The sequence below is a fragment of the Stenella coeruleoalba genome, assembly GCF_951394435.1.
Source record: "Stenella coeruleoalba genome assembly, chromosome: 10".
Taxonomy (NCBI): domain Eukaryota; kingdom Metazoa; phylum Chordata; class Mammalia; order Artiodactyla; family Delphinidae; genus Stenella; species Stenella coeruleoalba.
Window position 1 is genome coordinate 9,185,788 of NC_137156.1, and position 1,087,714 is coordinate 10,273,501.

A 1,087,714-nucleotide genomic window follows, 5' to 3' on the forward strand; every position below is an offset into this window, starting at 1 on the left:
ACCACTTTCCCTGACTTTGGGTGTCCTACTGAACTGGTCCATTGTAAACCTTTTATGCCTAGACTAATCTTGTCTTTCTTTTTATCTCCCCCATGACACTTTCTTATCTAATGTTTCATTCTCTCAAGCCTTGTTAATTTAAGCTAGAATGCTGGTGGCAAATAATACTCAGATATTTTACTCATTCAAGGAAATATTTCCATATGAACAGAACCTTCATTTATAGTCATCAGAGACGAGAGCATTTCAAGCATCGAGTTAATGAGGAAACACTTTGAGGCGCAGGGGTCTTTAACATGCCCTAAACTAGACAACATCATCTCCTGTTGCCCTTTTACACACACCTCGTGCTCCTGAAGTTCTTGATCTCGAGGGACTGTGTTCATTCACACCTGGAATGCGATCCCCCAGCTTCCCTGCCGCCTCCCGGGCTGAGCTAGGTGCCACCACCTGTGTGGTCTCCTTGGGCCATACCTCCGTCACAGCCCGCCAGCACCGTACAATCTCATTGCTGATTTACACGTCCCTCCCACACTTGATTCTGTGTCTTTTCATCTTTTCACCCTCAAAGCATTAACAGAGTACCTTGCTCCTACCAAAGGTACAATAAATATTTGTTAAATGAGTCAATGAAAGAATGTGTGACCATGGCTGGTTTTGGGTGTTGGGTGGCTTCTGGGAGTCGAACCGTAGTGCGTTTAGCAATTTGGGATTAGAACCCCTGAACTTCTAGACTTATGCTCAGGCCAGGAGCTGCTCTGTATTCTGAATGAGTTTTGAATGGGTTTTGAGTTTCTCTGAATCACTCTTAATACCCTAATGGGATGTTCTGGCTAAGGGTAAGATAGAATATTCCTCCCCACCTTAACTTTATGGGCAAGCATCGAAGCTTACTGCTCAGTGTTATTTGCAAGAAACTTGAATAACACAGATTGTAAACTGGATTTGGTCACTCATTTTCACTTTTATGGGTGTTTTATTCTTAGTCGCAGAGGTATTCTTACCATGCTTTTACTTGCTGAACACTTAGAGCCCAAGGAACAATAGACTTGCCCTTAGCAGAAGCCAATTCTACCGCCTCTGTTTACCCCGGGATTCCTGGATTTAAGACCTGATGCACACGTTAGCTCCCACCAAACAAATTCCATGACAAGACAAGGAATGTTAAAAATACCAAAGTGAGAAAATACTTTTGTTGTAGCTTCAGCTTGGAGGACACATTTTTCCCCACCTTAACTTAAATAATCTTTCTATTACAAAAGGAGGAAAGGAAGACAGATCCCTGGGAACAAAGGGTAATGGAGTCTGGGTGCACATGAACAGACACGTGCTTTTGTTGTTGTTTCTGTTCTCAGTGATCCTCTGTTGTTGCAAACAGAGACTATACTTTATCCTGATTGGCAAGTGAGCCCTTTGATTTATCTTTTAATTCTCCTCCACCAATGATCCTCTGAACATAGGCTACTGGTCACTTTTCCTTGCCCTTCATCCTCCATAAAAATACCTCTGAAATTGAGGCATCAGAGACCCATTTTGCCTCTTTCACAATGTTACTTAGAGCCAATCCCAACTTCAGTCATAACTTAAGAGGCTTCACAGAATTTTCTCTGGTGTCTGCTATAGTTTGCCAATTCCCACAACAATACTGTTTCAGCTGTAACAGAATTTTTTTTTTAACACCTTTATTGGAGTGTAATTGCTTTACAATGGTGTGTTAGTTTCTGCTGTATACCAAAGTGAATTAGCCATACATATACGTACATCCCCATTTCTCCTTCCTCTTGCGTCTCCCTCCCACCTTCCTTCCCTATCCCACCCCTCTAGGTGGACACAAAGCAACGAGCTGATCTCCCTGTTCTATGCGGCTGCTTCCCACTAGCTATCTATTTTAGATTTGGTAGTATATATATGTCCATGTCACTCTGTTACTTCATCCCAGCTTACCCTTCTCCCTCCCCATGTCCTCAAGTCCATTCTCTACGTCTGCATCTTTATTCCTGTCCTGCACCTAGGTTCTTCAGAACCTTTTTTTTTTTTGTTAGATTCCCTATATATGTGTTAGCGTATGGTATTCGTTTTTCTCTTTCTGACTTACTTCACTCTGTATGACGGACTCTAGGTCCATCAACCTCACTACAAATAACTCAATTTCATTTCTTTTTATGGCTGAGTAATATTCCATTGTATATATGTGCCACACCTTCTTTATCCAGTCATCTGTCGATGGACACTTAGGTTGTTTCCACGTCCTGGCTATTGTAAATAGAGCTGCAATGAACATTGTTTTACATGACTCTTTTTGAATTATGGTTTTCTCAGGGTATATGCCCAGTAGTGGGATTTCTGGGTCATATGGTAGTTCTCTTTTTAGTTTTTTAAGGAACGTCCATACTGTGTAACAGAATTTTTGACCAAGTGGAATCTGAGATTGACTTGTACAAGGCAAAGTATGCCTGAAATGATGAATATTTTCCACATTTCTATGGTGCATATCTTGAGTTAAAATGCTAGGTTCATTACCTACCATGAACTTGGGCTACCATTGCCATTTAGTCACTGTAGTGGATCAAAGTAGCTTGCAACAGGAAAGTGGGTGTCTGGCTGTGGTGTAATCATGGCAAAGCAACAAATCTTAGCTTAATTCGGTGAACCATTTATATAGAGTAGCAAAAAAAAAAAAAAAGAGAGAGAAATGCTATGCCCAAATTAAAAATGCAATAATCCCATCTTAGTGACAATAAAATATTTTTTTTAACACTGTACCAGAACAGGAACAAGTATGTTGGGAGTCCTTCATTTCATTAAGAAAAAAAAAAAAAGATCATAGGGGCAAACTGCATTTAAAATCCTATATTGCAAAGAATATTATTCTGTGCTCTATTTTGATTATTTCCTTTTCTTTCCTTTGTTTCTTTGCTGCTGAAAGATGACAATTTGTATAGTTCAGTGACATAAATTACCTGAACAATTTTCTGGAGGAGTTCCTGGTAAAAAGGTCACCTAGCCCCTATGTTCCCTTCTTTGCTGCCACAAGGACACTGTGTATCCTCCAGAGCCTGGAGGGTATTATTGTTGTTGTTGTTGTTATTTTCACATCCACAGTCAGCAGCTTAGAGACCCGAGAGGTGAAATATACTCTCCCACTTTCTCTATCTAAGAATGGTCATGTCAGACTTTGTTATTGCCTCTTCAGTTCTGCTACTTTGCTTCTAGTATTTGACAATTTAGGGAAAAGAGACCACCAGGGATGCACCTGGGCAATTATGAAATAACTGCTCTCCATGGCATGCGAGGATCTTATGAACTCCATGGTATATCAGTTCTCACCCTGAAGAATCTGTTCTGACTGTGTCTATCTTTGCTGGCATATCTACAGTAAGATATAAACACAGTTATTAATCACAGGGCACCTTTTAAAGGGATACGATCATCTCACTGTCTAGCTTTTGCTGCTATTAAGTTCTGATGTGCAGTTGTGGGAGGTTCTTGGGCTCTCGTTTATTGGCTCCAAATCAGGGATGTTCAAATGTTTGCAGACAAGGGCTCAGTCAGACCTGTAAGCTGCAAAGGCCCCTTTTACCTGGCCAGAAAGTGATGACCCCATCAGTTTCTCCAGGTTTGTCTTAATTGTCTCTCTTATATTTCTCCTGGAGGGCAAATGTATACATTAAATGTGCCTAGAGGATAGCAAGTGTGGGTGAAATGGTCTCAACTTTATGCAGTCGTGAGCCTTACTGATTCAAAATATCCCAGAGGAAGGAACGGAGTGGGATTATCCTCCTTTTTCCTTCTCTGTGGTCCAGTCGCTGCAAAGGTGAGTTGGTGTTGCCCAAATACCAGGCCTAAAACTTGTTGAATGTCAAACAGAACAAGTTAAAACCATCAGTTTCTCCAACAGGTGGTCACCCAGTCTCAGATTTCTCATCTGTGCGACTAATACTTGTATCCTCAGTATGATTTTGAACACCTGACCCCCTTCACCTTCTAAAGTTGTGCGTCATCTCGTGTTCCTCATCATTACTACTAACCACCTCAAACCAGGTTCACATCTGGATGGTGGAAGCAGCTTCTAATCAGTTTACCACATAATTGCCAAAACAAGATTCTGCAAAGGCTGTTTGCAGTGCATCTAATGACACAAGAAAAATTCAGCATATCACTTTAGACCTCCATCAATTGGCTTTATTTTTACGTCTCTCCTTCTTCTCTTATTTCTCTTCAATGTGGTCTGTTTTCAACTCAGGTAATGTGCTTGTTACCTCCTTCACAAGACCGGCTAGAGGTCTGCCCTTAAGGCTTGTTCAAATCTTTCCACTGATCTGGAATTCTCTCTTCTCTCCTGTCTCTTCAGCTCTCAAGACCTAAACTCCTCATGCAGGAAGCTACTTCCTTTAATTAGGCTCCCACTTTGATTACCTCTTCCTCTGTCCCCTGTTAAGTTTTTAATCTATTGAAGTTTGGGTCAATATTAGAAAAATTTGCACTGATGATATTTTGTTTTATAAGTGCTCACAAAGTACTCCTAATGCATTTGGAATGTACCTCAACCAAACTTCCCCCAATTCATCAACATGATAGAAAAATTTTTGAAAGCAGGAGCATGTCTCCTATTGTTCTTTCTGCCCCCTTCCAAATGTTATGCATCTATTTAGCATTCATTCAACAAATGTTCATAAACACAAAGAGCTGCAGATACATGAGTGAGGAAGACCAACTCTGTCCTTGCCCTCAAGGGCCAGTGGGCTTGGGCTTATAGAGCTAATATTCCTGGAACATAAAGGGAACATTAGGCACATATTATCCAAAGAATTAAGGAAGCATGTGCTCTTTGAGGCTTGAATTGGAGGAGGAGCCCACAAAGGGATATTCTCTGTTGAGAAGCTCACTGGCTCGAGGAGAGTTTCTTTGGGGATGACTTGAATAATATTCATACCTCTGGCAGTTTTCTGTTCCCCCTTAGCGATGGTTTGGAGACTAGTAGAAAAACTTTTCCTTTGGACTGGACAGTAGAGTAGATCCAAACACCTGAGCCCTAGTTTTAAAGAGTGAATCCAGAATTAAATGAACTAAGAGGAAGAAACTGTCATGCTAACTGGCACCATATAATACAAAGAGAACCTGCTTCATCAGGCCTGGGTCAATAAAGTTTGAAAGCCACAAGTGGAAAAGATGATAAGCAAAGAGGTCAGCCTACTGAAATATAAGTTGCTCAAACTAGGACACTTAACCCTTCATATTTCTCCCCAGTCTACCACCTGCCATTTCCCCATATAGACTCTTAGCAAGGAAAAATTAAAAGGACAACTTATAAAATTGGTAGGCTTTGGCACGTCCAAAGGGTTGCCTCCGGAGTGTGGAGTTCCAGAGTTTGGAGCTGTGTGGCTGACAGGGTCCTGGTGCTCGGCCTGATTTCAGGCCTGAACCTCTGAAGTGGGAGAGCTGAGTTCAGGACATTGGACCACCAGGGACCTCCCGGCCCCACGTAATATCAATCGGTGAGAGGTCTCCCAGAGATCTCCATCTCAATGCTAAGACCCAGCTCCACCCAACGGCCAGCAAACTCCTGTGCTGGGTGCCCCATGCCAAGCAACTAGCAAGACAGGAACACAACCCCACCCATTAGCAGATCTCTCTAAATAACCAAGAGATCACTGAAGAAATCAAAGAGGAAATAAAAAAATACCTAGAAACAAATGACAATGAAAACACAATGACCAAAAACCTATGGGATGCAGCAAAAGCAGTTCTAACAGGGAAGTTTATATCTCAAGAAACAAGAAAAATCTCAAAAAAATCTCACACCTAAACTTACACCTAAAGCAATTAGAGAAAGAAGAACAAAAAACCCCCAAAGTTAGCAAAAGGAAAGAAATCATAAAGATCAGATCAGAAATAAATGAAAAAGAAATAAAGGAAACAACAGCAAAAATCAATACAACTAAAAGCTGGTTCTTTGAGAAGATAAACAAAATTGATAAACCAATAGCCAGACTCATCAAGAAAAAAAGGGAGAAGACTGTAATCAACAGAATTAGAAATGAAAAAGGAGAAGTAACAACTGACACTGCGGAAATACAAAGGATCATGAGAGATTACTACAAGCAACTCTATGCCAATAAAATGGACAACCTGGAAGAAATGGACAAACTCTTAGAAAAGCACAACTTTCCGAGACTGAACCAGGAAGAAATAGAAAATATAAACAGACCAATCACAAGCACTGAAGTTGAAACTGTGATTAAAAATCTTCCAACAAAAAAAAAGCCCAGGACCAGAAGGCTTCACAGGCGAATTCTATCAAACATTTAGAGAAGAGCTAACACCTATCCTTCTCAAACTCTTCCAAAATACAGCAGAGGGAGGAACCCTCCCAAATTCATTCTAAGAGACCACCATCACCCTGATACCAAAATCAGACAAAGATGTCACAATGAAAGAAAACTACAGGCCAATATCACTGATGAACATAGATGCAAAAATCCTCAACAAAATACTAGCAAACAGAATCCAACAGCACATTAAAAGGATCATACACCATGACCGAGTGGGGTTTATCCCAGGAATGCAAGGGTTCTTCAATATACTCAAATCAATCAATGTGATACATCATATTAACAAATTGAAGGATAAACACCATATGATAATCTCAATAGATGCAGAAAAAGCTTTTGACAAAATTCAACACCCATTTATGATAAAACCTCTCCAGAAAGTAGGCATAGAGGAAACTTACCTCAAAATAATAAAGGCCATATATGACAAACCCACAGCCAACATTGTTCTCAATGGTGAAAAACTGAAACTATTTTCTCTAAGATCAGGAAGAAGACAAGGTTGCCCACTCTCATCACTATTATTCAACATAGTTTTGGAAGTTTTGGCCACAGCAATCAGAGAAGAAAAATAAATAAAAGGAATCCAAATTGGAAAAGAAGAATAAAACTGTCACTGTTTGCAGATGACATGATACTATACATAGAGAATCCTAAAGATACTACCAGAAAACTACTAGAGCTAATCAATGAATTTGGTAGAGTAGCAGGATACAATATTAATGCACAGAAATCTCTTGCATTCCTATACACTAATGATGAAAATCCTGAAAAAGAAATTAAGGAAACACTCCTATTTACCATTGCAACAAAAAGAATAAAAACCTAGGAATAAACCTACCTAAGGAGAAAAAAGACCGGTATGCAGAAAACTATAAGACACTGATGAAAGAAATTAAAGACAATACAAACAGATGGAGAGATATACCATGTTCTTGGATTGGAAGAATCAACATTGTGAAAATGACTATAGTAACCAAAGCAATCTACAGATTCAATGCAATCCCTATCAAACTATCAGTGGCATTTTTCACAGAACTAGAACAAAAAAGTTTACAATTCCTACGGAAACACAAAAGACCCTGAATAGCCAAAGCAATCTTGAGAAAGAAAAACGGAGTAAGAGGAATCAGGCTCCCCAACTTCAAACTATACCACAAAACTACCGTAATCAAGACAGTATGGTACTGGCACAAAAACAGAAATATAGATCAATGGTACAAGATAGAACGCCCAGAGATAAACCCATGCACATATGGGCACCTAATTTACAACAAAAGAGGCAAGAACATACAATGAAGAAAAGACAGTCTCTTCAATAAGTGGTGCTGGGAAAAATGGACAGGTACATGTAAAAGAATGAAATTAGAACACAACCTAACACTATACACAAAAATAAACTCAAAATGGATTAAAGACCTAAATGTAAGGCCAGACACTATAAAACTCTTAGAGGAAAACACAGGCAGAACATTCTATGACATAAATCACAACAAGATCCTTTTTGACCCACCTCCTAGAGAAATGGAAATAAAAACACAAATAAACAAATGGGACCTAATGAAACTTCAAAGCTTTTGCACAGCAAAGGAAACTGTAAACAAGACAAAAAGAGAATGTGCAAAATGGGAGAAAATATTTGCAAATGAAGCAACTGACAAAGGATTAATCTCCAAAATTTATAAGCAGCTCAGGCAGCTCGATATGAAAAAACAAACAACACAATCCAAAAATGTGCAGAAGACCTAAATACACATTTCTCCAAAGAAGATATACAGGTTACCAACAAACACATGAAAGAATGCTCAACATCATTAATCATTAGAGAAATGCAACTCAAAACTACAATGAGGTATCACCTCACACTGGTCAGAACGGCCATCATCAAAAAATCTACAAACAATAAATGCTGGAGAGGGTGGGGAGAAAAGGAACCCTCTTCCACTGTTGGTGGAAATGTAAATTGATACATCCACTATAGAGAATAGTATTGAGGTTACCTAAAAAAACTAAAAAGAGAACTACCAAACAACACAGCAATCTCATTACTGGGCATATACCCTGAGAAAACCATAATTCAAAAAGAAGCATGTACCACAATGTTCATTGCAGCTCTATTTACAATAGCCAGGACATGGAAGCAACTTAAGTGTCCATTGGCAGATGAATGGATAAAGAAGATGTGGCACATATATACAATGGGATATTACTCAGCCATAAAAAGAAATGAAATTGAGTTATTTGTAGTGAGGTGGATGGACCTAGAGTCTGTCATACAGAGTGCAGTAAGTCAGAAAGAGAAAAACAAATACCATACGCTAACACATATATAGGGAATCTTAAAAAAAAATGGCTATGAAGAACCTAGGGGCAGGACAGGAATAAAGATGCAGACGTAGAGAATGGACTTGAGGATGGGGGAGGGGGCAGGGTAAGCTGGGACGAAGTGAGAGAGTGGCGAGGACTTATATATACTACTAAATGTAAAATAGATAGCTAGTGGGAAGCAGCCACATAGCACAGGGAGATCAGCTCGGTGCTTTGTGACCACCTAGTGGGGTGGGATAGGGAGGGTGGGAGGGAGACGCAAGAGGGAGGAGATCTGGGGATATATGTATAGGTATAGCTGATTCACTTTGTAATAAAGCAGAAACTAACACACCATTGTAAAGCAATTATACTCCAATAAAGATGTTAAAAATATGGATTAAAGGCCTAAATGTAAGGCTGACGCTATAAAACTCTTAGCGGAAAACATAGACAGAACACTCTATGACATAAATCACAGCAAGATCCTTTATGACCCACCTCCTAGAGAAATGGAAATAAAAACAAAAAGAAACAAATGGGACCTAATGAAACTTAAAAGCTTTTGCACAGCAGAAGGAAACCATCAACAAGATGAAAAGACAGCCCTCAGAACGGGAGAAAATATTTGCAAACGAAGCAACTGACAAAGGATTAATCTCCAAAAATATACAAGCAGCTCATGCAGCTCAATATCACAAAAACAAAAACCGAATCCAAAAATGGGCGGAAGACCTAAATAGACATTTCTCCAAGGAAGACATACAGATGGCCAACAAATGCATGAAAAGATGCTCAACATCACTAATCACTAGAGAAATGAAAATCAAAAGTACAATGAGGTATCACCTCACACCGGTCAGAATGTCCATCATCAAACAAATCTACAAACAATAAATGCTGGAGAGGGTGTGGAGAAAAGGGAAACCCACTTGCACTGTTGGTGGGAATGTACATTGATACAGCCACTATGGAGAATAGTATGGAGGTTCCTTAAAAAACTAAAAATAGAACTACCATATGACCCAGCAATCCCACTACTGGGCTTACACCCTGAGAAAACCATAATTCAAAAAGAAGCATGTACCAAAATATTAATTGCAGCACTACTTACAATAGCCTGCACGTGGAAGCAACCTAAGTGTCCATCGACAGATGAATAGATAAAGAAAATGTGGTACATATGTACAATGGAATGCTCAGCCATAGAAAGAAACGAAACTGAGTTATTTGTAGTGAGGTGGATGGACCTAGAGTCTGTCATACAGAGTGAAGTAAGTCAGAAAGAGAAAAACAAATACCGTATGCTGACACATATATATGGAATCTAAAAAAAAAAAAAAAGTGGCTCTGATGAACCTAGGGGCAGGACAGGAATAAAGACACAGACGTAGAGAATGGACTTGAGGACACCGGGAGTGGGAAGGGTAAGCTGGGACGAAGTGGGAGAGTGGCATGGACATACATACACTACCAAATGTAAAACAGATAGCTAGTGGGAATCAGCTGCATAGCACAGGGAGATCAGCTTGGTGTTTTGTGACCACCTAGAGAGGTGGGATAGGGAGGGTGGGAGCGAGACGCAAGAGGGCGGGGACATGGGAATATATGTATATGTATAGCTGATTCACTTTGTTATATAGCAGAAACTAACACACCATTGTAAAGCAACTATACTCCAATTAAGATGCTAAAAAAAGAAAGAAAGCATGTGAGATAGCTTCACATATAGTGGCAAAAGAATTGGGAGAATTACATCCAATTATTTCTTTCATGATGCAACAATACAATTAGAAAACAGCATGGGTGTCATGGAGACAGATCATGTGCCAAATTCTGTAGAACTACTATGTCCTCTCAAAACAGTAGGACCAGTATTCTGGGGGGCTGGAAATGTTCTACAGCTTGATCTGGGCAATGGCTACACAGGTATATACACACATAAAAATGTATCAAGTTGTACACGTGTTATACCTCAAGTTTTTTTAAATGTGGGTTTTTTAAATTGGAAAACAAAAATGGTAAGCAAAGTAAAACCTTGGCTCTGGGCATGTCCTCTTATTCCCATAGAAATCTCCAGGAATCTGCCATGCACAGGTCGCTAGAACCCAGGCTGGATACCTTTATTATGGGCATAAAGTGAGCATAAAGCCATCTGAATGGATTCTTGTCTTCTCTTGGGCATGGGAGCCTTGGAGTAAGTGATTCTTAGAATGCTGAATTATTGGTTAAACGTCTAAAGATCAGGGCAGTGGTTCTGGACTTTGGCTGCACGGTAGAACCGCCTGAGGCATTCTTAAAGAAACACCCGTGCATGGACCGCACCCTTAGAGATTCTGATACAGTTGGTCTGGGATGGGACCCTGTATTGTAATTTATTTTAAGTGCCCCAGGTGTTTTATAATGTGCAGCAAGAATTCAGAATCCCTAGTGAGCCCCAGGCCCTCCTTATAGAGTTAATGAAATGGAATTTCACAAAGTTTAAATGATTTGCCTAAGGCAGTGCTTCTGGCTGGACTTCTCAAGTACTGGGGGAGCATGTGGTGTGTGCTCTTGTCTGGGAAGAGCCAGTGGCTCAACGTTACAAAGGAGTGAGTGGTCAGAGCCAGGAATAAAATCCAAGTGTTTTGATTCCTAACCTCTAGTTTGTTCCACTTCACCTCCCCCAAATGGAGACACCATTACTGGCAAGAGCTTTTGAAATCAAAATTGCAGCAGTTGCTTTAATCTAAATTTGAACTCATTAGAACAACCCCACTGACTGGAAACATTAGAAAGAATCTGGGAGGGTGGAATTTACTCTTTCAAGTTTTTCTTGATAAGAGTAAACAGTAAAGCCCTCCCAGGTCTTTTTCTCCGTTTCCCTCCTCACCAGCCTGTCCCCATCCTCCCAGTAATAAGATCTGTCGGTTGGGTTAATACTTTTAACTTAAACTTTGTGGTATCACTCTGGCACACTACCACGTTAAAATATAGTAGAGAAACCAGAAAAGTGAGGAAAAAGAAAAATACTAATTGAGAAACTGATGTATATTGAAACATCTATTTGAGAAAGGGCATTAATGGAAATTTGCAAGCTAGTTTAAGACTTCCAGCAGTATATGAACTGCCCAACTAAAATGACTGCAAGACACTCTATAATGGTAACTTGAAATCTACATGAAGATATTTAAGACATTGAATAAAACGTCTGTTTTTAATAACCCACAGGAAATTCATTAGTAAGATGACAATTTAGAAGCAAATGTGCCGGACTTGCTCAGAAATCCACGACCCAGATGGACCAAAGGTAGTCCATTTTCCTACTGCTTTTTACCATTTCTTTCCTTTGATGTAATCAGGGCAATTTCAGCATTCATATGTGGTGACTGATTTTTTTCTTTATTTTATCACTTTCGTCTGGGTAGTCATGAAAGTTTTATCTGGATGATCCTTATATTTTTAACAAGGGTACACAGCATATTCAAATACAAAAGAAAGATATACCCATTAGGCTCTGTGTCAATATGGTTGGATAAGTGCATGTAAATGAGGAGTGGGTTTACATCAGATCTAACCTTCTTTCAGGGTTGGCAAATGTGGGCATTCAGTTACAGTGGATCTCTGATACCGATAACACTCTGAATACAGCTTTGGTCTGACATGGAGAAGGACAGATGCTCTCATCCTTCCTTTCTAACTTAGAGGAAGCATTGCTTCATCTTCCATTTCAAAACTAAACTCCTCATTTTTATTCTCTGCCCCATCCTTCCTCCCCTGAAACTTGCTAACTCAGTCATCTCTTTTTCATTCTCTTCAATTTCTTACCTCCATAGAGGTTTTACATGAAAACATGAATAGTTTAGTTTCCTTAAAAGAAAAAGAAAGTAAAGACAAAGAGACCAAACCAAACCAATAAGCTGATGCTCGACCATGCGGACTCTTCAAACTCATTTATTTAAACTCTTTCATGTGCTCCCAAATCTCTAAACCGTATTGTCCACGCTCTGAGTTCTCTGCATTAGTTGCCATCATTGACCACTCTCTTTGTGAAATTCTCTTTTCTCTTGGTCTCTGGATCACCTCACTATTTTGGTTCTCATCCTTTCCATGTCTTCTCCTTTTAAAGTTTAGGTTTTGTTCTTTTTTTTTTTTTTTCATTTCTCATCTCCAAAATGCAGGCATCACACTCGGTTTTAATTTTGCTTTTTAATACTCTCCATCCTAGAACTCATTTACTCTTATAATTTCAACTGTCTTCTCTGAGTGGAATGCCTTTCAACACTGTCTCTGGCTCTGACAGCCCTTCCTGAGGCTAATCTCACTTCTTTAATCATCTTTTAAACGATTCCTATTAAATGGTCTTCCCATTCCCTAACAGAATTCATAAACTCTTGCCTAACAAACTAGCTCCTTTCTTTAAAATCCTCATTTTGGCAAATGATACTCGTTTTCGTCCAGTCATCCAGGCTCAAAACCTTTGAGTCATCTTGCTCCTTAATCTTGCTTGACTTCTGTGACCAATTAATGGCCTGCTGATCATTCTTTTCTTTTAAGTCTAGCTCTTATTTTCCTTTTAATTCTTTTCTCATTGTGTGACCAAGTTCAGCCCCTTATCATATCATGTCAGTGTTATTGTGATAATCTCCTTGCTGATCCCATTGTCACCAGGCTCTTATCTATTAGCACGTTTTAGGCAACACAATTGAGTCATTCTTGTACATTGTCATTTGTATAACATTTCTTCAGCTAGATTGTATACACAGTGAAACCTTTAACCAAAGGCACACATTTTACACATTCAATAAATGTACTTTCACCCATTTATTCATTCATCCAACCAATGTTATAAAGTTGCCAAGTGTTTGATAAGCTCTGCTAGGTGTTAGAGTATAAAGGTGAATAAAATACAGTCCATGACCATAAAGGTTCTGTGGATTCCTTACTGAATGAATGAATGTAAGGAGGGAAGCAAAATAAGTTTCTAGAGGAATAGTGATCTTAGGGCAATGCTGCGAAAGTATGAGTTTTTGAGTCAGGTCCATGTTGGTTCAAATCTAAAAATCACTTCTTACCAGCTCTGTGACTGCAGTCAAGGATTCAGACTAACACAAGAATTGGGTCAAGGATACTTATGTTATTTGGGGTCCTCTGAGAAGCAGAAGGCAAAACAAGACTAGACATGGCAGAGATTTATTGTAGAAAACACCCGTGAAGGATAAAAGAGAAGGGAGAAGAGTATGTAGGGAGAGCCCTCAGACCATGATGTAGTCTGACCCCTGGGAAGGAGGGAAGGAAGGAGGTCTGGTTAGGGAGAGTCTTTGATTCCTGAACAGTTGCAAGAAAGTTTTGGCCAAGCTGATGGGAGTCTTTGAGCCAAAGTCACTTGTTGGAAGATCCCTGAATCTCACAGAAATGGCATCTGTGCTTAGTCATTGGGTAAAAGCAGTTTGCCTGAAGCGTGGATGCCAAGAATGTGGTCGTGGATCCAGATGGCAGCAGCTGGGGTTGTCATTCAATTATGTTCCCCATAGCAGGACATCTGAATAGCCCACAGCCACCACAATACTTTTGACTGAAAATAAAACTCTACTAACTCTAGCTTAAATCAAGAGTTGAAAAACTTTTTCTGCAAAGGGGCAGAGAGTGAATCTTTTAGGCTTTGTGAGCCGTACAGCTCTGTTGTAGGATGAGAGCTGCCATAGACATTATGTAAATATATAGGTGTGATGGTATTCCAATAAAACTTTATTTACAAAAACAGGCTGGAGACCAAAGTTGGCCTGTGGGGCTTAGTTTTCTGGTACCCGGTTTACATGAATAAGGTGATATTTTCCTCACATGATGAGATGTTTAGAGCTGAGTTGCAGGAGATGCTTCAGTGGCTCAACATGATCTAACACTTTTCCATTTATTCTCAGCACTTTAAAAGATAGCGATGGGCTTCCCTGGTGGTACAGTGGTTGAGAGTCCGCCTGCTGATGCATGGGACACGAGTTCGTGCCCCGGTCCGGGAAGATCCCACATGCCGTGGAGCGGCTGGGTCCCTGAGCCATGGTCGCTGAGCCTGCGCGTCCAGAGTCAGTGCTCCGCAATGGGAGAGGCCACAAGAGTGAGAGGCCTGCGTACCGTAAAACAAACAAACAAAAAACAGATAGCGATGACTTCTCTGTTGCCTATCCTTTACATAAAGAGGAAAATTATTTTACCCAAACCCCCTAGGATTAATGAACGAAATAATCAATCATATATCTAACTATGATATATGAGTAGCTATTCAGGTAAGGTATTATTCTAAGAGATCCTATAGTTAGTAACACAGAACAAATCTTTGTCTAAATGAAGCTGACATTTTACTGGGGAGAGACAGACAGTAAGCAAGATAAATAAGTAAAATATATAGTATTTGATGGTGATAAATGCTATAGACAAAATAAAGCCAGGAAGAGAGTAGAATGTTCCAGGTGGTGGTAGTGGGGAGAGGTTGCACTTTAAATGGAGTGGCTCAGAAAAGGTGCCACAGAAGGTGACATTTGAATAAAGACAAGAAGGTATTAAAAGAGTAAACCATACAACTAGATTGTGGAAAATTTTTCCAGAGAAGGGATTTACCAAGTGCAAATTTCTGATGCAAGATCAATGTGGCTGGATCAGAGCCAAGGGGAGAAGGTGAGACAAGAGATCAAATAGGTAAGCCAGGTTACATAGAGACTTCTGGGCTTCTGTGATGACTTTGGCTCCTACTCTGAGTGAGACAAGAAACCATGGAATCAGTGTGAGCAGAGGAAGGACGTGGTCTGATTTACATTCTAACAGACTCATTCTGGGTACTGTGTTGAGACTACACTTAAGGAGGTGGCAGGATGGAAATATATAGACCCAGTAGAAGGCTTCTGAGAAGGAGATGCTGGTGATTGGGAGCAGAACAGCAGCACTGGGGGCAAGGAGAAGCAATAGAGCTACAGGGTTGATTGGATATGGGTGGAGTGTGAAAGAAAGGGGGACGAAGATGAGCACGTTGATAGGCCTGTGCACATGGGACAACAGAGTTGGCGTCTACTTAGATGGCAAAGACTGGCAGAGGACAGATACAGTTAGGCAGCTCAGGAGAGACTGGACCCGTTAGGCTGAGATTCTGATGAGCTACACAAGGATGTTGAGCAAGTAGTTGGGTACATAAGTCTGGATTTAGACTAGAAGTCTAGACTATCGATTCCAATTTGGGAATCTTCTGCATATGCTTACATATCATTAACTAGAACTTTGTCTTATAGTCAGGCTATCCCTAAGCTGCAATAAGGCAGAGAAAACAAATGTTTACCTTTTCCATTTTCCATGGTGAAGGGCAGCAAGAGAGAAAAGGCTAATGTCTGTTGAGTCATTCAACTGGCAATGTCCGTACTTAATTTCTCCTTGGTTCTTCACGAACAAATTGAGAATAATGAAACCTACTTCATGAGATTATGATGAAAATTACATGAAGCAGGCTACAGAAAGCCCTGGTTTATATAACATGTTCTTTAAATATCTGAATTCCCCTTCGTTCCCTTTCAGTGACCTGAGGGCTCATAGTAAGTTGTGAACTCAGTCTAAAATACTTATTTTTGGACTTCCTCATTTAACGAAATAGTGACACTGCAATTTTTACAATCACTACTGTGACAGAAAAGAAGAATTTTTTTCCTTTTCCTCTAAAGCCACATATTTTCCAGAGCCAGACAGGTCAAGCTGGGTTATTCTCCTTTCAGTCATCTTTCTTTTCGTTTCTGGGGTTTTGTTTTCACTTTGACATTTTAGTTTCTATATGTAATGATGGTCAAAGTATTTACAAATTCTTGGAAAAGATCAACCATCCTCAAATGGGGTAACTCTCCCCCAAGCTGAGGCTTCACTGGAGGGTGTCTGGGAAGGACGTTCACAAAGTACAAAGAAGTCCAAGGAGAGGAGGATGTCTAGTTAAAGTGGAGGCATGTGTTTGGGCCACTTTATGGAATAAAGTCAACGAGAACCCAACGGCCAACAGGAAAAATAGTTCCAAAGAAGTTGTTCTCCAGAAAAAAGAACACTCCCTCCCACTCCCAAATGTGGCAGAAAGCTATGTGGTTGCATTCCTAAGTCCTTTCCCAGCCTCATCAGTTGACTTCATGTTTACTTTTCACTCCTTTCTCTCTCCTAGGGCATGGACAAGGGGAGATGTTTGTGCGTGTTTATACCTATAGAGGGTGGTCATAAAGTCTTGACTCTTAGGTAATATTATTTTATCATTTACTGTAATGTTATGGCAATAAATCTTTTAAAAATCTCTTTTTCCAGACTTTGTGGTCACCGTGTGTGTGTGTGTGTGTGTGTGTGTGTGTGTGTGTGTGTGTGTGTAATAGTTTGCTTGGGCTGCCATAACAAAATACCACAGATTAGGGGGCTTACATAACAGAAGTATACTTTTTCACAATTCTGGAGGCTGGAAGTCCAGGCTGGTTTCTTCTGAGATCTCTCTCCTTGGCTTGTAGATGGCGGTCTTCCCCCTTTGTCCTCATATGGTTTTTCCTCTGTGCAGTGTCTACATCCTAATCTCATCTTCTTATAAGGACATCTATCATATTGGATTAGGGCCTATCCTGATGACCTCATTTTAATTTAATTACCTCTTTAAAAACCCTGTCTCCAAATACAGTCATATTTTAAGATACTTAGGGTTAGGGCTTCAATATATGAATATCAGAGTGACACAATTCAGCCCATAGGAGTATGTATGTTTGTGTGTATATATACATATATACACATATACATATGATACATTACATATAAAAATGTGTCAAATAAAATATATTGTTTTAAAAATTATATTATATGTAACATATTACATATAATATATTATATTTGTATCCTTATACATATGCATACACACACAGGCACTACACACACACGATTCTGAGACGCTGTTCAATGTGCTTGAAACTTCCTTCTCTCTGTAGAAATCCCAGCCCCCTTACTGCTTGGGGCAGCTTCCCCCGTAACCGTAGATCTCATGTTCCTCTGCTCTGCCAGCGGCTCTCTGTTGTCTGGATCAGTTAATCTTTGCGAAATGCTTTGAAGGGCAGCCTACCTTCAACTTCTAACCTCGCCATGCCTGTTTAAGTAGGAAGGGAGGTGCTCTGCTCCCAGGGCAACTTCACCCGTGGAGCCTCTCAGTAGAATCTCAAAGCCAAAAGACCTCCTGCTTGGGGGATGGAGGCGCTATGCTTTTGTTTCCCTAAAATTCCTTTAGCGGCCAGCAGCAAAAGTGACCACAGCAGGGTAGACTTCTGTTTAGGCTGAGGAAGCAGGGAGCCAGCCAAAGACCAGGAAAAGACCCATGCTTCTGGGTTAAAGATAAACTGAAAAGGTATTTTAAAAGCTAGCTGTGGGTCCAGTGCGAACAATAGATAAGTTAAAGGTCTGGGGATTAAGCCAATTTCATCTCTGAGTAATTTTTTTTTTTAAGAAACTATAGATGACATAAAAATTGGCAACAACTGTTCACTTGAAAAGAGATTTTTCAAGAAATCTTGACCTTTCCCTTGATATACAGTCATAATGGGCAGAGGGAGCTTATCTTTCACTATAACCCATATTTACTCATTTGAGGTGACTTCCCTACTTGTTAGTTACAGATGGGTCAATTAAAAAAGATTGTATATAAGTACTAATTAGTCTAAGTAGTAAGCACTTAGATGTGTGGACCATCAGACTCCACATCTCCTTTCAGTCTGTGAGAAATACAGAACCTCAGGCCCCACCCAAACCTGCTAAATTAGAATCTATATTTTAACCAGATCCCCAGTTGATCTCTATTTGTGTTAAAGTTTGAGAAGCAGTGGGTCTAAGGCCCTGACATCCCATTAGTGACTCTTCTGGAAGGTAGAGTCCACATATAAAAGTATGATACTGTATTAGGGATTGTTTTCATGTGGTACCTGGTGTTGAGTAGTTGATGAACAAACAGGTGTGTTTTGATGACTGATAGGTCTAGCTTCTTCCTGCTTTTTAGTCTGTGCATTTCTAGTTTATTATTTATCTACTTACACTATTTTTATGCTGTGCTATATTGGGTCAGTTACTTGACCCTCTGTGACTCAGTTTTGTCTTCTGTAAAATGGGATTTTAATTAGTGTTTATCTCATAACACTCTTGTAAGCTTTAAATGAATTAATAAATGTGAAACACTCATATCGTCATACTGTGACTGGCATATTTCAAGAGCCCAATAAATGTTAGGTAAAAATACAACACAGCAGGGTCTCCACAAATACTTATGTTATTAAACTCTTGCCAGGTGAGGGTGAGAATTGCTATGATATTTTCCTTGAATGTATCGTCTGGTTTGCATTTGCATACGACCTTCTCTACCGATCTCTGGTTTTCTTGAAGGAAGAGTGAAAAACAACTACTGTCTTCCCATAACTTCATCTAACACAGTGCTTGGCATACAGTGACTTCTTAGTCAGTATTGTGGAATTATCTATGTTTATGGGCACAGCCATTCTGAGAGTTAAAATTGATTTGACTTGCTTGATATTCTTCCACTGCTGCAATGAATAAATTGGCTGTAGTCATACACTCGTTCATTTTCTCATTTGCAAAGTTTTGCACACCTACTACGTTCCAGATTCTGTCCTAGGTGCTGAAGATGCAGCAGAAACAAATCTTTTGAAAATCCCTTAAGAAGTTTTGCTCTAAAGAGAAGCAGAGAAATTAGGTGGTCATGGAGGGAGATCGTGGGGTAGGGTGTCAAGAGAAGGTTAAAATGCTGGAGGACATTACAGAATGTTTGCAAATTCATGGACATCCAGACAAGGTGCTAAGAGAGGTGGGGGGGGGGCTCACTCCCTGAGATAACAAGAAAATATGGGATCTAATGCTGAAGTGCTGTGGCTTGTCTTGGTTGGCAGCAATGGCAGCTTATCCATAGAGAAAGGAGAGATGTCAGAATATACGGATGGGCACAGATGCCAGCAGCTGGGTAAACGTGATGGTGGGAGAATGGGGAGTTTCTCTTCTGAGTGTTACTTTTAAAAAATTGAAATAAGGGGGTTTCCCCGGTGGCACAGTGGTTGAGAGTCCACCTGCCGATGCAGGGGACGCGGGTTCGTGCCCCGGTCCGGGAAGATCCCACATGCCGCGGAGCGGCTGGGCCCGTGAGCCATGGCCGCTGAGCCTGCGCGTCCGGAGCCTGTGCTCCGCAACGGGAGAGGCCACAGTGAGAGGCCCGCGTACTGCAAAAAAAAAAAAAAAATGAAATAAGAAGCAAAGTAGGTATCTGCTTAGGGAGATGAATAAGGGAGAGAGCTGAAAGATTTTGGGGAGAGAAGGTGGGAAACAGTCACCAAGGAGAAGGGGAGAGGAAATGAGGTCTGAATGCCTACCTGGCAGCAGTAAGATCCATCTGGGGTTTGTGGTCATGATGGTAAAGTGGGACCAGGTAGCATATTAGAGGTTTTTTCCTTTGGTCTCTTAGCTACCCAGATGAAGATGCAGGTGTGGAATAGGCCAGGAGTTGCACCTCATGAGGCTGAACTTGTGGTTTGGTACCATGTGCACACAGCTACTGGAAAGACTGGATGTACCAGCCGCTTAGGAAACTCACAAAACAAGTTCACTGGATACGATTTATTTACATTATGGGAAATGATTTACTCTCAAAGAATATGCCTTTTCCTTGGTATTACCTGTTCATATGACATTTCTAGATTTCTATTTTCAAAGACATTTATCTCTGAGGAAGTAACATATATTCACACATTCCTTTGCCCATGTAATTTCCAACTCCGCTTAGACCATTTCGACCCTGCTTAGAGCATTTTCCTGTTCCTTAAAGCATGGGGACCTTATCTAGTGCCTATGCTCTACAATGGGCGGCTCCCACAACTGGAAATCTTTTTATTCTGCTGACTCCGTAGTTTGTTGAAAAGGCTGAAAGGGTTAAGGCAGCTATTTCTGGGCCTTACGGCATCTCCTCTATGTCAGGATATGGCTTATTTTATATTCAGAATCAAAACCTTTTGTTTCTCCCACAAGATTGAAGAAGTCCTTAGAGACAGATTTGTGTCACCCAAATTTCCTTTCTGCTCCCTTCCTCCACAGTGCCAGCTTACATTATTACCCAACTTGCCTCCCTGTCCTTTACCTGGAGCAGCAATGTTCAAAAGAGACCGTAAAAGCTTAGGGCCCCAACGGGGAGGAAATGAATAAAGTTTATTCTCTTGAAACTCTTTTGCAACCTCCTGTGGCAGGTGCAGGGGTTGCTTTGTGCATTTTCAATTCTCCCTGGTGGCTGGGCCACTCTTGGGCAATGGGAAGCTGACTGTGCCCCTGGTCACTAAATGGTCCTTGATACAGGGGCTGCGTTGTGCTCGCCAACGTCACTAAATGGTCCTTGACGCGGGGGTTGTGTCACGTTCACCAACGTACACGTGGTTGGCTGCGTATTTCTTACCACCCACAGGTGCAGGGAGTACCCAGGGGCCTTCCCCACAGCTCTGTATCATGCACATCTTTGGCTTGACCACATCCTGTACCCTCTTCACACGTCCCCTCCCTCAAGTCTTCCCTGATCATGCCGGAGTAGGGACATTCTGTTCTGAGCTCATTAGTCAAGAAGGTTACCATACTGTCCTGAAGAGGGTTTTCTCTGGTGTGGGCTCTCCCAGAGCTGTGCAGAGAATCTGAAAAATCAGGCTGCCTTTATACTGAGTTCAACTCAGGATTGCATTTCCTCACCTGCGTCACCCCACTAGATAGATGATCTCTTATGACTCTGGTGAATTCACAGACATGCCCAAATTAATAGCTATCTGGCATTTGGAAGAGTTTGATGGCTTTCTGGGATAGTTTTCCTTGAACTCATTCCTCCAATTGGTTTAGGGTTTGGCTTCATGTTTCCGGGGAGAGTGGCTCTTCTAAGGCACTAAGTCAGAGGAAGGTAACATTTCTGCTTACCTGCAGCCTCTTGTGGGAATCTCTGGGAAAACTAAAGGGTCAAGTATCTGATTCACAAATATTTATCTAGTGCCTACAGTGTGCCAGGCACTGTACTTTAGCCAAGTGATTCTCAAATTTTTCTGCATTTCAGAATGCCCTGGGGAACTTAAAAATAATCTTGAGGCCCATGTTACAGTCCATACCAAATTAATCTCTGGGGAAGAGAGACCCAGGCATTATCATTTTTAAAATTCCCCAGCAGATTCCAACGTGCAGTCAAGGTTGGAACCAGTGTTTTTGACAGTGTTCTTCAACTTTAATGGGAAAATGAGTCCCCTGATTGTTAAAAATGCAGATTTTGATTCAGTGAGTCTGGGGTGGGGTCTGGGATTCTACATTTTCCTAAAGTTCCCAGGGAATGTCAGCACTGCTTGTCTGCAGACTGCACTTGGAGCAGCAAGCAATAACGTTCCTTTAGCCCCTGATGTGTCAAACTTTCCTGCCCCTGGGCCTTTGCACAGGCTCTTTCTTTTTTCCTTGGAATCAGCTCCCTGGAAATTCCCAGCAAAGATGGCTTCGCATCCTTTAGTCCTTCAAGTTTTCCCTGACCACCTAATACAGAGTAATCTCTACCCTCTTTCTCTATAATTCTTTAGCACTATATTCTGTCTGTTTACTTCTTAGAATTATCACAATTAATACTTATTTATTTGTGCCCTTGTTTTCACAATGGTCCCTCCCAGTGGCGTAAGTGCCAAGAAGCCAGGAACAATGTCTATCTTGTTCCATATAAATTATATTCATCATGAAGCACAGTGTCTAACACAGAGAAGGGAGCTGATAGATACTTGTTGAATGAAGGACAACAGGGAAGCCCGGACAGTTCGACCACTTTTTCTGCTTCAGGTGAGACAAGAAGCAGAAGTGAGAATTGCCCAGAGTTTTCCATGAGCAAGAAGAGCATATCTTTTTTTTTTTTGCGGTACGTGGGCCTCTCACTGTTGTGGCCTCTCCCGTTGCGGAGCACAGGCTCTGGACGCGCAGGCTCAGCGGCCATGGCTCACGGGCCCAGTCGCTCCGCGGCATGTGGGATCTTCCCGGACCGGGGCACGAACCCGTGTCCCCTGCATTGGCAGGCAGACTCTCAACGACTGCGCCACCAGGGAAGCCCAGAAGAGTATAGCTTTGAGCATGTCTTCTCTGGCTCTTTTTCTAAAATGTATTTTGACTGAAGAAGTAGGGTCTCACTCAAGAAATTCAGACTCCTTCCTAAAAACAGAGCTTGAGGAAGAACACTAGGAAAATCTACCGCATTGCCTAGGGAAGTCACCTTATTCCTATGAAAGGCTGAATCATCAGTTTGCCAGTATTATCTTTTCAGGTCATTGCAGCTCACTGAGTTAGCACCCAAGGTAAATAATCAACAGAGAAATGCCATAAATGTCTCAGAAATTGAGGTGACCTTGGAGCTAGTTCATTACTAACCTGATACCATATCAGAGGCCTCAGCTCGCTACGGGCAGCAGCATCTTGTCTTTTGCCAAATCTGAGACTTAGACAGCAAGCACACCAAGGATTCTGTTGAAGTCCTCGCTTTAACTTTAATTCATGGAAACACAGAAAGGCCTATTGATTTCTTATGGGTGGTGCAGAGGTCAGAGATAATACCAGGGCTGTGTGTGCACCAGATAAAGGGCCCTGGAGAGCCCGACTAAAACGATTTGGTGGGATTAAGAGAAGAGATACAAAATTTATCCAGTCTCACAAAAGCCAAGAATGGGAGGAGAGGGGTATTATTTTCTCTGTTATTCTTGAGAAAACTAAGGCAAAGAGGGACTAATTGGTTGCCTAAAGTCACTGAGCAACCTTGGGTTGGGAAGGTGGCCTAGAGGAATAGGACCAGAACATCTCTGTTCCCATCAGGGGCCTCAATCTACTCAGCGACATAGTCTCCCTCTTCCTAAATTCACTACGAGGGATTTCTGTATTATGTCTTCTCTAAGTTTTCTAAATGGGATGTGACAGAATCAGCAGTCTGTTTCAGGCATATATATCCTGAGGGTAATGAATTTTGGTGTTTGTCCTAAGTGCTTATTCAGTGTTTCATTTTGAAGAATCAGCAGTTACCACTGCCCTTCTCAGTGTTGAGAATTGCCAACGAGCTGTGTTGCTGGGGAGTGTTATTGATGCCACATTTCAGAACAATACACAGGGAGATGGCCAGAAGGCATTGAGGTAGTTTAGGGACAGGACACAGACCATCTATGAATTTGGTGACATTGCTTGAATCAGTACCACGGTATTATTTAATCTGATCCACATGTGGAAAAGGAAACTTTTGGTAAGACTGTCCATCTCTCACTCACATTTCTGAGGTCTGGAGGTCTCTATAATGCCTGGAGCTGAGATATTCTGTGTGATTAAAGTGTCTAGAAATCTGTACATCAAAAATATAAATAGGTAAGAGTAGAAGTGTGCCACGAGAAGTTTCTCTATGTGTCCTTCAGCCATTTGGTTCTGAATCCTAGGAGAAGGAAATGGCATTCATTCCACTGTGGGCTCCAGGATAATCTTTGAAGAACAGGAGTTCGATCAAGATACAATGATACAAATGAACAGAACAGAAACAGACTCACGGACATAGAAAACAAACTAACGGTTACCAAGAGGGAAAGGTCGGGGGGAGGGATAAATTAGGAATGTGGGAGTAACATATACACACTACTATATATAGATAAACAACAAGGACCTGCTGTATAGCGCAGGGAGCTATACTCAGTATTTTGTAATAACCTATATGGGAAAAGAATCTGCCCAGTGGAGCCATCCATGCATGATCTTTGCAGCGACTGTACCATTTGTTCAGTTCTAGGCTTGGCTCTAAGAGCTTCAGATGCATTTAATCTTGCTATTCTTCTAATAGTTTTAGCTCTTACATTTAGGTCTTTGATCCATTTTCAGTTAATTTTTGTATATGATGTAAGGTGAGGGTCCAACTTCATTCTTTTGCATGAGGACATCCAGTTTTCCCAACACCAGTTATTGAAGAGACTATCCTTTCCCCATTGAATAGTCTTGGCACCCTTGTCAAAAATCATGTGACCCTATATTCTAAGGTTTATTTCTAGGTTTTCTATTTAATTTCATTTCTCTAAATGTCTGTCTTTATGCCACTACCACACTGTTTTAATTCCTATGGCTTTGTAGGAAGTTTTGAAATCAGGAAGTATGAGATCTCCAACTTTGTTCTTTTTTCAAGATTGTTCTGGCCATTTGGGGGGTTCTTTGAGAGTATATGAATTTTAGGGTACATTTTTCTATGTCTGCAAAATAAAAAAGTCACTGGGAGTTTGATAGATATTGCACTGAGTCTGTAGGTTACTTTGGGTAGTGCTGATATTGTAATGATATTGTTTTCCAAGCCATGACCACAAGATGTCTTTAATTTATTTTTGACTTTAATTTCTTTCAGCAATGTTTCATAGTTTTCAGTGTACAAGTCTTGGCCTCCTTGATTGAAGTTATTCCTGCTATTTTATTCTTTTTGATGCTATTGGAAATGGAATCGTTTTCTAATCTTGCTTTTGATATGTCATTTTACAGATGTGGTTACTGAGGCACAGAGATGCTAAGTAACTTGCCCCATTAGTAGCAGTAGTAGCAGTAGTAGTAGTAGTAGTTTGATGCTACCACCCAACTGTGAAGTCAGGATTTGAATTCAGGCAGCATGACTCCAGAGTTGTGTTCTTGAATGCCCCACTGCATTGTCACTGCAGGAAGTGGACTGAAGGACACTCAAGGGCCTTCAGGATGGTGAAGAATTCTAGCTGCTTTCCAGTGGAAAATCAGTGTTTCTGTGGCTTCTGACCACCCCTCCCTGTCCTTCCTTCACCCTCCCGAATGACTTCTTTCCAACAGTTCATTATGAAAGGGAGACAAATTGTAAACAACAGACTTTCAGCTTTCAAACTTTAGAAGCTTGATGAAGATTTATAGCCCATTCTCTTTAGAGTGGCCCTTTTCCTTCCTTTTGTAACTGGACTGTGAATCACTCTTATCTACTTTTGTTTATTTTTTAAATTAAAAAAATTTTTTTTACATTTTACTCCAATTTCCCAGAGTAATTTCAATAAATGATTAGAAACTGGTTTGTACACACAGCAATAAACTTTTTTAAACTGAACTTTGTCGTGGTGACTTTGGCATTTTCCTTATTATGGATATGTCTGGACTGTACAAGTATCCCTTTGTATAACCAACCTCAGTAAACCGACGGGTCAAATGGAGACTTCATTTATATCTGGCATGGTAGCATTAACCTACTTCAGGTGTCCAACAGGTATTAGTATGATAATCTCTCTCATGAGCCCGGTATCAGAGACTTGAAAATGCATGTGGAAATACCTTAATGTTTCACCTGTTTTATTAGGGCAGGGTTTGAGTAACTCAATGGGGAAATCCCCAAATGAGAGTACTGAAAAAGATGTTTGTTCTGTAACACTCTTTATGCAATCAAATGACAAATGACGGGATGATGGAGGAAAAAGGGAGTGGTTTTGCATTCCTTTCTCTCTCTCCATCTATCCAATTAACCACCAAATTCTACTCATTCTTATTCCTAAATATCCCTCAAGTTCATTCACTCTCTGTATCCTCTGCTACTGTCTCCATTCAAGCTACCGTTATCATTTGCCTAAATGACTACTGCAGTCTGCTGACTGGACCCTGTCTACCAGTCTCCCCCTAGAGTGATCCTCCTGAAAAAAAATCTCATCAATGGATCTTCTCACCTGAAAACACTTGATTTTGAATCATATCACTTCCCTTTTCTCTCCCCCGTCTCCATCCTATTTCTTTTTTCTAGTCCTCTAGCTAGACTTACTTTTAGGACATGGTATATTCTCTCTGCAGCGCTAGCCTTCTTTTTCTTGTATGCCAGTCAAGGTCCACTCAGGAAAATGAAAACCACTGTAGTTTCAGACAGAAAGAAATTTAATACAGGGAATTGGTCACAGAGATGATGGAAGAACTGAAGAAGCAAGCAGAGGAGGTGACACAGCTCAGAGATTGCCAAGAACAATAAATAATTACCATCTTTATGCCTGGAGGGATCAAAGGAGGAGATGGTGTTCTTTGATCCCAGAAACCAGGTAGATGCTAAAATATAAGCAGAAGCTGAGAGAGAGGAGATATGTTGTGAGACCTGGAGCCATGGAGGAGATGCTGCTCTTGCTTGGTACCATACTGAGAGAAAAAGGAGGCAGGGTCAAATCCCAGTCTTCTTTCCTTCTCTCACCATCTGGTCTCCCACATTGCTTCTCATTGGTGAATTTACATTGAAGCCACAGGAGAAGAGGCCTGGGAGACATGAATCCCTCTGGCACACAGCAAGGCAAAGAAAGACAGGGAAGTAATCTGTATATTCAACTAATTCCCTCTTTTCCGGATTCAACTTAAATATCATTTCTTCTGGAATGCTTTTCCTGATACCCAACTATGGCCCTTTCATTAAATGTATCACTTTTTATTATAGGTACTCAATTAGTGTTTTCTGAGCTAATCTGTAAGGTCTCTCAGAACATCCATGGTCCCAATAGCATAGTGGTATTAATAATAACTATTTGTTGAATGAGAAAATGATCTTCATAATTCCTCCCACAGAATTTGTACCAGTTTACACTCACCAAAGCAATAAAAGTCCTTATTTCTTGACATCTTCACCAGCTTGTGTGTAAGTAAACTAGTTGACCCTTGTAAACGTGAAAGTTGAAAATGGATGTCAATGAAGTTTATGTTTGCATTCTTTTTATTGCAAGTGAAGATGAGCATCTTTTCATATGTTTAAGAATCTGCAGTGACTGATTGTATCTTTTTTGTACATTTTTCCATTTAGTTGTTGGTCTTTGTCATATTGATTTACGGGAATTTTTAATCACATATCAGGAGACTCAGTCCTTTGCTTCATATAAGTTATAAATATACTTTTTCTTAATTTAGTGCATTTTGAGACTTAGCTTATCATCATTTTACCAGGCAAAATTTTTCAAATTTATCAATATTTTCTTTTATGGTTTCTAATTTAATATGGATTTTGATGTATACTTAGGCTTTCTTTACTCTGGGGATTATATATTTTAAATCTCCTGTTTTCTTTCAGTATTGTATAGTTTTATTTTTCTTTTATTTTTATGTTTAAATCTGTGATCAGCCTGGAACTTATTTTGATATAAGGTAAAAGGTATGGATAAAACTTTACTTTTTTTCCCAAATATCTCTAGTTGTTCCAACATCATTACTTAATAATCTGTATTTTTTCTCATGAATTTAAAATGCTAATTTTATCACATAGGTAGATATCTCTTTGGGCTTATTTCTAGAATTTCTATTATGTTCTACCGATTTGTCTATCGATGCAGCAGTTCCATAATGATTTACTAACTATAACATTGAATTTTGATTGCAGCATTCAGATGTTCTGGTTTAATTCCTACTGAAATGTATGACAAATAATGAATCAGAAATAGTAGCAGTGACAAAGTTTATCATTAGTGATTCCAGACTAAATCATGAAGATATATATAAAGTTAAATGAGTAAGATTTCTGCTTTCAGCCTGGATATAGGCTAATGCTTTCACTGCAACAAAAATCTGGATAAATTACAAAAACATTATATGTTTAAAGATACAAGGGAACTGTGGAGGTTAGGAGGATTAGATGAACTAACTTCCAGTAAGGGGAAAATGTTTCCGATGGACACTAAAGATATCTAGACATTTTTGTTTTTTAACCTTAGGGGCGTTTGTTAATTACGGGCATAAGTTAAGAACTGGACTTCCCTAGGCAAAGAGACTATTGGGGGAAAGAAAATCAGAAAAACTGAAGCAGTCATGAGGAGCTGATGTGAAAGGATGGAAACTCACAGGGACATAAATGCACCACTGGATTTCCCCATGGGACATTTCCTGGGTTCTGTGTGGAAGACTGGTGAACTAAGATGGAAGATTCTTAAAGGCAGAATAATATTCTCACAGTCTTGTGCTTGGAAAGCAAAGAACTGCTGGAATAGCCATTGACCTCACTACACAGCCACTGGGCCCCTTGAGATATCTGCCATATTTTGAAGACACATGTGGTATGAGGCTGGAATCTATGCAAGGCAGATTGGGATCTCTTAATCTTTCAGTACTGAGGAGCTAGATTCTTCAGGCTTTTAGTCAAAAGGTCAGAGGTCCATGTCCTAGGAGCATAGGTAAACGAGAGAGGAGATGATTCTCACTACACTGTAACCCAGCAGTGACCCAGTTCAATTTCTGACTGAACTGAGTTGATCAGAGCCTCACTTTCTCTGCCCAGCAGAGGAAAGGGGGAACACTCTGTTATAAGACAGCATCTTCTAGAGTGGCTAGAGTTATTTTGTATATAGTATCTGGAAAACAATTTAAAAATTACCAATCATGCTAAGAAATATACAATACTGACTGATAAACAACAGAAAAATAATACAATAGATGCAGACCCACAGATGATCAATATATTGGAGTTATCAGACAAGGGCTTTAATAAAACTATGATTACTTTGCTAAAGAAAAGAGAACAGGAAGGACAACATCAATGAAAGTATGGATAATTTTAATAGATAAATCAAATCTACAAAAAGGGATTAGGTGGATATTTTAGAACCAAAAAACTCTACAAATTCTAAACAGGATAAACACAAAGAGAACCTTGACTAGGAAAGTTATAGTCAAATTGCTTAAAATCAAAATCTTAAAAGCAGCCAGAGGAAAAACAAGCCTATTACCTTTATAGAAACAATAGTAACACTGAGAGCTATGTCTCAACAGAAGTTATGAAAGTCAGAAAGCAATTGAGTAATAGTTTTTCAAGTGTTGAAAGAAAACAATAGCCAATTTATATCCAGTAAAAGCATAGAATTTATATCCAGAAAAGAACGTTCTTCAAAAGTGAAGGTGAAATACATATGTTTTCAGACAAAGAGAGAATTAGTGAAAAACAGGCTGCACCAAAGGAAAAACTAAAGAACACTAAGCCCAATCCTTCAGACCTAAAAAACGTGATTCCAGAGGGAAACATGGAAAAGTTGGAGGAAATAAATAATATAGTAAGAAAATATGTGGAAATGTAAACAAGTGCGGACTGTACAAAACAAATAGTTTTAATGTCTGGTGGAGTGTAAATTATATGCAGAACTAAAAAGGCATGACAGTGGTAATGCAACAGTGCCCATGAGTAAATGGAATCTAAAGGTTTCTAGCAATATCAGCAAAGTGGTAAAAGGAATCATTTATATTAGTACTGTAACAAGTCAAGGATGCCTATTATAATCACTAAAAGAGCAATAATTTAAAACTAACAAGTTAATAGAAGAAAAAATTGAACAATGAAAAACTGATTATCTCAAAAGAACGTAAGAAAAGAAGAAAAAAAGGAGAAACATAAAAAGGCCAAATGGAAAATGAATTAAAAGGTAGTCAATAGAAACTCAAACCTATCCATAATTAAGTAAAATATAAATGAACTAAATACTCCCAGTGAAAGAATAATACAGTTAGACTCAATAAACAAAGCAAAACAAAAATATACAATGCTTACAAAAACATAAAGTTTGGAAATAAAAGGACAGAAAAAGATAGACTATGCAAACATCAATCAAAAGAAACCTGGTAATTTTATACGAGTATCAGACAAAATATATTTTAAGATGAGAAACATTACTAAAGATATAAGGACATTTCACCATAACAGAGTGGCAAGTCTAGCAGGAAGAAATCACAACCCTGAGTATACATGCGTATGAAAAACATACTCCAAAATACATAAAGCAAAAATGGACAAAATTAAAAGGTGGAATAGATGAATCCAAAATTATAGTGGAGATACTAAGACACTTTCTCAATATCCAATAGTAAAAGCAAATTAAAAAATCAGTAAAGATATAGATTATGTGAATAACAACATTAACTAAATGGATTTAGTTGATGATAGAGAATATTGCATCCAAAAGTGATAAAATTAACCATTTTTAAGGGCACATAGAATATTTTCTAAAACTGACATGTGTTAGGCCATAAAGAAAGCGTCAACAAATTTCAAAGATTGAAACTATTGAGAGTGTGTCCTTCACGATAATGCAATTAAACTAGAGATCAATAACAAAAGGATAAACAGAAAAGTCCAATGGCATGGAAAATAAACATATATTTCTAAATGATCTATGGGTCTATAAACAAGAGAATGGATAAAGAAGCCGTGATGTGTTCATGTAATAAACCAGTACTCAGCAATAAAAATGAATTACGGATACATCTAACAACATGGATGAATTTCACAAACATATTAGGCAAAAGAGGCATACACAAAAGAATATATATGGTATGATTTCATTTACAAAAAGGTGGGGAACAGGCAAAACTGATGCATCTGTTAAAAATCAGAAAGTAGCTTCTTCCGGGTGAATAAGTTAAGAGGAATTACTAGGGTGATGGTAATGTTCTATATCTTGTTTTGGGTCTATACAGTTGTCAAGACATCAAATACTCAATGTCTGTACATATTACTATATGAAATTATACCCCAATTTTAAAAAGATGTGAAAGCAAGAGAAGGAACACTTACACTTTTCATGAGGTGGCATAGCATTGGTGTCAGAACCTGACCAGAGCATTACAAGAAAGGAATGTTACAGATCAATTTCTCCCATGAACGTATATGCTATGTTCCTTTACAAAATTTTAGCGAAACAAATCCAGTGATATTGTAAAGGATAATACACCATACCAAGTTGGATTTTCACCATATTAGCACAGAGATAATCAATGATTATCATGATAGGTACCAGGAAAACATCTCACAAAAACTCTAAGCAAACGGTAAATAAAAAAGAACCTCCTTAATGATAAAGAACGTCTACAGAAAAAACCTACAGCAGACATTATACTGAATGTTGGAGTATTAAACACTTTCCCCTTGAGATGAGGAATAAAATAACAACGTTTTTGTAAGCACATGTAAAGTTGTAATATGGTGTTGAGACAAGATAAGCACTCAACAGATATTAGATAGTTAGCAATTTTTACAACTCTCTGCTTAGTGTCTTTCAGCTAACTCTGTACTACATCCCTTCTAATGACTATTTTTACTTATTTATGACATTTTATCTATTTGATATGTGTTTAACTAGCTTTTGGTTTTGTTTGTACCTTATTTACAAACTTTCATTACATTTTTACCTCTACTACTTAGTTTTCTCCCTTTAATTTTTAAATTTATTTTTGACCTTTGTTAGATTGATGCTTTTACAGTTAAGTGTTTCAACAAGGACCATTTTAACTACCTCCCTGCAGCTTTTCTCTCCACAGCTTCACCAACCTAATGGAGAAATGCATTTTAATTTTTGATAATCTGGTCCTTTCAGTAGTCATTCTTAAATCTTACCTACACGCTTAGTTTTATTTTCTAATAAAGTAAAAGAAAAAGTGTTGGTGAGGACGTGAAGAAAAATGGAACCGTTGTACACTGCTGGCGGGAAATTAAATTGGTATTGCCATTATGGAAAACAATGGAGGTTCCTCATAAAGCTAAACAGAGAACTAGCATATGGTCCAGCAATCCCCATTCTGCATATATACTCAAAGAAAATGAAATCAGTACCTCAAAGAGATATCTGCACTCTCATGCTCTCATGTTCATTGCAGCATTATTCACAGTAGCCAAGACTGGGAAAGAGTCTGTACCCTTTGACTGATGAAAGCATAAAGAAATTGTGGTGCACGTATGTAATACAATATTATTCAGCCTTCAAAAAGGATATTCTGCTCTTTGCAACAATATGTATGAACCTGGAAGACATTAAGCTAAATGAAATAAACCAGACACAGAAAGACAAAAAACTGCCTCATCTCATTTGTATGTGGAATCTACAAAAGTTCAATAAACAGAAGCAGAGAGTAGGATGGTGGTTACCAGAGACTGGAAGGTAGGGGAGATGAAGGGATATTGATCAAAGGTTAGAAACTGTCAGTTATGTAGGATGAATAAGTCTAGAGATCTAATGTACACCATGGTGATTATAGTCAATAATATTGTATTGAATGCTGGAAATTTACTGAGAGAGTAGATCTCAGATACTCTCATCACACACAGAAAGGTACCTATGTTAATTACCTTGACTGTAGTAATTATTTCACTATGTACATACGTATAAAATCATCAATGTTGTGCAACTTAAACACACGCAACTCTCATTAATAAAATAAACGCTGTTGTTTATGCAAAAAACCCCACACAAGACAAAACAAGCCATTAATCAGTATCCTTATCCTCCTTTCTAAAGAAGAGAAGGTTCTGAGCATGCTCTAACTTTTTCCCAATCTCTTCTCCTTTCATGACAGTGATGTATAGTTTTAGGTTCAGTGCATTTTAAACACAAAAGAAAAAAGTATTGTCAACATTATTTATGTTTCTATTGAACATTTCCTTATACTTGCCATGATTTTTTACCACTTTGTTGCCTTTGGAGCTTACTACTTCCTTTAGTGTTTTTTTTTTTCCCCCTCAAAAGTGCATATTTTAATGTTATTTTGATGAACAGGGTCAAATCTCCCTTAGTCATTGTATCTCCTTACATAATAATATATCTTCATTTTTCACTTGCTCTTAAATCATAGTTTAATGCAGTCTGGAACTCTAGGGTCACGTTTTTGAATTTTTTTTCCTTATGTACCTTGGAGATTTTCTACTGATTTCAGCCATGTTTCCGCTAATGAGAGGGTAGATGGCAATGTCTGTCTGTCTGCCTCTCCTCTTTTTCAAAGATACTGTCTCTTTTCTGTCCCGAAGCTTCACTGTGATTATTCTGATTGTGAATTTATTTTTATTCATCTGGCTTGGTGTATGCTAGGATGCTTTTTCAAACTGAGGACTTACGTTTTTCTATACTTCAGGAAGACCTGAAGTCATTTTCTCTTGGATTATTGTCTCCCATTCTCTCTCTCTCTCTCTTTTTTAAGTTTTGGCACTACCAGTGGATATACTCATTCTACTTGTCATGTCTTGATTTGTTTTTTTGTGATATTTCCTCCTTTCTACCTTCCAATACATCAATTATCTTTTATTTAGCTTTGTTAATTGCTAAAAAAGGGATTCCTGGGAGGGGATGCTACTTTATATAGGATGGTCAAGGTTAAGTCACATTGACAAGTCTACCATTTGCCTATCCATTATGAGTTTTGTTTCAAATATTACATATTTATTCTTTTAGATTTATAACTAAGTGGTTTTTATTTTATAACCTCATGGGTTTTTTTGCTTTAAAATGTCAACACCCTTTTATCTCATGGAGTATTTTAAAGATACTTGCTTGAAAGTCCTTTTTAAAACTGACTATTTCTTTTTTTTCCCTCAGGTGTAAATTCTTCAATTTGTTGGTTTAGTTGACTGCCTTTTATGGTCCTCACCTTACTTGTGTACTTTCTGAATTTTAAGAACCACCTTCTCTGTGGATTTTTCTCTTTCCGTTGGACAATTCTCTGGTTGTTAAGCCCCGCAGATTACACACCTGCATCAGTGGCCCAACTTGAGGCAGTCATCTTGTGTATGTGGTAAAACTAAGTGCCCGGCAACCTTACAGAGTTCAAGCCCAGGTCCAGATATCACCCCAGCACCTCTGATTCCACCCTCAGGCATTTTGGATTTGAGAATCCTTTGTTGGGGGGGGACTGTCTTATGTATTGTAGGATGTTGAGCAGCAATGCTGGCCTCCACCCATTAAATGCCAGGAGCACCCTACACCCAGTCGTGACAACAAAAAAGTCTACAGACGTTGCCACATGTCCCTTAGGGGGAGAGGGGCAGGTTCTCCCTGACTGAGACTCATTGCTATACAGGAAGGAGTGTGAAGGCTCAGGGAGATGGAGAATTTGGCATAAACCTATTATTGCAACCTGAGCAGCTACTTCCTATTCATAATCCCTTGAGGGCCTGGAGCACACTTCCTTCACCAAGGCATTAAGAAATGCACCAGCATTCTCAAAAAACCTATGCGGTGGTTTTCTTATGAAGGTTGAAGATGACTGTGGGGGATTCTGCAATGGAATTGAGTTCTCTAATCTCAATGGGAAATGAGATTCTTAAGGGGTAGACATGAGGCGGCTGTACTCTACTCTCAGAGATAATGTTGGTTTAATCACCCAATAATCCAAAAGGGTAGAGTGATATTCAAAGTATTTTGGCCACAGGATCTGTGGTGATGGCTCATTGATCCCAGGATTCCTAGGAATATTAGTGGGCAGCACACTACAGTGAAGAATATTGGTAAGAAAATTCTAGGTCTAACGGGCAGAAATGTAACTCTAGTTGCCACCATGGGGGTTCATAACTTCTTACTCAGTTCTCAAACCTAAACTGGTGCATAGATTGTGAACCTGTCAATTGAAGGGGGAGCCAAGTTCCTTTCAGAAAGGATTCTGCAGCGAGGCTACTAATACGTCCTGTGGATCCTCCTCCATGACCATTTATCATGAAACTGTGTACTCGGGAAAGGGAAATACCCAGATCATCTGAGCTTATTGAATACTGGCTCTGAATTGATGCTAATCCTTGGAAATCCAAAATATTACCATGATCCACAATCTGAGTGGAGCTTACAGAGATTAGCTGACAGAGTTTTGTCTACACGTGTCAAGAAGGATCAAAAAACTATTCAGTAGTTATTGCCCCAGTCACAGAATACTAATGGGAGAAGACATGCTTCCTAACTGGCAACATTCCCATATTGATTTCCCAACCCTTATAGTGAAATTTACTGTGGTAGGAAAGGCCAAGTGCAGGCCCTTGGAACTGGTCCACCACGAATTAGGCAGTATGGTAAATCAAAAGCAGTATCACATAAAGAAGATGTGGCACATATATACGATGGAATATTACTCAGCCATAAAAAGAAATGAAATTGAGTTATTTGTAGTGAGGTGGATGGACCTAGAGTCTGTCATACAGAGTGAAGGAAGTCAGAAAGAGAAAAACAAATACCGTATGCTAACACATATATAGGGAACCAAAAAACAAAAAAGGTCATGAAGAACCTAGGGGCAGGACAGGAATAAAGACACAGACATAGAGAATGGACTTGAGAACACGGGGAGGGGGAAGGGTAAGCTGGGACGAAGTGAGAGAGTGGCATGGACATATATACACTACCAAATGTAAAACAGACAGCTAGCGGGAAGCAGCCGCATAGCACAGGGAGATCTGCTCGGTGCTTTGTGACCACCTAGAGGGGTGGGATAGGGAGGGTAGGAGGGAGACGCAAGAGGGAAGAGATATGGGGATATATGTATATGTATAACTGATTCACTTTGTTATAAAGCAGAAACTAACACACCATTGTAAAGCAAATATACTCCGATAAAGATGTTGAAAAAATAAAATTAAATCAAAAACTAGCAGTATCACATACCTAGGGGAATTGCAGAGATTAGTGCCATCATTGATTTGAAAGATGCATGAGATGTGATTCCTACATCACCATTTAACTCACCTATCTGGCTAGTGCAAAAGCCAGATGTGTTTTAAAGAATGATTATAAATTATTGAAAATGTAATCAAGTACTGATTTTAATTATAATGACATCTTTTTTTTTTTCTGGAGCAAACCAACACCTGAAGATTGGTATGCAGGTTTTGACCTGGAAATTGCTTTTATTTTCCCTGCTTCAATCAGAAAAGATAGTGTGAAATAATTTGCATTCACAGGGCAGAATTAGTAGTATACTTCTGTTTTACTGCTCTGCCTTGGGCTTTGTCAACTCTGCTTAAAGGAATCTGATACCTGATATGCCTCAAAACAACATGCCTTGGTGCCGTTATGCTTATTGGATCTGGTTGGCAGGAGCAGCAAGAGCTCTAGATGACTTAGTGTCAATTCAACCCAAGAGCAGGGCTTCCCTGGTGGCGCAGTGGTTGGGAGTCCGCCTGCCGATGCAGGGGACACGGGTTCGTGCCCGGGTCCGGGAGGATCCCACATGCCGCGGAGCGGCTGGGCCTGTGAGCCATGGCCGCTGAGCCCGCGCGTCTGGAACCTGTGCTCCGCAACGAGAGAGGCCACAATAGTGAGAGGCCCGCGTACCGCAAAAACAAACAAACAAACAAACAAAAAAACACAAGAGTGACCAAAAGTGAGAGAAAATAACCATAAAAGTTCAGGGGCTTGAAATACTGTTGGCGGTTTCTAGGAGTCCAATTCCTTGCGGCATTTGGGATATCCCCTCTAAAGTGAGACAATTTGCCAAACCTTGAACCACTCACTAAAGAAAAAGGCACATGATATAGTTCTCTTTGAATTTTAAAGGCAACATATATTACACTAAGCATGGCGCTCCAATTCATTTATCAGATATTCCGTAAGAATGCTGGGTTTGAATGGATCCAGAAGGAAAGAAGGCTCCGTAGAAGGTTCATGCTGTATTACAAGCTGTCCTGGTGCTTGGGTCATATGTTCCACCAGATCCAATAGTATCAGAAACACCTGTGGTACCTAGAAGTCTCTGGAGAACCCCAAGAGGAGATTTATAAAACAAGCTGTAGGTTTTAGAGTAAGGACATGTCCTCTTCTGCCAACAATTCTCCATTTGAAAAGCAGCTCCAGGTTTCCTGGAGCCTGATTGTGGGAGATGAAATGATTATGCAACTCTTTTAATGAACTGGGTATTACCTGATCCACTGAATCATAGCATTCCATCTGCATACAATGGAGATGGTATATACAAAACTGGACCTGAATAGGTCCTGAAAGTACAAGGACACTGTACAAGCCAGCAGCTCGGACTCCCATGGTACCTGCCCCTACTGGTTTGTAACTTCTGCCTGGACCCATATCTAGAGGCACATGGAGGTTTCTTCTGAGCAGCCAAAGGAGGAGGAAATCACGTGAGTCTGGCTTACAGATGTTATCTGTACAGCATCTATATTACAGTGAAAGTGGTGAAGAGAAGCCTCCCAGGGGGCCTAACTTCATACACTATATGGAGTTGTCCAGGTCACATGGCAGGAGGAATGGACTGGTATTCATTCATGAGAGGTGGCAGGTGAGTTGATCTGCTGGATAGGAACTTGGAAAATTGAAATCCTTGTGCAAGAAGTTCTGGGGGAAGTAGTAGCTGGATGAACTTTTAGAATGAGTCTGTAGATATTAGTATCCCACATAAAGGTCCAGCCTCCATTTCAGAGACTTCACTAATCAGGTAGTCAAGGTAAGTCACCTTGTGGATCTCAGCCAGCCTCCTTCTCCCATCACCTTGCATGACTACAAAATGAGGGCTTGAAGGGCCGTGCTTGGAACTTATCACCAGGGTACCTCTGAGAACCACTCTCTTGCCAGTAGTTCTAGTAAAAGGAAAATTGTGGCAACCCAATAATAGGATGACTGAGCATTCATACCTCATAAAAATGAAGGTTTAGTTACATCCTTATAGAGAACCCTGTCAGGCCACATTGAATGTAAGGGAACCTGGGATGGATGGGTAGTAAAAGAAGGCAGGTATGTTTATCAACTTGGTCTTATGACCAGCTACAAATGTAGAACTATGTTTTATATGAATTGATTCGTCTCTCCCCCTTCTTCACCTTGTTCACCTGATAACATGTACTTATTTTTCAAGGCACAAGTCGAATATTAACTTCTGTATGTACCTCTTCCTGACTTACTTGAAAACCATGTTGAATTTATGTCACTATTTACATTCATTCTCTCAATAAATATTTATAAACACTTACTATTCTATCATTGAAGATATAGTACTGAAAGCAACAGGCATGGTCCCTACTCGCTTGAAGTTTGCAATATAGTAGAGAGGCAAAGACAATAAATAAAAACAGCTACATATATAATAGGTAAGTTTATGATTAAAGCCAGGGAATAACACGAAGCAAGTTAAGGAGGCTTGGGATTCCTGGGAGGGGATACTACTTTATATAGGATGGTCAGGGTTAAGTCACATTGATAAGGTGACATTTGAGCAGATCTCTGAATCTGAAGTGAAGGAGCAAGCTGTGTGGGTAACAGAGAGACTACCAGACCAGGCAGGGATCCAGCCATTTCAAAGCCCAGTGGTAAGTATGCACTTGGCACTTTACAGGAACAGCAAGCTGGCCGAGTGGTGGGAAAATGCACCTGCTGCAGGGAAGCATAGGAAATGAGATCAGAGATATAGGAAACTCAGAAGAAACTTGGATTTAACTCAAGGAATGATGGAGAGCCCTTGGGGGGTTTGAGTGGAACTCTAACGTGATCTGACATGTTTTAGAAGGATCACCGTGGCTCTCTGCTGAGAGTGGTCTATAACTCAGCTACGGTAGAAACAAAGAAGCCAGATACAGGGTGTTGTAGTAACCAGAAAAAGATGATGGTGATGTCTAATAGTGTTCCAGCAGCGGAGGTGATGAGAAGTGCTGAAATTTAAGATGTATTCTGAAAGTAGACCCAACAGATCTATTGAAGGATTAGCTGTGAGGGAGGTGGAGAGGGAGAGAGAGAGAGAGAAATTTAAGAACGACTTCAAGGTTTTAGGCTGAGCAACTGGGAGGCTGGGGTTACTATTTCCTGCCACGTGGAAACCAGCTGGAGGAGCAGCTCTGGGAGGGAAGGAGGCACTCAGTTCTGGGAGTATTAAATTTGAGCTGCGCACTCAATGTCTCAGTGGAGATTTCAAGTAGAAGGTTGAATATCAAAGTCTGGAGTTCACGTTAGGATCTGGGTTAAAGAGCTATGGTTCTCTGTAATAACGCCGGTGATAGTCTATTGGATTCATTTGCATATTTATACTCAAGTAAACTGAAAGCTCCTTAAGGCCAGCAAAAATTTGGAGATAAATCGTTACCTAGAAAAGAGAATGTAGGACCCCACTTTGCTGATAAAATGCTGGGAAAGTCACTGATTTGCAAAGCAGGTTGTAAGCCTTCAGCATTAGCTGGACAGGCACCCTGGTGCAAACCCCAGCCCAATGGAGATAGCCTCGTAGAGCCGTGATTGGTGATTTCTGTCTTCACATCTTCCATTGCCATTTTTCAGGCAAATCCTGGAAAAGGACACACACACTTCTGCTTGCTGAGGGACAAGTTTCAAAATACAAAGCTGATGTCATTGTTTTCTTCTTTTCACACCAGCCAGTTTCTTTCTCTTTCAGGGACCTTCCCCCCTCCACCAAAAGCTCCTTGGAATTTTGTCCATCAATATTTCCCCTGTGCATTTAGGAAATGACCCCGTGAAAGAGGTGGGGTTGGCCCCATGGCCTCTGTTCTTCTCTTGAACACTTGTCCTTTCAGACCCAACATTCAGAGTGTTTTCTCTCTCTCTTAAATTTGCTGTAGTGCCAGACAGACATCAAAGGAGGCCGTTGGGATTGCTTACGAGATGCAGACAACAGAGTGTCCATATAGGACATGGGTATCAAATGTTGAAGCATCCAGGCCTTCCTCCCTCTCTCTGAGGGGGTCTTCATGAATGTGTTACTCCCTCCAGTGAGGAAGACATAAAGAGTTCTCTGTGTAAAGCATAACCAGCCTTCCATACATCTGGAAAGCTTCCACAATCTGTTTGAACAAAACCGCTGGAGGAGGACCAATGTACCCTGGCTTTGCCAGCTCTCAGCAACTCTGCGAGTCGCAGAACTGTTCCCGGAGAAGCGCTGAGCTGGCTGCAGCAGCGTCCATGGCTTCGTGCCATCCAGCTGATGGACATTTGTCCACAATCGAGGCATCCATCCTTCTATTCACGCTGCTCACCTGGCTGGTCTGGACTGCGGACATGACACCTGGATCATTCTGGAAGTCAGATCTCCAGTGTTAGTCACACATCCACCCAGCCTCCATCTCCCTTCCCCTCCCCAGTTTCCTTGTGGGTGTGTCCAAATTTGGCAGCCAAATTGCAAGTGTGAATTCTGCCATCTTCCCTGTGGGTCATCAGTGTCAACCTCCTGTCCCACAGTTGCCTTGTTGGCTCCTTTTACCAATTTGCTCAGATCGGCGTAGTTTCCCTGTTGTTGAGATAAAATAACGAGTATAATAAGGAAATCCCTGCATTTTCACAAAAATCCTTCACTCAACCATGCCTTCTCCTGGATGCTTGGATGTGGAGGTCAGAATTTTAGTGGTGCCCATTATAAGTAGAGATAATAATGTTATAGGTGTTTAGATGCTAGAATCTGAATCAATACAACTCTACTCTTGTATTCATTCTTGGCATCAGTATTTCATGGAGAACCAAGTGTGGTGAGTCTTATTTAAATTTTTATAGAATATAAAAATTCTACACATCTATATAAATTTCAAGTTATCTTTTTTTTTTTTTTTTTTTCGGTACTTAGGCCTCTCACTGCTGTGGCCTCTCCCGTTGCGGAGCACAGGCTCCGGACGCGCAGGCTCAGCGGCCATGGCTCACGGGCCCAGCCGCTCCGCGGCATGTGGGATCTTCCCGGACAGGGGCATGAACCCGTGTCCCCTGCATCGACAGGCGGACTCTCAACCACTGCGCCACCAGGGAAGCCCTCAAGTTATCTTAATCCTCTCTTTAACTTTTGTGGAGCTTTGGCCAACATAATCCTTTTTTAGAAATGATAGGGAGAGAGCTACTGTAAATTGTAGGAACATGTGAGGAATTCATCTCATATTTTCTACAAAGAGCGCATGTTTACGATCTGTAGTAGTGGACCAAGCACTAATGAGATGTTTAAGTCCTGCCTTGGGCTCTTTCTCAAAATAATAATTCTCTACATGTCTTTTTCTCCAATATTTTTTAATTATTTTTAATTTACTCTGACTCTTATAAAAGCCCTCTCCCGGTTTCTTTCACGATGTGTACCTTTGTCCTGGGGGACATTTGAGAATCACAGCTTCTGATTTTTATCAGGTTTGAGAATTCACAAGAAAAGGAGATACCAAGAAGCACAGGCTCCCCACACAATAGGAACTAATACATATTTTTAAGAATCTGATGAGACTCGGAATGTTTTTCCATTGGTCCCTTTCAAATTTATTTTAACAAAGTGCCTTTCAAATTTATTTTAACAAAGTGCATACAAATTTGTATGTTCATTGTAACTCATGTGTGCTGAGTTAGGCTTGAGTCTTGTAAAATGGCCTACACCTCTTCTTTCTTTCTCACAGGCCACTCCATGAGAGGACAAGTCTCTGGGAGGATATTATTACCATTTTCACATAGTAAGCACTATGAAAATAAATAAATGTACTCGGAACAAAACACAAATGTAAATTAATCATAATAACAGTGACATGAAACAATGTGAAAACAACATTGTAACTTCCTCAAAGTTTAAACTAAGAACTGTGGAAAATTGAACTCTGATGGGAAATATCTCAGATTTCTGTCTTGAATTCCTACATTATAGGGAATTTATCTACTTGCTGGTATTTCATCTATTCCTTGAAAGTTCACAGCTATTGTTCTTATGCACTATCCTAGTTATTAATTTTGGACCTATCAGGGGGAATCTACGATTGTCCTGTGGAGATTATAAAATCCTGTTCTCTCCTGTTTTACCTTCATCGGGGATTAAGATTAGCTGGATTATTCCAGGTTATAAAACAAGGCTATGAAAGATGCTCTCTGAAATACGCTTACCTCCCACCAACACATACAGAAGGATATGTACTCAAGAGCACGTGTGTGCCTAGGCACACGTGTGCACACTCAACATGCACTATTTCAGGGGCTGGCAGTAGGATAATTCAGTTCTTCCCAAAATATACCTTGTGCTCTGTGCATGGTCCTTATATCGGAAGCTACTTGTGAGGGCTTTAGTTGAAGGGTTGAAAAGAGGAAGGATGTTTTAGGAATCTGCCCTGAAGATGATTAAGATGAACTGCTTAACGGATACAGTAGATCTTTTGTTGTGTATAGCAAACAGGCAGCAGTAGAGTTCCCAGGTTCCTAGCTCATTTATCTGCTTTGTGAACCTTCTGGGGCTGTCCTTACTTAGCACCGAATAGAATCTGTTTTGCAATATTTGGAAATGTACTCCGTATCTGGGCTGCCCCCTTTTAATTTCTGGTGTTCTGTATGCTCCGCAGGGTTAATATACTAGATTTACTGAGGATATGTTATCATTTATAGTTCCCAATTCCTCAAGAGTTATGTACCATTACAATTTCCATTCTACTGTTGAGAAAACTGAAGATTAGAGAGATTATCCTGGCCTCAGTCTCAGGACTGGTGAATAGTTTGAACTTGGGTCTGTGGGACTCAAGATACATGCCTGCTTCTAACTCCTATGCTAGACTGTCTCCAGAGTTCTGACATCCAGGCTGGCCTAAAGGTGCTATCTGTCCCCATCCTACATATAAATTAAGAAGGGATGAGAGAGAAGCTTTCATATTCATTGTTTCTCTACTAGTCTGTTTTTCAGAAACTTAGTCTAACTTTTCAGAAGTTACCAGAGTAACTTCTCTTACAGAAAACCCCTATTTGAGAAGTTTCCTGAGTCATAACATCCCGAGATTCTATAGGATTATGATAAATAGCAGTCATAAAACAGATATCTATGGTTTAGTGCCCACAGTAGGTCACTAGAAGCCTAGGCTCCTTAGAGAGCTTTCCTTGGAGAGGTTTCCACGTCCGCCTACCTTTCAAGATGGCCTTCTTCTCCTGTCCCTTCAGGTTCGTCTCTGGTCTTCCGCTTCCCCCAGCGCTCCCCCCACTGGCATTCTCTCTCACATCTCCATCATGTTGCCATGACCCTCCCTGTTTTTCTGTTCAGCTCACTGAACTGGATGGATAACACCCTCATATTTTGTTCCTGGGACACCAAGCTGTTCTGAATTCTTAGTTTCTCATTTTTCTTTGTGGTTCCTTAGTTCTCTAGTCGAGTTCATTCTCCCACAGAGCAGTCTGGAAGGCAATCGGAGTGCTGTGTCCCACACTGCACTTGGAGCCTCACGCCAAGCTCAGTCACCATGCCTCTCTCGCCCCACTGGATGTTAAGGACTGGCCTCGATTCCAGGACAGCTCTGTTTCTGGACTTCAGCCCTCAACCTTGGCTTGTCTAGTCACTGTATCTTTCCTGAGGCCACTTGGCCCTCCAGACAGGCCCAGGCATGCCTGAATTCTTGCTGTTCCCATGATTTAGGCCCTTGCTCTGGGACCTCTGCCTCCTCTTTTTCATGCCTTTTCTCCTGTGTTCTCATTTCAACGATCATCTGTCAGATCTTCTTAACTCTGTGACATCCCAGTCTTAACACTTTGAAAGCCCCCGCCTTTACCCATCCAACTCCCAACCAATATGGTATCCCCATTCTTCTGTCTTTTATGATAGCGTTTCTATACTGTCATCCTTTCCTAGGACACAATTCCCTATCATTAGGTTGAATGAGGTCAACAATACATCCCCATACGGGAGGTGCACCAGGCAGCCGCTCCTGGAGCCCTTTGCTCCTAACCAGAGGGCTCTGACTTGGGATATTTTTTCCTTTGTCAGTGAGCAAGGCAATCTTCTGGCAGCAGAGGAAGAAAATATTGAACTGGTGTTTTCTTTTATGTTTCATCTAAAGAAAAGTAAACAGTAAACGTCACAGTCTCTACTCTTTGTCTTGACTCTTGTTGCCCTCAGTCCCACATCACACATGGTCCATGAGAGGTGCTGAAGCAAAGTGGTCCTGGAGGCTCGACGGGCACTTGGTCACCGGCTGGCAGCATAGTGGCATATATTGTCATTTGTATCTCCCTGGCTGAGTAGATGACAGATGCCATTATTTGGCTTTACTAAATTAAATCTCACAACATGGTTAAGTGGCATACAAAAATGGCTGCAAAGAAATCATGGATTAAGTTAATACTAATAATTCTGGCAAAAGGAGAAAAAAGGAGCTTACTCTCGTGCTCCTCATCTAAGCTCTCGTCAGCCAAATTCAGAGGTAAAAATAATGAATATTTAATCTGGTGTCAAACAGGAATTAAAATAATCAAGAATTCAGAAAAGAATCCAAAATTATCATGAGGACTATTTGATACATGGATTTAAAGTCCTTATGGTTAAGAATGAATCTCATTTAAGGATATATATATCTGTGGTTTGAGATATCAACCACTGCAATTAGAAAGACATTTTAAAAGAATTCAAACATTATTAATAATATTTTAAGTGGGAGCTAAAAACTATTTGGTGCCATTAATAAATAGAGAACAAACCATTAACAAAATAGTACCAATAAGAAATAAAAGTTACTTTAAGGACATATTTGATTTTAACCTTATTCCTTTAAAATGTGTGCTTTATAGTCATATATGATGTAGATATAAACATATAATTTGTGCATAAATAGATGCATTTGTTTAGTACTTTTGTATTGATAGGAATAAATGGCCAAAAAAGATGTTAGAAATGAGGTCTTTGAGATGAAGAAGAAAGAGCAGGATGCTCTTATGCAAATTTATATTAGAAACATTTCAATATCATTGTACAACAAGTAAAAAGGAATTAATTTTCTTTGTCTTCTCTCCCATGATTTTCTCTTTAAAATTTCTTCTAATTTCAATGGCATCTTCATTCTGTTTTTCCTCTTTAAAATGGAAATGCCAGCTAGGCCAACTTCACCTTAACATTGTAATACTGTGAAACTAAGGCCAAGCACATCATATCTTTATTCCACACCTTCCGCTGCCTTCCCATCTCGACACCCCCCAGTGGCCATCAAAGCCCTGCAGGATCTCTTCCCACTTCTCCCTCCTTACCTCACCAACTACAACTCTCCCCACCTTCACGGACACTGCTACGCTCTGACTGGCACCCTTGCTCTTCGCACCTGTCAGGAGGATCCTCCCTCAGGCTTTCGTTGCTTCCAGATTTTCACATCATTGATGCCCTTACCTACTTTAGTCTTTCCTCAATTATTGCCTTCTTAGTGAGGCCTTCATTGGTCAACCAATGTTGCTCCTATCTTCTTCTCTTGCTTTACTTATGTCCTAGACACTTACCACCATCCAATATACTATCTATTTTTTAAAAAACAAATCTATTTATTTATTTTTGTCTGCGTTGGGTCTTTGTTGCTGTGTGCAGGCTTTCTCTAGTTGTGGAGAGAGGGGGCTACTCTTCGTGGCTGTGCGCGGGCTTCACATTGCGGTGGCTTCTCTTGTTGCGGAGCATGGGTTCTAGGTGCATGGGCTTCAGTAGTTGTGGCACTCAGGTTCAGTAGTTGTGGCTCACGGGCTTTGTCGCTCAGAGGCATGTGGGATCTTCCCAGACCAGGGCTCAAACTGGTGTCCCATGCATTGGCAGGCAGATTCTTAACCACTGCACCACCAGGGAAGCCCCTATACTATCTATTTTATTTATCTGTTTTATGTCTATCATCCTCTAGTACAATGTAAGCTCCATGAGGGCAGAACATTTTCTTTATTTATCTCTAATGCCTAGACACTGTCTGGCATATAATTGAGTCTTAATAAATCTTTATTGAATAAATAAATACATACATGTATTGTATGTTGTCCTTAAAGTTAGTTCAATGACAACTGTCATTTAACTATAGTACAATTTAACTCTAATAGTTTTATAATGTATGGAAAGGGAGGTTTGATTCACTCAAGGACTAGAACTTCTTGGAAGCGATCAATACTGTCGTTCTGATGCATCATATTTGAGAATAGGACAAAAGATTTCACCAGAAATAATTTGGGCTTTCAACATATGAAATATTTAATTTGGGAGACCTATGAATCTTTAAAATTCCCAGAAATACATTTAGAAGAATTCCTTTTGATACATTTATTTCTAGGATCTCTATGTAAAAAATGCTGAGACCCTCTCTAAGAGTCCTTACAGAGTCCCTACAGAGGATAAGTTCATGGATGCAGAATTGGAAATAATACAGATTCAAAGAAATGACTTCATTGGTTTTCTCTTGCTGTAGAGAAGGAACTAGAAGGAAACTAACTTGTGGCATTGTCAAGACACTAGATTTTTGGAAAAACTAAATTCCAGTGGCACCATGGGATAATCTAGGAAGCAATATGATTGGGTGAACCCACTGAGGAAACAACACATGTTAGGGATTACAGTAGAGAGGAGATACAGCTTTAGGGTAACGTCAACTTCAGTTTCTTTCTTATGGAAAAATCTGTCTTTCAGAAGAGGAGAGAACTGAGGGAATGAGCGAAGAGCAGGGGTTTATCAGTAGAAAAAAAAGAACTTCTGCAGAAATATAATCAGAGTTATTACCAGTCTTCACAGAAAATGCTCACTTTAAAGGAAATTGATGGTACAGATATTTCCTTCTCTCAGGAATCAAACTAATTCTGGCCTAAAGGTAATGGAGGAAATAACTCATGGGGATGATGGTGCCTCTAAGTTATTTCCTCTGCTCTGTTACTACCACTCTTTTATCGGCAAGGAAAGCCTTCAGGGAAGAGGTCATGCACCAATTATCATCTCGCAGGACATTCCTAAGTCACACATTTCCAGGACACGACTGAGATACTGCAAACATGAACCAAGTAGTTGCTTTCCTTCTGCCCTAAAGAGATTCCTGCCCAGCAGCTCATCTTTCAGCAGCTCTTATAGAACAAGTCAGTCAAGTTATCAATGTGCTGCTGAATAACTAGCCTCGCTTGTTATTGTTTCTGACTTTTCTTAGGTAGAGACACTAGTCATAGGATATGCAATCTATTTTGATAGCTTTGTTGGGTTGGCCAAAATTCAACTTTTTATGATGTCATGCATGCATTAAGATTCAAAAATGTAATCTTGCCTCTATGATTCTGATGCAAGGTACTTCTGCATTTTTCGTTAATAGAGAAACAGGACTTCTTTTAATGGTAATCAGTCAATAATCATTGTTAGGTTTTTAACTTTGTCACATGGAAAGAGCTTTCTTGTTCATTTTAAGATCCTTGAAATTCGGGGTTGTATCTTATTCATCTTTCCTTCCTTACTACATTGTATTTGCCCATATTATATGCTCAGTAAAATTTCTTATGCAAATGAATAGCTCAACTAATAAATGAAAGATTGAATTAAAAATGAGTATCAAAGACATAGTCTCTGTCCCTAAGAACCTTAAGATGTAGGGGAGGAAACAATACACCATCTAGTGGAAACATTGACATGGGGTGGCAAATGCTCAACAGGTGGTACAGATGATAAGTTCTCATGAACTCCAGCAGTGGAAAGGCCTTCTGGTGGAAGTTGGATTTGAGCTATATATTGAAAAATGAGTGGGATTTCAGTAACTGGAGAAGATGTTAGGGTATCCCTAGCGGGATAGTGATAGGAGTAAAGGCCCAGAGATGGAGCTATGTTGGGTGTGTTCTGGGCACAGTGATGATATTAGTTTAGCAGAGGAAGCAGGCCTCGAATGCCAGAGGAAGGGTTTAGACTTTATCTTCTAGACAATGTTGAGCTCTACAGTAATAGAATTCATTCAGTCACCAGATACTTCTAGACTCCAGGGGAGATGCTAGAGACAAAAGTTAAGGACAGACATAGAAATAAGTGACACAAGAGTGACTGGTGCTCTGATGAACATGGGAATTAGGATACGGCTGTTGATTCTATCTACGTTGGTTTAGCATGCAAGGCTGCTGGCCCGGGCCCTGCCTTTCAAGTTGGTGCCCAGAGAGAGGAAAAAAACCAATGGTTGCAGGAGGAACAGCCACAGACACTCAGCCCCCAGAGCCGTCTTCAGGCAATTCATCTCGTTTCTAATTGCCCAGTGTTTTCCCACGAGACCAGAAATCCTACCCGATACACTGGGCACCGGACAGCCTATGGCAGTGCTAGTTATTCGTGTTTTCCAAAGTGTCCAAATCTATCATGAGTCATGTAGAAAACCTCTAAATTATTTTCAAGGTCTTTAAAAACTCACAGGAAAAAGTCATTGAATTCCTTAACACAACACGTACCTCTCCTTCCATCAAAACATATAATAGAAAATAACTAAGATTTCTTTATATTTTAGTGACTGTCGAAATGAAGATGAAGGGCACATGCAGAATATTTTCATCATTTTTACCCCCTTTTAGGGAGTAGTAACAGCCAATAAGTAACCAGTTTCGTTTTGGGCACTGTAGATAATTATCACAATGTTAAAACATATTTTAAAATATGGTTGATGAAGACCCATGTTTTCTCCTAAGTCTATAACCATGGTTCTTCAACCTCCAAGTAACAAGAGACTGTTTAAGGTCGGCTGAGTTTCGCAGAGGAGACACCTTGCCCTTCCTAGACGTGTAACTTACTTTAAAAGTGAACTTCAAGAAAACAAATCTATCCAGAATTTTAATGTGTGGGTGAGGAACTTGCCTTCGGCTAAGAGAACTTGATATCTTTCCCTGTTGAGCTTTTCAGTCTCACAGCTTAGGGGAGTGAGAAGGTGTTGTGAACTTGGATAGCAGCCATTCTAGAAAAAACCTAAGCATGACAGGATTTGGTGTTAATGACTTTGGTAGCTTAGAGAAATGGAAACCGAGGCTAAAGGAGGCAGCTTTCATATTTCCAGTGAGGTATGGTGCTTGTAAGGATGTCTAAAGATAGGGTCCTCGCCCTCACCAGGTGGTTCAGGGGAAACGCCTCCTCTCCCCATCCTAACTGAAGCCTCGCATCAACGACCATATAAGCAACCCCCGTTTGTGACTGACATTGTCTAAGAATCAGAGTTACATCAGCATTGTATACTTGCAGGTGGTCTTACATGACTTTCTTCTTAGCGTTTCAGCATTGCCCTACCTGGACCTCAGATACCTATCTTCCTAATAACCTATGACTGAGCACCTTGGATCCCTGCCTTTCTTTCCTGCTCTGGCCTCTGGGGACTGCCGTAGGACTTTTACCTTCACCACCTGAGCTCCGACACCTGGCTTGTGCGGGCGTGAAGCCAAGAGGACACTCCCATCCAGTTGTCACACCTGCTGGTCCTGACCCTGACTTTGATTTCCTGAACTACCATTCTCAGACACCACACTTCAGCAAGACCTCATTACGGAGGCCTGTGGATTCACTTCCTTGGGAAGTTTTCATAAGAAAGGCTGAATAAACTTGCTTAGGTAGAACAAGTCTAGCCTTGGCCTCAGAGGCATCCTTATAATTCTCTGTCCCTTACCAACATGGTTGCTACAAACCACAGAGGGCCAAGCTAGAAAGGAAGAATTTCTGTGGGTTACGAAAAATTTCTGACAATCTCATCTCAGGTTCAACTTCAGGTCTCCGTCACAGGAGATGTGTCCTGTTTGTTTGGATATAAGTCTTAGAAATACGAAAAGGAATGTAGAATTACCATGATGTAAACTAAAGCAAGAACCGCAAAAATGAAGGACTTCCATTTCTCCTCTAACCGTTAAATATTTCTAGTAAGAAATCTAAATTGACATCCCTTATCATTTATTTCACCTTTAGAGAGGTTTCTGAACTTTCTGTAAATTGTGGTGGCTTGCTTTTTGTTCAAGGGATTGGAAGCAGGTCAGGCTTTTCTGAATGAGGCCTCCCTCACACATCTGTGTAAAGGAGATAGCAGTGAAGCCTTCTATACCTTGACCTTGGGGCCCAGAAAGGTGCAAGGCAAGAGCATTGTCTTGAAAACACAGAACAAGATGAACTGACATCAGACATCACAGAGTCTGGGAAGGACATGCCCTTGTCAGGCTACCCTGTATCAACCACTGTGGGACGTGCAGGACCCCTCAGAGGTGAGGTGAGGCAGGGAAAGGGATTAGGCTGAAGGAAGCCCTTCTCTTTCTCCTGGTGTGTCGGTTTAGCACACAGGGCTGCTGGCCCGGGCCCCTGCCTTTCATGTTGGATATTTTCCACTGTGCCCAGAGAGAGAGAACAATGGCTGCACGAAGAAGGGTCCCCAAGGCTCAGCCCCAGGAGCCATCTCCAACCAATTCATCTCACTTTGAACTGTTCAGTATTTTCCCACGAGAGCTGACATCCTACCTGACACACTGGCCACCAGACAGCCTGAGCTGGGCATTTCCTGCAGCAGCGCTAATTCCTAGTGTCTTTACAAGAATCCTGACCCAGAAATGCACCTCAATAGGTAAGAAGTTAAAAAAACAAACAAACAGGGGAACCAAACGGAGAGATAAAACATTCTTGAGCTCTGGGGAACTCAGAAAGGGTGGCTGGAGCACAATTCACACGTTGGCCAGCCAGCTCTGTTCAGGCTGATAAGTCATTTTGAGAAAAACAAATGAATTCATATCTGATAAACCGGCACATTGATAATACCGAATTCCTTTCGCCTTTCTAAGACTCTATCAGGGAGGGGGATAGATAAGTCCTTGCTTTGCCAGGGCTGAAGGAGGTAAGATTTACTGTAGATGCTACACAATGGAATATTTCTCGGGTTAATCAGTTCTGCCAGGATTCTGGGCCCCTTCCCCCCGAATAATTAAGACATGCCTTCATGTCCCCACACCTGCTGTGACAATGGCCGTCGATAGAATCTGTTTTGAGAGAGTCCATTGTTCCAATCACAAATAAGGACAGCTAAGTGGATCCCAGGAGAGTTTTTATAATTTTTTTAAAATGTTTTTGAGGGGATGGTTCCTGGCTGTCCTGCCTGAATGGTACTGCCGACTGTACACATATATGTACACAAACATGAAAGCTATTCTCCTCATAGCCGTTCTCAGACATCACGCGGCCCAGTGACCCCAGAGAAAGACAGGGTAAATAAATTAGAGACCGGGGCTGGATCTGAATTTCTAACTTTCTAGATTGACATCGAGACTTCTGAATTCTGCATCCAGACTTAGCATGACTTATATCTGTCATTTATTCTTTGCAATATTAAATGGTAGAACATAAAGAATCCAAAATGCCTGAATAATCTAGTGGCTGTAAGCAGGGCTTATGCAAAGTAGAAAAGGAGCCCAGAAGAGCAATTTCTGACTCCTTCTGGGCAAGTGGAGGATTTGTTTATACAAAAGGTGATATTTAAGCTGGATTGTGAAGGATGGCTAGGAAAGAAGCAGGTGCCTATTTCCAAATATACCTGGCACAGTGGTAGTGTGCTTAAATATTCATTCATTCACCAGAAAAACCTACCTAAGCACTGGGGATATAATGATTAATAAGATGGATTTTGTTGTTTTCATCACACGAGATGATGTAGTTGTTTAAGAACTACAGACAAGCAAGAAGATAATTACAACACGATCTGATAAAAAGGACTAAGGACCAGGAAGGAGGGACGGTGTGCTTTAGAAGCACATAGTAGAAGGAGGAGGAAAATCAGGCTCTCGCTTCCACGCTGCCTCTCCTTTGGCCCTTACTCGCTGGAAGGAAGAGTATGTGTTCTTTTGTTATTGTTTCCAGGCAACAAAGCAACTTACTTCTTGGAGTCCCTTAGGAGAATTATCAGATATAGTTTTGATCAAAAGATTCAGCATTAAGGCTAACTTCATCCTCCTGTTTTTCTCCCAGAAGTCCAAATTAAGGGGTCCTTCTTAAAATATGGATTCGATTTTGTTTTCCAGCAAGTAGGACCTTGGTGTGTAACACTCTCCACTTCTTCTCCTTGCTCAGAGCTGCTGGCTCTCAGACAGTTCTCAGCGAGTCCCAGAGAACACCGTCCTGGTCCACACCGGGATGTAGATGGTACCCTTCTCTTGTCTGCAGCCACTCCACCTGAGTCTATGGGGCAGGTGCCTCTCTGGGCCTCAGTTTCCCTTAGTTCCAAATAAGAAGTTTAGACTAAGTGAACGCTAAAGTCCTTTTCAACCGTCTTACATTCAGAATTTCCTTTTGTTCGTTTGTTAGATGAGTCTTTGAAATCAATAGTGCTTTTGTATCATTAGAGGGCAGACTTCCCTTGGAGTAGAAAACGAAGGAGAGTTTTGAGAAATTAAAATATTTGATATGAAGCACTGGATTCTTCTCTTGAAGGGTGAGCATCAGAGAAGGAGGGAATGGAGAGCAGTGGAGACAGTGAAGGAATCGTCCACTGAACCTGGAGCAAATGCTCACTGTTAATCAAATGTTTAGTGTATAGTGAATTGTGTCAAACTACAGGTCCCATGGGTAGGTCATGAATCAGTTTATTACATCATAAATAGCATTGAAAACTAAAATAGAACAAAATAGAAAACAGAGTGTATTCCGCATAATAAGAAATATTTTTTCATGAAATTTTGCTTCGTATCTATGTGCGTGGGGATGAGTACTCGATCACAATATAAAGTTTATTTCACGCTGTATGTAGAGGTCAAACATTTTGAGAAATATTGGCCTAAGGGATCAGATGTTACTTTTAGGGTTAAGTGCTTAAAATATTTTTACACTGACATGAAAATTATAGTTTAATATCTTGCTAGAGCACAGCAAGACACACAGATAAACCAGAGTAATAAGTATTATAGACCTAATACTCTTGAAGAAATAGAATACATTCCGTTTCATCCATAGATACCAATATCTTTCACCTTGAAACTTGTAGCACTTTCCTCTCTTATGAGTCCCTTTTCTTCTCTTTTTAAAACCTTCATAAACTGATTATTGGCTTCAGAGTCAGACCTGCATTGATCGCAAATCCACCATTCCCTATGTGTGTGCCTTTGGGAAAATTATTTAGCCTCCTTCTGCCCAGTTGCCTTATTTTTAAAATAGCGTAATTGTGCTTTGCACACAGAGTTGTTTTTACTATATCAGCTAATGTATGGAAAGTGGTTAGGCCAGTTCCCAGGACATAGTAAGCTCTCAATAAACGATAGTTCTCATGGTTAAAAGACAGTTAAACAGTCTTCCCTTCTTAATTTAGGAGGCTGAAGTGCAGAACAAGCTAGGTGATGGCTAACAAACGAACATGGAACTCCACCTCTGGGCAGGTAGCATTTTTGTCCTTACCTATCCCTGAGAACCTAGGTATTTGGTAAGAATAATAAATTAGCGCAGATAGCAAAGAATAAAAGTTGATCTCAGCTCACATTCACCTCCTTCAAACTGCCACTTCAATCTGGATAAGAGGCTGTATCATTTCTGGGCTGTTTTCCAGTTGAAAAACTAAAGAACATGGTGTCCCTGTTTAGGGTGAGTAAGTTGGCTGCTGACTTGAGACAACTCACTGCCCTGAACGGGATCCCTCTTCCCACCTCTGCTTCAGGTCATTATCCTGAAGAAAAGCATAAATTGTTGACAAGCAGTGGCTTTTAGAGTGTTCCACGATAGAGGGATTCCATAAAGGTTACACAGTTGTTTCTTTAATGAGTATCCAAAAGTCTTGTTATTTCTCAATATCACCAATTGGAGGTGATGAAATTCATGTGACGTTCATAAAACATGGAACATCTTCTATCCTGAAGGTCATCTTGTGCCCTCGCTTATGGTCAACAATCTTGGGGGACCCAGACTTGGAACTTTCCAGAGACTGAGCCCACAGTTCACAGTTTTGTGTGCTGGTGAAGAGATTGATGGTTTGTCTAAAACATACAACAGAATTATGTAATTTTTTAGTTATAAGATATTATAGAGATCATCTAGAACAAATCCTTCATTTTACAGGTGAGGAGACAAAACCCAGAGATATTAGATTATCTGCTCAATTTTGTCGTATGTTTCGTGTGTGGCTCAGGACCTGAACTCCGACATCCTGTCTCCAAGCCTGGTACCCCTCGCACTGCATTCTAGATTCCCAACAATAGATATGAAGCAAAGGCAGTCCTTCCATAGTTCAAGGTCATGGCAGGACTATTTAGAGTCGCCTTCACAAAGCAGGCTGGCCAATTCCCCCTCAGCCCAGCCATAGGACAAACTTTCCAAGAGAGGCAGGAAACTGGGCTTTCTGCCACTCAACATCCCATATTTCTCTCTGAAGTACAGAGAACGACTGGTTCCCTTTCTGAAGGGCATTTGACTACAAGTTTCAAAAGCCTGGTGAATATTCATGACTTTTAACTCAATGATCACAGTCCTAGAATTTAATCACGAAGAAAAAATCTGGATGAAGGCAACGATTTAGGGACAAAGATGGCATGGCACTGTTTTGATAACAACATGATCTTGGACCCGGGGAACTGCTTCAATAAACGACAGTATATTTACATGTATCATTGTTTCTTTTAGAACCATAAAAATGGAGTTTTAGAAAAAGAAAAACAGCTGATAAACTTGGAGAATGTTCTTGACATATTGCTCAGGAAAAGTACCTTACAATACAGTGTATACAGAATGATTCTAATTTGTAATAAAAATCTCTATTTATACCTGTACTTGCTTAAAATAATGACTCAGGTTAAATATTCCAGTATATCAAGAGTGGGTGGCAAAATGGCTGGGCCATTGGTATTTTTCTCTTTGGTTTTTATTGTACTTTTGAAAACTTTGAACAGGGACATATATTGGGTTTGTAATGAGACAGAAGTATTATTTAAAGTCTGATTTCTTTCTTCACTATGCTTCTGGAATAGTCCCCACAAGCTGAAGATGTAGGGTAGCACTCTAGACCTTAAGAGGCAGTGCAATGGTGGCAACAGGGAGGATAATACTCTGAAGATTTGTTACATGTGGTATTTCCAGTCCTTTGGGTCTATTGTAAACTTCATCAAGCACAAGATTTTTTTTTTTTTTGCGGTACGCGGGCCTCTCACTGTTGTGGCCTCTCCCATTGCGGAGCACTGTGGACGCGCAGGCTCAGTGGCCATGACTCACGGGCCCAGCCGCTCCGCGGCATGTAGGATCTTCCCGGACCGGGACACGAACCCGCGTCCCCTGCATCGGCAGGCGGACTCTCAACCACTGCGCCAACAGGGAAGCCCAAGCACAAGATTTTTAAAAAATGTTTTCTTCTAGACTACCTGAAGGTAATGTCTCAAACATTCTTAAGCTCAAAGCCCATTGGCTTCTTAGGAAAATGTATCATATAACCGAGGCATCTAGATACAATACTAGTTATAGCCAGGGAGGAAACCAGAAAGGAACTTTTTGCATAATTGGTCCACTCATAAAAATAAATGTCAAAAAAAGAACAAAAATACTTACATCTGAGAGATTATAGCTATTGCATTGGCCAACCTTTCTTTTAACAAGTTATAATGTATTTTAAAGTATCTTTTGAGCTATCTTCACAAATATCTGTTTTCAACTCCTTTTACATTAAAAATTTGGATTTAAAAAAAAAAAGATCAAAGCCCAATGAAGCAGGGAAAAACTCCATGACCTACCCTCTCTACTTTCCATTGGTCATATACATTTGGAGAGAAGCGAAACACATTCCAGTCAAATTGTTGCTGGCAATACGTAAGAAGTACTTACTATATGTGAAAATCAGTGAGCTTATATACATGATTAAAAGTTGTAAAGCATGTCATGTAAACCTACACTAACCCAGTAGTGTTATTACTTTTATCTTGCTAGTAAGTGGCAAATGACTTAAATAGAACAAATGCATAGATGGCACGTAACACCTGGAGGTGTTACCGTTCAAGATCTCGGGGCTTACATCTGCTCTAGCACAAGGTTGTGGGTAAGTCGTATCTGAACCAGAGCGCACACCAGAACACACATTATCTTAGTTTAGTAATTAGGAAATTATAGGCCAAAAATAAACTTTATGTAAAAATGCATCACTACACATTACAGGGTTAATCAAATAAATTACATCAAAGTAGATGGGTAATAATAACGCTGGACCAAGAGTCATTTATCATGGAAGAGCAAGACTGACAGCCATTAAAAACTCCAACCAACCAACCAAGACAAAAATGACGAGGCACTGTTGTGAAAGTCACCTTCTCAAAAATTATGGAATTCCAAATATCAGTAGTACGCCCATGCCATAAGGTCTGGGCAGTGCTGCTATGAGGCTCCATTTTTTTATAGAATGTGAGATTAGAATCTTCAGTAAAATCCCGTAATAGGCTACTCTGGGTTTATGACTGTGAAGTTGTGTAACTTGTAATCATTTACTTAGCAGATTGGCTCTATGTAAAATGGAAATCTATGGCCTTGCACTGCCGCCTGCCTGTCGCCTGCCTGTACGAATTTAGGAAAGGACTCATTTAGAATCAGCACTCTGTCTGAGGGCCACCCATGGCCCAGGTTAACCCTTTCAATCACTGTGAGTTTAGGGGATTCTTAACCAATGAAAATGAGGAAAGGAGTAAGAATCTGGTTCATTGGTTCACCCAGGGCCTCTGCAGAGGCCAGAGGGCTGACTAAGAGGCTTCTTCTGGAATATATCCCCAAATCCAGAAAGCTTTTCTTCTTCTTTTTTTTCTTTTCTCTTTTTCTCTTTCCTCCTTTTCTATCGCCCTCTTCCTGCTCAAGGAAGAATAGTGACAAATATAGAAGGTTGGTTGTGGAGAACACCCCATACCAGTAGTTTTTTTTTTTTCTTCCTGGTGATTTTTCATTTTCTTGATTCTTAACAGCCATCTCTTATCTCTGAGAAATAAATTTCCTTTTCAATCGCTGTGCATCTGTATTCCAAACAAATGAAGGGGGAGCTTTAGCATTTAAAAAACAAAGAGAAGATGCTGGAATCTCTCTAATAGCCTTCATCACAGGGAATTAGTGACTATGAGAAAATTCCTAACTAGACCCAAGAAGAAAAGCTTAGGAATCCTAACCACTAGACAGGCACGGTGATGCCTGGGCCTTCCGAGTGTTTAGGAATTAGTTGTGATTCATGTTAATGGGGTGGAGGATATTAATTCCAACATCTGAAAGGGCTTTGCATGACCCCCTCCCTTTAAACATTTTTGGCTTGTCAGATATCATCTGGTCCTGACAATTCACACGTCTCCCCCCAGGGACAGAGGAGAATGGAACGACAGCAGTGGTCTGGAGGCCTCATGATCTTATGGGCACCAAGACTTCAATAGGCCGAGGTTTGGGCTGTGTGTTGCTGCGCCAGGCTCTGAGGCTCATTAGGGCTCTCAGACTTGAGGGCGCCCCTGGTCACTGCTGCCTCTCTGCAGGGGCCCTGCAACTTCTGAGGCTGCCTGGTCAGCATGAGTCAGGCCTTGGAACTCTTGGACATCACTGAGGTTTGTCGTCTGGCCCCTGCCCTCTTGCTATCTCCTCTACTCCATGAGACCTTTTTGAGCTTCTTATTTATCGTTTTTTTTACATTTTATTTATCTTTGGCTGCGTTGGGTCTTCGTTGCTGTGCGTGGCTTTCTCTAGTTGCGGCGAGCGGGGGCTACTCTTCGTCGTGCTGTGTGAGCTTCTCATTGCGGTGGCTTCTCTTGTTGCGGAGCACAGGCCCTAGAGTGTGTGGGCTTCAGTAGTTGTGGCAGGCGGGCTCAGTAGTTGTGGCTTGTGGGCTCTAGAGCACAGGCTCAGTAGTTGTGGCACACGGGCTTAGTTGCTCTGTGGCATGTGGGATCTTCCCGGACCAGGGCTTGAACCTGTGTCCCCTGCATTGGCAGGCAGATTCTTAACCACTGCGCCACCAGGGAAGTCCACTTTTTGAGCTTCTTAAGGCTTCTTATTTCTTTCTACCCAAACTCACTTTAGAAAGTGTGCTGATCTTTGCCTGACATTAGAGTGTAGGCTGAGGTTGACCACTACCTTTTTTTTGTTTGTTTGTTTGTTTGTTTTTGCGGTACGCGGGCCTCTCACTGTCACAGCCTCTCCCGTTGCGGAGCACAGGCTCCGGACGCGCAGGCTCAGCGGCCATGGCTCACAGGTCCAGCCGCTCTGCGGCATGTGGGATCTTCCCGGACCGGGGCACAAACCAGCGTCCCCTGCATCGGCAGGCGGACTCTCAACCACCGCGCCACCAGAGAAGCCCGACCACTACCTTTTTGAATGGAATTGTCACTCTCATGTTTTCCTCAAATGATGCAGAGAAGGTCATGTCCCCTGGCAGCAATGGAGCAATACTTTGGGAACTAGTGGGATTTTCCAGATTCTCTGAAATCACAGGGTTGCTCCTTCCTCAGATAAGGTCCGCTGCAGGGGGAATGGTTGAAAAGTGTGAATTCAAGCTGGAAACCATCACTGGCTACTGCCAAAGGTCTGTCGAAGAACTTCCAACAAAGAATCCTGATTTTTTTTTCCCCCAGGGAAGAAACTAGGCTGGTGCAGAAGTGCCTCTGTCATGTCTTTATTTATATTCTCCTAGCTATAGGGAAGTCCTTGGGCAAGTGGCCTAAAACAGCTGTGCCTCGGTTTTCTTCATCTATAAAATGGGTGTAATAAAAATGGTACCATCTTTCAGGAGAGTTCCAGGTAAAAGTGTGTGTACAAAGACGTTTAGAAGAGTGCTTCACACAAAGAAATCACTCTTGGGTCCCGTCATTGCTCCCCTCTGAGGCTTGAGGAGTAAAGGATTGGGGCCTAACTTTGGAATATTGCCCATAGGTGAGGCTTCTGTTTTTGTTTGTTTCTAAACTGAAAGAATAACAATGAAGTAGCAGGCATCTTTTCTCACTTTGGGCATTTGGGGACCCGCAAGGCAGGGGCTTATTTCCAGGAACCTTCTAGGCCTTAGGTGGTTGTCTTGATCCAGTAGAGCACGCACGCACCCAGTGCATTTCCTTCCACTGGCTGCTCTTCTAACACAATTATTTAATTGTCGAGCTTGATTCACCATGTACTTCTATTAATTTTGGTTTGTGTCCTTTGTCATCCAGGGCCCCCAAGCCAAGATCCAAATTCTCTCTTAGCACACAATACTTTAAAAAATGAAAAAAGGAAAGAAAAAGCTTGAAGACATAATCAATAACCTATAAAGTTAATTCACAAAATCCTAAGAAGCCCGCGTATGTTTCAGTCACGGCTGCTTTGGCTGTAGGGTGCCCTAATCCAGATCTCACGTTAATATTGCAACTATGTGTTTATGTGTCTGTCTGTCTGTCCTGCTAGATTCAGCTCCTGGTCATTTCTGGAGTCGCCCGTGTAGCCCCAAAGCCAACATGGGAGCTTCTAAGTATATCTCACCCTCTTAGCCAGTTACTTAACTTAACCTTTGGTTACTGAGACTAGTCAGGGATGGGATGAGGGTTTTCTTCTAGGGAAGTATACACTAATAGGAGAGGCAGGATGACATGGCATCCAAGAAAAGAGGCCATGTGCATGGGTGCCTTCTGGAGCTCAGGACGGCATGGACCTCAGTCTGCATGCATCTCCACTCTGATGTCTGTCATCCATGCCGCCATTTCCCTGTCTGTCTCTGTCTTAGCTCAGGCTGCTATTACAAAATACCATAGACTGAGTGGCTTATAAAACAACAGAGTTTGTTTCTCATAGCCCTGGGAGGCTGGGAGGTCCAAGATCAAGGAGTTGCCAGATCCTGGTCTGGGGAGAGTCTGATTCCTGGCTGCAGACTGCCAACTTCCTGTTGCCTCCTCATATGGTGGAAAGAATGCTAGCTAGCTCTTTGGTCTCTTCTTATAAGGGCACTACTCCCATCCATGAGGGCTCCATCCTCATGATCTAATCACCTCCCAAAGGTCCTACCTCCAAATACCATCACAGAGGGTGTAGGTTTTCAACATATTGTTTTGGGGAGGATACAAACATTCGGTCTGTGGCAGTATCTCCTTGAGACATCAACTTCCAATGCTACCAACACTGTTCAGTACCCCCTTCCTCCACTCCTACTGGCCAAGCAGGACACAGGATGGGCTGTGGGTGAGGAGGGACTGACATGTGTGCTCCAGACATCTCGCAGCACTCCCGAGCATGGCAGCAGTGCTGGCATCCTTTCAATTGTTCACCTGCGCCTCAAGAGAATGAAAACAAGTCAACGGCACCACTTACCAACAGGGTCCCAAAGGGACCTTTTCTCATGTGCTTGTTAAACAGCATTAGATGCAGAATTTGGGACATGGCTGTTTTGATTCTTGCCCTTGTGACAAACCATCAATAGATGTGACAATGCCTGGGACGTGGAAAGTCATGTTTCTAAGAGGAACCAGCCAATATTCCAAATTCTGTGACTCTGTCCTACTCTAGCTGTGGCTACAGCCATCTTTCTTATCCCCAACAAATCTCTAAGCCACTGCACACTATCACTGGTGAGAAAAGGACAGAAACGTGCACCCCAAGATAAAGGACATCTCCTAAGGCACAGATCCAAGCTGCCTGAAGTCACCTGGAACGCTGTATGTTTGTTGTTTTATTTTATCTCAGCCTTTTTGATTCAGAGTCAAGATGAGGAGAGAAGAAAGCAATTCACAAGGAAAAAGCCTCAAGAGGAAGGAGAGAAGTTATCAGGAGGCTGGTGGTCAGCTGATCTAAAAGTGAGGTCCAAGAGTTGCAATACTCTTTTACTAAGTAAAAAATTTGCTATATCTCCTATTGGAACCTCTGTCCTTCCTGTCCTTAACACTGTCTCTTCGGGGATAGAGAAAGAGGGGCCATTAGCACAGAAAGTCATCCCTAAGTGCAGCTCAACCTGGCTACACACCCCTCTCTCCTTCAACTCCCAGTGAAAAGCCAGTATCTCAGCCCTTGCCCCACACAGTGAAATGGACTCTTTCTCATGGCAACACATGAGTCCACTCAGGCATGGGACCAACTTATTAATCTTTTTACTTCAGGGCCCGGCCCTTAGTATGTTTAAGAAATATTGTTTGAAAAGAGCTGAACAATTTCCTCTGATAAAATGCAGTAAAACAAATAATTGTGCTATTTGCCCAGTTGATGAAAAATCCTTAAATTAGAAGCTAGGTGTGACTTACTTGCTTTCTATTCCTGTGACCATTGAGAGTAAGTGATAATTTTGAATACAGAGGGAGCAAGAAAGATTGAAGTTCATGCAGTGCCTATCTTGCCAATTTTGGCAATGAGGTACCAAACCAAAGCGCCTTATTATTGTGACCGATCGTGTCCTTCCCTTGCTAGGATGAGATTCGAAGCTGGTTGACCGGTCGGGATGACCTAGGATCCCCCAGGGAGCTGCACAAGAAGCACTGAGAGAATCTTTTTCTAAATGAGCTACGAGGGAATCCAGCCCTTGACAGCGTCAGAACAAAATGGGAAGAGGGGTCTTGAAGCGTTAGCACCACACAGGTATCAAAACCAAAATTCATCCTGGTTTGAGAGGTTTTCTTTTTTACCCTCCCCAGGCTCCTTTTTTCCTCTTTCAGCTTTCCTGACAAGTTGTCATAAAAATAGTTATGGTTGGAAAAAGATTCCTGTAAGCAAATTGTTAGCCAAAACAATAATACCAATTAAAAAAATCCTTTCAGGGTGAATCACTGTCCTTAATACAGCACATTTAAAATAGATCTTATTTCAAACGACTTAAGATGAATCAGGGAAGTAAGGTGGGTGCAAACCAGATACCATCTTCATCACCATTCCCTCCCACCCCTCCCAGTTTCATCCTGACCCTGATAACTCCACATCGTCTTCCTGGCGCATACTCTCCCATGGTGCATTCCTGTATTCTTCTTCTTTTTTATTATTTGGCAACCTCTGTTCTGCTCAGAACGGCATGCAAAATGACTGCTTGTGGAACTGCTCTCCATTGTTATGGAGACAATAAAAGGATGTCTGATAAGCATCTTACGACAGATTTTTCTCCAGCTGAAGCAGTATTGGCAGCACGATTTTCCAAATTTGCATTCTACCTGTGGCTCCACGGGGCTACCCGAGACTCCTTCCCAAGAGAGGACATTGTTCCTTCATTTCTGGAGGCAGCAATCACTTCATTGGTGGTTGTAAATATTGTCTTCATGCTGGCTAATTCTCTCACTATTAACTGGCAACTATAAATCTCTGGTTGTTCCAAAGGACTTTTGAACTATCTCAATATTTCAGGAAATTCTATTTGACTGAGAATCATGTAAGCAAGTACAATGTAGTCTGTGGTTCAAGAAGGGGTAGATTTAAATAAACGTGTTAAAAATTCAAATTCTTTTCTAAAAGGGAGATTTAAAATGATGCTTTGCTTCATGGAATCTTCACAAAAGGAAGACAGGAACTTTTCAGACTCCAGTGTAATAGCTTTTTTTCTTTCACTGGAGGTTTTCAACAGAGGCTCAATGCCCATTTTAAAGAACATTTTTGAGGGGAATGTTTATACGGGTTGGAAACTACACTATATGGCTTTTTTTTTCACATCTTTATCGGAGTTTAAATGCTTCACAATGTCGTGTTAGTTTCTGATGTAGAACGAAGTGAATCAGCTATATGTATACATATAACCCTGTATCCCCTCCCTCTTGAGCTTCCCTCCCACCCTCCCTATCCCACCCCTCTAGGTCTTCGTGAACCACCGAGCTGATCTCCCTGTGCTATGCAGCAGCTTCCCACTAGCCATTCATTTTACACTTGGTAGTGTATATATGTCCATGCTACTCTCTCACTTCATCCCAGCTTCCCCTTCCCCCGACCCCCACCGTGTGCCCTCAAGTCCATTCTCTACATCTGCATCTTCATTCCTGCTCTGCCACTAGGTTCATCACTTCCACTTTTTAAAATTCCATATATATGCGTTAGCATACGGTATTTGCTTTTCTCTTTCTGACTTACTTCACTCTGTATGACAGACTCTAGGTCCATCCACCTCACTACAAATAACTCAATTTCTTTCCTTTTTATGGCTGAGTAATATTCCATTGTATATATGTGCCACATCTTCTTTATCCAATCATCTGTTGATGGACATTTAGTTTGCTTCAATGTCCTGGCTATTGTAAATAGTGCTGCAGTGAACATTGTGGTACATGTCTCTTTTTGAATTATGGTTTTCTCAGGGTATATGCCCAGTAGTGGGATTGCTGGGTCATATGGTAGTTCAATATTTAGTTTTTTAAGGAACCTCCATACTGTTCTCCATAGTGGCTGTATCAATTTACATTCCTATTAACAGTGCAAGAGGGTTCCCTTTTCTCCACACCCTCTCCAGCATTTATTCTTTGTAGAGATTTTTGATGATGGCCATTCTGACTGGTGTGAGGTGATACCTCATTGTGGGTTTGATTTGCATTTCTCTAATGATTAGTGATGTTGAGCATCTTTTCACGCATTTGTTGGTCCTCTGTATGTCTTCTTTGGAGAAATGTCTATTTAGGTCTTCTTCCCATTTTTGGATCAGGTTGTTTCTTTTTGTCATATTGAGCTGCAGAGCTGCTTATATATTTTTGGATATTAATCCTTTGTCAGTTGCTTCATTTGCAAATATTTTCTCCCATTCTGAGGGCTGTCTTTTCATCTTGTTTATGGCTTCCTTTGCTGTGCAAAAGCTTTTAAGTTTCATTAGGTCCCATTTGTTTATTTTTATTTCCATTTCTCTAGGAGGTGGGTCAAAAAGGATCTTTCTGTGATTTATGTCATAGAGTGTTCTGCCAATGTCTTCCTCTAAGAGTTTGATAGTGTCTGGCCTTACATTTAGGTCTTTAATCCATTTAGAGCTTATTTTTGTGTATGGTGTTAGGGAGTGTTCTAATTTCATTCTTTTACATGCAGCTGTCCATTTTTCCCAGCACCACTTATTGAAGAGGCTGTCTTTTCTCCATTGTATATTCTTGCCTCCTTTTTCAAAGATAAGGTGACCATATGTGTGTGGGTTTATCTCTGGGCTTTCTATCCTGTTCCATTGATCTATATTTCAGTTTTTGTGCCAGTACCATACTGTCTTGATTACTGTAGCTTTGTAGTATAGTCTGAAGTCAGGGAGCATGATTCTTCCAGCTCCGTTTTTCTTTCTCAAGATTGCTTTGGCTATTTGGGGTCCTTTGTGTTTCCATACAAATTGTAAAATTTCTTGTTCTAGTTCTGTGAAAAATGCCATTGGTAATTTGATAGGAATTGCACTGACCTTGTAGATGGCTTTGGGTAGTATAGTCATTTTCACAATATCGATTCTTCCAATCCAGGAGCATGGTATATCTCTCCATCTGTTTAATGTTATCTTTGATTTCTTTCATCAGTATTTTATAGTTTTCTGAGTGCAGGTCTTTTGCCTCCTTAGGTAGGCTTATTCCTAGGTATTTTATTCTTTTTGTTGTGATGGTAAATGGGACTGTTTCCTTAATTTCTCTTTCTGATCTTTTGTTGTTAGTGTATAGGAATGCAGGAGATTTCTGTGCATTAATTTTGTATCCTGCAACCTTACCAAGTTCATTGATTAGCTCTAGTAGTTTTCTGGTGGCATCTTTAGGATTTTCTATGTATAGTATCATGTCACCGGCAAACAGTGACAGTTTTACTTCTTCTTTTCCGATTTGGATTCCTTTTATATCTTTCTTTTCTCTGATTGCTGTGGCTAGGACTTCCAATACTATGTTGAAAAACAGTGGTGAGAGTGGACATCCTTGTCTTGTTCCTGATCTTAGAGGAAATGCTTTCAGTTTTTCACCATTGAGAATGATGTTTGCTGTGGGTTTGTCATATATGGCCTTTATTATGTTGAGGTAGATTCCCTCTGTACCCACTTTCTAGAGAGTTTTTATCATAAATGGGTGTTGAATTTTGTCAAAAGCTTTTTCTGCATCTATTGCGATGATCATATGGTTTTCATTCTTTAATTTGTTATAATGGGGCATCACATTGATTGTTTGAGTATATTGAAGAATCCTTGTATCCCTGGGATAAACCTCACTTGATCATGGTGTATGATCCTTTTAATGTGTTGTTGGATTCTGTTTGCTAGTATTTTGTTGAGGATTTTTGCGTCTATGTTCATCAATGATATTGGTATGTAATTTTCTTTCTTTGTGATTTTTTGGTTTTGGTATCAGGGTGATGGTGGCCTCGTAGAACAAGTTTGGAAGTGTTCCTCCTTCTGCAATATTTTGGAAGAGTTTGAGAAGGATAGGTATTAACTCTTCTCTAAATATTTGATAGAATTCGCCTGTGAAACCATCTGGTCCTGGACTTTTGTTTGTTGGAAGATTTTTAATTACAGTTTCAATTTCATTACCTGTGGTTGGTCTATTTATATTTTCTAATTCTTCCTGGTTCAATCTTGGAAGGTTGTACTTTTCCAAGAATTTGTCCATTTCTTCCAGGTTGTCCATTTTATTGGCATATAGTTGCTTATAGTAGTCTCATATGATCTTTTGTATTTCTGTGGTGTCATTTGTAATCTCTCCTTTTTCATTTCTAATTTTATTGATTTGAGTCCTCTCCGTTTTTTTCTTGAGTCTGGCTAAAGGTTTATCAATTTTGTTTATCTTCTCCAAGAACGAGCTTTTAGTTTTACTGATCTTTGCTATTGTTTTCTTTGTTTCTATTTCATTTATTTCTGCTCTGATCTTCATGATTTCTTTCCTTCTATGAATTTTGGGTTTTCTTTGTTCTCCTTCTTCTAGTTGCTTTAGGTGTAAGGTTAGATTGTTTATTTGAGATTTTTCTTGTTCCTTGAGGTGGGCTTGAATTGCTATGAACTTCCCTCTTAGAACTGCTTTTGCTGCAGGCCATAGGTTTTGGATTGTCATGGTTTCGTGGTCATTTGTTTATAGGTATTTTTTGATTTCCTCTTTGATTTCTTCAGTGATCTCTTGGTTATTTAACAGTGCACTGTTTAGCCTCTATGTATTTGTTTGTTTTACTGTTTTTTTCCTTGATTTCTAATCTCATAGTGTTGTGGTCAGAAACAATGCTTGATACGATTTCAATTTTCTTAAATTTTCCAAGGTTTGATTTGTGACCCAAATGTAATGTATTCTGGAAAACATTCTGTGTGCACTTGAGAAGAAAGTGTATCCTTCTGCTTCTGGGTGGAATGTCCTCAAAATATCAATTAAGTCTATCTAGTCTATTGTGTCATTTAAAGCTTGTGTTTCCTTATTTATTTTCTTTCTGGATGTTCTGTCTATTGGTGTAACTGGGGTGTTAAAGTCCCCCACTATTATTGTGTTACTATCGATTTCTCCTTTTATGGCTGGTAGCATTTGTCTTATGTATTGAGGTGCTCCTACGTTGGATGCATAAATACTTATGATTGTTATGTTTTCTTCTTAGATTGATCTCTTGATCATTATGTAGTGTCCTTCCTTATCTCTTGTAAGAGTCTTTATTTTAAAGTCTGTTTTATCTGATATGTGTATTGCTACTCCAGCTTTCTTGTGATTACCATTTGCATGGAATATCTTTTTCCATTCCCTCATTTCAGTCTGTATGTGTCTCTAGGTCTGAAGTGGGTTTCTTGTAGACAGCATATATAAGGGTCTTTTTTTGGTATCCATTCAGCCAGTCTGTGTCTTTTGGTTGGAGCATTTAATCCATTTACATTCAAGGTGATTATCAATATGTATGTTCCTATTACTATTTTCTTAATTGTTTTGGGTTTGGTTTTGTGGGTCTTTTTCTTCTCTTGTGTTTCCCGCTTACAGAAGTTCCTTTAGCATTTGTTGTAAAGTTGGTTTGGTGGTGCTGAATTCTCATAGCTTTTGCTTGTCTGTAAAGGTTTTAATTTCTCCATTGAATCTGAATGAGATCCTTGCTGGGTAGAGTAATCTTTGTTGTAGGGTTCTCCCTTTCATCATCTTAAGTATATCTTGCCACTCCCTTCTCGCTTGCAGAGTTTCTGCTTAAAGATCAGCTGTTAACTTTATGGGGATTCCCTTGTATGTTATTTGTTACTTTTAATATCTTTTCTTTGTATTTAATTTTTGATAGCTTGATTAATATGTGTCTCGGTGTGTTTCTCTTTGGGTTTATCCTGTGTGGGACTCTGTGTGCTTCCTGGACTTGTCTATTTCCTTTCCCATGTTAGGGAAGTTTTCAACTATAATCTCTTCAAATATTTTCCCAGACCCTTCTTTTTCTCTTTTTCTTCTGGGACCTCTATAATTCAAATGTTGGTGCATTTAATGAAGTCTCTGAGACTGTCCTCAATTCTTTTCATTCTTTTTTCTTTATTCTGCTCCCTGACAGTTATTTCCACCCCTTTATCCTCCAGCTCACTTATCTGTTCTTCTGCCTCAGTTACTCTGCTTGATTCCTTCTAGAGTATTTTTAATTTCAGTTACTATGTTGTTCATCACTGTTAGTTTGCTCTTTAGTTCTTTTAGATCCTTGTTAAATGTTTCTTGTATTTTCTCCATTCTGTTTCTGAGATTTTGGATCATCTTACTATCATTACTCTGAATTCTTTTTCAGGTCAGTTTCCTATTTTGTCTTAATTTATTTGGTCTTGTTGATTTTTACTTTGCTCCATTGTCTGTAATATGTTTTTTTGTCGTTTCTTTTTTTTTTTTTTTTTTTTGATGGGTGCGTCTGTATTCCTGTTTTACTGGTTGTTTGGCCTGACGCGTCCAGCACTGGAGTTTGCAGGCAGTTGGATAGAGCCAGGTCTTGGTGCTGAGATGAGGACCTCTGGGAGGCCTCACTCCGATTAATATTCCCTGGGGTCTGAGGTTCTCTGTTAGTCCAGCAGTTTGGACTCGGAGCTCCCACTGCAGGAGCTCAGGCCCGACCTCCAGCCTGGGAACCAAGGTCCTGCAAGCTGTGTGGCATGGCAAAAAAAAAAAAAAAAGAAAGAAAAAGGAACAGTACAATAACAAAGAATAAAAAACAAAATAAAATTAGAAAGATAAAAAATATATTAGGAAAAATAAAAACATAATTGAAACAACTGCAACAAGGTAAAATAAAACCACAACAGCAAAAGAAAAAGAAAAAGGCAGGGGGAACAAGCCAAAAGGAGAGAACGATAACAAAGTATAAAGAATAAAGTAAAATTAGAATAATAAAAGATTTATTAGGAAAAATATAAATGAGTGAACAACAATGAATCAACAAGGTAAAACAGAACCCCAATCTAAAAGAGGAAAAAAAAATAAAGGCTTTGGCTATGGGGGCAGAGTTTAGGTGGGGGTGGAACTTAGGTAGGGGCAGGGTTTAGGATGGGGTGGGACCTAGGCGGGTGCGGGGGGGGGGGTGACATTTGAGCATGGGGCAGGGCCTAGGCTCAGGACCCAGGCAGCTGGAAAAGGCCTTGGGGGCAGGGCCTAGGTGGGCCGATGTTCAAGCATGGGGCAGGGCCTCTGCTTAGGACCTTTGTGGAAGGGGAGAGGCAGCATGTGGAAAGGAGGGCCTGGAGAGTGGAGTTCCAGAGTTTGGAGGTAAGGCCTGCAGTGAGGGTGTGTGGGTGGGGTTTAGGCCCAGTTGGAGGGGTTCTCAGAGAGGGTCTCTGAGTGTACAGGTGGGGCCCTGGGTGGGGGGGGGCTTGGGCTCTGCACAGCGGGAGGGAGGGTCCGGGGGCAGGGGATTAGGCCCGGGAGCCCAAGAGGCTCCCTAATGCCCAAGTGGACGGGGAGAGCACTGGCCCACGCTCCGTACTGTTGCTCTGTGCCCCTTCCCCACCGTCTCCCCTGGGGTCTCCCCGATCCCTGCTGGACCCCTAACCATGGGTGGGTCCCCCTCGGTGTAGGAACTCCTCCCCTCCCCCAGCCACCTCTCAGGTGTGCTGGTCCCAGAGGTCCGGCCTTTACTTTTGCTCCCCCTTACCTCTCTCCCACTCCCTCAGGACCCCCACGCGGCTGGAGGGGGCCTCGGTGGGCAGAAGATCAGGCCCGGGATCTCAGCAGGCTCCTGGGGGCCCAAGTGGGCAGGGGAAACCCCTTAGGTGTCCATGGTCCCCCACCAGTGCCTCGTAGGTGCCCTAGTTGTGTGGAGATGGGAATTCTGCATTCTCCTAGTCCACCATCTTGACTCTGCCCTATATGGCTTTTTTTTTTTTTAACATCTTTATTGGGGTATAATTGCTTTACAATGGTGTGTTAGTTTCTGCTTTATAACACAGTGAATCAGTCATACATAAACATATGTTCCCATATGTCTTCCCTCTTGCGTCTCCCTCCCTCCCACCCTCCCTATCCCACCCCTCCAGGCTGTCACAAAGTACCGAGCCAATATCCCCGTGCCATGCGGCTGCTTCCCACTAGCTATCTACCTTACTACGTTTGTTAGTGTGTATATGTCCATGACTCTCTCTCGCCCTGTCACAGCTCACCCTTCCCCCTCCCCATAACCTCAAGTCCGTTCTCTAGGAGGTCTGTGTCTTTATTCCTGCCTTACCCCTAGGTTCTTCATGACATTTTTTTTTCTTAAATTCCATATATATGTGTTAGCATACGGTATTTGTCTCTCTCTTTCTGACTTACTTCACTCTGTATGACAGACTCTAGGTCTATCCACCTCATTACAAATAGCTCAATTTCGTTTCTTTTTATGGCTGAGTAATATTCCATTGTATATATGTGCCACATCTTCTTTATCCATTCATCCGATGATGGGCACTTAGGTTGTTTCCATCTCCGGGCTATTGTAAATAGAGCTGCAATGAACATTTTGGTACATGACTCTTTTTGAATCTTGGTTTTCTCAGGGTATATGCCCAGTAGTGGGATTGCTGGGTCATATGGTAGTTCTATTTGTAGTTTTTTAAGGAACCTCCATACTGTTCTCCATAGTGGCTGTATCAATTTACATTCCTATTAACAGTGCAAGAGGGTTCCCTTTTCTCCACACCCTCTCCAGCATTTATTTTTTGTAGAGATTTTTGATGATGGCCATTCTGACTGGTGTGAGGTGATACCTCATTGTGGGTTTGATTTGCATTTCTCTAATGATTAGTGATGTTGAGCATCTTTTCACGCATTTGTTGGCCCTCTGTATGTCTTCTTTGGAGAAATGTCTATTTAGGTCTTCTTCCCATTTTTGGATTGGGTTGTTTGTCTTTTTGTTATTGAGCTGCATGAGCTGCTTGTAAATTTTGGAGATTAATCCTTTGTCAGTTGCTTCATTTGCAAATATTTTCTCCCATTCTGAGGGTTGTCTTTTGGTCTTGTTTATGGTTTCCTTTGCTGTGCAAAAGCTTTGAAGTTTCATTAGGTCCCATTTGTTTATTTTTGGTTTTATTTCCATTACTCTAGGAGGTGGGTCAGAAAGGATCTTGCTGTGATTTATGTCATAGAGTGTTCTGCCTATGTTTTCCTCTAAGAGTTTGATAGTTTCTGGCCTTACATTTAGGTCTTTAATCCATTTTGAGCTTATTTTTGTGTATGGTGTTAGGGAGTGATCTAATCTCATACTTTTACATGTACCTGTCCAGTTTTCCCAGCACCACTTATTGAAGAGGCTGTCCTTTCTCCACTGTACATTCCTGCCACCTTTATCAAAGATAAGGTGTCCATATGTGCATGGGTTTATCTCTGGGCTTTCTATCCTGTTCCATTGATCTATCTTTCTGTTTTTGTGCCAGTACCATACCGTCTTGATAACTGTAGCTTTGTAGTATAGTCTGAAGTCAGGGAGCCTGATTCCTCCAGTTCCTTTTTTCGTTCTCAAGATTGCTTTGGCTATTCGGGGTCTTTTGTGTTTCCATACAAATTGCAAAATTTTTTGTTCTAGTTCTGTGAGAAATGCCAGTGGTAGTTTGATAGGGATTGCATTGAATCTATAGATTGCTTTGGGTAGTAGAGTGATTTTCACAATGTTGATTCTTCCAATCCAAGAACATGGTATATCTCTCCATCTATTTGTATCATCTTTAATTCCTATATGGCTTTTTAATGTCAACTCTAAGATCCAATTTTTCTCTGACTCCTTTAAATACGAGCACCCCTATATATTTAACATATAATTCAATTAAGGACATTTCAAGTTTACCTGCCAATCTGTAGAAATGTCTGTTGGCTGAAACAAAACTGTTGTTTATGACTTTCTACTCAACCCTATTTATTATGTGTGTACAATGTATCAGGTACTATACTAAGCATTTTATTATAACAGGAAACTAAAGACATTTCCCACACCTTCAATGAACTGAAATATTTACTGAAGAAACAAGTCACAGATAGATAGAAAATTAATTTTTAAATACTAAATTGTTGCCCAAAGCTCTGCCAGAAATGTGGGGATCCAGATCTAGGAGAGAACATCCCAGGCTGTGATGCTGAGGAAAACTTTCATTAAAGAAGTGGAGTTTGAACTGTCCTTTGAAGAAATTATTGACCTATGTGTTCTCACTGCTTCCATTTAATTATCTATTTGTGGTTAATCAGAAATCAGCCCAGAATAGTAAGTCCTCTTGTTGCTTCCTACGTCTCTCAGATCACAAAAGTAAGCAGAAACATAGAAGATAACCCAGAAGTAGATTTACAGGACAGCTAGAGTTCAGAAAGATACCTTAATGGGGGAATTGTTTATTGACAACCCCTGTCTTCAAGAATCTTGGTGATGTTTCAGCATCCTTGTATCATTCATTCAGTTTACGCTTAAGTATTTTCAACCTAACAGTCACCAAAATAAGAAGAAACAGCTGGAGGCAAATTAATACCTCAGAAACTCTAGGTCAGTATCATCAAAGGGATGATGATTGCAACATTTTGAAATTGTTGAAAATAGCTAGTGTGATTCCTTCTAATACAATATGAATAATAAGGGAGAATTTGAGGGATAGTACTGCATTTCTGCATTTTGTAACATTTGGTAAACATAAACTTCCTCCATTTTCTGTTCACCATATGTGCCATATTTTCTATTAGCATAAAATTCCAGTGACTCGTAAATAATCCAGATTCAGTGACAGAACATGACTAAGATTCTGTTAAAATTAAATAGATGAGCAAAATTATATTTAGTCTCTTATTTTGAAAGTAAAATAGCTTCTCTATGCTACCCATATACATTTCTGGTAGACTTCTCTTTCTTGCAAACATTTTTAATAATATAAAGTATTGTTTAGAACCCAAATATTATAAACTAGTTTCATGATAGAATAATAGTTTTTTCTTGGCCTATTATTTTAAACATTTTATTAAAATTGATAAGATAAGCTTCCCACTTAATTTGTTCTCTAACAAGTTGAATTTCAACAGCTTTTTTTGTCTTTACATTTTGGAGGAGGCAGAAGGAAGCAAAATTGATGTACAATAAGCACCCAGCTTCATCCACTTGGGGAAAATTTAAAAGTTTACAATTATTTGTAGAGCGTGTACGCAGCCTGGTGCTAATTACTGTTTCATATATTAGGAAGTGAGCCTTGTTCCAGACCCTCAAAGAGCTTTCCATCTTGCTAAAGAAAGAAGACTCCTACATGTGACTTAATAAAGCAACAAGATCAAACTTGAGTGATTCAGAGTCGTAACACTTAGGGTAAGAGATACATAAATGGGAATCAGAGCCATGAGGGAATGTTCAGAAGAAAGTACGACCTGATCTGATCTTTGAGACGGGCTTGAGGGCAACAAACATCGAAAAGGGACCTTTCTGTTCATGGTCAGTGAGAAACAATCACTTAATCAAACAGAGAAACAGAAAGAAACATTCAAAACAAGCAAACAAACAAAAAACCCTTCCTCACTGGAGTAGAGATATCCTTGGAGAATAGTGGACACAAGCGAATCAGTAGCTGTGGTGTGACCAGGTGATGGTGGGCTTTGACATTTAGGCAGATGAATCTATAGTGATAAGACGGATGCCTGACTCCCATACAATCCTGAAGAAAGTTGGAGAACCCCCAGCTAGATAAGGCATTTCGCTACTAGTATAAAAGTATGTGTTTTCTTTCAATTCCATTATACAAGTAAGTAGGGAGATAAAATGATCTCATTCTCAGTGGTGGTGTTTTATTTTTAACCCATAACTTTTCTTAAACTTTTGGTGACTGCTGATGACTGTTCTCTAGCTTAATTCTAAAAGATGTTAGGAGTGAAAGAACCATTCAATCACCCGGAATGTGACAGCTTGCATTTTGCTTTGTTTTTAAAAATGGTTTGTGCCTGGGGCTCTCATTTTTTGGTCACATATATTTATCGCAGTCAGCTATGGCAGCTGTTCAGTGTAATAACTAAGAAAACAAACCTTAGAGTCAGAGTAAGTTTCGATTGAATCCCAGCCCCACCTCTTACCAGGATAGACTTTCAAGGAGTTATTTTATTTACCTGTGCTTCAGTCTCCCCCTATACAAAATGAGGAAGAGATGAGGATGAGAATGATGGTGGAAATAATAATACCCATCTCATAGAATTAAATGTATATCTATAGTATAGTATACATAATGTGTGTATATATATGTATAGTTTTTAGAAGAGTCCTTGGCACAGAAGAAGCCATCAATAGGTACTAGCTCTGTTTATTGTAGCAAAAGGGTCCCTCATATTGTGCCATAATTAATTGTACTAACATTTTATTGTGTCTACAAAGAATACTGTAAGATATTGGATTAAAAGTTTTGAGAACCACATAGTCAAAATAGGAAGCAATTATAGTTTTTCAAAAAGTGACATGATGAAAACAAATTTCAGGAAGATTAGCTTTCTTCTCTTTTTAATTTATTCTCACTGCATACATTTTACCTGTACAAGTTTACCCACCTCCATGGCTTAGTTTATAGCATTTCTTATGTGCTGGCATCCAAATTTTTATCTCCCAAACTGACCTATTCCTCTAGCTCGTAACCCGTCTATCCAGTGGCCTACTAGGATTTTATTACTCCTTCAGGGAACTCAGGGGCACTGCTTCAAACTCAGCTATTCTCCAAATCTGTCACATTGGTAGAACTCTAATGCACTTGTTCTTAGCATGCTATCCCCTATCAGCAACATCAGCACCACCTGAGAGCATGTTAGAAATGCAAATTCTTGGATGCTAGCCCAGACCTGTGAATCAGAGATTTGGGGTTGGGGGAGAGAAGGCTAACTATCTGTGTTTTTAAAAGTCCTACAGGTGAACCTGATGCATGCTAGAGTTTGAGAACTACTGGTCTAATACTAAGGTTTATACTGTGTTCGGTATCTGGTGTGTGACTCTCTCCCTCTTCACAGGAAGGGTTCATATTTTCAAGTAGAAAGAATTACTCTGGTGAGCTAAGAAGAGCATAGGTGGGAAGGGACAAGACTAGCACTAGAGACACCTACTTGGCAACTAATGAAATAATACCTGGGGCAGGACAGTGGGATGTTTCATAGCTAAAGCAAGAGTCTACCAGGTTCTGTTCTTTGAAATCCACCGCTATTAGCTCCTTCCTTTAACTAAGTACTCTTAATAAGCTTCAATATTTTTTGTGGAATTTTTGAAAATTATAATTAAACAGTTGGGCCCATAAGCCCTTTTAAAAGGTTGAGAAAGGGGTCTTACTGGTCAAAGTTAAAATATTTACCTAGGTTTTGTGAATCATGAGCCTTGTGTCCATTAAGAATAACCCTCAACCTCTAAAAATTGTCTGGGAGGGTAGATAGGGAGATTATATGATAAAGGAAATTGTAGCCATAGAATTTTCCCAAATATATCTTAATGTATCTGGAAATAGTTTTACATTAAAGCCAGTGTGAAAGTGAGATCATAAGGTGAAACTAGACTTTTAAAATATTTTTTCATATTCCTAACTTAAAAAATAATATCAAGGCATTCTTGAGGCTCCTGTTTTCTGACTATTGATCCTTTTAGATGCCATTCTTAGCAAACCAACTTCCAAACGATTTCCTCTTTGGAACAGAAATATGAGAACTCTGGACCAATGGAACAGAATAGAGATCTAAGAAATAAACCCACACACCTATGTCAATTAATCTTTCACAAAGGAGGCAAGAATATACAATGGGAAGAAGACAGTCTCTTCAGCAAGGGCTGGTGGGAAAGCTGGACAGCCATGTGTAAATCAATGAAGTTAGAACACACACTCACACCACACACAAAAATAAACTCAAAGTGATTAAAGACTTGAACATAAGACATAACGCCATTAAACTCCTAGAAGAGAACACAGGCAAAACATTCTCTGACATGAATCATACCAATGTTTTCTTAGGTCAGTCTCCCAAGGCAATAGAAAGAAAAGCAAAAATAAACAAATGGGACCTAATCAAACTCACAAGCTTTTGCACAGCAAAGGAAACCATAGACAAAATGAAAAGACAACCTTTGGAATGGGAGAAAATATTTGCAGACGATGAGACCCACAAGGGCTTAATAGCCAAAATACACAAACACATCATACAACTCCAACAACAAAAAAAAAGACAAACAACCCAATCAAAAAATGGGCAGAAGAACTAAATAGACATTTCTCCAAAGAAGACATACAGATGGCCAACAGGCACATGAAAAGATGCTCAACATTACTGATTATCAGAGAAATGCAAACCAAAACTACAATGAGGTATCACCTCACTCTGGTCAGAATGGCCATCGTAAGAAAATCTACAAACAATAAATGCTGGAGAGGGTGTGGAGAAAAGGGAACCCTCTTGCACTGTTGGTGGGAATGAAAGTTGGTGCAGTCACCATGGAGAACAGTATGGAGGTTCCTCAAAAAACTAAAAATAGAGTTGCCATATGAGCCAGCAATCCCACTCCTGGGCATGTATCTGGACAAACTATAATCCAAAAAGGTACATGCACCCCTCTGTTCATAGCAGTACTATTCACAATAGCCAAGACAAAGAAACAGCTTAAATATATATTGGCTGATGAATGGATGAAGAAGACATGGTACATATGTACAATGGAATACTACTCAGCATTAAAAAATAAGGAAATAATGCCATTTGCAGCAACATGGATAAAACTAGAGATTATCATACTAAGTAAAGTATGTCAGAAAGAGAAAGACAAATACCATATGCTATCATTTATATATAGAATCTAAAATATGACACAAATGAACTTATCTACAAAACAGAAACAGACTCATAGACGTAGAGAACAGATCTGTGGGTGCCAGGGGGGAGGGGTGTGGGGGAGGGATGGACTGGGAGTTTGGGTTTAGCAGATGCAAACTATTACATACAGAATGGATAAACAACAAGGTCCTACTGTATACTGGAAACTACATTCAATATCCTGTGATAAACCATAATGGAAAAGAATATAAAAAAAGAATGAATATATATGTATTGTATAATTGAATCACTTTGCTGTACAGTAAAAATTAACACAATATTGTAAATCAACTATACTTCAATAGAAAAATTAAACCTGAAAAAAAGAAAAAATTATAAGATTTGTAAAATGAATTTAATACATCCAACATCTGTTTAATAAAAATGTCAAAAGTGAAAAAAGAGAAAATGAACAAGAGAAATAATCTAAGAAGGAAAAGTTGTAACATTATCAATCTTCACATTAAGTGCTGAGCTGTATAAACAGGGGAAAAAAGCAAAACCAGACACGTTATGTTAAAAAGTTCAGAACAGTGTAACTAATAAGATGATCCTAGAAGTATGCATTCTGCATTTTCAAAAATGCAAAGACTTAGAAAATTTATCTCCCATGCACCACTGTTGTAAAAATTACATGAGAATAAAGTAGCAAAACAAGAAAAGAATACGAAAAAAGAACATAGAGTTGAAGAGAGAAGGGAGCTAATTCAGTGCACAGAAGAATACTGGGAGATAACTACACAGCAAAGAAAACATTAAGTCCAAGTTTGAACATGAATATCTGTTCCTCAGAGAAAAAAGAATTTTCAAAATGAAAATATTATACAGGTAACTGAATAATGTAATTAAGTTGGGATAGCCCATTCATGTAGTAAAGGTGGTATATATTTCTTTTCTCAGTAAAAAACAAAACAAAAAGCATGACAGTCAGAAACTATAGGAAAAAGCCTACATTTTATAAGCTAATTATAATCTATATTATGAAGCAACCAAACATTTGGCATGGTTTGGAGGAATTCAAGTGCTGTGAAGAATTCACATATGGTGAAAGAAAAGAGGTTTCATTCATTCGTGTTCTTGTAACATTTTTCTATTTGAGTGGCACTGCTCTAAAGGCATAGAAATTATTTTATCTCCGATCATACTAGTTGGTTTTATAGTAAACAATATTTTGCAATCCTTTGCAAAAAAAGAGTTTGCAGTCAATATATTCTAAGTACTGTCTATTGATTTTCCCCTTTTATGGTTTCCACTTCTCTGCTGAAATTCTCAGTCCTGTCTTTTAATTCCTTGAACACATCAAGCATGATTATTTTAAAGTTTGTGTCTGATAACTATTTCTGAATCCCTGTGAATCTGTATCTATTGTATGTTGTTTATATCTTGCCGCCTCCTCCTCTCTCTCCTCTTCCTCCCCTTGTTTCCCTCTTCCTTCTTCTTCTTCTTAAGTCACTTTTTATCTCCTTATTCCTACTTTTATTTGAGTGCTAGACATTGTCTATGAAAAAATATAGAATTAATTTGAGGTCTAAGATGTTATATTTCTCCAGAGAGAATTTATGTCTACTTCTGAAGAACTGAGATGTTTCCAGAGCTGGGCTCCAGTTCCATCCTATTTCTGGTTCACTGTTTTTCCTAGAGTATAGCCCTTCAGAGTCCCAAGTCAAAATCTCAGTGGTTTACCATGCTCATCCAGTTTGCAAATCCTGAGCTCTAATTTTTATCCTGTAGCTTGGTAAGACTATTTTTAAAAGTCTAGCTCATCTTCTAAGCAATCTATGTTGGAATTAGAACCTACCCCTAGGGGAGAAACAGCCCCAAATGCTGGATCTACTTCCTTGGTATGAATTACCTAGGGTGCCGTTACTGGAAGCAGAACCCTCTTTTATTGATTTCTAATTGTGACAAAATATTTTATACGAAATCTAGAAACTTAAAGACATCTTCTGTATACATATTATGAAACTTGATAATGGGGCTTCCCTGGTGGCGCAGTGGTTGAGAGTCCTCCTGCCGATGCAGGGGACACGGGTTTGTGCCCCGGTCCGGGAAGATCCCACATGCTGCGGAGCGGCTGGGCCCGTGAGCCATGGCCGCTGAGCCTGTACGTCTGGAGCCTGTGCTCCGCAACGGGAGAGGCCACAGCAGTGAGAGGCCCGCGGACCGCAAAAAAACAAAAACAAACAAACAAAAACTTGATAATGTAGAAGTAATGGTTTCTCTGAAAGAAGTAAGAAAATGGAGAGTGAAGGAAAAATGGAGGGGAGTATAGGAGTCATAATTTTCTCATTTTACAAACAGGGATTCAAGACATATTTGCCTAAAGTTGATGGGACTGAAACTAGAGAATTTACAAACATCAAAGTTATAAAAATAGCAGATGAACCCAAACAGCAGCAGAAGAAATGTAACTGAAAAATTTAGGGGTATTAGGAAGGTAGGGAAGAACATGAGAGCTGAATCTTCTTCTTTCACAGCAGTGGTCAAAAAATAATTCAGAACAGTGATAAATCAACTTTCCTTAGAAATGAGGCAATAAATAACAAATCTAAACACAAACAAGTTAAACATGGTTTGCTCTTGGAAGTGGGCCTGGGGATCTAAGGAACTAATAGAAGACTTTTCCTCTTCACTTAGACCCACTAAAAAATGTTTAACTTAAAAAAATATATATATATATTACTAACCCTGGGGAAATCAGAGAAAGTTTTACAGAGATATAACACTTCAGCTGCATTTTAATGGGTACTTTGATTTTTCCCCTTGATCATAGAAAAAGAGTGGCCATTCAAAGCAGAGAAAATGGTTTGGAAAAAAAGATGGACATATGACATGGCCTGATTTAGACATTCTGCAGATTGGAGCAACAAATAAAGGAGAGGAGTTGTAGGAAAAGAGGCATATGAGTGAGGTAGAAGCCAGAGCATAAAGGATCTTGGAAGCTTTGAAGGTTTTCTCCAAGTTTTTTCATTTGGGAGTCTGGGAAGTGGTTCTCTATCACCTGAAACAGGGGATACCAGAGTCAAAGAACTCTTCCGAGGAGAATGCAATCAAAAGCAAGTAATTCTCCAGGTATTTCACAAGAAGAGCCTTAAATCTCATAAAGAAGCGCCTTGACTGTTGTATGCGGTATGTTGCATATAAGACTCGTGTGCTGTAGAGGAACTCAATACATACTTGTTGATTATTTTGACACAACAGTACCTTGAGAAGATTCAGTAAGACAGTGTATCTAACAGCCTCTACTTATACCACACTTTCTGAAGAAAAGAGCTTTTACCATTTATTAAGTCTCAGTGTGCTTTGTGAAACATCGCCATCACTCTCATTCAACCCAGATAATCATTCTTGGCGTTCTCAAAAGTATATACAGGTCGCTTTAACTTTCTCTGTGATAGATAAACATCCCCACCACAGTAGCCAAAAATCATACCCATTCTGTGCTGGTCTGATGGGTCCTTCAGATTAGGAACGAGTTCAGAGCTTCTCTATTCTCTGGAAGGGGAACCAGGGAAGGGCTTGTGTATTTAAAGGCTCTCTTTTTAAATCAGATATTAATTTACAAGAGTGGCTTCATCTGTATGAAAGCTCTTAGGTTGGCTAGGAGTTTGTGTAGTATAGAAAGAGAGTTTGCAACATGACAGAGATACTAGCAATGTGTGCTAATCCCTCGTGTTTTCAAAGGGATAGCATCAGGGGTACGTATCTTTTTTTTTTTTTTTTTTTGGCAATTAAAGTGAATGTATGACCCCACTTTCTCATCTAATTAAGTGAAGGTTCAAAGATGCCAAGAATCCAAAGTGAGGCAAAGTGAGGACACAGATATCAGCCTAGTTACACTACAGCTATTGATATCATGCTCTTATGAAAGGAACCGGATGCATTTTAATAGCTGGGCTAACTACCACCCAGATTGGAAACAATTGAAGCCACCTCTGGACAGACACCTATTAGCACATCTCTTCAGTGAACCAAGATCTGTGAGCGTATCTTGTGTCATGTATCTTCTTGGTATGGGTTGAATTGTGCCCTGCCCCCGACACCCCTGCAGTCTTAACCCTTAGGACCTCAGAATATGACCTTATTTGGAATTAGGATTGTTGCAGATGTAATTAATTAAGATGAAGTCATACTGGAGTATAACATGCTCCTATGCTCCTAATTCAATGTGACTGGTGTCCTTGTAGGAAGATAGCCACATGAAGATAAAGGAAGAAAGCCATGTGAAGAGGAAAGCGGAGATTGGATCTATGCAGCCACAAACCAAGGAATGCCTGATGCTGCAGAGGCTGGAAGAGGCAAGAAAGGATCCTCCCCTAAGAGCATGACTCAGTTGACACACTGATCGTAGACTTCTAGCCTCAAGAACTGTGAGAGAATTGATTTCTGTTGTTTGAAGCCAGCCAGTTTGTGGTAGTTTTTAATGACACCCCCTAGGAAACTCATACACCTCTCCTGATCCCTAAATGCAAATAAACTGGAATATAAAACTAATACCTCCACTAAGTCACCTCAAATGGAGAGAAATTAAATTATTTATTCATGATCAGGGAGTATAATCCAAAGCAGCCCATTTGGAAGTCCAACATTCTACATAAGTCTAATGTTTCATCTTTAAAATCTAAGCAATTTAAAATCTATTTTCTAATACATCTACTCTTTTTCTCAAATAAACTTAATGGTTTTTTAGAGATGTTTTAAGTTCACAGCAAAAATGAGCAGAAGGGGACTTCCCTGGTGGCACAGTGGTTGAGAATCTGCCTGCTAATGCAGGGGACACGGGTTCGAGCCCTGGTCTGGGAGGATCCCACATGCCGCGGAGCAACTAGGCCCGTGAGCCACAACTACTGAGCCTGCGCGTCTGGAGCCTGTGCTCCGCAATAAGAGAGGCCGCAATAGTGAGAGGCCTGCGCACCGCGATGAAGAGTGGCCCCTGCTTGCCACAACTAGAGAAAGCCCTCGCATAGAAACGAAGACCCAACACAGCAAAAATTAATTAATTAATAAACTCCTACCCCCAACATCTTCTTTTAAAAAAAAAAATGAGCTGAAGGTACAGAGATCTCCCATATGCTTCCTACCCCGATCCCTGCATGTATAACCTTCCACATTTTCAATGTCCCCCACCAGAGTGGTACATTGTTATAATTCATGAACATACACTGATGTGTTGTTATCGCCCAAAGTCCACAGTTTACACTCTTGGGGCTGTACAATCTGTAATTTTGACAAATACATAATGAAATATGTCCACCATTACAGCATCATAGAGAATAGTTTCATTGCCCTAAGAATCTGTGCTCTGCCTAGTCATCTCTCGTTCCCTCCTAACCCCTGGCAACCACTGATCTTTTTACTGTCTCCATAGTTTTGCCTTTTGCAGAATGTCATATAGTTGGAATTATACAGTACATAGGCTTTCAGATTGGCTTCTTTCACTTAGTAATAGTAATTTAAGTTTCTTTCGTGTCTTTTCATAGCTTGATAGTTCATTTCTTTTTAGTGTTACTTTTTTGTTTTCAACTAAAATAGTGCTTCGGTAGAAATGATGTATTTGTCCTGTTGCTTTAAGTGGCAACTTGTTCCCTGCTTAACCTTGATCCTCACAAAACAAACAAACAAACAAACAAAAAACAGAAAAAAACACCAAGGGCTCAGTATTATTATTACCTGTACTTAGCAAGTAAGGAGACTGAAACTGCAAGAGGTTACATCAGTAGTTTACAATTCTGGTTGCACATTGAGTTACACAGGGAGCTTTAAAAAGACCCAGAATGCCTAGGCTCCATCCCAGGACTTTAATCAGCATCCCTAATAGTGACACCTGGGCACCCAATACTTTGCCCGAAGTCACACAGCACAGACCGAGGAAAAGTCCTTTTGCCTCTTAAACATCTGGACTTTCCCTAAACCACGTAGAAGGATTTCTTTAAAATATAAACAGCTGTTTAGTTCTCAAAGATTGCAAAAACCTAAACGAAGGTTTAAGTTAAAGCAGAAAACAATTTTAGATATGAGGAAATATTTGTTGATCCATCTGAATATAGACTCCATAGTCTGTGTTTTGGTAAAAAAAATCCACAGGGCTGGAGTGGATGAGACTCTGAGAGCTCCTTCAAAGCCATGTGCTAAAGGAAATAATAGAAAGTGTAGGATGACTATGGGAAGGATACGATTTTGATAATCTAATAATTTTGAAACAACTGACAATGCATGCAAAATAGGTCAGATATTTGCATGAATCAACTTTTTCTGGCTTATCATTGCCATTTTAACTTCTTCTCCATCAAGAGTTTCTTAACAGATTCATGAGTGACTTTACTGCATCATTTTTAAGAGCACAGATTTTGGGATAAATCACCTAATTTAGTTCCCAAATACATATTCTTTATAGCTGTATAATCTTAAGTAAGTTACTTAATTTCTCCATGACTCAGTTTCTTCAACTGTAAAATAGAAATAATAATGGTATCCCATTAATGTTGCATAGTGAATCACCCAAAACACTCATGGCTTAAGATCTCTTGTGGTTTTTCTGGGTGGGAATGCAGGAGCAGCTCGGTGGGGCAGTTTCAGCTCAGGGTTTCTCTAAGCCAGGGCTGCAGTCATCTGATGGCTCGATTAGGGCTGGAGGACCCATTTCCAAGGTGGTTTGCTCACATGAAGGACAAAATGGTGCTAATGGTATTATTGGCAGGAAGCTTCAGATTTTCTCCACAAAGCCCTCTGTACGGACTGCTTGAGAGTCCACATGGCATGCTGTCTGACTTTCTCCAAAGCAAATGACCCAAGAGACCAAGGTGGAACTTGCAATGCCTTTTATGACCTAGCCTTTAAGGTCGTACATCATCACTCCTGCAGTATTCCTTAGGTCATACAGACCAACACTGATTCAGCTTGGGAGGAGGCGATACCTTTGTGTCAGTAAGCAAAGGTCACTGGGGGCCATTTTGGAGGTAGATACTACAAGTACCTAGTTTATAGGCTTGTTCTGTATATATCCACTTAGAATAGAGCTTAGACCAATAGCTTAGAACACACGCAGACCAGAGCATAATACGTTGTGTGTGTATATACCTCACATTTAGAACAGAGCTTAGACCATAGTAAATATTATATAACTAAGAAATTCCAGGAGTGGCCGTTAGTATTATAGTTTAAAAAGTCACCAGAGGTGATTCTAATATGCAGCCAGGTTTGAACACCATGATTCTGCACCAATACTTAGCTTCTTTATGATAATCAACCCTGAAGCCCTAGTTGAGAGTTTCTCTACCCCGGATGCACGGTAGAATCATCTGGAGAATTTTTAAAAATCCAGATGTTCAGGCTACATACGGGGTCAATTGTATCAGAATTCTTGGGCATGGGACCTGGACATCAGGGTGTTTTAAGCTTCCTAGGCCATGCCAATAACTCACAGTCAAGTTAGAGACCCACTGCTTTCAACTCAGACAATTGTATTCCGATTCTCCCCATTTTCTCCGTGAGCTGAGCTCTAACTCAGCATTTAGATCATTGAGACCTAATTTCACTTGTTGAAAACAAAGGGAAGACCTTTGACTCACCCTCATGTGCTGGGAACGCTGAAGACGGGTGGGAATGTGCAGCATGGCGCCAGTTGCTCTCTGTCTATGCTCTGTGTGTCTGGAGGATTTGAGCCTCCAGCATGTCAGCCAGGCTCCTTTGGCCAGAATTCGCCTTCATGCAAGAGTAGAAACCTCCTAGGCATGTGATTGCTGGGCCAGGAAAATGTCACCCACTGCCAGAGAAAAACCAGCCTTCCACGAATCTAGAGAGAATGGCACATGAAACCAATTTAGCCAGAGTGGCTGGAGAAGCATCAGAAAGCACAGTGAGATGGCCATTCTAGAAACAACGCCTATAAGATACACCTGGTAATGCTTATCGGTACTGTTCAGGCACAGAACATGCCTCAAATTCAAAAGCATGGAGTTGGCTATCTGTGGCTCTGTGAGTCTGCTTCTGTAAATGAGCATTCGCATGGCATAGAGAACAATCAATTAGGATTTGGGGAAGATGAACAATAGGGAGCAAATGGCAGCCGTATCGGGGCCAGAAAAATACTAGGTAAGTGGCAATTTCTAGTGAATGATGCCATCAAACTAGATATAGAAAGATTGTGATGTGCTGGAAAAGCCAACACTTTCTGCAAATATTTGGGATTGAAAGAAGCTCTTAACAGACTTTGCTTATGGCTTTCTCTCCACATTTAAACCTATGTTTGTTTTAAGTAAAGCTTAATCCATGTGTTTCTGATTCCTTTACACATAACTCATCAGAGTCTTTATTTTGGGGAAAAAAAAACCTATTTAATGTCCAAGATGCTTTTGCTTTTTAGCCTTTTAAAGCATTTCCCCCCTCTTTGAAAGGGGCTGAAATCGCATGTTTGCCAAGTTTAGAGCCCACTCAGCTTTTGTGAATGCAGAATTTTGACCACTGTTAGGGATTTGAATTTCTTCACATTTGCCAAAAATGTGACTTCCTGCTTGTTTTTAGTACCCAAATCCCTTTAAAAATGAATGTGAGACTCTCAATGACCCTGAATGCGGCAGATCTGCCCATCCACAGATTCTTTTTTTCCGTTTTGTGGAGCTTATCAATGCATGTATATTACAATCTTCCTGACTCTTTGGAACAATTGTTATTTGTGTTGCTTAGTAATAAAAGAAAAATATTTTGAGCTTGTGATGGTACCTTTTATCAAGGATCTCAAAGCTGGCTTGCAAACATAAGCACAAAACTATGACAACATTACTTTCCATATACCCCATGATGAATGCAGAAATTGACTTGTGGGAATAAGAAAAAAGTAAGAATGTAAAAGGAGAATGTATGGACTTGAAAGCAAACCAAATGGGCCATCAGGACTCCAATAACTATTTTCTCATATGTCCCTTAAGAAAACTAGTTAGGTGTCTGTTTTACAACCTCTGTTTCTTAGAACGAAGGGAAGGGAGAACTGATCATATTAGTCAGACTGAGCCAACGTTGTGTTGAAATAATGCAAATCACCGAATAAAAAATAAATGTTAGTCAACTATTCAGATATATGTATCTATATAATGCTGTATGCTCTGTCATTTGGAATCTCTTTCCTTTTCTTTATTAAAATTTTAATTATAGTTGCTTGATTTAGCTCATCAGAAAGAGAAAAGAAATAAAGCTCAAGAAAGTTGTAATGAACCATCGTCAAGAAGCCGGAATAAATATTATTTTCGTAGATGCAGTAAACTGATATCTAATGTCATCCCCACATGAGTAATTTGGTCAACACCATCTTTTATGTTGATCGTTATTTGGTCACGTGGGGACATTTGTACAGGAAATGGAAGGCACAGTCCTTATCCTTGAAGAACTTACAATTAGGAGAGTTTATAAAATTTCACTACCAAATAATAAAACACAAAATCAAATGATTAATCCATAGCAATGATAGATGTTCAAGCGACCCAGTACTTGGTGGGGGTGAAGAGGACCGAATGTCAGCAGAGACTGAGTGACCAGATCTAGGGGACTCAGAGCACGTTGACTGTCAGCACACCACGGTAAACAATAAGTATGATTTTTCACACAATAAAAATTCATCTAAAAAAACGACATAATCGGGCTTCCCTGGTGGCGCAGTGGTTGAGAGTCCACCTGCCGATGGGCCGATGCAGGGGACACGGGTTCGTGCCCCGGTCCGGGAAGATCCCGCGGAGCGGCTGGGCCCGTGAGCCATGGCCGCTGAGCCTGCGCGTCCGGAGCCTGTGCTCCGCAGCGGGAGAGGCCGCAACAGCGAGAGGCCCGCGTACAACAACAACAACAAAAAAACGACATAATCAGAATCATTCTATTTTGTACAAGCAGTCCCTAATTTGATATTTAAAGAGAAGACCAAATTGATTATTGCAGTGGAGACAGACATACTTTAATAACTACGATTGGCAGCTTGAGTATATTTTCTGTAACAAGTTTCACAGCCACTATATCTACTTAATATACCCAATTGGATCAAAACATTTGTATTATAGTGCTCAAGTTTCAAAAAGAATGTTACAAAAACCATTCCTCATAATAGCTTTATATTTGATAAAATATACAATGTATTTTATTTTATTTTATTTTAACCTGTGCAGATATTTTATCTCAGGGCCAGGCTCCTAAAATGCCAGTGATTAATGTAAATTGTAGTTGCCTTTTGAAGAATATACAGTAACTTTTTTTTTATTAATGAGGAAGAAAAATGAGACATTTTAAGGGAAGATTTTGGATATTTTCTCTGGGTGGCTAACCTTAATTCAGTTTGTCTCTAGTCCCTTCTTCTAAAAAGTAGGGCTTTCACTTCCCAGAAAATAAGTGTGGGGAGGTTGAATGCTTGAAAAGGAGATTTAGACTCCATAATTGTAAGAATCATTATTCCTGGGATCCTGGGAAGATGGCAGAGTAGGAAGCATGAGGAATTTGTCTCCCCACCTAGACAAAAATTGTATTGGCAGAATCTGTCTGATGTAACTATTTTGAAACTCTAGAGTCTGTTGAAGGCTTGAAACTTTCAGGGAAAGACTTGGATGGTAAATTGTGGTTAATTTCAGTCAATTTTAGCTCTTAGCACAGTAGCTGCTACCCCTCCCCAAACACCAGCCTCATGGCAGGCAGGTGTGCAGGTGTTCCAGGAACAGCTAGAATGCAACCTATGGGAGCAAGGGTGGGCATTTTAATCAGGGTTCTCCTGAAAAACAGGACCAATAGGATATGGATAGATACAGCTAAAAGAAGAGGAGATTTATTATAGGAATGGCTCATGTGGTTACAGAGGCTGAGAAGTCCCACAGTCTGCTGTCTGCAAGCTGGAAAACCATTAAAGCTGAAGGTGTAATTCAACTATCTAGGCATCCCTTTGTCTAGTCAAGTTGACATGCAAAATTAACATCACAGAGGGCAGAAACTATTGTATGACCCTGTTCTACAAATATCAGGGATCTATGCTCTGACTGCTGATTGCTACTTCTGATCTCAGAGGTGCAGAGAAAGAGGTGGGCAGTCGTTGTTGCACCTCCCCCATTGTTGCAGGCTCCTTCACCTCTGGCTGACATGACTCCTAGGGGATTAAAAGGGCTGGTGCCCTTTATTCCCACTCCTTATTTTTTGGTTTTCCTCTGGGAATCAGATATGAAAGACTAGGATATTCAAAAGCAACTGCACACGTAAGAGGAAATTAGAAAAGTCACCATGCATGCTCAACATCACTAATCCTAAGGGAAACGGAAATCAAAACCACAATGAGACATCACCACATGTCTGTCAGAATGCTATCATCAAAAAGACAAGAGATAACAAATGCTGGTGAGGATGCGGAGAAAAGGGAACCCTTGTGCATTGTTGGTGGGACTGTAAAGTGATGCGGCCACTATGGAAAACAATATAGAGGAACCTCAAAATCTTAAAACTAGAACTACTATCTGATCCAGTAATTTCACTTCTGGGAATATATTGAAAGGAAATGAAAATACTATGTTGAAGAGATATCTGCACCCTCATGTTCATAACAGCATTGGTTATAATAGGAAAAACATGGAAACAACCTAAGTGTCCACTGAGGGATGAATGGATAAAGAAGTTGTGGCATATATATATCATATGATATATATTATATATTATATATATTATATATGATATATATATCATATATATATCATATATATATCATATATATCATATATATATTTCAGCCATAAAACAGAAGGAAATTCTGCCATTTGAGACAACATGGATGGGAATTCAGGGCATTATGCTAAGTGAAATAAGTCAGACAGAGGAAAAGAGTTTACCAGAAGTGGTAGGGTGGAGAAGGAGGATTGGATGAAGGCTGTGAAAATATACAAACTGCCAGTTACAAGATAAATAAGTCCTAGGAATGTAACGTACAACATGACAACTATAGCTAACTCTGCTGTATGGTATATTTGAAAGTTGTTAAGAGAATAGATTCTGAGTTCTCAATACAAGGGAAAAAACATATTTTTTTCTTTTTGTATCTATAGGAGATGATGGATGCTAACTAAACTAATTATCGTGATCATTTCACAATATATGTAAGTCAAATTATTATGCTGTACACCTTAAAATTGTATAGTGCGGAATGTCAATTGTATCTCAATAAAGCTAGAAAATAAAACAAAAATTAAAAAAAGAACATAGAAAGTCACCATGCATGCGCAGGGAAAGGGAAAGACTCAGAAAAGACCTAAGAAGACCTTAAGTTTACACCTCAAGCTGATCCTTGGCACAGATACAGCCTCCAACAATATTAAAAAAAAAAAGGATAGTAAAAAGAAAGCAAAAATTCAGCCAACCCTGAGGAAGAGGGAGAATCTGATTTCTAGAACTACCACATCATTACATTCAACTGTCCAGTTTTCAACAACAACACAATCACAAAGCATAGAAGGAAACAGTACAGTATGGCCCATTCAAAGGAAAAAATAAATCAACAGACTGCTGCTGAAAAGACCTGATGGCAGATCTACTAGACAAAGAGTTTAAAATAACTGTCTTAAAAATGCTCAAAGAATTAAAGGAATACATGGATAAAGCCAAGAAGACAAAGTATGAACAAAACAGAAATATCAAATAAAGAGATGGAAAACATAAAGGTAAACCAAAAAGAAATTCTAGAACTAAGAAGTACAACTGAAATGGAAAATTCACTAGAGGAATTCAAAGGCAGATTTGAGCAGGTAGAATAAAGAATTAGCAAACTTGAAGACATGATAATAGAAATTATAAAGTCTAGGGAACAGAAAGAAAAAAGACTGAAGAAAAGTTAACAGAGCCTAAGTTAATAGACCTGCGGGATACCACAAAACAGACCAACACATGAATTGTGGGAATCTCAGAAACAGAAGTGATGGGCTTCCCTGGTGCTGCAGTGGTTGAGAGTCCGCCTGCCGATGCAGGGGACACGGGTTCGTGCCCCAGTCCGGGAAGATCCCACATGCCGCGGAGCGGCTGGGCCCATGAGCCATGGCCGCTGGGCCTGCGCGTCTGGAGCCTGTGCTCCGCAGCGGGAGAGGCCGCAACAGTGAGAGGCCCATGTACCGCAAAAAAATAAAAAACAAAAAAAAGAAACAGAAGTGAGACAAAAGGGCAAACAGAATATTTGAAAGAATAATGGATGAAAACTTCCCAAATTTCACGAAGACATGAATATAAACAAGCAAGAAACTCAAAGAAAGATGAACTCAAAAAGACCCTAACCCAGATACACTGTAATCAGACTTTCAAAAGACAGAGAATCTTGACAACAGGAAGAGATAAAGAAATAATCATACACAAGGGATCCTCAATAAGATTATCAGCAGATTTCTCATCAGAAGCTTTGGAAGTCAGAAGTCAGTGAGCCAATATATTCAAAGTGCTAAAAAAACAAAACCAAAAAACTGTCAACGAAGAATCCTGTATCTGGCAAAACTGTCCTTTAAAAGTGAGGGAGAAATTAACACATTTCCAGGTAAATGAGAGCTGAGGGAGTTTGTTACCACTAAACCAGCTCTGCAAGAAATGCTCAAGGGAGTCCTGCAGGCTAAAATGGAAGGATACTATACAGTAACTCAGAGCTGTATGAAGAGACAAAGATCTCAGTGAAGGTAGAGACTTGAGCAAATATAAAAGCTGGTGATACTGCAACAATGATTTATAACCCCACTTTTTATTTTCTGCATGATTTAAGAGACTAATACATTAAAAATTATTAATCTAAAAGCTAGTATTACTATCACTTTGGTTTGGAACTCCACGTTTTGTCTTCTACGTAAGAGATTAGCGCATTTAAAAGAATTATTAGTATATGTTTTGGAGAACACAATGTTCTTACACCCAGAGCCTCAGATGTAGAGGGGTTCTAGACTGTGCATCTCCAAAAGAAAAAAAAACGCTTATCAAGAAAAGGAAGGTGACATGTCAAATTTGGAGTTTGGTTTGCAGCCATTCAGGTGATCAACAAGTACTTATTCGGCATATGCCAGGTGTCAAGCACAATTCCAGGTTAATTTAAGTTAAATTTAATTAAACTTAATTAAAGTCATATTTTAAAACAGGCCATATAATATTTTCAACTTATTGTGGTCCCCAAAGCAAGTTCTATTTCAAGATTTACTCAGTGAATTCAGGTGAGTCATTTAACACTGTTGCGCCTTCACTGAAAGTAAAATGCTGATAGTTCCTGCCCTTCAGACAGTGTTAAGTTACCAATCTCATTCTCTTTTACCCTAGCCTACCTCTACTATCATCTTGAAAAGCTAAGTATGAATTTTCCAGCCAGCCTTGCAACCAGAGATGTGTGATGCAGCAAGTTGATGTAAGTAGAGATATAAGTACCCAACGAGTTGTAAGTAATTGTCTGCTGAGGTGGGGTGGAAAATTCTGGAAAACATTTACTTCCCTCGTAAAATGGCACAGACACAGCTAGTGCCACATCTCAAGCCCATTTTCTCCCTCCCTCTTCCTTGAATGCAACTGTGATAACTGAAGTATGACAACCATGTTGTGACTATAAAATGATAAGTAGAGGACAAAATCCAATGTGCTAAGGATGGCTGAATGAAAGATAGAAAAGTCTGAATCTTAGAAGAGATTACTCAGCAACTGGGTTGACTCCAACCATGGCTGACCTCCCAATTTCCTGTTATGTAAGAAAAGCATCATGCACCCCATTTTTATTAGGTCTCTGTTAGTCAGGGAATCACTTTCCTGCAGCCAAACATATTGTTACATGGTTACCCTTTCCTCTTAAGCTGGTTGTAAGAATTTTACACAGAGATAACCTAAAATGTATATTTTACATGATTGATTTTATATTCTCATTTTGCATATGAAGAAACTTGGGTTCAAAAAGGGTATGTAACAGAGCAAAGTTAACCCAGGTCTTCTAACTGCCTATGATCACGCTTTATGCCTTGCCCCCTTTTGAAGTATACAGAGTGTAAAATAACATTTTGTAAGTGATGATGCTCTTATAATACCTGTAAACATCTGTCTAGTCCTTTAAAATGTTGGACGCATTTTCAGTAACTTCATCAAGCTTGATTCTCAGAGCAGCCCAGTAAGGTAGATATTACTGATATCTCTATGGTACATAGTTATCGTCATTTCCCTTCACTTCTTTCTCAACCACTACTGCTACTTGGCTCAGCAATTCTGCCCTCGTGGATTAACAGTTCCCACTTACTATTCTTTTTTTGATGGGTTCAAGCTCTTTCTTTGCTCCATGGTAGCCTTAGTCTATCTCTCTCCATCCCTTGTAAAATTCTACTTTAATTCAGTAGGGACTGTAATCACACAGGAGCTCTGGAAATCACACCAAGGAGGCTGTCTACATTGCCAAGTTCACTTATTAAAGAAAAAATGCTTATTATAGTATTAGGCATGAAACGTGATTGGAGCCGGTTCTGGCCAGGGACAACTTTTACAAAGATGGTGCCCCTGATTCTAGTGGAACAGTACTTTTTCCTACCAAACAGAACTTTTTCCTACCAAACTGAACTTTTTCCTACCAAACATGCTCACTTAGAGGAAATCTCTTTGCCTCATTTGCGCTAACTGGGTGAAATCTGCCCCTTGCACACCCACCCTCTTCAAGTTGGTGGCTGTACAGTGATACCACATGTAAAAACGAACACCGGTTTGTTGAAACAGATTCTTTGTGTAATGAAACATGGCAATTCAGTGTAAATAGGGAGCTAAGAAGGAACTTTACTTGGAACTTTTTCTATGAAGTCTTGTGGCCCATGGACCAGCATCGTCAGCATTACCTTGGAGTTTTTTTTTAAAAATGCAGAAGAACTCAGGCTCCACTCCAGACCTACTGAACAAAAATCTGAATTTTAACAAGAGCCTCTGGGGATGTGTACTATGTTGAAATTTCAGAAGACGACTGGGAAGGGCCACCTATCACATAGTTGCATCTGTTATGGGTGCCCATAAATCATTCTTTGCCACAGTATATGTTCTTGCCATCTCTTGTATACCTGGAATGTGGTGCCTATAGAATTTCAGTGACCAAAAATGCACTTCCCTGACCCCACTCTTTTATTACTCAAAAGTGTAGGTTGGTCTACTCAAACCTGCTTTATAGTGGATATGTTTAAATGCACCCATTTGGGGAACTGGTGGATGTTTCACTGTATTATTTGTCCTCTCTGGTTAGATTTGGGTTGAGATTTATAACTGAGTTCCTAAAATCTTACTGATCCTCAAGTACCACTCCAACTTGTAAAGTCGATTGAATAAAATATGTGAAAGCACGTCATTTGGTGTCTATAATAGACTGTTATACAAAAACGTGGTGTTGTATTTTTGTCTGTTGAATTTTATGATATTATTCATTTTTTTAATTTTTATTTTATTTTTTTCATGGAAAGGCATTTTATTTTAAATATAGCAGTGTGTACATGTCAATATGATATTATTGTTTTCATTTTAGGATCCACATTTAGAGGACGTTGAGGGGGATGGAGAGAGGAATATGGACTGTGGCAAATTTGTCTGATAATCCTTTCTTTAACAATTGTGTACAAATGTCTTCTAGGTTCCCACGTTGGCCAAGAGATTAGCATATGGATAAGACACAGTCTCTCTCTTCAATTTGCAGATGGTCACGTGGAGACAGAGCCCTGCACAGCTGGACCCCAAGGGTACCAGCCACTCTCCAGTCTATGGGAATGGTGCTTCCTAGAGCTAGATGCCACAGTCACCTTGTGGTTGGGCGACCAGCTGTAAATTAAATGAATTAAGGCAGAAATGAACCCAAGAACTCAAGTAGCACAGTAAAGGGGGGTCAAATTCACAGCGAATGAAATGTGAGTGTGTGTGTGTGTGTGTGTGTGTGTGTGTGAGTGAAGTGTGTGGGTATGGAATGAGTGGATGGGATATATATGTATATGGGTGTGTGAGGTGTGTGTCCTCCTTGTGTGTCTGGTGGCGGAAGAAGTGAAAGCTCTGGGTATCGGCAGAGCTTTCTGGAGGAAGAGATACCTGAGCTCTGTTTATTCAACTCCAGCCAGGCTTTCCTCCTTCTACTCCACTGAAATGACACCTGCCAAGTTCTCAGTGTCTTCACCGCCACCGAACCTAACGGTGGATTCTTGGTCTTCACCATACTCACCCCTGTGAATTCCCATCTTGGCAAATGGCATCCACTTCACCTAGATGCTCAGACTGTGAACCTAGGAATTATTCTAGACCTTCTTTCTCTCTCACTCTCCATCCAGTCCATCTACAAATCCTGGTAGTTCTCAGAATCGGAGCACTTCTCACAACTTTTACCACTAGTCAAAAGCTCTGTATCTTTTGCCTTGACTATTAGAATAACTTCTGAACGGATTTTCCTGTTCTACCTGCCTTCCTAAAGTCTATTTTACACTCAGCACCTGGAGGGGCCCTTTAAAACTCTAAATTTAATCAGGTAATTGATTTTTCTCAAGATATCTCAATAGCCTTCCTTCATGCTCTAACTCCATGTCACGGCCCCAGGCCATACAGGACACACGTGGTCCCTGGCTGCCCTCCTACTTCTTCCTGACCTTTCTCCCCTCACCAACTCCTCTGTCCACACTGGCCTTCTTACTGGTTCTTGGACTCACCCAACGGGCTCCTGCCTCTGGGCCTCCACACTGTTACCTTCTGGTTTTAATGCTTTGCCACCAGTCAGTTACATGCCTTTTTCTTCATTTTATTCAGGCTCCAGAATTTTCCTGGTCTTTCTTTTTCCATCTTACCCCCTTTATTATTTTTTTTCTTTTAAGCGCTAATGACTACTTAATATTTTATATTAATTTGTTTAGTATCTGTCTCCTCCTTAGAGTGTAAGCTCCATGAAGTCAGGAACTTGGGTTTTTTTCTTCCCTGTCTCTCTAACTCATAGCAGAGTGCCTGGCATAGTAAGTGCTCAATAAGGATGTACTTAATGACCAAATGACTAACTGACTGAACAGATGTGGGCAAAGCAGGAGGAATGCTGGGACCAAAGCAGTAGCTCTGGGAATGAAGAGCCGGAGCAGGACATTGAGGCTACAGGACTTGGTGATAATTGAATGTGGGTGCGAGGAAGCTTTCTGCTCTGGGGTACTGGCTGACTGCAGTTCCGTTTGGTGAGAGAAATAACATGGGGTGTAAGAGAGTAGGTTTAGAGGTAAAATGATTAGTTCAGTACTGGCCATTTTGAACTTGAGATGCCGATGGAGCATCCAGTTTGAGGTGTCTGATAAGCACATGGGAACAGGTGCCTGGACCTAGGGAGAGGAAATTTGAGAGCTGGATGGTTACAGGTAGTAGCTGGAGTCATGGGGGAAATTGGGTTCACTCAGTAAGCAGCCCAAGGGTAAGAAAAGAAAATGCAGTAGCTACGTCAGAGGCTTGAAGTATCATCCATCCCTGCTGCTTTGCGTAGCACTCAGTGGTGGCATCAGTCTCATTACCAGCCTAATTTAAGAGCAATGAATGTACGTTGGGCCTGAGTTAGTTGATGGTGGTAGCAGGTGAACCTTTACAATTATCTTGTAACTTGTGTATACCCCAGAAAATACTCACACTTCTGCTTGACATGATGACCAAGTGGTCTGCTATTTAACATTGTGAGGTACAAGGAAAGATGCCTCATTATTATTTTGGCAACTTCTCTGTTTCATCCCTACCCCTGCACTTCTGTAATCTCCCTAACATGTGACTTCAGATTCTACCGCTCTCAGAAGCTATTATTTGGAAGCCTTTAGTAACACAGAAAGAATACACTTAATGCACTTTCCACAATTTCATCCTCTTTGCCACTTCTGACATTTGACTGTTGATCATATCCTTTGTTATGAAGCACTCTCCTGTTTGTGGGAAGTTAATTTTGGTCATTCTTTCTCTTTTCCTGGTTCTACATCTTTCCCTGTGGGCTCCAGCCAAATTTTTAACCTTGGTCTTCAGTTGTTCTGTTTTACGCTTTCTCTCTGGGATCTCAGTCAAACATCCACAGCTTCACAATCCCCAAATCTGTGACCATCTCTGACCATGCTTCTTCCCCCACTATCCCCACTTGTCTTATGAGCTTACATTGTTTCCAATAACCTTCTAAATAGTTCCATTTGGATGTCATACTTCATCACTGTAACCCTGAACATACTTTGAAACTGAATTCACCATTTTTCTCACAATACTGACTCCTTTTTTTGACTTAGCTCTTCTCATCCATGGGAAATGTGCTGAGCCACAGAACTACCTTTAATTTTTCATTCTCTCTCTCAGCTGTTTATCCAACCAGCCATCAAAGGGCATACATTCTTTTTTTTTAACACCTCTCATGTCTATCTTCTTTTTCTTTCCATTGCTATCACTTTGGCCAGGCATGGGCTATTACCTATAGGGTAGAGGTAAGAGTACAGGCTCTGGAGCTGGGCTACCTACATTTGGATTCAAGCTCTACTCTTTACTATGTAACTTTGAATAACTCACACCATCTCTGTGTCTCTGTTACCTCATCGGTCAGAGGGAGATAATAATGGTATCCATCTTACAGACTTGTTAGAGAATTAAATGAATTTATACATGTGAACACTTAGAATAGTCCTGTCACATTTACAGTGTGACAGCATTGGGTACTATTATTATTATCAGTCTTTGTATAACTTTCTGAGTCTCCCATCTGCCTCCCAGCTATTCTTTTTTACAGCCTCCCAGTACATCTTCATCATCTTCCTAAAATACTTCCATCATGTCCCTCTTGCTGAGGTCTGTCTCAAGATCCTCCCCAGCCTGATGCCATCGTGGGTGGTCACCTTTATTTTTTACCCTCCCAAAGTTCATCTGTACTTTAGTTTCCATTTCAAGCATAGTATGATAGAGAGATGGGAGGAGCACGCCTTACTTTTCACAGACCCAGTTCACCTTCAGATCTAGTTTCCAATCCCAGCTCTGTGTGACCTGAAACAAGTAACTTAATCTTTCTTCATCTGAACAAAACTGGAGAGTAACAATTCTATATAGTGTTGTTATTAGTATGAAATGAAATGATGTATGTTAGCTGCTTCAAGCCCTTATTGGAATGAGTCTGGATGTAAATAAAACACAACAATTAAATGAAATATTATGAATGGAATGTAAAAAATGAGCTTGGAATACGTGCAGACAAATGGAATATATGCAAAGCACCTGGAAGTTATGTAAGTTTATGGAATGTATGTGAAGAGTTGACGTAAATTAGGCTAGTTCATTCCCATCCTTTCCCTTAAGAAGCTACTTGCTTCTGAATAGTCAACTTAACCCTCTCTGCCTTCCCATCTTAAAAATCCAACTCTGGTCTTGATATTTGGGTGATGTCTTTTTCCAACTCAGAGTTCTCTTTCCTCCTTAGAAAATCTACAACACATATTGTCTAGACTGCTAATTTAGGGTTTCCTATGAACTGCCCTGCGTGGTTAGTTAACTTTTTTATGTTTACGTGTTTAGTCTATCCGGCTAAACTGTGTGAGCTCCTTGAGCACAGAAACTACTGATATGTCTTCATATTCCTTTAGCATGTAGAACAGAATTTTGCAAATAGCAGCCCACCAGGTTTATGTTTTTAATTTACCTTACTGTTTGGAAAAGGGACCTTTGCCATGCTGACTGCTCGTGTTACATGAATACCATGAACTCATGGGTGTCTCTCCTCCTCTGTATAAGAAATGTCATGTCACCCTCCTGCGAGCTGGGCCTCTTGAAGCCACACTGAAAATGCACCAGTCAAGCCATTACCAGCACCGTGTTCCTCTTTGTAAGTCTGGTGTAGATCGATGCAGAGGATGTGAAATCTGGTTGCTCTGTTTACAACTTGCAAGTGCTTTCTTTTTGGCGGGAGCATTTAGAGTGGGTGTAGAAGAAAGTAAGATCTAGCAAGAGCAAGTCTCACTTGGAATAATATATAAAATAGTTTTTAAACAATCCCTAGAAACTGCCTGCTCTTTCCTCATCTGGCAACTTTGATTTGAATTTACACAGAATTTATTAGGATAAAATGAGATGCATTCATAGAAGAGCCTTAACTTGCCTCATTATTTATTTCAGTTTTGAGGTATTATAAGTAATCCTATTATAATGTGTAGGTGGCCTGAGCTAACTCAGGCTTTCTGTCCAAACACATTACAGAAGAGCCCTTCCTCAACCAATGCTTCAGTGCTGACAGTGGTGCCCTGGGCCAGTCTCGGCACAGCACATTAGGGAGTAAAAGAGGCCGTTCGTGACACGCTTTGGAGATTTATTCTATAATGAGCTTCAGCAGTCATTTCAAAGAGCCCAGGGCCATCTTAGGGAATTTTGATCCACAGACTAAGGAACTTGAACAGAAAGGGTTCAATTCAACCCCTCCTTCCAAGGCCTTGTTACTCAGCCTGATCAAGTACCAGCACAGCCTTACCACTGATCAGTAAGTACCTGCTAGTTGGAGAGGCAACAAAAATACCACTGGTGGATCAATAACTCCATAAAAATAGGGTTTATACTGATACTGGTAACAGCTCTATGTATAGAGCACTCTGCTAAGTGTTTTACATCTGCTGTCTCATTCTATCTTCATAGCAACCCTACAGAGTAGGTTGGAGACCAACCGAGGCTCGGGTAAGAGTCTAGGGATGTTATTTGAACCCAGGTCTCACTAGCTCCAAAGTTTCTTAGGCCAAATATTGTATTGCCTAAATGAGGATGCTTCTAGAAATGGTAAATGTTTTGGAGGCTGAGTCTTTGAAAACACAGGACTCCATATGATCTTAAGTAGTGTGTTTACTTTGAAGAAAATATTTCGGTAATAACTAATAAAAATGGAGAACTTAGTCACATGGTGAAATGTGTGTATAAATCTTTTCAAACTGATGTTTAAATGTTCTGACTTTGTATTGGTTACTTTTCCCTGTGTATAGGTATCTAGGTGGGGAGGTTATTGGCTAGTTAGGTGCACAAGGAATTGGAAATGTTTAATCTCTTGATCTTAGCAGCTTTTACATGGGTGAATACTTATGTAAAGAGTTCGTTGAGCTGTATGTATACTTAAGATTGGTACACTATATTTGTAAGTTATACCTCAATAAAGACTTTTAACAATTAAAAAATAAAATACTCTGACTTGTTATTTGGTGGAAGCTTAGATTACTGATTTAAGACCTTTCTTCTTTTCTAATAGAAGTAGTGTACACTGCAAATTTCCCCTAAGCACTACTTTAGTTGTGTTTCCTGTATTTTGATATATTGTGTTGTCATGCTTGTTCAATTCAAAATATTTTCTATTTTCCCTTATAAATTCTTCACTGACCCATTAGCTACCTTGTAGTGTTGTTTAACTTTCAGATAACTGGGGATTTTTCTATTTTTAATTTCTAGTTTAATTCCATTGTGGTTAGAAAACATACTCTGAATGTCTTCCTTTCCTTTAAATGTGTTTTGTAGCCCAGAATATGATCTATGATCTGTATTTAATGTTCTGGAAATAAGTTACATTCTGCTGTTGTTGGATGGAATGTTCTATAGATGTCAATTAGATTAGATTGGTTGATAGTGTTGTTCAGATCTTCTATAGTCTTACTGAATTTCTTCCTACTTATTTTTATCAGTTACTGAGAGAGAACTGTTGAAGTCTCCAACTATAATTCTGTATTTGTCTTTTTCTCCTTGTAGTTCTGTTTTTATTCGTATATTTTAAAGATCCATTAATTGGTGTATAGGATTATTAGATCTCCTTGATTAATCAACCCCTTTATCATTAAGAAATGACCTTCTTTATTCCTGGTATTATTCTTTGCTCAGAAATCTACTTTGTCTGATATCAATATAGCCACTCCAGCTTTCTTTTGATTAGTGTTATCATGGTATATCTTCTGCCATCTTTCACCTTTAACTTATTTTTTGTCTTTATATTTAAAGTGAGTTTCTTGTATGTACCATACAGTTGGGTCTCACTTTTTTATCCAATCTAAAAATTTCTGCTTTTTAATTGGTACATTTAGACAATTTACATTTAATATGATTATAGATTTGATTAGATTTAAATCTACTGCATTGATATTTGTTTCTAATTATCTTATCTATTCTTTATACCTTTTCTCCTCTTTTTCAGCCTGCTTTTGGATTGTTTTTATGATTCAATTTTATCCCCACTATTGACTTATTACTTATAGGTCTTTTTAAAAAAATAGTAGCTGACTAAGCATTTAATATATATATATATATGTTTGTCAATTACAAGTTACTCTCAAATAATATTGTACTGCTTTGAGTAAGGTGTAAAATACTTATGTATTTCTAATTCTATCTCTCATATTTTATGCTATCGTTGTCATACAGTTTATATTGTACATGGTATAAACCTCGGTATATTGCTATTATTTTTCATTTAGAAAGTAACATCTTTTAGAGTGATGATAAATTAGAAAAAGATGTCTTATATATTAACTTTCATTTTAACCATTCATGGAAATCTTCATTTCTTTATTTGACCTAAATTTCTGTCTGCTATCATATTCATTCTGCTTGAATAACATTCTTTTTTAAAAAATTTTTATCGGAGTATACTTGATTTACAATGTTGTGTTAGTTTTAGTTGTACAGCAAACTGAGTCATGTGTGTGTGTATATATATATATATATATATATATATATATATATATATATATATATATATCTCCATTCTTTTCAGATTCTTTTCCCATATAGGTTATTGAATAACATTCTTTAACATGTCTTGTAATCCAGGTTTGCTGAAAATGAATTCTATCAGTTTTCATTTGCTTGAAAACGTCTTCACTTTGCCTTCGTTTTTCAAAGACATTTTCACTGAGCAAAGGATTCTAGATTGACAGGTGTTTTGTTTTTTCTTTCAAGCTTTTTCACTCCACATCTTAGGCTCGCTTTGTTTCTGATGAGAAGTCTCTGGTGTTTCTAATGTTTGCTCCTCTGTTTGTAATGTGTCTTTTTCTCTGGCCGCCTTCAGACTTGCTGTTCAAGTTTAGTTTTCAGAAGTTTGCATCTAATGTGTTTAGGTATGTGTCATGTGTGGGGTGCTCGATGGTTATTCTGCTTGAGGTTCTTTGAGATTCTTGGATTTGTGGTTTGATATCTTTCTGTGTGTTTGGAAAATTTTCAGTCACTATTTTCTCAGCCAATGTCCACATTCTGTCTCTTTGAAGGGGCCTGTTTCTACTTAGGTTTCAGGCCTGTTGGTTGCCTTGAAACTTCAGGTCCCTCAGTCACGCAAGGGAAGTTCTGATATTAAGTTTATCCAGTTTTTTCTTGTTTTCAGAGTGGAAGCAACAGTGTTTCCTAGAAGGAAGTGAAATTCTCTTTATTTGAATAGGAAACTTAAAATCAGTATCTGTTTGGTATAGGAAACTGTCAAAACTGTGAAAGGTTTGAGATTTCACCCTACTTTCAGGTTAACTGGGTAGCCTGCCTCTGTTTCATGGATGCTGACCAAAGATCCAAGATTCCTGAGTCAGACAAAGGTTAATTTGTTACTCCTAGTAACGAGGGGGGGGGGGTGCAGGATAGCATCCTCTTTGTGCCCATTCCCCAAGCATCAATTCTTATAGGGCAATAAACAGAGCCAGATGGTACCTACACATGCAGTGGGTTGTATTATAGGTCAACCCTGAGTTTAAGAAAACCAAATCTTTTATAATGGGCAGTAAGTATAGTTGCCCTTTTCTGTGGAGGGAAATACTATTTCTTTCTTGTTTGCTGTGCCGATATCCTTGAAGAGATAGTTTAGAATAAAGGCAGTCAGTGCCTCTGCTCTCATGTGAGAGACCTACGGAAATTGTCTCCCAATAGAGATAGCATCTCATGAGCTGATCTACTTTCTCAATCCACATTCTCAATCCAATTGTGTCAGTAATTCAGCTCTATATTTTATGTCCCAGGGTCTATTTCCATTCATTTCAATATTTATTGTGGACCTGTCCTGTGCCAGCCAATGTGCGAAGTGCTGAAGATACTACGGTGAACAGAATAAATATGGTCTATATTTCTCCCAGCTGATAAACATGATAATTGGAGTTCTCAAGGTTTTTAACAAACCATACAAAGTCCCAATAGGCTAAACTTCCTGTAGTGGGAGAGTTTAGATATTCAGACCATAATAGCTGATTGCCATTTACATTTACATCCTGAACCTGATCATTATTCCTTTTCTATTACGTGTGTCCCTGTAAGAATTTTAATACCTGTCTGTGAGGTTTTTAAAAGCAAGAACTGCATTTATTATGCTCTACTTCGCTGTGACTCCTCATACATTTTATTACCACATAGGAGACATGAGAATTTCTTTTGTGAATGTGATTTTAAAGGTGTTCTCTCGATCTTACATGTTATTCCATTAGAAAATGATACTTAATCCTACTTTTCCATAGCATGGTAAAATGGCCAAATAATTTTTACCTGGATGTCTGCCATACCAAAAAGCTTTGAATCATTAGGCATCACATGCAAATTCTGATATTCTATCCTCAGCGAACTTTACACTTCATAAAATAGCTGTGGTGCTTCCTATTTCTGTATATGGAGGTGAGAGATAACAAAACTGAAGGAAGTTTGGATTTGCAAATGACCTGGAACCACATCTTGCATGTTATTTTTGTTAACCACATGTCCTTTACAAAACAGGTATTAAATGTAATCTTTTTTTTAATTGCCAGGAATAGGAATATAGTGGCAATTCATTTCTGATAAAACATCATGAGGTTATCTAAATATTTCCCCCAAATAATGCCTTTGACTTAGTCAAACCCAGCCAATATGTTTTCTTAGAATTTTACCCTTGATTTTTAAATTTCACAAATGTGTATGCATGTATATCAATAAAGTAAGACAGACAGAGATGTAATTTAAACTATATTCTTTATTCATTTATGTTTAATTTATGTGTCTCGAACAGATGTTCGCGTGCCTGGGGTGTCTTGTCAAGATGCCTTTGTAAGTGCTGCCCTTCGAACCTACGAACGATGTCTTACCAGCACTCAACCTGGGAAGGGCCAAAGTTCAACTCTCGACTCCATGTGTGCTGCTTGTTTTAAATGTGAAACTTGGCACTGAGTGTCCCCCTGTGCCGGGTTATTATTCTTGGAATGCAAAAGGTACATGTTTTTGTAATTCTCTGAAAAGCTTCTCTATAGCTTTTCCAGAATCTAAGTCAGATTTTGCTTCCAGGGCTATGTTCCAAGGTATAAAATCCATTTTTTAGCAGCTCACCGACAGATGGGTGCTATTTTTGAAGTCCATATGGGCTTTCTTGTCTGCTAGGGCCTACTTAATGGTCTACGTTACTAACACAGAAATATACTTACTGCATTTGTTCTTCCCTTGCTGCATAAAGTGTTCTGATTTCCATCCAAAATACCGAAGCAGTTCTGGGGCGGAAAGGAAGAGCAAACTCACTGGCAAGTGAACTTGAGTCAGCATTTCTGAACCTCTGAAGATTTCATTTCAACGTTCATTGGCACCTTAGGTGTTAGGAATAGTGAGAGTATGATGCCTGCAACTACCTGTGCAGCCTGAGAGAAGAAAATACAAAATAGAATCTATGCATGTGCTCTATCTACAGTTGGTATGTTCTTGAAAGCGTATGGGTAGGTTAAGGTTTGAGATATCAAATTATGTTTTAAATGGACTAGGAGAGCATTTCAAAACAACGTTCTAATTAAATTAAAAAAGAAACTTTCCTTATTTAAAGAACTACTTGGTATTCATTTTAAAATTCCTTGTTTTGGGAACTACGACCTTACCTATCTGAAATTCACCTCGTCTGTAACTCCTCCCACTCAATAACATGACCTGGATTTACAAAATAAGCCAAAGGTGTAACCTCAAGCTAAAATTAATATCACAGTGTTCATGCACTAATCCCAGGAGCATCACTCAGTGGCAAGCCCCCTTCAAGATCTATTTATTTGTACTTCATGGATCATTCTAAAAATGACCTATTTTCTGTTTCTTGTTTATATTAGTTGGCTAGGGCTACCTTAGCAAGTACCACAGACTGATTAAATGAAAGATGAATTAAATAAAAGAAATATATTTGCTTTGTTCTGGAAGCTGGAAAGTCTGTGCTTTCATTTCATTCTGAGGGTTGATTTCATTCATTCTGAGGGTTTTTTCTTTGGCTTGTAGATGGCTGTCTTCTCCCTTTATCTATATGTGGACTTTCCTCCATGTGTGTGCATGCTTGTGTCTAAATTTCCTCTTTTCATAAGAACCCCGGTCATATTGGATTAGGGCCTACCCTTAAGACCTCATTTAACTTAATCACCTCTTTAAAGACCTTATTTCCAAATATAGACATGCTCTGAGGTACCTGGAGTTAGGACTTCAATATATGAATTTTGCGGGATATAATTCAGCCCATAACATTATTTATAGCAGCTTTGAAGCAGGAAATGTAAACAGTAACTATAGAAAAATATGGCATTAATCAGGTTTACAGAGAGTAGAAATAAGCAGTAACCCAAAGGCAAGAAAGAAGATAGCAAATTTATTTTGAAAGCTCATGTAAATATATTGAAAAGCACAAAAGTCTGGCGTAAACATCCTTGCATCTCTCAGCAAGTCCTGGATCATCTTGATATAACTGCAGAATTATATCAAGTTATAACAATTATCAATTGTAACTGATGCTCTGAGGAAAAAAAAAAAGTGAAGTGTTCATCATATAGAAGCAACAATTTCTCAAAGAACAACAAATGGGAGTTGAAGTCCTAACACTCTCACTTGGGACAAGTCACTTAAACTCTTAGTATTTGTTTTCTCACTGGTATCTTGAGAGTAAAATTATTTGTACAATACCATTGATAAGAAAGCCATGTATGGGTAAGTGCTTCATTCTGATAAGAATTCTACAGGGACTAGGGTTTTAGATCCAGCAAGAAGACAGGAAAATATGTATTACAATTAAATAGGGTCTATATTTATATATCAAAATGATCAAGGAGGGAAAATGTTAAATTTTTTTAATGAGGCATATCATTAGTTATCTGGAAAACTGATTTTTAATAATAAAAAAGTCAAGTCAACATCTAGGAGTTCCCTACACTAAGGATTCATTGCAATGATCTTCCTTAAGATAGAGAATAATTGCTTGTTAAAATAACCAGATGAGGTCTTTCTGACTAATATTGCCCTGTATCCAACTATAAGAAAATAGAAGCCATTAGAAGTAATATGATATAGAAGAAAGAAATCTGCTCTATAAACCTAAGGAATATTGGATTCTGATTAGAATTTTGTTACTACCTTGAACTTCATTTTGTTTTTCTGGGTCAGTTTCCCCATATTTAAAATAGAGGTATAAAACCAGATGGTTTACATAGTATCTTCTAATAGTAAAATTTATAAGACATATTTCTGTTTCCTTTCCTGTTTCCTAGAATGGGGAGATATAAAAAAGAAATGGTCTCGGGCTTCCCTGGTGGTGCAGTGGTTGAGAGTCCGCCTGCCGATGCAGGGGACGCGGGTTTGTGACCCGGTCTGGGAAGATCCCACATGCCGCCGAGCGGCTGGGCCCGTGAGCCATGGCCGCTGAGCCTGCGCGTCTGGAGCCTGTGCTCCACAACAGGAGAGGCCACAACAGTGAGAGGCCCGCGTACCGCAAAAAAAAAAAAAAGGTCTCTACTTACTTAAATTTCCATTCTCTCCACCAATATGTGGAGATGAGAAGGGTGGGATATGAATCACCAGCGAGCCTGATCTCCACCTACACAGCCGTCTGTCTTGCCATGGCAGCATTGACTCTCTGAATCTGAGTGTTAGGTATCTGTTCCCTGGGTGGGCATTTCCAGGATAACACATGATTGTCAAATCTAAATCTCATAATGGGTAGGGTGCCATTTTACTCTGTTAACTGCTCCTTCGAGAGGCACCGGACTCTGCCCCACTCTGCTAATCTCTGACATTCAGAAGAAACCAAATAACCCGAACAGTCACAATATACATATAAAGTAGGTCAAGAAAATGTGCCTTTAATGCTGTCAGTAATTTAGTAACTATAGGAAGCCCAGTGCCCTCAGCCTTTCTCTTTGTAGTCCTAAGAAGAAAGTCCTTGTCCTAGACGGAAGCACCTCTGAGAGTTCCCCTAAATGAAAACAGTAAGAATCCACCTTGTGACCACCTAGAGGGGTGGGATAGGGAGGGTGGGAGGGAGATGCAAGAGGGAGGAGATATGGAGATATATGTATATGTACGGCTGATTCACTTTGTTATTAAAGTAGAAACTAACACACCATTGTAAAGCAATTATACTCCAATAAACATGTTAAAAGAAATGAAAAAAAAAAAAAAAGAATCCACTAAGTGTTAAAAATAAATTCTTCAATCCTTCTACCTAAAGCAGATAGGGATTTGGGGATGGTACCAGAAATGGTTAGCAAGCAAAGCACTTTCTCAGGCTCTAAGTAATCCAAGGTTGGACATGAGAAGATAACCTTCACAGAGCTTATGATCTGAGAGTGAAAGAACAGTGTGAAGTTCTGATATGAGGGATTTAGAAAACAGGGAAATGCTTCTGCAGCACAGCCTACAGGGATACAGATTTTGAACTCTTAAAGGCAATTCAAATTTAATGTATCAGCAACATATTTGCTGCCCCTGCAAAGCCAATTCCTATTTTAAGTCACTTAAGCCAGAATGGAACCTCTTGTACTTAATCAGTAACTAGGACCTACCGATTCCATTTCCGAAATACTTCTTAAATTCATTTCATTCTCCTGTTTTTATTATAATTGTTCTAGTTAAATGTCTCTGACTCTCAACTTCCCAACCTGTAAATCATTCTTTACACAATCAACAGATTATCTCAATAAAGTACAAATTTAACCAGATCACTCCTCTGCCTAAAGCACTTAGAGCTCCTCATTTCCTTCAGTAGAAGTCCAGGCTCCTCAGAAGGGTATATAAGGCCTTTTGTCACCTAACCCCCCTTTGATAGGGCCACTCTACCCACTTTCTTTCCCATTTCCCATTCCCATCCTCCCATTCTGGCTTTAAAACTTATCAATTCTGATCCATTTGTATTTCTTTACACATTGTTTTAACACACTTCATTCTGGAAAAGCAACATAAATGTTGTAAGTTTTATAGCTTAGGTGCTCTTATAATAATTCATAATTTTCTGGAACAAACGAGTTCTGAATAAGTTTAAATTGTGAGTGCCATTTCTTCCCCATCATATCATCTTTCACTAAGCTGAGCATTTAGGTTCATTTTGCAGTGAAGATAGAACCCTAGATTAAAAAAGGTAGCAGCAGCCTTTATAAGCCAGCAAACTGTTATCCACTACCACAATCTTTACACCATACCAGGCAAAGTTATAGTAAGATAAACTGATTTACAGAATACAAGTTTAGAAATAGTAGATGAGCAATATAATAGTCCTTTGATAAGCCTTGTTTAGTGCAAGGCATTTCTCTCCACAGGCATAAGCATAACTAATATTGGGGTGGGATGGGGGAGGCGGTGGAAGGAACATGAGCTACTGTCCATGGTCCTGATACAAAAACACATACTATGATAAGGTTGTTCTCTTTGGGCCATTTCTATCATCTTCCAGGACCCAAGAGTTACATCAATACTGCTAACTGGCTTTTTGAGCGAGTCAGTGATTAGAATGAATACTGTTGTGGGTTGAATTGCATCCTCCCCCAAAGTATGTTGAAGTCCTAAACCCTAGAACCTGTGAATGTGACCTTATTTGGAAATAGGGTCTTTGCAGATATAATCAAGTTAAGATAAGGCAATACTGGTCTCATTATAACAAGAGGAAAATTTGAGCACAGACACGGGGAAGGTCATGTGAAAACAGAATCAGAGATTGTATAATGCATCTATAGTTTAAGGAACACAAGGCATTGATGGCAAACACCAGAAACTAACAGAGGCAAGGAAGGATTCCTCCCTTAGAGCCTTCAGAGAGAGCTTGACCCTTCCAACACCTTGATTTCAGACTTCTAGCCTTCAGAACTTTGAGAGAATACAGTAGACTCTTGAACAATGTGGAGGTTAGGGGCACCAACCGTCCACACACAGTCAGAAATCTGCATGTAATTTTACAGTGGGCCCTCCATATCCATGGTTCTGTATGCATCTGAGGATTCAACCAACCGTGGTTAGTGTAGTAGTGTAGTATGTATTTAGTGAAAAAAAAATCTGAGTATAAAGTGGACCCACACAGTTCAAACCCGTGTTGTTCAAGGGTCCACTGTACATTTCTGTGGTAATTTGTTATGGCAGCCCTAGAAAAATAATACAAGCACAATATAAATAATCCTTTGGGCTTTTTGTCTGATGCTCTTTTATAGTCTCAAGTCTTAGCTAGTTATCTTTCCTCAAGCGCTAGGTTTGGTGCACTCATTTGTATGTATAAAAGATAATAGTGTTCAGAACTGAATATGATAATGCCTACAAGTGAGGGAGATCACATTGTCTACATTTAGTCAGGCTTTGGGTCTGCCTCCCATGACACTGCTCTATTTCTGCTTCAGTTCAGGCAGCAGGGCAACTATATCTTTTCACTTAAATAAATAGTTCCATATTATTCAAAATTAGCGGTGATCTGTAGGTAATTTACAGAGATTTTGCTTTCCAGCTTTTCTCCTTTGGATCTTCATTTCTTAAGTATTTCTCTGACCATCTGCAGTGATTTTAATGTGTCTACCTACTGTTTTAAGACATTACTAGGCAAAGAAAGAATGGGAATTCTCTCTCAAAAAGTCTGTTTTCCTGGCGCTCTTTGGCACTGGAGGAGAGACTTGTGAAGAAGCAGCTAGGGAGAGAGAGGGGCATGGTGAACATACCATGCTTTTCAAACTGTAAAAGGTCCTTGTGACTTGGCTTTTCCTGACTGCAGTGAAAACAGCTTGCTTTCTCCCACTGCCATGTAAACATTCAGTGGCCAAACAAGGTTATCTTCTTTATTCTTCTGCTTATGTATCTCTTTGCTGTTGATGAGAACACAGAAGAATCCCTGGCTTCTCACCTTTTCATCTGGGGTGTGTATGTGACCAGGAGGCGTGTGCTCAATGTTCTGTGTGTGCTGATGTTATCAAGGTACCTCAGAGGGCAGACTGTTGAAGGGTTTCCTGTTGCTTCAGAACAGAACAGTCAGACTGAGTTTTCAGACAATGTACTCTGGGTCAGCAAGGCTGACAGGCTGCACGTTAACTCAGAAGGAGTCTTTTGCATGATTGGCCTCGTGACATGTAATTCTTAGCTTGTTTTCATTCTTTTCTTTTAAAGGGAGCGATCTTTAACCCATTGTCATCTTCCTCTAGATTTCGAAACACATTGTCTGTCCTGGTGTAAATGCAGCAGATGTCTCTGCGGTGACCTTCCTGAGATGGATTTTTTGGAGTGAATTTTGGGATTGGCATCTAAGTACATTATAGAAACAGATTGACTTCACTCAAGTTGCTCTCAGGTCACGGCACTAATATATTAGAATTTGATACACAGTGAGAACTCAATTATTATTATTATAGGACTCAATTATTTTATTTTGATAATATGTGAATATATGCAGTGAACCCATGGACTTTATTTCAAGATTACTGTCATTGTCACTAACTGAAATAGGGAGTATCTTGCAGATATGGGTATTAATTTGTGAGATGTTAGTCCAGAATCTTGCCCTTTTCTTTAGGCCTCTGTGAATAAGTGAAAAAATTACTATTTTCTTGCCAAAACAGTTTGCCAGTGAATGAATGACTTAGTTAATAAAACAATTCCTATGCTCTTGTTTGAGTGTGCTATTACTCTTCTGACATAGGACTGTAGCCTTTGGATTAAGACAAGAGGTCAGGACGACTTAGAAGCAAAAAGTTTGTTTTCATTAGTCATCTTTCTAAAACAAAGTACTTACCATGACATTTTTTTCTGTTCAAAAACCTTTGTATTGTGGACTCAACTATGGAAATGCTTTGTCACTTATATCTTCCTCTGTCTGACTGCTCCTGTCTATAAAACAAGCTGCAGAATGTATACTATTTCTTGCATTAGAAAGGTGACTCTCTCCAGGGAGAAAACGATTTGTGTATAGTGACACAGTTCGTGCTCTGTTATGAGCCAAATAAGAAAATGAATCTTGCCTAACTGCCAGAACAGTGGAAAACTAACTTACTTTATTTGATAATGATAGAGCTAGTTAATAAGCTTAGCGTGGGGTAGATACCTAAAAGATTCTGATATAATTTGGATATTGAATTTTAGCAAGGCATTGGGCAAAGTCTTGTCATATGCTTATGGACAAGATGTATAATGACTGTTGGCACAAACAAATTTACATTTATGCTGTATTAAAAGAGGTGTAATGCCTGTAACAAGGTATATATTGGTCCCATCCAGATCGGTCTTAGTCAGAATTTTTTGGAGTTGTGGGCTCAGTTCTGGGTACTATGCTTTAAGGAGACATTGACTACATGAAATGTATTTAGAGAAGAGAAACTAGAATGGTGAAAAGATTAAAACTCAAGTCATTTGAAGGAAGGCTGAGTTAATTCAGAAGTCAGAACTGGGTTTGTCACATCATTTCCTAGCTGTGTGGAGCTGGACAATTTTTTTAACCTACCTGAATTTTAATTTCCTTATATGTAAAGGGAGGATAATAATAATAGTGTTATTATTATATATAATGTATATAAAATAATAATACTCTGCCTTAAGAGGATTAAAAGACAGGTATTAAAACTATCTGGCAAATGGTCGGTTTATGGACTGAATGTTTGTGTCCCCTCAAATTCATAAGTTGAAACCCTAACGCTCAATGTGATGGTATTTGTAGGTGGGACCTTCAGGAGGTAATTTGGTTTAGATGAAGTCTTGAGTGTAGCACCCTGTGATGGGATTAGTGCCCTTATAAGAAGAGGAAGACGCATGAGAGCCCATTCACAAAGTGAGCACACCAAGGAAAGACCATGTGAGGACACGGTGAGAAGATGGCCATCTGTAAGCCAGAAGGAAAGCCCTCACTGAGAACCGAATCTGCTGGTGCCTTGACCTTGGACGTCCTAGATTCCAGAACTGTGAGAAAATAAATATCTGTTGTTTAAACAACCCAGTCTGTGGTATTTTTTTCATAGCAGCCTGAGCTGACTAAGATAGTAGGTACCATTATTTCAAAGAATTAGAACTAATATCTAGAAGGTCCTGGGAGGTAGCTTTGCTTCACTGTGAGGAAGGGTTTTCTTGTATTCAAGGCATTCTAACAAGAGAGTGGGGGAGTGAATTCCTTCTAGCTCAACTATTCAGAGTCTGTATGGTAACCTGACTGATCTGTGTAACCTTTCCACCCACCTTCCTGTATCGGCTCAACCTTTGCTATCTCCTAGAGAATCAAGGCCCAAGTGATTAAGAAACCATATAAAAAGGAGGTTAATTTAAAGAAGAGTATCCCTAATTCTGATCTTCTTCATGAGTTTGTAATTCAATCGTCTCAAAAGAATTTGTTCATTTAATTCTAATGTGGATGTGTTCATTTATTTTAGCCAGTTATACCTGAAAAATTATATCTGTTAACACTAGATCAGTTACTTCCACCAATTCGAATGGCTATAGACTTAAAAAGATTGTTCATTCTCTTTAATTTGGAACTCAGAAATCAGTTTTAATTGCTCCAAACCAAGCACACGCTGTTTTCCAACGGGGAATTATTGTCTCCAAAGAGAATAAAACTGAAATGCAAGAATGCACCATTTTCTATTTTCAGACACGAGATGAAAACTCAACTTACATATATATTCCCTGAAAGAAATAGATAAATGACCCTCTATAAAGCACAGAGTCCCAGTAGAACACTGGATCTAAGTTACGGCACCTTGAAGGCGTGTTAGTGTAATTCATTTACCACTAAGACACTTATATGAATTTCATTAATATTAAAAAGTAAATTGTTGCTATCTCTATGTGGATAAACTATATTTTCTGGTGGTTTTTGAAAACCATCCTGTGCGCATAACGAGAGCTATCATGAGAACTGCGATTCTGTGTATAAAAATTAACTGTGCAGGGGCTTCCCTGGTGGCGCAGTGGCTGAGAGTCCGCCTGCCGATGCAGGGGACGCGGGTTTGTGCCCCGATCTGGGAGGATCCCACATGCCGCGGAGCGGCTGGGCCCGTGAGCCATGGCCGCTGAGCCTGCGCGTCCGGAGCCTGTGCTCCGCAACAGGAGAGGCCACAACGGTGAGAGGCCCGCGTACCGCAAAAAAAAAAAAAAAAAAAAAAAAAAAAAATTAATGTGCATATATCATCCACTGTAGGCAGCTCATATTACTGTTCAGTGCAATACATATTAACAAATTAAATCACATTTCTAACTAACAGACTAGAAAGAGGCAACATGGTGGTTTTTAAGGTTCTTTAACAACTTTTAAGACGCAATAGGAAGGAAGATTCTAAAACATAGCTGAAGTTAGGAGTCATTGAAACCTAAAGGAAAAGAAATTTAAATTTCTTTCTGGACAACAAATTTGTTCTCAAATACAACATGTATTTTCAAAGTTTTGGGAACCTTATCCAGAAATCAAGATAAATTCACCAATGGGTTTTGTTATAAATTATATGAGGTGGGTATAATTAGATGAATTTCCTCTGTAATAGAGAAATTCATCATAGTTTCCTCCTCAAACAGGAGTCGATTGAAAAATCATTTGAGATATCCCTTGGCTGACAAGTTGGCCTTTCCAAAGAAAGTTTTTCAATTCTTCAAGATTTGGTGAGCCAGGCATCTGAAGTGCCTCGGGTAAGGAGAATCATTTCTAGGTATGAATAAAACAAATTATGTGTTAACCTGTTCTAGGTATTGCGCACATATGTCAATCATTTCCTTAGAAAGAAAGTATTTGAAAATAGGAATAAAATTCTTGTGAGCATCATATAAAACTTATGGATACATATTATTTGTCTTACTAATGACCTTACATGTTAAGAAAAATTAATTTAATCGAATCAAAAGAGGAATTTGTTCTTGCTTTCATAGGTGCCTCAGGGAACTACAGGTGCCTCATTTTGAGGCTTGCAGATGTATGTAATACCTCTCCAAATTCAAAATTGACCTTGAGTTTCGAGAAGCTAAATAGTTTCCCCAGGTGTACGAAGATGATAGGTGGTAGAGCTGGGACTCGAACCCAAGTGAGATTGTCTAGAAACACTCTCTTTGCTTTTCTCAAGACACCACTCTCTCTTCCAGGGAAACATTTCCATGATCTATTCCCAGTCCTTTGCTAACCTCATTCCCTCTATTTAACTTGTTATCAGAGTTATTCGGGGCTCCACACTGGACCTTCTCCTCTTTACCAGGACAACTTCATCCATTCCCACATGCACAAATACATACAACACAAATGTTGACAATTCCCAACTTTCATCTCTAGCTCAAACAACTTTTCTGAGTTCTAGATTTATGCATCCAAATGTCTTACGGTCACTTCATACTGAAAAATTTAAAAGCTTACTTTCTCTACAAACTAAAATATACCGTCTCCAATTTCTTCCATCTCAATAAATGGTACCTTCACCCACGCACTGCTCATGACATGAGCCAAGGAGTTGTCATTGATTTTTCTGTGTCTCCACATTCAACCTACCTCCTAACTATGTCCTGTTGAAATGTTTCCTAAATAGCCCCAGAGTCCCTTCACTTCTTTCTGTCTCCTGGTGACAAGGACCAGAAAAGTGGCTGGTGAATCAAAAAAGCCAAGTTGATATAATCTCATCATAAAAAAGGTGCAATGGGTTATACATCCTGTTTTCTGGAAAACATGGTAATGCATTTGCTCATTTCTTTCAAGAACTTGCTTTCCTTTCTTTAAAAAATTTAGAACTGTTTTCAATGTTATGCAGGCAAGAGTCATTTAAGAATTTATTCCTCATCTCAATGCCTCTTCTCCTTTCCCTATGTGGTATTTTCTATGTTCTTTCAATCCTCACTGGGGTTTTCTTTGCTTAATTATTCCTCCAAAGCCTTCTCGTTGCCTAGTCAGTCCTCAAATTCTCGTTCACCGGGGACTGCATTTTTTATCACCATTATTAAGATATAAACATATTTTGTTCAACCAAACATGTAAAAACATTTTACTTTAGGGTTTTTTCTTTGCTTAATTATTCCTCCAAAGCCTTCTCGTTGCCTAGTCAGTCATCAAATTCTCATTCACTGGGGACTGCATTTTTTATTACCATTATTAAGATATAAACATATTTTGTTCAACCAAACATGTAAAAACATTTTACTTTAGGGTTTTCCTCATTTTAAAAACATCATAAAGTTGTATTCTTTTATTCTAGGAAAAGGAGAGGAAGAAAATAAATATATAGCAGTTCTAAGTCCCAAGATTTTGCCACAGGGGGAATCCACTATAATCAAGTATTTTAGGGCCGTTGTGTTCAGAACTATGTTAGAACTTGTTACTGGGGTTAACCTGGTAGAGTATGGTTAACGACGGTACCTGTGATAGGCTGGATAATGACCTCCCTCCCCCCAAGATATCCATGCCCTGATCACTGGAACCACTGAGTATTATATGGCAAAGGTGTTGCAGATGTGATTGAGTTTAGGATCTTGAAATGGCGAGATTATCTAAGATTATCTGGATCGGCCTTAAATGCAATCACAAGTATCCTTTTGAGAAGGAGGCAGAGGGAGATTATAGTCAGAAGATGAAAAGCCAGTGTGACCACTTAAGAGAGATTGGAGTGATGCAACCACAGTCAAAGAACGTTGGAGCTATCAGATGGTGGAAGAGGCAAGGAATGGATTTTCCCCCAGGACCTCTGCAGGGAGTTATGGCCCTGCTGGCTGCTTGATTTTAGTCCAAGGAAACTGATTTTATACTTCTGAACTCTACAACTGTGAGATAATAAAATTCTGTTGTTTTAAGCCTCCAAGTTCATGGTAATCTGTTTCAGCAGCCCCAGGAAACTCATAGAGTCCCCACGTCAAAGGGCTTTCCAAGAACCAGCACAGTGACTGGAATATAGTTAAGGTCTCAGTTTTTATTTGTTGCTGTTATTATTTAAACCACCCAAGTTAGTGGGAATCTGTTCTACCTTTAGTGGTCTCCACAAAAAGAAGAGGCTCCTGCTTCTCAGAGAGGAGGAGAATTTGAACAACCTTTCCACTTACCAGCCAATAGTGGTCATCTGGAATGTGTTGTGTGCAAAATGTTATGAACAGGTTTTGTTAACCGTGTTGTTATAAGGAGCAAACATTCTCTTATCACATTATTTTGGCTCTTGCAGTGTTATATTCTACCTTTTGCTACATCACTTATTTTACATTGCAATTTATTTAAGCTTATATGTCGGAACTCCTAAGGGTGGGAACCCTCTGTAATTTGGCTCTATATTCCCGGCACAAAGCAGAGGCTCTGGCACACAGTAGGCACTTCGTTTTGAATGATTTAATTGATGGACTGACTGAGTGAACAGATTCAGATTTTCATTGCATCTAATTCAGATAGAGGTCCAGAATGAAGGAACAGGATAGCCGACAGGTATAACAGCAACTGTCTTTTTGGACACTTGGAATGGAGAAGACTGCAACCAAACTACTACCCAGCTACTACTTCAGTTTGAAGATACTGAAGTCCCTGCTTCAGTTTTCTCCTCTGTAAAATAAGGGGGCTGTAGTGCATTCAACAGTTTAGCCATACAAAAGCTATTTGTGGAATATTCTGGGCCAGACAGTCTTCTATGATCTGGGAAGATAGCAGTGAATAAGGCAACAAGAACTTTCATCTCATGAAACTTCAATATAGTAGGGGAAGACAGGAGATAAATAAATAAGAATATGTTAAGTAGTGCTAGTAATTTGGTAAGGATTAAGCAAGATAATATGACAGACTTTTCACTAAAACCTAAAAAAACAAAGAAGAGACAGCCATGCAGTGATCTGGGGTAAATCATTCCAGGCAATGGAAGAAACAAGTGCATAGGCTTTAAGACAGTAAAAGCTTTGCAATTTTTTTTTTTTTTTTTTTTTTTTTTTTTGCGGTACGCGGGCCTCTCACTGTTGTGGCCTCTCCCGCTGCGGAGCACAGTCTCCAGACGTACAGGCTCAGCAGCCATGGCTCACGGGCCCAGCCGCTCCGCTGCATGTGGGATCCTCCCGGACTGGGGCACAAACCCGTGTCCCCTGCGTTGGCAGGCGGACTCCCAACCACTGCACCACCAGGGAAGCCCCAGCCCTGCAGTTTTTATGAAGTGGAAAGGAGGCAAATGTGGCTGGAGAGGACAGGGCAGAGATAAGCATAATGCAAGAAGACAACAGAGAGGTTCAGAGGGGCCAGATCAGGTAGAGTCTTAGAGAGCATGTAGAGAGCTTGTATAATTTTTATTCTTTCAAGCACCGGAGGACCAGCTCAGGGGACCAACTTCAACTGGGCTATTTACTTCTCAAGGTCATTATTTGTAAGGTGGACTGCAGTGAAAGCAGGACACCAGACGGCACATCATTGCAGAAATCCAGATGGGAGAAGAGGCTGTTGGTTCCCATTAGGGTGGTAGCAATCAGGATGAAAGAAAGTAGACAGATCTGAAATCCCTTTTAGAGTAAAATTGACAAGACTTGTTTATGTGCTTATTAAATGGAGGGATTAAGGAAAGAGGACTCAAGAATGACACCTACATCTTTATCTTCAGTAACTGGGTGAATTGTGGGATATTTACAAATGTGGAGGAAAACGGGAGAGAAATCAGGTTGTAGGGTGGGAATCACAATTTCTGTTTTGAGATCCCTATCAGGCATTTAATGATATGTCAAGTGGGCAGTCACATATGCGACGTGGTGTTCAGAGCTGGTCAGGGCTGGATGCTAACATTCGGGAATTAATAGCGTACAAAGGGGGTATTCATTTCCTAGGGATGTGATAACAAAGTACCCTCAAATGGATGCATTAACACAACAGAAATTTATTGCCTCACAGTTGTGGAGGCCTGAAGTCAAGGATCAAGGTGTTGACAGTACCATGCTCTTTCAAGCCTCCAGAGGAGAGTCTGTTCCGTGCCTCTCTCTTAGCTTCTGGTGTCACCAGCAATCCTTGGCATTTCTTGGTTTACAGCTGTATAAATCCAGTCTCTGCCTCTGTCATCACATGGCACTCTTCTCCCTGCCCTTTTCTGTATCCAAATTTCTGTCTTCTTGGATTAAGGTTCCTCCTAATGATCTCATTACCTTGAATACATCTCTAAAGATGTATTTCCAAATAAGGTCATATTCTTAGGGACTAAGGGTTAGAATTTCAACATCATTGGAGGGAACACAATTCAACTCACAACGGATGGTCTTTGAAGCCATGAGACTGAATGAGGTCATCTGGGAGAAGGTTAGATAGAGAAAAGGTCCAAAGACATGGCCCTGGGGTGCTCCAACATTTAAAGGCTAAACAGAGGAGGAAGAAGCATGAGATGGTGGTAGAGGAAAACCAGGTGACCTGAAAGATGAGAGATGAGTGTTTTAGGAGACAGTAGTTAAAGATTTTTGTTAATCAAAAATACTAAATCATGGGATTCCCTGGAAGTTAATTTTACAACAAAGAGTACTCAAGTGCAGGAGCTACCCCCTTTCAAAGTTGAGAAGGGCTGGAATGGACCTTTGTCCGGAACAGGAACACACTGCCCTCTGTGGCACATCCTTTGACACATTTCTGGTCTTGGACCAGCAGACAAGCCAGATCTGCTGGATTCACAGGCAGGGAGTTTGAGGTTTGGTGAGGAAAAGGAGTGATGTTTCTCTCTGAATCCTTCCATTTCCTCTGTAATGTGTGAGGCAAAGCCATTCATAAGAGTGAGTCAGGAACAGAGGGTGTAGGTGACATGAAAAGAGGGGTGAAGGTGTGAAGGGAGATTCAAAGAGTATGAAAGTGAAAATACTAAGGGCCTACCCATATATAAGATAACTTCCATTTTGAATTCCATGATACCAACCAATGATAGCTACACACCACACATACACACGCCTCCGTGCTTTCTCAAAGTTACTTATTAAAATTGATTTTTAAGCGTACTTTATGTATTAAGGATACTGATGTTGGCTACTAGTCATGTTGTTACACTTGTTACGGTTTGCTGTTTGAGTATTGATTTTGTTATGTTTTTTGGTTTTAATCTTTCATTTTGTCAGATCTCATCCTTCTTTGTGAATTTTCCCATTATTTTTATGCAAAGAAAATCCCTCCTTTAGAAGAGCATTACAGCTGTCTTTTCTTCAGGTTAATCTGTCATCATTTCTCAGACTTTCCTAATTTAGGATCCTCTTGTCTGCTGCTGTGTTCATCATCACGCCCTAACCCTAGTCCATGTCTACAACTGAGTATTAAGCAGTTTATATCTGTATGACACTGGGTTTTACACTTGAAGAGTGTAGAAAAGACACATTGCCAGACCTCAAATTAATAACCACGTTTTTAAGCTCTTTCTTTTTCCTGTAATTGAATATTCAACTCTCTCATATGGATTCTTTAATTTTTCAACTAAGAGTCAATTGAATTAGAAGTTGGCAAAAAAAAAAAGTAAAGCAGTAAATGAAAAGAAAGTACATCCAGTGAATGAGTGGAGATTTGTCTGTTTTCACCATGGGAGCTGGCTGTCAGATGCTTGGAGCAGAGAGAGAAAAGCCCTGGGAGGAACTTAGAAGTCAAGAGGAAAGCTTTCCCCCCTGGCCCCAGTCAACATCCCAGGGCTGGAAGGATATTTTGCTCTCAAGATCTGAGGGGCTCTCCAGGGATTTTCCTGGAGCCTGAATAAGGCCTTTATCACATTTCACTTCATAACTAACATGAGCTCTGTCTCTCCTGGCTTGGGAACAGCAAGTCTGCCGTTGGGTGATTTTAAGTTGGATGCTAAAGAGAGAATGTGGAAGCAAGTAAGCATGAAGCGTGTCGCGTGGATAAGAGCCCTCTTTCCAGGTTGGGAAGAATCAGGCTGAGGCCTCCCTCCACTTTAGGAATTCATGAAATAAAAGGTATTTATTGAGCAACTAGTTTGTAGCAGGCATTGTCATAGAAAAGGGGAACTCTTGCTTGTGTAACTGAGTTTGCCTGAACTAGGCACTCATTCTTTCAAAAGGAAAACTAACTGCTCCGTTGTTTGCAGACTGTGAACACCTGAATTCCTTTAGCACTTTATTCACCTTGTCAGACCAACACCTACTGTCTCAGAATTATATTTACCCAACGTCCAGTCATTTGTCTGTTCATATAATAATATAATAATAATAATAATTATTATTGTTATTATTACCATCATTTTCCACTGACTTAGCAGGATGACATAGAGATCACTAGTGACAGTGTGTGTTCTATGATGTCACTGTAATTGATTGTTTTTACTTCTGTGTCTCTTTGCTCTATCTTTTCTCTGTCTAGCCCCTTTGTTTCTCCTCTTTCCGCTCTCTTTCCACGTCCCTTCTTCTCTAATCTCTCTCTCCCCCACCTCCAACACACGCACGGAACACACCTCACACCTGGCTTTCAAACAACGGGGTGCCCTTCACCACATTACTGATGACGTGCACAAGTCCTGCCCTTTGTTTCTGCAGCTTTAGCGGCTCTAGGATGTTCATGGTCTACTGTCACGTACAATTTTCTTTCTTTTGTGAAGTAATTGAAATGGAGTCATGACTCAGCCTTTATTGAAACACCACATTGTGAGGCTGACAGATTTGCAAAATACTGCAACTCTTACCCTAACCAGAGCTGTCTTTCTGGTCTCTCACTGTATTATCCCTCCTATCAGTTGTCGTTCCTGCTCTTTTCCCTACTTAATTTGTTACATGACTAGATGTAATACGGAGCCTATGTGAATTGCAGGTTGGAAATGAAAAAAAAAAAGTACTCAATCTTCTGAGTACATTAGTTAAAAAGTGAGGAGATTCTTACATCAGAATCTCTGCATATGAAACATTGGACCAAATCGAACAGACTTCTAGGAAATAACATGATTTTGGACTCCCTGGATTATAACTGGTCAGTGTATCTGTTGATCCATTTCAAGAGGTTTTTGGTAAATACTAACCTGGTTATAAAGGTTGTACATTTTAATTCTTCTCTTGATGAAACCCCATTGCTTGTGTGAGCCTCTTCATTACCCTGGACCTTCATTTTTCATAAAGAAGAAGTGGAGATCCCAAGAGGGTGAGCATTGCGTATAATTTTAGGATACCGTGAGCTCTGGAATGGGATTTGAGGGCTTCTGGTATGCAGAACTGGAAATCCCAGATCAATGCTCAGCTTCCATTTGTCTCTTCATCCCAGCCAGGTGCCATTTCAATGGTGATCTCCCAGGGAGCATCAGTGCCCTTACTGTCTGCTTGGGCAGGGGATTCTCAATTCAGGAACCTTTTTTCCTTACAACAGTAGGTTATATTCGTTGTATATAATGCCAGCTAATTACTTGGACTTTCATCTCTACATCCTCCCCTGTCCCTTCAGCTCCTTCCGTTTCTCCTTCCCACAGCCCATCTGTCCTCATTAAGGAAGAGAGTCCTTCTGACCAGGGCACAGAAGTATTGAGTCTCTGACCTGCTTCTCTGATGACAGCACCTTGATTTTGCCTTGCTGCCTCAGGGGTACTTGTCTACTTCTTATTGTCTTGATGTCAAAGCTCTCTGCACCCTTCGGACTGCCTGGAAATCTGATTTTTCCAGCGTAATCCCGTGCTCTCCTCTCCAGGAAGAGTGCTATGCTGTCACATGGACCGAGTGGTGTCTTTCTGCGAGCTCTGTGTTGTTCTGTGTCAGTGCCGATCCCGCCACGCACAGCGCTCCACTCTGCACCGAAGGCTGAACTTTTTTTTGGGGCGGGGGCACTGGAAGGGAAGGTTCCTAACTTTACAGCCTCTGAGGGATTCCCCGCCAGGGCCACAGGCTGATGACTTCACTCATCAAATTCCTAATTCTCTCCAGGTCCATCCTCATTGCTTTTCGGGTTTTTTTTTCTGCCTCCTGGTCCCACTGAGCAGATCCTGGCTCCACAGCCTGCCTGACCAGAGTCCCTACCGAGCAGCTTGGCCTCTGGGACCTGGCGGCCACATACTGATGCTCAGATCTCTGTGGACTTTTTGTGGCTCTCAGTAGGTTGGACAGGCCGTTTGTCTTGTCCTGTGGTTTTGAGCAGAAAGCAATAGCTTCTTGGCGGTCAGACAGCATGAAGACTTGCTCTCCAGTGAAGCATAGATTCTCACTCCAGAGTCTTTTCCTGCTCTCGATTTCAAACACTTCACCAATGCCAGACACACCAGCTCTTCCATGGAATCCACTCTACCAGCTGGGTCTGCAGCAGAAAGCTTTAGCTCTTTCTTGCCCGCTAAAGAAAGAAAGGGGCAACACTCATGCACGGATCCTTATTTTGATAAGTTTTAATTCAGCCTAATTTGGAACGCCATTATTATGGGAACGAATAAGCAGATAAAAACATTGTCCCAGATCCTAGGGCAAGAAGACGTCATCCTTACTTTTAGGCACAGAGAAGCCCTTACAAACACATACAGTAACACACACACACACACACACACACACACACACACACACAATACACTACTTAAACACTGAATACACACTCCACAACACTCACACATACACCAGTGTGACTGCAGCCTGAAATAGAAGGATTATTCTCAAAATAACCATCTTGATTTCAACCAAGTTTTTTTCTTTGAAATTGAATTTTAAATACTGACTAGTCATGCTTTTCTAAATCTCCTGCATAGACAGATCTATTTCAGGTCTTTCTAGGGAATATGTGAGTCCCAACTACTTATTCTAGAATAACTCACCATCTTCTCTTGCATTGTTATTTCAGTCCACACTTGTTCACCAGAGATACCTCCAGTACAAGTCCAGACTTAATGAAACACTCTAGGACCATTTCCCTTAGGTTCCTTCTCCAAACAAGTGGTTTTGCTCTCCTTGTCCTATAATCTTGTAGCACTTAGTACATTTTGCAACACTTCGATACAGGATGGTAGCTCTTTGCATACAGAACCTTCTCCACATGATACTGTGAACTCTTTAAAAGAAAGTGCTATTCTTAGTCATCTCTGTGGTTCCAGTGCTTTGCATAGTGCATAGACTATGGGAGACCCTTAATAGATTTCCACTGACATACAAATGGCCAACAACTACATAAAAAGGAGCTCAACATCACTCATCATCAGGGAAATGCAAATCAAACCATAATGAGATATTAACTCACATCTGTTAGGTTGGCAAGTATCGAGAAAACAAGAGATAACAAATGTTAGTGAGGATGTAGAGAAGAGGAAACTCTTATATACTGTTGGTGGGAATGTAAATTGGTGTGGCCATTATAGAAAATGGTAGGGTGGGTCCTCAAAAAATTAAAAACTGAATTACCATGTGATCCCGCATTTTCACTCCTGGGCATGTATTAGAACAAATTGAAATCAGTATCTTGAAAATATATCTGCACACCTATGTTCACTGCAACATTATTCACAATAGCCAAGATATGGAAATAACTTAAATGTCCTTTGACGAATGAGCAGATAAAGAAAATGTGAACACACACACACAAACACATCTACACACACACATATGGTGGAATATTATTCAGCCATAAAAGAGAAGGAAATCGTGCCATCTGTTATAAAACGGAGGACACTATGCTCAGTAAAACAAGCCAGAAAGAGAAAGACAAACACTGTATGTTATCACTTATATGTGAAATCTTAATAAAAAACGCTAATTTTGTTTTAAAAAAAAAGAATAGAATGGTGGTTGCCAGAGGCTGGGGGAGGGGGACATGGGGTAATGCAGGTCAAAGGGTGCACATTTTCAGTTATAAGAGTAAGTTCTGAAGATCTAATGTACAGTATGGTGACTATAGTTAATACAATATATTGTATACTTGAAAGTTGGCTGAGAATAGATTTTAAGCATTCTCACCACACACACACACACAAAATTAATTATGTGAGATGTTGGATGTGTTAATTATCTGGGTCTTGGTAATCTTTCCACAATGTATATGTATATCACATCATCACGGTGTACAATTTAAATACATACAATTATATCTGTCAAAAAAAGTATAAATAAATAAGTAAATGCATTTCCACCGAATGGCCAGCTAGATGAATGATTCATCTCCAATCGGTCTGCCACTCCAGTCATGCACTTATCCATTAAACAAGAGCATGGGTCAGAACCCAGAGCAATACATGGTGGTGTATTGTAGACCTGGCCTAAGAGTCTCCATGGTAGAGCCCTACCAGGAGGATCGGTTGCATTTCCCAGTGTATGACTTTGCTCTTTCCACTACTGTTGCTTAATTGTGCTGACATAGTCCAGGATACCTATAGATTTCATTAATTAATTAGTCTGTCTTCTTGTTTAAGTTTTCCATAGTTTTCTGTGAGTGCTTAGTCGACTAGTATCTATGGTTTTCTTTCCCTCCGCCGTTGGTTGGGGAAATTTTCTTTCACAAGGCCTTGTCTGGCAGCCTGGCAGTTCTGGTGAGATGATTGCTTTGCGAGGCAAGGATTAGGGACATTTCGTCATTTGTACATAAGCTATGTTGTCTTCTGTCATTTCAGTGTAGGAGTCAATGAAGACATATTAGTCTTCTTAACACATTACGGACAACCTCTCTCTGCTGCATGTTTTTCTGCTTCTAGCCTGGAGCCAAATATTCCTCACACTGAAAAGAGTGATGTCTGCTTGTTTGTTTTGCCATTTACTCTTTTAATATACAGCACAATTTTGTAATTCAAATTGTCACCCCAGCACCTTGTATGCCATGTGCATTTTCTTTCTTCCCAGTCATCGCTGCGATTATCTTGACTCCTTCTTTGTATAATATGTTCTCTGTGGGTCTCTGTGTTGAACTCCAGTTACTTGGCAATTATGAAAATTCAGGTCTGGCTGGAGTTTAATTTCACACTCCATGAATAGGAGGTTTGCGAAATAAACTTTAAGAGTCAAAGAGTTTAAAGAAATAGTCAATCTGCTTAAGGGAAGAACTTTTAAAGACACAGCCATTGTTTGAAAGCAAATGACTCCTGCTAGCCAGGTGTGATTTTCTTTTGTCGTGAACAAAGCTTTTATCTGGAAACATTTTGCTAAATTTGTCTACTTTTCTTTATGTACGTGAAAATAATAAAAATGCATTTTGAAAATGTTTCTATAATTCATATTTGAACTTATATATTTTATTCTCCATCTATCGACGCAAGTGAGAGCTTCTACTGTCCTTAGAATTGAATGGAAAGATCAAGACAGATCAGGATATGGGGACACAGGAAGAACTGCCTCCACATTATACTATGAACTCTCCACGTTTCCATGATTTTCTTTTCTTTCGACAAAGCCCAGGGCAAAGGACTTTTCCAGGATTTGCATCAGAGATTCCAGAAGTGTGGAGGAAAATCGGGCAGGAGCTGGCAAACTGTTTCTGCAAAAGGCTGTACTGTAAATATGAAATACAAAATCTTAGACGTTGAGGACCACATACTGTCTGTTTCATATTCTTCATTTCTTTGCATCTCTTCCCCCTCCTCCCAATCACTTTAAAAGTGTCGAATCTCCTCTTAGCTCATGAAGTCATGCAAAAAACACACACTGCGCTGGATTTGGCCCACAGGTTTGCAATACCCCAGAAGAGAGGATTGCTTGTTCCTTGCGAGCACATGTAATTGTGTATGCTGTGAGGGCGTGTGCGTTTGTGTGTGTGCATGCATGCTTGCACACATGTGCGCTGAGGGAGGGGATTTAGATGGTGGCCGTTGAAACCCTGAAAAACTTTTTTTTTCTTTAGTTTGTGAAACATTTTAGTTTTTTGGTGCTCAATTTTAGATTCTTCTAGTTACCTAAAACTAGCCACTTTAAATCCTTTTCACAACAAAGCTGGGTATAAATGCACACACACATATAAATGAGTTGAAATAACACCTTAATAATCTTTACGATACACTTAACCATCTAGAAATGCAGAAACGAACACAGGTCTCTCTAATACCACAGCTCAGCGAAAATGATTATAATGTTATACTGATTTTCCTCTAAACTATTTTCTATATATGTATTCTTGTTCTACATGCACACCTAGACACAAATGTATACGTGTGTGCAGAATGTGCGATCTCTCTCTGTGTATATATGTACAGATATATATATACACACAAACCCGATAATTTCATATTAATCTTTTCACATCCATTTTTATTCAATATAAGTATTTTCTGATGTAATCACTTATTCTTTGTAAACATCATTTTAAATGACTAGGTAACATTCTGTCTCACCAAAATACCATTATGTATTGCATTATTTTCTCTTAGCTTGTTCTCACTGTAGTGTATAACGCTATGAGGAACATCTTCATAGCACTACTTTTCAGAAACCGAAAGTATTACTCTCTTGAACAAGAGCCAAAGATTTCACAAACACAGCTAGAGAAAAGCACACAACAACCACATTAGAGTTTCTTGGAAATTTCTGTTAATAAGAAAAGGGAGTAAAAGGGTATGGCTGCTTCTTACTGGAAGTAAATAACCTTCAAGAATTCACTATGTTTTACTCAACAAGATATGCCAAGTTCTTCATGGTACTTTTTCACCCAGTTTATCTTTTCCATCTCCAAATTCTTTTTTCCACTTGAATTAACTTCCCAATTCTCCATGAGCCCCTTAGGCCTCTACTATGCTTAAGGTGTGCTGAGAAACCAGAACTTAAATGCTAAGTGCTACTAACACACCATTGTAAAGCAATTATACTCCAATAAAGATGTTAAGAAAGAAAATTCTACACACACACACACACACACACACACACACACACAAGTAAGTGCTACTTTTTAAAGGAGAATTTTCTGTGAGCAATTCAACTAGAGTAGGCAAAAAAATCTCAGGTTGCTGTAAGATGAAGATGATTTGAAACACAAAATTCAGCTTAGTGGCAAGGTATATAGTATTTGCTTTTACAGTGTCCATGCCAGCTTAATTAGTTTTGAGCTCTACAGCTACAGACACCTCTATTAACAGAACTGGCCTGGTATTAAATGTTGGCAGCACAAGTTTTGATGAAAAATGCAAAGTTTTAACACATACCTAGTATTAGTCATGGAAGTTCAAAAAATAAGAACAAGTGAAGTTGCTTACACACCATCAGAAGTGCTGCAAAACATTCGTCGAATGCCTTACAGCTAAAACAGTGGAAGTATGTGAATTTGAAATATGTATAGCATTCTCTTTATCTAAAAAAGTTATACATAGTCAGCAAAGGAATAAGAGGCAGCATTCCCTTTAGGCAGGGACAACTGGCTGACTGATGATATCCAAAGATCTAAAAATACATAGAGCCTTCCCTGAGTGATCAGATGGGTTCATTTGGAGGACATCTTCAGAGCTAATTCCATCTCCTGTGCACGCAGTGCACTATGCAAGATGCTTCAGGAACCTGGAAGGATGGAGATGACCCCCGAAGCCAAATGTTAATTCTTAACAAGCTGGCGGTAATCTTTCCCCCTCATTGTCCTCACTCCATTTTGTGGTTTACAAAGCACTTCCGTAACATTGGTTCCTATCATCGTAGGCAACGAAACTGAGGCTCAGAGAGAGGAGGTGACTTATCTAGGGTCCTACACCTGAAAAGTAGGGACACTAGATCTCAGATGACTGCCAACAAACCCCGCTGGGTGGCAGAATTTGAAGAAACCGAGACGTTACCTTGTCCAAAGAATCTCCCTCAGGTACATATCATGATATTGTGCCATGTCCCATAAGAGATATTCTTTCGGTTGAAGCACTTTTAATGATAAGAGAACAACAAGAATTTCTGGAGTACCCACAATAGTGCTTTTTATGTGCTAACTCTAGCCTTTATGAAAACTCTGCAAGGTAGAGCTTTTTCTTTCCACTTTACAGCTGAAAACATGTGGTTTGGAGCAGTGAAATGACTTACCAAGTCCCACAGCTAGAAATGGTACCCCTGGCACTTGAACCCAGGGCTCTGGAAGCAGCTTTGTCTTTTCTCTCTAGGAAGAACTGCTCAAAATATAAATAACCCTCAAGGGGCGACACATTCACACCTTGTACAGAAATTGTTTCCCTGGCTGAAAATGCAAAGATAATGGGCCATAAAAGTTTGATGGCAGACAGAAGGAGAAATCCAAAAGTAGGAGCAACAGATCTAAATAAAGTGTGGAAATGATGGAGCTTGGAGGAGTGTATGTGCATGTAGGGGGCATCGGTGGCATTGCCTAGGGGCATTAGGATAGCGTGTGCCCTAGGCAAGTTAGGTAACCTCTTTTTTAAATTTTTATTTTTATATTGGAGTATAGTTGATTTACAACGTTGTTCAGTTTCAGGTGTACAGAAAAGTGATTTAGTTCCACATATACATATATCTATTCTTTTTCAGATTCTTTTCCCATTTAGGTTATTAAAGAGTATTGAGTAGAGTTCCCTGTGCTATACAGTAGGTCCTTGTTGATTATCTATTTTATATATAGTAGTGTGTATATTGTAAACTCTCTTTTACGTCATATTTTCCTCAGCTGTAGAAACAATAATTCCTACCTTCCAGGGTTATTGTGAATAAGGGGGAAAAAAAAAGGTTGTAGAGTAGCAAACATAAACTACAGCTACCACAAAACTGTACCCACAGCCAGCCCTCTGTCTGAACAGAATCTGTTTTTCACTCCCTACTGAATCTTTGTCATGAAAACATAGCAAAACAAAATTTAAAAACCCTTTCTTGTCCCCATTCTCCCCACAGCTATGGGACCATTTCTTAAGGAGCAGGAAAAGCTCCTTAAAAAAATTTGTCTATTCTCACTGTCTCAGTGCCTCTCCTTCTATTCTTTCTTAAACTAACCCAGCCAGGCTCTCACCCCATCATTTCACTGAAACCTCAGCCTGACCTCCAAGCTGCTAAATCCAATGGTCATTCTCCATCCAGTTGACTTATCAGTGACACAGTTGGTCATTTCCTTCTCCTTGATTACGTTTGCACTTTTACTCCCTCACTTCCTTCAAGTCTTCATAGATGTCACCTTCTTAATGAGGCCTACTTTAACAGACCGTCATGTTAATACCTCGTGCTGAGTCCCCAGTCCACCGCTGGCACGCCCATTCCTCGTGATACAGATTGACTTCTTTTTTCCCCATAGCGCTTATCGTCTTTTAAACATTCTATATAGTTTACTTATTAACTCTGCTTATGTTGTATCTGCCTCTTTGAGGGCAGGAATATCTGTGTGTGTTGTTCAGTGATTCTGTCCTAAGTGCCTAGAACAGTGGCCACACATACTAGGTCCTTAATAGCTATTTTTTTGAATGAATGATTGAATGAATAAGCTGTAAATAAACTGACTCTGATTCAAGGGCAGGTAACCACTTCTTCTGTATCAGTCTGTGGGAAAATTATAGGTTCAAAGCAGAGAATCTACCCCATTTTTTCACGCCATTCCAAGGGAGAAGTGTGAGTTTTTTAAAGGAAAGTTTAGCTCATTGGTTGTAATAAAGAGCTATTTCAGCCCTCCGGAAAAAGAAATCAAAAGAAGTCAGTTAATGCAGACTTTCATCCCCCAGAAACTGATTTTTTTTTTTAACTTAAACCACTGTGTATGCACAATGTTTACACGGTCAGTGAATCAATGTTTGAGTTCAACTCTTGTTTAATAAAGAAGAGGTGATTGAGGGTTAGATTCCTGTTAAAAATTCTCTGTTTCCTAAAGTATGTTCCTTGGAACCCCACGCCTAGGAGATGCTTAGTGAAATGAGCCCTTGGGTCCAGTAAAATAATACAATGAGTCAGTGGGTACTGAGGAGGCTCGTAAGAGCCAAATGTGCACAGCTTTTCCCACCCCTTCATCGGTAGTTTGAAATCTGCTGTGTTTGGGAATATTTACACCACGAAATAAGCAACTAGCAGTAAGTGAATGTTCAAATCAAGCTTTATCATCCATGATTAGATTTAAATAAAATTTAAATGAGAGAGTTGGTTGTTAAACACTACCACCCCAAATCTACATTTGCATATTAAAATCATAGAGACGTCTGTGGGAAAAATCCATTTAACTTTGCCTTCCAGTCTTACTAAATGTGCATAAATGTGGAATCAGTTTTTTTTCCAAAATACCATGGATTTCTAAACACCAAACATTAACGTCTAAAAGAATATACTTTGTAACATGCCATAATGCTGGAAATTGCATGGAACGTTTGAGTCTGAACGACCTAAGGTATCAACTATGTGATCCTGGGCAAAATATTTCTTCATGTGAAGCGAGGAAAATATCTGACCTGCAAGATTTTTGAAAGGCTGAAAATGAAACAAAGTCTGTAACAGCTTAGGGCCTATATTAGGCACTTAAAAATGTTAATTTTTCTCTTCCCCATTCCCATCAAGGCAACCTAGTTTTTGGAAAATGTAAAATGATCCTAAAGGCCTTCCTATCATGAAAATGGGAATTATCATCCAGAATCCTATTTCTCATTACATACTCAGATATACAAATTCATAATCAAGACTAAGAAATTCCTTGCATTACTATTTTATTCATAAAGAGATCTTAAAATACATTTATTTTGAACGTGGATTTAAATTTTGATCCATAAAATAGTTTGTATGATAATTCTTTTTAATCTTACTATAAAATTTCAGAGTTTTAGTTTTGTCTGTTTGTCTGGGGCATATTCTGTAGTCTCAGTTTTTTCCTGATGACTTTTCTTACACCCAAGAATCAGAGAAACGTCTCTGAGTTTTATTTCTTTGAAACAGCTTAGTCTCTTCTAAGTTATAAGTCAGGGCTTTGGGTCCAAGAAACTTCATTTATGAGTAAGTTGTCTTCACATCTGGTAGGTATTTTTTCCTAGTAAAGGAATTGTTTTCCATATGGTGAATGTATATTGAACAAGGCACTGTAAAATCTTCTTAGGTAAAATAAATTGGTCTCTCTTATTTATTATGAAGATCCAATGGGTAATTGTAGACGTTTCTAGGAAATATCACTTCTCAAACAAGCCCAGTCCCAACTCTTTGCTGAAGTCAACTTGCCTCGAACTAAATGGTATCCAGCAAAACTCTAACAACTTTCATCCGAATAATACAGATATTTCAAATGACATTTCAAAACCACTCTTAAAAAATCCTTCTTATGTGCAAGTTAGAGACATACAGCAGATCTTGTAAGGGGAAAAAAAAAGTCTTTTGTGTGGGTGAAATGGTATTTCCCATGGGACTCTTAGGACACATCCTGATTGGAACATGCCATGTCATCTTCCATGGGCACCACTCTCCAGACTCGGGGGAGGCTGAGTGAGAGATAGTCATACATGTGCAAATGGAGGAGCCCCTGGCACTAGTAACAGAGCTTTTACGGACATCAAGATTGGGATCCTGATGTGCAGAAATTCCTAACCATCAATGACAGGCTAAAGGACCTTCCTTCTTCGGTCTCCGGATGAACGTGAAATAGTAATCTTCAGAAACACAAAATGGTCAGCTCTGGCCATTATGTGGATTGCAAAGATATTTCTTTCCTGTTATCTTTAGGAATGCATTACCTTTAGGGTCTCTTCAATGTGTGAGAACATTTCTGTGAAGAGGAAATAAGCATATTCAAGGGTAACCAACAGCAAAAGGCCTTCCAGGAGTTCCAGGTGTGCTTTATTACATTGTGCTGATTTTGCCAGAGACGAAATTCTTGGGCACTAGAAGAGCCACTTTGAATTCCATTCAATGCAGAAGCAAAAGCCTTTGCCAAGGAGGAATTATAGCTGGAATATAGACACTAATAAGCTGCATAGCTAACAACGACAAAAGTTCAACTGTTCTTTCTTCTATGTTTCCTTGCTAGTACTTGTCAGTATTACCATAAAAGACTGTTAATTTTATAAGTGAAAAAATATTTTAATTCCTTTCTTTATTGGTGAAATGAATGGTTTTCCATGCTAGTGAACTAGTTATCGTTCTACCTTTTAGAATGTTGTTCATATTCTTTGCATGTTTTCGTTGAGTTTTCATCAATATTTCCTATATAATTTATGTGAACTCTTTATAAAATAATGAAATTGACCCTTTATTTATTGAAGAGCTGAATTTGAAATACCTCTGAATTTTGATTACTTTTTGTACAAAGAGAAGTTTAAATCTTTTATACAGTCAGATCTATCAACCTTTTCCTTTCTGATTTTTTTCTATCATTTCTAATCTTAGTGAATGTTTTTCTGCCTTGCAATGTGCTGAACATACGCTCACTTTTCATACACGTATATAATTTTAATTGTATCGTTAGTTTAATAGGTAATAAAATAAGATAATTCAATAAGTGATATCTAAGCTGTGTTGTTTACTAGTGTAGCCCCAGGGCCAGCAATAGTGTCTGGTACATAACATGTGCTTCATAAATAACTACTGAACTTTTTTAGGTTGTATCGTTTGCTTAAACTGGCTAAGGAGAGCGGGGGTGAAATGATCAATCCAGAGAACAGAAGAAGTGACGGAAGACACACAAGAGAAGGAAATGCCAGCACCTCCTTCGGGGGACGTTTTCATTGGAAGCTCCAGCTGTGGAAGGCGCCCCCGGCTTCTCATACCTGTCTATGCAAACTTGCTCATGTGCCTCCCCCCTCAGGAAGGTGACTGATGAGAACCAAATGGTCAAATGTGGGTTGAAGAAAGAGTAGCAAAAGGAAAAGTAATGGCCCTTGAATAAGTGAGTATCATCTCTGTTTGTTGTCTATAAGAGTAAATAAGTAGCCCAAATGTTTAGTTAATCCCTTAGCAATGAAGCAGGCTTCCTGGTTTGTTAAATGCCGTAAGACTGTAACTTAATACTTAGCAATCCTCAGCAGCATGGTTCTCAAATCTTTTAAAAAACAAACCTCATTCTTACATATATTTCCTATCTTTCCATACACTGAAAAACAAAACAAAGTGTTTGAAAACTGTGAATTGCACTGATTCTTCTGACGTCATTCTATGGCATTCTTTGCATGGCTACGGGGAAAGTTAGATTCCCTCTTAGCTTTCTGTTTACACCATCAGATGGAGACTCGGAGATGCCTTCGTACTTTATTCTAATATTCTTTACTTTATTGCCCTTGCCTAACAGAATTGTAGTATTCGCCTAGACTGAATGAACTTGCTACCAAAAACCTTTCAAATAAATTCTTCTCACTTCCATAAACTCATGGACGTGGGTTCCTGAAGGCTTTCAGGAACCCATGTCTTTGTCATCTTGTTTAATATGTTCTGTTTCCATTTCTCCTATTTCCAAATAATTCAGAGTAGGACTCTTGAACTTTCTCAGATTTCTGTCTCCTTGGATGACCAGAAAAGCCTTAACATTATAAAAATCAGTGGGAGGGGAAAACCTTCATTCTCTAAACTGCAACTCTTTCATAACCCCCCTTGGACCCGAGGCAGAGCCAACCTGCCAGAAAGAGCATTTTGCTCCTGCCTCGGCAACGTCCTGACTCACTGACAGCTATAGCTGCTCCCACAAGTCCTCAGACAGCTGAAGCCCATGTAACCATTATCCGAATGCCCCCTCTGGCCCACGTTTACTCCCAAGCACCCAACTGAAATGCTTTTTCTCATAAAGGTGAGACAACCAGTGACTGCTTGCCTGTGCACGAAGAGGCAGGCATCTCCAAATCAGGATGCCTTACCTGGTACAACCACGGATGACTCAGATGACTTGGATTTGGGGACAAATACTGGTTAAGGTTTTATAAACCAGCCAGCAGCACGGTGCTCATGTCATTGACTGAGAGGTTTGCTGTGTCATATTGGTGAATGCAAGTTCATTCTGTTCTCTAGAAACAGTGAAATGAACTAAGTACTTTTTTGTTCCATCAGTGTTTACGTTAGCCGTGTAGGTTTTTATAATCGAGGTCTGGCTTCTAGTTTCCCATCCTGGTTTTTCAAATGTCAGAGAACTTTCCAAAGCTGTCACGGCACTGCTATTTCTATTAGAATGTTAAGGACCCAATTTCTTTAAATAAAAAAACCAATTTGTTGGGAAAGTTAGCTCTTTTTTTCTTTTTGCTAAAAACATTTTTGATTCATATCTTTGCAAAAATACTGGTTTCTCTGTGAAACAGCATTAGGTTCCGGCCTCAGATGACTTCCTAGCAGTTGAGGCACTTACTGGCATACATAACCAAGCAACAGGCATTTACTAGGTTTCATGTTTGACTGCTATTCTCAGCCCTGTGGTGGTGGTTATGAAAGATGTAAGAGAAGGAATTACAAAATATCATTTCCGGTTTCGGAGATGCTGTACTCAAATGATTACCTCCAGGAATGAAGGACCGCTGGTGGAGAAGTAGCCTCAAGGCCTATTTGCATACCGATTTGCAGGAATAGGAAGGGCATTTGAGGAGAAGATTTGCACAGAAAAGCTTGGAGGTAGAGGTGGTGAAAAGCAGGTTATGGAGAGCAATGGGCCTCTCTCCTCCCTTGGCCCATGGACTAAGTGAGAGCTTTCTCGAAAGAGGAACTGAAGACAGAAACTGAAGAGGGGAATTGAGAGAAACAGAGGGGCATGGAGTACTGCTTTGAGGCCTCGGTGACAAAGGACAAAACATAAGAGGGCAGGGATAGAATGAGGAGAAGACCATTCTCCTTGTGTACAGATGGGACACAAACAGCACAGTATGGGTGCCCACAGGCCCACAGCTGAAGGACACTCGGGATTTATACCCTGGCGCTGGATCCAGGTGCTAATGGGCACAGTTAGCAGAGGACATTGCCCAGGCCAGTGTGGACAAATGGAAGAGGGCCCTCAGTGGCTGAGCACCTGTGAGAAGCACCAAGGGGATCCCAGAAATAGCCGGGAGAGGTTTAGGACAGCGGGAGGGACGGGGGTGAGGACCTCACCGTGTAAGTCAGTGCAGCGAGCCAGTAAATACGGCCTATGACTCAGCATTACCTTATTTGTACCCACATGTTGGAAGTGATTTTCCTGACCTGACTTTTGGAGCCTTTCCAACATTTATGAAGAGAATGTTGGTGAGACAGTTCTTTCCAGGACAAGGCTATTCAGAGAAGAAGCAGGCTGGCTGGAGAGAGAGCCCAGTTCAGTCCTGAAAAAGTGAGGTGAATTATGTGAACATCCTTTTCCATGTTTCCTCTCTTTACCCTCTTTAGAAGATTTTGGCCACTAAAACGACCTCAGAGGGTTGTAAGCTCCTGGACTGCTAATTAGGGGCAGAAGGAAACATTCTAATGGGGGTTATGTAACATTAGTCAAGTTGACTCTATCTCCCACATGAAACCCTGTATTTAATTGGAGGGGAACTCCACATGTGACCACATACACTCTGCTGATTATTGCCTCCCTCTCCTGCTGGAACAGGAGGGCGAAGGTGAGCTGGGGGATGGCTGTATGAGGAAGGCAAGTAATAAGCTCAGTTAACACATGCCACTCGTAACTATTAACTGCACTGAAGCCTGCTTCTCCCAAGCAAGAGATCATCAAACGAAGAAAGATTTCACCTCCTTAATATTCAGGCTTGCAATCTCCACCCTGTCCTCTTCTGTTATCTGACACTGGATCCGAAGCCTACTTGTGTTAATACAATGATCAGAAACCTGAAAGAAGATCAGCAGCTAGTCCTCTCCTGTTTAGTGTCACTTCCTCAACCTTGAGAATGCCTGGAGTTGTCTTTCGCTGGCATGTTACTTGCTTTGGGAACATTCATCATAAGAAGGTGAACACCAACATGCAGAAGGAATTGTAGAGGTTATGTCATCCCCCTGCTTCCCTCTATTACCTCCAGAAATAACTGGTTTTAGGGGTATTTCACTACTGAGTGTTTTAGGATGAAAAGCCAACTGTGAAATCGGTGTATTCATTCTTCTTGGAAATATGATTTGAAATAAAATAATAGATCTCCTTTACAGATAAGATTTCAGAGGAAATATTTTATGTTTAGTTCATTGTTAAGAGTATCCATTCAAAATGAAATTATTTCACACGTTCCACATGTCATAAACTGTCTGCCTCTTTCTCTCTTATGGTATTTAACTGTCATGGTGGCCATCTGGATAGAACAAGACAGATCTATGCCCTAAGCGATAATGGATAATTAAGGTGGAAAGTAAAATGTACCCCATCACATAATGTCCTTTGAGATTACATGGGATGAAAAATAAAGCTATATGCAACTCAGCTGCTCTAAGGTCTGATATTTAAATCTCAGAGTCATGGCGTTCCAGCCATACCTTGATCCACAGATTTCACCCTCCAATACCCTTGGGTTGAAATCTATTTGTAGTGTCATTTGGTCAGAAAGCTCTTGAATAGAAAGGGCTGTCTCTGGGGTGTGTTTGAGTCTTAATTCCATGTAATTACTCTAGATGTATTTCACTGCCTGACTGAGTGTAGACTGAGGTAACCCGACAGATAGTTTCTGACATGTCTTGGCAATTGGCTGATGCTGCCGCCAAAAACTTAGCTATGAAGAAAAACCAAGCGCAACTTGGTCTCATTTGGAGTGGACTCGGGGTTGGGAATGGCTAGTGGTGCAGCTCCTTGGCATCAAGAACTCTGCGGATAAGAGGGTAGGTGGCACCTCGGCAGATAAGAAAGACGTCAGAGAACTTTCCAAAGCTGTCACGGCACTGCTATTTCTATTAGAATGTTAAGGACCCATTTTCTTTTTTAAAAAAATCAATTTGTTGGGAAAGTTAGCTCTTTTTTTTTTCTTTTTGCTAAAAAAATTTTGATTCATATCTTGCAAAAATACTGGTTTCTCTGTGAAAGAGCATTATGTTCTGGCCTCAGATGATTTAAACAAGTTTTTAGCCAACATAAATGTCTAATAGGAAGAGACATAGGACAATTATATGAGCAGAACTGTCTCATGTTGTTTTTTTTAATTAATTTTTACTGGAGTATAGTTGATTTACAATGTTGTGCTATTTTCTGCTGTACAGCAAAGTTAATCAGTTATACATACACATATATCCACTCTCTTTTAGGTTCTTTTCACATATAGGTCATTACAAAGTATTGTGTATTGATATTGATCTGACTTGGAAGAAGCCTGCCTAATGTGTGGTTTCGATTTATTTTAATAGTTCCAGAGAGCTTCCACCACAGAATAAATGGAAGAAAAAAATTTTAAGGAGACTGTTATGGACACAATGGTCCCCCTTCCCACCCCTCAATGCATGTATTGAAGCCCTAAGCCCTCGTGCCTCAGAATGTGACCGTATTAGAAGATGGGATCTTCACAGAGGGGGGAGACCCTAATCCAATATGACTGGTGTCCTTATAAGAAGAGGAAAATCAGACACAGACATTTAAAGACAGAGGGTGAGAAAACAGAGTGAGAAGGCAGTCGTTTACAAACCGAGGAGAGAGGCCTCAGAAGAAGCCAACCCTGCCAGCACCTTGATCTTGAACTTCTAGCCTCCAGAACCATGAGCAAATAAATTTCTGTTGTTTTAGCCACCCCATCTGTGGTAATTAGTTACAGCAGCTTTAGCAAAGTAATACAGAGACCAGAGACTAAAGACACATAGAGGCAGAAAAACAGTGGCTCAAACATCTTTGGTTAAAACTGTCATAAGGATCATGAGGAGGGTGGAAAGGTTGGATAAGCATGATTAGGGCAACATTTTCACACTCAAGTCTCTTCTATTGAACTTTGCACAATCATAGTCCACATACTTAGTCTTTCTGAACCTCGATTTACTCACCTCTAAAATGGGCTGCCAGGTCCTTGAGGAAACCACTGGGACTTTTCCATCATTTTAAAATATGAATCTAGCCCACAGAGAAAAGTTTTTTTTCTACTAAATGAATTAGTGATTCTAGAAAAAGAAAGCAAAGGAGTCCTCCTTCCTCAAGGAGCTTACAGCCATGTGGAGGAAGATACATGGTATACACACAGAAATATAACCTGGAGGTGGGTAAGTGCTGAGTATTCGAAAGAGTGAGGGCTGTAAAGCTCCCAGAAGGAAAGACCGTGGAAGGCTTCAAGGAGGAAGTGAAATAGATTTACTCTTTGAAAGTTGAGTGAAGACTGGCTAAGAATAAAAGACCGATGTGTCTCAGATAAAAGCAAAGAGGTAGAAAATGCAGTGTATGTTTTAGGGACCATAAGAGGAACAGCGTGCAAAAGTGGAGCCCTTTGCACACTGAAGAGAACACCTTTAGGTGTTCCTGTTGGGGGTTAATTCTTATGAGCCATGACCTTAAAAAAACAATAAGGTAATTTGACCAGTTGCTGAAGGCAGGAGGAGCTTGTCTAACTATTGAAATAAATCAGGGCTGTTATGAATTCTATTACAACGGGTGAATGTGGCATCCAGTAGAAGATGTTCTTTCCACTCCTTCTGACCTAGATAAGGAAACCTCACTATTCTCTTCCACCCTACTGACACCTGGGGTTATGTGGACAGAGACTGCGCTGCAGTTAACTTTGCTTCCTCTAGGAAGAAAATATCCGCCAAAGAAGTGAACAGAATAAACAAGGCTCCAAAAGGAATGCTTCCAGAGCTTCAGAATACCAGGTCATTCTAACTAGTACTCTAATTCTGAATTCATCTTTTCATCAAAATAAAAATCTGGAGTACTGCCATTTGGCATTGCTCTCAGGCCTATTTAGTCCATTCTATATGTCTTTGAAAGCCATGGTTGTATTTTACAATTTAAGTTTTTAATTCAGATTGACCTTTACTATAGTTATCCAAATGATGACATTTTACTGTACTGTCTTCTTCTATGAATTAAATCAACAGTGAGTTATTAAACTTCTACTGTGCCCAGGGAAGAAATTAATAACTCTAAAATAATTTATGAAGATATGGTATGAGGTACATATTTTCAATTGATATTAAAGCCATGGAGGGTCCCAAAACCCTGGCAGTTGATAAACATTTTACTCTAATTGAAGTAAGAACTGGAGGAGAGGTTTGAATTTTGAAGATGATGAAAGATATCAAGTTGTAGATTTACTGTGGATGGTGTTACACGGAGAAGCTTTGCTAATCCTTTAGCATCTTTGTGGGGTTTTTTTTTAATTGTTTTTTGTTTTTTTCTGCAGTACGCGGGCCTCTCACTGTTGTGGCCTCTCCCGTTGCGGAGCACAGGCTCCGGACGCGCAGGATCAGTGGCCATGGCTCACGGGCCCAGCCGCTCTGCGGCATGTGGGATCTTCCCGGACCGGGGCTCGAACCCGTGTCCCCTGCATCGGCAGGCGGACTCTCAACCACTGCGCCACCAGGGAAGCCCAATTCCTAGCATCTTTCCCCATGAGGAATGGGGAGGGAGAGTGAGAACAGAAGTCTCATTATTAACATTTTGCTCCTTATTAGTCAGTTGGGTTAGAGCTTCAGGAGTGTAGTTGCTGAAGGAAGGAAGCTTTGTTGGAAAACGCATGGGGATCAGTGAGGGAAGTAAGGATTGAGAGAAAGGCAGGGAAAGACCAGCTCATAATCTAGAACTTGGCTTTACTCTTATGGGTAGTGGGAAGCCAGTGATTTCCTTAGAGTAAGGGTCTGATAAGACACGAATTACAGTTGGTGAAAATTATTTTAGCCGATATCTTCAGAATGTGTTTCAAAAGAAGAAGTTAGAAGGCAGGCTAGACTAGTATCTAGTACACAATTTTACATATTCATTTTACTTAACTTTATCTTAATTTTTTTGGTATTTCTAGGCTATGCAGTTCATCTGTGTTTTTTTCAGGTTGTCACAAATCTCCAAAAACTGTTCCAATATATTTATTGAAAAAAATCTGCATATAAGTGGACCCATGCACTTCAAACCCTTGTTGTTCAAGGGTCGGCTGTATATTTCCTCAACTTTTCATAGCCAGACAAGAATTACAAAGATTCCTCTTCTCCCTAAGGATTCGGTTCCACTGACAGTCTATGGGATGGAAAGAGGAAGGGGACCAAATTAGATACAGAAGACCTGGGTCACATTCTACTTGTCAGGCTTACAAGAAAATTTTTACCCTGCTCTCAGTACTGAATGACAAATGTTATCACTGTTATTGTTTTTGTTGTTATTCTTATTACACATCATTGCCCTGCCTGCGTACACGTGGGCACGTGACTTTTCTTATCTCTTTCCTACGCTAAGGTGTTAGGAGCTGGAATCTCAGGATTGTCTTAGGTTTGGCCTGTTGTAACTTCATGCCATTTTATTTTTATGGGCGATTGAGAAAGGAGCAGTTTTATTTTGGTGAAAATGCTTTAAGTGACACAGTCTTCTGATAAGATCATTTTATTGGGAGCACGGAACTTCAGCTGTACAAGCAGCGGTTGGGTGGTGTACGAGGACCACCGTCAGCACTACAGTTGGTTGTTATTTAATTCACAGAACTTCATAATAATCAATAATGACAAACTGAAGTAAAAATATATTCAGGCTTCCCAAGTGTTTTATGGATTTGGACTGAAATCAGGGAGCTTCTTCCTCAGATTAGGGAGTCTCATGTGGGTTCTTGGATTCTTTTGCTTAGAGCAATAGTTCAACTTTCCAGTTTCGTCATCAAGCCATATGTCACCCATGGACACCAGAGCTCCTTTGAGATAAGTAGTCTACAAGCTGATAGTTTTGGCAGAAAACCACATTCTGGGTAATAGGTCTGGTATCTGTAGGAATCCTATCTCAGCTCTAGATTGCTGACTTCACCTCTCTTCTGTGACTAACTAAATCTCCATCCACAGCTGAAGTGCGGGCTGCTTGGAGAGAAGCTACGGGTGCATTTCCGGTTCCCTCTGGGCCTCTGTGACCTTTGACAAACCCCAGAAACTCTTCCTGCCTTGGAGACAAGTTCCTTCCCATTACCTCCCTCTGACAGGTGCTGTCAGAACTAGAAAGCCCCGGAAGATCCAAAAAACATAGCCTTAAAATTATAATTATAATTAATAATAGTAATTAACTTTCATCACAGGTGAATCATCTATACATTAGAAATTCAGTGATAATTTGTTTCAAACATTTCCTTACTTAATCTAACTCATCATAAAAGGTAAGTTACATCTTATTTTTTATTACTTTAAAAGTTATTCTAGTTTTTCAAAGTGTAATTAACAAACAAAAATTACATATATGTAAGATGGACAATGTGACGTTTTGTTACGTGTATACATTGTGAAATGTCACTACAATCAACCTAATTAACACATCCATCACCTCACATAGTTACCATTTGTGTGTGTGTGTGTGTGTGTGTGTGTGTGTGTGTGTGTGTGTGTGTTGAGACACTTAAGATCCCTTAGCAAATTTCAAGTATACAGTATTGTTAACTGTAGTCACCATGCTGTACCTTAAGTCTCCAGAACTTACTCGTCCTGCGTAACTACAACTCTTTAATGTACCTTTTGTCCAAAATCTCCCCATTCCCCCCACTCTCTGGCCCCTGACAGCCAGTATCCTGGGATACATTTTAAAGAAGATATTCTTAGCTTTTGAAGAGAGCAGAGAGAACTTTTCCCATCTTATGTTTAATGCATTTGAGCGGCTGAAATTGGCAAAGCAATGTTTTTCCTTAAATCATGGAGAAAAAAAGGGGTGTTTTCTAAAGTAATCTGTAATTATGTCAATATGACATTTTTGCTTTTAAATTCTTTCAATATTCAACAGGGCAGTTTATGTCTGTGAAATGTTTCCTTCTTCCCCTGTCCAATAACAAAAGGATGGGAAGTTCGAACATTTGTACTTTTCCTTTGAAGCGATTGCGCTAAGCTGGTAAAAGCTATTTCATCAGCTACAGCTTTGAGTAGTTTTACTTCCTCCTGATAAAAGTTTTAGGTCTGTGCTCATGGACAAGATATATAACTGTCAATAACCAACTTTCCAGCAGGTAGAGTCAAAGTTAGTTTATTAAACACAACAAGCTGTTCTCCTGGTCTCCCCCCCCCACCGCCCCCGCGATGTGTTGCTCAATTATTTCACATTCTTGGAGTGTAAAATAAACACATTAAGTCTGTTGAGATACTGCTGTGGATATTTATTTTTCAAATTTAATAAGAAGGAGGGGGATGACCTTTCCTCTTACAACAGGAAAGAAAATTAGACCTGACAGTGACACATTATCAATTTTTACAAGTATGAAAATATTCCATAAAGTAAGCAGTTCTTTGTGCACTCAGGTGACCGTCCAAGCTGGTCAGTGAAGTTAAAAAACCCAAATCCTTTTTAGTTCTGAGTTAATGTTCCATTTACTTGCAGGGTTTCCTTTACTCTGGAAGTCTGATAACCATGCATAATTATGTCAGCTTTCTTCCTCATCAAATTCCACCACATTTCCCAGGCCAAAAGGAGCACAGGATTGTCTTCTTGATGCAGGTAAAAAGAGCATGGGGACATTGAGAACAGGTTTAGTTGAGGAACATGCCATGGTAAATTTGCTTCATGAAACTTTATCATCTTGTATTTCCATTTCTCTTACAGTCAAACGCAGCATCAACAGAGTCTCTTTCCCGACAGTGTTAGAGCCATCAAAATGTATGATTAAAGTTAAAGAAAACTACATCTACCTATACATACCAACTGCCTCCCCACCCCAAAATCTGTTGGCAGTGCTGGAACAATCTTTCAGAGTCTTTCACTTTTCTCTAGTCACAATCCTGGATTTGGTTTGTGTGGATATGCTCTCATAGCCAGGGGCATAATTCTGATGTGTGCAGAGCAGTCAGGGGCAACAGCGTTTGAAGAATCAGAAGCATAAAATGCTTGAGAATTGAAGAAAAATATTTCTAGACCTCGTACAGACATTGCAGATTCTGTGGCAAAGGGAGAAAAATAAAACAAGCAAGGAGACACATACATACATCTCTCCTCTGAGAGCTTAAGAAATAGAGATACTTCTTTGTATCAGTCCTTAAAAATACTCTCTAATTGTCATCTCTATAGCTGTCTAAGCTTGAATTATAGCTTTTTTGTTGTTGTTTTATTTTAAAGGGGATGTATGTTGGGGAGAAGAATGGTTACTGATTCCCAGATTTTTAACATATTTAACACAGGGAGAATTCTGACAAGGGAAACACAATAACTGGATTCCCTGTTTTCTCCTCTCTCGGTGGTGGTTCCATGATGAAAAGATACAACCCTGTTTTTGTCACTCCTTATTAGGAGCTTCAACAGAAAGCAAGCTGCTCATGAAAATGGGTTTGGAAAAAAGAAGATTGGAAAAAGAGATAAGTGTGAGATACTGTCTACAATGTTGAATTGAAGCCTATGAAACAAAGATAGGTATATACTAAAGTCAGACTTTCCATATGAAGGTTTGGATTTTTTAGGGCCCAGATGTTAGATTTCAGTACTGGTCCTATTTACCGAAGATGCAATCCAGCTTAAAGGGAGCCCTGGGAGATCCAACAGTAATCATACCTGAGGCTAAAAATCTTCTGCACGGTGAAAGTAACCATCATCAAAACAAAAAAGGCAACCTACTGAATGGGAGAAGATATTTGCAAATACATCCCTGAGAAGGGGTTAATATCCAGAGTACATAAAGAACTCACACAATTCAACATCAACAAAAAAGCAAACAACTTAATTAAAAAATGGGCAGAGGATCTGAACAGACATTTTTCCAAAGAAGACATACAGATGGCCAACAGGCACATGAGAAGATGTTCAATGTCACTAATCATTAGGGAAACGCAAACCAAAACCACAATGAGATATCACCTCACAATTGCTAGAGTGGCTATTATCGAAAAGACAAGAAATAGAAGTGTTGGAGAGGGTGAGAGGAAAAGGAACCCCTAAAACACTGTTGGTGGAACTGTAAATTGGTACAGCCATTATGGAAAACAGTATGGAAATGCCTCAAAAAATTAAGAATAGAAATTCCATAGGACCCACCCATTCTACTTCTGGGTATTTGTCCAAGGAACATGAAAGCACTAATTTGAAAAGACACATGCACCCCTATGTTCATTGTAATGTTATTAATAGTAGCCAAGATATGGAAACAAGATAATCATTCATCAATGGACAAATGGATAAAGAAGGTGTGGTATATATATATATATACAATGGAATATTACTCAACAACAACAAAAAATGAAATCCTGCCCTTTGCAACAACATGAATGGATCTTGAAGTTATTATGTTAAGTGAAATAAATCAGAGAAAGACAAATACCATATGATTCCACTCATATGTGAAATCTAAAAAAAGAAACAAACAAACAATATAAAACAAAAGTAAACTCATAGATACAGAGAACAGATTAGTGGTTACCAGAGAGGAAGGGGGTTGATGGGTGAGCGAAATGGGTGAAGGGGGTCAACTGTATAGTGTGGATGGTAACTAGACTTGTGGTGGTGACCACACTGTAGTGTATACAGATGCCAATTTATAACGCTGTACACCTGAAACTTATACATAAAAGAAAAAAGGATTGCATAGCCAAATAAACCAAAAACACCTGAGTCCAAATCAGTCCACATCAGTTACTATTAACTCCAATTTATTACTATTATTGAAATATTTGTTAGGCCTTATTAGCAGCAGCATGAATCAAGATGATATTCTGAGGATTATACGTTCATGCTTTTAATTGCTAGATAATACACTATCTTGTATTAATAAAAATGCTCTCTGTTGTCAAGACGATTGAGTTCTATAGTTTTTCCTCATTTTTATCTTCCTCTCCAACTCCTTCCTCTTCCCATCACTACCTTGTTAGCAGGTCCCTAAATAATTTAAGATACCAGCAAAGATTTTCTTGCATGAATGAGTAGAAAGCTAGGTTCTCTTTGGGAAGCTATTTTATTATGACGTTTAGTTGTGATTGTGCGTTTGTGTTTATGCCTTAGATCTCAGGATTGTGGCTGCTTTCCTTTCCAAGTGAAATTTTTCTCATTGCAAAAACAGCCTGATGTCCTTCTTAAAGAATTTTGGTAAACAAAGCTCTGTCCCTTGCTACCAGGAGTAAACAGTTCTCCTTCTCCCTCTTAGTCATTTCATCTGTCAGTCATTGAAAATTACCATATGCTAGAGGTTGACACCGAGACAAAATATCCTAATGTTAGGCCATATGGTTCACCTTTTCCTTCAGGGTTGTTTTGTTTTGTTTTATTTTTGTTTTTGTTTTCACTTTTGATCTTGGGTAGAGCATTTGTGAAATTCTTGATGTGAGAATACATTTTATTGTGGTTAAGACTTATTCTTTCTGGGGATGGAAAGGCCGATAAAGATTCACCGGAATGTTCCAGTCAGGCAGCAGTAATATGCGTTCCGAGTTCCAGTAATATGCGTTCCAAGCAACCAAGGCACCTGTATTCTGGAGCCGTCCTGCCTGTTTACTGAAAGAAAACTGTCGGTGGGAAAAGAACTCTTCCAACTTTGAATTCTATTAGAACAGGATCTTTCCTCAGAAGATGGCTCCTTGGCCTTCTGAGGGAAATCACCAGTGAGCTGGCTGGGCACATTCCAGTAGGGGATCTGGCACTTAGCAAGGAGAGAATAGCTCTCCTGTCAGTCCTCAGTGAAATATAAATAATCTAGAGAGGAGCAGAAGAAAAAAATCACAGTCCCTTTCTAGTCTTTGTCATGGGTTTTGTACACAGCCAACTTTCTAACAGGTCCTCTGAGATACTGGCCTCGGGCCTAATAGGGCTTTCCATTATGGTTAAACCGGACACCAGTGAAGAGGGAAGGGGTCCCTACAGACAGACCTGTTTCTCTCCACTCTGCTGCCCAGTCTCTCTCCTGATGGGACTACAAGGAGGTAGGTGCGCTGAAGTCACAATTGAAAGAATCTGATTGAGAATGTTCCTTGAGACTGCAGAGACCTCAGACAGACTTTCCTAAGGCCAGAGATCTCTTAGTGGCAAGGCCCTCATACCAAGAACTGTACTTTCCTCTGAGACTTTTGATAACAAGGGATAGAAGCCTAACTCAGTCTAACTTAATGAAAGAAAAAGAATTTCTTAGAAGTCTAGATATGACTGAACCCTGGATTTTAAGGCTGTCCTGAGCAGTGCACATTCCTGGTCTACTCCTACCTTCACAGACTGGTTCCCCAGCAACCCTGAGTCTACACAGGCCTTTGAACTCATGATCACAGAGAAAGAGATACCATCTCTTCCCATAGCTCTGGCAAGGGTCAAGAGAGGGCTCAGACTAGCTTGGATTGGATCACATGCCCATCCCTAAATCAATCTTTGTGGCCAGCAAGATTGATTGATCCTGAGTGGTCAGAACTGAGTCAAGTGTCCATTCCTAAGGCTAGTGGGTAGCTGGGCAAAGACAGGGACCTGGACTGAAATCCAAGAATCACTTGGACTGAAAGATATTATTAAAGACTGAGGGAGAGATGGTTCCCTCTGGAGGTATTAGAGATACAGAGAAGTGTACGTCCACTACACGTGGGAAGACCTTGATGGGACATTCATTGAAGGAGACTAGGAGCTTCCCAGAAGAAGAGAAATAGAGGGTCCTGAATGAGGCTGGCATGAGTCATGATGTGAACTGGAGAGTGGAGTTGTGGATTGGATTTTGAGCACACTCAATTTCAAGTAATGTCACTGTACTTTGCTGGTTGGCCTGGTCCTAGATAATATTGTGAATTCAGTTACACTGTGTTTTGGGTCTCTATCTCTTGTTTCTATGGTTCTGTTTTCTTTCCCCTTCTACCCACTGTCCACCGAAGCACTTGTGCATCCCAAGCCATCTGGCCCTGATGTCCTGCACCTAAGTAAGGACATGAAGATTCTACCCCTCACGCCTTACCAAAATGACCTACCCTATGCTTTAAATTCTATAGACCTCCAGGGGAATTGATGACTAATGTGAACTAATCTGAGCATTATTTGTTACCAGACAAGATACGAATGAGTTTCAAAAAAAGCTCTCTCTTAATCTTGTGGCTTTCAGGCTTAGAGATTTTCATAGACTGGTAATTGAGAGAGAGAGAGCATGTGCATGCTTGAGAGATGGGCGGGGAAGGGAGGAGAGGAGAGGAGAGGAGGGAAGGAAAAATTAAGGCTGGTTTAAGACTTTTAAGCATTTTATTTTGGTAAGTTAAGAACCTTTAATATAGCCACAACAAAACTACTATTTAATTTAATATCACCAAAAATTTTATAAAAGGAAGGATATTTTAATACCAAAAAATTGGAAAAGTTTTAGTTTCATATTCAAAGAAAATTCCTCAAATTTTAAAAATTACAATTTTTTTGGAAAACTCACTGAAATGGCCTGAATTAGCCACAGCTCATTTAATGTGTCATCCTAAAGCAGCCCCTTCTAAAGATTAATGTTTGAGAACCCCAGTGTTACCCCCAAAGAGTTTAATGGTGGGAGTTTGGGGGCTGTGGCTCATCAGTGAGAGAGTTTTTTGTCCAACCGCATCTTCATACCACAAAGATAAATCGTTCCTGTATCTCTGAAGACTTGGCCTTGGTTCCAGGGCATGGATTTTCGTAGAACTTACACACATCTGAATCATCCCTGATAAGGAACATTTATCACTCAGTCTTTTCATAGAAGGAGAAACTGAGGTTCAAAGGGTAAAGAGACTGGGCTAAGGCCACACTCCAAGAGTGAATCCCACAGCCAAAGCAGAACTTTCACGAATCAGGACTCAGCTGGCACTCTGAGAGAAGGCAGAGAGAAGGACCGCAATCTGAAGACTGAACACGTCCTCGGACGGGCCCTGGTGGAGAGTGGGCAGAGATAAACACGGGTGACAGGAAGCAGTGTCGACCAGCAGGTGGAGCACTTCAGGAAAGAGAATGCCATCAAGGGATGGATCCCAGACTGGCCACCAGGGAGTTGTGCCTGGGGCTTGCGGCAGTGGAGAGGACCCAGACTATACCTTGGACTTGGCTATTTCTTGGCAGGCCCCATGAAGTCTAAGCAAGACCCTATTCTCAGAAACACTGGAATACCAGGCTGGTTATCAAGACCGGGGTTTGATGCCTCTGGAAGTAAAGTCAGGACCTGAGTTCCTGGAAACCAGGGATAGGGAAGTTGGAGGAGTAACAAGACAGACACGACAGGCTAGAATTTCAAACCAGTGGGTGGGACTAGCTAATTCTGATACGAAGATTGGAATGTTAGCAGCAAACAGAAGGTTTTACATTGTGAATGTGTGATATGGAGGAAAGAAATCGTAATGGATTTCTTTCCTCCCAGTAAAATAGCCATCGTTTTTAATATTTACCTGTCACCTGAGCTCCACTGCCGACAAAAGAAAGTACACACCAAACATTGTGTCAGAAAAGGTGTGGTCCCGTTTGGCTGTGGGGACATTTGTATAAGATAGTGAAACTGTAAGGAATGTAGAAAGAAAAAGAAGAAAACTTGGTGAAGCCGTGGAGAAAGACGAAGACTGGTTCTTTGGAGAAATGAGCTGAAGGCAAAGTGGCAAAGCTTTGTCAAAGTGCTCATGAAAATCTCAACATTAAGCGCAGGCAGAGGGAGAAATGCACTTGTGGCTGAAGACGCTCCAAACCAGATCGTGTAGATCGTGATGGAGTTTCAGCCTTTGCAGTGAGTTAGCAGGTCTGAAATCTCATAGAAACATGGAAATCTGCCATGTCTACTAAGAGACACTAAGGACATTAGGACTAAAACCAAGAGGTGGCTTGAGCCCAGTAGGAATGATAGGACTTTTTGAGAGACTTAACAGACCAAAAGAAAAAACTCAGACTGAGTTCAAAGGAAAACATACAATGACCCAGGGGGCATAACTGCCACCCAGCATAAACATAGTAGGGAATGCCTGAAGTTCTTCAGTGCCTTGAGATTGCGCCAAGTGGTACCTCAGAATGACTTCACACTGCAACACAATTTAGTTAAGTCATTTCTGAACTCAGTAAATTTGTCTTGGAGGGAGGGGGCTCAGAAAGTGTGGCAGTGCCCCCCGGTTTCTCCAAGAACACAGCAGTGCCCAGGATACGGGAAATCTTTGGTGAAAATGTCAGAAACAAATGAAATATCCTTGGGACATTAATAATTAAAGTCTCATATCTTTTATGACAAAAACAATATGCAAAGTATGGGCATTACTGGAAATTCATGAAATGAACCCTCTTTTTTGGGTCAGTGTTTACTCCAGTCCTGATTGTTTCAGAAAGAAAACTTTATGAAAGGAAATCAAAAGCGTTTCTCCAACTCCATGAGCATTGCAATAACAGGAAACAAAACTCCTATTTCTGTAGTTTGCCAGATAAGAACTGAATAGATTTTTTTTTTTGGAAGGCATGTAGCACATACTGTTAAAGACATAAATTACTGTCTATTGCATGGTTTTGACTAGGCAACTTACATTGTCGCTTCTATTTCTGGTAGGGGAGGCACATGCATTTGTTGTTATTCCAGAAAATGGTGAAAAATGACAAGTTGACAGAAGAGCCATTATTGCTCAGAGTGGAGCCATTCAGCCCTGGTCATTTGGTGGAGGTACTTTAGTCCAAGAACATTCTAGAGAGTGAACTTGAAACAAGGCAAACTACAAGCAGTTGGAAGCGATTTCCAATAGCCTCTAAGATGCTGCAGTTCAGCTGCTCCCTGAGACTAGAAGAAATAAGAGCACCCAGTAGCCTTCTATGGGATCTTTCCTCTGAATATGCAAGGAGATGCCTTACTCAGTTTAGTCCAGGGCATATTAGCTTATCACATACTCTATTGTTCAAGTCCAAGGGCTAGCTGGCCTACTGAAATATACTTCCCCAAACTTCTCTCAAGTTATGTTGTAACAGCAAACATAGTTAGGGAGTATATATGTTTCATTTTAAAGTTTATCTTCTTTAGTAGCTTTGAAAAAGACAGGAAAGTGAGGTCAGAAAGCCAGTGGGTCACTGAAGACACAAATCTCTTAAAACACATCGTCAAAGCATATATTGGTATCGAAATATGTGCACTGAGGGATTCTTTAGGTTATAATGTGAAGGTTCTTTTCTGGGAATGGTTTTCATCTTTTTAATCATGACAACTGATTGTAAGTTTCCTTGTTTGCTAAGACATCACTGATGTCATCCATTGTTGACAAGGCACAGAGAGAAGAATTTTTAATATGCGGTTATGTCAACAATTGTGAAATATTACTGAGACCAAGTAACAGCGGGTGAGACTGTTGAATGTATTATTGTTACATTAGGGAATTGCAATGATGCAAAGTAATGCACCAAAATCCCCAAACTCAGGTTCAGCCACTGCTAACATTTAGCTACATTTGCATTTTATGTTTTACCTGTACTAGACCACGTTTATCCACAATTTTGCATCCTGCTTTTACTCCTCTTAACTTTACGTCATAAGCAAGTTCCTATGCTATTAAAACTCTATGCAAAGATTATTTTTATAAATGGATCCGTTTTATATGAATATACCACACTTGACACATCAAGGTTGTTTGCAGTGTTTTTTTAAATAAATAATTCTAGGTAAAATGTCCTTGCAAATGTATCCCTTCCCTTATTACTTACGATGTTCTCAAGATGCAGAGGAGTGATGCTTTGACCTTACAAGGTCAAAGATATAAATTTTTTGAGAACTCTTGATACATGTTGCCAAATTGTTTAATATAAAGGTTGTACCAATTTATACCTCAACAGAAGTTTATGAAGGTAAGCAAGAGAACGTACTTAGTTTTCTTTAATTTGAACATGGTCCTATGAAAATTTATACTATGGTAAACAGAGCATGTGCTAAAGACAAGCTATTGAAATATATTTTTAAGATAAAATGGAGAAAGACATCTTTAGATTACTAGTTAATGCTAGGAGTTTAAAAATATATTCAAATTTATAGCCAGGGTAACATCACAGGCAATTTCTTAAAGTTCACTCTTTAAGAATAAAAATAATCCCTTATATTTGTCACTTAACAGTTTGCAAATACTTTCGTAAATGATCTCTTATTAATCAAGAACTTTAGAAAACTCTGAAGTAATTCGGGCATACCAGAAACCCTCAAATGTAATCACATAAAAACTAAATGCAAGGCACAATTGTCTTGCATTTAGAATTTTTTTCATTAGTTTTAAAATATGTATTTCCAAGAAAGATCTCTGCTCTGGGTAAAGAATAAATTCAATGGCGTGGTTCTTTCACTTCCAAGCAGCATAGGAAGGTAGGTCTATGAGCTAGGCTAAACAGTATTTGCCTGACTACATGCCTTTGCATCACCTTGAAATCAAATTAGGGAAAGAGAAACTGCTGCAGCACCCTAACACACCATGCTTGCCCCTGCCTTGGTGTCTTTCCACTGCCCAGCCCCTTAGTCTGGAGCTCCGCCCCCAGTGACGTCATGGGCCCCTCCCTCCCTCCCTGCAGGTCTTTGCTCAGTTGATACCATCTCACGTGCTCGTCCCCGCCCCCCCCCCACCCCGCCGCTCCACAACCCTACTTAGAATTGCAAACACCACCATCCCTCCCCCCGACAAAAAGGCCTTCTCTGTACCTTTTCCCTGCTTCCTTTATCTACACGGCACTTGTTACCATGATTTTTGTGTGTTTGTTTTACTTAATTACTTGTTTTGGTCTGTCTCTCACAGTAGAGTATAAGCCTCATGAGCGCAGGGATGTTTTGTCTGCTTTATTCACTGCTGTATCCATATTACCTAGAGCACTTGGTATACAGTAAGCACTTAATATATATTTGTTGAAGGAAAACAAATGGCTGAATGAATGTGGGGCCTGGAGCCGTCTAAGAGCCTGTCTGGATAAGCTCTAAAAAAAGACAGCGCTCTCTTCAGGGGCAGCTTGAAGTTGATGCCCACCCTGCCAACAGCTCACATTACAGCACAGCATTGGTCCCAGGGCTCGCTAAGGAGAAGAAGGGGCCAGGAAAGCAGCACCTCTGGGCAAGTGGAATCTTAGTTCCCCAACCAGGGATGGAACCGGAGTCCCCTGCAGTGGAAGCACGAGAGTCTTAACCACTGGACCGTCAGGGAAGTCCAGGAAAGCAGCGTCTTAAAGTGTGGTCAGACAGACCCTGTGGCATCAAAAAATCCCACATTGCCACCTTCTTGGCATACAACCCTGGGCAGCTGGTCAATATCTCTAGGTTCTAGAGAAGAACGGGATACCTCCTACCTCTAAGGATTGTTGTGATGACAATTCAACATAGTGACACAGGCAGCCCCTGGAGGGGTCAGTAATTGTTAGCCCTTATTATGCAGGAGATACTGAGCTAAACATTTGAGGTACATTATTATGCTTACTTATCACAGTTTATCACATTAGGAAGTGGATAAACTCTTCTGAATATGTATCCTGTGGGCCTCCAAGTAAGTTTGGCTAATGCTGTGTAATCCATACCTCCACTGGAGAGTCATGTTATTGTACCAACAGATCAAGAAGCTCTACAATAAAGAAATCTGCTCAACTTTAATTTGACTTTAATCTTTTATTTGCGTTTAATCAAGCATTACCCAAAAGATGCTCTTCTCGTTTTGCAGTAACACATAGTGCCACTATGTGAAGACGGTGATTCCTGTAAATGCTCTTTAATACCAATAGATACAGAATACATGATTTTCTCCATTTAACAGAGGAGGAAGCTGAGGCTCAGAGAAGTTCAGTGACTTACACAAGGTCACATAGAGAACAAATAGATGTGCAGCTATCCTAAGTGGTCAACCCAATTCAGGAGGCTGATGTTATCACCACCTCACTTCAAGTAGTCCCCCATCACCTAACTTGATTATAATTATTGCATATAGAGATGACAAGACAACAACACAGCTGCTCTTATAGAACTGCTGAAAATTCAACTAAACTGGAAGATAGATGTGAGATAAGATTGTGTTTTGTGAACCTAAAAGAAACATGTTACATGAACTCTGTTTGGCCATTGACTTGGTGTTACCGATGACTTTTTTCTTTCTGACATTTATGATGTAAGGAGGCAAACAGAAGGAAGGCTATTATCTAAAATATAGAAATGGCATATACTTAAGTTACAGAGATTAAAAAAGGGAGAATCAAATTAAAATCAGTTAATTAGAAACACACTGATACAAACAGGAAATCTGAAGCTATTTCCCTTCAGAAAAGAAGGGAAACCCGGAAACTTTCAGAACATTGGATGAGAAAAGAAAAATTGAGCTTCAAAAAAATTATAGGTCTCCACTGTTAGTTAACCAGGGCTGAGCCTTGTAGACAGAAATCCCAGTTAAGCAGGCAGCCTTGCTCACAAATGGATGGGTCCTGTCTGTTCTGGAGATATGCTTACTTGGTTTCTGAATCAGCCAGAGATTTCTGTTATTGAATTATTTAGGCTATTTTTAAGTCTGACAAAAATGAGACCACAGGGCTCAGAGATGAACAGAGAGTACTCAGATTTTTGCTGTCCTTGAAATTTATATTTCACTGTAAATGAAAGAAGAAAAAAGTCCATAGCAAATAGAGAAATCATGTTTGAGGTTAATGAGATCTTTATTCTCAATCCCTGAAAAAGATTTCCAAATAGGGATGGGCAAAAGTGACAGAACAACCCAGATGAGATGCCTGAGAAGAATCACAATGGTAAATTGCATCTGGTGTCAAGAAAAATTATCTCAATTTAGATAAGTTGGAAACGGTTTATCTGCTTTTCACCTAGCATAGCATGTGAGATAGATAGGACTGGAAGGGGTGACTTAAAGATTGAACCATGCATCCACCTAGCTCATTTTGCTCTGTATAACTGTGCCATTTTTATGCCCCACAGTGTCCCTCAATTACTCTACCAAAATAGAAAGTGGTAGAAATACTCAAATTGGCATTTTCTTGTGTCCAAACCTTGATAAGCGTTCCCTGGTACTGTCCCACCCCCAGACTGACCTAGGTGGACTTCTCTCGAGACATTCTGTGTTTACTCTAAAATCTGTTTCTGGTTGTTAAAACAGTAGACATGTCAGTTCTAAGCAGGGCTCCCCGGGCATGCTTTCGTGCAGTGACACATTGGCACAATAATCCCAGGTTATTATCAGTGGCAGCACTGATTACTAGAAAGAACATGAAATTTTCCTCCTTAATCACAGTTTGCTGAGTCCCGTAAGCAAGAGAGGGAGTGAGACCCAATTGCTTGAAGGGTGATTCATTGCTGTCTGCGGTACAGAGTTCTTGCATAACTCTTTACATCCAAATTAGCAGTCCTAGAATACTGTCGGGAGAAAGGTCTTCTTGATACACTTAGGATATTTTTTAGGGATAATAGCATGCACGTTTCTGTGTCACTCTTTCAAAAATAATCAAGGATTTGGTTTTGCCAAAAATGCATTTGAAACAGGCCTTGCAATGTCAACCTTAGAGGTTTGTAGGATGCCAAGAATCTATGTTTAGTGCAGTGTGTATACATTTTGGACGAGGCACAACTATTTATTTTGAAATTAAAATGTCTCCAAGCAACCATGCATTACAAAACATTTTAGAAAAGGCTTTTGGCAGTGGCTAAGGAGAATATACCACATATATGAACAAGCACGTGGAGAAAATGGGCATAAAACCCATTTCTAAGTTCTGACACTTCGTGTGCCTGATCTTACCTTAGAAAGAAGTAACCGTGATTGGGCTGCATGCAATGACCTGTTCTATACAACATCTTCAGGGAGCAAACTGGTTTTTTTTTTAACATGAAGTAATTACACATGATGTAAACTGCAACAGCAACGCTAAAGTTTATCTCTAGGAGGTATATTCCTAAGTCCATTTTTTAGGTCATTAACCTCCTAGGGAAAGTGCCCTTTAGGCTAAGCCTTTTCTGCTCTTTCCCTATATTATTTGGAAAGATGAAAATGCCTATTTGAGAATATCTATCAAATCCCATAATGGTAGGGTTAGGTGGGGAAAGAAGCCATAGGGCATGAAAACCATGATTATTATTTGTTAGTATATTTATTTGCACTGACACGTGGCATTTCTAGGACTTTCTCTCTCTGGCTGACAGGGGAACGGAGATTGGATGATAGTGTCTCTCCTTTATGAAGAGTCATGAAGCTACAAGGTAGGGGATTACTCTAAGTGCTCTGCTGTTATGAGGGCACCTCTTAGTCACCTGGCATGTTCCACCTTTTGGGGTTAACTTCTGGTCTGTCAGAGCCTCATAGAATTGATTTATGTTTGGATTTTTTTCCCTGTCTGACCATGGACAATTTGAAAACCTTTCTATTTGCACAGGAATTAGCCTTTAGTTGAAATTGGGTTTTGGCAACGTTCTATGTGTTATACCAACCAGAAAGTAATTGCCCAATTAAATATAATTCAAGTTTTATGCCTCATCAAAACTAGAATCTTACAAATAAGTATATCATTAAATGCTGAAGCCCTTGTTAAGCTCAAACCCCCCTTCTTGACAGTTTGATATATTTTTACCCTCAGTTCTTTGAACTCCTCAGGTTCTGAGTCTAAGCGAATTCTGCTTGTGATTTGTCTCCCCATTTAGGTCCGACTTCAGCGAGTCATTTCCCTAATGATGCCGACATGAGTATTCCAGTTCTATGACAGTTGTATTTCTCACTGCAAATTAACACACTGAATACATGTGAATGGTGTTCTACCTTGGTTAATCCAGGTCTGCCTGCTGTCACTGCATTAACAAAATCTGATTTCAGAGTCCTCGAGGCTGAAAGTCAGGCTGGGGTCCATGGTAGGTAATTCCTCTGAGACCCTCCTGGTGAGCCAGACGGCTTGTCTGCTCCCCTGCGGGCAATTTTCAGATCTCACCGTGTGGGAACTGTTAAAAATTCTTACCATCTTCTTTGTATTTTTATTCTAGGGAAGTTTAGAAGCTGTATGAGCAAAAGTATTATGAAATTGGAGGTGGGCACTGGGGAAATTGAGGTGATTATGGTGTAGAGAGACGACTTCTTAGAAAGGATAGGAGCACTAAGTTGGACAAGGATAGAGTCTATATCCTTTTTTTTTTTAACTCCCAATATACTTTTATTTTATTTATTTTTTTTATTTCTTATTCTTTTCTAAATTTTTTGGTTTTTTTTTTTTTTTTTTTGCGGTACGCGGGCCTCTCACTGTTGTGGCCTCTCCCGCTGCGGAGCACAGGCTCCGGACGCGCAGGCTCAGCGGCCATGGCTCACGGGCCCAGCCGCTCCGCGGCATGTGGGATCTTCCCGGACCGGGGCACGAACCCGCGTCGCCTGCATCGGCAGGCAGACTCTCAACCACTGCGCCACCAGGGAAGCCCCTCTTTTCTAAATTTTTAATTTAATTTTTATTTTGTAGTTGATTTATAATGTTGTGTGAGTTTCAGGTGTACAGCGAAGTTATTCAGTTGTACATATACATATATCCATTCTTCTTCAGATTCTTTTCCCATATAGGTTATTGCAGAATATTGAGTAGAGTTCCCTGTGCTATACAGTAGGTCCTTGTTGATTATTTTATATATAGTAGTGTATATAAGTTAATTCCAAACTCCTAATTTATCCTTCTATAGAGTGCCCACAACATTGCTGGCATGCCAGTGTGCAGGAAGAAGAAAGGCTTCCACAGAAGGAATGTTTATCCACTGATAGCCAAATTTCAGAGGATGAGGAAAATAACAGTTCCCTATCTATATTAACTTGGATTTGTCTCTACCCTTTATCATTCATCATTGCTCCAAACAAAGTTAATGGGAATGTTATGGCTCAATTTCTGTGAACTGGGGAAGCTTATCAATGGGGCTGCCACTTCCTAGCTACTTGTGGAATGTATCTGTGTTAGCTGAGTTCACTCAGGGATGTCAGGAACATTATAAATTCTGTCCCGCCTGGATGATGAAATATTAAAAAAAATATTCACACACATTTAGGGAAAAAAAAAAGAAAGCTCCTAAAATCCAACTTCTTCCCTCCATTCTGCCGTGAACTTCTTGCTCAGAAGACTTCAGTGGACACTTATAACTACACACAATAATAAACATCCATGAAGCTTCATTATATTTTTAAACGCAAATTGTTTACAGCAGTGTTTGAAATACCGATGGTGACTATTCAAGGATTCAAGGATTCCTTTTAAGAAGGAATATTATTAGAGGTCATAAATGATGAATTTGAAATATCTTGGGAGTAAATCTACCTGTACAGCTTACAGTCTACCAAAAACATTCACATTTCATCATAGAGTTGTACAAAGTTGTTTTATCATGTTCTCCAAATAGTGAGTCATTGCTGCTTAAGAATCCTTGATTCCTACAGCAAAGAAGTAAGCCACATCAAGAATACTGTAACTGAGTTACAAAAAACTGTAAAATTCTTGCCCAATAGGACATGGGAACCTGGTTATAGGACCACAATTCTCCCAGTTAAAGATACATTCCCTAAGCGCACTGGACTACCCTGTATTTCAATTAAATTATGCCTTTGATCAAGAAGAGTGAAAAGCAAATGGTTTAGCGATAGAAGCAGTATTACTAAAAAAATACCCAAGAACCCTATTTGTCTTTGCTAAGCTCTGTGCTATTTACATGAAGATTTATGGTATTGAGAGCCCAGATAGCTTTAGTCATTTTACATGTTACCGCAGGGGTGGGATGAAAGGATCAGGCCAGAGGGGAAGAATACCTCACTAAAGAATGTCACACGCCCAGTCTTCCTTAAAACCTTGGGGAAGAATTCTACACTTTAATTTTAAAAGCCACTACGTGACTTCCAGATTGAGTCTCTTAAGTGTACTAGGATAGAGCTTTATGGAGGGAGTGTATGACGTGAAGCAACTAAATTAATCGAAGTAGTTAAATACCACAATGTTTTAAGGGCTACAAAATACTGGCTTAATCAACATTTCTAAGAGGATAACTCTTTTCCTTCCCCTCACCCCAAGCCTTTATTTCCACATTATTTACAAAAAGTACATGTTTTTGTGTGAATTAGAACTGACTTGATTAGAATTAGAATTTACTTTGAGAAATGCTCTCCTGATTACTGAGATACTAAAATACCTTTGCTATAAGATTTATTTCTAACCATTTTGCTAGGATGCTTAAAAAAAGGCTGACTTTTGTTTCTCATTTTCAAGCGCTGTGGGCCTAGGGCTGAAGAAAAGCTCCTCTACTCATAGCTAGGTAATCTTGGGGATGGTATTTCAATTCTCTGAGCTTTAATTTCTTCATATCTACACATGAGGCTAGTGATTCCTACCATCCAGGATAGTTATGAGGGCTAAACTGGATACACTATATAAATTTTTGGTGCCTAGATTAGAGTGGATGTTCAATATTAGCTCCCCCTCTAACCCCTTCAACCCCAACTAGATTTTAGGCTTCTTTGGTACCAGGATAACCAACTTTACCTATTATTAGTGGATTTAATCATCAAAGGATGATATGCAAATTGCTCATGATAAATATAAATATATTTATTATAACTGTAATCAAAGGCATTAGATTAAATATGTTTTAATAGTGTTATTTTTCCAATCATATAGTATTTAATTAACACTTCATTGGAGTCTAATACATATCAATTGCACTGGAAAGAAGATTTTATAAAAGGGTGTGACATACAAGGAAAAGGAAGAGATCACGGGCCTTCTCAACTCAAAATCAACATGATTTTATTCTTCAGCCCCTTCATAATACATAGGGCTTTTTTCCCAAGTTATTTATTTCATGTGGTATCATCATGTTGTAGCTTCTCAGGGTTTCAGAATGTGGTCTCATGCTACACATCAAATTTAAGCTCCCCTATTCCAAACATCTCTTTCTTTTTTTCTCTCCCTCTCTCACACAAACATTATATAATTATATATATACTTTAAACCCTTGCTCATACCTCTTCCCCTGCCCATAATCCTGCCCAAATCCTACCAATAACTGGAGACCCAGATCAAGTACTACCTCCTTCAGTACTTCTTTGTCTGTTACCTTATTCAGCAAATGAAGGGATTATTCGATGCGTGGCACCTAGCTATGGAGACAAAGACACGAGTCCTTCTACAGGTTTACAGCCTAACATGGAGACTCAGGAATAAAATATCACAGATTCTAGAGTAACTGGATTCAGAAGCCATAAAGGGGACCAAAATTGTCAATTCAACTTGGTCAAGGTGGTGTGTTCCAGAAAATACCTAATGTATTGCGTTTGGGACATGAACCTGACCTTGAACACACAAGTATCTTGTATGCATAAGTAGGTGTCTATCAGGTAGAGTGAATGTAGAAGATGGTCCTCAGAGAGGGACCTTGTATGTGAAGGTACAGCAGCTTGAAGCATCAGAGTTTTCTGTTTATTCTACAGAGGTTGGACATTACCCTCAAGGGAGTAGAAAGCCACTGAAAAATTTTAAAGTAACGAGAACAAATGAAAAGATGCACATTTTAGAAAAATCTCTGGAAGCAGCACAGAGAATGGAGGAAGGCTACTTTAGGGGTGGAGTCCAGGTTGGAGACTTTCAAACCTCCAGCCAGAAGGTGGCTAACATTCTCTTCTTTGAAGTTCTATTGTGCCGATGGTCAGGGCATTTATCTTATTACTTAATTGTTCTCTTCTTTCACTCATGAGAGTTTTCTCTCTAGGACTATATTGAAATATATTCTGCCCTGACATACCTTGCATTGATTTTTGGTATCTCCTCTTCTAACCCTCTGCAATATCTTCATATACACACACACAGCTCCCAGGACAGGGATGCATACTGAGAAGATGGGCAGAAAATGCTTTTAACTGACAGACTTCACTGGTCTCAGGAGTGATTAACTGTACACAACCAGTGCCACTGAGGTCAGCAGCAGTGAATGTTATACACACACAGGCTCCTGAAAAATATCTGAAAGTTAAATCAGCACACAAGAGAGTTGGAATGTGTGTCTCGTGATTCTTTACCCTTTAACTATTTATTTTGTATAACCTAATTTAATTGGAATCTTTGCATACAAAAATGTTCGGCTACCATCACGTAATACTCTAATTTTGACTTTGCTGAATATATGAGATGATTTGTCCTGAACACATTGCCCTCCATCTTTCAAACTGAGTTTTTTTAAGAGCCTTAAAAAAGTTTTTTTAAGAGCCATCCAACTCAGTGGAATTTATATTTAAAAGTAACTATTCTTTTAACAGTCACTTGTAATCAGACCTCTTAACTGTAAGCGTAAGTTAGCCTTTACTGAATGCATCATCTTAATTTATAGAGGATTACATGTAAGGATGATTGTAAAGTTAAAGAAAGGAAAAAGTCCAGGTAAGATACCCCATAATTCTTGGGTTTAAAATTCATGGAATTAGACAACTATACTGTCTAAAACAGGACAACAGGCTTCTGCTTTGAAATCTATTTTTTCCTAAGCCTTACAAAATGTTTTTCATTGGCTATCAGGACATACTGCAAAACACGTTTTTAAAAATTCTTGCATTGTGATAGTGAAAGAGATCTAAATGTTTAAAGTTTTCAAATTTATATGGATATGTATGTTTAGACACTAAAAATTTTAGTTAATGCTACAAGAATCCAGACACTCTATGGAGGTATCTGGGTTCTTTTTTATTTTTTTATTGAAGTGTAGTTGATTTATAACATTGTATTAGTTTTTGGTGTACAGCAAAGTGATTCAGTCATATATATATATTTTTTCAGATTCTTTTCCATTATAGGTTATTACAACGTATTGAATGTAGTTACCTGTGCTATACAGCATGATCTTGTTGTTTACGTATTTTATACATAGTAGTGTTTATCTGTTAATCCCAAGCTCTTAATTTATCCCTCCCCCCTTTCCCCCTTTGATAACCATAAATTTCTTTTCTATGGCTGTGAATCTGTTTATGTTTTGTAAATAACTTCATTTGTATCTTTTTTTTTAGATTCCACATATAAGTGGCATCATATGATATTTATATTTCTCTGTTTTACTTCACTTAGTATGATAATCTCTAGGTCCATCCATGTTGCAGCAAATGGCATTATTTCTTCACTGTTATGGCTGAGTAATATTCCATTTTGCAGCCACTATGGAGAACAGTATGGAGGCTCCTTAAAAAACAAAAAATAGGGCTTCCCTGGTGGCGCAGTGGTTGAGAGTCCGCCTGCCAATGCAGGGGACACAGGTTCGTGCCCCGGTCCGGGAGGATCCCACATGCCACGGAACGGCTGGGCCCGTGAGCCATGGCTGCTGAGCCTGTGTGTCCGGAGCCTGTGCTTCGCAACGGGAGAGGCCACAACAGTGAGAGGCCCTCGTACCCACCCCCCACACACACACAAAAAAAAAGACAAAAAACAAAAAATAGAGTTAACGATATGATCCAGAAAGTTCACTCCTGGGCATATAACCAGAAAAGATGAAAACACTAACTCGAAAAGATACATGCACCCCAATGTTCATAACAGCATTGTTTACAACAGCCAAGACATGGAAGCAACCTAAGTGTCCATTGACAGATGAAGGGATAAAGAAGTTGTGATATGTAGCTGGGTTCTTTTTAAACTTTTGGCAGTCTGCCAAACTATAGGTAGGAGGGAGTATTGGGCAGTATAGAAGAGAGTGAGACAGGATGGAAAACAGGAAAAAGAAGAGGGGGCTTCCCTGGTGGCGCAGTGGTTTAGAGTCCGCCTGCCGATGCAGGGGACGCGCGTTCGTCCCCTGGTCTGGGAGGATCCCACGTGCTGCGGAGCCGCTGGGCCCCGTGAGCCATAGCCGCTGAGCCTGCGCGTCCAGAGCCTGTGCTCCGCAACGGGAGAGGCCACAACAGTGAGAGGCCCGCGTACCGCAAAAAAACAAATGAACAAAAAAGCATATGATGCAATGAGATGAAAAAAATCTTACTCCACAAATTGTGTAAGATAAATGAAGCATTTTGATTTCCTTAAAATAGACAGATCAACCTTAAAGCAAATGAACACTCATGGAGAGAATGAAATGTGTGTTCTTCCCGCCATCATCAAGGGAAGCTGGACTAACCCTAAAAGAGCCTGCGTAATAATGCTCTAATTGAGTAAATAGGAAATAATGAAAGTACTTTTGTAGATGGCTTAGGAGATTGTGTGGTGTAGGGACACATTTGTTGAGTGCTCTGCATTTTCTGACAGTCAAAACAGTCCCCTGACAATAAATGATAAACCACATTAAATTTTTCCCATAACTGTTTCCCTTAGGCTTCGTAGTGTGGTCACGAAATCACATTTGTGAGTTTTAACTGCTCCACCCTCCTTGGCTTTACAGTAAGGTTCAAGGCAACAGCCCTAGCTGTAACCATGGCATCAACTATTAATAGTTGACGTTGTTTTGTGCCTGCTTCTCTGAACTCAAAGCATGGATGTATGGGTAGATAGAGAGATAGAGAGATGAAAGAAAAGAAAGAAAAAGAAAAGAAAGAAAAGAAAGAAAGAAAGAAAGAATTTTCCAAGACATCTTACTAAGTGAAAACTCAGTTTGCAGAATAATACATAAGGTAGAAACCTCATTAAGAAGAAAGAAAGAAAGAGAGAGGAAGGGAGAAAGGAAAAAAATAAAGAGGGAAGAAAGAAGGGAAGAAAAATTGTTGTATGTGTTTGTGTGAAAATGCAGAGAAATTAAAGTGAAAGCCTGCAGAGGTGCATAATAAGCCTTTAATAGTAATGCCCCTGGGAAGGGAACTTAGGATGGGGAATGTATGAGGTGGTGAGGGCCATAGAGCAAGAAAGCTGGAATCAACTTTGACTCCCTGTGCACCTGGATATAACTAACACCAAGTCCTTTCAATATTGCCTTATTCCTGACTTTAGAATTCGTCTGCTTTGAGAAGTGACCTTCCCCAACCAACCTGCCCAGAGCCTAGGGGGGCCATTCTCTCTCACTTCAGCTTTGAGCTACTCTTCTAAAGGGTCTCATTGCGTCTGGTTTTGCTTACCCATATCATCCCACTGCAGCCCCCAATCCATGTGAATGCCTTAGCCATGATCCTTCATTAAAATATTTTAGCTTTACAATTAGGTGTTATATATTATGTATAAATGTATTTTTAATGTAGAAAATTCAGATATCAAATTATCCAAACACTTCTTTCCTGCCCACCCTCCCATATCACTTCCCTACACATTCACCATCCTAAATTTCATTTCCCTCCAGTCTCCTATGCCTCTTAGCAGACACACACACACACACTTCCATACATCTTTTCCTTTGTTAGTGTTTGCAAAAACATGATTATACCATATGTATTATCCCAAAGTTTTGTTTTCCCCCTAAAAATCTGTCTTGGAGAATTTTCCATTTAGATATATAAAGTCTACTTTATTCTGTTTAACTACTGTAAAATATTTCATAGAATGAATATATTGTGATTTACTTATTGATAAACATTAAAGCTTATTACAGTTCTTTGCTATTTTAAAGAAATGCTGCATTGGGACTTCCCTGGTGGTCCAGTGGTTAGGACTCCACTCTTTCACTGTAGAGGCCTGGCTTCAATCCCCGGTTGGGGAACTAAGATCCCACAAGCTGTGTGGCACAGCCAATAAATGAATAAATAAATAAGTAATTCAAATTAAAATTTAAAAATGCTGCATTTGTGTGACTGGCCTGTTTCTATAGAATAGACTCCCTAAAAGTAGAATGCTGAGAAAAGATTATGAATTCTCTCATTTTTGATAGAAACTGCACAAAATTACATTGTAAAAATTCTTTACCTATTAGCACTTTCACCAAAAGTGCCTGTTTCTGCAACTGATTTTGTTTATCTTTTAAATGTTTTTAATTATGATGGTAAAATATGATATTTATTGTCTTAGTAATTCCAGAGATATTAAACATGTTATATTTTTGACAATATCTCTATTTCTGTGTTTTGACAAATACACACTTTTTTGTCCATTTAAAGATTCTTTAATTCATTTGTATGAATTCCATCTATTTATCAATTGATCAATCACTCTTTCATCTGACGTATAGAGCTTCTGGATTTTTCCTCTTGCTCAGACTGTCCCAACCATAGATTTAAAAATTATCCTATATTGTCTTTTGATAATCTATTGGGAATTCATGTTGTTTATGGTGTTAAGTAGAAGAGTCCTTTGTGGTTTTTTTTTCTTTCACATTGGTAGGCAATGGTCTAATACCTTTTATTGCATAGTTCGTCATTTTCCCAATGATGTGAAATGCTACTTCCTGATAAACTACAACTCCACGTATACATAGTCTGATTCTAGTCTTTCCATTCTTTTATTAATATGTTTTTATGTTTTGTTTTAATGCCGCAATGTTTTAATTATTTATAGCTTAATGACATGTTCTTATATCTAGTAAGGCAAGTTTACCTTTTTTCTGTTAAAAAATTCTCTTGGTTATTTTCATAAATTTTTATGTCATATAAAATTGAGAGCTTGTCAAGTAACATGAAATATCTTCTTGGGATTTTAATTGGTATTATATTAATTTTATGGGATACTTTAGAGAGAAACAACTATTTCGCAACAATGAATCTTCTTGTCCAAGAATATGGATACTTATTTAGGTCTTTTTAAATGTCCCTCCCTACATTTCTGTGATTTTGTTTTATATGGTTTCTTGTACATTTCTTGGATATATTATTCAGGCTTCTGTTTTTGTTTTTGCTATTACAAATGGAATTTTTTTCTTCCAAAACATTTTCTAATTAATCATTTTCGCTTTTGGGGAAATTATTAAATTTCTGTTTTAATATTTAGTCTAGTTTTAATCTAAGATCTTTGTTGGTCCTTTCCAAACATCTTGTGTTTTGTGCTTTGTATTTGAGAGCCCTGGCTTGGCTCCTTTTGAGTTAGCAGCAGCTGGTTCTGGTGAGGACAGGATGATGGCAAAAGTGCATCACTGTTAAAGAGTGTTTAAAAAATTAAAATAAAATAAAGGAAAAATAATTTAAGAAAGAAAAAAAAATAAAGAATGGAAAAAAAAGAATGTTAACCGCAAAAATAGAGTGTTAAAGAGTCCTAACTTTTATTGAGGAATAACTGACAAATAAAACTGTATATATTTATGTGTGTTTGTTTTTTTGTGTGTGTGTGGTACGCGGGCCTCTCACTGCTGTGGCCTCTTCCGTTGCGGAGCACAGGCTCCAGACGCGCAGGCTCAGCGGCCATGGCTCACGGGCGCAGCCGCTCCGCGGCATGTGGGATCCTCCCGGACCGGGGCACGAACCCGCGTCCCCTGCATCGGCAGGCGGACTCTCAACCACTGCGCCACCAGGGAAGCCCAAGACTGTATATATTTAAAGTGTATGGTGTGATGATTTGATACATATGCATTGTAAAATGATCAGCAAGATCAAAATAATGAACACATCCATGACCTCAGAAGTTAACATAGGTAATTTTTTTAATTTATTACTTTTTTTGTTACTCTTTTTTTGTGATAAGAATGCTTAAGATGTACTCTCAACAACTTTCAAGTATTGAATACCATATTATTAACTATAGTCATTATGAAAAACAGTATGGTGGTGTCTCAAAAAAAAATTTTAAATTGAACTACCATATGATTGAGCAATCCCACTCTTGGGTATAAATCCGAAAGAACTGAAGTCAGAATCTTGAAGAAACATCTGCACCCCTATGATCACTGCAGGATTATTCATAATAACCTAGATATGGAAACAACCTAACTGTCCTTAATGGATGAAGAGAGAAAGAAAATGTGATATGCATATATATGTACAGAGTGGAATATTATTCAGCCATAAATACACACACACACAGACACAGGAACATGATGCAGCCATAAAAAAGAAAGAAATCTTGCCATTTGTGACAATATGGATGAATCTGGAGGACCTTTTGCTACGTGAAAAGCCAGGAAGAGAAAGAGAGCCCTGTCCTTCTGAGAGGCCAGCATCTTCCTGCAGTGCCTTGCCATCTTCCTGGCCACAGTGTTCACTCCCAGAGGTTCAGTGTTGGGTACACACCATGCCTGTTCACATGCTGCCCAAATGAGGAAGGACAACGTGGGGGGACCCAGTTTCAGCTGCTTTGACCGTAACTCCCAAGTGAGTGCCATGATGTTGCCTCACTGGGTCCTTTGAACTTGGAGTTCCCCAAAGCTGTTCCAACTTCTCTAGGAAAGTACATTTTCTTTTATACTTTCTATTCTCTATGAATTCCTCAAAATCTCAGGTCTACCAATGATACCGTTTTTTGTTTCCTAATGTTATTATTGATTTATTCTCCTTCTATCACTTTTTTGGCTGGTTCATGGGTTTGGAGACTGGCAGATAAATAGAAGTTGAATTCAGTTCAGTATCCTGATCATCAGAATGATTTCCTCTAGATATAAATCTTATTATATCATTTTCTCCTTAAAATGTCTCAGTGATTCTCTTTCCTCTGTTCCACAAGAGGTGACTGCCACTTGTCCAGCCTTTCTTATCACCCTTTCCCCCAAACCCAGATCTCATTTTTCAAGCTGGAGACACACTGAACTACTTGTGCTCCCCAAACACACTCTATGTCACCAGTCCTTGTTTCTGTTACCCCTTACACACTTCGTTAGCTTTATCCATTTGATCAGTTAGATTAGCACTAACAAGTCAACTCCTCCAGGAAGCCTTCCCTGACCTCCAAAATGCCTCACATCTATTCTTAGATGCCTCACATCTATTCTTCCAAGGTACCCTGTGCTTATTTCTGTCCTTGCCTTTGTCACACCATATTGCTTTTTACTTATTCTTTACCTCCTCCACCTGTATTTTATGCAAAAAGACGGGATTGTAATTTGTTCATCATTCTAAGCTCCCTGACATAAGGAACCACAATTGGTTCTTACCTGTATACTTTCTGGAATCCAATATAATGCCTTAAACATAGTTGTTGTTAAAAGCAGGAGCTTCAGAGTAAGGCAGACTTGGATTCAAAGTCTAGTCTCTCACTTACTAGTCCTGTATATGCTGATTACATAATTTGTGGAGACAAGGGCAAAATGAAGATATGACCCCGGACTTGGGTGGGGAAATGGATCTCTCCTTCCCACAGGCCCACTTCTCCAACCCATGGCTGATGGATGGACAGTCTCCAAGGGGTTGCACCCTCCATGTTTTACACGGTTGATATCTGGATTGGGGGTAGGCAAATGCCTCTTGCCATCTCCTAACAACATGACATGGCACTGTCAGCCCAGGGCAGTGACCTCTGCTACCCTGTCCCTCCCAAAGAGGGGCCTATGCCCCCCAGGGGCTGACAGCAATGGTGGAACATGGTCTAGCCCTGCAGATGGTCACCGCCCTGGTCATAGGGTGGCAGCAATAGCCCTCCCCCATTTTCATTCCTCCTCACTCTGTGATGTCACTCTTCGATGTCACTCTTCAAGCTCTGCTCCAATGACCTTTGAATGATAACTTCCAAGGAGGTAAACTCAATGGGCATTTTTTTAAAACGTCCTTGTGCAGGATACCTGCGTGTGCTCGGTATTATTATTTCAAGAAAATGACGGCTGTCTTTGTTTCCTGTTGTTCATACTTTTCAGAGGCACAAACTCCTTTCTATGCTGAAAAAATTCCTGACAGCCTTGAGCTCAAGGCCACGATTTTAAACCTTCAGAATTTTGAACTCACCGCAAAGGGAGAAGGGGAAGATTGGGAGGATTGAAATGAGAGCTTTAGGTTCAATTTTTTTAAATGCTCTGTGTTATAAACAATCATCTGAAGATCTTATAGCCTTTGAGTGAGAGTTAGGTAGTAAGGTAACCATATTTGACGAGAAAAGCAGACCTAGGGGAGAAGCACCTTTTTCCTTAGGCTACCGTGGGGAGCTTGGAACAGAAGCCAGTCCCCTATCAGGAGATCCCAGTTGCCTCTGAAATTCCACGATCAGAACAGGCAGAACACAAAAGAGAAACCCACTGAGGAGAGGAAATGTTTTCCCACAAAAGCAATTTCCTCCAATTTGTATTTCAGCAACAAATTTGTTTCCAGTTTCAGATGCCACTATTCAAAAATGACCTGTTGCCTTTTGACTATAATAGACCCCCTCTCATTCTTCAGTGATTTGCTTGTAAATATTTATCAATATGGCTTGGCCCTTAGCCCCCTTTTCTCTTGCTTTTATTGCAATGAGCCCCCAGCCCCTGCCAACATTTCTCAAGCTTTGATGACTGTTATGTCTTTCACGTGGGTCAGTGTGCTTTCTCATGTGGTCTACGAAGTGTTGTAAACATTTACAACTGAACTGTCAACATGGATAAATAAAGCACTGTAAATTTTTACAGTTCAGTCACCTTTATTATGCTTTTTACACTCTTGCATAGGTCCAGAGGATTTGCTTTATCTCAAGAAAGGAAGCACTAGATTAGATTAGTTTAACTATATTACTCAGTCCTGGTTGAGCTAAAATCCTGAAACTGTCCTATTCGTAGTTACATGTGTTTTTTCTTTAGTTAGAAACTGGTTTATTAATAATATAAACAAAGCCTTGATTCAAATTTCAGTCTTCCTCTCACTGACAACTACAGTTGTCTAAGGCAGCAGTTCCAAAACTTTAGCAGGCATCAGAATTCCTGGAGGACTTGTTAAAACATAGGTTGCTGGGCTCCACCTCCAGGGTCTCTGATCCAGTAAATCTGGGATGGGGCCCGGCAATCTGCATTTCTAACAAGGTCCTAGTGATGCTGATGTTGCTGGTCCAAGAATCTAAAGCATTGATTTGGTTCTTCCATCTGAAGAACCAAGGATATTTATTTTTTAGTTTTGTTTTCCAGCCAGTGATTGCCTCGGTCCTGTATTCAGAGCTATTCAGAATACTAAGGCTTGTCTTCACGGAAAGTAGGGCTTGTCTCGGGCAAAGTTAGAGACAATTAACTCTCACACGTGGACAGTTACACATCTCAAGGTACTGGGGGACCAGTGGACACCCTGCCAGTCTCGGTGGCCTCCAGCAGTGCTGGGCCTCTCCCCCTTTGGGAAGGCCTTGTGAGAACATTCTAAAATATTCTTTCCTTCCTCCACATCACTACTTTCAGCTACTATTTTTTTAACTTCTTCTGCGGGATATGTTTATCAGGAGGACTCACTTCTCACTCAACCTCACCTTCCACACTCCCAACTGTTTTAAATAAAGTCTTCCAGGTCTTCCAGGCTCAGCTCCACCTTGCCCCACCTTCCTGTGTGATCTGAGAGCATTTTGGTCACATATCTCACTTAACACATGGCCCTGCACTTTTCTGGTTACGTGTTTGTCCCCTTCTATGAAACTTGGGGTCTTCCAGACCAATCAGTGTCTTATTTACGTCTATCATCCTGAGAAGTTACACTCAATCAATTAAGAAAGAAGGCAAGATGATAGAAAGGGAGAAAGAGAGGAAGTTCTGCTCCCAAGAAGTATGTAGAGGGGGATTACAGAGGGGATAGTACAGTAGCTTAGTGGTTGGGGAAAGCAGCGGAGGCTGCTACCTGCAGTGACAACCTAAAAGACTGATCCTCACAGCAGCAACAATGGAATCAGTCACATGAATGACTTGGCCTTAGGTCAAGGTCCTGGATCCAGCCCAGCCATAGAGGAACAAAATAGTGAGCATCACCTGCACACTTAGAGTTTTTATGGCTCTATGGCAGAGATGGTGCTGATGCCATGACAACAACAGGGGGCTCTTTGGGAGGCTTTTATTTGAGGCTGAAGGACTTTGAGATTCAGGAAGGACATGGGATAAGATATATATATGTATTACAAAGAGAGTCACTCACCATCGACTTGCTATGTGTCAGGCACTGTTCTAGGACTAGAAATACAATGGAATTGGTTGGTTAAATGGAAGATTATGTAATAAATTAAGAAAATATATGTCTTTTTATCATATGTGAATAGTATTAGGCTTTCCTTTAAGAAAACATCATACTCTTTTCTATTATATACTTTAATATCTTGCAATATATGAATGACGAATGAATTCATATCATGTGATATATGTCATTTGCTGCTTCCAAAAATAGTTTAAAAATATTTCCCTCATACAGCCACTTTAGAAGACAGTTTGGCAGTGTCTTACAAAGCTACACATAGTCTTACCATATGATCCAGCAATCATACTCCTAGGTATTTACCCAGATAAATTGAAAATTTACGTCCACATAAAAACCTGTACACAATTGTTTATAGTAGCTTTCTTCATAATTGCTAAAAATTGGAAACAACCAAGGTGTCACTCAGTAGGCAAATGTTTAAATAAACCATGTTATATCCATACAATGGAATATCATTCAGCGATGAAAAGAAATGAGCTATCAAGCCATGAATAGACAGGGAGGAATTTTAAATGCATAGTGTTAATTGGAAAAGGCTGGTCTGAAAAGGCTACATACTGCATGACTCCAACTCTATGACATTCTGGAAAAGAAAAAACTATGGAGACAATAAAAAGATGAATGATTGCCAGGGGTGGGTGGAGTGAGAGGGATGAATAGTTGGAACACAGAGAAATTTGAGGGGCAGTGGAACTATTCTGTATGACACTATAATGGTGGGTACATGTTATTACACATTTGTCAAAACTCATAGAACATACAACACAAAGAGTGACCCTAATGTAAACAGTGGGCTTTAGTAAATAATAATGTGTCAAGGGCTTCCCTGGTGGCGCAGTGGTTGAGAGTCCGCCTGCCGAAGCAGGGGACACGGGTTCGTGCCCCAGTCCGGGAAGATCCCACATGCCGCGGAGCAGCTGGGCCTGTGAGCCATGGCCACTGGGCCTGCACGTCCAGAGCCTGTGCTCCGCAACGGGAGAGGCCACAACAGTGAGAGGCCCGCGTACCACAAGAAAAGAAAAAAAAAAGTGTCGATATTTGTTCATCAATTATAACAAATGTACCACAATAATGGAAAATGTTAATAACAGGTGAAAATGAGTACAGGAGAGAGGGAGGTTATGGGAACTCTCTGTACTTCCAGTTGAATTTTTCTTTAAATCTAAAACAGCTCTAAAAAATAAAAAGTGACAGAGGAAAAAATATTTCCTCATTTTGTCCCATTACATTCTCAAAACACCTAAAGATCCATTTTCCCCCAGTTCCCAATGACTTGCTTTTTGGTTTTTTTTGCGGTACGCGGACCTCTCACTGCTGTGGCCTCTCCCGTTGCGGAGCACAGACTCCGGACACGCAGGCTCAGCGGCCATGGCTCACGGGCCCAGCCGCTCTGCGGCATGTGGGATCTTCCCGGACCGGGGCACGAACCCGTGTCCCCTGCATCGGCAGGCGGACTCTCAACCACTGCGCCACCAGGGAAGCCCTTGTATTTTTTTTAAGTTGAATTTTTATTGTGTAACTATCTGTTGACAGAGTACAATGCATTTTCTCTTTCCTAAGTGAAAGGAGATAATATTTAATGCTGATTTCATGAAGACTTATGAAGAAGTCAATTCCATGAAATAAAAATATTTCTGAATGAATTTATTACAAACGGAAAGGGGAATGGGTGGAAATTCACACTTAATACTATCATTTTTGGAGAATTTGGTCTTTATAAATTCAATACTGGCATCTAGCCGTTAGCGGCTTTTGAACTGGTAACTCTTCAGAAAGGTTCTAATGTCTCTGGTGAAGTAAGGACGGGGAAGAAGAACATAATAGACTAATTTATTTTCTTTAATACATTTCCACTTGAAAGGATTTTGAAAGTCTGGTCTCAAGATAATTCTGGAAATGGATTTCAAAGACTGCTACTCAGATTTCTGTTTTGTAGTAAACTTAGGTTTTATAACATGTCAAAATAAGAGTCCATTATATGGCAGCCTCTATAATGGCACATTTTTATAGCACTTTTAATTTGTAATGATGCTTTTCATATGTTATCTGATTTCATATTCACAATCATTCTGGGAAAACTGTAGAACAGATGTTAACTACTAAATAAATAACCACACTGTCACAAAGTAAGAATACTCACTTAAGTGTTCTTCTGGCTTCTCTCTCATGATTTTGGCAGATTCGGTTTCTTAGAAACCAAACCAAGATAGGCACTAAAGTCTATTCTTAAAGTCATCAAAAATGAATCCTCCAATCTAAGGTCATTATAAAGATTTCTTAAAACGAATTCTTCCAATTTTTTTCTTACTTCTGTCATTGGTAAATAGCAGTTCTACAAAACAAATGTTTAAATGAAAAAACAAATACCTTGTCTCTCATAGATTATAACCAAAGATGAAAATAATATTAAATGCAAGTAAAAATAAATACAAAATCAGAAACAGGCGTCTCCAAACACAAAACGGTAGACTCATAGCAAACATTGTTTCCCATCTGTGCCGTCTTCTGTTTTGAACATAAATAGAAATGTGTGTCGTTCTGTGTGTATCCATATGTATGTATGCTCTCCAGTGGGGGCCTCTCTGCTTGAGTCAGTGACTCAGGTAAAGATCCAAAGGTAACGTTGCTCAACCTTCCCACAGGATGTTGGAGAGACTGCATATCCACAGTCCATTTCTGGAAGCTTTATTGGACAACACATTGTCCATTTTGGCTACTATGTGGGATTTTCATGAGAATTACAAAGACAACTGATGCCTATAAAGATGATGTAACTAAATCAATGAGATCCATGTTTTAACTGACCCATCAATTCTCCAGAGGGAAATTCAACCTGTCTCTCCGGGTGGGACTTTCTGAAATTACAATTGTTTTGAGTTTGGATTCAGGCCCATCTGCACAGAAGTGGAGCAGAATCACTCTGATTCCAATCTTGGATATCTGTCTGAGGTTTTTGTTTTTCTGCTCTGCTTTAGGGAGTGGGCTCATTCTTATACTTTTGACCTTTTAGTTCTTAACTGTATCTACACATCAGAAGTCCATATCTTCTTAGTATAAAATAGTTGTTATTAAGGGTTTCATGTTTTGCAGACATCAACCTTTATTTTTTCTCCTGACCTATTTCATATGGAGAGAAGACAAAATATTGGCTCACTACCTCCTCTTTCAAGGCATGTTAAATTACATAAACATTAGAATGCTACTCAGTGTATACTAGCTTAACTTTGGGGTGAAAAAGCAAATGTGGTATACTGAAATCATGAAAACATTTTCTTTTACTTGAGTCAGTTGCTCATTTACGGTGCATTTAAGTGTCTTTTAAATACTCAAGGACCTTCTTACCACCTCCCCTTCTGGAAGGCTGGAGTCTTCAGAACCATCTTGGACCGGCAGGGCTGGATGGGTCCATTTTCTCATTACCCTAGAGCATTCTGGAATCTACTACTGCTTTTTCTAGAGTAAGTTGCTGGTCTTTGAAAGAACAATCTTCTAAGATGGTACGTTTATCTATGTGTGAGGGGAGGATGGGAAATCGCTGGGGGATGCTACCAGGAAGTCAACACAGGGTTCCCACTCTAAAGATGCCTACGGGCCAGTGGAGGAGAAAGAGGCACTTCCACTAATTCCAATACAAGAGGGACAGTCATCATCACTTGCAAAATTGATGTCAACATACAGCACAGAGGAGGGGCAATTCTATTTCACCTGGGTGGGATGGAGTGGAGGTGACATATTTGTCTTGAGAGATTTGGAGCTCCCTTTCTAGATAGGTGAATTCAGTGCTGGATCTATCAGGAAATTCCTATAGTCAGAAAGAAGCAAGAACAGAGCACTCCACTTATACATTCTCTAACGAATACTACTGAGAAAGATCTCCTTAGACAAGGAAAAGAATAACCTCTCCAACATAAATAAATAAAACCACATGCAACACAGCTTTATAGATTGCCAGTCCTTCCCCCTTTGATTATTTTTTTCCCCCAGCAGGGTTTATGTCCAGTGGGAACCTCTTCCATGTGCTTCCTGAGGGTGGTGGAAGGACTGCAGCTCTGCCTGGGTGCCAGTGGTAGGCTTCTCTCCAGAGCACACAAATATCTGGAGGTCCTTCTTTTTTTTAAATAAATTTATTTATTTATTTTTGGCTGTGTTGGGTCTTCGTTTCTGTGCGAGGGCTTTCTCCAGTTGCAGACAGCGGGGGCCACTCTTCATCGCGGTGCGCGGGCCTCTTCACTGTCACGGCCTCTCCCGTTGCGGAGCACAGGCTCCAGACACGCAGGCTCAGTAGTTGTGGCACACGGGCTTAGTTCCTCCGTGGCATGTGGGATCTTCCCAGACCAGGGCTCGAACCCGTGTCCCCTGCATTGGCAGGCAGATTCTCAACCACTGCGCCACCAGGGAAGCTCCTGGAGGCCCTTCTGAGAGCATGCCCTTGCTCCTCCTGCCAGGGCTTACCTGGGATTGAGTTCCCCCTGCGGGGAACAGAAAGGGTAGTTCATGTTATGGGTGTTGTGTTACATTTAGTCCTAATTGATGCCATTACTGATATTCTTTACCATCGATGGGTGTTGAATTGCATTTTAGAAGTCCACAGTCCTCTGCAGTTATTCAGCCCAATTCCTGAAAAGGACTGAGCTACCAAACCATAGTACATGACTATTACTACAATTACTATTTCGTAAACCATAAGGAACAGCATGTAGACCTTTGGGAGATGACATGGTGTTCATCTCTTTATACTAGAAAAAGAAGAGTAGTCTAATTTGTCCCCATTGTCCTAACCTGAGGGAAACAACACTCCAGTCACACTAGCTATCATTTATAAAAATGGAGGCAAGTATACATCTATGTCAACTCCCTCTAGAATTGGCCCGGGCTAGTCTTTATCAGAAACTTCTTTCAAGGGAACATTAACTGAAAAGGGAGGAATGGAAATATGGTCTAAAGTATCTGTCTTTAGATTAAAAATCTGCTCTGATCTAAATAGACATTCTCCACAGAAGACATGCGAATGGCCAAGAGGTACATGAAAAGATGCTCAACGTCACTAATTATCAGAGAAATGCAAATCACAACTAAAATGAGGTTATCACCTCACACCAGTCAGAATGGTCATCATCAAAAAATCTACAAACAATAAATGTTGGAGAGGGTGTGGAGAAAAGGGAACCCTCCTATACTGTTGTTGGGAATGTAAATTGGTACAGCCACTATGGAGAACAGTATGGAGGTTCCTTAGAAAACTAAAAATAGAGTTACCATGTGATCCAGAAATCCCACTCCGGGGCATATATCCAGAGAAAACTGTAATTCAAAAAGATACATGTACCCCAGTGTTCACTGCAGCACTATTTACAACAGCCAGGACATGGAAGCAACCTAAATGTCCATCAATGAAGGAATGGATAATGAAGATGTGGTGTTATATACAATGGAATATTACTCGGCCATAAAAAGAATGAAATAATGCCATTTTCAGCGACATGGATGGACCTAGAGATTGTCATAATGAGTGAAATAAGTCAGGCAGATAAAGACAAATATCATATGATATCACTTATGTGTGGAATCTAAAAATATGGTACAAATGAACCTATTTACAAAACAGAAATAGAGACACAGATGTAGAAAGCAAACTTATGGCTACCAAGGGGGAAAGGGGGAGGGAAGAGGGATAAATTGGGAGATTGGGATTGACATATACACACTACTATATATAAAATAGAGAGCTAATAGGAACCTACTGTATAGCACAGGGATGTCTACTCAACACTCTGTAATGTCCTATATGGAAATAGCAGACACTAGCAAAACTTTGTAAATCAACTATACTCCAATAAAAATTAATTTTAAAAATCTGCTCTGAAAGAAAGAGCAAACTAATTTGTACCACTTCAGAGGATCAAGCTTAGGTACAAGGAAGACCTCTCTTAAAATTAAAATCGCTAATCATAGGAGTGGGTTCCCCGTCACTGGGAGGCACATGCTGCTCAATTCTATGTCTACACAGAATGACGGACGGTAGAGGAGTCATGCCTTAGTTAGGTTAGAATACTGGGGTAGATAGTGTCTAAGGCTACTTCCAATTTTGCTATTCTGTGAGCTACAAAAAAATAACCACGGTTATAATGAACTCTGCAGAGAATAAATTAAAGGCAAAATGACAGATTACTCCAGACTAGGGGTTAAAGAAGGCAAGCAAAGCACATGGAATGGGTGTAATTCTGAGCAGTGGTCTTTGCCCAGTAAGGTGTAGGTTGAGCAGGAAGAAATGAAGAGTGGTACGTTAATGACATTTGTTTCTTTTCTGGAAATTGAGTATATAAGAGGAAGTAACATATTGGACAGCTGTAGAATCTTCCCTGCCCTCTATTTCCTGAAGAGTATGACCTATCTGTAAATGTATGTTTGTACGCACACGTGTAAATGGCTAGTGGCATGAGTCTCACTAATGGGTTGGCCCGTTTAATGGTTAATTTGGTTTTGGAAACTTCCATAAGAACCCTCTAAAGACACTCTAGGAATAATAGAACAGACACACTGGGATAAGAGCCTCTAAACCCTGTGATCATGTGTTCCATATCTGGAAAATGTTATAAAGCTTCTCTTTCATCCCCTGTAAAAGGGAAACTATAGGAAGATTTTTTGTAAATGTACTCAGATAAAAGCCCCTCTATGGTCGCTTATGTGTTCTTCTCTGTAACGTTAAAGGGAATCTAGAGTTTGTATTTGCAGAGCTGCCGTTGCCAGGGAAACAGAGGGCCTCATCAGAATGCAGCTGCATTAAGATTCCCTATCCCAGTTACTGGGTCTTTTGATTGGTCTGCAACACACAAGAATCTCTTTATATCTAAGAAAGTTATTTTCTTCATATGCGTCTATTGCACAAACCTGTTTGTCAGCTGACTGTGTGTCTGACATAGAATTCTATATCTGGTTACCTCATGAGAACTTGTTGATGGAAAGAGGGAAAGCAAAGCTGGAGGAGATCATTCCACCCTTCACAAAGAACAGGTGGCACTAACACGTCCTGTCTACTGAGTGCCTTCCTGTGTTCTGGAGTTCTCCAGAGAACAGGAGAGTTTAGATACTTATTTCTGATATGTATGCATTTCATATGCTACGAGGGCATTGTAATTTTCCATGACTCAGGTAAATTTAACATGGGCTTTACTGCAACTAGACTTGACACTAAAGTTATCTAAATCTTTAAAGCCAGGACCACTCATCTGAATTCCCTGACCGTCCACTATTATTGGAAGGACTTTCTGAAGCAACCTAAATTCTTATTGTAATTTTAGATTTGTTCCAACCCAAACAAGTTACCTGAGTGATTTCTAAAGAGTATCTGAGCTGATGCATACTGGATATGGGCTATTTTGAGTTTGATAAAAGTCCCAGTGAGATATTGCCCCATTTGTATAATCATGAGTCCATATGTATATTAATTCAATAATCCAGCAGGCCAATCTTTTTCATACAGATAAGTACCCTTCAAGGAATCATCTTCATCCAATTTTTGTTTAACTGGTGATAAGTAACTTTTCTTATTCATGCTATAGATGATGATATATTGAACAGGCTGACATACTCAGAAAAATCTGAAATGTGGACATTTTCAGAGTGCCTTCTTTAGGAAGGCAAAGAACATGTGGTGAATGTCTAATTATGAAAGCTCATTTCACATGCACCATTTATTTTTTTCCTAAAAGATCTTGAAGTTTAGCTCTCTGGAAAGATTCATGCTCTCTTGCTACTCTGTCATTGTGTTTTTCTGTGCATGACATTAATATTTCCAGATTTTTTTACTCTCTGCTTAGTATCTGAGATACTCTGTTCTTACATTTCGCTTTTAAATTAGCCTCGCAGAGTTCTGCTTTTCACTAATTATTCCATTAACTTAGCACTGCATTTACAAAGGACATTCTGGAATATTTTTTTAGGGTTTTCCCTGATAACGTCTGCTTGAAAGTAGCAAGATTTCAAATGAAATCCATTTTGCTTTAGTAAGTCTAGGGGGACATTTACCTATTCTTCCAATAGGCAACTTCAGGTTTAGTTGGGTTAAAGTGGCCCAGGTAAGCAAGGGTTTCTGTATGTAAACTCCCTGGAATGTTTATTCCTTATTCTCATAGCTGCGGCTGTTTGCCAAGTCATTCAGCAACTCCAAAATGATCGTTTAAAGCGAGACAACGTGCTTATGCAGTGAACTGTACAATGTAAAGCCCAAACCTAGAAGACTGACACTTAAAACTTGACAGAAACATTCCTTTTGCAGTAAAATAAACAGTTTTCTCCTCTAGATAAGGTGAAGTAATTTTTTGATTAATCCATATGGTTTGTCCTCTTGCCTTGGAAACAACTAAAGACAACAATTTTCCAGTTCCCTTCCTCCAAGTCTTCATTATCAATAAATGCCTGTGATATCAGCTGAGAGTGTTTAGCCCACACATCCGGCTTGTATCTTAATTGCAATAACTTCTTGTCACAAACAGCCAACGCAGTGATATATGGAAACATTTGATTTTTTTTTTTCCTCCCCCCATACCTTCAGCCCTCTTCTCTCCTTTCTCCATCCCAATCTCACAGAGCCCGGAAAGTCTTGCAACATTCCTGAAAAGTTACATAAGACACCAGAAGTAGATAACATTGTATGTTTCAAGTTTAAAATGCAGAATGTTTATGCCTGTAGGGAGAGAAGAATGAAAGAAAGTCCCTTTCAGGAATCCTATCTGAAATGACTGGGAGGCTAAATGCTCCCCTTTAAGTAAAACTGATGTTTAAGGAGTTTGGGTGTTTTTTTACTATCAGGTCAATGGCAAATTCTTTGTTCCTTAAGAATAAATAAGAAGCATCTATACAGCCAGCAAGGCTGTGATTTCCAAGGTTTCATTTGAGGCAGGGGCAATGGAAGTAGAATTTTAGATCCAACAACGGTATCATTGTGTTGAGATCCAGTCTTCTTTTTGTGGTATAGAAGGAAAGGGATGGAGAACATGGGTCTTGGCTTGGCGTAAAAGAAAGGCAAACCAAGTTCTCTCTTTGGCATCTGATCATATCTCTAATGCCTAACACAGATATGGAGTCAGGTCTGTCCAATACCCAGAGTTTTCAGTCACAGGTGCCCTTCCCATCCAGCATAATACAAGCCTTCTCTGAGAACAGAAGTAACTGTGCTGTATCTTAGAAGAGGAGATCATTTAGTCGGAAAATGGAAGCACCAAAAAAAGAGGTTTAATGTGTAAACATATTTTCCCAAATCAATATGCCACACAGAAATCGTTCCGAGGCTTCTTAACCTTGACCTTGCCCTTCCCTTTGGCGAGGTCAGCCGCAGCAGACACGCACGCAGCTCCACAGCCAATTCCAACACATTGCAACGGTCTCCAAGGCAACACTGACACAAGGTCATCTCAGTGCTGTCCAATTTCCAGGAAGCTTCTGGGCGCTCTGTTCTTTGTGGTCTGGCATCAGGATGGAAGGTTTAACCTGAGCACAAGTGGAGGAGGCTGGTTGGTTCCTACAGACTCTGCATTCTTTTCTCTGGTGGGTCAGGTTTGTGAACAAGGACTGGCCCCCACCTATAATATAAATATTTTTGAAAGGTTTGTAGAGTGTAGACATGACCTCTGCCCAATGGACTTACCACCCATCTAGATAAGAAACAACAGGAGGGAAATGCAATGAGCCTCTTCGTTAATTTGCTTAATGAAGGGGAAGTGACTTGGGGAACATGAGTGAATTAAAGAGGAAAGAACAACACAAAAAGGTTCAGAGTCGTTTTTTCCCTCTGTCCCTGTTAGACCCTCTTCTTACTGTTTCTTTGCCACCTTGCTGAGTTTATTTATTTTATTTTTTGCAGTAGAGTTAGGCCATGGGTGGGATTGGGGAATGCTGAATACAACTGAAATAAAATGTGGTGTTTACCAGTGCGTATCCTTACAGCAATGACTGCGCTCACAGCAATGGCTCCCCTTGGTTTTACTTACTTATTGTTATTGAGCTATGATGGGTATGCAAAAAAAAAAACATACATATTTAACGTATACATCTTAATGAGTTTGAGACAAGTATTCTTTATTCTAAATATTGTCTCAGACTGTTCTTTCTTGCTTTTACTTAGTATCATTGATGCCGTTTTTGCATGTACTCATCAAAAGTTGACAGAACCCCTACTGAACACCAGACGCTGTGCACAGCCCCAGGACAAGGAAACAGGTAATTACAATGCAATCTGCAAGCGCTATGGAAGTTAAGAGGAAGCAAATGACCCATTCTGATGGACAGTCCAGTGTAACGGTCTTGAAGGGGTGATCTTGAGCACAAAGTAGTCAAAGGTTCCTTAACATGGTAAGATCATGAACATCTCTGTACTTCAGTTTCCTCATCTGTAACATAGGGACAGAAATAGTACTTTCTATAGCATCTTAGGAACTGTATCCTGGCTTAAAGTACCTATCTTCTAGATGTAACTCATCACTGGTCCAGCAAGTTCAGGGAGCCTGCCCATTTACTCCCTGAGTTGCAGTGACTCCCAGTGCCGAACGGGGTAGGTATCCTACACAGAAATGAAAGGGGAGTTGGGTTTTCTCCATTTATTAAGACTGATTCCCCCTGTGGCCTCCAGTGCTTGGTAGGGTTAAGTTAGACAGAGATGTACCAAGTCCTCTCCAGCTGGGTAGGAACCAGTCCCTGGGCAATGTGTGGCTCACCAAATCTCCAGACATTTTAGAAGCCATGAGAATGTGAATATTCATTTGTCTAGTGTTTTATGTCCAGACAGATCCAAGTGCAAAGAAGGCAGTTGTAATTCACACAACCAGCAAGAGTGAGAATCACTTTTATAAACAGGATCCTCTACCCCATGGTTCCATCTCAAGTTGCCACATCTTAACACAGTAGCTCAGACAAAGGAAGACCCTGGATGAGGATTTTGATTTTAATTGTTTGCCATGCTAGTGAACCAAAGAACTGAAGCTGACTAAACTCTTTCAGAGACATTGTCATTAGCGGTGAGAAACTTCCACATTAGGACTAAAAATTTTCATTAGATCTAGAAGATCAAGATAGAATGAAGACATTTGGGAGGGGGAAGTTAGAGTTGATAGTAATGTCTCTTATCTAAGACATCGACAATAAACCTCCACTTATGTGGCATCCGGATAACAGACATTAGAAAAATTCTAAGTGAAAAATTTCATACTCAACATTAATGGAAAAAAGCCAGAATCCAGGGAAACAATGTGTTATAAGTAAAATAAGCATTCGATAACAACAACAAAAAAACCCTCGTAACTCTTCACAACCGTCTCATGAAATAGATCTTATCCCCATTTTACCGACGAGGAAACTAAGGCTTAAAGAGATTAAGGGACTTGCTCGAGGTCATCCAAAATCGCCTTTCACTGGCTCCAAAACTTGAGAACTTAATGATGCAATACTCTTTCATGTCAGGGATTTACTTATATCAGATGTACAACTTCCAGACGGGTATGACACCTAAGAGTCCCTAAGGATCTGAAACCTTAACCGTAATATGACTTTATCTAATATTAAAAGATTTCTCTAACTCATCTTTCAGGGCAGGGGCTGGAAAACTACAGCCCATAGTCCAGATCCAGTCCTTTGTCTGCCCTTGTAAATAAAATATTATCAGAATATGCTCATTACTTTATGTATTGTCTATGGATACATTTAAGCTATAATGGTGTGGAGTAGCTGCAACAGAGACCATACGTCCTGCAAAGCTGAAATTATCTACTACCTGGTCTTTTACAGATCAGTATAAAAGGGTTAGTATAAAATGAATCTGTCTGCCTTTGTATTATACTCAGTCAGTATTTTACAGTGTTCATAGTATGAACCCTGAGACCCCCTGCAACTTCTTAAGGCATCGTGTAAATCATAAAAGATTCAAGTCTACCTGATGCAATGTTAGAGTTAAGTATATTTTACACCATTCAAATCCACTTTAGGTAAAAGTAGTACAATTCTCTTAGCCAAAACCTCCTATGGCCCAAACACCCTGGATAAATAAAATCTTCCTGTGAAAATATTCTACAATCTCTAGTGTATAGCTCCAATCACTACAGTTAAAAGCTACATACTGGTTGTGGACTCAGCAGATTTATTCATATTAAAACATGGTTTAGGTTTTAATGTTGTTCTACAATCCCCATTCGTACAATTTCAGTTGCTTGCTGTGGTTTTTATGGTAAGCAATGTATCTCTCCTTCATAGCTTATGAGATCGCTTTTGCATTCTTCTCCATCTGAATCTTCAAACAACCATACAAGAAGTCAGTCGTTCCACTCTTTCCTGTACCATCTATTTTTTTTCCCACTGATTCATTCCCATCAGCTTACAAACATGCTTTTATTTTCTCTCATCTTAAGGCAAACAGAACAGAAACAAAAAAACAAAAAATCTTTCTTCCATTCCTCTTCTCTCTTCCCTTTTAAACTTTTCTAATCAGATGTTCATCCTCTCCACTCCCACTCCAGCTACTCTATTAAAATTGTTCTGAGGGGCTTCCCTGGTGGTGCAGTGGTTGAGAGTCCGCCTGCCGATGCGGGGGACATGGGTTCGTGCCCCGGTCCGGGAGGATCCCACATGCCGCGGAGCGGCTGGGCCCGTGAGCCATGGCCGCTGAGCCTGCGCGTCCGGAGCCTGTGCTCCACAACGGGAGAGGCCGCAACAGTGAGAGGCTCGCGTACCGCCAAAAAAAGAAAAAAAAAAAATTGTTCTGAAAGCAGCAGCAGTGACCTTGCTGTTCAATCCACACTCAATTCTTAGTCCTCACGCTCTACGACTTACTACCCGCAGCATCTGGTGCACTTGCTTGCTCTATTCTCTTTGATATTCCTTCTTTCCTTGGCTTCCAGGATGCCACACTGTATTGGGACCTTTGGTTTTGTTGTAGTTTATACCTGGAACTGTGCCCGGCACATGGTAGGTGCTCAGTAAGTAACTGTTTAAATAAAGGAGACTGGGACATCTAACCTCATCTGCATCGCAAAATAAATTCACACCACTGCTAACAGGATAGTGTCAAATGTAATTTGACAGCTAGACAGAACAATATGCTCACACTAAATCCAAATCATCACATTCCAATGCAAAAATATCAGGCACTTTGGACAAAATAACCATCACTCATCAATATCATATACATATAATGACTTCCTTTAACGTGTTTGAAGAAGCCGTAAAGTTTTTATGGGTAAAGTGATGACAGTATTTTATTCTACGGAGACTACCACACATTTCTGGGAAATAGTTACAAACCTGGGTAGGTCACCGATTGAAAGACACAGTCTGACATCTTTCTTCTCAACACTGTATTTGACAGAAGTTGTAAAAAGACTTTTGGGAATATATCAGTGATGGGCACAGTGGTGGGAAGCCATATTAGTAAAGCCATTTCAGGAGAAAGTCATTAGGATTAGAATGACACATTAACCAGGGTGTTATCTCCTCTGGTCAGATAACATGTGGCATATGTGTCAGGGAAGCCTTCTCCCCTACCTCCCCACTCCCTGTTAAACAGAAGATAAGCTCGTTGTGGATATCCACTAATACTTTGGAATGGAATGGAATTTTTTTAAAGCATCGTGGTAAATTTTAACTGACTTACATATGATTTAAGAAGCATTTTTATTCAGTTTGTCTTTCCCAGATCAAAACACTATATGTGGTCAATAGAAATTAAGAATCCTGAGTCTCACGGTTATTCAAGACACACTTTGAGAAAACTGAAAATGATTGCACTCAGCATCTGCACGTTTTATGAGAAGAAAAGCACGTATCATGAGAGTGCTGTAAACATTGTGTGAGAATGAAACTGGGATTGTGATGTCGAGGGCTTCCTCTGGGTGGGTGACATGCCACCAAAACAAATGGCATTCTAGCCACTCAGTGGGCCAAAGTCTAACATTATTATATTAACCAATTTCCGTCCTGTTCTTTTTCTTTATGGGTTTTAATGACCAGGCAAGATCTCACTGTTTAATATTTAAACAAATGTTTTTATGCTGAGACAATAAGGCACTGTTGAGACTGGAGAGAGTTGTTTAATATTCTCCAGTATGGCTGACTGCCATTCCCGCCGGAGTAAATGGCATGAGCTGACTTCTAGAAATGTTCAGAAATTAAAGCTCCCTAGCTGGTGACATGTGTGAATGGAATCTCCTCGAGCTGCACACACGGCATCCCAGGTGTGTGTGGTCTGCCCCACAGGGTGAGTTCCTCTATTGTTCCGGCTCTCCTAGCAGAATGCTATTTGGTTAGCATAGCTTGTGTTGGCTAAACAGATCGGCTTGCTTCCATGTGCTGCTTCTTCTCTACACTGACCCTTATCCATTTACCGACAGTGACCTTTAATACACCCCTTCTTAATTATCCATCATCAAAGGCAGCTGAGTGTGGGCTTCCTTTTTGAGGTTCAGTACCCCTCACTGACTAGATGAGCTTTAGTCAATCACTGAGGTGAGCTTACTTAGTGTGAAAACATGTTTCACGTACGGCAGGACAGCTCTCAAAATCCACGCTGACTGATTTAAATCGTGGTTCTATTTCTTCCCCTCAAAGTTAGGTGTGAAAATTTTGCATCTGACGTGAAGCAAGAAAACTAACTTTACAAAATGTTCGGGAACTTTTAGGTTCCTGAAAAACTTTGTGATGGACAACTTCCCCAAAAATCTTTGAATACATCTCTAAGGAGATATTATCTCTTATAAGGTTGGGGGTGGGTAGGATAGACTGAAAATCCCCATCACTATGCAGTGGATTTTTAGGCATAAAAACCTGCAGCACGTTGAAGTTATAAATTCTACTGGGACCCACCATATTTTAACTTGTTTCTTCCCCAGAAGAGATGGGGTCCAAGATGGAAGCCAGTATTGGAAAGAACAAGGCAAACCATCTTAAGGTGAACAACCACAGTAACCAAAAAAAGACCGATCAGAATTGTAAGAAACGTACTCGGTTGGTTTTTATTGCTTAAGCTTGCCTTCTTTAATAGGAATCTACATACATCTCAAGTGTGAAAAATAAAACCCTTTGAATGTTACCGTGTGTATATTCTAAAGCTTCCATAACATACTGGCCAAAAAATACGATGATTTCTCCAAACGGAGACCCACAGGATATACGTTTAAGCAGTGGTCCCCAACCTTTTTGGCACCAGGGACGGGTTTCGTGGAAGACAATTCTTCCACAGACAGGGGCGGGTGGGGGATGGTTTCAGGATGATTCAAGCACATTATATTTATTGTGCACTTTATTTCTGTTATTATTTCATTGTAATATATGGTGAAATAATTATACAACTCACCATAATACAGAATCAGTGGGAGCCCTGAGCTCATTTTCCTGCAACTAGATGGTCCCATCTGGGGGTGATGTGAGACAGTGACACCGGAAGTGTGTTGCTCACGTCCAGTCTACTCCGTAAGATGCAGCTTCACTGTCACTTGCCACTCACTGATAGGGTTTTGATATGAGTCTGCAAGCAATTGATTTATTATGGTCTCTGTTCAGTCAAACCTCTCTGCTAATGAGAATCTGTACTTGCAGCCACTCCCCAGCACTAGCATCACCGCCTCAGCTCCACCTCAGATCATCAGGCGTTAGAGTCTCATAAGAAGTGCACAACCTAGACCCCTCACGTGCACAGTTCACAGTAGGGTTTGCGCTCCTATGAGAATCCAGTGCCGCTGCTGATCTGACAGGAGGTGGAGCTTAGGCGGTCATGCTAGCAATGGGGAGCGGCTGTAAATACAGATGAAGTTTTGCTCTTTCACCCGCTGCTCACCTCCTGCTGCGCGGCCCGGTTCCTAACAGGCCATGGACGAATACTGGTTCGTGGCCTGGGGGTTGGGGGCCCCTGCATTAAAGAACACACTTTCTGGGCTTCCCTGTTGGCGCAGTGATTGAGAGTCCACCTGCCGATGCAGGGGACACGGGTTCGTGCCCCGGTCCGGGAAGATCCCACATGCCGCGGAGCGGCTGGGCCCGTGAGCCATGGCCGTTGAGCCTGCGCGTCCGGAGCCTGTGCTCCGCAACGGGAGAGGCCACAACAGTGAGAGGCCCGCGTACCGCAAAAACAAACAAACAACAACAACAAAAAAAACGAAGAACACACTTTCTCAGAAAGGGCATGAATTGGTGTGGATTCATCCACATTCTCTCACCCAGCTCTCTCAGACTCACAATGTTAGTAACGGCTACCTGGGTCCAGGAAGCTATGTAAAGCCACCTGGCCACAGGGAGATGTGTTTCTCAAATATATCAGATCAGAAGGATTACTGGGGGCATTTGTTAAACGTATAAATTCTCACACTCTCACACACCTACCTCTCACTTCAGATTGACTCATTAGATATGGGTTGGAGCTCAAGAATATAAACTGGTAATAAGATGATTCTTTACATCAAGAAATGGTGTGAAATATTTCTCTACGGTATAGAATCCCAATATCATGACCTCACCAACTGAAGGTATACCCGTTTCATGGCTTCATATATTTACAGGGAATGAACAAGAGAAACTGGAAAAGAGTTAAGACATGAAAACCATATATAATGAATATATATGATAGGAGAAAAAATAAATAAAATTATGTATAATATCAGCAATGAGTAGTGACTTGAAACTTAGGATATGAGACTATGTGACGAAAAAGACAAAGAGACAAAGACAAGGAGAGAAAGGGGGAGACCCAGAAAAGTTTGCCTTCTCACATCTACTCTGAATTTGGCTTGCTTTTGTGTCCAAGATCAAGGTCCCCTGTTCTGATTGCAAGGTCCCCTACTCAACAGCCCCTGTCTCTTTGGTGTATGTAGAATTAGACACCTGGAGATTAACTAGCAATGCTTGGGGTTTCTTTATTTATGTATTTATTTTTAAAGGAAGTCACTAAAAAAATATGTAAAAGGAGTAAGTGTTGGTGGAACAGCTACCATTTATTGTGCACCCAGCTGTGTTCCACACGCTGTCCTCATGTTATATCATTTCTCTGTCTTCAATTCTCTGACAGAGGTTTTATTACAATTCAACTGATAGGGAAACAAGTTCAGAGAAATCTTTAATCTAAGGTCACATTATCTTCAAGTGACAGTTGGGATTTGAACCCAGATGGACCTCTCTCTAGTACACCCTACGTCAGTGAGATGGTAACCTGTGGATTATGAGGCAAGAAACTTGGATTCATTTCCTAAGTTGCCTGATGACTCATTGTGTGTATATAGATCAGTGTCTATTTCTTTGTGCCTTGGTTTCCATACCTTCCAGTCTGCAGACAACTTTCCTATTAACTGGTTTTGAACAACCCCTAAAGAAGCACCAGCTGAAGTAAATACAGGACTTCTCTTTGAGTTCTAAATCTGGCGTGAAATTGAGAGGAACATTTCAGAAAGCTTTCCATTGCTATCGAAATGGCAGCAGACATTCACAGGTTAGGGAGTCCATTAAAGTAGTCCAAAGTACCATCTGCCCAATTGGGAACCATTCAATAAGTTACTGTTGTCTTTTGACCCTGTCTCATACTTGTTAACTTGTTAAGCTTTGACAAAAGGGACAGAATGGAGCCACTGTCGAAAACAAAGCATTCTGTTTGAATTGGCAAAAGGCAAGATGATCTCCCAGACACTTGCCTAGAAGTAACCGCTCTCTAATGAGTTGCTCTTTTTATTAAATATTATGTACAGCTGATTCATCCTTTTGGATTTCAAGAGACACAAACATAATGCAATGTGCTTTTCCTATGCAGAAGCTGTTAGCAGGCTTTTACACTCCTTTTACATAAGTCCCAAGTGAATCTCTGCAAGCCAGTGATATTTGCACACATTTAAAGAGGTTTGCACAAAGCTTTGAAAGAATTAAAAATAAGCATTTTCAAACAATCACGTCCATCCAAAGGACGGTGTTCCCTGGTGTCAAGGCGTATCCTTTGCAAGAAGGACCTGGGGGATGTGGAAAAGAACATGAAATTAATGTTAGGAAAACAGATGTCCAGAGTCTCAGGGACTAGCAATGCAATTCCTAAACAAGAGAGCTATAAAGTGCAAATGAGTCCAGGAAGGAAATGTGATAATGTGCGGGAGTGATATCTATTGAGTAGGTCCTAGGTCTGTAGGGGTTTCACATTTTCAGCAACAACTCAGTGGTGGCACCAAGAACATGTTTGTGTTCGTTCTGTTAATCGATGACCCCAGGCTGACCCAGAGAAAATTAAAATTCAGAATGATTTCATTCAATGTGGGAGAGGAATTCAGTGAAGATTTTAAGGATATGTTCCAGGCAATGCACACATACAGAAAATAACACGACAGGAGAAAATTGTTTGGGGCTTACAATGACTTCCACTCTGTCTCTAAGTCACTACTGCACAGCTATGGTACTTTTCCCAAAGAAGCATGTACCATGTACAACGCTTAACTAGAAAGGAAGTATATGGTGGGCGCCCTTCTCTTTAGTCAGTAAAGCAAATGGCAGAAGGAGACAATAGAAGGCAATTACAGGATGAGATCAACCAAGAGGATGAGATTTGCAATAAGGAGACTTTTCCAAAACCAAAACTCTACGGTTAAGGATGTAATCATCCTCCTCATTATCACCTTCCTGAGGTCTTTAAAAACCAGAGAAGTAACATAGGCAGAACACTCTATGACATAAATCACAGCAAGATCCTTTTTGACCCACCTCCTAGAGGAAGGGAAATAAAAACAAAAATAAACAAATGGGACCTAATGAAACTTCAAAGCTTTTGCACAGCAAAGGAAACCATAAATAAGATGAAAAGACAACCCTCAGAATGGGAGAAAATATTTGCAAATGAAGCAACTGACAAAGGATTAATCTCCAAAATATACAAGCAGCTCATGCAGCTCAATATCAAAAACCCAAACAATCCAATCCAAAAATGGGCAGAGGACCTAAATAGACATTTCTCCAAAGAAGATATACAGATTGCCCACAAACACATGAAAGGATGCTCAACATCACTAATCATTAGAGAAATGCAAATCAAAACTACAATGAGGTTATCACCTCACACTGGTCAGAATGGCCATCATCAAAAATCTACAAACAATAAATGCTGGAGAGGGTGTGGAGAAAAGGAACCGTCTTGCACTGTTGGTGGGAATGTAAATTGATACAGCCACTATGGAGAATAGTATGGAGGTTCCTTAAAAAACTACAAATAGAACTACCATATGACCCAGCAATCCCACTACTGGGCATATACGCGGAGAAAACCATAATTCAAAAAGAGTCATGTACCACAATGTTCATTGCAGCACTATTTACAATAGCCAGGACATGGAAGCAACCTAAGTGTCCATCGACAGATGAATAGATAAAGAAGATGTGGCACATATATACAATGGAATATTACTCAGCCACAAAAAGAAATGAAACTGAGTTATTTGTAGGGAGGTGGATGGACCTAGAGTCTATCATACAGAGTGAAGTAAGTCAGAAAGAGAAAAACAAATACCGTATGTTAACACATATATATGGAATCTAAAAAAAAAAATGGTTCTGAAGAACTTAGGGGCAGGACAGGAATAAAGATGCAGATGTAGAGAATGGACTTGAGGACATGGGGAGGGGGAAGGGGAAGCTGGGGCGAAGTGAGAGAGTGGCATGGACATATATGCACTATCAAATGTAAAATAGACAGTGGGAAGCAGCTGCATAGCACAGGGAGATCAGCTCGGTGCTTTGTGACCTCCTAGAGGGGTGGGATAGGGAGGGTTGGAGGGAGACGCATGGGGATATATGTATACATACAGCTGATTCACTTTGTTATACAGCAGAAACTAACACAACAATGTAAAGCAGTTATACTCCAATAAACATGTTAAAAAAAAAAACAGAGACGTTCTCGTCCAACTAGGATAAATTGGATGTCATTAGGACTACCAACACAAATGGTTTGTACGTTTAGATGATTCTTTAGGTTCTCTTTAGCCCGATGTTGCTGTGGACATCAGAAGGAAAAGTGCAGGCCCTGTTTGAAATTTCCCTGGACCTCCTGCTTTTGTCTTGGATCCAGACAGCTCTCAAGATAATGCAGTCAGGTTGTGTTGGCTTTTCATCTCTCTATGCTAATGGACTCTGACGTTGGAGCACACCCCTGTTTCTTTCCACTCTATCCCCCAAAATGGAACTGAATGAGTTCATTTTCTCCTGCTCTGAAGGAGCTCTGACTTTGTTCGTTAATCTTCTCGAATCGAGTTGTTCCACATACTAAACTGAGATAAAGAGGCAAAGGAAAGGAGAGGGATAGAAAGAAGGGAAAGCAGTAAGCAGTGCTAAGAGGATGGCTGGGGACTAGAGCCTTGGTCTGATTTCCATTTGTACATCCTGTTAAATGGAACTCAACCTCAATTAAACACTATCTTGGCTGTAGAAATGTAGCTTCAACATAAATTCCTCAGTCACCCCTTCCAATCAGTTTGGTACCCTAAAACTAAAAGCCCTGGACCTTCCAGTTCTTTTACATTATCAGAGAAAGAGTCTTTCACTAAAAAATCAAAGACAAAGAATCATGAGCTATAAAAGACAGAGAAAGGTCATCTAGATAACAACTTTACAAATGAGCAAACTAAGGGCCAGACAGATAAATGACCAGACCCAAACCATCCTCCCCTCGTGGAACAGAGCAAGGTTTACAGTCAAGATTGTGGGCTTCGTGCAGGCAGGATATCTGTCCATTTTCTTCCACCGTATCTCCACAATTAGCACAGTGCCAAGCATACAGTAGGCACATAATAAATAGTTATTGAATGAGTGATCTGTGATTCCTGATACCCCTTCTCATGTTCTTCCCACTCAAGTACACATTTTAGCTCTCAAAAAAAAAAAAAAAAAAAGTCTCAGGACCAATGTAGCTCACTTCACCCCACCTCAAGCCCTGAAATGACCTAATATTTTATCTTGGAATGTTCCACTGTGTTTCCAAAAATTCCTAGTATGCAGTGATGTGGTTTGACTTAATTCTGTTTTCACACAAAAAAAGTCTGGCTAAATGAGCCCTTCACAAACGCTCTATTGTTATCACCAGACTCGATCTTTCCCTAGTGAAAATACATTATCTTATTAAAGTTTTGGTGTTTTGATTCTTGGGTTTTCCCCCGACTCTTTATAAAAAGTGTTCCCATTCCCCAGACTGAGGGAACTCTTTCACCTTATCTTATAGTAAAAGGACGTGTATAGTACCATAAACCACAGGCAGGTAAATCTCACCATGTATAAATTCTGATATCAGAAAATCTGGTTTCAAAATAATACATTCCAGGAGAGGCCAATTCTCTGTAGTACTGAAGGATTCACCATAAGATTGCCTTAAATATTGGTCTAGGGTGTAAATGTGGTTCAGATTACATTCAACTTTTTAGGAACACATCTATTGTGCAAGAAAGGTAACTCGCCTGGGACAACCATGGGATAGGCAAAGCAGCCAACTGATGTGGCATGTTTTAGGAGTGACTGAAGGCAGTGAGTTGGGAGCCAGAGTTCCCAAAGTCCTCTAAAGCATGTGACTCTTTCAAGCTCTGGAGATCAGGGAAAACCTAAGAACTACCATACTTAAAATTGCTTTCTCCACAGCCGTTAAATCCAAAGATGGAGGATGGACTGGAATACAGGGAAAGAACATTTTAACCACTACTGGAATGTCAAACGTCCTGATGCTGCCTAACCGTGACTGACACGTAACAACTACTAACACTCTGACACTGAGATATTCATATTCTACATTTTCAAAAAACACAGAATAACTTAGGGGGACACATAAAATACAGTAAAATAGATAAATCAAATGTACATGAGAAAAGAGATAGGGATATAAAAACAAAGACAGAAGCTAACACAACAATGTATACCATAATGTAAACTATTGTAATAAGAGACATTGACATGACTCTTAGCTTTTTAGTGGTCAGTGAGAGAAAGGAAACTGACCAGTTACTTAATTCACTGTCTTCCTAAGATTTTTTTAAAATGCTCAAGAAAGTATGCCAGAAAGAAATTTGTCTTCATAAGTCCTCATAAAGACGGTACTGGGTAAGTAATAAATAACATCCCTAATGATATACTTACTATAGACCAGTGGTTCTCAAACCTTAAATGCATCAGAATCAACTGGAAGTCTGGTTAAAACACAGACTTGCAACACCGTTCCCAAAGTTTCTGGTGCAGTATGTATGGGGTGGGGCCTGAGTATTGGTATTTTTAATACAAATTTTTAATATGCTTCCACATGTTACTGACACTGCTGTCCGGCAACCACATTCTGACGCCACTTCTGTAGGCACATGGCCAAATTTTCCAGGTCCTCTCATTAAAGCACCCTTCCACATAGACTGATGGCAGTGCACTAGCTGCAACTGAGCAGTTCCCTGGGATTAATACAATAGAGCCCAGCTGCATTCCCTCTGTAGGTCCAGCCCACAGTAGGAGGTATCAATGTGGAGAGGGAATGACCACACCATTTCTCATTCAGGGTATTTGCTACGTTGTTCCGTTATGCAGTCCAGCCCTGTTGGTTTATTCATTATACTCCCCAACGAACTTTTAGATTTCCTCCTCACTTATCAAATTCCCCTGCAACCCAGAGCAGAAGGAACTCTACCTATGGGAACCCAACCATCCTGCATCAGTAAACAAAAGAACAACTTTTTCTTATTGAAGACTGCCTCTTACTCATTACTTAATGTTCTCCTTTTATGATTTATCAACATTTTAAGACTGAGATTCCGTGTATTTCCAACCACAGTTCAAATCTATGAGCCATGTCTAATGCTTCCTTGTATCTCTAAAGCTCACGGTATAGTGCTTTTTATAAAATGGGCACTCAATTATCTGAGTGCTAAACAAAACTCTTAAGAAAACTGTAAGAAACCTGTGAAACTGAAAAGGAATGTTAATGAAGGAGATGCCTCTTAGCCATCATAACATACTTTCCTTCTCATAAAGCTGAACTGTTTTAAGATTGACTACATTCTGTTGAGAAAAATGTGTACAGAAAAAATGTGGCTTTATTAACTATGTAAACAATGTATGGTATGGTTATTCTCTTTGAAATAAGATTTTTCCATATTTTATTTTATTTTATTTATTATTTATTTTTTTGCGGTACACAGGCCTCTCACTGTTGCGGCCTCTCCCGTTGCGGAGCACAGACTCCAGACGCATAGGTTCAGCGGCCATGGCTCACGGGCCCAGCCGCTCCGCGGCACGTGGGATCTTCCTGGACCGGGGCACGAACGTGTGTCCCCTGCATCGGCAAGAGGGCTCTCAACCACTGCGCCACCAGGGAAGCCCAGATTTTTCCATATTTTAAAGCTGTGTTCATTTGTTGAATACTTCTTGAATATTTGCTATATGTAAAGTAATAGGTAAGCAAAGAGTACATTCTTAAGGAACTCACAGTACCATAGAGAAGACAGGCACACACACACAAAATCTAGCCTGTAAAATGAGAGAAAGATTCTGTGTGTGTCTGTGTGTGTGTATGTGTAAAAAACACATAGAGTGGTAAAAGCACTATTTTTGTTTCTGTTTCTATGAATTTGATTATTCTGTATACCTCATGTAAGTGAATTTATACAGTATTCGTCTTTTTGTGACTGGTTTATTTACTTAGCATGATGCCCTCAAGGTTCATTCATGCTGGGGCATATGACAGGATTTCCTTCCTTTATAAGGACACATAGTGTGTGTATGTGTGTGTATATGTATATATGTATATATATGTGTATATATATATATATATACACCACATTTTGTTTTTCTGTTCATTCATTGGTAGCCACTGGGTTACTTCCATTCTGAGCTATTGTGAATAGTCATGCTATAACATGGGTGTGTATCTACCTCTTCAAGACCTTGCTTTCAATTATTCTGGATATATAACCAGAAGTAAGATGACTGGATCATGTGGTAGTTTTATTTTTAATTTTTTAAAGAACTACCGTGGTGTTTTTCGTAGTGGTTGCACCACTTTACATTTTAGATTCCCACAAAGGCGTGGGTGCACAAAGGTCAAACTTACTTCTTAAATACTCTAAAATTGATACTGTTATACATGCAGAAACCAGGACATATGCTTCAGACTCATAGATAACACATGGCCAAATAGGAACGTGCCCATAGATCTTCTTGACACAATTTAGTGCCTCATATCATTCCATTTACTGCATCAAAGCCCCAAGTAAAGCAAACAAGGCAAATGTTATTTTTTGTCATTGCTAAGTTTGATTATCTCTGTTAGAGTCTCTGTGATAATTTTAGCCAATGGATTCCTCTACCCTTTGAAAGAATAAATCTTCTCTGGTCCCTCAATTCTGCTTTTGCTTTCCCACAGCACCACCACACTGCCTTATACTACAAAACGATAGAAGTTGGTATACCAGCTCTTTGGTCATTATTTATGCCAGGTTATATTCATCCTCCGCCATCCATAAATTAACCAAAATCTTAAACTTGGAAACAGAATGATGCCCTGCTGGCCCAGCATTGGGGAAAAAGTCCTGAATGAGTAACCCAGTAACCCAGCTAGACGTGTTTGCTAACCCAAAAAGCTGTGATCTCTGGGCCAGGCACGTGGGGCCAGAGGAAGAACTAACTCTTGGCTGTATTACTGGATTTTTCCACCAAAGAATTATTGCAGGAAGACAGGTCACAAAGTCAAAGCATATATTACTGAGCAGGGAATGCCATCAGAGGCAAAAACAAATACCAGCAGGAAAAAAGGAAAGCCTGGCCCACTCTCCCTCACACGTCTCACCTCAAAGATGTTGGTGGTTGGAAGCTGTTTCAATAATGATAGCTCAAACTGATGACAATGCTCTCTAGAACTGTCCTTGTGATCCGGTTGTTTCATGTTTCATAAAACGTCCAATGAAAAAAAGGAAGGTCATTTCCATGGGGAAGGATGTGACTGAATGTTGTCCAGCAGAGCTAATACTTTCCTGATCGACACATGCCTCAGGTCAGCTTTCAAAGTTTTTGTGCTCTAACAGTCAAGGAGCTTGCTGCTAACAATAAAATAATCATCTCTGACACTGGAGTGCACATATCAACATTTAAGGAAAAGATGGTTTTTATACATGAATGGTGTAGCCAATAATCAGCTAACAAGTACTGGAACACGACATTTCAAGGCAAACTAGAAGTACATCCACATCTAGAAGGAGACATTGAGGAAATGTGCCTGTCCTGAACTTGGCATTGGACAAAAGGGGAAAAAATCTCCCTGAAGAATTCATAACTACGCTCTGGCACATATGTAGGTTCGCTACCCAATCCTGCACTTCCAGCTTAGCCCAAAGAATCCTATGCAAGATAAATAAAAACATCTGCAATTATACTTACCATAGTAAAACTGCAAAACACTAAAGACTAAGTAATAATCTGAAAATTTGTCTAAGAGAAAACATAATATTGACAAATTAACAATTTGATTAATTGATGTCTATCAGCAATGATAGAAGCCTAAACACCTTGAATGATATCAAAGTGCTATGCAAAAACAATTAGTGGTCTAAAATTGTATACCAGAAAAACTAATAATGATATTTTTAGGAAAAACTAAAATGAGAGCATTTTCCATTTATACTATTTACTAAAATAAAGTATCAAGAAAGTACTTTAGGCAGGAGTAAGTAATCACATATGGAAGAAAGAAAGGATGAGTAAAGAAATTGATAAAGTATATGGGCAACTTACACAAGCAGTGATTGCATGAAATAACAGTAATAATTTGTAATTTTGTTAAAATACACAAGAAAGAACAAAAATACAGTGCACTGATGGTATATTGTATATAAGAAAGGAGGGGTTGTTTGGGATTACAGAGTACTAGGTTCTATAATGTTAGGTAACAGGGCAAAGGCAATGAGTAACTATGTATCTGTAAGGGTTCTTGAGAAACAGACCAAATAGGATATTTATTATAGGAATTGCCTTACACAATTAGGAAAGATGAGAGGTCTCCAAACTGCTGTCTGCAAACTGCAGAACGAGAAAAGTTGGTAGCATAATTCAGTCCAAGTCCAAAGTCCTGGGAACCAAAGGAGCTGATGGTGTAAGTCTCAATTTGAGTCTGAAGGCTTAAGAACTAGGGAGTGCTGATGTCTGAGGGCAGTAGAAGATGGATGTCTCTGCTCCAACAGAGAGAGCAAATTCACCCTTCCTCTGCCTTTTTGCTACATTTGGGCCCTCAATGAATTGGGTGAAGCCCACCAACACTGGGGAGGGCCTTCTGCTTTACTCAGTTCATTTAATCTCTTTTGGAAACTCCCTCACAGACACACTCAGAATCATTTTTCCAGCTATCTGGGCATCTCTTAGCCTAGTCAAATTGTCATATAAAATTAAGCATCATACTTCAGAATTTAAGTAGGCAACAGTAAAATTTTTATAGTAACTACTGTTGAAAAAGAAAGTGAGTTTATAACTTAAAGCTAGGAGAGGGATAAATAAAAGATGGAATGAGAGGAAAACATTCAAATAATTTCAAAGACAAAAAGGAGAAGGAACAAATATACTCAGAAACTTATACAAGGCAGGAGAAAGAATAACAGTAGAAATAATTTCATATATATCAATAATCACAATAAATATAAATGAACTAAATTTAGCAGCCAAATAGTAAAGATTATTACATTGGATTTAAAAGATCCAGTTATATTATCAATACGAGATACATATAAATTATAATGCAGAGAATTTGAGAGTAAAAGACAAATATTAACCAAAAGAAACCCAACATCATTATATTAATATCAATTCCAACAGACTTTATAAAAAGCAATACTGGGGATAGAGTCACTGCATAATGTACACTATACAATGTTTAGTCTACCAGGAGGATAATATATATAGCATATCACCAACATGTATAAAGTAAAAATTGACAGAACCACATGAAGAAATAGATAAAGCCACCATCATCTGGAAAACATTAGCCTGTCCCTCATTCTACTTGATAAATCAAGCAGTAAGGATATGGATATTTGAATAACACAACAAATTCTATATAAGAGAGACACATAGTACATTGAACGCCAAATATAGTTTTTAATCATGCAAAAGAAAAAAGTTTGCAAAATTTGGCCTATAATATGCACAACTCACAAAACAATGAACCTCAAAACCTGTTATCATAGAGCCTTAATTCTCTGTCCACAATACCACGAGATTAGAAATTAAATAAAATAGAATTAGTATTATTCCATATATCTGTAAATTTTTTTTAAAACACATAGTTCTACCTCTGAGTTACAAAACAATAATATGAAAGTAAAAAATTAGAATTATTCAATGCCAAAAATACCACATATCCAACATGAGTGATACTGAAAAGCCATACTTAAAAGTAGAGAGCTTAAATCTTCATGTTAGAAAATGGTAAAAGCTGAAATTTAAAGTAATAAGCATCCAACTTAAGAAATTTTAAAAGGCAGGAAAAAGTGTAGAAGACTGTAATGATAAAGCCAAATTTGAAATTAGTAACATACGAGGCAGAGATAAAATATGGAGATTTAACAAGTCCGAAAGTTTATTCTATGAAAATACAAATAAAATTGACAGCATCTTGGTAGAATTAATCAAGAACCCCCCCCCAAAAAAACTCACATATTTTGAAAAATAGGTTATCAAAACTGACTCAAGAAAAAAAAGATAATCTTGAAATAGAAAACTAACCATTTAAGATACTGAATCAGTGATTTAAAATCATGAAGCAAACAAACAAGAAAGCACCAGGCACATTAATATAAATAATGCAAATCACTCCAGCTAATTTATAAAGAAAAGTATTTGGTATAGAGTACTTACCTTTAGAAAATCCGTGCAAGGGCTGGCAAACTTTTTCTGTAAAGAACAAGATAGTAATATTTGAGGCTCTATGGGTCATATGTCATCTCTTCCATATGCTATTCTTTGTTGGTTTTTGTTTTTAATTTTTAAAACCACATCTTTTAAATGTAAAAAACATTTTTAGCTCATGGATTATACAAAAATAGGCCATGAATTTGGCCTACAGGCTGTAGTATACCAGGCTCTCTTCTAGGCTGAACAATCTAGAATAAATCCCAGAAACTCATTAGAGGAGTTACTAAAGAAGTAGGTACCTCAGGAGAGAGGAAGATATGGGATCTAGGAAATAGGGACTCCAATACATAAGAGAAATGAAAGGTATTCCCATCATGCAGAAGAAATATTCCAAGAAGAAGGCCTGGAGGGCAATCTATCCAGATTGGAGCAGGAGGAAGAAGGTTCCAAAAGAATTGACTCCAAGAAAAAGACAATAGGCTCAACTGAAGTATTTGACTACATGAAAAGGGGTTTTACTCATTTTTTGGGTGTATTTGGGGATGAATTTGTATTACCTGCACAGAAAACCAAAAAGTAAAGCAATAATTAACTCCAGGAAAAATGCTCAGATATACAAAAAGGGAAATGAAATCATAGTACCCTACATGGTTCAGTTACTAATAATTAGGATGGGGTGGGGAAGCATGTAAAAATGTTAAATCCTTATTTTCAGAGAAAAAAAATGTTAATGAACAAATTTTGGGACTTCCCTGGAGGGCCAGTGGTTGATTCGTGCTTCCACTGCCAGAAGAGCAGTTTCCATCCCTGGTTGGGGAACTAAGTTCTCACAAGCTGTGCGGCAAGGCCCAAGTTTTTTTTTTTTTTAAATAATAATAATGAACAACTTTAAAAGTCAAGCAATCATTGTTTAATTACATTGTTTAAAGCATGGTACTTAATATTAGAAACAGCTAACGTTCTGTGACTGAATGCTCCTACCCCCCAGGTCCATGTCACCTGTCTCCTAGTAATGGCAAAATGGATCTGGTTTTTGATGAGGTAATAATTCATTTGGGGGCCTTCAAACATATAGTATTCATTTTCTGCCTATGATATATAAATCCAACTTATATTTTTGGAAATATGCTTTTTTTTTTTTTTTTTTTTTTTTTTGCGGTATGCGGGCCTCTCACTGTTGTGGCTTCTCCCGTTGCGGAGCACAGGCTCCAGACGCGCAGGCTCAGCGGCCATGGCTCACGGGCCCAGCCGCTCCGCGGCATGTGGGATCTTCCCGGACCAGGGCACGAACCCATGGCCCCTGCATCGGCAGGCGGACTCTCAACCACTGCGCCACCAGGGAAGCCCGGAAATATGCATTTTTAATGTCATGAAAATGCTACTATTCTCTTAATATTGTTATATCTGGATGTTCCAAATGCATCCCTATCGGGAGTGCTATGTTCCAGAGGATACGTATAGGGCTTAGCTATCATCTGTTCTTTCTGATAATGGATTCCTTTTCAAAACCCAAACACCTGGTATATAAATGAAAAATAATAGTAATCCAGAATTTTTTGTCTCCTTATTCACTCAGGACCTAGCACTGCTGAGACCTGCTGAAATGTCTCATAATTTGCTAAAAATGTTACCCACAGTTATTGAAACCTGGGAGCGGTGGAAGGAAGTGGTTTTGTTATAAACATTTATGGATAGTTGCTAACCCCTCACTTTAGTTCATGTCTTTAAAAGTAAGAGTACTTTATTTTCCATCCTCAGGAATAGTTAATTAGGGAAATAAAATGCCCTCAAAACTCCACAGAACTGACTCCTGTGCAACTGTGTCAAAATGAAATAAAGTTGAAATATCTGTTCCTACTTTCATGTAATTCCAATGAATTCGTTTTGCTTCTCTTTTCCCTTATGTGTTTATTTATTAATATACATGGTTATAATAGATTATACAAGTTATGTTCATATATCTATGTAGACATATATATTTCAACCCCTAAATATTATCATTATGTATTTACATCTAATTATAAAATTTAGGAAATATTTATGTTATTTTATTGTCGCATAGGTGTCAGCTCCATTTGAGCTTTCCATGGTTGCTGACTGCTTACAGTTACATGCATTTATTGATTGGCTTATCACTTTCTTGTCACACTACTTAGACTATTATTTGTTAAATAAACATCATGACCAAGAATGCATTTTGGAAAAAAATGAAATGCAAATAAACCCAATAAATAAAATAGGAATCATAAAAGAGTGGGAAACATATATTTATAGCATATGGTTAGGAGCTTCACTGTGTCAGGAAATGGTATTTGCTACCAAAATCACCACTGATAATATTTTATTGCAAGCAGATGCCTGGAATATACCTCAGTGAACAGTAATCTTTCATATGTCAATTCTTTTTAGTTAATTGACTTTTGTCTAGACCTAACATGTCCTGAATATGCCTTGATGCCATGTATATCTAGTTCTAGTAAACCTAGAAACTCTAGCCCAATTAGAAACTCCTCCATTCCATATTTTTATACATTTTAATAAATGCTAACAATTTGTATAGGGTAAAGAGCTATCAAATTGAGCTGCTGGTTGAAAACCACAATCTTTCAGCTCTCACTAGCCCACCATTTCTTTGCTATATATTCTTACCGGCTCATTTCAAAAGGGATTTAGGATGCAAGTTTTCACTGAAAGCACAGGGCACATCCCTGTGATGTCTGTAACACAGTGGACAAAGTCACCAAGGATCTCCCTGAGGCAGAAAAGACATTAAATGACGTTCTTTCCCCGAGTTCTCAGCTGGAGAGAAAGAACGGGACAACCTGTTCATTGCTCTCTATAGAAATTTGGATCTAATCAAGGTCTGAATATTAATCATGTCTTTACAGGAAGGGCAACGCCAGGAAGCTTTTTTAGCTGGAAAAAAAGAAAATGGGAATGAAAATAAAGCAGTGCTCTCCACAAGTCTGAGAGTTCTGAAAACGACTCATCCGGAGACCATGTCAGCAATGCCTGGCTGTTAGCAGAAGTCTGGTTTGGGTGTCAGACCAGATTCTTGAGATCCAGGTTGAGGGATGGAGTCTCTCCTTTAGTCCAGACCTGAACTTAAACTTTTTGAGATTCAAGTCAATGGAGATGGAGGCTGGGGGGCTCCAGAGACACATGGGTAGTGCTGTGCTCTCAGCTGTTACTTGACTTGTGGAAGGAGCAGACGTGTTTCAGCTCTCTCCTCAGTATCCCAAAACAATAAAAGCAGCCCTGACTGTCTTGTTGCTACTCTAACTTGGCGTTGCATGGTCCTGGGAAGACATATATGTGTGGATGATAATTCAATTCATACACATATATGCACTTAGATGTGACTCATACTACCTTGTCTACTTTTTATTTCAGTTAAGCATGTGCTGCCCTAGCCTGCCTTCTATTTAATGTGTAACACAATTTAACCTTGACATTATCTTAGTTTTTTCATTTTTTCTCTTACCTACTCAAGCCAACTGTAAGCTTATACGAGCAGGGATCATGCCTTTTACTTGTTGGTAATTCCCACAGCATCTAGATTGAACTGGAATTCAAACACATTCTGAATTTCAAATGAATAAAAGTCCATGTGATATTCTTCTTATAAAGGAATATCATGAGTTAAAAAAAATCCAGACGCAGCATTTTCCACAAACTCATCTGGTTCTCAATGGAACCAAATGACAAAAACTTGTTGGATGAGCCAAACAATTGTTGGCCTGTCTGTCGCCTTCATGGATGCGCTGGGCACAGCATATTTCTTCCTGGGGCATAAACACTGATAATGCCTTCCTCTGGTTTTCCCTTCCCATTGATGTCACCACTGACCTCAACAGCAAAATTACTTAAAAATTCATCTAAAATATAAAGCCATCAATTAAAACATTGTTATTGAGAGTCCACTATGGCCATGGAGTATTTTTCAGAAGTGGGTAGGTATTATATATAAATTCAAACACAGAAAATCATAGCACCAAAACTAGAAATCACTGTGGTGTGTTGATGACTTATAGTATACCTATTTAGAAATAAGCTTTAAGACAGAGTTCTTTAAAGGGGTATCTTATCAATTTAACTATTCTAGACACAACAATTTAACTATTCTAGACACAAGAATCATGATCCTAATTAATCAGGTAGGCACTACTGATTTTAACAATACCTTAGAGCAGTGTTTGGCAAACTGGTACACCAGTTTCTGGCAAGAAGTCAGTAAGTGTTCAATGAAAACAATAGTTCAATGAAAACAATGATTAAGTTTGGGAAATGGTGCCTACTGTATCACTCACTTGAATAACTCCCAATGCATGTAATTATACTAATGATTCTGAGAAGTCCTTCTGTTAAGAAATCTGTTTGGCTTTAACTCAGTGTTTTCCAAACTAATTTGCCTGTAGACCACCACCTCCTTTTATTTTTAATGATTTATTAACATTTCAAAGGATACTAGTGTTCCAAGAAACAATTTAGAAAAAGTTCCCTAAAAAGTTTTTTTTCTTAATTCAGTTCTTTTTGAGGATAATAAAAAGATTATCCTCAAAAAATGTGAGAAAAATCACACTTGCTCTGTGTAATGAGAACTATATGCACTTTACTCTGCATAAGTACATTGTATCATGGCCAGCCTCTCCTTCCTAAGAAACACCTTATCATCAGTGGGGTAGGGAAAGAGTTTCTAATCTGTCTCATCTTTATCTTTTCTCCTTCTCTCTCCTATTCACTGGTCTTTCCCATCCCTTTTTGGGTGGAGTATTTGTTTCTTGTTTCTCATCCCATGTTAGTAAATGTAGAAAAGTTACTAACTGTTAGTAACCACACAAATGAGTTATTGCTTATTGCTGAATTTCTTAGTCTTTACAACTCTGTATTTTCTCTGAAAATACATCAATATTCTGTGATGTTTGAGAGAAACTGGGAAAGATATTCTACTTGCTCTCTTGATAATGTATTTTCCTTTATCTTCCAGAATATTCTGTGATGATTAATGACACATGTCTTCAACTTCTTCCCTCAACTGGTTTCATTGTCTCACCCTATAAACATATTCGTCTCCTCTATGCTAATCAGACAAACTCTCTTCGCTGTCTGGTTGTTCTTCATTCTATTCTCAGCCAAAGTTTTAAGAAAAAGGTATATCTGCTCATTCTGCTTGTACCCCAATTTATTCTTCATCCCTCTGCAGTCTAGAATTACATTCTTCCCCAATCCACTGCACTAATTCTGTTCTAAGAACACCAATAACCATGTCTCTTGTTATTATCTTGATCTTTCTGCTATAGCTGACCCGTTATCAGAGCTTTCGCGAACTTGCCACTCTCACAGTTTTAGTTACACCACACCTTCTTGGTGATTTTTATTCTTGGTCACTTTGTGGGATTCTCTCTGCCCAAAACCAACCCTAACTTTGCTGTTTGCTGGTGTCTGTTCTTGCTCACTCTTCCCACTCTATTTGTTCTTTCTGGAAAATTACTCCATTCTCAAATATTTAGCCTCCACTTATTAACTAATGATTTACAGTTGTCTTCCCCCACCATGAGCATTTCCCCTGTATCTCAGACTCACATGATAAAATGTCTTCCCAACACCTTTACCTGGATGCTCTACACAATAGTTCACCATAGTACTTTTTACCCCTTCCTCCTACCTCACAAAGATTCAGTCTTCCAAATGTCATCTTTAGTACATTTGGCAGCAACAGGATCGTCTCTGCCATCCCCAAAAGAAACCACCTCCATGCACTCAGACTCTTCTTTTTTCTTTCCCTCATTTGTAACAACTAAGAGTGCCTTGGCCCTTTCACTTCCTTTACGTTACCATATGGACTAGCCTCCGAATTCGTGGCCTCACTCATTCAAATTTATTGACCACACAGCTGCTAAAATAACCTACCTAAAACACAAATCAGGTCAAGTCATTTCTCTGCTTAACGCTTACCAGCCAAAATCCAATGGGAAGCTATTGTCTCAGTAGCAGTTCTCTTTCAGGTGGTCTGTGAATTCTTTCACTTTTTCAATGATTTATCTTTATGAGGCTGGAATTTCTTCATACACTTTTAAAAAATCAACATAACCCAGCAGATGGAATGCAGAAACAGCTATGAGAACCCAACTGTCTTCTCTCAAGCCAGAGAAGAGATTTGCAAAAACGTAAAGCAATGCCACCGTTCTCACTGAATTTGATTCTTGTTTTGGAAAATATAGTCACTTTTCATAAAAATAGGTTATTTATGTTGACATATAATAAATTTATTGTTATTCTTAAATGAATGGGTAAATATTTTAGATGCGTCAGCTATAATTTCTAACAGTAAATATAGATTGAAGTAACCTCTATAATCTAAAGTTCTTTAGGATCCACAATCATTTTTAACAGTGTAAAGTAGTCCTGAGACCAAAAACTTTGTAAACTTCTCATCTAAAGGCTGTAATACTATCTCCTATCTCCATTGTACCAACAAATACACAGATAAACGTATACTTGTAAATATCCGTGTGTTGCTAGGGAAGAAAACACATGGTTCTGTCAGAGAGGTTTAGGAGGGGGCAAATCTTCTTGATAGTTTGGGCAATCAATTAGAGAAGGATTCCCTCGGAGGATGGTATTTAAGCTGAAACTGAAAAGATGGAAAGCAATAACCAGGTTTGTAGATCCTGAGGTAGTAAGGACCTTGTCCTATTTGAGGAGCTGAAAGATGATTGATGTGGCTGGAGTAGCATGAACAAGGGCCAGAACAGCCTGACTTAAAGTTGAAGAGAGGACAGATGCCAAATCACGCAGAGCCCTATAAGTAAGTCATCCTAACGCACCATCCAAACCAGGACACTTTAGAAATGCAAGGGAACGGTCATTACAAAAACAAAGTCAACTGCTACGAACAGGATTGTCTTTGGCAAACCAGGACAGATGGTCACCCTAGATATAAGCCACTTTAAGGTGACAAGGTTTTACTTCAAGTAAAATAGGAAACTATTCAAGGATTTTGAGATCACTCTGGTTGCTATCTGGAAAATGGAAAATGAGACAGTAAGATTAAAAATAAAAATACTGGCCTTCCCTGATGGCACAGAGGTTAAGAAGGTGCCTGCCAATGCAGGGGACACGGGTTGGATCCTTGGTCCGGGAAGATCCCACATGCCACGGAGCAACTAAGCCCGTGTGCCACAACTACTGAGCCTGTTCCCTAGAGCCTGTGAGCCACAACTACTGAAGCCCGCGCACCTACAGCCTGTTCTCTGCAACAAGAGAAGCCACTGCAATGAGAAGCCTGCACACAGCAACAAAGACTAGCCTCCGCTCTCTGCAACTAGAGACAGCCCGCAGGCAGCAACGAAGACCCAACGCAGCCAATAAATAAATAAATTTTTAAAAGTAAGAATACCGTTTTGGAAGTTCTTGCAGCATTCTGGGTAAGATGTACTAGTAGCCTAGACTAGAGTGGAAATGGAAAGATCTGAGGCCTATTTGGAAGTGAAATCAACAAGGTTTGGTGATGAATCAAGAGTAAGGTTTGAGGGAAAGGTAGGAGACAAGAATAATCCTACATTTTTTAGTAGAGCAACTGAGCAGATAATTGGGGTCTTTTATTGAGAAGGATGTCCTTGGAAAAGAGTAGGTCTATAAGGTGGGGGAAAGGCAGCAGAAATCAAGAATTCAGTAATTTGGGATATTACATTTGCAATTCCTGTGAGACATCCAAGTGGAGATAGATGAAAGTTGACCTCTGTATATACAAGACTGAACTCAGAAAAAAGTGGCCAAAAATATTAACATGACAGTCATCAGTATATAGATAGCATGTAAGTAAAATAAGGTTCAAATTATTCTCTTTTGCCTCTTCTATTTAAAAAAGCTGATATAATTCTTACCTGCCCCAATTCCATATTTGTTATAGGGGTTAGAAATAGTCTTCCAACTTTAAATTTTGAAAGCTTTGCTATCTCCTATTCTAGGGTAACTTCAATGACTGATTATGTTGCATCTTTTGAAAGATTGAATTTTCAGCATTTCTGGATAGAACTTGTACTATAGGGTTGTGATATTCCTAAGGGTTTGGGAGTAGATCACTTCTGAAAATTGAATTAAATGAGTAATTGAGTAAATGAGTGAGGCCAGTTCATCTTTATCTTAATCCCATGGTGAAAGTATTTATAAAATTAGGAATCTGTTTGATTGGTGAAACATCAAGCTCTGATAGTTTTTTTTAAAACGTTTGGATTTCGTATAGCAGGTTTTCTTGAATAGGTAAGTCCTGAGTTTTGTTTTTAAAACTGATATAGTTATTTTCTCTATGGAAAAAGGCCTACCAGCCTATCTAAGTCAACATTGCTTCATTAATTATGGGTGGGTCTCTTTCCACTTTTAGACTTGAAGTTAAAACTGAAATGCTTAGGTCGTTAATCATTGTACTTCCAAGTTCGTGTAAGAACTCATGCCCGTGGAATTCTCTAAATGAATTGGCGATTTCAAAAATTTGGGAGAATATTTTACCAAATCTCCCCAAAACTTATTTATTACCCCTCCAATCAGTACACGTAACATACAGATGAAAAGAAAGAACCACGATTTGCTAACAGAATTTAGCCCTGATCTACTTTTACTATTAAATGGGGATAGAAGGCATGTGTGTTTGAAAAAGCATGTCCGATTACATATTTTACACACTAGTTTTGAGGTGTCACTAGACTTGGGGCTCTTAAAATAATAATATATTACCAAAATTTTCATCTATCTCTTGAAGATTTTAATATGAAGAATAATATGATTCTGGTTAAGTAGATTATATGTGTATGTATGTATATATTTATATATATGCATGTATGTATATATGTGGATGTGATATATATGTAGGTAGTATATGCATGTGTGTAGTTCATGTGTATATATAAGTGTAAGTGTAGGTGTATATGTATATGCACATATGCATAACTGAAAGGATAAATACCAAACTACTGATAGAGATTTCTTCTGAAGAGGGGAGTGGGAATACAGGGATACATGCAGTGGGCTTTCATGTTTATTCTATGTATGTTCATAATATTTGAAACTTTCACCATATGAGTGTATTCACATTTCTTGTGTAATTTAAAAGGATAAAGAGGAAAACAAATAAATGGATAATACTTTATTAAAAAGAGCAGGAGGGTAAGGAAGAGAAAGAGAATAAAAGGATGATTATCAAAAAGTGGAGAAATGGCAAAAGTATTTAAACTTGTTTCATCACTTTACATCCCACCTGGAAAACTGATGCAAAGATTTGGACTTTTTATAATGTAACCATCCGAACTTTGGCTTAGACCCAATATTTCCAGTAGCAACTAGCTACTGGACTTTTTATAATGTAACCATCCGAAATATTGGCTAGACCCAATGTTTCCAGTAGCAACTAGCTAGTAATAAACAAATGAACCTTTATCTACTAGTTCTGTGTCGAGAGAGATCCACCAACTCCTCCCACCCCACCCCTAACGCTGTCCATCACAGGGATCCTTCAGCAGAGGAATCATTAGCAACATCATGCTGTTGGTGTCTGTTTTAGACTCCCACTATTTGCATGGCTAACTTGGCTGAGATTCTCACCCTCTTTTAAATTATTAAGCTCTTATCAAAAACAAGCTTGTGTGTGCTGCTCTCCTTTTCCCATGGGAATGGCCATCCCAATCCTCATGAGACATAAAATTATTTCTTTAATCCTTATGAGTACTTGTTCAACATGCAACTCTTAGGAGAAAGTTCTTCCATGGGCAGCTCATGTTTGAAAAGCAAAACCCTTTCACTCCCGGGAAGAATTCCTCTGGGTGATATACCCGCTGCCCTCCAACATCTGCAGATCCCCAGATCAAGACATATATTATGTAAATGCTTGGAGAAACTCTGTTTGGAGTCAAGCAGACTTTTGCTACCAGAAGCACAGTGATACTTGGATGAATGAATCTTAGGGGGATGGCATGGAAATGGGTTTCATTCCTGAAGACAAAATGTCCAGTTATTCCTTTATCTCTTTCTGCTCACACCCCTATCTTCCTCCTTTCTCTTCATCCTCTTTCCTTCCTATCTTTCTCTTCATCTTATGCACAGAATCTTCATTTCCAGAAGGCTGTCCACCCCAGGGCATGTGTGACTTTTGGGGAACGAAGCCCACTGACACTTCTTACAGTCAGAGGGCCTGCCTCCCTGGCGTTGCTCTCTGGGTGACTCAGGACCCTGGCAGCAGGGGATGGCCCGAGGCCCTGATGGATGTGCCAGAACACTCAGATTGAATCTGACAGGCAGCTTCAGCGATTTGAAGGAATTCACAAAGAGAATTTTGCTCCTCCTAGGTGAGTCCAAGTGCTCTCTGAAACTGCCAGTCTCTTGTCCTTCACTCCTTGCCCAGGGGCAGCTTGGAGATGCTAACCCATACTCTTTAGATAAAAACAGGGCTGCTTCTTTGCCTCAAATACTAAAAGCAAAAGCATTTGAAAATGTTTTAAAATTGCCCAATCTTCATACCCCATTTGGTTTACTGACCCTGCACCGCTAAAAATTAAAGGAAGGAGGAGGAGAAGGGGGACAACAAAAAGATAGCTCTGTAATCTCCTTAAGGTCACAAAATACTGTACACTCTGTAGTGAGAAGTGGCACTGAATAACATAGGCTGTTAGGTCTTCCTGGATATTCAGGGTTGGTTTTTGTTATTAACATCTTTATTGGAGTATAATTGTTTTACATTGTTATGTTAGCTGCTGCTGTTTAACAGAGTGAATCAGCTATACAGATACATACCTCCCCATATCCCCTCCCTCGTGTCTCCCTCCCACCCTCCCTATCCCACCCCTCTAGGTGCTCACAAAGCACCGAGCTGATCTCCCTGTGCTATGCGGCTGCTTCCCACTAGCTATCTATTTTACATTTGGTAGTGTATATATGTCCATGCTACTCTCTCACTTCGTCCCAGCTTACCCTATCCCCTCCCTGTGTCCTCAAGTCCATTCTCTACGTCTGCATCTTTATTCCTGTCCTGCCCCTAAGTTCTTCAGAACCGTTTTTTTTTTTTTAGATTCCATATATGTGTTAGCATACGGTATTTGTTTTTCTCTTTCTGACCTACTTCACTCTGTATGACAGACTCTAGGTCCATCCGCCTCACTACAAATAACTCAATTTTGTTCCTTTTTATGGATAAGTAATATTCCATTGTACATATGTGCCACATCTTCTTTATCCATTCATCTGTTGATGGACACTTAGGTTGCTTCCATGTCCTGGCTATTGTAAATAGAGCTGCAATGAACATTGTGGTACATGACTCTTTTTGAATTACAGTTTTCTCAGGGCATATGCCTAGTAGTGGGATTACTGGGTCATATGGTAGTTCTATTTTTAGTTTTTTAAGGGACCTCCATACTGTTCTCCATAGTGGCTCTATCAATTTACGTTCCCACCAACAGTGCAAGAGGGTTCCCTTTTCTCCACACCCTCTCCAGCATTTATTGTTTGTAGATTTTTTGATGATGGCCATTCTGACCGGTTTGAAGTGATACCTCATTGTAGTTTTGATTTGCATTTCTCTAATTATTAGTGATGCTGAGCATCCTTTCATGTGTTTGTTAGAAATCTGTACATCTTCTTTGGAGAAATGTCTATTTAGGTCTTCTGCCCATTTTTGGATTGGGTTGTTTGGGTTTTTGATATTGAGCTGCATGAGCTGCTTGTATATTTTGGAGATTAATCCTTTGTCAGTTGCTTCATTTGCAAATATTTTCTCCCATTCTGAGGGTTGTCTTTTCGTTTTGTTTATGGTTTCCTTTGCCGTGCAAAAGATTTGAAGTTTCACTAGGTCCCATTTGTTCATTTTCTTTTTATTTCCATTTCTCTAGGAGGTGGGTCAAAAAGGATCTTGCTGTGATTTATGTCATAGAGTGTTCTGCCTATGCTTTCCTCTAAGAGTTTGATAGTGTCTGGCCTTACATTTAGGTCTTTAATACATTTTGAGTTTATTTTTGTGTATGGTGTTAGGGTGTGTTCTAATTTTATTCTTTTACATGTAGCTGTCCATTTTCCCCAGCACCACTTATTGAAGAGGCTGTCTTTTCTCCATTGTATATTCTTGCCTCCTTTTTCAAAGATAAGGTGACCATATGTGCGTGGGTTTATCTCTGGGCTTTCTATCTTGTTCCATTGATCTATATTTCTGTTTTTGTGCCAGTACCATACTGTCCTGATTACTGTAGCTTTGTAATATAGTCTGAAGTCAGGGAGCATGATTCCTCCAGCTCCGTTTTTCTTTCTCAAGATTGCTTTGGCTATTCGGGGTCTTTTGTGTTTTCATACAAATTGTGAAATTTTTTGTTCTAGTTCTGTGAAAAATGCCATTGGTAGTTTGATAGGGATTGAATTGAATCTGTAGATTGCTTTGGGTAGTATAGTCATTTTCACAATGTTGATTCTTCCGATCTAAGAACATGGTATATCTCTCCATTTGTGTGTAACATCTTTAATTTCTTTCATCAGTGTCTTATAGTTTTCTGCATACAGGTCTTTTTTCTCCTTAGGTAGGTTTATTCCTAGGTATTTTATTCTTTTTGTTGCAATGGTAAATGGGAGTGTTCCCCTAATTTCTCTTTCAGATTTTTCATCATTAGTATATAGGAATGCAAGAGATTTCTGTGCATTAATTTTGTACCCTGCTACTTTATCACGGTTGGTTTTTAATGCTTCTGTAGGAGAAACTGATTCAATAGAGAAAGAATGAAATCCTACCCATTTATATATCCATTGAGTGTAAAATTTGTTCAGAATTTTAGGTTGACAAATTGAGGTGTATCCTTTCTTCAAGGCAAACCTATCTTCGCTTCCTCCACTAGCATCCGGTAGAATAAGTCATTTCTGAGTATATTTGCCTCACATAGGTGACTTAATCTAATAAGTCATTAGCTGAATAAGGAATTGAACTTTTTGGAAGTAAATTTCACGTTTGATATGTTTCTTGGTAAGGACTGGCTGCTAAACAAAAAACAGTTGACACCAGACTCTTGAAAACTTCTGAAACATGCACATGCAAGGTTTTGAAGGTGTAGGTAAGGTTATTCAAGTGTAACTTAATCCATGTGCCACAACTTCCAAGATTTCTTAAATAAAAATGACAAAATTATCTCAAATAAAAAAATAAAGTCAAGAGAATTTAGATTAATTATCTCAACTATATTTTGAGCCCAGTATTTTTATCTTCATGGCAATTCTCACTCTATTACTATTAAACTAAGAGCCAGAAAATCAACTGTCAATTTGATTTTTAAGGAAAAGCCCCACACAGAAATATCCACCAATAATCATTTCTCACCAGATTTATTAAGGAGTTTGAAGAGCCCTCCTATTTTTAGGTACCTGTCTAGGCATTTTGAAGTGTATTCATCCCCCAGGCAACCCAGAGCATAATTGTTTCTTGTTCTAGGTCCTTTAATGGCTTCGAGTTTACACTACACCAGCATATAGCACCCTAGCACTGCTGATCTTCAATGATTCAACAGGTCCAGACTCATAGGCAAGAATTTTAGAGCCATCGCCCAGGCCTGAATCAGCCACGACTAAATCCAATTCATCACTGCAATTATATTTGTTTTTTCTTGTTCCAAATGTTGTTCAGAGAAAACAAAACCCAGGGGAGCTGGGTACAATTTGTTAGCCTGCAAGTAGCAATTATTTTAATGAAACTGTATAGACTTCGTCACCATGACATTACAAGAGTTATTTTGACTTCTATTTTTATTTTAAGTGACCAAGAGAATCAGAAATGACTTACCATTATTATCTATTGTTCTTAAAGAAAAATTAGTAATATCTAAAGCCTTTCAGGAAAAAAAGATGATACACCAGAATATTCATAATCCTTCCATTGTCCCCAGTTTCAGTTATCTAATTCTGAGTCTTTTTATGGATGCCCTTTGGATGAAACCCAAATTTGAGTTCATTGGCAGGAATTATCTCAAGGAACATCTGTCTTATGAATATCCATCTAATTTTTTGCACTGGTTGAGGTAACTCTAATCTTATCACTGATAAATCATTGCTTATTCTATAATTACCATTTGGGGAGCAATAAATGTTGAAAATTTGGAAACGTTCCCTTTCTTCTTCAAAGTCTCAGAATTACAATTTACACTTGTGTTTTGAGGTCCAACCAATATTTTTTTCCAAATTCTAACATCTGGAGAGACTGCCGTCACACTCTGACAGTGTAAGGACGATCCTGCTCACAAGGGGGTGAAATCCCTCAGAAGGCAGAGGTGAGGGGCAGCTTCTTCCTCAGCCCTAGCAGGAGCCCTGCCTGTACTTCACCTTGGAAGGTAACATAGTCTCTATTTCTACAGTGAAGCAATGTTAAGAAGACCAACCTATGATTTTCAAAGACTGCCTGCCTTTGCCTAAAGAACAAACTTGAAAGAAAGGAAGGAAGGAAGGAAGGAAGGAAGGAAGGAAGGAAGGAAGGAAGGAAAGGAAGGAAGGAAGGAAGGATGGAAGGAAGGAAGGAGGAAGGAAGCAAGGAGGAAGGAAGGAAGCAAGGAAAAGAAAGAAAGAAGGAAAAAGAGAGAGGGAGGAAGGGAGGAAGGAGGGAAGGAAGAAATAAAGAAATAAGGAAGGAAGGAAGGAGGAAGGAAGGAAGAAAAAAGAAAGAGAGAAAGAAGGAAAAAGAGAGAGGGAGGGAGTGAGGAAGGAGGGAAGGGAAGAAGGAAGGGAAGGGAAGGAAGTCTCTTTGTGTTCGTTCCCTACACCTTGGAAAGAATTAATGAGAGCAGAGAAGTTTGATAAAAAGTGCCATAGCTTGTAAACAGTGGAAAGTTTCCGCTTTTGTGTGGGTTGAGTTGGTCAATGTTATAAGGAAACCAGGTAATTCTTCCTCCCTGCCTATATTAGGAGAAACACCTGTTGAGGTTAGCTTTTCTCAGGAGGGCTGGGTCGGCCTCTGAGCTGAAATTGGCTACCTCAGGAACTCTGGCTGTTTACAGGGGTGGCTGGAAAGAACCCTTGCGAGGAACTTGGATATAACTGACCACTATGGGTCAGCATCACAGCTGTACAAATGGTTCTTTAACAACCATGACATCAATGAGGTATTTCTGATGGCTGAAGTAAGAGATTTCCTATTACGGGCTTTTGTGGGACAATGGATTTGCTAATCATGAAAACTCTCATAGAGCTTGTCCAGACACACTTTGCTTACAGCAGGCAATCCATCTTCCTTCAACTGGGGCAAAATGGATTTCTCAGAAGTCTATATAAAAACTCCAGCTGCCAAGTATGAATAAGGAAATAAGGCATACTTAAAATGAATTTTGGTTGTTTTGCAAGCCGGTAACTTACTGAAGCAAGTATCTTGGGGATTCCATGCAAGACAGTTCAACAGAGATACTCATGGATTAAAGCACTTCGACACCTGAGGAAACTGTGCTGTTACCCTCGTGATGGTTTGAGTTTGCATTTAAGTCTATTAACATTCAAACGGGACCTCCTTTAGCACTTTATGTATGTCATTTGGGATTTATCTCTTTTGATTTGTGCCCAAGTCATGCATGTGCTCATATGCCCTAACTCCTTTACCAGACAGTGATCCCATGTTGGCTGTACACAGGTCTGAATTACTTTTCCTTACTCACTATTACTCTAGGAGTCGTAGCACATACTCCTGGTGAATGAATTTTTAATGAGTGTAAATATGTCCTGTCCTAAGTATATTTCCTTTTTTTTTCTAAATAGGAAGACACATGGATACACATTCACAACTGTAGGTGAAATCTCTGGACTGGGAATGTCCTCGTTCCTATTTCTGGATTAAATGATATTTAAATTCTTTTAGGGGAAATTTTCCATTATAGGTTTTCAAAAATTTCAAAAAGAGGGACCGACGAAAAGAGTGAGACAGGTTGACTTATGGAAACGTTTTGATGTTTCTCTCATATCTGGCCTTCACTTCCTATAGGTGTTTAAGCTCGTTTTCTTTTAAAAGAGAAGAGTCAGTCACTGCTCTTCTTTAAAACAATTCTTAAAAATCCTATCAAAAATACTATGTACATTTTATTATGAATTAATAGTTACAGTTAATAGTTAATCGAGACTGCAAATCTCATATATTTCCAAGGATACTCTGAAAACTTTAATTTCTTTATTGAATTGGTCTCTATTCTACCAGGCATAATGAAACTGCCCAAAGAAAAGTGATATAATCTATAATTAATATAACCCAATGGATAGAAGTAAAGCCTAAATTTTCTTTCTGCCTCGTAGCTCTCAAGGAGAAATGGCCTCAAAATGCTGGAAGCACAATTCTTTTCGATCATCAGATTTTCAGGTCTGTTGCATCCAACAGTTGGACAGAATTTTTGCCCTGTTCAGACAGACACCAAGTTTAAAAACAAAAAAAGGCCAAGTACCTTTTTGATCTAACTTTAAAAAGCATTGTCAATGTCAAGAACACGGAGACTGTAGACTGTGGGTTGTTTATTATGCTAGAAGGAGTCTTCTGTGCTGTATTGTTTGTGTGGTATGAAGAGACATTGTACGCCTGCTGTCCCTCTGGGACCCTCATGAAAAGGAGGTATTTTATCTTCCCTGCCTATGCCCGTAAATGAATTCTGCAAAGTAAATACAATATATAAAGCCAAGCCTGGCTCCAAAATCATGTTATGTGCCTCCCTTTGGCCATGAGGAAGTTACTCATGCTTATCAGAGGACCAAATTTGGTGTGCCATTATTAGGTTGCAGGCAAAATGGTAACAGGACGCCATTAAGTGGTTTTTACCAACAAGGCGTGCCAAGACATGGTGTCCCAGCCTACTGGCTGCCGGGAAAGTGTTCTTTACCTTGTGCACGAGGTGGGGGAACGGTTACTGATGATAACATAAAGAGAACTCAGATCCTTTGAGAACTAGCATCAGATCACTAGCTCACATAGGGGATGTGGTTAAATACATCAATTTAAAAATGTGGTCTTGGCTCTGTGGCACTGAAGTTTGGAGAACTGGCATTTATTTTATTTTCTTGATCGAAATCAATCAGGAATGACTTGCCTCCCATGAGGAAACCAAATAGGTATGCAGGAATTTAGCCACCTGACATAACCATGACCACATTACAAGCTAGACAATGAGAAAGGACAAAGGAGAAGGAAAGTCAAGTTGAAATTGTGTTGCTTCATGAGGGAACCATCCCATTTATTCCCTGTTCCTGATTCACAGCCTCTTCTGCCACGTGCATCAGTTTTGTCTGACCCTTTCCTATTTCCCCAGATTCTTCCGAACATTTGTGTCCGATGTCTGTCGTCAGTGCAATTGCATTGTTGGGGTTAAATAAAATTGCTTTGAAGCCATGAACATCTGGACTCAAATACTGACTCTGCTGCTTGCTAGCTGTGTAGCTTTAGACAAGCACTTTCTGAGTCTTGTTTACTTTAAAAAAGCAATTTCTGAAAGATTTTATAAAATAGCTATATAACACCTGAAACCCAGAGGAATTTCAGAGAACGTGAGGCTACGAAAGCAGATCATTATTCTAAGATATGTCTTGAGAAAACAACTCATTGAAAATACTTGTGCTAATTTTTTTAAGATGGACTAAACTGGGAAGTATTTTGTTGATTACCATCCTAAGACTTTTAGGACTTACTAAGTATAATGTATTAGAGAAATAAAGATTTAATTTTTCCCCAAAGGCATCAAACTAATCCTTGATACTCATGTGAAAATATTGGTCAGATATGACTGACTTTAGTTTAAAATTTAGAAGTAGAAATAATTAAAATTTTTGTTGATCTTCTGTTGAGGTATAATTGACATGTAACACTACATTAGTTTCAGGGGTCCAACATAATGATGATACTTGTATATGTGGCAAAATCATCCCCAAAATAAATCTAATTAACACCCATCACTACACATAGTTACAAAGTTTTTTTTTTTTTCTTGTGATGAAAACTTTTAAGTTCTACTCTCTTGGGAACTTTCAATTATACAAAACTGTATTCCTTTTTTTTAAATTTATTTATTTTATTTATTTATTTTTGGCTGCACTGGGTCGTCATTGTTGTGTGAGGGCTTTCTCTAGCTGTGGCGAGCAGGGGCTACTCTTCGTTGCAGTGCATGGGCTTCTCAGGGCTTCTCATTGTGGTGGCTTCTCTTGTTGCAGAGCACGGGTTCTAGGCGCACGGGCTTCAGTAGTTGTGGCACGTGGGCTCAGTAGTTGTGGCATGTGGGCTCAGTAGTTGTGGCATGTGGGCTCAGTAGCTGTGGCACAGGGGCTTAGTTGCTCCGCAGCCTGTGGGATCTTCCCGGACCAGGGCTGGAACCCGTGTCGCCTGCATTGGGTTCTTAGCCACTGTGCCACCAGGGAAGCCTCCAAACACTGTATTCTTAACTATAGTCCCCATGCTGTACATTACATCCCCATGGCTTATTTTAGAAATAATTTGGAGTTTTAGATATCAAAAAATCAAACATAAGCATCTATGAAAACATAATTGAAAGTCTTACAAACTCCTCTTTTCTTTATTTCTTTCTAAGGAAATCTTTCTCGGAAACTTGAACACTTTTGTCAACATTTGTCCAGTATCCATCATGTTTTAAATCTGTTAAGAATTTTAACTTACAATGTCAGCTCAACCAACCCTTCAATCACGTAACAAGGCTGAAGAAATCAAGATTGATTCAGCAGGTTCAAATTTTATATACTGAGGCATTTACATCAAGTCTGGAAGATATATCTTTGGATTTTCTGTGGAGGTAAAGTAATCTGTTTTGGTCTGTCTCCACTTTTATACCATTTCAATGTGTAAATAAGAAACTATCAAGTACCAAATGAAGTTGGAGTAGAATTGCCCAACTGTGATGTCAAACTTCCGAAGAGTAAGAATTTTAAAGTGAGTATTTCAAGGGGTAACATCAATGTTTTTTCTTCTTATTACTGATTAGAGAAACCAAAGGACTAAACAATTAAAAATTCACAAACTTGTTCAGTAGAAAAGGAACCATACTACGGAAAGAATCACTTACATTCTGGTCAGAGTCCGTCTCTGCTCAGCCTGTAAGGATTTGTGTAAGTTTACATTATAACAAATGAAAAACAACTCACACTACTCTCAGTACTACGGGGATCTATTTTGTTTCCTTTGGCAATTTAAAAACATATCTGGGTCTGAATGTGTGCATTTTTGAAACAGCAATTTGTCAACTTTGTTGTTGACATATGGCATTTGTGAGGTTTGATTCAGGCTTGTCTTAAAAAAAAAAATCTTCTTAAAACTGTATGCCTTTATCAGAAGTCGCCCCTCTGCTATTTACAAGCGCCATGGTTACGGTCCTGCTAGACTGATGATATTCACATGCAGGAAACAATGCAGGGAAAACAGGATTTGCACGGCTCCGACTGCACTGGCCCAAGAATTCCAGGAAGTGATTGTACTTTATGAAACCGTCTGTGCTCCGCTAGATTGTCTATAGCTTTTAAGGTCAAGTCCTATCACACTGAGTTTGCAATGCCCTTTGTAACAACGCAGAGTGTTTATGAAGCTGAGTACACGCTGTATTGTTTACCAGTCCCTCCAGTTTAAAGGTGCGATATCCCGATCTGTTCAGGATGGCACCGGGAATCCATCACAACCTTTTCTGACACAGGCTTGGGCTCGCTTCAAAGAGCCCCCAACAATAGTGACCACGCGACAGTCCAGTGCATGGAGAAAGTCACGAAGCCCACAGTCCCTGACGGGAGAGACGGGTGCGAGTGTGGAAGATAAATGTGGGGAGTGCTCTGAGTTTATGTTATAAGATTTCTGGGCTCTCTGATACAGCTGAGCAGTCTCCTTGCAGGGAGAAAGGTGCTGGCATCCAGTAACTGCCGATTCCGAGAGTGCGGTAAGGAGAGTGAGACAACAATGGAAATTACTTCTTCGTGAGAGAGCTGGCTGGCAGCCAGGCATTCCAGGGCCTCGCTCTCTCGAATTCTTTGATTTCTCTACTGTGTGTAGAGATTCCTGGTGCCGCTGGGCTCAGGGCTGCGGGAGCCCGACAGGGGACACCCAAACTGCTCCCAGCGCAGAGGCAGCAGCATTGCTTGCTACCCTCCCTCTTCAGCGCCCCCCAAATCTCTTTGTAGCTGCCCAACTAGACGTGACTGACCAGACCCCTCCCGGCTCCCTCTCCATGAAGAATGCTGAAGCCAGGTTGAACACACGATAATCCACAGCCGTTGTTAACGATGCTGTAGCCATCAGGTTGTCTGGGTCCGCATCCTTTCAACTAGGAGTACCCACTGCTCCCCAGGCTTAATGAACTTTCGGAAGCTATGTGAAATGCTGTGCACCAATGTCACGGCACCTTAAGAATAAACATGACAGCACTAATGTTCTTACACACAAGGACTGAATGAACCTCTGTGGGTGACTGTCGCTGTCAAATCAATCAATATAAATATGACGAAGCCTAGCAGTGTGTAAGTTAAGTGACTTGCCATAGGGGCTGTTTCCTCCAGGGTAGAAAAATAAATGGACAACAGTGAGTTACTTTTCATCCAGTCCCACGTTATGGACGCCAAAACCCGTTTTCGATATCTGGTTTCCCAATGGAGGGCTGTATTTTGTTGAATACATTTTACTTTTTTTTTTTTTTTTTTTTTTTGCAGTACGCGGGCCTCTCACTCTTGTGGCCTCTCCCGCTGCGGAGCACAGGCTCCGGACGCACAGGCTCAGCGGCCATGGCTCACGGGCCCAGCCGCTCCGCGGCATGTGGGATCTTCCCGGACCGGGGCACGAACCCGTGTCCCCTGCATCGGCAGGCGGACTCTCAACCACTGCGCCACCAGGGAAGCCCAATTTTACTTTTAATGAGTACGCTCTGGGCAAAATCGCAGAGCTATCTTTAAACCTTTTGGTAAAATGTATTTCTTTCAAGCTGGCTCAAAGAGAGCCATTGTCGGATGTAGCGGTGAGCATGACTGCCTCATAAATGGCATAAATGGTTGCTAATTGCTGGTCAAAACACTCAAAGCTAAATTAAAATGAAAAGTGCCGCTCATCAAGTAAGGATCTAATAGGAAACACCAGACCGGAAGTGTCGAGTTCTCCGTTCTGGTTCTGGCTCTGGCACTAACTGCTTGGGAATTTCTCCTCCGCTGTTTATAGACACTGGCGTAATCATTCCCTAGACTTTTGGTTTTCATCTGCAAATGGAGGAGCTTTGAATATATGACCTTTAAGAGCTTTCACATCTATAAAGATAGAATCTGTAACACGTGGCCTCTAGAGCAGAAGAGCCTATAAAGAGGGAGCTTGAAGGATTCCTAGAAGAATAGAGAACGACACATATGAGAAAAAGAACCGCGGTATAAAATTTTGAAGATTAATCCTGCCATAGGAAGAAAAATAATGACGTATTTTCATAGCACATTTTAAAAAGTGCTTCCACATTCATTAAATCCTCAGGAAAATACTGGGACTTTGATATTATGATTTTCATTTCAGAAATAAGGAAACTGAGGCTTGCTGAAGATCCAGAGTGATAAGGGCTTGAGTATAAAAACAAATTTAAAAAGAAAAACAACCAAAAAAAAGCAAATCAAGCTCTTGGGCTCCAGGAATAGGGCTTCCTTTAGCAGCCTGAATGCAAGGGCGGTGGTGCCCAGTGGAGACGAATTCTTGGTTTTTCTTGCTATATCACCTTCAGTTTTCTCCATGTTTTAGGTGGCAAAAATGCAAAAGGCTACTACTGGCTCTTTGTAGGAACATTTTCTGATTTTAACTGTGCTAATTTTATTTTTCACCCTGCTGAGACATGCATACATAAAAGAGTAAGGAAATTATGGAGTGATTTATTTGAGGTATATCTCTTGGTTAAGAGAAATACATACATTAGAAATTATGAAAACTATGCTCTGTGCCCTAAATGCTCTCAACACTTTGTCAGATGATGTAAATAAAATGTCAGGTAATTGCTTTATTTATTCAATATTTATGCAGTTAGAGCTAACAAAAACTCTATATATTGTATATACTAATACAAAATATGTGGGGTGCATAAAAGCAGTTTTTAAAAGGAAAAATACAGTCTACAATTCTTACAGTAGAAGAGAGGAAAGGAATTTTATTTTTATAAAAGAAGAAGGCGGCTTAAAATTAAATGAGTTCACTATCCATTCTAAGAAATTAGAAAAGGAACAAGAGAATAAACCCAAAGAAAGGAGAAGCAAAGAGATAAAAGAAGTTCAGAAACAAAACAGAAAGTAAAATTTCATATAAGTAGTCAAAAAGATAAAAGTTGTTTGAAAAGACAGATTTATCAAGAAAAATAAGAAGAGAATATGAAAACAAATAACATAAAGAGGGAAATAAATATTGTTCCCACAGATATGTAAAAAGAAATAAAATATTATGAGCAACTTTAGGCTAATAAGTTTGTAAATGATGAAATATATGAATTTGTAAGAAACATAGCATATAAAAATGACTCAAGATGAAACAGACATTCCCTACAAATTAAAAATGTAATTAAATCTGTAGTTTAAAATTTCACAAAGAACATAACATGCCAGATTGTTTTACTTGTGAATTCTACCAAACATTTCTTACACAAACTCTTCCAGGGAATAGAAAAAGATGGAACACTTCCCAAAATATTTTATGAGACTACACAATGTCAAAACAAAAATTAGCTAAGGGCAAAACAAAATAGGAAAATTACAGGTCAGAATTGTTGTAATTCACTACATTACCAAGTTAAAGGAGATAAACCACATAATTACACCCATAGTAGCAAAAAAGATGTCCAATAAAATTCAATAACCATTCATGATAAAACTTTTGGCAAAGTAGGAATAGAAAACAATGTCTTTAACTTGTAAGAAAACCTATAAGCCTCTAGAGAAAACACCATTCATAACGGTGAAAGCTTGAAAATATTTTTTTTTAAATCATGAGCAAGACAAGAATGGCCGCTATCATCGCTTCTTTCCCACACTGTAGTGAGAAAAATCCCAGGCATCAAAATAAAACAAAAATAATAAATAATTAAATATTTCAAGAATTTCAAAGAAAGGAACAAATCTCTCATTACTTACGGATGATATTATATACAGAGAAAGCCCAGAATATCAAAAGATACATTATTTACATTTATTCTAATACTTAGCAACAAATCAACTGGCAAACAAAATCCATTGTCTCTCTAGATATCAAAATATTTCACATACAAAATGTAATTTAAAATATGTCTTATGAAAGCAACAAATTAAAGTACAAAAACACATGGGACTAAATCTAACAAAAGTTATACAAGGCATGTATAATTAGAAAGCTTTTTGAAGTTCATTAAAGAACTCAACTAATGGAAAAATACACTATGTTCTTGAATAAGGAGAGTCATAAAAAGTTGTCGGTTCTCCTCACTTGGATCTAAATGGTAAATATATTTACGATACCAATTACAAAAGTTTTTCATGGAATTTGGCAAGCTGATTTTAAAATTCATACAAAAGAACAAAAAGATAACGGGTAGCCAATATGCTCCTGAGGAAGTGAAGTAAGAAGAAGGAACTTGTCTTATTAGATATCAAGACTTATTATAAAACTATACTAATTGAGTTGCTCACAATGTGATGTTGCACATTAATTGATAAATAGACCAAAGGACAGAATGGAGAATTTGGAAACCTGATTTATGACAGAGACTGTATTTGAAATAAATGAGGAAAAGATGAACTATTTAGTAAATGCTACATTCAAATTTCATAAGCTGAAATTCACCCCCTCCTCACACTATACACAAAACTCAAATTAAAAGAGTAATAAGTAAATAAATGTGCTAGTCAGAACTACATAACCCCAAGAAGAGAACGTAGGAGGTACCTAGAAACAAAACTCACAATGAACAAACCCTAAAGAAAAAGACTGAAGAATTTAATGACTTTAAAATTAAGAACTTCTCTTTGTCAAATGAGCCCACCAAAAGAGTGAAATAATTAGCTATGGAGTGAGAAAAGATAATTACCTAACATGTAATTTATAAAAATAAATAAACTATACATAGTTTAGCAGTTAAATTTATTGCCTATTGCTATTCCTACTTTGATATTTAAGAGCTTCAATCAGTTAATAAGAAAAAGAGAAACAACCCAATAGAAAGATACACAAAAGACCCAAAAAGGAATTCTAAAGAAAAGGAAACACATAAGGCTTATTATAAACACATAATAAGATGCTCAGGGGCTTCCCTGGTGGCGCAGTGGTTGAGAGTCCGCCTGCCGATGCATGGGACACGGGTTCGTGCCCCTGTCCGGGAAGGCCCGTGAGCCATGGCCGCTGAGCCTGCGCGTCCGGAGCCTGTGCTCCGCAATGGGAGAGGCCACAACAGTGAGAGGCCCGCGTACCGCAAAACAAACAAAAAAAAATAGATGCTCAGCTTCTTCAGTAATCAGAGAAAGGAAAAGACAGAGTCACAATGCACCAGATTCGGGGGAAAAAGGGGGACAATAGCATGTTTAAGGAGGATGTTGAGCAATGGGAACTCTCATCCACATCTGGTAGGGATTTAAATGTGTACTATTACTTTGGAAAACACTTTGGAATTGCCTAGAAATTTGAACACTCATAGTTTATGACCTCGCCATTCCATTTCTAGGTGGAATTCTAGTTCCGAGACTCTTACATACAGTCACCAGGAGACAGGTTCCCCCAAAATTATATCAGTGCTCTTTGCAGCAGTCCCAAACTAGAAAAAATAAGCGTGTTGATCAAAATTAGAATGAATAAAGCAGAGTGGACAAGTTCAAATGGTTGTCAAAAGCAGAATAAATGAATTCATATGCTGAAACACTACACAACAGTGCAAACAGTGAGCTACAGACACAAGCATCAACGTGGATGAATTCTTAAAATATAATTTTGAGCAAAAGGATTAAATTGTAAGAAAATATAATAATTTATTTATATAAATTCCCCCCAAAGGCAAAATTAAACTATAGTTTGCTTAGGGATGTATGCATGTATGTGAAAACTAAGAAGAAAAGCAGGGAATGACTAACAGAAAAGACCAGATAGTGGTTATCTCTGATGAGGGCTTGGGGAAGAAATTGTTGAGGTTCATGTAGGAGGATTTAAACTATAGGTTACGTTCTAGTTTTAAAGCTGGGTGGTAGGTAGGCAGATATTCATTTTATTGTTATCCTCTAGAGTACAGATGTATTCTAGACAGTTTTGTGTATGTACGATACACTGCACACTAAAAATAAATAAATCTATGTTTACTTCAGCTTGTTCACTTCCAAAGGCTCCCCAAATACCTTATTCTTTGCCACTGGACCACTATGGTAGGAAATGTTTAAAAGCCGTGTCTTAAAGTTAATCAGTGCAAATGATTTAAGGTTTGGAATGATGAGATGATACATACTGAGAGAGGGCACTGGCTGCCCAGGGTAACAGGAGGCAGCCAGTAGGGTAACAGGACAAGAATTTAGTGGGTGCCACTGTCGACATGCTTCACATGGTTAGTAATTTCGCCAAGCCCTGTCCTTGCCTGAAGAATTGCCACAGGTTGGAAATTCCACATCAGTCACCACTTCCCTGGTGATATTAGTTGTTCATGTAAATTCTGAATAATGGAAGGCTGTATTTTAATCACAAAATAGAAGGAAATGGAAAACAAAGACAGCCTGGGAAGGGGAAGGCAAGTACTGGGGTTTCTCCCTAAACTTCTTTCCTTACACTTCTGTTGATGTTCTCCTTGGTTAAGTATTTGGAAAGCACATCATATTTCAGTTTGTGCCCCCTAAAAAGAACAGTTTGTTCCCATACTAGGAAGAATGACAGTGTTTTCTTTCCTTATGACATGAAAGTACCATCTGACACCAACAAGCAGTCATTTTGTTTAGGGATGCATACATATGTGTAAAACTATAAGGGGAAGCTGGAAATAATTAACAGGAAAGTAAAGAGAGCAGCTACCTCTGACAAGGGGATGGGGGAGGACATGATCACTGAGATATACTGGGTGAAGGGGGTGGTTTTAAAATACTGGTGATATTTTATTTCTTACTATAGTTGATAGGTACTCAGCCATTCCTTTTATTGTTATTCTTTAAACTGTACATAAAGCTTTTATAGCCCCTTTTGTACACATGTTTCACAATACAGTTTTATTAGTTTTATTTTACCTGAAGTCATATCTAGATACACAAAAAAGGCAGAGAGGACCCTCCAAATTCAGATGACCACCCCCCCCCCAAAAAAAAGGTCCCAGAATCAAGCAGGCCGGTGTGAGACTTTTTACGCACACTTGTACTTTTTTTCAGATTTCAGCCTTTCTGCATACACACCTTTCAGGAGAGACATTTTAAATGCTTTCCCCCTGACCTGAACAAATAACAAACTTTGGCTGAGATGCTGTGAGTTCAGTGAGAAGGGAGAGGAATACTAGCAGAAGAGAAGCCAGAGTTTGCTACCCAGCTGGCCCGCAAGAAGCAACTTGAGAAAGATTCCAAAAGCAGCATGTCAAACAAATGTAAAACAACACGCTGTCAGCTGAATAGCTACCTGAAAGAAGGGTGACTATTTGTACCACTTCACCCGCTAGAGCCCCATCAATGTCTTCCGTTTCAGAATAAGTATTAACAGCACCCCCCTTTTGCTCTCAAAAGTGTCCCAATTTGACAATAAAATAGGTGGTCATTCCATACATAAAGGAAAAGATATAATGGTGCAGTGGGAGTTGAAGGGCTCATCCAGCAACACATTGTACAAAGGAAGAATCTGGAGCTTAGATGTTATGGCTCTAATTGGCAAAGATGAATGGAGGAAAAAAATCAAATCAGAGAGAGAGAAAGAGGAAGAAAAAGGGGAAGGGGAAAGGAGAGAGGGAGGATGAGAAGGAGGAGAATTATTTGTGTTTGTTTAGATCAAAAAAAAGAAATACAAAAAAAAAAAAAAAAAAAAGAAATACAATGGGAGTAGCAATCATTTCCTTAACCAACTTTTCTTCGGTTTTGAGCTTCTAAAGGGTGTACCTGGCATTTCTTTCACCTCAATTCCCTTTTCATCCGAGATGAGTAAAAGAAAGAGAGTTGGGAACTGGAATGATCAGAGTTGATTTAGACAGCACAGAGGGGTTCATTTTGAGCCCTCCATCTCATCTGCGGAGAAAAGGATGGAAGCTTCCCCTCTCATCACAGGCCGACCTTCTGACCTGCAGTTCTTGCTGTTTCCCAATATGCATTCTTGTGGCTTTGTTAGTTCATGGAACTAACACTATGGTGTTCGTGGAACGCTATAATTCCTGACCTTTCATCTTTTGACTCTTTCAATGAATTCATCAACATTCTCCAATTTTATTAACAAAAGGAAACTATTTTTAGGTGTGATGACCACATAAGGCTAAACCGGGACCACCCCAAGCATGTTGCGATGTTGCAAAGTGGTTCTGTGAGGCTCTTTCTCCTACATGGTCTCAGCTCTGAAGTCATTGTTTCGTAAACCTTGTCCTAAGACGACCAAGTCACAAAGCTTCCGTTTATTTTTTTCCTTCCAAAATCTCAATTTCCACATAACCATCTAGTAAATAAGAGCTTATAGAAAAAGAGGGAAGGGACAGAGAGATAACACAGAGGAAGAAGGATCACACAGAAACTGGAAAACTACAAATTATTAAGGTGGTTCTTCCATTTTTCTTCTTGTATTTTTTTTTTTCTAAACAGTGCCTGAATTGGGATGGGCAAAATCTGATTGGGATCCCAGACGCAGTATCTCTGTGGATTTGTGGATGAGGAAGGTGAGGCATGAGACCAGGTAGGAAACTCTTGGGAAAAAATGGGATTCAAATGATCTGATTTCAGTATTGCTCAGGCAAACCCAGCCTTAAGATCTTAAGAAAAGCATGAATGGTGGAGTCACTAGGAGATGAGCAGTCTAATTTGACTCAAGAGAATGAGTAGGAAGAAATGCCCAGGTTCCCGGCTTTGGAATCAAGACAGTCCTAGGAGGGAAAAAAATGCCATTTGCTAATTTATTCATGGTAGTCAAAATGAATAAATACAATCAAATTATGGTTTAGCTACAAGGGGAAAAACTTTATTTACTGGTTCCAGGTATTCTAAGCTCTGGGTGTAGAAGGATCACTGAGAAATATTCAAAAATTATGCACTGTATCCAAGAAATATCCTTCACAGCAAAAAGACTCACACCACCCAAGATTAAACATACTAACGCCAACTCTAATGGCTCAGTAAACATTATCAGTGATGTCTTCATTTTGTTTGGTTTTAAGGCTGCCTTTTTTCTACATAGGGAATTCAGTTCTCCTTTTTAGTCTCAGCTTAGCAAGAGATGGGAGTCATGAAGTCATATATTAAAGTATCCCTGGCCATTTCATGGCCAAAGGGATATTTACCCAGTATTCAAACTTATGAACATAAAGGAGAACGACAGGGAAACCTACAAGAATTTCTCCCTGTCAATACAGACTCCCATAAATGTCACAGTAATTAACTTGGGAAGTAGACACTTTTCAGTAAGGAAAGATACTGACAGAGTTCAGCTTGGAGCAGGGAAGAGAGGTAGACAATTTGTGTTTTAGAGCATGCAGGTCCACCATATACATACTTGTTCAATCCTCATTAAGGCAGTGTGCCAAGTGTCTATTTTTCCCAACTCCTTTTCCAAATAATGGGCGAGGTCAGTTCTTTTCCAGAATGGAAAAGGTGGTGATGGCAACTCCCCCCTCAAGAAACTAGCTGAGCCTATTAACAGAGATGCCAAAGGGAAGCCACCCAGAGAGCAGGCTTCCAAGTATTGGGACAGGATCTTCTCTTTCATATTCAAGCTCATTTGCTTCTCTAGACAACGGTCAGTGTTTCCCCTTTTTAAAACAAATACACTTGGGGGGAGTACTCATTTTAAGTGTTGTTGACATTTGAATTAATTTTGAAGGGGTGTCTTGGTAGAAATTAGAACATAGTCAGTGAGAACAAGCATGACTCTTTCAGGAGAGTAGACAACTACTGCTGGGTGTGGGATGCAGAGGAAGAAGAGAGATGGCAAAGACATCAGGAGACAGAAAATGACAGAAGAGAAACAGGGAGACGAGGAAGATGAAGATGAATTTCACTGATTTAAAACTTTGCTCTGAACTGGTTCTGGCCATTCTAGGAATTAACACATGCAATGCCATGCAATACCCATTCATCTGGCAAACCTTTGTTGAACACCTGGTATGTTCCAGACACTCAACTAAAATCTAGGGATTCCAAACTGAACAAGACATATGGATGGCTTTTAACATGGATTATATCCCAGAGGAAATTACATCTAAATTGAGCTTTGAGGAATAAATGAGAATTCAGAAGAGAGGCAGTAGTGTGTAGTAGGATATGGTCATTTGTGGTTAATCCAGTCCAAGTGGACCCTCAAGTATTGCTTGCAGTTCTTTCACTCTTCCTCAGATTAACTCTACATTTGGTCTCCTTGGAGGCTTCAACACTGCACCATATCTACTTACTGTCAGGAGATGACCTAGTCCTAGTTTCTCAGAAGAAGGACAGGCCACCATTCATAAAATTCTTCAATTTCTCTCTATCATAGACCCATCAATTTCTTCCCACTCCCACCCTCTCACATTGTCTTACAGGAAAATGTATCCATCTCTCCAAATCTTTCTTTAAATCACTGAGACTTGGACCTTTCATATTTCATCTGGAACCTGTGATACCATTCTCTCATGGGTCTGCATCTTCTTCCTTTGCCCTAGTTTAGCATGAAAGCAGCTCAGCTCTTCTCCCTCTTAAAAAGCAAACACACACACACACACACACACACAGACTCACACAAACTTTTATTAAAACAATTCCAGTCTGTTGTTCCTCTACTTGTTCTTAAATTGCTTTATTAATCTCCTCACTGACAAATCAATGAACTCTTCTCAAAATACAATCATTTCTTCCTTCTTGCAATGGTCTGTCTTCTAAAATATTAACTCCGTACCCGTTCTCTTATCCATCTCAATATTCCTTCTAGATATATTATCATTCTTTATCCTTTAAAAGTTTGTAGTCCCCCGAGTTCAGGCCTTGGCCTGTTTCTAATTCCATTAGCTATCCCAAGTAATTTTATTTACTTTTAGGACTTACTGTCTCTGAATTCCCATGCCCAACCAACAGAAATTTCTGTTAGATCTTCCTTCTTTGTATTTATCAATTCTAACCTCCTCTCTACATCCAACTTCCTATCATTATTCAGTGTACGCCACCCTTGTCTCTCACCTGGGTTAGAATAAAAGCCTCCCAATGCATCTCTTTGCCTCTATTCTGACGACCCTCTAATTCTTCTACACTTTGCCAGAGTGATCTTTCAAAGTGATGAATCTTATTTTGCTCCGCTGATTAAAAATTCTCATTGTGACATAGAAAATCATTTAAGATCTACCCCCAATCTATTTTTCTCATGTCTCTTCCTCTTTTTTATCTTCTAAGCATAAACTTGGTGAAAATTTTCAACCATGCCATGATTTTCACACCTCATGTTTTTGCTCCTGCTTAAATTTGAACCTGGAATATGTCCTGAATTTCTCAACCTGGATAAATTATAATGATTCTGCAAAATACAGAAAAATAATTACATCCTCTCTAAAGCATTTCTTCTTTCTTTTTTTAACATCTTTATTGGAGTATGATTGCTTTACAATGGTGTGTTAGTTTCTGCTTTTTAACAAAGTGAATCAGCTATACGTATACATATATCCCCATATCCCCTCCCTCTTGCATCTCCCTCCCACCCTCCCTATCCCACCCCTCTAGGTGGTCACAAAACACTGAGCTGATCTCCCTGTGCTATGCAGCTGCTTCCCACTGGCTAGCTATTTTATATTTGGTAGTGTATATATGTCCATGCCACTCTCTCACTTCGTCCCAGCTTCCCCTTCCCCCTCCCTGTGTCCTCAAGTCCATTCTCTACGTTAAAGCATTTCTTGATATTCCTCCCTCCACCCTACACAAACCCATCTCCCAGGCAAATTGAATTAGATTCCTTCTTCACTCCTACAATACTTAATTCATTCCACTACCTGTAGCCCTTGCCAGATTGTTTCACGGTCATATGCTAGCTGTGTTCCTCCTGGGAAATTAAGGTCCTAACCCAGCACGGCATGGATAGTTCATGTCACGATCGGAACAATGACCTAGAACACTTAAAGCCAGTGAGCCATCTCCTATGCCATGTTGTAAGAATTGGCATCATCCTGCCAGAAGGGAAAGAAGTAGATTTGATAACCTCTGAAAGTCTCTGCCTGTACTACCATGACTCTGTGAATAACTCCTTTCACTATTGCTTCACCACAGAATCCACACAGCTGATGCCTTTGTTTTCTAAAAGCCACCCTGGGAACAGCAGTAGGAAAACCAGCATCTCTCTTCCCACATCATAGGCACCGTTACTGAAGGTGACTTCTTGAGCGTGTTCAGGCTTGCTGGCATTCCCAAAGCTGGATAAACACAGTGACATTTTTAGAGCTGTCCCATAAACTGAATCATTCTGAAACGGGCCACAGTTATCTGAGTGGTTGGGTTTCCGAGTGGTGATTTACTGTGGCATACAGAGTAGTAGAAATGAATTTATTGTGCTCGATTGGCTTGTTAGATCAAAAGGTCAAAAGATCAACCCAGATATGAAGGTGCTTTTGAGATCTAAAGAACTTTTTCTTTTCTAAAAATGGGAATTGTGGGACTTCCCTGGTGGTGCAGTGGTTAAGAATCTGTCTGCCAATGCAGGGGACATGGGTTCGAGCCCTGGTCCGGGAAGATCCCACATGCCACGGAGCAACTAAGCCCGTGTGCCACAACTACTGAAGCCCGCGCGCCTAGAGCCTGTGCTCCGCAACAAAAGAAGCCACCACAATGAGAAGCCCACGCACCGCAACAAAGAGTAGCCCCAGCTCGTCGCAACTAGAGAAAGCCCACGTGCAGCAACGAAGACCCAAAGCAGCCAAAAATAAAAATAAATTTATAAATTAAAAAATAAAATGGGAATTGAAATGAAGATACAGCTACCAACCTAGTGAGATTATATATTGGGATATTGGGTTAGCCAGAAAGGTCTTCCGGGTTTTTCATTCACAGCTTTCATTCACAAACCTGAACGAACTTTTTGGCCAATCCAATATGTTGGTTTAATTGCAGGTATCAGAAAACCCAGCCGAGCATTTACTACGTGTCAGTTAAGTAAAATATAAAAAGACACATGCCTGTGCAAATAGCAGTGTCTGTAAAGAATTTAAACTCCCTGGATAAATTCTTGGTTAAACTCTTTTAAGCAACAGTTTTATAATATAGAATGGAAGCTGTAGACTTCATGTGAAAAATATGTGATGCACACAACATTGTACCAGCCCCACTTTGAAACTTTACCTTGTCCTTTTGGGGAGGTGGTGGAGTAAAGGATGTGGAAAAAATTGGGTCTGAAAGTTGAAAGGAGCTTTAGGTCTCTTATTACAGTTCTTCTCTAACTGCTCATATGACTTAGAGGAAGACAGCCATCTGGTGCTTAACATTCTCCAGTAAAGTACAGGTAAAAACATCTGCCTCACAAAGAGACTGTGCATTAAGTCTGAAAAGTGAAATGGTAGTTACCTTGGCTCTTAGGAGAAGTCACCCCACTGTAAGGCCAAGGTATGTGCATCTCTATCGTATTATTCATTCATTCAGCAAATAATGATTGAACGTCTACTGTGGGTGGAGCACTGTTCTAAGCGTGAGGATGAGCAGAGAACAAAGAGGAAAAAAGTCCCGTCCTTTTAAGAGCTAACATCTAGTGGGGGGGAGAGAAAAGCAAGCAAACAAAAGAAAGAAGTAAAGGGTATATTAGAAGATGAGAAGATGGTAGGTAGCATGGAAGAGAAATAAAACAGGGAAGAAGGTCAGGAAAGTCTGGGGTTAGAGGTGGATTTCAATTCTGAATATGATTCTCAGAGAAGATCTCACAGAGAGAGTGACATTTGAAAAGCACTTGAGGAGGTGAATGAGATGAGGTGTGAATGTGAAGATACATGGGGGCAGAACATCTGGGCAGAGGGCTCCCAGTCGTGAAGGACTTGAGGTGGGAGCACAACTGTGTATTCAAGGAAGAGCAGAAGTCCAGGGTGGCCAGTGGGTAGAAGAAGGTCATAGCGTTAGCAGGAAGCCAGATGCACAGAGCCTTGTAACCAACACATTGAAAGGATCTGTTTCTCTGAGGGTGATGGGGAGCTCCTGGGGACCCCAAGCAGAGGAGGAAAGTGATCAGACTTGCATCTTAAAGGTATCCCTCTGGCTGTTGTTTTGAGAATAGATCTGTAAGGGCATGTCCAGGTAGAAGCACTTAGAACCAATGGTGGCAGTAACGTACCAAGGGTAATCTCTTGGTTTGGATGGTTGTATGTGGTTACATAGGAGAATGTATGCTTTGTAGAAAAGACACTAAAATATTCTAGGGTTGTAGGGCAACAGGTCAGCAACAGATTCTCAGGTAGCATCAGGGAAAAAAGTCTCTGCAACACCCTTGTGACTTTTCTGTAGGTTTGAGATTATGATTTAAAAGATGCAGTAATGCAGGTAGTGGTTCAGGCAGGTAGCAGTGGAGGCACCGAGAGGTGGTCAGACTCTGCGTACATTTTGTAGGGAGGGACCATAGGACTTCTTACTGGAATGAACTTGGGTGGTGAGAGAAAGGAAGGAGTCAAGGTTGACAGCATGGCTTTTGTCCTGGGGAATGGAAGAATGCACTGGTCATTATAATTCCACTGGTGTGACAGCTGCGGGTAACTTAAGGCAAATAATTTAACATGACCTCTTCTTCTGCATTTGAATATATCTTTCCAAATGGTAAAGTAAATATACACAATAGAGAATTTTTAAAGATTTTCATTGAAGAACGCTATATAATAAAAAAATTTCCATCTATATATTAATTTGGGTTTTAAATAAATAAATTTATTTATTTATTTACTTATATTTTTGGCTGCGTTGCGTCTTCCTTGCCACGCATGGGCTTTCTCTAGTTGCGGGGCTACTCTTCGTTGCGGTGCATGGGCTTCTCATTGTGGTGGTTTCTCTTGTTGCAGAGCACGGACTCGAGGCACGCGGGCTCAGTAGTTGTGGCTCGCGGGCTCAGTAGTTGTGGCACAAGGGCTTAGTTGCTCTGTGGCACGTGGGATCTTCCCAGAACAGGGCTCGAACCTGTGTCCCTGGCATTGGCAGGCGGATTCTTAACCAATGTGCCACCAGGAAAGCCCCTATATATTACTTTAAACGGCTCACTTGATCCCAACAGAATAGCTATGATATAAAATGTTTTATGAAGAAGATCCATGAGGGCTTCCCTGGTGGCGCAGTGGTTGAGAGTCCGCCTGCCGATGCAGGGGACGTGGGTTCGTGCCCCGGTCCGGGAAGATCCCACATGCCGCGGAGCGGCTGGGCCCGTGAGCCATTGGCCGCTGAGCCTGCGCGTCCGGAGCCTGTGCTCCACAAACGGGAGAGGCCACACCACTGCGAGGCCCGCGTACCGCCAAAAAACAAAAAGAAGATCTATGAGAAAGGAACAATCAATAAGGTATTATTACCCAGGTTTTACAAATGAGGAAGTCAAGGCCCAGAGAAATCGTCATGCAGCTAAGTCCAGGTTCTTCTGATTTGTTCTCCAGAGAAATTTCTACCACAAACACTGCCTCTCTGACCACGTTAAGCCCCATGCGTTGTACTTTCATAATAACAGTAGTGATTTTCTATAGAAAGCCTCTTGAGTTTTAACAACTAATAAACACCTCATCTAGAGAATACAGATGACTATTACAAGACGCAATATATTACCAGGTTTCTTTTCCCTTAAATCTTATTTCCCCATCCTTCAAGTTAGAAAGTTTTTAACCTACTCCTTTTACTGTCCCTTATGTATCAAAGCTAAAATGTGAAGGTTGACCTGAAATGCAAATGCTGTTTCAACATATTTCCAGAAAAAAACACTTTTCAGACAAATGATGAAGGGTGTGAGATACACAGATTGGAGTTCAGTTATTTTTCTCCTTTTCGACTCTCTCTGCTTGCTATTCTAGCATGTTTTGAAAGGCAGCAAGAAGAGAAAGTTTATAATGATTTGTATTTCCTCAGCTGTAGGGCAAAAAAAGCTCAAATGTCGGTTTTATAGTCTTCTCTGCTCTCAAGGGAATTTAAGTATGCAGAGCTTTGGCTGAGATAGGAAAGAAACAGCTCAGAGGTGGGGACTGATGCTTAAAATGTTCCTTTGTTTAATTTTTTTCCTGTTATTGTATATGGAACTTTGAAACCATCCCGACTTTCCATTCCAAAGGCACATGCCAGTACAGGTGCCAACTGTGGCGACTGCTTGGATGAGAAGTATTCGTGATTACTGATTTTTATGGGGCTCCGAGAGAAAGCAGAGGGGGTCTTCATGAAGATTCATTATGAGGTTAAGGTATTTGCCTTGTTAGGGTAAGCTGGCACCCTCTGTCACCTTTGGGTGAAAGGTGTCCTGTAAGAAAATTCAACAGGGAAGATCTCCAAGTTCAGTACAAACAAGCATTAAGCAGGGTCCCAGGAGCCCAAGAATTGAGTGGAAACTCAAAGGCTGTGGATTCTAAACTCAGTGTGTGTTCACTTGCTTGGCGAGCTGGGGAAAGTGTCTTTAAACTACCCCTGCCTCCGTTTCTTCAACTATTGAGTTGGATATGCCATAGGGACAGGTATTAAGTAAATACACACATATCATTATTTCTTGACAAATAAATGCTTTGTTTTACCAACAGAGTTCTCTTTTGTGTAGAATAGGGTGTAAATCAGAGTCCTGGGTCTCACTCCAAATTGTTAAAGATATTCTGAAGATGTTCTGGAAAAGGTACTTTCTTTTTAATGCATTACCCAACTGCAGCTCAGAACCAAGGAATATCTCTTTAATGGCAGGGTTGGGAAGACCTGTTTTATTTTTCTTTTTGATAAATCCCTCTGAAGTGATGAACTTATAGATCTGCTGGCCTGCCTTTTCTGCTCTGTAGAACAGCAAATCCCACCATTATCTTGCTAAATTCATTTCCCATACTTTCCCCTAAACCGACTCCCCTCCCAAACACACACACACACACACACACACACACACACACACACACGATACCTCCCCACACTGGTCATTTGCAGGACCTATACAATATCATTTAAGGGATGCCAAAATACTTCCTGCCGCCACATATATGCACCCCTAAACTTTTCTCCTGTTATGACATTGAAACGTGTTATTTAAATGGAAAGGAGAGTCAAACAAACTCCATTGTTGCTAATGGTATCAGATTAGTGTTAAAAGTGTGGGCACTGGGTTTGAATCCCAGCTCTATCCCTCACTAGATATGTGACATGTCTCATCCTCAATTTCGTTTTCTGTAAAGTGGTAACAGTAACAGTACGGACCTCTGGGGATGGCTGTAAAGTGCTGCAACGTGCTTAAAATATTGCCTGACACATAATAAGCACACAATAAACAACATGATTATTATTGGCTAGCCAATCTCCAGCTAGAGCCAAAAGGAACGATACAGAGGAAGGGAAACCGTGATGGTGAAGAGAGGCAGAACAAATCGTATATTTGCCCTGACCGTTTATGAGTTTTTAGTCTTTATTCTGCTCCTGCTGATAGTAAATTTTAAGGGCTTGCAAGAGCTGCCTTATCCTGTAGACAGAATATTCTAATCATGCTGTTGCTAATGACTGGAGTGACCTCTAGTGGTACTGAATTTTCCATCCTGGGGCGGGGGGAAGACAACCAAATTCAAGGTCACTGCTAGCATCATCTTACTATTTTGCTCGTAAACTCAAAATTCAGAAGTTGATTAAATGGGAACAAATGTATAGTTTAATTGAATTGGCTAATTTATTAATGGGAACTTTACCTCCAGATAATTTCAATAATCCCTTGTGAATACCACCACACCCTCACTTTTGATCGGATTTCTGTCCATTACTACTGAGCCATGGGGGTCATTCATTCACATTCAATTAAAAGGTTTTGGGTGTCAGACACTGTGCTAGACAGAAGGAGACACAGTAAGATGAAAAATGGCCAGGTTCCTGCCCTCAAGGAGCTCCTTATTTGGTTGGGAGTTTGAGGAGGGACGAATGTACTAAAGAAAGAAACAAACAAACAAAAACCAAAACACTAAAGTAGATGTCAGTACAAAGAATTTTCACCATTTGATGCTTTCTGGCTTTATAGATAACCTTTCCTTTCCTGATAGGAGAAGAAACAGACCCTCTTACACTAAAGCAGAATAAAGCATGTGTATCCTTTGACATCTAAGAGAATTCTCTCTCATGGGCTGGAAGATATTAGCCAAGAATAGATCCAGGTATCAAAAGAGAAAAGTACTCTCCTATGGTTAAAGAAAATCAATGTTAAAGCGAAATTCAAACTTCAGAAGTCTCCTAAAGCAGTCATTTAAAATTTGTCCTGTTTATTGAGCAGCCGTGTCTCACTTATTTTCTGGGTAATTCTACTCTCAAATAAACGTACTCCTTTCTAGAAAGCAAGGCATTAAATAAGCAAATCAAAAGGATAATTTTTATGCCTTTACATAAATTTTCATAGAACTAAGTTCACAAGTCAGAAAAATATTTTGTCAGATTCTATTTTATCTCGTAGAAGATTGGCAATGTAAGCCTAAAGAAGTAAGATTCCCAAAGAGAATGTTAGTGCTCTGATGTAACACCCGTACTTTGAGCATTTTTATTTCATGGCCATATGAAGCTCAAGAATATTTTTAGCTACCCATGCAGAGTATGACTGTGTCTTGTTTCTCTTCTCATGAAGACCTTTAATGATGTCTAGTTGACAAGCTAATGGCCTTACCACAAAGAGCTGTTTGTACTTGGCAGAAATTTAGAAATTCCTCAAGCCTAATTCTATCGAAAAGCCTCAAAATGAATTCACAAACCTTCAAATTTCCTTTTATAACAACTTTCTTTGGTCACAGTATATAGAGGATTTACTACGCATACAATGTCACTGGAATTTTCCTGAAACATTGGGCTCCATCACTGGGAATTTTGTTTCTTTTTAGGGTTTATATTTAGCATCATTTATGTCTATTCTTATGTCCTGGGAGTACAGAATGGATCATTAAAAGCCAATTAGGAGCATAGAAAATAGGATGGGACAAACATTTTATAAAGAAATATTATGAAAAAGATTTATAGGGAAAAACACAAGTTGAAAATTAGAATGTTGTCTGCTTCTGTAAAGTCTGATTTCTCATTGTCAGATTGTACTGATTCAATTTTTACTTGCTTTACATTTAAAACTCCATTGACTTCACTTTGCTGTACACCTGAAACTAATACAACATTGTAAATAAACTATACTCCAATAAAAATTTTAAAATAAATTAAAAATAAGTAAATAAATAAAACTCTATTGACAATCTAATAATCTTTCATAGGCGGTTATATTCTGAGCCACTATTGAGTGGTTTGTACAGTTAAACAGCCTATACTTTTTTAAGCATTTGTACTAAGCAGTGGGCTGATATGTCAATATATATATATTTTTCTGTATTGCTGTTAATTATTTGAATTTAAGTATTACCACTTAAAACAACTATAAGCACAGTTCTAAAATAAATAAAAGAGATTAACTGGCAACACAGGTTTAAAGACAACCTTTCATGATGACAGACAGAAGCTATGATATCTGGATACCTATTTTTGACTCCTGAGAAATAATGAAACTGGAGGTGGCCTTCATTAGGGTTAGGGTCTGTTCGGTGTGTAACTGCTCTCTACAGTGTGAAGGTCAGAAGATGTAGCTTCAAGAAGCTTCAGAAAATATTGGGAGATATAGTAAGTATAGTTAGGCCTTTGAAACTGGCAACCAAGTGTGTTCTTTCTTATCGTTCAGTTTTATCCACACCCATATGCACCATCTCCCTTTGAGAATCATGAAGGGGTTTGAGCTTCTTTGTCCTTTGGCTAATTGTTTATCTCAGCAGTTTGCTGCCACCTAGTGTCCAGGAAAGACTGTCTTCTAGTAAGGTTTGGTGCCCCAAGGACAAACTGGACACTCCTTACCGGAGGGCACACAATGCAAAAACCAGCATGCATGGGTCGTATGATAATGGTTCCCACATTCATCCAAAAATGCCATCACAGGAGATTCAATTCTCCTTGATACATGTCTCACAGTAGGAACTGGGGTTGGGGGGTCAGTTCCAGTTTCAAATTAAGTTAGAAAACCACCTTACACATTTCCAAGCCTCCAAGTTGCAAAGTGCACGAAGTCAATTATGAGAATTCTCATAGCCCCAGCCCTATCACATGAGTTTAATTAACAGAATTACAAAAGTTTTGGTAGAATTTCAGAGGGATTTGCATTTTTCCATTGTCTTCTATTTTTAGGGATACTTTCTGATACGAGGTCCTTGTACAAAGGCAATTTCTCCTTATTTTGTCTACAGAATTTTAGACTTCCTCCACTTAAATCTTCCATTTACATTCGGCTACCACTGGATCCTGTATTCCTTCTGAAAGTCTACTTGTTACTAGACTTTCAGCATTTGACATCCAGTTTCTTTCTGAGCCTGATCCACTTAGAGCTGTTCTGAAGAACAGATTTCATTTTGGGAAAAGAACACAGTGAAGTTACATAAAGTCTGATTGATGGGCGTTAAGGTGGGCAGAAGTTATCCAAATCTGAAGATGAAGTGTGTTTGAAGGGGAAGGCATGTATTATCAGTAAAAAGGTGGGAGGATAGAATTGCCTGCTCTGACTGAATGATGGATTGCAAGCACCAGCCTCTATTGTAGATCCCAAGAACTGAGCCCAGTGTCCTTGAGAACTTGGGCTGCGCTGACCTTCTCAGAATACTTGAAAGCTGCTTGTCAGAAGAATCTTCTTCAGCAATCCATCTAGTCACAAGCAAAGACTTGTTTGTCATATGTCACACTGGACTAGAATATTATAATATTAGAACTTACAAAAGAAGCAACTCAGAGCCAAAAATGAATTAAGGCAATGAGAAAGGGAAAGAAAAAATTCAGCTTCACAGTTACGGTCACGCTAATCTCTCTCTCCCTTCTCATCTGGCCCTTTCCTCCCTCCTGAGCCCCTCAAAATTCTTACCCTTATCCATGCTTGGTCTCCCTCATATACAGATACAGGCAGTCACAACTTTATCTCTCCTCTTTCTTTTCTGCAAGAAGTATATGCCCCAGAATCACTCTCCTGGTAGCAGAACAACTATTCAATTATTTCAAACCTACAGTTATAAATTTTATTTCTATTCATTAAATTTCCAAATTGACTGCCCATCTTCCTCATCCATTTCCTACATGCATATAGACTTAAAATGCCGGAGCATAACACAGAGGATCTGTGAATAGAGCAAACATAAAATTTACCTTTACTTTTATAATTCTGAATATTTTTATTTTAACAGTCTCGTTTACCAAGTTTCACTCCTAGCAAAGTTGAGACTCTTTCTGTGTTTGGATCATTGAAGTACTTGGCCAGCTGAAGGTAGACTGGATTTTGGATGAAGAATTCATCTGATCTACTGGCTTTTTGTGTCACTATGTGTCTGATGACATTCTTAATGAAGATAGCTCACTAAACCTATGATAGTGATGAAAAATACTTAGATGATAAACAATAACGTAAATTCCATGTGTGGGGCGATATACATATTACAGAGGTGCTGAAGCCAGGAACAAGAATCTTGATTTAAATATTAAGCAAATAAAAACTTTTGTGAGAGAATCATCCTGAAATATACTTTTCTGGTGCAGAACTTGAGTTACCAATTGCTAGTATTCATAATAAGCCTGATGATAATGAAACGTCTATTGCTTGCTTTAAAAAATATCTGTTGACACCTGCAGTGTTACATAAAGAAGGCGGAGATTTTTTGGCACACTGGTCTGTCAATATAACAGAAAATATCCACCAGATGTGATGGTGATTCTATTGATGTGTCCCTGGTAGGATGTTAAGAACAATCCTTTTTGTAAAAGGATGAAAAACAAAAACTTTGAGCAGTGAAAGATTGCACATTCCAAGAAGATTAGCTAATTTCCTGCAACGGGGCATAATGAAAGGGCATGCAGACAGTGTGTGTTGTTGTGATTTATCTGTAAAAAATTAAAATAAAAAAGAAACAAAAGCATCACCACGTCTTCTGGTATCTCGATATAAAATTCCCTGACTTACACAGTGATTTTGAGCAACTTTGAAGAGGTCATCAATATTGTATGCTATTTTAAACAACAAAACCTTTCTCTTCGTACCTCAAGCAAGCTTATATTTTAATGAAACGGACTCAAAATAGCACAACGCATATTTCTAGGTTTTGATCATTAAAATTCTTCATCTGTAGACTGCTAGCCACAAAGAACCGACTTGAGAAAATAAACCAAACTAGATGACTTTCTCGTTTCTTCTAACCATTTCTGTTTTTTGCTTTTAACCTTCTGTTCCTACTTGCTCGAACAAAGATAGCCTAAACAAAGAAAATCCAGCCATTTGCCCAATCTTTTCAATCCAACCCTGCCTAAATCAAACTAGAAGTGACCTTATTCCTTGTTTCACCAAAAAGGACTTAGTGACATATCGAAACCTCCCCCTGGAGAAGAGAAATGGTATTGTCCAGAAAGACAAATTATAAACGTGTAAGTCAAAATTTACCATTGAGAAACAACAGGAAATATCTACAAAGCTGTTTACAGCTTGTCAAGATGACTAATATGACTACATAAGTGACTTACCTTGACAATAGTTGGAACTCTGGAATTTCCTTCCACTGCAGTCAATTTTACGGTGCCCTTGAGCCAGGGAAATAGCATGCTGTGCAGTGAGAAAGACACTCATTTTGCTGACAGACAAACCGAAGTGTGTATCCCCAAACAGCCACTTACCAGCTGCGTGGCTTTGGCAATTTTTTTTTTAATTTTTATTTTATATTGGAGTATAGTTGATTAAAAATGTTGTGTTAGTTTCAGGTGTACAGCAAAGTGATTCAGTTATACATATATAGGTATCCTTTTTCAAATTCTTTTCCCATATAGGTTATTACAGAATGTTGAATCTGAACTTCTTAATTGAAATGGGTATAAGAATCTATACCTATCGTTACTGCGTGGGAAACTAGAGATAATTTACGAAAAGTACTGAGACTACATCTTTAACCGTTATTGAGAGCGTTATGGGAGTTGACTACAGAAGATAGAACAGGAGAAGATTTTGCTGAGAACACAAGTAGAAAAAGGCTGGGAATTAGGATAAATCAATACTTCTGGAGCAAAAAGTTTCTTTAAAACCCAGCTGGCACAAGGAGGCAGGGAAGCTATATGACAGAGAGTTTGTAAAGGTATTACACTGCTCTAAACCAGAACTGTTCTGCTATAGCCTATCACATCGCAGATACATTTCCAAATGACCCTTGTAGAGTAGGCACTGCAAAAAGCAGTGCTCATGGGGAAATGTCATTCTGCAATAGTCATGCTTAAGATCAGCCTTATGAACTACAATACCATCTTGGCAAACACTAATTTTCATCACCCATTAGGCATATCCCAAGTTGACATATTCAGAATTTCATCTGTTATTCAATCTACACAAGGTACTTTTATTTGGACATTGTTTTGCTACTTTATTGAGTTAAGAGACTAAGCATTCAGCAAGAATATAAAGTTAGGGACTTTTATTTTAATTTGACACTGTGGTCATTGATGCAAAAGTGTTGTTATCTTTTAAGCAAGAGCTGAAGTGAGGTGCCTCTCCCTACGTTTTGGCAGAATTGCTGTGTCTGTAAGATTCGGTGCTGAGCCCTGCCTGCCTTCGCACAACAGCTGCACAAATCAGTGCTCTTGGATTGATTACCACATAACTTTGCAGCAATAAGTCAGAAATTTTAAATCCACTGGATGAGGTTGGTACTGGAAGTGTAAGCTGATTTACTTTTGCAAACATCTATTAAGTATCTTTTCGTGCAAGTCACTGCATAAACATCATTTAATTTTTCAGCTATCTTACCCAGAACTCTAAAAATCTGCAAAAAATATTTTATTTTACCTCAAAAAACCATTTTCACTGGTTAAAAAAACAACATACAAAGTTTCAAAGCTTCAAAAAAGGAAAAACTATTTCAGAAGCCTACCAATATTCAGTGGTATGATTAGAATTGGATAGACAAGGTTTTTTGAACAGAATTTAAAAAGCACTACCATAAAAAACTGATAAATTGGACTTTATTAAAATTTAAAATATCTTATTATTTAAAAAACTCCATTATGAAAATGACTAGACATACCACAGACTGAAATAAAAATGTTTATAATACCTATCTGACCAAGGACACATACCCAGAATACATAAAGAATGACTACAAATCACTGATTTAAAAAATGCAATTAACATCGGCAAAAGTTTTGAACAGACACCTTCCACAAGAAGATACACAAGTAGCCAATAAGCACATGAAAAAGTTGTAATCATCATTATCCATTAGTAAAATGTAGTTTAAAATCAATAGAGTACCACTTTACACTCATTAGAATAGTTAAAATTAAACTCTGACAACATGAGAAGTTGGCAAGGATGTGGAGCATCTGGAATGCTCATCCACTGCTGGTGGGAGTGTAAAATGGTAAACTACTTTAAAAAACAGCAAACTACTTTGAAAAACAGCAATTCCTGTCCTACATATTTACATAAGAGAAATGATAACTATGCCCAGAAAAAGACTGACTTGTACTAGAATAATCATAGCAGTTTTATTCATAACAGCCAAAAACTGAAAACAGCCCAAGTGTTCCTTAACAGGAAAATGGATACACAGATTGTGGCATATTCATATAATAGAGGAGTGATCAATAATAAAAAGGAAAGAACTACTGATACACACAACCACCTGGATGAATCTCAAGTGTCATACTGAATGATAGAAGCTGGGCAGAAACAACAGTGTTATGGCGTGACTCCATGTATATGAAATTCAAATTCAGACATAACTAACCAACGGCTATAGAAATCACTTAGTGGTTGAGAGGAAAGGTGGACTTGAATGGAACAGAAAGAAAAGTTCTGTGGAGATGGAAATGCTCTCTATCCTGTTTTGGATGAACACAACGGAAGTGTAAACAATGTGAAAACTCAGGGACTGAGAGGGTTCCACCTTTGGTAATAGCCAAGTTGCTCCTACCAGAACATTCCATGCACGGACAAGAACTATAAACTCTGGACAAAATGTAAAATGCAACTACCTGAAGGCATTAGAGAGCAGCTAAGTCAGACACTGGACGATGGGTGACACTTGGACAAAGAGAACAAAACTGAGTAAATTTCATGAAGGGCAAGCCATGGTCTGCACCATTCAGAGCAGCTAAAACTCAAACATAAATGTGCTGTGCTATTAGCTTGAAGAACAAGATGGCAGGCGTTGGGTTGACCACTATAGCTGGGGAGTGAAGGGAAAACACAGACGAAACGGACAGAGACAGTGAGTCTCAAATACTGTGTATACACTTTGCCCAAACCTTCCATTGGTTCCGAAACATGGATGCGGCAAACTTCTAGCTGTTCAGCTGAGTCTAAAGGAACTGAACTGAAATTTCAGCTACCAATCAGTTTGCTGTTTGAGTCCGGTCAAGTTATCTGCCTAACACTGAAAATCAGTATTTTGGCTGAAACATTACAGAATTCAAAGGGTCTATAACAACGTATCATTTGTCCAGAATATAATCCAGAATTATTCAATAAAGAAAGAGGAAACTATTATCCACACTCCAGAGAAAGGTAATCCATGGAGACTGGTCCCAAGATGATCCATATATTGGAATTAGCAGGCAAAGAATTTAAAGCTGCTATTACAGCTATTGCTAACGTATGTAAGAGAACTCATAATAAAAGAAAAGACAGGAAATACAGAAGAGAAGTTGAAACTAGAAAAAAGAACAGAATGGAAATTCTATAACTGAAAATTTAAATATCTGAAATTAAAAATTCAATGAATGAGTTTAATAGCAGATTGGGAATTGGGGAAGAAAGAGTTATTAACCTCTAAGACAAAGAAACAGAAATTTTCCAATCTGTAGAAGAGAGAGAAAAATATAGTTAAAAATAGTGAATAAGGGGCTATTGGGGTCATATCAAGAGGTTTAACAGAAATTTTGGAGCCCAACAACAAGAGGAGAGAGAGAATGAGTCCCCCTAAAAATCAGTTGAAGAAATAATGGCTGAAATTTTTCCACATTTGGTGAAAAGACAAAACCTGTAGATGTAAGAATAAGCCAACCCTGAGTCTGAGTGGCAGGACATGGGTGTTCACTATACATCTATCTCAATTTTCCTCTGTGTTTGAATTTTCCTAATCAAATGTTGAAAATAATATTAAAAACTCATCAAAATGAACACAGGTCTGTATTACATTGTATATTAATTGTATCAATTTTAAAGTAATCTAATTCTAGGCTATATCAGGTGGGTATTCAAACTTCTAGCTTAAGAAAGATACAATATTCAACACTTTGATGATTCCTGCTAAGAGAGGTAAAGTGTGGACCATGGAAAAAGGGGTGGATGGTTCACATTATCTGATATAGGGTCTACTCCCAAATAATCTGTCAACACATCAATCCTCCTGTTACTCAGTAAAAGTTCTTCGTCGCATCTCATGGATAAATATGGACATCTGATGAAAAGATTTTCTTTAAAAAGACAATGAAAGGAGAGATGGGAGAAAACACTATGACATACACAACAAATTCCTTCCCCCTTTTGTGTTGGTGATCTGTGTTTCATTAGCAAGAGTGTACATTAAAAGGATATAGCAATGCACCCAATCTTTCAGGTACTTGGACATATGATGACAGAGAACACTGGTCAGAAGGTTAGTGTCCTAATTCTGTCATTAACTAGTTGTGTGACTGTAAGTAACCCCTAAATGTACTCAATATTCAGCTTCTTCTCTACAACATAAATAGTTTAAGAATTGCTCTCGCCAACCCCTTTTGTGTCTAATATTTGCTGTCATCACTGGGCTCTTTTGAAAAGAATAGTTAATTCTGTATTTCTGAGAATTCTCTCATGATGCAAGACGTACCAAGTTTGTCTGAGATGATCTCTTTGGCTAAAGTCTAGGACCAAGTTTCAGTTGTCCCCATATGAACCTAGCAGATTTGAACATTTTCAAGTAAGCATCACAAACTCTTAACAATTGTTCTTTTTTAAAAAAGGGAACTGACATTAGCAAGCAGGTGGGTTTTAAAAGATATGAAAACCCTCGAAGAAAAGGTAATGTGCTATGATTAATTTCGTACAGAACTGACATCATGAAGGGGAAAAGGGAAAAAACCACCTACAATCAAATGTTATGCGTGTCCCTGTTTTCAATTTCCTCCCATGCATCCACTGCTTCTGTTGAAACCTGTTATTGCTAAAGTACTTTTTTTAAATCATAAAAAGAGCTACAGTTCTAAAAGAGACTACTGGCCCCCAAATTCAGCTTTGGTGTTAGAGGCAATTAAATTGTGTTTGGTAATTGCTTTCCTGGGCATTTAATATGATTACTGTTGTCAATGTGCCCAGGAGAGCAGTGCTTTCTATTAATCATAAATAGAGTAACAGATATTATACTAATTTTTGAGTATTTCTTTTTGAAGACAAAGAGCTAGATTATATCCAGCTATAATGGTAGAAATAAAAGCAAAGATCCAGATACTGGTAAAAACAGATATATGCTCAATTGCTAATCAAACATATAAGTAACTATAAGAGGCTCTCATTTCCTAAGTCAGGGTGCTTTAAATGCAGAAGGCTGCTTGCAGAGTAAATCTAAAATACAACCTAAATCCCCATTTTAAAAATATAACACCTAATTTAGACTAATTTTCTGATTAAGTATAGATGAGCTGATGATCAGTTACTTAACCTTTTGGAAATTTACCATCATTGTGGCTCTGATCTAAACTATTCTCCCTTTCATTCTTTCTCTCCATAGGTATAAATAACACCAAAGCAATTTGAGGAAATGCTGAAATCTGTTTATTTTATAATTAATACACTGGGACAGCCTTTTCTGAAGCTTTTGTCTTGAGCACTCAGAATCTCTGGCCTATAACTTTTTTTTTTTTAGGTAATAATTCTATCAGCTCATAAATATAATTCAGAAATCATTTTTATGCTAGGACTGAAAAAGACAGTGGTTTCCAAACTCTGCTCCTAGAAGCCCCTTAAGTTTTAAAGAGATGTATCAAGGGCCCAGCCCAATTCAAGCAAACAGTCCCACATTCTGTTTCTTTTAAAAAATAAAATGGATGGAAAGCATGGGTTTAATCCAACTCCCTCATTTTAAAGTTAAGAAAATTGAAGCCCAAAGACATGCAGTTGCCTTTTATAAGGTAGTTCAGCTAGAGGACTTAGAAGACTTAGACAATGACTTCACCAACAAATATGAGAGAAATAGAGACAGAGAAAGAGAGAGAGAGAGAGAGAGAGAGCGCACGCGCTGGAAACAGTATCCCACACTGTACATCATTTTTCTTAGTTATCTTGGGTTAATTTCACTCCCATGAAGTATCTCATGCCGATTTTGTCCTTTTTGTGTTTGTTCCCTTCACCTTAGTTTAGCCTTATTTGCTCACGCTGGGACTAGACCTGGTCCCCCTCATCCAGGATCTCCTTCCCGCATCCTTCTAGCATCCTGCTACCAGACTTCCAACTGAGCATGTTCCTGCCCTGAGGAGAGACCTCCAACGGCTCCCCATGCCCTCTGCACTGCTTCCCAGGGTGCAGTCCCCGGACCAGCAGCTCAACACTACCTGAGAACTTGTTAGAAATGCAATTTCTCAGGTCCCACTTTAGACCTACTGAATCCAACGCTCATGGACTTGGAGCCCAGGAATCTGTTTTTTAACAAGCTCTGCAGGGGATTCTGATGCACCCTAACATGTGAGAACCCTGGTCTGCAGAATAAACTCCAAACTCTTTGTACAAGTATTCAAGGTTGTGCATTATTCCTTTCCAACCTTCCTCTCCATCTTATCTCCTATTGCTTCCTAAAGTGTAACCCATGTTCCACATAAGCTGCACCATTCCTTTGACCCATGACTGAAGTTTTCCTGCTTCCAGGCCTTTCCTCACTCTGCTGCATTAGCTAGAAGTCTCTTTTGTTCTCTTTCATCTTATTTTGAAAACCCACCCATCTTTCAAAGGCAACCTCAACTGCTCTTTCTAGGGTACTTCACTGGGTACAAACTATTAGGTATAAAACAAGCTACAAGGATACGTTGTACAGCATGGGGAATATAGCCAATATTTTATAATAACTATAAACAGAGTACAACCTTTAAAAATTGTGTATGCCCGTAACTTATATAATATTGTACAGCAACTATACTTTAATTTAAAAAAAAAAGTACTTCATGGTATCCCTGGTGATGTAACTTCTCCGTATTCTAAATACCTACAATACTTTGCCCCACCCCCTTTGTTTTCTGCATCCTCACTGAATTATAATTCTTTGTGTATAGGTCTTATCAAGGCTACTAGATGCTTTAAGCCCTCAAGGTCAAAGGCTGTGTTTGTTTTATCATTTTGTCCCTTGCAGTGCTTTATACACTATATATATTCAATAAATATTTGGTAGATAAAAGACTGAAGACTTCTTTAGGCCAAGAACCATATCCTCCTTGGCATCAAGCATAAGATATTACAACTAACAGGCGCTTAATATGTTTATCACTTGAATGAAAACTGAAGAATAGCAGTTTGCTTCAAAGGTCTGGTTCTGATTTGTGGTAACACTCTGCATGATGTCCTCTCTATGTGTATTATGGGCAAAGTACTAATAATTGAGAAGTTAAGAAATCTGAATTCTAGACCAGCTCTTGGCTAGTATATGACTTTACCTAAGTCACTTAGCTGGGTTTCAATCTCCTTATTTTTAAACCGACATTTTTAGACAACATGTTTTTTAAAGCTATTCTACTGTTTAAAATCTATAATTTTATAAATTAGCATAACTGCAATGAAAAGAACCTCTAATCAACAGATACTGAGAGCCATTTCTTTGTTAACCATTCTGTTACGCACTAGAAATAAATTTCAGTGGAGGTTCAGCTCTGTCATGGACTAGCTTTTTGTTAATCAAGCTCCTTAACTGGTCTGGGACTTCAATTTTTTCATTTATAAAATCAGGAGATTTTACTATATGTTCTTTACTGTGAAAGAGCATCTCTTCTTTTGTACTTTTTCTAACTGTATCATACTGCCTTGTATTGTAGCCATTTGAGCAGTCTTGTCTAAAAATGTCTTAGAAAGACAAATACTCTATGATATCACTTACATGTAAAATCTAAAAAATAAAACAAATGAATTTATATAGCAAAATAGAGACTCACAAACATGCCTTCTATCATTCCTCAAGGATCTGCAGTAAAGAAAACCTTTAAATTTATTTTCTCAGAATTATTGGATAAACCTGTGGGGATGAATGTCAAAAGGAACACAATTCAGGGTGGTTCCACATAGTACATCACAGTGATTTTAGAATAGCTCTACCTGGGAAAAGGTAACAGGGAACTTGTCACTGTGTATGACGGCACCTGTACTTGCTTACATAAAGAGTTAAGATTTTTTGTTGGGAAACACAGCATTCATAAGAAAAGTACATACAGCCAAAGAATGCTTTGCACTCCAGTCTAGTCTGAATAGCATCCTGTTCTGGAAACTTTGGACACGGTCTTTGTACCTTTGGCCTAGATGAACTTCCAAGCCCAGAGCACTGGTAGACCTCTCAACCCTTGTAACTTTGTTTGAACCACCAGTGAGATCATTGGCAAAAACTCATAGGATTGAGCCAGAGGGATATGCCTAGATTGACTGAATATTTAATTGAGCTCCCTCTACTCCAAATATTAGTAATGAATGTATGTTTTGTTTTCTTTCTTATCTTATACCTCCAAGGAATTATACCTTCCTTATACCTTCAAGGAATTATCACAACAAACACCCATATTACTACCTCCTAATTCAAAATAGAGATTTTTACACCCTGGAAAGCACCTTCATACCACTTTTCAATCCTTACCCACTTTCTCCTCTGCAAAGGAAAACATCAACATGGGTTTTATGATAATCACTTTCCTGCCTTTTCATCATAGCCTAACCATCTAAGTATGCATTACAAAAATGTTTTTTGAATTTTATATAAGTAGAATCATCAGTATGTGTTATTTTGTGTCTGGATTCTTTGACTCAACATCACATGTTAGAGATTCATGCATGTTTTTCGCATAGTAGAAGTTCATTCACTTTCATTGCAATAGCAGTCAATTATAAAAATATACCATTATCTATCCATTCTACTGTTGATTAATATGAATATTTTTCACTTTTTTTCAGTTTTTAAAAAATACGTGTTTTAGGGCTTCCCTGGTGGCGCAGTGGTTGAGAGTCCACCTGCCGATGCAGGGGACACGGGTTCGTGCCCCGGTCCGGGAAGATCCCACATGCCGCGGAGCGGCTGGGCCCGTGAGCCATGGCCGCTGAGCCTGCGCGTCCGGAACCTGTGCTCCGCAACGGGAGAGGCCACAACAGTGAGAGCCCCGCGTACCGCAAAAAAAAAAAAAAAGAAAAGAAAAAAAAACGTGTTTTGAATAAACAAAGTCTGGAAAAGATTGAAATTTATTCTGGATAGGCCAAAAACCTATCAAAATCATTCTTTCCAAATGCCTAGTTTCTTATAAAACTAATGCCATGTATTTTGGTGTTAAAAACAAAAATGGAAAAAAAAAAAGTAGTCCCAAAAATGATGCTTAAAACTCTCTGGATTTGGATCAACTTTCCTAGCCCCATTTCCCATCTTTTACCTTAACTCTGACTTTCTCAAGTGGCCAGACACCTTGAAGCAATGACCCAGGGAGGCTGCTGGGCGACAGGAGAGGGAAGGGTTGGAAGCAAAGAAGGTGAGACTCATATAAAGCATGAAAATCAAGAGTGAGCCAATCCGGGGTAAGCACAGCACATGGGCAATGGGGTGGAATCCTCTTCAACATTCTTCTCTCAAGTCCCCCATCTGCCACTTCTTTTTACCAAGAGGGTGTGTGTGTCTGTGTGTGTGTGTGTGTGTGTGTGTTTGTAAAAGATAGGGAAGCATTAAGGCTTTGATAAATGTGACAGTGAGAACAACTCATTGTCTTCTTATTAGAGTGATAGGCAAGCTATCACTTAGGCAATGCCTGGGACATATATGGGACAAGAAAAGCAACCCCCAGTCTCCCTAAAAAGATGGACTATTTCTGAGCACAAGAGAAAGAAAAGGCATATTGTACAAAATGTGTACATTTTTAGGCATGAGGACATCAATTTATGCCACTAACTAAGCATAATTTTTTAAACAGGAATCTGTCTAACCACTTTTCCACATCCTCTTCTATTAAGTATAGGTTCTATTACATTTCTACTTATCTCCATTTTAATAAGAAATTGAAAAATATTTAAGTGAAATTGAAGAACAGAAAGCGTGAGGGAAACCCCTGGGTGAAGACAGCTTTCAATTAAGAGGAAAAAATAAGAAAGGCATGAGTAGTTCATATGTTTGCCACGTTTTGCTGTGACCTGCGATATAGCCACTAGGTGATGTGAACAAAGGAGATATTACACGTGGATATTTTTTTTTAACATACCAAAAGAGTTTCTTTGTTGCAGGGCATGTCTTAATATGTCAATATGCTTGTCAACCTCCCAGGGAGAGGGAAGGGTAGAGTACATAGCCCTTCCCAAAGTTTTTTTGTTTGTTTTTTTTTTGCGGTACGCAGGCCTCTCACTGTTGTGGCCTCTCCCGTTGCGGAGCACAGGCTCCGGACATGCAGGCTCAGCGGCCATGGCTCACAGGCCGAGCTGCTCCGCAGCATGCGGGATCTTCCCGGACCGGGGCACGAACCCGTGCCCCCTGCATTGGCAGGCGGACTCTCAACCACTGCACCACCAGGGAAGCCCTTCCCAAAGTCTTTTGATCATCAAGTCCTTGTTTTGTGAAACATCTTGTAAGACTAGTGTTCCATGGAATCCACTTTGGGAAACACTTATCTAGGCACAGCCCCTTGAAAACTTTCATGAAGATTCTTTCCCCTCCATAAATATGTTTTAAAAATTTTTGACATTTCCTCATGAAAACATAAGACTCTTCTTGAATAGTCCCTTCTTAGAGATAGTTACTACATATTCAGTTGTATTCATAAAATGTTCTTGTTTCTTTGTAGTTAAAGAAAGTTTCCTTAGATTAAAAAAAGTAGCCTTGCAAATCCAATTTTTGTCTGCATTTCTTAGAAAGTAGAAGAGTCTGTTTAACTAGCAAGGCTGTGTTTTATGCATAGATATTCACTTAGTTCTTTTTAATAGTCATTTATCACTGCTTTATAAAGATGACAAGAATATAATTTTTTTCTTTCTGTCTGACATAACTTTTAATTATTCCTAAAGGAAACAAGGGAGTATTTTTATTTGTTATGTTGACCTAGTACTTTTGGATTTTGGCTTAAATTTTAACTAAAACTAATTCCAGGCCACTATTACATTAGATTTTTTTGAATACCTGCATTGCAAGCTGACCTTTGAAATAAGGGCCCAACCACTTATGTACAAGAAAGCAGAGGTGAAGTCCTTTCCTCCAGGGTATGTGCCTTGTTAGTGCCTGAACTGGGAGGATGCCGCGGTCTCCTGACAGACTCCTAGTCAATGCACTTTCCACTCCGCCTAAAATTCTCCCACCATTTCTTCTAGTACATAAATGGATATGGGATTTGTTTCATTTGTTTTGTTTTGTGGATTTATAAATACGCCCTTCCACTCCTAGGTGAGAAAGTAAACGTATGTCCACACAAAACTCACACACTAATGTTCACAGCAGCATTATTTACCACGATAGCCAAAAAGTGGAAACAATCCAAATGTCCATCAATGGATGAATGGATAAACAAAATGTGGCATATTCGTACAATGGAAATACTATTCATCGATAAAAAGAAATGAAGTACTGACACATGCTGCCACAGGGATGAACCCTGAGAATATTATGCTAAGTAGAAGAAGTCAGGCACGGACTGATTCCATTTATATGAAATGTCCAGAATAGGCAAATCTATAGGTACAGAAAGTAGATTCATGGATGTGTAGAGCTGGCGGCAACGGGCAGGGGGCTTGAGGTGACGGTTTAGAGGAATGCGATTTCTCTTATGGAGTGACGGCAGTGTTTTACAATTGACCGTGGTGACGGTTACAGAATGCCTTAAAGATACTAAAAGACATTGAATTGTGCACAATAAATGTGTAAATGGTATGGAATATGAATTATATCTCAATAAATCTGTTACAATATGCCTCTGTTGGTGCTCACTTTAAAGAAAATTCAGATTTATATCATCAACATTAAAAAGAGATGGAATATCCATCAGCAACCACAGACATAAACCATTTACCAAAAAATAATAACAGACGGCTCAGAACTAAAAGAAATTCATAGAATATGCTTTCCTGTGCTTTACCTTATTTATTAGACCCTCACTGTAAGCGGTGCTAAGAAATCATTCGAATGTCCGTTTACCGCTGTGTGATAGGCTCACTCAGTCTGTAAATATTATGGGCCATCTACTTGTTGCCAGAAATTGTGCTGGACTTTGGAGGTAGAATGATTAAAAAAAAAAAAAAGAATATAAGATCTGCTCAGGGAGCTCATGGCAAAGATTCGAATGTTTTAGTAGAAACCGAAGAAGTTAGCATTTATTGAACACAATCTATGTGCCAAGCACCACAGAAAGCATTGCACATAGGTTTAAAGTTGTACTAATGGCCAATTGAAAAACCATTTCTCACGCTGCAGTTAATATTGCTTGGCTATGAAGATAACTGAAGTCGTTAAACCGTTCAGTTGATTATTTATTTCATAAATGAAGTCATTCACTGTTTTATTCATCTCTATCTCAGGAACCTATGCAATGAATGGCAATAAAAATATAGTTCATGATAAAAATGTGTTGAACTCTCAAAGTGGTTAATGATTTAGTGATATGATGGTCTTGTGACTGTGGTTCATTAAAATCCAAAGAGCAGTTGAACAGTTATCTTATTGATTCTTTTAATCTCCAGTTCAAGAGAGCAGAGAAAGGAAAAATATTTGCAAAGGTAGAACATGGAGAATTATGGGCATACTTTGTAAGCCTGGGTAAGGCCAATGCAATTTATGGCCTTATGAATATTGTGGTCTGATGATTTTTTTCAAACAATTTGTAAGGCTAACCACTGCTTTCTGCTTTATTTCACATGCCTCCCAAGGCTCCCTCAGGCACAAGAGTTGCTTTATTCTTTTGTATTTGAGCTTGAAAAGTGAGTTTCTCTTTATTACATATGCCTTTGGTACATGGCATGTGAAGGCCGAAGAAAGCTTGGCCGGTGACGACATTTGCCCCTAGTGCAGTCAGGTGGATAATACTTATCCTTCTAAGTGTGACCTTTCTTCTGAGCACAAAGTGCTTTACAACTATTATCTGACCAAGTTCAGAACCCCAGCAGGGAGACAGGAGCTGGGGACTAGTAGTAAACTATTTCACATCTGAGGAAATCAAAGAAAAAGAGGTTTTCCAACTGAGATGTAAGGACATTTTAACCTTTTAAATACTCGAGGCAAACGGTCCAAGAAGTAATGTGAGAACGAGTTTGACTTTTGCATCCTGACAATGGCAACACAGCCTGCAGACTTTGGGAGGATTCTGCTTCAATTGCAGCCAGCCAACCTGCACAGATCCTGGCATTGCAAATGCATCTGGCACGAGGAGGTGCCTGACAGCAGTTCCTGAGCCCAGTGGGCTCTTAACAAATGAAGGTTGAGTTGATTTTGGAAAATGTGGAAGTGATTCTGTAGCATAAATATAGAACATTAGCTATAAGCATATGCTGCATAAGACAATCTGCAATAATTGTCACTGTGACCATAATAGGGAGATGTTAGCAGGATGAGGTCACTTCCAATGGACTTGGATTGCATCTACCCATAAACGAATTTAAAAATTTACATATATACACATATATGTCAATTAAATATACACATATTTAATTCAGTCAATCAATAATGAAAGAAAAGTTACAAACAACCAGGGTTTGAATTAAAGCAATTTCTAAATTAATTGATCTCCATGTGTGGACATTTTTACTAGGTTGTTCTTTGGAATCATAAGAAACTAAGAAATAATATCACTTCAGCCTGGGAAGGTTAAGGTTTCAGCTGAACAACTGATTTTCATTTGATAAAACTGAGAATCTGGCTCTTGCATTTACTAACTGAATCTCTCTCTGCCTCAGTTGCCTCATTTGCAAAAGGGCAACGTTGGGTTATTACAAAGACTAAATGAGTTAATACAGTAAAGTAGGCGTAACAGTGCCCAGTACAGCACATGCTATATAAATGCTAGTTATCTGTTACTATTGTTGTTGTTGTTATTGCTCTTATTACTATTATTTCATTCATGTAACAGTACTTAGAGTCCAACAGTAAAACATACATTAAGTAATTACTATAAAGTGTGATGAGTATTAGTATAGGGAATTATAGGATGTTCCTTGTTCCTGAGTAAGTACCAATACCTTCTCCAGCTATTTAGTTTTCCTTCCTCATTGCTATAGCAGGGGTACTGGGGTTCAGATTCTGATGAAAAACCCAGGAGGGAATATCCCACCCTTAAATTCCAGGCAGACAACTTTGACTCACGGATAATGGGGAAAGAATTCTACGTGGGAGATTTTCTTCCAACTCTGTTCCCTTAGAACAAACGGACTGAAGTGGAAAGAGCAATAAAACCCAAGAGAACTATTGCAGCAAAATTTCCCTAAAACTTGAAGAAGAAACTTACCAGCAGTACTGGAACCAGCGATGGCAGAGAAACAAGACACGCAAGGACCAGATGGTGGCCATTGGTGGCCTCTGCTGTCAGGCATCAACAGTCTTGAGAAAAGGCAGCTGTAGGGCGTGGGGTGGACACCTTGGGCAGGTATCAACAACCCAGCAGGATCTTGAATTGGCATCTATGGCACAGGTGTCCTCTTTGTCACTGGCAGCAAGATAGCAAGAAATGAGGGAACTGAAGGATGCCAGCTGGTATCCAGGAAGGTCTGTGTCCTGTCTCACTCTTCACGAACCAGACAAGTCTTAGGGTGGGTCATCAGATACGCTTGCATTTGAGGGCTTACCATTGCTCTGGGGACTCCCAGATCAACTGGAGTTATTAGAGAGGAGAGGTGACCTGTGCGGAGCAAAAGGGACAGTGTTTTGTTACAAAAATGGTGGCACTATTTTTGCCCCAGATCACTGTTGTCAGAAAAAAAATACATTCACTTTTCAAAGGATAATATTTTTAGTACTTTTAAAACCCAAATATGAAAATCCATGTGTAATTATAAAATAATGTTTTATTTTTCTAATCCTATAGTACCAACATGAAAAATAAACCCCAAAATTAACTGCAATAATGTTTCCTATAGGCTTCTAAGTGATACTGGGACTGTAATTTTTTCAAAATAGCCTTTATATGGTAGAAGTCTAAATGGTCTGATTTTTGTTTTGGCTGTCAGGATTATTTCAAAGATGTTATCATAACCAGTCTCACTCAAGGGAAGATTTATGGTACAAATTATGAAATAATATACGCCTGTCCCTTATAACTGTTACTACAGATAATGTAGTCACTGTTTCTATGTATCTTGAAACTATCATTTCTTTTTTTTCATTTTTCTTTAACTTGTTGGTAAATTTACTTTTACATTGACCAACGTGTCTAAATGCCTTTGTCCTGAGTCATGCTTACCAGGATATATACTCAGGGTTGGTTTTAGATAAACTCATGAGTCTGGTTACCCAGTCTGTTTCCTAGCATTCTCCAATCCCCACCTCCCATCTTCTCTCCGGTCCTCCAGAGAGAACTGCGTCTGTACCACCTACCTGATTTAACCTATCCACGTCTGTCTTGGAAATAACTACTGAAACTGATGTACCATTACTTCCTTTTATCTAAATGTATGTCCCCACAAAGTGATAGCTGTATTTTAACAAGAAACAATGCCTGAGCTTCTCATGTCAGCGTACCTTTAATCCTACAAGTACATTTGGTCTGCCAGAGTATGCAGTTTTGGGGAAAAAATATGGTAATCTTCTGGAATGTAACTATGAATTTGTATATTAAAACAAGCATGGTTTTATAAATCCAGATTGCAAAGAACCTAAGAATTGTAAAGACAAAACACAAACGTGTAAAGAAATCTTATATTTGTGATAGGCTATTTGAGCTAAAGCCCCCACAGCATCTCATTCCTCTGTTATTTGTTATCATGTTCCTCTGCAATCATCTAGGCATCTGTAGAAAAATTTAAGTAGCATAGGTTCCAGCTAAAGGGATGAAGTCCTAATGTGAAATTTCAGTACCATGCAGATGGAGAGATACCAGAAATAAGCAAGAGAATGATGATTCTTAGGTAACAGAAAGAAGTTGAAGTTCCAACATTTACTGTGTGACTTTGGGCAAGTCACTTAACTTCTCAGAGTAAATTTCCATTAAGTGTGAATTGGGAATGAAGACTCCCAGTTTGGCATTCTTCACAAGAACTGGTGGAGCTGAAGGAAGACATCTGTGAAATATTATGAATTATAAAATAGCTACATAAATGTTAAGTTACTCTTGTTTCTGTTTTTGCTCAATGATTGGTTTTGTGGAAATGGTCACAGCCCTTCTCTGAACCCTGGAATTTTGTCCCAACAGCAGGGCCCCTTCCTTCCAGCTGCTGATTGATAACTGATCTCCTGTTCTGGTCGGATGCACATCTGGACTTCCGAATGTAAGCTGAGAATTGCCTAGGGTAGAGTGTCAGAATTTGATCATAAATAATTATACTTGTTGTATATTAAGATTTTACACAGAAATAGAAGAAAACTGGTACATTTTAAAGAATCTGTGCATGATTTTTGCTCACATCCCTCCTCCATCTGAAGGATCTGTAGGAGCTTGTGAGGGATGCAGAACTGGTTCTAGTAATGCTTGCTGCAGAAATGGAAGTAGCTCAAGAAATCACATTTCCTTCTTTGGGACTAAGATACATCTATCTTTGGCTTACATGCCATCTGTGCTGGTAAATCTCTGGAGGAGAGATAGATATACAGCTCTAGATTTGAGGCCCTCAATTAGGTATTTATAAAAACAGAAAAATGTCTTAATCTGAACTTGGAATTCCTGGTAGTGGGTTTGGATATAGAGAATCCCACTTCCCATGGAGCAAGGCATGTACACACAGAGAAGGGTCATGCAGGGTCTTCCACTCCTAAGAGGTAGAGTCCAAAAGCAACTGTTTAATAGGAACAATTTTCCTTCCAATTGCTACTTCATTCTCCTCAGTGTGTGGACACCTGAGAACTTCAGTCAGCCCTAGGGAGAGATGCAGATGACAATGTTGTCTCTGAATAAATACAGTTTCACTTATAAAAAAAATTTACAATAAAGCGAGATGCACAATGCATGACCATTTTAAAGCTCCAAGAATAGCACCTCTCAGGAAAAGTTATATTGGTCACCAGAAATTGAGTGTGGCTTCCTAGAGATTCTTCCAAATAACATGATCTGATCTATTCTGCTTAAATTTGAGAGCACATCTGTCCTCTAATCTCACTTCTACCACTAATTGTTCAACTGGTAGATGGAGCCAGGCTCCTGCCCAGCTGGCATGCAAGGAGACTTTGGCTGAGATGGGAAAGGCGGACGAACATTCTAAGGGGATGGGAGCAATCCCAGATCTAATCTTTCCTCTAACTTTGAGCAAGTTTGTTCAAATTCCACAAACTTACTTTCGGTTCTAGGACACATGGCTCTTAACTTTTTTTCTCTTTTCCTTTGAGAGATTATTTTCTTTCACATTATTTTATGATTATACAGATAATACATGCTCATTTCCAGAGAACACAGTAGATACAAAGAGGATAACTAGAAGGCTTCCGGGAAAATGGCGGAAGAGTAAGACGCGGAGATCACCTTCGTCCCCACAGATACACCAGAAATACATCTACACGTGGAACAACTCCTACAGAACACCTACTGAACGCTGGCAGAAGACCTCAGACCTCCCAAACGGTAAGAAACCCCCCACGTACCTGGGTAGGGCAAAAGAAAAAAGAATAAACAGAGACAAAAGAATAGGGATGGGACCTGCACCAGTGGAAGGGAGCTGTGAAGGAGGAAAGGTTTACACACACTAGGAAGCCCCTTCGCGGGCGGAGGCTGCGGGTGGCGGAGGGGGAAGCTTCGGAGCCGCAGAGGAGAGCACAGCCACAGGGGTGCGGAGGGCAAAGCGGGGAGATTCCCACACAGAGGATCAGGGCCGACCGGCACTCACCAGCCTGAGAGGCTTGTCTGCTCACCCGCCGGGGCGGGCGGGGCTGCGAGCTGAGGCTCGGGCTTCGGTCGGAGGCAGTGAGAGGACTGGCAGCGTGAACACAGCCTGAAGGGGCTAGTGCGCCACGGCAAGCCGGGAGAGAGTCCAGGGAAAAGTCTGGAGCTGCCCAAGAGGCAAGAGACTTTTTCTTCCCTCTTTGTTTCCTGGTGCACAAGGAGAGGGTATTGAGAGCGCTGCTTAAAGGAGCTCCAGAGACGGGCGCGAGCCGCGGCTAACAGCGCGGACCCCAGAGACGGGAATGAGACGCTAAGGCTGCTGCTGCCGCCACCAAGAAGCCTGTGTGCGAGCACAGGTCACTCCCCACACCCGCCTCCCGGGAGCCTGTGCAGCCCGCCACTGCCAGGGTCCCGGGATCCAGGGACAACTTCCCCGGGAGAACGCACGGCGCGCCTGGTGCAACGTCACGCCGGCCTCTGCCGCCGCAGGCCCGCCCCGCACGCAGTGCCCCTCCCTCCCCCGGCCTGAGTGAGCCAGAGCCTCCGAATCAGCAGCTCCTTTAACCCCATCCTGTCTGAGCGAAGAACAGACGCCTTCCGGCAGAGGCGGGGCCAAATCCAAAGCTGAAACCCGGGAGCTGTGAGAACAAAGACAAGAAAGGGAAATCCCTCCCAGCAGCCTCAGAAGCAGCGGATTAAAGCGCCACAATCAACTTGATGTACCTGCATCTGTGGAATACCTTAATAGACAATGAATCATCCCAAATTGAGGAGGTGGACTTTGAGAGCAAGATTTATTATTTTAGAGATTTATTACTTTGAGAGCAAGATTTATTATTATTTTTTATTATTTTTTCCCCTTTTCCTCTTTTTGTGAGTGTGTATGTGTATGCTTCTGTGTGAGATTTTGTCTGTATAGCTTTGCTTCCACCATTTGTCCGAGGGCTCTATCCATCCGTTTTTTTTCTCTTAATAATTATTTTTTCATTTTAATAACTTTATTATATTTTATCTTACTATATTGTACTTTACTTTATCTTCTTTCTTTCTTTTTTCCTTCCTTCCCTCCCTCCTTCCTTCCTCCCTCCCTCCCTCCTTTCTTTCTTTCTTTCTACTTCTGCTAATTTTTTCTTTCTACTTTTTCTCCCTTTTATTCTGAGCCGTGTGGATGAAAGGCTGTTGGTGCTGCAGCCAGGAGTCAGTGCTGTGCCTCTGAGGTGGGAGAGCCAACTTCAGGACACTGGTCCACAAGAGACCTCCCAGCTCCACATAATATCAAATGGCGAAAATCTTCCAGAGATCTCCATCTCAACACCAGCACCCAGCTTCACTCAACGACCAGCAAGATACAGTGCTGAACATCCTATGCCAAACAACTAGCAAGACAGGAACACAACCCCATCCATTAGCAGAGAGGCTGCCTAAAATCATAGTAAGTCCACAGACACCCCAAAACACACCACCAGACGTGGACCTGCCCACCAGAGAGACAAGATCCAGCCTCATCCACCAGAACACAGGCACTAGTCCCCTCCACCAGGAAGCCTACACAACCCACTGAACCAACCTTAGCCACTGGGAGCAGACACCAAAAACAATGGGAACTACTAACCCTGCAGCCTGCGAAAAGGAGACCCCAAACACAGTAAGTTAAGCAAAATGAGAAGACAGAAAAACACACAGCAGATAAAGGGGCAAGGTAAAAACCCACCAGACCAAACAAATGAAGAGGAAATAGGCTGTCTACCTGAAAAAGAATTCAGAATAATGATAGTAAAGATGATCCAAAATCTTGGAAATAGAATGGACAAAATGCAAGAAACATTTAACAAGGACCTAGAAGAACTAAAGATGAAACAAACAATGAGGAACAACACAATAAATGAAATGAAAAATACTCTAGATGGGATCAATAGCAGAATAACTGAGGCAGAAGAACGGATAAGTGACCTGGAAGATAAAATAGTGGAAATAACTACTGCAGAGCAGAATAAAGAAAAAAGAATGAAAAGAACTGAGGGCAGTCTCAGAGACTTCTGGGACAATATTAAACACACCAACATTGAAATTATAGGGGTTCCAGAAGAAGAAGAGAAAAAGAAAGGGACTGAGAAAATATTTGAAGAGATTATAGTTGAAAACTTCCCTAATATGGGAAAGGAAATAGTTAATCAAGTCCAGGAAGCACAGAGAGTCCCATACAGGATAAATCCAAGGAGAAACATGCCAAGACACATATTAATCAAACTATCAAAAATTAAATACAAAGAAAACATATTAAAAGCAGCAAGGGAAAAACAACAAACACCACACAAGGGAATCCCCATAAGGTTAACAGCTGATCTTTCAGCAGAAACTCTGCAAGCCAGAAGGCACTGGCAGGACATATTTAAAGTGATGAAGGAGAAAAACCTGCAACCAAGATTACACTACCCAGCAAAGATCTCATTCAGATTTGATGGAGAAATTAAAACCTTTACAGACAAGCAAAAGCTGAAAGAGTTCAGCACCACCAAACCAGCTCTACAACAACTGATAAATGAACTTCTCTAGGCAAGAAACACAAGAGAAGGAAAAGACCTACAATAACGAACTCAAAACAATTAAGAAAATGGGAATAGCAACATACATATCGATAATTACCTTAAATGTAAACAGACTAAATGCTCCCACCAAAAGACACAGATTGGCTGAATGGGTACAAAAACAAGACCCATATATTTGCTGTCTACAAGAGACCCACTTCAGACCTAGAGACAGATACAGACTGAAAGTAAGGGGATGGAAAAAGATATTTCATACAAGTGGAAATCAAAAGAAAGCTGGAGTAGCAATTCTCATATCAGACAAAGTAGACTTTAAAATAAAGACTATTAGAAGAGGCAAAGAAGGACACTACATAATGATCAAGGGATTGATCCAAGAAGAAGATATAACAATTGTAAATATTTATGCACCCGACATAGGAGCACCTCAATACATAAGGCAAATACTAACAGCCATAAAAGGGGAAATCGACAGTAACACATTTATAGTAGGGGACTTTAACACCCCACTTTCACCAATGGACAGATCATCCAAAATGAAAATAAATAAGGAAACAGAAGCTTTAAATTATACATTAAAAAAGATGGACTTAATTGATATTTATAGGACATTCCATCCAAAAACAACAGACTACACATTTTTCTCTAGTGCTCATGGAACATTCTCCAGGATAGATCATATCTTGGGTCACAAATCAAGACTTGGTAAATCAAAGAAAATTGAAATTGTATCAAGTATCTTTTCCGACCACAACGCTATGAGACTAGATATCAATTACAGGAAAAGATCTGTAAAAAATACAAACACATGGAGGCTAAACAATACTTAATAACGAAGTGATCACTGAAGAAATCAAAGAGGAAATTAAAAAATACCTAGAAACAAATGACAATGGAGACACGACGACCCAAAATCTATGGGATGCAGCAAAAGCAGTTCTAAGAGGGAAGTTTATATCAATACAATCCTACCTTAAGAAACAGGAAACATCTCGAATAAACAACCTAACCTTGCACCTCAAGCAATAGGAGAAAGAAGAACAAAAAAACCCCAAAGTTAGCAGAAGGAAAGAAATCATAAAAATCAGATCAGAAATAAATGAAAAAGAAATGAAGGAAATGATAGCAAAGATCAATAAAACTAAAAGCTGGTTCTTTGAGAAGATAAACAAAATTGATAAACCATTAGCCAGACTCATCAAGAAAAAAGGGAGAAGACTGAAATCAATAGAATTAGAAATGAAAAAGGAGAAGTAACAACTGACACTGCAGAAATACAAAAGATCATGAGAGATTACTACAAGCAACTCTATGCCAATAAAATGGACAACCTGGAAGAAATGGACAAATTCTTAGAAATGCACAACCTGCCAAGACTGAATCAGGAAGAAATAGAAAATATGAACAGACCAATCACAAGCACTGAAATTGAAACTGTGATTAAAAATCTTCCAACAAACAAAAGCCCAGGACCAGATGGCTTCACAGCCGAATTCTATCAAACATTTAGGGAAGAGCTAACACCTATCCTTCTCAAACTCTTCCAAAATATAGCAGAGGGAGGAACACTCCCAAACTCATGCTACGAGGCCACCATCACCCTGATACCAAAACCAGACAAGGATGTCACAAGGAAAGAAAACTACAGGCCAATATCACTGATGAACATAGATGCAAAAATCCTCAACAGAATCCAACAGCACATTAAACGGATCATACACCATGATCAAGTGGGGTTTATTCCAGGAATGCAAGGATTCTTCAATATACGCAAATCAATCAACGTGATACACCATATTAACAAATTGAAGGAGAAAAACCATATGATCATCTCAATAGATGCAGAGAAAGCTTTCCACAAAATTCAACACCCATTTATGATAAAAACCCTCCAGAAAGTAGGCATAGAGGGAACTTTCCTCAACATAATAAAGGCCATATATGACAAACCCACAGCCAACATCGTTCTCAATGGTGAAAAACTGAAATCATTTCCACTAAGATCAGGCACAAGACAAGGTTGCCCACTCTCACCACTCTTATTCAACATAGTTTTGGAAGTTTTAGCCACAGCAATCAGAGAAGAAAAGGAAATAAAAGGAATCCAAATCGGAAAAGAAGAAGTAAAGCTGTTACTGTTTGCAGATGACATGATACTATACATAGAGAATCCTAAAGATGCTACCAGAAAACTACTAGAGCTAATCAATGAATTTGGTAAAGTAGCAGGATACAAAATTAATGCACAGAAATCTCTGGTGTTCCTATACGCCAGATGAAAAATGATGAAAAATCTGAAAGTGAAATCAAGAAAACACTCCCATTTACCATTGCAACAAAAAGAATAAAATATCTAGGAATAAACCTACCTAAAGAGACAAAAGACCTGTATGCAGAAAATTATAAGACACTGATGAAAGAAATTAAAGTTGATACAAACAGATGGAGAGATATACTATGTTCTTGGATTGGAAGAATCAACATTGTGAAAATGACTCTACTTCCCAAAGCAATCTACAGATTCAATGCAATCCCTGTCAAATTACCACTGGCATTTTTCACAGAACTAGAACAAAAAATTTCACAATCTGTATGGAAACACAAAAGACCCCAAATAGCCAAAGCAATCTTGAGAACAAAAAACAGAGCTGGAGGAATCAGGCTCCCTGACTTCAGACTATACTACAAAGCTACAGTAATCAAGACAGTATGGTACTGGCACAAAAACAAAAATATAGATCAGTGGAACAGGATAGAAAGCCCAGAGATAAACCCATGCACATATGGTCACCTTATCTTTGATAAAGGAGGCAAGAATACACAGTGGAGAAAGGACAGCCTCTTCAATAAGTGGTGCTGGGAAAACTGGACTGGTACATCTAAAAGTATGAGATTAGATCACTCCTTAACACCATACACAAAAATAATCTCAAAATGGATTAAAGACCTAAATGTAAGGCCAGAAACTATCAAACTCTTAGAGGAAAACATAGGCAGGACACTCTATGACATAAATCACAGCAAGATCCTTTTTGACCCACCTCCTAGAAAAATGGAAATAAAAACAAAAATAAACAAATGGGACCTAATGAAACTTCAAAGCTTTCGCACAGCAAAGGAAACCATAAACAAGACCAAAAGACAGCCATCAGAATGGGAGAAAATATTTGCAAATGAATCAACTGACAAAGTTTAATCTCCAAAATTTATAAGCAGCTCATGCAGCTTAATAACAAAAAAACAAACAACCCAACCCAAAATGGGCAGAAGAGCTAAATAGACATTTCTCCAAAGAAGATATACAGACTGCCAACAAACACATGAAAGAATGCTCAACATCACTAATCATTAGAGAAATGCAAATCAAAACTACAATGAGATATCATCTCACACCGGTCAGAATGGCCATGATGAAAAAAATCTACAAACAATAAATGCTGGAGAGGGTGTGGAGAAAAGGCAACCCTCTTGCACTGTTGGTGGGAATGTAAATTGATACAGCCACTGTGGAGAACAGTATGGAGGTTCCTTATAAAACTACAAATAGAACTACCATATGACCCAGCAATCCCACTACTGAGCATATACCCTGAGAAAACCATAATTCAAAAAGAGTCAGGTACCAAAATGTTCATTGCAGCTCTATTTACAATAGCCCGGAGATAGAAACAACCTAAGTGTCTAACATCGGATAAATGGATAAAGAAGATGTGGCACATAAATACAATGGAATATTACTCAGCCATACAAAGAAACGAAATTGAGCTATTTGTAATGAGGTGGATAGACCTAGAGTCTGTCATACAGAGTGAAGTAAGTCAGAAAGAGAGAGACAAATACTGTATGCTAACACATATATATAGAATTTAAGGGGAAAAAATGTCATGAAGAACCTAGGGGTAAGACAGGAATAAAGACACAGACCTACTAGAGAATGGACTTGAGGATATGGGGGGCGGGAAGGGTAAGCTGTGACAAAGTGAGAGAGAGGCATGGACATATATACACTACCAAACGTAAGGTAGATAGCTAGTGGGAAGCAGCCACATAGCACAGGGAGATCAGCTCCGTGCTTTGTGATCGCCTGGAAGGGTGGGATAGGGAGGGTGGGAGGGAGGGAGACACAAGAGGGAAGAGATATGGGAACATATGTATATATATAACTGATTCATTGTGTTGTAAAGCAGAAACTAACACACAATTGTAAAGCAATTATACTCCAATAAAGATGTTAAAAAAAAAGAGGATAATTAAAAGAACCACTGTGAACATGTTAAAATATTCCTTTCAAGATTTCTAGCAGTGTATATGCATGTGTTTAAAAACTCAAATCATAACACACAGAGTCATTGAACATTTGCATTTCTGCTTTACATTTGCCCCAATTTTTGAGGAACCTTCATATTTTTCTGATTGATGTGAAAACATTTATATATATATATTAAAGATAGTAACCTCTTATAAATGTAGCAATGTTGAGACTGGTTTATTCTTATTCTTTAAACTCATTAATTTTTTAAGTAAATGTAACCATAATTGTTTTGAATGATAAAAGAAAATATGTCACTGTGGAAAAAATCAGCAAATATCAGTAAGTAAAAAGAAAAAATGTTGTGGAAGAAAAGCCCACGTTAATCTACACCCTGAGATAACCTCTATTAATACCTGGCTTGTGTCTTTCCTGTTACATGTATCTATATGTGCATATATTTCTTTTGACCGTATTTACCTGAAAATTATTGCCCCTTACTTTTATTTTTGACTTAGCTGTGCACTATTACTTTAAATCTGTGGCTTCAAAGCTCCACATAATTGGATTCTGGATTTATTTTTCTCTAATTTGAGAGGCTTAATACAGCAGTTAAAACCCCTAACTCTTCTGCCATGTTTCCCCCTTGCTATTTCTTTCTGTTTTAGTCTTTTACCAAATGAACTGTTTCCATCCCTCTCTCTTTTTCCTGTACTTTATTTTTTTATATCGCTTGTTTGTGCTTTATTGGTGATCACATTTTATTTTTAAATTTATTTTTCTCTACTCCACAAAGTCAAAAATGAAAAAAGGACTTCCCTGGTGGTGCAGTGGTTAAGAATCCACCTGCCAATGCTGGGAACACGGGTTTGAGCCCTGGTCCAGGAAGATCCCACATGCCGCGGAGCAACTAAGCCTGTGTGCCACAACTACTGAGCCTGCACTCTAGATCCTGCGGGCCACAACTACTGAGCCCGTGGGCCACAACTGCTGAGCCCGTGTGCCTAAAGCCTGTGCTCCACAACAAGAGAAGCCACCACAATGAGAAGCCCACACACCACCATGAAGAGTAGCCCCCTTTCGCTGCAACTAGAGAAAGCCCGCACAGCAATGAAGACCCAACACAGCCCAAAATAAATAGATAAATTTATGGAATAAAAAAAAAAGAAAAAAATCTCTCAATTCCTCCTGTGTGAGATGAAAAATACAAGTGTTACCTCCTATCCTTGATATAATCTGGAATTTTAGACCCATATTATTTTTTATGTAATTATTATTCAATTAGCTATTTAATTATTAGTGTTTTAATATTATATAGTTTCCCTGAAAGGAACTTCTGACATTTTTATTATGTTGTATGTGCATATTTATGTAAGTTAGATGTATCTCTACTTGTTTTCCACATTTTCCAGTTCTCTATTTTGATTTCTTGCTCAGTTAGCTAGACTAACTGAGAGAGACCCAAGTCATCTTTCATCACCTTTGCACACAAAATACCGGTAAGGGGTCTTCACGCTTTATCATCAGTACGTGGTGAGCCCTCCTCATCTGCAGGCTCCAGTGCTCAGGAAAATGTTCTTCTCTCTTCTTTGATCACTGATTTGGGATCATCAACAGCACTGTCTCCCTCTGAAATTCAGATCTACATCAATGTGAGCTCCTAACTATGCTCTGCATTGCTCCCCTTTTCTTTCTAATTCTCTCCCCCATTTTTATCTCTGTACTTTCTGCCTTAATTTCAGGAAAAATTCTTGAGTTTCTCTTCTGGTTCAGAAATTTTATTTTTTCAGTATCCAATCTACTATTAATTGTAGACATCGTGGTTTTTATTAAACACTTGTGTTTTTCATCTCTATATATACCACTCTGATTTTAGAATGTCATGACTACTTATTTAGGATTCATATATGCAAATTCTCCTAAGGCACGCTGAAAACACACTCGGAATCATTGAACTTTTTTCCCTACTGTCTCCTGAGGCAAGTCTGTTTCGGAGGGTAGCATTTGCACTGATTCTTCAGAGCTGTTCCTTTTATTAGGTTGAAGCATTTAAAATTGCTAGGATTCTAGCCATTTTTAAATTTATAAACATGGCGATTTTATATGGTTTAACCTAAAATGAATGTTTAATCTTTTCCAGGATATGTGATGTACTAAACCTTCTAGAAACAAGTTATTGCTGCCCATCTGACTTATAGTCAAGTCAAAGTGAAGATGAGCTTGTGAGAGATAATGTGTCCTTGTTATTAATTCTTTGGGTCCAGGTAAATAGGGAGAGTAAGTATTGTTAGGACAAATTCACACTGTCAGTTGAGCTGTCCTGAATTCTGGGTGGTGGGGTAAATATCGGCACCACAAACAGTCCCAGCAGTCAATTTTGTCCAAGTCATTTCTCCATGTGATTGTGGAGGATGAACGGTAGAAAAACCCTACATCTCCTTAGGAGTGCTTAGTTCCCACTTTTCTTTTCAGTAACTATGGCAGACAAAACCAATGGTCAGTGTGTTCTTTGCTGCTACACGTGGTTGCCAGGTATGGCAATTAAAAATAGAAGATGCCCAGTTAAATTTGAATAAACAACACAATTTTGCAATATTAGTGTTAATATGTCCTGTGTACCTTTGGAACCGACTTATACTAAACAATTATTCATTGTTTATCTGAAATTCAAATTTAATTCTGTCTCCGTATTTTACCTGGCAACCCTAATGCTCATCCCAGTCACAGCACTAAATTCTTCTCAACACAAAGAGGCAGTCAGTATAACTCAACTGGAGTTGATGTGTGAGTAGATGTCCATTTGACATCTTACAATGGAACTCAACTGGTGAGGTGCAAATCTTGCCAAATAGGTCGTGCTTGTCTCCAACCCTTGCTTCTCTGAGTTTTTGGAGGCTAGCCAGTGTTTGCCAGGATCTCCTCCACTCACGCCCGGGAACACTGGTCTTTTACAGGAGGGATGGTGTGGATCCCTCTCTGTAACTCTCTCACGAATCTGGGTCCATCTCACTACCTCTCCCGTAAATTTTTCAGATGTTATGCAAGACCCACAGTGCCCTTCTCTAGTTCCCAGTGGCCATGCAGCTTCCTATTCATTATTTCAAAGGGATTGGGGGAAGCAGAATAGTAGATGACTGGGATAAGTCATTTTACCACCTAACTTGGATAGTCAGGATAATTTGCTTGATCTGAAACAAAATGGATTATTGCACAGGGTCAAACGGGCAAGTTCATGTTCCACCATGAACTTTAATAATCATAGAAGCCTAATTGTGATGCTGATCGATAAAATGGTCAATATTTTTATGAATGGATTGTTCTTCTGGTTGTAAAAACACAGACTTTTTGGAAAGGGTAATCTCAAAAGAAATTGCTTCTTGCTCCCAAGTTGGAGTGTGAGGCAAAGTGCAGACCCTAAGATTTGCTAAATGAGTATTGTGAAATAGGACGCTTTAGAGAAACACACATGAAACTTTGGGAATTTCACATTAAGATAATTTCTTATTTCAACACTCTGACATCAAAATTCAAATGAGATAACATTGAGAGTAAAAATCAAATCATTTAGGCAGAACCTCTAGAATGATCACGCATTACCTCTTTCCTTCTCTTCCTTTGTCCCTTCCTCTCCATAGATGACATATGACAGAAGAATAACAATATGTAGCATTCAATCTGATTTCATCATTATTATAATCACATGCATATCAACATGTCCTACTCTTGCTTTAAAGCATACAGATCACAAGGAGAGTATTCCTTTGGAGAATTCAATTTGTTTTCCCAACTTTTATGGATATTTCAGGCTAGAAAAATAAGATTTTCAGTAGAAAAATAAGATTTTCAGTAAATACTAACGCCATTGGCCAAACCTATTATGACATCCTAAACACAATATGAAATTTGCAATTAGATCATCTTCAGGTAAAAAAGCATGCTGTTAATAACGTCCTACTGTTCCTACACTATAAGAAGGTTACTTTTCTTTCTTGGTATAGAAATAGCTTTGATTTTTTTTTATTTTAAGTTTTATATGTAATTCATATTCAAAGTAAAAAAATCAGAAGGTATAAAATGGTATAAAGAAAACATGAAAAAGTTACCTGTAATTCCAACATTATGAAATAAACTTTACCATTATGTTGGTATATCCTTCTGAGCTTCTAGCTGTTCACGGTTAGAAATGTAAATGTGAACATATATATGAATACAAAAGTACAATGAGAATAATTGACTTTATTTTAGGTGCAGTGTGCTTCAGAACTTTATATGAATTCCTTTCTAATTTTAAATGCCACCCAAAAAGTAGGTACTGTTATTATTCCCAATTTAGAGATGAAGAAATTTTGAGGACAAAAAAACTCAGCTTTCCCAAAGCCAAATGCTAAGGGCTGGCGAAGCCAGCATGTAAACTGAGGGAGTCTGTCTGACTCCAAGTCCACAGTACATTAGGCATTGTTCATGATCTCCACTGTTCACCTAGTGAAAAATCATAGGTATCTTTTCACATTAACACATGTCAAACTGCATACATCTTCTTATGGCTGCATAGTATCCCATTAGATGATATAAATGATCTCTTCATGGAGATGGAGTTTAGTTTGGTTTTTTCCCCCTCATCATTTTTTATTTCTAAATGTTCTGAAGAAGACCCCTGCAATATATCTCTGTTAAATTTTCTGATTACTTATTTAGGATAAATTCCTAACAACAGAATTTGGGAGTTCGATTTTTGAGATACGTTGTTAAAATTGGTTTAATCCTAAAGATTAAGCCAATCTATGCTTTTGCAAACAGTTCATGAGAATAACTTTTCTCTACATCTGCTCCACTTAGAAGAATGATTCTTAAAACTTCACATTCCAAGACACTTTGAAAGCAAAAATCTCTTTCCTTAGTGAGTCATCACTGTAATATGCAGAAAGCCCAATTACTTTAAGTACTATGATATTTTATCTTTGGACCAATGCTTTCGTATGTGACACTTTTCCAGTGTCCAGTTGTCCCATCGTGGCCAGCAGGCGGTGCTCACACACATCAGAAAGATCCCTGTGGTCACATTCACTCTAACGCACTAGGCACCATTCATGTCATCTCAAGCTCTTGAACCATCATGGGCTGCTTGCTGGAAACCTAGGTCATGGTTTGTTCAATAATCTGTGAAATTCAAGTTCATTGTTATTCTTCTTATATCAGTGTCTTGGCAATGTTAGCAATGTCCAAATACCACTCTGACTACGAGGTCCATATTTACTGGCAATAGCTCCCTAGGACCAGGTGAGTTTTCAAGCATTTGCTCTTAAACAGGTACCAGCCAAACTTAACCTCCCACCTCCTTATCTGTACTTCTTGTCTATAAGGAGTGGCATATGCCAAAACACCATCTAATGCTTTTTCTTTTCCATACTTCACTTTTTTGAAACTATCACTCATTTCTTATTCAAAAGGTGGCTTAAGTATTTGTCATTGCAAGCCTGAGGCAGGTGACAGTTTCTCAATGTTTTCCTTCCTACCACAGCCCAGTTTTTTTTAATATCTTCATATTTGTCTTCGTAATTATCATACCCTGCGCTTCATATAAGAACATTTCTGACTCCTGTATGGTTTGGTTGCTGACACCTTGAAACTCAGAATTCAAATGGAAAGATTGAAAAATGTGACTACACAAAACTTAAACGTTTGAAAATCCAAAATATCAGAAAATTTGGGGGGAAAAATATTTACAACAAATGTGATTTACAAAAGGTGATGTTCTTAAGAGATAAAGAGCTCGTTGTGTCTATTAAAAATGTTAAAACCCTAACAGAAAAAAAAAGTCAAGGGGCTTGAACAGAACTTACAGAAGCACAAGTAACTAAAGATGTACTTTAAGTGAATATTTAATTTCATTAGTTATGAAAAATACAAATTAAAATAACCTTTGTTCAAATTAGCAGAGTAATTCAATGTTAGCAATGGTGGTTAGGACACGGCAAAGGCCAAAGTTACACCTCACACATGCTTGGTAGAAATATATAGCCATTCTAGAAAGGAATTTCACAATGTATAGCAAGACCATTAAAAATTTTTATACCCTTTGACCAGTAATATGTCTCTGAAAATTATTGGAAACTTAGTCAAAGAATTTGTATGAAAAGTTCATTCTGGCATTATTTACTCCAGCCAAATATTATATACCACAAATTATCCAATATTGCATTATTGGATAATGCAATTATCCAATAATGCAATATAATTTAAATATACATGTATTTTAATATACCTATGCAGAAAAAAGAAAGGAAGAAAAATTTATCTAATTTGATATTGTTTTCTCTGGATGTAGAATAATAGTTTTATTTTTAATTGGTTCTTTTTTGTTTCTCACACTTTGTAGAGGAGATTGCATTATTTTTACAATTTAAAAAAACTACAGAGTTAAAAAATCAATTTGATTGAGGTTTAATTCCTATACAAGAAAATGTAGACAATTTAAGTGTGGAATTCAGTGAGTTTTGGCAAATGGTACCCTAATATAACACCCATTACAACTGAGAGAGAGAATATTTGCCGTCAGATCTGTCCACCTCTACCCCAGCAACCCCACCGGTCAGCATTCCATCCCTATAGGTCATTTTAGCCTTTTTGAAAATTTCATGTAATTTAATCATACAGTATGCAGCGTTTTATGTTCACCTTCTTTCCCTCAACATAATGTCTTTGAGATTTAAACATGATGATGCGTATGTCCATAGTTTGTTCCTTTTAACTACTTAGTATTGAGTTTAAAGACAAACGACAATTTATCAAACCAAATAATGATGGACATTTGGGTTGTTTCCAGCCTTTGGTTATTATAAATAAAGCTACTACTTACATTTGTGTAAAAGTCTTTCTGTGAACATACGCTTTAGGTTTTTTTAGGGAAATAGCTTGGAATGGATTTTCTATATAGCATTGTAAGTGAATATTTAACTTTATAAAAAAAACTACCAAACTGCATTCCAAAGTAGTTACACCAATTTTTTTTTTTTTTTTTTTTTGCTGTACGCGGGCCTCTCACTGTTGTGGCCTCTCCCGTTGCAGAACACAGGCTCCGGATAAGCAGGCTCAGCGACCATGGCTCACGGGCCCAGCCGCTCCGCAGCATGTGGGATCTTCCCGGACCGGGGCACGAACCCCTGTCCCCTGCATCGGCAGGCGGACTCTCAACCACTGCGCCACCAGGGAAGCCCAGTTATACCAATTTATCTCCATAACAGCAATGTATGAAAGTTTCAGATGTTCTGCCCTCTCACCAACATTTGGTATTATCAGTCTTTTTCAGTTTAGCCATCCTAGTGGTAAGGAGTGGCATCTCTTATTTTATTTCCCTGATTACTAATGATTTTTAGTATTTGTCCATGTGCTTATTGACCATCTGTACATCTTATAAGTTAGAAAACTTATTACTGAGATATAAGAGTTCTTTGTATGTTCTAAATAAGATTCTTTCTGATATGCATATTGGGAATATTTTTCCCAGTTATGTGACATGCCTCCTAAACAGTGTCTTTTGAAAAGCACTTCAGGATTTTAGTGAAATACAATTTATCAATATTTTTTTCTTTTATGATTTATGTTTTTTAAGTCATATCAAAGAAATATTTACCTCCCATGGGGGAAGAAAATGTTACTATGCTATCTTTTTAAAGTATTGTACTTTTGGCTCTTGTATTTATATCAATGATCCATTTCTAGTTAATTTTTTTATTATATTGTTTATATAGATTATATATATTTAAAATATTAACTACTTTACAATATATTGTGAGGTAATTTGGAGATTCATTTTTCATATGAATATCTAATTGTCCTGACATCATTTGTTAAAAAGACTATTTTCTCCCTAATGAATTACCCTGAAATGTTTGTTGAAAATCAACCAACTTTTCTGAAATATAGTTGATTTACAATGTTGTGCTAATTTCTGTTGACTTTAACAGTCCATGTCTTGATCTGCTATTCTGTTGCACTATCCTTATAGTCCTTATAGTCCTATATCCTTATAGTCCTATATCCTTATAGGACTATCCTTACACCAGGAATCATCAGCTTTAACTTTTCTTTCATCTGCATATGGATCCTTTGTTGGACACTAAAACCACCTAATACCATGCATTTTATAATGGGAAGAAATTTCTCTTGAACCTCAGCTACTCCTCTAACTACCAAGAACACGAGCAAGTCATTAAATGTCTCCAAACCTTAATTTCTTCACCCATAAAACAGGTTTATGAGTACTCACTTGCAAGGACTGTTTTGATAATTTAATATGATGATAGCTTAAAATGCCTAGAGCAGCACCTGATACCGATGAGGAAACCAAGATAGGTCAGTGTCTCTTCAGTGATCTTGGTCAGTCATGACCCTTACGTGAATGTCAACGAGGGGTAGAGTAAGATGCATTTACCATTGGAAAATATTATTCAGCCATTAAAAAGAATGAAATATTGCCATTTGCAGCAACATGGATGGACCCAGAGATTATCATACTAAGTGAAGTAAGTCAGACAGAGAAAGATAAATACTTTAACAATATCACATTTGCAGAATCTAAAAAAAATGATACAAATGAAAACTTACTGACACAACAGAAACAGACTCACAGACACAGAAAACAAACTTATAGTTACAAAAGGGGAAGGGAAGGGGGAGGAATAAATTAGGAATTTGGGATTAACAGATACACACTACTATATATAAAATAGATAAACAACAAGGACCTACTTATAGCACATGGAACTATATTCAGTATCTTGCAATAACCTATAATGGAAACAAATCTGAAAAGGGATATATATATATATATATATATATATATATATATATATATATATATATATATATGAATCACTTTGCTGTACACCTGAAACTAACACAACGTTGTAAATCAATTGTACTTCAATTTAAAAAAATGCATTTACCATTGCGATTTCTAGGCCTTATTTTGCATTTCCAGTCAACTCATCATCACTTTGATTCTGCCACCTAATTATGTGATGACCCTTTGGCAAGTTATAAACTTTCTCTGGTTCTCAGTCTCTTCCTCTGAAACATTAGGTCACTAATCGTTCTCAATAGTTACTTCCATCTTCCACATCTAACCATTAGGATTCTAGAGGAGGTTCTGTTATTACAAGATTACATGCTCCTTAAGTTGTGTCTGGGGGCTTGGGGTTCAAAATAGGATAGTTCTCTATAAGAGGACATTAACAAACTGGAGTGCATATAGAGTATCATTGCCACAATAGCAGTCTGGAAGGCAGAGCACATGAGGAACGATAGAACAAGCTTAACCTGGGAAAGGGAAGACTGAATGGATACATGATAATGAGCTTCAAAACTCTGACCATCTGTCATGTTGGAAGAGTGAACAGATTAGTTGTTCCAGAGGATAATATTAGTATCAAGCAAAGAATATTACAGGAAGGAGAAATAAATTGCTGTAATGTACATTTATCCATATTTATGAAACAGTCTGCTTTTAGTTGAAGTGAGCTCCCCATCATGAGAGGTGTTCAAGCCAAGGTCAGATTATCATCTAACAGTGATGTTCTATCCATATAAAGGATTTTTGCAATGGGTAAAGAATTTTTGTAGAGAGACTGTAAAAACCCTTCTAGCTCTGCAAAGCTGTGATTCTGTAGAAACCTTGCAAGAACTCAGCAGATACTTGAAAACTTACATAATAAAAAATTCACAGCTTCTAAAGCCAAAATAGCCTATGAATAGCCATCTTTATCACAATTATACCAAAATAAAAAAAGAATCAAACTTTACTTTTTTTGTTATCTCTGTAAGTAAAAAGACAGTGTCTCAGACCCTGAAGTACTGAGTGCCTTCCCCATCCTCCCCTGGTCCAACATAATAAAAATAAAAAGATAAAACACGTTGAAGAAAAGAGGTGTATCTTTTTGCTCTGAAAATTGAGTTAACTAGGTCCTACTAAGGCTGGAGGGAAATTAGGCCACGAATATAGGAAATTAGACTACAAACAGGAACTTTAGAATACAAAGAACCATAGAATCACTATATGTATTACTTTGTAGCCTGTACATATTCATTAGCATCAAATGTATCCATTGCACACAAAATCTCTACAATGAAGTTCAACTTTCGTAATGTTTTTTAATTAATTTTATATTTTGGATTTTTTGATTAATATAACTCTGAATATTAAATATTAATTTATTATTGCATGTTGTAATCATCAAAGACTTTTGTAAGCAATGGTCAGGGCTTTTGATTATCCTGAGAAAGCCAGGTTAACCTGATAGAACTGCAAAGGATGTACTGTGGTAGATGAATTTCATTATGGACCCAATTCTTTACCCCTTCTTGTTTGCACACCTTTTGTCAAGTGACTTTAGCATTCCTCCTCTAAAGATGGTGTGTTTCTCCAACCCATGTGCCTTGTTTTGACCTGTAGAATGAGCAGAAGTGATGGTGCGCTAGTTCTGGACCTGGGCCTTAAGGAGCCTTGCAAGTACCTGCTTGCTCTTGCTTTCCTGCCGTCCCCATGAGAACATGCCCAGGCTAGTCTGCCAGAAGGTGAGAGACATATTGACAAAGCTGAGTTGCCCATCATCTCGGTCATGGCCAACCCAGATCAGCCAATTCCCAACAGGTGAGTGAACTCAAACAAGATCAGCAGAGACTCCTGGTTAACCCAAAGCTGATCCCACATGATAAACACACATCACTGTTTATTATAAATCTTTGCAGAGCTTTATAGTTGCTTGTTATGATGGCAATAAGTAACTGAGATAATTATCTTGTGAGCTTTCTTGCATATGGTGTAATGTTACCTCTTACACTTTTAAACACATTGAAAATAATCCCCAAAATGCTTTGTTTCCTTGAATATCATCAGAACCTTGGGTATTCCAGCTTGCAAACAAATCTCTTCCTTATGTGTGATCACAACCATTGTTACAAATCTGTCAGATGTGAGTCCATAAAACACAAAGCAGAAATGGCTGCCTTCAAACGTTGTCTTGCTTACTTTTAGTCTCAAAAAACAATTTCTAAGTGAAATACAGCCAATAAACTTGGATTCAATATAGATGTGTGTAGGTATATGCATATGTGTGTACGTGCTTGTATTTCATATTCCTATTTTTTAACGTCCTTGAAATATTTTTAAAGGATCATACACTAGTCCAGAAAGAAAACTTTAATAAATTCTGAGAAATATAGTTATATAGACTATTTTCTCCTATCTTATTACATTAACACCAGAAATTTATAAAAAGTTTAAACCAAAATATCAAATTAAACTCTCCTAAAATATTTTCATGCCAAACAGAATACAGTCCTCTTAAATTATTAGTTAACTAGGGATAACAGTATATTTTTTAAACATAATAATTTAGCCTAGAACCAGAAACTACACCGCACTTAATGAAATACTTGATTTGTCACATCACTAGCAGAAAAAATTAACAAAATATATCATGGCACCACAACTATTTATCAGTATTCTGACGTGACAGGTCATATATTAAAATAAAGAAAATATATCAATATTAGAAAAAATTATCATTATTTGAAAGTAATAACTTTTTCAATATAAGATACTCAAGAATATTGATAAAAATATTTAAAGTCATAAAAAGTTAAATAAGTTTGACATCAGACAATCCAGCACAGCATTTCAATTCAATTATCATTGGGAACTGATTGAAATCATCTGGAAAAAGTATGCCGTCTCCCAAACAGCAATTTCCTATTCAGAATACTAAGAAATGGAACTTAATATGAGAATTTTTAAGGACTTGAATATAAGGTAATACCCTTTTTATTGGAGGATAATTTGGCGGAATACTATCTCAGGTTTTGATATGTGTGTGTGTGTGTGTGTGTGTATATATGTGTGTGTATCTATATCTATATATCAGCAGATAGATATTTATATAACTTAAAATAACCAAATACTTATATATAATAGGAAAAAAGAATCTATATATCTCAATAGATGATATATTAGGTAAGAATAGTGATGATAGATAGAGAAAGATTTTTTTACAAATAGAATTAATTTCTATAATATGCTAACATTGTTGAGAGAATGTTGAAAAATGACCATGGAGGAAATCTTGGAATAAATTAAGACTTGATTGAGGGCGAGTTTTACCATCAGTTAATGCAAGGAAGACTAGCAGGATTTAGGCAGGGCACAGAAGAAGTACTATGAAGTAAAAAATAGTTAAATCCTTATTGTATTTTTTTCCTATGCATATTATACCATGCACATTATCAACTAATAGAAAACAAAAAGAGCTAAAAATGTATAATGGTTATCAATATTTCAATTTATACTGCAAAGTCATTTGTATCTGTGATGGTGAATATCCACATTTGTATAATTACTTCAAAGTCAGCAGTACTAGAAAACAGCAAAAAAGTGAAAAATATTTATTGTTTTTAACCATGCCTGTAGCTATAACAAGCATACACTCTTTGTTTACTCTGTATGAGGGGTATGTTATTTTCCTTTTGATCTCTATTTTTTTCACATGAGCATTACACTTGGGTTGCATAAGAATCATTTTTCAGTAAGAAGCAATTCTACTTTGCACTATGAATTCAAAAAGTTCTCTAGCAGTGCATGCGAGGGTGGTGAGATTCATGCAACAAGACCACAGATGGACGGATTGGAGTTCATCTTCTCTTCCTCCTTCAACCTACTGTCTGGTAGAGGTGTTAATGAACACTGAAATGACCATATGCTTGGTACAGCCAGGAGAAACACAAAAAAAGAAAAAGAACCAATATAGTCTGCTCCTGAAAATTCAAGTGTTTGCTAGGACCTAAAGACAATCTAATAGATATTAATCATTAAATAGAAAACAAAAAATGATATAAGTATGTGGAAAGCAGATCAACCTTACCAACAATGAAAAATTAAAACAATGAGATATAATTTTTGTCCACTAGATTGGAAAAAATCTTAAAGACTGAAAATATTCAGTGTCAGCAATAGTGTGGGAAAATGGGCACTCTCATAAAATGCTGGTGGGTAGATAAATTGATACAACCTTGTATAGGACAGTTTTGCCTGTGCGTAATAGAAAAACCCAACTAACAATGGATTCGAGAAACGGTGGTTATGTTTAAAACATAACTGTCTGGGAGGTTGAAAGCTGTTGGCCTTGGTTTAACTGCTGTCTTTCAATCTTACTGCCTCATCATTTCAGAGTTGTGGCTCTTTATTTCCATGCTTATCATCCCATGATGGAGAGGTGGCTACTGCAGCTCTAGGCTGCTACATGGGAATATCAAGCAGGAAGAAAGGTCTAGGGCCAAAGACCCAGGTTTCTGAGGCTCTGTCCTCATTAAGGAGAAATATCATTTGGCAGTCTTCCCCTTGAGTCTCATTGACCAGAACTGACATACATGTCCACTCCTAGACCAAAAACTACTGAAGAACTATTAAAGATACACAAGGCCTATCCTTCCTGACAGAAAATAACTCTTTATTGGGTCATGAATTTGCATCAATTATAAATTTTTGTGACATTTTGGTAGTATCTACCAAATGCATAATTAAATGCAGAAATGAATGCAGAAATCTATCACAGTATAATATTTCTTCTAGAAAATTAGGCCATAGATACTTCCAGAAATACTGTGCAAAAATATATCCATCTGTGTATGTTCTTCTGGAAGTATTTCCATGTGTGTATATGTATGTCCATCTGTATATCTTGGCATACTGCTTCTGGAAATACATATATTCATATGAGCATAATTAATTAAAAAATGGAAATAACTTATTACTTAAATGTCAGTTAATGCATGTTAAACAGTTAGTACAGTACCATGTACAATAAGAGCTAAATTAATATTCAACATTCTTTTTGGTTTCTGTGTAAATTTTTGTTCTGTTTACTTTATCTCCTTCAATAGATTAGTTAAATCAATTGTAGACATCCACATATTGAAATACCTTGCAGCAATCAAAAAGAATAATCTAGGTTTATATTTGCTGACATTGAAAGATATACAATATATGTTATTCAGAAAAGAATAATGCAAGTTTCCTAATAATGTGTGTATATCATCTTATTCTTCATTAAAAAAGCAAAGAAAAATAAAACTTAGGAATATAATTGGGAAAGAGAGTTTACACTTCAATATTGTCATAATTTTTAAACAAGTAAGCATTACGTTTTTATCCCTCTGAATGATTTTATATTCCTCTTCATTTTCAATAGCTTTAATACGATAAGTGTAAATATGATGTGTTTTGTATTTAAGCTGTTTAGAGTTCTTATCACTTCTTGAATATGTAGCTTGATGTCTTTCATCAATTACATTTCTCCAAAGAATATATACAAATGATCAAAACATACATGAAGAGTCAACATTATTGGCCATCAGGCTGACACAAATAAAAGCCATGAGATATCACTTCATACTCAGTAGGATGGACATAATCAAACAGACAACAACAGGTATTGGCAAGGATGTGGAGAAATTGGAGCCCCCATACATTGCTAGAAGGAACATAAAATAATGTAGCTTTGGAAAATAGTCTAGCAGTTCCTCAAAAGTTGAAGCATAGAGTTATCACATGACACATCTATTCCACTCCTAGGTATTTACACAAGAGAACTGAAAATATATGTTTACACAAAAACTTGTGAATTATACAATATTCTCGATAGCCAAAATGTGGGAAAACCCTAATGTCCATTAATTGATGAATGGATGAACTAAAGTAGCATATCCATACAATGGAATATTATTCAGCAATAAAAATGAATGAAATACTGATACAAGCTACAAGATGGATGTATCTTGAAAACATTATGCTAAGTGAAAAAAGCCAGTCACAAAAGGTCACATAATGTATGATTTCTTTTATATGAATTGTACAGAAAAGGCAAGTCCACAAATCATAAAGTGGATTAGTGGGTGACTAGCACTGGGAGTTCAGGTTGAAGAAATGGGAATTTAGTAGTAATAAGTATGAGGTTTCTTTCGGGGTTATTGAAAGTATTCTAAATTTGATTGTGATAACAATTGCACGATACTTTGGATAAACTGAAAACCATTTAGTTGTATACCTTAAGTGAGTGAATTGTATGGTAGTAGATTATATCTCATTAAAGTGGTTTGCATGTGAACTATATTTCATTAAAGCATTTTCTAAATGATTGGCTAGGTTTTCTAGTATAATGGGTAAAAACAGGTGCAAACAAGGCACATTGCTGCCACATTTCAGAATACCAAGGAAAGAGAAGATTCTATAGACTTCTAAAGGAGGAAAAACTGGTTAAATACCAAGAATCAGAAACCTGAATGGCCTCAGACTTCTCAATAGCACCCACACCATTAAAAAAATGCAGCAATGCTTTCAATGTTCTGAAGGAAAATATCTCCAATCTAGAATTCTATAGTTAGCCAAACTGTAACCAAGTATGAGGGTAAGATGATGACATTTTCAACATGCAAGATCTCAAAAAATTAGCCTTAAGAGCCCTTTGAATAAGAAGCTACTGGAGGATGTGCTCCTTTGAAATGAGCATATAAACCAAGACAGAGGAAGCATGGATACAGGAAATGGGTCATCCAATGCAGGAGAGAGGCAAAGAGAATTCTCAGGGAATTCCCAAGGAAAAGGGAAATCTCAGAATGATAGTTATACTCTAGAAGACAACGGTCCAGTCTGAAGTAATGTGCCTCAAGCGATAAATATGTAGAAAGTAATCTTGATCAAGATCCCTACAATTTAATCCAACCCAGAATGCCTGGATGTGCCCACTCCAGATTCTTATGTGTCTTGGATTGCTTAGCTACATGCTGCAGAAATTTTTGCTCTCCCATCCATGCCCCAGTATTAGATCATCTAAAGACACTCATTTCAAACCAGAAGTGTGCTTGATTCACCTTTACCTGGAGGCTAAAAGTAGGCAAGATGACAAGATGTATTAATCAGCATATCCATGGTTATGCTGTGTAACAAACTAACTCTCAAATTTGGGTGACCTATCTCTCTCACACTACATGTCCACTGTAGCTTACGATGGATATTCTGCTATACACAGTCACTGAGCACCCAGGCTGATAAACACACTGATTCCTAACATCTTGTTTCCACAGTTGCTGTGAAGGGTTAAAAGAGAGTTGGCCTATTACTTGCTCTTTAATCTGCCACCCAGAAGTAACATACATCTCCTACACTCCCTGCACATTGGCAAGAACTGGAAACATGACCCACCTAACTGCACTGGTTCTAGGAAATGTGTCAGACCACATGAATATACGGTAAGCAATAAATATGTCTGCTTATAAATAAATACATATAAATAAATAAATATAAATAAATAAACTGGTAAGCACAAAATGCAAAGCAGCCCAATCTCTCTGACCATATTTTTGTCAGGTATCCAGAACCTGGCCAGTCGTTCGTATCTGCCAGATGCCCCGTCTTGGTAGGCCCTGTATTTCCCAGGATTCAGTTGTGACCTTGTCCACTTATTTCCCCAAAGGAGGCAGCTGTTATTTCTAAGGGAAGCTGAAGGCAGAATATGACACGGGATGTTCAGCTTATGTTTTCTTCATCCAATGGGTCCTTTCCTGATGTAAGTAGGTTTGTACTTGCTACTCAGATTTTCAAAACTAAGAGCAAGTTGATAAGAGAAAGAGAGAGAAAGGAAATGCTCAAGTCAAGAATAGTGGTTATCTCTGGCAGAGAGAAATGGTAATACATCTGGGAAAACTAAAAAGGACATAATATAGTCTATTGCTTAATCTGGGTGGTGAGCACGGGCAACACAGTTCTTTGTTTTATGAAAATTCTTAAATCTATCTATCTATCTAGTCTACTTATATGTAAGTATATCCAATTTCCTGTTGTGCACTAAAGATTAACTTGGACCACAGAAAGTTTTGGCCCTTAACTAGCTCTAAGAGGTAACCCCTAAGCCCTTAGAATGCCCTGCCTGGTAAAAGTGTGTTTATCATCTAGAGGCTTTGTGCCATGCAATATCAGCTTGAACTCTGGAGAGGCTGGAGATGAAGGTCAGCCATGTGAGCAGTCAGTCATGCCCATGCGTCTGGCTCCCGTGAAACCCTGGACACCAGGGCATGGTTGAGTTTTCCCGTTTGGCACTATTCCATGCACGTGGAATTGACACACATCGTTGCTGGAATAGGAAAGCCCTGTCCATAAGACTGCCCTGGAGAGGACAACAGGAAGCTGACACCTGGTTTCCAGGATGCTGCCCTATGTGCCTCTTCCCTTTGCTGACTTTAGTCTGTATCCTTTTGCTGTAATAAACTGTAATTGTTAGCACAACAGCTTTGCTGCATTCTGTGGCCCTGGGGAGCCCAGAACTGCACCTGTATGTAGATATCTTTCACAATTAATTTTTATAAACTATAATAGAAGAAAATTTCCCTAAGTATAGGAAGAACTAAATCTGTGAGACACAAAGACATTTTGTGTTCTGTGGAAGGTGTATTTTAATAGAAGATCTACATTAAGACATGTCACAAAGAAGTTACTAAACGTTAAGTATAGTGAGAGAAAAGAAATCTTTAGTCATCCAAAGGAAATGCAATTTACTTACAAAAGGAAAAATCACTGCTGTTAAATTCCAGGAGATCATATAAAAACATTTATAAAAATCAGAGGAAAATCAATAATTTATTATTTATTTATAAATAATAAATGTTATTTATTTATACTCAGCTTACATTTTTGCTCAAGTATTAAACTAAGAGAGGCATTGTTAATCTGGAAATTATCAGAGGGTAGTATACCTGTAGGTCTTTGCTGAAAGCAGTGACTCCAAAGTGAAATGCATGCAGTCAGAAGATGAATCAAAATAAAGTTCTCAGAAAGGGAGACAACTATTGGAATTATGGGTGTAGAACAGAATGTAGATGTTAAAACTCTTAGTTAAATAAATATAATAAAATCGAAATCAGGATGTGATTGGGAAGGAGGTGGGAGGGAGGAGGGAGAAAAACATGATACATTTCTCCACCTTTCATAGGAGGAAGCTATGAGTTTTTTTCAAAAATGGACCTAACCCAAAAACATGACTACTATCTCTGATATTTTTCATAACCAGTTTTCCATAAAATAAATCTGTATAATTGAGCTAATACAAAAACCCCTGACATTTATGAATATATATTCTAGGCTCCATTCTAAATGTTTTGTTTATATTATCTCTTTTTACCCTCAGAACACCCTATGATTGAGGTACTGTAAGTCCTGTTTTACAGATCAGAAATCTGAGACACAGAAATATTAAGTAAATTGCCCAAGTTCCCATAGAAAGTTAAGTGGTAGATCCTGGATGTATGGAACCAATTCTATAAACTTTGAGTTCAGTTTGTTTCCCCCTCCCCATTATATTATAATTCAATGTGAAACATTTTAATTAAAATTATATATATACCATATGTCTGTAGATTAGGATTGACATATGTACACTACTATGTATGAAGTAGATGGCTGCTAAGGGCCTACTGTATAGCACAGGGGGAAAAAAAATAAAGAAGGTACAATCTGTTTGCAGGACATATATTAAGTTAACCTTACAAATGCACTCCAATATATTATACATTAGATGCAGACAAATACTGTTTGATTCCACTTATACAAGGTACCTTGAATAGTCAGATTCCTAGAGTCAGAAAGTACATTGGTAGATGTACCAATGGGGGGCAGTGGGAAGGGGAGTGGGGAGTTAGTGTTTCATGGGGACAGAGTTTCAGTTTAGGAAGGTGAAAAATTCGGGTGATGGACGATGGTGAGAGTTGCATAACAATGTGAATGCACTTAGTGCCACTGGACTGGACTGTTAAATATGGTTAAAATAGTATGTTTTATATTATGTGACTTTTACCACCATAAAAAAATTAAAAAATAATATATATATACCATAGTCTCATTTTTGTAAAAATTTTTGATTTGGCTATATTTTAAACTGTATATATATGCATAGAAAAATGTTCAGGAATGCTGCTCACCTAACATTAGAGAAGGTACTCCAAGTAGTTAAATTTGGGGTGATATTGTGCCCTCTGCTCTATAATTATCTATATTGTTTGAACTTACATAATTAGTAAGGTATGTAAAATTAATAAAATATTCTTTAAAAGCATCTCCTAATTAAAAACAAACAAACAAACATGCTTCTCTTGCACCAATACCAGGAATTTTTAAGCAGCTATTTAAAGTACTAGGGTTGACTGTTAGGATGGCTATTACCAAGAAGACCAGAGACAATAGGTGTTGTCCAGGATGTGATGAAACAGACACCCTTGTACATTGTTGGTGGGAATGTACATTGCCACTAAGGGGGTTTCTCAAAAAATAAAAAGAGGTCTACCATACTATCCAGCAATTCCACTTCTGGGGATATACGCAAAGCAAATGGAAACAGGATTTTGATGAGATGTACGTACTCGTATGTTTATCACAGCATTATTCACAATAGGCAAGATATGGAAACAACCCACATGCCCATCAGTGAATGAATGGATAAAAATGATGTGGTAGGGGACTTTCCTGGTGGCACAGTGGTTAAGAATCCACCTGCCAATGCAGGGGACATGGGTTCGAGCCCTGGTCCGGGAAGATCCCACATGACTCGGAACAACTAAGCCTGTGTGCCACAACTACTGAAGCCTGCGCGCCTAGAGCCCATGCTCCGCAACAAGAGAAGCCACCGCAATGAGAAGCCCGTGCACTGCAACCAAGAGTAGCCCCTGCTCGCCACAACTAGAGAAAGCCTGTGAGCAGTAATGAAGACCAAATGCAGCCAAAAATTAATTAATTACTTTAAAAAAAAGCTTTAAAAAAAAAGATGTGGTAGGTATACACAATGGAATATGACTTGGCCATGAGAAAGGAAGATATCCTCCCATTTACAACAACATAGATGGACCTTGCTCATATCATGCTAACCAAGATAACTCAGACAGAGAAAGAAAAGCACTGTATGGTATCACTTATAGGTGGGATCTCAAAAAGTTAAACCTGTAAAACACAGAGAGTAAAATGGTGGTTACAAGTGGCTGGCGACTGGAGTGGGGTGGCGGTAAGAGAGATGGTATTTAAGGGTACAAACTTTTATTGAGTGGTAAACAAGCCATGGAGATCTAATGCACACTCTAATGAATATAGACAATAATATTGTACTGTAATTATGTAATATGATAAATATTGCTACATCAGCAATCATATTATAATATATAAATGTATCAGAGTAACAGGCTGTACACCTTAAACTTACCCAATGTTACATTTCAAATGTATTCAATAAAAATAAAGTACTAGTGTTAAGACTTATTAATAGGTAAACTTATTTTGTAAAAAGAGCCAATTTCCAATATAACATGAAAAATGCATTTAATTATGTAAAATTAAATAGGGTGTGTGGGTGTGTGTGTCCGACTGACATAGAAGTATGTTTTCCAAGGTATTAGCAGTGGTTATATGTGAATATAAGGATTTTAGGTAATTTTTACTCTATTGTTTATTGTTTTCAGTGCTGGTCAAATTATTAATGATAAGCATGTTACTAATTCAACTAAAACTGAGGGGAAATTAAAAAATTAAAATTTGGGGAGTGGTAAAGGTAAAGGATACATTTTTATTTGTCCCTCAGAGAGGTTGCCTGATTTCTCTATTCTCACTGTTCAGCAAATGTGTGGGTGTTTGGATTTTTTTCCACTATTTTTCCCTCTGCTGATTACTTAAAACCTCATTCTTGATAACACAGTTTGAGATTTAAGACAGCAGGAGCCTTTCAGTATTGAGTCATTTTGCCTTGGAGGGGAAAAAATGCTCCAGGGCAAGGTGAAGGACAGGAAAGGAATTGATTATATTTTTGACTTGTTGCTGCTCTATTAGTTGAATTTGACCAGCTGTGGCAAGACTGCCCAGGTACGCTATTCTGCTCAGGGAACACCTTGTTCTCACTCCTTTTCTAGACTGACTTAGCCCCTTGCTACTTAAAATGTGGTTTATAAAACAGCAGACTCGTTCTCACCTGTAGCTTATTAGAAATGCAGAACTGTGGGTCCCACCTCAGACCTGCTAAGTGTTATCAACATCCCAGGTGATTCTGAGATGCATTAAAGCATGAGAATCACTGACCTGGAGAATGCCATGCTCCTGATTCTCTCTGCTGGTTGATCAATGTGAAACCGCATGGAGGTTAGAGAATCATAGAAGGTTAAATGGGAAAGCTCCACATTCAGGAAGAGAAACTGGGAGCTGAGAAGGAACTGACTTAGAGGAAGAACTAACCCTGGCTCCTTGCTGCAAACCATGCCCTGGACAAATCCACTCTCGAGAACCTACAAAGTCACAATTCAGAGATGTAAACTGACAGCTCTAGTTAGGACATCTAAAGGCTGTAACATTTACATGAGAAATTGGAAACTAAAGACCACCTTACTTAAATGTTCTGTGTTGCCTCTTCAGGGTGGGGATTTCCAAGCAGTGCCAAGCACATTAAATAAATACATAAATATAAACAACCAAAAAAACCCACTCAAGAATTTGTAAAAACATGAATCCTAGGTTTTTAACTAACCCAATAGAGAATAAATTAGAGGATCTTAAAACAGAAAGAAAACTGAGACACAGAGTGTGACAAACCAGCCCAAGCTCAATGCTAGTTAAAGGTAAATCCAGGATTTGCATTTAGGTCTTTTGATTCCTGTTCATGCTTTTTCTACCTCCCTGACCTGATCTTGCTTTTCTACTTGATTTCCTTTTATCTGCTCCTCTACCATCAAAGTAATAAAACAGATCCAATGGGAAGTTGTGATTATCACAAGAGCGGCCGAAATAACTGTTAAAAAGCCCCCATCTTTTCCTGCTCCTTAAAATTATCAGATTAATGAATGCTTAACAAGATTAAATTATGTCAAGTATGCCTGGTGCTGAAACACCATATTTAGGAAAAACACAAGGAAAATTAAAAAATAAAAACATTCACCATGAGCAACAACAAAACTAAAAATTATAGACTACCTGGGAATAAATTTAATAAATTCAGTGTATTTCTAGTTAAAACTGATGCCGAATCTGGCCTCTGTACCCCAATACCGACTTAAACCTCAGAGACAGAGTTTTGGGTGAAATAGAAAAGAAGAGCTTTATTGCTTTGCCAGGCAAAGGGGGCCACAGTGGGCTAATGCCCTCAGAACTGTGTGTGCCAATCCACATTGCAGGGGGGTGGGGTGGGGGGTGGGTTGTGAGGAGACATAGCCCAGGGGCAGGGTTGCTGATAAGGATCCAGGCGCCTGCAGGGCCCACATTCCTTCAATTCAGAGATCATCTGGCCTTAGGTGGTCATGGGTGAACTGTGACCCTCTCTGGAATGAAGAATGCTTCATCAAGTAGTTAAGTCTTCCATTTGTTGGGGGGTTTAGTTCTGCAGAAGAGCTCAAAGATATTGTTATGTGTATCCCTTGATGGAAAACCAGGACCCTGCCCTAAGGCTGCACTATTGTTTCTTGACTGCTCCTCCCGTGTCTCTGCATCCCCTCCCTTTCCTGATTAGCAATTGTTTGAACCTGCCCTTTGGAACTCAGGGAAGGGGACCCAGAAAGACTTTTGTGGCCAGGAGCCCCACAGGGTCCTGCTCTGTTTCAAAACTCCAACAAAATGTTTTTAGGAGTTGAAAAAAAAGCCTAAATTTAACCTGGAAGAAAAAACAAGGGAAAACAGACAGTAAAATTCTGAAAGAGAAGAGTAATTGAGACTTGCCCCCAAGATTTCAAGCATTTATGATAAAGCTATTGTGAATAAAACAGTATCTTACTGGTGAATTTAATTTGTAGTTTAAATTACATATTAATGACATTTTTATAACTGAGTCTTTCTAGCTAAGAAAAAGCATGTATCTTCCTTTATTAATCTGTTAATACATGTCACTCAGTAGAGTTTCATAACATTTTTGTGTATTTGAATCTTATTAAATTTATTTCTAGCTATTTCATGTGCATTACAGTAGCTGTCTTGTTGCTGTCACAATTTGTGTTGGGCTATTATGAATGGCTCTTTTCCAACTTTATACTTTTCACATCTCATAAAAAAGCAATTCAATGTTTAGGAATTAAACCTGTAGAAATACCTGCAGAAGTTAAAGATATGTATACATAATGTTTCACTGCAGCGTGGCTTGAAATAGTGATAGTAGGGTTCTGATAAGTAAATTGTGTTCCACACGTACAATGACAAGACTATGAAGTCATTTTTTAAAATGACACGTATATAATGAATTGACATGAATTACTGTCCAAGATATATAGGAAAAGAGGGTTAAAAAAAAGCACATAAAATATACCATCTCTGTTAAAATATGGATATATGTACATGAACAGTAATTTTTATTGAATAAATAATGTTAGGCACTTTATGCAATGTCTAACTATCATTGACTTTATTTCACAAACGAAATAAATGAAATGAGGCCTAAAGAGATTATGTAATTTTCCTAAGACCACACAACATAGTTGGAATCAAACTCAGGTATGACTAATTCCATGCTCTTAACATTTATGTGATATGGTGTGTGTGGCCGGTGTGTGTATAAAAAACATAGTAATTTTCTCTAAAATATCAGATAAGAATTTTTATTTTCTAATTATGAATGTCTATAATGTTTGTATCTTTAAATAAAAGCTCATAGTTTAATTAAGAAAAAATAACAACGGAATATTTCTAGTACAATGCACAGTCTATTGCAAGCATTATAGTTAACTTGAGAGAAATAAATAAAAGTAGTTTAAGAAATTTGGGGGCTTCCCTGGTGGCGCAGTGGTTGAGAGTCCGCCTGCTGATGCAAGGGACGCGGGTTCGTGCCCCGGTCCGGGAAGATCCCACATGCCGCGGAGCGGCTGGGCGCATGAGCCATGGCCGCCGAGCCTGCGCGTCCGGAGCTGAAATGCCCAAGGTCGCGAGGCCCCTCCACAAGACCACCAGAGTCGAGAGTCAAAGCCAAACGGCAAGGGTCATTTATTGCAGGTTCGAACCTGGACCTCCGCGCACTCCTTTCCCGTGACGCTAAGAGGCCCCGGCGGAGATTAGTACAGCTCTTTTATAGACCGGTACAAATATAGTCGCCGATTGGTTGACTTTTAAACAAAGACACTAGTCGCCGATTGGTTGACTTTTAAACAGAGACACTAGTCGCCGATTGGTTGACTTTTAAACAAAGACGCTAGTCGCCGATTGGTTGACTTTTAAACAGAGACACTAGTCGCCGTCTGATTGGTTGGACGGTTGCGGGGGGGGGGGGGTCAGCAGGCGTAATTATAGAAGCGAGAGCGGCTGGTTAAGTTTCGGTCTCCTGAGGTTTTGTTTCTTAATTAGAAATACTTAAGGCGGGGCCATGGTCGCAAAAAGAAATAGTGCAAACAGGAGGACTGATACAACCCTAGCAGTGCTGCGGCCTCCACCAGCCCAACGGCAGGGCGTCGGGAGGCTGTGCGCCCAACTTCAGGCGGCGCTCCCAAATGTGGCAAGCCCAGCGCCGCGCCCTGGAATGGTCCTTTTTTCGGCCCTCCCCCTCCGGAAAGAACAGAAAAGAAATTCCAGGAAAAGCACAAATTGAATGCAGGGCGTCAACTCAGTCCTATTCTCACCAAACTAGAACATAGCCCCCTCATTCCCCCCTTTCTCATGAACCAGAGGAGCCAATCTTGGGTCCTCAAGGCTCCGTTTCTTCAATTTCTGAGGCCTCGCAGGGCTGATATTGTGTTCTTAATATCATTAGCTGGACTGTATTTATTCTTTCGCGAACAAAATTCATGACTTTACTGAGTATACAGGGGCCTATAGTGAGGAGGAGAAGGAGGCATAGTAGAGGGCCCAGGATGGGGAGGAGGAAGGGGAGCATCCCATGAAATCCTGACCAAAGGGGATTATCCGCTAATTCTTGCCGGCGGCGAGCTAGGTCTTCCTGGAGCTGGTGGATCTTATTTCTTACAATGCCTGATTTATTTGCATAGAAACAACATTTTTCTTTTAGGGCGAGGCATATCCCACCCTGTTCAGCTGTCAGTAAGTCTAAGCCCCTCCTATTCTGTAGGACCACCTCGGCCAGCGAATCTAATTGGTCCTGTAAGTCCTGAATGGTCCCAGAGAGAGTTTCTACATCTTCTATTAATTGCCTAGACAGCTGACTATAGGAGTGAAGGGAGACCCCAAGACCTGTACTCCCTGTGGCCACAGCTCCTGTAATTCCTAATCCTACCAGGAGGGGTAGGACTGTAATGGCTCGTTTGGTTCTGCCTGCCCAGAGGTCAAAGCTGGGAATGGGCAACGGGGTGTCTCCCGAGATCAGGTCTACATTGGGGAGAAGGGTGGCCAGGGTGCAGACCCCTGTCCAATTCGGGGGTAAATAGGTGTATGCTAGGTTACTTCCACAGACAAAGACAGTGGTATTAGGACTACAGAGGGAGGAGTTCACGGGGATATATTGACTACATCCAGTGGATGAAAGGATTCCCAAGTCAATACTGGCGTTAGAGAGGGAATCGTTCTTGACAAAGCATGAGGTATTAAAGGTGGTTGAAAATTTTGAAAATTGTATGGGGAACGGCTCGGGGAGTGAAGTAGGGTTACATCGTTCGCTGATATTTAAATTGGCGAAGGTGGGGATGGCTATAGGGCGGGGCGGTCCTTGAGGAAGGCAGAGCCAGCAATCCTGTGCTAAGTTGGGGTTGGTGGTATTCAAAAGCGCAAAAGTAGCTTCTAGTATGGACATGGTCTGGGAGTCCAATTCAGAGGGATCGACCTTAGGGAGAATTAGGGGGTGGTAGCTGAGCTGTGGGTACAGATGCCGATAGGCCTCTTCTATTTGTCTTCGGGTTTCTATCTGGCGCACTGCGTCCTGGGGCCCCCCACCGTCTGACATATGTGTGGGGGCCCTGGTATTCCAGCATACCGGGGTCCCGGGGGTGCCAGTGCATCCAGCCTGAAGGTATTTATTATCATCACTAATGGTGGGGCTTTTATTATTCTGTAGTATGGCTGTGAAATAAGTCTTGTTATTGGCCCCTATACATTGCTGGTAAGAGGAATAGCACATGCTATGCATTGATTCCTGGAAGGTAGAACAGGGGCAAGTAGCTCGAGGGGGAAGTGGCTTAGGCTTATGGTAGCATTGCCAGTTTTGAGAGGCCCCGGTAACCCTATATTCCTGAACAAGATACGCAGTTATGCCCCCGCAGTCCTGCATATGAGTATACCCTCGGGGAACAACAGGAGTCTCCATAGTACCTCCCCTGCACTCGCACGGTGCACCATATAGTAGTTGTATTAAAGTATTCTTATTGGGGGGAGGGCCGAATCCTCCCCTCGTGGCCCGAGGGTTGAGGGTTAGGACTATTATTAGGGCTATCAGCAGTACCTTGGTCATCATGGGGGAGGGTACGGCGCAAAGTCAGTTTGAGGGGATTGTTCTTACTCCGGTCAACAGTCCAGGTGACGTCAGCTTTAGTGGACTTGATGAGGTCAGAAAATGGGTCCACCGGCTTGACGTGCGTGTGATGGATCCAGGCAGCTATGCTGTCCACCTTAATGGCTGTCGGCGTTGTCAGGATGATCTGGTAAGGTCCTTTCCACCTGGGTTCTAGGGTCTCTTGTCGATGGCGTTTGACAAGGACCCAGTCACCTGGCCGGAGCTGGTGTGGAGTAGGTGGGGGTCCTGTTGCATATAGCTCTTTTAGTTTGGGCCAGATTGTCTCGTGTATCCGCTGTAAGGCTTGGAGGGAAGACAGGAGATTATTTTCTGGGTCCAATTGGATAAGGTTAGTCTTTAGATTAGGGATGATAGGAGGAGGCCTACCATGCATTATTTCATAGGGAGTAAATCCTAGCTTATAGGGGGAATTTCGCACCCTAAACAGAGCGTAGGGGAGTAGGACTACCCAGTTAGCGCCAGTCTCCATGGTCAATTTAGTCAAGGTCTCTTTTAGAGTTCTATTCATCCTTTCTACCTGTCCTGAACTCTGGGGGCGGTATGCACAATGTAATTTCCAATTAGCCCCAAGTATGGAAGCCAGATCCTGACTTACCTTAGAAACGAAGGCTGGCCCGTTGTCGGACCCTATCATAACTGGAAAGCCATACCTGGGCAGGATCTCTTCTAGTAGCTTCTTAGCTACTATTCGTGCAGTCTCATTCTTGGTTGGGAATGCCTCAGTCCAACCTGAAAAGGTATCTATAAACACCAGTAAATATTTATACCCATATTTGCCAGGCTTTACCTCCGTGAAGTCCACTTCCCAGTAGGCTCCAGGCTGGTTTCCTCTCTCCCGGATGCCAGTGGTTGGCGGGTGGGTGCTGGCATTATGGAGTTGGCAGACTGCACAGTCAGCAACCAGTCGTTCAGTCTTCTCGGAGACATTTTTAATTTTAAGTCCAGTCTGCCTGATGAGATCCTGTAGCCGTCGGGCGCCCAAGTGGGTGCTACGGTGGATCCGTTCAAGGACCAGAGTTCCTAGTCTCTCAGGAAGGAGGATATTGTTTTTAGCGTCCCGCCACCATCCGTCTCTAACCTGGGTTAGAGGAAGCTTGCTCATCCATCTGATGTCATCCTCCGAGTAGTCGGGTTGGGGCGGTAGTTCCCGGGGGCCTGGATCCGGCAGTTGCAGGGGAAGTAATGGTATTGGAGTGTGTGCCGCCTTTCGAGCCGTCTGGTCTGCCAAATTGTTGCCTCGGGTGACTGGATTCGTGGGTTTTTGATGCCCCGGGCAGTGTACAATGGCTAGCTTTTTGGGTTCCCATATGGCCGCTAGCAAGGCCAGGATTTCCTCTTTGTTCTTGATGTCTTTGCCCTCTGCTGTGAGTAGTCCCCGCTCTCGGTATATTGCCCCATGTATATGTGCGGTAGCGAAAGCATACCGGCTGTCTGTGTATATGGTAGCTTTTTGGCCTTTGCTCATCTTGAGAGCTTGGGTCAGGGCAATTAATTCAGCTTTTTGGGCTGAGGTCCCTGGGGGGAGAGTCTCTGCCCATATCACCTCAGTTTCTGATGTTACTGCTGCCCCCGCATACCTCTGACCTTGCTGGACAAAGCTGCTGCCGTCAGTGAACCATGTGACTTGTGCATCCGGTAGGGGCTGGTCACGTAGGTCTTCCCGAACCCCATGGATCTGGGCCAGTACCTCTGCACAGTCATGGAGTGGGGAGTCCAAATCTGGGTCAGGTAATAGGGAGGCAGGGTTTAATGCCCGCGGCGGAGTGTAGCTGATTCTGAGGGGATTTAACAGTAGACCCTGGTAGTGGACCAATCGAGCATTGCTCATCCATCGGTCGGGAGGCTGTTTGAGAACCCCGTCGATGGCGTGGGGGGTGGTGACATGTAACTCCTGCCCCATAGTTAGTTTGTCAGCATCCTTTACCATTAGGGCCGTGGCGGCGATCATCCGGAGGCAAGGAGGCCAGCCGGCAGCCACTGGGTCCAATTTTTTTGATAGGTAAGCAACAGGCCGGGGCCAAGGACCGAGGGGCTGGGTCAACACGGCCTTAGCTATGCCTTTGCTTTCATCTACAAAGAGGTGGAAGGGCTTGGAGACATCAGGGAGACCCAGGGCGGGTGCGGACAGCAAGGCAGTTTTGATCTGCTGAAATGACTGCTCAGCCTCTTCTGTCCATTCAAAGGGCGTCTGCTCTTTGGTGGCTAGGTATAGCGGTTTGGCCATTTCAGCAAATTTGGGTATCCATAAACGGCAGAACCCAGCCGACCCCAAAAATTCCCTCACCTGTCGAGGCGTGGTGGGTCTGGGGATGCGGAGGACGGTTTCCTTCCGTGCATCTGTGAGCCATCGTTGCCCCCCTTTCAATAGGTATCCCAGGTAAGTTACCTCAGGCCTGCAGATCTGTGCTTTCTTGGCAGAGGCTCGGTATCCCAGGGTGCCGAGAGTCCGTAGGAGGTTTCTGGTTCCCTGCAGGCAGGCTTCAGCGGTCTCAGCAGCTATTAAGAGATCATCAACATACTGCAGAAGGGTTACATTGGGGTTTTGTCTCCGGTACTCACTGAGATCCTCGTGTAGGGCCTCATCAAACAAGGTAGGCGAGTTTTTGAATCCTTGGGGAAGTCTGGTCCAGGTGAGTTGTCCGTTTATACCTCTCTCGGGATCTGACCATTCGAAGGCAAAGAGTTCTTGACTTTTGGGCGCCAAGGGTAAACTAAAAAAGGCATCTTTGAGGTCCAGCACAGTATACCATTGTTTTTCTGGACAAAGGGCGCTCAAAAGAGTATATGGATTGGGCACAGTAGGATGGATGTCTATGACCCGTCTGTTAACTTCCCTCAGGTCCTGCACTGGGCGGTAGTCTTTACTGTTAGGTTTGCGGACTGGCAGCAGGGGTGTATTCCAGGCCGACTGGCAGGGACGCAGTATCCCCAGGTCAAGAAGCCGGCGAATATGAGGAGTGATACCAGTCTTGGCCTCTAGGGGCATGGGATACTGTCGGACACGTGCAGGATCTGCCCCCGGTTTGATCTCTATGAATAGGGCTGGGCGGTGTTTGGCTAGTCCCATCCCCCCTGTTTCTGCCCATGCTTCGGGGAACTGCTGAAGCCATAACTCTATATCTTGATTTTGGGAGGGTGGTTCCTGGTGAAGTCGGTACTCATCTTCCAAGTTCAGGGTGAGCACAGATATGGGTTGGTCGTGAGGGTCTGTTACGATTGGCCCCTCTGGCCGAAAATGAATTTGTGCTCCCATTTTAGTGAGTAAGTCTCTCCCCAGTAAGGGGCAAGGGCTATCGGGAATGACCAGAAAGGTATGGGTTACCCTTCCCGTGCCCAAGTCCACAGTTCTCTGAGTGGTCCAAAGGTAACGTTTAACTCCCGTAGCTCCCTGGACCCAGGAGGATTTGTTAGAAATTTTCCCGTGGGGCTTAACCAAGACCGAATGCTGTGCCCCTGTATCCACCAGGAATTGGACTGGTTTCCCCTCCACTCGTAGGGTTACCCTGGGTTCGGGGAGGGGGTCCGAACCCCGTCCCCCCTACTTTGTATCATGTGTAAACAGGACTGGGGTGGCGTTCGGTTGCCATTGCCCCTGGTTGGGGCGAGGCTGCCTTTTCTTGGGGCATTCCCGAGCCCAGTGGCCCTTTTCCTTGCAATAGGCACATTGATCTCTATCCAATGGTCGCCTGGAAGGTCGAGTGGCTGGGGGGCCCTCTTGGTCTTTCTGAACAATGGCGGCCAAGACTTTAGTCATTTTCTCAGTGGCTTTAAGTTGTTTATCCTCTGGGGCGTCCCGGTTATTAAAGACGCGCTGGGCGATACGGAGTAAGTCCTGTATCTGTTTGCCCTCCAGATCTTCTAACTTCTGGAGTTTCTTTTTAATATCAGGGGCTGCCTGGTTAACGAAGGACATTACAATGGCGGCCTGATTTTCGGGGGCCTCTGGATCCATAGGGGTATACTGCCTAAAGGCTTCCATTAATCTTTCTAAATAAGAGGAGGGAGTTTCTGTTTTACCTTGCATGATTGAATATACCTTGGCCAAATTAGTGGGCTTGCGCGCGGCAGCCCGGAGACCCGCCATTAGAGTCTGGCGATAAATGAGCAGTCGTCCCCTACCTTCTCCGGTGTTATAGTCCCAATCATCCTGCGGGGGGCGAGTTAAGGGAAAGGCTGCATTGATGAGGTCAGGGTTAGCGGTGGGTTGACCATTATCTCCAGGAACCAGTTTTCTCGCCTCCAGCTGGATTCGCTCCCGTTCTTCGGTAGTGAATAGGATCCGGAGGAGCTGTTGGCAGTCATCCCAGGTGGGCTGATGAGTGAACATAACGCTATCTAGAAGAGCTATCAAGTCTTTAGGATTATCAGAAAAACGGGCATTCTGGGTTTTCCAATTATATAGGTCACTGGTAGAAAATGGCCAATACTGGAGTCGGGGGTTCCCTGTCTCATCGGGAGGGCCTATTTCTCGCAGGGGTAGGGCTCTGGTAGAATCAGGATGGCGGAACCCTGGGTCGCGCTGAGTGCGTCCGCGAGTGCGCCCAGCCGGCCCCTGGGAATTATTTTCATTGGGCAGGGGGACCGGTAGTGCCTCTGCCTCTCGGTCCTCCGGTTCTGGCCTGGGTGGCCCTCCGGGAGGGGCTGCAGGAGGTTCTACCAAGGGGAGAGGAGCAGAGCCAGGAGCAGGAAGGGGGACTGGTTGTGGGGCCACAGGAGGAGATTGATATGGGGGGGGGTCTAGGAGAAGGAGGTCTTGGCTGTCAGAGAGTATGGGTGCAGTTCGGGTCTGAGGCTTGGGAGGTTTAGTTGGTCGGGCCGCAAGGATCTTATATGACCCTGATGACAAAAAGGGGGTCATCCAGGGAGGAGGGTTTTCTACCAGGTCCTGCCATACCAGGATGTAGGGGATCTGGTCCGGATGGCCTTCTTTTCCTGGCAAGAAAACTCTAGATTTAACTTTTAGGATTATAGGAAGACAAAAGGTACCCTCGGTGGGCCAGCCAACCCCGAAAGTTGGCCATTCAGAGCGGCAGAAGGTAATTAGTTTTCTTCTCCAGATATCCAGACTGAAGTTGTGTCCTCGGGACTTTACATCCCCGAAATTAGCGAGAAGGAGGGAGAGGGGGGTACTCTGTGCTTGGCCCATGTCTAGGTCCTGTAAGAGATTGATTAGAAAAGGTTACTCTGAAAACAAAAGTGATTAAGAGCAGTCCCAATAGCGGAGTCTGTAAAAGGAGGAAGGGGAGGTTATCGCGTGCGCGCTTCAGATGGGCTGCCAGCCCCAGATGGGTCGTGGTGGACGTCTCCAACCACACCCGACTAGGTGTCCTATAGCGCGTCCGCCAGGACTGTCCTAGTCCCCAAAACAGAAGGTACCCTGAGCCGGCTTACTTACCGATCGGTTGTCAGCGATGACCCGTTGACCTGATGTCTGGTGGGCTTGGGGGCATCCCGGACGAGCCCCCAAATGAAATGCCCAAGGTCGCGAGGCCCCTCCACAAGACCACCAGAGTCGAGAGTCAAAGCCAAACGGCAAGGGTCATTTATTGCAGGTTCGAACCTGGACCTCCGCGCACTCCTTTCCCGTGACGCTAAGAGGCCCCGGCGGAGATTAGTACAGCTCTTTTATAGACCGGTACAAATATAGTCGCCGATTGGTTGACTTTTAAACAAAGACACTAGTCGCCGATTGGTTGACTTTTAAACAGAGACACTAGTCGCCGATTGGTTGACTTTTAAACAAAGACACTAGTCGCCGATTGGTTGACTTTTAAACAGAGACACTAGTCGCCGATTGGTTGACTTTTAAACAAAGACGCTAGTCGCCGATTGGTTGACTTTTAAACAGAGACACTAGTCGCCGTCTGATTGGTTGGACGGTTGCGGGGGGGGGGGGTCAGCAGGCGTAATTATAGAAGCGAGAGCGGCTGGTTAAGTTTCGGTCTCCTGAGGTTTTGTTTCTTAATTAGAAATACTTAAGGCGGGGCCATGGTCGCAAAAAGAAATAGTGCAAACAGGAGGACTGATACAACCCTAGCAGTGCTGCGGCCTCCACCAGCCCAACGGCAGGGCGTCGGGAGGCTGTGCGCCCAACTTCAGGCGGCGCTCCCAAATGTGGCAAGCCCAGCGCCGCGCCCTGGAATGGTCCTTTTTTCGGCCCTCCCCCTCCGGAAAGAACAGAAAAGAAATTCCAGGAAAAGCACAAATTGAATGCAGGGCGTCAACTCAGTCCTATTCTCACCAAACTAGAACATAGCCCCCTCAGAGCCTGTACCCCGCAATGGGAGAGGCCACAACAGTGAGAGGCCCGGCCGCGTACCGCAAAAAAAAAAAAAAAAAAAAAAAGGAATTTGATCATGAAATATTTTAAAACACTGTAATCCCATGATCCTGCCCCAACCAGTATTAATATTATGATGCATATATCCTTATCTTTTTCTATGCTAACTTGTGAGCAAACTACACATAGGTCTGCAACTATGAACGTGCTGGCAATATAATATCCTCTTGTGTGATTTGCCATTAATTACTTAACCTTTCTCCTATGGTTGGATACTTAGGTTGTTTTCAATTTTCTCCATCCTAAAGAAAATATGATCTTCAAGCAAACAGTAAAATTTATTAAGTTTTCATTTCAGTTGACTTTCATATTGAAGATCTCAAGATTGAAATCACTGCTGTAGAATTCATAATTATACATAGATATGTACCACCAGGCGAATATTCACTGGAGAAATGAAACATTCATCAAAGCTATTTAGATACTTACATAAAATGGTTATATGACTCAGTTTCTGACTTTTATCTGAAATGCTTTATGTGCTTGATACCCAGAATAATTTAGCAGGTGGCAATTGCTTTGAATCACAAAGATCAGCTGTCAGTTCTTTTTGTTGACTTTGAAGCAAGAATTCAAAAATGACCTACAACTAGTATATAGGGAAAAGGCCTTAATGTTCTTGTATTTTATTCTTAAATCTCCACGTAATTAACAATAAAAAATAAATAAACAAAATTGATTTGAATAGTAGAGTCCACTAAAAATAAGCATATTATTATTAAAGGCCACTGCCAAAAACAGTGATTTCACATGTTTCGGCAGTACGAGAATTTGAATGTCTTTAATGAGAAAAATGGAACTATAGCACACTGAGCCAATTATGTGATTGTACCAAATTTTCCTGGAAATCAAGCTCAGAATGTTTATTTAGGAAAGTAGGTGATCTCCAAGGCTGCACCTGCAACTTGCCTGATTACACAAATAAGGAGAATATTGTACATTTCTACGGAAGTTTTAACTGCTTCTTCTTCTTCTCACCTTCACAACAGTCCTGAGGTGAGTATAGAGTTGGTATTTATATCTCCATTTTACAAATGAAAAACCGACCCCCAAAGAGGTGAACTCTCACCCAAAGTGACGTTAAATGTGACCCAGATATGTTCTATCTAAAGATCGATGACTCTCCATGGAATGTGGGCTCTGATTTGTCTAGAAAGCAGAATACTCATTAGACAGATTACTTTTAAAAATTAAAAGGATTATGTAAATTTCCAACTACTTTAAAATGATATAAGCAGTCAAGAAGTCCTTAAGTGACATTTAAATGTGAATTTTAAATCTAAGGTGGGTGAAAATCTAAAGTCTGCCTTTGTGGAGAGGGGGCAGGATTTATAGGAAAAAGTATAAGGGGACGGTGATATTCTAGACAGAAGGGCGGATAGATAGGTGATAAAGGGAATATAGTAAAATTTAATGGTGGAATCTTGGCGCACATTCAATGTTGTAAAATTCTTTCAATTTTTCTGCATGTTCGAATATGTTCTGCATGTTATAAAAATATAATAAAATGTGTCCAAAAAGGCAAATTCTTTTCAATGGAGTTTTAACCTAATTTATGTTAGAAACCCACGTCTACACATACAAATTACCTATATCTGCTTGAGAAACAATTTGAAAGATTGTACATAAAAATTATATTCTAGTGAGGCATCTGGGACCTTACTGTGTATCTTGGGAAAATGCTGATTTGTCCAAATTGCACTTTAACCTTACTAAAATGAAAGCTGAGATTTGTTTTTTCTGGAAATTTGAGAAGTATACTTTGTGTTTGGGATAATTGATTATTAATGAATTTTATTACTCTCCTTGTGTCAACAACCGAATGTACATGTCTAAATTATTTTATTTTCAAATACAGAAATTTAATTTCTCTTTCATTCTCTTTTCAAATGATCTCATTATTCTTAGGACAATCTGGAAAGGGAGCAAAGCAAAAAGGTTTCCTTTTTTAGTAATTTCGTATGTCTGGGATAGCCTTTCCATCAAGTGTGTTTGCACTGCTCTTTTTCTGGAGCAATGGAAAAAAAAAAAACTTCCTCTTTCAAGGCGACAAGCTCCAGTGACAGACAGCTGCCAGTGCTGGCTGAATTAGCTTGCATTGGCTTCCTCCATTCCACTTGTCTTCTGAATTCACAGTTCAAGGACAGAAGGCAAAAACAGACAAAAATATCCTTAAATAGTCCAAGTGTAACTCTCAAAGGAAACTGTTTGGAACAATCTCTTTAAAATCATAGGTAACAATTTTTTTTAAATGACCTTAATTATGTAGTATTTTTGCTTTTCTAAAAATAATGGACTGAAGAAAGATGTGTGTTTTCTCACTTTTGTTCTATCAGACACATGTATGTACTCGGGGATAAGTATCATGTAGGCATGCAGATGTAGGCATATATCAGATGTGACTCCTGGATTTAGCATACTAGCCTCCTGTGGGAGATATCACAGTTTCATTAGTTACCACAATATATTTTGAAAGATAAATGGCACAAGAAGAGTCCTGATAATGTTCTAAGATGGCTCAAAGGAAAAGTTCACATACCCAGCTGAGGAGATCAAGAAAGGTTTAATTGAGGAGGTGATGTTTGTCTTTGCCCTGAATAGCATTTTATCTCTAAACACTCTATGGAATGCATTCCTGGCACAGACACTGTGCTCAGGGAAGAAGCAGGAACACTGAAATATAGTTTGCTTTAGAGCGAGAGATGGATAGAAAAATAAGATGATATTATATTACAGAATCCCTTGGAAACCAGAGATTTTACTTTGCTGTTGCTTTTGTTTTCTGGGGCTTATTTTTTTCTTTTTTCTTTATTTGATGTCAATGGAGAGCCACTGAATGTTTTTGAGAAGAATATTCTTCTGGCAGCAGCGTGTATGCAACGTTGGGAAGGTGGATCGGCAGGAGATGCTGCTTTAATATCTAAGCCAAGGAGAAATAAGGACCTAAAGCCTCATGATGTCTGTGAGAATAGGAAGGAGGAAAGTGATTGGAGGGCTATTACAAAAGCGGAAGAAAATAACCTGGCAAGTGATTGTATTGAGAGACACGTTGGAAGAAGTCAGGGGGCTTGAGTAATCAGCAGGCCAGTAAAAATGGTCATGAAAATAGAGTCAAGAGGAAGACAGACAACAGATGAACGGATGAAAGTGTGATACATATATACAATGGCATAGTACCCAGCCATAAAAAGGAACGAAATAATGCCATTTGCAGCAACATGGATGCAACTAGAGATTGTCATACTAAGTGAAGAAAGTCAGAAAGAGAAAGACAAATACCATATGATTATCACTTATATGTGGAATCTAAAATATGATACAAATGAACCTATATATGAAACAGAAACACAGACATAGAGACTAGACTGGTGGTTGTCAAGGGGGAAGGGGTGGGAGAGGAATGGATTGGGAGTTTGGGATTAGCAGATGCAAACTGGTACATATAGAATGGATAAACAACAAGGTCCTACTGTAGAGCACAGGGAACTATATTCAATATCCTGTGATCAACCATAATGGACATGAATATGAAAAGGAATGTATATGTGTGTGTAACTGAGTCACTTTGCTGAACAGCAGTAATTAACACAACATGGTAATTCAACTACACTTCAATCAAAAAAAAATTATAAGAGTAAAATAGAATCTGGTTTTGTAAGGGTTTGAGGTTGAAATTTTGACACATTGAAATTTAGAACCCCCAAATAAAGATATCAGACAGTAAAACAGAGGTGTGGAGTGCAGTCTCAGACTTTTCTACAGTGTTAGAACATGGAGCTCTGCTCCAAAATCCTCGAAGAAAGAGAGCATGACCCAAGAATTACAGACTCACCCAAGCCATCTTTTCTGTATAATGACAACAAATATTTTGGAACATGCAAAGAACTTGGGGACTATAGTCCCAGACACACTGCACACAATGAATTAAGAAGCTATTGGAGGGACTTCCCTGGTGGTCCAGTGGCTCAGACTCTGTGCTCCCAGTGCAGGGGGACCAGATTCCATCTCTGGTCAGGGAACTAGATCCCACATGCCACAACTGAAAGATCCCACATGCCACAACTAAGACGGGGCACAGCCAAATAAATATATATATTTTTAAAGAAGCTATTGGAAAAAGAGAGTGAAACGTGCATTTGAAAAAGCAATAAATACATAAGCAGACATCCCTTCCTTTTCTATTACCCTTGATACATTTGGAGTTAAACTGAAGTTTGTTTCCTGCCCAGAAAACTAACTACACGTGAAAAACATTATTTCTTTGGGGGAAGAAAAAGAGTTCCAAACTAATTTTCAAGAGAAATTTGTGAAACAAATTCATTCTGAGGTTGGAGATTGCCTTGACTGTAAAATCAAAATTAGCTTGTACTATTACTGATGTATAACCGACACAATATATTACTTCCAATTCTAACCTTACTTTAGTAAGGAAATGAATGATTACAGCTTAAAAGTTCGACTTCAATAACGGTATGTTGGAATTTCTCTCAAAAAAAATTGTTTTAAGCTGCCTAGCCTCTTCTGTGTTTGAGGAAACCTCCACCTTATAAGTTCTCAGAGAGGCAGTCACCTCCCAGTGAACACCGAGAACAGCAAACGCTTGTTTCGCCAGGCTCCCTTAGAGACAGCTTGGGCACCTACCCAAGGCTTGAACCATCAAATGTACCCACGCAAGATGGAATGAGGTGCTCCAGATGAAAAGCTGTCCCTACCAGGAACTTTTGGTGATGGGCAGCAGCCGCATTGCATTTTCAGGGACCACACTAGCTAAAGTGCAGAGGACCCACCCAATAGCAGTGCTGGCGTAGCAGGGACCCAACCTGTGGCATAGATTGTTTAGGGGTGACGGTAGCAGTGTCCCCGCTTAACTCAACTGCAGTGAGATTGCAGCAGTGGTCCCAGTTCTGACCTTTTACCCACAGCCACCCTTTTATCTACCACGGTGATCCCTGGAAATTCACAGGTCAGCAGAACACACATAACATAGGAGGAAAAATCCAGAGTTCAAATATCGTACCAGCTCACTTAACATAAACTTTCAGGGGCTTCCCAGGTGGAGCAGTGGTTAAGAATCCGCCTGCCAATGCAGGGGACACAGGTTTGATCCCTGGTCCCGTAAGATCCCACATGCTGCGGAGCAACTAAGCCCGTGCGCCGCAACTACTGAACCTGCGCTCTAGAGCCCGTGAGCCACAACGACTGAGTCCGTGTGCCACAACTACTGAAGCCCACACACCTAGAGCCTGTGCTCCACAACAAGAGAAGCCACCACAATGAAAAGCCTGTGAGGCACAACTAGAGAAAACCCGCGCAGAGCAACGAAGACCCAACACAGCCAAGAATAAAAACAAATAAGTACATTTAGAAACAAAAAGTTCAGTTGCATCTCCCATTATTCCTACACTCTACCGGCTAGATGATGTTACTCGCACTTTTCCACTTTCAAGCCCCTGGTATTCCTGGCCTGGGGTAAAGTTTCCCTTTCTTTCCAATGACTTCTGCTTTTGGAAAACTTCTCCTCCTTAACAAAAGCAAACCAGAGGACCCGATGGTCTCAACATCCATAGACTGTAAGAGGACTGCACAGCTTACCTGGAGAGAATCCCGTTTTGTATTTTTGGTGGGTGGTGGCTCCCTGCTGATTCCAAGATGCTGGGTCACTGACATCGTCCAGAGAGCAAGCACGAGTGGCTTATGGCTTGAAGCAAGTGAACTTGTTCCCTACCTAGTAATGAGTGGTAGGGGACACCCTCCCATCTAAGCGGGTGAATCTCTTCCTAGGGCGCTTTCCTACCACTTTTCTCTCTCCTCTCATGGTGGTTCCCTTAGTGCTGGCCCAAATAAAGAACCCGGTACTTCACTCGCTGGTACACTACCACAGCAGGAATGAGCAAAGAAACTAGTCTTTTTTTAAAAAAAAAAACAACTACATTTGTAACTGCTGTTTATTTTTTGCTGTATTAAAAATAAAAGAGAACCCACATTAGATGATACTCCAGAGCCCATGTCTACCAGCGAGACCTCCCCTCAAGTTCCTGCTTAAATGCCAGGTCCTCCTCTTGCTTTTCCTGACCTCTCTCCTGCCTATCTCCCATCCCTACTACCTTCAATCCCTCCCGTTGCATCACCCCGTCAGTTAGGGCTTCTATTAAGCAATTACAATTACAATCAGGTGTAACAATTACAAATGATGAGTTCTTGAAACCGTGGTGGGTAATTAGTCAAATCCATTTCACCTGCCTTCACTAATCAAGGTCATTTTAAGGCTCGCATGACCTTCAAACAGCATCCTTTTGCCTGAGTTATTTTCCAGGAACTTGGAGTCAGCTTTATCTAGTTCAAGCTGAGCCAGTTAAGACCGGATAGGACCACGGGCTGTCCAAAATGGGCATGCGCAAACGTCACCTTTTGTTATCAGAAGGCTGAAAACTCCACCTTCAGAATGTGGAGAGGCCCGTGGCCTAGTTACACCTGCGTAGAACTACAATTATCTCACCTGATTCCAATCACACTTGCCCATGCTTCCCAGGCTCTTCACGCTGCCCACGCCTCAGACCGCCATGCTTCTTTATTCTTTATCCCATACCTTCAGGGAAGTGGATTTGAGATGTGTACTCCCATCTCCTAGCTCGGTTGCCTTGTGAATCAAACTTTCTTTGCTGCAGACCTCGGCGTCTCAACGTTTTGGCTTAGTGTGTGTCGGGCAAAACGAACCTGTTTCAGTGACGTTCTCCTTTTCTAACTTTCCTATTCTTACCTCTTTCCTACATCTTAAGTTACCAAAGGAAACTAAAAGCTAGAGATGTTCACAGTCAGTGAGTCATTCAACAATCACTAGCGGAGCGCTCCCTCTTGCAGGCACTCTGCCTGGCTCTAGTCGTGCAAAGATGAAAGTAATAGATTCTGACCTCAAGGAACTCAAATCCTAGTGGGAGAGAGACGTAAACATTGCCAGCCATTATTGTTAGTTCAAGTAGAGGGAAAACTACAAGTTATGGGATCCTAAGAGATCCTGTAACCTACCAGAGAGGGCTTGGGGAGCAGGGAGGATGGAACTGTGAAGACTTCCTAGGGAGGTAGGATTTGAAGCCTTTCTTAAAGGACGAGAAGAATATCAAAATGGGGCGGAGGGTAGAAGAAAACTTTCCAAGCAGACGAATAGCGTGAGTAAAAACAAGAAAGCAAAACGTGGTCTGTGTGTTCAGAAACCGCTAGGAATTCAGTGTCGTTTCAGTACAAAATACAGAAAGTGAAGCTGGAGGGGATACAGGAGCCGGACACGGTGGGACACATGCTCCACGTTAAGGAGTTTGGGATTCATCCTGCAGGTACCTGGAAAGCCAGCGAAGGATTCCAAGGTGTGGAATGACATAGTTGGCTTAATATTTTGGATAGATCACCCTGCTGGCATTGCACAAGATGAATTTGAGACGGAAAATGCCAAAGGCTGGTGAAGTGATCGCGGGCTGGTACGATATTCCTCACCAGAGGGTATCTGTTCTAGGATAGGGCTGGTAAGGTGAGAGAAGACATGATGGCTTGAAGAGACAATTAGAAAGTGAAAAACCGATTGGGTTTAGAGGTTTATTTTCTGTGGGAGATTAAGAGGGATGGAGCAGTTAAGGATGCTCCCACGTTCTGTTGCCTAGGAGATGTTGTCAACCTAGAGAAAATGCAGGGTACCAAAGAAGATGATGTCAGTATGGGACCAGTTGAGTTTAGCTGTAGTGGAGCTAATACCTGGGTGGAGCTTAGGTCCATCAGGAGTTAAATGCCTGAAAATTCTGGGCTAGATAGATCTGGGACTCATCAGCATCTAGGAGTTGGTTGTGCACATGAGAATGGGATGAGAGAAAAACATTGGGCTGAGGGCAAACAAAGGGCCCTGTACAGGATCCCGAGATAAAATGTTCAGAAATGTATGAGGGGAACTGAGAAAGTAGAGGTTTACAGTGAGGGAGTATGTGATAGTGGCCAATCAGAAGAACAGAAAATGTTCACTAAGATGACAACATGTCAGTGCGTGGGGCAGGAAGCTAGCAACAAAGCTTCAGAGAGCTGAGCAGTGCCTGTGTGTTTGAAGTCAATCCTTTCAAAGAACCGCGCTGGTGCGGGTGGAGAGCACATGGACGATAGAGCAGGACCAGAAGACTTGGGAGGTGATATAAAATCAGCTTTGCAGACTTGCAAATGTCCTGTCTCCAATCGTCTGCAGCCCCATGAGAGCCATCCCTTGATCCCTGACCTTTGGCCATCCCTCAGGTAATGAGACACAGCCAGCAGCAGGTGTTCTTAAGATGGAACAAGGTGGCTCACCTATGTGGATGGTTAAGCAAGTGCCTCACAAGGTTGATCAAAATAGACAGGCCAGGGCTTCCCTGGTGGCGCAGTGGTTGAGAGTCCGCCTGCCGATGCAGGGGACACGGGTTCGTGCCCCGGTGTGGGAAGATCCCACATGCCGCGGAGCGCCTGGGCCCGTGAGCCATAGCCGCTGAGCCTGCGCGTCCGGAGCCTGTGCTCCGCAACGGGAGAAGCCACAACCGTGAGAGGCCCGCCTACCGCAAAAAAAAAAAAAAAAAATAGGCCATGTGTCCACTTTAAGTTTGCTTCAGTCAGCATTGCTATAAAGCTGAATCATTAGGCCAGTGGCCTTGGCTCTCTGCTAAGGCATTTCCCAGAGACAGTTTTCCAAGAAACCCAGGCAAAGAGGCAGTTTAAGAAAACCCAGGGCATATTAAAAGGCTTTTAGGTCTATATTTTGGTCTCTGCATATCCTTCTGTGTTTACTGCCTTCTCATACCCTCGCCTACCTGAGAGCATGACCCAAGAATTATAGACACACCCAGGCTGTCTTTCGTGTTTAATGACAACAAATATTTTGGAACATGCAAAGACCTCAGACTATAGTCCCAGATATACTGCATAAATGTGAATTAAGAAGCTATAGTGGGACTTCCGTGGTGGTCCAGTGGTTAAGAATCCACCTTCCAATGCAGGGGACACGAGTTTGATCCCTGGTTGGGGAACAAAGATCCCACATGCTGCTGGGCAACTAAGCCCACGTGCTCTGGAGCCCCTGCGCCACAGCTAGAGAGAAGCTGGGGCACCACAACGAAAGATCCCACATGCCACACCGAAGACCCAATGCAGCCAAACAAATAAGTAAATAAATAAATATTAAGCGTCCTTCCCTAAAGAGTTTAAAAAGTAGAAGAAGAAGCAGCAATAGTAAATGGGAGGAGAGATAAGTGTGTTTGACAAGCAATTAACAGAAGCAAACGTCCCTTTTTGTATTACACTTAAGATACACATGGACGAGAGGGAAGAGATCTGGGAACATATGTATATGTATAACTGATTCACTTTGTTATAAAGCAGAAGCTAACACACCATTGTAAAGCAATTATACTCCAATAAAGATGTTAAAAAAAAAAGATACACACGGACGCCTCACACTCCTGTACATTTTCTTCACTTTCCTATTTTGAGACAGATTTACAGATGCTCTCACACCAACTGATGTTCGACGGTAAAAGTCATTTTCTCTGCTTCAGTGCAGCTTTTTCTGACCAGCATTCATAATAAACATTTGGATCTCTAGTGAAAAAGGCAGGGAGAAATGCTAAATGCCTGAAGGCACCAGTCACAGGAGACTGATTTTTTTTTTGAATTGCCAGATTTGCAACATGTTAGGGTTCACTGGGACTGTCATTATATTGACCTTGAAATCCAGGCTTTTAAAATTCTGAAATGATGGCCAAGACGCTTTTTGAGGAATGCACTGAGCAAAAGTGTTCTCTCTCCCCTCCTTGGACAACTGGGCAACCTGGGGTGAACTCTGAGGACTGCATCTGACTGTCCAGCAAGGATCCCACTTGGTGGCTTTCTGAGGGTCGTGAGAAACTAGCGAGAAGCGTGAAGGGGGTGAAAGGCTGTGCCTATACTCAAAGCACAAGGAGTTTCTCAGTCTTTTGCTCCTATGTCAAAATTTACTTTCTTAATGCTCAGCACACCCTCTGGCTTCAGGTATGCATCCTCTGATCTCTCCATTTCATTCGTAGACTTAACTTTCTCCGCTACCAGGGATTGGCTGGGGTCTCAAACTGAGCAAGTGGCAACTCTGAATGGGCATCACGTGCTACCCAGTTAAGGAATACAGAAAAATTTATATACGAAATGAATATCCCAAAGGAGAAAAGACGCCTTGAAATTTGGGTTTTCTTTTTCCCCACTTGCTTGGTTCAGGTCCTTATGTGTTAAGAAGGAGAAGAAATGTCAATCCCTCTCGTTTTCTTTGCTGGAGCAGTGAACAGCAGCATGGTGTCTGGCAGGGTTTCCTGGTACAGCAAGATCAAGCTGTGTAGAGACCCATCGCCAGGCAAACACCAGAGCCAACCCCACCACCAATGAGGTGTTCCAGGCAGCAACTAAAACATGATATTCCCCCCCCCACACACACACCGCTCCCCACTTCCACCCCAAATCCCAGCTCTCTTCCAAGTGTGGGAAGCCCAGATTGGATTACTAGGTGCCAGGAGGCCATGTCAACCCACAATGCCAGCAGTAACAGGACCCTGGATCTCAGTGTTGAGTTTAGGAAAGGGGGAGAAGTCTCCTGCTCAACAATGAATTCAGGTACTGGTCCAAGTCATGGTTTAAAAAAAGTTGGAAACAATGTGCAGAAGAAAGATGAACAAGGAGAATAGAGCAGAATATCATTCTCCACAAAGATTTTAGAGGAGTGTGACTTTCCCTTCAATCGTAGAAGTGGAAGCATAGCCCTGTTTTGAAGACCATCTTCCTTTCCTGGCACACAAGCATAACAAGGCAGCTGGAATGCTGGAAGGAGGTGGTCAGGTATGATAAAGGCCCTCGTGTGAGTGTCCCATCAGATGAAGCAGCAATAGCAGTAGCAGCCACCCTAGAATAGCCCCCAAATGGAGTAGAAGTGCGAGAGGGTTAAAGCTGACCATCAAGTAGTCAAGCCATCGATAACGCTTCTATGGAGATTTTAATCAGGAAGACTTGAGTGGAATATGAGGCAGGGGAGAGAATAGGAGCTAGGCAATAAGTGGGAAAGGGCTGTGAACTGTGAAGATTTTTTAAATATGAGAAGAGCAAGTACTCTGTCTGGAGAGAAGTTGAAAAGATCAAGAAATACATAGTGAAGAATGTGAGGTGAAAGCTCAGGTGAGAGAACAGAAGAGCAGAAATGGATGAAACAAGGACAGGAAGAGGGAGAGAAATACAAGAAAGGTGGGGGTAGTCATGGAAGAAGTGCAAGAACTGGTAGGAAATACGCAGAGGACAGCTTTGAAAAGAAAGTCCCTGATTTTTGATAGTCAGATCTCTTGGACACGGTTAATGAATTAATGATGGAGAGTAGTTTGCTAATTGTAAGTTTGCCTTTTAAAAACACTTAAAATGCAGCAGTAACTGGCAGAAAAAAAAACAATGTAAATTCAAATTATTGAAAGTGATCAGAAAAAGGCAGTAATGGGAAATAGGAGGTCTTATCTTGCTCTAAGCTCTTGTGACCTGAATGTCACCCAGCTCTGCAAGTCTACTGCTGTTGCTGTTTCTATGTCATCAGTTAATATATTTGAACAGATTTAATTACAGTCATAAGAGCCAACTAGGCCAACATATAATACAGCCCATTTGTATTTTTTTTTTTCTCCACAGCTTCTGAACACAGAGATAGATTTTTTTTTTTTGAGTTAAGTTGATTTACCTAGATGTTCCCCTTTGGTGACATCATTTCATAGGGCCCCAGCTCCACCTGCTTATTAAATTTCCTTCCAACCCTGATCTAGTCCTAGGCCTCAGAGGGCAAGAGTAAGAGGGAGGAAAGGGAGAAACTGGAGGAAATGCTTCTATCTTACCCATCACAACTCAATACATGTCCCTAGAGAGCAATTCTAGGGGCCAGGGTATCACCAGGGGAAGATATTTCAATATTCCAGGAAATAGATGATTATGGTCTGTGTTAGGGTGGAGGATGAAGCAGAGAGAGACTACCAAACTGAGAAATACTTACGGGGTAACTGGAAGGACTAGTTGGTTTTGGATGAGAAAGAGGAAACAAGAGACTTATGGCTTTGAGGAAACTGAGGAATATGGTGCTTGTTACTGACCAAGGAACAAGGAAAAGGAAGTTGTTTGTGGAGTGAGATGATTAATTCCATTCTTGATACTGAGCAGGACCCTGTGGGGCTCCTGGGCACAAAAGCCTTTCAGTGTCCCCCATTTCTTGATTACAGGAAATAGGCTTCATTCGGCCTCCGTGACCTTCCCTGAGTTCCAACAGCAGGTTCAAGCAGCTGCTAATCAGAGAAGGGAGGGGATGCAGAGACAAGCAGGAACAGACAAAAGAAACAATAGTGTAGCCTTGGGGCAGAGTCCTGGTTCCCCCTCAGGGGATACACATAATAATATATTTGAGCTGTTTTGCAGACACTGAAACCCCAGCCAGTTGGGAGAAGGTAACTGTATGCTGCCCACAAGCAGGCCCCAGACCGGCTGGAACCAGAAGGTTGATGATACCAACTCCCACTTACCTCATCACAACCAGTCAGAAGAATGTCCACGAGCTGATCATGCCCTCTTTGAACCATTACTATAAAACTTCTCACTACCCCTTCCAGGTTGGAACACACAGTTTTGAGAGCGTTAGCCTTCTGTGGCCCCCTTTCCCTGGCAAAGCCGTAAAGTTATTCTTTTCTACTTCACCCAAAACCCTGTCTCCGAGATTTAATTTGGTGTCGGGGTACAAAGGCCGGATTAGGCTTCATCCTGAATACATTGAATGTGAGGGGCCTGGAAGATGCCCCAAGGGGACTACCAGTAGGAAACTGGATATATACACATCCGAGGCTCAGCAGGCAGATCATAGCTGGAAATAGAGATTTTGGAGTAAGCAGAAGCTAGGTGGCAATGAAAGCTGTGAGACTGTATACAAAGTCCTTCAGGGACCATAGAGAATCCAGAGTTAGAAGAGCAAAGGGCTATAAGAAACTCCAACATTTAGGGACTGGTAGAAAAAGGAGCCTAGAAAACTGAAAAGGTGCGGTAAGAGAAGTAGGGGAAAAAACTAGAAGGAGTTTTTGGAATGCAAACTGAGATAATAGTGTTTCAAGGGTGTCCAGAAGACGGTGGTAGGAGGCACAGCAGGTTGGTTTTTAAATCTTCCTAAATTCCCAATATAAAAGGAGATAGAGAACCTAAATAATGAAACCAAAACATATGGACAACATGTAGAAGAAGACTCAGTGACAAGATATCCTTAAGAACTCCAAAATAGGGAATTCCCTGGCCGTCCAGTGGTTAGGACTCTGCACTCTCACTGCCCTGGGCCCGGGTTCAATCCCTGGTCAGGGAACTAAGATCCCACAAGCTGCATAGTTTGGCCAAAAAAAGAAAAGAAACGAAAAAAAGAACTCCAAAATACAAGGATGTGACAACAAACCATCAACAGTGACAAAAATGCATGTGATTTCGGCATCTGTGTGGGAGAAACAGATGGAAGCAGCAGGGCACCCAACAGACCTGAGAATAGCAGAACCCAGATAGAGCCAGAAATTCACTGGAAAGTACGATGGGCCAATTTGAGAACAGCAGTTGAAATGGGCAGGGATTTCCTTACTCTGAATAGTCTTCATTTCTCAACTGGAAATACCCACAGTGAGAAGGTCTTAAGGAGCTGAAGTAGCCTAGCCCCTCTGAACTCCTGAAACATAGGACAGAGCCCCACACTGGAGAAGTGAAATCAAAATTGAGCATATGAAGAAGTCTAGTTCAACGTAGGGGAGAAGAACAGAGACAGGAAATCTTAGAATACAAATCACTCTGTGAGAATGACAGAGGGGTTCTAAAAGTTAGAAAAGCTATCAGAACCAAGCTCCTTTTAAAAGTTCAGAAAAATTAGGTTGCTATGAAAATGAGCAAGAGAATTATCAAGTTCAAATATTTTACAAAGTTTCTATAAGAGAATAAGGAGCAGAATAACATTCTATAAAGAATAAAAACAAGCCAAAAGTATGTTCAAAATAGATCAAAATGGTTGCATATGTAAAATGTGCTGAGAGACATTAAGAAAATTACACAGGTCAACATAGATCAGAATTAGAAAACCTCACATGAGGCGACAGCATTCAAACATGATTAGAAATAAAAGAAAAGGTCATTTTAGAAATGAGAACTAAACTGGAAGAAACACAAGAGTGAATAAACACAACAGATACTGCCTTAAGATAAATAAAGTGAAAAAGCAGAAATTTTTTAACTCTAAAAGAAAGACATTTTTAAAAGGACTCAAGAGAAAGTGACAAATATTGAAGATAAACAAAGATGATCTAATAAACAGAAAATACCAAAGAAGAAAAAGAGAACCAATAGCAAAGGAACAGAGCAAATACTTAGAACAAAAATTCAAGAGAAGATTTCTAAAATTTAAAAAAATATGAGGTTACATATCGAAGGAGCACAAGAGGGCTTCCCTGGTGGTGCAGTGGTTGAGAGTCCACCTGCCGATGCAGGGGACACGGGTTCGTGCCCCGGTCCGGGAGGATCCCACATCCCACATGCTGCGGAGCGGCTGGGCCCGTGAGCCATGGCCGCCGAGCCTGCGTGTCCGGAGCCTGTGCTCCGCAACAGGAGAGGCCACAACAGTGAGAGGCCCGTGTACCGCAAAAAAAAAAGAAAGCACAAGAACATCTGCAAATATAGATCCAAAACAACCAACAGTAAGACATATTCAAGGAAAATTGATGCACTTTAAGGAGACTTATAAGGGAAAGAAAATTAGTCTTCAGACTTTTTGACCTCAAAGCTTTGTACTTATAAATATAAAGCATAAATATGGAATAAAATACTTTAAATATTCAAAGAAAGTGATTGTGAACTAAGGATTTTATACCCAGAGAAACAGACCACCAAATACAAAGGGTATGGAAGATATGTTTTCACTAGGAAACAACTAAGGAACGCCTGTGATCCCTTCCAAAAGAATCCACAAGAGAGCAAGTTTTGATCAAATAACTAGAGAGCCAATGACATGAAGACAGGTGATGAGCATTCAACATAGAGCAACTTGTAGAACTAACACCAAAAGGGAGTTAAAAGGAAGGGAATTTAGTGTGTAATGGCTATATGATCTGACAATGTAGATTTGATAGTCATTATTAAGAAACAACCAGATATAATGTGCCTCCTGAAAAAAGGAACACACTACCACCCATAGCCTTGCCAAAGAAATCAAACCCGAGTCGTATCAAGTGTCTGAGCCCAGCTGCCAATTTACAAGAAATAGAGCAGACAGAGCAACACACCACCCTGCACCAGGAGTGTGCCATCAGCAAAATTCAGACTGTGGCGCGATCTGCAGTGAAATGGCCAGGGTTCTTCCACAGGCAAACTGTAAGGGAAAGAAAGGAATGGAAGAGGAAGGTAGATGAAAAGAACTTAAATGCTGCATCCAATATTTTGAAAGAGCAAGACTCAGGTATGGTGTCTAGGAATGCGCATGAGTAATAAAACCATACAGAAATGCAAGGAAATTATTATTATAAGAGTTAAAAGATAGAGGTTACTTATGGAAGGAAGGACTGCTGGGCAGTAGGCATAGTTCTATTTCTTGGCCTGTGTGATGTGTACCAGGGTGTTCAACCTATAATAATGCACTAAGTTATACATTTATTCTCTGTGATTTTTCTGCATCTATTTAACTTTATAATGAAGAAGTTAAAAGGGAGAAATAGAGAGGGGAGGAGTCGTTATCAAAAATGAATATTTCTCAATTTTCTCAATTTAGTCATTTTTCACCTTAATGAGTTTCAGTGGAATGGTATATGGTTGGCCAAAAAGATCTTTCGGGTTTCCGTAAGATGTTATGGCAAAACCCGAATGAAGGTTTCGGCTAGGCCAATAGATGAAAAATAGACCGAGGTAGGGTGAAGAGTGAATGAGAGAGAAGAAATGGGAAAAGCAAATATAGACAACTTTTCCAATAAATGTAGCTTTGAAGGAGAAATAAGAGATGTGGTAAAAGAGGATTGTGTCTAGAAAGGAGAGTTAAGCATGTTTAAATGCTGGTGGAAAGCAGTAAGCAGAAAGGGAGAGGTTAAAGATATAGGAGAGACTGCCAATGACCAAATCTTGAAAATTTGAGCATTAAAATAAATCATGATAGAAATAGTAACCCATTTTTTAAAAGTAAAATCCATAAGCCCATAGTAATGTAATAAATTAATTACCTAATGGAGGAGGAGAAAGGAGAGTTCTTCCTTTCAGTTAAATGTCAGCTAATAAATATGGAAGGAATGATAGAGATAGAAAATAGGCAATTTTCTATGGAATAGAAATAATAGGATGCTAAAATTCATGAGTGAGATATTGATGAAGAGCAGGGTATTAATATAGTCTCAAATTGTCTCCCCACAGATAACTTATAAATTACAAAGGGTAAAGTAATAACTTTACAGTGGAGAAATATGGCAGATACCCCTCTGACCAAGTTAATATTACCAATACTGGGACAAACCGACATCATGAACCTCCTGACAAAGTGCACTGAAAAAGATACAACATCCTGTCTGTTCCATTCCAGCCAAAAATGAATAAACTGATTTCAAATCATATGGAAATAACCAACAAATTCAAATTAAAGGACATTCTAAAATTTAACTGACGTTTATTTTATAAAACTGTCAAGCTCAAGAAAGATAAAAAAAAAATGCATGAGGAACTGTTCCAGATTAAGAGATATGACAATTAAATCCGAGAGTCATCTGAGATTGGATCCCAAGAGAGGAAAAGAATATAGCTATAAAGGACATTATTAGGAAAGCTGATGGAATGTGAATGCAGACCATGGATTAAATAATGGTATTGTTTTCAATGTTAAACTTCATGATTTTGATCATTGAACCGTGGTTAAGTCAGAGAGTGTCTTCGGACATACACCCTGCAGTATTTAGGCGATAAGAAGCATGCTATCTCTCCAATGTATCTGAAATGATTCCTTCTGAATTGAGAGAGAGAGAAGCAGATGGGACAAAATGTAAACAATTGGTGAATCTGGATATAGAGTACATGGATCTTCTTGTACTATTCTAATCACATTTCTCTAACTTTGAAATTATATCCAAATAGAAGTTTGAGGAGAGGAGGAATGCTTGACAGACTGAGGTCACTTGTAAAAGGAGGGAAGGGGGAAAAGATGGGTTCTGACATCCATCAGATGAGTGGAGGGAGGAAAGGATTGGTTTTTATAATCTTATTAGCAAGGACATAAATGTTTATATTACTCTCTTCCACTTTTGAAAATTGATGAAGGAAGGAGAAAACAGGAGCCTGAAGTGGAAGGACCATTACTTAGCAGAGGGTTTTAATGAATCTTTGGGTATACGAAGGAAGATTTGAGGCTGACCCTGTGAGCTCACGGCACAAGCCCACTCCTGTGTATGTGGGGGAGAGATTGGGAGAAGGAGAGATCAAAGAACGGGGGAGAGCCTCATTCTCACTGTAACTGGAGAGAGAGTAGCTCAGAAGATAGTAAGGCAGTTACCATCCATCAGTGCCCAAGCTAAGCTGCCGGGCCTGATCCTCCTTATGATGGCCGCTTAAGCCAGTTTTCATAGAATGAGCCTTTAGGCTATTTTTAAACTAAGGCATAAAATGTGTTTTACCTGCAAATTCTTCATATAACTATTTGCCTTAGTCACTGCTCAAGTCTAAAACCTATTTGTGGAAAAATGAAAGTTTACAACAAATAGTGAAATGTTCTAGTTATAAACCCATATCTGTAAGTAAGCAGCATTACTTACATGGTCTTCTACGAAAATGCCCCAAAGAGACCAATAGCCAGGATAGATGCAATGCACTTTCATTGAAAATAGTGCTTTTCTTCCCTTGAGCCATAAGCTCAGAATTTTCACCATTACCTCCTTTCAGCTTGTTAGAGCAATGATATGATCAATTGGAAGATGCACTATAAAGACTTAAAAATAAAAATTTGGGCTCCAGAGGTATATTTTGCCCTTATAATGGTGAGACTATTCAAGTACACAGTTTTTTTTTTCTCCTGATTTTTTTTTAAATTATTTATTATTTATTTTTGGCTGCGTTGGGTCTTTGTTGCTGCATGTGGGCTTTCTCTAGTTGCGGCGAGCAGGGGCTACTCTTCGTTGCGGTGCGTGGGCTTCTCATTGCAGCGGCTCCTCTTGTTGCAGAGCATAGGCTGTAGGCACGTGGGCTTCAGTAGTTGTGGCTTGCGGTCTCAGTAGTTGTGGCTCACGGGCCCTACAGCACAGGCTCAGTAGTTGTGGTGCACGGGCTTAGTTGCTCCACAGCATGTGGGATCTTCCCGGACCAGGGCTTGAACCCGTGCCCCCTGCATTGGCAGGTGGATTCTTAACCACCGTGCCACCAGGGAAGTCCCAAGTACAAAGTTTAAGTGTAGTGTTCTTTACCCATGGGAGAATATTAGGCCATCAGAATTTTTTTTCCAAAAATAAGAATTTACCCATTCAAATGAAGGAAAAACCTCTTTGTATAATTTTGTAAATTGGACATTTTATTGACTGGATGTTTCTAGGTCCTGATCCTCTCAAAAAAATTTACTGAAACAAATGTGTGGATTCACCCTAGATTCTACCAGAGAAAGAGGCTCAGTAAGGTCCTTCTTAGGCAGTTTAATGTTCTCAAAATTTCTTATTTTCTGGGTCTTTCTAATGGGAAAATAGAGTAGCCTTCTCTCTTATGAACACAATAATTGCCCCGTTGCTCAAAGAATTGCTGTGATGTCTATAAAGTAACCCTATTGAAAAAAACAAATATAACAAATGACAATACTAGAGTATTTGACTATATAAAATGAAAACTTTTATAAATAGGAAACATCATAAATAGAGAGGGGCTGAAAAGGATTAGCACCTTTACTATGCAAGACCCATTCTAACTCAGAAAAAAATCATCAAAAGTCATGAAGCAGACTGGAAAAATGGCTCATAAACGTGTAGAGATATTCAAGCTTAGTATCTAGAAGTGAATACGTAACAAATGGAACGCTCTACTATATGTCTCTCTGTAGGAAAATTGTGTGCGTGACCCCTCTCAGTCATTGACTGAACAATGTAGAGAAACACAATTTAGTAAGGTTACTTACGGAATTAACAAGTAAAGAATTCACACCATCTTATTTTAAACTTTCAAACATAAAATCATTTAGTCACGTTACCAAAAATATTTCCTACTATTTATGGGACATATAAAGTAAAATTCAAAACAAAATGAAATAAATCCCTCACCAAAAGTTTTTCAGTTTCCTACTGATGATTCTTAGTACTTAAAAAAATTTTTTTTTAATAAGAATTGATTTTATGACTTAAAATGTCTGAAAAAAATGGATCATAATGATTGTATCTCTCATTACCTTGTCCTCCAAGGAGATTTTCACTCTGTTTTTTGTTTGTTTGCTTGTTTTTAATTGCTACAAAGATTGTTTAGGCTTCAGATGCGGAGGTGAATAGGGGAGGGTGCTTAGTGAAGCCCAGAGGGAAGCAGGCTACATCTCCCCTCTGGGAAGCTCTGGTTTATTGTGTGATGCTACAACTGCGAATATGTTTCTTACTTTCTGTTAAAAGTTAAAAACAACCAGCTTTAAAAAACACATTGTTGTACAGTAATCTATAAATAACTACTGCATCACTGCAGCACAGCTATTTTCCTTTTTGTATATATTCTTCTTCTTGCAAAGATTTTTCCATATAGTTCTAATGACAATTTATGCATCATTATTTTCTATTTTTTCTGATTATATAAGTTATATCAGGTCAGAGGAATCTGGGAATCCTGGCTTGGGTGGCAGTCCACGAGTCCTTCTTATTTCCTCTGATGAAATTTGCCCAAAAGTTTGACAAATGACACCTACTTCTAGAAACAGGAGAGCTGTCCCCACACAGCTGGACCTGGGTTTCCCCAGAGATGGTTGAGTGCGTGGCTGTTGAGGGAGAGGCATCTCTGCACTATTGTGTACAATGCCGGTGGAGAGGTGGAGAAGGAGGGAAGAAACCACGGGAGAATTTGTACTGTGGAGGGCTGGGACAAATACATTTCTGGGTTTTTTTAAGAGTAGATAAACAGATGTTTTTATTTTGTTTTTATTTTTTTGACCACACCCAGTGGCATGTGGGATCTCAGTTCCCGGACCAGGGATCCAACCCATGCCATGCTGCCTGAAGTGGAAGCGCGGAGTCCTAACCACTGGACCTCTTGGGAATTCCCCAAACACATTTGTATTTGAACAGGCTAAAGACAAATGGTTTAAACATGACAGTTAAAACTATTAAGACAGTTTTAATATTTCTCACTGGAAAGAGAGACATATAGTATAGCTTTCCATTTGTTACGTATTCATTCATTACGTATTCTAAATACTAAGCTTGAATATCTCTATGTGTGTATGAGCCATTTTTCCTGTCTGCTTCATGACTTTTGATGATTTTTTTTCTGAGTTATAATTGGTCTTGTATAGTAAAGGTGCTAATCCTTTTCAGCCCCTCTCTATTTATGATGTTTCCTATTTATAAAAGTTTTCCTTTTATATAGTCAAATATTCTAGTATGGTCATTTGTTATTATTTCTGTTATTTTGATGGATTGAAAGTTTCCCCCACCCAAATATTTATTAAATATTCACATAAAATTTTCTCTTGTTTTTGATTGTTTCATTTTTTTCCATTTATTTTTAAAGTCCATGTGGAATTTCTTGTTATATAGAATAAAATAAAGATATAAATAGAGAAATGGTACATAAAACTCATACTAAAAAATAGAGCATATATTTTCACTACTGTTGAACTATTTCCTTATGATAAATTCTTAGTATCACTAGGTCAAACTTGTCTTTGGCTTTTAGATATGTTCCTTTTTAAAAGGACTGTATTAACCAAAATGTAAAATGAATGCTGTTGGCACTTAGTTCTGTAACACTTTGTTTCACACATCTGCACACCACCCACCCTCAGAAATGTCGTGCCACAGGTGAATATAATATGTTTTGTTGGAAACAAAACTGTTTTGATATGGCCTTGATGTTATGTGAAATATTCTATATGTCAGTTTCCTGATGGGAGCAACACAAAATTAACAGAAAGCATGAACTCATCTCTCCAGGGGCTCTACAAATGCTATAGGAGTCTAAATTTTGTGGACAGAACAGTGATAAGTAAAAAGAGGTAACTAGTCAACTGAGTATAATAATACGGAAAATATTATGGAAATAATAATACGGAAAATAATTTAGGAAAGCAGGATGCTTTGTTAATAAAAATTAAAATGATAGGGCTTCCCTGGTGGCACAGTGGTTGAGAGTCCACCTGCCGATGCAGGGGACACGGGTTCGTGCCCCGGTCTGGGAAGATCCCACATGCTGGGCCCGTGAGCCATGGCCGCTGAGCCTGCGCGTCCGGAGCCTGTGCTCCACAACGGGAGAGGCCACAACAGTGAGAGGCCCGCGTACTGCAAAAGAAAAAAAAAAGATAAAAATATACATAGACATACATATTAGAAAGATAGTAAGGTAATGAGGGTTTCCACATAGGACAACTCTAGGGGACACAATTCACATTGAATTCTGTGTAAATGGTGTATCCTAGTGCTTTGCAAAACTGGATCTGCAGGTGATACTTTCATTGAAACTGAAACATTGCTTATGGACAATAGGATTAAGAATTATTTTTACTTTTTCTGTATACTGTACGTATTTTGAACTACATTTGAAAACAAAGTTCTAGTACTTTAAACATATATTTGAAAACTACTGACGTAATCATGGCATTTTATAATCCCAAAGAAAGCATGAACAGGGAGCATCTGAACTGGAAAATATACCTAAGCCACTTATTCTGTTTGATAATTAAGTCTGGAATTTAAACTAAACGGTGACTGGATAAAAAAACAAATTTAGCCATTGGGTCATGTATTCATCAATCCAGTTATTCACCTATCATATATTAAATGTCTGTTTCAGGAACTGTATCAGCTGAGCAAAAGCAACCACATTCACTCATAACTATAAGAGAACACCATAGTGTAATGCAACATGCAATAGGAGTACAACTGATTTTAGAATCGGTCCTGCCACCTAGCAAGAGCCCAATAGATATGTATAAATGAATGATGGATGGTGAATGAATGGACATAATACCACCTCAGAGGTCAAAGCCAAAGTGACATTTGGATCTCATATACAGTTCATTTTATCCACCAGGAACGAGCTTAAAGGAAGGAGGATGGTAGGGGACTCAAATACGGGAATCAAGCATAAATTGTGCACAACAGAGACAAGACAATGCATCAGACATGCCGTAAAAGTGTATTTGGATTTATGACCATTATAATCAGATGACACCTGAAAGCCAACCATATATCTTAAAGACAAAATTCTTAATATAGGCCATCTAAAAGGCAAATATCTAGCAAATGCTGCGATGCTTTACTCATTCATTCTATAGACAGTATTATGTTTGAGGCCCTGAGTTAGAAACTGAGGATAAAGAATGGAAGAGTTCTTTTCTCAGAAAGCTCACAGCCTAGAATGAAATACTTGCTATCATCACCGTCGTCTTCATCACCATTGCCATACAGTGCATATGTACAACAGAAACATGGGCTAGTATTATGTGAGTATCAGAGAGGGCTACATAAGCAGGGGCTTAACTCAATCTTTAGGAATCGGTGTCAGAGTACTGAAGGATGAAAGAGACTTATTCAGGGAGAGAAGAGTACCCTGGGCAGAAGAAAAGCATGTACAAGGGCAAGGAGGCACGAAAAAGCAATATGCCTTTAGAAACCAGCAATTTTGGTCTGACTCGAGGGGTGATGTTTGTGGAGTTGCAATGACATGGGACAACTGCTGAAAGAAAAATATCTAGAGGTCCTTTCTGTCTTACTGGAGGGTTTGAACTGTATCCTGAAGAAGGAAGGACTCACCAAAGATCACTGCTCCTAGGCAAGGACCACATCTCTCTGTTTTGAGGGCTTCTTGATTGACTTCTTAATTTAGGGTTGTTTAAGATAGAAGATTCTGAAAGGAAATAGATTTTGAATGACTTAAGTTTACAGTCAGAAGCTGTGTATGAAAAGACAGGTTGACCCAGCAAAGATGACCTGTTACTGAATTTTTGCATGTAGACTATTTATCTCAACCACTTACTGAAATGCTTAGCACTTTGCTTCTTCTCTTCTGTGGAATTTTTATTGTAACCACACTTTTCCGGATTTTTTAAACAATTTTTCTTTTTTTGCTGTTGATGTGTTAACTGCCGTTTTTCTTAATTGTCTTCTTCAGGATCAAATCCAAGTGGTCCCTCTGTAGGGACCAGGGATAATTTTCTAGGACAGTGGTTCATAGAGGCTCATGTAGTTTGAATCAGTGCCAGTGACCAGTGTAAAAGCTAGCATCAGCTTCTGCAAGACACCTAGGCAATAAGGAGAGACTGACATATTTCAATTATACATGAATCTCTCGCCCTCACGGCGGTAGTGGCACCAGTGTAACGGTTAAAGTTTGGGTTTGTCTCACGTTCATAATTCTTTGACAAAGAGACTTTGTCTGATTATATTGATAGTTTTCTCAGCATCCAAAGATTATACCAGTTTCTACTTAGGAAGCCATTAGTAATAACATTTGCTATACCCACTGTATTGGCAAATCTTTAACCCCCCCCAAAAGAGTCATTATATTGAATTTGATTTCATATACTTAAATTTTAAAAATGTATTCAGATTAACACTGTGTTCCCCAAACTTTTGGATGAAAATATTTCTTTACAGCAATGAGGAGAGCTCAGTCTAGGTTTGGAAAACAACATTTGCAATGGCCCTCGGGAGTGAGAGTGTACAGAAGATTTCAGAAGACCATGTGGCTACAACCTCTGGCACATCTGAGAAGCGAGGCTGGAACAGAATGTGGCTTTGTTTACCATGGTAAACAAAGAAAGGAGTGAGAGACACATCCTGTGGGCTGGAAACATATTAGTGAAGGATTTCAGGCAAGTTTATGACATGCTCAATTTGAATTTTAAGGATTGATTCTATCATTGTTGAGGGAGACATGCCTTAGATCCCAGAGACCATTAGAAACCTATTCAAATAACTGAAGCGGGGCTTCCCTGGTGGTGCAGTGGTTGAGAGTCCGCCTGCCGATGCAGGGGACGTGGGTTCGTGCCCTGTCTGGGAAGATCCCACATGCCACGGAGCAGCTGGGCCCGTGAGCCATGGCCGCTGAGCCTGCGCGTCTGGAGCCTGTGCTCCGCAACGGGAGAGGCCACAACAGTGAGAGGCCCGCGTACCGCAAAAAAAAAAAAAAAAAAAAAAAACTGAAGTGAAAAAGATGAGGCATTGGGAACAGACGGTATAAAAGATACTTATGAATAGGAAAAATTTAGGATGCCTCTCAGCTTTCTGGATGAGATTCCCTGGACGATGATGTGCCCTTTACAGAGAGAAGAACACAGGAGAAAGAATAGGTCGGGAATACATAGTGATAACCACGATTTATTCAGCGTTTATTCACCGCTCACTGTGACAACCTCTTTGAATTACCTTATGTCAAAGGTGAGTTCTCTTTTGGACACGATGAGTTTGAGAGGTCTGTGACTCTCCAGGAAAATATCCTGACCAGCAGCATCAGGAGGATATATGAGTCTGCAGCCTCGGAGACCTAGTTGGTTTGGAGATCAAAATTTGAGAATCGTGAGAATAATAACAGCTAACATTTATCGTTTGCCACATGCCTGGTACTGTTCTAAGCACTTTGTGTGCTTCACCCACTTAATTCTCACAACATCCATATGACGTTGGAGCTATCATTAACTCTTTTCATAGAAAAGGAAAAAGAGGTCTAATAAGAAATGTGATTTGACTTGCCCAAGGTCACAGAACTAATAAATGGCTGAGCCAAAATCTGAATCAGGGACCACGTTCATACTTCCTAAACCTTGAGATTGAAGACCCAAAGAAAGTTGCTAAGATGAGAACCGTGAACCATACTTGGGCTCCTTTGAAAGTAGATTCACTCTTTTGCATTTCCATCATGTAGCAAAGTTCTACAAGCCAGGGAGCCAATGTCCTGTCCTATAGAGAATTTAGGTTAAAACACTGCGTTTGAAATTCTTTGTGTGATTTTAGGCAAGTAACTTCATCTCTAGGAGCTTCCATTTCTTTTTTCAAACTGTCAAAGTCTGATCTGTCAACCACCTAAAAGGATTTTTCTGAGAATGAAATGAAGTGGACGTATTTGAAAGTGGAGCACACAGTGAGCATACACTAAAAGTCTATCATACATTCAACTCACTGCAATCTGCAATAGTCTATTCACTTCTAAATGTAGCCACCCTGCTCAGGGAACAGGAGTGGGAACAGACGGGGCACAGGGTGGATATTACAGAATGGGCTCCGTTTTCATCTTGGCAAAATTAACCTGTTCAGGTGAGAAAAGCAACAATGCTTGTATCTAACCTATTACAAGAATTGGGGTGAGCGGGTAATTATGCCTATTTTCTAAAGAGAATTCTGGGATAATACAACTTCTCAGGCCAGTATTCTGTGTCTTTAAGCTGATATAATGATTTCTTTAAAATATTGCAGCAGATATTAAGCCATGTGTAGCTGTTTTGCATTCCCAGTATTACTGTTGTCATTCAATTTTTAGAACCTTGAACTTTATGACTACAGATTCTCTCTCAATTTTTAAGTGCAATATTATTGTATCTTGAAAATAAAACATTTTCCCTAGATGCACAACTCTAATTGTTTTTATTGAATGTTTAAGCTCTTCAAGGACAGAGAGAGAGATTCTTGCAATTCTTTCATACCATCCAAAGGTACCCAGGGTAATTTGAAGGATTTAACAAGCAGCTATTGATACAAAAATGCAGGCATGATATAGAACATTTCATAGGGCTTCCCTGGTGGTGCAGTGGTTGGGAGTCCGCCTGCAGATGCAGGGGACACGGGTTCGTGCCCCGGTCCAGGAAGATCCCACATGCCGCGGGAGCGGCTGGGCCCGTGAGCCATGGCCGCTGAGCCTGCGCGTCCAGAGCCTGCGCTCCGCTACGGGAGAGGCCACAACAGTGAGAGGCCCGCGTACCTCAACAAAACAAAACGAAACAAAAGAAAACCAAAAAAACATTTCATAAAGAATCATTCTGCTGGTAGGTCACTTTTGAAATTACCACTTCTTTTTTTTTTTTGGGCTCCACCTCATGGCATATGGGATCTTATTTCCCCTACCAGGGATGGAACCAACGCCCCCTGCAATGGAAGCGCAGAGTCTTGATCACTGTACTGCCAGGGAAGTGCCTGAAATTACCACTTTAATTATAACATGATTCGGGCATTTGGAAAAATCTTATCACAATCAGTGAGTAATGCATTCTGAGATAAAGAACTTCTAAACTTTTGGGATCTTTTTGCATGGTTGGAGCTAGCCTGACAATGGATAAGCTATACGCTTGACATAATTTGCAGAACTATTTAAAAATACATGGCTTAAGCCTTTCTCCATTCTTGGAATTGAGCATAATCTATCTGATTAAATTATAACCCAATATAAGTAGTACTTTCGAATCAGTCAATACTTCCTTCTCCCCAGCTTGATCTCCACGGCAGAGGCATAAAGTGCCCATCATGCTCTGTAATTTAGGTATTAATCTTTGACTCATCCTTGACATCCTACTTACACCTACACAAAGTCTTTCAGTCTTACAAAATGCCATCATTTCAAGGTTTAGCAAATCGAGGCATACAGCTCTTTACCACTGGGAGAAAAATAGCCCTCCTGACTCCTTGCTCCCTCCCTCTCTCCCAAACTACTTCAACATAAAACAAGTTTTTATCCTGTCTCTGCTGACTTTAAAAAAGTGTTGTGTAAGTTTTCTAACAGAAATTCTTGCAAGTTAAGCTTAATAAGAACTCAAAGTTTTCTTAAAGAATATGCCATCTTTTATGTCATCACTGGTACCTTCCAGAAATTAAAATTACCTTCACACCATCCACTGCACAGCAACTAAGGCTTCTATTGATAATACAGCCCGGGCTTCCCTCGTGGCGCAGTGGTTGAGAGTCCGCCTGCCGATGTAGGGGACACGGGTTCGTGCCCCGGTCCGGGAAGATCCCACATGCCGCGGAGCGGCTGGGCCCGTGAGCCATGGCCTTTGAGCCTGCGCGTCCGTGAGCTTGTGCTCCGCAACGGGAGAGGCCACAACAGTGAGAGGCCCGCGTACCACAAAAAATAAAAATAAAATAATAATAATAATACATCCCTAGCATTATACTCTCATTATTTTAAAAAATCCTCTTATATTTCATTGAATTTAGATTTCTGCTTCCCCTTAAGACTTCTTAGCATGATGATACTTTTCCCTAGTTATACATTACAATCACCTTGGGGAGCTTTTAAATTACTAATGCCTGGGCCTCGCCCCAGAACAAATAAATCAGAATCTCGAGGGGTAAAGTCCGAGCTTCAGTATATTTTTAAGTTATGAAGTTTCTTTCAATGTGCAGCCAGGATTTAAACTACTGCTTGAGCAATTCAGGGGATACTGGGGCTGGGTTTGGCCAGGTCTGCCCAATTATCTTCTAAGAATAACCCATGATCTGTGCGATGGTTAGACCCTGGTCAACTAACATATGAAGCAGGGTTTAAACGTTAATGTGCATGGATCTCACATGTGAACCTAAGTCAAATGCAGATTATGATGCAGTTCGTCTGGGGTGGGGCCTGGTTCTGCATTTCAACAAGCTGCCGTGGGTGACACCAAGGCTGCTCTGTGGAACGCTGTATCTCCTAAGTGAACCCACTCGTTTTCACTGTTTCAACTTCCAAATATGCTGAGTGAGAATCCATATCTATAGGTGTGACCTCTCCCTTTAGACCCAAATTTCTTTTTCTGGTTTAAACACCTACGCTTGAATGTTTCTGAGACATTAGAAATTCAAAGTATCTCCAACTAAATTTCACTGTTGTAAGTCAGGTCCTTATCACAGTTTGCCTGGACTTTGTCAGTTGCCTCTTAGCAAGAGTCCCTGCCTCTAGTCTGGAGAATGAAGCCAGAGTAGGATAGCCTTCACGATGTGGCCCCAGCTTACCTTTTCATATCCTCCTCTTCCAAAACCTGAGCCTGTCTGGAGGAGGCTCTCCATCTTTTATTCCTCTTGAAGTAAGCTAGGCTCTTCCGCGTTTCCATGCCTGACTAAGGCCGCGCCCTCTGCCTTAAGACCCGCTTCTTCACTTGATTTTCCTGCTTGCCTGCGACGTAGGTCAAACAACACCCGTCCTCTTAAGCCCAAGATGAGTTGATCAAATCCCCACTTCCAAGTCTCTGCTAAATCACCTTAAACTTTGAATTGCAATTGTTGTTTGAGGACACTTTCTTTAATGAACTCTGCACTGAGAAAGGAACTCTGTGGTTTCTTTGTTATGTAGCACCAATCCTTGAGTCAACTAAAGAAACTGTAAAATGAATAGGTAGCCTTAAATGGTCACTCATGTTGCCTTCTTCGACTCTCTAAAAGAATTCAGGTTTTGTTTGCTTCATTCTTTTGTTCAAGAAACATTTATTTGTTTAAACTCAAATTGATTGCTTGGCTGCCCTAGAGAGCAACAGAGTTAAGAGAATGTCAGTTTAGCAAATAGAAAAAACAAATACTCATGCATTAGGATGAATTCAGATGCATAAGTTGTGGGTTTTTTATTAAGTAATGTGGTTGCTTGTCTCTGTATCCTTCATTCCACTGTTAGCTCCAGATAAAAGTGCCGTACTTATCATCATAAGAGCAACTCAAGATCTGTCCACAAAAGGTTAAGTGGCTTCAAGGGTATTTTTATTGTATTATGCTTTAAACGCCTTTTCAGCCACCACAGTTTGAACAAAGCCCAATTTCCAAGCTAAATTCTATAAGTGGAAATCGGAGGCTATGGTTAAGTGAACAGAAATAGAATTGACAACCTAAATGCGTCAACATTCATGAAAAATGACATCAGCAGGTTTGCTGGGCAATTGCTTTCTTTTTTTTTAAAGGTGAGTAGGTGTTTGAAACTTTTCAATGTTTAGAAAATGTCCTCTTCAGCTTATTTTTCTTTATGTAATTCTTTTTAACAAGAAGGAAGTTCTTTGCAAGGATTAGAAGACCTGTCAGCACCAACAAATGTAAAATCGTGTATATGGCTAAGAAAGGGGTGTCAAGAAAGACTATAGCCATCTCCCAAGAAATATAATTTGGGGATTATTATAATAATCCCAGGTAATTAGAAGAGACCTGCACCTTTGATCTGAGAGTGATTCTACAGAGCTGACTGCCATGGAACAACATTATCGCTTGGTCCTGCAAGAACCACTGGACGACAGACTCCTTACTGATATCCGAAGGACTTTTGAGTGAATTTTTTTAAGAGGACAGAAGAACAGTTTAAAGTTTTTGAGCACAAAAAGATGAAAACATTCCCAGGCAATTCTCCTCTATCCTTCTGCATAATGTTGTTGATGCTATCACCTTCAAAATGAATATGTGAGCCCAGGAAAGAAAATGTAGATTTGTTTATCAAAATATTTACCCTTGGAAATTCCCTGGTGGTCCAGTGGTTAAGACTCCACATTTTCATTGCCAGGGGCATGGGTTCGATCCCTGGTGGGGGAACTAATATCCCACAAGCCGTGCTGTGCGGGCAAAAAATAAAAATTTTACCCCTATTGGTGAATAACAGTAAGTAAAATTCCTGTTGAAATAAAGTGAATCCCTCCATTCTCTTTGCCCCCAAAGTACCACGTACCTGTCTCTATTATAGAACATTCACGTTAATCACATTTTGAGTCTGCTCACTTCAGTAGGCTGTGAATTCTTTGAATGCAGAGATCTTATTTTTAATCATTTCTGAATGTTAAGCACCTCACCAATGCCTGATGCTTGTACAGACCAAAAGTGGTTCAACACCAGCAAGTTCATATTGTTTAACAAATAATTGTTCAGTATTTAATGAGTGAGTACTCAATTACTTTATATCAACATTCCATTTAACAGTGTTGGATTTTCAAAAAGAAAGCCAGGATTTATTCCATGAATTTCATGTTTTACAATTATGAAATGACACAATTATCAAATAGTCAATTTCTCCCTTAATACAACAAGGATTTGCCCAGTTTTTATGGCATAAAAAAATTGAGCCCTAATAAAGACCAAATAAGCCCTTTGTGCCTCATTATATTCTGATAAATTAATTAAAATTTTGTAGGGAATTCCTTGGTGGTCCAGTGGTTAGGACTTCACACTCTCACTGCCGAGAGTGTGAGTTCAATCCCTGGTCGGGGAACTAAGATCCCACAAGCCTCATGGTGTGGAAAAAATTTTTTTTAATTAAAAAAGAAGAAGAAGAAGAGGAAGAAACAAAGAAAAAATAAAATAAAATTTTGTAGCTCCTTTGGGTTCGAGAATATTTGTTCCTAGGAAGAGTTTTTCATTTAGTATGTGCATGTTTGAGAGGTAGACAGATAGATATAACCTTTTCTCAACATTTCTTAAGAGCAAACAGAAACTAAAATGGAAAAAAAAGTGAACCCTGGAAGATGTGAAATGTTCTCCAATGAATGTTCTATGTTTAAATGAGCTTTTGGGAAAGATGCTTCCTCTGATGACAGCTTCAGAGAAATTCAGACCAGCTGGTAGCTAAAGGACACCAGAGTCAAAATCAAACAGGATAGAGCCATGTTTCTGTTAATTGCCTTGCCCAAGTGATGATATGAGAAATCCTTTACACCATTTAACAATCTATTTCAACACTTGCTCATTCTATGAAACAAAATAACCACCTAACCATCCCAAAGTACCATTTTTTACTTTTCGATATACGTTTATATCTAATTCAATGACATTTTGACTCTGAAACCACTATGATTTAGCCTAATATCTCAAAACTACACCTTCCTTGATATATTTACCTCTTTTAAGACCAGTTTACTTCTAGCATTAGTGTTCAAAATGACTTGCTGCTATGAAAAATTATTACAGGAAGAATTGCTACTTGTCTAATGTAGGAGCTTCACAATGGGTTATACATGTTTAAGAGTAAGAAAGATATGCTATAATCCCTTTCTGAGCAATGAAAATACTGTTGGGCTGGATTAAGTCTCTAGAAGTCAGCCTTTCAATTTCCCAGATCATTAACTATAAGGAAGAAGATAGAAAAATGAACATTAAAATCAATTATGGTATTAAATTTTCCTTCAATTAAAAAAGAATTTTTTTGCACTGTTGATGGGAATGTAAAATGGTGCAAACAGTATGGAAAACGGTATGGCAGTTCCTCGACAAAATTAAAAATAGAGTTACCATATGACCTAGCAATTCCACTTGTGGGATAAGACCCAAAGCAGGATCTTACAGAGATAATTGTGCACCTATGCTCTTACCAGCATTATTCACAATGGCCAAAAGGTAGAAGCAATCCATGTGTCCACCAATGTATGAATGGATAAACAAAATGTGGTACACACATACATTAGAATATTATTTAGTCTTCAAAAAGAAGGAAATTCTGATACGTACTCTAACATGGATGAACCTAGAAAACATTACGCTAAATGAAATAGGCCAGTCACAATAACACAAATACCGTGTGATTCCACTTACATGAGGGACCTAGAGCAGTCAAAATTCATAGAGACAGGAAGTAGAATGGGGCTGGAGGGAGGGGGAGTGGGGAGTTATTCTTTAGTGGGTCGAGATCTAGTTGTGTAAGATGAAGGAGTTCCGGAGACGGATGGTGGTGACGGTTTCACAACAGTGTGAATGAATTCAACACCACCGAATTCTATGCTTCAAAATGGTTAAGATGGTAAATTTTATGTTATGCATATTGTACCACAATTAACATTTAATTTAAAAAGAGCACCCCCAAGAAGGCACTATCCATTGTTCTGATCTTTGACGTCAACACGGACACACAGATCAGCAAGTGGGCAGGCAGCATGGTAAATATTCTAAATCAAACACAATATGAAGGCAATGATCTAATACTGGGTATGGCTCCCAAATGTCCAGGCTTTTCTTGGGCTCTGTGACTCATGAGCTCAAACAAGTCAATTTAATTCTCTAGGCTTTGAATCTGATCCCTTCTGTAAAATTAAGTAATAATTCCACCCCGGATTTCCATGTGATGCTGTCATGAAAATCATCAGTGATGATTTTTAAACTGAAAAATGCTATGTCAAGTTGGGAGGTGGGTAAGGTCTGAGAAAGGGTTTCTATGCCAGAAGACTCTATCTGTTAATAAACAAGGGATGGGCTTCCCTGGTGGCGCACTGGTTAAGAATCTGTCTGCCAATGCAGGGGACACGGGTTCGAGCCCTGGTCAGGGAAATTCCCACATGCCGCGGAGCAACTAGAGCCCGCGAGCCACGACTACTGAGCCCATGTGCCACAACTACTGAAGCCTACACGCCTAGAGCCCGTGCTCCGCAACAAGGGAAGCCATGGCAATGAGAAGCCCACGCACCGCAAGGAAGAGCAGCCCCCGCTCACCGCAACTAGAGAAAGCCTGCGTGCAGCAACAAAGACCCAACGCAGTCAAAAATAAATAAATAAATTTATTTTAAAAAATAATAAAAAAAACAAGGGAGGTTTAATGTAGAGAGTCTGAAGAAGGCCTCGTGGACAGTCCTTCCCCCTCTTAGCTGACTAGCTATACAGGGCAAGTCTACTTTAAATCTGTCTCGGTTTCACCACTAAATAACCTATTTGTTGTGTGACTATAGGCAAGTTACCTAATCTCTTTGCACCTTGGTTTCCTCATCTGTTAAATGGGAACAATAATCAGGGTGAGAGGAAGGTGAACCATGGTGCTTAACACAGTTCACCTTGCCGCCAATGTATTTATCACTAGAAATACAGCCTCTGTAAGTACTTTACGGCAGTGGCTCTCAATTTCCCAAAGAGCTTGTTAAAATACAGATTCTGAAGCAGTGGGTCTGGAGTGGAGCCCAAGATTCTACAGTTCCCAGGGACCCAGGTACTGCTGATGCTACTCAGCAGTAGACACATTTGAGCAGTAAGACTTACCGTGTGTCCCCACTTCTACATGTTCCGGTCCCACTTTATTGAAAGAAAAAGTCAGAACGCTTTCATGAGACCCTGATTCTACTGATTTCAGCTCTGGAAATTCTAGACTTTTTGAGCAATACGATACCTGAGACTTAGAGACTAAATAGTTTAACATCTCTAGCTTACAAGTGAGGGAAAGGAAAGCCCGGAGCTGGTAAGCACCACATCTTACATCACACAGCAACAGATCTGGTACCAGCATCTGGGTTTCCCAGCATGCAATCCTTACACTTACCAGGAGTACAGCGATTGAGGACGAAGTCTTAACAAAACACCCCCCTAAACAAACATCCTAATTGAGGAAGCATGGGGGACAGACGGACAATGGCGGCCTCTAGAGAGAAGCCAATAGGGGTATGGTGCCTCATTCTGATCCAGAATGTTCCTCTGAACCTTCCCCAAGGAACAGAGGTGAGTGACTCGTCCATATTTTGTCAATATATCTTAGAATCTAAGCAAGATTATATGCAAAATATCCCAGGCCATTTTCAACTGAAAATGATTTTTCTTTCCCTTGGACATTTTAAAAGCACTCAGCCAGGATTCAGCCTGTCTTTACTTGGCCTTTGCATCTTTGAATGCCAGGCTTCAGGTTCTCGCTCTTTCAAAGAACAAGCCCTTCAGGAGAACAAAACCACTGGAGTCCTCCTTGAAGAACAGGCAGTGATGATGACAGCCAGCTCCCAGCGCTATGAGACAGTCGACACAGAGGGGGTCTTTCTCCATATCCATGACTAACCACTCCAGCTTCCTGTGAATGTGTTATAAATGTTCCCGGAGATGCACTGCAGCCCAGTGGGTGCGTTTTGGCTCTGTCTCTCCACATATGTTATCTTCATGGTAGCTGCTCCCAAAAAGGGTTGTAACTCAGAGGAATCTCTTCACAGATTCATGTCTGGCTTTAAAACAAGGAGCTCTCAAACCTGTCAAATCAGGGAAACAGACGGTGTCTCTATTTTGGGGTACCTTTCCCCTCTGGGTTTGTAAAGGTTTCCTCTGGGAGGACTCGTCCCTTTTACATGTGTTTGATTGCTTGCATGTTGGAAAGCAACTGTGAGTCTGGAAAAGAGCCTTTTTCAAGGTGTACAGTTTAGGGAAGTTCAGGTTGAATCCATAGGGACGGAGGTAGCAGAAGGTGGGAGAGGAACACAACGCAGGGCTTAATGTACACAGCATGTAGCATCAGTTGAACACTTCTGTGGTTGCCATAGGAATGAGAAGACTTTTGATTTTAAATCATCGCTCCTCTGGAGCTACATTAAAAATGTGACAGTGGGTTCTTGCTGTTTACCACTACCAGCTTTTTAAATGGGGGCTCTTTTAAAAATGCAGCCCACATGTTTACTCTACCGAAGGAGGTCACACTAACCCGAAACAAAAACGTCACTCTCAAGGCCCAAAAAACTAAAGAACATGGACTTCTCCCAGGTACCTTGGGCTCCACAACTTCCAAGCTGGGGAAACACAACGTAGTTCCGATATTCTCTTCCCCAGACGGGATTTGTGAAATACACAAAGGAGCCCGTGGTGGTAACTCAACCAAGTTAATTATCATTCAATTGTTGTGGGAGAATATTTTAAAACCAAACAATTGGTTTAAAACCAATAGCTCTTGAAACCGTTCTAGAGATCATCTGTTTAAAACATGATGGCGCACACGCTCCACCCTCACCCCCTGTATGTTTGCCCCACCAGTTAGCCCTCTAATCCTTTTCTTTGCTAATTCAAAGTTCTGACACCAAGTACCAACCTGCGAACTCAGCTTAACACACTGCACTAAGTTTCATTAGTAGCTGCTCCTCCCTTCTCCCCACTGCCAACTGGACACTGTGTTGTATTATTCATCTAATCTGAAAAGTTATGGAGAAATTAAATACATTAAGAATTGAGCACCTTACATAAAGCTTCCCGACTGGCACGCCAGGTTGGGTCCCTGAAGCTGACTGCCTCTGGACACATCTGCTGAATCATGAACTAATGTGATCATTTTCAAATATGTGCCTTAATATGAAAAGAGTTGGGAGAATCTAAGTTCAGCTAATTTGTAATCTCCTTGAGAAGAGGAGTTGGTCTAGTTTATTATTTTAACCCTAGCAGCTCATGCAATGCCTGGCATGTAATGAATGATAAACAATTATGTGCCAATAAAGAGCTATAAACAGGGCTTCCCTGGTGGTGCAGTGGTTAAGAATCCACCTGTCAATGCAGGGGACATGGGTTTGAGCCCCGGTCAGGGAAGATACCACATGCCGTGGAGCAACTAAGCCAGTGCGCCACAACTACTGAGCCTGCGCTCTAGAGCTCGTGCTCCACACCAAGAGAAGCGACCGCAATGAGAAGCCCGTGCACCGCAACGAAGAGTAGCCCCCGCTCGCCGCAACTAGAGAAAGCCCGCGCACAGCAACAAAGACCCAACACAGCCAGAAATAAATAAATTAAATTAAATTAAAATATATTTAAAAATACTTATAAATAAACACATAGTGACTGAACGCTTGGATTAGACAATGTCTGTGACACAGCCCTGGAAGAACAGAAACATTTGTTGAGTGTCTCAGTACTCAGTGGATAAAGTTCCTACTCTGTGCCTGGCATCTACACTTAACTCGGCTGAGGAAAGAGAAGATGAGCTTATGAAAAATAGTGGACAAAATTCTGCTCTAGTTTGTAATCCCCTGTTGCAAACTTCTCTCAGGAAAGCAGAGTGGTAAAAAGAACAAAGGCCCTTTTGGTGGAGCTATCTTGATATGGGTCCTCAATGCTCCCTACTTTGCATGACTGTCCAGAAAAAGAACACACATTAAAGAGCTCACTAAGGGCCACCAGCTCTCTGTGAGGGAAAATAATTATAATAACTTACACTCTTGGAGTACTTACTATGAACCAGGAACCATTCTAGATGTGTTACACCTAATAATTCCTTTAATCCTCATGTATACATGATTAACTGTAACACAAGTTAGAAATATAGACCAAATACCATGGGACTTCAGAGGACCAAGAGCTTATTTGCAGTGAAAATGATGGAGGTAATATTTTGACTGATATGTGGGACAGATGCAGCTGCGGTGGGGTTGTCTCACCCCCTGCAACTCCTTGCATTTGTAAGCTGTTAAAAATATTTCAAAATAATACCTAACCTCAATACTTCCTGTGTGTCAAGTGCTGTGTTGTCTACGTAGATGATCCCTTTTGATTCTTATTTTTATTCCTGTACTACAGAGCTGGAAACTGAGGTCTAAAGAGGTTAGCTTGCTCAGCTAAGAAGCTGCAGAACCGGGAGTCCCAAGCTCGTACTTTTAGCTATTTTACTACATTGTCTCCTGGGTAACATTTCTTTGGTGTTTATTATACAGCAGTGAGTGCTGTGAGGCTGAATATTACATTTTTCCCCATATACTAATAATGCTTGTGAGAAATTAAAACTCAATGAATACCAATAAGGTTCTCTTTGTTTCAGAAGCAAGTGCTCACCTACCATCACCCCCATTTTACGAGCATCAGGGAGGGGGTGTTTTCTGTTATCTTCAATCCACTAGGAGCAGAGAATGCTGATTTGGAAACTTGGTACCTAGGATATGATGCTCCTCGGTACCTTCAGGTGATATATCCTAAAGACATTTAACTCTGAAATTAAACCAGAGACTGTATCGTGAATAATAATATTTGTTATGCAAAGATATGCCTCAAATACCCTTGCACAATATGCATAAGGAAAACATTTAGTATCACTGTTTAAGCACATAAACCCTTGCTATAGAATTTGTTAGTGTATTCAAAACCTAAAAGGAATGAAACAGTTCCCAAAGTTCCTTTGACTTACACTGCTTTGGTTTTTGACCTTGGCATTTGGGAACACAAAAAAGGTAGTTCAAAGTCACTACTATGCCTAAATTCATCTTGATCATTTTCTTCTATGAATCTCTACCTCTATCCTTGTCTCCATCTCTATCTCTTTCTAATCTCTACATCTACCTCAATATTTATCTATCAAATTTGTCTATCATCCATCCTCACTGTGCATAGTAATGTGGGATTGTAAAAATGACCTCACAACGACCTAAAATTGACTTTTACTCTTTTGATACAATTCACTCTCTGTGGGCTCCCACTGGTATAGCCAAACCTCTTTTCCTAATGTGTTCTGGAAGTTCAGGGGTCATATCCTCTGTGTAAGGTCTGTAAGACTCATGGCACATAGAAATCATTATTCTTTCTTTCTTCAACATGTTTTTAGTTACTTTTCAGGTTGCCATCTGGATTTTTAGGAGGACTAGGAAAACACAGTTGAACTTGTGATTAATTTTTTCAGCTTCCTCTGGGAAAGTTGAAACAAATTACACACATACACACACATCAAGAATTGAGGGCAATGTGATTTTCTTGCCAGAGGGAATGAAGTCAAATTTCATTCTTACGTACCCTCGAAGTGGTGCTTAAAGAAAGAAAAAAAAAAAGAGCTGCTACTGTCAACACATTTCTCCAACATTAGTTGGCCATTTTCATGTCTTCATATTTAGGGTTTTGAGAGTTATAGTAAGTAGAGAGTTGCTCGAGAATTCCTCATTTCCCTACTCAACATTTCTTCATTTCCCTATATCCAGATCAGTAGATAAACACTGAGATAGAGATATAATTCATGAGTATTCTTTCTGACAAGCCAAGAAATTTCCACATTATAAGCAAGATGGGCTTACTAGAATCCAGTTGGCAGAGGGCAAGATGAGATTTTGAACTTTTGTTCTTCACTCTGTGAATTGACCCTTCTACAAAGTATTAAAAGAGGGGAAAGGATATTTTTAGAAGTGGGCAGCATGTGGAACCAAAGGCTTCGCTGCTCTTGGCTCTGACCTTTGCCATTTTGGCCAATGCAGCCTCTCTCCTAGTGTGGATCTCTCGAATGCAGTTTCAAGAACAGAAGCCTGCATGACTTTGTTGTGAAGAATTTTCCTGCTAGCTGAGGATGGGCCAAAGGTGAAACTCCTTTGACATAATGTTCTTGAAATAGGATTTAGGAGTCTGCCTCTGGTCCTTTAAGGGAGTTTCAAGCCCTGGTCCAAACTAAGATGTTTACAGATTTAACGTCCTTATTTGCCAGCTGAATACTTGGTACCTTATATGTAAGTAAGCCCTCAAAACATGACTACATGCTTACATGGAATAAAATTAGGTTCCTCCTCCCTGTGAGACTTTTTTTTTTTTTCTCAGTCCATCTTTCCAACCCTCCCAGCTTTCTTTAGCTTTCTATCATCAAAATCTTTTCACAAGGAAAGATTGGAAATTAATTTATACTAAAGTAAAAGTAATTGATGATGGTTTAACATGTTTCCTTTCCCAGGGAGATTTCAATAAAAATAAAGCCCCAGATAAAGTGTCTGCAGTTCCCCTACCATCTAAGGACAAGCTTTACTGAGGAGAGAAGGAAAGATTCTTTTCGAGCGTTGGATCAAGAGATAAGAGAGTGACTTGCCAAGCAGAGAGAACCAGCTGCTGTTGAAGCATATCATTCTCAGGTCAACTATTTGCAAAAATAAATGAATATATTATTTTCTATACTTGTTTAGTGAGCTAGCAGTTAACCAAAGATCTTCAGTCTAGGTACCACCCCCCGCTCCCCGCCAAGGGGTCCAAAATATCCTCACACTTCGAGATCTCCTAATATTTTTAAAGTTAGTTGAGTCTTTTGGGGAAAAAGGAACTTCCCCAAGATTTCATGCAGGTAGAAGGCAGAACTTCACGTAGTCCAACACAAATAAAAACATGGTCTTCTAGAGATCTCTGGAATATAGTAAAACAATTAAACAAAAAAAATATGAATTGTAAAATTGTCAATAACACAAACTTCTTTATCTCTTAGCAAACAGAGTAAACCCAGACTGACTCTGATGGAAGTTGTTTGGATGATATTAAAAGGGCAAATTGTCTAACTGCAAATCATGTGAACCTCTCTCTCGGATCGTCTGGGTCTTATGCCATCCAATTGTATAAATAAGTACACCTCAAAGATAAATTAATACAAGCTGTTATCTTTACTGATCTCCAGATTCCATCTTGAAATATGCCTTCATTTTTTAATTAATCAAACGCTTCTTCCTTTTGTATATAGAACGCTCACACACATATTCTCTTACCACCAAACTGGACAGAAAAGTATAAACATTTCTGCCAAGTCATGTATTTTAAATAATACGAGATTATTGATTTCATCCTTACAGCGCTAAACTTCCATACTGTAATGCCATCGATGTAAAAGACGTAACTCTGGCTTTTTAAAAATGATTGTTTATCTCTAGCTCACTGAGCTATGTTAACACTGTCTGAGTGAGTAAGGAGACAAAAAATTCTGGATTACTATTATTTTTCATTTATATACCACGTGTTTGGGGTTTTTTTGTTTTTTGTTTTTTTGCGGTACGCGGGCCTCTCACTGTTGTGGCCTCTCCCGCTGTTCCGCACAGGCTCCGGACGCGCAGGCTCAGCGGCCATGGCTCACGGGCCCAGCCGCTCCGCAGTATGTGGGATCTTCCCGGACCGGGGCACGAACCCGCGTCCCCTGCATCGGAAGGTGGACTCTCAACGACTGCACCACCAGGGAAGCCGTGAGTTAACTTTTAGAGCTGATGTCTCAAGGATGTTTTGGGCTGAATCGTTCAGTGAACGCATAAGAGTTATTCTGAATACTTGCTGTAACCTTGCCTTCTTCTCTGTCTGGTTCTATTATATCTCAGAACAATGGGCCATTATAAATGCTGCTTTTGAGTAGATTAAAGTTATAAAACAGAGCTGAGCTGATCAGATCTTGACATTGGGTTTTGAACATTACAATACTTCCCCACCTTTAAAAGTAATGCCTCACACAGATATTGCTATATGTGGTCTACAGCTATGCTCCCCAGAGAATAAAATCATCTTTTGTATCTATTTCGGAACCTGGTCATATCATGTTAAAGAACTCAGCCGTTAATTACTTAGTAAAATAAAGTCACTTTTTGCAAGTGAATAATCATCCCCTTCCCAAATACATTTCTTTAAGTTGAAATTTTCCTCTCCAAGTTTTCTTTAAAGCATTGCCCTTTCACATTATATGTTCATTTTGTAAGACTTTAAATTCCCTTTCTTGGTCAACTCTCCAGAAATGACTGACTTCCAAAGCCATCCCCCAACCCCTGGGGATCAACTCTATTTTTCGCATTTCCAATTTAGCATCTCCTTTTCAATCACACATTCATCTGGGCTCACCAACAGTAGATGGTGCACTCTCTCTCTCTCACCTCTGAGTCATTACAATTTCAGTAGAAGCACAATAGAGAGTTCAGAACCTGTCACCCACACCTTAAGCTAAAGGAACCAGAAGACAGCTTTCTCCTTTTGTAAATGTCAAGTGTTCAGCATGTCTCCACTGGGGGCTGAACAGAAATGTAACCTTAGAGAAGTCAGTCCTTGGGTCTGGGCACAGCTCTGAGTATTCTGAGTCCAAAGTTGGCTCTTCCTACAAGGGCATGTGATTGGTAGTTTCAGCTTCCTCTTTCATCAGGCTTAACTCTGTAGCACCAGCTTAGTGTCTGATTTGTTCTGACTGGGTGGGAGAGCCCATAAGATAAACAGAAGGAGATGTTCAGGTTTGTCTCAAGAGTAGTCCACAAAGCTGTGTATATGGGAGAAGGGAGTCTGGTAGTTTTCCTTCCAAGGCTTCTTAAATTCAGCTTCTCTTTTCTTAACAATACAACATGCCACACACCACACCACACTTATTACTAATTCTGCTTGGTCAACAAAGGGTGCAAGAGGGTCATGGAAAACCTACTACAGATCTTGTATTTGGCTATCATTATGCCTTTCATGAGTGGATCTCAAAGTATTATGCCTAAAAGTCCTTACTGAGGTTTGGTAAGGAGGCTATTCTACCAGAATAAGCTCAGGTATCAAACCAAAGTTTCTTTTTGCTGTGAGGTTTACTTTGTTACATTCAGACAGAGTGAAACTCATTTAGACAAATTGGCATGATTGAGGCTGGCGATTTGACCAAGCAATCAGAGGCTGGAAGAGGACGAAAGGCCAGAGAAGAGGGAGGGGGTGAAATCCAATGTTCACTCTGTATTTCACTCCAGAAAACAGCTCGCAATTATAATTCCCCACCTTGTTTTGCAGCTCAGAATAAAAGTGGCATTGCACCAAACCCTGCCCAAGCAGCCATTGTGATTAGAAAGTACTCCACACCTTGGAGAACCGAGGAGCCACGAGCCTAATTTTAAATGCAAATGAAATTGAGGGGGTAGCAGAGAGAACACATAAAAGACAGTAAAACAGAACCTTTCAATTTTCTTAAATTAGCAGTCTAATGTGTTCTAAAGAACAGCTCCCCTCAGATCTCTTCTTAGGGGTTGTATTTCATCACAATATAAAATGGGCAAAGCCATCACTTGCCTCTGCTTGGTGCTCTTGAACTGAGATTGAAGGAAAAATTAGAAGCTGTTCATTTGGGCTTGTGGGCTCAGCGGCGTGAGGCAGCTTCGTTTTATGCTCTACGGGGTCCTATTGAAAGGGGCCAACAAGTGCTGGTGAGTATCTGCTAACTGCAAGACTCTTTCATATATATCTTTTTGGGTTATCTTTCCTTTACCGGGGGGGAAGTCTCCCAAAAGATTTATGTTATAATGCAGCTTTCAAAACCTAGGAAATTCCAGACAGTTTTCTAAGCTTCTTCCAGGGACTGATTTACGCAAGGGGAGAGAGTTATTTTCAGCCCAGATGCTGGTGACTGATCCGTGTATTAATTATAACAGGGGAATGTGTAACTGATGCTAGCTAAAACAGCCTTTCCCCACCCCCCTTAGCCTGCGTTAGGGTAGGAACTGGTGCCCCGACAACTTTTCTACCATATTAACTGCATAATCGTGTAATTGTGTTATAATTGCAAATAAAACTGGGACTTGGAGCTATATAAATAATTAAACCCAAAGCATTTTTTTAAATGACTATGACAGTACTCTGCCTAAGAGATGGGCGGCGGCAGCCGGGGGATGGAGGTAGGGGTAGGGGTCGGGGGCGGGATGGGGCATCGGACCCGCGTGATGGTGACATGTAGATTTTGACGGTGATGGTTTTCTGCCAAAGTTTTACCCGAGAACCTGGTCATTTCCTTCTTTCGCAGTGGAGGATACAAAGAGACTGAGGCTGGCGTCACCTTCCGTTGCTAAGGTAACGTGCTCTGGCCATTTTATCTGATAAAGGAAGTCCAGCGGACGGTATACATTATTCATCGCCGATCTAATCAAACAATCAAAATTGTTTACTTTCACCGGGAATGTTTAGTGAGATCAAAGACACGGTGGCTGAAATTGCTCCTGCTCTTAACTGCCGGCAGTTAACCCTTGATTTTATTTATTTTTCTTTTCTTTTTTGCAGTAAGTATGACTTGCCATTGGGGTAGCTTTGGATATTTTTTAAAGTTTCCGCCTACCAGACTTGGTTTCTTAAATTAAAATATGCACTGTTAGAAAGAAAAACCAATTGGATTATCCTTCTGAGTTTGATTTTAATGACTTTGTCTTGTTAACTCTTTCCAAAAACATCCTGCAGAAATAGAGTTACTTCATTTGTGCAAGTATGGGGGAAAGGCTACAAATGCTAGAAAGAACCTAACAGGCTGAATGTTTTTTAATGAAGCGTATTAGCTTCCTGACAAGCTAGTGCACGATAATATCCCGGGGATCATTGCAATTCTGAAATAATTGTCGTTGCTCTACAAACCAGAGTTCTTTCTCAAAAGCAGCCTGTCAGAGGCAAGCAGGTGATGATCCTTAGCACTTTATAAAACGTGCTGGAGGAAATCGCTAAAAGGAAGGAGTGCAAGGCATTTTTACAGCAAACATGTCAGCATGTGTCATAAACGCAAGGCATCTAGAGGCGGAGGCTCTGATTCCCAGGAGATGCTCGCTGCTCCAGGGGAATTAGAACTCCCTGGATCAACTGAGGATCCATACTCAGAATGGCTGATACTTAATGATGTCATTTATCAGACAGACCTTCTGAAAACAGAGAGCATGTAAATTTAAAAGTTGATTTTCCGGTTAATACACAGCAAGGAAAGACCGGTATGTTATCTCTCTTTAGCCTGGATCATCTGTATTTTCTGTGTAGCATATATTACTTTTCATAAATGTTGGTGAAAGGCTGCATTTTCTCCTACAGTAGGAAAGCTCTGTTGAGGGATGGACTTAAAACGGGGAATGTCAGTCAAATCATGGGATATGATAATGGGGTATCTCTTCTTCCAAAATCATATTTGACAGTCTAAAATACTGTGTATTTTCTTCCTCTTCCATAGGCAATACAAGTGACTATTTTGTCTTAAAACTGTTTCTGGAACATCGAAGATGGATTATCCCAAAATGGATTATTTTCTGGATGTCGAGTCTGCGCATAGACTCTTGGATGTGGAGTCAGCCCAAAGATTCTTCTACAGCCAAGGAGCTCAAGGTAATTAAATGGGAGAAAGAGAGGAAACTCCTCTCCTTTGCATGTTGGTTTTATATGAACAGTGCAGTGTGGACTGTAGCAGTGTAAGCTCTACTGCAGAAGTTCAGCAACTGGGATTTCCCAATCGGTAACCTCTACCGAACTGTTTCTGGAACCGAGGCAGGCATGCAGTAGAATGAATACATCTAAACTTCTTGATGTAGTTAAAAAGCAACCTACCCAGCTTTCACACAAACAACCCTTGGAAAGCTATGTTAGAAAATTATTCCAACTCCTTGCAACCAAAGTCTAGGTTTGAAAGGCTTCGAGGATGCTTTCAGCCACAGGAAAAGGTTGAGTGCGCAGCTACTGCACTAGAGAAGTAGGTCTAGGGCACCCTGACCTATCGATTGAAATCCAGCCGGATGAGGGGCTCCTGAGATAAGGTTTGAGCTTCTACAGCTGTCTTATCTAGTTTAGATGAAATCAATTACTGCCTGAAGGAATTAACAGTGTGCTTGGGAAGCACTAAGGAACACGCCTGTTGTGAAGTGTGGCTGATAGGTACCTTTTTATTACAGATTTCAAGATGGTCAGTTAGGCTCCAGTTGGCTTGTTCTTCTGTTCCAGGGTGCACTTAGAATGTTCTGCCAGCATATTAGAGTACAGGAAGAAGATGGCGTATTTACTGGGCTCTCCTGACAGGCAGGAGATATTTTTAAAGCCTATTTTCTCTTCTCCATAGAATATTTAGGGTATACAGTCAAAGCAACCTGATGATGGGCATATCCCAAATGGTACAAGTAATGCACTGAGAAGAAAGGCAACTTTCATTTTCTTAGAGAAGTAGTTCAATTCTTCAAAGCCACGAGGCAGGACAGAAAAGGAAATGCTGTTTTGGTAATCCTGGCACCTTTCACTGTTATGTGGTAATGGGTACTTCACACAGGGGTGCTTCACAGAGGGCGCTTATGATATTCTGCCTCGGCTTCCCCAGTTGTCTTGTCTGAAGTGGTTTTTCCCTAGCTCTTAAGCCAATTTCTCATGGCAAACTCAAGGGCTTGCAAGCCTCCTTCTCTGCTTCCATTTTCCTGGGCAGGATCCCGTCTTCTTCAAGTCAAGAGGGGCTGGTAATCATCTGGTTGATTGGCTGGGGTCAGTATGCTCATCAGCAGAGCCTCCATTAGCAAATGTGAGACAATAGCTAATTCTCCTCATTCCTGTGGGTGTGTGTAGTCAGCGTTGCTCCTTTCAGCCACTTAAAGGGACATGAAAATGTTACTGAGGTAGAAGAAGGGTGAGAGACTGGTCAGAACTTCCAGCCCCTTCTGGGTCTGCAAGTCAGAAGGTGCTGGGAACAGATGGAGAACGGAGGCCAGAAAGAAAAGGGGGCTGAGGCAGGGCTCAATCCCATCTCTGGCTCTGAGTTTAAACATTGCTGCCTCTGTCCATTTCCATTTGAACAGGAGAATAACATCTGGTGCTGGGGTCAGACACCTGAGCCGTGTCTCTGCTGGCAGAGCAGAGAAGGGGAGTGGCAGTGAATTATAGATAATAAAGATGCCCGTTTTGCCTTGCAGTACACACAGTTTAAGCCTTTAAGAGGACTGTGGGCTCCAGGCATTTATGGAAGGCAAACAGTCAGGGTGTGGGAGACTCAGAGGACGCAAGGCAGTCTGGTGGTTGCCGCCAGATGGAGTTTGGGGTGGAGTGGACAGAATTGTCGCCATCAGTGACTATGGTTTAGACACCGGAGCTGGAAGGACTGGAAAATGCATGGGAGGTGGCAGCATAAGCTACTGACTGTGGCTCGTTCATTTTAGGGTAATCAGAATGATGTTGCGATCCAGGAACCTTGGCTCTGTAGTGAGAGTGAGGGTTTCCCAAACAACCCCCAGGCCTCCTGAATCAGAAATCCAGGTGTAAGTCGTAGAGGTTTGCCTTTTAAGCAAGAGCTCCAATGACAATTCCCCGGCTCTCACACTCTTCTGGGGACCAGCATTTAAGAACCAGTCCATCCTGTCTGATTTCTCTCCTTCCACCCCAGAATGGGATGTCCCCAGCCTCAGAGGCAGGATAGCACAGTGGTTACAACCAAATCCTTACTGCCTAGGTTCAAACCTGGGTCTGCCACCGTCAACCTGGGAAAACTAACCTTTGAATTTTTAATTTCCTCCTCTGAAAAATGGAAACAATAATAGTGCCCAATTCATAAGTTGTTAAGAGCAATAACGAGGTAAGAATTGAAAGTGCTTTAAACTGCCACATGGGAGATGCCATACATAAGCAAATCAATGAAATAAACACCTTTGCAAAGGCCATCTCTCCTCTGTTGGAGAGTTCACTGCCTTGCAAACAAGAATGTTACCTGATAGGAGTGAACCTCCTATTTTTAGCAAAAAAAAAAAAAAAAGAAAAATTAATTTTAAAACTAAAATTTTTAAATTTTTAAAATTTTAAAACTAAAATTTAAAAACTAAATTTTTAAAAATTAATTTTAAAATTAATTTGAAAAAAACAGGGATTGTTTTATTGTCACATCAAAAGCTAACTCGGGGCAAAACTGAAAAATAGGGAGAACCAAGACCAACTTCTATCTACCTAGTCCTACACATCACTTGAAAACTGAAAGCCCCTCTCCCACCAACACCTTCCCCAGAACCCCACCACCTAGCACCAATCACCCCCAGGGTCTCCTTGCTGGAGTTTTGCTGCCACTATGATGGGAGGCTTGTCACTGCGTTGTTGCACCTCCTTCACAGCAGCTCCCTTCCACTCAGCACCGACGCCATAGTCTTTCCTGGATAGCAAGCCCCTCGGCCTGATAAAGGGCTCCCAGTGAACGGGCAGAGGGCCGAGGACCATGGCTTACACCCCTCCCTTTCTGAACCAAATGTGCATGTAGGTGACTAAAGCCCGTATCTCACCACTGGCAAGATCCCAAGAACCAGTGGCAGGAGGGCAGCATGGCGGCTGGCTCTCGAGAAGGGCATGTGAGGCAATTAGGGCCTTCTGCTGCTGTTAAATCATAGCACATGGCAGCTTTCTACTTGGCCAGCCCGGCCCAGGTTCAAAGGGATATTACTGAGGTCAAGGAGCCTCCACTGGATACCCTCTTCTATGAAAAAGGCCCAAATGGAAATACAGTATTAAGTACCTGGAATGTGGATGTCCTAGGATTGATCCCCTTGGCTAAACTGGTGTGTGGTTATTGCATTCTTGAGATGTCCGTTCTCGAGGGAATGCAGACATTTCTAGAGACTGATCAAGGACAGGTGTAAATACTTTTAAAGGGGAAAGGAAGAAAATAAGACTTTCATTTTCCACATTACTATCCTTGCATCAGTTGATTTACAAATTCATATACTTTTGGGGATCCAGCCCCTTCTATATTAATTAATGCAAAACGGTTATCCAAAGCAACAGTATCAGAATTAACAATGTTTCTGACCCCATCATGGTTGTTTTTCAATTATTCTTGGAAAGTGGCAAAAAGCCTGTCGCTAGGTAGAGGATGTTTTGAGCTAGTAAAAGCAAGAGGAATCCAGGAGGATAAGAAAAAGAAAAAGAAGGAAAATGATCTAATATCTATCCTGGGACAGATTCTGCTGAAATTCCCAGAGATTTTCAAGTCAGTCCTCTGCTCTGCTGAATAAAACAGCTTGTTATTTTCTCCCATCTCCATTTTTCCTTGGAGGTAAGGAAGGTGAGCCCAATTCTCTGGGGATTCTGCTTAGAAAGCATGATGTGTTGCGAAGAGCAGAAAAAAGTCCAGGGTCATTCTGTTCATCTCCTGTCAGTGAAGGGTGCTCTCCCAGTTCATCTGGGAGTGCTTCGTCAACAATAAGCCCTGCTCACACGGAGAGTCCGTGAAAAGTCGCCATGAACTCAAAGGGAGAATTTTGGAGGTTGAAGGTGCACGTGATATAAAGATCAACCATGTCTTGACATCACATACCTTGAGTTCACCCATCTTTCATGTTTCTGACAATGATATTCCACACGCTCAACTACAGACGCTGTAATTTTTTTTTACAGAGCCGTTAAACTGGGAGAGAAATCATATTATAAAATCACAAAATTGGCATCATAGGATTTTCAGGTTGAAATGGACACTATAGTTCCATGACTTTTCTTGCCCCTCCCTAAACCAAGTAAAACAGAATTTGTGAGGGCCAGACCCAGGTCCCAGGGCTACATTGGCCACAAGCCGCTGGGTTATCCTGCTGGACACTGAAGGCTGAGAATTGTTATGGAACACTAATTACTCAGTTTGATTCCAGACTAGCAGCATCAGCTTCATCTGGGAGCTTGTTAAAAATGCAGAACTCAGACACCCCAGACCTAGAGAATTAGAATCTACGTTTAACAAGATTGCCGGGTACTTTATAGCAAAGCTTGAGAAGCAATGATTGAATCTAGTGCACATTAGAAACACCTGGTGAGCCTTTATGCCCTCGAGGCTGGAGTCCCAGGGCAAAAGCAATTAAGTCAGAATCACTGACTTAAATTATCCCCGGTGATTCAAATGTGCAACCAGGGCTATGAACTACTGACCTCCCGTTTTATGGTAAAGGACATTTTAGCACATCACGCAGCTATTCTTGCCGGAGTATCTGTACCTAGGTCTTTCCCTTTAAATAAGTCCAAACCATTGGAAAGGTGCAAATGGACTGTTTTTTTTTTAAAAAAGGACTGGACTGTGTATCAGGTGCTGCCGTCTGTGTATTCACTGTATCTGTTAGTCCTCAAGGAACCTGGGGAAACAGGAATTATAATGCTCATTTCAAAGATTAGAAAGGACTCCACATTTAGATAGTAGCATAGCCAGGGTTTGAATTCAAGTATATCTGACTCCAACAGCCCCCCACGTAGTAAGGGTAACGTTTGTGACCAAATCACACTTCCGGAGATGGTGAAGCTCAGAGTGGTTCAGCCACATGCCCAAATCACACAGCTTCTAGTGAGAAGGTGGAGACTAGAATTAGATCTCTTCTTACCAACGAGTGCCCATTCTACTGCTTTAGATTTCTTTTCTCCAAGACCATCAATGTCTTTGGGTGTTTTAAGTTATATGCAAGGGGATCCCACTACTGGGCATATACCCTGAGGAAACCATAATTCAAAAAGACACATGCACCACAATGTTCATTGCAGCACTATTTACAATAGCCAGGACATGGAAGCAACCTAAGTGTCCACTGACAGATGAATGGATAAAGAAGATGTGGCACATATACACAATGGAATATTACTCAGCCATAAAAATAAATGAAATTGAGTTATTACAAATAATAAGTAAGGTGGATGGACCTAGAGACTGTCATACACAGTGAAGTAAGTCAGAAAGAGAAAAGCAAATACCGTATGCTAACACATACATATGGAATCTAAAGAAAAAAAATGGTTCTGAAGAACCTAGGGGCAGGACAGGAATAAAGACGCAGATGTAGAGAATGGACTTGAGGACACAGGGAGGGGGAAGGGTAAGCTGGGACAAAGTGAGAGAGTGGCGTGGACATATATACACTACCAAATGTAAAACAGATAGCTAGTGGGAAGCAGCCGCATGGCACAGGGAGATCAGCTCTGTGCTTTGTGACCACCTAGAGGGGTGGGATAGGGAAGGTGGGAAGGAGGGAGACGCAAGAGGGAAGAGAAATGGGAACATATGTATATGTATAACTGATTCACTTTGTAATGAACCAGAAACTAACACACCATTGTAAAGCAATTATACTCCAATAAAGATGTTAAAAAATAAATAAATAAAATAAATTATATGTAAAGGGGAAAACACATTAAAAGGCAGCCATTTGACTAATGTTACTAGACAATCAAATTTATGACTCCTGCCCACAATTTCCCCTCTTTTGTCATTTTAAATAACTCTGGGCGTTGGAACCAGGTGCTGTAGTCATTGTTACTTCGTCATAATGCATCTTTTCTGTCGTCTACATTGTCTTGTTCAACAAAGGGAAATGCCGGTTTTGACCACTGATGAATGCCACAGTGAGCAGCTAAGAGTCTCTCCAAGTTGTATTTGGAAATAGAAATTCATCTACAATCCCCTCTCAACCATTTCCTCCCCGCCCCTCCCCTCAACCACCTTCCAGCTCTACCTTTCCTCCACCCTGGGAGATCTGTCAGAACAGCTGGTTTTTCAATCTTTAGCTTTGAGTTAAATGTACTCTAAACTTAAACTCTAAACCTCTGGGACTTATTCACACGGCCCCCGGAGACAAAGACATTTGGTTGCACTCAGTTATTTGCAAACCGTTGACAATAGTCATCTGCACAGAATGTGTTTGTGCTTTTTTTTTTTTTTTTTTTGCTTTTTTTGTTTGTTTGTGGGATCTTAGTTCCCCAACCAGGGATTGAACCCACGCCCTCGGCAGTGAAAGCACGGAATCCTAACCACCGGACTGCCAGGGAATTCCCCAGTTCATGCTATTTTCTTTCCTGTGTTTAAGACCCAGCCCCAAGGTCACCTCCTCTGTGAAACCTTGCCTGACTTTTCCAGGACTCTCTCCCATAATCTGTTCAGCCTACATTCTAGCCACTAGCATGCTGTATTATTTTGCTTCCACCACTTAGTAGATGCATGAGCTCACGTACATGGCTTCACTTCTCTAAGCCTCAGGGTCCTAATCAAAATGCATGTAACACTGGCTCCAAATTCATAGGGGATTTTGAGAATGAAAGCAAGTCTGCCTATGCAGTGTTTAGTACATTGTTATTATTGATTAGCTACTGATGCTATTGTTTTGTTATTAGGTGCCTGTTGCCTACCTAGATCATGGTGATCTCCTTAAATACCATTTTCTGGGTGCCTAGTACCATCCTCGGTACACAGTAGAAGTATTGAAGTACACAGTAGAAGTATTAAAGGTCTCTGTTGAACTGAAGGAATGAAAATGCTTAAATCTGCATTATGAAGAGAAACTTGGGATTCAGGGAAAGGACTTCTGACAATTCATGATTGAGAAAATAGAACTTCCTACGACCTTTAAAGAATTAAAATCTTTAGTTGGAAATAGAGACTCTGCTTAAGGCTGAAGGGAGGGACAGATAAAAATAATTTTCAAATACATGGAGATGCAGGAAATGGAAGAAAGTCATCAACTCTGATATATCTTCTATAAAACAGAAAAAAAAAGCAGAAGAAAAAAAATGCAGCAGGAGGGAGTTGTTGTACTATTGAAGAGAATTAACCTTTTAAAATAGATTTCCAAGGGTTCCTGAATAGTACCCTTCTTAGAACGACTTTTTAGTGTACAACAGTCTGTGAGGCTGAGTTCTTGCTCTGCCTAAAAGTAGACTTCTGGAAGAGGGGAACTCTTCAACGTAACTCTGATGAACTTAATTGAGATCAATTCAAAAGTTGCTCTGAACATCTTCTGGAAACTAGCTCTGAGCTGTACCTTGGTTAAGATTCCTTTCCCCTTCCTTCTTTAGACCTTTACTTCCTAGTCTATTCCTTATGCTTTGGGGTTGATTAATCCTCAAACCAGCTACCATTCCCACTCCTGCTTCTGACCAGACTCAATGAAAGGTGACCGTAGATACCCACCTAAGCCCCATACAGGAGGCACACACCTTGAGAACCACTCGTTGAAAGCCTGGCCACAGTGTTTCTAGGAGTCTTGCTGAGTGGGAGCCAAGTTGTCTTCCGTCTCCTGGCCTGTCCCCCCAAAACTTTAATGTCACGGTCTTACATGTGACTCATATCTGGACCTTAGGTATCAGGACCTCATATCTAATTTGCTCCTTAAGGATTGAGGCGAAAACAGTGATCGTAAAGCAACTGTATCCTCATTTGGGGCACAGTTGCCAGTTGGATTGTCATCTTTTCCATTCACTAATCTGCCCTTCAGAGTCCTGCTAGGCCCAGCACAGCAAAACTGGCCACATCCCCTCACTGTGATGTCCTAACCAAGTAGTTTACATGTCGTCGTACTATTTTTCGGACGCTTGTCTCTGAGATGTGCTTCAGATGACGCTTTTCTTATATAGTTTCCAGCCTTTTGTTTATGGTGCTCAAGTCATCACCTGCAACAAATACTTGCTTTGGGTTTTTTTTTTTTTTAGTTGCTTTTTCTTTCTATAACTCTAGCCAGGAAGCAGCCCACTGTACTTCAGTCATGGATGACAAGCTAACTACCAAGCCTTTCCTCCTAACTTCCCACACACTCCATTTTCGACCTCTAATTGCTCACATTCAGGCTCTCCAAACCTGTGTTTAATGCAGGGAACATTGTGAAGGAGAGGATGAAGGCAGATCAAGAGAAAAGATACTGTGGAGCTAGCCAGGCTGCCAATTCTATCCATATACAGATGACCGTGAAATCCAACCTTCCATTTCTGGAGTGTGCCCTTGAACGGGACATTTCTCTGTACACAGAGGAGCATTCTTGGTGTTGACCATTTACCCACACACGGCCTTCCAATGCTCTTTGTGCTTTTGCCCCCAGCAAGCATCTGCTTTGTCACATATTGCGATTCAGGGCTCATAAGAAGGGCATGAGGACAAGAGACAAACAAGAGAGAGGAGATGAGAGGATGACAGAGGAAGAAAGTCAGATGAAAATACAATAAAACAATTCCGCTCAATTAATAACTCCTGCTTTCACATACAGCATATAGAGTGGATTAAAGATGCAACCCACATATGGTCAGCATCAGCTATGACCCAATTAGCATAAACAATTCACAGGTGCTTGGAAAAATTCTCACTCCTCATCACTCAAACAAATCTGTTTTCCTAAAAACTTTCAGTACCACCCTCTGTGACTGAGCCGGCAGAGGCAAGGATGGGGCGCCTAGCACATCAAAATCAGCTCATGGCTGATACCATTCTTAATATGTTTAAGAATATTTTAATAAGCAGTTAGATTCACACAATTTTACAAAACCACTGAATGAATGCTGGTATTAAATTGGACTTCTGAAATGTTGGGACTGAACAGAGAGATTATCTTAGAGATCTCTGTACCTTTTTTTTCAATCATAAGAGCAAAACAAGAGTAACATTAATGTCTTTGGGGAAAAAATGGAAAGGAAAGTCAACCCCACACATCTATTTTAATTTTTTATTTTACTTTCAGTCAATTTCAGGCACATTCATATTTTTACGGTTACAATTACAGCATATACAAAATTGGAGGTATGAGTGAAATCTTTCCCAGGGCTGGCTGAAGAATGTCATCATATTTTAGGGCTTGGGTTTTGGAATACTACAGATCTGAGTTCAAACTGTGAGCTTGAGTTTGAGTTCAAACTTCTCAGCTTATAACATTAGGCAAGTTATTCAATCTCTTTTTGCCTCACTTTTCCCTTTTGAATGCAAATGATAATAAGCATTCTTAACCCAAAGGGTTATTTTGAGGATTTAAATGAAACAAAGTGTCTCACAAACTATGGTCCAATATATGATTTTCAGGTAATAATTGAACTCTTTTATAATAATAATATATTTATTTTATTATGTTTTAGAAAATGTAAAGTGAGAAATATTTAATTGAAATATAAAAATATATAACTAGACTTCATACTTACGGACTACTGCTTAGAACAAGAAGAAAAAAGAAGGATGACTGAAGTCCATTTAAGGAAAAACATTAAGTAATTAATAGTGTAGATGACACTTAGAGGTAACAAAATCCATAAAAGTGATACAGGAATGACTAACATTTGGAAACACTGAACAAATAAGTATGAAAGTAAGCAAAATGTCAAGTACCTAATATGCATTTAGTAAATATTAGCTCTTATGTTAATTAGTTGGTTTGTTTGTTTGTTTTTGGCTGCCTTGGATCTTTGTGGCTGCAGCGAGGGCTATGGTGCGTGGGCTTCTCATTATGGTGGCTTTTCTTGTTGCAGAGCATGGGCTCTAGGTGCACAGGCTCAGTAGTTGTGGCACACGGACTCAGTAGTTGTGGCTTGCAGGCTCTAGAGCACAGGCTCTGTAGTTGTGGCACACGGGCCTAGTTGCTCCATGGCATGTGGGATCTTCCTGGAACAGGGCTCGAACCCGTGTCCCCTGCATTGGCAGGTGGATTCTTAACCACTGCACCACCAGGGAAGTCCCTTAATTGGCTTTTAATCTTGTCAAGCCTCAGAGGAAAGTGGCAGGGCCTCTAGCTCCCCAAGAGAAACCTCTATCCTGTCCCATCTCTGGCCTTCTCTACAACCATTTATTCCTAATTCAAATTTCCAAGCCCTTGGAAAGGTGAGCCTGTCTTAAAACACAAGAACAAGAAAAAGCAAAAAAACTTTGATTTTTAAATTAAATTGCTAACAAATCCCAAAGCAATCCTCTTTATGGTTTTACTACTGGGAATTTTCTTCCTGCAAACTCTCTTAAAACAAGGGCTAAACTGTACTGATTTCATCTGAATTTACAGCAAACTCTAGTTTATCGGAATGTGGCTTCCAAGAAGTGATTTAAATCAGCTTTAGGGAGGTTGAAATGTGTAAAGGGGGTCAACTGTATGGTGATGGATGGAAACTAAACTTTTGGTGGTGAGCACATTGGAGTGTATACAGAAGTCAAAATACAATGCCATGCCCATGAAACTTATATAATGTTATGGATCAATGTTGCCTCAGTTTTTAAAAGTGAGTCACCATTTACCCAGGAATGAGGAAATAGGTTTGGGAGAATCCACTTTAAATCATATTTCTCTTTATTTTTAAAATTTTTTTCCCTTAAGAAAAACATGGTAGTGTGAAGAAAGTGATATCAGAAACTCCTGGACGCTAATTCTGTTCCAACAATTAAACAGCCATGTGGCTGGCTATTCAAGTGGTGAACCTCTACAAGCCTTTGTTTTCTCATTTGCAAAATGGTAACAATGCTTGCAATATTATTAGTAGAAGGATAAAATGGCATAAATTTAGACTGGTGGGTTCTCAATTTAGATAGCAGATTCTCAATAAATATTTGTTTAAGGAGTAAGTAAATTGCCACAATAAAGAATTGAAAGAGCACTCATTGAATAATTGTTCTGTGTCTTCAAGAAGCTCAAAGACGATGGGGGCTTCCCTGGTGGCTCAGTGGTTAAGAATCCGCCCGCCAATGCAGGGGACACCAGGTTCGATCCCTGGTCCGGGAAGATCCCACATGCTGTGGAGCAACTAAGCCCGTGCACCACAACTACTGAGCCTGTGCTCTAGAGCTCGTGAGCCACAACTACTGAGTCGTCATGCCACAACTACTGAAGCCCACGTGCCTAGAGCCTGTGCTCCGCAATAAGAGAAGTCACCGCAACGAGAAGCCCGTGCACCGCAACGAAGAGTAGCGCCCGCTCGCCGCAACCAGAGAAAGCCCGCGTGCAGCAACAAAGACCCAACGCAGCCAAAAATTAAAAAAAAAATAGAAGAATAAATTGAAAAGAAAAAGAAGCTCAAGGATGATATAATACAATACCAAATACCATTAGAGAAGCAAAAAACAGATCTAAAAGGGGGAAAGGAAGAAGCAGAGACTAACTCATGGAAGTGTTGTTACCTAAGCTTCATCCTGGAGTTTGCACAATAGTGGGGCTTTCCTTGCAGAAAAAGCCAGCATGTATAGTTCTTTCTATAAGCAATTCAGCATGACTGGATCAGAAAATGCAAGCAGGTGAAAGTGACACCCGAAACTGGAGGGAAAAAAAAGGGTTCAGGGAAAGAGACCTTGAACAGCAGACTAAGAAATGTGGCATCTCTTCTGTAGGAAACACAGAACATTTGAATGATTTCTAGAGCTCAGAGAGCTTCTAGACCAGGTGATTCCAAACCTGGTTACATATCGGAAACAAATTCTACAGCCCTTCCCCGGGTATACTGGTCAGAATCTTTGAGAGTCAGGTGTGGTAATATGGGTTTTTCCTAGTTTTTTGGTCATGCCACATGGCATGGAAGATCTTAGTTCCCCGACCAGGGATCTGACCCATGCCCCCTGCAGTGGAAGCGTGGAGTCCTAACCACTGGACCGCCAGGGAATAGGTTTTTCCTATTTTTAAGGGGTTGTTTTATTTTTGTAGCTCTCAGATGCTTTAATGCAAGTAGTGTGAGGTGTAGAATTTGAGACCCATTGACTAGTCTACTCTTCACTTTCATAAATGAGGAAAATGGAGCCCAGAAAGGTAAATGAATGAAATGCAGTAAAAATTCGATTATATTCATTGAACATTCACTGTTTTTTTGAACACTATCTATAGGCTGGGGATTCAAACTCAAAACAGATAAAACCCCTGGCCTCATGGAGTTAACTATCTAATGTAGAGACAGATAAAGCAATGATTTCAGTTGCAAAAGATACATGGTAGGAGAATCTGCACACTGGGAGTTTTGTAAGCACGGATGAGGGCATCCAAATGAGAGAGAAGTGTGTGTGTGTCTGTGTGTGTGTGTGTGTGTGTTGGGGAGAAAGTTAGATGTGATTCCAAGTTAGTGTCCAAAAGGAGATGACAGTTAATCTACCTTTGAGTTAGATTTAGGTAGAAGGAAGAAAAAAAAAAAGAATGTTTCGGGCAGTGTGAACTGGCATGTGATAAGGCCTGGACATATTGAGTATAATATCTTAGGGGAGCTGTACATGTTACAGAATGAGAGGTATATTGTAGATATCTAGACTGGCAAGAAAAAAAGACTAGAATAGTAGGCAGAAGCAAAGACATGTAAGGCTCTGCATGCTTAATTAAGGAATTCCAAACCTGACACTGAATCCACTAGGGAATCTAATGCAGAGGAGGTCTGTCGTCAGATCTGTTGCAGTAAAATCCCAGCAAGAAGTATAGACAGTCGGAAAAGGGAATTGACAGAGTGAATCCAGCAGGAAAGAGGGGTCTTTGAAATATTAGGACGGTTCTTTCCAGATTACCTGACGGTAAGATGAATACACTGAGTGTGAGGAAGGGGTACATGCCATGATCCCCAGATGTTTTACATAGACTCATTGGATGGATAATGAAGCTGTTCACTGAGAAAGAAGATAAAGGAGAGAGTAAAGATGGAGGGGGAGGGACTTCCCTGGCGGTCCATGGTTAATAAGACTCCGCTCTTCCACTGCAGAGGGCATGGGTTCCATTCCCGGTCGGGGAGCTAAGATCCCACGTGCCGCAGCCGAAAAAAAAAAAAAGAAAGATGAGGGGGAACATAAATTGAATATAGAATATATTGAATTCGGACCCTATAAAATATCCAAACATAGATTACCAGCAGGGAGTAAGCTCTACAGATATAAAGCTTGGAAAACTATTCAAAATATTCTATGTGCCTAGATAATTCCTAAGATAATTTCACTAACATGTTTTACAGCTGCCTCTGAATATGTGGTTCCTCTGGGCCTTTAATTTTCCTTTCCTATTTATTTGAAGGGAGATTATTTAACGGAAACATTTATTTTCTAAATTAAAAGTTGTTCCTGTAAATACAGTATTTTCTCCCCAGAACTAGTACTTAAAATTAATAGTCCATTTGAAATATTTACAGCAACCAAATGTCTGAAGTTACCAATATTACTCAAATTCTGGCCGTATTTTCATAAGAAGAAAATTCCAAGTTAACGCTTATAAGAGCATCTAAAAAAACAAGTTTAAAGAAAAGAAATCTCAGTGCAACTCAATCGCTTTAGAGAACTATAGGCTGTCTCAGAACGTTGCAAAGGAAGAAAAAAAGAGATTCAGCTATAGCTGGTTAAAGATAGACCTTACTTTTCTTTTGAACCTACGCAGTAAGATCTGTTCCATTTAGTTGATTATGCACTATTTGGTGCCTAAATTTGATAGGTGACAGGTGGAGAAAAAGTTACTTGGCTTGGTCCCAGTTTAATCCTTGTCTCTGGAAAGCAAGACCACACTTCACACATCATACTGGAAGGCTGATTTTTCACATTAGTCCCACATCCTATGCTTGCTTAATAATCTGGACATGCACACAGAAGTTGCAAAAGGAAATCACAGAGAGAAGAAGACCCACGTTTTCAGTGCCAGGGGCTTGGTATTTATTGTCTCATTTAGTCCTAGAATGGGACATTTGTGACATACTTGCTATTATCCCCATTTTACAGATGAAGTAATCCATGTTTCCAATCATCAAGTAACTTCCCAAATTCACAGAGCTGTTAGGAATGGAGCCAGAATTATAATCCTGAACCTTGTGACTCTTCCTACTACATCTTGCCGTCCTGTAGGATACTGGTGTCTGTGGCAATACTAAGAAAGACTTCCAGGAACAGAGATGCAAGGATGTGAAGATGTTTATGTATTTCCACACATTCAAATGGCAGAATGTCTCAATGTTGTAAGATATAAATGGGGCAACTGAGTCATTCTATGTAACTAGATCCTTAGATTCAGTTTCTTAAAGTGAATTTTTACCTTATTTACTTGGGAAACTGTCTGTAGGGGGTGGTGAGACCTCTGTCCTCTAGGTTGAATTGCAGGAATGGGTGATGGAGAGGGAGGCAAGTTGCCTACATCCCCATGGGAGTTTCTTATTATACTCAGAACTCGTTTTTCCCTCTCACTACCAAGGTAGCACATAACAATTACAGAAAATTTAGAAAATATAGACGAACAACAAAACACACACACACAAACTCAGCTAGCCCCATCATCTAAAAATAGATACTCTTTACAACTTTGTGAATATCCTTACATCCTTTTTACACACATGGGCACACACTCATGCACGTACATATTTTTTCAACCTAAATCAAGCTCTTCAGATTTATTACTTTTAGTTTACTCTGTCTTAATTTAAAATAAATGAATAATTTGTATCTTGGGGTAGTTGATTCTAACTGACATAGAAAATAATTGGGACATGGTTTGGTAGAAAAGAGGAAAAGGTCAACCAACCCACGCATTGTTTTTGCCTCAAGGGTGACTTTGCCAGCTGGGTTGATGTTACTGGGTCCGTTCTGCTATTATTAACTAGACAGAGTCTCTGACTAATACCCTGTGACTTGATTGCTATCACTGGCACATCTGTAGACACAACAGAATGCAAATTAAATAACTGCTGAATCTGTACTGGGCAGGCCTTCTTCTTAGGCACATACATTTAGGAATTTTTGTATTTTCCCTTCTCCACCACCAAAAATATGCTTTTATTCTTATTATAGCCAAATATAGCACTTCATTGCGTTCCAATATCGAGTGCCATTTAACAGTGTAGTTCCTATAGTAACAGAACATTAGAACCAGCAGTAACTTAATTCAACTGGCCCATTTTACAGGTGAAAAACTGAGGCTCAGGGAAGAAAAGAAAAGCAATAAAGTGGTTATGAAATACCTACCATATGCTAGAAGCTATTCATATTTATTTCATTCAAAATCACAAAACCATGAGTTAGATATGACTGCCCCCAATTTCTAGGAAACTAAAACTCAGCAGAATCACAGAACTCTGAAGAGGCAGAGCCAGGATTCAAACACGAATGCTGACTCAGCTTTCCCCTGCAACATCCTGCCTTTCTGGAAAGAGGTGATTTATCTGAAAGAGACGGCAAGAATGATGGCAGACCTGGAGTTAGAACCTCGTCTCCTACTGTCTAGTCTGATGCCCGTATCTCTACATCCTGTTATGGTACGTGGGGCTCAAATGGAATTCAAGCCCATAGTCTTTGCCCCTAAGATCACTTTGCAAGTGACCAAGCCCAGCAGTTTGCCATACAAAGATATGTCCAAGTATTTGTCACCCTTTCGTTCACTGAACAAGAATTAGTAATATTAGAATCTTTAGATTTCAAATTATGTCATTAATTACAGCAACTATATTGAAAACTGACCATGCAGAAAATACAAATAAATGAAAGTAAAATAAATAAGGTTTAACATTACCTGTACTATTAAGCAAGACTGGAAAAGTGACTTGTGTATCTTAACCAGGCATGTTCAACAATAAAAAGCTGTTTAGGTTTATGTCCAACTCAATTCAACACACCAAGCCTGAAACACATTTTCTTTTTTGCATCTAGCATGTTCTAGTAGCCAGCCCCCAGCCACTCTGCACGGTATCTACTTTAAGAAGCTGAGAGCAAAGGAAGCAACGAACATTTGTTGCCCGCCTACCATTTGTCAGGCTCTGTGTTCGGTGTTTTACATTTATTATGTAATGTTTTATCCTCCCAAGGCCCAGTGAGAGAGTTTATTTTATTTCTAGTTTACATATAAGGAAACTAAAGCTTGGAGAGCTCACTAACTTTCTTCCAACATCTAATAAGCATTAAGCTTGGGAATGATGCCAAGGTTTAATTTCACAGTGACAGCTTTACTTGGAGCTGGCTAGGAATAATAGTTTTAAAATAATAAATGTTTATTGGGAATTTCCTTTGCTAAAGACTTTACATAGATTACATGTTTGAATCCTCACAGCAACCCTAAGAAGTACCCTTACTTACCCTAAGCAACCCTTACTATGTAAGGCCCATCTTATAGATGTATAAGAGGTAAGTGACTTGCATGAAATCATTCAACTATTAAGTATGGAATTGGAGTACAAACTCAGGAAGGCTAACCTCAAAGCCTGTGTAGTTAACTTTTATTTCATATTGTCTGGAAGGAAAATAACATCCATGTTATTTATATATTCATACAAAGGGAAAGTTACAAAGTGCCACAGGTAGAGACAAAGTGGAAAATACCACATTCTCACATTGGTGCTGGATTGGGGGTGGGAATAAAAACATTTCAGCCGTAAAAGATGGGCAGAGTTTAGACAGGCAGTGATTGGCGAGGAGAAAGAATAGAGAGGTTTTCCAGCGGAAACACTGGTACTGTCATTTGATAATGTTTTCTTAATTTTTGTTTGGATCTCCTGTCTTAGAACTTGCCAAACAGTCCATCAAACTGGTTAAGATTTGGGTTTCGTGGTAGACATAGATGGCATCTAGCATTCATATTGATGATCTCAGCCCATTGAGAACCCATGCGTATTACTTACCTAGTGCTGCGTGTCAAATTACCCCACGGCTTAGTGGCTGAAAACAACAAACATTTATTATCTCACAGCTTCTATAGGTCAGAAATTCAAGAATGTCTTAGTTAAGCAGTTCTGGCTCAGAGTCTGGGTGGCTCACAGTCAGGATGTTGGCTAGGGCTGCAGTCATACAGAGGCTTAGCTGGGGTTTCCAAGGTGCCTCATACAAACGGCACCTGACAGGAGACCTCAGTTTCTTGCCACGTGAGCCTCTTCATAGGCTTCTTGGGTGTCCCTGTGGCATTGTAGCTGGCTTCTCCCAAGATGCAAAGAGAAAGCAAGGCAGAAGCTGCAATGTATGTTATTGATACACCATCACTTCCACCATATTCTAATGGTCACAGAGACCGACACTGATTGAATGTGGGATGGGACGACACAAGGGCGTAATACCAAGTGTTGGGGATCACTGGGCATCATCTTGGAGGCTGGCTATCACAACATACAAGTTTTTATGGAAGTAGAAAAATCTCCAGAAACATAGAGAACAGGGTCCCCATACTTGAACAGGTGTTGCTAATATATCTCATATCAGTTAAGTAGTTTTAAAATTAGGCACAATTTTACATAAACCACAATAGTAGTCCTTCTGGGGGAGAAGCCACTATGCATTGTTATGGTAGCTATCCAATAGTATTAAATAGTATTGCATTCATCTTTATCCAGGTATCAATTCAAGGAGAGCTAGGTATTCAAGTCTTAAAAGAAGAGTCAGTACAAAGTCAATGTTAGACCCAGATGGTTATAGGAAACAGGGCTGGCCTGAATGCCCACGCATGGAACCATCTCCTTGGGAAGCCACCACCTTTGGGGTATGACTGCACAAGTTGTGGCCTTCACAATTCCATAATTCTATTTACGTGGACTGTGGCGTGAACAGCGCACAGCTACCCGAAGTTGCACAACGCTGAAGACCCAAACTGGGGCCAGTAGGAACACTGAGGGGCTGGGATGTTGGGGAGCAGCGGTCAAAACTAGACAGCCATCCCCGCTCCTTTGTGGACCCTGCAAAATTAGCCAGATAGAAAAAGGAATCAATACCACAACTGTGTAGGATGGACAGCTCCCTTAATTACAAGTTTAAGCAGAAAGAACTCAGATGTACCAATAACAATTCCTCAGATTCTTGGTTCTCTAGCAAAGCATGCATATGTATAGAAAAGAAAAAATATCTCAGCAGCTACATACTAAATTCAGTTATAATAAAAAGCACGAAAGACTTTTTGGTACGTTTGTGTTAAACCTGTTTAAGATATGCAGGCTACTGCTGCAATCTTGTTGGCTTCATGTTGTAACTAATAACACTCATCTTCATTATTTGCGTTTTGTATTTTCTACATGAATGATTTTCAGTAACATCACTCTAATTAATGACATCATACTGGGTTTAATTGCAAGGTGTAAAGGTTCTTATATTTCTAACTCATGTTAGATATGCAAACAGTAACATATACACTTCATCTATACAGCCCAGATTCTTAATGTGTTTGACAATACTATACCAGAATCAATTTTTTAACAAAAATTCAAACACCTCTAGCATAAATGCAGAATCAATTACCCTTAAGATCAATACTGTATTTATCCGCAGCCTGTGGGGATGCCAGACAATGATAATTTTTCAGAAAGATTTAAAGCAAGATGGGACGTCGTCTCTAACGCTTGGAAAATTTGTCAATAGAAAGAAATAAACATGTTTTTACTAGTACTTTTAAACTTTTATTGGAAATAATTTAAAACTTATGGAAAAGATGCAAAAATAAAATAGTGCAAAATACTTATGTACCCTTTACTCAGATTTGCCTGTTGATAACATTTGACCTCATTTGATTAGCATTTGCTGTTTCATCTCTAATGTCTCTTTATCTATCTATCTATCGATAGATGGATCAATTGATCTATCCAGAGAGGAGTATAAAACTGTATACATAAAGATAGGGAGGGAGGGAGGGAGGGAGAGAGAGAGAGAGAGAGAGAGAGAGAGAGGAAGGGAGAGACAGAGACAGAGGAACAAGAGAGGAAGAGAGAGAATATCTGTGTATTATAATAATGGTGTATCATTCATTAGTGAACTTAATTGTTTTTTGTGCTCAAACTGTCCCAATGCAAGACCCTTCAAGCTGACTCCTGTGTTTTTGTGACATGCCTCCTTTATTTGGGGGGAATGCTGCCTTGTTTCTGGCCTAACAAGAAGTCCACTGTCAACATTCTTTCTTTATTCCTTATATACATTTCCAATCTGGTTATTTTTCATTGGTTTTAATGCAGCACACAATGATGCTGGGAGCAGAATATCTAAAAGATTATGGTTGTAAGAGATAAATATGATGATAGGCTAAAAATAAGGCTGAAACAGAAACAAAACTTATAGAATTTCAACACAGTGGAAGGTTGGTATTCACAAAGATGGCCCAAGACATTAAGAAATTATTTTAATTAATCAAATCAAGTCAAATTAAATTAAATTGTTATTAGTAGTGTGGTTTTATAACTGTTTGGTATTTAAATGCAATAATTCTCAAATTTATTTTGTATCTTAATAAGTGGAAGCTTTTTTCACTGTCAAAAAAGAACTTGATAATTTATTTTTAAATTGATAATGGTTGATATCCAATAAGTATGATATTCCACATACTATTATTTTCACCAGGATGTATTTGTTTATAAGAATCATGTAACTATTTTATTCCCAAACGTGTAGCTGATGGTAGCTTGCAAATTTTTGTTAAAGTAAGCATAATTCTGTGAGCTGGAAGCTTTCTAAAATTTATTTTTAATGATATAAACATATGTAGAATGATGTACACAAATATAAAATGTATAACTTGATGAACTTTTACAAAAGTACCCACCTTTTCTAAAAGGTATAACCACCACCCAGATGAAGATATAGAATATTTCCAACATTCCACATGGTTCCTTTGTGCCCCTCCAAAACAATGTCTCTGTAGTCAATCTTCTGTCATTATGTTAGCTTTGTTTTCTCTGTCACTATATGTTAGCTTTGTCACTATATGTTAGCTTTGTTTTTTCTTGAACTTCATAAATGGAATATATACATATCCTTACAGTATATACTCTCTCAGGTCTGATATCATGCCCATGAGATTCATCCATGTTGTTGCATATAGTGATAGTTTGTTCCTTTTCACTTTTATGTACTATGACACTGTATGAAGATATTACATTTTTGTACATTTTCCTATTGATGGTCATTTGCTTTGGTTCCAGTTTGGGGACATTATAAATAAATCTGCTATGGACATGCTTGTCCATGTCCTAGGGTATATATAAGTTTACCTATGTATAAACATAGGTGTACCATGTATATAAACAGTTTTCCAGAGTGATTTTACAACTTTACATTGTCACCAGCAATGTACGAGAACTGCAATTCCTCCACATCTGAACCAAAACTTGGCACTGAAGGATTTTTAAGGTTTAGCCAGATAGGTGGATGTGAAGTGATATCTCATTGAGGTTTTTATTTGAATTTACGTTTAAGTAATGATGCTAGGCATCTTTTCTTATGCTTATTGGACATTTGGATATCAACTTTTTGTGCAGTGTCTATTCAAGTCTTTTGTCCATTTATTAGAAACTTGAGTGGAATTGTCTTTTCATTATTGACTTAGAAGTTCTTTATAGATTCTGGTTACAATTTCTTTGTCATATATAAAATTGAAAATATTTTCTCCCAGTCTTTGGCTTGCCTTCCCACTCTCCTAGTGATGTTTTTATTTTAAAGAGTGTATGTTGTTGAATATATGAGCATACAGATTTTTGTAGTGTTCTCTTGTTATCCTTTTAATGGATATGGGATCTATAGTGATTATCCCTCTTTGATTCCTGATATTGGTGATTTGTACCTTCTCTATTTTTAACTTTGTTAGCCTTGCTAGAATTTAATCAATATTATTGGTTTTGTTTTTCTAATAATGAGGTTTTTTTTCCTTTAACATCTTTATTGGAGTATAACTGCTTTACAATGGTGTGTTTAGTTTTTGCTTTATAACAAAGTGAATCAGTTATACATATACATATATCCCCATATCTCTTCCCCCTTGCATCTCCCTCCCTCCCGCTCTCCCTATCCCACCCCTCTAGGTGGTCACAAAGCACCGAGCTGATCTCCCTGTGCTATGCAGCTGCTTCCCACTAGCTATCTATTTTACGTTTGGTAGTGTATATATGTCCATGCCACTCTCTCACTTTGTCCCATCTTACCCTTCCCTCTCCCCATATCCTCAAGTCTATTTTCTAGTAGATCTGTGTCTTAATTCCCATCTTACCCCTAGGTACTTCATGACCATTTTTTTTTTAGATTCCATACATATGTGTTAGCATACGGTATTTGTCTCTCTCTTTCTGACTTCCTTCACTCTGTAGGACAGACTCTAGGTCCATCCACCTCACTACAAATAACTCAATTTCGTTCCTTTTTATGGCTGAGTAATATTCCATTGTATATATGTGCTGCATCTTCATTATCCATTCATCTGCTGATGGACACTTAGGTTGCTTCCATGTCCTGGCTATTGTAAATAGAGCTGCAATGAACATTGTGGTACCTGACTCTTTTTGATTTATGGTTTTCTCAGGGTACATGCCCAGTAGTGGGATTGCTGGGTCTATGGTAGTTCTATTTTTAGTTTTTTAAGGGACCTCCATACTGTTCTCCATAGTGGCTGTAGCAATTTACATTCCCACCAACAGTGCAAGAGGGTTCCCTTTTCTCCACACCCTCTCCAACATTTATTGTTTGTAGATTTTTTGATGATGGCCATTCTGACCAGTGTGAGACGATATCTCATTGTAGATTTGAGTTGCATTTCTCTTATGATTAATGATGTTGAGCATTCTTTCATGTGTTTGTTGGCAATCTGTATATCTTCTTTGGAGAAATGTCTATTTAGGTCTTCTGTGCATTTTTGGATTGGGTTTTTTTTTTGATATTGAGCTGCATGAGTTGCTTGTAAATTTTGGAGATTAATCCTTTTGTCAGTTGCTTCATTTGCAAATATTTTCTCCCATTCTGAGGGTTGTCTTTTCATCTTGTTTATGGTTTCCTTTGCTGTGCAAAAGCTTTGTAGTTTCATTAGGTCCCATTTGTTTATTTTTGTTTTTATTTCCATTTCTCTAGGAGATGGGTCAAAAAGGATCTTGCTGTGATTTATGTCATAGAGTGTTTGCCTATGTTTTCCTCTAAGAGTTTTATAGTGTCTAGTCTTACATTTAGGTCTTTAATCCATTTTGAGTTTATTTTTGTGTATGGTGTTAGGGGGTGTCCTAATTTCATTCTTTTACATGTTGCTTTCCAGTTTTCCCAGCACCACTTACTGAAGAGGATGTCTTTTCTCCACTGTATATTCTTGCCTCCTTTATCAAAGATGAGGTGACCATATGTGCGTGGACTTATCTCTGGGCTTTCTGTCGTGTTCCATTGATCTATATTTCTGTTTTTGTGCCAGTACCATACTGCCTGGATTACTGTAGCTTTGTAGTATAGTCTGAAGTCCAGCAGCCTGATTCCTCCAGCTCCGTTTTGCTTTCTCAAGATTGCTTTGGCTATTCGGGGTCTTTCGTGTTTCCACACAAATTGTGAAATTTTTTGTTCAAGTTCTATGAAAAATGCCAGCGGTAGTTTTATAGGGATTGCATTGAATCCTTAGATTGCTTTGGGTAGTATAATCATTTCCACATTGTTGATTCTTCCAATCCAATAACATGGTATATCTCTCCATCTATTTGTGTCATCTTTAATTTCTTTCATCAGTGTCTTATATTTTCTGCATACAGGTCTTTTGTCTCCTTAGGTAGGTTTATTCCTAGATATTTTATTCTTTTTGTTGCAATGGCAAATGGGAGTGTTTTCTTAATTTCACTTTCAGATTTTTCATCATTAGGGTATAGGAATGCAAGAGATTTCTGTGTATTTATTTTGTATCCTGCTACTTTACCAAATGCATTGATGAGCTCTAATAGTTTTCTGGTAGCATCTTTAGGATTCGCTTTTTATAGTATCATGTCATCTGCAAACAGTGACAGCTTTACTTCTTCTTTTCCGATTTGGATTCTGTTTATTTCTTTTTCTTCTCTGATTTCTGTGGCTAAAACTTCCAAAACTACGTTGAATAATAGTGGTGAGAGTGGGCAACCTTGTCTTGTGCCTGATCTTAGTGGAAATGATTTCAGTTTTTCACCATTGAGGACGATGGTGGCTGTGGGTTTGTCATATATGGCCTTTATTATGTTGAGGAAAGTTCTCTCTATGCCTACTTTCTGGAGAGTTATTATCATAAATGGGTGTTGAATTTTGTGGAAAGCTTTCTCTGCATCTATTGAGATGATCACATCGTTTCTCTCCTTCAATTTGTTAATATGGTGTATCACACTGACTGATTTGCGTATATTGAAGAATCCTTGCATTCCTGGGATAAACCCCACTTGATCATGGTTTATGATTCTTTTAATGTGCTGTTGGATTCTGTTTGCTAGTATTTTGTTGACGATTTTTACATCTGTTTTCATCAGTGATATTGGCCTGTAGTTTTCTTTCCTTGTGACATCTTTGTCTGGTTTTGGTATCAGGGTGATGGTGGCCTCGTAGAAATAGTTTGGGAGTGTTCCTCCCTCTGCTATATTTTGGAAGAGTTTGAGAAGGATAGGTGTTAGCTCTTCCCTAAATGTTTGATAGAATTCGGCTGTGAAGCCATCTGGTCCTGGGCTTTTGTTTGTTGGAAGATTTTTAATCACAGTTTCAATTTCAGTGCTTGTGATTGGTCTGTTCATATTTTCTATTTCTTCCTGGTTCAGTCTCGGAAGGTTGTGCATTTCTAAGAATTTGTCCATTTCTTCCAGGTTGTCCATTTTATTGGCATAGAGTTGCTTGTAGTAATCTCTCATGATCCTTTGTATTTCTGCAGTGTCAGTTGTTACTTCTCCTTTTGCATTTCTAATTCTATTGATTTCAGTCTTCTCCCTTTTTTCTTGATGAGTCCAGCTAATGGTTTATCAATTTTGTTTATCTTCTCAAAGAACCACCGTTTAGTTTTGTTGATCTTTGCTATCATTTCCTTCATTTCCTCTTCATTTATTTCTGACCTGATCTTTATGATTTCTTTCCTTCCGCTAACTTTGGGGTTTTTTTGTTCTTCTTTCTCTAATTGCTTTAGGTGTAAGGTTAGGTCGTTTATTTGAGATGTTTCTTGTTTCTTAAGGTAGGATTGTACTGCTATAAACTTCCCTCTTAGAACTGCTTTTGCTGCATCCCATAGGTTTTGGTTCTTCGTGTTTTCATTGTCATTTGTTTCTAGGTATTTTTTGATTTCCTCTTTGATTTCTTCAGTGATCTCTTGGTTACTAAGTAGTGTATTGTTCAGCCTTCATGTGTTTGTAGTTTTTACAGATTTTTTCCTGTAATTGATATCTAGTCTCATAGTGTGGTGGTCAGAAAAGATACTTGATACAATTTCAATTTTCTTAAATTTACCAAGGCTTGCCTTGTGACTCAAGATATGATCTATCCTGGAGAGTGTTCCATGAGCACTTGACAAGAAAGTGTATTCTGTTGTTTCTGGATGGAATGTCCTATAAATATCAATTAAGTCCATCTTTTTTAATGTATCATTTAAACCTTGTGTTTCCTTATTTATTTTCATTTTGGATGATCTATCCATTGGAGAGAGTGGGGTGTTAAAGTCTCCTACTATGATTGTGTTACTGTCAATTTCCCCTTTTATGGCTGTTAGTGTTTACCTTATGTATTGCTGTGCTCCTATGTTGGGTGCATAAATATTTACAATTGTTATATCTTCTTGGATTGATCCCTTGATCATTATTTACTGTCCTTCTTTGTCTGTTGTAATAGTCTTTGTTTTAAAGTCTATTTTGTCTGATATGAGAATTGCTACTCCAGCTTTCTTTTGATTTCCATTTGCATGGAATATCTTTTTCCATCCCCTTGCTTTCAGTCTGTATGTGTCCCTAGGTCTGAAGTGGGTCTCTCATAGGCAGCATATATACGGGTCTTGTTTTTATATCCATTCAGCCAGTCTATGTCTTTTGGTTGGAGCATTTAATCCATTTTTATTTAAGGTAATTATCGATATGTATGTTCCTATTACCATTTTCTTAACTGTTTTGGGTTTGTTATTGTAGGGCTTTTCCTTCTCTTGTGTTTCCTGCCTAGAGAAGTTCCTTTAGCATTTGTTGTAAAGCTGGTTGGGTTCTGCTGAATTCCCTTAGCTTTTGCTTGTCTGTAAAGGTTTTAATTTCTCCACCAAATCTGAATGAGATCCTTGCTGGGTAGAGTAATCTTGGTTGTAGGTTTTTCCACTTCATCACTTTAAGTAAGTCCTGCCACTCCCTTCTGGCTTGCAGAGTTTCTGCTGAAAGATCAGCTGTTAACCTATGGGGATTCCCTTGTATGTTATTTGTTGTTTTTCCCTTGCTGCTTTTAATATGTTTTCTTTGTATTTAATTTTTGATAGTTTGATTAGCATGTGTCTTGACATGTTTCTCCTTGGATTTTTCCTGTTGGGACTCTCTGTGCTTCCTGAACTTGATTAACTATTTCCTTTCCCATATTAGGGAAGTTTTCAACTATAATCTCTTCAAATATTTTCTCAGTCCCTGTCTTTTTCTCTTCTTCTTCTTGGATTCCTATAATTCGAATGTTGGTGCATTTAATGTTGTCCCAGAGGTCTCTGAGACTGTCCTCAGTTCTTTTCATTTTTTTCTCTTTATTCTGCTCTGCAGTAGTTATTTCCCCTATTTTATCTTCCAGGTCACTTATCCGTTCTTCTGCATCAGTTATTCTGCTATTGATCCTTTCTCCATCCCAGAGATGGAGATCTCTGGGAGATTTTTGCCATTTGATATTACATGGAGCTGGGAGGTTGGTCCACAAGAGTGAGGACTAATATCCTGAACTTGGCTCTCCCACCTCAGAGGCACAGCCCTGATTCCTGGCTGGAGCACCAAGAGCCTGTCATCCACATGGCTCAGAATAAGAGGGAGAAAAAAAGAGAAGGAAAGAAAGAAGAAGATAAAATAAAATTAAATTAAAAAGTTATTAAAATAAAAAATAATTATTTAAAAAAATTTTTTAAGTAATAAAAAAAAAGAAAGACGAGAGCAACCAAACTAAAAATCAAATCCACCAATGATAATAAGCTCTAAAAACTATACCCAAAGAAAAAAAAAGGGGGGGACAGACGGAACCCTAGGACAAATGGTAAAAGCAAAGCTATACAGACAAAATCACACACAGAAGCATACGCATACACACTCAGAAAAAGAGAAAAAGGAAAAAAAATATATATATCCTTGCTCCCAAAGTCCACCTCCTCAATTTGGGGCGATTCGTTGTCTATTCAGGTATTCCGCAGATGCAGTGTGCATCTTAGTTGACTGGAGATTTAATCTGCTGCTTCTGAGGCTGCTGGGAGAAATTTCCTTTTCTCTTCTTTGTTTGCACAGCTCCCAGGGTTCAGCTTTGGATGTGGCCCCGCCTCTGCCTGTAGGTCGCCTGAGGGCATCTGTTCATGCTCAAACAGGATGGGGTTAAAGGAGCAGCTGATTCGGGGGCTCTGGGTCACTGAGGATGGGGAGAGGGAGGGGTACGGATGCGGAGCGAACCTGTAGTGGCAGAGGCCGACGTGATATTGCACCAGCCCGGGGCGCGCCATGCGTTCTCCCAGGGAAGTTGTCCCTGGATCCCGGGACCCTGGCAGTGGTGGGCTGCACAGGCTCCCTGGAAGGGGGGTGTGGAGAGTGACCTGTGCTTGCTCACAGGCTTCTTGGTGGCGGCAGCAGCAGCCCTAGCGTCTCATGCCCGTCTCTGGGGTCTGCGCTTTTAGCCACGGCTCGCGCCCATCTCTGGAGCTCCTTTAAGCAGCGCTCTTAATCCCCTCTCCTCGCGCACCAGGAAACAAAGAGGGAAGAAAAAGTCTCTTGCCTCTTCAGCATCTCCAGACTTTTCCCGGACTCCCTCCCGACCAGCCGCGGCGCACTTACGCCCTGCAGGCTGTGTTCACGCAGCCAACCCCAGTCCTCTCCCTGCGCTCCAACCGAAGCCCGAGCCTCAGCTCCCAGCCCCGCCCGCCCTGGCGGGTGAGCAGACAAGTCCCTCGGGCTGGTGAGGAGCCATTATACTACTCTTGCATTTTGGGGCCATTATAAAGTAAAATAGGTTGGTCCTGATCCTCTGTGCGGGAATCTCTCTGCTTTGCTCCCCGCACCCCCTGCACCCCTGTTGCTGTGCTCTCCTCCGTGGCACCGAAGCTCCCCCCTCTGCCACCCGTAGTCTCCACCCGCGAAGGGGCTTCCTAGTGTGTGGAAACCTTTCCTCCTTCACGGCTCCCTCCCACTGGTGCAGGTCCCGTCCCTATCCTTTTGTCTCTGTTTATTCTTTTTTCTTTTGCCCTATCCAGGTACCTGGGGGGTTTCTTGCCGTTTGGGAGGTCTGAGGTCTTCTGCCAGCGTTTAGTAGGTGTTCTGTAGGAGTTGTTCCACGTGTAGATGTATTTCTGATGTATTTGTGGGGAGGAAGGTGATCTCCGCGTGTTACTCTTCCTCCATCTTGAAGCTCCTCAATAATGAGCTTTTTGTTTTATTTAGTTTTCTGTTGTCTTTATCTTTTCAATTTCATTGACTTCTGCTTTTATCTTTATTAGTTCCTTCCTTCTCCTTGCTTTAGATTATTTTTCCCTTCTTTTTCTAAGTTCCTGAGTTAGGAAATTAGATAATTGATTTGAGACCTTTACTCTTCTCTAATATAAATGCTTAGAACTATAAACTACCCTATTAACACTGTTTTAGCTGCATCCCGCATATTTTGGTATGTTGTATTTTTAATTGTCTAGTGATGAAAAGAAGTTTTTAATTTTAATGGCACCAAAATACCTATTTATCCTTTTATGGTTAGTGCTTTTCATGTCCTGTTTGAAAATCTTTGTTGATGTGATAAAATATTTTTCTCTTAAAAATTTTTCTTCTAGAAACTTTATTGTTTACCTCTTACATTTGGGTCCATGATCCATTTGGAATTGATATTTGTGTATGCTGTGAGGTAGGGATCAAAGTTTATTTTCTTCCATTACATGTATATTCAAGTGTTCAAGCATTATTTATTGAAAAGTCCATCTTTTCCCCCACAATACTGCAGTGGGACTCTTGTCACAGTCAGGTGACTATTTATATATTGGTCTATTTTTAGATTCTCTTCCATTGGCCCATTTACAGTAGTCCACGCTTATCTGTGGGAGATATATTCCAAGCCCCCCAGTGGATGCCTGAAACCTTGGATAGTACTGAACCCTATATATACTATTTTTTCCTATATATTCATACCTATATTAAAGTTCAATTTATAAATTAGGCACAGTAAGAGATTTAAAACATTAACTAATAATAAAAGAGAGCAATTTTAACAGTAGAATGTAATAAAGTTTATGTGAATGTGATCTATCCCTCTGTATTTCAGAGTATCTTATTGTACAAATTTAATGCCTTTTCCATCTTAACTAAGCGTTTATCACACACTATGGCTGGAACTTATTCAGTCTAAGGTAAAACAGCAAAACTATCACAAATTGTTTTTTCCTTCTTCACAATTTAAAGGATGGAAGATTTGTTCTTTCTGTCAATCTTAGCAACCTCAGCATATAATCTTTTTCCTTCCTTATTAAGTCAAGAACATTCACCTTTTCACTTAAAGGAAGCACTTTATGGCTCCTGTTCGGTATATCCAAATTGCCAGCAACACTACTCTTGCATTTTGGGGCCATTATAAAGTAGAATAGGGGTTACCTGAACACAAGCACTGCTGTGCTGCAACAGTAGATCTGATAACTGAGGTGGCTACTAGGTGACTAAGATTGGGATATGCTGGACAACGGGATGTTTCACATCCTGGCCTGGACAGAATGGGTGGGCACGAGATTTCATCATGCTACTCAGAACAGCATGCGATTTAAAACTTATGAATTGTTTATTTCTGGAATTTTTCATTTAATATTTTCAGCCTGCAATTGGCCACAGGTAACTAAAATCCAGAAAGCAAAACCATAGATAAGGGGGGACTACTGTATCTTACTTTGTTTTTGAATTCTATACCTTTATAATATCTTGGTATCTTCTACTATAAATAGTCCAGTTATTTTTTAATTTGTCAAGATTTTCCTGACTAGTCTTGGCCCTTTGCATTTTCATATATATTTTAAAATCAGCTTGTCAAATTGAAAGAAAAAAAAAAGGCTGAGGGCTTCCCTGGTGGCGCAGTGGTTCAGAGTCCGCCTGCCGATGCAGGGGACACGGGTTCGTGCCCTGGTCCGGGAAGATCCCACATGCCGCGGAGCGGCTGGGCCCGTGAGCCATGGCCGCTGAGCCTGCGCATCCGGAGCCTGTGCTCCGCAACGGGAGAGGCCACAACAGTGAGAAGCCCGCATACCGCAAAAAAAAAAAAAAAAGCTGGGATTTTGATTGGAGTTTCATTGACTCTATAGATCAATTTGAAGAGACTGATGCCTTAACACTAGTGGGTCTTTCAGTCCGTGAGCATGAGCATGGTATATTCACCCCACTCCCCACTTACTTAGGTCTTGTTAATTTCCTTCAGGAATTTTTTTTGTAGGTTTTCATGTAGAAGTCTTGCTCACCAACTGTTAGATTTATTCACAGATATTTGATGGTTTTGATGCTATTGTAAATGGTCCTTTTAAAATTACATGTTCTATTTTGCTAGTATATAGAAACAAATCATTATTTCATACTGCTATTATATCCAGTGATGCTGTCAAATTCACTGTCTATAATAGTCTAGATCCTTATGGATTATGCACATATACAATCATAACATAGATGTCTAATCACAATTTTATTGTATTTTTGCTCTCCAGTTATGATACTTTTTAATTTCTTTTACTTACTTTATTGCCCTGGCCAAGACCTCCAGTATAATATTGAACACAAGTGATGAGAGTGGACATAGTTAAGAATATTTTGCAAATCTAGGTACCCGGGTCTTATCCCCTCAGAATTCCATAGATCCAGGTTGGGAGCCTCAAAAATGTACATTTTAACAAGTATTCCAAGTGATATTGATGTAGAGGTATCCTAGAAGCACACTTTCAGTAACATTTTTATTTTTATTTTTTATTTTCTTGTGGTACACGGGCCTCTCACTGCTGTGGCCTCTCCCGTTGCAGAGCACAGGCTCCGGACGCACAGGCTCAGCGGCCATGGCTTACGGGCCCAGCCGCTCCGCGGCATGTTGGATCTTCCCGGACCAGGGCACGAACCCATGTCCCCTGCATTGGCAGGCGGACTCTCAACCACTGTGCCACCAGGGAAGCCCTGAGTAATATTTTTAAAGGATAAGCTTCTCACCTGAAGAGTTAGTCAGGATGAAATATTACACTCTTCTTTCTTCCTCCCCTCCCCATCTCCATCCTCTTCCATGCCGGTGATGGATGTATAAAATGTTATTTTTTGAGCGCCTTATTGTGCTGCCTCTCTTTTTCTGACTCTAGCTCTGGATATAACATGCATATAAGTGTCTTTAGTGTTAAAATATTGACTGGCTTTAGGAAAAAAAAGAAAACAGAAAGAAACAAAAATGGCCCTTATCCTGAGTCAGCAATCACATTCAAAAAGAGCAATCTTAGAAAATAAAAACAAACAAACAAAAAAACCCACTGTATTTGGAAGTTGTTGAGGTCATGGTTGAATTCAATCCCTTCTATACACACACGCACATCCACACATCCATACACACGCAAACCACCAACAATCATATGGGTGTTGCCACCTGATGCAAACAGTATGAGGAAAAAGAAACAGATTCTAAAGGATGTATAGTTACATAAAACAGAGTTGAACAATATGAAATCACTTGACAGAAGTATGGATACCATGTGGTTTCCTAAATATAATTGGTTACAAATCAAAGGAACAATGTATTTTCTTAGATTAAGAGACAAAATATGCCATGGATATTTATGGAAAGAAGTAGAGATACAAGAATAGCTGTAAATACTTATAGAGTATTAGAGTTCGGTAGGGCCTTAAGGTCACGTTGTCTGATGCTCACATTTTTTTCCTACCAGTTTTATTGAGATATATACAGCACTGTATAAGTTTAAGGTGCACAGCATAATGATTTGACTTACATACATCATGAAACGATGACCACAATAAGTTTAGTGAACATCCATCATCTCATATGGATACAAAGTAAAAAGAAATATATTTTACCTTGTGATGAGAACTCTTAGCACATACTTCTTAACAACTTTCATATATGAGATACAGCAGTGTTAATCATATTTATCCTGTTGTATATTACATCCCTAGTACTTATTTATCTTATAACCTGAAGTGTGTACCATTTGACCACCTTCATCCAATTCCCCATCCCACTCCCACCTCTGGTAACCACAAATCTGATCTCTTTTTCTATGAGTTCATTTGTTTGTTTATTTTTGAAGTATAATTAACCTACAACACTATGTTAGTTCCTGGTGCATGACATAGTGATTCCATATTTCTATACATTTCAAATTGGTCACCGTTGATAAGTCTAGTTACAATATGTCACCATACAAAGATATTACATACTTACTATATTCCCCACAATGTACATATCTTACCCATGATTCATTTATTTTGTGACTGGAAGTTTATACCTCTTAATCTCCCTCACCCATTTCTCTCACTCCCCAATCCCTTCTCCCAGCAACCACCAGTCTATTCTCAGCGTCTACAACTCCACTTCCATTTTGTTATGTTTGTTCATTTGTTCTTCATATAAGTGTGATCACATGGTATCTGTCCTCCATCCCATCCAGGTCCATCCACGTTGTCACAAATGGCAAGACCTCATTCTTTTTTTATGGTTGAGTAATATTCCACTGAATATATATACCACATTTTCTCTATCCATTCATCCATTGATGGGCACCCAGGTTGTTTCCACATCCTTGACACTGTAAACAGTGCTGCAGTGAACATAAAGTTGGACATTTCTCAGATCCACATTTTTGTTTACTTTGGACAAATACCCAGGAGTAGAATTGCTGTATTGCACGGTAGTTCTATTTCCAACTTTCTGAGGAACCTCCACACTGTTTTCCGCATCCTTGACAACACCTGCTATTTGTTATCTCCCCAATAAAAGCCATTCTGACAGGCATGAAGTGACATCCCACTGTGGTTTCAACTTGCATTTCCCTAATGACTGGTGATATTGGGCATCTTTTTATGGGCCTGCTGGACATTTGTCTTCTTTGAAAGAATGCCTGTTTTACATCCTCTGCTCATTTTTTAATCGAGTTGATTATTTTTTTATGTTGAGTTGTATGAGTGCTTTGTATATTTGGGATATTAACTCTTTATCAGATATATCATTTGCAAATATCTTCTCCCATTCAGTAGGCAGCCTTTTCATTTTGTTGATAGTTTCCTTCACTGTGCAAAAGCTTTTCAGTTTGGTGCTGTCCCATATGTTTATTTTTGCTTTTGTTTCCCTTGCCTCAGGAGACATATCAAAACAATATTGCTAAGACTGTTGTCAGTGGGCATACTTCCTATGTTTTCTTCTAGGAGTTTTATGGTTTCAGGTCTTACATTTAAGTCCATTTGGAGTTTTCTGGGTTTTGCTTTTTGTTTTTGTATATGGTGTGAGAAAGTAGTCCAGTTTGATTCTTTTGCAGGTAGCTGTCCAGTTTTCCCAACACCACTGATTAAAGAGGCTGTCTTTTCCCCATTGTGTATTCTTGCCTCTGCTGTCATGGATTCATTGACCGTATAAGCGTGGGTTCATTTCTGGGTGCTCTATTCTGTTCCTACAACCTATGTGTCTGCTTTTGTGCCAGAGGTTGCACTTCTCTAGCTGAGGGGACAGGGTGACTTACCCAGTGGTACTTGGTGAGGTAGTGGTAGGACTGGAAGCAGCCTCCACCAGCCCTGATTCCCACCCCAGGGCTCTTCCCCTGATGTTACTTAGTCCGATATTTTATGATGAAAGGTCATATATATGAAAGGAATCCAAGAATAAAGAATGTGGAAACATTGGGACAAGCCCACAAGAGTAAGAACTTCATAAAGGAGTGAATCCTTCATACAGGATAAGAGTGAGATACATGATCTGGGACTGACTTTGTAGGGGAATTATAAAAAACTAAGAAATATGGGAGAGAAAAAGAGAGGCAAAGTGAAAAGATAACGGGAAAACTTAGATGAGACAAAGAAGACAGTAAATTATGGAAGCCAAAAAACTGGAAGGTAATAGTCAGAAATGAAAATATCATAAGATAATTCAAGAACATGGGGATAAATGTAGTATTTTTATGTCTCTTTTGAAAAAATATATCTAGAATTATTTCAATAGTAATAGTCCACATGAAAGAGATAATATGAAAGTACATTTAAACTCTTTTGAAGAGAGGTAAACCTAAAATTGTAGCATTATTAGTTCCTAATCCTCTAAAATGTTGAATGAATAAGAAACAGAAATTCAAATATTTATTTCTCTATGTGAAGAACCATTATTATCTAACATCAAAGAAACAGAGAAAGCTAAGACTAGGTATTCCTTCAGATGACTTTATTGTTTTTTTTTTTTAAAGACATGGCTGATGAATGAAAATACAACGGGTTGGGGAATCCCAAACAATTTGAACAATCAGATAGCACTGCATTAATTCAAAGAGAGGTATAGTTTATACAGTATGCAGAACTGTTGGAGTTTATTTCCCTACTTTTGCACGTCCTTAAGAGCTTGCACCTAAATGTTAAAATCACATTGGTTTGCAGCCTGATTAATCATCGAAAAGCATTAACCTTCATGGTTCATTTGATGAGCCAAATACCCCTGTTGTTCCTCCTGGGATAGGAGGCATCCATTTTTAATCTATGTTTAACAGAGATAAATGGGAAATAATAAGGAGGCAAGTATCATAGAAAATGAATTTAAAATATGGATAGTCAACCAAATATATCTACTTAGCAAATCAATGTACTGCTTAAAGACAGGATTTGAGGTCAGGCATGGATTTGGTCCCCAATTTAGCTACTCATTTACTCATTAGCTACATAACCCTCCTTCACTCCTTTTTTTCCCATTCTCTCCTTCCTTGCTCCCTTGCTTTCTCCCTCTCCTCTCTTTTTTGTATTAAAAGAATATCTATTGAGCATTTACTATGTACTGGATTCATGCCACAGACTAGTGGGTCAGTTATCTCACATTCCTGAGGGAGAACATGGAAAGTTGATGGGGAAGAAATTCGTGGTGTACAAAACAAGGAAATGTACAGATGCAGAAATGAGTCAGCCTTGTTTGGACAACTCTGAACAGACTGTAGGGAAATAATGAGATGAATTTGGAAAGCCAGATGGAAGTCAGGTCATAAAGGGCCCTGAATGCCAGGATATGCATTTTCAAATTAACACGCAGGGAACCGGCTATTAGAAATCTAGTGATTAGGAAGTTAGTCTAGTACAGGGAGGCCAAAGGAGGAGATTATTTCAAGAAGGATAGATTACTCAAGAAAGAAATGGACTTAACTGTTGAGAGGATGTTGATGACCTTTAAAGTAACTTTGACTGAGTGGTGGGGATAAAAAGTAGTGGTAGGGATGCAAGGAGGGGATTAAGAGTGAAAAAATGAAGCCTATGGGGCCAAGCGTTCCACAGGAAGGGTAAACAGAATGGGAGAGAAATAGTATGGCAGAGATTGAGGAAGCCGCAAGGCTAGGGCAGTTGGAGAGTTACTACCTATGTGTGAAGTAAGAGACCAGCGTAAAGAGACTGAAGATTCTAGGGCGGGCGCAAGGATACAGGGTGAGAATTAGTAAACGACAGGTGAAATGGAGAGGGAAGTCTTGCAGAGCTGAAGCAGTACTTCATCCTCTGAGATTGAAGGGCATGAATTGACACTGAGATTTCCTTTGCAGCAGGGAGGGAATCAAGGTAACATTTATCTGTGTACTCCAGGTGGGCTCTCATTAGAAAGAAATGTGGCAACATCGGGCCACAAGAAGACGTGACTGAAGCTGCCGGAAGACAGACATCAAAGAGTTGAGCCCATCAATAGGTTCAGTAGGGGCAGCGAACCATTGTGACTCACACTCCAGAAACCTTTCTAGGTTTGGCTGCTGTGTAACATGGGAAGGTTGCAGTGCAAACATTCAAAGAAATGTAAGGTGCCCTTGATCTTCACCCTCTCCTTCAGAAACAATGGTAGAGAGTTATAGAGATTACAGGTCCAATCCAAAGACTATTATTCATGCTCTAAATCGCCAAATAAAAAGCCGAATGGGTACTTCCGTAGAGATAAACGTATCCTAGAAACCCGTGGTGGTAAGAAAGCCACTCAATTCTGCATGAATATGTCTAGTCTACATTCAGAATATCAACTCTAGAAACTTTACTGCCAAACTGCCCCCAAAGTTATATACACTTTCCCTCTGTCCTCCACCTCTAGGGCTCAACGGGGGCCTGCAAGAGAGCTTTCAGGGAGTCCAGATCTGGTTCCATCTCTATTTGAGCTCCAGGTTGGGGAAGAGGGAGCAGAGGGGTACTCGATATAGCGTGCTCTCTTCCATGACCAGCTGGGCCTAGGCTCGCACCCCAGGAATAATAACTCACGCAAGGAAAGCTGAAGCTGGGCTATCTGGTCGGGCATCCTCAGCCCAGAGAATCCTGTGGGTTAAGGAGACCCTCGTGTGCACTTGAAAAGCAAGCGGAGTAAGTGCATTTGGCGGGAGAGGGCACAGTGCTGACTGGGCATCCTTGCTTTGGAGTCCTCCCTTTCGCATTAGCCTACCTGTGCCAAGAGCTGAGAACTGGGGCTGCAGGCAGGAGGCGGGGTGTCCGTCCGGGGCACTGGCCCGTTGGCCCTGTGGCTGAGTGCAATGAGGGGGAGCCCTGAGCACAAGCCGGGCCTGGGCCGATCCCTGCTCCAGTCCACAAATCCTTAACGGGTTTTCTTTCTCTCCCCTCACCCTTTTCTCTCCTTTGCTCTCTTTCTTTCTCTCTCCCTCTTCTCTCCTTTCCCCTCTCTTCCCCCCTCCCTCCCCGCCCCCTTTCCCTTCCTCTCCCATCCCCCTCTGCCCTCCCCCTTGCCCTGCGGGTGAGCCTCTTCCTTCCCCTCCCCCCCTTTTTCCGCCTCCCTCCGTCTCTCTCCATCTCCTCCCTCAGCTCGCCGGGCGACCCTGCTTCTGCCTCCCACATTAATGGCGGCATCTTCGGAGGACGATATAGACCGGCGGCCCATCAGAAGAGTCCGCTCCAAGAGCGACACTCCGTACCTCGCGGAGGCCAGGATCTCCTTCACCCTGGGGGCAGGTGAGGACGAAGCTCTTGCCTTGCTCTCTCCGCCACGCCGCTTCCTTCCCTCCTCCCCGGCTGGCTCGGCCCCCAGCCCCTCCTGTGGTCCCCCTCCCCCTCCCGGCCGTGCCCTCCCCTGCGCCCCACTTCCTACCCAGCCCGGTCCCTGGCGCTCGCTCGCTCGCTCTCTTTGTGTGCCGAGTAAGGAGGTGTGTGTGTATGTGTGTATTTGTGTGTGTGTGTGTGTGTGTGTCTGTGTGTGTGTGTGTGTGTGTGTGTGTTGAGCAGGTGGGGGAGGGTAGTGCGTGGAGCCCTGACTCCGCTGGGGAGTCGCACGCGGGCTTTCCCCTTCCTTGAAGCGAAGGATGTGTTGTCACTGATAACAATGATCGTAGGCGTAGCCCAGAGCTGGGTCGGGATGCTCCACCTGCTGTGGGCAGAGGGTTTGGCAAGGCTCCGCTGGTGTGGTTTGCTGGTGGGGCTACTACAGGGTGGAACTTGTTGGTGACGTTCAGACTCTGGTGATTTTGCCGGGTTGATACACGCCTGCTGCGGTTTTGGAGTGAGGAGGGGCGGGGCGGGGATCACAGCTGGGAACGGGACCAAGCACTTGGCAAGCAACCATAGTGATGATAATAATAGTATGGTCTATAGGATGCATATGGGGTGATGATAGGAAGCTGTCACTGGAACTGGTGCCCAAAGTGGCCCAGATGGAATTAAGTGAAAAGGGTAACTGACGTGGAGGAGGGAGGGAAAGAAGGGGGAAGGAGAAGAGAGGAGGACGGAGGAAGGAAGGGAAGGAGAGAGGGCCGGAGAGAGGGAGGAAGGAAAAGGAAGGGAGGGAGAAAGAAAGAAGGAAGAAATGAACCACAGAGAAGACTGAGGGATTCAGGGAGTCAAACTGAGAGCTGTCAGGGTTACCTGAAAGGAAGCACCCAGTGTCCGCTGTCTCCACTGCTGCTGCAGCTCCGGATTCACAGGCAGACCTCACCTCCTGTTACTAGTAGATGGTCACTATCACCCAGAGGAAGTTGTTCGCTACTAACTTCACGGGGCTGCCTTTTCTGAAAGACTGCTAAGTCTCTCCCTCCAAGCTTGTGTCTCTTCCTTTCTAGAATCCCTTGGTATTCTCGCAACTCCAGTGCAAAAAGAGTGAGGGCATTTCCTGAAGATCCTCCTTCAAAATAAGTTTAAAAAGAACATGATATCAATACCTTTTTCTTTAGGAAACTCAGCCCTTGAAAATGGAACTGAATCAAACAAAGTGTGTGTGTGTGTGTGTGTGTGTGTGCGCGCGCGCGCGCGCGTGCTGGAACAAAGAGAAACTTCAGATAATGACTATTTTACACATTATTGAGAAGTTTGAACAACAGAGAAAACTCTGCATAAAGAAACAAGATGCGTTGGCTAAGGAACCGTATTTTATGACCGATAGGATGGTAACTGAATGTGCCGAAGTAGCCAAGTTCTTTGGAGTGTAATTTTCCTGTCTCGATGATTTTGATTTTTTTAACCCTGTGTTTTCTCGTCACCCCTGAAATGTTTGCCTCTGGATTTGGCACTGGAGAAAGAGGACTTTATTGGAGGAGGCTTTGACAGTTTTTGTGGCAGGCTGTAGTAGCCTATGGTCTCCGTTTGGAACTATTAATCCTTCACTTGTATGTTCCAGGTTCAGAATATGATGTGAGGGGTCTTGGAAAGGACTGAGAAGAGTTCCTTTTAGGATTGAGATTGTTTTCTGACCCAGAGAAATTAAGAATTATTCCTTTGCTATCAAACTCTGGTATATTCCCTTGGTGTCTTTGGCTTGGCAGAGAAGGAAAGGGGCTTAAGAGGCAGTTAATAAGGTTGTTTACCTACTACTGGTGCTTTTACAACAAAATAATAAAATAAAGCACTAAAAAAGAGTTTCAAGTTTCTGCTACTGTTGAGTTGGGCTGAACCCTTTTGCCACCAGATTAAAGCCAGTGACTTGCAGTCTTTTATCCTGCGTAAATTGCTCTGGAGGCCAATGAAAAGATTGGACTTTTCAGACAAGACTTGTCTCCCTTCCATCTGGAAATAAACAAGCCAAACGAGCTCCCAGTCCCTTATGAATAAGTTCCTTAGAGTAGCCTTAAAAGCACAGTGTCAAGAAAGACAGCAGCAAGAAAGAGGAATGCGGTGGGAGAGGATGTTTCTCAAGGACGGAGGAGGGCAGTTGTTGAGGGTTCTGCTCTGCGACTAGGGGAGCTGTCCTCTCGGTGGTGCTGAAGCCAAGGGCTGGGTGAGAGGTGTGACTGTGAGCCCGACAGCAGAGGGAGGGGTGCTCAGTCCCTCTCTGTGATGGAATCCCAGGGAAAACGCGCACGGTCTGGCCACCGAAAACTTTTCTATCCCTGCCCACCTACGTTTGCCGCCTGTTTACTACGCCTCACGCCCACTGCTCCACTGCTCACATCGGGAGGTTTTGCTCTAATTTTGTGCCGGCAGCTCACTCCTGGGGCTTTGTTGATTTTCCAGCTGGCTTCGGGCTGCTTTTCTGACATAGTAAGATCTACTCGCAGATGTGCCTTTCCCTCGCGTTTAAAAGTAATTGTAACCCCCGGTTTAAAAAGCAAACAGCCTTGTTTATCTCCTTGAGCAGCAACTTGCAATTAAACTATTAGCGTCGTTATCAGCATTGCTGAAGAGAGAAGCCTGCATACTCTGGATAAATTACATAATTTGGGCATAGAGAGAATTTTGTTTGTCTCTTAACAACAATTTATAAACGGATTAAGCAAGGAAGCTTTCATCTGCCCTTTCTTCCCGCTCCTCTCCTACCCCTAGTCACTTACTCTTTATTCTTTCCAGAGAAATTCTTTATTGGTTTAAACTATTTATGTTTAGCATTCCCTTTCTCACACCCACTCATTTTATATAAGCCCATGTTTAATATTTGAGAGGTTTAGTAATGCTTCGAGGAAATAAATGTACACATATTCATTTTACTTGGAAATCATGATATCATGAAATCATCTGGGGACCAACTCCCTTAAAACTAATGTGTACACTTGCCAGATAAAGTGGACTGAGCATTTTGAATATTGATTCAATACTTAAGCATTCCTTCAACTACACCCTGTCCCTGATGGTACTTATTAATATCATTTCAGAAGTAACTCCACAGCTTGAGTGAAGCATATAATCCTACAGTCCCAAGTCCGTCAAAGAATAGCAGCAAAATGTGGGTCTATCATCACTTTATGAAGATGCTAATTTCAAGGTTCAGTCTAAATTGAGAGAGTAGAGAACACAATTTTTTTCTGAACCATGACTTCATTTTTCGAAACGAGCCTCTTTTGTAGGCTTTTTACCTTCTATTTAGCATTCAGTATATGCAAACATTGATAGTTGATTGTTTGCTGAAGATAGTATACATGCTAGAGAGAATGAAGCCAACATATTTGCTGAAAGTTACTCAGACACGTTAGATCTCATTTAAAACACTGGAAGAAGTTTTTTTTTCCTGAGAAATTTAAATGTGTTAAAAGGACATCGTGTAACAGAAGAGTGTGTGCACACTATTCGTAGCAAGTGTTTCTAATTGTGTTCTCACTCCGTAATGAACATCACTGGCATTTAGCTCGTAAGACCTTACCCTGCCTCATGAGGTCGTTCATTCACCGCATTGAAGTGAATGCAATGTAGATTTGCAGCTCATCTAGCAAATATTTCCCCATGGGCTAGTTTATTCTATTTATTTTTACTTTAACAGTATATAGAAGAATATTTGATACATAGAAGGTACTGAAACAGAAAGGTTCTCCATAATTACACACCAAAACGAATGAAAGTGTTGTGATACATAGATTTAAGCACATCTGAAAGTTCTTAAAGGGATGTCAAAAGAAGGAAAGCTAGTCCTAGGATGATATAGGATTGTTTAAAACACAAAACCAATATTTTGCACTGTTGAGAAGAGTAAGTACTTCTCTAATCATGTGTATGTTTAACCTTTGTTGACATTTCAGAATTGCTTTGTGTGTATGGAGGAGACTTTGAATTAATAGCGCGGTCAACCCCAGAATACTTACCCTCTTCGGAAGGCTGAGATCTGTTTTTGTCCCTGATGTTAGCCAGAGGTATTTGTTTCTGACTCCCATTGGTCTCCTCCACTCTTTCAGGCCTAGAAGAAAATTGCAGTCAGAAGTGGCTTTCCTCTGGCTACTTTTTTTTTTGCGGTACGCAGGCGTCTCACTGTTGTGGCCGCTCCGCGGCATGTGGGATCTTCCCGGACCGGGGCACGAACCCGTGTCCCGTGCATCGGCAGGCGGCCTCTCAACCACCGCGCCACCAGGGAAGCCCCCTCTCTGGCTACTTTTAAGAATGGCTGGGTCAGTCATATTAAGTTTTAAACTGAGATCCCTTTTCTACCTCTCTTGAGGAGGAAGACCTTTATCCCTTAGCTAAATTATAAAAGTCCTGATATTGAGAAGTGACATCTCAGAATGTGCTATTGTCATTTAGCGATGAGGACTGTCTCTAGAAGAAATTGTGAATATTGTCATGCTGAACCAATCTGAAGGTCTTGGTAAACATTCTCCTTCACTCTTTCGCTGAGGAATGCCTATGCATGTATCCCTCACAATATTTTTGTTACTGATTTCAAATTGAAGGCAGAGCATGTGGGTCTGGCTTTTATATGGTGGACCCCAAATCTCCTTTAAAGTATTGCTTCTAGCTTTCAGTAGCCAGAATCCAAGTAGCTGACCATGTAGCTGACCAGGAGCCTCTATTGTGGGGCTCTCTGAAGGTTTGTCCTCCTTCTGTGTCATTGGAAAAGTTAGCTAACCCGATAATCTCACTATGTCATGCATTAAGGTGGTACTAATGAAGACCACTCCAGATAACATAAATAATATACACGAGGTACAGAAAAGTGAGTAATTAACACCAAGAGAAAACAGGAAACCCTTTGCCGTGAATGTTTAACTTGTCTGCTTATGATGTCATTGTTTCAACAACAATTCATGCATTTATGACATAACTAAAACATGAAATCTGAGTTGCATGGTTCAATTTTCTTAGGATCTTTTGATCTGGGCACTGTTAAAAAATTTTTTTTAAGATCTAAGTATTGTATTTACTATTATCACTAAATGCTAAGTTTCTTGTTTGGTTTGACTGTATATGCCCATATACTCTAATTTCATGGAAGACGATGGAGGTGTGTCTTATATAAAAAATAAGAATCAGGAGTCAGAAGAACTGATTCTAATCTCTTCCTCTAAGACCGTAGGCAAGTCATTTAACCTTTGTGGGTTTGATTCACTCAGCTCTAGATTTTTAAATCTCGAAAGTCCCATCCAATCTAAAAAAATTGTGTGAATAATTGGCCCTTCTAACTCTGGCTGTGCTAATGGATACATACTATGCCACTGATTTTATGTATAGTCTAATTTATGGTATAAAACATATGGACTAGCATAATTACAATAAGAATTAAAATATCTGATCAAAGCTAAGTTATAAAAATAAGTTTGATTAAAAGAATAATTAATATATATTATAGTAATTTAAAATAAATTATTAATAATAACTAAGAATTGCCAGAAGGTACATTTATATGTACCATATTAATCAAAATGTTTTAAATTTGAGTATTCAGGGATTAGAGTCTTTAACGCAGTTGATGCTCCGTAAGTGTTTGCTGTGTGGTTGAATAGGGTATTAGAGAAAGCTTAGCAATACATGGAAAGTCAGGAAACTAAATATTAACCCGGTTCCCAATTGGCATTTTAAGGCTCGTAGCCTGTTCTTTCATAATTAAAATGAAATGAGTATACCTATAAGATCTATAGTTTCCTTTTAAATTACCAGGGAAGGGAAATATGTATGCAGACTAGCTAAATGGCAAGATTCAATCAAGCTGCAATGTACCCTTTTGGAATTCACAAATAGAAGAATCCTAACTTCTAGGCACTGTCTGTGAAACTTGACCATGAACTACAAAGAACTTTGTTTCCTTTTTCTTCACAGGCATATAAGCTGACAGGAGCAAATAAACTGTTGGTCAGAATAAGTGCACATTAATAGATTTACATACATACATTTTAATACTAACCAAAACTATTTTTAAGTTCCTTATGGAGTTATTCTTTGACATACGCAACTTCAATTCGTCATAATTTATTGCGCAAGTAAAATAATTAAAATTCAAGTGGGAAGAGAAGATAACTTGTAGAGCTATTTTTCTCTTTGATTAATAAAGTGACATAGGGAACATACATTATAGCCAGTGTTACGTATAAACTGAAGAGGGCCTGAAGGGACAAATAATAGATATAAGTTTTTCCTCATTGTATGATACAAGAAAAACTCTAGAATTTTCATATTTTGTTTCATATCCCCTCCAACCACTTTAGTAGGTGATAAAGTGGATATGATTTCCGGGATGTGGGGGGGAAATGTGGGCCATGTTGACATTTTAATTGCTTTAATTTATAAGTCTTTTATATAATGAAGGATAGTTAAAATAAAAGGCAGAATCGATTTTGTGGCCTTTTTGAATGATGATGGATTCAGTTGCATGACTTTCACACAGGTTATCAAAGGACAAGAGGAATAATCTCATGCTAGTAGTTATTTAATATTTATGAAGGCAAGTATTGTGTAAAAGCCTGTAGATTTCCTATTGATCTTTTCACATTTGTATACCTTATACTAACAATTCAGTAGCAGAATCTTTGAACATTAACTACCTGGGCTGTAATTGCAGACATGAGGATTCAATATACAGTCAACCCTTTGTATCCATGGTTCTGAATCTACGGATTCAGCCAACTGCGGGTTGAGAGCACATTATTTCTGGATGTTTATCAATCAAAGGGCAACAAGTTGGTTTAATACTCCATCATGGTTTATTCAAAAATATAGAAAAAGCCTTGCTATGTTTGAATTTATCCCTTATTCCATCTGGGCCTGTTTTGGAGATGAGGGGAGGATGGAGGAAGGTGAGAAGAAATAATAATATAGAATATTCATTCATTCAACAAATATTAATTTAGAAGTTGAGACAACTTTTTAGACCCTTGGGATACATTAGTGATGAAAACAAAAACATCTTACCCTCATGAATTTTAACTTCTAAAAGTGGGTTATGGACAGTAGACAATACCATAGTTAAGTAAGTTGTATAGTATTTCATAGGTTAAGTGTTAAGGCAAAAATAAAGCAAACTAAGAGTATAAGGCATATGGGGCAAAGAAAGGGATGGATTGCAGGATAGGCAACACTGAGAAGAGGGAATCTGAACAAAGTTCTCCACAGTAGAGGAGGGAATGAGCACTGTCAATATGGGACGGAAGAGAAGGCGGAGAGAACGGAGGGGAAGCAAGTGTAAAGGCCCTAAATCAGGAGCGTTCCCGGTGTGTTTAGGACCTGGCAAGGAGCCCAGCTTGGTTGGAGAGGAGTGAATCAAGTGGTAGGAGGGAACGGGGACTAGATTACAGAGGATCCGGTGGGCCATTGCCCACTCATGGTGAAATGTGGTACAAGGCAGGGATTTGAGCACAAGAGAACATGATCTGAAATAGATTTTAAAAGGATCACTTGGGCTGCTGTGTTAAGGACAGACGATAGTGGGGCAAGGAGGAAGCAGGGCAGCTGGGTTGGAAGCTATTACAGTAATCCAGAAGGATGGTGCTGGCTCAGCAGCAGGGTACAGCGGAAGCAGTGAGCAGTGGTCAGATTCTATAGGTATTTGAAGGTATAGCGAACAGGCTTTTATGGTGGATTGAATGTGGGTTGTGAGAGCAGGAGAGGAGCAAGGAGTACCTCAAGGTTCAGCCTGAGCAACTGAAAGGATAGAAAGGGCCATTTAGGGGCGTGGGGTATGGTCAGGAGGGCAAATACAGACATAGCAAGTGTGAGATGTCTACTATACATCCGAGTGGAGGTATCCAACAAGAGTTATACAGGTCTAAGGTTAAACTGAAGTCTGGCCCAGAAATGAATATTTGAGCTGTCAGCATATATAGAGGGAGCCCTTACAGAGGGCTTCATCAACACTTCCTCACTTATTTTTCGGAATGACCCTATGAGATTGGCATTATTATTACTCTCCTTATTTCATCCATGGGAAAACTAAGCCACAAAGAGGTTAAATAACTTAAGCTAATAAGGGGAGTAAGAGGAAGAATTAGAATTCAGATCCTGTTTTATATGACTTCAAAATCTGTATTTTTAATGGGGATGATTTATTATAAGAGAGCAAGCTTACGTTATCAGCTTTGCTTTGAGGTTACATTTGAAGCTGAACATGTCTAAGGGAAAGAAAGAGATGGAACTAGGGGTGCATCCTAGCTCAGTATTTTATCAAATGTTTGGCTCGGATTCACTGTAAGAAGTGCATTTTAGATCACCTCACATACATATTGAGAATTGGAATAAAATGTTTCTCAAAATACCCTTATAAGTCACAAATGTACTCTGATGTTTTCTATATTATCCTATCCCATCCCTTCCCACTCTGTTTTATGCTAACATATTTTAGTTGTAAGAATGCTAGTTTTAACTCATCTAAATGATTTTATAACCCCCAGTTTAAAAAACATTACTTGATAGTTTTCTTGGAGTGATTTCTGAACTCGGAAAAAGCTTTTGCAAAGAAATCCCTCTTTAGGACTTCCACTATCCCCGTAAGAGTGTGGTCAATTCATTCTCTTACCTGGATGTAAATCAAGGTAAAAGAGAAAAACCCTAAGGTCTGGGCCAACTTAGCTACCGGACACAGTAGACACAGAGCCCAGGTTCACAATACATTTAGAGGCCCACAAAAGTGTTTTAATTTTTTAAAGTCAGAAGAAAAAATAAATATAATTCAGCCTGTTTTACGTATGTCTTTATACCAACACATAATATTTTGTAATACTTATAAAGTATAGTTTAAAAATGTTTTGTGGTAAAAGACAAATGTGCTTAGGACCCACAAAAGTCATAATGAAGCTCTACAAAGGGTGGAAAGAGAAGCAGTGAGAAAAAAATTGTTTTTCAACGTAAGATAGTGTCTATAAGAATATACTCTGGAGCTAGACTTTTTTGGGTTCAGCTCCCTACTTTATCACTTACTAGCTGTGTGGCCTTGGGCAAGGCATTTAACCCCACCCTGCCTCAGTTTTCTCACCTGTAAAATGGGACAAATAATGGAGACCACCTTAGAGGTTTGCTAAACTTGGAGCCGGGGAGGGATAAATTGGGAGATTGGGATTGACATATACACACTACTATACATAAATAGATAACTAGTAAGAACCTGCTGTATAGCACATGGAACTCTACTAAATACTCTGTAATGACCTATAGGGAATAGAATCTAATAAAGCGTAGATATATGTATATGTATAACTGATTCACTTTGCTGTACGGCAGAAACTAACACAACATTGTAAATCAACTATACTCCAATAAAAATTAATTTAAAAAATGTGGAAAAACTTAGAATAATTCCTGCCACATAGTGAGTATTCACTACACAAAGTGAAGAATGAACTCCATTATTCCTTTATGTTTCTGTGTTCTGCCTCACCTTTATTCTATTCTTCTAACATACTACCAAAAAAAAAATTGCCTCTCTAGGTACCACATCTTACAAGACCAAATGAGCTACAGATTCAGAAAGTCTCATATAAGGAAAAAATTTTCTTTACTAAATTTTACGCCTATTCAATCCTTCTTGCTTACACTACAGAATGAATAGAACCTGCCCAAAATGAGAAAGTCACCCTCAAACTCTGAAAGTTAAGGAAATTTACGTTAAAGATAGTCTATCATCCAACTAGAGTTAAATGGATCATCTTTGAAATGTCTTTCACAAATGGCCACATGGAAATGGCCACCTGAGGAAATACCTACTGGACTTTCCAACAATCTTCTAAACTTGGAGGAGGTGGTGTGAGGGGAGAAGGAAAAAAGAAGAGCAAACGAAGAAATACAGGGAGAGAAGAGGAGGGAGACAGAAAAACAAAACTTCTCAGTTTGAGAAAGGCATCCATATAGGTCAGGAGAGCACATCAAAAATCATAGAATCTTGGCTTTTGAGAAGTTATCTTCTCTTCCTTGAGTAATCAACACAAGGGTTCTGTGCTGTGGTTGGAGATATGCTTGTTCCCAAATCTGAGTCTGCTGCTTATGAGCTGAATCGTCTCTGAATCTTTGAACCCTGGGAGATGGGGTAACACTCTCTGTCTCATCCCCACTGTTACTTTGAGGACCAAATGTGAAAATGCTTTGCCAATAGCTCAGTGCCCTAAAAAGGCAAGAAACAGATGTAGTCTGGGTGAATGGGACAGCTTAAATGCCTAGCTCTGACACAGATAAAGCACAAGAATAAAAATGTGAAAAATAGACTAATTCTACTTAAAATAATGCTTCTGCCTTGGCCAAAAATTTAATATAGCCTAACAGTCCAGAAAGACCGAATACAGTACCTACCGATTTATAAATGTAGGCTCTGTTCATGCCTCCACTGTCAATCTCATTATTGTATGAAATGCAGTCACTCGAGGATACTATTATCCATCCATAAGAAACAAAGGGCTTGAATTTTTACAAGTGTTGGTGAATTGCAGAAGTTTTTCACTTCTTAGTGTAGTCCCAGGCTCACTTCAACTTTCCACTTGATAGTAGTTCTCGAGAAGGTACCTGTTGTATTCAAGCGACAAGTAACTGTACTGCACAGTAGAACTGCCAGCCAGTGCCGTGTGGGGTATTAGGTCACCTTGGCCTTCTGCAGACTCTCAGACAAATAGCTCTTCTTTCACAATCTCCTCTCCCCTTTTCTTCACCCTCTCCCTCTTCCCCCAACTGAATGTCCTACTTATTAGTTTTGACCTTAAAAAATACAACCAGCGGTTTCAAGGCAAAACCTTCATTCCTAAGAGAGAGAGAGGGGGTTAAATGTCCTCAGTGTTCTCTGTGGAAGTCTAGGGCTGTTCCTTACCTCCCCCTCCAACCACAGAATTATAGTTTGCACAGCTGTGGGACCAGCTGCTCTGTATTCACTCCAGACCTCGCACCAGGCGGCCTTCCAGCAACATCCTTGCTATATCTGGTCATGACGCTGGCAGTCATCAGCTAAGAGGCAACTATTTCAGTAAGAAAAGTGACTTCTACCAGCAGTTTTGGCATCGGGCTCAGAGCTGCCCTACATGCAAGGAAACTTCTCAGTTCTAGAAACAATTTCCCCATGTTCAGTTTGTTCAATAGAAATAGAACAGGCGGAAACAAAATTAGGAGTGACAAAGTTTTTATTTTTATTCTTTTTTGTCTTTGACTTTTACCGTTTGGAGGCTCCTTCTAATCTATGGATTTCATTCATATAAAAGCAGAATTTTTCAGCCGATATCTGGGTCTGGAGCTATGATGGGTAATGCAGACCACACCAAATTCTGGTTAACCATAGATTTCCCTTTATGCATAATTTATGATGCCCCATGACTTTCATGAGTGTATTTGACTGCATTTTGACATGTAAAGGTATTTAGCTAATAGACTTTAAGCAAATTGAACGCTTGATACGTTATTACAGTTTTGTGAAACTTCACAGTGACTAAATCTTTCTTCAGGTTGTGCAGTGCCTGAGGTAGTTTTCTTTTATCCATTCACATAAGTAGTTCATTCTCATTATTCAGGAATAAATCATTAGTGTGGTTTCTGACCTTTTAGCCAAAGATGGCCCTTAGAACCCCATGTAGCACTCAATTCTCACCACAAAAATCCTCCCCATTTTATGAAGCAAACAGATAACATGGGCAGTGGTCACTGTAAATAATGTTTGGTTTGCTTGTTTAATTGATTTGAAAATTTGTCTTTGTTTATCAAAGTTTATTCATGTGTTTGCACCTGTAGTACAGATCATATCCTTTCAGGGATCTTAAGAACATGCATATTTCTCAAAATAGAAGATATGCTTATTTTTCTTGTCCACCAGATCTGAGTCAAACCGTGTCACCACTTGTCTCAGAGGATGGCAACCACATAGACGGAAGTGGGTGTTAAGTCTCAGACCAACTAGAACCATCCATAAAAATAATACCAGGGGAACCCAAAGTAAGCTCAGATCAGCCTTAAAGTCACTTCATTGGCCTCTCGGTTACAGCTCATATAATATGATCTGTATGAAAGATTTCTGCTGTAATGTTACCTCATAAAGAAATACATCATCTACAGACTCCTTTTATAAACCCAATTACAGGAACAATTCAGCAGAGTTATAGCCACTAGGATCTGCATTCTATCTCCTCCTTGATTCCACTTATTAAAGACACGGAACTGGAAATATTGTAGAGGAAAGAAACAATGACTGAATTTAGCCAACACAGAAAAGGCTGGTATAATCACTCAATCAGGCATAACTTTAGTTCTCTCTTATTGCCATGTTATCAGCTTCATTTATAGTAGGTGATTTGTCTAAAGAAAAACTATAAGCAGGCCCTTTGTACACAAATATGAATATATTTTCAATATCTCACTGACTTATTTGCAAAAAACTGTACTTGATTAATTCAAAAGTATTAGTTGGGTATTTCATTTCAATTGGACCATCATAGTACTTTGATAACTAAGATCTTTGGTGGCAAGTGGCAGAGAGCAAAATAAGAATAACAATTAATAAACCATATCATTAATTAAAAATTGATAAAACTATATTGTTGGGGAAAAAAGTCCAATTGTGAAAGATGTGATTCCTTTTAACTTCATACCAAGGCTCAGACCAGCAGGGACTCATATTCAGTTTGTTATCTCAAACAGAGCTGAAATGGTGATACTGGTTTTGGGAAGAAATCACATGTTATACTAACACCTAGAAAGGGATCAAGTAGAGAAGCAGATGTAATGTTCAAGTGAAAGCTTTCCTGCAGCACGACTCATCATTCAGAACTGGGGAAAAATGAGAAGCATGTTACGGCTACTCGTACATTGAATCCAATATTTGGTGCATTCGCTGCAACTGGACAGAAACACTCAACACTGGTGTATATTAAAGCTGGTGTAAATCTCTTTCCAGTTGCTGCTTCTCAGTGGACTTTGTCCTCTGTCAATCTCTAGAAACGTCGACTACGGTCGAGTAACCACAATGAATCCTGAGGGCATGCTAGTGTCTTTTTAAGATTATAACTCCTTTCATCTCTCTCATGCTTGCTCTTTAGTGACCTAAGGAAAAACAATTGTATTATTTATGTGAGTTCATGAAAATATAGATTTTTTTCTGTAAGGCCTCAGTTTCCATAAATCTGTTGCTGGAGTTCATTATTTTCTTCCCCTAAGTGGGAAAACAGTTTCAGGCCTTAGGTCCACATAATTTCTCCCATTACATTCCTATCTCTGCCTAGTGTTAGAATAAAATGCCTCACTGTCATGAAGGTCTAGAGGCCGTACAGTTAGGAGCAGATAAAGAAAGTACAGTGGCAAGTAAAAGAGAGCTCTGGTTTTCCCAGGGGTGAACTGCCTAGAGTGCCTACAGATTTGTAATATATCATCATATATAGAAGGAGAAAAATGTCTAGTGAGTATTGGTCCCCGTGGGAACCTAAGGTCAGGTAAGATGTAACAACCCTTCTGACAGCTCTTGAAACAACTGCGGGTAGAGGAATAACCGTGGACTTGTGTCAGACAGACCTAGGTATGAATTCTGACTCTGTTGGGCAAGTTTAGGGCAAGTTTATTATATTTATGAACTTCAGCTTGCTTACCTATAAAATGAGAATACTAATTTCTCAGAATTGCTGTGAGAATTACATGAAAGGGGGATATAAAGCAAAGTACCTGGCATAGTAGGTGCTCAATAAACACTATTCAAACATTTCAAGCCAGAAACATGCTCAGTTTAGTTTATTAACATAAAATCTTGATGTTGTATCACAGTGATAAATATTTTATTAGATTACCAAAGACCCCTTCTCAAACCTGGACAAAATTTTAGAAAAAGAAAGGATGACTTGTTATAGTTTATTGTGACTTATTTCATTAAATAACAAAAAAACAAACATTCATCAAAGGCTCAACATGGATTTAATGTTTCATCAGCAACTAAATCCGGGACTTTCCTGGTGGTGCAGTGGTTAAGAATCCGCCTGCCAAAGCAGGGGACGTGGGTTCGAGCCCTGGTCCGGGAAGATCCCACATGCCGCGGAGCAACTGAGCCTGTGCGCCACAACTACTGAGCCTGCGCTCTAGAGCCTGTGAGCCACAACTACTTAAGCCCACGCTCTTAGAGCCCATGCTCTGCAACAAGAGAAGCCCCTGCTCACCGCAACCAGAGAAAGCCCGCGTGCAGTAACGAAGACCCAACGCAGTCAAAAATAAATAAGTAAATTTATTAAAAAAGGAAAAAAACCCTAAATCCATCAGTAGGAACATTAACATCCACTGGACTCCAAGCTTTCTGAGGGAAGGAACTGTGTCGCCTGATTTGCTCCTGAATCTTTGGTGCCTAGCATTGGCCGTGGCCCATAAGAGGTGCTCAAAAAGTACTTGTCATGAAGAAATGCATCAGGGTAATGGCCACTTTGCTATCAGTCAGTCATCTTTATACCAAACTAGTTGGATTTCTTCTACATATTTTTTAAAAGGACATTATTTTTATTTTTTTCATTTTTTATTGAGACATAATTGACATATAACATCATGTAAGTTTAAGGTGTACAAGGTGTTGATAAAAGGACTTTATTTTTTTAAGAGCAGTATTAGGTTCACAGAAAAATTGAAAGGAAGGTACAGAGATTTCCCCTATGGCCCCTGCGTCGACACATACAGACACCCCCATCACCTACATCCCCCACCAGAGTGGTGCATTTTTTACAACTGATGCGTCCTGTTCACCCAAAGTCCATAGTTGACCTCAGGGTTCACTCCTGGTGTTGCACTTTCTATGGATTCGGTCAAATGTATAATGATAACTATCCACCATTATCGTATCATATAGAGTATTTTCACTGCCCTAAAAATTCTTTGTGATCAGCTTATTCATCTCTCTCCCTCCCCCCGAAACCCCTGGCAACCACTGACCTCTTTACTGCCCTCAGAGTTTTGCTGTTTCCAGAATGTCATATAATTGGAATAATAGTGTGTAGCCTTTCCAGAATGGCTCCTTTCACTTCCATGCATTTAACGTTCCCCTATGGCTCTTCATGGCTTGATAGCTCATTTGCTTTTAGTGCTGAGGAGCGTTCCACTGTCCGTAGCTACCACAGTTTATCTATCCATCCACCTGCTGAAGGACATCTTGGTGGCTTCCACGTTTTGGCAACTATGAATAAAGCTGCTATAAACATCTGTGTGCAGGTTTTTGTGTGGACATATTTTTCAACTCCTCTGGGCAAACACCAAGGGGTGCGATTGCTGGATCATATGGTGAAAGTATGTTTAGTTTTATAAGAAACTTCCAAACTGTCCTCAAAAGTGGCTGTACCATTTTGCATTCCCATCCGCAATGAATGAAGTTTCTTTTCCTTTTTTAGGAACATCTATACACATCTTCAAATATCGTGTCCTTATTTCCTTCTCACAATTTCTGGAAGCAGAAGCAGAGGGAGGAGACAAACTTACCCCCAGAGCTGCCTCCAAACCAGTCAGGCCTCTCAGACTTGCTGTATCCAACTCTTCAGCCCCTCCTCCTCTGGGGAAAGGTCCAGAGGCCTGATGTTTTCTATAGTTTTTGTCTGGCTTCTGAAAAATGTGGGAAAAAGGGTTATGTTGATTGTTACTCCCGCTCCATTGTCACTGCAGTAGTACTTGTGATGATACCACTAACTTTCTCATCAATATTCAGTTCATGGTCCCCTCTCAAGTAATCCCCTAGACAGGAAGAAAGGTTTAAAGTGCAGTTCTTGCGAAGGAAATGAGCTGTTTCTTCTCCCATGCATCAGAAATAGGAATGCCTTGGATTTTGCCAATTTTGAAAATGGGGAAGTAGAAATGAAGCGGGCACAGCCAGTCTTAATGTGTTTCTCCTCTGACCCAGCATTTTATTTTCTTTTTGAGCCATACTATAGGAACTGACATCATTGTGACAAGATCATAGGATCCTCCCTTTTTACATATTTCTGAAAACTATACCTAAATTTTATAAAATAAACCTTACTAAAATAGGAATAACATGTTCTGTGTTGGAGGTCATCCTTCATCTCCAAGTTCTTAGAGAATAAACTTGGACTCAACAGAATTTTTTTTTTTAATTTTGGAGTCAGATTCAGGCTGCCTTTAAATTCAGAGCAGGGAAATTATTGAAATATTTAACGAATTGAGCTTAAAGGAAGTTTAGAGGTTATCTGTTCCAATTAACATATCTTGCAGGTAAGGAAATTACATCCCCGAGAACTCTGTGGTCCCCAAGAAGAGAAAGAAAAGACAGTGAAAGTGAAATTCCCCAGAATCTAGACATTTAAAAATAACTTAGTCCCAGGGGTGAGCTGAAGCCAGCTCATATAAGGTCATGAGAGCCAACTAGGCACATGTCTTCCCAAGTCCACATTCAGTGACATCATATCAGTAGTTTGAAATCAGCCTTGGAGGGAGTATTTACAGCCATGGAAATCAGCAAGCACTACTACAAATCAGAACTTTCTTTAGAGAGCTGGTTGTTAAACATTTACCAGCACACCACTGCTCAACTCACAGAACTGAGCCTAATATTTGATAGGCATACTTTAAGCACCATCTGCGTATAATACGTAAGTGGTTTAGGCATGGTTTATTAGATGCTGAGAATATCAAAGGAAAAGTAGCAGACGGGTTTTGCTTGATCAATTTAATTTGACAACTTTAACATTCAAGTGTTTATTTACTTCAGTGGCTCTAGGAACATGCTGATAGGTCAAATTACTATATTATTGCTTTACTGTTATTTAAATATGGAATAATCAATGTGGCTACGGTGACGGCTATAAGCATGTCTATTGAAAATATGCTTTCATCTTTAAACTAGACATAAATATGTATGATACAATGTAACAGTTTTTCATAGAAAATATTTTATCTTGTTACCCTGTCATTTGGCCACTTATGAAGAGGAAAGTGGATTTTTTTTTGCAGTTCATTTAATAAGATCACGTGGTCAGCATTCCAACATTTTATGCAGCATTTCCGTATTTCCCAGCTAATGTAATACATTAACTCGGTTTGGAATCCAGTTTCAATCAAACTAATGGTGAATCAGTTATAATGTCCCCATACCAGCCTTACCAACTGGAAAGGTGCATCTTGAAGCAGGAGTCAACAGCTATTTAGAATTCTCCTAGCCTTTCTGTCCTTAGCACAATTGCTAGACATATCAGATTTTTTTTTTAAGTCATCACACGTAGGCTTTCCAAAGAGACACTTCTAAAAATAGATTTTGGTTTCTGCAGGTCACATGTATTTTTCAAGCAGTGGAGGGAAAGCTTTTTTGTTGTCTTCTGAATACTTGTTAATGGATCGTAAATGCAGCTATAGATGAAATGAGCGTCCCAGAGGAACACCTGTCTTGCGGTAGGGAATTTGAACCACCCCTTTACACCCTTCTTTCTTTTTAAAATGTGACTCAGGGACAATCATAAAGAGGTACGCGTGCATACACTAAGAAACCAGACTAGAACCTTGCAATTTATGCATCAGGGTGGTATATGGTATTAAATGAGAATGTTTGCGCTCTTGGTGAATTTTAAAGCTCTCTGGGTCATTTCCAAGCATTCTGACATCTAGAAGAAAACGTGTAAAGGGATTCAGAAGGAGAGGTCATTAATTAGGAAAATGGCCAAAGGATGGAGAATTCCAGGAAAAAAGACAAACTTAAAAGGCGTTAATAAATCCTGTTTGAATTACTTTAACATATTCTAGCCGAATACATAAATCAAGCAGAAAACGTTAGTGTCACGTGGACTAAAATGATCTCATAATGGGCTTGGCATCTTACTTTGATATAAAGAGGGAGACCTGGTGGATTGGAACTATAGATACGTCAACTGGGACCTGTAATTACCTGATTTTGACAAGTTTGATGTGACTTGGTACAACAGTGTTTCTATAGGGACAGTTGCTTTGAATGCTGTCAAACCCCTTTTAGGGAACAGATCCTGGGAAGAATGATTATCACCATCAAACCCTGTCGGGCAAAAGAACCTGAGAAGAGATTGAATTTTTCCTTGGTTAAGGTCTTGGTAGGATGAATTCATATGGATGGCCAGAGAATTTCTTTTCACCTTTTGAAAAAATTTCTTTTCTCTTTGAGAAAGCAGTGAGTTCCAATCTTGGTCTTGGTTGGCGTCTGTGGGTTAGACCATGGGCTGTGGAGTGGGACCCCCTGGGTGTGCATCCCATTCCGGCCCTCACCAAGTATGGGACCTTGAGTTAGCTGCCGAACCCCTCTATGCCTTTCTTCCTTTTCAATACCTCAGGGATAATAATAATAGTACCTATTTTACAGTTGTGATAAGGCAATAGGTATAAAGTTCTTAAAGAGTTTCTGATACACAGTAAGCACTTGGCAAGTGTTTGCTAGTAGTATTAGTAGGAACTGCTGGCCCAGGATGCTAATCAGCTTTAGAGCCTCAGCACCTGCTGGGGGCGGAGCACAGACAGACTTAGGGCGGGCGCAGGGAGCTGGCTCAGCTGTGGGATCCCTCTGTGAGTCGCTGCTTTTGCATGGCTCCCAGTTCTGCACGGATCTGCTCAGAGGAAAACCTCTTTAACCCCCTAGTTTGAGTGTTGGCCGAGGCAAGCTGTCCCAGGCCATTCAGGCTGTGACTAAGCAGGTTCAAGATTACAGCCTCTTTTAGGTAATTTGGGTAATTTGTGGGGCTACGTAGTTAACTCAGTAGGCAGGTCAAAGATGTGATATACCAGTGTTTAGTCACTTCTGACTGCTTGAGATGATTATGCAGTTTGAAATGCCACGAGACGTGGGAAGCAGGGTATGAGTCGGTGAAGACTTAATCCTTTTGCCCTTTCATTTGGAAAGCCTCCTCCTTGGTGTGTCCTCCCACTGTGCGGACTCTTAAACTTGGTTTCACAATTATCCCGGAGGGGTGATAGTGGAGCCAGTGTTCTAGGTGTCTATAGAGCTATCTTACATCCTACCTCTGTTTAGCATCCCCAACACCCAGACCCTGGGCTAGGCACTTGGAACAAAAAGATAGGTAGGCAGACCCCTAGTTCTTAGGAGCTTGAGTCTGCTTGGGTAGAGGAAGAGTAAACAGATGGTTCCAATGGAAAGGGACGGTGTCATAGTCTGGGCACAGACAAAGCATCACTGGACATAGGCAATGAAGAGACCAGCCCTGCCTGGGAGAGTTGGGAAATCCTCATTGAGGAGAACACTTGAGCTGATCCTCAGAGGATGAGTAGGATTTTTCTCATGGATGAAACCAGGTGTGGAGGCACGTTGGGGCGGGGGGGAAGAGTTTCAAGAATTGAAGAGCATTCTAATCAGAGGAAACAGTCTGCACAAAATACATTTGGCCTTTAGGTTTCACACGTATTCCTTAAAATATGCACATATGATCTGCAGTGCGTTGAACTGGATACCTCTGCCGTTATGGAGCACAGACGAGAGAGAAGACGGCTATGGAAGGAGACTGCGACGTAACGTAGGTGCTCCAACTGTCAGCAGGAAATAGGGATATCAGCCGGCAGAGCACTTGGGATCCAGTGCAAACTCACAGTGAAGGTGGTACTTGAGTAGGGCTTATGGAATGAGTGGTGTCCCCCAGGAGGGCAGAGGAAAGAATGTGTGTGAAGGTCAGAGGCAGTTCGTGTGCACACACCACAGACAGAAAGAAGATGGGTGGGACCGGAGCACATTGCGTGAGTTGGAAATTGTAGAGGGGAGACTGGGTAGGATCAGAGGATGCAGGGCTCCCTGTGATATCAACAGCGATGAGGACGATGCATTGGCCAAGGCCGGAGCTGGAGGCAGGGAGAGACTTAGTTCACCTTTAGGGTTTGGCAAAACGCGATAGAGGCCTGAGCTGGGGCAGTAATAGCAGGGATGGAAAATCGATTTACAATCCAGATATCTTAAAATGTGGGCTAGTCACGACCTAGTAACCAACTGATTATGGAACTATAGGAAGGGGAATGGAGGCCCTCTAAGTTTCCCCCTTGACCTACTAAGTTCTATTCACCAGTTCAGGGGACAGAGGCTGGGGCAGATACTCATGGGACAGGTTAAGGGGCTTATACATACGCAGGTGTGTTTTAGGGTGTCTGTGTGGCATCCTGGTGGAGGATGCCTCAAGAAGTGAGCACATGGGTCAGGAACTAGGGCGAAGTGTTCATATTTACTAAATTCATACATGGGTAAGATTTCCCAGGTCACAGATTCTTGTTCAGTGGCTCATCAATGATTGTATTGTGCCGAAGCATGGATACCCTCAACATCGTATTAGTTTTAGGTGTACAACATAATGATTCGACACATGCACATGTGGTGAAATGAACAGCACCATAGGTTTAGTCCGTCACCATTCTTTTCTGTATTTGCCATGACCTAGCAGAACATTAGGAAGCCTTATGCTAGGGAAACCGTGGTGAGAGACAGAAGAGAATTGGCAACACCCCGCACAAGGAACATCCATTTTAAAGGGGTTCAGAGAGAAGAGGAGGCAGCGCTAGCATCTGAGGAGGACAGAAAGACAGAGGGGAATCAAGAGGAAGCCAGGGGCTTCCCTGGTGGCGCAGTGGTTGAGCGTCCGCCTACTGATGTAGCAGACACGGGTTCGTGTCCCAGTCCAGGAAGATCCCACATCTTCCGCGGAGTGGCTGGGCCCGTGAGCCATGGCCGCTGAGCCTGCACGTCCGGAGCCTGTGCTCCGCAATGGAAGAGGCCACAACAATGAGAGGCCCGCGTACTGCAAAAAAAAAAAACAAAACAACAGAGGAAGCCAGGGGAGAAAGGGGTTTTCTAGCAAAATGCAATGGCCAGCAGGTTCACATGCAGCAGAGACCCAGGGAGGGCTGACTGTGGTCCTTTCCTTTGGTGCCTTTATCAAAGGTTGTTTATCAAGTGATAGAAGCCCGGTTGCTGTGCACGGAAGAGTGAACAGGGGTTAGAACCTGGAGTTACTAAACATTGATTCGTGGTTCAAAGGTGTTGGCTAAGAAAGAAAAGTGAGAGCAAGTACCCTAGCTAGCGAGAGTGGGACAAATGTCAAAGAGGTCTGGTTCTGTTTTTCAGTTATGCACAGAGCTGTAGCTAATCTGATTTCCCTGGTTAGGTTACAAGCTCCCCGAAGAAGCAACCGCGTTGCCCACAGTGCTGGGCATGGTCCAGACGCTAATTCAGGATATGCAGATTTACGTGCTGATTTTTGTCACAGAATTATTCAAACAACATTAATTATGTGTGCATCAATTTAAATGTAATTTCTGAATACATTTACAAATATATGTATAGAAACATTTCATAAGGCGAGAAAGCAGGTTTTGGGAAGTTAACTAACAATAATGAAGCTATCAAAAGTATTGTGGTTCAACAGATAATTATATTCTTTCTCTTCTTTTATCTGGACTTACTTGAAGGTGTAACAAGATATTTTGTGCCCACTTTTCTCTACACACTGGCCTTTCTCCTACATTCATCTGTTAAGTAACATTTTCTCTACCATAGTGCTTGGACCATATGTTCCCCTTCTGTAGTGTTTTGACTTATTTTTGGTGGGGTAAATGGTACTTGGGGGTGGGTTTCATCATTCTCAGATACCAAGTAACTATACTAATTAGTCTTAAGCACGAAATCAACTCTTCCTGGGCAACAATTTGTTGATCAAAAATAACACCCTATCTTCGCTCTTAAATTGAAAGCTATATATTGGTTTATATTGGGTAAAGCATGCCCCCCAAAACATGTTTAAAGTTTCTGTTTGTACTAGGATGTGTCATTTAAGCTCAGGAAAGTGTTAGAACTGATTACAGATCATAGTAAATGGACTCTATTTTCAAGTCCCATTTTTAATTTAAGCTTGTACCAAATCTAGTAGGATTTCCAGACATTCATACAAAGATACAATATGGACGTGAGAAGAAAGAGACCTTTAAGTAAGAAAAGATGCCCTTTAAAATAATAAAAAGAACTTTAAAATCCGGTGAACTGATTGAACACGTAGCGGAAGCCTCTCATTAGTAGAAGTTTGAAAGTACATAGTTATTAGTGTGTGGTGGTTTCTGTTTGCATTTTCCTGAAATGCAATTGGTGGTAGATATTAAAAGATGCTTAAATCTGCAGATAAAAAGACTGGTTATCTCAGTCAAATTCCATTTTATGCCGAGGTTTCTTAACGGTGTTTTGTACCTGGAAGTTGCCCCTTGTATATGTGCTTGTATACTCTGCGTCGGCTAATATTTTGAGTGCTGTGACGACTGGTTCTACTTTCCCCAGTTAACTTCCAGTTAATATAACTTGTACCATTTAGTCTCATTTGAAACACTAGTGTATTTTTCAGATGTACACAATTTTGTCACCTTTTTAGAGGGACGGGAAATGCAATTTTATTAATTCTATTACCTTGTTTTAAATCAGATGCTTGAAAAACACCCCATTTCAAACTAGCCCTAAGAACCATGTGCAACAGAACCAGAAGGCTGTCAGTTAAAGCCGCATCTCAATTCTAATATCAAACCTCAGATTTCACAGATCTCATAATATCTGAGCTGTGAATATTTGCTTCAGGCATCAACTTGGCATTTAAAAAATATCTTTAAGACCACATGGACATTTCATTTTGCCAGAATATCTACTTCTCATATAATGCTCACAAATATAACAGTTTAACTAAAACATCCAATTTTATCACATTCCGAGAGTCAGACATCTCTTTTTGTTTGTTTTTCTTCTTTCCATTTCTAGGCTAGAGCATACTTGTCATCCATTTTATATTGATTGGTTAATTGATTAGGTAATCAAAATGACTGCTCAAAAATGCATTCTAAACACAAAAACCATTTTTCTCTTAGAATTTTTGCTCAAGACTTTCACTCTAGGAAATTAAAGAGTATAGATAGAAGTAAAGGACAAGAGAAAGCTGTGGTGGGGAAAAAGAAAGAGGTTCAACTGGAACGTGAGAGAATTAATAAAATGTAATATTTGAGACAGTAGCGTTTCTTCCAGATGAGATGGATACTTTTTTTTTTTTTTTTTTTTTATGCCGTACGCGGGCCTCTCACTGTTGTGGCCTCTCACGTTGCGGAGCACAGGCCCGGGACGCGCAGGCTCAGCGGCCATGGCGCACGGGCCCAGCCGCTCCGCGACATGTGGGATCTTCCCAGACCGGGGCACGAACCTGTGTCCCCTGCATCGGCAGGCGGACTCTCAACCACTGCGCCACCAGGGAAGCCCAGATACATATTTTTGTACTGGGAATACTGTGTTTTATATTTACCTATATTTTTGGTATTACATACAAATACATATTTGTATGTAATATTCATGATGAATGTTTGCATAACCCCCTACACTTTACAAAGCCGCTCTCAGATCTTATCCTATTTTATCCTATCATCTTACCTACTGCAGTGGCAACGCCTGACAACCCCGAGGCATGTCTGTATTTCCCTGACACATCACAGAGATTTGAATGTAACCAAACTGATAATTCTTTGAGCAGTTAGGTATCTGCGGGGTATTTAAGTGCAATATCTCACCCACAAACACAGACATATTATAGTCAGTGTTCAGTGGAGGCTGCAAGAAAGAGGTGCTGACCTTGACATCAAATCCAGTTTAGTTCAAAAACAAAGTCATTTCCAAATAAAGTAAGAGCAGATGTTGCTGAGAAGTTCCTGAGTCACTGTTACAGTGTGTGTCTGCAGCTGAAGGACCCATGAGTTTTTATTGTCTCTCCAAGAAGACTTTCCACTTAGGAAGTGCTGAAGGGATGAGCATGTCAGGCAAGAGCCTCCCAGGGTCTCACCAGCCCGAGTACCTGTTAAAAAGATGAGCAAGGGATTTTACTGTCCTTCTCCCCAGGAACAAACCTAGTCTCTTAAACTTTTTGACACATGAGTTACTCAGGAACTCCCATACTATATCACATCTTATTCAATTTTTCAAATAACCAGTTTCCTAATATTTGTAATCCTACGGTAAACCAATGTTCTTCTTCCAAAAAACACCCCAATGAAATGACACCTACTATTTTTAAAAAGTTACAATAAACATCTTAAATTTTAAAATATTTTAATTTTTATTTTTATACAATGTTAAACGTTACTTTCCATTTACAGTTATCACAAAATATTGACTGTATTCCCCGTGTTAGACAGTACATCCTTGAGCTTATCTTATACCCGATTTTTTGTACCTCCACTCCCCTACCTCTATATCATTCCCCCACCCCCCAACTGGTAACCACTAGTTTGTTCTCCATATCTGAGTCTGCTTCTCTTTTGTTATATTCACTAGTTTGGTGTGTTTTTTAGATTCTACGTATAAGTGATATGACACCGTATTTATCTTTCTCTGTGTGACTTATTTCACTTAGCGTAATGCCCTCCAAGTCCAACCATGTTGCTGTAAATGACAAAATTTCATTCTGTTTTATGGCTGAGTAGTATTCCATTGTATAAATATACCACATCATCTTTATCCATTCATCTGTTGATGGACACTTAGGTTGTTTCTGTATCTTGGTAATTGTAAATAATGCTGCTATGAACATCGGGGTGCATGAATCTTTTCAAATTAGTGGTTTTGTTTTAAATTTTTAAAAAAACGTTTATTTAGAGGAAGTTGGATCTGGCCATCTGTTGCCACATAGTTAACTCATAATGTAGTAAATGCAATATGAGGACATAAATCTATTTCTGTTCACTAATTCATTAATCATGGGCCCTAATGTAACTGCACAGCACCGCTTGCAGTTTAAACTTGGATTATGATGGTAAAGGCTAGTTCTGGGATACATCATTTATTTGTGATTGCCAAGTAACAAATTAAAATAAAATTCAATGTTTTGGGGTTTTTGAATCTCTCGTGTTGGAGAAAATATGCAAATTCATGTGAGATGCAAAACAGGATGAAATGCAGTTTGTACATATGGGAATCCAGGAGCAGGTGGTTTTCTTTTGCTCTTACTCTAGCAAATTTTTTAGAAGCTTGGTATTTTAAGATCTCAGAGTCTAAGAGTTTCTCCTGCCAATAGTTTTGACTAGAATATACTGTATCACCAGGCTTACCTACTTCCAGATCTAATAGAAGACAGGAGATTCTCAACTATTTTCATAGATTCTTGGGGCAAGAAACCATTCATCAATTTTTATGTTAAAATCAATTAAAATTAAATAATTAAAAATAATTACTTCAACAATTATTTATTACATGCTCAACCTATGCCAGGCGTTATTCTAGGAGGTAGAAAGACAGTGATGAACATTATCCCCATATTCCCTGTTCTAATGGCTCTTACAGTCTTAAAGGTCACCTTAGTCAAATTTTACTCAAGTGATGTATGAAAATTGTTTTAAAAAAGAGCTGTTTTCTAAAGATTTCTTTTCTTAAAAATGCATATACACTATTTTAACCAAACATGAGTATTTTCCTCCATCTTTTGGCCATTTTTTTTCTTTTAACTATTCATATCCCCGTCAACAGAAGAAAGTATTGGTTATGAAGCCAACACTGTCTGTATTTTCCTTTTCCTGTTTACTTATAGGTTGAAGGAAAAAGTGAGAATTTCTTCTGTTGTCTTAACAAATGCCTCATTACAATTTACAGATTTAAGTTAGTCCAAAATAAGAAAACAATCTTTCTACTTCTGCTGAAAAACTTACTCCGTAAAACCTGAATCACTGCTTTCAGCAGCCTCTGTTGAACTAGGTGCTGGATCATGTCCACCAGCTGACACTCCCAGTGGTCCTGGCATTTGCATAGTCCCATCCTGCAAAGGTTTCCGCTCAGCTTTGAAAAGCATTAAACAGTAGTTGTCATTGGGCAGATGTGGGCTCCGGTTCTAGGGAAAATCAGAAATGCCTTGTGTATAGTATAACCAGTTCTTTTACTCCATTTTCACATAGTCTGAATAAAATCCTGCCCAACCATTAAATAGAGTTATTTAAACAAAATGAACATATTATTTTAAAGTTTGTTTTTATTTTCATTAATCATTCATACTGTCTTCTCTAACTTAAGAACAGAAGAAACTTCAAGTACTAGTTATGTAATCAAATTGGTCTTTACCTCCTTCTTCCTGCTCACTCATAGATTGAGGAAATATGATGCTGGACTGTAGAATAATATCAAAGATTATTAGATTCTTTAGAAAAGGAAGAAAACCAGGTAGGGTCCTTTACATGATACAGCCTGGTGCAAAGTATCATCTTTATTGGAAATAAGAAGTTATGACCCATACTTTTTCCACAAAATAGCCAATGGGCTCACAGAGTAATAATTTTCATTCATTTTTAAGTAAAAATGCTCACTTTTGAGGTTAGAAAATTTCAAATACTCTCCCCTGCTCCCACTGTAAAGATGTGCATGGTATGCATATAGCATTTGTATTTAATATCCATTGATCTGTGGAAATGATGAAGAATTGAGTAATACTCAAACATTTTTGTGCTTCATTCAATACAAGAGTATTTGTGTACATCTGAAGAATAATAGCATGGACGTCTTGGAGATTTATTCAGACTACAGTTAATGAATGGTACCTACTCATGGATGGGATGACTGCCCGTGATAACTCTGTGGTCCCACAGCACTTCAAAAGGCCCAGGTGTAGTATGGAAGGTATAAGGGGGTTCTCAAGGTTGAGTAAGGTATGGATCCTTTCAAAAGAAAAAAAATTACTGGACCACTGGATTACTGGACCAAAATTACTGGAATTGACTTAAATTATTTTTGACATGTACACATGCAACATAATAACCGTGTTCAACCTGTACATGTGCAAACCTGGTTGTAAACTCCTTACACTCAGAGCCCTTGTCCAACCGTAATATCAAAACAAATTAACAATCAAATAGAGAATATAAAATCAATTAAGATCAAATTAACAAAACTAATTTAATGTGGCAAAACATGTTGTTGGGCTGAAATTAAATTACCACTCAAAACGTGACTATGGTATTAACTATTATGGCAACAGGGATTTTGATTTCAGAATGAGTATGTATTTCAAGGGCCAGGTGATAGTTTTCTGGTAGAACATAGTGAAGTCTTCATTTCTTCTTTGGATTTACTTGGTGCAGATAAATCATTGACTTATTAGGTTCATCTTATAGTCCTCTTTAGTATTACCTTTTACTATTGCAGAAGAGATTATGTTATTTTTTTAGACTATCATCTGAATAAAAGCATCAAATCTAATCAATTCCTATAGAAAATTTGCAGAATCTTAAAAACATGTCCAAGAACTCCTGCATCCCCTTTCTCCATGACCACAGACACCTGTTTGAAACCAGTGCCCTAGAAGATAGTGTTCAAAAGCAAAATTCAGCTAAGTTTGAAAATCTAATTGGCTTTATTCAACAATACATGAGTTGAGCAGCATCCCATATAGCAAACAGAAAGAAGCTCTAGAGAGCTACATAGAAAGGGAGACTTTTATAGGCAGAAAGGGACAAGGAAAGAGTGTATTACCTCATCTTTCTTTGGGGGATAAAAGGGATCTATCAGGCAGGTTACCTCACTAGTGCTGACCAAGAAATTCCAGATTGTCCAGTTAAAGGTTACATTCCTGGGAGAGGTTGAAACTGCAGTTAGGTTAGGTGTTAAGTCTTGGTTTGCTGACGTGGAGCTTAGCACAAGTGACTCCATTTTGGTCCTGTAGTCCTTTTTTTAAAAACAATAGTAAACTTGTTCTGAACCTGTACTGTGTGAAAGGGTAGTCTCTGTAAGAATAGCACAAAAGTTTGAAATTCAGTGTCACGTTACAAAGCATTTAAATGCAGTGTGATTTTTCTACATAGTATATTGCAGGTTCACTACTAACCCGTATTGTTCCTTTGTGAAAATTAGAACCGGGTGCCCCTCCCAGCTGCCATAGTCCCAGGCAGGGCCTTAGCTACAGGGCCCAGGCAGCATTTCAACAGGATCTGCCCTCTGGCTCTGCCTCCTGGCTCCATGCCTTCATGCTATGACAACCTGCACAGCTGTACATGGCAGACCAGTATATTAAAAAGCTAAGGAAGCAAGAATCCTCTTCTTCTTTTTATTTTCCAAAGAAAGAAATCCCGACTCTCAAACTGACTCATTAGCTAAGATAAACCTCTTTGTAATGTCATATTTACTTCAGTTAATTAAAGCAAATGCACTGGGAGATACTCCATGCAGTTTCCTTCAGGAAATTATTCTTGGTAACCTCATCTTAAATAAAAGACACCTCTACCCATGAGTTCCATTTCTACTAATTTCCCTAATTTCGTTGCATGCTCCCCATTCTTTTCCATTTGATATAATTGACCAAAGTCCAACCCTAATTTCAAGCTCCCCACACCTTCTTGGTTGCTTTTTATTTATTGAAGATACTATTTCCTTGCTATCTGTTACATTGTGGTTTATAAGAAATATATATTTGGCCATTCAGACAGCCAAAATATATTTCTCATTTATATTTGGTCTTTGTTCAGGATTCCTGGCTGGTAGCTCCTAAAACCCTTGGAATATCCTGTGATAAAAGCAATAAAGGTATCTTTTGTTATGTTAATCAGGTGACTTTTGGAAAGTCTTTAGGTAACTTAAGGATGGGGGCTGGTTGCCAAGAGAACCAGCCATGTCATTAGAGGGTTGGAACTTTCAGTCCCACTTCTGGGAAGGGTTTGGAGATCAAATGAATCCATCAATGGCCAATGATTTAGTCAAGCAAGCCTATGTAATGAAGCCTCCAGAAAAACTCAAAAGGATAGGGTTCAGAGAGCTTCCAGGTTGAAGGAGACTTGGGGAGAATGGAGATTTGGGGAGAGTGGCACCCTCAGAGAGAGCAGGAAGATCCACACCCTTTCCCACATACCTTGCCCTTCCATCTCTTCCATCTGAATGTTCACCTGTATCCTTTATCATGTCCTTTTATAATAAACTGGTAATCCAGGAAGTAAAGTATTTCTGAGTTCTGTGAACTGCTCTGGCAAATAAATTGAACCCAAGGAGTGGGTTGTGGCCTCTCCAATCTATAGCCAGTCAGTCAGTCAGACACACAGGTGACAACCTGGGCTTGCGACTCCCTCTGAAGTTGGTGGCAAACGGGGGTGGAGGGGCAGTCTTGTAGAATTGAGCCCTTAACCTGTGGGATCTGATGCTATCTCCAGGGTAGATAATATCAACATGGAATTGAATTGTGGGACACCCAGCTGGTGTCCAAGCATCGCTTGTTGGTGTGGGGAACCCCATTCCACACACTGGAATGGGTCATGAGACCGCTGATTTATTATATGATAGGGGCTAGAAAGAAATGCTTTTACTATCTTCTATGACAGTGTTTCTCAGTAGCAATACAGGGATATATATTTTTTCTCTCTTTTGCTCAATATATATATAGCTTAATTTAAGTAAAGTGTCCTTTTCATACAGATAGAGCATTTCGAACAGGAATGCATCGTGGAGAGTTATGTAACACTGTTATCTTGACTATTACTCACTGAGCTTTCAAGTGCTATTTACAGGTCATTTCTCAATGGGCAAGCCCACTTGTGTTCCCACTCTACTCTAGCCCAGACAAGAGGAGGGAAGAGAGAAACATATCAAGAAACTGAGGCAGGGATCCCTCAAATGACACCTTGGGGATAGAAATCAGGAAGTTTAGCAGGATTTAGGATTTCAAGAAGCTGACTGTGGAAAAAAAAAAAAAAATATATATATATATTTTTTTTTGCGGTACGCGGGCCTCTCACTGTTGTGGCCTCTCCCGTTGCGGAGCACAGGCTCCGGACACGCAGGCTCAGTGGCCACGGCCCACGGGCGCAGCCGCTCCGCGGCACGTGGGATCCTCCCGGAACAGGGCACGAACCCGCGTCCCCCGCATCGGCAGGCGGACTCCCAACCACTGCGCCACCAAGGAAGCCCGAAAATATTTTAAAAATATTAAAAATAATAAAAATGATTGTTACTGTTGCTTAAGTATTTAAAATCTTTGACAGGTATATGCCTAATAAAAGCCCAGTATCTAGAAGACAGAGCAATGGAAGCATTCCATTTTGCATGGGGAAGGGGGTTTGGGGACAGAGAGAAGCCATTCCATTTTGTGTGTGTGTGCATGCACATACTGAGACATTCTGCAGTGGCAACTTTATATATGAGCATCAGGGCCTGATACACAGAAACAGATAATTGCTGTTATGTGATTGAGAGTTTGTATAGTAAATCCTTTCTTCTCTAAGCTTCAGACCCAGCAGAATTATGCAGAGGCAATTCTACTTAGTCGATTATAGCCATTATCACAGAGTAAGTCTTGCCAGAGCCCTTCCAAGGCATAGAGCACACGGAGCTGCCCTCTATGTACAGTCAAAGCCTTGGATATAACCCAAATACCTTCATTCGCGCACATAATGACCTCCTTGGGTCAAGCAAATAAGCAACTGCGCACTCCTGCACGCTCAAGGCAGGTACTTTGACATGCTGCTTTCCTGGTGTTTTCATACATTCGTTCAAGGTACCTTAAGGTCATCTAAACACACCTAAGCAAAAGTTATAGAAAGGGATCTCCAAAACTTTTAAAAGGTATAGAAATCTCAAACGGCTAATTTCTGAAATACTAGAGTGCAAACCGACTCCAAACTTCATCCTTGTCGTCCCCTATGGGATAGATGGTTTTGGAGGACAGATAAACTGGGGAAAGGGTCAGGGAAAGGCATAGTTTTGCTCTCTTTCCCCCTCAGCTACAGAAGGACCTTTAGCACAGTTTGACACTCACACTATTCCCAGGCAGTTGCTGGAAGTCACTCATGAAAAACTGAAATTCTTCATTCCAACTAGGGATGTAGAGGCCTCCCATTCCTTGTAACTCTTCTCAGGAAGACTGGGATACTTGAAGAAAGGAGATTATTTTTTGACGAATTCTCCAAATATTTTGGAGTCCCCCCTACTATGTTCTGTACACGAACTTAGAGGCTGGTGGCTCTAAGTCTTCCCCTTGTCTCCCACATTCTGCATCTGGGATGATTCTGGCGTCACTGTGAGTCCCATGATAATTTTCGGGTGGAGAATCCAGACCCCTTGTGCACCTGCTGTTGATGATCAAGTTTGTGATTGTTCCTTCGCTGCTAAATATTCATTCCACCCAGCATATGAGCCTCTAATGACAACACCATTTCCAAATCAATGCTCGCTCATAAAGAACTGTTGGCTGCCTTCAGATGTTTGGCAAGCTTTTTCCCAAACAGGTCCACAAAGGTTCTAGGGTTGCCCTGATCAAAAGAACACTTTCATCAAGCCTGTCCGCTGTTAGCTAGGGTATTCATTCGGAAGGAACAGAAAAGCTCAAAATGGTAATGTCAATTCATGGGAGATTATTTTAACGAAAAGCATAGCTATCGGGAGGCAGGCAGACCAAGGTCAATCACTGTCTATGCATCTTCATGGTGGGTCGTCCAGGACAGAGCAGTTCTTTCCCATCTCATTGCCACTTCAGCTGCAAGAGCATTCATGAACCTTTTCTCTGGTGCCCTGCTTCTGGCCATCTCTACTTCTTCCTGGAGGGAGCTAGGCAATACATTCTTATTATTCTCTCATTACCAATTGGCTGTTTATTTCAAATTTTTTCTTTTCAAAATCCCAGGAGAAAGAACGTGTTTGTCCTAACATGTGAATATTGACTCTACTGGGGCTGGACTTCGGTACTAGGTCATCTCCTAGGTTTCTGGTCAACCTAAGATTTGGCAGTCAGCCTCCCCTACTTGGTCAAATTCATTAGATCTAGAGGTTTAAAACATGGCACAGAACGTGAGCCCCTGCACAGGGTACTGCCTAAGGCTGCTTTCTCCAGCAGGGCATGTGGGCAACCGATGACCTCAGAAAGCGCATTAGATGTGGCAAGTACCATGACTGACCCTTCTGGTATAATGTCAGACCATAAGAAGACTGTATTCATGAGGAAGAAATACAATCCAGCCTGTGTTTCTAATCCAGTTTCTAAGGTTTTCATAAAGATTTGTAATATTGAGGACGTGGCTAAGGTTTTTCGTAAAAATATTGAGTGGCATAAATTTTTTTCCACCTAAGTCTATAAATGTAGCATTTTACTTTTGATAAACTTGGATTGTGGTGCACATGGGATAATTACAGGAAAAGAAGTAATAACAGTTTGCTAGAACTGAAAGGAGATGTATTTAGCCTTTAGGGAATGTTAGGTAAGGCTGGAGAGTGAACAGCGATAGAATTTCAAAAGAGAATTACTATTAATTAGGCAGAGTAACAGAAAAACAGAAAATAACGATTCTGGATAGCACCCTGATGGTAGGAAATGAGGGGCCGTGTAGCTGTCAAAAAGAAGAATTATTCAATAGACATAGTAATTATCTTAGTGCCTATTCTTTTATGAGATATATAGCCAGCTGGAAACTCAATTGGGAGATAGAGAGGAGAAAAATAAATATTTGTTCTCAACTTGTTTCATTTTGGAGTCAAATCATTGTAAATATTTGAAAAAAATCAGCTTTGAATATTTCGTATGAACTGTGGCCTCCTTTACTTAGCCATGTTTTGGGCAAGGTAGATGAAACACTTTGAGTTTACATGAGTTATGAGAATGTCTGAGCTGTGGACTGAAAAGTGAAGGCTGTCAAAACCTATTGCTCTTCTTGTGTATTACATGTTTAATGTCAGGAACCCTGGTTTCAAGTCATCGAATTGTCTTGTCATCTCTTTGCCTCCATTGCCCTGGTGGGTGGCACCAAACGCACAGATTCTTTTGTGTTGTGCATCCTGGCAGGTAACTAGGAAGACACTGGTCAGAATCTGTGAGGGTCTAATGCCTCACATTTATAGAAATCAGATCTGCCTTGGATGAGAGTTGGTTCAAAGTATGAGAATTATATGTAATAACAGTAATTTTTCAATGTGCTTATTTAAAGACATTTTTCTTTATTAAAGACATATTTCTTTGCTCTCTTTGTGCTCAGAAATACATGGGACACAACCACGACTAAGGTGCAAAGGTGAGGTAAGAAAGGCATAGAGGATGTGAGCAGGCTTTGCCTGTGTTCTTAGGACAGTGGATAACTTTTTACTTTATTTTTAAACTTATTTTGCTATAGTTCAATGTAATAAACACATATTTATAGAGTGCCATCATGTGCTTGCTGCTTTGATAAACAAATCTGTGGTGGATTTTAAAATAGCATTTTTTAGCCTCAAAGAGCTTTTGATCAAATCGTGGAGAAAGGCAACCATAAAAATCTGTCATTGCAGTGAACGTTTATTGCATGCTAAATGCTTTACATGTATTTCTAACCATATACAAACATATAAATTACTATCTCATTTTCACAGAGGAAGAAATGAAGAGTTAGCAGGGTTAAATGGCAAGCCTAAGAACCGGATATAGGATTCAGATTCAGGTTATCTGACTTTAAGTCCACCTTTTTATACCATATCATGTTAAATAAAATTGTCTAATAATAAATGGCAATTGTATGGGTAATTACTCTAGAAATTCAGAGAAAGGGAAGATCAACACAAGAGATCAATTAGTCCTATAGTACTTGTTTGATAGCTTTTATAGGAGATAAAGCTAGAATGCATGACACACATATATGCATATACATATATTCACATAGATGCATACACATATACATGATATATACATGTGCATATATACGTACAAACATGATATATATGTGTACACATACATGATGATATAAACACATACACATACAGAGAAAGAGAAAACAAAAATTAAATTCCTCCTAGGAGTTTATGTTCTAAGAAGAAATATAGTACATACCCATGAAAACAATGGGTTTTGCAAGAGCTGACACACAGACAAGTACTGAACCTCACCAACTGTAATTGAATATGTTGCCTTTGGATAGAAGAGGCTGCTGGATCCACCCCCTGCCTTTGTCTCGATTGCTATTCCACAGAGAGCTGTTACATAGGGTAGCAAATGCAAGTGTGTGTATTAGGTTGACATGTAATGGTAGAGAGTTTTTTTTTATATTTTGCCCAGATGGCAGATATGTCTTATTCCTGGATGTCTCAAAACAATGTACAGGAGCAGTTCAGGGTTAACCAGCTCACTGCAGACCTGCTAGGCTAGTCACTACACACAGCGGAAAAACAGAAGGAAGATTCAAATTTCTTCCCTTGTGTTTGAAGCAAGAGTGCTTTTACAATGTGTGGAGTCTAGACTCTGACTCAACACATTAATTATATATTAATATATATTATAATCTATAATGTAATAGCATATATATAAATTATATATATTATTTATATATTATATATATATATATATTATTTATATATTATTTATATACATTTTCATATATTTTTTTACACATTAATCATTCCTCATGGTTTTATTTATTTACTCATTCATTCAACAAGTATCTATTGAGTTTCTACTTTGTGCAAGGTAGTGGGGGGTACATTTCACTGATTGTACCCACCCTATTGCTGCTGTCTATTCTCACATCCCTGACAAAACAGCCCTTCAAAGGTCAAGGGTTGTGTTGTGCTCATAACAGCATAGTAGTTTTGAGATTTTAAAACCATGAATTGAAGGGAAAAGAAAACCTTTTCTTCTTAATGCAATTTTCCCCTCTTCCTTTGGTACTCAAAATATATCAACATGGTGATGAGAGAGTGCATCTTCTTCCAACAAATGGGACCTTTGTTATAATGGTCTGGGCACAGAACCTTTAGTGGCTTAACTATAACAAAAGGTTCGACCATAAAGGAATGTGACCGACTTGCTTATGCTACCCATAAACTTGATGGTAGTCCAAAACCGGGAGCTCAAATTTTTCATGTGTGTGTGTGTGTGTGTGTGTCTGAGCAGTGTCAGCATTACAATTTATAGCTTTCTAAGGTGTCTCTTTTTTTGTTGTTCTGCAAGTGTACTTTATTATTATTTTTTAATCTAAGTATAGTTGATGTACAGTATTATATAAGTTACACGTTAAGGTGACTCCTTTGAATAGGAAAATAATTCTTAATACAAATTCTGGGGTTTGTTAATAATCAATTTCAAAGCATCAAATATAAGGCTTGAGACAGTCCAGAGTATGATGTTTGCTACATGATTGGGTCTAAGGCTCAGAAGTGTCCCTCATCGGATGAATGGATAAAGAAGATGCGGCACATATATACAATGGAATATTACTCAGCCATAAAAAGAAACGAAATTGAGCTATTTGTAATGAGGTGGATAGACCTAGAGTCTGTCATACAGAGTGAAGTAAGTCAGAAAGAGAAAGATAAATACCGTATGCTAACACATATATATGGAATTTAAGAAAAAAATAGGTCATGAAGAACGTAGGGGTAAGGCAGGAATAAAGACACAGACCTACTGGAGAACGGACTTGAGGATATGGGGAGGGGGAAGGGTGAGCTGTGACAAAACGAGATAGAGACATGGACATATATACACTAACAAACGTAAGGTAGATAGCTAGTGGGAAGCAGCCGCATAGCACAGGGAGATCAGCTCGGTGGTTTGTGACCACCTAGAGGGGTGGGATAGGGAGGATGGGAGGGAGGGAGACGCAAGAGGGAAGAGATGGGAACATATGTATATGTATAACTGATTCACTTTGTTATAAAGCAGAAACTAACACACGATCGTAAAGCAATTATACCCCAATAAAGATGTAAAAAAAAACCTCTAAATAAAAAAAAAAAGAGAAATCAGTATTCAAGTAAGGAGAGTAGAAAAGGGAAAAGAAACTGAACTCCTTGTTTCTGGAAAGTGTCGATCGTTAGTCGTTGTACATATGTGCTTCGGGTTGCTTGGGATCAGTATTAACTGACAGATTCCCTCACCACAGTATTTGGAGTATTGAAGTGTCAAGGAAGCTACCAATCTGGAAATTGCTGTTCTGAAGCTGAGTTCAAAGTGACAGCTGTTTCCAGAGCACAAGAGCAAACCTCTCAGTGCCCTGCCATCATCAGTCTTGATAAAAGTAGTCATTTTGTTTGTTTTTTCTCCTATTTTAGAAGCACTTAGCTAAGCCCCAGTGACAGGAGAAGGCATACTTGAAACGATGGTCATGTATAAAAAGATTCCATCTGTTAAATGACTTGTTTTAAAACTCCCAAGTTAAATCACCTATGGGAGTGAGTTTTGAGAAACAGAGGGTGGGACAGACATCCCAACTATCCTAACTTCTATAACGGAGGGAAAATGATAAGTTTTATATAAATTCAGAGAAGTTAGGAAATAAGCTGTTAAGGCATGAGCAAAGTACTACCACCAAGGAACATATTTCAATTAGTGAAGCCAATGAAAATCAGGATGATTTTCCAATTGACTGAAAAAGAGGTAATTTGAATGGACAGTTCTTGCAGAAGATAAAAGGGAGCTTGGAGATCACTCCCTCATTTTACAGTTGAGGAGATCGTGACACGAGAAAGCAGGAGGCTCAATCAAGGGTTCATGCCAACCCTAGATGTAAGGCTGGGACAACTTGTCAGTTTCATTCTACTAATGATGTCTTTTTAAGTTAGAATAGTTTAGAACTCAGGTATGAGATTAAAAGCAAGTGTAAAGCATGAGAATTTTGAATTTTTACTTCATCTCAACACAGTTAAACTTCCTCTGTAGAAAAAGACTGGTTTGTTTTTGGGTTTTTTTTGGCTGCGTTGGGTCTTCGTTGCCGCACACGGGCTTTCTCTAGTTGCGGCGAGCGGGGGCTACTATTCGTTGCAGTGCGCGGGCTTCTCGTTGTGGTGGCTTCTCTTGTTGAGGAGCATGGGCTCTAGGCACGTGGGCTCAGCAGTTGTGGCTCGCAGGCTCTAGAGCACAGGCTCAGTAGTTGTGGCGCACGGGCTTAGTTTCTCCGCGGCTTGTGGGATCTTCCCGGACCAGGGCTCGGACCCGTGTCCCCTGCATTGGCAGAAGGATTCTCAACCACTGCACCACCAGGGAAGCCCTCTTTTTTGGGGGGGAAGGGGGGCACACGGCTTGAAGGATCTTAGTTCCCTGACCAGGGATCAAACCCACACCCTCGGCAGTGAAAGCATGGAGTTCTGACCACTGTACCACTTCCTTTGAAAAAGACAACAGTATCCTCCCATGACTTGAATGTGAAAGGCAAAAGGGTCTTTTGTGGAGCAAATCTTAAATTTTCAAGGCCAAGATGGAAAAGGTCTGATGCATCCTGAATAAATGGTTTCCCAGAATACTGATGCAAAGAACAAAGATATATTGGGGGAGTTTATACCAACTTGCCTTTACACAAAGGTTAAGAAGGCAGTGAGCAAAAGTTCAGTTTGGTTCTAATTTATAGTCAGGCTCCCATAACAGGCCAGCAGATGCTACTCAAAACCCATCACACGTCAGGCTGGGGCCAGATGCTAAATCATAGCACCACTCCTCGAGGGATTTTAGCAGGAACAAGGCTGGTATGTTGCCGCTTCTGGTTCCAGGGCTTTCTTTTTTTTTTTTTTTTTTTTGGCGGTACGCAGACCTCTCACTGTTGCGGCCTCTCCCGTTGCGGAGCACAGGCTCTGGACGCGCAGGCTCAGGGGCCGTGGCTCACGGGCCCAGCCGCTCCACGGCATGTGGGATCTTCCCGGACCGGGGCACGAACCCGTGTCCCCTGCATCGGCAGGCGGACTCTCAACCACTGCGCCACCAGGGAAGCCCAGGTTCCGGGGTTTTTATCAATTGCACTTCTCTACCCAGAGTGACCTTTCTAGACCAGAACCAGCACCTCAGGATGAGTAAGGGAGCAAACTGCAGAGCCCATGTCTGCACTGGCCTAGGCCTGGGGTTTCAAGAGGGTATTTGGGTCCATTAACAGCAGGTTCAGGCAAACTAAAGGAGAGAAACTCAACACTACTACAGCCAAGGCTTTCCTCCCCAAGTTCCCCACTACATCCGCTGGTGTGAGTTACCAGTGAAATTTTTAATTTGCACCATTTAGCAAGATGTGGACTTTGCAGGAATGAAGCCCCTTCTCTTGTTTACAGAAGAAAAACCTAGAAAGGATGAGCAGGAGAGGAATATTATCTTGTCAGAGTTATTTTTAGGGATTTTGAATGACCTATCAAAGACGTATGAAATTTCATATTTTTAATGAGGACTTCATGGGGCAAAGGAGAGGAAGGAAATATAACAAATGAGAGAATTTCATCAGGACATTGAGGATATGTCGGTCTCTGATTTTCTATGAAATTTTATTTCATGTTGATACACTGTTCTGATTTTGACATGGAATAAGATACCAATATTAATTTTGTACTTGTTATTTATTCTTATCTATCAAAGTATTAATAAAGTGAGGAATTGGTTAATTTATCAGAGAATATATATCAATCTGACAGAGAACAGCAGCTAAGACCTTGTCGGGTGCCCATCGTGTGGGTAATATTCTAGTACTCATTTATAAGAACACCAAAAATATTTAAAACATCATCTCTGCCTTCTAGGAGCTAATAATTTTGGAGACAGATAAGACACATAAGAAAAGAGTAGAGTAACAATGTGAGGTGGAATTTGATTAAATACTGAATTGAGGGCATAGGAAATAAATGCAAAAACACATCTTCAGGGACAAGAGGGGTAACATGAGTTGGACTTTGAAAAAAGAAACTGGAGAAGCAAGAGTATTGGGAGAGGGAAGAAGTTAAGAACTAAACGGCTGTGTTACGTTTCTATCTGTTGAGGTTCTCTAGATGATACAATCATTTCTTTGTTCTTCTTCGTTCACACTCACAGTCCCCAATTCCTCTGTTCTCATTTCCTTTGAAATCACCTGGGGTCACATTTTCGCCTTCATACGTCCCTGATACTGGTTTTGCTGAGACCACTAAGGCCCACCATCCTAGTAAATCTAAACAAAGGTCAATTCCTATATCGCATTTTTCTAGACCTGTCTGCATCATCTGGGACCACTGATCCTTGTCTGTTTTGTTCAGTGCTAAAGACCACCTAGTAGGTGCTCAGGAAATATTTGCCAAATGAATGAACAGAGACTGAACGTGGCTATAGCTTATGGAAAAGGGGATATTGTTGGAAGCACATGGGATGGATCAAAGAATCTAAGTGATGAACTAGGCTTCGAGAAAGACAGGAACCCATCTCCTCAGGTCCCTACCATCGGGGTAAATTGTGAGCTCCATTTGGATCAAGGTTGAAATTCCAGAAAGAGAGCTTCTGATTGGCCTAGATTGGTCACCTGCCTGACCCTTGGCCAGGGGAGGGGGGGGCAACTCGATGGACTGTTCTATCAATACTGGATCAGATAGGGAAAGACCCATTCCTACCTTTAAAATCAGCATGTTGTTATTCTATTTAATTTTATTTGTTTATTTTTTAAACATCTTTATTGAAGTATAATTGCTTTACAATGGTGTGTTAGTTTCTGCTGTATAACAAAGTAAATCAGCTATACGTATACATATATCCCCATATCTCTTCCCTCTTGTGTCTCCCTCCCTCCCACCCTTCCCATCCACCCCTCTAGGTGGTCACAAAGCACCGAGCTGATCTCCCTGTGCTATGAGGCTGCTTCCCACTAGCTATCTATTTTACGTTTGCTAGTGTATATATGTCCATGCCTCTCTCTCACTTCGTCCCAGCTTACCTTTCCCTCTCCCAGTGTCCTCAAGTCCATTCTCTACGTCTGCGTCTTTATTCCTGTCCTGCCCCTAGGTTCTTCATAACCATTTCCTTTTTTTTTAGAGTCCATATATATGTGTTAGCATAGGGTATTTGTTTTTCTCTTTGTGACTTCCTTCACTCTGTATGACAGACTCTAGGTCCATCCACCTCACTACAAATAACTCAATTTCATTTCTTTTTATGGCTGAGTAATATTCCATTGTATATATGGTTATTTTAAAAGGGAGAATGAATAATAAGCAGACAAATACAATAGAAGTCTATTCAGTAGTCATTCAACAAACACTGGTTGACCACTAACTATGTGTCATACATGGGGCTTCACAGAGGGGGGTCCAGGGGAGGAGCAAACAGTCATGTGAGTAATTATGTGTAAAAAATAGGCTAAGCTTCAATGGGGACGTAGAAAAGCAAGTGACTGATTCTTTCTGCAGAAAGGGAGGAGAGAAGTAGGTGAAAGTTTTTAGAAGATGAGGAGATATTTTACTAGAGAGGATCTCAGCAGTCTCATCCTTCATCCCTCTCATGGCATTTTGAGGTGCATGCTTTTGTTCTCTGCCTGGAATTGGAGGAATCTGTTTAAGGAATTAGATCAGCCCAAATATCTGGAGATGGATAAGACCCCAGGAACTTGTCACTGATCTCACTTCCTCCACAAATGAAGTGACCTGGGCAAAGCTTTACAGTGACCATGAGCATGGCGTCCTCGGGGAGAAGTGAAGAAACCAAACCTTTGGCAAAAGAAGGTGCATGCCCAGTGACCTTAGCAAAGGGACAGAGGAAGGAGGGAGCAGAGTTGAGTGGTTGAACGCACTGGCCGACGGGGATGTGCTTGGGAGAGTTCCTTCACCTCTTTAAGGCTCACCTCTAGAAAGGCAATAATAATATGCCAAGGTCATCATCTTTTCAGAAGATTAAATGAGACCATAAGTTGCTGTGTGCAGAACGACTAGCGTGAGGTCGCACACAAAATAAGCAGTGTTCCATATTCATTCTTTCAATGAATGTTTGTTGAAGACCGCTATGTCCAGCTTCTGCTCTGGGTGTAGCAATGACCAAGAAGAAAAACTGCTTCTCTCCTGGGCGTTACACCATAGTAGGAAAAGCATAATATGTTTCATATTATGCCAGTGGTGATAAGTGTCATGAAAGAATAAATAAATAAATAAATAAATAGGCAAAAGGGATAGAAAGTCATGGGTTAGATATATGTATAACATATTTTTATATGTTTTACATTTTTTACATTAATTTTACATTAATTTTACATTAACATTACATTAATTTTACATTAACATATTTTTATATGTTTTACATTTACAATATACATTTTTGCTGTACAGCAGAAACTAACACAACGTTGTTTGTCAACTATACTCCAATAAAAATTAATTTAAAAAAAACAAACACAAAATGTACTTTTCTACTAAGTAAATATTTTTTCTGCTGCAACAAAAAAAAGAAAAAAGAAGGAAAGAAACGGGGTAGAAATGGGTAATATTTCATGAAGTGGGGGGGATCAAAGAGGACCTCTCTGATAATGTGACATTTGAACAGAGATCCAAAGGAGGTATTAATATATACACATGTAAATGTACATATGTATATGAAAGTAGATGTAGGCATATACATAAATGTGTATATTTACTATGTAACTACAAATATGAATATATTTCCATCATAGGTTATGATTAGAAATAAAAGAATGAAGTGTTCTTCCATCATCCTGAATAAATTTAAATCTACAGAATCATTTTTATTACTGAGAAAATACAATGCCGCAGGCATCACACTTATGCCCATGTATTTCATGCTATATCTACGGTTGGGAAAATGTCAGTGTTTTTGTGTCCTAGAAATTAGTCTCTTGTGCTCATATTCTTCCAATTTCTGTTCAGAATCCTGAAAATGTAAACTCAGGCTAGGATTCTTTTGGACTGTGAGGCTTTTTAGACTCCATTAAGATGGAATTCAAGAATTAGAGATATTGGGACTTCCCTGGCGGTCCAGTGGTTAGGACTCCATGCTTCCAATGCAGGGGGCATGGGTTTGATCCCTGGTCGGGGAGCTAGGATCCCACCTGCCACACGGCCAGAAAATTAAAAAAAAAAAGGGGGGATTAGGGATATTAAATAAAGCTGTGCACTCATGAAGCTTGATATTCCCACTATATTTGTATCTTAAAGTTTTTTTTCAAGGAGTAATCAAAGGAATTCTGAAGCTCTTCTATCTTTACACCTGCATGTTTGCTATTATTGGCAATCTCCCTCCTAGTTAAAGCCGTTGCTTAGATTTTAGATTTTGTCTTGCTTCCAGTCAAGTTGGTGAGATTTGTCATTTTCATTTTATTTTCAAAGTTGTATTTCTCCCCTGAGATAATTATCAAGGTCATTACCAATTCTTGCCCCATGTTAACAAAAAGAAAAGAAAAAAGAAAAGGACAATTATTAGGTATCGTTCACATCAGGTGTTTCATTCTTTGCTGACCTATTTCTCACGTGCTCTGGTAAACGATTATAAAGTCTGTATTTCATGAGTGTTTTAGAGTCAAAGTTGAATATATGTCAAGTGTTTCCTTATGTGAGAGTTGGCAACTGTTCCCACCAGTACGGATTCTAGAGTTTTGTTGGGTTATAAAATCTTGTAACTGAAAAGCTTTGTATATAGTTTTTCCATTATTCAGATTTGTTATTTTTTTCCCTCATTGGCATTTTTTAAAGAAAGCTATTTGGTAAGGGATAAGGCTTGACTAAATAGGATATTGCAGGATTTCAGTTCCTGTATCTTTTTCTCCATCCTTTTTGTATATCAAGTGAACACAAGGAGAATTCAATATAATGTCATTTTTATGCTTCAAGATTCAAAAGAAATGCAAAATCACAGAGAAAATTAAATTTTTATGAACCTTTGAGGTGGAAGACACATAGTGCTCCAAACTCTGATTGTATCACATAAGAACCCAAACCCAGAAGGTGGATGGCTTTTTAAAGTTGGGTTAGTGGTAGAAGCCACATCAGAATCCAGGATTTGTGATTACCGACTTAGTGGTGTTTCAGCCACACTCTATTTCCAAAGGCAAAGGAAAAAAATAAATGAATAGTGTAAATCAGCTTTTCTGAGAAATACTCACATTTCTGTTTTCTCTGATGAATAGTCATATTTCCCATATAATCAATATCACTTTCCCAAAACTTCCTCCAAAACTAACCTATGGCTGTTAGTAATTCGAGTGAGAATATAAAGTGTGAATTCGTGTGAACTAGAAATAAACTTAATCTAAAAAGAATTTACTGTGCACCAACAGGATGCCAGGTACTGTGCTAACTCCTAGAGATACAAAGAGAAATAAGATGGAAAGGGCACGGTTCAAAGTTCGAGAGCCTTGGATTTGGATCCTGGTTCAGCCACTTAGCGGCTGTGTGGCCTTAGAAAAATAACTTAACCTCTCTGAACCTCAGTCCACTTATCCTACTTGTGAGGACAAAGTGGAACACGACACTTTGTAAAATGCCTAGATCACTTCACAGATATTAGACCCTCAGATGTGAGACACCACTCTCCTTTAACTCACAGATTAATCAATCTGGTAAGAGAGACCAAACTGTGAAGAGATGACAGTGATACAATTTGATAAACCTACAGTGAGTTACTCCTGAAGTGCTGAGGGCATCCTTGCTTTATCCTGAAATGAAGTGTCAGTGAACTCAGAGGAGGTATTTGAACGGGGAAGACATTTTCCTGGCAGACAGGGTAAGGGGGAAAATTCCAAACCAGGAGCATTGCCTGAGCAGATCACAAGCCTGAATGTGTTGGGTATAGAGCAACGCTGTTCAGTAGAAGTAAGTGAAACTTTAGATTTTCCAGAAGCCACATTTAAAAAAGCAAAAGGAACAGTGAAATTAATTTTGATACTGTATTTTATGTAGATATGTGTCTAAAATAGTATCACATCAACGTCATCAATGTAACATAATAGAGATTTTACGTTGTTTTGCCCATACTAAGCTTTTGAAATCAGTGCGTATTTCCCACTTAGAGCACCTGTCACTTTACACTATTGCTCAATAACCACATGTGGCTGGTGGCTACTGCAGTGGACGCCTGGAGTAGTGGGTGTGTGGGTGTGAAAGAGATCAGTGGTGAGAGAGAGAGAGAGAGCAGAGATGAGAGAGAGGAAGGCAGGAACCCGAAGACAAAGTGTAGCCAGGTTATGGAAATGGACGTGGCATGTTTAAGTAGGAGAATTATGTACCAGATCTGTAATTTACAAAGATCACAGTGTAGGAGGAGGTTTGCAAAAGACCATCGCTTAGGAGGCTCTCACAAATGATCTAGATAGACTATTGCTTCTCAAACTTTGATGAGCACACCGATAATCTGAGGGTCTTGTTAAAATGCAGATTCTGACTTTCTAGGTGTGAGGTGGAGGCCTGAGATTCTGCATTTCTCATAAGGTCCTACAAGATGCTGATCCCACTGGTCCATTAACTGCACTTTGAGTAGCAAGGATTGAGAATAAAAACTAAAAAATAGGACTTCCCTGGTGGCACAGTGGTTGAGAGTCCGCCTGCCAATGCAGGGGACACGGGTTCGTGCCCCGGTCCGGGAAGATCCCACATGCCGCGGAGCGTCTGGGCCCGTGAGCCATGGCCACTGAGCCTGCGCGTCCGGAGCCTGTGCTCCTCAACGGGAGAGGCCACAACAGTGAGAGGCCCTCGTACCGAAAAAAACCAAAAAAACCAAAAAAAACCCAAAAAAATAATGTAAAGGATTATTCTACTTAGAGAGAAGGGAGAAACCCTGGTTAATAATCAAAATGTAAACAAATGACACTAGTACTTTACAGTCCAGAACTAACTACTTAGCACTGGTCTCCTTCTGAAGTCACCCTTCCCGGGTAACTAGCTGTGTCAAGTAAGGTTGCGAATGACAACCATTATCTTGCATTTCAATTTTCTTAACCTTTCCAGGAAACTCATTAATTCATGTTAAAAGGATAAAGACATTCTGAGCACAAACGGCCTGTGATTTAATGCTCCTGGGGAAGAACATTTTGATTCACAGATGAGTTGGAAACCACGGGACTGCAACGAAATTGCCCAAGTAAAGGTGAAGCGTGATTAATGGCTGCTAATATCTGCTGTATGTAATGGGAGGTGGCGTGGCAGCAAAACTGGTACACTTTTCATTGTGTCCATATAGGTTAAGTAATTTGGGAGGTCAGTTGATCTATATGGAGAGTAACATCATGATTTTTGAAGTTTATTTTATATACGTTTTTATTCCTCCATTTTTAAAAGGGCAAAGTAAATTAGTCCACTGTGTTGACTTTTTTTAGGGGGGGTAAAAATGTGAGAATTTTCTTCAGGGAGAATTCTTGACAGAAAACTCGTCTTCCCTTAACCAGAACTTATATTTTAGGAAAATGAATCTTCAAGTTTATGAAGAAACATAAATTATTGTTTTCTTTTTTATTATTAGTATTGGGGTATAGTTGTTTTACAATGTTGTGTTAGTTTCTACTGTACAGCTAAGTGGAGTTCCCTGTTCTATACAGCAGGTTCTTATTAGTTATCTATTTTATACGTATTAGTGTAATTATTATTTTCAAAATTCATTAAAGATTTCCAAATGCTTCTTGGCCATTCTGTGAAGTTAAGTAAATAAAGAATTAATATTTTAAATTAGAAGAATTCCAACATATACGTCTGTTCCTTGGGAATCCGAAGATTTAAACTGTATCATTTACTTAAACTTTGCCAAGGCCAAAAAGCTGGTTTTCTTTTTCTCAAATAAGTTGAAAGACCTTGGGAAAGAAGGAAAAAACCCAGCATTTTGGGGATGTATGGGGTGGGGGGATTTCATTGGTATCATTTCTAAATACTTGCATTTTCTTTTACAATACTTTGAGTACCCTCTGACTCAAATAAGCATGTGTGCTTTTTGGTTTATAGCAACTATATAGAAAACTCAATTTGGATCAAAACAATTTGAGCAAGAAAGCATTTTCTTTTTCCCAGGACAAGCTGCTTGCAAGATTGCTTATGCCTGGGACTGTCTGTTATGTTGTTATCTCACGAGACCTGGTGCTCAGCACAGACTGAACTGGCAGCAGTGTCTACCCAGGTTGTATCTTTGATTTCTAGGTCAGATTCCCAGCATACGTGCTAGGCATGGGCACCCAAAGTTTCCACAAACATCTAAGGAGAGAAAAGAGGTGGGAGGAGTAGTTCAGCGTCAATGGAGGTAACATCATGGAAGAGACTTTCACGGGGCCTTATGGCACGTGAACAGCAGGACACTGCAAGGCTAGAGTCCACGGGCAGGTTGAAGCAGGAGCAGAAGGAGGCAACTAACATCTCTCTTTGCCTGTTGTATTCCAGATGCTGGGCTGGGCACTTCTAAAACATTCTCACATACTCTGCACACCAACACAGAAGAGCAGTTATTATCACTTCCGTTTTACGGAAGAGAAAATTGAGACACAGAAATACTAACTTACTCACTCAAGGGCACAGAGTTTTTCAGTGGAAGAACCAGAACTTAGGTTTGGTATATCAAACTCAGGAAAGCCTAGGAAAAGCCTAGCACTCTGTGTGTGTGTGTGTGTGTGTGTGTGTGTGTGAAAGAGAGAGAGAGAGAGATTTATAGGAAGGTGTCTAATGACAGAACTCCAGCTGGAGACAAGAGAATTGATCTTACAATACCTGAGACCCTCCAGGAGTAATGGAGATGGCTAGTCTAGGGTGTGCACAATAGATGCAGTGAGACAGATTGATGGGGTGAAAACCCGATGATAATTCACTAGTATCCAATACAAATGAATTTAGTTATAAAACAGAAATAGAGTCACAGATGTAGAAAGCAAATTTATGGTTACCAGGGGAGAAGGGGGAGGGATAAATTGAGAGACTGGGATTGACATATACACACTACTATATATAAAATAGATAACTAATAGGAACCTACTGTATAGCACAGGGAACTCTTCTCAGTACTCTGTAATGACCTATATGGGAAAAGAATCTAAAAAAGAGTGGATATATGTATATGTATAACTGAGTCACTTTGCTCTACAGCAGAAACTAACACCACATTGTAAATCAACTGTACTCCAATAAAAATTAAAATAATAATAATAATTCTGTAGCATCCAGTTTGCAAGCAGCTAAGGGGTAACTGGGTACTTCCACAAGCCCCTGGGAAAAGGGTGTTTAGCAGAGATGAACAACCAAAAACATACATTAATAGACTGCTATTGTGTAGTGATTTAAGAACGAGTACTTTCATTGAATTTTCAATCTGGTAACCAGTAAATTTGTCACCCACTGGCCCTTCGGTTAGATAATGGCAGTGGCTCTAACTATGGGACACATGAGCAAAAGGTAACTCATTCATTACTTCTCTCAATAAATAATTCTTTGAGCATCTTCTTCGTAATATTTTGGGGCTTGTAGACTAGAAGGAAAAGGGAATAAGCATTAATAATGCAAAATAACAATTTAATTGCTTTGATGGAGGAAATATCAAGGGCAGTGGGAGTGGAGGTCCAGGCAGGTGTAAGTTTTACTTGTCCCATGGCCAGTGGAGATGCTGTTCCGTTTCAGCCCGGCTATGGTCCCAATCCTTCCTTAGACTCCATTTTCCCTCCCTCACCACACTCCAGCCACACTGACCTTTTTGTCAACACATCAAGCTCATTCTTATCTTGGGGCTTTTCACCACCTGTTCTCTCTACCTGGGACTCTCCCTCCTTAGATGATCATAGGGAAATTAGATCTCAGCTCAAATGTCACTTCATCTAAAGATCTTTCCAGACGACCATATTTAAAGTAACCTCCCTCTACTCTCAGTTTTTATTACATTTTTATGATACCACCATTTAACATAATACCGTTTCTATTTGTTTCCATGATTCTTTTCTTGGGCTTCCCCCCCCCCCCTTCTCAAATGTGCACGTGTGCACACACACACACATACACACACACAACTATACAAGTGCCAGAAACAAGGTGTTTGGGTTAATTACTGTATCTGTCCTCTGTCTTCTGTGCCTGGCACTGTGTTTATTACAGAGTCACCAGTCAATGAACATTCATTGAATAAGTGAGAGAAGGAAAGAGGGAGGAAGGGAGAGGAGGAAGGAAGGAGAAGGAAGAGAAGCTTTCACTGAAGGGAACTGAGAGGTTTGAGTGGATGTTTTTTGAATAAAACAAGCAAAGGGGTAGGGGGAGAGCAGCCATATATAATGGATCTCAGTGTTATAATGATATAGACGAAGTGAAGTTTCTACCTCTGCCTGAGGTGGGAGGGACAACCTAGGAAAGAACTGATTTGAGATTCCAAAAGATTGATGTGATTCAAAAAGTTAGTGAATATTGGAAGGGCATTCTAGGCCTTCTTAACTCTTTTTTTTTTAAAGGTTTGTTTATTTATTCATTTATTTATGGCTGCGTTGGGTCTCAGTTGTGGCACGTTGGATCTTTCATTGCAGCGCACAGGCTTCTCTCTAGTTGTGCTGTGTGGGTTTTCTCTTCTGTAGCTGTGGCGCACGGGTTCCAGGGCGCGCGGGCTCTCTAGTTTGTGGCACTGTGGGCCCTAGTTGAGGAGCACAGTCTCAGTAGTTGTGGCGCGCGGGCTTAGTTGCCCTGCAGCATGTGGGATCTTAGTTTCCTGACCAGGGATCGAACCCGCGTCCCCTGCATTGGCAAGTGGATTCTTAACCACTGGACCACCAGGGAAGTCCCTCACTCCTTAACTCTTAAGTAAATAAAGCTTTATATCACAAATGACTTTGAGTAACAAATGACCAATTTAAAGCGAGTGCTTGGGTGACAGCACCAACTGTTTACTTCTCAAGGTTTTTCATAAAGAGCACACATCCTGCCTTTTAATTAAGGGAGTGGTGACTTGTCCTGTATACTTTGGATGGTCACCTAAAAGGTCAGAGTATCGCAAAGGAAAATTTTTTTATTTTATTTTATTTTATTTTTTTTGCGGTACGCGGGCCTCTCACTGCTGTGGCCTCTCCCGTTGCGGAGCACAGGCTCCGGACCTGCAGGCTCAGCGGCCATGGCTCACCGGCCCAGCCGCTCCGCGGCATGTGGGATCTTCGCGGACTGGGGCACAAACCCACGTCCCCTGCATCGGCAGGCGGACTCTCAAGCACTGCGCCACCAGGGAAGCCCAAGGAAAATGTTTTTAATTCTGGGCTAATTTTCAGAGCGTACCTTCGTACTATTATTTTTTGATGCATAATTAGCATATGTACCATGGTACAGTGTTTAGAACAAATTCATATGATTTCAAAATGTCAGCAGTTTATGGGCCTTCCCTGAATCTGTACGGTGGCAGTGGACAGTCTCTTTATTCTTTTATTCTGGTTGGTTCCTCTTTCCAAAAAAAATTCCACCAGTCCCACTCAAAAGAATATTCAGATTATTTCACTCTAAAATCGTTCTCCTTTCTTTCCTTCGTGAAGATCTCCAGGTAGCAACTTGAAGCATTTCATTGACTGAAGATTATGTCAAATTGTGAAAAGGCTGAGTGACACCTTCTAAATGTCATATTCTACCAGAGTTACTTTGGGAAAAGCAATATCCATTTTTAAATTTGACCTTTCTTGGGAACATGTTTGGTACATGTGATTCACTTCATTAAGGCATCTGCATAAAAGATTTATAAAAGGATCTCTACAAGAGTGATGTTTCATCATGATGCATGGAAAGGATGTTTTCCAAATGCTGGCGTGTGATGAAAGGTGAGGCCAAGCATTAAGCTGGAGCCAGCCACACTGTAGATGACACTCATTTGGAGAGAATTCACCTTCACATCTTTTCGTGTAATATCTCGTGTAATACCACCAAAATCAAAACACAGATGTAAATGGGACATCATTAGCTTTCAAAGCTAGAACCAGTTACTAGGTATACAAAATATCAGATTTTTTCATAATTATTTTTCTGGGTGAAAAATAACTGTGTTGTCTTCTTGCTATAATAAAAAAAGGCATCTCATGATGCTAGATGCCCTAATACCAATATTTGGTGGGATTCCACAGGAAGTGAAATTTCTTTTGGGAGTGGAAAAGAGACCCGTGAAGAAGGCACCTACATCTTGTACCTCAGATTCATTGCTAGAAACTGACATGTTACAAATTTATGATGTGTCAGTTATCTTGATGGTCCTGGCCAAGCTGTATGTCTGTGTAGTTAGACTTTCTGACCATCTAGTGTCAATGATTTCATCATCAGGTAACCTGAGTTTAATATGACCTTGAAAATAATAAAGGAAAAGGGATTTGGATAGAATGCTCATGGGCAAACTTTCGTCCCAGTGGCCATGTATACTCAAAGACATAGAAGAAAGGTAGCTGAAGATGATAATAATAGTAATAATAACTCAGAACTCATTATGCTCTCCTGCTATAGAGCATGGTATACTATTTTGCGGTTGACCAAAATTTTTCACATATGTTATTTCCTTTAATTTTTCCATCAACTCTGTGTGCAAGTTTTAAAATATTCTTCTTATTTCTATTTAATTGTTGAAAACATTAGTGCCAAAATAAATAAACCACAGACACAGCACTCGAACTCAGGTCTTCTGACCTTCAACCCCATGTTCATTCTATTCCTCCATCAAGAAGGAACAAAGAAGCAAGAAGCAGTGACAAAGAAAAAATTTCAACTCCTTAACTTGACCGTCTCCAGGCGGGATGTTTATTCTTTTCTTTGGTTAGAATGAGTTTTAGGGGCTATAAATCCCTGGAGTTAATTTTGTAAATCCATGGGTTATCATTCAATGCATGCAAGAGAAAAATCTCATAGTCTGGGCATCTCACCAAAAGGTTACAACCTAAGAAGAAGACTGTTGAGTGGGTAACACATTCAGGCATACTGACTTGACCCTTTTGGTATTTTGCTCAAACATTTCCTGGGCTCAAGAGAAACAAATTGATTTTGTCTTATTGTATGCCATTGTTTTTTCTCTTAAAGTCAACAGAGTGATTCCTAATTTTAATATGTGTAGTTCATTAGGGCAGTCGTAACGAAGAGAGGGAGTTTTGTTTTGTTTTTTTGCGGTACGCGGGCCTCTCACTGCTGTGGCCTCTCCCGTTGCGGAGCACAGGCTCCGGACGCGCAGGCTCAGCGGCCATGGCTCACGGGCCCAGCCGCTCCGCGGCATGTGGGATCTTCCCGGACCGGGGCACGAACCCGTGTCCCCTGCATCGGCAGGCGGACTCCCAACCACTGCGCCACCAGGGAAGCCCGAGAGGGAGTTTTTTGATCTAGAAAATATTGAGTTAAAGTTTAAAAGTCAATTTGAGTAATTCATTTCCCTGGGTCCCTTCCAGTTCTCAGTTTCTAAGCCGTGGATTGTGGCAGTAAATTTTTTAGTACAATAGTTTTAAAAAATTAGGTGAAACTACTGGCAAGATAATGCACAGTAATTATATATTGGAATACGTTAGGGCCTTTGAATTCTGTGTTCAAGATACTGAAGCTAACGACAAGTGTAACTGTGTGACTTAAATTAATAATTTGTACTGGTAAAGTAATTTGGAGAAAGATTTTGAGCATGTTAATATATTCTGATAATAGTCTAGAGGGGAGAATGTACAAAAGACTGAAAAGATGGGTACAGATGAATCCCGGGAAAACACAGTCTAATTTGGTGATAAAGCTCAGTTGTGCATGTCATGTTAGTGACATGGTCAGCATGGCCACAGGACTGATTGTCTAGGCTGCAGGATTGAGGCCACATGCCCTCTTGGACGAGATGTTGGCAGATTTCACCTATCCAGGAGCGTATGGCTTGGGCATTTCCTTCTCATAAGGAACGTAGGCAAAGGAGAACGAGTTCAGAATGAGGCCGCAAAAGGAATTATAGGGGTTCACACCTAAGAATAAAAATAAAAAAGAACAGGGTATCCTCTCTGCTTGGCGGACAGCTGTGCCAGGGCATGGATGGCAGAAGTGGAAGGAATTAATTGCAAAAAAGGAGCTAAGAAGTCCGTAGAAGTTTAGGAAGGAAGCATTTAGCAGAATCCTGGAATTTTAAAACTGTAAGGCATCTTAGAGTTCATCTGGAGATTTGGTTGGACTTAATGAGGCTAAATTAAGCTGGGCAAACTTGAGATCAAAAGCAAGAAAAACCTTCTGTGAATGAGAACTATTTAATAAAGCTTTATTGAGCGAAGTAGAAACTCTGCCGCAGTTCTTTCCCAATATCCCAGAATCCTAAAATATGAGATTCTTCTGCAACATTTAAGCCAATATCTTTACTTATACGAATCAAGAATTAAGCCCCTGAGAAGTTAATAAATTGTCAGATCTAACCTTTTGATATCCTAGTTTAGCATTACTTGTACCATATTGGTAGCCTCATGGGATTCAAATTAATGGACTTGCATAGAGACAACATAACTTCTAGTTTCTGGTGTGATTATCTAACCTCATATAACCCCTTGGATTCATATACCCCTTAAAATCATGGGAAAAATGAGCTATGTGTTATTTTATGTAATTATGGTAAAAGTTACGTAGCCAGTTAATGCCCAAGTTGATGAGTATTGATAGATACTAACTTCTACCTATACTTTTCTATTTCCAGCCTAACTTATTTACTAAAAGAAATAAATATTTTTAGTGCTCATTAGTTTATAGTCCTCATTAGCAATTTATGATAATGTAAAAGAAATAAGCAATCTTAGGAACAAAAAGTACAAAAGAATTAATCATTTTTATGTGCTGGCGAATGGAATACACAACTAAGCTAAAACAGAAGCAGAACAAGAAACAAATTTTAAAAAGGAGCAGTATTAGAGCTGACCTGCCTGATGCAGTGATTCTAGGAAATTTAGAAATCGTATACTTTGTTTCACTGAATCTACAATGCCATCAGTTGTAGGATGTACCATGATTTTCTCTGCCACCCGAAAGAAAACCAGTTAAACCATGATACAGTGCCTTTTAATCAGATCAATTATAAGATGCATCCTACTTTCTTAAGTGTTAAAATGTTTTTTTTAAACTATGTATAGTAAAATCAGTGAAATGTGATATCTTAAACTTGACCACAAAGGAACTGATTACCTCTCTAAACTTGATGACCTTCCCCATGGAAAGCCCCATCGCACCCGAGAGCTTCATCTCTACCATTTTATTCTGAGAGGAGAAGTTTTTAAAGTGACCACAAGTTTGGGGTATTTTTTTCCCTTTTTAAAAAGAAAATCAATTAACTCCATTCTCTGCTTTTGGGTGATAAGAGCGGCCAAATAAAAACCTTACGTGAAGAGGTCATATCTGCGGCATTTTTAGGGAGGAGGAGACATTCTATAATGTTATCAAGATGAGCACACATGTTAAAATATCAGGCTGCCCGTTCAAAGCTTGTGTATTAAATTGTGATCTGTTGACAAGCTGCACTGTCTTATCTGTGCTCTGCTGAGCTTGACTCTGTTTGGTCCCATTGTTTGATCACTTCTCTGTGTGTTCTCTTATTTGAAAGTTGTATGTGTCAACACGGCTGCACTCAGTAATTCACGGAACTCTGGAGCCAGGAGTGGAACCTAAGGGCTGGGAGGGCTGTGGCGGGATGTTCAGGGCTGGCCTGTCTTTCCCGTCTCTTCCCTTCCTCCCTCACACCTGCGCTGCTCACTCTGACCGGGCCCACCAACCTTCACAGGGAATTTATTCAAAAATGTTATCCTAATTTACATGGTTCTTGCTACAGAATTGGACAGTAGCAACAATCACTACTTCACATGCCATTCAGAATCTCACCCCTCTTGTCCTCAACATATGTATAGAAAAAGAATTTTTCTTTTTGGTTATACATGGATGGTTCGGGATTTGGCTTGTTAAGATTTTTTTGTAAAGTTTGGGTGTAAATCTATTGTTATCTTGTTAGCTAAGTCAGAAAATTTTATCTTGGAGGAAATGACTCATTTGTGCCTTGAAAATATCACACTTGGCATTCATCATTTACTGTGTTATATGGAAGTTATTTAACAGTGCTTTTGGGGGTGTCAAACTCTTCAACTTCTTTTTAAAATAAATCTCTTCTTAAATGATCTGGTCTGCTTGAGGTCAAAGGGCCTCAAATATTTCACTTTTCTAAAAGCATGAAACACTTGTGTCACTTGAAATTCTGGCTCACATTCTCTTAAAACAACCCTCTTCAGCCCTTCGAACCCTCCCCTTGGTCACCTCCTATTCATACCTCAGCCCCCACAATGTCATTCTCTGAAAGACACCGATAACTTACTAGTTGTCAGCGTGAATGGCCTCTCATTTGCTTCCCTCTGAGTTTTAGTAGCATTTGCCACTGTTGACTACAGTTGCATCCCTTGGCTTCATAACGCTGTGTTCTTCTCCATCTCCTGCTTCCCAAATCCCAAGTTCCCAATCTCCTATTCCCCTTACTAAATACATCTCCATGTTGTATATTAGTCCCAGTTCTCCCTATATATTTTCTTCATTAGCAATATTGTCCAGTCTCAAGGCTTTAGTACCAAATACACATCTTTTGAGTTCCCAGTCTGCATTTTGTAACCTACGTGGGCCTCCATCTTCTACATCTGTATGACTAAGTCTGCCGTCCTCTCTCTCGGATATGCTCCTGTTCTAGTCTCACGAGAGCAGCGTTGTCTTTGCTTTAAATCTAGAAGAAAGTTATAATGCCCCTTTTGCTTTCATGCCACATATTGTATCAATTACCAGTCAAGTAGGAGGCATTCGTGGCGTCTCTGATACCCCTTCCCTTCCTCTTCAGCCTCCAGATCCTAGTTCAGGCCCTTGTCCCCTGCCTTAGGGACTAAGCACCTCTCTGACTTCCTCCCTTTAAACCAACCCTACAAGCTTTTACTGGAACCCACTACTTTATAAAGAATGGCTCTCTCCTCAGTTATAAAATGGGAAATGGCCATACCTACCCCACGCTCAAAAACCTTCAGTGGTCCCTCCGAGCATTCAATGCCTTCTACTTTCTGACCTCAACTACCTGTATCTACTATGTCCCACACTCCAGCTAGCGCAGATGATGCGTGACTCCCTGAATATATTCCACCTGGGCCATCCCTGTGCTTCTGCTTGTGGTCCTTCAAGTGTTGTGTCAGAAGCATCAGGAGCACCTGAGAACTTGTTAGAGATGCAGATTCTCAGGCCAACCTGTCACCTGCTGGATCGGAAACTCTGAAGGTAAAGCCAGCAATCTGTGCTTTAATATACCCTCCAGGTGATTCTAGTGTGTGCTAACATTTTCGAACATGAAATGCCTTTTCCTCCTCTCCCGGCTAAAATGTTCTCCATCTGTCGAAGACTGCTTAAATAGGACCTTTTCTATGAGGTTGTCTCTGATTCTCTGCTCTGCTCCCACAGCCACCTCTTGTGTCTTTCTCGTATCATTTTCAATGTCCTTCCTTGTTCGTCAGTCACATGCATACGTTCGATCTCCTCTGGTAGATTTCAAGCTCAAGGATAGGGAGCTTAGGTATGTGCCTCTGTGTGTGTGTGTTTTCTACTTTGCCTTGTCTTATTATTTTGTCATTTGTTTTCTATTTTTTAAAAATAGAATTGAAAGCAGTGAATAAAACTTTTCTAATTTGTGAGTGATGTAATCCACCAGAATCCAGAAGGTTATCAGGAGAAATGAAATACCACTTAAGGACTTCCCTGATGGCTCAGTGGTTAAGAATCTGCCTGCCAATGCAGGAGACATGGGCTTGAGCCCTGGTCCGGGAAGATCCCACATGCCATGGAGCAACTAAGCCTGCGAGCCACAACTACTGAGCCCGTGCGCCACAACTACTGAAGCCTGCGTGCCTACAGCCCGTGCTCTGTGAGAAGAGAAGGCACTGCAATGAGAAACCCGTGCGCCGCAACGAAAAGTAGCCCCCGCTCACCACAACTAGAGAAAGCCTGCACACAGCAACGAAGACCCAACACAGCCAAAAATAAATAAATACATTTATTTTGTAAAAAAAGAAATACCACTTAAAATTTGGCACAGTAGCTTTAATTTTCTAATAAAATAAACGCACTCTTTAACCTCATATGCTTATTCAACTGTGTCAGGCCTGTTTGATACTGTGGTATTGACTTCAGATCATTTGGACTGTTTGATCTCTGGAAAAAAATTCCACTGCACAGTATTATCAGAGAGACAAGAAGTTGTGTTTTCAGGATGTGCCTTATTCCACACAAAGCCCACAGCTACCGTTGCTGTTTTCACAATCGTTTTATCCAAAGGGGTGTCTGGAGACAAAGAACGTTTTCCCAGACATGCATGAAATTTAAATATTAAAACTAATACATCTAAATTAACCCAACTGACCTACATTTGTGATTCAAACTCTTATTCCATTTTGTTCAGTTCATATTTATTGATTCACTTAAAGTATTATTCAGTTATAAGACTAAGTCACTATGACTGTGCATGTATGATTAATATAAAATAATGTTTACAGGCCTAGGTAGGGAGAAGAATGGGTGGCGGAGGGAACAGAAACAGAAAAGGCCGAAGGGAGTAAGATCTAATGGTGTCACACAGGTGGTGGTAACCAGTCCATATCTTCTTTTTTTTAATATAAATTTAGTTATTTAATGTATTTTAGTTTTGGCTGCGTTGGGTCTTCGTTGTGGTGCACGGGCTTCTCACTGCGGTGGCTTCTCTTGTTGCAGAGCACGGGCTCCAGGCACATGGGCTTCAGTAGTTGCGGCACGTGGGCTCAGGAGTTGCAGCACACGGGCTTAGTTGCTCTACGGCACGTGGGATCCTCCGGGATCAGGGCTCGAACCCGTGTCCTCTGCATTGGCAGGCGGATTCCCAACCACTGCACCACCACCAGGGAAGCCCCCATTCCACATTTTCAGAAGTAGTCATAAACTGCTGAAAATCTTGCTTTGGTTTGTTTCTTTATTTGAGATTGGCTGGGCAGTTAATGTAGCGGCACAGTTGCTCTTCTAATGATTGATCAAAAAGAATTCAAGGTAATATCATCTCAGTTGTAGAGTATTTACTCTGTATCCAGCACTTCCAAAATGGCACTTTAATTCTTAAAAGCCCCAAGAAAGGAGAAACAACATCCCCATATGACAAATGAAGATGCCCAGGCGAAGGGAGGTTAAGACCCTCATGCCGGGTCTGCAGGCTGCACCCGGACTTCAACCTAAGCACTACTGTGACCCCCTTAAAAGATTAACTGCGGTCATGCTCAGCCTTCTTGTGCTTGCAGCCCTTTGGAATTCTAGACATGTTGGCCGTGCATTTAAAGCAATTCAGAGACTCAGAACAACTCAAGTCAACCCTAACTACGGAGTAAACTCCTCTCCAGTAAGCAATGGCTGAGTGTCCACGCAAGCAGCCTCAGCTGTCCTCCTCTTATCCATGAGTTGCTCCCCTCTGGGTCCTGTGGGTAGTGAATAGAGCTATGTGTGGTCCCCCCCCTCGCACTCGTAGATCCAAGACACTAGTCTCAGCGTTCCAGTGAGAGCACTTTTCTTCGACGCAGCTTGAAGTTGACTACACCTTTCCCCTCTACACTTTGTTATAGATCCTCTCAGCTCAAAACTGATCCTCAACACCGAGGGCTCCTGGAAGACATCATCTCACATCTTTTGAACGTTTATGTAATAGAATATAGAGGTTTGGTCTGTTATATAACAGAAATGTGGCTCACGGAATATTTTAACCGATGCTCATTGGATTTTTTAATGTCTTTTTAAAAACATGGCTTGTGCTATATACACCATGGTTTAATACTAGAAATTGTTTTTATAGAGTATTATTTAGTCAACAAATTTTATAAATCAGGTCTGCATTATACATTTGCACTAGTAATAGCTATAAATTCAATCTTTAGGATGATTCACATACTTACCATACATCAAATTCCCTGGGCAAAATGACTATCCTTAAAAAACACAGCCAGTAGGACATATATTTTCAGAACTGTGAATTTGTTTGCATGATAACTGCAATTACACTGTAGTTTTTAATCTAGCAATCAGATGACAAGTTGAGTAATTACCATTCCATACTTAACTATTTTTATGATGACTTTTTTTTTCAAAACAGCTGTTGTGGTTAAAAACACAAAGATTCTTATTTTTTCTTCCCATGCTACAGTATTTTGGCAAACAAATCTCTTTTTCTCAAAACATGAAGAGTCTGCTTCTTCAAGATGGTGTTGTAGCACATGTGTGCTCTCAGATTTTCCAGCGCTTAATTATCTTGTAAAGATGGGCTTTTTAAAAAAAACCTCACACAGTGCTTAGGACAGAGTGGGTACCCAATGAGTAGGTCATGAATGGATGAGTGAATGATTAATATTTGGATTATTTAACCGTATCTTTCTAAAAGCAATTGTGTATGTATGATAGTAACTAGAAAAGAAAAATCAGAATATTTATTGATGCCAGTTTCTTTTCTTCTCCCAGGCTGATGACCTTAAAGAGGTAGACAGTGTTTCTCTGGAGAATTTCAAACCAGGAGAGAGACTAGTGTGCATTGGATAGTTTGATTCTCCACAATAATAATAATTCACAATGTTAATTATTGTGTCAACCCATGGAAACACAAGGAACTGAGGAAAGATGGACAGTGGGTAGATGCAGGCTGTTGATCAGTGTGATTTCAGGTATTTCAGTTTGTCAGTAGACTGGTTAGAAGAGAGGCATGTGAAATCCTTACAAAGAACAGGCAGAAACTCTGATCAAAAATCTCACACCAGGGCTTCCCTGGTGGTGCAGTGGTTGAGAGTCCGCCTGCCGATGCAGGGGACACGGGTTTGTGCCCCAGCCCGGGAAGATCCCACATGCCGCGGAGCGGCTGGGCCCGTGAGCCATGGCCGCTGAGCCTGTGCGTCCGGAGCCTGTGCTCCGCAACGGGAGAGGCCACAGCAGTGAGAGGCTCGCATACAGCAAAAAAAAAAAAAAATCTCACACCAACACAGTCTTCCTAGTGAATCTGTCTTAAAATATTCATCCTTTATAAAGCCTTCAGTCATGTTCCACAGGCATAGCGTGTTGCTTCCACTCATCCCTGTGTCTTGCACTTACTTACATGTATCCTAGTACTTGTTACTCTGATCCCCCAAATATTTATGTGATGTTCTCCCAATAGCCTTGTGATAAGCTTTAATGGGTGAGACCATGTCTGAATAGTATTTTCATCCACTGTGTTTGGCATAATTTTGTTGCCCAGTGAAGTTTGTTGAATTGTTCGAGTGAGGGTAAATATATTAGATATTCACACTTCAACCTCAGTTATTTTACGGAGATTTACAGTTTACAAGTATAATCTTCAGAGATTGAATTTTCCATTTAGGCTACAGAATTGCTTCCATAATTTTAACAGGTTTGGTTTGGTTTGAATTTATATACCAGGTCATATTGGAAGCAGGGATCTCACTGTAGAATTCTGCTTTTCCTATTTGGGGGAATTTCTTCTTATTTTCTCTGCGACATCTCAAAGTAGAGTTCAGTACCAAGTCCTGACCCACCTAATGAGTCAAAATATTCATGACAAGCAGGTAACTCTTCCATTATACCTTTGTGTTTTAACAAAACGTATTTTCTTACCCATATAGTTCCAGACATGACATAAAAATGATTCATTGTAATCACGTGTGCAGAAACCAGTTTTTAGAGAGCTAATTGCTAATCTATACAACAGAATTCTTTATCAGTCTCTTAAATCTTAGTATTCTTCGGTCTTTGGGCACGTTTAAAAATATACTTTCAACTTTTAAAATGTTGATGAGAATAAATTTTTATAGCATTTCAGGAGGGCTATTCAGCAATACACATCAAAACCAATTTGCACTCACTTTGATCTAGCAATTCCACTCATGAAAATTTATCCTGATGTAATAATCGTGTAGGTGCCAAAGATGTAGCTATACAAATTTCATGGAATTGGGGTTATTAAAATAGTAAAAGTTAGAGACCATCATAGTATACAGGAAGAGTGGTTAACTACATAAAACTGGTACAATAGAAAACAAGGAAGATATTTTAAATGACATAGATTTTCATGAGATATGATCAAGGCTAAAGCATCAGGTTACAGAATTACACGAGCACAACCCCTTTTATAGAAAATAATACGTGGACAGAAAAAGGGGAAAGGATATCTATCAGTGTTGTCATCTCTCTAGGTGATAGAATGGTGATGACTTCTGCTGTCTTATTTGTACTTATCTGTATTTTCTAACTTTCTACAGTGAACAGGGATTGCTTTAGCAATAGGGAAAATAAAAGCTATCATTGATATTTACTTAGAGTCTTTCACATGAAAAGAAGGGAACCCCTCCCAGTGCAGGAATAGCCAATACTCCCCACCCAGGCAGGCACCACTCACCAATCTCGGCACTTTGCCCTGAGCAACCTTGATGAAACCCCAGTTTTTCTCCACACAATACTTCTGGCAGCCGTTATGCATTAACCCAAGTTGGCATGAGACGTGAAACCTATGTGCCAACTCTACTCAAAACAAAACAAAACTGTTCCCAAGAATTGAGATTGATTTTTTCATACAATGGAATGTTTTAATTTCTCCATTTGTATAAACTTCTCTTTCCTTCCAGAGAACTAATATAGACTAATCAAATGGTAGATGTGAAGACAGATGTCTTTCTTGGAGAAAAAAAAGAGAAAAGATGCTTTAAATAAGTGTTATAGTTCAATTGCTCTTACAAGATCAGATACAGATGGAAAGGCCTATGGCTTAGAACTTTTTCTCCATCCCTCCCCGCAAATATAAAGTTTATCAAACATTGTCTTTCGTGGGTAGCAAACCTTATGATTTGCTTATTCTTCTGACTAATGGTAAGAACAATAAATATAGTTTAAAATAATTCTTATCTTCTTGGTGTTCAAGTCCAAGGCCTCACCCTTGGAAAGACCCTAATACTAAAAGATGAAAATATGGAATAAATGAACTGGATTTACTTAAAACCTGTATCTAGACAGCCTACTTCCATCGCCTGGCTAGTCATATTTGCTTCTCAAGAATCCTCCTAAGTCTTATATAGATTTGGTTTTGAAGGCTGTGGAACAGAGCTAATCAAATGAAATCTGTCTGGGTTAAAAATGAAATGTTCCCTCGGATTATTTCTCTCTTCATAAGGTACACACATTTCAAAATCTAGGTATTTTAAACTCATTTTTTCTCACTGATAATTAATTTTTAAAAGAGGGCTAAAATTGCTCCCTAATTTGTGACAATTTAGCCTTGTTCCTGCATTATTTTTTTCCCTAAAATAATTCATAGTGCTTTTCCTAAAGACCTGACACCCGCTCCGTATCCCCGGGCATTTATAAAGATGCTGTCAGTGAATTTCATGTAAGACGGAATTTGTGTGAAGCTCCTTCATGTTTCAAGAAATGGGAATGCACTTGGATGCTCTCAGTGGATGGAGTTTCTGGTACAGATCCCTGAGAGGCGTCAGCAGCTGCAGAACTGGAAGGCTATTTCCTCTGTCAGGAGGTGACAATGGCTTCAATTCCAACGTCTTCTCCAGAGAGACCCAATAGTAACTGTCTTGGCGTGCCCTGCTTATACCTCTATGCTGTCGACTCTGCCTCTTTCACTAACTGCATCTTCTTCCCCCTCTACCTTCAGCTACCTCCTTGCTGCCTCCTTGCTACCTCTTTTCCCTGTTATGGTTTTTGCTTACTTCCTTCTCTCTGTGCTGCTTTGCTCCTGTCCCACTCTATTGTGTGCCCCTTCTCTCTGTGAGTCTCACTCAGACTCCTCAAGAAAGAGCACGTGTGGCTGTCCAGTCACCCTCGGGTAGCAGACAGAGAATTCCCATGAAGCAGCAGGCTTCTGAGGTTGCTGCCCAGACTATACATGGCTGGCTCAGTGTCAGTTGTCCATCTTCTTGCCTATTAGGTGCTCCTCTGCCTAAGAAACACTTGAAATGGCTATGGATTCAGCAAGACTGCTTCTGTAGCATGTCCAGTACAAGACTGATTTCCTAGATTATTTTGTGAGTTGTAAGATGTCCTGGGATTTAGCATGATAGGAAGATGCCTCATCACTTGTTTTACTGTCAGTCCTAGATTACATAAGGGAGCTCCCGAAATCATAGGAGGAAGGAAGTGTAAGAGTTTGGGAAAATGTTGAAAAATGTAGTGTGTTAGTTTGCCTGGTCACATAAACCTTCAAAATAGATGCACGACAAGTTCTAGCCCTGGGTTTATTTAAAACCATTACATAAATTACATCCCTGATTATATAAGGCTATGCTAGAGAGTATAGTTTCATTACTGAAAAGAACTGGTATGTTTTAATAATTTGACTTGTTTAAAGGTTACATGTTTTCTTACAGGAGACATTCTATGTCTTGACATGGGTGGGGATTACAAGGATATATACAAATATAAAAGTCATTGAGTTATGCAGTTAAGATTAATGTACTTGATGCATTTTGTCTGCTATCCTTCAATCTGGAAGGATATCACATAAGTTATTTCTAACTTCTCATCCTTATCTTGACCAAATCGTCTCCAGTTTGGGGCTCTAGCCTAAATACACCCCACAGTGCCCTCCCTTCTCTTCCTGTCGTCCTACCCTATGCGCATCCCCTCCTCTGAAGCAGCCCTGGTCTGGTTCTGACTTTATTTGACTTGTTCAAATAACTCATGGGTCTGTCTCTTCCTGCCTACTTAGCAGTACACTTTCTAAAGGCAGGAACCATCTTTTATTTTTTCTCTATGTCTCTCTGGCCACCAGTACAGGACTTAATACATAGAAGGATTTCATTAAGGACATACCAAGTCAGAAAATGCCAGAACTGCAAGGAACCATAGAGGTTCGTGGCCCTTCCTTTTTTTCTGAAAGAGAAAGCTGGTCTGTAGCATGTGGGGAAACAGATGAGCAAGCGCTAATTTTTTTTTATTAACAAAAAATTTATAATTTTTATTTTTTTCATGTATGCACAGAAGATCAAGTGACCGTTTTAAAGTATACAACTCAGTGGTGCCTAGTACCTTCACGGGGCTGTGCAACCACCACCCCTATCCAGTTCCAAGACATTTTCATGGCCCCCCAAAAAACCCTGCGCCCTGTAAGCAGTCCCCCCAGCCCCCAAAAAACACTCATCTGCTTTCTGTCTCTATGGTTTTGCCTGTTCTGCACATTTCATATAAATGGAATCATACAATAGGCGACCTTTTGTGTCTGGTTTCCTTCATTTAGTATAATGTCTTCACGTTTCATCCACAAGGTATTAGTGCTTTATTCCCTTGTATGATTAAATTGCTACCATTTTTGAGCACCAGATACCGTGCCAGGTATACTTTACGTATGTGATCTTATGGAATCCTTGTAACAGCCCTAAGATTTAGGTATCATTATCCCTATTTTATAGATCTGGAAACTAAGGTTCAAAGAAGCCAAGGGTCTAGCCCAAGTTTATAAAGCAAGCAAACCAGCCAACCAGGTCTAGGACCCAACTTCCTGACCCCAAGTGCAGTGTCCCTTCACTACAGCTGTCCCTCTTGCCAGTTCCTGAATGTCTGTAGCTCGTCCAGCCCCGGTATCTGTAGGATCCTTACTTCACATCCACATCTGTCTCTCCTCTACCTGCTGACCTATTAGTGATACAGCCCCACATTGCAGAGTGGGCTGAACAGACCCTTGCTTATGCTTTCGCTTGTTTGAAATCACATGCATTAGGTCTCAATATGGATACCTAAAAGATGATAGAAATTCCCATTGCACTCCCGTGCTGTGTAATTGGAGTTTCATGCAGTTGAAGCCTGAAAGCAATTTCCTGTCATCACCTGGCGATCATCAGAGAAGAAGGCCTCTTCAGGTTCTGTTTTAGGCTGTTGGATGAGGCGTTGGGGGCGCTTTAAATATGCGTGAGCTTCACCAGTCACCCACAGCAGAGGTGGATTTTAATAATTAATTCATTAGGCCGATTTATTTCTCTAATTGGTTGTGAAGCTTTGTCAAGTAGGAGACACTAAAAAACAATTACACATTTTTTTAAATGTAAAACTTGGTGGAGTTTGGGTATTAACAAAGCACAGAGAGATGAAAACAGACAGGAGGGCCCTGACTATTTCTTAAATAAGTGGTTAAAGATTTACAAATTGCACTTCAATGAAACTTGTTTTTATTTTTATAGATGTGTGCTCTCTGTATTTCTTCTGGGATGTGGGGTTCCAAACACGAGTTCTGAGAGTCGAAGGGCAGCATTCTTAACCTTGGGGTCATGAACCAGCTTCATGGGGTCTGTTCATACCTTGCAATTATCTGGAAAATGTTATGTGTGTGTGCATTTTTCTGGGATGAATATGCAGAGTTTTTGTCAGATTTTCATAATTTAGGAACTACTGCGTCACAACTTTCTCTCTGACTCTCTGAGGCATCAGCCAGGTCTGTGGTCTACCAGTCTAGGGACCCGAACTCCTCTACAGCGTGAGGAGGTGTATCTGCACCGTGTGAGGGGTACTCTACCATCCCAGAGTCCCTGATGGCCAACCGACCTCTTGGCCGGGGTTCGGAACCCTTCCTCTTGCTCTGACCTTGGAATGGTCACTCTCCACTTTCCACCTGCCCCTTTGTTAACAGTAAACCAACTCATACAACCAGTTCAGAGACTGCAGCAACCACTGGCAGCAGCTGGATGAAGGTGAACACTAGAAGCAAGTGAGCTACTGGCGGCAGTTTTCTGGAGGCGCCGAAAAAGAACGATCAGTGCCTTGGATCTCAAAGTGTGGTCTGCAGACCCGCAGCATCAACATCCCCCCAGGATGTGTTAGAAATGGAGAATCTCAGACCCCACCCAGACCTACTAGGTCAGAATCTGCATTTTAACAAGACGCCCAGGGATTGCTAAACATGGCAGAGTTTGAGAAACACGTGTGCTTTGTTCTGGATACCGCTGTCCATTTCCAGCAAGCGCCTTCGATTTCATCTCCCCTGTGAAGCCTCATCCTCTTCCATCTCCACGCTGATTCTAGCTCCTCTGTGTCACATAGAATTCCTATTGTTCTCTCACGTCACCTAAGGAAACAGCAGTTTCTAGCACTTGTGGTGTGAGCTCTAGCCCCTTTCTGGTGCGCAATAGCCCCTTTCTGGTGCGCAAATGCCCGGGACTGCCCCCTCTTGATGGTGCTGTGATAAGAAGAGAGAAAGGAATCAGAAGATTAAGTTCTCCAGGCACTTTCTCCATGAGTGATATAGTCATAAGCAAATCACAACCTCCCATGCCTCAGCTTCCTCATCTTCATAGGGTTGCGATAAGGATCAAAGAGACTTATGGGGCTTCCCTGGTGGCGCAGTGGTTGAGAGTCCGCCTGCCGATGCAGGGGACATGGGTTCGTGCCCTGGTCCGGGAAGATCCCACATGCCGCGGAGCGGCTGGGCCCGTGAGCCATGGCCGCTGAGCCTGCGCGTCCGGAGCCTGTGCTCCACAACGGGAGAGGCCACAACAGTGAGAGGCCTGTGTACCGAAAAAAAAAAAAAAGAGAGATTTATGAAAAGTACTTTGTGTTTTGCACAGAGTAGATGTTCCAAAAATGTTCCTTTTCTATAAAAAAAAAAACAACCCACCTTATTAAGATATGTTTGACAGTAAAAAGGTATACATATTTGATGTGTATAACTCGACAAGTTTACACTCATAATTATACAATGTGAACCCATTACCACCATCACCTCCCCAAAACATAGCCATCACTTCCCAAAGTTTCCTCCCGCCCCCTTTATCATCATCATTGTTATTTCAGTGGTAAGAACACTTAACATGAGGCCTATCTCCTTAGCAAATTTTAAGTATACAAAGTATGCTTAATATGTACGTATCTATTACTTTTTTTGCATTTTTTACCACAGTTTAAAAAGAGAAAAAAATGTACCATCTTTGGAACAAAAGAATCATGGTAGATGTTTAAAGGAAGGATATATAATCAAAGAACACAGTGTGGTATAAAAAATATTCTCTGTTTATTTTATGTTTTATTTGTATGTTTGTTTTTCTTCTTCATCTCGTTACAGTTCCTCTACTAATAAATATGCAAAGTATACATACATATGTATACATACATACATTGTACATATACATACATACAGTGTAGCTGTACATTGATAGCTATAGGTACTAGTCTGTACAGTAGATCTCTAGAACTTACGTGTCTTATTTATTTTGTGTAACTGAAATTTTGTATCCTTATTCAACTCCAGAAAGGGAGCTGAATTGAGAGCTAGTGGATCTGGGTGTTTTTGTACCTAATCAGGCTTTGACTAGTTTTGTGTGAACTTAGCTAAGTCCCTTTGCCCTCCATTTCCCAACCTATAAAATGAGGCTTTGACCACAATGTTCCTTTTTGACTTTGTCATTCTATGTATTGCCTCCCAGAGGAAGCCATCACCCACCAGATGTTCTACAAATAGTGAAAAAAAGCTGTACTGTGTAGAATTCGTCAGACTCTTGAAGGGTATCCCTTGAGACAAATATACTTTCATTGTTCCACTTCCGCAGATATTAATCCCCCTCCGTTAGTGATTCTGAGTTGCTGTGACTGCTTTATGCAACCCAGAGCCCAAATCCTCGGTCCTTTTTGAGATATCCTCCATTAAGTTTGTCTCAAAGCACAGCACACTTAACATGCATTGAGCACAGTTGCAAATTCCTCTGTGACAACATGAAAAGATTAATTTTGAGCTTCAATACTTTGTGTTTATCCGTCATGGTACCAACTGTCATTGTAATGATAGTCTTCCGTGCAGACAATTAAAAATCATGCTCAAGGATTCTGTTCTAATTGCCTTTTGCTTTGAATTCTAATTCGATGTAGACATATCGCCCATGCAGTAGGAGGGCCACCATGCTTTGTTTGCCATTTCAGAAAAATTTTAACAACCTATAGATACTGCTTTTTCTCTCCAAAGCATCTCAAGGAGCCCCAAACCAGGGAAGTTTGAAGAGCAGCTTTGAGTAGTGACCAGCATTCCTTTTTTCTCTATCCATAGGCCTCTGTGCTGCCTCTCCCCCGAGGCTATCCAAGGTTCTTTTCTCTACTGAGAACGACACATTTGGAATTTTTTCTTCTTGAATCTCCCTACACCAAACTTACCTGTTCTGATCATTCTCTCTGAAGCCAGGTCGCTGCTAATAAACAGCGAATGTGGCAAATGAATCTGTTCCCAGGTGTTTAGTGAGTGCTAGTGAAATTGCTCTTACTTCCTTGTGCTTTAGAATAGAAAAGGAAGAAAATAATCATCTCCTTTTTATTGAGTGTAGGTTGGCAGTTGCATGGGAAGGAGGAAGTGGAGCTGCAGAAACAGTCTACTTAACTTTACCTTCTCCCAAATGAAGTCAAATTCCAGAGACCCCAGCTCACATCCGAAACAGGGGGCCAAATACCAGTCTTTGGGGAAAGTAATTAAGGAGGGATCTCTTTAATTGTCCTTCATTTATTTTTTCTCCTCTCTATTGTCTTTTTGTCTCTTTTGTCCCTTTGTCTCTTTTCTGGCCTCGCCTACTTCTATTACCTAACAGTACGTAGAGCCTTTTCACAAGAAACGAAGAGTTTCTAAGGAGTAAAGTTAGTTCCCTTCTCCTTGTGCATGACCATCTTCTAGGTGAGCGAGGCAGGTTGTCGTGGGCCAATGCTCAGTTTCCAAGGGGAAGAATCTCTCCAGTGTGGATAGGACAAAAGAAAGTTAAGTGAGCACAGCTCTTCACCCCTGAGAATGGACCATATTAGATATGTGAACAAGAGCTGTACATGAATATTATTATATTCTAGAACCTTCCACCAATGCTACCGTAAATGACTCCATGTCAACTCAGAACTGGAACTGAGTAAATGGTTTCTAATTTAGAGATTCATGAACATCGGCATTTACATGAAGAAGCTGTCAACTTATCTTCTTAATATACCTGATAATACTTGCTATATTCAAAAGAGCTATGAACCACGTACCCTCTTATGAGAGATGTCTCAACAGACCCATTCTTTTTGAGTTTCAAAGAATGGATGTCATCTCTTAAACATTTTATCCCTCTATTAATTTGAAGTTCTCTCCAAGGTAAATTCAGTCATTCTCTTTAGTCTTCTAGACTTATGTAATTGAACTCTCTGGATATGTGCCTTGGGTTTCCTGTCAAGGAGAGATAAAGCCTGTTTAGGCTCACTCCCCAGGGGAAAGTGATTACTCTGAGACAGGACACTTTTTGTTCTTGGGGCCTTGCATTATATTACATCATGGTTCGGAGACATCTGTCTGTGTGTCATTGTCTGTCAGAAATCATGTCTGACAGCTTTCTTCTATCCTCACAACTTTAAAGTATTGTACAGTTTTTCAGAAGTGGTAAACTTGTTTTTGTCTTTATAAATCGCGATAGCCACAGCTCAAAAAAGAGGCTTTGATTTGTTGTGTTGTTGTTGCTGTTTTTAAAAATCTTCCCAATGCTATTAACAAACCAGGGTTCTCAGAAGGATATGTTCACAAAGTGTCAAAAGACTTCAGGAGTCTTACTTCAAAAGAATTCCAAATTACGGCTTGTCTTAACTGTGAGGGTTCCCACTGGGTTTATCCATGAGAAAGAAAAAAAAAACATGCATTGACTCAAAAGGATACTCGTAATTTATATTGAAGAAGGGAGAGAAAGAAGAAGTCGGCCAGTGTGTGTGTGTGTGTGTGTGTGGGTGTGGGTGTGGGTGTGCGTGTGTATGCATGAAACAATCAGATTTTTTCGGTGGTAATATGGTTTCCTTGATTGGCAGAGAAGTACAAGTTTGGTCATACTTGTATAGAGGTCTAAAGACGATAATTTTTCATACGCCATCACTGCCTTTTGGTATTTTCAGTGAGTAGTAGGAGAATAAACTCTTTAACAAAGGGGACTTTAACCAAGAAACAGTAATAGCAGTAAAATTAGGAAGCAGGTAAAGTTTATCATCATATCTTCTGTCTCCTTTTTCTGCAAACTTTTTACTGCTTTTTATACCTCTCTAGACTTTTCCATTCATTAAATTCCAGGAAAATGGTTTTCAACTTATTCATAGCAGTAATAAATGGCTTGGGAAGCCATAAATTAAAATGGTTAGGAATCAGAAAGATCTGGGATTGAATCTTTGCTCTGCCACTTACGGTAGAATCTTGGATAAGTTTATCTTTCTGAGCCTCAGTTTCTTAAACTAGAAAATGGGAAGAATAAAGTCTTCCTGGCTCCGATTGAGATAATGCATCTAAAGCACTGAGTACAGTAGCTGGGATACAGTAAGTGCCTAATAAATGATAGCTTTTGTTATTGTTATATTACACTGTCCAGAAGTGAGAAAAGAGATTTCAAATCTTTGGGATCTTTCTAACAGTAAGTTGGAAGACTGGTTGTATTTTTCAGGAAGGGTGAGTACTGAAATCAAACCACCAGGATATCTCTTCAATATCCTGTTCTCATTTCCTCTGGATATAAACCCAGAAGTGGGATTTCTGGACCATATGGTAATCTATTTTTAATTTTTTGAGGAACCTCCATACTGTTTTCCATAGGAGCTGCACCAATTTACATTCTCACCAACAGTGCACAAAGGCTTCCTTTCTCCCTTTTCTCCATATCCTCGCCAACATTTATCTCTTGTCTTTTGGATGATGACCATGCTAAGAGGTGTGAGGTGATATCTCATTGTGGTTTTGATTTGCATTTCCCTGTTGATTAATGATGTTGAGCATCTTTTCATGTACCTGTTGGTCTTCTTTAGAAAAATGTGTATTCAGTTCCTCTGCTTATTTTTTAATTGGATTATTTGGATTTTTGGAATTGAGCTGTATGAATTCTTTATATATTTTAGATATAAACCCCTTATCAACTATATGATTTGCAAATATTTTTTCCTATTCAGTATGTTGCCTTTTTATTTTGTTGATGGTTTCCTTCGCTGTAGAGAAATTTTTTAGTTTGATGCAGTTCCACTTGTTTATTTTTGCTTTTGTTGCCTGTGTTTTTGGTGTCACATCCAAAAACTCATTACCAATGTCAATGTCAAGGAACTTGTCTTCTGTGTTTTCTTCTAGGAGTTTTATGGTCTTACATTCAAGTCCTTAATCCATTTTGAGCTGATTTTGTGTGTGTGGTATAAGATAGGGGTCAATGTTCATTCTTTTGCATGTGGCTGTCCAATTTTCCCAGTACCATTTATTGAAAAGTCTATCCTTTCCTGGTTGTATATTCTTGGTTCCTTTGTTGTAAATTAATTGACCATATTGTGTAGGTTTATTTCTGGGCTGTCTATTCTGTTCTATTGATCTATATGTCTGTTTTTATGTCAGTACCATACAGTTTTGATTACTCTAGCTTTGTAATATATTTTGAAATCAGGAAGTGTGATGCTTCCAGCTTTGTTGTTCTTTCTCAAGATTGCTTTGGCTAGTCAAGTTCTTTCATGAGTCCATACAATTTTGGGATTTTTTTTCTATTTCTGCGAAAAATACCATTAGAATTTCAATAGGGATTGCATTGAATCTGTGGATTGTTTTGTATGGACATTTTAAGCAAATGCTTACTTTTAAATTATTTTCCTTTTGGGATGTGTGTGAATATTTATCACTTAGCATTTACTATGCAAAAAACTGTGCAAAACCTTAGCCTAAAACAACATTTATTACTTCTCATGATTCTATGAGTTGCCTGCATTCTTCTTCTGATCTGGACCAGCCCTGCTGGAGCTGGGTAGTCAAGGATGGTCTCACTCACATGTCTGGAGCTTTAACTGGGACAGCTGAGATTGCTGGACTGCCTGGAGCCTGTGTCCAAGTGGTTTCTCATCCTATAGGAGGCTAGCCTGGGCTTGTTCATTTAATGGCAAAAGGTTTCCAACAGCTAGAAAGGGCAACCCCCAATAAGCAAGCACTTTTTAAGCCTCTGTTTGCTGATCAGCCAAAGTGAGTCACATAGCTAACCCAGATTGAAAGAGTACAGCCTCTACCACTTGGTGGGGGTTACTGCAAAGAACTTTTGGCCATTCATACTCCATGATACAGGGGTTTTAGGTTAACCAGTCCTTCTAATCTCCTTACACAGCTATAATGAGAGTTCTTTAGAATATTCTATAGTCTACAACTTTGCTCTGATAAAAAAATCAAAACCTTTAGAAAAAAGTGAAACACTTCTTAGGATACAGAATCATGATCTACATCTACTTCTTGGCTTTTTGACCACTACAAATGTAGGTATAAAATTTGCAGGGTGATCGTAGCCAAAACAAATTGGTCCAGAACTTTCTACACAAGGCAGACTCCCCTTTACTCTTTGAAAAACATGTTGAGAAGTGGAGTGATTCTGCATCTCCACATTCATTCAAGCAAATACAGGCAGAGGAAATGTCAGAGATGTTTTTGCAGGGGACATTAACTAGAAAAATCAGAGCTTGGAAAACATTTGAACTAAGTAAACAACACTGCAGCTGCACCTTTCACAGCTTCTCAGCCAAAACACTAAATCGTGGTGGCTTGAAGACTGTGAACGTCAAGTATTCCATGAAAAAGCCCTGGCCTCCTGAGATTGATCAGTGTGTCTAGTCTTCAGCTTTATTTCCATATCAGGAAATATTTTCTTTTATTGGATTGTATGGATTTTTATAGGTTTTTTATGACTCATCATTTAATATCTGAGAGTGGTGATGAGAAAAGAGACATATGTCTGTGTCACGTGAATGGCAAATTCTCTGCAGTTACAACTTATAGCTATACTTTCTGTAAACAGAATATTCCATGGAGTCACTAGATTTTCTCTTTTGCTCTGTAGTAGCTCTCGTGGGGAAATACTAGAGCAATTCAAACAGCCAGTTTCCCGGTCCCTCGTGTATTTCAACCACACAGGACAGAGTATTTGAAATATATGATAATTTCCCACTTATGGAATAAGATGAGAATCTGGAAAAAACTTGGGTACTAATTTAAATTCATCCCTTCTTAGTTGTGTGAATTTGGGCATTACAAACTACATCACTGTGTCTCAATTGCTTCTTCTGTTAATTGGCAGTAAAAATTCTTGCCTATCCCAAGAGGTATTGTTGTGATGATCAATGAAATCATGTATGGAAAAGTTATTTGTAAATAATAAAAATCTTTAGAGAGATGGCATTGTTGTTACTATTATTATCATTATTAGCTTCAAAAAGGTCTGTAATCATTCAAAGCAGTAAGTGACTCAGTAAGCAGTAATGTTGGTTTCGCCATTTTCAGATTAGGATAAATGATAAATCTAACCTGAAGAGAGGAGCAAAAAAGCCATCTCAGTTTCAACTCAGTCATCATCCTCATTCTGGCGTATTCTTGGGATTATCAAAGTACCAGAATTTAATTATCCAGATCATGGATTACTTGCTTTCAGTGGCTGCCTAAATTTTCAGCAACTCCTTTCGTAGGAAACCACTCTACACATCAGCAGCACTGATTCAGACATTGGAAGGAAAGTAAACAATAAGAACTCAGATATTTGAGGGGATGGAGTAGGGGTGAGTATTTCATATGAGGGTAAATTTCCTATTATTTCCCTAACCTTTTGGCCCACGGGATTGAATGTTCACTCTGTCAGGACGTCATCAGCGAAAAAGTATTCTTAATGTTTCTGAAAACAATAAAAACGTGTTTCAGAGCGAAGAGATGCCTTATACAATATCCCTGTAATCCTCACTTGTATGTTTTTCCTCTCCTCCATTCCTTTCTCTCACTTCCACTCTGATCTCTTATCTTTGGGTACCATATCCTTACAGCAGTGTTACTCGCCAGACAGATTTACAAAGGCACAGCTTCCACTTTGGCAAGGGAAAATGGAAACTAATTTGAGATCAAAGAGCTAAACATTTCATTTAAAATTTGAATTCTTTATTTTTTCAAACTTAAAAATATATTCCGGGAGTTCCCTGGTGGTCCAGTGGTTAAGACTTCATGTTCTAATGCAGGGGGTACGGGTTTGATCCCTGCTTGGGGAGCTAAGATCCCACATGCCTCGCAGCCAAAAAGAAAAAAAACAGAAGCAGTATTGTAACAAATTGAATAAAGACTTTAAAAATGGTCCACATCAAAAAAATCTTTAAAAAATATATATATATTCCAACGTACTTCTTCTGATTAAGAATAGAAACTGAAATGCTAAAATATGAGAACTACCTGTATAAACTCTCTATAAAAATAATTGTTATCATCACCAAAAACCAAGCCAAAAAATAAAAGAAAAAAATATACAAAAGGAAACCTCCCATCGCTCTTGAGTGATGACAATAATGCCTTATTTAATTTTTCCCTTCCACCTTTTCAAACCACTTTCAAATATTTTCTCATTGGAAAACCTAGTATGGAGATCTCAACTTTTCAGGAAAGACTTTTAATTTGTGAGCAATTATATAAGCTAGACAATCTTTCTGAGGTCTACCAATGTGGTTGTGTCTTAAATACTCAAATGAAAAAGGACAAATGCATGAGAAGTTAAGCATCAATGGACATGACTCGGATCTTAAACCACATACCAGAAATCCCAGGGCATTTCTCACCTCTAACTTTTCCAGACTCCAATCTGCAGCCAATCACTTAGTTTTTCAATGACTATATATAAATGGAAGTGACTCAAAGGATATTTTGTGGAAAAAATTTAAGGATTTTTTTTAACGATAATACCTATAGTTTATTGAGTGCCTTCTATGTGCCAAGATATTGGGTTAAATGCTTTACACACGTTTTTGTCAATGTTTAAAACATCTCTAGATATTATTATCACATTTTACAAATCAGGAAGGGAGGTTAAATAAGTTGCCAAAGTTCATCCAAGTTGGTCCATATCTGAACACAGAGCTGTGAGTAAATGAACTCAGGCAATCAGATTTTACTGTCTTTGTAAATAGTGTTCGGTAATCTGAAAATTCCTTGAAAGAAACTTTGGGGGAAACTGATTTTAATTGTTAGCCACACAAGGAGACCATAGTTGATGTGCATCCCCCTGACTTCAAACCAAATAAGAAAAGCTTAAAAAAAAAAATCACAAGAGTTTGTTATGTGTCCTATGGTGCTGCGGAACACAGTGGGCTGTTGTAGAATTTCATCCTGAAAAAACTTAAAGGACAAGAACCTGACTATGGCCACAGAATAGAGGTCTGTAGTTTTATAAGTCATTGGACTCTTATCAAATAAAAATCAAAGGTGTGTGTTTCCAGGGGACAAGGTGTGGGCAGAAATAGAAAACTAATCTGGAGCTCTCCTAAATGGATTTTACCATAAAGGACCTCCCAGAGGGGCAGTGAGACCCCAACAGGGAAAGCCTGTGTGATGACAGACTCCTGAGAACCAGAGACCTAAGGGGCAGCCACAAGGAACCAGCCAGACAAGGCAGAGAAACCAAGTGATGAGAGCTGGGGGACAGCTGGGTGATGAAGACCTCCCAACAAGCCACAGAGTTCCACGTGAGAAAGAGTGAACTTTAAAACTCTGCCATGGCCAGGGGAAACCAGTGCCAGCTCACAACAATTCTAAACAGCTACAAAATTCCCTGCTCCTCCTGTCTCTCTTCTTTCCCTACCTTTCTCACACCCTGGAAGAGCAAGGGCATCTGGTGAGTGTGTGGCTAGAGGTCAGCGGCAAGGACAGTAAGGCGGACAAAGCTCAAATCAGAAAAGAAAGGAAGCAGATTGGCCTTTTTTCCCCGGAATAGGCTTCTGGTCTGCAGTAGTCTTGGCCCACAGCTTTGACTTCAGCTAATGGTCAGCATGTGGATAATAGACCAGGCTGGACATATTAATTATTGAATGGAGACTGTTTCAAGGTTTAAGTGAGAAAAGTATTTTTTGCTTTGTTTGAGTCCACAGAGAGAGTTTGCAAGAGAGTTTATGGGATGGAGAGGGGAATGCCTTTTGATTTTACCCTCAAGTCCTCCTTTGATGGTAACATTTAGGCCAGGGATAGGAGTGGCTTAGCAGTGACAACAAATAAACCTCATGGTGCCTTGGTAGTGGATTTACTGAACAGTATATAATGGGCATCTCGATGTCCTATCAGGAAGGGTTGTATAATATATCAAGGCGAAGTCATAACATCTAACCATCTGTGGACACCACCTAATTGCAGAGGCTCTGTCATCTACTATCACCCAGATGACCTTGAACAAGTTACACATGTTCTCTATGCTTAGATTTCTAATTTTGCAAAATGGAAGGAATAATGTCACTGTTTCATAAGATTTTGGGAGAGGAACAAATAAGTTCCTGTATTTAAAGTGCTTAGAAGAGTGAATGACACATGGGGAGCATTTAATTTGGAATTTTAAGTGAACTTAATGAAAATCAGCACAGTGAAGCCAAGAAGTTAAGTGAGAGATGAGTTTAAAAATAATAAAATAGGGCTTCCCTGGTGGTGCAATGGTTAAGAATCGCCTGCCATGGCAGGGGACACGGGTTTGTGCCCTGGCTCGGGAAGATCCCACATGCTGCAGAGCAGCTGGGCCCGTGTGCCACAACTACTGAGCCTGCACTCTAGAGCCCGTGCTCTGCAACAAGAGAAGCCATCGCAATGAGAAGCCCGCGCACCACAACGAAGAGTAGCCCCTGCTCGCCACAACTAGAGAAAACCCGCGCACAGCAACTAAGACTCAACGCAGCTGAAAATAAATAAATAAAAAAAATAAAATATAAGAAATGTCCCACTAATTCAAATACCAATAAGAGGCATGGAATTTCTTGAGTAAAGTGGAAAAAAATTGTTTACTGTACTTTGTTGGTTATTATGGGCATAGCAAGCATGCCTATGGATTTGGACGGATCTGTCCTGCTGGTTTTTGAACAGATTGGAGATCTGTGTGGATGTCCTAGAAGCAAGCTGACCCCCTTTCATGTTCAGATCACAGAGTTGTATTGAATTACAGTAATTGATTTTTTTAAATTTATTTACTTGTTTTTGTTTTTGGTTGTGTTGGGTCTCCATTGCTATGCGTGGGCTTTCTCTAGTTGCTGTGAGCGGGGGCTACTCTTCGTTGCGGTGCGCGGGCTTCTCATTGTGGTGGCTTCTCTTGTGGCAGGGCACAGGCTTTAGGGGCACGGGCTTCAGTAGTTGTGGCATGCGGGCTCAGTAGTTGTGGCTTTCAGGCTTTAGAGCACAGGCTTAGTAGTTGTGGCTCACGGGCTTAGTTGCTCCGCATGTAGGGTCTTCCCCGACAAGGGATCCAACCCGTGTACCCTGCATTCGCAGGCGGATTCTTAACCACTGTGCCACCAGGGAAGCCCACAATAATCGATTTTTATAAGATCTCTTTCTCAGTTGGAACTTCAAGGTTCAGTCTCTATTTTGATTCTGACCAGGGTTTCGACTGTTATTATAATACAGCAGAAATCGTTTCCTAACACTTTAGAAGCTTCTACTTAGTGCTCATCATATCCATCTTCTTTCCTTATTTTGCAGACAAATACAAGCTAAAATTCACGAGCTATTAGGGGTCATTTGCTGCTTCGTTGGGTGTGACTATATATTGATCTGATGCATTCCTGAAATAACTTTGTCATGATTTTCTTTCCAAGGAAAAGGAAGTGAAAAGTTACCTGCCCAACATAACTTGAGCAAAAGTTACTCATTTTTCCTTCCAAGGAAAGGAAAATTCTGTTGCCTGCCTGATGTCCCTAATGGGATTATACCTCTGCATACTATTAAAGAAGAGAGAAGCTATATAAATTCTTTCCATCCTCAATCTACTTCTCTGGAGGAAGGTTTATGGGTGGAATTCAGAAAGTTTGAAGCGGGTAGTGAAGGCAGACATGGAGGCTGGAAAGGAAATAGATAACGCTGTCCTATTTCCTAGCACTATTTTCATTGCACACTTAATCCCTTCTTGATCATGTAATAATGGAGCCTGTTAATATATTTGGGTTTTGAAATTTCCGAGCATTAACATTAATATACATGTTCTGACAATGTGTGTTTCAATCTGACACATACTGTAGTGGTTAAGAAAGCACAGGTTCTGGAACCAGGGTACCTGGGCTTGAATCTGGGCTCCATCCTCATCTACCACCCCCGTGACCTCGAACAGGTAACTTTTGCTGAGTTCATATATTTGGCTAGAAAAATGGAAAATTGATCAGATTTAGTAACATTCCCAATGTATTCTCTGCCTCAGCTTATAGGACAGAGGGACCCAACTGTAGCCAGTTTGCTATTTGTTATTTATTCTCTCTGCCACTCAAGAGGAAAATACATGGGAATTCAAATGACTGTGACATAGTCATAGGATATCCTTAAATCTTCTCTAATTCCTTAAGTACATAATTTATAAACTTCATTACATTAATATTAATAATCAAAATCACTTGCAATACGTCTTAAACATACTGTGCTAGAGAACTTCCAGGTTTGCACAATTCTCAGTGTTCATAAATCAATATGAAGGAAATGATGACTCAGTTAAGGACAATTAATCTTGAAATCAAGGTCAAGTAGGAATTTCTCCTGGGACTCTTCATGAAAATGAGCTCACTCATTGCATCATATTGATGCAATGAATAGCTTTCTCCATGACATCTTGACATAAGTATCAAGAAGTTCCATTGGACTAATTCTTTTAACAGCCTTAAAAATGGGATGCTATGGAATCTAAAAAAAACAAAACAAAAACAAACTTATAGATACAGAGAACAGATTGGTGGTTGCCATTGGTGGGGATGGGAGGTGGACAAAATTGGTGAAGGTAGTCACAAGGTAAAATCTTCCAGTTATAAAATAAATATGTCCCGGAGATGTCATGTACATAACGGTGACTATAGTTAACAATACTGTATTGTTTATTTGAAAGTTGCTAAGAATGTAGGTCTTAAAATTTCTCATCCCAAGAAAAAAAATTTGTAGCTATGACTGGTGATGGAGATTAACTAGACTTACTGTGGTGATCATTTCACTATAGATATATGTATATACATATATATGCATATATATATCCCTTATACACCTGGAACTAATACAATGTTATATGTTGATTACATCTCAGTTTAAAAATGGGCTGCTAATAATATCCTAATAAGCACCTATATAAAGGCAATTCTGTGGGACACCTACATTTCATCACTTGTCATCCTCCTGAACTGTTTACGGTCATATAGCTGATTGCCATTAAGCTATCAATTACGTAGGCAACCAACACATCTTGAAATTACGTTACTGACTAAAATTCCTACACTTTTCTTGAAAAACTTTTCCTATCTTTTACTAGCCAAATAGCTGCTGTAACTTTACTGCGTAAACAAGAAAGCAAATTCACTGTTGTATTTAATGTAATGCAAGGGTTCTTAGACATTTTGGGGTTACAAACTCTCGAGAAACTGATGAAAGCTATAGACCCCTTCCCCAGAACAATGCACAAAGATTCTTAGTATTAGATTTTACATATGATTTCAGAGATTTTGTAGACCTCCTAGAGCCCTCACAAAGGCCCTCTAACTCAAAGATGCCACTTGTTCTGACTTAACTCTGGTTATTTTAAGATATGTACACATAAATCAAAGCCTGTATATAGAAAATCTTGCTCTGGGACTTAATTGGAAATGACCACACGTCAGCGTCAATAGTCAGACTGCAAAGGTATTTTCATTCACGTGAAAGGCAACATAAATACCCAACACAGGTGAAGATCCGATTTACCAGAATTAACAGAACCTGATTTTTATGACTACGATATTCCTGGAGCTGCCAAAATATAATATTTTATGGAAGCAAAAGCCAGCTTAAAATTGTCCACCCCTCCTGAGAAGACTAGCCCTCAGCAAGTATACCAGTGATACGAAAGAGGAGGAAGTGGATTCTAATATAACCTTGCGTCCACACTGTATGACAATATAAGAGTGAATAGAAGAGATCCATTTTTTGTCTTCTGTGAAGGAGGGGGTCCTGCAATAAATAGAATAGTTAGGATATATTATGATGTAATGGTGGACCTTTTTGATACTCATTAGTCACTTTGGTTTGCAACAATTGTGTAATGTCTCTCTTTTTCAGCAGAAAACTTAATTTTGGAATGTGATTGTCAGGTTAATCAGCGCTAGCATTATCTATACAAAGAAGTAGCTGTGGGCTTTGATTATTTCTTAACAAATCACAGTTGACCGAGTGGGTAGGTAATAGAGTTGTCATTCTGTGATTTTGCAGCATATGATGCCAATGAGCCCAAAAGATTTATTTATAGACAGTCATGAAATTCTCAATTTAGAGTGGAACATTATGCCTCTCTATTCTCCTACTAATTAGGATTTGCCACTGAACTTCTGCAGTTACCTACTTAAATATTAGAACTGATACTGTACATTTTCTGTAGCATATCTATATGTATTCAGTACAAAACCATTGCACGTGAGAAAACCCGGAGATTGAGATTGAAGTAAATTTAGATTGTATAAAAGGATGTAAAATAATGGGGATGGGTGTGTTCTTTTTATAAGAAAATGACTATGAGAAGTAGACAATCAAGGGTATTCTATTATATTTGTAATAATTGGTGTCTTAGTATTACTTTAAATCCACATTTGGGAACTTTGAAAAGAGTAATATTCTTATAAAAGGAGAAGGAAATACGTGAGAATTCGACTGTAGTTATCTCTAGACAAGTAGGATTATGGGTGATTTCTATATCCCACTGTTTCTTTATCTTTCTTTTCCAATTTTTCTGAAATGGAAATGTATTGCTTTTGTAATGAGCAAAAAAGCAACAAAAGAAACTTCATTTTGGGGGTAAAATAATGCTCTATTGTAAAAGATGCAGGTCCTTTTAAAAAGCAACTTGGAATAGAGGTAATATCTACACAGCAGCCTTTGGTCAAGGGGAGTCATGACAGAGGCCAGGCCAGGCAATGCCTGATGTAAAGGAATGTGAGTGGGGTTTCTAAAAAAAAGACAGAGAGAGAAAAATACAGTAAAAAACACACATTTAGAAGTTAGAGAAAAAGCTCTTCTAATAGTGTCTTTCTTGTAGTGGAAGGAAATATTTACATGAAGTTGAATCTCAGCCTAATATAGCCTTAGGCTATAGAAGAGTTTGGGACCACATTATAGCTTTAAGTACAAGACCAAGGAGTTTTGCACTTGATTTAGTAGGTAATGAGAATTAATTTGGAAGCATTTGAGTAGATGGGTGATAATATTAGTGCTATACTTTAGAAAAATTAATCTGCAACCCTGGGTTAATGGCTTGGGGAATGGAGTAAAAGAAGAATGAGCTTAATAAGGTGTTGAGACTCTTTAAAATGGCCCAGATGAGATCTTGAATTGGGCTCTAGTTTTATGAATGTTATGGGTGAGATGAATAACAGATTATAAAAGAAAAGTAAAGGTGTCCTTAGTTCCCTTAATCTAAGACACACCATTTATTTATTTCACAGCTGACTGAATCTAAAAACTGGAAATAAACTAAAAACTCTAATCGAGTTCGATACCCAGCTGACCTGGTTTCCTAGAATCTTACTCTATTCTCTTTGTAGATTGCCATCAGAAAAGGATTCAAGGGTCTTAGGAAAAAGAAAAGGTATTGATAGTAAGATATTTGCTTCTTTAAGTCTCTGCTTTATGCAATCAACATATTTAAAGCTCACATTGATCATTTCTATATTGAATATGTAAATTAAGATGATGAACTGATGGAGAAACAGAGACAGAGACACAGAGAGAGAGAGAGAGATGAAAAAACTAAAAAATGAAGAACGTGGAGTTTAGGCCACCAATCTGTTATCACCTAGTAGCAGCATATACTAATTGATGACTCAATTCTTCTAAGACATAAACAACATTTTAAAAAGTTATGCAAACCTAAGCTTATGAAGATAGAAAAGAACTATTATATATCAGTTTCCACCAGAGAAAGAAAATAAAGTTGAAATGTTTCTCTGTATTTTCTGATTGAAAATCCATTACAATGCACACAGTAGGTGCTCAGCAAATATCCACTGAATAACTAGATAAATGAGCAAATAACTGAATAAACATTGAGTTGTGGTGCATTTTTTAAAACTATGTGAACACTTAGGGATACAATCTTTGTTGTTCATAGACATGAGGTTTGTTAGGAAATAGGGAGTGTCATGGTACCAAAATGAGGAGAATCATCCAGAAAAGAACCCTTCACTCAGGAGCTCAGGTACATATTAATTGTGGCTTGCACCTTGGTGACCTAGCGCAAGGGATGACATCCTTGAAATAGGAGGAAGTTTCATCTATCATTTCAAAACTAACTTTGTATCCATAATTGTGTACAAAGACATAGATCGGATGTCTGCCCCTTGTTTGAATTCACATTGGATGCTCCAGATGTGGTCTGAAGTGTTTTTTGTCTCTTAGGAGACTTTGGCCGGACTGGAATTATTCTCTGTTCTATCACGTTCCTTGACGTAACAAGAATGGCAACCACCATATGATTTAGAACCATCAGTGTTTAATGCTCTCACAGTAATTGCATTTACTCCTCTTAGCAAATTGGACAACCTAGAAGAAATGGGTAAATTCTTAGAAACATGCAACCTACCAAGACCAGGTCATGAAGAGATTAAAAAATCTGAACAGATCATTAATGATTAAGGAGATTGAATCAGTAATTAAAAACTTCCCAGCAAAGAAAAGCCCAGGACTAGATGGTTTCACTGGTGAGTTCTACCAAACATTTAAGGAAGAATTAATACCAGTCCTTCTCAAACACTTCCAAAAAGTTGAAGAGGAGAGAACACTCACAAACTCATTTTATTAGACAGCAGAAATTCTCTTGTTGTCAGGCACACAGTAGTACCAATAATAGACTCAGGGATGTAGAAAGATAGGCAAATCTCTGACTATGCTAAATGCTAAAATACTTTCTCTCTCCGAGCAAAGATATTTGACTTCTTTTCCATCACAACCAAAGTCTTAGAACATGTGAGGTGCTTATATGTAAATGGTCTTTCTGAGATTTTCTTTAAGTAACCTGCAGCTTTAGAGTACCAACTATAGTGTGGTCCAAATGTCAAATTCCAAATTAGTAATGAGCCTCAACATGGTGAGAAAGACAGGCGATGAGGAGATGTAGTCTTTGCTCTGAAGCCAGTTAGTTGTATGTCTTTGAGGACGTTATCCTACCTATAAGGATCAATGTCTTCTGAGACCCCTTGTGAGTAACTTCTGAGACCCCCTTCTACCTCGGAAATGCTATGATGTAAAGTAACGATCCACATGCTCTTTGGCCTTTTACTTCCTTTTCTGCGTTAAAGCTGGGTACATCTAAGATATCGTTTGATATACCAGATAATCACTTTTCTAGGAACCTCTGTTACTCGAATAACATAATCTGAATGTATCTACTTCTCTCCATCTTCACCACTATCATTGTGTTTGAAAACACTATGTCTCATCTGAGTTATTTATTTATTTATTAACATCTTTATTGGAGTATAATTGCTTTAAAATGGTGTGTTAGTTTCTGCTGTATAACAAAATGAATCAGCTATACATATACATATGTCCCCATATCCCCTCCCTCTTGTATCTCCCTCCTGCCCTCCCTATCCCACCCCTCTAGGTGGTCACACAGCACCAAGCTGATCTCCCTGTGCTATGCGGCTACTTCCCACTAGCTATCTGTTTTACATTTGGTAGTATATATATGTCCATGCCACTCTCTTACTTCATCCCAGCTTACCCTTCCCTCTCCCCATGTCCTCAAGTCCATTCTCTATGTCTGCATCTTTATTCCTGTCCTGCTCCTAGGTTCTTCACGTATATACAATGGAATATTATTCAGCCATAAAAAGAAACGAAATTGAGTTATTTGCGGTGAGGTGGATGGACCTAGAGACTGTCATACAGAGTGAAGTAAGTCAGAAAGAGAAAAACCAATACTGTATGCTAACGCGTATATATGGAATCATCTGTGTTATTTAGTGGTCTTCTGCTTCCATTCTTTCTTTCTTTTTTTTTTTTAAAGAAGATGTTGGGGGTAGGAGTTTATTAGTTTATTTATTTTTGCTGTGTTGGGTCTTCGTTTCTGTGCGAGGGCTTTCTCTAGCTGTGGCGAGCGGGGGCCACTCTTCATCGCAGTGCGCGGGCCTCTTACTATCGCGGCCTCCCTTGTTGCGGAACACAGGCTCCAGACGCGCAGGCTCAGTAGTTGTGGCTCACGGGCCTAGTTGCTCCGCGGCATGTGGGATCCTCCCAGACCAGGGCTCGAACCCGTGTCCCCTGCATTGGCAGGCAGATTCTCAACCACTGCGCCACCAGGGAAGCCCCCCTGCTTCCATTCTTGCACGTGTGCGTGCGCACACACACAGAGACAACTTCACACACGATCTGTTCTCTGTGGCAGCTAGAGTGAGCCCTTTTATGTATAAATCCTCTGATGGCCTCTTACTGACTTGAAATAAAATCCCAGCCCCTTAACCTGCCTAGAAAACCCTGCGTGATCTCCCTGCCTTCTCCTCTTGCTCTTGCCTTTTTCACCAAGCGCACTTGCTCTGGCTTTTGTTCTGCTTCTCACACACGTTGAGCTCATTCTCAGCTTAGGGCTTTTGCGCTAATGGCTCCCTCTATCTGGAATCTTCCCTGATCACCACGTGGCTGGGTCCTTCTTGTGATTCAGGTCACAGCCTGGATGCTGCCCACCCGCCTCAAAGAGCCTTTCCTACCCACCCCCATCCTGGCAGTATCCTCTAGTCACTTTCCACTTGGTCATCTGGCTTTAGTTCTGCCGTAGCATTAGTATCTAAAATCCTATTAGTTTTGTATGTGTCCACTCCTTTGCCACTGTTATTCCCACCCACCCCAAAATAAAGAGATTTGCTTCTTCTCTCCATCAGTGGAACACTGCCTAGCACATAGTGGTTGCTCTATTTCTATTTTTTGAAGATGTTAGAGAATAAAATATGTTCCATTTGGGTGAATTAATTTAGTTTAGTCAACTCTGGGGCCTGATTGGCACAACAGATCTATAGATAGTGGAAGAAACGTCTCAATCTTCTTCCCTGGAGAGGCCTGAGCTGGTGATGTCTGGTTCTATAAGTTGAAATTTCTGCAGATTGGGCAGAGTTAAACAAGTTTAAATTCGTGGAGAGACATGACAGTTTTAACTCAGAAGTTAAAATACAGGTACAAGGTGTCTTCATGTAAGTCACACTTTTAAATCACATATAGCTACCTGCAAATTAAGCACCCGAGAATAGACCCGATGCAAAAGGTGTCTGTTTCAGACAGAGAATTCACACAGATGTAAAAAATATGGTCAGTACATACTGAAGTCCAGATACCTATAACAGTGGATGGAAACAAAACCATTAGTGATTCAAGCAAAACATGATACTAACACAGATTATCCTTCCTTTAGGAATATGATGGTCAGAGCCATCAATTTAGGAAATGAGATTGTGAAATCGGGAGTCAGAATGTATACATCCAAATAAATGGTTCTCTTAATATTGTCTTCAGAATGAGTCAGAACATCATAGTCATAAAGGTTTTTCCACTTGTAGGCAAGTAGATTGAATCAGGCTCCTGATGGTGACTTGTTTCTGATGAGTTGCTAGAACAGCTTAGAACATCCTAGAACAGAATGATGGATTACCAGCAGAGGAAGCACCTCCACTTCTTCAAATACCCCCTTTCCAAAGATCTTGATCCCCAGAAAGGTGAAATGATTTGCTGTTGCCTCATAACCGGTTAGCAATCCAGGGAATTCAGAAAAAGTGAGTGATGACTTAGGGTGAAAAGCTTTGCAGATGATAGGAAGCCTGGGCCTGGAGGACATGTGAAGAGCTGGGCGAGTCGGGGGTAGGTGGGCAAACCCAGAGGAGAGAATCTGTGGACAGAGGAGAACTCGACTGGAATGTGTGCTGAGAGTGAGAGTATACCTGTCAGAGGAGTGAGAAGTCAGGTCGGGTATAGTGGGTCAGGCCAAATTATGAAGACATGTCTTCTTTTCAACCCATCAGAGGGATCTGGCCAAAGGAAAATGAGACATTTCTGGGGATGCCTGTGTCAGAGCATGAGACATGAGACTCTGGGGACAGGCAAGTATAAGAGAGAGGAGGTCTGAACTGCTGGCTTATCTAATCCTCTGCTGGAAGGTGACTGTTCCAGTGTGCCACGCCTAAAGGAGGGTCAAATAGAGGAAGCATTCTTTTTCAACATTTATTGGCTTTAGTTTTATATGCTTATGTTTGAATAGACCACACATTATATCATTCAAAATTCAAAAGTTTCAAAAGACTATGCAAATGAAAAAAGTTTCTTCCCACCAACTAATGTTATACAAATTTTATAGACCCCTTTTGGGAGATATATGATGGGGGACAGATTGAATATTTAAAATGTGCTATGTTTTCTATAGTGGTTTATCCTTTACCATAGTTTCGTGTTATTCTATCAACACCCTGTAAGGTAGACAGGACAAATATTATTTCTATTTACTGACTGCTTCTGTTCCTATTCCACTTTTTTCCATTGGCTAGACAATGTATCTGAATTCTTCTGGTGGCACAGTTTGGTGAATTTTAAAAAGCAAAGTCAAAAACTAGATTTCTTTTGAGTCTTAGTTTTCAGGGCTTTATCCCTTTCAGAATGAACCAATAACATTAGTCCAACATGCAGGATTTTAGGCTGAATATAAGGGTAGAAAGTCTCCAGCAATATTTAGAGAACCGAAAGGTAGAGAGGCATCCCTGAGTACTAATCGAACTATCATCCTTGCAAATTTTTGAGAACAAATGCAATAAAGAATGATAAAAAGAAATACTGTGTATTTCAGAGAAGGACTCATTTGCCTTTGGTGTCCATTTCTGGGAATGATAGTTGAAATACGTTCTGTGTAATATTGCTAGAGTCTAAATTACATACTTGTGTCTTTTAGTTACAAAGAAGAAAGACTTGTTCTAAGAAAGCAGTAATTACTTCCTCAGTCATTCATTTATAATTTAAAATCTTTAAAATTATTTCAAATGTTAACTGCATTTACAAGTTTTTCTCCAGGGAGCAAGGAGTTTCTTAAAGGCATTATCTCATCAGTCCTATTAGTTCTAATATGATGAAAAAATGGAGCAGATATTTTAAAATCTTTCTCATACTACTTATGGAGAATAAAAGATAAGCAAGAGACACCCTTTACCCAACTTAGCATATTTTGACTAAAACAAAAGATAAGACAAACCACAAAAATTGCTTTCTAAGAATTACAACCCTACCTCAATATAGCTGAATAGCCCTAGGCAAGTTCCTTAATATCCCCAAGCATCAGCTTTCTCTCTGGAAAAATACGAATAAAGCCTTCTTCCTAGAATTGCTGGGAGTCTTGTAAAGCTATATATGTGAAAGTAACAATCCAGTGAATGACAGTAATTGATGTCAGTGTTACTTATCTGGAGCTGCATAACAATATTATCTCAAACTTAGTGGCTTAGAACAGCACACATTTATTATCTCACAGTTTCTGTAGTTAGGACTCCAGGCGTAGCTTAGCTGGGTCCTCTGCTGCAGGGTTTCACAAAGCTACAATCAAGGTTTTGGCCAGGGCCACAGTCTCATCTGAAGGCTTGACTGTGGAAGGATCCACTTCCAAGCTCACATGATTGTTGGCAGAATCCAATTCCTTGCAGTTGCAGGATTGAAAGGCTTGGATCTTTACGAGCTGATGGCTGAAGGATCCTCAGTTCCTAGAGGGCACCCTCAGTTCTTTGCTTTGGGGGCCACCCCAACAAGGGTCACGTAATTTATCAAACCAGCAAGGGAGAGAGTCTCCCTAGGTTACCTAATCACAGATGTGACATCCCATTACCTCAACTATATTCTATTGAGTAAAAGCAAGTCATAGTGCCTGCCCACACTCAAGAAGAAGGGATCACACAAGGGTGTGAAAACAAGAAGTGATGGATCAGGGCCCACCTTGGGTCTGCCCACCACAGTGTCCAATACCCAATTCCTTCTTTCCTATCTTACCATCCCTTCCTTTTTTTTAATTCTTAGGTCAGAAGACCATGACCTCTGCTGCCCATAAAATTCTTCTTTGTCTAAGCAAAGACAGCACTTTAGAACTTCATAGAAATAAAATAGGAAAAGACAGCCTGCGGTGGAAAATATTAAAATTAGTGTTTTCTAACAAGTTAAATTGTATTCAGTAAAATGAATAGTTAAGTAAAATGTCATAAAACAGAAGGCTTTTTGTTTTCTCCTGTTTGTTTATGCTTTTGATGCCATTTTGTTGGAGTGTGTTCAGAAAATAATTGTGACTCTAAATCAATGAGTACCAAAGCACTCATGAAACACAGGCACTCGAAGAGAATTCCACTAAATAGCTGAGAAATGGCTGTGGGTTTTGTTCCCCTAAATGTGGTTAAAAGTAGCCACAAGACCCAACATGAGGCAGAACGGCATCAGTGCAGGAATTGATCACCCTGGGTAGTTTGACCGTGTTTGGTATGCCCTACCTGCATCTCTGGTCTTTGCAGTCTCTGGGGACTAGGGCCTTCCAAAGATGGTGGGGATTTTAATGATCATAAGACTGTTGCTGCTTCTACTGATGATGATGACTATAGTGACAGCTAACTTTTGGTATGTGTTTATCACATGCCAGTTATTCTAAAAAGCTTTGTATAAGCAATCCAATACAACCCTGCGAGAAAGGAACTGTCATTACCCCTGTTTCACAAACGCAGAAACTGAGTCTTAGAGAGATTAACGTCACATAGCTAGTAAGTGGCAGGGCCTGGATTCTAACCATAGAAAGGTCCAGTCTCAGAACCTCAGAACTTGCTGTGAAAAACCAAGAACTTTAAGACACAAACAAGAAGACTAAAGGTGGGCCCAAATATTCTCTTCAAAATGTTATAGGACTATCTTGTTGAAGATGGATAAAAGTTGTATCTATGGCCAAGGAATAGCGTCGGCCCCTGCTCTGACTCTCACCCCGTGCTAGCTGCTGTGAACGTACACCCTGACATCAACAAGCTGGTACCCCTTCTCTCAGAGTCAGTCAGTGGGGAGTGGAGCAGGATATCCACAAACCCCTCCACCCCCTACCATGTCCTTAGTGGGATTCAGTAAGAGTCGGGCCTGTACTATGGCAGGAAGCAGAGTAGCCAGGGTACTTTTTGGCCCTTCTCAATACTTCACGGGTCCTATGGGCCCTTCTACCTGGTCCCAGTGGCCCAAAGTATGTGTACCCAGGATACCCTTAGCCTTTCAGGCCTTAGCCTCCCAACTTGATCCCAAAGTCGGATGCAGTTAATAAAAGCAGAATACCAGTCACGAACAGATCAAAATATACACAGTTTGAAGGACGGTGAGTTCATCTATATCACATGATACACATCTCATTAAATTGAAATGAAAGAAATAAGACCAGCTGGCAATACTCCAGGTGCTTCACCTCAGTCAGATGTAGTGAGAGTAGGCTGTGCAAAAGGAGACATTAAAGGTCTGTGGCAAGAAGGCGAGAGTGTACCACCAAGCAAGAACAAGGGATCGTTACCTTATTCCTCTGTTACCAGAGATCACTCCCAGCCCCAAAGTAGAGGAGTTACATATATTGATGAGAAATCACGCACTGAGTTTTGAGGTGGGCGTCCTGTAGGAGACTTCAGGGAGATCCAGTTCTGTCTCACTAACTTTAAAAATTATTTTTAAACATGGGTATTCTGTTCTTTTTGATGTTAATTCCTCAAGAATGCATGGTATAGATCTTTATAGAAATTGATCTAAAACTGCAGAATAACTGATTTTAGTCAAACTGGTATTTTGGCATGTCTAGTCTGTTTTCTTTACATACTGGCTGTTCATTCGATGAACTTGCTCCATTATGCTCACAGTCTAAGCATAACAGAGAAGAAGCTTTTGTGCATGAGAAAGGGGCCAGGGAACCTTATGTCCTGGGATTGCCTTGTAGAAGCAGACTTCCAGACAGCTGAACATGCAGAGACCTTCTCTGCACTGCTGCTTGGACCTGCTTCCTCATCCACAGAGAGAAACACCAGTGCGTCAGCAGCAGGGGAACTTCCTGGGCTACCTTATAATGCATATTTGAGTGAAATCCTCTGTATTAATGAGTAATACGGGCATGGATTTTCTATACCTATGCCTATATTGTCCATATCACTATCTCTGCCAGAAAAAAAATGCATAACTCCATACCCTCTACTCACCAACTTATGTGTCCTCAAAGGTAGTGACCATTTCTTCTTGCCTTTTTAAAAACATTTCCGGAGGTGTTATCAATGCTTTGAAAAGAGCACTGTGTGTGAAGGAAGCATTCAGTAAATGCTGTTGCATTGAATTGGTAAAGGAAGTAACGCTGCAGACTCTGAAGCTGAGCTGACTTAGTGGATGACATGGTCCTTCTCTCAGCCATGCTCAGACAAGACCTTAAACAGGTGACACTGTAGGTGAGGGTACCCTGGCTGCATTAGAGTGAATTACACTGAGAAATATGATGAGAACTTTGTTGTTTTACTGTTTTTTGTATAGTAGGCTCTGTGTTAAGCTCTTCAAATGTGTTGATAGTTACATCATTTAATCCTTACCGCAAGTCTTTGAGGTGTGAGAGAGGGAAACTGAGATTTGGAGAAGTTAAGTGACACAGTCAAGGTCAGACTTTAATGTTGACAGACAAGGCGCTGACCCCACCTTCCATTAGACCAGCGTGCTGCTTCCTTCTCGTTCTCATTTGCTGCACAGGCTCATCCTACTGAAGATCAAAAGTGCTCCCCTGCAATATTTGCCTAGGGTGAAATGAGCGGGCCACTACCTTGAACTTGCCAACTTCTAGGAGACTATCATTAAGATTAAAGCAGGCAGGACTTCAAGCTCCACAGCTCTGCACACTTTTACTTACAAGGAAAAGAGCATGATATATATGAATTGAGCATCAGATACCAAGATTTTCTATTTTGTTATATGACTAGGCAAATAAGATTAATTTTGATCTGCTCATGACTAGATTAAAATCAAATTTCCATCATGCTTGGGAAGAAATGTTAGCCAAATGGAATAATTTAGTATTTCATTGTTTACTGTAGCCATCCAGCGCCCAAAAAGGGAGACTAGAAATGATGGTTTTAAAAATAAGTACTCGGGCTTCCCTGGTGGCGCAGTGGTTGAGAGTCCGCCTGCCGATGCAGAGGACACGGGTTCGTAAGCAAAGTTCCCTTTGTCTTTCATTGAGAACAAGTCAATTTAATATTTACATTTGAATAAAATTTTATATGGTCATAAAAGCCCTTTCTTTCTTTCTTTGAATAAGTATATTGTAGTAGAAATTAAATATATTTTAAAGTCAAACAGATGTGGGTCTGAATTTCAGTTCTGTTCTCACTAGGTGTGTGACCTTGTGCAAAGCTGTTGATGTCTCTGAATCCCAGATTCCTCATATGTAAAATTAGATTAAAAATCTGACTATAAGAATCAACTCTGCATCTATGAGGATCAGTGAGGTAAATGCACAGGTCTTGGTGTCCTTTGCAATGCTCCAGGCATTGTTCTAAGCATTGAGGACGGAGGTTAAGCATACAGACCAAGCCCTTACTCTTAGGAGTTTATAGATTGGTAAGCAGGTTCAATAAATTATAGAATTTATTAATATAAGCAAAACACTACTATAGAGTGAAGTGAAATGCTAGATGGGATATCTGCCTTCTAGAGCCTGAAACTGTTCAATAAATATTTGAGAAAAGAAGTAAATGTGAAAGAGAAGAAAAACAGCAGCAGAAGGTACTCCTGGAAAAATCAGGAAAGAAGTGGCTTGGGGATGAAATCACGACCACAATTAAAGCAATCTGTAGGCTTAGTAGGGGAAACATGGTTAGCCCTCTACTGGTGGAAACAAATAACTACACTCAAGATTTGAGCCCCCCAGGTAACCACAAATGAACTGGTTGCAGAAAGGGACACCTATGTTGTCTCAGTTCTCCCCTGGGATAACATTTTGAAGAAAAAGAAATTAAATAAAACTATAATGGTGTACATGTGGCGTGTGTGTTTTTATGTGCATGTTTACGTACAGCTGCGACTAGGAGTCTGTATTTTTCAAAACCATGCTTTTTTTATTTACAGTTTGATTATGTGCTTAGACATCTTTGCATGATCTATATAAAGGAAAGTGCAGACATGCCCTAAGTTATTTTGGTCTCTTTTCTTCTTCCCCAGCTCTTGTGATGCATATCCCATCACATATGCTACCAGATCTTTTGTGACTCCTTCCCCACTCTCTCCTGTGCATTAGAGGCTCTGCTGCCAGGTCCTTGCTCATCCTTTTGCAGGGCAAAAGGAATGGAGTGCAAAGCTATCATTGTGAAAAATCCCCCTTAACGCTGAGCATCTCTTCTGCTTTGCAGCATCAGATGGTAGTACTGGCACCCACAGCACAGTAGATATTTCACCTCGGCGGATTACTGTTTCTGTTCAGCATGGAGACTGTCTAATGTGCTGAGATTATTATCATATATATGGCTTTTGTGTACTGTTTACCAAAAAATACTCCTGAAAAGAAGATAACTGCTGGGATTAATGCATCTGTTTAGCATGCTCCCCACATGCCTGAGTACTAGATCTTTACAATTTATTAAGTTCTTTCTATGGGCTCTGATAGGGAATTTTTCACATGCATCCTTGCCATGCACGTTATCTTATTCCTTTTAAAAGGCCATTTGTTTCACCAGAAGACAGCATTCTCTTAAGAGTCTGTAGGACTGACTTTGACCTCTTTGTTTAAAAGCGCTCTTGTGGGCTTCCCTGGGGGCGCAGTGGTTGAGAGTCCGCCTGCCGATGCAGGGGATGCGGGTTCGTGCCCCGGTCCGCGAAGATCCCACATGCCGCGGAGCGGCTGGGCCCGTGAGCCATGGCCGCTGAGCCTGCGCGTCCGGAGCCTGTGCTCCGCAGCGGGAGAGGCCACAACGGTGAGAGGCCCGCGTAAAGCAAAAAAAAAGACAACACTGGGCTTCCCTGGTGGCGCAGTGGTTGAGAGTCCGCCTGCCGATGCAGGGGACGCGGGTTCGTGCCCCGATCCGGGAAGATCCCACATGCCGCGGAGCGGCTGCGCCCGTGAGCCATGGCCGCTGAGCCTGCGCGTCCGGAGCCTGTTGCTCCGCAACGGGAGAGGCCACAACAGTGAGAGGCCTGCGTATTGCAAAAAATAAATAAATAAATGAAAGAGCTCTTGTATTGAGCTTAAAATTTCTTCTAACAAAGTAAGCAATTGTGAGCAGACCTCATGTGTCGGCGGAATGTGTCTCTCTTCCTTACCCTATTCCAAAATCAAGCCAAAGAGGTGAATAGTTTAAACGTAATTTGTCTGCAGATAGCAAAAGTGAGGACTGTGGAAAGGAGAGGACTTTATGCCCATTCTGAGGTTATTTTTTTTACAAAACAAAACGACACCGAAGCCTAAACGCTGTGGAACGCAGGCTTCTATTCAGAAGGATGAGTTTCGCCCCATGTTGATACTTTGTTGTTCAGTGTGTGTGCTGTACCGCCTGGCAGACAGTAAGAGTTTAATAAATATCTCCTGAGGGATTGCATTGATGGAGAAACATTCACGACTGAGGTGGAGATCTTAAATATTAAATGCAATCTTAAATGTCGAAAATTTAAATTTGATGCCATATATCAAATACTCGTCTTGAGATTATATTGCACATTTTCTTCAAAAACAGTGACAGTTCTAAGGACCCTGTACTCTAATAAGTCCAATTTCCTTTCACGTTTTAAGGATCCCCGCTGCTGGATTAGTGAACCTTATGGGAGGATGCTCTTTTCCTAACAAAGCCTTGAGTCCAAGATTCAGAGCTGCATGGCAGGCATGATGTTGCTTACTAATCAAAATCAGATTTCTAAAGAGTAGAGTGTGGCGGGAACTTTGGGCTCTTTACTGGGCTTTTTGGTTATACATTTGCTTGTTAACTTTTTTTTTTTTTTGACATCTTTATTGGAGTATAATTGCTTTACAATGGTGTGTTACTTTCTGCTTTATAACAAAGTGAATCAGTTATACATATATCCTCATATCTCCTTGCTTGTTAACTTTTGAAGTGATATTCTTGAATGATAAACTGAGGACTATGAAAAATTTTAAGAGTTTCTTTTGAGCAAAACTTGATTCACATTGGGCAATGCAAGCTGGAAGTGGTTAGGAACAGTCCGCAGACAGGAGGTAGGGGCGAGATGTTTACAGAGAATACGTGGTAGCCAAGCAAGGAAATTATTTGATTGGCTACAGGTTTAGCAGTAGCGTTATTTGACAGAGCCCTGTTGGCTGCTTGTGACTGGTCGTCCTTGGGTTTTGATTTCTTAACCTCGATGCATTTTGGGCTTAGGTTTTGGTTTGCTTAGGTAGGTTGCTAAGGTATTAGAACCACCTCAGGCTGATGGCCTCCTTCTTTAATTAATTTAACATTATTAACCCTGTGGAAAATTTCAAAATATAGAAATGTATAATGCCATCATCTTAACCCAATAATGAATGCTTCTTTTCACGTATTTCTCGTTGGCCTTTTTCCACAACTTTAGAGAATTTGTGATAATTCTAATTATAGTTTATATACCACTCAGCATCTTGCTCTTTTTTTTTTTTTAGATAATGTTCCATCATAAGCCTTTTATGTTGCTGCATAATCATCACAGTTGTAGGTAATTCTACAACAGCTGGTATAATCACATTTGGTGATGTCATTTTTAACATCAGCTATATACATCTATCTATATATATATGTGTATGCATCTATTAACAGATATAAATAGATATGAAAAAATAATCTCCCCTCAACTGTTTGGAAATCAGATATTCAGCAACCTCATATATGGCAAATTGATGAGTCAAAAGACAAGAAGGGAACAAATTAAAAAGAGTTTTCAATAGCCAAACTAGACGACACAGAGCTTATGAATCTTAATCATATTAAGTACTTTTCTGTACTCAGTCATAATCTATTACTCTTATTGTTTGTGCAATTCTAACACACTTAGTTATTTGTATTCATGTTAATATTAATATTGATAATGGCCAGGATTTATCAGCTTAGAGAGAAAGAAACAGTAAAACTATGAAAATAAGCATGAAACCTCAATGAGAACAGCAATCCGAGAGCATGTAACATGAGAGAAAAAATTACAAAGCACGTCCCAGGATGTTTCAGTGGCAGAATATCAAGGCAAGAAACATAATTTTTTATTTTAAAATATTAAAAATGCTACTTGATATTCAGGATGTGTATTCTATTTCCAAAGGCAAGGAAATAGCTGATATATTTTCATCTAAAATTGATTTTAAATAATTAAAGTGAGATTTTAAAGGAACAAAGCAACATTCCTGAAAATTTACTTCTTTAAAACAATGTATTCCTCAATGATACCATTTAGCTGAGGTTTTAAAAATAGTGTTCGCTATTTCCGATACATTACCTTTTTTGTGTATGTGGACGCGGGCCTCTCACTGCTGTGGCCTCTGCCGTTGCGGAGCACAGGCTCCATTTCTGCTTCTGAACTTGTTTTCAAATGGCTTTCTGCTATCAGAGAACACTTACATGAACTCCCCTGAGAAAGAAATCCACCTCAACTTAAAGGAAGCAAAAAAAAATTTCTTTAAAGAAAGTGCAGTGAGATTCTGGATTAATAGCTGAAAAAAAAGAATCAAAAGACATTCATTAAAACCACTAAAATGCCACTAAACGTATGTCTCAAAGCATATTTAATCTGACTGCCTCTAATTATCAATGTCTGTTCTAGCTAGGATTTCTAAGACAGGGAATATTCTCCTTTGCTGCAAGTCAAATCACTTTGCAGACGGTGCCTAATTCACTGTCCACAGTGCAACTCCCTGTAAAGGTGAGCTGGATGCCACTCCTCCCCGGCAGGAAGCCCCAGCGGTGGTATTGAGGAGACCGCTGAGTTAGATGCTACAGTTCCTCCAGCTTGTGGGCAATAAGAGAAGCTCCCTGGGAGCGTATGAGAGAACGAACCAGTTAGGAAAGCCCTGCCCCATTGTTGGTGGTTCTGGGAGACTTAATAGCAAAGCCCCCGAAGACAGTGACAGATGGTCTGTGACCCCTGTGGAGAAGGGCTGCAGGCAAAGCCCAGTGGGCACATGGATTATGGGTCGGCTCTGCAGAGAAAGAATACAGGAGAGGTAGTCTGTGCACTCCTAGAAATAACCGCGTGGACCTTAGGAAGCGGCCAAAGACTCCATATGAGGAGGACGGGCAAAAGCCGGGGAGTTTTGAGATGTTGCTGTTACTATGATTCCATTGCTATACTGGTGCCGGTGAGGCCTGGGATAGGTCGGATTTCACCAGCTCTGACACCAACATTATGTTCGTAACTATTATATTCTGTGCAATATTTAATGATATCCCCAAACTCCAAATAATCAGAAAATCATGGTGAACAAGTCTCCCTTCCTCTGTCCCCAGGACTCCTAGGAAAAATTAAAATACAAAACATACTTACACAATTCCTGGCCACGGAGTTATGTTAAGAGGTTTAAATTTCCAGAAAATGAAGACACAAGTTTATTCAAAATGAAGTGAACAGATTGCTTAGGGCCACTGAGGTTTCCTGGGCAACTTCATTCTATAAACATCAGTGTCTGCTTCTCTTTCCTGGACTGGCTTTGAGATCCAGGGCGTTTCTTGTCTTCTATGGCCCTTCTCCCAGCAGGTCACGGGATTTGACTGCCTGGGCTGAGATCTGGAACAATCAAGGGTCCTTTTTCCTTTTGCCTCAGTCCAATTTTACCTCTTCATCGCTACTCCGCACTCTTACCCCCAAGCCTACCCCGTATGGGATCTCCTTGCCCCTTTACAACCGCCAGGAAAGAACTAGAGTAACAACAGTTGCTGCTGCCCTAGCCTGGTACCTACCCCTCCGTCCTCTGCCTTCCCTTCACTGCAGGTTCTCCTAAGGGATGTCTGCAAAGTTTCCCACCAAGCCTGGATACAGATGCAAAATCCCTCTCAACGTGTGCTCCCAGCAGCCACTACTAGTAGATCAACTTTGCAGACAAGACAGAATCGATTTGCCATTCCTCCTGTAAGACATTACCTGGAGAAGGAAACTTTACTTCATCATTTGTCTTCACATTAGCAGAACATCACTTTTTAACCCAATTGGGTCTCCCAGGGGGCTTGGACCTCACTCAGTATTTGTATTAGTTTCCATGAGCTGCTATAACAAAGCACCAAAAACCGAGTGCCTTGAAACAATAGAAACTTATTGTCTCACAGTTCTGGAGGCTAGAAGTACAAAATCAAGGTGTCAGCAGGGCCATACTGTCTCTGACAGCTCATTCCTTGCCTCTTTCAGCTTCTGGTGTGTGCCAGCAGCCCTTGGTGTTCCGTAACTTATAGATACATCACTACTGTCACATGGTCGTCTTTCCTCTGTGTGTCTTCTCATCATCTTCCCTCTGTGCTAGTCTGTGTCCCAATTTCCCCTTCTTATAAGGACCCCAGTCACATTGGATTAGAGCCCACCCTAAAGACCTCAACTTAACTTTCTTGAATCTGCAAAGGTTCTATTTCCAAATAAAATCACATTCTGTGGTACTGGAATTTAGGACTTCACTATATTTGGAGGGGGGCATAATTAAACCATATCAGTATTCCAGTGCCCTGTTTTAATACATCCATAAGGTATATATTATTCTTCCCAATTTTATAAAAGTTCTTGTGTTCACACATTTTTAAAAATTCTACCTCACCCAGATTCCAAAGACTGGATATGATCATTCCACACTCATACATAGACAACAGATTCATGGAAACTCAACATGCCCCTGCGTGGACGGATCAACAAGAATACTTACCACATACCAGGGAAGTGGGTACTGAGCAGGAGATGCAAAGAGCATAAGACAGAGCTTTGGACTCCCTAAGCTTTAAATCCCTACTTACAGAGATGCTTAGGAGATAAAACATGGATGAAGATTTAAATAAGAATCTAGGACATTAATAAAGTAATACAGTACTGTTGAGAATAGGGGTGGGTTGTGATGGCATTAGAAAATATTATTGCAAGGGAATCCAAGGATACTCAAATCTTTCCTTTTCAATTAATCAACCCCCCGTAAGTTTCCTAAAGAAGATGAATATAAGTAATAGTAGTATAATGCAATAAGAAGTACGCTTTTATCATTCATTACACAAGTACCCAATAACTCAGAAGGCAGAGCAATGGTAAACCTACGTTAGAACACAGAATCCAGCATCTGAGTAATAATACATATTTCACATTCCTCTACTTTGATTTTTCAAATCACTTCAATAATCTGAAGATTTCACCTACTTATTCTAAAGCATTTTAACTTTAAACTCTGAATTTTCTTTTTTTAAAAAGGAAAATTTTAAACAGTTAGACACTGCTGTCCCGAAGGTTTTTCTCTCTTGCCATGTATATCATGAGCTTTGGTACTACTGCTTGAGAACAGCATTTATTAATATGTTCTAAGATGTGGTAAGGAGTATTGAGTTCCTAAAGAGAAATTCCTGAAAAGCCAGTTTAAAGTGTCAGTGACCCAACTATGGCCAAGCAGTGGCCCAGAGCTGGGATGACTCATGTCTTTCTCCCTTCCTTCCACCCTAACCTATTAAATACACACACACACACACACACACACACACACACACACACACACACACACAAAAACTAACAAAAGAAAACAATGAAAATCTTACAAAGGAAAGCTATAAACTCAATCGGAAAAGTCTGACTTAATATATCTATGATGTGCAAAGCTTCTAGAATTTGTTTTGAAATACAAACTCCTTATCCATCCATGCTAAGATAGCAAGAATCTCTAGGAATCATTGGCTCTTGGATCTGAAGAGTGCCCAAGAGATGACTAAATATATCACCTTGCTTCAACAGAACTGGACATAAAGCATCCTGCACACAAGGGTTGTAACCTGTGTCCTAAAATCTCTAGGCAGGAAATCCCTGGCCTCTGTCAGAAACCCTTCTATCATACCACAACCTGAATAAGCAATAATCCATCCTTAGTTCTAACCTAAGTCTCCAGCATTGCCCCTTACAATGCAATTTCTTCAGAGAATGTATATTAAGCACCTGCTAAATGTAAAGAAACAAGACATTGTAGAATATTTAAAATCAAATAAGAAATAGTCCCAGAAATGGCAAACCTATGGCAAGTGTGCCACCACTGTCCTGTGTCCCTTGCGTACATTATTAACTGATCACTATATTTGTTTTTTCCCACTGGTGGACACAGTTTCAGAATCCTCAACACAGCACCTAGGTAGGCAAAAGACATTGATCAGATTTGCCATAAGAGGTAAGATCTATTTGTTAACCACTGTCGCATATCACCAGTAATGACTCAAGATAATTTTTTTTAATGTTTCAAAGTTTAGCACCTCTTTTATTGATTGAATAAGAACCAAAACAGAGCTATAATATATGACAGTTTATCTGTTTTTTTAACATCTTTATTGGAGTATAATTGCTTTACAGTCAAGATGATTTTTTTAATGCTAAATAGAGATTCAAGTAACGTGCTGTGAGAGTGAAGAGAAAGAACAATTTATTCTAAATCGTTGGCGCAAAGAAGGCTTCATGGAGGAGAATGTATTTAAATAGACTTTACAGAATGAATAGGATGTCAGTGGACAGATGTTTGGGACATGAACATTCGTGACTAGGACAACACCAGGAACAAAAGCATATGGGGCATGTATATGGAACTAGACGTATTGACAGCTCCATAGGACTGGGTGTATATAAGGATATAGTGACAACCAAAAAGTAACTTAAGAGTCAGGCCATGGAAGACCTTCAGTGTCTTAGGAAAGTTAACTTTTTTTGTCTGAAATAATAAAAGTGTTTTGAGGGGACAATAACGACATATTACTGTAATCGATTCATTTAAAATAGAACCATAAATATCGGAAGAACCCATTTCTCCAAAGAGTGGCCAACTGCAAGGGTCCTCCAAAATCTACTTAAAGTTTTGTCATGGAAATGTGTATGTTTCTTTTTTTATTTCATTTCCTCCGATGTAGGGTAGTAGGTCAGGCTAATAGGACGTCTTTTGGGTTGACCTGTTTGTCTCAAAGGATATTTGTGCCTTGTTTTCATTTTCCTTGTTTCTATCAAATCTTGATAGAGTGCTTCTTTGTGTACCTATGGAAATGTCACTGGGTGATGGATGGCTTCTGTCCAAGGGCTTCCTGAATACCTAATTTTTAAAAATGTGGCTCGGAATCTGAAAGGGACATGAGAACAATGGTGACATGAGAATGGAAATACAGGTTATAAATGTATCACTTTGGCTACTTCCTGGCAGAGTGGCTTATAGCGAATTCCCGATTTCTCGTAATTCCAGAGCCTTACAGCCCAGCACATAGTAAACCTTGAAATTAATAGTCACAATCAAAAGCTGCTACACTGGATTAAGAGTGTGCTAAAGATAATATATATTCTTAATGATGAAGGTTCTATGTGAAGGTATCAGTGGAAAAGCTAATCTGAGTTCAACTACTGCCCTATCTTCTTGGGTCCCCAGGGGAGTATAATTGTTTAGTCTTTTCAACTCATTAAGTCACCATCTACTTACTTTTAATTCCAAAAGTTCACTCTGTCTTGAATTATCTAAAAAAAATAACTGCACAACCAAATGCCAGTCTTCCTTTATGATTAGCCAAATATATGAGACCTGCCTGTGATTACGAAGAATCCCACTTCCTGCTGGATTTTTATTGTAACGATCCCGTTTGCCACCGGCTTTGGCTGTTTGCCTCAACCAGTTGATAGAAGCATCCAGGAAAGGGCAGTGACACACCATTGGACAAGCTGTCAACAGAATGCTGTGTTTACATGAGAAATAAGCCAGAAGGACCTGAGCATACTCCTCTTAACTAATGACCAGAGAACGTGCTCTCCTGAGCAGTGGGACCACAGAATAGGGCCCCGTGAGAGTAATAGAACCTCAGAATTCTTCTCAGTCTATGAAAATTGAGGCCTCAGTCGTTTTCGTTCTCTGTTGAAACTGGGGACTAGTCTGTTTGGGGAATATTGTGTTTCAAACAGACCAAGCAGACAACTGAGAAAAGTATGATTCTGAAACACAGAACCTGAAAACAATCTCCTGTTCTCAATAAGTAGCTCTGTGTTTGAGGTGGACCAAATGCTGATTTTACTTATAGGATATTTGTATTTCTTTTTCCTATCAGCTATTTCCTGCTTATCGGCCACAGTTAGATGGGAATTTATTGCTTAGATAAAAATTAGGTCAAATGTCATCATAAGAAAAAGATCTGTAAATTACACATAAAGCACTTAGAGCCAGATTAATATAGTTACAGGCACGCACGTTCGTACCAATCAGCATTCTCCTAGGCAGGGATAGTACTCAACGGTGATAAAAATTATCAAGTGAATCAGCTAACAATATGAGTTTGCGGTTTGGGGGTTTTATATCACTGGAGCTTTATGCTGTATCTTTCAGTCCTTTACCAGGATTAATGCCTATCAGGACTAGGTATCATTTTCCTACTCTTAAGATGAGATTCAATCAGCCTTCTTTAGCTAAAGTCTGTGGAAACAAAATAAGGGGTTTGCATTTATAAGATCTAGGTTTAGGTCCTGAATTCACCATTTATTCACTGTAATCTTGGTCAGGTCATTTCAATCATTCAACAGACAGGTATTGAATTCTTCCATGCCGGTTACTGTTCTGGGCATTTGGGAGGCAAAGATGAAAAGATATAGCCTATTCTCAATACATTTACAGTAGAGTGGAGAAGCAGATATAAAATTACCCTGCAATGTGAGAGTTAAAATAACGGAGGTTATAGAAGCTCGCATGGAAAGCACACAGTGAGTTTGGGAAAAGACTGAAGGGACCTTAGAAGGTGACAGTAATATTGATAAATTCCCCAACAATCCGCATGTCACTCATCATTTCAGACTTAGAAATTCTCTCTGGTCAGGGTCCCAGTGCCCATCAGATTCCGGGAAACCAACGCATGCTCTTCGTACTCTGAGAAAGCTGAAGTATTTATGTATAAATCATAAAACCAACTTGTTACTTTACAGATAAACATACAACTGCCCAGAGGATTGGATAATCGCACCTGACACCTTAATTTCTTATCTGTCAACATGGCAATAATAATAAAGACAATACAGTCCCTATATACCTCTTAAGTATGTGGCTAAGTTTGGAGATGAAAGTCTAGCTATCAAAATATCTAACATTCATTGAGTGTTTCAACCAGGTACTGTGCTAAGTGCTTGACATGTGTCCTTTTATGCAGTGAATTTATGTAGTCCATTCTTTTCCTCCGTGTTAAGATGTAGACATTGTTCTGCCAGTTTTACAATGGAGGAAACCAAGGGTTAGAGAATTTAAATAATTCTCCAAGGTCACATAACAAATTCAAGGTCACATAACAAATCAGCCTCACAGCCAGCTTTTGAGGCTGGCTTATTCTAAAACCTGTGGTGTTAGACAGGAAGCAAACAATTTCCCATGAAGTAATAAAAACACATCTGCAAGAACTTTATTAACTGCAAACACTTTTACAAGAATGACTCAATAAGATGTGGCAAGAAACAAGGGAAAGCTAAGGAAAATAATAGCTTCACAAGTTACCGGCTATTCTTTATTTTTACCCCTTACACATACTTTTTTGTCTATGGAAATATATAGCACTTGGGATATAGCCATGAAAAAGCTGTCCCAAGCCTGCTTTATATCAATAATTAGTATGTACAACCAATATATGTATTATATATGGTAAATCTATACTATTTATGTAGTAATTTAGAGCTTTTCCTTCCTGTTCTATACAAATTGGTGAGAGTTTGCCATGGCTTGTATATTTCATGAATTCAGTGTTGTACCATTAATGTTGTACTAATTGATATCTAAATCTGATACTATGGTGGGTTTTATGTAGGCAAAAGTCCAGAGGCAATGAGAGAAGATAGCTATCTAAGGAGTTTTTTTGTTTTTTTTACAGCAGTGGCAAACACACTTCAAAAACCATGTGTGCAGAGTTCATTCTTAGGGATCAGGGCTATGATTTAGAGCATCACGCAAGTAGCCTGCTTGTCCCACGAATGACTGAGCTCTCCTCTTGCTTATGGATGGTGCCTTATCAACCATTTTTCTGTACCCTTGCCCAGAACCAATGCGTTCACCATCATTAACTAACATGGACTCTAATACATGAGGACAACAGATGGTAATTCCAGAGAGAACCTTTTAAAAGTTGCTGGTATTATTAGACACAGCTTTCAGAGCTGAGAAACATCAACATCACTAAGGCGCCACATGGGTTAACAGTGGTATCTTAAGTGCACCGTTCTCCCAAGTTTATGACATAAGGATTGCTTAACAATTAGAAGATAAGTCGTTGGTGTATTACATAAACGATACCAATTTTGTTGGACGAGGAAGGTAGCGTTATAAAGTAGATTTATAGTTTCAGATCACTCACATAATGTCATTGCCCAGCACATGTGGTCCACAGAAGTCTATCACAGGGGGCCATGCCTCTCTTCCCAAAACATCACACACACTTTTGATAGGCTGGTGACTGAAAACTATTTCCTTAGTATATTAGAAATGAAGTTCCAAAACATAAACATTTTTGATCATGTAGGAGTTTAAAAATAAAGTCAGTGGGCACACTCTGTCTCACATGGAACGTGCCTGCTGGGCAAATGTCATGGCCCTGACTTCCTAAGAGACAGGTCCCAGGCAGAAGCTTGAAAACGGTCACCCAGCACTCCTGTGCAAGAGAGGAAAAGCAGCGTGCGTTGTGATCTGCCAATCTGGTTCTCATTTGAACTGCCCACAGGTCCTGGTAAACTAACACATGCAAATAATGGTGATAAGGCCAATTCCCAGTCTTCCTGAGACTAGAACAGCTGATGCAGGAACCTCAAGTTGAAACAAGCCTTTTAGCCTCTTGTAGTGAAATATACATGGAGATGAAAAGAAGAAACAGAAGCTGAGGAAATGCTTCACCCAGTGACCTTCCATCACTGTGCTGTTCTAGACAAATGAGTTACTTGGCTGTGAGAGAAAAGCGTATTGAAAGAGTATAGGGGATCCGTGCTGTATGCAAAGGACATGCATATAGTTGTCCTCTTTGTTTTATTGTCAGTTATGACAATGCAGTTTACACAAGTTTTCCTTCTCAGTTGTTTTCTTTACCTTGTCTTTAAACCTGTAATTAACCATACTCTCCAATGTAGACATAATCAGTGCAAGATCTGATATCATCTCTTCTGTCAAGCTAGAATTCAAATGCACATTTTGACCAAAGCCAGAAACTGGCCCTATACCACAATAGAAAATTTTGATTAATCTATTTAATTAACATTTGAAATAAATATGTACATATAAGCACACATTTGTAAATATATATGAATTTATATATATAATTATGCTTTACATAAACGTTACATATATATATATATACATAGTACTTTACACACTCATATCAATACTAGTATGTAGTAGACACTAATAGATAGTTTATAACCTGTGCAATTGAAACAACTCTGTTGCAGTGGACAGAACAATGACCTCTGCTTAGGAAGACATGGGTTCCACCCTAGTGCTTCCCCTTGCCAGCTGTGTCCTTGAGCAAGTCATTCCGCTCCCAGAACCCCAGTTTTTCACCATTAAATGGGGACTCCCAATAATCCATGAAAGGGCTTTATGAACTCCGAAATGATATCATTGTCAACAGCATTTACTAACCAGCAGTGTAGATAGAGAAGCTATGAATGTGGAACCTTTACAGTATGTGTTACCCAGCAAGGGCTTGCAGCCCGAAGTGCATGGAAGCCAATACTATTGCACCGGCTTTTAGGAGAAGAAAGAGTTTTATTGCAAGGTCGCCTGGCAAGGAGACAGGAGCGGGGGCTCAAATCTGTCTCTTGGATCTGAGATTCAGTCAAACTTTTATGAGTTAGGGAGGACAGGCTGGTATGAGGAGGTGCTGGTGGGGCAGGATTTGAATGAAGGGCTTTATACTTGGCCCTGGAGGTATGGGATGGTGGATTTCAGCACCAGACCTTCCTGGACCACGGACCCCTCATTTCTGAAAGGGTTCGGGTCATGTTCTAGTTTTCTTGGTTCCTCGGGGATGAAACATGGGTTCTGAGTGTTATTTGAGGAAGGCTTTCCTCCTCTGGGCATGCCCAGATTACGACTTGCAGTTTTGGCTCTGCTGTCTCTGCAAGACAACTAGACATCCTGTTATCCACAGAGTAGGACCAGTGTGAGCTGGTCCTGCAGTTGCGTATGTATGCATCCATCATCTCGGGCTGCTATAATAAAATACCACAGAGTTGGTGGCTCAAACAACAGACATGTATTGCTTACAGTTCTGGAGGCTGGGAAGTCCAAGATCAAGGTGCTGATAGATTCAGTGCCTGGCGAGCGCTCTCTTTTTGGCTTGCACACGACCACCTTCTGTCTGTGTTCTTACATGGTTGATAAAGCGAGATCTCTGGTCTTTCTTCCTCTACTTATAAGGCACTAATCCCACCATTAGAGTCCCCCCCTCATCATCTCATCTAAACCTGATGATCTCAGCATAGGCCTTCACCTCAAATACCATTATATTGGGGGTTAGGCCTTCAATATATGAATTTTGGAGGGATACAAACGTCCAGTCTATAACACCATCATGTTGAGATAATCATTGTTTTGTTAACCCAAAAGAAAAAAGGTAATGATTTGAGGTTATGAAATGTCTGGAATGAGTTCTTTCCATTCAAAGCGCAAGCCAAGAGCCCCAGGCAGGATCTGACCGGAGGAAGACAGCCTGGTAAGGCATCCTCAGGAAATAAATGTGCCCTTTAAATTGATGTTAAGAAAATCAGGTTTGGGTAATCATGATTTCGTCTTGCAATATAGGATGATAATTGATTTGGTGTTTATCTTTTTCATAAAATATACTTGTTGTGTTTTTCCAGATTTTAAAATAATAAAATATCTTCCATGTGATGCTAAAATAAATGAAAAGCCCAGTTAACTCTTTGCAGAATTGCAGGAACAACCATGAGCTAAGTGGCAGTTCAGGGAAGGCTGGCTCTATAGCAGTTCATTATTTATGAGATTAACTTGTGAAAAGACATAGGAAAGGTAAGTTAGGAGCAGAGAGGATAGCATTAAGTTTCATGCATAGATGCTAAGGTGTGATGAATTTGGTACCATGAAAAATACTTACTTTTCTATCTACACTACTGGTTAGTAAATGACGTTGACAGTGATGTTACTTTAGAGTTCATAAAACCCTTTCATGGATTCTTCGGAGTCCCCATCTAATGGTGAAAAACTGGGGTTCTTGGTGATGATATCCAAGATCTTTAATCACCTGTCCTTGACATAGAGTAGTCATGTAAAAGCTGGACTCAACACTGGAATTCTGTGGGTGTCTCACTAATCCACTGAGTATCAATTACAAGTAAGGAAGATAGGTTATAGGTACATTAATTCAGTGTTTCTCAAATTTTTGCTGCATGCATGAGAGTCACCTGAAGGGGTCATACAAACCCAGATTGCTGAGTCCCATCCCCAGAGTATCTGATTCAGTTGGTCTGGGATAGGGCCTGGGAATTTGCCCCCCATGTTCCCAGGTGATACCAAGGCTGCTGGTTCAAAAGGGTGATGCTCTTTCAATTCCACGTAATTAAGATAGAAATTACACCCCAATACTGAGTGTTAAATTCTATGAAAGAGCTCCTTAAGCTAATTAGTGCTTTTGAAGAGATCAGATGAAAAATCATGAGATAAACATGGAGCTCTCCACAGATTAGCACAGGACTTAGTTTCCATTGTGGGTTTCTTCAGTAGGTTAAAGGATTTCAAGTTTCATTTGTATAGCCCAGCATTTCATAATCAACTGCATTCTTTGTTCTTGACTCTCTATTTTGTGTCATTGATTGAATATTCGTCCTCTCTGTCCATACAACTAAGTATGGCGTGTGGGTGCTAATGTGGTAGAGCTAGGTAGAGCTAGCCTAGGGCAAGAAGCAGAGGGTAGAGGGAGAACAGGTGGAACGTTGGGTCAATGACACATCCCAATTTGGCCAGGTACCATCCCAGCTCTTAAAACTGAAAGGTCCCCATCCCAGGAAATACCCCAGCCCCGGCAAACTAGGATGGTTGATCACACTAACAGAAGGTTGCCAATGACCTTGGGGGAAAGTGGAGAGAAGGGAGGATAATAACTACGGATCACATCATTATACTAGCATCGCTGCTGCACACTGGTGAAATCCTTTGACAATTATGGCATCCTAGGAGCAAAAAGTATCCTTCAGAAATGACGAATTGATCTGACAAATACCAGCAAGGTCATGCCTGCTGCCTTCTGTCTAGATTCCAGGGTGAAGCTATTGTTGAAATACCGTGCAGCTGCTTAATGGGTCCACATGTGTAGAGACAGTCCTCCTCCCTAAGCTCTTCTCATCTCCAGCTCCCTGGTCTTTTCTTTCTCTCTAGTGGGCACCTATGTACACCCTTTCCGCAGTTACTGCGCTAGTCTTTGGGTTGTCTAGAGCTGTCATAATGTGCCCTTGTGAAAGCTTCCTCGTTCTCAATGCTATTCAAATGTAGCTTGCAAAGCTATAAAATTAAAGGTTTTAACTCCTTGATTTCCCAGGACAGTCCCACTTTCAGAGAGCTTGTTACATTGTCCCCACAAATATCCATGGCCTTTTTGGATTGGGGGGAGCAGTTTTTGGCATGGGAAGTTTGATATTATGTTTTCCCACAGCTCTGAAACCTTATGATTCTATTCGCCAAGGAATGCAAATGACCCAGTAATGAAGCTCAATGGGAGAACTTGAACCTTTGTGCCCTTCCTTCCATCCTTTAGTTTTCGCCCTTTCTCTCCTCTACCCTCACCCTAAGAAAGGCGCTCTCGGGAACAATTGAAGGGGCTCTGAGTTACTGTCTTTCTGACTGAAAGAAGGAGATACACAACTTTTTCAATTATGTTTGATGTCACCTGTGAATAGGCACCATACCCAGCAAATTTCAGCCTGAGCTCCCGTTTGGGGGAAGAAACATTGTGATAAATACACCAAGAGTGTGTACTTTTGCTGTGTCTAAGTCATTCAAGCTGAGGGTGGGGTTTGTGACTTGCAGACTTAAAGCTTTTCACTTCCTCTCATCCAGAACAAATGGTGTATCAAGCCAGCAGATTTCATGTGTTACAGGACCTGAGCTTTTCCTGGTAAAGGAAAGAAGTTTGAAAAGTATTCTGGTTGCCTTTCAACGTTCGCTCGTGGGCTATTTTAACCTCTTCCTCTCTCCCTCCACCCACATCCCTGGTGAAGGACTGATTCCACGCAACTCTGAAGTTCTCTCATCTGTTCTTTTCTCCCCAAGAGACAATGGAAAAGTTTCAAGAATTCTCCCCTCCAGCCCAATGCTGCTATTCTGTTTCTTGGAAAGAACTTCTGCCTAAAAGGCTGAGCCTGTTCAGTCCTCTCTGCCCACACACATGCCATGTTTCTGCAGGTTGAGCTGGGGTAACTGAAAAGGCACATTCAGAAGGTTCCATTTGTGTTCACGAATGTTAAGGAGCCCCTGCAGGGCACCTAACTTCCCTCTGCAAATAAAACATTCTGCAAGTTGCCTTGTTGAGAAGAGACTGCGTTTTGGTGACAGAAAAGAACTACCAGCAATAGATGGAGGTGTTTTCTGCAGCCTTGTATGCTAGGGAGTCAAGTGACCGTAGGTGCCAAGCTAGTCTTTCTGGTTTTCACTGCTGTTGAGCTAAAGTAAAGCTTTCGAAAGAAACACGTGGTCCCTCATGGATTCCTGAGCTCGAGTCCCACTTTGCAGAATGCTGCTATTTCTCCTCTTATCCCCTCCTCTCAATTGCCTGTTGTGTTTACAACATCTTGAGTGTAGCAAATCGTTAGGAACTGGTAGTGGGGAAAGAGAGAGAGATAGGGGGAGAGGGAGAGAGAGAGAGAGAGAACATAGGAGACGTAGATATAGAGATAGAGAGAAAAGGAGAGAGAGGGCATAGGAGGCACAGATACAGAGAGAGAGAAGAGAAACAGAGAGATAGAGAAAACAGAAAAGGAGAAAGATATATAGAGAGATCCAGAGAGAGAGAGAAAGAAAAAGGTAGAGAGAGACAGAGACAGAGAAGAGAAGATACAGAGAGAGAGAAAGAGGGAGACATAGGGAGAGAGATAGGAGAAAGGGGAGAGAGAGAGAGAACTGGACACAAATGTCCTCTGTTCTGGGAATGACAGATGACCTCTACGTGGACAGCTCTTCTGGGCAGGGTAGACAGGATGTAAACCAGGAGGTATGAACCTGACTCATGTAAGTCACAGTCTGGAGAATCACAGAATTTAAGGAGGAGGTAATCTATCAATAGTTTAACCACCAGCCTTTGTAGGTGGAGTGAGAGGAGAGTCTAGGAGAGATTTCATGGCTTGTGTGGACTCACGTAGTTAATTACCAACAGTACAATTTGCGAGACTACTAAGCTGCTTCGGGCACTGGTGGAAAAACAATAAGACCCCCAGCAGAGGGGGATTTGCAACATGTTTGGTCCAGGGCTCCCTTTGACCACCAGCTTGGTCATTTGGTGGCCCTCTGGCCTTCAGTTTAGAGGACAAGACCCAAAGCCAGGTCACGTCACCCATGAGCAGCTCTCTGATCATATCGGCAGACTCCACCCCGTGTGTCTCCTGGGGTCTTTGGCTGCTTCGAGGGACCGGAGGAGAGCCGAACCTCACTAGGCTCACTGCATACTGGAAATAACAATACCTAACTGGTCAGGCTCTTCCAAGGATTAAATGAAAAGTCATTTAGCAGATACCTGTTGAGCCCTTCCTCTTTGCCATGCTCTCCTGAGTGCTTAACATGTATTAATTCACTTATCCTCATAGGTACAGTAATGATTCCGGCTCAGTCATCGTCCCCACTTCATTGATGAAGACATCGAGGTACAAAGAGGGCAACTGACTGGAGCTAGAGGTTAATTAATGTGATGTTGACCAAGCTACTAGAAAATGGGGGAGTTAGGATTTTAACCCGAGCAATGTCACTCAAGAGGCCCAGCCTAGTAGCTCATCCCTATTCCCACACCTGGCACAGAGCAGCTCCTCATGAAACCTGAAGTCACTGTCATTGTCAACAGTAAGAGTTTTGGAATCATATTGACCTGGAATGCCAATAGGGAAAAATAGAGCTATACAGGTTGCTTTTTTTTTCACTCCTTTTGTTTCTTGCTTGATTTAGCTAGATTACTGGAAGAATGAAGGAAGGAGAAGGAAGAACTGGCCCACGATTCACGTGGGGTTGAAGGTAGGGGAGAGTCTGTGTGCCAAGCCCTCTTGTTTTCAGACTAACGTTGCCACACGATTCACAGCAATTAATGTTCCCATTTCAAATGGCAGATTTGGTTGGACTGAGTTTATATGCTGACCATGTGCATGAGAGGACCCCTCGAACACTTATCTCTTCAATTCCTTAAAGAGCGATAACCATCTTTTTTTAATTAATTTTTATTGGAGTATAGTTGTCCTACAATGCTGTGTTAGTTTCTACTGTACAGCAAAATGAATCAGCTATACATATACATATACCGCATATTTTTTGGACTTCCTTCCCATTTAGGTCACCACAGAGCATTAAATAGAGTTCCCTGTGCTATAGAGTAGGTTCTTATTGGTTGTCTATTTTTTAAAATTTATTTATTTTATTTTTGGCTGCACTGGGTCTTTGTTGCTGTGTGCGGGCTTTTCTCTAGTTGAGGCAAGTGTGGGCTACTCTTTGTTGCAGTTCACGGGCTTCTCATTGCGGTGGCTTCTCTTGTCGCGGAGCACGGGCTCTAGGTGCGCAGGCTCAGTAGTTGCGGCTCGCAGGCTCTAGAGCCCAGGCTCAGTAGTTGTGGCACACGGGCTTAGTTGCTCTGCGGCATGTGGGATCTTCCTGGACTAGGGCTTGAACCCGTCCATGTCCCCTGTATTGGCAGGCAGATTCTTAACCACTGCACCACCAGGAAAGCCCTAGTTGTCTATTTTAAGCCATCTTTTTTTATTGTTTTTCATGATGCTATCTGAACTTACACTCTAAAGATGTATTCTGTATAAAAAGACATTTCTGGAGATGGCAAACTCAATAGGGAGGTGGAGGAGAGGATGCATGAAAGACAGAGGGGGTGGGAGAAAGTCTATAGTCTATCAAGACATATGGATGAAGACTTTCTCATCAAATTTCACCAAAATAGCACCAGGGGCAGATAACGGACACACTGAATAGAAATACAACATGGAAGAGAGAGAAAGAAGCCGGGGAGGGAAAAGAGAAGAAAGCTATCAAATTCTTTCTTACCATCCTGGCCTTTTCCCAGAGGATCATGCAGAGAGTTAGAAAGAGGGTATGAAAACTTAAGGACAGTTTAAGACATGCCCAGGATCCAGACCCCAGGCAGGCATCCCGTTCATTTAAAACGATGAGAAATTAATATCTTTGAGTAGTCCCTTCACCAAAAGTCAGGAACCTCAATCCTATCCATAGAGTATCTAGAACCTCTTAACAGTGAGAGTAACCTAGAACATGCCCCCTGTTAAGATCCAGGTCTTGAGTAACCTGTCCTCATGAATTCATTACATAATCAATAGCAACGGTCCAGCATCCTCTCTTCTTCATCCAAGCCCCTTCCCACTGCCACCCGCATCCTCCTTCAGATCTGCATCCACCTCCTTCATATCTGAAGCCATGATTGTACTTCAGCAATAATCGCTCTGAGCCAGGAGAGAGACTCACAAGGCAGTGATATATTCCCAGCCTGGAGCTGAGAGTGCTTCCCCAGGACATACAGAATGAGGAGCAAATTTACTATGACATTCAGGTCTTTCTCTCATCTATCTCCGTCTAACAGCCCAGCCCTATTTCCCACCCTTGCACCATCCTCCTAATAACCCAGGCCAATCTCATATTCCCTGGACCTCTACCTAATAGTCTAGTCCTATTTCTCACCTCCTGAACCTCTACCTGATATGCAGCCTTATCTCCACCCCCTAATATTATAGCCCCATCTCAACCTCTTGTACCTCTCCCTGGTGGTCCAGCACTATCTCCCATCCTTTGTACTTCTCCCTAATGATCCAGCCCTATCCCCACCCCCCCTACACCTCTACCTAATAGTCCAACACACCTCCCACTCCTGTACCACAGTGATGGTCCTACTGTAAGCCCACCTGCTGGTCCAGCCCTATCTCACATCCCCTGAAACTCTGCCTGAGTTTCAGCCCTATGCCCTTCATTTCAACTAAACTGGACCCTTTGCTGTATAGCAAGCCCATCCTCCTCTTTCCTGCCAACCATGGTGCCTATGTTAATAATGTTTTCTCTGCCTAAATGCCCTTCATACTCTCTATTCTTGAAATTTTACCGCCTGTGTGAGATTCCTTTGGATTGGAACCTCTCCTTCCATGTTCTCTGTCTATGGCTCTTCTTCTTTACCCTGCTTGAAGTATTGAGCACATTCTGTTTTAATAATTATACGCATTCGTGTATATCGTTCGCACACACACAAGATCGTAAGGCGAACTTGGGTGCAATGCCTTAGATCCTTTTAACGAAAAGTCCCTGAGCTCCTCCTCTGTGCCAAGGATTGTCCTAGGTGCTAGGGTTATAGGGTGACTAAGACATGGCCATATATGACCTTATGTCATAGTCTGAGAATTTATATGGCCCTAGAGCATCTGACAAAGTGCCGGTAACAGATCCTCAGTACATTTTGTTGGATAGAATGAAAGGGGAAAAACAAATGAGCTGGCTGAATGATCACTGTAGCTGAAGAGGGGCACAGCAGAAAACTCCAACGCTTCCCATGCATCAAGAGCATCCCTAATTGGCTCAGAGAAAACATACACGTTTTCTTCAATACGTTGTCAGAGACTGTGGCAGCACCTGTAGGTGTAATAACACGTTGCTCTGTCAATTCAAAGAGATTCTTTGACACACTGATTTCGGGGAAATGTGTATCTCGTTTGGAACACCTTTCTTTTTCTCTTTTTCCCTTTTTTCAGAATGTTGCTCTACAACCTAATTCCATTCATCTAAATGGAAGATTCATTAATGTATGATTACGTGTTTCATCAAGGGGATTTTATGAATCCCCTGTTTGGAGAGGGAGTTGGTACAATGATTTTTATTAGAAAATGTCAGCCTCTGAAAAGTTTAAAATGATCATCATCCGGAAAACACAATGGAGCCTGATCCCTCGGGAATTTTACCTGGAGGGTCTACAACAGGTACACGCGTAATTGCACACGTCACACACATGCGTTCTTCTCTTTCTCTTCTGAAGAACATGAGATCTCCCCTTCTGAGTATGTCAAAGCTTCACAACCCCATCCTCATAACACATACTTTCCCTTCCGTCTGAAAGTAAAGAGCCACACATGTTCATTTTATGATGGGGATCCTTGGCCTGGTAAGAGTTGGAAGCTAGCTTTTATCAGCTTCTAAAGGTCTTCACTGAAGTGATTTTTTTTTTTATCAACTTGCTCTCAAAACCAAGTGCTAATATCATTCCCTGAGGAAAAGTAGTTCTCAAAGCCAGGAAATAAAATCACCATCTTGGGACTAGAACTGTAATTATCATCTCTAAGGAATGAACTTAGGTTCGTGGAGAAGTCACAGGAGTCACAGGAGACTGTCAGTAAATATGTGGCTGAAACACAGAGACCCAAATCTAGTCAATCCAGGGAGGAATCAAAGGCATATGATGGTCACTATGAAAGTTGAAGGCTAAAAAAGAAGAAAGGCTTCCTAACAGAATAGGAAGCCAAATTCAAGCAAAAGGGGACAGATAAAGAATTTGCCAACATTCACTCAGCTCTGGGAGCCGTTGACCTTGGCACGTGAGTCTGTAGATCTGACACCTGATTCACTAGGCTTTGACATGTCTCACATGTACCCCCCCCCAAAATGCCTCAAAACTCTTCACTGTGTTTAAATGTCCTATCTCACAATTTTTTTTTTTACAGTTGGTTTGTTCTAATCAAAATCCAAAAAAATATCTCACATTGCATTTGGTTCGTACACCCCTTTTCATTCATAAGTCTCCCCCCCTTTATCATTCCATTTATTGTGGAAATAACAGTAGAATTTTTTTTCTTTCATCTGTAGAATTCCCCACATTCTAGATTTAGTTCACTTCATCCCTGTGGTGTCATTGAACATGTGATTCCATTCCCCATATTTCCTGTAAACTGGCTCAGTTAGATTCAGGTTCAGTCCTTTGCCATAAGTGGGTAGTCACTTCATGGGTAGTCATGGACTATCTGCTTGTCCCACTTTTAGTGATGTTAAGATGGATTAATGGGTTTAGGTATCATCAGCCTGAAGTTGTCAAGTATTGTTAGGTATTATCATCCATTCTGAAGTTCTTCATCAAATTTACATCTAAATATTTTAACAGCCATTAATGATTCTTGCTGAGATTCACTTTTATTTCAGGTTGAAATGGTCTTTTATAATGCGTTCATTTCTTCTGCATTTATTAGTTGAATTTCTTTTTTAAAGAAAAATGTTCCCTCATCCAACTTTTGGTTACCTCGAAATACAATTTCAGGATGTGTGAAAGGCAGACTGTATGATTCATTATATTTTTCCTTTTGTTTATAAATAGTCAGAATAATGAGTTGGTGACCAGTGAGTCACCACGAGTTTTTGTACCATTATGAACACATGGGTTTTAAAATACCAAATGTGTTTTAATCCATTGCTGTCATCATTCCTTTTGATGCTCAAACTGTGTCATGTTTGGCCAGTAGGAGCCCCTTCAAGTTAGCTCCTGTGCCTTTTGAAATGGTTCCAGTAGTCTCTGATAGCATCCTTGCTTTCTGGCCTAATAAGATGTCCGGAGCTCGTTTTGTACATTTCCTGTCCTATTCCCAGTGTCATCCATCTCTCCAAGGAGCCCTCATTCCTTTTTAATGGGAAGTGACATTTTAAAACCACAATTGAGATGCTAGGGGTGCTTTTACTACTGGATCTTCATTGCTTCTTAGCTTTATCATTGGACAGAACTAGGAAATATATAAGGGTATGGTGACTACAATAGAAAGAAAACTTATCTGTTAAAGGTGTGCACTGTAGTATTTATTAGTGATATATTATAACATGATGGCTTGGAGTTGTTTGAAAAATCCTAACGTTTTAAAAGCAGAGGGGTGGAAAAAAGGTTTGGAAAATGTTATTGGAAGTGAAGGATGGGCATGTTTTTCAAACTATTTACTCCACTTTTACTGGATGTTTGAACATCTCCATGATAAAAAGTTTTGAAAAGGGGTTATATCACACACACACACACACACACTCCTACCTTTTCACTTTTCTTTCTGATTTCATGTACATAGAGCAACATCTTAATCACTCAGTTCTCTTAGTATCTTGATACAAGGAAGAAAGTAGGGGGATACACAGCGTGAATATTTTAGACCCTAAAAAGGAGAATCCCCTATTATCCATTAATGAATTGTGAACCTGGTTTGTTTCAATCCTGTGACTTTTTTAGTTCAACCTTCCCTCATGTTATGAGGATGCCCCTGAAGTTCTTCATCATTCTTGTTCTTTGCTATAGTTCTTTAGATGTGCTGGATCCAGTTATATCCTCCTCAAGGTGGGCAGGGACCACATCTTTGTATTTTCAGTGCCTGGTACTCCCATGTTGTGCGATTCTTCTAGGTCCATTTTTCTCTTGAATTCTAAATGTATTTCTTAAAGTAAGACCAGTTTAGATCAGAGATGAAAAAGTAATACATGTTTATTTGGTACACACTGTATCGCCATGCTGGGCACCAGATGTGCAAACATAGCTAAGACACAGTGCCTGTTCAAGGAGGTTACATCTTCAGGGGAAGGAAAGACATGGAAACCAGTAGATGCCCACAGAGGCTTTAAGTAGCTTGGAAGTTAAGTTAGTGGAAGAGAAAAACTTTCTGTGTGAAGTACAAGCACTGCATTAGATGCTCCTGTAAAGGGTTTTTGAAACAGAAAGGAGGACCAGTTAATTCTGAGGAAGCACAGGAAGCCTAGAAAAGAGGTAGTATGTGAAATGAGCCTTTAAACATAAGTAGGAATTACCCAGACAGTGAAAGGAAATGGAATCAAGGGAAGAGGAGAGGATTATTTAGGGAGGGGGGGGTGAATGTCCACAGGCAGAGGAGTATGAACCAAGAAGGACGTAAGGCAAGGGACTTTGTTTTCTGCTTTGTTGAGGAACAACATATGGCTGTGACTCTCAGCCCCACAGGCGAAATCCAGCCCCCCAGCCCCCTGTGTGTAAATAACAGTTATGGGAACACAGACGCCACAATCCAGCCCCCCACCCCTCCGTGCTGTAAATAACAGTTATGGGAACACAGACACACCAGTCTGTTTACAGAGAGTTGATGGCTGCCTTCGTACGACAATGGCAGAGTTGAGTATTTGCAACAGAGACCTTCTGGTGTGCAAAGCCTGAAATGTTTACTATCTGGTCCTTTGCAGAAATAGTTTCCCCACCTCTTCTCCAGAACCGTATTTCTCAAACTTTAATGTGCATGTAAATCACTTGGGAATCTTGTCTAAAGGCAGATTCTGATTCAGTAGGACTAAGTGGACCTAAAACTCTGAATTTCTAAGAAGCTTCCAGGTGATGCCAACGTTGCTAGACAGTTGGGGACACTCTGAGTAGCAAAGGTCTAGAGAGACTCTGGATTCTCAGAGCTTGTTCTTCTGGAAGGACAATCTATCCGAAAGCACCTGAGAATTGAGGATATAGACAGAGCTGACCTTATTTCTGGATACAACCTGACTTACTGCAGTTCACTGAGATGCAGAGCCCTGTTTCAGTAACTACAGCTTAAGCTATTAGAAGAAGAGTTTTAGAAACCAAATGGTCATTCATCATGTCTTTCTTCATCCTCAAAATGGGGCTATACCATAGTACCATATGCCTGCATCCATTCTCTCCACTTCTATTCCTTTTCAGCGAAAGCTCTCCTCATTGGTGGGCTACACAAGGCTCCCTCCCATTTACTTCATCCCCACTGGACCACCCATCTACATGCCTTTCTTAGCCACAATAGTATGGTGCCCAAACATTTTTCCAAATGTAGTATCAAACTAAAAGGACCTCTTGTAAAACGTAAGAAGAGCAAATCCAGTGGGTCTCTACCTTGAACCATAACACATAGAATAGCAATCCTGATTTCCACCTACCCCGTTAACAAAATCCTTATAAACATTACAGAAAAATAAGAACGCATACTCGAATGACTTAAGATATGCTTTGCTTATTTCAGCTTGCTGTTCTGAGAGTTGAAGTTGGGACCAGCCCCTACTCTCCTCTTATTTTAAAATAGAGCATTAGGGACTTCTCTGGTGGTGCAGTGGTTAAGAATCTGCCTGCCAGTGTAGGGAACACGGGTTCGAGCCCTGGTCCAGGAAGATCCCACATGCCGCAGAGCATGCCCGTGCACCGCAACTACTGAGCCAGCGCTCTAGAGCCCGCAAGCCACAACTACTGAGCCTGTGCGCCACAACTACTGAAGCCCGTGCGCCTAGAGGCCGTGCTCTGCAACAAGAGAAGCCACTGCAATGAGAAGCCCGCGCACCACAACGAAGAGTAGCCCCCGCTCGCCGCAACTAGAAAGAGCCCGTGCACAGCAACGAAGACCCAATTCAGCCAAAAATAAATAAATAAGTAAATAAATTTATAAAAAAAATAGAGCATTAGAACTAACTCAGATCTGGCAGATATTGAGTCTGAAAGAAAATTTTAAAGCATCTGGCCTTCAAATGTGTTTATTCCTGGCAAAGAATTTCCTATTTTTTCATCAAAAAAAAAAAAAAAAGAACGAAAGAAAAAAGACTTATGTAAAGAACCAAGCTTAAAGGGCACTTTGGACATCAATAGCTCTCAAAAGAATAACATTTAGATGAGTTAACTCCAAATGACTCAGAAACATAAGGACTGAATTCCCACAGAAACTTTACATGTGGACTTTATACTTAGTGTGTTCAATAGAGTGCATGTTACAATTTATCTGGAAAATTTTTTTATCCCTTATCATGACAGCAAAGGTTTCTTGGTTCTCCAAGAGCCCTGGGCCAGGAGCCAAGAGTGAGAGTCTCCACTCTGTCACTCACTCAGTTATGTTTGGCAAGTCACTTAAACGCACCAGCTCAATATCATGACCGCTGAGGCCCATTCTAGCTCTAAGAGCGGAATTGTTGGATTTACCCAAGGTCACTGAGAGCCAAGTAGGGCCAATACTCAAGCTCAGCCTTCTGGTGTCAAGTCAAGGGCTTTCTTCAATGTTCTGTGCTGCCTCTAGGAATAAAAATCATCCATTTATTACCTTGTACTTGACAGACCAGTAAACGGAAGTTGCCTAGTCCCATTTGACCTGTAAGTATAACCCCTCGTGTTATTCAGCTGTTCTTCTGTTTTCTGGGCTAACACTGGAAATCTGGGCTAACACTGGATATTTATGTCCGCTCCCATGCAGCAATGGAGACTTTCAGTTAGTTCAGATCAATGGGGAAATTGCTAAATAAGCTTGGCTTGCATTGTCGTGTGTTTCAAGCTTTTTGGAGAGGAACTGAAGAAACCAGTGTGACCACATGATAACAGGTGCCTTAAGTGTCGCTTGTGAGGTGGCAGCATTCTGTGTACAAGCGCAGAGGAAGACCAGAGACCATGCCTGGAATGATGATGATGGTCTGGTCCACCGTGTGTTTCTTGGCTACCTGTTACGATAAAGCTGTGCAGGTTAGAAACATGACAGGAGGTTGGGGACACTTCATAACCAATCTAATAAAGCTTTCCAGTGTGTCTGTTTCACAAATATTTCTCGATGAACAGAAAAGAAAGAGAGCAAAGAAGTGCAGGTGAATAAGGACAAATTCATCGCCTCTACAAGCAGGGCTGCTGCTGGTCCATCCAGTGCCTCTGTGCCAGTTAGGAAAAGGCGCCTCTCTGCACACACAGGGCTGCGTGAGCAGAGCAAAGGCTGAATTTCACGCATGCTTTCTGTAGGGCCTCCTATACAAAGAACAAATATTTAAATGCTGCTTACAATGTGCCTGGTGTTGTCCTAAGTGAAAGCATATGTTAATTTTGTAAACTTCATAATAATCCAACGATGTGTTATTTACAGTTGTAACAATACTCATATTAGCATCATTATTATGCCCATTTCACAGATGAGGTAACTGAGGCAAGAAGCAGGTAGGAGACTTACCCAAGGTCACACAGTTAGTGAACTTCAGAGTTAGAATTCAGCTCTGGTGAGAAAACGATCCTCTGAGCTTCAGCGTATCCCTGCCTGTAGGAATGAAAGACTTCACTGTCTTGTCAGGAAAGATGTCTCCTGCAAGGCTGAGCATGAAGATACTTACTCTGTACAGTCAGATTAAAGAGACTCCACCCAGGCTCAGAAATATTGATTCCAAAATTTACATCCTGGGAAAAAGTGCCCCAAACGTGCCGCACCCTTAGCCTAAGCTCCTAGAAAAGCCATCTGTGTGGACATCAAAGGCACCAACCACCTGCAGTAAAATGACTTGCAGGTGTGCTTGTGCTGTTGTCAAGCTGATGATGTGTGTGTGTTTTGGGGAATAGGAGGCTGTTTCCTTCTGAAGTTCAGCAAATGATCATCAAAGGCTTGGGTGTTGATTTAGAGTAAAAGTAGTTTTTGAGACAGTGCATCACCTGGAAGAAAATACTAAGAAACACTGCATAATGGAATGAGGCACATGATCCAGTCCTAATTAACCAACTGAGAATAGAGAACGCCTGCTGTATACCAGACCATCCAGTACACAGAGGAACCAAACGCATAGAGTCATAGAGTCTGGTCCCTTATCTACCCCTCAGCCTTGCTTCACAGCCATCATCCTGTCTAGCACACAGCACTCTGGACGTGCCCTGAGTGTGCTCTGGGCCTTCACACTCATGGCTTTGCATTTGCTCTCACTCCTTGGAATCAGCTTGTCTACCTGGCAAACTGCTCCTCAGTCATTGGGTGACTCTTACATCACCACCCTGTGGCACCTTTCCTGTCTCCCTCCAAACGTTCACCAGAGTAGTTTGGGTTTGGTGTCAAGAATTCAGGCTTTGGAGTCAGATGGAGTTTTCTCCCACCCAGGCTCGTTCACTCTCCAGCATCAGCTGATTCTTGGGCAAATGAGGATGATCCGTGTACCCATGTTACAGGGGGGAAAGTGCAATTGAACTACTCATGTAAAATTGCAGAAAGTCTCCAACTGTGTTTCCTACTCGTATCACGTTGGGCATAGTTGTCTCTTTAATGTCTGTCACTCCGTAAGGTCAAAATCATACCTTTTCACCTTGATTCCAGAGCACTTAGCAGAGTTCACGGAAGAAGTCTTCAATGAATATTTAGTAAATAAAGGGATGAATAAACCTTAGGATCTCAGAGAGGATCTTATCTAATGCTTTGCCATGTGTATAAGGAACCCCTTTATAAATCATAATTCGATGATGCCCACAAAATCATAAATACTTGAAATATCTGCAGATTGAGAAAATAATAAGGTACTATGAATTTATTGATCCAAATGCATGAATGGATGAACTTTTTTATGGAAGAACTTTTGAAAGACCTCTGCTGTTTGCCAGGGGCTTATAGATATAATTCAACCCGTATAATTGAAAGATAGAAGGAAATTGGGATTGAAATTATTACCGGGGTCATAGAATCACTGGGCAATAGAGATTGAGTCCCTGATTCCAGTCCTCGAGGAACTGACCATCTTGCAGGGACGGGATGCCGAGCTAACTTACACATGGAATACTGTGTATAACCAAGGGCTGAGTGGGGAGCCCACAAGTACAAGTGCAGCTGGAGCTCAGCCTGGTAACGTGGTTGCCCTGAGGATGTTAGAGGAGGCCCCTGAGAATTAAATCACTTCTGCAATATTTAGAGCACCTGTGCAAACTCAGCCTCATCAAGTTGTCTTCTCTCTCTTTTAACTTCCCTTGGAAGTATTAGATATTATCCTTTGGAACCGTCGTCTAAAACGGGAGGAGGTGGATAAAGAGCCTTGGGACAGATTCAGACGCACTGTTTTCAGTGGACTCATTTGGAATTTGTGGCTCCGTGCAATCAATCTTTCATCCACTTAAGATTTCACCTCTGCCTCTTCTCAGATCAACAGCATTGCGATGACATGTGTAGCACCAGGGGGTTGTTGATAGTCTTGAGATGCCGTGCAGTGGTTCACAGTTTCAATATTTTAATACGGTGCTTGCTTGCAGTCATGTTTTTCAAGCAGGTTAACTTTGCTCAAGTGCAGAGAGGATGACAGAGGTGTGGCTGGAGGCTATGGCGAGTTTGGGGGGCTGGAGCAATCATCTGAGCAGGAAACTTGCACGATGAGTTGGAAACAAGGCCAAGGCGGTGGGGCAGATGGGGAGGGGAGAGACCTGGGAGAGGGTTAAGCTCTCTGGGGAGAGAGCCTGGGTCTGTTTCGCCCAGTTGAATGTGGAAATTGAGCAGGAGGGTGGAGTCAAGAGGAATGTCATTGTCCAGGGCCACTCAACCAATTTAAATGTAACCCCGTGCAGGGAAGCATCTGAATCAGACGGCCGGGAGGGAGGCTCCTTTCTGCATCCTCCCCTCACTTTTCCCAGGTGCCCAGAATCCTCTGGAATCTTCCAGAAGCTTCAAAGCTCCTGTTCTAATTCTTTCCTTTCTCGTGATTTCCTTCAAATCTGATCTGTGCCCCTTCCCTCAGGACCTTTGTGCCCATGTCAGAGCCATATGCAGGGCCGGATCAACAACAAAACATAATGATATCAAAAGCCAACAATCACTGAGTACTAAGTATTTTATAGTTATCTTTATTGGGTCCTCATAAGAACTCTCGGAAGCAGATAATATTATCATCCCCACTTTTCAGATGGTAAAACCAAGCAACACAGAGGCAAAGCATCAGGATTTGAACCCACAACGCCCACTTTACTACCCCACTTCATACGTGAATAGCAGGTGATGAATCTGGTCCGCTGTGTCAGTTCTTCTGTTCTTATGTGGGTACTTCTTTCCATCTTCATAGTAGTTAGAAGACTGCTATGCATATATTTATTGGTTTGAATGAATCAATATTGAAAGGATATTCATGGAGGCCACATTATTCCCCAAATACCATGCTAGGCTGGGATGCGAACAGCTGACGATCACTGAACGTGCACACTCTGCGCTAGACTGACGACATGCGCTAGACTGACGACATGCGCTAGACTGACGACATGCTTATGTGCACTCGCTCATTTGACTTCATCACAACCCTGTGAGGTAATGACTATTAGCATCAGCTCTCGCTTATAGACAAGGAATGGACAGATCACATGACTGCCACAGACAGGTCTGGGATTCGAACTGAGATTGTCCACAGAGTTCACACTTTCAGGCATCATCCTCTCCTGCAAGACAGGTTTGCTCACGGTTACGTTGAGGAAACTTACGCACGATCAAGAGCCACCCCCAAAAAATTGACCCTATTTTTTGTGGGTTTTCGTGACCTAAGTGAATGGAGAACACGTCATTGAGGAGAGGAGAGAAGGTGAGGCGAGATCTGAACGAGCAAAGTGAAAAGGGCAAGGAGGTCAGGGTGAGAAAACATGACGGGAGGAAGTGAAATGGATTTACTGATTAGGGGAGTCAGAGATCTGATGTTGAGAGGAACGGGTGAGTTGCGTTTCAAAAAAGAGTTGGGGGCCTTTGTTTATTAAGCTGAGAAACGTGCTCTTTTTCATGACAATCTTTTCAAAAGAAAAGACATAGTGAAGGCCATGATCTAGGGGTATACCAAGCCTCAGTTTCTTCATCTGTAAAACAGAGCTATTCACTCTACCCTGTGAGTGGTGTGAGCTGATGTGTGCAAAGTGCCAAGCACATGCCTGGAATAATGTTAGGTTCCCAATAGATGGTAGTTACTCATCTGACTGTGGGTCCCAGGCTGAATTGTGTACGTAGCAACCTAGCCACTGGGGGCTGCACGAAAGGGCGGAGGGTTAGGAAGCAAAGGGCGCTAAGGACTCTTACTGACACTGAATATTAGAAAAGAGGCCAGTGGTAGGTGGTAGGTGACTCCTCAGCTTCCAGCCAAACTGGCACTAACAGAAGAGGCAGAGTAATCAGGAAAGAGAGAGCGAGCCAGTGTTTGTGAAGCACTGAGTTTAGCTGCAGACAAGCAGTACCTGCAGTGACAGTGAGTGTAGCCAGGAGGCAGGGGGCGGGGGGGGGGGGGAAGGAACGCTCTTTTTAGGAGCCATGAATTGTGGCCCTAAGTCCAGGGTCATCTGTACAGATGTCATCTGTCCTCGCTCCGCTTCCTGAATACTCTTCCCCCAGAGATGCCACGGCTTCTTTATCATTCATAGCTCAGCTCAAATGTGACCTCCTAAGAGGAGCCCTCCCTGACCCTCAGCTAGGATAGCAGCCCCCTGCACTCTCTCTATCCCATTACCCTGATTTACTTAGTTCATGACACTTAACCACTCTCGGCAGCTGTGATGTGTCTGTTGTTCACAGTCTTTGGCCCCCAGGGGGCTTGGTCCTGTCCCCACTGGATCCAGGATCTAGAGAGGTCTCGGGGACATAGCAGGACTCAGGATTCCTAGTAAATAGCATTAAGCACTGTTAAACTCAATAAATATAAACATATTTGAATAAACAAATAAATGAAACTATAATGTTGGATGTAGGCAGAGGGAAGAGAGGGAAGACCAGAAGGTTACGATCCAATCCCTTGGAAATATTCACTGTGCAGGAGGCAGGGACGAGATAAAGAGAGTCAAAGATCAGAGAGGTAGGAAAAGAAGCAAGATACAGAAGTGTCCCGAAGACCAAGGGCTGCGTATATCCAAAGAAAATAATAATAATACAAAATTCAACATGGTCGAATACTGCAGAGATGGCAAGGAAAGTGAACTGCAAGAACGAGGCTTTCCTGGGGGCTTAGGCTCCACTGGACGGTGCACACACACCTGAGCACAGGGGGAGACAAGTGTGATGGAGAGAGGCAGGTACTGCTACCTGCCCATCCCTGGGCATCTCTGAATGGGAGACAGGGTGGAAAAGTTAAGATCGTAGCTTGAGGGGAGAAAAATGTAAGAGAAAGCAATTCCTAGACAGGAGAGAATTAAGCATGAAAAGGGAGAGATTGAGGATGCTTAAGAGAAAGGGACAATGGTAACAAGGCAAGGACATCTCCCCACAGGAGAGGCAGACGTGAAACTGACAACCGAAATCCACATCATGACCTTTTGATGACTTGTGGAGATCTGTCTTGTTACCATATAGTCAGACCTCTGAAGACAAATATAAAAAGACATAAAAGCAAATACTAACGATGCCATTGCCGTATGGAAAGAAATGTTTTCCCCTGCTTAAAATCAATTTAGGGTCAAAATAGAGCATCAGAAACAAAATGAGAAAATAATTTGAGAAAGAAAAAAGTAGTTAAAATAAAGGAAGGAAAGAGAAGTACCAGGACTCTCGCCAGCATGTTGGCTATAGCTCCCTGGTAGAAGCAAACTCCTCGCCCTTCTGGAACTGTGGCCATCCGTTCTGGGAAATGAGATGGTTCCTGGTCTCTTACCTTCTTTGACAGGTTTTTGCATAAGTTCAACAGAAAAATAATGTGCTGTAAGGCAGTAACCGTAAGGCTCTTAGAAATATGTTATAAATGAACGCGAGTGGTGCGGGAATGCTTAAAAGTGATTTCGTTATCCCAGATGTAACAAGACAGCTTTGTGAACACCCTTTGAGAGGTGATTGATGGGTCTCCAGCAACCTCCTGCAAAGAACTTTGAAAGCACCTGTTCAGAAGAAACGTTGGACCAACAGGAGGCTTAATGTCTCTAGTGGGATGTTCCTGCCCTCGGGGGCAGGAATCCAGCGTTGCCAGCAGTGGGGTCCTCCCCGCTATTTATTCACCCCAGTGATAAATCCAAGTTATGGAGAGGGAACCTGACGAGAGGACACCCACTGCAGCCTGCCCGAGGGAGAGCCAGGGAGAGCCAGCTCCGGAGCACGCATACTTAGGTAACTCAAAACAAGAATGTCAAGTTTCTTTTTAAAGGTATAAGATGATTTTTTAAAATGTGCACGGTGGAGAAAAAGAAATGCCCCAAAACTCTAGGCCCCCAGGGATTTGAGTTCTCAGAGTTCCAGGCTCTCCAGGGATGGTCTATTTCCTGCTGTCCCCTCCTCCCCTACAGGGTCAGAGCTGGCACAGGTGGCTGAAGCTGGGGCTTTAGGGCTGATGGATGATGGCAACTTGATGGTGATCCCATCGCACTCTCTCTCTGGTTTCATGTCTTCTCCTAGCCCTTTTTCTTTCCTCCTAAATATCATCTTTTTCTCTTGTACCAGTCCTTTGGCCTCATCATGTCCTGTCTTATAAGATCACAGTCTATATGTGTTTTCATCTGCACGCATTCTCACAGCTGATCGTAAGCATTTAAGGCAAGGACCTATGCCACACATCTTTATCTTCCAGGACCTGGCACAGTTCTGTGCCCAGGAAATCTATATGAATTTTACTTCCATTTTCATTTCTTTTTATACATTCTTCAGTTAGCACAACATTCATTAAAGGGGTCATATACACACAGAGATGAGCCTCATGACTCATTCCAGAAAACTGCAGAATTAGATTGTTGAAATTTTGGAATTTCTTACACCTCAAAGTGGCACCAATACATCATCTATTCATTCATTCATTCATTCATTCAACACCACCGAGTGCCTGTTATCTCCAGGCACTATGCACACTACACACACACACACACACACACACACACACACACACACACACACACACACACACACAAATCCCTCCTCTCTAGTAACTCAGTTTTGTTTAAAATAAATAAATAAAATGACTAATCATAAATAGTTACAGGATGGCTTAACATATGCTAAGAAAAAGTGGTGGATAAAGGAGCCACTGAATTTGCCTTGATAATTAAGCATTAGGCATAGGGGAGTAGGGTCCTGAGGGGTGAATAGGAGCATCCTTTGACTCACGTGAAGACAGTGCAAGTCTGCAGTCACCGCTGATGTCACAGGCTGGAGCGAGGTTACCACACATCCCTGTGGAGTACAGGGAGCTTCCTTGGAATCCCCTTGCATCAGGGCCAGACAGCCCCATGGTAAAGAAATGCTTTCATCCATCTCCAGAGTAGCCTTTCTGCTTCATCTGGTGCTGTTTGGGAAAGTATTTTGGGGATGGTTGCCTGCAAGCTGTCCAGATCCCTTGCAGGCTCCCAGAATGCTGAAGAATTTATGAACTTGGGTGTTTAATGTAGGCAGTTTGAACCATTTGATGGGAAATACCTGTTTGCCTTTGATCAGAGAATTGCTATTATCTGGAAAATTGGTTTTCTAGTAAGCTGGGGTGGGGTGTTTGAGGCTTTGCCTTTTTGTTTCACTTTGAGGTTTAAAATTGTAGTCTGGCTTTAAAAATGGCAAAGATGCGTTGTCCTTCTCTCTTTGCCTCTCCTCCTGCAGGTTTTGTTTTGTGAATCACTTCCCCAGGATTGTTGTTTGAAAGTTTCCCTGACAATGACACAGCCACTTGTCAATGGTGTTCCTAAGAGAAGATACTGTTCATTTTCTACATACATTCTTACAAGCGTGGGAAACTAGGGGGGATCTCGTCTAATGACAGGGACACAGGGAATAAGGTCTGGGGATACAATTGACCATTAAAACCCTGTCTGGGGAAGCAAAATGGAATGGAAAAGGGTTCTCTGATTCTACTATGACCTTAAGATACAGGCTCATTGTAGCCTTGTGATAAAGCAAATCACAAGTGCATGTACCCTCACGTTAAAATTGTTGTCTTATTGCTAAAAAAAGCATCTTAAAAAAATATTCAAATGTCACAGATTTACATTCCTGAAAATGAAGGAACATTTTTGCAAGTTAAAAGGTCACTCTCGGGCTTCCCTGGTGGCGCAGTGGTTGAGAGTCCGCCTGCCGATGAAGGGGACGCGGGTTCGTGCCCCGGTCCGGGAGAATCCCGCATGCCGCGGAGCGGCTGGGCCCGTGAGCCATGGCCGCTGAGCCTGCGCGTCCGGAGCCTGTGCTCCGCAGCGGGAGGGGCCACAACAGTGAGAGGTCCGCGTACCTAAAAAAAAAAAAAATGAGTCTGAGGCAGGTGGAAACTTAACGAATGCAGATCCGTATTATGCTGTAGCTACCACTTCAAAAAACAGTAGAGGGAAGAATAGAGGATGGAGATCATGAGGCATGAAAGTTGGGCTCCAAGCATGGGATCCCAACGGAAGTGGCTGTTGGCTTCAGACCAGCGTTCAGCTCCACATGATGAGATGTTTCCTCTCCTCTACCTTCATCTTCTCACTTTCTCTTTTTCATGAGCTGGAGACTTTCTCAGTCAGCCATGCACAAGGGGGCTTCCTTTTCCTCTGGTTTAGCAGGTGCCTCCCTCCCAAGTTTGAGAGATCAAGCCATCTCCTGAGCTCCCCAAGCCCTCATGTCCACCTGTCCCCCTCCTCTTGGGCTTCTGGGCTCTTTTGAACATGCACCAACAGGAAGAAGGAAGGGACTTCCATGCCGGAACAGCCAGTGCCTGCAGACAGTGAAGGGGAGTTTTATGTTATAATAAGCTTAATACATTGCACCTTTCTGCTGAGTCCTTCGAACTGTGCAGCGCAGCTCAAGGCTTCTGTCTTCTTCTCTCCGAGTCGTCCTGGCTAATCCAAAACCCACCAGCAAAGCTAAGCACTCAGTCCCTGTCTCCTCCACTGCATCACTGACCCTCATCATCCGGTTCTGCCCATCCTTGTGATGTTTCCTTTCTAGTCCAAAGAGCAGCAATTCTCCAGCACGGAAAACGTGATATTAGCGCTTTATTATTACTTCATTCATTTGCCACGTGCTTTTAACAAACATTTATGCGTTCTGGTATGTGCCAGGCATTTTTCTAGGTGCTGGAGAGACAAAGATGTCTATTACACTACTCCTAATCTCAAGAAATCTCTCATTTAAGAGAAAAGTTTTGAACAGAAATCCAAATTTTAATCAACTATATCTAGGGTAGCACTTTATAATTAATCATAAAGTTTAAAAATCCAAAGTTATCCAAAAAAGGAGTTTTATTTAACTCAGCCATTTGACTCTTTTTAAAGACCATGAATTGAGTAACCCATTTCTGGTAAATAAAACGTGTGTTTTTAATTAGATTTGCACTCTAAGAAATAAACCCTTTAGCGATCTAGAAAATGCACTTCTCCAGAGTGACTTTATGTTAGTCAGTTTGGCTGTAGTAGCAAACAGCTCCAAGATCTCAGTGGCTTGTAACATTTATGTCTCACTCGTGGTACATGTGGGCTCTCTTAGAAGCTGTGGCTCTGTTCCATGTCTCTTCTGATTTCAGAACCCGTGCCAACGGTATCTGGGCTCTGCTGAGCTTTTGAGAGAGAAAGAGTAAGGGAGCTAGTAGAAACATACAGTGCCCCTCAAAGTGCCTTCACGGGGTGCATGTCATCCTCAATCACATTTCAGTGTCCAAAGCAGGTCACAACATCAAGGTCAAAATCAGTGGGGTGGGGATGTATTCTTCCCACAGGCAAGGGGTGGAGGAGGAAGGCTAACGTTTACTGAATTCCCAGGGCTTCCGTAAGCCTATTTTGCTGGATAGATGAGGCTGCACCTGTATTTATATCTATGTCTATTTCAAAGATATACAATGATCAAACTTGTACTAGTCAGTGCACGCTGGGAGAATCACAAATGTCAAGAAAAGAGGATACGTGAGAATCTATGCTAATCTGACACCAGGGTGCTAACGTGCTTCCACCTTGCACTTTGGAGGCCCGGAAAGGAACTGAAGTGATTTTGTCAGCCTTCCCTTCAATGTCTGTATCATTTGGGGGCAGACGGCAGCGAGAAGGATCCACTCATGAGCTAAACGATCTTCCTTTAGCCAGTATTTCATTGCCATTTTGATGCATTTCTAGTGTTAATTTTCACAGATCCATTCATTTAATAAATGAGATAACTCCAAGTTAGACGTGACACCTGATGACAGCAAAAGTCTTCCATGGTTCAGTTTTTCTTTTTAAGTCTCTCCCCAAACTAGCAGAGCTTGACCGGAGTCAAGCTACCAGGATCCCACTTTTGGAGCTCTGGCCTGTTGGGTTCTCTGGCTTCTCTGCTGCCGCCTGGTCCAGGGCACCTTCAGATGACCTGGGCTCTTGCCTCATTCCCCTGGTACCTCTCCTGCTTACCTCCTTGCCCCCTGCAGTTCTCAGCATGGCAGCCGGAGTGAGCCTTTGAAATCAGAAGTCAGAGCATGCCTCCTGCGCTCAAACCCTAAAAGGGCTGCTGTTTCATTCAGAGCAAACGCCAACCCCTCCAATCATTTCCGGGGTCATACTTGACCTGGGCCTTGACCCCTGCCATTTCCTTCCCTCTGTCCCCACTCACTCTGCTCCAGCCTCTTTGGCCTTCTTTCTCCTGGAACCAAATATGTCCCCATCTTAGGGCCTTTGCTCTAGGCATTCCTTCTCCTTTTGCCTGCAGTGATCTCCCCCTAGATATCTGCTTGGTTAATTCCCTTACTCGAATATGCGGGTCACCAACTTTGATTATGAAAACTGCCCCACTCCTTCAGGTCTTCCTGACACTCCTCTGCTTGTTCTTTTTTCAAAAGCAACCTTATCACCTTTTAACCTTCTTAGTAGTTTGCCTACGATGTTTACTCTTAAATACCTGCCTTCCCTCTCTCATATAAGCTTGATGAGACCAGGCGTCTTTATTTTGTTCACTGAAAAATCTCCCAATTGCCAACGTTCATGCTCGGCACAGAGTAGATGTTCCACAGCTTTTCAAACAAAAATTATAAAAACTTACTTTGCACCTGGAATATTCTAACATAAGCCTTTATTTATCATGGCTGAGTAAGGAGCAATTTCCAAAGTGGTGTCAATTTCCCCTGGGGAAAAAAAGCCCCAACATGTGAACATTATCATGTAACATTCGGGTGATGAATGTGAAAAACTAGACTTTACTCCTCCCATCTTGCAGATCATACCCTTGAGCGCAAGGGGTAGCTGTGAAGTCCCCTGTAATTGAATCCATATGAAAACCCTAATCTTTTTAAACTACCCTCTTCCCAGTGGTTTACTCAAACGTGAGTTGAACGCCAAATAGAGGAAGGAAAACTCCCTCGTGCTTGACTTTGTTACGAAAAGTCAAAACCAGGCATGCTGTCACTGCCTGGTTTGGGAAATATCTGCATTTTATCATGAAGAAAGGAAGAACTGGAATTGGAGGGTGCAAGCGGAGCCTTCCAATGGGTAAATCTGACCAATGGCTGCTCCAAATAACTCCCATTTTTTCATGACCTAACCTACCCTGCTACCAAATAGCTTTCCTGATCCCCCTACTCCTTCCACAAAGTTCCATAATGCCTGGTGCTTCTGTTAGAGCATTTGTGCCCCCTGTTGACAGCATTTTTCAGAGTCCGTATTTTACAAACATACAACCCAACCTTGATTAGATCATGAACAATGAACCAAAGAGAGTCTGGTTTTACTAAGTCTTACAAGGTTTGCACGTATAACAGTTCACTCTGAATCAAACTGGGCTTGAATTCCATCCACCTGCTGGGTGTGTAACCCTCAGCAAGTCATTTCAGCTCCCCAAGCCTCAGTTTCCTCATCTGTAGAATGGGCATACTTTAGGGTTGGTGGACGATTGAATGAGGTAATACTCTTATGGCTTCTGTTAGTTCTTCCACCAATCTTGTCCAAGTAGAATGTAAATAGCCTACATGAGAGAGATGCATTTTCCCTATAAAGCGACCAGCTTATTAAATGGGGATATGCTAAAAGTCCATATTGGGTACATGAGCGATAGAGCGCTCCCCTCGAACTCTCAGCCTCTCCAAATAAAGTACTGAAAAATCGAGCCCCTCTTGTTTGCTAGACCCAATGATAGGAGCAGGCAAGCAGTTTCACTGAGTTGGAAGTCTCTCGTCAAAGTTAGTAGTCTTTGCCGAAGGAGCGCACTAGAGAACATTGTCCTCTTTGTAAAAAGAACTGAAAGACTCAGGGCAGGTTCAGATCATTTTAATGCATTTAATGTGGGCTGCACCTCATGCAAATGATAGACTCCACACGCATAACTTCTTTTGCCTGGATAGTGGCTCTTCACATCTGGATCAGATTAAGATAGAGCTGCATCTGGACCTGTTCGAGGGAAGTGGTGAAACACACACCCATATGGATTTATAGCTGTGTTGGGGGTATTTTGGACTTAGTTGCAAAATCTTCAAGTATAAGATCCAGTTTGGTTGTTAAAATAATAGTGTCTATTAAAATGTTTCCTTTTCTTTGTATCTTGAGCTGACGGTAAAGCAGAGTGGCAGCAATGGCAGGTAGCATTTCAGACACATTGACAAACACGTTTTTCCTTTCCACGGAGACAGAACAGTATGAGTGATCAAAGTTCATCCTTCTACTTATCCAGAGATACGAGAACCTGTAAGACATTGTCATGCATATAGGCATTACCATGTGTAAAACAGATAGCTAGTGGGAACCTGCTGTACAGCACACGGAGCTCAGCTCTGTGCTCTGCGGTGACCTAGGCGGGTGGGATGGGGGTGTGTGTGTGGGAGGGAGGCCCAAGAAGGAGGGGATGTATGTATGCATGTAGCTGATTCGCCTTGTTGTACAGCAGAAACTAACACAACACTGTAAAGCAAATATACCCCAGTTTTTAAAAAATGAAAAAAAAAAAGACATTGTCATGATCTTGTCCTCAAGAAATACAAAATGTGGAGAAGGGAGGGTAGGATTACTGAGTAGGACAATTCTACAGGTGATGTGAATAATGCCAGGAAAGGATTATAGGTTTTATTGGAAGGCTGTTCAGGGATGGGGTGATAGGTCTCTGAGGAAGAGTCAGACCTACCTGCACCAGGCTTTCAGGTAAGGCTGGGATTTCTTAAGGCAGAGGAGGGAGGCTTCCAGAGAGGGAAGAGGAACCGGAAAAGTACACAGTCTTGACAGTATAAAGAGAATCCAGGCAAAACTTTTAGGCCAGTAATGTGGCTGCAAATGAGATTGGAAAGGAAGGAAAATCCCATTATTTGAGCCCATACTATGGGCTGGGCTGAGGTGGGCACTTTATAAACATGATTTCCTGACTCTGCCTGTAAAACCCCAGTGTACAGGTGAGAAACCAGGGCTCTGAGAGGTCAAAAAGGGTCACGTGGCCACTCAGGTGCAAAGTTGAAGCCAAATCCATGTCTGTCTGACTCCAGAGCCTATGCTCTTTGCATCAGATACACAAATGCTAGGTAGGCTGGGAAACTGAAATCCAAAACTAGAGTCGAGGGGAGCTCAAGACTTTGCTGTTATCTTTCAATGAACTTGGATTTGTCAACGGTAGAAAATTGCTGCTTTAAGGTTCTGCTGTCCCTACCTCTCCAGATTCTCCATAGGAGTTGCTACCAGGATAATATAAACAACAGAATGGCTTAAAAGTTAGCAAGTAGAGAGATAAGTCACAAACTGGCCAGCTGCTCCCAGGACAGGTTGTAGATATGTCAAGATGGCCCTGGGAGCCCTTCATTGTTATATGTATGATTTTTGAAATGTTTTGGGGTCCCCCTCATCCCTCCTCCTTGTGACCCGCCGTGCCTGGGGCGTCTGCAGCCTGCGTGATGATAACACCAATAGCTTTCAACCCAAGTGACAGCCCCTGGTTTCCAGCCTCAGGCTGATCAAAGAAACCGATTTCATCTTCTCCCCTCTTGGGGACAAACAGCTGAGGTCCTCTCTACACAGGCAGCTCACTCAAAACCAAAACCCCTTTCTGCATCAGGAGTCACGTGGGCCTCCAGATTCCTCAAAGCAGCCCCATTGCTCCAGGCAGAGAAGATTCAAGAACCTGCATTCCTAGTTACTTGAGGCCAGTTATGCCCTCCGCCCAGCAGGGATAAGGGAGGGAAGACCCCAGGCAGAAAGATAGCACGTGTGACAGGCAATTTGCATGGGAACACGTCTTCCACTCCTGACCTGTGGAATTTTTACCGGAAAAAAAAAAAAAAAAAAAAAAAACCTTTAACTTTCACTTTTTAAACGTTATCGCCATCTCGTGGCTACTTTCAATATTGCATGTGAATGATTCGGCGCAGATTAACCCGCTGTTGCAAATCAATTCACTCCTTTATTCAAGTACTTTTTATGCCCCTGATATCTCAGGCATTGCACAGAAAAGCAAGCTGATAAAAGGAAAGAGTAAGAAAGCCGATGATTATTACTGAAATGAGTACTTAATTCTCTTTAATCCTCGCAGTCAGGTTTGTATGGCCAGGTCTGAAGAGACATTGAACTTCCGCAGCCTCCAGCTGCCGGTTCAGCCCCTACAGAGCTAGACAAGTCCTGCTATGTGACAGGTCACTTAACATGTTCCCATTAGAGTTGTGGGGTATCTGAGAAGCAGAATGGAGTATACCTTATATACATAAATTACATAAGTGATAAATGCCCAGCATAGAGAAAAAATCCAGAACATGAAAGAAAATTAAAATCGTCTTTAATCCCATCACACAGAGATAACTGTCTCGATTAACATTTTAATATAAATCTCCCATATTTTTATGGACATGTGTTATAAAAGTAGTATCATAACACGCATTCTGTTTTTAAACTTCTTTTTAAAAATTGTTACTGCCTCTTTCTTGCTCACTGCTATATAGCTAGAGCCTAGAACGATATTTGGTACCCAAGGGGTTCTCTAAAAGCCGTTGTTAAATAAGTGACTGTGAATAAACAGTTCGCATAATTGCTTTTAATACTTGTATAATATTCCACTTTGGGGCTACCCCATATTTATTTAACTAATCTATTCTCATCTGATAATACATTTCTTTTTATTTTTATTATTAACAAAACTATGATAAGCAAGGGCAGTGTAGTTTTGAGTTTTACTACATAGCGGCAAAAGGGTCCCTCAAGTCTGTCTGCAAACTAAAATTACCGCGGAAATTTTAGCACTAAGCATGCCTGGGTCCCAGCCCCTGGAGATTTGTGATTTAATTGGTCTCAGGTGGATCTCACTAGGGTGTATTTACCAGAACTTCAGGGTAATTCTAATATGCAGCCAGGGTAGAGAAACTCTACTTTGAATGGAGTTACCCACAGAGTTCGTGTCAGGGAGACCTCACAAGAGGGGAGACAGCCTAATCAAGAAGCCCTCGGTGAGTGCATGTCTGAAGATGAATCCAGAACACCCAGCGTGACGTATTTCTCAGAGACAACAAAGCAAGTTCTGTATCCTCACGCTAATTGGAACCACTCAGAGCTATTGTAGGGAATTAACAGAGTAATGCAAGTAGGTAAATATCTGTTAGGTAACCTCCAATACCACAATGACTTTACATGCATCAATCATAACCCTTGTGTGCATAAAGATGTGGACTGCATCTCTCCATTGTAGTATAGTAAGCCCTTCAGCAGGCATTACCTTATAACTCAACATGAGTACTAACACAGGCTTCAGTTGCAAGGCAGAGGAAACTAACCTGGGAACTGCAGACGGCACATATGTTGTAATTGGTTTAGAACCATTTGGTAGATTTATGAGGGAGTTTCTCTTCCCTTTTCTTTTGAAATATAGACCACATATTCCTTTGACAATTCTCTCAGCCTGATTACTGGTTGCTCTCGTTTTACATACACCAGACTTCTGAGCATCCTTTTCTGAACTGAGTATGCCCAGATCACCTGCCCCACTCCCACCCCACCCCAAGGTACAGTGAACGCTTCACATGGGACCAAAATGCCACACAGTCCCATGGGACAAAAGCCAGATAAAGGCATTGGTGTAGTCTGTACTCCCTGGGAGACTGTAGTTAAAAATAAACGTAAACAGCAGAGAAACATTCTTCAGTGCCGAAAAGAGTTCTAACCATAATTCTTTAGGGAATAAAAGTCTCATTTTTAAATCTCCAGTGAACTGACTGTTCCTTATATGTTTTTCTTCCTATGCAGTTGGTTTTGATCTCTGTAATTCTATCTTGTCTTTTAAGTACCACTCCTTTGTTTTAGGGGAGTGATGGGAAGATCTCTCTAGAGAGCTGGCAAGGTCAGTTTTGTGTATATCTCCTGTGGGCTAAGGGTAGAATTCAAAGGGAAGTAGCCGAAAGTTCTATTGATCCCTTCTTGACATTGGACTGTAAGGTCCCAGGATGCCGTCTTGAGCAGTGTGCTGTCACAATGAATTCCACCTAAATCCAGTCACTTGGGTCAGCAGCAGATGTGGAAAAGTTGGATTCAAATACAAGTCCTCAAGTCAACATGATCATGTCCTTAAAGGAGCCGTTTCTGAACACAGCACCTAACTGAACTGAATAATAAATGAAAGTCATCGTCAGCCTTGGTTTCTGTGTCCCTTTGCTACATAGTGGACACAGAAAATATTTCACAACCTCGCCTTCTACTCCCTTCTTCTAGAAGATTTCCATTTGCATGAAACATGCCCAATCCCTCCCACGCTAAAAAATAAAGCCCCCTTCAATCCCACATCTTCTTATTATTGCCACAGGCTCTCAGCCTAACTCCCCCTACCCATGACACACACACACACACACACACACACACACACACACACACACACACACTTCACCTAATTTATAGTGTCCACTTCCTCCCCTTACATCCTTCATCACTTACATCCTCAATCTGGCTTTGGCCTTTATCGCTCCACTAAGTCCTCTCCGCCCCAATGACCCCTTATGTCTTGTTCCAAAGTGTAAGGGGCACTTTGGTGTCTTTACTACTTGACTTTCCAGGCAGCATGAGGCACCATGGACCATTCTCTCCTGGAAACACCATTTTCCTTAACTTCGGGCCACCACATTCTCTGGCGATTTTTTCTCACTTCTCTGGCCATTCCTGGGGTCCTGTGTTGCCCCCTGTGCTTCCTTCTGCTCCCCTACATCTTGTGGTTACACACTGCCCGGCCCTCTACCCTTCTCTCTCCTCTCTGCAGGGTCTCTGCCTGGGGCTCCATCCAGCCCCACGTCTCCAAATACCAGCTGTGAGCTGATGTCTCTCAAACTCCACTTTAGCCCTGATTGCATTCCTGTGCCCTAAAACCATATATCCACTGGAGCCCACAATCTCAGCGTGTCCCAAACTCGGCTCTCCCACTCACTTCCATATTCCATGTCTCTGTGAGTGGTGACCCCAAAAGCCCATTTGTCAAACCAGAAACCCAGCAATCATCCTTGATGACCAAAACACCCTATCCTGTCAAGCCTACCTTCTAAATGTCTCAGACACGACCCCTCTCTTCATTTGAGCTACTATCTTAGTCCATTCATCCCACTATAACAGAATACCAAGACTGGGTGGCTTATAAAACAACAGAAGTTTATTTCTCACCATTTTGGAGGCTGGGAGGTTCAAGGATAAGGTGCTGGCAGATTCCATATCTGGTGGAAGTCTACTTCCAAGTCCCCAGATGGCCGTCTTTTCACTACAACCTTACATGATGGAAGGGATGAGGGAGCTTTCCAGGGTCTCTTTCATAAGGGCACTAATCCCATTCATGAGGGCTCCACCCTCATAACCTGATCACCTCCGAACACCATCACATTGGGAATTAGGTTTCAGCATGTGAACTTGGGGGAGGGGGTTTGCAAACATTCAGTCTGTAGCGTTACTACCGCTTTAGTCTAGGCAGCTAGTGTTGTCTTGCACTGGGATCATCTCAGTCACCTGCTGGCAGGACATACCGCTTCCATTCTCTTTTTTGTTTTTTGCAAGTTGCTATAGCTATTTCTTTTTTTTTGAAGTTGCTATAGCTATTTTTTTAACGTCTTTATTGGAGTATAATTGCTTTACAATGGTGTGTTCGTTTCTGCTTTATAACAAAGTGTGTCAGCTATACCTATACATATATCCCCATATCTCCTCCCTCTTGCAACTCCCTCCCTCCCACCCTCCCTATCCCACCCCTCAAGGTGGTCACAAAGCACCGAGCTGATCTCCCTGTGCTATGCGGCTGCTTCCCACTAGCTATCTATTTTACATGTGGTAGTGTATATGTAAGTCCATGCCACTCTCCCACTTCATCCCAGCTTACCCTTCCCCCTCCCCATGTCCTTAAGTCCATTCTCTACGTCTGCACCTTTATTCCTCTCCTGCCCCTAAGTTCTTCATAACCATTTTCTTTTTTTTTTTTTTTTAGAGTCCATATATATGCGTTAGCATGCGGTATTTGTTTTTCTCTTTCTGACTTACTTCACTCTGTATGACAGACTCTAGGTCCGTCCACCTCACTACAAATAACTCAGTTTCATTTCCTTTTATGGCTGAGTAATATTCCATTGTATATATGTGCCACATCTTCTTTATCCATTCATCTGTCAATGGACACTTAGGTTGCTTCCATGTCCTGGCTATTGTAAATAGAGCTGCAGTGAACATTATGGTACATGACTCTTTTTGAATTATGGTTTTCTCAGGGTATATGCCCAGGAGTGGGATTGCTGGGTCGTATGGTAGTTCTATTTTTAGTTTTGTAGGGAACTTCCATACTGTTCTCCATAGTGGCTGTAACCCGCTTCCATTCTTGCTGATCCAGTCGCCATGGTGCAGCCAGAACGTGCTCTCTATAGCACAATCCATCCTAGTTATCAGGACCTCCCCATTGCTTGTAGAATACAAACCTCTTGGCACGTGCTCTGCAAGATTCTCTCTGACCTCCCTTCGACTTGTCTTTCCAGCCCTCTGTGTCACCCAGCACCACTGCACTGAGGACTCAGGCACTTGCCTTACTGTGTGTCACCTCAAGTCCTTTGCATATGCTGTTCCCTGGATCTGAAACACCCCCTCCAACAGAGCTCCCCATCCACTCCTCTGCTTTGCCTACTTCCCATCTACATATCCTCACATACGGCCTCCCCAGTAAAAACCTCCTGTATCCCCCAAGGCTGTGGTCTTTGCCTTCTGTGTTCACCCAGAGCATGTATGTGTCATTCCATCATATCATCTATTATACTGGACTGAAATGGCCTCTTTTTGTGTCTTCTCGCTTTAAGAAGCCTGTAAATTCCATAAAGGCAGAGTCTGAATCTTATTCATCACACAAATCTATCACCTGCCTGATGTACAGTAAGTGATGGATAAATATCAATTGAATAAAGGCAGCATGATTTTACTTTCCTAGTGCAGGGTGGTATATGGAATCCTGATGGAAACAATCATTTTAAAGACATAAAAATAATAAAATTACCCCCAGAATAAAGATGACAAATCAGTCCTTTACCTGTTACACCCCCAGAAGAAAGATGACTGGGCTTCCCTGGTGGCGCAGTGGTTGAGAGTCCGCCTGCCAATGCAGGGGACACGGGTTCGTGCCCCGGTCCGGGAAGATCCCACGTGCCGCGGAGCGGCTGGGCCCGTGAGCCATGGCCGCTGAGCCTGCGCGTCCGGAGCCTGTGCTCTGTAACGGGAGAGGCCACAACAATGAGAGGCCCCCGTATCGCAAAAAATAAATAAATAAATAAAAAGAAAGATGACAAATCAGCCCTTTATCTGTTACTCTAGTTAATGCATTGATAATTTTTAGTCATGTCTGTATGCCAAAAACTGTTAAAATTACCCAACGAATATGGTTCATTTAATTTGTCCAAGTGAATGAAATTATAAATGAAGGTGTTCCTCTATGAAGATACTTGCAGCCATTCACAAAATTCTGACAATAAATTAAGCAGCCAAGTGGAGGAGGCAAGCTAACATTTCTTAGGGATCAACGTGTGTTTGCCTGCGCCCTCTGCTGGATGGACTGAGAACAGCTTAAGTGTGGAAAAGACTCCATAAGGAACGTTTAGGACCCACCTAAAAGCATGGCTCTAGGTTCTCAGCAACTCACACTTTGATGCGTAGCGGACAACCCGGGGAGGAAAGTGTGCGACATTACCCTTAGTCAGCAGACTGTGCTGTCCTGCGGCATCCTGCGAGCTCATTCTGCAGGAAGCCCCGCTCCCTGGTCTGCACCCCCAGAGCTCTGCCTTCTTCCCTCCAGCTGAGAGGTGTGGGCTTCAGGGGGGCCCCACGGAGACTTTGCCCCTGGGCACGCACTCTGGCCCTTTCACCGCCAGTGGCCTCTGCGCTGGCAGCTGAAAAACCCAGTCTGGGGATCCCCTCTGCCTGGCTGGCCTTCTTAGAGGCCTGGTTGCCAGATTTAGCAAATCTCTGGCAAATGTTTTATTTTATCTGGCCGCCCCGTCTCCAACATACCCATCTATACCACCTCCTGGTCCCCTGTTGCTGCCTTGCTTCAGTTTTTCAACCCACTTGAGTTTTCCTCTTGAAGTTCACTAGTCTCTCTTTTTTTTTTTTTTTTTGCGGTACACGGGCCTCTCACTGCTGTGGCCTCTCCCGTTGCGGAGCACAGGCTCCGGACGCGCAGGCTCAGCGGCCATGGCTCACGGGCCCAGCCACTCCGCGGCATGTGGGATCTTCCTGGACCGGGGCACGAACCCGCGTCCCCTGCATCGGCAGGTGGACTCTCAACCACTGCGCCACCAGGGAAGCCCTCACTAGTCTCTTAAAGTGCTTGAACTTCAAAAAAAAAGTTGTCTTAATCCCTTCCCCATTCTTTGTTTTTAGTTTATTGTTTTACTTTCTATTCATGTGTTTGGCTGTTTCTTTTCAACCTCGTTCTTTCTTTCTTTTTTTTCTGATCACTTTATCTAGCGATTTGTTCTTATTTTAACCTTACTTTTACTTCTCATCTTTTCACTGAGAGGTTTTCAGGCTTTAGATTTCCTGGTTGCTTACATGATGATCCCTTTTATATGGTCTTTGCTTATTGTAGTATTTTATCCTTTTTTGTTTTTCACTTGAAGCCCAGTTTCTCTGTTTGACTCCATAAATAAATGTCTCTGCCTTGTGCGTACTTTATCTACTTTTCATTCATCATCCCTAACTCGTGTGTGTGTGTTTTTCATTTTAACTCAACACTTTGCTTGCCAGCTTGACGTGTAAGCCTCCTTTGCTTTGTTTTTCTTATACTGTTCAGACAAGTGTTATCTTCTATTTTTATTTTTAAATTGGTATTTTTTCCTCTGACTTTGCCAGGGGCAATTCAAGAGGCATGCTGATGAAGGAGACAGTCAGAAGGCTGCCCTGTGTTTTGAGGGAGAGCAGACAAGATGCTTGTCCTCCCCCAGCCAGAGGGGAGGGGCTGCAGGAGCCCATGCCGGTGGCTCCCCTTCGCTTAGCTTTTTGTGTGAATAAAGAAAGAAAGAACGCTGAGTCAGGAGTGAGGCAAAGAATGGGTTCTTGGGGGCCCTGACACTCTGAGTTGGGAAGCTAGCTAAGGAGGATTCTCTTTTCTGCTTATAAGAGCAGTTTTGCAACAATGTCTACACAGTACTGCCAAGAACATGATCACAGGTAATTTTCGTTTAGACGCAGGCATAGGAAGTGAAGAAAGTTGGCCTTCATAGGAAGTGAAGAAAGTTGAGGAGACCTGAGAACAAGAGGCTCCTCTTATAATCTTCCCCAAAGGTGGTAATATATGTTAAAAAAAAAAAAGAAGAAGAAGAGGGGGAGGACAGCTAATGCAAAGGAAGGAAGAGAGGGATGAAGGGAGGGAAGAAAATGAAAATGAAATTTCAGGAGTTTTTCTACCAACCTTCTTATTGTACAGCCTAAGAGAGGAAAGAGAGTCGGCACCTTAGATAGACCCAGGCCCTGAAAATTCAACTCCAGTGTCTAAGCCTGAACGAAGTGGTTTTCAACAGGTGGTGGAGGGGGGCAGATTTTGCTCCCCAGGGGACATTTGACAACGTCTGGCAACGTTTTTGGTTGTCACATCTAGTGGGAGAATCCAGGGTGCTGTTAAGCCCCCTACATTGCACAGAACAGTCCCCCACTCAGCAAAAATCACCGCCCCCGCCCCCCCCCCCCCCCCCGCCACCAAATGCCAGTAGAGCCAAGGCTGAGAAAACTTTGCTCTAAGGACAGTTTTCCTAACAATCTTCCTCCCGTCTTACAGCCTCTTCTATTCACTCCCATTTGAAGACTTCTTTCCCCCAAACCCCCTCTAGTGAACACAGCATCAGCTCCATCAGCCAACCATGTCTCAGGTATCCCAGTGTGTCTCTTATTTCTCTGCAAATTATTTCTCCACACACCTGCCCAGGCCGAGGAGCTTAGACCGGGACTTGCTCTGCCCAGCATCCGTTTCTTCCTCTTGAGCTGTAGTTTAATCAGCCCACTCGCACGGAGAAGGCATGTCTGCCCCAGGGAACATGCAGCTTCTCTCACCACACAGAATGGACTATCTGTGCTTTGACGAGAGCCCAATACACCCCACTGGCCATCTCAACAGGTCACTCCCCAGCAGCCCAGCCCCGGAGAACCCTGAGCTTCCCAAGGACGACAGCTTGGGAAGTGACTACTTTCTTCCACCAGCTCTGAAGATTCCCAGCGGTTCCCACCCACTCAGTTCACAGGTCTGAGGCAAAGGGGAATGAGGAGTGATGCACGAAGGGAAGCAGACATCCACGTGGGAAGGGAGGGGAGGGGAGGGGAGGGAGGGGAGGGGAGGGGAGGGAGGGGAGGGGAGGGGAGGGAGGGGAGGGGAGGGAGGGGGGGTGAAGCACGTGGGCTCTGGGGCCACAGCACCTGCAGTCCACGCCCAGCTCTTGGGCACATTTCTTCACCTGTCTGTGCCTCAGGGTCCTCAGGTGTAAAGTGGGGATAACTTACGGGGCTGTTGTGAGGTCAAGTGAGTCAGGACCAGGGCAGCACTTAGAACAGCGCCAGGCACAACCACTGCCTGGTAAAGGTAGAGGTGACTCAAGGGAGGCTGTGCTGTGAATCAGTAGCCAAGAAGTGAATGTCCTTGTCGCCAATACCACCCTTAGACAGCGGTGTTGCAAATACCTCAACCAGATGGTCAGCAGGACCAAAGGTTGCCGCTCTCCAAGGTTAAGTGAAAAGCTAAAGGAGTTTCACCTCCTTACAAGGGCAACGGGACTGGACTTGTCCTACTCCCTGATTCTGTTTCCTCTTTGCTATTTAAGAATGAGTACACGGTGTACAGTTCTCTCAGCTTCCCACCGCCTTCTTCCCAGCACCTTCTCCTTGGCCCCAGGGGAGTTCATGGCTTCCCCCTCATAACGCAGAAACACAAATGAAATGGGATTTTAATTATTTTATGAAAGGGCAGAAATACGGCAATCCCCAAAGGTCGTATAAAACAAAATAGTTTTAAAATCATTGGCCGTAGTGATATTTTTCCACCAGTTGCGTTTTAAAATATGTGAAAAGCCCGGGGTAAGTGAAGAGAGATTTCAGCCTATTAACATTCCTAAACAGTTCTAAATAGGTCAAGAATTCAGTTCTGATATCTATGACTTTTTGGTTTCTTCTCATTTCTTCATGATACCACATGTTTTCATAATTTAACATCTTTTGAAGGAGGTAACTGCCTTAAAACTTTCAAGGATAAAATCTTGCTTTGAACCTTCAAATATATATTTTTTAAATGGAAAGTTTGTTGATTAACAGAATACCTACATTTATTTTAGGATTTAGGGGGTAATCAAGCTATTCTTTTTTATATTCCCAGTGTGTAATACTGGGACATCTGGAACAACGAACATTTATGTTTGTTGAATGAATAAAACATACATAGGGATTAACAAGTCAATGAGAAAAGCCATAGCTAGGGTTTTTTTTTTTTTTTTTTTTTTTTGGTGGTGCTGTATTTTTTTAGCTAGCTTCTTTTATAGAAACTGCCTATCACAGTAGTTTCCCTGGCATGAGAATCACATTAAACATCAAACCGTCCATGTTATTTTTCTGACACCTCTTTGACCCAGGGAAGGATAAATAGCTCAATACCTATAGGGTGAACCAATTATATACCCCGAGGTCACTGACCAGTTCTCAGTCTAGCATAATCAGAATCCCATCCAACCCGCACAGTATACCATTATGTAAAGGACATGGTCTGGCTTCTGAGAAAAGGGGATCCTAACCCAGGCTCTGTTCCTTCTTAACCCCCAAGGCTCATTTCCTAAGCATAGAAGGAAACAATTGTGGTTTTGTGGAGATGATGTATGTAAAGTGCCTGGCACATGGTAAGCCTTCAGTATTTATTTTATTTATTAGGCCATTATCCCAACCACCTCCACAGAAATAACAGGAAAGTCATAGGAAAGCAGATCTGGTAGTAGGGAGCCTTCTCACCCATTGGCTAATTCGGTGTTTCTCAACCCTTGACTAAATGTTGACATCACCTACTGAACTTTTGAAAACTTCTGATGCCTGGTACTCACCCCCAGGGAGGCTGATTTAAATGGGCACAAGGGAGCTATATGTTTCTCAAGTTTCCCCAGGGGATTCTTTTTTTTTTTAAATATTTTATTTATTTATCTGGTTGTGCTGGATTTTAGTTGTGGCTCTCGGGCTCCTTAGTCGCGGCTCGCCAGCTCCCTAGTTGCAGCATGTGAACTCTTAGTTGCAGCATGCATGTAGGATCTAGTTTCCTGACCAGGGATCAAACCCAGGCCCCCTGCATTGGGAGCTCGGAGTCTTAACCACTGTGCCGCCAGGGAAGTCCCTCCCCAGGGGATTCTAATGGCCATCCAAGGCTAAGAACTACAGAATGAACAGGTGATCAGGACCTAGGGTACCCGCACTCTGGTAAAGCAGAGGTTTGGTGGTAAGCAACCATTCAAGCACCTTTTCATGGTGAGATCCATTTGAATGTAGTGTGTTGCATATCTTTTAAGAAAGGTCTTCAATGCTGATTCTAGAGCTGGAATCCGCATTCATGTGTTCATGTAAACACATAATTCATTGAACGTATGTGCCAGGAACTGTGCTATTCTTGTGGGATCTTTGCCTGACACAATCTTTGCCTCATGTGGCTCCCAGTCTAGCGGAGAAAACAAAGGACAGTGACAGTTGTGTGTGATATGTCCCCACATCGGTGTGCACTGGAGAAGGACCACTAACCCAGGGTTAGGGAAGGGGAGGGCCTGAGAGCAAATTCAGAGAAGGTGATGATAAGGATGAATAGGAATTACCTGAACAGAGAAGAGAGGTCCAAAGACAGGATGTTGGTGGCACGAGTGGGAAGGAGAGTTTGCCAATTTCATATAACAAGCATGATTTATCTTAATTTGTCTTAAAATTATTAGTGTAAGTCTGTGGACACCTATCATACATTTGGGATAGTATTTGGATAACAGGGGTTTAGAGTATCACTACACAGCAACATCCCATTAGCTACATTTCCTGGAAAATATATATGTGTCAACATCCTGACAGTATGTTTTTAAAAGTTGAATAAATGACTTCTAATATTGTTTCTAACTTTTAAAGTTCTAGAATACAGGTAGAATTACTTTGCAAATTGTTTTTTTCTTACTTCATTCCCACCTTTCTGTTTATCTGATAGGCTAATGAAGACAGCTTTTATGTGCCTATCGTTGTCTGTATATGAGACAGAAGAGTGGAAAGGTCAGTTGTGCTCTGAGTATAAAATCAATTCCCAGATAGTTGGCCTGTTGACAGCTCTGATTTTATCCATTTAGTCAGAATGGTTTAAAAATATATTACTTCCTATGTTCAGTGGTATTCGACCATAAATAATTGAATTTAGGAATTGGGAGGGACATCAAAGCATTGCAGAATTGACACTCGACTTAAACTCCACATACATTATGCTTCCATGTTCTCATTTCCTATTATCATATAGTTAGATGACTCAGGGGTCAATTTTTTCCCTTTTCCAAAACCTCCTGCTTAAAGACGCTTCCAAATCTGTAACTGAAAAGCGCTATTGATAATAAACTAGGATATTTCCTTCCCTCAGATAATCTGTATGTTATAGCTTTGAGAGCTAAAAAACACAATTCAGTGCAGGATATATAAGTAGTCAGTATGCTTTCCTTTGAAATTCAAACTTAACTAAAAAATGGGAGAATTTGTTGGCTCAGGAGATAGTAATAGTTCAGGCAAAGATGGATGCAGAGACTCAACCAATGTCATTAAGACTCTGTCTGGGTCTCTTCATCTCTCAGTTTTGCTTTTATTCTCTAGCAATTTCCCTCTACACAGAGGGAAAGCTGGACCCTGACAGGTCCAAGGCCTGAATATGAATACACTTCGTGGTAGCTGAAAGAGAAACTCTCTCCAGGAACCTTCCAAATCCCCAAAAGAACTCTGATTGGCCCTGGTTGGTCCATGTGCCTACTCTGGACCAATCACAGTGTCTAGGAAAATGATGTTTTCTGATTGACCCTTGGCTCCACCACTGTGGTGAGACAGCATCCTTGATGGACCAGCCCACCAGAACCATAGGAGGGGAAAAGAGTAGTTCCCTTGAGAAAGGACATGGGGGCAGACAAGTTAAGAGATGACCATTACTGGTAGCCTTCCTCCTTATTATAGTGTTTCTCTTGTTCTGCCTTCAAAATTTTAATATTTCCACTAAGTAAAAAATAAAGATCCAATAGAAAAATTTACTACATTTAGTGGGACTTCTTCCCTTTTGAAAATCCTTTCAGCTACTGACACATTTGTTTTCAGTGAACAATAGGCTTTTTCTGTAACATCACAAACTCTTTTGTTATTCAATTGCTGAGAAAATTCTTAGTAGTTCATATAACTAGTATATCAGAAAAAAGAATTATGGTTTTATAAATTAAAAATAAATAAACCAAACCTAATTACCTGAGTTTATTATTTCTCCAGAGAAGTAGATGGGGGTTGGGGAGGAAAGAGATAAGGTTGAAAATGATAAGCAATTTTATTTTTGTGCTCTTCATTGTGTAAAACTTCTATGAAAAGTTGTTAATGTAGGGACTTCCCTGCCCGTCCAGTGGTTAAGACTCCGCGGTTCCATTGCAGGGGGCATGGGTTCGATTCCTGGTCGGTGAACTAAGATTCCCACATGCTGCACAGCGTGGTCAAAAAATGTTAAAAAAAAAAAAGTTGTTAATGTATTTGTATTTCTGTATAGTTATTGCAGTGTGAAAATCATTGGTTTCTAACAGGATAGAACTACCTTGGGAAGGTCAACTTTGGTCTAAGGATGGTCTTCAGCTTTGAAGATCCAGAAATTTTGTTTTCCCCCAATACACTCAAGCATTATCAGTATCTCCAAATCTGGCTAATACCAAACTCACAGAAGAAACCTGAGAATTTTCTGGAAACGTCCCTTCATGTATATATCTACAATGATCAAGCCCTCCTAATTCTGTCTTCTTAATAACCCCTCTCCCCATTCTCATCCTCTCTTTTTTGCCTCTACCACATACAGACCCTCATAATCTCTAATCTAGGCTATGGTTCTACTCTTCTGATATCCCAACTCAATCCTTCATCCTTATTAAATCCACTCTTCACACTAAAGTCAATATCCACATTCAAAATGTAAATCTGAAATGAACTTCCTACCCTGAAACACTGGGACAAAGTAAGCAGGTCCTTAATTAATACTTGAAATGGTACTACTATTTGCAGTGGCTTTTCAAAGAGGGGATAATCAACGATTTCTCTCTGTCAGAGGAAATTTCTAGAAGAAGCCAAATTTTAATCTCAATGTTGCTTGGCGAACATGAAACATTAGCGAGATCTATTACTAGGATAATCTTAATGGCTAGTGGTGACCATCTATGCCAGTTTGATGCATGCCTACCCTCTTTGTGGGTAGACTGGATCATTAAGCCAGCTAGTTAGAGAATCTTCTTCTCAGGCCTTTAACTCTGAATTTCTCCTTTTCTTAATTCTACTTTTTTAAGATTCACATTTACCATATCCCTTCTGCTGGTGTATTTTTCTTTAGAAATGGTAATGGAACCAGTTGGACACTACTTTTCCAATTTTAGCCTTAAAAGATAATTTTAAGGAGATTATAATATAGATTAGATAGGAAAATAGGTGATAGATGCTAGACAGATAGATAATAACCTTTATAATATTATATATGTATCTGATTCCATTCTTCATGCATGGATTTCAACTAGTTTAACTAATTGACCCAGTGAGACCTTTATGTTATACTGTCTAAAATAGTATCTGGACGCTGCTGCATAAATCTTTGTTAATGATGGTATGATGAAGAAGCAAGTACAAAGAAGTACAAATCACCATAAGAGAAAACAGATTTACGAATAGCACATAGAACCTTACAGAAATTGGGCAGCAGGAGAAAAGGATTTAACACTTCAAATATCTACCAAAATCCCGACCTATCCTAACCCATCTTCGCAGTAACTTCTAAAGATAAGCCTTAACATACTGTCATTTCCATAGACCCTTCTGATGACTGATTGCCCTGAACATGAGGTGGGCATCTGTCTAGCTGGTTGGACTGTGGTCAGACTTATAGGTGGTGGCACAAAGGAGTCATGTGTCCCTAGGTGACAACAGATGTGAAGTGAATATGAAATGCCACCATTTGGCTGGCGCCTGCTTGGTGATCCGGAAGATTCATTATCTTGAAGGGTGTTTCTCCAATACTGTGGTGTATCACTAGAATGACTGGGAGAATGGGAAAACACTATTAGTGTTCTGTTCAATAATGCAACAGACTTCACTCAGAAAGCCAGTTTCTCTGTCCAGAGCGTAATTTGAAGGACTTTGCCTAATTTGCAGGCAAAATGGATTTTCAGACACACCACATTTCAAGTAGCCATAGACATCCTTCTTTTCTTTTTTTTTAACGTCTTTATTGGAGTATAATTGCTTTAGAATGGTGTGTTAGTTTCTGCTTTATAACATAGTGAATCAGCTGTACATATACATATATCCCCATATCTCTTCCCTCTTGGTCTCCTTCCCTCCCACCCTCCCTATCCCACCCCTCTAGGTGGTCACAAAGCACCGAGCTGATCTCCCTGTGCCATGCGGCTGCTTCCCACTAGCTATCTATTTTACATTTTGTAGTATATATATGTCCATGCCACTCTCTCACTTTATCCCAGCTTACCCTTCCCCCTCCCCGTATCCTCAAGTCCATTCTCTAGAAGGTCTGTGTATTTATTCCCATCTTGCCCCTAGGTTCTTTTTTTTTTTTTTTTAACATCTTTATTGGAGTATAATTGCTTTACAATGGTTTGTTAGTTTCTGCTTTATAACAAAGTGTATCAGCTATACCTATACATGTATCCCCATATCTCCTCCCTCTTGCATCTCCCTCCCTCCAACACTCCCTATCCCACCCTTCTAAAGTGGTCACAAACCACCTAGCTGATCTCCCTGTGCTATGCGGCTGCTTCCCACTAGCTATCTATTTTACGTTTGGTCGTGTATATATGTCCATGCCTCTCTCTCACTTTGTCACAGCTTACCCTTCCCCCTCCCCATATCCTCAAGTCCATGCTCTAGTAGGTCTGTGTCTTTATTCCCGTCTTACCCCTAGGTACTTCATGAACTTTTTATTTTTTTTCCCTAAGATTCCATATATATGTGTTAGCATGCGGTATTTGTTTTTCTCTTTCTGACTTACTTCACTCTGTATGACAGACTCTAGGTCCATCCACCTCACTACAAATAACTCAGTTTCGTTTCTTTTTATGGCTGAGTAATAGTCCATTGTATATATTTGCCACATCTTCTTTATCCATTCATCTGTTGATGGACACTTAGGTTGCTTCCATGTCCTGGCTATTGTAAATAGTGCTGCAATGACACATTTCGGTACATGCCTCTTTTGAATTATGGTTTTCTCCAGGTATATGCCCAGTAGTGGGATTGCTGGATCATATGGTAGTTCTATTTTTAGTTTTTTAAGGAACCTCCATACTGTTCTTCATAGTGGCTGTATCAATTTACATTCCAACCAACAGTGCAAGAGGGTTCCCTTTTCTCCACACCCTCTCCAGCACTTATTGTTTATAGATTTTTTTCATCACGGCCATTCGGATCGGTATGAGATGATATTGCGTGGTAGTTTTGATTTGCATTTCTCTAATGATTAATGATGTTGAGCATTCTTTCACGTGTTTGTTGGCAATCTGTATATCTTCTTTGGAGAAATGTCTATTTAGGTCTTCTGCCCATTTCTGGATTGGGCTGTTTGTTTTTTGATATTGAGCTGCATGAGCTGCTTGTAAATTTTGGAGATTAATCCTTTGTCAGTTACTTCATTGGCAAATATTTTCTCCCATTCTGAGGGCTGTCTTTTCGTCTTGCCTATGGTTTCCTTTCCTTTGCTTAAAAAGCTTTTAAGTTTCATTAGGTCCCATTTGTTTATTTTTGTTTTTATTTCCATTTCTCTAGGAGGTGGGTCATACAGGATCTTGCTGTGATTTATGTCATAGAGTGTTCTGCCTATGGTTTCCTCTAAGAGTTTGATAGTGTCTAGCCTTATATTTAGGCCTTTAATCCATTTTGGGTTTATGTTTGTGTATGGTGTTAGGGAGTGTTCTAATTTCCTTCTTTTATATGTAGCTGTCCAGTTTTCCCAGCGCCACTTATTGAAGAGGCTGTCTTTTCTCCACTGTGTATTCTTGCCTCCTTTATCAAAGATAAGGTGACCATATGTGCATGGGTTTATCTCTGGGCTTTCTATCCTGTTCCATTGATCTATATTTCTGTTTTTGTGCCAGTACCATACTCTCTTGATTACTGTAGCTTTGTAGTATAGTCTGGAGTCCAGGAGCCTGATTCCTCCAGCTCCGTTTTTCTTTCTCAAGATTGCTTTGGCTATTCGGGGTCTTTAGTGCTTCCATACAACTTGTCAATTGTTTTGTTCTAGTTCTGTGAAAAATGCCAGTGGTAGTTTAAATTGAATCTGTAGATTGCTGTGGGTAGTATACTCATTTTCACCATGTTGATTCTGCCAGTCCAAGAACATGGTATATCTCTCCATCTGTTTGTATCATCTTTAATTTCTTTCATCAGTGTCTTATAATTTTCTGCATGCAGGCCTTTTGTCTCCTTAGGTAGGTTTATCCTAGATATTTTATTCTTTTTGTTGCAATGGTAAATGGGAGTGTTTTCATAATTTCACTTTCAGATTTTTCATCATTAGTGTATAGGAATGCAAGAGATTTCTCTGCATTAATACTGTATCCTGCTACTTTCCCAAATTCATTGATTAGCTCTAGCAGTTTTCTAGTAGCATCTTTAGGAATCTCTAAGTATAGTATCATGTCACCTGCAAACAGTGACAGCTTTACTTCTTCTTTTCTGATTTGGATTTCTTTTATTTCTTTTTCTTCTCTGATTGCTGTGGCTAAAGTTTCCAAAACTATGTTGAATAATAGTGGTGAGAGTAGGCAACATTGTCTTGCTCCTGATCTTAGTGGCAATAGTTTCAGTTTTTCACCATTGTGAACAATGTTGGCTATGAGTTTGTCATATATGGCCTTTACTATGTTGAGGTAAGTTCCCTCTATGCCTACTTTCTGGAGGGTTTTTTGTTTTGTTTTGTTTTTTTGTTTTTTTGTTTTTGTTTTGCGGTACGCAGGCCTCTCACTGTTGTGGCCTCTCTCGTTGCGGAGCACAGGCTCCGGGTGCACAGGCTCAGCGGCCATGGCTCACGGGCCCAGCCGCTCCGCGGCATGTGGGATCTTCCCGGACCGGGGCACGAACCAATGTCCCCTGCATCGGCAGGCGGACTCTCAACCACTGCGCCACCAGGGAAGCCCTGGAGGGTTTTTATCATAAATGGGTGTTGAATTTTGTCGAAAGCTTTCTCTGCATCTATTGAGATGATCATATGGTTTTTCTCCTTCACTTTGTTAATATGTGTATCACATGGATTGATTTGCATATATTGAAGAATCCTTGCATTCCTGGGATGAACACCACTTGATCATGGTGTATGATCCTTTTAATGTGCTGTTGGTTTCTGTTTGCTAGTATTTTGTTGAGGATTTTTGCATCTGTGTTCATCAGTGATATTGGCCTGTAATTTCTTTCTTTGTGACAACTTTGTCTGGTTTTGGTATCAGGGTGATGGTGGCCTCGTAGAATGAGTTTGGGAGTGTTCCTCCCTCTGCTATATTTTGGAAGAGTTTGAGAAGGATAGGTGTTAGCTCTTCCCTAAATGTTTGATAGAATTCGCCTGTGAAGCCATGTGGTCCTGGGCTTTTGTTTGTTGGAAGATTTTTAATCACAGTTTCAATTTCAGTGCTTGTGATTGGTCTGTTTATATTCTCTATTTCTTCCTGGTTCAGTCTCGGAAGGTTGTGCTTTTCTAAGAATTTGTCCATTTCTTCCAGGTTGTCCATTTTATTGGCATAGAGTTGCCTGTAGTAATCTCTCATGATCCTTTGTGTTTGATCCTTTGTGTTTCTGCAGTGTCAGTTGTTACTTCTCCTTTTTCATTTCTAATTCTGTTGATTTGAGTCTTCTCCCTTTTTTCTTGATCTTGGCTAATGGTTTATCAATTTTGTTTATCTTCTCTAGAACCAGCTTTTAGTTTTATTGATCTTAGCTATCGTTTTCTTCATTTCTTTTTATTTCTGATCTGATCTTTATGATTTCTTTCCTTCGCTAACCTTGGGTTTTTTTTGTTCTTCTTTCTCTAATTGCTTTAGGTGTAAGGTTAGGTTGTTTATTTGAGATGTTTCTTGTTTCTTAAGGTAGGATTGTATTGCTATAAACTTCCCTCTTAGAACTGCTCTTGCTGCATCCCATAGGTTTTGGGTCATTGTGTTTTCATTGTCATTTGTTTCTAGGTATTTTTTGATTTCCTCTTTGATTTCTTCAGTGATCTCTTGGTTATTAAGTCGTTTATTGTTTAGCCTCCATGTGTTTGTATATTTTACAGATTTTTTTCCTGTAATTGATATAGCGTTGTGGTCGGAAAAGATACTTGATATGATTTCAATTTTCTTAAATTTACCGAGGCTTGATTTGTGACCCCAGATATGATCTATCCTGGAGAATGTTCCATGAGCACTTGAGAAGAAAGTGTATTCTGTTGTTTTTGTATGGAATGTCCTATAAATATCAATTAAGTCCATCTTGTTTAATGTATCATTCAAAACTTGTGTTTGCTTATTTATTTTCACTTTGGATGATCTGTCCATTCATGAAAGTGGGGTGTTAAAGTCTCCTGATTGTGTTACTGTTGATTTCCCCTTTTATGGCTGTTAGTATTTGACTGTATTGAGGTGCTTCTATGGTGGGTGTATAAATATTTACAATTGTTATATCTTTTTCTTGGATTGATCCCTTGATTATTATGTAGTGTCCTTTTTTGTCTCTTGTATTACTCTTTACATTAAAGTATATTTTGTCTGATATGAGAATTGCTACTCCAGCTTTCTTTTGATTTCCATTTGCATGGAATATCTTTTTCCATCCCCTCACTTTCAGTCTGTATGTGTCCCTAGGTCTGAACTTGGTCTCTTGTAGACAGCATGTATACGGATCTATTTTGTATCCATTCAGCCAGTCTATGTCTTTTTGTTGGAGCATTTAATCCATTTACATTTAAGGTAATTATTGATATTTATATTCTTATTACCATTTTCTTAATTGTTTGGGGTTTGTTATTGTAGGTCTTTTCCTTCTCTTGTGTTTCCTGCCTAGAGAAGTTTCTTTAGCATTTATTGTATAGCTGGTTTGGTGGTGCTGAGTTCTCTTAGCTTTTGCTTGTCTGTAAAGGTTTTAATATCTCCATCAAATCTGAATGAGATCCTTGCTGGGTAGAGTAGTCTTGGTTGTAGATTCTTCCCCTTCATCACTTTAAATATGTCCTGCCACTCCCTTCTGGCTTGCAGAGTTTCTGCTGAAAGATCAGCTGTTAACCTTATGGGGATTCCCTTGTATGTTATTTGTTGCTTTTCCCTTGCTGCTTTTAATATTTTTTCTTTGTGTTTAATTTTTGATAGTTTGATTAATATGTGTCTTGGCATGTTTCTCCTTGGATTTATCCTGCTGGGACTCTCTGTGCTTCCTGGACTTGATTAACTATTTCCTTTCCCATATAAGCGAAGTTTTCAACTATAATCTCTTCAAATATTTTCTCAGTCCCTTTCTCTTTCTCTTGTTCTTCTGGGACCCCTATAATTCGAATGTTGGTGCATTTAATATTGTCCCAGAGGTCTCTGAGACTGTCCTCAATTCTTTTCATTCTTTTTTCTTTATTTTGCTCTGCAGTAGTTATTTCCACTATTTTATCTTCCAGGTCACTGATCCGTTCTTTTGCCTCAGTTATTCTGCTACTGATCCCTTCTAGAGAATTTTTAATTTCATTTATTGTGTTGTTCATCACTGTTTGTTTGCTCTTTAGTTCTTCTAGGCCCTTGTTAAACGTTTTTTGTATTTTCTCCATTCTATTTCCAAGATTTTGCATCATCTTTACTGTCATTATTCTGAATTCTTTTTCAGGTAGACTGCCTATTTCCTCTTCATTTGGTTCTCTGGTGGGTTTTTACCTTGCTCCTTCATCTGCTGTGTGTTTCTCTGTCTTCTCATTTTGCTTAACTTACTGTGTTTGGGGTCTCCTTTACAGGCTGCAGGCTCGTACTTCCCGTTGTTTTTGGTGTCTGCCCCCAGTGGCTAAGGTTGGTTCAGTTGATTGTGTAGGCTTCCTGGTGGAGGGGACTAGTGCCTGTGTTCTGGTGGATGAGGCTGGATCTTGTCTTTCTGGTGGGCAGGACCACGTCCGGTGGTGTGTTTTGGGGTGTCTGTGGCCTTATTATGATTTTTGGCAGCCTCTCTGCTAATGGGTGGGGTTGTGTTCCTGTCTTGCTAGTTGTTTGGCATGGGGTGTCCAGTTCTGTATCTTGCTGGTCGTTGAGTGAAGCTGGGTCTTGGCGTTGAGATGGAGGACTCTGGGAGATTTTCGCCGTTTGATATTATGTGGAGCTGGGAGGTCTCTTGTGGACCAATGTCCTGAACGTGGCTCTCCCACCTCAGAGGCACAGCCCTGATGCCTGTCTGGAGCACCAAGAGCCTGTCATCCACACGGCTCAGAATAAAAGGGAGGAAAAAAGAAGGAAAGAAAGAAGAAGATAAAATAAAATAACGTAATTAAAATAAAAAATAAAGGTATTAAAATAAAAAATAATTATTAAAAAAAATTTTTAAGTAATAAAAAAAAGAAAGAAATAAGAGAGCAACCAAACCAAAAAACAAATCCACCAATGATAACAAGTGCTGAAAACTATAGCAAAACCCCCCCCAAAGAAAACAAAACAATAAAAATGGACAGACAGAACCCTAGGACTAATGGTAAAAGCAAGCTATACAGAAAAAATCACAGAGAAGCATACGCATACACACTCACAAAAAGAGAAAAAGGTAAAAAAAAAAATATATATATATATCCTTGCTCCCAAAGTCCACCTTGTTAATTTGGGATGATTCGTTGTCTATTCAGGTATTCCAGAGATGGAGGGTACATCAAGTTGATTGTGGCGATTTAATCCGCTGCTCCTGAGCCTTCTGGGAGAGATTTCCCTTTCTCTTCTTTGTTCGCACAGCTCCCGGGGCTCAGCTTAGGATTCGGCCCCGCCTCTGCGTGTATGTCGCCTGAGGGCGTCTGTTCTTCGCTCAGACAGGACCGGGTTAAAGGAGCAGCTGATTCGGGGGCTCTGGCTCACTCAGGCTGTGGGGGAGGGAGGGGCACGGAGTGCGGGGCGAGCCTGCGGCGGCAGTGGCCGGCGTAACGTTGCACCAGCCGGAGGCGCGCCGTGTGTTCTGCCAGGGAAGTTGTCCCTGGATCCCGGGACCCTGGCGGTGGCGGGCTGCACAGGCTCCCCGGAAGGGGGGTGTGGAGAGTGACCTGTGCTCGCACACAGGCTTCTTGGTGGCGGCAGCAGCAGCCTTAGCATCTCATGCCCGTCTCTGGGGTCCGCGCTGTTAGCCGTGGCTCGTGCCCGTCTCTGGAGCTCCTTTAAGCAGCGCTCTTAATCCCCTCTCCTCACGCACCAGGAAACAAAGAGGGAAGAAAAAGTCTCTTGCCTCTTCGGCAGCTCCAGACTTTTCCCCAGACTCCCTCCCGGCCAGCCGTGGCTCACTAACGCCCTGCAGGCTGTGTTCACGCCGCCAACCCCAGTCCTCTCCCTGCGCTCCGACCGAAGCCTGAGCCTTCAGCTCGCAGCCCCGCCCGCCCCGGCGGGTGAGCAGACAAGCCTCTCGCCTGGTGAGTGCCGGTCGGCACTGATCCTCTGTGCGGGAATCTCTCCGCTTTGCCCTCCACACCCCTGTTGCTGCGCTCTCCTCCGTGGCTCCGAAGCTTTCCCCCTCCGCCGCCCGCCGTCTCTGCCCGCGAAGGGGCTTCTAGTGTGTGGAAACCTTTCCTCCTTCACGGCTCCTTCCCACTGGTGCTGGCCCCGTCCCTATTCTTTTGTCTCTGTTTTTTCTTTTTTCTTTTGCCCTCCCCAGGTACGTGGGGAGTTTCTTGCCTTTTGGGAGGTCTGAGGTCTTCTGCCAGCATTCAGGAGGTGTTCTGTAGGAGTTGTTCCACATGTAAATGTATTTCTAATGTATCTGTGGGGAGGAAGGTGATCTCCACATCTTAGTCTTCCGCCATCTTGAAGCCCCCCCCATAGACGTCTTTAAGAGGACACTTTCCAACTAGTGTGAGTCAAATTTCCTCTGGGGCTTAATTTAGATAACAGAAATTTGTTCTTATGTGGCTTTAATAATATAAAGAAGCTAAATTAGGGACTATATAAGGTTTGGCTGCTGCAATAAAACTGGAGTTTATAAAGAGAGGAAAAATGATCAGTTAGCTTTGTACTACCATTATGGTCCAGCATCTAAAATTCACTGTAATCATTTTGTCCATCCCATACTACTGCAGAAAAAATAAAAGCAGCATAAAATGATGTAATATATGAAATCTTGTATAGTGATGGGTCTTTCACAACTGTAATGAAGTCTTTGGAAACTTTATGGTATGAATTCCTGTTGTTTCTCAAAATGTACAGGTAACTCAGCAAAAGCAAAAGTCTCAATCAAACATTTGAATGAATTCAAACTATTAATTGAAAATAAAAACTGTAACCACAATCTTGATGCCATCTCAGGATCAAGTTAGGAAAGTGAAAACTTTCTTTTCACTTCCATCTTCAAGGATCATTAGACCACACCCCAGTAAACATGAAGCATCATTTGAAAAAAAAATCAAAATCTTAAATGTTAAAGTATGTTACAAATCTTTCTGAACTACATCATATATTCGGTAACTATCCTGGTAAAAACAAGTACTGATACCCTTAATATTCAATAATTATTATCAAGCATCTGAAGGGAATGACATAGGCAGATTCGATTCCCAACAATTTCATGTATGGGTTTATTTTCTTTGAGATACAGACAGCTATGAGAATGGAACATCCATGCCATGTTTTAATCATTATATCACAAGATAGACAACAAGTGTGGTCATCCACTTGATACTGGAATAATTCCTACAAAATTTTCAGCTTAGCCTAAATACCTTAGTTATCACACACTCGGTACCTGTCTCAAGAGATGGCTGATTCTGTCTTTGAACAGGTGACATTTAGGATGCTCCTTATAATGATCCACTGTCTGTCTCACTGTATCTTCCATGCATCGACCAAGCTTCACACGCTGGACCAGGTAGAACGAGCCCAAATCCTTCTCCGTATGACAACCTTCAAATACTGCAAGACAGTTATCCAGCCCTCGTATATCTGTTTTGTTTTGTTTTTTTGGCTGTGTTGGGTCTTCATTGCTGTGTGCGGGCTTTTCTCTAGTTGTGGTGAGTGGGGGCTACTCTTTGTCGTGGTACAGTGGCTTCTCTTGCAGAGCACGGGCTCTAGGCGTGCGGGCTTCAGTAGTTGTGGTGCATGGGCTTAATTGCTCCGCGGCACGTGGGAGCTTCCTAGACCAAGGTTCAAACCTGTGTCCCCTGCATTGGCAGGCGGATTCATAACGACTGCGCCACCAGGGAAGCCCCATCTGTTCTTTAGACCAAAGTTTTTCTTTATCAAAAATAGAATTTCTGATCAAATAGAGACTGCCTATAGATCAAGCAGTGAGCTAAGTTCTGGTGTAAAGATTGGTGGCAGGACTTCCCTGGTGGTCCAGTGGCTGGGACTCTGCGCTCCCAATGCTGGGGGGGTGGGTGCGGGTTCAATCCCTGGTCCAGGAACTGGATCCCACATGCCACAACTAGGAGTCCGCACGCTGCAACTGAGGATCCCACATGCCCACAGCTAGGGATCCTGAGTGCCGCAAGTGGGACCCGACGCAGCCAAATAAATAAATATTAAAAATAAATTAAAAAGTAAAAAGAAAGGAGTCACTATCCAAAAAAAAAAAAAAAAGATTGGTGGCTATCTTCAACAGTTTAGAGTTTAGCATAGGACACAATGCATAATCAAAACGAATTAAAAATATGATAAGTGCAGTTGCAGAGATTAAAAGCAAGATGCTGTGTGGCAGTAAGATGGAGGAGATAACCCTTCCTGGAGGAGTCAAGAGAGGCATCACCAAGGAGATGAGTTTGAACTGAGTCTTGAAAGGCAGATAGGAATTGGGCAGGTGCCTATGGGATGGAGCTTGGCAGGGAGAAGAGCCTGGCTGCCTCTCCATGTAGAGGGAGCGCAGGCAAAGGCAGTCACAGGTTGGGGCAGGGGGTGGGGTTAAGAGCAGTGTTTTCATGGAACTGCGAGTCAGCATCTGGGCGGTAGGGGGAAAGGGAGAGAAGAAATGGTACATGATACAAAGGAAACAGCATCCCCAAGGTACTTACAGGTTTGCTTGGCAACATGATAATCACTTATCCTACAAGTCATGAAGAGCCACTGGGTGACTTTTAGCAGAGAAATGACACTGTCAGATTTTCACTTTAGGAAAATATGTCAGATGTTTGTGTAGAGAGGAGAAGAAGGGATGGTGGGACAAGCGGAAAGGCAGAAAGATCGGTGTGTAACGTACCTGGGCAATGGGGATGGAGGGGCGACATGGGGGCCCAAATTATCAAGCAGGTAAAATCCTCGGGACCCAGTACCTGACTGGGTGTCAATAAAATGCATGTTCAGGAAGGTTTTTTTTTGGTTAGACTCCAGCCTTTTCAACCATTCTGTATCACAGTTTCCCATCTCCTCACCATTTTGGTTCCTGTCTTGTTACTGATGGAACCTGATGACCCTTCTACCATAGCTTAATTGCAACCTATTCTTCCTCACAGTGTAATGATCCTGAAATACTAGCAATGTCACTGTTTATATCACAGTGTCAACTTAAACTGCAATTAAGTCACTTTTCTGGGCTATTAGGAACTGTTCTCATAATAGCTATGAGTTCCTGTAACTGCAAATGCTGGGTTGTGAGATACGGAATTATATGCAGATTATATACAGAATTATATTACGATTCGTTTTAAATTTATTTTTGTAATCATGTTAATTGAACATGGAAGTGAATCAAAAAATTTGAAAGGCAGGACATTGAGCCTGTTGCAGTGTCTTCAGAATCAGTAGATTAAAGAAATGAGTATTACCAGTAGCTGAAAACAAACCTTGCTCATCTGTAATAGGGCCATGTCGATACAATGACCCATGCACCCCTTCCAAGTTCAGTGCCTGTTCAGTGCATTTGCCACGTGGAGTCTTCACGAGAGTCACTTTGAAAATGGACCCATGTCCAAAGCAACAGGAGGGCATCCTGGTTGTCCTGCTGAGGCCTGGGAGCGTTCCCTCAGACATCACCAATGAACACTTGAAATTTCCCCAGGAGTTATGCTCAGTAACTCCTGAGCTAGGCTCACCACTCACACATGCCCATCGTCTGGCCCCACGACGCCCCGCACTTCTAACAAAACAAACAACCATTTGTGATCCTTCCCAGTCCCTCATCCTAAGAACCCAGTTGTCCTCAGTAGCCATCCAGCCCTGTCCTGGCAAGCTGTGCAGCCCTTCTACTGGTCGTAGCAGTGAGATCTGTGGAATGGCGCTGCTTAATCTCACTTGGCCTGGTACCTTAACGTGTGCCCATCTGCTCTTCAATTCTGCATAGATTAGAGCCCAGTCCAGCCTTTGTAAACACTTAGGGGACCCAGGCCGGCCTAGAGGGAAGACTGGGCAGGTTCTTTTCTGCATGTCTTCTTAAGACCAGCTCTAGGTCGATAATATAGGCATAATAATATATATGCCAGAGAGCTGGTAAGGAAAAACTTTCTGAATAAAATGCTTGCAATACTGAATCATCTGCTAGAGGGCAACCCCTGGTAAATAATAACGTGGCTGTTTTTCTGGGGGATGTGACACAAGTTTGTTTTTGTTTGTTTCATTGCTTTTCTGTGTGTTTGTTTTGTTTTGTTTTGTTTTAGTTCAAAAGCAAGGTCCAGAGCCTATAGGATACTCAAATGGGTCTTTGTTTAAAAATCAAAATCCACAAAGCCCATAGGCGTCTCACTGGAAAAACAGCAGCATTTGAGTTTTTGCTGTTTCTCAAAGGGTTTAGAGTGGACACCTTTATCATTGCTTTTGTCCCCTTTCCAAACAGATTCACACAATAACCTCCACATGATTCAGGGCAGCTAACCTTCTCCACCACCAACTGTGAAATGCTCAGCTGAAAGCTCTATTAACTTAACTACCTGAAAACCAACAGATGAGAGAGGAAGATTGAAGGAAAATACATAATTGAGGACAAAGAGACATTTTATGTCTTGTCCTTCCCCCAAAGCATTTAATCTCAGGAGTTGACAAGGGCAGGCTTTTACGGGACCCCATTTCTAAAACTAATCAGAGGGTCCGTGTGAGTGGTTTTATTTCATTCTATGTGGGGCATGTACAGATTGTGTTATCCAAAGAGAGAATCCGTTGTTTGGTTTTACTTTTGTTTTTTTATTTTACTTATTTATTTTTGGCTGCGTTGGGTCTTCATTGCTGGGCGCGGGCTCTGTCTAGTTGTGGCGAGCGGGGGCTACTCCTCGTTGTGGTGTGTGGGCTTCTCACGGCGGTGGCCTCTCTTGCTGCGGAGCACGGGGTCTAGGCGCGCAGGCTTCAGTAGTTGCAGCTTGCAGGCTCAGTAGTTGTGGCGCACGGGCCTAGTTGCTCTGCGGCATGTGGGATCTTCCTGGACCAGGGATCGAACCCGTGTCCCCTGCATTGGCAGGCGGGTTCTTAACCACGGCGCCACCAGGGAAGTCCCCGTTGTTTGGTTTTAAAAAGGTTTTGTCGGCTGGTAGCATTTACACGTGTCTGTAAAGCCAGGATATGCCCGTGTAAGAAAGGAGATGCTAGGGAAGCAGCCACTGTCCATGCCCAGGTCATCTTGGCCACACCCTCCACCTCCCTGACCCCAATAGCTGGCCTTCTCTAATACACAGTTTCTGTTTAGTCTTTGTGTCTCAAGAAATGACAATTTTTTAAACTGGCATTTAGAGCCGTCATAAGTACATTTCATAGGATGGCTTCATCCTATTACAAAAGGCTTCGTCTCTGTCCCCCCAATCTCTAGGATGCAGAGTTGAGCATATCAGGTGAGAAACCAAGTATCCTACAGAAAAACCAATGTAGACATATGACCAAAACAGAAAAGTCAAACGGCCCCATCTAATAAGAGCACAGAAGATGATTTCCTAGGTGTCAATGGCGAGACCATACAGAATACAGAACCGCACTGGATCCGGAGATTTGTCAAGTGACTTGTCTATGCAGCTATGCTGCCAGGCAAATTGACCGTGAGTTCTCACTGTGTCCCATGGGCACATAACGTGTCAAAAACTGCATGCAAATTTCAGCACTCAAAGTCCCAAGACCCTCTTGTTTCAAATCCAAGAGCTGTGTGCCAATTAGGCACTGGGCAGCTTGGTATTTGGTACGACTGATCAAATGCCAACAGCTTGCATCTGAGACCAGATCTCCCCGGGAAATGTCTGAGTGTTGAGACAGCTCTTCAGTTCACACCAGCGGCGTCCAACTGACTCCAGATCCACTCTGCACGCCCCTGAGTCCAAGGAGACTCCTAAGGGGTGGAGTTATTTTTCCGGTATCCTTGCTAAGCTCCACCGCTGGAGTGGCAAAAGGCATCGCACACTTGTTCCCATTGCCTTCTCAGCGTCAGAGAGGATCTCAGGGCCTCATATCCCAAGGGACATGAGTGCTTTTTATAGTCCAGAGGCACCATGAGCTGTGGGCCTGTGGGTGTACTTCACAGTGAAGCAAAGACCGTCATACAGCAGCTGTCCCTTAATAATCGTTCACTCTTAGCAAACGGGAAGTGTTTGTGGAGGTGACGAGTTTACATTGGGGATGTTGTTCCTGAGAACATCGTGAACTTCCAAGCAAACTCTGAAGATGAACTGCTTCTGTTGAGTGATCTGAGACATCGTCTCCTTCCTTGGCTCCTGTTGGCATGTAGCAAGAGGAGAAAAAGCACAACTCAACATTCGACACCAGGAAGAGAAGCTTCCTTCTTCCTGCAGTGTCCCTCCAGCACCCTCTACTCACAGGGTAAAGGAGAAATACTGACAGAGGCCAGTTCCTTCTGGCAGAGCAGGTACTGAAGGGTGACTCTGGAGCTGAACAGTAAAATTGATGGCTGGGGTGGTTGCCCGAACTAAACTCCTCCCTCCCGCTCACTCCCTCACATTCAGCTATCAAGTCTTGCGAACACTTAGCAGGTAAATATCTCCAGAATAGAATCCTCTCTCTTACCCCCAGCACCTCTGCTGTGGTTTGTCCTCTCCTCAGCTGTCACATGGACCTTGGCCATGGCCTTGTGACTGGCCTTCCTGCCACTAGGATATCCCGACTCCAGTCCTGTCGGCACACAAATACCAGGAATCCTCCTAAAATAACCAAAGCATCCTTATTATGCTCTTGCTTACAAACCTCTGCTGCCTAATTGGCTGAAGTAAGATGTTAATAACAGGAAGAACCGTTGGGGTGGGACTATGAGGATTCGCCGTACTTTCTGCTCAGTTTCCTAAAACGACTCTAGAAAACCAAGGAAGTCTATTAACTTAAAAAACCCACCTCGGGCTTCCCTGGTGGCGCAATGTTTGAGAGTCTGCCTGCCAATGCAGGGGACACAGGTTCGAGCCCTGGTCTGGGAAGATCCCGCATGCCGCGGAGCGACTTGGCCCGTGAGCCACAACTACTGAGCCTGCGCGTCTGGAGCCTGTGCTCCACAACAAGAGAGGCCACAGCAGTGAGAGGCCCGCGCACCGCGATGAAGAGTGGCCCCCGCTTGCCACAACTAGAGAAAGCCCTCGCACAGAAACAAAGACCCAACACAGCCAAAAATAAATAAATAAATAAAATTAAAAAACAAAAAAAACACCTCTGTGGTCCTCCTTTGCCAAACTCCTTCTCCTGGCATCAGGTCATTCCCAACCTTCATGTCATGCAGCCTCATCTTTCCATTCTCACCAGACTGAGTTTCCCATACCAAGCTCTGAATTCCCACGGCTCTCCTTCAGAACAGGGCCTTCCCTTTGTGTGGAACACCTTTCCTCGCTTCCTTCCTCTGGAAAATTTCTACTCACCTTTCAAGTTCCAGCTCAGGTGTTAACTCTCAGCAAAACCTTTCCAGCAACCAGGACAATCCAGTTGTTCATCTCCCTCTGCTCTCATTTTATTTCTTCACAGGCAATATTTTAAATTACCTGTTTACATGTCAGACTTTGTCATTGGCTTACAGACTAGAGGGCAGGGACTGTTTCTTATTCAGCTCTTTATCTCCAGCACCTATTACACTGTCTGGGATAGAGTAGCCACTCAATAAACGTTTGCTGAATGATGAATGGGGAATGAATGGGCGATCAGAGGAGCATCAAGAGTCTGGGTGACACGGTTATTGCCACGTCTGTGCAGCTGGGAGAACAGTATCATTTAGGGAGTCAGGATACGTGTCTTGTGGGGTTGGGGGAATAATAGATCAAAGTAAAAATGCTAGACATTCCTACCTATGCACCCTTAAAAGTATAATGTTGATAATCTGGAAATTTACAATTGCTAACTCAAAATGATTAATAACTGCTAACTCTCAGGAGAATTGGATGCTTCTGGGCCTGGGCTCCTGCGTAGAATAAGTTGTCAGTGATAGTGATTAATGGTTTCTACTTTCAACATATCAGCATTAGAGGCTGTTGTGGCACTTCACGCACAGTAACTCAGAAATCGGGTTGTTTCTAGTTCTATGACGTTTTAAACTTTAGTTGGAAAATGAGCAGCACGGGTAAGCAGAGTGCACACATGTGATTATAATTCTGGCTTCCGCTAATGAGTAAGTGTGCCAGCGATTTACAATAGCCAAGACATGGAGGCAACCTAAGTGTCCATCAACCGATGAATGGTTAAAGACGATGTAGCGTATGTATGTGTACATATATATATATATATATACACATACACACATAATGGAATATTACTCAGCCATTAAAAAATGAAATAATGCCATTTGCAGAAACATGGATGGACCTAGAGATTATCATACTGAGTGAAGTAAGTCAGATAAGGACAAATACTATATGATATCACTTACATGTGGAATCTAAAAAATAGTACAAATGAACTTGTTTACAAAACAGAAACAGACTCACAGACATAGAAAACAAACTTATGGTTACCGAAGCAGAAGGGAGAGGGGAGGGATAAATTGGCAGTACGGGATTAATAGATGCATACTGCTATATCTAAAATAGACCAACAACAAGGACCTACTGTATAGCACAGGAAACTATATTCAATATCTTGTAATAACCTATAATGAAAAAGAATAGAAAAAAGGAATATGGATCTATACATATGTATATATGTATAACCAAGTCACTTTGCTGTACACCTGAAACTAACACAATATTGTAAATCAACTATACGTCAATAAAAAAAAAATTAGTGTGCCAGGAACTCAGTGCTGCACGTGGATTCTCTCCCTTAATCCTCACTTTGGTTTAATCAATCCCTTTTTCCATGACTAGGGACAGTTCTTCAAGTAGCACGCCAGTGTATTATTTTCAGGTCAGCCTCCCTGTGAGTGAGAATGCTGATAAGTATTCTTTTTTTTTTTTTTTTTTGCGGTACGTGGGCCTCTCACTGTTGTGGCCTCTCCCGTTGCGGGGCACAGGCTCGGGACGCGCAGGCTCAGTGGCCATGGCTCACGGGCCCAGCCGCTCCGCGGCATGTGGGATCTTCCCGGGCCGGGGCACGAACCCGTGTCCCCTGCATCGGCAGGCGGACTCTCAACCACTGCGCCACCAGGGAAGCCCTGATAAGTATTCTTGAATGAATTTGTCTCAAGGAGACGGGCAGCAGAGCCGGGGTTTTTCTTGTTTCATGCCATTGCACAGGACAGGTTGGAGCCCAGCTAAGACCTACAGCTTCTCAGGTTGACCCTAAGGAGGGACTTGGCCACAGCAGAATCATCCGTGTTCCTTGTGAACTTGCTGCCTTTGGTCAACTCCAAGGACAGACCCACAAATAAAAGGCAGTTCAGGGCTACCCTGGTGGCGCAGTGGTTGAGAGTCTGCCTGCCGATGCAGGAGACGCGGGTTCGTGCCCCGGTCCGGGAAGATCCCACATGCCGCGGAGCGGCTGGGCCCGTGAGCCATGGCTGCTGAGCCTGCACGTCCGGAGCCTGTGCTCCGCAGCGGGAGAGGCCACAACAGTGAGAGGCCCGCCTACCGCAGAAAAAAAAAAAGGCAGTTCAAACAGAGAGCTGGATGTTGCCTCTCATTTCAACACCGACCCTCATGCACTGAGCTGTGCTCAGGAACCCAGAACGCAGGGATGCAGAGGTGACTGGCATCCAGGCATTGCTATTCTGATGGTAGCACTAAAAATAGAATTTTGTGCTTGATGCGAAGCAAAAATAACTACAAAAACATGATCCTGTCTTCTAGGGCCTGAAGCTTAGCACCCCCCATCGTGATAGGTACAAGAAGAGCATACCGGCTCAGAGCTTTCATCCCGTGCTCCCCCTATGTGCCCTGTTAACTCCTTGCCAAACTATAGCACTGCACGATGGACCACCTTTATAAGTCAGTCCAGGAAAAATCACTCCTACCAGAAGCCACAGATTGGTCTCCACCAGACAACACTTGTTCAGGGTCTTAGTTGGAGGGCTGTCCATTTGGCCCAGTCCCAAATCGCCTCAAAGTTTTCCTCCTTTATCTAGGAGTTGTTGACAATTCCAATCTAGGGACTGTCAGCCAGCTCTAAGGAAACATGGGCTGACATTTAAAAACGCCCATTACTCCTTCTGAGCAGCCAGAATTAATTACTTTTCATACTGTAGCCATTGTCATCACGCACACAGATCCATAACCTCAGATTGCAAACACAAATTGTTTTATACATAATTACACCTCATTTAGTGAAAGAAGTTGAGCACAGATTTTGACAACGCGTTTATAACTGTGTTTGTTGACATTGAGCTGCCATGTACATAAAATTAGCTGTGTTTTGTGAGAGCTGTCACAGCTATTATTATTTCGTGTTGCGTGTCCTCAGGAAGCAAGCTCCCTAACCTTGCCTGGCCAGTGCCTGAACCATGTTGGACATGTCATTAAATCTAAAGAGGGGAGCTTTATGCCTTCAAGTCCAGGGAACCTGAAAACAGTACCCCTAATACTAATTGTTCCCAATTTGGGGTAATGAGCTATGTTTCAAACACTGTGCAAAACACCTCATTTATCCTTGAAACAATCTTTGGAGCTTGACACTGAGTTTGGCATTTTGAGTTTGGTACTAACTAGCTCATTTTATAGAAGAGTCTTAGAGAAATGAAGGAACTTGTCCAAGGTCCAGACCAGGACTAAACAGAGGCAGATGAGGTGCTTAGGGTGCAAAATTTAAGGAGGCATTACTTCTCAGGTTTGTGCAAGTTGCCATTGGAAAGTGAGTGCCTCCTTAAATTTTGCACCCCAGGTACCTCGCTGGCTTCACTCCGGTCCCCACTCAGCCAGGATCACACAACTAAAAAGAAAACGGTCGAAGGAGATTTTTTTTCTCCAATTAATCTTTTTTTTTCATCTTTATTGAGGTATAATTGCTTTACAATGCTGTGTGAGTTTCTGCTGTACAACAAAGTGAATCAGCTATATGTATACATATATCCCCATGTCAAAGAAGATTTTAGATCTGACCCAAAGTTCATGTTTTTGACCACTCTGTTGGGTACCTGCTCAGGTAATCGTGCTCTGCTTTCTGGAAAGTGCATTCAGTAAATAAGGAGCACCTCTTTAATTTATTAATTCAATCTTGAAAAATGTGATCACCAAATACAAATTGTGGTTTTTATTTTTTTGAAAGTATTTTAGCATATATAAAAGATTTGTCCTTCAAGCTAAACTGACCTATAGTATAGATTATAGAAACTATGAGTTCCAGGTAATGTGTGTATGTATATAAACACATATATACACACATATTTTTATGGATATGTATAGATACAGATAAATGTGTTTATGAGTGTACACACGTATATACCAGCATGTGTAGATTCATAATTATTTAGGTTATTTAAACCATATACAAATAAAAATATAAGTTTATTATTGGTTTTATTTTGTGTTTCTATAAGCAGCCACGCTAAACTTGTTAAATTTCTCATTAACACTGATTTGCCAAGCTTTTGACAATGCGCTAACTTCCATGAATTCTTAATGAGATATAACGTGAGATGAAAATTGTTAAATTACAGTAAGTAATCATGTTCAGCAGTTGCTTACACTCGTTTGGACCCATCTTAAAAATGCATAAGTGCTTTTTATTATGCATTTATATTACAAGCGGATGATCACAATGGAAATAGACATTTTCAAGTCATTTCTTTTTGCATTACTCTTCAATACATACCATTTATGATGGAAATCATCTGTGAGAAGCTCATTATGCCAGCTTGGATTGTTTCTCTGGGTTTGATTCTCTTTCAGATGTATCACCTAAGTTGCTTACTTATCTTGGCATATGTTTCCTAGCGGTAGTTGCTAATACAGATGCACAGATGTCATTTTTATTTTATATACAATCAAATATCTCATAGGAAATTTGTGATGCAGATCTCAAGCACAAATAGCTCCCAACAATTTTATCACCTTTTTATTGAGGGCTCAACTAACCTGTTGATATAAGAGGTTAAGTTGCGATATCAGCTATAGGTTGAAAGTGAAATTTTCTCTTTTTCCTCCAGATTATAAATATATTTGAGTAAAGACAAGAGCCTATTAATTAATCAATAAGTACTGAGAGCCTATTAGTTGCTCAAGACTATGGAGGCCGGGATAAAGAAGGGGTATAAGATGTAGTAACTACTCTAGAAGAATATAAAAGTAAACAAAAAGAAATAATGCTCATTACTATGTTATGCTATTTGGGGGATGAACAGTCATTCAAGTCAACACTTTCTAGTTTGTTGGGCCCTGTTGGTCATCTCATTAATGCTATGAACACTCTCCCAAGTGCCACATATACATATACAGAGAGTTTAAGAAAATATCAAGAGCTTCATGTATTCCTAGGTTAAGAACCCCTGTTCTGAGAGAAAAATTCCTACATCATAGAGTGATTCTAAAGATTATGTTAGATGATGTACATAAAACTTCGAGTCCATGGAGTGGAATTTCGCATATGTACAATAAATATTGGTATATTTTCCCTATTCTCCTTAATATTTGGAATTCATATTTTATTTCAGCAGTCCTAGATTTCGCTGATGACTATTCCTTTGAGAAAAACACATGAAAATAGCATCCCATCTTGCAATTACATGGAAATTATAGAAGCCTAGACTTAAAATCCAAAGGTAAACAAAAATGGCATATTTCTCTACTATCCAATAAAGGATCTCTCATTTCTCTGCCACCCACAGCAGAAATATATAATCCATTTCTAGGAGACTCTCTCTTATATATCTTCAAAGTCATACTAATAAACCCTGCCTTCCCCTCGAGCTATTCTCATATGTCTCTTTTTCCTTTCTTCACTAATATCTTTGAAAAGATAGTCTATATTCCTTCCTTCACTTTCTTCCCTTAAATTCACATATCATTCCCTCTGCAGTGTGCCTTCTGACTTTACCTCACTACTGAAGCATCTTTAGTTAGGTTCCCATGAATTCCTAAATGCTACCTCTCAGATCTCATACTGCTAGAACTCTGCAGCTGTTAGCCCTACTGGCCTAACTTCTTCTTCTAGAATTATGGTTGCCCTGATGTCTTTCACTCCTTCCGTTCTCTCTCCTGGATCTTCTCTACCATTTTGGATCCATTTTCTCCCAAACTTTGTCTCATCTTCCCTTCTATTCCTTTATTTGTGTTTCCAAAATATTGTCTTGGATCATCTCTTTTCATTGCATACTTTCCCTGGTGAATCTCATTTATTCCCATTGCTTCAGTTCTGCCCCATGAACTGATGACTTCCAAGCCTATGCCCTGATCCGCACCTGAATTCCAGATCCATATCTGTATTTGGATTTTCTACAGGTACCTCAAACTTTATGTTCCTCCAAACCCAGGTCCTTGGCTGCCCCCAATCCCTGACCCACCTGCTTCCTTCTCTGTCTTGCAACATCAGTATCCATCAAGCCTCCCAGGTTAGATGACTTAGACTCAGCTTAGACTCATATTCCTTATTGCCATAGAAAGTAGCCCGTCAAGTCCTGAAGATTCTTCCTTTGTAGCATTTCTTGCTGTGGCTGCTTCTCCATCACAACCTGCTTTGGGCCCTCATTCCTCTTATCAGGATTTGTAGAGTGGCCTTCTCTCTCTACTCTCTGTTTACAAATCCATAACACAAATACCTCGCAGGCACTGAGCTCAAACAGAGCTGATCATGAGCTCACAGTGCTTATAGACAAAAGACCAACCTTTTCTGTGTGACATTCAAGGCTCTTCACACTCTGGTGCCACCAGGCTTTCTAGCCTAGAAAGTCACCAACCTCTTCCATGCCGCTGTGCCTTTGTTTCACTGCTCTTCCTGGCAAATCTTACAAGGCTTGTTAAATCTACTCATTGCTTAAGATACAGCTCAGATGCCACCATCCCTTTGAAAATTTATTTTATTTTTACCACCCCAAATATAATGATCAGAGTTTTGCTAATGCTACTGGCAAAGCCCATAACATATGGTCATTATGTACGGTTGTTCAGGTTGTTCACTGAGCGAGGATACCTGGCCAAGAAAGCAAGCATCTAAAATCCAGTCCACTGGCAGGAGGGAGCATCGATTTTTCTTTTTATTTTATTTATTTTATTTTATTGTCTTTATTTTTTTGCTGTCCATTGCATTTATTTATTCTTTAATTTAATTTAATTAATTTATTTTTTAAACAGCAGGTTCTTATTAGTAATCTATTTTATACATATTAATGTATACATGTCAATCCCAACCTCCCAACTCATTACCACCACCACCACCACCACCACGACCACTTTCCCCCCTTGGTGTCCATACGTTTGTTCTCTACATCTGTGCCTCTATTTCTGCCCTGCAAACTGGTTCATCTGTACCATTTTTCTAGATTCCACATATATGCGTTAATATATGATATTTGTTTTTCTGACTTACTTCACTCTGTATGACAGACTCTAGGTCCATACACGTCTCTATTTCATTCCTTTTTATGGCTGAGTAATATTCCGTTGTATATATGTGCCACATCTTCTTTATCCATTTGTCTGTCAATGGACATTTAGGTTGCTTCCATGACCTGGCTATTGTAAATAGTGCTGCAATGACCATTGGGGTGCCTGTGTCTTTTTGAATTATGGTTTTCTCTGGGTGTATGCCCAGTAGTGAGATTGCTGGGTCATATGGTAATTCTATTTTTAGTTATTTAAGGAACCTCCATACTGTTCTCCATAGTAGCTGTACCAGTTTACATTCCCACCAACAGTACAAGAGGGTCCCCTTTTCTCCACACCCTCTCCAGCATTTGTTGTTTGTAGATTTTCTGATGATGCCCATTCTAACTGGTGTCAGGTGATACCTCATTGTAGTTTTGATTTGCATTTCTCTAATAATTAGTGATGTTGAGCAGCTTTTCATGTGCCCCTTGGCCATCTGTATGTCTTCTTTGGAGAAATGTCTATTTAGGTCTTCTGCCCATTTTTTGATTGGGTTGTTTGTTTTTTTAATATAGAACTGCATGAGCTGTTTATATATTTTGAAGATTAATCCTTTGTCCATTGATTCGTTTGCAAATATTTTCTCCCATTTGGAGGGTTGTCTTTTCATCTTGTTTATGGTTTCCTTTGCTGGGCAAAAGCTTTTAAGTTTCATTAGGTCCCACTTGTTTATTTTTGTTTTTATTTCCATTGCTCTAGGAGGTGGGTCAAAAAAGATCTTGCTGTGATTTATGTCAAAGAGTGTTCTTCCTACATTTTCCTCTAAGAGTTTTATAGTGTCCGGTCTTACATTTAGGTCTTTAATCCATCTTGAGTTTATTTTTGTGTATGGTATTAGGGAGTGTTCTAATTTCATTCTTTTACATGTGGCTCTCCAGTTTTCCCAGCACCACTTATTGAAGAAGTTGTCTTTTCTCCCTTGTATATTCTTGCCTCCTTTGTCATAGATTAGTTGACCATAGGTGCATGGGTTCACCTCTGGGCTTTCTATCCTGTTCTATTGATCTATATTTCTGTTTTTGTGCCGGTACCATATTGTCTTTATTGCTGTAGCTTTGTAGTATAGTCTGAAGTCAGGGAGTCTGATTCCTCCAGCTCCATTTTTTTTTCCCTCAAGATTGCTTTGGCTCTTCAGAGTCTTTTGTGTCTCCATACAAATTTTAAGATTATTTTGTTCTAGTTCTGTAAAAAATGCCGTTTGTAGTTTAATAGGGATTGCATTGAATCTGTAGATTGTTTTGGGTAGTATAGTCATTTTCACAATATTGATTCTTCCAATCCAAGAACGTGGTATATCTGTCCATATGTTTGTGTCATCTTTGATTTCTTTCATTGGTGTCTTATGGTTTTCTGAGTACAGATCTTTTACCTCCTTAGGTAGGTTTATTCCTAGGTATTTTATTCTTTTTGTTGCAATGGTGAATGGGATTGTTTCCTTAATTTCTCTTTCTGATCTTTCTTTGTTAGTGTACGGGAATGCAAGAGATTTCTGTGCATTAATTTTGTATCCTGCAACTTTACCAAATTCATTGATTAGCTCTAGTAGTTTTCTAGTGGCATCTGTAGGATTCTCTATATATAGTATATGTCATCTGCAAACAGTGATGGATTTACTTCTTCTTTTCCATTTTGGATTCCTTTTATCTCTCTTTCTTCTCTGATTGCAGTGGCTAGGACTTCTAAAACTATGTTGAATAATAGTGGTGAGAGTGGACATCTTTGTCTTGTTCCTGATCTTAGAGGAAATGCTTTCAGTTTATCACTATTGAGAATGATGTTTGGGACTTCCCTGGTGGTATAGTGGTTAAGAATCGGCCTGCCAATACAGGGGACATGGTTCTGAGCCCTGGTTCGGGAGGATCCCACTTGCCATGGAGCAACTAAGCCTGTGCACCACAACTACTGAACTTGCGCTCTAGAACCCACAAGCCACAACTATGGAGTCCGAGTGCCACAACTACTGAAGTCTGTGCACCTAGAGCCCGTGCTTGACAATAAAGAGAAGCCACCACAATGAGAAGCCTGCAAACCACAATGAAGAGTTGCCCCCGCTCACTGCAACTAGAGAAAGCTCACGTGCAGCAACGAAGGCCCAATGCAGCCAAAAATAAAAATAAATAAATAAAATATAAATTATATTAAAAAAAATAAGAGAATGGTGTTTGCTGTGGCCTTTATTATGTTGAGGTAGGTTCCCTCTATGCCCACTTTCTGGAGAGTTTTTATCATAACTGGGTGTTGAATTTTGTCAAAAGCTTTTTCTGCATCTATTGAGATGATCATATGGTTTTTATTCTTCAGTTTGTTAATATGGTGTATCACATTGATTGGTGTGTATTGAAGAATCCTTGCATCCCTGGGATAAATCCCACTTGATCATGGTGTATGATCCTTTTAATGTGTTGTTGGATTCTGTTTGCTAGTATTTTGTTGAGAATTTTGTATCTATATTCATCAGTGTTATTGGTCTGTAATTTTCTTTTTTTGTAGTATCTCTGTCTGGTTTTGGTATCAGGGTGATGGTGGCTTCGTAGAATGAGCTTGGGAGTGTTCCTTCCTCTGCAACTTTTTGGAACAGTTTGAGAAGGATGGGTGTTAGCCCTTGTCTAAATGTTTGGTAGAATTCACCAGTGAAGCCATCTGGTCCTGGGCTTTTTGTTTGTTGGAAGATTTTTAATCACAGTTTCAGTTTCATTACTTGTGATTGGTCTGTTCATATTTTCTATTTCTTCCTGGTTCAGTCTTGGAAGGTTATACCTTTCTAAAAACTTGTCGATTTCTTCCAGGTTGTCCATTTTATTGGCATAGATTTGCTTGTAGTACTTTCTTAGGATGCTTTGTATTTCTGCAGTGTCCATTGTAACTTCTCCTTTTTCATTTCTAATTTTATTGATTTGAGTCTCTCCCTCTTTTTCTTGATGAGTCTGGCTAAAGGTTTATCAATTTTGTTTATCTTCTCAAAGAACAAGCTTTTAGTTTTATTGATCTTTGCTATTGTTTTCTTTGTTTCTATTTCATATATTTCTGCTCTGATCTATGATTTCTTTCCTCCTAATAACTGGGTTTTCTTTGTTCTTTTTCTAGTTGCTTTAGGTGTAAGGTTAGATTGCTTATTTGAAATTTTTCTTGTTTCTTGAGATAGGATTGTATTGCTATAAACTTCCCTCTTAGAACTATTTTTGCTGCATCCCATAGGCTTTGGATCATCGTGTTTTCATTGTCATTTGTCTCCAGGTATATTTTGATTTCCTCTTTGATCTCTTTGGTGATCTCTTGGTTATTTAGTAACATGTTGTGTGGCCTCCATGTGTTTGTGTTTTTTATATTTTTTCCCTGTAATTGATTTCTATTCTCATAGCCTTGTGGTCAGAAAAGATGCTTGATATGGTTTCAATTTTCTTAAATTTACTGAGGCTTGATTTGTGACCCAAGATATGATCTATCTTGGAGAGTGTTCCATGTATACTTGAGAAGAAAGTGTATTCTGCTGTTTTCAGATGGAGTGTCCTATAAAGATCAATTAAATCTGACTGGTCTATTCTGTCATTTAAAGCTTGTCTTTCCTTATTAATTTTCTGTCTGGATGATCTGTTCTTTGGTGTAAGTGAGGTGTTAAAATCCCCTACTACTATTGTGTTACTGTCAATTTCCTCTTTTATAGCTGTTAGCATTTGCCTTATGTATTGAGGTGCTCCTATGTTGGGTGCATATGTATTTATAATTTTTAAATCTTCTTGGATTGATCCCTTGATCATTATGTGGTGTCCTTCCTTGTCTCTTCTAACATTCTTTATTTTAAAGTCTATTTTATCTGATATGAGTATTGCTACTCCAGCTTTCTTCTGATTTCCATTTGCATGGAATGTCTTTTTCCATCCCCTCACTTTCAGTCTGTATGTGTCCCTAGGTCTGAAGTGGGTCTCTTGTAGACAGCATATATGTGGGTCTTGTTTTTGTATTTGTGTCTTTTGATTGGAGCATTTAATCCACTCACATTTAAGGCAATTATCGATATGTATGTTCCTATTACCATTTTCTTAATTGTTCTGGGTTTGTTTTCGTAGGTCCTTTTCTTCTCTTTTGTTTCCCACTTAGAGAAGTTCCTTTAGCATTTGTTGTATAGCTGGTTTGGTGGTGCTGAATTCTCTTAGCTTTTGCTTGTCTATAAAGCTTTTGATTTCTTTGTCAAATCTGAATGAGATCCTTGCTGGGTAGAGTAATCTTGGTTGTAGTTTCTTCCCTTTTGTCACTTTAAATATATCGTGCCACTCCCTTCTGGCTTGTAGAGTTTCTGCTGAGAAATCAGCTGTTAACCTTATGGGAGTTCCCTTGTATATTATTTGTCATTTTTCCCTTGCTGCTTTTAATAATTTTTCTTTGTCTTTAATTTTTGTCATTTTGATTACTGTGTGTCTCGGTGTGTTTCTCCTTGGGTTTATCCTGCCTGGGACTCTCTGCACCTCCTGGACTTATGTGGCTATTACCTTTCCCATGTTAGGAAAGTTTTCAACTATAATCTCTTCAAGTGTTTTCTCGGATCCTTTCTCTCTCTCTTCTCCTTCTGGGACCCCTATAATGTGAATGTTGTTGCATTTAATGTTGTCCCAGTGGTCTCTTAATCTGTCTTTATTTCTTTTCATTCTTTTTTCTTTATTCTGTTCCACAGCAGTGAATTGCACTATTCTGTCTTCCAGGTCACTTATCTGTTCTTCTGCCTCAGTTATTCTGCTATTGATTCCTTCTATTGTATTTTTCATTTCAGTTAATGTATTGTTCATCTATGTTTGTTTGTTCTTTAATTCTTCTAGGAGTTTGTTTTTTAATTCTTCTAGGTCTTTGTTAAACATTTCTTGCATCTTCTCAATCTTTGCCTCCATTCTTTTTCCGAGGTCCTGGATCATCTTAACTATCATTATTCTGAATTCTTTTTCTGGAAAGTTGCCTATCTCCACTTCATTTAGTTGTTTTCCTGGGGTTTTATCTTGTTCCTTCAACTGGTACATATTCCTCTGCCTTTTCATTTTGTCTCTCTTTCTGTGAATGTGGTTTTCGTTCCACAGGCTGCAGGACTGTCGTTCTTCTTGCTTCTGCTGTCTGCCCTCTGGTGGATGAGGCTATCTAAGAGGCTTGTGCAAGCTTCCTGATGGGAGGACTGGTGGTGGGTAGAGCTGGGTGTTGCTGTGGTGGGCAGAGCTCAGTAAAACTTTAATCTGCTTGTCTGCTGATGGTTGGGGCTGGGTTCTCTCCCTTTTGGTTGTTTGGACTGAGGCGACCCAGCACTGGAGCCTACCTGGCTCTTTGTTGGGGCTAATTGTGGACTCTGGGAGGGATCACACCAAGGAGTACTTCCCAGAACTTCTGCTGCCAGTGTCCTTGTCCCCGCAGTGAGACACAGCCACCCCCCGCCTCTGCAGGAGACCCTCCAGCACTAGCAGGTACGTCCGGTTCAGTGTCCCATGGAGTCACTGCTCCCCGCCCTGGGTCCTGATGTGCACACTACTTTGTGTGTGCCCTCCAAGAGTGGAGTCTCTGTTTCCCCCAGTCTTGTCGAAGTCCTGCAATCAAATCCCAGTGGCTGGGCTTCTCTGGTGGCACAGTGGTTGAGAGTCCACCTGCCGATGCAGGGGACACAGGTTCGTGCCCCGGTCTGGAAAGATCCCACATGCCACGGAGCGGCTGGGCCCGTGAGCCATGGCCACTGAACCTGCGCGTCCAGAGCCTGTGCTCCACAACGGGAGAGGCCACAACAGTGAGAGGCCCACATACCACACACACACACACAAAAATCAAATCCCACTGGCCTTCAAAGTCTGATTCTCTAGGAATTCCTCCTCCCGTTGCCAGACCCCCAGGTTGGGAAGCCTGATGTGGGGCTCAGAATCTTCACTCCAGTGGGTGGACCTCTGTGGTATAAGTGTCCTCCAGTTTGTGAGTCACCCACCCACCCAGGGGCCATGGGATTTGATTTTATTGTGATTGCCCCCCTCCTACCGTCTCATTGCAGCTTCTCCCCTGTCCTTGGACGTGGGGCATCCTTTTTGGTGAGTTCCAGTGTCTTCCTATCAATGATTGTTCAGCAGTTAGTTGTGATTTCCGTGCTCTCACAAGAGGGAGTGAGTGCACGTCCTTCTACTCTACCATCTTCTATTTTTCTAATTCACATAAAGGTTCAGTATAGGCTAGTGGTGACCCAGTGTCAGAAGGGACATCTGTTTAGTGCTCTTGAATACATCTGCCCCTCTAGACTATGACTTCTTTAGAACTAGATCTCCTTTGCCTTTTTCCTCAATGTACAGTCTCTTGCATAGACTTGCAAAGATTGTCAATTTTGTAAGATTAATAATAGTAACAACAACAAAAATACTGTTAACACTTTAAATCCCTTATAATGCTGTAGGAAAAACTCTAAATGTTTTTGCAAGGATAATCTCACATAGTTAACACAATAAGCCGATGAAGAAGGTACTCTTATTACTTCCATTATAGAGAGCATAAAACTGGGGCTCAGAGAAGCTCAGTTATTTGCTTAAAGTCACACAGCCAGGATTTGAACCTTTTTTTAAAATTTATTTATTTATTTATTTATGTAATTTATTTTGGCTGCGCCGGGTCTTAGTTGAGGCACGCGAGATCTTTTAGTTGCAGCACGCAGGCTCCTTAGTTGCGGCACGCGGGATCTAGTTCCCCGACCAGGTATCTAACCCGGGCCCCTTGCATTGGGAGCACGGAGTCTTACCCACTGCACCACCAGGGAAGTCCTGAAGCCTGGTCCCTTATACACCATGGGGAATAGAATAGGTACATGCATGCCCACACCAAATGCCTGTGATGACAAAGCCTGGGGCTCAGGGCCATTGGAGAATCTGAAGTGTTTTTGTAGAAAGCAGTCTGATGAAGGGCAAACCCAGGAACATCCTGAAGCCCACCTGTAAGCAGGTAGATGTAACCTTTCTGCACAGGAAAAGGGTGAGTTCAGCCCCTGCTGTCTCCTGGGAGTCTAAGCGGAATCATCCTCCCGGCAGACTAGCACATCTCTGAGTTACCAGGGCGAGGCCTCCGGTGCTGCCTGCGGGTGTCTCTTGCTCTGCCTCTTGCCACTGGCAACATCTCACTCTTACCAGCAATGAACCTCAGCTGGGTTGTTGGCTCTCATCCAAGTCATGGTCACATGCAGGCTCTGTGTAAGCTGTGGAGCCCCTCTGTCAGGCTCAGATGAGGAGGGACAGTAGAGCCATTGATAATTACCAGCTGGCTGGCTCCGTTCCCACACGCCCCACTGTTTCACCCGGGATTCATTAACAAGTTGAGGGGGAGAAGGACAGATACCTCCTGAGAGGAAGGCCCACTGATGGGTGAGTGATCGTCTTCAGACAGCCACAGGGGAATGGCAGGATCTCTTTCCAAAGCAGTTTTCACTACGTGTGTTAAAAACCACAGTTAGTCCTTCTGGCAAGCTGCTGAGAGCAGCACTAAAAAACACCTGGTTCATCCAGCTTCCATCCTGCAACCCACCCCCAAAACTGGCTTGAAATTAACCTCCAAGATTCTAGAATGACGGAGAAACTAGAACAGTACAGGAATTTGTTTATCTTTTTCCTTCAGAATCCTGGTTTAATTTACACCTTTCCCTCAAAGTCTGCTCCAGCCCTGAAGGACTGCTTCCTGCTCAGAGGCCCATGAGCATTTGTGTCTGTACCACTCATCTGAAACATTGCAGTTCCACTCATCCGTTCATTCACATAACAAACCCTGACATTGTCCTCTGTGCTAGGCACTGGGATAGGGGCCAAGAGAGAGACAAATGAAAACTGTCCATATCCTCAAGGGAGAGCCCAGTCCAGTGGGCACGGTGGATGGGTAGAAAGACCACTTCCATAGAGGGTGATGGATTCTACAACAAAGAGAGGCGAAAGTGCTGAAAGAGAGCAGAGCTGATGTGTCCACCCACCCCGAGGCAGGGATACAGAAAAGCTGCACGGAGGAAGGGTGCATAGGTCTTGAAGGAGCAGAGGGGGATGCCTGAGTATTGAAGAAGTACAGTGGTATTTGTTAAAGCTCTCCAGGAGGTCCTGCCCTAAGCAAAGTAGAACTGCTCCATCTGGGAAGTTATGCCCACGCACTCACCCTCCACTCGTGCCCCAGCCAGGGCAGCTGGCAGCAATGAATGCATGACTAGCACAGAGGGACAAAGGGCTGGCCCCCCGGACTAAAGGTGGGACCAACTCTGTGGAGCTGTTCGTGCTTCAGAGCTTCCCCGTGGGTCAGGATGGTGCCACAATCCTTCCGAGGTCATATCCTTGCCTTTAGCCCCTAATCTGCCCCTACGCACTCTCTCTCCTGAGAGCATTCACCTAGCAAGTCACACACACCTGAAACGCCATCTAGGCTCTGCTGATCCCCCAGTCCTTCAAACTATCCACAGTAACACTCGACGTGGATTTATTGGTAGTGAGGGTGGTAAAATTTCCCAGACAGAGGATGTATGGACTCTAAAATATGATCTGCAAATGATGCATTGTCCCTTTATTGGAAGAGCGTAGAGGGCAGTGGTTCCATCCAAGGAAGACTGAGGCAACGCAGTGACTCTCAGGTGTGACACAGACAAATCTGAAGAAACAATGACTCATGGTTCTTCCGTCACACCACATTAGCAGCGCCAGGCTCACCTCTTTTGAGGACTGTTTATTCACAGCCAGAGCCTTCAACTTCTTCACTATATTACCTTAGTTTAGAAAAACACATCCAGGATCCCCAGATGATATTCTTGAATAGTTTCTAACTGATCAGCCTCTACTGAGATTGCTCCTTCATTCAAGCTTGTCGGAAGTGATCATTTTAATTTTCTGTAAATGCCTCCGTGGCACTCCTTGACTGAGTGATCATTGTTTTAAAATGTTGATGCAAATGACAATATCTTTTGAGTCACCAGCGTGGCTATGGCTGCCCTTTAAATATTTGTGCACTACTTTTTTTAAAATAAAATATTTTATCTCTAAAATGCTGCAAGCAAAAGACTTTCTCTCTATTGATGAAACCTCCAAACACTCCCTTCAAACAGAGCTTTTTTGTGTGTCTGGAGGACTTCTTTGAGGATGATACAAAAAGAAAGAGAACTGTCAGAGAGCTGATGATCGGTTCTCAAACAATTACTCAGGTATTTGGTAATCACTGTCTTTGCTTGGATTGTTATAATGGCTTTTGTATATCAGGATTACCAGCCACATCTGTCCTTCAATATTTATTTGTCCCTTGGACAAGTACTCTAGGTTATAAGTCACTACAGAGGAGGGCACGGGGGACTCAATCTGGAACTCTGATTGGAAGGGGTGGAAACAAATACAAGGCCAGTTCTAGGCTTAAGAAAGAATGTATCAGTACCATGATTCTAAAAGTTTGAGGTGACTAACACAACATTGTAAAACAATTATACCTCAATTAAAAAAAAGAAGAAAAGTTTGAGCTGAATCTTGAGTCCAAACGAATGCAAAAGACAGCAATGTAGGCAATTGTATTAGTTAAGGTAGAGGCTAAGCTGCTATAACAAAGAGGCCCCAAAATACAGTGGCTTAAGCAAGATAGAAATTTGTTTTCCTCTAACATAACAGCCTAGGAAGGAGTGGTCCAGGGCTGGTGGAGCGGCTCTGCCGTCTTCAACATGTGGCTTCCAGGATTGTTCCAGCCACTCTCACTTCTCAGACAGTGGGACAGGAGAGAGAAGTTTGGAGAAGCACGTTTCTCTTTAAAGTAGATAACCCCAAAGCCATACACATTACTTTGATTCATCCCCTTTTAGCCTGAATTTAGTCTCATGGTCAAACCTAGCTGCATGGAGGGTTGGCAAACTTAGTTTTGAGCACAATTGCTATATGTCCTACTAAATGGAGGGGGTTCTCTTACTAAAAGAAAGGGGTCAGCAGTCTCTACCATGGCAAGTTAATATCAATGCCCAGGGACCCAAAATAAATCCAGGAGAAGACTGGAAGTAGAGTCTGCGTAAGCACACACCATAGTACGTAGTTTATGTACTCATAAACACTGAGTACGTATTTAAAGCCTGGCTTGATGGGTGAATGAGTTAAGGGATGAATGAAATGAAAATGTTCATGTCAGCATCCAGAGACTCCAGCTAAATAGAGGTGATATTCACAAAGCAGAATCCCGCACAAACGGATTCACATAAGCACAAAGGCCTAGGGGTGTGCACTCTGGCTTGCCCTTGTATACTTCCTGCAAAGTGCAGACCAGCAGAGGTTGGCAGGGGTGTGCTGAGGACAGAGAGGAAAGGGTTTATCACTCATTTCGTTGGTGATCTCAGCCTCTCATCACTGGGAGATTCAGTCAGCTGGGACCAAGGCCACCACTCTGGCATTCAGACATCACTCAGACAGTAGGACTCTTCCCCTCTCAGCATCCCTTTCTCTACAGATCAGTGGTTCTCAGAGTATGGTCTCCAGACCACTATATCAGCATCCTCTGGAAACTTTTAGAAAAGCAAATCCCAGGTCCCACACCCCAGAACTATTGAATCACACATTCTGGGGGTGGGGCCCAGAAATCTGTGTTAAATTAGCCTTCCAGATAATTCGGATGCATATTCAAGTCTGAGGCCCACAACTCTAGATAACTGCTTTCCTTTGATTACCTGTATTCTCCTGCCTGTGACTGAGCCATTACCACGTGATGTCTTCTGAGAACAACAGTGTAGCCCAGGATGTAGCTTGGCTTGTCCTGGATCTCACAGGAAGAGAGTCACAGATCCTGTTCTGGAATCCTAGTTTAGTACGGAATTTCAAAAAGCTCTCTTATTCATCTGCCTGTCTCTATCGTAAATATGCAGACCATCCAAGATAGCAATAGTGACCAGCAGTATTCCTGGATATCCCCAAGGATGGGAATCATAAGTTCTCCTTGTTAGCTAGTTCCAGTGTAATCAGTATTTAGGCAATACATCTTTTCCTTCTTTCTTTCTTTTGTTTTCTTTATAACCAAACCTCTTCTCATTATAATGGAAGCCCATGTATTCTTTAATCTTTTCAAGAGATCTCCAAGTCTTTTGTCATTCTAGTTATCATTTGTATACTCAAAGACATTTGTGAAATCATTGTTTATTCTTCTCTCTTCTAAGCTAAACAATTCCAATTCCTCAAATAATAAACTTCTTTCAGTGATCCTGACGGTTCCTCTAGGGTCTGAATGTTTGTGCTCTACCTCCCCTGCCAAAATTCATATGTTGAAATCCTAACTCCTCAAAGATGATGGTATTAGAAGATGGGGCCTTTGGGAATCATTAAGGCGAAATCCTCATGAATGAGATTAGTGCTTTAGAAAAGAGACCCCACAGAGATCCCTAGCATCTTCCACCTTGTGTAGATACAATGAGAAGTCTGTGACCTGGAAGAGGGCCCTCACCTGACCATGCTGGTACCCTGATCTTGGACTTCCAACCTCCAGAACTGTGATAAATAAATTTCTGTTCTCTATAAACCACCCAGGCTGTGGTATTTCGTTATAGTAGCCCAAATGGGCTAAGACAGTTCCTTAATCCTTCATCAGCATTATCTCATTAATCCTCATAATAACCCTAAAAAATGGGCACTGTTATTTTATCCCATTTTACACATAAAGAAACTGAGGTTCAGTAAGGTTCAACTGCTTGCCTGGGCTTACAGAGTTTGGGAATGGCGGGGCGGGGGGACTGAAATTCACAAGTCATTACCCTTGATCTTACGTGTCTATCTGTATGTCTAGCATTCATTCCAAATCTTAATGAGGTATTGACTTCATATTTTTCTTACGGTTGGCAATTCAATCATAAGTTATAAGCTGTAAATGTCCCACAAATATCTGCATACTCGAGAATGATTATATGAATTAAAATGTTCATGGGAAAAGACATTTCACTTAATAAAACTAGTTGTTCTAAAGGGATATTTCAAAAAATGATGGTCAGATCATAATCTGAGAATCTAAATGCTATGAAAACTAGGAGAAAAGAGAAGGAGACAAAGGTAGCAAATATATCTGTTAGAATCCATGACACGAATGGACGTCTCCAAGCTGATTCTTTCTGTTATCTTCATTGAGATGAGCACCAACAGTATCAACTGAATCAAAGTACTTTTTTCTTTTCAAACTATTTCATGGACAATTCCCTGCTATGTCCCCAGCTCTAGAAGAGGGCCATGCTATTAGCATGTGTTCACCATGTACTTGTAGAAAAAATAAACATGGAGTTGACTCTTCATCTAAAAAGAGGACTTCCAAAAAAAAAATCAGAGTCAGTTGGCCCTCAACATCTGCTTGTTGGGATGAGAAGTATCTCTAGAGACCTGCTAGTCCATCCTCTTTGTTTTCAGATGAGCAAACTTTACATAACATGTTCAATGTCCTATAGGTGAATAGGAGTAGAGCTGGAATTAAAACTCAAGCTTTCCTACATGGGTTCTGCACTTGTCAAAACTCAACAAAATGACTCTTAAAATGTGTGCATTTCTCTGTATGTAAATTATATGTAAAGAAACCCCTCGGTTTTCTCAGTTCTTTTTTCTGTCATCTCTCTTCCATTATATTTCCCTGCTAAACAGTAGATCAGGAAGAAGGTAGCCGATACAGCTCTGGGCTACAAACAGCCTAACTGAGAAGGTCAGACTTTGAACTTCCATGGAACAGATTATAAAATTTCAATAAACAATCAGGGATTGGCGTAGGAATACCAACTTTGTTTATTTTGTCCAGGAAGGCTATTAAAAGAAAAAAAAAACTTACTATTTAGAATCACCTTCATTTCACAAAACAAAGGACATGTTAACATTTTAAAAATAGAAAAGCATAATCTCAGAATGAAAACAATATATCCCCCAAAAGGACTGTTTTTGTTAAAGATCTGTGAAGATTCTTGATGGGCCAACACAGGACAGAGTCTGGAACTCCAGCGCCAAATCAGAAAGAGCCAACAAATGAGTTTCATGCCAGGATAATTAGATACCTGACTACACCTCAGGATAGCTTTTCTCCTTCTGATCTGGAGGCACATCTTAATGTCTTCATATTCCCAAAAGGTGACTTTTCCCTTTTGGGGAATATGGATGAAGCAAGAGTGGGACTGAAGCTGAATCCGGCCCCTGTACCCTGACACCGAATTAAATCTCGGAGACAGAGTTTTGGGTGAAGTAGAAAAGAATAGCTTTGTTGCTTTGCCAGGCAAAGGTGACCACAGGGGGCTAATGCCTTCAAAACTGTGTGTCCCCATCTGGAAGGGGTAGTGAGAAGTTTTATAGCAATGGTGTTCAAAGAGGTCGTGATCAGCTCGTGGACATTCTTCTGATTGGTTGGTGATGAGGTAATTGGGGGTCAACATCATCAACCTTCTGTCTCCAACTGGTCTGGGATCTACATGCTTGTGGGCAGCAGACAGTTAACTTCTCCCACCTGGTGGGGTTTCAGTATCTGCAAAACATTGCGAAGATATTGTTTTGTGTATCCCTTGAGGGGGAAGCAGGACCCTGCCCCAAGGCTGCTTTATTGTTTCTTGACTGTTCCTCCATTGTCTCTGCATCCCCTCCCTTCCCTAATTAGCAACTGTTTGAACTTGCTCACTGGAACTCAGGGAAGGTCATGGAGGCTGAATGAAGCCTATTTCCTGTAATTTCCAAGAAATGGGGGACACAGAATGGCTTTTGTGCCCAGGAACCCCACAGGATCCTGCTCAGTTTCAGGACCAGCAGTGCCAAACCTTGAGTGGACCCTTCGACTAGAGTTGCATTCCCTAGAAACCATGGACTCCTCAAGAGAGCTCCTACATAAACTACATTAGCCCACACCTACTGGGGTCCCAGCTGCAGCTGGGCAATTCTTTACTCAGCATGAGCCTTGTTTAAGGAACCTGTAGAAGTCAGAGAGGACATTTATTCTTTGATCTTGTATAAAAAGGGAAAATACGGGTTGGTGTGTATACTGGTTTCCCAGGGCTGCTGCAACAGTGTACCACAAACTAGGTGGCTTAAAACAACAGAAGTTGATTCTCTCACGGTTCTGGAGGCTTGAAGTTCAAAATCGAGGTGTCAGCAAGGCCACGTTCTCTGTCTGAAGAATTTATGGAAGGAACTTTTCTTGCCTCTTCTAGCTTCTGGTGGCAGACTGCAACCCTTGGTGTTCCTTGGTTTGTAGAGGCATTACTCCAACCCCTGACTCCATTGTCACATGGCCTTCTCCCCTGTGGGTCTCACATTATCTTTCCTATGTACACGTCTGTCTTTGGCTTTCTTCTCTTCCCATTAGGACACCAGTCACATTGGATTAGGACCCACCCTAATGACCTCGTCTTAACCCGATTATATCTGCAAAGACCTTGTTTTCAAATAAGGTCACATTCACATGTTCTGGGGCTTAGAATTTCATATATTTGGGGGGGGGCACAATTCAACCCGTGACAGTCCATAAGACTTACTCCATGGCTCTGATGAGCCATGGTTTTGAGGATCATTTCAGATTTGCATCAACTCCCAAGGACCCTGACAAAGCATGCATTTGCTCACCAGATGGGTTAAACTCTAATAGTTTTCTGCTAGCCACCTTGTACGTGTTTGTACTGCTCTTTGAGGGACACTCAAGATGTACAAAACCCTGTCTCTACCTCACCAGGTTATGTACCCCTCTTGTGCCCCAGTTTCCCTATCTGTGGCATCTTCCTCACAGGGTTGCTACAAGGATTAAATGAGATAATAGTCACTGTGTGGACCATAGCAAAGACTCAATAAATGTTACGGATGGCTTCAAACCAACGTGTGAACAAAATGCACCCATGGTTTAGAGAACAAATAAGAACGAAAAGCACAATATACTACATATTGATGTTACAACATAGAAGTTCAGATAAAGGGAAAAGAGCGTCTCAGATATTGATTTATTATCTTATTTATGGCATGCATGTGTTTGCATGTGAATATGTAGATGTTGGTAACTCTGTATGTGTGTGTGTTTTGGTTTGGGGGTAGTCTGATAGGGGAGAAGTAATCTGGAGGATGAATATCTTTCTTGGGACTGAAAAAGACCTTAGGACCCTGTCTTCCTCATTTTATTTCCATCTAACCATAGGGTTCCTTCAAAGCTGCAAGAACGAACTCAGTTCTGTGTTGGGCCCTGCCCTCATGGTGGCTGCCAGCCTGTGTGTCTTGTGTGAGAGGCAGTGGGCTTCTGGAAGATCTCTTAGACTTGTGCCCTGAACAGGGAGGTCACCCCATGGCTGAGATATGTCTCCTTATTTTGCCTGAACCCTAATGCCCTGACAACCGGCTCAAACTCCTTGTTCATTGAGAGCCATTGATCAAGGCCTCTGCTGTGAGATTTCAGACTAAGGGTTGTAGAAAAGAAGATAAAGAGAGTCGTGTTGTTCCTTAAAGAGCTATGCATGCTTGCATCAAAAAAAAAAAAAAAAGTATTGACTTAGCACCAAAACAAAACAAAACCGAAAAAAAAAAATCCAAACCCGTTATGTGCCTTTAGGATTTGAGGAAGAATCTCGTTGTTTTTTTTTTAACTTCAAACTAGTCTGAAAGAATTTTCCACAGCCAGACTCCTATTCAGAATTAAAGTAATGGATCTGGAGGACTGTAACCACCTATCTACTTATATTTCTATTGCTATCATAGTAATTGTAATATTAATTGATTCATCTAGCCCAGGGCACTCAAGTGTCTGCACTCAAAATTAGAATGTAATTGCAACAATAAAGAGATCAAATGAGATAATTAAAACATAAAAGATGACAAATGCTAATTCAGGAAGTCTTTTGTATACATTGCAACATGTGCTACTTATTTATAAGGCATTGTTTGGAGATTCCTAAGGAGAGAGTTCAAGGCAGAATAAATTCTGTGATCTGCACATACAAAGATATCAAATAAACGGACTCACACAAGGATTGATTGCAATACAATTGCAGGTCCAAGCGTACCTTCCACAGAGTGTTGTTTAGATGCATCTTTTTAGAAGATATAACACTGAACTGACCTTAATGCCATGTCCACATTTCTCCTAAAGCTTCAAACTTGCAGAAATAGCATCTACAGGACATGGCAGGAGGAGGACAGGACAGGCACATGGAAGCAAGTCAACAATTAACTTCTTTGAGGCTTAGACATGTAACCTGCATTCGTAGAATTCAAAAGAAGGAAAAAAGACAGTCTGGGCAGGTCTTGAGTTACCCAAGCCAAAACCAATTGGTTTCACTTTACAGGGCTCCTGGAGGGCAAGGGTAACTTTGTACCCTGGACCCAATTTTTAATCCAATTTCCCTTCGTATTGACTATCAAAAGAAAGAGTCTAGGGACGGATTCCACCAAAGCCTACATGTTCACAACTTTCTAAAACTTTAGATTTCTATTCTTCATCATTTTAGTAACAGTCCCAGGCCCTGATCTTATTTTTTCAAATACATTATTCAGCCTATGCAGTCTCTAACTCCTGCAGAGCCAGGAATGAAGTGAAATTAGGACTCACTGATCTGACCAATTTCCGGTCTTCTTTTTGCCCAGCTATCTATGGGGTTAGGCCAGCTGCAGCGATCGCAGGGGACCATGGACATATACACGCTACCAGTATGCACAGTGCCATGGTGATGGCCAGCTACCACCATACTGCCACCACCACCAAGGAAGGTTCTTGGAGATAATGCAGTCATTCATTTATTCAACACTCAACACACACTTCTTGAGTGACTTTTATGTCAGTGAACCCAACAGACCAAGTTCCCTAGTCTCAGGGAGCTTATGTTCCAGTGAAGGGAGACAGAGTAAACAAATGTATAAGGTAGCGTCAGATGGCGATAAGTGTCAGGGAGGAAAATAAATCAGAAAGTGTCTCACGAGTGACTGGGGAAGGGGTGCTATTTTAGAGCGTGGTCAGGAAAAAGCTCCCGAAAGGGTTGCTGAGTAGAGATCTGAAAAACCTGCGTGAATGAGCCTTACTTTAATATGGCTTAAATAGACTAATGAATTCAAATCTTATGGGAATGAGATGCAAAAGATAAAACAGAATCCTTTTTCTGTGGTTCTGGGAAAATAATAATAAGAGCTAGTTTGTATTAAGAACCTTACAAGGATTAACTCATTTAATCCTCACAGCAACACTGTGAGATAGAAATGAGTATCGTCCTCCTGGAGACGAGGTTAGTAACTCACCAAGGGTTACATAGCTAGGGGATCGTGAGGCTGGGTTTCAACTCCAGGCCCCTTGAGGTTTGGGGGAGGGTTGTTTTTTGGAACAGCTGTATTGAGGTATAATTGCTCTGCAATAAACTGCACGTATTTGAAGTGTAGAATCTGAGAAGTTTTAGCATATGTATATACTCATGAAACCATCATATCATCAAGATAATGAATCTGCCTCACTCCCAAAAGTTTCCTCACGCCTCCTTTTCACCATCTCTTCCCCAATCCATCCCTTTTCACACTCCCGTTTCTAAGCAACCACTGGCCTGCTTTCTGTCATTATAAATGAGCTTGCATTTCCCACAGTCTTATACAAATGGAATCATATAGTATGAACTCTTTTTTCGTCTGGCTTCTTTCACTCAGCATAATTAGCTTGGGATTCATCCACATCACAGGTATCGACAGTTCACTTCTATTGCTGAGTAGTGTTCCGTTGTATTGGATACACCCCAGTTCGTCTCTCCATTCACCTGTTAGTGGACATTGGGCTATATTAATAGCCATTTGGGGGCTATTACAAATTAAACTGCTATGAACATTCACATACAAACCTTTGTGTTAGACCCACACTGTTGATCACTGCATAATACAGCTTCTCTTAGAAAAAGGTTAAAATAGGACACATAGAGGCTGCATCGTGTGGCAAAATCACGATGAACCAGAACCGAGAATTCTCGATCCCAAAAGCTGTGATCTTTTGCTAGTCCGAGGTTAGTGAGTAGCACTGAGAAGTGCAGGTGTGAAGCCTTCCATTCAGATGGCGCCTGGTTTCTCTGTAATCTGAGGAGAGATGGCCCTAGATGACCTAGCACAGAAATCCCTGGTTTGCACTCTCCCACATTGACTAACCGTGTGACTGTCGACAAGACACTTGTCCTCTCCAGAACTATTTCCTCATCTGTAAAATCCCATCCAAGTCTAAGGCTTACTCATGGCGCGTACTAATTAGAGGAAAGCAGTAGATTAGCCAAGGCCAATCTTCATGCCACCCCACTGCTGTGTATTGCTGTACCCTCCTGATCACAGGGTCCTAGCATCTCAGAAATGCGTGCAACCTAAGAAAGCACCGAAGAGAACCGAGGCCCAGGGAGTGAGGGGCGTGCCCGAGGTGGCAGGGGGACCTCACATCCAGGTGTCCTGACATTGTGTCCAAAACTTTTTCTTCTACACCAAACTGCTGCTTGTTGGTTGCTCAAGTTTTATATCAAGCAAGGGTGCTGAATTAAATGAGTGCCGTTTCTTTTCCCATTTTATCATGAATTAGGGTGGCAATCATCTGTCTCAGTTTGTTTACTATACAATTTGTGATCAAACCGCAGACGCTTCAGTCCTCAGGACACAGAGTAACACCTCGCTAGCTGGGTAAATGCTACAAAAAAGGAAACATTTTGCAGCAGAGGTGTAATAAGAGAGACAGATAAATGATTCCTTTCCCCTCTGCTATTGGTTTAAGTTGTAGTCACCCAAACTTCAAAAATAAAACCTGAAAAGCATCGCGGTCTCTGCCCCACATGGCTAGAGCACACCCTGTTGCGTCAGCTCAAGTCTCACTTTTAACAACTGCTGTTTTAGGTTTAGACTAATTAAGGAATGCTTCTTGGTACATGTATTCCTACCGCAATTAAATAACTCACAGTGTAGGATGGAATTGTTCAGGCTTCTTAAAATTGCCTTTCATCTTTCAGTGTTAAAAGATGAATTTCTCATACAGAGTGCAGTTGTGAGAGGTTTGCGTTCTAACTCATGGAAGCCTCAATATATTTGTTTTAGCATGACTTTTCTTTAGTAACAATTTAAATAACAGAGTAATAGGCTGGAAGAGTTTCTATTTAGGATGGTGAAATATTCAGTGGAGATAAAATTGCTTTATAGATGGCTGGCCGGAATTCAGTTTAGAATTGAAACACTTTAGAATTTCAATACACTTCAAACCTTGAATGGAAGAAGAGATGAGTTCTCACAGAGCTTTGGGGACCATGTGGCTGCCAGAAGGGACTGAAATGCCCACTCCCAGCCTCCCTGTGTCATGTCCTGCATACAGCTCGTCCTCGCTTTGCCATGTAAAAAGCAAACAGGTTGGAAATGTTTACGATGATAGCCATGTTTAATGAAACTCTTAAGTGTTATGCTCGTTTATGCCATCTACATTTCTCAGCCTCTTACAAATAGATGAATTCCAACGTTTGGACACACTTGCCCCCAATATGTATCGTTTGGACAGAGACACTTGCTGTCCTATCATGGCAGGTGCTGGGACAGAAAAATAAGGGCAGACCGAAATGACTCTTACTACCTTCACCCAAGACAGTGGTGGCTTCAGGATATTTATATAGATGGGCCTTGGGAATTTCAGTATGGTTTAAAGTAGAGGCTCGTTGGGGATTTGGTTTTTCAGAGGTGTTCGCATAACAAGCATATAGTTTTCACTTGGGTGTTATGCTTCCTGGGGTCCCTATGGTACCAATTCCATGTGAGCCATCATTTGCTACTGGCGAGGGTTACGGCCAAGGTCACTCACCCATGCCAGTCCACCTACGGAAAATCCTTGGGCCCCCGGTACGTTTGGATAAACCTTCAGTTGGTGAAACGCTAAACCACACCAGTAGTAAACATCCCTTTAAGGAGTATCCCCAGAGTGGCAGCAGATTCGTGACAAGTAAGTGATGGTTAACCAGCCTCCTATATGGCGTCCATCACTTGGCCCATTGCATGCAGTGCTCTTAATAACCATTTGTTATGGCATAAATCTCCCCTGTAAAGTAAAGGAAGCGTCTTCCTTGCACAGTATAACTGTGAACAGAAGCCTGTAGAAAACCCTGGTGCAGGAGGGCTGACTGAAAGGAAAGAAGAGATAAGCAGTCTTGGCGCCCAGCTCAGGACCCTTGGGGAGCTGGCAGCTGGATGCCACTCCTGCCCTCTCACCACTTCCCGCCTCTCTGCTTGAATCTCATCTAAAGCAGGTGGGAGCTAAAAATCCTTTAAGTGTAACCCTGGGATTCCGGGGAGCTGCAGAGCTGCGAATAATGTTGAGACGGGTGAGCCATTGCAACGTGAGTCAGGGACGTAGTATTGTGAAAATGGGGAGTGAGTGCTTCTTGGCTACACGGTCTCCTTTTTGGCTGATTAAAATATTACTGAACTAGAAAGTGGTGATGGTTGCATTGTGAATGTACTAAATGGCGCTGAATTATACTCCTTAAAAGGGTGAATTTTACGTTATGTGTATTTTACCCTAATTTTTTTAAAAGGTATTATGGGGCTGGAGTAAGATGTTCCATGAGATACTTTTTAGGGGTTCATGGATGTGCATGACACACTCATTCTCTATCCTTGAAGGATTTAGAAATGCAATGTCTGATGGAATGAAAAGGTCTTTCCTGCTCTTCCATGACCATGAAGATGCCTTTGCTTTGGTGACAAATGATGTAAACAGTCAAATAACTGCTGCACTGGTGGTTGAACGGACACCTGTCAATACATGATGAATTATAGAGGTTGTAGAACATGTGGGAATTCATAAGCTCTGAATGGCACATGTAAATTTCTTTTCTATTTAAGATTATAGTCAGGAACTTATGATACTGTAAGTCTGTAGACCTTCTATGCATCTGGCCTTGGACTTTTCTTGCTTTCGCTGGGAAGATAGAAAAATGACCGATAAAAGATTATTGTTCTCCGTATTTAGATCCTAGGTCATTTTATGGGTTAGTAGCTTTGCCAAACTGCATGTGGAATTAATTGGAAACAATTGCAATGTTCTCACTACATTGCTCCACTTCCTTTCTTTAATTAAGAGACATTACCCTCTGTTCTACAGATGACAAAACAGACAGCTCTTCTTTTATTACCAGACAGCAGCCACAGAAAGAAAAGCAGAAATCACAGTGTGTCTGGGCATTAATAGCAGAAATCCCAGTGTAGTGCGTACGGGGAGAGAGGCTGATTCCAACTTCTGGGCTCTTAGGTACACTCAATTCTAAGCGTCTAGTTCAATCTGCCCAGTTACAGTTTTACCTCTCTATTTGCTTCATGACAAAAGCCAGCTGCCTGGGAATGGAAAACATGTTAAGGAGGATTAAACAGCAATGGAGTTAATTAAGAAAAATCACCTCACCATTCACAATGACATATCTATAGTTAATTTTTTAACTAAAAAATAAATAGGAAATAAAATTAATTAAACAATGTCTATAAGCATAAACTTTTTAAAAAAACATAAACTGAAAACAACTCCCTTATTTTGAATTTATTAAAAGTGTTGGGGGTTTGTGTATGTATGTGTGTGTATAGCTGTGTACTTCAACAAAACATGTCTGTCCCCTTAAAATAGTAGTGCCATCAGATTACTATAAGCAAACAGCAGTTCCACGAGCATTTATTAAACATGCACTTTGTAAGCCAGAAAAAGTAGAAAGGACAAAGGCAAATTCTGGGAGTGGAGATCAAAGGAATATTGAAGACTTCCTGGTGACCTTTGGGTTGAGATTTTTTTTCTAGTTCCTCAGTTATTCCCACACTTGCTCTGGTTTCAGGACCTTCACACAAGCAGTTGACCCTGCCTACATCACTCTCCCTTTCTGCCCACCTTCCATCTGGCTAACTCCCACTTCTCTTTCAGTCCCCATATAAAGCCACTTCCTCCAGGAAGCCCTCTTTCACCATTCCTCCAGACTAAGTCCTATTACTAAGCACAAATCTCTGTTTCCCCTTCAATAGCTCTTTACCATTGTTGTATGTTTAATTATCTGCCCTTGAGCAAAACTATAAGCTTCATAACAGTAGAGACTATGGAAAAAAACGCATGGAAAAACAGAATGTTTATTTTTGAATGAGTAATGTATTGAATTAATGACCTGGGGGAAAATCAAAATCAAAAGTAGTGAGACTGGGGCTTCCCTGGTGGTGCAGTGGTTGAGTCCGCCTGCCGATGCAGGGGACACGCGTTCGTGCCCCGGTCTGGGAAGATCCCACATGCCGCGGAGCGGCTGGGCCCGTGAGCCATGGCCGCTGAGCCTGCGCGTCCGGAGCCTGTGCTCCGCAACGGGAGAGGCCACAGCAGTGAGAGGCCCGCGCACCGCAAAAAAAAAAAAAAAGTAATGAGACTGTTCATGTTTGTATGTCCAGAGCCTGGCAGAGAGAAAGCTGTTAATAGCTATTTGTTGAATGATCGAATGAATATACAAAGGAGTTAGTGAATGAACAATGAAACTCTAATGCTGTTTCCAATCTTTCTGAGCCTTAATTTTCTCCTCTGTTGGCTCATTGTAGGTACTGGATGAGCCCTTCCACATCACGGAAGGAAATGCTGAGTTGAGTGGTCCAACAGACGTAGATAGATGGGTCTGCATGCTTAGTCAAAACAGACTTCCTGCTCCAGAATATTTGGCGTTTCCTAGGTAATGATGACTAAGACAGTCAAAAACATTGAGGGCAAAGTGATGGCTTATTCCGGGTGAGCAGGATGAAGGAGTTAAGACTGATTGGATTTTTTAAAACAATTCCTCATGATTGCAACATTAGCATGAAGGCTGAGAAACGCAATTGTACAGATTATGGGTTGAAGGGCACATGTCTAAATAGAAGAAAGTGTGATTAAAGGAAAAGGGGGTATATTCTCGCCAGCTCTAAGGCCTTAGAAACAAAACTCATCGTAATGATTAGAAGAGTTAGTGGTAGTGATGACGGTGATGACAAACAATATCTAAGATGTGTGTCTGCTCTGTGCCCGTCATGATACTAAGAACTTAACATGGACCACCTCATTTGCCCTGACAATAATCCTATGACCTAGGCATTATTATTATTTTATTTTTATGCCTGCATCGGGTCTTAGCTATGGCATGCAGGATCTTTTGTTGCAGTGCACGGGCTCTGCATTGCGGCGTGTGGGTTTTGTCTCTTTAGTTGAGGCGCACGGGCTCAGCAGTTGTGGCGCATGGGCTTAGCTGCCCCGCAGCACGTGGGATCTTAGTTCCCCAACCAGGGATCGACCCTGCATTGGAAGGCGGATTCTTTACCACTGGACCACCAGGGAAGTCCCTAGGCATTATTTTTATCACCTTTTTAGACATGTGGACTTGTTAAGGGTCACAAGCTGAAGTAGTAGGGTCAATTTAAACCCTGGTTCTCCCCAGTTCCCAGGTCTGATCCTTGAACCCTATGTTACGTTGCTCTAGGAGAGTGTAACGGAGGCCATGATTCTCTTCCAATCATGGTTGTTTTGGGGTTGTTTTTTTTTTGGTTTTTTTTGGCTGCACTGCATGGCATGTGGGATCTTAGCTCCCCGACCAGGGATCGAACCCGCACCCCCTGCAGTGGAAGCGCACAGCCTTAACTGCTGGACCGCTGGGGATGTTCCCCAGTTGGGTTTTGTTGTGTGTTATCATCTACATTCCATCAACATGGATCGAGAGCTCAGGAAGGGCTCAGATGTGTGATTTTGGGCTCTGGTCTCTCTTGAGGTTGCCGTCAGTCAGTGATGTGGGGTTGGGGGGAGAGGGTGGGGCTTCTGGAAATTCTCTCCATGGTCTCTGCACATGGGCCAGGTTGGGCTTCCTCATAGCATGGTGGCCCCAATGCAGTCACCTGCTTACCTGCCAGCTGAAGGCTTCAAGAGCAAGTATTCCAGCTAATAAGGTGGAAGCTGCCTTGCCTTTTATGACCTAGCCTCTGTGGTCCCACAGGAAGACTTCTACTGCACAGGCTACGAGCACGATCCAAGCGCCCCTCCCCTCCCCCGGATTCAGAGGGAGAGGAATTCGATCCCACCTCTTGACAGGGGAGTGGCGAGGTTCTAGACCAGTATGTGGGATGGGAGATACAGTTGTGTCCATCTGTGGAAAATATAATCTGCAGCATGGAGATCTGGGGCCGGGGCAGGGGGGCAGGGGTGTAAGAGGGAAGACACACACATGTGGTCTTTACCCTTCGCTGGAGGTTTCATTTAACTTCCGCCAAAGAACTTTACAGAAGGAACACGGCAGTCTCTGTACACTTTAGACATGAAGAATGGAGGCTCTACCCACCTGGCTGGGTCATTCTGCACCTGCTCTCCGCCAGGCCACCTGATACATGCTTTACAGACGTCACCCCAGACTTCCCCGCAGTTTATTATCATTAGCATCTCATACGGGAAGAACGGAGGCCAATTACTTTGCCTCCAGTGAGCAGGGGGCAGGACTAGAGTTCAATCCCAGAGCTCTCTCCACCGTATTCTCCACCTTTCAAAACCTCACTCGCCCCATTTTTAAGGCCACTGTGTGTCCCCTCTCCCCTCTTGTGTCTTTCTTGGGTCTTTAGTCCTTTTTGGACACAGGTCATCACATAAATCCCACATGGTGCTTTGGAGAGAATTAAAGGGTATTTATCTTGTAGAAAGAAAAGGAAACTGCCTACCCCTCCGGGAAACTGCTTTTTTTCTTGTTCTCACAACGTAGAGCTGTCACATGGACACTATGCTGGGCTGGCCAAAAAGCAATTTGAAAGATGGCTTTTGAGATTGGCTAGTCGCCTTGACTTGGCAGGGAGTGAGGTATTAACTGCTCTCTTATAGATTATGCCTGAGACCTGAGATCTTCCTCCTGTCAGGCTCTGTCTTCCTTCTGGGAAGCTCTGTGTGAAGCAGCCCCCTTAGCTGTGAACAAGAATCTTTTGACCTGCTACCTCTCTTATTTATGGTATTGCAGATCTTCCGAGAGAACAGAAACAGGCTGGTCTAAGTTTAGCAACCTGGTGAGCTTAACGTGGCTTTGGCAAGAAGATCTCAACACAAAGAGTCTAGTTGGTTGGCCAAGAATAGCAAGGGACAAAATAAGCTCGTTTAAAAAATAATAACTGGAAAGAGAGAGAGAAAGAGAAGAGGTGCGGGAGGAAAAAAGAAAATAAAGAAGGGAGGGATGGACGGAAGGAAGGAAGGAAAGAGGGAGGGAGGGAGGGAAGGAAGGAAGGAAGACAGAGGTCATGGAAGTCGATAAATTCACCATCTCAATATGTGCCAACAGCAAACTGAGTAGAAAGAAAGCGTGGTGAGAGAGCAGAAGGGGGGTTCACACAGGCACTGCCATCATTTGAGCTCCCTAACGGCATCTCCAGTGCTTTTTTATCATCATGTAATATCTAATAATATGTAATACAAGAGTGAACATTGTCCATCAGTTAACACTGTCGCTGCGTCAGAGTGATGATAGACATGGTCTCGTGGAACACCCACCGTAACCCACAGTACCCTCGTCCCTTTTTACACATGAAGAAACTGAGGGCTGCAGGGCAAGTACTTTGCTCAGCAGAGTTAGCCCCGCTCTGGGCAACGTATTGTAAATCCGCCAGGTGGTGACCAAGGGCTGGTCCCCGAGGGCACAGAGAGCATGTCCAGGCTTGAGTCAAAGAGAGAGTTAAATTTTCTCAACTTAGCTGCTCTTCTAGCTGCCCCCCCCCCACAACCGCCAGACCTTCCAGGGCAACCCCTCCTCCAAGCCTGAGGCTGTCCCAGGCTCCAGAGTCTCCAGAAACAGCCTCAGTAAGAGGTTTTCTGTTGACACTAAAGCCATTATGCTGTGTCTGTGGGTGGAAATACGTATTTATTATTCGAAGCACTAAGTGTGTTTTCCCTTCATTTCATTTAAACAAGAATTTATTAATCCCTGAGCATATGCCGTTTATTTAGTGGTGGTGTGGAAACAAAGTGGAGAAAGCAATTAATAAATTTGAGCAACTGACAACCTAGCAGGAAAACAACTTGTACATCAAGCCAGAAGCCAGTGAGCGCAGTCCCTGGGCACCCATGGACAAGCCATTCTCTGGTCCCTCCACTTTTTTAAAAATAGATTTTATTTTTTAGAGCAGTTTTGGCTCACAGCAAAATTGAACAGAAAGTACAGAGAGTTCCCGTATACCCTACCCCCACCCGTGCGCTGGCCTTCCTCGCTGTCAGCTTCAGGCACCAGAGTGCTACGTGTGTTACAACTGGAGCATCTACACTGACACAGTACTACAAGGACTCCCCTGACACATCTCTATCACCCAAAGTCCTTAGGTGACATAAGGTTTCATCCTTGGTGCTGTCCATTCAATGAGTTGGGACAAATGTACAATGACATACATTATCGTATCATATAGAGTAGCTTCATTGCCCTAAAAATCTCTCTGTGCTCCACTTATCCCTCCCGTCCTCCCAACTCCTGGCAACCACTGATCTTTTTACTGTCAGCATTGTTTTGTCTTTCCCAGAATGTCATGTAGCTGGAATCGTGCCTTACGGAGCCTTTTTGGATTGACTTCTTTCACTTAGGAACGGACATTTAAGGTTCCTCTGTGTCTTTTCATGGCTTCATAGCTCATCCTTTTTAGCGTGAATAACATGCCATCGCCTGGATGCACCACAGTTTATTTATTCATTCACCTGCTGAAGGACATCTTGGTTGCTTTCAAGTTTTGACAATTATGAATAAAGTTACTCTAAACATCTGTGTGCAGGTTTTTGAGTGGATATAAGTTTTCAGTCCGTTTGGGTAAATGCCAAGGAGTGCAATTGCTGGATTGCAAGGCAAGAGTATGTTTAGTTTTGAAAGAAAGCACCACACTGTCTTCCAAAGTGACTGCGCCATGTCTCATTCCCACCAGCGATGAATGAGAGTTCCTGTTGCTCCACATTCTCACCAGCATTTGGTGTCGATCCCCCTACTTTTTAAAGCACGACTAAACTGAATTATGTGGAAATGACTCAAGAGCCAGATGTAAACCCCAAAATGACTGAGCAACAAAACTAAATGTCACATCCTGTGATATCGATGGGGCAGGGTTTCTCATGCCCTTACTCAAAGCCACCATACTCTTATTCTGCGCAAAATATTACTAAGTTAGGTTTTCTGTTTTCTCAGCCCGCTAAGAATTGGAAGCTTTGAAGGGATGGAGAGACTAAAACTGTAAAACAAGACACATGCAGTAGCCTGTTGACAAATGAGTTAACGATCAAGTATGCAATCTTGTGTTCTTTAGAAGCATACCTGCATATCTACTTGTCATAACCAGTGTTTCTAAGAATGACCTTAAAACACCTCTTGAAAGAATGAAATGGCATTCAAGATACCACCGCTTTTAAAAATCAAGGCTAAGTTCCTACCTCGTAGATTTGTTGTTGGAATTAAATGAAATTTATGTAAAATGCTTAACACAGTGTCTGGTACACAGTAGTACAAATAAATATTGGCTGCTATGTAATGATGGTGATGATGTACCATGTGGTTAGACAATTAGAAGAAGGAGAAATGGAAAGAAAAGAGTATTGGAATCCCTTAGGCATTTATTGAGATCCTGTTATGTCCCTAGGTGAATTCAAAAGTAAGTGGTCTGTGGGTTCCCTTCTTGAGGAAATCTTTGTCTAGCATAGCATATAATTATAATAGAACATGATAAATGTTATAACACATCTGTTTATAAAAGTGCCATGATAACATAGATGAGTTGGCTGTTAATTTTGCAAGATCAAGGAAAGCTACAGTAAATATTGGAGCTAGGCTGGATGGATTTTGCTGTTTGGTGAGGGGTAGGCATTTTAAGGAAGGACGTTCCAGGCAGAAGGAACAGACTTTAAACAAAGTCATGGAGTCATGGAAATCATGGCACAGCCAAGAATGTAGACCTGGGTAAAATTAAAGAATGGTTAGCCAGGAGATGGGCCAGAAAGTTCCCAGAAGGCCAGTTGATGATTGCCTTATATCGTGACAAGGAGTATGGATTTTATTTGAAAGTTAGCAGGTTGCTATTAAAGGCTTTAAGCTGAGAAGCTCCATGAATTTTTTGTTTAATACTTATTTTGGCTGTGCCAGGTCTTAGTCGCGGCACACGGGATCTTCGTTGCAGCATACGGACTTCTTAGTTTTGGCATGCATGCGGGATCTAGTTCCCTGAACAGGGGTCGACCCTGGGCCCCCCTGCACTGGCAGCATGGAGTCTTACCCACTGGACCAGAAGGGAAGTCCTGAGAAGCTCCATGATTAATGTCTGCTTTCAGTGCATGTTTACGCTGAAGGCAGGATAGAATATGAACTTGAATGGGTGGAGAGTGGAGGCAGGGAGACCAGGCACGAGTTCTTGGGTTCATCTAGATTATCGCAGAAGTCCTCAGACTTGAAAAACAATGAGGGGCTGATAGAAGAGAGCAGAGAGAGGGGATACATAGAAAGGACAGTCAGCATGACTCTGAGGTCCCTAACTTGGGCGATTGGGACAACCCAAGGAAGGAACTTTTTATAAACCTGAGGTTTATTGTTTTTAATCTTCACGATCCTCTGGTGGCACAAAAGAAGCTGAATCTTTAATACTATTTCAATTCCAAGTTATTTGATATTTTCTTGCTCCACCCAAGAGAACACCACTTGAATTATGCCATAAAGCTAGAACCAAATGAATGCAATTCATTTTTCTAAAAGTTCCAAGTAGAGATAGACAAATGTGTACTCACAGAACAAATTTGAAGCCAAAATGACCAAATATAGCGTGAAGCTGGTCCATCTGATGTGGTAGCCACTGGCCGCTTGTGGCCATTGAACACTTGAGATGTAGCTACTCTTAACTGAGATGTGATGTGAGTGTAAAACACACACAGTTCATAGCAGATTTCAGAGATTTAGTACGAAGAAAAGAATATAAAATACTCTGTTAATAATTTTATATTATTACATGTTGAAACAATATTTTTTAAAGATTTTTAAAAATTTAATTAATTTATATACTTTTGGCCGCGTTGGGTCTTCGTTGCTGTGCGTGGGCTTCCTCTAGTAGCGGTGAGCGGGGGCTACTCTTCGTTGTGGTGCGTGGGCTTCTCATTGAGGTGGCTTCTCTAGTTGCGGAGCACAGGCTGTAGGCGCGTGGACTTCAGTAGTTGTGGCACGTGGGCTCAGTAGTTGTGGCACGTGGGCTCAGTAGTTGCAGCTCCCAAGCTCTAGAGTGCAGCCTCAGTAGTTGTGGTGCACGGGCTTAGTTGCTCTGCGGCATGTGGGATCTTCCTGGACCAGGGCTCGAACCTGTGTCCCCTGCATTGGCAGGTAGACTCTTAACCACTGCACCACCAGGGAAGTCTGAAACAATATTTTGAATAGATTGGATTTGAGGTAAGAGGTAGATGGACCCCTGGGCTGGGTGGGGTCAAGCAGATATATTACCAAAATTAAGTTCACCAGTTTTTTTTCTTTTTTAACGCAACAGCTAGAAAATTTTAAATTACATACATGGTTCATACTGTATTTCTGTTGGACAACACTGGTCTAGGAAATTTGATTTTTGCAGTGTCAATATTGAAGGACTATATTCAGACCAAAGGTATATTTTGCGTTATTGCTTTTCTTCCCATTACTAGTATGGGTCTCACTGTTGTGGTCCGAACGTGGGTTGGAAAAGAATTTCCAGACACTAGGCAGAATGTAAAGAAGATCGAATTTATTAGAGGGAAGGGTCCCTGTCAGAACAGCAGGCCGACTTCCTAGTAGTCTGGGAGAGACAAGCCTGAACATGTGCTATTGATCAGTTTTTATAGCCAGAAAACAAAGGAATGGTCTGAGATGAAATTTTCGTTTACTCATTGGTCGAGGCACATATATCTTCCTTCTATAGGGTGGGAGTGGGGCAGGGCAGATGCCTTTCCTTATTTGGGACAGGTCCCATCACCCAGGTGGGCTCAGGAATTTTGTAACCATCACAACATGGCAGGGAGTCCGGTATGGGGTGTGAGACGCTGACATGTTTTCAGGCAGCGTTGTCCTTTGTCCTTAAAGCACCATTGTCCTTGGAGCACCACGCTCACCACCTGATGTTTTCTAATATTTTACTATGTAGCCTTATTCTCATTAAGAAAGAAGTGGTTACCATAGCAACTGCCACACTACATTGTATTTACCACACCTGGAGAGAAAGGTATAAACAGACATCAATCTGTCATTCAGGTTTACACATTCATGTGTTTTTGTTTTTGCTTTTTCATGTGTATCTTGGTCTTCCTTTGTAAAATAGAGCTCTGAGAGTAGGAAACTTGACTTCTAATTCTCACCTATATTACTGGCTTTCTTTGGGTCTGGACAAAGAGAATAATAATTATCCCATGCCCACTTCGGAGGGATATGTGGATAGATAGTTACAAAGTATTTTGCAAGCTATTCTTTGGGCACAGTATCAGTCTAATGTCACACAGTTTAATATAGCAATGGTATCTACTGTTAGTACACTGCTGGAGTCTGGCGGGAAAGACAGGGTAATTTCCTTGGGTAGATATGAGTGAGGAAATGCAGAAGGGAGAAAAGAGCTCAGACCAGGAAAAACCAAAACAAGGTGACCAATATTAGCATTTGTTCCCCTAGACTTTAACAGCCATTTTGGAGTATATCCCATATTCAGCAATGTCTCCACTGGCTGGGAGGAGACTGGGAGCCCAGATCCTCCAAGGCATACAGTTCATCTAGCTTTGACATGGAAAAAGCAAACAGGTTGGAGTTTTTTAACGTTGATTATTTCATGGTGCTTTAAATGTTACGCTTATTTATGCCACCTAAATTTCTCAAAGATCTCATTCGTGGGTCAATTCTGTTTTAACATACTTGCTCCTCAATATATATCATCTGAACAGAGATGACAGATGCTAAGAAGGGGAAAATGGGACTGAAATAATTTTTTTACTTTCACCCAAGTGCTGGCTTCAAAGTACCCATCTAGATTGGCTTTAAGGATTTCCACATTGTTGATAGTAGAGAATGGGGCTTGGCCATTAAGTGGTGTTTGCATAGCAAGCCTGCAGTTTTCAGTTGGATGTTATGTTATTTGAGGTGGCTGGAGAGGGTCTAGGAAGATTAAGGTCAGGGCAGGGGGTTGGCTAAAGACCTCTCAACCCAATCTACCCCTTTGACATTTCAGGGAACTTAGATACTGTGGCTAAAGTAATAAACATTCTAGGCTTTGCATTTCATTTGCACAGGTGCTATAAATCTACTTGAGGCTGTTCAACTGATGATAAGCTCTGTCATTTGCAAACCCACTGGCTGATTTACCTCATCTGCAGACAGCCACCCTAAATGAAAGTCAAGGAAACTGCTACAGTTACATCTTGAGATGTTACATCTTGAGAAATCCCTGCTAACTCAGCATTGGCATTTAGGAAGTCCTCTGCCAGAGAAAAATCAAACCAAAGGGAAATAAAAATACACTGCAAAAATGCAGCAGCTCCACTGAAATTTCTTCTCTTTTTAAACATTTTTTTTGATGTGGGCCATTTTTAAAGTCTTTAATTTGTTACAATATTGCTTCTGTTTTTTTATGGGTTTTTTTTGGTTTTTTGGCTGCCGGTCATGTGGGATCTTAGCTCCCCGACCAGGGATCGAACCCACAGCCCCTGCATTGGAAGGCGAAGTCTTAACCACTGGACTGCCAGGGAAAGCCCTCCACTGAAGTTTCAAGAAAGATTAATTTTCATTGTTTGGTGTTTTGAGTGCCTCTCCCTCCACGCCAAGGAAGCGGGGGAGGGGAGACGGGGGAAGGGGAGTGTGGTTTTCTGATCAGAACTCAAGTAACACAGTTTGAATTATATAATGGAGCTGCTGTGAGTCAGGTGACAGGCTCACTGAGTAATTCCCTGCAGAAGGAGACAAACTGCATGTTAAAAAGCTCAACAAATACTAAAAAAAAAAAAAAAAAGCAAAGCCCAGGCCGTGAGTTCCAGACTTGCAAGCTGCAGTTTCCTCTGAATTCTCTCCGGGCTGAAACAGCTGGGCGGGCTGGCTGAGTCCCAGGACTCATAGAGGCTACGGAGAGCCAAAGCCAAGTGCAGGTCGGGGGTCTGGCCTGGGTTCCCGGGTTACTTTCTGTTTCATTTAGAAATGTGCCCTGTTTCTGAAACTGGTGGCTTCCAATGTCAAGGAAAACGCAGAACTCCTTGGAGGCTCCAGCCAGGCTTTTAAGAAGCGGGGCTTTGTAAAGGTAAGAAGCTATCCGCGTCCTGCAGGCTGGGGGTTGCCGCCTTGGAGGGGTCTGGGTGCGAGCCGGGGACGCCAGGAGGAGTCTGCCAACTTGTTCAGGGATCTGAACGAGGCTGGAGAAACCTTCTGTGGAGGGGTTTTAAGGTTAGGAAAGGGATAAGATGGACCCTTCCCGCCTGGATGGGTGGCCCCCCGGTCCTTGGTGCCTTAAATTGATCCCCAACTCCTGTCTGCGCTCTTCCCTTCCCCAGTTCCATCCCATGGAGGAGTTGCTCTCCTGTCGGGGAATTGGCATGGGCTGGCCCTGGGCTGGGAAGGAAGGAGAAGGGGCTACCTGGCACGGAGAGGCTGTCGGAGCGTGTGTAGCATGTGTATTTCAGAGCCTGACACTTGAGACGACTGTTGCTCAGGCTAAGAAAACATAGTTTTTGGGGAGCCAGAGAGCAGAGGCAGCGGAGGATGCCTGTGTGAGCGGAGAGCTTTGGGAAATCTGTGAGGTAGGCATTTGAATCTTAAAGCATTTCACTGCTGTTTGTGTACCCTTTAGTTGGATTTTATATTGCTTTTGTATTTTGTTCAGTTTGGGGACTTTTCCCTTTTTGGAGCTGCCGCTATCAATTGATTTGGTTTTTCAGTCCTCGGACTTGGTTCACTGGATGTCTTGAAACCCACTGGTGCCCTTGTAGATGTCTGGAAGTCAGAGATCGCTTAGGAAACTGGTGCTATTTTTTCAGATCAGGGAGATTCACTTGCAAATCTCACTGCCATGGAGACTTGCTGGGAGTCCTGAACGCCTGCGGAGGCCGCCAGCGCTTAGGAACCTAGGGAAGTTTCTGACTTAAAGAGACAGGAGAGGGAAAATTGAATGGGCAATTGTTAATTCCCGGAAGGTGGGTGCAGGGAGAAGTTGTCAAGGATCAGAAAGAAAGATGACTGGGAAAATGAAAGGATAAGTAAAGGAATGGGTTTGGTGGGATCCCAACTGGGGCTGTGGCATTTTGAGGTTTACAGCATGGGGATAAAAATCAATAAGCAAACTGATAACAGCTCACTTGGCATGAATAAGATTCTTTTTTTTTTTTCCCCACTGGGTCCTAGAGAACCGGAGAAATAGGCAGGATGTGAGTTTGGAAGAGTTCTTTTTTTTTTTTTTAACCTCTTTATTGGAGTATAACTGCTTTACAATGGTGTTTTAGTTTCTGCTGTATAACAAGGTGAATCAGCTGTACATATACATATATCCCCATATCTCCTCCCTCTTGCATCTCCCTCCCACCCTCCCTATCCCACCCCTCTAGGTGGTCACAAAGCACCGAGCTGATCTCCCTGTGCTATGTGGCTGCTTCCCACTAGCTATCTATTTTACATTTGGTAGCGTATATATGTCCATGCTACTCTCTCACTTCATCCCAGCTTACCCTTCCCCCTCCCCGTGTCCTCAAGTCCATTCTCTACATCTGCGTCTTTATTCCTGTCCTGCCCCTAGGTTCTTCAGAACCTTTTTTTTTTTTTTTAGATTCCATATATATGTGTTAGCATATGGTATTTGTTTTTCTCTTTCTGACTTCACTCTGTATGACAGACTCTAGGCTGGAGAGGGTGTAGAGAAAAGGGAACCCTCTTGCACTGTTGGTGGGAATGTAAATTGATACAGCCACTATGGAGAACAGTATGGAGGTTCCTTAAAAAACTAAAAATAGAACTACCATATGACCCAGCAATCCCACTACTGGGCATATACCTTGAGAAAACCATAATTCAAAAAGAGTCATGTACCACAATGTTCATTGCAGCTCTATTTACAATAGCAAGCTAAATGTCCATCGACAGATGAATGGATAAAGAAGATGTGGCACATATATACAATGGAATATTACTCAGCCATAAAAGGAAACGAAATTCAGTTATTTGTAATGAGCTGGATGGAAGAGTGCATTTCTAATTGCTATTCTTCTTGACCACAGAAGATGCTCTAAACAAAATATGGGGATGTTAGAACCAGAGGGAAAATGTGCTTAAGAATGATGCCTGCAAAGATGTGTTCGAGTTTCTGCTGCCCTTCCCTTCCCCTCTTTCCCATCCTACTCCCAGTTTTGGGCAAATTATGTGATTTGAATATGTCTGGTATAAACAACTCCTTAGACTGATACAGTTATCACTGCGAGAGGATATTTGGGTACTAGAATAAAAATGATCTTGAGTCAGTGGTTCTTAAATCTTTTAGATCATGGACCGTATTTGGGAATTGAAAAAACTTAGCTGATGGTGAATTTCTAGAGTCCTCTCTGTACTGTGGCCCTGACACCCCCATCTTCTGATGCTGAACAAACAAAACTAAACAATGACAGCAAAGCCAAAAGGCGTAGCATAGCGAGGTTTCTAATTAAAGCCCACTTTTGAAATATCGACAGCATAACATTATAAATATTCATAATATAAGAAAACAGTTTATGGAGCCCCTTTTGCAAGCCATGGTAGTCCCTCAAGAAAGCACCGCTTAAATAATTCATGTCAGCACAGTGAGTTCCTTTCATCCAGATTTCTATCTGTTGAAACTTGCTGGAAATCTGCATTTCTGCACTTCAATAATATAATGAGGATAGAAATTCATAAGGGTGACTTCCAGACACCACAAGATCCAGCAGTGCCTTCTGAATCACAGAAGAGTACGTGATGCTCTGAACACTTTGTGTTGAGTGCGCTTTCTTCCTCTCTAATTCTCGAAAATTTGGTAATCTGCTTAAATTGTGGCGCCCATATATTTCACACCAAGACTCAGGACTTGTGGTCTTATGGAGGATTTTTATGTTACGTTACTTTCAGTGTGAGGGACAGTTTGGGAAATGCAGTTCAGATGCCAGGTTGCAGTTTAGATGTCCGTTTCGGGGACAGTTAAATAGTTTATGGGACAACTGGTCAGAAGGTATGAAATTGAGAAGCTCTTGAAAATCCAGTTCTCATAGAAATATAGATGCTTTGGTTAAGAGCATAAGTTTTTTGGTGTTCCGATTGACTTAGGTTCGAATTCCAATTCTGCCACCTATTCAGTGAGTGACATTGGGCAAGTTTCCTGACCTTTCTAAGGCTCAGTTTCTTCCTCTGTAAAATTGGATAGCGATAGTACTTACCTCAGAGGTTATATGGGGGTAAATAAAATACCGTGTGAATACAACAGCACCTAGTATGGTATCTGGCACTGTTAGCGTCTAATAATCAGTATCTGCTGTTACTATTGTTATCACTTATGGTACCTTTTGATATGCCAGGGACAAAGCATATACTGTGCAACTTTATTTATTTATTTATTACATCTTTATTGGAGTATAATTGCTTCACGATGTTGTGTTTCTGCTGTACAACCAAGTGAATCAGCTATATGTATACATATGTCCCCATATCCTTTCCCTCTTGTGGCTCCCTCCCACCCTCCCTATCCCACCCCTCTAGGTGGTCACAAAGCACCGAGCTGATCTCCCTGTGCTATGAGGCTGCTTCCCACTAGCTATCTGTTTTACATTTAGTAGTGTATATATGTCCATGCCACTCTCTCACTTCATCCCCGCCTCCCCTTTGCTGTGCAACTTTAGATCAACATTGGTGATCCTCAGAATGTTCTGGAATTAAGTCATTAGCACGTCTATTCCTCTCTATGAGGAGGCATCGTTATCCCCATGTTTTACACAGAAGAATCCATTGAAGTAGTTGAAGGCACCCAGGACATCAGTGGCAGCATCAGATGGGGGATATTTGTCCCCAGACTCTGTGCCCCACCCCTGGATCACACCCCTCCTGATCGTCCTGCTGGGCGTCCACATCAGGGGTGGTTTAACAAGGGCAAAGTAGCCCTTGTCTCTAGAAAGCCTCAGATAACCTTCCCAGGGAAGTATTGTAGTTTGGTGCTGAAGGCTTGGTTTTCCCTGCTTCAGCCCTGCTATTAGTTGTGGCTCTTCCCTTTTCTCCTCCTGAACTTGCTGAGTGCAGAGTCCCTACAGGTGTCTCCTACTTGGCCAGCTCATGCCGATGGGTGGTCGTGACCATGAGTACCCAGTTCCAAGTGTCCACTGGGGACAATACAGAATCTGCTGCCCTTGTCCAACCCCTTAAAGACTGTGTTTCTGTTTTCTCTTTGAAGACTTCTAACATAGGGATTTAATGCCTCCCATAAAACAAACTCCCCATCATACACTATAAAGTCCAAAGACAGTCATGTAATTAATCTAAAGGGTAAAGATGCCAAAAGACCTTTACTTTTGCCTTCCATAGGTATTCAGTTTCCTGCAAAATTCAGAATCCACTGGTACAGGGAAGGGGTTAAGAGAAGGGATTTCATAAAAGGTCTTCTAGGTATCGCCTGGGTTTCTCAAGGAAACTAACTGAATAAAAAATCCCACTTGGGATAGGTCATAAAATGGCAGAGTGAAGAATAGCATAGAGTGACTTCTTCTAAGAAATCTACCACAAGGACAATACCAACGTCTAAAATTAAGAGAAACAGAAAAAAATCCAATAGAATTTCAGAAAAATAAGATTCTAGATTCAAAAATAACAAAGCAAATTTTGAAATGTAAAAGCACCCCAAATTTGGAAATATTATAATGCTAAGGAAAAGGGGAAAAAAAAGAGTGGAACGTGAGAGAAACAGCAGAGAGAGTGGGATTGAAAGAATTGGTTATGAGTTCAGTCCTGGGTCAATCACTCAGTTGAATCTGTTTCCTCATTTATGAAAAGATGACAATAATTCCTACCCTACACTCAAGGCTACTGAGAGGAACAGATGAGATACTGTGTCAAAACTAGAGAGATAACAGACCCTTAGAACATTCCCCTCCACAATGCTGAGAACTTGAACTCCATCTGGCCCTATCAGGCAGGTGTCCATAACTATACAGTATTAAGGAAAATTGACCCAAAAGGAAAGAATGTGTGTATGACTAAGAAACAGAATTTTCTTCTTAATAATGCAGAAGAAAATCCCTTTGGATAATCCATAGCTAATGAATAACCAATTACTGTTATACTAGGGCTTCCATAACAAAATACCACTAGCTGGGGTGGCTTAAAAAACAAAAATTTATTTTCTCGCATCTCTGGAGGCTGGAAGTCCAAGATCAAGATGTTGGAAGAGTTGATGTCTGCCGAAGCCTCTCTTGAGGATGGTCACCTTCTTGCTGTGTCCTCACATGGCTTTTCCTCTGTGTGTGCAAATCCATGTGTCTTTTCCTCTTCTTATGACACCAGTCCTATTGGATTTGGACCCCACCCATATGACCTCATTTAACTTTGATTATCTCTTTCTAGGCTCTATCTCCAAATACAGTCACATTCTGAGGTACTGGGGGTTAGGGCTTCAACTTATGAATTTGGGGGAAACACAGTTCATCCTATAATAGCTATTAATTAAAAGGTATATTCTTGTTCTAGGAATTTAGAAGGTTTATAAAAGAAAATGGCATCTGTCTAAAGGAAAATGATATCTCTGAATAACCATAGGGAGACCATGCCTTGGAAGGTAGCCTGGTAGACCTGGGCCAAGATTCAGGAGTAACTTGACTTTCAGGCATATTTCAACTAAGAGGAAAAGTGAGGACCTTGTGTTTTTCACTTCCACCTGGGTGTTCTGTCAAAGAACCAGCAGATTGTCCCTAGCAAGTTTGCATCTCTATGGTGAAAGCTATTCTTGGAGGATGAATTTAACATTGTTTGGGATTAGATGCTCCTCTGAGGTCAAAAGGATTATGGCATTTCATGGGCTAGTTTCCCACTTCCTTTCCATATTCTGTCTCTTAAAGGAAGTCAAAAATTGATCCTACAACCTGGGTTCCTGCCGTGCGCAGCGTGGTCATGCATACTTTCCACAATTTCCTCAGTCAGTCCCCAACTTTCCCAGTTCCCTTTCAGTAGGAACCATGATATTCAGTGATATGGTTACCTGAAATACACACACACATACACACGTACACACACGTGCACACACGCACCTTTATTTATTCCACGAACAGAATTTGTGGATAGAGAGGAAGATGATTTGTAAGTGATACGTACACATCACTTTCTTCCTAAATTTCAGATCTTTGATTTCAGAGAAAGGGATATGGGGCCCAGCTCGTGGCTGAGATGACCCCACAACTATGGAAAGTGAGGGGAGCTGATGCCTATTCTAAATTCACAGGCGTGAAAAGGCATGAAGGAGAAAGTGATGTCAGGGGAGGAGCAGGTGATTCACAGGTGTACATGGATAAGGGTGGGTGTGCTCCTCCCTTCCTCTCCCCCTCCCCACTCGCAGCTGCCCCTTTGGTTGGACCACTTGCATCCTCTGGTGGGGCACATTGTAGCTCCCTATTAGCAGTGTGGCGGCTAGAGCCACACAGGACACATGAGGACATCGTGCAAGCAAGACACGTACCTTGATTTTCCTTTTTAAACAACTGATGGTGGTGAAAAATTATACTGGGAGGAACAAAGAAGCACATATTTAGTAACTTGTAAAAACCCCATTGTGTCCTTTTTCCTTAAAAATAAGGTGTGCTTCCAATGCCCAAGAGGAAAGAATCAGTTCCCCAAGCATCATGATCATACCTCCTGATCCTTCCCAGTACCATTTCAGCACAAACAAGAACTCACTCCATTACTAGTAGCTTTCCTCTTTCACCAGGATCCATTCCAGAGGCAGGGGAAGTCATGGGTTAGTGCACCAAATCAGTCTGCCCAACTTTCAAACTATTTGGATGCAATGTGCTCTCTAAGTGTCAAGTACTCTCGTTTGGGTTATTAGAAAGGAACTGTTGAAAGGAACTATGATGTAATTCAGAATATATCAGTGCCTGTATTATTTAGCCCTGATTTTAAGGTTCATGACTTGCCAGAAAAAGGACCTAAAGGCTAAAAAGGATAAGAATGCAGACTCAGGAACAAACCATCAGATTTTAAGAAAACCAGTATTGGTTCCCTTTGGCTTTCATGTAAACCAATAACATAGATTAGGAACTCTTATTTAAGTTGGTTTGTTCATATGTAGACTTTCTCAAACAAAAATGTGTTTGGTAAAGCACAAAATAAAACATAACTACCTTGGAGTTTTTTTTTTTTTTAATTTTTTTTTTCGGTACGCAGGCCTCTCACTGTTGTGGCCTCTCCTGCTGCGGAGCGCAGGCTCCAGACGCGCAGGCTCAGCGGCCAATGGCTCACAGGCCCAGCCGCTCACACGACATGTGGGATCTTCCCGGACCGGGGCACGAACCCGTATCCCTTGCATCGGCAGGCGGACTCTCAACCACTGCGCCACCAGGGAAGCCCTACCTTGGAGTTTTTGTTGTTGTTGCTGTTATTATATTTAATCAGTAAGCACTTACTATCTACTGCAGCTAAGGACAGGGTGTTATGCCAAGAGTTTTGCAAGGTAAGATGAATCAGATCTACCCACATCTATCTAGAGAAATAAAACATGTCCATACAAGTTTTAACAAAGTATAGAAAATGACAACTTCACGAGAACAGAAAAAAATGGTTATTGAGGTTGAAAAGAGGGAAATATTAATTCCAGCTAGAAAAGCTTTTAGAAATGTTTCTAACACGAGTCTTGAGGGCTGAATAGGTATATTTCAGCGTGAAGGGTGAGGGGGCAGAGGACATTTCCAAGAGAGGAGAGGGAGTAATAAGCGGGAAGCAAAATTGTAGAAGAAGGCACACCTGGATTGCACGTGAGGCCAGGAGGCCAGGTCAGTTCTTTTGGAGGAGAGGGTGAAGAAAACAACCAGTTGTAGAAACATTGGAAAAACCCTGAATATCCAGCAGAGAATGGCAGGGTTGGAGCTTGAAACTAGATGCAGGGCGGGGTGAATGGAGAGAGATGGTGAGTGCACCCTGCGGTTACATCGCAGCTGTGGTGGTGGAGAACATGGTAAAGGTTAACAGTAATGATAATGATCATAAATAGGTCTCACTTGTTGAGTGCCTAGTAGCTGCTGAGCCTTTTCTTTAGATTATTGCCTTTAATCTGCACAGCAAACCTCAAGACAGGTACAAATACAGTCAGTTCTCATTCTGCACAGATTCTGTATTTGCAAATCTGGCTTATTCGCTAAAATTTATTTGTGACCCCAAAATCAATACTCTTGGTACATTCTCAGTCATCCATGGACGTGTGCAGAGTTGCCCCACATGTACATTCCCAGTGAAGTTAAAGAAGGTGATACTCTGCCTTTTTGTTTCAGCTCATACTGTAAACAAGTGTCATTTTTGTGGTCTATTTAGTCTCATGCTTTTCACTTTTTTTTTGCTTCTTGTTGGTGATCTCTCTGTTTAAAATGGTCCCCATGTGTAGTGCTGAAGTGCTGTCTAGTGTCCCTCCATGCAAGAAGGCTGTGATGTGCTTTAGGGAGACAATACGTGTGTTAGATATGCCTGTTCAGACATGTCATAGTGCCGTCGGCCATGAGTTCAAGGTCAATGGATCAACAATATATACTAAACAAGGTGTCTTTAAACAGAACCACACATAAGACACAATACATTGATCAGTTGATGAAAACACTGTGACCAGAGGCTCCCAGGAACCTAACCCTATATTTCTCCTAGGAACAATGGTTCAGTGTTCACTAATTCCGTTTTCACAGTGACTTCATAGAACAAGGCTACTCTGAATATCAAGAAGACTCTGGTTGGGCTTCCCTGGTGGTGCAGTGGTTAAGAACCCACCTGCCAAAGCAGGGGACACAGGTTCGAGCCCTGGTCCGGGAAGATCCCACATGCTGCAGAGCAATTGGGCCCGTGCACCACAACTACTGAGCCTGCGCTCTAGAGCCTGAGAGCCACAACTACTGAAGCTCGCGTGCCTAGAGCCTGTTCTCTGCAACAAGAGAAGCCACCGCAATGAGAAGCCTGCACACTGCAATGGAGAGTAGCCCCCGCTCGCTGCAACTAGAGAAAGCCCACGCGCAACAACAAAGTCCCAATGCAGCCAAAAATAAATTAAAAATAAATAAATAAGACAATGGTAACACCCTCTCCCCAGAGATATAAACTGGGGTCGGGAGGGAGGGATAAGGACCTTGCCTGAGGCCACACAACAGGCACAAACCCAGTCTGTCAGATTCGAATGTCATATTGTGATGATATAGATTTGTAATAACTTAACAAAGGCCTGGACCAGGTGTAGCAATGAAGAATGGAGGGGAGGAGGTGAATTACAAATGGTTTAGGAAGTAGAATCAACAGGACTTGGCCACTGATTGCACATGGAGGGCAAAGAGCAGGAAGAGGTCTGAGAGGAGTCTGAAGTCAGGTGGAGGTGATAACCTATTGGAATCAGGAGAGCCTGAGGGTGGATGGTTGCAGGAAGGGTAAACAGCAGGTTCAACTGGGATTAAGGGCTGGGGCTTGAGAACAGAAATGCCAGTTTTAATTTTTGAGCACTCACTGTACTCCAGGTATTGTTAAGTGGCTCTAGCTAAATGATCTCAGGAACTATTATGCCCATTTTACAGATGAAAAGAGTGAGGCTCAAAGAAGTAAAGTGACTTGCTCAAGGACACCCTGCTTATAAACAACAGAACAGGATTCAAACCCAGGCAGAGTGACCCTGGAGGTTGTAATACCAAAGAGAAGTTTTGGAATTTGAGATCTTAGAGGAAGAGAAGCATTAATGTTAATAATACCGTATCTTGTTCTCTAGTTTCTTCTTTTTAATGTTATTTTTTCCAATATTCTGTCTTTACACTGCATATTTTCCTACTTTCATGTTTTTGTTCAAATTCTTCTCTCCCACAAGAATGTTGTTCTTCTCTCCTAGCTTTTAGCTTTTATTCTTTTTTGTCTTTTTATGTTGCAGAGGGGTAAACTTACTTGGTAGCTTCAGAAATGGGACACTTTATGTTATATTGTGCTGTCTAATTTAAAAAGTTTGAACGTTTCAAGGATTCCTAGAACGTAATACATGTTACTTAAGAAAAATTATTCTCTGAATATTACTCAGCCATAAAGAAGAATTAAATGTTGCCATCTGTAACAAGATGGATAGATCTAGAGGGTATTATGCCGAGTGAAATAAGGCAGACAGACAAAGACAAATATCCTATGATTTCACTCATATATGGAGTCTAAAAAAACAAATAAACGAACATAACAAAACAGAAACAGACTCATAGATACAGAGAGCAAAACTGGTGGTTGCCATGGGGCGATGAGTGAAATAGGAGAGGGAGAATAAAAGGTACAAACTTCCGGTTACAAAATAAATGAGTCCTGGGGACTATAGTCAATAATATTGCAATAACATTGCATGGTGACAGATGGTAACTATACTTATCGTGGTGATTATTTTGCAATGTATAAAAATATTGAATCACTATGTTGTACACGTGAAGCTAATATAATAAGTCAATTATACTTCAATTTAAAAAAGAAGAATTGTTCTCATAATCATTCTTACAATTCACATTAATAATGTTATGGTTTATTTACAGATGTTCTCATTAACAGAGGAAACATGATTATGCTATTTGTGTATTAGATTTGGAAAACCTGGCATAAAATAACATGATCCTTGTTTTGTGTTTCCTCTTGGATATCAGTTACCTTTGAACTTTTGTAAAGATATAAAGTCTCTCATTGTTTCCCAAATCTGTATCATCGAGACTTATTTGCCTATGTCCTTGAGACACTAAGAAATTAAACATTCCCTCAACACTTAGGTATTAAGGGTTATTTCCACAGGACTCCTAGTAGTACTGTGCCTGGAGATACAATAGTATCCAAAAACAGAGGGTGTTTCGTTTAAGAAATGCCAGAGCTGTTTATTATATTAAAAAACTTTTAAACAGTATGTAATAGGAAAAAAAAAAAGACTCCTGTCGGAAACTTGAGTTCCTTCTTTCTTTCTAAATGCCCCCCCCCAAGATGTCCAGAAGGTGAGCATTCTTTCTGGCCACAGGGAAAGTGCCCTCCAGAACTGTGAACTCCATCAAAAATGCTTCTGCCCAAAGAGCTCAAAGGCCAGACATTTTGAGAACAGATAGCTTGGATCTCTGTAGGTACGTGGGAAAGAGTTCACCTACAAGGGAGTTTCTATTCTTTGAAATAACCCAAGTCTGAAACCCTTCCTTTGTAAATTAAAAAGAAATCCCTTGAACTATTCTGAAACCAAAAGAGAGAGAGTTGCAATGCTGCTGGCAACTGTACTAGATAGTCAACTGTGACTCTTAGGTGAACAAATTCTGCATTTGTATAGAGATCTGGTAATTTAGGAACAAAGGCGAAGACAAAGGAACCTTAAGGAATTTTTGTCTTGTTCTTAAACTGCCAGGGCCTGAAAGGGAACTAGGGAAAACGAAGCCATGTTTGATTCGACAAACACTTGAAACCATCCTTCAAGTATTCTGGACGGAAAACAGTCCAAAGTGTGTTTTTGCCAAACCCAAGGGAAATTAGCTCCATATGTTTCTGATTTATTTACAGTTTAATCATCAAAATATTGCTTTGCAAGGACTGGTTATGTCCAAAAAACCTTTTATGAGCCATTTTAAACAGTATCTTGAGAACAGGAAGCCCTGTTTTGCCAAGAGCCAACAGATGCCTGAGCAGAGGTTCTGGAGTTGGTAGTAGGGGCAGAGCCCTGGGCGCTGCGATTTCCAAATCTGACGGAGCAGACTTCATATTGGTTTTGGGGAATCTGTGCTCCACGCACTAGAATTACAGAAATCCTTCAGGGAGGATAACCTGAGGGGAAGGTGGCTGCTGGCTTCCATGATTTCCACTCAAACTCATTATCTTTTATGGAATTTCATATTCCTTTCACCGCATTCCATTTGCTAAATGATTATTCAGGAGATAACTTCTCTACTGAAATTATAATGTTAGTATCTGAGCCCTTACAAACCTGAGGTAGAATTTCTTAGAAAACAGCGGCTTCGAAGGAGCCATTGTCTGAACGAATAGGACAAAAATTTTTTCTCTTTATTTTCGAGTTTTTTCCTTTTTGGGTTTTTTTGGGGGTTTTTTTGCTTCTCTTTCTTTTTCTTTCCCTGGGAAGTTCACCATACAGTATCAATCATCCAGAAGACATTTAATAATAAATTGGTGATTATCAACATTATGTACATATATATGTACTGTACAAGCCTGGGTTTACTAGTTGAGGGGGAAGGCCTTTATTGAAAATATGCGTTTGTAAGGGATTACCCACTTTTTTCTCATTCTCCCGAAACTTTACCTAAAACCAAGCATTCTTTCTCTAGACTTTATTTTTTTAACATCTTTATTGGAATATAATTGCTTTACAGTGTTGTGTTAGTTTCTGCTGTATAACAAAGTGAATCAGCTATACATATACATATATCCCTTCCTTCTTGCGTCTCCCTCCCACCCTCCCTATCCCACCCCTCTAGGTGGTCACAAAGCACTGAGCTGATCTCCCTGTGCTATGCGGCTGCTTCCCACTAGCTATCTATTTTACATTTGGTAGTGTATATATGTCAGTGCCACTCTCTCACTTCGTCCCAGCTTACCCATTTCCCTCCCCGTGTCCTCAACTCCATTCTCTATGTCTGTGTCTTTATTCCTGTCCTGCCCCTAGGTTCTTCAGAACCATTTTTTTAAATTCCATATATATGTGTTAGCATATGGTATTTTTCTCTTTCTGACTTACTTCACTCTGTATGGCAGACTCTAGGTCCATCCACCTCACTACAAATAACTCAGTTTCATTCTTTTTATGGCTGAGTAATATTCCATCGTATATACGTGCCACTACTTCTTCATCCATTCATCTGTCAATGGGCACTTAGGTTGCTTCCATGTCCTGGCTATTGTAAATAGTGCTGCAATGAACACTGTGCTACATGACTCTTTTTGAATTTTGGTTTTCTCAGGGTATATGCCCAGTAATGGGATTGCTGCATCATGTGGTAGTTTTATTTTTAGTTTTTTAAGGAACCTCCATACTGTTCTCCATAGTGGCTGTATCAATTTACGTTCCCACTAACAGCACAAGAGGTTTCCTTTTCTCCACACCCTCTCCAGCATTTATTGTTTGCAGATTTTTTGATGATGGCCATTCTGACTGGTGTGAGGTGATAACCTCACTGTAATTTTGATTTGCATTTCTCTAATGATTAGTGATGTTGAGCATCCTTTCATGTGTTTGTTGGCAATCTGTATATCTTCTTTGGAGAAATGTCCACTTAGGTCTTCTGCCCATTTTTGGATTGGGTTGTTTGCTTTTTGATATTGAATTGCATGAGCTGCTTGTATATTTTGGAGATTAATTCTTTGTCACTTGCTTCGTTTGCAAATATTTTCTCCCATTCTGAGGGTTGTCTTTTTGTCTTGTTTATGGTTTCCTTTGCTGTGCAAAAGCATTTAAGGCTCATTAGGTCCCATTTGTTTATTTTTGTTTTTATTTCCATTTCTCTAGGAGGTGGGTCAAAAAGGATCTTGCTGTGATTTATGTCATAGAGTGTTCTGCCTATGTTTTCCTCTAAGAGTTTGATAGTGTCTGCCTTACATTTAGGTCTTTAATCCATTTTGAGTTTATTTTTATGTATGGTGTTAGGGAGTGTTCTAATTTCATTCCTTTACATGTAGCTGTCCAGTTTTCTCAGCACCACTTATTGAAGAGGCTGTCTTTTCTCCATTGTATATTCTTGCCTCCTTTATCAAAGATAAGGTGACCATATGTGTTTGGGTTTATCTCTGGGCTTTCTATCGTACTCCATTGATCTGTATTTCTGTTTTTCTGCCAGTACCATACTGTCTTGATTGCTGTAGCTTTGTAGTATAGTCTGAAGTCAGGGAGCCTGATTCCTCCAGCTCCGTTTTTCTTTCTCAAGATTGCTTTGGCTATTCGGGGTCTTTTGTGTTAACGTACAAATTGTGAAAATTTTTGTTCTAGTTCTGTGAAAAATGCCATTGGTAGTTTGATAGAGATTGCATTGAATCTATAGATTGCTTTGGATAATATAGTCATTTTCACAATGTTGATTCTTCCAATCCAAGAACATGGTATATCTCTGCATCTGTTTGTATCATCCTTAATTTCTTTCATCAGTATCATATAGTTTTCTGCATACAGGTCTTTTGTCTCCTTAGGTGGGTTTATTCCTAGGTATTTTATTCTTTTAGTTGCAGTGGTAAATGGGAGTGTTTCCTTAATTTCTCTTTCAGATTTTTCATCATTAGTGTATAGGGATGCAAGAGATTTCTGTGCATTAATTTTGTATTCTGCTACTTTACCAAATTCGTTGATTAGCTCTAGTAGTTTTCTGGTAGCATCTTTAGGATTCCCTATGTATAGTAACATGTCATCTGTAAACAGTGACAGTTTTACTTCTTCTTTTCCGACTTGGATTCCTTTTATTTCTTTTACTTTTCTGATTGCTATGGCTAAAACTTCCAAAACTATGTTGAATAATAGCAGTGAGGGTGGGCAACCTTGTCCTGTTCCTGATATTAGTGGCAATGGTTTCAGTTTTTCACCATTGATGATGATGTTGGCTGTGGGTTTGTCATATATGGCCTTTGTTATGTTGAGGTAAGTTTCCTCTATGCCTACTTTCTGGAGAGTTTTTAATCATAAATTGGTGTTGAATTTTGTTGAAAGCTTTTTGCGCATCTATTGAAATTATCATTTGTTTTAATCCTTCAATTTGTTAATATGGTGTATCACATTGATTGATTTGTGTATATTGAAGAATCCTTGCATTCCTGGGATAAACCCCACTTGATCATGGTGTATGATCCTTTTAATGTGCTGTTGGATTCTGTTTGCTAGTATTTTGTTGACGATTTTTGCATGTATGTTCATCAGTGATATTAGCCTGTAGTTTTCTTTTCTTTTGACATCGTTGTCTGGTTTTGGTATCAGGGTGATGGTGGCCTCGTAGAATGAGTTCGGGATTGTTTCTCCCTCTGCTATATTTTGGAAGAGTTTGAGAAGGATAGGTGTTAGCTCTTCTCTAAATGTTTGAATAAATTAACCTGTGAAGCCATCTGGTCCTGGGCTTTTGTTTGTTGGAAGATTTTAATCACAGTTTCAATTTTAGTGCTGGTGATTGGTCTGTTCATATTTTCTATTTCTTCCTGGTTCAGTCTTGGAAGGTTGTGCATTTCTAAGAATTTTTCCATTTCTTCCAGGTTGTCCATTTTATTGGCATATAGTAGCTTGTAGTAATCTTTCATGTTACTTTGTATTTCTGCAGTGTCAGTTGTTACTTCTCCTTTTTCATTTCTAATTCTGTTGATTGGAGTCTTCTCCCTTTTTTTCTTGATGAGTCTGGCTAATAGTTTATCAATTTTGTTTATCTTCTCAAAGAACTAGCGTTTAGTTTTATTGATCTTTGAGATCGTTTCCTTTATTTCTTTTTCATTTATTTCTGATCTGATCTTTATGATTTCTTTTCTTCTGCTAACTTCAGCGTTTTTTTGTTCTTCTTTCTCTAATTGCTTTAGGTGTAAGTTTAGGTTGTTTATTTGAGATTTTTCTTGTTTCTTGAGGTAGGATTGTATTGCTATAAACTTCCCTCTTAGAACTGCTTTTGCTGCATCCCATAGGTTTTGGGTTGTCGTGTTTTCATTCTCACTTGTTTCTAGGTATTTTTTTATTTCCTCTTTGATTTCTTCAGTGATGTCTTGATTATTTAGTAGCATATTGTTTAGCCTCCATGTGTTTGTATTTTTTGGTTCTTTTTTTTTTCCCTGTAATTGATATCTAGTCTCTTAGCATTGTGGTCGGAAAAGATACTTGGTACTATTTCAATTTTCTTAAATTTACCAAGGCTTGATTTGTGACCCAAGATATGGTGTATCCTGGAGAATGTTCGATGAGCACTTGAGAAGAAAGTGTCTTCTGTTGTTTTGGGATGGAATGTCCTGTAAATATCAATTAAGTCCATCTTGTTTAATGTTTCATTTAAAGCTTGTGTTTCCTTATTTATTTTCATTTTGGATGATCTGTCCATTGGTGCAAGTGAGGTGTTAACGTCCCCTACTATGATTGTGTTACTGTTGATTTCCCCTTTTATGGCTGTTAGCATTTGCCTTATGTATTGGGGTGCTCCTATGTTGGGTGCATAAATATTTAAAGTTGTTATATCTTCTTCTTGGGTTGATCCCTTGATCATTATGTAGTGTCCTTCTTTGTCTCTTGTATTAGTCTTTATATTAAAGTCTATTTTGTCTGATATGAGAGTTGCTACTCCAGCTTTTTTTGATTTCCATTTGCATGGAATGTCTTTTTCCATCCCCTTGCTTTCAGTCTGTATGTGTCCCGAGGTCTGAAGTGGGTCTCTTGTAGACAGCATATATATGGGTGTTGTTTTTGAATCCATTCAGCCAGTCTCTGTCTTTTGGTTGGAGCATTTAATCCATTTACACTTAAGATAATTATTGATATGTATGTTCCTATTACCATTTTCTTAGTTATTTGGGTTTGTTATTGTAGGTGTTTTCCTTTTCTTGTGTTTCCTGCCTAGAGAAGTTCCTTCAGCATTTGTTGTGAAGCTGATTTGGTGGTGCTGAATTCTCTGAGCTTTTGCTTGTCTGTAAAGGTTTTAATATGTCTGTTGTATCTGAATGAGATCCTTGCTGAGCAGAGTAATTTTGGTTGTAGGTTTTTCCCTTTCATCACTTCAAATATGTCCTGCCACTCCCTTCTGGCCTGCAGAGTTTCTGCTGAAAGATCAGCTGTTAACCTTATGGGGATTCCCTTGTATGTTATTTGTTGCTTTTCCCTTGCTGCTTTTAATATTTTTTCTCTGTATTTAATTTTTGATACTTTGATTATTATGTGTCTTGGTGTGTTTCTCCTTGGATTTATCCTGTTGGGACTCTCTGCACTTCCTGGACTTGATTGACTATTTCCTTTCCCATATTAGGGAAGTTTTCAACTATAATCTCTTCGAATATTTTCTCAGTACCTTTCTTTTTCTCTTCTTCTTCTGGGACCCCTATAATATGAATGTTGGTGCGTTTAGTGTTGTCCCAGAGGTCTCTGAGACTGTCCTCAGTTCTTTTCATCAATTTTTCTTTATTCTGCTCTGTGGTAGTTATTTCCACTATTTTATCTTCCAGGTCACTTATCCGTTCTTCTGCCTCAGTTATTCTGCTATTGATTCCTTCTAGAGAATTTTTAATTTTATTTATTGTGCTGTTCATCATAGTTTGTTTGCTCTTTAGTTCTTCTAGGTCCTTGTTAAATGTTTCTTGTATTTTCTCCATTCTATTTCCAAGATTTTGTATATTTACTATCATTATTCTGAATTCTTTTTCAGGTAAACTGCCTATTTCCTCTTCATTTGGTTGGTCTGGTGAGTTTTTACCTTGCTGCTTCATCTGTTGTGTGTTTCTCTGTCTTGTTGTGCTTAACTTAACTGTGTTTGGGGTCTCCTTTTCACAGGCTGCAGGTTTGTAGTTTGCATTGTTTTTGGTGTCTGTCCCCAGTGGCTATGGTTGGTTCTGTGGGTTGTATAGGCTTCCTGGTTAAAGGGACTGGTGCCTGTGGTCTGGTGGATGAGGCTGGATCTTGTCTTTCTGGTGGGCAGGACTGCATTTGGTGGTGTGCTTTGGGGTGTCTGTGAACTTAGTATGATTTTAGGCAGCCTCTCTGCTAATGGGTGAGTATATTTTCCTGTCTCGCTAGTTGTTTGGCATGGGGTGTCCAGCACTGGAGCTTGCTGGTCATTGAGTGGAGCTGGGTCTTAGGAGATCTCTGGGAGAGTTCTTGCCAATTGATAATACATGGGGCTGGGAGGTCTCTGGTGGTCCACTGTCCTGAACTCGGCTCTCCCACCCCAGAGGCTCAGGCTTGACACCCGGCTGGAGCACCAAGACGCTGTCAGCCACACGGCTCCTGTTGCTAGAGAATCCACATTTCATCTGGAAAGTACATAAATCTGGTAATCTCACTTCAGGCCTAGCCCTTCCAACTTTTTTCGCTTTGTGCTTAGTCTGTTTCTGTTGCTCATAGCGGGCCCCATGCAGAGGCCTTGCCCCAGCCCTTCAGACCAGAGTCCCTTGTGAAACGGCTGAGCCAACACCTCAGCTCAGAACATGCGCTGAAGCTCCTCACAGGACACTGAACCCAAGACGGCCTATTTTTGAGTTTTTGAAAAATAAACTAAAATTCTTAGAATTTTTAAAAAGTCTCCTAAAATGGCTTTGAATAATGTTTATTCTGTTTTCCCTCTCAATGCTCTTCAACAGTGGTTTTGTAGTTTACTGATCAGCTTCACCTGGGAAATTGTTAGAAATGAAAATTCTGTGAGCTCCCCTCACACTGAATGCTCCCAGTGGTTTTCAAATCACACATCCATCGGAATCACTTAGGGTCTTGTTAAAATATATACTGCTGAATTCCACCCCTAGAGTTTCTGATTCAGTAGGTCTGGGTGTGACCTGACAACTTGTACTTCTAACAAGTTCCCAGGTGATGTTGCTAGTCCTGGAGCCCTACTTGAAGAACCATTCGTCTATACTGTTCCCACTTCTCACCGCTGACTTGCAGTTGAGTGGCAGGGAGATGGGTATTAAAGCAAGTGGAGAGCACTCCAGGTGCATCCACTAATGGTTACTTGGGGACGTGTTTTAATGACTTAACAATGATGCCACCTCTCGAAATTCCTGTGGACTGTTATTGATGGCCAAAGAAATGAAGTAGTTTACATAATTATTGGAATGATTGTGTAACTCTGTGGCCTGCACAGAGATTTAGTTTATGAAATAAGAGTACCGCCAAGCCCATTTATATAGAACACCTACAATTTTCAGAGATTTTTGTGAATTAGATTCTCTACAGGCTTTAAAATTATATGTAAGTAGGAACTAAATGCATGTGGTGACATGACCTTTTTCTGTCATTAAAGTGTAAGAGGACTTTCATTGCATGGGTTCTTGATTAAGGAATATTGGGCGTATCATGGGGAAAATGTCTTTGGTGAGAGTTGTATAGTTGACACCAATGGACTATACTGATCTTCAGGCACATCATGAAGCTGGGGCTCAGTTAAGGCATTTCACCAGAGAGATCTGCTGACGGGCTGCTTTGTCATGAGCTGACAATATGAAGAGCTCCTAGAACCTTCTTTTAAAAAGTGATTCTCGAACTTGCAAATGCATTATAATCACCTGAGAACCTTTTTAATAGCAGATGCTGATTCAGCCGGCCTGGAGTGGGGCTCAAAAGCACTTCATTTCTAACAGTCTCCCCGGAGATGCTAACGCTGCTGGTCCCTGAGCCACACTTGGAGAAGCAAGGTTCTAGAATAGTGGTTCCCGACCCCAGGAAACCCTTAAAACATTCTAAATCAAATGTTCAGGGTAGGACTCTGGCGTAAGTATTTTTAAAGCACCCCAGGTGATCCTAGTGTGCAGCCAGCATTGAGATGCTCTGACCTGGAAAAGCAGCGTTCGTTTTTCTAGGCTGCTTCTCTCAAAGTCAGGTGTCTCACCTGAGTCTTTGGTGAGTATTAGATTGCAGGGCATTCATACTTGACTTTTCTAATAAGAGCCTGAGTGCCTATTTCTATGTTGCTGATAAAAGAAAGAGCCAGATGCTTTAGATTCCTGATGTGCTGACTGCAGAGTTGACATTCAGCTATGAAAATTTAGCAACTGGTCTTGTGTTCCCTCCCCTATGGAGGGTCTCCCTATTTACTCTCATAAGTGAGCTACAGATATAACTAGGGGGTACAACCAACATTTTGATACTCAACAAAAAAATGTGTATATGCTTGAGTACTTAGACACATATTTGAGAACTCAGAACCCTGCACAAAAGAAAATCAAGTCAAAAATTTGCTTTAAAAACGTCAAGAGCAGATGTTACAATCCACTTGTCTCCAGCATAAAATAAACATAATATTACTTCTGTGGAACATCGGATTCTGGTTATAACTGCACCCCAGTGGACCTTATTGGATGACTCACTTACCAAGCGCACCCATAAGTATCTGAAGGTGCTATCTGTGGTTGGGTAATTAAATATTGTACACTTAAACATGAGGGACTGGCTGCCAAATACAATTATTTCAGTTGTAGCCTGGTTGAAGCTGAACTTCTCTTTCTCACAATAATTGGCCAACAGGGGCAGTTACTACTTTTTTTTTTTAAATAAATTTATTTATTTTTGGCTGTGTTGGGTCTTCGTTGCTGCGTGTGGGCTTTCTCTAGTCGCGGCAGGCAGGGACTACTCTTTGTTGCGGTGTGCGGGCTTCTCATTGCGGTGGCTTCTCTTGTTGCAGAGCACAGGCTCTAGGAGTGCCAGCTTCAGTAGTTGTGGCACGCAGGCTCAGTAGTTGTGGCTCGTGGGCTCTAGAGTGCAGGCTCAGTAGTTGTGGTGTACCGGCTTAGTTGCTCTGTGACATGTGGGATCTTCCCAGACCAGAGCTCAAACCCGTGTCCCCTGCATTGGCAGGTAGATTCTTAACGACTGTGCCACCAGGGGAGTCCCAGGTGCAGTTACTTCTTAAGTTCACTCCTCATTTCTGATTAAAAAAAAGAAAATCCAAACTATGGCAAGGTAGAAAAGGATGTACCCTTATTTATCCTGGTAGATGTTTACAGACCCAAGTTGTCTAATAACTGTATCAAGTTATTTAAATATTAAATCCAAAAGAAGAGGACCTAAGTGCCCAGCATATTTTAGAAGTTGAATTAATCCTCCCCAAAGCCATTCTTCTCCCATCCCATTTTTTGGCCAGTTGTATTATGATGACAGGTGGTAGAGCATTAAGATTTTGGATGCCATATAAATGTTTCCCATTTTATGCTATGGGTAGTTCATGGGCATGAATCTAAGAATGACAAAAACAACCATCATTGCGAAAGTTGTCTTCTAAACCATATCTCCGTGAATTGAAACTGTATAGAGATGATCGGTAGAATGATCGGTAATAGAATGGACATGGCTGGGACAGTCGTGAAGAGATATTTCTTGTTCTTCAGTGCAGTCCATCCACTATTTTGAGCCCGTGTGCTCTGCCCTGGCCCTTGGAGTTAACTTAATGCATTCACGTACCAGAGCGAGCAGCACAAACCAGCTAGTGCTGGAGGAAATATTTGGGGATCCCTTTTGTTACCAAGCAGGGTTCTTTGGCCTCCTCAGTCAACAGAAAGTGATCAGGAGGGAGCTAGAACAAGTAACAGGTTCCCTTGCTTGCGCAATCAGGGAGCTGGACGGGGCGAGCTGGTTCCTTACCTGCTTTTGCTCCGGGCTCTTCAGAAGTGGCAGTTGAGTTCTTAGTCTTTTTGTATCTTGCTTATAATTTGCCCCAACTGCTGCATGCGCACAGCTATTTTTAGTCCCTTGTAGTTTCTTTGTATTTTATTGCTGGAGGAGTTGTTTATCCAGGTGCAAGCACTGCAGCAAAGGGTCCCAGGTCCCAGCCTGTCTCACTTTCACTTGTTTCTTCTCTGATTTCATCTTCTCTCAATGCTAGCCTGGTGCGCCTGGTATTCCAGGGCCTGAAACTCATCACTTGACCTCTTTGGACATCATACTTTACCTGTGTTCTTGTCAGTACTTAGACTTCAGTTTCTCTCACAGATGCAGGCTTGGCCACCGTGTGGCTTATGACATCCCCTACTGCCCCGGTTAGAAATTTCCTGCCCAAACTTATCCCCAGGGAACCCGTTCCCATGGTGACAAAAGCCAGGCCCCCCCAGCAACAGTACAACAGACCACCTAGAAGCCTGGGGTAAGCAAAATGGAAAGGATCTGGCCCTCAGATTACTGAAGACACCTATGTGGTATGGAGGGAAGGGGAAGGGGGATGGGAACCACCCTCCATGCACTAGGGAGCTGATGGGCCCCCGGGGACTTTGGGTCCATGTATATTCATCTCTAGAACAGTGGGCCTTCTCACCACTGAGACCAGAGTTTTGGAGTGGGGCTGGGGAGGAGAAGTGAGAAGGGGAGCATTTAAATTTGTACATTCTTGAAAAATCATGATTTGAAAGTGTACCCTTTAAATTTCAGTTCCCTGTAATACTGGAAGTTCTAACCAATAAAACCCAGGTCCCTTCAGGGATACTGAAAAAAGACCCTGTTTTTCGGTTTTGAGAAAAGCTGGTATAGAATTTTGAAGTGATGGCCAGTAAGCTTATGAGTGTCTATTTGCTTAAATAGTGAAAGTTTCTTCTTGAGGCAAGGGTGAACTGCATTTGGAATCCACCTGAGGGAATAGAGATTGTGGTTGTGTAGGGCTAGGGTGAGAATAAGGAGTGATGGTAAATGGGCACTTGTTTTCTTTTTAGACTGTTGGAAGTGTTCAAAAATTAGATTGTGATGATGGTTGTACAACTCTGTAAATATACTGAAATTCATTGAATTGTACACAAAGTGGGTGAATTTTATGGTATGTAAATTATGTCTCAGTAATGCCATTAAAAATCGAAAGGCATCGTATAAACCCTGATAAGAAGTTTTGATGTTCTCCCAGTTGAGGCAGGAAGCTATTGATGGTGAGATTCATACACCTGCATTTTAGAAAGCTCCCTGTGGGATCAACCTCTGCTGTGCGAGGTTGAGGTGAAGTAAAGAGACCTGGCCTCTGTGGAGCATCTGCTGTAAAATAAACACTGCAGAGACCCCTTATACACATCATCTCATTTAAACCTCACGACAACCTACTGGTACCTTTATTCTAGCTGGATGATTTATTGCTGTTGCCATAGAGATGTAATTCTATTGGATCTGAAACGCAGACAACCACTGCTCTACCTATGAGATAGTTAAGGCTCAAGGAGGTGAAATAACCAGCCCCAAAGCACACAGACAGTAAGGGGCAGAGCCAGGATTGGAACTCAGAGGATGTCTGATTGACCTAAGGCTTTGCTTTTTCTGCTCCACCCTGCTGCCCTGAGATTGGGCAAATTAGAGTGCACGGCATGGGTTGAAGGAGCCCCTTGGTAGATTGTTCAGCATTAATTCTTTCACATACCCCTTGTATTAGTTTCCTGTTGCTCATGTAAAAAATTACCACAAATTTAGTGGCTTAAAGAAACACAAATTTATGCTTTCCAGTTCTGGAGATCAGAAGACCAAAATCAGTCTCAACGGGATAAAGGCAGAGTTGGTTCCTTCTAGAGGTTCTTGGGGAGAATCCATGTCCTTGCCTTTTCCAGCCTCTGGAGACCAGCGTTCCTCGGATCCTGGTTCTTCCTTTGCAATGGGATCACTGCAACTTCTGCTTCTGTCATCGCATCTCCTTCCTCTCTGACTTGACCTTCTCACTTCCCTCTTATAAGTACCCTTGTGATTACATTGGAGCATCTGGATAATCCAGGATAATCTCTTCATCTTAAGAGCCCTAATTTAATCACAACTGCAAAGTCCCTTCTACCGTGTAAAGTAACATATTCACAGGTTAGGGGACTAGGATGTGAATATCATTGGGGGGGCCATTATTCTGCCTACCCCACACCCACCCTAGAAACCTATGTTTGAAAGGAGTCTCGGAATAAATGTAATCTTCCATATTTTGACCTTGAACATAAACTCAAAAGCTGCTCTTTATTCCTAACAACCAAGATCAAGACTTGAATCAAATAATACTAATTATTTGTCTCCAATTTGTCTCTTGAAACTTTAGAGGAATAAAATAAATTAAAACCTTGATGAGGTGCCACTAAGTATATTACTTTCCTTTGAAGGTGTTATTATTAGTCGATAAATTGCAGGATTGCTTTCATACGTCAAGCCCTCAGAGAGATCTCACATCAAAGGAACGAGGATGTTTGGACAAATGAGGACGAATGCACAGGTAGAATAGTATTTATATTTGCTCATAAACTGTTTTGAGGCACGCTTTCTCTTCTACAGTGTCATTTAAGATGACTGTGTGCTTCATAAGGTACTTTTTAAATAGGTCAGGGTCTTATTTTTGAAAGGTTCTCTGGTGTCTGTTTGGCTCTAGGTTTACTTCCTACAGCAACAGCTGAAATTGTTGAAGTCAAGGGCCAAATTCCAACAGAAGGTGAAGCGCAAAACCTTGACCCTGCTGACCAAAAGCAGAGTACAGAGAAAGGGGTTTTTCTACTATTATCCAAGGGTCTGGGGCTTGAAAGGGTTGTTCTCCCAAAGGTGGGAAGACTTACCATATTTTTCATATACATTCAAAATATTGAGTGGTAGGAGTTTGAGAGTTGAAGACGATGCAGATGTTCCCTTAGCTCTTATGAAGATTTTCCTGTATATTCTCAGCACTCCTTAACTAATAATGATACCTTTCTCTATAACTCCTGTCACCCTCACAGAATATATCATCCTCTTAATTTTTTGTTCTCTTACACTCAGCATATCACCATGGACTCTTTCTAGTCTTCAATTCAAATCCTGCCACAGACTTCTGCTAAAAGTAGTATTTTGGTTCAAAAATGTCCTTGGTCCTTAGCCAGATTTAAGTCTTACTCTCCAAATAGAATCCTGGGGGGCTCAAGGTGTTTGATCTTTGCCACTGATTGCTTATGTGACCTTGGGGTCAGTCTGTCTGGATCTCAGTGTTTCCATATGAAAATCAAACCTATCAGGGTTGTGTCATAGGACTGTGAGGTGCCTTTCAGTTCCAATGTCTTAGAAGCTGAGAACATTTAGTGGTTATGGGAACCATGTGTTAGATTTTGGTTTGGGGTTTCCAAGAAGTTGACGCAGAGATAAGATTTTGAGTACAAGTAGTTTGTCTGGGAGGTGCACTCAGGAAGTACTGGCAGAAGTTTGGGGAAATAAGACAGAAAAGAGAAGGAGAAAAGAAGGCAATAAAAGGTGTGTTATCAAGCCAGTTACCATCGTATGCAACACACGTTCAAGTTATTCCAATTGAGAGATGTGGAAACTGGGTATTATTCACTCACTCTTTCTCCATCATTGGTTGAATGCTGCTTTGAGGGTCATTGTCTCTCCAGCACTTCTTGCTCCTTTTCTCCTATAGTCAGAAAAAAGCCCTCTGTGCAGACTTGCAGGCTTTCCCAGTAAGTTTTCTAATTACCAGTAGGATATGGGCAGGGTGCTGACTACATCCGCTACAATGTGTGTGAGACCTGTGGGGGAAGTATGGGAAAGAAATGGTCAATTGGGAAATGAGAAAGCAGTGGTCTGATGTTTTGGTTTCTTTTAAACTTGCCATGAATGTAGCAGAAATTCCAAGCCATTGTTCTATAATGTTTAGCAGTGTGTGCATGCTACCTTCACAGTGGGCATGGACAAGAGAATAAATTTGTAGCTAAACATTAAAGAAGAGCTCACCAAAATCCTGACCAGAGTGAAAAGGGTGTATGTTAGTAAATTACGGATGCTTTATATAATTTACATAGAAATACTCTTAAAAAACGACGTTGCAGGGACTTCCCTGGTCCAGTGGCAAAGAATCCGCCTTCTTATGCAGGCGACGTGGTTCAATCCCTGGTCGGAGAACTAAGATCCTACATGCCACAGGGCAACTAAGCCCGCACGCCACAACTACTGAGCTCGCGCACCTCAATGAGAGAGAGGAAAAAAACCCCATGACACAACTAGAGAGAAGCCCGCATGCTGCAATGAAGACCCGATGCAGCCTCCCCCCAAAAAAGATAGAAAATAAATAAATAAAATATTTTTAAAAAACCACTATGTTGCAAAAATCTGTGATGAAATTTCCTCTCACTACCCATTCTTCAGGATATCACATAAAAATGTTATGACGCTGTGACATTTTAACTAACAAGGAACTCATTTTTAATTGCTTAGTATCGAAGGTTCAGTTTGGCCAAGAGCCTTCTCTCATGTTTTATGGGTCTTTCCTTTAATGCATAGCCAATGCTTTGTGTGAAATGGGCCAGTTGGTTCTATGATCATCCATTCCTCCTTAAAATGCTTCAGCATTCAGATATGCTCTTAGAAATAGGATAATTCAATTCATTCTTCCCCTTCTGAACTTTCTGAGAACCCGACTTGCCAACATCTATGAAATATAGAAGAGGCTTAGCAGTCAATCACGAGGGAGGAGGTGATGGAAGAGGAAGGCTGGCCAAGCAACTCTAAGCTTCAATCATTTTGTATTTCAGGACAAGAGAGCAGGATTGCTGACTGTTAGATTTCCTTTGAGAGGTGGTATGTGAAGGGCATATTGAATATGCCAATAAAGCCAAGTATTCTTTAGGAAACAGTCAATCTGGTAAAAAAGTGAAACTCCTTGGGTGAATATTAAATAAGATTTGACTTACATGATACTTGGACTCTTAGAATACGAACAGAGCTTCTGGAGCATCTAATTCGACTCTCTTACTTGACTCAAGAAGAAACCAAGACCTTCAAAGGTTCAGAGATTCATCCATCAGGACCACAGAGCTTATGGATTCAAGTATTCTGACACCTTATCCAGTGTTCTTTCTACTCCACCACATGGCTGTATATCTCCCCGGCTTCCTTCTCCTCCCCCATCACCCTTCCTTCACCCCCACCCCTCTCACACAGACACACACACACACACACACACACACACACACACACACACACACACACACACACACACACACACACACACACGAAGTTCATTTAAACAGCAAAACACCTAACTTGAAAGGACAAGGATCTAGGATTTCTTTCTTTCACCTTATCCCTACATGTAACAGCTTCATACAAAACCCCCCAAGAAAGTTATGAAGTTGCCCTTGGCTTTACAATGATAAATGTAAAATGTTGAAATCCTCCAGTCAAATAAGATCTGCAAGGATTTGTGCTGTGGAATCTGTTTAACACTAAGAACAAAATAACTGACTGTTACGGAAGGACAGAGGTTGAAGGAGCACGCCGCTAATAGAGAAAGGGGCTGGGGGCTGATGTCACAGAAAGTCTTTTCCAGACCTTGTCTCTGTTTGATCTCCACAACATACCATAGAACATTTAGTTTAAAAAAGCAATATTTCTGTATTGTCTGTCTTGCTTCTCTCAGCTTCTCTTTCCCTGACCCGCTCCAATGTCATTGTCATTTAACATCTCTGAACCTCAGCTTCCCTGTGTCTGAATCATACATCTTGTTTTGGAGGGGTCTTTCTAAGAAAACATACAAAAATGTCTGACGTTGGAAATTTAGTAAATGCCTGTGAACACCTTGCTAGGCCCCCTCCCAGGACCTTGGAAGGGGCCCTTGCCTAATTTAAGCATCATAACCTTCACGATAAATCTGCCCCTATGTCCCATTGTCCTCCACCATGTTTCCTTCCATCCCAAGAAATCTGGCCGTATCTTGTCTGGCTGGGTTGAGGGCAGCAGCCCTGGCTTGTCCCCTGCCTGCCTGGAGTCCACTGCATGGGTCCACCCCGCACTGGCTGCCCAAGTAAGTGTTCAAAATTTAAATCTAATCATGTCACAGCCTCGTAAATTTCCCGATTCCCCAATATCTTAAGGATAAGCCCAAATTCCTTAAAGGCGTCTGAGGCCCTCAGGAAGGAGCCAGTCCTTGCGTTACTGACCCAGGTTCTTGGACCCTTTAATCAATAGAAATTGAGAAGAGGCCAGATGAGAAATTCAGGCAAGGCTTTACTGGGACTCGTGCTGCAGCACAAGAGAGTGAAAAACCAGTAACAGGTTCCCTTGCTCGCTCCCAGAGAAGGGGCCAAGCTCGTTACTTAAATGGGGTGAGCGTAGGGGCTGACCCGTGGGTCGGGCCAGAAGGGTGGCTTAGTTGGTCTGCCCACTCACTTGGTGGTGCTGTGTGCAGGGATCATGTTCAAGACCCTGATTTTGCTCCCAGCACCTCAGAAGTGGCAGTTGGATTTTTGGTCTTTTTTGTGTTTTTTTTTTTAAATAAGCTTATTTATTTATTTTTGGCTGCGTTGGGTCTTGGTTACTGTGCACAGGCTTTCTCTAGTTGCGGCGAGCAGGGGCTACTCTTTGTTGTGGTGCGCGGGCTTCTCATCGCGGTGGCTTCTCTTGTTGCAGAGCAGGGGTTCCCGGCCCGCGGGCTTCAGTAGTTGTGGCATGCGGGCTCAGTAGTTGTGGCTCGCGGGCTCCAGAGCACAGGCTCAGTAGTTGTGGCACAGGGGCTTAGTTGCTCCACGGCATGTGGGATCTTCCTGGGCCAGGGCTCGAACCCGTGTCCCCTGCATTGGCAGGCAGATTCTTAACCAGTGTGCCACCAGGGAAGTCCTTCTGTATCTTACTGTTCATAATTTGCCCCAACTGTGCATGTGTGCAGTTATCTTTAGCCCCTTGTAATTTCTTTGTATTCGGTTGCTGGAGGAGACGTTTTTCCAGGCGCAAGCCCTGCAGCAAAGGGCCCCAGGCGCCACCCTGTCTCACTTGCTCCTCCAGTACTTTTTTTGCCAGCCTCACCTCCACACTCCAGCCATCCACAGTGGCTGCTGTTCCTGAAGCCGGTCGGGCTCTCCTGCCTACGTGCCTGCCTGTCCCACTCCCACATCATCTGATGGTGAGGTCTCTCCAGGATCCCCAGTAGAGATGGGTCCTCCTTCCCTCACTGCGCCCACCTTCACATACCTGTGTCTTAACTCCTGGGACACTTGATTGTTCTGATGAACTTCTCTATCTCTCCCGCTACAAAGCTTGAGGACAGGAGTTAATAAGCTGAAGAAGAGGGCTTCCCTGGTGGCACAGTGGTTGAGAGTCTGCCTGCCGATGCAGGGGACATGGGTTCGTGCCCCGGTCCGGGAAGATCCCACATGCCGCGGAGCGGCTGGGCCGGTGAGCCATGGCCGCTGGGCCTGCGCGTCCGGAGCCTGTGCTCCGCAGCGGGAGAGGCCACAACAGTGAGAGGCCTGCGTACCGCAAAAAAAAAAAAAAAAAAAAAAAAAGCTGAAGAAGAGAGTGGCCTGGAGACCTCTCACCTGAAAGGTGAGGCCAGATGGCTGTCTCTCCTCTCCACCTCCAACCCAGTCACCGAGCACATTGTTCCTGAGGGATCAGGGGCTGCCATGGCCAGGAACTGTTGTATTTCTCTTTCTTCAGGTGGGGGAAGAAGGAGAGTGAGCCCTCCTTTTCTTTTTGCTGCTTGAGAAATTCCACCTGCTCCCGACTTTCTCCCTTTGCACGGATTCCTTCTAATCATTATGATAATCATCGGATGTGTTTCTGAATCCATTAAGTGCCTCTCTCAACGTGGCAATGCTGTTCTAGGCACAAACTAAGAACACAGAGCAGCTAGTGGATCTTACTTTCAGGAGCTCATAGTGCAAATGTGCTTAAGAGAGAAAAGTCGTTGAGGTCCAGGGGGCCCTCCTGAGCTCTGCTTTGCAGTTGGCGGTGGGTTCTCAGATGTGGGGAGAGACTCCGCCCCGCCTCCCGCAAAGACTGGCAATGTATCCAGCCTGCGCACCCCTGCAAGCGTTCCTTGCTTGCACTGTGTGGTGCTGGCATAAGTTGGGTAGCATTGTGAGCCGCACACACAGGCATCATTGTTTCAAGAAACATTCCCTTTCTATGTTTGTGCTGGAGGAGATCCAAGACAGTGAGTTTTCCTTTCAAGTCAATGACCCCCACCAAAAAACCTCCATGCAACCAATGTTAGAGTGTATTCTGGGAATTCTGTAAGACACTGTGAGTCTCTCCAAAACAAAATCAAAGGATGAAAGTTTGCCCATCCTTTAGCTGTCAAATGCTTGCTCAATAACACAGCTGATCTGGAATGAGTGATTTAAGACTTGTTTCTCTTTCCGAGGATGGCTCTCCAAATGGTTCCTTTCTGTTTGCACAGGAATGAAATCATTTTCACAGTTAGCATGATTTCGTAGCCATGAGTGGAGAGAATACTCTTCACGATAGATAGAAACGTTCAGTCGACTGCTGGTAAAATGATGACCTAATTACGATAGCCTGGTCAAGTTATGGAGGGCTGTTTTGTGTCACAGCGCAAGGAAGGTGGGAGAAGTCCTTGATGTAACAGAGTTTCTCACCTACAGTGTGAAAATGCTGGGGCCTCTAAACGCTTACAGAAAAAAAATCATAAATCATGTGTGTGTGCGTGTGCACGCGTGCACCCGCGTGTGCGACAAATGCTAGAAGGGTTTATCACTTCGCCTCTTTCACTTGCTTTGCTCCTACACATCCATTGCCCCAGAGGCCTTAAAGTGACCAGGTTGAGAGGATGATTCATTATCTCCCACCCCTCACCCTGCCCTCAACCCCAGCACTGCCCGGCAGCATATGTGATGCGCTCCCCATAGAGGGGCGATGTGCTTTGTGCCTGGTGACCTCTCTGCTTTTGCTCACACTTTGCTCCGTGCTAAAAATATTCCTTTTCCCTCTTCCCCAAGGCTGCCAGCCCATGTCTAAGTGTGACCTTCCCCAGGATTACGTACTGATCCACCAAGCCAGATGCTTCCCCCTCTAGTAACAGTTGGTTTGGGTCTTTCTTCATAGTCATTCTTTGCACTGCTATTATTCTGCTATTTGCGTTCTCGTTTTCATACTGTACGTTCTGGAAGGGAATGAGCTTTCCTTGGGTTCTGCCACCAGAACGGCACAGTACAGTGCCTGGCACTTGCTTAGCAGTGTCCAATAAGCATTGGATTGAGTGCGTAGGAGAGTTAGGGGCTGAAACTGTGGAGAGTTTGGATTCATGATTCCTGAGTCCTAAGCAGAAAGACCTCTATGTGTGGTCGTTGCAGGGAGGATAGGATGAAGTGGGCAGGCTTTTAAAAACAATGCCCACTGTGTGTCCATGAAAACCATCACTTGAGACTCCCATCTCCTAAGTCTTACACAAATTCTTTTTACGGTTTCCTAGAGACATGGGTGCAGACCAAAGATAAAGATGGCCGGGAGATAGTCTTGCTGTTATTTATATGGTTGAAAACAGTTTTCCTTAGTCTTATTTTAATTTTTCAGAAATTCCCAGGTAGGACTGAATCTGCCTACACGATTGCTTTAAACTTAAACTTGCACATCAGTATTCATAGCTCCACCTACCCTTCCTGCCATTTCTGAGCTGTGCGCAGGTTACACAGATGTCTGGGGATGCGCTGCCATTCTGTCTGACGTAAACCTGACCAGCTTCCCCCGAGTTTACTGGTGGGAACGCTCTCGAACAGGGTTACAGATTGGAAGTCCTTTAGCCATGCATCCGGCAATGGTGAGACCCGCATAGTGCTACATTTTTGGGAGATGGTGTGAATACTGGCATTTTCCGTGGCTAATTTTGGAATTGCCAAGAGCTTTGTGATTTTGGGGGGCAGGTTTTGTGACTATAACTGTGTAAAGTACTCATGCAAAAAGTAACCTGAATGAAGATGCTAAAGACAATACCATCGAGACTGTTCCCGACGTCTGCCTTCCTTGCAAAGTGAACTAATGGGAGCTGCTCAGCCACACGTCTTCTTATTGTTGCATGACTCGGCTCTTCCTGGTTTCTCCCGTGAATAGCAGGAAAACCTCTAGACTGAAAGAAATGGCATACAAGTCCCTTCCGCTGTTAGAATGTAAGCTATCTGAGAAAAACGCACCTTGGAAAGATTTCTATTTTGGTTATTTAGGAAAAATTCTGCAAAGCATCCCCGAGCATAGGTACTTTTCTTTACGTATTATTTAAATTGTAAACATTTTCACCCCAGTTAAAGGATTAGGAGTTCTCCAGTTCAGAATCTTACTGTGGGATGGCTGTCTTAACCCATGTTCATTTCCAGTCCTCACTCGGCCATCTCATGATCAGTCGACCAGAAAGTTCCTGAGCTACAGAAGGAGGAAACGTCAGGGTACAAACCACAGAGAAGTGGACTGTTGTAGTAACTTAATCATGGGCCTCAACTTGTCTTGACATATATATTTATATACATATTTTTTTTAGCCCTTTGTGTTTTATCCCCAGGGTCTTGTTCAGGTCAGAAAAGTTGAGCAGTTACTTGACCCACATCAAGTTGTTTGCATCCCCCGAATTCATGTTCCTATATCTAGTTGGCCTCTCTTCTTTCTTTCCAAATCTCAATAGGCCTCTTTTCCTGATTATCTTTGGAAGGAGATTAAGCGATAGCATATTGACTTGAAATTGAGTAAACTGTAAAGTCACATTTCATCTAAGTGGCGGGTCCCAACATCCCTATTCTTTTTTTTTTTTCTTTTCTTAATTGAAATACAGTTGATTTACAACGTTGTGTTAGTTTCAGGTGTATAGCAAAGTGATTCAGTTTTACATACATATCTATCTTTTTTTTTTTTCAGATTCTTTCCCCTTGTAGGTTATTACAAAATATTGAGTAGGGTTCCCTGTTATACAGTAGGTCCTTGTTGGTTATCTATTTTAGGTATAGTAGTGTGTACATGTTAATCCCAACATCCCAATTCTTAAACCTTTTCGTCGTGCAACTTATTCTGAATAATCTGGCCTCTTCTTGCTACGTGCTGTTGCTTTTGCAACACCGTGCACCTGATATTCTTCCACCGGGAACTGCCCAAATTTCATTCCCCAACACAACTTTTTCAACCACTGCTTAAATCTATTTTTAGTTCTTTCCTCTGGGACATGAGTGATGACTTTTCTACTGCCTGTCAGCTATTTACTTACTGTAACGATTAACCTATCTAAAGCTCCCTTTCTAGGTTTGCTCTCAAGGGATAGTTTACCTGCATAAAAAAACACTAGACTTGGACTTCCCTGGTGGCGCAGTGGTTGAGAGTCCGCCTGCCGATGCAGGGGACACGGGTTCGTGCCCCGGTCCGGGAAGATCCCACGTGCCGCAGAGCGGCTAGGCCCGTGAGCCATGGCCGCTGAGCCTGTGCGTCCGGAGCCTGTGCTCTGCAACGGGAGAGGCCACAGCAGTGAGAGACCCGCATATTGCAAAAAACAAAACAACAAACAAAACCCCACTAGACTTGAAATCAATCAACTTGGGTCCAAGCTCCAGATTTTACTGCTATTAGAACCTCTATTTTCTCGTCTGTCCAGTGCATCAATTCTTGACCTTCAAAAGTTCTTCCTTTGTAGCTGCAATAAATGAGGTGTACATTCACAATAAGTGTGTAAGTAAGGATCTTATATTCAAGGTAAATGAGAGAGTTTTAATTTCTTCTTTGATCATGAAAGCTAGGAGCCCCTAAAGATAATGAAGACCAATTTCTTGATTTTTACAAGTGAGGAAAGTGATGTCCCAAGATCCCACAATCAAATCAGACACTTACTAGTGAAGCTGAGAACAAAACCCATGCCCCAAGATTTCCAGTCCATTGGGTTTTTTCCTATATAATATTCTGAGTTTGTGGATTCAAATCAATACAAATTAATTTAGTGCTTGCTGCAAGGAACTGTTTTAAGCACTGAATAGAAAGAAAGAAAGCCTAGTTTCCACTCTCAAAAAGATTATGAACAAGTAGGGGAGACAAATATGTCACCCGCTAACTAATACAAGGCAGGATGAAGGAAATGCTAAATAAAGGCAAAATATGTTTGTAATTTTTTTAAATCAAAGAGGAGATGGCATAATGGCATCTTGATGGTTATAAAAAGTTTGGATACATGGAGAAGTAGGGGGTAGGAAGCACATCCCAGGCAGAGGAAATTACAGAAGTAGAACTGGAGACTTGGGGGCTTCCCTGGTGGCGTAGTGGTTGAGAGTCCGCCTGCCAATGCAGGGGACACGGATTCGTGCCTCGGTCTGGGAAGATCCCACATGCCGTGGAGCGGCTGGGCCCGTGAGCCATGGCCGCTGGGCCTGCGCGTCCAGAGCCTGTGCGCCGCAACGGGAGAGGCCGCGACGGTGAGAGGCCCGCGTACCCCCCAAAAAATCCCAAAAAACTGGAGACTTGCAAGTGCTTGGTGTGGACTGGAACATAGACTACTGTTAAGTAGAGTATAGGATTTCTAAGGAGATATATTTAGAATTTAGGTTAAAAACGTAAACAGTTTGGGACCGTATCATCAAGAGCTTTGGTCCTTTAGGTAAATGGACAGGCATTGTGGGTATTTGAAGAGGCTGGGGTATGAGATAATTTAACACCTAAAAATTTAGTCCAGGTTGGGTTGGAATGGCCAAAGGGCATGGATGGTGGTAATGGAGAGAAGAGGGTAGATTGTAGAAACATGCCATGTCAGGCCTGAATGGAAACTCACAATTCTAACCTTAGGAACATATATCATTGCTCACTTCTAATCTGTTCCCCCCTGGTGTTCCAAAAAAGAGTATCTTTCAATATACTATTCACCTCCATGGAGATATAGATATGTACAGACATATGTAGAAACTAGTTTTATCCAATATTCTATAAATGAAAGGTATAACCTGGTTAGTGTCTGTGAGATGACAAAAAGTAGTGATCATATTAAAGTCAATATGCAAACATTTAATCTCTTTCCAAAGACAGTCAAGAAAAGAGGCTTACTGAGATGTGGGGCAAAAAAAAAAAAAAGAGGCCAAATAGATGTAGGAAAATGAATTCTGGGGATGCAGACAATTTCATGGGGTTCCAGTAACCGCCAAGTCACTTTGACCTGAACAATATGATGCCAATATATTAGAAACCCAGGGAAGATTGGGGTTGGGGAGCAGGATTGGTCTTACCTGTGAGGATAGGATTTAAGGAGAGCTTCACAGGTGAGGTGGTATTTGGACAGCTCTTGTGTCATGCTCATTTGAGAGGACCTAGCAGCGCCATAACATTCAGAGGGAACGATGTGAGTAAAGGCCAAAGGATGCGAAAGCGGTAGTGGGAGACACATGTGAAGGACACCTACCAAGATGCTAAACGGGGCTGCCTCAGAGGGGTAGGTTTTTTCCTACTTCTTTATATAAGACTATCCTTTGCATATTTTCTACAACAAGAATGTACTGTATTCACAATCAGAAAAAATCTCTATATATGCTTTTAAAAGAAATGTAGTTTGGAATATTAGCTCACTGTCAGTGATCTATTGTGACTGGGTTAAGAAGGATCCAGAATCCTAAAGACTTGGATTTTATTCTATAGGGAAATAAGAAATGAGAAAGGCCTTTTTACAGAAGAGTAAATTACCAACCGAAACACATGGAGAACAATTCAAAACAGTATTTGGTTCAGCTCCAAAATGTGTTATATCAACATATGCTATAGGTCAGAAAAGAAAATAGCATTGCAGACCAGAATGTGAATGATAGACTTTATGGAAAGACATGGAATCGGAGCTCATCTTGAAAAGATTTGTGACGTGTAGATAGAGGTTAAAAACAGGGAAGAGGATATTTTAGGCAGAAGCGAAGTGAGAGCAAAAGCAAAGTGATGAGAACAAATGTTTCTGTTTGGAAATAATGAGATCTGGGCTGCATAGGTGGAATCATGGCAGATTAAGACAGCTTCTAGTTCCAGAAGAGAGGTTTTGGACTTGACTGTGTAAGCCAGGGGAGATTTTCGAGCAGGAGAATGATGGGATAAAAATAGTTCTTGAACAAATAGGGCTCATTCGGCAGCAGTGTTCCAGGAGATGTGGTGGGAGAAGCACTAATAATCTCCATGTGGGTGATGACAGTGGCAGCAGTAGGAATGGAGCAGCAGAGGTAGCACATTTTAAAATTAAAAATCAGTTGAATGGATGAAGATCAGCTAGAGATCGAACGAGAGCAAAGAGCTCGTGGTGCTTCCACTGTAGAACAGAATTCTGGAGTCCTGAAGATGACTCTAAATTGCCGTAGTATCCCAGTCACGTGAAAGGGGCAACACCCATCCCCGTCATGTGGGCCTGAATGTCGTGGATGTTTTCAGCAATTGTGCTGGATTGGATTAACCACTCCCTTGGTGGCCCATGGTGGGGCATTTATAAAAGGGTCATTTAGCCTATGACCATGGGAAAGTGCAAACCTACCTGATAATAGGGCATATCTCCAACTGTAATCTTATATATACCATGTGACAGCCAACAAAGGTAGTTAATGTGAATTAATATTGGAAATTAAATGGTTTGGGCTCCATTTGCAGTGCATATTTGTGGGCAAAAGACACAGGGAATAAAAAGGCACCCTTTCCTTCAGAGCTTCTTAAAAGATGGAGGAATTATCGTAAGTGGTTACAAATTAAATAGTCTTCATCCAGGCTGATTGTTGTAGATGACCTAGAAATCATCTCAAAGTATTTTGTGCCACAAGGTCACGTCACACAGATAACCAGCTACCATGGGTAGGTAGCAAAAGGGTGTAAAAAGTGCTTGGATGCCATGTTAAATATTCATAATGAAGTCTTGAAGCAGAAGGTTCCCCTTCAATCCTCAGCTACAAAATTGCAACAGTGCTCCTGGGGGTGATGTATTATGAATGCACGTAAATGACATGTCCATGAGACAGTTGTGGAAAACTACCACCAAGATACAAAATGATAATATCTGCAAAGTATTTATGTATCCTTTTAATTCCTTGATCTTACCTCCTGACTGTGTAGAGTACATTTTCCCTCTTTTTAGACAAGAAATCTAAAAAGATTGATGACGGGGTGGGGGGTGGTGGTGGGATGAATTGGGTGATTGGGATTGACATGTATACACTAATATGTATAAAATAGATAACTCGGGCTTCCCTGGTGGCGCAGTGGTTGAGAGTCCGCCTGCCGATGCAGGGGACACGGGTTCGTGCCCCGGTCCGGGAAGATCCCACATGCCGCGGAGCGGCTGGGCCCGTGAGCCACGGTCGCTGAACCTGCGTGTCCGGAGCCTGTGCTCTGCAATAGGAAAGGCCACAAAAAAAAAAAAAAAAAAAGATAACTAATAAGAACCTGCCGTATAAAAATAAATAAATAAAATTCAAACAGAAAAGAAACCAAAAAAAACAAAACCAAAAAATAAATAAATAAAAAGATTGATGAGAGGTTAAACAATTTGGCCAACATCAGGACAGCAAATGTATAGTGGGAAAAAATCCAAGTTGGCCAAGAAGGTCATGTTCGAAATTTTGGGGACCAGGGATGCATCAATTAACCAGTCTGTCTTGTTTTATTTTGCTATAAAATAAAAGAGCCTACCCATCTCACAGGGTTTTGAGAGGATCAGAGAGATGACGGATGTGAAAGCAGGGTTCAAATGCAAGACAACGTCAGTGTGACTAGAATGGAAAGCTCCCATATACATGTTTGAACTTCACACAGCCCACTAAGAGATATTGATCCCCTGGAACAGTGTGCTTCTTGATCAGCCTGCTGCTACAATAAAGGCTTTAAAGGAAACTCATGTTTTTAACAGCTCAGTATGAATATTTAACATGGCATTGCAATGCCTGCCGTAGAGCTTTGTGTCCTATACATGGTAATTAGCAATCAGCATATGGAATACTACTACGTGAGGTGACTACCAGGTGGACAAACCATTCGTTCACTTTCCAAACATCACTGCTATTCCAGGCATCCAGGCACTGGAGATATAAAGAAACACAATATGTAATTATTCTCCGTAGAGTCTCCAAGCCTACAAGGGGAGAGGGAGAGAGAACCACATATTCGCAAAGCCAAGTGAGAGCTGAGGCACAGAGGGAAGAATGAATAACTGTCCACATGGGCAAGAAAGTCTCATCTGGGAGATGACCTCTGAGCTGCAGGTCATACCAATATCCAGGAGACCAGCTAGATAGGATATTAAGACTGTGGGCTGTTTACAGCAATATAATTCCGGGTGCCTGACTCAGGCCCACCATCCTAGGATAATCCCTTCAGTCCTCTACCTCATTGACCCCCACTTTGGAGCATTTTTCTTGACATTTTCTAAGACCTCATTAGGCGCCTGGGACTGGAGAGGTATCTGAATGGGGAGCCCTGGACCTGGACCAGAACCCATGTGGACCTTGGATGCCTGTTTCTCCTTTTTGGGATATTCTCCAACCCTCAAACTCCATGCCACCCCATGCCTGGCATGTGAGGTTGACCAGATGTCCTAAGGAGCTCAAAGCTCCCACTTATGGGTGGGTGGTGGGCCCTGTGGCCTGTCCCTTGTTCCAGAAGGGTGGCCTGCCTAGCAGTTTCCTCCCACTGGCCAGCTATTTCTTTCGTAAATCAGGTGAGATCAGTGCTAATGTGCTGATTTGGAGTGACTCAAATAGTTTCTGTAGGCAAGGACTGTGCACGCTCTAGGGATGGCTGTGGTTTGCAAAGCAGTAGCATGGGTCTCCACAGGCTTGCCCCACATGGGAAAATTTTCCACTTACAGAGCTGACCAGTAAGTCAATGCTCAGTAATTACAACAGCTCATTCCATTATGACGAAAATACTTGCCCAACAGAATGCTTTCTGAAGAGGCCAGCAATACAGAAAAGTTGGCTTTTGCCGTTTCTCTGATTTCATTACAAATATTCGGTTCAGCTCTTTGGTTTATTCTCTGACACAGTCCTGTTTGTACATCTTTTTCTTCCTCTAAAAAAAACAAAAGCAAAAAAAACAACTATAACTAAAGAACTCAAACTACTTCGTCAGCATTGTGTTGCTGTACAGAGCTGGCCAGCCTCGGAGGAATAATACGAGACTTGGATGACAAGGCACGTTATCCAAAGTGGCCAGCACACTATGGTGAGCTCAAGAAGGAAATGGACTTAGTTTAATTAGATTAAACTATCATATCTGAGCCAAGGAGCTCAGATAATGAAAATGTCAAGTACTAACGCGATAAACCTGCAAATTTCACATCAGAATACGTGGCCTTTCTCAGTTGTGGCATTGACATAACTATGTTTGTGCGCACGCGCATGCGTGTGTGTGTGTGTGTGCGTGTGTGTGTATTACTATCATTAAAGGTCTTTCAGTAGCGATTAGTATTGCTATTTTTTTGCATCCAAAATTCACTGACAACACATGCATTTTTATTTACCATGTTCAAAAGGTAAACAACTAACTTAAAGTTCAAGAAAAGGGCGTGTTCTAGGTTAATAAAGGACAAGGCTCTTCTTCCCTCTTTCTCCCTCCTCCAATTCCCCGCCCCGATCCCCTATGACAGATGTTGAAGGACAAATCAGAGTGCCTTCCTCTTGCACTGTAAGCAATTTGAAAATGAAGCACCCCGGTATTTTTAAGAAATTGAAGATCTGGAAAGATGTTAATTAAATCGCCAAAAAGCTTCTTGCCTCATTTCAGTGTAGCCAGAAGATATATGTAGCACCTGAGTGCTGTTCTTGGGTTTTAATACAGTTTTAATTATTTAATTTCAACAATGTTTCAAACAGTGAGGAAGAAAACTAGTTGAATACCCGGTCAGAACAGTCAGGTACCCCATACGTCTCCAAGTGTCTTTTTCCAGTCCTCTGAATTCTCAGACACATCTCTTATCTGTGTCTTGGAAATATTCTACTTTGTGCTGCAAGTGACAAGTTGTAGAAAACTTTTACGTAGATGTCAAACTCACCTAAATTAAAGACATTCATTCATTCATTCACTCATTCATCCATCTAATATTTACCAAGCTTCTGTTTACGAAGTTTCAGGACTATGCTAGAAGCTACGAGAGCAGAGCAGAGCCAAAGGATGGGTAATAAACTGTGGTCCTTGCCTTAGAGATGCTTAGTGACCAGTGAGGGAGACAAACATGTAGAGACTCAATTAGAAGGACTTTTAGCAGCACAGCTGGCTGAACTGATGTTCCATTGGGGTGCCTGGCCTGCATATACACCCTAGACACTGAGGGCTGGAGTTTCAATGCCCAATTCAGGGACAGGAGAAGTGTCCTTGGCCTTGCTTGAGGCCATGAGATAAGACCCTGCTTCAGGGAAGGTTCCTCAAGGGTCTGCCCAAACTTAAACCAGGAAAGAGGAAAATGAAGGCAAGAAAACTGTCTGTAAGGGCAGGGAGGTAGTGAGGAACTTTAAGCTCTGGGAATGTGAGTAGAGGCAGGAAGGCCCCTGGGAGAACTTCAAACTGCAAGCCCGTGCCACTCTTTATGTGGTATTCAAATATATCCTGCTGATAGGATTCGGGAACCCCAGCACCAAAAATGAACATAACTTTTTGTCCTGGGCCATTGGAATCACTGGGATACTGATAGAAGCAAATGAAAAATTACTCTATAGGGAATTAAAAACCATCCTGTTGAGCATAAATTCACAGTGACAAATTCCAAATCACATGAAGAAATAGACCACAATAAGGAGAGTCAGCAGATACAACGAAGGAAGAGCTAGAAATAGGAGAAAAATCTATTTCTAAAGGTTATTGTAAAATGTAGATACTTACAATAGGAAAATTAAAGAGGTACTAGAAGTCATCATGAAAGAATAGACCCCTAGGAAAAAACAAGCAAACAAAAGACAGACTAGAAAAGGAAAAAAATACAACATCTAGAAATGAATAAACAATCTAGTCTTTGAAATTAAGCATGAAGTGTTTGGATTAAATAGCAGAGTGGACACAGCCAAAGAGAGAATTAGTAAACTGAAGGATCTGAGGAAATCACTCAGAAGGAAACCTAGAGTAATAAGAAGAAAACTATGATGTATTAAGAGACCTGGAAAATAATAGTTATAAGGATACCTAACTGTTGTTAAGTCCTTACTGTATACCAGGCTCTGTTCACATTGCTTCTCTAATAATTAATAATTCATTCAAGCTTCATAATGACCCTCTGGGGTAGGTACTATTACTAGCCCCAATTTTACAGATGAGAAAACTCATGCAGAGTAAAGTTAAGAGATGGGAATTAGGGTCAAGGAGGGAACCAGGCATCTTCTTCCCAATGAACTGCTCCAAAGTCCCATTTCCCCATACTCACCTGGGATCCACCTGCATTGTCTCCTTTTGGCTCATTGTGAAGCAGTAGCCAGTGCAGCAATGCATTATTTAACATCACTTCCCATCCTTCTTTGCTTTACTTCTCCCTTTTATCACTCTTATAGCCCTGGCTTTGTACTTTTGAGATAAATTGTTAGCACTTAATTGATGTCTACCATAATAGATCATTGATAAAAAATATTATAAATTAGTGAATTAAGAGAGTATTATAAGCACACTATTTAAAACCATGGAGGTAAATACCGTAAGGAATAATTCTCCCCCAAAAGTTGAAAATCGTTATTTCTGGGGAAGTGAGACTACTACATTTAGCCGTATTAAAAATTTTAAGCTATTTACATACACTTCTTGGATAATTACGATTCAGTTATACAAGATTGATGCTGAGCTAAAGATGTTTTCAGACAGACCCTGAGTTTACTATTCATAGACCTGCACTAAACAAACTAACCACATATTATTCAGAAAGAAAGAAATTGAACCAACAAAGAAAGAGTGGAATTCAAGGAGCAGATATGAAGTTGGCAAGTATGTTTGTAAAAGTGAAACAAAAACAAAAATGCTGGAATGTTGGAATGTTTTTTAAATAAGGGGGATTATAAACAAGATCAAGGCCATAATAACATGGAAGGTGGAGAGGGGTGATTGGATTCAAGCATTCTGGGGTTATTCAGGATATATTGGCCTGATAAGTCCAGAATATGTTAAATATTTAATGGTTACTCTAAAGAAAATAGAAATAAAACATATAACTTCCAAACCAAAGGAAGGGCGAAGAGGAATAAAGAAAACTCTATCAGAGACCAAGAGGTGCAGAAAGCCCAGATAATACAGGTTTAATTATTTGATTAATAATTAAAGCAGAAAGCCCAAATAATATGCATTTTCAAACAGAACATAGGTGACAAATGTATATAACCTCATCGCAGGAAAGAATTTCTTTAAAAGTCCGAGAACAGAACAAAACATAAACAAGTGATCGAAATGGACAAAAATATGAGCAAGCAATTTACAGAACAAGACATGTGAATAAGAGATAATCAGAATATAGAGATTAAATCATACTCAGCATGCTGTAAAATTAAAATATTGATAATACCCAGTGGCAGTGACGTGGAAATGGAAACTCTCATATGCTATTGATGAGATGGTAACTGTTACAGTCACCTCGAGAGCTATCTGTCAGTATCTAGTTGAACTAACGATGTGCATATCCTATGACACAGCTATTCCAATTCTAGTTATATTCCTTAGAGAGACTATTGCATAAGAAGAGCACAAAAGAGAACTTCATCAGGATGCCCACTGGAGGATTGTTTGCAATTGCCAAAAACGTAGATACCAGCTAAATAATCTTCCATGAAGGAATTCATAAATAAATTGTGATATAATCCTGTATTGGAATACTAATACAGCAGGAAATACGGATGACTACATTTACATGAATCCACGTGCAATAATCCCAAAACATAATGTTGAATTAAAGATAGAATATTACAAAATGATTCTTAAAATGTGATACCCCTTGTGTATATTTGAACCCACAAAGCAATATTACATAATGCTTGCAAATGTATCACATATGGTAAAAATATAAAAATAGATGGGATACACAAACATCAACTTCAGGATAGTAGTTGCCTCTGGGAAAGAGGGTGGGAAAAGGGAAGATTGACGGTCTTTGGCTATACCTGTAATTTTTTTTTTTTTTTTTTTTTTTTTTGTGGTACGCGGGCCTCTCACTGTTGTGGCCTCTCCCGTTGCGGAGCACAGGCTCCGGACGCGCAGGCTCAGTGGCCATAGCTCACGGGCCCAGCCGCTCCGCGGCATGTGGGATCTTCCCGGACCGGGGCACAGACCCGCGTCCCCTGCATCGGCAGGCAGACTCTCAATCACGGCGCCACCAGGGAAGCCCCAATATACCTGTAATTTTTAACCCTTTATATTTTTAAAGCCTAGAACCCAATATCAACATTTTAAAAACTGAATAATGCACACGTGGATAGTATAGAATTCACTATCTTTTTCTGTATCTTTGACATACGTCATAATTAAGAGTTTAATATTTACAGGATGTTACAGTAAGCTTTCAGTCAGCAGTCGGTGCCAAGGTGGCACTGAGGAGAGAGCTGGTATCTCTGTCTGCCCGAGTGTGCTGAGCACTCAGTGCTGTGATAAGAATGAGAAAGAGGCTCCTGGGAGAGGGAAGGGGAAGCTCGAGGAGGAGATAGCATGTGGGATAAGGCATGGCATTGTGGGAACTGTGAGTGCCCTGGAGTAGCTAACCGCGAAGTGGTAGGAGATACACAAGGTGGTGGAAGATGTGGCTGCAGAGGAAGATCAGACCTGGCTTAGCTGTTGGTTGAGATTTGATATCTTAGAAAGGTTAAACGTTCACTGTAAGCTCTTACTTAGAGTGTCATTTTCCTTTTCCAACACAATCGATTCTTTATGTTTCTTTCCTCCTGGACACTTCCAATTGTTGCAGTTTAACATCTCCTAGAGTCAAAGAACTGCATTTTTGGAAAGACCTTAGCAAATCATCTACTGGTCCAATCCCTTCATTTTATCCACCAAAGAACGTATTGGTCACTTTGAGGGCAAACCACTCTGAAAGTTTTTAATCTTTGCAATCCAAGTTAACTCAGTTGGCTTTCTGGAAGAACGGATTCCTAGGAAAGATTTAGGAAAGAGTCGGGGAAAGGCTGTGTCCAGAGAAGTTGTTCACTGGTAGAGGATTTCATGAAAGTAATATTGTGATATATACAGATGGGTGCTTAATAAATTACAAATTATTTTGATGGATTCTTAATTATGAAAATTAATAAAATAAGTTGTCTCTAATTCGTTTTCTGAAGAATGAGATAGGGTACCATCTCATTCTACCCCTAATTTGGGGATTTTTATCATAAGTGAGAGAATTAAGATAAAGAATGCATAAGGCTTGGTCACTATGCAGAAGATGAAGACCATAGATAACACAGAGGATTCCAGTCCAGGTGACTGGGAGGAATGGGGGACCTGGGAAGGAGCAGTGGTTTGCACAAGGAGACAATGAGAATGGTTTGCGTTCAGACTGTTGAATTTCAGGATATGACTACATACTCCAATTTGATTCATGCCCCTTCCACAGCACCACAGCTTGCAGTGGCTCAGATAACCATACTCAAGTCTTTCTCAAGATTCTCTGTAATGTTCTGAAATATGGTTTCTACCATAAAAGGACAATCTCTTCCTTTTCTTGATTCAAACTCCATCTCTCAAGAAAAATTTGGCAGCCTGAAAAGTGAAATCGAGTAAATAGAATGCCCTCACTTTAGGGAAGTGCTCTCTTGTTTCTGGTCTTTTTTCCTCTCACTTTGGTCGGAAATCCTTGTTTTGCGATCCTCCATGTCATGCCTGAGCCATAGGTAAATCCGAATGTCCGTGAAGAATTCCTCTAGTTTATCAAACTACCATAATGGAAGACTCGGTCCAGGTGAAAACTGAGAGGTGATTAGGGTGGAGAGTAGCAGTAATCTGGGTTTGAAGATGAAGATTTTATTGACTCATTCCTTCCTTGCTCCAACAATTAGTGATCTCAACAGTTCTGGGCAGTCTCTTCATGTTATCAAACGTTGGCTTGTATTTATACGTAACACCCAAAACCATCCATTTGCAGTTAATGGACCCATTCTTTCCTGGGTTACCGATCTCTCTCCTCTTTATACAATTTTGCGCTAAGGTCACTTTGGAAAACACAGCAGCACACTGCTCATCTTTAGCAAACTACAGTGTCTCAGGTAAAGGCAAAAATGCCCACTGCTTTAGTTCAGCTGTCCAATTTCTTTCTTGACTTGGCAGGATGCCAGCATTCACTGCAAAGCATTTTATACATTTTTGCTCATTTTCCTTCTTAGTTGCCAATATTTGTTTGAAGGAAAATAGCTCAGCTCTCTCTTTATTCCAATATTACTTGTGGAAATATCTGTATCCTTATTTGCATGTTAATGAAAAATTTAAGCAAAAAGCATTTCCTATGAGTCTTCCTATGTGTTTCCCGTATTACTCTCGTGCTTAAAAGCACAGTAACACGAATTACAAAGCCTGTTTCTGACGGAAGGTATCCCTAAGATTGAAGCAATCAATGTTCAGCTATTGGTTCATGCTGTGCAACTGTCAAAATCTAAGCTTAGTGTTGCCAATACCTGTCTTGGGAGTTCAGTCTAAATGAATTGAATGATGGGTAATAGTTCCCAAACTATGTGCAAAATGTTTGGAACAACTCAAGTTGACTTAATAGTCTCCATTTAAAAAAAACATAAGCAAAAAAAAATAAATTAAAAATAAAGAAACATAAGCAGATGCTAATCTACAAATACGCTAGTGTGTCCTGTATGGGCTCAGGAGCATATTAGCAGGAAAGCTTTATGACTGGTGCTTGTAATTCATATGCATTAATACCTCTGTGCATGTCTGAGAACTCTGGAACGTCAGGCAGGCTATAGGGCAATGCCTACACCATTCTCTTGCAAGCAAAGCAGGAGTGTTTAATTTTTTTTTGCGGTACGCGGGCCTCTCACTGTTGTGGCCTCTCCCATTGCGGAGCGCACAGCCTCAGCGGCCATGGCTCACTGGCCCAGCCGCTCCGCGGCATGTGGGATCTTCCCGGACCGGGGCACGAACCTGTGTCCCCTGCATCGGCAGGCGGACTCTCAACCACTGCGCCACCAGGGAAGCCCAGGAGTGTTTAATTTTTAACGTAAAGTTGAGATTAGGATTTAGGAGGATAAAAGGCTTCTTTGCCTTTAAGGACTTGATAGATTTGGGGGACAGGCACTAGCCTGAGAAGGCATGGTTGTTTCCTTGAAATCAGGGGAGCTTAACCTGGCTCTCCAGGGCTCCCCTGACATATTGTCAATTTTGGAAAAGAAAGAGAAAGGGAGTGTGGAAAAAAGGAATTCGCATACTTAAAATTTTTGAAAAGTTTATTTTAAATAGTTTCTATTCATTAGGTTTGATAAAATATAACAATATATTGATTTAATATCCATGGATTCTGAATGTCTCCTTCATTTTTATCATAACTCACACATTTTCTAAAAATTGATCATTTTTGTCAAGGTTTAATAATTGTTTTTTTCCACCTGCTGAATTTCAAGGAAAAAAATGATTTTAAATGGTCTTAAAAATAATTTACAGATTGGGAAATGAAAGAATGTTCATTTCAGTAATTTTTCTTAATCCGTAAAATGGAAAGATGGATTTGCTTCCAGTGTAAATGGGTAGATCCTAGTGAATGTGAACAGGTTTGCCCTTCATCTTTAAGGAAGTCCTGCAGGAATTTCTTCCAAGCTTGGCTTGGAAAGGTATTTTTACCTTCAATATACCCTCTTTCCTATGTGCAAATTTCTGGACAGCAGCATGAAATCGTGGAGAGTGCCTGGTCTCTGAATGGGAAAATCTGCGTTCATTTCAGGTCTGGGGCCCAACCTTGTCCGCATTGGACAGCTTTGAGCAACTTCTTTCATCTCTCTGCCTTCTTCACTGTCAGGTGGTGGTCAGAACACCTCAACTCTTGGAATTGTTATGAGGATTCAATGCTAATTTTTTAGTTAAAAATATTAAAAAAATATATAATTTTATGACATTTAGTGTTCATATATAGTATTTACTATATTTATTATCATGTAAATATATTTTATAAATGAATGCATACATTAAAATATTTAATATATACCTCAGGAAAAAGCCCAGTAGAGTTTTTTAAACGTACTAGAAGCCCAGCCAAGCGCTGTGTCTCTCTCTGCCTGCCTGCTTCCCCTGCAAATGAACCCTGTGATCCTTTGTGAATGGCTTTGGAAGCATATCTTTATCTACATATACTGTGGATCTGTTCTTCTACTCTTAAGTTCCAGTTACTCGCTCTAATATGATCTCTCTTTAGACTCTTGTTAGCTTTTTAATTTCCCCTTCCATTCCTGTAAATAACATGTCCTTTTACATGTAAGATGGCAACAACCTATTACAATAATTTGTGTGGATAAAATATGTTATCACAGAGGAAAAAAGCTCTATTGACATAAGATGTATAAACATAAATAGAATTCCTCTTCAGCATGCTTCTCTATTATAAAAAACTGTTTTGGAAGCTCATGAGATCACAGGATCCTGGCTTGTTGGGAAGATGAGTACAACCTGGCTTGTTAGAAGCAGAGATATTCCTTTGATCATTCACTTCACAAGTCTTAGTGCATATCGTAATGCTTCCCTCAGTGAATTAGACCATCTTATTTTCCGAGAGAGAAATAATTTGCACGTCACACATTTGCACACCCGCAATACCCACTTAGAAGCTCCCTGTAGCGGGCTACTGACAGCTACCCCGCACGCTCAGTTGTGTTTCATGTATAAACGAAGTTCTCCCACTTGGAAAAAGGGCCAATCTGCATTTCTTGCCAGTGTTACATTATCCTAGTACCTGTTCCTGCACCTGCTCTGTACGAACACAATTGTGATTCTGTCCTAATGGCCAATTATCATTAGCTGATCATGAGCTTTTGTTAAACAGCCCTGAGGTGCTCAACACACTGTTGATACCATCCCGCCCTAAAAGGATAACAGTGAGTATTAGCTGCTGTCTGTTATAAAGATGGAAAGGGCACAAATCTGACAATAGAGATGATAGGTAAGAACTGTGTGTCCTATTTTTACCCCTGTTCTCTTTACTACCAGCAGCTAAGCTCTGCGTGGCAGGCAAGGTTTCTGTGTCCTGTGCCCTGCCGTCTCATACCCTTTCTTGGTTGGGTTTCATGATGCCATGTGCATCTGCCCTAAAATAGTGTTGAGGGTCCTCTGAAGAAAAACTACCTAGCAGTTCTCTGTGTGCCGGCGGGATGGTTGGAGAAGGAAAGGTGTGCTTGGCTGTTACACATATTTTGTATCAGATTTCTACTTGGCAGAATGCTAATTGTGTAACCTGGGGAATTTATTTCACGGTATTGAAATTCTGTTTCATGAAGCATAAAATGGAAATGATGGTTCCATCTTACAGTGTTGGTGTGATGATTAAATGAGGTGATCTATAATATACAAATGCATCCCCACACATCCACACACACATTTGTCATTGATGTATTAGTCTTGATAGGCTAGATTAATCTTCAGTAAAAACAACTCCAAAATTTCAGTGGCTTAAAGCAACACAAGTTCATTTTGCATACTACATGTCCCTTGCCTGTCAGCAGGCAGGCTCGTTTCACTCCATAACCCAAAAGGTAGCAGCAGCCATCGCCTTGAACTTCAGCTCATCACACATAGGTCAGAACTGGTCACCTGGTTCCACCCACCCCCAAGGGGATCTAGATGTACAGACTACAATCCAACCATGTACCTGAAGCCTGAAGATAGTAAATCAGAAATATCTGGAGGACAGTCTTAATGCCTACAATATTTGTCTTACAAAAATGAGATAGTATTGTAGTCAGTTCTCTGGACATTAATTTCCTTATTAACAATGCATTGTGGAAATCCTTCCAAGCCTACTTGTTCAAATATAACTCATTATTTTTAGTGGCATCATGCTATAAACATACTATAATCTATGCAGCCATTTCTTTATTGGTGGACTTTGTTTTATCCATTGCAATATAAACACACCTATGTTATATTTATAACATCTTTATACTCTGGGGCTTTTCTTTCTGTAAGCTAAATATCCAGAAGGATCTAAATCTGCCAAAATTAACCTGGTTCGGAAAGGAAAGCATAAGGCTATGTGTATAAGCCTGTAAGTCTCCGTTTAAATGGGATTTGTCATTTGCGGCAAAATGTAAAGAAACTAAATAGTTCAGAACAACAGACCCCTCACTTAACTACACTTCAACAATTCACAACCTGTACCTATCTATCCTCTCTTTTACCCTGGGAATAAGCAGAAATATCCGATCCCAAATTTTAAAATTTAGACTAAGAGCCTTCTTTGGACACTGGCAATACAGCCTTTAAAGATGCTTGACTTGAACAAGACTTTGCAGAAAATGTCCTGCCTTCTTTGATCAGTCACAGAGATTCTGTTCACTCTGAAAGCATGGCCCATTATGGAGAAGGTCCTCTTATTTGGACTAAAGAACTAGACCACTCCAGTCCTCTTCCCACCCACGGCAATGCAGAAGAAGAAAGAAACATTCCAAAATAACACTGTAATCAAGAAACTACAGGAGTTCACTCTGATGATTTCCCCTTGATCACCTCTTTTTCCACCTGTTTTGTGTAACTGCTTCCAATCTCCCCTTCTCGTTAGGTTGCTATCTGCTAAGTATTTGCCGAACAATTTGCACAGAACAATCCCTTAGTAAGCATAATTATCACAAACCTAGAAGGAAAATGGCTTTCTATTCAGAGTTTTAGGAGAAAAATAGAAAAAACAAATCCTTAGCTAAAATTAAAAAAAACACACGCACACCAAAAAACTGCTCACATCATTTAGATGTCTTTATATTTTTAAGAGCTTAAGTTCTAAAAACAGAGATATGAAATTGTTTCTTCAAACCTACTGTCCACTGACCTCTTCCTGGCTCTTATACCAAAAACCCATCAGGTTGGATTAAGAAATAATAAGGGAAAAGCTTGGGCCAAAAGCACTTTTGCTATAGGCTCTTAAACACAGTTTAAAGAAAAACATTGGGGTAGAAAGCCTTCTTTTAGGAGAATCAAGGCTTGCCAATTGTACAGATGGTTTCTAACCTCTATCTGCAGGAGTGATATACAAAATATTTAATAACTAGACTTGGCAAGAGTCAAAGAGACTATTAGAAAAAGATATCAGCCGTAAGCAATCCATACAGCTGTACCAGTGTACAAGGGCTGAATATGAGCTCTACTGATACATCACTGAATTGCCTGAAGAAGTTTACCAGTCTCCCACAGCAAGCTCTGATCACGTCTCCTTGCTCAGAATATAAATGCCGTATACTAAATGTAAAAAAGCCTGGGAGCTGTATGCCCGTCTTAAATGACAGTCTACTTCCATTCCATTTCATACTTCCATTCCAGCATCAGCAAAAATAGAAACAAAACACTAAAACAAAAACAACACGCACACACACACACACACACACACACACACACACACACACAGACGTAGCAGTAATGTTGCACAATTCTGTGTTCGTGATCCGTTTGGAAGTAATTTTTAAAGCTGTTCTTAAATTTGTACTTCGTAGATTAGCTTACAGTTCTGGCTTTAACATAGTACACATTTAGATCAAACTTAGAAAAGAATAGATGCTATTCCTCTGTGAGAAATAGAATAGATGCTCTTCTTATATGAGTTAATAATCAGGGAATGTGTTAGTTCTCTAGGACTGCGGTAACAAACTGCCGCAAAGTTGGTGGCTTAAAGCAACAGGCATTTATCTTCTCGCAGTTCTGGAGACCAGTCCTGTCTCTCCTCTGTGTGTCTTTAATAAGGACGCTTGCCATTGGATTTAGGGTCCACCCAGACGATCCAGGAAGATCTCCTTACCATGAGATCCTTAACTAAATTACATCTGCAAAGAACCTTTTTTCCAAATAAAGTCATATTCATGGATTCCAGGGATTTGACATGGACATATCTTTTGGGGGCCACCATTCAACCCACTGTAGGGAAGATAGGAACAAGAAAGGAGACGGACAGATGGACAGAAGCAGGAAGAAAATTTATCAGATAGCTTGAGTTTAAATCAAAGAAGAAAAATTAAGGAAGAAAAGAAATGTTGAATCTTTTCTTCCATCAGATATGTCTAGTGATATTCTTCTAAGTACATCTCTCTCTGAGTGGTTCCGCTGCTTTGTCTTGTATTGACACTATTTTGTATTTTGACTCTTTTTCATAGGAGTTAAAGCGCTATATGAGCATTTCCAAATTTCTGCGCTTAACTTTGATTCTGACTTCCTTTGAGCCTAGTAACTGTTGAGCATTAAAAGTAGGATGGAGCACAGACAAGCAGATAAGCGGAACAACATCTCAGTCTGCAGTTGCCTTCCCATCCTCGTAACGGTGGCGTCTTCTGGAGAGCTCAGTTTTCACCTCCTGCCTTGCTGAGTGTAACTCTCCTGCCAGACTAATGACCATCCTTGACTATCCCCTCCCCGACTATGAACTCCTTCTAGCCAATGAGCTTGTCTTCACCCCACTGCCACCACCACTCCCACCATTCTGACCCCAACTGGTGCTGATGAACTTTCCCGGGGAAATTCTCCTTCATCAACTCCATCTCGTCCACATTAAATCACTGCAGAACTCCCTTTACACACGCTCACACTCAGATAGTAACTGTACTTTTCTCCATGGCTGCTCCTAATTATAAGTTTACACACATGTTTTCAGTTGGGTGTGTTGTGTTATATGTCCTTTCATTGAGTGCGTCCTCTCTCCTCTTAAATTTTAAGCTCTGCAAGATCAGGGGTCCTATCTGCTACTTTCTTCAGAATCAAAAAATGTGCTCCACTGGTAGGCAATTCATACTATTACCGGCCTTGATTCCTAGCAGGTGCTTGTCAAACCTTAATGTGCCTCTGAATCACCAGGATGATCTGTTAAAATGCAGATTCTGGGGTAGAGCCTGAGAGGCTGCGTTTCTTCCCCATGTAGATCATCTGGGTAAAACAGCACATGCAAGTTACACAGGCTCTGTGTTGAGAACCCCGGAGGTAGGTGCTAGAAACGCTCTGGACTGTCTTTCCCTTCAATGTTTCCCTCCTTTCTCTTAAAAGTCAAAAAAAAAATGCCACAATACCATCTATATTTTCCAAGAATGCCGTAGGATGACCATTTATTTTCTCCCACTGTCAATGCAGGGAGATGATTATCAAAGGCAGCAATAGAGCTGAGCCGTAATTACAAGGATCACAATTAAACACAGGTTTGTCTTATGGGATGCGACGAACACAGACTCTGTGTGACAGGTCTTGGCATCGAGAGCTATAGGGACATTAGGGTAATGGGTGGCAGGAGGCAGCTTTGCTGAGGCAGCATTCCGGGTACAGAGCAGGATCAAGAAAAAAAATGTCAGACGTGTGCACACCTGTTCTGCCTGCTGCGGGTCAGAGGAAAGGGGGTGCTGGCAGCCACCAGACACAGGCATCTTCTTCCAAACTGCAGTCAGCACTAAGGTATAGTCCCCTCTCCACCCACTTTCTGTTGTAACAATAGAAGACTGGGCTTCTCAGCTTTTTAATTCAGGCCGAGACACTAACATTCATACCTTCTAAGAGGAGCAAGGTCTTATAGAACTTGCAGCGCTGATGGAAATGTTCCACCACCTGGCCCGCCTAATACAGTAGCCACTGCGTACATGTGACTATTGGGCACTTGAAGTGTGCCGGTGCAACCGAGGCACTGAGATTGAATCTCATTTAATTTTAATTTACTAAAGTGTACATATCCACATGAGGCTCGTGGATACCATTACTGGCCAGCATAGTTAGAAGCTGCAGATTCAGGGAAGACTGTTGAGGAAGATGAACCACCGAACAAGGGGACAGCTCTCTGAGGTTCACCTTAGGCCACTACACACTAAACCTGAATAAAGAGCCCCCGAGCTGCAGGGCATCACCATCAATATTTGAGACTAAGCTGGTGGTCATGTCAGTGTTCTCTCTACTACATCATAACTTGGCCAGTTAAGACAGAGACACCTGAGCTCTCAGGTGTGGTTTAGTATTCAGCAAGCGAATAAGACTGCTTTGGGCTCCGTTGATTTAATAAGACCCTGCGGGGTTTCTGCAGGTCTGTTGTTCTCATCTGTGGGCAGAGAGGTGGGAAAGGCATGCAATTTTTAAAACCTCGTTTAAGAAAAAGATGTATATATATATTTTTCTTTTCAGAAGGTAGTTAAGAGGTGATACAATTTGGGAGAGGGATCTAGGATTTGAAAAAGAGAATAAGAAATATTTGCCCAAAACACAATGCAATAAATTCCCTCATACACTTCTCCAGCAGAGCAAGTGCGTCCTTGGCCACCTCTAAGAGGAGGCTTATAATCAGTCAGGGACCAACTGATGTGAATGTGACATGAGAAAAAACAGATTTATCTGTGGCTGCTTTGGCTGGTAATCCAGGCGAGAAGGGAGGGGTCCCTGAAGGCCCCGCTGGGCACAGGGAGAGACTGGGTTGTGATGTAATTAAAGGCAGCAGAACTCTAACCCTAGGATCCCCTGACATCTCCTTCTAGAGCAGGCCATGGCAGCTGGACACCTGGTGTTCCAAACTACAGGATGCAAATGAAGCTTGGAATGTGCTGATTTGGGCAGAATGCTTTGCAGATGAGAAGTAATGTAAATGACGGGGTGGGAGAATTGTGGTGATCAGAGCATATTATAACACAGTAATTTAACACCCCCAGTGGGTGGTTGACTCACTTCTCTATGAGGTGAGTTGTACGTGTAGAATTTGCCCAGTGGGAGGAGAGAGTAGCAATGACCTGCCTTTTGTGGTAGTGGAAGACACAGGGTATTATGAAATTCACTTTGGAGAAGTTCCTGGAAACAATTGGTCGTGATATCTCATCCTTTAACTGACACTGTTTCAATGTCTGGAAAGGAGGACAAGGGTTCACAGGGAATGGGGCGTGGAGGGAATAACAGGCACACCTGGCTGTAAACACCTGTTTCCCCACTTAGGCTTTGCATCAAGATCACCTGGGGAGCTTGTTAAAACTACAGGTTCCTGAGCCCTGCACTGACCTACTAAGCCAGGATCTCAGGCCTTGAGGCCCCCAAAGTCTCTTTTTAAAATAAGCACACAAGGTGATTGTGCTGCGAGGATTCTCTAAGCCTTAGCTCTCCAAAAGGTGATGTAGGATTCACAATACCGGAGTCAGGATTAATTGTGTAAATGTAGCGTCATTTAAAAAAAAAAAAAACAGGAAACGTGCAGATCAAACAAAGGCTCGATAACTTGTAGCTGTTATTATTATTGAGCCATGGGTTTGCCTTAAGACACTCTTCTTTCTTTAGAGCTTTCAATTGATGTCATTTGCCTTGCTAAGCCTTATTCACGGTGTTAAGACAGCGGGGAATCTTCAGCCAAATTAGCTGGGATCGCAAAGTTGCAAGTTGTCGTTCCTGAGGATTGACGAAAGCAGCCTTTTCTGTCCCTTTTCGCTCTAAGTTTTAATGATACTGGTGTAAGGCCGCCCTTCAGGTCGGGGAATCTCTATTGAACGTGAAAACATCAATTGTGTTGTAACAGGTTGTCGGCTCCAGTGAAAGTCAAGGGCTGTGGGTTGGACCCACCCGAGAATGGTAATCTGTGCTGGTCCCAGAGAGGCGCTTGCACCCCGAGGGCTCCCAGCGTAGCAGCCTTCTGTGTGGTGTATCTTGCTTTCATTTGGCAGCGGGAGGCTCGAGGAAAAGGGGGAGGGGAGGCTAGCGTTCTGCCCTGCAGCTCGAAGAGAGCGAAGGTAGCTGCAAACCCGGCAGGCTCAGGTCGCTGGCGCTGAGACTTACGGAGGGTGGGGCTGCCGGTGGAGGATGCGTGCGTGAGACCACGGGGGAGGCGGGAGTGGAGCATCCCAGGTGGGACCGCTGAGTGCCTTCCGGAAACCCTACTCGGGCCTCGGGATCCGGATTGGCTCGGGCAGGGAGGTCGGCGAGGTCAAGCCCCTTTCGGCGCCTTCTTCTGACCCGCCCCGCCGCGGTTGCGCCGCTGTAGAGACGCGGGTGCGGGGCGTGGCAGGGGCATGCTGGCCAGGCGGCGGGGCACGAGTGGCAGCGCGCGGGGGCCGGAGCAGCGTCCGGCCCGGGACGCCCGGGGGCCGGATGGCGGAGCCCACGCGCACCGCGGAGCCGGGGAGGTTTGCGCTCCGCTCGCCGCGCTGCAGGGAGGGCGCGGTGCCAGGCGCGAGCTCCCAGAGACCCAAAAAGAAAGCTTTTTATTTGCTGAGTTTGAAGCCCCTGAAGGAGCCCGCCCCCAACGACAACAACAACAACGTGTCCTTTGTGATCCATTGTCAACTAGGCAAGGAGATCAAACACATTTGCAGCAACTGCAGTCGTGGGGAGGACGCCCGGGACGGTGAGTGCCGGGGCGCGTCGGGGCGGCGGCGAGCGCGGGAGGCGGCTGTGCCGGTCCCCGGTTTGGGGGCGCCGCCGGCGTCTCTGCCCCGAGAACTGCGGGGACATCCGCCTTCTACCCAGGCGTGACGCCCGCCCGTCCGGCACTTTGCAGAGTGCCGCCCGGAGCCAAACCCGGACCGTATCCGTGCACAGACCATTGATGGAAATGCTCCCCTACAGGAGGGGTTTGAAACACTTAAAGCGGCAACTCTGGGATTTTTCTCTTGGGGAAGGTGGGGCTTTAGGGGCTTCACCAGGGGCAAGATTATTAGCTTTAAGAAGATGCTTCCGCCAGTTTTCTTAGCTTTCTGGGCTTCTTAGCTGTTCTCCCATTGTTGCGTTAGGATAGGATATAAGCTTTGCTGGGCTGCGTTACAGATGTGGCCTTCGGGTGGATTCACTTTGGAGCGGTGGTTGGGCCTCGGCCACAGCGCCCTGGAGACTAGACTTGTGGAGTTGTTGAATGATGTCCGCTCCGAGTGGAACATGGCCGGGATTTTGGGAGCGCCGCCGCTGGTCCCTCTTGCGCTGGTGCCTAAGGGCCAAAATGTGGGAGGTGGGGGAGGAGCGGCGGCGGCTTCCTCCAGGTGTGCCCTGCGAGCCCAAGAGCCCCCTCCGAACGGTCCGGAGCGGGGCGGTGAAAGGGGGCCGGGCTGCCGGCGGCTCTGGGCAGAAGGCGCCACGGAGGAGGGACCGCGTTGCGCGGACCGGGCAGAAGCCTCCGCAGACGTGGACGCGGCTGTGGGGCGGTGCATTTCCCAGGCGGTTCGAAGCAGCTCAAAGAGCAGACTCCGGAGGGCCACTGGAGGTCTTGGAAAAGTTTTAGGCAGCAGGTTTTGCAGGGAAAGCATTAGCTACTGGCCAGCCTGAAGCTCATCGCCTTCCTTGACACTCACACCTGCTTAGACAGGCAGATTTTTCCTATCCACCAGGCCGCTTCGCTTGTTGCCTTCGGAAGAACGCGTTATCACTTAGAATTTCTCCGGTTCTTGCTGGCCTCTGAGGTGCAGCGTAATGAAGCGACTGGTTTGGCTAATGTCTTTTCAGAATTAGAGTCCTGCTAGCGTAATTATACTTTTCTTTGATTAAACAGCCAGAGAGGCTGTGCACGATGGTACCAGGCATCCGAGGTGAAAATCGTGCACAAGGAAGGAAGGCGCACAAAACACGCTGAGGCAGCTCCGGTTAGGTTTGGGGGAGGATATCTGTTTATGAGAAGCACACACTGACATGTGTTTGGTCCTTTGGTTACTCTATAAGCTGCGGACGCCTAGGGAATATGAATGGATTAATGGGGCGATCTAAAGCCAGACTTTTTACCATTTAATGTAATAGAGCATGAGATGCAGGCTAAAATATTTATTAAATGAGTCACTCTGATGACTGAATTGCTTCCCACATGGGCTACTTCCACAACCTTGGGGGGTTATTTAAATCAGGATCTCTGAACATTGCTACAGTAAGGAAAGGTCTGTATCTACACTCAAGGATGTGTGTTCATGTGTGTAATTATGAACACCATGCTTCCGCTTCCAACACGCCTCATCTCTACCACCTCAAACACTCCAGAATGTCTTACGGGGCTACTTGTGGATGTTCACATATTACCTGATAGGACTAAAGCATTTGATTTCAAAGGATTCTTGTTTAGGGGAGACCTCATGTTGTGGCACCTAATTTTTGCTGAATTCTACACTTGCTAATCCTGCCTTCCAGTGTGGGGTGTGCTTCGTCAGTCACTGAAATAAAATGAGGTCAGGAGCTTAACCCTGCCAGGGCCCAAAGCAGCACTGCCCACTGTGAAAGGAAAGGAAGTTCACATGAATTTCACTTTCTGCAGAGATTGACCTTGAATGATAGTTTGCCATGAGTGGATGTTCTGTGAGCTAAGCTCTCCAGAAGCTGTTTTCAATTTGAGTCATCTTGTCTGCATGCCAGCTCTTTTAAAGGAAGTGTGTAGTAAAGATTGTAGTAATGCTCACAGATTCGGTAGGGCTCCATAGAGGAGGACGTTTCTTGCGGTGGGGTGTACCTGCATTGTGTCCAGCGCCATAAATGTGTTAGGTTTCTCCTCAGCGCCACTGAGGTCATTTAGTAGCCATCAAGGACAATACTGGTCCGGCTGGAAAGCTCTTTCTTGAAGTTTTATGCAGGGAAAATTTTATAGAGGCGTTGCTCACTGAGTCTCATTCTTAATTTCCTCATATATAAAATATATTGAAACCTATTTAAAGCATATTTTAATAACTTTCAGCCTGAAGACGATCTATAACTAAAAGTATTTGGCTGATATAGAATAAATTTTAAAAGAAAGAGTATCCCTGGCTCAGTGGACATATGAAAGTTGAAATTACATTTTGGCATTTGCCATTTTACTTCAGAGTAGTTTTTTAAGTTCCGGGTGTCCACTAACTAGTACCAAAGATGCTTTGCTGACCTTAGTTTTAAGTAGAAAATTACTTAAAAAAATTGTAGAACACAGTTCACCATTAATGGCCAAAGACAGTTTGTGTTTGCTTCACCTTTGCCGTTTTGGTTCAATACCGAAGCCTTTTTCAGATGAGGGAACAAGCTTATGTAGCACTTTGGTGTAAAGGCCACAAACAAGTGAAGGGTAGAAAAAACACTGAAATCCTTCTCTGTTCGTCTTTGAAACTAAGGTGCTTTCCAGTGCGCCTCAAGTTGATTATTTTTTTATATGGCACCTATACTGAATGTAGAAAATTAAGTACTGTTGTGTGTGTGTCTGTGTCATATACATGTGCAGTCTTGATAAGCCAGGTTTATTAAGCTATAGAACTAGAAGGAACTACGCAATTTCCTAGTACCTTTAATTTTATCTGCCTTACATACTTGATAGAGAGGCTGGCATTGGTAGGAATAGAGAGAGAGAGAAATTTTTAGCTAAATAGATTAGAAGTTATGAACATAATAAAGCTGCAAGAGGGCTTCCCTGGTGGCGCAGTGGTTACGAATCCGCCTGCCAATGCGGGGGACACGGGTTTGAGCCCTGGTCCGGGAAGATCCCACATGCCGTGGAGCAACTAAGCCCGTGCGCCACAACTACTGAGCCTGTGCTCTAAAGCCCGGGAGCCACAACTACTGAGCCCGCGTGCCACAAGTACTGAAGCCTGGCTGCCTAGAGCCCGTGCTCCGCAACAAGAGAAGCCACCACAATGAGAGGACCGCGCACCGCAACGAAGAGTAGCCGCTGCTCGCTGCAACTAGAGAAAGCCTGCACGCAGCAACGAAGATCCAATGCAGCCAAAAATAAATTAATTAATTAAAAAAAAAAGCTGCAAGAGACATAGCTAAAGTATCACCTAACTTATATTGGAAGTCAATAGGAGAATATGATTTAATTTACAAATAGTTAAAAATCAACTCTAGGGAGAAATCTATTCTAGAAAACAAGGTATTTCTCTATGTAATTTCATATATATTTTCTATTCTTATTTGAATTCCTTCTGAGTCTATTAGTAGTGAGGAATTATTGTAGGAATTACAGTGTTATTAATTGTGTATTAAAATGTAATTTCAAGTAATTTTTAATAGAAATGAAACATTTTAAAAACAGTTTTTAGAAATATTTTGAAGCCTCTGTCTTATAGTGGCCTGTTTAAAAAGTAATCGAATGATAGATTTAGAAACAAGACATATATATATATTTTTTAACATCTTTATTGGAGTATAATTGCTTCACGATGTTGTGTTAGTTTCTGCTTTATAACAAAGTGAATCAGCTTTACATATATCCCCATATCTCCTCCCTCTTGCGTCTCCCTCCCACCCTCCCTATCCCACCCCTCTAGGTGGTCACAAAGCACTGAGCTGATCTCCCTGTGCTGTGCAGCTGCTTCCCACTAGCTATCTATTTTACATTTGGTAGTGTATATATGTCAGTGCCACTCTCTCACTTGGTCCCAGCTTCTCCTTCTCCCTCCCTGCATCCTCAAGTCCATTCTCTACATCTGCGTCTTTATTCCTGTCCTGCCCCTAGGTTCTTCATGACCATTTTTTTTCCTTTTTCTTAGATTCCATGTATATGTGTTAGCATACGGTATTTGTTTTTCTCTTTCTGACTTACTTCACTCTGTATGACAGACTCTAGGTCCATCCACCTCACTACAAATAACTCAATTTCGTTTCTTTTTAGGGCTGAGTAATATTCCATTGTATATATGTGCCACATCTTCTTTATCCATTCATCTGTCGATGGACACTTAGGTTTCTTCCATGTCCAGGCTTTTGTAAATAGTGCTGCAATGAACAGTGTGGTACATGTTTCTTCTTGAATTATGATTTTCTCAGGGTATATGCCCAGCAGTGAGATTGCTGCATCGTGTGCTAGTTCTACTTTTAGTTTTTTAAGGAAACTCCATACTGTTCCCCATAGTGTCTGTATTAATTTACATTCCCACCAGCAGTGCTAGAGGGTTCCCTTTTCTCCACATCCTCTCCAGCATTTATTGTTTGTAGATTTTTTGATGATGGCCATTCTGACAGTGTGAGGTGATACCACATTGTGGTTTTGATTTGCATTTCTCTAACGATTAGTGACGTTGAGCATCCTTTCATGTGTTTGTTGGCAATCTGTATGTCTTCTTTGGAGAAATGTCTATTTAGGTCTTCTGCCCATTTTTGGATTGGCTTGTTTGTTTTTTTGATATTGAGTTGCATAAGCTGCTTGTATATTTTGGAGATTAATCCTTTGTCAGTTGCTTCGTTTGCAAATATTTTTTCCCATTCTGAGGTCTGTCTTTTCGTCTTGTTTATGGTTTCCTTTGCTGTGCAAAAGCTTGTAAGTTTGATTAGGTCCCACTTGTTTCTTTTTGTTTTTATTTCCATTTCTCTAGGAGGTGGGTCAAAAAGGATCTTGCTGTGATTTATGTCATAGAGTGTTCTGCCTATATTTTCCTCTGAGTTTTATAGTGTCTGGCCTTACATTTAGGTCTTTAATCCATTTTGAGTTTATTCTTGTGTATGGTGTTGAAACAAGACATATTGATTGTAGCTGCTACTCAGTGCCTTTTACATGTGATTAACCAATATTTCAAGGTTGTTTTCATTTCACTAAATATGATTTCTATTCTTCAAATATTCGTAGACAAATTCGCTAATCCGTTGACTCACTAGATGCATTTCCAAATTTTGTTTTCGGAGTTTGAAATATTTCACACGTTATTCTAATGGATTCCAATGTGAACTTTTAGAACAAAAACAATTTGCCACAATACTTCTCTGTTACTCTGTAGGGTTCATTCCACAAGACAGCTTTTTAGAAAAGAATACCTTATGAGTTTCTGTGGGTCAAATCCTTCTTTTTGCAGATGAGAAAACAGAGGTGCATCAAGATTAGGTGAGCAGTCCTCCAAAATTCAGCCACCATTTGGTGTCAGGGCTACTCACAGAACTGTTCCTTCATGAAGAAGTTTCTAGTGGTGGTCCAGAGGGGGCTCCTGGAACCTCACTGCCTGTTTTCAAATAATGGCTCCTCCACTTGCTAGCTGGGTGACTTTAGGACACCACGGTATTATCTACTGCGTGGCGTTGTGAGGATTAAATGAGATAATTAGCACAAAGCACTTAGCATGGTGCCTGGCAAGAGAAAGTGCTGGAGAAATATTAGCTGTGATTACTGTCGTCTGTATTGTTACTGCCAAGTTCAATTTCGTCTTGGATTTTTCCTCCCGCTATTGTGTGCTCTTTGGTCTCTTCCGTAATTAAACATCCCTGGATTGGGTCCGAGATGAACGCACCAATTCTACTCTGAATTTAACAGTGAAAACGTATTTTTAATAACAGCAAGTAAAAGTGAGGTTGGGGAAGAGCCCCTTCAACATTGTGCATGTCAAAAGTATTTTGTTGTGCTGGTTTTAGAATTTTAACAATCATGACCAGTTCATTCTAGGTAAAAGGGCTCACGTGTGTCTAAATTTACAATGACTAAGCACTTTTTGGTCAGTCAGGTATTCCAGAAAATAGGCAAGGTGAGATCCAGTTGTTTCTCCGGAAGAGGAAAAGTGAACAACTGGGTGAAGTATTGTTACTGTTGTACTGTACTGTTCTCCAGAACAATAATTACTGGAGAATTCTATCGACATGGGCCCAATGGACACTGAGAGTAAGAGGGACAGCTAGGGAAGATGTGACCTGAAGCAAGGGGTAGAGGTGGGAAACTGCTTGCATGAAGTCAGGAGAGCTTAGGAAGGGCTCCAACTTGGGCAGGGTGTAAAGGTTCTTTGGAACCCTGAAAAGAAAAGCATGTGCTCAGACAGTAGTGAAGAGAGTGGAGAAGGGCTTAGTGGGGTGTTAGGAAGAGGTGTAAAGAGGGGGGGAATTCTAATGAAGGTGGGCTCTTAAAATTCTGCTGAAGTATCCACGTACAATCGTCCCTCAGTATCTGTTGGGGATCGGTTTCAGGCACCCTCTGCAGGTACCAAAATCCAGGGATGCTTACGTCCCTTATATAAAATGGCCAGTACAATGAATACAGTCCGCCCTCCACATCTGTGGGTTTTGCATCTGCGGATACAGAGGGCAGACTGTACTCACACAACTGATCTATTGATTGATTCTCTTATGTTTGCTTATAAAATTAGCAGGTTGTGTGTGCAGGGCCCCCTCAGATACCAAGAGGTACAATAACCAGTTGTTGCCTTTGAAGAATCGACCTTAGAGCAGCAGGAAAGTAAACTGCTAAATTATTGGAGGAAGCCATTAACTGTGTGAGTAAGGTAGGAGGGCTTCCCAGAGGAGGTGATATTTGCACTAGGGCCTAATGGAGGAGTTTTCTCAGATAAATAAGGAAGGGCATTTTGGTAAGAAAAAAAAAAAAAGCAAATGGTTTAAATTGCAAAAGAGCATAGCTTGCCCAGAAAAGGGGAGAAGTTCAGCAGGTAGAATTGGTGGAATGTAGGGAAAAATGACATGAGGTAGTCTAGAAACATATGTAGGGGCAATTCTTCATTTTTTTTCCGATGATATATTTCTGCAGCAATTTTATGTGCCAGGTTAAGCATTGGGAATATAAAAATCAGTAAGATAGCATGGCCTTTGTGTTCAAAGATCTTAAATGTAGCACAGGGACATAGGTAGACCGATACATGCACAGTTTTAAAAGTGTTTGAGAGTCCGCCTGCCGATGCAGGGGATGCGGGTTCGTGACCCGGTCCGGGAAGATCAGCCATGGCCGCTGAGCCTGTGCGTCCGGAGCCCGTGCTCCGCCACGGGAGAGGCCACAACAGTGAGAGGCCCGCGTACCACCAAAAAAAAAAAAAAAAAAAAAAAAGTTTGAGAGAGGTAGGTGTGTGGTTTTTTTTAAAATAAATTTATTTATTTATGGCTGCATTGGGTCTCATTGCTGCGCACGGGCTTTCTCTAGTTGCGGTGAGTGGGGGCTACTCTTCGTTGCGGTGCGTGGGCTTCTCATTATGGTGGCTTCTCTTGTAGCAGAGCATGGGCTCTAGGCGTGTGGGCTTCAGTAGTTGTGGCACATGGGCTCAGTAGCTGTGGCTCGTGGGCTTTAGAGCACAGGCCCAGTAGTTGTGGCTCATGGGCTTAGTTGCTCCACGGCATGTGGGATCTTCCCGGACCAGGGCTTGATCCTGTGTCCCCTGCACTGGCAGGTGGATTCTTAACCACTGCACCACCAGGGAAGCCCGAGGCAGGTGTTTTGGAGGCAGAAAGTAGAGCGTGTCAGGCCCGACTTGGGCAAGAGGGAAATCAGGAAAATCCTGGTACAGTTTATGAAGGAGTTCATATTTCATTCAGCGAGCACTGTAAAAATATTAATAAACAGAAGTCTCAACTAAGTAGAGTTGGGAGACCGGACAGGGGAGCTTTCATGCCCTGGGAGGATAGCAGAGCCCAACAGGAAAAAGAAAGTCTCCTCTTCTTGCCTGGCAAGGATTCAGCCAATGAAAAGCCAGGGACTCTGTTTACTAAGCCCTCCCAACTTCCTTTTCCCTTCTATAAAAGCATCCTCCTTTCCTTGCTGTTTGGGGACCTTCACAGGTTGTAGACTCCCAGTTGCATTTCTCTGCTGATCCTGAATAAATCCACCTTTTTGCTGGAGAAGTGACTGGCAGTCTGTCTGTTTTAGGTCAGCTACACTGAAGGTAGCACAGGGATTTTTAAGCAGAGGTAGCATGATTAAATTACCTAAAAAAAAAAAAAAACAACTAAACTTATAAAAAATTATGAAAAACATATACAAAAGTATACAGGAGAGAGAATGATCTCTATAGATTCATCAGCTACGTCCCCCCACTCCTATATTATATTGGAGCAAATTTGAGTAGGTTTTTGTGATGGTGTTGCTGGTAGAGCTTAAGCAGGGACCAGACGAGAAAGGGCCTGGGTCCAACACTCATAGCCAAGAAAGGTCATTTCAAGACCTTAAGCGGTAAGTGTCAAAAGACCAAGAGTCTGCTATTCTGTTACAGACTCATAAAAAGGCCCAGTAACACTTTCAAGCACCAGCAATTCAAAGTCAGTTTGCCTTATTTTCAGCATAACTTTGAGCTCATATGTAATTTTGCAAATAATTTCCCCTTCTGCTCTAATATCTTTCTGACTTATAGACATCTATAAATAGTCACTCAGTTTAGGAGAAGAAATGTTTAAAATATTTGTAAAATCTATAGCTTCAAATATACCCGTATGTCTAAAGGAAATTTAAAACGATCAGTAGATAAAATATACATACAACTGTATTGAGAGGGGAAGGATCAAAACTTGTTTGCTAGCCCCCAAGAGTCATTTCTGTAGTTTGCTAGTTAATCCAAATGGTGAGAACTTTTCGGACATGAATAGGTGTTTATAGAGTTTGAAGACATGGCTGAAAGGAGGGGGCCTGATGATTTTTGTGTAGGTTGTAAAATAGGGGTCCAGTTTAATTTCTTTTGCTTGTAGCTGTTCAGTTTTCCATTTATGAAGAGAGTCCTTTCCTCCTTGCACACTCTTGGCTATACTGTGACACATTCTGCTTATCCACTGATCAGTTGATGGTGATTTGTGTTGTTTCCATTTTTTGGCTGTTATGAATAATTCTTCTTTGAGCATTTATGCTCAAAGAAGAATTTATACACAAGTTTTAGTGTAGATGTCTGTTTTCATTTCTTTTGGGTATATACCTAGGGGTAGAATTGCTGGATCATCTGGTAACACCGTGTTTAACCATTTGAGGAGCTGCCAGGTTCTTTTTCAAAGTGGCTGCACCATGGTATGTTCCCAACAGCAGTGAAGATAAAGTCCCATTTCCAATGATTTTCATTATCTGTGTTTTGGATTTTTGTCGCCCTGGAGGATTAAGAGAGAGAGTGAGAAGGTTCTGAGTTGATGGTCAAGAAGAGAGCTGATTCAGTCTGTTTAAGAAAACCGATAAGTTTAGAAAACGTAGACACATAACTCTATTTATGTTACCCTTTATAATTTGCACCTATTATTTCCTTGTAATCGTCACATTTCCTTTTATGGTTGGAAATACTATTGTGACCGTTTTAGGGAGGAGGGAACAGAGGATCAGTGGTCATGGCTTCCTCCGTGTCATCTGCTGTTGCTACTGTACCTGGGCCATCCCTCTGCTTCCATCTCTGCGGCCATGGCTGTGTGCTTCTGAGATGTGAACCTCTAAGAAGAGACTACTTGTTTTGGCCAATGAGGTTTAACATCTAAAGTGATTAATTACATACGAAAGTGATTCTTGCAGGAAAATTCAGGTAAAAAGGAACACCAAAAGAAAACTGTCAGTTCATTAAAAAGCGCAAGAGGAAATTATATGGCGGAGAGTGCGTTTGGTTAGAATTGGGAAGCCTCAGGGGCCGCTGATACCCTCTATCTGCTCTCAAGACACCTCTGTCCTGAGCTTCTTCCACATGTGAGATATTTCTCTTCCCTGAAGATGTTGCGATGCCTAAAACCCATCTAGATCAGGGGTTGGTAAGCAGTGATCCCTGAGCCCTCCCTCTGTTTTTGTAGTGGAGAATGTTTTTTTTTTTTTTTCGATTACAAACGGCTGACAGAAATCGAAAGAAGAAGATTTCATGACACGAGACACTCATATGAAATTCAGATGTCAGTGTCCATAAATAAAATTTTGTTGGAGCACAGCCATGCGTAATCGTTTGCGTACAGTCTATGGTGGCTTTTGCACCACAGCTGCAGAGTTGAGGGGCTGCAGCAAAGAGCCGCACACCCTCCAATATTTCGTTTCTGGCTTTTATCAGAAAAATTCTGCTGACCCCTGATACATCACAGTTCCTGTAATTAGGAGATACCGATACCGACCATTTTAACACCACATCTAATCTTAGGATTGAAAGGGACTCAATCACATCTCAGTGTCATTCACCAGAACTGCAGTTTTAGTCCTTTTCAAACGCTATAAATGATGTCCTAGTGTAGCAGAGGGACAGATTTAAAATGCAAATCAAGCTAAAAAGAAACGACTCCTCCGAATGGGGTTTGTGGAGATCTTTCCTTCCCCCACTCCTACTCTGACCTTTATGTGGGTTTCAGGCTGGCACATGTGACAAAAGGGGATGGATTTCTAATCCCCACCTAAGAGCTAACCATCCTGACTCTGCTTTTGTTTCGGTGTGAACTTTAGAACAATCGCCTCTGCTATTTGGGCAGATGGAGATTTGCCTCCATAGTAATTATTTTGCAACCCACAAAAGTAATTATAAAATCAAATTATTAGCTTCTAAACAAGCTGTAACCCCATCAGTGACTCTTGGGAGGGGAACAAAGTTCCTGTTCGTTAATTTTCTTTTTTTTGCGGTACGCGGGCCTCTCACTGCTGTGGCCTCTCCCGTTGCGGAGCACAGGCTCCGGACGCGCAGGCTCAGCGGCCATGGCTCACGGGCCCAGCCGCTCCGCGGCACGTGGGATCTTCCCGGACCGGGGCATGAACCCGTGTCCCCTGCATCGGCAGGCGGACTCCCAACCACTGCGCCACCAGGGAAGCCCTCTAATTTTCATTTTCAGGACTGTCACCTTCTGCTTCCCTTGCCCCCTTACCTCAGTTCTCGAGTTATTTTAAGTCGAGTAGCAGTCTTCAATGAAGCATTAGCTGCTTTTGAGGCAACCATCTTAAAGAGTAGGACTGCTCCAGGGTTATGAGTGGAAAGACAGAGAAGCAAGCAAGAAAAAGGAAAAGCAAAGCCTGATTTGATTCTTCCAGTAATAGGAAATCAACTCTAGAAAAGGAATAACCGCCCACCAGACTCGGTGCCTGGCGGGTTGGAATTATCGGGAGCTGCACTGTAGTGAAGCCTCCAGATGCTGAAGGTGTTCTCAGGAAGAGTTGGCGCCGCGATTTCCTGGCACTAAGTGAGGAATGCAATCTGCCGCACAGTTAGCAACCATCCATCACTGACGTACTGGGCACATACCAGCACTGCCTATTTCTTGAGAGACTTAAGAGTCTGTTTACGGGCAAATGTTTGTCTAACACGTGCAGCAGATACTGTAGATAATGTTTATATGTTTGGAAACGTACTTGTCTGATGAACTGGGCTGCTCCACATGATGGAAGTGTCCAGAAGCAGATCTTGGCTACGGGCACCGTGATGGATTTTGCTGCATATTCAAGAAACGCCGCTTCCAGGGACTTCCCTGGTGGCGCAGTGGTTAAGAATCTGCCTGCCAGGGCCTCCCTGGTGGCGCAGTGGTTAAGAATCTGCCTGCCAGGGCTTCCCTGGTGGTGCAGTGGTTGAGAGTCCGCCTGCCGATGCAGGGGACACGGGTTCGTGCCCCGGTCCGGGAAGATCCCACATGCTGCGGAGCGGCTGGGCCCGTGAGCCATGGCCGCTGAGCCTGCGCGTCCGGAGCCTGTGCTCCGCAACGAGAGAGGCCACAACAGTGAGAGGCCAGCGTACCGCAAAAAAAAAAAAAAAAAGAATCTGCCTGCCAGTGCAGGGAATACGGGTTCGAGCCCTGGTCCACGAGGATCCCACATGCCGCAGAGCAACTAAGCCCGTGTGCCACGATCACCGCAACGAGAAGCCCCTGCTCGCCACAACTAGAGGAAGCCTGTGCGCAGTAACGAAGACCCACGGCAGCCCAAAATAAATAAAATTAAAAAAAAAAAAAAAAAGAATTGCCCCTCCAAATCTCAGTAACTCACTGATTGATGGGTCCCTTCCCCAGCTCACTAAAAAAGCCAAACAAGCCACCGACAGGAGCTTATCATCCCCCAAATGAACACGCAGTGAACCTTTTTGCTTGCCCAAAGCCCTGATGTTTTCATAGCCAGAATGAATAGTATGCTGCAGTTTCCAACTAGCCATGATATGAATTTTTCGTGCACTATTGAGCAGGCTGTGGTCAGAACGCCACCACCCAAAGTAAAACTGAAGACAAAGGAACAGATTTTAATATATGCAGCTAAAGGAGCCCTTTGCAGTGGAAGTAGAAATGATGCGCTATTGGACCCCTCCCATCCTTGCCCCGGTCTTTGAGGTGGCATCAGGAACGTAAATGCAGATTTCTTGTGGTAAGACAATAGAAGTAGCTTGGAATACTGGTGCGTGTAGTAGTCGTTGGGCTGTGTGCCTAGGTTAATTTTTCAAGTTTTTCTAGAAGGCAGAAGAGGGAATACATAGAAAAAGGAGCATCTATGTTCAAGAAATAAAAGTAAAGACAAGAGACATAACCAAAGACAAGAGTTACTCTTTGGAAGAGGCAACTTATGAGTATCTTGGAAGACTCCCATATATAAACCAGATAAAAGGGGGATTGCTGGTTTAGGCCGGGGGAGGGCCTGTCCTCACAGAGTGCCATAGAGTCCTAGAGCTTTCCAGAACCACAGGTTTAAAGTTGTTCTTTGCTCTACTCCATTTAGATGAGATACAGTGTAGAATGATTAATTACATTTCTACAAGGTAAACATCAGCTCATAACTGGGGACATTATATCCCCAATTTTTATCCTGTGAAGATGATGAATATCTCATAGAGCAGCTTGTGACCTAAATCAGGTATAACCAAATAAGGTGTAGGTTTTTCATGTGTATGTAGATGGTACACCCTAGAATAGAGCTAATTTGGGGGAAAGTGTATATATTGGCTGCAGATTTGCATGACATCACATATAAACGGGTAGTAATATAACATCTTTAGCTTCAAATTATTTCATGAGGAATGTTTAATCTCGTGCCAACATTAATAATCACCTCTTTAAAAAAGGCAACTGCTGAACATAAAATTGGATCAGGTGTACAGTCCTTTTTGTTTCCTCCTTAACATTGTTTTTTTTTTTTTTGCTGTACGCGGGCCTCTCACTGTTGTGGCCTCTCCCATTGCGGAGCACAGGCTCCAGACGTGCAGGCTCAGCGGCCATGGCTCACGGGCCCAGCCGCTCCGCGGCATGTGGGATCTTCCTGGACCGGGTCATGAACCCGTGTCCCCTGCATCGGCAGGTGGACTCTCAACCACTGCACCACCAGGGAACCTCCTTAACATTGTTGATGGAACGTTGTTGAATTCACCACTGGATTTATAAGCAAGTGTTGAGGACCAAACAGGAATGACACTTAGCATTTAAACCATAAGTAGATGGGTCAGTGTGTGTTACTAGCTCAAAGTACATAATTCGCCATGAATGAAATAACACAAATTTACTTTGAAAATATCATAGCCTAAATTATAGTAAGATTTAACTGGGAGGATTTCCACCATGCTTTTAGAAAGCAAACATAGCTTATTTTTTGTTTGTTTTTTTTTTGGCGGTACGCGGGCCTCTCACTGTTGTGGCCTCTCCCATTGCGGAGCGCAGGCTCAGCGGCCATGGCGCACGGGCTTAGTTGCTCCGCAGCGTGTGGGATCTTCCCGGACCGGGGCACGAACCCGCGTCCCCTGCATCGGCAGGCGGACTCTCAACCACTGCGCCACCAGGGAAGCCCCAACATGGCTTATTTTTATTGCACAATCCTAAGAGTGCAATTCCTGGCAATGTTTACCAGAGAGAAGGAATTAGCAGCCTCCAGGGGAGGGTTAGGGAAACAAAGCATCCTCTGGGAATCCGGCCCCTAAGTCTTGGTGCCAGTAACCTTGGTACAAACTGACCTCAGACAAATTTCAGTCTTGGCCTTTGTTTTCCTTCTTGCGAAAAGGGGTGAAGGAGAGGAGGATCGTGCTTGTTTTTCCAGAGGGTGTTGAGAAGATTCAGGAGGCTTCTGGAAGGTTTTCAAAAATAGAAAACACAGGGGGTTTTGTGCTTTTAAATCCATGGTGCTAGCTTCCACATTCTAAAGGGATGAAGGAACTGGGTTTCCCTTTTCTCCTTGTATTCTCCTCTCTGTTCGTGGTGATGGTTGGTGGAAGGATGGAGGACCGAAAAGGCTTCCCGGCTTGCGGGACTGGGAAAACAATAGTCCCTTTCTCTCAAGGTCAAAGAGCAGAGGGACCCCCTGAGCTAGATGAACAGATGACTCTGCCATCTGCTTCTGCCTGCGTGTGGCCTCCCCCCATGCCCAGCCGAGCCCTTTTCAGACTTGCAGGTCACAGAGCTGTGAGCTCTGAAGAGCGGTCTCCTGAAGCCTATTCCAGAAACCCAAGTACCTTTGCCCATGGCCGGTCCCCCTGCCCAAAAGACAGCGGCTGCCCAGTCAGGCCAGAGCGGGTGGGCTGAGGCCCCTAAGGAATTACAGATCCTCTTCAGAATTCAGTCCTCTGCCGTCTGACTAAATCCATAGATATCACAGCATTTTTTTAAGTGTACAAATACGTCCGTGACTTAGGCGTAAAAGATGTTAGAGTGGATTATGGACTAGTTAGGAAGCGGGTGGGAAAATCGGAGTACTTTGTACCTTCACCTTTGCTTTTACTTTACTCCTTTTGCTTCCTTATGGACATGCAGGGTCCTATTTTGATGGGTTCCCCCGACACACAGAAGTTTAAATTAGCCGTATTGCTTGTGGGAAAATAATAATTTTCTGCCTGGCATCTACCTATATTGAGGTCTGTACTCTTAGAACCAGTCCAAGGTAGCAAGGCAAAAAAGTTCTCCCATGCCATTTGGAAATATGGCCTCTGCCCGAATTCCAGGGTCTGTGCCATTCCAACAGAGACCTGCGGAAGCACTGATCTTCCTGCCAAAGACGTCGTACGGTAAAGGAGGCTGTGTCACGCTTCTCTGCTACTGAGCTTCCCAAAGCAGCTCTGATTACAGAGTGAGAAATTTTAAAACTCAAGTTCTGAAGTTCAGCATTGGGAATTGTTGTCAACTTTAATGAGATGTTTTCCAAAATGTGTTCCGTAGAACACGGGATGGTAATAGATGGTATGTGGAAAATGTCAAGATCAAACTAACTTGGAAAACTGAGCTAAAAAACAAAGTTAAGTAGATTGTTTTAATTTCTGAGCCCTCGGTGTGCCCATGTGCCTAGTGAAACGTCAGGAACAGAGTGTTTATACCTCTTTACCCAAATGTATTTTATCATACACAGTGGTTTTTTTCGAGGAGTGGGGAGCCTCACAGGTGATGAACGCCCTAGAAAAAAATTAATGTGTGACTTCAGAATCCTCCCATAGAAAATACTCCATTGATTGACTCCTTCCCACTTGTGAAAGATACAGAATCACACAGAACGATGAGGTTTGTTCATAAATTCTTCTTTCTGACCAGAAGCTCTTGGCATGAAACTTCATAGTCATTGGGAAGAAATACTTTCACTTTTGCTGAACATGTTTAGTGATTTTTGGTTAAAAGAGTTATGAATGCAAATTATTATACCTTTGTTTCAGTCAATCCAGGAATTAGGTACTTCCTCTATTTCCCTAGTTAGGCGATGTGATAGAACTGTATGGCAGGTCTGGGGTTTCTAGAGACCTGTGATCTCAGTGTGGAATATTTTAGGTCAGTGTTTCTTAGTCTCATGACTGTTGACATTCTGGACTAGATAATTCTTTGTTTGGGGTGGGAAGTGGTATTCTGTGGATTGTAGAACGTTTAGCAGCATCCCTGGCCTCTATCCACTAAGTTCCAGTAGCACCTACTGTCGTAAAATGTACCTGGGATTTGTTCTGATCAGGTATGGTAAGGGGACAGACAGGGAGATAACTGCCTTTGAAAGAACAGTTTATTACAACTCCTAAGGGGAAGGGGCACCCCATCCATGCAGCACCCCCTGGGGAAGTACCAGGGTTGGTCAGGAGGCAGAAGGACTCAGGAGAGAACATAGCCCAGAGTTTTATTGTGTTTTTTGCAGAGAAGGAATGGGTGAATCAAGGTAGGCAGGTTTGAGCAAGTTTCGGATTGGTTAGTTTGAATAATTTTGACTGGCTCGGGGTTGTAAAGGTGGTCTCTAGTTGTTCAGTACCTGGCCCTGGGGTGATTGAGGGCAGAGGAAATACTCACTTGCTGTGTGAGAGTTAGATCCAGGAGATGGTTGGGGGGATAAGCTTTGGATTGCTTGGTTTGCAAAGGAAAGGTGCCCTGGCAGGCAAGTTGTTTACTATCTCTAGGAATTAGCTAGTTCTGGGAGGGGCAACCTCTCCAGGCTCCAGGATGTCAGCGCCTCATCAAGTACAGAAAATATTTTAAAACATGCTTCATACACCCACCTCCCACTTGTGACAACCAAAAATGTCTCCAGACAGTGCCAGATGTCCCCTGGGGGCAAAGTTGCTCCTGGGTTAAGAATCACTGATTACCGGCCAGAGTGGGCAGTGCCAACCATGAGTGGGTTCACCAAAGCGAGAGATCAGTGTGGACTAAATCCCAGGAGGGGGGTTTGTGTGAAGGGGCTGATGTGGATTGGCGGAAGTCAGGAAGGAAGAGATCCTAAGTGGAAGGGTTCACGAGAACAGGAGCCAGGAGGGGGGAGGAAGCGTAAGTGTATCATTGTTAGATAATAACAACAATAATGTCTTAGTCACTTGCCCAATGCCAAGCCCTGTGTCAGTGATGGGAAATATGGGCTTAATCTTCCCAAGAGCCCCATGAGATAGATACTGTTTATTTCAGCTTGGCAGAAAAGAAAACTGAGCCTCCGAGGGATTAAGCAACATGCTGGTCTCACCGGTAATAAGTGCTGGGGTTAGGATTTGAAATCAGGTCTCTTTTTAATACAAGGTAGAGTTAAAAGATATTAAATTATAGGCAGAAGTGCCTGGACTTAAAGCGATGTGCTACACCAAGTGATGGTAGGTTCTTCAGCAGAGGAGGGATAACGTGCAAAGCGTATTTTGGTTCAGCTCGTGGCACCAGCTCTGCAGCAGGCACCAGGAAGTGGTTGCGGGTGGGCTGAGGCGGGTGGTGCCGAGAAGGACCAAGCTGCAGAGCTGCGATCGGCGCTTAGCCAAGGGTAGTGGCAATAGGATTGGAGCAGAAAGGGGTGTCAGAGATGCTTCTTGACAATAGGAACTAAAGGCTGAAGAGATGAAGAAGGGAAGAAGAACGGTGGTCCTCTCCCATCCCCTCCTCCCCAGTGGGAAGGGTGCAGGTGTAACAGAAAGGCAGGCTGGGATCTCAGGAACAGGGTAGAATATGGGCTCACTTCAAGATTTTGGTTTTAGTTCATTTCTGTGCCTCGTTTTTACTTTTCATAGTAGTGTACACTTGTTCTACTTTCTGAGTTGGGCACTGCTCGTTGTACTTTCCATATGTGAACGCACTGACTCCCCACGATGACCTCTGCATGCAGTCTCCATTTGGCACATGAGGAAGCCAAGGCTCAGAAGGGTTTAACAGCTCGCCCCAAATCTGGCTCCAGAGTCTTGCCCTTTACGTTCTCAGCTTTGCGGCTTCTGGAGCACGTTATTAATGCCCAGCTGCTAGGCATTTTGGCAATGTTATCTCCTATCATCACTGGGTCCACTTACGTACTTCTTGGTTTTCCCAACTACAGAATGAAGGGGCTGAGCTTGTAAATCCCTTTTAGCTCTGTCGTTCCATGTCTGAATAATAGTTCTACTTATTAAACAAGTCAGACTGAATTCTGTTATTTATTATAATGGAGACCTTTTTCTTAAAAAGAAATGTCTTCCTTTTCAAAAGTCTTCCTTTTGAGGCCTTGGTTGGCCCAGGAAGAGATACCCCTTCCCTGGATTTCCAGGCCTCTGAGCATAGTTCATGGAAAGCCATTCTGCTTTCTGTGCACCTGTTTCTCGTACTCACCTGTGAGCTCCTTGAAGGCAAGATGGTGTTTTACTCATTTTTGTATTCCTGGCTCATAACGTGTTCCCAGTAGAAGATCAGTAATTTTGTGTTTTGTTTTTGCTTTTTAACGATTTCAGACCAAGGAAATCAGATTTCATACATTGCACTTGGTGTATAACGTTACCATGATTCAAGTAAACTCTTTCCTGAAGAAAAGAATAGTATTAGCCCTCAGGATGGCTACAAAAATAGATGACACAGGAGGTCACATTGAGAGGAAAGGAAGCTTCTTACCTGGGAAGTAGAAAGCAAAGGGCTTCAATGTCTAATAGTATGAGCACAAGCGTCGAGTTGATGTTACTTACTATTGAAGAGTTTAGACAGTGTCAGCAAATGTCTTCTGTAAAGGGCCAGGCAGTAAACGTTTTAGGCTTTCACCGTAAGATATCCGTGGCGGCTCTGCTGTTGTAGCCCAAAAGCAGCCACAGGCAATAAAGAAATGAAAGAGTGTGACTGTGTTCCAAGAACATTTTATTTACAAAGACAGGCAGCAAGCTGAATTTAAACCGGGGGTTATAGTTTGCCAACCCCTGGTGTAGACTCTCAAGTGTGAGAGAGGGTGCAGATCCCAGCTGTGCCACTTGCTAACTGAGTGGTTTTAATTCAGAGTACGCCTCAGTTTCTGCATCTGTAAAATGGTGACTCTTTTTTGAAAAAAATAAAATTTATTTATTTATTTTGGCTGCGTTGGGTCTTCGTTGCTGCGCGCAGGCTTCCTCTAGTTGCGGCGAGTGGAGGCTACTCTTGTTTGCGGTGCGCAGGCTTCTCATTATGGTGGCTTCTATTATTGCAGAGCATGGGCTCTAGGCGTGCGGACTCAGTAGTTGTGGCTCATGGGCTCTAGAGCGCAGGCTCAGTCGTTGTGGCGCAAGAGCTTAGTTGCTCTGCAGCATGCGGGATCTTCCCGGACGAGGGCTCGAACCCGTGTCGCCTGCATTGGCAGGCGGATTCTTAACCACTGCGCCACCAGGGAAGCCCCTGTAAAATGGTGACTTAACAGCATCCACACTTGGGGCTGGGATCAAATGAGATAATATAAATAAAGCACTTGGCACTGACCCTGGAATACAGTAAGCGCTCAGTAGGTTGTGGCCGTTACTGTAATTATCCTAAGTGTTCTTTATATCCTCCCGGCTTTTTTCCTTCTTGCTTTGCATTGTAGTAAATGAATTCACATCGAACTCACGCTTGTGAGTGCTATGGTCAGATGTTTTCTTTGCAGCCCTCTTTTTCTATCTGCAGATTTTTGAGTTTAAAGAATAATAAGAAAAATGGTATCTGTAGTTCCTACCTGTGAGGATTGTTGTAAATATAAAATTCACGTGTAGTAATACACGCAGTGCCTGGGACATGGCACTCGATATGTCGTAGCTAATAGGAAGAGGAAGAAAAGAAGTTGACAATGTAAGTTTTTTAAAATGAAGACTGTAAAGAAATTCACTAATTAGAAATCTGGAATTTCAATTAAATAGGAATTCTGATGGGGAAGATTTTAGCATTCATGGTGCATAAATGACTTAGTTTTACATTTGGAATCAATTAATTGCTTGGCTCTGTTAATCAGTGATTTCCTAAAGTGGAATCCAGTGCTCATAAACTAGGAACTTTAAAACGAGTTGAGATATTTGCTTTTCAAAATGATTTGTTTATATTATAGCAAAAACAGGACAAATCACACAAGCAAAACAGCTGTCTGTTGGTCGTGAAGCACAGTCTGTGTTACATGTTGGGAGCACCCCCTATGAACAGTCACGTATGTGCTGAGCCAATGATCCAGCAGTAATATATGCAAGAGGTGAAAGCAGAGCTTGTTGATCGGGTCCTGGCTTCTTCTGAGTCATGTGTTGTAAGTTATAGGGAACAGGATTTCTCACCCTTGGCACTATTGATATTTTGGGCCACATAATTCTTTATTATGGGAGGTTGTCCTGTGCATTGTAGGATGTTTAGCAACATCCTGGCCTCTACTCTTAACTGGAAACTACATTTATAAGGAGAAAAATCTGTGGAGAACAGCAGCTGATTAACCAAATGAGCTAAAATTTCTGCGCAGTCGTATAAATACAGCATTGGTGCCTATTCTTGTCATCAAAAGGACCTGTGGCTTCGTTACTCAATGTCCCCCTCCATCCACCAGATCCCCCCAAATTAGGACTAACTCAAGATCATCTTCAGACTCTTAAACATTAGATTTTTAATGTCATCAAAATATTTACCGTTGCTTTTTGGCAGGGAACTGATAATAGAGGATATTTTTTCTTTTTTGTGGCCCCAAATAAATTGCAGACATGTAACTGAACTCATTTTTCATTTTCAGGATACACTTGACCTATTATGGTTACTGTTAACATGATAGTGCTGTATCATGATGTCAGGCTAGCATAATAGCACGAAAGTATTATTGCCAGAGTTTTATGGACAAGTTGTCTTGCATGGGTACACTCTGTTAAAATGTACCATTATATCATTGATTCTTTCTATAAACAGCCATACATAGCATGTATTGACAATTAGACAAAAAAAAAATTTTAGGACCAACGCATAATGTTGTTTATTTCCAGCTGTTTATCCTCATTGGTCAAGCTCAGAACCAGGAAAACCCTGTTTATGGTATTGATTCAATCTGTCAGAATTTTTGAAGCTTAATTCATGCAAATCTGACTACTGTCATTCTGCTTCAACTTTTGCAGTTTGAACTGTTCTAGAAAAGAACTTTCTTGGTGCTATAAAGATAGAACTCACTTGCCTACTCCTGTCCCCTTAGCTCTCTAAGTGCTAGTTTATGGGGTTTTTTTTGTTTTTTGTTTGTGGTGCGTGGGCCTCTCACTGTTGCGGCTTCTCCCGCTGCGGAGCACAGGCTCCGGACGCGCAGGCTCAGCAGCCATGGCTCACGGGCCCAGCTGCTCCACGGCATGTGGGATCTTCCCGGACCGGGGCACGAACCCGCGTCCCCTGCATCGGCAGGCGGACTCAACTACTGCACCACCAGGGAAGCCCTAGTTTATGATTTTTAATAAAATTGTCTATACTAAATATGATAGAGCAAAACTGTCTCAAGAAATATTTCTGCTAAAATTTCTGTACAACCTACCTTCAAGAAAATCTGAAAATTGTTTTCTCCATGTCTTATCTAAGCTATTAGATGATTGTGTGTGTGTCTCACAATATTGTGAGTACTTCTGCAGAGCCGAGGCGTATCTTTTTCTAATTCACAAAGTGCACAGAGTACAGATGCTCAATAAATGTTGAACTGAATTCGTAAAAGGTGGTTTGATAGGGAAACCAATTTTTGTTCTACTTAATATAGAAATTTTTTCCCTCCAAACCACTTCCCCTCATATTTTATCTTAGAGGTTCAGTTATTGCTCTCTTGGTGAGCTGAGAAAGAGCTAAAAATAAACAGCTGTTTATTTTCCCCCAGTGGGTGTGTAGCTGAGTTCTCCAGATAATATTTTTTAAAAATCCTGTTATTGGTTTTGGGGTCGTGGTTATGAGTATCTGAGTGTTACAGAGAGGACTTCTTTGTGAGACTTAAATTTCCTGTGTCTTCTCCATTTGCAAATAAGGATTCTTTTAACCGGGTTTGTTCTCCTGAGTTGAGTCTTCTTGAATACATTCAATTATGTTACTGCATCTAATTTTTTTTTTTTTTTTTTTTTTTGCGGTATGTGGGCCTCTCACTGTTGTGGCCTCTGCTGTTGCGGAGCACAGGCTCCGGACGCGCAGTCTCAGCGGCCAAGGCTCATGGGCCCAGCCGCTCCGCGGCATGTGGCATCTTCCCGGCCAGCGTGTCCCCTGCATCGGCAGGCGGACTCTCAACCACTGCGCCACCAGGGAAGCCCCTGCATCTAATTTTTAAGTAAACGTAAAAGGAAGCAGTTATATTTGCATTTGAGCCATTATGAATGGCAAAAATTTTCTTTTCTGGGGAGCAGAGAGCCAGGAAATAGATGAAGAAATTACCTTCAATGTTCCTTGAAGGATAGTTCAACAAATATCAAATACTGTTAGAAAACCTCTGAAAATATTGACCTTATGGTGTCGTATTTCCTTCTCCTTAGTGGATCTACCCCAGATCTCGGGCAATTCCTATTTACATAGACGCCCCGAAGCCTTCATAGGATGCGTGGAGTGTCTGCTTTGTGCACTGCATAACGGTGTGAATATGTTTGAATTACTCTTTGCTTTTGTAGTCAACTTAGCTCTAAGATTAAAATCCAAATTATTTTCCCCAAGACAAAAATTAATTTTAACTATGTCTCATTAACCTAGTGGGTTAATAAGCTAGTGGGGTTTTAGCTAGTGGATTTTTTTTGTTGTTTATTAATCTATAAAGACTATACTTCTTTTTTTTTCAGTAGAGTGCCATTTTCATGTAAATTAAATCCTATAGAATAAAGATGAATTTGGCATCCAACTAAATTTGAACTTACAAAGAGCCCCTTCCCTCCCCCATCCACTTTTTAGAAAGGAGTTGATTATCTCCTTTCAAAATATTAATATTCCAGAGAAGTTAAATGTGGCAGATTTTTTTTTCTTTTAACCCAGGAAACCATTTTAGTGCACTGTTCCAGTTTTTGGTTAAACTACAACTCTTTTTTAAAATGCAATAAATTTGCTAGGTAAGAATTATAATTAGTGGAATGTCAAGGTAATATTTTTACATTTAAAATATAATTGTATGATGAATTTGTAATAATAATAGTAATATTTGTTGGGGTCTTAACTATGGCCAGGAACTGTATTCCACATGTAAGTACATTATCTTATGTAATACGAAAACCTGTAAAGAAGATGATATTATTCCCAATTTAAAGTGGAGAAACTTGCTTTAGTTCATGAGGCACATGTCTATTCACTCCAAAGTCAGGCTTTTAAATGCTACATCACACATACCCCAGTGATAGCCTCTGGCAGGAGAGGTGACATTCAGTTATCAGTAATTCCTTTATGCCCCATACACTCAACCACACCTCCACTAAGTACCACTTGTAGATTTCTGTTACATTTAACCACAAATGCAATATTCACGTTACAATAATGGCAATAAACTTTTCATAATTTAATAATCACAATGGCTGATACGCTGGATATAAATGCTTCAAATATATTTATTCTTCATAACAATTTAAGAGACAGGTTCTCTTACTTCCTCTCTTGTACAAAGGAAGATATTGGGGCTTTGTATGTGGTTTGTAGATGGCAGAGATGGGATTACATCTAATCTACCCCCCATCAGAAAATAGAATTATAGAGAAATTTGAGATCATCTCTGACTTTATGACCCAGATAGAACCACTGTTTAGCCAAGTTTCTTCTTCCAGATTCTATGCTTATGCATAGATAGATAGGTAAGTAAACCTCTTAGAAAAATCAAATTATACCATATATAATACTTGACAACTTACTTTCCACTGAATAAGAAAGCATGGCAGCTTTCATGTCAGTAATTAGAGGTGTCCATCATCATTTTTAATGGCCACATAGTTTATGTTCAGTGCTTGTCCCTTAATTAATCCCTAGTGATTGGACCATTTGGGTCACTGTCTTTTTATGCTAATAAAATGCACAGGGAGTTTAGTTTGTGATGTTACCCTTCAATAATATATCAAACTTGACCCAGGTCAACAGATCTCTTGTGGCATGTGAGACAAACTTCTATGAAAAGCCAGTGACTGAGGTGAAGCAAAATCGCCAGTTCAGTTAGATTTGGGATAACACTTACGACTAAGACAACTCTTCTAAGAAACAGGAAAATGTGAGCGAAATCTCCCTGTGTCATTTCTTCCCTGTGGCTTTTAGAGGTAGACACTGTCTCCTCTGCCGCAGCCCCACATCCTGCCATGGCTCTGCCTGCAAGTAAATAAAGAATGAATCTCAACTACAATTGTTTGTCCTCACCATGCGCATTCCAGGGGATAGGCTCTGGTTTGCATATATATAATATTTCCTATCGTGTCTTTTTCTGAGAAACATTCATGCATTTATTCACTCAAAAAATATTCCCTGATCATTTCCTAGGTGTCATAAATGGCCCTTGCTCTCCAGCGTCATCAGTCTAGTAGGGGAAGGTCAATTAGGATGCTTTTGGCTACAGTAAGGGAAGAAAGACCCTGGACATCTTGGCCTTAAACAATTAGATCATCTGTTGTCTAACATAATAAATTCCTAAGTGGGACAGGCTCGAGCGTGATCCCATTGCCCTGTGATTCTCTCCTCTGCCCTCTTTGGCTTCAGGACTCCATCCCCAGGCTGGTTGCAAGATGCTTATAACCGTTCAGACCTTACATCCTGATGCCACAGCAATCAGAGTAGAAATAGGACTGTCTCTTGGTGCCTTTCTCTAAGAGGAAAGAAGCCATTCTTAGAAGCCCGACCGCCTATATAGGCACCCCTTACAGATCTCAATGGCCAGGTCTGCGCGGGCTACCCACCTTCCGTCAATCACTGATCAGAGATCCACCCACTAGTGCTGGGGGCGGGGCCTCCAGGAAGCTTGTGGTCCTGTGGAGAAGGGATAGACAGGTGAGCGTGATGATATGGGTTCTGTTAGAAGGGAAGATGGGCAGAAAAGAGTGCAACATTCTCTGTTAAGGAGGAAAGTGGTGTTCAGAAGTGAAACAAATAATCATCCAGGCAGAGGGAATGGCAGGTGTAAAGGCCTTGATGCAGAAATGATGTGTTTCTTGTTGTGTCTGAGGAAAACAAAGATGAGCTGGGTCGGAGTCAGTGAGTGGGGCAGCTCGTGTCCCTCGGTCATTAGGAAAAAAAGTAAGAATTTAAATACACTCTAAATTCTTTGTGAATTCAGAACTTCTTATGGGGAAAAATGAACCAATGACTTTCCTTGCTGAGACCTCTTTAGAAATTGAACATCTTTCATGGAGAAGAATCATCAAAGGTCCTCAAAGGAATTATTGACAGGACAAAAAGAATAGGCCATTTACCTCTGAAAAAAGACTAATGGAATTTAATTTCTGTGTTCTGAAACAAGTGAAATTAAGAATTCCTTATGAAAGAGGCAAAAAATATATATATAAGCAGTTTCTTACTTTTTGAGTCAGGGTCAAGGCGAGGCCCGAGTTAGAGCTGCTTATGGTAATTACTCACACATGGAAAAGGGAAAGAAAACAGGGATGTTTATCAAGGACCTTCATTCCTACTAAAATATTTTTTTTCCAGAAGTACTATTTAGATTTCACACAGTCGCTACACAGATGACAAATGGCACTGAAGAACTGGTCTGTGAGCTAATGGGAGGTAAATAAGAAAACGGTGTAATGTCGTCAGTGGAAGAAAATGAGAAGTCTGAGCTTAAGAGGAAGCAGACTCAAGAAATGATTCTTCAGGGGAACGTGAGGCTTCATAAGGTTCTCTGTCACGCTACATTCAATAGGTAACTGAGTGACCTCTTATTATGAGATCTCGGAATGAGCTCAAGGGAGGAAAAATGCTGAGAAGTGTATGAACCTTGATGGTATTACTGGAGGGAAAGACTGTTGGAAAAGGGTCGAATCCAGTAACCTACACACCCTGGTCTTAAGCATTCTCAAGCCATCCAAGAGATCCGAGGTGTGCCTGACAATTGACCCATCTCTAGACTCAGAGCCCTGGACCACTTTAATTCCTGTGTGAGTTGGCATATTCCGGGCAAATCAGTTGACCCCTCTGTGTCTAACTTCCTGCATCTGTAAAAAGGGACAAAAAAGACACTGCCTTGGCATTTTCCAAATTTTGTTCTGTGGAACACTAGTCTATGATGAGACCTCAATCGTGTCCCACAAGGAAACACCAAACAACCATATTTGCGATTAACTTAAGTTTGGGAAACAAAGGGTTAAACAAAAGGTTTATCCCGGACCTTCTCCAAGTCTTAAAAAGGCTAAATTGTGATGTGATTCTTTGCGATGAGAAAATAGTGTGTCAATCATAATTGTAAGGAAACAAAGTTAGGAAATTTGATACCCTACCTACATAACGGGGAGGTTATGAAAATCTAATGAGCTAACAGATGTAAAAACACTTGGAAATAAAGCACTCCACGAGCATTAGACATCTTTAAAGAATTCTCAGTGATCTGAGGATTTGGGGGCCGGCTGATGGCACTGAAGTATGACCTAATTTTCTGCACTAGGGATCATTCTCCTTAGCCAGCCACTCAAAGGCTGTGGATTCAACTGGGAGTAGGAGTCTAGGCTCCTGTAGGAGTGCTCTATCTAGTATGTTTCTCCAAGTGCGATTCTTGGAATGCTGGCATCACAATTACCTGGGCTACGTATTGTACATTCACATTCTGGTTCAGCAGGTGTAAGATGGAGCCCAGCGATCAAAAGTTTCATAGGTACTTACTTCGGTTGGTTGTTACATCAGTCTGGAGGGTCTCAGCATAGTTCAGAGATTCCAAAATTTTAAAAATTCATGTAATTCCTTAAGGGACATCCTAGGGTGAAGAGGTAAGGGACTGTAGCCCTAGAAGAACCCTCACTGGCCAGGTGGTCTGCCTGGTACCAGAGGAGACTTCATTTTTAGATAACTTTTATTGAACTCCTCTTCTGTGCCCCCAAAGAGTGTTTTTAAGTACATACCTGTTAATCCTTACAAGTCAGTATTGTCTTTATTTTACGGGAGAGCAGACTGGTGGTCACACAGTTAATTTGTTAGAACTCTTTTGGTTGCAAGTGAAAGCGAACCCAACCCATGCTCGCTTAAGTAAAAAAGAGAATTTATTGGTTCATGTAAGGCAGATGTCCAGGGTTAGAATGGTTCCAGGCATGGCTGGATCCAGGGGCCCAAATGATATAATGAGGTCTCATTCTCACCTGAGCCATCCCTCCCTCAGCCTTTTTTTTTTTTTTTCTCTGTTGGCTCAATTCTGAGGCAGCCTCTCTCCTCAAGATGGCAGAAAGATTGCCAGCAGCTCCATGCTATAGGGCAAGTTTTGGCAAACTGTAGTCCCAAAGGCTGGCTGCTTGGGTAAATAAAAATTTTTTGGAACACAGCCATGTTCATTTGTATGTGATTGTCTGAAGCCGCGCTCATGTAGCAACAGCAGAATCGAGGATTTGTAGCAGCGGTGTATGGCCCATAAAGCCCAAAGTATTTGATTTGCCTTTATGGAAAAAGTTTTGCTGACCCCTGCAGGAGAAACCAGGTTTCATTGCGGTTTGATTTGAATCTGAGAGGCACTGTTTATTTACTTCGAGACCCAGGGTCTGAGGTTTTAAGATGAACAAAGAATTTACATTATTTAAAGATTATTACTTTGTATTAACAAAAGACTTGAGAGTTCGTTTACAATTTAAATACACAAGTTCCATTCCCAGCACAAGTATGTAGATTAAAGGAACGATAGAATGTTTTATAAGTTTTTTTAGTCATTACATGCTTTGGTGGTTGAAGGTTAGATTCCTGGGACGTGAAACAGAAATTTTGTTTTGAATATCTCAGGAAGAACTTCGCAGATAACATATACTATCTCAATAAATACACCACAGACCTGTGTAAATGTAAATAAGACATTTCCCCACCTGTCTAGTCTGTTAGCAATGTGCTTTGTCCCTTGACTGTGTTCGTGGAATGTGAATATCCTCTCAGCACAGTTCTTAGAAAATAGAAAGTATTTGATGTAATAGAATTGTTTCCTTTCAAAGCATATGAATTACCATTGTGCCCTAGAAATTATTTTAACATTAACCAGGTCTGAGGGAAGGTTTTAAAGTTTATGGGCCCTGCTTCGAACAGACTTAGAGCCTAATATACAGTCCCAGTTGAAAGAGCACGTCTATCAGTAGCCCCAACAAAATCTGTAATGGAGTCTCATTGCCTGGAGGGACTCAATTGCTCATCCCTGAATGGATTACTAGGGGTGGGAGGGTGGGTGGAGAATGAAATGTTCTGATTCGCTGACACTGGGTCCCGTGCCCACCTCTGGTGTCAGGAGTGAGATCATCCTTTACTGAGCTGCCAGGACTGGAAATGGAGGAGAGGTCCAGGACTGGAAATGGAGGAGAGATCCTCTGGAGGAAAATCAGGAAGCCCAGGCCTCCTGCCTGGAAGGCAGAAAGCACCCTTATCCACCAACAGCTATTAGGCAGTAGATTGTAGATCTGAGCCCACATCCTCCTGGTTTCAAAACTAAGATTCTTACCACCACCGTACACAGTGTATAGCCTTTTCCAGGCCAAACTGGTACCTGCTGAGTTGCTAATTGTAGCCTGTGGCATAAGTGCTTAATAGAGAACCTCCTACACATGGTTCCGAATGTGCTAGTGACCTCGGGTGGGTATCGTCCAGGGCATATATGCTTGTATTTTATGCATATGCATTTTATATATGTGTATATTTTATGACATTTTAGGATAAGACTGGTGACACCACTTTTCTGTTGCTAGAGTGGGATCAATTTATATTGGCATCTGTTTTGTAGCCTTTGCGAAATGGAGCTCATTTTCTCCCTGTCCCTGAAGCCCTCCTATTACTTTAGTCACTAACACAGGGATTTGAAAAGCAAGCCTTTCATAGTGTAAGAACGGATTTTTGAAAATAGACAAGTCTTCATTTAAAGCCTGGGTTTCTCTTTCCTGAGAATCACATCTTCCTGTTCATTAAGTTTCTCCTCAGTTTCCCCACCTGTAAAATGGGGATAATAATAGCACTACCTCATAAGCTTAACGTGGGGATGACATAAGGTAATACATATCGAGGGTGGAGGTCAAGTGCCTGGCAGACTTAAGTGACTAAAAATGGCCGCTGTTATTAATACGGTTATCATCATCATGATTACTGTCATCATTGACGTGAATGCCCACGGAAGCACCATCCTGTTCAGAATCTCTCTTCCTGTTACAAGGAACTGATACCCTGTTCACAGTCTGCAGAGTTCTGTAGACCACGTTAGTCATAGCTGCTTATACAGTGGCCTACACTTTCAGAACCAGGGGAGCTACCCTCTTCAAAAATCAGTACATCTTAGGGCACAGGATTTAGGGACAGTCTCATATTCCTCTGGATTTCAACTACTGCTTCAAGAGCAGATTAACAGAAACATGACTTGGGCCGTCTTTGGTCCCATGGGATTCATGAATTCCCCTCTCTCTTCTCTCCATTCCATGCTGTCATAGCGTCCTTTGCCAAGGTGCCAATAAAGGATGGCTGTCCCTGGTGTGGAAGGCAGTGGCAAGCCTGGGAAAGCCCTTTGGGGCTCGCTTCCAGCAGTGGGTGGACTACCCCCTACCAGGCAGAAATCTCTGGAGCCAGAAAGAAAGGAGGAAGTTGGCCGGTGCCTGAGCAGATATGCTGAGAAGTATGGGCCCAGGCACATGCAGCCTCACTTTCTTTTTCTACCTGCTCCCAGCCGTCAGGACTGTGTTGTCCTGGGCCATTAAGACACACCCCTCAATGGTTCTTCCTCCGTGAAGAATACCCTTCCTGTAACAGGACTGATTAGCAACTGTCTCAATATAAACATGTTCCTGTCCCTCCAGAGGTGCAGTGGCTAAGACTCAAGTGTCCTAATGGTGTGTGATGGTTGCATCTGGAGTGTGGGTACTGTTTTGAGGGGCATGTGATTGGTTTTTCCTTTGGGGAGACCCAAGTAGAGAAGGCAGCCACCTGTGTGTCCAGGTAGCCGAGGGCCTCCAGAACTTCTTCCCCTCCTCGTTGGGGCCAGCACTACTCAAGTTAGCCAGCCTTTAGATTAAGACGGACAGAAGCCTTTGGTTAATGCAGCTAGCTGTGTTCTCATTAACATTGTGCTACTCCAGTATCAGTGTCTGTACCTTAATTCTAATATGCAGATGGGGTCCATCTTTGACTTGGTGGTGAGGGATATAGGGCGGAGGAGGGTGGCACACAGAGGGTGGAGAATGTGTAAGGACAGTGAAGGTCACGGGAAGGCCAGAGTGAGAAGAGAAGGTGTGAACACTATACGTCCTCGCCCTCAGCAGTGTTAACGCTGGTGTGTTTTCAGGCACTGCACTGAGCCCTTCAGTAGCTCCATGGGCAACATGGCAGTGTTGCTTTACCTCTCAGTCCTTTTAGGCTTACATGTGTTCTCTAAACCGGGCAACCTTCTTTGGACAAAGGAGCCTCCATTTGCCCCCCTGGCCACCGCCTCTAATGCCCAGTCTCCTCCCCTCTGCACCCCCATCTCCATCCCATTCCTTACCTCCTGGGACTAGGCAGTCTCAGGATTTTTAGAATAAAAATGCATCACTGGACTTCCCTGGTGGCGCAGTGGTTGAGAGTCCGCCTGCCGATGCAGGGGACGTGGGTTCGTGCCCCGGTCCGGGAAGATCCCACATGCCGTGGAGCGGCTGGGCCCGTGAGCCATGGCCGCTGAGCCTGCGCGTCCGGAGCCTGTTCTCCGCAACGGGAGAGGCCCGCATACCGCAAAAAAAAAAAAAAAAAAAAGCATCACTCTTCTGTTTTTTAAAGACACCTCGTAGTTAGCACAGATGAGTCCTAGGTTAGACAGAAACTCTTCAAAGAGATCTGACCTCTGTAGGAGAGCGTGCCATGACTTCTTTTGGAGTGAAAAAGGGAAACCACTGCCCTCTTATGCCTGTTCATTCATGGCAATTCTCCATTTCCCTGTGATGAGGTGTCTCTGTAGAACTGAAAGTGCATTTTAAAAGGGGAAAGCCATAGTCCTTGAGAACTTTCTAAATGGCTAGGGACCTGTGTGACATCGTTTTGCAGCTGTAAGCAAAGGTAATGCTGCCTGAGGCAGAAAGGTGACAGTTTCAGGCTCCGGGCAGCTCAGTGTAGTTAACTGACAGCTATCCTCACCTCCACCCCCATCTTGGGCTCCCATTCCTAGGCTGGTGAGATATCATGAAAACATAACCCCTTCCCTGAGATTGGAAGGAAAAGTGAATGTTATCAGATCCTGCTACATAAGCACTCTGGGGCATTGCTTTGGGTTGAGAAGCACATGTCCAACCTGGGAGCATCTCACGTCCCCCCAGAATCCTAAGAGCACTTGGCATATGGGGAGATCTAGAGCAGGGGCCCCAGATGTCCTGGCCCTTCTGCCTCTTCTGTTGACTAGACATCAGATAGCCCAGACACTGCGACTTCCTTTTTTCCAAACTTCTCTGGGGGGCACTGGATGACTAACACATTCTAGGCCAGCAGGACACCAAAGTTGGCGCTTTCTTTGGATAAGCCTTTTGAAAACTAAGCCACCGTGAGAAATACCATGGTAAGGTAAAGCCGGCTAAAGTGCCCCTTGCCCACTCCTCCCCACCGCATCCGCTAAGAGCCCGCCAGGAGCAACCCCGGGCCGCCACGACGGGTGGCTTCAGAACAGACACAGCTACTTGGCTTCTCGGTAATTACAACAGTGCACCCATCAGGTATGTTGTCTCCTGCTTTTCTAAAGAGAAAGAAAAATCACCTCCCAGCCACTACCCTCCCTATGATAAAGCCACCCCCAGTCATGTCATGAAAGGGAGCCCAGACCGTCTGGTCTGTTAGGAGGGTGTTTTTTTGGATGGAAGCACTATATAGACCCCAGAGGTCATCTGGCCCAGGCTTCGCCTGCCCCCCTCAGCTCTCCGGATGAGCTCAGCTGCTAGCTTCCTACCTTTGGGGGTCAGCATTCTCAGTCCTGGCAGTGGACACTCGAGCTGACTCGTGTCTAAGTGAGCATTTTCTCCAGACCGCCGTCTTCTCTCTCAGCAGCAGGAGGAAGCCACCTTTGAGAGCAATGGGCTTGGGCCAAGCAGCTTTTTCTTGATCTGTTTCGACAGAAAGCTGATTTCATAAACACGCCTTTGCTCTGCTCACCTTCACGCTGTTCTCTCTCATGTCCCTGCGGTGGGTCGGATAGAGACCACTTGATTCTCAGCCCTGTTCTGTGTTCTTACTTTTCTTCCTCTTCAAACTGTATTTGCAGTTGGTCTCTTTCCTCACTCTCAAGCCTTCCACATTCGTTATGTGGTGGCAAAAAAGTTTGAGGTCTAGGCCCTCTCATCAGATGGACTGGGGGAAGAAGTCACGTGGATGATTAAACATCAGCCAGTTAAAGTAATCCAGTCTGTTCAAAAATCTGGACTTAAGGGCTAAACATCTTGAATTTACTAATATACTTCTTAAGGCTTCATTTAATGATAGAGTTACAGTTAGGCCTTTATAATGTTTGTGAGCTCTTTGCCACTCTAAATTTCTTAAAAGGCACTCCTAATTTCTTATAATTGTTTTTTTGTTTGTTTTTTAAAAATTTTTGTTGGCGTATAATTGCTTTACAATGGTGTGTTAGTTTCTGCTTTATAACAAAGTGAATCAGGTATACATATACATATATCCCCATATCTCCTCCCTCTTGCATCTCCCTCACACCCTTCCTATCCCACCCCTCTAGGTCACACAGCACCGAGCTGATCTCCCTGTGCTATATGGCTGCTTCCCACTAGCTATCTATTTTACATTTGGTAGTGTATATATGTCAGTGCCACTCTCTAACTTGGTCCCAGCTTCCCCTTCCCCCTCCCCGTGTCCTCAAGTCCATTCTCTACATCTGCATCTTTATTCCTTTCCAGCCCCTAGGTTCTTTAGAACCATTTTCTTTTTTTTTTTTTTAGATTCCATATATATGTGTTAGCATACGGTATTTGTTTTTCTCTTTCTGACTTACTACACTCTGTATGACAGACTCTAGGTCCATCCACCTCACTACAAATAACTAAATTTCATTTCTTTTTAAGGCTGAGTTATATTCCATTGTATATATGAGCCACATCTTCTTTTTCCATTCATTTGTTGATGGACACTTAAGTTGCTTCCATGTCCTGGCTATTGTAAATAGAGCTGCAATGAACATTATGGTACATGACTCTTCTTGAATTATGGTTTTCTCAGGGTATATGCCCAGGAGTGGGAGTGCTGGGTCGTATGGTAGTTCTACTTTTGTTTTTTTAAGGAACTTCCATACTGTTCTCCATAGTGGCTGTATCAGTTTACATTCCCACCAACAGTGCAAGAGGGTTCCCTTTTCTCCACACCCACTCCACCATTTATTGTTTGTAGATTTTTTGTTGATGACCATTCTGACTAGTGTGAGGTGATACCTCATTGTGGTTTTGGTTTGCATTTCTCTGATGATTAGTGATGTTGAGCATCCTTTCATGTGTTTGTGGGCAATCTGTATATCTTCTTTGGAGAAATATCCAGTTAGGTCTTCTGCCCAATTTTGGATTGGATTGTTTGTTTTTTTAATATTGAGCTGCATGCGTTGCTTGTAAATTTTGGAGATTAATCCTTTGTCAGTTGCTTCATTTGCAAATATTTTCTCCCATTCTGAGGGTTGTCTTTTTGTCTTGTTTATGGTTTCCTTTGCTGTGCAAAAGCTGTTGTTTCATTAGGTCCCATTTGTTTCTTTTTGTTTTTATTTCCATTACTCTAGGAGGTGGGTCAAAAAGGATCTTGCTGTGATTTATGTCATAGAGTGTCCTGCCTATGTTTTCCTCTAAGAGTTTGATAGTGTTTGGCCTTATATTTAGGTGTTTAATCCATTTTGAGTTTATTTTTGTGTATGGTGTTAGGGAGTGTTCTAATTTCATTCTTTTACATGTAGTTATCAAGTTTTCCCAGCACCACTTATTGAAGAGGCTGTCTTTTCTCCATTATATATTCTTGCCTGGTTTATCAAAGATAAGATGATCATATGTGTGTGGGTTTATCCCTGGGCTTTCTATCCTGTTCCATTTATCTATATTTCTGTCTTTGTGCCAGTACCATACTGTCTTGATTACTGTAGCTTTGTAGTTCAGTCTGAAATCCGGGAGCCTGATTCCTCCAGCTCCATTTTTCTTTCCCAAGATTGCTTTGGCTATTCGGGGTCTTTTGTGTTTCCATACATATTGTGCAATGTTCTGTTCTAGTTCTGTGAAAAAATGCCATTGGTAGTTTGATAGGGATTGCACTGAATCTGTAGATTGCTTTGGGTAGTATAGTCATTTTCACAATGTTGATTCTTCCAATCCAAGAACATGGTATATCTCTGCATCTGTTTGTATCATCTTTAATTTCTTTCATCAGTATCATAGTTTTCTGCATATAGGTCTTTTGTTTCCTTAGGTAGGTTTAGTCCTAGGTATTTTATTCTTTTTGTTGCAGTAGTAAATGGGAGTGTTTCCTTAATTTCTCTTTCAGATTTTTCATTATTAGTGTATAGGAATGCAAGAGATTTCTGTGCATTAATTTTGTATCCTGCTACTTTACCAAATTCATTGATTAGCTCTAGTAGTCTTTTAGTAGCATCTTTAGGATTCTCTGTGTATAGTATCATGTCACCTGCAAACAGTGACAGCTTTACTTCTTCTTTTCTGATTTGGATTCATTTTTATTTCTTTTTCGTCCCTCATTGCTGTGGCTAAAACTTCCAAAACTATGTTGAATAATAGTGGTGAGAGTGGACAACCTTGTCTTGTTCCTGATCTTAGAGGAAATGGTTTCAGTTTTTCACCATTGAGAACAATGTTGGCTGTGGGTGTGACATATATGACCTTTATTATGTTGAGTTAAGTTCCTTTTGTGCCTACACTCTGCAGGGCTTTTATCATAAATGGGTGTTGAATTTTGTCGCGAGCTTTTTCTGCATTTATTAGATGATCATATGGTTTTTCTCTTTCAATTTGTTATTATGGTTTATCACATTGATTGATTTGCATATACTGAAGAATCCTTGCATTCCTTGGATAAACCCCACTTGTTCATGTTGTATGATCCTTTTAATGTGCCGTTGGATTCTGTTTGGTAGTATTTTGTTGAGGATTTTTGCATCTTTGTTCATCAGTGATACTGGTCTGTAGTTTTCTTTCTTTGTGATATCTTTGTCTGGTTTGGGTATCAGGGTGATGCTGGCCTCTTAGAATGAGTTTGGGAGTGTTCCTCCCTCTGCTATGTTTTGAAGAGTTTGAGAAGGATAGGTGTTAGCTCTTCTCTAAATGTTTGATAGAATTGGCCTGTGAAGCCATCTGGTCCTGGGCTTTTGTTTGTTGGAAGATTTTTAATCACAGTTTCAATTTCAGTGCTTGTGATTGCTCTGTTTATATTTTCTATTTCTTCCTCGTTCAGTCTTGGAAGGTTATACTTTTCTAAGAATTTGTCCATTTCTTCCAGGTTTTCCATTTTATTGCCATATAGTTGCTTGTAGTAATCTCTCATGATCCTTTGTATTTCTGCAGTGTCAGTTGTTACTTCTCCTTTTTCATTTCTAATTCTGGTGATTTGAATCTTCTCCCTCTTTTTCGTGATGAGTCTGGCTAATGGTTTATCAATTTTGTTTATCTTCTCAAAGAACCAGTTTTTAGTTTTATTGATCTTTCCTATTGTTTCCTTCATTTCTTTTTCATTTATTTCTTATCTGATCTTTATGATTTCTTTCCTTCTAACTTTGGGGGTTTTTTGTTCTTCTTTATCTAATTGCTTTAGATGTATGGTTAGGTTGTTTATTTGAGATTTTTCTTGTTTCTTAAGGTAGGATTGTATTGCTATAAACTTCCCTCTTAGAACTGCTTTTGCTGCATCCCACAGGTTTTTGGGTCGTTGTGTTTTCATTGTCATTTGTTTCTAGGTATTTTTTGATTTCCTGTTTGATTTCTTCAGTGATCTGTTGGTTATTAAGTAGTGTATTGTTTAGCCTCAGTGTGTTTGTATTTTTTACAGATTTTTCCTGTAATTGATATCTAGTCTCATAGTGTTGTGTCGGAAAAGATATTTGATACAATTTCAATATTCTTAAATTTGCCAAGCCTTGATTTGTGACCCAAGATATGATCTATCCTGGAGAATGTTCTATGAGCAGTTGTGAAGAAAGTGTCTTGTGTTCTTCTGGGATGGAATGTCCTATGCATATCAATTAAGTCCATCTTGTTTAATGTGTTGTTTAAAACTTGTGTTTCCTTATTTATTTTCATTTTGGCTCCTTTGTCCATTGGTGAAAGTGGGGTGTTAACGTCACCTACCATGATTGTGTTACTGTCGATATCCCCTTTTACGGCTGTTAGCATTTGCCTTATGTATTGAGGTGCTCCTATGTTGGGTGCATAAATATTTACAATTGTTATATCTTCCTCTTGGATCGACCCCTTGATCATTATGTAGTGTCCTTCTTTGTCTCTTGTAATAGTCTTTATATTAAAGTCTATTTTGTCTGATATGAGAATTGCTACTCCAGCTTTATTTTGATTTCCTTTTGCATGGAATATCTTTTTCCATCCCCTTGCTTTCAGTCTGTATGTGTCCCTAGGTCTGAAGTGGGTCTCTTGTAGACAGCATATATACGGGTCTTGTTTTTGTATCCATTCAGCCAGTCTATGTCTTTTGGTTGGAGCATTTAATCCATTCACGTTTAAGTAATTATCGATATGTATGTTCCTATTACCATTATTTAAAAATTGTTTTGGGTTTGTTATTGTAGGTCTTTTCCTTCTCTTGTCTTTTCTGCCTAGAGAAGTTACTTTAGCATTTGTTGTAAAGCTGGTTTGGTGGTGCTGAATTCTCTTAGCTTTTGCTTTTCTGTAAAGGTTTTCATTTCTCTGTCAAATCTGAATGAGCTCCTTGCTGGGTAGAGTAATCTTGGTTGTAGGTTTTTCCCTTTCATCACTTCAGATATGTCCTGCCACTCCCTTCTGGCTTGCAGAGTTTCTGCTGAAAGATCAGCTGTTAACCTTATGGGGATTCCCTTATATGTTATTTGTTGCTTTTCCCTTGCTGCTTTTAATATTTTTTCTCTGTATTTAATTTTTGTTACTTTGATTATTATGTGTGTTGGTGTGTTTCTCCTTGGATTTATCCTGTATAGGACTTCCTGGACTTGACTATTTCCTTTTCCATATTAGGAAAGTTTTCAACTATAATCCCTTCAAATATTTACTCAGTCTGTTTCTTTTTCTCTTCTTCTTCTGGGACCCCTATATATAATTCGAATGTTTGTGTGTTTAATGTTGTCCCAGAGGTCTCTGAGACTGTCCTCAATTCTTTTCATCCTTTTTTCTTTATTCTGCTCTGTGGTAGTTATTTCCACTATTTTATCTTCCAGGTCACTTATCCGTTCTTCTGCCTCAGTTACTCTGTTATTGATTCCTTCTAGAGAATTTTTAATTTCATTTATTGTGTTGTTCATCGTTGTTTGTTTCATCTTTAGTTCTTCTAGGTCCTTGTTAAATGTTTCTTTCATTATGTCTATTCTATTTCCAAGATTTTGGATCGTCTTTACTACCATTACTCTGAATTCTTTTCCAGGTAGACTGCCTATTTCCTCTTCAGTTGTTCGGTCCGGTGGGTTTTTACCTTGCTCCTTCATCTACTGTGTATTTCTCTGTCTTCTTGTTGTGCTTAACTTACTGTGTTTAGGGTCTCCTTTTCACAGGCTGGAGGTTCGTAGTTCGCATTGTTTTTGGTGTCCACCTCCAGTGGCTAAGGTTGGTTCAGTGGGTTTTGTAGGCTTCCTGGTAGAGGGAACTGGTGACTGTGTTCTGGTGGATGAGGCTGGACCTTGTCTTTCTGGCGGGCAGGACCGTGTCCAGTGGTGTGTTTTGGGGTGTCTGTGACCTTATTATGATTTTAGGTAGCCTCTGTGCTAATGGGTGGGGTTATGTTCCTGTCTTGCTAGTTTTTTGGCACAGGGTGTCCAGTACTGTAGGTTGCTGGTTGTTGAGTGGACCTGGGTCTTAGCATTGAGATGGAGATCTCTGAGAGAGCTTTGGCCGTTTTATATTGCATGGAGCCCAGAGGTGTCTGGTGGACCTGTGTCCTGAACTCGGCTCTCCCACCTCAGAGGCACAGGTCTGACACCTGGACGGAGCACCAAGACCCTGTCAGCCACATGACTCAGTAGAAAATGGAGAAAGAAAGAATAAAATAAAATAAAATAAATTATTAAAAATTAAAAAGTCATTAAAAAAAAGAAATGAAGAGAGCAACCAAATGTAAAAGGAAATCCACCAGTGATAACAAGAGCTAAAAACTGTGCTAAAAAAAAAAATGGACAGACAGAACCCTAGGGCAAATGGTAAAAGTAAAGCTATCCAGACAAAATCACACACAGAAGCATACGCATACACACTCACAAAAAGAAAAAGGAAAAAAATCTATCTATCTATCTATCTATCTATCTATCTATATATAAAGAGGGCAACCAAATCAATAAACAAATCTACCAATGAGAATAAACTCTAAATACTAAATTAAGATAAACATAAAACCAGAAACAAATTAGATGCAGAAAGCAACCCCGAAGTCTACAGTTGCTCCCAAAGTCCACCGCCTCAATTTGGGATGATTCATTGTCTGTTCAGGTATTCCACAGATGCAGGTACATCAAGTTGACTGGAGATTTAATCCGCTGCTTCTGAGGCTGCTGGGAGAGATTTCCCTTTCTCTTCTTTGTTCGCACAGCTCCCGGGGCTCAGCTTTGGATTTGGCTCCGCCTCTGCTGTAGGTTGCTGGAGGGCATCTGTTCTTCGCTCAGACAGGACGGAGTTAAAGTAGCCGCTGATTCGGGGGCTCTGGCTCACTCAGGCTGGGCGGAGGGAGGGGCACGGAGTGCGGGGCGGGCCTGCAGCGGCAGAGGCCGGCGTGACGTTGCACCAGCCTGAGGCGCGCCGTGCGTTCTCCCGGGGGAGTTGTCCCTGGATCCTGGGACCCTGGCAGTGGCGGGCTGCACGGGCTGCACAGACTCCCCGGAAGGGAGGTGTGGATAGTGACCTGTTCGCGCACACAGGCTTCTTGGTGGTGGCAGCAGCAGCCTTAGCGTCTCATGCCCGTCTCTGGGGTCCGCGCTGTTAGCCGCAGCTCGCGCCCGTCTCTGGAGCTCCTTTAAGCAGCGCTCTTAATCTTACCCTCTTTTCGCGCACCCCGAAACAATGGTCTCTTGCCTCTTCGGCAGCTCCAGACTTTTTCCCAGACTCCCTCCCAGCTAGCTGTGGCGCACTAGCTCCCTTTAGGCTGTGTTCACGCCGCCAACCCCAGTCCTCTCCCTGCGCTCCGACCGAAGCCCGAGCCTCAGCTCCCAGCCCCGCCCGCCCCGGCGGGTGAGCAGACAAGCCTCTGGGGCTGGTGAGTGCCGGTCGGCCCTGATCCTCTGTGCGGTAATCTCTCCGCTTTTCCCTCCGCACCCCTGTTGCTGCGCTCTCCTCTGCGACCCCGAAGCTTTCCCCCTCCGCCACCCGCCGTCTCCGCCCGCGAAGGGTCTCCTAGTGTGTGGAAACCTTTCCTCCTTCACACCTCCCTCCCACTGGTGCAGGTCCGTCCCTATTTTTGTCTCTTTTTTCTTTTGCCCTACCCAGGTACGTGGGGCGTTTCTTGCCTTTTGGGAGGTCTGAGGTCTTCTGCCAGCATTCAGTAGGTGTTCTGTAGGAGTTGTTCCACATGTAGATGTATTTCTGATGTATTTGTGGGGAGGAAGGTGATCTCCACGTCTTACTCCTCTGCCCATCTTGAAGGTCTCTCCTTTATAATTGTTTTAACATGGTAATTTCAGAATAATTTTTACTCATTTTTGGAAAATGCGATTATGAAGCAGGTTTTTGGTCCTTGTGGTACATTTTTCTTAAGTCGAAGAGTGATGCTGATTTTCATACCTCAAGATGGTGTGAAGGGGCTGCATCAGATGCTCTCATTCATTTACTTATTAAACAAACCATTAGGGAGTGCCAACGATGACAGCAAACTCGTGTCAATCCTGAATAACTTGTATCTTGGTTTTGTTTTTCATTGTTTATCTTTTTTGGCTTTAGTATATACTCCCTCCCTTTAATCCGTAGCAGAGGATGTTTTAAGTTGGCTGAACTCATAAAAAGCCTCAACAGGGATACTTTAAAATTTTTACGTTTTGTGTGTTAGTCTGTTTGGAGACTCAAAGATGGGAACTCTTCCAACCAAACGTAGATACTCAAATAGACATGAAATTTTGTGTATTTTTTCGGGGGTTTGATCCCCACCCCCAAAGCCCACTGGGACCCAGAGAGTGTTTCATTTGGGCCGCAGCATCTGTTTAGAGAGGTACTGGAAGATCATTCTGGTCAGGAGCTCAGGCAGAGGTTCCTGAAGGGCAAAGCAAGAAATGAGAACTTTCTACTGTAAGTTGTGTGGACTCCTTGAAAGTCTCTGAGAAGAGTGGGCTTCTGGAAGAGTAAGCTAGCAGCAGTTTAAAATACAGGTTTGAAGGCAGGAGATTAGGGTTGGGAGGGTAGGTTTGGAGACTTGCAAAATCTGGACAGGTAACAATGAGATTAGCAACTGAAGCAAGAAAATTTTAAAAGGTGATGCGTAGAAAAGAGAAGGGGATCTTGTGGGAATCAGATCACCAGACTCTCTTGAGTTGGTTTCCATCCTGGACTCAAAACCTCCGTGGTGTGGTTTCCCACAATTGTCGCTGTGTGGCTCTTCTCAGCTACTGAGTGTTGTTGAGGGAGCACCAACTCCAGCAGCTGATACCCTTTAAAGAGAATAATTTCCAAATTCAGTGTTGCTCCAGAGGCTGTTCACTTCCTCCATTTGGCTTCTGTTTACTCATTGCAGTTGGTTTTTTAAAACAGTCTCCTCAGCCTCTCTGTAACCCAAACTTACTTAAAGTCACCTCAGTCTTTATCTTCTTCCCATCAGGCTCCAATAATCCATTTTATCCACTGCTACCACATTAACCCTTCTGAGGCTCCCATGTGATCTGTGCCATTTGTGACCAGATATCTCAGTTCAGATGTTCAGTGACTCAGAGTAAAGTCCTCCGATGACGAATTTCTATAAGTACTTGTCATCCCACCTCTTCTCCTCCCTAAGAACCTTGTTTCACAAAGTTCTCAATCTCTTCCCTACATCTTCAGCCTCTTACTCTGCACTGGCTCTTGCAGCTCAGCCTACTGACGTGATCCCGTCTCCCCATCCTGACACATTTCCTTCAGTTGTGCTCCGTTACCTTAAGAAATAAAGTCCGACTCCTTAAAGAGGTTTGCAAAAAACAAAAACAAAAACTGCATTATCTGGTTCCAAAGCCCTTGTCCTTGAGCGACCATCCTGTTCGGCTGGCTTCTTCCCTTTATACTCAGAGTTCGTTAAAAAATGTAAAGTCTTCATTATCTCCCCAGTCATGGAAAGCAAAAACTTAATTCTTGCTTCTTTGTCCTCCCCCATGTGTATCCGGAAAATTACCAAGATAATTCTTCCCCGTGCTGGATTGCATCTTTTTCTCTGTGTCCCTTCTGTCCCTCCAGACGAGTGTGGTGGCCTCCTCATTACCTTCTCTGCCACCTGTTTCTTCACACTCCAGTTCAAGATGCCATTGCTGTGAAAATGATTCTCCTAAGAAGCACATCTGGTTGTGTCCTGGTGGTAGGTCTTCTCAGTCAGACTGATTAAAATTGAGCCCCTCCTCCACCAAGGCACTCTTGATCTCATTTAACTTGTATCATAGTCACTTTTTTTTCCTCCCCCAAGCAAGTATCTTTTTTTTTTTTTTTTTTTGCGGTACACGGGCCTCTCACTGTTGTGGCCTCTCCCGTTGCGGAGCGCAGGCTCAGCGGCCATTGCTCACGGGCCCAGCCGCTCTGCAGCATGTGGGATCTTCCCGGACCGGGGCACGAACCCGTGTCCCCTGCATCGGCAGGCGGACTCACAACCGCTGCGCCACCAGGGAAGCCCAAGCAAGTATCTTCTACGATACTCTGCAGTTGATTTAGCTTGACTGTGTAATGTCTGCTGCTCACCCTACCTCCCAGGGTAAGCTCCCTGAGTTGGAGATTTTTGTCTATTTTTATCTATTTTGCTTACGGACATAGCCTAAGTGTCTGGTACAGAGTGAGCTTTCCATACATATTTGTTGAATGTCATAATGTCAATCCCCATTTTCGAATTCTCTTCCTTCTCCCTCTGGGTATAGGATAAAACCCAAACACCTAATAAACTTCCCCCAGGCTTGCAGGATCTGGCTCCAGCCCCCTCTCGCACCTCTCACCTCTGGTTCCCCATCTTGGCTGACACTCCGGGTTTCTCTGGGTTTCTTGAAGCTCCCAGACATGCCATGTTCTTTCAGGCCTCTCTATTCCTTTTGGGTCTCTTCCTCTTTCCAGGAATCCACTTCTCTTTCTTCCTCACGTGGGGAGAACAGTTCCTTTTCTTTCAAAATCTAGCCCCAAATGGTACGTGGCACGCCCGGGGGGTGTTTTCCAACTCTGTGAAGCAGAGTCAGCTTCTCTTTGCCTCCGTTGAATTTGGCGGAGTTCCCCGTCACAGCAGTTTTCCACACTGAGCCTCTGTCTCTTCCGCTAGAGTCTGCTCAACTGTGTCCAGATCTTCTGTGCATCTGCTCCAGAAATAATCAGTGTCTGGCGCACTATTAAGTGGTCACTTGAGACAGTGATTGAAAAGAGGGGCTTACCCATGCATTGAACCACGTCAAGTCAAAAGTTCAAAGCGGGCGTCCCTGGTGGCGCAGTGGTTAAGAATCCGCCTGCCAATGCAGGGGACACGGGTTCGAGCCCTGGTCCGGGAAGATCCCACATGCCGCAGAGCAACTAAGCCTGTGCACCACAACTACTGAGCCTGTGCTCTAGAGCCCGCGAGTCACAACCACTGAGCCCGTGTGCCACAACTACTGAAGCCCGCGCACCTACAGCTCGTGCTCCACAACAAGAAAAGCCACCGCAATTAGAAGCCCGCGCACCACAACGAAGAGTAGCCCCCGCTCGCCGCTACTAGGGAAATCCTGTGCGCAGCAATGAAGACCCAATGCAGCCAAAAATAATTAATTAATTAATTAATTTAAAAAAAGTTCAAAGTGCCTTCGCCATGCAATATGTCCAAATCGTTACTGCCTTCCCCCGCCCAATTTATGTCCCCCATGTTCCCAGCTTCCATGAATGAAGGGGGCCACTCCGCCGACGTGAACGTGGCCATCAGGAATGACCTGCCTCCTCTCCCCCATCCACCCAGTCAGTCCCGGGTCCTGTTGACTCCTGGCTTCCCAGATGTCACTCAGATTCATCTCCTTCCTTTCCGTCTTGCCCAGGAGCCTTTGCCAACCTGTCGTCATCTGTCACCATTGCACACGGCCCGGCATGTGGTTGAGGGTTCCATATGTATCTGTTGAATGATTGAATCTCCTGGTTAAAACCATATTGGATGGTAGCAGGTAGCACATCAGGCTGTAAGATCGAGATTCCAAGAACAGCCTGTGTTGCAAAGTCCAGGAAATTTTTCTGAAGGATGGTGTCAAGAGGCCCAGCAGAGTGGTTCTGGATTGGCCACAGCTCTAGATGTAATTGGACTTTCTGGAACGGCAAGTCCCTCCCACCTGCCTTGATTTCGCCAAGGAGGTTATTTTCTCAGAGTATGCCTGTCATAAAAATTCAAGTCGGGGCCTCTTTACCTCACTGAGATCTATAGATGCTCATGTACGTTGGAAAAGAGTTTTATTCCAAGTGATAAGCGGTCAGAGTGCTTGTGGCCCTTAAGAAAGGGTCCCCTGGGCATTATGAGTTTGAAGGTCTTCATGTCCTCAAAACGTCAAGCTGTTGGGATTAGTCTAGATGGTACCTAATGTCACGCTCAACTCTCAATTTACAGGAGTTTTTTTTTTTTTTATTAAAGCAAAGCACCAGGAACAAAAAGACCTAAACGAATTGTGGCAATTGTAAAATCTTATGAAGTGTAAGTGTTTCTAAACACGGTCAGTGGATTTTAAGGCTGAGGCACTCGTTCAGTAGATGCTAGTACTTCTGCAGGTCTGGGTGAAGCATGGTTGTAGGAAAGAGCATTGTGGGTGGTGGAGATGTTGGCGCTGGAATAGACGGTTGATAAATGTTTTCTCCCTCCTCTTTTCTCAGCTGACGGTGTTAGAGCGATGGCATTGCCAAGTCTTATTTGAGAAAGTGCTGGGCCAGTAGCTACGCTGTCATTTGACTCTTTGGATGCCCCGTCCCTGCCTCGTAGGGGAGGCTCCGATGGGTCAGGGGCGCTCTGTTCCTCCTCCAAACCTCATCCTTTTGCTCAAGCCTAGGTGAAGGCTGGGCACATTTGGTTGGGGTGCTCCAGATTCCTAGGGTTGGGCTGACTGTCACCAGCCTTTAGAACACGTTGGTAGGACTTCCATTCCAAAAGGCAGAAAGAGAAACGGAAGTTGGGTCATGTGGTTTCTGTCATCTGTAACCATGGCAAGCATTGGCCATCTGTGAGGCTCCCATTTTAACACTTTTCCTTCTCTCGCTCTTTTCCATCTCTTTCTCGGGAAAACAAGCTGAGGAAGTGGAGAGGCTGGCGGCAATGCGATCTGACTCCCTTGTCCCGGGTACCCACACCCCACCCATCCGGAGGAGGAGTAAGTTTGCCAACCTGGGAAGGATTTTCAAGCCTTGGAAATGGAGGAAGAAGAAGAGTGAAAAGTTCAAACACACGTCTGCAGGTAAGGTTATGTTTTCCTTTGTTTCTCATCGGGCGTTTGTTGACTTCAGCTCTGTACGTTCATTCGTAGAATTTAATTACCCCAGGCTGTCGGAACCAAAGGAAGAGAATCCAGCCTTAGGGTTGCTCTTGTGTTTAGTGATCCTTCAGAAGGATGGAGAATGGCTTTTAGGTCCTATGTGTGTTCTCATGGCTCAGGTTTTTGGTTGTTGCTTTGCAATTTATAAAACCACCACTTCTCTTTGATCTATAAATAGCTGAACTTAGAGCTCCACCTTTCCCATACCTGTATGCTTTCATTCTAGCGTCGACAGTCCATTTCTCATTTTTCATCCTTATTTTCCCCGCTCCCATAAATATCAACACAGGAGCAGAAAGTAAGTTATATATGGTTATTGGCAGATAGGAATAGGTTATTTCATGGAGACAAAAGCTCGAGTAAGCGAAGCATCATTGTAATGACAAAGATAACTATATAGTTCATAGCCGAGTGGACAGCAAAGGAATCTGGGTAAAGTCAGCGTGGCAGGGGTGTGAAGAGCACAGACTCTGGAGTCAGACTGTATGAGTTCAAGTCCCAGCTCTGAAACTTGGTGGCTGCATGACCTTGCTCAACTTAACTCTGTACCTGTTTCCCACCTGTAAGATAGGGGTGAGAATAGTACCTTCCATGACTTAGTGTTTGTGGGGTGTTTATGGTGGCACGTTATGTGGGTATTTTTTAATAAGTAAGAATATTGCAGAGGGAGATGTATAGGGAAAGAAACGTGAAGAGTTCTGATTTGACCCTGTCGGGTTTGACATGAGGTGATGGAGGAGCCGTGCAGATTCTTTTTGTTTGTTTTGTCCTGATTTTGGTATTTATGTACCCGGGTCATTCCAGGGATACTCTGGGGCTTTTATTTCCTTCTTCCTCTGTGTCCTCAAAAATTCAGCCTGTTCTCCCTCTTCGTCAGAATCATCACCTCCTCTGTTTCTTGGTCCTCGCTCCGCTTTGGCTCACGTCTAAACTGTGAAATAGGCGATGATCTGCTTCTTGTACATGAATACTCGTCCACAAGTCTGAGAATTTTCATGCTAGCTGCTTTGGGAAATGAAAGAGAAGAACAAACATAGGGAAGTTGGAATCTGAAACAGTTCTCATGGTAGACATCCCCAGTTTCGTGCTTTCTGACTGTTTCTGAGATGGAAACCTCAGTGCCCTGTGGCTGTATATGATTTGTTCATTCCTGAGATTACAGTGAACCTCCGAATTCCATGAATTTCTAAATTGTCACCCCGCTGACATTTACCTGACTACACCCCACTCTTCACCTGACTGCATTCTCCCTTTTGGTCATTGTACAGACTTGTTAAGGTGGCATAAAATGTGTCCGTCGCTTACGTATTTGTAAACACTACTGAGAGATTTACGTGCAAGGAAAACTCTAATGGATGACTCCTCTGTGTCCCCTAAGAGTGAAAGAGAATAGGGCACTTACATCATTGCCTTGGAGAGGAGAAATCTAAATGAAATATATTTTCAGGCAGAGTGAGGGGTAAGACATGTGAACAGGAAAGAAGAAGGGAATGTTCTGTAAGCACTGGAAAAAATAACAATAAAGATTCCACAAGTTCCAGGCTTCCTTGGTGGCGCAGTGGTTGAGAGTCCGCCTGCCAATGCAGGGGACGCAGGTTTGTGCCCCGGTCCGGGAAGATCCCACACGCCGCGGAGCGGCTGGGCCCGTGAGCCATGGCCACTGGGGCTGCGCGTTCGGAGCCTGTGCACCGCAATGGGAGAGGCCACAACAGTGAGGCCCGCATACCACAAAAAAAAAAAAAAAGATTCCACAAGTTCCTTTACGATGGTCTTCCTGACTCTGCTATGAAAATGGTTTGTAATAATACACACATCCATTTAAATAGTTGCCATTTGTCAGCATAAATTCCCGCATGACGGTGGCAGGTGCATTTCCTCCTGGCATTCCAGAGCTTTGCGTAGTCCATTTGGCAAGACCACAGGGCGAAGGTCTGGTGCTTCTCATGTGAAATGGCACCTGAACCGTCGTGCAGACTTTTTAAGGTGTCGGAGGGCTTCCCTGGTGATGCAGTGGTTAAGAATCCGCCTGCCAATGCAGGGGACACAGGTTCAAGCCCTGGTCCAGGAAGATCCCACGTGCCACAGAGTAACTAAGCCTGTGTGCCACAGCTACTGAGCCTGTGCTCTAGAGCCCACGAGCCACAACTACTGAGCCTGCCTGCCACAACTACTTAAGCCCACGCACCTAGAACCCGTGCTCTGCAACAAGAGAAGCCACTGCAATGAGTAGCCCCGCACGCAGCAACGAAGACCCAATGCAGCCAAAAAAAAAAAAAAAAAGATGGAGAACTTGTCCTTTGATGGATGCAAGTACAGTGGCATCAAACCACTCGTGAACCATTAAAAGTCTGAAAATGTTTTCATTTAAAACTTTTGAGAGAAAGAATTAAAACATGAGACAGGCAAAGTTGCAGCTTTAATCCTTATTATTAACTATTCTTAGCAAGTTCTTGTGATCTCGAGGGCCAAACTGATTAATTTGGCAACCGAATGCCATATTTGTATGTGGTTTTATTGTATTTTATTTTTTTGTATGTGGTTTTATTTTAAAGAGACATATTCAGCTCCTGAATTAGAGAACACAGAGGCTAGACTAGAGCATATCCGTATATCGTGGTGGATGGTTATGTGATATAACAAGCTATTCTAGGTTTTTTAAAACCAGTGGTTTACACTGTAGTATCCTTTGTTCTTAACTGGATTCAGAAATATTATTCCTTATTTTTGGAAATAAGGAGAGACTTTCTGTGCTAGTTTTTAGCTCCAAGGAGAAAAATACTGACAATTTAAGGATGTTTAGCATGATAAATTGTATATATGTTCAAATAGTACTTTGAAGTGCAGACTTTCCTATGTGTGGATAAGAGTCAAATATTAAATATACAAGAGGGTTGACTGTGGGAATATTAATTGGTTGGCCAATTTTAGCTGTTATGCATTTACTTGTCTTATACGTGTGTGTCTGTAATGTCCTTTCATATGTACAATAATTTCCACAATGTTAAATACAAAGAATAAGTCCAGATATTACATTTATATTTGTATTTAAAGTTGTGTGCTTTCTTGATTACATGAAAGGTTACATGATTACAATGCATACTTGGCCTGTTATTATTTCCACAGTGAGTTAGTTACCTTTATAATTTGCCGGAATTAGCTATACTGTCGTTTTACTGTAACTCAAGTTACAGGATGTATGTGTCTGTGTATGAAAATGGTGTGTATGCACCATTTTCAAAGGTGCACCCAGAAATCTTGCTTTGTAAGTCATGGTAGCAATAAGAAAACTACATTGGAAAATTATGATGTCAACATTTTCCTTAACTTTGGCATCAACAATTACATGAATTTTTCAAAGACCGATCTCCACGTCCCATGCTGCTCAGACATCTTCCTATTGTAAGCTGGAGGCTGGTGTCCTTAAACGGCCTTCAGCACTGAACTCTGGTGGAGAAAACACTACAGGACAAAAAGCTTCTCTCAGAAGCATCCCCGCATCACACGACAGTAGGAGTAAAACAGTAATGGATAGAACATAAAATAATGGGTCCTCGGGGAGATCTCAACATGCCTTTCAGCCTGTCCTCAGAGGCTCTGTCCAGGGCCTGTGAAGCAATTAGCCTGACATGTCCAACTTCTTCTGTAGAATCAGCGACAGGGGTCCACGACACATTCCACACCTGCCCCAGGATCAAAGACAGATGACAACATCCCCTCTGAAATAGAATCGACAGGGCCTCCCCAAAATAGTCAGCTGCAGCCATCTTATCCAGATTCCTTGGAAATGAGGATTGTATTTATAGAAAAGCAGAACTGGCAGGAATAAGCTGTGAAGACGCCACCGAGTTATGCTTTTATTTCCTCTTGAAAGAAAATCATAAGCTGCAAGAGTTGGCCCTGGAAGTCTACAACGTGCCAAAATTCGCTTTGTGCTTCTAAGCTTTCCTGCACCCCTAGGGCCTTGAGCAAAAAAATTAAAAATAAAAACCTCTTCCGGAGTGCCTATCACTTACTGAAACTGGCCGTGGGAGTATGACTGCGAGCGGAAACTGGACCTTGTCGGTGAGCTCATGGCATGCACGGTGTCTCTGGAGAGACAGTCAAATTACAAGAGTAAAGGTTAAGATCACAGCTGTGATAAGGACAGTGAAGGGAAGCTACTTGAAAGAATGAGGGGGGCGGGGCTTGAGGGAGTAGGGAAACTTTCCTAAGAAAGAGAAGTTTGAGCTGGGATGTGAAGGAGGCGTAGGAATTTAGAAAATTAGCCTTCCAGGTAGCAGAAACAGCATGTGCAAAGGCCCTGTGGTGGAAGAAGCAGGGGTCAGCCAGCTAGGAAAGCAAGGATGACCAGTGGCTGGAGAATGGAAAGCAAGGAGTGTGGGGTGGGCTGAGGATATCTACCTGGCCAGAGGTTAGGATTTCAGACTTCTGTAAACCGTAGGGAGTTCAGAAACGATACCCACTTGGCATGTTGCACTTATGTATTTGCCAAGCACTGCCACCTTCGCTAAAAAAAGGTAACAGTGCAGACAGACATCTCCCAAAGGTTATGGTCTTGAGGGAAAAACAGGTAGTTAAGCCAATACTCACAACAAAGTATAAGCAACAGAAGACGCGCAGGGGCTTCAGGAACTCAAAGGAGACAAACCCAACTGAGCTATAACTTACTAGGAAAGGTTTCCTAGAGAAATGAATGTTTAACCAAGGAATTAGGCAGTGAATGTGTGGAAGTCTTCTCTCCCAGTGGAAAGAACAGGATGTAAGAAAACCTGGAAAAGAGAGGAGGAGAGATTGACAATCTATAGCTTGGAAAGAGGTTGTGGTTTGGAAAGGACTGTTGGGCAGGGAGGAGTACAGAGTACTGAGAGATGAGGTTGAAGAGGTGGGCAAGGGTCTGCCCATAAAGGTTCTTAGTAGAACGTCGTGGAGTCTGGGCTTTATCCTGATGCATTACCCTAATGAAGCTATCAGAAGACTTGCCTTTCTGAAAGATCATTCTCTATGCTATGGGAAGAGTTTGGAGTGGTACCCAATGTTATTTTCAAGTTGTTAATATAACTTCTTCCATATATTTGTGTCTGTAATGAGAGAAAATTTACTTGTGAGAGAATTAAGAAGATACCTCGTTGCTGTCACATCCAACGGAATATTAAGTGTGTCTGTTGATTCTGGCAACAAGGAAACTGGTTAGCAGGTGGTTAATTATTACTGTTGGGGAGAGATGAAGATAACCTAGGCTAAAAGAGTGGCATTAGGAGCTACAGGCTGTGAACAGTTGCAAGGGATATTTAGGAGATAGAATGAGCAGGATGTGATTACAGGTTGGATGTGGAGGATAAAGGAAGAATAAGAACCACGCTCTTGTTTCTCTCTGAGCAGTGACCTGCCGTTAGATGGATGGAGGTACCACATACTACATCGGGTTTATGGGCAAAATGAGCTTTTATTTGGGGGCATGCTGGCTTTCATGTGGTTCCAAGATACCCCAGTTGGAGGGATATTTGTTGAAGCCATGGGATGAACACTCCAAAGGAGAATTTGACATGGGAAGCAAAGAGGGGTTGTGGCAGCCCCCTGAGGACCACTGACCTGCAAGTTATGAACACAGGCAGCAACAGAGTCTACAGGGAAGGCAGATAAGGCCCGCCAGAGAATTAGGAGGAAAACCAGGAGGGGGCCATTGGTATCTCCTGACCGGAGCAGGAGAGAGTTCAAGAAAGGAGGAGGGTCCACTCTGCCAGGTCCCGGCAAGATGGTCAGGACTGAGAAGTGTCTGGAGCGTTCAGTGACAACTCATTACTGGTGCCCTTGGGGAGAACAGTTTCGGGAAGCTGCATGGCTGGGAGTTTAGAAAGCATATGGTTATGGTGTGAGTGAGAGTTGAGGAAGCAGACTTCTTCTTTTAAGGAGTTCGTCTGGGAGGGAGAAGGAGAAATATAGAGTAATCACCAGAAGGGGGTAGAGCTTGAGGGAGGTGTTTTTTTGTTTGAGATTGGTTGGATTGTGTCAAGATGCAGAGTTCACCTTAACATGGCTTTGGCATTCCAAGGGGAATAGAAACACCAGCGCACTGGCTGTGAGGCCAAATAACTGTATTTCCACGCATTTTTCAGTGATGACAAGTCTCATGACTAGGAGGAAGACATGCAAATAATCAGAGCACTGTTGAGCATCTGATTTTAATAAGAAATCATCAAGTTGTGTAGCTTTCAGCACCTGGCTGGATCACAGTTCCCTTTGTACGATTGGAAAACTCAGTTTCTTTAAAAAAAAGATGAGCATGGACAGGCACAGAATCTTCTTACCTGCGTATCCATCATGACTCACAAAGGGAACATCTAGAGGTTAGAAGGCAAAGTAGACTTAGAGGCCTTATTTTTTTTAAGAGTTTTTTTCTTCTGTTTTTATTATTTTTTTAATGAATTTATTTTATTTGTTTATTTTTGGCTGCGTTGTGTCTTCGTTGCTGCGCACGGGCTTTCTCTAGTTATGGCGAGCGGGGCTACTCTTCGTGTTGGTGCGTGAGCTTCTCACTGCGGTGGCTTCTCTTGCCGCTCAACATGGGCTCTAGGCACGTGGGCTTCAGTAGTTGTGGCATGAGCGCTCAGTAGTTGTGGCACGAGCGCTCAGTAGTTGTGGCTCTCAGGCTCTAGAGCACAGGCTCAGTAGTTGTGGCGCATGGGCTTAGTTGCTCCGTGGCATGTGGGATCTTTCCGGACCAGGGCTCAAACCCATGTCCCCTGCATTAGCAGGTGGATTCTTAACCACTGAGCCACCAGGGAAGTGTAGAGGCCCTATTTTTAAAGGACATCTCTAGGAGGTACAGGCTAAAGGTTGTGGGAATCGGCACCCTCCCGGAGTGGGGATTGTAAAGATATCATTGTTACCTCTCAAAGTGCATGTTATCCAGCACTCTTTGCTTGCATGTCAAGACTATATGGTCCTTGATGACAGCGATCCTGCCTTTGCCTCTCTGTCCCCCAGCATTAAGTAGGGCACCTGATGTAGCGGGTACCCGAATGCGGTGGCCAGCCAACCGTACTGTTGAGGTCCTCTGTTTCATAGGTCTGAAAGGGGAGAGGTAAGGACAGTGATTGAAGCATAAGCTGGAAGGTCCCGGCCTTGGAAGAACTTGCCATCATCCACGAATGCTTTTCAGTTTCTCAGAGCCGTACACAGGTCAGGTTGCTTGGGTTATCTGTTGCTATGGGACCAAACACCCCCAAACTTAGTGGCTTAAAGCGACAAACTCAGTTGTATTATGTCCTGTGACTGGGCTCAGCTGGGTGGTTGCTCAGCTGGTGTCGCTTGGGGTCTCTCACGTGTTTGCAGGCAGATGGGATTGGAGTCATTTGGAGACTAACCAGGCCATGGGGAGAGCTGTAGGCCTCTCTCCTCCAGGCATTCTCAGTGCCAGTCCGTGTGGTCTTTTCCCGTGGTCTCTCCAGCAGGATGACTCAGGGCCCCCAAGAATGTGAAAGTAGAAGCTGCCAGGCCTGTTAAGACTCAAGTCCAGAATTGGCGCAGTCTCCCGTTTGCAGTATTCTGTTGCTTAAAACGAGTCACAGGAGCAGCCCAGACTCATTGTTGGAGCAAACGAAACAAGGATGTGAGTGCCAGGAGCATGGTTCATTGGGTGCCAGTATGGGAAGCCAGCTCCCTCCATTGTCGAGGTCTAAGAAAACTGCAGGTGCTCCTCATTCCCTTCTTTCCAGGTAGACTGTGCTTTTATAATTTTATATTGACAACAACAACAGCAGTTGCTATAATCTGTTGGGTTTTCTGTGAATGTGACACGTGCATGACCCTGTCCAGGCGTTATTACTTTACTTTCACAACAGACCTACATAGTGTTATTAAGCCCATTTGGCAGGTGAAGAAACTGAGGCTTAGCGCAGCTAAATACTTTCCAGTTAGAAATGGAAGAGTTGGAACTTGAACTTAACCTGGAATCTTATCACTTACATTGTGTTTCGGGTCCATGAGTGTGGGAACTCATAATTCAGATGCTTTAAAACGTATCATTCATCTGCACTGAACAGTGATGTGACAGGACACTTTCCTTTTCTGACTTATCTCTAGAAAGCTGAAATGTGAAGGAAGAGAATCTCATCAATGGGCACCAACCCTGGAGGTCCTAACGTCTTTCTTGAATGCCCTTAGAGGCAGGGGTTAACAGCTTACCCATCTTTGTATCATACAGTATCTAGTTCAATGCCATGTATACCACAGACACTTCCTGTTTGTTGAATGGCTAAGAAAGAATAATTGACACTGGCTGCAAACAATACCATTCAAAACCATTACATTTATGTTTGCAGTAGAACAAGATGTCTTTCTGCTGTTTGGTACATAGAAACAAAAGATGCATGGATTAGTAAGCAGACAGTGACCACGCAGACCTCTGGAGCAGGTGCTAGATTTAGGGCTAGACATTTGCAGAACTGATTCTGAAAGGACACAGGCCTTACAGCATTTGTCATAAGGTGTCTGCTTGGCCACTGACTTCCAAGATAATCTGGAGTTCTATGTGAGGAGGTCGTGTGGACCACTGGTTAGGGCACAGACCCCACAGCCTGACTGCTGAGCTCTCTCGGGCAGGTTATTTGTACTGTCTGAGTTCAGTTCCCTCAGCTAAAATAGGAATAAAACTGACACTTCCTAAAGCTGTGAGGGTGGAAAAAAAAATTAGTTGTGGAAGCTCTTAGAATCATACCTCGCATGTAGTAAATTTTTTGTAAGTTTTATCTACCATTATTTCTTTTTTAGAAATGCATTAAAAAGTAAGCAAACATCCAAGAGGAACAAAAGACTTCTTATTTCATAGTTTCAGTTTTTGGATGGTGTGTGTGTCTCTCAGATGACAATTCTCATGAGCTCCTCTTAGATTTTGGGAATGTTTGTTCAGGTACTGGGTGTAGGAGTTTGCTTTTAGACACATCGTACAATCCCACCAAGCTGGAGTTTACGCCGTGTTTTCCTAGGTACCAACAAGTTAGGTCACTAAAGTATTTCCTCTTCTCTAAGAATTTACAATTAAGTGGACACACACAGTGGCCCCTGAGGAAGTGCTTCATCCTGTTTTTCCTTTGCTGCATCGTAGGCAAAAATACTGATGTATGAAGAGGTGTTCTGGGGGGAAAAAACAACGAGCATGTAATCTGAAAATCAGATCTCTGTGGCAAGTCAGAATGCTCAAGTGTAGAGAAAGACGTAGGCAGGATACCGTGTGCTTTATTTTCCAGACCTGGGCATCTTTGACAGTAAAATGAGATGCCATTACTATTTCTGCCAGGATAATAAGCGTGAGGTGGGCCCGTGCCAGGCAGGGCGGGGAGAATGGAGACTGTAAAGCCACATGGACATAAGTTGCAGACCCTGAGGCCAGTTCTGTTCTGCAGACACAGTAGAAGTACCAGTTAACTTGCAAGGCGTAGTGGAAACAGCCATCGGGACTGAGACTCATAAAAACATTCAGACAGCCCTCAACTGCCTGCCATTTCAGTGGAATCCATTACTGGTGGTTGAGTCCCTTAGCATAGTTACAGAAGTAAATTTCTTTGTTCCCAGCCCTCATATTGTGTGTCTCTCTCCTCTCCCGCACTTCTGCTGGGTGTCTTGATTGGAAATTTTGTCCCAGGGCCAGTTTCTTTGGCTAATCATGGATTCTGTCTTCCTTCGACACCTCTCCCCGCGGTTCTTGTCTGTGAGCCTGGTCAGCTCCCAGGCCAGCAAGCACGATGCCTTCCCCACCTCCAGGCCCTCCAGGAGCACACCTCACGCTCTGCTGCCACCTCTCCCTGGACCAGCCCTGACGGCCATGCTCCACTGGCCCCGAGCGCTTCCCGGCTGGGCTCACCACATTCTTCTTTCCTTATGCTTCTTCCTCGCGTCCTTTCCCTTCTCCTTCTTCCCCTCCCCTTTCCTTCTGGGAGCACTCATCTGTCCCATCTGAAGCTCTGATGTCTCCTGAGTCCATTACATTCTTAGTCATTTGCTGGCTCCATCGATATGGTGGCAGTGGACTCAGATCTCTGGTGGCAGGTTCAGCCTCTGCCCTGAGGCTAGCCCTTGGCTGGACCTCCCCACCATCACCTAAATAAGCATGTGTGCACCAAATGCCTCATTTCTGCCCTAACAGGCTTCCAGTCCGGAAGCACCCTGACTCTCTGAATCATCATTCACTTTGGGGACACTGGAAATCAAGCATCTATTTTAGTTCCTTATTCAGTCCAATGACAGTGTGCGCTCTTCTCTCACGACTGTCGCTTTAATATATAACCACGCCTCGTTTCATCATGCTTCGCTTTATTGCGTGTTGAAGATGATGCATTTTCTGCAGGTTGAAGGTTTGTGGCTACCCTGTGTCCAGCAAGTCTATCGGCACCATTTTTAAACAGCATTTGCTCACTTCCTGTCTGTGTCACACTTGGGTCATTTGTGCAATATTTCAAACTTTTTTATTATTTGTTGTGGTGATCAGGGATCGACTCGCTGAAGGCTCAGGTGACGGTTAGCAATAAAGTATCTTTAAATTAAAGTATGTATGTTGTTTCTTAGAATGCTATTGCACACTTCATGGACTACAGTATAATGTAAACATAACTTTTATATGCCCTTGGAAACCAAAAAAATGTATGTGGCTTGCTTGACTGTGATCTTTGCTTGATCGTAGAGATCTGGAACCGAACCACAGTGTCTCTGAAGTCTGCCTGTAGAGATTCACCTTCTGTGTTTCCCCAGAATTCTTTGACCTTTTCCCTTGGACTTTATTCACTGTAAACACAATAATAACATATTACCACTAGTCATAACAGTGGTAGTAGGGGATAGTTGGGTGCCCACTGCATGGCAGATACTGAATGAACTTCGATACAGTTCTCACAGCCTTAACGGTCCTGGGCAGTTACTCCGAATATCTGTTTTATACATAAAGATAATAAGACTTAGGGCTAGTAACTTCCCAGGGTCCCTTGGCTGGTCAGTGGTAAAGCCCTAAACGATATGAATGCAAGCCCGTCTCACACCGAAGTCTTCTAGGCTTTGCTCGGAAATTTCACTGTTACACGTGACTTGGAAGCAGAAAGAGTGAAAAGGTTACGATGTATGTATGTCTAGGTAGACAGATATTAAACACACTTGAATTCAGAAAGCAGATCCCATTAAGAAAACAAAATAATATTGGAAATAAGACTTGGTGTTCAGTGATTAATGCTGGCATTTCTCAGGCAGAGAACAATACCTCTATTATGTATATGAACGTGTCTTTTAAAAAGATGATTTCTTTTATGTGTTGGTTGATTTGTGTGGTGTTGGTTTCCTCGTAAAGTTGTAGGAGATAGAAGAATGACATTAGGCAGTGAATCAATTATGATTTGGGGCTTGTTTGCCTAAAACAAATATCAAGTAGCCTTAATAAGAGAATACACAGCCCACACATGAATCAAATTGTTTCTGAAGGTCAGTTTTAAAGGTCTTCCTTCTTCTTTTGGTTAGCCCAGGGGTGAGTTAGAGTGGGGGCAATGCATGAATAGAATATAAACTGGGTGAGGTATTCATGAAATCATATGAATGAAAGAAAGCATTGTGTAGCGAGAACTGGCCTTGAGTGGCAGTCTGACCTGGGGAGGGAGGACCTGGGTGATAACCTCAAATACCACAGAGGACTTTCCTGTCTCGTCCCAGTGAGTTATAATGAAGCGATGCTCTGAGAGGTCTTTGTGGAGTAGAAGAGAGGAGGGCTGATGATGTTGAGATGCAGATGTGATTTCGGCATAGAAGACTGTTGTAACATTTAGTCTATTTTTGTCCTCCAATAACCAAGCGTGAGTTTCTAAAGAGAATGAATGTCTCTTCTGTGGCATAGCAACGTCTTCGTGTCCTTGGAAAGGCTGCTTTGTTCCATAGTACCAGGATTTATGTTCTCTGGCTTCTTGGGAGCCGTGAAAGGCTCTGAAATTGTAGGAAGCTGCCTCCTACCACTGCACCTGGTTGTCAAGGGCGCACGTGAAAAGGGCCTTTAAATGCTTCCCAGCCTCCGGGAAGGGGTTGTTTAATGAGGTAGTTTGAGCAGCATGGTAATTACAGTTCCAGGTGTTTCTATGAAGATTCTGTGAAGCAACTATGAACTGTCATTTTACAACATCATTTTATAATAATATATTCCTAAGTGAAAAAAAAGTTATACAGTTTCTCCACTGTAGCACAAAACTCTGTTTCGTGCATGGACAACTGGAAAGATTTATTAACAGAAAATTTGCCATTACAATGAGGATCATTCTTGCCTGCCTCATGAATGACTGAAACTTGATAGATTTGGGTCAGGTCGATATTTACAGAGATACTCATGATAATGGGCCTTCCATGATGGCTGTAGTCACATCAGTTTCTGGTTGTTTTGTAAAGACAACTGGGCTCTTGTGTGTTGAATGCTAACCGTAGATATATAAATATCTCTAAAAAGAGAAAGAGTCATGTTATGGTATTACCACAAACTGCCTCCCCGTGTAAGGTAATTAGTGTCATAATTTTGTATCTAGATTCTAAATAAGAAAACTTGAGATTGTTTTTTTTAAATAAGAGATTCCATTAAAGCTTGAAAATAGAAAATTCACCCTTCATCCTTGCATGCTTACAAATTATGATCATTATACATATCTGCTTACATTCATTCATAGTGACTTCACATAGATGAAATCAAAATATAACTCAACTTCGTGTGCCCGACACACAGTGAGGCCAAACAAACTGAAATGTCAGAGTTTGGAGCACAGAAAGGTTTATTGCAGGGCCATGCAAGGAGAATGGGTGGCACGTGCCTCCCCAAACCCTGAACTCCTTTAGGGTTTCAGCAAAACATTTTTAAAGGCAAGGTGAGGGAGGGGTGTGGCTGGTTGTTGCAAAATTCCTGGTGTAAAATCCTTTGTTCTTTTAGCTGTCTAAGTAGGTCCTGTAAACTTCCAACAAGACAAATACTATTCTCTGTTCTGCAACTTTTTATCTCTATGTGAATGGAAAAGTGTTATATCCTTAAAGGTCACAGCCTTGAGAATGGGCTCTCCTGTATATTTCAGGCTATAAGCAACATTCTTAACTCAAAGCAAAAGCAATAGAATACAAAGGTTAAAGTAAAAGAAACATCTAATATGGAGTCAGATTTGTTCTTCTCTATTACATAAATATAATTTGATCTCGCTCTCATTTTAATTTTTTAACTTAATGTTACCTTGGAGTAGAACTCTTGCTCATAGCCAAGTCACCTTCCTAATGACTGTAAAATATTCCCTTGGGTGTGTGTTGTTATAAATAACCCTGCCACAGACATCTGTGTTTGTAGCATTTCTTTCCTTTGTACTTTTGTCTTTAGGGTAGAAAATTGGTTCTGGAGCACATTGGGGGTAAATATTTTTTGGCCCTTGCATTCCAGAAAGGTTGTAATGTGATGTGGAGGGTAATGACTTCACCCTCAGCAGGGCTGGAATATAGGGATGTGTAGTGGTTAGTTCTAAGTGTGGTCAGTGAGAAATCAAGCAGGGAGGAGTAGGCTGGGATGTCTAGGATATTCCAGCATCGGACAGTCTGTGCAGAGTGGCCCTCGGGGAAGCTCTTGTGATCTTTGGCCTCTATTTGGACTAATTTCTTCTTTTATGGTTAATTTTAAACTCCTGATGTGAATGTTGCAATCCACTTGTAGTTGAACATTTTCCCCATCAAATGATTGAACTTTAGTGAGCATTTAGTGAGAGCCAGCTGGAAGATATCTAGATATCATTACCAGTGTAAACCAGCAGAAACCGTGACAGACGTATTATTTATAAATGGCCTCTGATAATAGGATTAATAAGAAACAGAAAATACTCCAAGAAATTGTTGGAAGTTTCGTAATAGTTCTTTACCTAAGGTGAATTGTATGAAAATTGGAATTCCTTCAACCAGTCACCCCATGAGTCTCGACTGAAGTTGAAATGATGCAGACTCGGAACCACAAGCAACTGGGTGTTACTAGACCGTCAATTTTGAGGCGTGGGTGACAAGTACATGAGAGAGGAGGCTTAGAAGGGACCAGACCACAGGCCCCTATTTGTTATGTTAGGGATTCCAGACTTTATCCTATAGGCAGTGGGTCACCATTAAAGGTTTTAAGCACAGTTCATATTTTCAATTTAAAACAAATTGGCAAAGGAAATAACTAGCAAATCAAAGAAAAGTATAAATGCCCCATAAATATAAAAATATATCACTCGCACTCATAAATAAACACAAATTGACATGAGTGAGACACTACCATTTTTCGCTTATGATTTTGGCAAAGATAAAAGAAATTGATGACCACACTGTGTCAGCAGGTGCAAGAGTAGGTTGGGAAACAGCCACTCCCATACACTGTTGGTGGAAGGATGAATCAGTCAGTGCAAGCTTTCTAGAGGACAGTTCGGTAAAAGTAATCAAAAAAAAAATTTTTTTTAAGATGTTGGGGGTAGGAGTTTATTAATTAATTTTATTTTTTTTGCTGTGTTGGGTCTTTGTTTCTGTGCGAGGGCTTTCTCTAGTTGTGGCAAGCGGGGGCCACTCTTCATTGTGGTGCGCGGGCCTCTCACTATCATGGCCTCTTTTGTTGCGGAGCACAGGCTCCAAACGCGCAGGCTCAGTAGTTGTGGCTCACGGGCCTAGTTGCTCCGCGGCATGTGGGATCTTCCCGGACCAGGGCTCGAACTCGTGTCCCCTGCATTGGCAGGCAGACTCTCAACCACTGTGCCACCAGGGAAGCCCAAGTAATCAAAATTTTAAATGCACTTACCCTTGACCTTACAATTCATCCTCCGAACAGAGGATGGTGAGGCAGGAAGAACATTCCAGACAGAAGATGCCGCAAAGTTACAGATTTGAGGAGGAGCATGCCCAGAAGGAGTCACACGTTTCCAGGGATTTAACCTACATGTGTGCTTGCAGTAAGATGGATGTGCAAGGCTGTTCATTACAGATTGTGTATTGTATCAGAAAACTGGAAACAAGACAAATGTCGTCGGTGGAGGGCTGGTTATATAAATCATGGTCTTTCTACACAAAGTGCCAGTGAGCCACAAAAAAAGCCTAAGGTACATATCTTCAGATACGGGGAGAACCTTAAGATGGACGGTTAAGTGTAAAAAGCCAGGTGATGTGCAGAACAGTAGGTGTGTTGTGATCTTACTCATGATAATTTGTTTACTTCTGTATTTCATCTTTTAAATTTTATTTTTAAATAGAAGTTATATATATTTAAGTTGTACAACATGATTTGATACACATGTAATGAAATGATTATTTCAGTCAAGCTAATTAACATATCACCTACTCATACAGTTACCATTTTTCTGTGTGTGTGATGAGAGCGCCTAAAACTTACTCTTAGCAAATTTCCCTTAATAATACTGTACTGAATACTGGACAGATTATACGTAGACATGTTGGTTTCTGAATAAAATTTTTTTCTGCAAAAATATGGAAGAAACATTTAGGAGTGTAGTGGGCTTTGGGGAACAGAACTGAGTATTGTCGTTAGATGAAGGATGAGGGCTTGGCATTTCATCGTATTCCTTTCTTTGCATTTGAATGATTGCCCTAAGTATATGTTACTCTTATGCAAAATAATTATAAAAGATACATTCTTAGTGAATTTTAAACAGACATCATCTTTGCCTGATTTAATCTTAGTTCATCGACACATATATCACTTATGTGCCATTTACTTATCTAAGCTCTTAACATGTATTAACTCATGTTAATAATCACAGACCCATATAAGACCAGAACTATTTTTATTCCCATTTTGCAGATGAGGGAACAAAGGTGCAGACAGGTTAAGCAGCAACTTGCCCAAAGGTCACACAGCTCTTAAAGAGTAGAAACAGAACTCGAACTCCAGTAGCCCGGCACCCCAGCCCACTATGCCTTCGTTCAATCATTTTAATTTGTCGACATTGAAACAGGAAGCTGTTCCTAGAGTAAGGTCTTGGTAATATATACGATTACTTGTTACTAAGTTGAAGTACTTTTTGTTTAGTCTCTAAACAGTTTTATTTATTAAGAGACTGAGGTTGTTTCTGGCCTCTGTTCCAACAAGTGCCTCTTTTTCAGGTGCAGAATTTGTTCAGCCTTCATCTGCCCACAATGAGGCCATTATATAAGGTGGGAAGCCCCTCCTTCCTCTTTATCAACCCTGGTTTTGCTTTCCAAAAGGGAAATGCACAGAGTTATCCCTTCCAGGCATGCTGTGAGTCCCCACCAAGGCGTTGGCTAGGACACACTCACATCTGTCTTCTATCATCTCAGGCTGCAGGCTCCCAGCCTCAGCTTCCTGACTACCCCAATGCAGAAAGCTTCATAAGCTCAAGGTCGTATGCCAAGGGGTCTTTTGGCTTTCTGTCTACCTACATCAAGCTTGGAAAACAACATAGTGTAACTTAAGCTGGATCTGAAGCCAGGGTGATAAGATGAATGCAGCTAAAACTTTCACTCTTTTCAAACTTACGTCATGGAAATGACAGTAATATCTGATCAGGTAAACCTTCTTAGCAGTGGAGTATTTGAAAAAACAATGCAAGGGAACATCTTTCTTTTTCTGACTGTCTGATGCTACTTAATGGCTCACGGTGCCCCATTGTTGTGTAGCTGAGGTTTCTCCTCCAGATTCCTTTGTTCAACAAATACCTACCCAAGATCTCCTAAATGCCAGGCATAGAAAATTGAGAGCTAAATAAGACGAAAGTCTGCCTACACTGAACACACCCTAATGGAAGAAAGAGAACTGGCAACCAGTAATTCCAAGGCTGCCAAATTAGTGATCATGAAGTATACACAGAGTGTCTGGAAGCACAAAAGAAGTAGTTCCTTGATTGTCTTAATTCAGTTCCAGTTGAGAATTACTGCATGGGGAAATGACCGGAAGTCTCCATTGGGAAATACTTGGGTTTTTTCAGTGCCTGTGCATGCATGCATGCAACAGACACTTACGTAGCACCTAGAAATGCAAGCACTGGCAGCTATATGAAGACAATATCATAGAGTTATTGCCCGTTGAGAAGTTAAACCTTCTAGTGGCTCACCATTTGGTCTTCTGTTTGTTCTGTGAGCATTCGTTTTGTACTTACTAAACGTTAAGCACTGAGTTAGGCCCTCGGACAGAAAGATGAAAAAATCCAGTTCCTACCCTTAGGGACTTGAGCCTGGCCCCACTGGTGCAGGAGGAGAGACTGTAGTAGAGCACGGAGGAGCAAAGAAGACCGAGTAAGATTCTGTAAGGACTTTGGAATGGGCGTTGAAGTTCTGTAAGAGAGAAGAGATATTCCAGGTACAGGAAGAATGCTGCAAAGTTATAGAGAGACAGGTCCAAAAGAAATGAAAGAAGAAACTTGGGTCTTTTTTTTCAAAGAGTTTTTTTTTTTTTTTTTTAATTCATTTTTGGCTGTGTAGGGTCTTCATTGCTGTGCACGGTCTTTCTCTAGTTGTGGCGAGCGGTGGCTTCTCTTGTTGCGGAGCACGGGCTCTAGGTGCGTAGGCTTCAGTAGTTGCAGCATACGGGCTCAGTAGTTGTGGCACATGTAAGATCTTCCCGGACCAGGACTTGACCCCGTGTCCCCTGTATTGGCAGGAGGATTCTTTTTTTTTTTTAAACATCTTTATCGGAGTATAACTGCTTTACAATGTTGTGTTTCTGCTGTATAACAAAATGAATCAGCTATATGTATACATATATCCCCATATCCCCTCCCTCTTGCGTCTCCCTCCCACCCTCCCTATCCCACCCCTCTAGGTGGTCACACAGCACCAAGCTGATCTCCCTGTGCTATGCAGCTGCTTCCCACTAGCCATCTATTTTATGTTTGGTGGTGTATAAATGTCCATGCTACTCTCTCACTTCATCCCAGCTTACCCTTCCCTCTCCTAGCGTCCTCAAGTCCATTCTCTACATCTGTGTCCTTATTCCTGTCCTGCCCCTAGGTTCATCAGAACCATTTTTTAAAAAATATATTCCATATATATGTGTCAGCATACGGTATTTGTTTTTCTCATTCTGACTTACTTCACTCTGTATGACAGACTCTAGGTCCATCCACCTCACTACAAATAACTCAGTTTTGTTTCTTTTTAGGGATGAGTAATATTCCATTGTCTATATGTGCCACATCTTCTTTATCCATCCATCTGTCGATGGACACTTAGGTTTCTTCCATGTCCAGGCTATTGTAAATAGTGCTGTAATGAACAGTGTGGTACATGTTTCTTCTTGAATTATGGTTTTCGCAGGGTATGTGTGGCAGGCGGATCTTAACCACTGTGCAACCAGGGAAGTCCCAGAAAGTTAAGTGTCTTAAGAGCAAATTAGTTGGAATGCTATTCAAGGTCAGGGGAGAAAGCTGTTACCTTCAACTCCCACAAAAGTGTTTGTGAATAATAGATGAAATTTAGTGAGTAGTTAATCTGCCAGGTACTATTATTCTAGATGTGGTCCATGCATGTTCTTATTTAATTCTCACCGTAGCCCCACAAGGTATTATTATCCTCCTTTTGCATTTGTAGAAAGTGAAATGCAGGGAAGTTCAGTATCTTGTTGAGGTCACGTCTTCGTGAGTAGGGGGGCCAGGATCGAGCTGGTTCTTTGCCCTCCAAAGCCTGCAGACTTAACCATAGCACCACAGCCACAGTCCTTAAACAATGGCTAGACGTTGGACAGAGAGAACGAGGGGAGAGGCTATTCAAAACAGAGCAAATGGGATAAGCAGAGACACAGCGGTAGAAAGTCAGAAGCGTGTTTTACAAGTTTGACTTAGTTGGAGCGAGGGTTCATAATAGACAGGTGCTGGGACATATGTTAGGATTAGATCGTGGAAAATAGTAAAGACTGTGGAGCTGGGCTTTTATTCCCTTGCCAACTTTTGAGCAAGGAGGTGACATAATCACAGCTGGCCTGTGGGTGAGTCACTGGCAGTTACAGATATAACCGACGGGGACAGTAGAGAGCCTGGCAGGGGGAGGCCAGTTAGTAACAGTCTAGGCAAGAGATAATTGGAGCCTGCCTGGGGTGGTGTCATCCCGAAGGAAAAGGAGAAGAGAGATTTGAGAGACACGGATGGAGGAAGTCGAAATGACAAGACTTGGGAGACAGATATGGGGGCGAGGGAGAATGAGAAATCAAAGATAGCGTTGGAGCTTTGACCCTGGGTACCTCATGATTGGTGGTACTTTTTTTTTTAACAGGAATAAGTAAGAGTTGAATTCAGGCGATGAGAAGAGAAAGGGCATTCCATTTTTGACAAGGAATCCTCGTGGCCAGAGAGGGCCTAGAAGGCCCCCATCACACAAGGAAGGAGAGGCCATCTCCTGGGAATGCCAGGTGCCCAGGCTGGGTTCCGTTGTGTCTTGAGAGAACAGCTTTAACTGCATGAGGCAGGGGTGTGTGTTTTCTAGGGCTCCCACAACAAAGCACCACAAACTGACTGGCTTGAACGACAGAAATTTATGGTCTTAGAGTCCTGGAGGTTGGAAGACCGAGATCGAGGGAAGCAGCAGGCTTGGTTTGTAGGTTGTGGAAAGAAGATCTGTCTGTGCCTCTCTCCTAGGTTCTGATGGTTTGCTGACAACCTTTGTCATTCCTTGGCTTGTGGGTACATCACCCTGGTCTCTGTTTTCATCTTCACTGTGTGTGTGTCTGTGTCCAAATTTCCCCTTAGTATAAGGATTCCGGTTAGATTAGATTAGAGGCCCATCCTACCTCTAACACCAACTCACCTTAGTCTGACTCGTCACATCTCTCATGGATTTATTGCCAAGTAAGGTCACATTCTGAGATACTGAGTAGGACCACGACGTGCGAATGTGGGGGGAATACAATTCAGCCCACACCAACAGTGAAAGAGATGAAGGCCTTCTTGCTCTCAGGTTTCTCTTCTCCTTAGGCATCTTCTGGAGGTTTGTGAGCAAGTCATCATTGGCTTAACATGTTTTATCATGTCAGTAAGAGCTGAGGTCTGGTGGCGACTCCTTACTGGACTTGCAAATATTTTTAATTAGCAAAGGAATGTCACTACCTCACTTATTCCCGTGAACGGCATCCTCCTGGCTTCTCAGCTCTAGAGCACTTCTAAGCAATGGCAGTCCTTCTGCCAAGAAGGACTTTTCCTCCAGGAAAAGTAGTGCATAGCCAGGAGCACATGCCTAATAGCTAGAGTACTCTCACTTGGGAATAAACTGCTTGAGAGAAAGGACAGGTGAAAACCAGAGCCCCAGCTGGGAGGACCCAGGGTGTTCAGGTGCAAAGAGAGTCCCACAGTCAGTACCCAGTAGAAATGGATTTGTGCCCATATTTTTTCTGCTTCGGACATCAAGCTTTGTCCATAAAATCATTTACAGCTTTTAATTCAAATTGGTTTTCTTCTTCTTGGAAAATGAATTATTTCACCTTGTTGAAAAAAATAATAATATCCTCCCCCAAATTTTGTTAAGGTATCTGGTTTTTCCAAGTTCACACTCGTCCTCATAAGGCTTATAGGCTGGTGTGTCCAAGCAGGATCAGAGGAAAACACATTTGGATCAAGATACGTGGCCCTTCCTCATGAAATGCCAACCCAAGGAGACCTTGGCTGTGCTCTGTGTATCAGATGGCTATAAGTTTGGGCATCTCAGATGGATGGGCACGCATGAGTGAATCACGAAGAGCTCTGCCCTGGGTGTTTATAATTCAGATCCAGTCCTTCCCTAAATAGCTCTTTGGTGGTTTTCCATTTTTCTGTTGGTGTATTTACATTTATACCCCATTTATATGATTTTCCAAAGCTTGAGGCTGATAGCTTAAACCTTTCCCTTCACTTCCAATTTCATTGCCCTTCCAATCTCTATAGCCCTGAAAATGAGCTTTTCTGAGCTCCTCATTAATTTTTCACTTCTCTCCCTGAGGGAGATGCAGATATGCAGTACTAGGATTGCAGGCCAAAGAATGTTTGGCAAGCCACTTCTGTGCCCAGTGATAGGTTTCAGAAACATATCTCCAGGGATTTTGACAAGTGAAATGCCCAGAATCTGCTCACACTCTATTTATGGGGTTCCTATTAGTCCTTGAGAAAGTTGCACTATATCCCAATATCAGGGTGTGCAGTGATTTGCTCTTTCTTTTTTTAGTTGGGTGTTACGAGTAGCAGTGCCATATGTTAGCAGGGTCACTGGTCTAGCTCTTACTAGCTGTATGACCATGGACAAGTGAGTTCACCTCTCTGAACCTTATCTCTCCATCTTTAAGATGTGAGGCTTAAATTGGACCATGTCCAAAGGTCGTTCACATCTAAGCCTTCTCTCATTTTGACAGCAGCCCGGCATTCTTCTCTACGAGTATAGAGAAAATCATTTAACCAGTTTCTCTCACTGTCACTATTGCTGTAGCCAAGAACAGATTCTGTGTGTTGGAAGGCTAAAAAATTCACTGGCATCCAGCTTTATGTGAGAAACATGCCCCAGAGAAATCCTCCTGTTAGAACAGCTCCGTTGCCAGCACACTTGACATTGAATACTGTCTCCAGACCTTCCCTGCCCTCCTTCCCACCAGACCCACACAACCTTCACTCCTGATTTAGAAGACTGAACACTTTTCTTTAGGGATATTTTAAAAAGTTATGTCAGAATGCTGGAGTTTCACGTTCTATAGGACAAGAGTGGGCCAGAGACTTCTGAAATAAGCCTAGAGGCTCTGTGAGCACGAACGTGCTTCATTGGTAAAATTAACCTTATTGAAATCCTTACCCAGTTGCCTAAATTGGAACTGGGGTGTGTACAGGGTCCAAATGGATAAGGCTTTCAGGATGCTAAAGTAACCAAATCACTGGTGCACGTGATTTCCTTCTGCAAAGTCCTCTAAAATGAGATAACCTTCCGAATATATAGATGGTCTTCCAAGACCTAATAATTCAAATGCTCAGTGAACAAAATAGGATAAATGCTTTTTTTTTTTTTATTTCCCCTATTTTCAGCACTGTGCACTGCCTGTGTCTGATGTCTAGAAGTAGTAATCTTGGGAATAAACTTTGATCAGGAGCCAGAAATGCTGTCTGTGAAAATGAAATTCCCTTACATTGTCCTTGAGGACAATAAACAATGTCACAGGAAGGAAAATATCAAAAGAAAACCTGGTGGAAAAGAGGATAAAGAGGTGTTAGGGATTAGGTAGTACAGCAATGTTAGTTTTGTAAAAGTTTTTTTTGCGGTACGCGGGCCTCTCGCTGTTGCGGCCTCTCCCGCTGCGGAGCACAGGCTCCGGACGCGCAGGCTCAGCGGCCATGGCTCGCGGGCCCAGCCGCTCCGCGGCATGTGGGATCTTCCCGGACCGGGGCACGAACCCGTGTCCCCTGCATCGGCAGGCGGACTCTCAACCACTGCGCCACCAGGGAAGCCCTTTGTAAAAGTTTTTAATGGCTTGCTTCCTTAATAGAAAACCAGAGGATTTTTCAAGCTGAGCTAAAAATGAGAATATTTTTAGAAAAATACAGCGAGCGCTCGGAGTACAGACAATTTGTTACATCAACATTAAATCAATGTGTTGGATGGCAATGGATTATTTCCCCACGTAAGGAGAGAGTAGGGCAGAGTGCAATATTTAAAATACTGGGTGAGAAAATCCTGAGTGTCGCTCTTTTCATGCACCCAAAAAGTGTTGAAAATAAAAAAATTAGAGCAGTAATTATGATGAGTGAAGCTCTGCCTGGTGTCCTTGGTGTATCCCCATTTTCCTTCCGGAATTGGGTTGTTCTCCTAGATTAACTCCCCTGCTGTTCTGTTTCTCATGCATAAAGTGAAGGGTTCGGAATAGATAGTCTCTGAGGCCCTGGCCGGCCCTAACACTCTTTGGTTTTAAATTAACACATACGGGAAAAACATGTCAAATTTTATTAAGTTTTCTGTTACATTCAAATATAGTAACAGCAGAAAAGATAGACAAAATATTTGCAAATGTTAGCAAAATATCTCTTTGCACAACACCTTCCCCAGCTGCTGTTCCAGGTTATAACTATTTGAAAAGGCTGTATGATGTTATCTGAAGACTTATGTAAATAAGAAGCCAAAAAGGAGTGTGGGTTGGCCCTTTAAATGCTATAGCAGTAGGCTACCCTTACAGGGAATTTAGGAATATGATAACAGATGATGGCCCACTTGTCATTTCTTGTTCCTTTCCTAGTTTGACTAACAAGTCACAAAGAATTGCAGGTAAGATAATTCTTGCCACCCTTTCTCTTGAGCCAGAGCAGATGTTAATACTTAAAGAGAAAGAACACTGTGAGCCAAGAAGGGATAGTTTAAGGTCTAGGCACAGACTTTTGGGGATACCACTGATGGCCCTCTATCATCCACTCCACATTATTCTACCTCCTACCTCTGTTTATCATAATGTTGCCATCCTTTTTCTTCCTTCCTTCCTCCTCGTCTGGTGCCCTCTCCATGCTTTCCTTCTCCTCCACCCAGTCACCAGTGGCCCTCATAAGGCATCACTTCGCTCCAAGTCAGCATACTAGAGATGTCTGACTATTGAAGATTATATCATTAGAGTCCTGAGGGGGAATACTGTTAACCAGCAATTCTGTGCTTGGATAACCTATCATTCCAGTGAAATAAAAACATTTTTAGCAATAAAAATCTAGAAGAGTTTACTATAAACAGATAATCACAAAAAGAAATGAAAAAATATAATTCAGGAAGAAGAAAGTAGAATGCATAAAAAAGGAGTAGAATGTAGGAAGCAATAATGAGCAAATAAGTTGGTAAAACCTTATAAATAAGCACTGATTGTTTAAGAATAAACGTGATTATTATGAGCAATTGGAGGGTTAATTAAATAAAGGCAGAACTAGTATACTAGATAACAACATATAAAAAAGGAGGGCAAGACCTGAGTAAAGACATTCTAAGCTTACAGTATTATATGGGAGGTGAGGATAGAGATTCATTTTGAACTTTCAAAGTCAAGTAAGCATATTAAATATTTAAGGCTAACCACTAAAAGAACAGAAGTAGATATATAACTTAAACTAGTGAAGAGAGAAAAGGAAAAAGAAAAGAAACCTCATCTCTCTAAAAGAAGGAAAAATAGAAAAATCATGATAGCATGAATAAGAGTAGAAATAAATCCAAGTATATCAGTGATTATATTAAAAGTAAATGGTCTATATATACCAGTTAAAAGATAGAGGTTGCTAAAAAGTATATAACAAAATTAGGATATAAGTTCTTTATGAAATATACCTAAAACATAAGAAAAGTTTAGAATAAAAGGACATAAAAGATATACAAAGAAATATTTTTTTAAAAGTATGCTAGTTTATCTACATTAATATCAGGCAAAAATAATTTAAGTCAAGAAACATAAAGTTGGATCATTGTGTATTGATAAAAGGACCATTCAGTAGGAAGGTGTAACAATTCAAAATATGTATGTATCTAACCTCATAGTCACAAATATATACAGCAAAAGTTGGTCAAACACAAAGATAAATGAATAAACCTATTACTATATGTCGATCATTGATAGGTCAGACCGACAAAAAGAAGTAAGGATAAAGAAAACAAAAATACACAATTAACAAGCTGTAAGATGGCCAAAGGCCATCGTAAGTTTAGAAATTAAAAATTAACATCTTTCATGGATTATTTTATGGATTAAATATGTTATGAGTTATATTTTATGGATTAAATACAAATTTACTTTATGGATGAAAGAATAAATTATACTCAATATTAAATATTTAGAACTGACTGAAAATATATTACATGTCAGATATATGTGAAATATAGTTAAAGCAGTAAAGGGAAATTTATGACCTTAAACGCATACCTTAGAAAAGAAGAAAGATTGAAAAGAGCCAAAGTTAATGAATCAGAAAACAATGAAACAGGGACTTCCCTGGTGGCGCGGTGGTTAAGAATCCACCTGCCAATTCAGGGGACACAGGTTTGAGCCCTGGTCTGGGAAGATCCCACATGCTGCTGAGCAACGAAGCCTGTGTGCCACAACTACTGAGCCTGCGCTCTAGAGCCTGCATGCCACAACTACTGAGCCCGCATGCCACAACTACTGAAGCCTGTGCACCTAGACCCTGTGCTATGCAACAAGAGAAGCCACCACAGTGAGAAGCCTGCGCACCACAATGAAGAGTAGCCCCCACTTGCTGCAGGTAGAGAAGGCCCATGTGCAGCAATGAAGACTCAACACAGCCAAAAATAAAATAAATAAATAAAATTTAAAAAAAGAAAATGAAACAATAAATAAGATCTATAGACAAAAATACAGATGTACAGAACAAACGTATGGACACCAAGGGGGGAAAGTGGCGGGGGGATGGGGGTGGTGGTGGTGGGATGAACAGGGAGATTGGGATTTACATGTATACACTAATATGTATAAAATAGATAACTAATGAGAACCTGCTGTATAAAAAAATAAATAGGGCTTCCCTGGTGGTGCAGCGGTTGAGAGTCCGCCTGCCGATGCAGGGGACACGGGTTCGTGCCCCGGTCCGGGAAGATCCCACGTGCCGCAAAGCGGCTAGGCCCATGAGCCATGGCCGCTGAGCCTGTGCTCCGCAACGGGAGAGGCCACAACAGTGAGAGGCCCACATACTGCAAAAATAAATAAATAAATAAATAAATAAAACTAAAAAAAAATCCAATTCTAAATGATTACTGAATTAAAGAAAACTTTATAATAAAAACTAGAGAATACTAAGAAATAAATGATAAATAAATTATTACATATTAAAAAAGATCTATAAAACCTAAAAACAGTTATTTGAAAAGACCTCTGAATTAGATAAAAATCTAGCAAAAGTAATTACATAAAAATGAAGATGACACAAATTTTAAAAATACTAGAAATGAACGTAACTACAGAGTGCAGGTTTTTATTCAGAAGAAAAAGCTGAACTATTTTATGCCAGAAATTTAAAACCTAAATTAAAGACTTCCTAGAAAATAATATAAGTTGCCAAAATAGGAGCTAGTAGAAATAGAAAACCTGAATAAACTATAACCAGTATCCCAATTAAATGAGTCGTTTAAAAATCATCCTTTTCTAAAACTTTTTTTATTGAGGTATAGTTTACATGCAGTAAATTTCGCCCTTTTTCATGTACAGTTCTATGAGTTTTGATAATTAAGTATAGAAATGTAAACCCCACCACAATTAATTCATAATGCAGTTTTATTGCTCTTAAAAACTTCCCTCATGCCCTTTTGTAGACAACTCTTTCTCCTACCCTAGGCCCCAGTAACAGCTGATTTGTCTTCTGTCCTCATAGTTTTGTCCTTTCCAGAATGATACATAAATAGGATCAGAAAGTTTGTAGCCTTTTGAGAATGTATTCAGATTCATCCCTGTTATGATGTGTGCCAGTAATTCGTTGTTTTTTCCTGTGAGCAATATTCCATTGCGTGGATATGCCGCCGTGTATTCATCAAACCAGTTGGAGGGCTTTTGGGGTTTTTTTCTAGTTTTTGACAGTTACGTATAAACATATTTTTGTTTCACCCAGGTGAATAACTGGGAGTGAGGTTGCTGAGTCATATGGTAAGGGTATACTTAATTTTATAAGGTATTGCCACACTGGTTTCCAAAGTGGCTGTACCATTTTGCATTCCTGTTAACAAAGTAATGAGTTCTAGTTGCTTTGCCTTCTCAGCAACACTTGGTATTGTCCATTCTTTTCCTTTAGCCATTCTACTAGGTATGAGTGGCATCTCACTGTGGTTTAAATTTGCATTTCCCTAATGATTAATGATGTTGAGAGTCTTCTCATGTATTTACTTGCATTTTTATATCTTTTTAAAAATCTTTTGACCATTTTTTTAAACTGGGTTGTTTGTTTTTCTGTTCTGAGTTTTCAGACTGCTTTATATATTCTGGATAAAAATTACAGTAGTTTAAAATCACCCTTCTTAAAAAAAAAAAAAGAAAAGAAAGAAATAAAATATAGGCCTGGGTGATAATTTAGATGAATGCTACCCAACTGTCAAGGAACAACTGCAAATTACATATTCCAGACCACAGAAAATGAGAGAAAGCTTCCCAATCATTTTATGGTATAATCACAATGCCAAAAACACATTGTGAGAAAGGAGAATTTGTAGATCAGTTTTACTTGCGAACATAGAATAAATACTTTCAAACTAAATCCAGTAAGTGGGGAAAATACGTCCAGTTGGGGTTTATCCATCCAAGTATGGGTTAACATTAGAACATGTATTCATGTAATTTACCATATGACCATGTTAAGGAGAAAATCCTATAATTATCTCAAAAGAAGCAAAAGCATTTGATGGAATTTAATATCCATTCATGATATTAAAGAGAGAAAAAAAGGTAGCACATTACAAATAAAAGCAGGCTTCTTTTACCTTGTAAAGTGTACCTACAAAACACACCACACTAATGGTGAAATATTGGAAACATTTTTTCTGCTGATAGCTCAAAGAGAAGAATGTTCACTCTCACTACTTCTATTTAACCTAATCTGGAGGTCCTACCTAGAGAAATGAGATATGATGATTTCTACATAGAGAATCTATGTGCAAGAGAATCTATAGAGAACTTAGAACTAATATGGAAGATTTGGCAAGATTGCTGAATATAAGATTAATATATGTGTGTTCATATATTGATATATATATTGATATGTATACGTGTATATATAGATATGTATACGTGTATATATATATAGATATGTATACGTGTATATATATATTGATATGTATATGTGTATATATATATTGATATGTGTATGTGTATATATAATCAATAGAGGTCATATATATCAGCTAAAAGTAATAACAAAACATAATGATAATTTTTAGAGATTCTATTCTTGACCGCCCAAAAAAACCACTGGGAGCTGTGATTCTGGTTTATATAGTTGATTCTCCATTTCACCCCTAAAGGACCTGAATCTTCTGACTTCTTTACAAATATCTGTTTCCCGGTTCTGTCCTCTGTATGTGTATATCTTGGTTCTTTTAATTTTATTCCCAAATCTTTATAAATAATTACTATGTTTCAGGCACTCACTTTTATCCAGCACCTATGTAGCAGGTTTGCTTTTTTAGATCTGGAAAAATTCCTCCCTATGTCTGCTCTCCAGTGCCTTCTAAACATGGATCAAAGAGTCTTTGGTTCGCCCCTACCCTCTGTATATGACATTCTTTCCTCCCAAACTTTGCCCACCTTTGATTCTGAGCCTTTTGGATGTCATAAAATTGTCCCCCCAGTAATCCTGAAAAAGGCCTTCTAAAGTCAACTTCAACATTTAAATGACTCCCTCGTCTGCAGGAGGACAGAGGATACAGTGTAATACACAGTAAAACAGCTCCTCATGTGCTCTCGGGGCTGGGACACTGTGACACTATTCAACTCTGTATCCTCTGAGCCTGACAGGGACTCTGGCAAAAACAGGGTGCCGATTATATTTTTTAATATACAGAACTTCAGAGGACCAGAAAACAGAGGGATTGGTTTTAGATTTTCCACAAGCAGGTAGGAAGGTGCTGCTTCATCCCCCCCCTCTCCTTTACCTTTGCTGTCATTGTTCAGTCATAAAGTGACCTCCAATTAGAGTCCTCCACTGTGAGTTGTCGGGTCTGGACAAGAGTACAAACGCAGTCGCCCTCCCCCTTGGCCCTTGGCTTGACCCCTTCTCTTCCCACATTAGGCCCATCCCTCCACCACGAGGAGCCTCTGGGGCACAAGTGTGGACACCCACCAGAACACCTGCCCAAGATCTATCTTCTTGAAGGTCTTGGCCATCTAGGCAAAGAATTAAATGGTCCCAAGTACCCAATACCCAGAATATGGTTTAAAAGGGGATGCAGACTTCAGGTGGGCAGACTCCCTTGGCCCAGACATCTTACCTGTATGGAGGGGCAGAGTTGAGGGCAGGTGTCCTTGGGTACCAGGCTTAGGACAGGCTTTCTCTGCTTCCTGCATCAGGCATAGATCAGCTTGTTTCCTGAAGAATTCTGGCTCCACATACTGTCATCTTTTTAGGTATAATCATAACATGTAAGAGCTTGAAAAGACCTTTGAAGTCATCTTATCTGAACTTTTCATCAACTGAGGAAACCAAGGCCAGAGAAATGAGCTGACTTGCCAACAACAGTCATACAATGGGGTCAGCACTAAATAAGTAATAGAAAACCAGGTCTCCAGATTCCAGATGGTATTTCTCATTCCTGTCCTTCTAGCTGTGTGTTCAGTGCCTATCACTGTAGTTCCAGAATGCTTTGGCAAGCTATGTTGCTAGAGAATAAAACTGGCAAATTGTAACCACAGTGGAATGAACGCATGTGGGGAGGGCAGGGGAAAATAAACCCACATGCCCTGCAGCATCTACATAATTTAGGTTTCTCCTACTTGTGAAATATGTGATGAATGGGATATGTCTTTTAGAATCAAAAGTGGGCACCAGTGGACTTTCAGATAGGTTGTAATGTCGGAAGCCAAGTAATACAACAGAAGGGAGTAGCACTGCATTGTTGGCTTCTTTTTAAATCCATTTTTATCCCTTCAAAGGTCCCTCCGGAGTAGCATCCCCAAGACAACTATGCTGAATCCAACTTGGCATCATAGGTCAGCCATTGCTCAGCCTTGAACGCTATAGCTGTGGTTCACTGAGTGTATTCTTCAGTCAAGTGAGATAAGAAGGAGGAACATAGCTTGGGTCTCTTTTCATTTATATATTATTTGTTCTTTCAACAAATATTTATTGAATACTTTGTATGTACTAGATCGTGTGTTAGGTAATAGGAATGTAGAGGTGAACAAGGCAGATATAGTCCCTGCTCTTAAGTAACTTCCAGTCTAATGAGGAGGATTATATGAGATCTTCAAGAGGGAAAGGAAGTGTGTGAAAAAGCTAAACCAAGATTTAAGAAGCGCCTGGTAGAGCAAGAAACAAAAAGGAATTCTACGTCTGTGAGTCTGTGTCTGTTTTGTAAATAAATTGATTTGTATTATTTTTTTAGATTCCCCATATAAGTGATATCATATGATACCTGTCTTTTGCTGTCTGACTTACTTCACTTAGTATGATAATCTGTAGGTCTATCCATGCTGCTGCAAATGGCAATATTTCATCCTTCTTTATGGCCGAGTAATATTCCACTCTCTCTATATACGACATCTTTATCCATTCATCTGTAGATAGACATTTAGGTTGCTTCCATGTCTTGTGGTTACCAAAGGGGAAAGGGGAGGGGGAGGGATAAATAGGAGTGTGGGATTAATAGATACACGCCACCGTATGTAAAAGAAACAAGGATTTACTTTATAGCACATAGGACTGTATTCAGTAACCTGTAATAACCTATAATGGAAAAGAATCTGAAGCTGTATCCCTGAAACTAACACAATACTGTAAATCAACTGTCGCTTAATAAATAAAATACAATTATAAGGAGAGAGAGAGAAAAGGAAGGAAGGAAGGAACAGTTGAATGAACGAACGAACTCTGCCTGTTAGCAAGCGGTGGTGGGATGCTAGATGCTTTGCCGCTGAACGTGGCAAATGCTTTTCACCTTCATTGAGAACATGGTGAACTACAGCCTGAGAGACTCACAGGGAGAATAACATTTCCATATTTCACAAGGTTTTAGAATAGGAAACAGACTAGAGGAGATTATGGAATCTTCTTATCTGAGGAACTTCAAAATAGACCCAGTAGCCTAGAGTGGTTTAGCCAGGATCTTGTTTGTGTCTCTGAGTGATGAATTTGGGAAACCCCTCAGGGTCAGTCCAAGCTTGATTTACCTTTGTATGGTTGACAGAGTGATTGATGATAACGAGCAATAGGTATCTACTTTGTTATTTAGAAACTGGTGTTAGGGGTGCTGGAAACTGCTGTGAGATTTCTGTGAGCTCTGGTGAGGTATAAATGAATCAGAAGCACCTGGTTTTTTATTGTGCTTACTCCTTAGTGCATTAATATGAATTACAAAGAGGAGATGTCTTCTGAGCCAGCCACGAGGTTTTATGTGTATATATTTTTTACAATAGTTTAAAAATGTTAGTATTTAGCTGTATTTAGCCAGAAGAATACCAAATGTATCCAAGTCCATAAATGAAGAGTGAAGTTAAAAGTTACGTGAAAAAACAATGTTTCCAATTATTAGAAATGTTCAGTACCTAATTGTTATCATCATTCCTTCACCTTATCACTATTATTGCTATTCCAGCCAGCATGCCACACCAAGCACTATGGCAGGAAAATTGCAGCCATGTTCCATATTTTAGGCCAATTTCGTTAGTAACTATACCCTCAGCACTGATTTGTCCAACTTAGCGCAAATAAGACACTAAGGTAACAAACTGAAAACAGGAGCTTCCATGCCTTCAATTAATTCGGTTGTGACTAAAATTGGTGTTTCAGTCTGTATCATCTGTGTTGGGTTTTAGTCAGGTTCTTTTGTTAATATTACATTGATGAAAAGCATTAGGCAAAGACAAAAAAAAACAAAAAACAAAAAACCATGGACTGAAAACCAGAATGGAAGTTAAAATAGTCCAGTAAATAGGCTTGGGGGCAGGGCTGAATCTGTTAGTGAAGAGCCATTCTTCCAACAGGGTCTGCTGTTTTTATTTTAGGTTAAAGTTAGCTGAGCAAACCTTCCATTTTAAAATTAAAACATATTATCTGCATCCTACTTTTTTCCATAATTGTATTTTTTTTAATGGTAATGCGTCTTCATGGTTTAGAGGAGGGAGCCAGGATATAGGTAAGGAACCCAGAAAAAAGGCTAAAGATAAGAGAGATGGAAGCACCAAACTGATAAGCGTTTTTGAGAACACAAATCAACTACAAAGTTTTGACACAGATGGGAGGATAAAATTCTGTACATTTGGTTACACTCCTGTACCACAGAGGTCTGCAGCATTATTTCATCCCTTCTTTCTCCTTGGTATGGACTAAATGTTGTGTCCCCCAAATTCATATGTTGAAGTCCTAAAACAAGAAAATAAAGGACAGAACATATTATCTTTCAGTGTGAGCGATTTAAATTATGTGTCGATGGTAGATCTCATCACCATCCTTGACACTCTCTCTGGCTCACTTTTCGGGTTGCTCTGCTAGGTCTACAGGATGGAAGTAGAACAGGCATGGTCTCTGCCTTCCTTGGGTTTTGGTTTATTTTAGTCATTGAACAAAGAGAATGTGTGTTATAGGATCTCCAGAATTTCCTGACTCTAGAGTGGCATTCCTATGCAGGAATAAAGAGACTGAAAAAATAAACCTACCCACAATGGGAAGGTCATCCAAAGATTTATGTGCATGAAGGTGAAGAGTGGATGGAGAGAGATGACCTTGAACTTAATTTGGAAATGTACTTGATACTAAACTTTAACAGTTCAAGTGGATTATTTTGAAGCTTTCTGTTAGATCAAAGACTCGTAAAACTAACTGGATGACTTATCAAAAAGAAGACTTGGGTTTTGATCTATTGGCTTATCTCATTTCATGTCTGTGTGTTAAGTCATGTAAGTAGAAGAAATTGAGTGGATAGGAACAATTAGTTTTTGAAACTCAGAAGGTAGAAGGGAGATCTCTTTTGATCTATGTGTCTTTTTTTTTCTAACTACATGCCTTCCAATAGCTAGAGTCTGAAATAATCACAACTGGGGATGACATTCTTTTCCTTTGTGCTCCCTACTTTTTCAAACTCATCCCCACAAATGATGGGAACTTTTGAGTTTTTTATGCCACTCCACAGTCAGCCAGTGTATTAGGCCACCTACAGAGTTTAAAATGAGAGTCTTTCGAACCCACACTTTTATCTCCCTCTTTATCCCAACATGCTTTCCTGGATGGAAATCAAGTTGATAAATTAAAGAAATAAATGTGACCGTGTCTTCTCCACTCCCCTGGTATTAATTCTGTTATCCTAAGAGTAAATAAGTGATGGACTCATTCACAAGACTCTAAAGGTAAAAGAGAAATTCCTCTTCTGATTAGAGATTAAACTAATGCTTCAGATCCTTCAAGTACACAGCCTAATTAGAAACAGTTGGACAGCCCTTAGAAAGCAGAGCATGGGGAGGGAAGTCTGCTTACGTATGCGTCATCATTCTTACTCTTCAAACATAGGGAAATCCTATTTGGGGAAAGCAAATCAAATGACACTGGGTGCAAATTAATATCAGTAGTTAGACTTGTGAGGTTGCAGACATTATAAAAAAGATACGCACTGCCAGAAAAAGAGCAAGTGAAAGACCGAGGACATGACAAAACCCAGAGAATTGAAGCTAGTGCAGAAACGTCAGTGATCTTCATTTTTCATTTGTTTCTAAAATATTTGGATTTGGGGTATAAGTCAGGGTTTTGACAGATTTGTTTATTAAGCGTAGCTTTTTGTATTACTTTTAGGGAAGGGCTCCGGATATACAGGTGCCAGGAGACGTAACAAGTAGATTGGATGTATTCTGTGAATAGTTTCACGAGGCATGTAGTTTCTCCCTGCTGTCATGCACGACTTCTCGAATAGTGAAAAGCTCTTTTATTTATTTTTTAAATCTATGCTTGAATTTCTGTTTTCTTTGGATAGATTTCTAGATGGTAATTATTGGATCAAAGGTCATACAGTTTTTAAAAAAATTTTTCCTTCATTTGCACTTTTCCAGTCTATTTTATTTTAATTAATTGATTAATTGATTAATTCATTCATTTTGGCCACGACACGAGGCATGTGGGATCTTAGTTCTCCGACCAGGGAGCGAACCTATGCTCCCTGCATTGGAAGCATGGAGTCTGTTAACCACTGGACCACTAGGGAGGTCTCGTGAAAAGGTCTTTTATTTATTTTTAAAATTTTTAAAAAATATTTTAGACATTCAAATAAAGTATTTGGGTTTTAAAAAATATAAATTTATTTATTTTTGGCTGCGTTGGGTCTTCATTGTGGTGCGCGGGCTTCTCACTGCCGTGGCTTCTCTTGTTGCAGAGCATGGGCTCTAGGCACGCGGGCTTCGGTAGTTGTGGCACACGGGCTTGGTTGCTCCGCGGCATGTGAGATCTTCCCGGACCAGGGCTCGAACCCGTGTCTCCTGCATTGGCAGGTGGATTCTTAACCACTGTGCCACCAGGGAAGCCCGAAAAGGTCTTTCATTGCATCTGTGCTCCACAGGAAAAAAACAAAGGTGGTAGAGAAAGGCAGGGTAGTATAAGTTTTAGATGCATAGGGAAGAGCTAATCTGATGTTTCAAAGACTCAGCCTGTTGGTTGCCATAAGCATTCATAATTGGAAACTGTGTTTCCCATCAATGCAAATTTAGACAAGTCAGGCATACACTAATTTTCCAGAACAAAGTGAGCTCCTTGCAACCCACAGGCTGCAGATAGGGTCAGTTTGAGTTTCCTTGAGTTCTGCTGGTATTCTGGTTAAGGAATGCTGTTTCTAAATCTCCAAATGGTCTACTGGATTTCGTTTTATGTTTTCCATGCAGAATGGGAAGCATTGCACCGGTTAAAGAGGGGTTTGTTTCTAAGAAAATATTATCCAGGCTGAGGCAAATTAATCTATGGCTTGCCCTCCGTGATCCTTTCCCCCCCGTCCTTACCACTCCCAGACCCTGCAACCTTCTTCACCTCCTGCCCAGCTGCCACCAGGAACAATGTAAAGCAGTGATTGTACTCTAAGATAATTCATTGAGGGCTAATTTATTGTTATTTTTATGCTTTATCATGAGTCACTTGTAGTAAAATTCTGAGATTTTATTTCCTTGGTTGTAGAGCAACAGAAAGTTATTTTACTTTTGAGCCGTACAAAACCAGAAAGCTATAAGGCAACTGGCTTAAAACTGAAGAATGTCCCTCATGCCCTGGCTAGCTGGCTAGAATGGGCACTGAGTAGTTCATAATCACTTTCATATCCAACCACGGCAGAACGCCTCCCTGTAAGCCCAGCAGCCTCGCTGTGGCTTCAGTGCCACTCGGCAACCCTATTGCGTTTCTCTAGTATGTCCATGGTCCCGTTGTCCTTAGTGACTCATCCTTCCTCGAGTATCTCAGTGCCTCCCTGCTCGTATTCCCATCCCTGCTCCTAGCCCCCTACTCTCGTCTCCTGGATGCAATTTTACCTTCTGAGCCTAATACAGAGAATGGTAGCCCTCAGGGGGGGATGCTCCCAACTTCCCACTGTCTAATCTACCTATTCTCTGCGTTGTCCTGCTGTGATAAAAGAAACATCCCTTTACCTTTTAAATTTCTTTTCTTCTTCTTCTTATTTTTTGACTATGCCGTGCGGCATGCAGGATCTTAGGTCCCTGCCTAGGGATCAAACCTGCGCCCCCTGCATGGGAAGCGTGGAGTCTTAACCACTGGGCTGCCAGGGAAGTTCCCCTTTACCTTTTAAAGAACTGTCTGGATACTAGTCTCCCATCTAGTCAGTATCTTCCTTCCTCTCCTTTCTCTCCTAGAACTCACGTTTCATTTATTACTGGATTTTTCCCTCAGCCGGTCAAAGATGCTTCGGCACCTCACCTTTGGAATGCTCTCCCTTGACCCTGTAGCTACCAGTGCAGGCATTTTCCCTCTCATGGCTGAACTTCTGGAGTTGCTCCCTGCTTTTCTGAAGCTGCTCTTTAAAGGGTTCACACCATCCATGTTGCTCCTTCTAAGCTTTCCTCGACCTTAACATCCCAAAGACATTTGTCCAGTTGACCCATCCCTCCTTTTTAATGTCCTTTTCTCTTGGCTTCTGTTTCATTGCATTTTCTTGCTTTTCCTTCTCTCTCCCTGACCACTCCTCCATGTGTTCCTAGTCCTTCACTGCTACAGCCCCTGTGGGTTTGGTTCTGAGCCATCACCTCTTGCACTTCCTCTCTAGAGGGTTTTGATCACACATGTGGCTGCAGGTACATGCTGACAAAACCCAAGTTTATATTTCCAGATTTTTTTCTAAGCTCCAGACTCATACTTGATATCTCCTCTGTGTCTCATGAGGACCTCAAATTTGTTACCAAGTCTGAGCTCATACTGCTTGCCACAGGACAGGTCAGTAAGTTGGGAGATGAGGTGTTGGGGCAAGGAGTAGCGACTTTATTCAGAAAGCCAGGAGACCGAGAGGATGGCGGACTAGTGTCCCAAAGAACCATTTTCCCTGAATTCGGGCTGCTTCTTATACTAAAAGGAGAGGGGGTGTGGTTAGTTGCTGCAAACTTCTTGGTGCTGGAAACCTTTGTTCTTGCAGCTGTCCATGTGGGTCCGGTCACAATGTTCCTATAAACCTCCAAGACAAATGTTCTCTGTTCTGCAACTTTTAATCTCTATATGAATGGAAAAGTGTTATACATTTAAAGGTCAGAGCCTTGAGAATGGGTTGTCCTGTATATTTCAAGCTATAGGCAACATTCTTAATTGTAGCAAAAGTAATAGAATATAAAGGTTAAAGTAAAAGAAACAGATCCAGTATGGAATTAGAATTAGATTTGTTCTTCCCTATTACAAATTCAGTATGACCACAATCACCTTCATCATCCCTCTCCCAAACCTGATCTTCCTTCTGTGTTTCTGTCCTCCATTGACTCTTACTCAGGATATACACAGAGAGCGATTCTGAACACCTACTTGTCTACCACCTCTCACATTGTCAATCTCTAAATCCTGTTAATTTCAGCTCCTATTTATTTAAAGGTCATGTTCACTTTTTTCTAGTTCCAATTACTCCTTCCTAGGTCAACTACTATGTTATCTATCTGGAATTTCACAATAGCCTCCGATGGTCTTTCTACATACGCTTTGGCATTCTGCAATCATGTCTCTGCCCTCTAGCAACAGTGATGACATAAAAGTGAAAACCTGGTCATATTCCCTCTTTAAGACATTTTGGTAGCTTCCAGTACACTTATAGAGTCCAGAGTTCTTGGTGTGGCCAGAAGGCCCTGCTTGAGCTAGCCGTACCTGCAAGCCTTCTGCACTCCCTGCCACCCTTCCCCGGCCCCATTGCTCCAGCCACACAGCCTACCCTGTGCTCATCGTTCCTACTCCACTGCCTTGGCACACACCTTCCCAGTCTTCATCTGAATGAATCTTAGTATTCCTTCAGTGTTGTCTCACGTCCCTTGTTCAGATATCCTCCAATTCAAATCAGGCACCACTGTCACAGCTCTTCATCATACATTTTTGTTTTCATAGAACTTTTTCAATTTACAGTCATATGTCTCCTCTTCTGATGACCTAACATTTGTAACCCCCAGTAAACTGCAAGCTATAGGCCCTCTGACTGTTCAGTCCTAGATGCTCCTGGCATAGGGTAGGTGCCCAATGAGAGTTGTTGAATGAATCAGTGAGTGAGTGATGAATAGAAACGCACCCCCACCCCCCGGAACTGAACTAGACGCCGGGGGCTCACACTGGCGCCTTTGGTGCTGCTGGTGATGGGACGAGCCCGGTTCCCATGGTGCTGCATCTGAGGCATATTAATGAGTGTTCCTGCTTCCCATCAAAACTCACTCCTAATGGAGATATTCTGTTTTTATAAACATGTGAGCCCTTTTACCTTCTGCCTCTGAAGAGTGTTTAACCTTTAAGAATTTCTAAATAGACATGAAAGATAACTTATCTGCTAAAATCCAAACATAGTTATATGGGCCCAGTAAAATGGCATTAACTTGGAAAGTTTCAACAAGAGCTATTCATGCTTAAACACATTTTTCAGCTTTAACTTTACCACGATAGTACATAGGGTTTTCTTTTTTAATTGGGAAAAGAAATACGCATTTGAAAATTAGCACCTGCCCCAAAGAAAGTCCTCTATAATTTCTAAATGTTATGGAAGAGGGTAAGTCAGGAAGGGTGGCTGATTCAATGTCACAGCCAGGGTTAGTTCTACTTTACTTGACTGCATAATAATCAGGAATATTTAAACAAGCAAACACTGTGCTGTAAGATCCTGGTGGTGAGGGAAGGAATAATAGAAATAAAATCAAGAAAAGGAAGAAAAGGAAACAAATGCAAAAGACTGAAGCCCCTGGTAATAGCACTACACCCACGGCCGCTCACCAGCAGAGTATTTCATATTCTCTTGATTAAGCAAGGTTGTGAAACCTTTCACATTGTTTCTGTTCTGAATCTTTTTTTTTTTACCTGTCTCGTTTAATACAAACAATTCAGTCAAGATACCGCTTGAAACATCTGAACAGTCACGTTATTCCAAGAGCCTAAGATTTCTAAAATATTTTTCTAGGATTTGCAAAAAAGAACTAGCCTCAGAGACCTGGCCAACAGTTTAATTCTTAACCCTGAAACCTAATGAATTGTCTGCCTATGGTGGATACATCACAAAACTATGGAGACACGCTCTTCTGTAACTAATTGGAGAAAAATTCTCTTTTCAGCTCTGCCTACTTACCTTCAAAATTCTGTGTCCCTGTACCCTAGCCCCACATTTATGCACTTTGTATATATTTATTGATTCCTCTTCTACCCTATAAGGGCACTCTTGATGTTCTTATTTCTCAGCTTCTTAAATCCCAAATTGTGAACTGGCTGGTTGCTTGGTATTTTAATGTCATGGTCCTTACCACAGTATGTGATTATCAGCTTCGGGAAACCCTCTGTAGGTTGAACTCATAAATTGACAAGCACTTAACTGTGCAGCTATGAGCTTTAAATGAGGACTCTGCAGGTGATAAGATGCTTGAGCCCTGTTCATACCTCCCCAGAAAGTTAACAAGGCTCAGGGCACTGGGATAAAGAAAAGGGTAGAGAGAAGAGGTGGAGAGGTGCCCCAGATTGCAATTGCAGTGGTTCTAGCTTGGTTAGCCCAGTTCCTCTCAAACTTTAATGTTCATCTGAATCTTTTGAAGATCTTGTTAAAACTCACGTTCCTGGACTTCACCACCCCGCAACCCTCCAAAGACTCTAACTCAGTAAATCCCACATAAGGGCCCATATATTGTCATCTTTAAGAGCTTCCAGGTGATGCTGCTACCGGTGCTCTGATCACACTTTGAGTAGAACTGGTTTAGTCTGGCCAACAGCAGCAGCAGCTGACACATGATTTTCCTCCCTCCATTCTTTTGCCACTTTTGCAATCCATCTGTGCTCACAGAGGAGGAGTAATAGCTGAGAAAACATAGGAGAACCTCTGGATATGTAACTCCCAGAGCTGTGGTCAGAATATGGTGGGCATGGAACTTCAAACAATGTATTGAGTAGTGACGGTATTTCACCATTGGTCCAAGCAGCACCCACACTGACCATGTGGAAACTACATTGTACATCCAGATGCAGAAAGTACATTGCCAGAATCTGAATATGTGGGAAAGGACAAGACAGCTCTGAAGAGATTAAAACAGGAGCTTAACTTTTGCAATAGGAATGCCAGTCACAAACTTAATGGTAAGGCTCAACTGTGCTGCTTAAAATCAACACAGAGGGCTTCCCTGGTGGCGCAGTGGTTGAGAGTCCGCCTGCCGATGCAGGGGACACGGGTTCGTGCCCCGGTCCGGGAAGATCCCACATGCCGCGGAGCGGCTGGGCCCGTGAGTCATGGCCGCTGAGCCTGCGCGTCCGGAGCCTGTGCTCCGCAACGGGAGAGGCCACAACAGTGAGAGGCCCGCGTACTGCAAAAAAAAAAAAAAAATCAACACAGAGCTCTCGACCCAGTGGAGGCCCACGCTATCCTTGGAGGAGCTTCTCTGGGGGAGACAGATGCTTAGATTGCTGAGTTTCCCTGGAGGGTTCTTGCTGCCCATGGGTTAATACCCCCACTTTCAAAGAGGTCCCGCTGGACATCCACTTTCTAGATATCCCGGAGAGCCTCTGAAAAGGCTTTCCTTACCAGCTTGTCAAAATTGGGCTAACTGGGAAAACATTGGTATTGCTCGTTGACCCAGAGCTGCACCTCTGCAATTAGAATAGCGCTTTCTTTTGTTTTCCCTGAGGGTGAAGCAGTTGCCAGGTAATTAACAGGCAGCTTCTAATAAGCCGCATGCAAGGAGCTATCGATTGGGCTGGGGGAGAGGCAAGTACAATTAAGTTTCAGACTAATCATCAGAATTCAACATTGACTGACTTGTTCCAGAGATTCATTAAAACTGCTCTCCTTGGCTTGGAGTATGGGAGTTTCTGGGTTTGTTGGAACGGGTCATCTACAGTGTGAAAAACCATGGTTCAGCAGTTTGGAATATTTTCTTATTCTCAAAGATCAAAAATGAAATGAATAAAAATCGTAGATCGCCATAGTAGGTTTTGTAATTAGAACTGAAAGACAGGGAGAATATTAGTATTTAACAGCATTGTTTGTGAATTCACAGCAGTTACACTGAGAAGTATATTTATTTTTTGTCTTTTTTTATTTTTTTGGCTTGGAAACATTGCAGAGCAACCAGAGCTGTTGCCACATCAGTTGTAGATGTCTGGATAGATTGAGTGCAAACTTGAGGATGTACAGAATTGGGTTGGAGGGGGAAAAAAATTGTTTCCATATGTATACTTGCATTTAGCAGCAAAAACTTATTTTGAAAAGTTCACAAAACATCCTGGGGTGATTGCAGTGTATACAACCTGGAAAATGTAATTGATGTTTCATTATATATTACTCATAAGCAAACCATGCCTTTCAAAGTAATCTCTAAAGTGACAGATGGACGGACACCCACTGCCTAGTTTTTGGCCAGTCAGCCTCTATCCAGGAAGGTTGCTCACTAAAGGAGCTCACGACCTTAAATTAACTTCACTCTGCAGCGTAAGGCAGTCCAAACTGTGCTATTTTATTTCTTCATGGAGTGGCTCAGCCTGCCCAGGCTCAGATGTGATTGGAATTCATTTTATGATACTATCAAAACAAAAAAACATAAATTTCTACTTACTTCTACCTACTAAGGTTTATCATACATATGGCTTGGAAACATTCTAAATAAATTACTTTGCCCTGTTGGAAAAAGTGCCATGCTGTTCATTTTATTGCTTTTCTGGCAAGTATATTAGTGTTAAGCACTCGGTCTGATTGGAGGCATAGTAGAAATTAGATGTGACCACTGTAGAATACGAGCTCTGTACCAGCTTTAGATACAGGATAGCATCTGAGTTCTTTTCCAAGGAAAAACAGGAGAGATGCAGACACAACCCTACCAGCGGTTGGCTCATTGTTGCGAGAATTTGCAAATACTTTCCACAAAGTTTGAAGGGTGATCATATTACTTTTATAATAAGAAATTGTAGTAAAAATAACAAGTGATACAATTTGTAGGACTACCATTATTTCACCGACACCCCAGGACCTGTAGTAGCTTCTTAAAATGAACTTTTCTCTTTCTAGAACCAGCTGAACTTGTAAAAAATGTCAGAATGTTAATATGGGGTAGAAATGTTTCTTTGTTTTGAACTCTTAATTTTGAACTAATTTTAGGCTTGCAGAAAAGTTGCAAAAATAGCACACCTACAGAGCTTCCTCATATCCTGAACTTTGCTTTACTTAATGTTGGCATCTTATATAACCATAGTCCACGATCCAGGACAGGGTATTAACATTGGTATCATATTATCAACCAAACTACAGTTTATTCAAATTCCATCTGTTCTTCCATTAATTTATTTTTTCTTTTATGGATTTTTTCTTTTCTAGGCCCTCAAGTTGAATTGAGCTGCTGTTTCTCCTTAGCCTCCTGTAACCTATAACACTTCATTCGTCTTTCTCATAAAAATGTTTCGTAGATTTTTTTGTGCATTTGGTGAAATATATGTGGGAAGATCATGTGTGAGTTTTGGGGGGTGGGTATGATAGTTGAATAGGAAACACTTGAACTCCTTGTTTGCTTGAACAAAAATATTCCAGAGGCCTTTCCAATACATTAATGATATATGATGACTTAGTGTTATTCAATAAACTTTACTAATTCAGATTAATATTTTAAAAGCCACCAAGATTTGGTTAAAAAACAAAGGTTGAATTTGAATTTTAAAATATATTAAAAATAGATTGGGTTTCATTTCATTAGTTTTAGAAAACTCTAAATTGATATAGATTTTTCATTCTAACTGTGGTCTAGGAGATATTATTACCTGTAAGGCCAGTTTATAATTAGCATAAGTATTATTTGTATATAGTAGATTATTTCAGCTTCAAAAAATAATTTTATTCCTTAAATATTCTCCCTGAGAAGGATCTTACCTTTTTTTTTAATTATAAAAAAATGTTGGCTAAGCAGAGATGAACCACAATCAGAATCTTGCCCATATGCTATAAATTTCAAATTAGTGATTCAAATTAATAGGTTTTTATAATATAAAAACTTAAAGTTGTTTACTAAAATATGATTTTGGTGAGCAGTTGAACCATTTATAAACTCATCTATTCATCTTAGTACCTTGGTCCTCAGCCTGTTTTCTCCCAGCACACAGTATACACGAGGGTTATGAACGTAGTACAGTGGGTAAAAATTTCAGGAATTCTCGATGCTGCACCTCTTCTTGTACATGACTGTTGAATGGATATACACACATGCCCCAGTTCCACAAACATTGTTTTATGCTTCCATTCTGTTCCAACTATTCTGACACCAACTGGGTATACTGCAATTCAGGTCTGAACTAACCACCCAGAGTTAGCTCAGACCCCACACGTTAAAGGACACAATCCACAAGGTTGCCCCGACTTCAGAGACCAGCAACAAGTGGGACCCCCAGGCCACGTGCACTTTTGACTGACTCCTTACAAATCCAGGGGAGCCCCTTTCCAGTTCAATAATTTCCTTAACGGAGTCACAGAACTCAGGAAAGCACTTACACTTATGACTATGGTTTTATTATAAGGGATACAGATGAGGAATCGTCAAATGAAGAGAAGCATAGGGTTGGATCTGGGAGGGTCCTGAATGAAGAGTTCCCATGCCCTCTCCTCCTGGAATTAGGGTGTGTCATCCTTCCAGCACATCCATGTGTTCACCAACCAGAAAGCTCCACTGAGTGGTGTTTTTATTAGGGTTTCATTAGGAGGGAACATTGACCACTTAATTGAACTTAATCTCTAACCCCATTTTCCTTCCCTGGAAGTTGGAAGGTCAGGCTGATACCATGTGGCTCAAAGCTTCAATCCTCTAATCATATGGTCTTTCTAGCATGACTATCCTGAAAGTATCCGGAGGCCCACTGTGGGTCACCTCTTTAGCATAAACTATCAGGGCCAACCATGAATAACAAAGATACTCCTGTCGCTCAGAAAATTGCAAGGATTCAGAGGCTCTCTCCCAGCACAAAGGCCAAATTCTGTTTTGTTTTTGTTTTTCTTAATTTTTTTTTTTCCTGAGAGTAAAATATGTGATATAGCATACTGTTTGGAAAATACAAAAACTATCGGTGCCAAAAACTCAGCCTCTGTGCACCAGTGCTGAATCAAATCTTAGAGGCAGAGTTTCAGGTAAAGTAGAAAAGAATAGCTTTATTGCTTTGCCAGGCAAAGGGGGACACAGCAGCCTCATGCCTTTCAAAGCTGTGTGTCCCAAACATGGGGATGGGGGGGATTTGGTGAGGAGTTTTATAGGAATGGTTCAAGGGCGGAGTTGCTGATAAGGACCAGGGTGTGTGCAGGGCCTGCCTTCCTTTAATCTGGCCTCAGGCGGTCTCCTGAGGTGGGTCTTCTCTCTGGAATGAAGAATGCTGAATCATGTTAACATCTTAAGATGTAGTTAACATCTGCCATTTGTTGGGGGTTTGAGTTCTGCAGATCCTGTCCCAAGACTGCACTGCAGTTTCTTGTCTCCGCATCCCCTCCCTTCCCTGATTAGCAACTGTTTGAACCTGCCCTTTGGAACTCAGGGAAGGTCATGGAGGCTGAAGCCTGTTCCCTACAAATAAGGAACGGGGGACACAGAAAGGCTTGCATGCCCAGGAGCCCCACAGGGTCCTGCTCGGTTTCAGTATTAAGAAAAAAATAAAAAGCACCCATAATCCTACACGGTGATAACACCACTGAATATTCTCATATACATTTTAATCATTTTTTTCTCTGCATTATTGGGGCTTAGTTTATAGATTTTTTACAGTTTGTTAAATTATTCCCAAGTATTTAATGTTTGATGCTGTTGCAAACGGTGTTTTTGAAAACTTCATTTCCCAACCATTTACTTTTAGTATATAGGAATGCAAATAATTTCTGTACGTTGACCTTGTCCTTAGGATAGTCTAAACATACAATCATATTGCCTGCAAATAAAGTTTATTTCTTCCTTTCCAATCTGTACTCCTTTTAATTTTTTGTCCTGTTCCATTGTGCTGGCTACCTAGTATATTTTAAAACACATTTTATAATACAGTACAATGTTAAATAGAAATTGTGACAGTGGACATCCTTAGAGGAGATATTGTTCAGTCTTTCACCATTAAGTATGATGTTAGCTGTAGGTTATTCATAGATGCCCTTTATTAAGGAAGTTTCCTTCTATCCCTAGTTTTCTGTGAGTTTTTTTCAAATCATAAATGGATGTTGCATATTGTCAAACCCCCCCCCCCTTTTTTTTTTTTTTTTTTGCGGTACGTGGGCCTCCCACCGCTGTGGCCTCTCCCGTTGCGGAGCACAGGCTCCAGACGTGCAGGCTCAGTGGCCATGGCTCACGCGCCCAGCCGCTCTGCGGCATGTGGGATCTTTCCAGACCGGGGCACTAACCCGCGTCTCCTGCATTGGCAGGCGGACTCTCAACCACTGCGCCACCAGGGAAGCCCTGTCAAACACTTTTTTTTCATCTTTTGAGATGATCATTTGATTTTTCTTCTTTGTTCTGTTAATGCAATAGATTGCAATTTAAAGACTTTTGAATGTTACACAACCTTGCATTTCCTGGGATAAACATCATTTGGTCATGCTGTATTGTACTTTTTAGATACTGTGGGACTTACTAAAGATTTCCATATTTATGTTCTGGAGAGATGTTAGTCTGTAATTTTCCTGAAATGTCTTTGTTTGGTTTTGTTATCAGGGTAAACTTGACCTTGTAAAATGAGTTGAAAATGGTTTCCTTCTCCTCTGTTTTATGAATGAATTTTTTTAAATTGTTATTATTTTCTTTTTAAATATTTTATAGAATTCATCAGTGAAGCCACTTGAACCAGAGTTTTCTTTGTGGGAAAGATTTCAGTTTCAAATTCAATATCTTTAATACATATAGGACTATTTGCATTTTTTTCTTTCTTATATAAGTTATGATAATTTGTCTTTCAAGCAGTCTGTTTCATGTAAGTCGTTGAATTTTTTGGCCTAAAATTTTTCACAATATACTTTTGTTATTCTTTAGTATCTAATGATATTCCTTAGTTTTTCCTTCATTCCTGATATTGATAACTTTTAAAATTCTCTTTTATTCTTGATCAGTTTTACTAGAGGCTTATCAATTTTACTGATCTATTCAAAGAATCAGATTTTATTTTGATTTTTGTTTGTTTATTGTCATTTTCTTTCTCATTGATTTCCAGTCTTTATTATTTTCTTTCCTCTACTTACTTTTTCAATTCAATTTTGCTTCCCCAGTTCCTTTAAAATGGGAAGCTTATATTATTGATTTTTTTCTGTAATTTAAGTATTTAAAGTTTTATTCTTTTCCCTTTAAGCACTGTGTCAGCTGCATCCCACAAGCTTGATAGGTTATATTTTCATTGTTATCCAGTTTCAAATATTTTCTGAATTTCCTTATGATTTCTTCTTGGACCTATCGGTTATGTATATTGGTATTAATTTTGTAATACGTAACTATTTTAAAATAATTTTGCTTTTGACTTCAAATTTAATTTCATTATAACCACAGAACACATTTTGTAGGATTTCAGCTCATTTACATTTATTGAGACTTACGTTATAGACCAGTATATAGAATATCTTGGTGGATGTATCACGTGCCCTTGAAAAGGATGTGCACTTTGCAGTGTGGGGTAAGGTATCTTATAAATGACAGGTCAAGCTGGTTGACAGTGTTGTTCAAATTTTGTTTGTTTTTGTAAATCTACTTTTCTAGCAAACATGGCAAAAGGAGTTTTGAACTTTTCAAATAAAATTATGAATTTGTCTATTTCCCTTTTCCATACTGTCAATTTTTTTTAGATTTATTAATTAATTAATTAATTTTTGACTGTGTCAGGTCTTAGTTGCAGCACGCATGGTCTTCATTGAGGCATGCAGGATCTTTTCATTGCGGTGCACGGGCTCTTCGTTGTGGTGCGCAGGCTTCTCTCTAGTTGTGTGCTGGTTTTCTCTTCTCTAGTTGTGATGTGTGGGTTCCAGAGTGTGTGGGCTCTGTAGTTTGCAGCTTGCAGGCTCTAGTTGAGGTGCATCAGTAGTTGTGGCATGCAGGCTTAGTTGCCCTGAGGCATGTGGGATCTTAGTTCCCTGACCAGGGATCGAACCTGTGTCCCTTCCATTGCAAGGGAGATTCTTTACCACTGGACCACCAGAGAAGTCCCTGTCAATTTTTTTTTTTTTTTGTGGTAAGCAGGCCTCTCGCTGTTGCGGCCTCTCCCGTTGCGGAGCACAGGCTCCGGACGCGCAGGGTCAGCAGCCGTGGCTCACGGTCCCAGCCGCTCCATGGCATGTGGGATCCTCCCAGACCGGGGCACGAACCCGTGTCCCCTGCATCGGCAGGCGGACTCTCAACCACTGCGCCACCAGGGAAGCCCCCTGTCAATTTTTGATGGCTGTATTTTGAAACTCTGCTGTTTAGGATTGTTATATATGTCTTCTTCAAAAGTTGACTTGTATCATAATGTAATGGCATTCTTTATATCTGGCACTGTTCCTTGTCATGAATGTTAGTTATTTTGTCTGATACAGTGTAGCCATTCCAGCTTCCTACTCTTTGTGTCTGAATAGTGTATCTTTCTTCCATCCATTTACTGTTAGCCAATCTTTGTATTTATATTTAAAGTGTGTTTTGTTTGTAGTAGGTAGTGTGTAGTGGGTCTCTGCATTTTAAATTGGGTGTTATTTTAGTGGAATTATCAGTATGGTTGGATTTAATCTACCATTCTTGCTTAGTTCCCATTTGTCCCATCTGTTCTGTGTACCACTTTTTATGCTTTCTTTTGGATTGAGTTTTTTTTTGACATTTATTTTGCTTATTAGCTATATTCCCTTGTTTTATTATTTTTGGTTGCTCTAGGATTCACTGTATTTACAGACGACCTTTATGTAATATTATGGCACTTTGTGTGTAGTATGAGAACCTCAAAACAGTAAACAATACCATTTCTCTTCTCAATCCTCACGTTACTGTTGAAATACATTTTATTTCTACCTATATTATAAACCCCACAGTGTATCTTTATTACTTTTTCATACAGTTATTTATCTTTTAAGTAAATTAAAAACTGAGAAAAAGTTACCATTTTGCTACTCTGGTCTTTTGTGTAAATCTGAGTTTTATCTGATATAATTTTCTTCAGCCTAAATGACTTCCTTTAATATGCTTTAGAGTGGAGGCCTACTAGCAGTGAATTCATACAACTTTTACTTATCTGAAAATTTCTTTATTTTACCTTCAATTTTGTGGGATATTTTCTCTGGGTATAGATTTATAGGTGACGGACTTATTTTTTTCCTTTTGCAATTTAAAGGTATTATTCCATTTTCTTCTGGGTTGCATTATTTCTGATGAGAAGTTAGAGATTATTCTTATTTTTGTTTACCTGTATGTGGGATATCTCCTTAGCTGTCTACTTTTTAAAAGACTTTCTCCTGATTATTAATTTTGAATAATTTGTGATGTATCTTGGTGTTACTTTATTTTAACGTACTTGGGTTTGTTGAGCTTTTTGGATCTGTGAATTTATACTTTTATAGTTTTTAAAATCAAATTTGGAAGAATGTAACCATTATTTTTACAAAAATTTTCGGCACCTTCTCCTTTCGTTTTGTCGTTTAGAACTCAAATTATATGTGTACTAGGACATTTAAAATCATCCCATAGGACTTCTAGGCTTTGTTCAATTTTTTTGTCTCTTTTCTGTTTTTCAGTTTGGATAGTTTCTATTCATATGTCTTCAAGTACACTGATCTTTTCTTCTGCATTTGTTTGTCTATTAAACCCATTCAGTAAAACTTTTAATTCAGATATAGTATTTTTTAGCTTTCCAAGTTTCGGGTTCTTTTTTAGATCTCAAATTTTTCTCAGTTTCTCTTATGTTCATGCTTACTTTTCAAGCCTTGGGTATAAATACAACAGTTGTTTTTAAGTATCTGTCTGCAAATCTCCATTATTTCTAGGTCTGCTTCTGTTGATTGATTCTTCTCCTGTTTATAGTTTACATTTTCCCACTTTTTCATTTGCCTAGTAATTTTTGATTGAAAACTGAGCATTGTCCTGTCACATTGTTGACTCTCTGTGTTTTGTTTTACTCCACTGTAGAGTACTGAGTTTTGTTCTGGCTAGCAATTATTTGTACAGTCCTTCCAAAGCTTGTTTTCAAATTTGTTTTGGATGGGTCTAGGGTGTTTTTTTCCTCCAGGGCTAGTTTAGCCCTTCGAGTACAGCCTTCTGGAGTCTGTACAGAATGCTACAGGTGTTCAGTGAATTTTCTCTCTTCTTAATGATCAGAATTTAAATGAATCTGCCTTTCCAGTAATTTTTCTTTCCCCAGAGGTTGTAGTTTGCTCAAAGCTTTGGATATCAGCTGAAAACTCAAGAGGATTTCTGCACCTCTGTTCTGTGTAGCTCTCTCATCTCTGGTACTCTAATTCTCATATTCCAGCTTCCTCAATTTCTGTCTCTTCAACTCAACAGGACCGCTAAGCTCTACTTGATATCCAGGTATCAGTACCAAATCTGTAAAGTGCTTCGAGACAGGAATCTGGGGAGATCTTAGCGCTCAGGTCTTTTTTTTTTTTTCCTTTTCTCATAGATCCCAGCCTTGTTCAGTGTGTTTTAACTATTTGAAAACAGTTGATTTTTAAGTTTTGTCCAGATTTCTGGTTTTTTACATTCACAGGTCAAGTTAGATTTCTCTGTCATGTCTGAAAGCTGGAATTCTGCCCTTCCTGCAGAGTTTTGTTCTCTAATTTTTTCTTTCTTTCTCTCTTCATATTCTAACCCTTTTCCATGCTTTTCAGAAATTCTCTTGTGAATGACTGGAGAGCAGTCTTTCGAGTGGATATACCATCATTTACAGAAGACTCGCCCATAATTTACACAAGAACATTGACCCCAGTTGTAGCGCATTAATATTAATGTACATTTTAAAAAGTTTTTCCATAGGATAAAATGAAATTATGTCAAAGGAAGTAGACATTTGCGTGGCTCTTTGCACAGATTACCGAATTGCCATCCAGAAAGATGACTTTAGCTTAAACCCAACATCACTATATGAGGTTGTGCATATCACCATGACCTTGCTAGTGCTGGATATTAAAATGATTTTAAAAGAATCTTCAGTTTAAGCAAAACTTGCTCTCTTATTGTTGGAACATCATTCATCTGGACATTCATTATTTTATTATTGCTATGCTTGAATTTGCATAATACCTCTTGGCCTTTTATTGAGCCCCATCCAGTTAAATTATGTACATGTTGTAAAGTATCAAATAGTGCAGGAGGTCTTACAATGAAAACCACTATCTCCTGTCCCAGACTTCATTATTCCAGCCCTGTTGCTCAAAGGAAACCAGTTTTAACTCTGGATTTCTAAATTAGATCTTATAATGCTACTGTAATATAATGCTACTATTAGTATTAATATTTACTCTTTACTTCTTATTCTTTTAGGTTAGACTCTTACTCCAGTCTTCTATCTTTCTTCCCCAGTCTTCTCAATATACTTGTGTAGTTAAATCAGTAAACACTGTTTACATTATTGTGTCTGTGTAATGATGTTCTCTGCAGAGGTGATACGTTACTACAAGTCTCATCTCAGAAAACTTTTTGCCTTCCTGGAGTTTTAAATTGTTTTTCTTTTCTTCCTACAATGTCTTCCTTAAAATAATTTTATTTTTTAGCTCTAGCGTATTTATATTTATTGAGTGCTTCCCTTTTTCTGAAATGTTAAAAAGGCATTTAAAATCAGGAAAAGAGCAAGGATGCCCACTCTTCAGCCTTCTGTTTCATCATTGTACTAGTGGCCTCAGTCAGTGTAGTAAGAACATTGCATTAAAATTATGAGGATTGGAAGGGAGGTAACAAACTGTCATTGTTTGCAGATTAAGTGATAGTTTAGGTAAACACACACAGCTCTTAGACTAGTTATTAGAAGTAATAAAAGTATTGAGCAAGAGAAGCGACAAGTAATCAGGTTTCAACTGGATAAAAAGCAATAAAACTTTATTAACTTTAGAAAAACAAAAATACTAGGAAAATCCAAAATGGAAACAGAAAGATCTGCAAAAACATTTCACTCACAGCCATGCACAGCACAGATTTCTGATGCTGAAAGGAGCCGAGCGCCAGGCACAGGTTGCTGGTGCCACTCGGGCTTAGCTTTCATGCCCTCTAGTTCCATAAGCAGAGTCTTCCCGGTGGCTTCATTTTCTCTTCCCTCTGCCAGGCACTGTTCCCGCTGCTCTCGTGGGTTAGCGCAAGAGCAGGAAAGACTAGTTCTTTTCTTTCCAAAACCTCTCTGTTACCTTGAGACCACTGAGAGAGGTCTCCAGAGTAGGGAAAGCAACTGGTCTGAGTTCATCCCTAGAGCTCCTGGTCTTGGTACCTACATAAGAATAAGTGCTTGGTCCTCACAGGCTCAGGTGCTCCTTTCTAACTTGATGTGGAGCATCTAGTGACATCTAATTCGCCCTGGGAAATGTTATTCTATTAGAGGATGAGAGGATCAAGATACCGTAAGTATTAAGATGTATTATAAATATTAAACTTGCTAAGAGACTGATCTTAGTTGTTGCCACCTCAAGAACAAATGATGTGACTGGATAGGGGTGTTAGCCAAGTGGCAGTCCTATTGCAGTATAAGTGATCAAATCTGTGTGTTGTATACCTTAAACTTAAACAATGTTATATGTCAACTATATTTCAATAAAACATTATGACATATATGCTGCATTTGGAAAGTTGAATACTAAAAAAAGTGTTAAGAAACAAATATATAAATATATATACAGCAGGAAGACAATTTGTCACATGATACATTTCAGAATCAGTAATCAACATGTTTAGAGTTAGAATCTAATTTCTCGAGCTCCGTAGTTCACAACTGAGGCAAATGTCCCGGGGTCATTTGGCAATGTCTGGAAAACTGTTAGTTGTTACAGTATGAGGGTTTGGTGGTGGCAGATGTTGGTGCGACTGGCATCTGATGGGTAGAGCCAGGAATCTTATTAAACATCCTACAATACAAGCCCCACAACAACGAATTTTCTTCCTCAAGATATCAGTTAGGGCTGAGGTTGAGAAACTCTGCTGTAATCCAACAACTCCTAGAAAGGTTATAAATTTAAACCACCATCACAATAATAACAACGAACATTTATTAAACACTTACTATATCCCAGACACAGTGCTACATAAATCGCATATATATTCTCATGGAACCTCCACAGCTATTCCTAGGAGGAAGGTACTATTCTTATACCTGTGAGAAAACTGAAGCTTAAAGAGGTGTAAAAACTTTTGTAAGATTACCTTACAAAAAGTTTACAAAGTTTACAAAAGCTTTGTAAGATGATCACTTACTAAGTGCTAAAGCTGGAATTCAAATTGATCTGTCTGACCCCAGAGCCAGAAATTTTAACTAGGCTTACCTGCCTCCCAAGTTAGGGCCAGTGCCCTCATTTCATAGAAGACAGAACTGTGTGCGATCCTAATGTAAGCTTGTTCCTCTGTCCTTATAGTTAAATGCTCTAATGATGTGGGGCAAGTTTAGCCCAGAGTTATTTTTATGCTCCCAGAAAGCTGTTTGGTTGAAGATCTTGTTTTACTAATACATGACTTAACATACAGTGACCTCTGTGGCTGGTTAAAGGTAGAACTGAGAAAAGCCCTCCCCCAACCCCTTCACACACTCCCAGGTATCAGTCTTTACGGCACTTGATTCTGTCCCCCACAAAGGAATGCCTTCCAGAGCTGCTACTCCTTTTCCCTGACATCCATGTCTTAGTTTGCGATAGCCTGAAAGCAGGGCCTGGACAAGGGTTTCGGTGCAGGCATTCTATTTGGCACATGAGCTCAGGAAATGGGAATGAGGCAGAGTAAGTCAGGGAGAGAGAAAAGCAAGTATAAAGGTGCGTTATTAGATTACCAGCATGTGCACTGGGAGCTCCTGTATGTATTGCTTTAGATCCACCCATTTCAGGCTCCTCTTGCACTGGGGTTGAACATTAAAGGGCTTGGGACAGATAGTGGGACGACGCAGATAAGCGTTGTATCCTTGAGAAGGGATGATTTCAGTGAAGTTGGGTCTGAGTTCATGTGGAACTGTGCTCTGAAGCTACAGCTGAATTCAGAATTAGGCTAGAGGATATGAACCCATTTCTTCTGAAAGGTTCCCTAAGCCCAGGGACAGAACAGCAGATGCACAGTGATCTCTCCACTAAGTCCTCTGAATATTCTTCTGCTTCAGACAAATAGAAAAAGATCTGCTGGTGTGACGTGGAGCTGTTGGGGTATGGGATCAGGTGGGTCCCTGTGTATAGACTTTCTTCTTGACACATTCTCTCCTCACTTTTTTTTTTTTTTTCAAAATGCTGCTGGAATTACCTGGTTTTTCTATAAAAGTGTTGGACAAATCCAGTGAACAAGAGGCAACATTAAGGCTACGTTTCCTCATGGCTGCTCTCGAGGGTGCTTACGATAGGAGTTAACTAGACTGAAATTGGAAGGATGTGCCTTAAATTACTACAATTTTACAAACCCGGTGCTCTGTGGGGTCTGAGAACCATATTCAGAATGGCAAATGCAACCTGGTGATGCCCTGAGACAGGCTGAGCGAGAGACGTTACATGTAAGTGCAATTACGGAATGAGATAGAAGGAAGCAGAAAACTGCTTGAGTGTACCTTGTATTTTCCTTAAAAACCAGTAACCAACATTTATCGAGCACTTGTCGTGCATTAAGTCTTTTAAGGCCACCTTGAGAGAATATGGTAGTCTGTTAGAAGACAGAGCAGTGTTTATCTTCAGGAAGAATAGAGGCACTTGGAGTGGAGAAGAGCCATGTGAGGGTCCTTCGTGGAGCCGACAAGGTTCTATTTCTTATTTCCAAGTGGTGCTCACACACATGTGCGAGCATGATACACAATACATCCGTGTTTTATATACCTTTGTTTAAGTGCATGACCTTTCGCAATTGAAATAAAGTTAAAATATTAAACATGTGTTTAATGACTAGATAGAAAAGCTATAGCTTCTGAGGAGGAGAGAAATAGTGAGAAACTTGTAAGGCTTCTATTTGCAGTATCTCATTTCATACTTACAGCACCCTATGAAGTAGATGACAATGTTATACCTGTCGTCAGATAAGGAAACCGAGGTACAGGGAGATTAAATGACTCGTCCCGAGTCACACTGTTGTTTACCAAATGCAAGTTCATGTGCCTGAAGCACAGTGAGGCCAAATGAGCTGAAACAGAGTTTGGAGCAGAGAGAGGTTTATTGCGGGGCCGAGCGAGGAAAACAGGGGGCTTGTGGTCAAAATACCCCAGACTCCCCAGTGGGCTTGAGCAAAGCATTTTTTAAACACCAGGTAAGGAGGGGCTGGTCACAGGGTATCTGATCAGCTCATGCGCAGTTCTCTGATTGGCTGATGGTGAGGTAACAGGGCGGTGTCACAGGTGTTAACACGATCAATCCTTAGGCACAGCTAGGTCTGGGGGCTCATGATCATCAAGTAGTTCATTTCTTCCATTTGATGGTGGTTTTAGCATCTGTAAAACAACTCAGCAAGTGTGCACCAGATACTGTTACCCAGGTACTTCAGAGTGGAGCTACTGCAGAGGATATGGGGGAGGTGTCTGTCCCGGGAAGGCCCCATAGGGTCCTGCTCAGTTACACTATTTTCAGCTGGTGAGTTTTGTTATTTAGACATGATGCTTTCACTCTTTAAAGTGTCAGAGCTGTCCCATTGAAGAGGTGCTCAGCAGCTTCTTGGTTTATTCTAACCCTGAGCCAACCTGCACTAACGTAGCCACTCACTGATGGAGCCTTGTGGCCCAACATGACAGGAGCAAAGTGGCCCAGTGCCCCATGGGAAGAACTTGGCCACCATGTTATTTCAGAGCAGCTGACATTTTTCTGCAGAAACCAGCCACTCTCCTCATCTCTTGGATTTTCCTTTACACTAAAAGCCACCAGTTAATTGTAGCTACAAAGGCAAGAGACCCCTTAATCTAGTTTCTGTAGGCTTGACCCCCCAGCAGGGTGCCATGTTGATTGGGTTTGGGATTTGGTTTCAGTTGATAACCTTTCCATCCTGTCAGGTCTGGTCGCTTTCTGGAAACAGTCTTTTCTTCAGTACCAATGTCATGTGGATGTGTTTGTGAAATGGGTGTCTGTGAATAATCTCAGGTGACTGTTAATAAAGGGCAGTTTAAATATCAAATTAAGATACATCCTTAGCTCTTAAAGGGCTAAAATTTGAATCCCAGTCACCACCTGACTTGCTTGATACAATCAAGCAAGTGTTTATTTGGCATCTGTTTTATGACAAGTTGGTACGTGTTATAAGTTTCACAGAAATGTGGTCTTTGGTCGGGAAGATGGGGTATGTGTGACTGTGTGTACGTATTTTAAATCCTGCCAAGGTGGGCTTTGAAATTGACATATAACATAATTTTCAGTAATCCACCTGGTAATCTCAGCTCATGCACATCACATTTCTCCATTATGTTCATCGGTGATTGTAGCACTCTCTCCTTCTGTCACCCTTTGGGTATTGTAATCATTTTTAGCTACCTTCTTTTTTCTGCCTTTTCTCCTCACCCTTTTAGCACCTCACACAGAGCTCTGCACCTGGTAAGTACTCAACAGATGTCTCAAATAAATTAATGCACACCAGAGCCTCTCCACTGAATGCTTGATTTCTATGAGCAGGAGAATTTTAAATATTCACGTTGCATGTAGAATCTCACATTACTCTCTTACTTAAACCAGGATGCCGGCCTCACTGCTGGTCCTCGAAGCTAGATGGAATCAAACGACAGACTCAATTTTCAGTCAGTTTCTACCTAGGAATCAAAACTTCAGAGAAATATTTTAAACTTTTCTAAAATGGAAAAGTGAAATGATGGTGTTGATCGATCTTCTTCTTTGTCCATTTTTACTGCTGGGAAGCACCTAGGCTTCCTGGATGTGCATGAAGAGTGGCGTGTTCTCCATCCGTTGCACCCAGGCACTGTGGCTCCCTCTATCCTTCTGAAAGGCCAGAACAGAGGCATTGGCCTCAGGAAAGCAAGAACCCAAGAAGCCGGTTTCCTGGGACTTTTACCCAAGTCCTGGGGGCTTTTGTACCTCTCCACGGGGTCCTTGCTCTGATGCACGCTCCAGCAGGGCCCTTTCTCACAGGGCAGTATGGTAGGGAGGAAAGAACCTCCACACTGGAGCTAGAACCACCAGGGGCACCTCTGCTCAGCCACATTCTAGACTCAGTCTTTTGTCACTGTTCCTGCAGTGCTGAGCCTCAGATGCCCCATCTGTAAAGTGGAAGCTAGAGTTCTTATAATGCTGGTTGGTAGTGAGGGTACCTATGGGTTAAAAGCTCCTAACACACAATAGGCCCTGAACAAATACTTCTTCTCCCTTTATTGGAGAGTTTGTAAGAAACCTCCTTTCCCTGCTTTCCCTTTTCAGGCTTTCTCTCTGTTTTTTCTAACTCATAAGGAACAGAGTGAGGTACTTTTTTTCGACATCCCCTCTTTTCCTTCCCAAGCGTATTATTCATATGACAGAAGATATAATAGCAAATTGGGCCTTGTGCATGGGAGGAGAAGCATCTCTTCTAGTGAAATCCCGATGGCATGCAGTGCGTCTGTGAGAACCCAAGGGGATTAGTTTAAGCTCGGGATACTGGTTGGAAAACACCCGTTGGCTTTGGAATTGGCTTGAGCTTTTTCAGTGATCAAGATGAGCAGTTTCCTGATCATAGGTCACTTTTCTCATGACATTGGAAGGCCACCGTAGAGCCCTGCACGTATTATGAACCTTTTTTAAAAATAAATAAATAAAAAAATAAATTTATTTTCGGCTCTGTTGGGTCTTCGTTGCTGTGCACGGGCTTTCTCTAGTTGCAGTGAGCGGAGGCTACTCTTCATTGCGGTGCGCGGGCTTCTCATTGCAGTGGCTTCTCTTTGTTGCGGAGCACGGGCTCTAGGTGCGCGGGCTTCAGTCGTTGTGGCACACGGGCTCAGTAGTTGTGGCTCGCGGGCTCTAGAGCACAGGCTCAGTAGTTGTGGCACGTGGGCTCAGTAGTGGCTCGTGGGCTCAGTAGTTGTGGCTCGCGGGCTCTAGAGCACAGGCTCAGTAGTTGTGGCACGTGGGCTCAGTAGTTGTGGCTCGTGGGCTCAGTAGTTGTGGCTCGCGGGCTCTAGAGCGCAGTCTCAGTAGTTGTGGCGCACAGGCTCAGTAGTTGTGGCTCGCGGGCTCTAGAGCGCAGGCTCAGTAGTTGTGGCGCATGGGCTTGGTTGATCCACGGCATGTGGGGTCTTCCCGGACCAGGGCTCGAACCCATGTCCCCTGCCTTGGCAGGTGGATTCTTAACCACTGCGCCACCAGGGAAGCCCCTATGAACCTTTTTAGTTTAATTATGAACCCCAAATTAGAGGAAGTCGATGCTGTCTGATGCACAGGGAGTGCCGAGGGCTCCCCACACACACATCTCCGCCTGTGGTGGCCTCCCTGGGCCGCTGGGTCAGGACAGGAGCTATAGCTACAGCACATGGTTGAGTGTGTTCCCTTCTCTGCTTCCCACCAAGGAGAAGTCTCAGGTGGCTGAGCGTGCTGAAGCATTAGCCCCTGTGATCTCCAACACCACACCTTCAGCTACAGGAACACTTCCAGCAATACTGACATGTGCCTGAAAAGCTGACCCCTCTTTTTCTTTTTCCCATTCACTATTGCCCGTGTCATCTCTGAGGAATCTAAACTTGTAGAGAGAAGCCCGGAGTATGCTGAAGGATCTTTCTCTCATGGAGGCACCCAAGTCAAACCTCTCCTCTATTTGATGACGAGGTGGCTTAGTGAAGATGCACCCTGTCAACAGCAAACACCAGCTTGGGGCCACGGTCACGTGACCCATCTCTGATCCTAACTTCTGCTTAGTCTTAGTTCTGGAAATTCCTTTCTCTTGTTCCCCAGGGGAACAGTGCTTCAGGGGCATACAGAGCTTTTATGACTTGTTCCCACACATAAAGGATAGATACAGAAATAGAATAAAGAGCTTCTCTCCTGGTCTACAGTCTAGTGTTTTAAAATAACCTCTTCCTCCCTCCCTCCATTCTGTCCTCCTTTCCTAAAAGGAAAAGAATCCCTTTAAACGAACTAGGAAAACAGAAGGCCCAGTAAAGTTGAGTGATGAGGCGTCCTGTTGGGGCATCGTACACCCACACTGCTGAGATGCTGAGATGCACCTTCTTGGCGTGCAGGGTTGATAGGAAAATGATGGCTTGAAATGAGCTCAGCAGAGTCAGGACGGTCTAACTGTTGAAGTGTGTCGCTGGCCCGCTTCTGTCCCCCTTGGCGTGAGAGGGGGTGGGAGGGTGGCGATTTGAAGGAGACACGTGGGGAGAGCTGGTTTCCTTTCTTCTTCATCCTGAGCACGCAGCACGGGGCATCGCTTCCTCTTCCGCAGACTGCTGTGTGCATGTCTCGGTTAGTTCTGCAGGACAGGGATGGAGATGGTGGTGCAGGACGTGTTGCCCTTCCTCTCCTCCCTGCCATCACCCAGTCATTTGTAGGAAAAGCAGAGTTTGAGGAAAGACCAGACATAGTTTGTCAGGACTGATGTAGTTCTTGTTATGGATGTTATTTTAAAGTCTGTATTTGCTGCTGTTAACGAAAACGTACCCAACATTGTGGCCTGTGGGGTCACCCTATTCCTTCCCATTTTTATAATTCAAATCAGTAACCAGTAGTTGAGAGCCAGCTTCAGCCCTCCAGGTGATAAAGAACAAGTCGTGCTCCCCAGACTAAAGAGCGAATCGTTTGTGTGGTGTCCAGACAGGTGTGCAGTGGATGGCAACACCGGGCAGACCCGGAGAAGGTGCAGAGGCGCTGGAGGACTGCTTAGTGGGAGAGGATGATGTTAACTCAGGTCTGGGCAGTCCGGAGAAAGAAATTTTACTCCCTGGCATTGGAGGTTTTCCAGGTGAGGGAGGCAGTGCCAGCCCAGAAGCACCGTGTGCCCGGAGGGAGTGACTGGGGTGCTGGAGGGGTTAGGGGTAGAGGCACCAAGAGGGAGGCCTGTCAGGGGAGACAGGAGAGCGTAGTGGTTAGCGTCCAGACTCCTGAGCTGGATGGCCTGGGCTCAGCTCCCAATTCTGCCACTTAATAGCTGGGTGACCTTTGGAAAGTTACTTAACCACTGTGTGCTTCAGTTTCCCCCTCAGTAAGATGGAAATAACAGTACCTCCTTCATAGGGTTGTTGTGTAGTAAGCACTCTAATATATCAGAGATCTTATATTATTGATCATATAATATGTAATAATTGTATAATTTTATGTAATACTATACATACAGTATAGTGTAATAGTTGACTATTATAATTTGAGGTTCTGTGGCATAGGGCCTAATATGCCAATCTGATGAACGTCAATTTATTCTGTAAGTGATGGGGAGTCTCAAAAGGGGCTCGAGGTGCATTTTATATGGGCTGATGTGGTTTCTAGAAAATAACTCTGGCAGCAGTGTGAGGGAGAGGGGGAAATGGGTGAGACTGGGTGCAGGAAGATACATGTCAAATGCCTCTCTCCCTCGAGACAGGGTTTCAAAAGGTCCGTAACCAGGGCTGCAGCCGTCCACCTGAACAGGGCTGTGGATGAAGTGACAGAGAGAATATGAACAAGATTCCCCCCTGAGTGGATGAGGGAAGCAGGTGGAGGGGGACTTATTGGATTCAGTGTTGTATCCTGTAACACGAAGTTCAGGGCTACTCTGGGCTTTAAATATATATATTTACATGCATGTATAGATGTGTGTGTGCATATATAACTGTGTCTCTGTATCTGTGTGTGTGTGTGTGTGTGTGTGTGTATATATCCATATACACAGAGTCTTGTAAGAGAAGTTATAGGCAGTATTATGACCTGCCGTGTGTTTATGGTGTGATTGTGTGTTTGCCTCTGTGTAATATGGGAGCAGTCTGTCCCTGAGCCCTCCGGCCACCCCTCGCTCATCGTGTGTTGAAATGTTTGCCGGCATTTTGTAAATAGTAAAAAAAAAAAAAAAAAAGATCCAATGACAATTAAAACATTGAAAAAAATGTTTGAAGAGTTTAAAAAATTACTTTGAAGAGTTTCAGTGCACTTTTTTCTTTCATTTTGAAGGAGAATTACACTTTGGGGAGTTGGAAGATGCTATTAGGAACCATTCCTGAGAGAGGATATGGGATGATTTTAGGGCCACTGGAAAGACCCCTTATCCTTCAGCCTGATGTTCCCACCAGGCTGATACCGACTCCATCAGTTCACATCATGCCTTGAGCCCTTCTGAAGATGAACAAGGGTTACCACCTGTGAGTTTACACAGTGCTCCACAGATATTCATCAGACAGCAGCAGTTTGCTCTGGTTTATTTGTTTAATGAACAGGCTCCTTTGGAAGCCAGAGGTGTGACATTTAGGCTTCCCAGGAAATGACTCATGGGATGAATTCTGAAGAAGTAACATAAAGATGAAGAACAGAGCAAACTGTCCAAGGAGGGTGGCTCCCGGAACTTGGAAGGAGAAAAAAGGACCTAAAAAAGTGAAAAAGTAGTTTCTATGCTGAAGACAAATGTTTCTTTCTTAATTTCTACTAAAGCTAGCTCAGCTTGTCTCCAGCTCCTGGGTGCCGGTAATGATTTAGAAGGGAGTTTTATTGCCTTTTCCTTGAGTGGCCAGATTACAGCTAAGCTCCCAAGGGATCAGACTGAAGTAGTGGGAACATTTCAGAGATGTTGGGAGAATCCAAATCTGCATATTCTTTTTTAAAAAATAAATTTAATTATTTAATTTTGGCTGTGTCGGGTCTTCGTTGCTGTGCCCGGGCTTTCTCTAGTTGCAGCGAGCCGGGGCTACTTCCCGTTGCGGTGCGCGGGCCTCTCACTGCGGTGGCCCCTCTTGTTGCAGAGCACGGGCTCTAGGCACTCGGGCTTCAGTAGTTGTGGCTCATGGGCTCTAGAGCGCAGACTCAGTAGTTGTGGTGCACAGGCCCAGCCTCTCCGCAGCATGCGGGATCCTCCCGGACCAGGGCTCGAACCCGTGTCCCCTGCTTTGGCAGGTGGACTCCCAACCACTGCACCACCAGGGAAGTCCTGCATATTCTTATAATTGGAAAAATAGTGAGCACTGAATGGGGTTGTCACCAGAATATAAATGAAGGACAGGGAGGGAGAAGCTTAACAGCGTGTGTCTCGCTCTCTCCCCCCAGGTGCAAAGCATTAAACATTTAAAGGCTTATAATGAGTGCGTGTCTCTCAAAATGAGAGCTGGAAGGCCACTTAAATTCAGATCCTACAGCCAGCTCTGGTTGGGGAACATGAAAGTTGTTAATATCTTCCATCACATTGGCAGACCTCTGTCTGTCCTTGCTGGTTTGAGGCAGGGTTGGGCACAGATAAAAGAATGTCAAGTTGAAATCAAGAAAACGATCATGAACTGCATTTGCATACATTGCTAGAAATGCTGGCCCTTATCATATCCCTTTCATTACCTGCATCTCACGCTGGGTAGATGTCACTTGCATTCAGGACATCGCAGTAGCCTGTGGTCAGGGGCTGGGGGCTCAGACAGCCCTGAGGGGCAGTGTTTCAAATTGCTGCTTTGCAGATGAAGGCATTGAACCCTGCTCAGAGGTCAGACAGCCCAAGTCTCAAAGGGGCAAGAGAGCTTGCTATCTCGAGTTTAAGAGGGGGACAGGTCCCCCCATATTCAAATAACCCAAGGAGATGCCCCAGCATTTAAAAGGCTGAGTAAGATCTTCGTCAGAGGGTCTGGGGGGAGTTGAGCCGCAAAGAGCTCATTTGTGAGCAGTGCTCCAGTGTCTGTGTGGGTCTCTCTCTGCCCAGTGTTTTAACCAGTTGCATACCATTGGGATCGTGAGGTGTGGATCCTGGGGCAGGGCTGCATCTCCAACCAACTTGGAAGAACCACAGAGCATGTCTCCCCGTACCATGAGATTCCCCAGCCAGTGGTGTTCACCAAGGTTCAGTTCATTAAAAGCAGTTGTAACGTCTATTTCCATTTATTTTCTTAACGAAATAATTATGTGTGTTCCCTATGAGATGAAACCACTTGCGAGCATTCAAGCAAGCATGTCAGTGGTAGTCCAGTGTGCAGGCTCGTTATGACTCAATTACTTGGTCAGTTTATTGTCAGTGGTACCCCACTCACCTCTGTGCCTTGTGGCCACTAGTGCAATTCAAATTTGTTTTGATTCTTAGTCAAATATTGTTTCATTTATATCCATAAAGGCTTTTTGATTAAAGACAGCATCTTGTGTTAGGCATCTCAGGCTGCCATAACAAAATACACAGACTGGGTGGCTCAGACTGAAATGTATTTTCTTGCATTTCTGGAGGCTGGAAGTCCAAGATAAGGGTACCAGCACGGTTGGGTTCGGGTGAGGACTCTCTTCCGGGCTTGCAGATGGCCGCCTTCTTGGTGTGTCCTCACGTGGCAGAGAGAGAGAGACAGAAAGTTCTTATGAACACATTAATCCCATCATGGGGACCCCACCCTCATTACCTCATCTCCCAAAGACCCACCTCCAAATACCATCACACTGGGGCTTCAACATATGAATTTGAGGAGGGGACACAAATTTTTAATGTGTGACAAGACCCAAATCTTGAAGTGCAAGTTAAGGGCATCCAGGTAACATGATGGACTGAACACATGACTTTGTCCCCACGCCCTCGTGAAACACCAGTAAATGATATTAAAGGGCAGCAGAGACATGAACCTACTAAGACAAACAAAATAGTGGAGGACAGAATAGCAGAGGGAAAATCCAACAAAGTTTCAAAGTTGAAAAGCAGATGAATGTACTCAGCAGACCAGAGAAAGGCGAAAACTAACTCCTGGCAGTGGGGAAGCCACGGGCCAGACCGTCCTTCCTGCAGAACCCCAGAAAGGTTCAGGAGCTGGAGGCTTCAGGCACCTCTAAAGACAGGGGTGCAGGTGGGGTTAGAAAAGGTAGATTCTTTGAAAGATCATATAAGAAGCGATTAGATCTCTGGATCCCGTCATTCACCCCATGCAGAGAAACAACTGCTCCCCTGCAGTCCTGGTGAAAGAAATGACACTCAGTCATTGTGGAGCTTGAACCAAAGTGATTGTGGACATAGGGGCCATGCCCACTAGGGTAGAGGGGCTCCGTAATGAGTAATTCATGACTGCATACTGACCTGTGATGGGGCTCATCTTTTCTCCCACCCCCAAGGGCTAGGATACCAGCAGCCAAGGCTTGTGTTTTCTAAGAAGGCTAGAGGACCCAACCAGGGGGTGTGTTCAGGCCACAGGAAAGTCTTCCAGATGTGGACAGTCTGGGCTCCTTCACTAAACAAAGGGGTCTCCGCCTGAAGCCCTTCACCTGACACCCACCTCACTCTGTACCATTCAGTACATTGACCCTAGCCACCGAGCACTTGAAAAGTGGCTAGTAGGATTGAGGAACTGGATTTTATTTCTGTTTCATTTTTAATGAACTTAAATTTAAATAGTCACAGGTGGGTAGGGGCTACCATACTGGACAGCACAGGTCAGGACAACTGAGAATTTGACTTAGTTTTTTTTAAAAGTTCTGACCTCAATTTTGACTGAAGCAGTGGTATTAAGTTTTATACCCACCAAACAATTCCTGAGGAATTTCCCCTCTGCCAGGCGAACACACTTACTGTGTAAGTCAGTGATCTCGTTCTGATTCCTTCTTTTCAAACCCTTTCCACCACTGCTGGATTTCCATATTTCTGCGTCAGTGTAACATCATCTATTTATGAGTGAGTAATCCTTCATCTGGGTTCGAGATTCCATGTGTTAATGTTTATGTGGTTGTAGATTTGGGCCTCATCTTACAAAAAAGGCATGATTCCTTCCAAATCATGTTCCTGTAATCAAGTATTATACTTAAGGCACTAGGGCAATTTAATTATCACCCTATTGTGGCTTCTTTTGTAATGAGAATAGAGTTGAGAATTATTCACAGATTTGATGTTTGCGAATTCACCTACTCACTAACATTTATTTGTAACCCCAAGATCAGTACTCGGGACACTTTTGCAATCATCTGCAGACATCTGCAGAGCAGTGAAAAATTTGAGTTCCTCAACACACACATTCCCAGCTGAGGCCAACAAGGCGATCATCTGACTTCTTGTTTCGGCTCTCGTATGGTGAATGTGTCCTTCTCGCAGTCTGTTTAGTGCCATGTTTTTGTGTTTTAATGCTTTTTGTTGGTGGTTTCTCTGATTAAGATGGCCCCTAAGCGTACTGCTGAAGTGCTGTCTAGTGTTCCTCAATGCAGGAGGGTTGTGATATGTCTTATGGGGGAAATACGTGTGTTTGTAAGATTTTTTTCAGGTATGAGTTACAGTGCTGTTGTCAGAGTTCAAGGTTAATGTGCCAACAACATGTATTAAAGAAATATGTGAGGTGATGGCTGTGTTAATGTAATGGAGTCCTTTCACTATGTATGCATATAGCAAATAATCCTTTTGTACTCGTTAACTATCTTAGAATTTTGTCAATTATACCTCAGTAAAGCTGAAAAAAAAATAAAGAAAACCCAGAAACACACGTGAAACACAATCATGTATTGATCCCTTGACAAAAACGTTGTGACAGAGGCTCGCAGGAACTAACCCTGTATTTCGCCTAGGACCAATGGTTCACTGTTCATTAATCCAGTGTTCTTACAGAACATAACAAATAATGGGCATTGGCTGTAATTACTTCCTGCTATATGTGTAGATTTATGGTGGTTTTAGGACGAATCTTTTTTGAACATTCTTGTGTACTTGCTCTGCTCTAATTTTGATTTGTATTCTTAGGTTGTAACTAGTAAACTCAGTGACACTCTTTCTATTACAATTATTTATTTATTTAATTTTTATTTATTTTTTTAACATCTTTATTGGAGTATAATTGCTTTACAATGTTAATTAAGTTGCAACTGTATAACAAAGTGAATCAGCTATATGTATACATATATCCCTATATCCCCTCCGTCTTGCGTCTCCCTCCCACCCTCCCTATCCTACCCCTCTAGGTGGATGCAAAGCACCGAGCAGATCTCACTGTGCTATGCGGCTGCTTCCCACTAGCTATGTATTTGACATTTGGTAGTGTATATAGGTCAGTGCCACTCTCTCACTTCTTCTCAGCTTACCCTTCCCCCTCCCCGTGTCCTCAAGACCATTCTGTACGTCTGTGTCTTTATTCCTGTCCTGCCCCTAGGTTCTTCAGAACCATTTTTTTTTTTTTTAGATTCCATATATATGTGTTAGCATATGGTATTTGTTTTTTTTTTTCTGACTTATTTCACTCTGTATGACAGACTCTAGGTCCATCCACCTCACTACAAAAAACTCAGTTTCGTTTCTTTTTATGGCTGAATAATATTCCACTGTATATATGTGCCACATCTTCTTTGTGCATTCATCTGTCGATGGACACTTAGGTTGCTTCCATGTCCTGGCTATTGTAAACAGTGCTACAATGAACGTTGTGGTACATGACTCTTTTTGAATTATGGTTTTCTCAGGGTATATGCCCAGTAGTGGGATTGCTGGGTCATATGGTAGTTCTATTTTTAATTTTTTAAGAAACCTCCATACTGTTCTCCATAGTGGATGTATTAATTTACATTCCCACCAAGAGTGCAAGAGAGTTCCCTTTTCTCTACACCCTCTCCAGCATTTATTGTTTGTAGATTTTTTGATGATGGCCATTCTGACCGGTGTGAGGTGATACCTCACTGTAATTTTGATTTGCATTTCTCTAATGATTTAGTGATGTTGAGCATCCTTTCATGTGTTTGTTGGCAATCTGTATATCTTCTTTGGAGAAATGTCTATTTAGTTCTTCTGCGCATTTTTGGATTGGGTTGTTTTTTTGATATTGAATTGCATGAGCTGCTTGTATATTTTGGAGTTTAATTCTTTGTCAGTTGCTTCGTTTGCAAATATTTTCTCCCATTCTGAGGGTTGTCTTTTTGTCTTGTTTATGGTTTCCTTTGCTGTGCAAAAGCTTTGAAGTTTCATTAGGTCCTGTTTGTTTATTTTTGTCTTTATTTCCATTTCTCTAGGAGGTGGGTAAAAAGAATCTTGCTGTGTTTTATGTCATAGAGTGTTCTGCCTATGTTTTCCTCTTAGAATTTTATAGTGTCTGGCTTTACATTTAGGTCTTTAATCCATTTTGGATTTATTTTTGTGTATGGTGTTAGGGAGTGTTCTAATTTCATGCTTTTACATGTAGCTGTCCAGTTTTCCCAGCACCACTTATTGAAGAGGCTGTCTTTTCTCGTTGTATATTCTTGCCGGCTTTATCAAAGATAAGGTGACCATATGTGCATGGGTTTATCTCTGGGCTTTCTATCCTGTTCCATTGATCTATCTTTCTGTTTTGGTGCCAGTACCATACTACCTTGATTACTGTAGCTTTGTAGTATAGTCTGAAATCCAGGAGCCTGATTCTTCCAGCTCCATTTTTCTTTCTCAAGATTGCTTTGGCTATTCGGGGTGTTTTGTATTTCCATACAAATTGTGAACTTTTTTGTTCTAGTTCTGTGAAAAATGCCATTGGTAGTTTGATAGGGATTGCATTGAATCTGTAGATTGCTTTGGGTAGTATAGTCATTTTCACAATGTTAATTCTTTCAGTCCAAGAACATCTCTCTCCATCTGTTTGTATCATCTTTAATTTCTTTCATCAGTGTCTTATAGTTTTCTGCATACAGGTCTTTTGTCTCCTTAGGTAGGTTTATTCCTAGGTATTTTGTTCTTTTTTTTGCAATGGTGAATAGGATTGTTTCCTTAATTTCTCTTTCTGATCTTTTGTTGTTAGTGTACAGGAATGCCAGAGATTTCTGTGCATTAATGTTGTATCCTGCAGCTTTACGAAATTCATTGATTAGTTCTAGTAGTTTTCTGGAGGCATCTGTAGGATTCTCTATGTATAGTATCATGTCATATGCAAACAGTGACAGCTTTACTTCTTCTTTTCCAATTTGGATTCCTTTTATTTCTTTTTCTTCTCTGATTGCTGTGGATAAAACTTCCAAAACTATGTTGAATAAGAGTGGTGAGAGTGGGCAATCTTGTCTTGTTCCTGATCTTAGAGGAAATGGTTTCAGTTTTTCACCATTGAGAACGATGTTGGCTGTGGGTTTGTCATATATGGCCTTTATTATGTTGAGGTAAGTTTCCTCTATGCCTATTTTCTACAGAGTTTTTATTATAAATGGGTGTTGAAATTTATTGAAAGATTTTTCTGCATCTATTTAGAAGATCATATGGTTTTTGTCTTTCAATTTGTTAATATGGTGTATCATATTAATTGATTTGCATATACAGAAGAGTCCTTGCATTCCTGGGATAAACCCCACTCGATCATGGTGTATGATCATTTTAATGTGCTGTTGGATTCTGTTTGCTAGTATTTTGTTGAGGATTTTTGCATCTATGTTCATCAGTGATACGGGCCTGTAGTTTTCTTTCTTTGTGATATCTTTGTCTGATTTTGGTATCAGGGTGATGGTGGCCTCATACAATGAGTTAGGGAGTGTTCCCCCCTCTGCTGTATTTTGTAAGAGTTTGAGAAGGATAAGTGTTAGCTCTTCTTTAAATGTTTGATAGAATTCGCCTGTGAAGCCACCTGGTCCTGGGCTTTTGTTTGTTGGAAGATTTTTCATCACAGTTTCAACTTCAGTGCTTGTGATTGGTCTGTTTATATTTCTGTTTCTTCCTGGTTCAGTCTCACAGGTTGTGCTTTGCTAAAAATTTGTCCATTTCTTTCAGGTTGTCCATTTTATTGGCATGCAGTTGCTTGTAGTAATCTCTCATGGTCCTTTGTATTTCTGCAGTGTCAGTTGTTACTTCTTTTTCATTTCTAATTCTGTTGACTTGAGGCTTCTCCCTCTTTTTCTTGATGAGGCTGGATAATGGTTTATCAATTTTGTTTATCTTCTCAGAGAACCAGCTTTTAGTTTTATTGATCTTTGTAATCATTTCCTTCATTTCTTTTTCATTTATTTCTGATCTGATCTGATCTTTATGATTTCTTTCCTTCTGCTAACTTTGGAATTTTATTGTTCTTCTTTCTGTCATTGCTTTAGGTGTAAGTTGAGGTTGTTTAGAGATTTTTCTTGTTTCTTGAGGTAGGATTGTATTGCTATAAACTTCCCTCTTAGCACTGCTCTTGCTGCATCCCATAGGTTTTGGGCCATCGTGTTTTCAATGTCATTTGTTTCTAGGTATTTTCTGATTTCCACTTTGATTTCTTCAGTGACCTTTTGGTTATTTGGTAGCGTATTGTTTAGCCTCCATGTGTTTGTATTTTTTACATATTTTTTCCTGTAATTGATATCTACTCTCATAGCGTTGTGGTTGGAAAAGATACTTGATATGATTTCAATTTTCCTAAATTTACCAAGGCTTGATTTGTGACCCCAGATATGATCTATCCTGGAGAATGTTCCATGAGCAGTTGAGAAGAAAGTGTATTCTGTTGTTTTTGGATGGAATGTCCTATACATATCAATTAAGTCCATCTTGTTTAATGTATCATTTAAAGCTTGTGTTTCCTTATTTATTTTCATTTTGGATGATCTGTCCATTGGTGAAAGTGGGGTGTTAACATCCCCTACTATGATTGTGTTACTGTCGATTTCCCCTTTTATGGCTGTTAGCATTTGCCTTATGTATTGAGGTCCTCCTGTGTTAGGTGCACAAATATTTACAATTGTTATATCTTCTTCTTGGATTGATCCCTTGATCATTTTTAGTGGCCTTCTTTGTCTCTTGTAATAGTCTTTATTTTAAAGTCATTTTGTCTGATATAAGAATTGCTGCTCCAGGTTTCTTTTGATTTCCATTTGCATGGAATATCTTTTTCCATCCCCTCACTTTCAGTCTGTATGTGTCCCTAGGTCTGAAGTGGGTCTCTTGTACACAGCACGTATATATGGGTCTTGTTTTTGTATCCATTCAGCCAGTCTATGTATTTTCGTTGGAGCATTTAATCCATTTACATTTAAGGTAATAATATGTATGTTCCTATTATCATTTTCTTAACTGTTTTGAGTTGTTATTGTAGGTCTTTTCCTTCTCTTGTGTTTCCTGCCTAGAGAAATTCCTTTAGCATTTGTTGTAAAACTGGTTTGGTGATACTGAATTCTCTTAGTTTTTGCTTGTCTGTAAAGGTTTTCATTTCTCCGTCGAATGTGAATGAGATCCTCACTGGGTAGAGTAATCTTGGTTGTAGTTTTTTCCCTTTCATCACTTTAAATATGTCCTGCCACTCCCTTCTGGCTTGCAGAGTTTCTGCTGAAAGATCAGCTGTTAACCTTATGGGGATTCCTGTGTATGTTATTTGTTGCTTTTCCCTTGCTGCTTTTAATATTTTTTCTTTGTATTTAAGTTTTGATAGTTTGATTAATATGTGTCTTGGTGTGTTTCTCCTTGGATTTATCCTGTATGGGACTCTCTGTGCTTCCTGGACTTGATTGACTATTTCCTTTCCCATAATCGGGACGTTTTCAACTATAATCCCTTCAAATATTTACTGATTCCCTTTCTTTTTCTCTTCTTCTTCTGGGACCCCTATAATTTGAATGTCGGTGCATTTAATGTTGTCCCAGAGGTCTCTGAGACTGTCCTCAATTCTTTTCATCCTTTTTTCTTTATTCTGCTCTGTGGTAGTTATTTCCACTATTTTATCTTCCAGGTCACTTATCTGTTCTTCTGCCTCAGTTATTCTGCTATTGATTCCTTCTAGAGAATTTTTAATTTCATTTATTGTGTTCTTCATCATTGTTTGTTTGCTCTTTAGTCCTTCTAGTTCCTTGTTAAACGTTTCTTGTATTTTCTCCATTCTCTTTCCAAGATTTTGGATCATCTTTACTATCATTACTCTGAATTCTTTTTCAGGTAGACTGCCTATTTCCTCTTCATTTGTTTGATCTGGTGGGTTTTTACCTTGCTCCTTCATCTGCTGTGTATTTCTCTGTCTTCTCACTTTTCTTAACTTACTGTGTTTGGGATCTCCTTTTCACAGGCTGTGGGTTCGTAGTTCCCAACCTTACCCACTGGTGTCTGCCTCCAGTGGGTAAGGTTGGTTCAGTGGGTTGTGTAGGCTTCCTGGTGGAGGGGACTTGTGCCTGTGTTCTGGTGGATGAGGCTGGATCTTGTCTTTCTGGTGGGCAGGACCGTGTCCGGTGGTGTGTTTTGGGGTGCCTGGATCTTATTATGATTTTAGGCAGCCCGTCTGCTAATGGGTGGGGTTGTGTTACTGTCTTGCCGGTCGTTTGTCATGGGGTGTCCAGTACTGTAGCTCGCTGGTTGTTGAGTGGAGCTGGGTCTCAGCATTGAGATGGAGGTCTCTGGGAGAGCTCTCAGCGATTGATATTACGTGGGGCTGCGAGGTCTCCGGTGGACCAATGTCCTGGACTTGGCTCTGCCACCTCAGAGGCTCAGGCCTGGTCCCCAGCTGGAGTTCCCACACCCTGCCAGCCGCATGACAGCGAATGTGGCAGTCTCCATCATGACGTCAGATTATAAGGTTCTACAATAGCTGTTCAGCTAGAACAGGCTGACTTGGGAGCCCTTTGTCTATGAGGCTGTCTTCAGCAGCTGGTGGATAAAAGAGTAGGTCTCTGCATGTGCTGCCGGAGTCTTAAACGTTTATATAGATGTCTTCACTGTGTTCAGTCACAGATTTGGTACAGGTGGTCTCAAGAACACCTTACTCTCTCAAGGTTGTGTGCTTGAAACAGCTCCTAAGCCTGAGGGTCTACTAGCTGCAAGAAGACGAGACCACCTCGGGTGGCCTGCAAGCCGTGATTCTTGTCACAAACCCTGCCGTTGCTGTCATGGCATCTGGCTTACCCCGCCGCTCTGCAATGAGTTTTCAGTGAAGCTTTCTCTCTGTGCTGAGGAGATTCATGCTGCCTGAGTTGCCCAAAGCCATAGAGCACATAAATATTGGGGCTGGGGTACAAACCCAGCAAATCTGGCTCCAAAGTCTTAGTTAACTCATCCTGTCTGAAGCAAGGTCCTGGTGCAACACCCCACTATATGTGGCAGATGGTGGGCAGGACATGGCCCACAATTATTTTTATAACTTGATTTTATCTTGTTTTCAAGGCCAGCAGCTTTTTGAGGGTGTTCTAGTTTACCTTTCAGTTATTTTTAATGTTACAATCCACGGAAGAAACCCACTGAAAAATCAGTTAGTCCTAGGACTTCATCTTCTATCTCCCGCCAACGGAGGAAGAAATACATCTTTCCTAAAAGTCCATTAAAATTTCACTCTGTAGTAAAGGATTTAAATGAGAAATTCCCAACATTTAGAGCCGTAGTTCTTGTGTCTTAAAAAAATATTACATTGAACAGAGTCCAGGTTAAATAAATGCCTTTTGTGTGAAGATATTTCCACATGGAAGATGTCCAGATCATGCATCTGTGCCTGGTTAATATTTAATACTAAGAATTTGATAATATTTAGTAACATTTCTTTTATGCAAATAAGACTTCTTCTTGGGGTTCAGACCACCATATAACCATGCAAGAAGAAGAGAAAACGACACAAAAGTAACATAAATGATATGACTGAGTTAGCTCTATTTATGTGTGTATGTGAAGTAGAAATTATCTCAGTCTACTAAATCGTGAAGATGCATTATTGCATGTATGTTTAAGTAATAATAAACATCAAAGCATCTTGAATCTGGTAAGTACCAGATCAGTGTTTGGGGTGGGGGAGGAAAAAAGGGGAAAGGGAGAGAATGAAAGAGAAGGAATTTAGCTACTTGATTCTTCAGATGGGCAGGAAAGAAAATAACCACAGATGCCTTTATAATACTGCTTGCTAATGGAAGAGTGCTAAATGCTGGATACACCTCTTCAAGTCAGGAGAATGGGTGACTGGTTTCTACCAAGAGACGGAGGCCTGGTTCCCACTAAGGATTGGGATGGCCTTGAATAAGCCTCTTAGCCCGAGAACCAAAACGTGTAACCCACCACAGTATCCAAGCTAAATATCCAGCATGTGTTCAGTGTCTGCCTGCTCGTTTAAACATCAGAGTCACCTTACGTGGCAAACATCATCATTTCTAATCTACAGACAATGAAACTGAGGCTCAGAGAGGCTCAGTAACTTGTCCAGGGTCAATGGAATTTGAACTCAGGTCTGTTGGACTCCGGAATCTGTGTTCCTCACCTCAATCTGTGTATGTCAGAACTTTCCCATACACCTCCACCCATTTTTCTGGATTTGCGTTTGAATTGTTGGAGATAAGCATCAATATATTTTTTAAAATATTGATTTATCTTTGGCTGCGTCGGGTCTTAGTCACAGCATGCAGGATCTTCCGTTGCAGTGCACGGTCTCTTTGTTGCGGCACGTGGGCTTCTCTCTAGTTGTGGTGTGTGGGCTCCAGAGCGCATGTGCTCGGTAGTTGCAACATGGACTTAGTTGCCCTGTTGCATGTGGGATCCTAGTTCCCTGACCAGGGATCAAACCTGCATCCCCTGCATTGGAAGGCAGATTCTTAAGCACTGGACCACCAGGGGAGTCCCAGCATCAACATTCTTATTTGCCTTTTCTCTCTGTAGTAGGTGCTGAAAGTCGGGGGCATAAATTAATGTATTTTAAAATGCTCTGTACAATGCAGACAATTGCCGCTATTTCTGAAGAATCATATAGAAGTAGAAGTAAGTTGTCTGACCAGAAGTTTTTTTAACTTTGGCAGATATTGACCACCTCAAGAAAACTATTAACCTTTGGGAAATCCTTCTTCCTTTTCCATTTCCCCCACCTGACTTCTTAGTACAAGGTCCATATGAAATGCCTGTCTGGTTGTTTTGAGGGAATAAGAAGACTCGAAGGATGAAAATGCAAAGTAAGAGAGATTTGTGTAGTCCATGCATCTGACCTTCCTGAGATCGATTCTTGGTGTGGTTGCCAAGTACCCTAGAGTTTTAGCTTTTGGTCATAGTTGCTTGGTGTCAAACTTGAGCATGTACATCTTTGGAATCTCTCTCAGCTTCTGTTTTTCAGAAGATTGGAATAGAAAGTCCTTGACTTCTCATCCATTCGTAAAATATATGATTTCATATCTCTTTGATATTTGCCATGTATTAGTATAATGTGAAGACATGTACACTAGCTTATAACTTATAGAAAAAATTTAAAATGACTTATGTGTATGAAAATACAAACGTATATCTATCTCTGATGTTGTATTGCATATAGATGATTCACTATGCTTGAAGGCCATGGTTTTTGTTGTTGTTGTTGTTGTTTTGTGGTACGTGGGCCTCTCACTGCTGTGGCCTCTCCCATTGCGGAGCACAGGCTCCGGACGCGCAGGCTCAGCGGCCATGGCTCACGGTTCCAGCCGCTCCGCGGCATGTGGGATCTTCCTGGACCGGGGCACGAACCCGCGTCCCCTGCATCGGCAGGCGGACTCTCAACCACTGCGCCACCAGGGAAGCCTGCCATGGTTTTTGTTGCTTTTTCTGTGCTAGTCTTTGTCTCGTTTTGGGGTTGAGTAGCTTATACAAAAAAATGGCTTATTTTGAGCCATACTTGCATCCTGTCATGTTTGACCAAAGAGGATATTCCTCAAAATCAGAGACCGGTAGGACCCCCAAGGTATCCTCTTACTCTCTAAATGGTAGATGGCTTTAGTGACAGCTCCCAGAAATTTTAACTGCCACTGGCCTTCAGGAAGCTCGATGTAAATGAACTAGGCTTGATGGTCATGATGTTGTAGAAGTAGAACTGTGTCCTGGCTTCGTCACTTTGAGTGATTACTCTGAACTTCAGAAATACATTACTAAAGTTGTTGAAGTGCTTAGAAAATAGTAACATCAGCGCGCCTGTATTAAATTGTTCATTTCTTTGATGTTTTCAATCAAGCACAGGCACAGTGTTACATCGCTGTAGACATAATCCTGTCTCCATGTGATTTATGTCAATTTACATCATTACAGAAATATCATAATGCTTCATTAAGCATTAGGGAATTAGGGGTTGTGCGTTAGTGATTTTACCAAAAGATTATCTCTCTTAAACGCCTTAAAGAATTAAAATAATCTTCAATAGAAGTCTCTTTGAAGTATGTGCCTTCCCATTTCTCCTTAGAGTACAGTAAACCTAATTTTATATTTTCTTCATGCTTCAGGGTCCTTATTAATACACTTATTACTATGCGTGCCCTGAATAATGATGCTCTCGGGCTATTAAGGGTGTAGGACAGTTCGGTCTTTTTTGCTTTAAAATCCCCTCCCCCATCTCCATGTCTCTGAGATGCTACTTCTCCTATCAGGCTGCCTCTCTCTTTGTAATTTACGTTTCTATGGTCTAGAAAACCAGACAACCAAGCCCATTTAACTTGTAACTAAAATTAAAGTAAACTAGCTAGGAGTGGGAGCTTGGGGAGCCCTCAGAATGATTTAACTGCATGAGTTTTAATGCATGGATTTGTGCCATCCATACTGCTGGCTGCGTTGCTTTTTTGGCTTCTTGCTAGCTAGAAACTTGACTCTGATTTAGATTCGTGACTTAAAACTCTGGAAAATATTTTAAAGTAATGCCTGGATTCATACAGAGGAAGACAATTTGTTGAATCTATTTCAAATCATTAATAAAGGTGAAAGCCCTCTGAATTAAAATACATCAATATGAAGAAAAAATATTATCTGAGTTTCAGAATCATATTCTCATGTAACTGGCTTACCAGCTATTCCGGTGGTTTCTTTAAACTGAGAAGAAATGGACACGTATGGAAGATTTTTCTTCCTTTAGCTTCAGCTCACAATCTGAGAGGACTTTGTTTCTTTCTTGCGTAGTTTTGCTAAGCAACTATGAGCCCATGATAAATTTTGCAATTCCATTGAGGCAAATTAAAATTTTAACTGAACCTTCTCGTAAACTGGCAACGTGAGGTTTGAAAATAGTTTAATGACTTCATTAGAAAATTCATCCAACCTGTGATTTGAGACAGGTGCATTGGAAAATAACCTTTTAGATGTATTCTAAACGAACAAAACCTGGTATGCTCTAAAGGAAGCTAGTCCTGTAAAATTTCCACCTCACATTTGTAAGCTGAGACTTAGATTTGAAGAGGAAAAAAGGGTGAGAAAAATCTCTCTCTTATCTTTGGGGTCTTGATAGGAGAATATGACTGGATTTTCTCTATATCTGAATAAGTCAATTGTAGGCTAGTGTTCATAGGCAGATACCTACGAGTTTTGAATGTGTAATTTCCTTATTTAGACAGTTAAAGTGTCTTTTCTCAGCTATGCAAGTTAGGAAATGACAGTAACTTTAACATGAGCATTTAAGAAGGTAAAAATTCTACTTTGAATATGAACGACATAGTAAATCCTTAAGGTGGTGTTCAAGCAATTGTTCAAACAACCCTCATATGAAATAGAGGACCTCTAGGAAATAGAGTAGTAGTACTCCTTAACATTCAAAACACCTAGAATTTGTTACAGCCCACTTTCCAACAACTTAACTTTTCCCCTCTCACTTTTTTTTTTTTGCGGTGCGCGGGCCTCTCACTGTTGTGGCCTCTCCCGTTGCGGAGCACAGGCTCCGGACGTGCAGGCTCAGTGGCCGTGGCTCACGGGCCCAGCCGCTCCGCGGCATGTGGGATCTTCCCGGACCGGGGCACGAACCCGTGTCCCCTGCATCGGCAGGCGGACTCTCAGCCACTGCGCCACCAGGGAAGCCCTCCCCTCTCACTTTCGGTGAATATTTTTCTTCCAGTTTCATCACTGTGATAGTCTCCAAGGGCCAGTCATTGTCTTTCTGTTGTTTCTCGCCCACTTTCCCTAGGAAGCCCGTTCTCTCCCTTAATTTTATACTGAGACCTCTTTGGTTGTCCCTTTGCTTCTGATTTCTTGTCAGTTCTCCAATTACATATATTCAGTTTGACCGTAAGACATTTTCATTGGGATATCCCAACTCATTCAAAAGATGAATCGATCCCGCCCCCAGCCCAAAGCAGACCCCTTCCTAACCTCCCCATCAGGGTTGGGGCATCACTGAAGTTCAGTGCAGAAAGGGATATGATATAAGAAATGAGGTGCTTACATCACTAAGAGAATGAAAAGGTAATGGAAAGTTATCTGAATCCATTTAGGTAGGTGGGTCATCAGAGTCAGGAAAGAACACAACAGAAACTCAGACACAGGCCTGAGGATTCAAGTACATGATTGCATTCCCCAGCAAGAGTCCTCAGGAAAAAAATCCCTAGCAAAAGTGAAAGAAACAGGAGAATCTTAGTCCTTAAGAATAGAGTTCAAGGATGAAACTGAGAAAAGGACTCAGTTACTGCAGCTGGGGTTCCAGGATCAGAATACTTGGGCACAGCAGGATTAGCCACAGGTTTTAATACCAGAGCCTACCTGTGTGCCTAGGACATAGGATGTGGTAAAATCAACACATACCAAGTCGTTTTTTTGGAAGAAAGAATGAATGAAATCCACAGATAAAATATTCAAAATTGGGCTTCCCTGGTGGCGCAGTGGTTGAGAGTCCGCCTGCCGATGCAGGGGACACGGGTTCGTGCCCCGGTCCGGGAAGATCCCACATGCTGCGGAGCGGCTGGGCCCGTGAGCCATGGCCGCTGAGCCTGCGCGTCCGGAGCCTGTGCTCCACAACGGGAGAGGCCACAGCAGTGAGAGGCCCGCGTACCACAAAAAAAAAAAAAAAATTTCAAAATTTGCCCATTGACTTGAAGCAGAGCAGACAGTTGAGGTTTGGTTGTCCTTCCTGTTAGTGTAAAATCCTATGATGACTCAGGGCACTGGAAGGCAAGCAGAATCAGCCTCTGGTTGGGAGGAATCTTCCACTGAGATTGAGCACATCTGGTGGGACCTGTCCCTGGTATTTCTCTAAAAATAACTTTAGTCACAAGCTATGTCGATGCTACATTTAATTCCTATTACTCTCAATTAAGTCAAGAGCAAGGTTTAGTTTTAAATCCTTTCTGTTACTATTACCCTGTTTTAAAAGCCTATTCAAATTTTTATGAAATTTTAACTTCATTTTGTTTGACAACATGTAGCATTGTGCTTTTTAAAATAATAATTAAAATATTTTAAAAGCTTCCTTAGCTTGTTAGATCTGTTGGGTAGACCTGTTAAATATTTTTAAGGATTCATTTCAATGATCTGATTAAACCTCAAACACAAACATGTAATCCTCTCATGTTCTTTTAATAATGTAGAAAGGAGCTTTCGCAAAGCCAGAAGTTTAGAAAAAGGAGCTTAAACTCAGATGTCATTCAAAATTTGACTTCCGTGAAATTCCCTAATCTCTTTTCTTTCCATATCCTTTCCAAGAACCATTGTAAGTAAAACAGTGCACTAGACTTTTCTTTAAGAAAAGAAATTAATATAAAATAGTTATCAAAGGGCTTCCCTGGTGGCGCAGTGGTTGGGAGTCCACCTGCCGATGCAGGGGACACGGGTTCGTGCCCCGGTCCGGGAAGATCCCACATGCCGCGGAGCGGCTGGGCCCGTGAGCCATGGCCGCTGAGCCTGCGCGTCCGGAGCCTGTGCTCCGCAATGAGAGAGGCCACAACAGTGAGAGGCCCGCGTACCGCAAAAAAAACAGTTATCAAGGATCTACTGTATATCACAGGGAACTATACTCAATATTTTGTAATAACCTATAAGGGAAAAGAATCTGAAAAAATAGATACATATATCTATGTATAACTGAATCACTTTGCTGTACACCCGAAATCAACACAACGTTGTAAATCAACTACACTTCAATTAAAAAATAGAACTAAAAAAAAAAAAAATGAAATTATCAAAAAGAAAAGAAATTCGCCTGGCCCCTCACCACATGACTGAAATGGATGTGAAACTGAAGATTGACTCACATCTCAGGCATCAGTTTCTTCTATTAAAGTAGAGGTTCATGTACTAATCCTCTCAAAAGAACCTTTCAGAATCATTAACTCAGAAGAGGTTACAATAATAACTTGCTGGCAGAACTGGTTGAGGCCTTTGTTCTAGTTCTGATTAACCAGTGGAACTTTCCTGGCTCAGTTTATCACACAGCTGACTTCTGCCTTCCCTTCCGATCCCAGCTGAAGTCCCACCTGGCTGCACCTACTAGATGACTCGTCCCTCCCCTGAACTCACAGCAGCCCCACCACCTGGCCCTGAGCTGGAAAGCCTTCCCCAGAGACCTGTGCCCTCATCTACACTGCACATCCTGCAAACACGGAGGCCTCCTACCACCCTCCACGTCCGGCTCATACACAGTGATGCCTAGCAGGTGTCCATGACATTGTGGTCGATGATGTAGTGGTGATGATTACTATTTATTTCATTAAAGGAGAATAACCGTCTTTGGGAGGCAGTACAGAAAATTAGCAGTTAAGGCTGCTGAATTAAGCAGTGGACAGTCTTTTGGGCCCCGGAAGCCTGGAAGTATGAGGCATTAGATTTGGGATCGGTTCGGTTCTGTTCTGTTTGTATAGAAGATAAAAATTAATTTTTCAAGATGTACCAAAAAATCAAGTTAATGAAATATGCCAACCACCTAAAACTAGTTCAGTGTCTTAACTATAAAGATACTCAGTTTTTGGTGACCGAATAAGTGAATGACTGAATGTGTGAACTAGAGTTGGACACAAGCCATCTGAATTCAGAGGTTCTGCGTACAATGGTACTTTCAAAAGTTGCCTCATGGGCTTCCCTGGTGGCGCAGTGGTTGAGAGTCCGCCTGCCGATGCAGGGGACACGGGTTCGTGCCCTGGTCCGGGAGGATCCCACATGCCGCGGAGCGGCTAGGCCCGTGAGCCATGGCCACTGAGCCTGTGCGTCCAGAGCCTGTGCTCCACAGTGGGAGAGGCCACAACAGTGGGAGAGGCCCGCATACTGCAAAAAAAAAAAAAAAAAAAAAAAAGTTGCCTCACTGGAAGGTTTAAATTATTGGGATTAAGTCATCCGTATACCTTTTCCCCCACCCTCTTTTGTCCAAAGTAAAAATAAAGTAATAGTCTGGTTTCTATATTTGGTAATGCCTGTGGTTTGAATCCTGTGCTATTGTATTGTACTAAGATGTGGTTATAATACACAGGTGGCCCGTGCACGTGGTGACGGGGAATGAGGATGAGAATGGGTGGGTCTGTTCCTGTTGTCATTCACCTGGACAGAGAGGCCCATGGCTCTAGAAATCCGAAAGTGAGAGAGCAGGCTGCAGGTGGTGGGAGAGGAAAACATGTCTCTTGGGCTCACCTGTGAAGCATCAGTCAGAGAGTCTGCTTGGGCCTCTTGGGATTGGAAGGGGTGATGTGTGTAAAGACATGCTAAGGAAGATAAGAGGAGGGAGTTTTGTTCCTCTTGGGGCCTCAGCATTAAAGACTGAGCAGTGTCTCCTGAAGGCGGTGTGGAGAAGTAACTGTCAAAGAGAAAGCTGGACATTAGTTTCAGGCCCTAAGACAGTTTTTATTCCTAATTACTGCAACAGTAAATAGAACCCCGTGTAACACTGGGTAGCTAAAGGAAAAGCCCTGAAGGCCAGTAAGGGGTGTGATCGGCCGTCTGTGTCTGTTCACTGGCTCTTGCTGAAGTTCAGCTCCTACCCTCCCACAGAGACCGGAAGACAGGGGCTCGGTCCTTTTTGATGATTATGTTTCAAAGGAATGGCTTCCATATCCTTGAGAAGGACACTCCTGGGCTGTAGAAGATATGTATACATCTGCCTCTGTCTCAAAGGCACAGAGAAAGGATTTACTATTGTCAGTTTTCTAAAGTAAATGCCCAAAGAAAAGGGAGCCCAGGGGCCTGTGTCAGGTTTCGGCTGGAACAAACAGTAGGTTCTTTGGGCAGTACTCAGCTTTCTCAGGCAGGGACTTTCGGGAGCTACCGTCATCGTCCAGGGGATGCAGCCTTGAGCTGCTAGAAACTATGTGTTGCTTCAAGTCTCGTAGTGTCAGGGGTGGACAAAATCGTTAGTGTTGAAAATTGAGTTCTTAGAGGCCAGGTCAAGAAGAGGCTTAGAGGAGCCTCTGGACTAGAGTTTGGCCAAGGAGAGAGCCTTTCTCACCACTTTGGGAGAAACTCCAAGGGGAAAACGAGGCAGATGTCAGAGGGATTGGTCCAGCGTTTCCTTCCAGTGGTTACCTTGCAGCGTCCATTTGTAGTGAGTGAGGAAAACGTCATTTCCACACACTGACAACAAGAATTTGTTAAGTGACTTAGGATGAAACGTGCCATTTCTACCTGAGATTTTCTTCTTTGTAAAGTTAAACTTTAGCTTTGGAAGAAGTTAGGATTTCAAGGTTCGACATCCGAGGTTCTGTTGATTCTCATGTATCATAAGCTTCTTCAGCTCAAGGATCAAAAGTGTGAACATGACATGGAGCCCGGAAATGCATTTTTTTATTTGAAAGCCACAGTTTTATACTTAGTTTTGAAAGCAATGATGTCAAGAAGGTTTCTTTTGCCGTTTGTCTTTTTTTTTTTGCCACACAGCTTGAAGGTTTGTTCTTCCCTCTTCAACTTATGGGAGAACTCTATAAAGTTCTTTTTCTTGGGTTTTCTACAACAGGGGTTAGCAAACTATGACCCACAGGCCAAATCCGTCTCCCACCCTGTTTTTGTAAATAAAGTTTTATTGGAACACAGCCACCTTATTCACTTGTGTACTGTCTAGAGTTGCTATGACAGAATTGAGTAGTTTCTTAAAGACTGGTGGCTGTCTGCCCTTTACAGAAAAAGTTTGCCGACACCTGCTCTACATATTCACAAACTAATTCTTTTTTTCATTATAAATATATTCTCTGCCTGTTTGAAACATAGAGTTGAAATGCTTACAGAATCCATACTTGCTACCTTTGAACGCAATTGTATTTCCCCCAAAATTTTCATTTGAGGAACTCAAGGTGAATGGACAGCATTGTTTCAAGCCCCATGGAAGTTTCAAAGAAAGCAACCACGTGCATACCAGGTAGCCAGGTTTCCTCATAAACTAGAAACTTTGGCTCATATAATTAAAGACTTTCATCACGCACAATGGAGAGAGGTACAAATATTTGCAGTGAAGCTACTGTCCTTCATGAATTATAAAGACACTTGTGGATAAGTTTCTATTTTGGAAATAAAAATGACAATGACAACAAAAAATTTTCTCTGAAAAATGAAACTTTCCTCTTATTCATCCTTTCCATTAAATTTATCCCCTTTTCCTCTATAAAGAAATCAAGTCTTACAACCCCAGAGGGTCAAAGGAGACCTTTAGCTTGTGCTATTATTTCTGTGACCTGAGGTGAAGAAATGGCAACTTTTAAAAGCATTTAAGCTCACGGCCAAACATTAGGTATTAGAGTCTCATAATTTTCCTCTCTCTGAGTTTTGACATCTTATAACTAACTTCATCCCATCACACCCATTAGGATAGCTATTTAAAAAACAAACAAACAAAAAAACCCAAAAAAAAAAACAAGTAATAAGTGTTATGAGGATGTGGAAAATTGGAGCTTTTGTGCACTTTTGGTGGGAATGTAAAACGGTGCAGCCACTAAGGAAAACAGTATGGTGGTTCCTCAAAAAATTAAGCATAGAACTGCTACATACATGATCCAGCCATCCCATTTCTGAAGCAGGATCTCAAAGAGATATTTGCACACACATGTTCGTAGCAGCATTATTCACAATAGCCAAGAGGTGGGAGCAACCCTAAGTGCCCATCGACAGATGAATGGATAAACAAAATGTGATATATACACATACAATTGAATATTTATCCAGCTTTAAAAAGGAAGTCCTGTCACATGCTACAACATAGATGTACCTTGCTAAGTGAAATAAGACAGTCACAAAAAAAGACAGATATTGTATGATTTCATTTATATGAGGTACCCGGAGGAGTCAGATTCATAGATACAGAACGTAGAATGGTGGTTGCCAGGGGCTGGCCGGGGAGAAGAATGGGGAGTTATTGTTTAATAGGCATAGAGCTTCAGTTTTACAAGATGAAAATATTGGTTACACAATAATATGAATATACTTAAACTACTGAACTGTACCCTTGGGAGTGGTTACAATGGTAAATTTTATGTCACGTGTATTTTATCACCATTTAAAAAATGCTAAGCTGATCGCATCCCTGAGCCAGTAGCTTTGACAGAACGTGTGACGAAGTCCAGACAGTTTCTGTTTTGTCTCTGTCTTCACGCTTTCGCAGCGGTTAGCTTATCTAGTTATAGCGCTGCCAGGTGACAGGATGTTTTGATAGGAAAAGAAATCAAATCAAGCTGATTGATCTGTTTTCGTGGCTCATTCCTGTAACATTGTATAGACACAGCCTCGGGCAAGATTTTTCTATTAACTTGTCGATGAGGCCAGCGAAGCCACTTTCGTGGGTTTGTGAGGAAGAAAGAAAATGGGTTGATGGTTTACTTCGCCTCTGAACACCACTGAGATCAGCTAGATTCCCATCAGGACCACGGCCATCAAATCCTTCATCCCCTCCCTCACTCAAGCCCAGATGGTACTAAGAATCAACATCTGAATTCTAAGTTGCTGCCCTGGCCCAGACATTTCCTCAAATCAGAGTCAATCCCTAGAATTAAGAGACTGCTGGGTAATTTTATGGAGGAAAAAAAAGTTCCATTCATGATGTCATAAAGAATCAGTGTCAAGCAAATGAAAGACATTGAGTTCTGCTATTTCCATTGGTGAATTAAGTGTTGCACATTTGTTACCTTTCACTCTGCACGCGACAGTTACTTCAAAAGGAGTGCAGAAATACCCATCAGAAACAAAACTCGGAAGTTGCGATCACAAAGGAGGAACAGAGAAGGCTGCGTGTTCATTTAAGGGAGCAACGTGCTGCTTGTCATGTCTCGCTGCTTTGTCATAAAGGGAGGGGGTATTGATGGCATCTGTGGGAACAAGCAGAGCCTCAAGGAAAGCTTTGAGCAGCCCTGTGCTTCTGGACCTTTGTTCTTCGTTTCATACGTTAAGAGATTTCTGCTTCTTTTGGCAGTGGTTATGTTTTTCAGTTTTTCCAGTTGCTGCTTGGATAAATGTTTGATTCACATACCTGCTATTCAAATATTCTGGGATTTTCAGGGAATAATATCTAGGTACTAATGGTTGATTTTTTCCCCCTAATACAGATTAATAACTCTCTTCTCCTATTTGTAGATCATGGCTATTTGGCCATATTGGGTTTTTTTGTTTTGTTTTGTTTTGTTTTGCGGTATGCGGGCCTCTCACTGCTGCGGCCTCTCCCGCTGCGGAGCACAGGCTCCGGACGCGCAGGCCCAGCGGCCATGGCTCACGGGCCCAGCCGCTCCACGGCATGTGGGATCCTCCCGGACCGGGGCACGAACCCGCGCCCACCGCATCGGCAGGCGGACCCCCAACCGCTGCGCCACCAGGGAAGCCCGGCCATGTTGTTTTATCATTAGCTGGCGGATGCTTAGATAAAGAATAGCCAAACCCAGTCTGTTTCTGGGTGAAGCATCTTATCATGCAAGAGGAGAAGGTTGAGACAGAAATGAAAAACTGTGTGTGGTATGCAGAATAGGAAAGGATGTTTCTAAATTACTTGGACTTTCTCTTAGATTGGAAGGTTTTGTTATTTAATTATATGCAGTTACGCATTTCTTCTTCGTGAGCATTTCTGTTCTGCTTTGGTATAAAAGGCTTGATGTAGCTCAGTGTTTCAAGGACATAGCAAATCTGCACATTTCTTACCTTTATAATTCTCTCCATCGGAAATGACTGATGGGAAGTAACCGAGTGGATATTTACCTTCCAAAACATGGATGCTACTTAACATACGCATATTAAAGAAGAGAGTGAAATTATAAATTTCTGTGTGACTCTATATTTCCTTTGGCCAGTTTAACTTTTTCCTAAAGTACAGCGTGATCATAAAAACAATCGCACAACTTATTGAGTTTTATGCGTGAGGCAGGATGCTTTGTCTTCATTTGTGAAACCTCATTTGGCGACAATTAAGTCACTGCTAAACTTTAATAAGATGATTTAAGAAATGATCAGAGTTTACAGGCTACAAAATTTGGCCCAGAAAATAGCAAAAGGCATATCTTTCGTTCTTCTGTATATGCACTGTAGCCTATCTGTACGTGTTTGTTTATTTACGGATAGTCTCGATGAGTTGTCAGGCGACGGGCAGTATAATGTCATGCTTAAGTTTTCACACACTGGAATCACACGGCTTGGGTTCAAGTCCAATTTTGCACCTTGGGCAAGTTACTTAACAGCTTGTTTATCTGCAAAATGGTGATAAGCCTCTGGAGTTGTTGTGAAACTTACAATAAAGTACTACGTGGAAAGCGCAGTAGCAGCGTGAGTGTTACCATGGCAACGGAAGGGAGAAATCAAGTCTTCACACAAAAATGTCCCTTTCAGACAAAATATTTGTCTGAGTAGACATTTGACGTAACTGTATATAGTTATGGTTTTTAAAATTTTTGTTCAAAATCATTAGTTGACTTTAATCTGACTAGATACTAAGAGCAAATAAATTCCCTCAGTCTAACACTGCTGTCTTTCTCTGTCTTATAAAGAATCAGAGAAGTAAGATTTTAAAGCCTAAACATCTTAACACCACCTTCTAAAGACTTCATTGCAGCAGAGTTGATTGGACCATTAGAGGAAAAACAAGCAGTGAAAGAGGCAAACCTATTTCCATTAACTTGACAGCACAAAACCCTTTGAACAACGGCCCTATTATCTTTGGGGTAACAGGTGGTAGCTGGGCTATTAAGCTGTTCTGGGCAGGATTTCAGATTTCCTTCTTCAGTGCTTTGGGCGATACCTTTCTGTCATAAAGCAATCAGTAATAATTAGGTGTCTAGAATGAAATACAGTACAGCATTATGCTTCCTACATCTGGAAGAGAAAGTCACTTAACTAGCTCTAAATCAATGAATTTTCTTTTTTATTCCTGACCGGAGTGTTAGAGGTAGCAGAGAATATGATGGAAATGTGAATTGTAGCTTGGTACACAATCACAAAAAAAATTAGATGTTAGGACACACTTCCCTGCAAGTAAAAGAAGCAAACACCAAAACATCAAACCTTTATTTCTAACATAAATACTTTCATTACATTGCATTCTCTATCACCGTAGGGCCACCTGTTCCACATTTAATGAAATAAAGTCCCTTGTAATAGGTGATATATAGGTGAAAAGACAAAATGAAGGTTGTAAACAGGGCTTAACCTACATTACTTTTCAGATCTTAGTTTTATTAAATCATTGTTCTACCATGTTCCCATAAGAGGGGACCAATAAATGGAGAAGGAATTATTTCTACCGTGTCTTGTAAATCTCCGAAGAGAAAACTGATAGTTATTCTGTTCGAATTTGGTCTGAAGTTTTCCTGTGCAGATTGGGGTAGAGAGAGAGAAGATGGAATCTGCCAATTGTAACATAAGCTTTCCTCGGTGCCCTCCCAAGAGTGTTGAGCCTGATCCTTGCAAAACTAATTCCCCGAAGTTGCTTCTTACATGCGACTTCAAGGATGGACTCCAAGAACAGTTCAACCTATTTTCAAAAATCAGAATACTTACTTCTGCAAAATTACTCACCTCGAAAACTTTCTGCCAGCTTTCTCCCCCTCAAACTTCAGCTCCCTCTTCTGCTGCCCAGATACCTGCAGGCACTAAGAGCAACCATTCTGTGCTCGTATCTGAACTATTTGAAGAAATGACCAGGAAAGAACTTGTGGCTTTTATTGCCTATGATCACCCTTTCTTTCATCAGCAAGAGTTGTCTGCTGGCCAACTGTATAATTTCATTCTGTGGTGGCTGAGTTTTTTACTCCCCTTCAGAGGCTAATACATCAGTGAAAAGAGAAGCAGAATTAGTAACGAGGTCCTTTGAATGCTTTTGCTTTGGAAAATAAAACATACATTGAGAAAATGCATTAAGCATCAATGTACAGTTTAACAGTTGGTTATAAAGTGCATATAACTGCTGCCACATCAAAAAAAAAAGAAAAAGAAAAAATTGACAGTATCTGGGAGCCCCTTAATGTGCCTCTGTGATTGCAATTTCCCTCCCCACCAAAGGTGGCCGCTGTCCTGATTTTTTATTGTCATCATATCCTTTTCTTTGTAGTTTTAAAGTTTAGAGAGATGCATCTCTAAACCATATATTTAGTTTTGCCAGTTTTGAACTTTATATAAATGGAATCACGGTGTGTGTGTTCTTTTGTCTTGCTCTTTTCACTCAGCATTACTTGTAAGGTTCATTCATTTTGTGCGTTTACATTTTATTCTGAGAATTTTCAAACATGAGAGAATTGTATAATGATATCATTGCACAGTTTAATTGTAGAGTTATATAGCCATCACCTAACAGTTACTAAGATGTGGCCATATTCATTGCTTTTTTTTTTTTCTGAAGTGTTTTGAAGTAAATGACAGACATCTCTAATCATTCATCTCTAAAAACTCAAGAAAATGTCCTCTGCAACCCCAATTCCATTATCATAGGTAGCAAAACTAATAGTAATTCCCTAAAATATCGTCTAATACCCAGTTCATATTCATATTTTCCCAACTGACCCCCAAATGCTTTGATAGCTAGTTTGTTCAAACCAGGATTCAATCAAGATCCATGAAAAAGGTGCTTTTAACAGCACAACTTAAGCTTGAAATGAGTCTGTGATCTTTTTTCTCATACACTTCATCAGTGGATAAGGCTCCTGTGGGACCTGACTGCAGGCATTTCTCCCACAGTAAGAGGGAAATAAATCGCCTTGTCTATGCTAATGACATGTCCAACTCTCATGCTCTCTGACTCCAGAGGAAATTATACTGTCTGCATTACTGTCAGAAAGAAGTACCTAATACCAATTATGTCAAAACCCAGATTGTTGTTTTGGACAGATACTCCGAAGTATTGAGCTGATCAAGTTTAAGTCTAGTCTTTACTTATCTGGAGAATGGATGGGGGACTGCCCATCTGGGGAGGTCACTGGAATGCAGATGTCTACCAGCTGAAGTCTCTACTAGGACCACAGGAGGACTGGTAGATGGATGGCTGGTCACTTTGCTCCATTAGGATCTTTCTGGATCTTTCAGTCATGCCTTTGCTCATTTAATATTGCAGGACTTTAGGTTTTCTGTTGTGTTTGATTCAAACATTGACCAGAAAGCTCCTTATGAAAGATCTTGGCCCCCCTGTGTCCCTGCTGAGTTAGAAAAGCTGACCTCCCTGGTTCCTTTTTACAACAGAACAACCACATTTGCTTCCTGCAACCTGGAATTTAGATCATTGTTTCGCAGAAGATTTTCCTCGGAATGAAAGACCCATGGTACTCCATGAAAGGGTCATACTGTCAAATGAATTTGGGAGAAACACTGGGTTAAACTGAGTTAAACTGGTTTCTTTAGGTCCTCTCCTGCTAACGAACACTGTGATTCTCCAGTGGTACATGGCATTTCCCAAAACTATTGTCCTCCAACCCTTTCCTCAGAGCATCTCTGGGGGTTACTATTCTGCAGAACAGACTGTGGAAAGTGCTGATCTAGATGACTTGGATGTAATCACAAACAACAGTAAATAAACAATCTCATCTCCTACCTCATGGGCCGGGAAGAGTTTATGTAAGCTAGCTACTCAGTGTTGCACGAGTACGTTGGGTAGGTTACCATGTTAGAGATGAGGAACCTTATTCATGCACCCCATCCACTTGGACCGTCGCTGGAGTTCACGCTGTAACAATGTGAATCAGGATCTATGCTTATTATGTGATGAGGACAATTACACCTTAGATTCAATCTTTTAGATGAAATTTCCACATGGTTTAGATTTTTAGAGGAGAAAATAGTTCTAAACTGGTCAATCTCTCTGGTTTTTAAAAAAATTTTTATTAAAGTGTAGTTGATTTCAATGTGTTAATTTCTGCTGTACAGCAAAGTGATTCTGTTTATATATATATATTCTTTATATATTCTTTTCCGTTATGGTTTATCCCAAGATATTGAATATAGTTCTCTGTGCTATACAGTTGGACGTTGTTCAGTCTTTCTGATTTTGAGGCTCACTCGGCCTTAATTGCCAAATATGTTAAAAGCGATTTTTCATTTTGAATTAGTAATTCAATAAGCTTTCTTTGGATAATCAAGTAATCAAAAACCTTCTTGCCTAGTGATCCTACATTTAGCAAAATGTTTAGATATTCATAGGACCCCTCAACATCATCTGTTGGTAAAAGTCGGTGCTCATACAGATTGCTTCTAGATTAACAGGACTTCTTGAATGTGTTCATCATACCGTTCTGTCTGAAACTAGATGTTTAAAATTGCATTCTTTTCTACTTCTTTCTTCAACACAGCATTTAGATTGACAACCTTGTTGCTTTTCTCCTTAATTTCCTTATGAAATAGAAGATCAACTGGTATTTGTCATCTGATCTTTTGAAATGGAAGACCTCTGGATTTATCCCTTCCTCCAAATCCTTGCTCTCCTTTCCCCTCTTTTATATATTGTATGTATACATTTAATTTTTTTTTTTTTTTTTGCTGTACATGGGCCTTTCACTGTTGTGGCCTCTCCCATTGCAGAGCACAGGCTCTGGACGCGCAGGCCCAGCGGCCATGGCTCACGGGCCTAGCAGCTGCACGGCATGTGGGATCTTCCCGGACCGGGGCACGAACCCGTGTCCCCTGCATCAGCAGGCGGACTCTCAACCACTGCACTACCAGGGAAGCCCGTTTACATTTAATTTTGAAAGAGAGTCTCTTCATCTTAAGGAAAATGGATGCATTTTCTCTGCAGATAGTGTAAATGTGGGTTGGTTGTTTCATGTTGGGTCCTTCTAGGACGTAGTGGCATCATATTAATAATTTTCCGTATTGATGATGTCAGCTGGGAAGTAGAGGTAGGTTCCAGGTTCTGGAGGGTCTCTCCATTTGTTCCTTGTAGATCTCTAGCATAAATTCACTTTCACTGGAGTTGTCAAATTTTAAAGGGATAAAAGCTACAGACTTTACTTGCAAGTTGACTATTCTAACCACTGAAAGCATACGACTCTGCAGTAAGCTACTGCAGGTTTCATCATTTCTCCATTGTTTTCCCCCCTTCAAACTTCTATCCCATACAGAATGTAATTTAAAGGCAGTTGAGCCGAGAATTCAACAGAGATAGATTATCCTAGAGAAAAATATGAACAACTCCCTGCTCTGGTACTCTGAGAACCAGATGACTGAAAAAGCATCAATATTACTTTTTTTCCCCGTTTCCTCACTTTATGAAATACAAGAGTTTCTTTCTTCCATCAGTATGGGGAGCACAGCGAAAATACCCTGCCCAGTAAGCCTAGTGATATATTTTAGAAAAATTCGTTTACCTGTTCACATGGGTGCCTGAACAGGCATATTCACAGTAGCAATATTTGTAGGCCAAAAATGCAAAGCAACTTAAATTTTCTTCAGCTGCAGATGGTGAAATAAGTTCTGGCGCTTGTATCCCATGTCATGGTATGTGGTGCTCAAAAAGAATGAGGCGCTTCTGTATGTACTGATGGGAAGATCTCTAAAACATATTTATAAATGAGAGGAGAAAAAAGAGTTATAGAGCAATATGACCCATTTGTGGTTTTAAAAACCGTATTTATATAGTGTGGGTGTGTGTGGGAAAAGAGGGAGAGAGAGAGAGGGAGGAAGGAAAAGAGAGAATGAAAATATCAAAGAAGGGCAGTAGTGAGACTTGATGAGTTGGGTCTGTGGAAGGAGGGACAATGAAAAAGGAGTTTGTTTTCTGTTTCTTGAATTATTTACAGTGAAAAGGTTTCATGTATTTTTATAAATAAAAAAATTAAAGAACACGTGTATGTGAGCACATGAAAAAAATAAAAAGAGAATGTCCTAGTTATTTTTAACAAAGTCATCCATCGCAGGCATTCACTAAGCAGAACAAGCCCGTCCAAGATGCCTGTTTTAAATTCACTGATGTTAAAGAGCATAGGATTCCGTGGCTTAGCACGTACCATGTGGACAGGGAGACTGAAGAAAAAATAATTAGGGGGAGGTGATGGGGAACGGGCTTTTAGTAAGTATGGCATCTACTGCAGTGGTGGCTCAAAAGAGGTTTACGGTAGTGATTAGAACTGCTGTCACTCCATTACCAGAGTTAGTCTCTGTGCTTTGGTGGAAGTTACTGCTGAGAATCGGTCCTTCACCAGACTTTCTGTGACTAAAGCACTCGCTCAAATGTAAACAGACTTCAGAGCAATAGGATGGAACATAAAGCTGTGAAAACCAAAACCCTCATTAGTTTTTCCCTTTGTTTACAAACCAGTGCAAGAATAGGTGTGTTTTAAAATGTAGGCTTTAGTATTATTCAGGTATGGTGAAGCCCACAGGTCAAGAGACAATTGCCATTGAAAAGAGAGTCTGTTACATTCACAGATCCCGAAGAGAACGGGTCATGCCAGGCCATGGAGAGCCACACGGAGAAGCCCCAGGGTTGTTCAGGAAGCAGAAAGGGAGGAGAACGTGGGCAAGAGCCTTTATTGCCGTTTCCACAGGAAGGAATGTGCGGGACAGGGTTAGCAGGTGTGCCTGGCTAGGGTGAATCATTTTAGTGGCTCTGGGGCATGAGGACTGTCTCTAGTTGTCTGGTACCTGGCCCTGGGGTGATGAGGGCAGGAGAACCTTGGCCTGTAGTGCAAGGACTCCGTAAAGGAGATGATTGAGGATAGGGGCTCTGGAGTGGTCGCTTTGCATATGAAAGGCAGGCTCACAGGCAAGTCACTTACTATCCGTAGGAATCTGTTAGCCCTGGGAGGGGCTGTCTGTCTCTAGGATCAGCATGGCTCCTAGATGTCAACGTATCAGAAGTACGAAAAATAAAAAGGCACGGTCAATAGATGGTGATAAAATGCAAGAATACCTATGCCAGCAGCCGCATAGCACAGGGAGATTAGCTCGGTGCTTTGTGACCACCTAGAGGGGTGGGAGGGAGACACAAGAGGGAGGAGATACGGGGATATATGTATATGTAGGGCTGATTCACTTTGTTATAAAGCAGAAACACACCATTGTAAAGCAATTATACTCCAATAAAGATATTAAAAAGGCCTTTCAAGGTTTTCTGCATGGTTTTTATATGAATATTTTGTTTAATGACAAGCTTCGAGAGCCTTCCTTGGACATGCCAACCTTTTAATATCATTTTGGGGGGCCATTTGGTGCCATTTTTGGTACAGTAATTGAGAAGTACTTCTCGCACTCATTTCAGGAGAGAAAGAGGGATATGTGAAGCTTTTTAAGTTGTGTTGGACCTACTCAACTAATTCTTTGTCTTTGTTTGCCTCTAAAAGCCAGCCAGTCATTTTTAGCCTTTTCCTCTTCGGGCTGTCTCACATGCTGGCGTAGAATTTTAGACCGGGTGTCCCTGCAGTAGCCTTGGCACACTTGCTGGTTTATGCAATTTGGTTTTGATGTTTCAGTCACCACAGGCCCATCTCAAAAGCCTATTACAGGGCTTCCCTGGTGACGCAGTGGTTGAGAGTCCGCCTGTCGATGCAGGGGACACGAGTTCGTGCCCCGGTCCAGGAAGATCCCACATGCCGCGGAGCGGCTGGGCCCGTGAGCCGTGGCCGCTGAGCCTGCGCGTCCAGAGCCTGTGCTCCACAACGGGAGAGGCCACAGCAGTGAGAGGTCCACGTACCGCAAAAAAAAAAAAAAGAGCCTATTACAGCGTTCTGCACCTCCTACCGCCTGGAGATTTGGTTCTTTTCTAAAGATCCAAGGAGTTGCGTTGTTGTGCTCTGAGCTGTATTTTCATTTTGGGGGGAAACCAGCTTCCTGCTTTTTCTGTTTTGTTTCTATTCTGTTAGAGGTTAAAATAATTGTTTTTAGAAAGTTACTTTTGTATGCTACGTATCTAATCCTTGTATTTTACTGTTGTCCTCTTGCTGACGGTGACCTAAAGTTTAATTTAATCGTCTGCTTAGATTTACTATTTTTGTTTTTAACTCATGTTTTTGCCCTGGTGGTCACTATTTTTTTTTTTCATAACAGCTTGATTGAGGTATAATTTACACAACATAAAATTAATGCTTTGGACGAGTACAGCTCAGTGATTTTAGTAAAACTGAAGAGTCGTGCAACAATCACTACGTTCCAGTTTCATAACCAAAACGTTTACACCAGCACATGCCCATGTGTGGTCACTCAGATTTTATTTGCCCTGTGCTTTAATAACTGAATAATATTGGAGTGATCCTTATATAGTAGATTTTCTTATTTTAAATTAAGTCCTTACTGACTTTATTTTTTTATATAAAAATGTTACCTACTTGTGTGCTTTTTGCCACAAGTTTAACGAAGTAGCTTTTCAGTTTTATTTTCCTTTTAAGAGATAAGTGATGTTGTTCTGTTAACTTCCATTTCCCATCTCCCAGAGACCAACATCCCCCAGTTAATCAGCTCCCTGTCACACCTCGGTATGCTCTTACCTGATTTATTCCTCCTATCCTTTGGACAGATGCAGTACACGTTATACCTTCTCTTCCCCGATGCATTGTTCCTCATCTTCTGACTTCCTTAACTTTTCATAGTCTCTTCTCTTCTCTTCTTTTTTTGTCTTTGTTTCACCCAAAGCCAGAATTATCGGAGAGGGAGGATCGGACCTAGCCTTGGTCGGTGAAAGGGAAACCGTTATATTTTCTTTCTCCCCACGTGGAATCCTCTTCCCCCGGGGGGTTTATGACTTAGTAGTAGCCCAGGTCAGGTGATTTGAGTTGTCCTCCTGCCCCAAGAGCCCATTTGATTTCACTCCCTCGGGCAGTGGGTGAGCTTGTCTTTGACCCCAGTTAAACTTAGCTGGAACTTTGGAGGAACTGCTGAAAATAAGATTAGCAGAGAGGCATCACGTATACCTTGTTAAGAGAGATAGTGAAGAGTGCCTTAGAAGAAGCTCCTGAACCAAAGTGTAATTATGTTATTTTACTGTGATGCTCAGCCCCAAATAAACTAGTAATAAAATTGCCTTCTATTTTTAAAAACTTATTCCCTTGAAGTATAGTTGGTTTACAGTGTGTTAATTTCTGCTGTACAGCAAAGTGATTCAGTTATACGTATATATATTCTTTTTCATATTCTTCTCCATTATGGTTTATCACAGGATATTGAATATAGTATCCCGTGCAATAGGACCTTGTTGTTTATTCTTGCCTTCCATTTTTAAAGCGGTATACATTAGATTATATTTAGAGCCTATATACATAATAACAATCTCCATAATAAAGTGGTATTGTGGAGGCAAAAAAAAACCCCACAGGCTTTAAAGTCTCTTTCTGCTCTTCTACTTACTGCTCTGTGACCCTGAGCAAGTTAATTTTGCTGGGCCTCAGGTGCCACATCTGTATAATGGGAAGAATAACACTTCGCAGGACTGTGGTGAAGATTAAATTAAATGACATGACATCCACCCTTCTCACAATGATCTATGTATCCTCTCTGGGCACAGGGTTCTGCACAGGAAATGGACAAAGCCAATGTATAAATAAGCCACCTTTTCCCGGAATGTCAGTTAAAGGTGGAAATTGGTGTGCATGTGGGAGAGGGTGGAGGGGGGGTACTTTCTTATTTAAATAAGAGCAGATATATTTTGTGAGCTCCACCTTCGTTCTTAAGGAAAAACTCAATACATTAAAGAAATGGCATGCCTGGGACAGGCAACTTCAGTCATACCCTTGGAGCCCCTGGCCTTACTCCTTTACCATTAGGAGTAATCACATGGAAGAGTTTGAGAAACACTGCCACGTACAGGACAGTCTCATCATCCCTGTTTCATGATGTATCCCACTACATTTCCCGAGCACATACCTGATAGCTCCTTCTGGGTGTTGATGACATTGAGCTCACCATCCTCCCTCCATGCCTGATTCTCCTTCTGTGTCCCCTACCGTAGTAATTGACACCACTGTCCATTTAGTTACTCAAGTCAAGAACCAAGGAGTCCTTGTTGACCCCTCTCTCCCCCGCACACCCCATGGCCAATCCTTACCTTCGGGTCGTGGCAACATTGCCACCTTCACGTGTCTTGAGTGTGTCCCTTGTCTCTGTCTTCAGCATCTTAGGGTAGCTGCCATCGTCTTCTGCCCAGATGTCTGTAATCACCTGGTAACTGGCCTCCCTCCAACCCATCCTCCACACTAAAATGGGCGTTGGTCTTTCAGATACTTAAATCTGATCACTTCTTCCCATTTCCCTTCGAATAACATGGTCAATAAGGCCTTTGCATGGCCCAGGCCCCCTGCCCCTTTGGCCACATCTTAAAGCATCATTCTACACCTGGTGCTGGTGGTACAGTCATACCAGATTGCTTTCTGCTTGTCCACGGCACCCTGATTCCTCCGTCAGGAGCCGTTGCCAAGCTTGCTCTATCTGGAGTGTTTCTGTCAGCTCCTGCGCAACTGCCCTGGGCTAAGATAAGGTATATTTATCTTTCAAACTCAGCTCTGGGGTTTCTTCCTCAGAAAAGCCTTTTCTAACTCCCCAGTGGAGGAGGTTATTTATCATATGCTCTGATGGAACCATGTCTTCTTCTTTTTTAAAAAAAAATTATTTTATTTTTGGCTGCATTAGGTCTTTGTTGCTGCATGCGGGCTTTCTCTAGTTGCGGTGAGTGGAGGCTACTCTTCCTTGCGGTGCGTGGGCTTCTTATTGCGGTGGCTTCTCTTGTTGCGGAGCACGCGCTCTAGGCGTGCAGGCTTCAGTAGTTGTGGCGCACGGGCTCAGTAGTTGTGGCTTGTGGGCTCTAGAGCACAGGCTCAGTAGTTGTGGTGCACGGGCTTAGTTGCTCCACGGCATGTGGGATCTTCCCCAACCAGGGCTTGAACCCATGTCCCCTGCATTGGCAGGCAGATTCTTAACCACTGTGCCACCAGGGAAGCCCCAAGGAACCATGTCTTCTTTTATGAGGCCCATCTCAATTTGCAGTCACACATTAGGCGATATCATCATTTGATGACTGAATCACACATTAGTCTATAATCCCTGTGAGGGAGGGGCTGTCCCTTTGGTCACCATCATCTCCAGTCCCTGACAGAGTAGCTTTGCACTCCAGGCAGCTGGTCCTCAGTTGTTGAATGAGTGCGGAGAGACAGCTGAGGTCCGGATACCTAAGTGGTTGGCCTGACAGTGACCGTATTCTGCTGATACTTGAGATCTCGGACCTCTGCGTCTAGGGCTCTGTCCGCCTCGCTGCAGATCCTTCCCTGAGTGCCGTGGGTCGGGTTCATCCTCTTTACTCCACGGTTTGAAAAGCCCCTGGGAATCCTCATTTTGTTGAAGAGAAATCTGTTCATTTACATGGTTCAGTACAGGATGGCAAAGCACCTGTTTATTCACCCAAAAGATCGCTAACAAACTTTTTACTTAAAACCCCCCACTTCATCTTGCCTGTTCCGTCTTTCCCACCGTGCTGCTGAGCAAATCTTTTTTAAAATCAGGCAGAACTTTCTAACCGAGCTGCACGCACCTCTCTTCCCCTTCCCCGGGCATCCCTCTTCTGCACGAGAACCCCGTCTGCCCTCTTCCCACCATATCTTGCTATTTGGGTTGGGACATAAAACTCCTTCACCTCCCAAAACGAACACCGCTCCATTGATTCTCCCGCTCACCTTTAACCCTTGCCCTTCCTTACAACCTTCCTGCCCTCACGTCTGTGGGTAAATCGTGGTGGCTGGGGTGGGGGCACCAGTGTCTTCCCAGACTGGCACAGTGACTTGATTAAGGGCACACAGCTAGTGGGTAACATAGTTGCAATCACAATTCTTGTTTCCTTGCTTTCTTTCTAGTTCTTACTCCTATTCTTTGCATGAAATTCTATTGAGGGGTGTGTGTGTGTGTGTAATCTGCATCTAAATTTGTGTGCATAAAATTGTTTCCTTATTTTATAACTGGTATTTTCCCCCCCTGAATAATTGTGTATCCAAAGGATATAAAGAATCTCAAGTTGACAAAAGTGATTGCTGTCACCTCTCCCCTCCTCCATTCCGTGTTTACTGAAATGTCAGCTGCTGGAATAGCTTTCTTTCCTCTACAGGTTCTGCTGGTTTCCCCTTCCCTACCTGGGGCCACAGGCCTGCCCTTTCATGCTGCTCTCACTTCCCCACTCTGGGGCTCTGTTTCCACTTGCCTTGCCCTCCATCATACCCACTGATCGGAGAGGAAGCGCTCCCTCTTCCCCCCTGCAGCTCCCACCTGCCCGAACGGTTGACTCAGGTGAATGGCTGGTCAAGTGGAAGTGTGTCTGGGAACTGAACAGTCCGTTCCTTGTTTGGAGCCAAGAGAGGAGAGCAGTGGGTGGGTGTCGCATGGAGGTCTCCCACCGCCCCCTAGGCTCTCCTCGGGAACCTGGGTGCCAATCCAGGGAGCTTTTTAGGAGATATTTTCAAATGACTTTTAAAATAGTTGGGAAGCAACAAAATCCTCAATGAGACATGATCTGTATGCACTAGGTAATTAAAAAAGAAATCCCACCTGTGAGGAAAGGCCACACTCAGGAAGATGTGTGATGCAGAGGTTAAGCTGAGGGCAGAGGTAGTGTTTTCTGGCTTTGAATCCTGGATGCTCTTCTCAGTATGACTCTGATAGGTTGTTGAGCTGCTCTATGGTACAGTTTCCTCAACCATATATCGCAGTTAAATAAAATGAGATTAAAAGTGCCTACCTCATAGGTAATTTGATTGTCTTGATGATTAAATAATTGGATTAAAATGCTGATCATAGTATCAAAACGTATTAACTGGTATCATTAGCTTACATTAGTAAAGTATAACTTACGGAAGCTTTCCCATATATGACATTTCAATACATCTTAAAATATGATGCTTTTTAGAAACGTCTTTGTTACCTACTCACCCCTGCTTCTCTGTGTTTTGCTCGCAGCCCTGGAAAGGAAAATATCGATGAGGCAAAGCAGAGAGGAGCTAATAAAACGAGGGGTCTTGAAGGAAATCTATGATAAAGGTAAGGGGACCACTCCAGTCTCCATGAGCCAGAAAAAAGCCGTGCATGGAATCTGTGTGCATAGTTCTTGGAGTTGGATTCCGTTTTCTGTATCACTTTATCAGAGTTTGAACCTTTAAAACTCCAGACACTTCTGGAGAGATCAGAGGATGTAGCAGACAGCGCTGAAGTGATTGCTATTATAGAGGGAACGAAAGCTCCCTTTTTCTCAGCACTGGAATCAAACCATAGGATGCTGAGACAAATGATGTGGCCCAAGGAATGGTGTCAGTACTGGTGGTGAGCCTGTTGGTGTCTGAACACACACAGCTGGGGTGAATTTAATTGCTCAGGCTCTTTCAGGCACTAGGGGTTCCCAGGACAAATGTTAAAAATCCACAAGCACCTAGAATTTCTCTAACAGATTTTTTGGGGCCGTCCATCTCCCAACAATAGGAGAAATCAAAGTGGAGAAAATTATATATAATTTTATATAAATGTACACATGTTTCAAATGATAATATTTCCAGTGATTACAAATGCACTGTGAATGTGTCCAAAAGTGTCTGCTGGTGAACTTATCCCGTGTCTTTTGCTGATTGAACTACTGCCTTTAAATACGAAGGTATGCAGTGGTTTACCCATTAACTATTCTTCACTCCCCTCCCCTTCCTCTCACCATCCTTCATTTAAGGCTTTAAGAGACATGATGAACTGTTATTCCAGTCTTGTTACAGTCATCAGTAATAATTGTCTGTTCTAGATCTTATTATTTGAGGCCAGTATTATTTGTTGGGCCAGATTATTAAGTCACATGTTCCGCTTTAAAGGTCCACCCTGATCATCAACATGATCCTGTGATTCTGACCGTGCAGTCAGTTTTCCATGTTTTTGTAGGTCTTCTACATGCCTAGTTTGTGTTCTGATACAGAAAGGCAGGCTGTGTTTCTAACTTGGGCGCTTCTGTCTGATTCCACTGTCTTCAGTGAGTTGGTCCTTATTCCTCTGGTGGTACAGTTCACCCCATGCATTCCTGCCATGGAGCCTCCTGACGGCACTTTGGAAGTATTTTGTCTTAGCACACGTTGCCACCCTGAAACGCTGCAAGTAGGAGGTGGCGCTGCTCTCGCCCTAGTGGCAGGGGATGCAGCAGGTAGGGTGTGACGCTGTGCTGTTTCAAACCGCCTTTGTTCATTAGCAGAGCCTCCTGGCCCCAAGGCATCCCTCCGGCGAGTCACATCGTCCTTCTACTTCTGGGCGAGACATACCAAGATACAGTTTCTTTGGTTGATTAAGCTCTCCAGAGAAAAAGAATGCATCATTTTGTCACTTTTCTCCAATGTCTTATTTCTGTACAGGCCCCCCAAACCCTCCCTTATACTGACCTTAAGTTTCCATGTTTCATCTCAAAATCCTTTCTCTATATTCCCTCCCCGGTGAAGATGGGAAGTGTCTGACCACAGGTATGGTATTACACGCTCAGCATCCCAGGGCTTAAATAAAGATTACTGTCCTGGCGAAAGCCTGTTCAGATCCAGTTAAATGATCCCTCCCCCTCCCTCCTTTCTTCCTGCAAAACTTTATGTCTCTTACAGGAAAATTTCAGGAATCCTTTAAAGGAGAGGATACATTTAATTATAGTATTTATTATTTCCATCATACCTAATAACTGAGTTAGGGTAAATATTGCCGGAGTAACTTCCTGACTTAATCAAAGAAGCCATAGACTGTTAGAGCAAAAGCCCATTTTATAGGGGAAGAAACAGGGGACATTGAGTCTGGGGCCTGCCAGCCCCCATTAGAAGTTGCCCGAGGATTCGGAGCTGTGTCCTGTTTGTGGTCTCAGTAACTGGCTGTGGAGGAAAGGACCAGGCTGGCCGCCGCCTGTCACCACAACTTCCGGTTTTATTTTTGTCTTTGCATTATCGCTGTCTGCTTTTTTCTGTTCTGTTGTTGGCCGGCTTTCCTCACTAGCACGTTAACTCCAGGAGAACATGGACTTCATAAGGCTTGATGCCAGACCCCCTCAGAAAGTGGCTGAGATAGATTGGCTCAAAAAATGCTTATTGTTTGTATGATGGGAATGGGAGTAGAGGGAAACTAAAATTGCACATAGTAGATATAGAAGTTTGTATTTGCTGTGGGTTTTTCTGATAAAAGCATCCATTTTGTATCACTGTGGATATTAATCACATTACCTTGTATTATGTTACATTAGCTGTTCAGAACGTGAGTCCTGTAATCATTGCTTGGATTCAATTCCAGTTCCACTACTGAGTAGCTGTGCAACTTTAGTGAAGTTGCATAACTTCTCTGTGCTTCTATTCCCATATTTGAAAGTGTGGATAATATTGTAATGAGGATTACATGAGATAACATATCTGTATTAGTTTGCCAGGGCTACCATAACAAAATACCACAGACTGAGTGACTTAAACAACAGAAATGTATTTCCTCACAGTTTTGGAGGCTAGAAGTCCAAGATTCAGGTGCTAGCAGGATTGGTTCCTGGTGAGGCCTCCTCCTCGACTTGCAGACGGCTGCCATCTTGCTGTGTCCTCACATGGCCTTCCCTCTGTGTGTGCACACTCCTGGTGTCTCTTCCTATTTTCATAAGAAACACAATCCTGGGGCTTCCCTGGTGGCGCAGTGGTTGAGGGTCCGCCTGCCGTTGCAGCGGACACGGGTTCATGCCCCGGTCCAGGAAGATCCCACATGCCACGGAGCGGCTGGGCCTGTGAGCCACGGCCGCTAAGCCTGCGCGTCCGGAGCCTGTGCTCCACAACGGGAGAGGCCACAACAGTGAGAGGCCCGCGTACCGCGAAAAAAAAAAAAGAAACGCAATCCTGTTGGATCAGGACCCACCCTTAGGACCTCATTTAACCTCATTACTTCCGTAAAGGCCCATGTCCAAATACAGTCACACTGGGGGTTTGGATTTCAAATATAAATTTGGGCAGGGGGGAGAGGGGGTAACACAGTTCCGTCCATAACAACATGTAGAGTAAAATATTGGCTATCATCCCATAAGTTCTCAAGAAATTGTTGACACCCCGTTATTAGTAGTAGTATCATCATCATCCTTTATATTTTTTAAAACCCTTTATGTTCCTTAGCCTAGTTCAGGCCCACGAGTTAGGAAGGGACATCATTGTCAGCTCTTAAGTGCAAGGATCTTCAACCCCCCCTCACAATGGCCTTACCAACGTGGGTGGCCGAGAACCTCGCCCCTTGGTATCTGATTTAATTACCTTCTCACCCCTCCACCCTGTCTCCTCTTTAGTCTCTAAACATGTCGTTTTCCTGTCATTCATCCTTCCCTTTTCTACAGCATCATTCAACTTGCTGTGTCTGGGATTCTAGTGAGTAAAACAAATGAACTTTTATTGCCACATCCTGAGTGAACAGCAAGAGGCAAAGAACCTTTCATCATTTTCCAAGTTGTTTGCTGCAAAGATAAATTTCTTAGATTTTCGGCAGTCCTTCCACATTGCCCGGCTTGGTCATTCCTCATTTTGCACCCATGAGTCTGGTCTCCTGGCAGCAAAACGGTTTCCACCAGAGATGTATGGTCCCTAATGTGCAGTTACTGTGTCAGCCCATCCACGAGGGCCGGCCCCTGTTCATGCTGCAGTTACACTGTTTTGTATATGATATTGCTAAGGTGGTGGGAAGCAGTTTATCTTTAGTAGATGAGCTTTTCTCTTCCAACTCTTTAGGTTATTGATTTTGCTTAATAATGCCGTGCTTGTTTGTAGGAAGCATTAAGATAAACTGTAGGGATATGAGATTTGTAACTGGGCACGGCGGACTTAGAACGAATGAGGTTTTATTATTCTGAGAGTTCTCCTTGAAATTCTTTATGTTTTTCTTAGCAGGTTAAAATCCCACACTAGTCAATAAATTTAAATCGGGCAAAATGAGAGCTTGGATTGAAGAGGGGAAATGTTCTCAGTATCTCTAGAAACTAGTTCAGGAATCCTTCATTTAATGGAATGTAGATGTAAAGAGCTTCAGTTACCGGATGGCTTGTATTTTCTTATTGGTTTCCATATACAACCACATGCATTTAAAGTTCAGAAGAGGACTTCCCTGGTGGCACGGTGGTTACGAATCCGCCTGCCAATGCGGGGGACACGGGTTTGAGCCCTGGTCCGGGAAGATCCCACATGCCGTGGAGCAACTAAGCCCGTGTGCCACAACTACTGAGCCTGTGCTCTAAAGCCCGGGAGCCACAACTACTGAGCCCGCGTGCCACAACTACTGAAGCCTGGGTGCCTAGAGCCCGTGCTCCGCAACAAGAGAAGCCACCACAATGAGAAGCCCTTGCGCCGCAACAAAGAGTAGCCCCCGCTCACCGCAACTAGAGAAAGCCCGGGCACAGCAACGAAGACCCAATGCAGCCAAAAATAAAAATAAATAAATAAGTAAATAAATTTATAGAAAAAAATAAAGTTCGGAAGAAAGTTTAGATAAAACTTTAAAGATCAGAGAAAATCGTTTGATCTCTGGATATATCAAGGCCATGTAAAGATGCAGCAAACTTTAAAAACTACAAAGAAGACTTTAAATTGTTAATCACGATGTAGAGGAACATAAAATTTTAAATTCTTTTTCTCCCATTTTCCATATTTTCCACAATATGGATATAGCAATTTTGTGAAAAACACAATGAAACATTATAGTGAACCGTCATCACTCTAAAGAGTAAAAATGTGAAACCAACTACTGATGGAAAATGGTCTATAATTTTGTAGACAGCTTATTTTTAACTATTTAATCCCCGGTTCCATAGTCTGTTTTTTAAAATTAGAACTTAAGGGTTCTCCTAGACTCCTGGAACATTTGTTCATTCATTCAACAAATTGGTACTGAATCCCCCCTCTGAGCCAGGTGCTCTAGGTGTTGAGCTACAGTGATAACCAAAAAAGCAAGATTCTCACCTTCTCAGAGTTTACATTCTACTAAAGGAGATAGGAAATAATTAAATAAGCCTATGATATATTGCCAAGGAGTGATGAGCACTACGAAGATAAACAAAGCAGCAGGGTAAGGAGATAAATTCAGAGGGGGAGCCATGATTTTATATAAATGCAATCATGGAGGACCTCTGGAGGAGGTGATATTTGCACAGAGACCTAAATGCAGTGATTCGGTGGCTGAAACAGGAGCGTTGGTCCTACTACTACTTCTAAACAACCTGTAACCTAATTCGTGAGCCCTTAAGTTCCTTAAATTGACTCAGTATGTTTCTTTTAAATTAAAGCCTCTGTATTGCACTTGCCTCTCTCTCAGTTCTCTGTAAATCAGAGCACAACACCCCCTGTTCAGAGCCTACAGTGGCTCCCCACTTCACTCAGAGAAGTTTCAAGCTCCTCCGACAGCCTACGAAGCCCTCCACGATCTGCCCTCCAACCCCTAAGTTTGCTTCAACTCCCTGGCGGTACTTCCTCATAACGTCCTCTCTGTGGCATCTTTCTAACCCTGCTTTCCAGCCCCTGATGTTGGCATTGGCTCCACTCTCCTCCTAGAACCCTCTTCCCCCAGATATCCATCCACGTGGTTCACTCCTTTTTCAAGTCTTTGCTCAGATTCCACCTTCTCAATGGAGCTTCCCTGGGACCTCCAGATTTTAAAGTGTCACCTCCTTCCATAGGTCTGTAATCCCCTGACCCTGCTCTACTGTGTTCTTTCTTTCTCTCTTTTTTTCCTTCTGTCTCTTATCACCTGCAATCTATACATTACATATGTGTTGTATTAGCCTTTTTCTCATCGGTCTCTCCTTACTGAAAGGTGAGCTCCACCAGGCAGGGCAGGATCTCTGTCTGGTTTGTTCACAGACGTTGTGGCATCCGACTGCCTACAGTAGCACTATGTCCTATTGGGACATAGTCAGTGCTCAGTATGTTTATTGAAAAACAACAAATGCCAGGCTGAGGCTATGTGCATGTACACACGACTTGGTCTGTACACCTGTTGTTTAAATAGGCGGTATTATATTGGGCGTATATTCATGTATATGGATGCCACATACTCTACTTATGAACAGTGGTTATTAGGTGTTATGGAGAAAAATATCCTGAAAGCATTGGACTGTTTGGCCATTAGTAAAATCGTGATGGTAATCTCAGGCTTAGCAAGGACCTCAAGAGGTCACCTGACCTGGCTTCTGTTATTTTTCCAAAGTAGAGTAGAAGCAGCTGCAGCCCAGCGAGGTTATAGACTTGCCTGAGGGTTCACGGCCAGCGAGCGTGGACTCTGAAAACCCCTGCTGAGACCTTCTGTCCTTTGTTTGGAATTTATAGGAACCTTTGTAATATATTGCCTGTTGGTCATCAGAGGATATTAATAAATAATGCTGTTAGTGGTTATTGCAAAAGATCTCTACAAATAAGCATGATGTTGTATATAAAGGATGTTAGGGATAACAATGGCGATTGCTCCGTATTTTTCAACACTGGATCTTCCAGTGAAACCTCAGTTCTATCACAGTCCTGTCACGTGCTTTGTACAGTATGGGTGTGTTTAATTCACATGAGTGGATATATCACTTATGAGGCGGGAAAAGAGGGAAAGGAGACCATCTCTCTGCATGGAAGGGCACGCTGTCGCCCCTGTATATTACACACTGCCACACCCCAGATGGGGGCAGGGAGCTGGGAGGTGTGGCCACCTGCAGGGATGGAGTTGAGGCCGCTGCGGCTCCCCTGGTCACCAGGTGGTTGCTCACTGCAGTCCCACGAAGACCTGGCGGGAGAGCTAGCCCCACCGGAGCAGGAAGACCAGGGGTCACGGAAGAACAGAACTGACTGTGTGCAAATGAGCAACTTCCCTTTTCACTGTGTGCTGGGAATTAGCGATAACATTTCACAGCAAATAATAAAGTGCACTGAGGTGTGCTTTTTTCCTTCACCGAGTTAGAGCAACGTTTTGGAAGGTGTTATTTTTAATTATCAACGCAAATAGAAGCTCCCTGAAATGGATAACTCTCTTATACAGAGGCTGCAGTTCCCCCCTTCTCAGGCATTCATGAGAAAAAAGCCTGGTATTTAAATTAAAAGGTCATCATCTTTTAAAAATAAAAATAACAACTCTCCCCTATATCAGAGGAGACGAATTCTTAGACTTGAGCCTTTTAAGTCCCGTTGTTTATCTGGTGTCCCAGTTGTGTAGACTTTTCAAGTCTTGAAGTTTATGGGAAATGCTTTTCACAGCCTTGACCAGACATTGTTATTTTGTCACATTTTTAGCTGTTTCTCATGTCTCACCTAGAAATGGCATCTTCTGGAAGCTGTGATTTGGAGTAACTGTGTGAAAATGAAAAGAGTGTTTACTTTCAGACTCAGTGACATAGAATCATTTATGTAGCATCTCAGCGCCTAATGCAGTGGATTGCCCTAGTGGGGTAAACGGAAAGCAGATCAAATGAAAACGGATAAAGAGAAATTGTGGTCCACATTCTCTTAAGCAACAGTGTTCTTTCAGAAAATCACTATCCCAAGGCAAAAACTTAATGAAGTTATTATTATATCGGTGAGCAAGTGTTCCCCAGCAAAAGTGTTTGTCTCTTGCGTGTTTGTTGAATACCTGTTATGTTGCAGGCGTCGTTCTGGGCGCCAGGGATGCTAGGAGGGTCACGGTGGGCTCCCCTAACAGCACTTACGGTCCCGTAATGGGTTCAGGTGCTTGGCAGTTATGATGAGGAAAGTACGGGAAGTCCGGGGGTGCGTGGAAGCGTCACCCACCAGGCCTGGAGACTCAGGGAAGGCATCCTGGAAGGAACAGTGTCTGAGAGGAAACTTGAAGGGTGATGAGAATTATCCCGGAGAAGGTGGGATGGGTTGGGAAAATGTTAGAAATAGAAGGACTAGCACATGGGGAGGCACCACGTTGGGGATAATGAAAGATAGAGGGTGTCCAGCTTGTGTATATGGTGAGGGGAAGTCAGGGCAGATCTTGCAGGCAGGAATATGATATTAGTTGCTTATTCTTTGTCCTGAGAGCATTGATGAGGATTTCTGGAAGGGTGTTTTGCACAATCGGACTTGCAGCCTCATCCCTCTGCCCGTGGGAGAGAAGGACTTGGAGGGACACCAAGGCATGAGTCGGGGAGACCAGTTGGCGGACTGTTGCTGGGATTCAGATGATGTGACGGTAAACGGCAGGAATGAGGGTAGTAGGAATGGGGGGAGGGGGAGAGGAGAGACTGGAGAATTGTAGGAGGTAGAGTCAGGAAGGCCTGTGACTGCTTAGATTTGGGGAGAGAAGGGGAGGTTGAAGCCATGGCTGACATTCAGGATTCTGGCTTGGAGACTTGGTGGACAGATACGGGGGACGGATATAGGTCCCCTGAGCTGGGGACCTAAGAGAAGCAATTACAAAGCACAGAATATCATGATGGTTTGACCACATTGCGTTTGCGATATCCAAATGGCTAAGCAGAGCACTACAGGTACAGATTTAAAACTCAAGAGGGAGATCTGGGTTGGAGATGCAGGTTTGGAATTGTGCGTGTGTAAATGGTCATGAAGTCATATAGATTGCTGATATTTCTCAAAGAAGATGTAAAATGAGAAAATAAGTGGCCCTGATAGAAAACACCTTGGCACCCCAGCATTGAGTGATCTGGAAGTTAGAAAAAAAATGATCTGGGAATAAGAAAACCCTCAAAAACTGAGAAGTGGACAGGAAAATAGGAAGTAAACCAGAAATGTGTAGCATTATGGAAGTCCAAGGACAGTGGCGTAGTGTGGAAAAAATTCCCCGAAGTGTCAAATACAGACACATCAAACAAGATAGGAAGCATCCTTTTGATAATGTTTATGCTGTTTAATTATAGGCTCCTTAGTTACCTGTGAAGCCAGTGTACAGTCAGCAGGGTGTAAGTTAAAAGGCCTATAGTTTCAGGTAACTAAAAACTTAACTCAAGGAGGCTGCAGCGATAAGCAAATTTAAACCAATGATCTTCCTGTGTTTTGTCCTCTGCAGCGGTCCCCAGCCTTTTTGGCACCAGGGACCAGTTTCGTGGAAGACAATTTTTCCATGGACCTGGGGGAAGGGGGATGGTTTCGGGATGATTCAAGTGCATTACACTTATTGTGCGCTTTATTTGTATTAGTATTATGTCAGCTGCATCTCAGATCATCAGGCATTAGATCCCGGAGGTTGGGGACCCCTGCTATTAGTGTATCCCAAATGCCTTGAGCAATGCTTGGCATTTGTCAGCGCTTATTAATTTTTATTGAATCAGTGAGTGAGTGAGTGAATGAATGAATCTCACGTCATAAAATCCAGTGGTAGGGCAGCTCCAGAGTTGGTGAATTCATCAGCTCAGTAACGTGGTGAAGGGATGCCATTCTCAAGCTATCACCCCTCATGGTAACAAGATGGCTGCAGTGGTTCCAGCATTACATGCTGATACAACATCCAGATGGGAGAGAGAGGGCTAGCCCCCTTCTTGGTATCTCTTTCTAAGAGCAAGAAAACCTTTCCCCAAAGGTTCTCCAGAATTACCCTCATTTCTCATTGACCAGAATTTTTAGAGATAACCCCTGGATATCTTTTCCCCTAATTTTGACAGATGTTTCCATAAACCAAAGTGTTGCAGGTACAGTCAGCTCCTGAGAGCTGCTACCTAGTGTAAGTTGTCCTTGGAAGACCCACCACGGTATCACCCTTCCAGCTGCCTGTTCCTGGACGCTGCCGATGAAATCAGGGCAGGGCAGGGTACGTCAGGCACGGTGAGCATCCCTGCCCACGTCTGATGCTTGATTCCACATTTTCTGGTCACCTGCACTGGTGTTTGTCATGAGAAGGCAAGCCAAACTCTGGAAGGTAATAGCTAATAAAAGGAAAGCTAGTTGTACTTAAAAAATTTTTTCCTGATTTCATACGTTTGCCTAGGACTCAGATAAAGTCAAATAAGTCAGGGGGGCATTCAAGCCTTAACCCCACATAAATATCTGTAAAACAACTGAGCTCTCCTAGGAGCCCCAAGCCCAGGATTCTGGTCCCAGCTCCCTCATCTTCTGTCTGTAGAAGGTACAGGGCAGCCTCTTATCTCCCTGGACTCTGCTTTTTGTTTGAATGTAACCCCAGGATCTTACTGTGCTCCAACCAGCAAAGCCATGCTTTCCTTTGATCCTCTCTCACTACTCCCAGCCCCCAGCCTGCTTGATTGAAGACAGCCTGTTACCAAGCAGCTGGTCCTCCTAGATCTGGGTACACCCCTGGAGGCATACTCTTCAACTCCATTCTGCCCTTGCTCGTCTTCTCATGGGGTTGTTGGAGGATCAAGGGACATAATTCAATCTGGGCTTTTAGACCATTGCCTGCCCAGAGTACGTGCTCAATAAATGTCAGCAATGGTCTCCACCAGACATGTGACCTGGACTGTGCCTCTGCTCTTCTTAGATGCCTGTCTCCCCTTCCCGGTTCCCCTTCACCCAAGCCTAGACTCTCTCTGCTTCCACCCGCCAGAGCTGAGATTCTATCCTGAGGCTTCGGGACTTCTCCAAAGGCCACGCCCACCTCTGTAGCTGTGTGTTGCTACTCTCAGGGCCCCGACGTGCACACGTGCCCTAGAGCACGTCTTTCCTCCCTGTGGTGCAGCCTTCCCACCACTGCAGCTTCTCTAAAGGAAATAGTATCCACTGAACTGACCATTCATTGTGATGTGGACCAGTTTAGCAACGTCATTTTAATCTCCCAGTTCCAGAAATGGGTTCACTTTTGCATATTCATAGGCCCATTATCGTGATGTTTCAGCCTGTCTTGAGCAGTGCTGTCCTGTAGACTTTTCAGCAATAACAGGAATGTTCCATCGTCTTTGCCAGGCAGCACAGCAGCCAGCAGCCACGTGTGGTTGTTGAGCACTTCAGATGTGCCTAGTCTGACTGAGGAACTGCATTTTAAATTTTAACTAAAACAGTAACTGTACGTGGCAAGTGGGTACGCTATTGGAGAGCTCAGCTAAAGAAACAGAGCTGCTTACATTTTGAAACGGCCAGCCCGTATCACTTTCCTTCTCCAACTCTAGCCATTAAAGTTTTCATAAAAAATCTTGGATTCCCTATTAACTCTGAAGGGCCCCTTGCACAACGAGGTATGATTCTGTGAGATTCACACTCTCATAAAATAGCATAGGAGAGAAACTGTGTCATTCCATCCATTTTATATTCAGTCTGTGCCCCAGTTGCATTTTTGATATCAAAATGCCCAGGAATAGCAAGATGGTAAATCCTCTTTCAGCTACAAACCTTGGAGACGAGTAATTAGTTGGAAATAGTGGTCAGAACCATCGTACTTCATCAGGATAGATGATGTAAGAACCGATGGGCTTGGCGTGAAGACTGGTGAGGAGGTATAACTGTACCCAGAAAGATGAAAGAAACACCTCTGGGAAACAGACACCACAGTTTGATGGGATGAGGTGTTTGTGATCGAGGAAGCAGCTGAGAATTCACATGAGCTGTGGTTTGCTGACCATGAGGTCCAGTAAAAGGCAGAAAATGCTGATAAATCCAGCAGGGTACAGCCACAAGGAAGTGCAACTGAAAGAAGCTACCCAAGGTCAATACCGCATCTGTGATAGGAAGTCACTGCAACTCACATACTTAAGGGTTTTAGGCAAAGACCTCTGAACAAGAAGGGAAATATTATTAACATCAAAATAGGATATTAAATCCAGAACAATAGCAACTATTAAAAAAAAGTAAGGTGATTCCCCAAGCAAAAAAACATGTACCATTCCATTCTGTGTTTAAAATCATCCAATCAGAGTAGCACGCAATTGATTACATTCTGAGATTGAAATCCATCTTGCATAGATTTTCAAGGTATTAGGTTCAGAAGGGTTCTCTGAGTTGCCAAGGTGCCTGTGTGAAGACACAAAGGAACCTCATGGCTCTTGCAAAATTGTTCTTCCGTGTAAACTGGTCAGAATAATCCAGAGACTTCTGGCTGCCAACAGACATGAAAGATAAACTGGAAGATAACTTACGGATTCCGGAAATATAGGTTCAGCGATCCTACAGAATCCTGCAGTGTCTGCCCTAAATCCTAGGTGGCACAGAGATACTTTTAGACACACAGACACACACTTATAGTGACTTTTCCTCATTCAGAAAGAAAATGCACCAGAAGAGACACAGAGAGACACACACTGTAGTTTGTGCAAATAAGACTCTCAGTTTGTCTTTTTATTTTTATTTTATTTATTTTTTATTTTTTTGCTGTATGCGGGCCTCTCACTGTTGTGGCCTCTCCCGTTGTGGAGCACAGGCTCCAGACGTGCAGGCTCAGCGGCCATGGCTCACGGGCCTAGCCACTTTGCGGCATGTGGGATCTTCCCGCACCGGGGCACGAACCCGTGTCCCCTGCATCGGCAGGCAGACTCTCAACCACTGCACCACCAGGGAAGCCCAGTTTGTCTTTTTAAATGCTCAAGATTCAAATACATTAAGTAGTAAATATGCAGTGTTACTAGAAATGTATGGCTTTCGATGGATGTTTAAAATTCTACACAGTGATATCTGTAGCACCATTTAGTTTAATGACATCACCTCCCTGAACTCAGGCAAACTGAAGAAAATACTTCCAACAGCCAGGGAGCCATTTCCAACTTCTTAGGTTCAAAGCTTTTAATCTTTCAATGAAATCCTTAGATAAATTATTTCTTAGCTAACTGTTGCTCCGCACATCATTTCACTGACAATGAGAGCAGCTAGTGGCTTTGACTGCAGTGATTTAAAAGGTCATTGGGATTAACAGAAGCTTTTCAAAACTCTGTATATTGTTGCAAAAATGACACCTCTGTGGGTTACAAAACAATGGCTGTGCTCCCTTAATGGGTGAATTTTTTTGTACTGTAATGGAAAAAGTATATCAGTGTCAAAAAAAAAAAAAAAAAGACATTGAATGAAGTCTTTGCTTCATAGCTCACCACCACCAGAGTGACACTTCTTGGGAAAACACCTTCAGCTCTGTGGGGTAACCCTTCGGCCACTCAGTGGAGATGCCCTTTTTGGTCAAAGAGCACGTCTGGGGGCTTCCCTGGTGGTGCAGTGGTTGAGAGTCCACCTGCCGGTGCAAGGGACGCGGGTTCGTGCCCCGGTCCGGGAAGTTCCCACATGCCGCGGAGCGGCTAGGCCCGTGAGCCATGGCCGCTGGGCCTGCGCGTCCGGAGCCTGTGCTCCACAACGGGAGAGGCCACAGCAGTGAGAGGCCCGCGTACCGCAAAAAAAAAAAAAAGAGTATGTCTGGGAAGCTACAACATCAGCTCTTGTCTCAAAGGGAAAAAAAACAATTAGCAAACACTTGCATTAGGGCTCTTGTTCCATGTCCTCACAAGATGGTGGTTTGCTTTAACATAGGTAGCTTCACTTTTTGATTTTGCTGTAATTATAGCCATTGGTGATCGCCAGTCAATTAAAACGTGTTTGAATTTTCACAGGCCCGCATGTGTGAATTCTACACATTGGAGTTAACAGCAGAGATGCAGCACAGCGAACACTTCCCAGTGTTTTCAGTCTAAAATTCTCACATGGCGCTTCACGTACATAGTCATTTTTCTTTATAATGGAAGCACCAGTGTAACCATGATTTCATTTCATTATTCTCCTCTACTGCAAGTTTGCTAACAGTCTTTCATGCAGAAGTTGCATCCTAGCAATGAGGTAACTGTGGAGAAGGGGTAGGAAGCCGGGCTCAGGGAAAATACCTCCTCAAGAAACCAGAGGAGTGAGGAAGGCTTTCTCCTCCAACAAAACTATTATGTTTTCATTTAACTTAACAAGGTAGCATGCCATTTTTTGTTTTATTTTTTTATGTATGTAAGCATCTCCACAGGAAAAAAGTTAATGATCATTAAGCTCTATTCATATCAAAGCCAAAATCACTTCAGAACTCTGCCAGCACGCATGCATATTTCATCTTGAGGGCATTGTAATCAACATGTCCATTTTGTTCTCCATTCCTGCTTTTGTACTTGACATTGTTTCAAGCACATTTGTAGGGTTCAGCATCACCCACAGGGTCATTTCACTCGCATTTCTTTCATTGCCAGCCAGGCTGTGCATTTCACAAGTGGCCCCTGGGACTTGATTTTTATTTATTTGTACAAATGCTCTGCATACTGGGAATAGCCATTATTTTATTAGCTATGTTTAGTTCATATTTCCCCATTATGCTGCCTTTTTTTTCTTATATTGGGTGTATAGCATTTTATTTTGTAAATTAAAAATGTAAACGTTTATGAGTAAGTTAAAACTATCCGTCTGGCTTCCTTCTTATGCAAACTAAATCAATAAATATGTATGTGAGTATATATGCGTGTGTATGTATATACATGTATTTATTTAAACAATTTATCCTGGTTTTTTGTTTGTTTTTTTATACTTCAGGTTCTTATTAATCATCAATTTTATACACATCAGTGTATACATGTCAATCCCAATCGCCCAATTCGGCACACCACCATCCCCACCCCACCGTGGTTTTCCCCTCTTGGTGTCCATACGTTTGTGTCTCAACTGTGTCTGTGTCTCAACTTCTGCCCTGCAAACCGGTTCATCTGTACCATATTCCTAGGTTCCACATACATGCGTTAATATGCGATATTTGTTTTTCTCTTTCTGACTTACTTCACTGTATGACAGTCTCTAGATCCATCTGCATCTCAACAAATGACTCAATTTCGTTCCTTTTTATGGCTGAGTAATATTCCATTGTATATATGTATCACAACTTCTTTATCCATTCGTCTGTTAATGGACATTTAGGTTGCTTCTATGACCTGGCTATTGTAAATAGTGCTGCAATGAACACTGGGGTGCATGTGTCTTTTTTTTTTTTTTTGCGGTACGCGGGCCTCTCACTCTTGTGGCCTCTCCCGTTGCGGAGCACAGGCTCCGGACGCGCAGGCTCAGCGGCCATGGCTTACGGGCCCAGCCACTCCACAGCATGTGGGATCCTCCCGGACCGGGGCACAAACCTGTGTCCCCTGCATCGGCAGGTGGACTCTCAATCACTGCGCCACCAGGGAAGCCCTCGTGTCTTTTTGAATTATGGTTTTCTCTGGATTTATGCCCAGTAGTGGGATTGCTGGATCATATGGTAATTCTATTTTTAGTTTTTTAAGGAGCCTCCATACTGTTCTCCATAGTGGCTGTACCAATTTACATTTCCACCAACAGTGCAAGAGGGTTCCCTTTTCTCCACACCCTCTCTGGTATTTGTTGTTTGTAGATTTTCTGATGATGCCCATTCTAACTGGTGTGAGGTGATACCTCATTGTAGTTTTGATTTGCATTTCTCTAATAATTAGTGATGTTGAGCAGCTTCTCATGTGCCTCTTGGCCATCTGTATGTCTTCTTTGGAGAGATGTCTGTTTAGGTCTTCTGCCCATTTTTGGATTGGATTGTTTGTTTCTTTAATATTGAGCTGCATGAGCTGTTTATATATTTTGGAGATTAATCCTTTGTCCATTGATTCGTTTGCAAATATTTTCTCCCATTCTGAGGGTTGTCTTTTCATCTTGTTTATGGTTTCCTTTGCTGTGCAAAAGCTTTGAAGTTTCATTAGGTCTCATTTGTTTATTTTTGTATTTATTTCCATTACTCTAGCAGGTGGATCAAAAAAGATCTTGCTGTGATTTATGTCAAAGAGTGTTCTTTCTATGTTTTCCTCTAAGAGTTTTATAGTGTCCGGTCTTACATTTAGGTCTCGAATCCATTTTGGATTTATTTTTGTGTATGGTGTTAGGGAGTGTTCTAATTTCATTCTTTTACATGTAGCTGTCCAGTTTTCCCAGCACCATTTATTGAAGAGACTGTCTTTTCTGCATTGTATATCCTTGCCTCCTTTGTCACAGATTAGTTGACCATAGGTGCGTGAGTTTATCCCTGGGCTTTCTATCTTGTTCCATTGATCTATGTTTCTGTTTTTGTGCGAGTACCATATTTTCTTGATTACTGTAGCTTTGTTAGTATAGTCTGAAATCAGGGAGTCTGATTCCTCCAGCTCCGTTTTTTTCCCTCAAGACTGCTTTGGCTATTCAGGGTCTTCTGTGTCTCCATACAAATTTTTTTCCTTTTTTTTTTTTTTTTTTTTGCGGTACGCGGGCCTCTCACTGTTGCGGCCTCTCCCGTTGCGGAGCACAGGCTCTGGACGTGCAAGCTCAGTGGCCATGGCTCATGGGATCTTCCCGGACCGGGGCACGAACCCATGTCCCCTGCATCGGCAGGCAGACTCTCAACCACTGCGCCACCAGGGAAGCCCTCCATACAAATTTTAAGATGATTTGTTCTATTTCCATAAAAAATGCCATTGGTAATTTGATAAGGATTGCATTGTATCTGTAGATTGCTTTGGGTAGTATAGTCAATTTCACAACATTGAGTCCTCCGATCCAGGAACATGGTATATCTCTCCATCTTTTTGTATCATCTTTAATTTCTTTCTTTAATAGTTTTCTGCATACAGGTCTTTTGTTTCCCTAGGTAGGTTTATTCCTAGGTATCTTATTCTTACTGTTGCAATGGGAAATGGAAGAGTTTCCATAATTTCTCTTCCAGAGTTTTCATCATTAGTGTATAGGAATGCAAGAGATTTCTGTGCATTAATTTTGTATCCTGCAACTTTACCAAATTCATTGATTAACTCTAGTAGTTTTCTGGTGCATTTTTAGGATTCTCTATGTATAGTATCATGTCATCCGCAAACAGTGACAGTTTTACTTCTTCTTTTCCAATTTGTATTCCTTTTATTTCTTTTTCTTGTCTGATTGCCGTGGCTAGGACTTCCAAAACTTTGTTGAATAGTAGTGGCGAGAGTGGACATCCTTGTCTTGTTCCTGATCTTAGAGGAAGTGCTTTCAGTTTTTCACCATTGACAATGATGTTGGCTGTGGGTTTGTCATATATGGCCTTTATTATGTTGAGGTAGGTTCCCTCTGTGCCCACTTTTGGAGAGTTTTTTATCATAAATGGGTGTTGAATTTTGTCAAAAGCTTTTTCTGCATCTAGTGAGATGATCATATGGTTTTCCTTCTTCAGTTTGTTAATATGGTGTATCACATTAATTGATTTGCGTATATTGAAGAATCCTTGCATCCCTGGGATAAATCCCACTTGATTATGGTGTATGATCCTTTTAATGTGTTGTTGGATTCTGTTTGCTAGTATTTTGTTGAGGATTTTTGCATCTATATTCATCAGTGATATTGGTCTGTAATTTTCTTTTTTTGTAGTATCATTGTTTGGTTTTGGTGTCAGGGTGATGGTGGCCTCATAGAATGAGTTTGGGAGTGTTCCTTCCTCTGCAATATTTTGGGAGAGTTTGAGAAGGATGGGTGTTAGCTCTTGTCTAAATGTTTGATAGAATTCACCAGTGAAGCCATCTGGTCCTGGACTTTTCTTTGTTGGAAGATTTTAAATCACAGTTTCAATTTCATTACTTGTGATTGGTCTTTTCATATTTTCTGTTTCTTCCTGGTTCAGTCTTGGAAACTTATACCTTTCTAAGAATTTTTCCATTTCTTCCAGGTTGTCCATTTTATTGGCATAGAGTTGCTTAGGATGCTGTGTATTTCTGCAGTGTCTGTTGTAACTTCTCTTTCATTTCTAATTTTATTGATTTGAGTCCTCTCCCTCTTTTTCTTGATGAGTCTGGCTAGTGGTTTATCAATTTTGTTTATCTTCTCATAGAACCAGCTTTTAGTTTTATTGATCTTTGCTGTTGTTTTCTTTTTCATTTATTTCTGCTCTGATCTTTATGATTTCTTTCCTTCTGCTAACTTTGTGTTTTGTTTGTTCTTCTTTCTCTAGTTCCTTTAGGCATAAGGTTAGATTGTTTACTTGAGATTTTTCTTATTTCTTGAGGTAGGCTTGTATAGCTATAAACTTGCCTCTTAGAACTGCTTTTGCCTCATCCCATAGGTTTTGGATTGTCGTGTTTTCATTGTCATTTGTCTCTAGGTATTTTTTGATTTCCTCTTTGATTTCTTCAGTGATCTCTTGGTTATTTCGTAACGTATTGTTTAGCCTCCATGTGTTTGTGTTTTTTACGGTTTTTTTCCCTGTAATTCATTTCTACTCTCATAGCGTTGTGGTCATAAAAGGTGCTTGATATGATTTCAGATATTTTAATTTACTGAGGCTTGATTTGTGACCCCCAGATATGATCTATCCTGGAGAATATTCCATGCGCACTTGAGAAGAAAGTGTAATCTGCTGTTTTTGGATGGAATGTCCTATAAATATCAGTTAACTCTATCTGGTCTATTGTGTCATTTAAAGTTTCTGTTTCCTTATTTATTTTCATTTTGGATGATCTGTCCATTGGTGTAAGTGAGGTGTTAAAAGTCCACCACTATTATTGTGTTACTGTTGATTTCCTCTTTTAAAGCTGTTAGCAGTTGCCTTATGTATTGAGGTGCTCCTGTGTTGGGTGAATATATATTTATAATTGTTATGTATTCTTCTTGGATTGATCCCTTGATCATTATGTACTGTCCTTCCTTGTCTCTTGTAACATTCTTACTTTAAAGTCTATTTTATCTGATATGATTATAGCTACTCCAGCTTTCTTTTGATTTCCATTTGCATGGAATATCTTTTTCCATCCCCTCACTTTCAGTCTGTATGTGTCCCTAGGTCTGAAGTGGGTCTCTTGTAGACAGCATATATATGGGTCTTGTTTTTATATCCATTCAGCAAGCCTGTGTCTTTTGGTTGGAGCATTTAATCGATTCACATTTAAGGTAATTATCGATATGTATGTTCCTATTACCATTTTGTTAATTGTTTTGGGTTTGTTTTTGTGGGTCCTTTTCTTCTCTTGTGTTTCCCACTTAGAGAAGTTCCTTTAGCATTTGTTGTAGAGCTGGTTTGGTGGTGCTGAATTCTCTTAGCTTTTGTTTCTCTGTAAAGCTTTTGATTTCTCCATCAAATCTGAATGAGATCCTTGCTGGCTAGAGTAATCTTGGTTGTAGGTTCTTCCCTTTCATCACTTTAAGTATATCATGCCACTCCCTTCTGGGTTGTAGAGTTTCTGCTGAGAAATCAGCTGTTAACCTTATGGGAGTTCCCTTGTATGTTATTTTTCATTTATCCCTTGCTGCTTTCAATAATTTCTCTTTGTCTTTAATTTTTGCTAATTTGATTATTATGTGTCTCGGCATGTTTCTCCTTGGGTTTATCCTGTATGCGACTCTCTGCCCTTCCTCGACTTGGGTGGCTATTTCCTTTCCCATGTTCGGGATGTTTTCGACTATAATCTCTTAAAATATTTTCTCTGGTCCTTTCTCTCTCTCTTCTCCTTCTGGGACCCCTATAATGCGAATGTTGTTGCGTTTAATGTTGTCCTAGAGGTCTCTTAGGCTGTCTTCATTTCTTTTCATTCTTTTTTTTTCATTCTGTTCCGCAGCAGTGAATTCCACCATTCTGTTTTCCAAGTCACTTATCCGTTCTTCTACCTCAGTTAATCTGTTATTGATTCCTTCTAGTGTATTTTTCATTTCATTTATTGTATTGTTCATCTCTGTTTGTTTGTTCTTTAATTCTTCTAGTTTTTTGTTAAACATTTCTTGCATCTTCTCGATCTTTGCCTCCATTGTTTTTCCGAGGTCCTGGATCATCTTCACTATCATTATTCTGAATTCTTTTTCTGGAAGATTGCCTATCTCCACTCCATTTAGTTGTTTTTCTGGTGTTTTATCTTGTTCCTTCATCTGGTACATAGCCCTCTGCCTTTTCATCTTGTCTATCTTTCTGTGAATATGGTTTTTGTTCCACAGGCTGCAGGATTGTAGTTCTTCTTGCTCCTGCTCTCTGCCATCTGCTATCCTAGTTTTAAAGTTTTAGTTTTTTGATCTGTGTGAAATTTATTGCAATAATCGTTCAATATACAGCTGTAAAGCAATTCTTTATACTCATATTCAACTATTGTTTATCAAGTAAGCAATTCTTATCCAACTAGAAATACACTTCTAAGCATAGGATTTTATATAAACCATAGTGCATATCCTAAAAAATCAAATTCGGTGGTGAGCTTATTACTGAGTCCAAGCTTGTACCGCTCGCTGTACAACAGGCCAATAAATTGAGAGACAAGTTGATAGGGCAAGGAATAGCAACTTTATTTAGGAAGCCAGCAGACTGAGAAGATGGTGGACTCGTGTCCCAAAGAACATCTTCCCCAAGTTGGAATTCAGGCTTCTTTCCTACTCAAAGTGGGGAGGGTGTGTAGTTGGTTGGTGCAAACTCCTTGGTGCCAGAATCCTTTGTTCTTGCTACTGTCCACATAGGTCCACATCCTATTACAATGTTCCTGTAAACCTCCAAGACAAATGTTGTTCTCTGTTCTGAAACTTTTTAACTCTTTATGATTGGAAGAATGTTACACCTTTAAAGGTCAGGGTCTTGAGAATGGGCTCTCTTGTATATTTCAGGTGCTAGGCAACATTCTTAACTTGTAGCAAAAGCAATGGAATACAAAGGTTAAAAGAAACAAATCCAGTATGGAGTCAGATTTGTTCTTCCCTATTACAGGCTTAAGTTTATATTAAAGTATTTTTGGTTTTCAGAATTAAAATTGAGACTCTTTTGTCTTAAGCTTCAAAGGGCCATGATCCCTGAGCTCTCTCAGAACAAAATGTCTAACTTTCATGCAATTTTTACAGAGTAGAAACTGTTATCATGGAGGTATCCAGGAGAACCCGAAAGGATTCCTGTTGCCCATTCTCCATGGCAACATTCATCTACTTATTAGAAAAAAAACACAACTTGTTAACCTTAAGCTTTGAGAAATTAAATTGATCAGTAGTTGATGTCAGTCGCCCTAAAACCGAGAGTATTCCTAAAGCAAAACAATAACAATAACAAAACAAAACTCTTTTGGAATATAGTCACAAAGGTGACATCCAGTGATAGGTGGATGTAATTCCTCAATAAACTGAATTAGAGCAAAAACAATATTTTGAAATATATCTTTTGAGCCAATCCTCTGGAACACAACTTTTATATAGACTGTATTTTTAGAACATTAAGAGAACTTTATGCAAGACAAGATCCTCTACGTGATCTCCATCTATTCTGAGCACACACATCTTCTACCTTCCTTCACCTCTTATTTTTCTTCATCCGTTTCTCAGGGCTTAACTTCTCACTCTTGCTTCCTTATCTCAACTCTCACACCAGCTAACTTGCACAAATTCCTCCCTGTCTGCCTTTCTGCATCATGTCTTGGCCCACTCTTTCCCCAAGGCATGTCTGTTTTCTCCTTAGCATTTGGCACAATGCCTGGCTTGTGGGAGGAGAGGCAGGGCGGGGTGTGGCTCACCTCCAGGGTTTGGAGCCAGCAGACCTGGCAGTAGTTTCTCCATGTATATCCTAAGGAGCTAATAGCAAATCTATTTCTGACGGTTGGCGGTTTCTGGTATGTGATCCCTGTTGTTAATGATCAGATCTCAACAGGTGTTCGTCAGTTGAATGAATTCATTCACTCTCACCTTTCCCTTCACTCTTCTTGATTTGGTGTTAGCCTGATTGTACCAGAGTCTTCATTTCTTGTGCCCCACAAGAAAGAGAAGACAATGGCCGTGGCCAGTTCTCTGTCTTAACCCATTGCCTTCTACCGCTCATCATTTGAGTCATGACATTGACCCGCGCTCACTTCTGCATTCTTTTCTCTACCAATTCTGTGACCTGATTTTGCCTTTTAGATATGTCTGCATCTGCCTTACACTTCACTTTTCTTCTCCACCCTATTGCTCTCTCCAGTCCCATTGTCCTTTGTGACAAGTTCATAATCCATGGTTAGACAATACAACCTCCTGCTTTCTCTTTGAGATTTAAACCAACCATCTTTGTTCCATGTTAGCCAGGTGAACAACGTTCCCTGCCCTAAACCTCATCGTGAAAAGGCACTGTTGCTATTCCAGGTTCTCCTGCCTGTCCGATCCTTACCTCCAGTCCAGTGGTTCTCTTGAGTGTGGAACCCTGAGCAGCAAAAGCAGCTTTGGCGTCACGCAAGAAGTTATTAGACATGCACACTCTCAGTCCCATCCCCAAACCTACTGGGTCAGAAACTCTGGGGATGAGGCCCAGTCATCTGTGTTTACTGCCCTCCTGGAAATTGTGATGCCCACTAAAGTTTGAGAACCATTGCCTTAACCCATCTAGTCTCCTGCCTTCTCCCTTCCTCCTATTCACACTTCATTCATTCTAGCAGGAAACGTTTTATGCTTGGAGGTAATTGCACCATTTTGGAAACCATTATTCCAGATAATTTTAGAAGACCATGTAAAACATCAAAATAATTTCCAATACTCAGTGAGCTCTTTCTCGTTCATCACAGCAAGAGGTGGTGATGCTCTAGGTAGATGAAAGTACAAATAGTCCGTAAGACTCATTTTATTCAGGAGGGTTAAATTCTTCCTGGGGGGAAAACACAGTTTTTCTCATGATGCTGGTAAACAGAGCTGGCAATAGTAAAAAGACACGGAGAGCCTAAACAGTCTTAGAGATGCAAACTATTTTATATAGAATGGGTAAGCAACAAGGTCCTACTGTGTAGCACAGGGAGCTATATTCAGTATCCTGTGATAAACCATAATGGAGAAGAGTATGTAAAAGGATGTGTATATATATGTAAAAGTGAATCACTTTGCTGTACAGTAGAAATTAACACAGCATTGTCAATCAACTATATGCCAATTAAATAAATAGTCTTCAGATTAATCAAACTTGGAATTACCAAGCATTAGGAATTCCCAGCTAATTCCTTAGCTTGGTGATGAGTATAAGGAGTCCATTACATTAATGCTTCTACTTTTGTGGACATTTGAAAATGTCATAAGAATTTTAAAATAACAGTTGCTTCACAGTAGCAGCGTCATTTTGTCTCCGTGTTATATGAATCCAGTTCAGATTTCAGTTTTGTCACTTCCCATCTTAGTCATAAATGATATTAATAATAAATTTGTACCTATTGCATGGTTTTAATTTATTTCTGCTAGATATGCATATACATATATTTATGTAAGTAGGTAGGTCAATAGGTAAAACATGGTTATCAATGTAAATGTTGAGGAGATGACCAAAAGCTAAGAAATTTGTGTGGTCTGTATATTGCTGCTGTGTAAATCGACCAACCCTGTAGGAAAACAATTTCACAAGATCTAGGTATGTGTCACTAGACATTAAAATAGTAATACACATAAATTTCATTTACTGGAATCTCTCCTAAAGGGGGAGAATTCTAATTGCAGAAAAGATTTTATACAGGAAGGTAGTCAGCAGAGATTTCTGTTTTCATAATAGTATAAAACACTGGAAATCCCTTTGTGACCAACCACAGAGAGATAACTAAATAAACATGTATATTCATTCAGTATAATTTATTAAATGATAACTATACAAATTATAATGCTTATAAAAGTTTTAAAGAACAAAACACAAAATAAAATTTGTTACAACTATGGAAAATATTGAAAAACAAATTTTCTGTTAGGGTAGAGATATGATCAGTGTCTTATTTCTTCTTTTTTTCTCCTGTTTTCATTTTTTTAATGAAAATGTGTATTTAGAAATTATGACAGTGGAATTAGCAAGATTGTTTCCTCTCCAAAGTGGTTTGAGCCTTTGTGATTTAGTAAAGGCACTTTTAATCCATAGGGAGCTAAATTTTTTAAGAGTTAATCAGTCCCAAGAGGAGTGAGTAATATTCCTTCTGTTACCACCAAAACTTCTAGCACTAAGCTAACTGCCTTGATGAAACAGAGGTTCATAGAATCTAACGTAATGCAACTTCTGTTGTATCTTTTTTTCCCTAATGTTGCATCTATGGTACTTTTAACAGTTAAAATGTATAGCAATCATTCCATCACATCTTTGCCCCAAAGAAGCAGAACATGGCAACAGCCCTGAAACCCCTTCCTCCTCTGGTGGTCTTATCCAAGACTACACTTGGAACATCAAAAATCAAAGTGGTTTCCCAGAGATGTATTAAACCTAATGGCAGCTACATCATTATTCCACCAACTGGGAATCTGAAGTAGAGCTACTTCCCATGGTGTTAGTTTGAACAAGCTAAACCAAAGCATGTTAAGAGGACCAGGGACCATCCATTATGGGACGCTGATGCACTAACGCTCACACCCACAGCCCTTCCCATCCTGCGTACGCTCAGTTCAGCTGTGTACTTTCCATAGCATTGGCCTGAGAGTCTGCACTACTCTTCTCTTATTAAGAAGTAGTCATATTGTTAATCACAATTATCGTGACTGCTATTACCATTTGAGACACATAAAAAGGCCAAGTGAAAAGAAGGGAAAAAACCCCACAATCTTCAAGAATCAGTGCTTTATATTGTCTGCTTCAGATGATTTTTTGGTGTCCATTATATATATATTTTTTCTATGTTTATAAAAAATTCAGATCAAATATCATATGTCCTTGAACCATATGCTATCTAAAGCCTGTTGTTTTGTAAATTGCTCTGTTGAACATACATTTCATCAGGCCAATTCTAATTGGGGGCAAAGGGGGTGGGCAGAGGAATCTTTTGCGGCCATATTATCACTGTGTATAAAATTAAAGCCTTGGGAGGAACATAGCGAAAGGAAAGGATTATTTATCCAAGATTAACCTTGGAGTCATTTTACTGTTTTATTTCTACAAGTAAATGATCCATCTTCCCATTTTAAGGCAGGTAATTGCTTTGCTGGCTTCTGTGTTTCTACCGAAACATAACTTAGAGTCTTTCGTCTGGATATTTATTCATCTGACTGGAATAGCTTTCAGTCCTCTTTAAAAATTAATTTGACTTTAATGTCTAGTTATCTAGGACTCCCCGGGGCTAGGATGAAATCACACTGGGGGAATTTTGATTTGACAAACAGCCATTGTGCGGGAGCCTTTGATCCTCCACCATGGTGTTAACTAGCTGCCCCTCGTCTTGCTGAGCTTTGAGCAAGGTCAAAGTCTGCACCCCGCCTGGCAGGATCACTGGTGGGCACTGGGAGAATCCTGGCACCTCCCAGAGTCTTTGAGCTGCTGCAGCCCTTCAGCTGGAGCTTAGAGCGCTCCTAAACATTTAGAGAAATTGGATGTGCGTGGAGATAAAGAGAAGACAGGGTGAGTTTTTCCTGGGGCCTTGGTGTAGCGTGTCCTGGTGCTTGTTGAGTGCTTGAAGCCCTTTGCTCTTCGAAGTAGGAATTCCTGACCTGGTTTTCCAATCTCTGAGTCCTGCTCAGGTTTTCCAGGTTTTCAAAAAATTATGAAGAAAAATTTATTTTCATTTCCATTTAAAAAACACATAGAAAATATAGTAGATAATGATTTTTACAAATTTTTAAAAATTGGAGTAGAGTTGATTTACGATATCATGTTAGTTTCAGGTGTGTACAGCACGGTGATTCAATTATACATATATGTGTGTGTGTGTGTGTGTGTGTGTGTGTGTGTGTGTGTGTATACACACACACACATTCTTATATACGTGTGTACACATATATACACGCACACATATATATTCTTCTTCAGATTCTTTTCCCTTATAGGTTATTACAGAATATTGAGACTAGTTCCCTGTGCTATACAGTAGGTCCTTGTTGTCTATCTACTTTATATATGGTAGTGTGTATGTGTAAATCCTAATTTATCCCTCCCCACCCCCTTTCCCCTTTGGTAACCATGAGTTTATGTTCTGTGTCTGTGAGTCTCTGTAAATAAGTTCATTCATATCTCTTTTTCTAGATTTCACATATAAGCAGTATCATATTTGTCTTTCTCTGTTTGGCTTACTTCACTTAGTATGATCATCTCTAGGTCCATCCATGTTGCTGCAAATGGCAATGTTCCATCCTTTTTTATGGCTAAGTAATATTCTATTGTATGTATGTACCATATCTTCTTTATCCATTCATCTGTCGATAATTAGAAGAATGGAGAGAAAACAGGCATATGGCTGAAGGTCACTGGAAATTGTCGCCCTGGTGGTTAGATGCCTTAAAAGCAAAAGAACAAGTGTAGACTTTCCATACCGGCCTTGATACAGATTGTTCAGAAGCATCTAGACTCATGTAGCAGGATGTGAGTGTCACCCTTGCCTGGAAGGCAGGCGTGGTCTAACTCTGCGCTCTCCTCGCTCTGACAGACGGGGAGCTCTCCATATCGAATGAAGATGACTCCCTGGAAAACGGGCAGTCCCTGAGCTCCAGCCAGCTGTCTCTGCCCGCCCTGTCCGAGATGGAGCCAATCCCGATGCCCAGGGATCCCTGCTCATACGAGGTGCTCCAGCCTTCCGACATCATGGATGGGACAGGTAATGCCCCTGGTAGACATGGAACTGGTCCCCGGCATGCGGTGTTAGGGGGCTTCAGCCTGGCTGGACTTTGGCTTCTGTCTTGAACCACCCTGGACATAAGGATCTCCTGGAAATGGGGATGAAAGTGACCAGTTAGTACGTGCTGAGTGTAAAAATATGGAGGATGTGTCCATTTATTTTTCTACAGTCTTTAAAAACACTTTTATAATCTTAATCTCTTTAAAGAAGATATGTCTTGTTTTGTAATACTGATGATTTAAAATGTCTGTTTTCTAACCCTCGTTTCTGTTAAGGTAAAGCTAGAGAGTCCTGTGCTTCTGGAGGGCACCCGTCTAAGTCCACCTGGTCACAAGGCCCTGGTATTCCTTTGAATCCTAATCCCAATATACCAGTTAATAGTTATATCAATTTAGTAAATTGTGCCAATTTACTATATCAAATCAATTAATGTGTTAATCGTCTACAATTTACCGGTATCCTGCTGACAGATCATTTTGATGCCGTCTGTCACTCCCTCTTTGGTCCGAAGCCCTCTGAGTGGCCCATCCTCACTCCCTCGCAAGGTTTGCAGAGTGGTCCTCATTAGCCAGAAGACGGTACCCTCCCAACAGCCAGTAAGGAGAGGTCCTTGCTGTCAGGAGACAAGCCTGGGGGATGGGGCCTCTGGGAATATCTGGAGTCTGGGGAGGAGGCCACGGCCTCCCCCACACCGTGTGCAAAGTCTGCGTCACGGAACTCAGACGGGAGGCGAGCAGGATGGCGTTTCAGAGTCAGCGCCATGCTTCACTTTGGGACCCAGCGAGTCGCTGCTCCATCGGTGTGCACTGATGATAACAGTGTCCCCTGAGACAGGGGAGAACCTGGTTCCCCTGAGGATTGTGTACAGGGCTTTGACTGCCGGAAACACTGCTACCCAGAGTGGGGAGAGGGAGGAGGGCCAGGGAGGCTTTCTTCCTGTAGCAGTGATGGGGGTGGGGGGGGAGAGAGATGCATCTGAGTTGCATTTCCCTCCTCCTCCCCAAGCTGGGGAGATCGTTCCAGCTAAAGCAGTATACTGAGACTTCTTCCCAGCCTTCCTTGTGACATTGGGATCGGATGGATGTGATGGCTGTAGTGAGATCTGTCATCCCAGGGAAGTCGTAGAGTCTCATTCTGTCATTGGCTGGGTTGCCAGCACGGTAGGAGAGCCTGTGCTACCACCCGTGACAGCTCTTAACTGGAGCCGGTCCTGGTCCCCCCGCCCTCCGCCCGCCCCACCATGGGAAGGGGAAGAAGCAGGCCCGGGGCAGAGCAATGAGAAGTGGGCAGAATCAAAACCAGAAAACCATGCTTCTGGCGAGTGCAGGAGAAAGGAAGGTGGAAAATGAAAAGGGTGTTGAGTTGGAGCATCCTTCACCTTACCCAGGTGTATCGGAGCTGGCAGGAGCCCTTAAAACTGCAGAGCACCCCCTGGATGCTGCTGCCCAGCTCGGATGGCCCCAAACCTGGAGGAGCAGCCGCTGCCCCAGGCATGTGGGGATCACCTGCCCAGTGTCAGCCTCTAGGCTGTCCTCAGACCCGGGGAGCAGGGACACAAGGAGACCCAGCAGGCAAAAACAAGACCCCGGAATGCATTCTCTCTTCCTTCCCAGCAAAGGGCAAACAGGCGCAAAGGAAGATGCCGGCGTTCGGTGCTGGTGTGGTTCAGAGGGGGCTCCTGGTCCTTGATCCGCTACACCTGCCGTCTGTCGGTTGTCGCTATGGTCCCATGAGTCACATTTTGGAGCACCCGTAGAATTTGCATTATAAACACCAAGGTTGAAGGGATGAAGCCTTGGATGGTTTGAGGAAGTGTCCTCTTCCTTCTTCTCCCTCTTCATCCTTCCAGCTCTCTCTGTTTTCTGTCTCTCCCTCCCCGCTACTTCCCCCACCCTCACCATGGCTTTATTGGATTTCTGGCGTCCTCCCTTGAACACCCCACTTTGACAGCCTGGGGCAGTCGGTGCTCTGCTGTGTCGCTAACCCTGTCCTGTGTGCCCTCCGGCTTCTGCCGGCCGCACCTGCACTGCGTTTGTGTAATGTCGCTGTGTGTCATGTGGTTGTCCCCTCAGTGTCTGAAGAGAGTCCCTCTGCCAGTGAGTCTGGAGTCCTGCCCCAAGATCCTTCAGCCAAATCCGTCCTGCTCCTGCCCCCCAAAAAACCTGCTGCTTTCCCTGGAGACCATGCGGAGACCCCAGTGAAGCAGCTCTCTCTCCTCAAGCAGCCCCCTGCCCTGCCTCCCAAACCCACTGCCAGGATTGCCAACCACTTAACAGGTGAGTCAAGATGTCTTCTGGGGACCCGCAGCCGTGCCTTCCCTTCAAGGGATCCTTTCTTGTGCTTTTTTTTCTTTGTCTCTGGGGCCCGATGCACCTCTTTGGTCAGGTCACTCTGTGGGACATCTGAGGGTTTCTGTGTGTGTCTTGGTACATGCCGTCGTGACCTGGGTTTGTGTGTTCGCGTCCAGAAGCATGCGATGTGCACCTGCCAGTCGTAGGCTAAGAGGCTGCAGTCGTGTGCATTTGTAAACATGTCCATTGGCGTTTATGTGGCTAAAGATTACCTGCCCATGTAGGTGAATTAGATTGACCATCAAAATCTTTGCAGAGATCAAGAGTAGCGCCTGCTCCCTTCATAATGAGTTTGCCAAACTTTAAATTTTTTGTCTTTAAATAATTCGTCTGAAGCCCAGTGTATTTCTTCTATTAAAATTTATGTCTGTGCTGTTCTCTTTGGGGTGGGGGAGAGAAAGGCAAAGACAGTAATTTGCAGAGTATTGTGGGAAATACTTTTAGAGAAGAGCAAGCTGAGGAATGTTGTCCTAAAATAACTTTTTAAAAATTGAAATATAGTTGATTTACAATATTGTGTTAGTTTCAGATGTACAGCAAAGTGACTCAGTCATATATATCTTTCAGATTATAATCGGGATTAACAGATACAAACGACTATATGCAAAATAGATACATGACAAAGATTTACTGTATAGTACAGGGGACTATATTCAGTATCTTGTAATAACCTGAAATGATTTTATATTTTCATTGTGCAAGTGTTATTTAATAAATGCACCCACAGTTATTAAATTGAGCATTTAGTGAAATTGCACTTCACCGCACATTAGCGCACGAATCGGTCATGACTTTGTGATTTAAGGTTGTGGTGTAATCAGAGATTCAAGATTTCAGAGGGGTGTTTCTCCAACCTTGATAATAATCCCACCTGATACTGATCGACTTACAATATGTTTGCTATTTTTATGAATAGTCTCTAATTGATCTCTATATACTTTTGTAAGATGGGATGGGGATGAAAGAATATTCCCCTGTTTTATCATTAAAAACCTGAGGTTCAAGAAAATAAGTGACTTTTCCAGGGCTGGCAGGAATTCTGCAGTAGAGCCGCCGTTAGACCCTGTGTTTCCCTACTCCTAGTTCAATGAATGTTGTTTCCACGGTGGCAGGATGTCTCTCACATGGCACTGAGTTTTATTAGGTTACAATTTAAATTTAAGTTTGTGTCAAGCTCCTCTATCAATGTACACATCCATCCAAGTCAGGGTTTGTGGTTCAAAAGAGCAAATTTCCTTCAACACATTAGTAACACTTTAGTGCCCCCAAATTTAAATGCATAGAAAACCACGAAGGAAAAAAAGCCCTTGTAAGCCCCCCTCTAAGGCATAACCACCGTCCATCTATCATTTATCTCATAAAAATCAAATACTACTGTGCATTTTCTTTTATCACCTGCTTTTTGCTCTCAGTGATGACTTATGAACTGGTTCTCATGTTAGTAAATATCCCACAACGTGATTTTGTTAGCTACGTGGCGGGGATCCCGATTGACATGATGGACCCCTTAAGAGGTTTCCATCTTCCTTGTTGTAAAAAACGCAACATCTCAACAGTGTGCATGTATTTTTATAAGCATCTCTGAGTTTTTCCTCACTTATTCCTGGTACGAGAATTGCTAATTCTAATTCTAGAAATAAATGATGTACGTTTTAAGGGCTGTGTACCTCTTAAGACTTAGATGCCAGATTTCCCTTGAGAAAGATTAAATGTTGAAAAACAAACTCCTGCATATAGTACCTATTTATTCAGCACATCTAACTCTAGGCAGAATACTGTGCTAGGTATCAAAGTGGGTACAAATACATGAGGGTTCAATGTATAAGTATATGATGTATATATACGGATATGAATATATATTTTAAATATCCAAAAATAGAGCGCCAGAATAACTACCGTTGGGTATAATACTTGCGGTTCAGCACGATCTGATAGAAGGGTTCTAGGAGAGCCTGAAACTTGAGCTCACCCTTAAAGCATGAAGGACTTTTATAGAGAATGAGGAAAGCACATTCCAGAAAAGAAGACCTGCACAAAGGCTCAGAGGTGGCCATGCTTCGGGCCGGTGACAAGGAGGCTGAGCTGGGCTGGCGGGTCTGTCTTGGGGTCTATTGAGAGAGAGCGTTCACCAGGTAGGGCATGTGAGGATTTAGATTTTATTCCCGTGGCACTGGAGGGCCTTCGGAGGTTTCTGAGCTGGGGAGTGGGTGGTATGATGAAAACTAGACTTTAAGGTCTACTCCTGGGTCACTGTGTAGAAGGAACAGGAAGAGGGGAAGGTTGAAGGCCCAACAGAGAAGCCGCCGAGGCCTGCCCTGTGTCTCGTTCTCCGAAATCACTGGTTGAATTAAATCGAACAACCTGAGGCAGGGAGACACTTTAAGAGGCCGCTGCAGTTGTTGAAATAGAAGCTCAAAGCATCTGACTGATGGCAGTGGGAAGAGAGGGAATGGACCAGTAGACAAGACATTTTAAAAGAAGAACTGACAGCATTTTTTTAAACTAACATTAAATCTAATGTATCTAGTTACCTAATTAATAGACGCACATGTCACCTTCAGCCATGAGCCCAGAACTTGGGTGGCCTGGTATCCGCAGGCCTCTCTCGCTCTGTCAGCCCAGTCTCTCCAGCTTCCGTTGTTCTTTCCCCAAGAGAGCGGGTTTTATCTGTTACCTGTACATCTCACCTCCATAGAGCTTGGGTCAAATGGATAAAAATACATAAAAGCCGATGGTCTTTACCATATTGTACCTGGTAGCCTCTTAAATATGCGGAAGGCAAGACAGGCACAGGGGTGTGTGGACTGCCAGTCTGGTGCTTCCCTTTTGGGTTTAAACTCCATTATACTTGCTTCATTTTTGTAAGACAGCAATCAGTCATAATGAATCTGCCTCACCATGAGGCAGCCCCATTAACCCTGTTCTCTTACTCATTAGAGGCACCTGGGCCATGTGAGCAGGAATTAATAAGCTGAGAATTCTAGAACTCTTAAGTTGAGAGTTTTAGCATGTTCTCAGTGTCAGTCGTTCTGTTGACATTTTTGAAAGGAAACAGACAACAACTCGAAAGGCACCGAGCATGGCTGGTAAAGAGTGACAGTGGTTACTGGTCCAGTAGATACTGGAGGAAGCGTGAGCCTGGGCGGAGGCTACCTCTGGGCGCGCGATCAGGGAAAGATATGCAGAAATATCTCTGCTTTGGCATTTGCTTCCATTTGATCAGGAAAATCGTAATTAACTTGGAGACTATTTGCCTTATACGTTTTCTCTGTTCTTTAGCCGGGTAGAGGGAAGCCCTCTTGCTCTCCCAAACTCCTCTTCTCTTGTTGTCATCTTCATCCTTCTTATCTCCAACATCAGTATGCACAGCGGCCTGTATCACAGGGTCAGGAGTTGTTGGGTGTCAGCTTCCCTTCCATTCCGGAAGGACAGTGCCCAGCAGAGCTTGGTTGCATAACGAATATGATCTGAGATAATGATTCTCAAAATGCATCCTTCTTGGAATAATGGCTGATCCCAGAGGAAAAGGGTAGCGGAAGCAAAAAATACTGTCTCCTACTTTTCTGAGTCTCCATCAATCACCTCTCCAGCCATCCTGGCTCCAGGAGTCAAATGTTAAACATTGCGTGAATAATCCAGTCCTTCTGCATAAGGTACCTGTGATTAGGTAGCCCACAGGTGCCGTTGGAAGGAAGGATAATCAACTTCTGTGATAGCTGAGCTTCACAGTCTGACAGTCACACTTGGGTAATAATAGCAGGGGCCATTTTGGGAGAAATTTACAACGTACCATTTAGTCCTATGAGGTAGATACTCTTTATTCCTTCCTTTTCACAGAGGAGGAAAATGAAATTCAGAGAAGTTAGATTACTCAGTCATGGTGACGTAGCTAGTGGGTCCAGAGACAGACTCTACCCGTTTGGTTTTACCCCAGAGCCCTCCGCTTAACCATTAGTTTATACCATCTCTACTAAGATACCTATTCTTAAAATTCGTAACAACGGAATCTCTACTAAGAGATCTCTGTTGTGAGATGCTCTAACATCTCTACTAAGATACCTATTCTTGAAATTCGTAACAACGGAATCATTAGTTTTCTTTGGGTTTTGTTTATTTATTTTTTGTTTTGGTTTGCTTTTTTATTTTCTCTTTGGTTTTTAATCTGTTTAAGAAATTAGAAAATCTGCTTTGTTTGTATAACTCAAAGACAAAAAAACTGCCCAGTCTTTCGAAAATAAGTAATGTTCTTAAGGCACTCGATTATAAAGAGTTTCAAAGAACAAGCTAGAAAGAGACAGTCTAAGAATCAAGAATGGGGCCGATCACATGGGAAGCACTTGACCACAGTTAGAAACCGACAGCTCAGCAAAGAAAGGGAACTCTTGCTGATCCTTAGAAACAAGTCCTTCTGCTAATGTGGACGGGCCCTGGGTATAGTTGCACTGTCTTTAGAACCTGAAATACAGGGAAGCTTACTGTATTATCAGAACTGGTTGATTGCTAGTTTCAACGTTATGAAGTATTTGCAACTGCAAATTTCCCTGCCAGCCAGCAGCCATGCCCCGTGGTATTTTTTCAGCCCCAGCATGTGTCTAATGAGAATCCTCTCTGCAGAGCTTGTCAAGGTAAAACCGGTATTTCTATTTAGAGCTGTCTCTCTAGTTTTGAGGACAGTGTCTACAGTGAGCTGTTCTATACCCACATTCTGATCTGTAATTTCATTAGGTTTCTCTGTTCCCATTTCTCCCCAATATATCCCACCCCACCCTCTTTGTTCTCCTCTTTCAGCTTCCTCTCCAACCCTCCAAAATCATCTAACTACTTTTGTCTCTGTCCTTGCCTTCCCTCCTGGTATTCTACTCAGAAAGTGCAAGAAAACTGATGATTAGACCATTGAGACCCTGGACCTCATCTGTGCTTTTAAACGGACAAAATGAATCATAACCCAGAGGCCTCATAAAGAGGTTTAAGGTTCACAATCTCTGGATAACTGCTATTTTGAAGGAATGGGAAATTTGCGTGAATTTACTCTTTATACCCATTTCTCCATAGTATTCCGGTCTCGATTTTCTTTTCTCAAAATGCAGAAATTCTTTTCTTAGTGCCTCTAAGGGCTATCTATGGATTAAAACATGATTAAAAGGATGCTTTCTGCTCTGACATCTATGATCAAGGCAAAGATTGCAACAAAATACCTTTCTGTTTTTGGAGCGCTGTTAGGTTGGAGATTTAATTCACTTGGCACTTTTTGTGGTGAAAACACATAATATAAAATTTGCCACCTTAACCATTTTTAAATGTACAGTCAGTAATGTTATGTATAATCACATTGTGCAGCAGATTTCCAGAACTTTTTCATCTTGCAAAATTGAAATTCTGCCTATTAAAAACACCCCTTTCTCTTTCATCTCCCCTTAGCCCCTGGGAACCTCCATTTTACTCCTTGTTCCTATGAATTTGACGGCTCTGGGTACCTCATATAAATGGCATCGTACAGTGTTTGTCTTTTTGTGGCTGGCTTTTTTCACCTAGCGTAACGTCCTTCAGGTTCACGCGTGTTGTGGCATGTGGCAGGATTTCCTTCCTTTGTAAGGCTGAATGGCACTTATATTTTGTGTATTTTTTGCACCATGAGCAAAGTGCTCTTCCAGCCCTGATATCATTTACAAAAAGTGTTTTCTTCTCAGAGTTGTAGGTGGTTGTAAGCTACAGAAAATGTTTAATGTGAAGACGTATAAACATGGTTCTAAAGAAATTCAAATAGTAAGAGATCAAATCCTTTGGGAGGAATCAGGAAAAGCATCATGGAGGAGGATGTATGTTTAAGACAGGCCATAAAGATAAGCAAAACTAGTAGGGATGTGGGTGAGGCGCTTTCCAGGAAGTGGGAAGCAGGGCTCACAGAGGCACATGCATGCAAGGCATAGCATGTTCAAGGCATAGCAAATAGCGCAGCTTGGCAGGGATGTGGGATTCCTGTAGGGAAGTCGAGAAAGATCAGGCCAGCAGTGGGTTGAGGGTAACTGTGGAGAACCTTGAAAGCCACAACGAGGTATTTAACTTCGGAGGAGCAAGAGGGCGTCTCTTGTGGACGTTTAGCAACATTTGCTTGATGTCAACCAAGCCTGTCTCCTTGATGTTCGGATAAGATGGATGCTACTGCTGCTGGATGGATTTACAACTGGATGGATGAATGTAACTGGGGCTGCCCTTGGCTCTTCCTCGTGGACGTTGTTTCAGTGTCCGAGGGGGAAGTGTCCCCGGGGGTGGGGATTTAGTCTGCCTTGTTCCCTGCTGTGTCCTTAGCTAGTGCTGTTCTGCAGGAGGACAGGAGGCCATGAGAGGCATAGAGCCCCGCTGCAGAGGCATTGGAGGAGGAGCTGGGTGGTCATTTGCCCATGAGTCTTGGCAGGACACTTGCTTCTTTAGGAGAAGCTGGGCACATTGTTCTCCGGCTCTGAGTGCTGCTAAAAATGAAATCCGATTCTCGTGGGTTCTGTGGTGTCTGAAGGAAGCATGATAACCCAGGTAGAAAAGCAACTTCCCGTAAGGGTAGCAGTTAGAACATGACAGTCATCCATCGGGCAAACTTGTGGTCCAGCCTTAGGTGTCAGGGAGGACACTCGGAATTTCATGGGGATATGGGGATACCCTGCAGATGGTTAGACCAGCTACCACCATCAGTATAAATGCAAGAAATCTGAGTGTGACCTCTGACAGTGAATAAATATCGTGCATCAGATGGGTGTAGGGTTAGAGATGAACTGTAGTTGTCCTCATTTGCCTTTATAAGATTTATGGATCTAGAGACTTCCCTGGTGGTACAGTGGTGAAGAATCTGCCTTCCAGTGCAGGGGACGCGGGTTCGATTCGTGGTCGGGGAACTAAGATCCCACATGCCGTGGGGCAACTAAGCCCACGCACCACAACTACTGAGCTTGTGCGCCTCAACTAGAGCCCGTGTGCCACAAACTACAGAGCCCAGGTGCTCTGGAGCCCACGTGCCACAACTAGAGAAGAGAAAAGCCTGCATGCCACAACTAGAGAGAAATCTGTGCGCCACAACTAGAGAGCCCACATGCTCTGGAGCCCACGCACCACAACTAGAGAAGAGAAAAACCCGCACACCACAACTAGAGAGAAGCCCACGCACTGCAACGAAGACCCGACGCAGCCAAAAAAATAAAATAAAATAACATAAAATATTTTAAAAAAGAAAAAGAATCCTCTCTAGGGCCCACATGCTGCAACTACTGAGCCCGAGTGCTGCAACTACTGAAACTCGTGTGCCTAGAGCCCGTGCTTCGCAACAAGAGAAGCCACCGCAATGAGAAGCCCACGCATCGCAAGGAAGAGTAGCCCCTGCTCACCACAATGAAGACTCAATACAGCCAAAAATAAATAAAAAATAAATTAAGACTTAAAAAAAAAAGATTTATGGATCTAGCTTGAACTTCTTGATACCTTCACCATGAATGTACTAACTCTTAATCGGGATATGCTCTAAGTAGTATTTCATTGTATGTGATCTAAATTTACTGCTTAAAACTTCACAGATAGATCCCCTGGTTCCCATGTTCTGAGACCAGGCGAGCATGTGTATGTTTGCCTCCATGACTTTGTGACTTTGATTTGACTCGCTCTCAGCTTTTGCTGGATGCTCAAGATAGCAGTCCTCCCTGGTGGGCACCGTCCAATCCAGGCTCCTCTCCGTTGCCCATTGTGGACCTTCTTGCCTGCCTTTACACCTGTCTCGTGGAAGGCTCGGGTTCAGCCACCCAGTTGTCAATTGCCTGGCCATCTCCTTGCCTGGTCTCCCTGGGAGCACTGACACTAGTCTGCATTGCTGCAAAAATAAACGATAGAATGTGTTTTTATCAATGACTTACAATTTCTAACAAAATACTGATCTTATGAATAGGTGTTTGTTCTTGTGATTACAGAGACATCTGCAGTTTTGACTCTTTGAGAGCAGTTTCCCGACAATGAATAAGGTGTAGTTTGACTTTTACAAAATCGAATGTGGTTGTGGCAGAGCTGACATGCCCAAGTGACCCAGTTAGCTGGTGAGCCACGCCTCCACTGCCCCGTGTCACCATCTCAGGGAGGCACTCACTTCCCTACTTGCTGTCATCTCCCCAGGTGGCCTTGGGAAGGGTCCATTTAAAAACAAAAATGTGTCTTTGTGGAAAGTGGCTCTGAAACAGTCAGGTGCTGGTGATGCGAATATGATCACGGCCCTCATTTTAAGATTCTGGAAGGTCTCAGGACACAATCCCCACAACGTCAGGTGTTTGCTGAGGTTTCCGTGTGCTGGGCTGGCTTAGGAGAGCAAGCCAGGCTGAGGGCATTGAACACAAATCACTTGATACTCTTCTAGCACTTTCACCACGAGGGGTCAGTCAACATATTTTTGCCTTTCCAGGCATCTGGCCAAAAAATAAAAAAGGCCAGACTACCTTAAAATCCCCAGGATGGCCCAAAGTGATTGGTGGGGCTCCTATAAGTACCTTTCTTATAGCCAGGGGAATCTGATTCTGTGGTTTCGTGGTACTGGACTCTTATTTAAGTTCTAAGTACACTTCTTACAGACTCTTCATGTCCTTGGATGGATGCCTGTATCTATGAAAGGAGATCAGAGATTCTAACCCACTAGAACCAGGTGGCAAATGACTGAGAAATTCTTACAACACTTTTGTTCATTAAGACGTTAAGTGCTACTATCATTGGCAAGTGTATCTGAATCGTCTATTATAAAGTGATAAATGCGTCTCCAGCTTCTCCAGCTGTTGTTAATTTAAAAAGTGAGGAGAGAGGCTAGGGGCGTATTCATTTAGCCCAGACTCATTCAGTGTATAGACTACAGTCCTCTGGCACCAGTCTCAACTACAAAAGTAATCGGGGGTTTTCACTTTCTTGTGTGAAGTCCTAAGCCAGAGGTGTGTCAGTCTTGGAAATATAGCCACCTTGGCTTTTCTGGCTCTGTGACGTAGTTTGGGTTTATTTTTCTTGTTCTCTGGAACTGGTTGTTTTTGCTCTTTCCACTCTATCAGCAGAGACAGTTTTATGAATATACTGCATTCTCGATCAGTCTGGCTGCCAAAGACTCATCCATTTCTTTTTTTTTTTCTTTTTTTTTTTAACATCTTTATTGGAGTATAATTGCTTTACAATGGTGTGTTAGTTTCAGCTTCACAACAAAATGAATCAGTTATATATATACATATATTCCCATATCTCTTCCCGCGTACGTCTCCCTCCCTCCCACCCTCCCTATCCCACCCCTCCAGGCAGTCACAAAGCACCGAGCTGATCTCCCTGTGCTATGCGGCTGCTTCCCACTAGCTATCTACCTTACGTTTGGTAGTGTATATATGTCCATGCCTCTTTATCGCTTTGTCACCGTTTACCCTTCCCCCTCCCCATAGCCTCAAGTCCATTCTCTAGTAAGTCTGTGTCTTTATTCCTGTTTCACCCCTAGGTTTTTCATGACATTTTTTTTTCCTTAAATTCCATATATATGTGTTAGCATACGGTATTTGTCTCTCTCTTTCTGACTTACTTCACTCTGTATGACAGACTCTAGGCAAAGACTCATCCATTTCTAAGTCAGCAAGCAGAGAGCTCTGTGTGTGCCCCAGCAGGAGCAGCCACTATCGTTATAAATGCAAGAGGTAGTGTGTGTCCTCCCATAATCCGCAAATGTCGTGCATCATAGAGAGGCAAAGTATTGTATTCAGGGAGGTGCTATCAAGGTAAAGAAGGCTTTTTTTTTTTTTTGCGGTACGCGGGCCCCTCACCCCTGTAGCCTCTCCTGTTGCGGAGCACAGGCTCCAGACGCGCAGGCTCAGTGGCCGTGGCTCGCGGGCCCAGCCACTCCACGGCATGTGGGATCTTCCCGGACCGGGGCACGAACCTGTGTCTCCTGCATCGGCAGGTGGGCTCTCAACCACTGCACCACCAGGGAAGCCCGAAGAGGTGGAGTTTAATCTCAGCTCTAAGACCAAGAAGCCCTGTAGCTCTGCCTAAGACATTTATCCTCCCTGAGCTTCAGTTTTCCCGTGTATGTAACAGGAGTTCAACAAATGCAGTCTTAATTCATTCTGAAATAATAATAATATGATATGTTCCAGGCTTCTCCCACAGGTCATTGTGAGGGTCAGACAAGATAATGTGGACATGCTTTGTAAACTTCATGCCCCGGTCCGGGAAGATCCCACATGCTGCGGAGCGGCTGGGCCCGTGAGCCATGGCCGCTGAGCCTGCGTGTCCGGAGCCTGTGCTCCGCAACGGGAGAGGCCGCAACAGTGAGAGGCCCGCGTACCGCAAAAAAAAAAAAAAGATGTCATAAGAATATAAAAATAGGTCTTGCCAAGGTACTGCCAATCTGAGCTTCCCAGGCTCTCCTCAGTTATCCACATGTTATAGAAAGATGGGGGCTGCAGAGCTAATTCACTGAAAGTAGACAGTTTCACTTGACTTTAACCTTTTTCTTCATTTCCTCTGTTTGTACCACATCCACTGAGCCAAAAATTATTTGACATGATTCACTTTCCTTCTCTACCCTTATTTAATTGGTGACCATGTGCAGTGAAACAACCGGAAGAGAGATGCAGGTAGGAAAGGAGAAAGAGGGGTTCTCCATGGGCCCTGGCATGTGTTTCTTAGATCAATGAAAGGAACCACCTCCACTAAATTGATCCTGTTGGTCATGTCTTCCTTGCCTGTTTTGTTAGAATTCCTGGCATCCACTTGGTCCATTTTTCTGGTGATGAAGCCAAGTAAGTTTTGCTGTGGAAGTAGTGGCAAGAAATACTGTGTGTGCAGAAAGTTGTAGCTTAGCAAGATGGGTGGAATCCATCGTGTATCACTGACCCTTCTTAGGCAGACAATTCCATGCTGCCCTTCTGCCCAAGCAAATGAGTCCCTACTGCCTTAGACAACCAGACCCACAAATGAAGGAGTCGTGGGTTAAGGGTCCCTGGATGAAAACCCTAACACTTCAGGACACATTGTACTTGCTGGGTCTACGCTATGGCTTCCATAGGAAGCCTTCAGTGTACCCTTCAGTAACAGGACCCAGACAGGGGTGCTGAGTTTCTGCATCTCAGCCACTTTGGAATTAGCACTGCCTGCTTTGGTCCTGAACATGGTGACCTTGTGTCCTGTGCTTGGAGGCTCACAGGAACAGGATGAGCTGTCCAAGTTTCTATTTCTGAACAACATGTAAATTTATCCCATAGCAGAGCATCACAGCTTCGGCTCATTCTGTAAACGTGTTGAGCCTCCTGCTAGGTGAGCTGGGCACTGTACGAGATGCTGAGGCTATAATGACAAATTATTCACGGTCCTTGCTCTGTGTGGGAGGAGATAGCTGCGTAAACAGGAAGAACGGTACAGTGTCTGCAGAGTCCAGGGCTATCATCTGTAAAAAGTGAGAAGATCATAGTGTGTACGTCACTGGCTTGTTGAGGGGATTAAGCTGGTGAGATAAGAAAAGCACTTAGAACACTGTCTGGCTCATGGTGGGAGGGTTGGCAGTATCTGTCACTGTCATCGTCATCGTCACCATGGTTGTTGGCACTGACCTACCACCTGCCCACAGTGGGTCCAATGGCTGCAGAATAGGGGGAGTGATGTAACCCCTCAGGAAGGTTCTCAGTGGAGGTAACGTTTGAGCTGAATCTTGAAGGGAGAGTAGGGATTGACCCAGAAGACAAACCAGAGAACTGAGGGCAGGTAACCAAGGCTCTGGGGTTTGAAACATCAGGTGGTTTGGGGAACTCAGCAGTTCAGGAGTGAGGGTGGTTACCTGGGGTGATGGGGAGAAAAGAAGGCCGATCCAAAGAGAAGGAGGGGCCTGAAGCGCCCTCCTTGGGCTTCTCTGTGAAACAGGAGAGGAAATCTGTGGAGGTGAAGAGCCTCGAGGCCACCAGTGGAGACACAGCAGCCCTTCTGAGCATGTGTGGGACAAAGGCCAGCCAGGGACTTAGCTGAGGAGGGAGACTGAGCGTGGGTCAGCAAGGAAGTCAAACCCACAGGAGGAAAGCAGGCCGTGTCCCAGGAGAAAAGGAGCTTTTCAGGTGCAACAGGCAAGGTTATTTCTAGCCGGGGGAACTAGCACAGACTCTATAGAGATAAGGTGGGGACACAAAGAGGCCTTGATGATGTGTCAGGAAGTTGGGCTTTATTTCCAGGCCATTGGTAGGTTTCAAACTGGAGGGCAACAGGATCAGATTTGTGCCAAAAGAATGTCATTCTGGCAGGACTGAGGCTGTCAAACTGGAGAAGGCCACACTCAGGCAGATAGTTGGAAAAAAATCGAAAGCCTCAGAGACCAAGAGGCAGGAGCCTGCAGTGCTCCCGGCATGGACAGCGGGTGTGAGGTCACACACACGCCCCGCCTGCCACTGCCCTCTGGCCCGGCTTCTCCCAGGTGGCCCGCAGCCCACAGGACTCAGCCATGGACCCGCAGTCCCCAGGGCTAGGTGATTTTTAGGAATGTGAAGTCCAGACAGGGGACTACAAGGTCAGCCCAAAGACACCCTGAGGGCTGGTCTGTCTGACCTGGAGCCCCCCTTAAGTTGGAGCATCTCTGGGAAGTTTCAGTGCCACCGTCACGGAACCAAGGAGTGGGGTGGGTGCAGGTACCATCAGGCCCCCAGAGTGCCTGTCGGAGCCTCCCGACAGTGGGAAGAGCCCACCGTGGATGCCACGGGAGTGGTCAGCCCAGCCACCGTGCTCACACTGAGGCCCGGCACGGGGCACCTGAGCCCTCTCTGTGACCACAAATCCTAGAAAGCCTCCTCTCCGGTGGGACGAGCATCCCCACATGAGGGAATTAAGGTTGGTGGCATTAAAGTCACCGCTGGAGGAAGACACTCTTCGTGGACTTGAACCCAGGGCTGGCTGCTAATCCTGTGCCTGTTAGAAAGCGCCAGCCGAGAGGGTGTGTCCACGTTACGGTGGCGCAGTTGTCGGCGTCGCACATGTCCTAGCAAAGGTCTCTTTGAAGGTGCTTGGGTTTCCATGAGCAGAAGAGCACATTCCCCCTTTCTGCTGGTGAGCTCCAGCCTGGCAGCTGTGTGACACACGCCACCGACACCTGGGTCCCTGAGGGCCCTGGGGGGCAGCGTGCTTCGAGCAGGAAGTGAGAGCTGCTGGGTGCTTGTGGAGCAGCGCTCACCTGCCGGTTCTTCGGTTGAAGCATTTCATCTCAGGGGCCCGCCTCCAGGACCACGGTCCCTGCGTGGGCACCTGTGCTGTGCTACGTTTTTTCTGATGCCCCCAAACTCACATCTGCCTCTCGCCCTCCTTCTGCCGCAGATCCTGGCGCCCCTGTGAAATTGCCTTGTCTGCCAGTGAAGCTGTCGCCTCCGCTACCTCCAAAGAAAGTCATGATCTGTATGCCCATGGGGGGGCCAGACCTCTCGCTGGCGTCCTACGCGGCCCAGAAGAGCGGCCAGCAGGGCGGGGCCCAGCACCACCACACCGTCCTGCCCTCCCAGATCCAGCACCAGCTGCAGTACGGCAGCCTCAGCCAGCACCTCCCTGCCGCCACCGGCTCCCTCCCCATGCACCCCTCGGGCTGCAGGATGATAGATGAGCTGAACAAAACGCTGGCCATGACCATGCAGAGGCTGGAAAGGTAACGGAGGGAAGGGGTGAGGGCAGGAGAGGAGGGCTTGGCGCTCCGACCATGACCAAGGAGTGAGCAGACCAGCGCCAGCAAGGGCTCACACCCACTTGGGGTGGGATTCGGGAGGGGGGGTGAAGGTAAAATCAGACCGGAATCTGAATGTCAAGGACAGTATGGAAGAAAAAACCGTTGCCAGTTGCCAAACTATAGAACAGTCACGTTTATCAAAAAGAAAAAGTAGTGCGTATGTATACATCTGAGTATGCGTGAGTGGGCGGGTGGATAGAAAGATCGTACCTATCGTGCTTCTGTAGACCTTAACGTGGTTTGGAAGCAGGTGCACATCATCATTAATGAGGTAACCCCTAGGGCAGGGAGATGGGGAGAAAATCTTTTGTTTTTATATTTTGTATCTTTCTGTACTGCTTACTTTTTTACTTTGTGTATATTACTTTTATGATGTAAAAAACAATGTGAATGTAGAATAAGAAGAGATGAGAGCTGGCGGGGCGGTGGTGGAATAACAGAGGGAAAGGTGGAGAGGTACGCCCTCGTTCTTGCCGATGGAGGAAGCGGCAGACGTAGTCTGATTATACGAGTTTGAGCCTCAGATACTTACCAACCACTGGTGGAGTCCCCTCTTTCATCAGAATCTGCCTCCAGTAGCATTGCAGGGAGAACTGCCAAGGGTATTCCAAGGGCAGGCCTGCAGCGGAGACCGTGACTCCCCACCACCCAGGGAGATCTCTCGTGCTGGTTCTGGATCGCTTGCGTGTGTGTGTGTGTGTGTGTGTGTGTGTGTGTGTGTATGTATGTGCGTGTGTGTGTGCGCGCGTGCGCACGCGTTCAAATACCACCTCGCTTGTGCCCAGGAGGTGGCTGAGGTTTCCCAATGTGATTCCAACCCAGTCTAGTTAACTGGGTCCTGCAGACCAGATAGGAAAACTGCAGCCTGGAAAGCATGCAGCCGGTCACCGGGCAGAGAGCCAGGGGCGAGATGGACACAGCCGAGAGCTTTCTGTTGTAGTTTCCTGACTCTCAGTGGCTTTTCCCTCCGTCTGTGTCAGCCAAGTATTCTATGTTTGGAAAATTAATGACTCCAAGAGAAGTTATCACTAAGAATTCTGACTTGATAGGTTCACGTTAATATCTCCCTTCACTGAAAAACAAAATGTATTTGGCCGCTGCCATCATTTCCAACTACTGTTACTGTTAATGAGGACAGTCGTAATTTACAATCTGGATGGCAGTTCGTAGTCTATTATGAATACATACCTTTGTTATTATCTTAATCCTCACACCACCTAGGGAGACTTGAGTCAGCCAAGAAACTAAGGAAGGCTGAGTTCCCCAATGCCAGCCACTCAAACTTGGTGCCCATCTGCAGAAATTGTACAGAAATTGAGAACAAGCTTTTAGATACCTTCATAGCAATTTGACAGGATAATTTTTTGTCTTACGATAAAAAGGGGTTTTATTTGTTGTGCATTTTTGTTATATTTTGAAAGCATCAGTTTGTGATGGATTAAAAATTAAAGTATGTAAATCAACCAACCGACCAACAAAACTGGTCCCTCCCCATAGACATTTTTTTTTTAACATCTTTATTGGAGTAGAATTGCTTTACAGTGGTGTGTTAGTTTCTGCTATATAACAAAATGAGTCAGTTATACATATACATATGTTCCCATATCTCCTCCCTCTTGCATCTCCCTCCCTCCCACCCTCCCTATCCCACCCCTCTAAGTGGTCACAAACCACGGAGCTGATCTCCCTGTGCTATGCGGCTGCTTCCCACTAGCCATCTATTTTACGTTTGGTAGTGTATATATGTCCATGCCACTCTCTTTGTCACAGCTTACCCTTCCCTCTCCCCATATCCTCAAGTCCATTTTCTAGTAGGTCTGTGTCTATTCCCATCTTACCCCTAGGTTCTTCATGACCTTTTTTTTTTTTCCTTAGATTCCATATATATGTGTTAGCATACGGTATTTGTTTTTCTCTTTCTGACTTACTTCACTCTGTATGACAGACTCTGGGTCCATCCACCTCACTACAAATATCTCAATTTCATTTCTTTTTATGGCTGAGTAATATTCCATTGTATATATGTGCCACATCTTCTTTATCCATTCATCTGTGGATGGACACTTAGGTTGCTTCCATGTCCTGGCTATTGTAAATAGAGCTGCAGTGAACATTTTGGTACATGACTCTTTTTGAATTATGGCTTTCTCAGGGTATATGCCCAGTAGTGGGATTGCTGGGTCATATGGTAGTTCTATTTTTAGTTTTTTAAGGAACCTCCATACTGTTCTCCATAGTGACTGTATCAATTTACATTCCCACCAACGGTGCAAGAGTGTTCCCTTTTCTCCACACCCTCTCCAGCATTTATTGTTTGTAGACCTTTTGATGATGGCCATTCTGACTGGTGTGAGATGATATCTCATTGTAGTTTTGATTTGCATTTCTCTAATGATTAATGATGTTGAGCATTCTTTCATGTGTTTGTTGGGAATCTGTATATCTTCTTCCGAGAAATGTCTATTTAGGTCTTCAGCCCATTTTTTGGATTGGGTTGTTTGTTTTTTTGTTATTGGGCTGCATGAGCTGCTTGTAAATTTTGGAGATTAATCCTTTGTCAGTTGCTTCATTTGCAAATATTTTCTCCCATTCTGAGGGTTGTCTTTTGGTCTTGTTTATGGTTTCCTTTGCTGTGCAAAAGCTGTTAAGTTTCATTAGGTCCCATTTGTTTCTTTTTATTTCCATTTCTCTAGGAGTTGGGTCAAAAAGGATCTCGCTGTGATTTATGTCATAGAGTGTTCTGCCTATGTTTTCCTCTAAGAGTTTGATAGTGCTGGCCTTACCCCATAGACATTTTGCCAAGCACTGTCCTAGGTAGTAAGTCAAGCGGCCGAGCCTTCAAGCCTGGATCGTCCTCCTGCAAATCCAGAACTCCTTTGACTATAGCACAACCGCTTTCCAAAAGACAGCTAGCAGTGAATGTCATTTACTGCCCTCACGTCTCCTGTAACCCCCAGTATATTTTTGTATCTCTTCCGGAGATAATAAGCATCTGAAAAAGATACTCATGAGAGCATATTAGTAGGATATTGCTAAATACATTTGCACCTAAAACATGCCATTTAAAGCTTCCATTGAAAGTACTAACCAATAAGTTATGTGATATTCCTCAGTTCAGTAATTTCCGTGTGTATTTATAGAATATTTCAGTCGAGTGTAAACCAATGCATAGGTCTGTTGGACCTACACTGGGTCAGGTTCTTTATTGAAATGAATCAAAGACAGCAAATGGGCAAGGAAAGGAAGGCGATATCGGGATATTGCAGGTGGAGGAGGTTGGAAGAAGGGCAGCATGGTCTCGGCAGCTGAGCCAAGGCAACCTCCTGTGCTTTGTGTCACCCCCAGACCCTCCTTACCTCCTGTCTCCCTCCCCACCAACCATAGGCCAAGGCATAGTGTTGTTCTGGTGAACCAGCCAGGACACAGGGAATTAATGCCTACATCATCAGGATAGCCCTACAGAGGGCTTCCCTGGTGGCGCAGTGGTTGAGAGTCCGCCTGCCGATGCAGGGGACACAGGTTCGTGCCCCGGTCCGGGAAGATCCCACATGCCGCGGAGCGGCTGGGCCCGTGAGCCATGGCCGCTGAGCCTGCGCGTCCGGAGCCTGTGCTCCGCAACGGGAGAGGCCCGTATACCAGGAAAAAAAAAAAAAAAGATAGCCCTACAGAGAAAGCGAGGTCTTCTTGCCAGACAAAGACTGAGAATGTTTCTGAGGACCCACGTCGTCTTCCAGGAGTCCTGGAAGGATCTGGGAGCAGAACAGGTCATGGGCCACCTTTCAGTTTAGTGCAGGAACTGCCGCTGTCTCCAGTGATGTCACCTTTCTTTTTACGACCTGGAAATTCTCCCTCCTACCTGTCAACATGATTTCACTCTTGTTCTGGCCAAGTTTCATCCAGAAAGGATGATTTCCTTTTTCTCCTGACAATTTCCAGTGACCCCAAAAAGCACTGCAAGAAGGAAGGAACATTACTGAATGCATAGGCATTCTGCCCGCAAAGAACCTGAGATCTCATAGAACGTTCGTGCCCTACGGGGTGTTAGTCCAGACCCATGGTCTGATCCTGGTGAAACATGGTGGGTAATGCAGAAATCGAATGATGAATTTAACAGCATGAATGCCTGACTTTGGACTATAAATTTGAATAAATAGTCATCTTGTAATTGAAAGGGACCTTTAAGACCAAGGCAGCCAGCCTGCTGCCTGTTGTAGCCTTTCTGACGATTTGTCCTCTGGTCTCTGTGGGAATGGGACCCTCCCTAGGTACCAAGATAGCCTGCCCCACTGTCCAGAAGGTCTGATTACTACGAAGTTCTTTCTTATGTTAAGTGAAAAGTGTTACTTACTATAATCCCTTGTCTCAGTCTTATTTCTAATCTTCCTTTCCTGTGAGAGGCTTTCAAATCTTTAAAAATAATTACTGTTCCCTTTATCTAGTGGCTTCTCTCTTTCAGGCTGATAATCCCAAATTCATGGAATCGTCTGTTGAGATGGTTTCTAGATCCTTTACCATCTTGTTCCTGCTCTCCCAAGATTACTCTAAATCTGTTTTGACTTGTATGAAGACGTTCTTAACTGTTAACCTAACCTGACCCTACTTAATGACATAGAAGGATCACATTAGTTAGTTACAGCGCTGGCCCGCCAGATTTGGGGGGAAGGAGGGAACTAGAGACCAGCTTCCGTGTTCATCAAAGTCACGAGGCAGCATGGCCAATCTGGAGGCAGCCCCTGCATCATGGCTCTAATTGCCAGGGTTTCAGTCTCAGAGATACCGCTTCTTTTTTGCCTTTGATTCCTCATCTTTAAAACAGGGATAGTAATAACACCACCAACCTCGTCGGGGTTGTTTGTGAGGAACAGGTGACAGTCTACATCAGTCGTCTTATTACATGGCATGCAGTAAGTGTCCAGTAAATGATAGTGAATGTTAAGCAGAATTCTTCAACACACAGAATTGACCTTCAGTTCCCCTAAAAGGCATATTGCAAACAGATTGGATCCAATCTTGTTGGAAATTTCGTGTCGGTTTCCTGGAATTCGATCATCTTCATTTATTTTCTCTTCACTGATGAGTCACATCTTCTTTGGAGGTGACTCCACAGGGGTGGCCCTAGGGCCTCCTTCCACAGCAGCGTGGTTGCCTCGCAGGGCCACCCCTTCTGCCCTGGTCCTCATTCTTCAACAGGGACTCGGGCTTGAGCCTGGCGAGGACCCTCACTCTTAGCTGCTGCTTCTCGACCAAGGAGAGAGATTGAGCCCATCCCAGAAGAAGAGCTGGGAGGCATGGGGGTGTGGTATGAGAGCCCTGCCCCCTGCTGCTGCAAACCAGTGTTCTCTTCCCTTGCCCGTTTGGTGATGGAGAGATGATGCTGCGATATGTAATGTACGTGCCCAGTAAGTCGGGGAAAGAGGACAGTCAGTAAGCACGGCTCTGCTCAGAGCTCCTAATGTGGCCCTTGGGAGCCAGGAGCAGGTCAAAGCCTCTAGGAATCCAGGCACTGCTGGAGGTGGGAGGGAGCCAGCCTTCTGTGTCCCTTTCCCTCCCCTCCCTGCCAAGCGTTCTGCGACCTCCTTATACTCAGAATCTTCTGAGCTTGCTGCTCTACCGGGTGGAGACAGGGTCCAAAGAAGAAAGGAGGATGTGTAAGAGGCAACCCTTCTTCGTCCTCTGGGGTAAATGAGCTTGACTTGCTACAGATGGAGAGAACAAAGGCCTCTGATTTTTAGTTTCCATTAAACTATTAGAGAAATATACATATATTTCTATAAATTTTTACGTCTTCGATATGTCTGTACAATCCATTCCCTCTGCCCTGAAGCCTGAGCGAGCACATGAAAAAGCTCTGAATGTGTCCCGTTCAAAGGCATTAGTCAATTAAATGATTCCAACTTGAAAAGAAATATATTGTTCGATGTTTACTTTTAATATCTGCAGTCAGCTCTGTGATCTAGGTGGCGTCCATCCTGGAATTCAGACTGAAAGTCCTGATCAGACACTAACTTTCTTTCCCGTCTTAGTTCAGTTGATCAGTTCTGTGTGCTCTGGTTTCCGTCTTAGTAAAATGAAGGCGGGATGTGTACACGTGTGGACCCTGAAAGAATTCCAGGAAGAGTCTTAAGGGAATGCACTTCAGACAAGTCCTTCCCTTCTCAATGACAGGAGACTTCACGCTTGCAGCGGCTCCTGCCAGAAATCTCGGGGTCACCCTTGACACCTTTCTTTCTCTCATACCCTGTGGCTGAGGGGTCAGCAGGTCCTAAGAGGTCTGAGAATCTGTCTAGGCTATGCAACCTCCTACGTGCTCCTGCCGCCCCGCGGTCTCAGCCCCCGTGGTCCCTCACCTGGTTTGCTGGGTCCCTGCTACCTGGTCTGCTGCTTCCACTCCTGCCCCCTCGGTCTGTCCTTAACATGACAGTCAAAGAGATGAGGTTTAACGAAAATCTGATCATGACTCTATTCATTCGCTAGGGTCACCATAGCAAAGTACCGCAGACTGTGGGGCTTAAACAGCAGGAATTTACTGTCTCACAGTTCTGGGGGCTGGAAGTGCACAGTCAAGGTGCTGTCAGGGCTGGTTTCTCCTGAGGCCGCTGTCCTGGGCTTGCAGACGGCCGTCTTCTCCCTGTGTCCTCACACGGTCTCTCCTCTGCGGGTCTGTGTCCTCATCTCCTGCTCTGATAAAAACACTAGTCATTTGGTTAGAACCCACCCTGCTGACCTCATTTTAACCGAATTACTCCTTTAACATAGTCACCTCTGAATAAGTCACATGTTGAGGTGCTGGGGATTAGCATTTAAGCACGAATTGGGTGGGAGTGGAGTTCAGTCCATAACAACGTGCACAAGCGCTCCTTGGCTTTCCGGCTCACAGAGAGTAAAAAGCAAAGTCCTCGCCTCAGCCCAGAAGCCCACCACGGCCTGGGCCCCTGTCAGCCCTATGACTACATCTGCTGTCCTCCACGTTGCTACTCTCTCCTACCACAAGGCCTGGACATGCTAGGCATCCTCCTGACAAAGGGCCTTTGCGTTGGCTGTTCCCTCAGTTGAGACTGCTCTTCCCTCCTGTATCCTAAAGTCTCCCTCCCTCACCTTCTTTGAGTCTCTAGTCACCTCCTCAGTGAAGCCCTCCCTGATTGCTCTATTTCAAATCACAACTCTCCTCCCAACACAGCCTATTCCCCAGTCCCCCTTTGTTCTTTCGTACATTTTTCACCATCTAACATTCTACGTTTGCCTTTTACTTTCCTTGTTGCTCTTTCTTACCTAGTAGAACGTGCAGTCTGCAAGGGTGAGAACCACTTTGAATGAATGAATGAACGAATGAATGAATGTAGAGCCCCTAGTAGCTGCTATGGTATTTCCTTATTAACCCACTTTGTCCTGATGGATATTTAGGTTGCTTCTGCTGTTCTTTTTCACTTTTGAGCTTTGAGTTCTCACAAGACACACATTATGTAAATATTAAGTGGTGTTGATCGTGCGGCAACCGTGTCTTTAACCTTTTGTATTAATTTTGCTCATGATCCTAAAATTTTTGAATGATTCCCTCTGTCTGGAATTCACCCCAATTTGCAAAGAAAAGTTCTGCTTATTTTTCAAGACTTTATTAAAATACCACATCCTCTTGTGATCGCTTCTCAGATTCCCAGAGGAAGCTCTGCCTGCACATCCTCCTCTTGCACCCACTGCGTCCTGTTGTGCGTCTCTTGGTGTAATCTCTGTTAGATGTGGGCAGGAGCCATCCTTGCCTTCCCACTCGACTCCCGCCCCCCCAGTTCATCACAGGACCCATGATATAGGAAATATTCAGTAAACATTTCTTAAATGTATTTTATCAAAAGTTCTTATGGGGCTTCCCTGGTGGCGCAGTGGTTGAGAGTCCGCCTGCCGATGCAGGGGACACGGGTTCGTGCCCCGGTCCGGGAAGATCCCACACGCCGCGGAGCGGCTGGGCCCGTGAGCCATGGCCGCTGAGCCTGCATGTCCGGAGCCTGTGCTCCGCAACGGGAGAGGCCACAACAGTGAGAGGCCCGCGTACAGCAAAAAAAAAGTTCTTATGATCTTTGAAATAGAAAGGTATTTTAATCTGTGAGCATAATTAATGCTTTTTTTGGTCCAGTTCTATTGAGATATCATTGACATACAGCACTGTATAGGTTTAAGGTGCACAGCCTGATGATTTGACTTACACACATCAAGAAACGATGACCGCAGTAAAAGTATAGGGAACATCCATCATCTCATATGGGTACAAAATAAAAGAAGGAGAGAAAAGATTATTTTCCTTATGATGAGGACTCTTAGGATTTACTCTCTTAAGAAACTTTTATGCAGAACAGACAGCAGGGTTCATTATATTAATCATGTGGTACATGACATCCCTAGTACTTGTTTATCTTATAACTGGAAGTTTGTACCTTTTGACCGTATAAAGATATAATATGATTATCGACTATATTCCCCACGCTGTACATTTCATCTCCATGACCCATTTATTTCGTTACTGGAAGTTTGTACCCCTTAATTTCCCTCACCTGTTTCACTCATTCCCCCACCCCTTCCTCTCTGATGTTTTATTGGAAACTCCCTTAATGATGCAAATAGGCTCTAGCAGTGGGTACACTCCTCAGCCCGTTGCTCAGTTGTGCCCGTTTTGTTTTGCTTTTGCAGATATTAGAAGCAAAGAAAAAAGTTCATCCTTTAAACTTAACCCTAGGTCTTTGCTTGTTGTAATGTCAAACTAGAGTTGAAGATGCTGTAACTTTGATTACGAATTCTTCCCATTGAAGTTCACTGTCCCTTCATTTAATCCTCTTGGAGCATAGCCAGCATATGTGATAAAGTTGGGGAAAACGATCGTCTGTAGCTCCTCCAGCAAATTGTTGAGTTGTAGAGATTTATCATTGACCATTCAGCATCCTTGGCCTGAAACTAAAATTAACTTTCAGGTTTTTACAGCAAGGTCTGGAAGATGGGAACAGCGGGGTGAAGGGGCAGGAGAATGAGTGGGACACCCTAGGCAGAGTTGTGCCTATTAGGAGGGTGTGTATTAGATAGTAAAGCAGGTAAGGCCACATGGAAAGAATAATTGAAATCTCCGGGTTTAAACTAAAAAAGCCAAATATTGAGTTTGTGTCACTATTATCATTTAGGTATATCAACAGCCAATTGATATTTTTAATGTGTTTTATTTTCACTCACTGGGTTTTGGTTTAAGTATCATACATTTAATCCTAGAGAGAGAAATTTACTTCCTACATATGAGCCTTAAAAGTGGACAAATAGGGCTTCCCTGGTGGCGCAGTGGTTGAGAGTCTGCCTGCCGATGCAGGGGACACGGGTTCGTGCCCCGGTCCGGGAGGATCCCACATGCCGCGGAGCGGCTGGGCCCATGAGCCATGGCCGCTGAGCCTGCACGTCCGGAGCCTGTGCTCCGCAGCGGGAGAGGCCACAACAGTGAGAGGCCCGCGTACCGCAAAAAAAAAAAAAAAAAAAAAAAGTGGACAAATCAATTACAGTTCTGATAAACTCATGCTTCTCCCTTTTCCTACCCAGAATCCCTGAACAGTTAGATTAGAAAAGCTGCGACATTTGCCAGGAGAAAATTTAATCCCAGGAGAAAATTTCATGCAGTCGCTGAGGCTAAGGATTTATACACCTTGAGTGAAAAACAGGCCCAGCGAAGAAAAAGGAAAGTATCGGTGTTTCCTTAGCAACCAGAAGATCCATCAGCAATTTTTTATCGAGCACCTTTTCTGAATGGGGCTCTGTGCTCGGCACTGGGGATACAGCAGTGAACAAAGTATAGAGGGCGGCTGCCCTCGGCGTGGCCTGGAGTCTGCTGGGAGTGTGACCTGGGCGAGTCAGTGCCAGCGACGGAGCTGGGGGGAGGGGAGAGCACAGCAGGGGGTCAGCTGGTAGGTGGGCTTCTCTGGAGAGCTGCATTTAAACTGAAATCTCAAAGATAGAAAGAACCAGGAGAAGACGGAGAAAAGGGATGAGAGAATACTCTAGGCAGATTAGAAGAAGGAATGATACGCTGTCTCCAAACGGGTGATGAGATTTTTAGGAAGAAAAGGCAGGAAGTTGACAGTTACTCTCCAGCTTTTTAGAGGGACAATTATAGAGAATGAGAGAAATGACAGAAGATTGTGATCTGATGTAAGGAAGAGCCTGGGAACCATTGGAGAGAATACAAGAGATCTTTTGAAAAGATCAGGCTAGCAGCTGTCCCAAATGGTTTACTTGTAGGCTTCCTAAAGAAAAACCCTACAGGTGAGGTTGTCTGCTAATGTCCTGTCCAACCCTGTAACTCCATGTCAGTAATACTGAAGTTATCTCTAATGTGAATGTTTATAGAAATAGAGTGGTTTTACCTCTCCTGAGAAGTTAGCTATACATTGGTGTTAATACAGATAGTCCAGACCAACAATGGTCAACCAGAACCAGAAAGGCTTCCAGAACCATCTTGAACTCTTGCCAACACTTACTGAGTACTGCTTACATTAGCTAGGGATTAAATTACTACCTGTCAAGATTATTGAAAAAGGAACAATTTCAGCATTGGACAGAAGAAATTGAAATCAGTAGCCCAGCAAACCCCTTCAGTCTTTAATAATTCTGTTATTCCATAATTAGACTTTTCAAAGATGACAGTTCATTTATAATCTTAGTATAAAAACATTTTGGGGTGACAGTTACTTTATGTGGCCTTCAGGGTCACAGGAAAGTCTAAAGAAGGATTCTCGGTCCTGAACTAGATGGTCCCTGGGGTTTCTTCTAGCTTTAACAGTCTGACGTAATTACCGCATTGGTTTATGTCAGTGTTTCCACCTGCAAATCAGTGTTCATGATGATGAGTAGCTGTGCCTTGGTACCGGAGGAAAAATGAACCTCTGAATAGCTAAATGTTGTTTGCTTGTGAAATGACATTTATTTGAGGAAGTTCGGTATTTTGTTCATCGTAGAGCAAATGGCATGTATTTTCAAATGAACTGTGTTTCCAGGGAAAGATTCTCTTTCTTATACTGATGACCGTCTCTTCAACATCTCCTCCAATTCTGGTGAGACATTTGTCCCTGACCCTTTGAGGCCAGAGTTATCAATGTCTTACTTTAGGTCAGTACTTGGATTTTACAGCAGGTATTTATCATCTGTAAGTGGCTGCCTGTAGCTGTTGTTTTGCAATTTAACTGCTGCTTTAAGAGGCAGAATGAGATTTCAGAACAAGGTAATGTCACCCTGAGCAAGACAGGTCCTCCCCTGCAAGGCTGGTGAGCCACCTGGTCAGAAGAAGGTTACAATGAGACTAGATGAACCACTGACATCTTTCAAAGTCTTAAGAGGATAAAAAAGGAAATGTATTTTTATAAGAGAGAATCTGCCCCTGAATTCCTATGTGTACATGAGTAGAAACCCTGCCCTTGCTTAATGAATAAGTATAGATGCTTCGATCTTCTTGGAAACCCTTGTCCAAAAAGATTTTGCAGACCACAGATATTTAAAAAGCTAGGGAATTCCCTGGCGGTCCAGTGGTTAAGACTTGTTGCTTCCACTGCAGGGGGCCTGGGCTTGATCCCCGGTCGAGGAACTAAGATCCTGCATGCCACGTGGCACGGCCAAAAAAAAAGTTAAAAAGCGAAAGGAAGTGTTTTGCAATGTGGCATCAATGTTAACTTCTCGGTTTTGACAAATATACCATGGTCATGAAGGATGTTGACATGAGGGGAAGCTGGCTTAAAGGTATATGGGAATTATCTGTGCTTTCTTTGCAACTCTTCTGTAAAGCTAAACTTATTACAAAATAAAAAATTATTACAAAACAACCCCCCCAAAAAGAACCAAAAATAAAATCCTGGCATCACATCCAGCCAAGCATGACCTAGGACATTGGCTGAGGTCTAGGGACAAAGGCCTGTGGAAAAGCCACCAGTTTGGTTCCTCCATCAGAAATGGAGGTTGCTGTTGGTGAGATTCTGGGTGTCTTACGGTTTTATTCATCACATCCTGACCCCAGACACTGTTTCAGAAGTGTGGGTCATTGGTCCCTGGAAGGACAGACAAAGGGATGTGAGTGAACTAATTTACATTCATTACCATGGCTGGAAAAAAAGCAGCTCAAAACACATCCTCCACTCAGGGAAGCTCAGTCCCCTGGTCTATATATAGAATGGCATCATTTCCTGCTGACTAAGGTCCAACAAAAAAAACCACAAAGGCTCCAATGTTGAGTTTCTTATCTCAGAAGGCTGTGATAGAGCGTACAATGTGTGCCTGCTTTCCTAAAATGAAGCTGATTAACTGTTTTCTTGGGTGTCAGAGGTTACTTCCGTCATTTTCCAGCCGCAGACGCTGCAATTTGTAGCATAATTTCTCACACGTTTTTGGGCTCCGAGGAGAAAACGTCTGACTGTTCCCTCTCCTTTCTGAAAACTCTCTTTATAACTCTGTGCAGTCAGAAGGACGAAAGCTGTCCCTGTTGAATTTCATTTTCAGCATCATATCGGAGGGTAATAAATGTTCTCTGTCCTTTCAAGAGATTATTGTCTTCTTTTTTTTTTTTAACAATAGGTGCAGTTGAAATCATGTGTGGGAAAGCAGTATCCCTTTATGACACGTTTTTCTTTAAAAATGGTGGTGAAATGGTTCCCATGTATTTTCAAGGAAGAGGAAGGATTTAAAATAGGAATTTTTCATTTCAGAACCTGCCCCTGATTTCCTAGCAGAGTATCAAAGGTGCTTGATCGTGGGTAATCCCGTGCCCAGGGATGGGTCACGATGCTCCACTATGCATCTACCTGTTACCATGTGATGGAGACGCAGTGATGGTTATAAAGCTCCCTTGGAAGGGAGCCAGCTGTTTACTGACCCTGAGTCGTTGTAGATGTCTTGCATTCATTTCTTGATGAATTATTAAAAATAAGCTGCCTCTCCCTCACCAGTAACAAACAGGAAAGGTAAAACAGTCTCTTAATGTTCAAAGTCTAGGGATTTCTTAGAAACATGTGACTGTTTAAATGATAGGAAAATGCGGTGAAGGGGGAGGGAACCTGAGGCGTGCCGTTGTGTTCTCAATTTATGTCTCTCCTACTTGGTTTAACAGAGTCAAAAAGGAGAGTTGAATTTAAAAAATTAAAAAAAAAGAGTTTTCCAAAAAGGAGACACATTAAACGTTATTCTTGTTGGAGACGGGACCAAGGAGAGAGGACACGGCTTTTCACTTCCCTGACGTGGCATGGGGACATAGTGAAGGCAAAGAGAGTTTGAAATGAGTGCTTTTTACTGATTTAGGACTGGCATTTTACTCTCAAACTTTCTGAATCCTGTTTTCATGTGTCTCTTGTAAATGGCAGGCGTCCTGTTTTAGGTACACTTCTGTCTGTTCTTCCTGGTTTACTCATTTTTTTTCATGAAGGAAGACATTCAGGCACTTCCATCCTCTGGGGAGAAAGCAGGACAGAACAAAGTTGACATCCTCACAGACTTACCTTTCAGTGGAGGAGACAGATGATACACTAATGATTATATTATATGCTGTGTATATACATCTATACACTGAAGAAAATATAGAGCAGGGGAGTGGGCATCACCTATGATGGTGATACCTTTCTGTCCTCGAGGAACTGCGTCACTGACGTGGCCACAGTAAACCCACTGCATCCCTTCTTCTTCTTGTTGGTGACGCACCATTAGGCAAGACTAGACTATCCAGCCTCGTGATTATTCTGCCCCACTCTCTCTTGTATCCTGTTCTCTCTGCAGCCTACTCGCCCCCAGCCACGGGCTACTCACACAAACACGGATGTACCACCCACGTCAGGAGTTCAAACCTGTCTCTGTGTCCCATCAGAGTCTCCAACCGTGGGGCTCTTCCCAGCAAAATTCATAGCAAAAAAGGAGCTGAGTTCTGTGAACATCTGTTGTCCTTGCTTTTTGTTATACGATAATTATTATATTCCCGTGTTTTTTTTTTTAAATTTGTGGTACCAATTGCATTTCATAGTCAGCATGTCCATATACAAGAAAATAACGGCCCTGAGGGTTCTTTGGGAGAAGACAGTGTGGTTAATGGAAAGAACACAGGCCCTGGAGGGAGAAAACCCACGTCCATATCCCTGTTGTGATCACAACTGAGTGATCACTTATTTCCTCAGAAATGTAACATCCTCATCCATAAAATCAGGATAATAACAATACCCTTCCTAACTTTGCAAGTTTTGGGAAGATTAAATGAGATAACGAACATTTACGAATTACTTTGATAGGACCCATACAGGACCCTACGTGTTAACTATTGTTGCTGTTTTGAAAGATGGCCTGCTCCTTTGCCCTGATTTGTGGAGCCCCCTGGTGTATTTAATTACTAGAATGGAAATATTCCAACATGGTGCAACTGACCAACATCTTGCAAATGTTACGGAGCGCTCTCAGGTTTTTGCATGTTCATCCCTATTTCATTTCTCAGGAAAATTACATCATTTGGAGCGACCCAGATGGGGAACAGAATCTCATCTTCCCCCCCGCCCCCTCGCCGGACAATAATTTAGGACCTTTGGTGTTAATTTAAATTTATCATAGAATGTCATACAAGAAGAAACCTTCTAGATCTTATCTAGCCCAACTACCTCACCTTACAAAGCAGCCTAACTCTGGACAGTCTTAACTGAAGTGGCCTGAGAGCGTAGAGTTAGGAAATATGCTGACGTTAAGCTGTCTCTGTTACGTCTGTACTCACACCGTCCTGGGATGGAAGGCACACGGGTACCCTGGCATTCTTCCTTGCACAGATCTGTGCCTTATCTCTTTGGATTATCTTCTTGGGAAGAACTCTAGATCACTATTTCCACAGCTTTAATTCTCCTTTCATAGGATATTTTCCCTACCCAGCAAGACTATCTAAGGGTCAGGGATAATTATTTTAGTGAATTAAAAGATGGTAAGTATATTATGGCCTACATTACTAGAGACTTCAAATATTTGATTGACTTTTCCATCAGTTCCCAAAACGTGCACAAAAACAGGGCTGAGATGTGAAGAGAATTAATAATCAGGCTCTGTCTTTGACAGGCTTACAGTCCATGGGGGCAGGGGGTAAATGCTTAGATGTGTGATTGTAAGATAACGTGACAGATGCTGTAACAGGTGGGAATGGAAGCTGTGGAAGCACAGAGAAGGGACTGTTTTCCACTGAAAAATCAGAAAAGGCTGCTCCAAAGAAAAGGCACTGGAGCCCTCGCTGAGGGTGGGTGGACTGCTCCAGTCAAACTCTGAGGGGCTATTTCTGAGGTGGGGGGATGGCAGGAAAGCTCACAACGTGCTCGGGAAGCGACAGGTGGCCTGGCGGCTGGAACACTGGGTGCGCGGTAAAGAATGGCAACAGATCAGATGGGGAGGAATTATGGGGCCAGATGGTGAGGTGCTCCCTAGTCCATTCCAAAGAGGGTGAGGTTTATCCAATTGACAATGAGACCCTTCAAAGGTCTTTCAATTGGAATTATATGACTGGAACTGTTTGACAGCAGTAGAGAGAGGACTGGGTGGTGGTGAGGAAGAGAGAAGGTTCTGGAAAAAGAGTAAGTTTTGAAGCCATTTCAGGGCTCTGCTTCTGTCCAGATGACACCAGTGCGAGCTCAGGCTCTACAGCCCCTACTGCCCGAGTTCAGTAATGCCTGCACCCCTCTCGCTGTGACCGTGGCTGCGTGCCTCATTTTTCCTCTCTGAAGTGGAGGGTAACGGTAGTACCTGTCTAATAGGGTGGCGGTCGTTAGGCTTAAGTGAACCCATCCCTGGCACTGTGTGAGCATTTAAAGTGTTAGCTCTTTTCACCATTATGTGCAGCGATCCAGGAAGAGCTAGGGAGGCGCCGCCTAGGAGGTCAGGAGGAGGGTCTCCACGTTTACCTGCGGTTTTAATTCCTGCTCACCCACCTGGAAGAGGTACAATGACCACAACCCCCATGCGATGAGATCCGTTTGAATTCCACGCAAACTCAGTGCTTAATCTCTGAAGAGTTTTGACGTGAATGGTCTAGAATAGATCTGATTATGTGAGTCATCTTTTCCCTGGGGACTTGGACAGGTACTCTGGAAGATGTGGTGACTCTTCCGGGCCACCGGAGTGTCATTTTGTACATCACTGATCTGGGCCACATAATGAGAAAAGCTGCTTCCCTCGAATTGGTTTGGAGCTCTTGCATTAATGGGGTAGCTGCTCAGGGACTAGAGCCGCGGCACAGATAACATGCTCAGCGGAACTGTCATGGTGTCAGATCGTTGGTACCGCCCCCAGAGCAGGAACCTGAGCTACAGCAGGTCAGGAACTTAGGAGATGAGATCTGGGCAGTTCATCCTTCAGCAAATACTGCAAATTCCTGAGAGTTAATACCCAAGTTGCATGTGAAGAGACTCAGGTGGTACAACTCTGAAGATGCAGCAGGTGGCAAAGCTGTCATGCATACTCCAGGCCAGCGGTTCCCAAATGGGCAGTTTTGCCCCTCAGAGGACATTGGGCAATATCTGGTGATATTTTGGGTTGTCACCACTGGAGGAGATGCCACTAGCATCTAGTGAGTAGAGACCAGGTTTGCTGCTAAACAGCCTACGATGCACAAGACAAGCCCCCCCTACAAAGAAGGGTCCAGTCCAAAATGTCAGCCATGCCGAGGCTGAGAGACTCTGGCCCAACATTTAACCAGAATGTGATATATACGTCATTGGTGGTACCCAAAGTGAGTTTAAGACGAGCTTTTTTAAAGTTTTAATGGACACGTACTTATTTTAACGTAAGTTGTAAACACACACTTAACATAAAACCAGTGATTACAAAGATATTGTTGCTTAAGATGAGGCTAAATTAGTATTTGAGTTTTTTTTAAGTGTTGACTTAAAAATACGAAGTAAATAATAGCGTAAGTGGACATCAAATATGGCTAAGGAGTGTGGGATGATGCAGGTTAGAAGCCATTGGTTTGGACGAGGAGTCAGAAAACTTTTTCTGTAAAATAACTGGGTAGTGAATATTTGAGGCTCTGCTGCAACCTCTCAACCATTTTGGTACAAAAGTCACCATGACAATAGGTAAACAGCTGAGTTCTTTTCCCATCCTGACTTTTCTAAACCCAGTGTCTAAGATGCATCCTTTAAACTCAGTGCCCCAGGTATGGCCTGACTGTGGCAGGAAAGGACACTCTAACTTACCCTGGTTAGTAAGATTTAAAATATTTATAAAGTCATGATACCCGTTTTGTACACATGTTGTGGACAAAGTGTGATGTGTTCCTCACTTTGCATGTGTACAGTTAGTGCGGTTTGTGTTTAACCAAAGTACACAATCTTACAAGTATCACAATTCAGTGTTTGGATACAGCATATTGAAATAGAGTGGGTTCAAATTCCAGCTCCTCCCTTTACTACCTACGCCCTCATGGGCCTATTACCCTCTCACAGCCTCCATTTCCTGCTTAATAAAATGAGGATAGTGACGCCTCTCCTGCAGGGTTGTTATAACAATGTAATGAGATGTGGAAGTCTCCAGAACAGTGGGCAGCACATTCAGTAAATGTTTACTCTTTTCCTTTTCTACCTTAGTTCTTCCACATATTTGATTCTGTTACTAAGCCATTAATAAACGTGCCAGTCGAGTCAGGGGTACCTATACAATACACTGAATATACACTGAAAATACAATACACTGAAAATACTCCCTGAAAATTAAAGAATGATCTCTGCACTAATACCCTTTGTGTATGACTCGTCAACCACTTAAAATGCACCTAGATGTCAGTGATTCCAGCCCATCTTTCTTTCAGCAAAAACAATAAACAATAACTGAGTGTCAGCCGTGGTGTCAGGCACCTGCTACAGACATGAAGAAGATATGGTCCCTGCCCCTGGAGGCATCTACTGCTTGGTTGCGGAGAGGAAGCTAGTAAGCAAACGGATGTTCCCAATTTCCACAATTGTGGAATCTCCTGAGAAACTAGGCAAAGTGTTGCCCAAGACAAGTATTGAAAGATAAATAGAAATTAACCAGGTGAAGGTGAGATCCCTTCACATCCCAGGCCAAGAGTGTGCAGTGCATTGTTGCATGTGAACGAAGGGTGAGTTGTATGGGGACAGAGGTGTGGAGGGGTTGCAAGGCTGGGTGAATAATACAGGTCAGATTATGCAAGGCGTTGCATGTCAGGCTGTGTCTGAATTACTGCTTCCAGGCTAACGGTTCTCCCTCTAGCAGTGACACCTTTTATTTAGAGCAGGTCTTCTAAGTGACAACTCCATTCTAGAAAACCAGCGTTACTAAGACTGTTGGACTGGTGTCCCCCTTCCTGCCCATTACCACCAGTGGTGGAGGCCAGATGTGAGACGCGGCTACATATCAGTTGATTTAGTTCTTTGCTGTGAATAATATAGCTTGTAATGTGGATTTTTTTGGATTTTCCATGTGTGTCACTCTTGAAGCACTGGTTTTGTAGCCGAGGCAGGCATTCAGGGTTCTAACAGGTGAGATGGCTACATCTGAGTTTCCGAAAGTTGCTTTGACGACAGTCTGGAGGACAGACTGAAACGGAGAATGTTTGGAAACCACTTGAAGGGCCCTTTTATAAATAACAAGTGAGGGGCTCCCTTGAGGCCATGCCAGTGGGACACACGTGCACCAGACCTACTAAAAAGATACCGTTGACCCAATTTCACCCAAGGAAACTGAGGCTCAGAAAAGTTAATAATCTGCCCAGTGTCATGAGAGAGTCAGTGACGGAACTTGAACTTGTGGAGCTGTGTCTTGACTGCTCATACCGAGGCCCCATCAGAACCTTTCCGGCCTCCTTCCCAGCCAACTCTTCTCTCCCCTTGTGTCTTTGCTTGCTACCCTGTGGTCCTCCAGAGCTACCAGATGTGTGGAATCATCTGGTATTTGTCTTCCTCCTTCTCAGCATTCTTCCTAACACAGAGTTGGCGTATATTTATCAATAGAATATTTGTTAAGACCCTTTTGGTGGATTCACCCAGCTTGCTGGAAAACACTTTCTTCGTCCTTATGGAAACTGGACATTCTGTCACATGCTAGACTGGCCGGATCGGCCAGGCAAGGTCTTCAGCTGTTGCTGTGATGCCCCAACCAGGCAGTCGCTGGTCTCTATGACTGGTCCCTATTTTCCAAGGCGGGCAGTCTTATATGCAGGACCTGCCCCAGGGGCTGAGGGATCTGCCTTATAAGCCCCTTCTTCTCAGGGTTTCACACTTCCCGTAGATCATTTTTTCTTTTAATACATTTATTTATTTTTATTTTTTTTATTTTTGGCTGCGTTGGGTCTTCATTGCTGCACGCGGGCTTTCTCTAGTTGTGGCGAGCGGGGCTACTCTTCATTGCGGTGCGGTGGCTTCTCGTTGCGGAGCACGGGCTCTAGGCACGCGGGCTTCACTAGTTGTGGCACGTGGGCTTCAGTAGTTGTGGCTCGTGGGCTCTAGAGCACAGGCTCAGTAGTTGTGGTGCATGGGCTTCGTTGCTCCGCGGCATGTGGGATCCTCCCGGACCAGGGCTTGAACCGTGGCTCCTGCATTGGCAGGCAGATTCTTAACCACTGTGCCACCAGGGAAGCCCCTCCCGGTAGATCTTTGAGAGAGGAGAAATCACAGTCTCCTCTTTATCATAGACTACTTGGGAAGCTGAGTTTCTTATCTTTCTTTGCATAGTATTTCTCCTTTCTCTGTCCTCTCGGGCAGGTTGGAGCTGTCCACTTTAAGGAATTCTTGTGCTTTCTAGTTTCCAACTTTTATTTCCTCAAAAGACTTTTCCCACCAGACATGAATAGCTATTGGCTTCTTTTCATTCTTGCTCTTGTCATATCCCCAGCGCCCTGCCTTCACTGGAGCCAATAATTAAACTAGAAATGGCGGGGAGGGGAGAAAGCAGGGGTGGGGCAAAACAGGGGCCATGGAGTTACAGTTTTGCTTCTTCCACACCAACTTCCCTTAATACCCAGTGTAGAAACCCAAGCGCGGTTGGAGCCCGGTGTCGTTGTCTGATGGAAGGGCCGCCTCGGGAGGTGGTGTAGTCTGTCACCTTTCAGCCAGCTCTTGGATTTGTCATGCGAGACCATCCATTCTGTACTCCACCTTCTTGTTCTCACTGCCATTCCTATTAAACTAGGTGGGAAATGAGCCCCCTAACCTGCTAATGTCTAATTAAGATGCTGCATTTTTATAAACATGTGATTGATTTAATCTTATTCAGTGGTTGAAGTTTTTTTTTTAAGTTGATTTAGTTCATTTCCTTGAACACCATAGCTCATGATGTGTCAACTAGATTTGCCATTTGTGTCACTAAAGACTTATGAGAAATATACAAAGAGAAAAACAGCCCTTTGGAAACAATGGAAGGAAGAAAGTGAATTGAATTTAAATAAGACATAGCAATCAAGTATAATGAGGGACTTACCTGGTGGCGCAGGGGTTAAGCATCTGCCTGCCAGTGCTGGGGACTCGGGTTTGAGCCCTCATCTGGGAAGATCCTACATGCCACGGAGCAACTAAGCCCGTGCGCCACAACTACTGAGCCTGCACTCTAGAGCCCATGCACCACAACTACTGAGCCCGTGTGCCACAACTACTGAGCCCACGCGCCTAGAGCCCATGCTCCGCAACAAGAGAAGCCACTGCAGTGAGAAGCCCGTGCACTGCAACGAAGAGTAGCCCCCGCTCACCGCCACTAGAGAAAGCCCGCGCACAGCAGCAAAGCCCCAAACACAGCCAAAAATAAATAAATAATTTTAAGAAAAGAAATAAAAAGCTGAGATTTAGAAATTAGACACATTTAAAAAAAATAAAATGTAAGGAAAGTTTTAAAGGAGACCTAGCATGCATGCATATGTCCTTAAGAGTTTTCTTTTGGATAAGATGTTCTAACGTAAAATGATTGCTAGACAGCATAGCCTCACACTCCGTTTCTTAACACGTCAAACACTGTTGGATGGTAAAATGCATTCAGTTTCCTATGTTTAGAAATTCCTTAAATGAAAGACATAAATTCCACTTGAAGTTCATCTGGAAAAAAGTTATAAAATTTAACTGTGTGTTTCAGGCTCCATTATTCTTGCTGGACTTCATTCAGAGCCGGTCATAAAAAGGATTCTAACTTGCTGTAGGAACCTTGGATAGACACTAATAAGAAAATAACTAATTTTCTTTATTTTTGATAATACACATTTCCTGATTTTCTTACAGTGAAACTTCACGTGGCTTTTATTAAGAAGCAAATCTTTTTTTTTTTTTTTTTTTTTTGCTGTACGCGGGCCTCTCACTGTTGTGGCCTCTCCCGTTGCGGACGCGCAGGCTCAGCGGCCATGGCTCATGGGCCCAGCCACTCTGTGGCATGTGGGATCTTCCCAGACTCTTCCTGGACTGGGGCACGAACCCGCGTCCCCTGCATCGGCAGGCGGACTCTCAACCACTGCGCCACCAGGGAAGTCCCCAAATCATTTTTAATTAAAAAATATTTTTTATCTGAGTTGGCTCAACTAAAGAGGTAAAACCAAAAATACGATCATCATTGCTGCTGGGAACACTGACCTGCTGAAAAACCAAACTGGCGTTGCCTGTGTCTGCTGAGGGTCTGACATGGTCCTTGGGAGAGAACTTGGTCTGAGTCGCCCTTGCCCATGTCCACCCCGATGTCATGCGTGGGTCTCCAGCCTGATGGTCCCACCTCTTCTGTTTCTCTGCATCTCCATCCGTGACATTTCAGTCAGCCCCTGCCAGTCATGCTGTATAGCTTTGAAAGCTGGAGCTTCATGTATTGTCTCTTTCTTTCCTGGGTCTCTCACTTCACCATCAAATTAACCCTTTTACTCCTTTAAGACATGTGGGTTGCAAATGAACCTTCCTTTGACCATTGGGGTTGTTGCTCTTAACCAGAAATAAAAAGAGTCAAATTTATTTTTAAAACTTTTTATTTTTTAAATTGCGGTAAATACACAGGACATGAAATTCACCATCTTCCCCACTCTAAAGTATACAGTTCAGTGGCATTCTCGTACATTCGCATTACTGTGCTCCCGTCACCACCGTCCATCCGCAGGGCAGTAGAATTCTCATTTCCTATCCTGTGATGCTACACCATCCAGTAACTCAGCTGCCCCTAAACAGTTAGCTGTTAGGTGAGAAATGAGACTTGAATTGCCCAGTAGACCTTTTGTCTCTTAGGACATAATGGCTAAGTTTTTAAAAGGTTCTGATGCATTTAATATGACACGTTAGCCAGAATAAATGTGCTCTTTTCTCTTTAAACAGCTCTGAGCAGCGGGTACCCTGTTCTACTTCTTACCACAGCTCTGGTTTGCACTCGGGTGACAGTGTCACAAAAGCAGGACCTCTGGGCCTTCCGGAAATAAGACAAGTGCCAACTGTTGTGATTGAATGTGATGACAATAAAGAAAATGTGCCTCATGAATCAGACTACGAAGACTCTTCTTGCCTGTACACACGAGAAGGGGAAGAGGACGAGGACGACGACAGCTCGCTGTATACCAGTGGGTGCATCTAAACTCTTCGCTGAGGGTGGGGGGGCGCGGCTGGCGGGAAGAGCTGCCCACCTCTGTGGGTTCTAATCTGAGGTCCGAGGTTACTGTTTCTTCATTAGTAAGACGAAAGGGTAACTGTCCTCTGAACAGCCTCAGAGCTCTAAAAATTACAACATCGTGCTACCATCTCTTGCCTCTTTTCGATGTCTCTTTTTTTCTTTGATGGCTTCCCTTGGGCTGCAACACCCCATCAATTAAAAAAAAAAAAAAGCAAGGAGGGGAGGCACCTTAAAATTCAATTCCAGTCTACAAAATACATAAAAATACTAACCATTGTATATGGAACCAATTCATTTTTAAGCATACCTCAACCACTGAACTTAAATTTCAGTGATCAACTTTTTAATGCGTGAACTTATATGATAGCAACCTTTTACCGACCATGTGCCTGACGATATGCTAAGGTTTTATTCTCATCTACATCTTACAACACTCAGGGGCATAAACTACTGCCCCATTTTACAGGTGAGGGGAGAAAATGGAGAGGTAAGGGACTTGCCCAGAGACTCACGTCTACTAAGTGGCAGTGCTGAGAGTTGAAGCTGCCTGTGTCTCATTCCAAAACCCACGTTCTAAAAAAAAAAGCAGTGGCAAAAGAAGGAAGATAAGTACTTACTATATAAGGTCCAAAGGAGCCCCCCAGACTTGCTGCTTCCCGGTCTCGTCCTCTTGCCTCACAACTCACCAGGCCTCAGACAGCTCGCTAAACCTGAGTGATGGAAATAGTCCTGGTGTTGAGGAGAGAACCCTGGAGGGGCAGCCGAAGGCCCACATGGGCCGTGAGGGAAGGAGCTGTTGCCCAGCCTCTGCTCACTGTTTCCTGCCCGGAGAATGGAACGCTTTATACCAGGGTTTCTCAACCTTGGCACAAGTGACATCTTGGGCCAGATAATTCTTTGTCATGGCGGCTGCCCTGTGCACTGTAGGATGTTCGGTAGCATCCCTGGCCTCTACCCACTGGGTGCCGGTAGCACCCTCCCCAGCAAACTCGAGTTTGACAACCAAAAATGTCTCTAGACTTTGCCAAATGTCCCTGGTGGGGGCAGAAATCACTCCTGATTGAGAATCATGGATTTATTCCAGATGTGAGGAAATAAAAGGAAAAGCAGACCCAGAATATTGCCTGTTTCCATGAGCTTGCCCCCTCTCCCACCCCACACGGACCCCACTTTGCCCAACTTTACTTGCCCGTACCCTCCAGCCCCACTGTAGCTGATCTCTTTTGTTTCCTGTGATTCCCCCGCCTATCCTTCACCTCTGAGCGTCCACACACGCAGATGCCCACCGGCCTGCTGCCTGTTGGTCTCACTTATCCTGCACGTGGCGGCCGCGCCTCCTCCGCCCTTTGCATTCTGTTTTGCACTCCGCAGTCCTCCCCTCCTTTGTGATGTTGCCCACATTGGGGGGGGGGCAGTTCCTGGGGAGCAGAGATCCAATCACAGGCTCTCCATGTGCCCCGCACATGCCCAGCATACCGCGAGGTAGAAAGGACATGCTGATTGCAGGAACTGTATGAAAGTCACATACTGTAGCTTTCCTCCTTTGACCGAGGTCTTGACCGCGCTCAGGTGTTGGGCTCTTATATCTGTCTCCCCGCCTCTCACCTTGTGGTCCACGGCTGTCCCTGGGGGGAGCCCAAGCAGGTTGGTGACAGCCTTATTACCTCATGTCTCCCTTCCTGCAGGCTCCCTGGCCATGAAGGTGTGCAGGAAGGACTCCTTAGCCATCAAACTCAGCAACAGGCCCTCCAAGCGAGAGCTGGAAGAAAAGAACATCCTTCCGAGGCAGACGGACGAGGAACGGCTGGAGCTGAGGCAGCAGATCGGCACCAAGCTCACCAGGTAGGACAGCGCAGCCCCCGGCTGCACGGATTTCCGAGCAAGAATTCAGTCTCCATCCTCAGATCTGTTTTGAGTGTCTCTGAAGAGCTCCCTGTAGAAAAAGTCCGTGGAAAATATTCCATTTCTTCTGCAGGATTGCTTTTATGGTCCCCTCTTTTTCACTCATCAAAGTCTTAGAAATTTCACTCGACTAAAGGTTCAAGCTGAGAGGAAGATTTCCAGGGAGAATAAGCACCTGTAGAACAATTCCCATCATCCAGTAGAATTGAGGACCTATATACCTAGGCACTGTGGTTTGCTTAAGCACAAAGCAATCGAATAAGTGGACTTTTCTACTAGACTGTGCAACTAGAAGACATCAGTGGTGGGTAAAGTTGCCTCATTACTGAGCTGGGACTCTTCTTGAGTGATTGCCCCTATGAGTGGGTATTACAGACACAGGCAAAGCAGTATGTCATATTAATACGTTAAACACTTACGTGTGTGTTCATAACCTAGTGCATCTTTATATGGTGTTAGCTAACATCTGTGACACACTTATTAGCCAGGCATTCTTCTAAACATTTTATGTGTGTTCGTTCATTTAATCTTTGAGCTTCCCTATGAAATGGACATTTCTATGCCCATTTCACAGGTGAGGACACGAGAGAGAACTTGAGTTACCTGCGTAACGTCAGACAGAATGGCTGTGGAGAGCTCCCTCTTGGCCATATATGATGCTGCCTCTGTAATAATAGTCACCAGGTGAACCTTCACTTTGGCCCAGGCACCATGCTCGCTGTTTGGATGCAGTGTGTAGAGGTCTCCCAGGGTTTCCTCCTGACTTTCCCACTTACTGCCCCATAGCCTCGTGTAAGTCACTTATTCTCTTCCCCTGTGTTTTCTGCCTTTATAAGATGGGGAGTTGTAAGAATTAAACAATATAAGTAAAGCACTTACTTACAAAAACAGTCTCTCTAACTTCCTCTAGGGAGCCTGTCCCATGGTGGAAGAGCCTGACTTTAAACACTGTTCCTTCTGTTGAAGTGAAATCTCTGTCCATGCATTTCCCACCCATTGGTCATATTCTTTTCTTTCTGCAGCTACCTCACTCCTCTTAACACACATGCTTTTGGGCACTTGGAGGCAACGGTACTGGCTCCCCAAGTCTCCTTTCTTACACTGCATATAGCCGCATTCTCTCTCTGGGGTTCAGTGGGTTGGGTGGATATAGTTCTAGGCTGCTTCCTGAACCAGCTTGTTCAGTTTTACACCTGATACAAATAGGGCTCTCCATTGGGGGACTAGAAATAAGAGAAGAAGCAGATCCTTGACCCCAGCCCCTCTTCCCAAAAGTTCATTTCCATTATCCTTTGACTAGGACAAAGGAGCATGGGTATCCTTTATTCTAGTTCTTTCCCTCACTTCCATTTTCCCAGCTTTGTGACAGTATAGGCAGAGCCCCAGGATTGTGGGGAAAATTGAAAACTCCTCTGCAGATGTATGTGAGATGCCAACACATCTCGCTGCCCAAGGTGGCATCTTCTGTGGAGAGAGAGACAAAGGTGGGAGATATGGAAAGCAGATGTGTGCAGCCGGCCACTCTGCTTGTCCACCACAGAGCACCATCCACCTGGAGGAAACTGACAAAGCGAAAAAGGCCATTGTCCCAGAACACGCTCCTAAAAAGACACAGCCCAGCTTCTCATGCCTGAATCCGTACCAGCATCCCACCACGATTAGCACGCGGCTGTGGCAGCAACACAGCCAGAGGTGGGAAGAGACACAGGCCACCAGGCACTGCAGGAAGGTCTCTGCATTTGAGGATTTATCCTTGGAAATCATCCCTTTCCCAACCTTTCCTCTTCTGGATTCATAAAACCCACTGAGCGTTCACCATAGTGATGTCTATTCCCAACCCTCGTTCACCCTGGTCAGTAGAAGAAGACACACTGACCAGGGAGAGAACGATGGAGGTAGAGAGGACAGCATTGGGCATATTCCAAGTGTTGAGCTCTGACTCCATTTCTTCTTTGTTCACTCTTTCAATTAGGGAGTTTATTTCCTTCTGGTCTAACCCTTGGCATCTCAGCCAGATTACAGGAACTGGGCATCAGGAAAGGACATCAGGAGTGTTGAGCAAGTCAACAAAGTTGTACAGAGTTCAGCAAATCTGGTGGGGAGGCCTAATCCACGTCTCAAGGTCTTCTTTAGAAAGGAATTTTAAGGACGATTCTCTTTTGAATGAGAACCCAGCTTGGTGCTTCCAGCCACTCATTTATCCTGAGCCAGGGGAGAATGAAGGAGAAATCTGAGAACCGGAAGGTGACCATGGTAGAGAGAAAACTAATCTGAGGCCCAGAGCCTTGGCTTCTAGCTCTGGTTCTGAGGGTTTCCTAAGCAGATGTTTGCTCACTCTGGGTCTGCATTTCCTAATCTGAGGGGATTAGATCATCTGATCACTTTGTGCAAACTGTGAACTTCATTATCATCAAAAGTAACTAAAAGTATGTAGGAATCTGTTGTAGAGTTTGCATTTCCGAAGTTACAAGGCTGCGGCTTTCTTTGGCTATTATTTGAGGTAGTAAGATGTACTGGAAATCTCAAGCTCTTTGAAAAGCCTACGGCCAAGTCTGCAGTCCTCGTGGAATGAGCAAGATAGAAAACATAATTTTAGTCTGACAGTTTTAATAGCATAAAAGAATAATGTAGCACTCCAAGGATAATCCCAAATTGGGGGAAGGGAGCAGAAACATCAAGTAAAATGATGTCAAGTATTAAGGGAGAGTTTCTACCTAAGAATGCAAAAATATTGTTCTTCCAAAAACGTTTTCTCATTGATGCTATTGGGCAGACTCTCCTAAACCTTGGTCGTCAAGTCATCTGGGTGCTTTGATAGTAAATAACTGTTTCAACCAACCGCCATTTGAGAAGTGAGGGCTGCCCTTGAGACATGAACGTTGTCAGCTGGGTGTGCGTTTCTCTGCTCCTTGTGTATTACAGACTCAGGCCGGTTGCAGAGAACCAAGGGGTCAACACGTCCGTCCGCTGGGGTGTCCGAGGGATGAAATAGTAGAACTTCGACTTAAATTTATTTTATGTCATTCTTTTTAAGTCGATTGTGTCTGTGTTATAATGCACATATATATCAATGCAGTAGTATCAGTACTTGTATATAACTTATAAATAAAGAAATGGCATGTGTGGGGATACGTGCTTAAAAAATTAAATTGATGGAGTTCTCAAGAAGCTTCGAGCCCACAGGTCTGAGGGTCCCTTCTTAGGGCTGCGTGAGCAGGTCCTTTCCTCTCCAAGGACCTCTCTAGTCAGTGGAAAGGTAGAGACCTCAGGGCCATCCCTCACCCCTGCAAAGCCCCCAAATTCAGGATGCTGCTGCTTTCTCTCTGAGTCTCTTCTCTGGGCCCTTCAACCTGAACCCTAGGAGGTGGTCAGCCTGTGTGATCTTAGCTCTCCAGTCCACTTTCAGCTCCCTTCATTTACCAAGCTTTTTACTCCCCTAAGATTAATATTCATCCCACATGACTCCATGTTATTTATTTGAAATACATCTTACTACCCCCTCCTCCCCCCCCAAAAAAAAATCATTATTTAAAAAATTAGACATGGAGACATACTTCTCAGTGTTCATAGTGAGGATGACCTCTTTCTTGATCAGTCAGGGGACAGCTGATATGGCCTAAGCCACTTACTTTCCAGCTTGGGGCATTGATTGAAGAAATGACCCCCCACACACAACTAAAGGATGGCGCTCAAGACCATTGGGAATGGAGTTTTGAGGGACTAAATAGAAGTCTGATGCCTAAAGGAGTTGTCCTTTTGCTTCTGAAACATCCTTTAGAAAGTGAATCATCCTGTAAGTCACTAAGACTACTTATTTTTTTAAAAAGGAGCTAAGACCCTGAAACGTGATCTGTTCTTGGTTACTCAACAGCCAGTGCGCCTAAGCCTTCTCTTGGGAACAGCCAGCCTTTCAGACCCAGCTGTCCAGTCCTCTCCAACTGAGGCCCCTCCCTCAGTCCCCTCCAATACCTTCTGTAAGGTTTGGATCAGACAGGGGGAGAGAAAGCCTGGGAAGGACAATAGAATGGGAAGTGCCTTGCAGTATACGTAAGAGTATATTAATCTAAATTAAGCTCAGGAATAAATAAGGATTCGGGCAATTTGCCTCCGTGACATACTTGTTCCCCTAAAATATCTCTTCACCCTTAAGATATCCATGTCCCACTCGGGTGAACTGTCATCATCTTTTTTTTTCCTTTTTTTAAACTTTATTTCTATTATTTTATTTTTTATACAGCAGGTTGTCATCATCTTTTTTGCAGTCATGGTTGACCACGATGTTTTCAGCCTCCCTCTGAGCTGGAGCAGGCATAGCCCTGCCTTAAAATGGGAAGCATCCCTACGGGGAAACTCTTTGGAAACCGTGCTGGGTTTTGGAAAGGATGTTTCTCCTGTGATGTCCTTTTCCTAGGCCAGACATAGCTGGTGGTTCAGGCCACTCACCTATGATTCTTGCCAACAATCAAAGGAGATGCTGACTTAATTTCAGCTGCTGGGAGTATTCATTTTCTAGGGCTACCATAACAAAGTACCACAAACTGAGTGGCTTCCACAACAAAACTGTATGGTCTCACAGTTCTGGAGCCTGGAAGTCTGAAATCAAGGTGTCGGCAGTGTTGGTTCCTTCTAAGGGCAGTGAGGGAGAATCTGTTCCAGGCCCCTCCCCTGGCTTCTGGTGGTTCACTGACAGTCTTTGGCCTTCCTGGTCTCTGCTTTCATCTTCTCCCAGCATGTGTATCTCTGTGTCCAAATTTCCCCTTTTTATAAGGAAAGCAGTCATCTTAGATTAAGGTCCAGCCCTCATCCTCTTGTTTTAACTTGATGACCTCTGTAAAGACCCTATCTCCAAATAAGGTCACACTCTGAGATGCTGGGGGTTAGGACTTCGACATTTGTATTTTGGAGGGATACAATTCAGCCCATACCATTTGGGGAAGCATAAAGTGGGTCTACCTAGAAAAGGAGCCGCAAACTCAAATGCACACCTGGGGCCAGGCAGGTATTGAACATAAGGGAAGCAGGCAGTTCTAAGATTGTTAACAGGGAGTGCTGGGAACTGGGGTGAGATGGAAAGTCCATCCTTTATCAAAAGGGGTCACCACTCTTCAGCTTCAGTCCCCTGTTGTTTTGGAGAAATGAAAGACCAGTTTGTCAGATCTTATTTTTAAAAAAATTTGGATTTTTTTAAAATGAAAATTCCGAATTTTTTAAACACTGGACAGACCAAGCAGAATATAGTTATGGGTTACGTTTAGCCCCGGGATCATGTCTCAGCCTGTGCCCCCTGGATATAATCTCTGACCTGGAAACCATAGGTTTTCCTATCTACCGTATAGTCCTAAATTCTATGGGCGTGCACTGTGCACTTTGATGACATGAGATAGAACTCTTCCGTGTGTGATAAATGTCAATGTGAGCATGTGCATGTGTCTCTCTGTAGCAGTTGGGAATTCACACCTTCTAGGGTCCAGGTTAATTTGAATGTGGTTATGTGGGTTAATCACTGAAGCCATATACTCTATTCCTAGAAAGAACTTTGACCCAGCTTTCAGGAGTTTAGTCAGTTGGTTTTCAGAGTGTTTGTGACTATGGAAAAACACATTAAGTTGAATGAAGAAGTTGGTTGAAATAGCTGTCACTGCTTTCTTTTCCTTCATGCGTGTTGAGTCTGGGAATCAGAAGGGTTTAAGGTTAAAGCACTGGTAATTGTTGATAGTTGGAATCTATACATACAGCATGAGATCCACACCAAGCATCACAGGGCAGATGAGATGTAGGACCCGCCTTTGAAAATTACCAATATTCTCCCTCTTCTTTCCTCCTTGGTATTTATGATGGCCGCCTCTTAAATAGCTGTTGTCTTTGCGGTGGCAGGGGGGTGGGGAATGAGATAGGGGAGGTGGAAAAGTGATGACCTGATCATCCCCATGAAACCTAATGTGTTATTCTCTCTTATTCAGAATTTAATATGCTAGAAAGAAAGAGTATTCTAAACCTGTATTTTATGCTCCTAAGTAGTTCACACTATAGGCAGAATATAAAATAATATGGGGCTTCCCTGGTGGCGCAGTGGTTGAGAGTCCGCCTGCCGATGCAGGGGACGCGGGTTCGTGCCCCGGTCCGGGAAGATCCCACATGCCGCAGAGCGGCTGGGCCCGTAAGCCATGGCCGCTGAGCCTGCGCGTCCGGAGCCTGTGCTCCGCAACGGGAGAGGCCATAACAGTGAGAGGCCCGCGTACTGCAAAAATAAAAATAAAAAAAATAATAATATGTACAGAGGATTATGTGCTGCTTTAAATCATAATACAGTGTTCAAGGGAGAAACTTGAAATCCATTTTTCATGCTTATAGCACAGGCAATAAAATGCAGTAGTCCTGACTTCTGACTGTAGCTTGCATACTGTCGGTGGTTTGGGAAAACCAGTGTTATGAGTCTCGATACACCGAAGCCTAGTTCCAAGGTGGCAAATGGTATCTCCCCCCAAACCTAAGGGCTGATGGCTAAGTGTGAGCTGGTACCTTCCCAGGCTAGGTAATTTCTTCTGCTGCAAAAGCACTTTCTAAAAAACGGAATAACAATCAAAGGCTCTATGAATTCAGTTCAACTTTGGCTGACTGAGGGTGCCCTGGACGTGTGTCCCTGTGAATCACTTGAGAGAAAGAAGGGAGGAAAATAGACCCGAGTGACGTTTAGGAGGAGCTTCCTTGTCCACCTGGCTTTTGCAGCCTTGCAGCAGCATCTGCACCCTCCTCACCTTTGACTGTGATGAAGGATGGAGTGGAGAGGGGACCAGAGAGGAGAGCGGAGCGGGAAGAGGGCACTTGCGGGCTTCCCTGGTGGCGCAGTGGTTGAGAGTCCGCCTGCCGATGCAGGGTACACGGGTTCGTGCCCCGGTCCGGGAAGATCCCACATGTCGCGGAGCGGCTGGGCCCGTGAGCCATGGCCGCTGAGCCTGTGCGTCCAGAGCCTGTGCTCCACAACAGGAGAGGCCACAACAGTGAGAGGGCAGCGTACCGCAAAAAAAAAAAGAGCGCTCTTGTGTCCGCTCATCTTCACATCCGCAAAGCCTGGGAGGGAATGGCTCAGGTCAGTGGGCTTTTTCTGTGGATTCTGAACCCTCCCATAAAGAAAACTGAAATTAAGTACCAGTCACCAAGCTGAACTGAGTGATCAGAACAAGCTAAATCGGGTGAAATAGGACGAGAATGGAGTTATTGAATCCTGCAGCATTTGCATAACAGACATGTGGAATCTTCGAGCAGCTCAGTGGCTTTCAGATCGTTTGACATCTCCCATTAACTCACTGGGCAAAATAGAAAATCCTCTCTTAAAAGCCCTCCAGAAAGGCTGACATCTTCTAAAAGGTGCTGAGTTGAGTCGAGGCTACAGCGTGACCTGACTGATAGAAAGTTAAGGGCAGCTACACATCTGTTTCTGTTTGTTTGTCTGTTATTACTGATTGCCATTCTTTTTTTTTTTTTTTTTTGAATTTTATTTATTTATTTTTTATACAGCAGGTTCTTATTAGTTATCTGTTTTCTACATATTAGTGTATACATGTCAATCCCAGTCTCCCAGTTCATCCCACCACCACTACCACCTCCTTCCCCCCCACTTGGTGTCCATACGTTTGTTCTCTACATCTGTGTCTCTATTTCTGCCCTGCAAACCGGTTCATCTGTACCATTTTTCTAGGTTCCACATATATGCATTAATATACGATATTTGTTTTTCTCTTTCTGACTTACTTCACTCTGTATGACAGTCTCTAGGTCCATCCACGTCTCTACAAATGACCCAATTTCATTCCTTTTTATGGCTGAGTAATATTCCATTGTATATATGTACCACATCTTCTTTATCCATTCATCTGTCGATGGGCATTTAGCTTGCTTCCATGACCTGGCTATTGTAAATAGTGCTGCAGTGAACTCTGGGGTGCATGTGTCTTTTTGAATTATGGTTTTCTCTGGGTATATGCCCAGTAATGGGATTGCTGGGTCGTATGGTAGTTCTGTTTTTAGTTTTTTAAGGAACCTCCATACTGTTCTCCATAGTGACTGTATCAATTTGCATTCCCACCAACAGTGCAAGAGGGTCCCCTTTTCTCCACACCCTCTCCAGCATTTGTTGTTTGTAGATTTTCTGATGATGCCCATTCTAACTGGTGTGAGGTGATACCTCATTGTAGTTTTGATTTGCATTTCTCTAATAATTAGTGATCCTTTCATGTGTTTGTTGGCCATCTGTGTGTCTTCTTTGGAGAAATGTCTATTTAGGTCTTCTGCCCATTTTTGGATTGGGTTGTTTGTTGTTTTAATGTTGAGCTGCATGAGCTGTTTATATATTTTGGAGATTAATCCTTTGTCCATTGATTCATTTGCAAAGACTTTCTCCCGTTCGGAGGTAGAATGAGATGCTAATTAATTTGTTTGTGGTCATCATTTCACAATATAGACATTTATGAAAACACCACATCATACACCTTAAATATATACAATTTTCATTTGGCAAAAACAACAATAAATAAAAGGCTTTTCACGTTGGCTGAAGGAAGAAGGTAGCCAGTTGGCGGTTGCTGTGCAGAGTCATGGTTCATCTGAAGGGAGCAGATCATGTGGAAAGTTTGTGAGGGCCTGTGCTGGGGCCGACATCACTACATGCCCATGAGCTGTGTCAGTGAGTGGACTGCTCCTGAGGGCCAGGAGATCAAAATAATCTCCATTAGAGAAAAATGAGGCCCAGAATAAACATTGCTCCTGTTTAAAGAAAAAACCAGCTTAAGTACAACTGGGAGATCTCAGAAAGGAACAGTGCACCTTGAGCTGAATAAGTTTGTTTTCTGTGGGTTTAAGGTTAACTTTTCAGGGAAACAAGTTACCAAGGGAGACCATGGAACCTCGACAAATTGATTCTGTTGGAATTCTTTTAGAATTGATGGTGCACAACACTGTATGAGGTATCATTTAAAAGGTAGCTGGAGGGAGCTCCCTGGCGGTCCAGTGGTTAGGGCTCAGTGCTTCCATTGCAGGGGACATGGGTTCGATCCCTGGTTGGGGAACTCAGATCCCACAAGCCCTGCAATGTGACCAGGAAAAAAAAAAAAAAGGTAGCTGGATAATCCTCCTTCAAAGAGATTAGTCAAGGTTACCCATCGTTCTCTGTTTTAGCCTGGGAAAGAGATACTGATGGCAGGTTCTGTGGGGAAAGTGGGGGTCCTTCTGGGCCACATCCTTTTATTGGTGGGAATGTATTTTAGACTATTTCTCTTTCCATTTTTTTTCCTTTCAATGTTCCTGGGAGAATGCGGATGGGACAGGGCTCTGGATAACTTAATCACTGAATAATCTAAACATTTGTGTGTTAATAGGAACAACTTCAACTTGAGTTGTCAGACCATTTTTCTTGTAACATATTTTTTTTCTTTCCTACAATCTTTTGATCCCTCTGTAAACTAAAACAGTCATAAGGATGTGTCATTGCTATCAAACTTTTATTCATGAAAGGAGCTCTCAAAGCCATTTGTGAATCTGCTGGGAGGCAATGAATAAACAGTGAGTTAAATCATCTTACGAAGCACCAGACTTTGGTTGAAAGATGCTTCTGTCACCTGGAATAGTACTTCAGAATCTGGTCTAGTGCTTTCAGATTAGCTTATTTGGAGGTTTTTTTTTCCACAGTGAGCTTTGTACCTATATCACAAGGAGTCTATTTGTGAGTTTCTTTACCTCCTTCACAATTGCATCTCCTGAATGACTGCCTCTAGCACCCTTAATTTTACAGTTAAAGAAACTGAGGCCAAAAGAAATTAAGCTGCTAGCCAAGTTCATACAGTTATCTGGCTACACTGGGATCTGAAACCAAGACCTCTGACCCCAGCCAGTGCTAAAAATTAATATCCCCCAGAAAGGGGAGAGATGTATTCCCTTCTCACTGGAAGAAACAGGCCAGTTATTTGTTAGAAAGTATGACAAGTCATAGATCTCAGTTGATTTTCTCAATTCATGTCTGAAAGAGAGAGAAATGACTCAAAGGTTTTGAATTAAATCTTTAAGAAACATTTTCAGAAGTTAAAAAGCCCATGAATAAGGAATCTGAATTCTCTCATAGGTAGTTTCTTTCCTGGGCACTGTTTCCTCCTCAATCCCACATAGCTAAAAGAACATTTAAATTAAGTGCCAAGTGAGAGACATTTCCCCATCTTAATAGTTAATCACAGCTGAGAAAATCTCGTTAATAATTTTTGAAGACTGATCAGGTACTTTTGAAGATTCTGTATCTGATGCCTTAGTTTGGAGTTGGCCTGTTCTAGTGATTCTGTCATTCAGATGATAAGTGAAGCTCTAATCCGTTATACTTAGGAAGATTTCTTTGTTCTTTGTTTCAACGGTGAAGTTGGCATTTCTCGTCTCCAGGATAATTTCCATGGTATGTAGAGTACTTTCTCCCTCATCCACCAACTTTGGCTGCAGGTTTGATTGAAGGTGATTTTTCGACAGCTCTCCTTAGACCTTGCACACAGTCCTGAATATTTAAATAGCAGAACTGGATTACAGCTGAGACATTTGCACAACAGTTGTTTTTCATAGGTCCCCTCACATCTCTGTTGACTGGCAAAAAAAAAAAACCCTAACTCTCATGCAAAATGCTAATAAGAGTAATTCATTTTATTTATCTTCATTATATTCATTTCACTCTTCTTGGTTTAGAATGCAAAGATTTTTAGAATAGCCTTGAAAATTGCATATATGCTAACTAAACAGTGATTTTTTTGACAGAATATAAACAAGGGAAGTCATCCAAAGATACAAACCCTGGAAAATCGCTTTTCCCTCTGATTCCGAAGGCAGTTCCTTTGAAATATAAGTGAATACGCTTCTATTTTAGGAAGTGTGATCATGAAAATTTTATGTTCTGTGCCCAATGAACCACTAAAACAATAGTTCTTCAAAACGGGCAGCCTTATTAGTGCCTTGGAAAAAAACAGCAGGCAGACAGATAAATACTGGGTACTGACAGGTGATCAGTGTGTTGAGAAGAGCTTTACCTACGGTCAGTCCAAGCCTCCTTTGGACTCTTATGATTTTCCTCGTGTTGCTCGTCTGCGTATTGTAACTTATCAAGCTCCCCCTTGAAAGATGCTGAGAGAGGTCATTACCTCTTCCTGTGAGTTAAAATGAGAGCTGCCCTCCCCAAATTTGATTGAGCCAATGAGTCTGCCACCTGCACATTCCACCCCAAGCTGCCCAGGCAGTGTCCCATCCACGGGGAGCCTTCAGCACACCCTCCCTGAGTGACCTGGCATTTCCTTTAGATTCGCGGAAGCTGAGTGAGGCTGAGCGGGTACCTTCTGCCTGGAGCCTGCTGTGTCCGCGCAGCACATCCTCGGAGCATTTCTCCATCTCATTTCTCTCGCGCGTTACCCTCTCTCCTCACAGTCTTTAACCACATGTAGCCATTTGGGGCCACAGCCTATGAAATCTGATTCTCACCCCACAGTCAACAGCAGCACCTGGGTAATACTCAGGCGTTTCCCACGAAGGAGCTGTAAATTCATACAACTTTGTCCAGGCAGAAATAAAATAAGCTTATTCATTAAAAAAAAAAAAAAAGCATATATATAATGTCAGGTTTAGCCTACCTAAGAAAGTAGCTTAAATTTGTCCTGCATTTACATTGTGTGTTACATGGTATGTTTCCTAATTGATTAATAATAGAATGCTGACGTATGTATGCACACACACACACACACACACACACACACACACACACACACACACACACACACACACACACACACACACGAGAGAAAAGGATATGGCCTACTGTCCACCACGCTGGGAGCTAAGGATCCTATGTTAGACATGTGCTACGAATTCATGGTCTCTTTTTGGGAACATCCTTGAGGGGATACAGTCTCTTCTTACAAGCTACCTGTCTCCCAATCCATTGTACAGATAAGGCCAAGAAATTAGTAAATGCGTTTATATTTGTTTCCTGTATAGTCAAGGTAAAGTCGGTTGAAGCAGCCGTATCACGCTCCATTTTTACATTCTTTTTCTTCTCTGCCTTTCCCATATTATAGATCCTTTCCTAGACAAATAGACCCATTCCATTATTAGAACTCCATTTTTCCTGATTCTTTTAGAATTAACAAACAGATTTTCAAAAAATGCAAAAGTGCAAATCCAAACTGGTTAGACATTCCTAAAATCCACCATGCTGCTGGGGGAAAAAGATGTATGTGTGTGTGTGTGTATATACACACATACATACATATATATGTGTATATATATACGTGTATATGATGTCTGTTACGTACATATATATGTGTGTATATATACGTGTATATGATGTCTGTTACGTACATATATATGTGTATATATATATGTATTATGATGTCTGTTACATCATATATATGTATTTTATGGAATTTTATCATGGTTAAGCACTTCTGCTTTAATGAGGATACCTATATTCTTGACCACTCTTTTGTTCTACAGGACTAATGGTTTTAAAATGAAGCTTTATGTTAAAATTGTGGCGTCACAGATGAGGAAACAGTATGGAAATGAGACTTCTAACAAAGGAGAATTATAGAAAATCTTGCAAAGTCAGATGATCAAAATCTCCTCTACTGGAGCCTCTGGGACTCTTTGGGGTTTTTTGTGTTTTCATCTCCAGGTTTCTAAACAGCGTGAAATCTCATCTGAGCTGGAGTTGTGATTTGTTCCAGAAATAGGAGCTCAGAAGAGGCCCTGAGAGGCAGCTGTAGGAAAATAGCTGTAGTCCTGTTGAATGAAGAGGAGAGAAGGGGCTGGGGATGCTTGACGGCTGTCTCCCAGCCTCTGTCTCACATAAGACCCTTCAGCCTCTCCTTGGGAGGTGCTGATGGCCCCAAGATGACAGATTGGCCTTTGGGGGGAACAGGAAAAGAACGTGAGCTGCACAGACCCTGTAGGTCCTGGAGTCGCCCAGGTGTCATAGTCAGAGCAGGCACAAGAGGAGGCATCAGGGGACCTACTTCCAACTCTCCATCCCTTGCCTTGCTTTGGAAAGTAGTCAAGCGTTTTATACATTGTTTATTGACGCCCAACAAAGCAAGGCATTGGGGAAATCTGGAACCACAGTATTTTGTGGATGAATGAGTGGATGAATAAGTATATATTCTTATGACATTTCTGTATTGTCTAGACTGCACAAGTCATCCTAACCATGATACTGTCCAGGACAGTCACTCAACAGTGAACCCCGGAGTTTCCTCTTTTCATTTGAATCGCTTTTTGTCCTTGTTCCAGAGATCTGTTCATCAGAAGCAATATTCTTTAAAGAAGTAAGGACAAGAAGTACAGGGGTACCTGGGGGAAGGCTCAAGTTAAGAAAGGAATATCCAGGTGCCGGTGCCCTTGTTCTCACACTTGAATATGCATGCAGATCTCCTGAAGATCCGTATGTCATCATGTCCTGTGTTCAAACAACACAGCCTGCTGGGTTCCACCCAAACGTTCCTAATTCAGTAGGTCTGGCGCCCAGGAATTTGCCACAGTTAAGGAGTTCCCAGCTACTGCTGAAGAATGACCTAGGAAGCTTTAAAAAGTATATTAACAGTGCTTTACCCTCAGATATTCTGACTTAATTGGTCCAGAGCGTGGCCCAGCCATCGGTCTTTTTTAAGGTAATATGGGTTATTCTAATGTGCTACAAGATTGAGAACCACTGACTCAGAAACGGCAGAGATCAGGAGAACAGACAAAACGCTATAGGAAGAGGACCAAGGATGAGCTTGAAGTTGACAACTTGAGGATATTTTTTGTTCCCACTTGACTAGTGAGGTGTGTGGTGCTTAGGGGCTGTACTGATGCATTTGTTTTGCCTCACTCTTAATCTTTTTTTTTTTTTTTTTTTTTTTGCGATACACGGGCCTCTCACTGTTGTGGCCTCTCCCGTTGCGGAGCACAGTCTCCGGACGCGCAGGCTCAGCGGCCATGGCTCACGGGCCCAGCCGCTCCGCGGCATGTGGGATCTTCCCGGACCGGGGCACGAACCCGTGTCCCCTGCATCGGCAGGCGGACTCGCAACCGCTGTGCCACCAGGGAAGCCCTCACTCTTAGTCTTTTGCCTTGACCTCTCACCAGATCATACTAAACTTGTTGAAGATTCTGATGGAAGTTTATTTTAAAAATGCTTTGTGTTCCTAGGGAGAATGTTAACTTTTACAGTAGAGCTATCTATTGAAGGATTAAAAACAAAACAAAACAAAAATAAAGGCCAAATTTCAGTTTTTAACGTTTTGGGAAGAGGCTAAGGACAAAAGATAAAACACAGTATATATCTGATGGCAGAACTTTATCATATCATCCACACCCAGTCATTCTTGTTAATATTGTTAGTTGTTATGCTTAGCTCTGATTGAAGGCCTAGACCAATGTCTGGTATGTAATGGACAGACGGACAGATGGATGAATGGACAGGCTCACTCATGAACAGGCAGATGCATGGGTGCATGGACAAATGGACGGGTGGATGGACAGACAGATAAGATAAAGGTGACCAAGTCTCCTCAGTCGCTTTAAAGTAGAATAGAGGACATTTATTTTTATTCCCACATTCCTTATCCTTTGACATCACATTGATTTAGCATTTCTTTTGGTTGATTCTTCATGTAAACGTGGCCTTATTGAGATGAGTATAGTCAGGTTAACTTCTTTAACTATCTAATCTCTATGGTAACAACTCATATACTCCTTAAAAGTGAAATCTTCCTGATTGCTCATTTGGGGGCTTATATCTAATAATCTTAAGAACACTAAAAGTATTCAGGCTGTAGGCTCTCAGTTTTTGTGCTGTTTGTTTTTTTGTTTTGTTTTGTTTTTGTTTTTGTGGTACGCGGGCCTCTCACTGTTGTGGCCTCTCCCGTTGCGGAGCACAGGCTCCGGACGCGCAGGCTCAGTGGCCATGGCTCACGGGCCCAGCCGCTCCGCGGCATGTGGGATCCTCCCGGACAGGGGCACGAACCCGTGTCCCCTGCATCAGCAGGCGGACTCTCAACCACTGGGCCACCAGGGAAGCCCTGCTGTTTGTTTTTTTTAGTTTGATGCTATGCAACACACACAGTCCCATTGTTTTCCCCAAACTGATTTCATCTCAACACGACCAGCATTATTCCAATGTTTTTTCTGATTTGATTCCTTACAATATTTTATCTTTGCCACGAGGCTTCACACCGGGGCCACAGCCTGCAGTGAATAAAGCCAAAACCATTTCTCTCTTAAGAGTAACGTGTTTAGCTAGTTGAGGTGAGAGACTCTTTTTCAAGTTACCAGAAATAATATTTCATGCTTTATACTTAATCTTAAAGGGGACTCTCACATCTTCTTCTCATTCAGTTCTCTCAGATTGTTGTTATGGCTGTTTGTCATTTGGCAAAACTCGGGTGCAGGGAGAGGTAAAGCACTGTGATGTACCCAGGGGGCCTTCTGGCTAATGGTGGACATAGGCCAGGAGGGCAGGGCTCCAAATCCCAGTGCATTTTCCCCAGCCTGTGCTCTTTCTTATGCTGTAGCCGGGCTATTTGTTAACAGCTTGAGGGGAATGAGGAGGAGGGGAAAAAAGGGGAAAATTATTGACTCAGATTCCTGGAAATCGGGCTTCCCTGGTGGCGCAGTGGTTGAGAGTCCGCCTGCCGATGCAGGGGACACAGGTTCGTGCCCCGGTCCGGGAAGATCCCACATGCCACGGAGCGGCTGGGCCCGTGAGCCATGGCCGCTGAGCCTGTGCGTCCGGAGCCTGTACTCTGCAATGGGAGAGGCCACAGCAGTGAGAGGCCCGCGTACCGCAAAAAAAAAAAAAAAAGTCACGCTGCCTCATTTACAGAGAAGAAGGGTAGAGGGCAGAGTACTGAGTGAGGTGTAAAAGCAAAGTGCTGCCCAACTTCCCCGAGGAGTCCCTCCGGGAGCAAGGGGTTCTGGTCATCCCCACGGGCACAACAAGGCTGCAGTATTATGACTTGTCCCTTCCACGCACCAGGCGCTCTACTAAGTCTAGAAGCACAGAGGTAAATAAGACGTAACTTGTGCCTTTGAAGCATTCGCGGTCTAATTGAGGAGGTCTTTGTGTAAGTGGATGTTATCAGTGTGGTGGATGAGGCGTGCTCAAGATGGAAGGACGCAGCAGAGGGAGTGACCAGTTGTGCCTGGTAGAATCAGAAAAGGCATCCTCCCCCATCATGACAACCAAAAATGTCCCCAGACATTTCCAAATGCACCCTGGGGTGTAGGGCGCGGTCAGCTAACTGCTACGCGGCAGGAAGCTGAAATAAGCTGAGTCATCCTTCCTGTGGCCACTGCGCTTGCGCTAAGTATACTAATGAGGTTTTAAAGTAGCGACCTATCCGATGCTGGCTCACAAATCGCACCATCGGCGAAAGCCAATCACAGAGCGACACATGTTCTTAATCCCTATATAAGCAGACTGCTATAGGATTGCGGGGTCTTCCTTCCATCTTTCTTCAACCAAGCTGTGCTCCAATAAAGTGTGATACGAGAAGAATCTTGCGTGTGGCGGCTCGTTATTCTGCTGGTCGGAAACGGCTCGCCGCACTGGGGGGCACAGTTGTCCCTGGTTGAAAACCAGCACAATAGAGTGGTGTGGGCAGAAGCCAGATTGTGATGGGCGGTTGAGACCTCAAGAACATTCAGCCCCAGGCACGGGACCCTTCTGAGTGGGGGGTTTCTCTGCAACTGCCCAGGTCGTACACTCATGAAGCAGCCCTGGTGGTGGATGGGCAGACATGGCCGCACCTCACAAAGCTTCAGCTCTGGGCTCCAGTGGACGAGATGAGCAGTAGGAAGAATAACAAGCACCAGGATACGAGAGACACAGGACTATTGTCGTAGACTGTGAAAGCACCTTAACCAAAGGCTGGACAGAGGAAGTGATATTTGAGGTTTAAGCTGCAATCTTGGGGATTATTGTCAGTTCGCCAGGTAAAGAGGAAGAGAAAGGATATTTAGATGTAAGGAAGGGCATGCAAATCTGGAAGGAACCAAGAGGAGGTGGGTACGACTAAAGAATAGGGCGGGGTGATGCTTGGCAGGCGGCCAGATCACAAAGAACCTTAGAGGACTTTTGGGTATTTTGACTCCCCTGCAGGCATCGGGAAGGTGTGCACAGCTTTCAAGCCGGGAGTGCAGGGATCAGATGTGCCCCTTAGAAAGACCATTCTGTCTGGGGTGGAAGAGGATAGGGTGGCAGCATGGGGGAGATGCTGGAGGCCTGTTTTCTGGAGGAGGTGGTGATGGGATGGAAGGAAAGATGGTTGGGACTTGGTGGTTGAATGACCCCCGGGGGTGAAGTACAGAGGGGATAATTCCCAGTTTCCTGGGCAGCTCCCTGGGGGTCAGAATATTATTGGTAGACAAAATAATGTGTCCAGTTGGCAAAACTACCTTCACAGGAGGGGAAGAAGGTAAATTAATTCCTTTGGGACCCTTTAAGTTTGATGGCCTGTAAGTCTAAGAAGGCAGTTGGAAAGGTGTCTGGAACTCAAAAGTACGATTAGGGATATGGAATCTGGAGTCCCTGGCATGCAGATGCTAACTGAAGTCGTGAGTGTTGATGACGTCATCCAGGGAACATGTGTGGCATCAGAACTCGTAGGATCTGGGTTAGATAATTACTAAATGAGCACCTGTGATGGTCTCAGTGGTCTCCTAGGAACTGGCGATGTAGTGATGACCAGGACCAGACAGAAATGCCCCAGGCTTCATGGCACTGACAGGTCCTAGGGAAAGATGCCAAAGGAGGTACAGGGGATGGAATTCAGTGCTTCCCCCCTTTACCTGGCCCCAGCGTGCTTGTCTAAGATGGGGGGGAACCCCCATCTTCTCCTGCCTTAGGAAAGAGGACCTGGCTTTCTGTCAATCTCCACGAGCACCTTTGCCTTTTCTCTTTCCAACTGTCTGAAAAGGCAGCTACCTCCCTCTGAGATGCAGCAAACAAACCGAAGTCAATTCTGCTTTTCTTTTTTCCTGAAACGCAGATACAGCTTCAGAGATCCAGACTTTGAAATCAGGGCCCTCCAAACCACAAGCAGTTGTAAATACTAGTGAAAGCGGTGACCTTGCTGTCCCGAAGCCTGCAGAAGGCTCATTAGATCCGTGCTGCAGAACGAAGCCTTGTCGGCATCAAGTCAAACCAGCAAAACCTACAAGGGTCATGTCACTTCTCTGGGGAGATGCTGTAATGCTCGAAGACAGCTCTCCGCTGCTCTGCATATATTTAAAGCATCTTCCTGCTTCATTTGCTAGCAGTCTCCTCCTTTCAAGGCCAACACCTGAGTGCCATTTGTTTGGGGTTGGTTGGTTGGTTTCACAGAAAAATGTTAGCTTGTTTGCTTTTCTCTTATGGTCAGTGGTGTCGATGGAGTTGTTCAGACTGATAAAGAATAAGATCCATTCTTACATTTTGAAAGAAAATAAAAGGCTCGTGTGTGGCCGTGGATGGCAAGCGGCACTTAAATGGGAGTCAGTGATTTTCAGTTCACGGTGAGCGGAAATCACTTAGCCGTGATCCACGTTAAAGGAGAAATCATTTGAGGCGTGCAAACGATTTTGCTGCTCAGAGATGTTGTGTAAACCAGGGTCACATATATAATAGCAGAACTAGTTAAACACATCACTTGAAAGGACATTAAACCTTTACTTCCGGGTAATTCACTCTATATAAATGTTTAGCTCCCAAAAAAGGAGTTTCCTGTGTCATCTAGCATGTGAATGGTCATGTCTAAATATCTAATCAGGAAAAATTTTAATTTAATGTTAGTCTAAATCAGATACAATTACTTAAATCTACTGTCAAGGTGAGGATAGCGTAAGAGATTCAGTGCATTCAGAAGGCATCTCTGCTTTTCTTCTCGGAATTATTAGCTCCTCGGGATTATTCATAAAACTGCCCATTTCATTAATACGGTCATGGTGCCCTTCTGCTCAGCTTTCTGTTAACCAAAGCTTGCACACAAGGTAGATCTTAAAAGGAACCAAGCAGGGCTTCCCTGGTGGCGCAGTGGTTGAGAGTCGGCCTGCCGATGCAGGGGACACGGGTTCGTGCCCCGGTCCGGGAAGATCCCACATGCCGCAGAGCGGCTGGGCCCGTGGGCCATGGCCGCTGAGCCTGCGCGTCCGGAGCCTGTGCTCCGCAACGGGAGAGGCCACAACAGTGCGAGGCCCGCGTAATGCAAAAACAAAAAAACAAAAGGAACCAAGCAGATGGCTGCTTCACCTGGTGAAGATGGCAGGCTGCCCCGGGCGCGCCCCTAAAATTCTGGTGACTGAAGCTAGAGCTTGATCCGTTTGCTTCGTGAACTTGGCTCTGTTCAAAGACAGACCCCTCAAGGAAAGGTAATATTTTAAACTAATGTAAGTCATCTTTATTACAGTCCAACTTGAAAGAATAAGTACAAGCCATCAGTTGGGAGTACCCTTTTTTCTTCCGATACCAAACAGACAAACCTCCATACGGCGCACTTTCTCCTGCAGCCTCCTGTCACGGTGAAGGGCTGTCCCTCCTCCAGTTGAAAGATAAGGTCTTCTCTGCCCCTAAAACCCCAACCCCTCCTGCCTTCTCAGGACTCCTGCACTGTCCGTGGAGCCTCCGCCCTCCTTATATATTTAGCTTCTCACCGTCACCACCAGCACTTAATCTGGGTTCTTTCTGTTAGACATGTCAGTCTCTTCCCATTAAAAAACTATAAACCTCACCTGAGCCGCCTTCACCTCCAACTCTCTGGTCCCTTCAAAACCAGGCTTCACGGAGGAGGCCTTCCTACTTGTTGTGTCCATTTTCTCACCTCTGTTCTCAACCCACTGCAGCCTGGCTTCTGTCCCCACCACCCCCTGAAAGAGTTCTAGGTGAGCTCGCTAAGAACCTCCCCGGTGCCAAACCCAGTGGGCAGTCTTTCCAGACCTCATCTGCCCACTTCACTGGCCGCGCGCGTCTTCCTCTGCCTCCAGGATGCCATGTTCTAATTTTCATCCTGTCTCCGTGCCCTGCCCCTCCTCTAACTCCCTGGCAGGTGTGTCTTCCTTAGTCTGAGAATTAAATATTGGAATTTTGTAAGGCTCCATCCTAAGCCCTCTCCTCTTCTCCTTCTATGCTCTCTCCTTACCCCTGACTTCAAATATTATCTAATTGCAAACTAGCCCCAGATTTCTGTCACTGGCCTAGCCATCTCCTCTCCACCGAGCTCTGTATATCCAGCTGCCTACTGGATGCGTCCACTTTGACATCGCACAATCGCTCTGACTCAACAGATCTAAACTCAGACTCATGGTTCCCTTCCACCCTTCCCTTGTCCTCCCCCAAAATGCCCCAGTTCCCTGCCAGTGTTTCCCGCCTTCTGGGTGAGTAGCATATAACCATCTGTCCAGCTGCGTAAGTTATGGATCCAATATACCTCCTCCTTCCCCCTCTGTCCGTAGACGCTGTCTCCATGGTCTGTCAGCTGGACTCCCTAAGAACTTGCACATCGAGCATCATAGCCTAGCCCAGGTGTCCGTCATCCTCTACCAGGTGTGCAGTAGCCTCCGAGGCTCCTATTTAAACTGCCTCTCGCGTCTCCCAATCCATTCTCTGTACAACAGACAATGTGATCTATTGTAAACCTGAAATGTTCATTTGTTCCTCCCCTCTCCTATCCTTAAATGTAAACTCTTCAGTGACTTCACATTGCTCCTTGGGAGATCAGATTCCTTAACATAGCCTCCATGGGCACATGGCCTGGCTCCTGGCTTGTTTCCCACCATCCTTCTTCCCCTTGCTTTGTCCATTCCAGGAACCTGGCTTCCTCCATCCTCCAGATCTGCGCCCAGACACAGTACCACTTCCTCTGGGAAGCCTTTCCTGACCTCCTAATTTTGTCAGGTCCCAGTATCACTGCCCCAGATGCCTCACCATGGAACCTCTTACTAGAGTTTTATACTTCTTTCTATGACCATGTGAATTTTTTTTTAAGTTTTTTGGTAGTTTTTAAAAATTTTTATTGAAATATAGTTGAAATAGATAATCAACAAGGACCTACCGTATAGTACAGGGAACTCTACTCAATATTCTGTAATAACCTATATGGGAAAAGAATCTGAGAAAGAATAGATATATGTATATGTATAACTGAACCACTTTTCTGTACTAACTAACATTGAAACTAACACAACATTGTAAATCACCTGTACTCCAATATAAACTAAAAAATTAAATTAAAAAAAGAAATATAGTTGAATTACAATATTGTGTTAGTTTCAGGTACACAGCAAAATGATTCCGTTATACACATATATATTCGTTTTTTAGATTCTTTTCCATTATAGGTTATTACAAGATGTTGCGTATAGTTCCCTGTGCTATACAGTAGGTCCTTGTTGGTTATCTGTTTTATGTATAGTACTGTGCATATGTTAATCCCAAACTCCTAATTTATCCCCCTGTCACTATGTGATTGATGATTGCCTCTCCCAGCCCCTTCCAGTCTGTAAGTTCCAGAAGGGCAGGACCTTGATCTGTTTCTGCTCATCACTGGACCCCCGATGCCCAGCACAGAGCCGGCACTCAATAAATAATTTGTGAAACGAATGAATGAATTTACATTTGAATGTGGCTAAGTATATAGCATCTGTTTTAAGAACCGGTCTTGACAGGAATGACATAGAAAGAGTGATGATGTAATTCCAAGAACCTGAGAGGGGAAGGGTCCAGGAGACAGAACCCTGACAAAAACATGATCCCCTTCACAATTTTGCCTGGCGCCCAGCCCGCCTCGCACACATCTGCTGATCTGGTTTTGGCTGACCCTCTTGCTAGCCAAGCTGAGACACTGAGAGAGTCTGTAGCGTCTTCTAAACTGCCATGAGGGTCTAAATCACGTCCAAGTTGCCGGCCGTTTCGAGGGCATTCTATTGCAGTCCAGCTCCTGAAAAGTATAGCTCCAGTTTTAACCTGCGAACTTTCATCACTAACGCGCCCCTCTAGGCTTTGAGCTCCTAAGAGCTATCAGTGCTCAGTCCTCAGTGAGGTTCTTAGTCAGCGTTGGGTAGATGGGTGGATGAAAGAAGGAAAACAGAAGTCGGGATTCTTACGACTTGATGATCTTATCCAGGGGTCTCAAACTCAGGGCCAGGAATGATTGGAAAGGAAGAAAGCAGGACAGGTATTATCTGAGCGAGGGTTGGGGACCGGGCTAACTAGAACAAACATACCCTCTCTAAAGGCATTCAGGGGGGCAAAAACTGTTACCTCTGAGCAAGGAGAAGAACTTGCAGAGTCAAATGCAACCCACTGGACATCAGTTTGCAATTTCTGACGCGTAGGGTATTACGGTTGTGGTAGACAGAATATCTCCCCCTCACAAAGACATCCGTGTCCTAATCCCCAAGCCTAGGAGCCTATAACCTTTCATAGCAAAAGGGACTTTGAGGCTGTGGTTAAGAATCTTGAGTTGAACAGATTATCCTGGATTATCTGGGTGGGTCCAGTGTTCCACAAGAACGCTTGCAGTCAGTCTGAGATTGGAAAATACGACACTGTGGGCTTGGAAGAGGCACAGGGAAGGCAGGGCACTTCCGGAAGCTGAAGAAGGCAAGTGAATAGATTCTTCCCTTCCTCCAGAAGGGGTGCAGCTCTGTTGACTCCTTGGTTTTAGCCCACAGACACGCATTCCAAACTTCCGACCTCCAGAACTGTAACATAATAAATTTGTGTTGTTTTAAATCACTATATCTGTGGTACGTTGTTACAGCAGCAATAGGGAACTAGTACACTGGTTAAGAGTGTTGAGACTGTTAGAGCCCGGGTGCCTGGGTTTAAGTCTTGGCTCTGCCCTGTGCTAGTTCTGTGACCCGGGGCAAGGTATGCAACTTCCTGTGCCTCCCTTTTCCCCTCTGTGCAATGGAGATGCTGATAGTACCACCTCCAGGGGCTGACCTGAAGATTAAATGAATTAATATGCGTGCAGTTCTTAGAACCACGCCTGTACTTCTTAGGCATTAAATCAGCATTAGCTTATTCAATTACTCTTGTTATTTGCAGAGAAAAGAACATAGGGCTGAGCGGGTCCAATACCTTGTCCAGGTGGGTTCAGGGCAGAGCCAGGAGTGGAACCCAGGTCCCCTAACTCCTGAGCTGTTTAGCACTTTGTCATTAAGCCACAAGATCAGTTTCCTACCGAATCTCATTTTCAAAGTCAAAACAACTAGTTATAATACGTGCCCTTCGGGAGGGCTTAGCTACATTTTATATCTGTGATTAGCCTGGATGTCCTCAGACCCTTTCGAGAGAAGTGAAACGTAAATAGAAGGACTCATGTGAAATCATGTGTGTTTAATGATAAGGCTGCCTAGTTAATAGTAGCATTTTCTCTGGTTAGATTTCAGTTACGCATTGTTTTGTCCCCTTCAAACATGTCACATAAGAAGAACAAAAACAGAAAAAGGCCAGAATAGAAGCAGGCAACGCCTCTGGTCGTGGGAGCCACGGGCCGCTTAGCACAAGCCAGTGAGGGAACCTTCTGCAGACACTTCAGGGCATAAGATTCCAAAACACTCCCCCCCACCTTCTGAGATGCAAACTCCACCTTGAGTCTGGAGGGCTTCTTCAAAACATACGGCCCCGAAACCCAAGCTTCATGTAAAAACCTGGGTTTTACTAAATGGTCCCAGAAAGGTGGCTGTGCGTCCCTACCAGAGAAACCAGTTTTCTCAGGGAAAATAAATTGAAAGGTGAGGCAGAGCCTCTAAGAAACTTATTCTAAGTGGAGTCAGGAGTTGCATTCCAGACCTATGACACCAGCTTGCCCAGCTGTGTAATCTCAAGTTTCTTCCTACAGTCTGAGAATGCTGTTTTAGAAAGGACAGGAAGACTGCTGAGTCCAAATTTGGAACCTCCAGCATTGTGAATTTCCAGATACCCAGAGGGCCCTTATCAGGGTGGATAAGTAATCCCTTCATGGGATGTTTTGAGAAGAAAATGAAGAATAGACGTGAAAATGTTCTTACAGACTTAAAAACACTTTGGAATACCATTTCCAGCAGTTTCCAGGGTGCTAAGGGGTTTGCAGACAGGTATCTGATCAAAACTCCTTTCTCTGGCATTGAGGCCCATTCCCTGTCTACAGCCTAAGTGGTGATGATATTGGGGAATCACAGAATCAGCTGTCAGTGAGCACTGGGTTTAAAATAGTTACACTTGGCAACTCCGTGGACTTCTTATCTTCACTCTGGGTCTCCAGAGTCCATGGTGTAAACATCTTGCCAACAGTACACGCCAGTTGCCACTGTTTCGGGAGGGACTGTAGCCTCTGCTGCCAGGACGGCACTCTTTTTTACCCCTTAGTCCCGTTGGAGGACTCAGAGGGGCCTCAAACTCCTTCCACAGTTTTCTCGTCTCACACACACCTCATCCCAATGGGGGAAGCAGAATGCTGAGTAATTAACTGCAGGATTGTTAAATAATTTTCAAGAGAAATACAAACATCTCTGTGATGCTGAGGCCCGTTGTGTGATCATTCCTGGAACTTTATCCGGGCATGTGGTTCTCTTTTTCTTTTTTTTAAATATAAGTTTCAGGTCTACAGCATTATAATTCAACAGCTGTATACACTGCAATGTGATCACCACCACAAGTCCAGTTACCATCCGTCACCATACAGTGACCCCCTTCACCCATTTCACCCCCCACCAGGTCCCCTTCCCCTCTGGTAACCACTGATCTGATCTCTGTGAGTTTGTTTCTGTTTTATTGTGTTTGTTCGTTTCTTTGGGGGTTTTTTTAGATTCTAATAGGAGTGAAATCATGTGGGATTTGTCTTTCTATGTGTGACTTATTTCACTTAGAATAATACGTTCAAGGTCCATCCATGTTGTTGCAAATGGCGAGATTTCGTTCTTTTTCATGGCTGAGTAATATTCCATTGTGTGTATGTACCACATCTTCTTTATCTATCAGTGGACCCTTAGGTTGCTTCCATATCTTAGCTATTGTATATAATGGTGTAGTGAACATGGAGGTGCAGATATCTTTGCAAATGAGGGTTTTCCTCTTCTTCAGATAAATACTCAGAAGTGGAGTAGCTGGGTCCTATGGTAATTCTAGTCTTAATTTTTTGAGGAACCTCCATACTGTTCTCCATAGTGGCTGCACCAGTTTACATTCCCACCAACAGTGCACGAGGGCTCCCTTTCCTCCACATGCTTGCCAACATTTGTTTTGTGTGGTCTCTTTGATGATAGCCATTCTGACGTGTGAAGTGATATCTCATTGTGGTTTTGATTTACGTTTCCCTGGTAATTAGTGATGTTGAGCATCTTTTCATGTGCCTGTTGGCCATCTGTGTGTCTTCTTTGGAAAAATGTCTATTCAGATCCTCTGCCAGTTTCTTTTTGTTGTTGTTGTTTAGCCTTTTTTTTTCTTGTAAAGCAACAACATATTATGTTTATTTATTTATTTAACATCTTTATTGGAGTGTAATTGCTTTACAATGGTGTGTTAGTTTCTGCTTTATAACAAAGTGAATCAGCTATATGTATACATATACCCCCATATCTCCTCCCTCTTGCGTCTTCCACCCTCCCTATCCCACCCCTCTAGGTGCTCACAAAGCACCGAGCTGATCTCCCTGTGCTATGCGGCTGCTTCCCGCTAGCTAGCTATTTTACATTTGGTAGTGTATATATGTCAATGCCATTCTCTCACTTCGTCCCAGCTTACCCTTCCCCCTCCCCATGTCCTCAAGTCCATTCTCTATGTCTGCGTCTTTATTCCCGTCCTGCCCCTAGGTTCTTCATGACCTTTTTTTTTTTTTTAAGATCCCATATCTATGTGTTAGCATACGGTATTTGTTTTTCTCTTTCTGACTTACTTCACTCTGTATGACAGACTCTAGGTCCATCCACCTCACTACAAATAACTCAATTTCATTTCTTTTTATGGCTGAGTAATATTCCATTGTATGTATGTGCCACATCTTCTTTATCCATTCATCTGTCGATGGACACTTAGATCCTCTGCCCATTTCTTTCTTTTTTTTTTTTTTTTTGTGGTATGCGGGCCTCTCACCGCTGCGGCCTCTCCCATCGCGGAGCACAGGCTCCGGACGCGCAGGCCCAGCGGCCATGGCTCACGGGTCCAGCCGCTCCGCGGCACGCGGGATCCTCCCGGACCAGGGCACGAACCCATGTTCCCTGCACCGGCAGGCGGACTCCCAACCACTGCGCCACCAGGGAAGACCCTCTGCCCATTTCTTAATCGGGTTGTTTGCTTTTTGTTATTGTTGAGTTGTATTAGCACTTTATATACTTTGTATTTTAACCCCTTATCGGATATGTGGTTTGCAGTTATCTTCTCCACTCTGTAGGTTGCCTTTTTGTTTTGATGATAACCTCCTTGGCTGTGCAGAAGCCTTTTAGTATGATGTAGTCCCACTTGTTTTTGCTCGTTTCCCTTGCCTTTGGAGTCAGATCCGTCAAAGCATCTCTAAGAACGTGTAGTCTCCTCTTCAGTGTCCTTCCCATTCTCTGGCAACTTCTGCCCCTACCTGGTGCCACCCATTGTCTGCCCCCGGCCCCTGCTGTTGCACAATAGCAAGTTCACATCCTGGCTGTGATGTTTCACTTGTTGTGGCTAAATTACGTGCCGGCACCAAGTGTCATTTCTGTTCCTGTTCATTTGCCACCTTGTGTCTAATAAGGCTCTGGTGGCGATGGGTGGGGACCAAAAGAGCAGCTATTGTTCTCTGCAGACAGACGTGCTCTCTCCCGTCTCCATGGGGCCGTGAGCCTCTTTGTGTTCTGAGTCTGCACAAACATGGCAAGAGGCGAGCTCTAGCCTCGGGGCCGGGGCGAGAAAAGCAGAGGCCATCCTCCCGAAGTTGGGAGGCCACACGAAAGAAAGGGACTTCTGTGAGAAGAGTCCATGCGCCTGGAGGCCCAGAGGAGCAGGGCTGGGGAGGGGCCGATGGAGGGAGGGGGTTCGGCTCCACGTGACATCACGTCGGTGCCTTTCCTGGGGTTGAAAACGAGGAACTCAGGAGGCATTGGTGGTGAGCGCCAGTCTTTCAGGGCACAGGATGGAACAGGGCCTCCAGCCGCTGACCCTGCCCCATGTATCTGCGACGGCCGGGGAGATTAACGACCCAAGGAGGCTATGATATGGTCCAAAAACTTTTCCTGGATTTCTTCCGCAGGCGACTGAGCCAGAGGCCAACTGCAGAGGAGTTGGAGCAGAGGAACATTTTGAAACGTAAGTGACCGAGCCCGTGGCAGGCGCTGCTGTTTCGTGGTGGCTTTGGTTATTGTTTGATGGCAGGCCACAGGGTTTCTCCTGTGTGCTGGTGTGGAAACGATCGAAACCCTCCCTGGTGGCGGAGGCTTCGCCCTTGTGTGTTCGAACATCTGAGAGAGCATCCCCACAGAGCAGGCAAATTCGAATGCACTTGGTTCGTGAGGACCTCAGGGTCTGCAAGAACCTGCCCTTTAGCGGGCTGCCAAGTCAGAGAAGCTGAAAGGTTTGAGTGAGAGAACTTACTAGTAAGTGAGAGTTGGGGTCACCTTTAAAGCCAGATTGGCTGAAAAACTGCAAATATGATACTGATGGCTAAAATAGGGCAAGTAGCCATTTGAAAACGAAGACCAGAAAGTGTGACTTTCCACTGCAGCCAGCTGCTGGGGATAAAATCCCCCCTTCCTCTGAGCATTAAACCTAAAGTCTAAGAGAGCATTTCCAAGGGGAAATCCTTCCTGGCCTCCTCTCAGGCCTCCTCCAACTGGCCGCTGGTATAGCTGCCCAGGCTGTCATTCAAGAAAACTCGCTGTCACTGTGTCTGTGGACAAAAAAAGCCTCTTTGGTTCAGGACACAGAGATATTTGCCTAAATACAGAAAGTCCATGTGGTGCTTAAAATACCTATTTTTAAAATGCTGAAAGAAACCAAGCATCTCATGGGCACCAACCAGTATGCCTCCATTTAGGGGGAGATATTCAGCAACTGAAAACTAAAACCTCTCAGCTTCATCATGCTACACTCTCACTGACACTGCCCTCTAGATGGTCAACAGATACTTTTAGTTTAATTTCAGACCCTTTCTCCCCACACGTCTATCCCTTTCTGATTTGCTCCAGAAAAGAGAAATACATGCTACGCAGAGTTTTACAGAACTTCTGTGCTATGCACGCGCACGCACGCACGCACGCACACACCCACGCCCCGGTCGCGTGAGGCCCCTGCGTGAGTAGCTGGGTATTTCCACTTCGACCAAACGAAAGTGTTCTTGATTTTGCTTTTCTCGCCTTGCTCGTTGTGGCCTTGCGACTGGGTCCGCGCCAGATGGTTTGCTGTTGAATGTCACGGGCGAGGGCTGTGATGGGGGGGCCGGTGTCGTGACCCACAGCACCCGTGCCCCAGGGCACCCACCTGCGTGCCCTGTGCCTCCACCGTCATCCTGCCGCACTGCTCCGGCTTCGGCCACGCCCTCGCCTCGCAGTGGCTGTTCCTTTCAGCCTTGACCTTCCTCAGTCCTGAGGCCACCTCCCCCATTTCCCAGATCTCTAGGAAGTTCCTAACGAAGGGGGTGCCTTTAAAAGTTTCTAAGTTTACTTTGCCGTGAAACAGAATTCGAATTCTTTCAGATGATTTTCCTGGTTGGCGAAGCATTTGGCCGGCGTGTCTCCCTTTCTGCCCCAACTTGATAGCTGATCCATTATAAATTGTCTACCTTAGAGAGAAAGAAAAATCAAAAGGTGTCCGTTTGTTCCTAAAGCCAGAAATCTGGTGAACGGGCTTTCTTCTTCTCCTTTTAAACGTCTCCCCCAGATGTGCCTCACACGCATCTGTGGTCCTGCTGAAAGAATCTCTGTGCAACTTTCTTACAGGGCCACACGGTCCCCAGCCTAACTCTTAAATGTGAAGGGGCTAAAAACGTCTGTGGAATTGTTCACGTTTCAGAAGACAGCACTTCTCTTGGCGAGGGCACAGGTTTTGGAAAGAGAAGGCAGAGAATCCCCAGCTCACCTGCTTCCCAAAGGCACCAGCTTCCACGCCTCGTCTGCCCAGATCCATGGGAGGCGGCGGGCAGGCCCCTCGAGTTAGGTTTTTCTCACCCTCCAGAAAGACACTCGGGTCTTAGAGACAGTTACTTGCGTTCAGTGAGCCTGGGGGCTCAGGTTCAGGGGAGCCAGGGGCTTACAAGTTGTTCCCACAGTTCCCTTTCGTTGTTGCCTCTTGCGTGTTTGTCCATTTGAGTAGTTGCAAATTGAAGGATCACTTGACCACATTCAAACAGGGTCATCATGTCGCAGTTTCAGAACGTTCCGGAAAGGAGCTTATTTTTCCTGTAGGTATTTTTTTTTTTTCATCCTGCGTTCTGAAATTTTGTTTTCCGAAATAGCTTTTTCTTTCTCTTTTTAAAATCTTGTGTGATTGTTAAACAAGAAATGTTTCGTGGTATCAGAGGACAACCCTCAAACAGTGTATTCTGAGAATTATCATCTGGGCTGTAAGTCAAGGGATGAACCACATCTCTAAGTGTGCAGGAGAGAGGCCCAGAGCGGTGGCTTTGCTGGGCGGTGGAGCTTTGCAAGCCAGGTCTGACTCCCATCCCAGGCTGCCCGGCCCTGTGGGCAGTACTGGCTCCACTGGGCAGCCAGTGAGACCCTGGGCACATCTGAGCACACAGTGCACTCTCTGATGGTGGCAGCAGGCCGTGACCTCGAGGGCTTTTCCTGGTCTCCCTTCCCACTTGCCCAGTGGGGCTGTCTTGGTCCCTGCTGCCTGAGAATTCATGACCCTGGGTTTGTAAATGGCTTTGAACTAAAGGTATAGATTCCATAGGTGGTAGCTTGGGGCCCCTAGCCCTCGGAGGGACCTCAGGAACACCTGTAGGCGATGAGGGCTCTGTGCTCTGGGCAGGATGTCGACCTTCGCGGCTCGGGAGAGGGCCTGTAGGAGGAGGCAGCTCCGAGTGGAGTCTGAGGCCAGTAACCAGTGAGGAGGAGAGGGCTGGCCCTGAGCAAAATGGGATGGGCGGAGGCCGCGTAGCCAAGCAAGAAAAGGAGCTGGACTGTTTGTCTGTCTGTTAGCCACGGAGTGTGTGGCCAGCTGCTCAACCCCCCTGGACCTTCCTATCCTCATTTCCAGACCACGAGCAGTAGCCTAGGTGGTCTCGTGGGCCCCTCCTGGCCCTGATATGGCTACAAGTCTGTACATTTCAACCCAGTGCCCTCGAGCTGCCCCCCGGCCGCTCACCATCCACTCTAGACCTTTCCTTCCGTCCTCCCTCCCACCTGCAAATGCAGCTCTTGGGGGCTTCCCTTCTTCTGGGGCTGGCAGTCTGCCTCCCAGTTTCTCTGTGATACATTAGTTCATACTAAGATAGTGATGGCTGACTAGTTGAACAGGTTTCTATCCAAGAGAAATTCTCATTTTTAAAAGGAACCCTGGGGCGGGGTGGGGGGGAGGAGGACCTTTCAATTCAAAGGAAGGAGCTCTCGCGTGGGGTTTGGGGCAGCGGGGACCCCTGGGGACTTTGGCCCACGGCAGGATGTGGCCATTTCTGGAGCTGCCAAGGTCCAAGATCCTGGTCACCACAGGCAGTCACACTGGCCAAACCGTGCCCCCGGGGGTGTCGCTCAAGGACGTGAGTTGTGCTCTGAGCCACCGCCGTTCCTTCTGGCGGGAGGTGTTGCCACCTGCGGTGTGAGTTAGCTGAGGCTGTGGTTGCTGCCATCAGGCTGGCAGGAGGGGCGAGGGCACCCCACTTCTAGGCACAAGGGGGTCCCTGTTTTAAAGCCCTGTCCTGTACTGAGACCACTCAAGGGTGAGTGCGCACTGCGCGGCAAGTTAATGGAGTTCTGGAACCATAATTTCCAACGGTGACTTCAAAATGAGGGAACAAGGGCCCTTTTGATGCAGCCTGTGCAAATTCAAGTGGCAGTGGTGGTCTCTCTCTGGTGCCACCCTCAGTTCAGTAGACAGGAAGCAGAGGCATGGGAGCCAGGCTGATGTTCGTGATTTTTCTTCAAGTTAGACAGTATTATGCTGCGATCCGTGCCTCCATCGCAAGGCCTGGGAGGAAAGTGAGGTACCCAAGGTCACTGCGTTACTTAGATACTCCCGCGTTCTCTGTCCTCCGAATCTCTGCTCCCTTCGGCGCTTTACACAGCTGATGCTAAGTCACCCCACATGTTGAGCTGAGAAGGTTTAAGCTCTGGGGTCTGCTCTCCTAAGACGCTCCTTAGAAGTCTAAATGCAGGCCGTTGTATCCCACACTGTGGCCTCACACGTGCTCTGTGGACTTCTTGGAAGATTCAAAGAATTCATGGCATCAGGGCTTGTGAAAGGTGAGCATTTTGAAATTCCAGCCTTGCGTTCGGCATCAGCCGTGCCTCGTTTTGTTTCTGTGGCAGGTGGCAGGCGCCCCCGCGGGGCCCGGCTTCTGTTCCATCCACGCAGGGCACCGGGCACCAGGGCCACATCACAGCGAGTCCCCTTCGGTTGCTCTGAGGCTTGAGGCAGAGCTGCGTGAGGCCCAGGTCTTGTCCAAAGAAGGGAGCCTTACCTCGCCCCGGATGCCTGTGTCACTGCAGACAGTACCGCACTCTTTCAGGACCTACCTCCTTGCCTCGTAGCCCCTCCTCTTGGCCCAGCGTTTCGGCCTGCAGACTTGAAACCCCGTGTGACGTAAAACAAAATAAGGTCAACCCACTCACCACCCATTTGAAACAGTACAGGCAGTTTGGAAAGTGTCCCCACAAGCAGAAAGGGTGGCCAGGGTAGGGGACGGGAACTCTCTCCTCCTTTTCAAACTGAGCTGCTTGGGGCTTCCCTGGTGGCGTAGTGATTGAGAGTCCGCCTGCCGATGCAGGGGACACGGGTTCGTGCCCCGATCCGGGAAGATCCCACATGCCGTGGAGCGGCTGGGCCTGTGAGCCATGGCCACTGAGCCTGCGCGTCCGGAGCCTGTGCTCCGCAACGGGAGAGGCCACAACAGTGAGAGGCCCGCGTACCGCAAAAAAAAAAAAAAAAAAAAAAAAAAACTGAGCTGCTTGGCCTAGAACCTGCAGAGCTTGCACCTTTGTGCGACACTGCTACCAAAATCTAAAGTGTCTTAAATGTTTCTTTCAGCCCGGAATGAACAAGAGGAACAAGAGGAGAAACGAGAGATCAAGAGGAGATTAACTCGGAAGGTGAGACGATTCTCCATGCCGAGCTGGGGCGGGACAGGGGGCCACCCTCCCCTGCTGTGCCCTGTGTTGGCCTTGCAGCTGCCTGGCCCATTGGAAGTGACATTAATGGTTCCATTCCTCGGGTGTCAGGGCATGCGGCTCTCTGGACTCTCCAGGACCTCTCCAGGGGCCAGTGGTCCACTCAGCTTCATGACCCTCAGTCCTTTTGGCTGGTGACACTGGCCTACCCCCAAGCAACTTGATGTCAGGTGCATTCTATCTGCAGGTACAGTGAATATTTTGTTTTTAAAAATTCACTGTAACCCCATGAGGCAACTGGAAATTCATTATCAAAATCACAAGTTCAAATGTATCAGTTATTTGCTATGACCCTGGGAAAGTGCGAGTTTTCCTTGTCTCCGCTGGTACTCTTCCTGACTGTTACCTAAGAACTATTTGAGTTTATTATGCTAAATCCGATTTGAATTACTGAATTAGGAAAATGCCAAAAGTATTGATAAATCTAATGAAGATGTTTGAAAAGCACTTAGATAAAAGTCAGAAAGCTAGAATTTTTATATGTTTTTAACCCCCAAAGTAGATGGCTTGGCAATGTCATGGAGACCCAAGTGGATCTAATTCTACGAGTGGCCTCTTTGATAATAAACTCTTATTTGAGGCTACTCTTGGAGGATGTTGACAGCTTTAATTAATGACACAGAAGGTGTACTACTATATTCTGTCTGACTAGAGTGTTTTTCATCAGCCTCCTACAGTGACCATCTTGAGAGAAAGATACTCAAAGCTTAGAGACAGTTAAGAGACCCATTAAAATTAATTTTCTGAAGGTTTGTTAATGGATTTTTCTCCCTAGAAATATTATGCAAAGGAAGAAATTCAGAGATCCTGAAATATCGTACCAATTATTCAGGTGATGATTTGTGTTTCTCAACACGCTCTTGCCCTTAGAGCATCCCAGACATACGGTGACAAGCCAGACACCATCCCAATTAAAGGGAGTAGGATAAGCAAGGGCCTGACAAGCCGCTGATGGGCTGGTGTCCCCTGGTGGGAAACTCGAACAAGAGCTAAGGGCCCTCACTTCATCCAGGTGCCCTCACTCCAGGCAAGGTCTGACTCTTATATCCTTAAGACCACCCAGCCTTTGGACACAGGGCATCCCTTTTCCTGAGACTGAGTAGTGAGGGGGACCGGGGGAGATGCATTATTCTAAGTGTGTCTTTGAAATGATGAGGTTATCAAAAGGAGACTGCTGATGACCCCTCGTTTCTGATAGAGAAAGGTCTAGACATTCAGAAAAAATGTTTAATCAGATTTTCATAAAGTTCATTGGACTTGATTGCTGGGACCCCAAAATTCTCCTAAACTTTAGGGTTTCTTGCTAAAAACTGGTAATAGGGAAAGATCTGGACATGCACCTAATTCTCATCTCTTTAAAAAGAGCATTCGATTTTGCAAGGGAAAGCTTGACTAATTGCATAGTTTGGCAGGACGGGGCGAGAGAAGAGGGTCTCCTCCCACACCCATCTGCCCCGGGAGGGGTAATGCTAGGGGTGGGGTTTCTGCAGGTCCTCAAGTCTATCGATAAATGCCTCTTCCTCCCCCTGGTTACCTCTCTTTCCTTCTCCCAGGAAAACTGCCTTGTAATTTCAGCATTTGCCTCCCCTGGGACTGGCTTGGGGAATTAGAAATAATGAGCCTGAGTGAAGGGATAAACTGTTTATGAGGGAGAGACCAGAAGCAGCGTTCACATCTGGTTTTGTGAACAGAGATGTGGAGCGTGCCAGCAGGTAGGGAATCCATGTCGCCTCCTGGCTCTGGGCACGTTCTGTTCCTCGGGAGCCTGTATCACACCAAGACCAGAAGCCAGTGGTGGGGGATGCTCTTCACTTACCCTCAGCCCGAGGATTTCCTCAGTATCGTTCTATTTAAGACACTGAGAAAAATAAAACACAGTAGCAGATGCTGAGAGCCACAGACCAGGCATTTTCTTCAGCCAAATTGAGACTAACCTAAAATTTCCATGCTTTATCTTGGGATAAATGCCTGCTTCCCACTTCCAAAAACTCGCTAGCTGACTGGCTGGATGGATGAATGGGAAGAAGTATTGGAGGGAGGATGGCTGGAAGGGAGGAAGGAATGCAGGGAAGGAAGGGAAGAAATGTACCTGGGTCAGGTTGTATTAATAGTGGAATTGGGGTCTCAACGTACCCTTTTGTTGAGTAATTGGTTGCAAACGATATTATTGCTGCTGTAGATGGAAACATAACGCTACCCACCTCTGCACCCCACCCCTTCTTCCAGCCCAGCATCCGCAGAAAACCAACTTTGGCTGCAAAGATAATTTCCTTAGTGTCCAGGCAAGGAAGTTGGGTTCACGCACCCCAAGGGCTAGAGCCCTCCAGGAGCCAAAGGCACCTCTCCTGAGCCCCGTGTGGCCAGGGGTGTGAGCCCTGGCTCACAGCAGAGTCCGGGCAGTGGTTCTCCCGGCAGGAGAACTCGGCGTCCTTCTCACTCACTCCCTGGTGGCACTTGGGCCCGGTCTCTTATTGATCTGGAGAGGTCGTGTCCAATCCCCACCAGACTCAGGCATGAAGAATAGCCCCTCACCTTCAGAGCCAACCTCTAGGTTTCTGTTCACTCCAGACTCTACATAGACAGGCTATTAATAGAATCCACATCATGACTGTGAGAAATTGAAATTAGAAATTCCGACTTTAACAACCTTTCTCCTGTCATGGCATACTGAGAAAATAGTACTGTTTGTCTAACACCCCAGGGCGAGCTGGTAAGTCCTTAGAAACACAAACTGGGGCTTGGAGTAGAAGTCTTCATGCCTTGTGGTATTACGGTAAACGCCTACGTACTCTAATGACAGTACAGAGCGCCCTGCACTCACATCTTGGAGTCAGGATAGGCCACCAGTTTTGTTTACAGCACCCCTAACCATAGAGCATGGGAAACCTCTGGTTTCCTGTGACGGGTCACAGCTGATGCCAAAATGCCCTGTCCCGGGAAAACCAGGGCCACCTCGGGACAGACTGCAGCCACTCTGAGCGGGGGAGCTACACAGCGTCTAGACAGGTGACCAGTGCCACAGCCCAGTAGGCCTCTGAGCCCCAGGTTTTTCCTCCCTTGGCCAAGGGGGACCCGCAGGCTGCTTTGGTCCTGTCCGGAGCCTCGCAGTAGCTGTCACCGTTCTGCTCGGCACCAGCCAGGCAGTCATCTAATGATGCTCTTCCGGTTGGTAGCAAGCTGGGACACTCTGGCGCCAGCCAAGGTGTACGGCAGCTGCGTGATACACAGTCAAAACAGCCGGGCTGGTTTGGATTCACTTGCGTGTGTTTGTTTTGTAGGCCTTTGTGGTAAGATTCTATTTGACTGCATCTTCTGTGAATAGAATTAAATACAGTCTAGGGCTTAGAGAAAAATTGCTTTTAACTAACATCGGTTGAACATGAATTGACAGCATCCTAAAGAGAGAGCAACTGTGTTGCTCCAGAAGAAATAAATCTGGTGACAGGAAGAGATAATAGAAATGTCAGCCTTATGTTGTTAAAGTACAAAGGAAGGATGCTAGCGGGTAACACTGGGAGATGGTTGAATAATTCACTTGTTTCCTTCCTTCACCACAGACCTATCCAAAGGGCCCGTCCGAGTCTTCTTCGGCATCAACGCGGGCTAGGTCTGCCTTTGTGGACTCGCCTTTCATTTGAGCTGTTGAGGGGTAGGGTCTCCCTGACCTCATAAACCAACATACTCTCATTCCTGCACACCCCGGAGTTTGCATACCGTTTGCACATACACTTTCTTTGTGTCTAAGACACATACCCAGAAAGTATTACAAACCTATCTTGCAGAGAGCACTAAATTTAACACACAGATGTGGATTCACAAATCGAGAATATAAAACTGTTGTGTGTTGGGCTTCCCTGGTGGCGCAGTGGTTGAGTCCGCCTGCCGATGCAGGGGACACGGCTTCGTGCCCCGGTCCGGGAAGATCCCATATGCCGCGGAGCGGCTGGGCCCGTGAGCCATGGCCGCTGAGCCTGCGCGTCCGGAGCCTGTGCTCCGCAATGGGAGAGGCCACAACAGTGAGAGGCCCGCGTACCGCAAAAAAAAAAAAACTGTTGTGTAAGGTTTCTGTCACCTGATGGGAAAGGTAGGACAGACATGGGAAGACCCACACCCATGCACAGACACCCCGCGTGTACAGAGCGAGACGCTGCAGTGTTATTAAGAGACAGCCTGGCTGTCCGGCTGAATAGGCCTGGAGGCAGCTCAGGAGTTAGTAAACTCCCTCACAGAGCCCTGGAGAAGTCCAGGAATCAGGAGCCCTGTGTCCCCTGGGCCCTGCCCCTCACGTGTGTGTGATGCATCAGCTGCCTCTCTGGACCTCGCCTTCCCACCTATAAATTCACGGATGGACCAAGTGATCTAAACGTCATAGGCTGACCACATCCATCTCTCCGTCCCGCAGCTCAGCCAGAGGCCCACAGTGGAAGAGCTGAGAGAACGGAAGATCCTCATCCGCTTCAGCGATTACGTGGAGGTGGCCGATGCTCAGGACTATGACCGCAGGGCCGACAAGCCCTGGACCCGCCTCACCGCTGCCGACAAAGTAAGAGGGGCGGGGAGGGGGCGGGGCCACACGGCCAGCCGGGTGCTGGGTCTCCAGCTTGCCGCCTGGAGACTGCGTGGAGCTTGGGCGCAGAGCCAGGGTGCCTGGGTCGGTACTGGGGGCTGAGTGGCCGCCGGGCAGGCTGCGGTGCTGCTCCCGGCACCTTTCCCCAAGGGCTCCAGACAGCGTGCAGAGAGGGCGCTGAGCTGGTCCTCCCCTGCTCTGGAGAAGGCTCAAGACAGAAGCCTTTCATCCATACACTAAGGGGACCTCTGCTTGGGGATCCTTTGTGATTCTTATCCAGGCACCACGAGGAACTGGAGGGTAAGGGCCTTTAAAAAAAAAGTGTAAGACAATAACGCTGTGCAGTGTGCAAGTGACAGTAAGGGGACTTGGGTACACCGGGGACCTTCTCCTAGAGTCCTGCCTTTGCCCCATCCCTTCCCGGGGCAGGTGGCTTCCTCACCGGCCATGCAGGAGGTCACCCGGAGCCTGGCCTCTGGCTGGAGTGTGAGCCCAGGGAAGCCGCTGCACTTGGGAGGGGGTGAGGGGGAGGGAACTGACTCGGCCAGAGGCACCTCCCAGAAACCGTCCCCCTCCCCCCGCCCCACCCGGGCAGGCCAGCCCCCAGGTCCTGAGGAGTGGAAACCTCACCTCTCCTCTCTAGGAATCATGGTGAGCAGCCCCCAGAACCGGCACCCCTCCCCTCGGGCAGGAGACAGGCCCCGGGCAGTTGTGTCACATAGATGTGACCTCGCTCTGTTGTTCACACTCTCACTGCAGCGTGCTCGCTGACCAAGGCTGAGGGAACTGGCAAACGTCAAGGGAAGGTACCAGCTAGAATCCTAAGCAGCTGTGAGGGAGCCTATCCAGTTCCTCCGGGGCTGCTGGGAAGCAGTGCCCACACCTCCCACCCACCCCCCCAAGCCAGGCACTTTAACCGAGTGCCTTCCTTCCTTGGGAGGAGCCATTCTGATCCTATGTAAAGACTTTTCCAGGGGGTGGCGGGGGGATGAATTGGGCGATTGGGATTGACAGGTATACACTGATGTGTATAAAACTGATGACTACTAAGAACCTGCTGTATAAAAAAATTTTAAAAACCGAAAACAAAAACAAATACAGGTCAGGAGAGAGGTGAGACAGGCACTCACTCTACACTAAAACTAGTAATTGTAAGACAAAGATAAATTTTTGTAGAGCAATGTATTTTTTTGTTTGGGATATTTACCAATTGCTGGTATAGTCTTCTGGTCCCATATCAAGGGCTACATCTGGAGGACTCAGACCATAGCGTTCCTTCCATGGCATAGAAGACATTCCCATTGGTCTCTCTTAGACCATGTGGTTTTACTGCCTTAAGGAAGAGGAGCTTCCTTGGAAGGAACGAAGAGGGAAGCCCCCAGCCAAGAAGAGGGAACGTCAGGTCAGCTCCTTCCTGCCTGGGGGATAGTGGGAAGGAAAAAAAGAAAAGGAAGCTTATGGAAGTACCTTGTCAGGGTTCTTAATCGCCTGTCTTCAGTCACATTTTTCAGGCAGAATTGTGAGAGTAAGAGTGAGATGATACGGTTGAAATTTCCAGAAAGGAATAGATAAACTGGAGGACAGCCACACCAGCAGCAAGTGTGGTACCATGTCCACTTTGTCCCAAGTACTAGCATTGCTCTGGTAGACGGAATTGGCTAGGCCAGTGGGCCTGAGGTGGTGGCCCTCGTTGCTAATGGTTTGATAAGGAGATAAAAACGCTTTGAGGACGAGCGGACCAGCAGCCTCAGAAGCAGATTGCCTGGACTTCAGCCGTAGGTGAGGACATGAAACAATGGTTGTGCTGGAGCATAGCGCTCTGGGATCAGGCTGGATAGAGAATACAAAGTACTGAACACAGTGCTTGGCACACAGTGCATGTTAATGATCACAGTAACAAGAATACGGTCAACTATCGTGTGACCATTAAAATGTTTACAAATAACTTTATCTTAGGAAGAAACGCTTGTGTTATTACATTTTTAATGGAGGGGTACAGAGTGTGTATCTTTAATATAAAATACGCACAAAGAGGACTGTAAAGAGAAATACCGTAGTATTTAGAGTTACGAGTCTTCCAGAATGTATCCACCTGCTTTACTGTTGCTGGACAGCGCTGCTGTGAGGAATAATGCTGCTATGAACGTTCTTTTTCCATGTCTTTTCATTCACGAGTGCACACGTTTCTGCTGAGGTTGAATCTAGAAGTAGAATGTGTGTGTCCTGCAGTGTGGAGAGGGTTCGCTGCTTTAGTAGTAATGCCAAAGAGTGTCCCAAAGTGATTGTATGAATTTACACACTCACCAGCAGCTTATGAGGGTTCTCATCGTTGCCCATTTCGGTGAACACGTGGTATCATCTTAGCCCTTTTGGGTGGGTGTGCACTCTCATGGGCTTCTCTTCCTTGCAGGCTGCCATTCGGAAGGAGCTCAATGAATTTAAAAGCACTGAAATGGAAGTTCACGAATTGAGTAGACATTTAACAAGGTTAGTATCAAGTGGGTTTTTTCCCCCTCCAATTATAACATTTCCCCGCAAACTGAGCTATCCTAGCTGCTTCTGGAGGACAAGTGGTGAGGTGGGTGCAGTGAGGGGAGAAGATAAAAGAAAGAGCTACGTGGGGATCCACAGGTTCCACTGTGGTTTCTCAAAGTAAGGGAAGGAGCATGAAAGGCCCAGGCTGAACGCAGCCTTCTCAAAGCCTAGTTTTTAACTCATTCAAACTGAAGATCTGCTAAATGCCAGACCACCAACAGGGTGGGTATTTATGAGAACATAAGCTGAGGAGAAAAGATCACTTGCCAATGTACAGCCAGTCAGCGGAGACCAAACTAGGATAAAGTACCGAATCCACATGGGACTTGGGAAGCGGGATCACGCCTGATTCCATGTCCTTCTCCCAGACAGTCGTGTGTGATGCTACCTGGGGAAACTGAAGCACAGAGAGATAGGAGGGGCTTATACAAGGTCACAGGGCTAGTCAGCGACGGAGCCGCTGACTGAGTTCTTCTGACCCTCTCCTTTGGTGAACATCTGGAGAAACAGTGCCTGACTCGGAGACGCGAGGCTGGGGTCCCCACCTTGCTGCTGAGTCCTTGCCTGGGCTGAGGGCCCCGGGAGCTCCAGGCTAAACTTCTCCAAAACCAGAGGTGAACTCGGTGGGCCAACAGTTCTTGAGGGGTACTGTGGAGATGTATTTAAGCCTCCCCGTGGCTGTCAGAAACAAGGAATTCGAGGATGGAGATCTTGGAGTGTCCAATGCGACACCTTTCGCAGCCCCCGGGTCTTGACTGAATTATTTGTTTTCCTAGGTTTCACCGACCTTAACAGTCGAATTCCTCTTGAGTGCTATGCTGTCTTCAAAACATAAGTTTATAAGAACCATAAGTGCTGGTATTTATTCACTTCCCCATTACGATGTAAATCTTCTGAACGACCTTTTTTTAAAAGAAGAAGAAAAGGAAAAGGAAACACAAGCAGGATGGCGATGGTTACGGCTCCGTGGTCAGAGGTGCTGGTGCCACTGCTGATAAGGGACTGTGCCCTGCCCCGGGCAGGGCCGAGGACACCGGAGACTTTCCAGCACTAGGAGAAGCCCTGGGCCTCTCCGGCCAGGCTGGCAGGTACCACGTTTGTTCAGGCTCCGGCGAGCCTTAGGCGACAGACACTTTGGAGGCAGAGTCCAAAGGAAGCCGAGGCGGTGGATCTGGCCTGGGATGACTGTGCAAAGCGGGCGAGCTGGCTGGTCTTCTAGACTTGGCCAGATACGCTGGCTCCAGGTGTGCCACGTGGCTTGGGGGGCCCTGAGGCGGCGGCTGCTGAGGGAGCAGCGTCCTCCTCTCCCTCCAGCTATCACCCAGTCCGTGAACTGAAGGGAGAGCCCTTTTCTGGGGGAGCCTGTGGCTGACAGTGCGTGCTCCAGGCCTGGAAGGCTGGCACGAGGCCTGTCCTGTCCCCTCAGGCTGAGCCGGGCTGCCTTCCAGGAAGCTCTGGTTTAGAAGGGGAAAGTTGTCAGTAGCAAAGCCCGGTGTCACGGGTGATCTTACGCATACCAACAGCCACGGGTGGCGTGGTGGGATCACACGTGTGAGCATGAGACCCCTTTTGAGGGCATAAAGGCTGGGGTGACAAACTGCTTGGCCCATGTTCTTCATTTTCTCTGCGTGCCCCAGGGCTGGTGACCGGGTGGCTTGGCCGTTAATGGCCTTTGAGTCGAGGACCGATGCCTGCAGGCCAGAAACCATTCCTGAAAGCCTGAATTTCCAGCCGCTGGTGGACTGGTCCTCCAGAACCACCTGAGGGCCTTCCAGGCTTGCTTTGCACTGAAGAGTCTGTGCAGAAGCCCCAGCGCTGGGCAGACGCCAGCCATACCTGCTGTGCTGGACCTTCCATGCCTGCTTCTCTTGGGAGCATCCTTCCTCTCCCACTTGATGCTGGTGAGGGTGACTGGAGATGTATCTCTGACCACCCTCCTCTCTCGGGACCACAGGAAAGCAGCGGTGACAGGGTAGGTGAGGGTAGGATGTGCAGTGGAGGAGGGGCCTCTCCAAACCCTGACTGCGCTCTGAAGGAGGCCGCTTGAGCTGCTTCCGGTTTCCTTCCTGATGGAGCCTGTAGGGCCCTCAGCCGTGCAGCTCTGCTTGGCGTCCTGCCGTGATCCTGTAGTTCCTACCAGCTCTCCCAGTGACGGCTTGCTCCCCGCCACAGAGGCCCAGGCTTTAGAAAAAAAGAGTTAACTGGTCCCCACCCCAAAACGCGTGGGATCAATTTACTCTTGGGCTCCACAGCCATGGGTGAGGCCAGTTCCTTTTCCGCTGGCGCTCACGGCCCCTGTGGCCGGCGTCACCGTGCACTTGGCAGGGAGCTTGGGGCAGCATTCCAGGCAGTGCCCGCCGGCTCGTGCCAAGCTGGTGCACGCTTTCCTCCCAAAGCCTGGCGCCCAGCCCCAGGAGGACGTGTCACCCCATCCTTTTTTCTCTGAATGGTGAATCCGCATAGCTACGGCCGTGGGTGGGGTGACTGATTCAGGGAAGATGTGGCCAGGGCTGTAGCGTGGCTGTAAACGGCGTCTTCCCGAAAGGCTTACTGACCTTTGAAAGTGCACGTGGCACGCCGAGGGACGTGGGGCTGTGCCGTGTAACTCCTCCGCGGCGGGCGCGTCTTCCAGGCTGAGGTGCCCGCCGGACCAGGATCTGAGTCTGGGCTTCCTGTGGCTCGCGGTGGCCTGGAGCGACAGTCAGCCTGCCCCTGGCCCAGGAGCGAGTCCTAAGGGACCTCACTCCGCTGCCTGGATGCCTCGCAGAGGCCAGTGGCTTCTCTGCTGGCCTTGGTTCCGGGCCTTTCAGACTCCCCGGGAACACGATGCCTAAATCGAGTTCCCCGCAGCTAGCCAGCGGTCCCGGGTGCCCGCCCAAAGTGCCCTACGGTTGTAGCCACTTTGTGCGTGGAAGAAACTGAACGCAGTTTCCACTTCTCCTCCTGCAGGGCAGCCTTTTCCCGAAGTAACTCCCTGCAAGTGGAAGGGTGCCCCTTCCCGTGTCACCACCCGCGAGCTGGGCTCTTCCAAGCCCGCTGTAAGCAGCTCAGCAACTTCCGTAGGTCACAGGATGAGCCCTCTGCTGTCTTTCCTTCCTTGAAATCTTGAGGTCTTTATAGAAATCTATCCAAATTTCCTTTTTGCCACATTGTTATGACAATTGAAAAATATGTTTCTTTCTTTCCAAGATGATGATTCCATATTAAGGGGGAAAGAGAAGATGGGCTGGCTGGTTTACAAAGCATCCCTTTTCTGGAAAAGCTGCAGTTAGAGCCTTTTTCATTTGCATTAGCATCAGAAGAAAAACGTTGAGATTTCTCAAAATGTTCCCCTCTCGAAATCAAATCGCCCCAAAGTCCCCACCCCATCCATGACGGAAGAGACGGCCATCAGCCTACTTACTGTTTCGAAATTGTTGATATTTTCCTCCCCAAAGGCCCTCAAAGCTCTGTAAAACTTTAGCCTTTATGTCAGATTAGAGAAACCAAACGACGTGACGGTTGATGTGATGAAAACCTCCGAGCTTATTTTTCTCCTGCTTATCAACGTGTATTTATATTTGCCGAATGAAAATCATGGTGTGTGCTTCGGTGAATGGAATTTCAGGCTCTCCCTGTGCACAGCCAGTGGGCGAAGGTCACCTTAAACAACTTTTTCTTCCCAGTTGTCTGTTGATCCCCAAACCGGTTGCTTTTTTCCAGTTGCTTCCCGGGTGTCTGTACATAGTTTGTCTTTGTATCAGAGCACTCTCCTGTGTTCTGCTGTAACAGCCACCGGCTGTATGAGGAAGACAGTGTGAATAGAACACAAATTAAACTGGATCTCTATGGCCTAGGTTTTGTACATACAGAAACTGCATGGTATTTAAATTATTGTTTGTCTCTAATGATGTATGCAGTTTCTTTCTTTAAAAACAAACCAAAAAAAAAAAGTCTTAAAAACAAATCATTTCCTTGACTCCTGTGTTGTTTTATCGACCACCAGCAGGAACCACCGAAAATTCTTGGTTTGGCTGGGGTAGGGGTCGGGGGAAGGGGTAGGTCAGCACATCGGCAAAGCAGCAAGTTATGAGGACACAGAACCAGCTCATGTTATTTGGTGTTATCGGTGAAGGAAGGACTGTTGGACACAAATAACTTTCTAGATGAGTCGAAGCGTACAAAAGTTTTTTTCTTCCAAACTTCTAAAGAATATCTAAATGTATTTACCAACTTTCTGTCCTTTAGTAACCTGGGAATGATGAATATAAGTTACTGCCCCGAGGGAAGGCCCCAGGCAGCTTTGTTCTTTGAGTACTTACGTCTGCCCCCTTTCTTGAGCAACCTGAGAATTTGCTTTATAGGACAAAGACCTTCTCCGCTCAACCTTTTGGTCCTGTCTTGTCTTTTTGAAGGTTTTAGGGGAAGCAAGAAGGGCTGCAGTGCTTGCTGGCTGCGTTTTAGGCGGTGGGATTGTTGATAATATGCCCTTGGTCTGGTAACCTAGGAAGGTGGCTCTGGGAAAGAGGACCTGGCACAGCGCCGTTCCCCTGCGCCACTGCCAGGAAGCACCTGGGCGTCCTTTCAAAGCGCAGATGCTGACTCCGAGGGCTAGGTGGGCCTGGGATTCTGCATTTCCAACTAGCTCCCGGGCCGTGCTGATGCCCCTGGTCCAGGAATCACACTTCTGAGCAGCAAGGGCGTGGGAGATCAATCCAATGGGAACCACCTTCCCTGTGCCTGGGAATCACCAGCCTCAGAAGATCGGCGTGACCACTCCTCATAACAAGCGGGGGGCACTGTTTTCTTTGCTGAGCAGCAGCGGCAAAGCCCTATTGGGGGGTCCGTGTGGCTGCATCACAGTCTGCGCAAGCTCTCACCTGTGCAGGAAGAGGGACGCCAAGCTGGCGGGGCCGCAGCAGAGAGCGGCAGCAAGCGGTTACAGAAAGGATTGCAGGTTGCAGGCTAAGAGCTTCTCCATCATTCTGCCGTCTCCTCACTCCAGAATTCTCTGCCCTTAACAAGTCAGAACTTGACTGCAGCTGCCTAGGGGAGTGAAAGGACTAGAATAAGAACAGCTCCAACAGGCTCTGGCCCGCAAGACGGAAGGAAACTGGCCATCATCCTAAGAGAAAGCTCTTAACGAAGTAAAGAAGGTCATGGCTACACATTCTCAACAGGTAGAGGACCTGGTGTGTCCACCCTTGGAGCATCGTATGACGAAGTGGTGGCCCTGCCACGACATCTAACTGGACAGTTTTGGCCAAGTCACTTAATTTCTCTGGGCATCAGCGTCCTCCTCTGGAAAGTGGGGACACTGAACTAGGTGTCCTGTAGTGTCCTTTAGGACATCAGCTTTCTAAGGTTTGGGTTTATCTGAATTTTTCAAACACTAAACTTAGTCTTTAGCAAAGAGTAAGCTTTGGGTAAGTCCTGCTGGGGAGGCTCTCGGAGAACAGCTTGGATGCCACACCTGCCACCCCTCCCTGCCTTGGGCTGGCCTCCTGGAGGGCTGCTTGGCACTGGACCTGCGCTGTCTCACGTGTCTTCGTGGGGGCCTGTCCCAAAGCTGCTGTCAACCAGATTATGCCGTCCCGCCTCCCCCTTCCTCTGGGCAAAGCATCCTGGAGGGGCTTGTAGGCTTGAGCAGTGATGCTTAAGAAACGGCCCACTGTCCCCTACAGTGCCCCCAAGTTCAAGGGCACCTCAGATGTGGGTACTTACCCCTGATTATTAATGCAAAGGACGAGTTTGATGCTGGGAACGTTTCCTGGCTGGCTCCACGGGGCCTAAGTGCTGTCCTGGCCTCAGATGACTCCATGTCTACAGCTACCACTCAGATCCACCCTGAGCTCCTGACCCAGGTGTCCAAATGTCACAAAGCAGCAGTGTGGGTCACATCGATGCCCTGGGCTCAAGTTCTGGCTCTTCCACCCCTTACTAGCTGTGCAGCTTTGGACAAGTTACTTAATCTCACTGTGCCTCGGCTTCCTCATCTGCAAAATGGGAATAATGGCACCTATTTCTAGCCTGGCAGGATTAAATATGCGTAAGGTGCTCAGCACAGGGTCTGACACAGAGTTAGGCCTCACTACATGTTAGCTCTTGAGGACCTGGCTGAATGGCAGAGCGGGAAGACGCTGAGCTCACCTCCTCTCGTGGGCACAACAAAATTACAACTGTTTGCAGAGCCACTGCTGATGAGAGAGACTGGAATCTAGCAGAAAAGATCTTCTACCACTAAAGATACAAAGAAAGAACCACAAAAAGACGGTTAGGAGGGGCAGGGGCAGGTTTAGCCAAGACCCACACCCCAGGGTGGGCAGCCCACAGAAGGAAGGATACTTACAATGGCAGAGGTTCTCCCCGAGGAGTGAGGGGTCCAAGCCCTACATCAGGCTTCCCACCCTGGGAGTCCTGCACCAGGAAGACAAGCCCCCAGAACGTTTGGCTTTGAAGGCCAGCACGCTGACTTTGAGGAGAGCCAGGGGGCCACGGGAAATAGACTCCAGTTGTAAAGGGTGCTCACAGAATCTCACACGTCAGGACCCAGGGAAGAAGCGGTCATTTGAAAGCAGCCTGAGTCAGACCCACCTGCTGATCTTGGAGAGCCTTCCAGAAAGGCAGGAGGCAACTGGAACTCACATTGGGGTCACAGACACTGTGGCAGCCATTTTTGGGAGCTTGTCTACCAGGAGAACACCAGAGCTGGCAAGCACCATTTTGGAATCCTCTCTAGCTTCTTAGCACCAGCTTCTTAGCTGCTCCGCCAGTCAGCCTGTCAGGAATAGCACTGGGACACCTCAGGCCACGTAACTAACAGCATGGGGATACAGACCCACCCACCAGCAGGGCTGCTGCCTTAAGACCCCCTGAGCCCACAGCTGCCCAGGGACACAGCCCTGTCCAGAGGGCCCCAGAACTAACCCCATACACAGTGTGCCAACACTAGCCCTGGGACCCACCCACCAGTGGGCCAGCACCAGCTCCAGGACCCCCAATCCCTGCAGCCGGACACCAGGATCCAGCTCTGCCCACCAGACTGCCAACACTAACCCCAGGACCAGCCCCACACACGAGTGGGCAAGCACCGGCCCCAGGACCCCCTGGGGCATGGCCCTGCCCACCAGCAGGTCAACACTAGATCTGGGAACCCCAGTCCCCACCCCCAGAACGCAGCTCTGCCCACCAGTGGGCCAGCCCTAGCCCCAGGACACTCTGAGATTCCACAGCCAGCTGTCTCAGGACCCAGCCCTACCAACCAGCAGCCTGGCAACGAACTGGACCAGGGGCCAGCCGTACCTACTAGACTGCCAGCAGCAGTCAGCTGACCACAACAGGAGAACCCAGGCAGCCCACATAGGGGGCAACCCTACAGCATACATACAGCTCTGGTGACCAGAGGTGAGTGCACTGCTGGGATGCACAGGACGTCTCCTACAAAAGGCCACTTCTCCAGGGTCAGAAAATGTAACCAACCTGCCAGATACATAAAAATAAAAACAGCAAATTAGGCAAAATGAGGAAACAGAGGAATGGGTTACAAGTGAAGGAACAAGATAAAACCACAGAAGTAGTAAGTGAAATGGAGACAGACAGGCTAGCCAATAAAGGTTCAAGGTAATGATCACAAGGACGATCAAACAGCTCGGGAGAAGAACGGATGAATACAGATACAGAAGTTAGAAGTTTCGAACAAAGAGTTAGAAAATACAGAGAAGAGCCAAACAGATGAATACAATAACTGAACCTAAAAATACAGTAGAAGGAATCAGCAGCAGATTAAACGATAGAGAGGAACAAATTAGTGACCCACAAGACAATAGTGGCAATCACCGAGGTGGAACAGAAAAAAAGAATAAAAAGAAACGAGGACAATTTCAGAGACCTCTGGGACAACATCAAGCATGCTAACATTTGCATTATAGGACTCCCAGGAGGAGGAGGGGAGAGAGAGGGAGGGAGGGAGGGAGGGAGGGAGAGAGAGAGAGAGAGGGAGAGAGAGAGAGGGAGAGAGAGAGAGGCGGAGAACATATCTGGAGACATAGTAGCTAAAAACTTGCTTAACTTGGGAAAGGAAATAGACGTCTACCTTCAAGAAGCACAGGACCAAACCAAAGAGGATCATACCAAGACACATTGTGATTAAAATGGTAAAAATTAAAGATAAAGAGAATATTAAAAGGAAAATGAAACAAGTTATGTACAAGGGAACTCCCATAAGGCTATCAGCTGACTTTTCAGCAGAAACTCTGCATGCCAGAAGGGAGTGGCATAATATATTTAAAATGATGAAAGGGAAAAAACCTACAATGAAGAGCACTCTACCCAGCAAGGCTTTCATTCAGATTTGATGTAGAGATCAAAAGTTACACAGACAAGCAGGGCTTCCCTGGTGGCACAGTGGTTGAGAGTCCGCCTGCCAATGCAGGGCACACAGGTTCGTGCCCCGGTCCGGGAAGATCCCACATGCCACGGAGCGGCTGGGCCCGTGAGCCATGGCCGCTGAGCCTGTGCGTCCAGAGCCTGTGCTCCACCACGGGAGAGGCCACAACAGTGAGGCCCGCGTACCGCCAAAAAAAAAAAAAAAAGTTACACAGACAAGCAAAAGATAAAAAGAGTTCACCACCACCAAACCAACTTTACAAGAAATGTTAAGGGACTTCTCTAAGCAAAAAAGAAAAAGCCACAACTAGAAACATGAAAATTATGAACGGTAAAAGCCGATTGGTAAAGGCAGTACAGTAAAGGTAGTGAATCAACCACATGTAAAGCTAGTAGGAAGGTTAAAAGACAAAAGTAGTAAAATCATCTATATCTGTGATAAGTAGTTAGGGGGATACAAAAAGTTGTAAAATATGATGCCAAAAAAAAGTAAATGTGGGAGGAGGGGAGTAAAAATGCAGGGTTGTTAAAATGTATTTGAAATTAAAAAATCAGCAATGTAATTACATATATACATATAGATTGCTATATATAAACCACATGGTAACCACAAACCAAAAATCTATAATAGATACACACAAAAGAGACAGGAATCCAAACATAACACTAAAGGTAGTCATCAAATCACAAGGGAAGAGAATAAAAGAAACAAAAAAGAACTACAAGAACAGCCCCAAAACAATTAAGAGAATGGCAATAAGTACATACCTATCAATAATTACTTTTAACTGTAAATGGATTAAATGCTCCAATCAAAAGACAGAGTGTTTGAATGGATACAAAAACAATACCTGTATATATGCTGCCTACAAGAGACTGACTTCAGATCTAAAGACACACAGACTGAAAGTGGGGATGGGAAGAGATATTCCATGCAAATGGAAATGAAAAGAAAGCCAGGTAAACAATCCTTATATCAAAGTACTGCACCAGTTTACATAGTGACATGCTAGGCCACAAAACAAGTTTCAGTAAATTTAAGAAAAATGAAATTCATATCAAGCATCTTTTCTGACCACAACGCTATGAAATTAGAAATCAAGAAAAGAACTGCAAAAAAACCCACAAACACTTGGAGTCTAAAACAATATTCTACTAAACTAACAGTGGATCACTGAAGAAAAAAAAATCAAAAAACACCCAGAGACAAATCAAAATGTAACACAGCAATCCAAAAATCTATGGGATGCAGCAAAAGCAGTTATAAAAGGGATGTTTATAGTGATACACGTCTACCTCAGGAAACAAAAATCTCAAACAACCTAGCCTTACACATAAAGGAACTAGAAAAAGAACAAACTAAACCCAAAGTTAGTAGAATAAAAAAAATCAAAGATCAGAGCAGAAATAAATGAAATAGAGACTAAAAAACAATAGAAGAGATCAATGAACCTAAGAGCCAATTCTTTGAAAAGATAAAATTGATAAACCTTTAGCCAAACTCATCAAGAAAGAGGGCCCAAATCAATAAAATCAGAAATGAAAAAGGAGAAGTTACAACCTATAAACAGAAATACAAATGATCATGAGATTACTATGAACAACTGTACACCAATAAAGTGAACAATCTAGAAGCAATTGACAAATTCCTAGAAATGTACACTAAGAATGAACAAAAAATAAAAAATATGAACAGACCAATTACCAGAAATGAAATTAAGTAATAAAAAACTCCCAATAAACAAAAGTCCAGGACCAGATGGCTTCACAAACACTTAGAGAAGAGTTAACACCTGTCCTTCTCAAACTATACCAAAAAATTGCAGAGGAAGGAATGCTTCTGAACTCATTCTGTTAGGCCAGCATCGCCCTGATTCCAAAGCCAGAAAAGATATCACAAGCAAAAAAAATTACAGGCCAGTATCACTGATGAACCTAGATGCAAAAAAATCCTCAACAAAGTATATCAGCAAACTGAATTCAATATTGCATTAAAAGGATCATACATCACGATCAAGTGGGAGTTATCCCAGGGATGCAAGGATGGCTCAACATCTGAAAATCAATACGATACACGTTAACAAACTGAATAAAAATCACATGATCATCTCAACAGATGCATAAAATTCAACATTCATTTATGATTAAAAACTCTCAAAGTGGGTATAGAGGGAACATACTTCAACTTAATAAAGGCCATATATGACAAACCCACAGCTAACATCATACTCAACAGTGAAAAGCTGAAAGCATTTCCTCTAAGATCAAGGATGCCCACTCTAACTACTTTTATTCAACATAGTATTGGAAGTCCTAGCCACAGCAATTAGACAAAAAAAAAATAAAAGGAATCCAGATTGGAAAGGAAGTAGTAAAACTGTCATGTTTACAGAAGACATGATACTATTACTTAGAAAATCCTAAAGATGCCACCAAAAAATAACTACAGCTCATCAATGAATTTGGCAAAGCTGCAGGATACAAGATTAATATACAGAAATCTGAATTTCTATACACTAACAACAAACTATCAAAGAGAAATTAAGAAAACAATCCCATTTATCATTGCATCAAAAAGAATAAAATACCTAGTAATAAACTGACCTAAGGAGGTAAAAAAACTTGTACTTGGAGAACTATAAAACACTGACGAAAGAAACTGAAGACAACTCAAATAGATAGATATATCACATTCATGGATTGGAAGAACGTTATTAAAATAATCAAAATACCCAAGGCAATCTACAGATCAAATGCAAATCCTATCAAGATACCAAGGACATTTTTCATAAAACCAGAAAAAATCTAAAATTTGAGTGGAAACGTGAGAGACCCTGAATAACCAAAGAAATCTTGAGAAAGAAGAACAGAGCTGGAGGTATCACACTTCCTGATTTCAAGATATACTACAGGGATAAAGTGAGAGAGTGGCATGGACATATATATACACTACCAAATGTAAAATCGATAGCTAGTGGGAAGCAGCCGCATAGCACAGGGAGATCAGCCCAGTGCTTTGTGACCACCTAGAGGGGTGCGATAGGGAGGGTGGGAGATCCAAGAGGGAAGAGATATGGGGATATATGTATATGTATAGCTGATTCACTTTGTTATAAAGCAGAAACTAACACACCATTGTAAAGCAATTATAGTCCAATAAAGATGTTAACAACAAAAAAGATATACTACAAAGCTACAGTAAGCAAAACAGTATGGTACTGGCACAAAAACAGACACAGAACAGAGAGTCCAGAAATAAACCCAAGCACTTATGGTCAATCTACGACAAAGGAGGTAAGAATGTACAGTGGGGAAAAGACAGTCTCTTCAGTAAGTGTTGCTGGGAAAATAGAACAGCTACATGTAAAAGAATGAAATGAGAACATTTTCTCACACTATTTACAAAAATAAACTCAAAATGGGTTAAAAACCTAAATGTAAAACCAGAAACCATAAAACTCCTAGAAGAAAATACAGGCATAACATAACATAAAACATAACATAATAAACATAACATAAACATAACATAACATAATATGTTAAACATAATATGTTAAACATAACATAACATAAATTGTAGCATAACATAACTTTAACATAAATTGTGGCAGTATCTTTTGGATCTGTCTCCTAAGGCAAAGGAAACAAAAGCAAAAATAAACAAGAGACCTAATTAAACTTAAAAGCTTTTGCACAACAAAGGAAACTACTGACCAAACAAAAGGCAACCTAAGGAAGGAATGGGAGAAAATATTTGCAAATGATATGACCAGTAAGGGGTTAATATCCAAAATATATAAACAGCTCATACAGCTCAATATCAATAAAACAACCTGATTAAAAATGGGCAGAAGACCTGAATAGACATTTTTCTAAATAAGACATACGGATGGCCAACAGGCACATGAAAAGATTCTCAGTATCGCTAATCCTCAGAGTAATGCAAGTCAAAAACACAATGAGATATCACCTCACAAGTGTCAGAATGACTATCATCAAAAAGATCACAAATAACAAAAGTTGGCAAGCATATAGAGGAAAGGGAACCCTAGAACAGTGTTGGTAGGAATGTAAATTGGTGTAGCCATTGTGGAAAACAGTATGGAGGTTCTTTAAAAACCTAAAAACAGGATACCATATGATCCATTAGTTCCACTCCTGGGTGTATATATGAAGAAAATGAAAACACTAATTTGAAAAGATACATGCACCCCAATCAATGTTTATAGCAGCATTATCAACAATAGCAAAGATACGGAAGCAACCTAAGTATCCATCAATAGATGAATGGATAAAGGTGATATAGTATATATATACAATGGACTGCTACTCAGCCATAAAAAAGAATGAAATGTTGCCATTTGTAACAACATGGATGGATATGGAGGGTAACATGAAGTAAGACAGAGAAAGTCAAATGCTGTATGTTATGACTTATATGTGGAATCTAAACTTAAAAAGAAAACAAATGAATATAACAAAACAGAAAGAGACTCAGATATAGAGAACTAGTAGTTACCAGTGGGGAGAGGGAAGGGAGGAGGGGCAAGATATAGGGAGGGGATTAAGAGGTACCAAAAGTTAATTAATCTTCAAAAACATGATTCTCTTGACTACAGAAAGAAAACAGTGTCTTTAGATTTTAAACTTCAAGCTTTGCTATCATGTTTAGCAACTATGGTTTATGACTTCCTTACAAAATAATGTAAAATTTGCAACACTAAGCAAACCTACCAAGAAACAATTATCCGTAGTTCCCCCACTGGATTTTCATGAGTTATCTACCAAGTTTTATCATTTGTACTTTTCACAAAATGTTAATTTCATATGTGCTTACACTTATATTCTACTTTTTCAATTACCTTTCTTATGTGAAGTTTCTTAGTCTTTAATTTTTTTTCACCTTATATAATCCAATAAAAACTGATATTCCATAAAAAAATTTAAAAATAAATGTTAGCCCGTATGCTTGACACACGTTTCACAAGCACCTCAAACTCTGTGTGTCCCAGACTATCGTTTTCCTATGTTCAGACCCCACCCCTCTGCCCCAGTCCCATTCTCCTCTTATTTCTTTTTTCAGTGAATGGCATTACCTAGAAGTCACCTCCCTCCTTTCCACTTCCAGCTGATCGTGAACACTTGCCCGTTAGTTCTAGAAGCTCTTCCACTGCTCTAATTAAGGTCCTCATCTGCCTGCATGTTCACACTCGTGATTCTCCATACCTGTGGCTGTAGCCAGTCCAATCCTGCTGCCAGTCCTCTGGCCAAACACAAGCTTCCGTGCACCCCTCTCCTGCTTGACATCTGCAGTGGGCCCCACTATCCGACCAATAACATCCCGATCTCCAGTCCACCATCCTCGGAACCAGTGTGGCCGGTTCTCCTGCCTAGGGGTCCCGGAGCAGACCCCCATGGTGTGTGTGGCCCGGGAGCCCTGAGAGGGGGCTGGCCACGTGACCATGCTGCGGTGACCCCCCTCAGGGACAGCCAGCGCTAACTAGGGGCTTCGTGGACTTAAGCTTCCCTAAATAGAGTCCAAGAGAGCCTTCACTTTGATGACCTCAGAACTCTATTGAGGAGTCAGAACACTCATACATACCAAAAAAAAAAAAGCCACGGTATGAATGCCTAGTTGTCCCCTGTGGTACCTGACTGTGGCACCCCAGTTTCCAACTGCAGCTGTCTGGGCACTTGATTCCTGTTGCCGCCACCGTCTGCAGCTCCCAAATATTAAACACTCACTGTGTACCTGGCACCGCGCTGCACCATTTTCACGCACAATTTTATTTAATCCTCACAATGCCTCAGCTTCCAAAGCCGAGTGTGTTCAGCTCTAGAGCATTGCTCTTAACCTCCCTGCTAGGCCGATGTATGCGTTGCTTCGCCTCCATTTTGCTGAGTTCACACTTTCTCAGCTTCCGTCCAGTTATCCCAGTTCCCTGTCTTAGGTGATACCATCACCTTCTGACACCGAGAACCACAGATCAGGAAAGATACCCACCTGCCTCCCAGCCTCCAGGTAGGGAGACGCTGTTTCCTTAACCTAGCTCTTCCTCCCCGCTCCTGTGCACTGCCTGCCTGTGTGCCCGCCAGTGGGGACCTCCCACCACCAGCCTGTCAGCCAATACTTATGACTTCCTGCGAGGGAAATGATGTCGAACGAGGCTCTTGCACAGTGTGGGTCCACCTAGCACTGTGGCAGAGACAGGAAGAGAGCAGCATGCCGCTGGGTCCACAGAGGAAGAACACATCTGACAATCACTCGTGGGTGGGCAGCCAGGCCGTTTCCTAAGTGCTGTTTTTGGTTTTAAAAATAAGTTCTGCTCTTTATGTGCCATTAATCAAAAAATGCTCTCATTTCATAATAGGAAGCCATGATCATCCAATCATGAGGTTTAACGCGAAGGGGTCTTGTTACGTGAACTCATGAATCCGTTTGCAGAGGAAGGAAAAGTAAACCACAAAAGCAGAATTTAACTGATTCTCCTCCCAGGCGGTGACAACCAGCTAAGACGCATGCTACCCTGAGCTGGACTTGCACACACCCATTTCTTTTCTCCTCCGTAAGAGATTGCAACTTTGCATCTTGTAATTGCAGAGGTTCAGTGTTTCCTACGTGGTGAGATCATTGCTGTTTTTTTAAATTTCTTTAATTAAGCGCGCGCACACACACACGCACACACAAGAGACAAGATGATGGAAGACAGGACAAAAAATTCCATCTGTTCCTTAATTACCAGCCTGGAGCAGGATGGTTGTCATTGACACCTTGTCCAGGGCGGGTCTCACAGCGGGGGTCCCACGTGAGGCTGCGTCCTTATGAGGGCTGTGATTTCAGAGCCTCCACCCAGGAGGCGGCAAGCCCGTCTCTTCAGCTACACAAATAAAGATATTTTACACATGAGTTGGGCTTATCTCAAACTCCCCCCCACCAAAGAATTAGGGTAAAGGCCTTGGCCCCGCTCCCCAGGGGGCTGGCCTTGTTCACACTATGTGCTGCCTTGACGTCTGGGTCGCAGGGACGCTGTTCCAAGCCAGCATTAAAATGCTTCCCGTCACCCCCGCCAGCCTCAGCCCCTGCTCCAAACCCTCCCAGCCGGGGCAACACAAGAAAAGCCCCTGGTCGCAGTTTAACTGTCTTGGGTTTTCCTCAGTTCTCTCCCACTGACCTGGTTACCACAGCCCCAGAGCGGGCAGGGCACGCCCCTGTGCTGTCCCTTCTTTCGTCCTAGAAGGTATGCACAATACCCCGCTCACGTCTCAGCTGACAGAAGCTGCTTGTGAGGAAGGGACTGGGGTGGAGGGACAGTGGCCGTGCACCGCATACTCTCCTGTCCTGGTTGCCTTTTATTCCCACGTGCACATAGCCGTTTCCCATTAAAAAGTTTAGTTACAACTATTTTTTTAAAAAGGTGGGCAGGGGATTGAAAGTACATACCTGTGCTCGTTGCCTCTGTCATCCCTGAGCAAGGAAACTGACCCATGTGGACCATGTCCACTCAGACGGACCTTGTTTCAATCATATCAAAAAATCTAGGAAGAGGCTGCAGTAAGGAAGTGGCATTTTCAGACCAACTAGCGGCTGGTCAGAAAGATGGAGCCCCACATGGCCCAGCTGTGAGAGGTCCCCTCCCCAACTGCCAGCAGTCCTATTTCGGCCTCTGCTCTCCATTCTCTGTGTGCAAGGAGATAAGATGCCTCTTGATAGTTTCAGTTCATTGTAAGGACATGGTTTTTGCCCTCCAGGGACCAGTTGGCACCGTGTGAGTGGAAATAGTGCAGGTGCCCAACGTAAGGAATTGGGGTGGGCAAGAGAGGAAGATGGAGAGAGATGGCTTCAGGTCTGGAAGACGGTTGAGAGAAAGTGGCAGCAAAAAGGTGCTCTGGTTTGGACGAAGGAGGTGTGGACAGCTGTGCTGTGGTTGAAGACATCTCACTGCAGGTTCCAGGCAGCAGGAGAGTATGCACACTCACTGCTGACCCCCCAGCCCATCCGGCTGCCCCAAAGCTAGGAGCTGGGGCACAGTCCTGTGGGTTTCAGCAGCAAAGCAGTGCTGGAGCCGAGATGCTGCCAGCCACCTCGCAGGCCTCGGCTTAAAGCTCAGGGCTGGCGGAGGAGGCCTGAGGCTTCCCAAGGGCCAGCTGAAGGCTACTCGTGCCACCCCACTTCCTCGGAACAAAACCAGCCTCTCATTCATGCAGACAGGGCACTCAGTCCAAGCCCTTTCGGTTCCAGCAGAGGCTGCAGTGCTCCGTGGCCCTCGGGGCACCAAGGGGGGCACCTCTAATGGAAGCACTGAAACATGCATCAGTGCCTGCACCCGAGCTGCACCCCTGCACGGCCCCTCGCTGCTCACATCAGCAGCGGCCACTGCGGCCAGCTGGTCTTTGCATCCTCTCCTTCATCCTGAGACCCACCCCTCACCCAACACCGGCAGAGTGAGTTCTGCACCTCGCACTATGTTGGACTCTGTCATCCATCGCCCCCATTTTACGGGCGTGGGGACTGAGGTTAAAGGAACAGGATCCTACCACTAGGAAATGGCAAAGCTGAGCTGAGCACCCTGGGCTCCTGACCCTCAATCCAGTTCCCCTGCCTCTACATGTCTAGGGGATCCCACAAAGGATGCTCAGAAGGACGACAGTTTTAGACACAGATTTCAACCCGTGTCTGCCCTGCTAAATTGCACCTGCTCTGGTGGGGTCAGTTACCACTGGGTTTAGCACCCTTCACGTAATAGGAAACCTGTCAAATACTGGCTGAAACAACCGGATTTTTTGTTTGTTTTAATGTAAAGGAAGTCTGGAGTTAAGTAGGGAAGGGCTTGTGGTACCATCAATGTGCCACAGCTCTGTGTTTTTGCCCCACCATCCTCACCATGCGACTTCCATCCTTGAGGTTGCCTCATGTCCTAAGATGGCTGCTGGAGTTCCAGTCATTCTGTATGTGTTCCAGGCAGGAAGTAAGAGGAACGGTTACCTGACCGTGGAGTAAATCCTCCGTGAATAAAAACCTTTTCTGTAAGCCCTACCTAATGGCTTTGCTTCTATCTCATTGTCCATTCCTCTGCATCAAGACTGGGAAATAAAGTTTTGTTAACACACTCCTGCCTCAAATAAAATTGAGGTTTGGTTAGTAAGGAAGGGGAGGACAGATATGGGTGGTTGGCTGCCACAGAGCTACTCTCAGTAACGAGCTGACTCGTGATAAGGTGAGAGTGAAACCACCTCCAGTGACCCAGCGAGGAGAGCAAATAATTCATAGGACATCTGTGTCTCACTACTGAGATTATAAGGTACTTCATCACATCCTGAATATAAACTTTTAGCAATATCCCCAACATCACCTGGAAATGAAGCCAGACTAACTTAAAAATGAGAAAGCACAGGCAGGTAGCATTCTCTGTAGCTTTTCTTTCTTTAGCAACCCGGGTTAAAGCTCTGACAAGGTACAATCTGAAATCTACAGTCCCTGCCTCCTTGCTATGCAAACTCTGGTCCCCAAGGACCAACATCATCAGGGAGCATATTAGAAATGCAGAACCCCAGGCCCCACCCCTGAGCTACTAAATCAGAATCCGAATTTTAACAGGGGCCCTAGGGGATTGCCATGTATGTAAGTTTTACAAATGGAAGACTTAAAGCACCTGCAATGGGCCTCTGATCTCCTAGAACACTTCTCAGGAAGCATCCTAAGATGCTGAGTGAGACTGTAAGTCACAGTGTCGCCTCTTGGAAGAGAACACACATTTTACCCGTTATCGCTGTGACTCAGTAACACCTAATGTTTACTGAGTGCTTACCACGCGCCAGGCACTGACACGAGGGTACTGTGTGTCCTGCTGCATTCAACGCTCCTAGCAATCCTGTAAGGTGGCTACCATCACTATCATGTTACACAGGAGGACACCGTGCCAAGGTGCCCAGCCAGCAAGCTCCTCAGGGGTGTTAGCTCAGCGGACAGATAAGGGCAGTGTTTCAGGATGAGGGAGAAGCTTGGCATGGTGAAGCACGCTCTAGCCAGGGATGGGAGCCAGGAGGCCTGCGTTCCAAAGGCTTCTCAGCTACCAGTGGGTGACCTGGTACAACCCCCGTCACCACCCAGAACCTCGCTTTTCTCTTCTGAGAACTGGGGAGGGGAGTGTCGACCAGGTGACTGGCACGCCTTCCTCCAGCGGACGCTCAAGTCCAGGTGTGCCTCCCTTCTGATCCCGAAGTCAGTCAGCCTTGGCAGCGGCCAACCCCGACTTTATCCAGATCCACCCGACTGCCACCGGGGCTGGCCAGAGCCCAACTCAGTCTACAGACGCAGTTGTTGGACACCCCAGGGGACGCATACATCTTTCCAAGCTATCAGAGGCGAATACACACAGCTGCTCCAGCCGCCCCCTGCCCCCCCACCAGCCTTCTCACTAGACTCAGGTGCAGGGGAAGGAGCCGGGCAAAGCCCACTTCCCGTCAACTTCCAGAATTAGACTTGATCGGAAATGTTCCCAAGGAAACACCTGGCCATGCCAGACGCTGCTTGCCAAAGCTGCCAGTGGGGCATTCCCACTCTGCCCACCTCATTGCAAAGGGCCGGCCATACCACGCTCAGACCGGCCGGCAGAAACCAGAAATAAGCAGTGAAGGGAGACCACTCAAATGCAGTCCACGATGGAGGGCGCCTGGTACCCCTCCTGGCACCTGTGCAGGGCATGTCCAGTCACCAGGTTTGTCAGATGAAGTGGGAGCTTCTGAGAGTGTCTCCCTGTTCACAGTGGCCCCTGTACAGTGTCCCTTGCTCACCGGCCCTGCGCTGCCATGGACACAGGGAGGCTCCTGGGGGCCATGAGTCTGTCTCCATGGGGATGGATGATCGATCCACAGGCAGCTCCAGACCCAAGATGGACCACAGGCTCTTTCCCATGGATTTAGGAAACGGGGCCAAGAGACTGTCTCCAGAGGCTGGACCTGTACCAGATAAACTTAGGACCTCAGGGTAAGGCATCTTCCACCAGAGCAACCTGGACAGCAGAGAGAGAAACAGCAGACACACAGAGCAGGTCAAAGATAAAGGGGGCCAGAGTCTCTTTAGTCCTGTCCCAGATTCTAGCCCTACCCCCAGTGGGTTCTGAACCTCACCCCCTGTATCCTGTGATCAAGTCTCCTTGAGCAAGCCAGCGCCAGAACAATTCTGTTACTTGTCACCAGAGGAGTGAGGCATTCATGTATTCACCTAATACTCAGGGAGAGCCCAGGCAGGCTGAGATGTCCTTGGCACCGAGGGAAAAGAAAAGAATAAGACATGATCTATACCCTCGAGGGGCTCACAGGCTAGTGTTCAATATAAACAGGTCATTCTAAACCAATGTATTAAATGTGGTAAAAAAAGACACAGAGTACCATGGAAGGAAACAAGCCTAGGGCAGAAGCCAAGGGGCAGAGTCGGGAGGGCTTCCTGGAGGAGGGGATGCTTGAGCTGAATAGAGATAGGAGGATGTAGCCCTGCAGTGGGGAGACAGTGTTCCTGACCAAGATGATACCAGCATGCCCAAAGATGGGTGGGGGACAGCACGGTTTCAGGGAGAAAACACATATGAGGAACTATACTAGGTAAAGCAGAAGCGTGCAAAAGGGACCAAGACACAGCCTGGACGCAAGAAGCCTGCTTTTTAGAGGGAAAGCACATGGAGTTTAATTAAAGTTCGAGACCACCAAACCAAAGACTCCTGAACCATTATGCATGAAACATTACAGAAGCTCAGAAGCAGGAGAAGGCACGTGCGTGCAGCTTGGAAATTAACAAGGGGCAGTTTCAGATAGGCCTTGAAGCCCAGGGCAGATTCAAACAGAGGCAGAGCCTGGCCACAGGCTTGCAAACCACGCTATTCGAAATTGTTCAACATTCCTCAGAGCTCTGTACTTTTTTTTTTCTTTTTTTTTTTGCGGTACGCGGGCCTCTCACTGTTGTGGCCTCTCCCGTTGCGGAGCACAGGCTCCGGACGCGCAGGCTCAGTGGCCATGGCTCACGGGCCCAGCTGCTCCGCGGCATGTGGGATCTTCCCAGACGGGGCACGAACCCGTGTCCCCTGCATCGGCAGGTGGACTCTCAACCACTGCGCCACCAGGGAAGCCCTGTACTTCTTAAAGTGCTTTCACATTAAGCTCACCTGATGCTCACAGCAAGTTGAGGAGTAAGCAATTCCAGTACCTTCCTGAAGGTAATGGGGAAACAGCTGCAGACTGAGTGATCTTGGGTCACAGAACTAACGGGTCAGCGCAGAGGCTCAGACCCTCCCCAGCACCCACGCCTTCCAAGGCTCTCTGTCACTCTTGCATGAATAAGAGAAGGGGACAAAGACCCATGCATTGCAGAGTAACTAACTTTCCTCCAGAGCTTCTGGGCAAGCCCAGGTCACCTCCACCCTGTGTGGCAGCTCAGGAGTGAGAGGTCCTCTTAAAGACTGAGAAAACAAAATACATACCTGTTTAATATGTCTTCCCTGCATGATTACAAGCTCCAACAGGGCAAATACAACTTAGCAATTAAACTCAGTACCTGGGCCATTAATGGGAGTGTGTTCAAATCTATTTCATGATTGAATGAGAATGAAGACGAGAACAAGTGAACCACAGAGTGGAAAGGGGAGAGAGGAGGTGGGGACGCAGGCCTGCCAGGGCATGGACACAGCCTCTGACAGAAGTGAATCATCCAAAGCTCTCCTCACTGCCACCCTCACAAGCCTTCATGGCATTAAGCCCAGAGGGCGGGGGGGGGGGTGCGGGCAGGGAAGAGATGCCAACATTTCCAACAAGTACCCGGTTGCTACTTGGTAAAACTCTAGGGAAAGAAGGGTGACGGGAGACAAGCAGAAAGAGACCAAACAGGAGGGTCAGAGGTTAGCGTGAGCTCCAGCAGGCCCGAGCACCCCTGTATGAGTTCCTAGTAAACGACCAAGTAATCCCTAGGCTTTAGGTGTGATGCTGAGGTCTGAACCCCGATCGCCTGCTGTGCTATTCTGTTGGGGGTTCTGCTCGGTCGGGACAAGCTTCTTGAAGGATTTTTTCCTTGTCCTCTGATCACGTTCTCCAACCCCCCTCTGGGTGGTGGCCCTACAGTGAGACCAGCCCCGAGTGAGGAACTGTCACCTCACCTAGCAAGGAACCGCCCACTCACTTTTTAACCTCCATAGGGCAAGGCTGGCAGACCAAAAAGGAAAGGGAGTGACTGGTGAGGAAGGCAGTGAGGGGCCGGCACCCCAGCCTGCCCTGCAGGCCTCTGGGAAAGTTCCTCCCCCCTCTGTTCACATCGCCCTCCTCCTCCATCCACCCCTCCCCGGCCTCTTCAATCTGGCCTCCTGCCAGGAGCCACGAGCAGTTTCACTTGGCACAGATTCTAAAGGAGAAACAGCTCTTTGTTCCATCCACCAGAGGAAAAGGTCCCCAACTCCTGCTACAAAGACACCTTTTCACCTGTCAAGGCAAAGAAAAGCAGCCTCTAGGCCTTCCAAACCCAGAACACCCAGCTGAAGACAAAAGCTGCTTCTCCTCTGGGACCACTGGAGGATGCAAAAGGCAGAGGCAGAGGCCCTGCCAGCCATCCACACCCCTAACCCCTCCCAGAGGCTGCCTCGGGCTGCAGCGCTGCTCACAGAGGCTGTCACTTAGGCAGGAGATTGGACATAGTCCTGGGCACACGTGCTCTATTTTTACCCTCCCCACCCTCAGAGACTTCACTCCACATTCTGCATTTTCAGGGAGGAAAACTAAACCCCCAGTCACAGTGGGGAGCTGACGACCACAGGGCCCAGGGTGATGCTGCAGCAATTCAAGACGAGGCCGTCTTGTCTCACACCCAGAACAAAAGAGGATGGAGGCCTTTAGAGCTCTTTCCGCACATCGCGGGATTTGAGGGTTGCCCACAGTTTTCAGGCAAACTTTCCATTAACAACAAAAAAAAGCACTTCATGCTAATGAACCCTGACCTCATTTCCTGAAGTGGCCTCACACACACACACAAGCCTGCGTGTGTACAATCTGTCAGTTTGATTTGTCATCAGGCAAAAGCCACACACACACACCCCAACCTTCCCTGCCCTCAGATCTAGAGCTTCTCTCATCTATGTTTAAGGCGACGCTGTAAGAAGGAAGAACTAGAAACTCAACTTAGTAACGTTAAATCCCAGTTTTCCAAGGCAGGGGGAGAACCCCACAATTAGCCACCACAGTTTTGGCCACAACCGAAACCCTGGGTTTCTGCAGTATCCGGACAAAACGTCTCGAATAAAGGGAACGTGGGGCTATTTTCATCAGGAGCTGTGCTTCTCACAGCAGGCAGTGAGCAGAAACATCTTCAAAATACTGCACTCTCAGTAAAATAAAATTCTGATACTGAAATGGAATTGGATCCTCACCTCCTCTGTGTCCCTAGAGTGGGCCTTAAATTCTGCCCAGATGGAGCCCTTTCGTTGTCTAAGGAAAACGCATGATAATCAGATTGACAAAACAAAACAAGACCCAAGACCCACACCCTATAGCAGACAAGGTTTTGCCAAACAGGGTTTGACAGCATATACTGTACTTGCAGAATATTTAATTTTCTATCCCTCAGCAGTAGGGCAATAGTCTTCCGTTTTGGCTCATCTGGACCCTCACCAGAATTTTAAGCGGAACTCCAGCCCCTTCGGCCCCCTCCCCGCCAGGTGCACTCCCTCCCTCTCCCCCCACCTCCCCCCTGCTCTGTGAGGCCTGCCCCTGCTTCTCCCAGTGCCGAGGTGGGAGCCAGCAGTTGGGATTCACTAACAGCACTTGACCTTATAATCTTTACCAAAAAGTTGTGCAAACTTTTATGGTTTGTAACCGTATGTGGCTCATAAATTAGATAGAAGTAAAGCGCTTATGACTTCTGTGAATTTCACATAAACCCCACGTTCACTCACTAGGTAGCGGACAAGTGCAGCAGGAACTCCTCGCGCGCTTTTGCTCACATCTCCTACTGGATTCAAAGTTCTTCGGGGCAGAGGCGATCACTGGATAAATGTAAAGTATTAACTGTAAGCACAGTTTGCTTTAAGAAGTTTTCTTATGAGTGTATTTTTGATTAAAAAAAATTAAATACTCTTGGATATGTTACTTTACACATGGGCCAGCTGGTTTCAACAACTCCGTGTGCTCTGAACTCTCTCTACAGCTATTTTCCACATTAGGCAGGGACTGAACTCTCAAGAGTGAGAGCTCCATAATTCCATGTCTCCTCTTTTTTGGGCAGAGGGATGGGGGCGTGGAGAATCCAACTCACCACTCGGGCTCCTGCAGGTCTGACAGGTGCATGAATCAGTTTCAAACAAAGGGCCCCGTCTCACTCGCCCAGCTCAAAGCCTGCAACTGTTCAACCAATAGTTACCATCAGGGGACGACACGGCCGGGGTGGGGGTGGGGGCATTAGCTATTAACCTGAACCTGCCCTTTCACCCATTCCTATTCCGGGTGGCAGAGTCCTCCCCAGATGCTCACCCAACATTTAACGGCCCATCAAGAAAAAGCATGAGTCCAGCAAAATAAACAAGTCCTCTCTTAGCAGGTAAATTTAGACACATTTTGTTCAGTAATATTTCACTCCAACTGGCACAAAGAGAAAAAAAAATGTAAGGCCTTTATTTAAACCTATTTAGCAAGACAAAGTCTCAGAAAACAGATTTAGATTTCAGAAGATTTAGAAACTCTGCTTAGATTTCAAGAGGTACTGTATCAACAAAAGCCGATTCTGAGTTGTCAACGTAAGGAAGCTGTTTGTCATTCCAGAAATAGACCTTAGAAAGTAACTAGCTTGGTGCTAAGTAGAGAGGAGCAGGGCAAGCTTGGTTACACCCTGCTTCCTGAAGCACCCACCCACCCTGACTCAACTGCTGTACAAGCTGGGAGCTATTTTCAAACAACGCTTTCAAAATGCTGTTCAGAACAAGTTCCTATTGTATAAGCACAGGGGACTATATTCAATAGCCTGTGATCAACCATAACGGAAAGGAATATGAAAAAGAATGTATAACTGAATCATTTTGCTGTACAGAAATTAACACATTGTAAATCACCTATATACCTCAATAAAATAATTTTTTTTAAAATGCTATTCAGAGTTGAACTCTGTAGTTCTGTGTAATCAGAAGATGCCATTCCACAACACAGCGACTCCAGGTATCTTAAATAAATTTTGCTGGGAAAACAATTACACTTTGAGTACCAAAGTGAGAACCCTATTATCAGTTTAGTAGACCATGTCCCAAAAAAGCCCTCTGGGCAGGCCTGGCAGACTGTCCACAATGTCAGGAATGTTCAGGCGGAGTGGACCGGGGTCCCGCAGTGTTTGTGCCATAAGTCGATGGCCTTGCTCACAATCGCATCCGAGCTGTCCTGGGGGATCTGTAAACAAGCAAACCAATCTCTGAAATGTGTTTCCGACTTCAGTATCTCCCTCATTTTCATTCTGGTACAAATCTCATTTCCACTGGAGTTTTCAGCATTTTTCAGAAAGCGATCGCACAGGAGGCTAGTGCCAGGATCTGTTTCATGCGCCACCTGAGGCCGCAGCAAGGAGCAGTTGTGTCATACCGCCTAGGGTCGAATCCTGCACTGCCCACTACTTGTGGACTCCTGGGCATTATCTGAGCTCCCTGGGTTCAGATCCCCGTCTCTAAAATGAGGCAAATGATAGCCGCAATTCACAGGGCTCTTTACCGGGTTACATGACATAATTCACAAAAAATACTTAGCAGTGGCCCTGGCACTGTGAGCCACTAATTATTACAACGATGACAGTTCTCTGATCCAACATACCTTCACTTAGTACTTATTTACTGGGCCACTGTTCAACTGTTAACATTGACTGATTAAAATATATAGATTTGGGGTCCGGTGAAATTCACTCACACCTAAGTCTCTTTACTTCCACCTCTTCTTGCCTGGTTAAGGGTATTCTAAGATACAAAGACGGGGAAAAACAGATTCATTTTGACCCTTTTCAACATGCTCTAAGTTTACATTTCAGCACATTAACAAATCCAACTGGGACTCTACCAGAGATAGCAACAGAAATGAAAGGACTTACAAAATCCCTCAAAACATCAGGTTTCCTTTTCCAGCAACAAAGATCAGTCACCCTAAAGTAAAGATCTCACCTCTTCCTTTTCTTGACAAACATCCTAGGGGTCACATCAGGGGATGAGACTCCAGTCCCAGGCGCATACATTCATGGAGACTTGCTGCTCAGACCACTGACCCCAAAGGACTGCACTACAATCCACAGACCAACTTGAAACTTCCAGGGGAAAATTGTTTCTTATGATGTAAAAGTATACTATGTCTCTGAAATAATTTAATGCAGTAGAAAAATCTGGCTTGCTAAACTGACTTCCCTTCTAGATTCAAAATTAAAACAAAACAAAGTACACTTACATTTTCCAGAAACTTTGTTATCTTCTCTGCACCGTTCAGTGCCATTACTTTTATTTTAAAGGTTAAGAGAATTTCCACAGCTACAAAAACTAGTATCTTACAGGATCCACTTATGACTTTATCCCAAACCCTGCAAAATAAAGATATAATCAAATTATGCGTTTGCCGTTTATGTTTATCTAAACAGCTCAAATTTCAAAATTAAATCAAATTACATTTTCTTTTAAGTACCATCGTCCCTCAGTATCCCCAGGGAATTGGTTCCAGGACTCACTTGCTGTGGATACCAAGATCCGTGGAGGCTCAAGTCCCTTGTGTAAAATGAGGTGGTACAGTCAGCCTTCTATATCTGCAGATTCCACATCCAAGGATTCAACCAACCACAAATTATAAACACAGCACAGGATCAGCTGAATCTGCAGATGCGCATCTGCGGATACAGAGGGCTGAGTTCGTGAGCTTCAGAGAAGAGCTACGAAGAAATCATCACCAAGGAAAACAACACAGATCAGCCGTTTGAAATCTATTTCAGACACAATCAGCAGTGGAAGGAAAGAAGGAACCATGGCTAGAAAGTATCAGTATTTGCTCCGCTAGGAACTGACCAGTATGCCAATTCCCTAATGTTTCGAAACTGACATTTTCGGGCAGGAAAGTCCTAAACCAAAGCTTAGATTTTACTAACATTTTGTAATGTTCATATAATCATTACATGGTAAGGAACAACAAAAGCAGCAAATGAAATGATAAATTCGATTTCATTTTCCAGTGGTTTAAATTCCTTAATTAAGGAGCCAACTGAATATACTCTAAAATAACTATTCTGATAACTCCTATAAACTCTTACAGTTGGTATTATTCTATACATGCCAAATGCATTGTCTTGTAATGTCCTCTACATTTACCTTTCTCCTCAACTGCGAAGCTGTGGATGGGGTGATCCAGGACACCGAAATGCCCGTAACACGTCTGAAGTTGATGGAAGAGCTGAGTTTGAGTCTCAAGTCTCTCACTGCCTTCAGCTACTTTAGAAATACACATTTTCTCTAGGACCTGCTCCATTTCTGGAAAAGCCCACATATACTCCTAGAGACTATTTCACACGGGAATATTGAACAGCATCGAACACATTGAGGGCCTTCAATTTCTCTAACTGTATGTTGTAACATTTTTAATATTTATATTAATGAGATATTTCTAATGTTTCTAACTTTATATATAATAAGCAGAATCGTGTGTTGTTATGTTAGCTGCTGGAGAAGTCAGCATCAAATTATTGTATTGTTCTAAAGCAAATTCATATTCCAAGATGATCACGTTAAAAAAAAAAAAAAGAACACAGGATTTTTCTGCCTCTGAGCCTGCAGTCCGTATTTGAAAGAAATACTTGCCTCTGTAAGCTGGATTCAGGCAAGCAGCCGGCGAAACATCTCTTGAACCAGAGATCATAGGGAAGTTTGGACACTGCAGAACTCGTCTTCAGATGACTCAGCAGTCGGCTATCTTCCAGGTTCAAGTATTGTTCAAAAGCCTTTGGCTAATGATTAAACAGGAAGAGATTACTCAGTTCCTGTGACATAATGTTACCTGATCTTACAGCCTGTGATGGAAAGTTTACATGCTGAACGCAGGAAATGCTAGAAGACAAAGCTTCAGGCGCATTTAAGTCACTGGTGAAGCAGCAGTTTCCCAGGTCAGAACTAACCAGAGGAACCAAGCGTCCAGGACTAAGGGGTTTCCTGGGACAGTCCCAGGCTAAAAGGAACTGTTAGTCACCCTAGTTAGTCCCAATTGTGCTAGCCAGATTCGACAACCTAAGACAAAAGTCCAAACCAAAACTCAGTTGCTCTGGGGAGCTAAGAAAGGCCCGCGTTCTGGCTGCTCTAGGGCAGCAGGTTATACGTTCAGGGAAAGGACAAGGGTTAAGACCCAAGAAACAGAGCGGGACTAAAGCGGGGACAGGGAACTAGGAAGAATGGAGATGAAAAGGCCCAGCAGTCACGGATGCCACCTACGCTGACCCACGTGGAGCACACTCTGCACTTGGCAGCTACAACAGGGGTAGCTCTGTCCCCAGCAAGATGTGCACAAGAATTCCGGAGAGGTACAGGAATAACACAGGGGGACAGTGCTCCAGAGTTCCGTCTGGCAGCCTCTCCCATGTACGGTTACACAGCAGCCGGCACTAGAAGACTGGGGTGGGAGCTAACAAAGCCGGCTCCCAGACGGGTCTGCTGTATTTACAGGGTTCTCTGGCAAAGCACGGATCCTACGGTCAAACCCTCAAGTCTGTACTCTCTATCCAGAAGGGCACAACCAGATCCCATATCACCTGGTCAAATGCAATTTTTTTTTCTTAACTAAATATCTGCACCACTGTACTTCTGCCAAAGAGGCAATTCATAACCTTTACAATGTCCACCGTAGCCAGACACTGCTACATATATAGGGAAGGGAGTAAAAAGCAAGATAGCTTTATTACAGTGTGTTATAGTTAGCTCTTTGCCGCTCTCTCAACCAGGTTGGAAGCTCCTTGAAGGCAGAGATGCTATGATGGGAATAAGCAGAGACGATGGGTACATCCAGGTGGGAATCCTAACCTATAAACTTAAGAAGCCAGAAAGAGTTTCCCAGGACAGCTGACGTTTCAGCTGGCCCACGAAGAAGGGATGGGACTTGGCCAGACAAAGAGGGCCACACATTGATATCTGGTCCAGCTTAAAGGATAAATATCCCTAAATAAAGAGAGCTTCTAAAAAAGGAAAAGGCCAAAACCTCTATAGGAAAAAAATGCACATGGCTCTAACCCATATGAAAAGACGCTCAACCTGGCTATAATAAAAGAAATGCAACCTGAAACTATAGTAAGGTATCCTTTCTCACCGATCATGCTGGCAAGAACACATACCACGTTGGCGAGGCTATAGGGAAACTGGTGTTCTCATCTGTTGATCATGAGTACGCAAAGGGTATGAGCTCTACAAAGAGGAATTTGAAAAAAACCTAGCTGAGTAACATATGCCTTTACCCCTTGATCTAGGTCAATTCATTTCTAGGAAATCTATCCCCCACATATACTGGCAAATATACAAAAAGATACATGCACAAAGCTATTCGCCTGTTATAACAGCAAGAGACTGGAAACATCTCAATTAGCCAACAATAGAGGATGGGTTGAATAAACTAGGATGGAGTGGTATGCAGCTGTGAAAAGGAATAAGGAATGTCTCTATATACTGCTCATGGCATAATCCCCAGCATATATTAGGTTAAAAAAAAATAAAGCAGGGTGAAGAAAAACGTGCATCAGATGCTACTGCTAAATCTAAGAGGGTGAATATAGATACATACCCACGCGTGCTTTTTTTTCGTTTTAGTGGAAGATGACATTTATGCTGCCTGAAAGTTTTAGGACACAGCAAATGGTAGAAATGGTAGATGTGATGATTTTATTTATATTTTACTGTAAAACATTTAGGTTATTTCCAATATTTCCATGACTCTCATAGACTTACTTTTAAGGAAATAAAGCATACCTCAACAGAAGGCAAAACCTGGCAAGAGATTTAACCACCTTGAGAGGAATTTATATTAAACTTAAGAAGAGGCTGCTAATAGTGTTCATTAAAAGAAAAAAACCCTCTCTTTAGGACAGCTTTTAAAAATTATATCAATGGCAAGGAAAGAAAACTCACTTACTTTAATGACTAAACACAGTTAAGACTGAGATGGCTTAAAGGCAGTCTGATGTGAAGAGAACAACAGAGACCTTCCATGTCACACCACTGAAGCTAGCCTCTACTCTCCTTGGCAATCAGAGGCCTCATCAAAGAGAATTTCCAAAAGCTTGTATGGAGAGGAAAGCTGTGATGTAATCCTAAGATCACAACACTACAACATAGAGGCATCATCACCAGAAATATTCTTTTCTTTGGATGTCAAAAGCCCGTCACCGTCTATCATGTGCACAGTTCCCCAGGATTATGAAACAACCTATGCTCTGTGATAACACATTTGGTAAAACCACAAAAATTTGAAAAGATGACAGGCAAGATTTTAGAAACTAACAAAAAGCTAGGCAGAAGAGATCTAGTATACAACAATAAAAAATTTTAAGCAGGACTAAACAAGGTTTAACTAAAGACAGCTTTTTTTAAAACTTGACTTTAAAAGTTTAAGTCACACACACAAAAAAAGTTTAAGTCACTTGATGGTGAAATCAAATAGCAACACAAAGGAAATTTAGCTTTTCTTACACATTCTGAACCTTAAAAAAAAATTTGCAACTATAAAAAACCTATGTGCTAGGCACTATAATGTACATGCGAAAATAAACCCCCTTTTCTGAAGATGGGGAAATTAAGGTTCAGGGGACATAGGGACATTAAGTATCTTGCCGATTCTAAAATGCATTTCTTTAAAAAAAAAAAAAAAAAGCTCAAGGCATTTTTGAAAAAGAACAATAAGAGGGAAATTTCCCTACCAGCTATGAAAATATGCTAGGAAGTTAAGGTAAGTCATGGTACTGGCCAGGAAACAGACAAATACCTTGATAGAAAAAAAAAAGGAGCCCAGAAAGAGATAAATATATATATAAACCTAGTACATTATAAAGAGGGCGTTACAAATCTGTGAAGAAAAGAATGAACTGACCAACAGCGTAAGTGGTAGTTCTACTGCTTATTAACTGTGTGGCCTTGGACAAGTTACTTAACTGCTCCGTGCTTCAGTGTCCTCATCTGTAAAAACAGATGTGTTAAGATGAAATAATTTATCAGCAAAGCAAATTTAGTCTTGGTTGGCATGAATCATGTTCTCAAACCGTTGACCAGAGCGAGGAGGAAGAGGGCGGTGGGGTGCTGGCTGAAGCCGTGCGGCAGTTATAGCCACAAAAGAAACAGTCACGTCTGCGTCTGCTGCCAGTCACAAAGGGAAGTCCTTCGCCAATTCAAGAACTAAATTTTTAAATGTTCAAATATTTTTAAAAGTTAGAAGCTTTTTAAAAACTCGTTTTTAAATCTCGGGATTAGAAAGGGCTTTCTAACTGAGATACAAAACAGCAAAAGAAATACTGATAAATCCAATGGTATCAAATCTTTACATCTTTACACAACAGGGAGAAATATTTTCAGAAAAAACATTTAGCTTATTTAACAAAGGATAAATATCCAGCATCCAGCATATAGCAATAACTCTTACCAAAAAAAAGGAAAGACGGAAACAAGATAGAAAGGTAGACAAATATGATGACCAATAAACATACCCAAAGCTGCTTAACTTCACTCAAAAATGAGGCAATGGAAATTAAAATGGGCTACCATTTCACTATCAGATTGGAAAAATTTTAAGAGAGTGATACTATCAAGTACTGGCAATGAGGTGGAAAACAGGAAATCTCATAAACTGTTGGGGGAAGCAAAACTGGTACAACTTCTGGGTAAGTAACCTGGTAGTTAACAAATTTAAGTATGTCTCTTGCAATTGAGCATCTGTTGTATAGGTAACCCACCCTAGACACACGCACACATACACACATGGGAACACATCACGTACACGGAGTGGGACTGTCAGCATGGAGCCTTTACATTAAATTGGGGCAAATTCTTAACAGAAAATACTATGAGAATTTTTTAAAGTGGTTCTAAATGAGCGACTCTCAATCCTAGCCTCATTTCAGAATCACTTGGAGTTTTAAAAAAGTAGAATTCTGGGGCCTCACCCCTCTGAAGATTCTGATTTCATTGGTTTGGTCATTTTTAAGAGCTCACAGGTGGTACTAATAGGAAGTCAGAACTGAAAACTACCTATGTGTATTGACATGGAAAAGCTCCCAGACATTAATCTTTAAAAAGAATTGTAGGGCCGTATGAACAGTATGATAATACTTACATCTTAAAATTATATATATATATGTTATATACATTTACACACACACGTGTTCACGGGAATGCACTCGCAACCTCATCCATTCCAATGCACATAGAATAGTCTAGACAAATACACACCAAGCCGATGACAATGCCCACGTCTTAGAAAGTGGGGGAGGGGAGGCGCTGGTGCAGGTCTGTGACGACACTGGATTCATTTGGATTACTTAATACTTCGAGAATGTATCTGTTACTTATGTTATTAAAAATAATGAATTTTTAAACAAACTATCAAAATGCTACCGCATTTACTCCAATAATAAGAAAAGCGAATCAGTATGGTTCGCACCTCTTGATTTAATCAGGCAGCTAACATTTCATTTCCATATGCTCCAATGCCATGTTTTTATTGAAATTAAGTGAATTAAATTTCAAAATTCTAAAATCAAATTTTACTTAATGCAAGTACATAAAAACACTCCTGTTCAGTGCCCTGGGAAACGGAGGGCCGAAGAGTCTCGCCGACCACCCTAACGGACACAGCAGGGATGGATCTCCAGGGCCTGGCTGACCTGCACCCCGCACCTGACCCTGCGTCCTGTACACGATTACTGCTTTCTACAGAATTTCCAAGTGAAACAATTCAATGACTTAAGAGAAAAGACTCATTTTTATAAAATGAGGGAAAACACTGGGCAGAGAGAATGGCAAAGGACCCCTGGCTTGTGCTGATGCCAGATTCCCAAGTCAGAGTGTACAGGCCACCGGCTGCCTTCCTCACAGAGTCTCGACTCTAATGTGAGATCACAGTGTGCCCAGCTAAAACGAACCGACCACATTTCCCAGGCTCCACTGCAAACTGGGGTGGCCTAGTGACACAGCCCTGCCCGCCAACAGTCATGCAGAAGGCAAGTCTGTTAAAGGGTGACAGGCTGGCCTGGCTTGTCACTTCTCCTCCTTTACTTTCATCTTTGCTTTTCCCTTCCTGCCTAGAACAGGGACGTCATGGCTGTCACTCCAGCATCTGTCATGGGATCACGAGGGGAAGGATCACACCTAAGAAGGCTAGTACAGGAGGACACGAGCCTGGGTTCCTGGCCATACAATGGCTGTGGCACCAGCCCTGGGCTGCCTCCCCTCCAGACTTCTGCTTACATGAGAGAAGACAAAGCCTCTGTTACTTGGGCTTCCCATTCTACACAGCCAAACTTAAACCTTAGTACAGACGGTAATTCTAGCTAAAGTCAGGGGATTCTGGACCAAGATAAGGAATACCATAGAGCGGGGGGTGGGCAAGCTACAGCCTGCAGAGGCCAAATCCGGCCACAGCCATGCTTGTCTGTATTTTGTGTGACAACAGCAGAGCTGTGTGCTTGCACCAGAGACATACACACCCAGCCCACCAAGCTGGAAATATTTACCATCTGGCCTTTTACAGAAGGTATCTGCTGATTCCCACCACAGAGGGTCCACGCATAATTGTAGCAGCACCATTTCCTGAGGACCCCCATCACCATTGCTCACGCCCACCCCAAAATAGCCATAACATCATCCCTCACCAGCTGGGGTAGAAAATCCCGGTACTTGTTATTCAGTTGGTTCACAAAGCATCGGGTGAGCCAGTAACAGTCAATGCTATCTTCCACCATCTCTTCCATGGCTTTAGCAATGGCAAGAAATACTTCATCTTCTGGCTCCTGCAAGATTAATAATAACTCTCAAGAGGGAGGTAGAAGAGAGAAATACAGAATTCTTTAATAATAATGAAGGCTTGCTCCCTAGATTCTGAAGGACCTGCAATGAATCAAAGTGGAACCAAAAGCTCACAGTCCCTCACTAAAAAGATGACCAAGGGGAGATGAGGAGTAACCAGAGGAATCCGAGTCAGCGCTGCTTCTGAACACTCAGCTTTCAAGCTGAACGTTCAGAGATTTTCCAACTTCTAACATTAAGGCCAAAGAGTCAACACAAACCCTAAGCAAGGGCTGACTCTACACCCAAGAGTATTCTCTGCGCTGGAGGAGAATTCCTTTCAAACAGAAGTGATCAACAGCAAACAACTGGAGACCTTGTCAATAATTTGCAAACATTAAATGACCCCAAAAGGATTAATAAGCATTTTATTTCAAAGCATTCATACATAGCTTTAAATTTTTGTTCTATCTTTAAGCACCTAAAAACCTAGAAATGACCCTAGAATCAGAATTTTAGGACTTTGAAGAATGGCATTTCTCAAACCCTGTGTCAATACTCAGAGCATGAAAGCAAACCCTCAAGTAAGTTTTGAAAGAAATCTCATAAAAACTGGAATCCACTTGAAAAACCTGTTTTCTAACACCATATCTTACACCAAAAGCTTTACATTTTCATCTAGGATTTAACAGCTGAAGGGTTTTAAACATTGAAAAGAAACTAAAAAGTTTCCTTCTACTCCCCTAAGAAGTCCCAAGTTAAAACCAAAATACCTATTTTAACAGAAGTATTGCATTTTAGGCCTCCTATCCACTTATGAACATTCTACAAAATGTCAAGAACAGCAGAAAGTCTCCTTTCGTGGACTCCCACCCGGCCCTGGCGCTGTGCTGGGTGCTCCTGAACCTGGCATCTCAGCGCTGCTCCCAGTTACTCTGAGACACAGCCAAGAGGACCAGCGCCCTCCAGCTGAAGGCAGCTTCTATGTGCCCAGCCCTGTGCCGAGCACTGTCACACAAGTCTCATTAAAAGTTAAGGAAAATACAGCTTCTAGGGCTTGGTGACCAAGGAGGCTTGAGCCCAGAACAAAACTTGGACAGCACGTCAGCCTGAGGCCACGGTACAGGTGCCTGGACCTCAAGCCTGGAAAGCTGAACAGGGAGGAGGTGGAAACGATAACCTACCATCTAGATCTCTCGAGCTAATGGATAATCTAACCTAACTTCATATACAGTTTAGGAACTTGTGTAGTACTATCAGCTAACTGCATTCTGCCGATGGGAAATAAAATTTAAAGTTTGAGGGTTCCAACTATTTTCAGGAATGTTCTCTCTTGATAAACTTCATCAAAGTGGACGACCTAAGATTTGCCCATGGGACCCAAAGCAGCCTCAAGAACAAAGCACAGGTCGAAGTCCAAACTGCCGTGCCGGCACACTGCCATCTCCAACAGCCACCAAAAAATCACAGAACAGCACAGTTTGCAGGCAAATCCCTCTTCCGAACAAGTCACTGTTTTAGCCAAAAGTTAAAATGCTTAGAGTGAACTGCAAGTTGTTTTAAAATAGCCAAAGCCCAAGAGCTACAGTCATTACTTTGCCTGCCCTCCCCCACTCCCCCTCTCTTCCCTTTATAAACAATAAGCAGTCCAAGAAACTAGAGTGAGCGGTTTGTCAAAGGTGAAGTCTATAAAGCAGGCTGGAGCCTGTGGGCCTGAGGCCAAGGAGGGGTCAGGGCCAAGGAGGCAGCCAGTGACTACAAGGCCTGTGCGGCCTGCAGGCCAGGGCCAGAGAGGTGGCCGCCGTGTTGGTCACAGACAGAGGAACGAGCAAAGAAATAAATACAAATAAGAAGAGGCTTCCATTAGCCTCACTGTCACTGCCAGAGAAGGAAGTTGCAAATATAAAAAGGGTGAGGGCTAAAATGAACTTGTGATATTAGAAAGGGATTGGCACTTCTGGCATTAACTCAGGGTCTTCAATATAGAAATAAATAGATATATAAACATATAGGTGTGTGTATATTTCCTAGCTGTCTGCCGAGAGGGCCTAGAGGCAATGACACACCAGGGACAATGAATATACCTAGCACCCTGTTCTTGGTTTCTAACTATAGTACTCCAAAAAAAAAAAAAAAGCCTGATTCCAAGCCTGGGGTAGGGAAAGTATAAAATGAGCCTGGAATATCTTTTTGTGCCAGAAAGTAAGAAAGTGCTCAAAATGATGGGAGCTTGTCAAAAAGACACAGAAGTCACAGGGCTTCCCTGGTGGCACAGTGGTTGAGAGTCCGCCTGCCGCAGGGGACACGGGATCGCGCCCCGGTCCGGGAAGATCCCACGTGCTGCGGAGCGGCTGGGCCCGTGAGCCATGGCCACTGAGCCTGCGTGTCTGGAGCCTGTGCTCCGCAACGGGAGAGGCCGCAACAGTGGGAGGCCCGCGTACTGCAAAAAAATAAAAAATAAATAAAATAAAAGACAAAGAAGTCAGCTTGAAGGGGCTCCCGCTGGCTAAATATGGGACAATTTTAACATCAAAATAATGGTAGTAATGAATTATAGGCCATTGAATAAAAGAGGAATCTATAAATTCATACTGATATACATAAATGAGGGAGAAGGGAAAACTCTTCCTTACAGAAAAGTCAACGAATAAATGCAGAAGGAACGAAGGAGTTAGGAGATCACCATTCGGCAATCAGCACAGTAAAAATTGTGTCAGGCCAGAGTCAGTGGATTGATAATTACATAGTTTCAAAGTACCTCCCCACCAGTTACTTATTAATTACAAAGGGAAAACAGCAACCTCACCTTGAAGAAACCTGGCAGACACCACCTTAACCAAGTGATCAAAGTTAGCAGCAAGAGTAATAAGTATCATATTTCTGTGGAATTCCTGCCAGAAACGCATAACTAGATTTTAATCATGAGTAAACACACAAACCCAAACTGAGAAATGTTCTACTGGCCAGTACTCTTCAAAACTGTCAGTCATGAAAGACAGAGGAAGACTGAGGGACTGTTCCAGATTAAAGGCAACTAAGACATGGTAAACGTAATGCATGATCCCAGATTGGATCCTGGACCAGAAAAAGAACATCGGTGGGACAGTCAGTAAAATTTCAATAACACCTACAGATTAGTTCATGGTATTGTATCACTGCTAATTTTCTGGTTTTGATAAGTAACCAGAGTATAATTAAGATGTAACATCTGAGGATGCTAGGTGAAGGTATATGGGAACACTTAACTCTTTATGCAACTTTTTTCTACTATCTTAAAATGAAGAATTAAAACAGAAAAAAAAATTTTTAAATCGTCAACAAATGGTAAAATTAGTAGTTGAAAGTTTGATAAGTTCTGAACCACAACTTTTATTGTTTAGATAAAGGGCATTATTGGGACAATCGGTCAGACGGGAATGGAGTCTGAAGATTAGATGTTAATACTGTATGAATGTCAACTTCTTGGTGTTGATGACCGAACTATGGTCACCTAGGGGAGTGTTCTCATCTTTAGCAAGTATACACTGCAGGAATCTGAAGGAACGGGATGCCGCGTCTACGTCTTATTCTCAACTGGTTTGGGAAAAAAAATATGTATACATATATAGGAAAAATAACAAGGCAAACATGGTAAAATGTTAATGACTAGGGAACCGGGATAGAGGGTATATGGGATTTCTTGATAGTATTCTTGCAACTTTTCTGTAACTTTGAAATTACTTCAAAACAAAATTTTAAAACATCAGGGAGATTGGGTCAAAATGTACAGGGCTATGAATGTCTGGGAAAGATGTGTTGCTTTCATTCTACAAAGAGGAGCCATTGAAAGTTCCTAAGGTGAAACATAACGCAAACAAAGGCTGGCAGACGGAGCAGGTCTAAAGCTGAACCAAGGGTCAGACAAAAGCACCACTGACCAGTGCAAAGGAGGGGCTTCGAGGCAACTTCCCAGACTCCAGCCGATGCATGTAGAGATAGACTTCAACCTGAGGTGTGGCATCACTGATAAAGCGAATGACTTCCAGGGCGTGAAGGACATCAGAGTACTGCTCCTTGCGATACATCATCACCTGGGCATGGGACTCATGGTGTGGAGGCAAGATGCCTATAGAGACCCGGGGCGGGGGAAAAAAAAAGAGGGCAAAATACTGAGGCACCAATCCAAATTCCTCTTCTATGAAAGAGAATCCTGTGCGAAGCTGCCTACCACAATTAGACTAGAACTCACACAAATATTTAGTTACCGTATAGATTATCTTTTAGAAATTCACACTATAAATCAAATTTTAAATACTATTCATATTCGAATGGCAATTACATCATTGATATTAAAGAGAAATGAAACATCATAAAGCCTTTGAATAAATGTGCCACATAAATTCAAGATAAATCACACCAATTACAATAATGATGTCATTCAAGTTTACGGCTGTCAGCCTCGGGCCACCCTTAGCTGCTAAAGGCCTATCTCCAGTTGCTGTGCTTGGCCCCTAATATGGAATTGTTCCCATCCCCCAACCTCCACAATTCATATGTTGAAGCCCTAACCCCCAATGTGACTCTATTTGGCAACAGGGCCTTTAGGAGGTAATTAAGGTTAAAAGAAGTCATAAGGTGGGGCCCTAATCCAACAGGGCTAGTGCCCTTGTAAGAAAAGGAAGAGCCACCAGAGCTGGTGTGGTTTCTCTCTCTGCCGTGTGAGGACACAGCAAACCAGGAGGTGATACTCCACCAGGAACAAAATCGGCCAGCACCTCGATCTTGGACTTCCCAGCCTCCAGAACTGTGAGGATATAAATTGTTATTTAAGCCACCCAGTCTGTGGTATTTTGTTAAGGGAGTTGTAGCTGACAACACAGCCCCCTTCATCTTAGAACCACCACCAAGTTGTCAAATCCTTTTCTTCCCCAACAACTAAAACTTGCTCAAAGTCCTAAAGTCTCTTTAGAAGGAAAAGAAATCTCTAATTTTCACTACCAAAGTGACCTTATATTACATTTCAATGCCATTTTATGCTCATTAATATATTTAAACATGATGTCTACTCATTAGACTTTGGGGCAAGAACCACATTTTTTTAAATACAAACAAATGGCATGGAGAAAACACACTGGATCGAGCACTGGATGGGCCTTCAGTCAACTAGTCCCAGAGGTGTTAACACCAAGATGCTCACAAATGTCTCTCCGGGGACTTGTTTCCTTATCTTCCAGAGGCAGGAAATGGGATGGGTAAGCATTTCACCAAATGTTCTCGCCAGAACATGACCCCCAAGGGTCTTCATGAGAAAAACAGTACCAGAGTCAAATAGATTTGGGGAGTGGTGACGATGAAATTAAGGCTTTAAGTTTTGCTGTAAAGAAAAACATCTTCCTTTATTTACCCCAGCCTCATTAAACTTCATGAAACTATCGTAGCCCAAGCTCCAGAGTCAAAGTTCCTGGGTCTGAAGTCTAGCTCTACAGTTAACCAGCAGGGTGACCCTCAGCAACTTACTTGATCTTCCTGTGCCTTAGCTTCTCCATCTGAAGAATGGGAAGAATAATACCCATCTCACACAACTGGAATGCTGACTAAACAAATTAACATACATAAAACACTAAAAGTACATGGCACACACTAAGCTAGTGTAAGTGTTATTAGCTAGTACACTTGACCATGGCTCTCTCTTTGGTGCAAACTACCACAGATCCAGTATTCTAAAGAACATTCTGGGAAACGTAACTTGGATGAGCTCTGAAGACTAACACGGTGGGAGGTTAATGTTGGAACCAAACTCCCAACATAGCGTGGCAGCTCTAAATCTCGAGTGCCTTTTTAAAAAATTAATTAATTTTTGGCTGCCTTGGGTCTTCATTGTTGTGCGTGGGCTATCTCTAGTTGTGGTGAGCGAGGTCTACTCTTCATTGTGGTGGGCGGGCTTCTCATTGCAGTGGCTTCTCGTTGCAGAGCACGGGCTCTAGGCACACGGGCTTCAGAAGCTGTGGCACACGGGCTCAGCAGTTGTGGCGCATGGGCTTAGTTGCCCTGAAGCATGTGGGATCTTCCCAGACCAGGGCTCAAACCCGTGTCCCCTGCATTGGCAGGCAGATTCTTAACCACTGCGCCACCAGGGAAGTCCCTCAAGTGCCTTTAATGGCAAAAACAAGGGAGACTCACCTGATAAAGCAAGCCACGAAGAAGAGAGGTGATGGACAGCCTGACAGGCCTTGGCGCTCAGCTGCAAAGGACAAGTGTCCATCTCATACTAACCCACTGGCATTATCAGTTAATAAGACACACAGTCTTTCTCAGCAGATATAAATATGATCGACATTCCCACCTAAAAGGCACCCCTGGAAGGCATTTACTTTGATGGGCACTGGAAACACTAAGATTTTTTAAATGCTCAGGGAACAACTGAGGTCGTTTTCACACACTCTCTATATTTTAACCGCACGGTGACCTATTAGAAAAGTAAGTGTACAAAGGCTGGCAAGAGAAACAACAAAAAAGGCCAAGCACAGTGCTTTCTAGCACGGCTTGCATGCCCTCGCTGGCTCCACATTACACAATCAGATTCGGGACTCCAGATTTTTCAGGTCCTGAAAATATAGTACATCTTGGAAAGAAAACAAGGTCTAGAAATCTAGCCTAACTTCAGATGGGCTCTACAAACCTGAGCTCAAATCCTAGCTCTGCCACTCACAGGCTATAAGGCCTCAGGCAAGTTATTTCGCTTCAGTCTTTTTCCCATCGGTAAAATTGCAACATTGATACCTGCCTCAAGGGAATTCTAGGATTATCCTAACTTCGGTTTTTTTTTTAAGAAAGAAAAGGAGGGTAGTAATGGATGGGTATTTTCTACATCAGCAGGTTCAGCAATAATAGAAAAAAAAAAATCCTTAGCTCAAAAGGCATACTACCAGTCACTCGGGGCACCTAATACACGTTTTCTTCCACAGAAACTGAGCGAGACTGTTTTTCCTTCTCCTTCAGCCACTCTTCACTGTAAGTTATTCATTTGTGCTTCTAGGAAGTAAAAACTCTTCAATTCCTTTTTTGATTCTGACAGCACTCCTTAGGAAGTTATACCTCTACAGCTGGGAGTCACAGACTAACACATCAAGAGCTAAATCCTAGGAGTTAATTTAGCTCAACATCCTCATTTTACAGATGAAAGAAAAAAAGGAAAAAAAAAAAAGAGGTCTACTGGCATCTTCTGGAAGGTTACTAAGCTGACAGTAAAGCCCAGACCAGTTCGCCTTTCTCCCGGCCCAGTGCTCTTCCCACACCTTGTCTCAGGAAGGTGCATCACTGTCTCTCTGCTAATGTCACCTGACGCTCAAGAGTGACACACAGTGGACTGCCTCTGAAGGTCACCTTCTTCCAGGCTTCCAAAGTGAGTGGTGATTCAGGTTCCCGAGGTTAGACCCAGTACCCAGTAAAAGGCCTAAAGAAATCCTTTTTCTGACTGATAAGATGCCAATGATCCCATCATTCAATATTTTTGAAGATAAAGTTTCCAAATCTTGGAAATCATACCTAGAAGCACCTTCCAGACCAATGCACGGTACATGGATGGGAGCGGGAACCTCTGACTGAAAGTACAGAGTTTCTCAATATCTAGAGGAAGAAAAAGAAAAAACAAAAAAGATTAGATGCTTTTCATGCTGATCACAATAGGTAAAGATGCATTTCATGTCTGAAAACCAAAAGTATAGTAAGACATCTCTTCGGAGGCAGGCTGCTATATAATCAGCAAATCTAGGAAAGGTAACAGTAGACTGACTTCCAGCCCAGGTGTTCCAACTAGCTATGTATTTTTTTTTCCAACTAGCTATTTAAAAACAATTCGTGTTTCACGGTGTAGGAGATGCATTTTGCATATATTACTACATTCACTATAACATCAGCAGTAGTTACTATTTATAGAACTTATTTCATTTATCCACATCGCAAGCCTGTTGGGTAGGTATTGTTTCAAAGATGCAGAAACTGAAGCTCAGAGCAGTTTGTGACTTTAAGTTTACATCGCCGGTGAGTGGCACAGTCAACCTGCAAATCCCCACATTCACCAGTAAGCCACATGCAACCATCTTGGGCCTCAATTTCCCTACTTGTCAAGTGAGAATTAGAATACTTAAAATACAGACTGCCTAGTGAGGATCAAAGGTCAGGTGGGAAATGTTTTTGAAACTTTAAAACACTCTGTGCATTTAAACTACTGTTTTTAACTACGGCTCAGTTTATTCTACTTTAGCAATAGAACAGACCTTATTATGACTGGCTTAGAATAAAAATGTCAATATATAATGCAGTTTCAGTATTTCCATAAAAGAAAATCATGGCAAGAGTTGCTGCAGATTTACCCAGAAGCTATGATGACACCTCTGAAAATTGAGAAAAGAAAATACATGGGTCTAATAAGAGAAAAAAATATTACTGACTACTAAAGAGGTCTTTCAAAAAGGTCTGGCTCTGACTCAGTGAAATATAAACTTGAAAAATCCTTAACTTCTCCCAAAATATACCATTCTGCTGCCATCCTATCATTAAAAAAATACGGCAGGTAACCAATACCTCTGGACATCTTTAAAGGTAACACTGAATTTCAGAAGATCTGGAAATGACTGAGAACCAATAAGGTAAATTTAACTTATCAAACTCACCCAGACAGTCATCTTTTAGGAGAATTTCTAATGATTTCTTTTCTTCAACTCCACGAAACCCCACTTTTTCATAATATACTGAACGGAAGTTTCTCTGGGAGTCCTCAGTCATGTTTCATTCTTGGAGAGACAGAATAGGGAGCAGAAAAAAGTGAGTCTAAAAACAAATGAAGAATTGATGAAAAATTGAATGATTTTCTCCAACTTTTCCATGAATCTGATACACTATGATAAATGGCCTGCCCTTGCATAGGACTCAGTATTAAACCTTCCCTTTTACACACCCTAACATCACCTCACCTTTGCACCTTGGCCAAAAACCAAGATATAAAACAAAAGTCCTCTGAGCAGCTGTAACAGATGGCACAAGGTTCATGCCTTAGCACTCCTATTAGGAGAGAACCTAGCACAATGGTATATTCTGCAGCTGTTACACACGTTCAAAGAAAAAAGTTACTGAAATAGGAAGACAGACAAAATGTCATGCAAAAGGGATTACCAAATATACATGATGACTGTTTAAAAAAATTTTTTTTAATTAAGAGTATTCCGAAATGTTAACAATGGTTATCTTTAAGGCAGGATTCCAGATGATTTTAATTTTCTTTCTTTGGCTTAGCTGTCTTTTCTAAAATGGGCATTTTGTAAAACAAAAAACTAAGTTATAAAGAGTAAAACAAAACCCCACAAACCCAAGTTCCTCACTTAGTTTTCCTTTAAACACAATTCTATCAAATGTAATTGTCAATTCAAAACCCACAACAGATTAAACATTAAATTATAAACCAGAAGAGGGGCAGGAATGTAGCCGGTTGACAAGTGATATCACAGAGTTGGAGACAAAATAATGACTTAGAATCTGGCATCAGAACTCAAAAAGTTCGCTGGTCTCTCTGGTTCTTTCACAATAACCTTCAGCAGGACTGAAGGCAAGTCGTCAGGAAAAGGTCAAATTAGGTCTGTGTTTTAAGAACAGAATGGATGTAATGCATTTTCCAAAAAATATACCACTGCCTGCCCCAAACGCTTAAAGCGTCGGTGCAGAGTATAACCCTCAGGTTTTAGAAATTCCAAGATGTCCCCAGGGGCTAGGGGAGGGCTGAGTTCTAGACAGCCAAGGTGTTCCTTATTGACAAGATCCTCACTGAGACGATTCGGGCACAGGAAAGAATAGAATTCGTTTAGATTGAGGAATTCTACAGGGTACCGAGCTCTTAGGACCAAACGTTTTTTAAAAGCAGGATTCCAAAGCATTAAAACACTAAATAAGGTGGGATTTATTTAAAAGCAGCATCCAAACAGCTGCAAGGCGATTCGGTGGCTGCCACCTAAGGACACCATCCTCTGACTGCAATGCAACAGCAAACGCGTCCTCCGGGAGGAAATAAAGTAAGTTTCCTTGCTGCCCAGCAGCGCCCACCTGATGGGAAAAGTAAACACACCCTGATCCAAGACCCCAGGTCCCACTCTCCCTATTATGCTTCACCTCTAGTAGTGGAAACCACACTCGGGTTCTGACTAACTGCTCCAGGGAGGCAGCGGAAACCTGACCCGGTGCGCTGACCTGCCGACCGCCCAGGGCCCGCCGGGCGGAGGGAGACAGCTGAACACCCGCGCCCAGGAGATAATACCCGGCAGCCGCGGCGTCCGCCGGACGTGACGTCAGCTCCGCTCCACGGGGCGGTGCCGAGAGTGCGCGTGCGCCGAGAGCCTGCGCGGAAGCTCCACCCCCCACGCCGTGGGGTTGGAGACTCTCCAACCCAGACACGTGAAGTAACGGGATGCAAGTCAATCTAGCATCTCAAGCTCCCTGCCCATTTCCCGCACCCGTCTCCCTGCTCCCTCTACTCATTCCTGGTCTGGAGAATCTCGCGACTACCTTACTCCCGCTGTCCCGGGCGGCGAGTGCCCGGGATGCTCTCCCCAACCCTACCCTGGAGGTGATCGCAGACCCCAGGATGGTACTCCTTAATCTGTCTGTGGTGGCAGACCCCTGCTTTGTTTTTATTTCCTTTTTCCTGGTATGTGGAAATAAATGACCAACCAAATGAGAGGTGTAAAGCAACTTATTGAGAATTTGCTATACGAGAGAGTCAGCCCCACTATCACTTCTATTTGGGCAGAAACTCAAAGGCAGGCAGAGGAGGGGAAAGGTTGATAGTGGAAAAAAAGGGAAGGTTTCAGGTGTGCCCTCGTGGGAGGCTGTTGGCATGGGGAAGCTGCAGGTAGAGGAAAAGCCGGGTGTCCTATGTGATCCGTTAGCCATATCTGGCTTTCTCTGGCTGGTCCTAAATTGAAAAGCAGGGATACAAATTAGGGAAGCTGTAAGATACTAATCAAGTCCAGGCCAGTTGCTACAGTAGTTATTGTTCCACTTCCTGGGTTGTTTCTACAGCTAGCAGTCAGGCTGGCTTCTTAGGCTGGTTTTTGTGGATAAGGGGTTGTTTTTCTAGGCAGGTTGTGGGTCCGTTCTATTTTCATATATGGTCGACTACTGTCTGTATATTCAGCCTCTCAGTTAAAACACTATAAATTCTTTGAAAACTGAAGTTTAAAAACAAGATATACAAGCCCCAAGTTTTTAGACTCAGCAGACAAAATTACTCTTTAAAATAGCTATTAAAGTTTATAAACACTTTCTCTGCTTACCTTGTCACAGACCAGCACTGGTCTCAGGGACAGCCCTCCAAGCAGCACCAGATGAGTGGGTTTTTAAACCACTTGGGTTTGCGAGGAACTGTTACCGAGCCAGGTTTGTTTTGTCCAATGCATAGCAAGCCAAACGCTGAGACACCAAGGTTTGCAGCAAAGAGAGGGAGAACCGTCTCAAAGCGGCTTCCCTGAAAGAGGCTTGGGATACTTATGGGCTAAAAAAGAAGCAGGAAGATCAGAGTCATGGGAAAGGTGATTGGGAAAAGGTGTGGGAAGGTCATTCTGCACAGGTGTAACTAAGCTACAGGCCTTCGCACGTTCACAAGATCACCAAGCAGAAACTCACGCATGCCCAGTTGGAGGGTCGGTGGTCCCATCTAGTCTTAACCAGCTCAGCTCAAACTAGACACAGCTGATTCCAAGTTCCTGCAAAACAACTCGGGCAAACATCTTACTGTTACCGAACGCGAGTCCCTGTGCCCAACGCACAGCGAGCCCAGCAATACAGAAATGTCAGAGTTTGAAGCAGAGAAAGGTTTATTGCAGGGCCAAGCAAGGAGGCAGGAGGTTTAAAAACCCCTTTTACAGGAAAGGTGAGGGAGGGCTGTGGTTAGTTGTTGAAAACTTCTTGGAGTCCGATCCTTTGTTCTTGCAGCTGTCCATGTAGATCAGGTCATGGTCAGGTCACAATGTTCCTGTAAACCTCCATCAAAACAAATGTTATTCTCTGTTCTACAACTTTTTATCTAAAGGTGTAATACTCCTAAAGGTAACAAATCCCGTAAGCAAAGTAACATCAGTACCTCTCATTTTACTTGGTCAAAGTCCTAAGGCTCAACTTTCGTCCTCTGAGGCCCAGGTCCTAAGAAGAGGGGGTCGCTGTGTGGGCCGGGTACCCTGGCCGGGTGCATTCGTCCAGCACCCGGGTGTGGGTCCTCTGACCTTCACCCAGGCTCGGCTGAAGAGGCAGGTCTCAGCCGGCAGCGCCTTCAGGGCCGGGTCCCCAGACCCAGCCCCGCCGTCATCACTGAGGGAGCCAGGCACCCAGCACCCAGCCGGCCCTCAGGCCCCCCAAACAGAGTTGGGTCCCACAGACTGTGACCCAGGGTGACCGCCACCACCAGGACCACTGCGATGCTGACCACCGGCAGAGCAGGACCACTGACAGTCATGCACTAAGGCCTCGGCCTTGCACTGATGGCTGCGCACCCGCCCCATCCCCGTTACTTTATAGCTTAGGCCACGGGCCACCTGGAGGACATGCAGCCTTAAAACGACCTTGATGAGTAAAGGCAGGTGAAATGGATTTGACCCATGGTCTCAGTACCACCTAAAGAGAAGTCAGTTCAGTGATGGGAGCGGCTTCCCTAAGAGCCCAAATGTGTACAGAGCAGACCACACAGGGGCCAAGCTCTAGAGAGACTCTTAGAAATCAACAACACCAAAGTCAGTCCAGTTACGGTGTCAGTAGGTTTGGGGTGTAACGGCTACACGGAACTTTAAAAAAGAAGTGCGTGATGATTGAAGGCAAACACCTGTGCTTCTCTCCCCGACCCCGCAAACACCATCTTTAGCTCTTCAGCACTGGGGCTCTAAGCCTTGCTTAGGCAGTGTTTCTTCACATTAGCAAGTAGAGTTTTTCAAGTTTTAGCTTTCAAGAATTCCATTTACTTCATCTAAACTTTGGACCGGTCACTAAGTCTTACAATCTTCTTTTTCTTACCTTTACAGTAGAACTAATAGTGGTGATGATCTCACAGAGGTATTGGAAGGATGAAGTGAGAAACTGTGTAAAGTTCTTGGCAATGCCTGGCACCTGACACAGTGAGGTTATGTGTGAATTGGCTGCTATTAGCTAAATGGTGACAGAACGTGGTTGCCTTTAACTGTCGTTCACTGTGCTTTTTGATGAGCTGACAGACAATATTTGGAAGCTTCTACGGGAAATAAGTCTCTTGGAGACGATGCTTAACACTGCAGCCAGAGTGACCATTTAAAACTGTCCTTCCTCTGCTCAAACTCCTGCAGTGGCTCCCCATTTCACCCAGAGTAAAAACCAGTGTCTGCATCGTGTGCCTCCTCTTACCTTATCAAATACCAGGGTCCTTCTCATGTCTGTCCTCCGCGCCTGCAATGCTGTTTCGCCAGAGAACCACGTGGCCTATTCCCTCACCTCAATTTTGAACAAATGTTCCCTCCAAAGTCCTATTCCAAGCACCTTACCTAAAACGGCAAACCCATTACCTGAATCTCAACCTTCCCATACTCACCTCCACTTTTCCTTTCTTCCACAGCGCTTATCATAATCTTAGCAGGCAATAAAATTTTGTGAAACTGAATGGAAATAAGAATTTTAAACGTCACAGGTGCCCCTTGTTTGAATGAATCCCTTGCTACCTTCACCCCTTAACGCCCTGTAACCTGACTATCCTCTGGTGGTTAATTATTCTCACTAAAATTATGGGAATAACTGCCCTGCTAGTCAACTCACTTTCAAGATTGAAAGGGACTCAAAGGTCAGCCCGTTCCATTCGATGTGATGGGGCTGAGAGCTAGATTTCAGGGTATGAAAACAGCACAAAGTGTTTAGGAACGGCATCACATCTTTTTAAATTCACCTGTGGTAGGATAGCAATTATCAAATACCAGAAACCTCCACTGCCCGCCTCTCTTTTTTTAAGAGATAAGGCAATGGAGACCCAGTGAGGTTACAGCTCTAAGGCAACTGTCTTCGTTTTGAGCAGCAAGCAAAATTGACATAGTAAAAAAAATCCATTAAAACATGATTGGGGGAATATATAAATTCAGGTGACTGACATATAAAATCATACCTCCAAAACGTCTGAAGAGGGACAAATCCCGGAGGCTCCTTCATTTCGGTCATTTGGTGGAGAACTTGTTCAGCAGGTCTGAGTTGGCTAATCATAGGCAGACACCAGGTGCAGGCCCCCAGAGTCCCTTTCTGACCAGGGAGCTTCCCTTAGTGTCATAGCAGATCTGTGCTTCACCCAACCCCATCACTGTAAATATGTGAAAATTTAAGGGGAAGGGGCTCCCCTTGATTGTGATGTTTGTCTGCAGTGCATGGACCCTCTATGCCCTGCCTAAGCTGTGGAATAGAATCGAAGGATTGCATACGCTCCGCTATTTTCTACTTGTAAATCTTCCCTCTAATAAAGCCTACTTTATACTGGCATCATTTGGCACTAGTGGTGTATTTTCATGACCCTTTTTCAGGATACATGATTGTACACAGAGCTGTCCTGTTAGAGGGAGGAAATATTACTTTACCTGTCAAAACTGGTAGGATATGTATTACGTGGACGTGATTATGGCCTTCCAATACTGTCCTGGTATATGGAAACCTCTGGTCAGAGGTCAGAGGTTGCCTCGTGCACGTGGGGTCATTTAGCTAATAATGAATCCATTAGCCACCGTTAATTATTTGACCTTTGCCCTGTTTTATATTTTGCGTGAATCTTTGGCCCTTTTAGTGTCAAGATGGCAGGTAAAGTCATCAAAGTTAAAATGAAAACTCCATTTCAGTTTCAGTGAAACTAGAAAAAAATATAAAGTAGCTGAAGAATTTCCAGAAGCAGTAGAGAGCAAGCAGGGCACATGTAGGAGAAAGTAGAGAGAGACCCCAAAGCGGCCGACCTCAGAGCCAGCAAAACACATCTCCCAAAGGCATTCTGATCAGGAACAGATGTTAGAATTTGCCAAATGCTTTTTCTGCATGGAGATAATCACGTGGTTTTTCATAAGTACTTTGTTAATATGGTGAATTACACGGATTGATTTTCAAAGGTAAACAAATTGTGCATTCCTGGGATAAACATCACTTGATCATGATGTATTACCGTTTTTATATATTGTTGGATTTGATTTACTAGAACTTTGTTTATAAATTTTGCATCTATTTTCATGAGGGATGATGTTCTTTAGTGTTCTTTTTCCTGTTAAGTCTTTATTTGGTTTTACTATCAGGCTAATGCTGACCTCATGGAACAAGTTGGGAAGTATTCCTTCTTCCACTTCTATTTTTTGGAAGAGTTTGTGTACAACTGGTGTTAGTTCTTCCTTGAATGTTTGGTAGGATACACTAAGGAAACCATCCAGGCCTAGAGATTTTTTTGTGAGAAGGTTTTAAGCTATGTATGCAATGTCTTTAAAAGATAGAGGGCTATGCAGGACATCTATTTCTTCTTGATTAAGCTTTGGTAGTTTAGGTCTTTCTAGAAATTTCTCCATTTCATTTAAGTTTTAAAATTGATTGCCATAAAGTTTTCCATAATGTATCTTTATTATCCTTTTAGTGGCTGTGGGATTTGCAGTTCCATGTCCTATAGTGAGATCACCTCTCTCACTCAATGATCTTGGTAATTTGTATCTTCTCTCTTTTTTTCCTGATCAGTCTGGCAGGAGGTTTATCAATTTAGTTGATCTTCTCAAAGAACCAGTTTTAGGTTTTATTGATTTTTCTCTATTGTTTTTCTGTTTTCTACTTCACTGATTCCATTCTGATTTTTATTCTTACCTTTCTTCTCTTTTCTGTAGTTTAATTTGCTCTTTTTTTCTAGATTCTTAAGGTGGAAACTGCTTGGAGACTTTTTTTATAATACATGCATTTATTACTATAATTTCTCCTGAGTATTACTTTAACAGCATCCCACAAATTTAAATAACTCAGTTCATAATCCTTCTTAATTCCCTTTGATTTCTTCATTGAACCATGGATTATTTAGAAGTAAGTTATTTAGTTTCCAAAGATTTGAGGAATTTTCCAGAGATCCTCCTATTTCTGATTTTTAATTTAATTCTGTTGTGGTCAGATAATATACTTGTTATGACTTGAATTCTTTTAAAACTATAGGGAATTATTTAATGGTTTATCTCAGTAAATGTTCGATATACTCTTACTATGTATCTTGCTGTTGTTGGGTGGAGAATCTTATGCGCATCAATTTTTTCCCTCTGCTTGGCCTATTTCATTTAGCAGAATGTCCTCTAGATTCATCCATGTTGTCACAAATAGCAGGATGAGTTGGCATCCTTGTCTTGTTCCTGATCTTAGAGGACAAGCTTTCAGCTTTTCATTGTTGAGTATGATGTTAGCTATGAGTTTGTCTTGTACAGCCTTTACTATGTTGAGGTATATTCCTTATATACCAAATTTATTGAGAGTTTTTTAATCATGAAATGATGTTGAATTTTATCAAATGCTGTTTCTATTGAGATGATTGTGATCTTTATGCTTTATTCTGTTAAAGTAGTATACCCATTTGTTGATTTGTGTTTTTTTTTTTTTTTTTTTTGCGGTACGCGGGCCTCTCACTGTTGTGGCCTCTCCCGTTGCGGAGCACAGGCTCCGGACGCGCAGGCTCAGTGGCCATGGCTCACAGGCCCAGCCGCTCTGCAGCACATGGGATCCTCCCGGACCGGGGCACAAACCCATGTCCCCTGCATCGGCAGGCGGACTCTCAACCGCTGCGCCACCAGGGAAGGCCCTCAAGATATTTCTTGAGCTCCCTTTTGATTCCTTCTTCCACTCGTTGTTTATTAAGGAGTGTGTTGTTTAATTTCCATATATCTGTGCATTTTTTTTTCAGTTTTCTTCCTATTATTGATTTCTAGTTTCATACCATTGTGGTCAGAAAAGATAGTTGGTGGGAGATAAACCTGTCATTCTTATTCCACACCTTCATTGGAGACAGAGGGCCAAAAATCATTTTTAATCTTACCATTTTCTTTATTCATTCACCAAATTTCAGCAAAAGTTTCATCAGAAAAATAATTTAAGAAGAAATTTACCCAAGTAACAATACATTTGATAAGGGCAACCTAAGTAGCACATAAGAAAGGCCATGGAAATTGAGGTACTGTTGCCTGGAGTGGTAGGTGAAGACACCGTGGAGGAAAGAGAATTTGAGCTGAGCATTGAGAATTTGAGCCCTTCCCCTCCTTCCGTTGCCTCTGAGGTCAAACCAAGTGCTTCCAGATTCTTCTGGTGCAATTTAGGAGACATGCCAGATGCTTAAACACATCTAATCGCTGTCAGATTAATTCCACGATCACTAAAGAGTTGCTCTTTTTTCACATTTATTTTTGTAATGATCACGAGCAGGCATTTTTTGTATAAATGATGGTATTTTTGACAAAAGAAACAGCACCCACTAACCACAAAGGAAATGATAACGTGTATGTGGAAATGGGACTTGGCCTATGGCAGCTGTGTGGGTATCACAAGAGATAAGGCTTGAGAGCAGGAAGGGTCAGATGGAGAAGGTCAAAGGAGCTGGACCAAGTGCGGGCAGCGGACAGGTGACTCAGATCAGGAAGACTTTGTAACCATGGGTCTCGAAGACCTGTAAAGGGAAGAGACTTGGAGGCAGGAGGGCCTCTCTGGAGGTGCAGAGGGAAGGAGGGATGGGTTTGGGCATCTGATAGGCTATGAGAGGTCACAGCTAACTTGGGACTCAAGACTGGATATCTGGGATATGGGGCATGAAAAATCAAGACGAGGGCGTCAGCAAGGTTTGAGAACTGGCCTCATATCCTTGCAAATAGGCCGAGCTTGAGGCAACAAAAGTCTGCATTTGATGGCAAAGTCCAGAAGCAGTTATAGACCGTATGCCCATGTGAACGTGCAAAGCTGTGCTGTTAAAGGCACCGTGAAGAGCAAATTCTAAGACATTCAATCAAGTCTGGAACAAAGTACATGCTGATAACTCCCTCCACTTGGGGTGAGATGTTGCTAGCCTTCCGCAGTAGAAACTCTGCTCGGTGTAATTCTCAATGGAAGCAGCAGAGGGCAGCAACGGTAGGCGGTTGGGATGTTCCTCGCACTGAGCTAGGGAGAACTTCATGCCTAAGGGGGTGTTGGGATTCTGCCTCCACCAAGATCTAGCAGCTATTTCCAGATGCTTGGGAAGGGAAGATGGACCCTGGCTTGTCAGGTAGACCACAGATCCATCTTCTTGCAGATGGAAATGCTGAGCAAAGTAACAAAGACCTCTTTATTCTCAAGTAAAAAGTATAACAGCTAAATTTATTGAGTGCCTTGTGTTCTAAGAGCTGTATGCATATCACGCCTGTTAACTATTTTAACAAATGGAAGCAACTGGTGCTACTGTTTCCACCACATTTTATAGGAGATGAGTTCAAGTGGATGCAACTTGTAGATGGTTGATATCTGGCTCCCATACTTAACCTACATTATGTTACCTCTCTGTGCAGTGGTACTGTTATTGGTGTGTGTGTGTGTGTGTGTGTGTGTGTGTGTGTGTGTGTGCATGTGTGTGTGTGCGTGTTTGCTCTTTGGTGCATAGTTTTTGTCAGTCGTTTAGATTTAGGGTAAGATGGAGAATTTGCAGGTGTTTTGGATCTTCCTTATAAACCAAAACACTGTAAGGCAGTAGTAACAAGATTGCTGGAGTAGAGCTGCTTAAAGTGTAGTCCTCTGACTAGTGGTGGTCCACGGACTGTGTGGGATGGGTGTGCAGCCCAGGTGCAGAAATTCAGAGCACACCCTTAGACGCTCTGAGAGCAACTTGGGAGAGTAGTTTTATGCCTATTGAATCTAATAATAAAAATTGAGGGCTTGAATTTGTATCTTTTTAATTTCATGTTCTAGTAATTCATATTTATTATATTTGAGAAAAGTTAAGTCCACAACAGATTGGAATTTTTTTTTAAAGCTGGTTCTTTGTCACAAGATTGCATGAGAAGCACTGCAGTGGAGTTCATAACACAGACATAAAAGTCTGTAGGATTTTAGATCTGTTCCTTTTACCAGGGAAATGAACGCCCCACACAAGGATTAAAACATGGAGGAGCTACTCCTGTGAACCCTTCAACAGCTCCACTGATGGTCATGATTAAAATAGAACGAAGGGCTTCCCTGGTGGCGCAGTGGTTGAGAGTCCGCCTGCCGATGCAGGGGACGCGGGTTCGTGCCCCGGTCCGGGAGGATCCCACGTGCCGCTGAGCGGCTGGGCCCGTGAGCCATGGCCGCTGAGCCTGCGCGTCCGGAGCCTGTGCTCTGCAACGGGAGAGGCCACAACAGTGAGAGGCCCGCGTACCGCAAAAATATATATATATAACGAAGAGGGATGAGGTGGAAGCAGAGGAAGGAGGGCAATGGAGACGGAGAGAAGGGAAGGAGAAATCTTGATAAGACTTCAGAAGGAGCAGGACCCTTTTCACTTCTTGTAATGACTCAGGAAAAGCACAAAATTATAAAGAAACAGATGGTGTATGGAATCATTTTGTTTAACATCTGCCCTTAGGTATTGCTGAGGCATCTTTTGCACGTACATTTGACACAGCAAAAGATCCCAAGATCCATGAAATAACCAGGCTTTCACAAGGATTTATTCCTAGTCACCTATCATGAAAAATACCTAATTTTCAGTTGAAAGATGAGCCCTTGGCCTTATTCTAGCTTCGGCATCAAAAAGCTGCTATCTAGGAATGTGGGGGAGAAAGGTTCTAGGAGAAGCGGCATTTCTCAGAGGAAAACAAAAACATAAACAAAAAGGAACTTGTCAAGGCATAAGTAACATTTTTAAATGCAGCAGTGGAGTTTGTTACAGGAAAAGAGCAATAAAATGCAATGTCCTTTGTTCACTTGCAGACGTTTTCCTTCTTTGAGGAAATAAAGGGGAAAATGCTCAGCTCTGCCTTGATTCAGAAGCACCTGACCAGCATTGCACAGAAAGACGTCCGCCCACATAATAGGATTTGCTAGGATGTGAGAGTCAGCAATGACTTGGAGAGTCGGGCCTGAGCAACTGCAAGAATGGGGAAGACGGCAGGTAGACGTTTGGGAGGAGGATTGGGGCACTAGTTCAGTTTTGGACATAGTAAGTCTGAGATGTCTATGAGACATCCAAGTGGAAATGTCACGTAGATGATTGATCACAAGTCCAGAGATGTCAGTTAAATACCTCTCAGCTCCAAATCCACCTTTCCGTGCCTGCTCTGTGATAATGGAGCTAAACCCTGTAAACGTTTTTCCTCTGCCCTCTGGCATGATATTAAGTTTTCTCGGCAGAGTGCCCTGCCAGGACACTGCAAGAAGAAAGGGTTTCTTTTCCTGACTCTGGTGAGCTCTTCTTGGCAGTCACTTGCACTGTGCACGGCATCTGCAGAGCTTGACTCTTGCAGCGGGTGACAGCCAAAGCCAGCTCCTGGCAGGTTCAGAACCGGACACCCCATCACGGATGGCTTCCTTCAGGACCTTTTTGTGCGGCTTTGCCACAGGTTCCGAGCAGCCGACAGCTTGCCCAGCACCCAAAAGGGCCATTTCTCAGCAAGTCCCACCAGAGCAGCTGCTGCGCAAACGTCTCCACCATCCCATGAACCACAGCTGTTCCCTCTCCAACCAGGTCTGGATCTCAGCCCTAGGGTGTGAATGGGGGTCCCCTCTTCCAGATGTGTTCCCTCCTTGGGCTCTCTATCTCAGCCCTAGGAGTCATGGCTATTCCCCTAGCTGCTATTCCTGTATTCTTCAGAGTCGTCTTTATTCCCGGCTAGCCAACCCTCCATTACTCCAGTCTGCTGTGATAATTATATGAAACTGTCCCGGCTCCAATTACTGTGTGGTGTCTGTCTCCTGATTGGTCCAGACTGATGGGGATCGGTGGAGAGGTCCAGGAAGGAGATAAAAATTTGTGAGCTGTCAGCATATAAGGGCTACTGAAGAGCCATGAGATCAGCATGGCAGTGGGAAGATGAAGGAGAGAAGGAAAGAGAGGACACGTCAGCATCAAAAGGTCATGAGAAAAGGAGGAATTCACGTAAGAGACCAAGAAGGAGCAATCCGTGAGGTAAGAAGAAAATCAGGAGATTTTCCTGGAAACCAAATTTTAAAAGGATATTGAGGGACTTCCCTGGTGGCGCAGTGGTTAAGAACCCACCTGCCAATGCAGGAGACACGGGTTTGAGCCCTGGTCTGACAAGATCCCACGTGCCATGGAGCAGCTAAGCCCGTGCGCCACAACTACTGAGCCTGTGCTCTAGAGCCTGTGAGCCACGACTACTGAGCCCACATGCCACAACTACTGAAGCCTGCGGGCCTAGAGCCCGTGCTCGTCAACGAGAAGCCACCACAATGAGAAGCCCGTGCACCGCAGCAAAGAGTAGCGCCCGCTCGCCACAGCTAGAGAAAGCCCGCACGCAGCAACGAAGACCCAATGCAGCCAAATAAATAAAACAAATATATAAATAAAAATTTAAAAAGTATATCGAGGAGGGATCGATCAGCTGTATCAAATACTGCTGATACATCAAGTAAAAAAGGAGACTGAGAATTGAGCACAGGAGGTCATTGATGACCTTAAGATCATTGAGAGCAAAAGCCTGATTGGAGTGGTTTTAGGAGAAAATGGGAGGAGAATTGGAGACAGAGCATCTCAGCGGCTCTTTTGAGAAGTTTTGCTGCAAAGAGAAGCAAGGAAATGGATGGCAGCTGGGGTTGGGGTGATAAGGAAGTAAAGTCCAGAGTAAGAAATAGCATGTACGTATGGTTATGAAATGGTACGGTAGCAAAGGAAGAATTGCTGATCTGGCCAGAACGGGGAGGATTTACCGGAACCACATTCTTGAGGTGGGGAGACGGGCTAGGAACTGGAGCACAAGTGGGAAGATAGCTGAAGCTGAGTCTTTAGGGGGTGACCTAATTGAAAGTCAAGGGTGAACATGGAAATTAGGTCTAGGTGGGTCAGAGTGGGAAAACGTCAGGTGTGAATGTAATAGGGCCGTCGGAATCAAGGCTGCGTTTCTAAGCCTTGCCTGCAGCTAAGTGTGGTCAGTAGGCGAAGCCCTGGCCAAAATACGTGAGGGGGACGTTTGTGTGAAACTTCGGGTCACGCCCTTAAAGAGAAGGAACGCGTTCTCCCACGTCCTTTTTCCTGCCGGCTGGAATGCAGACCCAGTTGTGAGCCATCTAGAACCCTCCAGACAGACACAACTTCCTAGGGAAGATGGAGCAACCGGGTAAAGGGACCAGGCCCTGACTACTGGCTGAGAACACCCACCATCCCAGCTTCAGCTGTTACGGAGAGAGAAAGCTACTCTTACCTTGTTTAAACCTCTGTTATTTTGAGCCTCTGTTTTATACACCTAAACATATCCAAATGAATACAGAATTCCAAATATGCCCCAAAGCAAGGAGAAGTTGTCTTGGAGGCTAGCTGGGTCTCATCAGGATTTAACAGTTAGAAGCTAAAACAGCCCCTCAATTAGTTTTTTTAAAAGTGAATCAAAGATGCAACCAGAAAATTAAACAATGTACAAAAATCTCTTTAGTCATAAAAGCAGTAGGAACTCTCAGAATTAGTGTGTAGAATCTACACATCTAAACCCTTACCAACTTCCCTGAGAAACTTCTAGGTGGCGTGATAGGACTGCAGACCTGGGATCCAGAAGACAGATCTCCTCAGTAGTGAGGGGAGCATATGGAAAAGAGAATAAAAGTGGTCACTGGGGCTTCCCTGGTGGCGCAGTTGTTGAGAGTCCACCTGCCGATGCAGGGGACACGGGTTCGTGCCCCGGTCCGGGAAGATCCCACGTGCCGCGGAGTGGCTGGGCCCGTGAGCCATGGCCGCTGAGCCTGCGCGTCCCGAGCCTGTGCTCCGCAACGGGAGAGGCCACCACAGTGAGAAGCCCGCGTACCGCAAAAAAAAAAAAAAAAAAAAAAAAAAAGTGGTCATTGACCTTGATCAGAACACTTAGTAAAATGTTACGGCTCATGGATGGCTCTAGAGACTGTCATACAGAGAGAAGTAGGTTAGAAAGTGGAAAACAAATATCGTATATTAATGCATATATGTGGAATCTAGAAAAATGGTACAGATGAGCTGGTTTGCAAAGCAGAAACAGACACAGATGTAGAGAACAAACATGGACACCAAGGGGGGAAGTGGGGGTGGGGGGTGATGATGATGGGATGAATTGGGAGATTGGGATTGACATATATACACTAATATGTATAAAATAGATAACTAATAAGAATCTGCTGTATAAAAAATAAAGTTAAAAAAAAGCATAGCTATAGGTCTTGGCCAGCTGCTCTTGAGTCTCCCAAATTCAAGCCTAGAAAGGGGTTGGGGGTTTGCAGCTGGCTGTCCAAGTCCCCCTTCCTGCACATCTCCTCGGGAAAAGGCAAGTTCTTGGATTATAGAAGTGGAGTAGGATGTAGACAAAGAATGGAAGGTGGATTCATATACGTTGAACACATCCAGAACTGAGCTGTCCCCAGGGTGACCCGGGCCACGGCTGGGAAGGCGTGACTGTATGTTCTGGCCATGTTCCTGGGTTCCTTTTTTACTTTTTCTTTTTCCTCTCTGAAGGAATTCCTAGACATTACAGGTTTACTTGGCTAATTACATAGTACTGTTGATACAGTACCACCTGGAAACCATTTACCATCTTCCCTCAGCCTCCTAATTGCATCACTTACTGTTGGGGCCAGGGCTAGGAGGAGAGGAAACAACTTATCTTGTTTTCTGGGAAGAAGAAAGTGAACATACCAGAAAAATTAAGGAAACACTTAACCGATTCATTTTCTCCAATCTGGCCCACTCTAGTTGTTTCTACAGGAGTGTGTATGTTGTCATGGGGGGTGGACAAGCTCCATGAAGATTCATCACAGGCGGATTATTGTAAAAATGTTTGCAGAGGCAGAAAAAGTGGGGGATGGGGGAGAAGTTGGGAGGAAAGGTGGGCGGCTGAGTAGAAGTGAAAAGAATCAGATGTCCATGAACATGGGGGAACTGGAATGAACATGAAAGTGGGCTGCCCTCCAGATACACTGCTGAGTGCCCACTGGAACATTCTAGGGCAGAGTAAGAATATAAACCATTGTAATGGCTTCCTTTTTGGCATCTGTTTGTCTGAGTACCAACTCTTTTTAGACTCAACTACAAAAACACAAAACTGACCAGCTCACAGTATTTTCTGCCCATCCTGGAGGGAGTAAAATCAAATATTAGCAATTCTATGCTGAAGACCAGTTCTGACCTTTTAAAAGCTCTTAGAATCTAAGATTCATTTTTCTGTCTGTTTCTTTTTTTTCTGGAAAAGAATTTAAGAGACTATCAACTAGCTCACTGACTTGAAAAAAGGAAGGAATTATTCATCTAGTTTCTGTTTTAGGGATGAGGCAACTAGAGCCCTAGAAAGGCGCGAGGATTTAATTCTCCTGAAGTCCAGCAGGAAATAAGATAGAGCAGGGTTTAGAAACCCAAGTTTCCCCTTCTGGCAATGCTGTCTTCCCTCCCGATGTCTCTCTGGCTGATGAGTGATCGTGATGAGTTACAAGCAGTAAATTCTTTCTGTGCTGGGAGGAGGGAGCAGGGAACAAACAGGTGGTCACTTACAAGGCTGCTGAAATCTACAAAGAGAACAGTAGAAGCAGTTCTGGAACCCTGGCTGTCCATTAGAGTCACCTGAAGAGTTATGCTTGGGTCCTCCGGCAGGTGAGTTAAAGCAGAGCCTGGGGCTTATGGGAGGAGCCAGGGTATCTATTTTGCGAAAGCTCCCCAGGTGATTCTAAGATGCAGCCAGGGCTGAGAGCCGCTGTCTAGAACTGTGATTCTGAATGGGGATAGATAGAAGACAACCTCACCTAGGGCCGTGATACAGTGAGCGTGCCTCACACTGGTCTAGAGGGCTCGCTGGGCTTAGGCCCTGTGTATCCAGGGTCTGGGGTGGGACCGAGGATTTGTGTTTCTAACAAGCTCCCTGCATGATGCAGCTGAGCCAGGGAACACACTTTGAGAATTGCTGCTCTGCAGGTAACTTTTCAAAGTTCTATGTATGTATATATGTAAAATTCATATATATGTAAAATATATATAAAGTATATATGTAGGTATGTGTGTGTATATATATACACATCTGTCCCTAGCCCAAGAGTCGGCTGCACCCCCTAGAATGGACTTGGGGAGCACGGGAGGGGTAGAGGACAGGTCTGACTAAAAATCCAAGCAAAAATGATCACAGAGCACAGAACTCCCATTGTAGCTGCTACCATCTCTCAGGTGTCCTGCAGGAAAACGTTGCCAACGAGGAACCCAGAGCATAAAAGGCAGAATTGAATGCTGATTCTATTTCTTTTCTCAGCTGAAAGTCCAGTCTCTTGAAGCTCACCCTAGACTAGAACTAGTTAACTTTTGGGAAACCGTTCTAAAAAGGCTATAAATGGTCTATTATCAGACATCAAGGGAAGCCAGCAACCGGGAGCAAGGGCTTTATCTAAAAAAAACCCATCTTGCCAGGAGATTTGGGGCCTTTTGACCTCCGTGGGGCTTGTCCTGGCTCCTTTTCTTCACCTTATAGGGTAATTGCCAGGACCTCAGTCACAGAATGAGGTCTGAGAGCAATCTGATCTCAGAGGAAAGGCAGCAGTGAAATGAAAACACAGTGGATGTGTTTTCACAGTTCTCTGAATAGAACAGCCAGGCCTCTGCACTCACTGGTTGCTCCAGCTCGAAGACGAACCATGCCGGGGCTGGGCAAGGCCCCGATGCCTCAAAGAAATGATGTGTGAGCTGGTAAAAATCTGATCGAGAGGACATGCAATAGAGTTCGTGAATGGATGGACAGACAGTCCTGGCAATGGCGCGGGCAGGGGAAGGGCAGGGGCTGCACCAGGAGACCTTCCAGAGAAGCAGCCGTTAGTAACTCAGTAAGAAGTCGAAAACTGAAAAGAAATCTCCAATGAACTTGAAAGTTCAGAGCCGTGCCTCACCAAACCAAAGCCTCCTTCCGTGAAGTGTTGGAATGCGGATGTATGCACTGACATGGCAAAGCCCTCCAGGGAGGGACAGGACACGGGAAAATCCTTATCTCCAGTACAGTCACGTCACAGGCAGGACCCAACTCATGAGGCTGGGACAAACTCCCAGAGCCAAGCTACTTGAATGTGGCAGGTACGTATGCAGGCTTTTAGAACAGAGTTTAAGTGATTCCTTCACAGGGAGAGACAAGAATTTGGTGTCACAGTAACTTTTCCAGGTGACTAAGGTAAGTGTCTGACTCAGTGGCCTGAGTCCGTCTGTAGCCAAGGCAATACATCCCATGGACTTGATGTGACGCGATGGCCCAAGGCTCTGGGAGCATCTGCCTGGGGTGACAGTTCCAGGATGCTGTACTCTGGACGAGCTTCTGTTCTCTCTGATCTGAACTGCTTCAGAGTCCACAGACCAATGGAAGTACATTAAACCCTAGGGATACCCCACACGGTGCTGAATTTCAGGGGATTTAACTTATCTGAACAGGCCACTGGTGAAAAGGCTTTTTCCGAGCCCTTTATCTGGTCAAGGACGTCAAAACGCCAGTGAAAAACAGTCCAAGGAGGCATTAGCATAGACTTTTGGGGTTGTTTGTGACCAGGCTTGAATTGTTTGACGAGCCCTGGCCCAATTTCCACAAAGCTTTCAACACGGAGGATGAAAGACATTCCAGAGCTGAAAAGGATTCTGTCCTCACCAGAGCTGGGACTGTCAGTGGTGTTGCAGCTGTCTGGTGACTCCTGACAGGCTTAGGAAAGAACCTTTCATCCACTTACATTCTGGTAACACCCACCCGTGGAAAGGAGAGCTTTTGTTTCTGAAAAGAAATATGAACGAGAGAGCTCTGAATGGCAGCAAAGAGGGAAAAAGGAGTAGGGGTTTCCAAGATGTCAGGCTGGCCGACCTGAAGGGAGGTGGGGGGAGGAGGTAGGGTCCGGGTCTGCAGCTCAATTACTTGGGGAGCTTAACATTTATTTTTAATTGTGGTAAAATATACAAAACATAACATTTACCATCTTAACCATCTTTAAGTGTATGGTTCAGTGGTCCTCAGAAATTCACATGATTATTCAATCATTACCACCATCTATCTCCAGAGCTTAAAAAAATTTCAGTTAGAATTTTTCATGTAGATTTTTTTCGATACAGCCATGAAAAAGAATGAGGTCAGGGCTTCCCTGGCGGCGCAGTGGTTGAGAGTCTGCCTGCCGATGCAGGGGACACGGGTTCGTGCCCCGGTCAGAGAAGATCCCACATGCCGCGGAGTGGCTGGGCCCGTGAGCCATGGCCGCTGAGCCTGCGCGTCCGGAGCCTGTTGCTCCGCAACGGGAGAGGCCACAACAGTGAGAGGCCCGCGTACCGCAAAAAAAAAAAAAAAAAAAAAAGAGGTCAATGTTACATGCTGATGTGGAAAGAGGTTAAAAATACATTATGAAAAAAACAGCAAGACCGTGCCGTGTGTACAGTGTATATATAATACTTGTGCGGATGCTGGGATACTTTCAGGGAGAGGATACAAATTGTGGGTGGCAGTTGCCTCGAGGAAGTGGAAATGAGGGTCTGGGATGGAAGGGATTTGAACTTGCATTGTATAATTACAGTGCGGGCTGTTTAATAGATGCCCGTGTTGTTCGCATTTAAAAATTTTCCAGCTACCTCTTCTGCCCCCAAATCAATGCAGGTGGTGAGGAGCAGAGCCCCCAGGTCTGCTTCTATTAAGGCGGCCCTTTTGGTACTGGTGCTCAGCTTTCTTTGGGAAACGGGGCTTTGGAGTAAGAACTTCCTCCAAAGGAAGACATGGGTTCGGACGCCCAGAAGGGGTCTTCGGATTTCAGAGTATCTCTTTTAAACAAATTGTGTCATTATTTAAATCATATTCAATCACCATGGAAAAAGTTTATAGTTGAGAGTAAGGACCATGCTAAGGCTATTTCTGCCATACTCGGAGGTTCTCAACTTTTTTGTGCCTTGTATATCTTTGGCAATCTGGTGGAGCCGATGGACCCCTTTTTGGAGTAATGTGTTTAACCCCACGGAATACTGTTTTGAACGTATAAAATAAGACACATATGACTATAAAGTAACAAATTATATTGTTATATGTACCCCCCAAATTTTTAAAATTGTGATAGGGCAATGTATGGGCTTTTAACTGCAGTATTAAATTAAAAGATCTGGTTATAGTACAATGATTTCCATAATTTTAGAGCAGTGATGAGTATGAATGATATTTCAAGATACCTGTAAAACCAGTGATAAGATCTGAAGATACATGTGATTCTTACTGGTGATAAAGTCACAGATACTGCTAATCCAACTGTAACTTGATGATACAATTGAAGAAAATGCTAACTTCAGGTAGAGTTAGTGAAAATTAAGATGCACTTTTTTGGTTTTTTCTTTCCATCCAAGTTCAGAGACTCCCTGAATCTATACTCTGGCCCAGCTGAAGGATGAAGGGAGAGTTCAGTGGACAGGGAGAGATTCCGGGTGGGGACTGAGAGCAGGCTGGGAAGGGATGAGACGCAGCCTTAGAAGGGAAAGATGTCTGCCTTTGCTTCCCCAGGCCAGGATGAGGAAGCGGGTCAGATACAACAGGTGCTGGGTGATCAGGAAAACAGGTGGAGAGGCTCTCGTCACATGACCTCCGCTCGGATGAATGGATAAATGAAAGCAAGAGGATGTTGTGAACAAGGAAGGGAAGAGCCTGGATGTCACAGGCAACCTGACAAGACCCAGGACAGATCCAAGGACTGAGCCAGGGGACTCAAGACAGCAGAAGCCAGGGCTGGGTGTAGCTGACGAGCACCCGCTCCTGCTGGGCCGGGCCTGCTCCCTCGGGAGACTTTCTTCAGAAAAGCTCCGGTGCAAAAGGAGAAAACAGGTTGTAGCAATGGCCTGGTGGGCAGGGTCTCTGAAAGCTGAGGAGGGATGAGAGATTCTGTGTGTGCAGAAAAAAAGAAAAAGGCTACCTGGAAGATTCCTGAATGTGTCCAAGAGTCCCTGGAGGGGACTAAGGGACAGGGCAAAGTGGCAGCTGGTGAATCCTTGGAAACTTCAGGTTTGGGGGCGGGGATTGCAAATAAGAAAAGCAACGAGAAAGGAGGATGGGCTCAGGGTGCACTTGGGGTCTGGTGCTTATTTAACACAGAGGTTGGTATGGAAGTTTTTCTAGCAAATGCCGACAGTTGGATCGCTTTGAACAGCTCCCAAAGTGAGTCAGCCAGACTGTGCCAAGTTCTACAGGAATTCCTCCCTCGTGCCTTCTCATCCGCTCTCCTCCTCTCTCAAGCTGTCCTCAGAGCACAGATTAGGCCTGTCGGCCACAGAGGAACGGCGTTTCAGTTATCTCGTGTAACATTTGCTTATCTACAGAAACTTCCATATCTCAAACGCATGCCTCTGCCCTTTCTCCACGTTTTCTCCCTTCATCTCTTTTTTCCCCTTGGCACGAATTTCCACTCCTGCTTCTGCTCTGTGTCTCCCCTGCCCTGCCTTTACCCCAGTTCCCTCTTCTCTTCTTTTCCCCATCTCTTCCCGCTCACTTCTTTCTTAGTGATACATGCGTGTCAGCATCTCACAGCTGTACTGATACGCAGCTGCTGGTCCCAGGCTGACTCTCTCTTCTGCTTCATGGTGGAAACCTGAGTGCCAAGTCAGATGCCTAAGCCCAGCACACTGAAGGGTGACTGATGCTCCAGCCTCCCTGTTAGCTACCACATCCCAGACAGGCAGCCTCAGAAGGCCTAGAAAGACAGCGGGGGCTCTGGCCTTGCCTCCCTCCCTGTAGTTTCACTAGCTATTATGCCTGCTTGGTCTTTGCTTTTTTGTTTCTTTTTTTGCGGTACGCGGGCCTCTCATGTTGTGGCCTCCCCCGCCGCGGAGCACAGGCTCCGGACGCGCAGGCTCAGCGGCCATGGCTCACGGGCGGCATGTGGGATCCTCCCGGACTGGGGCACGAACCCGTATCCCCTGCATCGGCAGGCGGAATCTCAACCACTGCGCCACCAAGGGAAGCCCTGGTCTTTGGTTTTGAGGGGTCTGGAGTGAGTCACCATCCCCAAGACAGCCTCAAGCAGCTTTGGTCTGGCTTCGGCCTGACTTAGACCCCTCAGGGCTCTTTAAAAGGGAGGTAGTGACTTGGATAGGGGGTGTTTCAAGACTGGGGACTCCCTAGGGCCTTGTGTGCTTTGTGGACGTGAACTCCACATCTGTCGCAGCCACTCACAGCCCTCTTAGGGTTCCTCCTCCCCAGGGTGTCCTGCTTCCAAGGTGCCGGTGGCCAATGATGAATGGGTCAGAGACGATGGGACTTCGGTACATGTACACCCCAGATGGTAATTCTGGGATTGAGCTCTGTCAATATACAAATCATTCACCAAGAAAGGAATGAATCTGCAATTGCCCAAGAAGTTGCTTCTGAAGTTAGTCTTTCCTTTTCACTTGTGGCTAAAGGGAGAGTTTGGTTTGACCCAAGGTGATCGCAATCTATGTAACATTAGGAGAGAAAGGTGTTCCCTTCGTTAGGATATTTTTGGAGGAAGTCCAACAGCCAACTTAGATATGACTTCATCTTGTAGAGCTGTGGTTGGAGCACAGCAATGCTGCAAAGGCTGTCCTAGCTCAAGTCATCTCTCAGGAATTTACCCAGCAGATGGAGACTCAGAGACAGGATTCCAAAGGAAGCCTGAACCTGAATGAACAAGGTGAAGAATTTTGAATGTTTTGCATCAGCTTCTTTGTAGAGGTTTTGGCTCAAGTAAGCTGTCGCGCCGTCTAGTTGGTTGTGACATGGCTCAGCTCTGTGAAGTGGCGTCTGTTCCATTTCTGTTCTCTACACTTCCTGGCCAGCCTTCCAGCAGGGGGCACTGCTACTGACGAGTGCATGTAGGGACTGTCGAGGAATATCTAGGCAGAGGGATCTTTTCTTCTCAGGCAAGATTAAGGTAAATGTGTGTTGATAAAATGGGAGCATACAACTTAGAGTGAGGTGAAATTATTATTCTTTCGTTTGTACACAAAACTGTGCACACTTTGTAGATGCGTATTTCATTCTCATAACAATTGTAGCAGTCATTGTATCCTTCACGTTGTATCACCCAGACTTGTCAAAATAGGTGCTAAAAATGCACAAGATAAAAGGTGAAACTGGAAAATGGTCCTGTGTATCTGTGTGTGTATCTGTGTGTGTGTACGTGTGTGGTGGGGTGGGAGTGGCGAGGGGGTAGATCGGCATAGGAGGAGACATAGATTCTTCTTCGTTTGACCCGTAAACTATTGATACGGTCTGAATGACTTGCAATGTAATTGCAACTGTTCTTTTTAAACAACAGTTCAGAGACTACGAAAGCAATGTGATCATATCCTGTAATTTAGTAGGACAAGGCGCAGTCCCCGGTTTACGTAACAAGAAATGAGCCTAAATTGAGAGAAACCAGCATCACGAGGAGATTCCAAATCTGTGAAGAAACAACTGGGTTGAAAATGTACATAAACGCTCAGGAGTGTGGTGTCTTCCATCAGGGGTTGGCTCGCAGGCCACTTGGCTGGAAGAAACTAGAGAAATGGACCTCATCGCAACCATATCTTACATTTGGGCAAGTGGGGCTTTCAGCTCTGACGAAGCACTCTCTCTCACGGCCTTCTTCAGAACCGACCTTAAGGTGTGAGAATGTTATGTGTGCATTGTCAAAATCCATGTGAATGCAGGGATTTGCTGCAACTTTGTCTGAATGGGCGGGCTGTGTTCTGAATGCACTAACATCACGATCTGCTCATGGAGGAATGAACCATGCGATCTCAGCGTTTGTATTTTTCTTCCCAATTCGTAACTGTTTTTAAGTGAAGGGAAAGCATGGACCAGAAGAATTACCTGTGTGTTGCCTAAGACAGCAGAGGGTGGAAAGGAAAGACCAGCCCACACTAGGCACACACGCCCCCCAGATGCACCACCATCATTCCCACCCCCATTCATAATTCAGATCCCCCAAACTGGCCAGCTACCTAACTCATCAGGTAGAGCACCCAGGTGTAATAAACAGGGAAACAGCTGCAATTATATCTTCTCTTCAGTCTTTATTTGCTACTTCCATTCCTTTATCCCACCAACACCAACTGGGGAGGACAGCAGGAAGCCACATTTGAAGCGGCACATGCCAGCTGGCGGGGTGATGGTGACCATGGCCCCCTGAGCATTGCAGAGGTAACACGAGGCATCAGCAGCTCCGGGCCTGGAGCACAGACTGTACAGCCCGAGGGCCTGGTCGGGAAGGCCACCTCCCACAGCAGTTTAGCTTTTAAAACACTAAGAACAGGTGCGTTCATTGTCTTTTTTTTTTTTGCTTTAATAATAAAAAAAAAGAAAACCCAAACCTTCTATAATTTATAAGCTATTTTTTGCTATCTACATTATATATAAAATATAGACTCTGTTTACTTTATAACACACATCTTTTTCCCTTGATAAATAACTCTTTAAAATATCTAGTATACATGCCTTGACTTTTTATATGTTATGTTTGTTTTTATACATATACATACATATATATACTCATGTTTGTAGAACAATAAACACACACTCGACATTGACAACCAAACAAATGCAATTTTTGGTTAAAAACAACAACAACACAATAAAATAACAGTAGAAGCACCAGGCAACCAACAGAAAACCATAAGTACTAGAAACTTCTCCCTCCCCTGGGCAAGGCACAGGGCAAGAATACTAAATATGGTTGGATGCCTGATGGGGAAGGAGGGGAGCAAAGGAGCAGGCAGGTCGCTTCCTTGGGTTCTGTTTCTTAGCCTGGGACTAGGATCAAATCAGTCATGGAGTTGCTGGGGAGAAACCATGGGGCTCATTCAACAACGTAGCCCTTATGATGGCTGTAGGGGACAGCAGAGACCTGGACCTGGGTCAGTCTGGGGGCCCCGCTCACACCACCCAGGCAAGCATGATTGCCACGCCAAGCACGGAGCCACTGCATGTGCCAGGGCCTTGTTATTTGTCTACTCACTGCTGGTGTAAACAGAAAGGGGCAACAGATTCAGGAGTATTCAGTAGCGCAACACTTGAGGAGCCTGACAGAGCCAGACGCTTGGTGCCCCTCTCAAGAGCTCCAGCAAATAGGGACCGTGACATGGGGAAGAAAAGGTCAGGAGGCCACTGCCTTTCATTGCTAACTGGTGTGGAACTCAGGTACACGGTACTTACCGGCTGCACCAGCAGACTCTGATGAGACCACCGAGCCCAACACCTCTTAAAGAAGCACAGCAGGTCTACACTCCTCTTGGGAAAAGTTCTGAAGCCCAACTCAGGGCTCTTCCCTCAAACTTGGGGTACCCCCAACCGCCCGCTTCTCTGCCCAGGATGCGACAGGCTGGGGTGGGCCCATGGGCTGCAGACAAGCACAGCTTTTATTTCATTACACGTCTCCCTGTCCCCGAAAGGGAATTGAAAGGCAGGGCTCGGAGAGTCGATTTAAAAAAAAACAAAACAAAAACCTCCCCAGGGTCGTGACCTCTGCCCTATAAACTTCAGGATTTGGATGGCCAAAGACGGAGGCGGTAGGTGGGGCAGGAATCCTAAGCTAGTCAAGACCTAGATCTGTACGCAGAGGGCAGGGTAGAGCCCAGAAGTAGAGCTGGCCTCAGGAAATCCCGAAGGTGAGCATCTGAATGTATATCCCCCATCCTTGCCAATAGAATACAAATTAGAGATAACTGTTCACATTACAGTCACAATGGGAAATTTTAAACAGCTAGTTTTCTGAGTACATTCAAGACATAATTGAGTTTTTAAAAAACTGATTCAGCTGCAACAGCTCAGGGAATACTGTCAGTTGCAGGTCTGAGTTCTAACTGCAACTCTTGCCCCAACTAGCCCTGCGACCTGAGACAAGTCATTTCACCTCTCTGGGCCTCCCTCTCCCCATCTGAGGCTCTGAAGATGCAGGATGGGACTTAGAGTCAGAAAACTGGGATTTTAGTCCTGGCTCTACCACTAGGAAGCGGTGTGACCTTGGTCATCACTTAACCTCTTGGGGATGTAAAAATAAAGGAACTGAATATATTGGGCTCTGAAGTCCCTCCAGATGCAACTCCCCAGGGTACCCTTATCAATGCTGAATTCCTCCCCCGCCCCAAACCCACCAGAATAAAAGTGATGCAATCAGAAACCTACTTTGTGACCACAGGTCGTATTCAACAGCTGCGGCTCTGAGACAAGATGAAGAGTTAAGAGGGTCTAAAGGTACAAATGCAACGCACAGCTAAAATCTGAGTCACACACAAATGAACTGTCAAAGCCCCACTCCCTGAGAAAAGACATTTTCCTATGCTATATACTGCGAGAGCAAAACCCAAGGCCATCCATGAGAATCGGCTAACGTTCTGAAAATCCCCAACTCTGTGGCTTGCCGCATCGCTTACAGTCAGAATCAACTTAGGACGTTGATTTGAAAAGAAGCTGAGTGCTATTTCCATTTTGGAAGAGGAAGAAAGATCGACTCTTTCTATTTGCAGCTCTACAAGGAACCTTCTGGCAGAACATCAAACATGGCATCCTGCTCCACAGGCAGGTGTCGACAGCAGCAGAGGGGCACCCACACACAGGTCACATGGAACTCTAAACGCTGTTGCTCCACAGACCCCGACAGGGTTCGACAAGAAGCGCTTTCCTGCCCGGGAGGAATAGCAGAGGCTCAAACCTTTCTTCGTGGGAGGCACCGTGGTTTGGAGGAGAAGAAAGGTTTGGATTCAGGTGACCCCACTTCTACTTAATAGTTTTGTGACTCTGGGCAAGTTACTCTTCCTCTCGGCCTCAATTTTCTCACGTGTAAAATGGGACCGACAATACCCAATACTACAGGGCTGTTTTTATGGATTACGCGAGATAACGTACTTAAAATACCCTGCACACAGTAGATGATCAAGGAATGTGGGAGCGCAGAGAGTACTGGCGTGGCTCTCTGAGGATGGAGAAAGGGTGTGGGAGAAGTTCCCCTTGAGCTGGAGTCAGCCAAGCTGCCCTTAGAGTCCCGAGGTATCTGCTGCCTGGTGGGCTAAGGAGCATCTGTGGTCCCCTGCCACTCCTCTCCATCGCGGGGAGAAGTCGTAGGGGAGCTCTCTCTCTCCGGGAGAAAACTCAGAGAATGCAACCCTTCCAAATAAGCCCAGAGCATTCCCAAACACTTGTGGTTACCCTGACTGATACCCCCTCTCAGAATTTGGAATTTGGAACACTCTGCAGAGGACGCCAGTGGCGTGAGCCCAAATGTTCAGCATCAGAGGCCCCCTCACAATAACGGGAACAAATCAGGCAAGTGGGGACTAAATGTGATGACCCTAAAATGGAGCCTCCATTACTCTGGGTCCTTGAAACACATTAAACAAGGCAGAGAGGGCTGGGTTACCCCAGAGACTTCGTCTGAGCTCAAACCCAGCTGATGGTACCCAGTCCCCTGAGGGGACTACTGGGGGTGCTGGGCTGGGACAAAGTCCTTCCATAGAATGTTGAAAGCTTCAGATTTCAGCTTTATACTGTGACTCCTAATCAAGCCTTTGCAAGTGATAGGCCTGGGGCCCAAGGAGCACTAAAGAACCCATTTACTGTAGATTTTACACTAAGAAAATGAACTATGTCTTTTCTTCCACTTGTTCCTGCATCTACCTACTACATGCATTTCAGTAGACAGAATTTAAGAACACTTACTAAAATATTTTTCATGCTTCTTTTTAAGAATGTATATTCTTTCCATATACCCCAGCCTCAAATGAGAATTTCTGTTTTAGACACTAAATATTTATCACGGACCGCAGTGATCTTTGGGGGGAAAGTGGTCCCAAGTATTTTAAGTACAGAAACAAAACTGAAACCCCAGGAACAGCCCTACTTAGATTATAAATGACTTAGAAAAATGAGACTCATAGAGTCACTGGTTTCCTTTCTCTACATCTTTGATCACAGCCTTTCGGGGCCAACTAGAAAAAGAAAATATTCTTTCCACTCAGTTTCCACAAAAGCTATTTATCCAGAGGGGAATTTAGGAGAATCTGAACCAAAACAGTCCATGGCATGGCCCTCTGCTCAAATTCTTACTGGGAGACTTCCATTCTACCAAACCTCTAGCTTTGAACTGGTAGCTAGGAAAGCTGGCAGGCTGATTCTGTGAACGGAGCAGGGACCAATCGTACGATGGAGAGTTTTAGCTCACTACCCTTCCCACATTGTGGTAAGGGACCAGGAAGCAGGGTAATTCTTTCTAGGGAGGCGATCCCTACCCCTCCGTGCTAGAAAATACCACATTCCCGTGGTGTTTGGACACGGCCACGCAGGACCCACGGGCAGCCTGGGATTCAGTGTATTGCCCCTGGGAGGAGGAAGGAGGGAGCAACTGAGCGCACGGTTCATTCTGGGACTTTGCCCACTCAGAGCCTGGGGTTCACCCTCAGCCCCTTAAATTCCCTTCCAGCTCTAGTGCGGGGCCATCTGAAAAGATGTCTAAACGTCACTTGTGTGCCAAAGACAACGGCTGGATTTCTGTGACTGTGAACAAACGCTGTGTACGTTTACAAGTAACAGTTTCCACAGCCAAGCTCGACAAATGTCCGATGTGGGGTTAAGGATTAAGAAAAGATAACAAAAGGATAATTCCCCATTTTCAAAATGTATTTGACCTGGGCTTTCTTTCAAGACTAGGTCTGAATTTTTAAGAGCGATTTTAGTGACAATGGTGGTAGCGAGCATTTATAAATCCGTGTGTGTGCGTGTGCGTGTGCGTGTGTGTGTGTGTGTCTGGTTGTTCCCTTCGGGCACTGCCTGCTCCAAGCCTGCAGTTTGCCATCTCCAGTAAAAGCCCTCCCTGTAAGCAGAGGATGACAAGACAAGAGAGACAGGAGACCAAGAGGAAGAAGATGCTTTTTCCTACATTAGCCTTCTTCAGCCTATGGGAACTATACACCTCAGAGGGTTCTCAAACCCCATTTAGAGACGCCGAAAAGTGTGTTGCTTACTGTCCTTTTGTTTAATACCTATTCAAAATTTTTCTTTTTTTGATGCGTGAAAGCGAAGGTCCAAGCTAAGGAAAAGAGCCTCGACTATTTTTTTTTCTTTTAAAGGGGAGAGGATTATATCTGAGTGGACCTGAAGGCTCCCCTTTTAAAATCTACAAAGCTGGGGAGTCTCCTAAGAGCCCTTCCCCAGCTCGCTAGGAGAGATGGGTCCAGGGCTCACTTGCCCTCCTGCTGGGAAATGCCACTGCGACCCTGGGGCGCAAGGCCACCCCCGGTCCTGGAGGATAGCACAGGAGCCTGTGGTCAGACGCACACCTCCTTCCTGCTGTCTCCTCGGCCCCGTGAAAGGACAACCTCAACGCTCCAGTACCGAATCCCTCCTTCCAGGCCATTCCACTCCACCGGAAATGGGCTTTTAATTGCTGGCAAATCCGAAGGGATATTTTCTTCTCTGCCTCATCTGTCTCAGTGCAGGCTGTGCCCCTGCTCTCTCCTTTTGGCTCAAGGGAACCCGATTCTCTGCTTACTGTTCCTGGCCCTCCCTTACCCTACACCTCAGGCCAGGAAAAGGGCACTGAGCCAGTTAGGAAGACACTCCCTCCCTCGGGCTTCCTGGGAGGAAGACAAATCCATCCAGAAAGCGGTACACTTTGCTACCAAGTACTGTTTCCTTCAGACACTTGAAGTGGCTTCCTGGAATCTGAACTTTCTCTTTAGCCACTGGCGCCCCCCCCCACCCCCGCACACACACCTGCAGGCTTGCGTGGGCACGTGAAGATGTACCGTCTCCCGCCAGCCGAGCTCGCCCCTGGAAACAGGGCTCAGAGCACGCAGGAGTATTTGGCTTGCCAAGGAGGCCAAGGTGTGGGGGGCGATGGATGAGGGGCGGAGGCCGGCAACCCCTCCCGGCTTCTCACAGTAAAGGGCAGCAGAGGCGGCCGACCGCCTCCGTCTCAGCCGACGCCAGCAGGGACGACCTCAGGGACCGCGGGTCACCGTCCCAACAGTCTCGTTCGGGGCCCCTCACCAGGACAGGGGCTCAGCCTCCCAGATGCCATTTTCTCACCCTGACTTTCCACTTCCCCACCCCTACACTACTCGAGGCCACCTCTCCCCCAGCCTTTCCCCCTCTCTGGGCCCCAGGCGGGAGCCCTAGGTCGCGCTGGGTCCCCAATCCGGGCTAACAGTACAGGGACATCCGGCTCCGGCGCATGGCCTCGCTGATCAGGTAGGCGGGGCTCAGCTCGGGCTCCTCAGTCATCACCGCGATGTTCTGCCACTCGCCCGTCTGGCTGGACCGCTTGATGGTGTCCACCACGCACAGGGCGTACAGGCAGTCGTCGAAGGTGGCGGCCATGGTGAGCGGTCGCCCGTCCCATGTGCGCCGGTCGTCCTGGTCCTGGAAGGCCTGGCGCACGGCCTGCATCATCTTGATGGTGCCGCGCAGGTAGGGCGAGGGGATGTCGCTGAAGGCCTTCTCGGGCAGCAGGGAGTTGCTGACGGGCGTGGCGTCCTGCACCAGCAGCTCCTGCGCCGGGGCGCTGTTGCGCTGTCCGTACAGGTCGGTGCCCACCGCCAGCAGGCGCCCGGCTGAGCCCACCACGGTCACGTCCTGCTTGAACTCGCCGGGCACGTTGAAGTTGAGGGTGACGGTGCAGCACACGCCGCCCTCCAGCACCATCTGGAAGGTGCAGAAGTCGTCGCTGGTGATCTGGCGGATGCCCTTGATGTGGTCGGTCTGCTTCACGAAGGTCTTGAGCAGCCCGTGGACCTTAACAGCCTTCTGGCCGGTGAGGAAGGTGAGCAGGTCGATGATGTAGGTGCCCACTGAGTGCAGGCCGCCGCCGCCCATCAGGTCGTCGCAGCTCCAGTTGTACTTCTTGCCCAGCAGGCTGCCGCCGTGCACCTGCACCTCGCACACCAGCAGCTCGCCCACGTAGCCCTCCTCGATGAGCTGCTTCATGCGCACGAAGGCCGGCAGGAAGCGCAGCACGTTGCCCATGATGCTCATGAGCTTGGGGTAGTAGTGGGCGGCCGACATCATGCGGAAGGCATCCAGCGGCGTGGCCGTGCGGTCGCAGATGACGTTCTTGCCGATGCCTGCGGGCGGGAGGACAAACAGCACGTCAGGGCGCTGGCGCCGAGCGAGCGACAGGGGGCGCTGTGGCCCCCAAATCGTAATTTATGGACCGGGAACCAGACCCGACCGGCTACCCTTACTACACTTTTAAAACATCTTATAACACCTTTTACTTATACAAAAATAACATATTCTATACATTTCAGTGTTACTTTAAATATTTATGTCGAATTACTTTAGTATTAAACCATCACATTGATTTAAATATTAAGATTTATTTTCATACATTTAAATAGTCTATATTTTAGCAATTTTTAAAATGTTCACCAATATAATATCAAATGCTTCATTTAATATTTTATTTATATGAATCTATAACATTTTATATACAAATATATTTTGTAAAGTTAAAATATTTAAATACAAAATGTAAGTTCTATTAAGGTGTACAATATGTTCTACATATATTTTATTGAAAGTTATCTGACATGTGAAATGTTTTATATGTTTTATTTTATTTGTAAAATAAAATTTTTATTAAAAATATCACACGTAGAGAAGAGAAGAATGTCTTTATCTGGACAGAACCTGAACACATAAGCTGAAATCACGGCAACGCGAGTCTGATTAAGGATGAGGAAGAATTTCTTAACCATATACTTCAAAAGTCTAAGCTTTTAGCTGTCTCTCCCACAACCAGCAAGCTTGTTTACTGCAAGCTTGTTTATTGCTTGCAATAATTAAGCAAGAAAACACCAAGGATTATGTTTTGAGTGTTTTCTTGCTTGTTTATTTTGCATTATGGATTAGAGCTGGCTGTGCTCACAGACGTGTTCGTTTAATGTTTTCCTGTTCCTACGGGAAGAGCGGATAGTCCTTATATCTGAGGGATGGTCAGTGACTCGACCCTCATCTGTCTCACGGCCTGGGAGGGTGGGGACGTTGGTGCCTTTGGCAATGGAGCTGAGGCCAAATAAGAATTAAGCTTATGTGATGACGCTACCGAGTGCCTAAGTTATAGGTAGGCGGAAGCCCTTTAGGAAACTAAGTGGTTCCGGGTCAGGAGAAAACCACAGATCCAAGGATAGGAGAGTGATAGGGAATAAGAAAAGGATTTATTCCAAGATAAAGCTAAGAGGGAAGAAAGACAACTCAGCTGAACCTGGAGAAACAGCCAGTTGGAACTCAAAAAAATAATCATTTTTTAAAAAGTATACCGATTTGTCAGCAAGCCAGATTGAAGGATGCCAGATTGGGAAGCTTCAGAGTCAAGGCACATGCCTGCCTATGAGTTCTCTGCTGTCCAGTCCTGTTCTGCATGTAGACCCTCCTATGGAGAGCTGAACACTCCAGCCACAGACAAGGGACATGCCACAGGGAGATGGGGTGACGAGACTCGCACCCATCCCAGTTGTCCTGACCACAGGCACCTGACTTGACAAAATCCATGAACACCCCCAGCAAGCCCAGCTAAGAGGGTCCCGTGGAAGCCCTACAACTGTAGGAGTCTGTCCAGTGGAGATGTCTGGGCAAGGCCACAGGCACGTGGTGCTCTCATTTTCCCATCGGAAGAGCTCGCCGGGCAATAGAAGTGGCCAGAACAGACTGGAGAAAATAAATACAATCGATGGCTGTCAGTTTCCAGGTGCACATCGAACTCCAGCCCCGAGTGAAAGGCCTGGAGCCACGCAACGACCCCATCTCCTGGCCTCCTCCACACTGGCAGAGCTGGGCTGGTTTTCCTGACGACCCTGAATGAACAGTAAGAAGCTTCTTTACCTCTGAGTAACCAGGTGAGGACTGAGGCTCTGGAAGAGGGGTGAGGGAACATTGGTTTGTGTTACCAAAAGTGCCGCGCACCTGTGTGACATCGTGTTCTGATAATATGGTCCTATCGGCATTAGGCTCACGTAACCCGGGATAATGCCGGCAGGAGCAGATTTCTATGTAAACAGATGGGTAGGTCACTACAGGTCCAGGTGACAAATGTTGCCAAAATCTGCCTCACACCTGTTGCGTATAGGCTGTGGCCTCTCCTATACCCTATCTCAGGGTCCACAACACCAAGACCCCTGACGGCCATCTTCTGAGTACATGCTACTGTCATATTAATGACACATGAAAAAACAAGTTTATCTTGTTTTTTCTATTCTAAGAACTATCAGATAAAACAGTAAAAGAAAAAATAAATTGAGAAAAATAATTCACTCCCCTCCACATACCCAAAGCAACCATCGCATGGGTAATTCTTTGAAGCTCTGTAGATGAAAAGATACTGGTGAAAGCTATAGACTCCGTTTCCAGAAGAATGCAGGCCTGCCTCCCCCAAGATTCTGAGATACAGGCATCTGTTCCTTTGGGCTATTTAAGTGTGCTGTGGTCCCACACTAGACAGCAGCTTCCTCAAGGATCAAGCCTGGGCCTTCTGCTTTCTTAAGTCTCCTCTATGCCCACGGCACCTAGAGGCACGCGATGTGCGTGCAGGAAGCCAGAGGTCGTTGCCGCCTGACTCCACCGCTCTGTCCACAGTCCTCTGCACCGTCCACACGTTACAGATGGGTCTTGGCAACGTCTTAACACACAACATCTTCAAAAGTCAAAAGAGACTTCTAGGAATCGAGCATAAAGAAATCCTCTAAAATGTAAGCACAGCTTCTCGCCCAAAGATGCCGTCACTGCGTGATTTATTAAAGCAAACAGCTAAGAACAATGCAAATGCCCAACAGGAGAATGGGTGCGTAGGGCTGTAACACATCCACATAATGGTGTGTTGTGCAGCCATTGAAAATGATGTTTATAAAGAGTTTTTAATGGCAAGCAAGATGATTATGAGGTCATGTTAAGTGAACAGGGCTCTATTCACAGACATGCTATGATCTCAACTCTCTCTTAAAAGGACAAAAGAAAAAAACCTGGAAGGGAATACCTCAAACTGTTTACAGTGGTTCATTGATTAGTAGGACTAAGACCAATTTTTATTTTCTTCACTACCTTTTTCCATATTTTATGAGTTTTAACTTTTACGGTCAGAAAAACATTGGTTTTTCTCTTTTAGGTCCAAAGGAGACACGAAGACTTAACATGAAGGCAGAAGGGCCCTCCAAAGCCATGGAAGGGCAGGCAGGTTCCAGAGCTCGTGGACCTGCCCCAGTTCCTGTGCCCAGGGAGCTGATGAAAGCCCCTCTGACCCTGAACTTGTGGTGCTTCCAAGGCTCAGGTCTTCCTGTTCCAGTTCCGCAGGACTTCTTCATGATTCTGGCGAAGGCTACGGACTCTCTTCAGGTCAATTCACACGTACACGTAAAACTTGACCCACATCCCCAGCTTGTGCAGGGCCCCCTGGGGTTCTGAAGAACAGGCAACTCCACTGTAAGTTGTAAGAGAACTCCTAGAAGCCCCTATAACGTATTGTTCAAAATAAGATCATGCTTCCAGCTTCAGAGGAATGCACAGCTAGCAGACCGCTCACAGATTCATAAAGCAGCTTGTTTTCTCTGTCTTACACAATCTTCCCCACGTCTCTCAGACACACACACACACACACACACACACACACACACACACACACACTCCCTTTAGGTTGGGGGCTCACATCGTCTTGTGGCAAGATGTGTCTTCCTTCTAAGGCAAGAGATCCAAAACTTCAGCGAAAATCGTACGGCAGAGAATCAAGCAAAGGGACTTGAAACATACGGACCTGATTTCACTCCAAATCCACAGGCAGTGCGAAATGGACCGGGGGGAAATCCCGAGCGCCCGAGGGAAAGCTGGAGGCTGTGCCGAACCCCAAACACTTCCCGAGCAGCTGGACGGCGTCAGCAAAGCCCACTGGCTCCCACAGGGATGCGGAAGAACAGCGGGAGCTTTCTTGGTTCCCTGGGCTACGGCGGCCGGTGGTCACCCTGCCGCTCCCTCCGGGGACGCCACCGCCCCACGCTCAGCCGGCTCCACCCAGGGGCCCGTGGCTGCCCCAGAAATGGCTGTCTCGGGACCTTGCTGCATTTGTCAAGGGGGTACAACGTGACTCTGGTGGGTGGCAGAGGACGTGTGGAGACTGGTCTGCGTGTCCTGGGGAGTCTTCCTAACCCACCTCCATGCACACCGTCTGCCCGTTTGCGTGAGAACAAAGAACGTAAGTTGGGTCTTTGGGGAGCCTCTGGGCTGGAACGAACTTACTTTATCAAGACAAGAAGCCCCTTGTCAGCAAATAGAGTGAGAGCTCTCTGTCCGGAGGATGGTGGGGTTAATGCCTTCTCACCTATGTCACGGAGCTGAAGTGGGGGAGAAAATGAGATCGTGGGAAATTTCCGGAAGGTGAAAGTGTCATGTGCAAGGCAGTATGCCTGTTCTTTGTCAGGAGTTTTTCCATGAAATCATTTCAGAAGGAGTTTTACTGCCCTCCTGAGATTCCCTCGCAGGGAGATGGAGAATATGCTTCCTCCAGAGCCTGCTGAGTGTGTGCTCTCGAGTCCAGATATCTACGGCCCTCCGAGGACTCAGTGCCACAGGGAAGGAGTTTCCAACCAACAGACCCCACAGTCGCTTTCAGGCAGCTGTGCCCCTCACGCCCTCCAAGCTCAGGGTCTCCAAGCTGTGGCTGAGGACCCACCCACCTCTCTCTCCAGAGACTGGAGCTTTTAGGAGGGCTGATACTCCAACCCAGGGACCCCAGGAGCAGGGCAAGGGGCTTCCCACTGACACCTCCGGGGAAAGACACATGCTCTCTGCTGTCCCAAAGAGCTGCCGTCCTCTCCTGCCCTTGATCAGGTAGGTGGTACCTGGAAATATGGATGCCACCCAGCCACCCAGAGTCATTCTTTAGCATAATCAGCCTGGAACTTCAAAGCATCCCTCCCTGCCGGCACAATCCCAATTACACACTCCCTCATCTAATCGACAGTGGCGATCTAGGAGGCCGACGCTACTTTCCCACCAGTTCTTCCCGATCATTCCACTTGTGTTGACAGCCCCTTATCTTCTGAAAGCCAAAACGGATGCTGGTCCTGGAGGCTGGCTTGCCCTGTCCCGGCGGGTTGGCCGAGCCCCACAAGAAGTCCCATCAGATACAGCTTCCTAGTTCCCCACCCCCACCCCATTCACCCAAGGCAGAGAGGGCTTTCCCTGCATTTCAAGCAGGGAACGCATTATCTTCCTTTATATTCCATTCCTGCAACATTTCTGTGCTAGGCACTGGGACCCAATAAATGAGTAAGAAAGATGAAAAGGAGCCCACAGTTTAGTAGAAGAAACCAACCAGGAAATGAGTGATTATGGGATCTAATAGATATAGGATCTAATAGAAGGATAAACGATGAGAGCACAAAGGAGGGGCTGCCCAACTGACTTGGGCGTGGTAGGGAGCTCTGCTGAAGAGGTGACATTTGGGCAGGGTTCTGAAGCACGTGTAAGAGTTCACCTCTTCATTCAGAAGCTTTGGGTCCCATTTAGAAAATGGTCTAAAACAAGGGTGTTTTAAAAAAAAAAAATCCTTTATTTGAAATGCAATTTGAATGCAAAAAGATTTGCACTGTTCAAAAAATAAAATAAAACAAGGGTGTTTAACCTGGGTCTGAGAAACCACTAAAATTGGACTATTTAAAAAAAAATTGTGTGAAACCTGATGTTCATTTTCTGAGGAAGAAGATCATTAGAGTCTTAAAAGTGTCTCTAATTCAAAGGAAATGAAGCAGAACTACAGTTAAGAGTGAAGAAAAAAACCATTTTAAAGGCCAAGATAGACCTCTGGTTTCAACAGAACTAAGTATCTGAACAGACAGGGCTGTTCGTGATCATTCCTTCTCTGCTCCTGGAGACATGGGACATGTGGTCAGTTTCACCCCCTCACTGTAACACTCCACTCAGTCCAGCTCGGTCCCTTCCTTCCTTTCTTCCCATCCCACCCCTGTTATCTCCTTCCCCTGCTCCCTGACCCCCTGGCCCCAACACACACACACGTGTTTTCTTTCAGCTGAGAAAAGCATCAGCAGAAATGACCTGTCTCAACCCTGCTCTCTGCCCCCTGGCCCTTCTTCCATGTAAGTTGGGAGAAGAGCCCCTTTGGAGAGATTAAATCCCTCGTCTTCAATCCCCATGACAGTTCCTGACAAACAACTTCGTGACTCACAGCCCTAATCTGATGTGTTCACTATAATCCTGACATAATTTAAAATAGCAATCACCACCGCCCCCGGAGCACCAACTCTGTGCCAGAAGAGGCTGCATATCTCACATGCCCTTCCATTGTTGTGTGTGTACACGACCCCGCAAGGCAGGTACTAACCCTGTCCCCCTCTCACAGACACGGAAGCCGAGCCTCTGAGAGGGGAAGCTATTTGCCCACGGTGCCACAAAACTCAATGACCAGGACAGCTGGGATTTGAACCCAGACACATGCTCCCATTCTGGCCAGCCCCACGTGTCAATGCACTCACGTGCAATGCCCACGGCACCACAGGAGGGCTCCCAGGAGGTGGTGTAATGGGCTGGGGTGAGCACCAGAAACCGGGCCAGCGGTGGGCAGGTGTGCCCGACGCTCAGCTGAACGACCGCCCGCAGTCCCACAGCAACTTCTAATTTCAAACCTCAGATGGAAATGGGTCAGCGTGACCCATATTCAGCCCCTTTTGTCAAGGATGCCCTCTGTGGGCTCTGAAAGAGCGGGGACAGCCAAACAAAGGAAGTCAGCACGGCTAACGTGGACAGGACCTGATCTTGAACTGACTGAGATGTTCAAGTGCTTTTCTGTATACAACCTGCCCTTAAAGGCCGGCCCCCATCCCACCAACCCTTTTCATGGACTTCCCTCCGCTACTCGGGCCTGTCATCAGAGCCCTCCTTTCGCACAGGAATCCCTGTCGGTGGCTAGATTTTCTCAGATGGTTTCATGTACAGTAGTATCATCTAATCATTGAGCCTGTGACACCCATAACAGGGACGGCACTCCTGAAACACTCTTCATTTGCGGTTTCCTTATCGGTCGATCGCACACATCTCCACCGCTACGGCTCATACAGGTTGAGGTTGAGGATATAATGCTGGGAAGTTTCTAACCAGCTCCTTCCAGCCTAGGCATCCCCAGGAGAGAAGAGAAAAGCTCGCCACGTCTAGCCCAGGGAAACCAAGAGGAGAGGTTTAGCAACAGCAGTGGGTATGTGGAAGCCAGCTTCCCGACCTCCGTGCCTAGAGGTGGCCCACGCAGAGCCGAGTGTGGAGAGGGGCAGGGAGGTGGTGGGAGGGCGCCTTGGAGGACAGAGGTCTGGGGCTGGCTGCAGTGGCTGCAATGATCGGGACGGGACAGAGGAAAATGGCCAGGACCATCAGTCCCTCTTTGTTGGGCCCCAATGGCCAGATGACGCCTACCGCACCTCAGTTATTCTGGGGAGTGGCCTGCACTGCCACCGCACACCTGGACAAGCCAGAGTCAGAGGCACCACCTGGATCCAGGGAACACAACCAGTCACGCAAGCCTCACTTTCCCCATAGAAGCCGCCACCTTCTGCAGCAGAGGCGGGCAAAGGGTAGAGTCCTGAACAACTGGGCCACCAGACTCATCCAAAAGAGACCGAGCTGCTTACAAGAAAATGTAAGCGATGGCGTTGGTGAGATGACCAGATTGCACGATGACTCCGTTTCCTACCTACCCCCTAAAGATGGAGCTTAGAATGGGGATCGGGGTGGCTACAGAGAAATAAGGAAATCTGTACTTCCTTTTCCTATTTATAGTGGGAATTCTCATCACACATCCCAAAGGGTGGGAGACTCGTGGTAGCTCCCAGAGCCTCCCCGGAGGCCCCGACAAAACCTCAGTCCCTGTCAATGGCACGTTAACACGCTTCAGAGAAGCACTCTCCTCACTGTACACCTAATATGAATGTAAGACAAGACTTAAAACTAGGCAACTTCTCAAAAAAAAAAAAAAAGTAGGAAACTCTTTCCATTCAAGAGGGGTTATGCTTTAGTGAAGGGACCTTAGGTATATTCTCCAAGCAGGTGTTTTGTGGTTTTTTTAATCACTATATTTCACACAGTCTAGCTTCTTATAAAAAATAGCAAAATGCAGAAGTATTGGGTTTCTTCCTCCAGAGCCTCCCACACAACAAGAATCAGCTGGAGCTGAATAGTGCCCTCTGTAGACCACAGTCCCCACCAATCCCTATTGCTTGACTATATCAGTTTTCTACTGCTACCCTAACAAACTACCACGAATGTGGCAGCTTAACACAGCACCCATTATCTTCCACTTTTCTGGATCAGAAATCCAGGCGGGCACAGCTGGATCTCTGCTCAGGGTTTCACAAGGCTCCCGCCGGAAAGAATGTGCTTCCCAGCTCATAAGGTTGTCTGCAGAATTCAGTTCCTTAGGGCTGCAGGCCTGAGGTCCCCTGCTGCTTTCCGTGCTGGCTGTGCAGCCTCTAGAAGCACTTGCATCTCTCAGGAGTGGCACCACCTTCGGGACAGTATCAGCATCATGGGGAAGGCAGTCCTTTCCACGCTTGGAATCTCTCTGACTTGCCCCTTGGCCAGCAGCTAGAGAGAACTCTGTCCTTAAAGGGCTCCTGTGATTAGATTAGGTCCACCCAGATCATCTCCCTTTGGCCACAACTAATCACAGGAGTGACAGCAGGGGGCGAAGGTCATCTTAAAATTACTCCAGCCCAGTCCCTTCATTTGCCTGTGAGCCCTAGAAAACTCTGCCAAGAGGAAGATTCTCGAGTATTCTCCCAAGTAAAGCACTTCAGACACGTGTCAACATCCCTTCCAGACCTCCCTTTGCTTCTATGTTCTTGCAGTAGTTTTTACTCCATCAGGCAGGACTCGATGAGGTACTCTAGGCTTTTTAAAACCTATTATTAGTCTCCTCATCACCACGGAGATTGTGTCCTCAATTCGGGGCTCCCTGTAGGCAGTGGTAATAGGAACAGGGCCAGGAAGGTGGCAGACTTGGCCTCTGGGCGCTAGAATGAACACAAGGAAGGGAAGGGAAGCTGAAATTGTTATGAACCCACCAGGTGCCCAGGTTTCCCGTTGGTTCAGTTAAGCATCATACAGGCATCGTTATCCCCATTTGTCCAGAAGAGCGAATGGAGGCCGAGAGAGACCACGATTGCCCAAGATCACAGACATACACAGGTCCAGCTGCAGATTCAGTTCTGTGATCCCAGAGCTCTATGTTTTCCATTTTCCGTGTAGGGAGTTTCTACCGGTGGGAGGGTGGGAGTAGCGTTAGCTGACTGAGCCTCAGAGCACCAGGTGGGTTAATAAAAGAAGCCCAAACCCTTTGGGCCCTGCTGGACCCCAGCACTGAGCTGAGAAGTGATTCAGGAAGGTGACGGAGGGAGGGCGGAGGCCGGTTACTGCTTGGAGGGGGAAGAGCTGAAAACCAAGAAGGGCTGGAGCTCCACATGGGAGAACCACAGCCACTGCTGTCCTTGACAGGTCGACGTCGTTGCTCTACGCCTGTGGCAGTGAACTGGCCAGAGCAACTGAAAGATTATCATCAGGAAGGAGAGTGGCCGTGGAAACATGGTGGTGACTGCGTTCCCACATTGAATAAAGGAAGCCCTTAAGGGTCTGGCCTTCTGCACGCAGGCACCTGCTACCTTGGCAGAAGGAACTAGGTAGCAATGCTCTTGCCCCACACTTCACCCCTAAGAAACAGTGTGGCAGCAGGAAAACGACGGCGGGGCCACACTCCTACCCCACCATGACCCTTGGGGGAATAAGTACCTCGGTGCGGCCAGAAAGCAGCCTGATGCGCTAAGCTTCCTCACGTAGAAACAAGGGATCTTGCCCCCATCCAGAAGCAAAGGGAACAGAAGTGCAACGTTTCTGCCGATGTGACCAGACAACAGTAAGGAACCCTTCCCACAGCCAGGAGGCAAACCGGATCCAGGTCTGTGGATCATCAGGTCGGGATAATCGTTGACAAACCACTTCCCAGAGCACCTTCACCTACAGCATCTCCACGCGTTAGAGCAAACCTGTGACGAGGGGAGGGGAGGGAGTGGCGGGAAGGTGGTGATGATGAGAAACAGAGAAGTAACCTAGAATTAACTCGGTGTTTGTGTATGTCTGGGCGGGGGGTGGGGGTGCTGGAGATCTGTAATGTTCAGGGGCTGCCCAGCACCCGCATCTCCCTGCTCCACGTGGGAATTTCCCGTGTGGGCATCTTGGTGGGAAGCAGAGCTTCTTCCCATTATGGAAGCCAAGCCAGGGGTTGCTTTCCCAGCAGCCTTTGCAGTGAAGGCACACCTGGGTTTGGCCAGCCAGGGACACTGCCTGGGCCTGGAACCCGAGGAAGCAGAAAGGCTGGCAGTGGGGATAGCAACATCGGTCTCCAAGGGCTGCGGTGGCAGTGATGCCAAAGAGGGCACCTGCGGCCCAGGGCCAGCATCATCGCAAGCAACAGCGTCCCCGTCCACACTGGCTGGGTTTCTCTGTGTGATCTGGACCGATTCCAGCTGCCAGGCCTTTCTTTGTTCTTCTTGTTTTCCAAGCCTGCTTCCCCAGGCGGCCGAACATTTCTGTGACGAATTAATGTCCTTTCAAAAAATTCCACTCTGCTAAAATCGGCCGGGCCATTTCTGTTGTCGGCAGTTAAAATGCTTCTCTAGTACAACAGGTTTACAAGCTTTCTGGACGCCTTTCTGAAAAGATTGATTTGGGGACAGAGGAACCACTGAGGACCCATAAATAAAGCAGCCCAAGATCCGGCGTGATTTATTGGAAAGGGAAGCGGAGTGGGGGTTGGGGGGACGTGGATTGAAGTTCTGATTCTGGCCTTTGGAACTGTGTGACCCAAGCCATTTGATGTTGAGGGAGCTCAGTTCCCTTATTATAAAATCGGAAGAATAACGGCTTCTTCGAAAGGCTGCCTTGAGGATGAAATGACAACAGGTACTGTCCCGACACATGAAAAGTGCTCATGAATGTCTGCTGAATTCAATAACACATCCAGATAAAAACAGCTCATGTCAGCTCTGAGAGAGACAAAAATTCAAAAGAGCTCAGGGGCAGGGAGGTGCGTGCATGGCAGCAAGGGGTGGGCGTGGTGGTGTGTGGTTCTGGCAGTGGTCAAGGTACCGAGACTTGAAATCGAAATGGGTTCTGTCTGGCTTTGCCACTGATGCGTGTGCAGAAGCCACCTGTGAAATGGGGCTGACACCCGGCCCCGCCAGCTTGACGGGACTGCTGAGAACACGAAATGGATAGCTTTGAGGAACGGCTGCTGGAAGGAATAAGCCTATTGCAAGAATGAAGTTACTGCTGAGATGCGGTAGCAAAAAAGTCCCCCGAAAGAACAAATCTGCTGCAGCGTGCTCTGCCTGGAATCCCCGGGCTGGATGCTAGAGGCACCGGCCGGGGTGCTGAGTCACTTGACATGGGGCACACCCCGGCAGGGACTTCCGTTGGCATCACTGGCTATGTGGGGTGGCCCGGGAGGCGAGGCCGGGCAGGCGGAAGGGCAAAGGCAGCATGAGACATTTGGCCGGGCACCTTATCAGCTGTTCCTGTAAATAACTGAAGCTCAGCTAGTGCCCGAGGCTGCAGACTGGAATCCCTTTTCTGAGAACCACCCCTCACCCTAGGCTGCAGCTGATATCTGCACGGATCTGTGCTACCGTCATCACCAGGACGAGGGCCCTGTCCACAGAACTCAGAACCTCAGAAATGGGCAAGGCTCGGGGAGGGTGGGGTTGGCAGGGGGACGTTACAAAGCCCCTAACTGAACACAGAGATCCGTCATCCTCCCCGGAGCAGCGGCGCAGAAGCCAGCTACATCCTCCCTCCACCAACCTTTTCTCTTAAAGAGACAGTGTTCAGTTTTTCCTCTCTGGACCAGATGACAATCCCCTGCACTGAGCAGATGAAGATTCAGCAAATTTAGCCAACTGTGGCTGAAAGGCCCAGGTGCTGGTTAGGGTGAGTCACAGCGCTTTGGCGCTTTTGTTGCTGTTGTTTTCTTTGGGCAACAATTTGCAAACAATGCAGGTTCTTTGTAAAGGCCAAAACCTAGCTGGCAGGAGCTCCCAGAAAACTGGGCGTACCTGGGTCTGTGTTTGCCTGAGCAATGCTAGCTGAAAGCCTGAAAAGCGAGACAGCTCGTGGGCTGCCTGGTGATGTCGGCGGGGAAGCAGCCCCATTGTGCAGATGAGGAGACGGGCTGAGTCAAGTCTTAATGCTTTCTCTTCCACATAGTACTACTGTGAGGCCCTGAAGGAGGTGGGATACAGGCATACAGGTGATAACGGCTCTTTATACATCCGGAGGAGCTCCTGCACGGAAGGGGCTCTGATTCCCAGAGGAGGGCTGTACATGGGCACAGCGCTGGAATAAGCCTGGCCTGGGGCTCGTGAACACCCGGCCACACGTCAGACTTGCACAGAACTGTGGGGAGATGTCCAGATATCTTAGACACAGCAGAGCCCTAAAGGTGTGCCAGAAACAGAGAACAAGGACAGAGACCCAGGCTTGGTTTGCTCTGTTCCCCAGTGGGGCGGGTGTCGTTAAGGGCCCTGGAGAGCAGGCAGGTGTGGCTTGTCCCCGTTCCTCCTCCACGACAGCCCTCACCCACCCACCTCTCATCAACCCCTCCTCCTGAGAAAAGCCTGTCGTGCTCAACCGCAGAAAGTCTAAATGTCCACTCCAGGAGGAAGGGTTATGGAAACAACTACCATGTAGTGACTGACAAGTGCACTAGGTACAAAGCACCCGGCAAAGCGCAGCTGCGCTCATCAGATCCTCCCAACACCCTGGAGAGTCACTGTCACCCCCATTTCACGAACCATGAAGCCAAACCCTCGAGAGTCAATGCCCAAATTCACATCCTAGGAAGTGGTAGAGCCGGGATTCAAACCCACATATTCTGGTTCCCTCCGCGTACCCGTGACTCACCTTGAAAAGTACATCGTGATTCTAAATACAACTTGACAGGCAGTAAAACATGACTGCCGAGGAACCCAGCTGTAATCATGGATTTTCATGTAATTATTCGCTCATCCCACAAACACTTAGTAAGGGCCTCCCGGGGAAGCAGTGGGAGGGGGGTGCCCAGCCTCTACATGGTCTTGTATTTTCCTACTACTGTGTTCTCTACTAGTTTCTGTGCTTTAGAACCACAGTTCCCAGCCTGAACGTCTCGGCACCCAAGGCATCCAGGGACCCCATACCGAACTCGCAGGGGCACTGCAGTGTATTTTTCATTTCTGAGGGAAACACAGTGGTACTCGACGTCTATCGGATGCTGCGGGAGATACTCGCTCTGAAAAGTTCACAGTTTCAATACTGATTTGCACTACACTCCTTTCGATAACGTGCCCTCTCTGTGAAGCTCGGTTTTCGGCAGTTGCTGTGATGAAAAGCAAATAAACTAATCGAGGCAGGACGGGAAATGAGGGCGGTGTGTCCTCTCTGATTCTGTGGTTTGAGAAGTTGTGCGGTGCCCAATGGGCACACATATCCCAGTGTAACTCATTCTGATCATTTAAGAATGCAGTACAAATATCTTTATTCCTTCCATGTATGTGTTATTTTTTCAAGTATCTGTTATGTTGTTGAGACACAGTATATATGTCCATTGGATACTACTTGGATCTTATTATTTGGACTTACTAAATGGAATTGCCAGGTCTTTCTTGTGGCCTAGGAGCACCATGAAAAAATTACTGAGACATTAAGAGCACCATGAATGAAGAATGTTTGGGAACCTTTGTTCTAGAACATTCTATGTACTCTCTCCCCTAAGCTACGGTTAGAAGTTCTTTAAAGGCAGGAGCCATCTTATACTGGTCAATACTTTGGTTTCCCCTTGGCATAGTTCTTGGCTTGCTGTAGATACTCTTTAGTACCTGTTCACAATTTACAATAGAAGTCTGAACCTGAAAAAAAAGTCTGAATCTGGCCTGAAGAAGCCCTTACAGAGGTCCAGCGAGGTGTGAGGGATACAGGGGCTGCTGATACTCCAAGCTCACAGGTCCCACCAGCTAGGGGGCAGAGACGTGTAGGGCACCTTCCTGACCTTAGAGAATAAATAAACTTTTCTGAGCTTTCTGATGCAAAGTAACAGCATCAACTGCCTCTGAAGGGTTTTAAGGACTCATGGAGATATAACCTTTAGGTATACATCACTTTAAACCGCTGAGATTCTGTTTAATTTAAGCTGAATCTATGATCATGTCAATGATCTAGGTTATTTTCTCTAGTCTCGAAAGGCAAACCCACACCTCTGGGAAGACGGGCCCCTCAGCGCAGAGGGGAGGGTCAGCAGCAGAGTTAAAGTCCAGCCCTTGGGTAGCTCCCAGCTGGAACTCTCCAGCAGGAGTTGCAGGGCTGCTTCTGTATCTGCTGACCAGGAGAGCACAGGGTAAACTGGTTGCTTAGCAACAGCTGCAGCCACTTCCCTGGTTGGGGTGGGGGGAGAGCAGAGGAGGTATACGTCCACAGGGAGGCTGACGTTCTCATCTCAGGCCTGTGTCAGCATCTCCAGACAGGGCTGGCAGGAGAGGACCCACCCAGGCACCTGCTCCCCCAGGGCTCTGGTCCCAACCAACGAGAGACGACATCAGCAAGCTAAAAATGCCGATGGAGCTCACGGAACGGTCTTTAAAACTGGCAAGTGATGATGGTGGGAACCTTCTGTAAAAACCGATCGTTCTGCAACAAGGAAGCGTTGCTGTCCTGCTTGGGGCTGGGGAGAGGAAGATAGCGGTCTGGGACCTAGAGAAGATTCCTCTCGTGCATTTCTGCCAGGCTGGGAAAAGAAAGAACAGAATCATTTCTCTTTTCTTTCGGTGCATTAAGGTGAAGCAGTCATCGAGGGGTTTTTGAGCTCACTGAAGAGCTGAGTGCCTTTTTTATGCAGGTCAATTTCTGTTGAGGGGGTGGGAGGGTGAGAGAAGAGAGCTAAGTGTTAGTGGAGTAGTGTGGGTGAGGGGCAGGTAAAGCACCGCGCCTGGAACAGAGCCGTTCACCCATTTTTCGGGTGTAAGGCCTAAAGAATGTCCTCTGTGAAAGTTAAAGCACTCAGAGAGCAGAATAATAATAACAAATATAACAATAAATAATAATATATAAGAATAAAGTCATGAACTATTCCCTCCTCAGTCATGCCTGCTCTGTCTATGCAGCTCACTTCTCCTTTAGATTTCTTGTCATACCTCGTTTCCATCAAACACCAGTTTATAAGACCCTCTGTCCTTATCGGTTGGTTACCTGACGGTAGTGAGTTTGGACAATTATCCTTATTTTTTCAAACAGCTTTGTGTTTGTGGACCTCTGTTCTCCTTTTATTCCCAGGCCCTAAAGGGTCCCTACATTGATGTCCCAGAGAGTCTCTAGCTCACCCCAGTCCCCCTTGTTAAATCCAGGCCAACAAACCTGCCCTGTGTTTATGCTGGACACACGCCAATGAATCAGCAGTTCTAGGGCCACGGCCTGGAAAGCTCCGCCCACCCTGAGGAGGAGCCTTGCTCTGCTTGGAGGACACTGGGCTGTCCCCTGCTATCCAGAGCCAGCAGAAGAGTCATTCACCTGGCAGAACCTGCTCTCCAGGGCCGTCATCCACTCCCCCACCAGTGCGTTGGCAGCACAAAGCTCCCCTCTCCAAACACCCTTTATCCTGCTGCTCTGCCTGGTGGTTTGTTTTTGTTTTTTTTTTTGCGGTACGCGGGGCTCTCACTGTTGCGGCCTCTCCCGCTGCAAAGCACAGGCTCCAGACGCGCAGGCTCAGCGGCCATGGCTCACGGGCCCAGCCACTCCGCGGCATGTGGGATCTTCCCGGACCGGGTCACGAACCCGTGTCCCCTGCATCGGCAGGCAGACTCTCAACCACTGCGCCACCAGGGAAGCCCCTGCCTGGTGGTTTTTAACAGGCAGTGTCCCGCTCCACACACACCTCGCTATCAGAGGTTGAGTAATCAGTATCTGTGGGCACGAGGCCGGGGACAGGCGGTGGAGACTTCCTGCGGATCCTGTACCCATGGCCCGGCCCCCACTCTGACCCCGTGCATTCCCTCATCCACAAAGTGAGGGGCTGGGCTGAAGCCCCTCTTCCGAGGAACACTCGCCCCACAGGGTGTTCATTGCCCTGCCATGCACGAGAAAAGGATTCTAGGGTTAAGAAGTATGGGAAGTGCTTGTTAAAAATGCAAACTAGTTGCAATTCTGTTTTCCAGCCCCAGCCCCAGCCTAGATCTCATTCCTCACTGCCCCAGCAGAGAGATTCGACTTGCCAATCACCACCCTCGCCCCGTATGCTTCTGTGTGTTCCTGTCTTGATGGTTTTTAAAGCAACGTTAAGCACCCTGTTACACAGGCACACACACAACAAATACAAGTTGCAAGCACCCTCTCCATCAGCAAAAGGTTTCTCTAATATAGTACTTCTTTGAGCCATTAATGACTGCGCGCATCTCCAAGGAATCAACGACACTGGAACAAACCCCCAGCGATCCAACCTTTCCCCCTTTATAGTGAAGCATGTTGGAGAGAAGAGAGACAGCTAGTGTCTGGACTAGATGTTCCACAGGGGGGCTCCAAGTGTAACATCCACGATTTATATTCTTTATACCGTGATTTGCTAAGTGAATCACAAATCTGCATTTATTTGGGGGGCATAGAGAGAAGATGGGGGGCCAGAGGGGCTGTGGTGCTAAGTCAGGGCTACCTGTGGTGCTGCAGCTGGCCCTCCACACGGCCTCAAGGGAGGAGAGCGCTTTAGTCCTTCTAGAAGCTACAATTCAGGGGTGCGAAAGCACCCAAGGACACGTTGCAGAGCACATGCTGCCCAACCTCCATTGCACACACACCTTTAGGCTGAATGAGTTGAAAAGAAAGAGGTTTGGTAAACTGTTTAGAAAAATTCTCAGCAACTGGACATCTAAACGACCCACTGCAAAATTCAAATAGAGGAGCTTCTGTTGATATGCAATCTGTTGATATGCAATCCATTTTTTAAAGGTCTATACTGTGTCGATACAGTGGCTTTAAAAAATGTTTAACATCCCTTTTCCAATCTATCTTACTATTAGTCTTTTCCAAACAATGATACGCATATCACACACACACACACACACACACGCCCCTCCTGTTTAGAAACTTAATCTTTGCCATCGCCCATCCCCATCGTATGGCCTTTGAGGCTTCCCATGCCTTGGCCATAATTTATCCCTCTAAAGGGATTCTCTACTTCCCCTCTGCTAAGTCCTCAAGTTCAAACAGGTTCAGCCTCACCGTACACTTTCCCACCCTCAGATCTTTGCCCCCTTCCTCTCCAGTCTCCACTGTGCCAACCCCCCCTCCAAGGTCTAACTTAAGTGCTGTCTCCTCTGAGACATCTTTCCTGAGGACTCCAAGCCTCAGGTATCTCTCCATCTCTAATTTGCTGCCTGCATCAGGTGTATCTTTCTGAACCTTCATTATATAACATCTGGGATTCTTAGCCATATTTTCACGTGTAATATTGAAGCTGCCAACCATCTGTGAATTCTACAACTGTAAGCAAGATTCCCCCAAATCTTCTGGGCTTCAGTTTATATAAAATGTGGGTAACAATAGTATCTACCTTAAAAGATTGTTATGAGGATTAAACGAGATAATGCATGTAAGCTACTTCACACAGTGGCTGGCACAGTAAGTGCTTAATAAGTGCTATTATTAACCAACCAGTGAAACCTTCGGAACAACCAGGAACCATCTCTATTTCCTGGTGTCCTCCAATGGCCTAGCACAATGACCATCTTCAATAAATCCTTACTCCTTGAAATTAACCCAAGGGGGAAGGAGGAAAGAATTCAGAGGAAGTAAGTTTGAAAGGATACTTAATTATGGTTTTCAAGGATATAAAGGGTTATTTTTACAGAGGATGATGAACATTAGATTTTCTTGTTTGTCTCCTTGAAGGCAAAAGATGACAATTGGACTTAAATTTTAGTAATCTTGGCTGAAACTTCCTGATGACACCAGTGAAGCTGCAGCAAAGAATACTGATGAAGGTCACATGTAGGGGAGCCAGACCAAGGACTGAGTCTGACCTCAGAGCTCTACCACTTATTTGGACAAGTAACTTTATGCCTGTAAGCCTCAACTTCTTTGTCTGTAAAATGGGACTAAAAAGAGTACCAGCTTCATTGGAGAGTTGTAAGAATCATCTTAAAAACTTAGCACAGGGTCTGGAACATAGTAAGTGCTCAATAAACAGTAATGATGGTCATGTTATTGTACCAAGGGATGTTGTGGAATTTCTTTAAAATGGTTATAAACAGTTACTTTTAGTAGATAGCTGGGGAACAGGCTGGCCCATTGCTCACGTCTTGTAGATAAGGAACTTGAGGTTCTGAAATTTGTTAGACCAGAAACAACTCTGGGGTGGGAGGCTGGGGGTGGGTGGGAGGCAAAACAACTCTGCTGACCAGGTATGCAGCATACTTCCATCCTCATTATGAACTGCTTCTTCTGACATGGAAGCAACCTAAATGTCCATCGACAGATGAATGGGTAAAGAAGATGTGGTATATATATTCACAATGGAATACTACTCAAAAAGAATGAAATAATGCCATGTGCAACAACATGGATGGACCTAGAGATCATCAAATGAAGTCAGACAGAGAAAGACAAATATCATATGACATCACTTCTATGCAAAATCTAAAAGATGGCACAAATGAACTTATTTACAGAACGGAAACAGGCTCACAGACATAGAGAACAAATTTATGGTTACCAAAGGGGAGGGAGGGGGGGCATAAATTAGGAGCTTGGGATTAGCTGACACAAACTACTATTTATAAAACAGGTAAACAACAAGGTCCTACTATATAGGACAAGGAACTATATTCAATATCTTGTAATAAATTATAATGGAAAAGAATATGAAAAAGGATATATGTATGTATATGTGCGTGTGCGTGTGTGTGTATAACCGAATCACTGTGCTGTACACCTGAAACTAACACAACATTGTAAATCAATTACACTTCAATTAAAAAAAAAATTGCTTCAGTGTGTTTTGCCCCTGGGTCCTCGCAGATAATTGACTCATTTCATATCGGGGAGACAGGGTAAGTAGATGAGGTGGATAGATAGGAGAAATGAAGTCAGGGAGCTTTCCAGGGAAGAAAAGAGGTGACACGGGCTTTCTGTGGCCATACTCCCTGGCTCACCATCTTTGCGGAAAGGCCCCCATGGACCAGTCCCATGCAGCCCTGCAGGAACACAGTGGCATCAAGGCTCTCCATCCAGGTGGAGCAATGGGGTTCCCCCAAAACACGTCTCTCGTTTCTCTGGAATCTGGTGACACCAACACTTACTGAAGCATTTCTTTATAATAATGCCAACTCGTGCTCCTTGAGTTTCAAAATTTTTTAAAAAATTGATTCAAAACAACTTTTTTTTGTGTGTAGGCATCATGACCTATTCAATTAATTTAGACTCTACAAGAATAGTACATTATTTTCCTTGGACAGTTTCTTAAAGGAATAATGTATAGGTATTTTGCTAGCTAGCTAACTGATAAATAAGTATATAAACTGTTTTTAAAAGATTTACTTTATCATTAAACATGATCTTTTTCATGATTCTATGTAAATTTTGTTTTCACATAAAAATGAGAAAGCTCTTTATATATGATATGGAAAGTCATACAAAAAGGGCAAGGGGCAGAAAAACGTGCCTGCTATATTACCATCTGTATAGAAGGCAAAGAATAAATGTATATTTGCTTGTATTTACGTAAAATATCTCTGGAAGGGAACACTGACAACCAGTAACGCTGGGTGCCTCTGGGTAGGAAATGGGTGGCTCAGAGCAAGAAATGGGAGGGGGGCTTTTCAGCATGTTTGCTTTTGTTCTCTTTGAATTTTAAACCCAGTGAGCGCATTACAAATTTTAAAATGAACAGATAAAATTACAATTTTTGTTTGAAAAGCAAAAAAAAAAAAAAAACCCTTACAATGTCCTTTGGATGGAGGTAGGGGCCTAAGCTTCAGGAGGGAGGGTCATGGGCACATCCAGCAGTGTGACAGCTGGGCCTTGGACAGGGCCCTCTACCAAGAGGCACTGGGTACACGATAACGAGCCTATAAATCACTCGATAAAACTCTCATATCATGGCTGGCCTCTGACAGGAGAATCTTGTTTTTCCTTTCCTGTAATACAAGAGATTCATGAGTTATCCAGAAATTCAGAGACTGCGGTGTCACGGGCTGGTTGGCTTAGAAGTTGGGCAGAAGCCAGGCCTGGCCCTTAGCTGCTGTGCGAACTCAGATAAGAGCGTTAGCCTCTCAGCAGCAAAAGGCAGGCAGTCATATCCTGAGGAGCAAATAAAGATAACTTACGTAAAGTGCCCAGCTAGCAGTCCTCACTCATAAATGAGCAATAAAGGATCCAGAAGCTACCGTCACTGGGATAGCCTTCCTGAGCTCCCTGGTCTTTGCTCCCCACTAAAAAGAAACTCCTTGGGCATAAATACCAGCCAGCATCTCTCCCACCTGAGTGAGTCCTCAGCCATGAGCAGGGGAAGCTGGGGGCCTTCCCTTGGGAGCGCCCACTCTGGCTTGTGTTATCCCTGGTCTGGGGGGCTGGGACAATTCCAGGCCCAGCTTGGGGATCATTCATTCCAAAAAGATCTGATCCTGGGACTAAACGCGCCGGTCACTGAGCCTGGGGTGAGAAGGGCAGGCGGAGGGGAACGCAGGAAGGTAATCCTAGGAGGTCACCATTGCCTGCCCTTTTCAAACTTGCAGAAGAGGATTTAGAATTTGGGAGCCTGGGGAACAGCATTTGTATGTTTAGTATGTTTTTCACAACCACAGACGTATCTAGGAAACCACCCGACGTGCAAACTAAGCTGGGGAACTGTATCAGTCCCACTTCTAGGTAGTTCACTAGAAATTCTCCAAATAATTATAGGCATCATTTATTGAGCACCTACTCTTTGCAGCCACAGTGGTAGATGCTTTATCTTTGATCTTTCCTGCAAAGTTAGGTTACCGCCTACATTTTACAGATGAGGAAACGAGCCCCAGAGGTAGTATATTTCACCTGCCAGAGGTCACAACTTCACTACAACAACAAGAGGGTCAGAATTTGAACTCTGGTCTGAGTGGCCACCCTCTTTCAAATGCGCCTCTCAACGTGAGTGCCACGCTGAGTGTCTGCTAGCTGTACCAGAAGCACTGTCCCCTACAGGACAGGTGGCCTTTCCCAAGAGTGGGTTCTAAAGATTCCATGCCCCCTGTGGTGGTAGGTTGAAGGTCAACATCCCAATTCCCAGAATCTGTGAACGTTCTCTTATATGATGGCCAAAGGGACTCGGCAGATATGACGAAGTTAAGGATCTAGAGGTGGGAGATTAGCTTGGATATCTAGGTGGGCCTGATGTAATCACAGGGTCCTTATCAGAAGGAGGAAAGAGATCAGAATGGGTGGTAGGGGACGTGTCACAAAAGCAAGAGGTTGGAGTGATGTGAGAACATCATCAACAAGAAACACAGCCAAGGCAGCTTCTAGAAGCCGGAAAACATAAGGAAAAGGATTCTCCCCTGAAGCTTCTAGAAGGAGCGCAGCCCTGCCAGCACCTTGAATTCACATTTCTCACCTCTGAGAATAACTCTGTATTATTTTAAGCCACTAGGACTGTCATCATTTATTACAGCAGCCATAGGAAACTCACACACCAGATGTTTCATGTCAGTGGGAGGGATATTTACCTCCCAGAAGGAGGGAGAAAGTTCTGGAGTGGCAGTGATCACAGGAGTGCAGTGAGCCACTGGAAGACCCACACCTTCAGAGCACGGAGAGGCCTGGTGAGGAAAGTGCTCAGGGAAAGACAAGGGCACCCACGACCGCCACTTCGCAAGCTCGCAGCAGTGACCGGGGAGACTTCCTCAGGGGAGAATCCAGCAGTGACTGGGGACTGTGGAGCCCCGCGGAAGCTGGCCTCAAAGGGAAAAGGGGTGTCTGGCTTCAGGTCCCTCTGCTTTCCATCGGAGGACAGCCAGCCTGCTGCGAGAAATTCATCTGCACTGCCACTACCTGCTTTCACTTCCTCACTTCCCAGGCCCTCCCTCATCTCGGGGGCAGCCCCAGCCATACCCAGAAGGATGGGAGACAGAACATATCATAAACCCCAGAGGGGGACCACGGGAGAGACCGAGGGCCCCGACAGCACCTGGCAGGGCAAACGTTTGCCTCTATCCGCCAGGTCAGAAGCCAGCGCAAAACAGGAGAGCAGGTGGGGAATAGGAAATATACTTGGTCAGACAGCAATTCAGCCCTAGCAGTCGTGAGAAGACGGTGGTGTCCTGCAGTAGGTGTGTCAGGACACACCAGCCCACGTGCATCCCCCTGGAGTGTTTTGACTTGACCATTGGGTGGTGGTGGGGGGGGGGGTGAACTTTTTTTTTTTTAATACAGGGAATCTTTTTAAAATTTATTTATTTATTTATTTTTGGCTGCGTTGGGTCTTCGTTGCTGTGCACAGGCTTTCCCTAGTTGTGGTGAGCAGGAGTTACTCTTCTTTGCGGTGCGCAGGCTTCTCATTGCGGTGGCTTCTCTTGTTGCAGAGCATGGGCTCTAGGCGTGTGGGCTTCAGTAGTTGTGGCGCACGGGCTCAGTAGTTGTGGCTCGCGGGCTCTAGAGCGCAGGCTCAGTAGTTGTGGCGCACGGGCTTAGTTGCTCCACAGCGTGTGGGATCTTCCTGGACCAGGGCTTGAACCTGCATCCCTTGCACTGGCAAGCAGATTCCTTACCGCTGCACCACCAGGGAAGTCCCAAGGGGTGAACATTTTTATATTAAGTATATTTTATATTAAAATAAACACAGACACATGTGGAACCAAATACAAATTCTGCATTAATTTTTAGAAGAAGAAATTTCCGACTATAGGCCATGTCCCCAGATACTATGTCTCCTTAAGTCTGTACTCCCTTTTCTTAACAAATAACTCAGAAGAAAGTCTGAGAAGCTGGGTTTAGGGAAAAGTGCAAACACTGGAGCCTTCATAGCTGTGTTTGACTCCTGGCACAGCTAGCCACTAGCTGTATCATGTTAGTCACTGTATTGTGATAAATTATGTGATATAATATTTATTATACATATTATATATAGTATATATAACATATATGATGTTATATAACACCATATACAATATATATAACACGTGTTATATAATATTATGTATTATATATAATATACAGTATATGTATGTTATATACTATTATATATTATATAATGTTATGTGTGTATGTGTAGATATATACACATATATACATATACATACATATACACACACACAGCTATCTGTCTATCTATGTATATATAAAACTTAGCCCTCCTGTGCTTCTCAATCAATGGCGCCTTCTCTCTTTCCTGCCAGCCAGGGTTCAGGCCAGCCAGGGTTCAGAGCCGCACCCCAGAACAGGAACCATCGAGGGCCATTCAGGGGCTCAGGGTCTTTGCAAAAAGCCTCTCTATTGACAAATATGCTACGGACACCAGTTGACTCTGCTCGTTCTCTTTATTTCTTCTAGCACAAAACATGAGCTAGTTAATAATAATCTTGGGCATTTAAAAGAAAAGGGCTATACAGGCACTTTGGAAAACAGGCAGATTTTTAAGAATGTAAAACATATATCGAGGGCTTCCCTGGTGGCACAGTGGTTAAGAATCCACCTGCCAGTGCACAGTACACGGGTTCAAGCCCTGGTCCGGGAGGATCCCACATGCCGCGGAGCAAATAAGCCCGTGCGCCACAGCTACTGAGGCTGCGTGCCACAACTACTGAGCCTGCGCTCTGCAATGGGAGAAGCCGCCACAATGAGAAGCCCGCGCACCGCAACGAAGAGTGGCTCCCGCTCGATGCAACTAGAGAAAGCCCGCGTGCAGCAACGAAGACTTAACGCAGCCAAAAATAATAAATATAAATAAAATAAATTTTTAAAATATATATTTAAAACCCCCCACATATATCGACCCTAAAGCCCAGCAACTCCATTCCTAGAAATGTACTGAAGAGAAATAAAAACAAAAACCCCTGAATATGGAGCTTCCCTGGTGGTGTAGTGGTTGAGAATCTGCCTGCCAATGCAGGGGACACGGGTTCGAGCCCTGGTCTGGGAGGATCCCACATGCCGCGGAGCAACTGGGCCCGTGAGCCACAATTACTGAGCCTGCATGCCTGGAGCCTGTGCTCCGCAAGAAGAGAGGCCGCGATAGTGAAAGGCCCGCGCACCGCAATGAAGTGTGGTCCCCGCTTGCCACAACTAGAGAAAGCCCTCGCACAGAAACGAAGACCCAACACAGCCAGAAATAAATAAATAAATAAAAATTTAAAATCATGTGGGCTTCTAAGAAGACCTCTGCTTAAAAAAACAAAGAAAAAAAACCGAACATGAACGTTCATAGCAGTTTTATTTATGAAAGCCCCAAACTGGAAACAACCCAAATGTCCATTAGCAGCTGAAGGGTTAAAGGAATTGTGGTACATCCAGAAAATGGAATCTACTCGGCAAGAAAAACAAATGCGCTGCTGATTCGTGCAGCAATGTGGAGAAACCTGAGACACGCTACGCTGAGTGCAAGAGGCCTGGTGGAAAAAGGCCCACACTCTATGACTCTATTCCTATGAGATTTGTTCAATAGGCAAAGTAAGCTATCACGACAGAAAGCACAGCAGTGGGTACCGGGCTGAGGCTGGGAGGGTAGACTATGGACCCCAAGATAAACTCAGGGAACTTTCCGGAATGATGGAAATATTCTACACCCTGAGGCTGGGGTGGTGTTACACAGGTATATACATTTATTAAAACTCATCAAACTAGACACGTAAAACGAGTGCATTTTATTGTATATAAAGTATACCTCCGTGAAGTAAAGAGAGAAACAGAAAGGGACAGAGAGAGAGAGAGAGAGAGAGAGAGAGAGAGAGAGGGAGAGAGAGAGAGAGAGAGAGAGAGAGAGAGAGAGAGAGAGAGAGGGAGAGAGAGAGAGAGAGGGAGAGGTGTCTGACGTCTTTGATGGCACGTTCCCTTTCGAGGAGGCCAATGCATTGTTTCTCTTTCTCCTAAAATCCTCCACAGTAAATCACTAAGAAGCTGAGTTCCACCCTAAAGGGATTATTATCTATGAAACCATGAGAATGCTGATTTTTGTTTTTAAAAGGAGAGACCTCTGGTCTTCTGATATATTGCGGAGAGAGTAAAGATTTGATGGAAGGCAGAAGCTCTAGAATGGACACGGCACAGGCTATTACGCAGAAACGTGCACCATGCTGGGGCCGGGATTTAGCCCGTACTCAACCAATTAGAGGTGGAAAACAATGAAAACGTGTGTTTATCAGTTGGTCAATAGCCTCTGCCCTGAGATTTCTGAGCATCTCCCCACCATCCAGGACGCCTTCCCACCTCCCCAAGGTCCAGCAACTTGAAGGTTGGCAGCTACACAGACGAAACCCTATTCCAGTTGTAAGGTGGCTTCTGGGCTGAGGGGCTGGTGTCTGGCCACCCTGGAGGGGAAATATTTTTAATGCCTCCCCTGCAAGAACAATATGAATTAAGAGTAATCCACAAGCCTAGAGTGATCAAAAGAGCCCACTCTGTCAGAATGAACTGCTGCCAATGGAAAAAACACAAAAGTGGGATTTTTTTTTTAGGCACACGCCACGTAAAAACTCTTACGGGGTGTTTCCACTTGGAAGCCCAGCTTTGACCCTAATTGCAGACTTGTGTCTCGCTTCCAGATAAACATTTTAAACAATGAGAAGAGGGAGGAATCTTGGAAGAACAGAGAGAAAACCACATCTGATGACTGGAGGCCAGGGATGAGAAATGGGAACACAAGGGGCCCTGAGTGAGCAACTCTCCCGCAGGGCTGGGGGAATCTAGCTCTCCACCCTACTAAATAAACTGAGAAGAGTGAGAGCCTTCTTTGTCACTCCTTAGAACAATTAGTCTTTGTTGCTCAAGTATGGGGGGGCTGGGGGGGGGATAGGAAACAATGGTGTTGTGTCCAGTATCTTCAGCAGAGATTATTTCTCCTCAGCAGGTGCTTGGAGAGTTAACAACTGCATCATACACTGTGTAGACCAATGGACCTACTGCCAGAGGAAGTAATTCTACGTTTCAAATTTTTTTATCTGAAATGAAGCAGGAGGATTCTGATTCCAGTTAATGAGGATTATCTGACTGTAGATGTTAGCTTTGTATGAGGTCAGAGACTCACTGTGCCTGAATTATATAAATTTAAATCCTCAGTGCACGAAAAAGAGAACAGAGGAGCCATTAGAAAATGAAGGGGACTTGAAAGGTATCATTGCCAGGTTTAAGGGGAGGGCTTGTTTGGATCCTGATGTGAGAAGGCCAACCATGAGAAGACACTCTAGAGACAATCCAAGAGATGTGACTCTGGGTTGTGTAATGAATGAGAGCAAGGAATTCTTGTTAATTGTTATGGGTCCAATAGTGGTCTGGTGGCTAACTGGAAAGAGAGGGAGGGAGGAAGGAAGAAAGAAAGTGAAGGGAACTAACACATGCTAACTTAGGTATTTACAACACGTGGAATGTCGTATCAGTATTTTGGATGGTATTTAAATAGTTAAAGTTTTGCAGAAAAATGAATAATCTGAAACTTAAATTAGGAAAACAAGTCCGTTAATAACAGCACCAAAAAGGATAAAATATTGGGTTGACCAGAAAGTCGTTCGGGTTTTTCGTTACTTAGAAATAGATTTAAGAAATGCAAAACTTGTACTCTGAAAACTCAAAAAAATTGCTGAAAGAAATTAGAGAAGACTTACATAATTGGAAAGATATCCTATGTTCATGGATCAGAAGATCTAATATTGTTAAGATGTGATACTACCCAATCTGTTGATCTACAGATTCAACACAATTTCTATCAAAACTCCAGCTAACAACCCCCCCTTTTATTTTTTACATATTGATAAGCTGATCCTAAAATTCATATGGAAATGCACCCAGAAGAGCAAAAACAATCTTGAAAGAAAACAAAGTTAGAAGACGAACACCTCATGATTTCAAACTTAAGGCTACAGTAATCAGGATGGTGTGGTGCTGGCATGAGGATAGACAAATAGATCAATGAAATATTTCGAGTTGAGAATTCAGAAATAAACCCTCACACTTATGGCTAATTGGTTTTCAACAATGGTGCCAAGACCATTCAATGGGGAAAGAATAGTCTTTTGAACAAGTGATGTCCGAAACTGGATATCCATATGCAAAAGAATGAAGTTGGACCTTCACTTCATGCCATATGCAAAAATTAACTCAAAATGAATCAAAGCCCTAAGTGTAAAAGCTAAAATTATAAAACTTTTAGAAGAAAACATAGGAGTAAAACTTTGAGACCTTGTGTTAGTAGGTTACGACTGTGGCATCCAAACTCCATGGACTTGAACCTCAGTCTGCCACTTCCTTGTTATGGCCAAGTGGGCGGCTTAATTTTGCTTAGTTTCAGCGAAAACGAAGATACAGTCAGCCTCATGAGGCTGTTACAAGAACTATATGAGACAACACTGGCATCTCCCAGAACGTGAACTCAGTCTATGTGAGTTCATTGTTAGCCATGTTCTTAGTAAAAGAACATGTAAGCTACAGAGTGAAGCCTATGTATGGACTTGGGTGCAAAATGTAAAATGCCATTTCCAGATTTAAAAAAGAAATTCCAATTTACAAAGCTTGGTGTGAATTCTCTACAATGGGTAATTTTCATGGGATCTGTAGTGTAAAAACAGTTTGTTTCAAAGGTCCCAAGAGTAGCATGCTGGAGTCCTCTGGGTCAAATTCCACCTGAAGACATTGCTTATGGAGGAACCAGCATTTACAAGTTTTGAATTTGGATGCCTTTACATGGGGCACCTCCTTCCAGCGACCCACAAGCCCAACCATTCCTTATTGTATAACCTCAGGCATATCTCACTTGTTTACATCCTAGTCTGGTTCCTGAAGATGACTGTTTCTACACCGTATCTCAAATGTTGTGAAATCTTTGTTGGTTAACTTTCTTCTTACAAATGTTTGGAGAGCCTCTTCTTTTTTTTTTTTTTTTTCCTTAAAAAAGACTTAAAATTTTGGAAGGTTTTAAGGCTCTTTTTAATATTTTCAATAACTTAAAAAATATGGCGCTAAAGTATTTTAAAACATAGACCAGCACTGTCCCAACAGAAGTAGCACGCAAGCTACAAATGCAAGTCACTTGCATAATTTTAAATTTTCTAATAGTCACATGAAAAAAGTTAAAAAAACACATATTTTATATGCTTCCTTCAAGCTAAGTGCTTGAAATCCGGTGTGTATTTTACAATTAGAGCACATCTCAATTTGGAACGGCTACATTTCAAGTGGTCAATAGCCACGGTTGGCCAGCAGCTTGCGAACTGGATGGCGCAGATATAGAAAACCAATGACAAACCATGTGCGGTAAGACCTTACAGGAAGAGGTGGGGGTCTACAGGAAAAGAACACTGACATTAGAAACTACTGAAGGGGCAGATTCTGGGGCTTTGGCGGTCACGGTGGTGACAGTGGTCACGTTGAAGTTTGAGATGGAGTGAAATTGAGATCATGTGATTCCAGTGCAGGAGTGGGAGAAGATATTCAGGGCTTCCTTTTCTGCTGTGGGTTCTACTTCCATCCTCCCTACTCCAGGCATATTGGGGGTGGGATAGGACAGGGTTGAAGAAAAAGCAAGGGAGAGTAGATGGGGTTGGGAGAGGACCACTCCTAATATTTAAATCTGCTTCAAGCTCAGGCCCCCACTCAGCGGTGGCCCGAAGGGTCCTGGGGAGAGGATTTTCCAGCTACTCCTGACTTCCCCTCCCCAGCTTCTGAGGCAGCTTCTCTAGCTCCAAAGAACAGGCGTTCTGCCTCTGCTCTTCAAGGAATATTATGTTCTCCCAACTGTGATATTTTGGGTCTTTTTGGCAGGAGGTGGGATGGGCAGGGGTGGAAATAACTCACGAATGTTCTCTGAACAAGAAACCAGGAAAGTACAGCCACCTGGCCTCAGGATTTTGCTGGCTCCAGGGACATCACTGTAAACCCACTAACACTAATTGCTTTCACATCTGCTCCCATTTCTAGTGGAAATAAAATGCCTCGCCGGCTAATGGGAGACAGAACGCCCGCGTGCTGTTTGTTGACCTCCTTACGAAAGAGCTCTGGCTCCCACCACTCCTCCCCCGGCCCCCAGCCTGAAACCCTTGAAAGGGCATCTTGTGCAAAGCTGGCAGGAGCCTCACATGCACAGAAAGGACGCCTGCGTTCCTGCTAGGGCTGCAGAACTCCCTAATCCTAGACTAAACAAATGTGGGGTGTTGGGGGAGGCAGAAAGGAGAGAGAGAGAAAAGGGAAGGAATCCTACTTGCTTTTAATTCATGCTTCCTGGGATATTCTGGATCTCTTTATTTGACATGAAGTACCAAGATCTGAACCTCAACTTCTGAATTCAGACTTCTGACTGCCAAAGACGGGAAAAATACAAGTCCAGCTGAGATTGGGGTTTAAGCAAATGGACTCTCAACCCACTGGGCCTAACACAGTTGCCCTTTAAAATGATTTACGGCAGCTCACTGGGGAGCCATCTTTGACAGTCCTGTTCTAGCTGGGCTGCAGGCGTTTACCCCTGTGGTAGGACTTGTTACACAACATGGTCTGTCTCCCCACTGACCGTTGGCAGGACAGCATCTTACACACCCCTCTATCTTCGATGCCGAGCATGGGTCTCGGCAAAGCACAGGTGTAGCTCAGAGCCCTGGCCGTCCCTCCCCTCTCCCCAAAGATTCTGGTAACAGAACCATTCATTTTTAGCTGGACCCACAGTTGCTAAGAATTAAAACTACATTTTCCAGTCTCCCTTGCAGTAAAGTGTGGCCATGTGACTAAGTTCTAGCTAATAGGATATGAGTAGAAGTGATTTTATATATATAATATATATAATACAAAGTTCCCATGGTGTAATTCTCCATCTCCCTTCTTCCTGTGTGAATACCGACCAGGGTGAGGTCATCTTGGGCCATGTAGTCAAGGACAACACCCTAGGGATGGTGGTGTGATAAGACAGGTTCCTGGAGCCTAGACAGTGTGGAGTGGCAGACTGCTTTTGGAGGGGCTGCTGTGTGAGAACGAAATTTATTTTGGAACTGGGTTACGGTAGCTGAAATTACATGCTTAGGATTTATTTGTTGAGGAAAAGAAAGGACGATACCCCTATAACAGAGAACCCCACTGTGGTAGTTATTTTATGTGACTGGGCCACAGGGCGCCCTGACATTAGGTCAAACTTTATTCTGCAGTATCTGGAAGGGTGTTTCTGGATGAGATTAAGATTTGAACTGATAGACTGAGTAAGCAGATTGCCCTCCCTAATGTGGGTGGGCCCCATGCAATTAACTGAAGACCTCAGTCTGAAGGCTAACAGGACCTCCTGCTGCCCAACTGTCTGAGCTATCAGTCTTTTCCTGCCTTTGAACTAAAACTGAAACATCAGCTCTTCTTGAGTCTCAAGGCTGTTGGCTTACAGACTAGAACTTACCATTGGCTTCCCTGGTTCTCAGGCCTTTGGACTTGGACTGGAACTACATACACCATTGGCTCTAGTGGGTTTCCAGCTTACCGACTACAGCTTTGGGACTTCCCGGCCTCCATCATTGTATGACCTATTCCCTTATGATAAATCTCTTTCTTTATTCTTGGCAAACATGGGTTCAGCTGAAAGTTAATGGTTCTGTTACTAGAGAAGAGGAGAACTGATTTGGGGGAGGAGAGGGGCAGCCGGGGGTCTGTGCTACATCTGTAATTTGCTGAGACCTGTGCTAGGCGCTGGAGGTAAAGTAGTGTATAAGATGCGATCCTGCCAGTGGTCAGTGGGGAGACAGACAAGGCGTTGTCTAATTACACCATACTGTGAGCTACAGAGAGATAGATATAGACATAGATCTAGATATATCTCCAATTGGTTCTGTTTCTCCAGAGAGCCCTGAACTAATACACTCACTCTTTGGCTCTCCTTCTGGACAGCCAGCCTCTGGTTCTTCCTACCTCTTACTGATGAAGAATCTTACATCCCTGACTACATTACATGCTCCTGGGCTACAGAGATTCATCTTTCTCATCACCTTCTTTTGTCTCCATCTCCCTCTATATGCTGCCTACTCTAGGCTGGAACAAAGCAGCACTCCATGACCAGACACTTGAATAAAGGATGATATTAAAAGCAAAGCCCTTGGGGACTTCCCTGGTGGCGCAGTGGTTAAAAATCTGCCTGCCAATGCAGGGGATACGGGTTTGAGCCCTGGTCCGGGAAGATCCCACATGCCGCGGAGCAACGAAGCCCGTGAGCCACAACTACTGAACCCACGTGCCGCAACTACTGAAGCCCGTGTGCCTAGAGCCCGTGCTCCACAAGAGAAGCCACCGCGATGAGAAGCCCGCGCACCGCAACGAAGAGTAGCCCCCGCTCGCCACACTAGAGAAAGCCAGCGCGCAGCAATGAAGACACAATGCAGCCAAAAATAAACTAATTAATTTTAAAAAAAAAAGAAAACAAAGCCCTTTGTCTTGTGTCTTTGGAGTGCTTTTGAAACACCCTGTTACAACGGCCAAGAAAACTGTCCAAGATGGCCAAGTTCAAATGGCTTATCTTAGCATCAAAACCTTCTTCAAAGCAGAGACTGGGTTTTTGTATAAACATCTTCTGTGTAGCCATGATGTTCTAGGTAGTAAAATGAAAGTGGAAAATTGGGGGGAAATTAATTTGGGGAGAAATTACGATCAAATGGGGCTCAGAGAATAAACTGTTGCAACCGAATTTAGTCACATGTCTTTTCCTGAGTCACTGAATTTCATCAGGAGAGAACTGCAAACACAAACCCTCTGTTTAACGTAGCTGGTGATGAAATAAATAGGGTGACTCCGACTCGACCCCCTCGTCTCCTCACACCCTTCCAACCGACCTTCCCCGATTGCCCAAACAAAGAGCAGAAGTTCAAAGACTTGGGTCAGCTTCCAGAGGATGCAAGCACTTGCCTTTGCTCCCAGGAAAACCGTGATCGGGTGAAGGTATGTGAGAAGCGTGCCCTTCCCTACGTGACACTGCAGAAGGGAGAGTGGCCCGGGGCCTGTCACCGGACTGTTTGTCTCCATGTGGAGAATGTTTATGAACTGACACATTGGCTCTCCAGCTCAGGAAATAGCAGCCTGGTCAGAACACAATTGAACCTGACCTTGGGCCCCAGCTGTGGCAGGCAGAGGTTAATTTCCCTTCCTCCTCCGGCAGGACCCAGGGTTGATTGTCTTCTTGTGCCTAATTACATTTTCTGCACAGTACCGCATGCCCCTTATCTCGGGCAGCAGGCAGCTAGACCAAAGCTTCCCCTGGTTCCTCCCTATGGTTTGAAGCAGAAGTTTGATAAGGGGCACATTTCACTTTAAAAAAAAAAAAAAAAACACCCTGTTAATTGTGAGGAGAAAGTACTATTTCTAGGGTACTTTCTTCTCCAGTAAAAATGTACATGTGCCTGTGAGAACCTCCCCATGTGACCTGGCAGGGAGAAAGCAGCCATGAAAAGGAGCTCAGGTGAACAACTTAGGACCTGAAGAAAAGTAGGCCAGTGGGTTGAAATAAAATCCTGCCACAAGCAAGCAAAAGATTTAATAAGCAGGAGACAGAGTGGCACTGGCACGGGCCTTGGGCCCCCTACTTTCAGTGTGTTCCTGGCCATCGGTGCACAATGGCCATCTCGGTCGGGATGATACACTTGTTTATGTAAATGTTCATTTATTTGGGGGTGACGTTATAGCCTTTTGGAGAAATCACATATATCCCTTTGTTTGCTTTTTTACTTAACTCAGAAAACTCTGAAGAGGAAAATGTAACTTCTAAATCCCACCAGCCATCCAGCAACCATCCTCAAGTCAGGTGACCACGGTCCAGTTATACCTTTATGTACATGTACGGTTAGGAAGACGGGTAGATTCATAGGTAAGAAATCATTTTAAAGGGACTTTACCACATACTGTCCTTTCAGTATTTGAACTTGACAGATAAGAAAGAAACTGAAATGAAACAGAATCTGCTGAATTTCTGAAAAGATACAGATTTCAAGCCTGGCAGGATTCTGAAGGTAGGGTGAACGTCCAAGGCCAACCGAGGTAAATGACGTCAGAAAGGCAGGTAGCACGGGGAAATAAAACCCCAGGCCCTAAGAGATTTGAACTGTTTTCCTTGGCCCTCTGGAGAGATGCGATCAGTCGAGATAGGGTGGCCTGCTCTGGACTCAGTTCTCTGGAAGCCCAGGGCCTGGCTCTAACACCACAGCTGGCTCACGCTACATTTGCGTAGATGATCTGACCTCTACGCAAGGGAGCATCTGCCTAGTGCTGGTAAATTCTGACAGTTAACAATGAAGGTGGAAAGGAGGTTGCTAGTCAGGGTATGCTGGCAGGAGAAAAGCAGGGAACAATGTGAAAGGTCAGAATTCATATCAGGGGACTCCCAGGATAGAGGTCTGACCAGTTTGGATGAAAGATGAAAAAGAGAAGAGAAAGAGTGAGGGGGGGGGGGTGGTGGGAGAAAAAGACACATCTGGCAACCCTGACGCTGAAGACCAAAACCTTATCTACCCCCAACCCCACCCCTTATGCTCTGTCTGGGCAGCGGAGGGCACATCATTATTCACACAGCGAAGCAGTTTAACCTCACGGAGACAGTGGGAAATGCTTTCAAAGTAACCAGGGCCTCGTACCCAGGTGTATGATAAAGCCTCAAGCTCAGGAAGAGCCAGGGCCCTACAAAAAGCCACGTTCACGTGTAGCCCTGGCGGCCACTGTCCTTCCCCCCAGCACTGCCAGAAGGAAGGAGGGGCAACAGAAGGAAGGTTCCAGGCAAGGGGACACCTTAAGTCAGAGACGCCAGCTGTGAAAACAGCGGCTCCAGGCCCTGCAGGAATCAAACCTCTGGCTGTCGGCCAGAGGCCACTACGAGGGGAGGACCCAGAGAGACTCCAGCTGTCCGTTCTTATCCAGTTGCAACGGGCGGCCTGTTCTCCTCAGATGCAGGGACAGTGTCACCTGGGAGACATCCTGCCCCCCACACAGAGGTCAGCGGTTGGCCCCCAAGAGGAAGGCCTGTCCTCCCAGCCTGTGACAGGAACCAGGCCTGAGGGTAAAAGAGCACATCGCATCGGCACTTTCTTCTCTCAACGAATTGAGATCAGACGTCTCCTCAGCTGACGCTAGCACAGTGTCCGGTGAGAGACCTGGGCTAAGTCTTTGCTTCCAAGGCTGCGTACAGAGGCTCAGCGCATGGGCTTTGGAACCAGGATGCCCAGTTCTGGCTCTGCTGCTTTCTCAAGTTCTTTGTGCCTCTGTTTCCTCATCTGTAAAATGGGGGGAACATTCATAGCTACCTTAGAGCTACTGCAGGGATTAGAGGAGTTGGCCCACGCAGAGCTCTGAGCACAGCTCCAGGACACAGGAAGGGCCGTGAGGACCATTACTACCACTGAGCCCTTAATAAGTGTTAGGGGCTAAACTGTGTCCCTGGAAATTCGTATGTTGAAGTCCTTACCCCCAGTACCTCAGAATGTGACTGTACTTGGAGAGAGGGTCTTTCAAGAGGTCATTAAGGTAAAGGAAGTCACGAGGGTGGGCCCTGATCCAGTATGACTGGTGTCCTTATAAGAAGGAGAGAGATTAGGACGCAGATGCGTATAGAAGGAAAGGACCACGTGCAGACACAGGGAAAAGGCGGCCGTCTACAAGCCAAGGGAGGGGCCTCAGAAGACACCAACCCTGCCAACACCTTGATCTCAGACTTCTGGCCTCCAGAACGTGAGGACATAAATTTTGTTGTTGAAGCCACCCGGTCTATGGTACTGTGTTACGGCAACCCCAGCAAACTAAAACACGTACAGGTTGACCCTTATTTTAGCAGAACTGACATTCAGCCAGTGTGAACCCATGGGGAAGTAGAGCCAGTGTCACATCTGATTGGTGATATCAGTTATAAACTATTTTTAACATCCACCCCCTCCCCACTTCCTGTTGGTCTTAGCCCAGTGGTGCTCAGCCTTGTGTGAGAGAATCAGCCTTTTGCTACAGAATCAGTGAGAATGAGTCTGCTTCATACCCCCCTCATCTTGCCTCCCCTTCTGGGCTCACACAGTCCAGGGCCCTGCATCGTCTGAGCATCTCTGCCTCCCTTCTTTGAAGCATGAAAGTTGCAACAGTGAAGGGGTGAAGGGGGCTCCTCTGAGCAAGGCCATCACCAAATCCTCATCTGAGGAGCCCTTGGGCTCAGGAGCGCCTGAGGGATGTGACAGGGTTGCTATGACAACAAGCACGCACGCACGCTGTTTGCTCAGCACCTTTCACAGTATTCCAGGCAGTGTCGGTGCCACCCACTATACACGCAAGAAGCCCAGGGAAATCTGAACTGGGAAGGAAGTTGTACCAGAGCACTGAGTACACCCAGGCTGATGGCCCCCCTTGCTCTGTCATCAAGTGAGCCTTGGCCATCACGTCCCCCAGAAGGTCTGCACCTGAGACTACGTTCTGCTGTCACCTGGCATTCTCCTCTTGTAAGGTTGCTGGCCACACGATTTGGTGGAGCATTTGCCCACAGTGCCCTGACCCTTTCACACTCTCTCGGGCAGCAGGAGGAAGGAGCAGAGGAGAACTTTCAGTCTCACAAATCTGTCTGGGGTTGGGTGGCGTGGGGAGTAGGTCACCACTTGCTAGGGACTGTTTAGCTGTTACTGGTCTCCACTCTCTCCTGCCACCACGGTACGTGAGCCCAGGCAGAGTCGGCAAGGATGATGAGAAGTGACAAGCACGCGTTCCTCATTCAAGGTAATCAAAAGAGGAGGTCTGGTCCACGGAAAACGAATGCAATCTTCTTCTAATCGAAGGTACCCACAGGGGCATTCGGTCCAGAAGGGCAGGGAGCTCCCACATGGCTGGAATTTAGCTCTCTATTCTCCTCATCTAAAGTAAGCCAAGGGTGAGGAAACCTGAAAAGAATGTCTGAGCATTCTTTGGCCAAATTGGGAGTGGGAGGAAGCACCGCTCTGAAGCATGCATTGCCCCCCGCACCAGGGCCACACCAGCTACCACCGCCTGGCACGTCAAGCAGCCTGTGCTGCCCTCACACTAGCACGTGTGTGAACCAACCCACAGCAAAAGCAAACAAGCAACCTGGCAGATCAGCCCCCAAGACTCTGCTGAGCGAACCAGGTTCAATCTCATAGTTCAATCTGGTTCTGTCTCTTGAACAGATAACTGAGAACAGCAATGCCTTCGGGAATTACACAGCACAAAGATGTTCGCTATAAAGAGGCCAACAGAAAATGCATGAGATGGCTAAGCCCCTAAAACCATCACAGAAATCAGGTTCTGGAGTTTACAGGTGATGTTTTCCTCTGCTTTACAGTTGCCAAAGCAAACCACGTGTGTTATACAGAGAAGGGCTTCTTAATACCAGTCCAATGCAAGTTGTATCCACCTGTAGAAGGCTGCCACTTAAGAGGAGGTTACTCTGTCCCCTAGTCAGGCTAAGTGTTATTAAACCACTTCTAAGCACCCACTGCTATGCCACGTGCTCTGGGGAGACCACGGGAGAAGCACACAGCACGGCCCCTGTCCATTAGCATCTTGCCATCTGGATGGGGAGAAAAGATGTGCATCTTTGGAAATGACTGGAGATGGCAGTGCGGTCACACAGGATGGAGGCAGATCGCGTGACACAGGTGTCAGTGCTTAAGAATTTGGAGAGTGCCAGAGTCACCCAGCCCCACTGCACATCCAACCAACTACACAAAACTAGTCGGCCAAGACTGGAGAGGCCGAAGAGCCGAGCTGCGGGTCAGAAATGGGGCAGGTGGTGTATCTGGTGGCTCAGGGCGGGCAGGGCCGTCTCTGGCCGGACACGCTGCCCAGCACAGAGTCGGGGAGAGTGAGTCTGCGGGCAACTTCTGGCGCCACCGCTTGCTACGTGTGTGATCTTGGGCCCCTCACAGGATCCCCCCAGGCCTCCAGAGCTCCCGCTGTAAGTGGAGACTGATAAACAGCTCTCGCATCGCTGTCGTAGAAAGGGCTTCTGCACGGTGCCTGGCACACAGGAAGTGCCTGATAAGTGTCAGCGGTCACTACCACGGGTCTGGACTTCTAAAGGGCTTCCCTCCAGCTAATGGCAGGGGTCAGCACATTCAGTCTAAGGTAAAAGACAGATTCGTTAACAGAAAGCGATTTTAATTTTAAACAAGACAAGGGAGGGAGATTATTTACGAAACAGAAACAGACTCACGGTCATAGAAAACCAAGACAAGAAAATAAGCTATGGTGACCAAAGGGGAAAGGGAGTGGGGGAGGGATAAATGAGGAGCTTGGGATTAACAGATACACAGCACTAGGTATAAAATAAACAACAAGGGTTTACTGTGGAGCACAGGGAACCATATTCAGTCTCTTATAATAACCTACAACAGAAAAGAATTTTAAAAAATGCACACACACATATATATAACTGAATCACTTTGCTGGACACCAGAAACTAAGATAATATTGTAAGTCAACTATACTTCAATGAAAGAAAAAAAAAAAGGGGGGGAGGGAGAGGCCCTAGAGTGCCATGAATATGGCGTTAGTGAGAACAGGCTGTAAGTCAGAGTGAAGGCCACTGTCACCCCAGCTCGTGGTTAGGAGCAGAAGGCTGCCTGCTGTTCCTGTGGGTGACCAGCAGCTGCAGCGTCCGAGCAGGGAACTGAAGCCAACCCTGAAGGCAAGGGGCATCACGACGACGTCCCAGAACACCTAGCGGCAGGGAACGAGCCCAGCTGCCTGCCGCAAGGACTCACTCTTCACTGCCTGGATTCAGGTCCGTCCCCAGTGCTGTCACCCTCCTCGGTGAGAACACACAGCATATTCCTCAGAGGCTAGACCCAGACACCGTCCCTTTCTCATGTGCTCTTAAAAGTCAGTCCCCTCCCCTCTTCCACCTTTTCCAGAACTTGAACATACAAATCTCCTCATGAGATCATTCTAGAACATGCCTGATCACAGGAAACATGACCTTTCTCTGCCCTGCCCTTCCGCCCACTGAGCCCCTTCAACACTGACATCCCCTGAGGGAGGGGATTCTCTCTCCTGAAATGAACGCAGTATGGTTGAGTCGCCTCCTCCCCCCACCCACCTTGTCTCGGCCACCCAAGCTCAGTACACAAAACACAGCTCTCAGAACGTGGATGCTACAGGGCGTGGTGCAGCCCCGAAGGCAGCTACAGATCTGGGATGCCTTCCTACCCTCACGTTTCCTCAAGGTGAGGCATCTGTCCAAGTCCTGGACCAGGGCGGACTGGGGGTGGTGAGGTTCCGGCTTCACCTCTGCAGGGCATCAAGTAACAGACCGGAACCTGTGTGGGTTTGGCTTCAATATCTGGGCAAGTGGACTTATTGGATGGCTCACGAAGATCTGTTTTGGACCGTGGAAAGGGCTAAATGAGATAATGAACACAAGGCACGCAGTTCAGCGTTTGGCACGCGATGGCCACTCGCCTACCCGATCATTAGCGTTATTATCTGTACGTTTATTATGATTAGTGTTCAGTTTTCTATTCATTCACTCAACAAACATTGACCATGCTTTCTTAGCATCAACCATGTGCCAGGCACACAAGGTCCCAGCCCTCCTGGAATTTAGAATCTAGTTGGGGAGACAGCCAGTAAACAAGTAAACAGAGAGAGACATCATTTCAGGTCGCGGAAGGGCTCGGAAGGAATCAAATGGAGTTTGTGACAGAGAATAACAAGAGGGAACTTACTGTCGGTAGTGTCACCAGGGAAGGCCTCAGTGAAGTGACATTTAAGCTAAAATCTTAAGGATGAGAAAAAGCAAGAGAGGAGAGACCGGGCGCTCTGAGTGGAGGGAAAAGCGCACATGATGGCCCTGGGGTGGGCGGAAGCTTGGCAGGTCCAAAAAATGGCAGAAAGTCAGTATGGCTGGCATGCCATCACAAGGGAAAGTGTCACTGGGTGAGGTGGGAGAGCCGGGCGGGGGCTCGAGCCATCGGCCTCGAAAGGACGTTTGATTTCTATCCTAAGGGACTGGGAGTCTCTGAAAGGTGTTAGCAGATGTATTACACTTTCTTCACTTATTCACAGCAAACCTTCATATCTGTCCATTATTGAGTACTCAGTGTGTGCCAGCCTCTGTGATAAGAATTTTACTTGCGTTATCTAAGCAACATAGCAGTGATGGGTACTGGGGTGATGGAGACAGGGACAGAGAAGTGGACAGATTTGAGATGTACATAAGAGCAAAGACAGCAGTTAGGCTTTGCTGGTAGAATGAACGGGGCTCAGGGAAGAAACTAGCTCAGACGTGGCCACTGGCTTCTCCAGCTTCGGCATCATCATCATCTCCCAGGCACGATTATCATTTAACCAAAGGACAAGATTAACTCAACTTATTTATAGAGCACCAACTATCAACGTGGCACTTTGAAGGGCAGTGTGTTCCATTAGAAGCACGTGCTCGGTTATCCTGCACTCCAGCGTACTCCAGTACACCGTGCTTTACTTACTGCCAATGGCTGAGTCTAGAAATAATTTCCAGAACAACCTGACAACTGCTCAGATCAACTGTCCAGTTGATTTAAGTCAGCTCCAAGAGCAAAGACAGGGGACGAACCTGAAGACACAAAGTACCAGTGCTGTTACCAACGCAACGGTACCGCGAGTACAGATGGTGTCACTTAGCGTGAAAGGCTTCTTATTGCGTCAAGCAGCCTGTCAGACAAAGACCCGGAACAATGTCAGCTCAAAACAGCAACAAAGCCCTCAGCCCAGGGACAGCTTCTCAAAAAGGCAACAGTAAAGAATCGCTGGGACACAGGGTTCTTTCAACCACAGCATGAATAACGCCATCAGTAGCCACATCCTCACTGAAACAATAATCCATGTCTGGACTTGGGAACCTGCTGGGAAATGATTAAGTTGAAAGAGTGTAATCCACCCTCGGTGGGGTGAAGCACACACACTCATTTTAGTAAGACTGCATTTGGGAAGACGTGGACCACGTTCATCAATGTACGTCAATGTACAATGTACACCACAATATGCAGCAGGTGTACTGAGGAAACGAAAACAAAGTGAGAGGAGAAAGGGACTTTCTAAAGGTGAATGCCTGAGCCTGGGAGGATGGGTTAACTTGTAGGTGAGGAGAGAGAAAGGCATCCATCAGACTTACTTGACCTGGCTTCCACCCCACACCTTGACTAAGGCTGTCGTTGTTAGAAGCCAGCCACTCCCCTACTCTAAAGTCTAAACCAAAGCCACTGCAGGGGACAGGCAAGACTATATAAATCATAACAAAATAGGGAATGCGTCTTCCAAAAAATGAAGGCTGGAATTGCAGTAAACAGTCATCTCTTGGGTGGGTAATTGTCCCTCCCTCGTTAATTACTCTTCTGAGATGCAAAAGTCCAACCCAGACGCACAGTCTGATTGACACACAGCTCATCAAACCAGAGTCCGCTGCAGAACATGCAGCCTGCTGGATGACTGCCCTTGCATGGGAGAAGTTTTATTTTTTTATTCCAGCCTTCAGTTTGTTCATCCTTCCTTTAACAGAACAAGGCAAGTCACGCAGCCCCTGACATCTTGAAAATTATGAATGTGGAGGCCATAAAAAGTGGCACAGAGAAGTCTGCCCTAAATTCAAACCCAGACCACCACGTGGAATTTCTCTCTAGAAGCCCAGAGTATTGGTTTCATCAGTCACTGCTGCTCCTTATTTCTTATTCAACTCTTCCTTGGAACTGGAAGATGTTAAAGCTGAAAGGCGTCTTAGAAACCAAGCTGTCTAGGGCTCACGTTCAAGATTAAGCAACAGGGGACTTCCCCGGTGGCACAGTGGTTAAGAATCTGCCTGCCAGTGCAGGGGACACGGGTTTGCGCCCTGGTCCGGGAAGATCCCACGTGCCGCGGAGCAACTAAGCCCGTGCGCCACAACTACGGAGCCTGCTCTCTGGAGCCCGCGAGCCACAACTACCAAGCCCACGTGCTGCAACTACTATAGCCTGTGCACCTAGAGCCCATGGTCCGCAAGAAGAGAAGTCACCACAATGAGAAGCCCACGTACCGCAACGAAGAGTAGCCCCAGCTCGCCGCAACGAAGACCCAATGTGGCTAAAAAAATTTAAAAAAAAGATTAAGCAACAGACCTAGCAAGGATGATGCTCCCGGGCACACATCTAGTAGAGCCAGAAGGAAAAGTAAGGTCCCCTGAGCCCTGGTCTAGTGAGCGCCTTCCTGTTATACTGGGAAATGTTTCTCAGCCCTTCTTACTAAACTTATCAATAAAAATAATAAACTTATCAAAGCCCTAGAAGGAAGTCCAACAGGTGTCGAAGCTGATGAGACATCCAGAATGCATCCTGGCGATTGTCTGTTCAGTGCTTCCTGGCTGGATTGTATAGTTGCAGAGCTCTGGCAGGTGGTTCCTGGTTTTGTGGGGTTTTTTCTTAAGTTCCCATCCCGCAGAAGGCTTGGCATGGACGGAAAGAAACAGATGGCTCCGGCTCAAGTGTGGGCTGCCATGTTGGACTTCTACTGCATTTCCTGTTGAAGAAAACTTGGAAAGAAAGATTCGTGCCCATTTGAGAGGAAAGCATCTTTCCAAAAAGAGACGGATGTGATTGCGGCTTGGAGAGCACGATTTCAAAGAGGAACAGACTGTTCTAGAAGTTCCTGCTCTTCCCTGGGGGAGGGAAAGCTTTCAGAGCCCTACTCCAAGGAATGGAGGGAAGGCAAATGATGTCTGACCTCCCTGCACTGTGTGCTCCTGGGGACCACTCCTCACGCCACGCTCTGCCACCATCTCCCCGGACTGTGGCAGGACCTGCTGTTCCCCTTCCTTCCCGCCCCTGTCTTCTGCTAAACCAGAGCCAGAGCCAGAGCCAGCCGTGGGAAGCAGAACCTCAGGTCACATCGTCATCCTGCTACCAACACTCCGGTGGCCTGCAGTACATCTAACACAGAATCTGAGTCCTCGCTGTGGCTTCCCGAGCGTCCACGGTGCCTCCCTGCCCTAACTCTCCCCCTGCTCTGCCCTTCATGGTCCCCTGGCCTCCCCCCGTCACAGAACACGTCCAACTCGCTCCAACCCCTTTGTGCTGGCTTCCCCTCCACCCGGAGCATCCAACCTGTGAATGTCCCCAGATGGTCACCGCTTCCTGAAAATCTCTGCTCAAACGTCAGAGGACCCTTCTCTGGCCACCTGAGGAGAGCCAGCCCCTCCCGCATCCCTACCTGCCCCATCCCTGTCTGTCCCCTCCCGACTCTGCTCCTGGACGACGCGCTCACCCCAGCTGCGGGGCTGCAATCACTCCTTCGGTGTTTCTCTTCCCTGCACTGGAAGCTCTGAGCACCATGTGGGCAGGACTTGGTCTGTCTGTTTGCTTTCCTGTCTGGGTCAACGGCAGACACACAGAAGGAACTTAATACATACTTGTTGGCTTGCATGGAACTGAACCCACGCCTTTAAACTTGGTCTGGATGGAGAAAACACCACTTCCGCTGGAAAACCCAAGGCCAGTTGGACCCTCTGGTTTCTTTGTACACATAGATTTGTTTCTGAATATATACCCTTCCATCTGTCCATGTAGCCCTGCTTTTGAAGAGTGACAACCAAGCCTCAGGGAGGCCTGGCAGGGAGGCTGAGAGAGCGGCATCAGCTGACGACTTCCCAGAGGGACGGGGCCACCCCGGGCTCAGATCTCAAGCACAGCCCCAACTCTGAGGCATCTCTCAGTGGAAGATCCCATCCCATCTCGTTCTGAGACACAGCTAACTTACGTGTGGAAAGCAGAGGAAGTTAAGAGCAGCAGAGAAGAGCAGAGGACAGCCAGAAGCTGCCATAAACCAAGGCGACCCCAGAGCCCTCCTGCAGACATCCCAACTCTGCGAGAACAAAGGTGTGTGTTTTCTCTTTCCAATACGATGCCTCTGATTTGCATCACATGGAAACGCAATGAAAGCGCTGCTGTCTTTTTTTCTAAGTCTCTGGAATAAACTTGGTCAGGTGTCTATCTTAACTTCTGGGGCTTCTATTTATGCAGCTGGCTGATGCCTCTACTTCAACAAAGGACTGATTTTCCAAGTCTAGGGAGAAGTAGGCAGGGGCCGCCCTCCTCTGTGTGGGAGCGTGACGTGGCACTAAAGCTACGCTGCAATGTGTTTTAAGAGTGGTGGTTTTAAATTCCACGCTCGGTAATTGTGTTTAGAAGAATTCACTCTAAACAGGATGTCACAAATCAGGCAAAAAGTTACTTGCAAAGATATTCATCTCAGCACGATAATAGAAAAAAGCTGGAAACAACCTAAATATCTCCAAATAAGACTGATAATGCATGTAAAATTCTTAGCCCAACAGGGAACTCTGCTCAATATTCTGTAATAACCTAATGGGAAAAGAATTTGAAAAAGAATACATACATGTTTATGTACAACTGAATTACTTTGCTGTACCTGAAACTAACACAACATTGTTAATCAGTGATACTCCAATATAAAATAAAAATTTTTTTTTAAAACCATAAAAACAAAACAAAAATTCTTAGCCCAGTGCCTGTCACACAGTGAGTGCTCGGTAAGGAGTAGATATAACATTTTATTGTGAGTAATTAAAGAAAGTGTGGTACACTGTAGGACGGATACTTTTGAAAGCTTTTTTTCCCCTGTTGTATAGTCACATGCCTATAAAAATCTAAGGAAAAGAAAAATTACCCTTCAGCAGGAGACCGTCTATCCACCTGTATTTTCAGAAAAGCCCCATCTATCTTTTCCTACCACCCCAAGCCCTGTATTTGACAACTGCACGAAAGGCTATGCCACCCACAAGCTCTGTTCCTTCTACCTGAACTGCTGCATTATCAGTCTTTTTCAGCCTTCCCTCTGAGAGACAGATGGGGGAAAGAAAAAAAACACCATTCTGTAATTCAATCAGCATTTTTCGCATCTACCACGTTTTGTGCTTTCACTGAGATGAATGTCACAGGAGGGACTATGTAGGTTATTGGGTCAGAAGCCCTTCCTGTCTAAGGAGGTTCTCCAGTGAGAGTCCAGAAGGTTTGCTGGGCAAGTATGGCCTTTCTCCACAGCTGTCAATCAAACAGACACAGAAACCTGTGATGGATACATCAATGACTGGTTTCTTCCTCTGGGGAGCACCAAGGGGCAAAATCTGAAATGATAAGCTATACTTCCTTCGAGGAGAAATAGTTCTAAGGAAGGAAGAATGCAACTCAGTAGGCTTTCAGAAAACCAGGGACTGGTGGGGACCCCTCTCCGTCACCTCTCTATATACACAATACAGGAACACACACACTCACACACACAGACCTACTCACCTACATGGCAATCACACACTTGCAAACATACAAACACATGTGAATACACAATGCACACATATGCACACATATACACACGCACATGATCTCCCTTTCCTCTAATCATACCCTTCTGCAGTTAAGGCTGCAATTCAGTCCTTAGGTTCTAATGACAACAAAAAGAACAAGAAGTTCACTTTTACGGTTTGTGATGCTGTGAAAACCCCAGGTGGAACCAGAGGCCCGTGGAACTCATACCACCCAGCTAGATGCTCCGAAGAGTAAAAGAGAGCAGGTGCGGAGAATGCGACGGCTGGAAGGGACATAAGAGACCCCCCCTGCTGCCCACAGAGGAGGAAGCTGAGGCTCACCAAGTGACGCTTAGTGTCCCCATGCCATGCCCTCCCCAGCTCCAACCCCAGTCGCCACCCAGTAAATCCCCTCCTTCATCCTCCCGCTTCCCCACTTGCTCCGGACTTGGTTTAAATAATGCCTCCATTGGACAGAAGAAGACTCTTCCCAAAAAGCAGACGTGCTTCCACATCTACACTGGGACCCTTCCCAAGTAAGTCACTAGCTGTTTCAGGTGGATGTGAACACAGAAAAAGACAGAATAAAGAAATCCACCTTCCTTTTGACTCAGATCATTTCCATCTCAGTAGGAAGCATGTGTTCACCCAGATACCAGCGGGCTGGTTCCTTTGTTTAAACAAAGGCTTTCCTGAAAGCTACAGGGAACCAGAGGCCGAGGCTTCTTGGCAAGAATTTTTCTCTTAGTGAAAGCAGGAGGTGCTCTGATGGGAACGCCTTACCCTGGTCTGACGATTCTGGACTTTCAGCTAGCCGGGTAAGTTGTGTGAATGTGTGTGACTAGCGGTTTTACCCAGGGAACTAGTTTACATCCAGCTTGCTTTAGCTGCCTATTTCCTCTACATCTAATGCCCTTTTAAATGCAGATCCTCCCAGATGAAGCACATGCGTGGGAACAGATGTGATTCGCACACAGAAGTGGTGTCTGAGGGGCCACGATACCCGTCACAGCTGATCTACTGAAACAGCCTTGAAAACCAACCAAGAGAATGCCTTTGAACGTCTGTTTCACTCCCAAAGGAAAATAATGCAAGGAAACCCCAGACAGCATTACATCTGAGAATAAATCTAGAGCCCAGCATAGTACCTGCCAGACAGAAAGTGACATAAATCTCAGTGTTCGGTTGAGAACATATTCCCATCAACACCTGAAATTCACGCACGGTGACAGCGACACTCCTAAGAGGACAGGTTCCTTTACTGAGAACCTGTTATGTGCAAAGCACTAGTCCAGCTATAAGTGTCCTTGTAAGTGTCGCATGTCTCCCCGACAAGGCAGTCAGACCCACTTTACCATACAGAAGAGGATGCCAATGTTATTCAGTAAGTAAGTAGCAGAGCCACTTGGATCCAGGATGCACTCTCTTCCCGCCCCGTTCCACTGCCTCACGTGAAGGACCTTCTGAAAGTATCTCAGGGATGGCTCCTTCCTTGGAGATCCTTTACGACTTACCTCCCACCCAAAGCAGGAATGTCCCCAGCATACGGTCATCCACCCTTTGCTTAAATAATTACAGTGACAGTGGGCTCAGAGAGTTGCCACCCCATGGCTGAGTTGTGAACCGACTGTCAAAAGTTCTGTCTCTACACTGGGCTGAAAGCTGCCCTCACGTAGCTTGGATCCATTGGTCCTGAGTGTGCTCAATTCTGTAACAGATTCTGCAAACATCAGGAAGATGATGTTGACAATGGTGATGGCATCCATGTTCATCATAAATCCTCGTTACACAGAGAAGCCAGACGTCAAGGGGTTCCCTTTCAAACCTAACACCCTATCCAGTACATATGGGATATATTTGGATGTGAACAAAAGAGAAAACTTAATACATTATGTCATCTGAATGGTGGAATATCATAATACCATTAAAATCAGGTTTCAAAGGACACTCCAAACCATAAGAAAATGCCCGCCACATACAGTTAATGAGAACATTATAAAAGCAGTATAATCACAATTCTGTAAAAAACAAACAAAAATAAAACTGTAGGGGCTTCCCTGGTGGCACAGTGGTTGAGAGTCCGCCTGCTGATGCAGGGGACACGGGTTCGAGTCCTGGTCCGGGAAGCTCCCACGTGACACGGAGCAACTAAGCCCGTGCGCCACAACTACTGAGCCTGCGTGCTGCATCTACTGATGCCCACGCGCCTGGAGCCCGTGCTCCGCAACAAGAGAAGCCACCGCAATGAGAAGCCTGCGCACCACAACGCAGAGTAGCCCCCGCTCGCCGCAACTAGAGAAAGCCTGCGTGCAGCAATGAAGACCCAACACAGCCAAAAAAATACATACATACATACCACTGAACTGTACACTTAAAATGGTTGAGATGGTAACTTTCATGTTATGTATATCTTACCACAAAAAAATTCTGGGAGAAAAGTTCAAAATGAATGAAAACCATCTGAAGATTGTGAGCTTGTGGGGCTACTCAGAGACAGAAACTAGGGTCACAGTCCTCATTCAGGTCTGAAAGCTTCTGGGTCTCCACTCCATGCATCTTCCTGACCAGTACACGTGGCCTGAGCGCTCCCACCCTGGCCCCTGCCAAGACAAAGCCAACCAGAAGTAGGCTCCATGTGGTTCTTCTGGAAATTAAGCTGAAAATGACAGCCATGTTCACCACTTCTTCCCAGAAAAGAGGAAAAGGGTCTGAGATATCCCGCTCACATAGCTGTGGGCACAGGCACCTGTCACCAAGTTTGATGGGCGCCATCCGACGGGGGAAGCAGGTGAGTCAGGCTGAGGCTGGGTCTCCAGCTCCCTCCCTCCTACCTGCCTCCACTGCGCCTCCTACGTGAGGGTTCTGGGCCGAGAAGGCAAGCCTCAGGTCCAGCCTGCCTGCTCCTACAAGGCAGAAGACACAAGTAGCTGGAAGCCACAGAAACAGCCAAGGAGGGGGCTCGATGTCCCACAAACAACCTCAGGTCCATCCTCCCCCAGCCCCTACTGCGTCCTCTGGGTGACAAGGTGGGATGGGAGCTCAAGGTGTGCTCCCGGGTGCCTCACAAATGAAACATGGAGAAAGACCCAGAAGAAATCAAGGCGGGTGGGGGAATCTGTTCATTCCAGGAATGCAAGAAAGGCAGAGGTACCTCCATGCAGGATGCAAGGCTCCGGCCAGACGCACCCCACCTCCCAGTCACCGGCCTCGGCTGCCCGGGCCGGGGAGCGACACAACAGGCTGCAGGGCAGAGCTGGTCCCCGCGCGCCAGGCACGGCACTGTCAAAGGGCTGAGTGGCCCCAACACGAAAGGGTGGCTACATTTGGGAGCTGGTTCCTTCACATACCATCAGCCAGGACATTCCGCCAGTTGTTGCTGTTTCAGAAACTGCCCGACTGCCTATTTGATTCGAAGGAGGAAGATTCCAGAGACTATGAGGGGTGAGTTCCATGATCCTCGCAGGCAGAAAAGTATGTGTTTCCTGCTGGTCAAGATCTTGGAGTCACTTAGGTACTGCTGATACAAAAAGCTTGGCCAGAAACTTTGGTGCTGCCTGGGGACCCTGGGCATAACTCAGACACTGGGCTTCTTAGAAACAGCTCTCTGCCCAGGAGTTTCTGGAAGAACCAGACCAGGGCACAGCACAAGAGTGTGCCGTGAAATTGACTGAGTGGGTTGGTAAAGAGCATCTTTCTTAAAAGAATAGAACAGAAAATAGACTGCTATCCTGTGTAATAAGTTCATTCATTTTATATATTCATGTATTACATGTATGTAATATACATGTCACTATGAATATGCTATTATACCTATATTAGGTATACACATCCATGTATATATTGGTTGGCAAATTGTATTTTTCAAACGTGACTGCAGTATTTATGATCTCACATATTCCTCTAGAATCTTGTCACTTCCTGATGAAGAGGTAGAATCTATGACCCTCCCCTTAGATTTGGGTTAGTTTTTGTAACTGGCGCAGTGAGAAAAAAAAAATGCAGTGGAAGTGACGCTATGTGACTTCCAATTATAAAAGGTGATATGGCTTCCAGAAGACTCACGCTCTCCCTGGATGCTCACTTTTGGAATTCAGCCACCATGCTGTGAGGAAGCCCAAGCCACACACTGGTGTTTGTGCCAACAGCCCAGCTGAGATCCCAGTGAAGAGCCATGTCAGTTACCAGACAAACGAGTAAACGAGCCTTCAGCTGACTCTAGCCTCTCTCCATCTTTAGAGCCACCCAGATGATCAACGTAGAGCAGAGATGAGCTTCCCTACCAACCTGCCCAAATTACAGATTCAAGAGCTAAATACATGACTGCTATGGTTTCAAGCTGCTAGATTTTGGGGTGACTCATTAGGCAGCAACAGAGAAGCAGAATCATTGAGTTGCAATATAAAATGTAGCTCCTGCATCTATCTCACACCAAAAAAGTCTGGGAAACACTGAACTAGACCATCACTCACTTTATATTCATTCATTCACTTATTTACTCTACAAATATTTACGGAGCCTGGTACGATGCTGGACATGTTACATGCTATTCCTTCAGTCTTCCCAGCAACCCTGGGACAGCCCACCTCATTATCATTCCTATTGAACAGAGAGAGAACAAGTGAGGCCCCTGACCCCAGACAACAGGTGAATTCTCAATCCTGCTCAGAGCAACAGGAAGGCAAGGGGAGACGAGGAAGAAGAGCCGACCTTTCCATGGGGAGATGCAACAGAGAAGGCTGCTTCCTGGAGAAGCTCTGTCATAAAAGGCAAGCTTTCAAGAACTCATACAACTTATGAGAGTTTAGAGTTGGCTTGAAAAATCATCCAACCCAAACCCTCCTTCTACAGATGAGAAATCGGATTCCAGAAAACACAAATTTACGGAGCTAATACACAGCCAAGTTGGGACCAAAATCCCAGTAACCCCAGTCAGCAGCCTGGTCCTCTTTCCAGCCCACCACACTCCAACAGCCCTGTCTGGGATTCAGTAACAGATCAAAATAAGTTTATTCTGAAAGGAATGGGAACCACAGTATGGGATGGTGGCCTTCAAGAACAAGCAGAGGGAAGGGATTTGCCGAGCTGTTATCTGCATTGTCATCCGTATTCCCAATGCTCCTATACAGGGCTCCCAGGGAGACTGGCAAATGGTGAGCAATAGAGAGGACACCAGTAATGAGAGGAAATGAAAGGAGCTCTTGGAGCCCACGTGCTGCAGGATCGGTGGGGCAGCAGGTGGGGAAGGAGTGGTCCTTCTGCCCATCAGCCTTGCAGCCTCCAGCACAACCTCCAGACGGCGGAAACCAGGGCCACTTGCCAGTCTCAGGAGTGCTCGCCCCACCTCCACCTTCCAGGATCGCTACCAAACGCCACCCTCCCACCTTCTCCTGCCTCTCCAGCAGGACCCCTCCCTCCCTAAGGAGTCTCAATATCCAACTTTTTCAAACCCTTACTTCTGGTCATTGTGCTAAAACCTTGTATATGCTTGACCTGTTTAATATTCACAACCCAACTTATATACTTAAGGAAGCTGAAGCATGGAGAAGGAGGTTAAGACATTCGCCTAAGGTCAAACCGCTAAGTGATGGGGTTGGGACTGAACTGGGGCCGTTGGGTTTTGCATTGCTTGTTTTGCATCACTGTGTGAAAAACTACTCCACGAAGGAAAGTGAGCTGGAGGAGGGAACTGACACCTTCAGTTCCCAGGGGTGGTGACGGTGGTGACAATGGTGGGAGGACCAAACTCTGTGGTGAGGCTATTTGGTCATGGTTTCCAATCTTCACCACTCTAGCCAAGGAAGAGAAAACCGAGGCTCAGAAACTTGAAGCAGTTTTTCCAAGCTCCCTTAGCCAGACCTCCTTTTCTTTCCACATTTCTGCTCACATCCTCCTATGACTCAAGAAGAGCACGGTCCGACCCCAACTTGAGCAACTGCACTTTCACGTTGCTTGTTCAGACTTTCATGTCCTCTGTGCTCTTTCTTTAATGTCACATGTCTAACCTCATCTCCTGCCTTCTCGTGGGCTGCCAGACCTCTAAACCACATGGCGAATGGACCTGCCCAGCCTCAACTCCAGACTTCCTGAATCCCAGTCCTACGCAGAAAGAGCCCTCCCCCTCCTTCCAGGCGATTCCCACCCACACCAATAGGGCCACATGCCTTTTAGCCACAAAGCTTGGTGGTACTTTTCTGGTGGTACCAGAAGACCCTGCAGTCACTCTTTTCTCCATACGACCCTACTCTAAGTAGCAATATGCAAACTGCATCTTAAGAATAAAGCATATCATTAATAATGGGGAACATCCCCAAGCAATAACCCAGCATCTCAATACAAACTTGAATGACCATTTATATTTCATTCCGAGGTTGCCACCAAGTATGGAACGTCGCCAGCTAAGAACCTCTAATTAAACTCCTTTCCCCCAGGGTCCGCCTCCCTTTTGCCTGCCTTCAAAACCCAGAGCTTGCCAGAAACAGGTGATCATTCAGAATCTGTGCTTCCAATAGCAGATTTCATGGAAAGAGCAGCTCTCTCCACACTCAATATTCACAATCACCAAGACAAAAGTTGTTTCCCCCAGTAGCATCCTCTCTCTGCTCTCTTAATGTAGTTCAGGGAAGAGAGGTCCTCACCCCTCAATGACTCAGCCCCAGCCAAGCCCCCCTGCACACCTGATGGCTTCAGAACCCACCCTGAGCAGCCAGTGTCAAAACAGCAAGCTACAGGTGCAACCACAACGATCAGTCCAAACACAGAAGACAGCCAGCGCCACACAACGGGTAACCAGGTTTCATCCTGGCTGAATGTTGTCCAAAAGAAATAAGAATCTTGGGAAGAAAACAGATGAGGGAGACAAGGCAGAACTCCTATTTCCATGTCCACAATGACACTTCTGCCAAAGGGAAACTCAGGGAAGGCAGGGTCATAAAGTGTCCCCATCCAGTCCTTTCACCTTCTGTCAGTTTGGGCTGCTACTACAAGAAACCATACACTGGGTAGCTTAGATGACAAACGTTTATTTTCTCACAGTTCTAGAGGCTGAAAGTCTGAGATTAGGGTGCCAGCATGGTCGGGTTCCTGGTGAGGCCCCTCCTCCTGGTTTGCAGATGGCTGCCTTCTCCCTACATCCTCACACAGGGGAGAGAGATCATCCCTCTCCTGTCTCTTCTTTGAAGGGCACTAATCCCATCATGGGGCCCCATCCTAATGGCCTATCTCAACCTGATTACCTCCCAAAGGGCCCACCTCCAAATACCATCACAATGGCGGTTAGGGCTTCAACATAAGAATTCTGGTGGGGCACAACAGGCTGTCCATGGTGCCTTCCTCTTATCAGGACACCCTCCTACATGGTCCCCCTTGTGCATCCACTCCTGTCAAAGGCCTGTGCATGATGGGACCGAGCCACCATGGTTGTTTTGGGAGTGGGCAGCACAGAGGATTTGCAGGCTGTGCCTCCTAGGCATCTCCCTCATCCCACTCTCTAACCATTTATCCCACCAAACCTGGGTTCTCATAATGAGAGAGGCAGAAAGCTTCCATGAACAAAGCAGCCATGTGCCCCCAAACCCACTTCCTCTCAGGATCTCTGGTCATAAAACACTCCCTGTACCACAGCACTGGTCAGATGGACAAGTTAACTAGAAACATTTAACACTTACTCACCTGGCCCGAGTCCACGTAATCAACATGTCCCTAAGCCATGGTCCACTTAACTAGTCAACCTCCCCAACTGGGACAAACAAAACTGTCCCCAGACACTGCCAAATGTTCCCTGGGGACGAAATCTCCCCCAGTCGGAGACCTGGGCTGACCTGCTGGAGGGCCTCCACGGGGGAAAGCCCACAGGGGAGTTTTCATACCGTGCCTACACTTCTCTCTCCCCCAGCTCCACCGCACATCACCTTCTCTCTCTCTTCAGTGCATTTCCACCGCCTTCACCCAGGTGCCTGTGCCTTCCTTCTCACCCTCCCTCGAGGGTCAGCAGAGAACAGATGCCTCCCTTAGAGTCGTACGGGTCCCTCCAGTCCACAGAGCATCACCTGCTCTGGTTCCTAAAGCTTGTCTGCGGACCATTCACTCAACAAGCATCCCTGGAGACTTCTTGTATGGCCACTCCAGGCCTTGAACGCCAAGAGGAAGCACGTGCAGCCCTGAGAAGTACCACGTCCTGGGAGAGCATGGAAGTCACAGGCAGCCGGCCTCATAGAATCGCGCAGGGCAAGTGCAGGGCACCATGGAAACACAGAAGTCAAATGCCCAACTCAGCTTGGGGGAGAAAGGGGAGGAGTCAGCATCCCCCAGAGAGGCGATGTTCAAGTCAAACCTTAAAAGACCAGTGGGAATCAGCTAGGCAGGTGGAGCGGGACGGGATTCCTTAAGACAGGGCGGAGGGAAGTGCAGTGGGTTCTGGGAAGAGCAAGCTGGAGGCTAGTGCGCATCAGAAGCACCAGATGCAAACAAACAACGCAAAGGGTGGCCGGAAATCCAGAGGCCTGGAGAATTTGCCGCACGTTCACCAGCATCTGATTCACTTCAACAGGCCCCTTGTAACAGCAAAAGGTCTCTGTATAAACGCATACATCCTGAGGGAGGGGCACATGTCTCCAACCAAACACCCCCCAGGGCAACCTCAGAGCTGCCCCTTTCTAGGGCTTTCTCTCTGGGGCACCTCCAAGCACATGCTATGCTACACTCATGACCCCCCTCCCCGTTCATCTAAGGGGCTGGGGGCCTGCAGCCTTGGGCTACAATCTCTATTTACCTACCTGGGAGGACAGTGCTGGTAAAGAAAACCAAGGACTAAACTTGAACGTAGAGGAACAGATGGCCCTTGGAGAATGTAATCTTGATTTGTAAAATGATGGTTGTGCTAAGGGTGCTATAAATCTTCTCGTTGCATCATGAGAAAGTTACCTTTGCACATGCTGTTCCCTCTGCCTGGAATGCCGGTCGCCCCCCTCCCCCCATCCTCACTTCTTGAGTTATTAGCAGGTACAAAAGAAGTTCCTTAAAGTAACTTTCTAGGGTGTTTCTAGTTATTCAATATTATAATGCTGCAATAAATAATTATGCTAATATAGCTAAATAAATCCCCAGAAGTGGAATTGTAGGGGTGAAGGGTGGGCATGTTTTGAACTTTGATTACCATTGCTGAATTGCTGGGCACATCACCATTCTGTGGCTTTATTTTCTCCATCTGTAAATCAGGAAAATATTAATGGGCTATCAACTCAAAGGGCATGAGTTGAGCTTTCACCTCCATCCAAAGTGGAATCCTGTAGATGCAGTACTGACCTCCCAGTGCCGGATACCCCTGCACCTCCCCACCCCTGTCCCACGGTGCGCCCGTTCCATTAAAGCCCAGGATAAAGAAACTGCGCACACAGTGTTCACATAAGAAGGGGCAGAAAAGAAAGTTCATTTCAACACGAAGGCGAGGCAGCGAAAATGTTGAGGAACTAGGATGCAATAACCTTCTTCCCAAGGAAAACCGCTTGCAATCACACATGGACTTTTACTGTATCTTGTAACCATCCAAGACCAGTTCACAAGCCTCTGAGAAAATTCAGTGCCACCTATGAATATAAAATTACATCTTCTGGGGCTTCCCCGGTGGCGCAGTGGTTGAGAGTCCACCTGCCGATGCAGGGGACACGGGTTCATGCCCCGGTCTGGGAGGATCCCACATGCCGCGGAGCGGCTGGGCCCGTGAGCCATGGCTGCTGAGCCTGCACGTCCGGAGCCTGTGCTCCGCAACGGGAGAGGCCACAACAGTGAGAGGCCCGCGTACCGCAAAAAAAAATAAATAAATAAAAATTACACCTTTTCAAAAATGAATAGGACATAATACATTTAAATGTAAAAACAGGTATGACTTGTTGCAATGAGTAATATATTAATTATAATATATTAGAACAAAATATATGAAATATATATTTATTATATATATTAATAGATTTGCCTACACTACTGAGCATTTATTATGGACCTGACATATATAATTCATATAGTTTCTAATCTGTATCGCCAGCCGTCCTGCAATATGGGCACCACGGTCACCCTTTTACAGATGAAACCGAGTCTCAGTGGCCCAGTTCTGACCTAGGATCCTTACCCAGACGTCCTGAGGCCTGAAGCCCACGCTCTCCACACTCCTCATGGCCTCACTGACGTGCTGTCCACTCTATTTCACTTGAGGAGGGAGCCCTCGTCTCTGCAGCACCCCACACACACCCCAGTACCACGCAGGTGCCAGTTAAACCCCCTGAACCAGTGAATCTGTGTCAGAGCCAGTACTAAGGTGAAGGCAGGAGCTGGTCATGTTCTGAGAGCAGAATTAACCCAGACATGATGTATTAATTTTATAATTAATACTTATGGAGGTGATAAAGACACAGATTAATATTCCATAAGTAGATGGAATTTCTACTTAAGTAGAAATAAGTACTTATTCCATAAGTAGATGGAATTTTTACTTAAGTAGAAATAAGTACATCACATAAGTAGATGTGATTTTCTATCAGTGAGTGAGAACGACATCACAGAAACAGAGGGTGATTTGGATTCTTGACTTCTAGAGACATCCATCCCTGCAGTCCCAGTACTTGGGAATTAACTGTTCCAGATGTGCCAGGCAGAAGCTTTGAGATACGGGACCCAAACTTCCCTCACATTTGGCTTTCTGGAGACCGCCGCTGGTCGAGCACATCGCAGGATTGGTTTTTAAGCAGCCATGGCAATGCCGAGGCAGAGGAGAGCAGAGCATAAACCACTGAGAATAAAAGAAGAACGTGTGTTTCTGTGATTTCCAATGGACTCGGTGTGCCTGCAGGTCTGAGAAAGTGAGACCACAGCAGCACAGCCACCCCGTGCAGACCTAACCCGGAGGGGCCCCGACGCTCAACAGTCCTCTGCTGCCGGCGCCAGCTTAGAGCACGCCTGTCTGTCTGTCTCAAATAAGTGCAAGACCTGTCATCCGAGCCTTCCTTTGTGGATGTGAGAAGTGTCACATCTGCATTTCAAGAGTTCTCTTTGCAAGGAGAACAGCTGAGCTAGTGATGTAGGCTGTCCTTTACTGAGCTCTGACTACGTCCCGGGCGCTGGGCTCAGCACCTGGCTTGCGTGTGTTCTCTCCTTTTATCTTCCCAGGAACCATATACGTTAGATAACGTTATCCCCACTTCACAGGCAAGGAAACACAGCTATTGAGCTGGTAAACTTCTCCATGGTCTTACTTGAGCCGTGGTTCTCAACACAGTTATCCATGATGGGGGGAGAGGGCGAATACTTTAAAAAATACCCGTGCCTGTTTTCCACTCCCACAGATGCCTATACACCTGCTCTAGGATGCAGCCTGGGCATCCAGAGTTTTAAGAGCTCCCTGGGCGATTCTAACGTGCAGTCAAGATTGAGAACCACAGCACCAGGGCGAGTAAGCAGAGGAGGCAGGATACGAACCCAAGTCTCTCCAATTCCTGAGCCTGCAATCCTAACTGCTTACCTAGACGACACTCCATGGTGAAATGAAGACCATTAGGTGCTAGCAATCAGTAATAATTGTTACAGAAAATCCAAACAAGACCAACTCCACCATTCCAGGCTGTCCAGGTCTTCCATGCCGTTTCAGGTCTTTCAATTGAAGGGTTAGCACGAGTTCTCTGTGAACCGTGCCCACCTCCTGGACTGTATTTCAATCAGTCTTCGACGTCTGCTCTCAGAGTTTCCTCTGGGCAGCTCTCCTCATTTCTAGAAAACCAAGAGCTCAGACTTCCTCCCAACCCCGGACTGGTTTGGTCTTCTGGCAGCAATTTTACCAACAAATGTTTTCAAAAGTCAAAACCAGATCTGTTTCCTATTAAATCAGAGAATAGCCTTCTATGTAAATAGTCCTCGGGTTATTACCCAAACAGCCCTGGTTCGTTTTAAGAAATAAAGAGCCCTTTAAATGCTTTAAAATAAGTGCTTATGCTGTTATCCTCCAAAAAACCTGCAGCTTTGTCGAAACGGCCCGGGTGTATGTCTGCCCGACTCTTGAAACACTCTCTCCTCTTTTCTCCTCTCTACTGCACCTCCCCACGTGACAGACGGGAACCACTGCAAACCTTTGGGTTTTCACATGGACAGGAATAAAAAGAATACGGCTTGGCCCAGTCCACTGACTACTGCATCAGCTAATCAGAAAGTAATCAGACCATCGCGAAGAAGTCATTCCAGGATCCACGACAGCCAACGTTGATATCATTACATGATAAGCATTTAGCATTAAGTCCTCCTCCCAGAGCCCTCCCTACAGAGGCGAGGGCCGCGATGTGCGCACAGTGGCGTCCTCAACATCAGAGAGCAACACGTTTGATGTCAGCTCCCAGGACAGAGAGGTGAGCAGGCACGTGTCTGTAGCCCAGACCAATACTGCCCGTCCCTGGGTTCACATGTTGTGCCCTGTTCACCGAGAACCGGCCAAGTCCATGGTGTCACAGACTCTACTGGGCTGTGAAGCCAGGAGGCTTATCTCACGACCATTGTGGTTTTCAACCAGCTGTGACCTCAGGCAAGCGACCTAAGACCGAAAGACTCCCGGGGCCCTCATTTCCTTAGGTACCGAGACCCCCGCCAGCTCTGCGGGTCCATGGGTGCCAGCGCGGGCGTCTGCTCTCCCCCTGTGTCCGCTCACAGGCGTGCTGCCACCGCACCCCTACGTGTTTTGATCTCCCTTGTTCCTGAACTGGTGGGACTTTTGGTGAAAAGCTTCCTGGAAAACGACAAATCTGAGATCACTGCCAACGATAGGTCTCTTTCAAATGAAATGCGGCCCTCATCACGGACACATCCCACAGAAACACACTTACCCAAGGGCAAAGGGGCAAATACTTGAATTTAGAGTTCTCCTCAATTTCATACTTTGTGCAAAGAACTTATCTTTCAATCTTCTCAGCTCCACTATAAAAACCACTCTGATTATTGAGTGAACCCCCCTAAAAGGTAACTAAATTAATAATACAAGTAACAGTCCTCCTAGAACAGCACGTTTATCACCGGTAATGCGGTGACATCCTGTCTTACGCACACAGCGAGGGCTCTAAACAGGCAAAGAAGCAGTTCAGCCTCTGGCGGAGGGTGAAGTGGAGGAAGATAGGGAGGGGAGTAGAGTTCTGGTAAAGGCGACGGCTGGCAGCCATCCAAGCCTGAGGACGCTTCATAGCTCCTGTCTCTATAAAGGGCCAGATTCCCTGATGTTCATGGAGCACCACTTCTTATATTCATATGCGAATACTGAGGAGCTAATACACATTTCAATGAGATCCAAGACCGCCTGATCATAATCTCCTATTTGACCACAGTCATCTAAAATCAGCAGCTCCAAACCCACCTTTCCTATCCGATTAACCGTAGAATTCAAATGATTTAGGAAAACAAACTCGCTTGACATTTTTCAGAGGCAAAGACGAGCAGATCTTGTCCTTCGGCAAAGCCTGGATTCTATCCTCTCAAAACCACAGTCTGAAGCGGAGAGAAGATTCCTCCGCCCACAGAACAAGCAGGAATGACAGGTGGGTCTGGCATCTCTGTTCCTCCTAACAAGCTTGCTTTCAAAAGAAAGCTTTCTCCCTTATTCCTTTGAAATCAATAGATGTACTCAATACGAGACATCCTACTGCTGCAGCCCAGAGGATGCACCAACATAATAAAGTGCACATCTCACCTTTAAGAGGCCAGTAGCCTTAGGCCACGTGGGGCACAGCCCGTCCTGCTGGACTGCACGGTGCACACGTCCAACCTGTGGCCATCCTAAGCCTCTCGGGCTGGACACCACAGTGAGGTCTGGTCTCTTAATACAGCATCACGCCAAGGACCCAGCCAAGTATGGCAGCCTTGATCAAAAGAAATGCACAGGGTGGCAGAGGGAAGGTTGGAGAACGTCTGTTCAATTGCTGGCAGACCAAAAAAGACTAGCAGAGGGAGAGGGGACCACAAGCCATCATGCTGGAGTTTGAACCTCCCACTTTGCCCACTTTGCTACCAAGCACAGCCCCATTCCTAGCATAATGATGAGGCCAAGAACGGAGAGTTAACGAAGCCACAGCTCTGGGGACTGTGACACAACAGGGGACAGGCTTTATAAGTATCCATATCATTAAACAGGATTTATGTCAAATCATCTTTAAAACCCCCAAACACAGATCTATTCACCTATGACTCCCCAAACTGCATCCCAAAATCCAGCACTCCCAGGCCAACCCAGGAGGAGGAGGCTAAGGCATCCAACTAGAGGCTGTATTTGTTAGAACTCTGAGGACCACTGGTCGGGTGATGAGTTACATCACCTGGTAGCCTTGATCTCTAAATTGGGGGCAACACTGTGGGGAGGACCGTCCTTCTGGAAAAACCACTCAAAAGGAAGAGTCTGGGTGCGCAGCCCCGGGAGAGGAGGAAGATGAAGCTGGGAGAGTGTGAAGGACAGGCGACGGTCAAACCAGGCCTGTTGTGGCCCCTTGTTAATCCCAGAGTGACGTTCTCAAGCAGCGTCAGCAGACACGCCTCTGAGATTGGCTGTGACTCACACGTGCAGGCTGCATCCACTCCCCCAAACACAGCTATCCAGGTGGTGGCCGGTTACAGCAAGCCTTGCGAGGACTGGGGGTCCTAAGAAAGAGGAAGAGGCCAACACGATCCCACTAACCGGCCTGCTGACGGTGAAAAGGGCTTTCAGAGGCTGGACGTACACATTTGAGCTCTTCCTCTCTTGACCAGCCCTCATCCTCACCAGACCCCTACCTCCTAGGGGCCCAAAGCAGAGGCGGCATCCCAAATTCTGGGTCCATCCACACTGGGTGTCAAAGTTTTTTGGCAAAAATTTGCTCATCAGGAAGGGAGCGTTTAAGGGATGTTTCTGGAACCTCTCTGCCTTCCTGGATGTTAAAGTAAGCAAACCGCTCTTTCACCATCACTGCAAAAGATCAAAGGTTCAGGCTGGAGGGTGTATGCGTTTGCTAGGGTTGCACCACTAAGTACTCCAGACTGGGGTGACTCAAATGACAGAAATGTACTGTCTCACGGTTCTGGAGGCTGGAAGTCAGAGACCAAGATATTAACGAAGCTGGTTCCTTCCGAGGGCCGTGACGGAGGATCTGTCCCCTGCCTCTCCCTGGGCTTCTGGGGGTTTGTGGGCAACTGCTGGCCTTCCTCGGCTTGTAGATCTATCCCCCCGATCTCTGCCTTTATCTCACATGATGCTCTCCCTGTGTACGTGTTTCCAAAGTTCCTCTTTTTATAAGGACACCAGTCATACTAGATTAGGGGCCACGGAATGACCTCATTTTAACTGGGTGACCCTATTTCCAAATAAGGTCACATTCTGAAGTACTGCGGGTCTTATGGGACACCAGCTTTTAAAACTGCTCTGCAAAAAGAGAATCCTTCTGCAGGTATATCGTTATCCCCAAACTCACTGAGTTGTATACATTAAATATTATAGATTTTTACACGTCAGTCATAAGTCAATAAAATGCTTTAAAAGATAAAATATATTTAATATATGTGGATATATATATGTATGTGTGTGTGTGTGTGTGTGTGTGTGTGTGTGTGTGTGTGTGTAAAAGAGAAAGGATGACTCCTCTGGTCCAGTATGTTTGAGAAATGCTCCAACCCTATCCTAAAGATTCATTATTACAAGACACATTTAGGAAGTGCCTCCTCCACGTCAGGTGCTGACTATGGCTCTGAGACTCCAAAAGTACATAAGAGCTGAGGAATCAGGTTTGGGGGGTGATGGAGAGTGGATGGGAGGGCACTGTGATAAGTGTTATGACAGAGCCCAGAGGAGAGAAACTTACCTGAGCCTTGGAGGAGAAGGGGAAGGTGTAAGAGAAGGCCTACCAGAGGGGAAACCCAGCTGGGTTTTTTTTTTTTTTTGCGGTACACAGGCCTCTCACTCTTGTGGCCTCTCCCGTTGCGGAGCACAGGCTCCGGACGCACAGGCTCAGCGGCCATGGCTCACGGGCCCAGCCGCTCCGCGGCATGTGGAATCTTCCCAGACCGGGGCACGAACCCGTGTCCCCTGCATCGGCAGGCAGACTCTCAACCACTGCGCCACCAGGGAAGCCCCCAGCTGGGTTTTGAAGAGTGCATAGGAGTTTGCCAGTCAAAGTCATCAGGAAAAAGGCATTCTGGTCAAGAAAGCAAATAACAGTAATAAGCCAGCACACATTTGAGGCAACATCACAAGCCGAGTACTCCTAGATGATAAAGGACAAGGCGAGTGAGGTGAAGAGGAAGAGGTAAAGCAGGCTAAAGGGGGCTTGAGGATTACCCTGAGGGTGAGAGAAGCCACTGGAAGCACTTACGCATGGGAGTGATGGAACCAGAACAGACAAGGGGTGAATGAGTGAGAATAAAGATGGGGCTGCCTGTCAGGAGGGCATCTGTCTATTTCACTGATCCAGGCAAAAGACGACAGTAACGCTGGAGTCAGAAAATCATCATTTTGCAGCCGTCATAACACAGACTGGATGAGGTCCACACCATTGATGGATGCGGGATCCCGGGAGAAATGTTGATGGTAGGCCAAATGGTCTTCAAGAATCTCCCCCAGATCACTGCTCAGTTGCAGCGGAAAAAAGTAGTCACACACAGAAGAGAAATCGGGCACGCCTTTACCAGGTGGTCAAAACTAACACCGCCAATGCTGGACAGATGGGCATCAGGCGTCTCCAGACGTGATCCTGCTGAGAATGTGGAACCTGAATTTACCCATCGGGAGACCCAGATAAACCTCAAATGAGGGACATTCTATTTTAAAAAAACAACAAAAAAGAAGAAACCGTATTCTTCTAAAATATCATATCATAAAAGAAAGGCCTGACCATGTTCCAGACATTGACATTGGCTAAAGAGACATGACCACCCAATACAGTGCCTGACCCTAGACTGGATCCTGTTTAGAGGAGGAAATGCCATAGAAGACATTATCAGGTCAGCTGGCAGAACTGGAATATGGAAGGTAGATTAAAGCATTGTATCAATAATTAAAGTCACTGAAGTTGATAAATGTATTGATAAGTGTATTGTGGTTACATAAGAGAACACCCCAGTTCTTAGGAAATACACACTGAAATGTTTAGGAAGTTAAGGGCCATGATGTATGCAACTTATCCTCAAATGGTTAAAAAGAAGATGAGAGGGGTGGGTGTCTGTGCAGAGAGAGAGAGTACAAGCAAGAGAACACAAAAGGGATGTTAACAGTTGGTGAATCTGGGTGAAGGGTCGATGCTCTTCTTTGCACTATTATTCTTACAACCCTTCTGTAAGCTTGAAATTAATTCCAAATAAAAACTCGGGGAAAAAGATGAGGGCCTGAACTGGGGCAGCTCTGGCAGCAATGAGGAGAGGAGGGGGTAAAGTCTGGGGTGATGGGTAGGCGGGCACGAGGGAGAGGGACAGCTAGAATGCCTTCCAAGTCTCCGGTGTGTGAGCCTGGGGGGCCTCGTGGTGCCCTGAACAGAGCCAGGGAAGGGATTAGAGCCAGCTGGCCTGGCAGGAAAAAGGAGATGGTTCTGAATAAATGTCTGGCTTTAACGATTCCTTCGAAAACCTCTTTCTTAATAACATCTCTAGTTGGCCACGCCTGACTCTGGCTACAAGCCATCCTATGTAAGGGAATGTGCTCACGTACACAGGTATTTTCCATTAATTTATACTTTTGCTTTGCAAGTGCCCATCAATCATTCCTCCCAGGTAATGGTAGGAGCTGCAGGGCTGCCCCCTTACCCAGCCCAAAGGGAAGCCCTGGAAGGGAGAGAAGCCTGGTCTGCCCGGTGCCCATCCCCAGCCCTGTCAGGCACGTGGCACAGCGTGTTCTCTGCTCAAAGGAGATGCTCAATAAAAGCACTGGCAACAGTTTCTTTTTTTGTCATTTTAGCCCCAAGGAGAGGGTGTTCTTATTGGTCTTCCACCAAATAGGGATCATGTGAACAATTCTGAAAAGAAAATGAAAGTTTCCAAATACCATAGCAACACCCAGCCTTCCTCACCAAAGCCAAGAGGAGCAGAAGATCTGCCTCCTCCTCGCATGTCATTTGCAATAGCTTTTTGCATGATTCAATGCCTTGAATCCGCTCTTCTAAGGATAAGGAGAAACGTGCTTACGCCGCATGCGGGTAAAGTCAGTGTCTCACCCCACTGAACTGCCAGGGGATCTACAGATTCTAAGTACTGCTTCTGACAGCCAGGCTTCTAGCCACCACGCTCCAGTGGGCGGAGGCCTGGAGCGCCTCCTGAGATGCTCTGTTCCTACAGCTGCTGACTTCCAACGCTGCCTCTAGAGACCAGGCCAAAAGCATCTCTGAAGCAGGGGCTAATTTTAAATGCTGGAATATGAGATGTGGTCAAGTGATCTTCTGCCCTTAGAGGGCCAAATACTCAACTACCCAGGCTACCTGCAAGCAGAAAAGAGAGCTGCTTAGAGAATAAAATCTGCGATTTGGGTTCTCACGGTCCATGAAAGATATGACAGCCAAACACAAGAGTTCATACTCTCCTCCATTTGCTTACAGACTCACAGTTCTTGCCATTAAGAGTGCAAGACTTGACTTCCCCGGAACAGAACTCTATTCTAAACAGAATGCTTTCCGAAAGCGTTCAGGAAAAGCGATGTGGTTTCCATTCAAAGTTCACATAAACAGTCTAAATATGCTAAGGTTAAGACCTTGCACTTCCTCTCCAATGACCTTTCCCCCATCCAGGAATTTTCCCTAACGTATCAGACTAACTGGCTTTCCTGACTTGGCTCTAGAGAATCTATAACCTCATTTGATGAAGAATCTTGCTGCCAGAGTTGCCCTGATAAGCCGGCATGCCAGCCAAATCCTGTTTCAGAGAATTCCCTCCTTATCCTGGAACGTCTGGCTGAGCCAGAGGTCCTGGCTGACTTTTTACACCTGGGCCACGCGTGATCCGGCCTCTCAATGGACAGTGCAACATCTGGGCTCTCCGTGTGGCTGGAGGCGACCTTAGTGCTTAAGGAGGCAATATTTACAGATTTTAACGAAGTGAAGCTCCTCTTAGAGCAGGTAGAGGAACCCAGAACCGGTGTGCCATGAGTTAGCACTGGGGGGCTACACTGCAGTGTCGGGCTTGTCTCTACTTGTTTTCAGTCACTTTAAAGTCCATGAGTATAGGGGTCCCCAAGGCTGCCCCCAGGCTTGGAAAGAGGTGAATTGGTAGGAAGATTCCCAGAACTCAGCATATAGTTATACCCACATCTACAGTGAACGAATACAGAGCAAAACCAGCAACGGGAAAAGGCACATGGGGTGAAGTCTGGGGGAACCAGGCACAAGTTTCCAAGAGTCCCCTCCCTGTGGAGGGTCACGGGATGCGCTTAATTCCTCCAGCAGCGAACGGTGACCACAGGCAGGGACACCCATCAGAGACTCAGTGTCCAGGGTTTTATTGGAGGCTGGCCACAGAGGCACCCTCTGCCTGGCACGTGCCAACATTCCAGACTCCCAGAAGGCAAGCTGGTGTTCAGTATAAACCATACTGTTTGCACAAACAGGCACAATGCGCCACGATTATTCCTTAGGGAAAGTTTTTTTTTTTTTTTTTTTTGTGCGGTACGCGGGCCTCTCACTGCTGTGGCCTCTCCCGTTGCGGAGCACAGGCTCCGGACGCACAGGCTCAGCGGCCATGGCTCACGGGCCCAGCCGCTCTGCGGCACGTGGGATCTTCCCGGACCGGGGCACGAACCCGTGTCCCCTGCATCGGCAGGCAGACTCTCAACCACTGCGCCACCAGGGAAGCCCAAGGGAAAGTTTTATATCGGCGTAGGGAACTGTTTACCAGTCAAGCTCCCAGACACCGGCCAAGGGTCAGCCTTGCGAGCCGGCCTTTCTAAGCGGAGCAGACTCAGGCCTGCGTAGTGAGTAAACTGAGACTCAGGCCGAGGTAAGTGAATCCCAGACCACAGCTGCCCGGGCTGCTCCTTGTTAAGGCTCCTCCCAGCCTTGGCGTTAGCAGGGCTCTCACCTGAGGGCCAGCCCGCCTCCACGCGCATGCCTTCCTCTCCATCAGCTGTGATGTCCGTTCTTTGCACAGCCTTGGCAACTCCAGAGTCCCTGATAGACATCACAGAATTTCTCAGAACAAGAAGGGCCCTGGAAGAACATTGGTTCATTCCCCTCAGGATACAGATGAGGAAAGAGACCCTTAGGGAGCGTAAGTGACTTGCCCAGAATAAGTCTGCATTTGAAAGCCTTTCTTCCCCTGCCAGACTCTCTCGGCCTCTGACACTGAGCCGGCCCTGATCCATGGCCCTCAGCCATGACCCATGGGCCTACATGGGTAGGTGAGAAACAGATGGGCAACGTGGAGGCCTGAGCCCAGGGAGCGGCCTGGCTGTGTGACCAGGCCTGGTGAGGTCTGGGAGGGGTGCCTAGCAGTTCAGTCCTGGTGAACAAGAGGCCACGGAGCACGCAGCTCAAGCCCAGTGTATCCACATCAACACGGGGCCCGCCGGCAGGTGTCTTGAGACTTCATCAGCAAAGCCCTCCAAGCAGCGGCGGTGTGACAGCTCCAGAGGCCGCTCAATTTGAAGCCAGGAGCTTGGGGGTCAAGGGTGGTCAAAGCCAAGCAGCTTCCCCGGCCCCAAGCAAACGGGCGGGACTGTCATCCCAAAGCAGCAGAAATGCGAATCAGCAACAGGACAGACGGCATCAGACCCGAGCAGTGAGGACCAAGGTCAGGGGGATGGTCCCCCAAAGTCACTGATAAGAATCCCAGATCAAATCCACCTGGAAGGAGGGCGCCTACGTGCTGTGTTTTCTTAAAGAGACCCCACCTCCCCCATACTTCATTCTCACACATGGAAGGGAAGCAGACACGTGGGGATGTGAGTAGGACTGAAGAGACTAGCTCTGCCTGGCTACTGCCTTAAATGGACGAGGAATAAAGGCAGGTTTGGGTGGTGGTCGCTGCTTTCTAACGTGCGGATCGGGAAACAGGAAAAGTCAACGGTACAGAAAGCAGCTCTGATGGGAAACAAGAAAGCTCCCTGGTTCCTAGGCCCCTGGTTGGGCCCCTCCCCCAGGCTGGGCCACAGCTCCGTCTGGGGCTCCGGGAGACACCGTGTACCCGAATCATACCTCACCCAGCCTGGCCCCTGGAGGCCTGCTCCCGGAGCTGCTTCTGGGACCTGCAAGCAACACAGGCTTAAGGAATCTGGGCAGCAACAGCTGACCCAAGCTTGCAGAGTTCACTATGATAAAGAAAGGCTGTGGGAATGTTCCAGATGAAAGGAGTCTAGAGATGGGGGCCGGGGACGGCAGGGCCCATCAGGTCAGACGTTAGCCCTCAGCGCTTCCCCAGTCCTGATTCTCCCGCTCAGAATCACGCGGGACCCAGCTCAGGGCCCTGGAGCCGGGCCGTGCGGCTCTCAAGGCCGACTCCATCCCTTCGAAGCTTGAGACCTGACCACACAGTTTAACCGCAGCGTTCCTTGTCCGTAACACATCTAGTCGTACAGGCCCACCAGCCCTTTTCCAAAATCCCTGGCCCCAGATTCCAGGGTTTAAAAAGGTAATATGCTGCATCTGCTGGACGTTACATATCACCCCCACGCTTTCCTGTAGAGAAACGTGTGAATGTTCACGTGATGTGGGAAAATAATTAAACAACAAATTGCCTCACAGCAGTTCAGCTCAGGTACTGTAATCGAATGAGTTTGCACCAAAGCAAGGACAAAATTCAATTTTCAGAGTTGAGGTTTTTGGTTTTGTTCTTTTTCCCCCAGAATTGAGGATCGGGGACCGTAGCCCTGTATCCACTTCATCAGGTCCCTGTACGGATTACACAGGTTAATCCGGGCGCAGCTCTATGCAGGACGTCTGTTCCTGCCTGAACGCCTTGCTTTATGTCTCTCTCACTGGCTGCAAGTTCCTGAAAACCCAGAGACAGCACCCTAGTCTTTTTTTTTTTTAAATCCACCTTAGCACATAGCAAAGTATTCAGTGCATAGCAAGGCTTGAATAAACGTTTGTTAAGTGAATAAACCTAGTTTCAAAGACGAATTTTTTTCAGTATTCCGAAGCACAATGGATCCTAGCAAATTCCCTGGAGGGGACAATTACTTCGTCATCGGAAGATGTATGAATCTAGAAATTCAGGGGCTAACATCCGTAACTCTTTCAATTCACCCTTTTGAAAGCATCTTCAGTAACACAAAAGACTCATAACTTTAAACAGGCAAGCGAATAGAGGTAATAGCAGAAGCAACTTACATAAGTGAGAGCTAAACGTGCCATGTGTTGTTTAAAGAACTTTACGTGTATTAACTTATTTGATCCGTCAACCACCTTTTTCTAATTTGCCCAATTTACTGTATGGAAACAAGGCAACAACTTGCCCAAAGACACACTGCTACTTAGTGGCAGCTTTCAATCCCAGGCCATCAGACCCCATAACTCACACTCCCATGGCCTCTCATGTAAGGTGAGCACAAAACCCCTTTTGCCCCTCTTATGGGTTGAACTGTGTCCCCCCTCCCCCCGCAAAAGATGTTGAAGTCCCAACCCCCTGTACCTGTGAAGGTGACTTTATTGAAAGGAGGTCTTCCCAGACCATCAGGTTAAAATGGGGTAATTGAATGGGCCCTAGTCCAACATGACTGGTGTCCTGGTAAAAAGGGGGACATTTAGACACAGAGACACACATGCAGGGAGAACACCATTGAACGTGGGATGCTCTACGAGCCGAGGAATGACAAGGATGGCCAGCGACCCCCCAGAAGCTGGGGGAGAGGCCTGGAATGGATTCTCCCTCCGGGGCCCCAGAAGGAACCAGCCCTGCTGACACCTTAATCTCAGCCTTCCCGCCTCCAGGACTGTGAGAAAATTAATTTCTGTTGTTTAAGCCGCCCAGTTGGTGGTACCTTGTTAGGACAGGCCCAGGAAACTAACAGAAGCCCATCAAGCTAATAAAAGGAGGAGGCTGGAGCCAGCAAGGCTGACGTCTCCTTCTCAGGGACAGTCCTGCAGTAACGAAGTGACTGACACGGTGACGCATGCTTGTGGGACCGGAGAGCAAGAGATGCTGGATGCTAGCGGGGCTTCTTGCTCGCTGGTACATCCCCGAATCCTACTTCCTGGCCTTTTCAGTGGCTACATCTTTTCAAATCAACCAAACAGAAACCAAAAGAAGACATTTCCATGCTACCCACTGGCTCCCTGGAATGAGTAATAGCGCACGCGCCCCCTTCCAGGAGCACACATGCTGTCACACCCACATCACACCCGCAAAGCAGCACTTCCCTCTCCGCCGTGCAAGGCCACTGCTGAGCTCTCCACCTCCCACAGACCACAGCCTGCGGTGATTCAGAGGTGACAGCTGACAGCCGGGGACGGATGCCAATGCCTCGCAGGCCCAATGGGGGCTGCAGGGAGACAGAGGTGGCCCCCGACAGAGGACACCAGAGCAGTGCTGGGGAAGAGCGAGAGGGGTACCTCAGCCCTCAGGACCTGGCTTCATCCTCTGGCTGTCACTCACAGTAAACCTCCTATCGGCTGCCCCGATATGAAAAACCTCAAGTAGATTATAAATGCACTTGGGTGAGATTTTATACCATCTGATACTGTGGCTCCCACTGGAGTCTACAGTTTAGTCACGTGAGGCCCCCTGATCTGAATCTCTTTTCACGTGTGCCCGTCACACGGGGGTCCTGCACACACACATCCCCCCCGCCTTCCCCCCAGGCCCCTGCCAGCATCCTAGCCGAAGCACGCGCCTCCTTAGGCGTTCTGGAAGCTTGGCAGCGAGCGGGTACACCCCGAGAGGTGCCCGGGGGGTCAGGTTTCTGACCTCATCTGGACTGAGTTTTACGCTGAGGGTTAGTTCTTTCAGAAGTTCCTATCGTTAAATCACCTTGGTAATTCCAGACGCCCATCAGGGTTTTGTTTCCTGAGCAGGAAGCCAGGCCCAGCTCACAGAAGCTGTGGGGAATCGTCCCAGGCAGGCAGGCAGCCGTGTGTGGGAAAGCAACCTTGTCTCTGGTCTGAATTTGGTTGTAGAAACGCCCGAGATGCAAACACGTGTTATTTCTAAAGGGAAAACCCTCAGGACACTGCACCACAGGTTGACAGGGAAATTTCTGAAATTGCAGGCAAAGGGCTATCCTCAAGCCCAAACAGAAGCAAACCAGAGGCCCTGCTGACTGCCCATCAGCAGTGCCCTGCCCGGGCCGCCTCGCCTCCTGTTTGGACCAGGGAAGCCCGTGCAGAAGAGAAACGTCTCGGCCACATTCAGCACAGATACCCACACAAAGAGCCACATTAGATCAGGAAGAACACAGAAGGTCAAAGTGCCCCATAGCCTTCCTGCGCACCTTTGTCTGTACACCCTCCCGCTGGAACCTGCTCTAATGGCGAAGGGAGGCTGACTACCCCAAGCCCCCTCACCTGATCCCCCAGTTGGTCGTCGTGTAATGTCTGCCTCATCGGCCCTCTGCGGACGGCACTGCCAACCAGACTCCACGCGAGCCCCATAGGACCGTTCTTCTAGCTTGACTACTGCTTACTCCTAAAGCAGGGCCAGGCGAGATTTGGGCAGAGCAGAACTGAAGGCTGGTGACTCCCGTGGCTCAGCCCGGGGAGGCCCTCATGCCACAACAGACAGGGGTGTCAGCGGTGGCCCGAAGTGCAGCCTCCCTGCCTCGCAGCGAGATCCCAAAGGGTCAAGAGGAAGCGAGGCTTCTTATAGGATGTTGTAGCTTTTAAAACACTGTAATGAATAGCGCCATGACAGAGGAGGCTTATTCCACTTTCTTTTGCCCATTTAAATACACGTGAACTTTTAAACTACATACTGCAGCCACCTCTCATCCTTTCTAGAATAAGCAAGACTCGAAATAAATATGTAGAAAGAGCGCAATGGCTCTCTTGCTGCCCGTGATCAATCCTGAACAGAATGTGAGGTCCCGTGCCTGCACCCCTCCCCTACCCCCACCTACACCAGGCATATGGTAGTCTCCTGGGAATAAAAGCTTTCATATTCAATCACCGGGACACTACTGAATAGAATGAAAAGTTTCCATGGATTTTTCAAGTAAGGACAAGAGACCTCAAAGAGACTTGACTGTCCCAGCAGAAGGTGCTGAGCTCTGCCCCTCCCCCTACCCTGGGGGACCCGAGCCAAGGAGCTTGGGGAGCGCCGTGCAGGGTACTCGGCCTGCTGACACATGGGGGAACCTTCCCACTCCTCCCTGTTCCCATGACTAATAGGCGACTTTAGTGACCCACATGGCAAAGTCAAAGATGGGTCTTTCCAACATAACCATGAGGCAGAGGGGCAACACTGCCTACAGCACACAGCTGTGCAGACAAAAGACACAGCTGCCCGAATGGAAAGTGGGAAGGACCAAGGGGGGCTTAACCTCCCACAACATGCCCCCTCCCATGGATCCTGAGTCAGACGTCCCAGAAGCAAGTGGGCACCCGCTAGGGATGTGAGAGGTGACCTGGAAGTCCCGCAGTTTTCCCGAGCCTAAAATGGAGAACGGTTTCTAGAAAGTTCTACCGCATGTAAAACTACGCCCAACAGGTAGCAGGTGCTCAGTCAGTGTTTGGAGATGATGATTAAGAACCTGCCGCCAGCAAAGAGCCAACCAAGGAACTCGGCCGTCCCATCCACCAGTCCCCATTACAGCAGAGTAGGGGCCAAGGGTCTCCATTTTTAACAAGCCCCTCATCCACCCCCAACCCAGGATCCTCAGAAACACTTTGAGAAACTGATGCAGAAAAAAAAAAGTCACATGCCCGGGGAATGACAGAGCTGGGACTAGAGCCTGTGTCTGGATAACATTACACTTGATACTTCTCCTATGCCAGGAACATTATTGATTATTGATGGAGAGCAGGTATTTCCCACTAAGTGTTAGCAACCATCTGTAACAAATGCCTGCAGCTGGATGTGATTCAGAGTAAGCAAGACAACCTCAACATAGTTCTGAACTGGACGGTATAACTTATGTTCTTCGGAAGTGGCCGCTGGCCTCTTCTCGCGAGAAAAATGGACACAGAGCTTTCACTGGCTCCGTCCTCAGTGCTCTTACATCATTCGCTTGGGCTCCTTCCATGACGACCTTCAGTGGAAAGCAAGAAGTATTTTCTATCCAGGCAACAGCAGAGGTTCCAGGCACGATTCCTGGAGGTCACACTGGGGGTCAGTGGTTCAAAGGGATGATTTCACTCCTTCCCGGCAGCCTATCCCAGCCTACAAGCCGAGGGACTGTGAGTTCTTTGGGGGCAGGGACCCCAACTCACTCTGTTTCCAACAGATTCGAAATAAACCATTTGCTGAGTCGTTGCTGAGCCCAACTTGAGTAATTCCAGTGGGTCTCCCCCAAGGCCACAGATGGCTGGCATTGGATGGAGAGAAAAAGGGAATTCCATCACTCCTCTGGCCGGCCCCAGAATCTGCCTTAGGTTTCTGTTTCCTGCCTCTGGGTGGTGGGCACCAGCGACGCCCATGTCTACAGGTTCCAGGGATGTCAAAGGTACACAGTGAGTCACAAATACCTGAGGCACAGCGGGTCACCTTGAACTTGTCATGCCTGAAGTTGAGAGACAGCTCAGCAGAGCAACCTAAGAGGCCAAATGGCAGCTTCAAATGTCGGCTCTGACAGTTTCTCTTTTGTTCTGGTTTCTTCTGTTCTGTTGTATAATGTCTATTTTTCATCTCCCAGCTTGATTCTTTGTTAGCAGGGTCTCCATCTCATCACGTTCTGGGTCTCCTCTGCAGCCACTGGCCGAGTGTCTTGTACATGGTGGGCCCCCCCCCCAGCCCATCAATGCTGCTCCCGTGGCAAAGATGTCACAAGGAAAGAAAAGTACAGGCCAATATCACTGATAAACATAGATGCAAAAGTCCCCCTCGTGTTTTTCCATCCACTGTCAGCTCACACCTTGCACCCTCCAGAGCAGGGCGGTGCCACTCGGCCCTGGCATTGCCGTTCCTCCTTCAGCTGCTTCCTGTCAGCTGGATCTGCTAGGGGTGTGCTGCTGCTTTCCCCTTCGTCTGGTATGCACGAGGTACACTCTCTCCTTTACCAGGAGCTCCCTCCCTCCGCCTTCAGAGAGAAAGAAGGCTCCTGCCTCCATCGCTCCACCTCGCCCCAGACTCAGCTCTTCCCAGAAAACACACGAGCCAGGCTGAGTCTCCACCAAGAAAGCCAACGAGTGGAGGACTGGCATTCCCAGCTCCGGAGTGATGTTCACCAAGGACGCCATCGTGTGCCTCACGCACCATCTGCATGTACCATGCACGGTGCAGTGAGTCATCAGTGTTCTAGGGCACAGCAGGCCACCTGCAGCCTGTCGGGCCTGAAGCTTAAAGCCCCAGCAGCAGATCTGGGTTCTGCGTCTGCCAATTCCTAGCTGTGTAACATTGGGCAAGTTACTTAACCTCTCTGTTTCTCCATCTATAAATGAAGACCACCACTTCCTCAGGATGTGGTGGTAAGAATTAAGTGAGATGCCTGGCACATGACAAATATTGTACTTTTAACAAAAAGGGATGCATTTATGTGTAGTGGCATTTGATATGGCTCACCTTCCCTGCGGTCACTGCACCCTTTTAAAACTCCTCTCATTACCTATCCACAGAGAAAACAACAAGCAAACATGATGAATGCTCCTAGCAGCCTGCACCACGTAATTCCAATCAGGGGCCGGTTCTTTGGATCCCAGTTTCTGAATGTCACGAGTTAGGGCTCTTCTGAGAATTTCTGTCCCTCTTTTGACCCTCCCATTGGAGCCGAAATGAACTGGCAGAACATCTCAGCTCAAATCCGGGCTCAACACAGAGCAACAGGCTTGAGCTGCTCGCTCAGTTCACCTTCAGTCTGGTCAGCTGTGGGGGACCTGCCTGGGAGAAGAAACCGCTTTCTGCCGAGTAAAATAAGCTGACTTAGGTGCCCTGCAGAGTCCCCCCTCAGTCAAGGTTGACTCTTAATTACCGGAACTTTTTGGAGAGTGAGGAAGACATCACTCCTCCCCCCACCCTTCCCCAGATCCCTTCATCTTTTCTAGCAGTGCCCTGAGGTCAGTGAAGTAAAGGGTCTTTTCCAATCGCAACTGCTTGAATTTAAACAAATTCTGTCCACCAAACCTCAACTGTAATCACTAGCTTTGCAAACCACATACAACAAAAAAGAACACAGCCTGAGGGTTAACCTCTGCACCCCAATTCCCACAGTCCTCTTGCTTTGGGCCGTTACACCTGTCCGGGGAGAGGTTTCCTCCACTCGAGAAGGAAGCCAAGAAAGCAACCAGTGGAAGAAAAGCACCTCGTGTTCAGGTAGCAAATGCCACCCGGAGCCCAGCAAGTCGGTGAAGATGGGCTGCTAAGATTTCATTAAGCAAAAAGCATCTCTCTTTTCAAACTGCCAAGTCACACAGGTGAGCAATTAAGCAACTGAAAGGGAAGAAGGGAAAGGTTTCCTAAGGACCATTTAAAAATGCAAAGCACGTTATCTGTAACACTGTGCAGGGCACTTAATTAACTACGTGCCCCAAGTAAGCATCTAGCCTGGCTTTCCTGACCACCAAGACTCCAGAGAGGTGGAGCTGGCCAGCCTTTGGGTGTGGGTGTCCCAGGGGTGTGGGTGAAGGTGGGCGCTCACTGCCATAGAGCTAGTTAGAAGCAGGGGCAGGGCAGTCCCCCAGATCTGCGCTGTCCACCACTGGAGCCACCAGCCACCGGCGGAGACTTTTTCAATTTATTAAAATGGAATAACATGTAAAATTCAGTTCCTCATTTGCACCGGCTGCATCTCACGGACACAACAGCCACATGGGGCCAGTGGCTTCCGCATTGGACAGCGCAGAACTGAATGTTTCTGTCAGCACAGAAAGTTCTACTGGACAGCACCCCTTCCGATCACGAGACTCCCCAAGTTCTTTCCAGTCCACCGGGGTTTGGGTCTCACTTTCACCGCAGGTATGCATCCATCGAGCACTGTGAAACTGGGTCAGTGGGACAGACCAGCTCTTCTTCTTAATGCAACAGCAGAGAATAGAAAATATCATGTCAGTATCATGTGCTGATGACATAAGGGGAAGTGTCAGGGGATAAAACATTTTCAATTTGATTCCATTTCATTTACATACACACACGCGCGCATGCATGCTCTGCATATCAATATATTTATAGTTTTCTATCTACTGGGCCACTATGTAAAATATATTTCTTCCTGTGGTCAGGGTCAGAAAAAGTGAGACCCTCTGCACCAGAGCGTGCTCCTCGTCGGTAGGTATTTGGGTGCTTTTATCCCCACTCCCCTTCCCCTTTTTCTGGATGACTCAAATCACGAGAGAGTGAGGTCGAGTGTCTGCTGCAGAGCGACACACGTGAGTTTTCCTCCAGACCTGATTTACCCTGTGTGCTCTTCCCTGTTAATCCACTGCCCCTGGGCACCGAGCCAAGAAGCTGGAAGGCCCAGGCCCTTGTCTGGGCTCCAGGGCCCACACACGGGCAGGGGCAGAGGGCAGGGTGGGCAGACAGACCCACGGCGAAGCCGATGCCGATTCTGTGGCTGGTGAAGTCCGGCTCTGCGACATTTACGGCCGAACAAAGAACTGTCAGATCGTCAACAGCGAAGCTTAAGAAATGCCCAGAAATCATTCTAGCTCCATTAGGCCACACATTCCTCCCACTCCGGCTGTAGTGCTATTGTTCACAGAGGCCAAAAGAAACTAGAATACCCCTTCCCTCATTGAGGTGGTTAATTTTATGCATCCACTTGGCTAGGAAATGACACCCAGATATTTGAGCAAACATTATTCTAGATGTTTCCGTGAAAGTGTTTTTTAGATGAGATTAACATTTAAATCAGCAGACTCGAAGTGCATTATTCTCCATAATGTGGGTGGGCCTCATCTAATCAGTTGAAGACCCTTACTAGAAAAAGACTGATATCCCCTTAAGAAGAGGGAATTTTGCCAGCAGACGGCCTTCAGACTTGAACTGCAAAGCTCGCTCTTCTCTGGGTCTCCAGCCTGCCGTCCTGCCCTGCCGGTTTCAGACTTGCCAGTGTCTACAACTGCATAAACCAATTTCTTAAATCTTTCTCTCTCCCTCATTCATATACACACACACACACACACACACATACATATATACACACATACAGTTGACCCTTGATCGATACAGGTTAGAATTGCACGGGTGCCCTTACAGGCAGATTTTTTTCAATAGTAAATACTACAGTCCTACACAATCCACGGTTGGTTGAATCCATGCAGGCTGCAGATACAGAGGAACTGTGGAGACGGGCAGCCGACTATGTGTTACATGCAGATTTTCAGCTCTGCCGAGAGCTGGCACCCCTAACCCTCACGTTGTTCAAGGGGCAACCGCATACAAACACACGAACACACATCCTGTTGGTCTGCTTCTCTGGAGAAAGAGAAGTTTCCCGAACTAATACACACTCAATATTCTGCCCCAAAGAAAAAACCCTCCTCATTGTTCAAGGCATTCTCTCAAATGCCACCTCCTCTGTGCAGCAACCCCTGATTTCCTCTGCCAACATAACTGCTGCTTCTTCTGTGCTCATTTCTGTAGTATACTCCTTGTGCACATTTTTGCAAACATAATTCTTAACTAGCCTTGTACCAACGTTAAGATTTAGAATCTAAATCCTGTTATTCAAAGCTTGGTCCATGAACCAGTGGCATCAGCATCTCCCGGAAACTTGTCAGAAACGCAGAATCCCCATCCCAGACCTAGGGAACCAGAATCTGCCATTTTAACAAGATGCTCAGGTGGTTTATATCACATTAAAGTTTGAGAAGCCCTGTTTTAAACAAAGCTTCATAATTTTGAGGAGCTTTTAAAAATACCAATTGCTACCATCAGAGGCTCTGATGTAATTGGTCTGGGACGCAGGCTGGGTACCCAGGATGCTGAAAACCTTCCCAGGGGTTCCTACTGTGTAGCCAAGCTTGAGAACCATCATATAAAAGAAACCCCTCATTTTATAAGAGGAATTGAGACCGGAAAAGTCAAGAGACGATCAGGCTGCAAAGTGAGTTACCATCAGGAACCGGCCCCCCGCAAGGTTTCCTGTCTCCCTAAAAACGTAAAGGAAAGAGAAAAAGATCCATGTGCACTGTCAGCAAATTTAAAACGAAACCTGGATCATACAACGCCCAGCGGACGCAAGTCACTGTCATGACACCAAGCAACTCCTCCGTAAAGAGGCACCAACGGGATCCTCTATGAACACAAAGAACCACTCGGTTTAGGCTGGATCTCAGGAACCCTTCCCATTTTTAATGACTGTCAAACATTGAAACCAAGTGTAAAATTAATGCTGGGAAAGGTGGAGTCACCCTGCTCTAGGATGACCCAAAAATGTCCTACGTAGACACAGATCCTTTCTCTATTGGCGCCTTTATCTTCCCCCGGCCCCTGATTCTTTGCTTATGTAATTCCTGTGGAAGGTACAAGATGATATTATTGCACTGCTTAGTGTTCCCATACGGCACGGATTTTTCATCTGAGTTGGGAGATGACAGGAAGAAAAGCTGGGAGGAGTAAACAGAGTCATTTTCCTTTCAAACCCTCTCTGCGCTTATCTTTACGCCGACCAGGTGAAGCCCACTAATTCCTCTGCCAGGGTTATGATCAGTAACACCAGGTTTTCCACCCAGTTTATTCCCATCATGTGCTCTACCTTTTAGGAAGGGTGACTGAGGTGCAGAGGGAGCCCGTCTTGGGCGGACACCAGCGTGAAAAGTGGCTGCACCCAGACGACGGCTCACGAATGACAGGGTGACATTCTCTATAACCACCTCCTATAAACTGTCCCCAGAACAAGTTCTGGCCTGGAGTTGCTTGGAGGGAATATGCCTTTGATCTGCTGCTGACAGTGCAGTAGTTCTTCTTGGGCAAAACTACATCTTCCCTTCGTGCTGTGGACGACGATCTGCTTCACGAGGCACCTGCGGACAAAGCTAACCCAACCTCCTGCGCTGATACACTTGTGCCCAGAAATCACACCAAACCCACTGAATTACTAGCTTGGCAGCCGGTAGGAGCAGCTACCCCTACAGATGTGCTCTCAGCCGTAATAATAAAGGAAAAAAAAGAAACCCACACCATCAAGGGCACAATGCGCACGGGCAGGTGTGCATGAGCACACACGCACACGCGCGCACACACACAGAGGTGCGCACACAACTTAGGCTAACAGCCTTCCCACCAAGCCACACCAGTCGGGCCACTTTGCCCCCAGAACACATCTCCCTTGCAGATAAAGGGAAACTTTATCTTCCCGGTATAAAGGAGCGCTGTGTGTATTTGTGTAACAGATTAAAAAACAACAGGTCAGAGCAATCAACCATGACAGCGGTAGTAATGAAACAGCACTTAAAAATATTGACCAAACCAAATCACTTTGCCCAATCAGTGCCATGCTTTTAAAGCGAGTTGTTGGAATAGATCTACCAGGTGGGAACTCTTATACGCTTGACTCCGGCGCCTGCATTTTACAGTGAAGGTAATGAAACGTCTAGAGAGGTGAGGTCACTCACCCAAGGTCACAGCTAATTAATTGTGCTGTCGGGATAAGCATGGCCTGTCCAGGCCCCCAGGCCAACACCCTCTGGCTGCACCACATCCCCACCAAAGCCCAGGAAGGAGTTCCAGAAGACGGTGGTGCGATGCGTCTCCCAGGACAATGGTTCTGAAGCTGCTCACCGGCTACCCCAGCACAGGTCTGGCTAAAGCGAAAACTTCCTGCAGAGAAAAGGGTGAGTGAAAACTGGAAATACTTCCACTGCACCATCCCTATATTTCTTTGGAGGGCTGAAGCCAATAAGAGCTTCACTTCCCATCCCGGGGCAAAGTCAGGAGGCAGCAGAAAAGGATGGGGCTGCCCCAGCTCCTTCCAGCAGCGTTTGGCCTTTGTCTGCACAAGGTTAGAATTACAAATAAATCACCCTAGAACCAAGAGCCTATGGCTTCTCCCCAGATTCATTCACCCCCAATTATCAACAACAGCAGAGCTTCTGTACCTTCATACATCCACTTCCACTTCCTGGAAGACTGCCCTTCCCCTTTACACATCACAAACGTCTGCACGTGCCTGGAGACAGCTGTCCCAGATTCAAGGGATCTCAGAATATAAGAACCGGAGGGTCATTCCAACCAAACATTTTTCCCCATGTAACTGTCTCTTTCTGTTGAAAAAAAAAAAAAGAAAGCAATGTATTTTTTCCATTAAGACCATACTTTTAAAAACTGAAAATCCAGAGAAGAAATAAAAATCCATATTCCCACAGCCCCATGATAACCAGCGTTAGAATTCTGGCTGGTTACCTACCAGGCTTTAATCTTCTGGGCCTGTGTGTTCTGAACAAGGCTATCACCATCATATACAAATACTCCTGTATCCTTTTTCTTTACCTACCATTATATCATAAAAATTCCCCACATGGCTACAGTCTTCCTCTACATAATTCCAATGGCTACTTAGCATTTAATCAACTATATTTACCATATTTACCTAACTGCTTCCCTACTGTGGAACATTTATGTTTGTTTCTAGTGTTTCACAACGTAAACAAGACTTCACTGAACACTATTGTGTGTGCGCGTTTTTTCATCGTTATTATTCGAGGTTATTTCCTTGGGAGAGCTTCCCAGAAGTCAACCTCCCATTTTTTTCATTGTTGGAGAAACAGGCCCCGAGTGACTAAATGTCTGTTAAGGTAAAAAAGAACAGCCTCTAGGGACCCGGGTTCCGTCCTGACTGAGCTGTCAACGATTAGCTGTGTGAACATCAACGAGCCAGTCAACTCCTCTGAGACTCAGTTTCCCTTGGGTGTTAGGGGATAGGTCCCTCCAAGACATGTCACGGTGTCTCTGTCCACCATTCCACACAGCCTCCCCCGAGACACCAAATCACCGGCCCGTCTCCCTTCTATCTGTCTGCTTTTCACACCAGCTGCTCAGGAGAAGGACTTGGTAGAAGCCCATCGTGAGACCAGACTCGTTTAAGCAGACGGGGCCACGCAGGCCAAGCCTATGACTTGCAAACTGCGGCAGCCACACTGGCTCTTTCCCCCCCGGCCCCGGTCCTTGGCACGCTTGCTGAATCCAGGTCAGCTGTGGAATTCAACAGCCCTCCCTTCATACCTGAGTGAGCTGACCAGAGGGCAGTGTGACAATGAACACACCCAGGCCCGCGCCTGGGGACTTCCCAGAATTCAGCCATGCAGGGGAGGGAGCCGGCCTGAGTCTCCTATCAGGGTTCTCCAGGACACTAAAGAGGCCGCTGTGCCTGCGACCGTTAGTCGCATCCCCCATGGGTCCCTGCAGGTGAAAACATGGCCCTCGGCCCAGAACACACGGAACCAAGGGAGGACTACCTCGCTCCTGTTTCCACCTCGTCCACACAAGAGTTGGCCATTTATTTTTGGCCTCGTTCAACAATGAGTTATAATCGGTAGAGAAGGGGAGACAATGAGACAACATTTTCTCAATCTCTCAACATCCTGTTTGACACATGCAGCTCCCCAGCTACTGTCCCCACAGTGATGGAATAGATGACGTGAGCTCCAACTTAGTCACCATTTCCCCCTTTTCATGCCACGTCTGCGAAAGCCCTATGGACTCTGTGCATGTGGCGCACGGACTTTGTAGCACATTGTGCTGGAAAAAACGCAAGCTTCCGAGTCAGGCAGTCCTACGCCGAGTTCTGATTCCACTTCTCCTTAGCTGGGTGAACCTGACAAAATACCCCGTTTCACAGAATCTAAGCCACCAGTGCCAAGACCTATGATGATTTTACTTCCTACCAAGAAAGAAAAGCCACCGCCAATGAAACTACGACCTGACATCGATGACAAGTCAGGTCCCTATTTTAGATGTTGAAGTGCGAAAAAAAGTGTGTCTTAGAATCAATGATTGTGACATTTAATCTCTCTCCAATTAAACTTCTCTCTTGTCAGATGGAGACGCTAAATGCCCACCGTGAAGCTTGGTTGTGAGGTGGGAGTGAGGTGACACTCGTGCCTGACTCTGGACCTGGTATGAAGTACTCAATAAAGTGTTAGTTCCTCATCTCATTCCAAAAGGGATGGGTAGGTTCTAGATAGATTGTAAGCTCTTTTCAGAATAGTTATCATATCTTATATGTCTTTGACCTCTTCTCACCCCCAATGACCAAGAACAATGCCACACACATTGTAGGCACTTAATAAATGGATTGTGAATACAAGTATTGAACTAGTTTGAAAACTGAGAAATGCCCCTGTTGGAGGGTGTGACCCCTGCAATCCCACTGGCTCCCCCAGCACCTGGAGGTGATGAGCACACCTGGCAGTGTCATCCTGGGTCACAGGGGCTGGAAAGGAGAAAAGCAAATGCCAGGTGCTTGGGTGCACATCCCCCGTGGAACCCCCCATGGGCAGGCTGTGGACGGCGGCCCACTGCACTGGGGTCAGCACCCGTGGCTACGTCTCAGGTTCACAGACAAACGCGGCACTGTGGTACCCGCAGGCCTCGCGGGGAAAGCCGGGCTGCCTCTGTGCCCTCGATATGAACGGCTGTGCATATTAAGTCAGACAGGCTGTGTCCGCAGGGGCTCTAAACCTGTCCCCAGGACTCCCTGAGAGCAACACTGTGCCGTGTAAACAAATGTCCCATGTGGGTGGTGCTGGAAGGAACAAAAGTTCAAACAAGCAGAATCCTGTGGCATTGGGTTTTTTCCCCAAAATGTTTACACCTGCTGCTTTTTTCTCCTCTGGTGCCCCAGCTCTATTGGAAAAGGAGGAGAGACAGAGCAGGGAAAAACAATCTCATTTTCCACCACCCACTTTCGATTATTCATAGTCTTGTAGGAGATGAGAGCGCTGCCAGTGACAAATTTAAATGACAAGTCTTCTAAAATCCTGACGTTGCGTGTGCGCTCACACCCTCACAAAGGCACTCACCGCTCCCTCCAAGCTCCAATTAGCTGGAATTTCACAGACCCGATTCCCTAAGGAACACTCACACAGATGGGTATTGCTTTCACAAAGTTAGTGGGACTTGAAGGGGAAAAGAAGCAATAATAATTACCAAAATAGCAATTACCTATTCGCTGAGGCTTCACGCTTGAGTGCCTGTATAGCCTCTCCCCTCGCAGAACGGAGGACGGAGGGAGCGGCGGCGAGAGGAGGAATTGAGTGAGAACGTTCATTTCGCCCAGAGCTGCAGAGTGTTGGCCCTGGAGAGGAGAGGGAGGCAGTATTCTCCCCCAATGCCCAGGCCCCAGAACCGGCAGGAAGTGTTCTCTTGGGTTCTCTCGGGATTAAGGGGCCTGAATCTAGTCCCTTCCCCCACCACCCCCAAGTGCAGACTCTACGTCCTTCGGCTTCTCTGTGCCTTGGGCTCTACCTCGGCCAAAAGCAAGGAAAACCTCAGGGGGTTGCTGAGAGGCTAAGGAAGCATCTCTAGCGAGAGAAGCTGCATTCCTAGCCTGGCATCACTCGGCCTCATCTGTGCCACCTGCTACCCAAAGCCCCTGGGAGGACCCCAAGGTGGGGCATAGTGTCACTTATCTGGTTGTGCACTCCCGACAGTGAAAGGGGATCTTAGGAGGCTTTCCACAGCACTTCTCCTCCTTATTAATAAGTCTTTACTAATAAACAGGGAAAGTGGTACCTACACGTCATTAAACATCCACTAATTACTTATGAGACTTCAATAACCCACACTACGGACTCCCCAACACCCCAATCCTGGAAGAAAAAGGAAACACACCCAAAAGTTTGGATTTCTCAAAAATCCCTGTTTACATCAAGCATCAACGGCTGCTTTGTTCACAGCCGAATCCCCAGCCTAGGGAGGAGGGCTGTCCAATAAAAGTTTCTACAATGACGGAAATGGTCTATGCTGCGGCGTCTGATATGGTAGCCTCCAGCTAGCCACATGTGGTTTTCGAGCGCTTGAAATGTGGCTAGGGCAACTGAGGACCCAGATTCTTTATTTTATTTAGTTTTAATTTATGTAAATTCACAGAGCCATGTAGGGTGAGTCACTACTGTATTGCAAAGCATAGATCCAGAGAGTGCCTGGTATACAGCTGGTGCTCAATGAAGATTTGTTCAAGGGAAGAATGAATGGACAGTAGCTCACCATAACGTCCCGATTAAGCAGGATGCCCATGTTTTTTGAGCACTCACTTTAAACAAATCCCTGTTTATGTCTACAACCTTCTGAGTTAGGTATGTTTATTATCTGTTTTACACATAGAGAAGCAGAGGCTCAGAAGAGTTAAGTGGAGAACTGCCAGCCACATAGAACGTGGCAAGGCCAGGACTCAACGCCAGGCCATACACAGGATGGGGCAGCCTCTTAAAACTAGTCAACTTTTCCGCTGATGACAGAAGCATCTGGATACCTCACTTTACTTTCTACAGATGACACCAAATTCAACATTTTTTTTTGGAAACCTGGAAAAGGAAAGAACTTTTCCTTATGAAATACAGCAATGGATATGCAGAGTGTCAAGGGTGGGGATCTTCTGAGAGCCTAGCCAGCACGCTCACCTAGCAAGGCCCTGTTAACTGAGTCTGGGTCCCAAGCCAAGAACTAACTATACATGCCATCACTGGGGCCGTTCCCTAAAACCATCGCCCACGTGGCAGACTCCTCTGCCATGGCTTCCTGCATCATCTCCACAAGTTCTCACCTCCTAATGCTGCCAAGCACGTCCACCTCTCATGCACTGAGTGTCCTTCTCCAAGAAGAGTCCTTCATCCCTTCTCACACAGTGACTCACAGCCCCAGCCCGCCTTGCCCCTTGGACCACAAGGGCCTCGACCGTGTCACAGAAAGACGCCCACCATCCGACACAGCACAAAACCAGAAACCGAGCACGACCTACAGTGGTCGACTACAGGAAACATAATTTCTCCTGAGTGCTGCTACAGAGCCAGGTGGTTCCCTGAAGAGGATTTTACATCACAGAGGCTTCTACAACTCCCTTTCAGTTATTTAAATCCGACCCGCTGGTCCCATATGAGCCCCACCTCCTCCAAAGGTTCTTCCCAAACCCTTCAGCCCTCAGGAATTCCTGTGTCCTCAGCTCTGAGGCAACATCCATTATCTGCAAGGCCACCTCCTCAGGGACCCAGGCTGCCTGAGGGGATGGGCGCTGGGGACCAGTGTGGCCTTTTCTCACAGGCGATGTGCATTTTAGCTCTAACCTCAAACTCCTCCCTCATCAAAGCAAAAGCTCATCAGTGAACCCGGGCCAGCCCTTCTAGAGAACAACATGGCAACACCTCACCCCCTGTCAGAGGAAGCCCCTTCCAAGTCTCACTCTGTTGCATCTCCCATTCCATCCACACAGAACTTTTTTTTTTTTTTTTTTGCGGTACGCGGGCCTCTCACTGTTGGGGCCTCTCCCGTTGCGGAGCACAGGCTCCGGACGCGCAGGCTCAGCGGCCATGGCTCACGGGCCCAGCCGCTCCGCGGCATGTGGGATCTTCCCGGACCGGGGCACGAACCCGTGTCCCCTGCATCGGCAGGCGGACTCTCAACCACTGCGCCCCCAGGGAAGCCCCACACAGCACTTTTTATGAAGAGAATTCTGTTCAAACATTTTCTCTACTTTTCCTCTTTGTTGTAGCACCCTTTACAGACTGGCACTGTCAGGCTGCCCGGGTAGCCAACCCTTAATCCAGTACTGATATTTTGGGGTTACTCAACTGCCTTAAGCAAACACTTCCTGCCATTGCAGTATAACGATTCATACTGTACTTAATCACATGTTTTGTTGCACTGCTGTGTGCTTGTGTACGCTTATCTTCTCTCAAGAACAAAGGCCATATCTTTAAAGAACATTAAAGAAAAATAAATGAAAAAAAAGAGAGAGAGAAACACTCTCCAGACACTGGACAAAATAAGTAACTGTAACTGAAAGGTCCTAGAGCACTTCTGAAAATCTTCAAATTGGGAATGTCCCTCAAAGGGTGTTCTGTATCTCATCAGGGCCCAGGGCAATGCGGGAGCGATAGTGTCAGCATCCGTTCACATGATTGTCTCGCTCTCTTAAATAGTGAACCATTCCAATGAATATTTGGCAAAGCTAATTTCACTTGGGATGGAGAATTAGTTCAGCTGTATCTAGTTCCAAAATCAAAAATAGAGAGAAGTCTTTCAAAGCCCCCAGAAACCTACCCCTAACTTAACAACATAACAAAATCGTAAAACCATTGCTACTAACTCAATAACAAGATGACAAACAACCCCATTCAAAAATGGTCAAGAGATTTGAATAGACATTTCACCAAGGAAGATATATGACTGGCTAATAAGCACATGAAAAGGTGCCCGACATTATTAGTCATTAGGAAATGCAAATCAAAATCATCATGAGATACCCCCTATGCACTATCTATAATGGCTATAAGCAGGAAGACTGACAGGATCAAGTGTGGGTGATGATGTAGAGAAATTAGAATTCCCTACCTAGCAAGCAGGAATACGAAGTGGGACGGCTGCTTTGGAAAAGTCGGGCAGTTTCTTAAAAAATTAAATATACATACCATATAACCCATCAATTTCACTCCTAGATATCTGTTCAAAAGAAATGAAAACACGGGTCTACCAAGACTTGTATGCAAATGTTCACAGCAGCATTACTCACAATAGCTAAAAACTGGAAACAATACAAATACCCATTGAATGGTGAATGGTTAAACAAAATGTGTTCTGTCCATACAATGGAATATCACTTGGCAATAAAAAAAGAATAAACTTCTGATACGTGCAACAACACAGGCTAACATCGGAAACATGCTAGGTGAAAGAAGCCAGACTTAAAAGACTACATATCGTATGACTCCATTTATACAAAATTGCTAGGAAAGGCAAAATGTTAGAAACAGAAAGCAGGTCATTGCTTGCCTGGGGCTACGAGTGGGAGCAGGAATTGTCCAAAAACAAGCATGAGGAAACTTTTGGAGATGTTGGAAGTATGCTAAACCTTTTTGTGATGAGAGTTTCACAATCATATACATTTACTGAAAATCATGAGATCACTTACACTGGGTGACTTTAAGACATATAAATCATATCTCAGTGAAGCTGGGGTTTTCGTTTGTTTGTTTTTCTAAAAAGCAATGCTAAAGCTGCAACTTAATCTGGGGCTTCAAAACTCCAGTTTCAGTTTATGGATATTACGCTAACGACAAGAGCATCTCAATAGCCTAAGGGCTATTATCGTTGGAAATTGGAAATTGAAAAAACAGTTCATATCATTTTAATGTAAAGTCATTTTTCCACGTTTTTTTCATACTCATTAACAATTCTCAAGGAAAGTCTAAACCCCAAGGCATCCCAGGCTTGCCCAAACCTGACAGACAAACTCCCAAAGCCCTGTTGACAGGTGTAGAACCATCAGGGCGAGGGGTCAGCGTGGCTCTCAGTGGTGCGTGTGGCCAAGTCTCTTCCCAACATTCCCTTTGGCTTGAGTCTGAAATAAAAAGAACCCCCCACCCCCAAGGTCTTCTGGCTTAGAGAACGATGTTCAGTGAGTGCTCTCCTAGGGGCCCACACCCATCAGCTGAGCTCCCCAGAGCTGCTTCTCCACCAACAAGTCTCTCCAAGCCCACGTCTGTGTGACACGTCTGCTGGGTGTCTCATGGCCCGGCTCGCCTGGCCAGGTGGCATTGATCCAGCCACAATCTGTACTCATCAGGATTCCCCAGAGAAACAGAACCAATAGGATATGTATACATGGGGGGGTGGTTTACTTTTAAGGAATTGGCTCATGCCATGATGGGGCTCATGCCATGATGGGGATTGGCACTTTGCAGGACAGGCCAGCAGGCTGGAGACCCGGGAAGAGCTGATGTCGCAGTTCCCAGCAGGAAAGCAGCCTGAAAGCAGAAATCCTTCTTCCTCCGGGACCTCAGTCTTTCCTGGCTCCTTAGAGGTCCTAAGCTAATACTTGAACTCAAAGGGTCTCTGTCTCCTGGTGGTCCTCTGCTGGCACATGCCACACGGGAGGTGGCACTCAATAAGGCTTGCAAACCTACAGACGACCGTTAAACTCCATGGAGTGGGTCACGTTTACCTGCTCTCCCATCACCGACTTTCAACATATGCACACCCTACATTTAATAATCCTAACAAGGTTGGCATCATCTCATCATGACATATATATTTCTCTCTGCCGTTTTACTACGGTCATTAGAAGAGCAGCAAAATGCCAAACGTGTGTTTCACAAAGCAGGTAAAGAACCTACGTAATTAAGAAATGTCTACATCTGTAAAGTCTTCACCCAAGTCTATGTTCTCATAATCAGCACCTTTGTGGAGTGTGGCCCAGCTCAGAATGACCACTCAATGCCTCCACCTCCACTGCCCTCCAGGAGAGTGGTCCCCCACATTGCGAGCTAATCTCCAAAAAGACTGAGCCGGGAGATAGCATCAGGCACAAGCAGGGACACCTGGGGTGGGGAGCAAGGCGAGGACTGCACTTTTCAGGTGGCTGAACCGGTAATATTTCTGTTTGGGAGCCACATGTGGACAGTGTTCTGCCCATCACACGAGCCCAGGAAGCAGAGGAGGCTGCTCGAAAGACGGATGGGTGATGAAGGCGACACATGGAGAGAAGCAGAGCACAAAATGGTAAAATTCCAGGAGTTCATGGTTTCCAGGTACCTACTGAGACCCAGCTACATCCCTGCCCCGAGTTCCATGAGACGGCCCTGCATCCTTCCCACGGTGACGATAAGGCTTCACAGGAGGATGGTGTGTTCCTGGTAACACCATCGGCACTTTCTAGATCACGTATCTGTGAAGCAAGGACTAGATTTTCAGCCAAGACAGCACCTGAAGCTTGGCTTGTGCCTATTTCCTTTTTAAAATAAAAAAACGTTTAACTGTATTTTCTGAGTCTAGCAGAAAGGAATCGTCTCATGAGAAAAATGAGGGAAAATAAATCTTCAGAAACACCGTTTGGAATAGGTTAAATCCCTGACCACAGTGGGAAGAAAGAGAACTAACGTTTATTGAGTCTATGCATGGACTAGGTCTTTATCTACCCCCCTCATTTTAATTGTCATATCAACTCTATATGATAGTATCTTTAGCTCCATTTTATTGATGAAAAAAATGAGGCTCAGGAAGGACATTACCTCTCCCAAAGCCACACAGTGCCACACTGCCAAGTTTTCCCAGTTAGTTTTGTGTATCACCACATCTTACATCATGATGCTCTTTGCTGGACCATGATTTCCCTGAATCAAAATATAGAACGAATTGCCTGTATATTACGTTCTCAGCGAAACCCCAAAAACATGCTATTTACTTTCACTTTTGTTGTTGTTCTTTCCCAGTTTCAGGTATCAAAATGTCCAACTTCTTCATTTGGCTTCTCCCTGCTCCAATATAAACTTCTGCAGAACTGTACGTTTGCAAAGCCAGATACCATCAACCAAATAGTCACTCACCCAAGCCTAATTTCAATTAGATAAAATGAGGCTGGTGATGCTTGACTTTTCCTAACAGTAAACAGAGTCACTTCTGTCATTTACATAATGCCCCAGAGCTTCCTCAACTCTAAACCAAATCAGTAGACCGAAATCATTTCTCTCCACGTTCAGGGGCGGAAACTTGGAGAAAAATGCAATCACATTTAATACAGTCTTCAGACAGGCATAGATAGAGAACAGACTTGAAGGAAGAACAGGAAATGCAGGGTTTGCTGGAGTTTCAGATGGTGACTGTCAAGTCCAAATACACAATTTCATTATCTGCAGCCCTATCTCTGCTAGTGTGGCAACCATGACCAGTGTGGCCCCGTTTCCTTCCCGCTCTCTCAGGCCTGTCCCAGCAGCCCTTCTCAACCTTGAGCAATTTGCTGACACTGTGAAGTAGGGCAGAAAAGGACATAGCGCTCCCAGTCTGCGGCTAATGATGCCAAACAAGTTGGGGCAAGACCAGTGTGCAGCAAGGTCAGGGCTCAATGAAACTCTGCAGCCTTATTCACTATCCCCAAAGCGCCATCCATCCCCCAGAGAGACTTTCCCCAGGGAGCCTGCACTACTATCTCCAAAAACCAGGGCAGGGACCATGAAAACAGACGTCGCCACATGACACACAAAGGCAACAGGTATTTTAACACAGCTCCCCTGCCAGGTGAACGACTCAAGGCCGTGGATGTCTTCTTTTCCCAAAGGCAGAGAGCCATCACGCCTCTGTGTCTGGCTGTGGCAGCATCCAAACTACCTGGGAGCTGGATGGAAATTCTGAATCTCAGGTCCCATCCTGGAATTTGCATTTTGACAAGATCCCCAGGTAATGCAACCGCAAATTAAAGTTTGAGAGGTACTGTGCTACTGCACGCAGGACAAAAATGTTCTGTATTGATCGACACATCCTCTTGATGAGCCAAGCATTCGTTCATTCGATGAAAAGCATTCGTTTGGCATTCAAGAAATATTTATAGTGTGCCTATGAGGTGACTCAGTGCCCGGCACTGTCTAGGGGAGATAAGGCAACTGGGTGAGCCGAGCAGACAAAGGCTCTACCCCCTCAAAGAACTTACATTCTAACTGGGGAGACAAATAACAAAGAGAAGAACAAGCAAACAAAGGAAAGAGATTATCGCCAACCGTGATAAAGAGTTCACGTAGTCATTCTACGAGCACACTGGCGTGTGCAAAATGACATCTGCTCTCGATTATTCATTACAAGTTGGTATAAGCAAAAGGTTGGAAACAGGAGAAAATACTTGCAAATGAATCAACGGACAAAGGATTCATCTCCAAAATATATGAACAGCTCATGCAGCTCAATATTAAAAAAAACAAACAACCCAATTCAAAAAATGGGCAGAAGACCTAAATAGATATTTCTCCAAAGAAGATATACAGATGGCCAAGAAGCACATGAAAAGCTGCTCAACATCACTAATTATTAGAGAAATGCAAATCAAAACTACAATGAGGTATCACCTCACACCAGTTAGAATGGGCATCATCAGAAAATCTACAAACAACAAATGCTGGAGAGGGTGTGGAGAAAAGGGGACCCTCTTACACTGTTGGTGGGAAAGTAAATTGATATAGCCACTATGGAGAACAGTATGGAGGTTCCTTAAAAAACTAAAAATAGAATTACCTTACGACCCAGCAATCCCACTACTGGGCATATACCCAGAGAAAACCATAATTCAAGAAGACACATGCATCCCAATGTTCATTGCAGCACTATTTACAATAGCCAGGACATGGGAGCGACCTAAATGCCCATCGACAGACGAATGGATAAAGAAGATGTGGTACATATATATGATGGAATATTACTCAGCCATAAAAAGGAACAAAATCGGGTCATTTGTAGAGACATGGATGGACCTAGAGGCTGTCGTACAGAGTGAAGTGAGTCAGAAAGAGAGAAACAAATACCATATATTAACACATATATGTGGACTCTAGAAAAATGGTACAGATGAACTGGTTTGCAAGGCATAAATAGAGACACGGATGTAGAGAACAAATGTATGGACACCAAGCGGGGAAAGGGGGAGGGGATGTGGTGGGATGAACTGGGAGATTAGGATTGACATATATACACTAATATGTATAAAATAGATAATAAGAGCCTGCTGTATAAAAAAATAAAATAAAACAAAAACAAAAGTTTGGAAACAACCTAAATGTTGAATAATAGGGAACTGCTTAAGTAAATTTTGGTTTATCCCATACAGTGAAATACTACGCAGCCAAAAACAGGAGCGAGGATACTTTTACCTTCTGAGTTTTAAATATACATCTATGTGTATATATACACAAATTTTCAAGATCATATTGTTGCATGGTGAAAGCAAAGTATATAACAGTGAGTATAAGATGTTACTAATTGTGTGAAAAGTATTTTTCAAATTCTCAACACACATATTCACCAGTCCATACTTAGAAAAGTCATCAAAAGGAGACAAAAAAACTTGTAACCGTGATTGCCTCCAGTTGAAGGATGGGGCTGGGGAACACCTCCTCTTCACTGTGTACTATTTCAAGTGTGTTAGAGCACTTGAAACTTGTACCACGTGAATCTATAACCTATTTATAATAACTAAATAAAAGCTACTTTTTAAGCAAATGCGTTAAAGTAAGTGCAAGAAAAGGTGGACGCAGGCAGTGCTGAGACTACAGAAGGGTACGGGTGGGGGCGGGATTGAGGAAGGGGAAGGATTCCGGGAGGAGATACCACTGGGGCTGAGGCTGGATGAACAGGCATCCACCACACACACGAGGCAGAAGGGTACTCCTGACAGAGGCAGGGACACATGAAGGAACAAGGGCCTTTCCGGGAAACACCTGCAGTTTGGTTTAGCTGAAGCGCGTGGGGTTCCAGAACCACCAGCAGGACATGAGGCTGGGCAGGCTCGTCAGGGGCCAGGTCTTGCCTGTCATGCCGAGAAGCTGGGGCTTTTCCTAGAAGTGATGAAATGGGGGAGCAGTAATGTGATCAGGTCTGCAGTTCTTCAAAATAATTCTGGCAGCAGAGTGGAAGGTGGACAGAGGCAAGGGTGGCGAGGGGCAGACTGAAGCCTAATTCAGATGCAGTCAGGGCCTAGCTCCTTCTACGGAGGAAGCAATGATGCAGAAGAGGGAACAGATACAAGAGGGACGGGGGGTTGGCATCAACCAGATTTGGGAACTGATTCCGTGAGTGGGGTAGACACACAACAAAGGATCCCTCCAACCATCTCACCTGGGCTGCCACTCTCTGACAGAAGTAAGTGCAAAAGGAGCAAGTTTAGGGCATGGGAGAGGAAGCAATGACTTGGGGGGAGACACATGTCCTTGAGCAACTCAACTCCAGCCTCATCTGTAAGATGGGGCAAACAGCTACCTTCGAGGATTATTTTAGTCAAGAAATGAAACATTTCATATAGAGCACTTACCACGCTGCACACAGTAGGTACGTAACAAGAGGCGGCCCTGGATGCTGCAGAAATTATACATTGCAGAAAAGTCTCTCCAACAGAGAAATGCCTAGTTTGCTTAGGAAGGGATTTCAAGGAAATTTTTAGAAATCAAAGGAGGATGTTGTGATTCAACTGACTGCAAGTTTTATGCCTCCATACTGGCCACAGTCCCTCACCTCGACAGGCCCATGACCAGTAATGGATCCAGGGCCACAGATCTCTCACCACTGCCGGGCAAGCAACTCAAAGGAGGACAGGACGACAAGGCCAGGACTAGTCAAGGTTGGCTTGTTTCAACATGAGGCAACCACTAATATCTACAAACCTCCAACGGCCAGACCGGCCCAATAACTGTTCGGGGTTTCTCACTTCCTGTGTCGTATGTGTTGAACCTCTAACTGTGACAGCACACAGCACACCAAGATGACCGCCCCACCGGGTACTCGCAGGTACAATGGGAAGAAGAGCCATGTCTGGGGATTTTCCACTGAAGATGAAGCCCTGGAACAAGCCTACGGTCCAGCCACATGTAAACCCAAAGCCTCCGCGTTTCCTACAAGCAGAGACTACCTGAGAATCAGGTAGTCTGATCACCTGTGAAATCAGGAATTGAAAGAAAAGTAAAAAGCCCAAGACTTAGCACGAAAATATGAACAAACCCCTATTCCTCAGTCATGATGATTAAACCAAGGCTATTTCTTACGCCTGACCCTTGGTTTTGAAAAGGTAACCCACCTCAGTCTTGTCAAGGAAAAAAAAATAATCATAGGGGTTTTTGAAAATAAGAACAGAAGAAGTATCCAGTAATGTATAATTTGTGCCACTTCCCAAAGCCAGAGCCCCCAAATGCTTTCATAGCTAAAGTACCAGAGATGGTCAGAAAACAGGAACATCCCTGCTTCCCAAATTGCCACCCTCCAGAAGACTTGCTCTAGGGCTGCTCTGCGGGTCTGACCTGGAGGGCTGTGCTGGGGTGGGGATGGGAGGGGGAGGGCGGGATGTGACAACAAGGTCTTTCTGATGTGATAGGTCGTAAGCCCTCTAGCAGAGACGGGGCTCGAGACGGACCCATCTTACATGAATTGCCCTCCTAGATTTATGCTATAAGATGGTGATCATTTACTGAATACGCACAGATCCACTGTGAGCACAGACGTAAGCTACCCAACGTACATATTCGATCAAACAGAAGAGAAATATTGGCCAGAGCCTAATGACATTCCATTCAAGACCAAAGAAAACAGGCAACAAAGGTCAGAAGCTTAATAAAATTAACATGAAAACGGACAGCCTTGGACGGTCTCCTTAGGAATCTTCAGATGTCCCATCCGAGTCAACAACAGAATGGAATGGCCTGATGAAAGTGGTTTTCTAGGGAGAAAGAGTTCTACATTCTGGTCATAATTCTCGGAAGACAGAATTAAAATATATGTACATGTCACCTACCCTAAATCCATGCCTGTTTTAAAAAATAAAACATTCTTTCCAAGATTGCATAAATTACCCTTGGTTTCTGTTCCTTCCCAGTTCTTGACTTCTAACTCTTTTGCCTTCTTAGCTTTGTCTCTTTCCTGGCCAACAAAAAATTCCAACTTTCAAGGGTGGGCAATAACATTTTCTCGGGAACTAAGGAGTGAGCAGCCTTCCTGGTTCGTGTGAGGACTGCTGATGGACAAAAAAACATGCACTTCTTCCTCTTGGCACGGCAGGGACTCTGATACTCTGCCCTGAGATGGTCCAGTCGGCCTGGGTAAGGTGGGGGAACCCGACGGTGAAGGCTGGTAAGCTCACCCCCAACCTGCCTGTCACCAGGCCTAGGAACTACTCCTGCGGGGAATTAAGGTGGGACTATTGCATGCTTCCACGTGAAACTGGCAGCATGGGGCCTTTCCCCACACAAAGCATCCGTGCCTCTGGAACTACTGCGCTCATCCCCTAAAATTCTAAGATCCTACTCCAAATCTGCGCGGAAGACAATTCTCGGGCTGCCGCACTCGAAAGTTAACTCCCTCTGCTTTTATCAAATTAGCCTTTACTAACCTATGACCACCACCACCCGCCACGAAGACGTCCTAATAGATCCCCCGCCCCCATCCAACCACTCTCACCATCCTTGCTTTCAGCGAAGAGGAAATAATTCCAGCTAACTGTCACATCTCTATAATCTCCCACTAAACTAACTCCCAGCAGGAAGAAAGAAACTATCCTAGCAGGGCGCCACAGCTGCTGACTGTCAGGCAGTCGATTGCCCCCAGGAAAACCCGAGACACGTGTGGGCCCTTTATTCCGGCGTTCCTGGGCGCGCACTCGCCTCTCGCAGGCGCGCACGCACGCACGCACACACTCGGGCACTGCACACTCAGCCGGCGACTTAGTTTTGTCTCCCTCAGAGCAGCCCGTCCCCAATCTTAAGAATTTCCTCAGCCTGGTCGACTTCCCCGGAACACACGCGCCTCCTGCAGCCTGGGCGCCACGCGCGTGTGAAAGCGCGCCCGGGTGGTGCCAGAAGGGAGAAGGGAAGCGTAGGTGTGGGGAAGGCCAGGGATAAGGAAGGCGAAAGCTCCGAGTGGGATGTGGGATCTCAGGTGCCCGGGTCGGCGTAGATGCCATGTAAGCTTCCGGGATGAAGAGAGGGCAAGAGAAGAAAAGAAGCAGGGGATGAAAGGAGCGAGGCTGGGGATGGGGTGGCGGAGGGGGAGGGGTCGCTCACCCAAGGTCTTGACTGCGATCTGCCTGGTGAGGGGCGGCGGCAGGTTGATGCACACCAAGTCCACGTCCTGATGCAGCAGCACCTCGTCAATGCGGCTGGTGTAGAAGGGGACGCTCATCTCCTTGGCCAGCTCCTCCGCTTCCTCCTGCGTGCGGCCCCAGAGCGCCTTCACCGCGAAGCCCTCGTCTTTCAGCAGCGGGATGATGACACGGGCCGTGAGGCTGGTGCCGAACACGCCCACCCCGGGAAGCATGGCTGCTCCGGCCCGCCTGGTTCTGCTTTCAGCTCGGATCTCCGGTCGAACACGCGCACGCACAGCCCTCTAGCCAGTCCCGCAGCCGGCTCGCCGCGGTGCGCCAGCCGCCGTGCACCGGGCCAGGCGCCCGGGTGCCCAGAGCGCACGGAGCCGCAGGCGGAGCAGGCTCGGGCGCCTCAGTACGGTGACTGCTGCAGTGTCCGCCACGCGGGGCTCCAGTCCTTCCCGGAGGCGGCGGCAGGGACCCCCCGCGGCGCGCCTGCGGCCCCGAAGCCCCGCGGAGCCCGGGCTCAGGCGGCGTCCCCGCCACAGCGCGGGCCGGCTGCGTGCGCCCCGCCGAGGTCGCTCCATGGCCGGCTCATCCCCGCGCCCGTGCCGCCGCAGCCGGGACCGGCTCTCCCCCGCGTCGTTTCCGCAGCCTGCGAGTCGCACGCAGGAGCCTCGACACACTGCCACAGACCGGACCGGCCGGGCTGCGGGGGTCCCCTTCCTCCCCGCCCGCTGCTCCGAATGAAATGCACTGGCGACCAGCAGGAGGCCGGCTAAGCTGGAGGCTCTGAGGGCGCCGGGCGTGGATACAGAGCTGCAGCGCGGCGGCGGCGGTGGCGGCCACGACCTGGGGCCAGCCTTCTCATTCTGCTGCCATGTTCGCTCGCCGCGCGGCTCGGGCGGCCTCGGCCCGGGGGCAGGCTAGGGCTCCGGGATCCCGCGGGAGGGCGGAGTTGGCGAGTTTGGCTGTCAGCGGCCGGGGGTTCCTGCCCCGCCCCCGCCGCAGCGCCGCGCGCCATTGGCCGCCGCGCACCGCCCCCGCCCCCGCCGCCGCGGGCTCGGGGTGCGCGCTGCGCCCGGGCCCAGAACACGCCCGGCTCCTTCCCCGCCCCACCTAGCTCGCCTCCTGCCCTTCGCGTCTTCCCTTTCTTCGCTGTCCACCACCTCCTTCTTCCCCTCGCCTCATTCCAAGCCCCGCCCCAAACAAGCCAATACATCTATCGAGTCAGGGCGCGCCCTAATAGGCTAGTCATCTGTGCCTTGCAAGAGAGTAGCGGGCGCCCGGGCCCTGAGAAGGCCGGGGCACGCGGCCAGGTGTGAGCAGCGGGTAATTACCACCTCCGCTCCGAGAGCGTTTCCTCCGTGCCGGACATCACGCTAAAGAAGCTTTCCTTGCATTCTCCCTTATTCCTCGCATTCTCCCTTATTCCTCGCACCAACCTTAAGGTTATAGGAAACCCATATAACCGATGATGTAACTGAGTCCTGGGAAGCTTCAGGGACTTGCGCATGGTCGCGTAACAGGTAAGCAACAGGCCTGGGATCGGAATCCAGGCTCCAGAGTTTGGGTGGCGAGCGGGGGAGTTCTCCCCTGTCCTTCTAAGAGAGCCTCCAATCGTGCGCCACCCTCTCTGGCCGCGCACGCACCGTCCAGCCGCCTTCACACCAGACGGTGTTGTCTTGCTAAGCTCTCCTTCCCCGGGAGGTCGGCACGCGCCTAGACTTCGCTGTGCTGGGCGGCCCCAGTGGCGTAGGGGTCACCGAAGCGGCTGCGGCACGTGTGTGTCACGTCTGGGTTTGGAGACGGAGGGGTCGCTGGGCCAGAAGCCAAGCCAGCCTCTGGCCTCGGGCTTTGGTTCCTTCGCCGCCCCTTTCCGCGGCCTCCACTCTCCTGTTCCCCCACCTCAACCCTCTGCTCCCTTCCTCAGCCCTGGCGGAAGAGCTGCCGGGCCAGGCCGAGGCTCGCCCAGCGCCCCTGGAGCGGTGGGAACTCTGTGCACGTCTGGGTTCCTGCCATATCATCGGCACCTCTCATCCTGCCTGCCTGGCTCGTAGTAAGCGCTCAATAAATATTTGCTAAATAAATAAATGAATGTTCACTGAATGCCTGTTTTGCCCCCACTTGGTGGTAGGAGGGGTGACTCACGCTGAAAGGCAGGGGACCTGGCCTCTAGTCCAAAGTCTCTGGAGATGTCAGACGTCCTGTCATGAGCATCTCTCGTCTTCAGCACTCAGCTCAATGTGGCACAGGTCAGCCTGAACATAAGAGTGAAAAGTGTGATACTTGGAAGCTTTTAAAACAACAAAAGTAAACAAATGGGACCTAATGAAACTTAAAAGCTTTTGCACAGCAAAGGCAACCATAAACAAGACGAAAAGACAATCCTCAGAATGGGAGAAAATATGTGCAATGAAGCAACTGACAAAGGATTAATCTCCAAAATAAACAAGCAGCTCATGCAGCTCCATATCAAAAAATGAACAACCCAATGCAGAAATGGGCAGAAGACCTACATAGACACTTCTCCAAAGAGGACATACAGACTGCCAACAAACACATGAAAGGATGCTCAACATCACTAATCATTAGAGAAATGCAAATCAAAACTACAATGAGATATCACCTCACACCAGTCAGAATGGCCATCAAAAAATCTGCAAACAGTAAATGCTGGAGAGGGTGTGGAGAAAAGGAACCCTCTTGCACTGTTGGTGGGAACGTACATTGATACAGCCACTATGGAGAACAGTATGGAGGTTCCTTAAAAAACTAAAAATAGAACTACCATATGACCCAGCAATCCCACTACTGGGTATATACCCTGAGAAAACCATAATTCAAAACGAGTCATGTACCACAATATTCATTGAAGCACTGTTTACAATAGCCAGGACATGGAAGCAACCTAAGTGTCCACTGACAGATGAATAGATAAAGAAGATGTGGCACATATATACAATGGAATATTAGCCATAAAAAGAAACGAAATTGAGTTATTTGTAGTGAGGTGGATGGACCTAGAGTCTGTCATACAGAGTGAAGTAAATCAGAAAGAGAAAAACAAATACCGTATGCTAACACATATATATGGAATCTAAAAAAACAAAAACAAAAATGGTTCTGAAGAACCTAGGGGCAGGACAGGAATAAAGACGCAGATGTAGAGAATGGACTTGAGGACACGGGGAGGGGAAGGGTAAGCTAGAACGAAGTGAGAGAGTGGCGTGGACATATATACACTACCAGATGTAAAATAGATAGCTAGTGGGAAGCAGCCGCATAGCACAGGGAGATCAGCTCGGTGCTTTGTGACCACCTAGAGGGGTGGCATAGGGAGGGTGGGAGGGAGATTGCAAGAGGGAGGAGATATGGGGATATATGTATACATATAGCTGATTCACGTTGTTACACAGCAGAAACTAACACACCATTGTAAAGCAATTATACTCCAATAAAGATGTTAAAAAAATACAAATACAAATAAATAAAATAAAACAACTTGTAACAGCTGGCAATGAGGTGGGGCGTGTGGAGAGAGCAGGTTACCAAAAAAGCCTGTGTATAACAGTACAGGGATGAGGCTGACCTCAGGGCCTTAGAAGAAAGGCACAGAGGACACAGTGCTGGGGTGGCTGAGACAGAAGGGGTGTTGCCATCAATACCGATGGCCTTCTTTAGAGCAGAGGTTTTCGAAGAACTGAGGCAGGAACGCCCACAGGGGCAGGGGTGCAGGCAATGAGGTTAGACAAGAGGCACCTTCTCAGTACCCAGAGGCCAGGTCACATGTCAATGATGGTACCGCTTACATGGAGCAGAGGATGTAGAATGTGGCATTGGGGCTGGAAGCAGAGCTGGAGCATGTGGGGTTGACTCCTGGCTGTGGTACTTACTAGCTGTAGGCTCTTAAGCAAATTACTTCACCTCTGGGCCAGTTTCATCTGTAAAATTGGAGGAATAGTGGCGTATACCGCCAAGGATTTGGGAGGAGTATATGAGTTAGTTTTATAAAGTCCTTAGTATGGTGTCTGGCACATAGTCAGCTCTACATAAATGTTAAATAATTATGGAGACTGGGTCCGTTACCAACATCATTCCCTGATGGGAGAGACAATTGTACAAGGGCAGCAACATCTAGACACTAAGAGGAAGTTGTTTCTGTTCTTTTAAAGGGAACTCTATCCCTAACTGCAGTGTGAATAAAAATAAACCTTCCATCTACATAATATGAAAAGAAAATGATCACATTTAATTCACATAAGAAATGCATAAAATAAACATGATCCCCATTTCACAGAAGGTAAAACTGAATCCTGGCAGCAACTCAAGCTTACAGGTCTAAAACAGAACGCTTCATTTCCAACCCATCTCCCAAACCATTGCTCCCTCGATTATCCCCATCTCAACAAATGGTACCACCAACCCACCAGTTGGCCCAAAACCTTGGAACCATTCAGGACTCCCCTCTCTCTTATACACCCTACAACCAAGCATCAGCAGGTCCTGTCTGCCCTGCTTTCACAGTACATCCAGAGTTTGACTGCTTCGCTGCCGTGGTGGGGAGCCCGAGTCACCATCATCACTACCTGGACCACAGCATCCGTCTTCTCACCGCTCTACCTGCTTCCACTCGTGGTCACCATAGTGTGTATTCTCCACTCACAGCCGGAGTGATCTTTTAAAAGACAAGTCAGATCATGTCCCACCAGGCTTGACACCTACCAGTGAATAAACTCCAAAGGCCTCAGGATGGCCTGAAGAGCTCTACCTGACCTACCCACCCCACCCCTGCCTTGTGTATGTCCTACCACTTTCCTCCCCCCACCCCAACTACCAGCACACTGGCCTCCTCACGACGTACTATACAGACTGAGCCTGGGCCTTTGAACTCACTGTTTCCTCTGCCCACTCCCACCACCACCCCCTCACGTATCCACGTGGCCCATTCACTTTACTCAGGCCTCTGCTCAGATGTCCCCTCCTCAGGTCTCCTTGCCTGACCATCCTATCTAAAATGACCTCTGTCACATTTCATCCCTTTGTCTGGCTTTTTCTTTTTAGCTCCTCTCACCGCCTCACATTGTATTAGATACCTGTTTATCTGTTTATCATCCATTTGCCTCAATAAACTATAAACTTATTGAGATCAGAAGTTTGTGTGTCTTGTTCATTGCTGAATCCCCAGTGCCTGAAATTGTATCTGGCACCTGCTAGATGATATACATTTGTTGGACAAATGTTTATACATTCTTCTAATAACCATGTACTATTATGAGGATTGTATGAGTTAATATTTATGAACTCCTTAGAACTGTGCCACATGCCACATAACGGTTTAGGCCCTGGAAAAGTAAGGTTGAGGACAGCAGAGCCCTTGCCCCTGGTGGCCTGTTGACTGGGGACATGAATTACGATGGCAGTACGGCAACTCAGGCCAAGTAGGGGCCTGCAGGGGATGATCTGGGAGCAGAGAAAGGCTTGGAAATCAGAATGGGAAGCCTTTGAAGGCTTTCAGAGAGAGGAGTGAGCTGGACCCAGGCTTTGAAAGCCTTGCTGGAGTTAGCTAGAAGAAAGAGGGGAGGGAGGCTGAAAACAAGCTAACTCAAGGTGGGAGGGTCTGTGTGAAGGAGGCCAGGATGTGATGGGGAATCACTGAGAGACTTAAAGCAGACAGTGCACTATCAGATTGGCATTTTAGAACCATCGCTCAGGCTCTGTTATGGGGATGGATTGCACCCATCACAGCCCTGCAAGGAGACCCACTGCAGTAACCCGAGCGTGAAGGAAGGAGACTGAGCAAAGGCGGCAGGCAGGGGACTGAGGATGTGGGCACAGGTGCCTGTGATAAAACAGGGCACTTTGGGCTTCCCTGGTGGCGCAGTGGTTGAGAGTCCGCCTGCCGATGCAGGGGACACGTGTTCGTGCCCCGGTCCGGGAAGATCCCACATGCCGCGGAGCGGCTGGGCCCGTGAGCCATGGCCGCTGAGACTGCGCGTCCGGAGCCTGTGCTCCGCAACCGGAGAGGCCACAGCAGTGAGAGGCCCGCGTACTGCAAAAAAAAACCCAAACAAAACAGGGCACTTTGTGCTACAGCAAGGGGATGAAATCTCGGCCCCGGGAGTTGGGGCAACTTCCCAGCCTGGGGCTAACAGAGAAGCTGGGTGGACATTTGTTTCTCACCAGCTCGGCAGGCCTTGCTTGATCAGCGCTGAGCTGGGGAGGATTACACATCAATTCTGAGCTTCTGATAACACAGACCTCTGAACCATAGCGCTTATACACACGATACCCTCCGACACATCTTACGGTTATTCCTGACATTCTGCCTGTGAAACCCCCTTTAACCTGGATCCTGAATCCCAGCACAACCTGACATTTTGATATTTTAAAACAGTTCTGAAAATAGGCCTAGAATTTTCTTTCCCCTCAATCCATGGATTAGCTGCCAACCTCTACTGTTTGCATTTGGGTGAAGATTTCAGGCCCTATTTTAATTTCAGATAATTGTCATGTGACTCCCCAAAAAACATTGTCAACCTTCTTTTAGAAATGAAAAGAGAAAGGATTTATTTTTTATTCACAGCCCTAGCATGATGATGAAATGGAATTTTTCTCATATTAATTTAGCTTTAATGATAATTTAAACTATTTTTCATTATAAAAGTCACTTATACATATTACAGAAATTTCAGAAAACAAGATGACTCCTACCTTAATCTCTCTATCGTTACATAGCTGCTGTAAATAACTTGGTTTATTTGCTTCCACAATTTTGGAACTATTTTAATGAAAACGAGAAAGTCTTGCTATTTAGATTTGTTTATTCCTCTGATATAGAGTAGAAACAGGCTTTGGATATTTTTAGGTGAGTGTCCATAAATACCCAATATCCTTATAAATCTTAGCATTTGTGGAATGAAATCCGTTTGCTCTCTGTAGAAATAGAGCTTTGCCAAGTTGAAAAACTAGCATAGTTATGACTGCCGAAGATTCTAGAGCAATTCTACTAAACAGTTCTAATATGCATCATGCTGAAATTTATACCCAAATTTGTTTCCATCAGTAGAGTTTTTTTAAAGTACCTATTTATCATTATACTTTCAGTTCTGGGTTTTTGTTGTTGTTGTTAATAGCTACCATTTATTGGGTGCTGCTACACATGAGGCAGAAGCTAAGCACATTGTATGCTTCTACTCCTCAGAGCTTTTTCAGGTAAGTACAATTATCCCCATTATTCCAAATAAAGAAACTGCTACGTAAAAAATGTGCGATACCACGGCCCCTATTTTGCCCTGACGGTGGGGCACTTGGCCCTCTAGAGAAGATGGAGACGGACACACACTTGCCTTTCTCTTCTTTGTCCCCTTCCCCTAACGAAGGGCAACTGACCCCCAGAGGAGGGCTTCACTAGAGCTGCCATCCAGGTCAGGAGAGAGGTGCCCCGCTGCGCCGCTGCTCCCGGGGAACAGGGGCAGGGACAGTACTGCCCACTGTCATCCCCAGGATGCCCGCAGTAGCCTCCTAACAGCACTGACCCTTACACTCTTGACACCTCTGATCTGTAAGTAATCAGAGAGAACTTTGCAAAGCATGTCACTGACTTGTTTCAAACCCTCCACTGCTTTCCTCCTGCCCTTGCAGCACAATCTAAACCCCTCTATGTGTCCCGGGAGGCTCTCTGCTCTGTCCCTCCCCTCCGTGTCTGATACCACTCGCTCTCCAGCTGAGTGTCAGTCACACTCGCCTCCTCTTGATTCTGCATTCTTGCCTGGTTCTCTCCTGCCTTAAGACCTTTGCACTTTCTGTTCCCTCTGCTGTCAGTGCGGCTCCTTGGCCCTCCATTCACCTGCTGGCTTATTCTCAGCCTTTTGGACTCAACTCACATGTGGCATCCTCCCCACTGCAATGATGGTAGATTCTTTCCAACCCGCTTTGGGCTGCTTTCCAACACCGCCCTTCTTAATTCCATTCAGCCATGTACACAATCTTCTGGAGTTTGCTTCCTTGACCACTGCCTGTCTCTCCTGGCTGGAATATCAGCTCTTTGCACCCAAAACTCTTGTTGGCCTCATTTATTGCTATATTTCCATGGCCTAAAACAGTACTTGGTACCTTACTGATACATAATAAATCTTTGTTGAATAATTAATCACACAGTAAAATGTTCTAATACCACACAATGGCATGGAAAAATGATTATAGCATAATGTTATATTTAAAAAGCCAAGAAGACAACACTGCATATATATATTATTGCAACTCTATATTTTTTTAATTGGGGTAAAATATTCATAAAATTTTCCATTTTCATAATCTTACTGTACAGTTCAATGGCATTAAGTCCATTCGCATTGTTGTGCATTCAACTACATATTTTTTCACCATCTTTTTTGGAGTATAATTGCTTTACAATGTCGTGTTAGTTTCTGCTGTATAACAAGGTCAATCAGCTATATGCATACATATGTCCCCATATCCCCTCCCTCTTGCGTCTCCCTCCCACCCTCCCTATCCCACCCTTCTAAGTGGTCACAAAGCACGGAGCTGATCTCCCTGTGCTACGCAGCTGCTTCCCACTAGCTATCTATTTTACATTTGGTAGTGTATATATGTCCATGCCACTCTCTCACTTCGTCCCAGCTTACCCTTCCCTCCCCGCCGTGTCCCCCACGTCTGCGTCTTTATTCCTGTCCCGCCCCTAGGTTCATCAGAACCATTTTATTCTTTTGGATTCCATATATATGATCAACTACATATTTTTAAGAAGAAATAACCTACGAAATAAAAACTGCTTCTTTCTACATGACTGTATTTTCCTTTTTTTCTTACATTTGAAATAAAGGAAAAAAAAAAACATGTAAAGGTATAAATGAACTAACAGCTCTGGTCCCATGCTCAGAAATTTCTTTCATCTCCAGGTCCAACTCTGAGTAAATGAACTCGTTGAGGCAGGGAGCCTAAATACGTCTAGCTAGTTACCAGTCCTCTGAAATACAAAAAGAATAGTTGACTCAACTAGGTGGTTTAACGACAGATTTCTTATGTGTTGCTCACCAGGCCAAGAGAAACTCAGATGCCCCTTAAAGCACCACCACCAAACCTGTGGCTCTTGGAGGGTGGAAATGGGTTTAAAGTAAGTACGCAGGTGCTTGGGTATCGCAAGTTTAAGTGGAAAATACAGAACTTTTCTTCTTGATGTGTGAAAATCCTCAGGACACTTAGCCTCTTCAGGCCCATGATTCTCTGGAATAATGCTTTTCTGTGTAACTTTCGGCTACTTCTGTCAGCATGTGAAGGCATGGGGGCAGACGGTAGAATTGCTCCATAAATAAACAAAGTATGTAGGGTGCTTTTATCGGACAGATCAATAAGTACATAGGAAAACTCTTCAGCATCCCAAATCATTAACACACTGCTTACATACACAGATTAGCACACTAGAAGAGTAACCCTTGTAACAGTCTGGCAGAAAGTAAATACTACTGGGGAGAGAATGATGTGGCCTTTGCAATTCAGATTTTAGGAACAGTTTCTGGTTTAAAGGGTAAGCACATAAAACAATATATGCTCCATTTTAAAGAAGTCACTATTTACTCACCAAGGCAACATACAGAACCCAAAAGTCAATCACTTGAGCTATACGTATCGGGGCAGAGATACCATAATGTAGACTGTGGCCCTGTAGTTACGTGGTCCAAAGGGCTGAGAGACACAGGGCTTGTTCTTACACAGAGGGAATCAGGGGCAAATTGTGGCCTGGGACAATAATAGCAGAAAGGACATGGCATGCAACTCAAGCACAATGGGAGTAGAAGGAAACCAAGGCCATTCATTCATTCATTCATTCACTCAGCCAGGGATGATAGTAAAACTATTTAATATCTGGTATATCATGGGCACAAACCAATGCAAACAAACGCCGGTACCCCTGGAGCAGAGTCTCGGAGGCCCCCTGCTAGATCAAACAGCAACAGGTTAGCTGCTGAGTCCTGGTCAGGCCCGGGAGACCTGGTGGAGAGGTCAGGGCTGTGGGGTGACAGCACTCAAAGCTCAGGGCAGCCGCTGACCATTTCCACGAGCCATACAACCAGGCTGCGTACGTGCGTGCCAGCTGACCAGCGGCCCTACATTCAATGTAGGGTCATTTCCCGCCTGCTCTGTGTGGGTCCCCTAAATGCTCACTGGGAATACAGAGCTGAAAGATGCCATTGTGTCCCTCAGGGAGCTCACGGCCTTGGGCATCAGACAGACAAGCAAACAGGCACTTGCAATGTAGTATGTGGGGAGCATAAAACTACAGTTTGTGACACACACACAAACCACGGGGGAGGGAGGCAGAGGCAGAGGAGAGGTGGTGGTCAAGTTAGTAGAAAGGAATAGGAAATGCTCCTTGCCTCAATAAAATGAATTTAGACCCTCTCTAGTAAGCAATGGAGGGACAGTCCACACAGGGGCGGGGGAGCAGCCCTGATTCTTCTGGAATTCTCTTTGCCTTTGAAGTCTCTCACCAGCTACTGCTACCACCACAATAACCCGGCTGTCTTTTCCCCCCCCTGGAACCCCAGGCCGCTCGCGCACACCTTTTGTCCTTCCTCTTCACACACAGCGAAGACATGACTACAGCTTTTCAACAAAGCTTTGCAGAGGGCTGGGAGCTAAATTATATCAGGTAGAACATGAAACTTGAAAATGCGGCTTACAAGTTAAAGCATATTTACCTGCAGCTCACAGAGCTCGCCTGCCTCTGCCACTTCGTGGTACGCAGATCAACGGTGTTTGACGGCACACTGGAGTAAACCAAGGAAGGCCTCATGGGGGTGGGGGTGACTGCCTGTGGGCCCTCGGGTCCCCTGGGGGAGGAGAGACCATCTCTCAAGCAGAAATTTAACTCACTGGGCCCTCTGCCTGCAGGTTGGGAAGCTTGCTTGTGCCCCAGCTAGAATGTCATCTAGCAGTGGAGTGGCGCTCATGAATGTGCAAGACCACAGTCAGAGAGATGACAGGAAGAGGAAGCAAGGGAACCCCTGGCTGCTGAAGAGCACAGAAAGGAGAAAAGCCTGGCTAAGAGAGGCCAGCTCTAGAAAGTTGGAGAGAAGTCCTGTTCCTGTTGCTGAATTTCTGGTGACAATTCTACCAGCTGAAAGAAAGAACCAGCCCCACAAGGACTCACACGGAGCTAAAGGAAGGACTAGTTATAGGATAGAGACCTTCCCTAGCTAGAACACCAACCCTCGGGCCAAGCTAAATGAATATACAATTCCTCTTAATTTAATTCATGTCAACCCACTCTGATCTAATCAGATCATACGCCAAGTTAAGGAACCCCTATCAGGTATCAGCAAAGGAGAAATAACCGAAAGAGGAAGGGCCCGATTAACCATGGGTCCTAACTGTGCTGTTTGAGCAGAGACCACTTCTGCATCAACCTTTCTGGTTGTTAGGAGCGGGTCACAGCGGCGGTGACACAGCTGACATTCACACCATCCTAATGTGCTCTGGCATGTCCAAGGGCAGGAGCGTTACACTAGACCTGGGGTGGAGTGGGGTGCAGCCTGAGGTGGCAGGGCTGGTTTCTCCAGGACTAGGTGATGCCTTTGGTTTCCCAGGCTCTTCCTCAGGTTCTGCTTCTGGAACCCTTCCTCCCTTTCTGATGAGAGGAGGTTCCTGAAAGACAGACTCTTTTTTAATCCTATTTTCCAAACAAAGTATATATTTATTATGAAAACAATACCTCATATTTAGAAATAATAATAGTTATTTAGAAAGAATCTTCACCCAACAAATAAAGAGTACACATCCTTTGTAAGCCCACCCAGAGCATTTACACATTTGACTATTGGTTAGGGCACAAAGGAAATCACAACGAATTCCAGAGGAATGATATCATGCAGGATATGTTCTTTTACCACAATGCGCTGAAAATAGAAACCAACAGTAGACACGTATTCTCCCATCCCATAAATTTGACAATAAAAAAATACTGTTCTAAATAATCTCTGGATGAAAAAAGAAACCGTAATGAAAATGAAAAATATTTAGAAATAATACACAATGAAAACATGCACATAAAAACATTTGAGATACAGCTAAAATTATACTCAAGGGACAACTGAGAGCTTAAATGTATTTTTTTTTTTTTAGAAAACAAGAGAGTTGAAAATTAATGAATAAGCACTCAACTGAATGATTTAGAAAGAGAAAATAATAATCTAGAAAGAAAGAATCGAAGGAAAATTAATGTAAAGCACAAATAATAGAATCTAAAACCAAGAATATAAAAATTATCAATAAAACCGAAAGATCACGAATTAAAATAATAAAATACTCTTCCAGAAAGTGATTAGAAAGAGGAGAAAAAGCAAAATAAACAATATTAGGACAAAAAAATACTACAGCAAAATTTTGCCTACAATTTAAAAAACTTTCATGAAATGGTCAACTCTACAAAAAAATATAAATTACAAAAATGACCCAAGAAGAAACAGAAAGTCTGAATATACCAATAACTATTAAAATAATTGAATGGCTAGTCAAATCTCTCTTCTCAAAAAAGGTAACAGATTCATCAACTTGACAGGCAAATTTAACCAGACCTTTAGGGGACAGATAATTCCTATCATAGCCAAACAGTTCCAGACAGTAGGAAAAAGGGAAAAGCTACCTAATTCATTTTATGAGGTTAATATATGTAAAAAGAACAGCATTTTTTGAAAAAGAAACAAAAGTATAGACCAATATCATTTATCAATATAAATGCAAGAATTTTACATAAAAAACTAACAAATCTAATTTATCAGTAATAAAAGTAATCATAACTAAGTAGATTTTATCCTGTAAAAATATATATGACTCAACATTAGAAAATGTACCATATTACTATAAAATATGAAGATATAAAAACCATATGATAATCAACAAATACAGAAAAATATATAAAATGTAAGCAATAAAATTCAGTTAAAATTCATTAAAAAAATAATAAAACTTTTAAAAATCAGTAGGAACTTAACTTGATAAAATATTTCCCCCAAAAAACCCTATAATAATATCATACTAAGTGATGAAACTTTAAACAAAGTCTTTTTAAGTTCAGGTACAAGTCAGGGTGCCCATTTTCACCCTGACTTTGCAACATTGGACAGGAAGTCCTTGCCAATGAAAGGAGACAAGAAAAGAAGAGGCAAAAGAATAAGGGAGAAAGAGATAGAATGCTCATTATTTGCAACTTGTCTCCATTGAAAATCCAAGAGAATTTTCAGACAAACCATAAGAAAAACCAAGAGGGTTTAGCACGATTGCTGCAAATAAGATCAACATAAAAAATTAGCATCCCTTTATACCTTCAATAACCAATTAGAAAAGGTAGTAGAAAAGCTTCTCATTCATGATGGCAATAGAAATATTAAATCTAAGAAAAAGTTAAGCAAATGATATTCAGGACTTTATAGGGAAAATATTCAATATAAAAAGGTGTTTAGAGCTTCCCTGGTGGCGCAGTGGTTGGGAATCCACGTGCCAATGCAGGTACACGGGTTCGAGGCCTGGTCCGGGAAGATTCCACATGCCGCAGAGCAACTCGGCCCATGTGCCACAACTACTGAGCCTGTTCTCTAGAGCCCGCAAGCCACAACTACGGAGCCCGCGCGCCTAGAGCCCATGCTCTGCAACAAGAGAAGCCCCCATTCGCCACAACTAGAGAAAGCCTGCGCACAGCAACAAAGACCCAACGCAGACAAAAATAATAAATAAAAAAAAGTGTTTAAAAAAGAAAAGGTGGGGGCTTCCCTGGTGGCTCAGTGGTTGAGAATCTGCCTGCTAATGCAGGGGACACGGGTTCGAGCCTTGGTCTGGGAGGATCCCACATGCCGCGGAGCAACTAGGCTCGTGAGCCACAACTACTGAGCCTGCGCGTCTGGAGCCTGTGCTCCGCAACAAGAGAGGCAGCGATAGTGAGAGGCCCGCGCACCACGATGAAGAGCGGCCCCCGCTTGCCACAACTAGAGAAAGCCCTCGCACAGAAACGAAGACCCAACACAGCAAAAATAAATTAATTAATTAATAATAAACTCCTACCCGCAACGTCTTCTTAAAAAAAGAAAAGCTGAATACATTGACAAAAAGAAAGACTTAATATTCTTTCTCCAAATGAATCTATAAGTTCAATATAATGCAATTTTGAAAAAGAAGTGTAAGGATGGGGAAAGAGAAGTATCAGTAATCTACTGACTTACAACAAACCTCTGCAACACTTAGTGGCTCAGAACAACTACCGTGACTGAAGCCTGGGATGAGCTCAGCTGGGCAGTTCTGCTGCCCTTGCAGGTGGTCACTTAGGTGGCTACGTTCAGCTGGGGGCTCAGCACAGGGCTAGGCCCCGCTGGCTTGCTAAGAGAACTAGTCTTCTCTCTTTCTCTAGGGAGTCTCTGAGTTTCTCCCTCTCTGGATGATATCTCCCTGTGGTGTCTCTCCAGCAAGGTAGCCAGACTACTTACACGGGTCACTAGTCTGGCTCCCGAGAGCACAAGACAAAAGCTTACAGGACTAAGGTTTAGGCCAGGAACTGGCATAGTACTACCTCTATCCCATGCTAAGATAAAAGCAAGTCACAAGGCCAATCTGTCAATAGATTGAAGAGTTGGGGACTACACAGGTCTGTACACAGGTAGTGTGGTTCATCGGGTACGTACCACAAATGACCTATCATGCATGGAGATTTGTAAAGTTAAAAAGTGTAGTGTTGGTGTAGGACCAGATAAATAAATCAACGGATTAGAACAGAAGACCCAGAAACAAATGTCTACTTATGTGGAAAACTGATAAATTATAGAAGTGTCATTACAGATTAGAAGGGCTTCTACAAGTTAGTAGGGTTGGGACAAACGACTTTTTACACTTATGGTGGGTTTCAACTGCCACACAATCTCTGATATGCCTCCCTGTGAGATGTGGAGTATAAATTCCCCTCCCACTGAGTGTGGGCTTAACTTAGTGAATAGAAGTGGGCTCACTTCTGATGAACAAAGTAGAAGTGACAATGTGTGGCTTTAGAAATTATGTCATAAAAGGCATTGCAGCTTCCTGCTTACTCACGCTTTCTCTCTCTTTCTCGAATGGATCTTGGGCTCTGTGGGAAGCTAGCTTCCGTGTCATGAGGACTCTCAGGCAGCCTCGAGGAGAGTCTCTATGGGGAGGAACTGAGGTCTTCTGCCAACAGCCATGTGGCTGAGCCATCCTGGAAGCACAGCCTTCAGATGACTGCACCCCACCTGCAACTTCTGAAGAGACCCTGAACAAGAACCACCAGCTAAACTACTCCCAGATTCCTGACCCTCAGAAACTGTGAGGTAATAAATGTTTGTGGTTCTAAGCTGCTAAGTTTTGGAGTAATTGGTGATGTAGCAATAGGTAACTGACAAAATCTCTTACCTGCAAAAAGAAATAAAATTGGATCCCTCCTCACACAAAACTTTAGATTTTTTTAGAAGATAATATGGGACAATATCTATGATTATAGAAAAGATTTCATAAATCAGGCACAGACATGCAGACACATGCCATAAAGGAAAAAACACCATAACCAAGGTTAAAAGATAAATGACCATCAGGGACAAGATATCTGCAACCTCTAGTATCCCGAACAAACAGAGAACCCCATTAAATAAGTAACTAAAAGACAAACAGCCCAGTAGAAAAATAGGTAAAAGTAATAAATAGGTAATTCATGGAAGAGGCAACCTAAGTGACCTTTAAACCATCTCACTGGTAACCAGAACAATGCAACTTAAACCAGGATGAGATTCTATTTCTCAACCATCAGACTGACAAAAATTAACAAATCTAAAATTATCAAGGGTTGACCAGGATGTGGGTAAATGGGAATTCTCATACATTGCTGGTGGGATTATAAATTGTTAGAGCCATTGTGGACACAATATGGCAGCCTGTAGTAAAAGTAAACATGTACATACACTGTGATCTGACAACCCCAGGTATAGCAATTGTAGACTTTCCAGAGAGAATTTCTGGCACCATTGCACAAGAAGACCCATACAAGGGTAGTTATTACTGAATTGATTATGGTAGAGAAATATTTGAAGCAACCTAAATGTTCATTAATAAAATGAATAAATAAAAGATGGTATATGTAAGCCAAACATTACACTAAACTACAGTTATAGGTATATATTTCAAGAATGGATGAAGATGTATCAAGTTAATACCACCTATATATATTTATATATAAATATTTAGGGCTGCCCTCAGATCCCATTTCCCCTTAGCCTAATGGAATTTCCTCTTGTTTTGGGAGCCACGTATTTTAAATTCAAACATTCTTTGAAGGCACCCAGAATTGCTAACCAAATTCTGGTTCCTTTATGAAATGAGACCTGCATTCATGGAAGTCACGGGATGGACAAGGTATCAAAGGTGGCATCTGTGTAAGTTACCAGAACCTGCTGCTGCTGGGTTCGTCAATCAGTGAGCACCTAAACTAAAGGCATGTCCCAGTGGTGGCATTACCAAGTTACTCAAGAGTCTCAGAGGCAGAAGCGCCAGTTTCATTTTAAATTATTTGGCAGTCACCTGCACAGGATTTCTTCCTTCTATGGCTAACTCTCATTTCAGTCATTTTCCACTTGCAAAGGACTCTGCTTGGGCTGAGTGCTGAGCAGGTGACCTGCCTCTTTTTGCTTACATAAATGGGGGCATATTTTTGTCTAGTGTTGTAAAGAGAATCAGTAGAATAGTTCAGAGTAGCCACTGAAGCATCTTGGGACCCGTCCAACACTGGGGAGGAAACCCTCACTAGAATGGAGACAAGTAAGCAGTCAAATGGAAATCCCAACGTTTATTTAGAACTCCCAGGAGAGATATGAGTGTGGGGCTTTTATGGCAACATCTGAGAGGGCAACTTGAAAGCCAAGCTTTGGAAATAGAGGTTCAGGTAGAGCCCTTGGGATGAAAGGATGAGGTAACAGGTTTCTAACGCCAGCTATACCATGGACAAGTGGGCAGCAGGGTGACAAGCATTGAGAAACCTGTTGCTATGGCCTCCGATTCTCAGATCAGCTTCCCTACCCAAAGTTCTGCTACATAGAGCCGCAGACAGCAGCCCTATTCTAGCAGCCAGAGGGTAAGAGAGAGTAGACAAGACAAAGAAGGACCCACAGCCATTCTCCACCTCAACAGTTGGTCACTGTTGGCTCCGCTGGGCTGGAGCCTCCTTCCCTGAAAAGTGAGAGGACTGTGTGAGTAAGTGACCAAGGTCCTACCCGGTTTGCATAAACTAGTGTCCATTATCTTGTACCCATTCATTCCATGAACCTGTTCATCCCCGTCAGGCACTGCGCTGGACCGTTCTAGAAGTACTTGTGCCATAGGGGAAAAGAGAAGAGAAACTGAAAAATAACTGCTCCAATAGATTTGTTTACAACGTGCACACAAATAAGTAGACTGTGGTATAACTACAGACCAGTCCAAGTCTGGATGTAGAAGGCAGAACGCTACCTTTACTTTTCTTCCCTGTGACTCTCATTAACCATAGCATAGTCGTTATAATACACGTGGGCAGGTTTTGTGGTTAAAGTAGAACACTCCTTGAAAACTGGCTCCAAAACTCAGTAACCACATTTTTCTCTGAGAACAATGGAAGTACTTATTACTATATCCATTGCATGAAGATCTAATACCCAAATACGCCCATACTAGATGCTATGCCAACCCCATTAACATGCATAAGATGTTAAAGACACAGGGGCTTTGAAAGGAAAAGTTGGGTGGTTCGTTTTAATCCTTCAAGAACTCAAACAAATTAACACCACACTGTAAATCAACCAAACTTTAATAAAATAAAAATTTAAAAAAGAACTCAAGTAGTTACTCTTCGCAGGAGCACGTAGCTCACCAGTAAGCAAAATGAAATACACAGAAAACATTTTTTATCATTTGAACACTTGGAAATTTTCTATTCATATGTCTGAGCTCCAATCCCATGTCAAGATTGTGTCAGGATTCAGAAAGCCATATTGCACTAGAAAAGAGTTGAGCTCTCTAAAGGTGAATTCTTTTTTGTTTTTTTCTTTTTAGCGAATAGAGACATGGATATTTTTAATGAATTATAAGAAAACTGCAGTTTATCTGTAAAGAGAGCTATGAGAACCTTTATCTACTCTATAATCAGAAAACCAACTGATTATTTTTCTTCTAACCTAAACTGTTATACTGATGTCCATTCTGGATTTTCCAAATGATTCAGATTTACAACTGTGTACTTCATAATGGAGGCTACCTTCTAATTAGGTGAAGCAATGGGAATAAGATTTGGGGAAAAAGAATATATTTTCTCAGATTTAGATTGCTCTCCTAAAATACTAAAATTTGTGAGGTTTATAATGCATTTTTTACTTTAAAAAACTCGTTTATTAAAAAGTTCATTCATCAAAAGTGGGTAGTGAATTATCCCAAGGTGCTCACATCTGTGTAACACCTGCCAGGTCAATAAGTAGAACATTACCAGCACCCCAGAAAGGCCCCTCTAACCCCCTCTATTGCTATCCCCTCCCCACTCCCCAAAGTTAACCACTGTTCTCACCTCTAACAACAAAGATTAGTTTTGCTAGTTTTAAAATTTTTACATAAATGGAGTAATATAATATATATATTTTGGTATGACTTCCTTTATTCAACATATTGTTTTGGAGAGTCACCCAGGGTGTTCTGTAAAGCTGTAATCCCTTCATTTGATTGCTGTGTAATATTCCATCATGTGACTATACAACAATTTATTCGCTCTTGCTACTGTTCATGGATATTTGGGTTTTCTTACAATTTGGAGTTGCTAGAAACTGTGCTGGTATGAACAGTCTGGTACGTGTCTTTTAATGCATATCTCTGCAGGGATTTCTGTTGGGTATACACCCAAGAATGAAACTGCCGGGTCATAGGTTATATGAATGTTTGATTTTGAGAAATAATGCCAAACCGTTTTCCAAAGTGGTTGTGAAGTTTCATTTATTCTTGGCAGTCACTCTTTTTCTACTTCTGGCAACAGAAAGTAGAGTGAGAAGGATTTTTAATGTCTTACAGGTTTCTTGGAACAAAGTATCTTTTTATAAACACTATTTGAATGAGTCAAGTTTAAAGTAATTAAGGATTCAGAGATTAAATTTATTTCTACACTACAAATATTTTTTTAAAAAGAAGTGCAGAAGTGCTTGGGGCAAAATACATTCGGGATTTCCTTGTTGTCAAAATATCTGAAAAGTGATTCCAGCTGCCCAGCTCAAATCATCCACAGCTGGGCTGGCCAGTTTCTGACTTGATATTAACCTGGGGTTTTCAATAAGAGAAACAAAACAGAAGCTAGGATCCCCAGTATAAAAGCAATATCACGCCCATGAACTTAAGCAAATAAGCAAACATTTTCAGTATAGCCATAGCTCCACCAAGAAGTGAGGCAGCTTTGAAGATTTTGTTTTTTCAGGTTTCTGAGGTTGGAAATCTCCTTCTCCCTGATATGGAAGACAGGCAGAAACAAACAATTGTAGTTGGAAACAGAAGTTGTTTTTCAAAGGACACTGCAACGCCCATTGGGCGGTCCTCTACCAGCTTGATCATTCAGTGTAGAGCTGTCTTTCTTCTGGGTAAGAAGTTTGTATTCTCTCTGGCAGGACTGTGAGAGAACGGGTTCGCCAGCGCACCCGCTGGGTTCCTTAATCAATATCTTGCCAAGATCAGCAAGGTCCCAGTGTAACAAATTAACATTTTTGTGTGTACAAGTTCATAAAGGCTAAGTAGCCAGTTAAGAAAATTGTCCAGATATCCTGCACTAAAAATTGTTCAAGAATTTACGATTAAAACAGGTAAGTTGTGAATATTCACACAATGGAATACTATGTAGCGATGAGAATGAAAGGACTACAGTTACACAGAACAATACCGGCAAGTCTCACGGACTTCATGTGGAGTGGAAGAAGTCAGACACAAAAGTTCAAAAACGGGCAAAACTAATTTATGGCGACAGAAGGGAGAAAAACGTGACGGTGGTAGCGGCTGGCTGGGAGGAGGACGGAGGCGGGATGCTGGTGGGCTGGTCGCGTTCTATCTCTTGATTGGACTATTGTTTACATGGATGTGTTCATTTCGTAAAAGGTTAACAAGGTGTGTAATTACGATGTGTGCACTTTTTTGTTATGTTTGTGTATTTCAGAATTTTTTAAAAATAAAGTTGAGAGAAAAGGTAGGCTGACCTTAATTGTGATTTTTTTTTTTTAGCAGTCCAGCAGTTTATGGTAATGTTAAATAGCCCACTCCCTGCTCAGGAGCACAAAACCTTCCTAAATCTTTAGTAGTAATTTTTTAAATTTTTACATTTTAAATTTTTATTTTTTAATCCTTAGTAGAAATGATTACCAATTTATGGAATAACAGCTACGTATTAAGCTTTGTGTAAGGTCTCGTACATACGTTATTTCCAGGCTTTCAAACAGACATTCAAAATAGGTAACATTGTCCCCAGAGCACAGATAAGGAAACAAAGTTCAGAGACGTTTAACCATTTCCCTAGGTCACGCAGCTAGTCGGTGCCAGGGCCAGATCTGAATGCTACCTTTTTCCTCATCATCCAGCCATTTAGGAAGGCCCCCTGACTCACCGTTGCTGCGGGGCAGAGGAAGCAGGGCCCAGGGCAAAATTAGGGTGCACCGTGCCGTGGAGGCTTGCCCACCTGTGAGCTCACGAGGGGCCACATCAGACAGTGTCCAAGACAAGAGGTAAATTCAACTCGGGGTCACTTTAGTGATTAAACCCTGATGAACCGCAACCTTCTACCCAGCTGCTATGATCACAGCTTGGAGCATCCACTCCTCTTCAAACCAAGCACACACATCTCCTCCTCCATGAAGCCCTCCCAGATACACGAGGCCACAGGCTCTCACACTTTCATCTTAGGGAATCCCTTCCACACACACCATTTAATTTCATCATCACAATAAGTTGCCAGTAAGTGCTCTCCCCTTTCCTCAAACGAGGAAACCAAGGTTTAGAGAAGCTAAGTGGTTTTCTCAAGGTCAAAACAGTAGTAAGAGGGCTTCCCTGGTGGCGCAGTGGTTGAGAGTCCGCCTGCCGATGCAGGGGATACGGGTTTGTGCCCCGGTCCGGGAGGATCCCACATGCCGCGGAGCGGCTGGGCCCGTGAGCCATGGCCGCTGAGCCTGCGCGTCCGGAGCCTGTGCTCCACAACGGGAGAGGCCACAGCAGTGAGAGGCCCTCATACCACAGAAAAAAAAAAAAGAATGTAAAAACCATCCCTGTTTCATAAGGTTGTTCTCTTAGTTCAGGCTACTACGGTATGGACTGAGTGGCTTAAACAAGAAACATTAATTTCTTACTGTTCTGGAGGCTGGAAGTCCCAGATCAAGGTGCCAGCAGATTCAGAACCTGGTGAGGCTTGCAAGTGACCAGCCACCTTCTCACCGCATCCTAACTTGGTGAAGAGAGAGGGAGCGCTGGCGTCTCTTCTTCTTATAAGGGCGGTAATCCCATCATGGCGGCTCTAGCCTCATGACCTCTTCTGAACCTAATTACCTTCCGGTGGTCACATCTAATAACATCACATTGAGCATTAAGGCTTCAACATATGATTTGGGTGGACACTAATATTCAGCCTATAATGGCTGTTATGAGAATTAAATGAATTGAAATATATTAAGTGCTTAGAGCCATACCTGGTACAGAGTAAAAGCAGACATACCTAGTACAAGGTGAAATTAGCCAGGTTACCTGGGCAGCTTACAAAGAAAACCACTGTGGGAATACAAGGCAGAATTGTCACCTATTCTTGGATGTGCACCAGATGCCAGGTACTGTGTTCTACATGTCTGTTCACCACCTCGATACTATGTGGCAGGGATATTATCTCTGTTTTACAGATGAGAACGCAAAAGCTTAGCGAGGTGAGAACACTCACCCCAAGACACCCAGCCAATCAGCCTGCAGCGGGCTGTGAACTCAGGTGTACCTGCCTTTGCAGTCCGTGCTCTTAAACGATGGGCTATAGTAAGGCTGGCTCGGGGCACCTGGGGATGGCTTTAAGGGTGAGATACGATGTGAGATGAATCTTGAAAAATAAGTGGGATTTTAAGAAGTGGAAATGTCTGTAGCCCTCATTTGGGCACCTGATGTTCAGCACGGTGTCCTGGATAATGGCTTTGGTGGGGTCAAACCAGAAACTCAGCACTATGAACACTGGCCGCGGTGGCGGTCCCGTGCAGTGTAGGCTATTTAGCAGCACCCTTGACCTCTACCTTCTAGATCCAGTAGCACACCCCTCTCTCCCAGTGATGACAAGCAATAGTGTCTCCAGATTGTTCCCCCTACGGGGACAAAATCTGTAGTTGAGAACCACGGGTCTGGGTGTATGTGTGGTGTCGATAACACAGCTGTAAGCAGCATGAAGCCAGCAACATACCGTGCCTTTTTGCATTCTCCAAACTAATAATCCAATTCTGGAAACAGAGCAATTGCTCCCCAAAATACTCACTGAAATGAATTCAGTTGTCATTACAGCCACCTTACGTCTTTCAGAGTAACTCCCATCTGTCCTTCAGATCTCACCTCAAATGTCTCCTCTTCAGGGATGCTTTCCCCACATCTGGACTTGTTGTCAGGTTCTCTTTTTTGTTTTACTCTCGGTGAGGAGGTATTGTTATCTGTATTCTCTAATTCGTTCCTCCAGCACCCTGGCGTGGCAGTAGCAGACAGGGCTGTGGCCCAATATTTTCATTAAGGAAACTAAGGCTCAGAAAGCGAATGAGGCATGTTCAAGATCACACAGCCAGTAAATGATAGACTAAAACCTCAGTCACGTGACAGTGGGCGGGTCCCCTAGAGGGACAGAACAGTAGATGCTGAGCGGAGCATCAAGGGGGCTGGCGTTTGAGGCAGAGCACCCATCACAGAAGAAAACTGGAGTTTAAGGAGGGAAGTTGGTCAGAAACCAAGGACCAATACTGTGTGGGTACAAGACTGCGTGGGGACGGGTACCTCCAAAACACACTTGACACCAGCCTGCAGCACCTGACTAACCCAGGATGAAGGGTTACGTTCCATGGTTAAGCCAACCGGTGAATCTGAGAATAAATGTCTGGGCTTGGTTCAGGTTTGAGGGATGCTGAGCTGCAGGTGGAGAAAGGAGGAGTCTGGGTGAGGCAGTTGATCCATCGCGTGTGCCCAAATGTGTTGGATTCCTAGTGTGCTGAATTCACTGTCCTCTCCTGGGGAGATGCCAGTCATTCAGTCAGTCACTGATGTCAGTAATTGGCACCTACTGTTGTGCTGGGCCTGTGACGGGCACAGAAGATATGAAGGTAAGCACAATACAGGTGGTCCCTATCTCTCAACCTTAATCTAATTATTACACAAATAAACGTTTAATTACAAACTGTGACAGGTCTTTGGAAGGAAAGGCACTGCATGCCATGACAACATGTAACAGAAGGACATCTCACCCAGTCTGAGGGCTGGGGAAGTGTTCCCTGAGAAGGTGATAATTGAGCTGAGATCTAAAAAATGAATAGAAGGTAATTACGTTTGTGTATGTTGAGGGGGGAGATGGCTGAAGAAACAGCAGGGCAGTATCTCTGAGGCAGAACCATGGAGGGATGAGGTTGAAGAATGCAAGGTACAGAACATACAGTTGAGCCCAATGGGGGAAAAAAAAGTTAAAGTGATTAGAATCAAAGAAAATAAGGCTAATGCCCCATTCAATCTTCTTGATGGTGAAAGGTTCCCTTCCCAAGAGGACAAAAAATAAAATAAAATAAAATGCTACTTCAAAAAGAGAGGTAGGGCTTCCCTGGTGGCGCAGTGGTTGAGAGACCGCCTGCCGATGCAGGGGACATAGGTTCGTGCTCCGGCCCGGGAAGATCCCACATGCTGTGGAGCGGCTGGGCCCGTGAGCCATGGCCGCTGAGCCTGCGCACCTGGAACCTGTGCTCTGCAACAGGAGAGGCCACAACAGTGAGAGGCCCGCGTATCGCAAAAAAAAAAAAAGAGAGGTAGCCTGGCTTTGCAGGTAGGGCTTCCCTCAGTGATGGGATTTTGGTGGGGTTGTTAGTCCAGAGTTTGATCTGAGAATGTCCAGCAATTCCGTTTTTTCAGTTTATCCAGTCAATCAGATTCTGGGGATTGACACATTGACCAAAGTCATGGAAAACAGATGTGTAAATCAAAATGCCTATATATAATTTTGTCATAAAAAATGCAACTACCTAGCTAATTGAAATATTCATGTCTATTGGTCAGTGAACACTCCCTTCCCTATAAAGTGGTCCACAGAGGAGGGCAAATACCCATCAGGTTAACGGGGGAGAAGGGATTGGAACAAAGCTTCCTGGTCAAATAATGCAGCTGACCATTGGACACATCATTCTCCACTAGAGATGAGCATATATTCTGAGCCCAAATTCAGGATGCAGGGCTTAACAAAGAACTCTAACCTGATTTATGAGTGTCATTCATCTATTTAGCTGTCTCTACTGGACTTTACTAATTAAGTAATGATATTATTAAATAATGATATAATGACATGATTAAATAATTGTATAATGTTATATTATTGTATAGTAATATAATTTTAAAATTATATAATTAATGTTATGTTATTATGTAATGATATAATTAAATAATATTTTTATATTGAATAAGCCACCATTGTTAGAAAGAATTAAATAACATGAAAAGAAATACAACCAATATAAATTCAATATTTGTCATCATTTTTATAAAACATTTATCTACCCAAGTTGATAGTTTGATTTTCCACTAACACTTATTTTCTACTAATATTCAGTTTTCTCAATTATTATTTTTTCTCTTAATTAAAAAAAAATCTCTGAAAAAGCCTTTGAGTAACAATTTAAGAAATGTTTACAGTTTCATTCATTATTGAAGATATTTTCAGTATAATATTATTCATCAGAGATGGGAGCAATGACAATTCAGTGGCAATGAGCAATTCTAGCACCAGATATGGTTTCTGAAAACCATTTCTCACTAAAAGAAACCAGGGCTCCTTGGAGAAACAACTGATTCAAGATGTGGGGCAGGAATTGTTCAAGATAAGGCTGGAACATGTTGTTATACCTGAGAGCAAAGCCACTATCAAAGACTCCTGGCAAAAGGATATTGAAACTAACTTGAGGGGGCTCTTGCCATCCATAGTTGGGTCAATTTGAACACCAAAGAAGGTAATAATCATAAAAGGTTGAAATACATCAAATATAAAAAAATCCAATAGCTTATACAATGATAATTTAAAAACAAATTAGTATCTCCTTTGAAGGTTGTCAAGGCACCAACTCCCTGACATGCTGTGAAATAAAAGGATCTTATTTTGCCTTTTCTGTATAAATTGTATTTCAGGGTAACCTATTTGTTGATCTGGGAAATTCTTTCTTTATAGCAAGATTCCAGCTAATAAAAGCAAAACAAATGACAGATTTAGAAAATCATCACTTTCAAATACCTATTGAATTAATGGATCTAGGCCATAGACATCAATGGTTGCTAAAACCATTAGGTGAAAGGTCCATAGGGATCTGTATTATGAATAGGTCAGGCTGACAATTTCTAGAACCACCAGTCAACTTAAAATCATGAAAAATGGAAATGCAGGACATCATATTTTTCGTGATATGACGTAATAGGAATACACACTGAACTACCTTTCCTTTAAAGGATTCTAGCCAAATGAAGTTGACTCTAAGACTCTAGGTTTCACTACCTGTTTACAAGAAACACAGGGATAGAGGAACACGTTAAATGACATCAAGAGAAGACAATCAGTGAAATCTGGAATGTGAGAATTACTACAGGACAAATGACTTAGTTTCTTTGACAAGTGAATTGCATAAAAAAGGCTGATAGCAGGGAAGTGTAAGAAACTTTAGAAGTATATTATATGAGTCATCTCAGGCTGCCATAATAAAATACCATAGATTGGGTAGCTTAAATAACAGAAATTTATTTTCTCACAGTTCTGGAGGCTAGAAGTCTGAGATCAGGGTTCTCATGAGAACACTCTTCCTGGTTTGCAGACGGCTGCCCTTTTGCTCTGTATTCATATGGCCTTTCCTCACTGTGTGCACATGGAAAGAAAGAGAAATCTCTTTTCCTGTTCTTATAAGGCCACCAATCCTATTGGATTAGGATCCCCACACTTATGACCTCACTTAACCTTAATTACTCCGAGAAGTCTTATTTCCAAATACAGCCACACAGGGTTAGGGCTTCACCATATGAATTTGGAGGGGAGACACATTCAGCCAATAGCACATAAGGTAAGCACAATAGAGGAGGTTCTGGTCTGAATCCTGATTGCAACAACCCTACACCATGTGTGGACCTTGTTTGAATCCTGATTGCAACAAACCAACTATAAAAAGACATTTATGGGACAATCAGGGAAATTTTAACATTACCTATTAGTTACAAGATGATGTTAAGAAATCATTTTTAACTTTTGTAGATGTCATACTTTTTAAAAATATTCCTTATTTCTTGGATATATATACAGAGGTATTTACCTTTGAAATTATATAAAGTCTGAGACTTGTTTTAAAATAATATATAGGGGTGGGATGGAGGTGGGAAGGGGGTATAGATGAAATAAGATCCCCCATATATCAATAACTATTGAGACTGGGGCATGTGCAGTTGGGGCTTTACCACTCTATTCTTTCTACATTTGTGTATGTTTGAAATTTTTCATAATAATCAAAATATTTTTACTGCAAAAGAGAGAGGGAGAGAGACTCAAGAAATCTATCAGCCACATACAATGTGTAGCTCTTGTTAAATCCTGATTCAAATGCACCAAATGATAAGAAGCCATTCTTGAGACAGCTGAAGCAAAGGATCATGAAATGTGTGATGTATGATATTACAAATTGTTAATTTTGTTCGATGTGATTGAGAGTTTTTTAAATTTTTTGAGGTCCTCCTTGTTAGAGATACATAGGTACACACTGAAGTCTTTACAAGATCTGTCGCCAGGGTGCTCCTGAGAAACAGAGCCAATAGGAGATTAGATATAGATATAGATACAGGAGATATATAGAGATATAGATATGAAAGAGAGAGATTTATTTTAAGATACTGACTCACATGATCTTGGAGGATGTTAAGTTCAAAATCTGCAGAGTTGGATGGTAGAAGAGCTGCAGTTTGAGTCCAAAGGCAGTCTGCTAGGAGAATTCCCTCTTGCTTGGTCTTTGTTCTACTAAAGCCTTCAACTAATTGGATGCCGCCCATCCACATTACGAAGGGCAATCTCCTTTACTCTGAGTCTGCAGATTTAAATGTTATTCTCATCTAGGAAAACACCTTCACAGAAACATCCAGAATATTCGACCAAATTGCTGGGCACAGTGGCTGCTATGGACTGAATTGTGTCCCCCCCCCCTCCACCCCCAAATTCATATGTTGAAACTCTAATGCAACTGTATTTGGAGATAGTGCCTATAGGAGGTAATTAAGGTTAAATGAGGTCATAAGGGTGGGGCCCAGATCAGTAGGATAATTGGCCTTAGTAAGTGCACACGAAGTAGAGGTCACATGAGCATCCACAAGAGGGTTGCTGCCTACAAGCCAAGAGAAGAGCCCTCAGAATCAAACCCATGTTGCTGGCACCTTGATCTTGGACTTGGCCCCCACAACTGTGAGAAATAAGCTTTCGTTGTTTAAGCCACTCTGGTATTTTCTTATGGCAGCGCTAGCAGGCTAATACAGTGACCCAGCCAAATGGACACATAAAATTAATCATCACACAAGCACTTGTATTACCTGGAGTTTGCTTTAAAATACTCAAAAACAATTGTTTTTAATTTAAAAACTAATCCAGGGCTTCCCTGGTGGCACAGTGGTTGAGAGTCCGCCTGCTGATGCAGGGGACACGGGTTCGTGCCCCGGCCCGGGAAGATCCCACATGCCGCGGAGCGGCTGGGCCCGTGAGCCATGGCCGCTGAGCCTGCGCACCCGGAGCCTGTGCTCCGCAATGGGAGAGGCCACAACAGTGAGAGGCCCGCGAACCGCAAAACAAACAAACAAACAAACAAACAAAACTAATCCAGGGAGGGTAGATGAAACATGGTTGGCAAAATGTTGACAATTGTTAAAACTGGGTGCTGCAGAAGTAGAATTTCATTATATTATTGTCTGAAACTTTCTATCATGAGCCATTTAAAAGAAATATTCATGAGACTACCATGTCCCAACCCAATAATGACAGGAAGAATTCACACACCTTCTTTATACTTCGGAAGATGAAGGTTTTAATAATGAAATTCTTTAAGTACTTTTGTCCTGCTCTGATCCGTAGCTTCCTTTTCTATTCAGCCAGCAAGTTCTTATTAAGATATGACTCAAGGACATGGAGTTCATTAAAATGATCGTCATATCACATGGTGGGAAGAACACTGTCAAAAAAAATTCCCTGTCTCCACCAGAGCATGTCATTCAGGGTTTCCTGCAATTGAAACCACAATAGCTGATGAGGGTTTTTTTTTTTTTTTTTTTTAAGTTTTTGGCCACACCCCACGGCATGTGGGATCTTAGTTCTCCAACCAGGGATCAAACCCACGCCTCCTGCATTGGAAGGAGGAGTCTTAACCACTGGACCACCGGAGAAGTCCCCTGATGAGGATTTTTGAGATTTGCCTTCCAAAGATCTAGATGATATACCACATTATCATATAAATCCCTGTTACTAGCTTCAAAATGCATTAATTACCATTGTTATGCTTCTGTAGTTCTCCCACTTTGTCCGGGAAAAGCTTAGAATATTTTCTACTAAAATCATATATAAATGCAAATATTTGCCTCCAGCTTCCTCTGACTACATTTCTGTTTAGCTAAGGAATGCTAAGTGGTTTCATCTGTAAAAAAGAAAAAAAAAAGAGCCAGAACCAAGGTTGTTACTTAGGATATTTGATTTTTTTTTCTGAAGAATAACAGGAGATTTTTCACCTAATAATAAATGCACTTTTGAAGGTTGAAGCATTTTAATTATTTTAAGAATAGGCGTTTTCAGAAAACTCATACTCTGTATTGGAATCTGCAAACAAAAAAAATCATTAAATTTTTTCAGCACCGGCAGAACTGGGTCAGAGAACTTGTTGAAATGGACACAAAGGAAGAAATTCCCATCTGCTCTGTTCCCCAAATAATTCATCAGTGGGGCCCAAGCAGGCGTGAAGGACGGGACTCAGCATAATGGTTTCTAAGTGAAAGTAGAAATCAGGTTTTTAGGGAAGTTGTTTGGTGCGAAATCTTGACCAGTATAATGAGAGCCTTGTCAAATGGGTGCCCTGATTTGACGTTTCAGTCCAGGATTCCAGACCTCTGACTGTCCTTTTCTGTTCTGAGAGGAGTGAGCTGGACAAGGAGAGAGCCAAGCTTCCCCTGAGATGCCAGGTCCCTTGTCAGTCTGTCCAGGCTGCTGGGAGGGGCCCGGGTGCTCTGGGCCCCCCCGGGTCTGACAGCAGTGAATCCCAAACAGTGTGGACTCACTGGGGCTGAGTGGTAGGCGAGGCAGACAGGACACCAGTGCCTGCAAGTGTCTCTGCAAACTGAAGAAAACAAAACCAAACCTTCAGCAAAGGGGGAGTGGGTCAGTCTGTCAGCATCTACAAATACCCAAGCCGGGGCAGAGAAACACCCCATCACCGCAGGGCGACCAAGTCAAAGTCACGGAGGAGTAATTTGCTGGGAAAAGAGGGCAACGGGAGAGGGAAGGAGAGTCTGGAGACAGAGAAACGTGGGTCCCTCAAAGGCTGGCACAGTTGCCCTTGGACACAGATGCTGGGAGGGCCTCAGAAAGAGCCTTTGGGTCACTGCCAGGGGAGCGTTTGCATCAGGCCGAGGAGGCTGGCTGGGAACACTGGAGTCTGCTGGGCCTCAGGCCGGGCCACAAGGAGCAGCGAGGTCAGAGGGGAGACACGCGGGCTCTGCCGACGCTGAGCCAACAGGATTTTCCAGAAACCGCCTAGAGCAAGGAGCGCTGGGCATATTACATGGGGATGGTCGGGGTCCAGGTAATCTGAAACAAAGTAACAGCAATCATCATTCTGCACTTTTTAACCAGAAATGCCTAGGGACAAAGAAAGGACCACCCTGGAGAGGAGGGACCATCTACCAGACGGGCAGCGTCCAAAATACTGGCTGGTATAGATGCGCCCAGGTAAGCGGAAACACAAACACAAGTGTCATGTGACAGCCTCAGGCTCCCATAGGCTTTCAGGGTCCACTGGGCTGGGCCCTTTGGTAACCAGCAGTGATCTCTGCAGCCGCCTCCATCCCAGCCAGGCTGTGCCCTCTCTATCCTGATGGCCAAATATTCCAGGTCTTTTCTGGGCCTTGTCCTTCCTTGTCACCCAGGTTCCCAGGCACACCCTCACCCTTAGCCAAGGAGAGCTGGCCTTGGGCTCCTGCAGAACATGGCTCCTCTGAAAGCTGAACAAGTACCACACACACACACACACATACGCGCGCGTGCACGCGCACACACACACAACGCACACTCACGCACACACACACACACACGCACACACACACGCACACCCCACCATACCCCTCACAGATTCCCTCCATAACCATCACCCTGCCTTTCTCTTCTCTTCCCTGGATAAAAATTCATTCCCCACAGATATCAGATGGGGAACAATGCCATTTCTCTCTTGGGAATCCCTCCTAGCAAGATGGTAACTCATGAACCAGAGCAAAGACCCACATACGACATCAGGGAATCTTCTGCCACCATGTGGTTAGACTACCTCGTATTTGTATAGCGCTTGCAAGTTTACAAAAACATTTCGCACTGAGTGAGGCAATTATGAATCCCATGCTAGGAACGTCGAAACTTTGACTTGAAGAGCTTAAGGGATCATTCCAAAGTCACCCACTTACTCAGTGACAGAACTGGAATCCAAACCTTGTCATTTAATTCCAAGTAAGATCCTTTCTCTAATAAGGTAATAAAAATAGCTCCCATTTACTGAGCACTTACTCTGTGCCATGCCCCATCCTATGTACTTACACACGTAAATTTAGTTAACTCTCATGAAAACCCTGTAAGATAAGATGCTAATATTATTACCCATTTTAGTAATGAGGAAAACTGAGGCACAAGGAGGTTGTGTCATTGCCCAAGGTCACACACTATACCACACTATCCTATAGCTGCCTACAATTTTCCTATTCCTACTTCCTTACAGATCATGAACTCAGGCTAGGAAGCAAAGTAATAAACGGATAATGGCCCAAATAGAAAGCTTGGGAAAGGCAGAGCCAATACTTAGGACCCTGACGGGGGTGCACAACCAAGAGCTCAGCCCACAGGCAGTCAGCCGCTACAGGTGTTTGCTACTAACTCTGGATAGACAGGCAGCACCAACTTGTTTTAAGCCTAAAGGAAAAGAAGGTTTACTGGCAGTATCAGCCAGGCCTGGCAGGAAACAGATGGCACAATCCAAAGTGTTTAACTGAAAAGAATTTAATGAAGGGACTGTTTACAGAGGGTAGGCAGGATTAAAGGAAGCAGCAAGGGGGTGGTGAGGCCCTGGAAACAACAAATGCCGGAAGTTGTCACCACCTCTCGGACTGTGGCGTTGATGGAGGGACCGGGTCACCAGAACTCAGGGAGCGCTGGAGCCACCCATGGGACGGCCCCGCCCCTTCCATCTCCTGCAGGTGCCCACCATTAGCAGGAAGCCCCGGGGCCGAGGGACCTTGGTGAAGCTGCCTATAGATGCTATGGACCACAGTCAGGGCGGAGGAGGGCAGAGGATGAAGAGGCAGCGGAAGCAAGGGGGCGCATCAGCCAGTGACCCACCCTTCTCATCCTGACCCCGCCCACTCCCGGACGGTTGGATGCCTCTTGCCTCTCCAACCCAGCTAACGGGGAGTGGCTCGTGCTTCCTCCAAAAACACAACTGTTTTAAGCAGACCCGACCATCACCAGCTCCTGTGTTTATTCTTCCAGGGACGGGCCCCGGGGTTCAATCAGCAGAGCCTTCCAGCCTAGCCTCCCCTAACAAAGGAGAATTCTTTCCCGACTCCCCAACCTTTATCAAGAACGAGCAGAATCAATACCCAAGGGCTGTTTTTCTTCTCTGAGCCAGTCTTTTAACCCTTGGCATCTCTCTCTCTCTTTTTTTTTCTTTTTAATTCATTCAGGAGGAAAGCAGCGACAGAGAGCAGATCAGTTGCCAGACGTGGTCCTGGAGCAGACAGCGCCGTAGTTGTCTCTGTGGCAGAGGTGACAGGGGGTGGTGCACGTGTTGGCCAAGGATTTCTGCTGAGGAAGGAGGGGAGGAAGGCGGGTGGCGCCCGGGAGCTCAATCTGTTACCAAGGAAAGAGGAGAGGCAGGACTTTCTCCTGATAACCAGGAAAACACGGAGAGAAGGAGGATGCTTCAAAGCAGAGAGCAACTTCCGAGGCCTGAATACAAAACACCTTCATTAGAGGGACTTCCTGAGGCCAGATCGTAAGGCCCTCCCAGCACTTGGCCGGCTGTTTTGAAGACCCACAATCGCAAAGCTTGAGTGACAACTGCTTTGAAAACTTTGTGTGGTGATGGGAGTGAGCAGGTTGGAAGGGGAGTTTTTATATTGTATCTTTTTTATTAGCGATGAGATGGATTTTATTTAAATTGTGGGAAGGGGGGGGTTTCTTACCCCTGTTAGACCTGTCACTCAGCTTCGTCTCCCACGGCACCTGGAAGATCAGAATCCTGATGAGTTTTGACAAGAACTTCTCTCAAGTGGGGAATGATTATACAAAACGGCACGTTGGGAGGAGACCCACACGGAAAGATATCCGAGTCCCAAATACGCTGGGGTGTGGGGAAAAGAAGGGCTGAGGAACAGTACGTGGCCCAACCCATGTTTCTTAATCTTGGTCTTGGGGGTCCCACCCGTTTTCCCTTACTCACTGTTTTCACAAAGGGTCCATGGTAGCAACCAGGGATGTGGTGGAGACAGAGGTCCAAAAAATCACTATAAAAATGCCCAGTGGCGTCATGAGTCTGGGCTGTTCCACTTCCGGTATTGCTCTATTGATGGCAGGCCTGTTAACCTGTCACTTGGGCCCCAAACCAGGATGTCATCTTGGACTCTTCCCTTTTCCCCAACATCCCATATTCCAACAGTCACCAGGCCCGATTGAAAAGTCAAATAAAACATATTTATCGCACACCTCTGACGTACCAAGCACAATCGAGGTAGCTGGGGGGAGGCAGTTCTACAGACCTCATCATCAAGAAACTTACAAGCTTATCAGGTGAGATAGGAATCAACATATAAACAAAGTCATCTCAGATTCGATGTTAAACTGTTTTTGTCTGTTGGGTATAAGAAACTGGCTTAATTCCCATTCTGGCAAAGACTTCGGAGATGTATGATCCGGGGTTCAAAAATGTCATCAAGGACCCAGGATTTTTTCTATCTTTCTGCTCCACCATCTTGTTTTGCTTTAGCCAAAAGCCAGAAGCAAGAGGGCTGCAGCAGCAACGGGCATCCCATTCTGATATTACCAAAGCCAGAGGGAGAAGAGAGGTCTTCTCCTCCTGTGGCAATCCAAGGAGAGAGGGACCCTTCACTAGACCCCCCCCGCAGACTTCCCCTCAAGTCTCATTCGTTATAATTGGGTCACCTGCCTATTCCAGAACCAAGACTGGCAGAGGGAATGGGATTCCCTTTAGATCAAAGAGAACGGAGTCTCTGCCCCAAGGGGCTGTGTGGGAGGGCACTAAGGGACCAACGTTAGGGTTCCTTTTAGGAAGGAAGAAGAGGGGGACACATTCTGGGTCGCAGCCAACAGTGTTGACACAATATTAAAAGGGCATTTCAAAATTAAATGGGGTAACAACAGAGGGGTCAGGAAAGGCGGGCTTAGATCTCACTCCGTTGCCACCGGCTGGGGTTATGGCCGTAGCCTCCTAACTGGTCTTCCAGCCACCGGCCTGCTTCAACTCCACCCTCACTCCATGAACCCGTCCTTCACGTGGCCCCGTTGGATCTGCCTGAAATGCAAATCTGCTTATGTCATTTTCTTGGTTACAATGCTCCTGTAGCTCCTTATTTCATGGAATAAAAAACCTTTCAGCATGAGGAGGTAAGTGAATACTTACCACGTACAAGGCAGTGCTCTAAGCACTTTCTACTGTGTTATCTAACTCACCTCTCAGGAAGTGCTTTCATAACCCCATTATGTAAGCGAGGTCATCAGGCACTGGGATGTTAACTGACTAGTCTCTGTGTTAGTTTCCTATGACTGCCGTAAAACATTCCCACAAACCTAGTGGTTTAAAACAACACAAATTCACTACCCTCAGTTCTAGAGGACAGACGTGCAGAATCAGTTTCAAAATCAAGATGCCGGCAGTGCTGCGTTCCTTCCCGAGGAGCTGTGTTTTCTTGCCTCTTCCGCCTTTTAGAGACTCTGCCTGTATTCCTTGCCTCGTGGCCACAGCGCTTGACCAGCTTCCATCGTCGCATTGCCTTCTCTCCTTTCTGATTTCCTGCCTCCCCTTAGAAGGACCCTTGTGATGACATGGGGTTCACCCGGATAATGCAGGATACTCTCCCATCACAAGATCCTGAACTTAATACATCTGCAAAGTCTCTTTGGCCGTGTAAGATGACATAGTCACAGGATACTGATATTAGGACAGGGGTATCTTTAGGGAGCCATTATTCCACCCACCACGCTCAAGGTCCCATGGCAAGGAAGTCATGGAACGAATGTTTGAACTCAGGCTCCGCTGCCCCGGGAAGAAGCCTTGCCTCCCTCCCAATCTAGCTGTTTTGTGTCTAACCTAGAAGACGTCTTGCATACCCCAGCCTCTCATGTGGCTCACTGTCACTTAACCTTGGGACCCAGCTCACAGGGACCTCTTTTGGAAAGACTCCTTCCCTACCACTCTACCCATGGACCCCTCAGCTGGGCTAGATGTCCCTCTGCTGTGCTCCCACATACCAGAGCTCACTACTAAGATATCACTTATAACTCTCCAGGGGAACTGGCTTCCACAGAGCGCGTGGAGCTAGGGTAAACTTGTTTATTTGTTGGTTGGTTGGTAGGTTGGTTGAATAAATGAATTGGCTGAGGATAAGACATTTGAAAGGAGAGAAATAATCATAAGTGTTAATAGATATTAGGAAGGGGGCTTTGGGGCAATGGTCTTTTGAAATCTGTTTTGGGGTTGGGGTACGTTTGGGGGTTTGCAATGCCTTATACTTTAAGAACCCAAAGGGGTCCATGTGGGGCTAGAGAAAGAAGCAGGTAAGTGGCCAGCCCAGGCTGATCTAGTTTCCCAGCTCTGTCACCAGGTGGGATAGCGTACCAAGCACAATGGAGGCAGTTGGGGGGAGGCAGCTACCCCCAGGGCTAGCTGGGTTTCAGGGCAGAAGCTGGGTTCCGGAATAAAAGGTGAGCATGTGGTCGTAGCGCGTCTTTTGCAGATGGGGTGTGATAGACGGCACAGGAGGAAAGATTTTGGGAACCAGAATGACAAGCCTTTAACCACACCCTGACTTAGACTTTGAAGCCTGCATTACACACACACACACACACACACACACACACACACACACACACAGGGGCAAAAGGAAATGAAATGTGTAGCTATAGTCACAAACCTAGTAAGTTCTAGAACTAGTAAGGCTTGGAGCCCACATCATCTGGGCTCCGCTCTGCGGGCTCACCCCTGGGCCGTGCTGCCTCTCGCACTCCGACTCTGTTCTATTTTTAAAAGCAATATCTGGAGACTTTGGAGCCTGGCCTAGTGAGCAGAGAGGTCACAGATGGAAATAAAGGCTAGGAGAGGAGAGGGAGGAGAAGGGGTGAGGGCTAACTTCAAAGGACGAGTCTCAAAACCAGAGCCACAGGCGACTCAGCACCCGCACACACCCCCGTGTCAGGCCAGTCCTTTGTTTCCTAAATGACTTTCCTTCTCAGAATCTGCAATGGTCATTCTTTGAATATTAGCATTTTTACAAGATAGAAAGGAATCTTAGATGTGAAAGGCGTTTTGTGATATAATTCTAGTTAATTCAGTCCTGTAAACAAGAGGCAGAATGATTTCTCACCCAAAAAGGACATATTTATTCCAACTATGTAATTGACCAATGAGTTAGATCACTCAGAGGTTCCTAAAAGGCTCTGCCTACTATTCTGAGTTATGTTTTTATCAAATAAAATCAGTATAAAACCCTCCTGTGCTAGGAAAGCTAAAATGCCAACACAGGTTGATACAAACCAGGCGTCCCCTAAGCAAACCTGTGTACACTTCTGTTGAATAATAGAGGGACCAGGGCTTTAATTCTTATTTCCCCCGAAGAGGTATCAATATGTACCAACAGGCACGTGTGAATGCACACACGTGTGCGTGCACTTCAACCCTGCTTACCCGGCCATAGGCAGGTCTCTAATATAAGCCAAAAAGCTTAGCATGGTGGAGCTCTGACAATTTTCCAAGGTTAGACTTTTTCTACCTTAGGAAGCTCTGCATCCGTAAGAATCATGCTATGGTTGCCTAAACACAACAGTTAACACCTTAAAACATTGAGGGTCAGATGTTAGGCATCGTCCAGCCCACCATTTTGCAGATGAGGAAGTCAGGGCAAGGGAGATGCATGACTTACTCAAGGTCCTGGAGAAAGGGGCAGAGACCCAGGCTGGAGGTATGGGTTTGATGGGCTCCAAGAGAGCCAAGAGAGGAGGTAACCGGAAATGGCATCCCTGAAGGGTGAGCAGAGGAGAAAACAGCAAAGCCACCTGAGAAGGGCTCCTGTAGGTGGAAGGAAAACCAAGAGGGTCCAGGGTCTTGGAAACAAGGGGAAGAAGATACTCAAAGCAACAGTAGTCAGTACTGCCATGTGCTGCAGAGAGGGCAAACAAGAGAAGCGCTGAGAAAATCCCACTGGATGCGGCAACAAGAAGACATTGGTGACCTTGGGCAAAGCTTTCCACTGAGTTGTGGGGACAGAATCAGATCTTAAGGGCTCAATGAGTGGGTAGGAGGTGAGTTAGCGGGGACTTCCTGTCAGAAGTTGGGCTGTAAGAAAAGACGAGAGGTTGTGCCTGGGCTGGAGGGGTCTCAGGGTGGAGAGAGACATGTCTTCATGCTCCTGACCTATGGAGAAAGGCATTAAAGAAGGAAGACTAGGAAGTATGGGAGAGAGGGGGACTCAGCTACAGAGCCACCATGAAGGAGACGGGCAGAGCTTCATCCTCACCGGAAACCCAGCTGGGGCTCGGCAGCCAGGGGAGCCTGGTGAGATGTTCGGCTTCCGATGACGTTAGGAGAATTCACCGAAATCTTGATTAACTGAAGTGCTTCGAGAGGACTGACTCATCGATGGGGAGCCCCCAGCTTGTGATTTGAAAGACTTTGGGATCTGGCCGAGATCTCCCCAAACCACCTTCCCCGGCCGAGGTGCCCCGGAGCTGGCAAGTTTCGTTTCTCTGTGGCAGGAAAACACTACAGGTATGAAGGGAATTTTTTCTAAACCAAGCCTATCAAAGAGCGCTTTCTGAACCTAACAAATGACTTCAGAGGAGTCCATGATGGTCCTAACTTGGCATTTTGACCCAACCACTAATCTATCTGGGGGATTCATTTATTCTCTCTAGAAACCGACTGAAAACATTGACTCAACCGGTTTTCAATGATTGTTATTGTTGTTTTAGATGAAGATAGTTAACAGGCCCTGCCTGTTACCCAAAACCCACGATGCGCGACTGTTCTTTATTGGTCCAGAGGGAATAAAATCCAGTGCCTTTGGGGGGAGGTCGGGGGATGCCACACGAATGCAGTAGTGTTTGTCTTCTCAGGAGTAACAGAGGGGGGTCTGGGAGGAAGCCCAGCCCACATTGGAGTGTGCCAGGTGTATAACCAGCGATTGGGCACTTTGTGTCTCAGATCCCGCAGCCAGTGGTCATAACTACATGCATCAGATGTTACTACACGCCAGGGGCTTTCCTAAACAGTTTATACGTTTCCTCTTTCCTACGACCTGTGAGCTGGATGGCACGTCTGGATCTGACAAGGAAACCAAGGTTCAAAGAGATAAAGGAACTTATCAAGGGTCACACGCTAGAATGTTCCAGAACCAAGATCATCAACCAGACCTGCCTGACTTGAAATTCCCACACTTAACTACTCCGTGACCTCAACAAGATAGGGATTAAACAAGTCTGGTCTAGCTGATCATTCTGAAGATGAAACAAGATAATGACTAAAACTGCTGTGAAAACTCAGAAGAGGAAGAGACAAGCCTTGTTGTTGGTGTCCTTTGCACACTTACAGGAAGTATAAGTCCACAACTTGGGGAGCGGCATCCATGCGGTCAGGGGATCCTGGGGAGGTGGGTGTTTTCAGGCTATTACCCAAGTGTGGGAAGGTTGAGTGGAGGAAACATCCTGTGGTCTCTCTGGGCTGGCACATCTTCATCTCCTCACCTCAGCTGGGGAAGAGTAATCGTGAGGGTGAAGCCACAGTTAGACAATGGGGACGTCTGTGGACTAGGGCTCCCCCAGCTGTGTGCTCGGGAATGCAGCTGAAGGAGAAGGCATGTGTAGATGTTTTGACCCAGCCCTCTACAAAAGTTCTAGAATCAATCCCAGAGCTTTCTCGCCCCAGATCTTCATTTGCGGACTCCTTCCTCAGGTCTCTCAGCTCAAATGTGTCTCCACATAGCAGCCCCTGCCATTACTCTGTTTTGTTTTCTTTATCTGTATTCTTAGAAATTATCTTTTAAATTTTTGTTTTGTGTACTATTTCCCACACTCAATCTTCTCAACCCCCAAATGAAAATAGAGGTCTGCTGTATCTCCCATACCTACAATACTATCTTGTATTGAATAGGTCACAGGCACTTAATATGTATTTGCTAAACGGATGGATGAATGAACGCATGAAATTTTAAAATGTTCTCCCTCTATTTGGGCAGCTCCTCTGTCCACAGACCCAGGGAACATTCTCTCTCACTGTTGATATGGCTGGTCCGGTAGTTATGAAGCTAATCTATTCTGAGAGTGAAACTGGGGGTAATAATTAGTCAAATCCATTTCACCTGTCTTCACTAATCAAGATTGTTTTCATTGTTGCTACAAAAGACTTGCATGTCCCCCAGGCAGCACTTAGCAGTAAACAATAAGATGTTTGCCTGAGTTATTCTCCAGGAACTTGGAGTCAGCTGTGTCTAGTTCAAGCTGAACTGGTTAAGAATGGGCGGGGCCAACAACCCTCCAACTGGGTGAGTGTCCTCTTGGTGACCTTTTGACATCGGAGGGCTGAAAACTCCACTCTCAGATCACGCTAAGCACCTCCATTTTTGAACGGGCAGAGGCCGTAGCTTAGTTACACCTGCGCAGAAAGACGACTACCGAAACTTTTTCCAATCAGCTTTCCCCATGCTCCCCACGCCTCAGACTACGCTGCTTCTTTATTCTTTATCCCACAAATAACCCAGGCCCTCGCCTGTAGGGAGGTGGATCTGAGACCTGTTCTTCCGGCTCCTCTCCTGGCTGCCTTGTGAATAACTCTCTCTGCCGCATCCTCAGCCTGCTGCTCATCGGGCAAAAGGAACCTGACTCAGTAAAAGGAGCATGGTAGGAGAGAGGGGTTCTGCTCCCCAAAGCTTCACAAAGGGGGTGATATTTGATGGTAAAAGGTACTTCAGTGTGCCAGGTGGAGAATGGCAAAGGTCAGGGGTCAGGTGACCTGGCGGAATAGTGAGCTGCCCACTGCAGCCTCCTTGCATGGTAAGGGCTGGGCAGAAGAAGAGGCTGGAAGGGGGTGAGGGTCAGGTGGGGAAAGGCCCTGGATGCCCAGATAAAGCGTTTGGACAGTATCTCATAGGAAATGGGGAGCCCTTGAAGGTCAGGGCAATGAAAGTACCCTTGGCCCTTCTGGCTACCGACAGTGGGTGCGAAACAAAGTCGAAGAATTATTCAAAGGGCGATGAAGCAGGATCATTAGCCGTGAGTTCAGTCTCCACTGCTCACCTCTGAGAAGCCAGGCTTGTCACCCTCATTCCGGGGTCTCATGTGCTGGGTAAAGTGCCGTGAAGGCAGCGACGTTGGTGGACTATATGGCTGCTGGTGAAAAACAAAACATTTCTCAATTATCAAACATACAGTAGATTGTGAAAATATATCGTGCTTGTGATATATACCAACTTCATAGATAAAACAGTTTAAGTTATTCTCACTGCATGTTCTATATTCCCCAGTTCTTTCCATTCCTTCTCAGTGTCAGGGTATTAATTCATCTGATAACAGATTCTTAGCAACAGGAAAAATACCCAGCCAGGTAGTCAATTCAGTTGATTCAATTCAATGGCTGTGAGTTATGCTTTCCATTCTCACTAAAATGTGCCCAACTTATTTTAGGCTCTTCAAAAATGGAATCGTCTCCTGAAAATGTGAGTTTTCAGTAAAGAGCCAAATAAGCATTTAAATTGTATTATCTGAACCTTATTGCTACTATATCTGAAGTTCTTAATAAAAATTCTAGGAAACCTATTTGAAAGGAGCGAGGAATACTGCACATCTGGAGAACGCCTGGGTTACCCAGGCAATGCTTCTCACTATTACAATCAGTGTTTAAGAATCCTGATGCCCCAGCTGCCCCTGATGGGGCAGAGCAATTATATTCCAGGCCAGGTGGATCAGAATCTCTGGGGGCAGAACCTGAGTATCAATATTTTAAAGCTCTCAAGTGTTTCCAACGAATTTCACAAGCTTAAAGCGGGCCTGAATATAGCATCACTTGGAGAGACTTTTTAAAACACCGACGCCTGGGCCCCCCTCCTCACAGATGCTGCCCCAGCTGATCTGCAGAGGACCTGGGCATTCTTTTAAGGTGCCCAGATGAATCTATTGTGCAGCCAGAATTGAGAATGTCTAGCCTAAAGCTGCTCCCTTAATTAAATCAGTCCAGGCCATGAACCATCCTTGAATCTTGCCTCTCACACGTCCTGCAATTTTCTACTGCTGCTTTCTGCAGCCAACAATGATAGGAGGAGGTGAAACTCCACTTTTCCCCCCTTCTAGTCTATATGTGAATTAAAACCGACGCCACCTTAAGCTGTGAGCCATTTATACCTTTACGCATGTATACACTTCTTTGGGTCAGCAACCCTTTGGGAAGTTAACTCATCCACTGCTAGTGGCAGAAGGTCAGTGAAAGGCAAATAGGAAAACACCCACAAATCAAACCAACCCCTTCATCCGAACCATTCTCTTCATGCTTGAAATTCCATAGATCTTTCTCACTTGGCTCCTATGCACCCACCTGTGATTCAGTTGGTGAAGGACGCAGGGGGAGGGTGGCCTTCAACAGCCCAGGCATGCAGCAGTCTCCAAAGATGGGCTGTCACTGAGGATGAATGAAGAGAAAGAGACATTTGGCGGTGGGGCAGTGCAGGAATTCGAGGAGGTTCACATGCTGTGTATTAAAAGGAATTATCCAGACCCACCGCCTAAAGAAAATAAAAACAAAAATAAACAAACGGGACCTAATGAAACTTAAAAGCTTTTGCACAGCAAAGGAAACCATAAACAGGATGAAAAGACAACCCTCAGAATGGGAGAAGCAACGGACAAGGGATTAAATCTCCAAAACATAAAAACAGCTCATGCAGCTCAATATCAAAAAAAACAAACAACCCAATTCAAAAATGGGCAGAAGACCTAAATAGACATTTCTCCAAGGAAGACATACAGATGACCAAAAAACACACGAAAAGATGCTCAACCTCGCTAATTATTAGAGAAATGCACATCAAAACTACAATAAGGTATCACCTCACACCAGTCAGAATGGCCATCATCAAAAAATCTACAAATGATAGATGCTGGAGAGGGTGTGGAGAAAAGGGAACGCTCTTGCACTGTTGGTGGGAATGTAAATTGATACAGCCACTATGGAGAACAGTATGCAGGTTCCTTAAAAAACTAAAAACAGAACTACCATATGACCCAGCAATCCCACTCCTGGGCATATACCCAGAGAAAACCATAACTCAAAAAGACACATGCACCCCAATGTTCATTGCAGCACTATTTACCATGGCCAGGTAATGGAAGCAACCTAAATGCCCATCAACAGAGGAATGGATAAAGAAGATGTGGTACATATATACAATGGAATATTACTCAGCCATAAAAAGGAATGAAATAATGTCATTTGCAGCAACATGGGTAGACCTAGACATTGTCATACAGAGTGAAGTAAGTCAAAAAGAGAAAGACAAATATCATATAATATCACTTATATGTGGAATCTAGAAAAATGGTTCAGATGGACTTTTTTGCAAAGCCGAAGTAGAGTCACAGATGTAGAAAACAAACTTATGGTTACCAAGGGGAGAAGAGGGGGAAAGGGGTGAATTGGGAGACTGGGATTGACATCTATACATTACTATATATAAAACAGATAACTAATGAGAACCCACTACGTAGCACAGGGAACTCTACTCAGTGCTCTGTGGTGACCTAAATGGGAAGTAAATCTAAAAAAGAGGAGATATATGTATATGTAAATATAACTGATTCACTTTGCTGTACAGCAGAAGCTAACACAACATTGTAACGCAACTAATCCAATAAAAGATAAATAAATATAAATAAAAAGATAAAAGGAATTATCTATCAAACAACCAACCGCTTGAGCCTTTAGAGAAGTTAAGTAGCTTTCCCGAGGATGCAGAGTAATGACCAGGCCTGGATTCAAAGCCAGGTGTGTGAATCCGAAGTTAGTTGGTTTTTCTCTGAGTTGTATTGGCATCGTGTTGAAATAGGCCCATAATCAGTTACTTGAAACGTCTGGGGCCTGAGTGGCTTGGAATTTAGAAATTTTCAGAGTTTAGAAAGGTATAGACATTAATATTTCTGTGGCAAAACATATTAATATTTTCACTAAACGGGTCAACCTTTTACCAATTCAGGTAAGGTTGTACCCCTAAATTTGGGGTTTTCAGAGCTTTGGGGGTTTTAGAGTTGCAGATAAGGGATTGTGGAGCTGAACGTCAAAGGAAATAAATGTACGTACATAATAACGAACAATTACTGAATAGTGAGCATTTGCCAGACATTCTGCAAAGCTCTGGGCATGCGTAACCCTCACAATAACCTCGCAAGATAAGTATTATTACTATTGTCAGGCTCAAAATCAGAGAATAGGCATGGGTGGGCTAAGGAACTTACCTAAAATCACCTAAGTCCATTCATTCATTCAGCCCCTGTTTTAATTAAAACCTTATAGTTAAATCCTTAGAGAATAACCTTTTCTTATTGAATGGTGGAATATTTCCAGAATAACTGGCTGGACACTGGGCTTTGAGCTGAAAGTCCATGGTCTCTAGCTTTAAATTTGCGTCCACTTTGTATTATCCATCTTGCCTTAGCAGCAGCCAATCCACACAAAACGGTAGGTCTTCCCCTTTGAGCACAGCTAGAAGTCTTGGGAAGTTCAAGGGAGAACTTGTGGTTGATTCAATTCATTCACTTGCTGCTTGTTGGACACCCACAAAGTCCTGGCACTTTCCCAGAATTAGATCCACTTCTGATAAAGCAGCAGAGTGTGAACTTCTACTAAAGCAGTATTGTCAAATGAAACTTGGACGACTGAGGAAGGCTTTTCCTTGGTAATGAGACTCCACGTGTAGATGCTGAACTTGGCCATAAACGGTGTGTTCTCCCTTCCACGTAACTCAATTTCCTCTGGAATGATAACCTTTGCCTTTTAAAGTAAGCTAATCAAACTCACAGGAGTGGTTTCCTTCTACTGTGCCTAGTATTTTTTAGAATAGACTTTAAATACTCTCAAAGATTTATCAGAAAAGCATCACTGTTCTAATAATTCTTGAAATAGAAATCCTTGAACTCCACACAACCATTCAAAATTCTGGAAGAACAATGTGCTTTGTTTAGTTAATCTCTCATTTTTCCCTGTAGAACTTAAAACTATTGTGTAAAACGTAAGTATCCCTGGCTACCATGCATTTGTTTTGTGATTAACTGAATATTATTATTTCAGGAAATTATATAATTGTTTTTCTGTAAATGTGTTTTTTAAAGACTTGTAGCGATCTTAAGTGATTTTATTATGCCTAAGTAATGAAAATATCCAGTTAATAAAGTCTAGTGAGGAAAAAGGGTTTAATCTATAAAAAATTCAGTCTATGGGCATCTTTGAACACGTTTTTTCTTAAACATAATAAGCGCCTTATGTTGAGATGGCTTGCCCTACAATATGGTCTGCTACTTACTTCACAAAGCTCCCCCTGGTGTTTAATAAAGTCCAACTTTTCCCCAATTCTTTCTGGACTCTAACTGCTTCTAATTATCTTAAAAAGCTATCCATTGATGCCTCACAAGTTATTACCAAAGCTGGAATATTTGGACAAATTTTGAAAAATGTTGAGTAGATAGTAATTCCTCAACAGGTGAATGGACTAGGATATTCTTACCAACCTCACACCATAAACCAGGCAACCAGGGCAAAAAGAGGTAACTTACTTCTAAACTTTCACCTCCTGGCTGTGTGACCTTGGGCAAGTCACATCATTTCTTTATTCAACAAACATTCACTGATCGTTAATCCATGCTTGGCACCACTACCCCACCTGTCTTGGTGCTAGGGACACGATAGTGGGGAGACAAGTATGGTTCCTGCCTTCACAGACTTTATTGATACAGAGAGTCTCAACTTGCTGTGCATCCGAATCACCCGGAGGACTTGTTTAAAAAAAGTTGCTGCATCCCCCAGAACTTTGATTCAGTAGGTCTGGGGTTGGGGGGTTGATAATTTGCATTTCTAACAAGTTCTCAGGTGATGGTGATGCTACTAGCCTGGGACCCTACTTTGAGAACCACTGTTCTAAGATGATTACAGCCACAATAGTATAAGTGCTATAGCATAAGCACATATACTATAGAGATAGTTTCTATCTCTATAGTGATAATTTCC

The 1,087,714-nt window shown here is 42.5% G+C and overlaps 4 protein-coding genes and 2 long non-coding RNA genes across 23 annotated transcripts; 2 read left to right on the plus strand and 4 right to left on the minus strand.

Annotated features, from left to right (window-relative positions):
* Positions 1–53,991: 53,991 nt before the first annotated feature.
* Positions 53,992–255,428, minus strand: LOC307192708. Its single transcript, XR_013830163.1, has 5 exons — positions 254,997–255,428; positions 251,477–251,866; positions 195,548–195,583; positions 83,677–83,900; positions 53,992–54,016 (listed from the first exon to the last, which is right to left on the minus strand). It is a non-coding gene; the product is annotated as an uncharacterized lncRNA (long non-coding RNA).
* A 31,078-nt stretch (positions 255,429–286,506) lies between these two features.
* Positions 286,507–288,075, minus strand: ERVFRD-1 (endogenous retrovirus group FRD member 1, envelope; the record flags this gene model as incomplete). The annotated part of the gene is made up of 1 exon (XM_079933201.1): positions 286,507–288,075. One exon carries the CDS (start codon positions 288,073–288,075, stop codon positions 286,507–286,509), a length of 1,569 nt encoding a protein of 522 aa, XP_079789327.1.
* Positions 288,076–338,156: 50,081 nt separating this feature from the next.
* Positions 338,157–881,814, plus strand: PHACTR1 (phosphatase and actin regulator 1; the record flags this gene model as incomplete). 4 transcript variants are annotated; one of them, XM_079933678.1, is made up of 14 exons in its annotated part: positions 338,157–338,259; positions 374,413–374,559; positions 674,109–674,273; positions 770,599–770,679; positions 796,817–796,984; positions 799,078–799,281; positions 812,683–813,004; positions 835,372–835,610; positions 837,346–837,502; positions 864,790–864,845; positions 869,724–869,785; positions 874,266–874,406; positions 876,841–876,917; positions 877,742–881,814. In XM_079933678.1, 14 exons carry the CDS (start codon positions 338,157–338,159, stop codon positions 877,755–877,757), a joined length of 1,938 nt encoding a protein of 645 aa, XP_079789804.1. In that variant the 3' UTR covers positions 877,758–881,814. The 4 variants fall into 4 exon arrangements, with proteins under 4 accessions (XP_079789804.1, XP_079789806.1, XP_079789803.1 ...); XM_079933680.1 differs by lacking the exons at positions 338,157–338,259; positions 374,413–374,559 and adding an exon at positions 574,299–575,002; XM_079933677.1 differs by lacking the exons at positions 338,157–338,259; positions 374,413–374,559 and adding an exon at positions 629,119–629,663.
* Positions 419,305–433,378, plus strand: LOC307192602. Its single transcript, XR_013830141.1, has 3 exons — positions 419,305–419,372; positions 420,284–420,389; positions 432,707–433,378. It is a non-coding gene; the product is annotated as an uncharacterized lncRNA (long non-coding RNA).
* TBC1D7 (TBC1 domain family member 7) lies at positions 874,519–921,710 on the minus strand. Of its 14 annotated transcripts, none has more exons than XM_079933694.1 (16): positions 920,459–920,698; positions 918,973–919,129; positions 917,846–917,926; positions 914,239–914,426; positions 910,189–910,326; positions 904,154–904,299; positions 902,763–902,892; positions 900,613–901,730; positions 900,254–900,343; positions 892,070–896,338; positions 884,332–884,423; positions 883,539–883,722; positions 883,095–883,184; positions 881,825–881,990; positions 877,233–877,362; positions 875,180–876,877 (listed from the first exon to the last, which is right to left on the minus strand). In XM_079933694.1, exons 2-8 carry the CDS (start codon positions 919,082–919,084, stop codon positions 901,644–901,646), a joined length of 882 nt encoding a protein of 293 aa, XP_079789820.1. In that variant the 5' UTR covers positions 919,085–919,129; positions 920,459–920,698; the 3' UTR covers positions 875,180–876,877; positions 877,233–877,362; positions 881,825–881,990; positions 883,095–883,184; positions 883,539–883,722; positions 884,332–884,423; positions 892,070–896,338; positions 900,254–900,343; positions 900,613–901,643. The 14 variants fall into 14 exon arrangements, with proteins under 14 accessions (XP_079789814.1, XP_079789820.1, XP_079789809.1 ...); XM_079933683.1 differs by having other exon boundaries at positions 883,294–883,722; XM_079933688.1 differs by adding an exon at positions 874,519–874,738 and having other exon boundaries at positions 875,638–876,877; positions 881,825–883,722.
* A 20,784-nt stretch (positions 921,711–942,494) lies between these two features.
* GFOD1 (Gfo/Idh/MocA-like oxidoreductase domain containing 1) lies at positions 942,495–1,043,878 on the minus strand. 2 transcript variants are annotated; one of them, XM_079932694.1, is made up of 2 exons: positions 1,042,654–1,043,878; positions 942,495–949,535 (listed from the first exon to the last, which is right to left on the minus strand). In XM_079932694.1, the coding sequence occupies exons 1-2, from the start codon at positions 1,042,904–1,042,906 to the stop codon at positions 948,616–948,618; spliced, it is 1,173 nt and encodes a 390-aa protein (XP_079788820.1). In that variant the 5' UTR covers positions 1,042,907–1,043,878; the 3' UTR covers positions 942,495–948,615. The 2 variants fall into 2 exon arrangements, with proteins under 2 accessions (XP_079788820.1, XP_079788821.1); XM_079932695.1 differs by lacking the exon at positions 1,042,654–1,043,878 and adding an exon at positions 953,213–953,406.
* Between the last annotated feature and the right edge of the window lie 43,836 nt (positions 1,043,879–1,087,714).

Coding starts and splice junctions, on each gene's coding strand:
- TBC1D7 (XM_079933688.1), bottom strand. CDS start 919,084: ATGACTGAGGACTCCCAGAGAAACTTCCGTTCAGTATATTATGAAAAA. Junction 917,927..918,972: donor CCTAAAAGATGACTGTCTGG/GTGAGTTTGATA, acceptor TTCTTCCTCTAG/ATATTGAGAAACTCTGTACT. Junction 904,300..910,188: donor GGGATTTTCTACCCCAGCTG/GTGAGGGATGAT, acceptor TTTAATCATTAG/CCAAAGGCTTTTGAACAATA.
- GFOD1 (XM_079932694.1), bottom strand. CDS start 1,042,906: ATGCTTCCCGGGGTGGGCGTGTTCGGCACCAGCCTCACGGCCCGTGTC. Junction 949,536..1,042,653: donor GATCGCAGTCAAGACCTTGG/GTGAGCGACCCC, acceptor TCCCGCCCGCAG/GCATCGGCAAGAACGTCATC.